Here is a 1,121,763-nt window from a genome sequence, read left to right as displayed (position 1 = left end):
CAAGACGTTTTCACATATAAACCTACCTTATCTTCCACCCCAACCTGGGGATTCTGTCTGCTTCATGGTAATACCTGCAGGAACTCAAGAGTTCTATGCTTCTCTCATGATTTAGCATGGTCTGTCTGTCTATACAAGCATGCAGCATCTGGCATTACTCTGCTCCCAGGCAGCTAGATTCCAATCTCTGGTCTCCAGCTCTCCATCCCATCTGACTAAGAAGTGAGTGTATCTAATTCAGTTTCTGTCCCTTTGACAGAAACTTGACAGTCTAAGGAGATTTCCCCCATCATAAGATAGAAACTGTATCGCTCTCATAGTCCTGTCATTGGAAAAGCATGAGTTCCCATAAGCAGGCTGCTATTTTCTTTTCTCTCCCCAGTTCAAGATCAGATTCTTTTGAAATCTCTTGCTTTCTTTGTTACCTTTTCAGCTATAATCAACTCTAGAGCTCTGTATGATTCAGTAAAAGTACCACATTGATCCTCCTTTATGATGTGCAAATAATAATAATACCATTTGTGTAGTGTTTTAAAGCTTGCAAAGCATTTTACAAATGTTATCTCAATTGATCCTCACAACAACCCTGTGAGGTAGATGCTATTATTATTCCCATTTTACAGTTGAGGAAACTGAAGCAGACTGGGGTTAAGTGATTTACCCAGAGTCTCACTATCTGGGTATGAAGCAGGATGATTAATTCAGATCTTCTTGACTCCAAGGCCAGCTCTATACATACTGTGTCGCTTCATTGCCTAGGCATACAAATCACTTTATATACAGTATCTTGTGTCATTTGATCTTTACAACAACCCTGTGAGATAGGTAGTACAAATCTAAGTATTTCCATTTTACAGATGAAGATATTGTAGAAGTCAAATGACTTGTCACATTTGGAAAGTGGCCCCATTGGCTAAAAACCTAGGTGTGGAGAAATATGACCAACCAATAGGAGGCAGAAAATATGGGATAAAAGTAAGAAGATGGGCAACAGTGAATCCCCATGGCAATCAGCACTCAGCACCCTGGATGTATAAGATCCATTCATACTCTTCTGTTCTTGGTTGTGAAACCTTCAAGACTTAGTGTCTCTTTTTGTCAACTTTAGGAAAGTCTTTAAAAATTTAAAACAAAACAAAACATTTTCTAAGGAATTAACAGTCATCAGTATTATAATTCGGTGACAGCTTTCAGCACTGACTGTTGTGAGAAAATAATTATTAATAATGGATTTCTTGGGGGACACAGGGAAAGCTTAGTCAGCTTTCTCTTCACCCCCACTAGCCCTTTTGGGACCAGCCCAGGTCCATGTAGATCAGTAGAAATGGAGATTAAAACCACGCCTATCTGAAAGTGCCTTTGCCCTCAGGGGGTCTGTCTTTTGTACTAGGCCCAGATGTCAGCACAGTACAGCTCATTTTAATATGGACCACCCTCAGGTCATGTCAACCATTGGAACTGAATGAGGCTAGCCAATTAGCTTTGATCAGTGTGTAAGAGCCGCCTCTGTGGAAAGAGGAAAAGAGACTGGGATCTCGAGGTGAATGCCATTCTTGGACACAGGCCAGGTGAGGAAGACAGTCTGGTAGCTCTCTCTCTAGGTGATGTAGGACTTCTGAACTCTGCTTGAGGCCATGTGCTCTCTCTTAGAGACAGTATGGGGCTGGGGGGTTTTCAGCTTGTGTTAAATGTGATCAGTGCTCTCCGAACATTCGATATGATTTAATAAATGCTTACTACCTAAATGGGTGCAGTAGCCATTTGTATATAAATAGCAACATCTTAGAAACCCCAGCCTAGTTCCCCAATAATTTAGACAGAAACAGAATAGCCCCCCATTATTTCAAATGACAAACTGTTCATAGGGGCCTTTAGGCCAAGAGTAAGTGACTTGAACCTTCAGATAACTCTCTAGTCTAGATCCCCATCAAAGCAGGCCAAAGTAAGATGCCAGATGTAGTTTCTTAAACATATTCTTTAGTTTCTACTATGAGTTCTAGTTTCAATTAATCAGTAAATATTTATTAACTGTCTTCTATGTCCCAGACCCTGTGCTAGGCACTGGTGATACAACTACAAAGAATATACTAATACCCAGTCTTAATGAGCTTATATCCTAATGGGAGAGACAAGTACTTATAAAAATATGTACACCCCAAACATAAAATTAATATAATCAGAAAGTAGTTAAATATAAAATAGTTTGGTTGAACCAAGATTCAGGTCCTCTGAATGTTAGCAGCCCTTGGAAAGGTACCTTTATTGGTCTAGCCTCTCTGTTCCAAGTACTTTCACTGCAACCCATAGCTTCCACTTCTGGACCCAGTGTTCTGTTTCTACCTGTGCAAATCTCAGCTAGCACAGTGGAAAGAACAGTGAATGGATCTGGAGTTAGGAAGTCCTGACACTGGCTGTGTGCCCCTGGGTAGGTGACTCAATCTCTATCTGCAAAAATGGGGATAATAACAGTATCTACCTCCCAGGTTGATTCAGGTGAGTTTCAAATGTGATAATATTTGTAAAGTGTTTTAAAAACTTCAAAATTTTCTATAAAGTGCTATTATTATTGTTAATAATAATTTCCTGTATTTGAATCTTAGCCCTATTCATCTTCCTTTTGTGTATGTTGTTATGTGCCCAATTGTAATATCTGTGTGATTTCATATTAGAAGTAGCCAAAGCTAAGTTCCTAATGCAGAGTAGTTACCTGATTGAGCTCATTCTCATTTTCATGAATGCTAATTTACATATTTCTTTAAACTGAAATTTCTACAATGTGAGCAATGTATATTTTATTTCAGTGCACTTAGTAAATTTATGCTCCTGTTTTCAAAGAAAGACTTGTACAAGTGAGGATTGTTTGATACAAAATATGCCAAGATGCAATATAACCAAAGCTCAGGAACCTCTTGGAATATGTGTAAATGAAGCACACATCCTTAGAGGAGTCTTGCTCACTTGAATCTAGATCCTCTGTTCATTTCACTTACACCACACTGGCTTCCGGAATAACGGAGTACTGCAGGGAGCCTTCACAAATGATGCAGCATTGTTATAGACTGCTGGGCAACCAAAAAAGCAGACAAACAAATCCATCGTTGGAACACAGCAGAACAAAGGAATTATACAGACTGTGAAATTAAGAATCAGAATTGCATAATGCTCTTGGCTGGCTCTACAAAAGCATTATGACAGACAAGTGGCTCTGTTCAACCAATTTGTACCTGTAGCAATTGCAAGACCAACTTTGAATACAAATTCAGTTCAACAAATGCTTATTGAGGGTTTCCTGTGTACTAGGCACTATAATGAGAAATCATTGTTTAAAAAGATTTGTTTTCTCAGTCCCCATCCTTCTTGACTTCTCTGTAGACTTTGACACTGTTGACCACTTTTTCTTCCTGAATGCTATCTCTTTTCTTAGCTTCCATGGTATTGTCCACTCCTGCTTTTCCTCCTATTTGAGTGGCCACTCCTTGGCCACTCTGAGTCATCACCTGTGTGTCACTCCTGAATCTTGGGCATCCCCCAAAGCTCTCTCTCTCCTGGGCACTCTTCTTTCTCTAGACATTTTCTCCTAGTGATCTCATCAGCAGTCATGGATTCAGTTAGCAGCACTATGCAAAAGATGTTCAAATATATGTATGGGAGTAATCCCTGTGTAAGTATATATTAAATATATACGTGTGTGTGTCCATATTGCGTGTACATGAACACACACACATGTGTGTGTTCCCAAATCTCTCTCCGAGCTCCAGCACCAAATTACCAACTGCCTATTAGTAACCCCCATCTGGATGGGCTCAGTCATTCACAAACTTAGCAGGTCCAAAATGAACTTGTTGTCTTCCCTCCTGAGCACTACCCCCTCCTCCAGATTTCCCTGTTCCTATGGAGGACGCCACCATCCTCCCAAACAGCTAAGTTTTCTCCTTCAGAATCGTGGCTGATTCTTCGCCCTTCCTTACCCTTCCTGACAACTGACAACAGTTGCCAAGTCTTGTCAATTCTAACTCCACAACATTTCTTTTATCTGCCCTTTCTCCTTCAAGGTATCTCAGGGCCTCACCCTCTTTACCTTGTTGCGGTAACCTCATCATTTGTCTTCCTATTCTCTACCCCTTTCAAACCACCCTCCCCACAGTTATGAAAACCATCTTCCTGAAGTACACATTTGACACAATTGTAAAGTGAATTACATTCACAAGCTTTTGTTTTCTACTAAGAACCGATGCTTAGGCATGTGTTTGCCCATGCTCAAGAATTTTTAATGCCAAGATGGAAATATGTTTTTCCTGACTACGCATGTATAATCCATATTAAATTGCTTGCCTTCTCAAGAAGGGGAGAGGGGAGGGGAGAATTTGGAATTCAAAATTTTTTTTTAATGAATATCAAATTTTTTAACATGTAATTGGGAAAAATGAAATATTAAAAACCCACACACCAGGTAAAAAAAAGAATTTTTAGTACCTCCTTGTTGCCTCTAGTTTAAGATACATGCTCATCAGCTTGGTATTTAAACTCTTTTACCATATGGCTTCTGCCTCCTTTTCTAGATTTGTTTCATATGACCCTCTTGATAAACACTTCATTCTTGTCAATAGCTTCTTTCTGGTCCCTGAACTCAGAGGTCCAACCATGATACGTCTCCATGCCTTTGCATGGGCTGTCTCCTATGTTTGTAATACTCCAATACCACCTCTACCTCTTTAGAATCCTTAACTTACTTCATGGATCAACCACTTTCTACAGGTAGCCTTTTCCCATTCTCCTAGTTGTTAATGTACTTACAAATTACCTTGCATTTTCTTATCTGTGTTCTGTCCTCTCAGTGTCCATCTCAGTGGAAGGTAAGCTCCATGAAGGTGAGGATAATTTTTTGTTTTCTCTTTTATCTCTAGGACCTAGCATTGTCCCTTTCACAAGCAGGTGCTTAATATGTGCCTCTTCTTGCTGTTGTTATTATGTGATATGTGAGTGAGATTTTCCCCATCCCTTAATTATAAGAGATTTACTATAGTTTTAAGTGATTTAATTAAAATAATAATCAATATATTAACAAAAAATTGTGATTCATATAGATTGCATAAGGTTAGAAGGTCAAGTCCTTTTCCCATATTTCTCAATTTCCCTATGACATAGTGTGGCTGATCTTGTGATATCTGCATTAGGAAATATCACAGGGTCTGGTGGTGGTCAGCAATCCCGTTCACGCTGCTGTCCACTGGCCTACCAATGATCCACCCTATTGATATCAAAATGCTGATCCGCTGTTATTTCTCAAGAATATGTTCTAATTTTGGAAAATGTCCCCAAGGGTATATAAACTCGTGTATTTTGTACTTCTAGGTCTTTCAGGCCCAAAGCCTGGATGACCGGTTTTGTTGAAGGACTGGCCCTCTCTCAATATACCTATTTGCTACAGCCTGGAAACTTTGTTATTTTCATTCTTCTGTTGGACTTAAAATTTTTTCGCGACAGATATAGTTCCTGAACTTAAGGGCTTTTCAGTCTTGTAGGATGGATAGAAAAAGTATGCAAATAATTCTAATATAAGGCAGAAAAAATAAATGCCATGAGTCCCTGATCTAGCATAGAGAAAATGAAGTTGATTCCCACAGGGACTTGGGTACTCACTCTGCCCTGTTCAGTACTTGACCATTATGGTTTGGGGACTGTGTTTATTCATGAAGAAGTATGACCTTTAGTTCAAAAGAATAGGTTTTTCATTCTCACATTCCTCAGCGCAATAATAAACCTCCCCTAAAATTGTTCAGAGGACAATGCTAATTACAGTAAAAATCATCTCTGGGTCTCCCCAAAGAAGAAAGTAAGAAATATTGGGATGAACGATATGAATCAGGTATATAACAGGACATTTGTTCCTATGGTAAGTAAACTTGGAAGAAGCACATTTTGCATTAACACAACAATTTAAACAGGATTTGGTCACTTAATTTATCACTAAAGTTAAAATCTGGGGGCAGCAGGTGGCGCAATAGATAGAGCATCGGCCCTGGATTCAGACACTTAACAATTACTAGCTGTGTGACCCTGGGCAAGTCACTTAACCCAAATTGCCTCACCAAAAAAAAAAAAGTTAAAATCTGCTGATACTCTTATAGTTAAGCCTCATCAAGACATGAAACAGTTGGAAAGGCTACTTCTTAGCCATTTCGCATTTTTACTTTAACACTGTCTGATCAAACAGTTAAGTCTGATTTCTATTCCATTGGTCTTTCTCCCTGATGCATCAGGAGTCACGATTCCTGAATTTCTTTCCTTAGGTGACTCTCTGCATATGTTTGTGTATCCTTGGTGTGTCTCTCCACTCCTAGATGCTTCCCCTGCCATCAGCCATTGCCACTGTGACTGCCACAGATTTCCAGACTTTTAGAAACTCACAAGGTCACCACCAGTCCTAGACACAAACACCTTGGGATATTTGTTTGGTTAAGATTAGGTTTAGGAAAGAACAAACACAAACAGAAGCAGCTATGTGTTTATATAGCCTGCACGAAGGCTAGGTAGGAGATAGAGATGCTGCCTCCCCTCCCTAACCAGCTCTTGGAACTAGCCCAAAGTGGTCCAGAAACTACAGAGGAGGAAGCAAGAGAGATTGGCAGAAGGGAAGGTCACTTTTTAATATATCTTGGATTAAAAATTCCCAAATCACAAAGGCTCAGTATGCTCAATCTAGGTTTCCAAGTGGTTACCAGGAATGGCAGCTGAGCATGTTCCAAGGTAGATAAGGGCACTTACTATATTGAAAAAGTACTTTGGGCACTCAGGAAGAAGAGGACTCATGCCTCCTTGTGGGTATCAAGAAACATTTAATGAATGAGGCAATATATGATATGATTTTTGGAAGGTAGACAGGGTTTCGACAGTGAAGATGGTATAGGAATGTGAAAGGCATTCATTCCGTGGAAAAGTGATAGATGATTATGGTTACCACTGACAGCTTGAAGTAGGAAAACTCTTCAGAGCCCAGTGAGTAGACATGAATAGCTCAGCAGATTCAAGACTTAGGCCCACTGTTTTGCTGAAAGAGCTTATTCTCCCTCAGAGCCCAGACATAGGAGAAAACTGTAATAGCTCCACAGACCCCAGGATTAGGGTCTCTGCTTTCTCTAAAAGAATTAAATACAGCTTCATTGGTCCAAGATTGTTAGCCAGCGGAAAAGTGACTCCATCTAAAAGTGGATCCATCCAGTAGGAAAAGAAGGAAGTCCTAGAAGAGTAGCCCCATCTAAAAGATGATGCATCCAACAGACTGAGATGATGCATCCAACAGATTGAGAAAATCAAGGACGTAAAATCCTGCAGTCCAGTGTTATAGGGTTTCTCTGTTTGTGGCCTTCCTTATTTTGTGCCCACTCCTCTAAAGACACTATGCATTAGTAGGATAGTGTAAAACAGGCTTATTGATGATCTGTTATGGTCACTCTTACTTTTGCCTTCTTTTTAAAAATAAATTTTTCAAGATTGAGTCAATATTACTTCCCTGCCCAAAGTGATGAAGTGGCTATTTTTAGATAAACCTTGGAAGACTTATATGAACTAATGCAAAATAAAGTGAGCAGAAACAGAACAATTTTTACAGTAATGACAAAAAGCAATAAAAGACAAGAAATTTGATCAATGTGATGACCAATTATGATTCCAGAGGATGAATGAAGCATACTACCCATCACCTGACAGACTAAATGTGATACATTTTTGGACATGGCCACTGTGGATATTTACTTTGCCTGACCATATATATTTCTTACAAGCATTGCTTTTGTTTTTGTTTTTAAGTTGGGAGGAGATGAGAGAGATAATAGATGCTTGTTATTTGAAAACAGTAAAGCAAAAGTTATATAAAAAGAGTTAATGGCTTAATTTTGCCTGATTTATTTAAATGGGAAGCATTCTGGTGGCAGCTGAGTTGTGAGTAGTGGATGTATAACTCCCCCATATCAGGGTTACCCTAGAACCTGAACAGTGAGTTGTAGCAATGTGACATCCAATCGAAGGGGATCCCATCCTTGCAGGGTGGGCATAGCTAAGGTGAACAAGCTAGCTCCAGTCAGAGAGAGAGAGAGAAGTGGCAGTGATGTGGCTCTGGACCCATGCTGTACTTGTTTGTAGTGCCTTCTCTCCATAATGTGCTGCTTAATTTAACATTGGGGTAGTCAATATGTTTTATCTGCTTAAATATTAGTGTTCGTCATACTATCTCTGTAGCTGGTGAAATCTTGCGAATTCCTCAACTGGCAGAGAACATGGAAGTAATTTTCTGTAATGCATTTGCAATTTTCTTCTCTTTCTTGAATGCTTTACATTACTTTAAACTAAATGATGAAGCAATTTTCAGGTTATAGTTATACTCATCTTTAGAATATTTTACCTCAACTAAACGATTGTTTTAGTATGCTTTTTCTTTTGCATTTACAGTTACAATTCTATGAGCATTCACTTAGAAGCTCTTATGCTTAAAATTCCTAAAATTGACCTAGGATGTTATATTGGTATTTTCTAATTTTCTTTTGGTCTTGCTGCTTTTTCAGTAGACTCTCACTTACAGTATTTCTCCCTTCAATAAAACAGCTCTAATGGGCCATGCATTATTTGTAGGTACTCAAAATCATTCTGAAATGTGATAAGATTATAGCTTCTCCAATGCTAAGCAAATGGGAAGATAGTAACACTTTAAAAAAATCAATAAGTGTACAGATTTTATTTCTACAAAAGCAGATATATGTGTGTGTATTACACACACACACAGACACAGACACATACACACACATCCTGTGAATACACTCAGTAGAGTAGTATCTTGAGAGTTTATTTTAATTTTTTTACTCAATGATATAATCCTGGAAAGATGAGACTGGATCATTGTTCAAAATAAATTTGCTTTAGTGTTTTTTCAAAACAAATTACTTTGTTATTATTTTTCTAATTCACATTCAAAATTATAATTACTATTTGTGAATTTCTCTCCATCTTATTTTTATTATTTACTTCTTATCATCTCTTTTCACCCTATCCCTGTTACCCTCTTATTCTTTGTTTGAGCTTCCCCTATAAAAGTCCCTAATTTACCTATTCACCCCAACCTCCTAATCTTAATCTATATACCCTTCTAAAAGTCAGACTTCCCCCAATTTTCTCACCTCTACAAATTCAGAAGACTTCTAAATCTCTTCAGATGTATAACTTGTTTCCTCTTCAACCCAGATGAGAGTTAGGTTCCAATATTACCAACCCTCTATCCCCACCTGCCTCCTCTATATTCTGCCTTTCCCGCTCCAGTGTTCATAAAATAATTTCTCCTTTTGACCTTTTCCTACACAATTTTGTTTTTTAGAATCACCTCATCATACACAATTCAACCCCAACCTTTCTTTCAAACTGTTGTGGGGAAAATGGAGTAGGGGGTTAGGGAAAGGGGTAGGGATTTTGGGGTCCTTAGGAATTCCTCTTTAAAGAATTACACCCTCTTGCACACAAAAGCAGTTAGAATAAGATAGTAATTTATTTAGGGCAGGGGAAGGGAAGGGAAGGGAAACTATGAAAGAAATCCTTGGACTTCTCATGGAGAGAAAGGCATGGCACAAAGAGTGGCTCTGAGATACCAATCTCCTAGAGCAGGAGACACGCAGGTACTTTTATAGAGGACTGATGGGGGTGACCATCTGACTGTGGAAAGTTCCTTTAGTGAGGGAGGACCATCCCCCACTGGTGGTGGCTGGAGGAGTTGGGTGAGGGGTAGCTGCAGATCTCTCAAGCCATTTCTCTCCTCAGGACACAAAGGCAGCAGCCACACCTAATCTTATCTCCCCAGGGGTAAGGGAGACTAGAATGAAGAGCTAGCTCAGTTGATCTGGTTCCACTTATCTCTTCAGGTGTGTCTGTCCTTTGGTTTAGTTTCTCAAGGAGAAGGTTCCTTGATGTGCTCCAGAGGACTTCTGGGGTGATTTGGGCCCATAACAAAACTACCTCAGTAATGATAATCAAGAATACTATTACTAATTATAACTAATATTAATAACATTTTGATATAAGTAAACAGTTTGACCTTAATCATTGCCATAAGGCAATTAGTCTTTAATGATTTCCTTATATTTCTTTTATATCAGATTTTCCATTGAGTTCTGGTCTTTTTGTTACCTTGAAGAGTGATAATTCTTTGCTAGTCATAATAATGCTACCAGGAAAACTCATCCCCATCCCCTTTTTTTTCTTTTTCACAAAACAGATTTGGGCACTATCAATCCTATGTGATAGGAATCAGTGGGGGGAGAGTAGAAAGGACTCTGACCCTGTAGCCACAGAATCTGGGTTCAAATGCTGTCCTGACTTTGGTCAAGTCCCTTAAACTCTCTGGGCCTTTGTTACTGATTGTAATAACAGTGTTTATATAGTTAGTGCTTTACAATATTATCAAATTTATCCTCCCAACAACTCTGGGAGGTAAGTGCTATTATTAACCCAATTTTATAGATGAGCAAACAGAAGAAGGTTAAATGACTTTCTGAACTATTTAACTATTAAATATCTGAGACCAAATTTGAATGAATGAGTGAATGAGAGAATGAATATGAATGAAGCATTTAAGTGTTTATTATATGTAAAGCACTTGCTAAGTGCAGGAAAGAAAAGGAAGACGTCCCTGCTCTTAGAGAGCTCACATTCTAATTTGGGAGACAACACTTATGGAAATAGGTGATGGGGTCCTTAGGTATTGTGGAAATTTATTTTGATTTGGGGACCCTACCTTTAGGCTGAGATCAGAAAGCCTTAGGCCCTCAGGGTCTCTTCTGTGTGGGAGATGCTGGTGCCCCTCCCCCTCTGCTTCAGCTGAGCCAAAAAGCCCCATGGGCTGTACAAGATGCCAGGTCAGACAGCTGGGGAAAAAAAGCCCCCAGCTCCCTCCGACCTGAGTGGAGCTATCTGAGAGATCCTGGGCTCATCCAGGCCGGGTTCTGGCGTAGCCTGAGGCACGTGAGACTGGAGCGCCGCCCCCACCAGCAGCCGTAGCCCTGGCTGGCAGATTAGCTTGGTCTGTGGGGGCACAGGAAGCCCCGAGATTTGAGTGGAGAAAAGAAAGATATATATATATATATATATATATATATATATATATATATATATATATATATATATATATATATATATATATATATATATATATATATATATATATATATATATATATATATACCTGGAAGTTAGACAGCAGGGGGATCATACAAGGAGACAGGAGGCTGAGAAGATTACTGGGGGCGGCTGACGAGATGGCAAAGGTTGGAGAAGACAGACAGGGGGCTGCAAGGACACAGGAGAAGAAGAGAAGGACTAGGAGCAGGGAAAAGAGAGGCCGAAGGACAGACTGATGGCGCAGACAGACAGAAGGTCTGTGAGAGAGAAACACAGGGGTTCAGCGGTGGCAGTAAGGAGAGGAAAGTTAGAAGCGAGGGGATTTACAAAGTGAAAAGGACTGGGAGTTAGAATAAAGTACCTGAGTACCCTAAGGCAAGAGGCGGCTAGGCCCTTATTGTATTAAAGAAGTTCCAAGTGCAGCAGGTGGGAAAGAGACGCACCGCAATGCAGTCAGGTTGTACATTTTATTTCCCTGTATTCTTAATTTTAAATAGTATCTCATAAATAAACTCTGCTTTGATTATTTAGTTAAGAGGCTTCTTAATCTTTTGCTTATCAATTTTGGGAGTGGAGCGGTGTGGTGGAACTTTATAAACAGCCCATATTAAATTAAACGCAGTCAGATAGCCAGTGAGTCAACAGTCCCAGATTAAGTACCTTAGTCAGATTAGCCCCCAAATTAGGCTAGTCATCAAAAATATTTTCACAGTATTCCTTTGTAAAGAATTACACTCACACACAGTCCAATTAAAATTAAAATGGTCCTTTATTGAGTCCTGATCTCTGGAGCTATCTATGTTTCCTAGCTCAGGTAGTAGCTGTGCCTAACTGACTTTCCTGCCATAGAATTTAATCTTCCCTTACTTCTTAGGTGTGTTTATCTTGATAACTAGTTGGCCAGTTTAAAATTTAATAGTCTCTTAATTCCTTGATATGTCCTAAACCCCAGATCAGATGGTTTCAGCTACAAGTTGCTAAGCATAAGTTTTGGCACAAAGTAGTTGCTTAATGTTTATTGATTGATTGATTGAAGTCAGATGGAAAAGTCCTATGGTGCTTAAGGTGGAACAGCAAAGCAGATGCTAATGCCTCATCTTTAATGATAAAATCACATCAGTTTCTGATGTTATGTGCCAAGGACTTTGGTGGCAAGAATTTTCTTTTCTGGTTATTCAATAGCTGTGGTTGTAGCATCTTTAGGAGAAGTTGCTAGGCTGTACGTGCATAGGTATTGCCTCCCTGAGTCATGGTTGAAGGCACTGAACTGGAAGCAATATTGCTCTCAAGGTTCTTTGGCTTGGATCCTGGGCTGTTTCCATGAAGGCCTGAGGGAAGGTGGTGGTCAGGGTAGTGGTACAGGTTTGATTTTTCAGGGATATGCTGCCTCTTTTTTCTCCCTTGATGTGTCAGCTAGGCTGCCTTGCCTACCCTCTGTGTCTTGGTGGGTTGACATTTGGTAGCAGTTGCTCCCCTGGATGATAGCTGTGATCACTAGGATGGAAGCAGGACTGGTAATCTAGATCTAAGCTTCTTCTTCTTCTTCTTCTTCTTTTGTGGGGCAGTGAGGGTTAAGTGACTTGCCCAAGGTCACACAGCTAGTAAGTGTCTGAGGCTGGATTTGAACTCAGGTCCTCCTGAATCCAGGTCCGGTGCTTTATCCACTGTGCTACCTAACTGCCCCTTAGATCTAAGCTTCTTAAACTGTAGGTCATGACCCCATATGAGATCACCTAACTGAATGTGGGGACTGTGAACAATTTGGCAGTGAATGTTTGATTTGTATACCTCTTTCCACTCATGACCCCTTTTCACCTGAGAAATGTTTACATGACCCCAGGTATTTAGGTATATAAAATAAGTATACATAACCTTTTACTGTTGCCAATTTTTTTTCAACCCCCACATTTAGTTATATGACCCCATATGGGGTTTCAGCCCACAGTTTGAGAAGTTTTATTTTACATAATGCTGCCATTACCAGGACTCCTGTGCTTATCTGATTGTTGGTGGCAGTTGGTCAGCATTTGTTGCTAAATGTTGATGAACAGTGTCAGCCCCTTTTCTACAGTGATGTCTCTTCTCAGCAGGAGAGATTTGAACTTAGTTGTTTAACCTAGAGATTACAAGGCTAAGAAATGGCTCCCTCTAAATAAATTGAACTCAATTAAATAAATATTTATTAAGTGCCTATCATGAGCAAGACAGTACATTTGGGGTCAAGGATCTTCTTGGTTCTTTAGATTTGTCCTGTGAGTTCATTGGCATAGATTGCTTCCAGTGAGGAAACTTCCTCTCCAGGTGCAGATTGTTACCTTTCTCTGACTGATGTTAAGTGACTTTCCCATAATCACACCAAAAATAGTTTTTAGAGGCCCATCTTGAACCCATGTCTTTCTGTCTGAGCCAGATTCTTTATCCATTTTGTAGGACTACTTCTAGAGACTGAAATACAAAGCCCCAAATTAGAAAAAACTCAACTATCCATCTGTCTGTCTGTCTGTCATCTATCTACTATCTATCTATCATCTAGTTTAGCTTATCTAGTTTGCCTATCTATCTATCTAATCTATATTATTTCAAGGAGGAAACAAAAACATAAATAGATTAGTAAATAAATTACAATTTGAGTAGCAGAAGATCACCAACATGTTGAAGAATCAGGAAATGCTTTCCCATGGACATTTCTTACCTTCTCGGCTAGTTTTGACCATTAAGGAATAACAGTCAGCTAGACGGACTCCTAAGGGGAGAGTGCCTACCCCCAGCTCTCTTTGTGGTGGCAAAGAACTGGAAACTGAGGGAATGCCTATCAATAGGGGAATTGCTAAACAAGCTATGGTATATGAATACAATGGAATACTATTGTGCTGTAAGAAACAATGAGCAGGAGGAGGTCAGAGAAACCTGGAAGGACTTACATGAACTGATGCTGACTGAGAGGAGCAGAACCAGGAGAACATCGTACACAGGAACAGCAACATTGTGTGATGAACAATGGTGATAGACTTGGCCCTTCTCAGCAGTGCAACTGTGAGGGCCAAATTTAATATATGGAGAGTCTTCAGACAACCCCAAGGACACATCTACTAAGTTGAGGTTTCCAATGAAAGGAAGGGAGGGGCAGCCAGGTGGCACAGTGGATAGAGCACAGGCCCTGGAGTCAGGAGGACCTGAGTTCAAATGTGACCTCAGATACTTGACACTTACTAGCTATGTGACCCTGGGCAAGTCACTTAACCCCAATTGCCTCACAAAAAAGAAGAAAAAAAAGAAAAAAAAAACAATAACTAAATGATAGGTACTTGGAATAATGCACTGTGATTCTACCCCAAATATAACAGAATCAAAGACAGATGGATTATGGGTAGACTCTAGTTGATTGACTATTCTGTGCTCCAAAAGACCTTGATTCCTGGAAGATGAAAACAACTGGAGTGAAAAGCCATGTAAGAGAGCTGACTGGTTATTTCCTTTCTTTGTAAAGAGGCACAAATAAGGAAGGAATCCCCGCCTCCCCCCAATCTTGTACTATGGATATAAAAGATCTGCCTTCTACACTAAAAAGTTTAAGCCTCTAGGCTTTAAACTAAAAGAGGAATGGTAAAGTTTTCTTTTCTTTTTTTTTTTTACATATAAGGTATTTTATTTTTTCCGTTACATGTAAAAATACTTCTCAACTTTTGTTTATACAAGCTTTACAATTTCAGAATTTTCTCCCTCCCTCTCCTCCCTCCCCCTCCCCTAGACAACAGGTAATCTGATATAGGTTATATCTATATATCTATATACATATACATATATCTATACACATAACATTAATCCTATTTCTGCATTAGTCCTGTTATAAGAGAAAAAATCAGAGCAATGATGAAAAACCTCAAAATAGAAAAAAAAAACAACAGCACCCAAAACAAAAGAAATAGTATGGTTCATTCAGCATCTATACTCCACAGTTCTTTTTTTTTTCCCTTGGATTTGGAGATCCTCTTCTATCATGAGTTCCCTGGAACTCTTCTGTACCATTGCATTGGTGAGAAGAATATAGTCCATCACAGTAGATCAACACTCAATGTTGATGATACTGTGTACAATGTTCTTCTGGTTCTGCTCATCTCACTCATCATCAGCTCATGCAAGACCCTCCAGGTTTCTCTGAACTCCTCCTGCTCATCATTTCTTACAGCACAGTAGTATTCCATTGTATTCATATACCACAACTTGTCCAGCCATTCCCCAATTGATGGGCACCCCCTCAACTTCCAATTCCTTGCTACCATGTAAAGAGCAGCTATAAATATTTTTGTACATGTGGTTCCCTTTCCCCTTTCCATGATTTCTTTGGGAAAAAGACCTAAAAGTGGTATTGCTGGGTCAAAGGGTATGCACAGCTTTATCGCCCTTTGGGCATAATTCCAAATTGCTCTCCAGAATGGTTGGATCAGTTCACAGTTCCACCAACAATGAATTAGTGTTCCAATTTTCTCACAGCTTCTCCAACATTTATTATTTTCCTTTTTTGTCATTTTAGCCAATCTGATAGGTGTCAGGTGGTGCCTCAGAGTTGTTTTAATTTGCATCTCTCTAATCATTAGAGATTTAGAGCATTTTTTCATATGGAAATAGATAGCTTTGGTGGTAAAGTTTTCTAATCTTAAAAAGAAAAGATAGTGCCTCACTCGAAGACTCTAGCTGAATGTAGAAGTTTGAAGCCTAAACTCTGCACCCATGTTGTTATTGTTGTTGTTGTTGTTGTCTTTCCTTGTTCAAAGAGTACCAAAATGACAACAGTATGTTGGGGTCAAGGTACAGTGTGTTTGACTGTGACTGCTTATCATACCAATATGAGCTCAGAAGGCTCTACCACAGTCAGGCACAAACAGTCCATGGGACCATTTGGGAGGGAGATATCTCGAAATTTGTTTTTCTCCTGTTTGTTTTGAGCTACTACAATTCCGCTTTTAATCCATGTACACAACAGAACAATGTCCAGCAGCAATCATGATACCAGGGGCTTCATGTCTAACCACGTACCACAGGCTAGGAGAGTTTGTTAGACCAATGGGGAACCTGCCTACCAGTAACAGGACCTGCAGTGTCAAAAGGGTGAGCTAATGATGTGTGCAGCACTGATACGCAAATACCCTATATACGTCTCTCCATGTTTTCACCTTTGTTATATACTGGGTATTATGCTATTGAAGCTTAAAACTGTCCTAAGATGTTTAGAAAACCATGTCTCACAGGTATGGGTTTTCCATGGAAGTGCTTAGGCCACACATGTTCTCAGCACATGTCTGCTCTTCTCACTGAAAATATGCATATTTTTGGTAGAATGGGATTTTACTGCTACTTTTCTTACTGTTATTTCTTTATATAGCAGTTATTAAGGGGCACCTAGGTGGCACGGTGGATAAAGCACCGGCCTTGGAGTCAGGAGTACCTGAGTTCAAATCCAGCCTCAGACACTTAACACTTACTAGCTGTGTGATCCTGGGCAAGTCACTTAACCCCAATTGCCTCACTAAAAAAAGAAAAAAAAAACCAGTTATTAGCTGGTCTGATCCATCTGAGGTCCAGCTATGTTACATTTCACCCTTCCCCCAGGGTTTGCCACAGGTGTCTTTGTCTCTGCTCTGCTATTGACTGATTGTGTTGCCCCAATTTTAGGGGAGCAAGTATTCTAGTTCCATTTAATAGTCAAATGGGTTTTTACAGAGGAATATTCAGTTCAGAGTTATAGAAGGAACAAACATACAAACCTTTCCCTCAATACCTCAGGGGCATTAACCCATATACCACTTCAGTCCCTGGGGAGGGAAAGGATATTAGGTTAAAAGCTTAACTCAGTACCTACATAGCATTATTCCCATCAAATTCAAGGGCAATATGATTACATTAATAAAACATTCTTCCATTATTATGTTTTGGTAGTTTTGTCCTCATAAATGATATTTTATTGAAAGAGTTTTCTTCATTTATTAATATACTTTTTATTTGTATGATTAATGTAGTTAATTTTAATAATAATTTCCCTAATATAGAAACATGCTTGCATCCCTGATATTAAACCAATTTAGCCATTATCAATCTTTTTTGATATATTGCTATAATCTCTAAAACTTAAAAATGTTTTATTTATACTTTTTATATTACTGTAACTTCTCAGTGCCTTCCTCTCCATGTTCACTAGAACTCTCTATTGAAACAAAAAAAATGAAGCCAAGAAGAACAAATCTATACATTTACTATATCTGACAACACATGCTTCATTTCACTGTTACAGGCTACTATCTCTCCACCAAGAGGAAAAAAGCACGCTTGCTTGCCCATTAGTTCACTGAAGTAATAATGGGTCATTCTATTGATCACCACATTAAGTAACAGTATTTCAGAATGTGGAGCGCTATGGCCTGGGGCGGGGTGGGGGGGGGGGGGAAGCTCACACCAATTTAGAAACTGTGCTGAGAAGGATTGCTGTAAAACTCAAGAAGAATTGCAAAGGCAAAGTGCATGCTGGAACTGGAGATGCCAGTATAACTCAGCATGACTATAGCGCAGGAGGCTGTGAATTTGTTTGAAACCTTGGCAGTGGAGTGTTGGGTCAGGTGACATTTAATACGCCTATCCTAGAAGAGCCATACACCAAGATCATTTCAGACTCATGGGACTGATCAGTGAAATTTCAGCTCCGCCACTTACTATGTGAACTTAGTCCTTTTTGGACTCAGTTTGTTCATGTATAAAATGAGGGGGTTGGAATAGAGAGCCTATGAGATCCCTTCTAGTTCTAAATCTGTGAAAATATGAAATGAAAGTCCAATAAGAACCCAGTATCTTGGGGAGATGCCTGCAGATTTGGCATTGATTTGCATCCTGTTATTGGTGTCAGAGTAATAATATATGGTTTGTGACTTCTCCCTATATCAGTGACAAATATATTTTCAAGCCTAGGAGCTATGAATGGGAATAATCATTTAATCCCTTTTAGGTTCTGTGTATGCCTCTATAAAAATCTGGCCTTTTCCTATGCTGAAGCCTAATAATAATAATAATAAAAGAAACTTTAAACCTTCTTTGCTTTGACACATCATTTAAAAAACAGAAATCTTGCTTCAAGGAGTGCTTTCATAGTGTCCCATATGCTTTGCTATGCTGATTATTTATTATTATCCTCTCAAAAATAACTTTTTAGTGTTTCCATGATTTGATCTTGGAGCCACTCATTTTAAAATTAAAATATTTTATTTTTGCAGGGCAATGGGGGTTAAGTGACTTGCCCAGGGTCACACAGCTAGTAAGGGTCAAGTGTCTGAGGTTGGATTTGAACTCAGGTCCTCTTAATCCAAGTTTTATTTAGTATTTTGAACTTCACAAAAAGAGAACATTTTCATGTATACAGCAGAACACAATTAAAAGGATTGATCTCTATTTCATACTGCTTTTTAAAAATATATAACACATTACTTTCAAAACCGTCTTGCTTATCTGTGCTTCTTTCTAAAATTCTTCCTGTTCTTTTCTGTGCACTAAAGGCAAAATGTCTTAGTGGCCTACTTATTTTTGGCAATTGTATTGCTCAGTCTTTCCCTTCCTCAACTCCCTTTCACCAAAAGATGTCTAGAGAAAGGGAGAAAATCCTAATAACAACTAAGCAGTCAAAAAAAGACAAATCCACACAGAAGCCATATCCAAAAATGTATACCTCTTTGTGTACCTTGAATCCATCACTTCTCTATAAGGAAGTAGATAACATGCTTTGTCACTGATCCTCTGAAGACATGATTGGTCATTTCATTGATCAGGTTAGGTCTTTCCAAGATTTTTTCTTTATGATGTTGTACTTGCATAGTTCTCTTGGTCCTGCTCTATTTACACTGCAGTTTATATTACCCAGGATTCTTTGTATTCATCTCTTTTGTAATTTCTTACAGCCCAACCAAAATATATTCAGTTGTTCTCCAATCAGTGGGGAATCTAGCTCCTTTTTTTCTTTTTTTTCCCCTTTTTTAAACCTACTCTTTAGGATCAGGAGGTTTGTTATTATTCTTCCTCTTAATATCCCCTGCCCCACCTTCCATGCTCACTTATTTCCCTATTGAGCTTGACTTGGACCATTCACTAAGCCATCTTGTCAGAACCATAAGATAAAATAAATTGTCAATGAAACAAATTACAATACAATGTAAATTCCATGAACTCAGGGACTGTTTGTATCCACAGTGCTTACACTATGCCTGGCACATAGTCATTGTTTAATAAATATTTGTTGAAGAGATGGATGAATAGATGGATGGATAGGTGGATGAATAAGATGACAGTAGAAGAAAGCCATCTGCTCAAAGGTGGAATTTTCCTTTTTTAGATAATAATAGAGACTTCCTTTTAAAACAAATGGGTAGTTCTTGCTGCTGAATAACCATAATTCACTTATTATCAACTAAGCTGCAAAGATTCTTAGGGAAGACCTAGTAAAGAAAAAAAAATGATTATTAATCCCACAGGGCTTTCTTGCCCAAGAAAAGAGTATTTTAAATAGAATTAAAAATTTTTTTTTTATTGAGAATGTAGATCAAGGGGGAAAAGAGCAAATACTGAAAATGAAGGAAAAAAGATTTCATTCTGTGACAATAAAATACATGAAAAAGGACATAGTGTGAACCAAACTACTGCTCCAATAAAGGACATGTTCTCTTTATCAATGACAAGAGAATTTTGTTTAAGACAAAAAAAGTGCAGATAAAAACAAAAAAAGTTTCAGGGTCTTCTAGAGAAGCACTTGGGGTCTGAGCAATACTTTTATGGCTAGGAAATTTAGGTTCAGCTATTTGAACTGAGGAAAATAGGTTTTGCTTCTACTGTTGTCTTTTCTGTTTTTCTTTCTGAGTTCTTGGCAGGGCCTTCTCATCTGGAGTTAAATGGCACACATTGAAGATTATTTATTTTTCCTATTCTTCAATTTATAATGGAGGGAGATTATCTAAAACCCTCCCACATCCAACCTGTTGCCAAGGACTGCTGATTTCACCTTTGAAACATTTCTTTAATATGACCCTTTTCTCCTATGACACTGCCACCACTGTGGTGCAAGCCCTCATTGCCTGATGCCTGGGTTATTGTTAGTGCATGACCTATGCTAGAGCCTTTCAAGCTCCTATTGGTCTAATCAGTCACAGTCAGACACACTGTACCTTGACCCAAATATAGTGATGCCATTTTGGTCTCCTTCAAGAACCAAGGATAACTACCAACCAATAGTTTGCTGCCCAACCCATACCCTTTGATCCATTAACACCGGCCTTCTGCCTGTTTGAGAAAGAAGAAACTCTAAGTCTCATTCTGGACGTTTTCTCTGGCTGTCTCCCATGCCTGGAATCCTCTCCCTACTGAACGTGACTACTGATATCCCTGGTTTCCTTTAAGTTTCAATGATAATTCCATGTTGTATAGGAAGCCTTCCCCAACTCCTCTTAATTTCATTGCTTCCCTCTCTTATTTATTTCCTATTTATCCTGTCTATAATATCCTGTATCTTTTTCTGTGTTTGCATACATTTGTCTATTTTCTCTCCTATTAGATTGTGAATTCCTCGAGGTCTGTCTTTTGCTTCTTTTTGTGTCCTCAGGCTTTACCATAGCATCCGACAAATAGTAGGCACTTAATAAATGTTTATCTACTGATTCACTGACTTATTAAAACTTCAGGCTGGATTCATTGAAACAATCAAACATCGAATAGGCCAAAAATTGAACTAGGAGTTCTTATGTTAAAACAACTCTAGGAAAAAGAAAAAAACACAAAAAAACAACTCTAGGGGGCATCTAGGTGATGCAGTGGATAAAGTACCAGTCCTGGATTCAGGAGGTCCTGATTTCAAACCCGTCCTCAGACACTTGATACTTACTAGCTGTGTGACCCTGGGCAAGTCACTTAACCCTCATTGCCCCGAAGAAAAACAAAACAACAATAACAACAACAACAACAACAACAACCCAACTCTAAAGTTATAGGATTTTAGATATGGAAGTGGTTTTACTGGTTATGTAATACAACCCATTCACTTTACAAAGAAAATAAATAAACAAAAAAACCTGGTACAAAGTCATGTAGAATTTTAAATATCCTTATATTTGACTACATTAGCACAATTATTGTTTATAGGAATGAGATCTTTAAATGATGTGACAAATAGTTTCAAAACAGAACATTATGAACTCCCTAAATGAATATTAGCAGAACCTAATAAAGAAATCACAGGGGTTGCTATACTTAAAATATATGACACAGATGTATGCCATCTCTCATTTGCTATTTAGGTAATAAGTGACCCTTGAATATTTTAGAATATGTGCATTTGGAAGAGTTTTAATTTTAATAAAGCATTTTTTCTTTTATATTAGTAATATAATTGGGTTGCATACCAGCCTTAATGCATTTTTTCTCAACACTTGTTAAAAATAGTGATCCATCATATTTTGGAGAGTTAATTTTTGATAGTGGTTAAATAATTGTGTGGGTTAAAATGATTAATTATGGTAATTATTAGAATAGGCTAGGTTGGCAAACCGATCATGATGTTCTCTAAACTAAGACCGACTAAATTAAAAGGGGTTTTGAAAAAAATGTAGCTGTAGAAGACCTTCACATTTCATAGAGGGGATTCATACATCATATATGGAACAGGACCTCAGAGTACACGTAGAAGGGCCTTCTCAAAGAGAAGGGCTTGCTGATCCAATTACAAAGTAAACACTTAATACTTTTCAATTGGATCAAATTGAAAATGGGCCATTTTATATGGAGTCATTTCAATCCTGTCTGTTTTTACCAGTCATTTTTTTATCCCCTTAAGTTAAAAAGAGAAAAAATCCTATTTATTTAGAAGCTGAAATTGCCTTTTGGGGGATCGATATTAGCACCCATTAAATGTTCATCTTCAACCTCACTCTACAGGGATTATCTTTCATCTCGAATTGCAGTTCCAGTTAAATTATTTATTTTCCTAAATGTATAGATGTAAACTTCCCAAACACAAATGCATAGTCATACATTCCATATCTTGGGTCCATTCTTTAAGCTATCTTCTTGGGTACGATCTATACTTGTCCTCCTAGCTATAACCAGGTACAGAGTACTGTTTTGGAAATCATCTATTCAAAACTATAGCTTGAGCCCTTCTCAATACATCTCTATGCCAGATCATACCAAATGATACATTAATTTAAAATGAAAAGGAATTTAATTAAAATAGATCAGTGAGATGATCAACAATTAAGAAAATCAATAATAAATATTCCTGGAACTTGTATACAAATGGTTGCCATATCCTGTGCCTCTAGGGGAGTGTTCCACATCTCATTGCTCTACATCTTTAAAACTTTAGGAGGGACATAGTATTGAGGCTTATAATCTGAAGCTACTCTTCCTCATCAGCTTCCTATTCACTGTTGGCATGGTAGTATTGGCCAGAGTATTGACTTGAAAGGACTCTATAAGCACTGCAAACTTTTGCTGCATCTCTTGTAGCCATCATCATGGTCCATGATCTAGAAGAGAAGCCATTGGTAAGGATAGCATTTGTTTTCATATGGCTGTCTTTTCTCTTGCTCCCATCTCCATTGCTATCAACATCTCTACTGTCTGTGCTAGACTTGCCCATGAAACATTTAATAGCACTTTTAAAACCTCCCACACTATAGAATATCCTCCTCCAATCAAAATCTGTGCCCAGAACTGTCCCCACAATGTGGTTCATGCACAGTCTTTTGGGAAATGTAGTCTAGGGGATTTCCTCCAAAGGTCAAGACTCAGCATTACGGGGAATGGAATCCAGAAAGAACATTGCTGAACATTATGTTAGTGACAAAGTTGGGGTTGGAACAAGCTTTGCCCTATAGCACAGTCACCAAGGGGTGGCCTAGAGCTTCTTGTGGGCAAGGAAGAAACATGGAGATTTGATGTAGTGATAAGCCTCCAGGCTCAGGGCCATATGCATTCTCTCTTCAGGGTTTGCCCCAAATTATACGTCATGCCAATTATGAATCCATATCACAAAAATTTAACAGTAAAAACTAAGATTGATTCATAGGTACATGCATAGATCTAGGGTTAGAGGGAAAATAAAATCAGGATTACAATTTTAGGGGTCAGTGTGCCACTACAATGAAACAGAAGAGAGGCAAAGCTTGTACCAACCCCAACTTTGTCACTAACATGATGTTCAGCAATGTTTTCTTCTTGTGAAACCCACTTTTCTATAAAATGATAACCAATTGTGGGGACCAATTTTTAATTGGGGAGTGTTAGCTAAGTGGCTTGCCACAATATTGGGGCAAGGAAGGAGATAGCCTCCCTCAAAACAGAGCAGGATTTATTTAACAAGGACGAACTTAAAAAAACACAAACAGGATCAGTAGGATCAAGGGAAAGGAAATAAAATGGGGAAAGGGAAATTATACAACCTGAACTATACCACTGCCCAGGAACCAGCTGAGAACACACAGCAGCGTCCTGTGGCTTTCCAGCTTCAAGCTAGAATGGTGACTTCCCAGCAGACCCCAGGCTGACCACACACAACCCCCAGCCAATTGGCTGGCCGCTCTGACAGTCACATGACTGCCCTCACTGGGCTTCCAATCATTATAATTTTGCCAGGCTGATGTAGGCGTTGGTGAGTGGTGATGGCATGAGGTGCCAGCACCATGGCAATGGCTACAACCAGTGGGTGGAGCACTGTGCCATTTGTGGAGCCCCAGAGGCCAGTGTATGTGCCAAGGTGGTTTTTTTTTTTTAATTCTAGCCAAAAGATGGAGTCATAAAAACCTCAAATAACAATTAATTCTTTACATTCCCCACTTTGTTTCATCAAGAAACACGGGGTGTTTCCTTGATGGAACAATAAATACATAAAAAAATAACAGAATATCATAACCAAAGCTAACAAACAATATACTAATAACAATATAGGAAAGGGAAAATACATATTACAGATGATGTATATAGTAACAGAAGGAAAAATGAAAAACAAAAATGTCCATTTAAAGTCCTTAAAATCTTGTCTTCAAAGGCGGGTTGAGATATCATCAGGGGAACTGGACTCTGATATGGATTCTGGCTGTCTCTGGAACTGCTGGGTTTTCATTAATCTTTAGCATTGCATTGTCCAAAAGTGTTCAAATTAAATAATGAAAGTTCTTCAAAATATACAAAACAAATTTAAACTTGATATATACAGCATATTGGAGTCCCTCCCTTGTGGGGGCCGGCGGGGGGGGGGGGGGGGCTGGGCATGTAGCCTCACACAATTTAGCCTTTTCTAGCCCTGATCCTAAGAAAAACAACTTTTTTAGTTAAGAACCTAATGTATTTTGCTTAGAAGACTAGGTATTTTTTTTTAACCTCAAACTTTTTGCTTCCTATTGTATCATTACATTCATTATAGTGGAATACCTGTCTTGATGATTATAATAAGGTATCAAAAAATTAAATGGAAGGGTACCATCAGGAACAGAATTTTGAATTGTATTATCTCCTTAGAAGAACAAAGAGGAAATACAAAGATCCCTATCCTCTTTCTTATTATCTTCTCTGCTAAATAAGTTTTATGGATATCTGTTGTTTTTATGTCACAGTCATATGTCACAGCTAGGTGGCACAATGGATAGAGTGCCCCAGCCTGGAGTCAGGAAGACTCATCTTCCTGAGATCAAATCTGATTTCAGACACTTAACTAGCTGTGTGACTCTGGGCAAATCACTTAACCTAGTTTGCTTTAGTTCCTCATCTCAAAATGAGCCTTAGTTTCTCATCTCAAAATGATCCAGAGAAAGAAATGGCAAATCACTCCAATATATTTGCCAAGAAAACCCCAGATGAGGTCATGGAGAGCTGGACATGACTGAAATGACTCAACAACAGAAATTCCTAATAGTAGACTATCAGTCATTTCTGGCAAAGCTAACTTTTTCTGATTTTTCTAAAATATGCCTACATAATTGAAAAGAATAGTAAGAGATAGGGTCAATTCAGTCATCTTGGCAGTCCTTAGTATTTGGTCCGTGTTGGTATAGAATTGGTTTATTCACAACAATCACTTTCAGTAGTGACAAATGTTTTCTTAATACTGCAGTTTGGTTAGCACGCAACTTCCAGACGTGGCCAGAAGACTTTCTTAAAGGGTTTGAGAAAACAAACTCTGCTTTCATGGGCATAACCCTTAGACTCATAGATTTAAGTATAGGAGATACTTTTGAACTCATCTAATCTCCCTCCCTTATTTTATAAATGAGAAAACATGCCCCAGGGGGTTGTGATTTTCCCCAAAGTTACACTGGTATTAAGCAGCAGGGCTGAGATGTGAGCTCAGGAACTGACTCTAAATCCAGTGCCTGCCCATGTATCATGCTGCCTCCTTGATCCTCTAGCTCTGCACTCAGTTGACTTGACCAATCTTATTGACTTATTGTTATAGTCGAATTCCTCTTGAAAATATATTCATTTCAAAGTTTGAAATTGAATTTCATTGTCATTGATTTGTATTTAGAGTCAAAAAGTTTACCCCAGCCCATAAATCCTGAATCTACACATGACCCAGACCTATCAGGCCATACAGAGGAAGAGAAGGGTTCCTTTTTGCCAACTTCATTATCATTCAAATTCATCCCCTTGTAAGTCTTTCAGAGTAGGCATGGGTGAGGTATGATTTGTATGGTAGAAGGAGTATTCATGTAGATAAGATCACTGATTTATGGAACTGAGTCTTTGAGAGGTGAGATTAGCATAAGGCCATAATGGAAATTTTATCATTAGCCCATGTAAATCAGAAATCACTGCCAGTAAAACAGAAACAAGCTTAAACCTTACTATGAGGGATTTAGATTAGATTTCAGAAGAATTACCTTATAGTGAGGCAATGTTAAACAGTGAAACTTATTGAGATGAATTGAGAATATCTTCCTCTGGAAGTCTTTAAATAGTATGAATTTTTATTTATCTGGGATGGTTCAGGTATAGTCATGATTGACACAGGGAGATGAGTGAATGACTCCACAAGCTTTGTTCCGGCCCTATGATTCTGCAATAGAGATGGCTCGCAAATCAAGGTTGAAAGGTGCACCATAGTTCAGTGCTTTTCTCACCTGTGAGATATTTTATATGTGCCACATGTACACTTGGATGCATGGCTTTGCTGGTAATCTTTAAGAATGTATTAAAATTGCAAACATTTTTTATTTAATGTGTAAAAATTGTATTATTCAAGGTATTATCAGATATCCCTCCCTACTTCTCCATCATTTACATTGACATTTTCTGCTTTTCCTAGAACATATTTGCCTCCTGCAAATACAGTCAGAAATCCCTCTAAACACAGGTCCTTTAGTTTTCTTAAGATTTGTCTTGCTTTCTTTTAAAAATGATATTGATATAAAAATTTAATTCAATTAAATAAACATTTATTAGACTTAAAATGAAGTGAATATTAAAGTTAAAAAATGATCCTGGGTTGGACCAGATAAATAGGTATTTGTTGATTACTTGATTGTATATAAAGAGTCCTATGTAGTAGGTCCAGTTTTCTTATTTTATTGGTTATGTAAAAACAAACAAAAAATCCAACCCAAATATGATACAACCAGTAAGATCCTTAACTGACATGTGAGTTCCTTGAGATCAGAGACCATGGCTCATATTTCTCTGTAACCTCTGATTACTAGGTAAGATGCCTTTCAGACAGTAATTTTTGAATAAATATTTGTCAACTTGATTTTATAGGACAAAGATTTATTGGAAGTCTTATTCACTGTCTCATGATACCCACCCCTAAACATTTTTTCTCTGATATCAAAATATGTTTCTGAAGTAATTTGACATTTTTTTTGGTGGGGTAATGAGAGTTAAGTGACTTGCCCAGGGTCACACAGCTAGTAAGTCTCAAGTGTCTGAGGCCGGATTTGAACTCAGGTCCCCCTAAATCCAGGGCCAGTGCTTTATCCACTGTGCCACCTAGCTGCCCCCTCTGAAGTAATTTGAAAGGCCAGTCTGAATCATCAAAGGATAGTTGAAGATTCCTATCTGGAGGATTGTCTGAGTTCCTGAAACCCTAGCCTTCTGGAAAAGTGCCATGAATTCCCAAATCCCACCACTAGGCTGTCTTCAGATAACCCCCAAGGACACATCTATGAAGTTGAGGTTTCCAATGAAAGTAAGGGAGGGGGAGCTAGGTGACACAGTGGATAAAGCACTGGCCCTGGATTCAGGAGGACCTGAGTTCAAAACTCAGACACTTGACGCTTACTAGCTTTGTGACCCTGGGCAAGTCACTTAACCCTCATTGGTTTGGCACGCACTGGCCTAGGGCTCCGCAAACGGCACAGTGCTCCACCCACTGGTTGTAGCCATTGCCAGGGCTCTGGCACCCCACGTCATCACCATTCGCCCACGCCTACATGGACCTGGCAAAATTACGATTGGAAGCCTAGTGAGGGTAGTCATGTGACTGTCAGAGCAGCCATCCCATTGGCTGGGGCTGTGCGGGGTTCTAGGTGTGGGGGAAGAGAATTGGGCATTCTAGGTGGAAGCTGGAAAGCGACAGAGGCGTTCTGCTGCGTATTTTCAGCTGATTCCTGGGCGGTGGTATTTTTTCAGGTATTATAATTTCCCTTTCCCCATTTTATTTCCTTTCCCTTGATCCTACTGATCCTGTCTGTTTTTTTTTTTAAGTTTGTTCTTATTAAAATAAATCTTGTTCTGTTTTAAGGAAGGCTGCAGGTCTCCTTCCTTGTTCCAATATTGTGGCGAGCCGCTTAGCTAGCACTCCCCAATTAAAAATTGGTCCACACAATTGCCCCCCCCAAAAAAGGAAGGGAGATGCTTTCATTCATTAGGTGTATACACACACACACACACACACACACACACACACACACACACACACACACACACACACACACACATATATACAGGTGTCCTAAAAGTCTTGGTGCAGTTTTAAGCTTTAATAACATTGGAAGCATAAATGCTACAAACTTACAAAAAACAACACTGGAAATTTGAATTATTTCCATTTAAAAATATTGTTGTTTCTTATTAAAATTTAACATAACCATTATTGTGCTATACATTGTTTCAGTCTATTTTTGAACTTTGTAAACTTTCATCAGCTTCTATTCTGTTACTTAAAGGATTTAATTTGTAATGTTAGTTTTAAAATCATCCAAAGAAGGGGGTTTTGATACACACATGACAGATTTGATGCGATCCCATGAAAAAAAAATAATCTAGTGGAGGTAGATCAGGTGACCAAGATGGCCAAGCAATAGGACCTCCTCCACCAATCTACTTATCTGAGAAAATGTCATCCAGAGTATTCACATAATGACAGAATGTTCCATCTTTTAAAAATCAGAACATTTATTATTCAAAATTCACAAAACTAAATAAATATAAAAGAAAATTAAATAATTAAACTTAAATTATAGTGTTTTGGTAACTAGCTATCTGTACTTCTGAAATTATTAACACTTAAAATGGAACGATGACTTTTGGGACACCATATGTATGAATATACACATACATATATACAGACATATATGTGTTCTCCATAAAGATAGTCTAGAAATTCTTCCATGTAAAATTGTGAGAATCAATTTCAGTTTTAATCAGTTTTAACAATTACCAAAATATGCCTGAAAAAAACAAGTTGAAAATATGTCATACATTTTAAAGGCTAAGAACAAAAAAAAAATTCTTTACAAAATCAAACTTCATTCAAATAAAAGTTCATTCTTTTCCTAGTTGGATATTTCAAAAAAATATTTGTAACAAAAATAATCCACAATTTTGTCAGTTTCATGGATATAACTGATTTAATGTATCAAGAGCTTAGCAAGTAAATGCAAACTAAGACAAAGATATTTAGATATCTTTGGAATGGTGGAACTACAGTTTACCTATTGTTTACTCTCTATACTATATAGGAAGCAGGCAGTAAGGATAGGGAAAGGGATTTCTATATCAGCAGTTTGGAGGGTTTATAATCACTGTGAGAGGAAGAGTATATAAGGGGGTAAGAGTATGATAGCCCATAGGATCATCTTCATCGGGAATGAGCCTCAGAAGCTATCTAATCCAACTTTCTCTTTTTACAGATAGAGAAACTGAGCTTCAAGTATCCAGGGAGGCTAAGTGACTTGTCCAAGATCATACAAATAGGAAGAATTTGAATCTAGGTCCCCTGACATGAGAGACAATGTTATTATACCTTGCTCCTCTAGTAAGATGCTGTATCCTAGTAGAATAGTTAGGTAGAGAGAGTTATATCAATATTTGCTATTTTTGCAACAATCTGGTGTTAGACTCTTCAAGTAATGATGGTTTATTTATTAAATTCAATATATTTATTATCGTCAAATGCCTGTCTTTCTTAGGTTCATCCACATGGTTTAATATAGTAAATCAGGAATATTTTAATTCTAAAGCTAAAATATTACCATGCATTCATTAGATGGCCTCATGGTTCATTGCCCCTTAATCCTATTTTTAGTGATACAATAAGCACTTAATTAGCAACCTAGGTGTGATTTTTTTTAGTGAGTGATTTGGGCCTTTGATTAGTTTTTTTCTTGTAGTCATGAATCCTTAGGGATCCCTCTGGTAACAGTTCAAGAAGTAATGTGTGTAGCTGCTCCCTATGGAATATATTTTATGGCTTTAGCACTTGAAAATTACCCATCATGTTTTAATTCAGTTTTAAGGATGAGATGACACCCCCCACCTTCAATTTCAATTTCAAAACAGCAGAAGCAGTTTTCAAATGTTGCAAATCAGTCACTTTCAGAACTTTATTAAAGCTGAGCAATGTAAGTCTATTTTCAAATTATAAGAGAGTCAGAATTTGCCTTAGAGAAATGAAATTTTATTAGTTCCCAACAACCAAAGGGACCATTTCCAAATTGCTTGCTCTGAAATAATGATTTTGGGTAAAGGTAAGCAACATGAAATGATCCTATACAATTGTTTTCCTCTCTGGTGAACAGTAAGTTCTGGTTTTCTTTTGCCAATGTATGATTTTGACTTTATAGGCATCTGTAACTGAATGTTGCATACGCTGCACTCATAAGTAGAAATCAAATGGTCCATCAACAAGCATATATTAAATGTCCACTACATATGTTTATATGACCTAAATTGCTTGGCTACTTAGGGAGACATTCACATTATTTTATTGCATTTGGCTACTGAGAGATCCACCTGTGGAATTTTGGGCTGGAAAAGGTCTAAAATGTGTCCCATGAATTTGCATAAAGATCTAAAACCATAATGGTTCAGATTTTTGCCTGATCTAGAAGCTGGCTTTAAGGAATGGGAATTCTCTTTCAACTTTAATATTAGTACATTTGAAAGGCATCATATGGTTTTAATAAATCTATATAAAATAGAGTTGGATGGAGATGTTATTTTCCTCCTGTTTCATTAGTTCAGGGGTTACTGCTCTTCAAATTTACCTGAAATCTTATGATTTACCAATATATGTTCCATTAAAATACATTGAATACAAATAAAACTTGACATAAAGGAGGCACAAAGTATAGCCCACCATCATCCAGTTTGTTAAAATTTGATATATGCATAGAAGTCCAATGCAATCTTTTAGGAGGAACAAGGAGGAAGTGGAGATTTAGAAATAGAAGAGGCAGTGATAAATGATGGTGGAGACAGCAGAATAGGCAGGGAGATGAGAAAGGAAAGATAATAAGGAAATAATAAAGAAAGAAGTAACAGGAGAAGGGAGATGGACATAGGTAAGACAATGAATATGAAGGTACAGAGGAATAGGAGAAAAAGAAGAGGAAAAGGGGGTAACAATAGGGTAGATAAGATGGAAATGAAAAAAGAATGGAGAGGAAGAAGGAAGAGGTCAAAGGAGAGATGGCTACACTTCTCTTCCTTCTACCCTACTTTCTACACCGAAGATTTCTTTCTCAATACCAAGCCTGAGCAAACACTAGATTTTAAATCAGAAGACCCCAGATTGGAATTCCAGTTCTGCTACTTACTACTTTATGTGACCTTAATCAAAGCCCTTCACCTCTCTGGGCCTCAGATTCTTTATTTGGAAAAAAAAAAAAAAAAGATTTTGTTCTAGATGATCTCTAAGGGCCCTTTCTTCTCCAAATCCTATGCAATGGTCCTGCATATAGGTGTCTTGGAAATCATCCAATAGTTTAATAATTAACAGACTGGGGTTCCCTGTGATAGGCAGTATGGATGCAATAAAACTTAGTGGGAAGTAAAAGGTGATTGAAAAAGCAGTGTGATATAGAGCACTTAAATGGGAATCAGAAGACTTAATTTGCAATCTCAATTCTGCCACAAATTTGCTTTATGACTTGGAGTAGTTTGCCACATGTGTCGACTTTAGTTTCTTTACCTAAATGAAGCCCAAGGTCTTTTCCCACTCTATTCAACAGTATAAAAATCAGATTGTAAGACTCTTTTGCTATAAGTTTATATTTCAATTAATATTAAAAATAATTTCACTATTTTGACTCATGAGCATGACTTCTATTTTGTTCCAAATTCTAAAATATCTAAGGGATGGTATATGAACATTTAGAAAGGGAAGCAGTGATTACTGAGATTATATAGTTTATTTTAGAAAAATTTTAAAAGGATATTACCTGAAAACAGAAACGCTATACATGACTACTTTAAAAAGAACTTATTCTAGCCTAGTCTTATTTCTTTTGGTGAAAGGATTACTGGATCACGGGAATTTTCTAGAATCAGAATACCTAGATGTCAACAAAACAGTTGACAGTCTCTCATACTATCCTTGTGGACAAGATGGAGAGATATATACAAGATCATGAATTCCTAACCTGGGGTCTGTGAACTTTTAAAATATTTTGGTAATTGTATTTTAATAAGTTTGGTTTCCTTCATAATCCCATGTATTTGATTTTTGTGCTTATAAAAACATTGTAATCCAATATAATCTTTTTTTTTTTTCAGTGAGGCAGTTGGGGATAAGTGACTTGCCCAGGGTCACACAGCTAGTAAGTGTTAAGTGTCTGAGGCCGGATTTGAACTCAGGTACTCCTGCCTCCAGGGCCGGTGCTCTACCCACTGTGCCGCCTAGCTGCCCCCCAATATAATCTTTTAAGGAGGCAGCTAGGAGGCCCAGTGGATAGAGCACTGGGCTTGGAGTCAAGAAGACCTGAATTCAAATCCATCCTCGGACACTTTCTAGTTAAATGACTCTGGGCAAGCCACTTAACCTCTGTTTGCCTTAATCCATGGGAGAAGGAAATAGCAAACCACTTCAGTTTCTTTGCCAAGAAAAACTCAAAAGACAGTATGGTCTATGGGGTCATGAAGAGTCAGACATGACTGAGTGACTGAACAACAAAATAATTTTTTAAGAGGGATGAGAGAGAAAAGGAGATGTGAAAATAGAAGAGGTGGAGATAGAGAAGGGTGGAGATATAGGAGTATAGGCATGGGGATGAGAAAAGAAAGATGATGGAGAATTAACAAGAGAAAGGAGGTGGGCATGAACAAGAAAATGAAGAAGGCAGGGTTTATAGACTTCACCTGACTTCCACAGGGGTCCATGACACAAAAAAAATGAAGGATTCCTATACTAGATTGAATTAATATGTAGTTATTTGAATTCAGAACTAGTTATAGGCCTGGGCATGAAAAGGAGCCCTTGAATGTCCTTGTAGAGGACAGTGTCTAGAGGAGTGCCCCACAAGCCATCATTTGCTACTTAACATTTTACTCATTGATTTGGAGAAGTCCATGTATATACATAGATATGAAATTTGCAGATGGCAGAAATCTTAGAGGATAAAAATCCAAATCCTTATAGGTCATTATAGGAGAGAACAATGGGGCAAAACCAAAAAGTGAGATAGAACATGTAGTCTGGAGAAGAGAAGATTCAGTGGGGTAGGGAAAGCAGGAACATGAGCTAGTCTTCAAGTATTTGAATGGCTGTCAGGTGGAAATACTATTAGAATTGTTCTTCTTGGCTTCAGAGGGAATAACTAGGAATAATAGGTGGAAGCTTCAGGAATGCAAACTTTGTCTCCATATAAAGAAAAAAATGTCTAAAAAGTTAAAAATGACAAAAGTGAAATAAGCTCTCACAAAAGGTAGTGAGTTTGGGGCAGCTAGGTGGCACAGTGGATAAAGCACTGGCCCTGGATTCAGGACTCCTTGAGTTCAAATCCGGCCTCAGACACTTGACACTTAACTAGCTGTGTGACCCTGGGCAAATCACTTAACCCTCATTGCCCTGCAAAAAACAAACCAAAACAAAGCAGAACAAACAAACAAACAAAAAGGTAGTGAGTTCTCTTTATAGTAGATCGTCAATCAATTGTACCACCCCTTCCATATGCACTCCCTAAAGCACACTGGCCTTAGAATGCTTGATCTCTAGATTTCTCTGTGAGGGAACACGCTCTCACTTATAGTGACCAGTTACTTAAATTTCCCGGATTCTTGCTAGGATCTTATGCAACTGAGTGACTAGGGACAAAGATATGGAGGCATTCTGTGTCTTGGGGCAAGTCTGTTGTCTTTGCTGGTCTCTTCATATGCAGCCGAACCTTTAAAGCCTCAGTCATTTTCTAAATCACAGAATGCTTCTCTTACCCTTAAAAGAAATTTCAATGTCTCTGTCTTTGACACTTTCAACTTTCAACTTTGTGAAAGTCTAATAGAGACATGCCCTTACATAATCAATCAACAGACATTTGTTAAATCCTTGCTGTATTATAATAATTGTGATTGGCCCACAAGCTTACATTCTTTGGGGGGAAACAGTATGTACATGTATGAATAAATACAATATGCTATATATATATGTGTGTGTGTGTACACACACACATATATATCTTTACATATGTAAAGATATATATATTCACATAGATATATATATTATAGTTACTGTCTATTTAAAGATTTTTTTCATATGGAGTAGTTTATTTGAAAGGGGCAGAAGAATTACTTTTGGGAAAAGGAAATTATTTAAATCAACTATTAAAAGATATAAATCATCACTGCTTTTATAGATGCTCATTTTGATGCCTGAAAAGAGCAGGAAAATAAATTTGGTTTAATAAAATTATTGAAATACGTGGATGAAGAATAGTTTTCAGATAGGATTTGGGTAGCTTGGGAAGGAAGCAAAAATATAAATATTGAAATCCCCTTATTAAAGATATAGGATAATGCCTGAGTGAGTTTGAGTGAGTGGTGAGTAGGGTAAATGTATTTTCCTTTAATAGGGAATTACTGGAGTTTTTTTTGAGCAGGGGAGTAATGCCTGTGCCTTAGCGATAGTACTTTGCACCTGTGTGGAGGAGACTTCAACCTGAGAGAATAAGTAATTAGAAGAGTCTTGTAATTGAAGAGACAAAAGGTGTTAAGACTTTTACTGGAGCTGCAGCCATGTGAGTGGAGGGAAGAGGGTGACTTTAAGGGATGTATGTGTCGATTTGATAAGACTTAGCAAATGGTTACATGGGTAGGAGACAGTGAGGAGTTGAGAAAGATGCCAGTTGTTAACCCAAGAGACTGGATAACCTGGGTGACTGGAAGGATAAGGGTGCCTGTGACAGAAATGGGGTTTAATAGGGGCATTTTGTCTTGTTTTGGTAGGAGTTGGGGGTGGGATGAGGAAGATAATGAGTTTTGGTTTGTGTTGTTTGAAATGTCCTAAGTCAAGCTATAACTAGATGGTTCCTTGTCTGTATTCCTGCAAAAGTGAATCCTTTTCAGGTAAAGGTTGGTTTAGATATCCAGCTCTTATATTTTGTCATTTCGCACTTCAAAGTTGCCAGGACTGAGGCCTATAGAGAATTGTATCAGATTTAAGCTCCTTATAACTCCCCAAAGCAGTATAATGCCTTGAAAATAAGGAATAGGCCCTTGGTAAATCCTTGTTGAATTTTCTATAGTGTAGTTCATCAATAATTTTTTCTATTTAAACACAAACACATATGCACATAATGATTCAGGACATTTTATAACTAGAGCCCTCTCAAGAGTCAAATTTAAAACACATTTTGAGGGAGAGTTAGACAGGAATAAATTTATGATAAAAGCAGTCAGGCTGAACAAGCTTCGCTTAGAAACTGCTTTGATTCTTTATTAAGATCTATATTTTTTGCACAATTCTTTGGGTCCACAAGAACTTAAAAATTAAACAATAAACCACCATTGAAGGAATAAAATGAGAAAGCATTATTTTTAATAATAACAATGTCAACATAATATTATAGTACTTTAAGGTGTATAAAACCCTTCTCACAAGAATGCTGTGGGACTAGTAGTGAAAATATTATTATCATTTCATAGATGAAAAAGCTTAAGCTAAGGGTAGTTGTGTCCCTTTCATAAGATAAGCAAACTAATCAGTGACAATAGGGATTCATCTTAGATTCTGAGTTTAGCCTTCGTAGCTCCAACCTAAGTAATTCATTATGAATGGGATGTAGTGGACTTGAGTCATCTCAGACTCTGAGGGTGGAGCCTCCAGTCCCTGTTATTGTTAGACCATTCTGTCCTTACTTCATCCCATTGCTAACCCATGATCCCTCCCCTGCCCTTGTTCTGTGGCCAAGCAGGAGAGACATATATTTTGCCTTACTAAACATGATGTACCCCAGCCCCCTCCTCTTTGCTGTCTCCTGTTAGCACAACCCCACACAGGTACCACCCCTCCCTTCTTGCGTTCCTAAGCCCTAGCTCCTGGTACCATGCCTCCCTTCTTCCCCCATCTACCTGGCACCTCCTCACATGAGTGGAGTGGTTTCACAACCATCTGCCCAGTCTCCCTCCCCTTCTCCCAGCTCTCAGACCTAGCTGAACATGCCTCCATACCTTGACCATGAGCTCCACACGGATACCAGGTGGGACAGGATTGGATGTTAGATTGTGAGCTGACCTAGTGCACGAGGGGACTGCCCCCTCTAACTTCTATAAAAACCCAACTCCTGATCTCATCAGGGTGCTCCTCATTCCTTGCATGGGGTCACCCATTCTCATGAGAATGAAATAAATCTGTCTCTGCTTGACTTGGCAGTCTCCTTGAATGATTTAGGTAAACTGAGGCAATTGTCCCATATAGTTACATAAATAATAGAGAGAAAAAATAAAGTCCCAATAAATTAGCATTCATATATTGGAGAATGTGGTAAGGGGTATGGATACTGTGAGAAAATAATTATTAATAATGTTTTTTGAGGGACCCAGAGACCCCCACACACTCATGACTTCTGGCTGGTTTCTCAGAGCCAGCCCAGAGTAAGTAGAAATGCAAAAGAAATGTGGATTGACCTTCCTGACTACGTAAAGGAAGTAAACTCACTGTGGTGACCCCTCCAAGTCATGTCAATCAATGGACTTGAATGTTACTTGCCAATTAGCTTGGATCAATGTGCAGTGACCTGCCTCTACCTGAGAGAGGATAAAAATCCTTGGGGAGAGGGGAATCGTGCTCCTGCCTTCTTGCTGTGCCTCTCCTGGATACAGACTTACCTTACCTAGGGGCTGGCTCTGCCCAAGCCCCCTTCCTGGAATTCTATGCTGGGTTTACATGTGGTCAAATTAATAATAAATGCTTGCTGCCAAAAACTGGTGCAATAGCCTCTAATTTATAAGTAGCAATATATTGGAAACTCCAGCTAAGTTTCCCCAATAACTTAGAACAGAGACAGGCTTCCCCCCAATATTTCAAACAACACAATAGATAGATATGTGATAGATCAATTGATTGATATATAGATCTATCTATGTGCATGCACAAATATACATATATGCATTAATGTATATATACATATGTGCATATGTGTATATTTATTTATTTATATTGTAAATTACTTCCCTGTTTTCGAAATCACACATGCCTGTTCTCTATGCCAATAGAATGGAAGTCCTGAGGACAGCCTTTAGTATTGCTGAATCCTGCTGGTAAACGACCTTATGCTCATATCAAAATGTCCCCTCACTACACAGTAGGGTTTTGTATTAAGGAAGAACCATATGCTTTCAGCCTCATTTTCTATTTCCATATCCTAAATTACATTCTGAGCTGCTGAAGCTTACAATTTCCAATGCTATAAATACATTACACTGACCACTAGAGCTGAATTAAATAAAATCTATTGTCTTAGGTGGACAAAATGCCTGAATTGGATTCCTCCTGACTAACTTATTCTTGCTTAATTCCTTGCTCTGAAGGTAAATTTCACTTTCCTCTCTTTTGTAACCCCCTGTTGGCAAGGTATTCTAAATGGGAATACCTGAATTTCAATTCAGTTCATTTATTAAGTTCCTAGAATGTGCAAGGCATTGCATCGGAGATATTAAAAAAAAAGACAGTCCCTGCCCATGAAAATTTTACTATATTCTTCAAATGTGGTGGGGGATAATATATATATATATATATATATATACATACATATGAAACTGAAATACAAAATAGGGTATGATGGAGGAAAAGGAGAGAACTAGCCTTTAGAGGTATGCCTCTAGGGGAGATAGAGATCACTTTCAGAGAAGATCTGAGAAATAGCCACAAAGTATATATGCAGAACTCTGGAGGAACAGAAAGATTCTGAAGGTGGAGATGAGGGGAGAGGGTATTCTAGGCATATAATGTAGCATATGTGATTAGATAGAGGCTAGAGACAGCATGTTGAATTCTGGGGAAAACCAGTTGTCCAATTTGTCTGGAACGTAGACTGCATGAAGGAGAATAATATGGCATAAGGTTGGAAAGATAGCGGGATGTTAGATTGTGATAGACCTTAAATGCCAAGCTAAGGAGTTTTTTGGTTATTTTGTTATCTTTTTTTTTTTTTTTGCGGGGCAGTGGGGGTTAAGTGACTTGCCCAAGGTCACACAGCTAGTAAGTGTCAAGTGTCTGAGGCTGGATTTGAACTCAGGAACTCCTGAATCCAGGGCTGGTGCTTTATCCACTGCGCCACCTAGCTGCCCCCTGTTATTTTGTAAATAATAAGGAGCCCCTGCAAGCTCCCTATTGAGTAGGACTTGATGATGTTAAAACCATGCTTCAGGAAGATTATTTGGGTGACTGAAAAATAGATTGGAGAATGAAGACACTGGAGTCAAGAAGGAGACCAGTTAGAAATATAATAGGGAGACCAGTCACTGAGGGTCCATTCCATGAAACTTGCACACATATTTTTCCCCCTGCTTTTAATATGGATATATAGAAACTTTGGTGAGCCTATTTTTGGTCATGAATGGCAAAAGGGTTGATACTGTGTTGAAATGAAAAATCTAAGTGACCCAGGAAGACTGATAACTTGGAACCAACACTGATTGTGCATACAAAAGGGACAATCCACCTACTCTCATTATCTTTCCTTTGTGACTCTGAGTGAGGCAGAACTACTTTTATCTAGTTCTAAGAGCCCAGTAGGGGAAGAGGTTGTCTCCCAAACAGCAATGGCCGCTGTGAGCCCAGGGACTTTTCTTTCATTGGCCACATTCTTACTGGCTTTAGTGGACTTTGCCACTGACCCTGGTTAACATGGAGTCTCTGATGGAAGCTTTGACTCTTCCAAGCTCAGTAGTTCATTGAACACTCCCATTTTGTAGTATTTGTTCAGCTACAATCAGGAAAGATTAAACAAAAAATAAACAGGTTTCACGTGCCCATGGACACATAATGGTGTCAGAAATAAAAACACTGGGCTTTCTTTTTTGGTGAATATATGAAGACTTTATTACATTCTTGCAAGAATGGGCATGCATGATAAAGAAAAGTGTCATGCTTTGCCATAGAAAACTAATCTTTTTAATCCCTAATCTTATAACAAAGGTCCCTCTCCTCTTTGCCTCATTGGCTGAGGACTTCAGGTGTACAATCTTCCTGAAATATCTCTACATATTTCCCCTTAACATGTCATGCCTCCTGTTACATACATCGCATGTTTGAAAATGTCAGCAGTCTCCACCACCTTTGGGGTGTTGGCAATTAATATGCATGAGCTAATTAAGCAAGCACAGTACAAACTAGTTTTAACCTTTGGCACACTTGGACTAGCTAGACCACTAGCCTTGAAGTTTACTTCTATATCTACTTTTTGGGACCTGCAAGACTATTTTTTAGCCTTGAGGCCCCTTCCTGCAATCCTCCTTTCTTATGCCTTGTTTTCTGAGATAACAGTACTTACCTTGGGGGAGACTTTATTTCATTTCTCTTAATGGGTCCAGGTAGGAGAAAGGACAACCACCCTTCCCCAATCCAATCCTTTTTATTGGATGCTATCAAGGAAAGAACATAAATGATATATGAGTTGTCCCATTTGCATGCACATTCATTTCTGCTTCCTCATCTTTTGAATCACTGGTTCTTCAAACTTCATAGTCCAGTAGAAAATTTTTCATCATCACACAACCCCAAACTCCCAGCCATTCACGACTGGAATAGGTTTAGCAAAGTGTCCACATGTTTAGATTAGAAACAGGTAGAAAATATATGCAAACATTTCAAGGACTGAGCTCTTGTTAGCTACTTCCCCTCCCTGCATTACATCTATATTGGAATTTTTGCCAGGAACTAAAATCTAGCTCACTTGCCTACAGGTTATTTAAAAAAACAAACAAACACAAACCTACCTTCTCTTGCTTTGGAAAAAATTGTAACATTTGTCCAGTTATAGTGCCAATGCTATCTCCTATTACACACACACACACACACACACATACATACATACATACATATTTATATATGTGAGAAGATAATTATTAATAATGAGTTTTCTTAGAAGGTTTTTTTTTTTTTAGTAAGGCAATTGGGGTTAAGTGACTTGCCCAGGGTCATACAGCTAGTAAGTGTTAAGTGTCTGAGGCCAGATTTGAACTCAGGTACTCCTGAATCCAGGGCCGGTACTCTATCCACTGCGCCATCTAGCTGCCCTTAGGCGGAAGTTTTAATCCTGTTCAGGTTGAGCCCAAGGGAACAAAAGGAATGGAGATAGACTCCTTTGCCTAGCTCAGTGAACTGATTATACCACACCTATCTGGACTTCCCTTTGCCCCTCAGGGGGTCTTTCCCATTAGACTATGATGTCCTCTGTAGAGCCCACTTTAATGTGGACCACCCTCAGGTCATTTCAACCAATGGAATTGAATGATGCTAGCCAATTTGCTTTGATCAGTGTATAGTGACCTGTTTCTATCAAAGGAGGATAAAAGCCTTGACAAGGAGGTTGTTGCCATCTTGGCTTACACTCTTGGCTCGGAATGCTGTTGGTTAATGTCCTCTTAGGACAGTGTAGGTTGGTAGGCCATGTGCTCTCTGAGAGACAACATGGTGCTGGAGCTTTTCTGCTTGTGTTAACTGCCACTTGGTCAATTCTTTACTGATATTCAATATTAATTAATAATAAATGCTTACTATCAAATGGATGCAATAGCCATTATTATATAAATAGCCACTAACATATAAGTAGCAAATATTTTACAAAATACAGCCTAACACAAATACTTTAAGTAACATACACACACACACACACACACACACACACACACACACAAGAACACACATTTTTCATTAATGCAAGTAAAAGAAATGAAGTTAAGACGCCATTTTACACCTCTCAGATTGACTGAAATGTTTCAAGGGTGTGAGAAATAGAACTCCCAAAACTTCTGGAATTTAGCATAGGTGATGTATCAAAAGCTCATTTATTGTCATTCTCGTGAGAATGGGCTGCCCCCTAGCAGAAGGAACCCCAAGCTAGAGGCTCCCAAGCCTTTTATCTCTTCCCATCCCTAACGGTGATTGGCCCCTCCCCCTAGGGTTACAGTCAAACATAGCATCCCTGCCCCTCTGCATTTGAGAAGCCCTCTATTTGAATTAACCCCCATTTGTGGATATTAGTATTTGAGTACCTGCTTCTATTCTAATCAACTCTCCCAGCTGAACCTGAGTCCACAACCAAGACATTAAATCACCTGTAATTGTCTTCCCAGACAGCTCCAATCAACTTGAGAGGAGCCCACATTTCTCACAAAGGGGAAAGCAACAAACTTTGGAGGGGATGTGAAAAAATTGGGACATTAATTCACTGTTGGTAGCCCTGTGAACTGATCTAATCATTTTGGAGAGCAATCTGGAATTATGCCCAAAGTGTTATTAAACTACTTATATTCTTTGACCTAGCAATACCACTACTAGGTGTGTTTTCAAGGATGATTAGGGGAAAAGGAAAAGAACCATATGTTCTAAAATGTTTATAGCTGCTCTCTTGGTGGTAAAGAATTGGAAATTGTGGGGTGCCTGTCATTTGGAGAGTGGCTGAAAAAGTTGTAATAGATGATTGTGATATAATATTACTGTGCTATAAGAAATGATGAGCTCAATGATCTTAGACAAATGTGGATAGACTTACATGAAATAATGAAGTGAAATGAACAGAACCAAGAGAATATTGTACACAGTAACAGCAACATTATTTTAAGAATAACTTTGAGTGAATAAGTGATTTTGACCATTATAAATATCCACATTAACCACAAAGGACCTATGAAGGAAGATAAATAGAATTATATAGAGAATGCTTTTATATACATGTATGTGTGTGTCTAATGACAGCCCACCCCTCCAGCTCCCCAGAGTGGGGGGGGGGTTGAGGGAATGGAAAAAGTTACATCATAATTTTAATTATATATTTAAAAGGAATAGCAAATTGTACATAAAAGATTTGCAGTTTTATATACAGTCATCTTTTTTTTTTCCTATTCTACTACATTGTGGAAATGCTTGTTTTATTTTTTAAGTTTAGAATAAAAAAAAAAGATCTCACATAATGTTCTGATTCACACACAGAGAAAGTGATGGTTCAAGTAGCCACTATAATCTCCAGTACTTGAGTAGTGGTCCAAGTTTCCTTTACTCATCTTCATAACCTAATGGTTTGATAGAAATATGTCTGGAGTGGTACAAGTCTGATAAGAAAGGATGTGTGGAAAGGAGGGTTTGGAGGGAAAATGGTCACAATGTTAGATACCATAGAGAGTAGTTACAATGTAGAAAGAAGAGCAGTAGAGATATAGAGAAATTCACAGGAGACAAGAATCAAGAAAGAATCGAGCCGTCAAATCCTGGAACTCAGTGTTGCATGTTGTCAAAGATTTTTTCCATGTCTATTAATAAAATAATATGGTTTCATATGTATTTATTGTTAATGATTGTTAATGGTTTTCTTCATGTTGAACCATTTTTGCATCTCTAGTATAAATACAATTTGATCATAGGGAATAATTAATAGTCATTAGTGATATTAGTCTGTAATTCTCTTTCTGTGTTTTACTCTTTGTTTTAGATATGTTATGGGCCCAGGGCACCCCAGAAGTTCTCTGGGGCATATCAAAGAACCTTCTCCTTGAGAAACTAAACCAGAAGACAGGCATGCCTAGAGAGTAAGTGGAGCTAGCTCTAGGACCCCCACCCTTCATTCTAGTTTCGATCAACCCTGGGGCGATAAGATTAGGTATGGCTGCTTCCTTTGTGTCCTGAAGAGATGGCTTGGGGGATCTGAAGCCACCCCTCACCCAACTCCTCCAGCCACCACCAGTGGGGCATGGTCCTTCACTCCTCACCCAATTCCCCCAGCCACCACCAGTGGGGGATGGTCCTCCCTCACTAAAGGAACTTTCCACAGTCAGATGGTCACCCCCATCAGTCCTCTATAAAAGTACCTGCCAGTATCCTGCTCAAGGAGATTGGTATCTCAGAGCCACAAGGATTTATCTTGGTTTCCTTTCCCTTCCCTTCCCTTCCCTTCCCTTCCCTTCCCTTCCCTTCCCTTCCCTTCCCTTCCCTTCCCTTCCCTTCCCTTCCCTTCCCTTCCCTTCCCTTCCCTTCCCTTCCCTTCCCTTCCCTTCCCTTCCCTTCCCTTCCCTTCCCTTCCCTTCCCTTCCCTTCCCTTCCCTTCCCTTCCCTTCCCTTCCCTTCCCTTCCCTTCCCTTCCCTTCCCTTCCCTTCCCTTCCCTTCCCTTCCCTTCCCTTCCCTTCCCTTCCCTTCCCTTCCCTTCCCTTCCCTTCCCTTCCCTTCCCTTCCCTTCCCTTCCCTTCCCTTCCCTTCCCTTCCCTTCCCTTCCCTTCCCTTCCCTTCCCTTCCCTTCCCTTCCCTTCCCTTCCCTTCCCTTCCCTTCCCTTCCCTTCCCTTCCCTTCCCTTCCCTTCCCTTCCCTTCCCTTCCCTTCCCTTCCCTTCCCTTCCCTTCCCTTCCCTTCCCTTCCCTTCCCTTCCCTTCCCTTCCCTTCCCTTCCCTTCCCTTCCCTTCCCTTCCCTTCCCTTCCCTTCCCTTCCCTTCCCCAGTCCTGAAATAAACTACTATCTTATTCTAACTGTTTTTGTGTGCTAGAGGCTGTAATTCTTTGAAGAGGAATTCCCAAGGACCCCAAACCCCAAACCCCTACCCCTTACCCTCTACCCCATTCTCCCCATGACATTTTGGTGGCCCGTATGGGGACACAGGAAATTCCCTCTTTCCTCTTGGCACACAAAACCAGAGTGGGTGGGGGGAACCTCCCTTCTGGGTTTCCTTTTTAGGAGGGAGCTCTCCCACCTTACTTAACCTCCTGTTTGAGTCACAGAGAGGTAGAGAGAGTCAGCTTTGCATGCGACAGCGGACGGGCAGCCTGGGTCTCCCTCCCTTGCCAAAAGCTCAGCCAGACGTCTGGACCACGCTTGGTGCACAAAACCTGGAGGTAGGACCCTCCCTTCTTGGTTTCTTTTCTCCCTCTCCCACCTGACTCAACCTCCCGTTTGAGTCACAGAGAGGTAGAGATGGTCAGCTTTTGCACGTGACAGTGGATGGGCAGCCTGGGTCTCCCTCCCTTGCCAAAAGCTCAGCTAGATGTCTGAACCACACTTGGACCCTTGGACTCCGAGTTTCAGGGTAAGAACTTTTGTGCTTGTGTGTCTACCCCTTGCCAGTGCTCTGTGACTAACACTCCTCTTTGTCCACTGGCTGATCTCAGAACCAATCCCCTGTGCCCTCCACAGCCAAGCTCCAGCCACACTGGGAGTGGATTTCAGTATTCCTCTATTTGCCCCACCCAACAGTGGTCTCCACAACCTATCCAGCTGTACCCCTCACAGCTGTACCCCTGTCACAATCTGGGGGAGCTCCAATACATCGTCTATTCTCCTATTTTTCCATTCAGCAGGCACTCCCATCTGCTTTACCTAATCTGCAGTTGCCTACAGCCATTCCCCCAAGGCCCTGTGCCTACGTGTCGCTTCCCACCCTCTGGACCTTTGGGACCTCACAGCTCCTCACATTTGGGACCAGGCCTTCTCTACTTCTCTCCCCTCCCCCTCCCTTGCGCCATGATTTCTTCAACCTCCCCTCAGTATGAAGCAGTTTCAGAAGAATCTTTGTCCCCTTTCCTTATATATAGAGAACTGGGGGATGTTATGGGCCCAGGGCACCCCAGAAGTTCTCTGGGGCACATCAAAGAACCTTCTCCTTGAGAAAATAAATCAGAGGACAGATACACCTAGAGAGATAAGTGGAACCAGTTGGGACTGAGCTAGCTCCAGTACCCCCACCCTTCATTCTAGTCTTCCTCAACACTGGGGCAATAAGATTAGGTGTGGCTGCTTCCTTTGTGTTCCGAAGAGATGGCTTGGGGGATCTGCAGCCACCTCTCACCCAACTCCTCCAGTCACAACCAGTGGGGGATGGTCCTCCCTCACTAAAGGAACTTTCCACAGTCAGATGGTCACCCCCATCAGTCCTCTATAAAAGTACCTGCCAGTCTCCTGCTCGAGGAGATTGGTATCTCAGAGCCACGCTCTATGCCTTTCTCCCCATGAGAAGTTCAAGGATTTCTCTTGGTTTCCTTCCCTTCCCTTCCCTTCCTCAGCCCTGAAATAAACTACTATCTTATTCTAACTGCTTTTATGTGCAAGAGGGTATAATTCTTTAAAAAAGAATTCCTAAGGACCTCAAACCCCAAACCCCTACCCCTTACCCTCTACCCCATTCTCCTCATGACAGATATTAGGTCTATATTTTCCTTATGTCATGGGGAAAATGGGTAAGGGGTAAGGAATAGGGGATAGGGGATAGTGGTAGGGGTTTGAGGTCCTTAGGAATTCCTCTTTAAAGAATTATACCCTCTTGCACACAAAAGCAGTTAGAATAAGATAGTCATTTATTTAGAGGAAGGGGAAGAGAAGGGAAACCATGAAAGAAGTCCTTGGACTTCTCATGGGGAGAAGACATGGCACAGATCGTAGCTCTGAGATACCAATCTCCTTGAGCAGGATACTGGCAGGTACTTTTATAGAGGACTGATGGGGGTGACCATCTGACTGTGGAAAGTTCCTTTAGTGAGGGAGGACCATCCCCCACTGTGGTGGCTGGAGGAGTTGGGTGAGAGGTAGCTGCAGATCTCTCAAGCCATCTCTCTCCTCAGGACACAAAGGAAGCAGGCACACCCAAACTTATCTCCCCAGGGTTGAGGGAGACTAGAATGAAGGGTGGAGGTCCATAGCTAGCTCTGTCTGATCCAGTTCTGCTTATCTCTTTAGGTGTCTGTCCTTTGGATTAGTTTCTCTAGGAGAAGGTTCTTTGATGTGCCCCAGAGAACTTCTGGGGTACTCTGGGCCCATAACACTTATAAAACTAGTTTTTTAGAATATTTTCCCTTTAATTTTTAAAGAATAATTTGTGAGGGGCAGCTAGGTGGCGCAGTGGATAGACCACCGGCCCTGGAGCCAGGAGTACCTGGGTTCAAATCTGGCCTCAGACACTTAACACTTACTAGCTGTGTGACCCTGGGCAAGTCACTTAACCCCAATTGCCTCATTAAAAAAAAAAAAGAAAAAAAAAGAATAATTTGTGTAGTATAGGGATTAACTTTTCTTTGAAAATTTGATTGCATTCACCTGTAAACATGTAGACCTGAATTCTCTTCCTATCCCTTTTACTCCACCTTTTTTAGGAAGCCTTTCTTGATCCCCCTCTAATCTAGTGCTTTTCCATTGTTGATCATCAAAATGTATCCTGTATATATTGTATTTGTATATAGGTGTTTGCATATTGTCTCCTACATTAGACTGTAAACACCTTGAGAGTAGAGACAGTCTTGTGCCTTTCTTTGTCTTCCAGGGCTTAGTACCTAATAGGTGATGACTAAATGTCAACTGACTGATTTAAGCACTTCATGTGTTGGAATTTGAAAGGAGAGGGTTTTTTTTGGTAGTTATCTATGAATTCCCTTGAATTATGCTTTATTTTTTGTATCCAGAAATCCTTGACAATTTTCTTCTGTTATTTCTTGCCTCATAGAAATCAAGTTTTAATACTTTTTTAATTTGTTGATGCTTTTGGGAGACCAGTGATCCTCAAGTTGTCTCTGCACATGCTCTTTTTACTCTCAGTCACTATGTCTTGTTTTTTGAAATTTATGTGTTGTTTTAATATTGTTGCCTTTTGCTTCTTTTCTTTCAGATTTTCCTTTACTTCAGTATTTTTATGAGTCAAAACTGCCATGCCAAAAAACCCCACAAAAAAACAAAAAAAAACCCCACTATTCATCCCTCTCTCATTGATTTTACTTGTTTACTTGTCCTTCATCTTTTACCTGATATTTCCTAATCTATTAATTATATTTTAAATCAATTACATTTAAAATTTTTCTTTGAGAGCTTATTTTTGCTCTCAAATTTCTGACACTTTACTTCTTAATTTCTCTTTTCTGAGTTTCATTTTTATTTTGAACCACTCTGAAATTTCTTGTTATTGTTCCACATTCACTAAGGAATCTATAGAAATATGCCTTCCATCAGGTATTATTGGTTCATTTTCCTTAGTATTCTATTTGCTAAACAAGTTTTGCATTTCTTTTGTTTTTAGGATCCTCTTTGATTGGATAACAGGTACTTAATAAAGGCTGTTTGAATTGAATTGGTATAACATGTCCGTTGTAGTTCACTTTTCTATTCCTTCACTTCATATGACTAGTCATTTCCCCAGCTAGCCCACTTACATGAATTTAATTTGATCTTCACAACAGTCATTTGAGGTAAGTTCTTATAGACACTTGACAGATCTGTGATTTAGTCGATGTGAGAACCCCTGCTATCTATGGAGATTGCAACTCCTCTCCAACTTATAGATGGTTTTCAAGAGTTGTTGTGACTAAAATTTCATTACCCTGAAGCCAACCTGGTGATGAGTTTCTCTACATGAGTGAGGTTGTATCTCAGGAAAAACAAAACAAACAAACAAAAATAATATGTTACCAGCCTCCTTCTGTAAGATCCTGCTATAAATTCAATTGGGATGAGCCCAAGGGACATATTTGCAGTCATTAAAATTCTCAAAGTACACAGTTTAATGTGAGCATCATAGCATCAGGGAAAATGGTTTTGTTTCAGAGACTATGGAAGGGGGAAAAAAAAGAGGCAGGCCGTAGGAGAAGATTGTGAAGACTCCCCTTATTAGGTCAATGCTAGAAACTGTTGATTTTCTTCTATGTTGAAAACAATAGTTATAGGACACATGATGCTTTGTTAAATATTATGACATAATACATTTCTAATAAACACTGTAGACAGATTTGGGTTTAGGACTTAGGGAACAGGCATGGAGTAGAATTATGCCAAGGGGAAGGGTTATTCCATTTGTCTCATTTAGAGACAGGTTTAATATCTAACATAGGGGGGAAATATAGATTTTTCAGGGGTGGGGAAGAGGCTCTATCTAAGATTTCTTTATTGAGAGGAACTCCCTCCACTAATGCAGATTCAACAAGTGGTCTCTAAATTGTAATCTTAGGCAGTTTCTTGGGACCCTGAGAGGATATATGCCTTGTCCATGGTCACATAGCTACTATTTGCCAAAGTAAGGCCTTGAACCCAGGTCTTTCTGATTCCAAGACCAGCTTTCTTCAGTACCTCAGTTGTGTGAAACTCAGATAGAAATGGGTCCCTCTGGGCAGGCTGCATATTGACTTAGAAGACCATAAATTAACATTATCTTTGTTGGATTGCATTTTTATCTATTTTGTTAAACATTTTCCAATTACATTTTAATTTGGTACCGTGACCTTAGGCCCTTGTCAGGACTTTGACACCTCTATACTATGCCACACTGCCACTCATTTTATTGAATCAACTCCAAAAAAACATTTTAAAATGATTGTATGAGTGAGGAGAAGAGTTTTTGGTGTGAAGAATAAGGAACAGCAGTACCTTCTATAAAAGAGAACTGTAAATTTTGAAGCAAGGAAGCCACGTTTATATGACTTGAAAACAGGTTATAATGAAAGGGAGACAGGCATAGTTGCATCAGCTCCAAAGATCCAGCATAAAAGATGGCATGAAAACCAGTGCTATCTGTTCATATGGATAAAAGGAAAGCACTTGGAGTGGTTAGAGAACAGCAAGGCAGGGGCCAAGGCAGAGATGGAGGGAAATAAAGAAGAGGGATTTCAGATGATGATGATGGGGGAAAGGCAAAGAAAAATGAATAAAGTGGTTCAGGATGTACAAAAAATACAGCAAAGAAATAACAAGGTGAAAATTAGCTCAGACTAAGGACAGGGAATATGGCAGGTTTGCTTCAGAAGAGACACCGCTGAGGTCAACAGGAAAGACAGGAAATGGAGCAAAGAAAGGAAGTTGTCTAGAAAGTGATGCAGACAAAGACCAAAGGGGGGGCGGGGGAAGGGGAGGATGATAGGCCACCACCAATGGAATGCAAACCCCAGAAGGAAGAACAGAAGAGAAAGGAAGAAACAGAGTCATTGACAAGTGGATGGGGTCTCAAAGAGGGCATTCAAAGGGAGCCTTGAAGTACTAATTAAAATCAGACAGATAGGATCAAGACTTGTGAAGGTCTTTAAGAAACACCAAGCCTTTTCTCTGAATGCCTGATAAGAAAATGCTTTAGCCAGACAGTTGTGATTATGGAAGGGAGGGAGACAGTAGGAAAAATCCAGCTATAATGCAGGGGTTTTTCAAGGGGGAAAAAAAGAACTTGCTCTTAAGGATAAAGAATCTGGAATAATAGCAACATGAAGATCAAATGGGATTATGTGGAAGCTCTTGGAAAAGAAAAAAAAATGCCATAAAATGCAAATTGTTAGCAGGATAATCATTACAGGTAAACCTGGCATTGGTTTTCTTCCTTTCACAGTCACATCGATAGCACTGTATTAGAAATTCCAGGGGCAGCTAGGTGGCTCAGTGAATAAAGCACTGGCCCGGGATTCAGGAAGACCTGAGTTCAAATCTGACCTCAGACACTTGACACTAGCTGTGTGACCCTGGGCAAGTCACTTAACCCTCATTGCCCCGCCCCCCCCCAAAAAAAGAAAGAAAGAAATTCCACCTTCTTCATGAATTGTTTCTTGGCTCCTGTTAATGCTTCAGCCTTTCTTGTAAGGTAATTTTCACTTTATCCTGGATATATCTTGCTTGTACATGGTTGTGTGCATGTTGTTTCCCACCTCCCACCCTCTCCCCTCTACCTGCATTAGACTGTGAGCTCCCTGAGATCAGAAACTGTTTTTGCTTTTGTTTCTCCAAAATTTAATGACGTACCTGGCACGTAGTAGGAATTTAACAAATGCTCATTAACTTGAAATCCAATCTAATCTAATCCAAATTCAACAAGTGTGCCACACACACAAAGACAAAAAAAAAGACCAAACAAACTAAGAACTCCAGCACCCTACCCACCCGCACAAATCATTCTTCCCTTCAGAGAGTTTATACTCTATAGGAGTTAGATGGTACAAGGGATAGAGTACCCAGCCTGAAGTCAGGAAGACTCATCTTCCTGAGTTCAAATCTGGCCTCAGACACTTAAAAGTTGGTTGACCCTAGGCAAGTCCCTTAATCCTATTTGCCTCAGTTTCCTCATCTGTAAAATGAGCTGGAGAAGGAAATGGGGGAGCACTCTAGTATTTTTGCCAAGAAAACCCCAAATGGGGTCACAAAGAGTAGGAAATGACTAAATGGAATAGGCTTGAAACAACTAAGAATGGTAATTTGAGGAGAGATTACTAATAACTAGGGGGATCTTGAAAGACCCCTTAGGAAGTGACATATGAGTTGAGCCTTGAAGAAAGGCAAGGATTCAGAAGTGAGGGAGGAGTATACTCCAGGCATTGGGGACAGCCTGGGCAAAAGCATATAGGCAAGAAGTGGAATGCCAAAAGAGGTAAAAAAAAAAAAAAAAACCCAAGTATATCAGTCTGGCTGAATGAAAGAATGAATTTTTTTAAAAGCATTTACTATGTACATGCTAATCACTGAGTTAAGTGCTGGGAGTACAGATCATGAAATTAAGAATGATTCCCTTCATCTTCCTCAGGACTGTGGTTTTCATGGGTATTCTAGGTAAAAAGATGTTATGGGGACAGTGGCACAGACCTGAAATGGGAAGAGCTGGTCAGCACATTTAATGAACAAACTGAATACTTGATATGTATCTGCTTCCCTCTGGAGTAGGTTTATATTGAACTAATATGTCATGTCATTTCCCTAAAACCATATAGCTTATGTGGAATTATTAGTAGGTGTACTGGATTTTCCTCTCAAGTATAGTTAGAAGGCTATGGATGGACAGGGCTAACATTATAGGGTGGCAGTGTTCATTGTTACTTACATCTGGTTCCATTTGACAGAAATTTATCAAATGTCCATTTATTATAGTGCGAGGCCTTGGGAGGAAATTGCAAGAATTCTTTTCCTCCTCGTTCCCCCTTAGCACTTGCTGGTTGGGTTGCCTAGAGGGCAGGGTCAAAGTACTTTGAGGGTCTGCATTCCTAAAAGTAAGGCTCATGAGCCCCATCAATCATTCAATAAACATATATTAAACACCCATAAAGCTCCAACCACTCTGCTAAAGGCTTACGTGCCACTTCCTATGGGAAAGGAGGACATTCCCTACCCCATATGCCACTACTATCACTGCTAAAGACAATTCTTACTCTCAAGATGCTCACAGTCTAATGGCGGGAAACTATGCAGACAACTCTGCACAAACAAATAACATGTAGGATAAATATGAGATAATCAAAAGGAGTAGGCATTGGAATTAAGGAAGATCAGGGAAAGCAAACAATTGATTTATAATTATTACTACCGGTTATATCTTGCTAAACCATACATAAGGATCCCTGTGGGTGCATATTGACTTGTAAAACCACATATTAACATTATGTTTTATTCTATTTTATTTATTTGATTAAATATTTATCAAGTACATTTTTATCTGGTTCAGTCTATATTCAGAGTGTTGTGGACCACAGGGTTGAATTTTTGACAAGTCTGGATTACTCCATAAAATTGATGGAGGGGAACAAGGCTGGAAATGTAAGACAACATCAATTTGTGGAAGGCCTTGAATAGCAGAGTAAGAAATAATTTTGATTTTACTTCTTATTTATTTAGATTTGTATTTAGTATGTGACAGGAAACCAGTGAAGGATTTTCAGTAGAGATCTTATAGGTCTGACCTTATAGGACTATGCAGATGTGTATGTGGTTCACACGGTATGCTTTGAGAAGTACAAGTATCCTGGGAAGATTCTCATACTTAGAGATATCCCCCACACCAGTCTTCTACAATTTCCAAGATTCTATGATGAGAGACTGATTCTTTTTAAAATAAGTGATTGCATCTCAAGTCCCCTATTATTGGTTAATCAGTCAATAAGATTTATTATAGTCTCTACTATGTGTTTGGTGCTGCAAATACAACACATGGGCTTTATTCTCCCCACCCCTTCCTGATTACACAAACATAGAGAAGCTTGGTCCTCAAAGTGCTTATAAACCACATGGGGCAGTAAAGCCAACATACAAGAAGCAATTTAGAAAATGATAAAAGCCAAATAAAAATTAAATGGTAAATTTTGTGGTACAGACTAAAAGTGAAATAGATTAGAGAACGGGGAGGACAGTGAAGTTTGGCTTTAAAGGTACACATGGTTTGAGTAGGGGGAACAAAATGGTGGAGAACTTTACTGTGATGAAATAATGGGATTTAGCAGATACTTCAAAGACCCACCTGGAGATTAATCTATACTGATTGAATCAAGTGAGAGTGATTGACTGCTGATTAAGCCTACTTCAAGTTAATTGGATTGTAATCACACCTGGCTATCCCTTAAGAAGGTATTGTTCTCAGAAGCTAGACTGTAAACTCAACTTGAGAACACCTTCAAAACCAATGGATTTGGATGATGCCAACCAATCAGCTTGAAGCAGTGTGTAAGGCCTGCCTCTGTTCCAGACCTATAAAAAGCTTCCACAATCAGCTTGTTGGAGAGTTCCTGATTAAAGCAGGCTCATGGAGGAGGACTTCAGGAAGAACCCAACCAGGCTGGAACTCTAGGCTAGGTAGGACTTTTTTTTTTCTTCTGAACTCCTTGTGAATACCTCTATGCTTTAATAAATGTTTAATGCCCAAAGACTGGTGCTGAAGCTTCTAATTTAAGGCGACCACAATTTAGATTTTAAACATCACATTACAAATGATGGCAACAGTACCTGTAGAACAGCCAAGTCAGTCTAGCTAAATTAGTGGTGCTTCCTGAGGAGGTGGCATATGCCAGACAAGTCATACCACCACCAACACCTCCCTTCATATCCTGACATAGTCTTGGATGCTGAGCCTTCGAAAGAGCAGTGCCCTCAGAACACCAGTCCAGCTTCCAGCCAGGCCCTTATAGCTATCTTGGAAGGGAGCAATTATGGTGAAGAAGGGAGCTTCCTTGCCCATCATCCATTGCTGACCAATAGCAACCTATGGGAAGGTAAGCCCAAGAGCCCCAGGAGTGGCAGAATTCTCAAGTCTTGCTTCTAATCCAGCCCCCAAAACCATTATTCGAAGAAGCAATTCAAATGGAGATGTGACCTGGAAACTGAGTTCCAACAACAGCTACCAAATATATGGAGAAGAAAGTTCTTGCTACTAAAGTCACAGATTTAACATCAGAAACAGATATGATTATGTCAATGGAAATGCTGCTTAAAAAAACATTTTACCATCTGTTTTGCCACCTGTACCATAGGATCTATCTTACTTTGAAGAAGAAACCTATATGTATTCTTTCCCCAATTAGAATGTGAGTTCCTTGAAAGTAGAGATTTTCCTAATATTCATTCATCCATCCATCCATCCATCCGTTCATTTGTTCATTCTTTCATTTGTTCATTCATTCATTCATTCATTCATTCATTCATTTGTTCATTCATTCTTTCGTTCCTTCCTTCAATGTGAGGGAAGGAAGCGGGGAATATCCAAAACAGAACCAATTGTTTTTTACCTACTCTTTCTTTAAATTCCCTAAATCGTGTTAAGGACACCATTGTCTGTGGAATCTTCCTTAATTTTTCCCCTTTCCTCCTTTTCACCCTGCATTCAGTCAAGTGCCATAGATTGTCAAGTATTCCTCTATGGCATTTTTTGATCTCCATCTCTCCTCACATTGCTTCCATTCTAGTTCAGGATCTCATTACTTCTCATCTGGGCTATTGTAGTAGCCTAAAAATGGGTGTTCCTGCTTACTTCCAGTAGGTCTTCTTTTCCAAATCATTCCAATTTATCCACCCAGCTGTCAAAATAAGCCTTCTTAGGTACAGGTCTGATTACAACACTCCCCTACACAAAACTTTTAGGGGCTTCCCACTGCTTATATCAGTGGTCTCCAAACTTTTTGTCATTATTCACTCTATTAGTAAAAATTTTTTGAATATGTACCTCTATTGTATGTTTATTTTGTTGTTGTGGAGGCTTTTTATGTCAGGCTCTATGTGACTCCATTTGAATGGTTTGTAATTTCCTTCTCCAGCTCATTTTACAGAAGAGGAACTGAGACAAATGGGGTTAAGTGACTTGCCCAAAGTGATATAGCTAGTAAGTGGCAGTGGCTGGATTTGAACTCAGGTCCTCCTGACTCCAGGATCAATGCTCTATCCACAGAATCACCTTACTGTACCATGTGTACATTTACTTATTTCTAAAATTATATACATGTACTACTATTCTATACTAATAAATTATATACATCATAAAACTTAATCAACAATATAAATTTTAAAAGGATGAGATGAATACAAAATAGTCCTTAGTTCTAGAGTTAATGGGGAATCACTGTAGTTTATTGAGTAGGGGAGTGATTTGGTCAGACCTTTGCTTTAGGAAAATTACTTTGACAGATGTGTGGAGGACTGATTGGAATGAAGGGGAGACTTGAGGGAGGGAGACCAATTAGTATGCTATTATAATAGACCATATTGTAACAGGGATGATGGGGGCCTGAGCTAGGATGGTGGCCATGTTGGAGACAAGGAAATATGTGTAGGAGGGACTTTACATTTTCCTCTCACAGCACACTCTTCCCTTCCCCTTCCCCCACTTCCTCTTGATATTTCTGGAAATTGTCCTGGATAATTTGAACACTGCTGACCAATTTCCCTGGAGGAAATTATGGTGAATTGGAAGACAATTAAGGGAGTGGAATGCTATCTTGATCCTCTAGACACAGGTGGAAGAGACCAGTGTGGGTGGAAAGTGTGCTGTCTGGGCTCTGAGAGAAAGAAGGTATGAAATTGTGATGGTGTCATAGGCCTACATGAGATGGGGTGGGGGTGAGACCTATTTGTAAGGCCCAATGAAATACTGTTTTTCTAGATCCTTAGGAGACTGGGGCTGAGGGAACAGAGGTACAAAAGAAAGATTACAGAAATAGAACTGTGTATTAATTTATAACACAGTTAGAGAGAAGAGCTGATTGCCTGAGAAAGGGAATGACCACCATCTTCTGGAACTTGAGGAGAACTACAGGAAACATTGGCAGGTCAACAAAGGGAGTAGAAAGGGATAGGTGATGGGGAAAACAAACAACAGCCATTATTGACTGCTGAGATAAACTATAAGAAGAATGGGCAGAGCAAGACACAATATCGAAAATGGGTGATGATGGTACCAATGAATGAGAATGTCTAATAAGAGTGGTAGAAGGAGCCAGAGGAACCATGGAGAAGACTTATGTGGAGGAACTACTTCCTGGAACCCTTGCTAGAGCTCTGCATAGCTGTGCCTACATTGGGGCTATACAGGCATCTGGAAAGCAGGTTGCTCACTAGTGTGCAATGTTATTTTCTATGGACTTGCATTTATATTCTGTTTATCATAACATGCAAATAAACCTATTCATACTTTCAGCCTCCAGGATCTGAATGCTGGTAAGGGGAGCTGGTGTATATACCCTAGGGGCAACATGTTAGATGCTGAAGTCCCCAGATTGTTGTTGTTTTGTTGTTCATCCTTCATTCTCAAAGAGGACCAATGACTATCTGAGTGGGGACAATGAACCTGAGAAGTAAGAAGTCCTACCAAGCATACCTAGGCTCTTCTTGTTAAGAGGCAGTCCTGACATGAGTCACATATAGAATTATTATTGTTCTTTATTGGAATTAGGCATAAACGATAAATAAATCAACTAAATGATTGTATTTAGCATTATTTTTATAAGGTCACTCTAGGAATGTTTGAGGTCATCTAGAAAGAAGGAGGTGAGAAATAAGGCTTAGATTTATGAAGCCTTTCTGAATACTCTTCGAAATGCAACCTGACCAGAGAAGGTCAAGCTTCCTAACTTCTATAGCAGGTATGAATATGTTGTGGTCATGAGTCTAAGAAAATTGGTGGAGCTGTGGGAATCCGAGGTGAGGACAACTCCTTTTTTTAGAAGGTGCTAAAGGAGTGCCCTGAGGGAAAAGGAGAACTCTTTGCTCTTAGCTCTAGAATACCTGGTCTGTGGCCATTCCTTGCTGAAAAGCATTGACTATACAGCCCATTTTAAATGAGAAAGAGTCTTTAGAACTTCTAATATCTTAGTTCTTCTCTTTCATCTCCTGCTAAAAGAAAGGGACCTAGAATCCACAAATTATCTTTTCCCTCACTTTCTCCACTCCCATTAGGGTTGGCCTTAGAGTTGATTGAATACTTTGTGTTGACACTCCTCTCCCAATTACACTAATTAGAGTAAATTAAGTTGTTAAAAATGCCCCTTTTTTATGGCTCTGGGAGGGTGGAGGGTGAAAATCATTCACACCTTAGAGGAATTAATTTAAATTGTTTTCCTTTTCTTTGTGAGAAGCAGAGAGGACGATTTGGATGGATTTATGGAGAGTAGAAGACTGGAGAGGTGAGGGAAGACCATTGGAGAGCCAGAGGGCAGTGTTGGGTTCCTGGTAGATTGGGGAAGGAAGTGCTAAGAAATTCTGAAAGTTCAGGGATTCAGAAAGGCAAATGGGAAATCAAAATGGTAAATTTCTCCCACTCTGAAAATTTAGAAGTTCTGTCTCATTTTTTAATCTTTTTTTTTTTTTCCTTTTCAGGGCCTGGCCTTTGACACTTACTAGCTGTAGGACTGTGGGCAAGATGCTTAACTTCTGTGTGCCTTGGTTTCCTCCTCTGTAAAATGGGGATAATCATCACACCTACTTCTCAGCCTTAGGCAACTTGCTAAGATTTAGATTCTTGGTTACAGATGAGTTGCAATCTCTATGGTAATGGAAATCCTCCAGTAACAAAATTCAGAATCCCTGATGTATTTATTCATTCATAATCAAACCTAGCTTATTATTTATTATGCCTGTACTGTACCACTAGCTCTGTGTGGGAAAGAACATGAAGTCACCCTGCCGTCTTATCTGCCTTTCTCAAACCCAAAGAAAACACCACCCACATGAGCTGTATTATGTTTGACTGCCCTCCCCTACAATTGACAATAACATTCTGACCCAATAAAAGCCATTAGAACTCTAGCATTTTGGCTAAATTCCATATCAAGTAAATGCCTTCCGTTCAATTCCATTTCCTTTATAAGTCCAAGGAAATAGTTTTATTCTAAACCATCCCCTACCTCCATCTACCCTCCTTCTGCTCATTGTTTTAAACATTTAAGGGAGACTTCGATATCTACTGTCCATTCCAAAGACAGTTAAACAAAATAGCTATAGAATAATGAGAATATTTTGTACTCAAAATAGCACAAGTGTGGAGAGAAAAACTCCAGAAATCTGAAAAGAAAAATCCATGCTGGTGAGAGAGCTCCAAGCATCATGATAGCTTGTCATGCGGGAAAAATACTATTGGCATGGTTTGTCTGCCAACGGCTTTTGGAGAAATCTTTGTCCATCCATTTTGCTCTCTCTCCTGAAGACAACTTGTTCCCTAGGAAAATATGTATTATATATAATTTCTTTTTTTTAATAAAAGTTTATGCATTTCCATTCAGAAAAGAATATTTTTACCTGCAAAAAAAGATTGTCCATAGAGAAGAAACAGCTTTACTGAAGCAACATGTTTTTGTGCCACAAGATGCCACCCTCACCCTTAAAAGAAGAAAAAATAATGGTAACCAAATAAAATGCACAGATTTTCGGAGATCCCTTCTTTTAAGGCAGCATGGTAAGGAAACTAAACTTTCACACCTCAAGGGAACAAGGGAACAAGGGAACAAATCTTACATTGTCTAAAAGGGAACTTCGTATTTAGTTTATCTCCATAAAAGTTGGATCAGAGAATTGAATCTGTCTCCAATTAGGAAATCCCACCCGCCTGATTAATTTTCTCCAGAAGCTCAAGTAAGGTAGTTTCCCATCCCATTGACAATGTTTTAAGATCTCCTTGTGAATACTTCTCTTAAAAATTTGTATCTTTGGAGTTAGCATTATTATGGACTATCAGAGAAAGGGCTGTGAAATAATTACACTGTTCCACTCAGTCTTTTCAAAGGAGACCTTCAGCTCCAGTAACCTGGGATATAGACATATGTGTTCTCTGTGAATATTCTCATTACCATTGTATTCTAAATTAGAGCCTACTCTCCCATGGATATGTGTATTTGTGGTAGTGTTTTCTGGGTTTGGGGGGAAATGTTTTGCACTTAATGTTCCTATTAAACACACATAATATACACACACACACATCATATGTAAAATTCACAGTCATTTGGTTATTATGTGTGAGGCAGTTAGAGACCATGATTTATCAAGATTGAGATGGTAAGACAAAGGAAATTTATTTTTTATTATCTGTTACTAGGTAGCTGTGAGACCTGGAGAAATACACTTAATGTTTCTATGCTTCCATTTTTTCAACTGGAAAATAAAGTGATTGGTTTAGGTGATGTCTAAAGCTCTTTCCAGTTCTAAACATGGGTGTTTTTAGAAGACTTTTAGCAACCCTCTTACATTTAGATACCTGGTAACATACAGCAGTAAGGCTTTCATGAGGCTTTTGAGAAAGGTTGTTATAAGTAGTGGTCCTTTTTTGGAGAGGACCAATGACATCATGGATGATGTCTTGGCTTACATGTGAATTGGATTTAAGTGAGGAAGAGTTGTGCAAAATCATCAGCCTTACTCTTTCCCAGAATCAATGAAGTCCCATGGCAAGACAAAAGTCGGGATGATTAGAGTGATATAGCCTGGAATGCAGACCTTGATGTCTTCAATGTCTGACTAAATTATTTATTTATTTATTTTGGAGGGCAATGAGGGTTAAGTGACTTGCCCATGGTCACACAACTAGTAAGTGTCAAGTGTCTGAGGTCAGATTTGAACTCAGGTCCTCCTGAATCCAGGGCTGGTGTTCCACTTAGCTGCCCACCCCCACCCCCACCCCACTAAGTTCTAACGCCTCCACAGCACCTTTTTCAGACACCTGCATGGCCACTGGAACAAATTGTTCTCATCCACCCATTCATGCTTGCGGCAGACATTTTCCTAACTCACTGATGGGTTTGGGGCCTGTGGGTTTTCCTTAACCTGGTTTAGCTCTTTTGCCAAGATAGTTTTGTTGGGGTGTAGCCACTGTGCATGTTTTAGAGAGTTGTGTGACAATATTCTAAATCTGAAAGAAAATTCTTGGCATTTTTACAGCACTAGATGGAAATTTTTACAAAAATTACATGGATCTAACATTTTCTTTCAATTCCCTGTACCACAGTTTGGCCCTTGACATCTGGCAATGGTAAGAATGTCTAGATTGTGCAACTACAAAAATGAAGCTTGTTTACAGACCCATGTTATTATTTTCAGGAGGCTTGGAATGTATTGTATTTCTTCTATCTCCATTTATAAGTTGAATGGCACAACCTTTTGTATATTTGTTGGTGCTTTATTTATTCTTAGTCACATTCTGGTCCTCTTTCCCATCCAATGTTATTGGGAGCTTCCAGTAAGAAATTTTAGGTGAAAAAGGAATGGAGAGGGGGCAGCTAGGTGGTGCAGTGGATAAAGCACCAGCCCTGGATTCAGGAGGACCTGAGTTCAAATCCAGTCTCAGACACTTGACACACTTATTAGCTGTGTGACCCTGGGCAAGTCACTTAACCCTCATTGCCCTATCCCCCCCCCCCAAAAAAAAAAGGAATGGAGAGAACAGTGCATGGGAATGTAATTCTAGGGTTTACCCATGTTACAAAAATAATTTATTTACCAAGAATAAATTAGGATTCTGATTGTATATCACTTCTATTCCCACTACTAGTAATAAAATAATGACAAGCATGAAAATACCTTAAATTGAATTGAATTGAATATTTTAGTAGCCCAGGGTTTTTATTGGTAACCCTCTTCTCAGTAGTATTAAGAACACACTTAGTTGGTTACCTCTAGTAGTATAATTCCTGCCCCTGAACTGACATGTCTGAATCTAGAGTATGCTCATGAAATAACATTGCTATATAGGAAATTTCATTGTCCATCTTTTGAGCTGGGAAAGAGATTTGAGAAAGTACAAGGAAGTCAGCAGAAGTAGGGGGCAGTAATTAGCATCTCCTGTTATATTTAAATTAAATTAAACAGCTCTGCCCTGAAAGGGAGGAGAATAAGAAGAGGAAACAAGCAAGTGCCCTTTCTGATAGAGCATATTGGGACAAAGGGATATGTAGCTTGAGACCCTCCTTCCTCCTTAAGGGAGGTTAGCTTGAACCTAAAAATTATTTCCCCATGACTAATAATATTTAAGGGAGAAGATAGATTTAAGTCTAGCTTGGTAACCACCTCCTCTGAAGAGGGAAGAGTTGCCATCCTCTGTCCCCAACCTCCTGCTTCCCCTCCTAACAGGAATCAATCTTTCTTTTTTTGTTTTGTTTTATGTTTGTTTTTTTGTTTCTTTGTTTTGTTTTTTAGTGAGGCAATTGGGGTTAAGTGACTTGCCCAGGGTCACACAGCTAGTAAGTGTTAAATGTCTGAGGTTGGATTTGAACTCAGGTACTCCTGACTCCAGGGAGCCCACTGCGCCATCTAGCTGCCCCCAAATCAATCTTTCTTAAAGAAGGGTGGGGAGAGGAAGCTGGAGATATCTCTTCTTGTTTCTTTGTGAGTCATGTCTAGACAGACCTATGTGTATACACATAATCCACATGAAGAAAACACAGTGCACCATATACCCACATATCCTTTACATACATAATATAACTGTGATGGATGAACATACTTATGATGTGTGTATATGAACATGTGTGCACACATACGTACACAATAGAGCTTTTGTAGTTTTTGTTAATTATCCCTGTGATTTCCCTGGTATTGGGAGCTTCCAGTAAGAAAACTCCCTCTAGTTGCTATAGATCAGCAACTGTTCTGCAATTTCTAGTACTAGAGTTGACACTGTCAGTTTCACTGATGTAATATTTGGCCCAAGGTCACACAGCTGATATGTGTCAAAAATGAGGATTGAATCTGCCTTGTCCTGACTCTAATATTGTCTGTTTATGTCATGGTCACCTGCCTTTCTCTTTTTGCCTCGGCCCCTGGGTCCCTCTCCTTCTATTCTGATACCTACCCTGACCCCCATCTGTCCCTCTGTCTGGTTGTCTCATATGTGAAGACTTCGGAGAGAAGTGTCACAAGTTTTAAAAGGAAAAACTATCAAGAGGGAAAGGTTGACAGTACCAAATGCTGCAGAAGAGTCAAAGTTGCTGAAGAAGGAAGGGTAGAATGAAAGAAGGGAAAGAACATTTATTAAGTACCTACTATGTGCTAGGCAATGTACTGAGCAACTTAGCAAATATTATTTTATTTCATCATCACAACAACTCTGGGAAGTGGGTGCTATTATTGTCCCCATTTTACAGTAGAGGAAATTGAGGCAGACAGAGGTTAAGTAATTTGCTCAGGGTCACACAGTTAGTAAACCTCTGAGATTGGATTTGAACTCAGGTCCTTTTAACTCCAGGGAGGGGGACAGTGCTCTATTTACTGGCCCACCTGGCAGAGAACTATGCTTAGGAATTAAACATTTTGAAGGCAGATTATGTGCTGTTTTTTAACTTTGTGGAGCACAAGGAACTTACTCATAGCAGGAACAAAATACACACATATGCAGAATTTAATTCTCTCCCTGGATATATAGCAAGACTAGAATATACGGATATTTTGGTTTGTTTCTATTTTTCTTCTAAGCGGCTCCTGAATGGGGAGCTATTTATTTATAGCCTGACATTTGTATCGAGTGACAAACACACCTTTTGATTAAAGAATAATATTTTCATGTCCATTTCAACAGTATGTAGAGTCCAGAGTCTAGATGTGAAGAACAATCTTCACCCTGCTAGCTTATGTAGAGTTAGATATATCCCTCTGTCAGCTCAGAGTTATTTGGGAGCTAGAATTTGTCATGTCTGTCTCCTTGTGCTTCATGAATGCAAGCTGATGGATAACTTCAGCACTACAGAGACAGCTTTATCTCTACTGTGAAATTCATCACAGAGCTGAGAAAATAACACCTAAGGGAGGGGAACTTAGATACATTGATCCCAGCCTTAATTAAGTGCAATACCAGGCCTGCACTCACCCATTCCCAAGACTATCCATCCTGAACATTGGAGATCACCCTTATCTCATTAGTTAACTAAAGAGCTTCAATAATAACTTGCTTTGCCTGATCCCAAACTGAAGGGGATCTTTAATAATTTTTTTTTCAACTGTGTTTTCCCTCTAACAGTTCTCCATTTCATTCCACTATAGTGATTTTCACCAGTGGCATTCTGACTATAGAATGTAATTGCTATAGAGTGAATTTTTTAAAGTATGTAAATATTTTATAGGCTATACAATAAATAGGATATCTTCAGTAAGCACAACACAGCTGTTGAATTTGGAATCAAAGATATATGTTAATTTGGAGCCAGCCGCAAATTCCATTACCTGTATCTGGCACAATAGGACTTTAAGTAGATTTTAGATTGAATGAGAAGCAGCATAGCATAGAAATAGATAGAGACCTGGGCTTGGAGCCAAAAAAACAACAACCCTGTATTCAAATCCTACCTCTGGCGTATATTGGCTGTGACCTTGGGCAGATCACTTAACTTTTCAATATTAATTCTTAGGTCTTATGTTGTTTTCGAAGAGGACACTGGTCCTTCCCTTGGGGTGATTCCTTGACTCATTTAAGTAAGGCAGAGGTGCACAAAGTTATCAGCCTCACTCTGGAAGAGTCATCAAAGTCTAGTGGCAAGACAAAAGTCAGGGCAACTGGTGATGGACCATGCGTGCAGTAGATGACCTTGCCATCTTCCATGTCTGACCAAGCCTTCATGGCTGTTGAAACAAATTGTTCTCATCCACCCATTCTGCTGGAGGAAGTCTTCGCATGCTTGGGGTAGACATGCTCCAACTCACCAATGGGTTTGAGGCCCATTGGTTACTCTCAACCTGGCTCAGCCCATCTGCTGAGGTGGTTTACTGGGGTAAACTGCATGCTATAGCTTCTTAGGGCCACAGGTGAGAGTTGGGTGAAAGGTTTACACCAAAGGTGAATGAGCAGCTCTAAAAAGGGTAGGCAAGCCCTCACACCAGAGGTGCTGGACCTCTTTGAACAACTCCCCTCCTAAATCGGCAAATGTCCCCAGGGTTCCACTTTCTCAAACAGAAAATGAATTGAGTGTTATAATAGTGAGGAAATTATTTCAACTTTCATCCATCATGCTTCTCTATTCTAAACCAATAGGAATGACTATGCTAGTTAGGGAAAGCTGAAAATACTTGCAGCAGTTGTTCTATTTCTCACAGAAACACATTATATCATGAATTCCATTTCCCCTTTAATTTTTAGAACAACTCTGTTAGGTAGATCCTGAAAGCATTATTCTTCTTTTATAGATAAGGAAACCAAGAGTCCCCTCAGTAGAAGGCATGGCTTATCCCAATTCACAAAGTAAGTGGAAGAATTGGAATAAGTCTAGACTTGGGTTGACTTAGTTGTTCAATATTTTCACCCTACCATTTTGAATGATCAAAGGTTTGATGGTTCATTACTATTTTATAGATTGTGGGGAGGAGAATGGTGGTTGTGGGAGATGGGGTTCTTGTTTAGGTAATCCCATTGGTGTACTCGGGAATTGAATTCAGAGAATCATCTCAGAAGGGACTTGGAAATCATATAGTCCAACCCAGTACTTGGCTAAAATTGTCTCCAACAGGTAGCTATCCAGTTTTCACTTGAAGACTTCTGATGAGGAAGTCTTGAGGGAAGATGAGGAACAATTAGGAAGAAACTTCTACCTTAAAAAGTAGTCCCTTTAGGGGAAGATAAATCATACAGTGGATAGAGAAACCACCTTGGAGTCAGGAGGACCTGAGTTCAAATCTGGCCTCAGGTACTAGCTATGTGACCATGAGTAAGTCACTTAACCTTGATTGACTCGCACCTCTCCTCCATTCCCTCCTTCCCACAATGGAAAAACAAAATAGCCTGTTCCACTTTTGGATATTTCTTTTTTTAAATTTTTTAATTTTTTTGGTGAGGCAATTGGGGTTAAGTGACTTGCCCAGGGTCACACAGCTAGTAAGTGTCAAGTGTCTGAGGCTGGATTTGAACTCAGGTCCTCCTGAATCCAGGGCTGGTGCTCTATCCACTGCACCACCTAGCTGCTCCCTTTTTGGATATTTCTAATTGTTAGGAATCCCCCTCCCCCCTACAATGGGCTGAAATCTGCCTTTTTGCAACTTTTCCCCATTGTTCCTAGTTCTTCCTTCTGGGGCCAAGCAGAACTGGTTTAATCCTTTTTCCATGTGACAACTCTTCACGATTGTTGATGATAGTTGCTAGTTCCCACTAAGTCTTTTCCAGGATAAATATTCCTAAATTATTGATCCTCATGTGGCATATTAACTTGCTCTGTGAATCATAAAGCTAAGTGCTTTAATCAGAGTAGATGTGTAATAAATGATTTTTAAATAAATGGTTAAATCAGTAAGTCAATCAGCTCCTACCAAAGAAATATATTTCAGGTGCCTATTTATTGGACAGCTTTTAATGAACAGTGTTCACTTATCCATTAATCAACATGTGTTAATTTTGTTTTGAGTACTTGGGAATAAAAAATGCTTCCTAGCTTCAAAGGGCTTACATTATGATAGCAGCAAAATGACATATATAGATACCTGTATTGCTGCACACCCCCTCCCCCTCAGTCTTTCAGTGATATTATTCATGGCACAAAATGATTACTATAGAAGTTCAGTCTTAGAGGAGATAACTTCTCTTCAAAGAAATTTAGGCAGGCTTTGTGGAGGAAGTGTCATATGAGCTGGGCCTCAAAGAATGGGTTATGTTTTAATTTGGAAGCAGGGTCAAGGAAAAGGAGGAAGCACATTCTGAGCAGAAGGAATCACATAAAGATTTTAACCTATTTTATACTTTTTTGATTTATTATATTTTTGTTTTTATAATTTATAATATAACTATACTTAAAATTTTAACTTATAATCTAACAACTTTGTTCTACTTTGAGGAGAGACACGCAGGTCTTTATTATGCAAAGAGATGGGAAAAATTAATGAATTCCAAATGGAACCCTTACCCTCAATTCCTTCTAGGTGTTAGCAACAATCGTGTCACTTGGTTTGGTGCAGTCATTCTTTCTGCACAGCCCATTATCTACATCTGTAGTGACAAGTCATAGTGGTTATTATTGAGTTCATTCTAAAGATTGAAAAAGGATACAATAAAACCATGTTATGCACTACTTTGCTATATAGCTAATAATGACAACAACAATACCAGCACTTATATAGCATGTTAAGGTTTTTACACACATTATCTCATTTGCACTTCGCAACAAAGCTGTGGGGTAGGTATTGTTATTTTATATTACAACATTATGATGCTATTTTACAGATGAGTAAACTGAGACAGTAGAGGTTAAGTAACTGGTCTAGGGTCACCATGTAGTAACCATGTAAGACAGGATTTTAATTTTTATCTTTCTGACTCCAGGTCCAGTATGCAATCCCAGCATTATGCCACAGAACAAGCCATACGGGAATTCAAATGATATATTCCAGGTACATACTAACATGTTTTATTCTCCCTAATGCATAAACTCTATAAGGTAAAAGTCATGTACATCCCTTGACACCCCCATTATAACTTATTTTTACATTCACTCATTCACCCACTCCACAACTCACCTACTCTCTGCTCCTGATAGTTCTGTCCTGTCATAATATTGAGGTGTTACTGCAGACATGAATTGACTACAAGCCAGCAAGAATTTATTAAGTATCTACTGGATGTGAGGCACTGCATTAGGCTTTGGAGATAGAAAGACAAAAAGAAAAACAGCTCTTGCACTTCAAGAGCTTACGTTCCCTCCATCCATGTGATTTCTTTCTTCCACTACTGAATTCTTCCAGGCAATGGACTTTCATTCCTCTCCTGACTAAACAACTAGAGTTCACTAGAGTTTACCTCAAAGCTTGTGGCCTTCTCAAACTGGAACATCCTTCAACCCCTTTGGTTCCCTTCTCCTATTGCTGAGTTCCATTTGGGGATTGGGTCCAAACTGGTCATACTCCATTCTTCTCCAGACTCTGCTTGTTAATCTCTGGTCTTTGCCAACATATACCTTCCTTACTACCTCCCCACACATACCAGATCCCTTCTATGTGTTGTCTCTCCACATTAGAATGTAAACTCCTTGAAGCTAGGGCTTGTTTTTCTTTTTGTTTATGTTTGTATCCCCAGTGTTTAGCCAATAGAAAGTGCTTAATAAATGTTTTTTGACTGAGGAGATATGTCATATAAATAGATATATGCATGATAATATGAGGAGGAAGGAGGAAATATGAACAACTAAGGGGACCAGGAAAGGCTTTCTATAGGAGAAGATACATAAGTTAAGCTCTGAAGAAAGCTAGAATTTCTTTCTTTCTCTTTCTTTTCTTCCTTTCTTTCTTTCTTTCAAATTTTCCCCATTACACATATAAAAAATTTTCACATCAATTTTTAAAACATTGTGTTCCAAACTCTCTTCATCCCTCCCTCCCCACCCCACCCCCCTTAAGAACTCAAGCCATTCAAATTATACATGTGCAGACATGCAAAACATTTCTACATTAGTCAAGTTGTGAAAGAAAATGGACAAAGGAACTTTAGAGAGAGGAACTAACAAGAAATTATGCTTTAATCTGTATTCAGCTATCATTACTTCTTGCTCTGTAGAAGGCTAACATTTTTCATAAGTCCTTCTGATAGCATCCTACTCATCATTTCTTCTTTTTCTTTTCTTTCTTTTTTTTTCTTTTTTTTGGTGAGGCAATTGGGGTTAAGTAACTTGCCCAGGGTCACACAGCCAGTAAGTGTCAAATGTCTGAGGCTGGATTTGAACTCAGGTCCTCCTGAATCCAGGGCTGGTGCTCTATTCACTGCACCACCTAGCTGCCCCCTGCTCATCATTTCTTACAGCACAATAGTGTTCCATCCTAATTTCATCCCACAATTTGATCAGCCTTTCCCCAAGTGATGGGGATCACCCCAATTTCGAATTTTAAAAAAAATCTCTTTTAGGATACCAACCTAGTAGTGGTATTGCTAGGTTGAAAAGTATGCAGGGTTTTATAGCCCTTTCATCAATGCTGTACTTTCTATATTTCTAAGCATTAAGTTGTCTTCATTGGAATTCCAAAGATTCTGACCTCACATAGACTCCAAAATGGTACAAAAGATGGACTATTGTTATTTGTGTGTTTCCTATCATCCATTTTGGATTGTATGTTGTGTGAAATCAGGTACAATGTTTGACCTAAACTTTGCAATTCCCTATAGAGCCTAGCCATGGTGCTCTGAACACTAACAGCAGGTCATAAATAAATATATATTGAATTGATGCATATGACTACTACAAGCATTACTATTCTCATTTTACAGATGAAGAAACTTAGCTTCGATATTTTTCCCAATATCAAATAACAATGAAATTCAGGGTCAGGATTTAGGATGATAGGGTTTGGTACAACGGAAAAGCACTAGTCTTGAAATCAGAGAACCTAGGTTCATATTCCATATATGAATCTTACTACTTGTGCCATTGGGCTAGTTACTTAACTTCCCTGGGCCTCAGTTTCCTTATCTGTTATAATGAGGTGCTAGACTAGATGGCCTCTGAGTTCCTTTTATTACTAGATCTGTTTTCCTACAATACAGATAAAAGGAACTTTAGGCATTATTTACTCCAAACTCCTTTATTATATAGATGAGTAAACAGACCCAGAGAGATTAAGGAACTTCTCCAGTGTTACAATTTAGGGTAGCTAGGATTCAAACCTCAGGTCTTCTGATTACAAATATAGCTCTCTTTGATTATACTAAGCTGCTCCGTACCCTAGTGTTTGCTTAACACTAACCTGCTCTGCTTTTCCTAGAGACAGCTAGGTGGCAAAGCAGATAAAAATACCTAGAGTCAGGAAGACTTGAGTTCAAATTTATGTGACTCTACTAGGCAAGTCATCTAACCTCTGTCTGTTTCCCCAAGAGTAAAATGGGGTTAATAATAGGCCCTCCCTGTACATATTTTCTCCTTGGTAGAAGGTAAGTCCCTTGAGGCTATGGACTGTTTCATATCTGTCTTTGTATCCCAGCACCTTTGTATCCTAGCACAGAGTGCTAGGCATACACCAGAGTAGGCTCTTTTTTTCTTTTTTAGTGAGGCAATTGGGGTTAAGTGACTTGCCCAGGGTCACACAGCTATAAGTGTTAAGTGTCTGAGGCCGGATTTGAACTCAGGTCCTCCTGACTCCAGGGCCAGTGCTCAATCCACTGTGCCACTTAGCTGCCCCTCATAGTAGGCTCTTAATCAACTATTGTTGATTGATTGAATGATTATGATTTAGTTTATCAGATACATATTGCTTTCCCCCTTGATAGCTGAGATCAAGGCATGGAAGGAATGGGAATTTTGGTGAAGTGGAAGAGATCATTTTCAGTCAGATTGACATTCTCTAGGGAGGAAGGCCTGGGTGTCCACAAGAAACCAGTGACCATTTTATGAGGGTGGGGAACATGAAAACAACTTCCCCATTTTGTTTTTAGATCAGCACGGTCCTATGACACAGGATAGAACATTAACACAATATTTTGTCTGACTTTTGAAGGCATCATCATGAAGAACTATTATATAGTAGCTCATTCTATTATAGTTTGGTAGTATTTATAAAGTATGTCCTGCTATATCTTAGGCCTTGTGCTAAATGCCAGAGATATAAAGAAAGGCACAAGACAATCCCTAGAAGTCTAGAAGCTCATAGTACAATGGGGGAGACAACATGCAAACAACTATGTACAAATGAGCTATAGAGAGAAAAATTGGAGATAATAAATGGAGGGAAGGCATGAGAATTAAGAGGGATGAGGAAAGGCTTCTTGTGGAACATGAGGTATTAACTGGAACTTGAAGGAAGTCAAGAAAATCAGGAGAGAAAGGGAAACATTTCAGGCATGGGGATAGGAATCTGGAGGTGGGGTGTCTTCTTTGAGAAACAGCAAGGAGGCTGGTATCAATGATCATAGATTACATGGCAGGGTTTAAAGTATGAGAATACTGGAAAGGTGGGAGGGGACCAGGTTATGAAAGGCTTTGAAAGCTAAACAAAAGGTTTAATATTTGGTCCTGGATACAATAGGGAGCCACTGGATTTGATCAGAAGGGATGGGGGGGTGGGTGGATGACAGATTTATGCTTTAGGAAGATCAGTTTGATAGCTGAGTGGAAAAGAATGCTGAAGAAGGGGGAATGAATAAAAGGAAGAAGGCTAAAGTAGAATTATGTTTCTACCAGAGAGGGAATAATTTCCCTTTTTCATTTTGAGGGCAGAGATGTTCTTGCTTCCCCTAAAAATGTATCTAGTTAGAGCAGGGCACATTGGCTTAAAGTATTTTGTGCCTGGTTTGGTTTAATGGGTTTTACATTTATTGTTTATCATAAATTGAATCCAACACAGCTGGTTTGGCATTCTGAGGAACGCTACATTTATTAGAAAGCCAACACCAGCCAGAAAGCAGCTTGGGCTGAGCCATTTCAGAAAGGTTGGCAAGTCTGTTTGTTGGTGGCACATACAGTCAACAGCAGGTCTCCAGAATGTGAGCATTTTGGGGCCAAGGTGAAATTTCTCCCCAAAGCCATTTCTCACATGTCACAGTTACAGATTTTATAACACCACTGAATTTTAAAGCTGGAAGTAACCTACTCCCATCCCCCCTCATTATATAGCTCAGGAAACAGAGGATCACAGATGTCAAATGACTTTGCCCAAGGTCATTTGGAAAATTGGGGCAAAGTTTGGATTAGAAGTCATATCACCTGAGTCCTGATTCAGTACTTTTACTGCTCTCCCCCAGTGTCCCTGGCAAGTAGCCAACATGGGGTAGAGCAGAGTGCTGCTAACCTGGTAGTCAAACCATCTGAGTCTAAGTCCTTCCTACCTCTGACACTTCTAACTCCATATCAATGGGCAAAAGTCAAGTTAGTTCCCTGGGCTTAACTATAAAATGGAGATAAAATACTTATACTAGCAGAAATGTATGGGTAGTGTTTTATAAGCCTTAAATAATTAATAATGACAGCTCAAATTTATGTAGTGCCCACTATATGCAAGGCACATACTGCTTTACAAATATTATCTTATTTAATCTTCACAATATCCCTGGTAGACAAGTGTTATTATTCTCATTTCATATTTGAGGAAATGAAGACACATTAAGTTAAGTGACTTTCCCAGGGTCATACACCTAGTAAGTGTCTGAGGTCAAATTTAGACTCAGGACTTCCTGACTTGAGGCTCAGTCTTCTATCCAACTGCATCATCTAGAGACCTTAAAATGTTTTATAAATGTGAGTTATCAGTTGCTTCCTTTCCCTCAAATTGGCCTAATTTGCATTGTTCTCCATATAGCTCACAGTTACAAAGTATGCAGTTTCAACAGGATTATAGAATCTCAGAGTGAGAAGGCACTTCAAATACATGGGTTAGGGGGATTTTTCTTACACTGAGCCAAAATTTAAAGAGGGTTTGAAAGCTGTGATTGTTAAGGCATCTGAAGGAGGTAAAGATACAAAAGACATGCAAAAAATCTTGGTTAGTATCATCATTCAAAAACAGATACTTGAGGGAATATCAGTAACTACCTACCCACATGACTAATTTATTATGGATTTAAAATTATGTACATATAAGTTTCTGTACAAATAAGTTACATATGGGGCAGCTAGGTGGCACAGTAGATAGATCACTGGCCCTGGAGTCAGGAGGAACTGAGTCAAATCCGGCCTCAGACACTTTAACACTTATTAGCTGTGTGACCTTGGGCAAGTCACTTAACCTCAATTGCCTCATCAAAAAAACCCCAAACCCAAACAAAACAAAACCAAAAAACCAAAACAAAACCAAAACAAGTAAGTTATATACGCATCAAGAGGATCCATGATGATAATGAGGAGGAAGATGAGGAAGATGGCTAGATGCTATATAACATTTTATAGTTTGCAAATTGCTTTACAAATACCATCTCATTTTAACCTTACAATAACCCTTGAGAAGTAAGAATGAAGGAAACAGGCATTTGTTAAACTCTTACTATGTGTTAGGCACTCTGCTAAATGCTTTACAGATATTATATCATTTGATCTTCAGAGCCACCTTGGGAGGTAAGTGCTATTATTATCCTCATTTTACCAAACAGGAAATGAGGAAGATAAAAGTTAAGTGACTTGCCTGGGATTCCATAGCTTTTAAGTGTCTGAGGCTAGATTTGAACTCAGATATTCCTGACACCAAATACAGTTCTCTCTCTCTCTTTGTCTCTCTGTCTCTGTCTCTCTCCTATGCCATCTAAGTACCTCTGATACCCAATGATGGTATGAGAAGGGAACAGGCAGCCTTTCATAAATGTAGACGCAGTAGACCCATATATTTACCACCACACAATTGACTGAAAGATGTAGAGATTACAACATCCTATTGTGCCCGTTGACTGATTATACATACACACACACATATACACACACATATATACATATATGATCTGATTTTATAGAGCAAAATATTACCTTAAAAGCTCTCTTCCATTAAAACTATATTCTCATGCATATATAATAATTATACAAGATTTATTGAAAGGCATGACAACAAAAATAGCTTTCATGACCATCTAATCATTAATATCAAATGATACATTAAACAGGGAGACACATACTCACTAAGTACTCACTATTGTCATGGAGGGAATCCAATGCAGAACCCAAGTCAAGGAGTTATTCCTTATAGTGGGGTCCTCTAGATGCCCCAGTCGTGGGTTGCATTAATGGAATATATTATGGCATGTAGTATAAAATGTTGGTTTAAACCTATCATACTGCTTGGCAGTTTTCCCAGATTCTTTTTGTTAAATAGTTTTTGCCTTAGTAGTTGAAGTCTTCGGGTTTATCAAATACTATGCTGCTATATTTGATTGCTTCTGAATCTTGTGTACCTAATCTGTTCCACTTTCTATTTTTTAATCAGAAGCAAATAGTTTGGGTAATTATTGCTTTGCAGTATAGTTTGAGATCTGGTACTGATAGGTCTCCTTTTCCCCCACCCCATCCCCTGCCTTTTTCATTATTTCCCTTGAGAATTTTGACCTTTTGTTCCTACAGGTGAATTCTGTTATTAATTTTTCCAGTTCTGTAAAATAATCCTTTGGAGGTTGATTGCTATTGCACCGAATAAGTAAATTAATTTAGATAGTATTGTAATTTTTATAATACTGGCATGACCCAGCTATCAGCAATTAATCTTTCCAGTTATTAAAATCTATATTTCTGTTAAGAGAGTTTTGTAATTGTAGTTATATAATCCCTTGGTATCTGGACTCCCAGATATTTTATAGATTCAGTAGTTATTTTGAATAGAATTTATTTTTTACTCTCTTTCTGCTGGTTTTTGTTGGTAATATACAAAAAGGCTGATGGTTTTGTGGGCTTATTTTGTAGCTGCTATTTTAAAATGATGTTTTTAATTTTTAGTTGAATCTTTAAGTACTTTAAGTAAATCTCTATGTCTATGTCACCTACAAAATGAAATAATTATGTTTCCTTTTTGCCTCTCTTTATTCCCTCAATTTCTTTTTCTTGTTCTATTGCTGTAGCTGGCATTTCTAGAACCTTTGTTGTTGTAAAAAAAAAAAAAAAAAGAAAAAGTGTGGAAATTCTCTCTACCAATGAAGGTTGCCACTCCTTCTGCAATTTACAGTCTAAAGGAAGTTGCCTAAGCACAGGGTCACTGAGAGGTTAATTGTGACCCAGGGTCACTCAGCTCGAACTTGACTTTGGGTCTGACTCTGAGACTGGCTCTCTATCCCCCTATTATCATGCTGCTTCTCGTTTCTAAAACTATGTCACATAAAAGTGGTAACAATGGATAACCTATAATTGTGGCTTTGGTGACCAGCTAAGTCATTGATAGACATTTTTGGCATCTTACTAGAGATCTTCCTCCAGGCTTATATTGACCCATTAATGACTATTAAAAAGAATGGTCATTTAAACAAATCTAACCAAGTCTGAATCTGTACAACTTTATTATCATCCAGCAAACATCTTTCCATTTTACCAACAAGGATATTATGAAAAACTTTATCAAATGCCTTTCTGAAATCCTGACTTACAGTGTAGGAATTTCATTAAGAAAGGAAAAGAAATTTAGTCATATGACTGAATCAATGTTCATTCATAGTGATCACTGATTTTCTTTTTTTAATAGTGTTTTCTTTTATTTTTTCAATCACATGTAAAGATAGTTTTCAACATTCATTTTTGTAAGATTTTGAGTTTTACATTTTTCTCCCTCCTTCCCTTCCCTTCCCCCACAGAAGCCAGTAAGCAATCTGATATAGGTTATACATTACAATCATGTTAAACATATTGCAACATTAGTTATATTGTAAGAGAAGAATGAGAACAAAAGGGAAAAAACAAGAAAGAAGAAACAAACAAAAGAAAACAACAACAAAAGTGAAAATAGTATGCTTCATGAGTATTTTCTATTGTGAGATTTTTTGGCATTGTCACAGATCTTTGTATTGCTGAGAAGAGCTAAGTCTATCACAGTTGATCATCACACAATATTGCTGATATTGTATACAATGTTCTCTTGGTTGCTCATTTCACTCAGCATCAGCTCATGTAAGTCTTTCCAGGTTTTTCTGAAATATGCCTGCTCATCATTTCCTACAGCACAATAGTATTCCCTTACATTCATATACCACAACTTGTTTAACCATTTTCCAATTGATGGGCATCCCCTCCATGTCCAATTCTTTGCCACCATGAAAAAGAGCAGCTATAAATATTTTTCTACATGTGGGTCCTTTTCCCCCTTTTTATGATCTCTTTGGGATATAGACTTAGTGATATTGCTGGGTCAAAGGGTATGCACTGTTTTATAGTCTTTTGGGCATGGTTTCAAATTGCTCCCCAAAATGGTTGGATTAGTTTACAACCTCACCAACAATGCTTTAGTGTTCCAATTTTCCCACATTTCCAACATTCATCATTTTCCTTTTTTGTCATATTAGCCAATTGGTTGGGTATGAGGTGGTGCCTCAGAATAGTTTTAATTTGCATTTCTCTAATCAGTAGTGATTGAGAACATTTTTTCTTATGACTATAGATAGCTTTAATTTCTTCATCTGAAAACTCTCTGTTCATATCCTTTGACCATTTCTCAACTGGGAAATACTTATTTTCTTAGAAAGTAAAATCACACTCATTGACCTATGGCTTGAAGAATCCACTTCTTTCATTTTGGAATTGGGATAACATTTTTTTTCATCTCAAGTACTATGAGTTTTCTTAACCTCAATGTTTTTATCTTTGATTTTTTCCTTTCCAAAAGCAATAGCTATTGACATTGCAATTCTATTTTCAAATTATTTCAGTACTGTAAGATATAGTTTAGGCTTGGTGCCTTGACTTCACTGAGACATTAAATATTTAACAAAGGATGAGGTTACTTTGCCCTAACATAGCAAGAAAATTCAACAAGGATGCTGTGGCCCTTAGCTTCTTTGGATGATTCTCCAGTCATTGCCATCTGGAAACATGTCTGGTCAGCATGTTATCGAAGTTTGGTCACTTGCATGGTTGTAGGTAGCCACCATATCTGAGAGGATATTTTTTAACCATAACCTAGGTGGTGGATACAGAAGACTCTGAGTCCTTTTATTACTTTTATGTGCTCAGATCTGTATCATGCAGACCAGCAGATCCAACACTACTGGGAAACATTACCTTGAAGGCATCATCATCCTCATCTTCCATGCCTGGCCCTGCTAATATAAGCTAACAGATTTAGAAAACTGCACCATTTGGGAAAAGTTGCCTCTTACAGTCAAAACAGAATTTTGAATGTGGAAGACCCCATCTTGAGGAGGTGAAGCACTGATTCATGTTCCATACTTGTCCATAGGGACTAGCCCAGAACAATTTCAGACTCTGTAGGAGATCAATCAATGCCTAATCTGTTTGATCATACATATAAGGAGGCTCTACTACTTCATCACTTGCTGTTCTGGAAACTTGACCCTGATAGGTCATTCTACAGACCATGAACTAAATGCCAACTGGAACTAGTTATTTTTCTGGCAATAGGCAGGGGATACATACCTAAGGCCAATCATCAGTTCTTTAAGTTGGTATAATCTTGGAAGAGCTGGAGTGATAAAGAAGGACTGAGGTTTAGCATACCAAACAAGTAGCATATAAAGCAGAGGGCTCAACACCATCTCATTACCAGGTAGTCCTTGAATTTAGAAGCAGACTATTCTCTTGACCTCTGAACCAGTAACCCTTTCCATAAACTAGAGTAAAGGCTAGTAGTCACCTTCCCTAATACCCAGCTGGTTAGTCCAGGGGTCCTATTCAGTAGGTCTATCATTCATAGTCTGTATCAATTCATATTCAACCAGTCCTTGCTATGATGCTTCTTCACTCAGAACTATGTTACCCAAGTCCTTACCTACCACTGTTGTTGGAAGGGCAAGAATAATATATTTTTCCAAGATGTCCTTGGTTTACATTAGCAGTGAGGCTACATAACTAATGGACCTGCAGAAATATGGTGCTTAGGAAAACACATAGGAGCAAGTTCACAATGTGAATGTCCCACCGAACTATGCCCTCAAAGATTAGGGAGATTTTTTGTGGTATGGGTCCATGACTCAGCAAGGGTAAATGAGTCGAGGAGAAGAGGTAGAAGTGCCCATATAATTGCAGATTACAAACCGAACACATCTCTCACCATCTTGGTGAACTGAGTACAACTCCCTCCATCTTGTGTTAAGCATAAGCTCACCAATGAAAGGACTACCTTGCCAAACTTTCCAACCCCCAAGGATTCCTCTACAAGGCGATCTGATTAGATAACACCTGCTCAAGGAGATTTCAAAGGTTCCCTGATGTCAGGAATCAAAGTATCTTATCTAATCAATCAGCTCTTACAATATGCCCTCCTAATCTCCTTTTTCCTGAAGCCTCCCCCTCCTTTGTGGTTCAAGCATATACAAGCTTTGTCATTTTGTTCAGTTCCCTTGCTAGAAAACTCCATAAATCCCAAGACAGGTTTGATACTTGGGGTCTCATACATAATCATCATCTAGTCCATTCACCTTATTCCCATTGACTCAGCAAAACGGGAATATCTCAGGACAATCTCTCATATCAGTGCAGGGGCTGCTGCCTTCTCTCTCTTGTACCCCTGAATCATCTGTCCCATACCTTATACTCCCTTCCATACTTGCCTTTCCACAAGTACAGTGTTTGTTCCCTAGGGCTAGAAGTAATGGTGGAATTACAAGGAAGGCAGTTTTATGAATATGTTTCTCTTAGCCTGTTTCTGTGAGATGGATGGAGATAAGCCCCACTTCTCACCCCCCCTTCCCCAGCCATTTTACAACTGAGGAAACTATAGCAGAGAAAGATTGATGAACAAACTAACAGCAGAGGAGGAAGTGGACCCTCTTCCTGTCACTATTCTTTCCTAGACTATGCAATTTCTATTACTAAATGGTGGTGGTGGTAGAGGATACCCAAAGACCAAATTGTGGTAAATAAGGAGAAAAAACTTGGCTTTTTTCCAGTGTATGTAAGGTGCTTATTGGACTCATCCAGAGCCAGAGAACTGGCCTGTTCACAGACATGTGGAGATCTGAAAGGGAGGCATGCTTAGTTTTATGAGAGGATTCATTTCCTATCCCCAGCTGGTGCCTTGTCTTGTCATTACCCTTAGAGTTGTGGGCCAAGTCACTGCAGAGTTCTAAATGAGAGGGTCTTGTCAAACAATACTAATATGTCAATATTTCCCCATTCTGCCTAATTTAGAAGATGGTGCTCATAGCAGTAGCAATGTGCCAGGGATATGAAATGCTTCTTACATTTTCTGTTATGAACTTGACTCTTTGGGAAACAGCAGCCTATCCTGACCACGTTTAAGTGCAAGGCAACACCATCAGCAGCAATATTAATCTTCCTTCTACAAGTCCCAAATTGATTAAAGAGTCATTTGGTCAGAGGGAGGAGGAAGGGAGGAAAAAGGGAGTGAAGGGGTCTCAGATGCTAGAAAAGCCTTTTGTTTCCAAGTAGCTTATCTTTGACATCCCATAAGTGCCAGGAAAGGGTGTGTGTGTGTGTGTGTGTGTGTGTGTGTGTGTGTGTGTGTGTGTGTGTGTGTGTGTGTGTGTGTGAGAGAGAGAGAGAGAGAGAGAGAAAGAGAGAGAGAGAGAGAGAGAGAGAGAGAAAGAGAGAGAGAGAGAGAAAGAGAGAGAGAGAGAGAGAGAGAGAGAGAGAGAGAGAGAGAGAGAGAGAGAGAGAGAGAGAGAGAGAGAGAGAGAATATTTGCCTTTGGGGTTTAGCTGGCAGGATTTAGTTTGGGCTGATTAGTCTCTTTGCTGGCTTCAAGGTTGCTGCTAACAATGCAAGAGTGTTTTGATAATTACAGTTAATGAAGAATAGCTAAGCCCTTTCTGGCTTGCAGTATAACTCCCTCCTAGTGGTAGGGTCACATAGGGGACAGAGACTTAGTTCTCTTTAGCTTAATCAACCACATATCTCTATTTCCTATGAGAGTATAGATTTCAAAGAAAGAATGAGTATTAAAAGAAAAAAAAAGACTTTTTGAATACATTCAATACAATGACCATTCATGATTCTAGAAGGACTGATGCTATCTACTACTAAGCATTATTATTAAACATCTCCTATATGCCAAACACCATGCTTTGCACTGGGAATACAAATACAGGTAGATAGAAAGATATTTCCTGCCCCCATAGAGTTTACAATCTCTTAGGGGAAGATACTGCATAAAAGGAAACTAAAAATCGGGGAAGGGAACAAAGGGGCTTCAGGAAGAAGAGTTGGGGCATGGTATAGGAGGTCCAGAGTGTAGCCTAGAGAGGGTTATTGTTATCATCATCCACTGCAGGGTACAAATCGTTTACATTTTTTTTGCAGGCAATGAGGGTTAAGTGACTTGCCCAGGGTCACACAGCTAATAAGTGTCAAGTGTCTGAGGCTGGATTTGAACTCAGGTCCTCCTGAATCCAGGACTGGTGCTTTATCCCCTGCATCAACTAGCTGCCCTTACAATTTGTTTTTGTTCAGACATTTTTTAGTCATATCTGATTCTTCTTGGCCTCATTTGGGGTTTTCTTGGCAAAGATACAGGAGTGATTTGCCATTTCCTTCTTCAGTTCATTTCACAGATGGGGAAACTGAGGAAAACAGGGTTAAGTGACTTGCCAAGGATCAGATAGCTAGTGTCTGAGGCAGAATTTGAAATCATGAAGATGAGTCTTACTTATTCCAAGCCCTGTGCTCTATCCACTCTACCACCTAGCTTCCTATACCTTTAAATTTATATATCATAATTTGTTTGGCAATTCCCCAGTAAATAAGCTTGCCTTTAGTTTCATGTTCTTTGCTAAAACAAAAAGAGTGACTGTAAATATTTTTGTATATCTATCAATCAACATTTATTAAATGACTACTGTATGCAGGTGTAACGATTGGAATGACTCCATCTGCTGGAGACTTACTGTAGAAAAGCTCCCCCATGAAAGTGAAGAAGGTCTTTGAGGGCAAGACCAGGAGTCTTTTCTTTGGCATCAGGAAGTGACATTTACTTGTGGGAGGAAGAAGGGGGGAGCCTGGTGCTCTGACTCAGGCTCTTTCCTAGGGACTCTGGCAGAGAGCAGAGCTAGAAACGTGCTCTCCCTTTAATAGATATGAATGTAGGCCTTTCTCTCTCTCTTTACCAAATTCTTATTCTCCTTAATAAATGCTTAAAAGCCTAACTCTTGCTAAAGCTTATAATTTATTGGTGACCACTCATTAGATATTTTAGACAGACTAGCTAGAATTTTAGCAATTAACACAGGGCACTGTGTTCCCATCAGCACCTGCACTACCACTTGAAGTTATTCTTAGGACACACAAACATATAGTCAGTGAAAAAGCATTTATTAAGTATTTAAACGCTTATTGACTGACTAATTGTGTCATCCTGGACAAGTTACTTAATCTTTCAGTGTTCTAAGCAAAACTCAGACTGTACAATGTAAGGCAGGTGCTGATGTGAACACAGTGCCCTGCACATAGTAGACATTTAGTAAATGTTGAATGTGTGTCAGAGATAGGACATGAACCCAGTTGGATGTTTTTGGCCTCAAAGCTGTTTATCTGCCACACCAGGTTACCCCTCTCTCTGCTATTGAAACAAGAGAAGTAAATATGAATTAAAAAAATATCTGAAGAGGAGTTGATGTTACTGTGAGGATTTCATATTTATGCATCAATGCCTAATTTTTTAATAGCAACAGCCACTAAGTAAAATCACTTTCAACACTAGAGTAGAAACGATTAGCAAGTTTCTCCAATTAAAATGGGATTTTACATTAGGGAAAAGTTTCTTCATTTTTTTTTTCCTTTGGCATACTGATCTGTTCATTAAATTTGCATTTAAACAGCCTGGGCAAAGGCCTGGCAAGTTCTCTCCCAAGCAGAGGTCAGGCTTTTGTCTGAGAATTTCAGTAAGGAGGAGTCAGCACTCTGAGATTTGTTTAGATATTGCTTAGTCATAGTCAGTGAAAAGCAATGAGCCTGGAATTTGTAATGTTGGTAAGCCAGGGAAGCCAGCTATACTCTTGCTCTCCTTGGAGAGGAATAACCAGGTCAATATTGCTGTGAATGGTTCCTGGTAACCCAATCAACTGTTTGCTAGGGATTCAAGGTTGCTGTGTGTCATGGAAAGAGAAATAATTCATGCTGGACACTTCTCCCTTTTTGAGATTTCCAGAATAGCAAGTGAAATAGAGTGTGTTTGGTCTCAGGGTCTCTGAGTACTCAACAAAGCCAGATTGCTAAGCTTTGATTTGGAGATGGAAAGGTCTTGAGTGATGCCACCTGACTGGAAGACAAACAAAGCAACTCATATTGCAAAATTACTTCAATATCTAGATCCCTATTGTTACCCATTAGGAAATACTTTTGCCTAAGGCCTCATAGTCAATAGGAGTACAAAGACTTGTTGCTTACACTTGAGTGTGATAGTGAATTTTCTTCCTTCCTTCCTTCCTTCTTCCTTTCTTCCTTCCTCCCTCTCTCTTTCTTTCTTTCTTTCTTTCTTTCTTTCTTTCTTTCTTTCTTTCTTTCTTTCTTTCTTTCTTTCTTTCTTTCTTTCTTTCTTTCTTTCTTTCTTCTTTCCTTCCTTCCTTCATTTGTTTATTTATTTACTTATTTGCAAAGTGAGAAATAGCATATTGTAGTAGACAAGGAGCTAGCCTTAAAACCATGAAGACCTGGGGGTCAATTCCTGCATCTGTCCCATATTGAATGTGTGACTCTGGGCGAGTAACTTAATTTCTCAGTGCCTCAGACAGCACTAAAAAAGTAAGTGGAAGAGAAGGTGCCAACCCTCACAGGCAGAAAGAGCTTCTTAGGACCTCCATACACTGAAGAAATCACTATAACTGCCAAAATAAAAATTATTTGAAAATGAGAATAAACTGTTGTGCTAGATTTGAAGGTTGGTCAGATCATGTGCTATACCTCAAGCAGTAAGCATTTATCAAGCATTCACCATGAATCAAGTACTAAGATCAATACTGAGGATACAAAAGTAAAAATGAAATAGTTCTAGCTCTCAAGGAGTTTAGTTAATTTAGGAGAACTCAAAATCAGTTTCTTCTTTTGTGGAAACAGCTGTGTAGCTAGGGTTAAACCATTTTTAGGGCTAAAATATCCAACATATTTGTTTTGTTTTGTTCAAAATATAATTCACTGCATCTCAAAGTTGGAGGGGACCTCAGAGGCCATCTAGCAATACCTCAACAAGAATCCCCTCCACAACATCTCTAACAGGTAGTTATCCAACCTTTGCTAGTAAAGGGAAATGTATTCCCTGTAAAGAAAGGAAGGAAAGAGGGAGAGAGGGAAGGAAAGAAGCAAGGAAAAAAGTGAGCATTTTTTAAACCTACTATGCACTAGGCTAAGGGCAGCCAGGTGGCACAGTGGATTGAGTGCCAGACTTGGACTTAGGAAGACTCCTCTTCATGAGTTTGAATATGGCTTACTAGCTGTGTGACCCTGGGCAAGCCACTTAACTGTGTTGCCTCAGTTTCCTCATCTGTAAAATGAGCTAGAGCAGGAAACCACTCCAATATCTTTGTCAAGAAAACTCAAATGGGGTCACAAAGAGTCAGAGAAGACTGAAACAACTCCACAGCTTTTGCTAGGCACCATGCTAAGTGCTTCACAAATATCTCATTGGATCATCACAACCATAGGAGATAGGTGCTTTTATTATTCCAGTTTTATAGTTGAAGAAACAGGTTAGTGAGGTGACTCCAAGCCTAGCACTCTATCTACTGCACCACCTAACTGTGGAACTGTCAAATTTAATTGTTGAATAGCTCCAATTATTAAGAAGTAATTTTCCTTACATTCCTCTTTGTATCTTCTTGCTAGTTCAGCTCACTGAGGACAAACAAACTGCAATTCTTCTTGAATAGTATACATTGATAGCCCTTCAAAGACAGCTGCCATCAGAATTGTTTTTGTTATTTTTATTTCAACCTTTGATTTCATCAGTATAAGGAAACCACTATCCTCTTTTCCTCTCCCTGTCCTTCTTCCCTCAAAAGCCTCTAGAAATTGAACCTAAAGGATATTTTTTAGTATGTCATCTTGGAAACAGCATAGGTCTGGCATTCAATAAAACTTGGCTTCAACAAGGGCAGTTAGGTGGCACAGTGGAAAGAACTGCTTGGCCTAGAGTCAGGAATACTCATCTTCCTGAATCCAAATCTGGCCTGAGACACTTACTAGCTGGTTGACTCTGGGTAAGTCACTTAACCATGTTTGCCTCAGTTTCTTCATCTGAAAAATGAGCTGGAGAAGGGAATGACAAACTGCTCCAGTATCTTTGCCAAGAAACCACCCCCCCCAAATGGTATCATAAAGAGTTGGAAACAGCTGAAAATTACTGAACAATAGCAAACCCCCCTGGGTTTTAGTCTTAAGTTTGCCATAACTGGCTATATTTGTTCAGGCAAATTACTTCAAACTCTTTAGGTCTCAATTTCAAAGGTTCCTTACAGTTTTAACATCCCGAATCTATTTAATACAGCACTTAGTTTGAAAATTGTCCTATAAAGATTAAGCTTTTACGAGGAAGATGGAGCTTCGAGAGGAGACAAGTGTTATTACTGTGTACTTGAGATAAATTTTAATCTTGACTGGGGAAAGCCATTGTGCAATGACATATTTCTCTGGGGACCAGGGGAAGGGGAGAGTAAAAGACAGTTGGGGAAGGAAGAGTTTTCCAATAGCTTCCCTAGGAAGCCATGTTTTTTCTTTAGGGCATTTCAACGTAGAGCAGATATAGGAGAAGGAAAAGAAACTATCTACCTATCTATCTATCTATCTATCTATCTATCTATCTATCTATCTATCTATCTATCTATCTATCTATCTATCTATCTATCATCTATCTGTCTGTCTGTCTGTCTGTCTGTCTGTCTGTCTGTCTATCTGTCTGTCTATCTGTCTGTCTGTCTGTCTGTCTGTCTGTCATCTATCATCTATGTCTATACATATATAGAGAGATATAGATAGATATCTAAAGAGAAATAGGAAGAAAGATAAGGAAAACAAAGGAAGGAAGGGAGGAAGGAAGGGAGGAGAGAAGAAAGGAAGGAAGGAAGGAAAGAAGGAAAGAAGAGGAAAAGAGAAAAAGACACATACATACACAGAGAATGACATTCTGTTCTGTCCTCAAAAGGGAACTATTAAGAACAGCTAGGGAAAGTTGTACTGTGTGTGTGTGTGTGTGTGTGTGTGTGTGTGTGTGTGTGTGTGTGTGTGTGTGTGTGGCAAAGATTCTGCCTTGCTTCAGTGAGGGCAATTCATTCAAAAGCCCAGTTGCATCTATTTAATTGTGTAAGTGTACTGTGTAAAGAATTTTTTTTGAGGTTTCTGTTGCCATGGTGCTGGCACCTCATGTCATCACCACTCCCCGATGCCTACATGAGCCTGGCAAAATTATAATGATTGGAAGCCTAGTGAGGGCAGTCATGTGACTGTCAAAGCAGCCATCCCATTAGCTGGGGCTGTGTGGGGTTTTTCTTGGCTTGGGGGAGGAGAATTGGACATTCTAGCTGGATGCTGGAATGACAGGAGTTCTGCTGCATATTCTCAGCTGATTCCTGGGTATCTGTACAGGTTGTATAATTTCCCTTTCCCCATTTTATTTCCTTTCCCTTGATCCTACTGATCCTGTTTGTGTTTTTTTTAAGTTCGTTCTTGTTAAAATAAATCCTGTTCTGTTTTGAGGGAGGCTGCCAGTCTCCTTCCTTGCCCCAATATTGCAGCGAGCTGCTTAGCTAACACTCCCCAATTAAGAATTGGTCCCCACAATTATAAAAGATGCCCTGCTAGAGACTGTACAAAGAGAACCACACACATAAGCATAGACCCAGCCTTTTGTGAAGTGTCCATTTTCTAAAGACTTTTGGATTCTCAGAAGAAAAATGCAACCAAAAGGAGATGATAAATGAACCGTTCACCATGGACCAGCTGGTGTACTCAATACTCACGAAACACACCTTGCTTATTCCTGCCTCTGATATATTCTTCATGCTTGACATATAGTGAGTACTTAATAAATATTGCCCCATTCAGTATGTTTCAGGCAATAATATGTAGTTTATTTGGCTTGTGTCTACACGTATCTCATTGAAATCCTAATATGTCCAAACTGTGTGACTTGAAAGGGTGATTCACTCAGACATAGCTTAGAGTACATTTACTTAATGAAACCGCAAATGAAAGGTCACACAAGTAAACTCCAAGGTGGTTGAGCTCAGGGGACTAACCTAGCTAAGACTCCAGAGACCTATTTAATTCCTCCATGCCTGATAACATATGTTCTGGTTCCTGATGTACTACTCTTCCCTAGAGTAGATTTGCTTAGCAGACCCTCTTTTAAGCCTTCTATGGTTGAGTACAAGCCAATTTCCCCCTCTTTAGCCCTTTTATCTTTCCTAGGACACCCATATGAACATTTCATGTTTCCTCCTACGTTTGACACTTAAGTATTTAATGGTCTTTTTCTTCTTTTCTTTTCTTTCTTTTTTTTTTGTGGGGCAATGAGGGTTAAGTGACTTGACCAGGGTCACACAGCTAGTAAGTATCAAGTGTCTGAGGCTGGATTTGAACTCAGGTCCTCCTGAATCCAGGGCTGGTGCTTTACCTAATGCACCACCTAGCTGCCCCCAATTGTCTTTTTAATAGACTAATACCCATTTTTCTTATTTCCTAGAATGAAACTTATTTCTACCTATAATAGTAAAGTTTTTTGAAGTAGAGTGTTTCATAGGAAGAGGCATTTTCTTCATTTATAGCAGTTCCGTTGGTTCTCAGTATATGCTGGGTCTTACGTACTTAGTTTTAGATTGCCATCTCATGGTTAACTCAATTGGTTCCTCTCTCCCATACTTGAATCATGGTAGGAGAAGTAAATTTGGCAGGCCAGGCTATAGTAACACTGGGGAAAAGTTTAGCACCTGATGAGTTCAAACTCTTGACTTGATTTTTCTTATGAAAATGCAGAATTAATGAAGCTCAGTTATTCTCTCAGTTATCAAGGGAGCTAATGGTATGATTTTGAACAGCTCATTTACTTCTTTCATGGCATTACCGAGTAACATGCTTGATCTATATATATTTTTAGGATCTCATGGTCTCATTATCTGATAAGTGATTTCAGAGAGCAGACAGCATTAGCAGTTAATTTAGAACTGTCTAATAAAATCCCTGATATGACTTTAAAAACATTCACTTCTTCCATATTGCAAAAGGATTAACACTTCTATTCCTTAAATGTTTTGAAGACAGAGGTGAGTGGCAAATATATGCTGCCAAACATACATATGGCCTATAGATGACCATTTATGCATCCATTCAAGAATTACTTACTTCATACTTTTTATACACAAGATGCTGTGCTCAGTGCATGGAGAATAGCAAAGGGGAGTAGACGGTAGGGACAATAAAACATGTTTGGGGAGAGAATCAACTAGTCTGGCTCCAGGGAAGGGCTCATTTACTTCAGAACCTGGCTGGCATTCTTCAATCAATCAACAAGAATTTATTTGTTGGCTATCTGCTGTATGTCAAGTATTATGCTAGGTGCTGAGGATACAAATGAACAATGAGACAGTATCTGCCCTTAAAGAGCTTGCATTTACTAGGAGTGACAACATGTGTATATATGTGTATGTGTGTGTATATGTATACATATGTGTGTATATATCCATGTATGTATATATGCATATTCATATGTAAGGCCACTGATGGCAATGTGGATAGAGTGCCAGGGCTGGACTCAGGAAGACTCATCTTTCTGAGTTCAAATCTGGCTTCCAACCCTTACTAGTTATGTTGTGAGAAATTAATATTGATAATCAATAATTTGGGGAGAGATTCAGAGTCTTTCCCTTCTTCTCAAGTCCTGACTTAGTCCAGTTATTCTTGAATCTCAATCAGTGATAATGAGATTGCATTGATTCTCTTCATCTTGGTCGGTCTCCACCCAACCCTGCAAGGAATTTAATCTAGAGCAGGGTTCTACTCAAACTTGGGTAGAGATAGAAACTTTTATCTAGATAGTGAAGGAAGGCTTCTCAATCTGGTGTCTCAATCTGGTGCCACTCATTGAAAAGGGTATACATTCTGGAGCAGCTAGGTGGCGCAGCAGATAAAGCACTGGCCCTGGATTCAGGAGGACCTGAGTTCAAATTTGACCTCAGACACTTGACACGTGCTAGCTGTGTGACCCTGGGCAAGTCGCTTAGCCCTCATTGTCCTGCAACCTTCCCCCCCCCCAAAAAAAAAAAAAAAACCAAAAAGAAAAGAAAGAAAAAGGTATACATTCTTTGAATTGATAGCCTAAATCTATAGGTGATCTGGTATAGCCCTTCATTTTAATATAGCCTACCTCCAATTAAGTTAACCAATTAGATTTGATTGCTGTTTGATGAGCTACCCACTTTTCAAGGGTATAAAAGCTCTGTGTCCCACCGTCAAGATTGTCTCTGTTCTGAGAGAGATGGCCAAACAACCATCCTTTTATTAATAACCTGCCAGCTTTATTAATAAAACAATTAAATTACCCAGAATCTATGTCTCATATTTTTAATCGTCACAATATGACCCTGGACAAGTCACTTAACCCTCTTTGCCTCAGTTTTCTCATCTTTTCCCCCTGGCATGATTATTCTCTCTATGGAGATGATCCTCAGATCTATATATCTATCCCTAATATCTTTCCTGATCTTTAGTCTTCCTATGGGAACAATCAGCCAGAATAAACTGGAGGACAGGATTAAGAATACATGCAGGGGGCAGCTAGGTGGCATAGTGGTTAAAGAACCAGCTCTGCATTCAGGAGGACCTGGGTTCAAATCTGGCCTCAGACACTTGATACTTACTAGGTGTGTGACATTGGGCAAGTCACTTAACCCTCATTGCCTGCCCCCCCCCTCCCAAATTAATTAAAAACAACAACAAAAAAAAATCCAGAAGGATTGATCTTGGTCAGGAGAAGGTCTTCCTCTTATCAGAGATTTGAATAAATAAGAAACCTATTGGAATTAATCTCCAGGCCTTTCTAGATGTAGAGAAGGGGAGAAGAGGCAATTCATAGCAAATGACCTCTATTTTCTCAGTAAAGTTTGAGATGAGGTCCTGAGAAGACTTGGGGGTGAGAGGGAGGTGCTTTGGAAAGCTTGAGGAGAGGTGTACCAAAAATCACAGAATAATAATTACATTTATATAGCACTTTAAGGTTTGTTATGTACTTTCTATATATTATCTTAACTGCCTAGTAACTAAGGCAGGACAAGAACAGAGCCAGGACAAAAGTAGACCTGGAATGCTGCCTCCTCACTCTTAGTTGAATGTTCTTTCAGTAGCTCAAAGTTGACAGGAAGGTTTTTAACTTACCCCTTCCTGCCTCTATCCTTGCCCCCTCCCCCACCTTTTTATCATCTTCTGCTCACCAGGTGAATGAATTCTTTGAAAAGGAGACTATTTCCTGATATGAAATCTCCATTTCATTATTCTGATGAGGAAGCAAATATGTGTTAATAGCCTCTTTACATGAGTTTTCTCTAAGGTGCCTAATTGGTGTAATTGCCCACCAAATGATTATTAATTATGTTAGAATATATGCATGAGATTCTGAAGTCATCCAAGATTTACACTACTCATCTGGAATCCATATGCCCATTGAAGTAATGGGAATCAAATTTTGGTCCTAGTTTTCATATTTTTTCCTACAGAAAGATGTATTTTCAGATATATTTCAGTTACATTATTTATACAGTTGTTTTTTCCCCTTCATGCTTTCCAAGTTATTTGATTATATTATATCTGAATTCTGTTTTTCCTAAATCCTGTTATACATTTTGTAGTTGAGTGATGTCTGGCTTTTCCCCCTGACTTAGTTGATTTCAATCATTTTATATATATAAAGATAAATTATCAACTGAATTCTCCAGCTTTTATACCTGGATCTACCTCTCTTTATTAAAAGGAAAGGGGCCAGAAGTTAGTACAATTACAATTATATTACAGAAGCTGTTCTTATTCCTCATTGGGCAAAATTAGTGGTAATTGCAATACTAGGTGCTTTCCCTATGAGATTACCTTCAATTTATCCTGTCTATAATCTTGTTCATAAATAGATATTTGCATATTATCTCTCCCATTAGTTTGTGAACTCCTTGACAGCAGGGATTTTTTACTTTTATTTTTGCCTTTCTTTGTATCTTCAGCACCATGTACAGTTCATTTCTTGTCCTATAATTAGTGAATTTCTAGAGTATTTATTGTCTATTGTGATTATTTCTTTTCCAATATTACAGCCCTTTATACTTCTCATGTACTTGTAATTAATTTGTATTGTGTATATGTGTTGTTAAGGGTTAAAATTCTAGCTAGTCTGTCTAAAATATCTAATGAGTGGTCGCCAATAAATTATAAGCTTTAGCAAGGGTTAGACTTTTAAGCATTTATTAAGGAGAATAAGAATTTGGTAAAGAGAGAGAGAGAAAGGCCTAGATTCCTATCTATTAAAGGGAGAGCACATTTCTAGCTCCGCTCTCCACCAGAGTCCAAAGGAAAGAGAGCCCAAGAGTGAGCGCCAGTCTCTTCCTTCCTCCTCCCACTAGTCCGCATCACTTCCTGATGCCAAAGAAAAGACTCCTGGTCTTGCCCTCAAAGACCTTCGCTTCATGGGCAGAACTCTTCTACAGTAAGTATCCAGCAGGTGGCGTTATTCCAATCGTTACAGTGTCTCTATGTGCATATGTTATCACCCATGTTATATTTTCCTGGAACTAATTCATAAGGTTAGACAAGGTGTGCCTTTAGTCAGCTAGAGCAATTGTGTCTAGCATCAGGTAGTCAAAGTGTGTCAATGTTTAAGTCACACCATGATCAGAAGGCTTCAATAGAAAGAGAAAGGCTAAGTAAGGACCATTTGGTCAGAGAGGGCTCAGGCCAAGATATCAAACAACATTACAGAGGCAGCAATTATTTTAATGAAGGAAGGTTATTGATTGATTGTGGGCTTTTAAACACACAGTCCCAGGGCTGACTGGTTAGCCCCATTTTCAATCAATCAACATTTATTAAGCCAGGAACTGTGCCAAGCCTTGTCTAGATTTTCTACCATTCTAGTTGTTAAAAGGAACATTGTTTAATTATGATTATTTTTATGGGTATAGGAGATCATACTCATGTACTCATAAACCTCTGGAATCAATATGAGATGCTAAGGTCATATATTCTGACATTTGCTAATTATCTTAGGGATTTTTATGTTGAAATTTAAGAAGATTGATATGCATAGGATATTAATCATCTATTTCCTCCTCACTGAAGCATTCATTTAGGAAGGGGCCCTATTGACAGTAAATGTCCTTTAAGCTCTATGTACTTTAGTTATTTTTTCTGTAAAGTTGGTATAATCCTTCCCTTTCAATAAACATCCCCATTGTGAGTAGTTTACTAGCACTCTTGACAATTCTATCCTAAAAATAAAATTATATCTGAACTTTATAGCTTTGTATAACCTTTGACTTTAAGACCTCACACGGCTTTGGGCTAGTAAGACTGGGTCTGCTCCTGGGGACTGACCCAATAGGGTTCTTTTCTCTTTTTGGTATGTTATGCCCTCACCTAAACTCCAACAACAGCTTTGATAATATTCGTGTCTGGTTTTCCCCAGTTGTGAGTAAAAATGATCCCCACATTTCATAGATGTACTAGAAATAATGAATTAAATCAGACATGGGACAGCTTTTATTTCACTTTACAAAAAATTCAGAAGACACAAAAGACTCATACAAGCTCATAAACAGAAAATGCACAAGGCACTCAGAGGATTCATAGGATCTCATGAGAACATGAGAAAATAGAGAAAATTCTCAAAGAGCTCTCAGACTTGGCCTCATACATAAGAGGTTGAGGTTCGGCAGCATTGCCCATGGCCTTCCCTCTCATTCCACATGAATGAGTACGTCTGTTTCTGCCATGTTTCTGCAGTACTTCTAGCATAGTGAGGGGCTGGACAATGGAGTTCTATCCCCAGAATGTGTACCACACCCTCAACCTGCTGCTAGCAACATTGAAGAGGGTAGAAAGACTGATTTTGGAAAGGCATGGTGACAGGTAATGAGAAGACCCTGATCCCCAATCTAGAGCATGCACTGAGATTCTGGTCTACTAACCATGCCAAAAATAAATGGACTGATGAGTCAGAATTAGGGTACATTCAAAAGGTACTAATAAGCCAAAGTTACTCCCTTTTTCTTCCTCATTCCCTTCTGGCTATGTTGGAGAAAGAGAGAGAGAGAGAGAGAGAGAGACAGACAGACAGACAGACAGACACAGACAGACAAGCACACACACACATACACACACACACAGAGACAGACCAATTCTGTGTCTTTTTATTTTTAAAAATTTTCTTCTTATTTTAAGAAATAAAAAAGCAATTCTATAACATAGTAGAATAGAAAGAAAGGTGATTGTACATAAAACTTCAAATCTATTATGTACAACTTCCTATTCCTTTTACACACACACACACACACACACACACACACACACATATATTTAAGTTATCATGTAACTTTTTTCCTTTTTTTCTTCCCTTTCGCCCCCTGCCCCTGACCTAGAGATGGCAACGTGTGTGTGTGTGTGTGTGTGTATGTGTGTAAATATTGCTGTTACTGTACACAACATTCTCTTGGTTCTGCTCAATTCACTCTTCATTATTTTGTACAAGTGTATCCATGTTTTTCTAACATCATTGAGCTCATAATTTCTTATAGAACAGAAGTATTCCATCATAATCATATACCACAATTTGTTCAGCCATTACTGAACTGATGGGTATTTCCTCAATTTCCAACTCTTTGCCAGCACAAAGAGAGCTGCTAAAAATGTTTTAGAACATATAGGTTCTATGGGGCAGCTAGGTGGCGCAGTGGATAGAGCACCGGTCCTGGAGTCAGGAGGACCTGAGTTTAAATCTGGCCTCAGACACTTAACACTTACTAGTTGTGTGACCCTGGGCAAGTCACTTCACCCCAATTGCCTCACTTAAAAAAAAAAGAACATATAGGTTCTGTTTCTTTTTCCCTAAACATCTTTGGAAAAAGACCTGGTAGTGGTATTGCTGGGTCAAAGGGTATAGGCAGGTTAATAACTCTTTTGGCATAATTCCAGATTGCTCTCCAAAAAGGCTGAATCAATTCATAGTTCTACTAACAGTGAATTAGTGTCCCAATTTTTCCACATACTCTCCAACATTTGTCATTTTCCCCTTCAATCATTTTAGCCAATCTGATAGATGTAAAATGCTATTTCAAGGTTGTTTCAATTTGCACTTCTCTAATCAATAATGATTTAGAGCATTTTTTTTCATATGACTATAAATTATTTTGATTTCATTGGAAAACTGCCTGTTCATTGAGGTATAAAATGGATAATTTAGATTAGATTAAATTAAAAAGGTTTTGTACAAATAAAACAATTGTAGACCCTGCAAGTCTTTGGATGTGGAGAAGTTGCAGGACTACCACACTTAGAAATAACATAGGGTCTATGAATACTACCTCTTTTCTTTGCCTTTTTGAATTCCTCTCTTTCTTTTATTTTCTTTAGTATTTTACATCTAAGAGCATTGAAGTACTTTTTTTTTTTTTTTTTTTTTTTTTTTTTGTGAGGCAATGAGAGTTAAGTGACTTGTCCAGGATTACACAGCTATTAAGTATCAAGTGTCAGAGGCTAGATTTGAACTCAGGTCCTCCTGAATCCAGGGTTGGTGCTTTATCCACTGTGCCCCTTAGCTTCCCCCCTCTCTTTCTTTTAGGTAATGTAACATGGCAGATGGCTGCAACCTGGTGAGAATAGAGAGCCCCAGAAGTCTAGGATTTAGAGTTCATTCTGGGTTTGGCCAGAAGCCTAAGAATGAGAGAAGCAAACTCCCAAGAGACCTATTTGGCCCAGAATATGTGAAGGAGTTGCTTAAAGTTATCCAGTTCCTATTCTGACTTTAGGAATGAACTTGGTGGGATGGATACTATTTAGAAACTTTTAAATTAGAGTCCACTTTTCCAAGAGATAGAAGTGGTCTAGGGAAGAATGTCTTCTTAGATGTGGAAGAAATGTTTTCTAACACATTCTTACTATGCTTTGCAGTAAATATCCCTTTGTAAAAGCTACTTGATGTTAATTGGTTAAATGGAATAGGGTACTAATCACTGGCACTTAAAATTGGGAAAACCATACCACTGGGTGGGAGGGGGGAAAGGAGTTTGAGATGATGGCACTGAAGAAAGATACCCCCAACCCTTCAGGGATATTCTTAGGGGGAGATGAAGCCAACCTAGATCTGGGAAACTGACCTTTTGAACATAAGAGTTAGGAGGGTAAGTTCAGAGTATCACCACATGATCATCAGCATAGTCACTGCTATCTTGAGTAGAGAAATTCCAATATGAGGAACTCTCTTCTCAGGCCACATGGGTAAGCTCATGTAATGTTGATATGTCCCAAGGCAGTCATTAGTACTTCCTGGGTGGAGGAGGAGACCATGGATATCTCCCTCCCCCCTCCCACACTCCCACCAATTCTAAGACACAGGCCCACTGCGCTGTGTTTTAATCAGTACTTTTGATAGAAGCACCTGGTGGCACAGTGAATAGAGCACTGTGTCTGGTGTGAGGAAGATCAGAGTTCAAATTTGGCTTCAGACACTTAGCTAGGTGATCCTGGGCAAGTCATTTAACCTATATCTACTTCAGCTTCCTCAACTGTAAATGGGGATGATAATGGCAGTTAACTTCCAGTGTTGTTGCGAGGATCAAATGAGATAATACCTATCTATCTATCTATCTATCTATCTATCTATCTATCTATCTATCTATCTATCTATCTATCTATCTATTTATTTTTGCAAGGCAATAAACAGTTAAGTGACTTGCCCAGGGTCACACAGCTAGTAAGTGTCAAGTGTCTGAGGCTGGATTTGAACTCAGGTACTCCTGAATTCAGGAATGGCACTTTATCCACTGTGCCACCCAGCTGCCCCCTAATATTTATTTTTTAAAAGTGCCTCAGGGCAGAGAGGGGAAGGAGAGGAGGAATAGAATTAGAAACTCAAAACTTTAGACAACAATGTTTTTTAAAAAAATTTAAGTGCCTGGCACAAAGGTACTATATAAATATTATTCTCTTTCCCATTGATCTATTCTTTGAATAAGGGAAAGGCAAAAAAGCTTAGAGAGAGCTATCACTCCTATTTACACAGTAGACTGGTACAAAGGAGGTGATTTCTAAGAATCTATCCTTCTGCAATATGGCTGAACAATCCCCTTGGGAGTTGCCCCAGTCATTGGAAATTAGTCAAGAGTTGTCAATTGCACAAATCTATACTCTATAGGGCGGAGTGTTTTTTTTTCTCATATTAAACACATTTCTACATTAGTCATCTTGTGAAAGAAGAATCAGAGCACAACTCAAAAAACAAGGAAAAAACAGTCCAAAAGTAGAAACAGTATCTGCGTTCATAATTCACAGTTCTTTTTTTCTGGATGTTGAGAATATTTTCTATCATGAGTTCTTTGAAACTGTTTTGGATCATTGCACTGCTGAGAATAGCCAAGTCTATGCCAATTGTTCATTTCACAATATTGCTGTCTGTTACTGTGTACAATGTTGGGGAGGAGTGTTTTCTTGGCCCCATACAAAGGCACTCGCCATAAAAACTATATAAAATTGATTGGGACAAGTCTTCATATTGATTAGGGGACTTCTCTGATCAATTAGTATATTCAGAATAGGAAAAAGAATTAAATAAGACAGAACAAATAAAATGAGGGATTGTGCATTTTTAATGCCCCCAAACTCAAGATGCAATCAGTCTTGGTTAAAAGGAGAACTCGATCTTTGGCATTGGGCTATAGGAGTGGTTATTTTTATGTGAGTAAACCTCTGTATTTAAAAGGAGAGTTCTCCCAAGACAGCAAGGCTGCTGTTGAAATAAGATAGGGTTCATGAAGACAGGAACTATATATCACCTAATCTTAGTGTCTCCCCTACTACCTAGCATAGTGCTCTGAACAGAATAGACACTTAAATGCTTGCTGAATAAAATAAATGTTTGAAAAGAAATTAAGAAATTTTAGAAGGGTAACTCGATTGTTGATCTCTGCAAAATGTCTTTCCCTTCAAGATTAACCAAAACAAGTGGGGTATAGACCATATAAAAGTAACTTTTTTTTTCTTTCTAAAGGGCCTTTTCTGAAACCTTGAATCAATTTCCAGGCCACAAAGCAAAGAACAAAGGAATTCTACTTTTTTCTTGGTAGTAGGAAGTATTTCCTACAATCAGCTTAGCAAAGAAGTTAATATTCCTTTCAAAGATTAGTTTAGCAGAAAATGAATAATTCCCCTCTAGTTCAATTGTTTCTGTACAGCAAGTGATAGGAATTCCATTAAAGTGAAATTGATTTTTTTTTTTGTTCCCAATTTTAGTCTCGATGGGACTAAAGTCCTGCTGATCACTGATGGAGTATTATAAAAGTTGCAGAAAAAAAGCCCATATAATCAAAAGTTTTTATTCTGAATACACATACTTCAGAATTTTAAAATAATCCATTAAAAGAGTATTTATTAAATTAATACTTATTTTTTAAAGACATATCTAATTACTACTAATTGAGTGAAAAATTAGACATTCAGTGAGGAAGAATCTGTCCTTCCTAAAGAAGATAGAATGTTGGGAGGTTAGGTAAGGAGAAGCTTGGTAGACCCCTTCCTCTTTTAGTCCTCCAATACCTTTGTTTACCTGTAAGGTCTTAGGACCATGGATCCAGGGAAATATTCCCCAGGACAAATCTCCATGAAATTATTTATTTTATTTTATTTTTTTAGTGAGGCAATTGGCGTTAAGTGACTTGCCCAGGGTCACACAGCTAGTAAGTGTTAAGTGTCTGAGGCCAGATTTGATCTCAGGTACTCCTGAATCCAGGGCCAGTGCTCTATCCACTGTGCCACCTAGCTGCCCCTTCCATGAAATTATTAATGTAAAAATAAATATATCACCTATGTATGGTTACAAGTCTTAGGAAGAGTATTTAGGAATTCTTTGATTTACGAATACATTGTAAAACTTTGAGTGTTCTCTTCTGAGGTCAATGGGTTTGTGATATATTTTGAGCCTCCCCATGTGATAATGGAACATGAGTAACCAAATATTATTTGTTCTCTATGATAGAATAAAAGAACTGAGTGAAGACAGATTGAATTATTTACATTTACAAAAAGCCTTCTGAGGATCCCCTAGATTTGATTAAAAACAAAAGGTGGATTTAGATCATTTATTAATGGAAATGTACTGATTATATTTGGTCCCATAATACTGTAGAGAATTCTAGAAGAGAGTTGTAGCCATTCAAAAGGTTTTGGCCTGAAAGACCAAGGAAACCAAGATGAAGAATGACTATTATTCATTATGACATGCATTAAGATAGACAACCTATAAAGTTGCATATCACTACAAATATCTGGGCAGCTAGGTGGCTCAGAGGATAGAGTGCTAGATTTAGAGTCAGGAGGACCTGAATTCAAATCTAACATCAGGCACTTATTAGCTATGTGATCCTGAACAAGTCACTTAACCTTGTTTGCCTCAGTTTCCTCATCTGTAAAATGACAAACTATTCTAGTATCTGCCAAGAAAATCTCAAATGGGGTCAGAGAGTTGGACATGACTGAAAATAACTGAAAAACAATAACAGCAACAATGTAGATGGTAATAAGATAGGTCCAGAATTCAATAAGAGGAAAGCAATCTGTATTCCTTTGGGGAAACTACAGATTGCTTCTAATGACCCCGTTTTTCCTGAAGAAGCAAAGGCCCATTTTTTTAATACCAATATTCTATTGGTGCTGCTGTTGTGCATGTAAAAGATGGAATACACTAGTCTGAAGAACTGATATTAAATATCATGGAGAGGACAATAGAAAGATTTCTGGTAAATGTGAGTAGGATGTTTTATATATATAGCCACAGAGGAATTTTTAAAGAACAGGAGTAAAAGATGATATCAGGGAAGTAGATGCTAGGGCGAGATGAACTGGTCACATGGTACCAGTGAGAGATCACAGGTATGTACCCAGATTGTGCCATTTGGTGTCCTTGTGATGTCAGGAAACACTGAGAAAGGTGTTCAGCACATCGGACCACCTTTGGTGAATGTGGGAAAGGGCACAGACACAAGTCACATGGAATGGGCAGACATGGTTGGGTTACAATCTATGTTACTGGAGAAAAAACTAAATTGATGAGATCTTAGATGCAGTTGAGTTTTTGAGATACATTTTACTTTGCTGGTGTAGAAATAACAAATCTCTCTCTCAGAAGCATTTTTCTTTTACTTCTTATTTAGCATTGGTTACATTGCACATGCAAATAAACATAAGTCCTCAAATAAGCTGTGCTAAATCTAAAAGAAATCAATCTGTGGAAAGTGGGAATAGTGGAGAACATAGAAAGTACTTCTACTATGAGGCAGCAGAGTGAAGAGTATGGTGTCAAATTCAAATAGATGCAAAGTCCAGGAATCTGTACATAAGAATCCTTTGAGAGCATATTAACTTAATTTTAAATGTTAATGTTGTCTATATTTTATTGTAGTTTTAGTTATTTTGTTAAATATTTCCTAATCACATTTTAATCCGGTTTGGACTGTACCCAAGAGTATTTTGGGCTGCTTGTGGGCTGGGCACTCTGAATTGGATAACTGTTGTAGAGGATAGAGTACTGCACTTGGTATCAAAAAGATGACTTGGTTTTGTATCCTACCTCAGGTACTTATTAGTTGTGTGGGCAAATCCCAATCTCCCTGGGATTCCGTTTCTTCATGTGCAAAATGGGAATAATAGTAGCACCCATCTTACAGGATTGTTGTGAAGATCAAGCGAGATGATAATATTCAAAGTGCTTTGCAAACCTTAAAGCTTTATACAAATGTTGGCTATTGCTGGAACTTCTTTGAGCTCCTGATACTTAACTGCCATAAGATATATCATTAATCAGGAACTTTATGAATATGGTGAGTCAAGTGAACTCACTCAGTCAATAAACATTTAAGGTCCTACTATGTGCACTTAATATGTACTTGCATGTTCCAGGTACTATACTAATCCAGGGGGATACAAAGAAGCTAATACACATCATTTTGGCTGAGACACTCTTAAAACCTACCTTCAAATCTATGTTAACTGACTGTTACACACAATGAACGATGAAATATAAGAAGGGATAGATTTGCTAATCAGACTGTGATAGAGTTTTTCTTATTTGTGTCTTTATTTTTTTATATTCAGTTGTTCAGTTCTATTTGACTCTTCATGACCCCATGAGCCATAACTCACCAGGCCCTTCAATCCTCTACTATCTCTTGAAGTCTGTCCAGGTTCAGGTTTATTGTTTCTGTGATACCATCTATCCATCTCATCCTCTGCCACCCTCTTTTCCTTTTGCCTTCAATCTTTCCCAACATCAGGGTCATTTCCAATAAGACCCATCTTCGGATTATGTGGTCAAGTATTTAAGCTTCAGCTTCAGGATTTGTCCTTCCGGTGAATATCTTGAATTAATTTCTTTAAGTATTGACTAAATTGATCTTCTTGCTGTCCAAGGCCAAATGTATGGTCCCTTTAATAAAAAATAAAGACAGTTAACTGAGTACCCTGGGCATAATGGAAAGGATATTGAACTAGCAGTCAGCCTAAAAAATTCAGTTCTAGGCCTGACTTTGTCATTTCCCACCTAAGCTGCTCTCCTGGACTTTGTAATCTTCAGAAACTTATCATCCTACAAGGCTGCATCAGCTCTGAAGCATCAACTCTGAAGCCTCCTGGCCTTGGAACTTGTCCCTCCTTGTGGTTGAAGAGGATGGAGGGTGGATTGTAGAGTTTCTCCCCATATCCTCCATTTGAAGAGGGCATCCAAGGCAGCCATCTCATAAGTTCCCACCCAGCTATCCCCACCTCCACTTCAGCTTCTTTTTATATGTCATCTCCCTGATTGGATGATGAGTTCCTTGGGGCCAGGAAAATTGTCTTTTCCCCTTCTTTGTATCCCCCTGGATTAGTATAGTACCTGGAACATGCAAGTACATATTAAGTGCACATAGTAGGACCTTAAATGTTTATTGACTGACTGAATAATTAGCTATGTGAAGCAGAAGCAAATAATTTCACCTCATTGTGGCTTAGTTTTATCATCATAATGCAAACTTGTTAATTCTTATCTTATCTGTACAGAATCATAGACTAAGAGCTAGATGGGACCTTAAAGGTTATTCAAAGGGTAAGAGTAAAGTGACTTGTCCAACCAGCACCACACAGGTAGTAAGTAGTACAGTTGGGATTTTAATTCAGGTCCTCACACCAAATCTAACACTTTTTCACTGCAATCCAATATTTTCTCATTCTTCCATCAATTATTCAATTCTAGGTCATATTCATTTATAATTTCATCATACATATATGTATATATACATATATACATAAAATACATATGTATAATATAAATATAGATAATACACATATACACATACACAAATACATCTGTCCATCTGTCCATCCACCTCTTGGACCAGCTCTTTAGGTTTTTCATATCATTACATTATATTAGACATTTTTCATTCACTCATAAAGCTGTTAAATGAAAAATCCTTGAAAACTATACTACTACTCCAATAACAGCTACTACTATTACTACTAGTATTTGGACGTTTGATCTTTAAAATAAAATAATTGGTTTGTCTGAAAAGTAAAGAAGGAATCATTGAAAGAACAGAAGATGTAGAGGCAAAAAACCTTGATTTGAATCCTAATTCTTCTGCTTTCTATGAATGTGGCCTATGATAAATTACTTATTCTTTCCAGGCCTTACTTTCTCAGCTATAAAATGAGAGAGGTGGACTAGGTGACCTCTGGGGTCCCTTCCAATTCTAAATCTTTAATTTTTTTTGGGTGGGGGGCAGGGCAATGAATTTAAATGACTTGCCCAGGGTCACATAGCTAGTAAGCATCAAGTGTTTGAGGCCAGATTTGAACTCAGGTACTCCTGAATCCAGGGCTGGTGCTTTATCCACTGAATCACCTAGCTGCCCCTAAATCTTTAATTTTATGATCATATTAAGATTTTTGAGCAGAAGTCAGCAAACTATGGCCTAAGGGCCAAATCTAGGCTTCAGCCTTTTTTCTATGACTCTGTGAACTATGAATCATTTTTACATTTTTAAATACAATAAAACTTTATTTAATAAAATGTAAAAAAACAAACAAACATTCTTTGCTTGTGTCCTGTACAAAAATTGGTGTTTGGATTGGACTTGGAGTTTACCAACAATGTTGTGTAACAATGGGAATGATGCCATCTGCTGGAGACTTACTGTATGAAAGCTCCGCCATGAGGACAAGGCGCCTGAGGGCAAGACATGTGGCTTTTCTGTGGGAGGAAGAGAGGGTGAGGCTGGTGCTCTTGCTCTCTTTCGTGAGGACTCTGGTGGAGAGCAGAGCTAAAGATGTGCTCTCCCTTTGATAGATAGATAAATCTAGGCCTTTCTCTTTCTCTTTACCAAATTCTTATTCTCCTTAATAAATGCTTAAAAGTCTAACTCTTGCTAAAGCTTATAATTTATTGGCTACCACTCAGATATTTTAGACAGACTAGCTAGAATTTTAGTCTCTTACATGGTTGACCACAAAGAGGAAAGCTGAAACCTCCATCTTCTGATCTTCTGGTTGGGTAAGAAATTTCCCCTACCCTGTCCCTTTAAATCCAAAGTACTGCTAAGTACTGGCTGTTTTCCCTTTAAATTTTCAAATGGGCTTTTTCAACTCCCTAAGTACACTATTTCTGATTTTGGTCTGTTTAACCAGACAAATGGGGGATAAGGTCATGTTAGTGCTTTGTTTTTGTGGATTTTCTATTTTTCTTTTTCTTTTTGTTAGAAGAGCAAGCAAGGTGCTCACACAAGGGAATATAAATATCCCCACCTCTCCCAACCATGGTTTTGCATAGAAAAGTCTGACTCCTACATATTTTTCAAATTCTAACACTAATTGTTGCTCTAATTTTGCATGCCTGGAGGCAACGACCCAGCTTCTAGAAGCCTTTAATCCCCTAGAAGCAGGGGAAGGGGAACCCAAGCTTGAGTTTGAAACCAAGTCTGATTCAAATTGCCCTTCCCCTCCTTTCAGGACCCCACCTCCTCCCCCTCCTCTGTCACCACCTCCTAGTCCTCCCATGGCCAAGCCCCTTGATCCTCCTGCCAGGAAGTCCAGAGATCTAATCCACCCTCCTCAGAGCATGTGCAGCTTTCTCTACCTGCATTTGTAGCTTCTACTCAGTTGCTGAAGCAGTCAGCCTCAGCCCTTCCCCAGCTAAGCTGTGATTCTGACTCGACCTGCTGTGGTTCTCTCAAACCAACCTTGGAAAACCCTTTGAATCCCAGTTATGTTCATTTTGTTCATAATTTTGTTAATCTGCTTTTGTCTTCAATTAGCAACTTTATAAAGCATTTGTATTATGAAAGGACCGACAGACAATATAGAGGGGTTAAAGAAGACAACCTTAAGCTGAATAAAAATGACAATCATCATCATACTTCAAGAAGATATATTTTTGCAGAAATGTAGAAGTAAGCAGCAAGGTATTAATATGAGTATTGGGGATTTTAGATATTGGAATCAAAAGTGTTCTAAATTCACTCAGAGAAATAATGTCAGTTCAGAGGTTACATAGGATTTCTATACTCTTACATCTATATTTTGAAATTAATGGTATCAGTTTATTTCCATAAAGATTTTCATGCTTTTGAGACTGTGTTTTATACTTAGCTTTAAAAACAAGAGAATATTTGTAAAAGCTTTTTATAGTCATGTGATCAAGTTTATATTAAGTTCATATTCATTTAATAATGTTTAATATTATCAGTCATTTTCATTCGATTTCCCTGGTTTGAATTTCATTGTCTTTTATTCTTCCATGTGTATTTTCTTCTATTCATTCATCTATCTAATTTTGAAACAATGCAAGATGGTTTTGATTTCATAATACAATGTTAATTCTGGGAGTATTGTGCTTCCATATTCTGAGTTGTTTATTTTTGTTATTTTTTTCTCTCAACTGATTATTTGATCAAACTCTAAAAAGCATTTCCCTGGCAAATTGGTTGCCATGGCAAGTGTAAATTGATTCTAGAAGTATTATTTTTGACAAGCATATTAAAAAAAAGAGGGGAACATTTGTAAAAGTTTTCTTTTTTCAAAAAAAAGTTTTCTTAAAAAAAGTTTTCTTTAAGATTGTGTTGTTTTAACTTGTATTTAAATAGAGAATGTTTCAATTTTTGTTTTATTATATGTTTCATGTGCAACAACTAAGATTCTGAATCCCCTTAGACATGTTTTTAAGAACTTTCATTGTTTGATTTGATTATTGACAAAGATATTTTAAAGTTGTGTGAAGATCAATTTTGTAGGAAATTTTCCTGTCTGATTATCAGCATCCACACATCAACCCCTGAAAAGACTTCCATTCCATGACTACACCCAGAGGAAATCCCAAGAATTATCTGAGAAAAGACTTTCAAAGACTTTGAATGAACAGTTTTGTTTTGTTAATTTTTATTCTTTTCTGTTGTTATGTACACCATTTGTAATATGTATTCTCTGGGCAGCTAGGTGGCACATGGATAGAGCACTGGCCCTGAAGTCAGGAGGACCTGAATTCAAATCCAACTTCAGATACTTAACACTTACTAGCTGTGTGACCCTGGGCAAGTCACTTAACTCCAATTGCCTCACTGAAACAAAACAAAACAAAACAAACAAACAGAAAAACACCAACTTAGGTTAGATATCTCATTGTCTAAACAAAATTGGAGAAAAGGTCCCTAGCTGTGAGAGAGGGCCATAAGGGTAGAGGAAGGAGCTATAGGGATCTTCCACAATCAGGCCCAAATAACTTTCCACCCTCATCTCCACTTACTCAACTTCCCTAATGCCCTTTGTCAGTCAAAGGTGTCTATTCGCCATTCCTGACACTTGTCCTATAGTCTCTCATTTCTTCTCTTTTTTTCTTATGACATTTTCTTTGCTTGAAATCTACTTCTTCAATTGTTGTTCAGCCATTTCAGTTACATCTGACTCTTCATGACCCCGTTTGGGGTTTTCTTGACAAAGATAATAGAGTCATTTGACATTTCATTCTTTTCACAGATGAGGAAACTGAGGCAGTTAAATGACTTGCCCAGGGTCACATAGCTGCTCAAAGACCTGTTGGTCCCAAGACTTTGGAAAGTTTTACCCTTAACATTATTATATGTCTCTTATAGAAATGGTACTTTGATGTTGATATTAATTTCTTCCCAAGGCTTCTTAGAGGAATTAGGACTGTCCCTAGCCTTAATGAGAATGTCAGTACAGGGATTCAGGATAGACACACCTATATATTAATGGACAAGGGAGTTGGACGGATATGCTCTGGTAAGCTAATTCCACCTAATAGCTTGTGCCTTTCCTGCATCTCTCAGGAGCCATATCTAGGACTAATGAGAGTTTGGGCTTCCCTGTCTGCTCTACTTAGATATTTTCTTTGGGGTAGACCAACAGGTTGGATTTGAACTCAGGAATATGAGTCTTCTTGATTCCAGTCCTGGCACTCTATTTTCTTCCTCTTCTCTCCCAATTTAAAAAATATTTTTTTTTTCTTCAAGACCAAACTCTACCTTTCCCCATGAAAAACATTCTTATGGTGCTCTATACACAGATTTCTTGATTTCTATACTTTTGTGGTACTTAATATATACCCTTAAGGTGGCTGTTAATCATTCAGTACTTTATAACATCTCATGTAGTCAATTAACATTTCGTAGATTTCTATTTTGTTTTTCCAACTAGACTGTCAACTCCTTGATGGCTTGGGCATAGTTTGCTGGGAAGAGTGCTGAATATGGAATCACAGTACCTGAGTATGAATTCTACCTGTGATACTTATGGGCATGTCATAGGCTCTCTAAGGTGCTGGACCAGATGACCTCTGAGGTCTCTTCCATAGGAACTCTGACCCTATGACTATATTGTCCCCAACAGTGTCCTCCTATGTTGTCATACTTGTAGAAGATGTTCAAATTTCTATTGATTGATAGATTGACCCCCTTCTTTATAGTCCCTGCATCTTCTAATCCAAGGACCATAAAGTAAAGAAATATGTTCCAATAAAAGTCAGAATCTAGTGAGCGATAAAATTTTTTAATGTTATAAAATATTGTCAGAAAGGGCCTTCTCTATTCCCAAGTGTTTTAACAAGCAGCTCTTCCAAAAAGAAAGTACTTACAGCAATCAATTAGGCTTCTTAGTTTACTTGCTTTTCTCTATTATTTTATAAGTCCATAAAAAAGTCCATTAAAAAAAGGAAAATGCTTTCTTGTTAATTAATTTTGGTAACTCATATAATGAAAACTTATCAACTTTTCCCATATCCCACCTCCATCAAGAGGGCCTTTGAAAAAAATCAAACTTTGTCAAATTAAATTGTTCTCTGAGATTTTTAATTGAGCACAGTTTTGAATCCCCATATGACTTCTTAAAGACCTTCCAATACTTCATTCTCTTCCACTTGTCAAGTAGCTGAGATTTTCTTAGCTGGTGCTTTAAAAAATGGAGGCTGTTGGCAAAAGCTAACTGTAAATGATCAGGTAATACTGAAGTCCTAAGAGAAATCTCAGTTTTATGTTCAGTTTCTTGGTCTTTGAGCTGTGCCATTGAACACCTGAAACTAAAATGACTCACCATAAATTAAACATGCAGTTTAAATTTTCAAGTGAACCTAAGCATAGTTTTCCCTCTAGCTGAATTTATGGCTTGTGAAAGGTATTGGATTGACAGCTCCATAAAATTAATTCCTTTCTTTATCCAAGAACCCTTTGTGATGGAAAGTTTTCCCCTTAACATTGTGTTTTCATTATAGCTCTCTTACAGACATGGTGATTTGATATTGATATTGATTTTTCCTAAGGCTTCTGCCAATGTCAATGCATGCATTCAGGATGGACACATGTATATGTTAATGGAGAAGGGGGTTGGACAGACCTGCTCTGGTAAGCTAATTCCACCTAATAGCTTCTGCCTTTGTCTTTTAGGAGCCCTATCTAGGACTAATAAGAATATAGGCTTTCCTGTCTGTTCTACTTAAATTTTTTGCGGGAGGTAGACCAAATATTTTTTTTTAAAAATTAATGATAGTGCCTTGCTGTGTCACAAAAGTCAGTCCAAAAATGAATAGAATATTCCCAAAGGTTTAATCTAGCTCATCCTCCATCCATCTCTTATCACCAAAAGAATGAATTATTTCTAGAACTTTTCTTGGAGTTCAAGTCTACTTTGTAGTATTGAGATAATTCTAGAAATAATAAACCTCATCACCTCAGACCCAGACTTTGCTAAAGCTTTCTGGTTGGTCTCTCTGCTTCAACCTTCCCCCCACTCCAGTCCATCCTCTACTAAGCTGTTGATGCTTCTGCTTCAAGTGTAGGTATGATCATATTGTACCCTCTCCCTAGTCTTTAATAAACTCCAGTGGTTCCCTATTGCTTCCAGGATTAATTAAAAAAACAACACTGTTTGCATTCAAAACTCTTCATAGAGTTTTTCTCTCTAGAGTTCTTCCTCTTTTCAGAGAGAAAGGTGAAACCACAGCCTCCCCTGAGTGATACCTACCTCAGCGGCATGCCCGCAAGCTCCGTTTTGACATCCAAAAATGACTTCAGGATAGCTCCAGCCATAGCACTTGCCCAGTGCCCACAGAGGCTTTGCTGATGGCCCTTACATTCTTGCTTGATGACTATCCCTCACCATCTTCTCGCAGAGACTTCTCTTCCTCTCCCCATTCACAGTATTTGATTTTCCTGGGGGGGGGGGGCGGGGAAGCTCTCTCCTGACTTCCCCTTACCTTTCCAATCTTGTTACATTTTACTCACCTTTACATATTCTGCAATCCAGTGACACTGGCCTCTTTGATATTCCTAGTGAAACATATTTCATCTCCTGACTTTATGTATTTCCACTGGCTTTCTCTCATGCCTGGAATTATCTCTATCCTCATCTCTGTCTCCTGACTTCCTTGACTTCCTTCAAGTCTCAGTTAAAACCTATCTTCTCCAAGAGGCCTTTCTTATTCCCTCTCAATTCTAGTGCCCATCAGAAATGATCTCTAACCTGTATATATACACACACATGTATGTATGTGTAAGTATATATGTGTATGTGTTTATTGTGTGTATGTATGTATATATGTGTTTGTATGTGTATATATGTGTGTATGTTTATATGTATTTATATATATGTGTGTGTATCTATATCTATATCTATATATCTGCATGTATCTTATTTACATGGTCTCTCCCTCATTAGATTGTGAGCTCTTTCTTTGTATCTTTAGTGTTAAGTACAGTGCCTGGCATAGAGCAGGAAGTAAATGCCTGTTGACTGACTGAAATCTATCTCTTCTTCTAGGATAATACTTGCTTTTCTAGCTTTGACCTGGCCTCAGGGTTTGATCACTTAGGTCCAATACATACCTACCTTTATGAGGACACATTGGGTGACCACACATCTCTAAAATAAATTTATTTTATATAATTGTATTTTAGATATACCCAGAGTAAAGTCATATGACAATGCGTGAAACAGGCAGCACATCTCTCAAAAAAAGGTCCTTTCTTTATCCAAGCACCTTATGGCCCCATGGATTCTACTCCTCCTGAACATTCTTTGGCCAGGACACTACCATCACTTGGTCTTGCTAATGCAGATATTCGTAGACTCATAGGGTATCAGGCCTGGAAATTTTTTTAAAAGATCAACTACTCCAAATGCCTCATTTTATAGATGAGGAAAAGTGATGTTCCTTGATCTGTATTCTGTACCAATGAGACATAGGAGGAGTAAGGGTAGTATCAGCAGCAGGTCTGAAGGGAAATGATTGACAAGATACTTGTAGTAAAAGAATTGTAGCACCTACATAACATATACATATACATACATACATACACACATACATACACACATACATAAGTATTCGAGAAATGTTTTGGAAATATATTTGAACATATTTGGCAACTGACTATTCATGAGGTGAGTGAGAATGAGGAATCAAGGATGACATTGAGGTTGGGAACCTGGATGTAGAACAATTGTGCCTTATACAGTAATAGGGTAGTTTGTGAGCGGCGTAGATTTTGGGGGAAAAATAATGAATTTTGTTGTGGACAGATTTTGATTTTCACAGAATGTTGAATTTGAAATGTCTACAGGACAGTGAGTCTGAAATGAGTACTATGGGCAATTCATGATGTGAGACTGGAGCTCAAGAGATAGACTGACTAAATGCCAGTTGTCATTGGGGGGTCCTATGTCCCACCCTTGTGTGTAAGTCCCTAAAGAATCCTCTAAATAAAGAGGACACCTCAGGGTGAGCATTGTATCATGTCTGTGGTTTTGAGAATGCCAATGCTCTTTTTTGTTTATCACAAACAGGCAGTGAACAATTAGATAAAGTGGAGAGCTGTTGTGCTTTGAGGCTGATATTTGTGATCCTGGTTGATACTGACCAGCAATAAGAGAAGTCCTGGGAGACTGAGCTGCCTACTATGTTTTTGACATTTCCCATGTAGACCTTCCTCTCTCCTCTTTGGCTATGGGTTGGCTTCTGACAAAATGGAAAATCCCATTTTGGAACTGGAAAGAGTTGATTCTCCAGTTCCATTGGCCATTCCCACCAAGAGAAATGTGCCTTTCAATTCTTACTAATTGAACACTGATGGGGAGGGATACAATACTTTGATGTGTATTTTTTTAAACACAGAGAAGATGCAGAGGCTGTCCCATGGAATTTATAATCCACTAAATCAACCAGTTCAATTAAAAGCATGGCTTAAATATGTGCTATTGTCCTGGTAGTGGTCCAGAATTTAGTGTGACTTATCTCTTAGAGCTAAATCACTCCAATAATCACACATTCAGATACTTCCAGGTAAGTGCATTTCCCAGGGTGATTAAAAGACAGGTCAAAGGAAGATAAAGCCCCTGAAAGAAGGTTTGAAAGAAATGAGCAAAAAAATACTCTGGGATTTCAAGAGCTCAATTTAGAATCTTAGAGATGACTTCATATCCTCCTAGGGGTCCACAGCTGGGTCCCAGATTGATTTAACTCTCACGCTAATGTTAACTCAAAATGTAGCAGGTCTGTTCTATAACTTCTTTGCTCATAACAGTTTTAAAGCTGGCATTGTGGAACTGTAGGGGGTTAATTCAGGACTTCTCAGTTTTTCTATTTTCCTGACCAACAACATTCCACCCTCTGTTAATACCAACGAGAATCACAAATGTCAGACCCTTAGCATAACAGTTTATCCATCATCCTTGCAGCAAAGCCAAGTGGGCCCCCATCAAAATGACAAAAAAGGGCCCACATGGGTTTACCTCTGTTGGGAACCCACCCAGATGGCTAGGTCCTACTCACAAATGACTCATACAGGCCCCATGTCTATTTCCAGCTCAATGGGCCCACATATTTCCCAATTCTGGCACACCCCCACTCTTCCCTTTCTGTTTCTGGAGTCTGCACCAAAACAACTAGGGTCCCTTGTACCTCTATCTACCCAACTGGCTAAGGCTTGCAAACTAGGCTGCAACGTCTTTTCCATTGTCTTGAAGCAGGTGTTAGCAGATCGTAGATACTTAATAAATTCTTGTTCCTTACAACTCCCTCAACACCTTTCCCGGAAAGACGTTAAAACACAATGAATTTTCTGGACCTTTAAGCACTCAGAACCAGAGCCTTAGAACTGCTGACTTTACATACTTCCTCCCCCCAAACCTCACAGGTAGGTCTCAGATCAATCAACCTGGGAGAAGAGTTGACTCAAGCTATCCTAGATCTGCTCCATGACTGATCCAGCTGACACTGTGGAAGAATGGGCATTTTAACTCAGGTCTCCAGGTTTTACCAAAAACCCGGTCCAATAAATATGTATCACTGTTCAAGGCACTTAATAAGATGCAAAGAAACAAGATTTAGAGACTTTCTTGGAAGAACTTACAGCTTTGGTGGGCATACCATTATCTTCTAATGGTATGTGTGTAAAGGGGTGTGATAGAAAGGGATTTAATGAGTTTCTGAAGGAAACTACAAGAAAATCTTTTCTGATTCCCCTAGCTGCTGGTGACTTTCTTCACCAAAAAAAAAAAATGATCTTTTATTTATCTTGTATTTAAATACTGATGTCCATATTGTTGCTTTTGGTACAATGCAAGCTCTCTGAGGGCAGGGGCCTCTTTCTACTTTGTCTTTGTATGCCTAGAGTCTAGCATAGCACCTCACACATAGGGATGCTCTATAAATACTTCTTGGTTGATGGATTGATTGGGCAGAAAGTAGAGTGAAAGAATCCAAGGGGTTCAGGGAGCATGGAAAGCATCCTGCCTCACTATTGTTGGGGCCAAATTTAACACGAGGAGAGTTAATTGGGTGGTTCCCTGTAATATTGGGGTTCAGAAAATAATGAGGGACCTCTAGGTCCAAAAAGCTTCCTCCCCTCCGAGCTGCCTTTTTTTAGTTATTTCTCACGGGCCAATAAGAAAGGAACTTAACAGCCTCTTTTCCACAAATAAATCAGGTTTTACTAAAAGTCAAGGGCAAGGGATTAGGGAAAGAGGGAAATGGATAATCTCCCTGGCTCTAGCAAAGGCTGTCTCAAAACCCAAACTCACTTTCAGCTCAGCTAATTCAAAGAGCTGGATTTTATTAACTCACCACCAGGGGGTCTGTAATTTCTATGGCAGCCAGTCTCCAGTCCACTCCGAAAGCTCCTCCAAGGCCAGAGAACCCCCTACTTCTGTTGGGGGTCCCTTTTTCTACTTTTTTCTCCCTCCCCCAAAAGGCAAGGTCCTTCAAGTTTTGTGGCTGAGACTGGTCCTCTGTTGATGATGCAGTCTACAGCCTTTGAAGACACTCCTTCTCAGGATTGGCCAAGTTAAACTAGGTTTAACAGGGCGGGCCAGGTGTGGCTCAAAATCTAATCATCTTAAGTGGGTACTCAGTAGTTTCTCATTCACACCCAATTCAAACACTACTAAATCAATCAAGTAGGACCCCTGGCATCTGCCAAATTCCATTATTCGACCACGCTATTGTAGCCTAGCCCTTCACAACCTGCCATTTCAGCCTCTTTGGACATTGTTCCCCTTCCATACTCTGTAGTTCAGCCCAACTCACCTCTCTGTGCCTTACACATGACTCTCCATTGCCCTTTTACCTTTCTAATGGCTACCCCTCCCCCCATGCCTGGAATGCATTCCTTCCTTTCCTCTGACTCATAGACTCTCTTCCTTTACATCATGGTCCAAGGACAATCTTCTGCATGAAGACTTTCTTGGTTCCTACAACTGCTAGTGGCTACCTCCCAAGCTTCCTTGTATTTAACTCCTTTTTATATATTTTTGTTTGCTTAAATTTATGCTATATACTTGTCCCCTCCATGAGAATGTAAGTTTCTTGCTAGTAGGAATTATTTCATTCTTTGTTCTTGTTTTCCTAGTGCCTAGCATAGTGTATGAGGTATAGTAGGCACCTAATTTAATGTATGTTGATTGATTGATGGATAATAGGAGAGACAATGGGACATAAAAGGCAGCTAAGTGGCTCAGTGGATAGAGTGCTAAGCCTGGAGTCAGGAAAACCTGAGTTCAAATCCAACCTCAGATACTTATTAGGTGTGAAACCATAGGTAACTCACTTAACTCTATTTGCCCCAGGTTCCTGAGATGTAAAATGGGCTGGAGAAGGAAAGGGCAAACTACTCCAGCAACTTTCCCAAGAAAAACCCAAATGGGGTCATGAAGAGTTGGACACAACTGAAAATGTCTGAACAGCAGCAAATGTGGTATAGTTGATTGTTGGATAATAAGCTCATAAACTGAGAACAGGAAGGGACCTTAGAGGTTATCCAGATTAACCCCTCTAATTTTACAGGTGAAGAAAGTGACAGTACAGAGAAGTGCCTTGCCTGAGGTCACATAGGTAGACAATTCAGAGTCAGGTTTCTATAGATCATTGGACTTTGTGTCAGAAAGATTGGAGCCAAATTCTGCCTCTTTCATTTACTATCTGTGTGATGATGAACAAGTTCCATAACTACTTTGAGTCTCAGTTTTCCAAACTATAAAATGGAATGATAATAATAATAATGATATTATATACCACATCAGAATGGTTATGAAAAACTATCTATTATAACTGGGAGGTCTTGAATTCTACACTTTTGAGAAGAGAGCTCCTTTTGTAGAAGTGGTCTTGTATAGTTCATAGACCCCTGAGAATTGGGGGACCCAAGTTCAAGCCATAGCTTTGTCACCATTGAACTATATGACCTTGAAGAGGAGAATTAACCTTTTTGTACCTCAGTTTATCTATCAAATAAGGGAGTTGGGCTTGATGATCTCTAAGTTCTTTGGGAATATTTATATCCCAGGTATATTAAGAAAGAAAATAGTAGATCAAAATTTAATAGAGGGGCAGCTAGGTGGTGCAGTGGATAAAACACTGGACCTGGATTCAGGAGTACCTGAGTTCAAATCTGGACTCAGACACTTGACACTTACTAGCTGTATGACCCTGGGCAAGTCACTTAACCCTCATTGCCCTGCAAGAAAAACAAACAAAAATCCTCAAAAAACAAAACAAAAACCATACAGACAAAATTTAATAGAACTTATAAATCTAGTTCCACTATCTCAGAGAAGTTGATGAAAATTAAGGATTTAAAAATTATTCTTGTGACTGTTGAGATGCAAACATTGTGTCATAACACTACATCTCTATTGCCAAGTGTGAGGCCATGCAAAATAATTGGATTTTCAGCTTTCTAATGTTGCTTTCTTTGTTGTTTTATTACTAACTTTCTTTCTGTGCTTAGTATTTGGCAAAAGTACATTGCTGAGTCTTTGAGTACAAGAAAGAGTAGGCAGCTCTGAACTTTAATAAAGTCTTTGATTTTTTTTTTTTAATGAGGTATCAAGACCTTTTCTGGGAAGTGTGCCGGAAGGGAGGTGAACCAAGTTTGCCAAGTATATTATCAAGTACTTTTTGCCTTGCAAGCTCAAACGACATTTTGTAGAGATAAAGGAAAAGTATGAAGGGAATAGATTGGCTGTAGGGTAGAATTCTGTTCAAAACATTAATTTTTAAATGAGAGAAGTGAAGGGAAAGTTACAAAACTGTAGTCAAATCTAATATCCTGGGCCCTCATACAAGTGGGAGGGACTACTCTGCTTATTCAGCTGGTTGGTTCTCTGCTTATATAAAACAAATGTTCAGATATTCTTCTCCTAGCATATAATATAAAGTTTAAAATACTCTGTGCCTTGGAAAGACTAACTCAATTATATCAATCCCCTGTGCACTTTTTGCTGAGACTGTCCATTGACTCATGCACAGCTATGGTTCAGGTTAGGCTGTGTATGTAGGGGATCCAGTCTCATAGAACCATTATATCAAATACATATAAAGAAGAGATCTTAGAGGTCATCTGTTTATTACACAGATGAGGAAACTGAGGCACAGGGAACTTAAATCACTTATGCAAGGTCACATGGATATTTTGTGGCAGAGCCATAATTCTAATGTACTTTGTTTGATTCCAAACCCAGCCCAGGTGGTTCCAGATTCAGAAAGACCAGGCCATTTGCATAAAGTAGCTCTTAATGATTTTTAAAAAAAATCATTCATTTACTCAATGATCTGTGGGGTAGGAAGGTGGCTTATCAAAACAGAGTTGCACAGAGTACTGGACTGGTTGCTTCCTGAGCTGGCCTTGGTACAGAACTGAGTGTGTTGCCAAGGGAACAAACAAGAATAAGTTGAGACATCTTAGGGATGAGCAGTGAAGTGACAAGTCTTCTGGTCACCTGGATGCCTTCTCCTGTTCATTGCATCCTTGGACTGAGTGTATGGCACCGTACTGGCAGCTGGAGGTCATAGGCACAGAAAAGTGCCAAATGGATTTAACTTTATATGTGCCTCCTGAGGGCCATAGGTGGCTTAGTGAATAGAGCACCTGGCCTGGAGTCAGGAAAACCTGAGTTCAAATCTGGCCCAGAAACTTACTAGCTTTGTGGGATTCTGAACAAGTTACTTGACCCTGTTTGCCTCAATTTCCTCATCTTTAAAATGATCTGGAGAAGGAAATGGCAAACCTCTTCAGTATCTTTGCCAAGAAAAACCTAAAAGGGGTTACAAAGAGTATGACATGACTGAAACAACTGAAAAACAATGTGCCTCTTGGGATTTGCATTTTCCAAGGAGTGGTTAGGGAAGTGTCATTTGTTTTACTTTTCTGCTGCTAGCTAGAAGCAAGTCTAAGTATGAACCAGTGAGTGTAGCTAATGTTAAGGAAATCCTCTCATCCTGCTTAGTCGCCTAGGTTAGGGGTATATTAATAAATGTTTAACAACTGGTTCTCCCCCCCCCAAAAAATGATGCGACACATGATGTACTTTTAAATGTAATCTGAATTTTTAACATTTTCTTCATCACTTTCTTAAGTCTAGACGATCAATAAACCAATGAATCAAGCCCTGATTTATAGTGTTTTCTGACTTCCAAGGTATAGCATTTATACCTTGAACATTTCACAGTGAAAATTTAACAAGTGGCTGTATGAACCAATTTGAGCTTTCTCAGTCACCCCTGTTTATATATACCTTTGAGAAAGGTTGTAAGTTACTGGCAGTCAGATGTCATGGGATCCTTACAAAAGAAGAGAGTATTCATGATCCTATCTACCTTTTAACTTTGAATTTATTTGTCTTCTTATTGGATTTGGCACTCCAATATCCCTTATGAGATGGAGACTTTTCTAACCCACTCTACCTAATGCTCTAAAGTATATTCTTGGCCTAATCTCTATTTAACTATTTCTAGAGAACTCCTACTATTCAGCTAATTTCCTTGAGTTGGGTGTCATTTAGAGCATTTATAATAAACAATTTAGAAGCAGTAGCATAAAAGTGAGATACCACTCTGAAAGAAAATCAATGGAAAATAAATTAACATGACTCCTAAAAGACTTCTGAGTACAGGTCATTAAGTTAGAGAGTTAGTTGTTGTATACAGTATGTTAGTTCCTGAAAATATTCACTGATGTCAGTGAGTGATTGGTCTCTGCTGAATCTTGGGTGTCAGCCAATGCGTGACAATTATGGATCACCTCTCTTGTAAGGGTTTCAGTGTCTCACTCCCATAATATTGTACTATAATAAACCTTGAGGCAAATGTCACTTATGTGAGGGTTATACATCAAATACTCTCATTCCCATTTTATGGGGACAGTCTAATGAAGGTCAAAAGAAACCCCCAAGGTTATGGAGAAAGTTAGTGTTATGGAGGTCAGGGACCACTTTTCCTAGCAGCTCCTATGGTACCACCCACTCAATAGCAATTCAGTTAAGTGACAGATGTGGCAACACCAGAATTAAAGCTCAGGTGTTCTAGTTCTTAAATGCAAAGTAGTTTCTGCATTAGATCCCACATTCTTCTGCAAAGCTTGGTCAAGCACCTAGAATGGGATGCTATCTGTGCCACAGGTCTCTTTAGCTTGAGCACAAATCAGCATAAAGACGAGTGAAAACAAAGATTTCTAAAGGTGACCCGAGGATGCAAACTGATAGTGTTATTTTTTCTCCTATAGTTTAATCTGACTTGCTTCATACTTAAGAAGTATCCCATGCTGTTTTTGTTTCTAAGAAGGAATTAAACTTAAAATACTATTTTATTCCTTCTGAAGAAGTCTGTTGCCTATGAGGCAGACACAGTCTTAGCTATCATCCAGCCTTTCCTGCAAGATCTCCAGTGATGGATTGGGCTGTCTCTGAAGGTAATGAGTTCCCTATCACTGCAGGTACATATGATCTGTCCTTCTTCTGAATTACTCTGATTGTGCTGCCCTTCTTTTGACATTGGGCTATCTCAGAAATGTCCCTGATACTCATATTTTCTTACTTAGTGATAAAATCTATGGTTAATTCTGAATGACAATATCATCACAGTTTTACCACTTTATTAAGCCAAACATAGGGTCTGGGGCAAGAACAGAGTCCAGGAGATTCTTAGGACAGGGAAAACACAGACACCACATTAATCTCACTACAGCCTCAGCTTCTTCCACAGCATATCAGTTACTGGTGAAGCACACAGTGAATCTACATCAATGGAAAAGGGTGGGAGCTAGGTGTGTTGGTGGAATGAGAAATGCAAATAGCCAATATAAACAGATTTTTGTCTTTTGTAGAGCAAAGCTTTGTGAAGACATGTCAACTCTTAAATTCCCTGATATTTGCTTCTCATTGACTATTGATCCTCTGACCTCGATCATTGCTCCTATGCCTGTTTTTCTCCCACTCATCTTGACCTGTTGGACTTCAGGACTCTGAAGATATCCTAATACAAGTGCAGCCTGACTTTTGGATTAAATTTACTCTTCTCCTAATTCTGACCCCAATCTGAACACTCCATCAGTGAGGATTGCTTTATTCCCACACTATCACTAAATCACCTTCACATGTAACTTTGCTTTAGATGGAGTATAACAGAATCTTCTGGCTCCTTAAGCAGATGACTTGCTGACAACCATGGTAGAGCCACTTGCTATAACATAAGTCTCCCATGAGATCTACAGAGATCAAAGATATATAGTAAAAGGTGTCCCAGACTTTACACTTTATAGTAACACTGTAAGGCACACTTAACTTCCCTTAAAGAAGGAACTTTGCATCTTAGGACTAGTAGTTTGAACTCCAGAAAACACCTGGACATGTCCAAACTTTGTTGTCTGAAGGACAAAGTTCCATCCAATAGAAAGTTCTTTATAGATCTCTAACCCTGGGGATTCCTCATAGATCAGGGGATGGTAGTGTAGCAAATTTTTGAGAGTAAGAATGCCCATAAGTCATTGTTCTTGTTGAAAATCCACATTTCCTCTGAAGGATAAAGTATTCTTTTATAGAATAAATTATTCTTGGATATATACCATTTTCCCTTTACTTTTTGGTGAAACATATTGCAATACTTTCTTTCATTTCTTGTATTAGATATAAAGCACTATGTGATTCTGACTAAGGTTTGTTTATAGTTGATCTGTCTGTATTTTCCTGAAAATGTATCTATACATAAATTTATCACACATAGGAACATATATCTACATGGGTGTTTTTGTCCCCTTGTAGAAGGGGATACAATATGTGATACAATAACATGCATCTAGGAGCTTTAGAGCTTGGCAATACCCTCTCTTGGTGTGTTTTATATCAGTAGTTTCTCTCTGATAGTGATCTGTGGATTCTGTTTCTACTTCTAGGCTTTTTTTCTTTTCTGACTTACTGCACTTGGTATCCATATTTTCTGTTTCAATCTTTCCATTCTTTTTTTTTGGGGGGGGGGGAGAGGAGGCAATGAGGGTTAAATGATTTGCCCAGGATCATACAGCTAGTAAGGGTCAAGTGTCTGAGACCAGATTTGAACTCAGGTCTTCATGAATTCAGGGCCAGTTCTTTATCCACTGCGCCACCTAGCTGCCCCACATTCCCTTTTTTTATGTTCTTTGTTTCTTATAGTAGCTATCTCATGTGTCTTCCACTTATATTTCTTATATATCAGTGAATTTTGGGGTTCAATTTCCTCCATTTTTCTGTGTGTATTGTTATTTACAGTGGCTATCTAGCCTATCCTGTCCATGAAAAAACATTTCTTCTACCCAACATGCAACAGAACTAACATATGAATTATCCAGATAGAAGTGAGAGGGAACCTACTATATCCCAAGGCAACCCATTTCACTTTTGGATATCTATAATTATCAGGAATTTTTTTCTCAAAGCAAGCCAAGATCTGCTTCTTTGTAACTTGTATCCTTTGATCATAGTTCTGCCCTCCAGGGTCAAGCAGAACAAGTTCTATAACCACTTCCATGTGACAGCCCTTTTAATACTTGAAGACAATGGTTATGCCACTCCTAAAGCTTTGGCTGTATATGCTAAATATTCTTAGTTCCTTCAACTTCATAAAGCTAAATCTTAGACTCTTTAGTAATGATCCTTGCTATCCTTCTCTGGATAGTCTTCAGCTTGTCAAAGCCCTTACTAAAATGCAATAACCAGAACTGAATATAACACTCCAGATGCAGTTTGAGTAGAGTGGAATATTGAGAATACGGCCTTTTTATTCCTAAATGCTGTGCCATTCTTAAGGAAGACTAATATTAGATTATATTTATTGGTTATCACTGCAATTATTGGTTTATATTGAGATAAAGTTCACTAAAACCTTCAAATATTTTTCAGATGAATAGCTTTTTTATCATGCCTTTCCCAATTTATCCTTATGTAATTGACTTTTTTGAACCCAAGTTTTTTGAGGATGGATACATGACTCTGAATAGACCCTTGTGCTTGCTGGCAGATTAATTCTACTATCTCTAGATGAGGTTCAGTGGCTACAAATTTGTAATCTCTAGAAGGTGCACTCCATATGGAAAGTACTTTTAACAATCTAAAGAACCAGACCAATGAATCAAAAATTACCATGGGGGGCATCCTATCACAATACTCGCCTTCTCCCATGTTTTGCCCCTACATTTAAATTTCTGTAAGTTGATCTATACAGAAAAGAACTATGTGATCTGAAAGAGCAGTTACACATGAGACATGAAGGAATCATCTAGGAGCATGCTCATCTGATCATTGTTCAGGCTGAAAGGCCTTTCAGAAAAATAGCAATGATATAATTAATAAAGTCCTTTAAGATTTGCAAAGTGCTTTCTCTATGTTAACTTATTTGAGCCTCAAAATACACCTGTGAGGCAAATGATATTATTATCATATATATGTATATGTGTGTGTTTGTGTGTGTGTGTGTGTGTGTGTGTGTGTGTGTGTGAATATTAAGGATGAGGAAGGCTAAGTTAATGTTCAAGATCACACAGTTAAGTATCTGAGATAGAATTTAAACTCAAGGCTACCTGACTCCAAATCCAGTGCTCTCACCACTGAACTACCAACTCTTTATCTGGTAACTGCTCTGTCAAATTTGCTGGGTTTTACTTATCACTAGGTTAAACTTCACTAACAGTAATTTTACTGGATATCATATTTTGTAAATAGATGTGCTGTCATGAAAATCTTAATTTAAACATAGTTATTGATCAATTATTCTAAGAATCCCTTCTACAGACAATATATTTTGTAAACTGAAACTCCACTAACACTATTAGAATTAATCTGCCAGAAGAAGTCTTGGGATGCCCATGCTTGGACCCATTTAACTTTACTCTAAACTGGTATGACGTTTTTGTCCAAGGGAATATCAGAATAGCTCCTTCACCTCCACTCATGTCTGCACATAAAGTTCAATGGGCACTGCTCCAAATCTTCCAAAACAGAATCAGAATGGCTAAATCTAGTAAGATAAATTACAATGAGCATAAATGTAAGGTCTTTGGCTAAGATTTTATAAAAATCCACCTCAGCAGTACAATATAGGCAAAGTATGGTTAGAGAACAATTTGAAAAAATCTGGAGATTTATGGGGCTGTAAACTCACTATGAGCCAGCAGTCTGGTATGGCAACATAAAATGTGAAGACAATTTTAGATCATGCTAATAAAAACATAGTGTTCAGGATGAAGGAGTTGATGGTTCTGTTGAATTTTTAATAAACAAGGAATATTGTTTGTATTCAACTCTGCACATCACTTTAAGAAAGACATTTATAAGATGGAGAATGTTCTAGAGAGGGTCAACAGGATAATGAAGATTCACAAGTTCTTTCCATGTGATTATTAAAGAGACTGGAGATATTGAACTTGGAAAAAGTTGGCAAGGACATGTTTTCAAATATTTAAAAATCATCCATGCATAAAAGTAATTAAAGTAGTTCGTTTATTCACTAATTCATTCATTCATTTGCTCACTTATTCACTTATTTATTTGTCTATCTAGTTATCTCTCCCTCTCTCTCTCTCTCTCTCTCTCTCTCTCTCTCTCTCTCTCTCTCTCTCTCTCTCTCTATCTATCTCTGGTTCCAGGTGTCAGAACTACAAGCAATGGGAAAAAGCTGCACAGAGACAGATTTAAGATTTATATAGAAAAAATGTCCATTATAAAAAAAGCTATACAAAAAGAGAATATGCTACCATGTAAGGGGGTGAATTCCTCCTCTTTGGAGATCTTCAAGCAAAATTTGAGTGGCTATTTGGTGGGTATGTAGTGAAGGGACTGAGCTATATAGACTCTGTGGTTCCTGACCCACTCAGAGATTTTGTGGTTTTATGATTCTGTTCATTATCCCTAAAACGTTTTGGCAACCAAAACTGTACCACTTATACCTGGCTTTAATTCTGAATAAATAAATCACCCACAAATTCAGCTTGGTACAGGTCTCTGGCCTCTGATCTTTACCCAGAATACCACAAATCAATGATCAATGGGAATGAGTAGTAGCTAGAAGTTATTAGTTTGGCTCTACTTAAACCTGGATAATCACTACAGGACAGCATTTACCTTGCTCCTATCTTGGAAACAAAAAAGAAAAATGTTTTTGTTTGTGATCAGGGAGCCTGGATGAAATTTCCTTTAATATTTTTCTATATACTTACTGCATGGCTAATTCTTCTCATATGGATGAGTTCGTTCATTGATCAAATAGGAAACCCATCCAAAGCTACATGTTTACACATGGTGTATAGACAACTGGTCTACCTTCTCCTTGCTAAAGGTCTTATGGTTACTAAATTATCCAGACATCTATTTGAGTTCTCTTTCTGCCACAGAGCAACTAATAATTTCTTGGTTTATGTCAATGATAATTTTATCCTTCAAAGGTTTGAAAGGTCAAATTTTATCCTTCAGAGGTCCAACCAGGGTCAATTCTTTTCTGAATCTGATTTTCCTCAACCAGAAAAAAAACCAAACCAATTTCTGGGTATGGAAATGACTGGAAGCTTGGCAAAAGGTAACTACTTCATCCTAGAATTTGAGAGATTTTCCTAATGAAGAATAGGAGTCATTATTGGGAGATTATAGACATAGGGAGGTCTGCAAATGATGGGGATGGGTCAGGGCATGAAAACACTGAGTCCTACTCCAGTGACCAGGGAGAATCTATGTATCAGGGCACTAGAAGGTTCTAAACTTGTTTGGGGGCACCACCCGAATTGTCACACATATTTATTGAGCATGGTTCAAAAGAGGAGAGATTGGGAAAGACACTTAAACCTCACTCTTATCTGAACTGGTCAAAATAAAGAAGAATACACACACACATACACACACACACACACACACACACACACACACACTGAACTGAATTAGGTACAGAAGTATACTTCACTCAACAGGGAAATAGGAGGGAAGTGTGAAGAGAAAAAATAAGAGGGAGTTTAATTAAGGGAGGAATTAACCCTAACCAAAACAAACCCTGAAGATTTGTAAAACTATTTATAGCTCTTTTTGAAATGGTAAAGAATGGGAATCTGAGGGGGTTCTTATACATGGGGAATGGATTAACAAATTATTGTATATAAATGTGACAGAATACTATTGTGCTGAGATATCATCATAATTACCAACTAGGATTCCAAAAAACTAATGGGGAAATATATTACTCATCTCTTGATGAAGGGGTGAAAGACTAAGAATATAGATCATAGCAATTTTTATTTGACATGGCCAATGTGGAAATTTGGTTTTGGTGATTATATGTTTATAATGGTGTTTGCTCTCAATTAGAGGTTGGGGTTGGGGTTGGAGGGAGACATGGCAGGTATTGACTGATTAAAACAATGGAGATTTTTTTTCTTTAAAGAAAAGCTTTCTAACAATTCAATCTGTTCAAAAGTGGAATGGCTTGCTTTGAGAATGATAGATTTCCTCTCTTCAAACAAAAGCTCAACAACCACATGTTGGGAATGTTATAATGGAGATTCTTTCATGTATAGGCTCAATTATATGGCCCCAGAGGTGCCTTGCAACTGTTAAGGTCTGTGATTCTATGATTCTGTTAGTCAGTGGTGAGGAAGCATGTATAAATCAATAACTCTAAGATTTTTACTAGGTCATTATAGATGTCTAAAAATGATGATTCTTTTTTTTTATAAAGGTAAGAGATGTTAGCCAAATGCTTTAAGGATGGCATGGTCAAATTTTGATAGAGTAAGTACATAACTGGACTTGGAGTCATGTTCAGATCCACTTCAGGTAAAGTTATTTAACCTCCCCATGCCTCAGTTTCTTCTTCTGCAAAATGAAAGGGTTCTTGGGCTTTGATAGTGTCTCTTGTTCCTTCTAGCTCTAAACCTATGTTACTTTGATGGAGAATACCTTAGCATACAGGTAGGTAGCAGGAAAGAAAGCAATAGATAATGAATGATTAAAGAGGAGAGAATTGACAATGCATCAAGCTCCCAGAAGAAATAGGAGAGTATGGAACACAGGACACTAGTACAGAGGGTTAGTCTTGACAAGGAAAAAGACCACCTAATTCTATGAACCTTGAGCGAGTGAAGGGAGGACAGATATTAATGTAGAGAGATTGTATTGTGTTGAGAGGGAGATGATGGAGTTAATGACAGTCTCAAATTTTTCATTGAAGGTAAGATCATATGCTGAGGTAAAAGGTGTTGGGGATAACATTGGGAGTTTAACAAGGATTGAAGAAAGTATTTGCCTGATTGGAATGTTGGTGTTGTTTCTTCATTTTCACAGACCAATGACATCAAGGGGTAATGTCTTGGCTTGCCCATGAATTGGATTTAAATGAGGCAGAGTTGCATAAAGTCATCAGCCTCACTCTTTCTTCCAGTCACCAAAGCCTAGTGGCAAGACAAAAGTTAGGATGACTGGTGATAGAGTCTATGACCTTCAAGTATTTCATGTCTAACCGAGTTCTGAGCACTCTACAGCACCTGCTTCAGCTGCATTTATGGAATTGAGCTATCAGGAATCAGAAGCCCAGGTTATCAAAGTCCTCATATAGTCAGAACAAGGATGGAAAGACTGGTGGAAAGGGTGACTGAGAAGGTCATGTGATGCATCAGTTGCTACGCCTGGACAGTCTCTGTCAGGGTCCAGTACTTTATTCTTTCGTCCAATTTTTAATGTTGAATTTCCTATTGGACACTTGGCCCAGTGCTTGCTTTTGTGGATCTTTGAGAGAATAGAGTAGACACAGAGTGGTTCTTTGGATTACATAGACACAATATTAAACTTCTCATTATGGAGTAATCAGTACAGCCTCAAGTGGTTAACTCAAGTGTTTGAAAATCATTCTCTCTGTTATTACTGATTGTAATGTATCATTTTTTTTCCGGGAGGCTTAAAACACTGAGCCCTACCTCATTCTTCCAGTTGGTAAATAGGAGGGCTTCAAACCTGAGTCAGAAAACCAAAATTCCATGAGTTGGAATTTTCTTCCACAACCATAAGCTACAACACCTAGCTAGACTTCTTTCTCTTTCCCTACCTTGTTGTTTATTCATACCCTTCACCCTTCATCCATGGATGTTTAAAGGCTTTAGAAAACACAAACCAGTTCAGAAAACCCAAAATGACAAATGAAATATACAAAATTTAAAAAAACCCCTCAAACACACCATACCAAAAGCCTCCCAATAATTTCCACTTGTTTTGTCTTCTGTTTTCATTCTTCTCCGCCTTCTTCAAAGTATGTCTCCCAGAGAAAAAATGGGCCTTTGAAACAAAATGGATTTCAAGTGATCTGCTGCTTTTGGGACAGAAGTAAGGTACACTTGCCAGTCACAAAACAACATCTGGCCCATAAGACCCTGGTTCACACCAACTATCTATATTCCCTCATATAGCCCACTAAATTAGAAACTATAATAACAAGACTGTAGTGTTGCTGTTGTTGTTGCTGTTATGTTGCTGTTCAGTCATGTCCAATTCTTCGTGACCCCATTTGGAGTTTTCTTTGGCAGAGACACTGGAGAGGTTTGTCAACTGAGGCAAACAGTGTTAAATGACTTGCCCAGGGTCGCAAAGTTTCTAAGTATCTGGGGCCAGATTTGAACTCAGAAAGATGATCCTTCTAGAATCTAGGCTTGGCATTCTATCCACTATGCTACTTGGGTGTGATGTTGCTGCATCCAGTTTCCTGATAGAGCAACTGAGGCACAATATTAACTAACTTGCCCAAATATGTGATTGATTATGGCAGAGCCAAATCTCAACAGCTACTTCTCTTTCAGTATGCCAAGGTATACATGTTTTGGGAAGGAAGGATGATTCCAGAAACTTTTCCTCCTCCATTACCCTCTGTTGATATGAACTGCTTTAGAGAACATGAGTTCAAATCCCACCTCTGATGCCTGCTAGTTATATGACCATGGGTAAGATTCTCTGAGCCTATTTCCTCATTAGTGAAAGAGATTATAACATTTCTTAATTAATTTTTTGGGGCAGGGCAATGAGGGTTAAGTGACTTGCCCAGGGTCACAGAGCTAGTAAATGTCAATTGTCTGAGGGTAGATTTGAACTCAGGTCCTCCTGAATCCAGGGCCGGTGCTTTATCCACTGCACCACCTAGCTGCCCTTACATGGTCTATGTCTTAATCTACTTTAGTTTGACTTCTTGATGACTTTGAGTTGAGTGGTCGGTGTTAATGATTTTCAGGGCATTTGCATGTTTTTATAGAGAGCCAAAGTTATTTTTTTATTCCTTTCTGTTCCACTTCTTCACACCTTTCCATTCAAAAGCTATATTTGACATTGACAGAGCTTCCTGTTAGCAAAGTTATCATTACCTTCCTTTTCCTTTCCTGCTCAACACTAGACTGATCCCTTAATTTAAATTAAAAGCCTATTCTTTCCTATTATCATTTCAGATGCTGTTAATTAAGGCTCTAGTAGTATTTTATTTATAGTTTATAGCACAAAAGTTCACTGTGATCTTAATAGTAGCAAAGACACAATTGTCCCTCTCCAGACTCTCCTGTCTCAGAGGAGGATATTGTTTAGGGGAGGGTTTTTTTCCCCATATAAGAAAGCTTATTTTGTAGCTGGTCTCTGATATGTTAGGCAAATTGTGTGTGTACATAAAAAATTCATATGGAAACTAATGAGGACAGTTTTTTTTGATGAAGTGACAAGGAAAGATAAGCTTTTATCTCAAAGTACAGTGTTATAGAAATTTACGATATCTGATAAATTTCTTGTCTTTTCCTGTTATAAGTAACTTTTTTTCCTCAGAAACTCTGGTTTTCATTTTGCTGATTGGGATGATCTCTTTTTAAAACAATTAACTTTTTATTTAATTTTTTCACTTAATAATAATAATTTATTTTCCCAAATTACATGCAAAGACAGTTTGAATTCCAAGTCTTTCTCCCTTTCTCCCTTCCCTCTCCCCTCTCCAAGACAGCAAGCAATTTGGTAGAGGTTATAAAGTACAATCATGCTAAAATATTTCCACATTAGTCATGTTGTGAAAGAAAAATCAAAACAAAAGGGAAAAACTACAAGAAAGAAAAAAAAACAAAAGTGAAAATAGTATGCTTTGGTCTGCATTGGTACTTTATAGTTCTTTCTCTGAATGTGGATAGCATTTTCTTTTCCTTTTCTTCCTTCCTTCCCTCCCTCCCTCCCTCCTCCCTCCTCCCTCCCTCCCTCCCTCCTTCCTTCCTTCCTTCCTTCCTTCCTTCCTTCCTTCCTTCCTTCCTTCCTTCCTTCCTTCCTTCCTTCCTTCCTTCCTTCCTTCCTTCCTTCCTTCCTTCCCTCCTTCCTTCCTTTCTTTTTTTCTTTTTTCTTTTTTTATTTTTTGGTGAGGCAATTGGGGTTAAGTGACTTGCCAAGGGTCACACAGCTAGTAAGTGTCAAGTGTCTGAGGCCAGATTTGAACTCAGGTCCTCCTGAATCCAGGGCCGGTGCTCTATCCACTGTGCCACCTAGCTGCCCCCTTCCTTTCTTTTTTTGATAATGTTTTCCACCATGAGTTTTTTAGAATTGTCTTGGATCATTGTTTTGCTGAGAAGAGCTGTCTGTCATAGTTGATCATCGCACAATATTGCTGTTACTGTATATAATATTCTCCTGGTTCTGCTTACTTCACTCAGCCTCAGTTCATGTGAATCTTTCAGGTTTTTCTGAAATCTGTCTGTTCATTGTTTCTTATAGTATAATAGTGTTCCATCATATTCATATACCACAACTTGCTCAACCATTCTCCAATTGATGGACATCCCCTCAATTTCTAGTTCTTTGCTACCATTAAAAGAGCTGCTATACATATTTTTGTACATGTAAATATTTTTGTTCATTTTGCACATTTTCCCTTTTTTATGATCTCTTTGGGATACAGACCTAGTAGTGGCAATGCTAGGTCAAAGGGTATGCACAGTTTTATAGCCCTTTGGGCATAGTTATAAATTGTTCTCCAGAATGGTTTGGATCAGTTCATCTATACCCTTGCAATTCTAAACCCAAAATCTTAACATCCTGGTAAATACAAAATGAAGTGAAATGTTTATTCCTTCCTTACCTATAGAGAAAGCCCAGTGCTCTCTTTGTTTTCCTTTTCTTATAAGTTTCTGTTCTGCATACTCCATTGCCATTTCTAACTCAAGCATCAAGTGTGGGTCAGTTTGGACTCACCAACCCAAAATAGTTTAAACACACATTGGATGCCAGCCCTCATGCCAACGAGTCAGGCTTGGTGGACGTGATCTTCAGTTCCTAAGAGGAACAGCTTGTTCTGTGAATGTTTATCCTGTTTTCATGGCAACCCTTGAAACAAGTTCAGTAATAAATACACCAAAATAAGCATCTCAATGGAAAAAAATCCCTCACACTGAAGGGATTATCCTGTTCTCTAGGGGAAAAGTGGGGAGAAGGAGATTCAGAGTGGCAAGGTCAAATGCTAGAATTGCTCCTCTTACTTCAGGGTATGCTGTCTGGCTCTCTCAATAGTAAGAATTTTTTCACAGAACATTCATCAACTCTAAAACAAAAATCAATGTAAATCCAAATTTTTTATGCATGTGACCACAGCCTGGTACACTCTAGTTATTTATTTCAGTTTGCAGCCTTGGCTACTATTGATGCAGAGCAAAGGTCAGAGAGTGGGAAGATATGGGAAAAGTCAAGATAATGGGAAGTTAAATGCTGCCTTCTGTAGGAGTTCTTTCCTGGTCCCTGAAGTTGCTAGTTCCTCCCTCTCTAAGAGTACCTTCTATCTATTTTTTCTGCAACTTTTCTGCATCTTGTTAATTCTTAGAACATGTATTTACTGTCTAGTTCTAGTTCACCAGATAGAAAGTGGAACTAGCTCCAGTCATCTATGACTTATCACCGAGGGGCTTGCAATGAATGATCATGGACGGTGTCTTTCAATTGGTTACCGAGATGGAAAACTGATGAGTTTGGGATATAAAAAAAAATCAGCCACTGGACTAACTGGGAGTCTTCTTTCTAGTGATGAAACATGAGGAATATTTTGATCTAGACTTAAAGTTGAGTAGAGGAGGGGATTCCTGTCTTGTCTCCTTCCTGAATTCAATGAGGCCCAAATCACAGGCCACCCCATACTATTTAGTGTTTTTTCTTTCCTGATGAGTATCATATGGTGACAAGCCCAAGGATAATGATGATCTTATGAGTTCTGAAAGGTATAGATCCTGGAAGACCTCTGAGTGCTGACAGCTCTTGTGTCCCCATAACAGCACTGGCTGATGGCAGTGGAAATACTTGTGTCAGAGAGGGTGACCACCAAAAAGAAGACTGGTCCAGAACAAGGCTGTTTCATCCACAGGCAAGTGCCAAGGGTGCTCAGATAGTGCCCAGTGTCAAGGTGAGACAGGAGATACTTAATCAGCTGCATTGCAAAACTTCTTAATGTTCTAATGAAGCTTATGATATTAGCCTTTCAACCCACTGTAACCGTCATAATTAAGTTCCTTAATTCTTTTTTAATTGCTATGATTCTTTTGTACATAGCCTTTGTCCTTTTGTGAGTAGGAATAAATTACCCATTCTATCTCCAATTCATATTGTACATTGATTACCTTCTTTTTTAAAAAAAGCTTCTCTCTCACTATCCCTCTCTCTCCCCTCTGTCTCTCTGTCTCTCTCTGTCTCTGCCTCTGTATCTCTCCTCTCTCTCTCTCTCTCTCTCTCTCTCTCTCTCTCTCTCTCTCTCTCTGTCTCTGTCTCTCTCTGAAAACCCTAGACTTTAAGTCATAACTTTTACTATGCTTACTATTGCCCTTGGGACATTGGGATATAAAAAAATCAGCCACTGGATTAACTGGGAGTCTTCTTTTTAGTGATGAAACATGAGGAATATTTTGAGCTAGACTTAAAGTTGAGTAGAGGAGGGGATTCCTGTCTTGTCTCCTTCCTGAATTCTATGAGGCCCAAATCACAGGCCACCCCATACTATTTAGTGTTTTTTTCTTTCCTGATGAGTATCATATGGTGACAAGCCCAAGGATAATGATGCCCTTGGGACATTGGGTGTTTTTAACAAGGTGAGGAAAATGAAAAAAGGGAGTCCAATATCCCTAATCAGAGGAGGGCTCCCCTATTTAGAGAGCATCATAATTGCATGACTGGGTATAGGACAGGGTACCCAAGTTCTACAGTCCCAGAAGTACTTTGTCTATGATTGATGCACATAATGCCTCACCAATTAGAATGTTTACTTTTTGAGGACAGGTCTTGTTTTTGCTTTTCCTTCCTATTCCCCGGACCTAGCACAGTGTCTAACATAGAGTAATAATGTTTAAAGTGCTTGTAGGTTGCTTGCTCATTAGCTTGTTGTTCTTTCCATGGGAAGCTTATTTCTTGGACATAAATAATGGGGCTGCAATGGGGTTGGAATGGAATAACAAGTATGTAGTTTAGGTTATAGTTACAAACTTTAAAAAAACACCCTAAAATTATAGGCTTATAATTAGAGTTTCTAATCCCTTTTTGAATAAATGAATTAATTAAATTCATTATTTGCCAAGTACTATGCTAAGCACCGGGGAGATACATATACATACATATATGTATACACACATATATGTATATACACACACACCCCCATGCACACACACATACATCATATATTCATACATACAAAAAAGACAATCCCTACCTTCAAGGAACTTGCCTACTAATGGGGGAGCCAACATATAGAGAAGCAGTGGCCAAGGAAAGGAATCACGGTTTGAAAAATCACCATAATGATAAGAGGAACACTAGGGTGTTCATTTTACAAACCCTTTCCAAAGGCAATGGCAGGATAGATTTGCTCGTTCTCAGAGAAAGAGGTGGGAAGTGGGGGAAAGTGGGGTCAAGGGAGGTGGCAGGGAGGAAAATGGCCATGGTGAAGATTATGCTACGTGGTTCTGTGGCAAGTAGAGCTGAGTGGCTGAATGAACCCCTTCCAGGCATGTTCTCTTGTGGTCTCCTTTGGAGGTTTGTGGGGCAAAGTAGTAGAAGCAACCCATGAAGCACAAAATACTTCTACAAAATCCCTAGTGATTATATCCTGCCTCTGTTTGAAGGCTTCCAGAGACAGGGAATTCACTACTTCATAAGAGATTTCATTTCATTTTTTGACAATTCCAATTGTTAAGTTTTTGATTTTGATCTAAAAATCCGTCTCCCTATAACTTCTACTCATTAGTCTGAGTTTGCCTTTGGGGTTAACCAGTATAAATACAACCTCTCTTTGCTTCAGTGGTTCAGTGTTGCTCCCATTACCCTTTGCATTTCATCTGGTTATTTACATATTACTTCACGGTTTCCTGAATCAGAATATCTTAGTCTAATTTGAGAATCATCTATCCTTTATAGGAAAGCAATTATAAGGCATAAAAAATTATTATATAAATAAATAAACTCTTGAGTGATTGGTTATAGTTTGCAAATTTTCTAGGCCTCTGATTTTTTTCATTTATGTTTATTTTTAATGCTTAGCATTTCAGTGCTTAGCAAATGCCTTGCTCCTCATTTTTCCTCACCACGTACCTTCTGCCACTGTCTCCTCCTGCACCCCTGATTCACAAGAAGGGGTGATCCTTCTCCTTGCCAAGGCAAACCCCCCTACATGCACAAAGGGTCCTATTCCATCTCATCTTCTCTAGTAGATTGATCCCTCTGTCATCCCCACTCTGCCATTTATCTCCATTGTCTCCTTGTCTACCAGTGGCATCCCTACTGTTTACAAACATGATCATGTCTTTACCATCCTAAAAAAAAAATCTTCATTTGATCTATTTATCTCTGCTAGCTATAATCCTATATCTCTTTTTCCCTTTTCTGACTAAACTTCTAGAGAAAGTTATCTATAATAGATGTATCCACTTCCCTTTTGTTTCACTTCTTTCCTAACATTTTATGGCATGCCTCATCATTCAACTGAAAGTACCCTCTCTAAAAGTCACAGTTCTCTTTATAACCAAATCTCCTAGCCTTTTCTCCATCCTCATCCTTCTTGATCACTCTTCAGCCTTTGACAGTGCCAATCACCCCCTTTCTCCTTGATAATCTCTTCTCTTTAGGCATTCTTGCTCTCTCATATTTCTCCTCCTACCCATTTGATCACACCTGCTCTGTCTCCATACAGGGGCAGCTAGTTTTCAAATTGCATAGAGCACCAGACCTAGAGTAAATAAGCTCCAAGTTCAAATTTGACCTCAGACTCTTCAGCTATCTGACCCTAGGAAAGTCGCTTAACCTCTCTCTCAGTTTCCTCATCTGTAAGATGGGGATAATAATAGCGCTCTGCCCCCCAGAGTTGTTGTGGGGATCAAATGAATCAACTCATGTAACATGTGTAGCTAACATATGTAAAATCTCTTGCAAACCTTAAAATACTATATATATGTATGTATGTATGTATCTATCTATCTCTCTTTTTTTTTGCAGGGCAATGAAGGTTAAGTGACTTGCCCAGGGTCACACAGCTAGTAAGTGTCAAGTGTCTGAGGCTGGATTTGAACTCAGGTCCTCCTGAATCCAAGACCAGTGCTTTATCCACTGCCCCCATCTATCTCTATCTTTGTCTGTACCTCTATCTACCTATCTATCTACCTATCTATCTATCTATCTATCTATCTATCTATCTATCTATCTATCTATATCTATCTATCTATCTATCTAGATATGTTTCTGGAGTTCTTGAGGGCTCATGGCCTTTGATATCCCTCAAAGCCACAGGTGGTGTGTGAATTACTAGGAGGATATTGAAGTCTCTTCTAGCTCTTGATCTGTGTTTTTCTTACAAATTTACAGTTCTATGAAACTTTATTGGCAATGAGATTTGCCATTGTCTAGGTCCCAGAGTTGGTTTGAATCATTCCAATAGCTTCTAGTATGAGACCACTTTAAACAGAATCACAGAATTTAAAAGTTGGAAGGAACTTCAGTGACTATTTGGTCTGACCAACATATGAGACAATTCTTACTTTACCATGCCTGACAGGTGTTTGGCTAACCTGTGCCTAAAGATCTCTGAGACAGGCTATCCACTGCCTCTTGAGCCAGCCCATTCTACTCTTGGACACCTCTGATTTCTAGCACATTTTCCATGACTTCAGTCAAACTGAATTTGGTTTCTTTGCAACTTCCCCTATTGTTTCTGGTCCTTATTACCTTCTAGGGCACAACTGAGCAAGTGGAATTCCTCCTTCACCTGATTGCCCTTCATCAGTGGCAGCTAGATAGTTCACAAGACTTGGGGTCTGGAAGACTTCTTTTCTTAGACACAGGTAGTCCCTAGCTGTGTGACCCTGGGCAAATCACTTGATCTAGCATAGCCTTAGTTTCCTCATCTATAAGGTGGCCATAGTAACACTACTTTTCTTATAGGGTTGTGAGGATCAAATGAGACCACATATGTGAAGTGCTTTGCAAACTTTAAAGCACTAATTAAATGCTAGCTATTATTAATAATAATAATTTAGTGCTGTCTATTAACAATAGTTAATAATACTTGAAGACTTATTATCTCAAAGGGTGATGAAATTTGTGATCTAAACAAAGTAATAGCTATATATTATTGCCACAACCTCATAACCAATGTCATCACAGACCTCATTGAGTTGAATGAGATTGACTATTTTAGTGATTCTATGGAGGACCTGTGACAATATTATTGTTAGATGATTTGCATGTGACATCAGTCTAGTACAGAATGATGTAATGCCTCCATTTCCTCTATTTGTACTACTACCCTTCAGTCAATGAGAAGCACGAAGGATTGAATAAAGTAAAGAAAAATACCTCAGAAGAAAGACTCAAGAAAAGTCAGGATCACAGAATTTCAGCGTTGGAAAGGGCCTCTAAATTCATCTACTTGTACATGAATAAGAGCTTACCACACAGTGCTTAATAAATGTTTGTTGACTGACTTTCTAACATGGCCAACAAATGGTCATCCATCCTTTGATTGATGACTGCTAGTGAGGTCGTTGTTCCTATTGAGGGGAATACCTTGAAGTAAGGAAGATATTCTGTCTCAGACACTTCTTTAGTTGTGTGACCCTGGTCAAGTCATTGTGATTAATATATTATACCAAGAAACAGAATTATTCTGGAATTAAAGAAATTCCGAAATGGAAATTGACTACTGCATTATGACCTTGGACCCTGCTACCTGTTGCAAAAGGTTAAGATATTTATTCAAGAGATGAAGATCAACACCTTTAAGTGACCTGGAAACATGCATGATTTAAAGCTCTTTGCAAACCCATGAGCTATAAACATAGCTAGACTTGTGATTATAGCAAATTACTACACACTGAAAGTGTTTTAAATATATATATATATATATATATATATATATATATATACACACACACACACACACACACACCAAAGACAAAGACAAATTTAATTATTTTACTTTGTCTGGGTTAATTAGCATCCCAGGAGCTCTGATTTTGTCCTGTGAAAGGAAGGGCTAATATCTGGCTAATATATCAATTAATTTCAGTGATTCTCCCATTTTCAATTGATCAGTTCTAGTGCAGCAAACTGGGGAAAGAGACTGAGAGATTCAAAGCTTTGTTCTTGAAGCATAATTTACTTTGGAAGATATTTGCCTGCTGGGCAAATGCTTTAGCAAGTGTATGTGTTGGGGTATGGCTAATTTAGTTTGAAATCCTCTTGGTTTAGAGGATGTTTTCTAATTTAATTGTTTTGTTAATTCCAGGGGAAGAGCCATTTGCTACATGGAGTATATATCATTAGTGTAGTCTAGGCAAATAAATATGTAAATAAACTAGAAAGCAAGCCAAGGCTAACATTCTGAAAAAGATGGGGAAAAAAGTAAATTAAGCTTTAAGAGGGAGAAAGGGCTATTGTTTTAGCATTAAAAATGTTCACTTGTCGATACAGGAGTACACAGACTCTGGGAGAAGCTATATCTCCCATTTTAGCAATATTTCAAATAGCTTGAGGGAAAACTTGCCCTTTTTTTCTCTGACATTGCCTTCAAGTCATAATCCATCAGTCTTCTGACTCATCACACAAACTGACACAAAGCCTCGTGAAAACTACCAGGAACCAAAAGTCAACCTTCAGCCTTGTCAATTTCTTCTCCATCAGGTTCTGCTAATTAAGTCAAATGTATTCTCAGAGAAGCCATGGAAAATCATGTTAATGGATGGGCTTTCTCTGCTGCTTAAGGGAAATGTGTAAATTAACTCCATTTTAGGAAAAAGGAGAGAAGATACATGATAGTTGGTTAACAACATCATTAATACATTCACCAACTCCATCCATCATGTCCTTTCCCTGAAAACCAATTTGTATAGCTCCTTTGGCCTCTACTTTAGCATTTGCACTTTATATATAAGCAATTTCTCAAATCTACCATATTCTTAGTCACCTCTCTATATTTTTTTTACAATCTGGCATCACTTTTTAAATGTTTTGGTCATTGCTTCACCTACTTTTTCTTTGTATGTGTTCCAAATGACAGGAGATTTGACATATGCCTCCATCTCCAGCTGAGCACTCAGTTTCTCTGTCTAGACTTCATCATACATTTCATGGCATCCATTATACTATACTCTACTAAAACCTATTGCTCATTGTCCCTGAAATAAACTTTCCATTATTAATTATTAGCCCATCTAGCCATCCACCAGGATAATAGGGGATCCAGTGTAGACATATTACCATTTACCATCCACTGCTCTTTTTCTCTCCACTAGGAATAGTAACCCTCTGAACCCTAACCTCCAGAGACCCTAAAGGTGCCCCCCCATTAATCAATTCAGTTTTGTGCCCTGTCCTAGGACTGATTTAGGGAGGGTGTCCTTGCTCTGTTGCCTAACACTTGTGATATTGTGATCATATATGAGTCTACCTAGCTTCCTTAAATGGATGTCCACTGGGCTAGGAGGTCATATATATTCTGTTCAGTTCTTTGGTTAAAAGCCCAAGGATTTTTCTAACGACTGGCATACAAATTGGCTGTAGGCCCTAAAGTGGATATTTAAAATAGCATTGTATAAACTATTACATCCTAAATAAAGCAGTTGTATTTCCCACTCCTTAACATGATGTGAATTAAGAAAAGAAATATTGTAGAATGATAGGATCATAGATTTAGAATTTGATGGGATTCAGAGGTCATGTAGTTCAGTTTCCTAATTTCATAGTGGATGAAACCAAGGCTCCAGAAGGTTAAATTACTTTCTCAAAGTCACGGAGGTAGCAAGCATCAGATAAGACTGGTATAGTTTATAATAATTAGGCAACTCTGTAGAAAAAGGAAAAAAAGTACAAATTTGTGCATGGAATAGCCAAATACAAAGGCAGATTATCTATCTATCTATCTATCTATCTATCTATCTATCTATCTATCTATCTATCTATCTATCTATCTATCTATCTATCTATCTATCATCTATCTATCTGCAAAATGAAAGGGAGAGAGAAAGTAGAACCCCTAACTTGGGAATCAAGCATAGCTGTGCTTGGGGGAGGGTTAAGAAAAAACACTGGGGAAGAGAAAGGAGTGTTGTTAATGAATATATTTAAAGGGAGAAAGAATGGCCTTTTCTCTTGGCACCATGATACAACCAAAGTACAGTGTATAAACCCAAAGGAGTGAAAAAGAGTATGGCAGGACCTTCGATTTAAGGAGTTTTTACAGATTTGGAGACCTGGAGTTCCCAGATGCCTTCTTTATGTTTATATCTGGGTACCCTCCTTCTACATCTTTTATACAAGAGGTGTCCCTGTGGGGGAGAGGGGTTGAATTGTCATCTTGTTTGGGTTTCTTTCATTAATGCTTCTGTGATCATGTCTATATGGGCAAGAAGCTCAGGGATTTGGGCACTTAAAAGACCAAGAGGGTATTGCCAGATGATCTAAGTGTCACTGGCATAGCTATTCCCACTTTCCTGATCGTATCTTTGAAAACCAATTCTCTTTTTCACAGGGTGCTTCCCTGATAGGGATTGGAGACTATTGCTTTATCAGAATCATCTCTCCAAGCAAAATCACCTCTTTTCTATCCAAGGTTAAACAAAGTATGTTAGTGCTATACTTTTTCTCTTCTTTCAAGATAAAAATAATCTACACACCATACAAAAAGAGAAAGGAGAACACATCTGTCTTGTTTCATTAAACTCTAATGCCCTGAGGAACAATAACCATGTCTTTGGGGTAGACTGTACATTAGATTTTGACTGCTTCAAGAGACATCTGTCTCTACCTTGTAGTAGGGAATTGGACTTTATGACAGAAAAAATGAACTCCTTTTAATTCTATAATTTTACCATTATATATTCATATATTTTTAAGGACCAGAGAACTTTCTGTGAGAGATTTGCCATTAGTAACAAATAATTTAGTCTTTGAGTAAAAAGTCTATTCATTCCTAGGCAATGTCTCTACTTTTTCTCTAAACATCCTTACCGGGAGAATAGCTATATTGATAGCCTAGTTAGTCTCCTGGAGACTATCTTTTATGCCTATATTTCCCTTTTCCCCTGACTATTTACTTCTTCTTATTCAGGTATAGGGCAAATTACCCTTTAAGCTGTGTAATTTGATGGAGATAATTAATTACTTGCAGGTGAATATATTTATAGATAGATTCTAGTTCTCCCTCCCTCCCTCCCTCCCTCTCTCTCTCTCTCTCTCTCTCACACACACACACACACACACACACACACACACACACACACACACACACACACACACACACACTCCAAGATAAGGAATAGACGATTTTGGAAAGTAAAGCTTCCAGGTGGCTACGTGTTTGGTATTTTGCCTGATGAATTTAGAATTCATTGAAAATTTCCCAAAGTACTAAAACACCAGGATAACCAGAGGATTTGGGGGTTCTGTTCCAGATGCCACATTTTACAAGAACACTGATAAACTGGAGTGGGCCCAGAGGAGGGTAAGTGGAATGGTGAGATGTCTGGAGACCATGATGTGTGAAGACTGGTTAAAAGAGATGAGATCATTTATCTTAGAGATGAGAAGACACAGAAGGGATACAATGGCTGACTTCAAGTATTTGAAAGGTCAACAGGTAATAGAGGAACCAGAGTGATCCCATGTGGCAAAAATAGGTTCAATGGATGGAAGCTGCAGAGAGAGGGACAAAAACCCCAACTTCTTAGAATGCAAAAGAAGAATGGGCTCCCTTAGAAGGTGGTGTATTTTCCAACACTGAAAGATTTGAAATAGAGACTGGATGGCTGCTTGTCAGGGATATTGTAGTGGAATACAGTTCAGGTATGAACTGTACTAGACTATCTATGAGATTCATTCTAGTCTGGAGATTCTGGTTCTGTCCAGCTTCTTCTTTGTAGTCAGCCATTTGATGTAGAAGGCATTCTATATGGCTTTGACTTTTTGTTGTTGTTCAGTTGTTTCAGTCTTGTCTGACTCTTTGTGACCCTATTTGGGGTTTTCATTAGTGGAGATACTGGAATGGTTTGCCATTTCCTTCTCTAGCTCCTTTTACAGATGAGGAAACTGAGGCAAACAGGGTTAAGTGACTTGTTTAGGGTTACATGGCTAGTAAGCTGGATTTGAACTCCATTCTTCCTGACTCTAGGTCTGGCACTCTGTCCATTGATTTTAGCCAACATTTTAAAGTTAAAGATCTAATAAACTTTTCTCTGGAGAAAACAGACACAGAAGGAAAAAGAGATGAATGTTTCCAACTATAAATTTTATTTTCCAATGGCAAGACTTACTGAGATTCAATAGTTATAGCTTAGAAATGTGAACATATGGCTGAGGGACCCTGGGATAGGAAGAGTGCCAATAGGAATATTAGTATATACATAGTAAGTCTCCATCATCATTATCCACAGTACTGTAATGATTGGAATGACGCCACCTGCTGGAGACTTACTGTAGAAGAGTTCCACCCATGAAGCGAAGGTCTTTGAGGGCAAGAGCAGGAGTCTTTTCTTTGGCGTCAGGAAGTGACGCAGGCTAGTGGGAGGAGGAAGGAAGAGACTGGCGCTCGGTCTCAGACTCTTTCCTTTGGACTCTGGTGGAGAGCGGAGCTAAAAATGTGCTCTCCCTTTAATAGATAGGAATCTAGGCCTTTCTCTCTCTTTACCAAATTCTTATTCTCCTTAATAAATGCTTAAAAGTCTAACTCTTGCTAAAGCTTATAATTTATTGGCGACCACTCATTAGATATTTTAGACAGTTTAGCTAGAATTTTAGCTCTTAACAGTACTAATACACAATCTACAAATTCAGAGCCTACTGGTGCTTGGATACATTTGATGAGGATGAGAGGGAGCATTTTACCATGGAAAGATCATTAACTATGCAAATCAGGATTTCAGCTCATCTCCCTGCTTTGCCACTACCTTTGTTTCCTTGAGCAAGTCACTTAATGTCCATAATCTTTCTATTTCCTCATCATTAAAGTGAGGGACTTGAACCAGATGGACTTTCAGTGATAGTTTTTTTTTTTTATTTTTGGGGTTTTTTTTGAGGGCAATGAGAGTTAAGTGACTTGCCCAGGGTCACACAGCTACTAAGTGTCAAGTGTCTGAGGCTGGATTTGAACTCCAGGGCACGTGCTTTATCTACTGTACCACCTAGCTGCCCTCCAGTGATAGATCTTTGATCTTGGGAGTTGCACAGTGAATTACTTTTAGGGTACTGGGGAATGGGCTTACATGGTTCTGTTAGTCTTTTATATCTTTCTTATGACCAATTATTTGACTTCACAAGATGGCTAAAGTAGGGTTAATAGTGGATCCTGTGGTTCTAGAACAGAATCAAAATGAATAGTTCACAAAGGGAATGAACCTATGACTTTTGCCGAATTTTTTATGGTTCTGTAATAAATGGATGAATGCATAAATAATAAAGCATTTATTAAATGCCTACTATGTTCTAGGCACTGTGAAAAGCACTGAAGATAGAAATACAAGGAAGCAGGATAGTCTTTCTTCTCAATGAGCTTAAATTCTAACGGGGAAGACATTCCATAAAGGGGAGCGAAGGAAGTGGAGGAGACAGGGGACCCATTTAGCAGAGTGATTTGAAGATGCCCAGGGAGTGATGTGGAGACTTTCTTCTGAGCTAGATGAGGTAGTAAATGAAGTCCAGGGTTACCCATGGGAACTCTAAGGTTTTGTGGGATAGACAGGAAAAAATTGAGGACAATGGCTGGCATGCAAGAGGGATGGTTTGAGCTGACTAGACAAAAACACCAGCTTTCATTTATCTCCTCACCAGCCATCTATTCACTAATGTGATCTGATTTCTAAACAGCTTTCATTTGTGGAAGAAGCCTAGCATAGAGCCGTGTACATAGCAGACAACATACATTTAATTCAATGCTTCAGGCACCATGCCTGCATAACCACCCACATCACTGGCTCATATTTCTGATTTATTCATGATAATTGTATAAAAATGGTCAGGTACAAAGTAGAGAAAATATGGCCAGATAAGAGTTTATGTGAAAAATAAAGACAAAAGTGGGGGATTTTAGTGCCCTGATAATTCAATATGAATCAGCAAAGTGATATAACAGCCAGGAAGGTAAAGATATCTTAGGTTACTTAAGTATCAAGAGCAAGCAAATTCAGAGTCCCAGTGTTCTTTTATTTCTGGGTCTGATATTATTTAGAAGGGCATTATCCAGTTCTGGGTAACACCTTTTTGAGCAGATATTGATAAACTGGAGTGTACCCAAAGGAATGTAACTAGTATGGTGAGAAGGTACTGAAAACTATGCTACCCAAGAATTGTTTAAAGGAAAAAAAATTGGTTAAAGGAAATAAGGATACGTGGATTGGAGAAAAGAAGTTTAAAGATATACATGATATTTGTTTTTGAGTATTTGAATAGTTATTATCTGAAAAAGTTTAGGCTTGTTTCTTTTGTTCCCAGAGGACAGAACTAGGGTCAATTGCAAGAAGCCATTTTAGCTTGATATAAAGAAAACTTCTTATAATTAGAACTGTCCAAAAGTGGAGCTACTTCAGTAGTTACCAAGTTCCCAGATGGCAACGGCTGCTCAATTTGATCCAATACTAAGCAATCAACTGCCAAGTCTTATTGAGTCTACCTCTCCAACATCTCACATCTGTGCCCTTCTCACCAATGGCCACCACCCTCATTCAGACCTGAATAATCTTTTGCTTGGAGTATCTTTGAATTGGACTCCTAGAGGCCAGTCTCATCCTTCTCCAATTTGTTCTGCACACAGTTGAGAAATAATTTTCCTAAGAGACAGACCCAACTATGTTTTCCCCCTCTTCAAGAACTCTCCATTAGTCTCTGGCCACTATTCTCAAAGACCTAGTTACATCTTGGCTTGGCATTTAAGGTTCTTCATATATATATCTATAGATATAGAGAACTGTTAACTATGGTGAGGAAGGGGTACAATTTGAACTGAGTATTGAAAAGAGGTAGGGATTCATTAGGCAAAAGTGAAAAGGTATATCATTCAATTCATGGGAATGGGTTATCTGTGTAAAGGCATGGAGGAGGGTATAGAATGTCAAGTATGGGGAGAAGCAAGTAGGTGAATTTATCTGGAAAGTAGGGTGCACAAGGGGAATTAACATGGAATAAGTCTAAGAAGGTAGGTTGGCAGACAGTGAAAAGCTGTAAATGTTAGAGTCACTTGATCTTAGCCTAGAGGCAACAGGGACTCATTGAAGCTTCTTGAGCAGCAGCATCATTCCTATTTTTTTAGAATATAATTTTGGTGGCTTTGTGGAGGATGGACTGAGAGGAGAGGCCTTGAGGCAAAGAGCTCCATTCATAAGAGGCTTTTTGGTAGTCCAGGCAAGAGGTAAAGAAGGACTGAATTTGGGTGATTGGATGAGCAGAGAAAAAGGAATGAAAGCAAGATATGTTAGGAAGGTAGAACTGATAGCTTTTTAGCCATATATAGCTTTAGCCATGGGGGCTGGGAAGAGAAAAAAAAGAAATTTACATGATAACTCTATCATATATTTAAAAGGAATATCAAATTGTACATAACAGCCTTGCAGTATCATGTGAAATCACCTCTTAAAACTCTACTGTTATAGACATTTTTGCATAAATAATTCCATACATTAAAAATAAAATAATTTTTAAAAAATAAATTTTTAATAAAGAAACTCATTGGGGCAGCTAAGTGGCACAGTGGATAAAGCACTGGCCCTGGATTCAGGAGTACCTGAGTTCAAATATGGCCTCTGACATTTGATGCATACTAGTTGTGTGACCCTGGGCAAGTCACTTAACCCTCATTGCCCTGCAAAATAAACAAACAAATAAATGAATGAACTAATGAATGAATAAATAAATAAGTAAATAAATAGACAGACAGATAGATAGATGATGAATGAATGAATAAATAGATAAAGAAAGAAAGAAACTTATTGGATATGGTGGTGGGGTGGGGACAGAGGGAGAATGAGGTACCACTGAGATATCAGACATGGATGATAAAAATAGCAAAGTTAGGGAATGGGACAAATTTTGGGGGTAAGAATGAATTCGGCTTTGACAATGTTGATTTTTTAGGTATATATGAATATTCAGGTGAAAATGTCTCTAGTCAGTTGGCAGTGCAAGATAGGAACTCTATATACATCTGAGAGTGATCTCCATAGAGACAATTGAATCCATGGTGGGGGGAGGGGGGGGAGTAAGAAATCTAAAGAGAAAGCAGAAGATCCAGGACTGGACAGTAAGAAAAATAGAAGAGACCAAAAACCAAGGAAAGACAGAATATTGTGGTAGAAGGTATGGATGACAGTGTCAAGAGCTGCAAAGACATCAAAGAGGATGGGAACTGAGAAAAGGCCACTCAGTTTAACAATTAAGAAATTCTTGGGCATTTGTAAAAGAATGTTGTAGCATGTAGCTATGTTAGAAGATAGGTTGCAAGGGGGAAGTTAGGAAGAGGAAGAAAAGACAGTATATAATTATTCCCCCCCCTAGCAATTTAGCTACAGAATTGATCTGGTGTCCTGGAGTGGGGATTCTTGCTCATGTTTAGGTTGGAATGGATGGCCTTCTAGCTCTGAATTCTATGATCCTACGAGTCATTGACATTTATGAACTTGGAATGTTTATGGCTATGACTCGAGTCCATTTCCTGATGTCATAAACCTGGCCGGTGTGAACCTAAGCCTGCTTAACAAGTTTCAACAAGAACCAAAATTTAGTTTTCCCCCCAAAACCTCTGGTTCCTGCCATTTCTCAGCGTTTGTCATTTGCCCTTTACCTGCCAAGACTGAGTGAGAAGACCTTGGCCCAAAATGTTGAAAATTGGCACTGTACTGAATTGGATACTTTTCATTCTCTTTCTGTGTTTTGCCAATGACAAGGAGTTTGTAAGTGCCTCAGACCTGGTTGGATTGTATTAAAGTTTGGGAATTCTTTTCTTAGATAATCTAGTATTTTGAGGAAACATAATCAGTGTTCAATTGCAATATATGCAAGTGTACTCATTTTATATAATAAGTGAGTTCCTAGTGTGATGTTTAAAATCTAAATGTGTGGTCACCTTAAATTAGAAGCTTTAGCACCAGTCTTTGGGCATTAAGCATTTATTAAAGCACACAGGTATTCATGTGGAGTTCAGAAAGTTAAGAAAAGACCTATCTAGCCTAAAGTTCCAGCCTAGTCTGGTCCTTCCTCAAGTTCTCCACCTCGAGCCTGCTTCTATCACAAACTCCCTTCAAACTGGGTGTGGAAACTTTTTAGAGGTCTGGAGCAAAGGTGGTCCTTGCACACTGCTTCAAGCTGGATTGGTTAGCATCATCCAAATCCATTGGTTCACTGGACTTGAAGGTGGTGCTTACAATCTAGTTAATTTGAAGTAGGCTAATCAGCAGTCAATCACTCTCACTTAATTCAATCAGTTTAGATTAATCTACAGGTGGGCCTTTGAGTATCTGCTAAATCCCATTATTTTATCACACTGGAAAGTGATGTGTGAGAAAAAATTTTTAAATGGAATCATTTGAAAGGGAAACAAGGATTTTAAGTAAAGCTATTGTAGATTCTTTTGTAAAACAAATAATTCCATTTTAGATGAAAGCAGATTTTTGGCACATTGAATTTGCTTAAAGTAGGAGTTCTTAACTTGGAGTCCATGGATCCGATTCAAGTCATGTGTGGAATTGGTTGGGGAAAAGTACATATCATTATTTTCACTAATCTTTCACTGAAATTCAGCATTTTTTCAATTATTTAAAAACATTGGTTTGAGAAAGGGTCCATTGGTTTTACTAGTTGGCCAAAGGGATTCATGACACACAAAAGGTTAAGAACTTCTGGTTTAAAGTAAAATATGCTTATAATCATAATGACAATCTGATAACTGATACATTCTTTCTCTTGTCTGAGACAATAAAAACAACATAATAGTAAGAATCAGCATTTGTAAGGTATGTTAAAATTGACAAAGTACCTTATTTACATTATCTCATTAGAGCGGAACAACAACACCTTAATACTTACAGGTATTATCATCTCCACATCCAGGAAGGCTCAAAAACCCTTTCACATCTTGACAATGTGACCCTTTATGAATTGCATAAACTCACAATAATTAGGAAACTCTTTAAGACTGTAGGTTATAGAACTACTTGCTATTCTGCATGAGTGGAAAGAGTTTCCATACTCAAAATTGCACATGTTGATAAAATAGTAGATCAGGATTTAAAAACAACAACACAAAAACATGTTTTACATTTGAAGAAACTAAGGCTGGGGAAAATTGCTAATTTGCCCATGATCACAGTGTTAGTGTCAGAGCAGGATTTCAACTCAGATCTTCTTGACTCCAAGTCTAACATTCTATTTATATTATATGGTTGAGAATTTTGATTTAAAAATACAATTTCTGAGCTTTCATCTTGGTGACGAATACTAATATGACAAGTAGTAGTGAACCTGAGTAGTTGCCACTTTGAGGGTTCAGCTGTCTAATTAAAAATTTGAGTGTAAAATCCATTTCCAATGACAGAATTAAAAAAAAAATACAATAGTCTAGCCACTAGAGGGGAGTGTTAGCATTGGGATTACCAACCATCATAAACAACGTCATGCTGGAGGTGCTCTTTCTGAAGCACAAAGCATTTCTGAAGATGAAATACATAAGAGCATTTGGTTGGTTCCCCTCGCATGACAGGCAACACAATAGTTCAAATTATTTTTTTCATTATGTCAGTTGCAACATTTATACTAGAGGAAAATCCCAAGGCCATATGTCCATGGGCAGTATCTGTGGGTAATTGAAAATTTGGAAATGAGACAGGACTGTTTGAATTAAGGTAGAAAGGAGAAGAGGAATTTAATGTATATTAGTTTCCAGTGCAAATTACCTTTTCCCTCTCATTTCTTTCCTATGAAACCACAAGCATTAAAAGTTAGAATGCTGATCCTTTACACAATAAATCCCTTAAGATTTGGGTTGTACCCATGCTGGGATACTTCAGGGTTTTGCCTCAGTTGAAGATACTGGGCACCCTGGTTTGAATCTTCCCTTCCAATCAATGGCTTGAAAGGTATTGAAGAAGAAATTAATTATCCTATAGATTAGTGTGTGCAATTGCTCTGGGTACTGATACATTTCTTTTTTTTTTTTTTTTTTTTGCGGGGCAATGGGGGTTAAGTGACTTGCCCAGGGTCACACAGCTAGTAAATGTCAAGTGTCTGAGGCCGGATTTGGACTCAGGTACTCCTGAATCCAGGGCCGGTGCTTTATCCACTGTGCCACCTAGCTGCCCCAGTACTGATACATTTCTAAGAAGACTTTGCATGTTTATGTGGCTGCTTGGGATAGTCTATTAAATACCCTCCAGCATTCCTGTGTCTGCTATCATTGACTGATTGGACCAGCGTCAGTTTAGTAAGTATGTTATAACCAATTAAAACTCATCCAAGATGGCCTTACCTCTTCTATTTCCTTGCTTTGTTGTAAGTCATTACATCCATATGATTCTCAGTTTTCTTATCTAGAAAATGGATATAGTACCTGCACTACTTACCTAGAGGCTTGTGAAGAAGGCCCATAGAAAACCATCAAGTAATATAGTCTGAGTGGCCTTTTCTTTTCTTTTTTAAATTTTTCTTTATTTTATTTTAAATTTATGGAATAAAACTAGCATTTACATAACAGTGCAATTCTTTAAAAAAGATGAGTGCATAGGAAACTGCAAATCTATTATGTACAACTTGCTATTCCTTTTAAATATATAATTATCATGTACATTTTTTCTCCCCCCTCACCTTAGAGTTGGATACAAATATCTATATCTATCTATCATCTATCTATCTATCTATCTATCTATCTATCTATCTATCTATCTATCTATCTATCTATCTAATCATTCAATACATATTTCTATTTATCATTTTTTCTCTGGATGCAGATAATATCTTCTTTCATATGTACTTTGTAGTTAATTTGGGTATTTATAATAGTCAAAATGACTTGTTCACTCAAAGTTGTTCTTAAACAGTATTGTTGTTACTGTATACAATGTTCTCTTGGTTCTGCTCCTTTTGCTCTTCATTATTTCATGCAAGTCAATCCATTTTTTCTTTTTAAAATTTTCTTTCCATGTTTTTCTAAGATCATCAAGCTCATTTTTTTCTTTCAGGGCAATGAGGGTTAAGTGACTTGCTCAGAGTCAAGTGTCAAGTAAGTAAGTGTCAAGTGTCTGAGGCTGGATTTGAACTCAGGTCCTCCTGAATCCAGGGCAAGTGCTTTATCCACTGTACCACATAGCTGCCTAGAGCTCATCATTAGTACTCCATCATAATCATATACCACCTTTTCTTCAGCCATTCTCCAATTGGCAGGCATTCCCACAATTTCCAGTTCTTTGCCATCAAAAAGAGAGCTGATATAAATATTTTAGAAAATAGGTTTTTCTCCCCTTTTTCCTAATCATCTTTGGAAATAGGCCTAGTAGTGGTATTGTAGGGTCAAAGGGTATAGGCAGTTTAATAACTCTTTGGGCATAATCCCAGGAGTGGCCTTTTCTAAATCCTCATCCTTCTTGACCTCCGAAGTATTTGAAACTATTGAGATATCTGAGACCTTCTTCTCCTGGATACTTTTACCTCCTACTATTGTGATGATTTTTCAGTCTCTGCTGCTGGTTCTTCATCCATATCATACCCCCAAATTGTGGGTGTCCCCCAAGTTCTGTCCTCACTCCTCTTTTCTCTCTTTATACAACCACATACTGTTATCTTTTTTAAAAAATAAAAGTATTTTATTATTTTCCACTTACATGTAGAGATAGTTTTCAACATTTGTTTTTATAAGATTTCCAACTTCAAATTTTTTGCCCTCCCTGCCTCTCTCCCCCTCCCCTAGACAGCAGGTAATCTGATATAGGTTTTATATATATATATATATATATAACATTAAACATATTTCTGCATTAGTCATATTATAAGAGAAGAATCAGAGCAAAAAGGAAATACCTCAAAAAAGAAAAACAACAGCACCAAAAACAAAAGAAATAGTTCAATCAGCATCCATATTCCACAGTTCTTTTTTTCCCCCCAGATTTGCAGAGCCTTTTCCATCATGAGTCCTTTGGAACTTTCTTGTACCCTTGTATTGGTGAGAAGAATCTAGTCTATAACAGTTGATCAACACATAATGTTGATGATACTGTGTACAATGTTCTTCTGGTTCTGCTGATCTCACTTATCATCAGTTCATGCAAGTCCTTCCAGGTTTCTCTGAACTCCTCCTGCTCATCGTTTCTTACAGCATAATAGAATTCCATTACATTCATATACCATAACTTGTTCAGCCATTCCCCAATTGACAGGCAACCCCTCAATTTCCAATTCCTTGCCACCATAAAAAGAGCAGCTCTAAATATTTTTGTACATGTGGGTCCTTTCCCCCTTTTTATGATCTCTTTGGGAAAAAGATCCCAAAAGTGTTATTGTTGGGTCAAAGGGTATGCACAGCTTTATAGCTCTTTGGGCATAATTCCAAATTGCTCTCCTGAATGGTTGGATTAGTTCACAGCTCCACCAACAATGTACTAGTATTCCAATTTTTCCACAGCTTCTCCAACATTTATTTTCCATTTTTGTCATATTAGCCAATCTGATAGGTGTCTGGTGGTACCTCAGTTGTTGGTTTTTTTTTTTCTTTTTGTTTTGTTTTTTGTTTTTTGTAGGGCAATGGGGCTTAAGTGACTTGCCCAAGGTCACACAGCTAGTAAGTGTCAAGTGTCTGAGGCTGGATTTGAAGTCAGGAACTCCTGAATCCAGGGCCAGTGCTTTATATACTGTGCCACCTAGCCTCCCCCATTGTTTTAATTTGCATCTCTCTAATCAATAGTGATTTAGAGGATTTTTTTCATGTGGCAATAGATAGCTTTGATTTCTTCATCAGAAAACTGCCTGTTCATATCCTTTGACCATTTCTCAATTGGGGAATGACTGGGATTCTTATAAATTTGATTTAGTTCCCTATATATTTTAGAACTGAGGCCTTTAACAGAAGTACTGGCCATAAAAATTGTTTCCCAGCTTTCTGCCTCCCCTCTAATTTTGGATGTATTGCTTTTGTTTGTAGGAAAACTTTTTAATTTAATGTAATCAAAATCATCCATTTTGCATTTCATAATATTCTCTATCTCTTGTTTGGTCATAAACTGCTCTCCTTTCCAAAGATCTGAAAGGTAGACTATTCCTTTCTCTCCTAATTTTCCTATGGTATCACCTCTTATGTCTAAATCATGTACCCATTTTGATCTTATTTTAGTATAAGGTGTAAGATGTTGGTCTATGCCTAATTTCTGCCATACTATCTTCCAGTTTTCCTAGCAGTTTTTGTCTACCATTACGTTATTTTATTTTTTCTATCATTACTTTAAATGGAATTTCTCTTTCTATTTCAAGCTGCTAGACTTTGTTGGTCATGTATAGAAATGCTGGTGATTTATGTTATTTATTTTATATCTTGCTACTTTACTAAGGTTGTTAATTGTTTCAAGTAATTTTTGAGTTGATTCTCTAAATATACCATCATATCATCGGCAAAGAGTGATAGTTTTGTTTCTCCCTTGCCTATTTTAATTCCTTTCATTCCTTTTACTTCTCTGATTGTTAAAGCTAACATTTCTAGTACAATATTAAATAATAGAGGTGATAATGGACATCCCTGTTTCACCCCTGAGGGTGAAACTTATGTCCATTACATATAATGCTTGCTGATGGTTTTAGGTAGATACTGCTTATTATTTTAAGAAAGCTCCACCTATTCCTAAGCTCTCTAGTGTTTTTTTTATTAGGAATGGGTGCTGTATTTTGTCAAAAGCTCTCCCTGCATCTGTTGAGATAATCATATGATTTTGGTTAGTTTTCTTATTGATGTTGTTGATTATGTTAATAGTTTTCCTAATGTTGAACCAGCCCTGCATTCCTGGTATAAATCCCACCAGGTCATAGTGTATTATCCTGGTGATCACTTGCTGTAATCTCCTTGCTAATATCTTATTTAAGATTTTAGCATCAATATTCATTAGGGAAGTTGGTCTATAATTTTCTTTCTCTGTTTTTGCTCTTCCTGGTTTTGGTATCCCCACCATATTTGTGTCATAAAACAAATTTGGTATTTTTCCAAATAATTTGGATAATATTGGAATTAATTGTTCTTTGAATGTTTGATAGAATTCACATGTAAACCCATCTGGTCCTGGGGATTTTTTCTTAGGGAGTTCATTAATGGCTTGTTCAATTTATTTTTCTAATAAGGGCTTATTTAAGGATTTTATTTCCTCTTCAGTTAACCTGGGCAGTTTGTATTTTTGTAAATATTTATGCTTTTCATTTAGATTGTCAAATTTATTGGCATACAGTTGGGCAAAATAGTTCCAATTATTGCTTTAATTTCCACTTCATTGGTGGTAAAATCACCCCTTTCATTTTTGATACTGGTAATTTGGTTTTCTTCTTTCTTATTTTAAATCAAATTACCCAATGGTTTGTCTATTTTATTGGTTTTTTCATAAAACCAGCTTTTAGTTTTATTGATTAATTCTATAGTTTTCTTGCTTTCAATTTTTTTTAAATTTCTCCTTTAATTTTCAGGATTTCTAATTTAGTTTCTAATTGGGGATTTCTAATTTGTTCTTTTTCTAGCTTTTTAAGTTGCATGCCCAATTCATTGATCTCCTCTTTCTCTTTTTCATTCATGTAAGCAGTTAGAGATATAAAATTTCCCATAAGCACTGCTTTGGCTGCATCCCATAGATTTTGGTATGTTGTCTCATTATTGTCATTCTCTTGGATAAAGTTATTGATTGTTTCTATGATTTGTTGTTTGACCCACTCATTCTTCAGAACAAAATTATTTAGTTTCCAATTGATTTTCAGTCTACCTTTCCATGGCTCTTTATTACATGTAATTTTTATTGCATCATGATCTGAGAAAGATGCATTTGCTATTTCTGCCTTTCTACATTTGACTATGAGGTTTTTGTGTCTTAATACATGGTCAATTTTTGAAAATATGCCATGTACTGCTAAGAAAAAGGTTTATTCCTTTCTATCCCCATTCAATTTTCTCCAGACATCTATCATTTCTAACTTTTCTAATATTCTATTCACCTCTTTCACTTCTTTCTTATTTATTTTGTGGCTAGATTTGTCAAATTCTGCGAGGGGAAGATTCAGATCTCCCACTAGTATAGTATTACTCTCTATTTCCTCTTGTAACTCATTTAATTTCTCCTCTAAGAATTTGGATGCTATACCACTTGGCGCATACATGTTTAGTATTGATGTTATTTCATTATCTATAGTACCTTTTAGCAAGACGTAGTTTCCATCCTTATCTTTTTTTTTTTTTCAGGGCAGTGAGGGTTGTGACTTGCCCAGGGTCATACAGCTAGTGTCAAGTGTCTGAGGCTGGATTTGAACTCAGGTCCTCCTGAATCCAGGGCTAGTGCTTTAATCCACTGGGACACCTAGCTGCCCCCCCCCCATCTCTTTCAATGAGATATCTTTTTCCTTTGCTTTGTCTGAGATAAGGATTCCTACCCCTGCTTTTTTTTTTACTTTAGCTGAAGCATAATATATTCTGCTCTAGCCTTTTCCCTTTATTCTGTGTGTATCTCTCTGCTTCAAATGTGTTTCTTGTAAACATCATATTGTAGGATTCTGGTTTTTAATCCATTCTACTATTCGCTTCCATTTTATGGCAGAGTTCATCCCATTCACATTCAGTTATTATTACTAACTGTCTATTCCCCTCCATTCTATTTACCCCCTTTGTACTTCCCCCACTTCTTTCACCCTATTCCTCCCACCAAGGTTTTGCTTTTTTACCCATGACTACCCCAATCTGCTAACCCCTCTCCCTTTTCTTTACCCTTTTCTCCCTTGCTTCTGCCCTCCCTTCTATCAGTCCACCCCTTTCCCCTCACCCTTTTACTTCCCTAAAGAATAATCTAAGTTTCTTTATCCAAATGAACATATATGTTATTCCCTCTTTGAATCATATCTAGTGAGAGTAGGGTTGAAACTATGTTCACCCCTCCCTTCTTTCCCTCTATTGTCATAGGTTTTTTTCACCTCTTCATATGATGTAATTCACCCCATTCCACCTCCCCTTTCCTCTTCTCCCCATAAACTCCCCTTTTAACCCCTTAATTTTCTTTATATTATCACATCAAAGACAATTTATCTCTATACCCTCTGTGTATAATCCTTCTGTCTGCCCAAATATATATACAGTTCTCAAGAGTTATAAGTATTATTTTCCTGTGTAGGGATGTAAACAGTTTTACCTTATTGAGTAACTTTTCCCCCCCTGTTTACCTTTTTAAACTTCTCTGGAGTCTTGTATGTTAAGATCAAATTTTCTATTAAGTTCTGGACTTTTCATCAGGAAACCTTGAAAGTCCCCAATGTCACTGAATGTCCTTCTTTTCCCCTGAAAGAGAATGCACATTTTTGCTGGGTAATAGATTCTTGGCTGCAATCCAAGCTCCTTTGCCTTCTGAAATATCATATTCCAAGCCTGTGATCCTTTAATGTTGAAGCTGCTAGGTCCTGAGCAATCCTGACAGTGGCTCCATATTTAAATTGCATCTTTCTGGCTGCTTGGAGTATTTTCTCCTTCACCTAATAATTCTGGAATTTGGCTACAATATTCCTTGGAGTTTTCCTTTTTGGATTTCTTTCAGGAGGTGATCGGTGGATTCTTTCAATGATGATTTTATCCTCTGATTCTATAATATCAGGGCAGTTCTCCTTAATAATTTCCTGGAATATGGTGTCTAGACTCTTTTTCTGATCATGGTTTTCAGGCAGTCCAATGATTGTCAAATTGTCTCTCCTGGATCTGTTTTCCAGGTCAGTTATCTTTTCAATGAGGTATTTCACATTTTCTTCTATTTTTTCATTCTTTTGATTCTGCTTGACTGATTCCTGATGCCTCATTGAGTCATTATCTTCCAACCATCCAATTTTAACTTTTAAGGCATTGTTTTCTTCAGTGTGATTATGCACTTTTTTTCCATCTGGACAAATGAATTTTTAAAGGAATTGTTTTCTTCAGTCAGTCCTTGTGCTTCCTTTTCCAAGCTGCTGATTCTTTTTTTTTTTTTTTTTGGTGAGGCAATTGGAGTTAAGTGACTTGCCCAGGGTCACACAGCTAGTAAGTGTCAAGGGTCTGAGATTTGAACTCAGGTCCTCCTGAATCCAGGGCTGGTGCTCTATCCACTGAACCACTTAGCTGCCTCTGATTCTTTTTTCATAATTTTCTTGTGTTGCTTTCATTTCTCTCCCCATTTCTCTCAATTGATGTTTAAAATCATTTTTGAGCTCTTCCAAGAAGGCTTTTTGTTCTTGCGACCAATTCATCTTCTCTCTTGAGGCTTCACATGTAGGCAATTTGGGAGTATTGTCCTCATCTGAGTTTGCATTTACCTCTTCCCTGTCAATACAGTAGCTCTCAATGGTAAGAGCTCTTTTTTGTTTCTTACTCATATTGCAGCTTATTTTTTTTTAAATTAGGTCTGCTCTGGGGGCACCAGGGCCCCTGTTTCAAGGTTCTTTTGCTGGAGTATAGGGGCTGTGTCACTGGCTTTCTACACTGAGGCTTTTATGGCTTGTGGATTTCTTACCACCCCAGGCTTGCTGGCAGCACACTGGGATCAGTAGGCCTGCTCGTGCCTGTCCTATGGGTGGCCCTCTAGCTGGAAACCTGCCCTCTCTGCTGCTGCAGGTGGTTTTTGCCACTGTCCTGATGTGCCACCAGCTTCTTGAGCCAGGATCCAGGGGCCTCAGTTGCTCGGCTAAGGCCCACAGCTTCCTGCTGACTTGCCTTGACCCCCTCATCGCTGTGCTACAGTGCTCTGAACCTCCCTTTTGCCAGAGTGAGACCGACTTTTCCTGAAGTCTTCTAAATTATCTCCGGTTGGAAGACTGTGTTTCTCTGTCTCTTTGCAGGTTCTGTAGTTTCAGAATCCGTTCTGAGGATTTAATGTTCTTTTTGAGGGAGCAGAAGGAGAGCTCAGGCAACTCAATGTCTTCTTTCCACCATCTTGGCTCTGTCCCCCCACATACAGTTATCTTATCAGGTACCATGGTGCACTTATAACCTCTATGCAGATGATTTATGGATCTATATATCCAGCCTTAGACTTTCTCCTGAACTACAATGCTAAAGTCCTTTTTGGCTATCTTGAGCTGTATGTTCTGTTCTCATTTCATACTCAACATGTCTCAACTGGAACTCATTTTGTTGTTATTCTTTCAGTTGTATCTGACTCTTCATGACCTCATTTGGGGTTTTCTGGAAAAGATACTGTAGTGGTTGGCTATTTCCTTCTCCAGTTCATTTTATAGCAGAGGAAATGGATGCAAAAAGGTGTTCAGTGATTTGCTCTGGATCACACAGCTGGTAAAAATCTGAGGTTGGATTTGAACTCAATTCTCCCTGACTCCAGGCCCAGCACTCTTTCTACTGTACTACCTAGCTACTCATTGTCATTTGAATTCACTATCTTTTCTCTAAATGTGCCCCTCTTATGAATTTCTCTGCTACTGTTGAAGACATCACTATATTCCTTCTAATATAGGTTTGCAACATTGGTGTAATTCTCTGTACCTCATTTTCTCTCAACTCACGAATTCAATCCATTGATGAATCTTATCACTTCCACTCAGAATTTATATTGGCAAAATCATATACATATATATATATATGTACATATATATGTATATGATTTTGCCAATATAAATTCTGCCATCTCTCTCCCTAAATATATATATATATGCATATATGAATGAGAGATATCTGCCAGGCCTACCTTAATGTTATGATCCATAGTCATGAACTTTTCTACTTAAACCTATGACAGAAACCCTTGCCCCAGTGTGTGACAATCTGCTTTACACTTCATGGAGTGGAGTATTTGGTCCCTAATTGTTTCTATTACTAATGAGAACCAAGAGGGTGACTTTGTTAGAGAAACACCTTTTAGATATGTAGGCTGTGGACACAGCTTGATTATCATACATAGTTTTAAGTGTCTAAACATCTAGAGAATCTAGATGAAGCATTTTTAAAACCACTACAAAAAAAATGTCCAGTAAAAGATAGCTATTATATTTTCTGGCCAAAGCTGCAATATAAATTCTGAGTCTGGTTTCAGATGAATCATAAAAGTAAAAAAAAATTACAAGTCATGAAGGTGGGAGAGAGTGGAGCTTAGATTCTCTTGTAAGTCTAGTGGAAAATTAATCTCATAAAATAAGGTGGTGCCAAAAAAAGAATTTTCAAGACCTCAGATGCATGAATATGAAACATTATATTTTCCAGGCAGTGTATTTCCTTATCTGATCAGACTCATGACTAAAATGATCATTATTCAACAATGATGGCTGATGAAGGCACACATTTTCCTATTTTTTAATCACATCTTGGGGTTTCAAATCCAGAGTGGAAATGTTGAAGGGTGTCATCTTATAATGCAGGACTCTATCCTACAGAAAATGCAGTGGTAGCTCCCCTTGGAGACTTCAGGGAATTTCCCCTTGGATGAGACCTGAAAGTCTGTCTCTTGGTTGAGCTGAGTTAATTTTGCTTCCAAGGGGAGCAAAGAAATCCATTTATCGAAGTGGTTAGCAAAGCAGGGAGCAGAGCAAGTATACACATGGAATATATACCAGACAATACAGAGTAGAGAAGCTCTCCCCTTGGAAGCAAAATTAACTCAGCTCAACCAAGAGACTGCTAGCTTCTCTCATGTTGGCTTCTTCCCAGAGTCTTATTCTCCCTTCAGCAGCCTGGAGTATGGTTGGCATATTTCATTTTTTCTCTTGAAACTGGGAGCCAGAAGTGCCTGAAGCAACTGAAAAACTCCAAGAAACCAATAAACCTGAAGAGTTTTTTATGACCCCACAAGAAGAGCCTGAATTTCCCCTCTCACTCTTGCTAATTCTGTCCCACCCCACCCTCACCCCCATGCAATCATGGGGCATCGATTTCCACCAATTGGGAGAGAGTTCTATTCAATGGGCTTTGGCATCTGGAGCTTTGGGACAACACACACACATACACACCCACCCACACACACACAGAGTAATTTCATAGGAAAGGAAATGGCAGCCAACTGATGGAATCAAGAAGGGCCTTGTTTTGGAGGTGACACAACCTGATCTTTGAATAAAATTAGAGATTCTAAGGGGCAGAGGTGAGGAGGGGAAGGCATTCCAAGGCATGGGAGGAACCAATGCAAAGGCATGGACCTGTAATGTGGGGTGAGAAACTCAAAATAGAATCATTTGCCTGAAATATGGAATTTGAATTTAATTCTGAGTACTTCCTCCAAGATGAAAAGATTTGTCCTTAACCTTTGTAGGCCTCCTTTTCTTCCATGGATTAGATGACTTCCAAGGTCCCTTCCAACTTTACACTGTCCTATGAAAGGAATGTAAATTTCCTGCACATGAAAAGGGTACTATCAATATTTGCTGATCTGATTTGAATTCTGTGTTAGCTAGCATCTGGAGGGTATTTTGAGGTCAGGGGCCCCTTCTAGGGGGTCTAAAATCATCCTATGTAGGTGACCACTTATTCTGCCAATGCACAACATATTTGAATTTTTAAAATGTTGAACTTAAAAAGAAAAGCAAAAAGCAGTTTCATATACTTCAAATGGGGCACTAAGGTGATGCAGTGGATTGAGCACCGGGCCCAGAATCAGAAATACCTGAGTTAAAATTGAGCCCCAGACATATACTAGCTGTGTGATCATGGGAAAGTCACTTCACCACGTTTGCCTCAGTTTACTCTTCAGTAAAATGAGCTAGAGAAGGAAATGGCAAACCACTGTAGTATTTTTGCCAAGAAAAATCCTAATAGGGTCACATAGAGTCAGAAATGACTGAAAACATGACTGAACAACATAATTAGAATACCAAAAGATGATTCTCTATGACATTCTGAATCTCTATCCCATGCTACTTGCTCAATCCTAATATTTGCACTTTAATTTCTTTTGGGATTTTCATTATTCTTTGACTAATTTTGGCCTTTGCTTTCTGGGATCCAAAATTGGAATTTTCTCAATAGATTGATGGTAGCCCATGAGTGATGCCTTCTATGCTACAAAAGTGGATTTGATAAGAATTGGTACATTATTCGTTATGGGGAGTAAGAATGATGCTGAGACTGTGTACTTGGTCACCTGGAAGGGGAGTAGTGAAAGATTCTCTTCTCATTTACCTTGTTTTTATTTTTTAAAATCTGGACTCTTTGTGTATTGATCTGGCCTTGGAAGAAGAAACAAGCTTGATAAAGTGTGGGGGGTAAGGTTGGAGTGGAGTGGGGAAGAAAATAGTGCAGGAAAAAAAACACACTTCTGAAGAACCATGGATCTATAACCCATGAAGATGTTGGAACCTTTGGTCTCAGGCCCCCATGACCTAGGTTTCCTGGGAGTCCATGGCCTAAAGGTTTACCAGTTCCTTACTCCCAGGAATTGAATCAAGGTTGACAGTGGGACCCTGGAAATGATTTGTTTTAAGGCAATTCAGTGTGCTTCCCTAAAATTAGACCTACAGTCAGGACTCTAGCCTCAAGCTAGGAAGCTAGCTTCTGGAAGAGAGATGAGCTGAGCAATTTGCTCCAACCTGTTCCTACAAAGGGAGAATGACAAACTCTTCTTATTCCTCCCTACTCCTGACCTCTTTAGGATCATCCTAGTCCCCCAGTAATACTTGTTTTAGTTGCATAAAAGTAATACTAATTACCATCATTTACATGAATTGTTTACCACTTATGCTTAATTACTGTGCAACACAGCAATGGTTGTGCATCCAATGTAAAATGTCAGATTAACTTGGTAATCAAATAAACTTGTAATAGCCTTAAACTGATCCTTGAATGTGTGCTAACTTCTCATAATTTTAGCCCACATAATGGAGTCATTCTTTCCTAAGTAAAAAAGGATGAGAAGAACATTCATTCTTGTGAGCCCTGTCACTCCTCCTTGAGTCTCAGCTGCCAGATTTCAGATGTTTGAGAAATCCATTGAAATCCCAAAACAGAACTGCCATAGGGTAATGAGAAGAGGACACCTGGTTAGATGCAATAAGAGCTGTCTCCTGCTGACAGGACATTATTGTAGTAGTCAAAGCAGTTTATAAATTGACAAGCTCAGGATGGGACTTCTTGAGACATTTCTGGTTCTCACAGTCTCTGGGGTTTTGCAAGTTGTTCTGTGAGACTGCTGTGGGAACCCAGGTAAATCCAGGTTTGAATGACCCAGGAAAACATTCCTTGGAGTTAAGAAACCTAAATTTGAATATCAGTTTTGCTACTTACTGGCCCCATAATTTTGGGTTCAGTTTAAATGTCCTTCCCAATGCAAAATATTTCTTGATTCCATCAGTTCTTATTGCCCTTCCCATGACATTACTTTGTGTGTGACTATTGTAGTTACTTTTATGTGCATATAACCTCAGTGAACCTTGTTTTGCTCATCTGTGCAGTGGGAATAATAATAATTTCACCACCACCTATATTGGAGGACCAGCCACAGGATTATATATTTAGAGCTGAGAGGGACTTTAGAAGCCATTTAATCTAACCCCATCATTTTACAGATGAGAAAACAAACCCAGAGAGTTTGTGACCTATCCTAGGTTACACAGGTAATCAGTGGCACAACTTGAATTTGAATGACCTCAATTCCATTATGTTGAGGATAAAATGAGATAGTGTATGTAAAGTGCCTCATAAATCTAAATAATCATCAGCACAATCTTTCTTAATCTTCCATCTAGAAAATAAGGACATGTTACCAGAGGACTTTTATTCCTATTGCCTGAAAATGGTCCTAAACAAGAAACAGAAAGGACTGCTTAATAGACAATAGGGATATAAGACCATTAGGCAAAGTGTGTTCTTTAATCAGGTTAATTGAACAATCTGAGTGCTAGAGATTTTAATAGGTTAGTGAAACTGACTCATCATCAAATGGCCTTTAAAAAAAAAGCCAAGTGATCTGTCATGACCAGTTAGCCGACTAGCATTTATTAAGCCTCCTACTATGTGCCAGGCACTGGGCCGAGGATATAAAGAAGGGCAATGACAGCCCCTGCTCTCAGAAAGCTCACAGTCTAATGTCCAGTCAATTGGTATCAAAGACACAGTTCATGGTTGGGCCATTGGCGATCAGAAGTAGTTAGTCTGTTCATCGCATAAAGCAAAGATCAGTGTGGTGATGGAACCAGTACTGGAAATAAATATAATGATTTTGAGAATGGACAAGAAAGAAGTCGACATGAGACTCAGAAAGAGGTAGTTGCCACACCAAGTATAGTGGGACCAGAAGGGGATGAGTTCAGATTGGGTTGGATTATTGAATGGAATGATTAGGCAGCATTACCAGCCTTGTGATCTTGTTCAAATGACTTTCCCTCTATCAATCTCATTTTTCTCATCTAAAGAATGAGAAAAATAATCTCTAATAGTTATTAATAGGATTAAGCCATAGGAGCTAGGAAAAGAAAAATGCAGTGAAATAAACCAAAAGGTTAGGAAAGCCAGAAACAACAAACAAACAGATTAGGACAGGAACAGGGCTATCCCTTGAATGACAATTTGGTATTCTCTATCTTAGTGTATCATTGCCTACTTGTCAAATTCCCTTCTCCTTCTTAAAGAGGAATAGCGCATTGTTTCTTTCTTTCTTTCTTTCTTTTTTTTTTGTGGGGCAATGAGGGTTAAGTGACTTGCCCAGGGTCACACAGCCAGTAAGTGTCAAGTGTCTGAGGCCAGATTTGAACTCAGGTATTCCTGAATCCAGGGCCAGTGCTTTATCCACTGCACATTGTGTATTTCAACCTATGAAAACATCATAAAACTGAGAGCCCTGCTTATGAAGTCAGAGCTATTTTGAGGTCTTTTGATTTGGGGGGGGGTGTGTGCCATGAGGTTTTGTTTATTTCCAGCTCATTCCTGTTTAGAGTTGAATCCACTGAATTGAAAATATGAACTGCAGTCTTAAGAAAAGATAAATGACAATAACACATCAGTAGATACTTATTTGATATGGATGTCTTGAAGATCTGTACTGATGATAGGAGAAGTTTAGGTGCTATTAAAATCACCATATGAGACATGTACATCCTACAAATGCCAACTGGATGAATAATTGTGATGGACTGGTTCACTATCAATAAATATCAAATTGTTGAAGGCTTCCTGGAGAGGGAAGCCTACTGTTATCTGGGCTTCCAGCAGAGCTACACAGCAAGAGGATGAAAACTGAGTCAGGTATTCAGTTCATGGAGAAGAGAGATAATAATAATTCACACTCCCCAATTTCAGCAACTGGGTTGAAATGCTAATGGTGCTTGCTGCTCTAATTCTTACATTCATTTGTCATGAGGGCATGGTTCTGACCCAGGTGTTTAACATTAGCATTAATAACAACAAAGGATGATTCATCATCCAAAAGCTGCAGAGAAGATCTCCCTCCTACAAGGAAGGTGCAGGACAAGTGGTTTATCCTTGATGCTTTGTGATATTCTTGGCTTTCAAGGTAAGAACATCATTTTTCAGAATTTGTTATCTAGCAAAACTAGCATTTGTGGGCAGCTAGGTGGCACAGTGGATAGAGCACCGGCCTTGGAGTCAGGAGTACCTGAGTTCAAATCCGGCCTGACACTTAACACTGACTAGCTGTGTGACCCTGGGCAAGTCACTTAACCCCAATTGCCTCACAAAAAAAAAAAAAACAACAAACAAAACAAAACAAAAAACTAGCATTTGTTGTCTTATAAACCAAGAGAAACGATTCTTTCTAATATCAATAGCCAATTATTAAAACTTGGGAGACCCCAGCTTTTTTTCCCCGTCCTATTTCTTTATCCAATCTCTCAAGGACAGGGCTGATGGAAGATAGGATTAACCTTCTCTTCATTCTGGGTATTGGTACTCCATCCAGCTAGATCGGCTTTTAATCTAAGATGAAACGGCCGTGAGGGTTAAGTGACTTGCCCAGGGTCACACAGATAGTGAGTGTCAAGTGTCTGAGGTCAAATTTGAACTCAGGTCCTCCTGAATCCAGGGCTAGTGCTCCATCCACTGTGCCACCTAGCTGCCCCCCTCTCATTAATTGTTAACCAATCAGAGTCGATTGACCCTTGGGAAGATCCCTTTTCCAATGGACATATATACTGTGAGCCTGCTGCTTGTCTTTGGTCTAAGAGAGAGATGACCAAATGACCATCTTTTTATTAATAAACATGCTGACATTATTGATAAAATTATCAAAAAATTATCTCTTGAAACTTTTTAATCACCACAAAACCACACACAATGATTGTGAAAGGTAGTTACAGCTTTTCTTCATTCCAGCTGAGGAATAGAGAAGATGGATATCAGCAGAATATCTGTCTGAGAGGTCAGATTGGTCAAATGAAGACCCAGCTCTGAAAGCATACTTGGCGTGCTTTGCCCAATGGCAATGTGGATTCATGAAGAGCTTGCTTCCAGAGAAGCAGAATCAAGAGTCCCTGCTCTTCTCTTCAGTGTAGATATAGGTATTCTGGGAATGTTTTCTGTCTGCATACTATGAGCTGAAGAAAAGCCTCTGGACTGGCTACTGAGGTAGAACTAAGTATATGTATAAAAGGCACTTGATGGGCAGATCAAGCTCTTGAATGGTGGCACTCAAGGGAAGATGTACCATGGCATCGGGAAGGAGAGAGAACATGTGGTCTTGAACAAATGGTACTGTTGTTTTTTTGTCTCTTGTATCTTATTGTTTCCTGCTTTTAGGAAAATGAGTATAGGAGATAGAATGGACTAGACTAAAGCCTTGTGAGATTCAAAATTTTAGAAGAGCCTCCAGAGGTCCAGGAACTGAGAGTTTGGCAGTCATCAATCCTAGTGAGTCAGCAGAACACTGAAGACCTCCTGCTGTAGGGGATCCTTGGTTTCAATTCAATGACCTTCCTTGAAAGGACTTCTACCTTTTGTTTTAGTTTAGTTTAGTTTATCTGGAATATAGATTTACCCCTGAGAACTCTCATGTAGCTCCTGGTTTGTTTTTTTCCTTACCCCTCCTCTGTGTTCCCCCAGACACAAGTCTGCATTCAGACTGTCCCAACCTTACCTAAAGTATCAATCTCTGTTCTTTTTTTTGTTTCTGAAACTAAATATAATTAGGAACTTTGTTTTTGGTTTCAGGTGCTTCCTGGTCCTAATGATTGTCACGAATATTCCAATATATTGATGGGCGAATTCATAATCTCATTAACATGGATATGCCATTGATGAAAATCACAACTCATCCATGATTTCTCATCTTGTGCCATTCATGTCTACATGCTCCTATAAATTTTCCATAGAAAATTTAACCAACATGTTAGAAGCCTTCTTCTAGGTTTTTTCACATTCTGTGAGTACCTAGGCAGAATTCAGATTGTCTATTATCTCTTGGCATTCCTACATGACTAGACCACTTCCTTTTTCAAGAATACACTTCCTAGATAACTTGTAGGTCATTCCTTGATTGATTGACATCAGATGGCCTACTAACATATAACATATATTTCTCTCTTGTCCTTTGAGTCAGCCAATATTTTTATTTTTTAGAGATTGTATTGTTCTTTGACTGATAGCCATTTAGCACCACCAGAATAGTGTTTTTATATCAGCAAACAATTTATTGAAAAGTCTGTCTAACTTCCCAAATTCAACACAATCTGCTCTCTTCCTATTACCTTAGTCTGAGCCAAACTATTGGCAGCAATTTTTGTTTGTTTGTTTTGTTTTGTTTTGTTTGTTTTTTGTTTTTTGCAGGGCAGTGAGGGTTAAGTGACTTGCCCAGGGTCACACAGCGAGTAAGTGTCAAGTGTCTGAGGACAGATTAAAACTCATGTCCTCCTGAATCCAGGGCCTGTGCTTTATTCACTGTGCCACCTAGCTGCCCCTATGTGCAGTGTTTAATATATATTTAAATCTATATCTATGTGGATCAACTTAATGGGTGAACTATCCAAATGCATATCATAGTCTAGAAATAGATTTCTTAAATCCTTTGGTTTTCTGAGGTGGATTGTTGGGGTGATCTCTTTTGAGTAGACATAGAGGCATTTACATAGTATTGTTCTTGTTGCAATATGCATAATGTTATCTGCAATTAGGAGTATATGGAAAACTTCATCATCTAGATAGGATCCTTCTTCCATTTGAATTTGGTCTCAGGCACCCTCCAATGCAGTGGCAAACATCTTGAGGGAACAGTGTTTTGTACCTTAATTGATATTGCTAATCAGAAAGTTTGTTATACAAAGTTAACTCTATGGCTGCATCCTTCAAGAAATCTTAGGTCATCTTAAAATATGTACCACAGATACTTCATGGGAGCTTAGTGTTTTTGACTATTTTGTTCTCCCTAGTCAAAAGCTTTTCAAATAACCAGCATATAATACACACTGTAGGATTTTGTACTCAATTCCCTACACCTTTAAATCAATTGTGTGGCTACTGTATTTAAATGTTTGTGATGACCTGACTGCTCCCTTCTCATATCTTCATCAATAATACCTTCAAAAGTTTACAAAGAATTGTACATATGGAAACTCATTTGATCTTCATAATAACCCTGTGAGGTAGGTGATATTATTATCTCCATTTAATAGATGAAGAAACTGAGACTGAAGAGGATGGTCCACTCATCCAGGGTCAGTTAGCAAGTGTCTGAAGTGGGAATATTACTCATGTCTTTCTGAGTCTAAGTATATCATTCTTACTGACTATTCCACCTAGCTCGTCTTAGACATATGAAACACATACACACACACACACACACACACACACACACACACACACACACACACACACAAACCAAGGAAAGAACTGCCATGAAAGCCCAGAGAGGAGAGAATACATAAAAGGAAAAGGCAATCAATAGTTTCAAATACCCCAGAAAGTTCAAGAAATATGAGGATTCAGAAAAGACCTTTAGGGGGCAGCTAGGTGGCACAGTGGATAGAGCACTGGCCTTGGATTCAGGAAGACCTGAGTTCAAATCTGACTTCAGACACTTGAAACTTACTAGCTGTGGGACTTTGGGCAAGTCACTTAACCCTCATTGCCCCCCCCCTCCCCCCAAAAATAAGGGAGATGTGGGCATGTTTATAGACAGCAGTGAAGGAGTCAGGAGATAATGAAGATGGGAAAGAGAAAGTGAGAGAGAAAGGAGAAGGAAAAAGAGGGGAAGAGAGAGACAGAGAGAAGAAAAGGGGAAGAGAGAGAGAGAGAGAGAGAGAGAGAGAGAGAGAGAGAGAGAGAGAGAGAGAGAGAGAGAGAGAGAGAGAGGAGAGACATTGAAAGAGAGAAAATGGGGGAAATCAGCTGGAGGAGATCCTTGTGTGAGCACCTTGCTTGCTCTTCCAACAAAAACAAAAATAAAAATAGAAAATCCACAAAAACAAAGCATTAACATGATCTCATCCCCCATTTGTCTGGTTAAACAGATTAACATCAGAAACAGGGTACTTAGGGAATTGAAAAAAACCGTTTGAAAATTTAAAGGGAAAGTAGCTGGTACTTAGCAGTATTTTGGAGTTTAAAGGCACAGGGTAGGGAAGATTTCTTACCCAACCAGAAGATCAGAAGATCAAGGTTCAGCTTTCCTCTTCATGGTCAGCCATCTGTAAGGTTGCTATCTAGCTATATTGTCTAAAATATCTAATGGGTGGTTGCCAATAAATTATAAGCTTTAGCAAGAGTTTAGACTTTTAATCATTTATTAAGGAGAATAAGAATTTGGTGAAGAGAGAGAGAGAGAGAGAGAGAGAGAGAGAGAGAGAGAGAGAGAGACCTAGATTCCTACATCTATCTCAGGGATCCTGCATCTCCTGCTCTGCTCCCTGCTGAGGTCTTCTCTAAAGAGAATGAGAGAGCAAGTCTCGCCCCTTCTTTGTCCCACAAGCCTCCTTTGGAATGAGTAACATCCCATCCATACATGCACACACAGCTCCAAGCTAATTGGCTGGTAGCTTTGATAGACAGTACCCACGAGCAAATGTCATTTCCTGACGCCAAGGAACTGACCATGAGGCTTGCCCTCAGACACTTTTTCCTCATGGCAGAGCTTTACTACAGTAACTCTCCAGCAGGTGGCATCACTCCAATCACTACATTTTCAACATCATAAAGGATTTTCTCAGTTAGGTCTTGGTTGGACTAGCAGGTTTAGGAGGTACTTTCCAATGCTTAGATTCTATACTGAAATAACTATAATACAGTATATGGTGTGAAAGCATGATAAGAATGGTACAAAGTAATGTAGGGCTTTAGAAGAGTAGGTTGCTCTAGGCTTTCATATTTACTTATTTTTATTCTCAAACCATTCAACATAATTTACAAGAACATCTTATGATTATATGGATATTTATTTCTCATTGGCATCAAATGTTGAACAAACCCAAACTCTCAAGTTGAGTGAATGTGATAGGTTCTATCAAATTGTCTTGGAAATAAATAGAGGATAAAGAAGAATAATGGTCAGATATCTTGGGTTCTTTTCAATTTTTTTGGTCTTTACCACATCTTTAAATGCATATAAACAGTGTGAGTCAGGACAGGAGCCCATGTCTCACATTCTAATATTCTTTCCAAAATACTTCCCCTAATAATCCTGCTTTCAATCTTACCATTTACTTACTATATGACCTTGAGTAAATAATTTAATTTCTCTACCTGCAAAATGGGTGAGAATACTTCAGGCCACTCGCATATCAAACAGAGAAGTTCTCATTACTGTAATCCCAAAATATCTAAAAAGTACTTTGAACTTTTGTGGAGAAAGGTACAGCAGTACATAATCACATCAAGCTGTGATTATTGTGCCCTTGTACCAGGACATTTTTAATTACTGAGAGATTTCCTAGCATCATGTCACAGAAAGTGGGGTCACACAGTATAAGCCTTCTAAACTGCATGCAGTCTTTTTAAATTAATATTTGTGAAGGAAAGAATATGGGTAACTAATTGGAAATAGACCAAATATATTCCCTTGGTGTGCAGTCACTAATTCTAAAGGTTGAAGTTCTTAAAAACATGTTCCAGAAATCCCTGGGATGCAAGTATAAAGGGATGTCATGTCCCATGGGCACCTGGAATTTGAAGGGTTAATGGACTTAGAAAAATAATGGTAGGACCTTCTGCTATCATCCATAGGTCGAAGGAGGTAGCAGAGAGCAGTAGTTGCAAGAGCCTGATTAATGAGAAACCCATTCCTCAGAAGCAGAGGCTTTGATTGGTTACCTGAGAGGCAAAGCAAAATTAGAAATGAAGCCAGGTTAGAGTTAAAGTGTAGTCCCTGTCAAAGGTGTTTGGAGCCAATTATTCTTCTGTAGGGGTAGGCATGTTTTGACAGTCTAGACTGGACAGCCCTTCTCTGTACCTCAATGTCTACCCTTCCTCCCACCAAAACATTTAAAAACTTCTCCCCAGCTAATTCCTAAGATCTGTAAGAGAGCCTAACAGGAGGCATTTTTGCCTTTTAAAGTCAGCCCTTTGAGTCATAGTTCTGTGAACATATTTTGGTACCAATCAATAAATCAATAAGTACATATTTATCAAACACCCACTAATCAGGCAATGTGTTAAACACTGGGGACAGGAAGGTAAAAATAAAATGGTCCCTGCCCCAAAGGAACTTATGTTTGATCAGAGGAAACAAAAGTTTATGTAAAATATGAATAGTATAAATACAAGGTAATTTTGGTGGCAGGGAAGGAATGGGCATTGCAAATATAAAAAAAGGCCTCACATAGAAAGTGGCCCTTGGGCTGAGATTTGAAGGAAGGAGGGCATCCTAAGAGGCAGAGGTGAGGAAAGCATACTCCAGCATGATCATAGTTCTTTGTTTGCGTATTCTAGGGTTTAGAGATGGAAAGGACCTTCTAGGTCATTTAAGTCCTGAGAAAGCCAGGTAGTTCTTGTTGGATTGGGTATTCCAACCCATGTCTTCTGTCTCTTCTTTCCACTAGACATCAGGGAATGTGTGTTATTTTATCTTTGAGTGTAATACAGTGGTCACATTAGTAATAAACATTTCTTAAGTGCCTATGATTTGCCAGGCACTGTGCTAAACATAGGATACAAAAAGAGGCAAAAGATGGTCCTTGCGCTCAAGAAGCTCATAGTCTAATAAGAAGAAACAACAAGCAAGCAAATATGTACAATCAAGGTATAGACAAAGTGCTTTGCACATAGTACATATTTTATAATGTTACAGTAAATGGCTTTCCTTCTTTGTCCTCAGAGTCATACCCAAAGAATACTAACTGGGACTTTGTATTAGGGTGTTGAAACATAGATGACAACTTTTGTACTCAGGCAGAGAGAAAAAAAATGAATTTAGCTCCAAGTGAGGAACAATAATTAATTAAAACAGTAAGCTATTAGGGGGCATCTTCCTTCCCCTAAAATGACTAAAAATGACTAGTAGCTATACTCTAGGGTAAATTCCTGCTTCTAGCCTCCTAATCCCCTCCTTCATTGAATTTGTCTTGAAAAATTCCTTTGAAAGCACTTTTTGTGCTACTTGCTCTCGATGCCAGAATTTTTAGTATAGCAATTAATCAACATTAATTAAGCCCTACTATGTGCCAGTTGTTGAGTGATTGTGAGATTTAAAATTGGATATTAGATCATAAATCTCCCCTCTTTAACCTTTCCCTTAATTTATCTCCCAGACTAGTAAATGGAAGAAGCTTCTGGTTTTCTAGTTAGAGCTTTTATTGTATGGTAGTTACCAGGCGATGTTGATTAGAGGGATAGGAAAGTAGAAATACAAAACAAATAGTCTTAAGTCTAAGCTTAGTCTATATTCCATATAAAACTCACCAAAACCCAAGGCCACCTTTGGGGAGAGAGAGAGACCATGTCAAGCGCGTGCTGCTGCTAACCGCGAGCCAGGCCGAGTCAAACTCCAGTCAGCATCTGTCTGTGCAGCGCAGGCAGGAGACCAGCAGAGCAGGAAAAGGCTCCCACTTCCGTTCTCTCCTTGCCTTTTAAGCTTGCACCCGGAAGTGGGGTGCTAGCAGGCAATCTGGCATGCGTAGCAGGCGGACTGGCGTGCGCAGCTCATGCCGTTGGTCTCCTCCCCAAAAGGGTGGTCCTTAAAAAAAAACTGGCATCTCTCCATTATCGCTAACCAACTGTTAAAACTTTTTACCACAGTGATAAAGATACAAAGCAGTCCCTATATGCAAGAAACCTATTTTTACTTTCCCCAGTGCTGACCCAGAGAAGAGTTGTATATGAACTCAGTGATACCTCATGGTGTGTGTGTGTGTGTGTGTGTGTGTGTGTGTGTGTGTGTGTGTGTGTGTTTGTGTACTTGTGTGCATGTACATAAGCATGCATGTTCAAAAACTAGCTCATTTTACATTTCTGTGTAAAGCAGGCCACCATATGGTTATGCACCATTATTTAAAGCATTATTTACCCCTTAAAGTTGCTGAATGTCCTTACCCAGTATCAAGAAATTCTTTTGAAGAGCCTTTAAATTTTGTTAAATATTCTTAACCTTGAGTCCAATCCAAGTGCAACATTCCTGATGCATGTGAAATTGTTTAGGAATTGGTTTAGAGGTACTTGAATTAAACCCATGCTCTTTCTGCACTGCCTCAAACTCTGTCATTTTTTGCCAAACAAAAGACTTTAAAATGACACAAATACAAGAAACAAGGCATGAAAATATGGAGAATGGAAGGAAAGACATGAAGTGAGGGATAATAAGTGGATCCTGGCAGCAACCTGGTCAAAGAAATGTCCTTTTCTCAGAATTATACAAAATGTTAGAGCTAAAAGGACCCTTAGAGGAAATTTTGTCCAACACCCTTATTTTAAAGATGAGAAGAACAAAAAGATCAAAGAACCGCAAATGTTGGAGCTGCTCAAGTCATGTTTCACTGCAGTTTTCTTGGGTAAGGAAAATAACCCTAGGATTGGAGCAAAAAAAAAAAAATGACTAAGACAGTTAAAATCCAAAAGAAGTAGGGAAATAATAAGAATAAACCTTTTGCCCCTGGTGAATTGAAGTCACCAGGCCCAGACAAATTATATCTCAGGGTACTGAAGGAACTGATAGATGTGACTGGTGAGCCGCTGCCAGTGATCCTTGAGAATGGGACCACAACACAAAAGAAAAGCCAAAGTTGGCTCAATTTTTTAAAAGGGGGAATACATTAAGTCTGGAAAGCTACTAAGCTTGATTTTGATTCCTCCAAAAACTCTGGAAAGTATTGGAAAACCTCTGGACCTGCCTTTCAACTATCACTCAGAGTTTGGGTCCCCCAGGGGATCTACTACCCTGGGTTCATGGTTAACTGGTGGGTTGCACTTTTAAAATTATCTAATGCCTAAAGCAGGTAGGTGGCACGGTGGGTAAAGTACTAGACCTGAACTCAGGAAGACTCATCTATGTGAATTCAAATCCAGTCTCAGATACTTATTAGTTGCAAGTCATTTCAACCTGTTTGGCTCAGTTTCTCATCTTTAAAATGAGCTGGAAAAAGAAATGACAAAGCACTCCAGTATCTTTGCCAAGAAAACCCCAAATGGGGTCATAAAGATTTGGTCATCACTGAAGTGACTGAACAATACTAAATCTATAGTCCATGGGGCCCCCATTCATGTATTTCTTTTCAATTTTCAGTCAGTTGACCCAACTGGCTTTAAGTAAAGGCCTTTTCTGAAATGTCATACTGTGAACAATAGAAATATGAAACATTTATATAATAAACGTGGGGTGTGCTCTTCTGCAAATACATATAGTATCAGTGGAAGGAGTGGATACACTAACAGAGTTCAATACTACAAAAGCACATGTAACCAAAGTAGTTCATATCCTGACCCTGAGGGATCCTAGTGGTCTTTTTCTTCCTAGGTACAGCATCTCTGCTGCTCATGTTATCCCATTGGGCTTCCTGGACTGGTGCCTCTGTACTGTTACACTTGTCTCCATAGCTGGACTTTGGACCTGCACTTTTTTGGTGCATAGCATTTCCGGCTGGGCACTACAAGATACTGTTGTCCATTGTGGAAGGTTCCTTTCCCTCCTCTCCTAGCATGTTTCATTTTTGAAGAGGAACAAAGTAAAATGGGAAAAAGGATTCACTCCTATGAGTTGGGTTTTTCATCTGGTGCTAGCTCTCTTCTCAGTTGCTAGAGATGACTCTCTTAACTGATAGAAGAGATTAAGCTCAGTGATTGTCTGATCCCTAACTCCTTAATTCCTTAGAGTCTGTGGGAAGAGCTGGCTGGTTTACTTTTTAAAGGGGTGTGACCCTTGGAAAGTCACTTAACCCCCATTGCCCCGAGGGGGTGGGGGGGAAGAAAGATCTGAAATGAGAGATTCATTATCCTGTGTGAAAACCAGGAAACAGTTCAATGTAGCTAGATTGTGGAGTATGTGTATAGGGGGAAGCAAAGTGAAAGAAAACTGGAATGGTTGGGAGAGACCCAGTTATGAAGTTTAAATGCCAGAAAACTTTATATATTTCATTTTTGGCCTCGTTACATCTATATTTGGTCACTTTATGTTAACAGATGGAAATCTGGTCCAAGACCTTTGCCCATTATAGAACCTTAGTACCCAGTCATGGTTAATGAGATTCCCTTTTCCCTCCTTTGAATTCTCAAGTAGCACTTTGTACCTTTCTTACTTTATACTAATATTTTATATTTTAATTATGTACATACGAGTCATCTTCCTTACTAAACTGTCATTTAAGTACAGAGATTGTGTTACTGATGTTTGTATTCCCCATCAAACTGTGCCTTGCATATAATAGGGGATCAATAAATGTTTGTGAATTGAAATGATAGGAATGATCATCTTTTCCTTATCCTTACATAAAATTCTTCTGAGAGTTTTACCAGTTAATTTTTCATATCTCATCTAGTCATCTGTCTCAGACCTCTTTCCCTACAATTGTTTGGATTTTTCCCACTTGAAATTATACCTTCTTGACTAGACTTCTAGAAATCATGTCCCTAGTTCCTGGGGTAGTCAATCCATGCAATTTTAGATACCCACCTAAAACTGAGCTGTCATCATTGGTGAGTGAGTGCAAATTCAACCAACTCCCCATATGCAGTAGGTCCCACACTAGACTTTCAAATGCCATTCATCTATCTACCTGAGACATTTTGCTAACTGTCCTGCCATTGTAACATGTACAATCATCCCCATCCCTTTCCACCTCCTGGTTCTGGCCACAGTAATCAAATTAATATTATTATTGTTTCTGCCCCATGGATCAATTCACTATCCCTGTGGTTTCCTAAAACCAAAATTCCCCAGATCTCTGAATCACTAATATAAGCTGTCTATCCCATTAAAATGTAAGCGCCTAGAGGTCAGGAACTATTTTACTTTCCCATTTGTATTTCCAGCTCTTAGTAGGGTACCTGGCTTCCAATTAATTAATTAATTTATTCATTCATGGAGAACAACCTCTGGGATACTAAATAGGAAAAAGCCCTCTAATTATACCATTTCCTATAAATTTACAATACTTACTGCTACATAATGAATTGCAATTAGACTCTATACTAGTTAAATACCTGTGCATAACATAATAAAGCAAAACAACCTAAGTAGCTAATTTGATTTTTTTTTTTTACAAAAACTCAAAATACAGATTGGGAAAATCACCAGTGCCTGAAATTTATGAAGCACATATGCAGATGTGCTCACCAAGCCCTATAAATATTAGCCATGTTCTTGTTTTATAATTGTTCCACTGAAAATGTTTACGCAATTATGCCATTATTTTGTATGAAATGTTTTGGTTAGATCTTTCAACTTTAAAAGGATTGAAATTCACTAGATATGATTCTACTGCTGAATACTATTACTAAAACTATAGGTTTTTAAAATTTTTTTAGCTAATATTGGATTATATATAAATATACTTATATATAAATAGACTTGAGAGGATGTTATTAAAACTACTGGAGAGACTATCACCATGCCGTCTATACTTGTTGCTCCTATTGACAACCTGTCCAAGCTGGCTTCTCAATATTTTCATATGAAAGTTGTGGGACCAAATCATTCCAAAGTGTATCTGCAACTTCAGAGTTAGTCAATAAATATGAAGCACTATCAACGTGCCAGGCACTATACAAAATGTTAGAACTGAGCCAAAAAGAATCCCTGACTTCAAGGAAATCATTTTCTAATGGGGAAGTTAACATGCAAATGTTAGGAATATATAAGTTATACAGGGCAGAGGGAACATAATATGAGAAGGGAAGTAGCTAGCAGCTAGGATAGGATGAGGAAAGGCCTCCTATGGAAAATATGGAGACATAAGTTGTCTTGAAGGAAGTCAGGGAACTAAGAGACAGAACATTCTGACAAAGTTTTAGGGTAAAGGCACAGAGTAAGAGAAAGTGTTGTCTGGGAGGAATAGAAATTACAACAGAATTTCTGGGTCATAGGGATCATGGTTTGGAGGGATATTGAGAAACCAGATTGATATTACCAACTTTGGGAGGCTAGGTGAAACACTGGGTAGAGCACCAGACCAACAGTCAGGAAGACTCAAATTCCCGAGTTCAAATCTGGCTTCAGACACATCCTACCTGTGTGATCCTGGGCAAGTCACTTAATGTTATTTGCTTCAGTTTTCTCATCTGTAAAATGAGCTGGAGAAGAAAATGGTAAACCACTTTAGTATCTTTGCCAAGAAAATCCCAAATGGAGTCATGAAGAGTTGGACATGATTAAAATGACTGAATTACAACAAAATTGCCAAGTTTTGACATTATCATTGCTTTCATAAAAATATAGTGTTGAAATCCATGCTTATATACTGTGAAAACATGCTATACATCACACATGTATTATTCATATGTATGTACATATGCACAGTTACACATCTTTTATGGGAGAGCAGAAATCACAGTAATTTGATTTTACATGGGAAAAAAGCAGAAGCCAAAATTATATGAAGTGTATATCTATCTAATAAGATAAAGTAGATATTCAGTAATCATCTAGTTATTTTTGGCAGTATATTTGAGCAATTCGGAAAATTAAGATCCCAGAATGAATAGGTATATAAAAGTAGGGAGGGGAAAAGTTATATTGGGCAAACAAATCAGTTAATTCAGAGCAAGAAAACAACTTTGTGATCTGAATAATTAAATTTCCATTTTAAACTAACCAAATAATCCACAGAATTGCCAAATTTCCAATTTCTTCTTCACTTTGTTCTGTGTGGACAAATTTAATGGTTGATTCAAGACACACATAACTTGTCAACCAATATAAACTACACATTGATACTTCATTGCTAGATAATCTTGAGTAGGTCACTTAATCATACTTGCTTCAGTTTTCTGATCCATAAAATGAGGGGATAAGGTCTCTTCCTATTATAAGATTTTCTGAGTGTATTGAAGTAGAAAGGAAGCAGAGGATAAATATATGGGTTTGACTAAAAAGAGTGACTTCTAAAATACTAAATACAAAAAATATATTGTGGTCTCCTATATACCTCTCATCATCCTTAGATCTCCAAAGATGCCTAACACATTTTTTTTTTCATAAATTTTGGTCCCAGTCTCCTTACTAAAAAACAAAACAGTTTCTATCTTATTAACTGTGGTTCAGTTAGCACTCAACTAGAGCCCTCCTACCATTAACCTTCATTAGAAATAGATGTCAGACCTCTGGTAAACTTCGGTATCAGGACAGAAAGGGACAGTGCTTTCTTGCAAAGCAACTGTCCTGTACAATGAAGAGTCTTGGACAAAGGCCTAAGAGGTGAAGGCCCATGCTGGGGAATCAGAAGCTCATGGAAACATTTGATTTAAAACCACTGTCCTGAACCTTGGGAAAGATTCATTTCTAATAAAGATGCTGCATCTGGCCAAGGACAGATTTAGTTTTTAATCAGACACTAAAGCCCTCTGGGCCAGGGGTTAGAATAATTCATCTGGCTGCCTATTGAGGATTCAGGACATCTAGTTACCCTGTGAGCTGAATAATAGGTGACTGCTCCAGTTCCTGTAATAAGAACAGCCTGGCAAAGGTGCTTTCAAAAAGTGTAAGACCTTAGTGTTCTCTGCTTGATACCTAGCTCTCTCATCTAGCTTAGATGACCAATAAATAATGGTCTACAAATCTTCCATCTGGTCCTCAGAGGTTTGTTGAACTATCAGAATTTTAGCCCAAAGGAGGCCTCATCCCAAGTGTTTATGGTGAAAGGTCAGCAGCTGCAAAGGTTGCTCTCACATGCAATCCTCCAATAAATAATCCAGTCTCTTTGGACAAATAAACAAAATCGACTCCATTATTGCCCAATTCATAAAATGTACTGGAGGCACAGAATTTTAGAACCAGAATTCCCAAATAGGAAGAAATGAAACAATCACAGAAGAATAATGGTTTGGAACTAGACAAAGAAATCAAAGAGTATCATGTATGCTAATGAGTTTGTTTTCTGAATGTCTGTCTAGGACATGTGAAGGACTTCAGTAAGTGTGAGAATGAAATGTGCCCATCGATAGTCAAAGGGCCATCTGCTTCCATGGAAACAGAATCCAAAACCTAGCAAAACAACCTTGTGAGTAGAGGCAGACTCAAGTGAGTGGTGGAGGATAGTGGCCGTTAGTGGGAAGTTAGCTGTATTTAGGAATGATTTCTATACAATCTGCAGATGATAAAGCCCAGATTAACTTCCTAAAACAGACTGTGAAAATTCCTTAGGTATCAAGTACTATTCTCCAATAGGGCTATGATCAAAGAGTCTTTTGTGGTTATTGTCTAATGTGAGAAGCACTGGACCTTCTAGAAGTTCTTTATTTCTTCTCCATAGTTAATCACATTTTAATGTACCCTTTAACTATTTGGAGAGATTAGTATGAAGCTCAGGCATATAGCTATGGTTTCTAGGGGGCAGTAGGCCATGATAACAATATCTAAAATACAAGCCAACAAGCATATATAGACATGATTTCACTCTGGGGTAATGAGACAGCAATACAAATCACCCATTAACAGAGCTGATCAGGCCATGAGCTGGTTATTTTGTCTGGGCAGAGACTATGTTCTTTTGTTTTGTTTTGTTTTGTTTGTGGAGAAAACATAAAACAGAATTGGGAGATTAGTTACATAGTTTGTTGAATCCTTACTATGTACTTAGTCCCATGTTGGGATGGATATTGAAGGAACGTAAAATTTGGTCCTTGCCCCAAAGGAGCTTATTATCTATTGGAGAATGCAGGTTAATGTGGGTATATGGGATTTAGGCATACTTCTGCAAATCATTTAGAAAATTTAGAGGAGGAGGGGACCTTAAAAGATCAGTTAGCCTAGCGTTTCTTAACTTGGCACCTGTGGCATCAGAAGGAAGTCTATAGATAGGTTTCATGGGAATCCATATACTTGGATGGGAAAAATTACATTTATTGCATTATAAGTGATTTTCTTTGTAGTCCTGTGCATTTTATTTTATTCATTTAAAAACATTATCCTGAGATGGAGTTGATGAGGCTTCACCAGACTGCCAAAGGTATCCATGAAGCACAAAAAAATTAGGAACCACAAACTCTAGTCCAGCCCTTTCATTTGTAGATAAAAGAAGTGGGACCCAGAGAAGTTAAATGAGTTACCAAAAGCAAGATAGGTAGAATATGGCAGAGCCAGGCTTTGTACCTAGGTCTTCTCACTCCAAATTTAGGGCTCTTTTCAGTATTTCACTTTTCTTCTCCAAGTCCTAGTTTCTTAGATAATTTCATATGTTGATATTTCAAATGTCCATCAACAGAGATGATCAGTAGCCTGTCAGAAGTAGGATTTCACTTCAAACTGATTGGACCAGGAAAGATATGAATGTAGCGATTTACACAATCATAGCCTATAAAATAACCAATTAAGAATGAGCTGAAATGATTTTGATGGAAAATATTGGGATGAAATTAAATCAATGAGACTAAGAAAGTGACACGTCTGCATTAAATGAATGAGATTGAGACAGTGACAAGGCCACATTACAGATTTCTACGTACATGCCAGCCCTTGGTAGATTTTTCATTTTCTCAAAACTGAGCAGTGAGATAGTGAGGGAGGAGGGTAATGAAGAATGGGCTGAAGATGCATCAGTATTCTGTTTGCCTTACCATTCCAGCACGAGGACAGCTGGATACAGGCTTCTCTCTGAGACTGCAGTAAAGATCTCTATTTTCGACCGTAATATTGTTTTTTGGGTTGCTGAAACCTGGTTTGTTGGATGTAGGATGAAATAAATAAAACAGTATTGAATTTCAGGAGCAGAAATAAGTGAAGCTAAAATTTGTGTTTATATTAATAGTGTTCTCTAGGATTCATATACTTCCCTTCCTACATGTGCAAAGTAATTTCACATTTGTCTTCATTCATTTTCATACCATCCCAGTGAGATGGGCGAGGGTAAGTATTATTATTCCATTTTTCTTAAGGGCATAGTGCTCTGGGCCTGGAGTCAGGAAGATCTGAATTCACATGTGGCCTCCAATATGTACTAGCTGTGTAACCCTGGTTAAATCATTTAATTGCCATCTGCCTCAGTTTCCTTAATTGTAAAATTGGGATCATAATAGCACTTACCTCGCAATGACCTAATATTTGTAAAGCACTTAGCACACAGTACCTTGCACATAGTAGGTGCCACATAAATAATTGTTCCCTCCCCCTTCTCTTGACTGACTTTGACTCAGTTGTGTAATAAGAGTGGGGAATCTATTTCTATCATAGGCCACTGACTCTACGGGGAGAAAAATCATTTGTGAACTGTGCACAATTACAAAAATCAATCGTTGAAGGCCATACACAAGATTCAAATATTCATCTCCGGTTGCCATGACAACACAAATATTAGACTGACACCTACTCCACCATCAGCACATTTTAATAAGTTACAATGATGATAGATTGGGTGCACTTAAAATGTCATTTTGAAAAGGAAGAAATTCTATTGGCATGTCTATATTTTTAGAAATACTTGCTCTGGGCTTGATAGAATTAAGTGATATGATGGATCTCACCCTCAGGCCAAAGGTTCTTCACTCCAGGTTTCCACCACAGCATTATACCACTTGGTTTCCTTTCTTTGTTAATCCTTCTCCCTGCTCCTTTCTGTCTCATCTCCCATTAGATCCAAGGGTTCTGTTGCTGGCCTTCAACTCCTTTCTTTACTCTCCCAGGAGGCTTTCTCCCACTTGCATGGCTTCAACTATCATTTCTCCTCTGTGAGGAAAACAACATTGTTATAAATGCTTTAAAAGTTGATTCTACAGGTTAATGTTCAGTCAGTGGTTTTAAAAAGAGTCAGGTTTGAAAATCAGGTTGACTTCAGAAGTTAAGTTGATTGGCAATTTCTTTTTATCCAAAAATAAGGTTTATTAAATAATTATCTTTTTGTTAATTAATCTTGAGTATGCCTACCATAGATATAAGAGAGGGCAAAACTTACAAGAAGAATTCATGGGGAATACAACATAGCACACATTTCCATTGTGTCACATTTCTCTTAATTGGTTTTTCATGGAATGAACAGGAATGGTAGAGATTTTCACATGAGTTTTGTTAAAAGTAATCACAAAGAAACCTAAGATTAAAGAGATTAGAGGTTTACCCCTTCTGCTTTTGTGAAAAGCTAGTGGTCTTTAAAAAGTGAAGCTATTCACTAGAAAATGAGATAAGGGAAAAATTTTTAACAATATTCTCTAACCTGTTACCCTACCACATAGGAATACCAGAGACACTGGCTGGGGAATGGCAAGATTCTAAGTCCAGCACAGCTTCAAAGTGAAATGTAAATGACACTAGGATGGTATGGTTGTTTTCTTCTCTTCCTTTATAGAATACAAAATGGAAGGAATGGAGATAGGAGACAGATGTATCTGGGTATGCTCAGATTCTATTTTCTTTATATTACAGGGGTTTGAGAACCAACTGGCATATTGGGATTTTTATTTTAGAGGGACAAGAATACCTCAGTCCTACAACTGATTTGGGCACCATCTTTGAACTATCTTGAATCATGGCTGGGGGTTCTTAAAGAGATACACACTGTCTGCAAAAGACTGACAGAGAAATGAGTAGAAACTACAAGAGGTCAGCACCAGCAACAATAGTGAAGAGAGCATCCCCAACTGTGCCTGAGATCTAGTAATCTAAGCTAGAAAGAATTGGGAATATAGGGGCAATAGTTAAAAGGATAAACTAAAATGGAAAATTAAAAAAGAGAAACTGAAAAGCGGGCTGAATTTTGGCAGAGAAGGGAAAGATTGAGATGGATCATTGAGTTTTGTAAACATCTCAGGACAGAGGACTTGGACTGAAGTTAAAAGTAACACTCATCTGTTCAAAGATGGAGGTAAGTTTTTCCCCAAAGTCTTCTCTTTTCCCAACTTCTTCTCCCTATTTCTGTTCAGCAAAACACATTGTAATATACTCCACTCATTGCTTTTACCTAAATGTTTCCTGTATCCCAATTTTGCCACAGACATAAAGAGGTCAGGAATTAGCTAGAGATACACTAAACTTTAAATTAGGACAAGGAATAAACTTCTGTCTGAATGTTAGAGATTTTTCTAACGGGGGGCTCTGAGCTATTGTGACTGTACTAATAACTTTTACCTTTATACAAATTCCATAAAACAGTGGACAAAGGGGTTACGTGGACCTGAGGGGCATTATATTGTGCCTAGGATAAAAGTAAGCTAGCTGTTGTAACAGGGTTGGTTAATTAAATATCTAGGAAAGTGAGAAAGGAAACTGACCCAAAACATAACAAGTCTAGATAAGATTCAGTTATGCCTCTTCCAGAAGGAAGGAGGTAAACAGAAAGGATCAAGTATCTTCTATAGTACCATTCACTAGTGTTATATTTACATGATTGCTCTGGAATATTACAAGATGATTGTATCATTAAGAACAAGCTACAACATTACATAAATCTTGCTGAAGAGTTGGTCTGACTAAAAGAATCTGACTTTTACTTTCAGAATTAATGTTTGAATGAATGAATAAATCATTTATAAATGTCCATTTTCTAAGAGGAGCCAAGATTGTTCAACTAACTATTGTTAGGTTATTAAATGCCTTTTAGAGCATTATTCTTTGGAAGCAGAAATCTGGAGCCACGCTCAGCTGTCAACAACTCTGATATGCTGTACTTAGAATCTAATCATAAAATGAAAGTTATTGTTCACTCCTCACTGGGATATACTGTGGGCAAGGCATTAGGTGGATTACAAACTCTAACCCCAAGTAAATGCATCACAATTAACATAAAGGGGAAGGAGATCAATAGCAATCCCAGTGATTGAGGGCTCCCAGACTCAGAATTTTCTAACATTTCTCATTCTAAATTCCTATCATGCTACAGTGCTGGCAAGAGGGAAGTGAGGAGATGCTCAGTTGCCACACTCATCTACAGCCACTCTCTGTTCTGACTTTGAAACACACAATATACACACTACTTTCATCACTACCCGTGACTCACCTGGAAAGCTCAGGTGTTCTCAAAGCTCAGGTAGCCTCCAAATCAAGCAAGGTCATATGTGTCTGTCATCTGGCCACTTCCTGATGGGCATGAGCATCAAGCCAACTCAGTCTGATCCTATAATAATGTATTAAACACTTATTATTTTCGAGGCATTTTGCTAGGTGCAGAGGAGACAAATCTAAAATTAGCTTCCTCCCTTTGCAATTGGCCTCATGTTTCCTTACCTGTGAAATGATGGTCTCTAAGATTTCTTTCAGTTCTAAATCTAATTCCATGATTTATATCTCTTCAGCCCCACAGGGTCCCAATCTCTTAAAAGTAGTTAGCAGATACACAAAAAGTATTGCATGATTGCCCTCTAGTTGTAAAAGAGAATAATTTTCTTTCTCCCCTGACTTTGAGAAATGTAAAATGATGTAATTAACCTGCCTTTAGGACCCCCTGATGATTATAGGGTTCAAGAGAACACATATATCATTTCCCCATATTTGACTATTAAGTGTCTTATCCTTGTTGTGTCCTTTATCATTGTTCTTTCAACTTTATCTTTTTATGTACCTTAAAATTCCTGCAGTTAAAAGGTGAGTTTTCTATGCAGCTCTGACTTTTTCATCAGAAATGCTAAGAAGTCTTCTATTTCTTTAAAATTCCATTTTTCTACTGTAGGTTACACTCAGTTTTTTTCTGGGCCAGTTATTCTTGTCTTTAAGCCTTACTCCTTTGCTTTCGGGAATATATTATTACAAATTCTCTATTCCTTTAACATTGTAGCAGGGAAATTACATGTGATTCCAACTATGGCTCATCCATACTTGAATTCTTTCTTTCTGGCTGCTTGCAGCATTTTTTCTTTGACTTGGAAGCTCTGGATTTTGGCTACGATGTTCCTGATGGTTTTTATTTGGGGGTTTATTTCAGGAGGTGACCAGTGATTTTTTTCCAATTTCTATTTTGTCTTCTGGTTTGAAGAGAGCTGGATAGGTTTAAGATTTCTTTTTTCTAATTATTAATCAATTTAATAAATCAATTTTTGGTAGAGTTGAAATGTAAACCACAACATTTCTCTTTAAGAAACTGAAAGGGGATTAAAAACAAACATCCCATTGCAGTATCTTCAGGGACTAAAGTACAACTTCCTAGGCAAATGTCACCCAGGAATAGCAACACTTATCTATAGGTTGAAATAGGATGTTTTGGCTTTTGGGGGGTTCATGGTTTTCAGGTGGTTCAATGATCCTTAATTTTTTTCTTCAACCTGTTTTCAGGTCAGTTGTTTTTTGATGAGATACTTTATATTGTTTTCTATTTTCCCCAGTTTTTTTAACTTTAATATTTCTTGTCTTACAGTGTAATTGGCTTCTGTTTGGTCCATTTTAATTTTTAGGGAGTTTGTTGCTTTGGACAAGGTTTTATATCAATTATACTAAGTTCTTAATTACTGTCCCAGTTCTTTCTTCCATAACTCTCATTTCTTTTCCAATATTTTCCTCAAAGACTCTCATTTCAATTGTAAAGACATTTTAAACTCTTAAACTCTTGCTTTATCTCTTCCAGCAATTTTAGTTGAATTTGTGCCCCAAGTTTTGTTTTTCTTTGAGGCAATGCTTATTAAATGTTTTGGAGTCATTCTCTTTTTCTGGATTTGTGTTCCAATATCTCTTTCAATCTTAAATCTTATTATGGTGAGATTATCTTTTCATTTGTTTAATCTTCTGGCCTGCTTTTTGACCTAGGACTTGATATGGGGGGTGGGGGGTATTAGTCTATGAACACTCCTGGGGGAAAGGTCTGGGTCAATCTTTTTGCTTCTTTCTTGTGGTATTGAATATTATTTCAGGATCTCAGTCCACTTTGGATCTGTGACCCAGAACTGGATTGTAAACAACAAAACTGGCATTTGGTACCTATTTGTGTCACAGTGCACTGACATGGGTCTCTCTCTGGGGATGCTCTGGCATGGACCTAGGACCTCCTTTTGTCCTCATAGAGAGCTTTTCCCTGGAGTGCTCCTAGGATTGTATGTTTCTGACCAGACTCTATCTCCACTACTTATAGACCTTTCTGTCCATCTCTCTCTGCTTACCCAGGCTTAAAAAATGACTCATTGTAAGTTTTTTTTTTTAGTGGCTCCATCAGGATTCAGTCTGGAGCATTATCTAGAACTGTTTGGAGTTTTGGGGAGACCTCATTGTACTGTTTCCTCCTCCTCTTCCTCCTCCACCATCTTGATTCTACCTCCTGTGAGAGTCTTCACCTTCTTTGGGTCATGGACCCCTTGGATGGTATGGTGAAGCTTCCCTGAATAATGTTTTAAATATATAAAATGAATAAGATAAAAAAGAAAACCAGTATGTTGAAATATGATTATCAAAATATTTTTAGAATATAAAATGTCCTTTCTAGTAGGCAAAGTACATTCAGTTAAAGATTACATCTGTATGCTACCAAATGATTAAATCTTTTTTTCTAGCCATCGTTCCCCTTTTACTACTGTTTCAGTTTCTGCATGTAGAATTAAATAAGAAACAAAACTTGTAAAGTTGTAACATTTCACATGAAAATGCATCTCTATCTTCACCAGCTTCAAAAATCTGACCTTTGCTGATGCTGCAATAAAGTGTTACAACAATAACAACAAAAGAAATTAATTGACCCCAGGTGAAGAACCCCTGTATACAGAGTGAAAGTGTGTCAAATGAGAAACAAACATATTTTAATATTCTGAAGGTTAGTGGTGAGGATTCAGGATGCTCCAGGAAAGCAGATATTTAGTATTGTAGAATGGAAGAAAAAATGAGTCCTAATAGTTGGAGATTCTTGTTAGCAATAAACATATAGGGTGAGTAGGCTCAGCTGGAGTGGTGAGTTGGAGATGAATGTTTAGTAATAAGGTTGATGGTAGAGGAACTTAGCTAAGGATGTATACCAGAGTTGAACACAGGCATTCTCCCTATTCCTAGTTCCAGCAAAACCAGATTAGCTATTCCCCCGACTGGGTGTTCCATCTCCTGATGCTATGCATTAATATAAGCAATCTCTGAGCCCCAGAATACTTTTTATTCACATGATTATCTCTGCAAATTCTATTCTAACTCACTCAGATGCTGCCTCTTTGAGAAACCTTCGCTGCCCTTTTCATGGTTCTTACTCTCTCCTCAAGCTATAAAATATTACAATTATTTCTCTGCTTGTTGTAGCCCCAGTATACTGTAAGCTACTTGATATCAGGGACTGTTTCTATTTAGTCTTTGACCCTCTAGCACCTAGCATAATGTATTACACATAGTTGGTGATAATTAAATATTTGTTTGACTCTTATCTTCTCAGGGTATGATGGAACACTTGTCAAGTCTTGCCAAGACTTACAGAATCAGTCTTTCTCTCTGTGTCTCTTTGTCTCTCTCAGGTGATCGATTCATCATCCCTTTCTGTCTTACAATTTCTTGATGGCATCCTTTACTATTCTAAGTTCCTTATTGGTTATATATTGCTGCTTGTTCACACCTACCTATAGCAACACAGACTGATATTAAACAAAAGGTATATAGCTGGCTGTGATGGGATGTCCAGAAAAGAAAGGTTGACTTTCTTCTCTCTACCTCCATTCCTTCTTCAGGGTGGGAAATGGGAGGGAAGTAGTTAGACAGATAAAGGATAGCAGAAATTCCATTCCCCCATGCAGCACTCTAGCAAAGGGGCTGTGAATTAGATTCTGGTAGTCTTAGCAACCTTGTTTCCTAGTTCAGATTAAACTGCTCTCTGTTCTTTGATGCGGTGGGTGAAAGATGAAATGACTGATGAAACAGCATATCTATTTATTAAACAATGCATGGCAATTGCCCAACAAATCAGGACCAGTAGTCCCCAGATAAAGGGGGTGATAGACTTTTAAACATTAAAAATAATTAACCAAATAAGGCCAGTTAATTAAAAGGAAACAATACAATATTAGGTAATCTGATTTCTAATTAGATGAAAGATCAGGGACTTTGCAAGTTGGGGAAGGAAGAGCAAACAAGAGCAATTTCTTGAATTCAGAAAAAAAGAACTGTCCCATTCCTCTCAAATGTCTGTAAACAATTAAAGGGGCATGGAAAAATGAAAAACAACTGATTGATCAATATGGGACCAGATAAGGCATATGGGTTGCTTGAGATGTATAATTGTGAGAAAACTCCTTGCATCAATCTTCAGATCTAACTGGATCTCTGATCAACATAACCTAGGTCCTTGGTCAAGGGTCTCTAAATGGTAGGTAGAAATGGTCCAGCTTCCCAACCACACAAGACTAGGTACAAACAATACAACAAAGCTTACTCTCAATTTTCAGAATTGTATAAAGTTTTCTCACAAGACAGAAATTGGACTAGGCCCACAATTGAATAGAAAGGGAACTGAGCTCATTCCAGAATTGAGTCAAAAAATGGAGTCAGTGTGGTTTACATAAGTCGAACAATTAACCATTTGCTGTCCTAACCCCCTTGATTCCCTTACTGCTCTCACTAGCAGTTTGATCATGTTCTTTCTCTTCAGGGAGGCACTTTGCTTCTGTTCACAGTCTTATCATCTGCATAGTCTCCTGTTTCTATTGTAGAGGTCTGTGCCTCATCCTTTTTCCGTACCAGTTCAGTTCCAATTCAGCCATGATGCTTCTCTCCTGGAAGGAAGTTCCTTTCAAAGTTAAGCCTGGAAGACCTAAGGCACCCTCCATTAGCAGGGATGCTTTACCTAGCCTACCAAGTTTCCACTGGCAACACCCATTGAGAAGTGGGTTATATAATATTTACCCTTCCATTGGAGCAGTGCCTGACATTGAAGTACATTGCACATTTTTTTTCAATTATACCTATGAGGTCTAATTTATCTTTTTGCATTAAAATTTCCTGCACAAAAAAATAATTCCTGAACAATTTATTATTACCCAGATTCTGAACATGTCTATATACACAACTTGGGCCATGAGTATTCTTATTGCTGCTCTGGTTGACACTATGTTCTTTGAATTACTAGTCTTCTTCATTGTTATCCTTCCTTTGCCATATCTGCAACTTTCTGTAGTATCTGGATTAGCAGATGTAATTGGACTACTTTCTTTTTGTTTCTTTTTTTTTTCAGGGCAATGAGAGTTAAGTGACTTGCCCAGGGTCACACAGCTAGTAAGTGTCAAGTGTCTGAGGTCAGATTTGAACTCAAGCCCTCCTGAATCCAGGGCCAGTGCTTTATCCACCGCACTACCTACCTGCCCTCTACTTTCTTCTTCCTTCCACTTTTGGTTTAAATTCTTTTCTTAGAAAATCCATAGCCAAATATATACTTCACAGCTCTTGTTAAATGAACTCCATCCCTAGTCAAGGTTCCATCATTTCTGTGACTTGTACCCTGGTCCAGAAATCCTAATCTCATTTTAGACATCATCTTCTTACTCAAATATTCACTTCCCATACTTGTTTCCTTCTTTTGAAGCTTCTACCACAAATAAGTAAGAACCATTAAAAACCTTGTCTGTGTCTTTTAAGAGGCATCATGTAATGTGAGAAAAAAAAGGTGGACTTGGAATCAGGAAACACTTGAATTCAAAACCATGACAATTATGAGCTGTGTGAGTCTGGGCAAATTCTTTAATCTCTCAGAGCTTTAGGTTACTCATCTGTGAAATAAGCATAATCATATTTTTACTACTGTCTCATAGGATTATTGTGAGTAAAATGTTTCATAAACCTTCAGATATTATAAAATATGAGATCCCCCCTCTTTGTATAAAATATGATATTTTCCACTTCTGGTATATAATGACCTTTTCCCCCTTGGACCTCATATGGAACTATTTTTTCATACCACTTTCTTATGTATTATCAAGTACTATAATTTGCTTTTTACTGTAATCCCTTTATTATAAGCTCCATGAGGGCAAGACATGATCTTCTGTCTAACCTTTGTAATTCCCTAGCCTCTGGCACAGTGCTTTTTATATAGTAGGAATTTAGTGCATGTTTGTTAAATTAAGTTAAATTCCCATGACTTTATAACCCCAAAGGTTGCTTTCTGGGTTGCTATTGCCAGTACTTTCTGTCCATTTGAATCATCAAAAATGGCTTGGCAAGACCTGACAAGTGTTCCATCATACCCTGGGAAGATAAGAGTAAAACAAAAATTTAATTATCACCAACTATGTGTAATACATTATGCTAGGTGCTGGGGCGTCAGGAGATGGAACATTGAGTCTGGGGAATAGCTAATCTGGTTTTGCTGGAACTAGGTTTAGGGAGAGAGTCCCTGTGTTCATCTCTGCCATACATCCTTAGCTGAGTTTCTCTATCACCTAAAATGACTAAACAAAGGAAGAGATAAGGGGAAAGATCTATTCTGTTTTTTTTTCTCTCTTTTTTTTTTTTTTAGTGAGGCAGTTGGGGTTAAGTGACTTGCCCAGGGTCACACAGCTAGTAAGTGTTAAGTGTCTGAGGCCGGATTTGAACTCAGGTACTCCTGACTCCAAGGCCAGTGCTCTATCCGGAAAGATCTATTCTTGAGGCAGCTCTATTCAAATTGATTGTAAAAGTAAAAAATGATTAAAAATCTTGGAGGAAAGTGATCATAACATTTTAAATGTTAGTATATTCAAGCAGAGAGAAGCAAAAAATAAAATCTAGTTAAATCCTAGATTTGGGGAGAGTAGATTTCAAATAGTTTGGAGAAAGGATATATAGGATTTCATGGTATAAATTTTCATAGGATAAATCAGCTCAAAAGTGATGGAATGCTCTCAAGAAGCATACTCTGATGACATAAGCAAAAATAATTCCAAAGCAGCAGAAAAAGGGCAACTTGTAAAAGACATAAATAGGATACAGGAACAGAGGCATACAACTGAGTATGAATACTAAAGAGGATGCACACGAAATGGAAATGATTGCTACCAATAACAAAAACAGTATTTGGGATTTCTGTTGTGTTAAACTATGTCGATCGCAAGAGAAAGATCATAGAAATGATAAGACCACTGCTTGAAGTAGATGGGATAATGATAGTTGACAAGAGAGAATGAAGAAGGGCTTGAGGTTCATTTTGTTGCTTCTGTTTTCTCTATGGGGAAGAATAATCCAGACTGAGGAATGCAGAACAAAATGGCTAATAAGGGATTTAAATTCAAAAGAAGACAGAAGATGGTGAGTGAGCACTTGACTGACTTCAATAAATTTAAGTCATCAGACTCTGAGGAATTACACTTTAGGGTACTGAAAGAATTGTCAGATGTGATTACAGCTATTGATGGTTTGACATGGACAAAAATCAAGTGCAATAGGAGAGATGCTACAAGATTTGAATTGGGCAAATGTCCAGAATTTTGAATCAGAGAATTTTCTTAAATGATAATCTGGTGAACTTGGATTTGACTCCTGGCAAAATTTTAGAATATATTACTTTAGAATATATTATTAAAGTAATGGTTTGGGAGTCTTGGGAAAGGTACAAGTGATCTTTAAAGTCAGTATGACCTCATGATGAAGAAGTTATGCCAAACAAAATGTCTTTCCTTTCTAAACAGTGGATGGATATGGGGAATTGTATAGACACTGTATACCTGGATTTTTGTAAGAAAGATTCCAAAATATCACTCATACTTTTGTGATCAATATGGAAACATATGGGATGAATGATAGTACTGTTAGGTAGATTTGGAATAGGATGAGTGTCTCGGCCCAAAGAGTGGTTAATGCATTGATATCAACCTACAATGAAGTCTCTAATGGAATGTCACAGAGCTTTTTAATTGACTGAACAAGCAAAAAACACTATATATTTACATACATGTATGTGTATATACATATATGTATATTTATGTAAATATAAATTTATATAAATATACATATAAATGTATATAAATCTATAATGTTTTTTTTTTGCTTGTTCAGTCCTTTTTAGTGATGTCCAACTCTTCATGATCCCTTTTGGGGTTTTCTTGGCATTGATACGGCAGTGGTTTGTCATTTCCTTCTCCATCCCATTTTATAGATGAGGAAACTGAGCCTAACAAGGTTAAGTGACTTGTCCAGGGCTATTAAGTATTTGGGGCTGGATTTGAACTCAGGTCTTCCTTATTCCATTGTACCACCTAGCTGCCCTTTTAATCCATAGTAATAGACTTCTTATGTGCAGAATGAGGAAAATGATAGTCAGACAGTATTCTGCCTTAGTCAAACCATTTCTGGAGTATTGTGTTCAGTTATAGGTATATCACTGTCTAACCTTGAGAGACTGCTTCTGTACCCACAGGCAATGAGGTACAATAGCAATTTTTTCTCCACCCAAGTAATCCCTCTTTTTTGGATCTAGGCATGTGGTTGGATCTGGTTCAATATGGGGTATTCCTGCTTCTGATAAGACTAATTAGACTTTGCTTCATAATAATAGTAATAAATTATATTTCAGCATAATATATAATTATCATTATTTATAGTTATAATATAAAATAATAGCTAGCATTTATAGAATCTACTTTGTGCCAGACATTGTTCTAATTACTTTAAAATAATATATCCATCCCTTATAACAACCCTGCAAGGTACTTGCTATTATCAAAACAATTTGAGGCAAACCAAGGTTAAAAGACTTGCCTAAGGTCATACTTTTAGTGTATGTCTGAGGGTAAGATTTGATCTCAAATCTGCTTGATTCTGGGCCGAGCATCCCCTGAGTCACTTAAATCTTACTCCAAGTCAAAGATATCTAAAGTGTTTTCAAAAAGAGGCCACAAAAAGATAGTGTATAAAATATGAATCCAGTAAGGGAACAGTAATTTTTTACTAACTACAAAATAGATAACTATAAAGGATTCAGTACACATTAGTAGAAGGTCTTAAAACAGGATTCACTAATATAATGTATAACTACTATTATAATCTAGTAATACTACTAGCACTAGATTATAATCTACTTTATTATAATCTGGGAGGCTGATAGTAAAATATCATTGTACAGTTTGCAGGACTGCTAATTAGTTATCTTACATTTCACCTCAGTGCTGCGCTGTCTAACTCTGTTTATGTAACAGTCATGTTTGAGCCAATCCTCTTGACATTGGCCATCTTATCCAATACAAAAGCTGTCCCTGTTGCCAGCCAGTTTTAACCTGATGATACCCAGGGCTTCTGAATTTCTTGTACTTAAAAGGATGCTTCCAAGCCTACATCGTTTCATTCTAAAATGATGTCTGGTAATCTACTCAGGAAAGGAAAATAAAGTAGGAAAGTCTGGCATGGGTAAAGGTGCAAACTAGTCTAATTGAGGCAATGCTTCATGTAGAAGTAAGTGGTGGGGGGCAGCTAGGTGGCGCAGTGGATAGAGCACCAGCTCTGGAGTCAGGAGTACCTGAGTTCAAATCCGGCCTCAGACACATAACACTTACTAGCTGTGTGACCCTGGGCAAGTCACTTAACCCCAATTGCCTCGCAAAAAAAAAAAAAAAAAGAAGTAAGTGGTGGCAAATATGGATAGGAGAGCACTACTCATTCTCTTACATCCTATATAAGTAATCTAGAGACAGAGCATTTTCCTTACCCTACAAGCGAGCTAAAGCAATAAGATGAGCTAGAAACTGTCTTTTCTTTTAACTAATACAGGACCTTCCTGCTCCCCGCTACTGTCTTCAGTTGGAGTGAGGATCAAAAGACTACTTAGGCTTTGCCACTTCTTACCAAAATACCAAGTTTTCCCAGGATTGAGTCACCACATAGTTGGAAGCAACTCCCAAGTTCCCACATGGCCATCCAGAGTCAAGAAGGACAACTCTGAGTGTGCTCCATAATTTGGCCTCTGTGATAATAGGAAAGACAATTTCAAACCAGAGTGTTTCCAGACAAAGATGAATAAAATGGTGAGGAGATCAAAACCATCTATTATAAAGATCTGGTGAAAAACTTGGGAGGGTTTAGCCTGTTGAAGAAAAGATTTAAGAGAGTGGCATCATGATAGCTTCCTTCATCATGATAGTTTGACCTAAATGAATGGAAGTTGAAAAGGTGAATTTGGTTTTTATATAAGTAAACATTTCCAAATAATTTCATTTAAAAAAATTTTTTTTGTCCAACACTTAGCACAGTGCCTGGAACATTTTTATTGTTGTTCAGTCATTTCTGTGACTCCATTTAGAATTTTCTTGACAAAGATACTAGAGTAGTTTGCTATATCCTTCTCCCTCTCAACTTACAGATGAAGAACTGAAGCAAACAGGGTTAAGTGACTTTGCCCAGGATCACATAGCTAGTAAGTATCTGAGACTAGATTTGTACTCAGGAAGAAGAGTCTTACTGATTCCCAGTTCAGTGCTCTATCCACTGTGCTACCTAGCTGCCCTGATTGGCACATATGGAATGCTTAATAAATGCTTATTGACTTACTGACAATTACTATCCAAAAGTACAATGGGGTGTTTTCGTAGTTACTACAGACCTTTAAGCAAAAGCCTGATAGACTCTCATTGGGGATCTTAAGAAGTACTTTCTGCTTGGTAAAATGGACTAGATGACCTCAAAGGTTTTTACCCACATTTGACATTAAATCAAAACAGCATGTTGATAAAATGGTGGAGGAAAGGCAGTAACCTCTAGTACTTCCCCACATGATCAAGCTATAAACCTCCAAATAATGCCATAGCAGAATTCCTGGAGCAGCAGAACCCAAAAAAGGATGGGGTGAGATTATTTTCCAGTCAAAGATGGCTTAGAAGGTCAGCAGGAGGGGACTGTTGTGTCAGGATGGGAGTGGAGCCCAACCCAGCTGTCATGTCAACAGAGATCTAGACCCAGGCAGGCCATGCCAGAGAAAGAGACCCCTAGAGCCTCTGAATAGACTGCAGTGGCAGCTTCTTCTGGAACTAAGCTCATGGTCTGGTGAGAAGGCTGAGCCGTTGGCCAGGGGGAGATTGCAGGAATCTTTTATGGCACTGACCCATGCAGGGAAACAGGAAGCAGTCTTGAGTAGTGGCAGTGGCCCAGGTTGGGGAGGGGCAAAGGTATCACCTAGATGCCCCATGATGACATCTTTAAAATAAAATTAAAGGTTGAGAGTATTGCACTGGGAGAAAGGGAAAGGGAGAGGTGAAATGGGGTAAAATATCTCACATAAAAGAAGAAAAAGCTTATGGAGTGGAGGGAAATTTGGGGGAGGAGCAGGAGAGTGAATGAGCCTTACAATCATCAGAATTGGCTCAAAGAGGGAATAACATACACACTCAAGTGGGTATAGCAATGTATCTTGCCCTGTAGGAAAGTGGAAGGGGGAAGAGAATGAGGGTGGAGGGGTGGAGGAAGGGAGGACACATTGGGGGACAGGCAATTGGAAGCAAAAACCTTTTGAGGAGGGATAAGGTAAAAGAAGATAGAAAATGAAGTGAATATCTTGGGGAGCAAATAGGATGGAGGGAAACACAGTTAGCAATAGTAACTGAAAAAAATTTGAAGCAGAGGCAAGAACAATGTAAGATAAGGAGGAGGAGGAGGAGGATGAAACTTACTTTGCTGGGCTATTGTGAAGAAAATTCTTTGTCAGGTATAAGGTACTATATAGATGTTGGCTATAATTGTTGTTGCATTAATCAACCTCATGGTTGTTTTGTAAGGAAATCTCCCTTTAAAGTACTATATAAATGTAGTCTACAATCAAAAAAATAAGATAAGAAGGATGCTATAAAAAAAAAAAACCTGGAAAGACTTACATGAGCTGATGCAAAGTGAAATGTACTGTATACAAAATAATAGCAATATTATAGGATAATCTGCTGCGAATGACAGTTATTCTCAGTGGTGCTATGATCCAAGACAACTCTGAAGGACTTATGAAAAAAATGCAATTCATCTACAGAGAAAGAACTAATGGTATCTGAATACAGATGGAAGTATATTTTGTTGTTGTTAGTTCCTAATTCTAAAGGTTTTTTTTTGTCTGATATGTTTTGCACGACTGCATATGCATAGCTTATGTTAAATTGCTTGAGTTCTTAAGGGGGATAGGGAGGAAAGAAGAAAATTTGGAATACATTATTTATGTTACAATTTGTTTTTACATGTAAGTGGGGAAAATTCTAAATTAATTAATTAACAAAACAAAACAAAAACAGCATGTTGACCTTAAACCTACCTTTTCTAAAACTGAACTTATCATTTCCCTCTTAAAAGCAACTTTTCCTGACTTCTTATTTCTGTTAATGGCCTTGCCTTTCTCTTAGTCTCTCACTGCTCTAATAATTGATCATCAAGTGCTATTGATTCTTCCTTCATAATGTCTGCAATTTCCATCCATTCCTTTCCATCTCCACTGGCACCATCTAGTTCAGGACCTTATTACCTCAAATATAGACTATTTAACTGGTCCCCCAGTATCTACTTTCCAATCTGTCCTACACCAACATGTCCAATTCTTTCAACAGACCTTCCTTCATATGACATGATTCTAAGTTCTATCCCTACTCTAATTCCTCTTCTCTGGAAACCTTGCCAAATTAATTTTCCTCATGTCACTCTGCTGCTGAAAACCCTATATTGCTTACTGAATAAAATTCAAACATTTTTTGGCCTTCAAAGTCATCTAAAATTTGGCAGCAACTTTTCCATCCAATCTTATTTCCATTGCTCTCCTACAGTTTGTTCTAGTTAAAGAGGTAGATTTATTGCTCTCCAAATATAACTTGATATTTTCCCACCTTTCAGTACCTTTGTCATGTTGTTCTGTAATATTCCCATTCAACTGTGGTTTTCTAGTTTCCTTCCCCAACAATTCCTGCCTATTGAAATACTCTCACCCTCCAAAGCCTTCCATCTCCATGAATTTTCAGTTATAACCTCAGAAGGCAATTCTTTCTTTTCTGAATTCTTATAGCTATGTCACATATTTGCCACTTATCGCAGATAGATTTTTTATCACATATATGTGTATATGTATGTGTACGTGTGTATGTGTGTGTATGTGTGTGCGTGTGCATGTGTGTGTGTGTGTGTACTGATAACTACAAATTTACTAAGAACTGACTGATTACCCACCCAGTACCCCTACCCAGGCAGATGAATTGCTTGGGGCTGACTGATCTTTGTCAATTCCAGACTCTTGATTGACTTATGGACCATCCCCCAAGCAAAATGATCCCCCACCTTACTCCCTGGACTTTATGTTATTATGTAAAAGAGTCCACCCACATTAAGTAATTTCTATTTAGAGTTAAGTAGCATCTATACTTAACTCAGGAGCAGTTCTGTGGTTTCTTTTGTTAAAGGTTCATTTACATTAAGTAGTTAATAGTTTCTGTAGGACTCTAGAGCAGTTTTTTGGTTCCCTTTGTTCTGTTACCCCATAAAACCCTGTCCTCCGTTTCCATCTTTGGGTATTCCTAGCTTCTTGCTTTGTGATTCCACGAGCTATAGTTCCTCTACCCAGATTAAAGACCTTATTTCTCCTATATTGATTGTTTCCTTAATGTACAAGTTAATAATACACATATACACACATTCATACATATATGTATGTATGTATATGTACACATATATGTATATACATATATAAATATATACGTGTATTTAATTTGCCTGCTAGATTGAAAATTCCTTGAGGGCAGAGATATTGTTTCCCATTAAACCAAGCAAATACTTTGTACATGATAGATACTTAGTAAATTTTAGCCGATTATTATAAAATAGCTAATGAGCCATTAACCAGTAGAATATACAGTGCCATTGATGATGATATAAAACATATATGTCATTGATGATGATAACTAATATATCTAATATGCATATGTACATCTATATATATATATATTAGTTATATCATCAATCTGCCCATGTCACCTCCCTGTCCCCACTTCCCATTCAATAAATTATATTAGCTTTCTATTATCTCCAAAATCACATATAAAATCCTGTTTGGCTCTTTATTAAAGTTCTTTATTATTTTATTACTTGCATCTTTCCTTACCTTTCCAGGCTTCTTTCACCTTACTACCCTTCTCTTGCTTGACAATCCAGTGAAACTGATCACCTTGTTGATCCTTGAACATGACACACCAGCTCTTGACTCCATGCATTTTTATTAGCATTCACTGGAATTCACTTCCTTTGCCTCCTTACTTCATTAGCTTCCTTTAAGTCTCAGCTAAAAATCTCACCTTTGACACGCAAAAAGCCTTTCCTAATTCCCTTGAATGCTATGCCTTCTCCCTGAGATTATCTTCAGTTTATCCTGTATATATCTTGTTTGGATGTAGCTGTTTGGATGCTGTCTGTCTCCCAGTAACTCACAGTGCATGTTTATAATTGATTTACCATTGTTTATGTTAACTGGCACTATAGGAACACTATACTTACACTTCTCAATATGTGGAACTTAACTTTATTAATCAAAACATGTAAACAATACAAATAATGCCTTTCTCTCAGAACAAATCACCAACTTGAATCTTAGAACTTCCGGCAAGTTTCTTTCATATTGGACTCATGACAAGGCTCCTTCTCTGTCTGACAGAGTCCATGTGTCTCCCTCTGAGATGATTGTCTTCCAAATATCCATCAATCAATTAGCATTACCCTTGAGGGAACACAGGCTGCTCAAGTCTTAAGTGGGGGCAAGAAGGGAAAATGAAGGCGCCAGTTCCAGTCATGACCTAGAAGCAGGCTGATGGTTAGTACTTCTGAAGGGTTTCTTATAGTTCTAGCTATGAGTGTTCCCAGGTTTCTTACTACATCATTTGATTGATATTTTCTTACATAAACTGATAAAACTATTTATAATGTTTTTATTGATAGCCGGCCTGATCATAGAGTCCATACATATGCAACAGTTGTTTAAGAACTTATGCAACAGTTAAGAACATATGTTTGCTTTTTTAAATACATCATACCATACAAGTACTTATCATTATAATATTGAAAAGCAATTACTCAAAACAATTATGAATTGGAGGCTCAAAATAAAATGGAGTTCATTTTTTGTTAAGATGACAAATTTATTTCTACTGTCTAGCAAAGTGATAAAGATTATTCTCACCACACTTTCTCATTAGACTGTGAGACTCTTGAGAGTAGGAACCTTTTTCTCTTTAATCATATCCTCACTTCCTAGCATTAGTACCTGACACATAGTAGGCACTTAACAAATGCTTGTTGACTAGACTTAACTTGACTGGGATTTCCTTTCCATATATTTGGTCAAACCTTTGATTTCAACTGTTTAGGGAGTTCTCTCCACCTGTGTAGATCAGCAACTATTCTATAACTTATATTCTTGTGCATCAGAGGAAAGACTTGAACCCAGGTCCTTTCGACTCCCAGGCCTGCCCTTTATCTCTTTATATTTCTCAGGGTTTACAGAGTATTTGCTGATTTCTTCAATTTTACTGACTCACAACCCCCCCCCCCAAAAAAAAACCCAAACAAACAAACAAACAAACCCCTCAACAGATCTTAGCCAACACACAGCCAGAGCTCTACCTCAGAAGTGGATTTGTCCAAGGTTACCAAGTAAGTCAAAGGACAAGCTTGGAAAGACCCAGTTTCTATTACTCCTTGCAAATAGCCTCAATAATAAAAAGAAAGGATAAGAAAGAAGAACAAAGTTTCAAAATGTAAATTGTTTCTGAATAGGTTTCTTTAAGGTGTCAGATATTCTTTGAATTGCAGTTGGGCTTCCAATGAAAGCCTTAAGGCAAAAAACCAGGGAGATTTACTCTGGAATCAAACTGGGTCACTATATCCCTAAGGGTTCATTCAACAAACACTATCTGCTTAACCAAGAATTACCTTGAGTGAGGGGATGTGGGGGAGGGGGCAAAATACACATTTCTTTAAATAGCCTCTTTTGCGAAGAAATAGCACTGGATGCTAGCAAATAGCTTAGGCATTACAAAAACCATCCAATATTCCCATCAAATGTGCAATTTGAAGTCAACCATGAAAGAAAACACTAGTAACCACATTTCCATACATGATCCTACGAGCAAAAAATATTGAGGAATTATTTTTTCTCATAACAAAAATTCACTGACCACTTCAGAAGAGCAGAACATGATCCAAGAGTGGCTATGGAACTCAAAATATTGCAATGCTTTTTTTTTTCTCCTTTTAAGCCACATGCTAAAAGGCAGCTCGTACTTTGAGTTCTGGTTGCTTTTGCTGTAAAAGGGCTCTCTGTCTCTGTCTCTCTGTCCCTCTCTCTGTCTCTGTCTCTCTGTCTCTGTCTCTCTCTCCCCATCTCTCTCTTTCTCTCTACCTGTCTATGTCTCTCTCTCCTCTCTCTTCTCTCTCTCTCCCCCTCTCTCTCTCTATGTGGGAGTAGGTCTACACAACAGACCAAATTGTAGAAACTTACCCACAGACTAACTGCTCTCTTCTCTCATTTGAAGGACATTTTACTGATGTGGGTGGATGAGGGTTTGTGGGTTGGCAGCTGGATGCTATTCTCCAGTATAGGTCAGGACTCTATAGGTGTCTATAGTTGGAGATTGTCCCATAAATAGAAGGCAATGGTAAATGGGGGGTGGGGGGAGTTCTGTGCTGGAGGAACCTACAATGAAACTCAAAGAAAAGAAGAGATGGAATGAACACATGGAAACCCATTGCCTGAGTTCCTCTGAATCCACATCTAGAATGGGTAATGGAACCCCCTTTCTTCACCAGAGGTTTTAAGTAAAGGGATAGATTGGTAGTAGAAGGGGATTCCTTTCATAGATATGGGTTGGCTTCATCACCTTCGAGGTACATTCTAATTCTGGACACTGTGTGTACTCAGTGTCATTATGTGTGCTTACAGTATGTAGAATAGAATCCATCTCTTGGATTGTAATGGGATTAACTCATAATAACTGTTATTCATATAGTGTTTATGATATATAAAAGTTTATAGGTTACATTATTTGATCTGAGATCAACCCTATGAAGTAGACAGAGCAGATATTATTATCCTTACTTTAAAGATATTGAAACTGAGTCCCAGAGGTTAAATTATTTGAGGAGGGCCATTGAAAGTTGTAATAATCATGGCTAGAATCCAAGTCTTCATATTCTAGATCCAATTTTTTGCCTTCACGACATCCTTTGAAAACTGATAAATTATTTCCAAAGCACAGATTTGCCTGCATTGCTACTCTGCTCAATATGATTTAGCTGTAACTTATTCTCTGTATTTATTTATTTAGAATTTCCCCCAAGTTACATGTAAAAACAAATTTTCACATCAATTTTTAAAACTTTGTGTCCCAAATTCTTTTCCTTCTCCACCTCCCCCCCTTTAAGAACTCAAGCAATTCAATCTAAGTTAAATTTTATTTAATTATTTTTTTTGTGAGGCATTTGGAATTAAGTGACTTGCCCAGGGTCACACAGCTAGTTAAGTGTCAAGTTTCTGAGGTTGGATTTGAACTCAGGTCCTCCTGACTCCAGGGCCAGTGCTCTATCCACTGCACCTCATACCTGCCCCTGTAACTGATTCTCTTGCCCCTATGCCCTGAATGTCATGTGTGTTACTTTTTACCTCTCTTCCAGGATTCTCAGGTGCTCTTAGGGAGTTTAGGGAGCCTCTTCTCTTTGCCATTGACTCAAACTCCAACTGATTGCTCACCCAATTTTAGCTGTACAAGAACTTTAGTTCCATTCAACCACTTAAGAGTTAGATTAGCTTTTTTTTTGGCTTTGGTGTTTTTTTTTTTGTTTGTTTGTTTGTTTGTTTTTGTGGGGCAATGAGGGTTAAGTGACTTGCCTAGGGTCACACTGCTAGTAAGTGTCAAGTGTCTGAGGCCAGATTTGAACTCAAGTCCTCCTGAATCCAGGGCCAGTGCTTTATCCACTATGCCACCTAGCTGCCCCTAGATTAGCTTTTACAAATGAATATTAACCTCAAAGATTTAACAAGAACATTTCCTCCCAACATCTTAGACACTGTGAAGGGGAGGAGGATTGGGCTGACAGTTTAGTTCAGTTCCTACATACCATGATCCCCACCAAGTTCAAAGTCCAAAGACCACCCTTGGGCTTGTTTTCAAGGACCTTGGTTCCTCAGGATTTCCTTGCTATGCTGTTTGCAACATCCACTCAGGAGTACTGGGCTCCCAGTTCCATGACTCAAGCTCTACTTCCTATATCTAAAACTAGAAAAGGACAAACAAAGCACATCAAAAGTTCAAGGGCACAGTGGGAAGGGAGGGTGGCCTTCAGGTCCTTCCCCAGTTTAGCATTTCACCCCTGGATCCAGCAGGAAAGAATAAGAGATTGTTCCAGTTTGAAGATACAGCCAGTCTTGGCTACACACTCAATGGAAAGAGACTAGTCTATAATGTGCACCAGTGCTCCTGTTTCCTAGAATCAGGTTCCTGTCATCTTCCCCAAGGGTTCCTCCATGTGTTGATGTGGGCAGAGGCCAAATACTCATTACACAATGGTTTCCAATTGCCTAAAGGGTAAAATACAAACTATTTGGCATTCAGTACCCACTATGATGTGACTCGGAGACTCATCACTGTATATTTCAGCTAAGCTACTTTCTTTCTGCTCCCTATGCAAGATATTCTAGGTTCAGCCTCCTGGCTTTGTGCCAGCTTGTGCTACATACTTGGTGTGTTCAACTTTATCACATCTACCTCTGGCAATCCCTAGTTTCCTTTGAGGTTGAGTCCAAATAGAGCAAGACCTTTATTCATCCCTTCCAGTTGTTAGTGCTTTCACTCACTGAAAGGATTTTGCATTTTTGTTTGGACAATTTCTTCTTTTCTTTTTCATTCCCTCCAGAAGCTACTATAGTGCCTAGCACATAGTAGGCACTTACTAAATGCTTGTGGAATTGGACCAAACCCCATTTATAGCTTAATAGGGATTAGCTTTATTCCCAGACAACTACAATTTAATGGATTGCACATTTGTCTCAAATCCCCAGTGCCAAGTACAATAGTATGTCCTTAGTTGACTTGCTGAATTAAGGTATGTATCACAATATAGACAGATACATATCTCTTAGAGATCTTCTCCATTGTTCATTTTTCCATTTTTGTGTTATCTTGTTTTGTTTTTTGTTTATGGAGATTAGCCTGGAGGTGACATTTCTAGTCCCTGCCCTGATTTAATCAAAAAGTGGTAGCTGGGATGGGCAAAAGACCCAATAGCCCTGAGCACCAGCCACAGGTGGGTAAAGATAAGGGTGCCCAGGCAGAGATGAAATTCTTACCAGAATTTTGGCTGTTTAGTTTGCTGAGACTGGGAATTTATCTAAAAATCAAAGGCAAAATCTTCCCAAAGCTACCATCTACAAGAAAGTGATTTAGGCAAACTGGATGATTAATATATGGGCTCTCCCAAAACATTGAGTCTTCCAAGGGAGCTATATACTGTTCAGCCCTCAAACACCCCCTCTGCCCCCCCCCCCAATATACTGGTGAGGTTTGTTTGCTGTTGTTTTGGCATGATGAATTAGCTTTTGCAAGGGCTAATATCTGCCAGACCAGCACTGCTGTCTTTGAAACTCATGAGTCCTCTGGGTCTCCACATACAGAAATACAGAATAGATGGCTATACATAGATAATGCATCTATCCATGCTCTTGCAGTGCAATCTTATTACAGAGTCATGGGAGAGCTGGAGGACAATTGTTTTAGGAAATGTAATTTGTAAATTACATTGAAACTTGGGGATTTCCATTAGAACTTGAACATTCTCCAAAGTGGACTAGACGTTAATTTCGGTGTAGCAATTTTACTTTTACCTGTAGAGCAGGGCTTTTATTGACATAGGTCAAATAAGAACCATCCACTTATGCCCCATCGCTGGGGATTGCCCCTAACTGTGTGTGACTTCACAAATGTCATAACCTTTCTGAGTCTCTTTTTTTTTTCCTTCTATAAATAGTGATAATGCCAACTCTACTTACCTTTTAAGATGGTTATAAGAATTTGCACACAAATGCCATGAAAAGTATCAAATTTGGCCATGGCAAACAATATGGTATAATACAATGTGATACAATATAATACAATAAACATTAATTAAGTACTTACTATGTGTTTGACACTGTGCTAAGCAATATGGATACAAATAAGAAAAAGAAATACACTCTCTTCTCTCAAGGATCTTACAATAGATTGGCAGGACAACTCAAAAAAGGAAGCTGGAAAGGGTGGGTGGGCAGAGGTATAGCATGATAATAGTAGAGTCCTAGGAAACCAAGCAGTACAGTTGGTGAGTAATAAAGAACTGGCTGAGCTTCTGGGCACTTTTTTTTAAAAAGAGGCTTTGGGGGAATTTGTCTTTTTTCCTCCACCCTCTAGTCATCCTATCAGAGGCAACTGAAGGTACAAAAGTGAGGATACTGATGAAGTGTTTGTACCAAAGCCCAAGAAATCTTCATGATGATGAGTTTCCTGGTGATATGCTTATTGTTGGAGGGAAAGGGGGGGAAACCAAGCAATGCAGCTGCTGGGAAATGAACAATTAAATGTCTGTGCCAGGCAGCCTTGAGAGCAGAGACTGTACTTTAAAAAAAATTGTCTTTATATTCCCTGTGCCTAACACAATGCCTTCTGCATAGTAGGCATTTAATAAGTATTTATTAGGTTGGGATGTAAATGAATCATTCTTCACAGAGGAATACCTAAGGACCCCCACCACCTTTTCCCCATGACAAGATCAGGAACAGAAGCTAGGAGCTACCATGGGATACCAATAGTCAAGAAAACAGGTCACTGAGGGGAGGAAAGATTCGTCAAACCCAGGATCTTTGTATGGATGTGATCCCAGTGGGGCATAGTGATAGAATGCTCTAGTTTTTTGCAGAATATTTTAGATAAAGTTGCTGATTTGCCTGTAGGCAATGCCCACACATAGAAATAAACAGCGCCTGAATCTGTACCTTAGATGGTGCTTGGGTGGGGACCATAATAGCAACTATTCTCTTCTGCCAAGTAGTCCCTAGGTGCCAGTGGCAGAGAGATAACACCAGGCTGGGTGCCTGTTTCACAGGTATGGACCCCAATGTGATATTTCTTAACAGTGCTAAAAAGACATGCTTGATTAACAAGATTCTGGGGTTACAGAGCTTTGTTGTAACATTTCATTAGGCTCCCAGTGATTCACCACTGTTAGTAGAAATGCCCCATCTTGTCCCCTTTATTGTGGTAACAGCCTATTATTCTAGAGAAGTAAATTAGACTTTTCATAGACCTCATTCATAAGTTCTCAGATAGCCTGATTTTTTCTTCTTCTTCTTCTTTTTTCAGTTTGGTACTTAAAAAAAAATAACTATGAGGGCCTCTTTGGGATATTGGGATACTGGGTTGTAGGTTCTGTTATGGGGAAAATTGATGGGGGGTTTGAGATAGGGGTAGGGGTTCTTAGGAATTTCTCTTTAAAGAATTATACCCTCTTGCACACAAATCCAATTAGAATAAAATAAGTTTATTTAGGGGCTAGGGAAAGGAAACCAAGAGAGAAATCCTTGGACTTCTCATGGGGAGAAGGCATAGCACAGAGGCATGGCTCTGAGAAACCTATCTCCTTGAGCAGGAGACAGGCGGATACTTTTATAGAGGACTGATGGGTGATCATCTAAAGGGAAAAGTTACCTTATTGGGGGAGGACCATCTCCCACTGGTGGTGGCTGGGGGAAGTTGGGTGAGGGGTGGCTGCGGATCTCTCTAGCTATCTATCTCTCTCCCCCTCACACCACAAAGGCTACTAGCAGTCACACCTAATCTTATCTCCCTGAGGGGGTGGGGGAGACTGGAATGAAGGGAGGTGGTCCTGGAGCTAACTCAGTCCCAATCCAGTGGTGCTTGTCTCTTTGGGTGTGTCTGTCCTTTGGTTTAGTTTCTCAAGGAGAAGGTTCTTTTGATTTACCCCACAAAATTTCTGGGGTACCCAGAGCCATTCATATGAGATACCCAGGCCCATAACAGTTCCTTGCCCTGCAACACAAACCAATAAAATAAGAGACTGAGATACGAGATCATTAAAATCAGTTTTTTTTTTATTTAGGATAAAAATTTTAGAATTTTGGAAGTTTTGTTTTTTCCCCCTCGCTTTCCTTCTTCTAGAACATGTCCTTATTTACACCAGATTTGGAAAGAACAGAAAAAAGCCAAATTCTGAAGAAAGACCCTGGAAACAATAAGATAAATTCCAGCTGCTTCGGCAAAAGGAAACAGCTGTGTTAGCAAAGGAAATGACAGAAACTGGATTACCCTCTGAGACTGAAGACTGAAAGAGTCTCAAGATGTTTGGGACAATAACAGATCTCTCCCTTTGATTTTAATTTCAGTCTAGTTTAGATAATTCACTGAAATAATCTCTAGTTTAACTTTTTAAATGGACATTTTATCCCATCCTTTGAGATGTTATTAATTAAAATAGCCTTTGCAAACTATTGAATAGAGATTGGGGAGAAGAGTTGCTAAAAGCACTTTTTTTGCTGTTTTTTTGTGGGAAGGGAGACAATTGAAGCCTAGTGTCAATTATGATGTCATCAGTGGCACAGGAACTGTAGCCTTTCTGCTTGGATAGTAGTGTTTATGAGAAGACAACTACTGTCTTCAGCAGATCCAGGCCCTGCATGAAACTGAAAAGGAAGAATGTTGTTTGGGGTTTTCCTCTATCCTTCTCTGTTCCTCTCTCATTGGTATCAAGCCCAATTCCCCTTCCTCCTCCCCCTTACTGCCCAATGTCTCACAGGTTCTGGACAGCACTCAAGGCTTTAGAACTTTTCTACTCATCCCTCCAAAAATCATCAGTCTTTCATCCATTGTAGGCTAGAATGTTCTTGTCCCTTCATTTTCTGAGAGGACCAATGAAATCATGGAGTGATGTGTAAACATGTACTTGAATTGCCTTTAAGTGAGGCAGAGTCACATAAAGTCCTCAGCCTCACTCCCTCCACCAGAATCATCAAAGTCCAGTGGCAGGACAAAAGCCAAGAAGACTGGCAAAGGCCTGGGATGCAGAGGATGACCTTGGTGTCTTCAATGTTTGACCAGGCTCTAAACGGTCCACAGTTGCCTTCAGTCACCTTCATGGCTAATGGAACAAATTGTTCTCATCTGCCCTTTCTGCCAGGGGAACCCTCCACATGCTTAGGAGTAGACATCCCATTAACTCACTGATCTATTTGAGATTTGAGACTTGTTACCATCCTTCTGGTTTAGCACCCTCCCCCCCCCCCTTTTTAAAAACAGGGTGTGGCTGTTGCACTAGCTACAGCTTCAGGCTGTTAGCTAGAGAATTAACCTCTCTCAGGTTCACCAAATGCCTGAATTTCAATAGATGAATGCCAGAGCTCGCTCTCTCTCTCTCTCTCTCTCTCTCTCTCTCTCTCTCTCTCTCTCTCTCTCTCTCTCTCTCTCTCTCTCTCTCTCTCTCTCTCTCTCTCTCTCTCTCTCTCTCTCTCTCTCTCTCTCTCTCTCTCTCTTTTGTTTTTGTTTTCAGTCTTGCGTCCAACTCTTCAAAAGCCCATTTGTGGTTTCCTTGGCAGACACTGAGGTGGTTTGCCATTTCCTTTTCCAATTTCTCCTGTATATAGTTTTCATTGTATATATTTGTTTGTATGTTATTTGCCCAATACTTTATAAACTCCTTGAGGGTAGGAACTGGCTTTTGCCCCTTTTTGTATCCTTAGAACTTAAGCACAGTGCTTGACACTTAGTAGGTGCCTAATAAATAAATTGATTGATTATTGCTAATGTAGGAATATTCTGGCCTATGGAAAGTGAGTGGGGGAGGTGTTTTGGGGGAAACCAAATGCATTTGGTTTTTGTTTGTTTGTTTGTTTGTTAATGGTTTTGGATTTGCAGATTTCATCTGGGTAGAGAACCCCTCACTGAGGAAACTCCCTCCACCACAACTGTTGTCCAACTTATATAGTCCTAGAAGCCCAGGACACTGAGAGGATCGGTGATTTCCCCATCATACAAACATTTATCAGGCAGGACTTGAACCATATCTTAGCTTCTTAGGTATCATATCATGCTTTCTTGTTACTTATCAATGACAATGACAGAAATCAGGTCCTGATGCTGTATGGGTTTTTTTTTTAACCTATTAACTAATTAACTAATTGTTACCTATTAACTAATTGCCCATGAGTCCTGTAATATTAGAGATGGAAAGGACTTTGAGGATCAACCCTCTTATTTTTAAAATGAGGAAATTGAAACCCAAAGAGGTAAAACAATATCTAGGCAGTGGTCTACCATCTGGGGATTTTTTGATAAACACCTATCTCCCATTTACTGCATTTCCCCTAGGATTTTTCCCAGCCTTACCCTACATTGATGCTGTTTTCTCAGGTTTTTGAACTATTCCATCCCTTTGGTTGCATGCAAACTTCGACAAGGAAGCCCTTTCCTGAACTCATGGCAATATCCAAAATTGCTTCAATGTGTGCTTGGAACAGATGGATTGACTAGGAGGAAAAAAAAGTTTTGTTTTGTTTTTCCCTGTGGGAAGGGGGTCAGGCTTCATAACCCTGCATAGACAAGAATATACAGTGGAGGTGAAATGTTACTTTAGTCTTCATTTATTCATAGCAATAGCCAAAAGGTGAAGGATTTGGAATTAGTGTGAATATTGCAACAGTTTTTTTGAATGTATGTCTCTCTCCTGTCAAGAAAGCATCTGTTTGCATTGTACTCAGGCCCTTGCTCATCCGTAGAATCATAGGATCTTGGCTATCTGAAAAGGACCTCAGATTCCATCTAGTCCAAATTCCTCATTTTACAGATGAGGAAACTGAGGCACAGAGGTTAAGTGATTTGCCCAAGGTCACAAAGACAGTATCTTTTGGGGAAAATTCCTTTTCTCTGTTTTCCTCTGGCCAAAAAAGAGCTGGTGGTTGGTTGGTAATACAAATTTACAAGGCTTCTTGTTCTAATCTTTCCCTGCTTTACAAAGGATTATATAATTGTAGTCTAGTACTTGAATCTAACAAAATGGAACCCCGTTGGCAAAAAACAAGTCTCAAGAATGGTATTGAAATTTTCACTCACTTGTGTTTCAATTTCCCATTTCTATTATCTTTAGCCTCTACATTATCTGTCACTTTCACCCTCTTCATATTTCTCCTCCCTATCCTTAATGCAATAGAGATTGAACAAGGTCATACAAACTCTAATCTTCTCTGTATTAAGAAAAGGGATGGATTAATCCCTATGGGGTGATTACAAGGACAATAGGAAAGTCCTTTGCTCAAAGACATTTTCCCATCCACTTTCCCTAAGGAAAAAGCACAAGGTATGTCTCAGTTGTCTAAAAGCAGTCTGACTTTTGTCTTAGAGTTATTTGTGGGTATGTCTTCCTCCATTATTAGAGCACAAGCTTGGTGAAGTCCTGTTCGTTTTTAATATGCTGTAGTTTTTAGTATAATACCTTTCACATGGTAAATATTAAAAAAAAATGTTGTACAAAAGGGTTTGCATTCACAAGTAAAACATAGAAGCATACAAATCAGTCTGAGTTCATGTAACAATAACATCAGGTCAAAAAAGGGTAGGTATGTTGTCTGAACAGCTATCCAAAAAGGGGTTCAGTCAGCTTGGAGACTGAGCCACACAGAATAATATTAAGAAATTTGATCCAGTATATGTATATATTTTATAGCTACTTTTTGGTGGGGGGGGGAGGAGAGAGAAAAAGAAGACTAGAGAGAAGAGGGGAAAAGAGGGGAAGAGAAAGAATTTGTGTTGTGTGTGTGTGTGTGTGTGTGCATGTGTGTGAGAAAGACAGACAGACAGACAAAATAGACAGAAAGGGTTAGGATTATATCTATCTGCTCCCTCAAATATTACTTATCTAGGAGATATGATCAGGTTCAATCTAACTTCTGAACACTCAGTCATTACTATTAGGGGAAGAGGAACTCCAAGGTATATTCAAGCCTTGATTCCCTTTCCCACTGAATTATTTTGTTGTTTGGTTGATTCAGTCATGTCTGATTTTTCATGACCCCATTTGGGGTTTTCTTGGCAAAGGTGCCAGAAGCATTTGCCATCTCTTTCTCCAGGTTATTTTACAGATGAGGAACTAAGAAAAATAGAATTAAGTGACTTGCCCAGGGTCCCACAGCTAGTAAGTGTCTGAGGTCAGATTTTAATGGAGGAAGATGAGTCTTCTTGACTTCAGGCCCAGCACTCTATCCATTGCATCAGCTAGCTACTCCTTCCCACCAAATGCCAGTCCCAAAATGAACATATGTATTAAATAAGAAAGAAACCCATTTATCCAAATCATAGAAAAACATAAATTAGAGAAGGTATATATAGGAAAATATATACCAGAGAATACAGAGTGAAGGAGCTCTCCCATTTCGAGTGAAAGAACTCAGCTCAACAAAGAGAAAGTTTTTGATTTTACCCAAGAGAAAACTCCATTCAGAGAGAGGTGAGCTCAGAACAGGGGCATGATGGAGACTACCAGCTCCTTTCTTTTCTTCTCAGTCTTTTTCTTCAGCAATGTGAATCAGGATTGGCCTCTTCCATCTTTTTCCTGGAAGTTGGAAACCAGACATGCCCAAGGCAACTCAAAGCTTGAAAAGTTTTCATTCATCTCTATCACTAAAGAAAGAATTTTGTTCCTGAAATAGCCCAATGGCCAATGTCACTGGATCAAAGGGTACAGGTCAGGGAGTAAGGTGAAAGAAGACCACCCTATTCACCATTCAACCATTATTACATAACATTCCCCAGCTTCACCCATTCCCCTAGCTGGCATTCTGGCTTTGCAAGTTCATAACCTCTTCCAATCTGCCTCAGGAAGAGGAAGTTTAGGGCAGATCATGACCCAGGTACCTGCAGTGTATACCCACCCTTACAACCTCAGATAACCTCATGGTTGTTGCAGGTATACCATGTAAGGGTGGACTTTTTGCTTCAGGGCAGTGGCTGGTGAATAAGACTCCTGATCTACTTTTTATTTTCAGTGGGACAGAGTGAAGGATTAGCAGAAATGATGGGTTTCAATCTTATTTCAGTCCTCATTTCATTCTGGCACCCTTTGAAATTACTCTATTCAATTGAGTACATCATATCCTTTATCCAGGTCCTCAATCTCCTTATTACTCTTTACTTCTCACTCAACTAAAACTGTACTCTTCAAAGTTATCAGTGATCTCTTTCTTACTTGTCACATTACATTTTCTTAGTCCTCATCCTTCTTGACATTTTTTTTAAGCATCTGACATTATTAGCTACTTCCTCCTCCTAGATTTTTTGTCTCCACTGTGGGTTGCCTAAAATGTTGTAAATATGTCACCTTTGTGTGAGAAAATAATGGGATTTGGCAGATGACAAGGAGCCCCATCTGAATATTGATTTGGAATTGTTTGAATTGGGTGAGACTGACAGAGACTGACTGTGAACCTACTCAAGGTTGATTAAATCAAGACCACACCTGGCTGGACCTGAGTGGGGTGTTCTTCTCAGAGACTGTGGACTATGACATCAATAGGAGACCACCCTCAACTAATCAGCTTGAAGGACCTCCCCTTCTGGGGGAGGGGGACAAGAAGTAGAAAGTGAGGCTGGCTTCTTAGCTCTGGTCTTTTTAGTTCTGAAACCTCGGGTTGTTGTCAAAAAGGAAAGGAGAAGAAGGAGGCCAGTCTGAACCCTAAGGGAGATAGGCTTTTCTTTCTGTACTTTATGTACTCCATGTGTTGTCTCTTTACTCTTTAATAAATGCTTAATGCCAAAAACTGCTGCTGATGTTTCTATAAACCTCAGCTAGTTCTCCCCCCATACTGAAGTAGAAACAAGGCGACCACACATTAGATTTTAAGTGTCACATATGAAAACTCATATTTCTACATGAAAAACAAAAAAGTCCATAAAACACAACCATTTCCAATTAAAACAAGTTTATAAATCTTCTAAATGAAGTTTTAATGGTTTTTAAATTTATTTGTTAAACAAATATGCAACACCTTCCAGTTAGTTTGCAAGAATAGACAATTGATATTAGAGAAGATGGTTTAAGTTATCAAAACAATATTTTTGTCATAAAAAGATAGGACTCTTATTTTTTCAAATATATATTTTATATATTTTGGGATTAATTATTCCTTGAATGTTCAGTAGAATTAACTTGTAAATCCAGTTGGTCCTGGGGATTTTTTTTCTGGGAAGCTGATGGATGATTTATTTAATTTCTTTTTCTAAGAAATGGTTAAGTATTTTATTTCCTCTTCTGTTAATCTGGGCAATTTATATTTTTGTAAATATCCATCCATTTCACTTGGATTGTCATATTTATGGGCATATAATTGGACAAAATAGTTCCTACTAATTGCTTGAATTTCTTCTTCATTCATGGTTAATTCACCTTTTTCATTTTTGATATTAGCAATTAGGTTTTCTTTTCTCTTAAAAGAAACAAATTTACCAAAGTCTTATCTAATTTTTTTGTTTTTATCAAACAAGCTCCTACTTTTATTTATTGTTTAAAGGTTTTTTTGTTTAGTTTTGATTTTATTTATCTCTTGATTTTCAGGATTTTCACTTTATTGCTTATTTGGGGATTTAAATTTTTTTCTTTTTCTAGCATTTTCAAATGCATACCCAATTCACTGACCTCTTTCTCTCCTATTGATTTATGAGTTTAGAGATATATATTTTCCCCATAGCACTACTTTGGCTACAGCCCATAAATATTTGTATGTTGTCTCATTGTTGTCATTATCTTTAATGAAATTATTGTTTCTATGAGTTGTTCTTTGACTCATTCATCACTTAGGATTTGATTATTTAGTTTCCAATTAATTTTTAATCTATGCTTCCAAGACCCTTTATGGAATATATTTTTATTACATCATGATTTCAAAAGGATGCCCTTAATATTTCTGCTTTTCTGTCTTTGATTGTGAGGTTTTTATGCCCTAATAGATGGTCAATTTTGTGAAGGTGCCATGTACAGCTAAGAATAAGGTATACTCCTTTCTAATCCCATTCAATTTTCTCTAGAGGTATGTCATAGCTAACTTTTCTTTCTTTTTTTTTTTTGAGTTTATGTTTTTAATTTTTTTTGTTTTTTAATTTAATTTAATTTTTAACTTTTTCCCAGTTCTATGTAAAGATTTTTTTTTTGATTTCCAAATTTTCCTCCCCCTCTCCTTTCCCTTCCCCCTCCCAAGGCCAGCAAGCAATTTGATATAGGTTATACATTACAATCATGTTAAACATATTTCCACATTAGTCATGTTGTAAGAGAAGAATCAGAACAAAAGAAAAAAAAACACAAGAAAGAAGAAACAACAACAACAAAAACAACAACAAAGGCTAAAATAGTATGCTACAATCTGCATTCAAACTCCATAGTTCTTTTTCTGAATGTAGAGAGCATTTTCCAACATAAGTCTTTTGGCATTATCTTGGATTATTTTATTGCTGAGAAGAGCTAAGTCTATCACAGTTGATCATCACACAACGTACTATGTACAATGTTATCTTAGTTCTACTCATTTCACTAAGCATCAATTCGTGTAAGTCCTGGTTTTCTAAAATCTGATTATCATTTCTTACAGCATAATGGTATTTCCTTACATTCATATACCACAACTTGTTTCATAGCTAACTTTTCTAAAATTTTATTTATCTCCTTAATTTCTCTATAATTCATTTTATGGTTAGATTTATATAGATCTGATAGGGAAAATTGAGGTCCCCAACTAGTATATTTTTTACTATTTCTTCCTGTAACATTTAAATTTTCCCTTAAGAATATGGATGCTATGCCATTTGGTGCATATGTATATAGTGTTAATATTATTTCATTGTCTATGGTGTCTTTTAGCAAGAAGAAAGAATTTCCCTGCTTATCTCTTTTAATTAGGTCTATTTTGCTAGATTGTGCTCTAGCCCCTTATTTTAAGTTTGTAAATATCTCTCTGTTTCAAGTGAATTTCTTGTAAACAGTATATTGGTGGATTATTGTCTCTAATCCATTCTGCTATCTGCTTTCATTTTATGGGTGAATTAATTCTATTCACATTCACAGTTATAATTACTAATTGTGCATTTCTCTCCATCCTATTTTCTTCTGTTTATCATTCTTTCTCTTTTTATCCTATCTTTCCTCTAGTCTGTTTTGCTTCTGATTACCACCTCCTTCAATCTGCTTTCACTTTTATCATTCCAACTTTCTCTTACACCTTTCTCTGTTAGTAAAACAGATTTATATATACCCAATTGAGTGTGTATATATATATTTTTCTCTCTTTGAACTAATTTAAATAAGAATGAGGTTTGAGTGGTGCCTGTACCCTACCATTTGACAATAATGGTTGGAAAAACTGGATGGAAGTTTGGTGGAAATTAGGCTTAGAACACCTTTCTCCACATACCAACATAAACTACCAATGGACGTATGACCAAACTATAAAAGGTCATTTCTTAAACAAATGAAAGAAGTAAAGAATAAATTACCTTTTGGGTCTATGGTTAGGGGAAGAATTCATGACTCAACAAATGACAGGATTACACAAGATAAAATAGACAATTTTGATTACATAAAATTTAAATGTTTTTACACAAATAAATCAAATAGAGTGAAAATTAGAAAGGAAACAGGCAACTGGGAAAAATCCTTGTGATAAGTTTCCCTGATTTAATGTCTCATGTTCAAGATATATAAAGAACTGTTACAAATTTATAAGTCTAAGACTGATTTCTCAACAGATAAATGGTCAAAGGATATGAACAGGTAGTTTTCAAAGAAAAAATATTGACCTCAACAATCATATAAAAATGCTCTAAATCCTGTGTCATATACATTGCACAATGTTTATGATTGCTACTTTCTTTATAGTGTGTTTATTAATTTTACTTTTAACAAGTTGTTGACAGATTTTGTAAGGGATAAAAAATAAAAACAAAACCAAAACAAAACCAAAACAAAAAAACAAGCCAAGATCATTAGCTTATAGTTTGCAAATTCCATTTGTTTTTCTTTTGGGGAAATTGGCAAAGCATTTGTCTTTCTCCCATCCTGGGTTGAATCTCTCATTGTCTCTATATTTTGCAATGATTTTTACAAGATCATTGACAATGGCTCAGCAACACATCTGGTACTTTTTCCAATGTGTAAGGATGTAATTCCTATGGACTTTTTCATTGAACTCATGACATTTAAGGTGTTCTCTTACTATCTTCCTACTTATCTTGGGTATCAATTCCCTACTAGTCATTTTTGCTCTGTCATTTATTCTCTAAAGATCATTCTTAGAAGAAAAACATTGAACAGCTTGTCTTCTTTCAATTGCCTCTAATAGCATCTCATGCCTTAAGTATCAGTTCTATACTTTCTTTTGATCCATAATCTACTAAGTCTGTGATTTTACCAATTTGAAATTCCTCCCAACAAAGCACATCACAAAATTGCTAATAAAAAATCTTTTTGTTGTTCATAGCTTTCTTTGTCCACCTCAGGACTTTCTGAGTTTTAGCACCCCTTATGCTATCCTCAAAGGACTACATCGTGATCCCTTTCTAGAACATAGTTGCCAATGAATAGCTTGAGTATCTCTACTCCAATTTTTATTCCTTTGTTCATTACTTGTTCTGATTTCTATCTTCCTTATGTTTCTTTTGAAAATTCAGCTTGATTAAATTTTTTTCTTTGGTGAGGCAATTGGGGTTAAGTGACTTGCCTAGAGTCACACAGCTAGTAAGTGTTAAGTGTCTGAGGCCAGATTTGAACTTGGGTCCTCTTGACTCCGGTGCTCTATCCACTGCACCACCTAGCTGCCCCTTGATTAATTTTTTATGTATATGTATGTATCTCTCTCTATATTACATAAACATGTACAATACACACATATACATACATACATACATACATACATACATAATATCTATATATTCTCATTCAGTAATTTCAGTTGTGTACAACTCTTTGTGACTCCATTTGGGGTTTTCTTGGCAAAGATACTGGAGTGGTTTGCCATTTCTATCTGTGAGGGGCTAAAATTCTAGCTATACTATCTAAAATCTAACGAGTGGTCGCCAATAAATTATAAGCTTTAGCAAGAGTATTTAAATTTTTAAGTATTTATTAAAGAGCATTAGGATCAGAGAGAAAGGTAAAAATCTAACTGTTTCTAGGAGACCCTATTATCCGACCCACCATGGCAAGGTCAGGAACCAAAAAGAGCCAGAACCCCTCTGCCAGCGTCCGCTGTATTTTAGACAGTCCTGGCAAGAAAGTCCTTCCTAGACTTCTCGCTGGGAAGAGATGGTATCTCACAACCTTGTTTCTTGGTCAACAGCAAGAGATAAAATTAAAAGTGGACATAAAGTCCTCAGTAGGCATCCTCATTTTTATAGATGAGGAACTAAAACCAACAGGATTAAATGACTTGCCCAGGGTTACATAGCTCATAAGTGTCTGAACCTAGATCTGAACTCATGAAGATGAGTCTTCCTAATTCCAAACCAAATGCTTTATCCACTGTGCCACCTAGCTGCTCCCTAATATATACATACACATATATTGATAACTCCCATTTTTTCTCTGTGTCTTTACATTTTTAAGCATTCTTTATATTGATTTATCTGTGTACGTGTTCTTTCTCCCCAGTGGTATGTGAATTTCCTTGAGGGTAGGAGCCGTGCTGTTTTCGTCAGTCAATTGATAAACATTTATTAAGTGCCTACTATGTGTTAGACAAGTGCTACATTAGTATCCCTGCCAGCTAGGACAATACCTAGCACAGAAAGGGTGTTTTGACTTTAACTGAATTAAGTTTGGAGGTTTATATCTCTCCTCAGATAATTTCCTCTGTAGAATTTTAGGCCATAGGATTTTACCAAGCCTTACCCTTGAACATGTGACAAAACAATTATTTATTTATTTGTTTATTTTGGTAAGGCAATTGGGGTTAAGTGACTTGCCCAGGGTCACACAGCTAGTGTCAAGTGTCTGAGGCTGGATTTGAACTCCGGTCCTCCTGAATTCAGGGCCAGTGCTCTATCCACTGTGCCACCTAGCTTCCCCCAAAACAATTATTAATAGCAAATTTCTTGGGGATCCAGGGACCCAGCTTTAGTTGGCTTTCTCTCCCCCTCACCCCCCACTTCAGAAAGCTCAGTTCTGGAGAAAGTTCTAATCTCTTTCAGGGCCAGCCTAAGGGTAAAATAGGAATGGAGATTGACTCTTGTCTAGTTCAGTGAACTGATTATACCACATCTAGATAATGGACTTTGCCTTGAGCAACTTAGGGGGTAGTCTTTTGGATACTTCTTCCTGATGTCATTTGTAGAGATCATTTTAATATGGACCACCCTCAAGTCATGTCAACCAATGGAATTGAATCATGTTAGCCAATTAGCTTTGATCAGTGCATAGTGACCTATCTATATCAAAGGAGGATAAAAGCCGAGACCATATGAAGCTCCTGGTTGTCACCATCTTGGATCTCGCTCTTGGCTCTGATGGCTTTCTTTTGCTGCTCCCTCTCCTCTTAGGGCCGAGTAGGTAATGTAGGGTTTCTGAACTCTGCTTGAGGCCATGTGCTCTCTCTCTGAGAGACAGCACGTGGCCAGGAACTTTCCTTCTGCTTGTGTTGTTAAATGCCACAGGGTCAATACTTTTCTAATATTTAACATTAATTAATTAATAATAAATGATTACTGCCAAAACGGGTGCGGTAGCCATTATTATATGAATAGCCATTAATACATGAGAAGCAATAATTTAGGAAACCTAGCCTAGCCCAAATAATTGAAAAAACACGAATGTTTGAAATCTACTTTCCCACAATCTAGTGTATATGTCTGATGAAACCTGGATTGTTCTCTCCTTCACAAGTTCAAAGAGAGAATGGTCACTCTCCCTCAAGCTTCCCATCATTTCCATCCTAGGAAACAGTTCCTCTTTACAGGTGGGGATCATGTCCAGGAACGGATTGCCCAGTTTTTGGAGGGTGATGAGATGATCTTTAAGTTAAGTTGAGCAAATATTAGCTGGGAAGCTTTTGTCAGAGGGAAAGAGAATGGGCTCCAACAGCTGTACAGATATATGAAGTCATCCATCACAGCCATAGCATGTCTCTGGGCCAGATTTGTGACCTATTTCCTAGACTGAATATAGTTTCTTTTCCTTTTCATGCGGTTCTTGTATACTTTATTGATGATGTCGGTTCTGTTTCTCTTTCTGTTGTTCTCCAATGTCCTCCATGATACTTCATGGCTCAAGTTTTTGAATTTGATCACATGAATATATTCTTCTTAATCTACAACATTTGTCTAACACTCTCCAACCTATTTCTTTTGAATAAACTATACACTTCTGGAGCCATACTCATGGATCTTATTCCATAATGTCTCAGTGCTACCTGTGATGTAAAAATTGTCTTCTTTACTTACTATGTCTACTGTACTTTGCTGGTTACCCATTTGTTATTAGTTTTTATGGGAATAATTAAGATCATGGGTTTTATGGCCTTGTTCTTTCTAGGTCTGTGCTACCTACAAAATTATTGATATTTCTATTTCTATTTTTCTTTCTTCATTGTAGCTACTCTCCAGGCTGTCTGACTTGGGCATATGTAAACAATTTCTCTGTCCCAATCCCTTTCCTTCCTTTTCAATTTAATATTCTATTACTTATATTTTTAAGACTTTAGGGGTAGGGAAATATATTTTTTTGGACTGATAGCTTATAAGTCACACTAGCCACATTATTATTTCTTAAATCTTACATATATTTCTTTTTGAATTTTTTTTTAGTGAGACAATTGGGGTTAAGTGACTTGCCCAGGGTCACACAGCTAGTACGTGTTAAGTGTCTGAGGCCGGATTTGAACTCAAGTACTCCTGACTCCAGGGCCGGTGCTCTATCAACTGTGCCACCTAGCTGCCCCCATATATTTCTTAAATGTTTAATGGACACTTCTTATATTTTTTTTTGCCTTATTATCATTTGTTATTGTTCAGTTGTGTCGACTCTTCATGACCCTGTGGATCATAACATGGTCCATTGTATTTTCTTGGCAAAGATACTGGAGTGGTTTCCCATTTCCTTCTCTAGTGGACTGAGGCAAACAGAGGTTAAGTGACTTGCCCACCTTCACACAGCTAGTGAATGTCTGAGGCCAGATCTGAACTTAGGACTTCCTGACTCCAGTGCTTTATCCACTGAACCATACAGTTGACTTCCTCTTTACTATTCTTTACTACCCTTCACTCTGCTCTCCTCTCCCTCTTTCCCAAAGTGTTCTCTTATAAAAATTACTGTTAAGCAAAACAAAATTTGAAAGTAGATGTGTCTTTTTGTATATCACATGTCTTCTGCGAGGTGGAAACATCCTCAATCTTTGGGAGTCATAATTGGTCATCACATTGACTAGAGTTCTTATCTTTCCAAGTTTTTAAAAAAAATTTATAATATTGTAGGAATGATATAATTTTTTCTGATTCTTCTCATTTCAGTCTGAATCAGTTCATAGCAGTCTTTTCAGGTTTCTCTGAATATTGTCAACCTGGCCAGTGGTATAAAATTCCTTGTTTACAGCCTGGTAAAATTGTCAATGTCATTTCCCTAATTAGCTGGGAAGAACAGCAAGAATGCAGAGAAAAAGGAGGAAAAAGCTCCTGACTTTGGTAGATTCATGGCTTCAGTTTCACAAAGACATCATCCCTCTTCCTTCTCTTTGCTTCTAGTACATTTAGCACATGTGATGGGAATGATTTATAATCATTGCTCTAGCTATAACAATGACATGACAGAAAATCTGTTTTCTCAGAATCTTGGTTGCTGAGCTCCCCAAAATATTTGGAGTCCTTGACATATCTAAAAAAGATAGAGGGTTCAGCCTCTGGCTGATTCAATAGGTAGTCATGTAAGGCTGAATAAACCTGGCTTAATCACGGAGAGTCGTGGCTGGCATAGTTTATCAGTGACACAACATCAAATAAATAAATGACTCCTGGAAAACAGCTTACTTTCAAGAGAGTGGCTTTTCTGCTGAGTTCTGATCTCACAATGATTAATGAGAATGTGCTCACTTCCACTTGGAAATTGGGAGAACAGCTTTGTGAAATTCTCTCCTGTCACCCTACATATTGTCATGAATCTATAGGTCCCTAGAAACTTATGATTAAAAAATCCAATATTGCTCAAAAAATAATTTGTCATGAATGAATAGGAAAGCTGAAATCCAATGTCATTGTTGGACTAATTCCATCAGACCAGGAGAGTATTGGTTAGTTTCAAGATGACATTGGCATTAATTAGCTATCTAACAACCCCTCAAATTCTGATAATAATAATCTTTTACAATTTGTTAAACACTTTCCCCTACATCATATCATTTTATTCCAACCATAAATCTGTGAGTGTTGAATTTCAGAGTAGAAGGAACTTCAAAAGCCAATGAAATGCTTAACCCTAAAAGAAGCCCTTCTACACCAAGCCCAGTAGATCTTGGATATCTCCAATGAGGGCAAAGCTGTTGTTCCCCAAGGCAATACAGTCCACTCTTAGAAGGGGTAGCTAGGTAGCACAGTGGATAGAGCACTGACCCTGAAGTAAAGGCAGGCCTTTAATTCAAATCTGACCTCAGACACTTACTAGCTGTGTGACCTTGGGAAAGTCACTTAACCCCAATTGCTTTAATCCAGGGCAATCTGTAGTAATCCTGATATATATCTTGCCACTGGCCCCAAATGGCTGTGGAGGAGAGATTAAGGTTGGTGACCTTACATAACCCTCCCTCACTTAAATCTAATTTAGTGCAAGTCATGACATCACCCTGATGTCATGGTCCTCTTTGAGAATGAAAGACAATCATTAGGAAATGTTTCCTTATTAAGCCCATATTTACCTCTTTTGAACATCCTTCCATTGATCTGTATTCTGTATTCTGAAGTCTAATCTTTCTTCCAATTACTTCAAGTATTTGAAGATTACTTTTAGGTTTTCCTTGAGTTTTCTCTTCTCCAGACTAAACACAGACACTAGTACCAGTAAGTAACCCTGGTGTGACCAATTCATGGTGAAAGCATGTGGACTGGGGCAGCTGGGTAGCTAGAGCACTAGCCCCAAAGTCAGGAGCACCCGAGTTCAAATCCAACCTCAGACACTCATTAACTGTGTGACCCTTGGCAAGTCACTTAACCTTGATTGCCTAAAAAAAACCATATTAATCACTCCTTTAATAATCTGTCCTATGTTATCAGGAATTAAAATTAAATTCACCAGCCTATAATTTTTAGATTCAGTTTTCTTTCCCCTTAAAAAAACAAAAGAAGGACATTTGCTCTTTTCTAGGCCTGTGATATCTCTCCCACTATTCATTATCTTTCAAATATTACTATCTGTGGCTACACAATAATATCTATCAATATGAATATTTCTTGAGATTTGTCTCCTTTGAAGTTCTACTATCCCTTTTCCTACATTGGAACTACACTCTATGCTATCTGGTTTGCTGGTATCTAGAAGTACTTTATCTTTCCTATTCTTTTTCATTTGAAGTCCTTTTGATTAATTTTCAAGACTCCAGGTACATCCATTCATATGGGTATATTCCATCTTTGACTAGGAGACTGTCACTTCTATATTTTAAGCTGTGCTCCAGAAGTCCAAATCCTATTCTTCAGACACCAATTCCAAATAGCTGTTCAATTCCACAATCTGTTTTTCTTTTCTGTATCCCTTGTCCGAAGTAGCCAGCACACCTATGCTCCTTTCTAGTTTCTGGCCTGAGATTTCATCATCTTAGATAATGCTTTTTAACTTACTTCTGGAAGTATCATTTGTGCCCACATAAATGACCAGAAGTGGGTAGGAGTCATTTTAACTAGTCTTGGGAAACCACTTCTTGGACACAGGCCTCGGGAAGATAATACCCCTTTGTGTTGTTTTTATGTCACTAAGTGACAATGACAGTCATACCTCTCAGTGTGGCGTCACCATCTACTACCACTCTTGTCTCCTTCTGACCAGACAATCCCTCACCTGACAGAGCTGTGAAATCTTTTCTTTTTAATTCCTTGGAAGATGAGCATTGACTTCCTTCACTTAGTATCCAACTTCTCATATCTATAGGGAAAAAAATCTCACACTTATTTTTGAGTCCCAGAAGATCCTTCTTCTTTCCTTCTATTACTGTGACATTCTTCCATTTTCTAATCTCCTTATACAATAAGGACTCCACTCTGTCTCTTCAGATTATTTTACTTCTTTCTTTTCATGTTGAATAATGTCTTTTTTTAAAAAAATTATTTCACAAGCTCTTCATTTTCTCTGATAACTTGAAGTGTGGTGAATTGTTTCTTAAGATTCTTTACCATCTCTTCTAGCATGGGGACCAATCTATAATTTGAGCACAGATAGGAGTCACTTGGTCATGGCAGACATGCAATTATTGAACACAGTGCAAACACTACAAAATTGGACATGCTTTGCATACCAGCTCAGCTCTTTGGGCCTTGTCTTTCAAATTGCTCATAGATTACATTTCATCCAATTAACACCTCATTAACAACTTCACAGCAGCATCTATTAACCTCTCAACAACTACATACAATTTCATTCCTTTCTTCTTCCTGACCTTTTACTCTGTTTTGCCAATTAGCTTTTCTTAACTATTTTAAATTACTTTATTTTATTGACTACTTTCTCCTCCTTGAGTCCCCCTCCTTCCTAGGGTCATTCTCCTAAATCCTTCTCCTCCAGAATGAATCCTTCTGCAGATTTAACCCTCCTCTTAAAATGTTTGTTGTTGTTCAGTTGTTATACTCATGTCCAATTCTTTTTGAACCCATTTGAATTTTTTTTTTTTGGTAAAGGTAATGGAGTGGTTTGTCATTCCCTTCTTCAGGTCATTTTATAAATGAGAAAACTGAGCCAAACAGGGTTAAGTGACTTTCCCATGATCACCCAGTTAGTAAGTATCTGTGGCCAAATTTGAACTAAGAAAGATGGATGAATCTTCCTGACTCCAGGCCTGACCTTCTAACTACTGCATCACCTAGCTGCCCATTTAAAATGAAAATCATTCTAATTGTAAAAATGAGGAAATTAAATCTCAGAGTGTTTGAGAAACTTGCCCATAGTCACACAGCTAATTATCATAATAAAAGTGGAAAAACAACACTTTTGTCTCCAAGTTCAATGGCCTTTTCATTATATTATGTTGCTATAGCATTGGTGAGATTTTTTTTAAATCAGATGATCATGAATTTGGAAAGAACCTCATGTGTCATCTAATTCAGGCCCCTTATTTTCTGGACAAGGAAACTTAGATGTAGGAATGTTAAGTGACTTGCCCAAAGTCTTACAGGTATTTTATATGAGATTTGAACCCAAATCCTCTGACTACAGTCAGTGTGCTTTCTACCGTACCAAGCTGAGAATGAGAGAGTTAAAGAATCTTAGAAATCACTTTATCTAACCCCATTTTGCAGCTGAGGAATATGAGGCCTACAGGGAATGAAACAACTTTTCCAAGATAACACAATACGTTAGTATCAAAACTGGAAAAAGAACCCAAGTCTGATGACTCTCAGTCCTTTCCCCTTTCCACTGTGCTACCTCCATATTCCTTGCTAGGGAAACTCAATTCAAGGAGTGGGTCCTGAAGAAAATTGCTTTTCCTGAATGAGTGGATATGTTTCACACCAACTGTCCTGAGCTATCTCGATGGGATTAAATGTAGAATCTATCCTCTGGTTGTGTATCATTGATCTTTCTCTCTCTGTAGTCTGGCCTAGCTAGACTCTTGCTTGGTCTTTGAACCAGACAAGTAGATCTCCCAGCAGACTCTTCAAATTTAAAATAGTGAAGGAAATGCCTTCTCCTTCATTCTTGTCTGGAATTATCAGAGATCACCTCTTGAAGGAAGCATGGCTAGCTAATCATGCTATATGACCTTGTGCTCCTTATAGCTAATGGAACATTTGCCTAAGGAAGTGGTTAGTACCAGAAAGGAGAACTGAGCCCATACATATGAAAGTAAAGGGCAAAATGCTCCATGATGAAGGGGTAGCTAGGTGGCACAGTAGATAAAGCACTGGCCCTGGAATCAGGAGTACCTGAGTTCAAATCCGGCCTCAGATACTTAACACTTAATAGCTGTGTGAGCCCAATTGCCTCACTAAAAAAAAAAAAAAAGTGCTCTGTGATGCGTTTCTCCTCTTGAGGCCTAGTTCTAGAAATCACAACCCACTCTTCTACTTCTCATCTTTTCCCCTAGAAGTTCAGGTTTTTTTCTTTTGACTCTTTTTCATATGATCATTGACAAGCTGTTTTGTAATCTCCAGGAGCACCATTAGTACAGGTAGTAACAGGGGTTTGGGCCCTAAGATTTTTAGGAAAGTTACAATACCCAGGACAAAGGTACTACAGGATGTTTTTCTTTTTAAAATTTATTTATTTATTTAGAATTTTCCCCAAGTTACATGTATAAAGACATTTTAACATCGATTGATTTTTTTTTTGCAAGATAATTGGGGTTAAGTGATTTGCCCAGGGTCACACAGCTAGTAAGTATTAAGTGTCTGAGGTCGGATTTGAACTCAGGTCCTCCTGAATCCAGGGCCGGTGCTCTATCCACTGTGCGACCTAGCTTCTCCACATCGATTAATTTTTAAAACTTTGTGTTCCAGATTCTCTTCCTCCTTCCCTCCCCACCCCCCCTTAAGAACTCAAGCAATTCAATATTTTATACATGTTCAGTCATGTAAAATATTTCCACATTAGTCAAGTTGTGAAAGAAAACAGACAAAAAACTTTAAAAAGAAGAACTAACAAAAAAATTATACTTCAATTTGTATTCAGCTACCATCAGTTCTTTCCCTGTAGATGGATGGAATTTTTCATAAGTCCTTCTCATAGCATCCTGCTCATTATTTTGCACAGTATAATAGTGTTCCATCCTAATTTCATCCCACAATTTGTTCAGCCTTTCCCTAAGTGATAGGTATTACCCCAATTTCGAATTCAACTTTTTTTTTTTAACTTTTTTAGGATACCAACCAATAGTGGTATTGCTAGGTCAAAGAATATGCATGGTTTTATAGCCCTTTGGCCATAGTTCCAAACTGCTCTACAGAATGTTTGAATGAGTTTACAACTTAACCAAGAGTGTATTAATGTCTTATTTTCCCCACATCCCCCACAACATTAGTTATTTTCCTCTGCTGTCCTATTATTCAGTCCAGTAGGTATAAGGTAGTACCCAGAATTGTTTTGACCTGAATCTCTCTGATTGATAGTGAGTTAGAGGATTTTTTTTCATATGGCTATAGGTGGCTTTGATTATTTCGTCTGAAAACATCATGTCTTTTGATCATCTATCAATTGGGGAATGACTCTCATTTTAACAAATTTGATTCAGTTCTCTATGTGTTTGAGAACTAAGACCTATCAGACAACCTTACTTCAAGTTTTTTTTTCACAGTTACTGTTACTAATTGTATTACCCTCCATCCTATTCCCTCCCCTTTATATTTAATCTATTTTCTATCTTATTTCACCTTATCCATCCTCAATAGTGTTTTGCTTCTGACTGCTCCTTCCCCCAATCTGCCCTCACTTCTTTCACCCCTCCCCCCTTATCCCCTTCCCCTCCCACTTTGCCACAGGGAAAGATATATTACTATACCCAATTGAGTTTGTATGTTATTCTCTCTTTGAGCCAATTATGATGAGAGTAAGGCTCACTCACTCCTCCATACCTCCCCATCTTCCCCTCCACTGCATAAGCTTTTTCTTGCTTCTTTTATGTGAGATACTTTATTCTATTCCACCTCTCCCCTTCCCTCTCTTCCAGTGCAATCCTCTCACCCCTTAATTTTATTTTTTAAAAGATATCAACAAGGGGCAGTTAGGTGACACAGTGGGAAAAGCACCCACCCTGGACCCAGGAGGACCTGAGCCTAAATCTTGCCTTAGACACCCTACACTCACCAACTACATGACCCTAGGCAAGCCACCCAACCCCAACTATTCCACACACACACACACAACATTAAAATAAATAAATGCTTTAAAGATATCGTCCCTTCATATCCAACTCACATCTGTGCCCTCTGTTGAAGTATACTCCATTCAGCTACACTAATGAGAAAGTTCTTATGAGTTAGAAGTATCATCTTCCCTTGCATGAATGCAAACAACTTAACCTTTTAATATCCCTCATGATTGATTTTTCCTGTTTACCTTTTTATGCTTCTCTAGTATCTTGTATTTGAAAATCAAATTTTCTATTCAGTTTAGGTCTTTTCATCATGAATACCTGAAAGTCCTCTCTTTCATTGAATTTCCTTTTTTATACTCAGTTTTGTTGTGTAGGTGATTTTTGGTTGTAATCCCAGTTTCTTTGCCCTCTGGAATATCATATTCCATGTCCTCTGAGCCTTTTATGTAGAAGCTGCTAGATCTTGGGTTATACTGACTGTGGTTCCATAATACTTGAATTATTTCTTTCTATTGATTGCAATATTTTCTCCTTGACCTGGGAGTTCTGGAATTTGGCTATAACATTTCTGGAAGTTTTCATTTTGAGATCTCTTTCAGGAGGTGATTGGTGGATCTTTTCATTATGTATTTTACCCTCTGTTTCTAGAATATCAGGGAAATTTTCCCTGACACTTTCTTGGAAGATGATGTCTAAGCTTTTTTTGATCATGGCTTTCAGGTAGTCCAACAATTTTCAAATTTTCTCTCCTGGATCAATTTTCCAGGTCAGCTGTTTTTCCAAGGAGATATTTCACATTGCCCTCTATTTTTTCCATTCATTTGAATTTGCTTTATTGTTTCTTGATTTCTCATAAAGTCATTAGCTTCCATTTTCTCAATCCCAATTTTTAAGCAATTGTTTTCTTCAGAGAGCTTTTCTTTCATTTCCCATTTGGCTTTTCAAGCTGTTGACTTTTTTTTCATGACTTTCCTTCATTACTCTCATTTCTCTTTTCATTTTTTCCTCTACCTCTCTTACCTTATATTCAAAGTCCTTTTTGAGTACTTCTATGGCCTGAGACCAATTCATATTTTTCTTAAAAGCTTTGAATGTATGAGCTTTGACTTCATTATCTTCTTCTGAGGGTGTATTTTGATCTTTCTTGTCACCAAAGAAACTTTCTAGGATCAATATCCTTTTCTGTCTGCTCATTTTGCCAGCCCATTGCTTTACTTTTAACTCCTTCTTAAAGTGAGGCATTGTTTTCAGGGTGCACTGTCCCAAGCTTCAGGGGGCCCAGCATGGTACTATTTAAGGAGAGGCACATTTTGCATTCTCTTGGCCTGTGCTCTGGTCTTTAAGTAACCACAGGTCTGCTTGCTCTTTAACCTGGGAACAGATTTCTTTTTCACTGTGGTTGCAAGATCTGCCATGCCTGTGCCCCTCCCCTACCTGGGTGGTTACTTGACTGTTTCCTGGTTCCAAGCACAGGCAACATAACATCACTGGCCTCACCACCATCAGAGACCCCTGTAATTTTCTCCTGGCTAGCTGCTCTATCCCCTCACTGGACCATGAGCTGAATTCCAGAAGTAGCTGTCAGTGCAGCCAATTCAGAGGCTCTAGAGGCCTGTTTCTCTGGTGTGGCCTGCTTGGTGGTGGATCTGCGTGACGCAGGCTGGGGCTTGATGTGTGTTGGTGCAGCCCAGGTCTGGGCTCCACTCTTCCCCTGGTACAATAGACCTTTTCTGCCAACCTTCTAAGCCATCTTTGGCTAAACAATGATCTCACCCCATCCTTTTTTGGGTTCTCCTGCTCCAGGAATTGTCTTATGCCATTATTTGGAGCTATTTGGAGGAATCCGCAGGATGTTTTTCAAAAGAGATTCTCCGACCTGATGATGTAACTTCTAGTGTTGAAGAACAAATTATTGGCCTCTAAGGCCATAGTTTGGCATATAAATTGACCTGTAACCAAGCCCCTTCCTACCATTCTGGTCTTCTTGCTTCTCCCCTCCCCACAGAGTCTTTGATCCAGTGACACTGGCTTCCTGGCTGTTTCTGTGACTGTGATGCTCCAATTCCTGACTTTGAATGTATTAAATGACTGTCCCCCATGCCTATAACTCTCCCTTTTCATATCTGTATCTTGGCTTCCCTGGTTTTCCTCAAGTTCCAGCTTAAATACCAATCTTCCTTAATGCTAGTATTTTTTTCTATTATTTCCAGATTATCTTTTGTATGTATATGTATGTGTTTGTGTATATACATATACATATATATGTTTATGTATATAAATGTATATATGTGTGTATACACACAAGCATACACACAACCAAAAATACCAACATGTTTTCATGTTATCTCCCCTGTTAGATTGTACACTCCTTGAGAGCAGACACTATCTTTCACCTTTCTATGTATCCCCAGTGCTTAGCACAATGACTACTACTTAGTAGGTACTTAATAAATGCTTGTTGACTGACTAGTTATAATACTAAAAATAGCTTGCAGTAATATAGTCCTTTAAAATTTATAAGGAGCTTTCCTCACAACACCCCTATGAGGTAGGAAGTACAAGTGTTATTATCGTACAGATGAAAAACTGAATTTCAAAGAGGTTAAAGTACTTGTCTGGTGGAACAGAATGCCTGAGATGGAATTCTATCCTATATCTAGTACCTCCATGTCTAGTAATTTTTGAACTACATCACACTGACCTTTCAATAATCCTGGTGAAAATTGAATGGGGTTTTAACATCATATGTACAATGCATGTTTCATCTTATAGAATTGAAGGGCCACTTCTCTTGGTGTTGGCAGGAGAGATGATGAGAACTATGCCTTATCTGGCTTATGGCTGCAAGTTGAACAAGGACAGAGAACAGGAATAGACAATAAAGGATGCTTGGCTCCAAGATCTTCTATCCCACATTATTTCCCTTAGTTGCTATTAAGATACTTTTGGAAACCCAACCCCTGTTGTTTTGAGCCAGGCCTACATTGGGCCGGTCCAGTGAATGAGTCCCAACAATGGCATGCAGTGAAATACTCAGGGAGCATAAAATTTAATAAAATTAAATTTACTTAGATTAAACAGTTACAACGTACTCATTTAAATGGAGGTTGTTACCCTTTAAATGGATGCTGCATTGAACAGTTCAGAAACATAGGTTCAGAAAGATGTCCCTTGGGTGATATCAATTCCACTATACCTCCACTGTGCCAGATTTTTTTGCCTCACGTCAGAAGGAAGGAGGGTTTATGGTTTAAGCTCTGCTTACCCAGACCACCCAAATCCAAAGGTGTTCTCCTTGTCTGATTTGAAGGGAAAAGATTCCATTCTGCTTAACATAAATAATATTCCTACCACACCTGTTTTGGGTGAATTAAAACTAAGAAGATCTCTTATTTTTTCCTGGACCAAGAAAATGAATTCTGGGAAGTCTCAAAGACTAGACAAACACTGGTGGCAGCAGTACAGAGAGGAGCTATTACCCAGCCACGCCTGGGGAGAGCAGATCATCACGAGAGATAATTCTCCTTGTGTCTGGAAGGAAGGAAGGAAGGAAGGAAAGAAGGAAGGGAAGAAGGAATGAAGGAAAAAAGGAAGGAAGGAAGGGAAGAAGGAAGGAGGGAAAGAAGGAAAGGGAAGGAAGGAAAGAAGGAAGGGAAGAAGGAAGGAGGGAAAGAAGGAAAGAAGGAAGGAAGGAAAGAAGGAAGGAAGGGAAGAAGGAAGGAAGGGAGGAAGGAAGGAAATAAAGAAAGGAAGAAGGGAAGAAGGGTTATGTTTAGGGCTGGAAGGAAGAAGGGAAGGAAGGAGGGAAGGAAGAAGGAAAGGAAAGGAAGGAGGGGAGGAAGGAGGGAAGAAAAGAAACTGTGCTAAGCATGTCACAAATATTATCTCATTTCATCTTTACAATATCTATGAGATGGACATAGATACTATTATTATATTCATTCTGCAGTTAAGGAAACTGAAGCAGACAGAGGTCAGGTGACTTGCTCAGGTTCACACAGCTAATAAGTGTCTAAAGGGAGATTTGATCTCAGGTCTTCTTGATTCTAGGACTAGTTTTCTATTAATTGCAGTGCCCCAGTGGCCTCCAAAGAGAAAAAAGGACACGTATCTACTCTTTCCTATTCAGTAGGAATAACTCTAACTTAGAAACAGATCTCCCTTCCACTGTGAGTGAAAAGTCTCATATATCTTATGGCCCTTGAACTCAAAACTACTCCATCCCTGTCTTGTTGCTTGATAGATAAATAGATAGTCCTGTAAGAGAAGAAACAATGATAAAATTCTGTAGTAAAAATAAATGTAGAGACGTCTACCTGTAAGGCTAATGTATCTGGAAATTAGCTGATTTTCTGAGAGTATAAAAAGTTCCCTTCAAGTTCTATTTTGGGAGGTGAAGTATTTCTTTCCTAAGAAGCCTCATGAATCTATGTATGCTTGTTTTTATCTTTCTGAATAAAAGCCTGTGCTCAATGGTCTTTCAGTGTGGGAGCTGACATCTTTACCTGGACAAGAGTTCCCACGGGGTCACTGACATGATGGGATAACATAAAAGTCACAACATAAAATCCAGCTTGTATAGTTATAGGTACCAGGTATATGGTGTGAGGTGCTCAGGAAGGATGGGGGGGGGTGGTAACATATCAATGTGACCTCTAGGAAGTTCTCCCTTACTCTTTAGTTTCAGGAGGCTTCATAATGTTAGGTATTTTCCACATTTTCCTCCTTTGTTTTTATTATTAATATAACTTTATACATTTTCTTTAGCCTTGGTTAGGGTATTGTGTTATGTATATATTCTGGTATATAGTTACCAAAATAAAAGTAGAAATAATTCATACTTATAAGATGACTTTGAGATTTGCAAAGCACTTTGACATTGTCAAGGTTGCATTGTGATTCCCCATTTTGCAGATAAGGAAACCAGGACTCTAAGAGGTCAGTGACTAGCCCAGGATCAGGAAAATGTGACGTGAGATGTGAATCCAGTGATCCTGACTTCACATCCAGCATTCTTTCCATTCACTATGACATACTTCCTCTCACCTCTTATTTTTTCAGTTGCTATGTGGAGAACTTAGGAAATCTGCTTTGAGAATTGTTTTATTTTTCTAGGTGATAAGGATATGTGGATTCTTATAACTCAGTTATTTAAACATTTGTGGTGTCAATCATTTAAAATGCCAGCATCATTCATTCATTTATCTGTTTATTTATTTGTTTTTGTTTTGTCTTTTTGTGTCAGCATCATTTAAATAGGTCACTTAAAACAATGGGCTAACTATTGATCTTTTTTGAGCTTTATATGCTTCTTTCAAGATATTTTTTTAAAGGCTTTGTTCTTTAGTGTAATTTTGTCTTTATATTGACCTGAGAAGAAAAAAAAAAGGAAGGAATTTTTTCTTAACTCTCTTCCATTTAAACACCTGGGGAATTGCAGAGCATTGATATAGATAGGTTGAAAGCTGATTTGCTGGATAAGTCCAGCAACAGTGACTTTTTTGGGAGGATGAAATGAGCAAGCCAGATTTCAGAAACAGGCCTTCAGAATTTGTCCTATTGTCTTCACTGAGAAGTGTGTGCTTTTCTTTATTTCTGCTTAAAGTAATTATAGAACTCAGCTTGTCACATCATCAAGATTCATTCATGCTAACTCTTTTCCATAAGAGGGAGGATATAGGAGGATGGGAAATACAATGTCAACAAAATAGAGTATTATTGGGGATCTACATTATATAGGACACTGTCTACTCAGTCAGTAAGACAATTAACATTTATTAAATACCTACTATGTACCAGGCACTGTGCTAAGTGGTAGACACTCTGGGAAAATACAAAGAAATGTAATGAACAATCTCTGCTTGCATTCAGAAGCTTGCACTCCACTTGGGAAAATGAGACAAGTACATATTCAAGTATAATGAACAATAAAAAAAGCACTGTGACAAATTAGTGGTCTACATAATTGGCCTTAAGTGTTCAGAGGAGAGAAACATCACCATGGTGATGAAGGTGAGTGGTAAGGGAAAGCTTCATAGAGAAACTAAGACTGGAGTGGAAATATATGTATTCACCCCTTTGTCTTGAGAAAGGGGTTCATGGACAATGTTACACTGAATCTCTGCCTCCTAGATAGAAGAGGGATATTTTCCCAAGTAGTACAATCCCTGTTACATTAAAAAATAGCATTGGTAAGTCTATTTTGCCGTTATCCACCATTTTGTGAAGCTAAGTTCTAGCTGCTTGAAAGTCACCTGATTTTGGGATAGTCACAAGATTGACTCCCCCTCCCAAAGATCACCCAACTTAAGGAATGTCAAAAAACTATCCCTCTCTCTTTCACCTCAGTGTCTTCTGATCACCTCTACCAATCAAAATCAGAGCATCTCAGTCCCTATAATTCTGTTTTTCTTGTTTTTCATTCCTTCCAAATTATATATCAAAACCAATGGTCAGTGTCCTTGGCTACCAAGAGCCTTGGGCCTGCTTTGTTTCTGCAACTGCATGTATAGCTAAATAAATTGTTATATAGATATAACTACTCAATTTCTTTATGAGCCATAACATTTCAAAAAGTAGGGATATTTCTTGGGCAGTATTAGCCTTAGAGGTTATCTTGATTATTATTCTAAGTTTGCAATTTCAGATATTCAGCCTCCTATCCAGAAAAGGGGAATATTCTGAACAGCTTGCATCTAGGAGAGAAAATAGAATCATCCATGTAGTCTCCTGCAGTGGAGGGTGGAAGTAAGGGGTTAAATGTGCAACATTATTTAAGTGAGTTATTTGGACTGTACTACCTGATGGGAAAGGGATTGTCTATATCCCATACATGTGTGTTGGCAAATGTTTAACAATCAGTCCCCTGGAAAAAATGTATAGTTACACTTTTCAATTTAGTTTATAACATTTTCTCCATTATTTTCTTGATAATAAACATTTGTTATTTATTTATAGATTTATAGATTTTTATGCTTCTTACCCTCCCTTTCCTTCCCCCTCCCTGAGGCAGCAAACAATCATATATGGGTTATACATGTATGATTATGTAAAAAATTACCATATTTTTCATTTTGTACAAGAAAACTTGATTAAAAGAAAAAAATGAAAGTAAAAAATAGCATGCTTCAGTCTCTTCCATCAATATCAATTCTTTCTTTGGGGGTGGATAGTATGTTTCATCAATGGTCCTTTTGGATTGATTGTCTTGTATCATTGTATTGTTGAGAATAGTCAAGTCATTCACAATTCTTCATCAAACAATATTTCTATCTCTGTATACAATGTTCTTTTGATTCTGCTCACTTCACAATACATCATTTCATACATGTCTTTCCATGCCTTTCTGAAGTCATCCTACTTGTCATTTCTTATAGCACAATGATATTCCATCACCATCATATACCACAATTTGTTTAGCTATTCTCCAGTTGATGGGCATGCCTTTGATTTCAGTTGAGATAGTAAACAAAACAATAAATTAAGCCCTAATTTATAGTGCTCGCCAATTTCAGAGGTGTCAATACTGACTCTGAAAATTCAACAATCAGTTCTCATAAGAGCTGGTACAAGTTGAATCTACCCCTATTTTTTATGCTATAGTTATTACAGGACAATTGACCCTTAAGTACGAATTTTAGTGGTGATATAATCCATCACTTCCTCTTCTTTTTCTAAGCTTTTTCTAAGCTCACCCAAAGGGAGAGAGGGTTGGAACCTCTCTCTCTCTCGCTCTCTCCATCCATCCATCCATCCATCCATCCATCCATCCATCCATCCATCCATCCATCCATCCATCCATATATACATCCATATGTATATACACATACCTTGTAGGTAAAAAGTTTGTGGGAATTCCTTGGACTATTTTCTATGTCTGGTCACCACATCATTTTACAGAATTTTTTATTCCTAATTCTAAAGTAAGAGGGACTTGACCTTGACCCATTATGTCCTCAGGTTTCTGTATGATGGAATTTTGTCTTGTGTGACTGAGTATCATTAAATTTTATGTTGCGTTTTGTGTACTAACGAACCATCTAAACACATTCTTTGAGAATTACTTTAAATGTTGTTTCCATTATTTACTCATGACCCCACTATCCATGTTGTCATTAATTCTCCATGGAATTAATAAGACTGCATACATACTGTAAAATTCTACCTTACTCTCTCTTACCCTCAATCTTTTCAAGATTTTTGCCAAGATAGAGTCAATTAGGCTGGATTTGGGGTGAGCACTTCTCTTTCTTCAAGTAAGGGCCAATATTGTCCTTCCAAATCTAGGATAATGGATATTCTTGAGTTGTATAGACAATGGATGCATTCACAAGTTTCAGTGATCCATGTCAGAGGGGAGTGGAAAAAAAGTTAGGGAGAAAGATATAAAACTGGAACATAGAAGAGAGGAGTATGTCTTTTTATTGCAAATCAAATTAATTTAATCTATATTGGTGTGAAATTTCAAGAATTTTAATTAAATGTAGTGTAATAACTAATTTAGTAAAATTGTCCTTTCCAAGATCATTAATATCATTTTTTTCCATAAGGCAATTAGGGTTAAGTGACTTGCCCAAGGTCACACAGCTAGTGTCAAGTATCTGAGGTCAGATTTGAACTCAGGTCCTCCTGACTCCAGGCCAGTGCTCTATCCACTGCACCACCTAGCTCCCCCGATCATTAACATCTTGGGATGATACTCCATAGAAGTCTTTTCTTGCTCTCTAGCATATATGTATCAGCTTTAGAACAAGAAAGCTTTCAGTTTTATGATTTCTCTCTCTCTCTCTCTCTCTCTTTCTCTCTTTTTGGATTTTTAATATCTGCTAGAAAAGATATGATTCTAAATTAGCAATAATAGTGAAGGCAAATCTTTTGTCATATTTGTTTTGCAAAACAGGGCATAGTAGTTAGACTTCTAGACTTGGAGTCAGGAAGACCTGAGTTTAAATCCTGTTCTGTTACCTAATAGTTATGTGTGACCCTGGGCAAGTCACTTAAGCCGTTTTCAGTTTCAGCTTCCTCAGCTGTACAATAATAATACCATCCACCTCTCAGGGCTGTATTAAGGATGAAATGAGATAACATATGTAAAGCACTTCACAGACCTTAAAGCACTATGTAAATGTGAGCTATTTTAGTTCAATATTTACTGCACAGCTCAGTTTCTCCCCAAGCCAGTTTGATGTGTGACAATGACTATCCAAGAATTTCTAGAATTTTTGCAGACAATTTCTGGGCTCCTGCTCTAGTCTTATTTCCAGAGGCATGGTACTCTTGACAAAAACAGGAGCTGGTTGCCAATGATTCTAGCTTTACTTAAAAATAAATAAATACAATCATGACTTTTCCTTCCCAAGAAGAGGTTTTTTTTTTTCCTAAGCACAAATTAGAGTCAATCTTGACATTAAAGAGATAAATTATAAATGAAGTTAATGTACACTTTGTCCCCTTTGGTTAAAGATACTCATTTTGACATTTCTAGGTAAAGCAATAATTATTCACCATTGCCCAGAGAAGGGCAGCTGAGATATTTAGAGGCATGTGGGTGGAAGAGTAAGGTAGGGAGGTATGTAGTGTTATCTAAGGACAAACGAAGAAGACAGATATCTTTAGTGTGGAAGGCTGAAGACTGAGAGAAGAGACATGATACAACACTATAAAATTATAAATGGCATGGACTTGGAATTTTCCACCAAATCCATACCACTATATGGCATGTGGGGACCCACCTCAAGCCTTTCCTCCCTTGAATTCAATCCATCATTAGCTACAACTCAAAATTCCCAATGATCAATTCCAATCATGTCATCAAAGGGTTCAGAGCCCATTCATGACTCCTTATTGCCTATTGAACAAAGTCTATATCTATAAAAGATAATAGGAGTTGGCAGGTTTTGTTTTATATTGCTTTGTTTTGTTTTTTAGAACTGTAAGGAACCTTCAAGATCATTTACTACATATTACAGTAGAGAAAACACTGACTTGATGGTCATTAAGATCTGGTTTCAAATCCTGTCTCAGATACTCTATAGCTGTGTGACTGGGCAAATATTTGGCCTCTCTGGATCTTGCTTTCCTCATCTATAAAATGAGAGGTTTGGGCTTCATAACCTCTAAGGTCCTTCTGACTCTAAATCTATGAATTTTTAAGTGACTTTCTTGAGGTTATACAAGCAGTAAGAATGTAGATCTATATTTATAGGAGGGCTCCTCTGCAAGGAGTTATACACTATTAACCAATCTATTGTAAAGTTTACTGTGTGATCCCTTACCTGACAGCACTTTTCATATCTTCATTCCTCTGAGGACAAAAAGGTAATTCTCCCTGTTTTTAGGTTCTTCCTCAGAATAAATCTCATATCTTTTACTTGACTCAATGATCTGTGAGTCAATTTTTTCCTTTCCTTTTTTTTTTGCAGGGCTATGAGGATTAAGTGACTTACCTAGGGTCAAACAGCTAGTAAGTGTCAAGTGCCTGACCCCAGATTTGAACTCAAGTTCAAACCACTGTGCCACCTAGCTGCCCCCCTTTCTCCTTTCTGTCACATTCTTCTTTCTGCCCTGCAACTTCTTGGCCCAGGCCAAGGATCCTCTTTCTCTTTAGACACTTCTTTACTGTTATAATGAATTCCTTCTCTTTTTAGTATGTTTGTTTTTGAGGGAAGACTTCATTTTCCCCAATAATATGAAGAGTAGACGAGACAACCTTTCCTTTCTCTTCTAGGAGGGAGGTTAGCCCATACTTGGAACCTAGATAATGTAACTATGACACTTCTGGAAAATGTTTGGTAGATAAGAGCTGTTTCTGTACTTTTCCCCTGAATGGTAACATTTTTCCTTCCTTCCTTCCTTCCTTCCTTCCTTCCTTCCTTCCTTCCTTCCTTCCTTCCTTCCTTCCTTCCTTCCTTCCTTCCTTCCTTCCTTCCTTCCTTCATTCCTTTCTTTCTTTTTGGCAGGGCAATGAGGGTTAAGTGACTTGCACAGTCACACAACTAGTAAGTGTCAAGTGTCTGAGGCTGGATTTGAACTCAGGTCCTCCTGAATCCAGGGCCGGTACTTTATCCACTGCGCCACCTAGCTATCCATGAATGGTAACACTCTAATGGTGCTGTGCCTTGCCCACAGATTGTTTCCTTCCATACTAGACTTTGAGTCTTCCCTTGATGCCACAATCCCTCAAATATGCTTTGTTTTCATTGGCCAAGAATTGGCAGTGCTGTAAGTAACTTTTTAGTGTTAGACCACAGGGCTACTAAAACCACTTGGCATCCAAATGAGAAGATCTTGGCATGACTGATAAGAGCTAGTAAGTATCAAAGCTATTTTTGCACAAAGATGAAGTTCTTTAAATTGAACATGTAATTTTGATTACTTGTATTTTATTACCAGTTACTACTAGAAGCAGAAACACAGTCCAGAGCAAATTTCTTTAGGAATGATTCAAAGATTGATTTTTTTTTTTGGTTCTTTTGACCCACATTATTGGCATTAGATAAGATGAAGTGTACAGAAGTTGGTTCTGTTCTTCTTATTGGCATTTGTCTTTAACATAATGAAATAAACAAAAGAATAGTTATTAGGCAATTTGGCTTTTGGTTCAAAGTCTTCTACTGATTGATGTGTCACCTTGGGAAAGTCACTAGGCTTTGGGTAGCCATCATTCTCTTCCTCTTTACAATAAGTAGGGTGGACAAGGACATCTCTTTGGTCTCATCCAGCTCTAACATTCTATGTTTGTATGGGATTTTAAAATAGAATAATAAGAAATTAAATTTATATTAAAATTTTTGTTGTTCAAAACCATGTTGAACAACATGTTGCTGTTCAATATGAATCAATGAACTATTGAACTTTAAAAAATCATTTAGTTTTTGACAATGGCTGAGTAGACAAAAATGTGAAAACAGAAGAAACTTCCAACATTATAATCAAAGAGAGTCAATTGTGTTTCTGGACTTGGAGTTCGAAGTATTACAAAGACTTGGACAAGGATAATTTTCATAAAAGCAGCTACAACAAGGAAGGATAAGCACGCAGAAATAATTTGTGGAAGACATATAAATCATCAAGATTTCTACAAATCACTAAAAATATTTTCTTTCTTTTTTATCATAAAAGTATTTTATTATTTTCCAGTTACATGTAAAGGTAGTTTTCAACATTTGTTTTCATAAGATTATTAGTTCCAAATTTTTCTCCCTTCCTTCCTTCCCTCCCCCATCCCCAAGCCAAAAAAGCAATCTGATATAGTTTATATATGTACAATCACATTAAATATATTTCTGCATTAGTCATATTGTGAAAGAAGAATCAGAACACATTGGAAAAAACTCAAAAAGGAAAAAAAAAACAACAACAGCAAAAACATAGAAACAGTGTGGTTCAATCTGCATTCAGAATCCACAGTTCTTTTTTCTGGATGTGGAGAAAATTTTCTATCATGAGTTATTTGGAATTGTCTTAGATCATTGTACTGATGAGAAGAGCCAAGTCTATCACAGTTGATCATCATACAATGTTGCTGTTAGTATGTACAATATTCTCCTGGTTCAGCTCACCTCACTCAGCATCAGTCCACTTAAGTCTTTCCAAGTTATTTTGAAATTTGCCTGCTCATCATTTCTTGCAGCATGATAGTATTCCATTACATTCATATACCAAAACTTGTTAAGCCATTCCCTAATTGATGGGCATTCCCTTGATTTCCAGTTCTTTGCTACCACAAAGAAAGCTGTTATAAATATTTTTGTACATGTGGGTCCTTTTCCCTTTTCCATGGTCTCTTTGGGATACAGACCTAGTAGTGGTATTAATGGGTTAAAGGGTATGCACAGCCACATAGCGTTTTGGGCATAGTTTCAAATTGCTCTCCAGAATGGTTGGATCAGTTCACAACTCCAGCAACAATGCATCAGTGTTCCAATTTTTCCACATCTTCTTCAACAGTTATTATTTTGCTTTTTTGTCATCTTAGCCTATATGATAGGTGTGAGGTGATACCTCAGAGTTGTTTTAATTTGCATTTCTGTAATCAATAGTGACTTAGAGCATTTTTATTCATATGGCAAAGATAACTTTGATTTCTTTATCTGAAAACTGCCTGTTTATATCTTTTGACCATTTCTCAATTGGGGAATAACTTTTATTCTTATAAATTTGATTTAGTTCCCTATATATTTTAGAAATGAGGCCTTTATCAGAAACACTGGCTGTAAAAATTGTTTCCCAGACTTCTGCTTCCCTTCTAATTTTGACTGCATTGCTTCTGTTTGTACAAAAGCTTTTTAATTTAATGTAATCAAAAGCATCCATTTTGCATTTCATAAAATTCTCTATCTCTTGTTTGGTCATAAATCGTTCTCCTCTCCATAGATCTGAAAGGTAAACTATTCCTTCCTCTCCTAATTTACATATGGTATCACCCTTTATGTCTAAATCATGTACCCATTTTGACTTTATTTTGTTATATGGTGTAACATATTGGTCTATGCCTAGTTTCTAATAAACTCTTCCAGTCAAATACCAAGTTCCTATCCCAGAAGTTGGAATCTTTGGGTTTATCAAAAAGTATATTACTATAGTAATTTACTACTGTGTCTCCTGTGCCTAACCTATTCCATTGATCCACCACTGTATTTTTTAGCCAGTACCAAATAGATTTGATGGCTGCTGCTTTGTCGTATAGCTTCAGATTTGGTATGGTTAGCCCACCTTCCTTTTCTTTCTTTTATAACAAGGGCATTATGTTGTTTAAAATCTAATGTGTGTATCCTTATCAGCTCCCCAGTATGGGGAAAACTATTTAGGATTTACTTATAAATTCAGCAACAGTTTAGGCTTTTAAGCATTTATTTATTCATTCATCTATCTATCTATCTATCTATCTATCTATCTATCTATCTATCTATCTATCTATCTATCTATCTTTCTATCTATCTATTTATTTGTTTGTTTATTTATTTTTGGTGAGGCAATTGGGGTTAAGTGACTTGCCCAGGGTCACACAGCAAGTGTCTGAGGCTGGATCTGAACTCAGGTCCTCCTGACTTCAGGGCCGGCAGTCTATCCACTGTGCCACCTAGCTGCCCCCTTAACCATTTATTAAAGTATATTAGAAGTTAGTAATGAGAGAGGGAGAGCTCATTTCTCTGAAAGAATGGAAAAAAAAAACCCTAGCTCAGACCTGAGAGAGAGAGAGAGAGAGAGAGAGAGAGAGAGAGAGAGAGAGAGAGACTTCCTTCACCTAGCCACTCATGCTTCCCAAGAGAAAGAATCCCAGTTGGTTTGACCAGAAGTTCCCTGTGGAACTGGAAGCAGGGCAATCCCCACATGCAGCTCCAAGCTAATTGGCTGGTAGCATTCAAGTTCATTGATTGACATGACTTAAAGGTGGTCCATGAATTGTGGCATGACTTCCAGGATGCCAATTTGACCTTAAAAACCTCATGCTTTCTCAGTAGAGGGTGGCGCCCCTGGTTCTCACAGCATGTATGATTTAGGGAGAGGACAGGGATTAAAGGAATAACAACCCCCCCCTTTTTTTTAATAGGTTAAGAGTGAGTGTTGGGAGATATGGGGAAAACAAACCTCATTGAAATTAACATTTGCCATTTAAGACTTTATCTCACCAAGCTCATTGTTTGAGATATCGTTGTCAGAAATTTTTGCTATTTCTGATGATCCATTTTTATTACTTTCATGGCCTTTGGATAGCTGAAGACTTTCCATATCAAAACCAACTCTTCTTTTTATCAAACATTATTTTCTCTTTTGATTTGATATCAATATTTTCAAACAAAGGCCAACTTATTTGCAGTAATGTGGGAAATGGAGGTATCTGAAGGAAGGAAAATGTTAGAAAAGTCATTCTTTTAACAGTTATTGAGTGCTTAATATGTACTAGTCTTAAGGACATAGGTTCTGGTAGGATTTTTTTTTTTTAGAATTTTACTTTTTCCCAAATTACATGTGAAAACAAATTTTAACATCAATTTAAAAAACTTTGTATTCCAAATTCTCTTCTTCCCTCCCTCTACTCCCTCCCTTAATAACTCAAGCAATTCAATATAAGGTATAAACGTGTAGCCATGCAAAATATTTCCACATTAGTCAGGTTGTGAAAGAAAACAGACAAAAATAACTTTAGAAAAAGAAACTAACAAATAATTATGCTTCAATCTGTATTCAGATACCATCAGTTCTTTCTCTATAGATGGATTGCATTTTTCATAAGTCCTTCAGAATTGTCTTGGATCATTGCATTGCTGAAAATAACTAAGTAATTCATAGGAGATCATCTTAAAATATTGCTATTATTTCGTATATAGTACATTTCACTTTGCATTAGCTCATGTAAGTCTTTCCGGGTTTTTCTGATAGCATCCTGCTCATCATTTTTTTTGTTGTTTTGGTGAGGCAATTGGGGTTAAGTATCTTGCCCAAGGTCACACAGCTAGTGTCAAGTGTCTGAAGTCGGATTTGAACTCAGGTCCTCCCGACTCTAGGGCCGGTGCTCTATCCACTGCGCCACCTAGTGCACTCATCATTTTTTAAAATAGTGAACTACATTTATATACTACTTTAAAGAGAGATTTCCTTACAATAACACCATGATGTTGATTATTGCCACAACAATAATAGATTACATTTATATAGTACCTTATACCTGACAAGAATTTTCTTCACAATAGCCATCATAATCGACAATATCAACATCCTCATCATCCTCATCCTCTGCCTTCTTCTCATCTTACATTCCTCTTGCCTCTGCTTCAGATTTTTTCACAGTTACTATTGCTAACTGTTCTTCCCTCTATCCCATTCCCTCCCCATGGTATTTACTCTATTTTCTATCTTCATTCACCCTATCCCTCCTCAAACATGTTTTGCTTCTGACTGCCCCTTCCTCCAATCTCCTCTCCCTTCCCTCACCACCCCCCCATCCCCTTACTCTCCCACTTTCCCGTTGGACAAGACAGACCATTATACCCAATTGTGTGTGCATGCCACTCCCTCCCCAAGCCAATTCCAATGAGAGCAGGTCTCACTCACTCCCCTGCACCTCCCCATCTTCCTGTCTACTCCATAAGCCCTTTCTTGTTTCTTCCATGTGTGACATTCTACCCCATTTCACCTCTTCCTCTCCCCCTCTCCCAGTGCATTCCTCTCACCCCTCAAATTTATCTCTCCAAAGATATCATCCCTTCACATTCAACCCACACCTGTGCTCTGTCCAAACATACTCCATTCAGCTGCTCCAACAATGAGAAAGTTTCCATGACTTACAAATATCATTTTCCCATGTAGGAATATAAACAACCCAACTCTTCACTATCCCCCATGCTTTCCCTTCCCTGCCTACCCTTTTATGATTCTCTAGGGTCTTGTATTTGAAAGTAAAATTTTCTATTCAGCTCAGGCCCCCTCATCGAGAATGCCTGAAAATCTTCTCTTTCATCGAATTCCCACCTTTTCCTCTGAAAGATTACACTCAGAGGGCAGCTAGGTGGCACAGTGGATAAAGCACCAGTCCTGGATTCAGGAGTACCTAAGTTCAAATTCGGCCTCAGACACTTGATACTTACTAGCTGTGTGACCCTGGGCAAGTCACTTAACCCCCATTGCCCCACCAAAAAAAAAAAAGATTACACTCAGTTTCTCTGGGGTTTCTAAAGTTCTTAGCTGTAATCCCAGTTCTTCTGCTCTCTGGAACATCCCATTCTAAGCCCTCTGTTATCCTAATGTAGAAGCTGCCAGATCTTGGGCTACCCTGACCATGGCTCTACCATACCTGAAATGCTTCTTTCTGGTTGCCTGCAACACTTTCTCCTTGATCTGGAAGCTCTGGAACTTGGCTATTCTTCTATCTGGTAGATTTTTAAATGAACTGCTTGGCATCACTGGTCAGTTCTTTGGTTGAGTTTCTGTTAGAATATATCTGGTATGCAGTGATGAAATAGAAGAAACTCATGTCTAAAGAAGTTCTGTCCTTACAAAGGTTAGTTTATACATAAACATTATTCGAAACAAAGCAATACATGCAATTGCACTCTAAGTATATTTATCATTTAATACAGTCCTTTTTCATTATCCAGTAGAAAAATGAATATTTTATATTACAACTAGCTATTCATTTTTACCACTTGCTTAAGTGGCTAAAAATAAAAGGTCAATTTCCATCAATCAGCAAGAAAACTTATAAAAATCTCCTATTATTTTCTATCACACATTTATATGAGTGAGTAATTTCACTTTATTGTTGCTTTAATCAAAATATACTAATAAACTCAATGCTTAGCCACTTTCAAAAGAATGTTTGGTATAAACCTTTGTTTAAATTTTAAAAAGACCAATATCAAAATTAAGTTCACGTATAAGTTATACATGAACTTAATTTTGATATTGGACTTTTTATGTATTATATTATTGGACTTATTTTATGTGTTATATTAAACATATTCTGAGTTAAAACTTATTTCACTAAAATGTTATTTATATCAAATTTATAAAATAGATAAATATAATATGACATTTTGCATATGTGATCTTGATGGACTACTTTAAATTCTTCCAGAATGTGTCACATAAAAATTATAATGACTTTACAATTAGAAGTCTATAATTTTATATTTGTTGTTCTCATAATTATAGGTAGAATATAATTTTGTTTTTATGATTATATAATAGAAATTTTAATTTGGAGCTTTGTAGGAAAAATGATCATAGTTATTGTAAACACCTAATGAATAAATCTAACATAATATTATTAATCATATATTAAGTTTCCTTGCAAGTTCACAACATATTTTTGTTGTTGTCATTGAAAGGGGTACGTGGAACAACAACAACAAAAAAATGAGAACCATTGACCTACCTCAAATTAAGGGCCTGCTATGTATCAGGCACTCAGCTAAGACTGAGGTTGAGTTCTCTGATATCTTATGATTGTTCCAGGCAATGGTGGAAAAGAGGCTGGTCATATATGTTATTGGTGAATGTGAGATGAGGTACTGAGAAAGCAAATTGTGTGTGTGTGAGTGTGTGTGTGCATGTGATTGCGCTTACATGTATGTACATAGACAGGTACTAGCCATGCTCACTTCACATTAGGGATTCCTGTAAGTGATAGGCAGGTGGAATTTGGCATTGACCATGAGAAAAACAAATGATAGGTTCCACTGACCAGTGTGCTCCTAGAATATCTATAGGAAATCGACCACAAAGCCAATGCAACCTTTTTGATTTGTTCCATCATCACCAAAATGATTATTGCTATAGTCTGGCATGTAAAGGTCATTTCTTCCTGAAAAGCAAGATTCCTTTCCAGATTTGTTAGCATGTCCAAAAATCGAAAAATCAAAGGAAATCTATAAGCTGAAAAAAAAAATCTCTTTTGCATGGAGTTTTATTCTTTTTTTGAGCTTTCCTTATGGATGTGATTACTTTATTTTATTTAATTAATTATTCAGAAGACCTTTGGCTATCTGAGACAGGCAAAATAGATTTCATTATATTAGAAATTATTATCATTTTTTTTTCAGGGCAATGAGAGTTAAGTGACTTGCCCACGGTCACACAGCTAGTGAGCGTCAAGTGTTTGTAGCTGGATTTGAACTCAGGTCCTCCTGAATCCAGGACCCGTGCTTTATCCACTGTACCACCTAGCTGTCCCCGGAGATTACTGTTAATAATTAGCAGGGGGGAATTGAGGTACTTTTGTAATAAAATGATAATTATAGTTAGATTATTTAGCAATGTGACACAGTATAATTGTTTTACATTAATTCAAATAATTCACCAGTGATATCAATAAATACTGTTATCATTATTTTTTATTCTAATAGGGCCTCAGTAATCCCTCTACCCAACATTGCCTATTTTTTGTACTTGAAGGTAGATGAAGAGAGCAGGACAAAAGCAACCTTTAATCTTAATAGTCCTTCCTTTTCCCTCAGTTCCAGCTCATCTACTCTTCAGTTTTAATTAAGCTTTGCTTTCATGTCAGGAATTGGTGCATCTAATTTATTTAAAAAATGCTAATTCATTTCAGGATTCTTTCCAATCATGACTGCTGCAGTCTTGGAATCATAGTCAAATTTGAAAATGGAGGGAAATTAGATTTTTTTTTGTCCTTAGAAGACAACATAACCTGCTGTTCTCATTGTATCACTTTTATCAACTAGAATTGACCCTCTATAATCTCATAGAATAGGATGAAATATTTAGTGCTGAAAGGGACTTTGGGGATATGTCTGTGCCTTAGATTCTCTGTGTAAAGAAAGGATGCACACTGTCCATTCCTCTGATGTATTTCCATTGGAGGACACTGCATGGTTAATCTTCATGAATGTAACGCTAACATCTCACACTTGAGAGCTGAAAGGGAAAAGAGGAATAATCTGCCAAAACTCTTTTTTTTTTTTTTTTAGAGATGAGGAAATAAGTACTGAAGGGTAACAAGTAAGTCACCTGGTGCTTAGTGCTTACTCCACTACAAGTATTTATTGCATTTCTTTTGTTTACTTACCTATCCAAATACCTAGCACAGCTGATCTCAGAGTAGACAAAGAGGACATTTATGCTGACTTGAATCTATATGGGGAGCTATGTTGGTAGTAGGCATGAATTCTGTAGAGCAGCGGTAGTGGAGAGAGCACCATGCCTGAAGTCAGGAAGACCCATCTTCCTGAGTTCAAATCTGTCCTCAGACACTTACTAGCGGTGTGAACTGAGGCAAGTCCCTTAAACCCAGTTTGTTTCATGTTTCCTCATGTATAAAATGAGCTGGAGGAGAAAATCGCAAACCACTCCAGTATCTTTGCCAAGATAACTCCAAATGGGGTCATGAAGAGTCAAATGTGACTGAAACAACTGAACAACAACAAAATGGATTCTGCTGGAGGAGCCATTTTAAATTTTATTCTTTTTGGGGGGTGTTATACATATGCAATTATGTAAAACATATTAGTCATTTTGTAACATAAAACAAATAAAAGAGAAAAATGAAAGTGAAAAATAACATGCTTCAGTCCGTGTTCAATTGATATCAATCCTTTCTTTGGAGGTGGATAGTATGTTTCATTATTAGTCCTTGGGGATTGTCTTGGATCATTGTATTCCTGAGAATAGTTGTCATTCACAGATCTTTATCAAACTATCTCTGTGCACAATGTTCTCTTGGTTCTGCTCACTTCACTTTAAATTTCATTCTTGTTCTAAGTTCAACCTCATTTCGAGTCTTACTTGAATCATATTCTAATTATGTTGGCAAACTTGATATATACAACAGCCCTGCTGACAACTCTTTTGCAAAGGGCAATTCAAATAAATCAGTCTTACTGTTTCTCAAGTTTAGATTTTGATATATAGAATTTGGCGATGATTAATTAACTTGAAGGAACTCCCTTTCCATCCTTCCCCAAAGATACACATCAAAGAACACCCACTAGCTGTGGGTCCCTGAGTAAGTCACTTTTCCTTCTCTTGGCCTCAGTTTCCTTATCTGCAAAATGAGTCTAATATTAGCATCTATCTCATAAGGTTATTGTGAGAATCAAGTGAGGTAACACATGTAAAGTGCTTTGCAAATCTTAAAGGTCTTTATAAGGGACGGCTTTACCCTAAGGTTATCCCCTGTAGTGCATGTTGTGACATTTTACCCAATAATCTACTTAACTAATGCTTTGGTCAAAGAACACATGGAAGTAAAATTGAAATTGATTGCTAAGTGGGCTTTTATATGATAAGAAGTGGAGAGAATGGTAGAATTGCCTTGCAAAAAGAATTTTAAATTTATTTGGCCTAGAAAATCTGTCTAAATTGGTTCCACTCATATCTCCTAATTTCCTCGTCTTTGCCACACTCACTTCTTCATCTCATCTCTCCTACTATCATGCAGCAAAGAACCCAAGCATCTGCTGTAGAAAAGTTATTCAATTTTTTCTAAATCATAACCTTATGGAAACTACCGAAGAAGAATGAGATTCACACTAAATTGTTATCTTGAGAGGAAGTGAGGCAGAGAGATAGAGCACTGTGCTTGGGGGTGAGGAAGACACAGGTTTCAATCTTGTCTCAGACACTTATTAACTTTGTGGACTCCCCATTCTGTCATCACCCCCATTCACTTTTCAGCTTTTTTTCTTATGTTGCCCCCCTCCCCATTTGATTGTGAGCTTCTTTTTTTTTTTTTTTTTTTTTTTTTGGTGAGGCAATTGGGGTTAAGTGACTTGCCTAGGGTCACACAGCTAGTACGTGTTAAGTGTCTGAGGACAGATTTGAACTCAGGTGCCCCTGACTCCAGGGCTGGTGCTCTATCCACTGTGCCATCTAGCTGCCCCCAATTGTGAGCTTCTTGAGGGCAGAGGTTTTGTTTTTCTTTGTATACCCAGTGATTACCAGTGCCTGGCATATAGTAGGTGCTTAATTAATGATTATTGACTGACAGACTGAACCTGGGCCTCAATATCCTCATTTATCAAAGGGAGATGGTAAGAATACCTCTCTCACCGGGTTGTGTGAGGCTAAATGAGGTAATGTATGTGAACTCCTCGCCAACCTTAAGAATATTTTTAAAAATCAGCAATTATTTAGATATTCTTCTTATTTTATTTTATTTTTTTGCAGGGCAATGAGGATCACACAGCTAGTAAGTGTCAAGTGTCTGAGACCAGATTTGAATTTAGGTCCTCCTGAAGCCAGGACCGGTGCTTTGTCCACTGTGCCACCTAGCTGCCCTCAAATCAGCAATTATTATTGTTAATCTGCTACTAATTCTCACCAGTCCTCAGGCTTTTGCTGTTGTACTCCAGGGTTTATGTTTTATGGCTGGGATGGAGCAATGCAGCCTCCTTTAATTTCTAGCTCCAGAATTGATTTGCCAGCCAAACTTAAGAAACAGCTCTCTCCAAAATCTCTTTTCACTCATTGTCAATGAAGAGGCAAATAACCCCTCCCTTCCTCACAGTAATATGTACTCAAGAAATCAGAAAAGAATGATTTTTTTTCAGTTGGTAAAGCCATTTCTAGGAGGAGTCTTCATTTATACCAGTGAGAGTGAAGGAGATGTCGTATACCCTCAAGTCAATTCTACTGGGGAACAGGAACTTGGCTTGCAGCCAAGAGAGAAGGAGTTCAGGATTTCACTGCAGGACCTTTCTCTTAAAGAGGGCCCAGGGCTGCCTGTCACATCCTATCTCTTCCTACAGTAGCACAGAATTGTCAGATCAAAGCTCTGGGTGAAACCAAAAGCTTACAGAAGAAAATGTTTTCACTGAAAACAATAAAGCAATCTGGCTTCTACCAGCCAGGAGCAGTGCGGGTGGCCACCCCTCCTCCAGAACACCACTATTTTCCCCTGGCAGTAAAACCAGATCTCTGTTCTTTGATGCTTCCTTCAGGCTTAAAGCTGTTATTATTTTTTCCTTAATTACCCAGGTCCCTCAAACCAACTCCCCTGAGCAAAGAAGACAACTCACCCACTTCTCTCCTCCCAAATTGCAAGCATACTGACCTACGTATTTAAGGGAGATTTTCTATAAAGCATGACGGAGGAATCTATAATTGAGAAGTGGGTTGGGGACACTAATCCATGAAAAGATGAGTAGGCCATAATTTACAGAGACTCATAATATAATGCTGGTCCTCTACCAGTTACAGGTAATTTTCCTATTATATTTAGCTTTCTCCTGCCTAAAATTCTACTTCTTTGCCTGGGCTTCTATTCAATCACTTCTTATTCCATGGCCAGTAAATTAGCTCTTCTGAGCTGCCCAATGTAATCCACTAGAATTTTTTTTTATTCCTCATTATAGTATGTAGGAGTATGAAACTTAAGCAGGTACAATTAAGCAGCTTCTCCAATTTGGTGAATAAGCCCATGACCTAACTTGGGGAAGTAAGACAGGAGGAAGTTTGGTGGAACCACACTCCTAACCATCAGTGGCTCCCAGAAAGATATAGACACTTGAAGGAGATTGGTTGAACCAAAAGGTCAGCTCTCCTGAGATTCCCTTTATTTTATTATCTGATCTACTCTGGACTTCCTAAGTGGTTGAGTGGATAGAAAGGGGGACCTTGGAGTAAGAAAGATCTGAGCTGTAATCCTGCCACGATACTTTGTCAGATATTCTTTCCCAGCCTCAGATAATTCTCTAAAATTTATCTACCAAGATCTTTGTAGATGGAGGGAATTCCTATATTTATAAAATAATAGATATTTGACTTCCTCTGCACTTTCTTCTCTGATTCTTTACTCTGGAGACTCCTTTCCCCAATTATTTCATGCCTTTAGAAGCAATACTTTGGCAATACCTTGGTACTAGCCTAAAAAAAGAGGTACAAAGGTACGGCTTTAGATTTACATCTTCTCACCTTTAATTTAGACAAATACTTCTATACTCTGTGCTGTAAATTTTCCTTCTCCTTTTATGGAATTTACTTAATGATTGACTCTGGTCACCCTAACTTCAAGGAAGATTTAAAAACACTATCTGACTCCATAAACAGACTACCTGGAGATGCAAATTCCAATTTTTTAAGGTATGTGAGCAGCTCTAAAGAGAGCAAAATGATGGTTTAACTTAGGCAACATTTGGAATCATCAATGGTTCTTATCCCTGATAATACTTAGAACATATCCCCCACACCCTTGCCTCCACACATACACACACACACATTTGCTGGGTGGGAAAAAGACCATCTAGACCTTCTGACTCAGTGCAAGATATTTTGGGACTATCCTTGTGTCTGGACTGAGTGATAACTATGCCCACACCCCATCCTAGGCTTCTTCTGGAAAATGGGGAAGCTGTTTTTTGTTTTTTTTTCAGAAGCTCAAGGAAACTCATGTTTCATTCATCATTCTTAGGGTAAGGATTATTTATTGACTCAGCAGGGTCAAAAGGTGATGAAAGATTGTGTCAGAATCTTTTTGGTGGCTAAGTACATTCCTTATTTTGTGGGTCAATTTTAGAAGGCTTAGCAGTGGTTCTCTGGAATTAATTAGCCTTGGGTGGATGTGATTATTAACTTGTCTATATTCATGTAGTAATGAGTATTTTCTTTCGGTCCCAGACAGACTTCCTTCACTCTTCTAAACCCCAAACAGTTTATATGATGGGACAGACATGAAATAGCTTAAAAGGGTCTTGTCTTGCCCATATCTTGCCCAAGTCAGCTTTGTCATCAAAGCAAGAAAGTCGGCCTAGGCAGGGTGTCATCCATGAACTGACCAGATAAGAAGTGTAGAGGGAGAATTTCTCTTACCAACAGCCCCAGACTGGCTAACCTTTATGCTATTCCAATCACCCATTTCTTTCTGACACTCAATATTGAGGTGCCAGAGAGTCCTGAGCATGGAAAATCCCATTGAATTGATGGGTACCTTTTTTTGGTGTGGACCAGTAACCCAGAATATTAAACTACTAACAATCAGAATGAGAAAGCATTATGAGGTGTCTAGACTAAATATAACCTATTCTTCCATTTGCAATAGTACTGAAGATGAATTAGCTAATACTATATGATATAACCAGCATGTGGTACTTGCAGGAAGTATCCTCTTGCTTTTAGTACTCCTAGGTTTGTTGCAAAATGGCTATGCACATATAACCATAGCCATCTGTCATTATGCAAGACAAAGGTCCCTCCACAGTACAAAGATAATCATGATGTGATTAGCATAATCAAGACAAAAACGTTGTTTCTACAAAAAGCAATTTGTTTATGCAATTAACAAAAAGTGTGGTTTTATGGGAGTTCTTGGAAACAAACAAAAAAGGTTTTACCTGACCCTCTGCCCACTATGTGAACATCCAGTAGTATTTGATAAAAAAAAGAAAAGTGGGGATCTAAGGCTCTGCTTTGACTAGAGAGTCTGAGTACCTGTCATCATACCTAGGACAATACCGTCCACCTTGATACCTAAGCTAATGAGTATATTGGCAAGGCTAGTGATATTCATCAAATTGAACTTCTAGAGGACATACATCCCTGTCTAGATATGAAGGAGATGATAAAGGAAAGATGCCCTTCCACATATGACATTGCCTGTACAAATACTAGGTTATGTTATTCACATAGTACTACTTGCATGAAGTCTTTCGCAAATTCACAAAAGGGTGTTTGAAGACCCAGTGGTTAATTTATCTTTTCAATTTTTTCCCCAATGACAAGCCTTCCCCCCTCTATACAACTAGTAAGCATCAGAAGCAGTATTTGAATGTAAGTCTTTCTGACTCCAATGCAATACTCTGTCTACTATTCCATAGTTCTCTGGTTTAGAAATGAATTTCTCAAAATCAAATGCACAAATGTAAAAAAAATAAATAAATGCAAGATTAGACTAAGGGATAAAGATTTTAAAAAGACATGATGTGTAGTGATGACAAATCTTATCTGATCTAACAAAACAATCTATTGATGCTCCAGAATAAGAAATAAACATAAAACATTGACTCTAATTACTGTTTTTTCAAGATAAATTTAATCACTATAAACCAAATTCCAGACTGAAGAGGTCAAAAGGTCCCTGAAACTACCTTACTCAATAAATACTTGATCTCATTACAGAGAGTCCTTGAAGCAAAGGTAAGCGGTAATTTAGAATAAAAGCATATTTTCAGCACATTACAAAAGAGGAAGATGGAAGAGCACAAGCAATAATCACATCCCCATCCATTCTCCTATCTAATGACCAAATGCGATGGAGGGGAAAATAAGCTTTCAGAAAGAGTCATGAAACCTGTTATATTATTCCAAGAGCACTTATAAATGCAACTGGAAAGGGGATAATACATAGGTATTAAGTGGAACAGATCTGCTAATGTTTCCTTAGAAATCTATTGATATAATTAATGTAGAGAACCACCATATTTGACCTACATTATTCAGTGTCTTGTATGAAAAAGTAGAGATCACTCCTGGAAAAATAAGGCTGAAAAAATTGGCTAGAACTAACCAAATATATGCATAGAAAATTCATACTTGAGGTTACATAAAAGTAATCAATTTTCAAGGTATCTTTAGGAAGAAAATTTTTAAAATAGAGATCACAGATAATATTTAATGACATGGTAAAGTGACTCAGAAGATTTAGTAAATGCTTCTTTTCTCATTTTCATAAAATCTTTATGAGTATGATTTATACAAGTACCCTCAATGAAAATTTGAAAAGGGGACAGGGAGGCTTTAACAAATGATTCTCTGTTATAGACCATATCTTCATATTCACACAATTGACTGAGAGGGATCTATTTTATAATGACAGCCAAAAAGCAAACAAATGAACATATAAACAAAAAAATTTAAGAAATATTAGGTTCAGTAGAAAAAAAAACCCATGCAGCCTTTAGAGCTTTACTCCCCAAACCCTTAAGGATTCTTTAATGGATGCCATCACAAATATGAATTTGTTCAGCAATCCAGTTATCAATGTTAAAAGGGACTTCAAAATAAATAAATATTAAACTATAAGTATATAAAAATATCATACACCATCTGAGACTAAGTAACTCTTATAATTTTCCCTTTCCCCCTTTTAAGTGAACTTCATAAATATCACAGATTTCTCTTTGCACTCTTTCTTAGTTATCAGTTCATATAAGATGGTTCCTTTTGCCCACATGCTTTCCTTTCTTCATTATCTTTTTAAGTGACTGTGTGATGAATGATGAATAGTTGTTCAGAATCACAGCTCCCCCCTTCCCCATTTCTATTAGTCGAAAGTCCTTCTCTTCTTCCATGCCTAACTCAGATGCTACTTTTTTCCAGGAATACTTTGGATCCCTTAATACATTTAGGCTTCCATTCCTCTTCCCTCCTCAAAGTGACCTCTCCCTCCTTAGTTTCCTTATAAAGGTGTGCTTGCTTGGCTCTTTTTGTTCCATCCGGTTACTCTCTTGTATCACATTTGCTTGTATACACATCATATCTCTCTCCCTTATACCTTCCCCACTACATTTCACTATAAGCATCCTGAGAACAGAGACTATGTAATTTTCTTTTCTTTTCTTTTCTTTTCTTTTCTTTTCTTTTCTTTTCTCTTTTCTTTTCTTTTCTTTTCTCTTTTCTTTTCTTTTCCTTCTCTTTCTCTCTTTCTTTTTTCTTCCTTTCTTTTTCTTTGTTTGTTTCTTTCCTTCCTTCCTCCTTCCTTCCTTCCTTCCTTCCTTCCTTCCTTCCTTCCTTCCTTCCTTCCTTCCTTCCTTCCTTCCTTCCTTCTTTCTTTCTTTCTTTCTTTCTTTCTTTCTTTCTTTCTTTCTTAGGGCAATGAGGGCTAAGTGACTTGCCCAGGGTCATACATCTAGTAAGTGTCAAGTGTCTGAGACTGTAATTTTTCAATAGATGTTTGTTGAATTGAATTGAATACTCAATTCAAGAAATGAAACTGGAAAACTGTCATAGGATTCTTAATAACTGGCTTATCTCTGACAAGAAAATGCTCATCTCACCCCTTTAAATAATACTATATTTGGGACTATAATAGTGGTCATGGCAGCAACTTGTTAACATAATTACTACTAATAGTAATATAACCCTCTAGAGAATAAGACACTATTTCCTGGAATAGCCAAGGTTCTTATTTGGAACATTCACAGAGGATACAAACTAAATGGAGGAGAAAAAACTTTTTAGTTTGAAAAATATATTCTAAGAAAATAAATTGGGGCAACTAGGTGGAACAGTGGTTAAAACACCAGCCCTGGATTCAGGAGGACCTGAGTTCAAATCTGGATTCAGGCACTTGATACTTACTAGCTGTGTGATCCAGGGTAAGTCACTTAATCCTCATTGCCCTGCCAAAAAAAAATTGGTGGAGGGGCATCATCTTTTTACAAGGGTAAACCAAAAAAATTTAAAATAGCTTATAAATGGCATAGTAGATAGCGTTGGCCTAGAAGACAGGATGACTTGGGTTCAAGTCTTACCTCTGACATATATTGGCTGCACTATGCCAGCTTGGGGAAACCAGTTAATTGCTCAGTTCTCAGGAAATTTTCTAAATTATAAGCTATGGTATAGATGCTGACCTGCATTGACAGAGGGAATTGTCTTTGCCAATGAAATTGTGGATCTGGTCTAAACAAAACAAACAAATAACTAAGACAAAACCTGAGCCCAAAACAGTAGCTCATGTTTCTACAACAGTTCAAGATTTTCAGAGCACATTCCTTGCATTAACTCTACAAGAAAAGATAGATTTAGTGTCATTATCTCCATTTTACAGGTATTTAATTTGAGATTCAGAAAGTTGAAAAGATTTGCCTCTCTGATGCATAGCATAGGACTTAAATTCAGGTATTCTCACACTAGATCTCTTGTTTCTTCCACTACATCAAGCTTTCTGTACCATGGGCAGGAACCAATCTAAGAAGTCAATCAAATCATTCAGTCCTCCAGCAAGCATATTTTAAACTGTGCACTATATGCAAGGTACTATGTTAGGCACTGAGGAGTAAAAATACAAAGCATGAAACAATTTCTACTCTTCAGGAATAAAAAAGAGGAAGCATCTTTCTCCAGATTTAATGGAGTATATATTTTTTCAATCAACCATACCACTGTCATTCATTAAGAACTGCCATCTTAATTATATAGACAACTGAGTCAAATTTATAAAAAGACAAGTCATTTATCAATTGATAAATGGTCAAAGGTTATGAATAGGCAGTTTTCAGACAAAGAAATCAAATATATCTATAATCATATGAAAAATGCTCTAGGTCACTATTGATCAGAGAAATGCAAATTAAAACTACTCAGGTATCACTTCACACCTATCAGAGTGGCAAATATAACAAAAATGGAAAATATTGGATATTGGAGGGGGTATGGGAAATCTGGGATGCTAATCCACTGTTGGTGGAGTTGTGAAAAGATCTTACCATTCTGGAGAGCAGTTTAGAACTATTATGCCCAAAGTGCCATAGAACTGTGTATACCTTTTGATCCAGCAGTACCACTGTTACAGTTTATACCCCAAACACATCCCCAAAAAGAGATAAAGACCTATTTGTTCAAAAATATTTCTAGCTGCTCTTTTTGTGGTGGCTAAGAATTGGAAATCAAAGGAATGCCCATCAATTGAGGAATGGCTAAATAAGCTGTGGTATATGATGGTGATGGAACATTATTGTGCTACAAGAAATGACAAAGCAGGATGATTTCAGAAAGGCATGGAAAGACTTGTATGAACTGATGTATGGTGAAGTGAGCAGAACCAAGAGAACATTATGCACAGAGACAGCATTATTGTTTGATGAGGAACTGTGAAAGACAACTATTCTCAACAATACAATAATCCAAGATAATCCCAAAGGACTATTGATGAAACAAAATACTCATCTCCAAAGAAAGAACTGATACTGATTGAACACAGACTGTAGCATGCTATTTTTCACTTTCTTTCATTTTTTCTGTTTTATTCAAGTTTTCTTTTTTTCCCCCCATGGGAACATCCCTTTATTTTCCAATTTTAAAAGGTAGGAATACAAAGGATTACACATTGTGAACAGTTAGAGAACTCAAGGATCATTTAATAGAAGCCTCTCATTTTAGAAGAAAACTAAGGCCAGGAAAGGGAAGTGACTGAGTCAGGGTCACCAGGTCAGTAAGGCAAAAGTAGCCAGCATTGGACCACATTTGGGAGGGGTCAGGGGAGGAGCTGATCAAGGGTTGTAGGCAAGTCTTCTCTTGGCCTTGTGATGAGGCCTGGCTGAGTGCCTAGGAGGGTAGGAAGCCGATGATCTTTGGTTTGGAGGCTGTCTGATCATCTGACTGGGAGTGATGCAGACCCCTGGCCCCTGTATCTGTCTGGGCCCCAAGTCAGGTAGGAGCTGACCACTGGAGCAGCTTGAACTCTCTTCAGTTTCTGTACTGAGTCCTCCCTCCACAGGCTGTAAGCATTGCATGCTGTGAACCTGGGGGCTGATCCAGGGAGCCTGTGGGGGGGGGGAGTTGTTTCCAGAAGGATACTCCCAACTGCAAAGGAGAGTCTGACTTCTTGTTCTCAGAGTTCTGTATCATCTGGGCATCATCTATATCCTTCTGAGCTGGGAAATGCCGGGTGGAGCTCCTTGGGGAAATCTGAGCCTTCTGCTTGAGTAGATCAAGGGGCATTTCACCTGGGAGATCCATGGAAGATAGAAGGCTACACCGTTTCACCAGCTGGGGGGTAGATAGGGTCAAGCTCTGTCTGCATCTTATTTTCACAGGTTGTAATCAGATCCTTTACTTCCATCTTGGCTGCCAGAAGCGCAGCTCCTCTGTAGTTGTTGGTGGTGGTGTTTGCAGAAGATGTCAGGCACCTTCTCCACGAGGGTTGTTCCCCTCAATGACGGTAGCAAGGGCCGCCTGCTACCAGGATCAAGGTGTGCTCATGTCATATTACATATGAAAGTGACCTAGGTTAGGATTCCATCCCTCACTAATACATCCCTCTGGGAGGGCAGGAGTTGTTTCTTTTTTGTTTTTTCAATCTTTACTCTCTTTCACCCACGATGACCCACCTGAGAACTTCATAGGATTCTGACAGGGAGAGAGAGAGAGAGAGAGAGAGGAGGGAGGAGGGAGGAGAGGGAGGGAGGGAAGGAGAGCGAGGAAGGGAAAGGAGGGAAGAGAGAGCGAGAAGAAATGGGGCATGGGGCGAGAGGGAATGGGGGGAAAGGGAACGAGGGAGAGGGAATGGGGGGAGAGAAGAGGGGGAGGGAGAAAGGAAGAATGCACCTCAAGTTTTCTGATACAAAATGACTAATATGGCAACGTTTTCCATAATTGCACACGTATAACCCATATCTGATTGCTTACTGCTTCAGAGCAGGGGGAGGGGAGGGAGAGAAGGAGGGATAAAAATTGGAACTCGAAACTATATATAAAAATGTTTATTAAAAAAAAAAAAAGAACTGCTGGGGCACTAGGTGGCGCAGTGAATAGAGCACTGGCCCTGGATTCAGGAGGACCTGATTTCAAATCGGACCTCACACCTGACACTAGCTATGTGACCCTGGGCAAGTCACTTAACCCCAATTGCCTCACCAAAAAAACAAAACAAAAAAAACTGCCATCTTTATATGGAGGGTGACCCTTCTAGGTTTGGGGGTATTTGTATTCAGAGTCCCCTTTGGGATGGGCTCAGGACTGGGCTAAAGGAGATGTGGAGGTTGTACTGGAATGGCTGCAAGCATTAATGAAGCACCTACTATGTGCCATGCAGCCTTCCTCAGAAGTAATAAAACTTCATTTCACAGAGTTGTAGAGCTAGAGGAACACAGACTGAAGCATGCTATTTTTCACTTTCATTTTTTCTTTCATTCAAGTTTTCTTATACAAAGTGATTAATATGGTAATATTTTACATAATTGCACATGTATAATCTATATCTGATTGCTTACCTCCTCAGGGAGAGGGGAGGGAAGGAGGGATAAAATTTGGAGCTCAAAGTTATAAATAAAAATGTTTATTATTAAAAAAACCCCAAACCCCCCAACTTTGTCAGTAACAAAGCTAAGACCAGAACCCAGGTTTTCTGATTTCTCTGCACATCACTTTTTCAACCCCACAAGGGTTTGAATTAAAGGAGACATTATTATGGTACATTGTCATATTTTTATCCCCAAAATACATTATTTAGTTTATTTACAAATATACTACTTCAATCCTTATCATGATAAGGAGATGATTCTAGATTCTTTTTTGTTTTTTTCATGTTTGAATTTGGGTCTCTTTATTGCACCTTAGACATACAACAGCCATTTAAGAGACCAATCTCAGTGCTCATCATCACAGAAGCTTTCACCTGATTCCATGCCTGGTGCCTCTTCCTGAGCAGGTCTAGAGACTCACCATATTGTTGTGCATCCCTCATTGGCTACTAAAATTCACCCTGAGCTCAAGCAATCCTAGGACTCTCCAGGAGCAGATAACTAATGTTTGCCATCATGGCTGGTTGATCTGAGGTTGTCAAAGGTTATACCAATGGAATAAAAGCTTTGGGAATTTATAATCTGGCCATGATCCAACTATAGTCCCAGTGATAGACTCAGCAGTTTGTCTTAGGGCCAGCCTAGATAAATATGAAGAAGCTCATTTGTGGGTTGTCTATTCAGTGATGATTTTTGGCATGGTGACTTATGAAATAGATTAAAATATAAAACAGAAATGTTAGATCTTTGTGGTCCTCTTCTTCTTCCATGATGATGGAAGCGGCACCAGGCATAGAAGCAGATGAAAGCTTCTGTGATAATGAGCACTGAGACTGGTCTCTTAAATGGCTGTTGTATGTTTAAGGTGCAATAAAGAGACCCAATCTGAAACATGAAAAACAAACAAACAAACAAAAAAGAATCTAGAATCATCTCCTTACCATGATAAGGATATAATATTTATAAATAAACTAAATAATTATTTTGGGGATGTACCATGATAATGTCTCCTTTAATTCAAACCCTGGTGGGGTTGAAAAAGTGATGTGCAGAGAAATCAGAAAACCTGGGTTCTGGTCTTAGCTTTGTTAATGACAAAAGGTTTTTTTTGTTGTTGTTGTTAATAATAAAGTGGTGGGAAAATAGGTCAAGATTGATCATAATCACATAGGCTTAGTTTGGAGTTTTTAGCTGGAGGTTCACAGACCATCTCACACCCTCCTCCAAAGTGTTCATGGATAGATTTACTGGGTCCATGAACTTGAAGAATATATATTCTTTAACCTCTAACTTAACTTTAGTTTTTATTATCATTATGAGTAGAAAATGTTTTCTGAGTTGTTCATAGACTTTATCAACTTCCAAAGAGATCCATGGAACAGAAATATTAAAAAACAAAAACAAAAACCAACAACTCCTGATTTAGACCAACTATAAACATGAATTTAACAGTTAGCACTTTTAATGTGAACTCTTTGACCAGGGAAGGGTAATATTATAAGCTGTTGATGGAGTTGAACCACATCGAAATTGATATTCTCCCTAGAAATAAACTCAAATGTCAAAGAAGTTGCAGCTAAATGGAAATTGAGCTCAGTAAGATACATAAAGGAGTTGGCAAAGCTCATGCCATTTAAGGATTATTTGAAGGAACTAGAAATATTTTGCTTGGAGAAGAGATGTGGTGGGGGTGAGGGTGTAAACATGTAAACTTGGTTACTGTAGTCTAGTATCTGAAGGACGCTTGTCATGTGGAGAAGGGCTTAGATATTCTTGGTCCCAGAGTGAAGAAATATGAGTAACAGTTGCAAAAGGCCAGCATATGTCTAATGTTAGGACAAGCTTCCTAATAATTGCAGCTCTTCCAAAGTGGAATGGGCTCTCTCTGAAGCTGGTGAGTTCATTCATACTAGTTTATGGAATTGGGGGCAGCTAGGTGGTGCAGTGGATAGAGCACTGGCCCTGGATTCAGGAGGACCTGAGTTCAAATCCAACCTCAGACACTTGACCCTTACTAGCTGTGTGACCCTGGGCAAGTCATTTAACCCTTACTGCACTGCCCCCCCCTCCAAATCCCCCCAAAAATAGTTCATGGAATTATTCAAGCAAGGACTAGATGGGTGTCTTGTTCAGATATGGGTTAGGAGAAGTGGATTCTAAGGTCCCTTTCAACAATGTGGTAAAAAGTGAAAGTTTTTAACAGTCGGTTAGTGATAACGGAAAGACGACAGTTTTTTGAAGGACCACCCTTTCAGGGAGGAGACCTTGACGAACCACCAGGTCCGTCTGCTAAGCACTCCACTTCCGGGGTGTGAGCTTAAAAGGCAAGGAGAGAACAGAAGTGAGGTCTCTTGTCCGCTCTCCTCGTCCACTGACTGGGGCTGCACACACAGACGCTGACTGAAGTGTGCAGTAACAGCACGTGCTTGATGCGGCTCTTAGCTTCAGAGGTTGGTCTTGGTTTTTTGGTGAGCATTTTGTTTGTATTTCTCCTTTCCTGTCTCTCTAATCAACATCACCTTGTAATTTCCAAACAATAAAAGCTCTAACTAGAGACCAGAGGCTTCTTCCACTTACTAGTCTGGGAGATAAATAAGGGAAAGGTTAAAAGGGGAGGTTAATGCTCTAGTATCCAATTTTCAATCTCACAACTCTCAGGTTCTATGAATCTGTGAAATGTTGGTGGCACTTAGGATGTTGGAAGTCAGAACAAGCAGCTTGGCCTGAACAAATAATTTGAATAATTCGTGCTGAAGGAGGTATGTTGTTGTTTTTGTTTTTTTGCAGGGCAGTGAGGGTTAAGTGACTTTCTCAGGGTCACACAACTAGGGAGGTATACTTTTAAAGGCATGAAGGAAGTAACTCTCAAGATATCTCAGGAAGGAGGAGACTACAAAAGGATGGAAAAAATCATAAGCAACATTATTACAAAAAGAAAATGATGCCCAAGGGAAAATAACACACCAATGACCTCTGCTTTCTCTATTACAAATCTTTATGATAATGGTTTATGCACCTTATTGAAAGCACAAGAAAAAGACAGGTGTTTGTAGATTATTATATAATTAACTTATTTCATAATTCTTTCCTAATGATACAGTTGGCTAAAAGGTAAAGAGAACAGTATAGATGATATCAAAGAATTATCTAGTTCAACTCTTGTATTTTAGAGATGAGCAAAGTAATACTCATAGACATTAAGTAACTCTCCAACCAATATGAACAAAAGGTATTGGTGATAAGCAGATGAATCCTCCAACTCCTACTGTGCTGTTTTTTCTACTGCCTCCAGTATTATTTGTTGATTTCAAGAGAACTTCTTACTTGGTGGAAGAAAGAATAATTTGGGGAACTCTTCTCAAACATGCGTATGTTATAATTATTGAAACTTGATGCTATGACAAAGAAAACACTGTTCAGTGATCCTCCGATGATCAGTATTAGGCAGGGCATAAAACAGGGAGGGAGCTGTTTATCAAATCTCCACCATTATGGAGGATGTCCTATATGAAACTGAACTAGAACTGAAGGATTTCATCTACATGGTAACATTCTACTGATGTTCCTATTTGGGAGATTTTCCCTTAATTACATTCAACATTGGAATATTCCAGCGTCTCCTTAAGGATGATATCAGCAGATATCAGCCTGGTGATCCATATAAGAAAAACAAATAATGAAGAATGCATATTATCCTATTATGACTTACAATGTGATAGGTAGCCTATTGAGCTAGTTCATTAATATGTATAGCTAGGATAAGCACTACAGGTAGATATGAGCTAGATTCAGAGTTAAGTAGCTGCTCCTTGCCAAAAATTCCTATTAAAAAAACCCATAATTTTCCAGTGATATTATTTCATTGTGATTCATGTAATACCACCATCTCAGAGGAATCTGAATTGCAGGTGATCCAAAGAGCAATGTGGACAGATGCATGGTGGGTGGAAGTAGGTTGTAGCATATTGTCAATAATGACTTGAATATGAGAAAAGATATAAAAGACATCACTGATGAGGTGTACTATCAAAATAGGAGGTGGGATTGGTGTTTAAACAAGAACAAAACATGAGGTAACAGACATCCTGGATGCTGCTCTGGTAGCCACAAAATAATAATAATAATTTAAAAAAAAACAAGAGGAAGGTCTTCAGTGGTTTGGCTATATATTTTATCGTTCTTTGTGAAAGGACTTGGACATGAATAAAATTAAATGATAAGGCATAAATGGGTTTCAATCTGAACCAATGAAAGGATTATCCGTATTGATGAGAAGATGGATACACTGAAGTATGAATAAATAAAAAAAACATTTATTAAACACCATAGAAAAGTTGGGGATGTAAATAGAAAAGCTAGACAATCCCTTCTTTTAAGGAGCTCATATACTAATGGGAGAAATAACACATGTAGAAGGTTTTAGCTGAAAGTCATTTAGAAACGCTCCATGATCCTTAGGGAACATCAGCAAAGAAGATGGCAACTCATCTTTTTTCAATGTTATTTCCATTGTAAAACCAGATCTATTTCTGATGTTAACCATTTGATAGTATTAAAGACTTTGGGGTGAGAACGTTTTCTGGTTTTCAATAGCTATGTCTATGGAGGAGTCAGGACTATAATCTATGTAGAAATAGTAGTCAGGTCATGTCTTTACAAGGCTTGGTTCTTTGAATGATGTTTGTCAAAGCTTAGGTAGAAACAGGACCAATGATGTGGGACACACTGCTGTTCCTGGAGCTCTTGGGCTCAGGGCCCTGGGCTGTGTCCCTGCTGGGATGTGAGGTGGTGGTCAAGGTTATCATAAAATATTGACATGCCTGGCTCAGTGCCTCCTGTTTATATATTAAAGTATAATGCATTTTGTAAGTGAATAGGGACTGGACTTGGAGTTTGGAAGGGCTAGCTTTTAATCCTTACTCAAAAACTTACTACTAGGGGCAGCTAGGTGGCGCAGTGGATAGAGCACCGGCCCTGGAGCCAGGAGTACCTGAGTTCAAATCCGGCCTCAGACACTTAACACTTACTAGCTGTGTGACCCTGGGCAAGTCACTTAACCCCAATTGCCTCACTAAAAAAAAAAAAAAATTAAAAACAAAACAAAACAAAAAAACAACTTACTACTAGATGTATGACCTCAGGCAAGTTGCTTCATCTCCCTTTGCCTTAGTTTTCTGATATATGTAAAATGGAGATAATAATGGTATTGATCTCATAAAATTGTTATGTGGATCAAATGAGATAATAGGTCTCAATTTCTTCACCTACAAAAAGGATTTGGATTAGATGATCTCTAATGTCCTCCTCCTCCTCCTCCTTCTCCTCCTCCTCCTCCTCCTCCTCCTCCTCCTCCTCCTCCTCCTCCTCCTCCTCCTTCTTCTTCTTCTTCTTCTTAGCAGGGCAATGAGGGTTAAGTGAATGCCAGGGTCACACAGGTAGTAAGTATCAAGTGTCTGGGGCCAGATTTGAACTCAGGTCCTCCTGAATCCAGGGTCCGTGCTTTATCCACTGTGCCACCTAGCTGCCCCGTTAAAAATTCTTTGATCCTAAAGGAGTTAATGTAAATTCACCTTAAATTAAGCACATTTCATCTCTGAGAGATATTGGCTGAGTGACCCAGGACAAGTCTTTTAATCTCTCAATGCTCTAGGCAACTCTCTAAGCTTGTAAGTTGAAGGGAACAGGCTGAACTACATTGGAAGGTTATCTGGGAGTTGCTTATACCAAATAAATCATAGATCTAACCTTATTTCTACAATGGCAACAAATTGTTCTTTGCTTTTTATAAACATCCACATATATGAGAGGCCTTTAGGTACTTACTGGTTCTCCTTAATCACTTCATATCAAATGTTCTCTAAATAAGTGTCTTTTGTGGTATTCCAGTGGACATATCAGAATATGAGAGCTTTCCATGTAAAATATGTATTTTAAGCCAAGTCTACTGGGGTGAAATTATAGTGTGCAATTGGTTGAGTCTGTCTTTCCTGGGCAGGAACATAGATACTCTAAGGCCTCATAGTGCCTCCAGGTTGGAGCACATTCCTACAGGCCTGAGGAGGGTTCTCTAGCTTTGGCTCCATGGTTGAAACTTACCTATGTACCTGAGATGCATGCCCTTGAAAATTACAGCAACCCAAAGGTGGGGTTTTGGCTTTTATTTACATACAGAAAAAAGCCTTTCTTCCACATCTAAGCTGTGAGGTTTCCATATGTTGTGGTGTTTTTTTCTTTTTAAACAGCTTCTACTATTTATACCATGTAGGGCACAGACTTAAACATCAATCCTTGGGCCTAAATCTATAAAAAGACCTTTTTTTTGTCTTCCTGTATATCCAAAATAGAAAGGGGAATTTTTCAGATGGGTGCTTCACCTCTGAGCTCATAGCTTTTGCCAGACTCTGGAGATGGGTGGAGAATGAATAAATATTAATCAAAGTCAATGAGTAACTGCCAAGATATTTTAAACAAAAGCCATAATATATTGAAAGAAAGAAAAAGGAAGGGAAAAGTTAGTTTATATTTAGACTAGAGATATGTGTGTGTGTGTGTATATATATATATATATACATATATATATATACATACTAAGATATTAGCATTTACTATTCATTATCCCTATTTTAATACGTAGTTTTTTTCAGCTAAAATCATACCAACATAAAATGGATCTATAAAGGGAGTTTATAAGAAATTAAGTGCTATGGTATTTGGAGAATATTTTTATTTACTTTTTGCAACTGCAAGTAAAACATCCCTGAAGAAGAGGAGTCCTTACTTTTGCTTTCCTCATTTTTTGGACATAGATCCTTTTTTTTAGTGAGGCAATTGGGGTTAAGTGACTTGCCCAGGGTCACACAGCTAGTCAGTGTTAAGTATCTGAGGCCAGATTTGAATTCAGGTACTCCTGCCTCCAGGGCCGGTGCTCTATCCGTTGCGCCACCTAGCTGCCCCTGACATAGATCCTTTTAAGAGTAAACAATGAGAGATTTCTCTAATAAAGCAAACTAAGGAAACAAAATGATTTTTCCTTTTTCTTTTCCTTCCTTCCTTCCTTCCTTCCTTCCTTCCTTCCTTCCTTCCTTCCTTCCTTCCTTCCTTCCTTCCTTCCTTCCTCCCTCTCTCCCTTCTTTCCTCCTTCCCTTACACTTTACTACCCTCCATGTATTCGACATCACAGCTACAATAGTGCACTCATTGTCTCTGACTGATGATACTCCATCTCCCATCTCTGTACCATTGTACTCCATGCTTAGAAAGTTTTCCCTCCTTCCCTCTACCTCTTCTTGGCTTCCCTCAAGGCTCAGCTCAAATTCTATTCTTTGGAGGCCTTTCCTAGTCTCCTAGGGTCAGTTAGTTGGTGCAGTAGGTAGCATTATGGGACTGGAGTTAAGATCTGAGTTCATATCTGGCCTCAGATACTTACTAGCTGTGTGACCGTGGGCAAGTTACTTAATTCTCTTTGCCTCAATTTTCCCTTCTGTAAAATGAGTTAGAGAAGGGAATGAAAAACCACTCCAGTTTCTTTGCCAAGACAATCCCAAATGGGGTCAAGAAGAGTCATATATGACTGAAATGACTGAACAACAACAACAACCCAGTATACCATCTGCTAGTGCCTTACTTTAAAAAATTTTTATTTTTAATTTATGGAATCAAATTAATAATAAAATTGTTAAAAGTGCCTTCCTTTTTGAGATTACCTTCCATCAACTGTGTGTTTATTTTATAAGTACCTAGTTACTTACATTTTGTTATCCACACTAGAACGTGAGCCCCTTGTGGGCAGGGACCACTATGCTTTTGCCATTTTCCACATCCTTAATGCTCACCAACATTGTCTGACCTCTAGTAAATGATTAATAAATTGTTCTTGACCTACTGACAAATCTTATGCTCCCCTGGCATAACTTTGAGAATCCAGTGCCACTTCCATCTGAGCTTTGGCAAGGGGGTTGTTTGTAGAACCATGCCTCTGGATGAGATAATGCTAAGGAGCTTCATTTTGTATCCTTAATATTGAGGAACTTTGCTCCTGAATTTTCCAATGACTATGTTTCCTTTTTACTTGTGAGTATAGATTTTATTCTGCTTAATCATCCTAGGAAATAATCCAAATGAGATGATTCCCATTTTTTTCAGATATTTGGGAGAATATAATTCTCTTGTGGGTCATTCAAGGGTCTGTGTGTGGTGTGAGAGGAATTTAGAGGAATATTCTGATGTGCTTTTATTACTCAACATCTGAAACTACTGATGTCAATGTCAGGCTAAATCAGTAGATTAACCCTTAAGTCTGAATCCTTTGATGCTGAAATTCCAACAATCTTGCACTAGAGGGAGCAAGTGAGCAAGAGACTATCTTCTATTCTTTTCCTTGCCAGTCTATTCTATACAAATGTTGCCAAAATAATCTTTCTAATGCAGAGGTGTGAAATTTTTATTCCTTTGCCCAAAAACCTTCGGTAGCTTCCTTTTGCCAACAGGATAAAATGCAAAATCCTTAGCCTGGCATTTAAAGGCCTCCACAATCTGGCTGCACTATACATTGCCAGCCTTATATTTCATTTCCTCTCCCCTTCACATGCTCTCGGTTATGTTCTAGCTAGACTACTAGCTATTCCCCACTCTATATTCTCTTCTATCTTTGTGTGTTTGCACAGTCTTTCTCTGATTGCTGGAATGTGTTCCCTCTATATCTACATTTTCTTTTCTTTCTTTCTTTCTTTCTTTCTTTCTTTCTTTCTTTCTTTCTTTCTTCCTTTCTTTGCAGGGCAATGAGGGTTAAGTGACTTGCCCAGGGTCACACAGGTAGTAAGTGTTAAGTATTTAAGGTCGGATTTGAACTCAGTTCCTCCTGAATCCAGGACCGGTGCTTTATCTACTGCGCCACCTACCTGCCCCCCCCCTACATTTTCTTTTAAGGTCCAAATCAAGTTCCATTTCCTCCATGTAGCTGTCCTAGATTTTCCCAGCTAAAAATTATCTCTAGTTACTCAAATTTTCCTAAAGTAGAGGCAGCTAAGTATTGTAGTGGGCAAAAATGCTGGACCTGGAGCCAGGGAGACCTGACTTCTATTCCTGTCTCAGATAATTACCAGCTGTGTGATATTGGACAAGTCACAACCTTTCTCAGTCTTGCCCCTATATTATAAAATGGAGAGGAAGAATAACACTTACCTCTAAGGGTTATTGTGACGATCAAATGAGATAATGTTTGGAAGATGGCTGCCTAGACAGGAAGCCACTGCTCCCACATTTCTACTCCAGCAAAACCCTCAAATTCATAGCAGGCCAAACAATGATGAAGGAATTGAATGATAAAGTGTAGTAATTGACTTCATTGACCCCATTACTGGACAAAAAGTTAACCAAAAGCTCACAGATAATGGGGCAGGGTCTCCTTTGTTAAAGCAGGTTTCAACACAACCAGAGACAGGACTACAAGGCTCTACTTATGGAAGCACGAAGAGCAGAAGGCTCTCTTGGGAAAATGATAGGATATTGGGAAAGAGAAAACATACAGAAACAATACAACTATGAGTGAGGTGCTGATCAGCACTGTAGTTGATTGTTCAGACCAGACATCCCAGGCTTAGGGGCTCTGAGAACCTTAACACTCGTAAGAAGCCAAAGAAGGCCCTGAAGATCCAGAACTCAAACTTGACAATGTCCAAGACAGTCCAATCCCAGAAGGTAGAAGTCAGTACATGATCCCAGGTAACCCAGGGTAAGACCAAGCAGGACCTATCACCCCACCCAAAAGACAGAGAGAGCCTGGACTTTACACGATTCTGTAATTTAGGAACTAAACCTGGAGAGAAAAGTAAATCAATGAATATATGGAGTAGTAACAGAAATTATTGTTGAGGTAGAAATTACCCACAAAAACTGAGTACAACAAATAGTGACTCAAAGGGAAAAATGATTTTTCCACAAGGATAAGATGAACACCTACATGCAATGAAGCAAGGAATAAAAAATTAAAAAAAATAAAAAGCATTTAAGGAAAGAATCAGAACCTTATTTAAGAAATAAACTGCCTGAAAATTAGAATAGACCAATCAGAAATCAATAACTCCACAAGATACCAAGAAATATTAGAAAATAATAAAAAATTTAAAATAGAAGAAAATGTCAGAGAGCTGATATTAAAAACAACTGATATGGAAAACCGTTCAACAAAATGATTATTGAATTCTCTGGAAATTACAGTTTTCAAAAAAAGCCTGGATATTGTATTTCTTTTCTTTTCTTTTCTCTTTCTTTCTTTCTTTCTTTCTTTCTTTCTTTCTTTCTTTCTTTCTTTCTTTCTTTCTTTCCTTTTGCAGGGCAATGAGGGTTAAGTGACTTGTCCAGGGTCACACCGCTAGTAAGTGTCAAGTGTCTTTGAACTCAGGCCCTCCTGAATCCAGGGCTGGTGCTTTATTCCACTGTGCCACCTAGCTGCCCCTGGACATTGTATTTCAAGAAATCATAAATAAAATTTGCCCATGTTGGGTCATTAAAATCAGGAGGAAGAAATTATCTCAAATTAATGAGAAGTTTATTGATCATGACATGTGGTAGCCAGAATGCATACATGAATAGTAGGACATGGATAAGTCCATTTCAAAGATACTTGGTACTAGATAGGTATAGATATATACATTTCTCTTTCTCTCTTTCTTTCTTTCTTTCTTTCTTTCTTTCTTTCTTTCTTTCTTTCTTTCTTTCTTTCTCTCTCTCTCTCTACATATATACATTTATAGACATAGATATACATATCTATGTATAGGTATAAATACAAATATACACATTTGTAAATAAATATAGATATGCATATGCATAAATATATGGAGATATACCTATCTTTAAATATATACATGTTTATAAATACATATATACATATTTATAAATAAACATAAAATCTATGTATATGATTAAATATAAATAGATATTTATAAATATACATATCTATAAATGTTTTTCTCTCTATGTGTGTGTGTGTTGAATACATGTATGCAAGTAGCCCATGCAACAGACTTCAATATTCCCTAAATCCCTGCAATTTTTATATCCTTGATCAAGCTACTCTGGCTTTTTGTCTTTACCAAGCATTGTTCCCCAGTTGCCATAATATTGACACATCCTTTTTCTTATCCTGAAGATATTGTTTTGCTACCTTGTAGGTAAGTACAAATTGTTTTCCTTTATTAATAGCATTCTGTTTTGGTCATACACAAAAATTTAACTCTTTGTCCAAATCTATTAAGAATCACAGGCCAAAGCAAAGGTTGAAAGCATCCACTGAACACTTACTGAAAGGAACCTGAAATGGAAAGTCACAGGAATGTCAGAACCAAAATCCATAGGTCCCACATTTGGGGAAAAAAATGCTACAAGCATCCATAAAAAAGGCAAGAAGTATCAAGGAACTACTGTTAGGATCACACAAATCCTGGCTGCTTCTCCTATAAACAAGCAGATACATTGTAATGTAATAATTTAAAAAAAAGACTTACACCCACAATAAAAAATTACATACTACAACAGTGACTATAATCCCATAAAGGGGGAAAAAACCACATTCTTTTAATGGAATAGAAAACTTTCAAGCATTTCAAATCAAAAGACCAGAACAAATTAGGGATTTGAACTCAGGTACTCCTGACACTCCAGGGCCGGTGCTCTATCCACTGCGCCACCTAGCTGCCCCTTGCCATCTCATTTTACAGATGAGGCAGCTGAGGCAAACAGGGTGAAGTGACTTGCCCAGAGTCACACAGTTAGTCTGAGGCCATATTTGAATTCAGGAAGATGAATCTTTCTAATTCTGAACCCAGTGTTCTATCTACTGTACCACCTAGCTGCCCAATATAAGTATAATGGAATATTATTGCATCCTAATCTTAGGTAGCATGAAGTGAGGGAGAGTAAAGTGAGCAGAACCAGGACAATTTATAAAATGACAGCAGCATTTTGAGGGAAAAACTTTGAAAGATTTAAGAACTCTGATCAATGCAATGACCAACCATGTCTGTAGAGGATGGGTGATGAAGCGTTTTACCCACTTCCTGAAGGAGATGTGAGGTAAAGAGACAAAAATATTTGAATATGGCCATCGTGTGGATTCATTTGGTTTGACTTTGCTTATTTGTTATGTTTTTCTTTTCCTTCTTCCTATCAGTTTTAAATTGGGGATGGGGGGCCATTGTAACATCTTTTAAAATGCACAAGAGGAGCACAGACAAGTAGGATAGTTTTGAAAGCAATGTGTATATTTTGTTAGATGTTTGTAAAAAAGGCAGTGGCATAAAATGGAGATTCATGGTTTCCTATAGAATCCTATTTTATGTTAAAAAAAAGGAGAGAACAAAGTTGCTGTCTCTTCCTTACTATCTTTTGAACACATCACTTGGGCTCTGCCAGCTCTCCCTTGCACTTTCTTGTGCAAGGAAGAAAATTTTTCTTCCTTCTCTTTACCCTGCAGCAACAATGGCAGCTACACATACAAGGGGCAATGAGAAGGTGCCCTCGCCTACATGAACTTGAGACAGAATCTCTATCCCTTCTGTATTGTGTTTCTTTCTTTAAGCACCCATAACCAAAAAGCAATTGTGTGAGAGACAGACATTTCTAGCTATGATGGCTACTTCATGAGTTCAAGAGATTGAGAAATTCTGGATACTCAGTGGTGATGGGAGGTGCTTCTTGCAACTGTGCCTCTTTTTTGGAGGAGGAGATGACCACCAACCATGAACTGGTTGGCTAGATCTGAATCTGAGTTATTATGCAAAGAGTGATGACTAAAGTGAAAATAAAATCTAGCAGTCCCACAGGTCTTTCTGGGAGAGGATAATAAGAGTAGTGAGTGACTTTTTCATGTTTTTAAAATATTTGTTAATGAGTGTTTCAGCATCTTTGGTGTTTTAAGGATTTCATTCTTTTTTTATGAAATAAAAAAAGTTGTCCTAAACACTTTGAAAACCTTAAAGCGCTACATAAATACTAGTTATCATTATAATAATTAATTATAATAACAACAGCATTTGTATAGAGCTTACTATGGAGCAGACACTGTGCTAAGTACTTTACAATGATTATTTCACTTGGTTCCTACCACAACCCTGGGAAGCAAGTGCTAAATTTATCATTTGCATTTCACAAATAAGGAAACTGAGGCAAATAGGAATTAAGTGACTTGCCCAGGATTACATAGCTATTGCCTGAGACTAGATTTGAATTCAGGTCTTTCTGACTCCAGGCCCTGGAGTTAAATCCACTATTGCACATTATCATCATTGTCATCATCGTCATGGTCATTGTTGTTATTGTTATTATTGTTAGTAATGTTATAAGTTCTTTGAGAGGAGAGACTATTGTCTTTTATCTGTGTATCCCCAGCAACAAGAACTGTGCCTTGCCCAAAGTAGGCACTTAATAAATGTTGCATTAAATTATATTGAGCTTTGTGAACATGAGGGTGACTATTTCCATTGTCCCTGTCTATTTATGGGATATGCTGGAACAGACAGTAATGAGTATACAGTAGATATGAATGAAATGGATTTCAATAGAGGAAATCCTGCTTAAAACACTGATAGGTGCCAAGCAGCTCAGTTTATCTTATTTTCATTTCATATAATCTACTGATGCCTCAACCTGGCACTATGGTGACCTGGGATTCTTGAAGGCTTTGCCAATAGATCATAAGCCCTGGAAGATTCTACCAAACCGGAAAGACTTCAGGCATGAGCTCAGTGGTGAACTCAGTGTTTGCCTTCCAATGATCACTCTACCCAATTTCAGAGAGACTCAAAACAGGGTAGCTAGCTGTTAAGACTGGGTCTCCCTCTCTTGCTCAGGCTAGAAAAGCAGCTGTCACTTATAGGTCTGATCTTACTGTTGAGAGGCACAGAAACTTTGACCTTCTCCATATTTGTCCATCCCAGTGCCTTTTCCAACTTCCCCACCCCTCATACTAGGCAGGGGAGTGACAAGTGGATAGAGTGCTAGTCCGGGAGTCAGGAAAAATTGAGTTCAAATGTGACCTCAGACACTTACCAGCTATGTGATCCTGCCCAAATCACTCAAACACTGCCTCAGTCTCCTCAAATGCAAAATGAAGATAATAATAGCATGTACCCTGCATAACTGTTGTGAGGACCAAGTGAGATAATATTTGTAAAGCACTTAACATAATGCTTGGCACATACTAGAGCTATATAAATGATTATTCTCTCTCCCTCCCTCTCCCCAGTCTCTCTACCCCTATTACATTGGTAGGATTAATTGTGGATACCCAATCAGCTTTAGCCTTACTGAGGCACAACTCATCAAGTCAAAGCGGAGATTCCAGGCATGTGACATTGTACTTGGCTTATATATTTTTTCATGAATACAGGTAGGCAGCACTTGAGATAGAGTGGTGGATCTGGACTCAGAAAGATGTTGAGTTTGACTGCTTCTTGTCTCAGACAGTTACTAGCTATATGAACCTAGGTGAGTCAAGTAAGTTCCTTTAGGCTGTTTCCTCATCTGTTAAAATGGGGATACTAATATCACCTACCACACAGGGTTGTTGTGAGAATCAAATGATATCACATGTGTAAAGGGCTTAATAAACCTTAAAGTTATATATAAATGTTAACTATCATTACAGAAAAAAAGATTGTAAATATGGTAGCACCCTACATATCAAGCTGTTGCTCATAGAGTTCATTTGGCAATGAGATTTAGAATGTGATAACTGAGACTTCCCTGTTATTGTTTAATTGACTAAAATTACCCAGCTCTGGCATGCAGAGTTGGTAAACAGCTGTTTGGCTTTTATGTTGCACTTCTGTAGCTAATAAAACAATCCCCTTATCTTGACAGATTTTCTGTTTTATTTTTTAATCTCATGTTTGGTTGTAGTGGGATAATTGAAAACCTAAAACATCTATGTGATTTAAGGTGTCAGTTGACCCTCTTTTCTGGTTGGTCATATTAAGTTTGTTTCCTCCAGGAATGTGTCAGCTAAAGCTTGCTTTTCTTTCCCTTTTTATCCTTTCCAAATAAAATATAAACTTCTTAAAGGCAGAGATATTTTTTGGTCTCATAACCAGTGCTCAGTACAATGCCTTGCATATAGAAGGTGTTTCCCACTTGAAACAGATAACTTAATAAATGACAGCTGAATTGAAATGAATTCTGTGGACCAATGTCACCTTATAAAATCAATCACTGATAATAGCAGTGGAGTTCTAGACTTGGATTCAGGAAAACCTGAGTTCAAATCCTCACACTGAGCACTTATTAGTTGTGGGACCCTAGGCAAGTCACTGGACCTTTGTCAGCCTTAGTTCTTTTTTTTAAATCTGGAAAATGGGAATAATAGCCCTAACTCACAGGGTTGTTGTGATGGTCAAATGGTGTAACATATGGCCCAAATATGAATACCTGCTTTCACTCTTCTCTATAAAAATTTAGAGAGTGGTATATACCCTGAGAGTATCCATGATAAAAGTATCCAAAGGAATAGTCATGTTTTCATTGATAATTTTCTAAAGTTTATTGTATCATCATAGGCATACAACTGACTAAGAGGTTTAGGAAATATAACATCCTATGATGTTTATTTATTGACTTTTTTGGGAAGTAGTAGATTCAAGAGAATAAGTGCAGCTTTGTGTATTTTATATACAACGATATATATGTATGTATATGTGTGTATGTGTGTGTATGTATGCATGGATGTACATATGTATGAATGTATGTAGTTATGTGTGTATATCAGTCAGCTGGGTCACACAGTGGATAGAATGCCAGGCCTGGAGTCAGGAGGACTCCTTTTCTGGAATTCAAATCTGGCCTCAGACACTTAATAGCTCTGTGACCCTGGATAGGTCACTTAACCCTATTTGCTTTAGTTCCTCATCTATAAAATGAGCAGGAGAAGGAAATGGCACATTACTTGACTATGTTTTCAAAGAAAACCCCAAATGGGGTCATGAAGAGTCAGACATGACAAATGACTGAACAACAAATGTGTGTATATATGAGGCAGACAGAATTTGAGTGACTTGCCCAGAATCACACAGCTAGTAATTGTCTTAAGTAAAATTTGATTTCAGGCCCCGCTAACTCCAGGCCTAGTATTCTATTCACTTTGTCACTTCTCTGTCTAGCTTGGGGCAATGAGGGTTAAGTGACTTGCCCAGGGTCACACAGCTAGTAAGTATCAAGTGTCTGAGTCTGGATTTGAACTCAGCTCTTCCTGAATCCAGGGCCAGTGCTTTGCCCACTGTGCCACCTAGCTGTCTATTTTTTTTTTTAAAGAGAAACTCCAATAGAATTTAATCTCCTGGAGGATCCTTCCTGTTTTCTGCTTTGTCTTTGTCTTCTTAGCACCTAGCACAAGTGCTTTGTACATTATGGGCACGTTGGACTGGATTGGATTGGGAACAAGGTGTTTACCATAGTTGGGAATCTGTCCTATACAGAATCCATTCCCAGTAACGTCTAAACAAACAATATTCCTAATGAGGTGGGAATTCTGCAAATGCTCTGCTTTGAATATAATACTGTCTTAAATGCTTTAGGCCTTGTAGCACTACAAAGTCTCCTCAGTGAAAACTACAGTGATGCAAAATAGATTGTTTTACCCATATATGCTAGGAAAAAAGAGGGAATGAAAAGCAGGCTAATGTCAATATCATATCTATCTCTAGGTAGATATAGATGGAAACAGGTATATACACATTATGCACATATATGTGCATGCATACATGTACACTGTACATGTCCATGCATATATGTAAAGCACATGTGCATGTATATGTATGCATATATACATACATAAAATGGCATTAGCCTGTGCTAGGAATAGATCATATCACTTCTCAACATAGATCAGGGAAAGGGAAGTGGGGGAATCAGGCAACTTCACAGATCTAGCTTTTTCTTTACAATGAAACATCACTATTCATCTTGGGTTGATTCTATAATCAAAGGGCTACTGGTATACAGAGATAAAAATGGTGAGTAACTGCTGCCCTCAGGAACTTAGAGTATCTCATGGGAGGTAAGATTTACTCTGATTAATTTGTATATAGGACAGGCACTATAGATAGATGCTGACAGCCTAAGAATTTTAGAGGTTGAAGATATTGGGCTAAGGCTGGTTTAAGAAATTAATCAGGGCTTTTGGTGAGCCCCAATTCCTGCTTCACAAGCCAGTCTTTTTCAGGTAATAAATTTGTTCCCCATTCTGGATGAGCTGGTCACCAGCAGTTTCATCACCACGCTGTTAAATCTGTTTTGGAGGGCAGCTAGGTGGCGCAGTGGATAAAGCATCGGCCCTGGATTCAGGAGGACCTGAGTTCAAATCAAGCTTCAGACACTTGACACTTACTAGCTGTGTGACCCTGGGCAAGTCACTTAACCCCCATTGCCCCACAACCTCCCCCCCCAAAAAAATCTGTTTTGGATATTCAACACCCTTCCCAACTCCCTCAACCTCCTCTTCCCTCTGACTGGAGAACTGGAAGGCAGAGCATTAAACCCGTCCCAAAGGCTTTCTTTATAGAGGGCACTTAATTTTCCATTTTCCCTCTGCAGCTCTCCTTGGGTTGAACACCACTGAACATGATGCCCCTGTGAGAATATTATTATCAGGGGCACCCTGCTGAGTGAGCTTGAGCCCAACCTCAACCAATCAGCTTGAAGCAGTGTGTAAGGCGGTTGGCTTTGTCAGTTGGTTTTGGGAGTTGCTGGTTGTAACCTCGTGAGAGTTGGAGCTCTGATGGCTCCTGGAGGATAGTTAGGGTTTTCCTTTTCTTTCAGAGATACTTGTTCTCTCTTTGTTAACCTCTAATATATTTTAATAAATGTTTAATACCTAAACGGTGTGGTAAAATATGAAAGTTTTTAACAGTCGGCTAGGATAACTGAAAGACGCCAGTTTTTCAAGGACCACCCTTTTGGGGAGGAGATGAACAGTCCGCCTGCTGCGCATGTCAGACTGCCTGCCGGGTTTTTTGACTTCCGGGGTGGAGAGAAGGGGAGTAGCCTTTTTTTGCCGGCTTGGCGGGACTCCGGGCGGCGCGGCACAGACGGTCTGACTCACTCCAAAGGTGGCCTAAATCGGTTTGGTGAGTTTTTATAAGGAATATAGACTAAGCCTAGATTTAAGACGATTTGTACTGTATTTCTGTTTTCCTATCCTTCTAATCAACAACACCTTATATACAATAAAGGCTCTATCTAGAAAACCAGAAGCTTCTTCCATTTACTAGTCTGGGAGATGAATTAAGGGAAGGGTTAAGTAGGGGAGATTTATGATCTAATATCCAATTTTAAATCTCACAACGGTTAAACTATTTTCCTAGTTAGCTTTCCCCACACAGGCGGCAGGGTGACCACACACATTTAGTCTTACCCAGCACAGTTTTGGCCAGCCACAAAACTGATTGGTTGAGGTTGATCTCATGCTCACTCAGCAGGGGGGCCCTGATAATAATATTCTCACACCCCATGTTGGCCCCCTTGGTTTCCCTCAAAAAGGCTCTTTTCCCCTGTTAAATTATAAGTTCCTTGAGGGTAGAGACTATGCTTTTTCTTATGGTATCTCTAGCACTTAGCACAGTGCCTGGCACATAGTAGATGATTAATATATATTAATTGAATTGAATTAAAATAATATTTTCCTTATGATTCTGTAAACCAAGGAAGCCCTTCATCTCAAAAGAATACAAATTGTAAATTAACCAAAGGGAAATGGCAAGCTGTACAGTGAGTATAAGTAGGCCATATTATTTTATCAGTCATATAAATAACAACAACAACAACAATAACGGCATTTCTATAGCAAAAGTTTATAAAACATTTTACAAAGCTCCTGACAAATATTACCTCTTTTTATATTCACGACAACTCCAGTACATAGATGCCATTATTATTTCCACTTTACAGGTAAGGATACTGAGGCAGATAGAATTTAAATAGCTTGCCCAGGGTCACACAGCTAGTAAGTGTTTGAGGCCAAATTTGAATCCAGATCTTTCTTACCTCCAGGTTCAGTGCTCTTTTCAGTGATATGTATTGTTAACTAGGACATGTCTAATTGGAAATGAATATGGACTGGTCATATAATGAGAAGCAAGCAGATACCCTTCTCTTTTTAATTTTACATTTTCTTTTTTCTTTTTATGGACTTAATCATCAATGTAAAGAAGAACAAAAAAGAGGATAACATAAGAAGCGGTAAACTTGTGCTATATATGATATTTTTGAAGACTATTTTAAATTTAAGAATGTAACAATAGCATTTCATGACATATTTGGATTCTCTTATATAGTTTTTTTCTTTTGTTTTCTTTTGTATGTTTTACATGTTTTTATTGAAACTTTTTGGAAACTATTTTGATCACTACTCACTATCTCACCTTACCAACCTACCCCAACTTATGCCAAATGGAAGAAGGTTGATTGAGGAACTCATCAAATTGATCAAGTGCTCCCCTAGTCAATTTCTGATATAATCGGTCAGTCAATAAATATTTATTAAATAGCTACTATGTATGAGGCATTGAGCTAAACCATACACATATACACATACATACATATATACATATACACATACACAAATACATACATAATACAATATTCATAAAATTTATTTTCAAATAAGTAGGTAGGAAACAAACAATAAGCACTTTCTATATGCCAGGCAGTGTTCTCAGCACTTTACAAATATTATCACATTTTATCTTTACAACCCTGGGAGATAAGTTCTTTTATTTCTACTTTATAGTTGAAGAAACTGAGGCAGACAGAGTTTCAAGTGATTTGTCCAGATTAACACTGATGTCTGAGGTTGGATATAAACTCAGGTCTTTCTGACTCCAGGCTCGGTACTTTATCCACTGTTACACCTACCTGCCTTGTGTAGCATAGCTGTGGGCCTATGGTTGGTAATATGTACAAAATGAGCTGTGGGTGGAAATTGAGGACCAAAGAGCAACCCATATGTTGTCTTCCAAGACACTGAATGTGAAATAGAGTTCTGCTGCCTTTGATTCTTCACATTTTAGTTCTTTCTAGATGAAAGGGAGGCAGTGTTGGGCAGTGGAAAGAACACTGGATTTGGAATCAAAGGGCATGGGTTTAAATTTCAGCTCTGGTACTGGACTTACTGCTTATGTCATTTGGGTTGAGTTCCAGAACCTCCATTAGCTTAGAGTTTTCTCAGCTGTAAAATGAAGAGATTAGACTAAATGATTTCTAAAATCCTTCTAAAGCTTTGGTCCAGGAATTACCTTTTAAGAAAGGGATACATACACACACATCTATCTACTTACCCATTTCTTTCTCTTTCTATTTCTCTCTCTCTCTCTCTCTCTCTCTCTCTCTCTCTCTCTCTCTCTCTCTCTCTCTCTCTCTTCTTATCTATCTGATTGATCAGAACATTTGATTTCAAATATAATTTAAGTTCATCTCCTAAGGGCTTCATGTACTACTGGTTTTCTTGTGAACCTGGCAAATTTATACTTAAATCAAGCTATCTAAAAGCAGCTCTGAAAGTTTGCTCCAAATACCATTATAATATCTTCTTCCAGGAGAGAACTGTTCAGAAAAAGGGTCCTTCCACCTAATGAATTTTAATGAATTAGAATAATTTTTATGCTATATTTCTTTGGGAATATGTTAAGGATCAGGAATGAGAAAACCTCTTGAGAAAGATGAGCAAAGTTCCTATATAGCACCTTTTCATATTGAAGGACAGACAGGGTTGGAGAGAAAAGGAAGGAAAGGAGATCAAGTAGAACAGAAGAAAAGAGGAGAAGAGGTAATCTAGAAAGGGAAGAGCAAGGGGGGAACAAAAAGAAATGGGAGAAAGGAAAGAAGAAAGTAGAGAAGAGAGAATAAAGGAGAGAGGGGAAAAGACGGGTGAAAGGAAAGAAGATAAGAAAACAGAACAAAGACAGGTGGGAGAAAGAAAGATGGGAAAGAGCACAGAGGGAGGGAGATGAAAGAAAGAAAGGGGGAAAAAGAAATAAATGGAAGAAAGAAAAAAGGAGCAAGAAAAAGGGGAGACTGAGAGAAATAGGAAACAAGGAAAGTTTGGGAAGAGAGGGAGAAAAGGGAATGCTCTGTATGTGACCCTTTTTATTCTTTTTATATAAACTCTTGTTTGTGAGAAGGGAGAAAGCAGTTGGGTGTACTCTGATACATATCTTAGATTTGTAGAGAGTTGACATTGTTGTTGTTGGTGCTGCTGCTGCTGTTGTTGCTGTTGATTCTTTCTTCTCAGAAAGGAGCAGTGACATCACAGGGATATGTCTTGACTTGTGTGAATTGGATTAAAGTGAGGCGGTGCTACACAAAGTCATCAGCCTCTTCTAAAGTCATTAAAGTCCAGTTGCAGGACATAAGTCAAAACAACTGGTGAGAGCCCAGGATGGAGTGGGTGATGTTGGCCTTTCTAAATTAAGATCTTTCCCAGGCCTCAGTTTGTCTGAGGCAACATCCTTTCAATGACTTAAAGGATTCAGATGTAGGATCCCAGCAATTATAATTTTACCAGAAAAATCAGTTGAGTAGGTACAGGAAGCTCTCAAAAGTGAAATTCTGAAGACATTGTGGGGGCCAAATTTAGTAATGAAGAGTTAATTGGGTGACTCACCTTAATATTGGGGTCGCAGAGATAATGACCTCTAGGTTTAAAGCTCCCTCCCCTCTGAAACTGCCTTTTAATATATTTCTCCCAGGCCAATAAGAAAGGAGCCTTACAGCCTTTGTTACACAGATGAATTAGGTTTTTATTAGGGAGAATAAAGTAAACAACAAAGGTGAAATTAATAAAATCAAAGACAAGGAAATAGGGGAGAAGAAACATGGATAATCCTCCTAGCTCTAACTTAAGTCTATACAATCCCCAACTTCCAGTTAAGCTAATTCAAAAGAAAGCAGGGCTTTTGTGTTAACTCACCACCTGGGACATCTGCTTTATCCGCTCAAGACCACCGGAAGGGAAGAAGAGGGAAGAAGAGAGAGCTCTGGAAGAGACTCAGACTCCCCTCAGCTAGCATCTAATCTTCCTCCCCCAAAAGGGGAGGTCCTTCAAAAACTGCCTATGGAGAGAGGTTTCTCCTTCTGACCTCAGTAGCATAGTAACTTCAGGGCAGGCTAGGTGTGGGTGGCCCCTCCCAAATGAGTCAGCCAAATTCTAATAATTTTACAACAACATAAAGGGGAAAAATTCCACTGAGGAGGAAAAATGGGCCTTGTTTGGAGAGGCCAATGTGAATATACAGGAAATTTGCTAAACAACTTAGATTAAATATATATATATATATATATGTATGTATATACCTAACATGAAAGCAACGTCAGATAACAGAGATATAAGTAAGACATGGTTCTGTAAAAAAATGTGTTAAGAGTGAGATTACATATTTTGAAAATATATTTTAAAATATATTTTGTACTTTGCAAATATATATTTTATACTTTGTAAATATATGCATATATATATACATTTTGCAATATATTTGAACTTTGCAAATTTTAATGTGCTATATAAATTCCAGCTATTATCAAGAGTTGAGGCTGATCAGAAAACCTAAGAACAATTAAAAGGGATTCTTTTTTTAGTTATATTGGAGTAAAAGGAAGTTTCAAAAAGGGATAGGATCTTGGCTTGGAGTAGATGGGATTATGATAATTAACAATGGAGAGAAGGCTGAACTTGCTGAATTCTTGGTTTTCTCTGCCAAGGAAAATGATAATGACAACAAAAAATGGCTAACAGGGGATTCACAAACAAAATAAATGCAGAGATGGTAAGAGAACTCATACTTATTCTTGATAGTGTCAAGTAACCTGGCAAGAGAAAGTATTCCCTTTAGGACTGAAAGAAATGAAAAATGTGACATTCTCATACTGTGAATATTTGAAAGGCTGTGGGAAGAATCCACTCAAAATTGGAGAAAGATAAACATCCTAATTTTTTAAAAGTGAAGGGAATAGAATCTACTATTATTATTTAACTGTAAGTCCATGAACTGGACTTCAATTCTGGGAATATTTGAGAATTCAAATCATTAGTGTCATTAAAGAGATGCTTGGTGAACATCTAGAGAGTGAAGTGGTAATTGTAAAGAGCCAATATGGCTTCATCAAGAAAATGTTATGTCAAACGAACCTCATTTCCTTTTATGACAGGGTTGCTAAGCTGGTAAATCAGAAGAATATTGTAGCTATAGTTCACCAAGATTTTGTGTGTGTGTGTGTGTGTGTGTGTGTGTGTGTGTGTGTGTGTGTGTGTGTGTGTGTGAGGCAATTGGGGTTAATTGACTTGCCCAAGGTCACACAGGTATTAAGTGTTAAGTGTCTGAGGCCAGATTTGAACTCAGGTACTCCCGACTCCAGGGCCAGTGCTCTATCTACTGTGCCACCTAGCCACCCTTCACCAAGATTTTAACAAAGTATCTTATACCGTTCTCGCAAAAAGAAGACTGAGAGATGTGGAGCATATGATATTAAAATAAAATTAGATGGCTGAACTCAGAGTATTCATTACTGATTCGATGTAAATATGGTAGGATATCTACAAATGGAATGCTCCTTGAGTTTTTTCTTGGCCTTGTGCTGCTTAACAGTTTGATCAATGATTTGTAAAAAGCCATAGATGGCATACTTATCAAATTGCAGATGACATGAGGCTGGGAATGAGCTGACATAATGGATGACAAGGACAGGATGCAAAAGGATCTTGACTCAACTAAACCCAGTTAAATAAAATTCAATGGAAACAAGTGTAAAGTCTTATACTTGGGAAGAGAAATCAATTTCACAAGTCCGTGATAGGGAAGACACGCTTAGTTTGTTTAAAAAAAGATGGGAGGGTTTTAGTGAATTATATGCTTATTATGGGTCAGAAATGAGATGTGGCAGCCAAAGAAGCCAATGCAATCTTATGTTGCATTAAGACAGGCATAAGAGTCTAAGAATAAGGGGGTGCTAGTCTCTTGATACTCTGCCCTTGTCAATCAACATTTGGAGTATTGTACTTGGTCCTGGACATCATGGTTTAAGAAGACCATTTTTCATATTACTTATTTGTATACATTTACTTTTGTTCAGTATAAAGTAAAAACCTTGATGTCAAGGATTTTGCTTTTGTTTCTGTTTGGTGTAGGCTAAGCCTACACCAAAAAGAATTCAAGGTCCTGTACAAAAGAAGAAAATACCAATACCTAGCACAGTGCTTGGCCTAACATGTACATTTGATGAATGCATGTTGAATTAAATTGAAGGCATGGAGGGAGGGTGAAGAGAGACAGGGAGACAGAAGAGACAAAGGGATGAAGGGTGAGGGAGAAAAACAGGCAGGAGAGGGGGAGAGGGAGGGAGGTGGAAGGAAGAGAGACATTTATCTTCTCCGTTACTTAGTTAACATTTGGACTCTTATTCCTTCTAAGCTTTTTCATTGCTGACTATTTAATTTGCCAAATATCTTGAATCCATGTACTAGTCATCATGGACTTATGTTGGAAAGGAGGAGAGCTTTTTAGGGACATTTGGATATGAAAGAAAACAGATGTTCTTTCCACCAAGGCTTCAGGGTTAGCATAAGTCAATCTTTGCGAGAGCTGGTCAGTTATGTGGTTGACTCTAGGCAAGCCATGTAAAGACCTCCTTCCTCAAAATAATCTCCATCATCACTCTGATAACAGTGTCTGCAAATTCGCCTTTGCTGATTTGCTTAATTTAATTTGGGCCTCTCTATTGTAATTCTGCCTTAAAATACATATAACTTTGGAGGGAGTTAAACACCTTAAACTATTAAGAATTGTAACACCTGTGTTTATTAGATTGTCCAGCAAGGTGGAGAGGACAGGGAAATTTTGATGGCAAAGTAGGATAGGGAAGAGGTAAAAATGACAGAAACTTCCCCTAGGGAGTAGTTAGTCTGAAGAAAGCTCAGCCAGCTCTGAAAAATTGCTTGCTCTGCTGGAGGAGAGGGGCACAATTAACACAAGATGTGGGATGATTTCCTTGAGGTTTTTGCCTTGGTTTGTTATTTTACCAAAGTGCTTAGGGGATTTAGAGATAAAAAGCTAGTTTTATACTTCATTCATTCATTCATCTATATTTTAAAATTTTATTTTACCAAACAGATATGTGTGTGTGTGTGTGTGTGTGTGTGTGTGTGTGTGTGTTTTAAAGGCCTGGGGGAGGTAGATTAGGCACAAGTGATAAATGAGGTTGAGAGATAAGGTATCCCAGTATATATTCAATGTTGAATTTTCTCTCTTTATGTCTTCTTTGTGGTTAGTGGTATGGTGTTCCTGAGTATCTGTGTGGATCCAGTGTCATGTGCTGTTACTTCTCCAGAGATCAATCAATTAATCAAGTGAACATCCATTAAGCAACATCATGTTCTAGACACTGTGCTAGGTGGTGATAGAGTAGGGTAGGGGGGAGGTGGTATATAAAGACAAAACCAAAACAGTCCCTGACATCTTGCAGCTTACATTTTACTAGAGAAAACACCTATACACAGAGAAGTAAATGTGAAATATATACTAAATAAAATAAAAATAATTTCTGCTAGAGTGGACACAAAGGGTTGAGAAATCAAAAAAGGCCTCTTAAAAGCTTCTTTATCAGGTTGAACCTTGAATGGATCTAGGGATTTCAAGAAGTAGAGACAAGTAAAAGGAACATTACAATCATGGGAACAGTCTGTAGAAAGACATGGAAGCAAGAGAATGAATGTCATTTGGAAGAAACTGCAAGAAGGCCCTTTTGTCTGGACAGTAGAATGTGTGAGAGGAATAATGTATAATTATCCTTTAAATCCAGGTTGGAGCCAGATGGCATTAAATGCAAGAGGAATTTGTATGTATGTAGTCTCAGTGTGGTTTCCAATGTGGTACTCACACCCTTTTCTCTCCTTCTGTGCTGGCTCACCCTAAACTCTACTGGAAGGTCTCAGGGGTTTCCCAGAGTGGGGAGCCAGTAATGGTCAAGCCCACATAGCTACCACATAGTGTCTTAAAAGTAAGCCTGGTGTGAAGGAATACCACTCTAACTTTTCCCTACTGAAGCCATGATGACACCATTGACTTTTTAAAAATCAAATTAGCCAAAGGCTTATCTATTTTATTGTTGTTTTTTTCATAAAACCAGCCCTTAGTTTTATTGATTTTTTGCTTTCAATTTTATTAATTTCTTCTTGGATTTTCAGGATTTCTAATTTAGTATTTAGTTGGGGATTTTTAATTTGTTCTTTTTCTTGCTTTTTTAGTTGCATGCCTATTTCCTCGACCTCCTCTTTCTCTTTTTTATTCATGTAAGCATTTGGAGATATAAAATTTCCCCTAAGAACTGCTTTCGCTGCATCCCATAGGTTTTGGTATGTTGTCTCATTATTGTCATTCTCTTGGATGAAGTTATTGATTGTTTCTACAATTTGTTGTTTGACCCACACATTCTTTAGGATGAGATTGTTTAGCTTCCAATTAATTTTCAGTCTACCTGTTCATGGTTCCTTATTACATGTAATTTTTATTGCATCATGACTGAAGCATAGAGATTACATTTGAGTATGAGGTTTTCATGCTCTAATACATGGTCAATTTTTGACCATGTACTGCTGTGAAGAAGGTATATTCCTTTCTATCCCTATTCAGTTTTCTCCAGATATCTATCGAATTTAACTTTCCTAATATTCTATTCACCTTTTTAACTTCTTTCTTATTTCTTTTGTGGTTAGATCTATTTAATTCTGTTTGTTTGTTTGTTTTGCGTGGCAATTGGGGTTAAGTGACTTGCCCAGGGTCACACAGCTAGTAAGTGTTAAGTGTCTGAGGCTGGATTTGAACTCAGGTACTCCTGAATCCAGGGCCGGTGCTCTATCCACGTTGACACCTAGCTGCCCCGATCTATTTAATTCTGAAAGGGGAAGGTTCAGATCCCCCACTATTATAGTTTTGCTGTCTATTTCCTCTTGTAACTCATTTAACTTCTCCCCTAAGAATTTGGATGCTATACCACTTGGTGTCTACATGTTTAGTATTGATATTACTTCATTATCTATCATACCTGTTAGCAAGATGTAGTTTGCTTCCTTATCTCTTTTAATTAGATCTATTTTTGCTTTTGCCTTGTCTGAGATAAGAATAGCTACCCCTGCTTTTTTGATGTCAGCTGAAGCATAATATATTTTGCTCCAACCTTTTACCTTTCTGTGTATCTCTATGCTTCAAATGTGTTTCTTGTAAACAACATATTGTAGGATTCTTATTTTTAATCCACTATGTTATTCACTTCCATTTTATGGGAGAGTTCATCCCATTCACATTCACAGTTAAGATTATTATCTATTTATTTCCCTCCATCCTCTTTTCTTCTTTGTTTGTACTCTTTTTCCTTTCTTTCACTCTACTCCTCTTCATCAGTGTTTTGCTTCTGACCACTGCCTCCCTCAATCTGCCCTCCTTTTTATCAACTGCCCTTCTTTTTCTTGTCTCCTTTCCCCCCACTTCTGCCCTCCCTTCTCTAAATACCACCCTTTCCCCCCTTCCCCTTTTGTTTCCTTAAAGAGTAAGCTAAATTCCCTTATACAAATGGGACTGTATTTTATTCCCTCCCTGAACCAAATCTGATGAGAGTAAGGTTGCAACAATGCTCACCCCTTGCTTCTATTATAATGGGTTCTTTTTGTGCCTCTTTATATGATGTTATTAACCCCATTCCACCCCACCTTCCTTTCCTTCCCCTAGTCTCCTTTTATTCTGCCCCTTAAGTTTCTTTATATCATCACATAAAAGTCAATTTAATAACAATACCTTAACAGAGATAAAGATCCCAAGAGTTAAAAGTATTATCCTCCCTCATAGGGATGCAATCAGTTTAAGATCATTTAATCCCCCCCCCAATTGTTTACCTATTTATATTTCTCTAGAGTCTCATATTTGGAAATCAAGTTTTCTTTTCAGTTCTGGTCTTTTTCTCAGGAAGCCTTGGAAGTCCCCTATTTCATTGAATGTCCATCTTTTCCTCTGGAAGAAAATACCCAGTTTTGCTGGGTAGTTGATTATGGGTTGTAATTCAAACTCCTTTGCCTTTCTAAATATCATATTCCAAGCCCTGTTGAAGCTGTCAGGTCCTGTTTAATCCTGACTTTGGGTCTGTGATATTTAAATGGTTCCTTTCTGACTGCCTGGAGTATTCTCTCCTTCACCTGATAATTCTGGAGTTTGGCTACTGTATTCCTTGAAGTTTTCCTTTTAGGTTCTCTTTCAGGAGGTGATTGGTAGATTCTTTCAATGATGATTTTATCCTCTGATTCTACAATTTCAGGGCAGTTCTCCTTGATAATTTCCTGGATATGGTGTCTAGACTCTTTTCTTGATCATAGCTTTCAGGTAGTCCAATAATTCTCAGATGATCTCTTTTGGATCTATTTTCCATGTCTCTTGTTTTACCAATGAGGTATTTCACATTTTCTTCTATTTTTTCAGTCTTTTGATTCTGATTGACACATTCTTGGTGTCTCATGGAGTTATCAGCTTCCATCTGCCCCATTTTAATTTTTTTTTACAGGGCAATGAGGGTTAAGTGACTTGTCCAGGGTCACACAGCTAGTGTCAAGTGTCTGAGGCCAGATTTGAACTCAGGTACTCCTGAATCCAAGGCCAGTGTTTTATCCACTGAGCCACCTAGCTGCCCCCTAATTTTAATTTTTAAGGCCTTATTTTTCTCAGTAATCTTTTGCCCCTCTTTTTCCATTTGGTAATTTCTTTTTGCTCATTTGGCCAATTGTACTTTTTAAGGAATTGTTTTCCTCAGTCAATTTTTGTGCTTCCTGTTGCAGTGTAACTGTCATTTCTCTCATTTTTTTTCTTCTACCTTTCTGATTTAGTTTTTAAAAGTCTTTTTGATCTCTTCAAAGAAGGCTTTTTGGTCTTGAGACAAGACCATCTTCCTACTTGATTCTTCATTTGTAGGCATTTTGACAAACTCATCTGATTTTGAGTTTTGGTCTTCCCTTTCACCATAGAAGCTGTAAGGGTCCTTTTTTGTTTCTTTCTCATGTTGTAGCCTATTTTTAAACTTATAAAGTTTAAGTCTGCTCTTGGGGCACAGGGTTCACTGTTGCAAGCTTCTTACTACTCTCAGCTGACCCACTCTCAGCTGTGTCCAGTTGAGGCAGCGATGAGCTTCCCACTGAGCTGAGCTATGCTGAGTTGAGCTGCCAATTGAGCTGAGTAGTGCTGAGCTGCCCTCCCCTTTCACCCAGGTGAGACAGACCTTTCCTGAAGTCTTCTAAATTATGTCAAGTAGGAGGATTAGGTGTGTCTCTCTTTTTTTTAGGTTCTGTAGTTCCAGAATCTGTTAAGAGGCTTGATTTAATGTTGTTTTTGAGGGACATATGGGAAAGCTCAGTTAACTTCCTAACTTCTCTCTGCCATCTTGGCTCTGCCTCTGGAACTCTGATGTCTTCAAATCAAGCCTTTATGTTTTTCCATAGACTATTAAACATAAAACATTTAATAAATGATAAGACAAAAGCAAAAAAAGTAATAATATGTGCTGAAAAGAAGTTAAAAGCAAAAATTATCAAAATATCACAGTGTAGGGGCAGCTAGGTGGTGCATGGGATAAAGCACTGGGCCTGGATTTAGGAGGCCCTGAGTTCAAATACAGCTTCAGACTCTTGACACTTACTAGCTGTGTGACCTTGGGCAAGTCACTTAAACCTCATTGTCCTACCAAAAAAGAAATCCAAAACAAACACAAAGAAACAAAAAACAAGAAACTCCTCCCCACCCCCACAAAAAACAACACAATGTACACATAAACCTGGGTCATACTTTCCTGTCGATGCTCAGGATGTCCTTGGACTAGAGGACCCAGCACTGAATTATAGAAACCTAGCAGTGTGACAAATAAGGATGGAAACACATTTGTCTGCGTCAACACAAGATTCTGGATGGCAAGCCTCTATGTCACTCATCTCTTTTGGGAACAGTGTACACCACAAATTATTTTCTAGGTGAAACAAACTTCTTGGCTAATGGTTCCCTTTATGGTCCTTGCAGAACCAGAAATGCCTGGGAAAAACCACTTCTCAGAAATTCCATCACTGAAATAGTGTGAGTTCCTTTAATTATGCAGCTGCCCTTGTCAGGATATCAAGAAATTGTTACATTCTTTTAATATATATTATGTTATATAATATAATATCATATAATATAATTACATGTTATAATATTTTCTCAATATCCTAAAATGTTATGTAATATATATTTGTAACATATATATGGCTTCTCATGGATAATTGTATATATTATATATTTTTATACAATTACATATTGTATGTATAATTTATATTAAAAAACCATAACACTTTTTCAATATCCTGCTGATAAAGGAATATAACAAGTACTGCTTGCACCTGCATATGTGTGTGTGCGTGTGCACATGCGCACGTGTGTGCGCGCACACACATACACACACACATACCCATCATAGCTCCCAGCAACACTTCTGTGAAAGGAGGTCTTTTCTTCTCTTCCTGCCTCTTTTAGGTTTTAGATGGTACTACAGGGCAATAAGCCTTGACAGATCCTCCAATCTCCAATCACAGAAGATCGTGTTTTCTATAGTTTTGCAAAGACTGTGGCTGTGCTTGGCTCTAGCTTCTGCATCCTTCCTTCTGAGAGCAGCTTCTCTTCTCACCTTTCATGTGCTCTGTTCTGGTCTTCTTCTAAATGTAGGGCTCAGGTTATTGTCCTGTTATGTGCACATAGCTACTGATGTCTCAAAGTAGGATCTTCTTATGTCTAGCCCACAGTCCCCAAAAAGACTGTCTGATTTGCAGTTTCCCAGTTAGACCCTCAAAACCCAGACAACAAATATATGCAAATGAATGGATGGACAATATTGCCTTGCAATCATGACTGCTTTCATCCAGGAATTTCTGTCTCTGGTCCTTTCTGTCTCTTCTCAAGCACTTTTATCTGATGGGCTATTTTAAGTTTTGTCTCAATCTCTTTTATAAGTATTATGCACACTCAAATGTTCTTTTTTCTTCTCTTCAGGGAACCAAAAGTACTTTGTATCTATTAAAAGCAAGAGGGAGCCAAGTGAGCTCTTTGAGAACAAGAGGATCACAGTCAGACATGCACTTTACAAATGTCACTTGGGGAAATGTATATACAGTCTCAAGCTGCAGACAGATGCAATGGCAACTCTCCCAGTGCACCTCAAACCACATTAGAATGTAATTGGGAGATATTTAATTAAATCAATAAAGATAAAATAAAACATTTCATTTTAAAACTAGGTCAGTATGGGACTGGCATGAAACCTTATGCACAGATGAGTGGCCCAAGATTCTTTTTGGGTTTGACACCACTGCTATAGATGATTGGTTGTAAAAGGGAGAAAATTGAGACAGTGAGACTCAGTAGCAGGCTCTTGGGATAATCCAAGTGAGAGGTGATAAGGGCTGTAGTTAGGAGAAGAGGGAGAGTCAAGAATGAAGGGCGACACTGAGGTGGCAAACCTGAGTAACCAGGAGGGTGGTGGCTTCAAAAGAAATATGGAAACTAGGTAGTGAGGTAGAGTTTTTGGGAAAGATAATGAGTTCTGTTTTGACAGTTGAGTATGAGTTGTCTATGGGACATTAATTCAGAAATATCCAGTAAGCAGAGGATGGTATAGTAGTAGAGCTCAGGAGAAATATAAGGGCTAAGTGTGTAGATTTTGGAATTATCTATGTAGAGATTATATTTGAACCCATAAGAATGAATGAGATGAGAGGGAGAGAGCCAGAGATAGAGACAGGCAGAGGGAGGAAGGGAGAAAGAAAGGGAGAGAGGAGGAAGGAAGGAGGGAAAGAAGGAAATAGAGGAAGAGGGAAAGGAAGAGGGAGGAAAAGAGACAGAGACAGAGAGACAGAGACAGAGAGACAGAGATAGACAGAGACAGAGAAACAGAGGCAGAGAAACAGAGAAGATAGAGAGAGAGAGAGGAGAGAAGACAGAGATAGAGGTAGAGACAGAGTCAGAAAGACAGAAAGAGACATGTGGAGAGAAAGAGAGAGAAAAGCACAGATCCACAGAACAAAGCCTTGGAGTATACTCACATGGGGCAGGACATAGGTGATAAGAAGGGATGGACAAACAGATAAGAGAGGAACCTAAAAAACAGTGGGGGGGGGGCAGCTAGGTGGCACAGTGGATAAAGCACTGGCCCTGGATTCAGGAGGACCTGAGTTCAAATCTGGCCTCAGACACTTGACACTAGCTGTGTGACTCTGGGCAAGTCACTAAACCTCCATTGCCCTCAAACAAACAAACAAAAAAACCAGTGTGAATAAAACTCAAACTCCTGGAAAAGGGAGTATTACTAGGAAAGGGCAGTTAATAGTTTCAAATACTATAGATAGCTTAAGAACAATGAGAACTGAGAAAAATCCATTGTGTTTGGCACTTAAAAGATCATTGGTAACTTTGGAGAGAGCAGTTTCGGTAGAATTGTGAGGTTGGAAGGCAGAGAGCAAGCAGCTGAGAATTAAGTGAAAGGAGAGGAAAAGGAGGAAATAAGTAGTGTTCTAGGAAGGACTCTAAAAGGTAGAGTAGATAATTAAGAAGATAGAACTTGAGGGGGTTATAAGGGCAAGTAAAAGTTTCTAAAGGGTATGTGGCCTGACTGTGTTTGAAAGCAGCAGGGAAGAAGCTGGAATATAGTAAGAGACTCAAGAGGAAAAAGAGAGATGGAGGATGTCTGTGGAGACAAACTGCCAGAGGAGATAAGAAAGGGAGGGACCAAGGAGAGAAGACAAGGGGTTGGCCTTGGAAGGGAGACAGGTCAACCCTTCATCAGTGATAAGTAAAGGAACATAAATGGATAATGATGTCAAAGGGGTTTGAGATGAATACTACAGGAGAATAGGGATTTCACAGTTGAATGTTGTTTCTATTTTCTCAGTCAAAAATGAAGCAAAGTTCTTTGCTGATGGAGTGATGTGAAAGTTTCGAGGAAGAAAAGGGGGTTTGAAGATATGAATTCAAATCCAGCCTCAGACACTTATTAGCTGTGTGACCCTGGGCAAGCCACTTATCCTGTTTGCCTTAATCCACTGGAGAAGGAAATGGCAAACCATTCCAGTATCTTTGCCAAGAAAACCCCATGGACAGTATGGTTCATGGTGGTCACAAAGAGTCATGCATGAGTGAACAATAATAACAAGATTCAGTTTGAAAGAGTGCCATCCTCTAATGGTCCTTCAGCAGGACTCTGACTACAAGTGGAAAAGATATATTTTAAGAGTAATCCAGGTTGGGGTTTGGCAAGCTATGACAGGTGATGGGACAAGGAGGCAAGATTTGGCCACATCAATTTGAATTAGTTATCTATGGGTTTAAGATAGGGAAAGGAAAAACTGAAATCAGAGGAGGGTGGGTGGCCTGGGAAAACATGGAGACCCAGAGAATTTGGAGGCTGTGGTTAATAAGGGAGAATACATGTAGGAAGAGTGAAATGTAGGGAGAGATGTATCTATAATGAGTTAGGAGCAAATAGAGGAATTTCAGAGCTCCAGATTAGAGGCAACGTGGTATAGGTGATAGAGTGCTAGATTTGTTCAAATCCTCCCTCAGACACCAACTAGATGTGTGACCTTGGACAAAGTCGTATATCTTCTCTGAGCCTCAGTTTCTTCATCTGTAAAATGAGGGAGTGGGATATAATAATCTCCAAGGTCTCTTCTAACCATAAATCTGTGATTTAATTATTATGGAAGTAGGTGATGCTGAGATCAAAGTTGTGAACACCTTTGTGAATTTTTGAGGTGGCCTGAAAATGCGGGTCCTGGACACAGGTGGGCTGGGAGCCCCAGGAGTCTGAGGGAACAGAAGCATTTATATTTCAGTTCCTTAATGTAGGGCAGGATTGAAGAAGACAATGAGTTAAGTAATGAACTACTTGAGAAAGAAGGGGCATGTGGACCAATAGATAATTACCAGGAGGATCTGGATAGGATGGTATACCTGGAGAGGGTGAAACTCAAAGAAGGAAACATTTCTGAATGATGGCAGCAGAGAAGTCTGGGAGTGGCAGTTGAGAACGCGAAACATATCAATTCTTCTTTCAGAATATAGGAAGGCCTCAGAGGCATGAGTGTAGGTGCTGACAGTTTTGGAGACAGGGAGGAGGTTTTGAAGATCTTTGTGAGATTTAGAAGATGGAAGGAGCACAAGAGGAAGAGATCCAAAATGAAGGACAGATGCTAATATTAGAAAAAAAAGGATTCCAAGGGCAGGGCTGGACAGTTTGATTGGGTGTATAGGGCTGAGATGGATGGAGAGTGGTGGTTGTTCCTTACTGGAACTGGGAAAATAACAGGTGGGAGTTAGCTAGCCATGAAACCAGAAAAGGGGAGTTAAGTAATGCTGAAACTGTACTGCAGATTCTTCCTAGGATGGCTGATGTTGGCTGAGCTCTCCCTTCTGTCCCCTTACCAAAGTGGGGAGCCCAGTAGCTGACAACAGAACACTACAGGTTCTCATAGTGGGGTTTTTCTGGGGATGGGTAGGTACTGGCCAAATAGGGGTCTTCAGTGGGGTTGAACTTGGGGTAAAAATGATAGCATGATATTAATGATTGGAAACTATTAATGTTTCCTGCTTCCCCAGGACAGCTATTGTCATCACCTGGGGGAACTGATAGGCATTCTAAACCCAAACCAAGCAGAGTCCTCTGTCTCAAATTCACCCCCAAGAAGTGGAACTGAGGGAAAATACAGGCAGAACTGCTCAAACATGCTGGGCCAAAGTAGGTTGTGCTCAGAATCTTCAGCCATTAATTTTCATTACTCAAACAGTCATTAAATGAGACTAAACCTAGGATTTTTTTTTCCTGTTCGGTTTTTATTACCACCACCTGACTGATCATTAAAAAACAATACAGCACCAATTAACCACAGACACATACATGACAATTACACCTCAGAGACATGACAGGGCCGAACAACACAGTCACACAGCAGGTGGGAATAATCTGACAGGGATTAGAAATTCAAGTATAAACAGCAATACATCCAATTAGCTCCCCAGGAAGCACTGTCTGAATTTCAAAACATCTGTGTAGAATCCATTACAAAAGAGGAGGCAGAACTCTCTAAATCCAAGGGCCTAGAGCTGCAGGTTTTCACCAAGCGATTTGAAGTGAAATGATTATTTGGTTTTGTTTTTTGACTGGCCCTGAGAGCAACTCCCTACATCAATTCAACTGATACTCTTAGAGAGAGAAGCTAGATAATACAGTGAATAGAGCATCTGGCCAGAAATCAGGAGGACCTGAGTTCAAATGAACTGATACTTATTAGCCATGTGACCTTGGGCAAGTCACTTAACCCTGTTTGCCTCCATTTACTCATCTATAAAATGAGGTGAAGAAGGAAATAGCAAACTACTCTAGTATTTTTCTAAGAAAACCCCAAATGGGGTCACAAAGAGTTGGATACAACTGAAACAAATGAACAACAATAGTCTTAGAGGGTTGCCTGAAGTACTAGGAGGTGCTTAACTAAGGTGACACAGCCAGCACATGCCAAGGGGGAATAGGTGGGGAGACAAATTTAGATCTTCCTGACTCTATCCCCAATTCACTATCCTCTAGCTCACACTGATTCTGAATTCTTCACCTAACATTACCCTTATCATCTACCCTCCCTGCTCTTTCCTCATTACCCTTACCTCCTCATTAATTTTGGGCATAAAGACTTTCACCTTTATATGCCAATCCCTGCACATGTACCTTTGGTTCCATTCCCTTCCATCTTCTTTGGCAGATTTCCTATGGGCAAGTTACTTAACCTCACTTTCCTCAAGTGTAAAAGGGGAATAATGTCGGAGAATCAATTGAAATATTATTTATAAAGTGCCAGACATGGTGCTAAGCACTTTAAAAATTTCTCTTCCTTCCTTCCTTCCTTCCTTCCTTCCTTCCTTCCTTCCTTCCTTCCTTCCTTCCTTCCTTCCTTCCTTCCTTCCTTCCTTCCTTCCTTCCTTCCTTCCTTCCTTCCTTCCTTCCTTCCTTCCTTCCTTCTCTGGCTTCCTTTCCCTATCTACAAATTCCTTCCCCATTCCCTAAACATATGTCCAACTCTCTTCTACCCTCAAAAAACAAACATAAATCCTCACCAGATCCCACCATCCCACCAGATTCCTGAAAAAGATCTCCACATAGTGACCTCACTTCCTTTCTTCTCCATGTCTTCTTATAATCTAACTTCCAAACTCATCATTCAACTGAAATTGCTTTCTCCAAACTTGCTAATGATCGCTAAAATATCTAAGAGTCTCATACATAAATCCTTATAATTCTTGACCTCTGCAGCACTTGACTTTGTTGACAACCCACTTGTTCTAGATCCTCTGGGTTTCCATCACCCTACTGCTCCATCTTCTTACATTTAGATTCCTTTTCCTCAGTTTCCTTTGCACATTTATCATACTTGTCACATTTGCTATATTGGATGTATTTCAAGTTTCTGTCCTGGCCCTTATTTTCTTTTCTCCTTAAATGTTTTGACTTGATTATTTCATCAGTTACCGTGGGGTTTAATGACCATTTCTATGCACATCATTATAGTAGTAGTAGTAGTAGTAGTAGTAGTAGTAGTAGTAGTAGTAGTAGTAGTAGGCTTCCGCCAGTCGAAGATGACCATGGATCAGCGACTTGAAGAGCCATAGGCCACAGTGTGGCTGTGCAGTCTGATATGGGAGCCGCAGCTCCTGCCACAGGGAGGACATCAGAAAACTGTTCTCTCTGTTGCCTGTCAGTTCCTGTATCTCATTCGTTTTTCTTCCGAGCTTGAAGGCCCATCTCAGCTGTGCGCAAGCTGCTCCTGAGTACTGAACTCCATCGGGCGAGGTTCTTGGCCATCTCCTCCCAGCTGCCGGCGTCTATTCCCAGAGCCCTCAGGTCTCGCTTGCATGCATCTCTGTAGCAAAGCTGGGGGCATCCAGCAGGTCTTTGGCCTGAGGCTAACTCACCATAGAGTAGGTCTTTAGGAATGTGCCTGTCTTGCATGTGGTGCACATGACCGAGCCAATTCAGCCGTCTTTGTTTCAGTAGCGTGTAGATGCTCCGAAGATGCGAGCATTGGAGCACTTCTGTGTTGGTGATCCTATCTGACCAAGATATGCCAAAGATAAGAGCTATATATCCAATCCTGGTTTCTCTCCTGAGCTCTAGTTGCTGTTTATTGGATATTTTAAACTGGATATTCCATAGGCATCTCAAATTCATCATGTATAAAATAGAATACTCCTAAATTTATCCCACTTTCAAACTTCTGTAATTCTGTGGACAGTGCCACTATCTTCCAAATTACCAAAGATCAAAACCTCAATCTCATCCTTGATTCTTTGCTCTCACTCACCTAACATATCCATAGTAAGAATTTGGAGATAGATGTGGAAAGACTGTCACCTGAGGGCTGGCAGCATCTTCAGGGATTATGATCCTTCACAATGGAGGGTCAACTATAAGACTTTACAAAGTCATCAACTCTTGGATTCTAGCAAAAAGCTACACCCAGGAGGAGACTCCATTGGAATTCTAAAAAGTGAGAAAAAGTACTGAGGATTATCCCTTTGCCATATATATTTTACACATATGCTTGACTACTTTTGTACTCTACTTTCCAAATAAACTTGTGTGTGTAAGGGGAGAATGACCCCCTTATTTGGATTGGGGTTTGTTTTTGTAAATTCTGTCCTTGCTCTATCTGCTTAGTAAATGCCCTTTCTAAAAGGTAATTGGCTGATTAATAGCAGGACATATACCAATGAAGGTTTATGAGTTAAAACATTAGGACAACCTTCCTCCTTAGGAATACCCTTAGAACCCTGAGTAAGAGTAGTCAGCACCTTCTAGAAACCTAGTCTGTGAGTTAGAGTTGGAGTTAGGAAAATAGTCCTGAAGGGGGTGCTACACTTAACCATATTTATTAAATGTTTGTTGGATGATTGATTATTTGGGGTGGTATAATCAAGAGACTTGGATTTAGAGTAAGAAAATCTGGATATGAATTAATTTCATTATTTACTAGTTGTGTGACTTTGGGTATACCACTTAATCTCTTGAGTTTTGATCATGTGTAAAAATTGGGATAGTAATACTGCTCTTGCCTCCATAGGATTTATTGTGAAGAAAGTACTTTGCCATTTGCAAATCTCTATGTAGTAGAACATTATTATCTCCTATAAGACCTAGCACAGGGTTTTGCATGTTAGATGTTCAATAATTGTTAGGCCAATGATAAACTAATGAATAAGAAGACCAAAGAGTTTTATCCAAAGTATCCATTATCTTCCCATGGAAAATGTCTATTATTCTCTATAGTTAATTTCCAGTAGAAAAAAGCAGACCAGTCATAGCTCTGGCCACCTGTTTCCAAACATCCATCCTAGCTATGTTGATATAGACAATCCACTAAGATAACTTGTGGTTTTAAATCATAAGGATTTAATTAGCCTTGTGATGAAAATGAGTCTCTTCTGGTGATCCGTCCAATTCTTGGGTGGAGAGGTAGGTGGAGAGGAGAGCTGATGGGAAGATAGGGGTTGAACAGGAAACAGGGGATCAGGAGCATGAAGGCTTGCAGCTGTATACTGAGCCTGGGCCACTTCTCAGAACATTATTCAGATGTTTTAGGTTCAGTTCATCAGGACACATTTTGCCAACTGCTTTTTCCATTTGTTTCTTCTCAAGCCCCTGGGTATTGAAATGGCAATTTAATCCATCTGTTTCAGATTCATTTACACTTAACTCATCTAAATGTTATTTGAGAGAAATGATGTCCAAGAATTCTTTCCTGTGTGTCCTTGTAATAAGGCTCGTTCTTTCTCCCGACCAAGGAGCAGTTAACTTTTTTATTTTGGGTAAAAGGGGTCAAGTGCAACTCAACACAACCATCCAAAAGTCTGAATCTTGTCCTCTAAATATGAGTAGGCTTTAAATGGGGCAGGAGGAGCAGAGCTACCTCCTGGCAACTCTGTGACAAAGGGCAAAGTTGCCCTTTTAGTTCTAAGTGGGTATGTGGGTACATCTATTATTTATCTACCACACAATCAAAATCCTAGTAGCTATTGTCTACTGGCTTCCAGTACACTCTGTTTCCCCCTTGTGTTGTTTAAAAATCTAAATGTGGGTTCTAATCTGTACCCCCAGTTTTGGGGGAAAACTGGCTAAAATCACTGATAAATTCATCAAGAGTTTAGGCTTTTAAGGGTTTATTAAAAGATATAAGATAGTGAAGTGAGAGAAAGATTGAGAATAGCATGGAAATCCTAGCCTTCCTAACAGCCCACGTGAAGTCCTGCCATCAAGCCAATGTCTTGAACCAAAACCTGTCCGCCAGCCTCCGCTTCTTACTTCCTGTCCTTCTCCCAGAAATGGGAGGTTCTTCAAGTTGATTGGCTGAGAGCAGTCTCCTGTTGATGTCACAGTCCATAGCCTCTGAGAACACACTCTCCTCAGGGTTGACTAAATTTAAACTAGATGGCTAACAGGGCAGGCCAGGTGTGGCTAAAATCTAATAACCATTCACACCCAACTCAAACACTACTAAGTCAATCAAGTTGGACCTCTGGGGGTCTGCCAAATTCCATTATTTTACCACACCCTCAATGAGTTCAATGTGGAGCTCAGTCTTTCTTTTCTCCCCAACTTTTGCATTCATGCTAGGGAACATCAGCAGAAATATTGATACACTTTCAAATGTTTCTCATGTAATTCATTTCTAATGAATGGACCCCTTCACTTCTCCTCAGTTGGAGAGATACACACAGATACTTGTTGCACTTTCATGTCTGTGAACTGTGAAATTCCCTTACCTGATCACAAACTGTTGGCATGCCACCTCTCCTTCTGTTTTGCTACCTCAAACCCCATTTTTTGTCCTCACTGGGAACCCCATTCCCTCAATCCTTCTATTCTTTCCCAGGCCATAACTTCTGAGCTGACTACAGTCTCTTCCCTTCCGAATATTAACCCCTTGGTGAACAAGTTCACTGGCATCTTCACTGGTGTCCTTTATCCTATTACCAATCTGGTACTGCCAAGCCATAGCCTAGGATTATTCTCACCATCTATAGCCTTCATTCCTAATATACAATGATAAAAAAATCATCCAAATGCTGAGTCCACTTTCAATTTATGTTATATAATCTCAATTAGGCCATTCAATAATTACAGCAAGGCAATGTCTTCATCCCTCTTTAATTGATATATTATTCTATTTACCACATTGCCTTTTCTAAACCTTTTTCTATTTCCTCAAATTTCCCATTGCTTCCCCTCTCCTAACCCTTGCAGATGAGAGTCTTGTCTCATAGTTTGCTGAAAAAGTTGAAGCCATTCATTGAGAGTTGCTTCATCTCCTTTCCTTCTCATCTTATATCACTCAGATGCTTTCTGACAATATTTCCTCTTTCACTCCTGACTTCCTTCAAGTCCAGCTAAAATTCCACTTTCTTCTGGAAGCCTTTTGTCATGTGATTTAATGCAGGGGTCCTTCCCTCTATTGATTGTCTCCAATTTATATTGTAGGTGCATTTCTGTGTATAGTTCTTTTCATATTTTCTCTCCGATTTAGACTGTGAGTTTTTTGAAAGCAGGGCATGTTTTTTGCTTTTCTGTGTATCCCCAGTGCTCATAACATAGTAGGTGCTTAATTAATACTTGATGAATAATTGACAAATTACTTGCTCTTATAAATCTATAGCTGTAAAATAGTGGTGTCAAACTAAATGGGAATAAGGCCCACTAAATCTTACTTAATGATCCCTGTGGGGCCACATATAGACAGTTTTTTAAAGCAATATTATCTTTGTTTTATAGTATTTTATTTATCTTGTTAAATATTCCTCAATTACATTTTCTTTTCTTTTTTTTTTTTTTTTTTGGTGAGGCAATTGGGGTTAAGTGACTTGCCCAGGGTCACCCAGCTAGTAAGTGTTAAATGTCTGAGGCAGGATTCAAACTCAGGTACTCCTGAATCCAGGGCCGGTGCTCTATCCACTGTGCCATCTAGCTGCCCCTTCAATTACATTTTAATATGGTTCAAATCCTCACTCAGGAGTGTTGTGATCTGCAGTTGGGCCAGCCTAAATTTGTTTGACACTTTGTCTGTAAAAGGCCTCAGAGACCTTACAGATATAACAGATGGAGGGATGACTGATTCACTGAACTTAATGAAAGTGATAACACATGCAATCAATCAATTTATTTATGAGCCTTGAGACTAAGAGCCCAATGACCTCTGAACTGGAATCACATTGCACAGGGAAACATTACCACACCTCAAGGTTGATCTCCAATAAAATTCAATAATCCAACCAACATTTTAAAGCACTCTGTTATCTGTAAGTTATTAAGTGAGCTGAGAAGTAATTCACATGAGGAATTGGAGTAATCATGGCTTTCTAGCACACCTCTGAGGGACCTCTGGGGGAAGGAAGGAGAGGAATCCCCTTCAGTATCCACCTGGTTTCTTCCTCCCCATCCTTGCCCACATCTTTGGCCAAAAGATGACCATTCTTTTTCCAAAAAGGCCAGAAGTTGTTGGAACTCTCTTCTTCTTGGCATCCTAGTTGCTTTCCTGGATGAGCTGACAGCAGTAACTGCACTGGGAGCCAAGAGTAGATAGACATAGATTCATCTTTTTAAAGGGAAATTCTTGAACACCCAAGAATGAGAAAAGGAGACTTTGAATAGTAAGGAGCTGAGAGATATCTGTTTGTAATATGTATTTTCTAAACTTGAGCCATTTCCTACTGGACTCTTCAGGAATTCAAGGAGAATGTGTCACAATCTGTGGGGTAAGGGGGATGGTAGGGGACTGCAGGTTTTTTTTTTACCAATTCTTCCTATTGTACCATTTTAGTAAATATACTTTTCTAAAAGCTACATAAGGTTGGATGACTGGAGGTGTTTCAACCAATATTCTTGGGAGGAGGCGCACCAGTGAGGGACCATGCCCCTGGCATTACAGATTTACATCAGACTCCTCAGGTTTACACCTAGAATCTTGAGGGGTTGATGTAGCCAAGTTCTGGTGGATTCCCAACATGTCAATGTGAGTGGGAGATGGGATCAGAATCCTCAGAGTTTTTAGGTAAAGATTTTGAGGCCCAGGGAAGGTAAATGACTTGTCTTAAGGTTACAGAGGGAAAAACCATCAGAGGTCAATTTTGTAACTCTATCTTCTGATTCCAGATGTAGTGATCATTCCACTGTCATACCTTGTTTTTTGTTGTTCCTCAACCTAGGCTGCACTCTTAGTATAAAGTATGGGGGTACTTGAGACTTTTCTCCCTCCTCTATACTGATTTCTTTGGCAATATCTTTGCTAAGTTACAGCTTGCTGATGTGATTAAAGAAATCACATTAACAAGTCTTAATGGGTATTGATGGATTAATGTTACCACCTTTTGGATAACATGCTTTCATCTTAACTCGGCGTTCCTGGTTTCACGAAATTTTAACCATTTAAGTGACCAGAGATAGTATGGGGAATGAAACTTTCCTGGTATCCCATATTTTAAGAGCTGTGTACCTTGAATCTGTTCTGAGTAAATCTAAGTCATTAGGGATAAGCAGGTAAAAAGTTATTTCATGGGGGGGGGTGGGGGCAGCTAGGTAGCACAGTGGATAAAGCACCAGCCCTGGATTCAGGGGGTGCTGAGTTCAAATCTGGCCTCAGACACTTAGCACTTACTAGCTTTGTGATCCAGGGCAAGTCACTTAACCCTCATTGCCCTGGCCAAAAAAAAAAAAAAAAAAGTTATTACATGGCAATCGAGTGCCTTAGAACTTTCTTCTAGGAGCTGAGTGAAGGGAATCTTGAATTAGGCTTTATGGCCCAAATCTCTTCCAGCCAATGAAATGTCTGACTAATAAGACCTTCAAGTAGCACCAAACCATGCAACTTTATTACTTTAAAATGCACCTTAAGTGCACCCTTTCTTTTCCATATCACTCTCCACACCATAGTTCAATTAATCAGTTAATCAATAAGCATTTACTAAATGTTTGCCATGTGCCAGTCATTGTGTCAGGCCCTCACAATACAAAGAAAAGTTCAAGTTTAAGGTATGTTTTGCCTGACACTTGGGTTACTAAAATAGCCTTCAAGATCTAAAATATTGTAGGATCTAGCTGGCTTGAATGGCAAATGGCAAAGTTACTGCCCTCCTGGCAGCTAACCCGAGGCAAGAGGCCTTCCATGATCTTAGGGGAAAGGACTTCCAGAGAAGTACATAAATGTCTGGGTCTCTCTACCTCTAATTGGTGACTCATTTCTACCAGTGGTCACTGAGATATTTGATGTAGGGCAATAGGGAGACTATTCCAAACTGTTCCCACCATGCTGCCTCCTGCAGCTGCTCTACAACCCCACTCCTTTGTATCTCAGTAAGACAGCCATTTCCTCAAGTAATTAAATGCCAAATGCTTCATTGTCCTTGATCAAATCCTTGCCTGAAATGATATCCATCTTACATTCCAGCCTAAACTCCCTAAAATCACTGTCATCAGCAGCAATGTACAGATTAAAATGCATTAACTGTTCACAAGGTAGTTGCCAGGTTCTTATTCCTTATATTCACAGAATGTAGCCCATGGTGGTCATTTGTTTTTCAGAACCTCTGGAATCACAGAATCCTGTTGAAAGGGACCTCAGAGGCTTAGATGAGTGAGTTGTACAACCTATATGTAAACTAAAATCTACTTGATAACACAAATGACAATTTATTTTTCAGCCATACTAACTTCTGTGATGACCTTCTATTCCTAGTGTATATATCTTGAAAGTCTAGTATATATATATATATATATATATATATATACATATATATATATATATATGAAGTATACATACATACACACATACATATATATAAAATGTACATGGTTATTTGCACATTGCAAATGTGAACTTCTTGAGGTCAAGGACCATGGTTACTGTTTATTTATTTATTAATTTATTCCTTCATTCCTTCATCCATTTATATATTTATCCAGTCTTCCATTTATTTATTTATTCATTCATTCATTCGTTTGTTTGTTTATTTTTTGCATTTCTTCTTAACCTCATCATTAAGTAGAGTGCCTAGTAAAGAGTAAGGACTTAAAAGCTGGTTGTTTGAATACTGCTAGAAATCCTCCAGAGGGAAAACCACCTTTTGGCCAGCTCTTTTCAAAAAATCAAATCTAAATCTTCTCTGACAGTAGAGGTTAGAAATTGGAATGTTCTTCCCAGATCCTTTATTTAAGGAGGGGGCTGAGGGCAGCCACCTCATCATGTCCTACCTAGCTTCATCTCTTCTTTATGCTCCCATGAGGGGTACCCTCACCTATCCCATTTTCTGCTTCTTTTTCTCCATTGTTTCTCCCATTAGACTGTGAGTTCCTTGAGGGCAAGGACTATTTTTTGCCTTTGTATCCTCAGTGCTTAGTACTATGCCCAGCACAAAATAGGTGCTTAATAATTGTTTATTGATTATTATTCAACTGGGATCAAACAGAAATCTAATTCCTTTTCCACATGATAACCTTTCAAGTACTCAAAATCAACAACCATCATTCTTCTCTTCCCTCACCTTCTCTTCCCCAGGATAAACATTCCCAGTTCCAATTCCTTCAACAGATTCTCATAGGTCACAGTCTCACAGATAGTATTCCATCCTGGTCATTCTCCTTTGGATGTTCCCCATTTCTCATAAAATGTGGTACTAAGAACTTAACACAATACTCAGATGTATTCTGACAGAAGAGTATAGCTGTCTGATTAGCTCCGTTGTTCTGTGCTCTTTTTTGTGGAACTTTAGTTTATATTAGTTTTTGAGGTTTCCATATCACGTTGGAGTCTTAGGAAGACTTTGTAATCCACTAAAAACCAGGTCTTTTCCTGACAAACTGCTTCTAGCTATGTCTTGCTTTATCTTGTATTTCTGAAATTGAGTTTTTGCCCTCTCCCTCCTCTTCTTTTTCTTTTTTTTAAAAACTGTAGTTGGTAAAGATTGTAAACCAAGGCAAATGCTCTCTTTAGGGAATTTAGATCTCCTTTTCCCCAAAGGGGAAGATGGGAGAACACAAAGGCTGGTTCTCCAGAGAACATAAAGGCCAATTCTGAAGATCTAAATGTCCCTTTTCCCAAAAGGGAAGGAAACCAGAGAAAGACAATGCGTGTGGAATTAAAGGTTTTATTAAGCAGGGAAGAAAAGAAAAAAAAATAATAACATGCTGCATGGGTACCATCCAGCCTATTGCTGAATAGGACTCCAAGTAATAGATTGAGGGGGGTTATATGCATTTTAATTAAAGGCAGGTAAGGAATTTTGGAAGGAAAGGTGGAATTAGAAAAGATTGAGGTAGCGGATCCTATTCCCAAGGGGAGGGGGAGTGAGGAATTCCAGGGATCAAAGATGTGGCCTTTGATAATACAGAAATCAGAAAGCATCCTTGGTGATAAGCAGTTCATAGTTCAAGCCTTGATTAGGACACGTCTTACTAACGAGATCTCTCCCAAACAGGATAATTCTGAGAGCCCCATAACCAAAGTAAGAGGAGTCACTGAAGATATGGTTATTTTTCAAAAGACAATAGTCTCAGGGGAAGCTAGCTGGTACAATGGATGGAGCACTGGCCCTGGATTCAGAAGGACCTGAGTTCAAATCCGGCCTCAGACACTTGACATTAGCTGTGTGACCTTGGGAAAGTCACTTACCCCAATTGCCTCACCAAAAAAAAAAAAAAAAAAGACAACAGTCTCATAACCTGCAGTAAAGGAAGCCTTTGAAGATAGGGATTTCTCTTGAAGGTCCTTAAACCACCACCACCAAATGCCTCAGGATCTGCTTCAAAGATGGTATTAACTTAGTTGACTTCAGAGTTACGAATTCTCTACATGTTTCAGTCACTGCAAAGGATTGTCAAGCAGTTATGCTCCTTAGTCAATACAAGACCTATATATTTATTGGCATAGAAGATGAGGGTAGTCTGGAATCACATCTTCTAGAAGAAGCCATATTTGCTATGTTTGATCATAATTTGCTCTTCTAGATGTTTAATAAATGTTTATTGTTTAATTGACTAAATAACCATTGCTTTAATAACATAGTTTAGAATCAAATTCATTGGCTTATATTTGGCACATTCTTTTTCTTTTCCCTTTTAAAAAATTGGGGAAACATTTGATTTTCTCCAGTTCTGTGGCATTTCTGTCATTTTCTAGGATCTTTCAAAGATCCTGCAAATTCTTTAAATATCCTGTGATATAATTTGTCAAGAACCAATGACTTCAATTCACCAGAGTCAGTTAGAAGCTCAGTGTTTTGCTGCTTATCTCAAAGCTTAGCTTCATAGGTATGTTGGCTAGGATGTTAAGCTGAGTAGTATTATTGGAAGTAAGCACAAGCTGGTGTAAGCAGAACCAGGGCCAGGGCTCATATTAAAGGCTAATAATTACTAACATATAACCCCTTATCATTTTCTCTCACAATCCATGGTATAAGTACTTAGATATTATTTCCCACATTATAGATGAGAAATATTACAGATGAGGAAAGTAAAGCTAAGAGACATTAAGCGACTAAATAATGGTTAGCAGAGTCAGAATTTGAACTCAAATATGCTGTGTTTGTGTGTTTTCTCTGTCATCATATTGTGAGATCCTTAAGAGCAAGAACTATTTCTGTCTTTATATGCTGGGCATATACTGCAATAGCTGTCATGCAGTAAGTACTGAATAAATACTGGTTGACTGACTGGCTACCTGATTCAAGTATTAATAATAACCTCATTATTTTCCATGTGAAGTCTTTTCCTGATTGACCCCCTTCCCCAGGTACTAGTGCCTTCCTTCCCCAAACTACCTTGAGTTCCTTTTGCATATATTATTCATATTCTTATATAAGTACATGTTGTCTCCCTGTTAGAATGTAAATTCTTTGAGAGAAGGGGCTGTTTCACTTTTGTCTTTATATTATCAGCCTGGCACCACGTGCTACACATGTTGCTAGGTGTTAGGCATATAAAAAGAGATCATACAGAAGGAAGGAAGAGTAGTATTTTACCACTATGACTGACCCAGCAGGATTCACCAGATGCCAACAGAAGGAGAAATATCCAGACAAAGACTACAGGAGTATAGTAAAAGCAGAGTCCATGTTAAGTGAGATAGACAGGGGAAACACTAAGCTACTGCTATATATAAGCATAGCAGGATTGTTATTCTTGTCATAGCAAAGCCTCAGGTAGCTTGGGAGTAATATGTGTAGAATGACACCAATGCATGCTAATAATATTGTAATGATCATAAATATAGACCTAGTCTAGATATCTGAGATTAATATTTGAATAACATTTAGGGCTGCGTAAGGGAAGAGCACTACCTTTGTGTGTGTCAAGGGAGTGGTTTATGGCTTACTCAGATAATACATGTAGAGCTTTTTGACTATCTTAAAGTATGATATAAATATTAGCTATTATTATTGTTGTTATTTCTGAATATAATGTCCTGTATCCAAGGGAAATTAGACTTAGGTAATACATGTGCATGGCCTTTCTTGATCTCTCCATGCATGTACAATAAATGTATTTCCTATAGCTTTTAGCTGGTTGTGGGTATAATAGAGTAATTTGTTCAGTCCAGATTTCCTTTATGTGATCCCACAATCATGGGCAGTCACAATAGAATAGAGGGCCTGGGAGAAACAATTAGCAGGGCTAGAAGAAGAGTCAATGCCTGATATAGCAGGCCTAAGCTAAGGTCCAAACCCATAAAAAGAAGCCTATGTTTCTATTCTAAAGTCAAAACCAGGAGTTCACAAAAATAAGGAAATAAGAGGACTAAGCAGAAGCTGATGCTGAGAGATGTCCAAAGTCAAAGGGAGGTCTTCATGGAACCAGGATAAGTATGAAAACCAGAGGAAAGTCAAGTAGTTATGTAGTATGGCAGGGAGTCTTTACTCAGTGGTTTACTACCTGCATGATTCAGGAAGGGGCTAATTTCCTATTATTAGTTTTTTGGAATGTCTATCCATGTGCATGTTTGGAGAAGTCAGTGAGAGTGAATCTATAGTTATAAAGGTTCCTTAGGTGTGTAATGTCAGTTTATTTTCCCCTTATTCACAGTTTTAGACCTCTGAAGAATCTAAGCTGCCTCTTGTCATCTCCATTTTTCCTAAGTAATCATTGACACCAGGAACTTGATTGTTCAGGGGAGAACTGGAAGTATATGCCATAATTTGTATAAAAGGGCATGTTTGGAAAGAATAAATGGTGTGCTATGCTAAAATAATTCCATATGGGGGAATAGAGTGACCTGGTCATCTTTTGAGAGGAAATTTAATAGCTGTTTCTTCCATTGGACTGGGGTTAATAAGGCTAAGAAAGGTGAATCTTTACCTGAACTGAATAATAAAACCCAGAAATAAGAAATAAACTGGTGACCAAATAGTTAACTATATGTTAAATCTATGATCCTATGTTCTCATCTTTGCCTCTAATTGAACTAAGAAATCTGGCAGTTGGCATTTTCGGACCATTGGTATAGTATAAAGTCTTTTTGGGCTCCTGGAACTATCCTTCCACATCTCCTCTTAGTGGCCTGCTGCCCAAGGGATAGGGTTTTACTGAATATTAGATTTAAAACTGAAAGGTACCTTAGAGTCTAATGAGTCCAAACTCTTTATTTTACAGGTGAGGAAACTGAGGCATAGAAATATTAAGTTACTTGCCCAGGTCACACTACTTAGTAAGTATCTGAAGTCAGATTTGAGCCTACCTCTGCCTGACTCTAACACTCTATCCACTATTCCATGCTGCATATAACTGGGTCACTAGTTTATCTCTCATTTGTAGGTTTTATTATTCCGATCTCAAGGTAAAGATTCACCTTTCTACGACTTACTGATACCAATTGACCTTAGTACAGCAGTACAGGTTTCTTTTTATTCATGTGGGCCTTATCTTAGATCCTATTCAATCCCACTGAGATTCCAGGCATTGATTCTTCTTCTAGGCCTCTTAATTGTTACTCCCAGGCCATTTACCCCTTTGTGACTGCCTAGGGTTGTGAAATCACATAAAGGAAACTTGGTGAAATAGAACTCACTGTGTTTCTGTAAGACAAGACAGCTAACTCCATCTGCTTCTGGAGGCATTTGTTGACTTCCTGTAGATCCCTGAAGGCTCCCCAGGGTTCTTGAACCATCTGGTCCCACTGCTGCTGGAGTGGGGTATTCTATATCCGTTGTTTTGTACCCTCAGGCTGGAGAGCCTGCAGAACAACAAATGGCTCTACCATTGTCTGAGATGGGGTAGAGTTTGTTTTTGTGTTGGCATGAATTGAAGCACTGCTGATAGTTCATCTCACCAAAGAAATCCACTTAAGAAAATAGCCTTGCCTCGTTTCTCAAATATATAGAGAACTGAGTCAAATTTATAAAAATATAAGTCATTCCCCAATTGATAAATGGTCAAAGGATATAAACAGGCAGCTTTTGGATAAAGAAATCAAAACTATCAATAGTCATATGAGAGAATTCTCTAAATCACTATTGATTAGAGAAATGCAAATTAAAATAACTCTGAGGCACCACCTGACACCGAACAAATTGGCTAATATGATAGAAAAGAAAAATGATAAATGTTGGAGGGAATGTGGGAAAACTGGGACACTAATACACTGTGGGTGGGATTATGAACCGATTCAATCATTCTGGAGAGCAATTTGGAATTATGCCCAAAGGGCTATAAAACTGTACATACACTTTGATCCAGCAATACCATGGCTAGGTCCATATCTCAAAGAGATAAAAAAGGGGAGAAGGACCAATTTGTACAAAAATTTTTATAGGAGCTCTTTTTGTGGTGGCTAATAATTGGAAATTGAGGGGATGACCATCAACTGGGGAATGGTGAGGAAGCCATTGTATAAAATTGTGATGGAATATTATTGTGCTGTAAGAAATAACAAACATGATGATTTCAGAAAAACCTGGATATATTCACATGAATTGCTGTTGCAAAGTGAAGTAAGCAGAACCAGTATGATGTTGTAAACAGTAACAGCAACATTGCACGATGAGGCTCTGTGAATGATTTATTTATTCTCAGCAATACAATGATCCAAGACCATTTCAAAGGAGTCATGATGAAGTATTGTATCTGCCTCCAAAGAAAGAACTGATTTTGTCTGAATACAGACTGAAGCAATCAATCTTCTTTCTTTCCTTCCTTCCTTCCTGCTTGCCTGCCTGCTTTCCTTTCTTTCTTCCTTCCCTCTCCATCTCCCTCCCTCCCTCTCTTCTTTGTTTATCTCTCTCTCCCTCTCTCTCTTTTTCTTTCTTCATATTCTCTTTTTTTTTAGGGGGGGAGTGAGACAATTGGGGTTAAGTGACTTGCCCAGGGTCACACGGCTAGTAAGTGTTAAGAATCTGAGGCCAGATTTGAACTCAGGTCCTCCTGACTCCAGGGCCAGTGCTCTGTCCACTGCACCACCTAGCTGCCCCTTCATCTTCTCTTTTTAAAAAGTATTATTTCTTTTTCCTCAATTACATATAAAAATATTTTAACTCATTTTTTGTTTTGTTTTTAACTTTTTTTTTTGGTGGGGCAATGAGGGTCAAGTGACTTGCCCAAGGTCACACAGCTAGTTCATGTCAAGTGTCTGAGGCCAGATTTGAACTCAGGTCCTCCTGAATCCAGGGTTGGTGCTTTATCCACTATGCCACCTAGCTGCCCCCTTTAAATCATTTTTAAAACTTTGAATTTCAAATTCTCTCCCTCTCTCCTTCCCACTCCTTCACTGAGAAGGTAAGCAATTGAATATAGGTTATACATGTATAGTCATGCAAAATATATTTCCATATTAGTCATGTTGTGAAAGAAAACATAAAAATCTCAATTAAAATAAAGTTTAAAAAAGTATGTTTCAATCTATATTCTTTAAGTCTTCTTGTACAAAACGACTAATCTGGAAATGTTTTATATGATTGCACATGTATAACCTATATCAGATTGCTCATTTGTCTCAGGGCAGGGGGAAAGCAGGGAGTAAGAGAGGTATAGAATTTGGAAATCAAAAAACTTAAAAACTTAAAAGAACCTAAATGTTTAAAACTGTTTTAACATGTAATTGGGGAAAAATAAAATATTATTAAATAAAAGAATGTAGCCTTGTTATGTCACTGGGAGGATAGGTACTACCATCTCCATTCCACCCCCATCATACTCATTTCCTGTATCTACTCTTGTTCAGCTATTGTTATAGTGAAGTATTTAATATAGAACTTTTTAAATTGTAAAGTGCTGATGGTGGTAGATCTCTTGAACTCAAGGGTTCTAAGTAACAGTGAGTTATACCTATTGGGTGTATGCACTAATTTCAACATTATTATGGTCAACCCCTGGGATTAGGAGTCCTCCAGGTTACTTAAGGAACATCATGTGGACTCAAGTCAGATACAGAGAGGGTCAAAGGTTTTGTGCTGATCAGTAGTGGTGCCCACTAAGCAGTCCAAGCACTTCCAGTCTGGACAAGATAGGAAAACCATGTCTTAAAAATATTAAAATAGGGGCGGCTAGGTGGCGCAGTGGATAAAGCACCGGCCTTGGATTCAGGAGTACCTGAGTTCAAATCCGGCCTCAGACACTTGACTTACTAGCTGTGTGACCCTGGGAAAGTCACTTAACCCCCATTGCCCAGCAAAAAAAAATTAAAAAAATTAAAAATAAAAAAAGCAAAATCTCAAAATAAAGGCAAAGAAGTGGTTATATTTGATAACTCTTTTGATGCCATTATGGTATGGCCAGCCATTGTTTTTTTTTGTTTTGTTTTGTTTTTTCAACAAACATTTATTTTATTTTCCATTTACATGTAAGGGTAGTTTTCAACATTCATTTTCATAAAATTTAGAGTTCCAAATTTTTCTCCCTCCCTCCCTCCCTCCCTTCCTTTCCTCCCCCCTCTACAAGATCACAATCCGGTTATATATGTACAATCCACAAGTGTTCTTTTTATCAGTTCTTTCTATAGGGGTGCATAGTAAGCTTCCTCATTAGTTCCTTGGGATTGTCTTGGATCATTGCACTGCTGAGAGTAGTTAAGTCATTCACAATTACTCATTGAACAATACTGCTGTCACTATGCACAATGTCCTCTCATCTCTGTTCACTTCACTATACATCGATGTTCATTAGTCTTTCAAGGTTTCTCGGGGATCATCCTGTTTGTCATTTCCTGTAGCACAAGTCCATTCCACTACAATCATATAACACAGCTTTTTCCATCATTCCTCAATTGATGGACATTCCCTTGATTCTCAATTCTTAGCCTCCACCAAGAGTTGCTATAAATATTTTTTGTACAATTTTCCCCCCTTTTCTCTTTTTCATGATTACTATTGTTAACTGTTTCCCTTCCATCCTTTTCCCTTCCCCATGATATTTATTCTATTATCCATCTTCTTTCATCCTAGCACTCTTCAAAAGGGATTTGCTTCTGTCTTTCCCCTTCCCCACTCTGCCTTTCCTTCTTTTGCCCCTCTCTCTTTATCCCTTTCCCCTCCTATTTACCTGCAGGGTTATAGAGATTACTCCCCTCAATTGAGTGTGTACATTATTCCCTCCTTGAGCCAATTCTAATGAGATGGAGGTCTTTGAGCCAATTCTGATGACTGTTAGGCTCATTTACTGACCAGATTAAATAGATTACTCCACCCAGTTGGTTGTGTATATTAGTCCCTCCTTGAGGCAGCTCTGATGAGTTTAAGATCTTTGAGCCTTTTCTGATGAGTGTAAAATTAATTTACTGCCCTGCTCCTCTCCCATCTCTTCCCCCACTCCATAAGCCTTTTCCTGTTACTTTCATGTAGGATTTCACTTCTGCCCTTCCCCCTCCCCCAATGAATTCCCTTTGCCCCTCAATTTAATCCTAAAGATGTTATCATCTAGATAAGTGACACAGTGGACAAATCATCACCCCTGGACCCAGGGGGATCCCAGCCAAAACCTGGCCTCAGACACAAGACAGTCACCCACTGTATGACCCCAGGTATGTACCCCAGCTCTGATTTTGTTGTTTATGGTTCTCTAGGGTCTTGTATTTGAAAGTCAAATTTGCCATTCAGTTCAGGTCTTTTCATCACAAATATCTGAAAGTCTTATTTTTCATTAAAGTCCCATTTTTTCCACTGAAAGATAATGCTGAGTTTTGCTGGGTGGGTGATTCTTGGTTGTAATCCCATTTCCTTTGCCCTTTGGAATATCATATTCCATGCCTTCCAGTCCTTTAATGTAGAAGCTGCTAGATCTTGTGCTATCCTGACTGGAGCTCCACAGTACTTGAATTCTTTCTGTTTGGCAGCTTGCAATATTTTCTCCTTGACCTGAGAGCTCTGGAATTTGGTTATAATATTCCTAAGAGTTTTCTTTTAGGGATCTCTTTCTGGAGGTGATTGGTAGATTCTTTCAATTTCTATTTTAGCTTCTTCTTCTAGAATTTCAGGGCAATTTTCCCTGAGAATATCTTGGAAGATGGTGTCTAAGCTCTTTCCTTGATGATGCTTTTCAGGTAGACCAATAATTTTCAAATTATCTCTCCTGGACCTATTTTCCAGGTTGGCAGTTTTTCCCAGAAGATATTTCACATTGCCCTCTATTTTTTTATTCCTTTGGATTTGCTTTATTGTGTCTTGGTTTCTCATAAAGTCACTGGCTTCCATTTGTTCAATCCTCATTCTTAGGCAATTATTTTCATCAGAGAGCTTTTGTACCTCCTTTTCCATTTGACTTTTCAAGCTGTTGACTTTTTTCTCATGCCTTTCCTGCATCACCCTCATTTCTCTTTCCATTTTTTTCCTCTACCTCTCTAATTTTATCTTCAAAGTCCTTTTTGAGCACCTCTATGGCCTGAGACCAATTTGTATTTTTCTTGGAAGCTTTAGATATAGAAGCCCTGATGTTGACATCTTCCTCTGAGGGTGCCCCTTGGTCTTCCTTGTTACTGAAGAAACTTTCTATGGTCCTCACCTTTCTCTGTCAGCTCATCTTGCCTTTCTTTTACTAGACTTTTATCTCCTTAAAGTGGGGCACTGTTTCCAGGCTGCAGTATCCCAAGCTTAAGAAGTCCCAGGTGGTATGATTTAAGGAGAATCAGGTTCTTTCCTCGCCCAGCCTGTTTCCTGGTCCTAGATGACCTCAGACCAACTTGCCAATAATCCAGCTTTGTGTGTTGTGGTTGTTAGCTCCGACTAGCCTGTGCTCCTCCCCAACCTGGGCCACTTCTAGTTGAGCCTACCACCTGGTTCTCAGTAGGAGTGTAGAATCCAAGTTCTGCCTTAGCACCAGCATAGACCCCTGTAGTCTCTCCCCTGCCCAGGGCTCAGCCCATTCACCAGACTGTGAGCTTAGTTCCAGACGACACTGGTGCTTCAGCTGATTCAGAGGATCTGGGGGTCTCCTTCTCTGGTGAGGACTTCCTGAGACTGGATCTGTGTCAGGGTGACTGTGGGGTTGGGCCCGACTCCTGTATCAGCACAGCAGCTCCCTCCTTCTGACCTTCCAAGCCATTCTTGGTTAGAAGATGATTTCAGCACATTCTTCTTTGAGTTTTGCTGCTCTGGGCATTTTCCTATGACCTTATTTGGATGTTTTTTGTGTCATGAGTTTGGGAGCTCACTGCCTTTCCTCCGCCATCTTGGCTCCACCCCAGAAGTTCCCCGGTCATTGACTCTTTAAAGGATTCACCATGAGTTTGGTGACCATTATAAAAGAAGAAACACTCTATCAAGAGTCACTTAAGACAGCCAACTGTGACAAATATTTTTTAACAGTTTGGCAAGAGGGGAAACTGATTTCTCTTTCACTGCCCCATGATGGGTTGTTGTTCTTCATCCTTTGTTCTCAAAGAAGACTAATGACATCATGAGGTCCATGTCTTGACTTGTGTGTGAATTGGATTTAACTGAGGAAAAGCTGTACAGTCATCAGGCTCATTCTCTCCTCCGGAGTCATCTGAATTTAGTAGCAGGACAAAAGTCAAGATGACCAGCAATGGCCCAGAATTCAGTGGGTGACCTTGAACTTTTGGAATCAAGGCCTTTTCCAGGTCTTAGTTTGTCTGAAGCAACACCCATTCAATAACTAAGTGCTAGGTAAGAATTGAGAAAAAAATTGGTCTAGTTAACCATCACAAAAGTATCAATAGTATCAACTCTGAAGACCCTCAGAATTTCTGGCTAAAACAGAAAAAAAATTTCTAATTACACTCACTGTAAGTGGAATCTTCTTAAACTGTGTGTCATGTCCCCATATGGGGTCATGTAACTGAATGTGGGGGATTGCAAAAAATTTCACAACAGTAAAAGTTTACATATATTTCTTTTATGTACCTATATACTCCAGGTCACATAAAAATTTCTTGGGCAAAAAGGGGTCATGAGTGGAAAAAGTTTAAGAACATTTATTAGTTTAAGAACTTTTTCTACTCATGGCCCCCCAATGGTGGCATCTAGTAGAATGGGATGTCTTTTTGAGTTGAGCAAATTATCTCTGGGTGTCCAGAGACAAAGACCTCTTGTTCATCTTCCAGAATACAATGGGTAGATGGATGGGGATAGAAATTCTCTCTACTTCCTCACCCTTGTAGCAGGGTAATCTTAAAGTAATTCATCCAATTGGAGCTTCCATGCTGAACATATAGTAGGCCCAAAAACTTCAGCTATAGAATTAAATCAAATTGAGTTGAACTACAGAGTCAAGTAAGTCTGGGAAGCTCAGCCAAGCAATTTGTCCGAAAGAGATCCTACATCCAATGGGAATAGTGTGAAGACACCATCAGAAAAGAAAGGACATTATAGTATTGCAGTCTTGGAAACATGAGCTGCTCTGGATATGTGTGTGACTTATGTGGGTCTTCCTAATAGAGTTCTTTGTCTTATGTGTGTTCTAAGTTTTCCCACTGATGTCATGTGCATTTGTGGGAGAGTGCTCACCAGGCCTATAGTGGGGTGTTTCAATAAATATTTGCTTTAAGCTAATTCTACCATCTGGATGACTATAGAAGGTAAAACCACTGATGTGGGCTCATGATATGTAGTTTTAGAAGTGAGGTTACACAAAGTATCTTGAATTTGGGGAAGTCCTCCTCTGGGGAACTGAGTCTGTGAGTGCAAATGAGTCAGGGGAGTTAGTAGCCCTAGAGAGGGGTGTATGGATAGTGGAAAGAAGACTAATCCTTGAATCTGAAGTATAGAAATCCACCACTCATTAGCTGTTATTTTACCTCTCTGGGATTTGTTCATTCATTAAAGAATGGGTAGAATAGATGCTTTCTTATACCTCCTCTAGCTGTGTTTTTTTTTCTCCATATCAAGCAACCAATCAGTTGGTAAGTTTTTACTAATACTTAATTGCTTTCTATTAACTCCTTAATTTACCAGTAAATTACTTACTGCTTACAAACATGCTAATCACTGGGAATACAGAGACAAAAGTAAAACAGTCACCAAGAAGAAAAGTACAGATAGAAAAGAGAAGAGCCCTCAGAATAGTCTTAGATAAAGCTAACATCAGTGGGCACAAAATAGAAGACGAATTATCAAAGGAACCTTAGAAGGAAGAGCAGTCAGCCTGACTGAAGGATAATGAGAATAGAGCCAATGTCCTGGCAGTCCACAAAGCGGGGGAGCGTGTAGGAGAGGGGTGCGGTCAACACGATCAGATACAGCAGAATGGTCAAGGAGGATGAGAATTAAGAAGTATTTAGATTTGCTGGTTAGGAGACCATTGGATGCTTGGAGACAATGGTTTCAGTTGAGTGATAAGGTTAGAAGCCAGATAGCAGGAAGTTAAAAAAAAAAAAAAAGAGTGAGGGAAGAGGAAATAGAGGCACCAACTAGAGATGGCTTTTTTCAAAGGGTGTGGTTGAGGAGAGAGGAGAGATTGAGGAAAGTTTTTAATAATTATGGCAAGATCTGGTGAGAAATTTTGAGAGTGGAGGAGACTTGGACATCTTCGAAGATAGCAGGGAAGGATATGGAGAGATCAAAGATAAGGGGAGTGGTGGTAGTAGGGCAATCTGAGAAAGAATGTGTCATGGAATGAAATCAAGAGGGATTTGCCTTGGTGAAAAAAGGACTACCTCTTCTTCAAAAGCTGGAGTAAAGGAGGAAAAGATCATGCCAGGAGATTGTGATAGAACAAGGAGGGTTTTTAAGTTAAAAGAAGAGAAGAAAAAGGATTTATTGGCAACTAAGCTTCTGGGAGGTGGGGCAGGGTTAAGGTATGAAGTGAGAGCCTCAGCTGAGAGGGTCAGGGAAGAGCATGCAGTTAGAGGCTTGGAAAGTTTGGAACAGTCATTGTAGAGAATGGGACAGAGAATCAATTAGGGAGAAGTAAAAATATTTCATTGCTCCTATGAGGGCCCCTTAAAGACGACCTGTTTAACCTATTTTTCAAGTGATCTCCACAATGTGGTCTCCACTCATCTGTACACCTTCCTGTCCCCTCATCTGACCTCCTTATTGTCCTTCAGACAAGCCTTGGTTATTCTTATCTCTTTGCTTCTGCTCACCCTATGTCTCCTGTCGAGAACACTATTTCCCTTTCTCACCCAAATGCTTTACACATCCTTTAAGAGCTGAGTCTTTCAGGAAGCTCTGCTTCCTCTCAGAAGCCTTTCCTAAGACATATTGATTTCTCCTCTTGCTTTGAACTCCATTTGCATTTACTATCGATACAACACAAGTTAGCACCTAATTGATTTCTATTTTCTGTATACCTCATCAACTGGATTATAAGCTTTTCCACTATTACGAACCCTGTGTTATACTCTGTATATTCCTAGCAATATTTAGCATGGTGCTGAACATATACCAAGACAGAACAAAAATTTGGTTGAATGAATAGTCTTTTGTACAATACGAAGGTTTCAATCAGCTCAAGTATCTACTGAGTACTTTAATAGTTCCATTTTTGAAGCATGTTAATTATTATTATTATTATTTTTTCTTTTTTTGGTGAGGCAATTGGGGTTAAGTGACTTGCCCAGGGTCACACAGCCAGTAATGTTAAGTGTCTGAGGCCAGATTTGAACTCAGGTACTCCTGACTCCAGGGCCGGTATTCTATCCACTGCACCATCTAGCTGCCCCATGTTAATTATTATTAAACCTTCCTTCAAGGTGATGTTAGATTCAATGGTGCATACACACATATACCAACCACATTTTTTTAAATTAGAAATTTGATTCTAAACAGAGAGTCAAAGAAGGTCTTTGTAGATATTTGAGTTCCTAGAAAGCCCATTAGTAATCATACATTAAGATTTCTCAGTTCTGAGTTGCTTCCCAAAAGCTCAGTCCTTCCTGCTTTCCTTCAAATGCCATGGAAGCCAGAGCTTATCCATATGCTCTCCCACATAAGGAAACAAACAAACAAAGAGATAAACAACAACAACAACAACAAAAAAAAAGAGCAACATACCACAACCATGCAAAGTTTGACTTTGGAAGAAAGATGTCCTGTAACAATAGAAAGAAAAAACATCATATCTATCATGAACACAAACAGTAGTGATTGTTCTTCATTGGAACATGGAAATATGTTGTAGCATTTGAAGCAATTGAAGAAATTGTTGTGCTGAAGATGACTCCTTTACTTTTGATATATTGAACATGTCTATTGGATTCACATGACAAATGAGAAATTCAGTAGAAGGACATGGGTGTTACATGGATGAGAGATAATCTATTATTCAAGAAGACACAGAAAAGGACATGTAGTAAGGATTATGGACCACCAAGTAACAGACAGTATCCCTGAAGCACAATTGGCTGACTAAGTGTCTGAGAACTTGATGGAAAGAGTTACTGGTACAGATATTTAGATAAAGATGAAAATGTCAAATAGGGATATTTCATTTAATTTTTGTTTTTTAGTGGAGTTGTACCTGTATTGTGAGACAAAATAAAAGATTCAAAGATCAATCAGGATTGAAAACACATGGCTGATGTCAAGAAAATTATATATATATATATAGTGATTACAACTATGCATATGGAAAAAATAACTACATACAAATAAAAATGAATGTTGCAAATTTATAAAGAACAAGCATATCTCTAAAGAATATCTATATGAGATGCTCCCACCCTACCTCTCTGAAGAAGTGGAAGATCCACAAATATTGTACATTGCAGGTATTTTCAGTGTTGTATTGATCAGTTATATTATATTGGTCAGCTGTGCTGATTTTTTCCTCTTTTTATATTAAAATACTGTTTGTCATACGGGATATTTCTTGAGGAGTGGGAGGTATGAGGATATCAAGGGAAACTATGGGAATATAAAAAATAAAAGCAAAAATATAAACATGTACCAGAAAGTAAAAGTAAAGGAAATGAGATTTTGTGTAAGACCAATTTCCAGACATGGTTGGTCCTCTGGGATTGCATTGTACATCCTCTATTTTTTCCCTGTTCTACTTACATTCCATCTCTTTTTTTTGTGGCAGTGGCCAGAAGACCTATAATTATTATGACAACCTGTGATTTGTTTCAGAGTACCATAATTTTTTAAAAAGTTATTGATGTATTTTGTTTTTACATTACCTTTATCTTCCAATATATCCTTACCTTCTTGCCTCTCAGAGAGGTACCCCTTATAACAAAGAATAAAAGAAGAAAGAAAACAATTTAGCAAAACTAACCAACATATTACCTAAGTCTGACATTACAGATAATGTTCCATACCCACAGTTCCTTACCTCTACAAAGAAAGCAGGGACAGACATTTATTTTTATATCTTTTCTTTTGGACCAAGCTTGGTCATAATAATTTCACAGCATTCTGTTTCTATTATTTTTCTTTTTATTGATGTTGTTGTAGTCATTGTGTATGTTGTTTTTGCTGCTCTTCTCATTTTATTTTTTCTTGGGCCATGATGATTTAGAGGGAGAACAAGTTTTAACAAGGCACTTTAGCAGAGTAGAAGGAGTTGAAGGAAGCCTTAGGGATATTGATGACTCAGTTGCTGGCCAAAGAACAGGCAAGAAGGTAACAGGAAGACATCAGATTGAAACATGTTTGCTTCCTCACTTTGCTTCTGCCTCTTTAGTGAGAAATTCAACCCAATAATCAAATTTCCAACCTTAGGCTTCCCCTTCTTTACATCCTTTCTAAGGAGACCAAACCTTTTTTGGTCTTTGCTTCTTAAATATAGACCTTTCCCCACAATGAGCAAAAATAACCTCAACACAGGGGTTCCTTTCTCCTTTTTTCCTACATAGGACTGGGATTTATGGAGCCTTTTCTGTTGTTTCTACTCTGTTGGAACAGAAGAACATGGAACCCCAGGGTTGGACTAGATAATCTCTAAGTTCTTTTCTGTCTCTGAGAGTTTATCCCATAAATCACTCTTGTATCTAATCACAGAATCACACCATTCTCTTTCCTATGCAGTTGAATTGGTCTCATTTACTTGTATGTATGATTTTGCATCATGAATTACCCAGTTAGTTGGGGGCCCTTTTGGATACTTGTCCCTGTTGGTGATGGTTTTTGTTCAAGTAAGGGTTGAAGCAGATGTGTACTGAGATTACTTCACTTCTGAGAGTCTGTGTAATGATTTTATAAGTAGAGGGACTCTTAGAAATCTTTACCAGTTAGGTTTACAAGGAAGATCATACTTTTCTTCAGCCCCCCTCTTTCCCACCTGAAAGTAATTCATAAAGATTGTTGTTCAATTGTTTCAGCCATGTTTGCATCTCTGTGACTCCATTATTTGGGGTTTTCTTGGCAAAGATACTGGAGTGGTTTGCCATTTCCTCCTTCAGCTCATTGTACAGATAAAGAACTGAGGCAAATAGGACTAAGTGACTTCCCAGTGTCACACTGCTAGGAAGGGTATGGGGCCAGATTTGAATTCATGAAGATGAGTCTTCCTGACTTCAAGTCCAGTGCTCTTTTCACTGTGCCACCTAGCTCCCCATAAGTGACAAAAAGATTAGGATTCATAAAAGATTCAGAGCTAAAATAGACTTTGAAGATCTTCTAGGATAATACCTTAATTTTATAGATGTGAAAGCAAGGCCCAGAAAGGTTAATAAACATGCCTGAGGTCACACAGATAGAAAGAAGCAAGAAGAGGAGTCAAACTCACTTTTTCTAACTCCAGAGTCTTTCCACACAATCTCTCCATGATATTTGTTTCTTTGGAATCTCAGAAAACATTTAGGTAAAAGATTTGAGCAGAGTATATTATGTCTCCTACTAGATAAGCCTGGAGTTGGGGGGAGTTGAGGAAAGAGAAAGCCTTTTTTTTTTTTTTTTGGTAACTTCCTTTGTTCATTGAAGAGGTAACACCACACATACCTTCAGTACAATTCCTCTGTTCCAACATATTTTTAAAACCATAAAAGTATTTTATTATTTTATAGTTACATGTAGAGATAGTTTTCAACATTTGTTTTTATAAGATTTCTAATTCCAAATTTTTCTCCCTCCCTCCCCTTCCTCCCCCCTCCCCAAGACAGTAAGCAATCTGATATAAGTTAAATATGTACAATCACATTAAACACATTTCTGCATTAGTCATGCTGCGAAAGAAGAATCAGAAAAAAAGGTAAAAACCTTAAAAAAGGAAAACAAAAAAAGTAGAAACAGTATGGTTCAATGTGCATCAAGATTCCACAGTTCTTTTTTTCTGGATTTGACAAGCATTTTCCATCATGAGTCCTTTGGAATAATCTTGGACCATTGAATTGCTGAGAAGAGTCAAGTCTATCATGGTTGATCAACACACAACCAACATACTTTCAAGGTCTAATGGCCCACCTTCATATCACCTTCTACCACCACTCAATTGTCTTTTCATTTACTCTTCTCAGCTGTTGCCCTTGTATTCCTGATTTTCTTCACATTGACTTAGGTGATATCTCCTTCCTTTCTCTCCCTATTCATGACTTTTCCTTGGGATTTCTTGAAAGGATCTGCTACCAGTCCTTTATACATTTTTGCGTATTTAAATTACGTCATTTCTCTACTCCTTCTTTGCTTTTAAAGTCTTAAGTCTAAATAAGGAGTCAGGACTTTTAGTCTTTTCTTTAAGAAAAAATATTTTTAAAAACTATGAGCATAAAAACACTGATAGGCAACTTGGACCACAGAAACTTGAGTCGCCTAAGGACCTTCATGGGACCCTGAATCCTCACTCCATAAGTATCTACTCATTTTGGTCTTATTTCTGTATGAGTTCGAAATGCTCTACAGACTTTCATTCATTTGCCTGACATTCCACAGGGATGGCTAAGGAACAGATAACCATTGCAATTTTTGAGAAGGTAATATAATGGAAAACATCACTAGATTCAGAGAATCTGAAGTCTAGTCCCAGCTATTCCACTAAGTGTTTATATGACCTTGGGTGGGCCAAATTACTTCTCTGTGCCTCATTTTCATAACCACAGGGCAGCATCCACTATTTTTCTGGGTTTTTTTGTTTGTTTGTTTATTTTATTTTTTTTTTTTGGTGAGGCAATTGGGGTTAAGTGACTTGCCCAGGGTCACACAGCTAGTAAGTGTCAAGTTTCTGAGGCCGGATATGAACTCAGGTCCTCCTCACTTCAGGGCCAGTGCTCTATCCACTGCACCACGTAGCTGCCCCTCACCCATTGTTGAAACTGAAATTTTTGCTTTCATCCTGCTACATATCTCGGTCAAAGACTTTTTTGTTTATTATTTTATTAAATTTATTATTTTTAAAATTTATTTTAATGGTCTTTTCTTTTTAATATTTTGACTTCTAAATTCTCTCCTTTTCACTTCTCCACCACTCACTGAGAAGACAAGCAAAATGATATCAATTATACATGTAAAATCAAGCAAAACATACTTCCATATTAACTATATCACTAAAAAGCAAGAAAAATAAAGTTGGAAAATTATACTTCAATTGGCACTGAGTTCATCAGTTCTCTCTCTGAAGGTGGATAACATTTTTTTTTTCATCATAAGTACTTTGGAATTGTCTTGGATCATTGTATTAACCAAAGAACTATTTGACAGTTGATCATCACTGTGCACAATCATCACTTGGGTCCTCTTACTTAGCTTTGCATCAGTTCACATAGATCTTTCCATGCTTTTTCCTGGAACCATCCCCCTCATCATATTTTATAGCACAAAAGAACTCTATCACAATCCCATGCCATAACTTATTCAGCCATTTTCCAATTCTTTGCCAGCACAAAAAAGAGCAGCTATAAATATTTTTGTGCACCTAGGTCCCTTTTTTTCTTTGATTCTTTGGGGTACAGATTTAGTAGTAGTACTGCTGGGTCAAAAGGTACATACAGTTTTATAGATCTTTGGGCATATTTCAGAATGTTCTCTATAATGGTTGAACCATTTCACAACTCCATGAATAGTGCATTAGTGTACCAATTTTCCCTCATCTTCTCCAGCATTTTTTATTTCTGAAAAGTTTTGATGTGGTACCTCAGAATTGTTTTAATTTTTATTTCTATAATCAATAGTGTTTTAGAGTATTTTTTCATATGATTATAGATAGCTTTGATTTCTTCTTTTAAAAACTGATTGTTCATGTCTGATAATTTACAAATTGAGGAATGGCTCATTTTTATAAATTTGACTCAGTTCCCCATATATTTGAGTAATGAGACCTTCATCAGAGAAATTTACACTTACTTTTTTTATGTTACTTTGTTGTTGATGGCACTTTTCATCAAAATGTACGTTCCCTGATTATCCCTTTCAATTAGGTCTATTTTTGCTTTTGCTTTGTTTGACATCATGATTGCTACCCCTATTTTTTGTTTTTGCTTTAGCTGAAGCATGACAGATTCAGTTCCAGTCATTTATTTTACCTGTGTGTGTATCCTTCTGTTTCACATGTGTCTCTTATAAATAACACATTTTTAGAATCTGGTTTCTAATCCATTTTGCTATCCACTTCCATTTTATGGGTAAGCTCATCCCATTAACATTCACAGTCATGATTACTAACTGTATATTTTCCTCTGTCCTCTTGTTATCCTTTCCTATCTTTCTCTTTTTATCCTGTCCCTGCTCAAAGGTACATTTTGTTTCATAGCACTGTCTCCCTTAATTTACCTCTCTCCCTTATATTATCCTTTCCCTCCATATCTATTATTCCCTTCCCCTTTTAGTTTCCATTTAAATAAAGAAGTATATCTGTACTTCTATACCCAAATGAGTGTGTGTATACACACAGAGATGTATATGTATCTATATAGCTAAATATCTATGTGTATTAGTTTGAACTAATTCTGATGAGAGTGAGGTTCAAGGATTGCTAGCCACCACCACTACCCATTTCCCTCTCCACTATAAAAGTTCTTTTCTGTGTGCCTCTTTGAGAAAATTTTTCCCATCCAACTTCTCCATTCTCCCTTCTCCCAGTGCATCCCTCTTTTTTACCATCCCATTTTTGAGATCCCTCTAACTCCTAACTACCTTACTAATATTAAAGTTCTTAGGAGTTACATGTATCATTTTCGCATGTAGGAACGTAAGCAGTTTAACTTTATTGAGTCCCTTATTATTATTCTTTCATGTTTAGCTTTTCATGCTTCTTTTGAGTCTTTTGTTTGATCTTAGATTTTCTATTCAGCTCTGGTTTTTTATCAGGAATGCTTGAAAGTCCTTAACTTAATTAAAGTACCTATTTTTCTCCTGAAGAATAATACTCAGTTTTCCTGGCTAAGGTCATTTTTAGTTGTAATCCTAGCTCTTTTGTCTTCTGGAATACCATATTCCAAGCCCTCTACTCATTTAATATGGAAGTTACTAAATTTTGCATAATCTTGGCTGTGGCTCCGTGACATTTGAACTTTTTTTCTTCTGGCTGCTTGAGATATTTTCTCCTTTACCTGGGAGTTCTGAAATTTTGTTACAAAATTCCTGGGAGTTTTCATTTTGATATCTCTTTCAGGAGGTATTTGGTAGTTCCATTTCTATTTTACCCTATAGATATAAAATATTGGGGCAGTTTTCTTTTATAATTTCTTGAAAAATGATTTCTAGGCTCTTTTTTTTTGATCATGGCCTTCAGGTAGTCCAATAATTCTTAAATTATATTTCCTTGATATATCTTCTATGTTTGTTGTTTTTCCTATGAGACATTTCCCATTTTCTTCTATTTTTCATTCTTTTGATTTTGTTCTATTCTTTCTTGATGTCTCATGAAATCTTTTGCTTCTGGCTACCCAATTCTAATTTTTGAGGAATTATTTTCTTCAGTGATCTTCTGTGCCTCTTTTACTATTAGGCCAATTTTGTTTTTTAAGGTATTATTTTCTTTAGGGACTTTTGTGTCTCTTTTACCTAGATGTTAGTTCTATTTTCTAATTTTCTTGCATCACTATCATTTCTTTTTCCTAATTTTTTCTCTGCCACTCATATCTCTTTTTTAAACTCTATCAGGAGTTCTTGTTGGACTTGGGTCCAATTAGAATTTTTATTTGAGGCTTTGCTGGTAGGTTTTTGTTTTTTTTTTTACAATTGTTGTCTCCTCAGTTTGTAGCTTCATCTTCTCTGCCACGATAGTAGCTTGTTATATTTACGCTCTTTTATATTGTTTGCTCATTTTTCCAGCTATTTTTGACTCTAAACTTTATGTTAAATTTGAGTTAGACTCCCCTAGGGATGTTGAGGCACTTATGCAATTTTCAGGCTTTTTCAGTGTGTGTTGTTGTTTTCAGAGCTAGTTCTAGGGGTCTACAAGTTCCAAGGTGGTGTCATCTGGGAAGAGGTGTGCTCTGATGTTTACTCATGAAGACCCCCTGCTCTCCTTTGTCCACCCACCACTAGCATTGTTTTTACCTTGGAAATGGTCTCTTTTGACCCATCACAACTGCTCTCTGTATCCTGAAACTGCAACCCCAAACTTTGTATGGGAAATAGAGGAGTTAATCAGTGCCAACTGCACCCAATGCCAGAAAAATATTCCCTATAATCTTTTTCTGACCAATTGTCTGACTTCCTTATGGTCTCTGGATTGAGAGCTCCTAGAGCTGCTGCTACTGCCTTTCTCAAGCCACTTCCAAGACACTCTGCTTGTGCTGCTGCCCCTGCCTTTGTCAAGCCACTTCCAAGGCACACTGCTTTTGCTCAACCTCCTATATTGCCTTAGGCTGAAAAAAGTCTGACCTTCTTGTTGACTCTGCTCTTACAAAATTTGATTGGAGAAGTTATTGTAAAGTTGTTTAAAGAGAAATGTTGGGAGCATTCAGCTGGGTTGTTGCCAGCCCTCCACCATCTGCTCAAAGACTTTCAATAATTCTTCATTGCCCATAAGGTAAAGTCCAAACTCATTCTGACACCCAAAGCTTTTTGGAACAGGACCCCAACCTACTTTTTCCAGCCTTATGTTTCACTATTTTACAGTATGATTAAGACCTTCATTTTAATCATTTTAATCTTGCCTCCTCCAAATACAATTTGTAGGTTTTCCCCTTTCCCCTTCAATCTTCCTAGAGTACTTTATCTGAATGGTAATTGTTGTAGGTTTATGATAAAATGAAATCATTTTAGTTTTCACCATGCTCCCTGAAGTTCTGATAACTATTTCATTTTTACCAGATAAAATAAAGAATTTCAGGCTATGTAAGGAAGATATTTTGGGGCTAGAAAGGCTTCTTCCATCCCCTTAAGTCACAGTGGTAGACAGTAGCCTACTTTGGCACCAAAGACTGGCCCCGATCCTAACAATTTAATAGCATTTGGAATTAAAAAACCCAGTTACATAGAGTATATTAGGATAGTCACCTATTCTAGGAACTACTTCTAGAGGCTTCCCCTGTTCCCCCCGCCCCCACTTTTTAAAGGGTTAAGGGGGATAGGTTTCTTCTAGCCCCTTCCTACCTTTCCAGTATTCTAATATGGGTGATGGGTCAAAAGAGACCATTTCCAAGGTAAAAACAATGCTAGTGGTGGGTGGACAAAGGAGAGCAGGGGGTCTTCATGAGTAAACATCATAAACTGATCCAGTGATTGTTCTTGGCTGTTTCATGAACAAGACACTACATCTCTCTGCTTCAGGACTTTTCTCTTGCTGTCCCCTATGCTTGGAATGCTTTTCCTCCTCTTCTCTGACTAGTCACCTCCCTGAATTCCTTTACTTCCGAACTAAAATCCCACCTTCCAGAAATCAGGTCTTCCTGACTCAAGGCTCAGCACTCTCTCCACTGAGCCACCTAGCTGCCTCCCCAGGATAATTAGGAAATAATTTAAAAAGCAAAATCCCTGGAATTAAAAGAGGATAGGGAAAGGTTTCTGTCAAAGGTGGGGTGGCAAGTCACTTAATCCCTGTTTGCCTTAATTCACTGGAGAAGGAAGTGGCAAACCACGCCAGTATCTTTGCCAAGAGAACTCCATGTGGGGTCAGGATGAATGGAGCAACAGAATGACAACAAAATTCATCTTGTATGTAGGTTGCTTCGGATATACTTAATTGCATGTTGTTTCCCCCATTAGATTGTAAGCTCCTTGAAGGCAGGGAATGCCTTTTTTATCACTTTTTGTATTCTCAGTACTTAGCACAGTACCTTGTACATAGTGGGTGCTTAATAAAAAAATATTGATTGATTGATTTCTAGATGTCATGGCAAACACAAAAGAGGGAAAAGTGATCACTTCTGTAAGAGAGTTTATATAGCCCTGAGGGATAAAGTCTGAAAACAGATAAGTATCTAAATGATCATTTGAGTAGGGAGAGAGCCCTAAGAACCAAGGGGTATCAGCAAGTGACACCTGAGCCAAGGACTACAAAAGATAGAGTTGAGAGTAGAATGTATGTCAGGCATGGGGTACAGACTGTTCAAATATATAGAACTGAGAGATGGAATGTTGAGGCCAGCAAACAGTAAACAGAGCAGTTTGGATGGAGTTTGTGAAGGGGACTAACTGCTGAACTCCTTCATGGGAGATTGTCTCTACTAGGTATAGAGAGGGGAGGAAAGGAACATAGCCTATTTTCACCTTTATCCTTAGAATTAGGGTTCTCCACCCTGAGACAGATAGGAATTTAGGAAAAGGAGAGAGTGAAATCCCTAAATATTCCCCCAAAGGAAAATTCAGACAAAGGTTATTATACAGGAAGGGGAAAGTTGAAGTTACACCTACTTACGAAGCACTATTTTATGAGTTGTAATGGGGCAGCTAGATGGCACAGTGGACACAGTGCCAAGCCTGGAGTCTGGAAAGCTCATCTTCCTGAGTTCCAAGCTTGCCTCACACACTTACTAGCTGTGTGCCCTGGGCAAGTTACTTAACCCCATTGTCCTTAGTTCTTCACCTGTAAAATGAACTGGGGAAGGAAACAGCAAACCATTCCAGTGTCTTTGCCAAGAAAACCCCAAATGGGGTCATGAAAAGTCAGAAACTGAAAATGACTGAACAACAAAAATGAGATATGATATTGTGCTCTGCTTTAAATAAGAGCATGGGAGAATTTAAATAGTAATAATTGAAAGATTTTCAAGGTACAGATTATTATTGCAAAGTTGTGGCACAAACAAGGATTTGGGAGCTGAAATAGAAGGGGAGGTTAAATTCTAGGCCCCAGGAACAGTCAATAAACTTTAATGAGTATCTATCTATTATGTTCTAGGCACTGTAATAGGTGCTGGAGATATGACTATGAAAAAGAAAGACATCTTTTGTCTTCAAGGAGCTTACAATTTAATGCAGAAAAATAGCACATAAAAGGAAGAAGAAAAGGGGGATCAGGTCTCCCACACTGGGGCATGATGGAGAATCCCGAAGAAATTTAGTCTGTCAGGAAATGAAAAACAGCATAGAATGATGAGGCAGATCTAAAGGATGAAATGAAATAGTCATAAATTTAAAGTCTGATATTTGTGCTCACAGAACCTAAAATGAGGGAGGTAAAAGTTTCAATTTCCCTGGGCCCTGGTCAGATCATATATGGAATATATGTATTATTTCAGTGATTGATTGATTGATTCATTCATTCATTCATTCCATCATATATGGACACTCCATTTAAAGAGGGAAGTTGACACATAAGAGCATGTCCAGGGAAAGTGATCAGAATTGCAATCACAAATGAAGATCGTTGGAAGCACTTGAAGATGGAAGGACTTAAGGGAGTTTATTTTGACTGTCTTCAATTAGTTTTTGGACAGTGATATTGAAGAAAGTCTAGATTTAATAATAATGAGAGGTGGCCAAAAGTAAAATGGGCTATGTCAGGAGATACTTGGTTCCCCAGCACTGGACATCCTCAAGAAGAAGATAGATGGACACTTATCAGAGGTATTATAGATAGGATTCTCATTCGTATACAGATTATAATAAAATTATTGTTGTTTGTCCTTCATTCTCAAAGAGGACCATGATATTGGAGTGATGCCATGACTTGCAGTGAATTGGATTCCAGTGAGGGAGGGCTGTGCAAGGTCACCAACCTCACTCTCTTCTCCAGAGCCATCTGGGTCCATTGGCAAGATATGCATGAGGACAACTGCAGATGATCCAGGATGTTTAAGGCAATCAGGGTTGTCACTTGTCCAGGGTCACACAGCTAGTAAGTGTCTGAGGTGAGATTTGAACTCAGGTCCTCCTTACTCCAGGACCAGTGCTTTATCCACTGTGCCACCTACCTACCCTTCATAATAAAAGACTCAGCTCAAATGCCACCTTCAGCTAGAGGACTTTGCCAGACCTTCCCATTTGCTAAAGTCTTCCCATCCAAGGTTACCTTCTAGCCATGCTATCTGGATTTGTCTCCCCCACTAGAATAGAAGCTCTTTGAAAGAAAGGGCTGTTATTTCCTTTATATCCTCAGTGATTAGCATAGTATCTGGAATGTAGTAAGTGCTTAATAAAAATCTGTTCATTGATTGATTGACTTCTAAGTTAGACATGTACCCTGTGTGTGTATGTGTGTGTGTGTGTGTGTGTATATGTATGTATGTATGTATGTATGTATGTATGTATGTATGTTATTTGTGTCTATATGTATGTATATAAGTACACACACACAGAAAATAAGAAGCTTGAAAGAGGAATTTGCAGATTCTTTAGATTATTTTGATTGCCAGATTATACTGCTTACTTACATTGAGGTCCCGGTCGACCGACTCTCCCACTTATTTTCCACAGTAACTACTATCAAGCCAGCGTCCCCCATTCAGTAGTTGTGCAATTGAAACCAAATATAAGGGGGCAGCTAGGTGGTGCAGTGGATAAAGCACTGGCCCTGGATTCAGGAGGCCCTGAGTTCAAATCCGACCTCAGCCACTTGACACTTATTAGCTGTGTGACCCTGGGAAAGTCCCTTAACCCTCATTGCCTCACCAAAAACAAACAAAAAAGGAAAAGGAAACCAAATGTAAGACTTTACCATTCTCCCTAGCAAATTTGATTTCTATCAGATTTTGCCTGTTGTTCCAGCCTGTCTTTTTGGATTTTGATTCTTTCATCTAATGTTGTCCTATTCTTCTTAGCACGGTGTCATTTGGAAACGGGACAAGCATTTAAGTTGCTAATAACAATGAACACCACAGGATCAAGGACAAATCCATGGGTCACACTAACTAGAAACCTCCCTCCCCATTGACACAGACCTTTAGACCCTTTAGATCCTGTCAGCTCCTAATGAAGCCAATACTGCTGTTAGTGAGTGGTTCTAAATTTTCTCACCTATGTAGAAATTGTTGGGATGATTGGAATGATGGAAAAAAGGTTATTTTGCTTGCTTATTTTGCAAAACCTTCTAGAACTGGATAGTTCTAGCTTCAGTTTACCAAAACAAAACAAAAAATGAACTGAACAAATATATATGTAGGGATTGACATTTAGCTATCTTTGGTGTAATCTCTTTACACCAAATATTTTTTTTTCTTGGCTGTTGCTTCTAATATAAATATCAGAGATTCTGGGCACTTGTGAGAATTAGCCAGGATGGTACTGGACTATGGGGTGATTGATCTAGACTACTAACTCTTCATAGAAATATCTATGAATTGAAATAATCATTTTACAATATTTTCCTTCAAAGAAGTCATATAAGATCTATAACATCCATCCAACCAAAAAAAAGAAATTACCAAGTATTATTAGGTGGAGGAGAGGGTATCTACCAATTTCTTTGAAAGCTTACTTGGTCTCATAGGAAGGAGATATTTGGTCCAGCGTTCTAACCATAATTAGAGGCAGCTAGGTTGTACAGTGGATAGAGTGCTGGATCTGGACTCAAGCAGACCTAAGTTTGAATCTGATCTCAGACACTTGGTAGCTCTGTCTAGCAAGTCACTTAAGTATTGCCTGCCTCAGTTTCCTCATTTGTAAATTGGGGCTAATAATCCTACTTCCCTTAAGAGGATAAAATTAGATACTTTTTGCGAACTACTTTGCAAATCTTAAATTGCTATATGAGTGCTACCTGTTAGTATTGTTAGGACAAAACAAAATGCTTTACCTGGAGTCTCTGTAACTTTAGTCCTCAGGATTTAGAGATCATCCTTGGTTTACGAAAAACCAAACCAAACCAAAAAAGCAAGCAACCCCCTCTCCCCGCTCCCTCTACTCTACGTTTTACTAATTGTACCCCGGGTATTTGTGGGTACGGAGGAGATTTAGCTGTAATATCTGCCAATGCACTGATTAATTCAAATGACTCAGAAGGTTAGACATGTGTTACTTTTCTCATATTACTCTTACTTGAAGCTCTTAGTCTCTTCTCTTTATGAGAATGACTTTCCCTAATGGAAAGGGCCGCTAGGTGGTGCTGTGGATAGAGTGCCAGGCCTGAAGTCAGAGAGACCTGAGTTCAAATCTGTCCTCAGACACTTACTATCTTTGTGACCCTGGGCAAGTCACTTAACCCCGTTTGTCTCTGTTTCCTCATCTGCAAAATGAGTGAGAAGAATATGGCAAACCACTCCATTATATTTTCCAAGAAAACCATAAGAAAGGTCACAAAGAGTTGGTCATGACTGAACAACAAAAGGAAGGAGACTTCTTCTTTGGTTAAGTGTACATCAGTTCCTTCTTTATAGAAAATATGAAAGGCAGTACATATGTAAACTTATGTTAACAAAGTATTATTGAGAACATACTGTAGATTGGGTGTGGCACAAAGACCAATAACTTCTTGAGAGCAAGTGTGATTTTTAATTTGTCATTGTAGCCCCAGGGCCCACCACAGAGCCCTGGTCATAATAGATGATTGATATATGCTTGGTTAAGTGGATAAAGAGAAATTAGGAGGCAGTGTGTCACAGTGGAAAGAGGATTGGCTCTGGAGGCAGAGGACACAAGTTCCAATCCTACCTGGCATACTTACTATGCATGTGACATTAGATAATTCAGATATCCTCATATTATTGATTTTGAGCTAGAGAGGTCTTAAAAAGTTATCAAGTTCAGCCACTTTCATTTTACAGATGAAGAAACTGAGACAAAGATAGATGAAGTGACCTGGCCAGGGTCAGTCACACAGCTAGTGTCTGAGGCTTAATTTGAACCAAGGAAGGTCTTCCTTATTGCAAGGCCAGAGCCTTATCCACTACCACAATTTGTTTCTTCATGGACCTCAGTTTTCTCATTAGTAAAATGAAGGGATTGGATAAAAGAACCTCTGAGGTTCCTTCCAGCCCTAGTTACAAGAATTTAAGAATCTGATCACTAATAAGAGTTATAAGTAGGGATTATGTTATCTCTGTTAAAGTCAATTCAGGATTGAAGTGGGTGGCACAAAATATACATGGCCCCAGGTGTAGTTGCAATACTCTTTCCCCTAGAGTTCAGCCAAAGACCCCACAGCATGAGCAATAAATTACACCACTCTATACCCCTGGAGAAGAGAGGTATGTGTGGCCATGGAGAGAAGGGCAGACACACTGGCACTAAAGCACCAGTTTAAAGGTGGAGGCTCAGTGTTCGGCAAGGAAAGGGGGTGTTCTCTTTCTCTGACTCTCACTGTCTCTGTTTCTCTCACAGGTGTTCACAGACATGCACATACACACACACACACACACACACACACACACACACACACACACACAGAGTGGGCTGGCTAGAGGATTGTGAAGTGTGAGAAGGGTGGACCAGAGGACATTTTAAGGGATGAACTGCTCTTTCTGGATGTTGGCACACTGGGGCAAAGTCCCATTTGACCTACCAAAGTAATTAATCCATCATTAAGGCCCAGAATAAGAAAAAACAGACAGCAAAATAAACAACAACAAAATGACACACAGCTGAAATCAGTTTCTTGAGAATGAAATGACTAAATCTCCCTGAAAAAAGATATCCTTAAAGATGCATATGAGACTAGGCCTCCTCCAGCACCCCACCCCCTAATCCTTCTATGTTCTGTGACCTAACCCCAACATATGACCCATCTGTCTGCATAGGAGGCACTTAATTAATGTGTATAGAATGAAGGAATGGATGCTTCTTTATATTCTACTCTGGCACAGCAAAGTCAATGAAGAATTTATGAAGTATTTAGATAGGAACTATGCAGAATATACTGATGCTATATTTTATTTTGTAAAATTATATGTGATAGGTCTTTATATTACCATGTGTAATTGATTCGTGTTACATTATAAATATTTATTTTATATCATAAATATTTACATGGCATATTGTATTACCCTGTGTAATTGATTTATGTACACTTAAAAAGCTTCATATTGTACTCTATAATGGCTTATAATGTGTAATTGATTCAATCTGGTGTTTAAAGTCATTCCTATAAAAATATGGGCATCAGGCCCTTAGCCAGGAACCTAACCCTATATTATGACATTGTTTCTCTGGGAATATCATATTTGATTTACATCATTCTAGCTTAGTATCCCTTCCAGGAATTCAATTAAATTGATTTTTTTCCAGCAAGGTAACCTTCTAAAAGTGTGAAGATTCATCCATAGGGTTATAAATCATGGGAGCTGAGACTCAGAAGTCACTTGTACATTCTCTTCATTCTCCAATGGAGGAAACAAGTTCTTGGAGATGGAGTGGTAAAGTCAGTGAGGTAGTGACTGAGGTAGGATTTGAACCCAGGATCTTTGACTCTATGGCCAATGTTCTTTTACATTGCTTATTTGTGTTTTTCTTATGATAAAGTTGTAGCCATACAATTATGTAATTTTCAGGTACTCCCTGTGTTTCTTTTTTGGGATAATATACTTGTTCCTTTACCTTGCTTCCACCCCATTGAGATTTCTCTATGGTTTTATTCTACTTTCTATATTACCAGGTACCCTAAAGTTCATCTAATCCAATCATGTCAGAGAATGCCTGGCAAAAGGACATCTAGCATTTGCTGGAACACTTCCGCTAAGGTGAGAACTCATTACCTTCCATCTTATGCTCTCACCTGTATATTGTGTATAATGCAGCTGTGAAAATGGATATTCACATCCCTAAAAATCATGAATGTCAGAGCAGCTCTAGTCATTTTAATACAGATTTTCTTAAGTCATCTTTTCTCCACTAACAATTTTATTGCAGTCTTCCAATTATACTTGATCCAGAATTCTTGATTTGTGCCTCTTTGGTCCTGGCCTCCTTGGGGCTCAGAACCTGTCGTGTAGATTTTAAACAGATGGTTGCATGCTTCTCCCCCCCCCCCATTGCCCTCCCCCCCAGGAAATATACTTGCCTGTACCTCTTGTTTCCATGGTAACCAAAGAAGACTGTCACTATTTTCTCTCTCACAAAATAACTCCAACATAGTTGTTACAACATATGGAACAGTTGGAGACACGTTTTAGGTGGATGGAGGGGCATGACCTTTCCTCAAAATTGTCCAGTGTGGGTTGTTAAGCCCTGTTCTTACATTGCTATGGAATTCGTGGTGATCTGTTGTAAGGAACAGATCTCAGCACTAGGAACTTTTGAAGAAGTTCTTTCTATTCAATGTTTGAGAAATATTTTAAAAAAACGGATTTTCACAGAAGGTTATATCCAAGGTATTTCCAGCCCAGTGTTACATCTCTAGTGGTGACATGGAGGAAGGTCATTCTTCCTTGACAACACCCTCCAAAGCTAAGCAAAAACACAGAAATATACTTGTTTTCCTAAGAAGCCATAACACAGCTGTAATCCTTAAATTTATTTAAATCTTTTGTGGAGCTTTTCTATTTTTGGCCTTAGGAAAGGGTAAGAAGGATGATGTGAGCGTAGAGTGGAAATAGGGTTCGATATCACTATGAAAACCCTTGTTTGGCCTGAAGAGGATCCAAATGCATCTTTTAAAGCTTAATCAATAGATTAGGGGGAGGTGGAGGTGAGTCTACAATTTGTTCTTCCTTCCTAGAATTGTCAGTGAAATTATTTATCAGCCCTCAGGTAAAGGCCTATTAAATTTTAGGGTTCTGGGAGCCCTAAGGCAAGTTAATTTGGTGAAAGCCAAAATGAGGGTGGGGGTGGAAAACAGAGCTTATTGGCAGTTCTTTGAGCTTAAATATGTTGCTGCTTGTCTCTTGGATAAGTGTGAAACTGGTCAATAAATACGCAGACAATAAATACAACTGAAAGACCATCTGCTGCTTTTCAGGATTATGAGAATACACTCCTGAAAAATATCAGGGCGAATGCTGACTTGACAAAAGGAAGGTGTAACCCTTAGTAGGATTATTCAGTGCTCCCATTCATGGAAGACATGTCATAATCTCTGTCCTTTTCTTTACTTGGATTTCCTAAGTCTTGAATTTTTATCATAGTAATAATCCTTTTTTTGTTTTTGTTTTTTTTTTTGTTATGTTTTGTGAGGCAATTGGGTTTAAGTAACTTGCCCAGGGTCACACAGCTAGTAAGTGTTAAGTGTCTGAGGCCGGATTTGAACTCAGGTACTCCTGACTCCGGGGCCGGTACTCTATCCACTGCACCACCTAGCTGCCCTATCATAGTAACAATCTAATTGTAACAATGCCTTAAGGTTTGAAAAGTGTTTTACATATGCTATCTTATTTGATCATTTGTATAAGGTTGGTAAATTTTGGGCCTTACTCTCAATCTGTATATACTTACATATATATTTATCTCAGCTGTTAGAATGTTAGCGCTTTGCAAGTAGGGACTGTTTAAGAATAATGATAACAAGGGGACAGCTAGGTGGCACAGTGGATAAAGCACTGGCCTTGGATTCAGGAGGACCTGAATTCAAATCCAGCCTCAGACACTTGACACTTAACTAGCTGTGTGACCCTGGGCAAGTCACTTAAACCTCATTGCCTGCAAAAAAAGAAATAGGAAAAGAAAGGAAGAATAATGATAACAGCTGGCATTATATGACATTTAGGTTTCACAAAGTGCTCTACAAATATCTCATTTGATCTTTGCAACAACCCTGAGGGATAGCTGCTCTTATTAAACTCACTTTATAGATGAGGCAACTGAGGGAGCTAGAAATGAAGTGGCATTCCCAGGGCCACGCAGCCCAGGTGTCTAAGGTTGGGTTTGAATTCAGGTCTTCCTGAGTTTAGAGCCAGCACTTTACTTACTAAACTGTATCTAGATGCAGGTTCATTCATTGTATTTAAATTCCTAGTGCCCAGCTCAGTGCCTGGCTCATAGCTTAATGAATGTTTGTTGATTGATTGGTAATTTTCAGGGGTTAAAACAAGAATTCTTTTATTTCCCATTAAATTATGTATATGAGTAAATTAGAACAAAAGCACAGAAGGGAAATTTTAAAAAGGTGTTTGTCTGGAGTACTGAAGGTGACCTTGAGTGAGCAGTTCCAATTACCTGCACAAACCTTTATCAGGACAGGCATAAGCTAAACTTTGCCTTCTAATATGGTAATTTTTATAGTCTCCTATCATAAACCATGCAACCTCTGAGGACACTGTAGGAATGTTCCCATGATGGAATTAACTCTAATGGGTATTTTGTCTTCTAGTGGCACTCTGGAGGATGATGGTTGTCATGGTGGTATTGGTGTGGGGAGGAAGAACAGCATCCTAGCATTTGTCAAGAAAATGTGGTATCTGCAGTGATGTCTTATGTCAGAAAGAAAGGAGTCAAGCACATATCTCATCACAGAGGAAGGACTAAGAAAGATACTTGCCTCCTAGTTTCAGTATTCTTAAGAGTTCCAAAACATTAAATCCTTTCTTTCTCCAATTTTCTGACTTGCCCCCTTTTTTTTTGTAACCTGCTCTAGGTTCAAATCTGAAGACATGGTTTGGGTTTAAGACTTGTTCCAACACTTATTCGCTGTGTGACAATGGATAAGTCAGTTGACCTCACTTTAATTAGCTATAAAGGAGGAATAGTAATATCTGTTCTTTCTACCTCATAAGGTCAATATAATCAAGTGAGGTAATATACATGAAAATTGTAGACTGCAGGGTGCGCCAAAAGTCGTGAAGGGATATGATGTTTTCATAAGTTTTTAAAAATTAGTTCTTTATCTTTTTGCCATTGATGAGATCTGATTTTTCACATGGAATATAAATTAATTTCCCATATATACTGTATATCATACTATGGTACTATAAATTAAAAACAAAAATAAAGGAGTTATTAAATATTTATGAAGCACTATACAAATGTGAAATATTTCTGGAGAACATTCCTGCCACTCTAAAGTAAAAGTATACAGACTAGGAGGGGTATAGGTCATCATTTGAATATTCCAATCTTAGAATCAGATAGTGTTAGAGGTTTTCTAGACCAGATTCTCCCAGCTCCCCAGTGCCACAGGAACCAGATTAAAATGCATTTCAGAAATGTTTAACAAAATAAATTTTAAAATTCAATTCAGCATAGAGATCATTGATTTGTGGTTTTCTAAGTCAATATGTAGCCTGTGGGAGTCTGTTTCTATTTGAGTTTGACACCACTGAGTGGTAGATTAACCTACCTATTTTCCAGATGAGAAAACAGAATCTAAGTTATATGATGTAACTTGACTTCAGTTACAATCCAATTAGGGGCAGAGTTTTTGAAACCTTTCTATAGCTATTATTTACTAATTTGATCATCCTATTAACAAGTTGTATATGGAGGAAGAGAACTCCTTTGGTGGTATGGCATTGTGGAATACTTTGGCCGGGCTTCCTGAGAAGAGACAGTTTAACTATTTACAGTGCTTTTGAGAATAGTGAAGGAAGTGTTGAGTCCTTCAGATTTGCTAATCTTCAATTTTTCAACTCAATCCTGGAAGATAATAAGAGCCAGAAGGAACTCCTGGTAATAGAACAATGGTATTGTCTATATTGAACATTATTTTCTCTCTTGGGCATGTATATTTGTCTGAATGTCTCACCCTTGAGAATAGGGACCTTTCTTCTGTTTGACATCTCATACTTAGAAATACAAGAAATGGGAGAAGAAATGATACTGTGAGGGGACACATGGATAGAATGAGAGCCTTTTTATGGCAGGAATACAAGCAAAACAAATGCTATGGGAATTATCATGTTAAAACCTGGTGTGTATCAACTATCATTCTCACCACCCATGTCTTCGTTCTCCATAATGGACCTAGAACCAGAAGCTGGGCCCAGCTTTTTTCTTTCATGATAGGGACTCAAGTTGAAGTCAGTGAGATGGTCTTTTTTTAATTTTTAAAGAAATGAATGGAGATTTTCAGAGACATGAGATTATGATGGCCAATTGACTTCCTGAATTAAAAAAAATGTTTGAAGAAACAGTCAGATGAAGCAAACATCTAGGTATAAGGTATAAAGGGAACATACGCAGAAATAGCCACTCCCTCCTCACCCCATGTTATCCTATGAATGTAATCCTTTGATAGGCTTTTCCTATCTATTTCTGAAGTGTGTGTTTTCTGGGATGGTACTCCAGATGCAACTATTATTATTTTATGTCATATTTTATATGTATAGGAGGAGAGACCCATCAAGAATAATGACTTAAAGACAGACAATGTACAGTGTCCTGGCAACAGTGAGAAACTGTAAAGTTTGTTTTTTCCTTTCAAAAATGATGCTAAATCCTCTTTCACTGGGTCATATTTCTGTTCCTTAGTTGAAAATACAATAGAGTCTGCAGGGTAAAAGTAATATTATCTTAACGTGATTGCATTGTATTTGGCATAGAGTCCTCCAAAGAGGTAATGACAATCTGTTTTACTGAACATGGATAAATTAAAAGATTTTTCTAATCAAGATGGAATCACAGAAATGTAGGGGCACATCAATTTAGGGAGAAAGCAAAAGCTTTGATTAGAGTACAAATTTGGTAGTTTCATTATTAGAATCTTCCCCACTGTTGCCATAGACTAAAAATGACATGGAGCTCAATATGGTAGATGGTGGGGACAATCTCCTTTCCCTTTGTTCTGATTAGTTAGCAGACTCTAACTACAAGTACATAAAAGGAGACAAAATGAATGAATAATTTACAAACATTTATATTTCAGTGTTAGGAAACGTGGCAAGATTAGGAAAACAGTTAGTTGAAGACACTGGTTTGTACAAAGCTGACTAATTCAGGCAATGAAAGCTTTACAGGATACATTTTTAACAAGATAAAAGTTCATCTATGACATACACATATGACAGACAACTCCTTGATTTTGACATAACACAGCATCAGTTACATAGATACCAAGATGAAATATTGTCAGGTCAATTCTGAGTAATGAAACATACAACTTTTTTGTTGTTGTTGCTTGTTTTTGGCTATGGCAATTCAAATGAAGCTCTTAGTTTCAAATCACAACATACCTCAGGCAGCATGCAGGGAAAAAAAGTCATTTATTTTGTACATTTGTATGACACACCTTGCAACAAGCTTTCATTTTCCAGTAGTTAGCTCAAGAATATAGGAACCATTCAAATAATAGTTTTTCTTAAGTCAGCATTTTCATTGACTGGACTAATGAGCAAATCTGGTCAAAATAAAACTATCTGAAATCATTCATTAACAAAATTGCACAGTGATCATAAACTCAATTCTTCGAAAAAAACCCATCATTCGTTCTTGATTAGTTCTCATCGATCAGTGAGACAGTAGCTGTGTCAATCCTGAATTTGCAGAGCCAGCCAAATGGAGCAGAAACTCATTCTCCTGTAGGTTCTCACGGTGACAGAAAAGATGCTGACCATTGGAAGTCAGAGAGTTGGATGACAGAGGTATACAAAAGCACATACATTGGGTATCACAGAGTCTTAAATATTATTTAATGGGTTACTTTACAAAACTGACTAGCTCAACAGGCAGCTTAAATCACATATACCTTAAGATTTAGAAAATACATTTTGTACAATAAGTTCTAATTTCTTCACTATCAATTTCATTTTGGTGGTCCTTGTCTTTTTGCTTGCAGTCTTTGAAGAAACTGTGACTAGATATTGATGGCTGAGGCTGATAAAGTCAATATAATTAATATCTTCTCACAGAAATATGGCTGAGTGAACATTAGACCATAGAGTCACCAAAACCAAGCTAAAGGTCACAATAACTATTTTTTAAAAGTTAAATAAATCAACCCCTTTTTGAGGACAGCAGTTTGAACTCAACTCAGGAAATCAAATATATTTCTTACAAAACATTGGATTTATTTTAAAGGGCTAGTTCTTGGTAGCTATACTCAAAATGCTTTCAAACTCAGTGCACTGATTAAACTCAGGGACTACACTAAATGTCTTAGCTCATCAACATGGCATTACTACTTTCAAGGTGGCAGATTAGGTCCTTAGAAAATGGATTGTTTTCATTCACTTTAAGTATTTCAAAGGTAGCATTTTAATGATTCCCCCTCTACATTCATCAATATTCCATCATTAAAGTTGATGCCTTTAATTTGGAAGAAGTGTGTGACTTTCTCAAATGCAATCCAATGCCTTATTAAGCATTAGATGAAAATCTGATAAATTAATTTAATGTTGTGATTGTGTAAATCTAATGTTGTGATTCTACTCTATTATTATGCATTTGGTTCAGATAAGGTTATCTCACAATTTTAACTTTTGTTTACTGCATTGATTTTTTAAAAAAAGTGATATTTTTCTTGGTCCTTATATATACAAAATACAATATTGATTTTCAAAAGATAGAAGGAAATAGGATGAAGGTACCTCACATCACAGTCATAGCAAAAGAGATTCAACTACATTTTACAGATCATTAAAGACTAGTCTTTGGCAAAAAAAAAAAAGTTTTTTTATAAATATGTCACTATTTTTTAAAATCTCATTTTGAATGTTTTACTTCCTGCTTCAGTTATGTGGTCATCTAATACTAAAGGTCAACAGAAAAACACCACAAATATAAAAATATATGAGTTTAGTACATTTTCTTTTTGATAAAGCATCTCTTTTCCAAAGAGTTTTGTTCAATTAACATCAGAGAAGATATCACACAAGTATTTCTGATACTAAATGTCACTTGAGAAGGTCACAATTATTCCAATACATTTGGATCATACTGGGCCACTTCTTCCATTCCCTCCCCATCCAGGATTTTTAGCACTGAGACTCACTGAATATTCTGAATATTCTGAAATATTCTGAATGTTTGTATAGCTTTACATTGCTGTACATCATATTCCCCACCATATGAGCTATGTGTGAGTATGCAAGTGTGTGTGTGTGTGTGTGTGTGTGTGTGTGTGTGTGTGTATGTGTGTGCCATATGTGTGCATATCCTTACAATGGTAAGGCTTATAGTTTACATTCAGTGGCATAAAGAATGGGTTGAATACATGAACATTGCAAGGGGAAGTGAAGTTTTCATAAAAATGAAACACAAGACAGTTGGATACTTTATTGGACCAAACAGGGGAAACGGAGTGATTGCCTACTCTTTCTCTCATGTTAAGATGTCAAAAATTTCCTTTTACAGAAAATATACACACCATTTGCTATGACTCCTTTGTTCTGGGAGTACAGGACCTCATGAGCTCTCTTTTCCTTGCTATTCAGATGATATTCAGGCTTGTAGGCCCCTGATCAGTTCTCAGGATGATCAGACTCCGATTAAAAATTTCACCTCAAGTTTCCTTATACAGATTGTTTGTCACACTGGCTCAAGATGAGTTATGCTAAATACCATAGCATCTCACCATACTCATTGCCTTAGCCAAATTGGCCAAGCAGAATCCCTAAGTCTTAAAGTTTGGGGAGAAGAAATTCTCTCCTTTGTTCACTTCCTCTTCCTACCTTCTAGGCTATACACACCATTGATGACACTGGTTTTTGAGGTCTTCTATACAACATATACAGAATGTACAATAGGGTAGGTCCCCTCCCTCCCTCTTGTCTAGGAACCATAAGTATTTCCTCATTGTGATCGCTCTAATATCAACAAATATTTATAGTTGAAAATACATGGGGGAGTTCCCCATTATAATAGTAGTGGTACTAACCACTACTGTTATGGCTTATTAGATTATGTTATTAAGTTGTGCCACCGAACTCTTAAAGTAATGATAAAAGACACTGAAAGATGAAACTGTTGGGGTATTACAACAAATAAACACCCCCCCAAGAAAAACTCCATTTCCTTTACCCTTAAAAATATGGGCTTTGAAATAACTATAAAAATATGGGTTACCCTAAGGGTATTTAGCTTTCCCACCACCCCTACACCCTTCAGCTGTCCATACAAATTTACAAACCAAAGCTGATTTCAATCTTTAAAGACTCCTGCTAGTGTGTGATTTCACATCACATCCATATAACTTTTCCTTTGAGATTGTGTATAAGGCCAGTCATTTGTGTCCTTAGTCTTGGGCATTGAAACATCTGTAAGAAAACACTGGTTGTTGTTGGTTCACAGACTTGCAAAGGTGTGGTTGTGTCAGTGCATAAGATTTTCTAGGGGACATCAGTGAGTAACCTCCAGTGTCTCTGATACTCTCCTCTGCCAGAGGCATGTCTCCACCACCAAAGGGACTGTGTGGGCATGTATAATGTAAAAGGGAATAGCTTAGAGGTCCTGGATGAAATGGAAAATGTACATGCAAATAGACAAGAGACAGGTGTTATTATCAACCACATGAAATCTTTTGGAAAGTTGATGGTAATTTGAAGAACAGGAATATGGAGGGAGGAGGAGATATAAAAAAGTGGTCCTCCCAGCACAAGGTCACCCAAATGCTCAAGCTGTGAGTAGATGGCAAAGGTGAAGAGGCATGGTTAGATTACCGAGATTCAGGCAGAACACAAAGTTTACTTTGCTTGTGTTTATAATAATTGAGAATTCTGAAAAAAAAGAAAAAGAATCATAAACACTGGACCTTTGACTCCTACTGAAGCAACATGAGGCCCAGAGATGCAGATGAAAACTGGACTTCAGTCAAGTATCCAGAGGGATTTTTTGTTATTATTTTCTGTGCATACAATACCCAATCTTTGGAAATATCTGGATAATTGAAGTTTTCAGTTTCTATTTAGATGTTTGGTATCACATTGACATAGCCATTTATAACCTGAGAATAGGACTCTATTGGTTCAACTGGGATGATTAAAAAGTAATTTATAATAAGCCACCTAGAATAATTGTCAAATTCTTTCATAATTTTCCTACTGTTTTAATAATTTTTAATCCCCAGGGACTATAATTATACATTGAACAAGTGACCTGTGATTTTTCTGGTACCATCCATTTATCTCTTTAGTATATAAGGTACTGGGGGCTTGAAGCTACACACCAACATTTTCATTTCCTATTTTTATAGTTCCCCTTTTAACTGAGTTTCTAGATGAAAAGGGAGAGTCAACATATTTGTAAATATTTTCTACACTTGCAAATATGGTATTTTCAGGATAGATTCATGCCCAACACGAAAATAAAGCCATGTATTCCTTAAGGTTGTCACTCTAAGTTATTATTTCTGAACATTCCTAGTAGCTAAGCTGCCTGTCTATTTTTCTAAATAAAATAACAAAAACCTTATAGAGTCCCCAGAGGACTTCTGGAAACTTTTACATTACCTGTGGTCCATGGCTTACATGAGTCACAGGGGCCTTTGAAAATCTTTCCTTCCCCAATAAAGCAATGTCACGTATAGCCAATAATACTTTTACTTTGTTAGCCATTCAGCTCATGGTATGTCCATGCTCATTTTCCAGACCAGGGCACATCTTTAACATTACAGAAGACAGAACACTAGACTTGTTACAAACTGGGTTTAAATTGGGACAAATGTGTTGGTGGCAATAATCAAATAGGAAGGCAAATACATGTCCAATGTCTCCTCCTAAAGGGTTCAAGACAAGACAGAAGAGCTAAGAACTCTAAAGCAGAGGGACATATAGGAGAAAATCTAACAGATCTGAGAGTATTTGGGGACTCAGCTAAGCCAGCAGTGTGTATTTATGAAGATTAGTTTTCCTTTATAATACTGAAACTTTATGTCTGCACTCTAAAAAGCTTAAACTATTTTTACCTACAAAGAATCAGACTATTAAGCTTCCTCCTGGGAGTAGGTTGGTGTGCTCTGGAGGACTGTATTAATACTATCAGACCACTGGGGTGAGCAGACAGTATGCAGTGACACAAAGCAGCTTAGACCCTCCTGGGATAAAGCTTATGTGTTGGAGGAATGTGTCACAATATTTAATTAGTTCCAAACATACTTGTGTGAGGTTGGGTGGGGAATAGAGGGGGGAAGGGCAAATGTGAGATTTTTAATTAAATGATGGAATGTACAGAGAAGCTAAGCAGCTTGTCTCAGGCTACACAACAAGATGAAGATAGAACTACAGATTAATCTGAGATATTTTGACCCAGGTCTTGGGGTTATCTCCTTTAAGAGGTTTATATTTCAAGCCATCTCTGGATAGACTTCAAGTCCTTTATTCTAAATTCCATCATTAAATAGCTCCTTGAATCATATGGGTGTGTACAATTATATGATTTGATTTTTTTCTTTAAAAGGAGTATTGAGCATCAAGGATCATAGAATCTCTGAGCTAGAGTAGACACTGGAGATCCAACCAATACCCCAACACCAGTTTCCTTTATAGAAACCCTTCTAAGTAAGTCAAAATAGTCATCTAGCTTCTGAAGACCCCCAGGGATGAGGAATTCAGTATCTCTTAAGGCAGCCCATTTTATTTTTGGATGTTCTTAATTATTAGGAAGTGTTTCCTTACATCAAGGCAAAATCTGCCTAGTTTTAACTCCTGCCCTTGCCTTTCAAAATACAAAGCAAATCAAATGAAACATGGCATCTCTGAAAGGCTGTTTGTAACAGCTTTGTAAAAGGGTCCCTACTCTCAGAACTTAGGGGACACATTTTTACTTTTAATTGAAGGGGGAGAGGCAGAAAATGCAATTTTTGCCCTACAAGAGCCCCCCCTCCCCAAACCTATATAGACTCATCAACTTCTATCCTTGAGAGGTCAGTGACACTAAATTTAGTTTGACTAAATGAAGAGGCATCTATTAGGTCATTTTTTGGGGTATGTCAAGGTCAAACAAAGGTGCAAAGACATAGAAAGAACAATAAAGGGGCAACTCCTTTCAACCAGCAATGGATGATTTTGGCTGAAGATTGATACAGTGTTTAATTATTGCTTCTGGGAATGATTGGCAAGCCTGGGTCAATGCAGGAGACAAGGCCAGAGGAAAGAGGACAGGAGCCAGACATGCATGAGCTGGTGCTAATCAGATTCACAGCCCAGAAAAAAAATAAAAAAGTGGTTGAGTCGACTTGCATATTCTATGGCCTTAAACAATTATCTTCTCAAATGATTGACAGTGGGAACAACATAGTTTTAGATGACTTCTAAAGAATGCTTAGGCTGCATTTTCTAAAAAACCTACCCTTCCAATTTAGGTTTTCCTAATCAAAGTTGAAATGGGGGCCAAAGCCAAAACGAAGATTCTTCAAAATATAACAAAACACAGATGCCTCTTGCAAAATGAAAAGCAGGTGTATGTATAAATGCATTCTAATGAAGGAAGGAAGCAGATTTCATCCCAGAATGACTAAAGAAACAATGACAACAATTCCTCTGTAAAAGCTCTTCTAAGTTCTGACTCAGCACTGGGGCTCACCAGAGCACTATTTCTGATGGGAGGAAGGGACCCTTTGGTTTACCTTTTCCACATCACACAGAGTTGTCTTGAGAGATCCTTGCTAAAATACTCGCAGGATGTTACTTCCACTGCATTTAAGAGATTTTGTGGTTTTTGATGACGTATTAGCTGGGATCCCTTCAGAAGCAAGTTTACAGGAATTTGGCTGAAACTTTCACTGTTTACATGACCCGAGTTCACCAGTAACTTTCCTTCCCAGTGGATATGCCTACAGGGACTGGATAAAATTTTCCCCCACAGGCTGTGCATGGGAGCAGGATTATAATTTCCATTCTACAGTGGGGTGGGTTGCTTTGTGGCAGACAAGATGATTGCTAGTGATATGATTGATGTCCTTTTTTGTAATCTTCCTGGGCTTTCATTTGCTTGGTACGCATTACCATGGGTGCATTTAAGGGCAATTCGACCCTGTGCAAAATTTAAGCCTTACAGAAATCTTTCTCCCTGACTTTGGCTTCCTCTAGCATAGCTGTCCTTCCAGTTTCCTTCTGTGTAGGAATTGTCTGTCACACATATAGTCTATTTTAAAATACCTCTTATATTGTTGTAGAACAAGAACCTAGAGAATAGAAAGTGGAAAAGCTTGTTCTTTGTGGGAAATTGTGTTTGAAATAAATATCTACCCTAAGTTTTAAAATTAGATGAAAAAAATCATCCAGATAGAAGGCTGCTAGGACACAATCAGATAAGCTATTATGCTTATCAGTGATTTCACTGAATTCCCTCCTTGTGGTCTTCCAAACTGTGGAAAGAACCTTCTATGGTCATCAGGAAAGAACCATTATTCATAGTTAAGGGAAGGAGATCAGGAGCTGAAACCTATATCAAACCTCACATGACCTCAAAGGCTTGACATTCAAACCAGACTTTGGGAATTATAGGAAATTACAGTACAAGTTACTTTTTATTAAAGTGTTTTGGGGCCTTCTCCATAAGTCATTCCTAACATCCTGAAATAAGAAACTCATTCATAGGAAGAGTAATAAAGCATCTTGGCCTCCTTAGATGAGACCATTCAATTATTTTAAAAATAATTTGTATAGAGAAATGGGGAGAGGAGATCCCCAGTTGATTATTGGCATGGGGCTGATTGCTAAATGGTTTTCTCCTAAAATAATCTTATATTTATTTTGTATATGCCTATCCATCCATCCATCCATCCACCCATCCATCCATCCATCTATCATCTGTCAGTCTATCTTTTTATCTCTCTGGATAGACTATAAGCTTCTTGAAAGCAGGGAATGTTTTTGGTTTTGTCTTTGCATTCCCAAAGCTGAATGGTATCTAGTACATAAATGATTAATAAGTAACTACTGATTGATTGAATGATTATATGTAGCTCAATAAAACTGAGACAGAGATCTTGATCAGATAGGTGAGAATGAGGGAACAATATTGAAAAAGAAGCACTAGGTAGAACAACTAAGCAATGGGGAAGGGTATGACTGTTGTTTTCCAATTGTCAATGGCTTCTTCCATTTTTCCATTGGTCAAACATTATTTCAATATAAAGGAAATGAGTTGGAGTGTGTTTATAGGAAGTTTTGCAGAGACTTTAAGACAGCTGCTTTAAGAGGTGCAATTATACAGACCTGGAAGGTGAATTTAATTGTAGAGTTTCATATGTGATCATTCCCCATTTAGTGTTTAGACTCTTAAATTACTGGGGCCTCACTCTTCATTACTAAACCTAAATTCAATTTGCATTCAAATTGCTCCATGGTTGAAGCTCTATAGGTGTTTATTTGTTTTAGATTCACATTAAATGTGGGGACTATTTGTCTAAGAACAATCTCTGTGATTTCTTTTCAACCCTGTCCTGGTCAATCTTTTTCTAAAAATTTTTGTTATTTCCTTTTTTGTAGGGAAATGAGGATCTAAACCTATGATTTTCATTGATGTGGGAAATTCCAGGTATGGGAATTCTCTCTATTAATGTAGATGGACAACTTGTTTGTAATTTATTAGACAAGGATGAGGTACTACGCTTATCAGTTACCTGACATAATTCCTCCCTCTTGTGGCCTTCTAGGCAGTGGAAGGAACTTGTGGTACGTAGGAAACTATGAATTATAGTTATGGAAAGAAGCTTTGGAGATGTAACCCATGGTTTTAGAGAATGGCCTGGGAGACTGAGAGAGCAAAATGACTGGTCCTGGGTCATACAGCTATCCTTTTTCTATTCTCATGCCATGCTGCTTCATTTTTAAATTAATGATTATTCCAAAACAAGCATCCTGATCTGGAGTTTAATTGCTTGGGGATTTGTAACGCACCAAATATTAACCTTGCATCAAATCTAAGTTTGTTTTATTCTCTGTGTAGAGAGTGGCATTTAAAGTCCTGCATATTTCATTTACTGAAGTTAAATGTCAGCACTACTAGAACATAAACTCCTTGTGAATAGGGACTGTTTCGTTCTAGTTCCCAGTGATTAATAGCGTGACTTTCCACATAGTAGGTGCTTAATAAGTACTTGTTGAATTAAATTCAATTAAAATCAGATTTCTGACCATGGACTGGAAACTTCTGTATTTCTTGTCCTGTCCCAGTCACAGTAAGAAAGAATGGTGGAAAGCAATAGGAAAGGCTCATTAGCTTTAAGCTCAGGAATCCGTTATCCTGAAGATACTCTTGGTTTAGCCAATGAGTACTATTCTCATTTCTAATATTCTAGGCAAGAGGATTCTCTGATTCTCTATGAAAAACTTTGGGCTTCCTCAGGAAAAAGAAAGAAGTGTTTGAAGATGTAAGCAATAATTATCTGGCTTTCAAGAAGAATTCGATAGAGCTAGAAACTGACATGGGAGAGCAAAAGGACAGAGACATTTTAACAAATACCCAACCACTCCTATGGGAACAACTATCTGCCCTAATCTTCTCTCTTGTTGCTTATCGAAATATGTCCAGATGATCAAATGACTCTCCTGTCTCTAATAAACTAAATTCAGATTTAGTTAGTCTATAAGTTTTGGCAAAAGTTTTCCCAGTGTCAGTATATTTGACAAAAAAAAAAAAAAAAAAAAAAAAAAAAAAAACAATTCCCTAAACCCATTTGGCCAACTACTTTTTTTGGATCTCGAAGTGCCGTATAGGTACATAACTATTTCTAAAATCTACAGTGAGGTAGGTATTATTATTATTGAGAATCTGAAGCCCACAATGAGATTATGGTTAGCATGTCAGAGTCAACTGAGAAGAAACCACATTTTTACATATTCTACCCCTATGGTCTGTTTGTTAAACCTCGCTGCTTCCAAGATACTTGCTTCAAAAGATGATAGGTTTAGAAGTGGCAGGGACCTTAGAAGTCATCTAATCTAACTTCTTTTCATCTATTTCTACATGAAGAGACTGAAGTTCAGAGAACATGAGTGATTTACGGAGAGTCTATATAGTTAATAGGAGATAGATCTGGGATCTGAATACTGGTTCCTACTTGTACATCTTGTAGACTGTCTTCTATGCAACAATACTTTCTTCATGGTCTTCTTCACTGACTCTAAACAAAATGAATATTCATTTTTTTTAAAATTTTCCCAGTGACATTTTTTTTCACACTTAGTTCCTTCCTTTACATTTCACCAGTTCTAAAACTAGAGGAACGATAGGATAAAGGCAGGGAGCTTAGATTAGGCAGCCTTGCCCAAAGGGAAGGGAGCTTAAACTGTGCAACTTTGCCAATTGTCCGCTGCCCAGAAAATGAATGTAGATGCTATTATGTTGGTATTTAAAGAAATTTTAAACATTTAAGGGCTATAAAAGTCTCAGATATGCTGTTGCTTCTTTTCATTAACACTTGCCCCCCAGTTGCTGTCCAGCAAAGAATGAGAAACTGTGGATATGGATCGGGCATTGAAGTGTCAGTGGGCTTCACATATAAGACATTGAAAATGGTCACTTAAACATAAATTACCTATAACTTTGTAAAAAATGGTACTTGAAAGCAACCCCTTCAACTTAGTCTTTAATTTTAGAAAGAAGTTAGAAATATTTTCTAAAAGCAGTAAGCCATTTTCCTTCAATTACTTTTGTTGTTTGCTTTTTGTTTCGTTTTTGTAGGGCAATGAGGTATAAGTGACTTGCCCAGGATCACACAGCTAGTAAGTGTCAAGTGTCTGAGGCTGGATTTGAACTCAGGTCCTCCTGAATCCAGGCCTGGTGCTTTATCCACTGCCCCACCTATCTGCCCCTTTCCTTCAATTTAAAAGGACAACTCTACTCTATCTCCCTCTAATAATTTGGAGTCATATCCAAAGAAAGTGTTCAGAGATTGAATAACCACAATAGTAAATTGAAAAGCAGAGGCAGAGTCACAAAGGAAGACCTCTGGCTCACTTGGTTTTCACTCGGTCTCATTTCTCATCAACAGGATCAGATTAATTCTTGGAAAAATTTAGTCTATTCCAAGATCCAATCTGAGTATCAAGAATACACTGATTTCAAAGGCCAAAGAGGAAGCAATGAGAACAATCAGTGTCAAGAATATTCTAATCCAAGGAGTAACAGTTTCCCATAAGAGCTTTCTGTGTCTCAAAAAGTATTCTGAAAGCAAAGACCTCTCTGTCTGTCTGTCTGCCTCTGTCTCTTTCTCTGTCTTCTCCATCTAGTTTACCTGTCAAGTCCAGCTCTTCTCTGTATCATATCCTCACCTACATTATTCCCATTAATTTTAACAAAAATACAATAATAGTAAGTAGTTGGTGCTATCCTTTTTGAAGTCTTAATATGACATTTTTAAGGTCCGTGCCTCGGGCCTGGGTTATAGTTGAGATGGGGTTATTGTCCTTCTGATACTTTAAAGAATAACTCCTCTCAAAGCAGTCCAAGGTGGTTCTGCCTTACACTAACTGAATTCTGTGATTAAAAACAATATGTTGGTTTTTTTGGTAGTTTCTGGCATAATGATATAAATATCAACTTGTTTTCATATGAAATATTTATTTCCCCTTCTTCAAGGATATCTTTGTGTTTTAAACTTTTGGACAATTTTTTTTGCTAATGGCTACCAGCATCTCTTATACCAGTGTCAGGAATCAACAATTCATTCAATGGAATCTTTTGGGGACAAGCAACTGGAGCATAGCTCCTAGGACTTTCTTGGCACCGAGTGACAGCTCAGCCACTGTCAAGGTATAACTTAAATTGCCATCTTTATCAGGGAACATGTTGTGCCTGATTATTGGGGAGTGATGTTTCTAGACTGTGATAGATGCTTGGTACTACCAATTTGCTTAACCCCAGAACAGGTCGAATGAGTTGTGGGAGGATTCAGTGCTCTGATGCTGGGGGAAAACACAGTTCATCTCCGTCAAATTATAGCTAGGGTCTGATTCGAACCAGTAGTGTTCTGGGCTTTATTTCTTATAGTTTAGCACTCTGAGGCCTTTCTGCCTGCTTTAAAAGATCAGAAGATAAATGAAAAGGCAAAACAGGAACGCTGACTCGATGACATTCTCCTCAAAAACTTTGCAAAATAGGAATGTGGATATTTCCACCCCACAACTCAGGTAGATACCAACATGCTACATGAATTCCATCATTTTGGGGAAGAACTTCCACTTAATATCTTCTGTTAAAGAACACAAGGAATGGCTTATTCAGAGGATCATAGATTCTGGGCTTGAAAGGACCCTGGAGGCGATCTAGTCTAACCCCCTGATTTTACTGATGAGGAAACTGAGGCACAGATTAAGTGATCTCATAGTTACACAGTCTGAATCAGAATTTGAATCCAGGTCTTCCTAAGTTCAAGTTAAGTTCTGTATCCATTACACCATGCTGTCTTTCTTATGCTTGCTGAGTCTTAGTAATCCAGACGATGAAAGTCATCATGTCACTATCCCTGCAGCCAACTTTTCTGGCACATTGGAAATAATCACTTCAACAAAGATCTGAAATTATACTTCTTGGTGTCACACTTGGGCAAAACTGCTCCTGGCAGATATGTGATAAAAGGAATTTAATGTTGAAACCTACCTATTATTTGGTGGCAGTATTATCTGACTCTTTAGATAAATGCTTTTTTTTTTTTTCGGGTGGGGCAATGAGAGTTAAATGACTTGCCCAGGGTCACACAGCTAGTGTCAAGTGTCTGAGGCTGAATTTGAACTCAGGTCCTCCTGAATCCAGGGCCAGTGCTTTATCCGTTTCGCCACCTAGCTACCCCCAATAAATGCTTTTCTACCTTGTATTGCAAACCTCTTGTCGAGTGGTAGAAATTGTTAACAGTGGGAAAGAAGGCTGGGGAAACAAAGAAACAAACAAACAAGATTTCTCTTGAATAAGTAACTAAAGTCATATGTTTTAGGTTTCATTCACTTTCTTAAGCCTGTAGAAAGTAAATTCCTTGAAAGCAGGGAATATTCTTTTTTCCTTTTTATCTACACTGACTAGAAGAGTAAGCACAAGTAGACACTTAATAAATGTCTGTTAAAAGTAATTAAATTAAACCCACCGTGTCCTGGGATTTGCCTCACATTGACGCTGATCCATGCCATACTTGGTTTAGAGGTCAAAATAGCACTTGATTTATTAATGACTTTTACTGAATTGAGATTAATTTTGGGGAAACAAATTGTAACCATATTAAAATAGCATCAACCTCTCAAAAGAATTAATTGCCAAGTCATTAAGCTGTACTATTTCGAGGTCACATGTCTTGAAGGAAAAATGGAAACTCCTGAAGGCATTTTAATGAGGCAGATATACAGGGCGAGCACCATTCACTTTGGATGATCTGTTTATCAAACCAGTGGAAAACTTTGAACAGCCCCACTGTGACATCAGCTCCTCTCCCCCTTTACATCCAACAAGATCCTGTTTTAATATGTGGAATTCAATTTGCTGTTGCTTCTGGTTTTATCAAATATGTGTGTGGAGAAGGAAGGGGGAAGAAGGAAATACAGAGAGTTAGCAGACTTGTTTGTAGTCATAATTATGTCAATGCTGAAAGATCTACATGGCTCCCCCAGACAAGAATAATGTCCAATGATAGGAACATTCTTTGTGCTAATTCCCTTGGCTTTTGATACAGCTCTGGTTAATCGCTGTGATCTCCACCCAACCACATTATGTTTGGCACATTACTCAGCAGCAGCACAAATGTTATTAGGATAATGCATTTTTAAAGCTTTTCTCTTTTGAATTATTTGTAAGTGGTTATGTCAAAGCCATAAATAAATGAGGACCTACCTTATGTTCTTAAAAAGGCAAAAGTCCATAAATAGACTGATTTTATCTTATGAATGGTCCTTTTGAAAATGTCCCATTTTTCTCTATATTAAATCCTGATCAGATCAGCTCATCTCAATTTTGTTTGAAATGTTTGGGAAAGTACTAATAACTATGGATATTCTTTGTTGTTGTTGTTGTTGTTTTCCCTTTCTATTCAGGGTGGCTGGGATATGGCCTCAGACTGATTATTCAACCCTTACATCAGAGGCTGTGCAAGTATAAATTTAGAATCATAGGAACGTAGAATTTTAGGATGGGTTTCCTAGAAGAATGACTTCCCACTTTCTAAGAGAAGTAGTAGATGAAGAGTATGCTCCTCTATCTGGCCTCAGAGGTTTGCTAATATGACCTGTGTAACAGGATTGGGGAAAGCGGTGTTAAAAGATTTTTTTTTTTTTTTAAGGAGAGACAGGTATTGAGCATCACTATGGCTGGATTGGGTGAACTACTCTATTTATCCAGTCTTATTCCAATCTCTCAAATTAATTATATCTCCAAATATACCTATTTGGCTTTGGCCACATGGTTCTACCTATCCCTCAAGTGATAAATTAGGCATCTAGAGAAGTACCTCTACTATTCTTACTGACTCAAGTACCATTAAGTCATCAAATTCTGGTATATTCAGTGGTTTGCAAATAGAAATATTTGAACTATCTTGTCTAATTTCATTAGAATGGATTTTTTTCACCATAGAAAAATATCTGATCCGTTATTTTATTTATTTATTTTTTTTAGTGAGGCAATTGGGGTTAAATGACTTGCCCAGGGTCACACAGCTAGTAAGTGTTAAGTGTCTGAGGCCGGATTTGAACTCAGGTACTCCTGACTTCAGGGCCGGTGCTCTATCCACTGCGCCACCTAGCTCCCCCTGATCCATTATTAATATGTGGTAATGACTGGATCTCCATGTATTATATTTCTTCCTGTTTATATAATTTACCTTTTTCCCCTCCAATGGGGAAAAAAAAACCTTTCCAAATCAATGGTTAATTGTATTGAAAGAGTGAAGATAGCTTCAGTGATGCTCAGTAATTACTTTTCCTGAAATATGAGAATAATTAGAGGATGAAAATGTGTTATATACTTTACCCTCCACTAAAGTTCTATTTCAATGACTGAGGTGGAGATGGTCCTGAACTCTCTAAGACAATGCCATCTGAAGCTCTAGTAGGTCTTGACAAGCTGGAGAAGCTGAGGGCCAGCCTGGTTAAATTCAGACTGGCTCATAAACAAAAGTTTGGCCATTAAGTTACTAGATTTTTAGCCTTAGTAGAATATAAATGTCTTGTGAACAGGTATTATTTCATCCATTGTTTTTGTTTTTGTATTCCTAGTATCTAGTGTAGTACATGTCACATGATAAATGCTTGATAAATGATTTTGATTGATGAAAACTGTCCATTAATAAATGCAAGAGTGTGATCTGTTAGTGAATAGAACACTCCCCCACTGACAAAATCATGAATCTTTCAAAATGCCATTGAGTAGAATTCCCACATATCACACTATATTCTAATAAGTATTTGAAGGATTATTATGAGGAAGAAGGTTCTTTTGCAAACACCAAGTAGAAGTTGCAAAGAGGTAAGTGTATATTTGATATCAGGAAATAACTTTCCAATATATAGAGCTATTCCAAATTGGAATGGGCTATTTCAGGTGATAGTGGATTCCTCCTCCTTGGAGGTCTTTAAATAAAAGCTAAACAGACATTTGTGGAGTTTTCTAGAGATGAATTCTTTTATAGTTATGGAGGTTTGGTTGCTGTAGTTCTGTTTGACTGAAATTCTGTAAATTGCTCTCCATGCTGAAATGAAATTATACTTTGTGATATTCTTTTTCTTTGAAGGCAAGGGCATTTTCTAAGAAGATTTCCATGTAATTCTTGGGGTAGATGACTCAAATGAGGGAGACTTGTGTCCAGACTTAAGTCTTGTAAATCTTATTCCTCTATATTTATTGATCTGCAAACAGCCCACTGAAGGTAATGAAGTTGAAAGAAGAAACTTGTGAAGTAGCAATGGAAGAAGCCTACTTGGTAGAACTTAGGGAAAGAAAGCTAAAAGTGATTATATATATATAATCAAGAATGGCAAAATCTCTGTCTTTGAATAGTTGCTTGGTTGAAATAATCACTACCCTAGGAGAAAGAAACAATGTTAGATTATGTTTCCCATGGCAAAGTTCAGGTAAAATTATGGTTCTAGATAAGAATGCTCTCTTGTTAAGACTGATTCTCATTTCTTGCTGGAGAAGCAGTTCATAATAAGAATAATAGTGAGTATTTCTATAGTGCTTTATGGTTGGCAAGGCATTTTATAAATATTATCTCATTTTATCCTCACAACAATCCCAGAAGGTAGTCACTATTATCATCCCCATTTTGCAGACTAAGGAAATGAGGCAAACAGTGGTTAAATTACTTGTCCAGGCTCATACAACTACTAAATAACTGAGGCAGGATTCGAATTCATGTCTTCCTAACACAAAGTCTAGGGCTCTGTCTACTGTGCCACCTCGCCGTCCTATCTAAATTATCGAATAAAACTATTTCCAGTGTCAAGACTAATAGAACTGAGCATGTATTGGTATGTTCATTTCTTAATTTAAATTTAATTTAAATGCCAATGATGAGACTAAAACACCCAGTTGGCCTCCTGTAGTGAAATTGAAGACTTATCACGGTCAGAATGAATTTTCTTGGACATAATTGTTGGTCCCCAAAGAGTTGTAGAAAGCTAAATACTCAACACTTCTTGATTACTGACCTGATAGTAGAGGGTTTCAGTTGTGACTTGGTTTGGTTTTATCACCCCGACAGATAGTACCTTTTCCCCTTTTCTTTTTCACCTGTTACTGAATGCTGCTTCTGGATTTAAGACACTTTAAATTGGGATATAACCAACAGTAACTTAATAGGATCTGAGAATAAATAACTAGGTACTAAGAATGGTTCTCTCACCCATCGACATGCCAGACTTATAAGTGAGATATGACAAGGAGCTCAGAGCACTTCAGATGAATTTAAATGCCTTGAATGAAATGACTGCTTGGGTGTCTTTAACTCTAAAATTTTATGATTCTGTGCTACTTTGTGATGGATAGAAAAAATTCATATGCCATTCATAGAATTATTCCATCAAAATAATGATAAAAGGACAAAGTTACAAAGAAAATGTACAGAGTCAAGTCACAGGTGATATCTAGCCTTCAATAAAGTTTGAAGAAACTTTAAAGAATCTAAATATTTTAGCATATTTTTATGTAAATTAAATCTGGTCCTTTTGTTTTGCTCCATTTTTTTGTATAAAAATCACTTCTATTTTTATTCAATGAAACTCTCCCTTGTATAGCTTCACTAACAAGTAAGATACTTGGCCAGGAGGTGTTATCATAAACTACAAAAGCAAATGCCAGGATTGAGTGGCAGTGTTATACACAGTCATTCAGGAGATAGCCAACCAAATTTGGCTTGAAGTTATAAGAATTGTTTCTGGACCACAGGATCCAGCTTGGAGATAGGAGTTCACAATCAGTCTGAGATTTCCACATCAATGGCTGAAGAAAGTCTTAAATTGGCTGCTCACTATCTCTAGATAGTTTAAGAATCTATAGAGAAGATGATTTAGGGATGACTGTCTTCATAATGTCAAACATCTCTCATCAGATTAACTTTAGGGGTTCACTTATGGGCAAAGCAAAGCAGTTAGGCTGACAGTGGGCTTATGCCAGGGGACATTTTGACTATAGTGCTTTCAGAGTACTCAGGGAGAGGAGGTAATAATGTAGCTTAGTGATAATGATAAGAGGCAACATTTATATAGTGCTTACTGTTTCAGATAATGTGCTAAGGGCTTTACAATTATTATCTCGTTTGATTCTCACCACAACCCTGGAAGGTAGCTGCTATTATTTACCCCCATTTTATAGATAAGGAAACTGAGGCAGAGAGGTTAAATGACTTGCTCAGTGTTGGACAGCTAGTAAATACTTGAGGCTGGATTTGAACTCAAGTCTTTCTGACTCCAGGAATGGCCCTCCATCCACTGTACCACCTAGCTGCTCCAAACATGTGAGAACTGAGATTACAGTGAATGACTGAGGGAAAATGATGATAACCTTTGACTAAAAATGGTAAAAGGGTAAAGATTTTGAAAGTTGGTTTCAGTTTCAGGATGGGTCAAGTCATCGAATTACAACATTACCAGTAGGCAAACTATTTGAAGAGACGTGGGTTGATTCATTGTCTTAAATCAAAATAGTGGGTACAGCAGATGGATATGCCATTTCTTTGACTTTATCAAACTACTGAAATCATGCAGTATTTCTATCACCTGGAAAATGAATGTGATATATGTGAACTGCAGCAGGACATTGCCATGGAAAATGCCCAACAAGAAAACTGGAAAGAGGTTACAAGTATAAAATGGTAGCTTACTGGTTATCAGCAGGTATTAGAGAAATCCTCTGATACTAATGAGCCTTCCAGACAAGTATAAAACCTTGGGTGCCTATCTATTTCCTTTCACTATTGCCTGTCTTGGCCCAAGCTTCCCAATTTTCTGAACATAACATATAGAGAGTGAAGACAACTTTGTTTGTACTACTCACTTGTCAAGAATCATTCCTTCTAAGCAGCTGGGTTTATGGAATTAAAGGCAATGCAATGCATGATGTTAAAGACTCTATGCCCTCAAATGTCCTTGGGGAGACTTTCAGTTGTGAAGCCTCTGATCAGCCTAATTGGGTCTGATTGACTTGAAATTAACACTCTGAATATTGACCAGAGAATCAAGGATGCAGTTCTTGGCTGTAGACAGAATTTGGCCATGGTAGGAAGACAAATAGGATGAGAAAAACAAATATTAAAATGGAACCATGTCAGATTATTATATATTCTCTTCATTTTTCTTAAGACTGAAATTCCTCTTAAGAAGCCCATCAAACTGTTACTCTGATATCCAAGTGGGATGGCTTGGGGCATTCAAAATTGAACAACTCAATGGCTGTCATTTGGGAAAGACTGAACCTTGGGAATCTATTTTCCATCGTTTGCATAGTACCACCTTCTCAGTTTTTTGTTTCTTCAAATCTTAAAAAAATAAAAAGGAAGAACTAGATGACAATGATAAGAGAAAAGGCATTTGATACAGAACATGCTGTGTCACTACCAGTTAAATCAGAAACAATTAGAAACTTTATTTGTCTGTGTCAATGATGTGTACCATTTATAAGGAAGAACATTCTCTTCCTAAATCTGTGCACAATACACACAAAATGAAAGAATCAAACAAACTAAATGAAATAACTTTACACAAATATAATTATAATAATAATTAACAAGAACCCTGAACAACCAGATTCTAGTGTTGATGTTTTCCCTACTGAAACAAAAAGAAGAAAAAAAAACTGCAAACAAAAAACCCCCAGAAAATCCCAAAACAAAACACTTCACCTCTTGAAAGTGAAATTGAAAAATATTTCATTATATTTTCTTGTGAAAATCCTCTATGAGGATGTGATCATTCCAAATATGGCTAAAAAGGTGTGCAAAGAATCTTTAACTGATTACACAACTCACATATGTGGATTATCATTATTCAACAGTTTCTATTTCAGCTTTGTATTTAGGCAGCTGCCTTTGAGTTTACTGCTGATTGTCATGTACCAGGAATATGTCTCTCATAAGGGGGACAAAAGAGCGCAGGGGAGACTGCAGCCTTGTCCTGCCCATAAAAACCAGGAAATGGATCATTTCATTACTTTGAATCTCCAACATGAATCTACACTTGCACACTATCCTGTCATACTCCTAGTTTAAGTGCCTGGCACACAGTAAGTGCTTAATAAATGCTTATTAACTGATAGATTGATTGCCAGATTCCGCAAGGCATAAATAAGGGGTTATTCTAAACTTATATATCCATTTCAAGCTAGAAAAGGAGATACGCAAAAAGATATGATCTTGACTTTTTTTTAAAACTTGATTGAATTATTGTTCGTGATTTTTCCCCCTTCCTTTGATCATATAGGTGACCTCAAGGACTCCATGAGAGGTTTTTTACTTTTACATCATTTTAACAAATACAATGAACTGAGGATGGTGGGGAAATGTTTAATAAACATACATTTGAGTTTTATTATTTTAATACTTTGGGACTTATGCAAATGGCCAGTAGCTTCCTAGGCCTAGAGTCTTTCTTTATGTAAAACCATCAGTGATGCATAGCCAAGGTCATTCACTCATCATGATAACATCACTTTCTTCCCTAGGTTCTTTGAAACTAAAAGAATTCTTCCATTGAGAGGGCTAAACCCTCTCTTAACTTCTGAGTTATTTAGGTCTTAAGGGAGATGTAAAGGAAATGTCCTTTTAAAGGCTCATTGGTCACTTTTACCTTTTACCTTTGCTTGACCAGGAAATGTAGGTCCAGAGTAGTCTACATGGTAAGGAAAACAGAGTCTAACCTAGCCTTTTCATAACAAAAACCCCAAAAAACAAAAAGCATTTAAAAAGCCCCAAATCCAAAACCAAATTCCAAATAGAACTCTCCTTAGTACTGTCTGCCATCCATGCCAGACAGAAAGAATGTGAAATAAATACTGTTGGAAAAACCATATGCTTTTAAAGCCTAGGTACACCTCACTCACTTGTTGATCTATATAATGTCTCTCTCATCAAAGTAATTGGATGATTTTCTTATGTGTTTTGGTTCTGAGTTCCATACAGACTGATGATGATCTACATGGATGCTTTGAGATTTGCTTGGCAGCTCCCCAACAATAGCTATAACTCCCCCGGTCAATTATTGCTTCTTAGAAATTGATGTGCAGATCCATGAAAGAATAAACCATTTTCTCTCCTTACTCCAAAATAATTGAACCCAATCACAAAATAAAAACAAATTGGTTGAAAAAAGAAAAAAAAAACCCTCTCGCTCATGTCTTCAATGTTCAATCAACATTGCTGAATGGGATAACAGTTTTTGTTATACTATCCTATATACAGATTTTTTTTCTTTTTTTTCTTTTTTTTTCTTTTTTTTCAATCCATGCACAGTGTAAAAAGTATCAGAACAACGTTCCCTAACAGGAGTATGAAGAAGAAGCAAATGTTCAGAAAAGACTGCACTGAGATTGTGTAGGGCATGAGTGTTACCAAAAATAAGACTGAAAAGACAGTCCTTGTGAGGGCCACAAAGAGACTGCTAAAGAACAGATGATTTGGATGGAGGCTTATGATATGCAAATGGAAAAGAATGGTGTGCTCTTGGAACACTATAACAACAACAATCATTATGATTTTGGTGGGGGAAGGACACTGGAGGAGGGAGATAGGGGCACTGGGTGGTAGAAGGGGTTGTGTTAATGGTAATCAGGTTAAGAAGTTAATAGAGAAGGACTAAATTGTTATATTTTTCCTTGCGAACCTTAAAAGGTTATCTTTGTAATTGCTGAATAAGAATTGGGCAATAATGTAGGGATGGCAGAGTGCTTCCTTTGGGTAGCTAAGAAGTCATCTGAACCCAGAAATCTTTACCTTTCCTCCATTAGTACATATTCACACTCTTCTTCCTGGAAACAGATTCACCTCTGCATAAGTTCTGAAGAGAAATATGGTGTTTTGTAGTAAAGTAATGAAATTCCCCCCTGCCTTTTTCCTCTTCCATACCCCTCCTATGCCCAGATGCTTAATTAAAAAAAATAATCTGGTTGATTTTTAATTGATAACTGAAAGCCCATGTTGCACTTAGGTCAGTCATTTGAAAAAAACAAACAAAAAACAAAAAAGAAAAACAAAAAGTAGTCTATCAATCTCAAGAGTACACCCTTCTAGGTAGAGTTGCAAAGATGGCCCTGCATCCATGCCTTGTTCAACATGTTGGCGCCCCTTGGGATAAGAACTCTGTTGGTTTCTTACTTCTGCCCTAGTACAAAGTATGCTCTTGAAACTGTATTCCATCAGCAGGTAAGTGGACATGACAAATGTCAGTTTCTTCTGTTCGTTATACATATATCTTTATATATATATTTATATATATAAATTTACTATATCTGATTGTTCCTTTAGAAGCCTTTTATGTGGCAGTAGGCCTCCAGGGAAGAGAAGAAAATGTACAAGAGCCACAGGAGGACAAAAAGTGAGGATGTGAGGAGCTTGGCAGTCCGGGGCCCACCCAGCTCACCTCCAATTTCCGGTCTTCGTCGATACAGCAGTACCCCAACATTGATGAAAGCAAAAATAGTGAAGAGAGTGACCGAAAATGCTAGTGTGCCAGGGGAGACCTCAAATTCTTTTCCGTTTGCTGCATGGTAGATGGCAGCAATGGACCAGGCCACGCCAATTCCCAGAAACACATTCACTGCATTGCTGCCGGTGACGTTGCCGATGGAGGCATCTGCATATTGGTCCTGTGTGGCTGCCACTTTGCTTGCAAATGTATCTGAAAAGGAAGAGAAGAAAACCAATAACTGAGAGCCAGTACTACCTAATGATGTCCATTATGTTGTAGGTATCTCTAGTCATGCATGTTTGACTAAAAACATTGACTGTGGTGTGGTGAAAAGAGCCCAGTAGTAGGCTGTGTTCAAATCACCTGTCATTAGCTCGATTGTGATGTTGGATAAGTCACTTCACCTTTGCCTATCAGGGTAACAGTTTCTTCATCTGTCAAATGAGGGAAGTAGAAAAGATGTTCTCTAAGGTCCCTATCAGTTCTATTAATCTCTATGGAATGTCCAAGATTTAGGATTTCAAAGTTCTTTTTAGGCAACATGCTATAGATAGGGAGCTGTGCCAGAAGTCAGAAAGCATGGATTCAAGTCCACTTCTTAACTAGCTGTGTGTTCTTCTTGGGCAAGTGATTTATAACCCTGGGCATGAGTTTTCCTATATGTAAAATGGATAAAACAATACCTACCTATTTACCCCACTGGGCTGTCGTGAGGATCAGATGGGATAAAAAAGGTGACCAAATTTTGATTTTGAAGTGTAGTGTCATGAGATCCCATTTACAAAACATGAACAAACAAACTACTGGGGCAAGAAGAATGATTGTATGGGTTCACAGAGCAAGTGAATAACATAATTGGAAATGAACAATTGTACTATTAGCACTTTTATCCAATGGGCCCATCCACTTGGAAGGGTTCTAAGGTGTAGATAAGTAGAATAGAACTCTTACGGCAAAGTTCTGAAGGCAGGAATATAGAGGATGCCATTGATCATTCATAGTCACAGAACCATATAATTTCACAATTTCATATAAAATGCTACATATTATTATGCTTTTAACAAGATAGTAAGATGACAAAGAGACTTGGAGCTTTGAATTTCCTGGGATCTGCAGTGAGATCCTGATCCTTCTTGGGCGCTGATCCTGAAAATGCTATTTCCTTGATTTTGAAGTGCCTCCATTCCCTTCTCTGCATCCAGAAGCTCCTATTGCTTCTCAGGGGAAAAATAAGCAAACTACTTACAATCCAGTCCCCTACAGTCAACCTATCTTTCCAGATTTATTTTGTATGAATTTCCTTAATGTTTTCTATGCTTTAGCTAAATTGCACTGCTAGTATTTACCTGATTTCATCCTGCCCTCTCCTATCTCTGTATTCAGAAAGGATGTCTCCAATGCCTAGAATACACTCCCTCCTCTTTTCTCCCTATTAACATCCTTCTCTTCCTTCAAGGTCCACTTCAAGTGTCATCTTTCTTATGAAGGTTTTCTGTGATCTCTCCCATACCCTCCAGCTTGCAGTACCTAGGTAGGTGATACACTAGATAGACCCTTAGGCTTAGAGTCAGGAAGATCTCAGTTTTCCTGCCTCAGATACTTACTAAATGAATCACTTAACCTTTCTCTCATTCTCAGTTTTCTCATCTATAAAATGGGGATGATCATAACAGCACTTACCATAGAGTGGGCTTCAGAGGATCAAATGAAATAATAAATTGAAAGCACTGTGTTAGCCTTAAAGCATTATATGAATGCTAACTAGGTACATGAGATAATATATGCAGAAAACTTAGAAAAACTTAATGTGCTATATAAATGTTAGCAATTACTAGTTATCTCTCCCCTCCAATTTTCCTTGAGCAATTTGTCTGGCCTTCTCCTATGCCATTATCCCATTCTACTGTACCGTGCATTATCCTTGAGATAGTGTACTAGAATGTATAGGCTGCTGATGATCTGGGTTTAAATCCAACCTCAGACATTTACTAGGTGTATGGACATGGGCCAATCACTTAACCTCAAAGAACCTCATTTTAGTCATCTGTAAAATAGGAACAATAAGAATTTGCTACCTACCTCACAGGGCTGTGGTGAGAAAAATATTTCTAAACCTTAAATATTATGTAAATGTGAATTATTGCTTGTGTATACCACATTCCATACATACCTCCCATAGAACATAAACTCCTTGAGGGAAGGGCTGAGTCATTTTGCATTTTTATATCCCCAAGTGCTAGAACACTTTAGGAATTGTAAAGAATTAATTGTGATTTGAGGCTTCCTCTACAAAACTTAATAACCATTGAAATATTTGTTGAATCCCTTCTTTTTGTCTGGGGGGGGGTGAGGTAATTGGGGGTAAGTGACTTCCCCAAGGTCACACAGCTAGTTAAGTGTGAAGTGTCTGAGGTTTGGATTTGAACTCAGGTCCTCCTGAATCCAGGACCTGTGCTCTATCTACTGCACCACCTAGCAGCCCTGTTGAATCCCTCCTAAGAGTGATGTCATGTTACATGACCTAGTTTTATTGATGATGAAACTGAGACAGAGATGTGGGAGAAAATGGTCAACATTTCGGAGACCATCTCATTTCTTGCCTACTCCAGGTTATCCTGAACTGTGTATGAGTGTACAAACTAAAAGGGGTGGGTAAGTCAGTAGAGGTCCTATTGCTTATGACCTTGCTTATGACCAGGTGCAATTGAAAAAACCCAGAAGCTTGGGAAAATCAGATTGGATAAGGGAAATAGTCATCTCCATGATCCTCCCTGTGTTCTGGCTTCCTGGTCTTGGGTATTTGTTCCAGCTCTGAATTCCTACTCTGGCAGTTGGCCTTTCTTGGCTGTCTTCGCATTGCAGACCTGCAAGTGCTACATTTGCTTGTCTTTCTTGAGATTATTTCAAACCCCCAACACTGTCCCTGTTTCACTGCCCCAGGCTCACTGCCCATGCTCAAAGATTTGCCTAATAACTAGCATGAATCAGCCCTGCCTCAGGCAGGATATGACATATGGAGCTCAACACATTAAACTTATTCTCTTTGAAGCAGGTTTACCATGGGGTCAGAACAAAGCCTTTCCCCAAATCGTTGTGGGGAGGAGAAGAATAGGGAAGGAATGAGAAAAGAGAAGCAATAAGCTATTCTTTAATCTAGTCCAGTGATATTTTCTTCTTGGTGTATTCATTCTCACATAATTGAGGGCACAAATTATATCATTATCATAGAACAATTACAGAGGACCAAGGAGAAAGAATAAAGCTAAAAGAATCTTAATTGTCTCTTTTGCATTTAATTACCAGAGAACATTAGGAGTTACAGTATAAGTAGCCTTAGAGAAGTAATCTAATTGTGTTAGCCATTTCAAAGGATGGGAAGCCCAATATGGGAAATGTGAGAAGCCCTGTTTCAAAATAGGTCAAGACAGGATGTCAGGTCAAGGAAAACTATAGAAAAGGTATCAATAAACAATATACATATTATGAGGCTTAAGAAGATACTAGAATTGCTTATTAGACTGATCATTCCTCAGTTTTGTATTCTTCTCTTGTAGGACCATGGGTTTGGGATATCTTTCCATATTGTTCATTTTCCTAGAGGTGAGCTCCTTCCATACAGAGTTAGTTATTGAGAATGGCTAATTTCACCCTTGTAAAGTCTCTTAGATATGTTTTCTTCTTTTCTAATCTCATAACCACTGCTTGAATGAAGGCTCTTATCATTATTTACCCAGACCATTGTAATAATCTCCTTTTTCTGCCTCATCCTCATATCCATCCTTTTTGGTTACCAATAAATATTTCATTACTAAAACTCATGGTCTTTTCTCTGGTTTTTATCCTTCTTGACTTCTCTGAAGTTTTTGACATTGTTGATCACCCTTGTTGTCTCCTGATTCTCCTACTACCCATCTGACTTCCTTCTCAATGTACTTCAAAGAATCAACATTCATACCCATCCCTCAACTATGAGTGTTTCCAAGGTTTTTAACTAGGCCCAGTTCTTTTCTCTATCTACCCACTCTTTTAATGAACACATCAGCATCTATTGTTTCAATTCTCAAATTTATGCATATTACTTCAGAACCTGTGCATAAATCTAGCCTTAATCTTTCTTTTGAGCATCAATCTTGCACTTCCAATTGTTTACTGGGCATCTACATCTAGGCATTTCAAACTTGACATATGCAAAATGGAACTCATTATTTTCCACCATCCCCAAAATTGTCCCTCTTGAAAACGGATGTATTTACATTGAGGGCATCACAATTTTTCTAGGGGTGTTGTGAACATTTATAAATCACCTATCACAGTGCGTGGCACTTAGTAAGTTCTAAATAAATGCTAGCTATTATTATTAGTAGTAGTAATAGTCATTGAACTGAATTGCACTATACTAGGAAATACCATTTTAAACTACAGATTCCATGTTAGTTGAGAATCAGAGAAGGGCTGTCATCACTGCTTCCATGGCCCAGAGGTAAGATTAGTGGATTTGAGAGGAGTGATGGTCAGGGAAGACAAGTTTGAGACCCCTGGGGAATAGGGCCCTTAATGTTCTAAAACACTCTTACTTTAGTCTTCCTTTCTTTTCTATAAGGCAACTGAACATGCACAGAATTCTTTGGAATTGAGCCACTCGTGGTATCAGAAGTGGGACTAAATGAGTCTAAGGGGATATAAGTGTGTAAGGCATTCACATCTCTAGGTTAACAAGAATGCTGACTTTCTTTTGCCCTTCCGTCCTTGTGACTCCCTAACATTTGGCAGCCTCCAACTTCTATCTCACCTTTTCCCACTGGAATGAAGCATACCCTTGGCTTGTTTGGACTGGGCAAATGTTATTCATCTGAGTTGTATGGTAGGCAATTTGTAAATCTTCAGCTCAAACACTGCTTTACAAAAGTGGAAACACATGTAAGTCTAAATCCATGCAGTGGATCTGCCAAAGATTTCAATGTTTTTCCACTTGCAACACATTGAAAGTGTTGAAAATGACTTCCAGTCATTTTTGTGTGGCTCAGGGCATAGAATAATGGGGTATGTGCCATGTGTTCAGTCATACTAACCCATTAAAGGATGAACCCATCCTACACAAATAACCAGAAGGGCAGTCTATTGCTCCACTAGGTAAATGGAAGTAACATAACATTTCCCACAGAACAAGTCCTAGAATAATTGGTTTCCAAGGTCACAGGAAATAATAAGTTCTGATTTAGAATATCTATACTACTTCAAATACCATTGAATATGTATATATGTATATTTTGTTCTGAAGCCATGATGTCATATGTTAGGGAATTCCTGGGGTTGGAATTTCCTTTATTAATTCAAATCTACAACTTGTCTGTAAGTCATAGTTTTAGAGAGTTGTCTGGGGGTGCTGAGAAGGTGAGTGGAATGCTCATGGTCACACATGTTTATGGAATGGACAGCTTTCCCAGGGCTTTGATTTGAGAGGAAATACTGAAGCTGTACGTGTCACAGGCAAGACTTCAACTTAGATCTTCCCAACTCCAAGACCAACTCTCTACCTACATTGTTAGACTGTCCTTGTCTCCTCTTTCTCTCCTTCCCTTTCTCTCTTTCTCTCTCTTCCTATCCCTCTTTTCTCTTTTTCCTCCTCTTTCTTCCTCTATCTCTCTTCCTCTCTTTCTTCTCCACTCTTTATCTTCCTCTCATGGTAGCTAGGTGATGCAGTGGATAGAGCACTGGCCCTGAAGTTAGGAGGATCTGACTTCAAATCTCACCTCAGACACTTACTAGCTATGTGACAAGTCCCTTAACCCTGATTGCCTTAAACAACCAGGGCCCTCTCCAGTCATCCTGATGTATATCTTGCCACTGGATCCAGATGGCTCTGGAGGAGAGAGTGAGGTTGGTGACCTTGCACTTCCCTCACTTGAATTCAATTCACTGCAAGTCATAACATTACCCCAATGTCATGGTCCTCTTCAATAATGAAGGACAAACAACAACCTCCTATCCCTATTCCTTTCTCACTTCTTTCCTTTCTTTTTTCCTGACACCTAGCATTCTTCAGGTCAGTTATATGCTATGGTATAGGCTAATGATTAGTACCATGAGTAAATTTAGCCTAAGTAAAGCATAATTGAGGAAGATAAATCTGAAATGAATACAAAATCATTGGATGCAGTGCAAAGCCACTTATAAATAACTTTTTGATTTCTTGCTATTTGGGATTATTAGCCCTCCTCTTCCTCTCTATTGGCATGGTTGATCCACTGTTGATTCTAAGAACAATCCATTTATGCTGCTCAGAAATATTGTGAGGAAAAAATGAGTCAAGTAAAGTGCTCTAAGAAGAAAGCTCAAATACATGAAAATTGATATAACCGTTTTAGAACAGACAGCATGCCCAGGGCTTCTGTGAGAATCAGTATCAGCTATGGAACTCTGAGACTGTACATATATCAGGGATTCCAAACTTTTGGGGAACTATGAAATACTTTGAAGATTCTCTTAATTTTAGGACCCCTTTAACCTTAAAAGTAGTATGTGGCACACAGTTTTAAAAAGTTATAACAAATTAGATAATTGAATATAGTTGCATATAGCCAGGAATGAGAATCATCAGGTTAAAGGAAAGACTTGTCAAGTTTGTTTTTATATGAAAATATATGCTGAGTCTATGTTCCTGTCTGCGTGACTCTGAATAACTCCCTTAATGTCCCTGTACCTCTAGTCAACTCTGATATAATATAAGTTATAGAGGAGGTGCCAATGTGAACTGGTAAGAGGAGTTTCCTCATTCAAGAATTTTGTATACCAATGAAATCACAGGTTCAGTTCCTATTTCCCACAGAATTATAAAATCAGAGATTTTAAAAGTGGAAGGAAGGAACCTTAGGGAATCTAACCCTCTCATCAACAAACACCATTGATTTATATGTGAAGGTGGACTTTAGTCCAGTTATAAACACTGTGAATACAAAGAAAGTGAAAACAACTCAAAAAAACAAAACCAGTCCCTCTTCTACGGAGCTCATAGTGTAATGGGAAAGACAACATACAAATATGTATAGACAAGATAGCTACTGGATTAAAACATCCAGGGAATTACTAAGGCTAAAGTGCTGAAAAAATTAGAGGAGTATACAACAGGTGGCAAATGGATCAAGGGGGAACCAAGACCAAATTCTCAAACCACAAAAATTGATCCCTGAAGAGAATGGGAATAGAGGGAGATAATTATATTAATGATTTTGGAAGACTGGATGTAGGGAGACAGAGCTGTAGAGAGGTCAAAGGTGGGCTGGAAGAGAACACTCTGTGGAGAACAGTGGAACAGAGGGAGATAAAAAAAAAATAAAGAGAAAAAACATAAACATCAGCTGAAGGGCAAATTCTATAGTACAATAGTCCCAGGGGAAGAAGACATTTAAAATAATAATAGACCAAAGACATAAAATTTACTGGTGATGTCTTCACTTTGTCAATGTATAGCATCATAGATTAAAAGTTACAAACAGAAGAAATTGTGAGTCCAACTCCCTCTGGAAACTGAGGTTCAGGGAGACTTGTTCAAGGTCAGAAGTGGGACTGGACTAACTACAGAGCCAACATTCTTTTTATTGTGCCATGTTGTATGATATCAGCAATGTGCACTTGGCAACTGAATACAATTTCTATGGCTCTAGAAAAGACTATAAAGGGAATGCAGCTAAAAACAGCTTTTTAAAGGATTTTTCTTTTCATTAAAGACTGATTACCCAGACATGAAGAACCCAGTGAATTCAAATGCAAAGTATGCACACATATATTATAAAGTGACTCAGTACTCAGCCTGCACATTACAAAAATTTCAAATTAAAAGAGAAAATGATCAAAGTTCACTCTTCAGGGAACATGTGGCAAGAAGAGAATGAATGCAAGCCAAGGATGATATCAGTTCTGTTTTCCAAACGGAAATTGGATGCTTGCTTTGAAATTAGAACGACTCAGCTCCACTCTTAAATATGACCAGAATGGACTCATTATTTAGCAAGGTCATCAGAAATGCCAAGGTCCAGTTCTAATATTCTCCTTCCTTGTCCAAATGCAGGATAATTCAATTCCAATTGCTCAAATGCTAACTCCCTATTTCTATTTAGTGCCAATAACAGTATTTTGTATCAGCATAGTGCCTTCACTTATCCAAGATGGAGTTTCTCCAACTCCTTCCTGCTTGCCTATGAGTATTTGTTGAGGACTTCTTTAGAGTCCTTTCCTTTTATTGGGCTGAATTTTCTTCTTTACATTGTCCTCTTTCTGGAACGACTCAACTGTCTTCGATCTCTTTCCTCTTAGAGCCTCTTTGAACACTAGAGTGATAAAGGGGCATGCTAGTCAAAAAAGAAAGGCAACATGGGATAGTGGATAGGATGCTAGACTTGGAGTCAGAGAGACATGGGTTCAAGTCTCACCTTGAATACTCAGAGCAAATCACTTAATGTCTTTGTGTTTCTTGAGGAAGTGGATAATTATTGATTTTTATTTATATTCCTGGTACTTGCCACAGTGCCTGGTATACAGAAAGTGCTTAATAAATGCTTGTTGCTTGATTAAGTTAATTTGTAATTTTATCAAATTTTCACTACAAGTGGAGAACCAAACTGCTGGATTTTAACAGATGAATCATCTTGGTCTTATGATAATGTTGCCAGTGACCACTTCCCACACAAGGCCTTTTCCCGGCGACCCTAGCCGCTGATGCTCCCCCTTAAAATGATCTGTCTTTGTTTTGAATTTATTTTGTATTTGCCAATTTGTAAATATTTCCCCTTTGATAGAATATAAGCTCTTTGAGAGGAAGGTTTTTTTCATTTTATTTTTTTATCCTCAGAACCCAGCAAAATGCCTGGGGCATTGTTGTGGTTAAGTCATTCAGTTGTTCAATTGTGTCTGACTCTTCATGGTCCCATTTGATGTTTTCTTGGCAAAGATGCTGGAGCGATTTGCCATTTCCTTCCAGGTGAGGAAACTGAGGCAAATAGTATTAGGTGACTTGCTCAGGGTCACAGCTAGTAAGCGTGTGAGGCCATATCTGAACTCAGGTCTTCCTGAACTTCAGGCCCTGCACTCTATACACTGTGCCACTTAGTTGTCCTGCCTGTTTCAGAGTAGGCACTTGACAAATGCTTAGTGATGATTCTTAAGATTTTTTCAATTATTTCTCAGACAAAAATGATCAAAATCAAATTATTCTTTGAAACTGGGAGGAAGTGTTGTTCATCAACAAAATGTCTTAGACTCAAGAGTCAGAAGCCTTGTATTTGAATCCAACTTTCAAGTTTGTATCACTTATTAGCCATACTACTATAGGTAAGTCATTCAAATGCGCTGTCTCTCTTTCCTCATCTGTAAAATGGGTTAATAATATCTGTGTTATCTAACTCCTAGGGTTATATTGATGAAAATGTTGTTAAACTGTAAAGCCCTATAGCAATATAGCAATGTATAGCTAGAGATGACTATGAAGAATGTATGCAAAACATTTGGAAAACCTTTAAAAGCCACTTAAGTGGTCAGTTATTATTATTATTATTATTGTTGTTGTTGCTTTGTTTTATACAAAATAAGTATAATGCAACTTGAAGAACAAATTAAGGAAATGGAAATTCTTAGTTATAGTCTCAAAGTATCCTGAGCTTAACACAGGGCTTAATAATAACAATGATAGCATTCATATAGCTCTTTGATTTTTGCAAAACACTTTACAAACATTATCTCATTTGATCCTCACAACAATGAGAGGTAGTTGTTATTATCATCTAAATTTTTACAGATGAGGAAACTGAGGCAGAGTTTAAGTGGCTTGCCCAGGGTTGCTCAATGAAGTGTCTGTAGCTGGATTTGAATGAGGTCTTCCTGACTCCTGGTCCATTCCTTCATCCTCTATGCTACCTCACTATTTCTTTTTATGCAGTTTTCTCTCATTTAGACTCAAGTCCACAGTCAACCTTATAAGGTACATTGTAAGTCACAGGACACTGCTGTCGAAAATGTATCCTCTTTATGAACAGTTATTGCTTATTCAATACTTCAGCTGGGTACACTAAATATATTCTCAGCTTTGATCATTTTTGTTTTCCTGAAGTAGGGATGCTCAGAGAAATAAGAGCCTGTGAAAATTCAAATGGAAAATGTCTGTTGCAAAATACCTTGATTATAGAGGTAGCTCTCCAATGAGAGAGGGTTAAAGCAAAGTCAGATAGAGTCATACAGTCTCAAAGGCAGAAAGAACTTTGGGGAGCATCTAGTCTAATTATTTTTTTAGTGAGGCAGTTGGGGTTAAGTGACTTGCCCAGGGTCACACAGCTAGTAAGTGTCAAGTGTCTGAGGCCGGATTTGAACTCAGGTACTCCTGACTCCAGGGCCGGTGCTCTATCCACTACGCCATCTATCTGCCCCACATCTAGTCTAATTTTCTCATTTGACACAAGAGGTAACTTAGGTCAAGGAAGAGGCAGGAATAAGAATTTATTAAGTACCTACTATGTGCCAGGCACTGTGCTAAGTGCTTTACAAACATTATCTCATTTGAGATAATTTATCTTTAATCCAAAGGGCATTACAAAGGAGGAACTGCCTAGTCTGGCTTAACATTTAGACAATAAGAGTCAATGTAGTTTGGGAGGCTCAGCAAAGCAGAACTACTTACCCAAGTATATTCTCTACCAACGCAGGCACGGAGCTTTCTCCTACCTGATCTGAAACTCCTATTGCTACCAGCACCCTTTTGGATTAAACAAAAATGGGTGCATTGTTTCTAGAGAGAAGTATGAGATCCCTGGGGTGGGTGAGGGGGCAAGGCAAAACAAAAGTCATAGGATTAGGAAAGGCCCGAAAGGCCCGCTCTGACTTAGTTTACCACAGGTATTGTTTTGGGTTTGTGGGAAATGATACTCTGTTGCTGGATGAGACGCAGGATAGCTACATTTCATATAGGTAGATATAGGAAGAGCACACCATGGCAGTAATGAGCCCTAGGTAGCTTTGGGAAAGTAGAGGGTGCTGGTCCAGGGATGGAAAATGTGATAGCACGGCATATGAGAGCATTAATAGGGTATACAGTGCATTGATGTGATATTTTCCCCACTTCTACTTCACCATTTGACACAGGGTTGGCCCCTCAGACAGAATAAGGATACACACACAGACATGCATACATATGTCTATGTATAAATATATATATTTTTTCTCAACCATTTCCTTTGAGAAATTAAATTTCATATAATGAATATATAAGCAAAATACAAAAATCAATGACAGATGATAGTTTCATTATGATGACTTATACTTTTATATCTACATTATATTTTATTTAACTCAGCTGATGAAATAGCTTGGCAGATTCAACTTGGCCAAGCAAATAGTTTATCCGAGCTTGTTAATAACATTCTTCCCCTAAAGATATAGACTTAGAAGAGTGTGTAATATTCAAGTCATTTATTATTTGTGTTTTGGCTCTCACGAGGATATGAAATTTGTAATGCAAAGACCAGAAAATATGGTTTAGCTCTAAGTTACTAAGAAAATGCATTGTATCCCACTGAATAATCAGCAGAGGCTCAACTGAAAATGGAGAACTTTCTTGCAGCAAGGGGAAACAGTGAAGTTTGCAATTTCACCGCCATGTATGTAAGAAGGATGGCCTGAACTTTCAAAAAGCTGAGCTATAGCTTCCTTAAGAGTGGGAATATTCTATTAACTGACTTTTCTGAGCACATGAATTGGCCAATTATTCATAATTCAGTGACTCTGCCTTCCTGAAGGATGTGATGAAGCAAAGATGGTATATTTCCATGAATGTCTGTAAAAGTATTGGTGATGATTGTCATTTTAGCCATAATCTTACTCCACTTTTCAGGATTGAACTGGACTGAGTCCCTAAACTCACCTTGTAACCAATTGCCCTGAGCATTCTAGGCTTAGCTTCTGGGGCAGGAAGTAGATATACTGATTCTCCTGTCCTTAACTACATGGAGTATAGGTGAACATTTCTCTACAGGTAGGATTTCAAGGACATCTAGAGGTACCCTCTCTTCACTAATATCTTCCTTACCAGCATGCTATAGTAACTAAAATACTAATTCCTTCTGATTAAGGCATTTCCTCTGGGAAAGATGCAAATATCCATGGGAAGGGTAAGATAGTAAGTAATTATTAGTCACTCATATCTTAGTGTGAATTATCTTATCAGATCCTTTCCAATGTAACAATAAGATAAGTAGGCTTAGCTGGTACAGAAATTACACCTGCACACACACACACACACACACACACACAATTTCACACATACACTGAATTAGGGAAATGTTGGGAGAAGAGAAACTTTGGTAGGAATTATTGTTAGCTGGAAGGGTAGGGTGGGGTATATGTGCTCTATGGGCTCAGCATGAGGGGGAGAACAATGAACATTAATTTCATTGGCTTCATTATTTTGCCTCTTTCTGTTGTTTTTTTCCAGGGCAATGAGGGTTAAGTGACTTGCCCAGGGTTATAGAGCTAGTGAGTATCAAGTGTCTGAGGCCGGATTTGAACTCAGGTCCTCCTGAATCCAGGGCCAGTGCTTTATCCACTGTGCCAGCTAGCTGCCCCCCATTTTGCCTATTTCTGGTTTTAATCATGGAATGAAATCCTTGGACAATGAGTATTTTCTAGGATTTGAACCCAAATCTGGCACGATTTCCATTGTACCATGCTCCCTCTTACCTACAATTTGTCCCCAGGAGAAAGAAAGCTCTTTGATGGCAGGGATGATGTGATCATTGTTTTTGTATTATTGTTGCTTATACATCATTAAGTAGACATTTAGTAGAGTATTTGCTGAATTGAAATGAATTGAGCTCTTTTTCCATGGGAAGTGGTCGATGCACACACACACACACACACATATTCATATTCTATTATTCAGACCCTTTGTATTTAGTGATATTCATTTTCTGGGTGAGACTTTAACGTTCATGGCTAGTTAAAACACAGGCAATTGGTTCACCTGGGAATAGAACCCACCTACTCTGAGCCAATCAATGCATTAACTATCCAAAGACATTTCAGATTTCCATAATGTAAAAAAAAGGACCTTTTCCCATTTTCCCATTTAATCATCTCCAGCTTGGCACCTTTGCATTGTCCTACTTCAGATGAAATTTTTAAAAAAAGAAATGAAAAAATAACTATCTAAAAAGTCTATTACAGAGAGTGAATCTACAGAGAATCACAACCTTGCTTATCATCGAGGAAAACTGTGTTATCCTTCAGCTACACTTGGTTAATGTAGGTTTCCTTTGAAAAACATAACAAAAATTGGAAGCTAAAGCAATTTACATTCACACACACACACACACACACACACACACACACAGAGGATGAACTAGCTATATATGAAGCCTCTGCAAAAAAAATCTTTGCCTGGGTACACCCAATACTTTTAGTTGCTCAGCTAATACAGCACAATGAAGTTAAATGTTTATAACTTCTAAATAACTCTACCATTGGCTGTTTCCTTAGAAAGTCAGGTGATAAGGAATTCTGAACCTTTTGTGCTTCATCGACTCCTTTGGCAATCTGCTAAAGCCTACAGACTCCTCGGAATAATGATTTTTAAACACATAAAACAAAAATACAGAGGATTACTAAGGAAACTAATCATATTAAAATACAGTTATCCAAATTTTTAAAAAGAGGTCATGGGCCCTAGACAAATGTGTTTTTGACTCTCTGGTCAAGAGTAGTATTCTTTTTTCTTTCTTTCTTTCTTTTTTGGTAGGGCAATGAGGGTTAAGTGACTTGCCCAGGGTCACACAGCTAGTAAGTGTCAAGTGTCTGAGGTCAGATTTGAACTCAGGTCCTCCTGAATCCATGGCCAGTGTTTTATCCGCTGCACCATCTAGCTTCCCCAAGGGTAGTATTGGCATGTCCCTATTAAGGGAAATAGAACCTCCAGGAGTAAAGCGGTATCCTCTTCCCTGGTCATACCGTACTTGGAGAATTGAATTTAGTTCTCATCACCCAGTTTGAGAAAGACACTCATGAGCTACAGAATGTCCAGAGGAAGGAAGCTAGGATAGTGCATGGCCTTGTAGGGGCAGGGGATCTGATAGCAGTCTTGAGCAGAGGCTTTTGTACTTCTCCCTTCACATCCTCAGTGCTTAGAACAGTGCCAGGGACCTAGCAGGTGCTTATTGAATGCTTATCATTTGATTCAAGTGTTTTAAAAAGATGGCTGTTTGGAAGATGAGTCAGTCTTAGAAGATCATAGATTTAGATCTAGAAGGGCCTGAGAAGCCAGTCACTCCAACCTGCTCATTTTATAGATGAGGAAACTGAGGTCAGGAAAGATCAAGTAACTTGTCCACGGTCACGCAAACGTATAACATCTGAGGCACGATTTGAACTCAGTTCTTCTTGCCTCCAGCTTCAACCTTTAGTCCACTGGGCCACCTAGTTGATTCTCTAGATATATTCTATTTGGCTCTAGATAGTAGAAATAGAAAAATGAGAGGAAGTTGCGAAGAAGCAAATTTAGGCTTTAAGCCAGGAAAACAACACCTAATAATTTTGTTGTTCAGTCATTTCAGTTGTGTCTGACTCTTCATGACCCCATTTGGGGTTTTCTTGGCAGAGATACTGGAGTGGTTTGCCATTTCCTTCTCCAGCTCATTTTACAGATGAAGAAACTGAGGAAAACAGGATTAAGTGACTTGTCCAGAGTCACACAGCTAGTAAATGTCTGAAACTGGATTTGAACTCAGGTTGGGTTGCCTCAAGAGGTAATGAGTACCTTTTTCACTGGAGGACTTCAAGCAGAGGCTAACCAAACACTTTTCAAAAAGAACATGAGGGTTACAATATTGTCAAAAGAAAAAATAATAGGTATTTGGAAAGTAAATTCCTTTCTAGGTAAAAGAAACAACAGCAGAAAGAAGTTTTAAATTTGATTTCAATAAACTACCTAAAGATGCTTCAGGCATACTCATCTTAAATGGTCTAGATGCACACAGTAAATTCCTGAGTGTTTTTCCAAGAGGACAGAGAGAAAGAGAGCTTTTACATCCTTCAAAGAGAAAAGAAAGCCTTTGTTGAAATATTGTGTCTAGTCTTGCTTTGTCTCATCCCATACCTTTTAAATAGCTCTCTCTGCTTTTGAAATCTTCCCTCAGTCCTAATGACTCCCTCTTTTCTTTCTTAGGGGGAGGTGGGCTGGAATCTAGAAATAGCTTCTGTTCTAGTTGTGGTCAAGGAGGTGAGGCCAAGTCCCATGGAAAAGCCCTTTGGCTGGGGCTTGCTGATCCAGCTCACACAATGGGTTCTCCCTATGATGGACCCTCATCATTGACTTAGTGACGCACATGAAGATGTGTTTTGGGCAGTTCCAGTTCCAAAAGAGAAGAAATGAACACAGTTTACTTGAATGCTTGATGTTCATTGAACACAATGAACACAATGGGGGGGGCGGAGTTGTCTTTTCCTGGTGCTAGAGAAAGCTGATTGCTTTTTGTGAACTTAAAACCAAAGAAATAAACAAAAAACCCTAGCCCCAGCCTCTCTCTGCTCCTTATAGGACAACATACTGGCCACTGGAGAATTCTTGGTTTACCATAAAAGACTTTACATTTCTATTTTTCTATAAGCTTCCATGAAATGTTAAACACCTAATTAAATACTCATAATCCCTCAGGAGATGGTAAAGCTAGGCTATACTCTCTTGAACAAGAATATAGTTAGAAGCCTTGGGAATGCCACTGTTCAAAAGCCTAAGCACACCAATGGAGTTAGGTATATCAGAGGACAAGGAACAGATCCCTTTTTGTTTCACCAGGGGACTCATACATCACAAGGACAATGCTCGCTGAAGGAAGGGCCATGATTTACATGATTGTCAGTTTCACATGACCTGAACCAGTTTTAAAAGTAAGTAGATTGGGGCAGCTAGGTGGTACAGTGGATAGAGCACCGGCTCTGGATTCAGGAGGACCTGAGTTCAAAAATGGCCTCAAAAAAAAAAAGTAGATTTATATGCTGTATAATTAGCTAATCTTCCAAATTAAAAGAAGAGTTTTGTATTATTTGGGTACCAATCAACATAGGTATCTGCTGTTTTCTCAGGGCATGTGTATGGAATATGATCGAGAGCTGCCTGACCATAATTGCCTATGACAGCAGATTCATTTGAGGACGAATGATACCACCAGAAAAAAACTGAGAAAGCTCTGCTAGGGAATATGATGTGCCAGGCAAGAAACCTAATACACAAGGGACACAGGTGGCATTATCATCATAGCTGCCAATTGAAGTTAGAATCTTCAGGAAGAAAAGCAGATTTGGGAAGCTGATTGTGACTGATATTAGGGCTTGGACTTCTGATATGTAGCTTAAAACATAGGAATGATAAGATCATGGTCAGAAATGCAATGTGCTTAAACTAAGATCAATAAAAGAGGCATTTTCTTGGAATCTTGAAAATTTGATCAAGAATATTTCAAACACGAAAGGAAAGGAGGTAGGGAAAAAAAAGCCCTGGCATCTGGTTTGGCAGATTTATGGGACTATAAGGAATAGCAGGTATACCACAGAAAAAGAGATGGAAAGAGGACCAGCATTTCAAAAGGAAACCATTTACAAGAAGAAAACCATTCATACAAGATAAGACCCCAGCTGATTCAACAGAAATGCATAAAGTGTTTAGCATGATGCCTAACACACAGTAGGTGCTTAATCAATGTTTGTTCCCTCTGACACCCTTCCTCACTTTGTGCAATAGCACTGGATGTTAAGGAAGAGCACTGGATGTTAAGGGATCGCATTTCAAATCCCAGTGCACCAACTGATTGACTATGGACAAGTCGCTTTGCTTCTCTGAAACTTAATTTCTTCATCTGTAACATGAAAATATTTTTAATATGCATTTCACAGGGTTGCTGTGAGGAAAATGATATTCCTTCCATATAGGTATGATAAAAACAAGGTGTTAACCAAATTATTATTATTTATTATTATTATTATTATTATTATTATTTTGTGGGGCAATGAAGGTTAAGTGCTTTGCCCAGGGTCACACAGCTAGTAAGTGTCAAGTGTCTAAAGTCACATTTGAACTCAGGTCTTCCTGAATCCAGGGCTGGTGCTTTATGCACTGCTCCACCTAGTTGCCCCCTAACCAAATTCTTCCAGTGAAATCTTGGCAAACCTAAATCTCAATAATAAGCAAATAATAATACATCTAAGAAGTAGAAAACATCAAAATTGGGAGGAAAATACCATGTAGTTTATGAAAATTTTGAGTTCATCTAAAGATGCTTGGTTACTTTAAGAACACAAAATATACGTTTTCCACAATTTTGTTGCTCACAAAATAGCTTATTTGTCAGCAATGGGGCTCAGTTTAGGAAATAAGAGGGAAGAATACCATCCTCCCTCATATATCATCCCAGAAGGCTCAGGGCTAAAATATACCACCATATATACAGCTAGCTCCAAAGAGTCAGTCTTTGTTCTCAGTGGGGAAACATATAAGAGGGTTGTCTTTTGTAAGGGAGAAGGAAAGATGCCTTCCTATCTCTTGCTGCTCATCTGGATTTCTTTGTGTTGCTGAGAGGGTTGGAGGAGGGGCTTGGAGTGCCAGCAAAAATAGATTGTGGCTAGGCTGACTTCTAGTTATTTGGGTACTGGTGGGGTGAAGGGAGGCATGGGGTGGATGGGGGGCACTCACTGGGCCGGGGAGGGGTGTGGTTAGGCCATTCCCATTCTGACAATGGGTGAATTACTTCACCTGCATAAGCCTTCATTTACCCATCTGTGAAATAGGGATATTAATGCTAATATGACAAAAGTACTTTGAAAACCTCAAAATACTATATAAGTGTGGGTTATTAGTAAGTAATTGTGTTTTCTGAATTTAATGTCTTCCATAGAAATTTGTGTTAAGTAGATTGAGAAAAATACCAATTTTAAGGAAAGGGATCTATTATTTATTATTACCATTATCATTATATAAAATAAAAATGTTCCTTTATTTCATCCATATTAATAATTCAATAACATAATAATGGTTCTAGTACTCATAATTAGTTATTTAAGTACATATAATTAAGTACTTAGATGTCTTTTAAGTACTCAATATCCAAGGTATATGGAATGAAAGACCTTCAAAATATAGAGACCTAGCAGAGGAACTCATAATCAAAGGGGAGAGGGTGGTGTGTGTCTGTTTCAGCCCTGTTGTCCTATCAGCTACTGGAGTTGATTCAAGGATGCTTTCAGTGAGCTCATGGATAATGAGCTTCCATCTTGATATTTTTATTCAACCATAACAGTTAGTTTATCTATTTGTTCAGTGGTTCATAGAATATTAAATATTAAAGAATAATAGAATGGTGACTTAGGATTGTTTCTATCTGAAATCTATTTTAAAAATGAGTATAGGATGACGATAATGATGACAGTTGCTTCTATTTATCTTCCAAATTGTACAGATAGAAGAATGAAAAATGGCTAGAACATCAAATCAGCACCTTGATAGTTAAGCAGTGTGTGTGTGTGTGTGTGTGTGTGTGTGTGTGTGTGTGTGTGTGTGTGTGTGTGTGGAGGGGGAGGGGAGGGTCAAGTACACTGAAAGGTGAATTGTATTCAAGAGGAATGACTGTTCATTTGGTGGTCAAATAGAATTTAGAATCCTTTCCCCCATAGAAACAATATTAATATGTGGAAGTTAGTTCCCAGGGTAGTCCAAATCAGCTGGTTTAGTCCATGATATAACTGATGACTCATGACATAAATAGTGCTAGCCTGAGTTTTTGGTCTGAGGAACCGAGAAGCATATGCTATAGGAAGAGGAAAAGGAAGAGGAAAAGGAGGGGGAGGAGGAATAGTTGGGAGAGGTCTAGGCGAAATTTGGAAATTGGAAAAGTTCTATGGCCTTCTTTCACTTTTTTATAGGTATTCAGTGATCCTAGACTTCCTTAAGACCCCCAATTTTTTAACTGTGGTAAGAGGAAGTTCCTCCCATAACTGGCAGAAACAAGTCTGGGGTTACATAGAAAGGTAAAAGACAGTCCCTGCTCTCAGAGAGCTTACAGAATAATTGGGGATACAGACTGTAATCAACTAACCATTCAATGGAGGCTAGGCATGAAGAAGTTAGAATGAGTGACTATAGGAAGTTAGTTAGAAACTTTACTTTTCCAGGAACGTTTAAGAATAAAGTATAAAATCACTTTTTGGAGATACACACTCATATATATACACACATATATCTGATGGATATGTACATATTGTCTAGTGAGGTTTATACCATATATTATACAATATATACATTTACATTTATGTATATGTGTATGTTGAAAATATTGCTATAAATACTGCTATCTATCTATATCAATAATTTCAATCAAACTATCTTTGAAAAGATAAAAATCATACGCTCAGGGTCCAATATATATAGTAAACTGGTAGTAAATATTAGCTTCATTATTTTCTTCTTTCTTTGTAGTCTGAGAAGATACAGACAAATATTTGAAGTGGCAGGGCAGGATGGGAATAGCAAATTTTTGCTACTTGTCATTTTTTCTACTTATCAACCGTTTGTCAACAAGGCTACAAAAATAATTCGAAAAATGTTATGCCCAGTCACAGTTACCATCCAATTTCTTATGCCTTTCTCTTTCAGAAAAAAAGCCTGTCCAAGCAGAAATGATGATTTGTTATCTGGTAAATAAATTCTTTGGGAACATACCACAAAATAGACATCTATGGTATGCCATATGGATTTTTTTTTTGGGGGGGGAGGCAATTGGGGTTAAGTGACTTGCCCAGGGTCACACAGCTAGTAAGTGTTAAGTGTCTGAGGTCGGATTTGAACTCAGGTCCTCCTGACTCCAGGGTTGGTACTCTATTCACTGCGCCACCTAGCTGCCCCCATATGGTTTTTATAATGGAAATATTGGATAAGAAAATCTTCCTTCTATTGGCGACTGGGAGTGGGGAGTTTATGTCAGGATTTGAACAAGTAGTTAGACCACTGATTCTCATATCCTCTCCTCTCTGCCCCCTCAAAAAAAAAAAAAGATTACATTGCTTTTGGCAGATCTACTGAGTTTAACATTAGGAAGACTAATGTCAGTTTTGCACTTGTTGACTTCCATGCTGGCTATGAGTGGTAGAATAAGTGACACATCTAAAAATTAAATCTTATAAAACCAACTGTCTTCTCAAATGTTTTGCAAAGAATTAATGATCACAGACATGAAAGCTGCTTTATTTTAAAATTTATCTGTTTTAGTCATACTACTCAAAACATTTAATTAATTTGCAATTCTATTTCAAAAAGAATGAATTGTTTTTAAGGTTAGTTTGGTAGCACGGATAGATTTTAAAAAAGAATTTTAGAGAAGCAGTGTGTTTGTTGAGGAAGCCAGTGAGTCATACCGGGAGTCAAGAAGACCTGTATTTGAGTCCCTTCACTGCTTTGAATAGGCTGGATGACTCTGGACCAGTCACTTAACTTCTCATTGCCTCAAACTAGAGGTTTCACAGAAGGGGCTCATTTGAATGGGTAGAAGGTGTTCATTAGTGGGAGCTCCTTGATGAAATCACAGATTCCATCCTAATCCCAAACTGTCTCCTCCCCAGAAAGCACTAAATTAAAAAAAATGCCTTGCCCATGAGCAAGATTTGTTACATAATATTTTTTTTGGAAGAGATAAAGTTGGAAAGATGAGCTGCTTGCTTTCAGAGAGAAGCTATGATGGGATAGCTATCCAGTCTTAATTACATAAATCTCACTCAAGCAGGATGTACCAGCTTAGTGCCATTCAGCACTGTGCTTTAGGGCCTAGGGAGAGGAGACTCCAAAACCATATTTCCTTTGCCAAGCTCTGAGAGGAGTGATATGGAGTCACACTGTTTAAGTTGTGTGATGGGATACAAAATCATGAGGTGAAAGAAGCTCAGATAGTGAATATTTTTCATGTCTCCACTATAACACAAAGGCTTCTTTCTGCTAACCCTGGAAAAAATCCAAGACAGAAAATGCATAGTACAGACAGCTATGGCATCCATTTAGAAATACAAATGGGGTGCCTGCTGTCTTAAGCTACTCAAAGCACCAAGAGTCACTCAGATGGCTTTGAGGAGACCCGCTGACCTGCTCTGTTTTTGCTTCTCTTCTAAAATGCCTCAGCTTTCCTGCCATCTCAGCAGACACCACATCCTAAATGGGCACTTGGTGTTAACCCAAGCTGTTCGGTAGATGGCCACCCCAGAGAGGACTATAGAAACAACAGGATCAGCTCCTGGACTCCTGCGATGTGGTATAGTTTAATCTGTGTTCATTTTTGAGCAGAAGGCTGGAAAGCAGAAGAGGAAAGCACACCCTGGAAAACCATAGCAAAGTCAATGTCCCTTGGCTTATGTTTCTCTTGTGACAATCATTGCTACGTGTCACACATTCTCTGTCTCTGTCTCTGTCTCTGTCTGTCTGTCTCTCTCTGTGTCTCTCTGTCTCTCCTGCTCTCTCTTTCTGCCTCTCTCTATCTGTCTGTCTCTGTCTCTGTCTCTCTTCTTTCTGCCTCTGTCTGTATCTATGTCTCTGTGTCTGCTCTGTATCTCTTTGTTTCCCTCTCTCCTTTTCTGTGTCTATCTCTGTCTGTATTTGTGTCTCTGTCTCCCCCTCCACCTACCATATGTCACTTTCAAATTCACAGGGCTGTAGTTATCTGCAGTTTTTTCTACCTTCATTTTACAAGGAGTTTTGTCGTCCACACAGATTTCCTCTGCTGGAAGGTATCAGTGCTATGAGGAAGGATGAGGTAAGGGGAAGAGCCCTGCTCTTGGAGCTAAAAGACCCAGAATTGGGTCCTTGCTTGGACACTTACTTGCAGTGTGACTAGGGGAAAGTCACTTCATCTCCTCAAGTATCAGTTTACTAATATTGCACTTTCTACCTCACAGAGCTATAGTGAGGAAAACCATTTTGTTACATTAAAAATTTATTTTATAATTAACAAAAGGTATGGGAGGCAGTATATGGTAGTAAATAGCCAGTCTCACATTCAGATAGAATGGGGTTTAAGTATGACCTTGGGCAAGTCCCTTGACCTTAAAGGAAAGTCTCTAAGACTGTCGTGTTTTTTTTTTGTTTGTTTGTTTGTTTGTTTGTTTTTAGTGAGGCAATTGGGGTTAAGTGACTTGCCCAGGGTCACACAGCTAGTAAGTGTGTGTTAAGTGTCTGAGGCCGGATTTGAACTCAGGTACTCCTGACTCCAGGGCTGGTGCTCTATCCACTGCGCCACCTAGCTGCTCCAAGACTGTCGTTTTTAGATACATTGACAAAAGGAGCCTCCTCCCGGGGAGTTCTCTATACCAAGAAAATTATGGACCTGGACCCAAAATATTAGCATAAATGTAAGAGTGCAAGTCATTGGTTAAAACCCAGGTTATAGACCTATCACTGAATTAGTTATATCAATATGGTGTTGGGGATTGGACTGAAATTCGTTGCTGTATTTTTATCAAGCTATTATATTCAGAAGAGAGATTTTACTGATGATGCTATCAAATAAAATCTATGAATAAATAATGAGCCACAATATAATGAGGCAGAGTTCCTGTGGTTTAAAAACCATCACAGCCTAAATAATTTCAATTCATAGATAAAATGGAAATATTCAGAGGAGGGTAACGAGAAATGTGTAGGGCTTCAATTTGGTGCCATGTGAGGATTCGTAGAAAGAACTGGGGGGTGTTTATCCTGGAGAAAAGAAAGATTAAGGGGAGTATATAATAGTTATCTTCAAGTATCTGAAGGGATGTTATGAAGAAGACAGACATGAGTTGTTCATCTTGGCCCCATTAGATTGTAAGCTTCTTGAAGCAAGGATCTGTCTTTTTGTGTATTTCCATTTCTAGTGCTTGGCATGAAGTAGGTGCTTTATAAATGTTTATTGACTGACTAAATGGGCCTGGGGGAAGAATTAGAAGTAATGAGTGGAAGGTGCAGAGACCAATTTAAGCTCAATGTTAGGGGAAAAAACAAAAACAAACTACCTAACAATTAGACTTTTCCCAGAGTGGAATGGGCTGTATTGATCGATGGTAGGTTACCCTTCACTGGAGGTCTTCAAACAAAGTCTGGATCACTTCTTGTTGGGCATTTTCTTGGAGGCAACTGTAGCTTATGTATGAGTTGAGGGTCATGGAGATCCCTTCTCATTTGGAAGTTCTGTGATTTCCTGATTCTATCATTATGGAACCTGCCCTGGTCCTACTCATCATCAATGCTACTCTCTCCTACCCTCCCTTCCTTGGCTAGAGAGCTCCTACTTGTTCCCATACATTAGTAGAATTAGGGAACAGTATAGACCAAGAGTCAATTGGGTTAGAGTCCCCCTCCTGCTGATCCAGATTCCTATGAAAATCAGCTATAAGAAAATGAAAGAAGATTATTCTTTAAATTCTTATTTTTCATCTTTCCTTGATGTGGAGATCACCATTACTGCCCCGCCCCCAACCCCACAAATGTCTTCAATCTTGAAGTTGGTGTTCAAGATTCTTCACAATCTGTAACCAGCGTATTTGCCAGAGTTATCTAATTCACTTGGTGACTCATACATTTGACATTATAACCAAACTACACTTTTCTCCATTCTCCTGTTCACATCTTGTCTGGTGCTTTGCACTCATGATAATTAGTATCTGGAATGAAATTTTCTGTCCCCCCCTTTATTTTTTGTCAAAGTCCCTACCTAGCTAGAAACATTCACTTAAGTGTTACCTTCTCTATGAAGCCCTTTTTGAATGTTCAATCTCAACCCCTCTCAACTCAGGTGAAAATGGCCTACCCATTTCTCCTAGTTTTGTGCCCAGACTTTTCCTTTGCTTTATTTTGTTGTTCCTTAAATCATAGTTATTTCTGTCTGTATCTGCTCCCTGATTAGATTGTAAACTCCCTGAGGGTAGGATTTGTGCCATATCTATCTTTCTACCCTGAAAGTTTATGATATAGTACTTGCACATAGTGAATACTTAGTGTTTTAAAATTTTTTTTTAGATCAGTGTTTATTTTCATGGCAAGCTAATCAATCTGCTTTCCTATGTAATTTATTTTCCTTTAATTTAAGGTGCTCACTCTGAGATGAATACTTTTTAAAATGAAACTCAAATATCTTTTCCAGCCAGAATAATCAGGGTATCTGATTTTGTAGCATTGGGAAAGTAAGTGAAATAATAGCCATCTCGGGGCCTCCAACGATGATTATTCTGACTTTATATCCTATTCATTGGGGATATGTGGGCTAATAATTGTAAAGCACTTGGTACAGTGCCTGACACACAGTAAGTGGTATATAAATGCTAAGTATTATTATTCTTCTTCTTAAAAACCAAGAAAGGGAGCTGTAGTAACTAGTCCCAAACTTATTCCTTACCTGGTACCGAAGTCCCTAGAGCAACAAAAACCACTGCTGTCACTGAATCCTTCAGGCCAATGGTGCAGCCAAAGTGAGATGCCAGGTCGCCAATGAAAGCAGTCAGGAGGCCGATCATGAGGATGGACACAATGAAGCATGCCCAACCATTCCAGTACTCTGTGGGTGGGACAAAGGCAAAAAGAACCTTCCAGAACACAGTGAGGAAGTGCATCACATAATCAAAGCAAGAGGGCAGCTTCTCTTCTCCGCATTCATCGTCATCGTCATCTTCCCCTGGAGAAAAACAAAAACACAGCTAATCACAACACTTGGAATTGCCAGTTATATTTGCTAGCATGCCCTTTCCCCCCTCATGCTCTCACAAATTATGCTCAGGCTCCTCAAATTGGTTGAGATTGATTGAAGTAAACTCAGCTCATCTTTAAGGTTGACCAGATCCATTATAGCCAGACAGATATAGACATGACCCTTTTCCACCTCTCAGAGGCATTATCCATCATTATCCATGGGAAGAGTGTTGTATCAGGGCTGTGTTGAGTATATACCATCTCCACCCTTAACCAGCAGTGGGCATTGTGAACAATTCCCTTCATACTCTCATTAGCTGAGTTTCAATTTTGGACATTGAGACATCAATCTTCTGAAACAAGTTCAGGACTCCTGGATTACATCTAAAAATAGGGCAATTGCCTAGTGAACCCTTTCTTTTGGCTCTGAGAGTTTCTGAACAAGATAGATGTGGTCCTATTTCTTTCACTTGTGCTCTTTCCCTCCTTCTTTCATTAATTGATTTCCTCATCTGCAAATTGGAGATAAGGATAGCTCCTATCTCTCAGGGTTCTTGTGGCATTGAATGAGATAACATATACAAAGAACTTCACAAACCTTATAGCATTATTTAAATGTTAGCTATTAATTGATTGATTGATCAAACAATAAAATTCTATTAAGCACCTACTATGCACAAGGGATTGTATTAAATGATAGCAGCACAAAGACCACAGCCAAATACTCTCTTCTTAAGCAACTTACATTCTGTTACATGGTGATAATATGCACGCAAACAGCTATATACAAAACAAGAAAAGAATAAACGTAAGGTAATTTGATGAGTGAGGGCACTGGGAGTTGTGAAGATCTGAAAGGGCTTGATGTAGAATATTGTACTTGAGTAGAGTTTTGAAAGAGAGAGTAGATTCTAAGAGGTAGAGGACAGTAGGGAGTCTATTGAAGGCCTAGAAAGCAATCAATTTAAGCAGTGGGAATGTCCCATAAAACTGTTCAAATCAAATGTTTATAAATTGAGTCCTATTTTGTCAGTGGAGCTGAATACACTAGACAAAATATCTGTGCAAGTTTTCCTTTTTTAAAGCAAAGAATACTTCTATAATGTGAATGTTGTTCAGTAATTTCAGTCATGTCGGACTCTACGTGACCCCATTTGGAGTTTTCTTGGTAAAGATACTGGAGTGGTTTGCTGTTTCCTTCTCCAGCTCATTTTTACAGATGAGGAAACTGAGGCAAACAGGTTTAAGTGACTTGTCAGGGTCACACAACTAGAAAGTGTTTGAGGCTGGATTGAAATTCAGGAAGAGGAGTCTTCCTGACTCGGGCTTGGCACTCTATCCACTGTACCAATTCTCTGCCCATTTTGTGAACAGCTATAATTTAATTAGGCTGATTTTAAATTTGGATTTTCTACTAGCAGGTCACATCTGAATGTTCTTGCTTTTCTTGCAGGTGAGTTACAAAGGGGACCTGCTCACTGGAGTCCCTGTTTTCCTCTGACAATAGCCCCTTCCTAACACTGTCACCAGGTACCCCAGGAAGACAGGGATGACTATTCACCTCTAATTATCTGCTGCAGCTTGCTAGGCAGGTCTTGCCAGTCCATTTTTTACCACATGTTCTAGCTACTCTTACCTGGGATTCTCAGCAAGGAACAAATTAACTTGCTTTATAAAGAAAATCCTGCTGTGGGTTCTTTTGGGGCTGATCACATTATAGGGTAAGACTTCTAAAAGCAGAAGTGCTTCTGATAATTAGCGCCTGTTCACACACACACACAAAATATGGATGCTCTCCATATGTGTGGATTAGCCAAGTAGATGATGCTATCTGCATTTGTCAGGGAATAGAGAGGAAACTAGAACCAGTTCCTTATTTCTTTTCCTTAGTCAATAGTGTAGAGATCTTCATGCAACTATATATATATTTTTTTAATGTATGAGGTATTTTATTTTTTCCGTTACATGTAAAGATAGTTCTCAACTTTTGTTTATACATGCTTTACAATTTCAGATTTTTCTCCCTCCCTCCTCTCCCTCCCCCCTCCCCTAGACAGCAGGTAATCTGATATAGGTTATATCTATATATCTCTATACATATACATATAGATATATATGTATATACACACACACACATATATATGTACACATAATAACATTAATCCTTTTTCTGCATTAATCCTGTTACAAGAGAAAGAATCAGAGCAGTGATGCAAAACCTCAAAATAGAAAAAAAAAAAAAACAACAGCACCCAAAACAAAAGAAATAATATGGTTCAATCAGCATCTATACTCCACAGTTCTTTCTTTCTTTTTTTTTTTCTTGGATTTGGAGATCCTCTTCTATCATGAGTTCCCTGGAACTCTTCTGTACCATTGCATTGGTGAGAAGAATATAGTCCATCACAGTAGGTCAACACTCAATGTTGATGATACTGTGTACAATGTTCTTCTGGTTCTGCTCATCTCACTCATCATCACCTCACGTAAGACCCTCCAGGTTTCTCTGAACTCTTCCTGCTCATCATTTCTTACAGCACAATAGTATTCCATTGTATTCATATACCATGCAACTATATTTTGATAATGGGATAGGGGCTTTAAGGTTTACAAGTACTCTGTAAAAAATTTTTAAAATCATGCAAAATTGTTTACATTTAAAATTTTTTTTTAAATTTTGTTTGTTTGTTTGTTTTTGCGGGGCAATGGGGGTTAAGTGACTTTCCCAAGGTCACACAGCTAGTAAATGTCAAGTGTCTGAGGCCGGATTTGAACTCAGGAACTCCTGAATCCAGGGCCGGTGCTTTATCCACTGCGCCACCTAGCCGCCCTATTGTTTACATTTTACAGATGATAAAACTGAGGCTCACAGGGGTGAAATAACTTGATATGACCATTCAGCTATTAAGGGGAAGAGTCATAGTTGAACCCAGGTCTTTTGAGTCAAAGACCAGTGGTCTTCTTATTACATTATGCAATCTAATTTTGGCTGATTAAATAGTGGAAAAATCTCTAGAAAAAAAACAAGGTCCTGTAACCCGATTCAGAACTGGGTTCAACTTAAAATGGAATACTATTTTTTTTCAAAATTAAGATGATGTGGCAGTGAGTTCAGCCCAGAACTGAATGGGAGGAAGAGAGTAGGATGGATTATATTGGGAAATCATTTAGCATTTCTAATAATCCATAGGCTTCTTCCTGGCACATTCATCATTTTAATAGGAAGTTTCCCCTATGATGTCAGAGGGTTATGAGTCTTCGAACATCACAGTGTCTTTGAAGAATCACTTGTGGTTACTTCCAGTGGCAGTGGTGGGGCAGCTAGGGGGCACAGGGCACTAATTGTAAGATTTAGAATTAGGAAGACCTGTGCTCAAATCTAGTTGCCAACACTTACCAGCTGGGTGAGCCTGGGCAAGTCACTTAACCCTCATTGCCCCCGCAAAAAAAAGAAAGAGAAAGAAAAAGAGCCAACTCAAGTATCAACTCCTTGGATCACCCCACAGCCCTCCTATAAAAAATTATCTCAACCTCAAATTTGTCATGGGATTTCCTACATCCATATAACCATTCTACTGGGCATTATGTTGATTTCTCTATGACATATCCTCCCATTTAAAACTGTTAGATCCTTGGGAGCAGGCACTGAGCTATTTTTCATCTTATATCCCTAGCAGCAGCATGGTCTTTCATATTAATACATATTGAATTCAAATACATTTAAATTCTGTTTGCCTGTCCCTTTTATACCCCCTCTCTCCAGCCTCAAAGCACTAGATGTTACATGTATTCCAGAAAAATCTTTTTTTGTACCTGAGTTTTGTAATTTTGAGGATGAATAAGATAATATATTGTAAAAACGATAACAAGAAGAAATCAGGGGAAATGGTATTTTATTACCTCACAGTAGGCACTGTGTTTATGAAGAAAAAATCTAAATAATATCTTTCCATGAAAAATGTGCTGGGGTATAAATAGGTAGTTTTTCCAAAGCGAGAAATTATGGAGGTAATGATTATTATTTTGGTTACTGCTTTTATCATTTTATACTTTCTTGATATATTATTATGTTTTCATCTTCATTATTATTTAATTGTTTTTACAGATGTGAAGTTTTAAGGTTAAATTTTATATCTACGAATCAAAATTTCACCTTTCCCTTTACAAAGATCCCTGCCTGTACCTTCAAGAAGGTCTCCAGTATGGGTGGGTGGGTGGTTCTTTTATTGAACTTCTGGTATTGCAGGGGGGAGCCTGAATGGATGTCATACTGCCTCCAGTATAGAATTTTGGAGTTTGTCTAATCCTATTGTATATAAGTGATAGTCCCATTGTACCAGGCCTTGGTTTTATTATATGTAGTTCTAGGAACTACATTTTAGGAAGACCAGTGATAAGGTGGATAGCATGGCTACCAGGATGGTGAATGGCATCAAGTTCATGCCATGTAATGAGTAATTGAAGGTAGTTCCAGCTAGAATTCCACCTTCTTTGGCAAGCCTCCTCTGATCTCCCTTAATTCTGGGGCTTTCCCTCTGTTGATAATTTCCACTTAATCCAGTATATGGCTTCTTTTTGCAGCGGTGTTTGCATGTCATCTCCCTCATTAGACTGTGACGTCCTTGAGAGCAGGGACTGTCTTTTACCTTTCTTTGTATTCTTGGCACTTAGCATGAGGTCTGACACACAGAGGTATTTAATCAATATTGACCAACTGACAGACTTTCATGGGAAAGAGGGATTAGATAAATTATCTTTGTTCCTGAACTAGCAAAGTGGTCATGTAAGTAGAGAAAAGGGGATGGATATGAAAGGTATTAAAAGATACAGATGTGAAAGATATCACAAGTCCATGTTAAAACATAACAGAGTCACCAGGATCATGATGAAGAAATGCAATGGGGATCCAGGAAGGCTCTAGACCTAAATGTGCTGTAGATCATGGCAGCTAGGGCATTGTAGACTGTAGACAAGCATTTCAGTGAGTCCATTGGGCCTTACATCTATTGCTGATGTATTTGATGAGCCAATTCATTCAAAGGGTGGCATATTTCTATAAATTCCAGGGATCAGAGGTATTCGATGCCAGGAAGTGAGGACTTAAAGAGGTAGGGGGCAAAATAGGATGAGTTGAACATTCTAGTTCAGTGAAGACCAAGTTCTGCCAGAAGGGCCAGAGTTTCTTTTGATCGTATGGGGCCACTGACAAAAAATCGTGACTCAATCTATAGTCCATCATACAGAATAGATTTTCACCTGCTTCAAATGCTATATGAATCACATGATTGTGAAGCTCAAGGCTCAATCAATGACCTTTTTATTTCTGTTGCATATTCTAAGTTTGAATGATTACTGCATTACATTTTATTCCCAATTAAAAAAATTTTAGTATGGCTCATTTTATGTCCCTCTTCTCTGAATACCATGATTTGCTACCTCAAGTACAAATGGAGACCTCATGACAAATGTGCCTTTTCCTTCATGACTGTGATTTCTTGACAACTTATACATGTAAGTATAAAAGACCAAGATCTCTCCTTTGTCCTAGTTCCCCTTTCACTGACAGAACTCATAAAGAATCAACAAAGGTCCTTCAATATTATTCGTTCTAATACCCTAATTGTAGAGGAGAGAAAAACAAAGCGCAGGAACTGAAGTGACTTGTCCACAGTCTCTTTTACTTGCCCTAGGTGCTATTTACCGTGGTAAATATCAGAGCCATGATTCAGACCCAGGTTTTCTCTTTCCGTTAAATCATGATGATAGTTTTTCTTTCTGTTTTAAGGGGAAAAACCCACCTCATTAATGTGAGATAGTTGTCTGGCTAGAATAACCTACCTCTACTGTTTTCATGGCTGGTTCACTGAAGGGACTAGTACAACTCAGCTTGTTTGTCTTTCACGAGTGATAGTTTCAATGGACATTGGATTAGTGTCTCAGAGACTCAACCCAAGTGAACATGTCTCCTGGTCACGTTTTTTTCTAAACACTGTAATAGACACTGCCTAAACCCTGGCTCTGGTAATCCCATATACATGAACATATAATGTGTAAGATGGTATCTGACATTTTCATACTATGTCTTACCTTATATACTCAGTCTATGGGTTTCAATTTGAAGGGTCATAAAAAATAACCCACTAAAAGGGTTACATCTGGATTATAAGTGAAAAATTTCACCATGTCCTTATGTTATACAATTCCCAACATTCCCGGATTGGTGAATAAATGATTGCTCTTCTCTGTAGATCTCTCCTGTCCTGCCCTCTCTTCTTTCCTCTTTCCTCTTCTCTGTTCCACCAGCTCCCAGAGCAGGACTATCTTTTAACCTTTTTTTTTTCTCCTTTTGTATCCCCAGTGTTTACCATACTGTCTGGCACATAGTAAGCATTTAATTAATGTCAATCAATCCCATCAAAGTTCAGCTCAGGTGTCACATTCTATAGGAAGTCTATCCTAATCACTACAGTTGCTCATGTTCTCCTAGAAATTACTTTGAAGATACTTTTTATTAACTTTTTTCTGTATGTATTTTCTTCTCCCAATAGACTATAAATTCCTTAAGGTCAAAGACTGTTTTGTTTATTTTCTATATATTCCTAGTGCTTAGTATAGTTCTTGGCATGCAAAAGGCATTTAATAAATGCTGGTTGAATGAAAAATTTAGACTTTAATATCTTACAGAGAAATTGCTAGTCCCCTGTTCTCTTCTTAGGCCCTGCTAATTTCCTCATCACCCTTTCCCCCACCTTAGATTGTTAATAATTATTTTTTAATTTTTGTGGGACGAGGGTCAAGTGACTTGCCCAGGGCCACACAGCTAGTAAGTGTCAAGTATTTGAGGCCGGATTTGAATTCGGGTCCTCCTGAATCCAGGGCCAGTGCTTTATCCACTGTGCCATCTAGCTACTCAAGATTGTTAATATTTTACAAGGATGATATGATAAGTCCTTCTTAAGATGAAATAGTTCCAATACATTGTAAATAAAGGGCATGGCTTGGCCATCATACCCCAGAAAAAGCATCTGTGATCATGGGGTGAATCAGATAAAAACAACATATTATAAATGAATAACTTTCATTTAACCTCTGGGGCAAAGGAATTCCAGGGTGAAACTCTCTACCAAGAAGAAAACGTTCAGCAGCTCAGACCACCAAGGCCCTGGTTAAGATGTTGAGCTCACAAGTAATAGCTAATGAGGCAGAAATGTTATTTTTCATGAGTAGCAGATGCCAAGATGACAAACAGATCCAAGAAAGAGTTCTAGCTGCATGAGATTCTGGTCATTACCCAAATGAACCTGTTTAAGGCTGAAAATGAATTGGTTTATTCCTTGTGTTGAGATTTTAATGAAGCAAACTGAAGACTCCCAAATGTTGCTGGCTTAACATAATTGAGTATGTGGACTTTGCTCCTGAAATATTTCAAGTGATCTGTCTGGTGGAAAGGTTAGACACTGTGAGTCTTTCAACTAAGAATAACCTTTCCTTATTGCTTTGTGTTTGTTTATCCAAATCTATAATTTCATCTGCATGGAATTCTCTGGTCCTCTACTGATAAAGATCAGGGGAGATTTTTCTGTCTTACAGTGTTTAGAGAGTTGTTTGGGCCACAGGGATGTGGCCTGGAGTCTCATACAGGGATGCCTGTAGTCTCATAGCTGAAAAAGGTCAGGGACAGAACGGGAAGCTCCTATTTCATGCTGCCTCTAACGTTTTAATTAATTGTAAAATTATTTATTATTTATTAATTGCAAAATAAATCCACTTCTCCTTTCTCTCTGATGGCCACCACTTTAGTACAATCCCTCATTTCTTCTTTTTTTTTTTTTTTGCTGGGCAATGGGGTTAAGTGACTTGCCCAGGGTCACACAGCTAGTAAGTGTCAAGTATCTGAGGCCAGATTTGAACTCAGGTATTCCTCAATCCAGGGCCGGTGCTTTATCCACTGCGCCACCTAGCTGCCTCCCCTCATTTCTTCTTGAATTAGTTCCTGATGCCTTCGTAACTGATGTCCCTGCAGAGAGGACCCCTGTTTCTTCTCACTTCAATCCATCCAAACCAGCTTAATTTTTTCTAATGAATAACTTGAATTGTGTTACTCTTCTGCTCAAGAGGCAACAATGGCTCTCTATTGCCTACTGAAAGAAGTCCAAGCTCTCTAGCTGGGCAATCAGGGCCCTCCAGAGTCTGGTGCCAATTTACCTGAACAATTTTATTTCATACTCTGCCATTCACAGATCCTCTTTTCGAGGAAAATTGAGTTACATGCTCTTTTCCAAACTTGTCCCACTTCCCCCCATCTCTGTTCTCTTCTTCATATTCTCTTCTATCCCTGGAAAAGCTTTCTCTCCTGGAATCTCTCTGGTCTTACATGATCTCAAGCACCACCTCCTCCATGAAGCCTTCCTTGATCTCTCCAGTTAAAAGAAATTTATCCTTCTTATAGCCATTTCACACACACATACACACACACACAGAGTATTACTCTATCAAGGAAGATTTTATAGGTATACAAATAGAGACACTAAAGACTAAATAAATGTATAGGATACATATATATATGTATGTATACAATATAGAAAAAGATATACATGTATGTGTATAAATACAGTATAATTATATAATTATATATTATAAAATATAACATAAATACCTTATAATAGATAATATATCTTATAATATGCCATAATATAAATATAATATAAAATCTTCCTTGATAGAGTAATACTAATTGACATTTCTCACATCACAATCCCATGAGTTAAGTAGTGCAATTATCCCCATCTTACAGATTAGTAAATTGAGGTTCAGAGTGTTTAATAATAATACATCTCCTATTTAGATAGCACTATAAGGTTTACAAAGTACTTTGCATCCATCATAATTCTTCCAATAACTTGGTTAGGTAGCTGTTATTATTATTCCCATTTAACAGATGAGAAAACTGAAGCTCAGAGAGGATAATAATAATAATTATTATTATTTGCACGTATGTAGCACTTTTAAGGAAAGTGCTCTACATTTATCATCTCATTCAATTCTCACAACAAACTCATCAGGCAGTTTATTATTATTAATTATTATTATCTCTTTACAGAAAAGAAAAATGATTCTGAGATTCTTTCAGTGACTGACCAGGGTCAGACAGTTAGTGTCAGAGATGGGATCCGAATGCATTCTTGAATCTCACATTTGCTATAACCCCATGGTCACTTAGCTAATCCATGTCAGAGACATGATTTGAGTACTTGTTCCCTTCCAGATTTTGTCAACTCCTTGAGGAATAGAATTCTTTCTTCTTCATGTCTATGACCCCTTGTGCCTTGCCTACAGTAGGTAGTTGATATGTGTTTGTTCATTTGAACCTAAGTGAATCTCCAAATTCCTTCCGGTGCAGTTCATTAAAGATCTCAGATATTTTCCTGAAGATTCATCTAACCCCATGTACCCACTCTCCACCTTGACCCCACACTTCTGAGGCCTGGATCTAAACTACTAGAAGCAAGATGAGCATAGAAGAGAATTGAATATCAGAGATCAAGAGCCAGCAAGGGCCTTGAAGGTAATTTAGTCCAATTTCTTCATTTAATAGATGAATGGAAACCTCAAGACTCATGAGGCTTGAGTGATCTACCCAATTTAAGCTCATTTACTTATTTTTTATTTTATACCTAAGGAATAGAGAAATAGCTGTAACAGTGAGAGTATGTATTGAATATAAGCATTAAATCTTCAGTAATTTTGGGACATCTTAGAGTGGAAGGAATACTCAGAGCCAGAAAAATTGAGTCTCAGCTCTGTTACTTACCAGAGCTGTGTGACTCTGGCCAAGTCATTTTGCCTCTTAGCATCAGTTTCCTACTCTATAAAATAGGTTTAATGATACTTGCATTACTTCCTGCTCAGGAAGAAAATTACAGGGAAAGTAATTTGTGAACCCTAAAACAATATACAAATGTAACTTGGTTTTATTATTAAGAAATTGATGACCGTGATAAATCATTTCATTTCTCTGGGTCTTAGTTTCCTGAGGATTAGATTAGATAATCTCTAACAGCAATGTGATGTCACGTCCCTGTTCAGAGAACACACATCTCACTTTGCTTCATCATCTAAGACATCTCATTTGTAATGCTGTAATTGTTTTTCGTTGTTATTCCTTATTCTTGACTAACTGCTGCATTCATGCTATGGGAGTTCCCCTCCCTGTCCACTCCATACTCCCCTCACCCCGAAAATAAGGGTTCTATTTGGATTGGTGGCTACTTCTACTGGAGTCTCCAATTAAGGATTGAGTTTATGTGAACCAGAGACAGCCTCTTCAACCCCAGCCCAGTCTCCCAAGTGTTTAGCTAATCTTGACATCACCCTGCAAGCCCTGTCTGGGATGAATATGCCTGCAAGCTGGTTTTACAAGCAAAGTGGCAGTCCAGCCTTGAGTGTCTGAGAATCGAATTAATCCATCACTGGCACAGCACGAAATGAGTGTTAACATTTTAGCTGCCCTGCGTTCACTTTCCTATTTTTGATGATGTCTGCTTTCGGTTTTAAGTCTTTCTTACAGCAGGCTCTAGCACATAGAGCACAGGACTGGCCACAGGGAGCTCAGGTCTAGTCCCACTCAACAGGTTGGCATTTCACCTTTGTTTTTCAGTCCCCCTCTTGCTTCTTCCCAATTCCCATAAACTGAGGATAAGGGCCGATTTTTTTCTTTCCTGTTACAGATTCAATTCCATCCAACAAATGTATGCTAAGCACTTCACTGGGAATACAAAAGGGAACACAGTTCCTACCCTTGAGAAGCTAATGTTCCACTGACCATAATAATCATGTTCCATATCATACACACATACGTACATACATATACACATACATACATACATACATACATACAATATCATCCTTTCAGAACAAGGCATTCTGCATTCATTATCTTATCTGATATTCACAACAGTCCTATGAGATTGATATTACAGGTCTTATTTTCCCCACTGATAAATGAAGGAAGTGAGGCCTAGAGGAGACGGTGGCTTCCCTATAAGCACAAAAGTATTAATGGACGGAGTAGAGATTAAAATCTAGGGTTCCTGATTCCAGGTCTATTATGCCATGGGCTTCGAATAAACAAAATGCTTGAGTATGATCCCAATCTTACTCTGATTAGAAGATTGTTTAGGTTGAGGAATCCAGATTGAGTCTTCTTTCTACCTCTGTCCACAGCTTTGCTTTTGAGCATTTCTGCTTCTGGGTGGACTAGGGAAAAGAGAACTGCACCCTCTAGCTTGTTGTTTCTTGGCATTGATTTCTTAGTCTCTTGTGAATCATCACATCCCTGCACTGAACTGCTGCTGGGAAGCTCCTTGGCACTGTAAATAATGTAAATAAACCCTTCTTGGCTCTCAGCCAATTAATCTATGATTGGACTATCTTAGTTGGTTTAAGGTTCTTGCTAATGACACTATGGTCACTGATTTAATTCCCACCTGGGCTGGGCAGTTAGGAGGGTGAAGATGAATTAACAGCAGTCCTGTCATCAATTACTGCTGATGAGCCCAAAGTGACAAATTTGTACACAAGACAGCATGCTGATTTATTTTTATGGGGATGCCTAAAACCATACTATAATATTTTTTCCAATAACTGACACAGATGTCCATTTTAATATTTCTCAGTGTAGTTTATCTAATGAAATGATTTCTCTCAGGATGGAGAACCATACTCTCAAATTTCCAGAACTTAACATACCGTGATTTGAACTCAATGGACAATCAGTAAATACTTACTGATTGATCACCCCGTTCCTTTTTGTTTTTGTTTTTTGGTGAGGCAATTGGGGTTAAGTGACTTACCTAGGGTCACACAGCTAGTAATTGTTAAGTGTCTGAGTCCGGATTTGAACTCAGGTCCTCCTGACTCCAGGGCCAGTGCTCTATCCACTGTGCCACCTAGCTGCCCCCACCCTCTCCTTTTAATCTCCCCCCCCCCCCCCGCCCTGTCTCTGAGCCTCACATTCCTTGTGGCATAGGAGATAAAGGGCTAGACAAAATCAAGAATAAAACTGAGTTCAAATCCCACCTGTTATGTGATCCTTGGCAAGTTAGTTCCATGGGAAAATCAGTTTATTTACCTGTAAAAGGAGCTGGAGAAGGACATGGCAAACCCTTTCAATATCTTTGCCAGGAAAACCTCAAACGGGATCATGAAAAGCTGGACATGAGGGAATTACAACAACAGTCTGATTCTCTCATTTTATAGATGAGGAAACTGAGGCTTATAGAAGTAGTTACTTATCCAAGGTCACAGAGAGAAGTAGAAAATCCAGCATTTGAACCTAAGGTCTTTGACTAAAAATTCAGAGTTCCAAACCATTGTAGCCTGCCATTCCCTACAGGCTTCACCCACCTGTGGCTGTCTTAGATAGAAGCAAGAGAGAACAAATCTATGAGAATATAGATAGAGATTGGTGTCCAGGCTAACATTCGTGGTCCTTATCTATCTCAGGCATGTTCTCAACTATGAAAGGGAAAAACCAAGACAAGTATCTAGGTTATCCACATGGACAGGCAGGACTGGTATGAACACAGCTACCTTGATTTTGAGATGACTTATTTAGGTTACTGACTCAAGTTTTCATTTCATTCTGGAAGGAGTTGCTCCCATATATATAGTTCTCTAAGTTCTAACAGCCCACTATCCCAATAGCTTTGTAAGGTAATTAAAATAAAAATTTATCAAATACCAGACACTGGGAATTTAAAAAAAAATGGCTATAGTGCCTGCTCTCAGGGAGCTTACATTCTATTTATTATATCATTCTTTTTTTTTTTTTTTTGGTAAGGCAATTGGGGTTAAGTGACTTGCCCAGGGTCACACAGCTAGTAAGTGTCAAGTGTCTGAGGCCAGATTTGAATTCAGGTACTCCTGACTCCAGGACCAGTGCTCCACTGCGCCACCTAGAGCTGCCCCTGCATTCATTATCTTGGTCGATCCTCATAAAAGTGCTATGAGATAGATACTAAAAGGGTTATTTTCTCTATTAACATATGAAAAAATTGAGGCCCTGAAAGGGTAAGTGGCCACATTCCCAAAGCATATAGGCAACTAATTCTAATTTATAATCTTAGATAGTTATCTGGGGGAAGCTGAGACATTAGTGACTTGTCCAGGGTCACACAGCCAGCACTTAATGCTGGTAGAATTTGAATCTAGTCATTCCTGACTCTGAATCTGGCTCTTTATCCACTCTAACTAGCTACTTTGGAAGTATTATTTTATTACTGTTTTATTATATCATCGTCCCCTTTTATAGATGAATAATCTGAGAACAAAGAAAAAATAAGCAAAAAAAATAGATGAACAATCTGAGGATCAAAGATATGATAACTGTCTTTACCTAGTTAATAGGCATCAGAATATGTTTGGAAATCAAGTCTTTTTTTTTAAAAAATAGATCTTTAGTATTTAGAATTTAACTTTATATTCATCCCTTTTTGATCTGATAGATTCCTATTTCTTTCAGATATTTACCATATTCTAATTTAAATTATATTTACCCCATAGGCAGATAGGGGAAGCAGATAGAGTGCTGGGCATTGATTCAGGAAGACATGAGTTAAGATTCTTTATTAGCTTCCCCTTTCCTTAATTGGATAGGTGAGATGAGAGAGGGCTATAGGGGTAAAATGACTCACCCAAAGCCTCTGCAGTAGTTAGTGAAAGAGCCAGGGTAAGAATGCAAGTAATCAACGATTTTTAATATACCATGCTTTGGCTACATGTGTGGAAGAGAAAATAAAGCCTGGTAAGGTATTTTGGGATAGTTTCACACAAGGCTTGGGGAGATAAGGAGAAATATCTGGCAATTTTAATTTCTCCTTTGGCCATCAGGTTAAGGCTGGCAATCAGCTCCAATGACATTATCAGAGGGCTGCATCTTAATCTTTTCTTCTCAGATAACCCACTAACTTCCAAAATTCAACAGCTCAAAGATAAAGGTTCTTTAGCTAATCGGAAAGGAGACTGGGGCTGTAAAGTGCCTAGAATGTCAATGTTTTTTTAGTTGTTCAAATGCCAAATTCAACCAGACTGTGTGATGAAACAGAAAGAGAATGCCCTTACTGGGCATCAGATGCTCTAACCCACCAGGCATGGCCAAACAAAGACAATGTTGGGGGAGACCCACTGGAGCTTGGTCAAAGCCTCTCCGGTCACTTTTGGTTGCTAAGCCTGAATGCCAAGCTCTTAATTAATAGGACAGGCTGTGAATAGCAAGAAGAGTTGTTGCTAATTGTGTTCAATAGTGTTGTTTTCTGCCTTTGCAGAGAACAATGGAGAGGTGTCTTTGTGTGTGTGTGTGTGTGTGTGTGTGTGCGCGCGCGCGCGCCTGTGTACACATGTGTTGAGGGATAACACCCACCCCCTTCGATTTCTTTAGAAAATGCAGAAATATCTCCCCATGGACAACAAAGTATACAGAGTCTCCTGCAGAGGGATGAAAAGGCCCCTTGCTGTAGATATTGACTGGTAAGCACCCACTCAGATGGCATTCAAATAGCAGCAGGCTAAGCCAACAAAAGAGAGACTGGAATCCAGTTAAGTCATATTGTTTGCCAGGCTGAACTTCTGCCAATTCAGACAATTGCAGCATTGGAGACGTGACTTGGGGAGTCTTCCAATAAGAGAGCTGAATCATGCTTGAGACCCGCAATACAATGTTTTCCCTAAGCTTTTGTAATAGGCAATTTGGGAGGAGAAACAGCCAAACACAAAATTCTTTGGAGAAAAAAAAAAACCCCGATAACAACAACAAAACCCTAAAGCATTACCAGGAGCCAGAGGAGAATTTCTTCCCCACCTTCCTGCCCCCTCTGTCCCATCTCTTTCCTAGTGTGAAAGATGAAGTATTGATTCAACATTCCTTCTCCTGGGCCTGTTTCTCATCAGAGAATGTAAATTTCTTGAAGGAAGTGACAATTTTTTATTTCGATTTCTTTGGAGAAGGGGTCTAGACCTCCTGATGTGGAAACTCCTTCCACCAACGTAGCAACTTATCTGTAACTTAAGAGAGGTAGGGAATTGCCTATGATGCTGAAATAGAAAGTAACTTTGGCATGGGCAAAAGGGCAAGAAGAATCCAGGTTTGCCTGATTCTAAAGTTGGCTGTTTAACCAGTTGTTTGTGATACCTCTCACCCTGAACATAGCAACACTTGAATTCTTATTGGGTTCTACAGATTGGATCAGACATCCTGGCTTCCATCTTCTTAGATTTCTAGCATATTATTCTCTCAAATATTCCCATTTAATTCATTTTGTTTTTCTTTAGGTCTTATTCTTTTCCTTCCTTCCTCTTTTTTCTTTCCCTCTTTTTCATTCTTTACTTTGTTCCCAATTGGGAAAGATGGGAAAACAATCCTTTGTTGCCCAAATTCACAGGGGATGACAGTAAGGCCGATAGAAATGGAAGCCTGATTTTCAGTGGTGAAGGATATTTCCTCCTTGGTGAGAGGAACTGTTTTCAACAATAAGGAAGAAAGAAGAGATTGTCTTTGCCTTGCAGCCATCTTTCACCACCTAGTAAAATGAAAGAAGGTTCTACTTAAACAGCTTTATCCTAACAAAAGAGACAGTGGTCAGGGGGGCGGCTAGGTGCTGCAGTGGATAAAGCACCGGCCCTGGATTCAGGAGGACCTGACTTCAAATCTGACCTCAGACACTTGACACTTACTAGCTGTGTGACCTTGGGCAAGTCACGTAACCCTCATTGCCTCACCTCCCCCCCCCCCAAAAAAAAAAAAAGAAAAAAGAAAAAGTCCTGATCTGGGAGTCACAGGGCCTGGATTTGGATCCAGATTTTGATGCATTCTACCAAGTGACTTTTGATAAAATCTCCTAAACTGCCTGAAACTCAGTTTCTTCACCTTCTAAAATGAGGGGGATGGACCAGGTGACTTTTAAGATCCTTTCCAGAGTTAGATCTCTGACCTCTGTTGAGAAATCCTCCTCCTTTTTCCTGAATTTCCACTGATTTGGGAGAAAGGAGGCACTGGTGTTAATCCAAATAGAAATTCATGAAATAATGTCTGTATGATAGTAGTGCTTCTCTGTTGGCTTACTGACAAGCAAGGCTCTCAGTTGGGCTGCGACAGAACAAGCTTCACAATAAGACACCTTGTGGGCTCTGCCCCTTGTGAGGACTGAGAACAGAGAGGGTTACAAATGAGCAGCAGATAGAAGTGACCTAGAGCTGGGCAGAGGCTCAGAGGCCATTTCATCAAGCACCCCCAGGTGACAGATGAAACACTGTAGGCCTAGAGAGGTTTAGGGGATTTTGCTCAAGGGCACATGTGCCATAAGTGAGAGGTGAAGTCTCAGATCTCCCAATTCCTGAGACAGTAAAGTACCCCTTCCACGGTGACAGGTTACCTCCCAATAGGAAGGAACTGGTGAGCTGCTCAAGTGGACTTGGGGAATGAGAAAAGGTCAAAGGAAGTCCTCACTGTCCTTTCTTATGTCTTTTGCATTCTGTGGATGAATAAAAGATCTCAGTCAGATGGAATTCTTCAGATTTAAGAACTGTCAACTTGATGGTGCTCTTGAATATTAATTCACTTGAAGATGCCATCAGCCTGACAGATTTCCCAAGCACTGATTCATTCAAGAAAGTTCCAAAGAACAGGAGAAAGGATGACTTCCACAAGTTTCAGAGGATGATGACGGCATGGGTGTGACCTAGGACTTTCTCCAGGCATCACCTGAAGGATGGTACGTGACACCAGAAAATTTTCCTGTCCATTCCCTGAATGAGCTAGTATCAACCCACTGTGTCACTGGGAACCTATAGCTGGGGGGAGAGAGCAAAATCTTGCCACTTTTAACTCAGTCAAGGAGCTGCTAAATGACTTTACTCAAAAGGAAAAAAAAAAGAAAGTGGAAGGAAGATCATTCTGCTTGTATTCCAACATGCTGTGATTCTTCTCAAGTTACTTAATTTTTCTCTGTCCATGAATTGGTGGGGGAAAATGAGGCTAATGAAAAGAGGCTGTTAAAGGGGGCCTATTGTGTCAAAGAAACAGAAGAGAAATGAGCACAGTGCTTTGAGAAGCTCAGGCTGTCTGAACATCATCAGTCTGCCTTTAGTCATATATAAAAGTGTGGTAAGGGTTTTTATGTTCAAGTGATTCACTTTATAAGGGTTAGTGAGTCAGCAATATCTAAAGCAGGACACATCAGGTGATGCTGATCAATCTTGCCCTCTCTTCTTCCCTTCCCAGCATCTCCTGGGTTCACAGAGAAGTATGGGGTTGAGAAGTCTAGCCCAGGAGAGCCAAATGGAGCCCATCAGGAAAGGATGATGAACATAGATGAAAAGGCCACTCTTTTCTTTTCTCCCACATCTGATCATTTGCCAAATCTTGTCATTTCTAACTTCTTAACAGATCTTGTATTCTATCCCTAGTGCAGGCCCTCCCCATGTCATTATCAGAATACTACAGTGGTGAAAAGAATGTTAGCCATGGAAACGGATAACACTGGCTATCAAGTGCTAGTTATCTAACCCCAGTTAATTACTGTATCTCACTCAGCCTTGTTTTCCTCATTAGTGAAATGGGGCCAAAAAGAAAGATCCCTATGCTTGGAAAATTGTGCTGAGGATGAACTAATGTTTGCAAAGTTATTTCTTAAACAATGATTTTGATATGGGCCTATCTTCATAATCTGTTACAAAGCATTCTAGAGGATCATAGCTAGAGCTGGAAGGGATATCAGAGCTTATCAAGTCCAAACCATTTATTGACAAATGAAGAAAATGAGGTATGTGAAGAATAAGCAATTTACCCAGGCAAGCAGAAAGCGTCAGAATTGGGATTTGAAACCAAACCCTCTAATGCTAGGGCAGCTAGATGGCTTAGGAGATAGAGAGCTGGACTTGGAGTCAGGTCCTGGACTTGAGTTCAAATCCAGATTCAGATACTTACTAGCTGGGTAACCCTGGACAAGTCACTTCACCCTATTTGCCTCAGTTTTCTGTAAAATTAGTTGAAGAAGGAAATAGCAAAGCACTCCAGTATCTTTGCCAAGAGAACCCCAAATGGGATCACAAAGAGTCAGACATGACTGAAAAATGGCTAAATAACCACAAACCTCTAATATGAGAAGTTGCCACTCAAATATGGAATTCTAAGGGGAAATCTAGAGTTACTAGATATCACGTTTTTCTATGAATTTAAAGATGCTAATAAATCTCTCTATCCAATGTGAAGTAGGCCAAAACCAGTTACAGAATACATACATCTTTGGCACCATTATTTATTACCCACATGACTTTAGCAAGTCACTTTATCTCTTTAGAGACTGTAGTCTTTATCTGTAAAAGGATGGGCATGGGCCAAATAAATGATCCCAAAAGTTCCCTCCTGCTATAAATTCTCTGAACCCTCTCTTTAATTCTTGAGTGGATATACTGGCACTGATTCTCTCAGAATATGGAAAAGACCAGAAAGTGCAGGTTTCTCACACACACACACACACACACACACACACACACACACACACACACACACACACACACACACACAAACACAGATGAGAAATGTTCCCACATCTCAACTTTAGGTCTCATTCTACAGAGGCAGTGCTGCCCTGTGCCATCTACCCGCAGGCTAGGAAAGCATCTTGTGTACTTTGTGCTTAATTGAAAGACATCCCAAGGGGATAAACAAGAGTACCTGGTGCTGTTATCATCCTGAGTTGTCACCTGTCTGAGCTAAAGCTTCAAGTAGAGTCATCTTTTCAGTGGGAGAAAACAGATTCTCTTTCAGCCTAGCTTTACTGGCATTCTGCATCTTTGCCTCAGCAAAGTTTAAAAAGCATCAGAAGCCATGAGGGAAAAAGTACAGTCATGCTGAGGATAAAAAGGTCAATTTTGTGTTTTCAGAGACTTTGAAGGCTGCATAAACTCTAAAGAATTATACTGACGTTGGGGAACATAACCTTTTAAAAAGCAGTAGTTTGATCCAAAATTCCATGGCCCTACATAGACCTGGCATGAGAATATTCTAAAGAAACCCTCCTTTGTGGGAGGGATAGTGACCAACAGACTAGTCTTTCTTACTTGTTTTATGTTCACAGAACCATAGAATTGTAAAATTGGAAGGGTCCTCTCCTGCATGCAATTTCTCCTGAAGTCATTCCTTTCTACTTGGCATCACAAACACTCCAACCAGAGATATAATGAATGTCAACCTCATTTGGACTTTCTGAAACACTTGCAAGGTGCTCTGTGTGAAATGAGGTTTGCCTGAAAGGTTTCTGATGTCCTCTCCTCCTCCTAGTCCTAATCCTGGAATATAATAGGAAAACTGCTGGGATATATGGTTAAATCTCCTTTCTCTTTCTTTCTTTCTTTCTTTCTTTCTTTCTTTCTTTCTTTCTTTCTTTCTTTCTTTCTTTCTTTCTTTCTTTCTTTCTTTCTTTCTTTCTTTCTTTCCTTCCTTCTTTCTTTCCTTCTTTCTTTCTTTTTGCAGGGCAATGAGGGTTAAGTGACTTGCCCATGGTCACACAGCTAGTGTCAAGTGTATGAGGCCAAATTTGAACCCAGGTACTCCTGAATCCAGGGCTAGTGCTTTATCCACTGTACTACCTAGCTGCCCCCTGAATCTCCTTTCTTTAGGGTCAAATAATTCCCTTAAGTCTTCCTATATTAAAGTGTAATAATCTAGCACACACAGTAATGTTACTATAAGGCCCAGAGAACAAGTGATGAAATTTAGGAAAAGTGAGTGGCAAATGAATCCTTGACTGTTAAACCTCAAATCAGCAGCATGGAATAGCTAGGTTCAAAACCCAGTGATACCACCTATTAGCAGTGCCTCCTTGGGGAAGTTACAATTGCTATATAAGATTTACTTTCCTCCATTACAATATCTATAGTACTTAGTTTCCTCCTCTTTAAAAACGAGATCGTGATACTCTTTTTGGTCCCATACCATACCACAGTAGGAGTGGGTATACCAAGGGTTGTGCCAGTAAATGGAGAAAGGCTCAGGAAATGAAAAGGGAGACAGGCTGAGGGCATGGTGCCATGCCACTGAACCACAACTGATGGAGAGCTTTGAAGCTGAAAGGCAGAAGGGACATCGTGATGTCTGTGTCCATGGAAGGTTGTTGTTTTCAGAATGTCAGGCTATTGCTGTCTGGGCATAGCCTGGAATCTGTTACCTGCCTCATATGAGGGATTGTGGTGACAGACTGAAATGGAGTCCACAGTTTCTGATCTGGTGTGAGTAGTGTGAGAAGTTTATATCCAGCTGAGTCAAGAAGAGAAGGCACAGTATAGGATTAGCATCATCACCATCTTTACAGCAATGAACGGGGCATCTAACTATGGGTCCTGTCAGCTGCATTGGGGGGAAATGTCCTTTTGCTAGATCTTTACTGGGACCAAATGAGAACTGAGCTGCTAAGACAGTGCTCATCTCTGGGATGGGAGATAAGAGAATGAAGAATTTCAGGCTTTTCAGGCCTTTGGCCTCAGCTGGGTGAGGGATGAAATAGAATGTACAATCTATGTTTATATTTGGACTTCGATTCCATTGGTATAAGAACTTCTGGGGAGGAAACCTTCTTTCTCAAGGTAGATTGGAAGCATCTCTACAACTGAGAGTCTTAAAGAGTTGTCTAGGGTAATTAAGGCATTTAGTGACAGGCCCAGAATCCCAGAATCACATGACCAGTCTGTGTCAAAGACAGGACTTGAACCCAAGACTTCCCGACTCTTATCCAGTTCTTAATGCTATGATGCATCTCCATGTCTGTTACACATGAAAACATGCTACTGCTCTTATTCGTTTGTATTTAACTCCATTAAAGTAGTAGTACTTAACTTGGGGTCCATGACCTTATTTAAAAATATTTTGATAACTGAATTTCAATATAATTGGTTTCTTTTATAATCCTATGTATTTTTGTTTAATGCATTTGTTTATTGCCAAAGGAATCTGACACGAAAATGATTAAGAACCCTGGTATCAAAGGCTTATCACAATGTTCTTGAATAAAAAGTAAATGAATTAGGAAACTTTATTTTCCTAGTAGGATGCAACTCCATGTCATAATTTTGTTAAGCCCTAGACCAATGGGAAACATTTCCACTCAGCAAAAGGTTATTATTGTTTGTCCTTCATTCTCAAAGAGGACCAGGACATTGGGAGGTGATGTCATAACTTGCAGTGAATTGGATTTAAGTGAGGCAGGGCTGTACAAGGTCACCAACCTCACTCTCTCCTCCAGAGCCATCTGTCTGGGTCTAGTGATAAAATATACATCAGGATGACTGGAGATGGCCCTCAATAAGGCAAGTGGAGTTAAGTGACTTGCCCAGGTCACACAGCTAGAAAGTATCTGAGGCCAAATTTGAACTCAGGTCCTCCTGACTCCAGGGTCAGTGTTCTATCCACTGTGCCACCTAGCTGCCCCACTCAGTGGAGTTTAAGGGAGAGAAGCAACAAGATTTCTGAGAGTCAGATTTACCCCAGAGCTGTTTCTGGTGGTGAGTGAGCAGGACAGGTGACATGAATGTTTGATTGACAGCCTGATTGCTCCGTGGGAACAGACACAAATTTCCAGTATCCCTCCTAGTGTCATGGGGGGAAAAAAACACCAAAAACCAAAAAAAATTTACATCACATATCTCACAGGCTTGTTGGGAGGAACAAATGAGCTGATATATGAATAGCTCTTTTTAAAACCTCTATAGCACTACGTAAATATGACATTGTTATTTAAGTCTTGGTTTGCTCATCTGCACAATGGGGATAATAATATTTACTATGTCTCTCCTCACAGAGATGTTGTGAACAATGTACTTTGTATATATAAGATATTATTATTAAAATGAAACCATAGTACATGCAATAGGTGGAAATAAATCAGAAGAGCCAAAGAATCATAGTGTATTAGGAAGAAAGAGGACTTTAGGTCATTTAATTAGTCTATCACCTTTATGTCGTACATTTGGGGCCACACAGCTAGAGAGTGATAGAACCAGGTCATCCAGAAACTAGTGAAGAAACCCATAATATATACTTATGAATAAGAAGCAGCTAGGTGGCACAGTGGATAGAGCACTGGCACTGGAATTAGGAGGGTGTGAGTTCAAATCCAGCCTCAGACACTTGGCACTTACTAGCTGTATTACCCTGGGCAAGTCACTTAACCCCGATTGCTTCAAACACCTGGGGCCATCTTCAGTCATCATAATGTATATCTTACCACTGGATCCAGATGACTCTGGAGGAGAGAATAAAGTTGGTGACTTTGCACCCCCCGCATTTAAATCCAATTCACTGTAAGTCATGACATCATCTCTGGATATCATGGTCCTCTTTGAGAATGAAGGACAAACAACAACTCCTGAGTACATTTTTAATAATTGTTTAGCATTTCCTGGGAAGGCCTATACTCTTAGGTTTGCCTAAGCCACTGAACTGCCAGAAATTGAAAATAAAAAGCTATAACTACCCTTTATTATTTTAAAATAAACCAAGCCCTTTTACAATGCCTGAAAATCAACAATAAAACTTAAATCCATGACTCTTGGTAAGATTTTGTTTTTTCAGCAAATTATACCAATTTCATTGTCCATTAAACCACCATAAGAACATTCCCATTTTTGCAGCTACTTAAATTTCATCACAGTGACCAATATTGAATTTGGTAACTGCTTTTTCATGAAATTCAATGTCTACAAAATAGATTTGTTTTCTTGAAATTTTATAGGCCTCCAAATAGTATATTAATTCAAATGTACCAGGAGTCTGGAAAAATTATGGTGTATTTTTGTGGATCCAAGTCTACTTCCAAGCAGTCACTTGAACATTTAGGGGAATAGAACACACATGAGGTCACAGACCCATTCTCCCACTCACAACCCAAGGGGGCCTGGATGGGGCCCACCCACAGAGTAAGTATCATAAAATTGCTTCCCACATACAATTGCACCTGAATGATTTGTTACAGTTAAGTCTAAGCTATCAAGGTCATGGGATATAACAATTTATTTTGCTTTGCTGGAAGATATCTATTTTTACTTGTGTGTTAGGATGGTGGAGTGAAAGAATTCTGGACTTAGAGTCAGGCAAGCCCTGGGTGAGAATCTAGTCATTGACACTTATTAGCTACGTGATCACGGATGATGATGACGACTAACATTTATGTAGAGATTATTATGTGCCAGGGCAAGTTCTAAGTTCTTTAAAATTATTATCTCATTTGATCCTCACAACAACCCTGGGAAGTAGGTACTGTTATTAACCCCATTTTACAGATGAGGAAATTGAGACAAACAGAAGGTTCAATGGCTCTTATCCTCTGTTTGACCAGGGTCATACTGCTAATAAGTGTCTGAGGCTGGACTTGAACTCAGGTCTTCCTGAATCCAGGCCTACCACTCTATACACTGTGCCACTGTCTTATCTGTCAAATATGTAGAAAAATATTTGTATTATCTACATCATAGGGATATTGTGAGTAGAATATTTTGTAAAATCTTAATGCTTTGTAAATCTTGAAGCACTATATATACAAATAAATATGTATAAATGCATATGTATGGTACAAACAATTATAATTCACTCTGTTTTTTGGGAGGATAGGTTCTGAATTGTGATTTCATTAGTACAAGGAACTCCTTGTGAGCAAACCCTTCAATGTAGATCAGATCTTTGAGAATTGTCGGGGGCAGCTAGGTGGCGCAGTGGATAAAGCACCAGCCCTGGATTCAGGAGTACCTGAATTCAAATATGGCCTCAGACACTTGACACTTACTAGCTGTGTGACCCTGGGCAAGTCACTTAACCCCCTTCGCCCCACCAAAAAAAAGAGAATTGTCTGGGGGCACTCAGAAGTTAAGATTCTTACCCAGGATCAAAACACAGGATATGCCAGAGCCAGAACTTGAACCCAGAACTTTCTAACTTTAAGTGCTGTTCTCCCTATTTTTTGCATGGCTCTCAAAGTTTCACATGGAGGACTGCCTACATACACAGATGATGACTAGATGTTTGTTGAGTAAAGGAAGTCATAGGATCATTACTATGGAGCTTGAAGGGACCTAAGAGTTAATCTAATCCAACCCCTTTTTTTAGAAGAGAAAACAGGTTCATAGAGACTTGCCTAAGGTTAGGAAGCTCCTCAGTTTCTAAACTTGAAGTCTTCTTCCTCCAGGTTTGATTCTTACATTGAGTCATAAGATAGCATAATTTTTCACTTAATGACATCTTCTTCAAAGGCCTCTGTATGGGCATTGGTCCCAATTTGTAGGTGGTAAAATGGTTAAAGGAAAGGCTTATCAATTGGCCATTATTGCACAATACATTAGCCATAGTAAAAAGTTTTCTTACCCATGGATTAGGCGGCCCTCTTGGGCCATGCCATAGATTTCATTTGTTGGGTTTGGCCACATGTTCTTGGCCACATTGACACCATGCTCTGATCACTTATTAACTTCAGTTCCTTCTATCATATTCTTTTCTTCAGCCAACTATCTCATAAAATGCATGCCATAGCTCACTATGTATCACAGATGATGGTCAAAGAGAGAGACTGTGGATTGCTCCATGTAAACTCATCCAAACTATGGCAAGTATGAATTCAAGGTGCGTGCAACACTGAAGGTGGGTTAATAGTGTCTTGTTAATATAAAGAAGTCAGCACATGAAGTGAATAGATTGATGAACTAATGATATGAAGATCAGTCAGGTATAACAGATAGAAGGATACAAGAAGATATAGGTTCAAGCCCTTCCTCTGATAATGGCTGTATAACCATGGTCAGCATGGAGGCAGCTGGCCTCCCCAGCTCAGTGGATAGAGCACTGGACTGGGAGTCAGGAAGACCTGAGTTCAAATCTGGCTTCAGATATTCCCTAGTTGTGTGATCCTTGTCAAGTCACTCAAGCTCTGTCTTCCTTAATCCACTGGAGAAGGAAATGGCAAACCACTCCAGTATCTTTGCCAAGAAAACCCCATAATGGGGTCTCAAGGAGTCAGGCACAATTGAGTAACTGAACAGCAAAACCATCATCAAGTCCCTTAACCTTTCAGGGTCTCAGGCAATTAAAACCCTAAATTACAGATTAGCAGCTGATCTAGATGAATAGATGGAATTTCTAAACTGAAAATTTCACACGCAAATATACTACATATATATATATATATGTGGGTGTATATTTGTATATACCTACTACACATGTTTACATGCACACATATACATATGAATATGCACATATGGGCAATTTAACATATTCCTATATGTGCGTATATATGCACAAATATAGGTTTTTGTACTGCCTATTGGAACATGCTATATAAAATACATATATATTGTATTTGTGTTTGTAGATGTTAAATTATCTACACATGCACATGTACACACCAAATATAGATCTGTGATTTTATCAGTTCAGGGCACTCTTCTCTTATCACATATAAAGAAACAAAGGGACAGAGGTGGCTCATTTACGTAATCATAGCATGAGTATGACAAGTCTGATATTAGAAAATCGCTTACAGATGTATTTAAAAATAAACCTGATTATACTCTGCATCCATAATGTAGTTAAAATACTAAATGAATCTCTCATCTTAGTCATCATTCAAAACAGCAAAGGATTATTTATGGTCATCATAGATCAGAATTTTCAGGGACCTTGGAGAATGTCTAGTCTGTGTCCACTCACTTTATGAATGAAGAAGCTGGGGCCCATGGGCTAAAGTGAATCACTCAGGGTCTCTCACACACACACACACACACACACACACACACACACACACACACACACACACTGACTCACAGCAAACCTGGTATAAAGAACACTGGATTTGGAGTCAGAAGACAAATTTTCAGTTTATTCATTTATACCCTCCATGTATGTATGACCTTTGCAAAGTCATTTCAATTCTGAAGGTGGCCTCAGTTTCTTCTAGTATAAAAATTAAAAGGTTGGACTAAATGATCCCTAAGTTCCCTTTCAGCCCCAACCTATGATACCACAGTTTGGTGGGCAACTGACAGAGATATGTGGCTTACTTGATATTTAAACTCTACATCATGAATTCACAATATATTTGGAGTTACTGACAAAAGCAAGCCTGAGATATGTCTTAGACTAGTAGATTTGTCACAGATTCTCTCTGTGACTACTTAAATAAGTCATCTGTCTGTTTCTCTGTGAAAAACAGCAGAGCAAGTCACACCTCATTGCTTGGAGGTAAGGGTGGGGTCAGGCATTAGTTAGAATTATGGAGCCATAGTAATATTGTATATAAAGGAAAACCCTGACCTATCTTTTTCAATCCCCTTGCTTCAGAGCAAAGAATTGTTGAGGTTTGCTAATGCATTTCCTTTGAATGGTCACTACCATTTAAAATTCATAAAATCTCATGGCATACTTAAGTGGAGGAAGTGAAAGAAATGAAAAGCATTATGAACAGCACTAATAATAAACTGAAAAAAATCTCATCCATCCTTTTTTGCCTACAGCACTTAGGGTTTTTTTAAGAGTGTTTTGTAATAAGCAATATTCTGTACATGAGTAACTGTATTGACACATTTGAAGAATGTGCAGGACTGTTTTAGGATTCATTATTGAGCATATGATACCTATTTTCAGTAGGCAAGGCAAATTTAGTAGGCCCCCTTTATGTATCAGATTATGTATATGTGTATGTATATATGTATGTGCATGTGTATACGTATATGTAGTACATATAGTATATATATGTACATATATACATACACACATCTTGTCTTTATATTGTTGTTTGTACGTTGTCTCTCCCATTAGAATATAAACATCTTGAGGTCAGGTACTTTTTTTTTCTTTCCCCAGAGCTTAACACTGTGGCAGTCATATAGTAAATACTTAACAAATTCTTGTTGACTGAATCTCATCGATATGTAGCAAATACTATATCTAGGTAACTTCCCCTTCCCCTCCAGATTCTACATCCCACCTTGCTAGCAAGAAATCTATTTATCTTTGTCAGGAAAAACAAAGGTTTGGCAGAGAATAACACAGTATGGGTAGTTATTGGTATAATGTCTTAGTGCTATTTCCTTGTCATCCTTATTGTCCTTTTGAAATTTCCATTGTCATCTTATGCCTTTGGGCAAGGTACTTTTTCATATACAGCCCCATGAACATATTTTTTAAACTATAGGTGAAGACCACAGAAATTTGGAACTAATGGGACTTAGCAGATCATCTAATAATTTTTCTAGCTATAGATCAAAGGAGCTTCACAGCCCTTAATTTTTTTTTTTTTTTTTTGGTGAGGCAATTGGGGTTAAGTGACCTGCCCAGGGTCACACAGCTAGTAAGTGTTTAGTGTCTGAGGCCGGATTTGAACTCAGGTTCTCCTGATTCCAGGCCCGGGGCTCCATCCACTGCGCCACCTAGCTGCCCCTCACAGCCCTTAATTTTTTAGACTCTTCTCCAACACTCGATTCTGTAGATCCCCCTTACATTATAATATAAAGAAAGTAAGTTTAAGATAAGTTAAGTGAAATGTCTGAAGGTATAAAATTAGTTAATGATAGAGCCCCTGGGACCAGAACTGAGGTTCCTTTATCCATTGCTATTTCCATCATACCACATTGACTTTAACATTTACACAGCTAGGTGGGGCAGTGGATAAAGCACTCAGCCCTGGATTCAGGAGGACCTGAGTTCAAATCTGGCCTTGGACACTTGACACTTACTAGCTGTGTGACCCTGGACAAGTCACTTAACTCTCATTGCCCCACAAAAAAACAAAAACATTTACACAAAAAGGTAATATTGAAAAGGAAAGAAGAACATACTATAGTAGAAGTCTGAAAACATTTGTTTCATGTAGGCAGACAGTCTTAATGTGTTCAGTAAAAGGAAACACATGCTACATATACCTTTTACATCTCATTGGTTTTCCTATAGAGAAGGCAGTTGTGGGCAAGCTGGTCAGCATGCTGACACTGAGCTCAGAGATGGGCCCTGCTAATTTGATTACATGCAGAGGCTAGGACTTACCAGCACTGACAGTGATAGCTTCGATGAACTGTTCTCTCCAGCTGTTCGTCCCAACCACAAGAGCTAGGTTCGTCTTCTTAATAAGTTTGTCGACAGTACTCTAGAAAGGTGGAAAAGAATGAGGTAATTAACTACCGGGCTGGTTAGGGCCTGAGGAAATCCAAGACCATGCTGGCTTTAAAAGTCCAGAGTTATGTAAGGGGGAGCAGATGTCAGGCTCAGAACAAGAGCGTTGACTTTAAATGCCATTGTGATTCTGTATACAAGCACAGCTCCTGGTTCAATAATGTACACAAATGGAAAACTGTTCCAGGCACCCAGGATGAGAACACTCCACTGCCTAATGACAGATGGAAACATTAAGAATGGCCTCAGTGATTATCATAATAAACACTGAAAAACTTCATCCATTCACACTGAATGGGATTGGGGATGCTTTGTCAACTTTGTGTTGTCTATTGTTCCATCACCATTCTGTTGCCTGCAACTGATGGAATAGTGTGTTCTGCTCAGTAATAGAGATCTTATAAGAGGCCAGAGTTGGTTGAAATTATAGATCTAAAGAATTTCTTTTTATTCTGTAATGAAGAGCAGTAGGAGAACATAAAGATTACTGTGCAATCCACATCAAATGGAGCTTTATTTTTTACCTCCCATTTTATTAACCTTATTGTTGTTGAACTATACCCTTATATTTCCTCTAAAAAACTTCTTTTTTGAAGTCAATTTTTTCTTTCATTTCCATCATTTTGTTTGTTTGTTTGTTTTTTTTACCACCAATAGGTTTCATGCCCCTTAATTTTTGAGACATGCGTCACACTTAGTTCTGTACAATTAACACTCTCTGGTTTTCAAAAGGTCAATTTTGTCAACAGCAGCAGCCAAGCAATCTTCAACTAAGAAAGCGGGTAATCTACATACAAGACTTTGGATTACACAGACTATCGTGAGAGAGCAGGCATTCTTAGCACAGCGGGGCAGCCTTTCCCGGCTCAACTACTTCAACTAGTCTACCCATCCACCAAACTTACTGTCAGCATGTCCTCCAAAGCCCACTCATTGCAAAGAAGCACAAACACACACACAACTTTGACTTAGTTCAAAAATGTACCAGTTTTAACATCATGTTGACTATGTAAGAGCTACCTGGGGAGGCCTAAGATGTCATAAAATAAGGGGAACCCGGAAGGCATAGTGGTGAATAGATGCTTCATGTAAAAAGGCAGAATTCTTGACCAAGAGCCAATGTCCCAATGGTGATGAGCAAGTGGGAACATATCATCTATATTGAAACTTGAAGCAGTCTCCTGAATTTGGGACTCATTCTCCTGTCTCGGAGTCTTTACATAGACTTTCCCTCAAGCCTGAATGCATTCTTTTCCTCATCTTTGTCTCTTAAAATCCTAGTTCAGGCCTTCTCTTCTACAAGAAGTTTTTTCTTGTTACCCTAGTTATTAGTGTCCTCTCTGTCCTCAAATTATCTTGTATTTACTTATCTTTTTTTGCATAGTTTATCACCCTGTCCCCCCAGGTAGAACATAAGTTCCCTGAGAAGATACTTTTTCCCCGTTCGTTTTTTGTGTCTCCAAACCATAGTACTGTGCTTTGCATACAGTAGGCACCTAATAAAGAAAGACTTGTTCTACTGAACAGTACTAAAATGTAGGTTATTATTATTATTATCTATCTCTAGAAAACACAATATATAAAAAGGCTTTCTAAAAGTAGCTCGACAGGCCGGAGAAAAGAGATTTGGTTAGTCTGTGAGTGGATTCCCTAGCTCTGAGTAATATTATCAAGAGTAACAATAAGAGCTTTCACTACTGGCAATCACAAGTTCAAGGGATAAGTACCAGTTTATTCTGTATGGGACTCATTCATCTCTCCACAAACAACTATGGCATTTAGACTACTATCAAGTCAAATCTCCATCTACTATGTTATAGGACTGAGCCTGTTGCTTATCAGATCCAATGGACACATCAGAGTGGTCTGGACAAAGCTTCTCTCTATGGGGTTCTTAACCTGGAGTCTCAGAACTTTGAAATCCTTTGGAATCTTGTAAGTTTGATTTTGTGCAGTTAAACATCTTATTCTGAGAAGGGGCCACAGGGCTCCATCAGACTGCCAAAAGGGTCTATGCTACAAAGAAGGTTAAGAAGTCTCAGTCTGGGGGTGCCCATCAATTGGGGAATGGCTGGACAAGTTGTGGTATATGAATACAATGGAATACTATTGTGCTGTAAGAAATGATGAGCAGGAGGAGTTCAGAGAAACCTGGAGGGTCTTTACGTGAGCTGATGATGAGTGAGATGAGCAGAACCAGAAGAACATTGTACACAGTATCATCAACATTGAGTGTTGACCTACTGTGATGGACTATATTCTTCTCACCAATGCAATGGTACAGAAGAGTTCCAGGGAACTCATGATGGAAGAGGATCTCCAAATCCAAGAAAAAAAAAGAACTGTGGAGTATAGATGCTGATTGAACCATACTATTTCTTTTGTTTGGGGTGCTGTTTTTTTTTTTTCTATTTTGAGGTTTTGCATCACTGCTCTGATTTTTTCTCTTGTAACAGGATTAATGCAGAAATAGGATTAATGTTATTATGTGTATATATATATGTGTGTGTATCTATATCTATATCTATATGTATAGAGATATATAGATATAACCTATATCAGATTACCTGCTGTCTAGGGGAGGGGGGAGGAAGGGGAGGGAGGGAGAAAAATCTGAAATTGTAAAGCTTGTATAAACAAAAGTTGAGAACTATCTTTACATGTAATGGAAAAAATAAAATACCTTATACATAAAAAAAATAAAAGGAAAGAAAATTAAAAAAAAAAGAAAATAAAACATCAACCCAGAAAAAAAAAAAAAAAGAAGTCTCAGTCTATAGGCTGAAGCCAAATCAGTTTGGTTAGCAGAGGGCTGCTAGGGTGCAGAAAAGGTCTGATAGTTGGACTTTGGCTCCCCTTGTAATAAGTATTGTTCAAAGAGCAGTCTTGAGAGAAAGGAAACTTTTAAAAATGTGTGCAATTCAGGGCAGTTATTATTAGAGCTTAGTTTGCATATTTATATCCAGGAACTTTATGATACTTAGGGCTATTCCTGGGATTCAATTGGCATATATACCCCATGGCCATGTGGGAGGGGGACATATGGAGGTAAATTGGTGATTATTGCCAAGTCCCTTACACCATAGGTTTGGACACTGTTAAAAAGGGGTGCCAGCTATATTCTGTAGGGGCCTCCTTGGTGATTAGAACGGCTCACCCTGAGTAAGGGGAGTGTTAATGCATCTGTGCCCTGCCTCAGGACACAGCAGAAGACAGCAGATAGAGCACAGTGTTGTGCAGATTCGATTCTCTGATAAGATTCTGGAATATCTGAACAAGGTCTTTAAGAGACTTGTTACCTAAAAGTATTATTTCTGGAGAGAATTGTCCATAACTCAGACCCCTCTCTGGGATATTATAAAAAGCTCTTTAACTTCTATTCCTTTCTCTAGTCTTCCTATTTTAATCCATTGTCCAAACAATTACCCTCAGATGCTTCCTTCTCAAAAGCCTTCAAGGGTTCCCCATTGTCTACTTCTTAGCTTGACATTCAAGACCCTTCACCATCTGGTTCCCCTGCAATTTTCCAGCCTTATATGACATGGCTCCCTTTTGTGAAACCCATGCTGTAGCCAAAATAGGCTGCTCTTCATTCCCTGAATTCATCCTGTTTTTGCTTATCTCCATACCTTTGCTTATAGTATTGCCTGTCCCTTAAAAAAAACCTCTTCCCTTAAATTCTTTCTATTCTACCATGTACCCCAATTGCCCATGAGTCTTCTCTGATCCCTCTGTTCAGAAGTAATCTCTTGCTCTTTTGATCTTTTCTATGTACTTGCCAGATTGTAACTTTTTATAATTAATCAAGATCCTTGTCTAATTTCCCTTATAAGCCTCAAGGGGGAAGGTTTGCCCTTGTAAGCTACTAGAGGACAGGGATTACATCTTATTTCTCTCTGTATCTCATAGCAACAAATATCATGCCTTTTATATGATAGGGTCTCTACAGATTCTGTGTGTTTTGAACACCTTGAGAGACTTGATCTCAATAATGTTGTTAAAAGAACTATGCTGCCATTCTACTGATGTTGCTCAGTTCCTAAAATGGCCTTAAAAAAGGAGGAAAGGGTAGATGAAAGCAATGTCATGGGCAGAGATAGCCAAAGCTAATGGATGAATGAGATAAAAGAAAAATCATCTTCTCATCTTTAATAATATGTCTACTTTTCTCTGACACATTTTTTTCATATTAACTCTGAATCCCTGTGTAGAGAATAATCTCTTAGATTCCATCTTTACCTCCATATTTGAATCTTCCCTCAAAATCCTGTTATATAAAATCACCTTAGAGCCTTTAGAATGTTTGATAAGATAGCTTTGCTTTTCAAGTCACGGGCTTGGATTTAGTTTTGCTTTATCCCCTCTCCACTAACATCATATTCCCAGTATTCTTGCAAGTCCATCTTGAATTCATGAGGCAGTAAGTACTCAAGGTTCTGTTTGACTATTTACACTGCTGTTGCTTGCAATTTGGGTAACATGGCCAGTGATCTTGGCCAGGAGACTTCCAGAAAGCCTGATGAGACAAAAGCCTGGGGGTGGGGGTGGGGATAGGGATTTGGCTTTGACGTGGCTGTGGTAGCAAGTGTACCTTGAACTCATAGGACTCTTCAATGATGACTTCAAGTTTCGTGTGTTCTCCAAGGATTGGGCGCCCCATTTCTGCAATGCGCCGTTCCTCTTCCTCTTTGCTGGTCAGAGGCTGCTTATCATCATATTCCTCTGCAAAAGGGAAATAAGAAAATGCTGGGGATTATGGTCACTCTCACTCTGGAACCCTGGGAAAAGAAACTCTATGAGGGACAGTTGCCACATTTTCAGCTAAAGCAGTTGCTTGTATGAAAGTATGAGTCCTGGAAGGCATTCCTTTGCAAGGGAGGAGTTTCTACCCAGATCCCTCTTAGACGCAGCCTGCTTTAAAAGACTAAGAAATGACTTCACTGAAGTATAAGCATCTCTATTTCCTTATTCACTAAATATGGTCAAGACTGCTTGGGGAGAGTTTTACAATCTTGATCTCACTGTGGATGTTAATTCCAGATTTATTTCAGGATATGACCTAATATTAACATCAGTTGAAAGTGACTCCACTTTCATTTTCCATCTCTTGTAGACAACAAAAATGAAAATAGTATAGAGCTAGAGAAATGGTGTGAGACAAGATATACTCTCTGCTTCAATGTTCTAGGTGGTAATGGGAGTTTTGAGCACCAAATATTCCTATTCTATCTTTTCCCACCCCTTTCTATTCCATCTGACCCCATCCCATCTCATCCTATTCCATACCATTCCATCCCATATCTTCGCTGGAGAAAACACCTAATCTTGTGGTATTGTTCAGAGCTTTGAGGGCTGTTAAGAAAAACTTTATAGCACTTAACCTGCAATAATTAAGAGGGGAGGTGGTGTTATTTTGGAATAAAACATTCATTCCACCTGAGAAAGATTATTTACAGAAGTCCTCCATTAATATGTTCTATGATGATATTAATGGGGGAAATGTCTGAGCACAGTTAACTTCACTTAGGATGAAGATTAGTGGACTGAAATAAAAGCTAAAAAGGTCATCTAAATGTAATAAAGAAGGAAAAGGCCCATGAGTCCTGAGCCCCTCATCTCCTAGGTCAAGAGAGGGAATTAAGCCTATCCACTTCCTGTGAATAAAGGTGGAAGCCAGGTAGTCTTGGGTTATGTTGGGTAGCACATGAAACTCAGAAATCATGGTCTGTGTTGGTCTTACTTGTTTCCATCAAACTGCCTGTCAGTGGGAGCCTATCAACAGTGGATACTCCTGAAAGGAAACTGCTTCTTTCTTATGGTTACACATGACAAATATCTTTGCCTTTTTCTATTTAAGTTAGACATCTAGCTTACTCCCAATACTCCTTTCCATGGCGAGGCCTACAGTTTCACTTGGAGGTGCAGACCACTGAGTTTTAACACTTTTTGTTCCCAAAATGGAGTACCTAAGATATATGCCTAGGCCAGTCCCTTCCAGATGAAAACAGGATTCAGGTACAAGGCTGGCAATGATTCCAAGAAGCAGATGGAATAAAAACATGTTCACCATTTTTGGGAAAAGTATATCAAGTGACAAAACAAAATGGGAAGCGAAAGCAAAAAATAAGCATGTAAATGAGCCTTATGAAGAATATATAGTCATGGCTTGCTGAAAGGATTTTTAAACACATCTTTAAATCACTCAGGGTAAGAGCCCCAAAGAAATTAGATTGCAGCTAAAAGATAAATGACCAAGGGCCTTCAGCTACTGAACTTTTATGGAAGGCAAGGAGGAGAGACAGGAGTTTTATGGGAACTGGCAACCCAGAAAGGGAATGTTTATAGAAGTCTCATGTACACATTAGTAAAGGAGGTTGTAGATAAAGATTTTTGATTCCCCCAATTTTTGTTCTGTGTGTCTATGGCAATAATTACACATTTAATCTCACAGTAGTGTGCTTCTTCAGGGCAAATGAATTATATTTGTTTGTTGAAAACTGGCAAAAAAAAAACCCAACAGCCCATAGTGCTCTCAAAATTAAATCTGGAAGGGAACTCAGAAGATGTTGCTAACATCCTCACTTTATATTGAGTAAACTGGAGCTAGAGAAGTTAAATGACTTATCTAAAGTCACACAGTTAGTAAACAGCAAAACCAGGATTTAAACTCATGTGTTCTGAAGATCAACCCAGAGTGCCTTTTTCCCCATCTCTGTACATACTGATTTTTGTTTCCTTCCCTAGGAGGAAGAAGCAACATCATTGGGATTCTGGTTCAAATGGTGGGGTCCTTAAAGGATGATGCTTAATGTGGGCCCCAATATTGAAACGCTTCTACACTTTTCCAGAGACAGATGTTTTCTAAAGGGTTATCCTGTATGATATTTGCACTGGGCACAGTGTGTCCACTTTGGTTAATGATATTGGAATAACATTGTTTAATAGATTTTGTACCACACTGGAAGGAAAACAACTTGTTTCTATTCCTGGTCGCACTATTTTCCTAGTCATGCCTTACACTTTTGTTTTGACCCTCTGCCTTTGCTTATACCATTTCCCTTTTATTTTTCACCTTCAATATCCAATTTCCACTTCTTCCATGGAGCCTCTATTGCCCATATGTATCAAAAATGTGCTCATTTGCTTCTCCTTTAATTCTTGCCTGTCCCAATCTCACAGGGTACTTGGGCAATGAGGGTTAAGTGACTTGCCCAGGGTCACACAGCTAGTAAGTGTCAGGTGTCTGAGGCCAGATTTGAACTCAGGAATCCTGAGCCAGTGCTTTATCCACTGTGCCACCTAGCTGCCCCCTTTTTTTCCTCACTGGGTGTTTCTACATTATAACACTGTTTAAATGTTTAGTTACCTTTCTTTCTCACTGAATTTTCAGTTATGTATGACTCCTCATGACCCTATTTGGGTTGTTTTTTTGGGCAAAGACACTGGAATGGTTTTCCATTTCCTTTTCCAGCTCATTTTCCAGATAAGGAAACTGAGGCAAACAGGCTGAAGTGACTTGCCCAGGTCACACAGCTAAGTGTCTGAGGTCAGATTTGAACTCAGGTCTTCCTGACTCTGGGCCCTGTGATCTATCCATTGTGCCACCTAGATGCCCCATATTTCTTTATGCATGTCTTATTCCCATCTGGGCAGTGTTTCCTAAGGGCAAGACCAGTCTGTCTTATACTTTTAAAAAACCTGTCGAAATCCTTTGCCTTCCCTTCCTTCCTCTCCTTTCTCTCTCTCCTCAACTCTTTACCATCTGTTTTGTGACCTCCTTTCTCAAACAAAACTATTTTCTTTAAAGTTACCAAAGAATTCTTAGTTGCCAAAACCCAATAGTCTTTTCTCAATTCTAATCCTTCCTGAATGCTCTGCAGCATTAAACATAGCTGAGCACCACCTCCTCCTAGATATTCTCTCCTCTCTGGATTTCTGTGACCTTGCTCTCTTGGTTATAATGTAGGCACTAAATAAATGCCTGTGGATGAATTGATTCGTTTTCTACCTCTCTGTTTGTTCCTTCTCCATCTCTTTTGTTGTGTCATCGTCTATGTCACATCCCCTAATGTAGGGGTATATCAAGGCTCTGTCCTAAGCACTCTTCTCTCCTCTCTCTCTATACTCTTCTAGTGATTTCATCTACTTTCATTATTTCATTATCTCAATGCAGATGATGCTCAGATGTATATAGCCATCGCACATCTCTTCTGTGACTTTTTTTTTTTGGCAGGGCAATGAGCATTAAGTGACTTTGCTGAGGATCACATGGCTGGTAAGTGTCAAGTGTCTGCGGGCAGATTTGAATTGAATTCCTCCTGAATCCAGGGCTGGTGCTTTATCCATTGTGCCACCTAGCTGCCCCCTTGCCTATTGTATATCTCAAACTGAATATCCTATAACTCCAAGTCCAAAACAGAATTCATTATCTTTCCCCCAAAACCTACAACTCTTACAAATTTCTCCCTTTTTTGCTGAGGATTATACTATCCTACCAGTAACCCAACTTCACAATGTTGGAATCATCTTCAGATCTTCTTTCTCCTTTATCCCACATATCCAATCAGTTACTAAATCCTCTGTATTATTATTATTATTATTATTATTATTATTATTATTATTATTATTATTTTTGGTGAGGCAATTGGGGTTAAGTGACTTGCCCAGGGTCACACAACTAGTAAGTGTCACGTGTCTGAGGCTGGATTTGAACTCAGGTCCTCCTGAATTCAGGGCCAGTGCTCTATCACTGTACCACCTAGCTGCCCCTAAATCCTCTGTATTCTACTCAGATGGCTGTTGCCCTACTTCCAATCCTTATCACCTATCTATCACCTTTACTATTGAAATAGTATCCTAATTGGCCTTTTTGCCTGAAGTTTCTTTTTTGTCTAAAAGCCTGCACACCACTGCCAAAGTGGCATCCTAATTCACAGATCTAACTGTGTCACATCTCTGTTCCATAAACTCCAGTGAGTCATTATCTGTAGGATCAAAGAAAACTCCTTTGGTTGCCATTTAAAGCCCTTCAAAAACTGACTCAAATCGACTTTTCTAGCTTTGTTATATATTATTGCTCTATAGTCCAGGAACATCAACCTTCAGGAAAAAGATGACCTTTCATTTTTCCATTTTTTTGCTTTTTCAAAAGCTGTACCTCATCCCTGGAATGCCCTTCCTCATTTCCTCTGACTCACATAATTCCTTGTTTCCTTTAAAGCTCATGATAAAAGGCCACTTCCTATATGATCCCCCCAGCTGCTGGTGTCTTCTCTCACCTTTGATCACTATTTCATTATTCTATCTACTTACATATGTGCACGTTCTTTTCTCCAATAGAATGTAAACTCATTGAAAGCAAGGAGTGTTTTTTTTTTTCAGTCTTTATACCTCCAGTGTCCACTGGCACAGTGTAGGTACTATATGAATGCATACTTGGTGATTATATGGAGTTTAGGACCATGCACATAATAAGCACTCAGTCTCTATTGATCAATTGATTGTGTAATTTAAATTACCATGTGACCTTAGCAAACTTGATATCGTTTTCTGTGCATATATTTTTCTTTATCAAATATTATTTCTTTTTTTCTTCTTCCTTTTTTTTTTTTTTTGGTGAGGCATTTGGGGTTAAGTGACTTGCCCAGGGTCACACAGCTAGTAAGTGTCAAGTCTCTGAGGCTGGATTTGAACTCAGGTCCTTCTGAATCCAGGGCCGGTGCTCTATACACTGCACCACCTAGATGACACTCAAATTTGATTTCTTTATCAAATATAGAGCCGTGTGAAACATTAGAGGCCATTTATTCTAACTCCCTTATTTTACCACAGGGAAATAAAGGGCACACAGATAATAAATGCCAGAAAAGGGTTTCAAATGTAGCTCTTCTGTTGAAAATACGGACTTTTTCCACCATCTCACCAAAGAGCATTTATGATTTGACAAGGGTATCAAAAAGGTTATGGCTGCAGTCAATCATATTTTCAAATATATTGTAATACCTGGGAAAAAGTGGTTAGAAAAACCTAAACTTCTACTGCTGGTAGAATATAACTAAGATGATATGAGGTCCTTCAAGGAGTGGCTAGTTTTTGCCTTTCTTTCTATCCCCTTGTAACCCTGGCATGGATACTCAGCATATAGTAGGTACATGCAAAATGCTTGTTGATGAAATGACGATTAGGTTGTAGATTCTCAACACTGTTTATGGAATGAATCCTCAGATGTGAGAATTTGTTTCTATTAGTACTTTTGTGTGCCTGTAACCATTTGTATTCTAAATAAGGCCTTCACTTACGAATGGGCTAGTGAATTCAGCTTATTCTTCTCCAGCTTTTGTTTGCTTGCAGACTTTACCCACTCCAGGCATTAAATCCCAAACCATCAATTCACCTGTGTCCAAGGTCAGTTTCATTTTCTTGTTCTTGAGATCAAGATAGTGTACTTCTGTCTCTACAATTGCAGGGAGTTATTCAATACCATATATACATTTTTAAAAATAATTTTGATGTGTGGGATGTTTTGAACATTTGGATCTAAATTACTTAATAGCTTCTCCTCAGTCAAACAATATCATTTGAGATTCAAATAAATGACTGGAATCTATTATGAAAGTAAATATTAATGGGAGTATGAGAAAAACAATTTGGTAATAAATAGCTCCCCTTTTCCTTCTGAGTAATTAACTGATCTCAAATAATGAAATTTAATGGGAAACTTGACAACTGGGGTGAAAAAATAATTTTTAGGAAGAAAGAAATCTTGATATATTCTAAGACTATGACTATTTTTTGGAGCAAAAGTGTTTGGGGTGAAAAGGACTAGAGATTCCCATCTAGAAAAGAACACAAAAGATCCCTATGCTTTTCCTGATTTTACTTATAATTGACATTTGTGATAGTTGTTTTAAGTTTTACAAAATTCATTATATACACTATTATATACATCTGAGTCTCACAACTTGCCCAAGGTCACCCAGGGAGTAAATGTTAGAAATTATATCTGAGTGTCATCTAGGTGGCACAGTGGATAGAGCACTGGCCCTGGTGTCAGGAGGACCTGAGTTCAAATCCGGCCTCAGACAACACTTACTAGCTGTGTGACCCTGGGCAAGTCACTTAACCCCAATTGCCTCACTAAAAAAAAAAAAAATGAAAGAAAGAAATTATATCTGAGCCTCTTGTCTTCCTAAGTCAAAGATAAGCCCACTCTCCGCTACACTGTATGGAGTATTGAAGAGTTCTAAATGAGAAGAAGGTGGTATTCACTCTTTTTCTTGTTCCAAATAAGTGGCTTGCCCAAGGTCACACAGCTAGTAAGTGTCAAGTGTCTGAGGTCAAATTTGAACTCAGGTCCTCCTGAATCCAGGGCCAGTGCTTTATCCACTGTTCCACCTAGTTGCCCCCTAACCCTAAGTTTTTACAGGCTATGTCAGCTCAGCACAAGTTCAGGGACGTCTTACCATTCTGGCAAGGTTGCAAACATAGATCTGGTGATGTAATACATGCCTATTATTCAAGGATCAGCCAAACCAAATTGGAGGGATTCATTGATAGAATGAGATAAATTCTGGGAGGCCTTGGAGATTCATGAAGATCTCTTCTACAGTGTGGAGGGTTTGTGACCTCTGTGCCAAGGGATAAATTCGTGGACCCTTTATGGTTTCTGGATAAATGAAGCCTGAATAGAAATGGGAATCCAGAGGACCATCTGGAGGACAAACCTGCTTTTGGTTGTTCTCATCGTTCTCAAAACACAACTTCAATTTCACTATCATTGTCATGCTGGATATTTTTAGTGCTCTGGCAACCCCTGATTGAAAATTTGGGGCCTGCATGTTTGGGGCTCAACATTACAGATCAAATCTATGGTTCATATTAGAGGTGTTGTGTTGAAATACTTATAGGGACAGTCAGAAGTATTTCTAATGCCACAAACACTGATATTGATGACCACTGTATAGTAAGTATCCTATCTTAACCTGACCAATGAATTACACTAAATGTGAATATCAGCTTTGATATCAGCCTGAACCCAACCCAAACTCTAGCTGTTTCATGATTGTTAACACTTTGTGGTTTTTGTGAATTCCTGGTAGAGAAACTATCCATCTATCCATCCATACATCCATCCATCCATCTATCTATCTACATTTCTTTCTTTCTCTTTCTTTTCTTTCTTTCATCTATGTGCCATATATATGTATATAATATTTATATACATATATTTATATAATTATATATGCATCTCTCTATATACATAGATACACACATATACATGGGCAAGTAGTGAAGTTGATAGAGCACTGGATTTAAAGTCAGGAAATTCTGAGTTAACTAGCTTTGTGACCTTAAGCCACTAACCTAATATCTCTGCCTCAGTTTCTTCATCTGCCAAATGAGAATACTAATAGTATCTTCATCCTAGGGCTGTTAGAAGGATCAAATGAGATAATGCATGTAAAAGATTTGCAAGGGGCGGCTAGGTGGCTCAGTGGATAAAGCATTGGCCTTGGATTCAGGATGACCTGAGTTCAAATCCAGCCTGACACTTGACACTTACTAGCTGTGTGACCCTGAGCAAGTCACTTAATCCTCATTCCCAAACAAAAACAAAAACAAAAAAACAAAAAAGCTTTGCAAACCTTAAAATCCTATTAAAATACTAGCTATGATTATTTTAGGAAGGAGAGAGATATTTTACATACATATAAAGCAGAAAGAGAGGCAGATGTGTATAGTGGAAAGCACACTTACTATATTGTGAGTCTGGAGGCCTAGATTCAAGTATTGGTTCTGCCACAAAAATAGTATTGTGACCTCAGTCACTTCTTCATCATCATCATCACCATGACGATGATCATCCTCATCCTCATAGCTAGCATACATATAGGTATATATGTATATATGTATGTCTGTGTGTGTATAGATAGATAGATAGATAGATAGATAGGCTTGCAAAGCATTTTACAAATATGATTTCATTTTATCCTCACAACCTTAGGAGGTAAGTGCTATTATCACTCCCATTTTACAGATGAAAGCCTTAAGATAGACAGGTTAAATAAGTGCCAAGGGAAGACTTGAACTCAGGTCTTCCTGAGCTCCATATTGGTAAAATGAAAAGTTAGTAAAACTGACCTCTTGGGTTTCTTTTACTTCTGCTGTTTTATGATTTCTAGATGGGAAAAAGTTGAGGATAACAAGCCTCTTAGCTTTGTTTTTTAAAGAATTCCCCTGTTATTTGAGATGAAAGATTTTTTTTTCTTCTGGGAAGAAATATTTGAAGATGTTGGAAAATAGAGGCATTGAAGAGGCAAAAATAGTTGGGAACAATTTCTTTAAGTAGGCTTATGGAGGCTGAGTAATGCTTTCTGCACTTCTCTGACAAGGTAACTTTCTATATACAATTCTATATACATATATATGTATGTATGTATATATATTTGTGTGTGTATGTATATATATGTGTGTGTGTGTGTGTGTGTGTGTGTATAAAATTGTATGTGTGCATAGCCAGATAGTGCAGAGGATAAAGTGCTGGGAAGACCTAAGTTCAAATCGAACTTCAGACCCATATTAGCTGTGTGACCCTTGGCAAATCACTTAACCCTGTTTGCCTCAGTTTCCTCATCTGTAAAATGACCAGGAGAAGGAACTAGCAAACTTAGTATCTTTTCCAAGAAACTCCAAAAGGGGTCATGAAGAGTCTGATATGACTGAAAGGACTGAAAAACAACAACTATATATATTTAGAGTTATGTTGAATTTGCATACTCTATTCACTGCCTATAGCTCTGCCCTTTTCTCCCCTCAGCTCCTGAGAAGTTATCTAAGCAGAAGAGATCTGTTTCTCACTGATGTAGTTTTAAAAATCAATGATCAAGAGTGGATAACATATACAAACTGATGGCTGTGCATAAAGTATACTTGAAAGCTTTTAGCTCTGAGTTAATTAAATTGTGGTTTTTGAAGCAATCATGATGAAATGAGTACCTGCAATGTTGATTACAGTAGAGGGAATTGGGTGCTCTCTAGCATGGACTTTCCTGAAGACAGGTTGGCCTAGCAAAAGGATTGGCAGAAAATCAGCAGAACAGATTACACTGGTTTAGTCTTGAAATTTCTCGGTGGAGTTAGTAAACAAAATTTCACACACGCACACACACACATACAAACATGCATGTGTTATTTTCCACATCAGTCAAGCCTTCAGTGTTTTACCTTTATTCTAGGATCAAATCAAACTCCTGTGCTTGGCACTGAAAGCCCTTTATAATCTGGCTCTGACCTTCCTTTCCAGTCTTATCATATGTTGTTCCTCTTCATTCATTTGTCAGACCCCTCAAACTGGTCTACTTTGAGATCCTCTTACACAATGGACAATGTCACATCTCTGTAATTTTGCATAGGCCACTCTCCATGCCTGAATGCATTTCTTTCTTATGTATATTTCTTAGAATCCTGTTCCCTTCAAAGCTCAGCTCAAATTCTATCTCCTGCATGAAATCTTTCTTGATTCCCCATGACACTGAATTCCCCCCCCCATTATTTTATATTCATTTTATTTCTATTTTATATTCTGGTCTTGTAAGAAACTTGAGGGAAGGGATTGTTTAATTTTTGTTTTCATGTCCTCAGCATTTAGCATACTGCTTAATATATATTTGGCACTTAATAAATAAATGCTTATTGATTTATTCTAAGCAGAGCTACTATAGAGGGAATTCTTTTTTTTAAATCATGTTTCCCACAAGCTAGGATGAATAAATGAACCACCAAAGCCAGCCCCATTTCACTATTCTCTAGGGGAGGACCAAGTATCTATCCATAGGTGGTTCTCGGGAATACCTTGGTCTTTCAAGTTGTTGGGTTCCCTGGCATTTCCTTTGTGAACTGAAAAGGCTTGAAATTGCTAAAGATATTCTGCTGAGCCCCAACCTTTGCAGGGGGCCATCATCATGAATTAACTGCAGGTAGGGTTTCCACTGAAGTGTATGCTCCTGTGGATTGCAGCTGCCAGATGAACTGAGTATCAGCTACAAATGGGTGTCCCAGAGTGTTGATAGCTTCTCACCAGAAAATGTATTTTGCCATGACTGGAAAATCCATTTCCAAGCTTAGATATAGGAACTATGCTACAAATGTATTCATCTATTATACTCTGAATATTCTGTCTACATATATGATGATATTACACTCCAACATCATGATTATTATATGATAGTCATTAATTAGGGCTAAGCTAGTCAAATTTAAATAAAAATAGGGGCAATTAATTCATACATAAAAGATCCCTTTGGGCCATATATGGACTTAGTTTTTAGTTGTGATGTTATCTTTATTTTATTGTATTTTTATCTATTTTGTTAAATATTTCCCAGTTATATTTTAATCTGGTTTGGGCTATACAGAGGAATAATGTAGGCCTCATGTGACCTACCGGCCACATATTTGACACCTCTGATTGAAGCTGCTTCTCTTATTTTGATGATAGATGCTTGATTTCTTTCTTACTTAGATCACAAAAATTTAAATAACTGTACACAAAAATCTCCAAGTTGGTTTTGTTTCTTTTTTCATTTTTCTTTGTTTAGCTGATTATCTTCCTCTCTCTCTTCTTCTCTCTTCTCTCTCTTCTCTCTCTCTTCTCTCTCTTTTCTCTCTTCTCTCTCTTCCTCTTTTCTCTCTGTCTCTGTCTCTCTTTTTCTCTCTGTCTCTCTCTCTTCCTCCCCTTCCCCCTCTTTTTCTTTGTTAATATATGCACTTATGATCACTTACCAGGTAAAACTGATACCTGGAGCTAACAGACCTTTCTACTCTTTAAATGACTGGCTGCTTTTCAGCAAAATATATATTTTCAACACTTTGGGGATAGGAACTGATGTTACATGAACTACATACTGTTGGAATGGTGGGCATTGCTACTGATAGATGTGTTATGGGAACCATGGGATGACAAAGCACAAGAAGACCAGATACAGAATTTGCAGTTCCAGAAGTGCCACTACTCCAAGTCCATAGTTAATGAAAATACTGGAATATTGGAATTGGACTCTAGATGAAGTCACTTGTTTTTACTTTCCCTATATTCCTTAGGCAATTCAGAATTTCACATGTTATAGCATACTTTCATAGGGGTGCTATAGGTGAAAACCCAGGGTCAGGCTCATCCTTTTCTATAATCCATGTCACAATTGACTTGAAAGAAAAGCACTATCAAGATGTAATGTTGGATGTAGAATTAAAGATACCCTACAACTCTTAGAACCTTTTCTCAAGGCATTGTCAATAGATTGATTAAAAGAAAAGCCTTACTGGGGCAAGGGGACTACAAAAAAGAGTTGGGATACATGAAATCAGTATCTAGAAAAGTAATCTATGGGCTGTGTAGTCCTGAGGGGTGCCAGGGGATGATCAGAGGGCCTTGGGGTGCCTTCTTTTATTTTAACTATGTGCATTTAATTTCTCAGAAGCTTGAATAAACAATGTAGGGGTTTGTGACTCTGGTCTTAATTCTGGAAATCTTGAGAGAAAGTGACATTTTACCAATGACAGCTTATTTCCAAAAGTTAAAAAGGAATTTGTCTAAAGTATGATGGTATACTTAAAAAAAAAATGAAAATCAAGCAACATAGTCACAAATGGTCCATGTGAAAGTGAGGGATATAGAAAAAAAACAGTGTACCTATATAGAGAACTCTCTGAAGAGCTAGAATTTTAAAATGACATATACAAAAGAGGAAAGGAGAGACACATAAGGAAAGGTATAGCAAAAATATGTAAGAAAACTATAGGGAAAGAACAAATCTAGAATGAGTTTAAACTTAGGACGTGAGGATAATAAAAAGAGCTTTTAAGCAATTAAAACAAGAAATACTGTCACTAATATTTCTAATAAAATAATAATAGAGGTGATAATGGGCATCCTTGCTTCACCCCTGCTTTTTTTTGGTTATATAAAATTAAAAAGTTTTTGCACAAACAAAACTAGTGTAAGCAAGATTATAAGGGAAGTAGAAAACTGGGAAAGAATTTTTGAAACAAATATCTCTGATAAAGGCCTCATTTCTCAAATATATAGAGAAGTGAGTCAAGTGTATAAAAATACAAGTCATTCCCCAATTGATAAATGGTCAAAGTATATGAACAAGCAGTTCTCAAAGAAATCAAAGATATCTTTAATCATATGAAAAAATGCTCTAGATCACTACTGATCAGAGAAATGCAAATTAAAACAACTCTGAGGTATCACCTCACACCTATCAGAGTGGCAAATATAACAAGTAATGTAAACTATGGATAGTCCCATTTGAGAGGGAATATGACATACTGTCAAAAGATAGAGGAAAAATATTAAACCACTGTGTTTCTCTATCAAGTAAAATAAACATCAGACTGGAAGGAGCCAAACGAATATGGGGATAATGGAGAAAACTGTAGCTCAAAATGGATAAGGAAGAATAAGAAAGTTTCTAATCATCTAAATGAATTTAATTCTCTTTTTAAATACCGTTTTGAAAAATGGTGACACTTATGAACTGCTTCAAATGCCATCATCTTTATTATTAAAAACTGGGATAAATACAGAAAAATACTTACCACATTTGTCTGTGTCACAGTGGGACACCTTGTATTTGAATGGTATGTGGAAGAGAGTGTCTAGATTAATAGACATAATTTGTTCAAAGGCTAGGAACAGGTGGAACAGGAGAAAGAAGATAATGGAAGCTATATTTTGGCTTTCTAATTCTCAGAGCTGTATGAAAATGGTATAGTTTGCCTTGTGAGGTAGTGACTGATATTTGGGAGGACAAAAGAACCTTCCCATAGTGTGGGGGTCCCTTGGAACATTTATTAGAAAAAAGATTATGGACATAAAGCTAACTCAATATAATTCCTGTAAGATTATCTATCTATCTATCTATCTATCTATCTATCTATCTATCTATCTATCTATCTATCTATCTATCTATCTATCTATCTGAGGATAGAAACACTGTAATATATCTACCAACCCAAGTATTTTGGGGATAATATTTTATAAACCTTAAATTTTTCTAGCGATGTTATTACTATAATACATACTTTGTCTCCCCTATAGCAGTGACATGCACAGAGAAATCTCTCAATAAATACCTGTTGATTAATTATATTGACATGTGAAACATTAGATTGTTAATTAAGTTTTCTCTTTGAAAAAAATGCTTTCTGATGAACACAATGCATGTGATATGAGGAAAATCAGTAGTACTATGCTTTTCCATCAATTTATGTTAATCAAAGTGACACAAGGCTCAATATTGTTTTGTGTGATTTTTAGTGTATATAGGAATGAAATGAAGGACACTTGGTATTTTCCTTACCATAGCGGGTTTTCCCTTAAAGCAGATTGAAGAAGATAAAAAGAAGCATGATGAAAAATAAATTAATAAGTACTATGGTGTGATCAAAGAGAAATCTGATGGCATTAGACTTTAAAATTCCATACCTGTTATGGTGAAGCCACCTAAAAACAATGAAAGAGAAAAAAGAATATTAATTATGATTTATTCAAAGTACATCAGATATACCCAACCCCTTTGACATTAGATTTCCTGGCTACCCACCCACACAATGAAAAGTTTTATACATTATATTTATAAATATGGGAAATCATTTGTTAAAGTATAAATTCCATGACTTTTAAGTGTTAGTGTGACTAAATTCAAAATCACAATAAACTTAGTTCACACATGGCTCACAAATCATTCATCTTTAAGATAGTTCATCTTTATAATGTAAATGGACCACAAATTAGTGGACATTCGGAAAAAAACTGGACTAATATACGTCCTAAAACGACAATCTTGGTAATAAACCAACAGTTCCAAAACAAAAGTCAGACATATGAAAAATGCCTTGACATACACACACACACACATATACATACATATGGAAAGAAAAACCTGGAGAAATGAAGAACAACAGCAAGAAATGAAATGCTTACCAAGCTCATTCAACAACAGGGCTGTGAAGGAAACAGACAAAGACAAACACAGAATAAGAGAACAAATGAATAATGAAAATAAAAAGGAATATCCACAGAAAGAAATCCAGGCAGATCTGGTTAGAGGGCAAGAAAATCACTGCTCAAAATTCAGGGTACCATGAGGCATTCTGGTGTGGGGAAAAATGTCCTACCTTTGGTCCCTAAGAAGCCTGCCTTTCTATACATGCGTGTTTATGCAAACACATACATATGTGTCTACATGTCTACATGAATATACATGTAGATATAATTAAATTTTCCACACTATTTATACACTACATATCTTATATACTACATATGCATATCCTTAAGTAGAAAGATTTTATTAGATAAATCTGAATATTTCTTGGAGTTATTAAAAAACGATTACAAGGGAGTTCTAAATCAGGCAAGATCTCAAGAGTTAAGGGTATCCTATTCACTGGGAACAGGAAGAAAAAGCACATGGAAATGTATCCTTTGCTGTCTGGCTTGAGATGGGATGCATACCCTGAATTTAGACTATATGGATATTTTATTTTCATGAAATTCACGAAGTAAAATCCCTTTCAATTTGTACATTAAGGAAGTAAAGCTAACTAATTGGTCATTATATTTGACTTTTATAACCTTTTCGAAAGGAACTTATTTATTTATTTATTTTTTGCAGGGTAATGGGGGTTAAGTGACTTGCCCAGGGTCACATAACTAGTAAGTATCAAGTGTCTGAGGTCAGATTTGAACTCAGGTCCTCCTGACTCCAGGGCCAGTGCTTTATCCACTGTGCCACCTAACTGCCCCCTCAAAAGTAACTTAAGAAGGACTCTAGTACATGGCTACTGCTACCAAAATTTTGGGAAAATGATTTTATTATTTTTTAATACTATACCTTTTAGGACTGTATCTTTTTAGAACTATACTTTAATCCCAGAATCAACTCAGAAGATAAATTTTGTTTTCATTTTCAGTCATGAAATTAAATATATCAAAATTACCTGATGAGGGATGTTGGAGAGAATATACCAATGACATTCTCACACTCTGTTCTTTAATTTTAGTGGCATTAAAGGATACTTCCTAATTATGTTGGTAGTGTCATAAATCTACATGGTGGATGTGGAAATTGGATAATACTATAAATGAATTTTAATTTGCTTTTATATAGCACTGTATGAACCAATGGACCAATGAAATGTATTAATTAGTCTAAGACTCCCTTCCTATTAAAGATGGTTCAATGAAGGGATATATTCAGATGTAGATAGATTTTTCTTGTATTAAAATGAAACAATTTAGAGAAGTTATATCGATCAAATCTATTTTTTGGGGGGTAGGGGTAGGATACTGAGGGTTAAGTGACTTGCCCAGGGTCACACAGCTAGCAAGTGTCAAGTGTCTGAGGCAGGATTTGAACTCAGGTCCTCCTGAATCCAGGGCTGGTGCTTTACTCATTGTGCCACCTAGCTGCCCCTTGACTATATCTTTGAAAGAACACAGTATGGCTTTTTCAATTATTTGTTTCCTCAGTACTAATGGACAACTGAGGGGAGAGCAGGAGGAAGAACACTAAATTTGGGGTTAGATTTGGCTTCTAGTCATGACACTGACCCTTCTGATCTATGCAACCCAGGACTACCAACATGATCACATAATGTCACTGGGGGAGGGCAGCATGGAAGAATGGGGCAGAGGTCAGCTGACTTGGATTTAGATCCTGGCTCTGAATTTGAAGATTTGTGTAATTTCAGAGAAGTCATTCATACTTCTCTGAGCTTCAGTTCATCAATTTTTTTTGCAGGGCAATGAGGGTTAAGTGACTTGCCTAGAGTCACACAGCTAGTAAGTGTTAAGTGTCTGAGGCCGGATTTGAACTCAGGTCCTCCTGAATCCAGGGCCAGTACTTTATCCATTGCACCACCCAGCTGCCCCCATCACTTTTTAAAATAAAAAGAGCAGTGCTTGATGATCTAGGAGTTCTTTCCAAATTTTATAGCCTATGATTCTGGGAGGGATGGTGACGATCACCAATTTTTTACACACAAGGAAACATGAAGTTATGAGTTTGTTTGTTTTTTCCTGACAAATTAGGTCACATATCTATTAAGTGGAAGAGTCAAGTCTAACAGTGGTCTTTGTACTCTGAGTACAATGCTCTTTCCAATACACCTTGGTTAACTTGAGCTCTCTAATCCTAATAGTGATACTATTGAAGACCTCAGTCCACATACTGCCTTCCAGTTGGAGGAGGTATAGGAAAAAAGGTATGGAATTTATTACCTTTATGATTTTGGACAAGTCACTTAAACATCACAGGTCTCAATTTCCTCATATATAAAATGAGGAGGTCAGACTGGATGAGGTCCTTCCAGTTCTAGACCCTCTTATATACAAACTTGGGTAATAATACTTGTGCTATTTATTTCACAGGATATCTGGGTGGCACAAGAGATAGAGCATTGAACCTGGAGTTAAGAAGACCTGAATTAAAATCTGGCCTCAGATTTGGTGACCTTGGGAAAGTCAATTAACCTCTGTTTCCTTCAGTTTCCTTAATGGTAAAATGGGGATAACAATAACAACTACCTCCTAGGATTATTGTGAGAGTCAAATAAGATAAAATTTACAAAGTTCTTATTACAGTGCCTGAAATGCAGTTAGCGTTTAATAAATGCTTTTCTTCCTTCCATCCATTAATAGATTATTTGAAAAATAATATGCATATATAATACATATATTCATGTAAATATATGCATATATAATCATTAATTCCTTTTTTATTAAATTTCCATCATCAGGCAAAGAAATACTTTAAAAAACCCCAGACATTTAAGACCTTAGATTTAGAAATGGAAGGAACTTCAAAGGCCTCCTAATACAATCCTCTCATTTATAGATAAAACGGAGTTGAGGTACCAGGAGGTTAAGTTAATTACTACTTAAGGTCACCCAGGCAGTATTTGAATTTAGCATCCCTTACTCTAGAGCTAGGAGGTCTTTCCCTTCTACCATATTGTCTCCTAATGTTAACCCAACTGTATCTAAATTTCCTTCACTTTTGGTAATAGTTCAATTTTGGAAGAAAAGCATAATTATTTGGGTATTTAGCAGCCCAATTAAATGCTGGTTTTTAAAGGTCATTTGACTTAGTGTTCTTCATTTGAATTTCCCCTTTTCAAAAGCACGAAGCAGTATCTCTCTTTTATGAGCCTCAAGTTCCATGCTTATTGGGTGAGGTTATCCAGACTCCTTATATGACACATAACTTATATTTATTAGTCAATAATTGAAAATTACTCATGACTTTAGGATGGCCTATGTTTATATTAAAGTAGCCCACATCATCAAAGGATTTGGCCAGAGTCAAATGTTCATTAAGCAGGAGAACTATACAAATCAGTGCTGATCCCTGGACCTGACAACTGAAAAAAAATTAGGGCAGGGGATAAAGAAATCAGATCCTATGTAAAAAATCTGAATAAATACAATGACTGCACTAGTACCAGCTCTCAGCCTAGATTTCATAGTCCTGACCATCAGTAACTTTAATATTATTGCAAGGGTACATGCCAGAAGTTCCTAGAAGGATGATGTGTGTATGTATGTTTTAGCATAATTTCAAGGCCAATTTGGTGTCTTTCTTCTAGAAAATTCAAACCTTTCAAGAAAGGGACAGAAGACACAGACATAGCTGATTTCTTCTCTATGTGGTTTTTTAAAATGTGTGAATGACTCAGTTAAGTTTAGCCCTAAAATGTTATTAAATTAATGTTGCCTCAATTTCAATTCTACTAAATAGTTTCAAAAGCAACAATTCTTCAAAAGTTAAACCTTTCTTGAAGGAACATACATATCCTATTAACAAAATGACAGTTGGTCATGGTTTCAGATACTAGCAAATCTTCTGTGTTGAATCTGGTGATATAAGAGAGACATCGAGCTCTGATATAATACTACCTTTTGTGAGATTCACTTTTAAAGAATGTTCCTTTTATTACATTTTATCTGTCTGCTTCTAGGCTTCTAAAGCAAATCTCAATTTCAGGATTCTTGAAAGTAGTTAATTTTGTTGCCTTGAATTCAGCTATTGCCAGTCATCCTTACCTAGTCTTTATTATTGGTTTATTGTTTTTTAAATTACAAGGTCTATAAAGCCAGAATCTATTGGGGGTAAACATTTTTGCTTTATGGGTGGCATAATGGATTTTGTTTGTTTCAGACTGAGTGTCCCTATCTCACACCTGTTGGAAGTTCAGTAAACACTCAGGGGCATGATTCCACTGCTGGCTGGCATGGAAGCTTTGACCTGCTCCATTTCTGCCTCAGGCTGGTTAGTCAGTCCTTAGGCAGCCTAGTACTCCTCTACTCCTTGGTGTCAAATTGGGTGGCTCTCATTGTCTTTAGCCCTCCCAGCACCTGTTATCCTAGAATGATGAGCTTTTTCCATTATATCATGCTGTCTCTCAATGTTAGTCCAACTGTATCTAATTTTTTTTTACTCTTGTTAATCATTCCCTTTTTGGAAGGAAAGCATGCATACTCCTGAACTAAAACAAACCACCAGCCACAGCTTCCCCAGGAGTGGGGATTACAGGTGTTTGCCACAACACTTGGCCAAGTGAGCATAATGGAAAAAGCAATTGACTGGTGATCAGAAGCTTGGGTTTAGTTCCCAAACTTGGGTAATAATACTTGTGCTATTTATTTCACAGGATATCTGGGTGGCACAAGAGATAGTTTGCCTCATGTAGAGAAAGGAATACGGAGACAATAATTTATTAAGCACCTACTATGTGCCTGGCACTGTGCTGAATACTTTACATATATTATCTCATATAATATGGAGATGGCAGTAACCTGACAAACTACTTCTTTGGGTGGGCAAGTTCAAAAAAGATCGAATATATAAAATATTTCATATATAAAAATTTTGTTCGTTGTAAAGTGCTTTATAAATGTCTATTTATTGTTGTTCTTGTTTGGGATAAGGACGGGGCCTGTGATTTCCTTTGTATAGTGAAATCCCTGGTGAGAACACTTCTACAATGAAAATTCTCTACAACTTATACCTTTAGGGAGTTGTCTAAGGAACTGAGAGATGTACGTAACTTGTACAGGGTCACATAGCTAGTAGGTTTCAGAGGTGGGACCTGAACCAAGGCCTTTCTGTCTTTGTAGCTAGCTCTACACTGTGCTCTACTGTCTCACATTGTTGTTTCTTTTTATTAAAAGAACTATACTAAATTATATTAGTGAGAATCAAATATAAAGATAAAAATGATGAGACCAACAGTATCCTGGGTAAGGGAAAAATATTTTAAACTATTATATCAACTTTTCTGAATTAATGAAATGCTTTCCATTTCATGAGGTTGTTGGCATGTAGTTATAGACTGGGTTAGTTGGTATTCTACCACCGGTTCCTTTAGTGGGCAATGATTGGTGCACTGGGGAGTTAGAAAAAGAAACTTAAAACTGCTAAAGCTTTTAAGGAGACAAAGTAAAGTATTTTGGTAGCCAAAGGGGAAGAAGAGAGTTAAGCGTGAGAGTAAGGAGATACGGAGAGAGAGAGTACAATTTCTCGCTGGTATATCTTGGTATACTCTCACACCTTTCATTCCTCTTCTTATCCATATTGGTTCCTCAAGCACAAGGGAGAAACTGCACTCTTTCTCATATTCCTCACGGTCAAATATTCTAAGGGTAATGATCTTCCTGTGGGAACATAAGACAAAGGCAAAACAAATGGTTGGATTCACACACTCATGCTTTAGGTGTCCACCAAGCTCGATGTCACTGTGATGTTATGGAAGGAGATTGTTGCATCACATCCACCTCCATTAATTATGTAAAAGGGCATAAGGGCTAATCAGGTTCTGGCCCCATTCAGTCTCACCAATGAAGCCCCTGGAGAGAGGCAAATTAACTTCAGTTTATACTATTCAATATCCTTACACTGAAGAGCACAAACATATTTTTCCCTGATACATTTATTTCAGCCGATTCAAATTTTGTGGCTCTGTACCTCATTCCAAAGTGGATAGAGTTATTGAATCAAAAGATTAGCAATACCTCCCTAGGGAGCATAGGATTCCCAGAATCCTGTGCTGGGATCTAAGACTAGAGAATTGTGGTATCATAGAATTAGAGTTGGAAAAGACCTTATAGTTCATGAGAGGTCAGTGGGAAAATGCTTGGATTATTGTTGGAAAGCCCATGCCCCGTTACATAGGCGGAGGGATGTGTGCCTTGTAAATAATGTTTTGAACAGTGCTGGGCGTCCAAGTGTAGTATAAACAGGCACAGGCATTTTAGGCTCAACTTTGGAGCATCTCCCCCACCTTTCTTCTCACTCATCTCCACCAGTCGGGGTTCTCCAATCTCAAGGAAGAAGGTCTTGTTTTTCTCATATTCCTCATCATCAATTACCTTGACTGATATTGTTTTGCTGAAACAGAGAAGAATAGAGATTGACGAACAAGGGGAAAAGGATAGAAGGAGGAGAGGAAACACAAAAAGGACAGAAAAGTTAACAGACTTTAGGTTCAAGCAGAGAGCAACTGAGAAACTATCCTGTTGTCTGCTATTTCTTTAAGATTGGCAAGGTAATACCAAGTAGGATATGCCCTCTTGGCTCCCTTGCTCCACACCTTAATTAAGCACCAGACAAAGGTTAGGGTGATCAGTTCTAATTAATAGAGAGGAAGAGGGAATAGGATTTGTGATCAAAATAAGAAGCAGAAAAAGCAGAGAAGTAGAATTCACAATCAGAACTCACATGAAGTACAGGAGGAAAATATGTTTATTTTGCAAAATAATCTGACATGAGACATTGACTAAGCTGGTACCAGAAATTCACAGTATGAAGAGAGAAGGAAAATCAAAGCATTTGACTTATGTTTTCCTGTTACCTAGAAGCAAAATCACATTTGATTTCATTAGATTTTCAAAGACCATAATGGTCCTGTGATCAAGATTCACTTGTTTGTATTTCATTTGCCTTTTGCTAAATTAAGGCTATTCTTTTGGAAGAGGGTAGAAAAGAGTGATAATAATTTGATGTAAATCCAACCCCCCTAGCTCCATCATTTTTCAGATACCTTTTCTCCTGGCTAAGTTTCTAGGATGTGCTACCAGACTGATTAATTTCTACAATAGAGGTGGCAAGGAGAATACACACCCTATCAAGTTGACTCTTTGTAATGAGAATCCATGGCCTGAAAGTAATGCTAACTGTTAAGGATTTACACTCAAATATCCCATATATCCCAAATATTCCATAAATTATCCAGAACACTAAAACATCCATTTGCTCTTTAAAATATTTAGTTGCACTGAAGGATTGGCTTAGTGTATAAATAAATCCACCATTAATGAAAGAAAACCTTCTCAACTCATGTTTAAGCATTTATTAAGCACCCATTATGGGTGCTGAGACTATAGAGACAAAAATAAAACAATCTCTACTCTCAAGTTCATATTCTATTGAGGGAGACAACATATAGACACAGGGATAAGAACTGCCCTGTGATTTCACTGGTTCTGGGGAAATACTTCCTAAAGGAACCCTTTACCCGTGCAGAGTATTACTTTCTTGGCAACCTACAGAGCCTCACCTAGAGCATTGAGAAGTTAATTTTGTTGTATAGAGTTCCACAGACAGTATTGTCAGAATCAGACCAAGGCTAGCTCTCTGTCTATTCATTGCACATTATTTTGCCCCCTCTTCTCCTCTGTCTTTCCCCACTGGGCGCAAGTATACACACACATGCACACACTATGCATACATAAACTGTAGATATGTGTATATGCAAATATGTATATAGAGAGAATAAATGCAAATACAAAAATAAAAAAGAAATGCAAAATATCTAGGAAAGAAAGATACTAAAAATGGTGGAGAGCCTGAAAAGCTTTGTGTTGAAGGTGACACTTAAGCTGTGACTTGAAGGAAGATTGGTATTCTCTGAGGTAGAGGCAAGGAGAGCATGTATTCTAGTCATGAGGAATGCCTAGAGCAAAGGGATGGAGAAAGGAGATGTAATGCCTCAGATGGTATACTCTCTCTACCAATGCCTACTGGCAACTGTTTTGCAGTTTATAGCCTTAGAGAATTAGTTGCATGAATGACTTGTACAAGGTCACACAATCAATGTGTGAGAACTTTAATCTAGAATTTATTAATTCTGAGTCTTGCTCTTTATTGACTGTACCATATTGCCTCGGTGAATTACAAGATGTCACAATCTAGATTGCCCCATTACAAAGTAACATGAGTCCATGGGATTAGAGTTTCATTACCCAAGCCAAATATATCCTCCAGAAAAGAGAGGGACATTGAGTACTTAGATGGAGACCAAATGCTAACCAGTGACAAATTATCACATCTCCTGGTATGTTTTTCTTCATTTCATACATGGTAATTCACAAAGCCACTCTATATACTTGAGGGTTAGTTAATATGGGTGGGCACTTGGAGTAGATCCTACACATCTAGAAAGACAACTTTTTATCTAACACAAATTATAGAAATTCAGGGGGGCCCTGTCCAAATCAGTCCTGAGATCCAGTGTGAGCAGATGCATTCAAAATATTTTGTAAAACACTGAATTTGGGGAATAGTGATGTCTAATAGGCATTTCAGAAGAGAATTTGATAATGAAAATAAAGTAGACCTATATTGGTACCTTCATGCAATCTATCAGGTTGCTATGCTAAATACGTAGAACTTAGGATGCTTACTTTTTGTTTTTACATATTCCTTTCCATTCTTGACATGTTAATGAGAATCATAAAAAGCTAAATATGGAAAATTTGAACTGGTATTGGATGTACCAGATTCCTATTCAAAATAGCTTAATGGGGGGATTCAGCCAGAAGGAACTTCATAGTTACTCGCAATTAGATTATGACATAACAATATAGTCTTTTTTTTTAAAGTCTTCTATGTACTCATAAAACAATGATAACAACAGTATTTTGTTTACAAAGTACTATGACATATATACTATCATTCAATAATTTGAGAGTCCACATGACGTAGTGTAAAGAATGTAGATTTAGAATTAGGAATACCTGCCTTGGTCTCTACCTCCATGACTTTGGGCCAGCCATTTTCCTCTTTTGAAACCAAGATATTTGGACTAGAAAAAGCCTATCCTCTCTCCAAGTTCCTAGTCTGTGACGATTTTCTCTTCAACACTTAGTTGTAGTGTGACAATAGCTATGTCCTCTCTGATCTTCAGTTTCCTCATCTGGAAAATGGAATATTGCTACCTAGAGTAACAATCCCACAAGGTTGGTTATGAGGGTTACATAAAATCATATACATAAGCTCTGGGCAAATTCTCAAGAGATACATATATGTCATTTGTCATTATCTTCAAAATAATTCTATATTCTTCTATTCCTTGATGTGATCTGCTCAGTCCTGCCATCTATCTTGCCAGATATTTCACTGGATTATCAAGACAAAGGATAAATAGGAAGTGTGATATGGCAGGTGGTACTCATCCTACTGCTAGCATTAGCACAAAAGACAGCTAAGTAAACATATTTAGTAAGAACCTTATATATTTATACCCAAAGGGTAATATGCCGAAAAATTTGTCCATCTTTCATAATGAAGAATAAGCAACAATACAATAGACATTATTTCATCTACTTGATAGTAAGAAGTATATCTGGAAGTAAATTTGCTCTTCATAGTTATAATAGCCTCATCTATTAAACTCTGAGCAATGAAAAACATAGCTTGAAGGATCCATACAATGTGTACAATGAAATGAATATCTAGGGTTTTTTTGTTAATATAAAATCAGTTATTCCTCAAGATCAGCATACACAGATAATTATACTTCTGAAGAAGGAACAGACTATTGGAGAATTGTGATGCTGGAAATCATTTTATATGAAGAAAACAGAAGAAAGAAATGTTTAAGGGTAGGTGGCAAAGCTTCTTAGAGGCGATAGAGTTTGCATGATATGTTTTTTCAAAATCATTAGTAATAATAAGATCAATAATGCCCTGTAGGAGCCATTAAATTATGTACTAATTTCCCACCTTATGCACAACAAAGCTATTATTAGGAACCTTAATTAACAAAGACATCTCAATCAATCTTAGGTAGCAGTTCTTGCTCACCAGTTCCCTCATGTCCAGAGAAGCAAGATGTCTTTTTTTTTAAGAACAGGTAATATTCACAGATTTACTTAAAAGGGACACATTATTGTCTACCATGTGGTGCCTTTCCCAGTATCAAATGGCCAATTTTCCATTTTAGGGAGGGTTTTGTTTATGGCTTCACATGAGAAGATACACATTTTGTGTAGTATCCTATTATTGATTTCGGGAAATTGACTAATAAATGTTAAGAATAACTTGTGACTTCCATAGCCTTATAGATTTTCTTCTCTACCACAGAATGGACCCAATTGTCAGAATTCTGTTTCTTTAACTGCAGTGTCAAGGTACAAAGTTCTTATTTTTTTCCTCTCCCAGATTAAATGACTGGGTTATTTTCTCCCAGACTAATTGACTAAGTATTTGATTGAACTGACCCATCAATTCAGTCAAAATCTTTGATGGAAATCTGACTTTTAAATCTCCTTTGGGGTGATGAGAAGCAAATTAAAAACTAGACACAGATAACAAGGAGTAAAAGAACATAGAATGTATGCTTTTCGAGAATAAGGACTTTCATTTTTGTGCTTATATTCCTAGAGTAGTGTCTTGCACATAGTAGGAGCTTAGTAAATGTGTACTTAATTGATTTGGTGAATAATATGCATTGAATGGAAATATTATGTAAAAAGTAGGTAACAATAAGTCATCATATGGTCACAAGCATGATCCTGAAAGGTATGGCATACTCGCCAGTGACCTACAGATTGCTTCACAGTCCCCAAAAGTCTGATTTTTTTTTTTATATCAACCATACAATCAGTCAATAAACATTTACAAGTACTTCCTATGTGCCAAGCACTGAGCTGAGCACTGGGGATACATGGAACAAAAGTGAAAAAGTCCCTGCTTACATCTTATCATGTGATTTTTATATTTATATACATATGCATCTGTATAACATTCAATATTTACAAAATAAATACAATGTGATTGGATGTGAGGAGGCACTAGGAGAACAGGGAACAAACGTGAAAGGAGTTCATTCCAGGCATGAGAGATGGGAAATGGAATTCTGTGTGTGATGAACTGAGCCAGAGCAATTTGGGTAAACCAGAACGAATGTAATAATCTGGAGAATTCAGCTGGGACTAGGTTGTAAAGGGTATTACGTGCTAACTGGAATTCCAATATAGGAATTATTAATTTATTCCATTTGAATAATAGAAATTTTGAACCATTTATCCTCTGAACACCTCAAACTCAATGTGAAAAAAATAGAACTTATTATGATTACCTCCAAGCCCACCTTTGTCTAGAATTTCCCAAGGGCACTACTATCCTTCCAATACCTCCATTCACAACCTCAATGTCATTCCTTACTCCTCACTCTTAACCATTACATATATCGGATCAATTGCCAAAACTTGTTGCTTCTACCTCCACATCATTCATCCAGGTCCCTCCTAGTCATGTAGCTATCACCCTGGCTCAGGTTTTCATCACTTCTTGCTTGAATTATATTTTAATTTGCTATTTTAATGGATCTCTGTGCTTCTTGTCCCTTCCCACTCCAAAATCCATCTTCCACAATGTGCCAAAGTGATTTTCCTTAAGTATGAATCTGACCACATCATCCCACCACTTGATCAACAACAATGGTTCTCTATTCTCTTCAATATCAAAGATAAATGACTATATTTGGCATTTAATGCTCTTTACAACTTGGCTTCATCCTACCTTTCCAGACTCATTACACCCTGCAGTAGACTTTATGATCCAGGCCTTGTTGATGGTGCAACCAACCACTGAACACTTTATTTCCCATCTCCTTTATCCAAATCTTTGTGCTGGCCATCTGTACCTTTTGCCTAGAATGAACTCCCTCATCACCTATAGCCCTCTGAAACACTGGCTTCCTTCAAGATTCAGTTCCAATGTCATTCCTGGTCACTATAATAGCTAATACCTCTCTCCTCCCAACTCCTAAAGTCAGATTATATGAGGTGGTTTTGTTTGTTTGTTTGTTTTGGAGTGGGGCAATGAGGGTTAAGTGACTTGCCCAGGGTCACACAGCTAGTAAGTGTCAAGTGTCTGAGGTTGGATTTGAACTCAGGTCCTCCTGAATCCAGGGCCGGTGCTTTATCCACTGTGCCACCTAGCTTCCTCATATGAGTTTTTAAATATACTTTTATGTACATATTCCATCTGCCCTACTAGATTGTGAGCTCCTTGAGGGCAGGAACTGTTTCACTTTTTTCTTTGTGTTCCAGGCACATGGTAAGTACATAATGAATGCATTTTGATTGATTGATTGAAAGTATTCACAACATAGTGTTTTTGACTGGTTTATAGCTTAGAGCCTATACTTATTTTTCAGGAATCAAGGCAATGGGACTTAAACTTTTTCAGCTGGGTGAAAATTTAGGGCTTTCAAAAAGTTGATGCAGTATAATATAGTGGGGAAAGCACCAGTTTAGGAGTCAGGAAAGACTTGAGACACTTCCTAACTTGTTTGTATGTAGTTGTCTGCTTATTGTCTCTGATTAGACCACGTGCTTTTCTAGGACAGTGAAAGTCTCTTGCCTTTCTTTGTATTTCCACTGCTTAGCATAGTGCTTGACATATCTGAGGTGCTGAATAAATGCTTACTGAATGAATAATTGAAGTCACCTGACCTCTCTGAGCCTCAGTTTCCTCATATGCAAAATGGGGATAATAACACCTGTGGTATTGATTTTTTTTAGGTCTGTTGTGAGAATCACATTCTCTAGATAATGCCTGCAAAGTGATTTTCAAATCTTCAGGCATTTTAATGTCAGTTACGATTATTAAAACTAACCTTTGAAATATTTCATCAAAGCAAGTGAATGTGAAAATCTAGACAGGAATAATGATGCTGTGTTCAATTATCGATGATGAGGCCATGAGTTTTGGAGCTCTCAAGTAATCTGTATATGAGAAATGGCAGTTAGGCCTAGCCCAAATGCAGAAAAAAGTGAAATTCAGTGTTTTAAAGACAGTGAATTTAATTTTCAAAAGTTCCTTTTACAGAATTAAAAAGCATCAACAAATGAAGTTAGTTAAAAATTATCTTGTCAATAAATTCTAAAAATCCAGATGGGCTGATTTTTGGCATGATTTGAAACATGTTGTATATAGCAACATCAGAAAGAGTTTTTTCTTTAAATTAAGGAAATTTTCTCTGTTTCTCATGTTTTTCATTGGCTTCACTGATCTGTATTATGCCTGCCCTGCTATTAGTCACCTCCCCCTCCTGCTTTGTATTGCCAAGAGCCAATATTTTCTCTTCTGATTGCTACCCATGCAAACTGGCTGTGTTGATGGGTCCTCTTTTGTTGGGCTAAATGATTCATCATTTGCCAAATAATAACTGAGGCAAAACCATGTTTCTACCTGGGGCTTTAAAATGCATCCTGGGATGTATAGACATAGAACTATGGAAAGATCTCACTCAAAATCAGCATCTACCCTTAATTAGAAAGTTAAGTAGAAAGTCGGGAAAAAATCTTTTGTTATGTTCTCCTGCAGTTTTCTGGTCTAACTTATAAAGTACAGTGAGATTTCTTCCTTTCCTGCTCCCCAGGTGAAGGCTGATTTCTGAAGTCAAGTTCAATAGCTTGGGTGAGAAAACACATTTAGCTTGCAGGGGGCAGAGTTTACACTCCTGCAGGGTTGTTTCTTTTTCATAGAAGCTGATATGAACTCTGATTCTGTTTATCCAACACTGGCTGCATCTGGAAATGAAATGAATCCCTGAGGGGCTTCAGTTGCCTTAGAGAAAGATACTAAAGGGCAATAATACATTAAATAAAGAAAGAAGGTCATTCAGACCTTCTAACTATAAAATACTGCATGCTCAGACCAAAATAGCTAGGGAGTAGACAGGGACCACAAAAAGGGGGAAGAGACAGTCACAACCTCTCCCTCCCAGAAGTCTTTGGTTGACAAAGGAGGGTTGCAGACTCTCAACCTACTGTTGTATCTGGGAAAAAAAAAGAAGGAAGGAAGGAAGAAAGGAAGAAAGGAAGAAAAAGAAAAGTCTGGACCAACTTTTCCTTTCACAGAAGGCTCTTTCCCTAGGGTTGAAGTGAAGCAAGGCTGTCAGAAACTCTGGTCTCCTAAGGGGAAAAGTGTCAGAGAGTTCTATCTTCTGGCTTAGCAAGAAAAGAGAAGCTACTGTCACAGAGGAGTATCCCTTCCTGTCAGACGGACCACATGCTTCTAAAGCGATTTGCATCATAGCTAAGTGTGATTTCTCTGTGTGTCTGTTCTACTGCCCCTCAATTCAGATCCCTGTCCTCATTTCACTCGAGTAAATGTTAGCGGTCTCCTCCATCTCTTGGACTTTAAGATCATAAGCAATTCAGGTTTGATCTCTGATCATTAGACTGTCCCTCCCTTTTGCCAAGTAACAATCTTAGTTTGCTTCTTTTCCTGCGAAGTTCAAAGGTGTAAGTAAATGTCGGAAGCAGAATTCTCTGTCTTGTTATGATTTTTAAAAGGGAGAAGAGAAAAAGGCACATCAGGGTTAGTTCCTCCCTAGGTATGCCAGAGAAGTGTCCTATATTCTTCCCCATGACACAGAACCATTTATCTGAATAACTTTCTTGAATTGATTTTTATCCACTGACAATAATGTATTTGGTATAGATCCCCATTGCATTACTTTGTTTAAACTTGTGGTCCATTTTCTTGAAACCAAGTCAATCATTAAGTAGCGATTCTGGAGTTAACCTCTGTACATTAAAATCAGTCAGGGTAGTTGCTAATAATGACAAAGGGTTTACAACCTCAGAAACAAACAAACAAACAAAAAAACAACACAACAAGATATTAAGAGAAAACTAGTTCATGTTTTCTTGGCAGCTTTCAGAAGAAATACCATCCAATTTCCTCTTCTATTTATCTATTCAAATAGGTTTAGGCTATAAATTTACTTGGATTCTTCCTTACAATCTTTCTATAAGGCAAGACATCTTCATCTTATAGGTGGGGATAATAGATTTAAGTCTGAAAGGAAACTTTGGGCTCATTAAGCCCAATTTCCTCTTTAAGGAAACTAAGGCTTAGCAGATTTAAGTGACTAGTTCAAGGTAATGTACCTACTAAGTGGCAGAGACTAGATTTGAATCTAGATGTTTCGAGTCTAAATCCAGAATTCTTTTCAGTGTGCCACATTGCCTTCTGAATGGAATATAATGCCATTTCATGATTTAGCCAATGCCCCAAGCTAAGGTGGCTGCAGAGCCTTTGATCCACCCACCCCAGTCCAATAACCTTTCCACTGTATTTTGCTTTATCTCTACGTTTATTTTTATCACATATAATATGTATCTGTCAATAATTACTCTGTGTCTACTCATGTATAACTTATTTTTAATTGCTTGAGTTCTTGTGGGTGGGGGGTGGGAATGGAGGGAGGAAGAGAAGTTGGAACACAAAGTTTTAAAAAAATTGATGTTAAAATTTGTTTTTACATATATTTTGGTAAATAAAATTCTATTCAAAGAAAAGGAAAAAAATTGCTCTGGATACATTTCTGTTCCTCTACTGGGAAACATTATAAATGTAGATAATGGGAACCTTCCTTATTAATAATAATAATAATTCATATAGTGCTTTAAGGTATCTCATTTTATTTTCACAACAACCCTGGGAAGTAGGTGCTATTACTATCTCCATTTTGCAGATAAGGAAACTGAGGCAAACAGTCCTAGGACTTGCCTAGGGTTACACAACTAGTAAATGTCTAAGGCTAGATTTGAACTCAGGTCTTCCTGACTCTTAAGTCTAGCATGTTATTAACTGTACTACTTATCTACCTTCTTTAATGAAGAAGTATCTTCCAAATAATAAAAGCTTATGCCCCATGAAACAGCAAGTATGTACACCCATCATTGCTTAATTTCTGTTCTAGTGATAAAGCTCACCAAGCTTTATCATTCCCCTTTGCCTCTTGTCACAAAGGGCTCTTAAAAAAGCAATCAGAGATCCTGGGTTCAGATTTGAGCTCTGGCAACCTTGAATATGTAAATTCATTGTTCTAGATTTAGAACTGGAAGGTAACTTTGAGGTCATTAAGGCCTCAGTTTCTCCATTTATAATGTTAGGGGTTTGGATAAGATGAACTTTCAGGTACTTTCCAGCTCTAAAACCATGAAACTAAGTGAGGGATTGCAATGGATGGAGAACCAGGCCTGGAGTCAGGCAGACCTGAGTTCAAATCTGGCCTCAGATATTCACTAGCTGTGTGACCCTGGACAGGTCACTTATCCTTGTTTGCCTCCATTTCCTCATCTGTAAAATGATCCAGAGAAGTCCAGTATCTTTGCTAAGAAAACCCAAATGGGGTCACTGAGAGTCAGACATTACTGAACAACAACAAAAACAAAAGACACAAGTTGCTCTTTGCCTAACAATACAACCCTTAAGTGGGAACTTGAAGAGGAGTTGTTGTTTTGCTAGTTAATTTTATCTATTCCAAAGACAACAATTAATATAGCTGGAATGAGAACATAAAGGAATAGTGGATTAGGAAATGACAATCTTACAAATACTGTAATAATTCGGGGGGGGCATCACTGTTATTGTTATCTTGCTATGAAAACAGTTTCTTCTCTTTCTCCTCCTCCTCCTCCTCCTTCTTCTTTCTTGTGGGGGCAATGAGGGTTAAGTGTCTTGCCCCGGGTCACACACCTAGCAAGTGTCAAATGGCTGATTCCGGATTTGAACTCAGGTCCTTCTGAATCCAGGGCCAGTGCTTTATCCACTGTACCACCTAGCAGCCCCCCAGAGAACAGTTTCTTCTTGAGAAAAAACAGGCAATAAGAATTGGGAAATGGGCAACCTAAACTTTTCTTTCCTTAAGCTGCTACTTTATGAAATAGGCTGTCAATTAATCTCTCTCTGCTTAAGTTTCCATCTTTATGAAATGGGGACACATATGATATCTTATCTCCACCCTACCTCTCAGCAAGCAGATGCCATCTTTGGGCTCTGGTCTCAGTGGAGAAAGTCAATATGGAAACATGATCTTGTGTTGTTGTTACCAAATGGAAATTCTTGTCTAGTAAAAGGCATCTTGGGGAAATGGATGGGAGGGAAAAGAGGAAATAAACTTGATTTATATGGTCTAGGACATGTTTAAGAGTGGGTTATTCTCTTACCCATACTTCTTCACCATTCATTACAATTCACAATATTGAAGTCACTGAGTGATAGGCGGACTGGATGTGCTGTCTAATAATGCCTCTATTTCTGCCCAGAGAACCAAGTTCAGTGATCAACCAAGTCAAAATGGTAGAATTCATAATACTGAAGGGAACATAAAATGAATTTTTAACTGTATTTTTTCTGCTTTCAATTATCTGTGATGGTGTCAAACAGAGCTAGTTCTGGAAACAAGAATTGAAAAGCAGAGGAGTCATGGAACATCCCAGGAAAAATAGTGTTTGATTCTCAACCCCCTACTACACTTTTTTTGCCTCCAATAATGCTTTCTTATCCACCATCTGAAAACTGTCTCTGTGCTCCCAAAGACAATAGAAATTGTCTAGTAAGATCATTCAGGGGGAAAATACATTAAAGCTATTCTCAAATTAGGAGAAATGGAAATTTTATCTTTGTAAGAACATATCTTCTCCAGTGCTGTTCTCATAAATGTTTTGGGTACAGTTTCAGAAAATTCTTTTCTCTTCCCAATTTGTCAGTACTTTCAAAAAGGCTGAAGATCTACAATGGCTGGGATGTTGCTGGATTCTAAATGAACTTTTGCTTTCCTCCCCCACACTACCCTGCTCCCACTCCCTCTTTTTAAGATGCTCTCATTCTGACCCTTTTAAAACACATTGCAGGAGTATTTGTAACTCCTCTGAGAGATGATTTTTTAACTTTAGTCCTTTGTCTGATTTTGCTTTGTACAAAGGAGAAGAGATTCAGTCCATAATAAGGCAAGGGATTTGCTTATGAAATGTGAAATGATAACTTCTATACTATGCTGAAGGCACTAGAATCTATGAGAGGGAATCAGCTTGAAATACTGAATATACAAATAGAGCTGACTGATCTTTTTTCACTTTCATACTTTCTAATTCTATGGTCTATGGTGTAGAGCCATCTCTATCTTCATACACATAAATGCACACAGAGGCAATTGTATCTATCTATGTATAAACATAGAGGTATAGCATGGTGATAGCAAAGCACAGTATAATGGTAGGCAGATGGCCTGTTGGATAGGGAGCTGGCCTTGGAGTAGAAAGACCTGGGTTCAAGTTCTGTCACTGATACATACTGGCTTTGTGACTCTGTTCAAGTACTCTAACCTCAAGTGATGACCTGCATTGGTAGAAGGAATTTCCTCATCATGGAGTTTCATTGTAGAAGGAAAAGTGTTGAATCTGAGAAAAGTAGAGGATTAAAGGCAGACCTTTGGGAGACACCCACATTTAAAGGGTGAGAAGAGGAAGAAGAAAGAGTGAGAGGCAAAGAAGGAATAGTCTAGTACTTAATAGTGGAAAATCAGGATAGTATAGGATAACAAAAGCTAGGGAGTAGAGGATTTCAGGAAGGAAATGGTATTGACAATGCAGGAAAAAAGGTAAATGAAAAGGAAAATTTAACAGGTCATTGGTGACCTTAATGAGTCCAACTTCAAAATAATGAGGAGGACACAGGAAGGGGGAAGGGGAAGACAATAATTTGGTAGTTAAAGAGTAAGTGGTGTTTGTAAGGGAAACGAATGCTAAAGCCTGAATTAAACCAGAGGTCTTGATGCAGTTAACAAACTTTAATAATACAAATGTAGATGGAAGTGGTTCATCAGCTTGCTAATTGGTCCTTTCTTACTATTTGACCAATAGCTTTTTATGGCATTTTAAAGTACACACCACACATTACACAAATATACACACATCCACAGAGATGACATTACACATATGTACTGAAGGTTCCTTCAAACATAACCCCATTTTAAAGAATCTATTATAAATCAGACTCTGCCAATTATTACATGACCTTGGGCAAGTCACTTAATTTTTCTGCTACTCAACTTCTTCATTTGTAAAATGAAGGGGGTAGGACTAGACAATTTCCAGGGTTTTTTTTCAATTCTAGATCTATGATCATAAATCTGTCTTTATTCTTATTCAAGATGATTTAATCAATAAATAACAATAATTTCCCATCAGTGGCTCTGCTTCAAATCTATAGAATTTCATGTTCCTACTCTGGTTATCCTCTGTTACATCCTTCCTCTCACCTTTCAGCTTCTTTTGTATACTATGTGTACAAAGTGTTTCCTTTCCCCATTAGACAGTAAGCTCCTTGAGGGCAGGGACTATCTTTTCTTTATGGTTATGTCCAGTACTTAACATAGTGCCTGCACATAGTAGGCTTTTTTTTAGTGAGGCAATTGGGTTTAAGTGACTTGCCCAGAGTCACACAGCTAGTAAGTGTTAAGTCTCTGAAGCCAGATTTGAACTCAGGTACTCCTGAATCCAGGGCCGGTGTTCTATCCACTGCACCATCTAGCTGCCCACATAGTAGGCTTTTAATAAATGTTTCTTGAATTAAATTGGACTCAAGGTCTTCCTGATTCCAAGTCCAATGCTCTAACCACTGCACCATAGAGCAGCTAACTGAAGGACCTAAAGGATTTTATTTTTGAGCACACCATTTCATTTGAAATGCCTTTCTGTATCCTGGGACCAAGAATAATGGAAGAATGAGACTCCAACAACTGTGCATATATGTGGGTGTATAAACAAAAATAATTAAGTAGTTATAATAAACCTAACAGAATCATAGAAAGACAGAGGTTACTCTCATGGAATTTTTTCCCCTAAAAGAAAACTAAATTAAATCTCCACAACACCCCAAAAACACTCGAGTCATCCTTTCTGGATGACATACCTGCCAAGTCGGGTATCAAGGAAACATCATGTTCTAGCAAGTTTTGGAATCTATGCAAGTTTTCTCTGTGTCTGTTTGCAAAAGACTGACTTTCATATTTATCACGTAGATCAAGAGGCTGGTGCAGTTGAATAAAATGAACCTGTTTCAGTAGGAAACATTTTGTCCTTAAGCGACATTTTTGGAGCCATAAGACCAATAGCAGAATTATTGAATGATTCAGCTTTTCATGGGCCAGGGTTGGCCACGTGGGCAGAGTAGGGTTTTGTTTTATTTTGTTTAATATTGGGAGGGGGACAGATTCACCCTCCCTACCTCCTCATTAAAGATTTCTCCTTCTGATCAACAGGAAAGAATGCAGCATTTAAACTGAGCTCAACTCTTGGTAGCCAGGAGCAATCAGAGAAATGAATTGGGAGTCTGATCAGAAGCTATAATTTCTATTTTCTGCATTTTTTGTATAATCTTTTATGCAAAGATCATTCTTTTCTTAAATCATCCACAAACCTGTTGACAGGTTTCCCCAGAAGTTTTTCCAAAGAAGATTTGCCAGTGTTGTTTCCCATCCCTGCCCCACCCCTAACTGTAAGTCAAGTGTATAATAATTCTTACAAGGGCTCTAAGGCACAATAAATTCTTAAAAATAATTCATGCTGAATCACCACCATATCCATGAGACTTCACTACCTTTACTTGTTCTCACGCTCTTTCTGTGATAACACTTTCAGCAACATCCTAGGTCCATGGGATATCAGAACTAGAACTTCATCTAGAACTGCAAGGGACCTTCAAAGACACCTCATAAAAACCCTTGATTTCACCAGTGACAAAACTGTCACACAGGTAGCAACCCAGCAAGAACTCAGTTCACTGCTTCTCTGCCAATAGCTTTTCTGCTAGATATCCTATCATCTGCCCTCTTTAAAGCTCAGGTCTACCATTTATTCCTTGGTTGGAAACATTCCTTCTTTCTTTTCTCTCTCAGATGAAATCCAAATTGATTGACAAGTGAGAATTAGTGTTTATCCTTTATAACCCAGTACAACTTATTCCTTATTCTGATAGGCAGTGTGGTACACTGCTTAGAGTGGTGGATGTGGAATGAGGAAGACCTGAGTGAAAATCTAGCCTTAGACACTTAGTACCTGAGCAAGCCACTTAACTTCTCTCATGATCAGTTTCCTTACCCATAAAATTAGATTTTATATATATATATATATTTTTTTCAGGGCAATTAGGGTTAAGTGACTTGCCCAGGGTCACACAGCTATTAAGTGTCAAGTGTCTGAGGTCGTATTTGAACTCAGGTCCTCCTGAATCCAGGGCTGGTGCTTTATCCACTGTAGCACTTAGCTGCCCCCTTAAAGGTCGATATTAATTATTATCATCTTAAAGCTTAAAGTTCTATATAAATTTTCATCATTTATTATTGTTATTGTTGTGGTGGTGTTTGCAACATTAAAGTTATATATAAATTTTAATTTATTATTATTGTTGATTATTCCACTGGTTCCTTAGAAGGACCCTTGACTTCTAGATAATCTCATTCATTTAATTATACTAAAATGCTAATGCTTAATATGGTGTCCCTTTTAGGAAATATATTTTCATTGAGGGTAGGATCAATGTTTTCCATAAACTTTCCCTCTCTCCATCCCTGGAAAATATTCTAAACACATTTGGCATTTAGTAAATTTATTGAATTAAACTGAACTGAACTTAAAGTCCATCTTCTGTCTGTCCCACTGTGCTCTGCTGCTTATTCAGCTGGTCTAGAGAGGTCCCAACTTAAGCAAATACGGAGGTAGGGATCCACAGAAATGCTTTAGCATCTTCTTTGTGGGAGGAGCATGCAAAAAACATTTATTAATCACCTACTATATGGCAGACATTTTGCTAAGTGGTTTCACAAATATTATCTTATTTGTTCCTCACAGCAACCCTGGGAGGCAGGGCCTTTTATTATCCCCATTTTACATTGGAGGAAACTGAGTAAGAAAGAAAGCAGTTAAGTGACATAACCAGTGACTCTTAGTAAAGGTGTGACCTGACTCCAGACCCCAGACTCTATTCAGTTCACTATTTAGTTGCCTTTAATAACACTACTAGATGAAAAGAACAGGAGATAGGAGCTGTATTTCTATATACCACATAACAGAAACTAACCACCAACACAGTATTAAAGATCTCCAAGTGAGGCATTATGCAGAAGTGGAAAGAGGGCTAGATTTAGAGCCAGAGGATATGGGTTCAAATTCTGATGGTGCTACTCCCTATAACCATGTGCCCTGTGTAAAATCATTTTCACCTCTGGATGCTTCAGTCCTCTCATTTGTAAACTGAAGGAGTTGGTTTGAAAGTCTTTAATCCTATGACCTTATGAAATGTCTCTGACTTTCTATAATCCTGTCTTTGCACAGACCAGGGACTTGTTGAACCATTCAGTTGAATCATTCTATATGGGGGATTAATTCTGTTTCATGAATCCCACTTGGTTTAAAACTATACCACTCGCTATAATTTTGCATCTTTAATGCAAATGACCTAAGGTGCTTAATAGGAAATCAGAAGATAAAATTAGCAAGAAGGCAATTAAATTCCTCACAGATCCCTCTCACTTAACACTAAAAGAGAAAACAAAAACAAGAATAGAATTAATCTTCTTAGAACTGGAAAAACCAAACCAAACCAAACCAAAAAGCTTTTGGCCTCCCCCCATCACTGCTTATCTTTCTTTTCTTTCTTTCCTTTTTTTTCTTTCCTCTTTCTTCTTCCCTCTTTTTTCCTTCCTTCCTTCTCTTCTCTTTCTTTCTCTTCCTCATTTTCTTTCTCTTTCACCTTCCCTCTTTTTAGCTTTTATTTTGGGGAGCAAAGGATCCATTCCTTATTTTTAAAATAAAAAAAAAACCCAAGAAATATAAAGGACAATAAAACTCAGCAAAACTAATCAATACATTTTTTAAAAAATCTGACAATATACACAATGTACCACATTTCCTATGTAATGGAGTGGGGGAAGCTTCAGATCTCTTCACTGGAGTCAAGCTTGTTTGTTGGTTTTTTTTTGTAACTTTACAACATTCTTTTATTATTATTATTATTAGTTTATAATTCTTTCCTTCTTTTTGGCTCCCTCTTCTTCTCTCCTTCCTTCTCTCCTTTTTTGCCTTCTGCTATTTTTCCTTCCATATGATTTTCTCATTTTTTTATTTCCCTTTGCCATTGAATTCTTAGATTTTATAAAACTCTTAGAAGAATTTCATCAAGCAAATGACACCTCAACCAAAAAGAAGTTACTTGACCACATATAAAAAAAAAAAGCAGTAATAGATAAGTAATTTTTGCCTTAATCACAGAGTTGGTTTGGTATACTCTCCACTGAATGCTATTCCATTTGGGCTAGAAAGATGTAACTGAATTACAAATTGGACCTGCCACAATTAATACTCAAAATACACATAATTGTAATTGACATAACTACTATGGATTTCATTGTAAATATTACTTCAGGGATTGTCTTTTTGTAGGACTTGTATTAGTTCAAAATTTTGTTGAGAAGCATTGTATCATATCAATGTATATTGATTTAATGCTAAAATAACAAACGGGTGTGATGCATTATTATGTGGACTAGAAACAAATCAAAACTCCTCCATGATTTAACAGTTATACTTCATGAATGACTGAGATTAAAAAAAAAACAATAAAAACAAAAAAAAACCAGCACCTGCTATCCAGCCCAATTGTGATGAGCCTTTCAGAATTTAGCCAGTCAAGTCCTCAGTTGACAAACAATTTGTTCCTGGGCCTGCACTCACAGTCTTTCCAGCTTTCTGAGATCTGCCCAAACTTTTGCCCCACTGGGCTAATATTCAGGAACCTAGGGTCAACTCTAGGACATTATTTAGTCATCATAATAGAGTTTTTAAGGAAAACATCTGTAAAGTGGTTGTTTTGAGTAAAAAAAACATGTTCTGAAGTCTAGACAAATGCACTGCACAAGTAGGTGGTTGATGAGTATTTGTTGAATGAATGAATATTAAATATCAATGGAGTCAAATAAATAGGATTTAGTGCATTACTAAACATTGAGGATCATAGCCTTCCATCTGGAAGAGACCTTAGAGGTCATGTAAGCTCGCTTCCTCTTTTTTTTTTGTTTGTTTTGTTTTTTGCGGGGCAATGGGGGTTAAGTGACTTGCCCAGGGTCACACAGCTAGTAAGTGTCAAGTGTCTGAGGCCGGATTTGAACTCAGGAACTCCTGAATCCAGGGCCAGTGCTTTATCCACTGCGCCACCTAGCTGCCCCCTCGCTTCCTCTTTTTATAGATGACGGAACTAAAGCCCAAATTGACTTGCCCAAGGAAAAGTTCATTATAAAATTTATGATAACAATGTCATAACCAATTTTTGGAAGTCCTGTGATCTTTAAGGTTAGATTCAATTGAATTTCTAAATTAAATTATTTAAATAAAGAAATTTATTTCTAAATCATTCCTCACAATACACTGAGGTATAGAAATATATGTGTGAAACACTTCATAACTATGAAACATTGAAGGCAGTGGAAATAGTGGGCAAATGTGGGTTGTTGTTGTTTTTTGTATGAATCATGAGGCTGTGTTTATGAAACCAAGCCAATCAGTCAATTCTGTGGGGAAAAAAAAAAAGCAACAGACAAATGTGTTGCCAGACACTTTGGGGACCAGAAAATCATCCAAGTAGTTTCTATATATTCCATATTTCTAGCTTTCCATTTCTTAGTCCTGTACTGTCATAGAATATCTCTTGCCTTCTAGATTCGTTTCATATTTGAACTCCTTTTGAGAGAATGAGTTCTGTAACTATTTTACATTGAACTATTTATCTCTCAAAGCCAGTTCATATGTTTTGTATCCGAAAATTCTAAAATCATAATTGTTTTGTGCATATAATATACTTTTTGTCCAACTTAGGCAGTAATGGAAATTGGAGGAGAACCACAAGGATGGGGGTCTGCAATTTCAGTTGTCTAGTACCTTACAAATTTTTGAATAACAAAGGACACAGAAAAATATAAGGTTCTCTCTGGGTCAAGAACTTTATGATCCTTTTATTTTCACCTTTGGGGGTGGGTTATTTCATGTGGCACTTAACTCCAATCCTAAGAATACCATTTTTAGTGAAAAGAGAAAAACAATACCATAGTATTAATGACAATGAAGTGTAAAGGTCATTTTGTCAATCTTGCAGATAAAGAAATTGAGGTTCAGAGTGGTTAATTGATTTATAGGTAGTAAGAAAATCAAGATTTGAACCCAAGTCCTCTGACTTCAAATCCAATGCTCTTTGCACTGTATCATAATGTTCCACTGAAACAAATGAATGGCAGGCTGCCAGATGCCTAAATCTGAGCCTCAGTTTGCTCAGCTGCAAAATGGGGATATATAATATAACTTCATCTGATTGTTGTAAGGACATAGCTCTTTAAATCTTAAAGTATTATATAAATGTGGATTAGTTTAGTAGATCCTTAAAGTGTATTTATTCATCCAGGTGTTCCTCCCACAGGTTTTCAGAACACTCAAGTCCTGCTTCCCCTGGACTGGCTCCCATCTGAGCCTGGTGCTTTCATGAAAGTCTCCTAGATGTCAATGCTTTAGAAAGGGAGCAAAAATGCTAGAACATCCTTCCTGTATTCTTTTCTTCCTGACAACTAGTAAGAAACGAGTTGAAATTTCATGAGATCCCCACCCTAAGCTCTTTCCCTTGCTGCAGGAGGCACAGCCAACCGGCAGAGAGCAATTTCTTAAGACAAGACTGAGGAAGTAAAATATAGACCCTGAGGAAGAAGATATCATTGTTTTACAAAACTGACCTGATTTTCATGAACGGAAAATCTAAATTATCTAGAGTAGTTTCCAATATGAGCCCCCCTCTAAACAGATTTATACCATCCGGGGATCATTTTTGGCAAGCTTTAGGACAAAATGATGTGTCAGTTTATATATCAGGTTTTTGAATGAAATGAGAAAAACCTAAATTCTAAGGTTAATTCATCACATGGGAAATTGCCATCATCTTACATTATTTTTCCTTATACAGCTTTGGCCAGAGTGCTGGTGAAAAGAATTACAACCAACATGGTGTAACAAAATGGACATTTACAAGGGGAAGTTGTGGAAAGGAGGCTGTGTAAAACAATCATTTGCCTGGAACATTGAGCATTACTCATATGGAGATGCTATGGAGTATGGTTAGTCATTCAATGGCAGCTATGTGGCACAGTGGATAGGGTGCTAGGCCTGGAGGCATAAAGACTCATCTTCCTAAATTCATATCTGGTCTCAGTTTCCTCATCTGTCAAATGAGCTGGAGAAGGAAAAGGAAAGCCATTCAGTCAGTATCTTTGCTAAGAAGACCCCAAATGGGGTCAGGAAGAGTGAGAAGGGACTGGAACATTTGCAAAACAACAGCCTCTGTGTACTTCATTGATGTGCCTGTTTATTTTCCTGCAGTGTACATTATCAGATAAGCTCCTTGGGTGCAATGATCATCTCTTCATTTGCTTTTCTATGTATCCTCCCTGATTATCCCAGTGCCTATCACAGAATAAACACTTACTAAGTGCTTATTGACTGATGAGGAGAAATTAGAAGAGATCTTTGGCAGTTTGGGCCAGTAAAGGTATGAATTACCTTGACATGCCCATTTATTCTCTTGGGGGAGAAAACAACAACAACAACAAAACAAAACATGATACTTTGAGAGGTTTTTAAAATGACAAGCTCCAGCAGTATGAGCCTGTTGTGCCCCGAAGTGGCAAAGTGGCAGCGTGCAGAGATATATAGCCCTCCCATTGTGGAGAGGTACAATAGGGAGCAATGTAGCTGTTCCTATGCCGCAGATCCCTTTTCTTCCACAGCTCAACAAAAGCCTTTCTCTGTGCACTTACCTCCTGAAATTTACCTTTTACTACGGTATATTCCCAAATCAATTAGGAACACATGGTTAAATATTTAGGAGACTGAAATGAAAGGTTCTCTGCATTTTTGGGGGTGATTATTGCTCTCCTTGGTAGGTTTCCCTTGGCTGGGCCTACATATGTGTGTGCAGTGATTGTGGGGATATTTTATTTATTCTCCTGTGGAATTAGTTGACTGAACCTGCTGCATGGAAATTTCTTCTTCTTTCTCTCTTCCTCCCTTTCTCTGTTCCTTCCTTCCTTCCTTCCTTCCTTCCTTCCTTCCTTCCTTCCTTCCTTCCTTCCTTCCTTCCTTCCTTCCTTCCTTCCTTCCTTCCTTCCTTCCTTCCTTCCTTCCTTCCTTCCTTCCTCTCTCCCTTTTCCTTTCTTTCTTTTTTCTTTCCTCCCTCTCTTTCTCTTTCTTTTTCTTTCTTTTTCCCCTCCCTCCCTCCCTCCCTTCCTTCCTCCCTTCCTTCCTTCTTTCCTTCCTTCCTCCCTTCCTCCCTCCCTCCCTCCCTCCCTTCCTTCCTTCCTTCCTTCCTTCCTTCCTTCCTTCCTTCCTTCCTTCCTTCCTTCCTTCCTTCCTTCCTTCCTCCCTCCCTCCCTCCCTCCCTCCCTTCCTTCCTTCCTTCCTTCCTTCCTTCCTTCCTTCCTTCCTTCCTTCCTTCCTTCCTTCCTTCCTTCCTTCCTTCCTTCCTTCCTTCCTTCCTTCCTTCCTTCCTTCTTGCCTTCCTGTCTTCCTGCCTTCCTTCCTTTCCTCCACCTTGTAGTGCTTATAAATCTTGAGATTGTCTAGAGATATCAGGATCTCCAGGCCCAGTGACTGCTCTGCATGAGAATACATACATGCATGCATGCATAGGAGTTTCCCTGACATCATGGGGCTATAGATCTCAGCTATATTTTAATCCAGACTGTATAATTTTGCAAATGAAGACAGTGAGCCCAGAAAAGGCAAAGCCCCAAGATCACAAAAGCAGAGGGAGCCTTTGAACCCAGACCATTCTGATCTAAATTTATATAAGCTAGAAAATATAATTTCCTCTTAAAAGCTAGCAACAAGTTCTTAAAACAGGAAAGAAAAAGGACACATTATCAATAGATGACATGCATGACTGTCCATCCTTAAATGACTTTCTTCCTTATTTTTTTTTTTTGGTGAGGCAATTGGGGTTAAGTGACTTGCCCAGGGTCACACAGCTAGTAAGTATTAAGTGTCTGAGGCCGGATTTGAACTCAGGTACTCCTGACTCCAGGGCCAGTGCTCTATCCACTGCGCCATCTAGCTGCCCCTTTAAATGACTTTCTTAAAGTACAAGTCTGACTATGTCCCACCCCCAACTCAATAAACTCCAAGAGTTCCCTAATATCTCCAGAATCCAATACAACCTCCTCTCCTTGGCACTTAAGCCAGCCCCTTCCTACTTTCCACTCTTCTTCCTTTCACTCCTCTCCACATAATCTAGTATCCTGAAATCAGCTCCAATTCTGTCTTCTATAAAAGGTCTTACCTTATCTCCCATTCTTCCCCTCACCGCTCAGTGCCTTACCCCTTGAGATTACCTTCTATTGACATCATGTGTATCCTTGTATTTGTGGGCAATTATTTGCATATTGTCCTCTTCCTCTGAGAACAGGGACAATATTTTTGCCTTTCTTTGTATCTGAAGCATTTGGCACAGTGCCAGGCACATGATAAGCACTTATTAAATGCTTACTGACTGGCTAGGCTGAAGACAAATCCATAATCTCTACCTGTTTCTATATATCTATATCTATATATGTGCGTATACATATGCATGTAGATATGTCTCCATAAATAGTCATAAATGTAATTGAGTTTAGTATTTAGATCACTGGGTTCCAGCGTCAAATTGAATCCTATTTATTTTAAAGCGATTCTGTTTAAAGCCACTTGCCCCACTTCCTATGGACAGTCCAGATGGAATATTTCTAAGTGCATTTGATTAACATTATCACCACTGGAACTGGGAATTTTACTTTCCACGCATGCGGGTAATTGTTCTCTTTGCTCTGAGCCCAGAGACTTTGCAGAAGTGACAGTTGGCTTTTGAGCTTTAGCTGTAATTTTATGGTGCAGTGTCTGGGGCTAGAAAGGGATTCAGGCAAACCACAAATGCCGAAGACATCATAAAGAAAAATGTTCCTTAGGATAGGCTTGCCAATTTCTTAGCAATCAATTATTTCTTAACCCACACACACACTTTTATGAATAAGGCAGCAGAGGAAAGGCATTCAGTTATGCAGATAGTGTAAGGGGAGATGGTTTCTCTCATGATTGAGGGGCTTTTCTTTGCTTTTCTTCTTCTCTGATGGGGGGGGGTGAGACCGTCCAATCTTCTTATTCTGGAATCCTCTTGCTACTTTTTTATCGGAGAACATGACCTCAGAAATAGGTTGTTGCGTCTCTACAATGGGAGAGCTCTGGACCAACTGGACTTGGAGTCCTTGTGCTATTTAAGGTTCCTCTGAACTCTGAAATTCATTTCTATGATCTTTATGCTCTTTGCTCTTGTGTGCAATGGAGACACTTCAGCAAAGAGAAGGTTTGGTTTGTCCTAGTTTGGGGATTGGCTCAGGTATCAATGTTGGGAGCCAGACTGAACTCACAAGGATTCCAAGGGGCTGCTTAAGTCCTCTGAGGAAGAAACCCTTTGAACCATGTAGTACGACTCAACAAAAAACTAATTCCTTCTTCCATTACGTTCCATTTTCAAATAGGGGAGCATGGACCCTCCATCTGTTGTTGTCATTGTTTTTGCAGGGCGCTGAGGGTTAAGTGACTTGCCCAGGATCACACAGCTAGTAAGTGTCAAGTGTCTGTGGTCAAATTTGAACTCAGGTCCTCCTGAATCCAGGGCCAGTGCTTTATCCACCACACCACGTAGCTGCCCCCACTCCATCTGTTTTAAGGGTTCCCCAGCTAAACTCTGAGGGGAGTTCAAGATGGGAAGGAGCATCAGACCACAAGATTTAGAGCACCTCAGTTTGCTGCTACACTTGTCAATCTTGAAGAACTTCATGATGGAAATGGTATTATAACTAAGTCTACACTGTTACAATTATCTGAATATTCCTTCATCAAAGATATTGTTGCCTTACTAGCTATGTGACCCTGGGCAAGTCACTTAATCCCAATTGCCTCACTAAAAAAAAAAAAAAAAAAGATATTGTTGTCCAAAGTTTAGTGTAGCAAATGAACTGGATTTGGAGAGAAAGACTCTGAGTTCAAATTCTCTATCTGCTCTACCCAACTCTGTGCTCTTGGCCAAATCACTTTTCCACTCAGTATCTCCTCAAATGCTAACTGAGGGCCTTAGTCTGGGTGTTCTCTAAGATGCTTCTCACTTAGGACTCCTTATGAATTCTTACCTTGTGAGTAAGATTTTCCCGCAACCCTTAAAGACAAGTGATTTAACTATGGTAATAATCAGTAGATCAGTTCTTTGACTAAAAGTATGTGATTTAATGTTCTTTGCCTATTTCTTTAGTAGCTGAAATTAATAGTAATGTAACAAACAGGAGTAGATATTATGTAATATGTTCTTACACATTGTGAACTTGTCCCTTGAAAAACATAACAAGTCCATTTGTAATATGATTAAATGGTCAATGAGGTACTAAAGATAGTATCTCTAAGCTGAGATAACCAACCAGCATTGAAGGTTCTTTGATTTTAGGAATTTGCCCCAAATATTGTATATTTGGCTGACTGCCAGCCGTGATGGGGCACCCCTAAGTTCATGTTCATGATTTTTTTTTTTTTTTGCAGGCAATGAGGGTTAAGTGACTCGCCCAGGGTCACACAGCCAGTAAGTAAGTGTCAAGTGTCTGAGGCCAGATTTGAACTCAGGTGCTTCTGAATCCAGGGCTGATGCTTTATCCATTGCACCACCTAGCTGCCCCATGTTCATGAATTTTTAGATGATGACCATTTGTAAATGCTCATATTCTGTACCGTTTGAAATAGGATCAGAAGATAATATGGGTGGAATTGTGTCTAAAATTCATAGGATATACAAGCATTTAGGCCTTGGTGGGGTATAAAAAACGTCAGATCCCTAGGCTCAGGGTCTTTTGGCAGGCTTACCCCTGCCAGACGCTGGCTTTATTGTGAGATAGGCCCTCTCTCAATAAACCTATTTTCTATGGCTTGGAGACTTTGTTTTTCTTTCTTTGGACTTAGAAATTTTCATGACAACCTGTCTAGTTTATATACCCTCATTTTGCTTTGGTTACAAAGCAAGGAGGATTCATGACAATATGAACATAGAAATAGTGTCTGTTCTCTGCATCCTTTACTTTACCAGGATCTCGGTTAGAGCTATGTCTCTCCCTCTTTTTTTGGGGGGGGGGCAGGGCAATGAGGGCTAAGTGACTTGCCCAGGGTTATACAGCTAGAAAGAGTCAAGTGTGAGGCCAGATTTGAACTCAGGTCCTCTTGAATCCATGACCGGTTCTTTATCCACCATGCCACCTAGCTGCCCCAGAGCTATGTCTTACCCTAAATAACTAGAGTGAATAATAATAATTCTTAATTTTTGAAAACTTTTTGCTTAATGGTGGAGAGTGAGATATTACATCTTGATTTAATACAGTGCCATTTTGACAAACTTGAAACACTTAACAGTCATTATGTAATTAGCCCTCCTATCACCCTTATGAATTAAATCAGGTATGATTCATTATAATTTATTGATGGGAAAGTTTATTTATTGAATTGGTTTTTAATACTGTGCCTTTAGTGAAATCATCCCAGAGTGTAATTCATAGAATTAAAGCATTAAATAAAAATAGTCCCACAGTAATAAAAACAACTGGGGAAACTGTAATAAGTGAGATTTTCCCCCTCCAATTAATCAATCAACAAGCATTCATTAAGTACTGACCATGTGTCAGGGACCACAGTAAGTCCAAAGGGTACAAAGACAGATGTAAAACTGTCTCTGCCCTCAGGGAGTTTATCTGGTAATGGTGCTGAGAATATGAACAAGCAAAGACACATGCAAGACACATGAAAGAAATTAGGGACTCCAAGAAAGGGAGGTGAACAGAAATAGCATTCCAGTAATGGAGAAGAGCCAGAACACAGACATGGAGATGGGAGGCAATAATATATATTAGCTATTTCTTGACTGTCAGACCACAATGTCCTGGACCCATATGACATTATAGTAGAGACAAAGCTATAATGGAATTCACTGAACATGAACTTGACAGCTTCTCTCCCCAGTGGGGAAGGGGGGGGGCGAAAGGTGAAGATCTGCACATATGTTGATATAAAATTATACTCTGGGATTCCACAGAGGTTCTACTGTGTTGATACATAGATTCTAAGAAATTAGATGTGGAAGGGAGTTTGGGTAGCTAGGTGCTGCAGTGGATAGAGCACTGGACCTGGAGCCAGGAACACTTGAGTTCAGATCCAGCCTCAGACACTTGTGTGACCCTGGGCAAGTCACTTTAATCTCTGTTTGCCTTAGTTTACTCATCTGTAAAATGGGGATGACAATATTAGCACTTACTTCCCAGAGTTATGAGCATCAAATGAAAGTATTTACAAAGTTCTTTGCAAATGTCAAAGTGCTATATAATGCTGTTATTGTTATTAATTATTATCTTTTTAAAGATTAATAAACTTATGAATGAATAAACAATTAAATGAATGAATAAACAATTAAAACTGCCCGATATCAGTATGGATCCACACTGTGTCTTGCACTGAACATATAGTGAACCTCCTATAAATACTCAATGAATTGAAGTGTAATTAAAAACAATCTTTAATTTGGAAACTTTGGACCCAAATGTGAACCTTATTCCCCACCGTCAAGCAGGAAGTTGTTATTTTTTTAAAAGAATTCTTCTTATTCACCCTAGTTATTTAGATCAAGAAATAACTGGCACCCTGGTAAAGCAAAGGAGTCAGAGAACAGACAATGTTGCAAAGTACTGCATCATGGAGATAGAAAAGGAAGTTCTTCTTTCTGGGAATCCTGACTGTAATTTGCCCAATTTAAACAAAACTCTGTGGTAATGGGACTGCTTTTCCTTTTGTGGCACCATAAATCTAGCAAAGAGCATGATGTAGTTCTTTCATAAAGAATAGGACCAGAGGGAGTGGAATTCCATGAGAATCATGAACATTTTATTTTATTCAATCAACACACACCATCCTGAACGTAACCAAAATTCTTCCAGCCAATGGGATTTATATTCGTGTGGCAAAGATTACCCTAGAAAAATTATTAGTTATGTAGCAATGACAGTGGCAGGTCAAGGTGCACCCATCCTCTCTCTGTCTCTCTCTCTGTCTCTGTCTCTTTCTCTCTGTCTCTCTCTGCCTCCCTCCCTCTCTCTCTCTATTTGTATTTCGAAGACTGTCTGAGCTAGAGTCTTGGCAGCAAGCAGAAGAACTACTTCAACATCACTTGCCAGGAAACTATGAACCTGACCTCAAAATTCCTCTCCTCATTTAGAAAGCCACAACTACAGAAAGAAGTCAGGCTCAGAGCTTGGAATTCTGTACACTGTGACACATGTTGTTGATGTCTTCTTGGTAAATGATGATTTTGAAGATGTTGGGACTTACATTCGGACCTCGTTCTTCATTTTATTCTTAACAGGGGGTGAAGCAGAATGAAGAAACATTACTCATCAGTGGCCATATTTGGCAAAGCCTGATTAGTCTTCTCCTTTGATTATCATCCATCCTGATATAGCCCCTGACACAGACCAGATGTCATTCCAATGTTAAAATTACATTGTTTTCATAACAAAAAGTCAGCTTACATCACCCTTAAATACATCATGCTAATGTTCCTCTGTACACTGTCATGGATAAAATGAGTTAGATCTTTCCAAAGGACTTGCCAAGTAGAAAATATAGGGAGAGGGGAGATTTTCTCATGGCATTGACTGGCTTGCAGTCAATGCACCCTTCTGCTATGCATGAGGGAAGGATTTTAAAAAATGCACAAGGTACAGACAACAGTTGAGTCAGGAAAGCTGTCTTGAATCATAACCACCAGGTTTCACAGACAGAAATCAGGGAGTGATTTTCCTTTTCACTGACTTCCTTGTTTTTTTGGACAGAAGGCATGGACTCTTTAAAGACCAGTAAATCTAATGTGATCTCTGCAAAGAGATTTGAATAACTGATGCTTTTCTTTTGGTAACCCATTTCCTTGGTTTTCCTTCCTTTCCCAGGCTTGACAGGTCCGTGACAAATTGAACTAAACCATTATGCCTCATTATTTAAGAATGTCATGTATCCTAGTCTTCCCTAGAAAAGAGATCTTGGAAAAGACACTGTTCCAACATACACCAGCATACAGACAGTGGAATATAATAGAAAGAGTCCTGCTTTTTGAGTCAACAGAACTGGGTTCAAATCTCAGCTGTTTTATTCAATTCTTTCATGAAATTGAGCAAGTCCCTTTCTCTACATACATAATGAGGGCACTGGACAAGAAGAATGCTCTAGTTCACAATCTATGATACTTTGTATTCTCACTCAAACATGCTTTAGTGTTGATTTTCACACTCCCATTGGTTTTCAATTCCCTTTTCATACTGCTGCAAAAATAATCTTCCTTTTGCATAGGATATTAGAATTTAGAACTGGAAGGGACCTTAGTGATCATTTAATTAAACTCATGCCTTAACAAGAATTCCCTTTTCAAAATCATAATCCAATCTGGCTTCATTCGAAGATATCTACCGAAGAGGAATTTACTGCCTCCTGGGGTAGACCATTATACAATTGGACTGCTCTAAACAGTTGGGGAATTTTTCCCTATGTAAAGCAGGGCTCTGCTGCTCTGAAACTTCCCTGTATTATTCCTAATTTCTGTCTTCCAGCATTAAGCAGAACAATCTAATTCCCCTTACATTGACTAGACTTTCAGATACCTGCAAATTGCTGTATTGTCTTCTCTTAGCTACCTCACTTTTGAATTTAAAGCTAAATATCACCATTTCTTTCGGTTTATTCTTATACAGCAAGGTGTCCCTCATCCTCCTTATCACCTTTCTTTGGTTATACTGCAATTTATCAGTGCTTTATTGAAAATATTGTGCAAACTATTTGTCCCACCCCCAAAAACCCCCCCAAAACCTGAAAATATTGTGCACATAATTTTGGGAGGCCTTCTTAAGTGCCTTTCAAATCACACCAAGAGCAGGGAACATTTACATAACACTGAAGCTAACACGAATTGCAAAACATCTAAAATTTGTTTTACATTAGCAAATGATTCTTAGTGCTTACTATAGGATTACTATACAAAAATAATTAGAAGATGTTTGTCTTTCGGACATGTATTTCAAGATTTTTTTTTGTGTTCTTTTTGGTTTTTTGGTGAGGCAATTGGGGTTAAGTGACTTGCCCAGGGTCATACAGCTAGTAAGTGTAAAGAGTCTGAGGCTGTATTTGAAGTCAGGTCTTCCTGAATCCAAGGCCAGTGCTCTATCCACTGTGCCACCTAGCTGCCCCTATGCTATTTTTTTAATTGAATAGAATTTTATTTTCCAAAATATATGTAAAAACAAATTTTAACATCAATTTTTAAAAAAAAAATTGTGTTCCAACTTCTCTTCCTCCTCCATTCCCACCCCCCACGCACTAGAACTCAAGCATTTCAAAATAAATTATACATGAGTAATCATGGAAAACATTCCCACATTAACTAGGTTGTGAGAGAAAACAGTCAAAAAAACTCCCCAAACTTCAGACTGAGGAATTGTAAAAGAGAAAAAAAATAAAAAATGAAGTGATAGTATAAACATTAACTATAAGAGTTCTTTAGCTCCCCCTCCTCCAACTCTTCTTTACCCCAAACCTTAGAGATATCTATATATTTAAATAATTTGGTAATAATGTTAATAGAAAGCACCATATCAATCAGAAACCTTTCATTCCAATTAGAAAACTTCATTATTAGACCAAAAGTAGGCCTAAAATTCCAGAGCAGTCTAATGAATTTGAGCCAAAGGACCTAAGTTAGCAAATCCCCCAACTGACAGGACAGTGTGCTGGGAAAGACAGCATTCTTTTTTGCTGTTGCTTATTACCAGTGTAACCTTGGACAAGTCACCCTCCTTTTTTGGACCTGGGTCTCTTCATCTATAAAATGAGAGTTTTAGAATGTAAAAGGTCTCCACTAGCTCCCAATTCTACAAAGCCCTGTTACTCTCAGAGATGGAAACCAATAAGCTGATAATAGATCATAATAGCCCCAGGCTTACAAAGAATTTAACTGGCGTTTTAGCCCTTTTTAGTCATTTTAAGAACTGTTCCTTATTGCTAATTCTTTGGCTCATTTGCTAGGCTCATAATACTCAAAATTCTTTCCATTTCCCAATATCTTTTAAGGACGCTATTATAAATCATCTTTATATTTCCACCTTAAAGGGGGGGGGGGATGTCTTTTGATGATGTGGGCCACATAAGGGTAGAAGGCGGAGTTTAGCCATCTGGATTGGAAATGTGAGTCTGCTCCTATGTCTTGGGACAAGGGCTTAATCCTTCAATCCACTTTGGTTCTGGCTTCACAGTGTTAGGAGTCAATTTGTGTCTGGGCTTGAAGGATCCTTGATTGGGTCATATAAACCAAACAAAGTGGTTCATATTACCTCCCACATGGACAGCTGTTTGGTCATGGAGAGTCACAGAGCATTATTTACTCAATGGGAGAAAAAATGCTCTGTGAGCATCCAATCTACAAATATCCCAAAGCCAGAATGCTTCCTATCCTGCAGGACTAGCCCCCAAACTGGATTTTCTGTGCCTGTATCACGTTCACAAGTAAAAAGAAAGAATGTATATGTAGGAAGATAGCGGACTTTATTTTGGGCCCTGAAGATCTAAGAAATTTGTCTTCTGGACTCAAGATACCACGTATTTGAATATTTCTTTTCTTCATAAAATCATTAAAAACAATGGAGTTACAGTTACAAACAATACTTAGTAGTATTTACAGCCAGAAGCCCAACTTTTCCAAGGGGTAGGTGATAGTCCCAGAGTGCTTTGCTCTGGTAGCTAGAATCTGGAGTATTTGGTTGAATTCTGGGTAAGAAATTTTAGGAAGAGAGACACTGATAATCTTTGAAGGCACTGGATTAGGATGGCAACGTTAAATAAATGGCCTTGAATTCATGACATTTGAGGACTGTTTGAAGTGAAAGGGGGTATTCAGGTTGGGCGTCACAGAAGTCTCAAGGTGGACATGAGAGGTGCCTATAAGTACCCAGAAGGCTGTCATGTGGGAAATGAAAGCGACCCATTCTGCTTGACCCCAGAAGGCAGTGTTAAGAACAATGGATGAAAGGTACAAAGAAGTATACTTAGAGTTAATGTCATTAAAAAAAATTCCTAAGAACTGTGCAAAAGTAGAATGGACTTCTCTGGAGGTAGTGTATTCTCCCTCATTAGACATCTAGCAAAAAATGGGTTGGCCCACTCACTTGCCAGGAAAGTTACCTCTTGGCAGGTAGGTAGTACAATGGATAGAGCCATGAACTCAGTTATGAAGAGCTGAGTTCAAATCTTGCTTCAGACACTTACTAGCTGGGACACAGTTCATTTCAGAAACTTACCAGTTATCTAATCTTTCAGTTTCAGTTTCCTCATCTGCAAAATGAGGGTTAGAATAGCACTTCCCTCCTAAAATTATTGTGGAGGAACAAATGAGATAACATTTGCAAAGCAATTTGCAAACCTTAAAGTGTTATGTAAATGCTATTCAAGCTTATTATATTTGCATCCCCAGGGCCTAGGACAGTGTAACCTCAAGAATCTATATATCATAGAGTGGATTCTTGTTCAGATACAGGTTGGACTAGATGGTCTCAGAGATTTCTTCTAACTCTTGAGATGATGTGAAAGTTCACAAGGACAAAAAGGATAAGTTCATCTCAAGATGGACACCCATCCAGGCTGGGAGGAAAGATGAAACTCCCTGTAGATGAGGTCTTTGGAAGTGCCAGCATGTCACTTAATTAAAAAGTTACAACTCACGAATTGCAATTACCCTTTGGGCTATTAGCATTTGTTCATGACTAAGAAATCATCTGTCTTCAGGCTCAAATTGAGTCTCATGATGACTTTGTTGAAGAAATCTAATGCCAACAAAGACAGGCATCTGTGAGAGCAGCTGTAGGCATGAATAAGGAAATGTATGTGTGATGAGCCACAGGGATGGTGGAGTATGTGTGGAACTCTATGATTTGATGAACATGCAATCCTTAAATTTCAATCTCATAAGGCTAGTTGTTATGGTTAAATCAGCTATTTACTTTATATTAAATGAAGGATCAAGCTTTAATAGGTGAAACAGAATTTCCCTTTCAATCACTTACTAGTTTTCATTCTCTGCTTTGGGGGCATCCCCACACATATTTACTATACATTTCTTGAGGAAAAGGGACTAGTTTTCATTTTTCCTTCATACCCCTAAGAACTAACACAGTGCCCAACACATAGTAAATAATAAATGCTTGTGGAATTGAATTCCTAAGATTCCTAACACATTTCTCTCACATATTAGAATCTTTGCAGTACTTCTCCCCAAGGTAATGCATCAGAAGTGGGAGCATACATTTGCAAATGTAAAGAGACTCATTCTATACTAAGCACAGGGCATCCAAAGAGTCAGAGGACAATAACAGACAGAAATAATTTTCTAGGAAAAGATTTTTGTGATAACAAACCATGCTTAGAGGCTAAGTGTTGTGTTATAGCATACAATTCCACTATCTGTGGGGCTTTCTATTTCCTACGTATGTCCACCTGCAAAAGCTAAACGGGGAGACCTACTGAATCCATAGACTATTCCCAAATCACTGGCCTGAATAATGCCTCTCTCTAGCATGGTTGGCATTAGGCTTCCATCTATCACCCAAGAGATCTACAAGAATAGCTGGCAGGAGTCTTAGTCAAAGATTCATAATTAGAGCATAGGGAGTAACCAAATGGAATTGCACGTGGCATGAATTAACCACATCCATGCCTGGGGTTTGCTGAATGATTTTTCCTGCATCCTAGTAGTTTAGGGGCTAAAAGTGAAGATGTCAAACAAACTGAGGAAGAAGAAAATGGAGGGGAGGAAAAGGAAGGGAGTCCTTTAGTTGATATTTGTGAGGTGGAGGAAGTCTCGCACACATTTTGTAAAGGTTTGCTGTTTACTCTCTTAGTCATGTTCTGATGTGATATCTGTTAAGGCCTTAGATTGGAAGTACCTTTAAATTGCACAGATTGATATCCTGGAATGTTAGATCAGAAATGGAGGCCATGAGAGGTCAAGTGATAAGCCCAAAGGAATGTGACTAATTAATGGCAGTGCCAGAATCAGAACCAGACAAGAATCCAACTCCTTTGACTCTTGAGTTCAATGTTCTCTCCCATTTTCTATTCTATATTGCCCGTTCTTTCTTCCAGGATTGATACTTACGTTATAGGGGGTGTAGAATGATTACAGGGTCACGTTTCCCAGGTACAAAGATAGGAGAGCCACGGACTGGCTGGCATTTAAAATGCCCTTTCACTTAGAGATGTTTAGTAAAATGGGTTCCAGGCTTTCCCCCACTAATCAATTGTAGCCCCATTAACACATGAGCTCTCCTTTTTGGGTAGAGTGGTAGAACATTTCTGCCCTCTGCTGAAAAGGGAAAGTGACCATATGGTCCTTGTATTTAGCCAAAGCTTGGGTTAGTTAATTCAATTACATAAGTCCAATTGGTTAGAAAATGGGGATTAACTTTTTTTTTGGCTTCCTCATCCATTTGGCAAGACCATTGGTGGTGCCCTTCTTTAGGGGCAGGATGGTAGGAAATGCCTCACTTTGACCACAGGAGATCAATTGGCTAGATTTTCATGTTCATTAAGAAAATTCCTTATTCAAGATACCTGTTTTTGTACCACAGCATATCATTACACAAATCTGACCAATGAAAGCACTTATGGCTATCTTATGTAACAGATATTAGTGAGGTGTGTGATTAATGGAGCAAAAGCTAATGAACAAAATTCAGGAAAATCAGTCTGGTCCTAATTAACAAAAACTTTCCACTCTTAGAAGTATCCCCTCAGTGATGCTCTGTGACTCAAAGTTGGTAGTTAGTTGACTTGGTTAGAATCAAAAAGGAAGTTGCAATTTTTTAAGGGCCCCACCTGTAAAAGCAATTGCCTTTTTAAGGGAAAAAAGAACATTTTTGGGATGATCTCAGTTGAAAATGTTGTCACCTTTACACATCAGGTATACTTGATTGACAAGGTCTTTTAATGGCATGTTAGTTGTACTGCCTCTTAAGCAATTATTGAAACCCTCTCTAGGTGTTACCAGATCTAGTCCAGAGTGAAGCAAGAAAAGGTCAGGTGAGAGACCCAAATGTCAGAGATTCTCAGTACACCAACACAAAGAAACTAACCAAATTTTTGCACCACAGTTGTAGGCAATTAGGGGATATGGTCTTAAAACCTGGGTAACTTTCTTCAGCACCAACGTCCAAACTAAGGAGATTATTTTATTACTTTCAAATGTTCACTTTGACTCAGCTCCCACAGTCATTACTTGATCTTATCACAGATATAAAATCCTGCTAGTCAGAAGAGTGAATGTAACATTTCTTTCACCATAACTACTTATTCCTTAATTTCACGACTTAAGTATGAGTTTTTAAGGATGATTGAATAGTAAACCCAAGAATGAAATTATAAAAAATATAAATGAAATGACAGTAATTATCGAAATAACATTGTGATGTAAATGCTGTCCATTTCATTCCACCCTCCTTCTTGGATAGTTGGGATTTGAAAATAAATTATTCTAGTCTTAATAATATCCTGTACTTCAACCTTTCAATAAGCCATTAGGGCAGCTAGTCGGCATAGTGGATATAATGCTAGGTCTGGAGTCAGGAAGACCAGAGTTCAAATCTGGCCATAGAAACTTCCTAGCTGTCTGTCTGACCCTGGGCAAGTCTCATCACCTCTGCCTACCTCAGTTTCCTCATCTGTATAATGAAGACAATAATAGCACTTACCTTCCTGGGCTATTGTCAGGATCAAATCATGTTATTTGTAAAGCACTCAGCATAGTTACTGGTACACAGTCGATGCTAAATCAATGTGTGTTCCCTCCCTATCTCCCATTACTTGAAAAAATAGATTCTGAAAGAGAGTCGGGTTTTGAAATCAGAGAATTCAGGTTCACACCCCACCTCTGACTCTAACTCCCTGTGTAACTTTGAGTAAGTCTCCTAAGTTCTCTGAGCTTCTATAAAACAAGACACTCCATCTTTATGCCCCAGGCATTTTTGGCTATTCCTTATGCCTGGAAAGCTCTCCTTTCTAATATCTACCTTTAAGTTCCAATTAAAGCCCGATCTTCTTCAGGAAGCCTTTCCTAAGCCCTCCCAATTCTAGTGCCTTCCCTCTTTTTAAAGATTTCCTATTTATCCTCCATGTAGCTTGCTTGTACAAATTTATTTGTTTATTATTGCCTTCCCCATTAGATTGTGAGCTCCTTGAGGGCAGGGACTGTCTTTTGCCTCTTTGTATCACCAACTCTTAGCACTGTGCTTGGCACATAGTAGGTCCTTTAAACATGTTTACTTACTGATTAAGACCAGCTCGAGATGACAATCACCTGGTGATGTTCTATGGGTACTGAGAAAAAGCCTTGAATTCTATTACTCAGAACCACAGAATAATTATAGAATATAATAGGTAATATTTATGTAGTGCCTCAAGGTGCACAAAGAACTTTACATATATGCATTTTAGGCATTGCCCTATAACATTTAAAAAGACTTTTTTTGTTTCCTTTTTCAATTGGTGACTTAGTCATACTAAACATAGAAAGGGAATGGTTTAGTGGGAAAAGCCTGGGGCAGGGAAATGGAGACCTACTAGTTATATCCTTTCTCTGGCTCTTGGTTTTCTCATCTGCAAAATGAGGGGGATGGATTAAATGATTTTCAAAAGGCCCTTCTAGCTTTCCATTTGTGAGTCTATGCTACAGAAATGACTTCTATTTTTTTCTAAAGCTGTATATATTATACCAGAAAACACAGACAGCCTGACATCTTCTTCTTGCTCCTCTACCTCATGCAAAAAAGCAGGCCAATTGCTCAGTCAACTCACACCTGAAACTATGTTTTCAATTAACAAATCAAGATTACCCAAATTAAGATTTCACTTTGCTTTCCCTCCCCACTATTTATGGGCCTCTAAAGCTACCTCTTTTCAAACTGCAAAGGATTTGACCTAGTTTCAGCATTCTGGGATTTCGTCAACAAATTCAGGCTAATCCTATCTATGTATAGCGTGCATTTTAGGAACAATAACAAACAGCAAATAGCTAATATACTCCAGTAACATAAAATTAGTGCTTGGAGGGCTTATTGTACAGTATGGAAGAGAATTATTATAAAGCATTACAGAGTTGGCTCTGAAGGGCGGTGTAGTTCATCTCCTCATTTTACAGATGTGGAAACTGAGGCTCAGAGAGATAGAGATTTGACAAAGCCTGTAATGAATGCCACAGCCAAAGACTCAGATAGTTTCTGATTCCATACCAGGCTTCATATGGCATCAAACAACTAAATGAAAATTCTTAAATTCCAGCTCATGCAAATGACTCAAATAACCTTGGATCTTATTTTTGCACTTAAGAATATAGGGGACTATGTTTTCTCTATGTTTTCAAGAAAATCAGTTCAGGGCAATCCCTGGACTCACCCTCCTCTTTCTCTGCCTGTTTATCTCCTTTCTATTCATTTCCTCCTCTCCTTCTTCCATGTATCCACTAAAGTTATATTACTTCCATATCCAAGAAGGAAGAGAATCCAATAAAACTATTCTTTCCACTGGTATTTGGATTTTAAAAGCTGGCCCTGGGAGAGAGTTCCAAGCTCAAAGGAATTGGTCTACAATTTAAAATTCTTCTCCTGAGTCTTTTTTGCTCTTGGGGACCTGAATCTGTTAAAATCTCAATGCCCTTCAGCACCTTTCCCTGAAGGCTGCTATTGTGATCTATTAGTCAGTCAATAAACAAAAATTCATGATCTAATGAGGTTTTCTTTCCCAATGTGTGATTGTGTTTCCTTAGAGATTTCTATGTAAACTATCAGAACCAAGCTGTGTGAGAGCTTAGGAGCTGCAATTTGCTGTAGAGATTGGCCTCCCCGCCTCTCTCCAGTTTAGCCCACTCATTGCTAGGAAGACAGTGTAGTAGGTGGAGGAGGTAGCCAGGCCCAGGGAAGGGTTGGGGAGCAAGGGCAGGAGGGGAGGAGGTGTGTACCCCATGTTGTAGTCCAGCGGCTCTTTAGTACTGCTTTCCCTGATCGATGTCCCTTTCTTTTTCACCACATTACAATGAAATATCAACACTGTATTTATAGAGGACAGTGACTCGGCATGGAGGAAAAATTGCTGGCTTTAGAGTAAGAAGCTGTTGTTGTTCATTCGTTTTCATTTAGAACCAACTCTCCCTTGATACCCATTTAGGTTTTTTGGCAAAGATATTGAAGTGGTTTGCCATTTCCTTCTCCAGCTCATTTTACAGTTGAGGAAACTGGCTTGCCCAGGATCACACGGTTAGTGTCTGAGGCTAGATTTGAACTCATGAAGATGAGTCTTCCTGATTCCAAACCTAGTACTCTATCCAAGGTACCACCTAGATGAAAACCAGATTTCAAATCTCATCCCTGACCCTTACTCTACATACCTATGCTGGTCTATTTCCTGTTCCCTTATACAAGACACTAAGGCAGATGTGGGGTCCAGTGGATAGAGTACCAGGCCTGAAGTTAAGAAGATCTGAATTCAACTTTGACACTTACTAGCTGTGTGACCCAGGGCAAGTCACTTAATCCCTATTTGCCTCAGTTTCTCATATGTAAAATGGGGACACAGTGGAGAAAAAAGGCAAATACTTCGGTATCTTCGCCAAGAAAACTGTCACCTAGAATGAGACACAACTGAATGACTGAACAAGCAATAGTATAATTGACCATGAAAAACAATAGATATCTTTTAGATGGAACCTATCTTTTATTGTATGTATGTATGTATGCATCTATATATCATCCATCCATCCATCTATCTATCATCTATCATCTTTATCTGCATATTTTCTCCTTCATTAAAATGTGAGTTCCTCAAGGGTAGAGAGAGTGATTTTTGTACAGTGTATGCCACAGTACCTGACACCATAAGCATTTAATAAATCCTTGTTGACTGTGTATATGACCTGTGACAAGTTAATCTCTCTGGGGCTCAGTTGCTTAATTTTAAAGTTGGGGGAGGTAGTGGTTGACTACACAACCTCTAAGCTTCTTTCAGGTCTATATATATAATCCTTTTGCACCTAAGGGAATTAAAAAAAATTAAAGGGTAATTTCCCCACATTATAGAACTTCTAATACCTATATCAGAGGAGTCGAACTTGTGGCTTGGGCAGCATTTGGTCTCATTATATTAAACTGTAATTTAGAAATGGTTAACAAAATAAAAATATAATAAAGTATAGATAATATTAATTTGTGATTTTCTTTTCTTTTGTTTTTTGTTTTTGTTTTTTTAGTGAGGCAATAGGAGTTAAGTAACTTGCCCAGGGTCACATAGCTAGTAAGTGTTAAGTGTCTGAGGCCGGATTTGAACTCAGGTACTCCTGACTCCAGGGCCGGTGCTCTATCCACTGCGCCATCTAGCTGCCCCAATTTGTGATTTTCTAAGTGACTATGTGGCCATAAGGTAGCCATTTCTATTTGAGTTGACACCATTGCCATACACTTCAAAGAGACACTAGAGAGTACATATAGGGAAAGAAAAGAGACTTCTTTTTAAAAAAATTTCTTTTCTCCCAGGGCCTTCTGAGTCAGAATGTTAAGAAAGAAATGTGGAGCTGCTTTCCCAGATGGTACCAATTCTCTTCACCTTTGTGCTTTTGTTTTTGCCTGGAATCATGCACGAGAGAAAGAAATGGCCACCAGAGGGCATCAGAGAGGCTGATCAGTCGCTTTCCCAACCCTGACAGAAAACAAGAATTCAAATGTAGATGGATATTTATTTTCTCTTTTGATATACCACTGTTTTAGCTGAAATATTCTCCTCATGACTTTTTTACCCTCTAGGCACTCAGTAAGAATTTTCAACTAGGTAAGCAGGATTTTATGTGTATGTATGTATGTATATGCATGTATATATGTCTACATATACATATATATGTCTATATACACATACACACCTATATATGCACATGCATATTCACATGTATGTATATATGTATGTAAATATACACACATGTATACACACACTAAGGTACTGTGAGAACTAGAAGAGACCAGAGAGATCATTTAGTTGATTTTTATTTTACAGGTAAGAAAAGTGAGGAACAAATTGATTTCTGAATATTTGCAGAGATCCAATGAGGTGCTGAAAAATGTTTAACAACTGGCTGGGGGAGAAAAAGTATGCATAATCTACTTTCAAGTTGAATTGGCATCATTAACAATTTCTCTATCCCTTCCTTAAGTCTAGAAAATTAACAAAATAATAAATCAAGTTCTGATCTGTAGTATTTGTTGACTTTTTCGAGGTGTAAATGTTGACACTAATTTAACAATTGGCTTCGTCAGTAGAAGGTGGCTCCAATACATGCAGTAGTTCTAGTAGGGAATTGTGTAGCATAGTTTTATTCAAATTTTCCAAGTCCTTTGGATGAGATTATTTCTGTAGTATCAATCATTCCATTTCGGGTCTTCACTAAGTAAGGGTCAAACTGATTCAAAGTGGTACCTAGTTCTCACCTAATAATTATCAAGCCTTAGTACCAAGCACAAATTTGATTCAGTTTGACCTCAGGTAGACAATGTAATGATGAGTAGTACTCCAGAGGTCATGATGCCCAAAGGACTTGGCAAATACATGTCATGGAAAACTATGCACTGCATAATTAGGTACATACAGTTGGGTACATGGAATCCCACTTCTGCTCCCAGCAGGAAAAAACAGACAGACAATGAATAATTTTTCATCTGTGTTTTCTGCCTTCTCAACTTTCTGGCCCCACATTTTACTTCTTTACTTCTAGAGGCTCCATTTTCAAAGCTCATTTCCTGTCTCAATTCTTCATCAGAGACCATAAACCTGTTAAAAAGAATTTCTGCTAATTAGCATCTTAGAGAAACTAGAGTGAACCAAAGAGCTGGGTAGGACCTTAGGATTCACCTAGTTGAAACCCCTCATTTTATGGAAGGAGACAAAGAAGTTGAGTGATTTGCAAAAGGTCCTACAATTGGTAATTGTCAGAATCAGGAGTTGTTTCAAAGTCTCTAATTCCAAAGAGAGTACTTTGTTTCACTGTATCACATAGATATCAACACAAACCCCAGAGTTGAGATTCTTTTATTATCTTATTGTTTTGTGTCTTTTCATTGCTGTGAAATGAATAGATTAGCATGAATTCTAAATAGTCTCCAACCATATCACAGCTGATTTCCAGAAATTGAGAGGATAATTAAGGAATGTGCGAGTCACTGCTTTAAGTGATATGTATAATGGTTGCCTCTTTAGTGACATTGGGAGAATTGGAATAAATAGCCCATTACACTCTCTTACCAATCTCTACCTTAAGAAGCAAGGCTCAGGGATGGCCAATGGTGGTGTAATGGAACCACCTTCCTCCTTTGCCAACATTTTGATGTTACTTAATGAATGTTAACCAGTTAACACGTTTATTCTTTTTCCCATACCAGGACAGGAGATTGATCCCAAGCCTTATATTCTTTACTCTTCTTGACTCAGAGTTGGAAGACTTTGGTTTCAATCCTGTCTCTGCTTTGTGTGAGATTTTGGTCAAACCTCTTATCCTCTATTTGCTCCAGTTTTCTCATTTGTTAAAAGAGGGTGCTGGATGTTAGAGTAGATATTCTCCAAAGTCTCTTTAATCTCTGAATCTGATGATACAATAATGGGATGTTAATGGATTTAAGATGAGTCACCAGTGTCACAGGAAACTCCAAAGACTTAAATCAATCTTAAATAAAAGCCTTGAGAAATCTCTAGTGTTGTCTGAGGCTCAGAGAGTATAAAGTGACTTCACCAGGGTCATGTAGCTAATAAGTGTCTGAGGCAGGATTTGAACCAAATCTTCCCAACTCCAGTTCCAGCATTTTGTCTACTTACTACACATGGAGGCTCACACTTTCATTTTAGACTCCATTAATAATAAAGTTTATTGTCTGGAAGGAAGTGAGAAGTTATAGAGATAAAGACTTGCAGGTGGGAGGAGGAAAAATATTTTGATAATTGTGTCCCAGAGTGGAATAAAATATCTTAGTGGTTAATGAGTTCAATATAACCAGAAAACTTTGTTTGTTTGTTTTGTGAGGCAATGTTGTTAAGGGACTTGCCCAGGGTCACACAGCTAGTAAGTGTCAAGAATCTGAGGTCAGATTTGAACTCAGGTCCTCCTAATCCCAGGGCCAGTGCTCTATCCACTGCACTACCTCGCTGTCCCAGCCAGAGAACTTTGAATGGAAACTCAGTGTGAGGGTTGTTATGGAGGTCTTTAATGTTCAGCTAACAATTGATCTAGATGGCCTGTGAGAGCCAGTCTAAGGTAGGGATTCTGTGATTCATTTTGGGGAACTGGAAAGACCACTGACTCGAAGGTCAGAAGGCCCAAATTGAGTCTTGACTTCACTGGGTAGATGGATAAGACTGGGCAAATTATTTAATTATTGTGAGACTCAGTTTCTTCATCTCTAATTTTGGGCTAATAATCTCTGCCGATGTCACTTTCAAGGTGGGCACCTCCTTCCCTTCCCACCTCCTTTTTCTCTCCTCTTTTTCTCTCCCTGCTATCATTTTCCAGATCTCTCTTGTGTTTTGTCTTTCCTTATTAGAATAGAGATCATTAATAGTATAATGTGTATAGGCATCACTTAGTAGAGTACTTGGTACATAGTACCCCATAAATGCTGTATCTACCTGTTTATATATGTTAAAATTATATTACATAAAGGTATTTTTGTATACTTTTATCTTTGCCTACTTCTACACCCTCATTATTTGCTTGTCTCCTCAAACATTTGCTGACCTCTGGGATCCTGGCTCTACTCACCTGGTTTTAGTCTGCTACTTGGCATGACCTTTCCATCGGATACACATTCTTAGATAGGATCCGTTTAACACTACAAAACCTTGTGAGCATGCTCCAATATAAATAGACAAGTAGGTGTGAGCTCAAAATGTGTCAGACTTGCTGTGGAGGAACATCAAGGGGTTTGTACATGCCATTAGGCAGGACACTTGACCTTTGAAAATATCACAGCATTCTCAAGCATGTCTGTTCTTTGTCTCTCCCTGTGGAACTCATTTGTATTTCAAGGCTATCTTTAGTAACCGATAATAAGAGTGGAGCCAAGGAAGACAGAATAATATTCATTCAATTCAATCCAACAAATATTTATGAGGGGGGTCTCCTATGGTCAAAGTCCTTTATTAGGTGTCAGGGATAGGAAGAAAGGCAGGATACAGAGCCCCTGCTCTCAGAGAGCTTGTATTCTAAAGGGAGATAGCACTTGATGATCTTTAAGGTATAAAGCAAGGTACATAGATAATGTGTAAGGGCAAGTGAGATAAGTGCAAAGTCCAGATAATGTGCTGTGAGAAATTTCAGGACAGAGAGTACATTTCACCTTGGGAAAGTGGTCAGAGAAAGGTCCATGATGGAGTTGGCAGCTATATGGGAATTGGAAAAGAGTGAACAGCTTTACTAGGTTAGTACAGTGTTGGGGATGATGGTGGTGATGACTCTGATGATGACGACTACCATTTTACAGCACTTATTTGTGAAATTAACTTTAGGAATGTAGTGTTATAGTATATTCAATATTGCTTCTTTTGTGCAATAAAATGGCAATCTCTCTAGTTTCTGGGGAAGGATATCCAACTAGGAGTCAAAAGGTTTGGGTTTTAATTCTGACTGTGCCATTAACTGACTGTACAACCTTGAGACAGATCTTCGGCCTCTCTGGGCCTAATTTCCTAATCTGGTTAAGGGGTTGGCCTTGATCTTTCAAGTCTCTTCTTGCTCTAACTTCACAATTTTAATTTGATCTTCAGGAATAGGGCAGTTTATTTTCTCTTTATTGTCACAATGTCAATTAGTTCTGCCCTCCAGAAAGAGAAAAAAAGTAATACATATCCATTGCATTTAGAATTTACTTTTATACCTTTGCTATAAATACTCTAATACTGCGACACTCCATTGGATTGGCAATCTCATTGACATAGGTATTCTCTCCAACAATGCAGCCCATAGTCAATCGTTGCCTTCCTATCCTGTGTGTCTGTTATTCAAGTTTTCCCAAAAGTTTAACACAGAGGGTCCAACCAATGTGCTGTAAAACTTCCTTAAATTTTCTTGGTATTGTGAGGACAACAATGGAACATAGAATCCATTGTACAATGACAGAATTTTATAGTCGGAAGGGACATCAGTGGCCATCTAAAACCACACCATAACTGAAAAAAGATCCACAACAACTGGTCATCCATCTGCCTGCAACAAAGACAAGCCTTCTACATCCAGAAGCAGCCAATTCCCCTTTTCTAAAGCTCTAAATTCTAGACTCTTCTTGACATCATCTGTGGGCAGCTAGGTGGCACAGTAGATAAAACACCAGCCCTGGATTCAGGGGCACCTGAGTTCAAATTCAACCTCAAATACTTGAGACTTACTAGATGTGTGATCCTGGGCAAGTCACTTAACCCTCATTGCCCTGCCCCCTTCAAAAAGACTAAATTTTCCTACTTGCATCTTAAATCAATTCTAGGTCCTTCTGCTCCCCCAACTGCCAGTCAAACAAAATAATGCTAATCCTTCTTCTCCATGACAGCACTTCAAATACTTCAACATAGCTCTCCTGTCTTCTCTAAATCTTTCCTTCTCCAGGCTAAAAATACACAGTTCTGTCAGCTGATTTTTATATGATATGAATTTAAGGTTCAGAAACTCTATGGTTTATCACTGTTATGTCTAAATGTTGGGGCCTACCACTGAACACAACCTTCCAGATGTACTCTGAACAGAGAATTTTTCATTCCTCTTAGATTTCATTCAGACCATTCATTAACTGTACACTCTCAGACATATATATATATATATATATATATATATATATATATATATATATATAGAGAGAGAGAGAGAGAGAGAGAGAGAGAGAGAGAGAGAGAGACTGACTTGGTTATTTTTATTTGTCATCTTGGTTAAAATAGTTTATGCATATACAGCATATCCCCAAAAATGCTATTGAAGTTTAAGCTATTCTTAATAGATATTAAAAATGTTAATCTATTAATTAAGAGTAGCCTCAAACTCCACTAAGACTTTTGGGGTATTTTGAATAATGTATAGTGAATATTGAGCTGTTACTCCAGAAAAGCAAAGAAGGAATTAGCAATGATCAGAGTACTTGCCTGTCTGTGAAGAGTAAAAAGATATTGGCCACCAGTGATCCTGATGAAACTAGCCTGCCCCATGGATTTCCCTTGATGCCAGACTCAGTCATAGGGACTTATTAGAGTTGAAATTCAGATAGGTGGGCCCCTTTCAAACCACTATAGTAAGTTACAAAGGGTCTACCAGCATTTCGCTAGACAGAATCTCCCACCTGCTTATATAATAGTGCTGCTTCTGGGAAAAGCTCCAATTAGAGTTGGTTCATAATTTGCTCTTCATGATAACTCCTTGTAACTTGGGGATTGTGGAAAATCATGTAACTCTTTTAAAAAGAAATGATATTAAAACAAAGCAGACTAGATTCTTTTCACATGTATTGATAACTTTTCCCCAAAGAGAAGTAAGATATATATTACATAATATGGGTTTAAAAAAACCTTTCAAAAACCTTCCCACCTTTTAAATGTTATGGTTTGGGTAACAAACATTGGGTTCTGCTAAAATAGAAGACCAAAAATATTGAGTATTTATGTAGTGCTTCAACGTTTGAAAAGAACGTTATGTATTTGATTTTATGTATTGTATTGTATTGTATTGTATGTTCATTTGATTTTCACAACTATCCTACTGAGATAGGTGCTATTATTTTTTCATCATTTCCATTTAAGGCACTAAGTGGCTTGCTCAGGGTCACACAAGTCCAAAGAATCAGAGGGAGAATCTGAACTCAGGTCTGTCTGGTTTCAATTACACTGCTTAATGCACTCTACCACTTAGCTTTCATGAGCTACAAAGATGCAATACAGGTGAAGGAAATTCATACATTCTCTCTGAACTTCCACATGCCCTCTGCAAATGATCTTGGGAAGTCCAATCAACAAGCATTTATTAAGCATCTATGATGTCCCGGGTACTGTTACATGCTACACTAGTGTTACCAACAATTATATTTGCTTGAAAAAGTTTCAAAGAAACAGAAACCTAAAGGTCTCTGGCTTTCTCTAATCTCTTCCTGTGATTCTGTTTTGCATATCCATCCTCTTGCCTCCAATCCCAAGCATTCTTACTGAAGATCAATTTTTATTTTATTTTTTTGAATGATTAAAAAACATTTATTAGAAGATCAGTATATGCTAGTCAATGTAATAAGCACTAAAAAAAAAAAGGAAAAACAAAGAAAGGAACAGCCAGAACTTGTTCTCAAGAAGCTCATGTTTCAGTGGGGGAGTCTATGTATGAATAACCAAGTATACACAAAGCAGATCCTGGATTATAAGAAGGCAATCTTAGAGGTAAACGCCTAGGACACAGCTGGTCTGGGAAGGGCCTCTTGCAGGATGTAGGATTTGATCTGAGAGTTGGGGGAAGGCAGGCAAAGCAAGTGATGGAAGATGGAAGCTTGAGTGGGTGGCCTCTTTGCCAGTCTTTGAAGATCAAATTTTAAAAAACAAGATGAGTCTGACTCCAATATATGATTTAAGTATATGTATATTTATTGCGTGCTCCAAATGGGCCAGAGAGCAAGGATCACTTATAAATAAAAGTATTTACAGTAAAAGGCACTTTATAAGTTGGTACAAGTGTCATTACTCTTTTTACAAATGATAAAACTGAATTGGAGATAATTAAGTAAATCAAGTCATGAATCTAATAAAGAATTGGGATAATAATGCAGGAATCTAAGCTCTTAAGGCCAGAAAACTCTTCATTATTTTGCAATGCTCTCCTATTGGCACTAGCCTACCTGAAAGGATCCTAGGGCCTCTGGGAAGTCTTCTCTCTAATCCAAATACCAAAATTATGCAGTGAGAGATTAGGCTCAGAATAATGTACTATGATACTTTCTCTGTAGGGAAGAGGAAGAAAGGGTTGAATGCCTCAAGAGAGGACTGGGAGAACAAAAGAGTTAGGGTGGGGATAAAAGAAAGAAGAGGTGGAAATTCTTGTCTAACTTCACTATTTGGTCTTGGATGGGCTATTGTCACAATAGAAGTCTGTGAATAAGAGAGACTGAGGCAACAAAAGCTTGAGTATGATCCGTTTATTAGCAAAGCTAGCAATTGCCAACAAATGGGGTTCAAGGCTTCTTAGTTACCGAGGATACCCCTGACAGTCAAGGAAGTTCTTTTATACTAAAGTGACACAATCTAGTTTTAGTGATGTGGGCATTATCGAGTCATGTTTGGCTAGAAACAATGAACAAGGATTGAGTACAACATGGGGATTTCTACATAGCTTGGAATATCTGATATCTGTACTTCATAAAATATATTTGACCTTTCTTTTAGGTAAGCTTCCCCTAAAAGTGGGTAGTGGGTAACTTAGAAGAGTAAAATGGGGAACTAAAATTGTAGGCTTAAGGAGTTTTAAATTCACCTATTGAGGATGAAAAGCAACTTGATTAAACTTTAATGAAATAAAATAGTATGTACCAAATTTGAATATCACAATTTGCATTTACTAATTAAACTCATGTCGAATTTTGAATCCTTCCCTCTTTCCAGTACAATGCTCTATTACCTCCCCCTAGTGTGATCATTTTACTGTTTCAGTATAAGAAAGAAGTCTACTTTGTTTCTGTACTAATGAGGAAGGAAGCTGTGTCACTTCTTCCAGACTGCCAAGCATTTCTTTTAGCATATGTGATGGTGGTAGAGTGGAGGTGCGGGAACGATATGTGGGTCATCACTGAAAGTTCATTTAACACATTGACCTGATACACATTTTAGAGTTACAAATTTGCAAGTTATGGCTAATTTTCAGAAATGCTAGGGTAATAAAGCCCATTTGCCTGAAAGAAAAATAATAACAGCTAAATTTCAACTACAAATGGGATTTGGCAAATGAATGGACATAGCTGAGTCTAGACTTTCCTAAACCTGGACATTATTGCCCATGTAGTGAGTGGTTACCTTTTAACTTGATATGCCTGGTTTAATAGGGGATATATGTGAGTATATCACTATTCTCTTCAATAAAAGGGAGGTTGAAAAGTTATTATGAGTTGTATATTTTTCATAAAATAGTGAAAAACAATAGAGCCTGTATATAATTTAACAAGGGACCTAGCTAAGCCTGAGAATTCTGAGAACACTCATGGATGAAAAAAGGTGAAAAACAAATATAGATGATATAGAACAGATCTGCCCATGTTTCCATAACAATCTCATTTTAGCCTCAGTCATAAGGGAACACTGACAATAGTTATACTAATACATTTGGACTCTTTTACATTAGTATCTGATGCGCTAAATGGAAAAGTGAAAATGGCACATAATATGAAGTCAGAAAGAAAGGATAAACTTGACCCGATTGCTAGAAAAGTACGTGGTAAACATTTTAAAGGCATTGTGGGATTTTATTTTCTTACGAAAAAAGAAAATGAACTTATTTTCAAGAAACTTCAAAGAAGAAAAGAACATTAAAAGCTCTTCATTCCTGGCCCCATGTTATTTCTTTAGCCTTATTATATATTACTCTCTTTTACACATGCTTTATTCATCTCTTATCTCTGTGCCTATGAACTCACTGGCTGTCCCCTATACTTGGGATGCTTACCTCTTCACCTGTTAGGATCCCTGGCTTCCTTCAAGTCTCAACTAAAGTCAACTCAAGAAGCCTTTCCTGCCATCCAGCCTCCAACCCCCCTACCTACTGATATATTCTCTTGTATCTACTTTGAATGTATATACCTATATTGGGTATCCTAAAAGGAACTTTGTGTTATATAAACTCTGCCTTCCTAATGTCAGCAAGATGCACTATACAGAGTAGCCATTTATTAAATATTGAATAGATAAATGAATGGAGATAAGAGCTTCCTAGGCTCTGGCTGAATTTGAGTGTCCCCTTATAGGTCACATAGAAAGAAGTAGAAAATTTATTGTAGGATAAGGATAGGAATTTTTAGGATGAAAAGGCTTGGATAGGTTGAACTCTGTACTGCTAGAGGAAGTGCCCAAGTTGATGAAATTGCAGATCCACCATGAGTTTCAAATTTGGGCATATATAGTCTCCATTTCTGCCAATTCTTTTGGCATTCTAGATTCTGCCTCCCATTGTCCTTCCTCTCATAAAGGAGAACTGAGAAATATAAAATAATTGGATAGGATGATTTAAAAATCTCCTTAGAAAATTGGCTTTATGGATTTTTTAATGATATCCCTAGACCATCTCTTTTGAAATGCCATCACAAGGATCTGTTCTAAACAAAATGGCAAAGGAGGCATAATTTGTTTTCAGGGCTCCATATCTCCCAACCCGACCCCTTGCCAGGCACCTGTTTAATCCCTGACTTCCAGCTCAACTAAATGAGATACCTCATCTTAGGTATTTTTCCAAGTATCAATCATGTTTTGAGCCTTCCTGCAACCTCTTGCTCCACACTTGTGCCCAAACCCAACCAAAATGAACTTATTCTGCCTGCCAGTCCCTTACCATTTTTCATTCTGAGTATCTTGATTTATAAACTAAACTGTAATAAGATGTTAACGTACAACTATGGCTTAATCCTTGATAATAGTGAGATCACTAGATTGCACATTGGGAGTGTTTGGTTGTAGTCTTAGCTTTGTCCTTGGGTGCTGTTATAACCTTGAGCAAGTCACTCTCCTCCCTGGGCCTCAGTTTCCTCATTTGTAAAATAAGAGGATCACTCTAGATGATCCTTAAAGTCCATTCTAGCTCTGAAATTTTAGGAGATGCATTGTATGTGTATCTTTTTTATTTTTATTTTTTTAAACAGAGGTCTTTCAATGCTTTAACTAAAGGGGTACCTTAAGACAGGGATTTCAGATATCAGGGCAGGCAAGTGGCAGGAAGGGTAGAAGGAAAAATTGGGGGACAGAAGGCCCCACACTAATATCCTGGACTGGCCTTACTTATCCATAACCCTAAAAGGCCAAGACCTGAGCCCTGCTTCCATGGACTAGCTGATAGTGCTACAACTAATAACAGCCCCAAGACCACAAGGAGGAAGCTTAGATCTCCTTCTTGTGGCTTTTTCAAGCAGGGTCATTTAACTTGAGTGAAGAGAAAGGAAAGAAGACATCAGCTGAGAGTTATTGTTGATGTTTCCTTTGGAGCTGGTATTTTTCTCTTCATAAAAGTTGGAACCACATCTGTCACATCAGCCAGGCACTGAGTGCAGAGCTGTTAGCTTAATTTGCTTCTGCCTTCCTTTTTCTTCCTCTCTGTCAATATAATATTCATTTAACTCTGTTAATTCCTGGGGAGCACTGGCACATGGTGACTCACTTTCAACTTGAGTTAACATTCAGGAAGAATTTGAAATTCAGGCAGTGCTTTGGTAGGCTTTGAAATTCACTAGACATATTTTCTTTTAAAAGCAGGCTGTCAGATTATAGCAATGGCTTCCTAACGAATTCTCCTAATCCTAACTAATTCTCCTTCCACCCGACTAGATCTAACTTCTCTCATATACTGATCTTCCTCAAAAATTGTTTTCTTCATGCCAGACTATAAAGTATATGAGACTTGAAGTCTGAAGACCTCAGTTCAAGTCTCAATACTCTCACTGTGTATTTGAGGACAAACCACATAACTTCTCACTAAGCCGCGGTTTCAACATCTGCAAAATGGGAAGAATGATTATTGTTATTTGCCTACCTCACAGCATTACTGTGAAGTAAGTGCTTTGCAAATCATAAAGTGCTACAAAAATGTATGTGAAATACCAAGAGGCTTTTCCAAGGAGATGAGTATTTAAAGGGTATGGATAATTTTCCAGAGAAGATTTGAACTATAAATTGAATGGTCACAGAAAAATATGTTCCAAATCATTTATTGTAAGATAAATTCAAATTAAAAAAACCTCTCATGCTTCAACCCACTCCAAAAAGGACAAAAGAGAGAAAAGACAATATTGCTATGGGGAGACAGGCATGTTGGTAGTACAAATATGAAACAATCTAATCATTCTGAAAATCAGAATTAGAATTATGCAAGAAAAATTACTCAAGGGTCCATAGTGTCTGGCTTTACAATCTCACTCCCGGGTGTTTCCCCCAAAGAAGTCAAAAGCAGAAACAAAGATTCAGGATATATCGAAATATTAATAGCAACATTCCTCATAGATAACTAAATCAAACCTGGAAACAAGGTGGGATATATCCATTGATTGGGGAATAGCCAAAAAAAATAAGAGTGTATGAATGCAATGGAATATTGCTGTGCATTAAGATATGATAAAAGAGGAATTCATTGATACTTAGGAATATTTGCCTGAACTGGTATAGAGAGAAACAAACAGAACCAACAATACGATGTACCTGATGACCACAACGATGCAAAAGTAAGGGTTATCAATAAGAAACTGGACACTGGGAAAAGGAAAAACCCCTCAAAACAATGGAAGTCATGGAGAATAGATAAAGAAGACCACACATTTCTTGCTGCAGAGAGATAGGGGATTACTTTTAGGACAGAGTATTACAAGGACTGTGAGACAAGGGATCTGAATTATATGTTTTTGCTCGGTTATTTTCTTTCGTACAAGAACGACTTCCATCTGGGGGGGGGGTTAATCGGAAATAACTATCTGAAAAATACATAAAGATCAAAGGTATCAAATCTGTTGTCATGATTATGTCATCCTCTCCCCTGCTTAAGAACCTGCAGTGACTCCCCATTGATCCTAATGATGTATCTCAACTACTTTGCCCCGGCTGGTCATCTCACCTAATATTCAGTGATCATGTATTATTTGTTTACCTTTACACAACAGTATGGCATATGCTTTGAAAATGCTTCAGTTCTTTGAGGCAACCTGACATAATAGAAAGAGAGCTAGACGTGGAGCTAGGTGTGAATCCTACCTCCAACAGTCACTAGCTCGTGTAATTCAGGCTACCATGGTAGCTCTCTGAATCTCAGAGAGAGCTTCCTCTGCTGTAGAATAGCAACAACAATAATATTGATAATGAAGATGATGATGATGATAACAATGACAACAACAATAATAATGGCATCTACTCCACACAGGCTGATTATAAGAGTCAAATGCAGTAATTCAAGAAAAGCGTTTTAAGTTTTTTAAAGTCATATATAAATGTTAGCTAATTTGCTTGAATTGTCCTGATTATGTGATACAACCACCCCAAATTTCACAAACTCTAGAGATTTTGTCCAAAGTTTTATTCTGATCACATTTTCTACATCCTTTATGTTACCTCCTGGTTGAGAGAGTGCTCAATTCATAGCGGGCATAGTGGTAACAATGACAAATTTTCATGACTAACCACTCCATATCTAATCAACTGCCAAGTCTAGTCAATTCTATCTCCACTTACATTTAACCTGAAAATTCATTACGTTGTGCCAATGTTTTTAACTAAAGTTTTAATTAAAGGGCATGTTGGATCAAATTATTCCTATATTTCTTCCAGATATTACCTTTGAGAAAACTGAACTTGCTCGGTTCACATGGAAATTGTTGAATAACTAATTTTTTTAAATGTCATATAGTTATTTCCTCACGAATAATATATTTTGCTTTAGGAAAATCACTTTGCCAAGCTGAGTGGAGGATAAATTGGAGTGGGGAGAAACATTAGGTGAAGAGACCAATTAGAAAGCTAGTGCATCTAGTCTAGGTGAGAGGTAATGAGGGCCTAAACTGGAGTGGTGGCTATATAAGTAAAGAGGCCCCCTACCAGGGACGTTACAGAGGCAGAAATGACAAGATTTGACAATGAATTGGATATGTACGGTTGAGTGGCAGTGAAGAGTCAAGAATGGCATGAAGTTGGAAGCCTGGGTGACTGAGATGATGGTAGTACCCTTGGCAGTAATAGAGAAATTGAGAAGAGGGGAAGGTTTTGGTGAATTATAATGAGTTCTGTTTGTGACATGTGGAGTTTTAGATCAGGAGTAAAATTAAGTTTGGTATATATCTATGGAAATCATTTGCAATGGAGGCTGATGAAATCACCAAGTAAGACAGTATAAAGAAAAAAGAAAGAAGGGCACAGAGCTTTAGGGGCTAATATTAGTGGACACAATGTGGATGAAGAACCAGCAAAGGAAACTGAGGAAGGGCCATCAGAAAGGTAGGAAGAGAAACAAATGAGTACAGTATCAGTAAAGCTGAGAGAGGAGTATTCTAGAAGGAGAAGGGGACCCATGGAAACAAATGCTTCTAGGAAGTCAAGAAGCATGTGAATAGAGAAAAGGCAATTGGAAATCATCAATAATTTTGGAAAGAGAAGTTTCAGCTGAATCAAGGTCAGAAGCCAGATTTAGGGGAGTACGTGCAGGCACATCATATAGCCAATTTTCTCAAGGAGTCTAACTTCAAGGTTATCACTAGTGTTCCATACAAATGAATTCTTTTGGGTCCTCCATGAGCAAAAGGTGAAAAATGGATCAGCTCGCAAGCTTCAGAAACTTGGTAACCTTTAAAAGGAAAAACAGAAAACCACTAACAGGGATTTCAGCAGAAAGGCCACCTCTCCATGTTTGGAAGAGAAATAACTGACTGGTGGGTCTTGGGTACTTTGACTTACTCTATAAGCTAATTAGGAGGGATCTTGGAAGAGTGCCTGATGTTGCTGGTGGTGAGGAGTTACCCGTAGAATGATTTTCATCCTCACTTAGATCAAGTTCTGGCAGGACATTTGAGTACTATAAGTTCTCTTTGTAACCATCAATATCAAACTCCTTCCAGGACCACTCTCTTACAATCTTTTCCTCTTGAGCTAATGATTAAATAAATAATATCCAGTTTATTGGACAGAGGGAATTGAGGAAGGAAGGGGAAACTATTCAGGGCTTCTGAGTGGTTAGGGAATCTCATTCATGTGTTTTTTGGGGGGGGCGGGGTAATGAGGGTTAAATGACTTACCCAGGGTCACACAGCTAGTAAGTGTCAAGTGTTTGAGGCTGAATTTGGACTCAGGTCCTCCTGAATCCAGGACTGGTGCTTTATCCACTGTGCCATCTGGCTGCCCCCTCATTCATGTGTTTTTCAAGACTTGATTAAAGGGAAGAATTAAGGCTAGGAAAGAATCTAGTCAAACTAAGGTCTATCGAGAGTTATGGACACATAGTCTGTACATTTCATTGAGGAAAGGAAAATAAAAGAGATGAAAATCATGGGAAGGGAGAAGATAATTTGCTTCTCTTCCCCCACTCCATCTTCCTTCTTGTGGGGTTGGAGTTAATAGGAGACAAAAGATTTTCCATTTTCCAGATTCATACACTTTGAGTTTCAGCCATACTGGCTTCTCTCTCCATAAGGATTCATCTACCTCTTCAGTAGCCTTGCATAGCATAGCGCTCTTTTCTGGAATCCTCCCAATCCTCACTTCTATCTTATAGAAGCCTCAAAGAGTCAATCAATCAACAAGCACTTATCAAGCAGTAACCAGGTGTGAGGCATCTTGCTAAGCATGGAGGATACAGACAAAAAAGCAAAAATAGCCTCTGCCTTCAGGGGCTTTACATTTTACATGTATAGATATATCCAAGATCCATACAGAGTAGATACAAGGTACCCCGATGAAGGACAGCATTAGCAGTTGGAGGGAGTAAGAATGGCTTTCTTTAGAAGGTGGCACTTCGGCTGAATCTTGAAAGAAGCCAGATTCTAAGAGGTAGGGGTGAGGAGGGATAACATATCAGGCAGGCATGGATGATAGCCAATGTAAGACAGCTTAGCTTCCAAAATCAGCTCACATGAGGCCTCCCATATGTGGCCTTTCCTGATGGCCCATTTGTTGGCCATTTCGTCCCTTTGGAAATTACTTTGCCTTACATATTAAATAGGCATAATTTGTATAACTTGTTTATACTTAGAGTACTTATCTGTTGAATTGAATTCAATTACATTGAATATTTTCTCTGCAGAAAGGGTCGGGGGTGGTGTGGAAGCTCAGATGGATGCAGGATAGAAGGAGAGAGAGTTTGGAAAGAAGCTATTGGTGGCTGACTCCACCTTTTCTGAAGGAAGGCACATAGGGCATTTTTAAGTGCACAAAGGATTTAGACACAGCTTAATGGTTGAAGGGGAACATGAGAAAACAGTGATTAGAACCAGACCCACTTTAGATGCCTTTTGGGAAGGCTCTTAGCAATGCCTGAGGCACTAGGCTTTATTCCCTAGATCTAGATAGTGATAAGAAAACATCAGGATGCAAAATAAGCATGTTTTCATCTTTCAAGATTCCACATATACTCCATATACTCTTCCTACTATCCAGTGAGGCTGGGAATTGGTTTAACATTGTAGCCCTTTCTCTCTCTCTCTCTCTCTCTCTCTCTCTCTCTCTCTCTCTCTCTCTCTCTCTCTCTATATATATATATATATATATATATATATATATTTGTGTGTGTGTGTGTGCGCGTATGTATATATAAATTTTTTTTTCCTGACAAAGCAATACTTCCATTAAGAAAATGCACTCAGCTATTAATTTCTGCAAACTCCTAAACCTGGCCAATGAAATCCTTGCATCCGCAGTTTTGTGCCCTATTTTAGGGAATAGGGTGGGGGAGATTAAGGTTCTTCTCTTGGCTCATATGTTGCTACATTCATCTCTCTCATCCTCTGGCACATCTTATTTGCTTATCCTCCTGCTATTTGCCAGCTGATGATTATATATGCACTGAGCAGGACTGTCACTGGTATAGAAGGCTTGCAGGGAGGAAAGAGCCTAGTGAAAGCTCCCTTTCTTTCATGATATTTTAAAGACATTTTTTTTTTATTTTTGCAGAATAGGACTACTTATATATACCCATAAGTGGTTCTTATTATACCGATGATTCCCATCCCCCTTGCTTGAAAATGGGAGGAGGAAGGTAAAAAAAAAAATGCTTCGGTAATACCTGACGACTCCAGTTTCTCCCCAAAATGTGCGAATTTCTCAACTACAGCAACCAAAAGTCAGATGTACAACTATTCATAGTGGTTCAACTAATGACCATATTTAATTATCTAGGCTTTGACATCAGGAAACCAGGCTTCGAGGCATGGATTGTAATAAATTATTCTATATCCTGACAGCTCCTATCGAATTGATTAGTGGGTATTCCGGGGCTGTACATAGCAGCATAGTATGGTGGAGAAAGCAATGGATTTGGACCTCGATTCAAATCCTAGCTCTGTCTCTTTGTGGTCTTTGGCAAGTCACTTCACACCTGCGTGCCGCAGTTTGCTTATCTGTAAAATGAGGGGATTGAACTTGATTACCTCTGAGGTCCCTCTAAATAGCATTCGGTGATCTCGTATCAGACTTTTGGAACCAGAGTCAAGAGATCTAGGTTATCATGTTGGCTCTGAAAATTTTTAGTTATGTGTCTCTAGGGGACTTATTTACTTGGGCCTCAAAGCCTCTACCTGCTTTTCCAAGATGGAGAAGAAGAGGTTTGTGCCACCCACCTTATGGGATCATTGTAAAGAAAGCACTTTTAAAAACCCAGAATGCTACAGTAATGCAAACTGTTGATTCAAATAATAAGGATAATTTAATTAGGTGGCTAAGTGGCACAGAAATATCATGCTGGACCTGGACTTAGGAAGACAGGAGTTCAGATCCAGATTCAGTTACTCACTGTGTGATCCTGGGCAAGTCACTTAACTGCTGTCTGCCTCAGTTTCCTCACTTATACAATGGAGATAATAATAGCACCTACTTCCAAGGGTTATTTTGAATTTATGATGAGATAATATTTGTAAAGCACTTTGCAAACCTTATAGAATTATATAAATGATGGATGTTGTTATTACTATTACTATTACTATTATTATTATTATTTTATTTTATTTTTTTTTTTTTAGTGAGGCAATTGGGGTTAAGTGACTTGCCCAGGGTCACACAGCTAGTAAGTGTTAAGTGTCTGAGGTTGGATTTGAACTCAGGTACTCCTGACTCCAGGGCTGCTGCTCTATCCACTGCACCATCTAGCTGCCCCTATTACTATTATTATTAATGCTGACATTAACAATAATAATTTAATATCATGTTGTGAGTTCAGGACCATAAGATATAAGGGAGATTGACTTTCTTCCACACTTATTTAGATTCATTGTCACCAGCAATTATAGGAATGATTCTCAGGAAGGGACTCCACAGTTTCTCACATTTAATTCAATTCAATTCAACTCAACATACATTTTTAATATAACTACCGGAGGCAAGTGACTGTGCTAGGAACAGGAGATTCAACAATACATCACAATAAGTATTTGTGATTTAATTAGTGTGGGAATTCCTCCTACTGATAGAAATATGTTTTAGAGAGTTGTCAAAAGGTAGTTCAATAATTTGACTGATATCTCAGAGCTATTAAGTGCTTGAGGCAGAATTTGAACCTAGGCCTTCCTCATTCCAGCAGCAATATCTGACCCGCTTCACAGGGCTATGTCAGGCACTGGTGATACAAATATGGAAAATTAGTTAGGCCCTGCCTTCAGAAATTTCAAGTCTAATAGGAGGGCCTAATAAATATAAAAATAAGCATGAGAGACAAATAAATCAGAGCTCCAAACCAAGTCCTCTAGAAAAAAATGAAAAAAGAGAAATGACTTTCAGCCTTGTATGTGGTGTGTGTGTACCTACCACATGTGTGTACATGGGGGTGGAGCTGGGATTTGAGGCCAAGGCTTCCACATAATTAGGAACAAATAATTATTTTTTTGAATTAGGATCAATATATTTAAACTCGGAAGAGCTCTTAGGGACTACCTAATTGAATCTCTTCATTTTACAGAGGTGGTGGTTTGGCACCCAGAGAGGTAGCATGATTCACTCCAGGTCACACAGGGAAAATGAGAAAACTAGATCCCAAATCTTTTTATCACCAATAACACCCCAGACTATGGTATCCTGGGAAGGGCTAGTAGGACCTGAAATAGACCTTGCTGAGAGCACAATAATCCTTTTATGGCTAGATCACTGTGGGGACCTCTGTTTACAATTATTTTTCTGCTCTTAGGCCCTAGGGTAGCTAAAAACTAGCTGGGGTATTGCTGTCAGCTCTCTCTATTCTCTCTGTGTTCTAGTCCTGCTCTCACTGACATAACTGCTCCTCATTCTTCTCCTTTGCCTTTGACTTATGGGGTCTGTGTGGGAGGAAGGAGGGAGAGGAAGAATGAGTATATACACAGGCAGGAAGATACTGATAAGAAGGAGGCATCAGCAGTTCCAGTGAAGAGTATGGATTGACTCTGTCCAGCTTCCCCACCTTCCCCCACTCCCAACACCATACTGCATCATGGCCCCACTCAGACTAAAGCAACCAATGACCCATAAATAATCAATCGGTGTTCCAGCTGGCCAAGCTAGGCAGAGATCCATCTTTCTGAAAGACCATAAACCTCCTTGGCAGAAACTGCCTTTTCCTTTCCTTTGTCCAGCTAACTTGGATGTGCTTATACAGTAGGTGATCCTCACCAGCTAGCCAAATGACAAATAAAACGATAAACAATGCACTTTTCTCCATACCGTTTTATGACTAATTCGAAGGAATGCTTCATACTCAGTTATTCTGGCTCAGTTCCCTGGTTTGAATGATGTAATATGAGAAACAGCCCATTCTATCTCTCTATCTCTCTATCTCTATCTCTATCTATCTATCATCTTTCTATCTTTCTATCTGTCTATCATTCTCTATCTGTCTCTCATTTTGTCTTTCTGTTTGTCTGTCTGATGATCATCCTAGTGATATTGCTCAAAACTCACTGTCTTTGGTGTCTGAAAGCCTAAAGATTGTCATCGATTTTATCTTGAGAGCAGGGCTATTATCTGCTTAACTTAATAACTATTTTATATAACATGTTCATCTCAACAACCCTCATCAGTCTACAATGCAGCTATTATTTTGCTCACTTTATGGACAAGGAAACTGAAGATCTGAGACTTGCTCAGAGTCACACAGGTAGGACATGTCAGAACTGAGATGGGAATCCGGGTCTTTTGGCTCCAAATCCGGTGTATCTTTCACTGTCACCCCCTGAGCTCTGTCCAGCTGATAGAACTCCTATTAGGTCACCTTGCAGATAGGCACTGATTTTGTAGAGGGTTTTTACCTCATGCATGAAACCAATTACCTTGGGATCACCCTTGCATTAACAGAACAGATTGGGTGGGGAGAGGAAGAGGGAGGGGGTGGCAAAGTTTGTCAGTCCTGGTCTGTGTTCCCATTCTCACCCATAGTAGGGCACAGCCTTCTGTATGTTTCCCCTTCCCTTCTGTCCCCACATACCCACACTGTGACTATTACAGATCATAAATCTTATTAGTTTTAAAAGAAGTGGAAGCATCCTGACTTCTGTACTAATGCTTGATCTTCCTTGCGATACTAAAGGAGATTTGGGGAGTACTTTCTCTACATTGCAGACTCTGGCTCCCGACTATTAATGAATGAGCTAAGTAATTACTTGGTAGCTTTTAGTATAATCCTAGAAATTGGTTAATGAAAATGTCACTAATGAGTATCTATTAATAGAATAAAGTGAAGTAATACAGCTAATGCAATGGCCAGAAGGTACAATAAAATATGGGAGCAAAACAAATTTAATATTAAGCTATATTAAAATCATTGCCCTAAAATTGTCTGCCTAGAAAGGAATACAATTTAGTGACAATAACAAATTATGATAATGCAATATGATTTGTTATAGCTAGCACCAATCTTTTATGGGGGCACTAGTCACTTTTAATCAGCCCTCTTCAAATCTGACCCCTCTTTCTTCATGAAACTTTCCTTGGCTACTCTAGGTCACAGATTTATCTCCATCTCCAGGCACTTATATCCAGACTGGTTCCAGTCCAGGCAGGAAACACATACATACACACACACACACCCCTACCCATCCCATGGATTCTTGCAATAGGCTGATGGTTGGTCTCCCTGCCTCAAGTGTCTCCCAACGTGAGACCATCATCCTCTCAGGTGTCAAAGTGATCTTTCTGCTCACAGCAGGTCTAACCATGTTACCTTCGACCTTTCCCCCATTCAGTAAACTATAGTGTCTCCTAAATATCTCCAACATGAAATATAAAAGTCCTCTGTTTGACTTTTAAAATCCTTTATGAGCTGGCCCCTTCCTACCTTTCCAGTGTTTGTATACTACTTCCTTTCATATATTAGCTATAATTAATTTCATTCTATTAACAGATGCTTATTATAGCATTTGCATTAACAAATTTCTAGGATTATCAAAATCTATATCTATATCTGTATTTGAATTTATATCTATATCTATATATCTATTGCTGTTTCTATCTCTCTATATATAACCTATACACACATGCATATATATATATACACACACACACACATATATACATATACACATATATATCACTCTAAAGACTGGTTTCCCTTTATCAGAAGAGAAAAATGAGCAAATTCATGATTTTAGTTCATTTATGATTCTTGCTAAATATGATTTATTTAAGAAAAGCTTTTTGCCTTAAAGAGGGTCCGTGGTATGTGGAAATAATGATTACAAGTTGCAAAACACTTGTCAGTCCACCATGCTAAGGAGAGTTTTTTTAACTGGGAGCTACCTCAACCAATGAAATTACAGATCTGGGTCTCTCCTTTTCTATCTGCCCCATCACCAAAATATATATATGAAAATACTAACAGTTTTGTTTCATGCTTTAAAATTCAAGGCTTGTAAAATTTAGTAATGCTAGGCATTCATTCATTTAACCATAACTTTCTTTCATTTAACTATAACCTTCCTCCAAATTTTGTATCTTTCATGAAATGCAAAGATGTGGTCTCTATAATAGATGTTGAGGGCAGCTAGGTGACACAGTGGATAGAGACCCAGGCTTGAAGCGAGGAAGACTCCTTTTTGGGAATTCAAATCCAGCTTCGGATACTTACTAGCTATGCATTCCTGGGCGAGTCACCTAACCCTGTTTGCCTCAGTTTCCTAATCTGTAAAATGAGTTGGAGAAAGAAAGGGCAAACCACTCTAGCATCTTTGCCAAGAAAATCTCAAATGGGGTTACCATAATTTGGACACAACCCAACAACAACAAAAGCTATAGGCATTCAAGTCCATAGTTCTTCTCTTCCTGGCTCTGTCATTAGCTGTGTGACCTTAGATGAAGCATGTAACTTCTCTGAACCTCATTGTTCCCTTGGGCAAAATGCAAGGTTGGACTCCATGGTTTTTAAATTTCCTTCCATCTAGGATTCTGTGCTTTTAAGAAAGCCCAATAATGGGGGAAAATGCTGCTGAATGTAATGCTTTCTGCCTGGGTAGAGTCTGGCAATGACTGCCAACTAGAAGCAGCTGTGGCTAACTGTAAATGCCGGCTGAGGCATTTGGCAGAAGTGGTGAACAGCTGTGGCCAGATCCCTCATGGTTGAAAGGGCTGCTACTGAACTCATCCTGGGTGTCACTCCACTACCAACCTTGACTTTCATTGTATAGCAGCCACTACAATAGCAAAAATAACAATAACAGTTGGTATTTATATAGCACTTCTCAGTCTATGTTACTGCCTGTGAGGGAGGCACAGTCAACATTATTACCCCCATCCTGCCATGTTACACATGAGAAAACCAAGGCTCACAGAGATTATATGACTTGGCTATGACCTCATAGATTTCAAATGGTAAAGGTAGAACTCGAACTCAAGAACTCTGGAATCCAATATTGGATTTCACTTCTAACATTGGATTCCAAGATTCTATGAAAAGTCTTTAGCACTAGGCTCAGACCTAGACCATATAATGCCTGCTCTTGTTACCATTGTATTCAATTCTTTGTCAACCAGTTCAGAGATTTCTTGAGACACCCCTGCCAGCTGTATGGAAATCAGCTGTTGCAGGTGTGCCCAGGAGCAGTTGAAAACAAAACTGCTTTGCCCCACCGATGCAAAGATGACCAAAGTTCCTTCTGGAGCCAAGATGGATGGGGAATAGAGCATTTCTGCAGTGTTTTCACCTTGAGATACTAAAACAAATTACTCACACCAATGGCCTGCCATGGCATTGGAGAAAATGCCCCATTCTTTAATCTGGTGTGTGAATGGTTTGCTTTGCCAAAGAAATAGAGAAACATGCTGTTGAGAAGCAGGAAGAAAGAATGGAAAAGACTGGACTTGGAGTCAGAAGACCTAGCTTCAAGTCCAAGCTCCATTATTTGCTAGATACTTGACCATGGCTAAGGCCCTTAACCTCTCATCTGCAAAATAGGAATATTAATGACGTCATTACCTATTTAGAAAGACATTTATGAGGAAAGTGACATAAATAAACAGTGATATCCACACAAGTCATTATTATTGTGATACAGAAGACGACACTGATGCCCACAAAGGCTAATCCATCCATCTCCATGCTTCATCCTATCTTTCTCTGATGGTCTCTTTGCGTCATTTATTTTCTTTTTGCCGATTTTTTGGGACAATAAGGGTTAAGTGACTTTCCCGGGGTCACACAGCAAGTAAGTGTCAAATGTTTGAGGCTAGATTTGAACTCAGGTCCTCCTGAATTCAGGGCTAGTGCTTTATCCACTGTGCCACCTGCCTGCCCTCCATTTCATTTATTTTCATTCTTCTTTCCTCTGGCTCCTTTTTACACCTACAAACATTTTCATATCTTCCCAGCTCTGACAAATTCACACTCTACCTTTCTACTCCCACTCATACAAAACTATCTTTTCTCCTTTATTACTTCTTAGAAAAAGAAAGATGTCTAGGGACAGGTAGGTGGCACAATAGATAGAGCACTGACCCTGAAGTCAGGAGGATCTGAGTTCAAATCCATCCTCAGATATTTACTAGCTGTGTAATCCTGGGGCAAGTCATTTAACCCCAGTTGCCTCAAAAGAAAAAAGAAAAAAAAGATGATTAATGCCCCTTGTCTTATCGAAAAATTTCTGCTTCTGCTTCTTTCATTTTATTACAATACTTTTTCAAAGGTCAACAACGAGGGGCAGCTGGGTGGCACAGTGGATAGAGCACTGACCCTGGAGTCAGGAGGACCTGAGTTCAAATTTGACCTCAGACACTTGACATTTACTAGCTGCATGACTAAGTCACTTAACCCTCATTACCCAACCAAAAAACAAACAAACAAAAAAAGGTCAACAATGGCCTTTTGTCTGTCCTCATTCTCCTTGACCTCTAGGTAGATTTTGATTCTGTTGATCACCTCCTGCTCTTTGATGTTCTCTAGGCCCTTTACTCTCAAGGTGCTGTATTCTCTTGATTTTCTTCCTACTCTTCTAAACATTTGTCCCTGTCCCCTTTCCTGGCTCATCATTCTCTCTTTGACCCTTTAATATGGGAGCTTCCAAGGATGTGTTCTTGGTTCCCTTCCCTCCCCTCTCTTTCCTTTCTCTATGGTCTCTCTCTTGCCAATGTCTTCTCCCATATCCAAAGCAATCTCAAATCTCCCTCCAGTCTTGCTCTCTCTCCAGAGTTGCAGACCTTCAAGGAAGAACACCACAGTATCTGAAGGCAAAAAGCCTTGTTTTAATTATGAAGAATGTCACTTAACAGGGAGACACTACAATGTACACGGTAAGAGAATGGGATTTAGAGTCAGGAGGCCTGGGTTCAAAGTTCGTTCTTGAGCTGAATTTTTTCCTTTTTTTTTGTTTTGTTTTGTTTTGTTTTTGTTTTTGTGAGGCAATTGGGGTTAAGTGACTTGCCCAGGGTCACACAGCTAGTAAGTGTTAAATCTCTGAGGCCAGATTTGAACTCAGGTACTCCTGATTCCAGGGCCGGTGCTCTATCCACTACGCCACTTAGCTGCCCCTTTGAGCTGAATTTTGAAGGAAACTGGTATCTAAGAGACAGAGAAAGCCTGATTTCAGGCATGGGGTATACTCCCAGTACAAAAGAGATATGCTGTGAAAATGTACAGTGGTGAGAGGGTACAGGGCAAAGCTGGGAAGCAGTTTACTTTGGTTAGAGAAGGTGAAAGGGCATAGTATGAGATAAAACTGGAAAATTCCATTGTGACCATGTTGCAGAGAACTTTACATGTCAAGCTAAGGTGTTACTCACTAGACAATGGTCTATGTGACCTATGGAAAGTCATTTACACTTCCCTGTGCTCCGTTTCCTCATCAATAAAACAAGGAAGTTGGGCTAAAGCGTGTCTAAAATTCCCTCTAACTGAAAATCTGTAGTCCCACGATCCTAAGATTCCCTAAAGCTATATATCTATGATCCTCTTACTTGTGAGAGCTGGGACAGGTTTCTTTGGCCTTGAGGACTCAGTTGCTTCACCTTGACAATGATGAAGCCGAATTATTTGATCCCTAGCCCTAAATCCCATCTTCTATTTTTGGTTTTCTAAGAAGGCCTCTAAATGAAAATGAAAGGGTTTTTTTTTGTTCATTTGCCTTTAATGGAGGCCACAAATGACAAGTATGCAGACACCTGTCAATCTTAACTAAGGAGCATATGGAGCACTGAAGCGCAGTCTACACTAGCTATTGATTATCTTTGTGACTGTGGGAGGGTCAGCCGAGTCATTTGGAAGCAGCTACATAGTGCAATGTGTAGAGTGCTGGGCCTGGAGTCAGGGAGACCCAAGTTCTAATCTGCCTTTAGATATTAGCTGTGTGACCCTGGCTAAGTCACTACATTTCTATTTGCCTCAGTTTTCTTAACAGTAAAATAGAGATAATAATAGCACCTACCTCCTAGCTTTGTTGTGAGAATCCAGTGAAATATTACTCGTAATAAGGTGCTTAGCACAGTGCTTGGTACATTGTTGTTACTTAATTATTATTATTTTTTCCTCTTTATAGTTGTCTATTTCCTCATATAGAAAGTGGAGATGACAAGCCAATGAATGTGGCATGGTGAATAAAGCGTTGAACTTGGTTTTAGGAAGAAAGTTCCAAATTCTGCTATTTGATCATGGGCAAGTCACTTTCTCATCCTTAAAATGGACTACTTCCTGACTGTGTCAATATGGGTAAGTTACTTCTTTTCTCTGGGACTCAGTTTTCTATTTCAAAGGTAGCCATGGTAGATAGATGATTAGCTTTGGAAGCAAGACATGGGATTCAGTTCTGTCTCTGAACCATATTGGCTGTGTCACTTAATCCTCACAGCTTCAGAAAACTTTGTAAGTCTATATGTGACAAAAAAATTGATGAATCTTTTTCAGTAAGTGGGAGTTTGTATACTTCAAAACTGAACTCATTCTGTCTCCCTCAAACCTTTCCCTCTTACTCATTTCCCAATTGTCGTCCAGTAAAACAACACTCTCGCAGACACCCAGGCTTGCAATCTAGGCATCATCCTCAACTCCCCACTCTCATTACATGTATCCAATCCATTGTCAAATTCCGTCATTTCTACTTTTTACCATCTCTTTTCTCCTCCTCCCCCTTCTCTCCTCTGTCCTCTTTGCCACCAGCCTGGTGCAGGCCCTTATCACCTAATGACTGCCTTATTGCAATAGCCTGATGTCTTTCTGATTCAAGTCTCTCCCCACTCCAGTCTATTGTCCACGCAGCTGCTAAAATAATCTTTCTTGTGCTCAGTGCAGGTGTAATGTTATCTTTGCCGCTCCCTCCATTCAATGAATTATAGTGGCTCCCTAGTACCTCCAGGATGAAATATAAAACCTTCTGTTTGACTTTTCAAGTCCTTTTCAACCTGTTGCCTTCTTTCCTTTCTGGTGTTTATACATTTCTTCCCTCTATGTATTCTGAGACCTAATGATATTGGCTTCTAAGCTGTTTCACTTAAATACTATGCCATATCTCCACTCCACTGACTTCGGGCAGTTTCACTGGCTGGAATGCTTCCTCCTAGTCTCTCCTCCTGGTTTCTCTGGCTTCCTTCACGTTGCATTTAAAATCTCACTTTGTGCAAAAAGTCTCTGGTCCCCCTAAATGTTAGTGTCTCCCTTCAGAGATTACCTTCTAGGCACGCAGTTGTTTGCATATCATCTCCCCCATTAGGCTGTGAGCCCCTGGAGTGCAGGGATATTTTTCTTTTCTTTGTATTCTGGTGCTTAGCACAATACCTGGAAATAGTAACCTCTTAATAAATATTTTTTGACGATTTCTTTGGGAGTATTCTAAACCAACAGAATAATCATTTAGGACAAAAAAAATCCCCAAACAAAACAAATGGGGTTAATAATGCCTATCTCACAAGGTCATTGAGAAGCTCATAAGAGAAAATGATGTGCTTAAATTGCCTTGTGAATATTAAAGCACTATATGCTTTACATAAGTAGCATATGCATCTATGTATGTATTTCTACATATGTATTTGTATAATCAGTTATCATCATTACCTATGTCACAAGGTTTCAGGGTTGGGATAAGGAAATCCTTTTGCAAATCATTAAATACTCTATGTGTGAATAATTACGGTTATTGTTTTGAGGTTTTCAAATGTCAATTTAGCAACAATGTTTATTCTGTTCCATAATGATTCTGTGAAACGATTAAGAAAAAAACTGCACATGCTACCGAAAGCTACTCATCTCTATAGGTACCCAAATAATTAAAAGTCTGATTTTGACATTACCATGGTAACTCCTATTTAATTCCCCATTCTGAATGATCTTCCAAAATGTCATTCATCTGTTTATATTTATGCTATCCTGCTATGTATATGAAGAGTTGATTTTCTTTGGAATTTGATGTGATGTTAAGGGAAGCAAAAGGCTAACCAGACAACAGTCTAAACTAACCCAAGAAAGGCAGGTCTCTGATACTCAGTCACAGAATAAAAACCTAAATTATACATGGCAGAAATAATTTCTCCAGAGTAAAGAGGCATAAGCTTAACTACCTCCCCCAAAAAAGAAAGGATAAAAGAAAGAATGGAAGGAAGGAGAAAGGGGAGGAAGGAGTATAGTAAGGAAGGAGGAAAGAAGGGAGAAAGGAAAAAATACCATTTTGGAGTGATTTAAACAGAAAAAAAATGAAAAAGGAATTTATCTAGGATACTTGACTCTTTGCTTAAATAAATGAAACTGCCATATAACAGAAGCAGCATAGTCCTTATTCCATTCCACAAGTACCTGGTTTGGCCAATTGAACACTGAAATGGGAATCTGAAAACCTGGATTCTAGTCCAAATTCTACCACTTTGTGTCACTGAACATAACACTTAACCTTATTAATCATCATCAGTTGTTGTTGTTCAATTGTATCTGATTTTTCATGACCCCATTTGAGGGTTTCTTGGCAGAGATACTGGAGTGGCTTGCTATTTCCTTCTCCAGCTCATTTTACAGATGAGAAAACTAAAGCAAAGAGGGTTAATTGACTTTCCCAGGGTCACAGAGCTAGCAAGTGTCTGAGGCTGGATTTGAATTCAAGAAGATGACTGTTACTGACTTCAGGCTCAGAATGCTATCTGTTGTGCTCCCTAGCTACCCTAAAGTCTACGCTTCTCTAACTGAAAATATGCTAGAAAGGTGTTGTCAACTCATACTATTTGCGACATATAGTGGATTTGAAGTAATAGGACTAATACAAATTTGGTACTTACTAGATGTGTGGCCTTGGACAAATGATGTCACTTCTCTAGACTTCTATTTCCTCATACATAAAATGAGGCCATTACACCAAACGATCTCTAAGACCTATTCCAACTCTAAAATTCTAAGTAACAATTTTACCTTTAGACTTAAGAATTCACATAACCTAAATGTTGAAGACCCAAGTTTGTATCATAAGGACACAGAATTTAGATCTGGGAAAAATGACTTTATAAATCTTTTTCTACCCCTTTATTTAGAGGTAAAGAGACTGAGACTCAGAGAAGGAAAATGATTTGCCCATAATCAGCCACAGATTAATAAACAGAGCAAATATGGGAAACCATTTCCTCTGACTCCAAACCCAATTCTCTTCTCACTATGCCACACTGTTCTGATAATATGTTGCATATGCAAAGTCCTATCTATATTCTAGCTACATATATACATATATATGTTCTATCTCTATCTACATTTGTAGCTTTATAATTACACCCGTATTCATCTATACTTTTATCTACTCTCTGTCTATTCTTCTCTCTTCCTCTCCCGTTCTCTGTCTTTCCCTCCCTCCTCTCTCACCTTTTTCTCACTTTCCTTTTCTCTCTTCCTCTCTCTGACTCTTTCTTTCTCAATCCATCTCCCTTCCTCTCTCCCTTTCTCAGTATTTATATCTTTAAACACATCTGAAAATATTATCAAAGTCAAAGTTGTTAGGCTCTTGTATATTTTAGACCTATATCAAAATACGTATTTTTTTTTACTGTATTAGAATTGGAATCAGGAAGATGTGAGTTCAAATCTTATCTCAGACGCTTCCTGGCTCTGTGACCCTGATCAAATTACATTTCCCTCAAGGCCTCAATTTCCTCCTTTGTAAAGCAGGGGTAAAATAGCACAAGGTTGCTGTGAGGATCAGATGACATAACACAAGCAGAGTGCTTCACAAATCTTAAAACACTATATGAATGAAGACTAATTAGTATGATTTTAATATAATTATTATTTTCATGACTAATATTCTCAAAGATATAGCAGATGGTCTAGTAGAAAGGGCATTGTCCTAGAAATTAGGAGATCTTAGTTTGATGCCTACTTCAACAACCTGCTGTTCGTGTGTGTGTGTATGTATGCTCACGCATGTATGTATGTATGTTTGTTGTGTGTGTGACAGAAAGGAAAAGAATGAGAGAGAGAAAGAGAGAGGGAACAAAAGGAAAGAAGGAAGGAAGGAAGGAAATATGCAGGGGAAGGGAACATGCATTTATTAAGTCATTTACTATGTGCCAGGCACTGTGCTAAGTGCTTTGCAACTATGATCTCAGAGAAGTCATACTACGCTCCTTAAATTTTATTATAAAAGAAATTTCTGGGTAGGCCATAGGAACAATGTGTCAGATGGTAGATACAACAGTTCCTTGCATATTTAAACTTGTTTGTTGAATGGCATTTGGAAAATAAATGACGACTGGTGTGGGGAATAAGACTGATTTGTATATTAGGTAGGCAGCAGTAATGCTGTGTGGTAATTATTCTTAGGATTAATTTTAATTAAAACCTAAGAAATAGAATAAAAAACCCTGCAATACAAAAAGATACCCAACCAACTAAACAAATAAAAATAAGCATTTTAGGATTAGCATATCCTTTATTATCGTTGTTGTTTTTGGGGTTTGTTTGTTGCTATTATTAGAATCTCCCTATAGAATGCCACTTCATTCCCCCATTTGTGCAGGAAATAAAGAGTTTATTGTGTTAGCAAGCTAAGCCTAGGCCTTATTCTGTTAATTCATCACAAAACCCCACATAGCTCCTAAAATACTCTTATCCTCCCTTCAGTTGTTCAATAGAATGACATTAAACTTTTGCAGTTTTGCAATATATTCAACTAACTTTTCACCCAGGAATTGTCTTGAGATCTCAGAAATTGGCCACCATTATTCTTAGGTGAATAAAAATGTCTACACACTGTAATGAGTGTATTAAACTCCATTAAGACTGGTTTTCCTTGTGCTGTGAGTTCTTCATAAGAGCTAAAGCCTCTAGCCAAACTATTGACCAGAAGGACCACTCAATGTCTTCCCTGATTTGGCACTTCTGAATTTCTTACTCTGAAGAGAAGTTGTACAGTTCTTTAGCTTGAGACACATTACAGGCTTATTCATCTGATTTTTCCATTATTGCTTGTTAGTTTGTTTTGTTTTTCAATCAATCAATAAGCATTTATTAAAGTCTTATCACTGGGATTAAATAAGGGCAAAAAATACAGTCCCTGCCCTTAGGGATCTCATATCCTAATGGAGGAAACAATATGCAAACATTTATGTAAAAACAAGATATGTGCAGGATAAACTGGAGACAGTCTCAGATTATCTGCATGAGGGCAGTGGGAGAGAGTAGGAAAGGTCTTTTGCAGAGGTGGGATTTTAGGTAAAATCTGAAATAAGACAGGGAAGCCAGGATATGAGAAAGGAAAATATTTTAAGCATGAAGGATGGTCCATGAAAATGTTGGAAGTTGGGAAATAAAGTTTCCTGTATTCTTTCATTGGAAGAATATCCATTTAGAATCATCTAATAAATTGTTACACATTGACTAATTGACGAGATTTGAATATTGAAAAATGAGTTGCAAAAAAAAGGACAGGTATCACTCTACTAAGAAATGAAGATTATACTTAAATTATCCCATTGAGAGAGGACAAATATGGGGAAGAGGACTGCAGTGAAATTTGAATCCTTACTATTTGATTGTATCCTTAATGTAAAGATAGAGCAGTATTTATTCTCATAGATGCCCATGGAAGCAGCCTATTCCTCAATAAAAAAAAATATAGCTTGAGATTTGCAAGTGAACTTAGAAATCCTCTAGTCCAATTCCTTTATTTTACAGGTTACCAAACTGAGGCCCAGAGAAAGGAAGTGACCTGCCCAAGGTCACAATATAGTAAGTGTTAGAGGATTTGAACCTAGGTCCTCTGACTCCAAACTCAGTATTCTTTCCACTTGTCATGTGTTCTTTGTATTATGCTATCCATGACTATCATTCATTGTTGTGTTCTTTCCTAAGTAATAATATAGGATATGTCCTAAAAAGCATTTTATATTTCACACTTCATTTTTATATCCCTAGAACTCACCACAGTGCATTGAGCATAGCAAGTACTTAAATGTTCGTTGAATACTACCTTCAAGAGACTGTATGTGGATGGAGTACTAAATGTAGAGTCAGGAAGACCTAGGTCCATAACCTACTTCTCCCTAGCTATGGGAATACTAGTACATTACATAAGTTCTTTGATGCTCATTTTCTTCATCAGTTATAATGGGGACAATAATATCTGATCTGCCTACCTTAAAAGGACTGTCAAGAGGCTCAAGTGAGATAATGTATGTCAAGTGCTTTTGAAACTTTAAAGTGATATATATATATGTATATATATGTATACATATATACATACACTCACACATACACACATATATATATATGTATGTTTATAGTAGTAGATAGTAATATATAGATATTTTCAGGTATATTATTGAATTTTGATTAATTTACTGGACCTAAGAACCTCTAGACCAAAAGAACATACAGATATTTAAAAATACAATTGCTTTTCCAGCTCTGCTTGTATACTAAAATTGCCTCCCTACCATATTATTTTACACACCTTGAAAGAAGAATTATAAAGTTACCTTTATAAGTAGATTGAAATGTTGGTTGTTTCCAGTATAAACCCAAAGTTCTTTTTTATCCTCTTTTTAAAATGAAAGTTCAACTCATACTGAAGGAGCTGAGGAAGAATCTTTCTAACATAAATAGAAAATACCACTGACATTAAAAACAGCTCCAGATCATGCTGCCATTACTTTTTGAACTGAATATAAGGAGTCAGAAAAAAGACAGGTTTCACAATCACAATGAATAAAATACATGAAATAAGAAAAGAACTGCTGGAAAATTTCAGTTTCACCAGAAAAGAACTGAAAGCAAAGCAGATTCTTGTTGTTTGGGGAATGGTGGGACATACTGTGATATGTGATATGATGGAATATTACTGCCCCCCTAAAAAATTATGAATACAAAGAATACAGAGAAGCACGGGAAGATTTATATGAATGGATACGAAGTGAAGCAAGAAGAATGCAATAACCTCAACAATGCATAGGAAAATTACTATTACAACAATGAAATACCTAAATACTATGTAATTCTAATACAAATTTGGACCTGGAGAAGAGGTTGGAATATTCATCTATAGCCTTTCTTTGCAGAGGCTGAGGACCATGTGTGTGAAACATTCCACATGCTTTTCAGACTCAACTTATGTGTTGGTTGGTTTTGCTGAACTGCTTTTATTTTTTCTTCTTTTTTTCTCTTTATTTTTGGGATTGGTCTCTCTCTAGGGTAAGGGGAAGGTTTGTGTTTAGAAATGAAGGTGATATAAAAACAAAAAAAAAATGAAAACAGTTTTACTTTTTTATGGCAACAGGTAATGTTCCAAAGTCTATCAGAGTTAAGCTATGGGTAACTCATGTGGAATTCATTTGGTCAGATTTCTCCATCTATTTGGCCAATTTTCCCTCATAAGTGCTAGTCGGGAGGATAGACACTTATCTCATTCAAAAGTGACCATTCCTATCCTCAATTTCCTTAAAAAACACTACCCACTCTCATCTCCAAGGAACCACTACAGATGAGAATTCCTACCTATTGTGAATCAATGCTTCTCTCTTTTCTCTAAAAATTAATTTCTTTTCCAGGGCTTTAGGCACTGATCCCCTCTCCTGAGCTCTGGGCAATTATATTTTTTTCTCACATAAATCTAACTTGGAAGTTTAAGCCCTCAGGTTAAGGCATTGTCTGGTGAGTGCATTTCTCATCAAGCTCCAGAACACCTACATCAATAACATCCACCCTCACCACCACCTGTGAAACCAATTTATTTTGAGAGTCTGTTTTTTCTTAGCCAGTCACTGCCTCTTCTTCCTGATTAGATGTAAGGATCACCTGGGATGTGGGAGGCAGCAGGGTTCTTAATACAGGACAAGACCAGAAGGTTAGAAAGTCTAGCAAAGGACAAAGCGTTCAGGAATGTTGCAAAGGTCCTGAAGCAAGAAATTTAAATAGTATGAAGTAATGTTGCTAGTGATAATCACATATCACTAACTCATCCAGGTCTCATCCAAAGACAAAGGCTGTTTGACCTCCAGTCTCTTTTGTACCTTCTGATGATTATGGGTAATCTTTGGTCCACAAATGGTCCATGGTACATTGAAGGAAGGAGAGGTGGAGGTTGACAGAGGCATCCTACTTATTATTAGAACATCAGAAGACACACTATAATTACTAAGGTGTTTGAGCAGGAGAAGTGAAAAGGATGATGTAAGAAGTCCTAAAAGAATCAGTTTGGCAGAAATTATATTTAGACAAACATATTGTACCATATACCACAACAAAGCTGCAAATATGATTTAAATTATGAAAAGTCAGATCATAAATACTTAGAGGAGAATGGAAGGAGGCACCTTGCACAACTATAATAATGGTAAAAATTCTTAAGTAAACACAGCAGTGATTATACAAAATAAAATGCATAATTTTGATTGTATAAAATTGAGGTTAGAATGAGAAAAGAAAAATTTACAAGTTTATATTGTGCTGAAATTAGAATATGTGCAAAAGGAAGGAAAATTAAAGGGGGAGAGGCAGAAAGACAGAGAGACAGAGAGAGACAGAGATGGAGAGAAACAGAGAGGGAGAGACAGAGACAGAAAGGGAGAGGGAGAGAGTAACAGACACAGAGATAGTACTTATGTGGGATCAGGAAAAGATGTGGTATCTGAACTGTCTTTTAAAGGAAGCTAGGAATTATGCAAGACAAAATTAAGAGGGAGTTTAGTATAGACATGGATGTCCACCTGTGTAAAGGCAGGGGGCAGAAGATGGAATGCAAAACACAGTACAGCTATAGTAACTCACTTTGACTTCAAGTTGTGTTGAAGACAGTAATAGAAAATTACTGGAAAGGTATGTGGGAACCAAACTATGGAGGGCTTTAAATGTCAGTCAGAGGATATATTTATTCTGGAGTTTAAAGTCACCCATACAGTATTGCATTTTCTTAGTACAGTTTATCATCCTTTTCTCTATCCATTTAATCTTGTTTATGTTGAACAAGTTATCCAGGCTAAATTAATATGGAGAAAGCAGAGACATGGTGATGACTTTGCCGTTTGTCCTACTTTTGCACTCTCTGCACTCTCTGCACTTCTAGACTTCGACATCTGCCCTCCAGCTACCCACACCATTCCCGTTGTGGTTTTTACTTCCTACCAAAATTTAAGATTTTTTTTAAGGCAGGGAGAATTGTATTGATTCTTTGCATTTGGATTTCCATCACTTAGCATACAGCTTGGAACATGGTAATTTTTCTTTCCTTCCCTTCCTTCCTTCCTTCCTTCCTTCCTTCCTTCCTTCCTTCCTTCCTTCCTTCCTTCCTTCCTTCCTTCCTTCCTTCCCTCCTTCCCTCCTTCCTTCCCTCCTTCCTTTCTCCCTCCTTCCCTCTTAAAAAAAGCCTTATTCTCTTTTTCTTGCTGAACAGCCAGCTCTATTTCACATTTCTCAACTGTTAAATTGCTTCAGTGACATCTGTGCATTCTTTTCAGGTCCTTTAAAATTTTATTCTCCATAGAGTTATCTATACATCACGACCTATGGCATGATTCTTTGAAATAACTTAAGGAGTACCATTGTTCCTAGATATTATTAAATTTCTTTTTTTGTTTATCTGCAGGAGGAATTTAATGTACAAGACTCTATAGAGGAACCAATTCCTTGCCTAAATGCAGGCACTCAGCCGCCATTGGTAATGCAATTTACTTTTACAATGATAATTGCTGTAACCTTTTAAATGAACATACTCTTTACACCAGAACATGCACCTGTCAGAGTTGTCATGGAAACAGTCCACAAACACAAGAAATGATTCTATTATTGAAATAGTGGAGCTCCCCAAATGAATTTAAATGAAATTGTGGCAGGAGAAATGTAATTTTCTAGAGGTCTGTAAATTATTTAGTGAAGTTTGCCAACTAAAACTTGACTAAGCTGTGTGGCAATAGCCTTCCTTGGAAAAGGAAATAACAGCATCTGAAAATGTCAAAAATGCAAGAAGGATCTTAAAATGGGCTTATTTAAAAAGGAACCAAACTCCAAAAATTATTCTGTGACTAATAAGTTTTCTGATAACTAGTCACCTGTGAGATGAAACACAGGGTATGGACAGATAGTGTCTGGCAGAACATTTTCTAAGGACTACCATCTTCTCCATATCTCTGTTCACAAGGTACATGGAATCAATAGTCACCTTCCTATAATCCAGGTGGGTAAGGCCATACACACAACTCTACGACTGCTTCCAGTTCTGGGAGTGAAACTAGGGCATACACTAGGGAAAGAGGCTTCATTCTGGGAGTCAGAGTTTAGTAATGACCTTGATAAATTAAAGAATATTTAGAGACAGCTTGTCATTGTTGTTTGTCCTTCGTATTTGAAGAGTACTGTGACATCAAGGTGAAATCATGACTTGTACTGAATTGGATTTAAGGGAGGGTGGCCTGTGCAAGGTCACCAGCCTCACTCTTTTCTCCAGAGCCATCTGGGTCCAGTGGTGAGATATAAATCAGGATGACTGGAGAGGCAGCTAGGTGGAACAGGAGACACAAAAAGTCAGACACAACTGAATGACTGACCATCAACAAGAAGTGGTGCAGTGGATAGAGTATCTGATCTGGAGTCAGAAAGAACTCATCTTCCTGAGTTCAAACCTGGCCTCAAACACTTACTAGCTGTGTGACCCTGGTGAAGTCACTTAACCCTGTTTGCTTCAGTTTCTTCACATATAAAATGAGCTGGAGAAGGAAATTGCAAACGACTCCAGTATTTTTGCCAAGAAAACTCCCAAATGGGGTCATGAAGAGTCAGACGAAATGTAACTTTAAACTTTTTGCTTAATATAATTATGTGGTCATCTTCAATAAAATACTGAATTCTGTGTCCTTTTCTAAAGAAATTTATAAAGGGGGAAATGTAATTAGCACATTTAGTAATGAGGGAGGCCCAGTTTATTTATATGGATGTATGTATGTGTGGATGTATATATAATATAATAATTTGCTTATTGTATAAAATTTGAACATCTACAAATTAAATGTCCCCCTTCATTTAGAGGCCAATTGTGAAATTGGTGTTAAGATCGAAATCTAACGCCTAAGAACAAAGTGTTACCTTGGAGAACAAATTAAATTATCTTCTGATCTAAAATGAGACCACCAATATATAGCTTTGTACATACTCAAGTGGATCACATACTATCCTAGGAAGGGCCACCTTCCTAATTTGTATAGGAAAAGGATGTCCTTTAAGATGGAAGTTCTTTATTGTCTGACATTTGCTAAAATCTGAAAATGCAACAAAGCTATCTACAAACCTGAGACAAATATGGATGTGATAGGTCCCTGAGATGAAATGTCTCATATAAATAATTGTGTGGAAAATGCTCTCAGAGCTCAAGGTGAATATCCATTAACTTCTTCTGGATTGATCTCCAGGTACCTGAAGTGCACCCAAGGTAGCTCCACTGCTGGGAAATTATAATATTTGAGCTTGTTGAGAAGGAGATGTTGAAGTAGATATCATTATTCTATTAGAGATGGCAGAAGCCTCTGCCTCTCATTAGTTCCAAGTGGCACACTAGCATTCTAGTATTGGCTGCTACTTAAGGCCTTTCCTACTACCTCTAGCTACTAGTGACTCACCTCCCTCCAAAACTGCCTTGCATTCTCTTCTATATACTTTGTGCTTAAAGTCCATGTTCTCTCTGCTCTAAGAGAGTATAAACTCCCCAGAGGCAAGGGCTGTTTTGTTTTACTGTTATTTTCCAGCATCTAGCACTGTGCCTTGCAAATAATAGATTCTAAATACATGCCTGTTGAGTTAGGGTGTGCAGGGGGAGGTGGAGGAAGGGTCACCTTCCTAATGTGTATAGGGAAAGGATGTCCTTTAAGATGGAAGTTCCTTATTGTCTGACATTTGCTAAAATCTGAAAATGCAACAAAGCTATCTACAAAAAGGGAAATAGAGAAAGAGGGAAAGACACACACACACACACACAGAAAGAGAGACAGAGAGGCAGAGACAGAGAGACAGAGAGAGACAGAGACAAAGATAGAGAGAAACAGAGGCAAACAGAGAGAAAGAGAAAGAGACAGACAGACAGAATGAGAGACTGAGAGTTTGTTTTCCAAGAGAACAGAGTCCAACATAAGCACAATTCAAGCGAGTACTGAATATATTAATGATGTTTAAATAGTCCTGCCTGGCCCATTGTAAATATCACATTGGAAAACAAAATCCCAACATAAGGAGAAAAGGCCTAAATCTCATCTGCTATTTGCAAATAAAGATTATTTCATCAATGGTGAAATTGCTTTGTGTAATTTGCAACCCCAATTATCTTCTTGGAACCTCTGTGCCACACCGCCTGTGTTTATGCAGCTACTCTTTGCTACATATGCTTGGAGCCCTGTAGGATGTAATTATAAATCTCCATTGTACCAAAGAGAACAATGGCTGCACCAGGCAACTTGCCTTTCCCTTTGTGCTCATCTCCATAATAATCGCAGTGTGTGGACAGCATCTTGGAATCTCAAAGGCCTAAAAGTGTGGGGCTCTCAATACTTTCTGACTCTTTTCATCTAGCTCTTGCTTCAATTTTTAGACAAGGTAACATTAGACCCATTCTGCCACTGGGTAAATTAAGGTGCACAGGTTTTTAGGTCTATTTTCTCACTAACTCTCAATGTCAGTAAGAGACTGAACAAGAGGATATCTTTAGGTTTTGTTCTTATTTTTTTTTATTTGCCTAAGAAAAGTCATGGAGGATTTCTAGATTTCAGGGGGTAAAGGTCAGTTACATTTGTCCCTTTCTCTTCTTCACCTCCTTCAAATATTCCACAGATCCCTCTTGTCCAGGAGTAATACCATTTACCTGTCATTCAATGCCCTCTAGCATATATAATACTACCTTTCGAACCTAAGATCATATGCTGTACTATGGATTAAGCCCTAGTTATCTGGCACTTTTCTATCTTCTTTATGCCTCCTAAAATCAGGCCATCAGCCAGTCAACAGGCTTTGATTAAGTGCGTACAAAGAGCTAGGTATTGTGCCAAGTTCTGGGGATATTTTTAAAAAGCGTGGGGTGGGGGCCCAAAAAGCACAGTCCTCGCCTTCAAGGAGCTCACATTTTAATGGAAAAGAAAGAATGTAAATAACTAGGTACATAGAGAAGAGTCACTAGCAATTTCTCTCCCGGACTCTGCCTTTTAAATCTATGCCCACTCTAAAATGCCACCTACTGAAGTGTAACTTGATGCCCCACTTGGTAATGACTCTTACCTCTTGGGCAACACATAGTGCCATGTTTTTATTGCGGTCATGAAGAATCAGACACAATTGAAAATGGCTGGACAACAATACATTTACTATATAGCATTATAAATTGCATCAAACCCTGGAATATTGCAGAGCCTCCCAGAAGAGTTCTGCAGTTACTCAAGGGAATATGGCCTGTCCATTCATACAGGAAAGATCAAGTAGGTGAAGAATGTTTATTGACCATGTTTTAATACTTATATGAATAGATACTCTACAGAGTTTATCCAAGAGTATATATATGTGTGCGTGTGTGTGTGTATGTATGCATGTATTTCTATATACACATATATACAATATATACATGTGTGCATGTATTATGTATATGTGCATACACACACACATATATGTATGTATACATATATATACACACACACATATTCAGGGACGAAAGTAAGGATGTACAGGGAGTTGGGTCTAGAATTGAATAGGAAGTACAAAAGCAGACTGGATTCCTTCCAGGAAATTACAAAGCCCCTTGACTGATCCCAAGATTCCCAAGAAAGTAAAAGACCACATTTTTAATCTTATGAGTATTTCTACATGTCAGTGAGACCTGGAACATCACTGTCTCTAAAGAAATAAAAATTAATATAACATAGGGGCCAGCTAGGTGGAGCAGTGGGTAAAGCACTAGCCCTGGATTCAGGAGGACCTGAGTTCAAATCCAGCTTCAGACACCTGACACTTACTAGCTGTGTAACTCTGGGCAAGTCACTTAACTCTCACTGCCCCACAAACAAAAATACAACACAGAGCACAATGGAAGCACATCCACAATCCCACAAGAGCACATCCACATGGCGAATGTGGAAAAGTATAACTTATAACCAAAGAGGAACTGAAAAGAGCAATAAAAGTAATGGCCTTCATCAAGGAATTATATCTCAGAAAGAGAAGATGTGCTGTCCATCTGGTGAGAGCAAGGGATTATTGATGAATATCCAGTCTGCTCTACCAGATGTCAGAAGAAAGTGAATATGGCCTCTAGCATGTTGAGGGGATTCCTTCTGGTGACATTTATTTTGAGAGGACATGGATGTCATATGTGATGGGAATGAAGATGCGAATGGGTGGCCATCTGTCTTACAGAGAAGTTATTAGTCTACATCTGAGGAAGGAGTTTCCATAGAGGAAATAATAGCTAGGTAGCATGGTACATAGAGTTCTGGGCTAGAGTCAAGAAGAATTGATTTCAAATCTGACCTTAGGCACTTATAGCTGACTGACCCTGATGAAGTCACTTAAACTCTCTATGCCTCAGTTTCCTCAGCTATGAAATGGGGATATAATAATACCTATCTTAAAGGGTCCTTGTGAGAATCTAATGAGATAATAACTATAAAGACCCTAGTGTAATAGCTGGCCTGCACAGTAGGAACTTATCAGATAATTGTTCCTTTCCCCCTTTCTTTGTTTTCTAATCATTTGTATTTAAGTAATAAAGAACTGAAAAACATTGTCCCATAGAACACAGTGGGTAGGGCCATGGAGGGTGACCTCATTGTATTTTGTAAGTAATGAGGGATTCCAAAGATCCAGAATAAATGATGCAAAGAGGGAAGTTCAGGACAGAAGATGAGTTGGTCGAATGTCAAGGGAAAGAGAGGAGAAGAAGGCAGCCTGAGTTTGTCTCCTGGTGTCAGAAGGAAATAAGATGGGACCTCAGCATATTGGGTGAATCCTCAGTGATGGGAGGACTTGATATATGCACAGGATGGGTGGGCATGGATGGGTTGCAATTTGCACGGCTGTAGGGAACATCCAAATTGAAGATTAAAACATTTTTTAAAATCCCATTAAATACTTTGTTTCTTATATTATTAGTATTAAATTCTTGAGTATCTTCTTTCTGAAGGTGCAATATGTTGAACAGTGAATTTCCAAAGTAAAGCTATTTATCAATGCTTAAAAGGAAACACTGAAGGGGGGAAGCTGGATGGCGCAGTGGATAGAGCACTGGCCCTGGAGTCAGGAGTACCTGAGTTCAAATCTGGCCTCAGACACTTAACACTTGCTAGCTGTGTGACCCTGGGCAAGTCACTTAATCCCAATTGCCTCACTAAGAAAAAAAAGAAATAAAAAAAGAAACACTGAAATAGAAAAATCAGGGGGTAATTGAAAGCAATGAGGGTGATAGGTGGGTAAAACAAGGAAGAAAGAGAGGAAATCTGGCTTGCCCAGTTGAGAGCACTACTTCCCTTGAAGAGGGCTATGCAGAGTCATTGAAAAGGAAGCAGGTGATAATGGTTCCTGACTTGGATCAGGGGAACTTTGAGCAGCAGAATTTTGAGCAGGACAAATGGGGAAGAATGAGTCAGCAGTACAAGAGAGAGGTCAGTGGGCTAGAGTATTAAGATAACCATTGCCTTTACTGCCAGTCTCATGGCAACTAAACTGGGAGTTGTCCAGAGTCTTTTCCTGTATAATCTTAGCAAGAGGAAATAAATTACTTGGATTTTTCCACACTGTATTTTCCTCCAAGAGATGGCTGAGGGGTAAATGTTTTTCTTGGAGTTAGACAGACAAGTGCTGTCCATGGCAAAAAGCAGAAAGAAAGAAAAAACCCACCTCTAGACACAAAGCACAATGTAGCTCATCAGTCAAGTCAGTCTTTCCTAAGTGCTGTCCTGTACCTTAGTACATGGCGATATGTATTCAAAAATAGAAATCATTCTCTCACTGAGTTTATGAGCTAATAGATTAGGAATTCAGACAGGCTCAGAAATTCTCCCACCACTGGCCATTTGGAGAGGACAAAAGCCTTTTTTTTCTCCTTCAGTTCCACTTTGTTTCTATTGGGACACATCGGTAAACTTGCCTCAGTGAGAAAGGAAAAGTGATGGAAAAAACTCTCAGACAGCTGTGCAGCCACATGAGGGCGACCTCAGCAATCCCAGGGAGGCCTCTAACTCCAAAGCTGCCTGGGGAAGGGTTGCTAAGGACTCTCTTGGAGGATGTGAATTTGTTTAATGACGGAAAGGAATGTCTGAAGGATAAGTCCCAGTGTAAATCACTCTCTGGAAAATGTCTGTGGTATGTATTTGCCAAATGATAAGGAATCTCTACTAATCCAAACCAAAGCAAAACAAAACCAAAAAATATGATAACTTACAGTGCTTCCAAAGGTAACTGCCTCCTTCAACAATCAATTTGTGGAAACTGATCTATTAAAAGACTTTTTGACACGAATCTGATGAAACATCAGCAAAAAAAGGGAAAAAAAAATGTGTTTCACATCTCATCACGTAAAAGTTAAAGAATTCAGACTCCCAATCTGACACACAAAGTTAGACCCAGGGTTTGGTTTTGTTTTGTTTTTAATATATATATTTTTAATTTTAGTTAGGCAATTGGGGTTAAGTGACTTGCCCCGGGTCACACAGCTAGTAAGTGTTAAGTGTCTGAGGCCAGATTTGAACTCAGGTACTCCTGACTTCAGGGCCGGTGCTCTATCCACTGTGCCACCTAGTTGCCCCTTCGTTTTGTTTTTAAACTGGGGAGCAAAGAAACATATTTTTGCAGTTAAACCCAAATATAAGCAAGGAAAAATAACTGACAGATTTATTAAGGTCTTGTTATCCATGTATTTTGAGGTGGATTATTTTTATTTGTTTGAATTAAAGTCATCTGTTTTTAAAAAGTTGTCAATATTGACTTGAAATTCTGGGCATCTTGCATTTCCTAGAAAGGAGGTAGTAGGCTCCTCATCTGATACTTGATTCAGTTCGGTTTAAAAAATATTTATGGGAATCAGAACTATGTGCTTCACTCTGGACTAGGTGTTCTGAGTCCTACACAATTAATGTATAAAAAAATTGTACATGCCTTACTCATAAAAATTGTGAGGTCCTGACAAATCCAATCAAAATTTAGAGCTCGGTTTAGTGAGTGATTGTCCTTTTAAATAGATATATAGCTAGAACTCTTATTCATTTCATTTTAAGGGTTCTCCTCTGCTAAAGACACTGAACACTATCCATTCGATATCTGTTATATATGATTTATGCATGAGGAAATGAGATATCCTTGCCATTGGAGAGATCTGGGTTCAAATGCCATCTTCTACATTTATTAGCTATGTGATTCTAGGCAAGTCACCTCACCTCTTTCATCTGCAGTTCACTCATCTGTCAAATGAGAAGGTTGGACTCTATGACCTGTAAGGTTCTTTTGAATCTAAATCTATCATCCTATGATTCTCCAAGTTATGACACACACCTACGATCCCACGTAATTTGTCATAGAACTAGTGGATGTGTCATAAATGTATGTTGACTGACTTATGAAACAACTTCTCCCTTGGATTTCCCCCGACTCCAAAGAAAAGTGTGGTATCTTTAATTATAAAGAAATTCCCAGAAACCCAGAGTGATTACTGTTGCTTTTTGAAGTTGCCACTTGCAGAGTTCCCCAGTACTGGACTACTAGTGAAAGTTCTCCAGATGTTCATTGGAAAGGGTCCTAACTCATGTATGAATCTGTCAGCCAAACATTATGCCTCTAATGCTTCCTTACTTGCAGGCCACCTGGGCTACAATGACCAGCATTTGGCATTGGCAATTTTATCATACTGCTGCATCCACTCAGTCAGGGATGACATGCTGGCAAGGCTGAAATGCCAGGGACTGTGAAATGCATTTCCAACTAGGACCTGCTTAAGTGCCCTCTAGTTATGAAAGCAGGTGGTAGGAAACTCATCCATAATGAAACGACAAGCCCAGTGCAAAGCAAGGGACTAGAAACGGATTCTGGGAGTCGACTACGCTTCTTAGTGTTACCAGATACAGTGCTGGGCAATGAATTCCAGAATACATTGCTTCCAAATTTTATCTTTCCCGAATAGCCCAGTTTAAGTCAATTTAATTAAATCCAGGGAACACTGAATAAGCACATAATATTGTCAGGGCAAAATGTTAGCCCCAAGACAGGAAGACCTGGGTTCAAGTTTTACTTCAGACATGCGCTGATTTCATGACCCATGGCATGTCACAACCTCTTAGGACCTGAGGACAATGTAAATTGGAGAAAATTTGCTGATCTACATTGGTTGATAAGGGGAGTTTCCTCACTAGGAGTCACTTTTATTAAGTAACATGTCCTAACAAATAAAGTTAGGACATATATAAAGGTACAGTAGAGGGCATAATAAAAGCAAATAAGGACAGCAAGGCATAGTGCATAGATTTTTGGACTTAGAGTAAGGAAGACCTGGGTTCCAATCCTGCCTCTTATATTTATTAGCTAAGAGACCTTGGGGAAGTCACTTAACCACTGTGTGCCCTAGGGAATTCATGAGGACCTATCTATTAATTCAACTGTCTCAGTGGTAGGAGTTCTACTCAAGGAATTCCAATATTAGATATATTCAAGGAACTAAATTAAGGGCTGGGGATACAACAATGAATGATGTGCTGTCCTCCCCTGAAAGGAGCTTTGGTCTAACAAATTAGCTGCTTCAGCTCATCCAAGGTGACATGTAGACATGGACTGGCACTGGGAACAAACTCTGCATTAGGTGAAGTAGACATGCCTAAAAGATGAGTGCATTCATTTCTTATTAATATGTGCAAATCAATTTAGTCCTGGGCAGCTCAATTCAGCAAACATTTTAAATTCCAAGCAGGAATGGAGCACTGTCTAATGATGGTAGTGGTGGTGAAGATGAGATATGAAGGTAAGGAAAACACTGCCTCTGACTTCATGGAGTTTAAAGTCTTTTAGAGGATGCAATGCAAGGAAGCATAGCTATAACTATAATAGTAGTAGTAAAATAATAATAATAATAATAATAACTCACTATCGAATCATAACAACTAGATTAGATGATGTTAAATACAAGCAGTATAAGCAAACTTCTAAAATGTGGGGCAAATAATTTTCTTACTGGGAAATGTCCTGAACCCCTTTTATCTCAATCCCCCTTACTTCTAGTGCCTTCTCACTACTAATCATCTCCAATTTATTCTGTTTGTATTTTGTTTGTGCATACATATTTTTATGCATTTTTCCCCATTAGACTGTAAGCACCTTGAGAGCAGGGATATCTTTTGCCTTTCTTTAAATCCTCAGTGCTTAGTACTTGGACATGGCATACAGTAGGTGCTTAATGTTTATTGACTGACTGGCTGGCCCCTGCCAACTGGTTACTTAGTGTACTTAGGTTAATCTCCTTCCCAGGGTTCTTTTATAATATTTATAAAGTGCTTAGCACAGTGCTTGGCACTTCCTTCCTTCCTTCTTTCTTTCCTTCCTTCTCTGGGCAGCATTGAAGGCACTTACTTCCCTTTCCCTATCTAGACACACCTGTCCTGGGACTCATACTCTCAGGTTATGAAGCTGACCAATTTAAGATCATTTCTGATGGATGAATTAATAGTAGGATACTAATGATTTAACTGTTTCCTAACCAAGAGCTATTTACATTTCAAAAGAGAACAGGCAATAAGCAATTTTAGAGTTGGGAGGTTTTGTTGGTGTTCTGCCAATTACACTGAATAGACAATCAGACCCTGCCTTCTCTTGAGGCTAGCCAGCCTGTGGAGAAGATTGGGATAAAATTCAACAAACATTAACTGACTTTCTATTTAAGGAATTATGCTTGGTGCTGAGTGACACAAAGAATGCATAGATTCTGGTCAACAGTTTTGAGAAGTTTATAACCTGTTAGGTAACACTGTTGTAGAATATAGATTAATAGGTTATAAAAGGAAGTTGGTTAATGACAACAACAACGGTCATACTAGCATTTGTATAGGTTTTAAGGTTTGTAAAGTGCTATGCAGGTTACCTCATTTGATCATCATAACTTTGTGATAGAGGAGACATTATGACCTCTTTTACAGATGAGAAAACTGAAAGTGAGAGAGGTTCAGTGTGTTCAAGGTCACAGAACTGAGTCAGGATTTGAACTCTCATCTTCCTGACTCCGAGTCCAACATTCTAAGCCATTGTGCTTGAACAGAAATATGTATGTATGTATGTATGTATGTATGTATGTATGTATGTATATATATATATATATATATAATATGTGTGTGTGTTTGTGTATGTGTGTATACACATATATTTTTGTTTTTTGTTTTGTTTTTGCAGGGCAATGAGGGTTAAGTGACTTGCCTAGGGTCACAAAGCTAGCAAGTGTGAAGTGTCTGAGGCCGGATTTGAACTCAGTTCCTCCTGAATCCAAGGCCAGTGCACCTAGCTGCATGTATATTTTTATTTTTATTTGTTGAATTTGAAATGAACAGAAGGTTCACAAGGTATGGGATCAAGTTTGTGGGTTGAAACCTTTAATGAGAGTAGAATCTGTGATGGTATGTTAGGGAATCTCTAAATTTTATATTCAGATAGACTTTTTCTTATACTTTGAAACATATATGGCACACTCTTTCCAATTGATTGAATAGATTAAAACAAAATAATCTCAGATATGTCTTTTGGAAGGTTTTCTTTATATTTTACTATTAGCATTGGTTCTGTTCTCATCAACTTTTTGCTTTTCTTTCCAATTAATTACTTAGGACCACAAGAGGTCTGGGAGAGACCTTGGAGGCCAGCTACTTTGATTATCTCAATTGACAGATGAGAAAACTGAGGCTGACACAGGTTAAATTACTTGCCCAAGGTCATGAAGGTAGCAAATGGCAGAACTAGTGTCTGAACCTAGGTCTTTGGACTCTGAATCCAACATTCTTCCTGTTGTACCTCATTGTCTTTCTGAATGGCTAACGCATATTATTGTTGTTGTTGTCAGTCCTGTCTGACTCTTCGTGACCCCATTTTAATGAAGCAGCTTCCTGCTACATGTTTTGTATAAATGTTATCCCCCAAAGCAGTGTTTGTGTGTAGGGATCTGCACAGGGCCAACTAGTGAATCCATCTATCTCATATTTCCTTTTGACATACAATTCCATTTTAACAATCTGGAAATAGATCACTCAGGCTTATCCCACCATAAGAATGTTGACCTGCTTTTGGCTATGACTGTGAAATCCTTGGATGTGATTTGCCAAAGCTATGCGTGACAAATTAATTTCACTATTTGGTGCTTCCTCATTAGTGTCTGTTGTAGATAGTTCCAGCTAACTGCCAAGATGGACAAATCAACTGCATTAAGACTGGCTCAGTTATCCAATGGTAAAGGATGCTTGATCTACTTCAGAAACTTCATGCCGACAGTGGGCGCCCATTCAGACACTGGCACTACTGTATCAACTTAGAATTTGTTCCTTTCCTACATGTCACCCTCCAGATTGGCCAGCTGTGATCTTCAGTATTTCCACAGTTGAGATCCATGCATATCTTTTAGAAGGGAAGAGTCTGTATTTCTTCATTGTTCTAGGAGACAGGGAAACCAAGAACCCAGATTTTTTTTTTATACAGATTTAGATGAAGACTTCCCAAAGGGGACTTGAATTCTCTTGAACACCTGTCTCTAAGGTCTGGCATATTTCTTTAATAAGCCTCTATTATGATTAGCTAAAGAGAAAAACATGTTTTTTAATTCTATCACTTTAAAGACAAGTGGCGAGCGTTTAGTAGAACTATGCAAACAGGGGCTGGTTGCCATTGCAACGAGCAAAGCTTCACCTTTAAGCAGAATGTGAAAAGAAAAAAAAGTCCACAAAAAATAGCTCAACAAAACAAACCAGCGATTATTTTCCACTCTCACCTTGGATTCTCTCCATTCATCCTCGAGTGGAAAGAACAGCCTGTTTTCTATCTGGACTAGCTCAGATTTGGGCTTGGAAGGAGACTTTTCCTACCTTCCAGGGCAAATGTGAAACCAGTGCCCTGAAATCAGTTCAGAAACACGGTCCATACCTTTGTGTGCTTTCAGCAGCCTCAGAAAGAATGACTAACTGTACAAGGAGTTTATGAGAGGGAGCTGGCAGTGCTTTGCCTCTTATCTTAGGTCTATCCTAAAATAAAGGCAGCATGGGATGGTAGGTAGAGTTCTAGACAAGGAGCCAGGAAGAACTAGGTTCAAATCCTGCCTCACGCATTTATTTAATAGCTATTTGATGATGGGCAAGTCACTTAACCTGTCTTAATTTTTTCAGCTATAAAATGGGCATACAATTACAATAAAAGGTTTATTGAGAAGATTGAATAGGATAATGACTCAAAATGTTTTACAAATTTTAAAGCACCCCATAAATATTAGCTATTGTTATTACTATTCTGATCTATATCAAGATATTGAGCCCTATGGGCCTCTCCCAGGTATTAAGTGGAATAAGGGACTCAAAACCCACTGTAATCCACAACTTCAGATTGTGAATTTAGCTTTAGTCTTTGGAACAGATATGAGTGTGTGTGTGTGTGTGTGTGTGTGTGTGTGTGTGTGCTCTCATATATGTATGTCTAGAATGAATCTAGAGTGTAACTTTTGCTAACGTGATTGTTTAAATAAGTTCTTCCGCATGCTAATGTGCCAGATGGTGTTACAAAAGAAAAAAAAAGTTCAGGGCTGTCTGGACTATATTTGCCATATTAGGCCTTCATTCACATGATAGGCATTTCAATGAACCACTAGTGCAGAATTCTGTTTCAGTTTAGAATGATTTTACAGAGCATCTTTTAAAAGTAGAAGTAAATTCACTAATAGCATTTTGATGAAAATGAACATTTTCCATTGAATTATAGTTGGAAAATACCTTAAAAATTATCTTATCTCGACCCCACAAGGTGAAGAAGCTGAGACCCAGAGAGATAAACTAACCTGCCCAAGCTCACACTGCAAGTCAATGAGGGTCTTCCTACTATCCCCCAGGATGCCTATGTGTGCTACTTATTTGAAAATCCTAGCAAGGTCTTGCTAAAATAAACCAACTTCTCCAACAAAATTTTGGGAGCAATCCTTGCAGGCATTGTACAGGAAGCATAGTCAAAGAGGCCTTGTTTATCAGTCATTTGCCAAGACTCTCCCGAATACATATACCAGTCACTTGGGAGAAAGGTTTACATTTGTATGACTTCATAAAGCAAGCATCGTCCTGGAAAGAGTGCTGAACGTAGAGTTAGGAAAGATGTCAGTCCTACTCCTACCTCTTTCTCTTACAAGCTGTGTGACCCTGATCAGGCCTACTTCAAGTCTTAATTTCATTGGAAAATGAGAGTAATTGTATTGTTCTTACAAATGTTATTTGAGGGGCAGCTAGGTGGCGTGGTGGATAAAGCACTGGCCTTGGATTCAGGAGGACCTGAGTTCAAATCCTACCCTAGACACTTGACACTTACTAGCTGTGTGACCCTGGGCAAATCACTTAACGCTCATTGACCCCCAAAAACCAAACCAAACCAAACAAACAACAAAAACACAAATGTAATTTGAATCGGGTCAGAAGGAGATCCAGAATAAAATATATTTTGATATTATGTTGGTTATATATGTGTATGTACATATATACATATACAAATATACATTTTTGATACATATATAGTTTGAATAGAATATTACTAGTTAAGGGAGGTGTTAGAATTTTTTCTTTATTGCAATTTCTTGTTTACATTTGACTTGACTTTTATTTCTTTAATGCTCTATTGTAGAATAAATTTATTTTGCTCTAAGCTATCATAAAAAAAGAAAAAAAAATGCGAGGGGTAATTATACCCTTAGTATCACCCACAGCATTTCTCTGAAATGAAATGCACATGAAGAGCCTTACAAAACTTAAAATGCTGTTTGTTGTTGTCCTTCATTCTACATCAGCTATCATTCTTAGAGAGAAGAATAAGTATGATATGACAGAGTTGAAGCAACTAAATTGAAATGAAGGATCCAAACTTCAGACCTATTCAAAAAGACTTTATCTTCCTCTTACAATGTGTTGGGAGAGCTGAAGATCCTCTTAAATTCCTCTTTCTTTTCTTTTCTTTTTTCTTTTCTTTTTTTTTTTTTGGTGGGGCAATGAGGATTAAGTGACTTGCCAAGGGTCACACAGCTAGTAAGTGTCAATTCTCTGAAGCCAGATTTGAACTCAGGTCCTCCTGAATCCAGGGCCAGTGCTTTATCTGCTGTGCCACCTAGCTGCCCCAAAATTCCTCTTTCTTAATGATGTGTTATTTACTGGTCAGACTTTAGTTGTTAATTCATAGTCAAGCCTAACTCCTGGGTAACAAGGGTTGAAACCTTTATTCTGGTACTGATACTGTTTTCTTGATGGTTGTGAATTTGCCTTTTCCGGGTCAGGTTCTGCTGGGCTTGAAGGCAATTTATTAATTCATGGTCAAAGTATGCCCTTGACCTTGGTCTATAAAAGGGTCTATAGGAAGGGAGCAGAAATCAGTCCCTTGAGGGGAGACTATGTATCCACGGCATCCCTACAGAGAGTCAGATTAGCCTGAGGAGAGGAGGAATCATGCAGCACCCAAGGATGGTGGCAGATGAATCACTTGATCAACAACCATTTTTTTCCAAGTCCCTGCTTGGTGCCAAGCATGCTACTTGGTGTGTGTGTGGGGGGATACGAGAGAGGAATGAATCAGTCCCAGTCTTAAAGGAACTTACATCCAAACCAACAGTGGTGGTGATGGAGTAAACAGAATAATTTTCTGAATAAACAGTAAAGGTTGTGAGTCCTGTGGATAAGTTACTATACTGAGTAGGAGCTAGAGGCTGGAATCAAGTATCCGTGGAGCCATAAGAAAGAGGAGCAAACCCGGATCTTGCCGGTCACTGGCATAGAGCTTGTTTTTGAATACTCGTTTGCTTGTTGTCTGTCCCATTGGATGGTGAGCTCCTCGAAGGCAGGGATTGTCTTTGCTTTCCTTCGTATACCCAGTGGTTAGCAGAGAGCCTGGTGCATTAATAAATAAAAGTCCTTGGGGAGAGGAGTTGACCATAGTAGCACTAAGCATGAGTGCATATTAATGCATGTATGGTGGTAAGAGTTTCCCTTTGGTGAAAGAGAAGGGAGTTACCAATGACAGGTAGAAATATACATCACAACATTGGGAGGGCTGTATAAGATGCCCTAGAAGGGTGGGGTTCCTTGGAGGAAGCTAGTGGCTTGATTCTCTAGCTTCTTTTAATGCTTTCTCATAGCAAAGAGGTTTAACCCTAATAGTGCTATCAATCCAAAGAACTGTAGAGATCCATGGACAGAGCTGGAGCCCCACAAAAGGGTGTTAGGTGGCTCTCTAGCAACTCTGTGGGTTTTTCTCTTGTAGGGTCAGCTCAAGCCTGGTAGCACTATAAATGTAGAGAATTGTCTCAATCCCTGAGAGTGTAGATGGCCAAAGACTGTTGCTTTGACTGTTTACAGGCTCATCTTTGAATATTGAGTTACATTTTTGGTTGGGCTACATAAGGCCTGTCCTATGTCCAATACGTGTCTCAGTTCTTCCACAGAAGCTGAGGGCCTTTTCTCTTCTATGGTTGAAACCCAGGAATGAGTAAAAACCAGATATTCCCAGAGGTAGCCCTAGTTTGGATGTATGAGCTCAGGAAATGAATTTGTGAGAAGAACTCAATATGAATATAATGTGCACAAATGCAGAGCTTTCATTGGTGGGTAGTGAATCACAAAATTTCACTCTCTAGTTGTTTGACCTATTAGTCTTAATATTCCAAGTAAATTATAAACTTCCTAAGGGCAGGGGCTGTAGTTTATAATTCTGTATCTTCACAGTGCTTAGTACAGTGCTAAGAACTAAACTATGTTGATTCAGTGGCTGAATGTCCCTGTGTCTAAGGCAAGAATTCATCGGATCTCCCCTGAGGTGAATTTTTTTCTTTGTTTGCTCTGAAAGATGAGTTTTCTGATGCAACCAAAAGACCGAATGCTTTAATTATTTATTTTAAAAATCTTCCTATTTTTGCTGCTTCACTGCCAGAATGGATTTTACATGTTCTCAGTGTAAAGAGGTATGCTCTGTTTCTCCTTTCAAAATGGATTATGCAGGGATAGAATCCAGATGAACCTAACATAGATCAGTCATTAATTCACAGTGCACCTTTAACCAGTAATATTTAAGTTCATTTAGAGCAGAACTGGCTCTTTTAGATTTATTCTTGTTGTTCATCCATTTCTGACTCCGTTACCTTATTTGGGGTATTCTTGGCAACAATACTGGAGTGGTTTGCAATTTCCTTCTCCAAATCATTTTCCAAATGAGGCAACTGAGGTAAAGAGGGTTAAGTGATTTGGCCAGGGTCAAACAGCTAGTAAGTGTATGAGGCTGGATTTGAACTCAGATCTTCCTCTATCCAGGCCTGACACTCTATCCACTGTATCACCTAGTTGCCCTTTTAAATATATATATATATATATATATATATATACACATACATACATACATATACACATACATACATACACACACAAACACACACACACACACACACACACACACACATATATATATATCTCCTCAAAGGACAAGAACAGTGTCTTTCCCTCCCATCTTTTAACACCAACATTTTGTTGAAATCAGAAGCTCCTATCACAAATAGCTTTCTCCTTAGTCAGGGAGGCAACTCTTTTCTCTTCGTTGTCCAAGAGAGAGAGATAGTCCTGAGGCACAGAGAGTTTAAATGGTCCTCCACCCAGCCAACATGAGGCAGAGGCAAGGTAGGGTCCTGGGTCTTGTTGATTCTGAGATAGCTCTCTTTCCACTCCTTAGAGGCCTTTCCCTATAGATACTGGATAAATGTTTATTGATTGTCTGCTTTGCTTCTCTTAGATATGCCTTGCTTTCTTCATCTGTAGGATGGGGGCCCTGGAATAGATATTCTCTAAGATCCCTATAAGTATTAAATTTTATGATTGTTATAATTTTGTTCAAACGGTTAGTGACTTCAGGGGTCACTGAGTAGGGGTGAGAGGGTGACAATGATGGATCACAAAGCAAACATGCTATCAGCAGTGTGAACAATTTCATAGTCATTTGAAACTGGTTTTAAAATTATACAATATAACCCAACAAGTATTTGTTAAGCACGTCCTAAGTTCCTAAAGTCTTCTCCTCATGGAGCTTCCCTATGCACTATACTGGGTCCTATTTACTATTAATCAGTTGTTCCTCGTGATTCCACTTTGGGGAGGGCTGTAGGCCAGATAACCTTGATATCTCTCCCAAAACCTTGTCACTTCTGTGCTTCTGACTTGGATTTCAACATTGTGCCCCCACTTGAGTACTTCTCCCTAATTTTTCAGGTCCCTTTTCTGTGTTGTCTTCCCTGATCAGAATGTAAACTCCTTGAGGGTAGGGAACTGTCTTTTGGTTTTGTATCGCTAATGCTTAGCACAGCACCTGACACATAGCAATCAATTAATAAGTGCTCATTGCCTTGCCTTGCCTTGCAAGAAGACTTAGGAAGAGAAAGAAGAAAAAGTGGACCTGCCGTCAAGCTTACATTTTACCACTATTTCATTCCAGTGAAAGTCTATCAGGGATTTCTCCAAATGTGATTCAAGATTTGTTTTTGTGAAGAACTATGTACTCACTTTTTATGAAGATATCTATAGGCTGGATATAAAAATGAATGAAATCTACCATAGGATTATGATAACATTGTCTTAGAAAGTCCTGGAAATAAGCTTATCTGCTCATTACTTCTTATAGCAAACTGGATATAGATAACAAAGGTTCTAGAAACTTGAGTCACTTCTGAATTGGAAGTAGAAATATTACCTTGGGCATATTGCTTTTGATAATATGTGGCCAGAGGATCACATATTACTATCATATCATTGACTTTGTTATAGAATCTACATCAAATTGCTTACCATCTCAGGGAGTGGGGGGGAGGGGAGAAAATTTGACACTCAAAGTAGTTTTTAAATAAATGGTAATAAATATTTTTTTAAATGGGACTGATGTACCAGTAGTGCTAAAAATGTCAAGCTTCTTGATTGTGTGCATATAGGTATACATGTGCATGTGTGCATGTATGTGTGTGTGTGTGTGTTAGTTTTCCTTTGTGGAAATTCCTTTATGGGAGGTTTCATACATCAAGGACCATGACTTTAATATAAAAGTTAATTTGGATAAAGGCTCATTGAAATATGAAATGCAGTTCCAATAATTTCACACTTTTTCCCAAGAGTTTTATACAGGTCTTTTTTAAAGAATTAATATTAAAGAAACCAAGCTAATTGAAATTATACTTATATTTGTAGTAGAACATTACTGAAATGGAAACCTAAAAAAATGTTCCTCTTCTCATTTGTGCCACTGATTCCTCTAAGCTGTATCTGTTATGGCCTATATAAGAAAACTAGTTAACAGATTTACAGGTAGAAAAGCCTATTTTAGGGATGAGAAAAATTAGACCTAGGGATTATATAGGTGTCTATAGTATGGGCTTAGTGTGTTGGCACCTACTGAGGGAGGTTTTCCATTGGCCCCAGACTTTCCTTACAGGGCCCCAGTTCTAGGTACACCTATGACGCTGATGTTAAGTGATTTGTCCAAGGTCACACATATAGCAAGCATGAGAAGTGGGATATGAACATTGCTCCTTTCACTGTGCCATACTACTTCCTAGGCATGTTAGACTATGAAAGATGAATCTGTCTTGCCCAAATATAGAAAATCATTAATGGCCATTCAAAACCACGTGAATATTCAACTCAGTTTGAAAAGACAAATTCACCTTGACTTGTGATAAACAATGGTACCATAACTAAGGTGGGGAAACTAGGACTTTTCCCAAGAGTATAAACATTTGGAGGATGCTGATGGTATCTACACTCCTAGAACACATGAACAAATGAGTTTAGCATTTATTTAGTTGAGCAAAAAAAAAAAAGATTCATTAAAATAGAAAGCTACCAGATGGCAAGCTTCTTCACCCGCACAATAAATGAACTCTTCAATGTCCTGCCTTATCCTACCCCACCCTTTCCAAGTAACTCATTGATAGTCAAATAGGAAGTTTGGGATTGAGATTCCCTTTCAATATGGCATGAGCAAATTATGATTATACATTACAAAGGGAACCTCCATATCCATGCTCATTGAGTGATTCTTTCTTAAAACAATAGTTTGCTAGGCTATAGGCATGCTTTCTAACCTAAATTGATCACTGAATTGTTTGGTCTTCCAACTTAAATAGCACAAATCTGCGCCCTTCATCTATCCCTAAAGGGATCTTGCTAGAATTCCTTAGTGTTGATAATGTGGGTGTTCTGTGTTCCTCATTAAGAAAGGACACACTCATACACACACACACACACACACACACACACACACACACACACTCACTCACACAATAGATATTGTCCAGACCATGTCCAGCCTACAAATTAGGAAGCCTGATATAATTAAATTGAAGAGCAAAATTTTATCACAATGTCATGAGCTTGTAATGTACCATTTTGAAGAGTAAGCTATTTGTTTTATTATCTAGCATCATTGTATCTACTGAAACAGTTTTCTCTAGTCCTAAAATTTTCTAAAACAGAACTGTTAGGGACCAAGATGACCCAAATTTCCTTATAAAGTTATTTAAGAAAAAATAAGTGTTACATGAGAAGGGTCAGTCAATAACTTCAATTATAGGAACTGTAGTATAAACTCTTTGAGTCAATATGTTGGTTGAAAGTGGGGGCTGCTTCATGGAAGGTAAATTTAAAACTCCTCTCTTTCTCTCTCTCTCTCTCTCTCTCTCTCTCTCTCTCTCTCTCTCTCCCTTATTCCTTCCTTCCATTCTTTCTTCTCCCTCCTCTCCTCCATCCCTCTCCCTCCTTTCTTCTTCTTCTCCTTCTCCTCCTCCTTCTTCTTCCTCTTCTCTTTCTTTTCCTTCTCCTCCCCCTGCCCTCTCCTTCTCTCTTTTCCTCCCCCCTCCTTTTCTCTCTGGAAGATGAAAATATCAGAGGTTTGGGTGGGGATCATAGGGAGGTGAAAAACAACACTCACATTCTTTATCATTGCATTTGAAATCAGGAATTTCTTGGTAACTGGAGTGGCTAAGCTTCAGACAAAGAAAAACCAAACCTGTTCATCAAGTGCTACCAAAAATGTCAACTTCTACCTTGTGTTGCCACGGCAACTTTCTAAACAGAGATAAACAAAGGAAGGCAGCCTCGCTGGCAAAGGTGGTAATGTGGAAAACCACTTGAGTGCTGCGTAGCATGCTTCTTTTCAAGACAAAAGTGGCAGTAGGTGGCAGGAAGAGAAGGGGGAGTGAAAGTCAGGGAGAGACAGCTCTTCTGTTCAAGCCCACTCTTTGGGGGCCTACCACAAGATGGACCAAGCATGTTCCTTGACAGTTTCTTCTTAATTCTAAAAGCTTCCAAATATAGCTATTGGAAATGTCTTGATTTTTCGCATAATTTCCTTTATTTCATGACCTCTGCATGAAAATAATGTACATAAAGAACTCAGATTTTATCCCTTTGTTTATTCTAGTTTGCTTGTAGAATTTTTACCAATTCTGCTAGAACTGCCCCAAATACAAATGTAGTTCTATAGATGTTATGTATATATAAGTATCCTCAATTTTTTTGGTAGCTTCCACAATTGAGGCTAATTGATGATCTGCTTGTAACCTCCCTAGAGAATTGTGTAGGGGCATAGAGGTGAGAAACTTGCACACTCACACTTATATATCAGAGGAAGGGGATATGAATCCAGGACTTCCTTACTTCCAAGGCTGGCCTGCAGCTCATTATGGTTAATTGTGTATATCAGTAAATAACCCTAATTTGGCATTACTCCTCTCCCTTCCACCCTTATCTTGCAATAGGCAACTAGCCTGTGCAGTAGATAAAGCCCTACAAGTGGATACCTCTCAGATCCTTACTAGCTGGGGGACCTTGGGCAACCTCTCCCAGGTTTAGTTTTCTCCTCTGTTAAGGTGGGATAATTCTAGCAACTACTTCCATGAGGATCAAATGAGATAATATGTGCATTTTCCAAACCTTAAAGTGCTATATAAATGTAAATTACTCTTCCTTCCCCTCCTTGTCCTTTTCCTCTACCATACATTCAATGACAAACTCAAATACTTTCTTCCTCTTTTACTACTCTCCTACTCTCTATCCTGTTCCCACATATCTTAATTTTTGGTCTCTGTAGCTCTGGTGATGCCATTCTTGGTAACTGGAATGCTTTATACACTATCTGAAAGTATTGAAATCCTGCCCATTCTTTTTTTTTTTTTTTTTGGCCAGGCAATTGGGGTTAAGTGACTTGCCCAGGGTCACACAGCTAGTAAGTGTTAAGTGTCTGAGGCCGTATTTGAACTCAGGTACTCCTGAATCCAGGGCCGTTGCTCTATCCACTGCACCACCTAGCTGCCCTGAAATCCTACCCATTCTTGAAGTAGTAGTTCAGATGCCAACTCTACCAGGAACCTTACAAATGACCTTTCCTCCCTCAGACTTTGTATTTCACTTCTAATCCCTCTTACATATTTGTCTTGTTCTATCTTGCATCTCACATGCATTGTGTAATGACCTTCACTATCTGCCAGTGCAAAAGCCCACCTGTTTAGCACCAACACCTTCCTGATAATGCCACGTGGCTCTATGCCTTTGAATGCCATGGTGTCAGAAGATTCATTCATTCATTCATTCATCCATCCATCCATCCATCCATTTATTTATTCATTCATCTCTCCATCTCTCTCTCTCTCTCTCTCTCTCTCTCTCTCTCTCTCTCTCTCTCTCTCTCTCTTTCTCTCGCTTTTTTTTTTTTGTGGGACAATGAAGGTTGTGACTTCTCCAGGGTCACACAGCTAGTAAGTGCCAAGTGTTTGAGGGTGGATTTGAACTCAGGTCCTCCTGAATCCAGGGCAGGTACTTTATCCACTGCACCACTTAGGTGCCCCCTGTCAGAAAATGTAAATGATAAATAATATATGGCAAAAGAAAAGATGAATGTGGGGCAGCTGGGTGCTGCAGTGGATGGAGCACTGGCCCTGGAGTCAGGAGTACCTGAGTTCAGGTCCGGCCTCAGACACTTAACACTTACTAGCTGTGTGACCCTGGGCAAGTCACTTGGCTCCAATTGCCTCACCAAAAAAAAAAAAAAAAAAGAAAGAAAGAAAGAAAAGAAAAGATGAATGAGTGGGCTAGTAAGTCATTGCACACAACAATTGACAGTGGTTTACATACAAGGAGGGGCAGAAAGGAAATTGATGAGAATGTTTATGATCTGGAACCTCTAGACACTTTAATATCCTAGATGACCAACCAAGGGCTAAGCAAAGTACTTGATATTTCTTTTCTTTCTTTCTTTTTTTCTTTTTCTCTGGTGAGGCAATTGGGGTTAAGTGACTTGCCCAGGGTCACAGAGCTAGCAAGTGTCAAGTACCTGAGGCAGGATTTGAACTCAGGTCCTCCTGAATCAAGGACTGGTGCTTTATCCACTGCACCACCTAACTGCCCCAGTACTTGGTATTTCTGAACATTCATGAAACTCCTAAAGCCTGCTGAAGTCTATATGGGTGACGATATTAGTTGGTATAAAAACCCTCCATAAAAATAAATAAATAAATTCCACGAAGGGAGAATTAGTACCCTGTGAATTTAAACCTTTTGAATAAATGAAGGAGAAAGGTTTCTTCTGAGTCCAGAGAAGAGGTGATTTCCAATTTTACAAGACATCTGATGTTGTCAGTTGTACACAAAGAACACTGCTACAAAGAATGTAATTGGCTTTGGGAGTTGGTGGCAACAGATGGCAATCTCTACTACTATCTGAGCAATGCCTAGCAGATTTAATGTTTTCTTGTGGTTGTCATATGTCTAGGACCAGGAGAATTTCCAAGGCAGTATAGTGGAGGGGGGAGCGGGGAGTGGGCAACAGCATGAATATAAAGACTGCTCAGATTGAGTTGACCTGGACTGAAAACTAAAAAATATATCACATGGTGATCTTCTGAGTAGAAGCTGTAGAATCTCCTACTTTTCTTTAGACAAGACAGTAAACTGGTAGCTCATGTTTCCATGTCACTTTAGGGTCTGTAGAATGTTTTTCTATGCAAACACTGTGTGAGGTAGGTCATCTAAATATTATCATATCCATTTTTCCTATGAGAAAATGGCAGGGGTGGTGGTAGAGCTGGGGGCAGGAACTGGTAGGAAATGTTAAATGGTTTGAACTGGGTTATATAGACCTAGTTATCTCAGATAGGACTTGAATCAAGGGTTGATAACCACTGGTTCTCTTGGTTTTATTTCCATTGCCCTGTCGTCTCTTTGTAAAGGCCAGATGTGTGGTCTCAAATGCCAATGGCAATTTAACTCCTGTCAAGTGTACAGCTAGTAATCTTTGCCTCTTTGGTTAATTTAGCAGCAGTGTATATTCGCTTTTCCCAGCAGTCCTTTCAGTTGAATTCAATCAAATTCGCTAAGTATTATGAAAGACCCACCACCTACCTAACCACCGTGCCCAGTTCCCTAAGAGCTAAAAAAAATGAATAATAATAAATGACATAGTCCCTGCTCTCAAGAAGCTGACAGTTTAATTGGGGATGTAAAATGAAAACACTTGAAACTATGAGAGGAACGTGTAGAGCAAAAGATAATAAAATACCCAAATGTACTCCATGGGCATGATGGAGACATTCCAGGGGGCTAGTTAATGAGGTTTCAGGGGGTATTCTAGATGGACATGACTGAATATACATAAATTAAAGTAGGAAACAAGCTTTCATTCTTTTTTCCTTCCTTCCTTCCTCTCTCCCTCTCTCCCTTCTTTTCCCTCTCTCCTCTCCTCTCCTCTCCTCTCCTCTCCTCTCCTCTCCTCTCCTCTCCTCTCCTCTCCTCTCCTCTCCTCTCCTCTCCTCTCCTCTCCTCTCCTCTCCTCTCCTCTCCTCTCCTCTCCTCTCCTCTCCTCTCCTCTCCTCTCTTCTCCTCTCCTCTCCTCCCCTCCCTCACTCCTTTCCTTCTTTTCCTTCTTTCCTCCTTTTCCCCTCCCTCCCTTTCTTCCTTTTCCCACTCAGATCAGTTCTCATATCCTACTAACCACTAGTTAACAACAAGAAGGGTCACTTGCTGTCAATATCACAAAACCATAAGGATAATGATAACTCTGTCACCAAGAAAAGCTGAATGATTTTGGAAATGAATGCTCAACTTCAAAATTTCAGGACATAGTGATGCAGGAGAATGTAAGTTCCTTGATAAAATGACTCTTTTCACTGGGCCTTTTCATCTCCAGTGCCTAGCACAGTGCCTTGCAATAAAAGTCACTTAATAAAATGTTTATTGAACTAAGGTTTAAGTGACAGACTAATGCTGGCATGTGGGTTTCTGCTTACCACAGGAATGATGGAGCAGTTATGTCCTTATTAACTTCACTCCTTGAGAACCCATACTGGGCTTACTTTTCTGATTATGTCTATAGCAATGAGGAGTCTATGGCAATGGGATGGTGAGAGAAGTGTTATGTAAATGTAAGAATAGTGCTGAATCTGAGCATCACATTTCCTCCATTACCTTCTCTCTCTCTCTCTCTCTCTCTCTCTCTCTCTCTCTCTCTCTCTCTCTCTCTCTCTCTCTCTCTCCCCCTCCCTCTCTTTCATATTCATGCATGTATACATACAAAGACATACACACAAACACAAACACACACACACACACACACACACACCTTGCCCTCAAGATGTTGACATTGTGTATAAGGAGGTTAAATGAACATGTACTTTTGTAATAGGTAAGAAAGAATCAAGAAAGAAATTATAGCTCTTTTCTTAGAAGTCATCCCTATACCACTGTGTTTGAAATTACAGTTCTTTTCCCTAATTGAGGGCTACTTTCTGTAAATGTTATAGCAGAATTTTTACATGAAAACCAACAAAAAAATTAGAAGCAAAATTAAATCAAACAGTCAACCTTCTCTTCCCCACCTCCATAGTGGAAGTGATGATATCCTCTACCATCTGTATATCCACAGGTTGTGAGTAGGCAGTAAACAAGCTGTATATGCCTCCAGTGGCAAAATTCCAATGCTAGCGCTTCTGTGAGAACCAAAAAGCTAAAAAGCATGGCTGCGATTACTTCATTTCACATTAGCTTAAGAAAAAAAACAACAAACCATACATGGATGGATGTATGCATAATATATGCTATTAAAAACAACTATTGCTATATTTACATACATACTTAGGTTTCCAAAGAATTTATATCTGGTAAGAATTTCCCCGAAGCTAATATATCAATCATGGAGTAGCTCAAAAGACCATTGGACTGAAAGTCAGGTCACCTGGACTCCTTTCCTAGCTCGCCCCTAGACAGCTGTATGGAACTCTGGGCAAGTCATAACCTTTCTGGAAGTCTCCTCCTCTCTAAAATGAAGCAGGTGGATTAGATAACAACAGATATAATCTTCTACCATTCTTGACTTGAAGGAATGTATACTGAATTAGGAGAATGATGAAAATATGTGCTATGATATCTCCATTCCCTAAATTCTTTTTTTAATTAATAAAGTATTTTATTTTTTCCCCGTTACATGTAAAGATAGTTCTCAACTTTTGTTTATACAAGCTTTCCAATTTCAGATTTTTCTCCCTCCCTTCCCTCCCTCCCCCCTCCCCTAGACAGCAGGTAATCTGATATAGGTTTTATATATATATGTGTGTGTGTGTGTGTGTGTGTGTGTGTGTGTGTGTAATAACATTAAACATATTTCTGCATTAGTCATGCTACAAGAGAAAATCAGAGCAATGATGAAAAACCTCAAAATAGAAAAAAACCCAACAGCACCAAAAACAAAAGAAATAGTATGGTTTATTCAGCATCTATACTCCATGGTTCTTTTTTTTTTCCTGGATTTGGAGATCTTCTTCAATCATGAGTTCCCTGGAACTCTTCTGTACCATTGCATTGGTGAGAAGAACATAGTCCATCACAGTAGATCAGCACTCAATGTTGATGATACTGTGTACAATGTTCTTCTGGTTCTGCTCATCTCACTCATCATCACCCCACACAAGACCCTCCAGGTTTCTCTGAACCCCTCCTGCTCATCGGTTCTTACAGCACAATAGTATTCCATTGTTTTCATATACCACAACTTGTCCAGCCATTCCCCAATTGATGGGCATCCCCTCAACATCCAATTCCTTGCCACCACATAAAGAGCAGCTCTAAATATTTTTGTACATGTGGGTCCCTTTTCCCTTTCCATGATTTCTTTGGAACAAAGACCCAAAAGTGGTATTGCTGGGTCAAACATTCCCTAAATTCTTAAAGGTTCTTTCCTTCCCATAGTACCCTTTGAGAAAGATAGGGAGATTCTTTACACTATCTCTCCAGGAGAGAGAAGGCAAATGATAGAATATTAGAATTGAAAGGGGTTACAAACAGCCTCCTCAAATGGCCAACTTGCCTTCAATTGGACATCTCCAATAAGGTAAAAGGCAAGGGGGGAACACTGTCTTCTAAAACCACTCATTACACTTTTGTATCTCTTTATATATAGATATAATCTGGCCTCAGACATGTATTAACTGTGTGACCCTAGGCTAGTCACCTAATCTCTATCCTTAGTTTCCTCATCTGTAAAGGTTGTTGTAAAGATCAAATGGATAACTGTAAAGCACTCTGCAAACATTAAAACACTAAAGAAATGATAGCTACTTTTAATTGTCAGGAAATTAGGAATCTGACTTTCACCATTCTACCCACTGAAGCCACAAGGTTTTTACCCACTTAGTAATGATAACTGGGCAAGCTTGGGAACTGGGATGTTCCCTGATACTGGAGAGCAGCACAGTGGATAGACCAGTGGACCTACACTCAGGAAGTCTTGAGTTCAAATCCAGCCTCAGGAACTTACTAACTGTGTGACCCTGGGCAAATCACTTAACCTCTACTTTCCTCTATTTCCTCACCTGTAAAATAGGGATAATAATATTGTTCTATCTTTTGGAGGTGGTGTTCAAATCAAAAGAGATGATAATTGTGACGCGCTTAGTATAGTGTCTAGAATGTAGTAATCACTATATAAATGTTGGCTATCATCATCATCACTGGGCTTCAGAATTGGCATAAGGTCATCAGGGATGATCTTGTTAAACTTCACATTTTGCAGGTGAGAAAAAAGTTCAGAGAGGGGAAGTGATGCCAAAGATCATCTAAGCAGTATGTAGCAAAGTCCGTACTTTGGCCCAAAGCTTCTGTTCCACATCAATTGCTCTTCACACTATGCCACATGATTCTGGAAAATTGGAGAAGACTGATTGCTTTGACTCCTGCTGTGTAGCTGTAGTCATTATGGGAACATGCCCCACCAAGAGCTTTCACCTCTGAGGCTCTGTCCCTGCCACTGGGTTTATTGTCAAACTTCCATCAAAAGCTGATAGGGAGATGGGCCAGAGTTCTCATAAACTCTCCTAAGGAAAGAGAGGCTGAAGTAGGTGACGAAGCTGCCCTTCACGTTCTGTTGTAGCAGAAACCATGATGTTAGACAGCTGAGCATTCTGAGATTGAACCATAAGAAAATATACATAGACACACAGACTATGCATGTACTTATATATACATGATGTATGCATTACTCATGCTTCACTTTGGCTTTGAGTATCAATGCCAAAATACACAATGAACAAACAGGCATATAACTACTGGTGAGACTACCAGTTTAGTAAATACAACTATCTGCATAAGCCAGAGGCAAGCAAGAAGAATGCAAGGCTCAACCTGTTTAGTTACAAATACTCCTTCACTTGACCTCATTCCATTGTCTCTCTTATTCCTCATCCCCTACACATCAGTTCCACTTAGAAGTGAGCAGGCATGAATCTGTTGTCTGTTTAAATTCAAAGATAGGTCATGCACTGTATATTTGGAGGGTAGTTTGTTTTCTTGGTTTACTCAATGTTGCTTACTTAAATATCATGAGCCATAAAGTAATCTACCCCTCCCTCCCAAAAGAAACCCAACAAAGCAGAAACAAAAATAAAACTGTATCTTTCTCAGCCTCCAGGGCAATTTAAATTAAATTATTGGGGCAGCCATGTGGCGCAGTGGAAAAAGCACTGGCCCTGGAGTCAGGAATACCTGAGTTCAAATCCAGCCTCAGACACTTGACATTTACTAGCTGTGTGACCCTGGGCAAGTCACTTAACCCCCATTGCCCCGCCAAAAAAAAATTGAAATTATTTCAGAATTTCCCAAACTTTCTCCTAATGCTTTCTCAGTAGATAATGTGTGTGCGTGTGTGTGTGCGTGTGTGTGTGTGTGTGTGTGTGTGTGTGTATCCTAGACAAATATCTAAGATTTTCCATATCAGAGATGATGCAGAACCTGACCTGGATGGAGAAGAATTGCCTGACGAGAGATTTCCTTATACCAATGAAATAAGCCATCCAGTAGTTATCATGTGTCTATCTGAATCTTATTTCTCTGAAAAAAATATTCACACATAGACATCTCTAGCCACACATTTATGTAAGCATATATATACCTATTTGCATGTGTTTTGGCGACCTTGAATTTTAATTTAGAAAGTATAAATACATTTTAACTCAAAAAATGTGCAAAACTCCAACCATATTTCCTGGTGTTCTCCATCTCTATTCTGACCTATTTCAGACTTTCTTCTACATCAATAGAAAAACAGAAGAGATATTTTGGCAGAGCAAATACACTCAGGCTACATTTACATAGGGCCATACATTCAGAACTGGAAGGGCTCTTAGAGGTGATCTAGACCAAAATCCAACAAAATTCTTCATTTCTACATTAGGAAACTGACACTCATAGAGGTGAGATGGTTTGCTGAAGGTCGTACAGCAAGTAAATGGCAGAGCTAGGAGTCAAGCTACACTCCTCAGTCCAGATCTAGAATTCCTTTCATTGTACCACACAGATGCTAAATAAATGAATCCACTATTTTTTTCTTTTTATGAAAATGATTAAATTGAATGATTGTGGGGGCATAATATTGACACAACCCTAGAGTTTCTCCATCAGCACATGATTGACAAGCTTCATAAAGGCAGAGGAGAGAAACAGTTTAGAGACATTTTTCCATTAAAATGTCTGAATTTTAGCAAGCCTATCATGATTTCTTTTAGTAGGGTACACTAGCCAAGGTTCATTGTCATTGTATACCCAAGAGCATCCTTAAGAATTTCAATCCTGTAAAATATGTTTCCTGCTCAGAAGCTCTCTAGAATGTCTGTTTCCTGTATTCTCCTCCATAAATGGTCAGTTTCTTGAGAACCTTGCCACATAACTTTTTGGACATGTTTTATTATGTGAACATACCTCTTGGGAGCATTTTGTCTATCCACTGCCTGGCTCTGATGCTCACATAAAGACAGAGTAAAGGGCAAATAAGGATAGCTACTAGAACGCTATTATTCTATCCCCTCTGAGAATCCTGGGTAGGATCTTCAGATTCAGAATCCCCAAGCCTACCCTGTATTTTACATCAAAACCACTTTTTTCACTGTACAGTGCTGAAGATTCTATGTCTAGTATTCTAACATGGGGTAGCATCTCTCAGAATCATCTCTTCCAGTCCCCTTTCCTCCATGCCCATTGTCACATTCAATTAGTGGCTCAATCTGAGACTGAAATGCAGAATCAAGGGTTCCCAGAACTTTAGAGTTGGAAGGGACCTTCCTGGCTTCCTTTAAGTCTCAACTTAAATCCCACTTTCTATTGGAAGTTATCTCCTACCACTCAATTCTAATGGTCTTTTTTCTGTTAATTGTTTTCTTTTTATCCTGTAAATAGCCTGGGCTATATTTATTTGTTTGCATATCATCTCCCCTTCTTGAGGGCAGGGACTGTCTTTTGCCACTTGGCACAGTGCATGGCATATAGTATATGCTTAATAAATCTTTACAGATTGATTGATTACCTCACCTCATAAATAAATCTCCTCTATCCCAAAAAGTGGTATTATCCAACCTTGAAGATTTCCAGTGAGAGAAAACACACTAGCAACTGAGGCAGCCTATTCTACTTCTGGATAGCTCTCATTACTAGGGAGATTTTCTTTACATCAAGTCTAAATTTATTTCTACATCTTATGTTCCAAATTCTCTTTCCATTATGTTACATGGACTCGATCCAAGGAAACTCAAGCCCAGAGAAATTCAGTGACTTGTTTGAGGTCAGTGAGAAGAATTACGGCTAGTTAGAACAACAGGTATGGCCATCAGCTGGTGTGGTTCCATATTTTCCATTGACATACTAACAAGACAAGGGAACTCCAGATTACTCTGTCTCCTTCACTTTCTAGACTGGTCTATATTTTCCATCCACCTCATTGTTTACCATTACAATTATATAGTACTCTCTTTCTTTCTTTCTTTTTTGGGTAGTAGGTAGTTGTTATTGTTATTCTTTCTATTTACATTGTTGTAGTCATTGAGTACATTCTCCTGTCAGTACTTTATCCTGGAAGGATCTAAGGGAAGGGTTTTTAACCTGAGGCCCAGGGACCCCATGGAAAGATTTCAGGTGGTCTCTGGATATGGATAGGGGAAAATTACATCTTTAATTTCACTCTTCTCTAACTGAATTTAATATTCTCTTCCATTATGAATGTAAGCAACAAGCCATTGTTCTGAGGAGTTCATTGACGTTACTAGATTACCAATGATTTTCATAACAACAAAAAAAAATGGTGAAAAATCCCCAATCTAAGGCCCCCAAACATTCAGGGACTTTCACTAAGAATGCTGCTAGTTAGCAGCTGAGACAGGGCTAGAATCCAGGTCTCTTGACTCACAGACAAATGTTCTTTCCGTCTAAGTGTACTAGTCTTATTATGTCTGTGACTATATTAAAAAAAAAAAGTACGCTTGATGTACTTTGTGTTGATGCAGAAAGCATCTTCATAAAGCTTTCATAAATTACTTTTAGACATTTTGTAGGTACATCTTTCCCTCAAAACCTGCAGTTTTGAAGAATAATTGAGCTGTTCTCTATAATATTCCATTTTCCAGCAGTCAGATCATGCCTCAGAGAAAAGCAGATGGGCTATAATCAGATGTAACCTAAGAAGTGATAATGAAACCATTCTGAAAATCAATGACCACATGGGATATGAGCTCTTGTGTTTCTGTTCTGTTAATTTTTCTTCTTTCTCCTTATTTCCAAAAGGGCTAGCCCCTGGATTGCAGAAATGTCATCAGAAAAATCCCAAAAGGAGGGAAGTTGATTGGAGCCAAATTACTATTCCAAGTACTAGATTAGATCACACCAATATAAATTATGTCTACATTCCCTCAGTGACGATCTGAACTCCACTACAGTTAATTAAAACAATTAATTCCCCATCCTTTCAAAGTAAGCTGACTACATAAACAGATATTTTTCTAATCCACACCCATAGACAGACCCTTTATAGCTTATCTAAATGATCCCCTTTTCTCTTTTTGACCTTTTAAATTCAGGAATCATCACTTCCCTTTTGTTATTTCTCCACCTCTTTCAATTTTCTATCCTGTAGAATGAATGGCTACCTCTCTTCTCCATTCAGATAGAGGCCTAAATGGTCAAAAGATATAAACAGGCAGTTCTCAAGGGCAAGGCTTCTTTAAATTTTTCCATTCAGGACCCCTTTTCAACCAAGAAATTTTTACTCAACCCTGGGTATACAGGTATATAAAATAGGTATACATAACCTTTGACAGTTGGTAAATTTTGTGAGACCCCCACATTCAGTTATGAATGCAATAAAATATTATTGCACTGGAAGAATGATAAAAATTAAGGTTTCATAGAAACCTGGGAAGACTTGTTTGAAGTTTTGCAGAGTGAATTGAGTAGAAACCCAAGAAAAATGTATACAATGACAACATTTTAAAGACAAACAACACTGAAAGGTTTAATAATGTTGGTCAGTATAACAACAAATCATGATTTCAGAAGACTGATCATGAAGCATGATATCTGCCTCCTGGGGATTAGAGACTCCTCACAATAGTCACTGCTTGAGCTCCCTCCATCCACCACCAAACATCCTGGGTGAAACTGACAATAACCAGGGAAAACTGGTCTTCAGACCATAGCATTGAGAGCCGTGCAACCTCTAGCATCATTCTATCCTGCACAGGAGTGTGATCTATCATCTAAGAGCAAGTTTATTTTATGTATTTTCCTTTTCCCCTCACTTCTACTCAGCATATGACTGTTTGCCTTACAGTCCCACTTCCCAGACATCCTGAATGACTAACAATTTCAGTTTTAGGTATAAAGCCAGACTATTGACTTTCTCATTAAAAGAAGCCATATCTCCAGGTTTGCTTCTAGGTGGTTGTTCAGGTGTATCCCGGGAACTGAGTGGCAAGAACAGATGTACTTCTGGCTCTACACTGTGGGATTACCTAGGTAGTCTAGTACCTTTCAACTCTCAAATGAAATTCTAACCACTCACAATCTAGTTTCTTCCTTTGCCATTAATCTACACTGCGGTCTTGTTGGTTGTAAAAGCAAGAGTTTAGGTGGGGGGTTCTTCTCCTTTTGCCTGTCATAGACCCTTCTGATAGCCTCATGAAGGACACCTTGCAAAATAATGTTTTAAATATATAAATTACATAGGCTTTTTTTGGGAAGGCAAAAGGTAGTACAAATAAAAATATTATATATATACACACATATATACATATGCATTTATATATGTGTATATATATACAAATATGTATGTATACATATTTACATGCATATGTGTATATATGCATATATTTATATTTATATATGTTTTCCCATTCAAGTTCATTAAGTCCCAAAAGCTATGTATGAGCCTTAGGTCAAACATCTTTGGCTTAGGCCCTCACAGACTACTTGTCTAACTGACAATCTTCACACCCATTCTTATTTGTGATTTATTCTTTTTAGAATGGCTCCCAATTATAATATAAACTCCTTCTTTAGCTGGGACTGTGTTAATTTGATGTTTTTTCTTTAGTGCCTTGTACAAAGAGTGAGCTTAACAAATGCTTGCTGAATAAAACTCCCTTGACTCTGTTTAACAGCACTTGAAATGCCTCAGGCTTTGTTAAGATCAAATCAAGTTCTGGGGCAGCTAGGTGGCGCAATGGATAAAGCGCTGGCCCTAGATTCAGGAGGACCTGAGTTCAAATCTGGCCTCAGACACTTGACACTTACTAGCCATGTGACCCTGGGCAAGTCACTTAACCCTCATTGCTCTACCAAAAAAAAAAAAAAAGATCAAATCAAGTTCTTTGGTATTCTTTGATAGTTCCTGTCCCTATAAACTATTACCAGCAAGGACAACACCAGAAAATAAGACCCATAAGCCTCTTCCAGTGTTAATTCCCTTCAGCTTTTCCATGGAGTTCCTGAAATTTCCCAACTTTTCTATACTGAGTGAAAAATTTCCCTCTTGGAATTTTGCCTGTATTAAACAGGTGGAAGACACCTGCTAGGCACAAGACACTATTGTAAACACTGAAGATGATTTTAAAAAAAGATACAAAGTGCTAATTACTATAAATTGCTGAGTCATGGACAACTCTCTCCAAAGGAATCTGGGGCCCACTTCATTTGAATTAGAATCCTGAAATTAAAGGTGACTTTATTTAAGTGAGACAGTATAGTATAATGGATATGGGCATTTGCTTTGGAGACAGAAGATCTGGGTTCAAATCCTGATTCTGTCACTGCCTATGTAACCATGGGCAAGTTACTTTGTCTCTCTGGGCCTCAATTTCCTCATCCATGAAATTGGGGGACTGAATTATATGATTACAAAGGTTCGTTCTTGCTTTGAGATCCTTCTGGGTATAATTCTTAGGACCACCTCCCATTCAGTGTGAGAAGACCTTTTATTACCATGCCTGTCAGAAAATTATTTGATCTCATCTCTTAAGTAGAAATGACTGCATGCTCACTCCTTGTTCCTTCGACTTACTTGCTACCCAAATTTTCTCTAAGGAATCCACCTCCAAAACACTCCTGGCTTCCTCAGAAAGACTCTGGGTAGCAAGTGTATTCAGTGAGTGATGGCTTCCATAAGGAACAAGGTGGGGACTTTGATATTAGGAACAAGGAGTATCTACCATGTTTGGAGCCTTGACATCATTGATATAATTAATTGGTATTGACAAGGTTCTACCTTTAAAGGACAATGATGAGAGTTAACTATATAGTTATATAAAAATGACTATATCTTCCCACGGTCATATTTATATAACATAAATATATTCTGACTTCTTGTTATGTAGTATATAATTATATATCACCTATCATATATCTGTAACATATATAACCAAAATACGTAATTATATGTAACATGTTACATAATAGTTATATAAATGTTTATAAACAATATGGTTAAATATACATATAAAATTTAAATAAATATAGACATGTTTATATAATTGTATTATGTAACTATTTTAATATAACTATATTCAATATAATCTTAGAGCATTGTACATTTATAGTTATATAAATATAACTATATATGCTATATAAATACTATATATGGTATAAACATAACTAGTTTTATAACTAGTTATATAATTATAACTTTATATGCTTATATATTTATATAGCTGTAAGATTTTCACATTTTCTATATGTTATATCATTTAATATTCATTACATCCCTGTAAAGTAGGTAGATGTTATCATTGCCCCCATTTTAAAGTTAAAGAAATAGAGACTCAGAGAAATTAAATGTCTTGCCTAGGATCACACAACTGGTTAGTGTCTGTGTCAGGATAATAACTCAGGTCTTCTTAACTCCACTTTCAGCACTCCACAATGCTGTCTAGCTAATTATTTGGATGTGTAAGTTTTGGTGTGCATGTGATAAAGATATAGATATTAATCTCCTCCATACACAATCCATTAATTTAAATTACATTATTCATCTCTTAAATGGTGGTTAGGCTCTAATAGTACCATTAATGCTATGATTCAATTATATTATGAGTTAAATATTTTGTGGATGTAGACAAATTTACCTCTTCTTTCTCATCTATTACATTATTTCTATAAGAAAAGATTTCTAAACTTCTGAAGATCATCTAAAAGGCCAGCATTAGCACAAAGTCTTAGAGAGTGACACTGTCTAAGCCTCTTTCCTGAATGGATGAGGGAATTGAATCCGGAGAGTTGTAATGATAATTCTGAGATTGTACTGCTAAACACTGTGGCTGGATGAAAAAAATAGCTTCTGGTCTTTTAGTCTGGTGTTCTTTCTTTCATACCATGCTACCCATAGCTCATTCATAAACTGTGATCTGTCTGCATATCACATCTAAATTCTTAGGAACTATCCACACCTTATTTTACAATTATTTTTCATTGATGTCTAACAGTTTTCTCGGAATGCAAAAACCTCCCATCTTTACACTGGCAAGGCAAAATAAGCACAGAGGAATAAAATGGCTTCCTGAGAACCAAAAACCCCTTGACTAATGAGAGAGAAAATTAGGAAATCAGTGAATAAGCATTTGTTAAGTGCTACCATGTTCCAGGCTCTGAGTTGGGCATTGGAGGCACTGTACTAAGTATGGTTTGTCTTGGGCAATTCCTTGTTCCCTTTTCCTTTTGCCCCTTATTCTCTTTCATTATTCTATCTACCCTCCATGACTTCATCTTAGCCCTTGCTATTTAGGAAAATTCCTTTGCCACACTCTATCAGTATCTGACCTTCTTAACAGGATTCCAGTACTTGTATAACCAGATCTTCCCATCAAAGTTTATTCATCCCATGTGCCTCCTTTGGAGACTCTGACAAGTGAAAGGAACTGGTATAAACTAAACTAAAGTGTTAATAGTTGATAAAGCTGAATGTTGACCTTCAAGTCAAGCATTCACACTTCCATAAGGTCATCATTACCTTAGTCCAAAGGAATAAATAATATATAGGTTAATGCTAGAGGTTTCTTGTCCATTTGTGCTATTTTTGACTTAGAAAATTATTCAATGACCATAGCTAATGGTCTAACCTTACAGATTCTTTAACCAGGGCATATCACTGGTCATGAAGGGTACCTGAGATTATCATACCCAAAGCTAAATGCAAGTCCTTTGCCACTCTTGGCAAAAAATAAAACCAGTTCATGACTTGCACAGACTTGTCTTTCATGTTTGGGATTCACCCCTTCTCATCCTTGCCTTAGAAAATCCTTCCTTCTTTCCAGGCTCAACTTAAGTTTAACCTCATCTTGGAAGCCTACTTTGATTTCTTCAGTTGTAGTTCATACTCAGAAATTCTACTTTGATTATATTTTGTATTTTTATGTGTCATGTATATGTTGCTTTCCCCCAATAGAATGTAAATTCTGAGAAGTTTTAAATTTCATGTTTTATCTTTATATTCCTAGGAATTAACACCTAGCCTGGCACATATTAGGCTCTAAATAAATGCTTGTCAAATGGACAATAAAATAGCTATCATGTATTTATCACTTTATGATTTGAAAGACATTTTATATAGATTTTCTCATTTGACCCTCACAACAACTCTAAGTTCAGATCTATCATAATCTCCATTTTGCAGATGAAGAAACTGAGAATGAGAGGTTAAGTAAACTTCCTAGAGTCAAACAGCACATAACTATATGAGGCAGGGTTTATACTCATGTGTTCTTGACCACAAGTCTGGAATGTTATCTACTGCATTACCTAGCTATGTCATAAATGAATGAACAGGAGCCGTAGATGTCTGTATTATTCCTTAGGTTGTCTTAGCTATGAGAGAGAGTGAGCTGGCTGTTCCCATTTTCCTTACCTGCCAGGACCAGTTGCTTATGATTATTAGTTACATAATCTATAATCAGCCTGTTTCTCCAGCCTGTGGGTTAGAAGCTGATCTGTCATAAACTTCCTTGAGAACAAATTTGTGGGAAGAAATGGAATAGAATGAGGGGGTTTGACTAAATTAACTTTAGGTTTCTTTCAGTTCTAAATCTTATGATCTCATTCTGGCACTGAGGACATAACTGGAAGCACAAAGGGGTTTGAAGGGAAGTCAATTACACAGAAATTCTTGATAATATAACTGTTTTCCAGAGTGGTTTTAGGGCAAGACAGTGAGTGACCTCATTCAAGAGAGTAAGTTAATGAAGGACTACAATGAATCCATGTCAGACCCAAAAGATGAGCTTCTAGGATAATGTGGTCTTGAGACCATAGAGCATTATACAAAAGACACAAAACAAACAGAAAACCAAAGAAAACCCACAGACCAAACCAAAAAAAAAAACCCAAACCACCCCAACAACAAATCTGACAACTCATGCATAATTTCCTCCCTTAGTTTTCCTAATGGCAATATTCAGTCTAGGTAACTTCTCCAGGTCATCATTATTCCTGATCTTTTCTCTTAGGTGTTGACTTAAAGAAGACATGATTACATGATTACATTTCCTTGAAAGCAGTAAGTAGAATACACACACACACACACACACACACACACACACACACACTCACAAACACCCCTCTAGATAACAGACCTGATTTCTAAGATCATAACTTTTGTAGAACCCCTTATTTCCCATTACTTCCTGACCTGAAGATCAAATCAGGATAAAGACACACCCTTGTCAAAAGTCTACAATCTCATTAGCTACAAAATCAATTTAAAAATGATTCATATGACTAGTTTCAGCACCCAAGGCAGCAATCCTTTCTTCAGGTGGCACTCAGGATTGTTGTTTAGTTGTCAAAAAAATGAATAATTTCTAATTAAAATTTGACTTCTCTGGTAAGTAACTGGAAACAAGATATATGAGCAAGGTATTTCTGCAGCATGCAAGGACTTGCCCAGGTAGTCTAGAAGAAAGGGGAAAGGAAAAAAAAATCTATTGGAATCCAAAGGTCTGACCTTGTTCTAGAATAAGCATCATTAAAACCTCCCAAAGCCCAATTCTCTAAATCCATTCAGTTCAATCCACTTAGCTAAAATGGGCCAAATAAATTTCCTGAGGGGAGCTAAGCATGGCATTTTTTTTATCAAGTCGCACTTACTATGAACTATGAACATCCACAATGGAAAGCACCAGCATTTCCAAATTTTCCTCTGAGGATAAAAATTGGTTAGGGAAAAGCCCTGAGATCATGCTTAAAGATGTTGCAGCTGAGAGGAGGAAGGTTTCTTGCAGTAAATGTGCTGTTGTGGGTCACTTGGTCCTTCCAAGACTTTGGTAGAAACCTTCCCTGTAGCTTTCTGTTCCTTCTCTCTCTCCAAAATGAGCTTTCAACAATAATATGAATAATAACAGGCAGCTAGGTGTCACAGTGCATGTAGAGGGCCTGACCTTGAGTCAGAAAGACTCATCTTCTCAAATTTAAATCTAACCTCAGCCACTTATTAGCTGTGTGACCCTGGACAAGTCACTTCACCCTGTTTGCCTCAGTTTCCTCACCTGTCGAATAAGGTGGGGAAGGAAATGGCAAAACCATTTCAATATCTTTGCCAAGAAAACCCTAAATGGGGTCATGAAAAGTAGGACAGACAAAACAAATAACAATAATAAAAAGTGGCATTTATAATGCCAATTTATATTGCAATTTTTTATGGGGCAATGAGGGTTAAGTGACTTGCCCAGGGTCACACAGCTAAAGGGTATCAGAGGCAAGATTTGAACTCAGATCTTCCTGAGTCCAAGTCCAACATTCAATCCCTTGTACCACCTAGCCTGATGCTCCCACGGGAATTGATTCATGTCAAGGTCACAGTTTGCACACATGGCCCTGAGAAGGTCCAGATGAGTCACTAATCTTTTTCACTAGGCAGAGGGCTCAGCTGTTTTGCAATGATTCAATTCTCTAGAAATAAGGAATAGAGAGTAGGGTTGGACTTGCTTGGTTCTTACACTAAAAAGGCTCATCATGGTTCCAGACAACTCAGTAAAGTGTGATTTCCTTGAATGTAGGAGCTGTTTTCTCATTTCTGTTTGTCTTTCCCTAAAAAAAATCTAGTTCATCAGTCAAAACGTTTCCTGTGTGCCTACTTTGTATCAGGCACTGCATACACTGGAATGTGCTGGGGGGATAAATCAAATGAATGAGATAATCAGTACTTGCAAGAAAGAAGCACTTTAAAGGGGAAGACAATAAATAAATATATAGATTATGTAGAATAAATATAAATGGAATAAATGCAAATAAATACAAACAAGTTAAATACAAAATAGTTTGGCAGAGAGGGCACTGGCAGTAGAGAGAATCTAGAAAAAGTTTCATACAGAAAAGGAGATTAGAGCTGTGTTTTCAAGACAATGGAGATTCTATGAGGAAGAGGAGGTGAGGAGTTAGTGAATTCTAGGCATAGTAAATGCCCAATGCAAAGGCAAGGAGTTGATGCTTAATAAATGCTCACCTAATTGAACTCAACTGAACTCCAGCCACCATTCTTATTTGTAAGCAAAGTGAATAATGGCAGGGGATAAATATAGCCATGAAATCAGGCTTCCTAGAGTGCATATTTTTCATTGCTACCATATCTGGTAATAAAATAAGCAAGGAGGCAAGGTGTACTCTCTAATTCTATTTTAATTCATTGAGAGATTTAAAGCTTGTAGGCAATGGGCCCAAACTTGGATATTCCTATTTTTACTGAGTGTATGTATGGCAGAAATATTATGTTAGCCAGGTGTCTTAGAAAAGATAGCTTTTTCTGACACATGGTGGGAGTGAAACATACTTTCTTCAAACCCTACGTAGTATTTAGTAATTCATCAAAGATATGAATACCTAGTCAGTAGTTATATGTTATCTTTCTAAATGCAATCAACACTTCACTTTCAACAGGGACTGGTTAATATTAGCTACTTTTTCTTCAGTAATACATTCCTAAGAAATTTGCTAGTTGGTCATTCACTATTCCTGGTAGTGTTTTTTGTTTGTTTTTGCCCACACTTTTTCTTGGTTTGCTTCTCAGGAGTTTAGGCAAAGAAATATCAAGCAAAAAGAGGGGGAACTTCAATTCTTACTACCTCTGCATCTGAATCAATGTTTTCAGGATTCCAAATGCATTCTGCTTAATTTCTTAACATGATTTCTCTCGGAATGTTGTCAGAATCATGCAATGGATAGCTTGCTTTTTGCTCTAACAAAAAGGTTATTTTTGATAAACAAAGGAAATGTATTTACTTCTGAAATTTGGGGGGGGAGTACAGCCACATTTTATATAGTCTCACATGGTTAACTGGGAGAAATCTCTCTCTAGGAAACATAAGGGATGAATTTACCACTAAGAACACTGATATTTACCCCAACACTACTTATTAGTATTAATGGAAATCACGTGTATATACATCCCCATGCATCATGCTATAAAGTGTTATCTTTAAAAGCAAGGTGGGCTCTATTTTCTCAGTCCATCAGGATTTCTGTACGCGTGTATAAGGACGAAAATTGGTCATAGCTTGTCTACTACTTCCTAGCAATGGTTCTCTAGGAACTAAGAGCAAGTTCTATATATCTAGAAGATTCTCTGTTTTTTGCTGTTCACTGGTAAGTGACAGGAGTATCGTTGAAGAAATCAGTACAAACTCAATTTAAGGAAGGACCAGGACAAGGTTCAAAAACATGAATGTGTCTGAGATAAATCCCCCATAGATGCTTTGAGTAAAATGAACTTGTTGAAAAGTTAGCAACCTCTTTTACAAATATGATTCCACACTCCATAATAACCTCATTTATAATATAGCAAGCAATATTAAATGAAGGAGCACAGATTAAGGAATATAAGGATTCAAAATGTGAATTCACTTGCCTGATAGAATGCCTTAAACCTCATGATATCCAAGGACCTGACAATCACTAGACCTGCCCAGGAACCCATGAGACTCCCAGGCTATCCCTTTTCTAGAGTTCTGAATACAGAACAGATATGAACACAGTGCAGGAAATCCCGTCAATGATTCCAAAAGAGTGTTATCCTCAAAGGTGGTTTTCAAAACTTTTCTTCAAACCCCAAATTTTATGATTCTTCTCTATTAAAGATGACAATGGATTGAACTGAACAAAGAACCTGAAAAGAGGGAAAGTACAGATGGCTAACATATTTTAGAAATGTATCACTTAAGAAGTGACAAAGGACTCTCATATTAAGCATATTTTAAGGGAGGTTCACAAAAGAGCAACATTTTAACACTGATTAAACTAATGCTGTCTTCATTACTTCTATGGTTCAGTGTCTGTATCTGAATTATTTCAGTTATTTCTCATATATATTATGAATATGGGCAGCTAGGTGGTACAGAGGATAGAGTGCCAGGCCTGAAGTTATGAAGACTCATTTTCCTGAGTTGAAATCTGGTCTCAGACACTTCCCAGCTATGTGATAATGAACAAGTCACTTAACCTTATTTCCTTCAGTTTCTTCATCTGTCAAATGAGCTGGGGAAGGAAATGGCAAATCACTCTCCAAATAGGGTCATGAAGAGTTGGACATGCCTGAAAAAAACTCAACAAAAACAACAAATGATAGATATAAATAAACTGAGGCACATACATGTTAGAAGACCTAAAAGACTCAGGGAATATGTGGTGAAGCAAAGATGGAGGTATGCTGCAGAACACAACACATTCTCTGGTATCATTCATGATACTTTATCTAACTTCTAATACTTCAAGTATCCTAGTTTTCCAAAATATTGAGTAATGTGTTTGTTAACAGTTGCTATGAGATTTAAACAAACCCCAACATTCTTCCAATAGACTCAGCCTTTTTGATGCCAAAGTTTTGTGGTATTTAAGCTCCACCCCTTTTATTTCCTCTTTAAGCATTCCCCCTGGTCTCTCCCTTAACATACTATTGTGACATCTTGTCAATCATATAGATGCTCTTTCTAATCTGTACTTCAGAGAGAATTTCTGTCCTGGTAAAATGTTCCACAGTGGGTGTAAGTTAATTAAATTAAAGTATTATTGTAACGTGATCATTGACAATTCCAGGTCTTATCCCACTCTGAAGACATGCTCTACGACATGAGTTATCTGCATTATTACATGATGTTCTATAAATCATGCTAGGTGTGTTGTTTAACACATAGGGTAGTCACTGAGGATGTGAGGAGGATGGAGACAATGTTTTATCAGTCACAGAGGTGTTCAGAGACAGCCCTCAACTCAGGAGGAAAAGAAGACTGTTCCTGTGAATGCATGAGTTGAGATACATCCATTCAGGGTATATCCAAAATGCCTATCTAGCCAGTGGAAAGGAGAAAAGGAGGGAAATCCATTAAAACTATAAATTAAGTAAGATTGAATATCTTTGTGTAAAAAGTGTGCAGTTTGTACATTCTCTTGTATGGGACTGAAACTGAAGACAAATGACTTCACCACTTCCATTTTAGAATTTATGTTTCAGTTCCAAAACATTTTTTTTTTTACTTTTTACATTTTGCATTAGGTTGTGGAAATGAGCTTGCAACCAGGCATGTACAATCCCTCAACAAGACTCAAAACAGAATCCACTTGATCAGGTCATGTCTGTCAATGTGATTTTGGGGTGGAGCATCAAATAAATTCATAGTTTACCACAGCTGTGTCCATGATGTGAGTTCTGGGGTACATTCCAAGGGAGGGAGAAAAAGCTTAAGAAATCAAATCCCCAAAGAAGAAGGTTTTTGACAGAACCAAAGTAGCTGCAATGAACCAAATCATGCACTTCCTTCTGGCAACTCTTTTCCTAGGACCTTTAGTAAGTGATCTGTGAGTCTTGGAGCAAATCCAAGCCTAGGATGACTTTAAGGGAAGCCACATGCTGAGATAAAGCACAAAGTGAGACCAGAAAATGGTTCCAAAGAGTAGTCATCTCTAGAAGCTTCAAATTCTTGTCTGGTAATTCTATAATGACCCAAATATCTACTTGTAAAAGAACATCTTTATAAATAAACCTGGTATTCCTCAATTCTCATTCTCCAAAAAGTTTTATTGACCACTCCTTTATTTTTTCTTCATGAAAAATTCTTCTTTTCTGTTTTCCCTTATCTCACAGGCCACTTCTCTTTCTCTTTTATTCCTCCCATTTCCTGAAAGTGAGTATTTAACAAAGTTTAGCTCTTGACTTTCTGCTCTTTCTACATTACTAGGCCCCCCACAGACCTAATCTGCATCCATGGCTTTAATTTCTACCTATATGCAGATGGCCCCAAAATCTATATCACCAGGTCTTACCTATCCTCTAGGTTTCAGTCATATGTCTCCTATAGTCCACTGCTCCTTTGAATATTCCATGAGGTCCTCAAGATGAACATGTCTAAAACTGAACTCATTATGTTCCTATCCCCTAACCAGTTTTCATTTAATAATTCTGGTCAATAACATTATCATTTTATCAGTTGCCTAAGTTTGCCCATTTTTTCTAGCTCTAAATACCCACTCTCAACTATACTTTCTTCTTCTCAATGTCCTTTTCAAGTCCCATTGAGCATTCCCATAATGGTTCTTGCATCTTTCTCTTCCTTTCCATTCTCTAAGCTGCCATCCTACACTAGGATCTTGTCACTCTGTGTCAGAAGTTCTTCATTTGGGGTCTTTCCATGGGTAGGTTCCAAGGGACAGAAAAAAACTCATATATCTTTATTTCCCCATACCTCTAACTTAAATTTAGTGTTTCTTTATATTGTAAATGTAAAAAAAAAGCATTATTCTGAAAAGGGGTCCATAAACTTCACCAGATAACCAATGGGTCCCATGGAACCACCAGGTTAAGAAGCCCTGCGTTGGGATCATCTGTAAAATGCTACAGTAGCCTTAGATGATTATTAAGGACTCTTCAATCTCCAAAGCCTTATGATGTAGGCACAACTGGATCATTCTTGCTGACAGGCACCTCCTTACCCCTAAGGCTGGTTATCGTAGTGAGAACTGAGAGGTGAGGAAGCATTGTTCTTTTCTTTTTTTGTTCCTGACACACACATCTATGCAAAAATATGACTGTGTCCAGATTATACAGAGTTCCAGGTGGATATAATCCAATACTGGAAGTGGATGTAAACTGAAAATTTTTTTCCATTCGTGTCTTCTTGGCAGAAATATCAGAGTAATTTGCCATTTCCTTCTCCAGTTAATTTTTCAGATGAGGAAACTGAGGTAAACAGAGTTAAGTGACTTGCCCAGGGTCATACAGCTAGTAAGCATCTGAGGTCAGATTTGAATTCAGGAAGATAAGTCTTTCTGACTCCAGGCCCAGCACTCTACCTAGTTGAACTTGGTCCTTACCAGAATTTTCTCTGTACAGATTAAATCACAGGCTCAGTACCTAGCTCTATCCCTATTAGGGTTAATGTAGCTATGGGTAGGCATGAAATCAGAGGAAAATTATGTTTCTTTGGCTAGATATGTAGATGGGAGAAATCTAGAAAGATGAATTTCCTTCATGCCCAGGCTGTACAGAGGAAGAAAACAGGAACTCATGATTTGTTGGTGGCAGTTTTCTTACAGGAATCTAGGAAACCACAACCGCTGAAAGATTTGGGCAAACATTAAAGATACAACTACCTACTTGCAAGCAGCAAGACATTAGCAGTTTTTAAAATAAGGCATATTAATAGAATTCCCTGCCTAGTCAGTGAAGCGTGTCCCAGCCTATTTTCATAGACTCACCAATATAGTTGCAGCATTTACTGATTTTGTGTAAGATCTAGTCAGATTATTTCCTTGATAAAATAACATATTTGTATTTTTTAGTTTTTTTGTTTGTGTGTTTGTTTTTTGCGGGGCAACTGGGGTTAAGCGACTTGCCCAGGGTCACACAGCTAGTAAGTGTCAAGTGTGTGAGGCCGGATTTGAACTCAGGTACTCCTGACTCCAGGGCCAGTGCTTTATCCATTGCACCACCTAGCTGCCCCTGTATTTTTTAGAATATACAGTGATCAAACAAGTGATCAACCCACCTGAAGAACATCTGGAAATTGAGGGAAACATGTCAACTCAAATTCACCATGTCCAAAAATCAAACCCATCTTCCTCTCCTCTAAAGCTTTATCTACCTCCTGACTTCCCTATTTCTGCTCATTATAAAACTATCCCCTCAGCCCCCAGGGATTAGAAACTTAATCATAGAAGTTTCAAGGTTGGAGGAGCCTAATGGATAATTAATCGTAACAGTTTCATTTTCTAGATATGAAAAATAAGAGTTAAAGAGATGAAGTCTCTTGGCCAGCCCAGATGGTTACTGGCAAAGTTAGAATTAGGACTCAGGATTAGCTATCTATCCACTATGTTATACCTTTACATTTTTCTAATTCTTTCTTTTGCTTGGACCTTCATATCCTATCAAATTCTAAACTGTGTAGAATCAATCTCTAAAGTATTTTCCATTTCCATCCTACTTCTCTTGCTTTTTTGGCTATCATTCTAGGTCAGACTCTAATTATTTTTTTTTGGGCGGGGCAATGAGAATTAAGTGATTTGCCCAGGGTCACATAGCTAGTAAGTGTCAAGTGTGTGAGGTTGGATTTGAACTCAGGTCCTCCTGAATCCAAGGCCAGTGCTTTATTCATTGCACCACCTAACTGCCCCTCTAATTATTTCTTGCTGAAACTTCTATGAGAAAAACCTGACTGGCCTAATCACATCCAGGCCCCCCTTTTAAAACCTTCATAAAAACACATTACCAATAAAACTTCCCATTTATATAATATTTTTTTTAGTTTCACAAGGCACTTTCTTAACACATCTGTAGGAGGTAAGTATTAGAAATGATTCATATTCTATATTATAGAAGGTTCAGAGACTTTAAGTGACTTGTATATTCTATTTAGGATTAGAAATGATGCTAAAACTCAGGTGTTCTGATGCCAAGATTACATCTCTCTCTCTCTATCTCTGTCTCTCTCTCTCCATACACACACACACACACACACATATATATATACACACTTTGCACTGCCGGATTATGCTTTGTAAAAGTTTGATCACACTACTTTTTCCTTCAAAAATATTTACTCTTAAGTGTTCTTTTTTCCCTTGGTAGGCAATGAGGATTAAGTGACTTGCCCAGGGTCACATAGCTAGCAATTGTCAAGTGTCTGAGACTGGATTTGAACTCAGGTCCTCCTGAATCCAGGGCCGGTACTTTATCCAGTGCACCACCTAGCTGCCCCCCATAATAGTTCCTTAAGTTAAATTCCTTATGATGACATTTGAGGCCCACCATGCCCTGGATCCAATCTCTTTTTCCAGCCTTTCCACTCCCATAGACTCCTATTCAAATGCACTCCTCATTCCCCCAATATGTTCCAGACTTCCTTGTATCTGAAGTATTGGCCATGCTGTTTCCTCTACCTACTAGGCTTTCCCCCACATATATCTATTTAAATCCTACCTATCCTTTGAGACCAGCTGAAGTTCTTTCTTCTTCATGAAACCCTGCCTAATTCTCCCAACATGTATAATATCCCATTTCTATAATCCCTCAATGTATTTTTGTATATACCTCTCAAGTGGCATGTAATCACCGACAGCCTTGAAACAGATGTATTTTTGTTCTTACTTTATCTCTCCTGCAAGGTCCTTAGGAGCAGGGCATGTATTTTATTCATGTTTCTATTCCCTATGTTATAAAGCATAATGACTTTTACATAGTAAGCAGGCATTTAGTAAATATTTTCTGGATGAGTGAATTTTATGACATTACTACAATATTGTGTGATTGTTTTCAGACAAGCATGAAATAACTTATCCATCCAAATGAATGGTGTCCTTTAAAGGGAATACATAGTTTTATTTCATTAATGCTGTACAAACATTGTACAAAACTACTCAAAAATGACATTCATTTGAAATTGAATATAGATTTTATGCATATCATCAAGAGGGACAAATCCTTGAATTTTTAGAATAAATATTTTTTGGGGGGGGGAGTTTATGCAAAAGTCACTCAGGACCAAATCAAATATATAAGGTGAATGATTCAGCTGTTTTGGGTAAAAAAATGAAACATTGACTCTAAAGTGATACATGACTTATAGATAGATTCTGTGTGTAATTTCTACAGAGGGTCTCAGTCATTGGATAATAGGACCAGAAATCTAAATCCAAAAGTTACATCAGAAGTCATGCAATTCAAATCTCTAATTTAACACGTGAGGTGACTGAGGTCCAAGAGGTTAAGTAACATCCCCCAAAGATCGCACAGCTAAGACTCCTAAATGTTTTAAACAAAAACAACTTCATTGACTTGAATTATACATCTTCCCAAGGCAAGTAATTGGGCAAACCTTCATCTGGCTCTTTAATTTTAAGTCTGGTTACTATATCATCTTTTGATTTTATATAGTCTTATTTTGTACATTCTTTTTTAACACAAAGAGCATTTCTTCCACCTTTAAGCCTCGGGTAGGAAATTCTATAAGGTTAACCCTACCATTCACCTACAATCACTTGTTGAGGTGGAAGACAGAGCTACAGTATATCAATCAGCCTTTACCTGTTGGACAGCACACAGGAACCTGACCAAGCATTGATACTAGAACTTCATTTAAAACCTCTGGAACCTCTGTACCCAAGACTACTATCCCACACAATTAATGTGTGTTTTTTTTCAAGTAATCACATGTGATTTTTTAAATAGATGGTTAATGATTTGAGATATTACTGGGATTTAATTTTTAGATCATTTAATATTTTTGCTGTTTTCTTTTTTGATATTTTTCTCTGTGAGGGACATCAAGAGATATGGATTTTTACATGCCTTTCTAAACAAATTGACATGGTGACTCTCTCAAATTACATATAGTATTGGGGCAGCTAGGTGGCACAGTGGATAAAGCACCAGCCCTGGATTCAGAAGGACCTGAATTCAAATCTGGTCTCAGACACTTGACACTTACTAGCTGTGTGACCCTGGACAAGTAACTTAATACTCATTGCCCCACCTAACCCCCCCCCCACATCCCCCAAAATTACATATAGTTTTTAAAAGTATCTAAATTTAAAGCATCTTGCTTCTGATACCAAGTAACTGTATGGGTCAAACAATTTTGTTTCAGTTTCCCTTGAGAATTCTCTAAGACTCTGACACAGATATCTACTGATAGAGTTTTCATCTAAGAATTTCCCCTACACCAATGAAATCACAGGTATGGACCAACAAAACACATATTTTACATATGTTACTTAATTTGATTTTTCATATTACTATTCCTATTTTATAGATGAGAGAACTGAGGTTCAGAGATTTGCCCAGGTTGTATAGCTAGGACTTGTCAGCAATAATAATAAAACTCAAGGGTCTCATACTGGCTCTATTATTTAGTTGGATAGAAATCAAGCCCTAGTATGTTCTACATGTTAGTTTAGTTGAGAATTTACAACAATTAAATTAAAAGTATATTGTTCCTCATCTTGTCCCATCACTATGACAGAGATAACCAGACATGAAGCATTTGGAAACTATAGGTGCAATTTAGTGTTTCTGATATTGATTTAAAGGTAATCTCTTGCACAAGGAAGCTAGGTGTGTTATTTTACTGTCGCAAAAAAGTGAAGTGTGTCTGCAAACACTCAATGGAATTTAATAATTTCTCCACAAGTTCAAGACCAAGTATTTACCAAAGGGCTATGTCTACCATTTTTTGGGTAAATAAGGCTTTTATACCTTGTCAAAAAGAATAATTCTCTCTACTTTATGAGTATTGAACTGCCAGATTGTAATTTAGATTCCAAGTGCTCTTTGAGTTCAGTCTCAGACTCCTTGAATGTCCACTGATTCCTTAAATGGTGGCCTTTTTTATCTCTACAGTGGAGATTCACTTGGATTAAGGCAGAGACTTAGATAGCTAGATCTGATTCCTAGGATTAATGAATCCTCTGTAGGAGTAGTAGCATCATTCAATTCCGCATACATTTATATTAGAATATATTAATGTATTTTATGTTATTATAACTTTGAAAAGTGTGAATCTGAATATATGCAAGTGCTTCATGGGATTTATTCTTCACACTAATCATGACCTAGCTTTATAGTCAATAGGAATGAGAACATTGAGGCAATCTTCTGGGAGGCCCAGACCCAAAACCAACCATTTACTTTTACCTGGTATTAAAGGATTGCGTTAAAAAACAAACACCAAACTAGATTCATAAGCAATTTATAGATATAAAAGGCTACATGTAATATTCATTAATGTTCACTAAGGTTAATGGTCAATGGGAGGCAGGTAGGATACCATAGATGCTGCTTTTATAGTTTGTTACTTATGTCTTATACAGACTAAGAGAAAAGCTATACGCAACAGGTCAGTCAACCAGAATATGTTATAGAGGGGAGGGGAGCTTGAACTCAGGTCTTAATTCCTCAAGTATATCATAATTTAACTGAACTTGCTCTCTCCACAATTACTAATGATTTCTTTACTGCAAAATGTGATGATGTTTTCTCACACCTCATCCTAGTTCTATTTACGACATTTGATACTATTCATCACCCTCTCTCCCTGCATATTATCTCCTTTGGGTTTTCTTGACACTACTCTTTTCTACAGGCTTGTGTTCTACTTGTCTAACTTCTATTTTTAAGTCTTCTATGCTGGTTTATCATCTATATCATGCCCCTAACTTGGAATATTCCCCAAGTTTCTGTCCTAAGCCCTCTTTTCTTCTCCTTCTAAACTCAGTAATCTAATTAGTTCCTGTGCATTTAATTATAATCTCTGTACAGATAACACCCAGATCTACATATCTAGCTCAGGCTCCTTTGAGCTCCTATGCCACATCAACCAGGTGACCATTCAATAATTCAAACTCATGTCCTTGAAACATCATAAAGTCAACTTGTCCAATACCAAACTCATATTTTAGCCGCTTATCCTCACCCTCTTCCAAATCTCCTAATTTCTATCAAAGGCATCACCATCTTTCAGAGTCCCTAGTTGATAAATTTGGCATTATCCTTGCCTCTTCTCTTTATCTCTCCTTCTTTATTGAATAAGTGATAAAACATTGCCATTTCTACCTTCATAAAATTCTTCTCATCTCACCCCCTTTCTCTTCACTCCTGTAACCACTGTCATAACTCAAGCACTTACTGCCTCTTGCCTAGAGTCTTGCAACAACATCCTAACTAGGCTTCTTGACACAAATCTCTCCCCACTCTAGTGCACCCAACAAGGACCATGAAAGCAATTTTCCTTAAAAGGACAGATGATCATGTACCTTCTCTACTCCATCAATTCTAGTGCTTCCCTATGGCCTCTAGGATAAAATAGAAACTCCTCTGTTTTGTTTCTGAAGCCTCACACAATCTGGCTGCAGCCTAGTTTTCTATTCGAATTTGACATTACTCCCCCCTCCTACACCTTACAATCCATCCCAATTGGCCTTCTCTCTGTCCCTCTCACACATGACGCTCCATCCCCCGTATCTCATGCCTTTGTACTGGTGATCCCACATGAAAGGAACACACCCCCTTCTTACCTCCACTATATCATATTCCTCTTTTCTTCAAAATGCAATTAAGGCATCATCTTTCTTCATTAACCTACCAGTACAACCCTAAACAACCTTTTCTGTCACTAATGAGAATCTACTTATAAAGTTTATTTCTATGTTGAATACACACACACACACACACACACACACATATATATATATATATATATATAGATGTATGTGTATGTATTTATACACATACATGTATATTCACGTACTTACTGCTTTCATTAGAATACGTTTCTGTAAGAAGGGGTCATTTTAATTTTTGTACTTAAACCCTTAGTACAGTGATTAGAATGTAGTAGATACTTAACATCAAAGCTGTTAACTGACTGATTCCTGACTCTGAAGCCATCTTTTTTTTCCCCAGGAACCTCAGAGGCCATCCAATCTAATCCCCTCATGTCACACATGAGGATGCTAAGATCCAGAGAAGGTGGGTGGCCTGCTGTAGGTTTGGCAGGCTTGGATGTGGTAGGGCTCCAATATGATCTCAGGTTATCTGACTTTACAGCCAGTTTCTCCCCCTCTTTACCACGTTGCCTTCTCTGAAACATAACTTCTGCTGTTGCATATGTGAATGTGTGTATAGTTGGGCTTAAAAATATTGGATCTAGACAAGGCAAGCATTGGCCTATGATAGTAGGTATAGGAGGACTTTCTCAACTACACAGGTAAATTCAAACCATTGCCAATCATTGGTTGAGCATTTCTGTATATATTATGCCACTGTTTTAGGCAAGTGACATAACAGAACCTGGGGAAGGGGAGGAAATGTCCCAACAAACATCAATATCATTGACACTAATAACATTCCTGGATCTGGCCCTGAACAAAGTCCTCTAACTATTGAGATTTTAAAGACATTACTCAGTGTCCTTGTGCAATTTTGATGGCTTTCCATTATTCACCCAAGTAGTTTAAAAAGATTAACTAGTATAAAAGTGCTCTCTTCTTGCTTTTAAAATATGCATTAGTTATTTTAAAACATTAAGACAGCACTGTAAATCACTTAATTCTAACAAAAAAGATGGGTACCTGAAAAGGATAAGGTTCTTCCTACTCAAAATTTGGGGCAGAAAAGGGAACGCACCTAGTATAATGAAGTAAGATGTGGAGGTGCAAATCCAGCTTTCCATTCCCTCATTTAAAGCATAATTTTTACTTACTTCTGTGATTGGATTCCCTGAAAAAGGAGATCTTTGTTTCTAACCCTAGTTTATTTTTGTTTGTTTGTTTGTTTTTTTAACATAATCTCATGCCCACCATCTTGTTCCCACTGAGCAGAGTGTCTGACAAATGGTAAGCAGTTGAAAAATGCTTTCTGACTTGGTGTGCCTTTCTTAGTGTTGTTAGGAAAACAATAAGAATTTCTGGACGACATTATCCACACTCTAAGGAATTTTATATAATTCAATAAATCTTCATTATAAATGTAGATTTTTGGGGGGATAGGTATAAACCCTAAATCCTTTTGAATTTAACCGCAGGGCTTAGTTTTTTAAGGGCTAGGTGCAATATTGGTCCTGCTTCATATAATCTCAAGAGCCACTTTTGGCTAGGTCTGAGACATGGAGAGGTTAAGCCTGATCCCCAATTTCTTAAGATTTGTCAGCTTGGTTATTTTAAAGTCTATAATCCTAAAGTAAGTCTGTGATTTTATGAATTATAATTGCTTTTGCATTTACCTGAACTATGTGTGGAACAACGCTCTTTATGAGTGGTTTATAGGTATTGTTTCATTGGGCCAAATATTATGAAAATCCTTCTGTACTGATCCTGCGAAAACTATTAATAGCTCTCATGATGTAGACAACTTTTCCATCAAGTGGTAATTTCTTCACTCTCATACCTTCCAAGGGAACGTTCTAAGCTTTTATACATGGTCACAAGTCTCTCCGACCGCTCTGTGATGATCTCTAATACTGGTCCTGAAAGCAAATTACATGTTGAGTGTGGCAAAAGAGAAAACTCCATGAACAGAATAATCATCAGTAACAAGGGAGAAAACTGCCTTCAAACAGGTCCATGGTTTAGTGGCCTCTTTGAGCCTAGAAGAACCATTGTTTATCCAAGTTATTGGTCTCTAAGGACCAATCTGGTGGAATTTTCATCTTTACAGAGTTAGTGTAGGAAGAGATAGACAAATTGTGTTATAAATTAAGTATGCTATGTTTGTGCTACATGTAGCTGTATCCATATCATAAAGGAGTTCTCTTGTACTTTACACATATCCATTTCAAAATGTGTATTTATTTACAATTAATCATTTATCCCTGCTTCTCTTACAATAAGAAGTTAGTAACCTGGGGTCTATATATATATATATATATATATATATATATATATATATATATATATATAGTTTTTTTTTAGGGGGTCTATGAACTTGAAAGGTAAAAATGCTTATTTATTTTCACAAACCTCTAACCAACATTTAGCATTTCTTTCAATTGTGAATGTAGTCAACAAGATTTATTGTCTTCCATTTTATTTTATTTTTTTTTAAAGAGTGGGTCTCCTCATCTGACCTATGTTGGAAATGCAGGCAGGGACTGATCCCACAACTGATTGTCACAACATTTTTGATTTGCTCTGTTTCTAAATTGGGTCAGTTCACCTGTCTTTAGGAAACTTGGCAGCCTTCTTCACTCCCAAAGGGCTCACCATATTATGGGCAGCTAGGTGGAGCAATGGGTTTAAATCCTGCCTTGAATTTGTGCTATCTGTATGACCCTGGGCAAGTCATTTTACTTTCTGGGTCTCAGTATCCTCATCTCTAAAATGAAAATAATAATAATATTTACCTACCTGGCTTTCTATGGAAATAATAGAAGTTAAGAATATAAGGTGCTTCAGAAACCTTAAAGTTATGTAAATAGCACTATATTAATTATGAATAGTAGGGCAGCTAGGTAGTGCAGTAGACAGAATGCCAGGTCTGAAGTCAGGAAGACTGAGTTCAATTCTGGCCTCAGACACTTACTCGATGTGGGACGCTTAGTAAGTTACCTAATGTTGTATGTTTTGGTTTTTTCATTTGTAAAATGAGCTAGAGAAGGAAATGGCAAACCACCCTAGTATTTCTGCCAAGATACCCCCAAATGGGGTCACAGAGAGTCAGATGTGACTGAAAATGGCTGAAAAACAACAAAAAATATGAATACTATTCTACTAATTCTGAATTACCATCTTAATACTGAACTTAGTGTGGACACCTGATCAATATAGCCTTCTACAGCTCAGAACCCCTGAGATCAAGTGAACTTCCATCCTCAGCATCCCTGGTAGCTAAGGCTGCAGGTGGATATCACTACTCCTAGCCCAAACTTACTCTGAAAAGTGTTTCACCAGGCTTTAAGAGAAGTATATCACACACACACACACACACACACACACACATAGTAAAAGGAGTAGTAGCCTTGTGCAATGGGAGGAATGCATAGGCTGAGCCCTGGAAAGAATCTGACTAAAACTTTGTAGGCAGCACATGGCTAACAAGGACAAATTCTAATTTTGGAAAATATAGAAAAAACAATAAAAGTTCCAGCTAGACTGGCTACCTGCCAGTTTTGGAGCTGTGATGTTCTTACCCTCAGTACTATCATTACATAACACTAGAGAGCATAAGAGGTGCTGATTAGTATTTTTCTGGCTAGCAAATTAAACACATACCCAAAGAAACTCTTGAATATCTGGATCATAAGTCGTAACTCTATTATCTGCTACAACCACATCTCCACAGTGTAATGATCATCTATGTTAATAATGATTTGGTCCCTGAGGCACTACAAGGCCCTGGAATGTCTTCTAAATCATCAAAGAATTATTCAATTGTAGAATGTTAGACCTGGAGGGGACTTTAGAAATCATTTCATCCCATTTCCTCATTTTGAGATAAAGACATTGAGGCCTAGAGAAATTTGAGATTTGCCCAAGATTAGGCAGTTAATTGCCACTAGAATCTAAGTATCCAGGAATATCCCAGCCTACATGTCATACTTTCTATCTCTCAATATAATTCAGTCCATAATAATAGTCAATAAACCTTTATTAAGTGCTTACTCTATTCTAAGCACTGTACTAAGCATTGGGGATACAAAACAAGAGGCAGTTTTCACCTCAAGGAACTTTAAATTGAATGGGGGAAAACAACACAAAAGGAAGGTGAAAATGGTGGGAAGTAGTGCAGTCAGATGGGAAGTGAGGAGATGACTGTGCTGGGCCCCCTCCTTAAGTGAAGGTTTTAGAGTTCATGCTCCCTTCCAAGTAGAGGAACAGAGGGTAGTGATGAAGTGTGGTGACAAGGTGTGTGTACCAAGGCTAACTGACTCTTGCAGGATGATGATGTCTTCCCAGTGCCTTAGTTTCTTAGGGCATGGTGAAGAAGTCAGAGAATGTCCATTGAGTATGCAGTGCTCTAATTCTCTGTGCTTCAGACAAAACTATAGGAATTATCTACTATGTCATAGGGTTATGGTTAACACAGAGAAGATGAAGGGATGTGCTGCTAAAATTGTTTTGATTCTGTAAACAAATACATCATTGCCTTGGCATTCACAAGGAACCTGTTTTCCAGACTTGTAAAAGCAGTGGACTGTACCAAAGTGATAATAATGGAGAGCAATACAGTGGGTCAGTGGGGAGAGACATGAGAAGGTCATATGTTCAATCATCTCTTCCTCTAGCATTTTTTCCTCCTCACTTCCCCCTTCCATCAGATGATAAAGAGATTTAATGGTAACCTGGAAAAATCCTGGATGATACTTGGCTGAATTGTGATGCCTAGGCAAGCCTTGGGCTGGGCTATGGACTTTAGCTTTCAAACTGGTCTTGATATTTAAAATCATGCACTGGTCCTCAGAATGGCAATGTCCAAGGACCTTAGGAAAAACCTCAAATTACATTGTCTTTTTCGTCTCCCCAACCTCTTGCTAATTCTCATTCACCTCCTTAAATTACATTCTACAGGAAATAGATATTCAGAGATAACATATTTTTTCTACTTTAAAAGTCCTGCAAGTTCAACAGCAAAAACATATTCCTAGGGGCAGCTAGGTGGCACAGTGGATGGAGCACCGGCCCTGGGGTCGGGAGTACCTGAGTTCAAATCCGGCCTCAGACACTTAACACTTGCTAGCTGTGTGACCCTGGACAAGTCACTTGACCCCAATTGCCTCACTAAAAAAAACCAAAAAACAAACAAACAACAACAACAACAACAACAACAAAAAACATATTCCTAAAAAAAAAAAAGAAAGAAAATTTCTCACTTGTGTACATGGAACTACATTCCATTTTTAGACCATTTTCTTATATAAATATGAAACAGCCTCTACTCAACTCAATGGGAATGTACCAATATCCCACTGGTCTTCAACCAAGTAATGACTATATAAATGAAACTAGCAACACTGTTCAACACCTATAACTAGACTACCTCAAAACATGTATGAGACTAAATAGGCGACATCAATTTAGGACATTTTCTTGCCTCTAATATTCCAGTAAATCAATTCTTGAGTTAACATGGAATTTTGGAGGTCTTCCTTTAGGTCTTATACCTCTATAGATATAGTCTTTTTAGAAGCAAATGTGAATCATGTCAGAATAATGCCCCTGGATTAGGTAGACCCAATCTAGATAACTGAGAAAGAGCTCAAAACCGAGGTCTAGTATATCAGAAAAGATCTTAGGATCCACCTATGTGTAACGATTGGAATGACGCCACCTGCTGGAGACTTACTGTAGAAGAGTTCCGCCCATGAAGCGAAGGTCTTTGAGGGCAAGACTAGGAGTCTTTTCTTTGGCGTCAGAAAGTGACGCGGGCTAGTGGAAGGAGGAAGGAAGAGACTGGCGCTCGGTCTCACTCTCTTTCCTTTGGACTCTGGTGGAGAGCAGAGCTAGAAATGTGCTCTCCCTTTAATAGATAGGAATCTAGGCCTTTCTCTCTCTCTTTACCAAATTCTTATTCTCTTTAATAAATGCTTAAAAGTCTAACTCTTGGTAAAGCTTATAATTTATTGGCGACCACTCATTAGATATTTTAGACAGTTTAGCTAGAATTTTAGCCCTTAACATATGGATTTTAGAGTTGGAAGGGATCTTAGAATTCAGGAATTTTAGGCCCAGAGAGATCAGGGGTTAATTAATATTGGGACTAGGAATGGAAAAAGAGGTCTAATGGTTCGTAGATTAGGGATCATTCTACTACACCCTGCAGAGACACTGAGTTTAGCTCATATCCAAGCCACTTTGTTGAAGCCTTTAAGGCAAAAGTAGTATTAGATTATTAATACTGCATTTCATTCATTTTTCATTAAATGCACATCACTATGTGCTATAATTTCCTGTCTTATTTCTATACCAAACTGTGAATTCTATGAGGGCAGAGATGAGGTCTTATATAACATTTGTGTCTCGCATAGGTCCTAGAACAGTGATTTGCATATATAAGCCCCTGCTTACTACATTAATAAAAAAACAATTAAATTATTTTCTTTGGTAATCTACACACACAAAATAGTTTTAGTTCTTACAATTTGCTTAACACTTGAACAATATGTACTTCCACTTCAAAGCCACCATTAGATAAGCTGATAACATTTACACAGCACTTTAAGGTTTGCAAAATGCTTTAGAAATATTATGTTCTTGTATCCTCACAATAACTCTTGGGGGCAGGTGCTATTATTATCCCCATTTTACAATTGAGGAAACTAAGGCAAAGAAAGTGATTTGCCTAGATTCACATAGCTTGTTGCCTGAGGCCAAATTTGAACTTAAGTTTTCTAATTTTTTTTTTTTTTTTTGTGAGGCAATTGGGGCTAAGTGACTTGCCCAGGGACACACAGCTAGTAAGCGTTGTGTCTGAAGCCAAATTTGAACTCAGGTCCTCCTGAATCCAGGGCCGTTGCTCTATCCACTGTGCCACCTAGCTACCCCAAGTTTTCTTGACTGTAGGTCTAGCATACTACCCATTGCACCACTTAGTAGCATCATCGTATGGTAGAAAGTATTCATTCTCGTATGGGTTCTATTTGTACCCTTGCCTACTATTTGGTACATTGGAAAGTCACAAAACTTCTCCGGAACTTAGTTTTCTCATCTACAAAAGAGAAAGGATTGGACTAAGGACTCCTGATGTCTTTTCTAGCTATAGTTCTATGATTTCATGGTTTCACAGGGGGTGCCTGTGACCTTTAGGGTACAATAGGTCAATGGCAATAGGCCCTGTGCTACTTACACTGTGTATGTGATGATACATAATTGAAGATCAGCCTTGTTCTCATGATCTTGCGTTACAACTTATATATTATGGAAGAGAAAAAGAGAAAGGATGGCAAGAGAGAGAGAGAGAGAGAGAGAGAGAGAGAGAGAGAGAGAGAGAGAGAGAGAGAGAGAGTAACATCACAGAATCTTAGTTCACATACATTTTTGTGGTATGGGGGAAAGGTTAGGCAGGGTGTTCTAAGCTGACATGTTAGGAATGAGAATTTCTGCCCATTCTGCCCATTCCCATCAGGGCCATCAGTACCCAAGTGAATTTCTGTAAAGGGTAATAATAAAAGCAGAGCACTAGGGCTGATCCACAATGCTGAGCTAAGAATACAGTGAAAATCTCATTCTAAGAATATTTCTATGCTCATAGATGCACATGTTGTGTAGGAGATGAGATTGTAAGATAATGGGAACAGTGTGTGTAGGCTCCTGATATATTTACATGAGGACTAACATATGTAAAGTCATAGTCACAAATGAGTTAACATATGGAAATAAATCACTTTGCAAACCTTAAAAAGCTATGTAAATGCTGTTAATAATAATTATTATTATTATCATCATTAATTTTTATTAGTGAGGCTGCACCTGAGTAAAATGGTATTAGCACAGGTATAGTGTTGTGTGTAAAAGTCATCAACTCAATTGTTTGTTTTTGTTTTTGTTTTTGGTGAGGCAATTGGGGGTTAATTGACTTGCCCAGGGTCACACAGCTATGTAAGTGTCAAGTGTCTGAGGCCATATTTTGAACTCAGGTCCTCCTGGCTCCAGGGCCAGTGCTCTATCCACTGTGCCACCTAGCTGCTTCTCATCAACTCAATTGTGAGACAGTTAATTACTAGTTTCTGAAAGGGGCTCAAGTTTCCTAAAATTAAAAGAAATCATATTTGTATGGAACTATTATTTTTGTTAGACAAGAAAGTTAAGGACTCTTAGAGATAGGCATAGAGAGTTTTCTAGCTAGGTATGCTGGTCCAAACTTAAAGACTTTGCTATTGTCACTTGAACTTGAATTTAGAAATTTGGAACTGCAATAGGGCTAAAGTCGATCAGCTATTTGGCACAAATATGGTAAATCCCCAAGACCAGGGAGTAGGAGAAGTGGGGTATGCCAGGAACCCTAAGTAGGAGCAAACTTGATTGGTTTGGAAAAAGAATTGGTCAAAGTTTCCATGTTGATAAGCAGTGCAGTCAGACCAGTGAGTAGCTAATATACTTCTAGCCTAGGGAAGACAGGGCTGGGGAAACCTAGTCTCAAAAAAAGAAAAAAGAAAGAAAAAAAAGAAAGAAAAATGGAAAAAGAAAAAAAAAACTATCTATATACTTATTTCTGTAAAAATAACAAAAATAAAATAAATGTCAAACTTTTCTCTTAAATCTCTTCAGCCCCTATTCCCCCCCATCCCAATCAGATTATGACAAATATTCTGAAACTTTAATGGAATAGATGCGATGTTATCAATGTATTTTTAAACTAATAAAATTTACAGCTAGAAAGAACATGTCAACAGCCTGAAGTTGGGAGTTAGAAATAGACAAATCTAAAAGAAAATAGAACTAGACAAATCTAAAAATATATATAGAAATCCTTAATGTGAGCTACGTGTCCCATGGCCTTAAGAGAACTGGGAATTTCCAGAAAAGTGAAGGTCCCCATACATTTAAAAAAATTATTTCTTTAAAAAACAAAAAAGAAAGTAGAGCAGAGAGCATGAGATATTTTCAACTCTAATTCCCCCTGGGATGTGCTGCTAGCTACAATCCCCTAGTAATAGTTATTAAAGGTAAAGGTTCCCTAATCCTCAGGAAGTGAATCTTCATCCTGGTGCTTCTGAGGCTTAATCTTCATTTGAATCTTGGGGAATAATAAAATCCTGTTGGATTTATCCTGTTCTAATCCTCAAAATCAGTGATTCACTGGACTTCATTCATCCTTTGTAAATAAGTGTGGTAAGAGTAGATGAAGTTTTGGCATCAATTCCTTCTTCTTAGCCACACTAGTAAAAGGAGCACAGTGTACTGGAAAGAACCCTGGATTTCAATCAGTCACAAACTATTAGAGCCTGGATGTAGATGACTTGGATTGTAGCTGAGACTCTGACATTTATCAATGTGACCTTGGGAAAGCCATATAACTTCCATATGCCTCAGTATTCACATATGAAAACTAAAGTGGGCCAATCTCAACGGCTCCTCGGTCTCTAAATCTAGGATCCTACAAATCCCACTCTACCACTTCTCTGACATTTATCATTTACTTTTTGCCCTTTCTGGCTCACTGGGATAATTTGCATATGTTCCCATAATTTTGTTCTTAAGAACCGTCTCTCTTAAGCCACTTTCCATTTTAGAGGTTCAGATCTGTGTCCTAATTCCCACTTGTGTAAAATCAATAATCAATCGACAAATAACCCACATGTACCAGGAGTGGTGCTAAACACAGAAATGAATGTTTGGACTCAGTGGCTATGGTCCTATAATCCAGTGGCCATGGCATCATGTCTATCTTCCCTCCATTATACCACTCTATGGAACACATCTAGCACTCCTTTCTTTTAGTCACTTCTGTTTCATCAAGAAGACCTTGCTTGTTGATCAGAATTGGTTTTAGAGAAGCAAGTCCTCTTCTTGTTTTGTTGACCTCTCCTTAAGCTGATTTAATCATATTTGTCTAAACCAGATATAAAACCAACCATAAGATTGAGACCAAAAAAGGGAAAAAAAAAGACAATAGTTTCTTTTATCAACCTTTCTCTATGCAAAGTAGGCAAGGCGTAGAGACGGTCTTCACCTTGGTCTGTTTGTTATATTTGACTCTATTATATCCTCTTGGGGACAATGCCTAATATTTATTTTTTTTTTTTAGTGAGGCAATTGGGGTTAAGTGACTTGCCCAGGGTCACACAGCTAGTGTTAAGTGCCTGAGGCTGGATTTGAACTCAGGTACTCCTGACTCCAGGGCTGGTGCTCTATCCACTGCGCCACCTAGCTGCCCCTGACAATGCCTAATATTAATGGATAATGATAAAATCCGTAGAAGAATATAAAATGCTATCTATATTATTCATATTTTAAACATCAAACATGGACTCCCCTGCCCCTTCCTTGAAGGCAAGTGCTATTTTTTGTATTATCTGTGCATCCTCAGTACTTAACATGGTTCTTCTTATTTTACTTAGAATCAGTTTATATATGTCTTTCCATTCTGTATTCTTCATATTTACCATTTGTTATGCCATAGTAATATTCTGTTATATTCATGTCTCACAATTCAATTTTTAGCCATTTGCTGAGTTGAATGGAATTGAGTCTCCTTTTCCAAATTAAATGTAGATGAAATCTTTTATTTACTTCTGAAATGTTCACTCACATTTTCTAATTTTTTACTCATTTATGACTTTTGAGGTTCTGCCTGGCACTGAGATTGCCAGTGACCAAATAGCTAAGGAGACATATACCTTTGGATATGAAAGAGACCTGAGAATTAAGCAAGCACAACCCCTTCATTTTAGAGATATGGAGAACAAAGCCTGGTACTGCCATATAGCTCTGTGCCATCCAAAACAATGGCCTGTGAAGACCTAAAGTTTAAGGCCATTGACCCAAAAGACAATGGTGAGGCATATGGTGGGTATGTCTAGACTGTGACATATCACCAACTATGAAATGACCCAGAGAAAAATGTAAAGAATGACATAAGTTGAGTTTGTGATGAGAAAAGAGATATGGGGGTGGGGTGATCATGTGCCAAAAGTGAATGTCATCCAGCCTCTGGACTTGTTGACATGCATGCAATGTCAATAAAACAAAAAGCACCTTGAGAATAGGAGCTATAATTTGTTTTAATTTCTACTTTTTGATTTACTAAAATATTTGTTGAAGATTAAACTCAAAAGTAAAAAAATAATAAAATACTAGATGAAGACCCCTAAGCATATTGTCTGGAACCCCTGTAAATTATTCATGGGAATGCATGGACAGGTGACCAGAATGAAAGACATGGCTAAGTTGCCATCTGTACCCTTGCCTCAAACTTCCCAACCACCATTCATGAGATCCTGGGCAAGGGAATGAAAGTATTAAAGGTTACACAGCTGAGTAATAGCAGACTTAAAAGAGAGGCATGGCTGACTTCCAGCCTAGTGTTGTCCCACCCTGTCCCACTCCTCCCATTACACCATGACAAAGTATATCCCTGGTCTAACTTTGGCCCAGGGATTCTCAAGAGGAAGGCAGTACTTTCCAGGTCAGAGTCCTGCAAGACTTAAAGATCAGCTTCCAAAAGTATCCAGCTCTTCTGACTATCAAGCTATGCTAACCAACATTTTCTTTTCTCTCACCTCATCTTGAGGGTTTCACAAGTTTTGTGCATTGTCAATCCTAATATTTGCTAGGAGATTTCAGGTTACCAAGGTCACGGGACTCCCAAATACCTTGAATTAAATTTAGGGTCCTATGGGGTTCTGACTACTGATGCCAAAATATCTGGTCATTTCAGGTTGAAAAAACAAAAGTAAACCCTAACTCCTCTCTAATCCAAATTTTGGAGGCAGGGCAAGAAGTGGAAAGCATGGTAACAAAATGGCTGCCCAATAGTCTGAAATCTTTACTTTATTCAGTCATTTGAGTTTGAATATTGTGGTCAAGGTATCACCATGGCAGTATCTCATTGGCAGACCACCAGAATTACTTTAGAAACCTGAAAACTCGGGGGGTAGCTAGGTGGTGCAGTGGATAAAGCACCAGCCCTGGATTCAGGGGGACCTGAATTCAAATCCAGCCTCACATACTTGACACGTAATATCTGTGTGAACCTGGGCAAGTCACTTAACCCTCATTACCCCAGAAAAAAATTCTTAAAAGTAAAAATTTTAAAAAGATAGAAGAGCTGGTCTTTTGGGGACAGCTAGGTGGCACAGTAGATAAAGCACCAGCACTGGATTCAGAAGGACCTGAGTTCAAATCTGACCTCAGACACAACCCTAATTGCCCTGCAAAAAAAAAAGGAAGAGAAAAAGAAAAAGAAACCTGAAAACTCAGGGTAACAAATGGGATGATATTTGGATAGAAATAGCCTTTAAACATGAAAAAAAACCAAACAGTTCTAAGGATTCTCTGAAAACTTTGATGGCAAATCCTTCTCAATACTTCTTTTATGATACTTGTTCAGAGCCTTCCTCCAAAGCGATCCACACAAAGCCATCAGATACTGGTGGCACTACAAAGGGCATATAGATAGATAGAGATATATAGATATAGATAGATAGAGGAATTGTGTTGGAAATTTACATACACACACACATATATAAATTTCCAACACAATTCCACTTTCTGACTGAATGAGAAATAGCATAAACAAATGTTGCTTTATTTTCTCTTGAGCTTTGTCCTTGATAATGTCAGGGAAGGGTGTTTTGTGTCCTTTGCTAGGGTCTCGCTTTTCTTTTTCTATGGCTTTACCCAAAGGCAATTCTATTTCCTAAGGGAATTTGAATAGCACAGTAAAAAACTTATAGCTCATTTCTTATAAAGGATAATAGAGATGGAAGGGAGGCAGACTTTCTTTAACAACAAAACCTCAGTGTTTGTGGGGTTGTGATAAGCCAGATGGAAACTAATTGGAATAGTCAGTGGTTTGGCATATCTGCTCCATTTTTTTTTTCCTGAATAACAGAACTATATGGCAGGTTACTCAGGGACTTCGATAGAGTCCAGGAAAAAAAAAAATCTCTAGTTCTTACTGTAATACTAATAGTTAAGGAAGGTGGTAATCTTGGCTACATCTTAGCTTAAGAAATGACTCTGAAAACATTCAGCCCAGAATACTCAGGGGGTTAATTTGGAAAACAAATTTCCCATATGCAAAAGTCCATAATACCAATGTCATTGATTTATTCTTGCAGAAGTCTTTCAAAGTATCTCGATTCTTTTTCACACTATAGTATGGGTTGTTTTTTTGTTGTTGTTGTTGCTTAGTCTCAGTCTGAGTAATTTAACCTAGCCTGCTCTTTAAATCTCTTTTTCTATGAAGTTTGGCAGCTGTGATGGAAAAAAAAAAAGCCTTGCAGAAAACCACTTGCCTGGAATAAGTAATGCTTAATAAAGGGCCTGCTGACTTTTTGCCATGGAGAACATCTAATAGTCACTAGAACTGTTATGTTAAAAATGTCTTCTTAGTCTTAGGGAATAATGCCTATGTTTGAATTATGGCTTCCTTTGTTACACACTTTATAAGTATGGTTGGAAGGGACATTAGAGGACAACTGGTCTTCCACAAAAAAGGGAATCCACCCTATTAAATCTTTTACAAGCCTTTACCCAGCCTCTGTTTCAGCACTTCAGATGATGGCAAGGGCATTACCTTATAAAATAGCTCACTAAATGGCTGATAATCTCTGGATAAAGTCATATAATAGTAGGTGGTAGAATTGGACTTTTGTATGGTGGAGCCAGCATTCTAAAAATGTTGTTAGAGGGGGCAGTTAGATGGCACAGTGGATAAAGCACTGGCCCTGGATTCAGGGGGACCTGAGTTCAAATCCAGCCTCAGACACTTGACACTTACTAGCTATGTGACCCTGGGCCAGTCACTTAACCCTCATTGCCCTGAAAAAGCAAAACAGAAACAAAAACAAAAACAAAAACAAAACAAACAAAACAAAACAAAATAAAAATGTTGCTAGAGATTTAATTCTTTTCTCCAAAAAATCAGAAGCAATTGGCTAAAAAAAGTTGTGGTATATGATTATGACGAAATACAACTGTGCTATGAGAAATGATGAGCTCAATGATTTTAGAAAAAACATGGAAAGACTTACCTGAAATAATGAAAAGCTAAGTGAGCAGAACTAAGAGCACATTGTAAATAGTAACAACAATCTTGTTTTAGGAATGACTGAACAAATAAGCTATTTTGTCTACTATAAATAGCTAAATTAACTATAAAGAACATATGAAGAAAGATCCTATCTGCATCCAGAAAAAGAACCAATAAATAGAAGTATGTCTGGAATAATTTTATATATATATATGTGTGTGTGTGTGTATACATATATATACACATACACACATATATGTATATATACATGAACACATATGTATATGCTTATGAGTATATTATATATGTGCACATATATTATATAATATATACACACATATGCTACACACACACATATATACATGTATCTACACACACACACACACACACATACACCTATTTGTGTCTAATTATAGCCAACTTGGGGTGGGGGAGAGAAAAAAAGAAAAAAAATTCCATGATAATTTTGTTGTATATTTGTTCTTTTCTTTTTTTTTTAAATTATTTTTTTAGTCAGGCAATTGGGGTTAAGTGACTTGCCCAGGGTCACACAGCTAGTAAGTGTTAAGTGTCTGAGGCCAGATTTGAACTCAGCTACTCCTGACTCCAGGGCCAGTGCTCTATCCACTGCACCACCTAGCCGCCCCTGTATATTTGAAAGGAATAGCAAATTATGCCTAGTAGATTTGTAGTTTTGTGTACAAAAGTCTTTTTTTATTGTATTTTATTTTGGAAATGCTTGTTTTATCCCATAAATTAAAAATTAAAAAATTAAAAGTCAGAAGGAAACTCACAAGTAATATGGATCGATTGATCATAATTTTGCCCAGCATCCTGCCCTTTTGAATAATACATTTATCTGTTTTAATTTGGCTAATGCCAAGAATGTGAAGACCAATTGGTAAAACAACCAAAGCAGGATCTCACAGAATCTTAGATCCAATATGCTGCAGTGAATGAGCAACAGGGAAAAGGAGACAGGAAAAAGAACTGCAGTGGTCTTTTGGGTAGGGATTCTAAAATATTTCTTATTTTATTATTACACTGGAGAAATCAATTTTATCAATTGTGTTCCAAAGTCATCAGAATTGTCATTGTTTAGGGGTGTCTGTCCTCAAAAGCCATAGCCACGTTTACTAATTCCAAATCAATTTTCCCTCTCAGTCTTCATTCTCTCTTGTTCATCTGGCAGTTCAGGCTAGTTTCATTCAGTTCAATTAGTATTTATTATTATTTATTACTAGTATTAGCATTTCCTATAGTTAAATTAGCATTTAAAGAGTAGGTAGTTGGCACAGTGGATAGAGTGCCAGGACTAGAGTCAGGAAGACCTGAGCTCAAATCCTGCCTCAGACACTTACTTAGCTGTGTGACCCTGGGAAAATCATTTAACCCTGTTTGCCCCAGTTTCCTCATCTGTAAAACAAGCTGGAGAAGGAAATAGCAAATCAATATAGTATCTTTGCTGAGAAAATCTCAGAGAGGGTCACAGAGAGTCAGACAGGACTGAAAGAAATGAACAACAACAAAAGTATTTATTAAGCATCCAGTATGTATTTATTTGGTAGTGGGCTGGTCCTGTGCATAGAACTAATGTAGAAGACACCCGAATCTTAACCCTCGTGGAGCTGATAATCTTGGTGAAAAGACAAGATGAACACACTTAAAAAAAGAAAGCAGTGTCTCAATAAACTTCAGAATGAGCAGCACAGATAGTAAGAATTTACAGAGTATAGCGATGACTGTGAGCTAGAAGTTCTTGGGAAGACTTCGAGGAGGAGATGGGATTTCAAATGGTCCCTGAAGAATGGGCATTAAGAGTTATCAATGAGTATACTTAGGAAACTGCAGTACTAGCTTGCCAGGAATGATTAAATAAAGAGGCCTCCTGGGATAGAGAAGCCTCCATTAAAGAAATTAAAAGTCCAATACTTGGACTGTTATCTGATGAGACTTTCTATAGTATTTCAGAGATATGCTCCTGTCAGCTGTCAGTAGGCAGAAGTATCCTTCCAAAGCAGCATCAGGAATGGATCTCTTCTCATTGTAGTCAATGATCATTCATGTGAACCTAGGAAGTAAAGGCTGCTGAATGAACCTGCTCTGGAACATCCCTGGCATATGTGGACATAGAAAGGAAACCAAGGACAGAGGCATGTAATTGATTCAAATGAATCTAAATGGCATCTGGAATAGCTGCTACCCGTTAGCCAAAGAGAAAATTAGATTGTGTTGATTAGTGCTAGAGATATCCTGGGGTTTCGGTATCAGGCACTAACTGCATGGTCAATTTAGGTTCCTGGGGCTGTGGGCACATTACCCATTTTTCTACAAAGAGGAATGATTCCTATTTAATTAAAAAGATATTTTTGTTGCACCTACTATGTTCAAGGCACCATAAGAAAAGATAACACAGTACCAATACAATTTCACATCCACATGGGTAGCCTCAGTAGGCAGTCTGTTCCTCCAAACTGAAGGTCCTCGATAGAAAAATGGATGACCATATCTCAGGGATGTCATAAGATACTTCAGATGGACAAAAGGAGACAATGTATGTGGTCTCAATTCTAAAATTCTATAACTGCCAGAAGATAGGTGAACTGAACAACAAGAGCAAAAATGAGAATATACAAATCCCTTGAGAGGTAAACCTGAGAATTTAGAAGGGGGAGACCTCACATCCTGTTGGGGAAATCAAGGAACAACATAAAGGAAGGAAGGGATGGTATTTGAATTAGGTACTATTCAGGGAAGGTGTTCCAGGTAGAAGGAATGGGATCCAGATGTATAAAAAGGGCATTCGAGGAAAAAGGGATGGTATCCAGATGGTCAGAGAAGATTTCTGGAGAGAGGTGAAAATATTCACTAAGACACAGGGAATGAAAAGTGAGTGTTGTTGGGTAGGTGGGGGAGGGGACGGGTGAGTAATAGAGTTTGTATTAAAAACAGAAGATAAGAGAGAATGATAGGAGATGTTTGAAAGATAGATCATGAGCCATGCTGTAGAAAGCACTGAAAGCCAGACTGAGGAGTCTGGACTTGATTTAGTAGGCAGTGAGAGACAACTAAAGGATTTTGAGCAGGAGAAAATCATGATAGAAGCCGTGCTTTTAAAGGATTAATCCAACAGCTTTGTGTAGGATAGATAGGAATCTGAGAGAGATTGAACATAGAAACACCAATCTGTATGGTATGGGCAACTTTATAGGTGAATCCTTTAGGAGGATACTTAAGTAGTGAGATGGCAAGAAGATTAGAAAGAAAAGGATAATTCTGTTAAAACAATAAGGAATTAGTAAAAGAAAATCACTAAAATGTCTCTACTGAAAATGTTTAACCTAGAGATTCAACTGCTAGACATAAAGCATGTCAATGGCAAAAGAAAGGTCCTATTACACCACAATATTTTGTAGCAGTACTATTTTCTGACAGCAAAGAAGTGGAAACAGAATAGATGCTGAATGATTGGGGAATGGCTAAAAATTGAATTGTGAGACATGAATATAACAGAATATTATTATGTTATAAAAATGGTAAATATGAAGAATACAGAATGGAAAAACATATATAAACTGATTCTAAGTAAGAAAAACAGAAAAAAATTTATATATATATATATATATATATATATATATATATATATATATATATATATATATATATATATATATATATATATATATATACAATGACTAGAACATAAATACAAAGAGCAACCATAACACAGACATTAGAACTGCATTGTGAAAATTGTAATGACCAAACTTGGCTGCAAAGAGATTTAAGAAGACAGCTCCCCCTGCTTCATAAAGATGTGGAGGAACATGAATGTGCCAGAGTTCATCTCAAATCAGACTTTTTATGCGTTATTTAGAATGAACTTCTTTTTTACTTCTTTTTCTTCTTCTTTTTTTTTTGTTATAGGGGATAACTAAAGGGAGGGGAAAGATATAAAATAAGAAATGCCAGTGATATTAAATCAAAAGTTACCAGTAAAATTAATTGAGTAATTAATTTTATCCTGCTAGAACTCAGTGTTTTTCTTATAACAATTCAATGGACATCAAATCATTAAAACTGAAGTTTGTCATTTTGACTTTTCAATTTTATTGTATCATTGATATTCAGCCATAGAGTATCTGAAACCTATTATGCTTTTCATGCTCTCTAGTCTTAAAGAAATCAATGCCAAAATGATGATTGAGAAACCAGTAACAATTCTGAAAATACTTCAGAAAAAAATGGTGGACCCAGATGAAATATCTTCAAATGCCAAGGATGCCTAACTTCTAGCATCCCCAGGATATAGTGCCTTCTGGATCTTCTTGAGGCACAAACCACAGGGACAATTTTGCTGCATCGCACAAGGATGCAAGTGGTAACTTTCAGTTAAAATGAAGGTTTCCATTGGAGATTAGAATTCAATGAGGATACTTTCTATGAGCTCATTTGCATTCTGATCTACTGTTGATATAAATTGAGTAGCCACTAGAGTTGTCACAGAAGGTGAGTAGTAGCTTCCCAGGGCTTGACCAATAACAATTCACTCCTCTATAATGCTTTGAGCTTTATAAATGTTTTCCCCAAGGGGAGTGATAAAAGCATTATTATACACATTTTATAAATGACAAGCTTCAGTGGTACGAAGTGGTTTATCTATGGTCATACAATTAGTAAGGATTCAAACTAAAATGGGAACCAAGGTCTCCTATCACTGAGTTCAGAGTTAATGAATAATTAAAAAAAAAAAGAGAACATAAAAAGATAAGTAGAGTGTTAAGTGGTTGTCAGGTTAGTAGCAGCCAACTTAAAACCTGCCCAAAGCTGGTTGTTTGGAGTGAGTTTTCCAATAGACATCATGCTTTAATGGTGGCTTGTTCCCTAGGTCAGTTCAAAGTGCACTAAACCATGAGGTATCTGAATTGTAGTACTACATAGTTCAATAAAGCCTAACTGACACTTACAATCATATGTTATTTAGAAAATCTTCAGAGTTCCAACAAGGAATGGTAGGAACATAATTTCTCTATTTCCAAGTAATACCTTGGGTGAGAGAGACATTATCACCCTCTCTCCACCTATTGAGCAGTGTTTGTTGATGATTGATTGGTTGGGGAGGGGTAAGGTTAAATGAGGGCTAGTCAAGTCTATCCAGGGGAGAAGGAATAGAATGAGAGTTGGCATTAGTATGAAAATAGTCAGAGGTCTATACTTTGGAAGAGAGCTTGCTTGTCTCTACTGCTCTTCTTGTCTTGCTGCCCTCGTTACTCCTCTGCAATTGTTTTACTATGTATAATCCTATAGACTAGGCATACGCTTATGAGAGGAAATAGAATATATGGTTTTGAAGTCATTAAACTGTTTTCACAAATTTTAATATAAGAAAAAAAAAAGAATCTCTGGAGTATATTGTTCCTGAGGATACACATACATACTCTGAAGCTAGAAATGGTGCCTTTCTTTATACATGTCTGATTCTTTCCAATAAAATCACTTCTTGGTAAAGCTAATTATCTTCTTGGGGCAGCTAGGTAGCACAGTAGATAAAGCACTGACCCGGGATTCAGGAGTACCCGAGTTCAAATTCGGCCTCAGACACTTGGCACTAGCTGTATGACCCTGGGCAAGTCACTTAACCCCCATTGCTCCACAAAAACAAAAACCAAAAAAAGTTAATTATCTTCCTTTAAAAAAAGAGCAGGGACAGAGATCTGAAAAAATGCCTTCCTAGAGAATGTGTTTGAGCCAAAGGAAGGGAGAAATGACAACAGCTTCACCCGGGAAATGTTGGCTGGAGCACAACTTCATTTCTCCCAGTGGGACTTGCAGAATGCACACCACCCTGGTCCCTCATGGAACCGTTCTTTTTCTCCTTCCTCTTCCTCCATGAAAGGAGATGATATAATCACGTTAGATAACTGAACAAACATATTTTTGAGAAGCATCATCAAGGTCTTTATTAACAGGGTAGCCCCACCCAAAGGGTCAAATATTTTGAGTTATTTGCTTTGAAAAAATTGTGTGTGGGGGAATCATTTTAATAAAGAATTCATGCAATAAGCTGCCCTCAGTATTATTTCCTAATCTGGAAGTGATAACAGAAACCACTTTGGATGAAAGAGGAGAGCTGTACAGATCATGGTTATATGGTTATGTTAAGTTACTGGCATAGTAATGCCCAAGGAGAGAGAAAGAGAGAGACAGAGAGAGACAGAGACAGAGAGACAGAGAGAGACAGAGAGACAGAGAAAAGTCAGAGACAGAGGCAGAGACAGAGAGTTTTAGAGAAACCTTTTATGAATTAATACAGAATGAAGTGAGAAGAACCAAAAGAACAATTTAAACAAAAACACTGTAAAGACAAACAACTTTGAAAGATTCAAAATCTCTGATCACTGCAATGATCAATCATAATTCTAAAGGACTGATAATGGAGTATATTAGTCACCACCTAACAAGACTGTAACAGATTCAAGATGGAGAATGAGATGTATATTTTTGGATATGGCCCACGTGGGTGTTTATTTTATTAGACTGCATATTTACTACAAGGATTTTGTTTTTAATTTTTGTTCAATTTTTATGGCAGGAGAAGAAGGCAAGTGAAAGAATCCCTACATTCTAGCCCCCAAATGAAAAGAAAACAGAAGGAAATCCAGATAGATGTACTGACAACAGGATAGCTTTGAAAGTTACGATTTGAATTTATTTCCTACTTAGAAAAGCAAGCTCCTCACAAAAGAGACCCATTTCATTAAAGTCTCTTCCAATTCTACAGCATATACAGAAATGCTTGTGTTATTTGGTGTTTGTATAATTCAGGAGAAAAAAAATATTAAAGAAGGGTAAAAGAGCAAGTCTGATTCAGGGGGGAATGTGCTGGACTGGGAGTCTAAAACCTTGGGGTTTACTTTACATTGGAACATGGACCCCCTGTGTGATCCTGAGTAGCTCTCTGAACCACAACTAGAAAAATAGGTGAATACAAACATTACTCACTTCCCAGGAACAAATAAAATAAGACATGTACATTCCTTCACAGCTATAACTCCCTGTATCAACACTACAAATAATTAATGGGAAAGTCATACTTTTTTCCCTTGCTCAAGTTGAGATCTCTAATTTCCCATGAAGACACTGATAAAAAATATACAGGGGACAGAGCACCGGCCCTGGATTCAGGAGTACCTCAGTTCAAATCCGGCCTCAGACAGTTGACTAGCTGTGTGACCCTGGGCAAGTCACTTAACCCCCATAGCCCCACAAAAAAAAAAGAAAAAAAAATATAAAGGAATTTGCCTAAAAAGGAAGAGGATCTGGCAGAGAGGGTAGACACTTACCTGGTGGGATTTGAGGGGGAGCAAGAAGCTGCTTAGCTCAATAATCTCTCTCTTTGGGATGAGGTACTATCTCTAGCAGACCTCAGTTAAAATTTTCATGTTTGCTTGGATGGGGAGAACATATTCTCAAATTAGCACAAATTCATTTTGCAGCTTAGCAAGAGAGAGCTTCTGGGTCTTGAAGAAAAGGGGCACACGGCAGGCCATTTTTGAAAGGAAGGAAGAGAGAGGTAGGAAATATGAAGTATGGGGGCTTCAGTGGACAACTAGAGGGCATTCATTATGAGGACAACTGAATTATGGAAAAATATAACCAAAGTGAAGAGGAGAAAGAGTCAATCAAGAGCTGCCTCATAATTTTTGTTCAGAACTCGCTCTGAGGAAGAATATGGTCATGGAGGATAATTTTTCTTAGGATATTAACAAAATTTTAATTTGCCAAAGGCAATTTGGAACACAGAATACTAGACTATCATTTCTATCTGACACATGCGTGGTATTTGTACTCAGGACCTGATTAAAAGCTCTGGGTTTTTTTCCCCCACATTCCATTTGCCATCTCTCAACATCATGATAAAAGTGTTTTGAATGATATACATTCCCATTCTACATATAAAAAATCAAATGCACAATTTGTTGAAGAGGATGTCAGGGGCATAACAAGCAAGGCTCAAATTCACAAACTGATTACAATGTAGTACCTGTGAGATCTTTCTGATGTCTTGTTATTCTGTCTAACTGTCTTTACTGGATGTTTGTTAGATGCTCAGAAAAAAAAAATAGAAGTGTGGCAAAGTGAAGTAAAATCTTTTAGAAATGTCAATAACCTACCTTTGAAACTAGAAAAGTGAGAACACTCAAGTTGCTATGGTATAATTTTAGCTTGTAGCTATTATGTTTTGAAAAAGCCTAAAGATGTCTCTTCTGGCATAATAATACTCACTGAGTAATATTAACCTTTACTTCATTTTACAAAGGCTTCTATAGTTGTCCACATAGCTCCTCCTTATGCCTGCCACTGATATAGAGCAGGAAAATAACAATCCCAAGATAATTAGTTAAACTCTAGGGGGCGGGGGCAGCTAGGTGGCATAGTGGATAGAACACTGGACCTGGATTCAGGAGGACCTGAGTTCAAATCTGGCTTCAGACACTTGACACTTACTAGCTGTGTGACCCTGGGCAAGTCACTTAACACTCATTGCCCCGGAAAAAAATTTAAAAAGCCTAGATATGTGGAATGCACTAGGTAACAATTCTAATATTCCAAATGGTCTCAATCATTCTGTGAATGTCCTTTTGCTTTTTCAGTCCCAAACTAGCTTTAGGTCTTTTTCTTCTCCAAACCTAAACCAGTTTCCCACCCCATGGTACCATTTAAAGAAATCATACCTCAGATACCCACTAGCTGTGAGATCCTGGATTATATTATCACTCAGTTTCAGTAAACCTAAGCTTTTTCATCTGCAAAATGGGGATAAAATCTTTAGTACTTACTTGACCAAGCTATTGAAAGGATCAAATGAGATGATATCCAGAACATGCTGCATAAAAGGCACTGTGCCATTGACTGAAATAAGGTTGATAGTCATTTATTATTTGCTTTAGGAAAATCCTTCCTGTATTTTTATGTATCTATATAATATAAACTAGTTAATCATAATGTTAATTATTATTAATGATAAAAGAATTATAATTAATAAAAGTATTAATAGTAAATGTATGAAAGAAAGGAGAAGAGAAGGATGGAAACAGAAGAGGAGAAGAGCAAAGGTAAAGAAAAAGAGGGAAGAATAAAATAGCCGGATAAGGAGAAGAGAGGGAATAAGCAATGAGAGAGGGAGGGGAAATAATTGGAAAGGCAAGAGGACCCTAACTCATTCCTAATATTGTGCTGCATTATGTAATGGGTTTATCAATGCCCTAAAATTTTTTGGGGAAGGCCAATTTAAGATTTTCATAGAAATTTTCCTCTGAAAACCCAAATGAAGTGCTGTTGAGTAGAATATCATGGGGAAAAAAAGGAAGATAGAAACGGAATAATAAGAAAAAAAGAAAGCATTCTGTTTTTTCTATTGACCGTGTACACACACACACACACACACAAAACACATGCATAGGCCTTTGTTTTATCAGTGCATGGTGAAACTGTATGCATAACATTGGCAAGGACGACCACAGAGTCATCTTCTGCATGTGTCTGGTTGATAGTGAGGTATTGCTAGAAGTTTAGTGCCCTAGGAATGCCATGCAAAGCTATGGTTCTACTCTTTAAAGTGCTCAAGCTGAAATGTATTTGTGTTGTATTGTTTTGGTGCAGATCCCTTATGGCTGATGCTAAAAATGAAACCACCAACTTTTTTCATTTGAATTCAGACTTGCCTTCAAAAACCTGGTCATTCTCCTTTTATTACATCAAAGGCCATCCTGAAGATAGATTTTTTCAGCAAGATCAATTTGGGTACATGTTCCTGTGTGAACTTGAGACCCAATAGATAGAAGTAGACCCAAAGGAACTCTTGAGATTTCTTAACTCAATAAAACCTTGGAAATCTTTCATGGATGATAGATAACAGAAGATAATGGCTCCCTTTTCAGTGTGCCATGATTCTCTACTCTGTTTTCAATGTTAGTTTTTTTCCAAATAATATGATTTTAGAGCTGAAGGGACCATATATGTGAACTCTATGGTCCCTTCAGCTCTAAAATCATATTATTTGGAAAAAAACTAACATTGAAAACAGAGTAGAGAATCATGGCACACTGTGAATATAAGAGTAATTAAATCATGGTTTTCCTTGTAGTCCTACTTTCGGTCTTCCTTAACACATGAAGAAAAAGAAGTGGTGATGATACATACAGAAAGGAAAGTACATCTAAACTAATTTGATGTTAAAATGAAAAAAATAAGTTAATGCATATAGCGTTTATGGCTGAATAAGAAGCATACTGCCCTAGTCAATATGGAGATGAAGTTTCCATTTTCCTACCCAATAAAGTCACAATCCTGAAGTTTTTGACTCAAACTTTACCAAATTCACCACTGTCCTTCCCATTATAGTTAGATAAAAAAAAAAGGCAAAAATTAGTTCTTGGCCATTTTCAAATGAACTGCAAAGGAACAAAAACCATCCATCACATCCCTCCATCACATCCAGTACTACATACAAACTGACTACATGAGAGCCAAATTAACTACAGAACTTGGCTCAAGGTGTATTCTAGTATAAACTTATCAGGAAAATGATTAAAGATTGTATCCTGCATAGGCATCTTATTTCAAATTGATAAACCACAGCAACCAAAATTCAACAACCAGAAGCTGACACAAGTAAGTGACAAGAGAAAACTCCTGGAGAATTAAGAGCTATAATTCTTATTTTGAAAAGGATAAGCAGAACTTACAATTTTCAGCTGAATTGCAGGAACCTTTTCATTATTAATTTTTTTTACCCTTTTTTGCAGGGCAATGAGGGTTAAGTGACTTGCCCAGGGTCACACAGCTAGTGTCAAGTGTGTGAGGTTGGCTTTTCATTATTAATTAAAAGAGGTTGAATGAGTACCTCAACTATTCTGATTGTGTTAAAAATTGTATTCTCTACCTGGGGGAACATGTTTCAGATTAAATTGATATTTGGTTACTTTCCTGAACTTTCTTTGACTACTTACCACAGCCTACTGGCATTTTTTTCAATGTAAGCAAAATCATTTTTAAAAGTCTCTGTATTAATAAAACCCCCCAAAAATCTTGGTCATGGTTTTGACTCACTTTTATTCTGGATTTCTCCAGAGTGTTGGAAAAACTGTACTAGATTTTGCATCATGTGCCCTAGGTTTGAATCTTGGATCTGCTACTTAAGATGTGTGTGATACTAGGAAAGTCACTTCTCCACTATGAGGCCTTTTATGCTTAAGGTCCCTCCAGATATAAATCTTGAGATTACAAAGGAAGAAGAATCAGTATGTGATGGGGAAAACAGTATTGGATTGGAGATTAAAGCATCTGTATCCAAATTCTTCCTCTTTATTTACTACTTGTACAGCCTTAGTCAAATCACTTAATTTCTCCAGGACTCAGATTACTCATGTGGAAAACGTGATCATTCAACTAGATATCTTCTAATGACCCTTTTTTCAACTTTAAATCTATGATCTCATTTTTTCTCTGTTCACCCTTGTCTTGGACTGAATATAATTTGTGGGCCATGGTTCAATTGGTCTCCATTCAGGAATATAACACTAAAGTAGGTTTTATAAAGGGCCCAAAGCATGTTTATTTGAGATGAAAACAAATTGTTTTATGGGATAAAAATATTCACTCCCCTGACTTTGTAATATACCTATTATCTACCTAATCTCTCTCTCTATTTTTTCTAGGAAATGAAAAAAAAACTAACTTCTAGTTCCTGGCATTATTTTTTGTTGGACAATCGGTTATCCAGCTGTACAACCTCAATAGCAGAATTGATTGGAAAGGAGTTTATTGGGTTTTAGATGAATTATATAAAGTAAATACATCCGGACAGTTAAGCACAGAATATGTTGGAATCAATAGAATCAAACAATGGAAGCCTGCTTAATGTTTGAAGGAAAGGACTGAATTTTAAAAGTCAGGACAAACATAACTGGCAGATCATCTGCATATGAGTGGCCCATCTCCTTGCTTGATACCTTTCACAGCACTTTTTGTGTAAAAATTATTGACAATATGCTTAAAGTTGCTTGAACACACAATCTATCTCTCTTTCTCCATTCTCTCTCCTTTCTCCTCTCCCATTGAGTAATAGTTGTTATCTTTCAGAGATCATGGTATTCCACAGTTTATAGTTCTATAGAAATACTAGAAAGACAAAAAAACATTTCTGGAAAAACCAAGGAGCATTTTTTTTTTGGTCTTGTTTGGTTTTGTTTTTGCCAAGTAGCAAAAAAGACTCTTGAAAGTGCTGCATAATTCCTCAGACATAATCTAGTCCTTTCTATTCATCCTCATAAATTGTGCCCCAGGTCATTGCCCATCTGCAGTAACTGTCCAAGATATATATATATATATATATATATATATATATATATATATATATATATATATACAAGCACTAACTCAGTGGCAACCTTCTATACATTCAATCAACTTGATTCTTTTTTCCCTGTGTGGAATCCTTCTCCACTTTCATTAGAGTGACTATGGTTGTCACGACAGAGACAAGGTAGGATTTTTGGGTTTTGGTGATCTGAGCAACACTATTCACAAGCAGGGGTATCTGGAAAATGGTAGAGAGATGGATAAAGAAGTTGGAAGATTGGTTTCAGTGGGTACTCAAAAGCTACTTGTAGTGATGAGACTCTCTCAGGGGAGTAGATCATTGCAGCTTGTATGTCATAAATGGCCTATGTATCATCTAGATATAAATATGCTGTGTTGTATTTTTGGAAAAGGTGATTTAAAAACATTTTATTATGTATTTTTGACATTCTTTTCTTTTTAAATTTTGAGTTCCAAATTCTCTCCCTCTCTCCCTCTCCATCACCACCTGCCGAGAATGCAAACAGTATAGCAAAAAAAAAAACCCAAAATCATGAGAAACATGTTTCCATATTAGTCAAATCACCACAAAGCAAAAATATGATAGACTATGGAAAATATGCTTCAGTTTGAAATCAGAGTTTGTCACTTCTCTCTCTGGAGGAGGCTAGCATTTTTCTTTTTTTCATTGAGTCATTTGCAATTGTCTTGACTTACTGTGTTGAACTGAGTAAGCCAAGTGTTTCATAGTTGATCATCATTACGACATTGGTGTTACTATGCACAATGATCTCCCAGTTCTCACTTCACTTTATATCAGTTCATACAGTTCTTGCTATGTTTGGCTGAAACCATTCCACCTTGTTTATTTCTTATAGCATAATAGTACTCTATCCCAATGACATGTCATAACTTGTTTAGCCATTCCCCAATTGATGAGCAACCCCTTGATTTCTAACTCTTTGGCACCACAAAAAGAGCTGCTATAAATATTTCTGTACATGTGGGTTATATTACTTTTCCTTTTATCTCTTTGGGATATAGACCTAGTAGTGGTATTTCTGGGTAGAGGGATATACATATTTTTACAGCTCTTTAGGCATCTTTCCAAACTGTTCTTCAGAATTGTTGGATCAGTACACTACTCCACCAGTAGTTCATTAGTATACTTCTTTTTCACTCCTCCCCTCAAGCATTTGTCATTTCTTATAGGTGTGAGGGGAAGAGGTATTTTAACTGGGTATGTCATCTTGCTTCCAATAAAGCTCTACTATACTCTGTTCCTTCTTAACCTTTTTCCTCATTGAGTTATCATACAACAGTGGTGAAGGAGGTCAAAGGGAGTATTCTATAATTTTCATGTTCAGGCTTACCTGATAAATGTTCCAACAAAGAATGAATCCTTGTTATATATAATATAGGGTACAAGAAAAGAACCTTCCATGGTTTTATCTAGCAATCAACACTTTTAATGCAATATTTCTTCAAGTTGGAATTTTTGTCTGGCATTGTTATTGTGTTTATCCTATCCGTTTTCCCCCTATTTGTGAAACCATGATAATAGACATGAAACTAAAGACAATCAACACACAGACCTAAATTTAATATATTTTAAATTTTTTCTCCCCCCTTTTTGTTTGGTTTGCATGGGTGTTTCTAACTGCAAAGCAATTCCAATCACACTTATTTTACTCAGAGCCTTACATATTATGGAATTTTAAAAAGAGATCTAGGGGCATCTAAGTGGCGGAGTGCATAGAGCACTGGCCCTGGAGTAAGAAGGACCTGAGTTCAAATCCGGCCTCAGACACTTGACACTTAACTAGCTGTGTGACCCTGGGCAAGTCACTTAACCCCCATTGCCCCTCACAAAGAAAAAAAAAGAGATCTGCTTGGTGATATATTTTAATAGGGATGGAGCGTAGAAGTGACCACTCAAAACTAAACTAATGAGGTCAAATTCTCAAGCATTTCCCTTCATTTCTGCATAATGTTATGTTTCAGTTAAAATTTTGTTTAGAATTAAAAAGGAAATGTGTTATTTTGGCATAATGACTAATTCTTCATGATGTCAAAATATTTTCTTAATTTAAACAAAGGAAAGAGGAGAAGGAAAGATGGAAGGAAAGGTTGGAGCGAAGGAAAGATAGAAAAAGGGAAGGGAAGGTAGAGAAAGGGAGGAAGGAGAAGAAAGGAGAAAGGACAGAAGAGTAGAACAAGCACTCAGCCTGGATTCAGGAGGACCTCAATTCAAATCTGGCCTCAGACATTTGACACTTACTAGCTGTGTGACCCTGGGCAAGTCACTTAATATGCATTGCCCTCCCCCTACCCCCCCAAAAAAAATAATAGAAGGAGAGAAGGGAGAGAGGGAGGGACAGGATAGGAGAGAGTGAAGGAGAAAAGTAAAGGGAGAGAGAAAGGGAAGAAGGAATAGAAAGAAAGGAAAACAAAAAGAGGGAAGAAGAAAAGAGGCAAGAGATAGGAATTGGGAAATGAATGCATGGTGTAGGAAAGGAAGGAAAGGAGGGAGGATTAAAAGAGTAGAAAGGAAGGGGTAGAGGAAAACAAGTAGAAAGGGAGGAAGAGATGGAAGGAAAGGGAAATAAAGGAAAGAGGAAGAAGAGGAGGAAAGTAAAGGAGAGACATTTGCCTTGAACATGAATGACACTACAATCTTAGAAGGCTCGGCTTGGCTTTGGTGAGAGGAAGTAATCATTTACATCATGTTTGAATGTAGGAGGTGTAGGGGGTAGGGATAGAGGACAAAAAGAAATTCATTAGGTCAGGTCTAATTTGCATTAAGTGTGGATTTCCCTTAGGTTGCACTTGTGGAATATCAAAATTAAATGTGGACATGCTGCAGGTGTTTCTTTTTTTCTTTTCTTTTTTTTTTAACCAGGGAGGCTAGGGGCAGAGAGTGATAAATCCCTACCTATGGTTTCTAGTGAACACTCTCCTTGTGAAAAGCAATCTCAAATAATACCAAGAAGATGCCACAGATGAAATTTGAACTCTTTTAATTATCTGAACAAGAGAAAGAAAAGTAAAGACAAATAATACCAGCCAATCAATAACAATGGGCTGATGTGTTTTTTCACAGATTTCTTCCTGGTCATGCCTCATTTAGGTTATAGATTAAACTTCTAGTATAAATGAGATCTTGCCACTCTCAGGGCTTCCAAAACATGTTTTCCCACTTTTTTATACTGACAGTTCAGTGGAAAAAAAGTCAGTGGTCAGCAAAACCTCCCCATTAAAGAAATGGCTCTTGGCAACTGGAGGTTTAATAATTATTAATATAAAAGAGAACTGAATAGCAAATTGCATGTTCTTAAATGTAAATGTATGGTAATAATGTGCAACAGTGTGATGTCTTCCATTTACTTATGACATCCATTATCTTCTTCAAATTCTGTTGAACCAAGTGTGCTGTATATAAAAGATTCATTATCTAATGTGCAAACCCTCAGTGCTAGAGATTTTTAACTGTCACTCTGAGGCAAATAGATCATTTTGAAAAAGTGAGTCTGCAAGCAGAACCAAAGAATTAAAGTGAATATCAGCACTTATAGAAATTATATTCTAAGAGGGAAACTAGGTAAATTATAAGTTTGCCTCACATCCCTCCCTTCATTTTCATTCCCACTTTACCCACTCTAAATTCAGGGCCTTATTTAGATCTCTCTGGACTATTGTAATAACTTCCTCTTTTGTGTTTCCTACTTTTAATCTCTCCCTACTCTATTCTATCCACCAGACATCTACCCAACTAATAATCTTTTTTTTGGGGGGGGGGCAGGGCAATGAGGGTTAAGTGACTTGCCCAGGGTCACACAGCTAGTAAGTGTCAAGTGTTTGAGGTCAGATTTGAACTCAGGTCCTCCTGAATCCAGGGACGGTGTTTTATCCACTGTGCCACCTAGCTGCCCCCCACCTAATAATCTTGATACTATGCTAGGAGTCAAGATAGATCTGAATTTCGATCTTGCTTCTGATGCTAGTTATGTGACAATAGACAAGTTATTTGACTTCTGACACTTGATTTCCCAATTTCTAAAATGAAGATAATACCTCCACTTTTAGTGCCTTCTCTTTGCGATTACCTTATATGTACCTAGAATGCTTAGTTAATCTCATGTTTTCTCGCCCATAAGAGTATGAGCTTCTTGAGGAAAGTGCTTAACACAGCACCTAGGGCATACTAAGCAATGAATAAATCATCTATCCATCCATCCATATATCCATCAATCCTTCCTTCCATCCATCCACCTATCATCTATCTTTGTTATTATGTTTGATGTTTCACTCTGATCATGTCCTTTTATTCAAGACTTTTGTTGCTTCTCTCTTTGCCACCATCTTTGTTTTAGTTTATACCTAAACTCCCTTACTTAGCATTCAAGGCCAACCACAATTTGGCACCCACCTTCTTATTCAATACCTTCTCTTACCATTACTCTTCACATTGTATAGTGAAACTATGCTTTCCTTTAATAAGAATATTATATATGTCTATTAATTAGCCTGAAATTTACTTTCTCTGTTTAAAGCCCTATTTTGCCATGTCTTTATGGCATGGAGGTTGGCCTGGATTCTCAAAAGCTAGGAGAACAAAGCACAACCTTCTGTAAGTTCAGCTAAGACGGAAAGGCTTCAAGCAGAAACCTGATGAAAGCATCTATATCTACAATCCAAGAAGTCACGTAGATATATTTGGACAGGCACATCACCAGGCTGCCTACAGGGTAATGTATTTTTTGGCTGTGATAATGCTTAGATACCAAATAGTATGTTAGAGAGGAGTTGTCACATGTTTCTAAGGAAGGAATATCTACATTGAAGAAATGGCAGATCCTTGATTTACTGATAAAAGATTTAATTATTAGCTTTTAAAATATAACTTTATAGTCATATCAATTTCAACTTATGGTCAAATATACCTCTTCCCCCCTCCCCCATCCTCACTCCTTAACTTTCCACCTGCTATCTTTTCCATACGAACTGCTATCAAATCAGTATCTTTCATATTGGGGAAATTGACTTTCTGAAAATAAATAATAATTTTACACCTATTATTGATAAGTTTCATTCCATTCTTTCAGCCTACCAAGATTTTTTGAACCCTGATTTCCTCAAGCTATGGTACATGGTGGCAGCGTGGAGCAGGGGTAACAACACTAACTCCAGAGTTAGAGAACTTCAAATCCTACTTCTGATGCTACTACTCATGACTTTGTGTAAGTCACTTAGCATCCCCAGGGTTCACTTTCCTCATTTGAAAAATGAGGGGGGTTGGATGAGATGGCCTTTGAGACTCTTCAAGTTCTAGACTTATGATCCTCTGGTGCTCTGTATTAGCTTCCTCTCTGAACTTGGAGTCACCCGTAGATTTGACAATTATATTCCATAAAGCTTTAGGCAGGATATTTTAAAATGTTGAATAAGACATTGGTGCAGAAATCCTGTCAGATTTATATCTGTCCACATTAATCAGCCCTCTTTGGTAGAGTTGTTCACTGGTTATGAATGTACCTAATTTACCTGTTATCTCGCCCACATCTGAATATTAACCATAAAGACTTTGACTTTTTCTAATTCCTGGAGGAAATGAAATATACTCTAGTATCTTCATCTACAAGTTTAGTAGCTGGATACTGTATGATATACAGATGACCTTTGGTTATCTCTGATGTATCTCTTGGAAAATTGCCCTCCAAAAAAGTTTTCCATAAGAGGACCCAAGAAGATTTAAGGATACTAAGAGCCCAAATGAAGGTCATGGGAGTTCTAGTGCTGACCTTGGCATCTTTGTGCCCTTGGGAAAATCACTTAACCTTTTTGAGGTGAAAATGATCTCTGAGATTTTTTCTATGCCCATCTAAGGCCAAAACTGCCTGTGCTAACAACCATGATAGACATATATCTATTTTCTCAGTTCCCTGGAGGAAAAAAAATATACTTGTATATCAAAACTAGCTTGGAAAAAAGACAATCACATGATAACATTGTATATAATCATAAATTTGGTTATTTATATTTCTATTTCACCTTCATTAGGTCAAATAGATGGATATTTAGAAATATGTCAGAGATTCTTAACTTGAAGTCTGTGAACTTGTTTAAAAATTTTTATATTTGTATTTCAAAAGAACTGGTTTCCTTTGTAAGCCTATATATTTAATTTTATACATTTAAAACATTATTCAGGGGCTGCTAAGTGGTGCAGTGGATAATGTGCCAGCCTTGGATTCAGGAGGACCTGAGTTCAAATCCAGCCTCAGACACTTGACACTTACTAGCCATGTGACCTTGGGCAAGTCACTTAACCCTCATTGCCTTGCAAAAAAAATATTATTCAGAAAGAGATCCACAGACTTTCCCAGACTGCCAAAGGTGTCTATGACACACAAAATGTTAAGAACCCCTGTTCTAGATATATTGAATTTCTCACCTTGATTTTTCTTAAGAAGGCACTTATTGGATATCTCATCTCTCACCTACATGCACAACTTTTTCACTTCCTTTTGTGTGTTGCCTTCCCCCATGAGGTTATAAGTCCTTTGAGGACAGTGACTGTATTTATTTTTATGTATTTGTATTCCTAGTGCTTGGCATAGTGCTTGACACATAGTAGGAACTTAATAAATGTTTAATGATTGGCTGACTGAATTAGCTTCATTGGACCAGGAATGTGTCACCTTTCTGTAGCCTTGACCTTATAAAACCATTGTTTCCATATTTTGAATTTAGTGCGAAGCAAAAACTGTAGAATTAATGTCACTGTAACCTAAGCATAAAATAGGGAGAGTGATGACGTACATATTCTATATAATTTTTGTGTCTCTCTGCTTACTAAAGTTAATTAAGTGTTCATAGATTTAAATGAGGTACACATGTCAATCAGAAATTGATTTCACCCCATCAAATTAATTTGCCTTCAACTGCCTTCTTTCTGTGGATGACAGTGCTCTCCCCAGGCTGTCTAATTCTCACAACATAGCTTTGGGAAAAGTGAGGTGCTGTGTAATCCTAAAAGAGTATAGGGACATACTTTCTAAAGCCCTTTTATTTCATGGCATAACAATTATTTCACTTTCCTTATAGATGCATCACCTATTTACATGGGTTTTCAAGTATTTAAAATATATTTTAGTATTTTGCTTCAGAATAAAATTAACATAGCCACCAAAATATTCCCACCATTTAATTTGTTGGAAAAATTGAATTGCCTTCAATTGAATTGAACTGAATTTGAATTGCTTCACCTTGAAGTTCATGACTTTTAGTCTCCCTTTCTTGTCTCAAATTCCAAAGACTCCATTTTCTCTTCACACACAAAACCCTTATTCTCATCCCTAAAATTATCTTCTTTCTCTTATTCTTTATCCACTACTGCCTTGATATGATTCCCTACCAAATCTTTTGGGAAATCTATGTATGCTGTATGCTGTTTCATGTCCTCTTATATGTCAAAGAACAAGGAAACAAAAAGGGAAAGTCTTTTAATTTGGGAATTTCCTTGGTATTTTATCCAGGCAAATGGTTACTTTGGTAAAAATTCAATTTTTTCCAACAAATTGAATCAACTTCCCTTCCCAAAGACTTCTATAAGTAAGACTAAAGGAAATGTTAATTTGTTTTTGTTGTGGAGGAGGTGTGAGGTAACTTTTTCCAACACTCTGGTGGAAGGCTTGTTGCTACAACACACACACACACACACACACACACACACACACACACACACCTATTTTAATTGACAAGTATAATCTCTAGTCCTGATGTTCCTGCTTGATAGGAGAATGTTCAGCAAAGTTTAGAATTTCCCATTCCTCAAAATTACTCTCCGACTAGACGAGATTATCCCAAACCCCTAAAACATTTGCCCTTTTTAAAGGGCAAGTAGATGCGATTGGTTTTAGTCTAAGAAATTCGTAGGCATGAGGGAGTTAGCACTGCTAGTATTAGTATTATTATTAGTATGTATTAGTATTAGAATTACTAAATTTTTCTAAGAAGGAGGAAGACAGCATAATTATAGGTTTAGGATTGTAAAGGATCTTTAAGTTATCTATTCCAGTCCTCTCATTTTAGAGCTGAGGAAGCTGAGGGCCAGAGAGGTTAAGCAATTTACCCAAAACCACTTGGGTAGTAAATGGCAAGGTTAATATTGAAACCTTGGTTCTCAGACTCCAAGTGCAGCATTCTTTCCAAAAACAAACAAACAAACAAAAATCAAAATTAAACCCACTTGCAAAAGACCCAATTAGTGCCTAGTGGAATGTAGGCACTCAATAAATATTTGCTGAGTTGCATTCTTTTCCCCCAATTCAGATAATTCGTCGAGGATGGAGAAAATCAGCACATAGACAAAATGTTGCTTTAAAGATGTCTATTGAGATACTTCATCTTGCCTAGTAACTGTTGCTAAGTGGAGGAAATGCCCGCTACAAGACTCAGGTAAATGAATCTCTAGATAAAACAATTGGTCCTTGATCATTGCCCTAATATTCTTAGGATCATACCTTTCAATGTGCATTTTAGCAAGCATTGTTTTCATTTTTATGTTCTTTTGTCTTCTACCCAGACATTTTCTGATTCATTACTCAAGATACATTCCAAATACCGTATGCTGAACTGTGCTTGAAAAAAATATCCAGTCTTTAAAAACAGTCTCATGGATTAGAGATAGGTATCCTAGTGGCCACATCGGTACAGGTACAGTAAGGTAGACAATCTTCATGGCTTATGCTGCCATTTCTTAACACTGGTATAGATTTCTACATCGATACTCATTTCATGTGTCATTGAGGTGCCCCAGGCACATGTAGCAAAAACGATACAGAGGCACTCACTGGAGATTTCATTTCCCACCTGCCCTATACACTATGCTGTTGTTTTTTTTTTTTTTTTCCATGTGTCCCCCACATGTAGGGACAACCTCAGAGCTTGTAACTGTTTTGTAAATTACAAACCCCTCCATGGCACCAAATTGCTTTTCTCATCCATCCCTAAAATAGGGAAATAGAGCATTAGCTCTATTAATAATAGCTCACCAAAATCACAAATAGGACATGGTACAGAGGAAAGGACATGGACCCTGGAATTAAAGGATCTGCGTTTATATCCTGCCCCTGACACTTATGATGGGTGTGACTTCAGGCAATCCACTTAACCCCTTGAGTATCATTTTCTTTATCTATAAAATGAGGTTATTGGATTATATGGTCTTTGAGTTCTGTTCCAACTCTAGGTTTAAGCTACTATGTTAGTTATGCTGGTAGAAATCTGGAAGAGTTTCTAAAAAAAAAATACCCCAGAATCACTGGATACATTATCTCCTTTCCCCTTTCTCTGCTCTCTAGCATTAATCCCTCAATCTGCCCTTTCAGCACTCCTAGGAAGGCAGATCCAAATAGGAAACCAGAGCAGAAATTGTGTACTATTCTAATTATTATCTCATTCTAGTAACAATAATTCGCATTTCTATATAATGTTCTGTGGCTTCAACGTGCTCTGTATATATATATATATTTCCTACATTTAGGCAAATTACATAAGTATAATATATATTGGTGGTGATATAGCAATACTAATATTACTCCCATAAATCCTATATTCAGCATTTAGAAATCTTTTTTTTTTCCTGCTGAGAATTAATGGAATTTAAATTGCTTTGAGATTTATAAAGATGATGACAATTTCTGTGTTACCTGGATACTTTATCACAGAACTTCTCTCAAATTGTCAATGAAACAGACAGGTAGGAGTGACTATGGTCCCTACTGTGCAGAATCATGCCATTCTTCTATTCAATAATCTTCAGTGGATCTAAGATAAAATAAAATTTAATTAACCTGGCATTTAAGCTCTCCCCCAGTCTATCACTCCAGCTTCTTTTGACATTGTATATCAAAACTAGATTGGAAAAAAGATGGTCACATTTATAACACTGTATATAATCATAAATTTTGTACTATGTTGTTGTTATTCAGTCATGTCCAACTTTTTGTGATCCCATTTGGAGTTTTCTTGGCAAAGATATTAGAATGATTTACCATTTCCTTCTCTAGCTCATTTTACAGATGGGAAACAGGGTTAAGTGACTTGCCCAGGGTCACACAGCTAATAAGTGTCTGAGGCCAGATTTGAACTCAGGTCTTCCTGACTCCAGGCCTAGTGCTCTATCCACTGCACTACCTAACTGCCTCGAATATTCCACCAAGCTCGACTAATTACTTTGTTGTGCTCTCTTGTCTCCATTCATTTTTCACAGGTCACCCCATCCTTTCTCTCATAGCTAGAATTCATGCTTCCTCCTTTCTATGTGTTGAAATACTCTTTCCTTCAAGAGAAGGAAGAGCTCCACTCAGGTATTCCCTGCTACAAGAAGTCTCCCCTCACTGCTCCAGTCCAAAGTGATGTCTAGCTTCATATTCTAGAATACTGTGTCTAATTTCACTTTTGTCCTGATCATAGTCCATTTTAGATCCCCTTCATTTGTAATTAGGCTGAACCCCCCCCCCCCTTATAAGCCAATAAGCTCTTGGAAGGTAGCAGTTGTGGCAGTTTTGACCTTTGTAAAGCATCTATACCCAGCCCAGTTCTTTACTTATGTTAGTTGTTTCATAAATGTTTGTTGAGTTGAGTTGAATTTGCTGAAGGTGACTGAATACATTAGTGCCGTTTATAGCACTAGTTAATGGTATAAGAAGCAGGAGGATCCTGGGCTCCTCTGCCTTGGGTGAGGGTCCTTTCCAGCCCGCCTCAGGCTAGCTGACCTGAATTTGGCTCAGGTAGGTAGCTCAGCCCACCTCTCTGGGAAGTAATGCAATTTAGGGCCATTTTGCTATACCTAACAAGTTAATGTTTCTGTATCTCCATGTCACAAACAATTTGTTTCTACACCCTCTACCATCAGGATCCCGGGAAAAATGTCCACAATCATTTTCTAGGAGAGGAGCTGATGATTGACTAAGTGATTTCCCTGCTTTCTAAGGAGCAGGGGAAATGTATTTAAGACATTTCCCATCACAAAGCTGTACCATCAGCATCCATTCTCCTCCCCTTTGCCTCCTGAGCCCTCAGACAGCAATGGGCAATGACTGATAGGCCCATCCCCCTGGCCCTGGACAGCTGATCTCTAATTCAAGAAGGCCGAGGGCATTTGTTACATCAGCTCTGAAACCCTATGTTGCCAAAGTAAAGGCAAATGGGAGACTGTGACAGGTTTCCAGGATCTCACCTCTGACCTAATTCTCAAAAAGATATAACAAAGGTGGTTAAAAAAATTCCAAACTAGGCAGGTATGAAGCATTAGGAGAAGCCTATTGTGTTCCTGTCTTTCATTCTTGCCCCATTACCAATCTACCAATCTCCCTCCTGCAAGCCTTCCTCTCCACTCCACCACTGTCCATTGAGTCTCCCCAGTCATGTATAACTTCTATAAATGAGGGTGGGGAGAAGCATATTTCAGAACTTAAAACTGGAAATCACATCCTGGCCTGGTACTCAGGACATAGCACTTGATCTTTATGGAAGCCCAGTGATGTAGAAAATAAATAATCTGTGACATCCTTTCATACAGTAAAAGACAAATGGTGGGAAGAAAATGGGATATGCCCTCTGGTGGGAGGTAGTGGATAAAAGAGAGGCCACTGCCACAGAAAGATGCTCAGTCTGAAGATGAAGGCAATCAATAAAGGACCCTAACCTTGTCAGAAATCTCAGACCCAGATCCTCATTCAAAGAAGAGCCTAAATTCCATTGAGGGCATGGAGTGAATGCAGGAGACCTGTTTAAACACGTTATCCAGGGAGGTGTTCAGAGATACAGCCATGGCCCACTTTATTCTGATTTTTCAGCCTTGTGCCAAACAATACTGAACAGAAGCCAAACTGAGCAGGAAAAAGGAGTTAGTGCTGTGGGATAGAATTGGGGGGGGGGGATGGGTGGAAGGGTGGAAGGTTATCCTTTGTTCCTGATAAAATTAAAACTAGAAATCTCCAAGTAGTAAAACTTTAAGGCCAGACTGTCCTTCTCTTGCAATTCCTTCTGGGTCAGAGATGATAAAAACAAACTTAAAAACATCTCTGCTCCATATACTGTTGGCTCTTATGGATTCTAGAGCATCTGGGAGCAGAAATTGATTCCAGTGCACCCAAACTGATATCAGCTACTTTCCCATTCATGCTTACCAACACTGGGCTTTATATTCAAATGTGACAGGCAGACACTTGGAGTAGTCCATACCCCACACCAGACACTTAACTTGATGAAGAATTCCTTATAATCCAGCTGTTGTCGCAATGGAATAGACAAAACTAGACTCCTTTTGAGTCTCCAGCTGCTCAATCAGCCCCAACTGGAGTAGAATGTGACAGAAATTAGAAGGTAAAGTAACATAATCTGTTTTTTGACAAATGTTTTCCTTGAAATCCAGTAAGGCAGTCCTTAACACACAAAAGTTCAATTGTTAGTTTGCTGCTTAGAGTTTGAAGGATATCTTTCCATAGCAACAGTGTTATATGATTAAGCACCCAGGCTAGTTCGCAAACGCTTTAAATAGAGTTGAAACACTTTCTTGAGGTGCTGGTTGTGGACATCCTTGATGCAAACATGAAAAGGCAATAGGATGACTTGCAGGCATTAAGGAATCATAGATTTGTAGCTGAATGAGGCTTCAGAGCTAATCTAACCTAACCCCCTTGTTTTATAGATGAAGAAATTAAAACTAGAGGTCAATGACTTGTCCAAGGTCATACAGTTAGTAGGGGATAGACATTGGCTTTGAACTAAGGTCCTCTGACTTCAAATTTGGATTCTTTCATTATATGATGCTGTAATTTTATACAGATTACTACATCTTTATGTTTTTAAGAGCTACACTGAAGTCACAAGAGAAGGCATAAGGAGCCGTAGATAAAAAGGTGACCTTGAGATTCAACTTCTGCTATGGCATATGTTGTGACTTTGGGGGAAGTCTTTTAAACTCTTAGTGCTCACAGGCAACTATCCAAAAAATTATTAATTCCAGAAAAAATGCTGATTTGCACCATGAAAGACAGGCTGTTTGAAGTCCAAAAACTTTAGATTTTTCAGTTGATGACAAGGGTATACAAATGTTCCTAATTGCCAATGACATTGAATTAAGTGCAAAGAGTACCAGACCACTATAATGTTTCACTAGAGTTTGTGATATTGCAAAGAGATTTGTCTACCAATCCACACTAGAAAAACAAAGTGCATGAATACTTTGTCCACTTTATGATACAGAACTTGGCAGGAAGCCTATCTAATTAGTTTGTCAGTGGCTACATCTTGGGCCAGATGCTGTGAGCAGAGAATAAGCTGAGCCTGAAATTGAGAAGTAATAGAAGCCCAGGTTCAATTGCTTTGGGGAAACTGCAAAGTGCTTTCAATGATTCCAAAATTCTTGTTGAAAAAGGCTTCTTTTTTTACAGCAGTGATCTTTTACTGAGGTCATATCCCAAAACATGAGCATCTCAGAAAAATAAAAATTATAATTAACTCCAAAGAGCAATGGAAAGATGAATAGTGGGTTTGGGCATATTCTTTATAATGAATAATTTGTATACTTTTAAAGTGGCATGAGAGGCAACATGAAAGATATGTTTGAATGGGAAAGGAGACAGGCCATAATTATGTAGCTTAAATGTGAGATATTAATGGACAAATCAAGTGGTATATTTATACCCTTTAAACACACACACACACACACACACACACACACACACTCAAGAAGAAAGAATCCTGCATGTTGGATGTATATTTCTTTTATAGAGGATTTCTAGGAAAAATATGGAAAAGAATTACACTGGAATAGAAGGCATGTGGGCGTTTTGATTTGTCACAGTACGAGTGTCTATCCCAAAATGTGTTATAGATTAATCAATAAACAAGCATTTTTGTGAGACCAGCAATGGATTTTTCATTATACATTTGAAATCCTTTTAATCATAATCCCCAATCTTTTTGACTTCTAAGCCCTTGTTACTCTTAAGTCCTAAACCCAATGGCTTGATCGCTAAACATCTCTGAGTTTTGAAGTCCCTCTGAGCTCGAGTCTCAGTCAATATGTTGAGTCTTGAGCATGGATGCTAGAACTTCCTTGAGTCTTGATATTCTGAGAGACCTATAAGTCGCAAATCTGAAGCCTATGTTATTGAGCCCCAGAGATTTAAGATCTGGACTCTGATTTAAGTGGGAACAGCAAGAGGGCTTCAGTGGCTGAGCAGCTTATGTTGGAAATGTGTGGGATGGAAAAAAAAATCTTTAAAGAAATAGCATCCATAAAGATGTGCCAACATGAAAATAAGTCATTTCTTCTTGTCAGCAAATATTAATAATAAATCTTTAAGACCATTCTAGCAAGTACTGAGCTGACTTTGTAGCTGCAATGTCAGGAATCACACATGAATGAGCTTAGCTGGGGACTAGGTGGGGGAGATGAGAATTCAGTCCCAAAACTTCCATTTCGAGATCTGTTATCTTTTCAGTATACAGAGATATCAGGAAAGGGGCAGGTTAATATACTATTTGGTATACAAGGGTAAGAGAATCTCATACTTCAAATAAACAAATAAACATAAAGGTCAGAAAAGTAAACAATAATCACCCTGAAGAGGTCTTGCAAATTAAATATCTGAAAATGATAAAGCCATGAAAATGCATCACAACCCTGATCCTCTCTTGTAGTCCATAAGCAGGTAGAAAAAGGGGATGAAATCTATGGAATTTTCCTATGTGTGATGGGGGAAGGGACCATATTTGTGATTTAATTGGTTAGGAAATTCCTTCCCAATTAGGAACTCCCCCCAGTATTAAAAGTCAACACTTTCTCTTTAACTTCTGTTGATCAATTTCCAGCCCATCTCATGCCACCTTGAGTTCTCTCCAACTTCTAGCCCTTATCTCAAATGCAGTGATCTTGGGCTCTGGTTGATGAGAATTATCTCTGTTTTGCCCAGTTTCAGGCCCAAGTCAGTTTCTGACCATGTTCAGGTCATGCCACCATGTATGTGCCTCCCCCACCTACTTTCCAACTTTATTTCTTAGAATGAGAATCATATCAAGATAGGCATTCATAGAAAGGAGATGTCATTCTTTCCCTCTATGACTCCAATTACCACTCCCTCTGATGTACCTGTCCAAAACACTCCTCCTTGGCTACCACTCCCTTTCCTGTGTTTTCTTTCTTTTTATGAATGTAAGCTATTTGAGGACATATACTGTTTTGCTTGGTTGAATTTCTATCCCCATAGCTTAGCAGAGTGCCTGGCACATAATAAGCACTTAATAAAGATTTTCTCATTTATTCATCATTCATTTATTCATTCATTCATTCATCAGTACCTTCTCAAGTTTATAGTTATATACTTTTTTCTAGAAGCACCAAGTAATGAAGTGATTTTTCCAGAGTAATCCATCTAGCTCATGTTAAAGGTAAGATTGAATCCAAGTATTCCTAACTTGCTATTCACTACACTATGATGCCTCTCTCTATTGTTCTTTAATCATACTGTAGCAAAATATTTATCGACCAAGTTTTCTTCATCTATCAATCAACAAGCATTTTTAAAAAGCATTTGCTAAGTGCCTGGAACTGTGCTAGGTCTTGGGCATAAAAAAGAAATGTGCATAAGCATCTTATTTATCCCTCTCCCTTTCCCCATCTTTCCCTTTCTCTCTCCTCTTAAAATATCTTAGTACAATGTTAAGCTTAATTAGCTTAAAACTGCAGTAAGATTTTGGGGACACATAGTATATTACATACATATATAATGCACTGCACGCATACACACATGCATACATATAAATATGTATATGTATATATACTTATATTACATTCACACACATGTAATAAAATATAGGATAAATTTTATAGGCTGTCATGTTAGTACTAGATTCAAAAAAGATACACCAAACTTCTTTCTCTTTTGCAAGGATGCCTTTATTACAGAAGGGAAAAAAGCAGCTTCCATTGCTCTATGCATGGTAGGAAGGTTTCCTTCCAACTAGAGAACATTTCATTTCAAGGCATACCACCTGGAGCCTTAATCTGCCAAGATGAAAACACATCCCCCAATTTTAACATGGCATCCAGCCAGTATGGGACATTGGACACTATATTTTGCAGCTCTGCCAGCAGGCAAAGCTTCCACAAGCAACATTGGAGGAAAATAAATTCTATTATATTATCCTTTGAATTGGTTTCCCCTCATTTTTTTAAAAAAGCCCATGGTGACATTCTTGGCATCACACAGATAGACTGCAAGGGAAAAACAGAAGCAGAGCCCAATCCTCTATTAACTCCTATCTTTCTCATGCATCTGAACTCCTCTACACTTTGAGAAAGCTTGGTTCATGGGGCAATATGCGTTCATGTATTGCCAGATAGAAAAGGAAAACACCAATTAGTGATAGGTTGGTTTAACAGGGCATTGTTTTAAATGAAATCTTTTGAAGGAGTAATGAGAATGGAAGGATTTTATATAAAAATAGAGACACTGTCCTGAGGAGCTTCATGGGACTGAGCGGGATGGCAAGATGGAAGGTGTACCTTCTATGAGAGTCTACAGAACCATGTCCAAATCATGTCCCCGACACATATTACTTATATTAGTGTGGACAAAGCACTGAACTTCTAGAGGCCTCAGTTTTCTTATATGATTAGGGAAGGGAACTAGATGATTCCCAAGGTCCTTTCCAGGCAATTTCAGAGAAGATTTAGTCATGTATCCTCTCTGAAAAAGGAGGAAGGGGTTGTGTGTCTTTTGTTAGGGAAGTTTGCTGCTTGCTCTAGAAAGGCTCTGATACCTAAAGTCACCAAAATGATTCCATACTAAATAGATTTAAGCATAAGGAGCTACTCTGAATTGTCCCTTAATAGAATGACCTGGGGTCCCTGTTAGATTTAATCACTGTATCAATTCCCAGAGCAGATGGAATGTTACGAACTATGGCCCTAATCCTGATAATAAGCTATTCTTTATCATGATTGCTCGGTTAAGCCAATATTTTCTTGAGAGGGAGATTAATGGTTGCTGAGTAAATACAATAAACTAGCTGAAAGACAATATTAAATGCTTTTTATATCTACCATGAACTTTGATTACACCACAGGGCTCAAACTCAGTGATAAGGAATAGACCACAAATAAACAGAGACTACTGGGAAAGGTGACTGATAGCACTGAACTTGGTGGTAGGATTTGGTAGCCATGTTTTCTTTTTCTCTTTCAGGCCCTTTTCCTCAGATTTCTACTACCCTAGATCCTGCAAGAATGAAGAGTTAGGGGAGAAATTGTAGCCTCTTTCCTCTGATCCAGAAAGGAAAGAAGACAACAAGCTGCAGCCAGAATCCAAATGAAAGCTTTTTTTGGAATCCCAATGTTACTGCCTCTTTGTCAAATACTGGGAGACTTTTGTGCCATCACACAGAGACTCTGAGGAATTTCTTTCTTCCAATAAATCTAAAGGACACATAGGCAGGGAGAGCTTGGAATCTGTCCAGGCTGCTGACTTTCAGTCATGTAGGCTCCAGACCTCTGACCTTCCCTGGGTTCCTTAATCTGACCAGTCCCTTTCCATAGTTGGATTTCTTGGCTGCTAGAGAGCTATTTTTCTTCCTACTGGTTCCTTAAGGCCTTCTACTCTTTTTCTTCCCTCAAATAAATAGTCATAACCAGCAATCCTATTACCCAAAGCAAATATCACAAAATGGGTCACTGAGTAAACAGCAAGAAATACATACTCGCATCAAATTTTAGAGGCAAATTCAATTAGAGAGGGACACTGGGAAAAGACACTGGACACTGAAGAACAAAGCTTCATATGTTTAGACCTCAGGATACTGGAAGGCCTTTGTTGAGGAGGGGACAAGTAAGGTACATTGACAGAATAGCTCATGAGGTAAAAACAAGCATCTTGGGGAAGAAGCACATCTGAGAATAATAACAAGAGTAATAAAAGGATGGAAGAGTAGGAGAAGAATGATAACGCTAGTGCTTAATGGCATCCAAAGTAATAATATATTATTAGAATGCATTATCATATTATACTATAATATATCTTCACATATTATATCATACCACATGATATATCATATAGATATTATATAATTTGATATCAATCACTTGACTCCCTTATAGATAATGTTAAGGGCTAAAATTCTAGCTAGTCTGTCTAAAATATCTAATGAGTGGTCGCCAATAAATTATAAGCTTTAGCAAGAGTTAGACTTTTAAGCATTTATTAAGGAGAATAAGAATTTGGTAAAGAGAGAGAAAAAGGCCTAGATTTCTATCTATTAAAGGGAGAGCACATTTCTAGCTCCCTTCTCCACCAGAGTCCAGAGGAAAAGAGCCCGAGACTGAGCGCCAGTCTCTTCCTTCCTCCTCCCACTAGCCCGCGTCACTTCCTGACTCCTGGTCTTGCCCTCAAAGACCTTCCCTTCATGGGCAGAACTCCTCTACAGTAAGTATCCAGCAGGTGGCGTTATTCCAATCGTTACAGTCCCCCCTGTTGTTCCTCAAGAAACAAAATGTTTCCTTGACGGAACAGTAAAAACAATATGATAACTATTGCTAACTAATAATATGTGAACAACAATATAGAAAAGGAAGAGAGGAAAGTTTTGTCCAGAGGGGCGATTTTTTTTGTCCTCATGAACCGACGCTTTGACATTAGTCTTGCAAAGGGAGGGCCTCTGCAGAGAATACATGTTACAGATGGTGTATATTATAACAGAAAGAGAAAAAAAACCAACAAAAAGAACAAATCAAAACTGTTCATTTAAAGTCTCTGAAAGTCTTTTCTCAGATGTCCTCTAGGTGTAGTCGTGGAATGGAAGTCTTTTCAGGGGTTGATGTGTGGATGCTGGTAATCAGCCAGGAAAATTTCCTACAAAATTGAGCTTAACACAACTTTAAAATAGCTTTGTCAATAATCAAATCAAACAATGAAAGTTCTCAAAAACATGTCTAAGGGAATTCAGAATCTTAGTTGTTACACATGAAACATATAATAAAACAAAAATTGAACCATTCTTTAAAATTATAATATTACTATAGTCCCCCCCTTATGGAGGGTAATTGAGAAGACAATTGCTGCGATATTAATTATTAAAAATAATTTTTTATCTTTGTTTCATCACTTTTTGCATCATCTGCCTAATTATCCTCATGCCATTATGAGAAATTAAAAAATCTAATATAATTGGTAACAGGTGTCAAGGCCAAATTCAACACTGTATTTAACATGACACCTGAGATAATTATGGGGGTTACCATAAAAGAACAGAGAAATGATGGGATATGAGCATTCCCACACTTGAGCAATATGTACTGCCCATGCAGTATGCCAGGTCTAAAATAGGTGGATGGAATATATGTCCATGCCACCAAACATATTGGAGGAAACTGAGTCAGACTTAATCAGATACATGGGATTGAGATGTCCATGGCATCAGGCATATAGGAGGGAGCATAGAAGCCAGGTGTAGGAGTGAGATGGGTGGGATGAATACTTCCAGCCATCTGTACAATATTGTGGGGAAAAATAAAATAAAATATTAAACCAAGAGAATCCAACCTCAACATTTGTCAAAAGCCGTTCTCTCGGCCATACCTTGACTTCATGCATGTCTCCCCTCATGTGACAGTTCAGTGTCTGCTTTTGCATGTATTCCTCTTGTGATTGGATGGCATCTTGGCCAACTGGCATCTGATAACTCAGAATAAAGGCAATTAATGTCTTAAATGATAAGTTCCCATAATCCAAGTCTCATATGGATTTAAAAATTGAGGATAATAAATGATTGCAAAAAATGTGAATACATCTTGACTTGACACATCTTGACTTGACACAATATATATTTATGCAACAATTTCAAATAATACCCCTTTTTTTTTACTTAGTATACAATCACTTTTGTGAAAAATCAGAACATATTTAAATATAAGTTAAAGCACAACAGAATCTCAAAGAAAACTTTTTTTTTGAAAAGAGAAAACTTTTATAAATGTTCCCCTCTTTTTTTTTTTTTTTTGGAATATGCTTATCAAAAATAATACTTCTAGAATCAATTTACACTTGCCTTGGCAACCAATTTGCCAAGGAAATGCTTTAAAGAGTTTGACCAAATAATTAGTTGAGAAAAAATAACAAAAACAAACAACTCAGAATATGGGAGCACAATACTCCTAGAATTAACATTGTATAATAAAATCAAAACCATCTTGCAATGTTTCAACATTAGATAGACAAATGAATAGAAGAAAATACACATGGAACAATAAAATACAGTGAAATTCAAACTAAGGAAATCTAAATGAATATGAACTTAATATCAATAAGAGTATTATAAAATATAAACTTGATCACATGACTATAAAAAGCTTTTACAAATATTCTCCTTGTTTTAGAAACTAAGTATAAGACAATCTCAAAAGCATGAAAATCTCTATGAAAATAAACCCATACCATTAATTTCAAAATGTATATATAATAGCACAGAAATCCTATGTAACCTCTGAACTGATACTATTACTCTGAGTGAATTCAGAACACTTTTGATTCCGATATCTAAAATCCCCAATACTCATATCAATACCTTGCCCCTTACTTCTACATTTCTGTAAAATATATACCCTTCCATGGCAAAAGAAGCAGAGTCTTGAACTATGTTGATTGTCATTCTTATTCAGCTTAAGTTTTTCTTCTTTAACCCCTCTATATTGTCTGTCGGGCTTTTCACCATACAAATGCTTTATAAGATTACTAATTAAAGACAAAAGCAGGTTAGCAAAATTATGAACAAAACGAGCATATCTGGAATTTAAAGAGTTTTCTAAGATTGTCTCAAAAGCACAGCCAGGCCGGGGAAGGGCTGAGCCTGAAGCTGCAAATGCAGGTAGAAAAAGTTGAGCATGCGCACCAGATCTCTGGACTTCCCAGGCCTGGGAAGCAATGGGCTTGGCCATGGGAGGAGTAGAGGGTGGGGTCTGGAGAGGAGGGGAGGGACCAGAGCAATTTGAATCAGACTTGATTTTGAAGTCAGGCCTGGATTCCTCTTCCCCCACTTTGCCTCCAGGTGCTAGGGGATTAAAAGCTTCTAGAGGGTGGGTCATTGCCTCCAGGCATGCAAAATTAAAGCAACAATTAGTGTTAGAACTGGGAAAAGCTGCGGGAATCTCTTCAGGTTTCTCTGAAAAAGCATGGTTGGGAGAGGGAGAGATATTTCCTTGTGTGAGTAAGTTGCTGGCTCTTTTAACAAAAATAAAAAGAAAAATAGAAAATCCACAAAAACAAAGCATTAACATGATCTTATCCCCCATTTGTCTGGTTAAACAGACTAAAATCAAAAATAGGGTAATTAGGGAGTTTAAAAGGTCCATTCGAAAAAATTTAAAGGAAAACACAGCCAGTGCGCCAGTACTTAGCAGTTTAAAGGGAGAGGGAGGGGAAATTTCTTACCCAACCAGAAGATCAGAAGACTGAAGTTTAGCTTTCCTCTTCGTGGTCAGCCATCTGTTAAGGGCTAAAATTCTAGCTAGTCTGTCTAAAATATCTAATGAGTGGTCGCCAATAAATTATAAGCTTTAGCAAGAGTTAGACTTTTAAGCATTTATTAAGGAGAATAAGAATTTGGTAAAGAGAGAGAAAAAGGCCTAGATTTCTATCTATTAAAGGGAGAGCACATTTCTAGCTCCCTTCTCCACCAGAGTCCAGAGGAAAAGAGGCCGAGACTGAGCGCCAGTCTCTTCCTTCCTCCTCCCACTAGCCCGCGTCACTTCCTGACTCCTGGTCTTGCCCTCAAAGACCTTCCCTTCATGGGCAGAACTCCTCTACAGTAAGTATCCAGCAGGTGGCGTTATTCCAATCGTTACAATAAGGATCTGAGTATGAGATAGGTAGGATGACTTACCCAAGAACACACAACTAGTGAATCTCAGAGACAGGATCTGAATCCATAACTTCCTGACTCCAGCTGATATACCACGTTGCTATCTCTAGTACCTTTGTATTTTTTATCAATTATTCATGCTAACATCATTTGTTTCTACCTGTTTATGGGTACAAGTGCTTCAGGTGCCCTTTAAATTTTGGCACCTTGAAGTAATGCAAACAAAGCCACAAACGCTAAAATGTTACAACTCTCTATCATCACAGCTTGCCTCATATAAGTTCACATTACATTTCATTCATTAGTTCACAAAAAATATTAAATGCCTACAATGTATATGGTATTATAGGGATAACAAAACATTATTCAACTCAAGGACCTTATAGTCTATTAGAATGAAACAGTGTGAACACATTTAAGTATACATATATGTATATGTATGAAATAATAATAGCTAACATTTATATAGTATCTAATATGTATTAGACACTATACTAAGCACTTCACAAATATCATCTCATTTGATTCTCATAACAATCCTGCAAGGTAGTTGCTGTTATTATCCCTGTTTAATAGTAGAGGAAGCTGAGGCAAAGTCGTTAAGTGACTTGCTCAGTATCACACAACTGGAAATTTGCCTGAGAAAAGATTTGAACTAATCTTCCTTACTTCAGGCCCAGCTCTTTAATCACTGTGCAGTCCATCTGTCCAGGGAAATTGAGGGGGGAGAGGGAAGCATGTCATTCCATCTATGTGTGTGTGTGTATGTATGTATGTATGCATGCATGCATACATTCATGCAAACATGTACACACATATACAAATACATGTGTGTATACACACACACACACACACACATATATATATATATATATATGCACACACACACCTATATGAGAGTAATTAGGGAGAAGCACTGGCACCTGTGAGGGTCAGGGCCATTTTGGTTGAAGTAGAATACATAAAGGGGAGCAACATACAATAAATCTGTATAAAAGCTGAAACTAGATCATGAAGACCTTTAAATGATAGAAGAGCTTCTTTTTTATTATCTTAGAGGTAACAGGGAGCCATTTGAGTTCCTTGAGAAGGGAAAGGAAGTGACATGGTCATTGCGCCTTAGGAATATTAATTTGGCAGCTTTGTAGAGAACAGATTGGAAAGGATTGGGGCTAGAGGTAAGAAGATCAATAGGGAATATATTGCAGTATCCAGGAAAGAAGTGATAAGGGCGTGAACTATGGTGGCTATGATGTGAGTATAGAGAAAGGGATGGATATAATAAATGTTGTAGTTTGAAGCTCAATGAGTTTAAATGATAAATTAAAGAAGGTTACATGACCACGATTGGAGACTAGATGTTCTCCCTGAAAGTCTAGGGTCCTACTCATGACATCACATTGCCTCAGCAAAGGCAATTGCATGGTTCAAAAATGGGGGTGGGGAGAATCTATGGAGTTCTGCAATATGAAGTACTTGCACAGAATTTACTAGATGCAAAACAAAGGGAGCAAAATAATTATCTCTTTCTAATTCAGATGAACTGTATGCATTTTTATTAAAATGAAACTTTTGCAACAATAAACAGTACCCATCCCACCCAAAGCAGTTTAGTAACCCAGTTGCTCTCCTTTATAAAATCAGATTTTAAAATGACAAGTAATAGCTTATGGACATGTGATATCCAGAAAGAAAATCAAGTAAAATAACAAAATAGGAAGCCTGGCTACTGCAGAAGGTGCAGTCCTCACTTGTAGGCTACAAACCCTTCTCCCTGGTGCTTTAGTGAGGATGGATACGTTTCTGAGGTCACATAGATTTTATGCTGCTCACGGCTAACATCTGCTATCATCCAGGTGAGCCAGCAAATAAGCAGGCAGATAAGTGAGCACAAAGGATTGAGAATGTTTGAGCAACCTAAGGTAAGAACGTTAAGAATGCAGGCCATAAAAATCACCGTAAATGACAAGGTTGTAGTTGAACAAAGGGCCAGATCAGAAGGCTTGTGATTTCTATGACAGAATATGGGGAAAGGGAAAAAATAGAATTAAGGCTTGTTTTCCCTGAGATCTCACAAAACTCCAAATCTAGGCACTTTAATTTTTCATATCTTTCTCCTTGACACCCTCTTAACCTTCCTTCTTTCCTTTCTCCCTTCCCCCTTTTCTCTTTTCCTTCTTTCCCCATTTCCCTTCCTTCTTTCTTCCTTTCTTTCCTTTCTTCTCTTTCCTTCCTCCCTCCCTCCCTCCTTCCCTCCCTTCCTTCCTCCTTCCTTCCTTCCTTCCTTCCTTCCTTCCTTCCTTCCTTCCTTCCTTCCTTCCTTCCTTCCTTCCTTCCTTCCTTCCTTCCTTCCTTCCTTCCTTCCTTCCTTCCTTCCTTCCTTCCTTCCTTCTCCTTTTGAGACATGAAAGGTGAAAGGGAAAAAAAAGGAAGACTGAAAGGTGAATTGGAGGTAGACCAAGCATACCATTTCAGTATAAGCAAATAGACAGTTGGTATGTTGTGTTATTGCCCAACATGCCTAAAATAATCTCCTTGGGGAAAAATTCTTAGATATTTAGGCAGATTGTGTAGCTTCACTAACATTCTCCAAGGATATTGGTGACTTTTAATACCTTAGAAAATTTCAGTAACAATTTGGCCAAATGATAGAATAAGTTTCTTTAATATAAAACCCAAGGAGTGGGTGAAGCCTTTGTTCTAAGACTTCTAATAAAGGAGAAATTTGAAGGCAGCTTAACCTACTTTGGGACATCTATAATTGATAGGAAGCTTTTGTTTTATATTCTTTTTTGTTTGTTTTTATTTTCTCTGGCATCAAGCTGAATATTTCTTCCTTTCAGCTTCTGCCTCTTGGGCCTAGTTCTACCCTCAAGGGTCAAACAGAACTAATCTAATCCTTTTTCCACATGGCATCTCTTCAGAACACCTGAACATAGATAAAACACACATCCTTGACTCTTCTTTTATCTAGACTACTCATACCCAGTTCCTTCGACCAGTCATCATATAGCTTGGACTTGAGGACCTTCACAATTCCGGTAGGCCTCCTTTGGACATTTATTCAGTTTATCACTTTCATTCCTAAACTGTGCTTCCCCAAGCAAAATGTAAGGCTGTTGGTGTAGTCTGACCTGAGTAGAATCTATAGGGGTTGTCACCTCCTTATTCCTTTGAAGCTATTCCTCTACTTACTGAAGACCAAGTTCTTACCATCTCTTTTGGCCTCCATATCTACATTGGACTTGTATTGAACTTATATGCCATGAAAAGGCCTAGATCATTTCTACAATATTGATGTAGTATTTTAAATTTAATATTAAAATTCCTACATCCTGTAGAAAAAAAGGAAAAATTCCAAATTATGAGTGTAAAATAAGGCCACCCCTGATCAAACCTGAATTTACAGACACACACACTCACACACACACACACACACACACACACACACACACACACACACACACATCCAAAAGCTCAGAAGGAGTTCATAGAAATCATCACTTCTGTTATTCCAACCCAAGATCACACTAGCTTTTTAGTGAGCACGTCCCATTGTTTATTCCCTGGATTTATAGATGGTTGTCCCATGCTCCACATAAGTAGAATTTTGAGCTTTATGAAGAATATTCTAAATACTTAACAGGGTTTGAGGGGAAAAAAACACATGGGAATTCTAAATGCTTAGAAAGGTCTTGAAAAACTGTATAACACTATATAAGCACTTTTTAATGCATGCTTGATAGTCATTATTACCACTATATAAATGTGAATTGTCACAATAAATAAGGAGTCAGTACAATAAATGAAGAAGAAACTAATTAAGAAAAAAATGTTTTGTTTGTTTGCTTTAGTGTGAAAGGATAATAAGGATTGACTATGAAGATCACTTAGACTTCAAAAATGTTCCTTTTGATTGCTGACATAACCACTTTGTATTTTTTGTTGTTGTTGAGTAGTGCTTAATTTTGAAATCCTATAAACATTTCAAAAAAGGATGGCGTGCTGTCTTCAGGCATGTGGTTGTTGTGGTTCTTCAGTAGTGTCTGACACTTCATGAACCCATTTGGGATTTTCTTGGCAAGGATACTGGAATGGTTTGCCATTTCCTTCTCCAGCCAATTTTACAGATGAGAAAACTGATGAGGCAAACAGGGTTAAGTGACAAGCCCAGGGTCACACAGCCAGGAAATGCCTGAGGCCAGATTTCAATTCAGGAAGATGAATCTTCCTGACTACAGGTCTGGTACTCTATCCACCATGTCACCTAGTTTCCCCTGTCATAAGACACAGGAATACAGGTCTGCATCTCCCCATTAGAGTCCAGCTGGCTGGTGGACAGCCAGTTCAGGGAGCGAAGACAGTCACAGCTGGAACTCGTAGAGGACATTAACAATTTGTGTGGTGTGCTGGAAAGAATGTTGGATTTGATATCACAGTACTTGGAATGGAATTGCAGCTCATAGACTTGATTTCTTCACTCGTAAAATGAAGGCACAGATCATTTCTTATGTTCCTTCCAACACCAAGTCAATGATTTCCTTAAAGTTCTTATGCTTTCTGGTGGAAAAAAAAGTGATAGTATAATAGAGGGTGTGTGTGTGTGTGTGTGTGTGTGTGTGTGTGTGTAAAAGGTTCTGTTATGGTGTCTCAAAAGTAAAGAATTTTTTTTGAATGGAATTTTATGAAAGTTTGCATTGGCTCAGGGGGGAGGTTGAGTGAGGAGCGGTGGTGGTAGAGAATGCTGTTGGAAATGGTAAGGATTCAGCAAGAGTATTTGAACCTAATGGTTGAGTTGAAGCCTAATGGGAAAAAGTGAGAAGGTAATTAGAAATTGGGAATTGAACTAAGCTTACTTCCCTTTCAGATAATCACATGGTATATAGATGCCCAATGGGAGATTGTTGCTAGGGAGAGATTGTAATATATGGTAATGATTCTGGGGGGGAGGTGGAGAAGATAATCAGGAAATTATGCTGTAAAATATTATTTAGGCCTATGTCAATGTGAAGCACAGCACACTTTGTTTCTTCAATATCCCTTCCCTCCATTTTGTTAATGCTATTGTTCTAGTGTTGTGTATTACCCAGTGACTGCAATTCATAGTCTGAAAACATAGAAGTACAGTGGTCACTAGTATAGAAACAAAGCTAGTTAAGCAAGATGACTGATGGACACCAAAAAAGTTAGCCAAGGTAACTGATCTCTGGTATGCTGATGGAGGCAAAGTTCTGTCCTTTAGTAGAGAAGCTAGATAGGCTTCCCAGAGGGTCATGAGGACATACCTCAGTGGGCAGTATGTTTCTATTAGAGGATAAAGGGCAAATCTCAAGAGAAGACAGGATGGATACTCAAAAGGGTAATGAGGTAGAACAAGTCTCTAAAGAAGGAAAAGTATATTTAAATTATAAATTTAATAATGAGTAATAGTGAGTCCACATATATTGTCTCCCACAATTCATGGGCTGTCAAATGGCCAATAGTTTAGTCTTTTCCAATTCAAACAAGAAAAAGCGTCTCTTAAAGGGATATAGAACATAAGTGTTTTACAATTAGTTTGCCCCCTCCCCCATTAAGGGATTCTTTTCTTCCTCCCTCCCTCCCTCCCTCCCTCCCTTCCTTCCTTCCTTCCTTCTCTCCTTCTTTCCTTCCTTCTTCCCCACCTCCCTCCCTCTTTCTTTCTTTCTTCCTGGGGGTGGGGTGGGGTGTTGCCTTTTCTAATTGGTTAGAAAGAAGTAGCTTTGGGGAAGAATTAGCAGCTTCATTCTGTGATAAAGTAAGCTTTTAAAAGGCCACCTCTGGGGGTAAATAGGCTGTTGGGGATCATTACAAAGGGAGAAATTTCCCAGACTGATACAAAGAGCCTCACCCAAAGAATGATCAAAGAACTTTGCAAGTATCAAAACCAATTTTGTTCTAAGTAAGACACAAAGCACTTTCTGACTCTCATTGAACCCCACAGATAGATATGGAATGGTAGGATTTGAAGTGTAACAAGAAACTATCATGGCAGTATGGTAAACTTTAGAGATTTAGGAAGCCTTGAGTTCAAATCCTTCCAAATACACTTAAACTAGCTATTTAACTATAAGCAAATGCTTTAACCTCTCTGACCTTCAGTTTCCTTATCTGCAAAATGAGGGTAATACCACAGTATCTGGAGGCTCTGCCTCACTAATGTATTTAAAGCACTTTCTATACCTTGAAATACTACAACAACAGAAAACCACTAAGAGTGGAACCTCTTCATTTTATAGATTAGGAAACTGATATCTAGAGAGAGTAACTGATAAATGGCCAGTCATCAAGCAAGTTAAAAAGGGAAAGTTAAACTAGAATATAGTCTCCTGCCCATATTTATTTTATTCCACCAAAGTATTCTTCCTAGCCATGTGATCTTGGCCAAGTCACCTTTAACCTTCTGAGTTTCCTTTTCCTCATCTGTAAAAAAGAGACAATACTTCATTGATGTGTTATTGTTATTTTTGTTTCATTCTAGTATTGTTCTTTTTAGCATGTTGCTGTTGATGCTTTCTAGCATCCCATAAATACACCCTACTTACTCCCTTAACTCATGTAATTCCCTTCTCCCAATTCAAATTCTATTTATCCTTTATGACCCAATTATAGTAACCATCTCTTTTGTGAAGTGCTATGCTCAACCCTTGAACTTCTGTATGGTTTTTGATTTTTTGTTTTTTGGGTGAGTGAGGCAATTGGGCTTAAGTGACTTGCCCAGGGTCACACAGCTAGTAAGTGTCAAATGTCTAAGGCCTCATTTGAACTCAGGTACTCCTGACTCCAGGGCTGGTGCTCTATCCACTGCACCACCTAGCTGCCCCCTTCTTTATGTTTTTTTTGGGGGGGGGGCAATGGAGGTTAAGTGACTTGCCCAGGGTCACACAGCTAGTAAATGTCAAGTGTCTGAGGCTGGATTTGAACTCAGGTACTTCTGAATCCAGGGCCGGTGCTTTATCCACTGCGCCACCTAGCCACCCCCTTCTGTATGTTTTTAAGACAAATAGCTCTAGGCTATTTTTCAACATTGTTTCATATGTGTATGGGCTGTCTCCCTAATTAGATGATAAACTCCTTGAAAACATTGGTTAGGGTAGTGAGGGCTTCACAGAAGGAGTGGTTACTGGAGTTGTGTCTACTTATCTCTCTAACACTGTCTGGATCCATGACAATATCCACTGATCCTGAAGAAGGAAAGGTGGTATTTGGTAGACCACCACCATAAAGGAGATTGTCTTGGCCAGAGAAATTGCAGGAGACAAACTGTCATTTTGGCAATGCTTATTGTTTCCTTGATAGCTCGTTTTTCTTGCCAATTCTGTATTGGATTCCCTTGGTTGGACTATCTCTAAGAATACCTTGGGAATTATACTAAACCCATAGATTTGTTGTTCCTATTAATTTGACTTTTTACTCCAGGAAGTTTCTTTACTCCAAATACTGTTAATTGCCTCCAATTATTCAAGTGCCCTGACCACCACCATCATCAAGGTACATGTTGACTAAAGGGTTGATTGCTTGATAACAGAACTAGAGAGATTAAGACAGTAAAAGTACCCTATACTAGTAAGTGTCTACTTGTTCCTAAGTATACAGTTATGCAAAAGTGAAGGGACATTACACAAGCTCACATATACATATGTGCATATGGATATGACAGAAAGAAAATTTGGAGGTGAATGGCAGCATCTGAGGGCCCTTCCAACAATAAATTCTTGTCATTCAATAAATCACAAGGAACTGCTGACACAGTTGAGGAAGCCAATTAACAAGATATTCTTCAATGGAAAAGCACCAATGCCCAGAAGCTGAATATTGTGAATAACAAATGAGAGAGAAAAGCTCTTGGGGGCCAACTTCATGATTTCATACCACCAGGATGTCAAGGGAGTTAAAATTGTATATGAGTCCTATACCTGATTTCATAAGTGGAAGGAATTTCCCTACTGGAAAAATATGGCTAAATATTTGGCAGGATGCTTCACAATTATTTTTGATAATAATTCATTCCTAAGGGAAAGGAGAGAGCCTTGTAGACACCAAGGAACTCAGACAACTGTTTGATTAGCTCCACTGGGGCTGTTTTGGTTAAAGCTTTGTCATATTCTTTCTTTGTAGGAGCTCCTTCTCTAGAGATTGCTAAAAATAGGACAGCCTGGGATGTTAAAGTACCTTGTACTTCACCGGTTTTTTCAGACCAATGTGTTTGACTGCTCCCATTCATGCAATAATTTTCTAAGTTGTTTCATAGGTGTTTGTGTACAAGGATCATTCCTTTCCCATCCTTTCTCTTGTTTATTAAGTTGGAAGTTCCTTGAAGGTAGAGACTATGTTTTTGGTTTGTTCACCTCTTTGTATCTTTGGTACTGAGAACAGTACCCTCCACATAGTAGTTCCTTAGGATAATGTATTTAGAGCCATAAAGGATCCTAATGGTCCTCTAATTGAAGTCATATTATACAGAAGGGTAAACTGAGGCCCAAAGAGACGAAGTAATTTGCCCAAGATCATATAGGTAATAAATGGCAGGGAAAACAATTGAATTCAGGTCTAACTCTAAATTCAATACAAGACATTTTCCACAGTAATGTTACTCTCAAAGGAAACAGAGATTATCAAGTACAGAACTGTCATTTGTCACTTTGGGGAAACTGAGGCATGGGGAGACTATATGATTAGATAACTAAGACAGAACTGAGCTCTAATAAGCAACCAAGTTTCTTGAATCCTAATTTATTCTTTTCTTTTCTTTTTTAAACACCGTGCTGCAGTGCCTGAATTCTAACAAAAGGATTTAAATTAGATTAAGAGAAAAGCCTGGCATTGCAAGATCTAATCCTTGTTAGCTAATGAACTAAGGAATTAAATAAGTCTTGCTATGGATTCTTGAATTTTGAAAGAGCCACATAAATGGAGACTCAGAATCTAACAAAAATTAGCCTAGACTTCTATGAGGGAAATATTGATTCTTTAAGGTGATTAACACAGTAACATCACTGAGTGTATACACAAATATGTGATTTGCTTAATAGAAAAAAATATAAGTACCTTGAGGCCAAGGATTATTTGTAAGGTGTTCTTTGTATAAACTGAATTTAGTTGAATGCCCTGGAGCATAGTAGGTACTGAATAAATGCCAATTTTATTGGATTAGAATGGAAATAACACTAAGAAAAATGAATGCCCATAGACATTTGAAACTGAATAGTTAATGATGGGGTATTTCTTTAATAATATTTCACTGGAAGCTCAAAATTATCACTTTTTAATCAATCTAGTTCTTCTAAGAAAGTTTCCGAATAAGAAGTTGGCATTATTCCAGTAAAAGAAGACAAGACTTGACTTAAAAAAACAATAATAAATCTCCTTCATTTTTAGTACTGTTTTAGCAAATCTAGCTCATTCCTCCTTTGTTTCTATATCTAGTGGGTTTAGAGTAGGAGTTATTAACCTGAGCTCCATGAATGGACAAAATTTCATGGGGGTTAATGAAATTAGGCGGAAAAGAATCATCTTATTTTCACTAACCTCTAGATGAAATGTAGCATTTCTTTTCATTCAAAAGGAAAATGGAAAACATATTGGCCCTTTCCCTCATACTCCTCTTCAAAGTGTGAGTTCTTGTTTTTTTACTTAACTATTTGTCTTTTTTTGTCTCTCCTGTCAATATCTTTCCTCTACAACAAAGAAAATATGACTTAGATTTACCCCATTTTAGCACAAGCAGGTTTTTCAAAACATCTAACAAAAGAGTAACCCCTACCTTAGAGAAGCATTTGTTGTTTTAGATTCTTTGAAGAGCAATTATTTATTTTATCACATCTTAGCTGAACTGCATTTTAGCCTGCCTCTTTCTCTGCCATTATGCCATTAACTGAACAAAGTCCACTTGATTATAGATCAATGCCATCTGGGGCAAGTGCCAAGCTTTCAACTGCCTTGATTGGGCTCACTTCTGAATGTCAGATGCTTCAAGATTAAATCTATATTTGTGTTAAAATGGACTAAACCAAATTTCACATTACTAGGGAAATATTTTGGTTTGATATTATGGATTTTTCATTTGTTTCATTTTTGTTCATTCATTTGTTCAAAAATTTCTCCATAAAGGACATAATTTAGGAAAGACTTTCTTCACTTTCTTCTTCTTCTTCTTCTTCTTCTTCTTCTTCTTCTTCTTCTTCTTCTTCTTCTTCTTCTTCTTCTTCTTCTTCTTCTTCTTCTTCTTCTTCTTCTTCTTCTTCTTCTTCTTCGGGGCAATGGTGATTAAATGACTTGCCCAGGGTCACACAGCTAGTAAGTATCACATGTCTGAGGCTGGATTTGAACTCAGGTCCTCCTGAATTCAGGGCCAGTGCTTTTATCCACTGTGCCACCTAGCTGCCCCCTTAGCAAAGACTTTCTTAAAGACTTTATGGTGCATTGGAAATATGATGTATTTGTTATATATGTATTTGGTGTCAAAATATTATTTCATTTCATTGATATGTTGCTTTAATGTTTACAAAATGTTTTGTTCACAACAACTCTGTGAAGTAGATGGTGCAGGTATTATTATCACCCTTTTACAGATGAGAAAACTGAGGGTCAGATAATTACATGATTTGCCTTGGATTACAGACTTAGTAAGAATGAGAGGCAAAATTCACACCTGAGTCTGTTCACACCAACACCAGGTATGAATCGTTGAAGAGATCAAATATCAGGAAACAGACTAGGCAGGTAACATGGAGAGAAATGAGGAAGAATAGCTGGTTAGTTTTTGCATGCCAATAACACTCTTATAATGTCTAAAGTTCTAAAGAAAGTATTTGTGACATGATTTATTAGAAGATGTGGACATGAGTCACACAGGATAAGAAAAACTAGATGGGTTGCAATGTGCATAGTGATAGGACCATGGAAGAATCCATGTATTGAGGTATTAGTGCACAGGGAATCATTTGTGATATCAGTAAGAATGAGAAAAGTGTGAATTTCTCTAAAAATGTGTTTAAAAGATGCCAAATCACAACTTTCCTGAACTTTCCACTTTTCAACAAATTAAGTTGTAGAGAGTCTAAGTATGTAGAGAACCTAATATAACACAAGTGAATAAAGTGCTGCATCTGAAGTTAAGAAGACAGAAGTTCAAATGTCACTCAGACATTTGCTCACTCACTAGCTGTGTGGCCCTAGGGAAGTAAATTAGATTTTATCTACCTCAGTTTCTTTATCTGCAAAATGGAGATAATAATAGCATCTAACCCAAGTGATTGCTGTGATGATCCAACGAGATATTTGTAAAGTGCTTTGTAAACCATAAAGCATTAAATAAATTGAAGATATTATGATTATTAGGAGTAGTATATAAGGTACATATTAAACATTTTATGAGAAAGATGGCAACCATGATAATACATTGTTTTCTGGAGCTAATGAACCTAATGTGAATTTGACCCATATACCAATTTTTGAGCATGCTGTTAAAATGTCACTGAAGGAATTGGAGGAACCAAGATATTTACATTTTTTTATAGACATTATGATGATTGAAATATTTCTCTCCAGGTCTTCTGAAGAGCAATACTGTTGATAGTTCATTATGGGTATTGTTATTAAGTGCCAGTAATGTGCTACTCTCTAGCCAAGAAGAATAAGAAACAATCTATGTGGAGAACATAAGACAAATAAATTGAACAGAATGGAGGTGAAGTAAATATGAACTATGAGACAGCTGATCAGTCAGAAAACTTTTCCTTTTTCAAATACTGGCAAACTCAATCAAAGTATCTGTTTTGATGATGCTAAAAGCTGCTCGGTTTTGTCACCTATTGGCTGAGATTTAGGAAAGGAATTTGGGCAAATTAATATTCAGGTAGTTGGAATGTAAGCTACATGATTACATATCATGGCTTTTGTCTGCCAGACTTTTGGCAATAAATTTGAGGGGATGCTCTTGTGGAACTCAGTAATTATAATTTAAAAAAAGATAAAGGAAAATGGACATCATGCCTTTAATGGTATCCTTTTTTTTTGGAAATGAATAGTCAGGATTATTTTTATTAAAATTTTTATAAGGCCATAGTGATTATCACTTAGTAGAGTTATTTTCCAGACACACAGGTCTGGATTTATTAAAATTACACCTTGGTTCTATGTAGCCTTTGGCAAGGGGTTTTAATGAATAAAGAAACAAAAGAAGGGGGAAAAGCACTCAAAAGTTTCTTGCAATGAGAACATTTGTCACTTGGATATATCATGGAATAAACTCTGGGCATGGAACCAAGGTAAGTAATTGCACTGGCTCTGGTCCACATTTAAGACATGCACTGTAGACCTTCTAAGTAGGAAAAGCTTATTGAATCTTGTATCCAAATACTGAATGGGAAAAAATGATCTTCATTTCTTTTGTACTTTAGGCAAAACCTGAGGTCCTGTTGGCAAAGTAGTCTCTGGGGAACTCAAGAATTCCACAGATTCATTTTATAAGGAATAAGCCAGGACTATTATTTGGTGTTGATCATGGTCAGTAAGAGTCTCGGTAAGGAGCATCTAGGATTCATTCAATCTGGAATTGCTCAATATTTGAACCAGAACTTTCAGATAATCAGGCTAGGAGAGAGCTTAGTCATTATCTAATACAACCTCCTTCATTTTACAGATGAGGAAACTGACACCCAGAGATAATTGCTCAAGGACATATTGCTAATCACAGGCCAAAATTTGAAGTTGTCAATGAGTAGATCATCATCAATATCTTGGAAGAGATCATTTGCTAAATGGTACCCAGGTAGTTTAACAAAATAATTGAATATATTTGCATCCTTTAGAAGGGGACACAAACATAATTCTCAATATACCATTTCCCTCTTTTAGAAAGAAACTTCAGTAGCTCCCTCTTGCTTTTAAATCCTTTCATAATCTCCTTCCTTCCTTCCTTCCTTCCTTCCTTCCTTCCTTCCTTCCTTCCTTCCTTCCTTCCTTCCTCCCTCCCTCCCTCCCTCCCTCCCTCCCTTCCTTCCTTCCTCCCTCCCTTCCTTCCTCCCTTCCTTCTTCTCTTTTTCCTTCCTTCCTTCCTCCCTCCTTCCATTATTTCCTCCCTGCCATCCTTCTTTCCTTACTTCCTCTTCTTTCTCCTTTCCTTCCTCCCTCCCTTGCTCTTTTCCTCCCTCTTTTCCTTTCCTCCTTCTTCCCTACCTCTCTTCCTTTCTTCCTCTCTTGCTTCCTCCATTCTTTCTTTCCTTTCCTTCCTCTTTCCCTCCCTCCCTTCCTTTCTTCCTTCCTAGGAGGTTTTATTATGTAATCTCCAAGCAAGAGTAGGTAAAGAACAAACCTCAGCTTGAGTAAAGAAGAAACTAAGACCTGGAACCTAGAAATATATAATCAAGTTCTCTCAAAACTAGGTACAGCAAAGATTTTTGTGTTTTAGAGAGACTTGATGCCTTTATTTGAAGATAACTGGCATCTCTGGGTAAAACTTGTAAGATACAGAGGTTGTGTGAAGAATAGTAGGCAAATACATTGTAGGCAGCAAAGAGTTAGTATACACATTTACTTTGGATTTGGAGTGGTATACCCAGGTATCTCTTTGTTCTGGATGTAGGTAAGAGGTGTTGAAATCCCTTGTGGTTCATCTTGGGTGGGGGGGTATATATAGAGGTAGGCCATAAAGATGGAGTCCATAAATCACAAGGACATTTAGAGACAACAGAAACCTTAGAACCTATCAAATACACCTGCCTCATTATGCAGATGAGTAAACTGAGGCCCAGAAAGGGTAAATGCCTTGGCTAGGGTCAGAAAAAGAGTAAGTTTCTGAGGCCTTGCTTGAATTCAGCTCTTTCTTACTCCAGGCTCAGTACTTTATCTACTATGGTAGCTTCTAGCTAAGCCAGGGAGGTATACATTCTGATATGGAATTCCAACTGCAGGCTCCTGAGGGATCTAGACTTCAGACTAAGCCTCATAAATTTCAGGATCAAAACTCCCATGATAGGTAATTATGAATCCTAGTGCTCTATCCATTTCCTCAAAAAATGGGTTTGGCTGACCTTTCTGTTGCTAGTAGGCCTCAATGACATTTCAGTATAAGCACTCCGAGGAGAGCATCCTAGCCTGAAGTGTATACCAGCTCCACTGCAGAACCATCTTCCATTTTTTTTTTTAGAGAGGTAATTGGGGTTAAGTGACTTGCCCAGGGTCACACAGCTAGTAAGTGTTAAGTGTCTGAGGCCGGATTTGAACTCACGTACTCCTCGCTCCAGAGCCAATGCTCTATCCACTGTGCCACCTAGCTGCCCCTAAAGACCACTTTAATTCTTTTTGTTTGTTTATTTGTTTTGGGGGGGCAAGGCAATGAGGGTTAAGTGACTTGCCCAGGGTCACACAGCTAGTAAGTGTCAAGGGTCTGAGTCTGGATTTGAACTCAGGTCCTCCTGAATCCAAGGCTAGTGCTTTATCCACTGCACAACCTAGCTGCCCCCTAATCTTGACTATTTTTTTTTTGGTGGGGTAATGCAGGTTAAGTGACTTGCCCAAGGTCACATAGCTAGTAAGTGTCAAGTATCTGGGATATATAAGAAGGAGCAGAAATGCATCCTACATTCTATTCAACTGGACTCCTTGCTCTTCTCCATGTCTCTATTCCTTGGTTTCCACAACTCTATAATGAGGAGGTTGGAGTAGATGCCTAAAGTACCTTTCAGCTTTAAATCTTGGGGGGCAGCTAGATGGCGCAGTGGATAAAGCACTGGCCCTGGATTCAGGAGAACCTGATTTCAAATCCAGCCTCAAGACACTTGACACTTAATAGCCGTGTGACCCTGGGCAAGCACCTTAACATTCATTGTCCCGCATAAAATAAACTAAAATAAATCTTATGACCCTTTGATCTTAAAGTCCATCTTCTTCTACTTAGTTCATATATAGCATATGCCATTGCAGTTCATCACAAAACAGTCTTCCTCCATATGAGCTCTCAAAGAGTCAGTAACCAATAGCTTTGGTGGAAGGGAAGGGGTAGGAAGAAAATCAGTGGGAAAGGTCTTTTGTTTTTGTTTTTGTTTGTTTTTTTTTAATTCTGTCCTGCACATAGTTTCTATGCATGGTCTGGATTACTGCTAGATCAAATTCTGTATCCTCCCTTTGATTTATTCTCATTGACACATTCTGAAGATATTAGGAGATTTTGAATTCTAGGAATAATTACATTCTTAGGGAGCTGCGAATGACCAGCAGTAACATCATGGAGGGATGGCACTGTGCCCAGGGAAGGGACTTTGGCCTCTGAGAGACCCTGGTGAGTGAAGAAACTAGATTTTGCTTTTCACAAATTATACCCTAGGGGCAGAATGCCTGGGTTTTTTTTTTCTTTCTCTTTTTTTTTTTTCCTCCTTAACTCTGAGTCTCTTGTTCTGAATGATTAAACTCGATGAATATCTCACAAGGTTAGTTCTTTAAAGAATATGTGGAAATGGTACAGATGCTTGCTTTGCCAAATTTAGATGGAAAGAACATTTTGTTCACAGCATAGAATTAAAAAAAAGTAGACTCTATTAGCTACGTTTTCTCAGGGTGTTAATGTGTGCTGGGCATAGATCTGATGACCGTTGGCTGGCTCATTTTAATGTTTCCCTTCAGAATTTATCATAGTAACACTGTTTTCGATATATTCCAGTGTTGGCCATTTTAAAATCTATATAGACTCTGTCTTCAAAATGAAACAAAAAGCAACTAATTGTTTGGTCAATTCAGCAAAAAAAAAAAAAAAAACTTCTTATCTTCTTTAAATGCATTATTTTACTTATTCAACTGGTCAATTCAATGAAAATGTTGGACTCATCAGTCCTGTACTTTCACACCTTTTGTGGGGTATGAGGTCAAAACTATTTTCATAAAAATACTAAGACATTTGAATTTCTAATATTATAGATATGGATAAATATACCCCATGTAAGCAAAATCTTTGGTAGATCCTCAATAACTTTATTTTATTTTATTTTATTTTATTGTGGGACAATGAGGGTTAAGTGACTTGCCCAGGGCCACACAGCTAGTAAGTGTCAAGTGTCTGAGGCCAGATTTGAACTCAAGTACTCCTGAATTCAGGCCCGGTGCTTGATCCACTGTACCACCTAGCTTCTCCCCTCAATAACTTTTAAGTGTATAAAGGTGTCCTGAGATAAAAAAGACAGAGAATGGATGGTCTTAGAGAGTTACCTGAGACACTATAAGAGGTTAAGTGACTTGACCAGGGTCACAAAACCAGTATGTGTCAGAGTCAGGATTTAAATCCAGGTCTTGGTGATGTAAACTCAGCTGTCTATAGACTACTACAAACTATATTTCTGGAATATATTTGTTATTGCTGTGAAAAACTGATCCCTACAAATGACTTTATTCTTTTAGCTCCAAAAAGTAAGACGTAAAGTGCTACTTGCATGATTTTACTTTGTGTTAGATGGAACAGTAGATACAGTACTAGATCTGGAATCAGGATGAATTGAGTTCAAATCTCAATTCATGTATACTAGCTGTGTGGCCCTTGGGCAACTTAACCTCTTTCTCCCTCAGTTTCCTCATCTGGCAAATGGGGATAATAACTGATGAGGAAACTGAAAGCTTTTGGGGTTGTTGTCTGCACAAAATGAGATAAAATTGGTAAAATGCTTTGGAAACTTTTAAAGTGGTTTATAAAGACTAATCATTATTGTGGTTATGTCATTGTTGTATTGATGGTACTCAGCCATTTTAACTCCTTATATTGGTTGTGGCCTGATGGCAATTGGTGTTGAGGAACGCTGCTGTCCTCAGCTATCTGTAACACAAGGCTTGGAGCAGGGTATGGTGGGGAAAGGATGAATGATGAATGTTTTTTATATACATTGTGGACAATAGTGATTCTCAAATGGTATACAACTGCACAGTCATGTGTCCCAAAGTCTCACTAGGTGTGCTGTTAATTGCATGGAATTTAACATATATTCTCACTGTATAAAAAGCAACAAATACATGGCATCCATTGCATTTTTTTTTTGGTCTGCGTGTACATTATATAGCAGTGATTCTCAAAGAGTATATTCTGCATCCTCACTAGGATTCGTATGGAACTCTTATGGAAGACAAATTAAAGAAATTACTATAGTGTATGCATGCTGTGCTGTCCCTTTTTGTATGGAATTTACATTTGCAATTGGTTGAGTGTTCTGACTCTCTTTTAGGTGTACACCAGTTTCTAAATGCAAAGAAACAAAATGAGTTCAAGAACCACTGACTGGGAGGAAATACTTTTAAGAGACAGCCTTCTTTCTTTCTATCACAGAAAGAGTTACAAATTTTTATAGCCAAAAGGCAACTTATAAATGAATTATCTCCAAAACCCTTATTTTCCTCATATGGAAAATGAGGCCCTGAGGAGTGAAGTGACTTGCACCAAAGTAAAGTAGAGAGCGGGAAAGGAAGAACTAGATTTCATGACTTCCTGGGCATTGCTCTTCTACTCATTCCCTTCAAATACGGGAAAGAAGAGGGTAGAGATTGGAAACTGGGACACAGAATCAAAATGGATGACCTAGCCACTGGAATCAAAACAATCTTCCCAAGGTATTGCTACTGCTATTCTAAGATGCCTGTTTGGTAAGTTTTAAGCACTTAAGAAACTAGCTCCAGAAAGTAAGACTTACAAGGGCTGGTTGAGTAGCTAAAGAGTGGGGAGCCAAAGAGAAGGTCTTTGATTCCCAGCATGCTCCTGTTCATGGCCTCTGTGGGAATGAGTCAATGGCTTGATTCTACACTGGAGAGAAATCAGAGTAACAAATGATTTTCCAAGATGCAGGAGACTCCATCAGATGGCTAAATGGAACAATTCGCAGGTGCTCATGAAGCCCTGAGCTCATCACAGTGCTGAAAATTCCACATGAATTGAACAGCAGTGGTTGTGATTAGATGTTCTATTTAATTATGCTTCATTTCACTCTATTCAAAGGCAGCTTGCCTAACCCTCCCAGGCTTCTTTGCCTAATGTCACTGGATGCTTAAGTTTCATTTTTGTGCCCTGCTAAAGGGCCTTTGCAAACTTTTTCATCTGGTTCCTGGAACCTCCCTGGTCATCTAAATGATGAGGAATTTGGCAGCTTTTATAAGACTGTCACCAGTTATAGCACATTATTCACAACTCCCAACACCTTAATTCTCTGTACATAACCTCCTACAGGTAAAATGCCTACTCTACTGGGATTTTGTGTGGCAGTATCAAAGACATGCTAAAGTGTCTGCATTGTGATTTTGGACTGAACTTATGATTAAAAATGCATTATGCCAGGAAAATTTGAAGTACATAATATAGAATTCAGCTTTCAGTGTTTCCCACCCATTTGGTTTTTTAAGGTCCCCTAGGCACAGTCAATCATTGCCAGGCTACTAGTCCTTTAGCTGCTTTATTCTCTTCCCTCCCCCCTCCCCCCCAACAGAAGGGAGCCATTTTAAAATTACTTCATAGTCACCAGAAACAATTTCCCCTGCTTCTGATCTTTTCTTATCTTAGAATGTCCAAGGAATTTCCCATTAAGTGCTTAGTTCAAAAGTTGACTCCTGTCTTCTGGTAGGGTCTTTTCCAATTGTCTAAGGTTCCTTTGACATCGGTGTAGAGGCAGGGGCATGATCCCTGTAAATACTCCACAAGAAAGATGTTTTTTGTCTTCTAAAGGTTTGCTGGGAGAGGTTAATGGGACATGAAAACTGGCATGTAGGGCCAGCAGTGAGCAGCAAGTCAGTCAAGGGCAGAGAGCAAAGTCGGCCCGATGGTGATGCTTCTGATGGAAGAACCTTGGAGGTAGTATAGCCTTCTCCAGGCTAAAAGTGTCTAATGACTTTATTTATCCTTCCTGACCTTTCATCAGCTAAGTTACTCTCCTCAGCAGAAATAATAATCTGGTAATGGTCCTTCAAAAATGTGAAACTTCAAACTGAATCAATTATCATGGGAGATGGTCTGAACAGCACAGAGGACACTAGAACTCTTTATTGCTATCTTCATTTTCAAGACTACATTTCTATTCATTAAGTCGAACATAAAATCAAGGGCAGGGCCTTTTTATTTTTTTTATTTTTTTTTATTTTTTTACCTCCAACATCTAACACAGGTGCCTAGCACCCAGTGGGCATGTAATGAGAATGACCTTTGAATTGGAAAGAATAGAATTGAATGCAGCTTAAGATGACATTAAACTTTATGATTGCCATGTCACCGGGTTGTCTTGTCATGAGCTAGCCATCAACTAAAATCCCTAGGTTTGTTTTTGCCATATGAGCTATTGTAAGATAGATGTCCCTTAGTCTGTATTTTACAGTTTAATTAAAAAAATAGAACAGGATAGCTCAGTGGTGTAGTTGATAAAGCACTGGCCCTGGATTCAGGAGTACCTGAGTTCAAATGTGGCCTCAGACACTTGACACTTAACTAGCTGTGTGACCCTGGGCAAGTCACTTAACCCTCATTGCCTTGCAAAAAAATAACAAAAACAAAAATAAAAAAAATAGAACATTCAGAGCCATCTCTAATGAATTAAATTTCACTAATTATATCTATTTCTCTAAGTAAAAATATCTCTGACCTTAGTGATTCCATCAATCAGAGGAATCACATGCAAATTTGATTCTTTTTTTTTTTTCAAATTTGATCCTTGAAAAATATTCTGAACAGGACAAGTAGCTTAGAGAGCAGTCAATCCTAACCTCCAGTGTTCTGGTACTATGCTTGGTCATAGAATATTCTAGACACACCCTCCTCTTTTTTAGAAAGCCTGCTTTGAAAATTAATACAGGTTTTTCAGGTACAAATGTCATATAATCCTCAGGATACTGATTCCTCTGGTTTTGGTTTTAGTTTTTGCTTCATTTTGTTTTACTACTTTATTGGGGGTGTGGTCGAGAGAGGTGCATTTGACCTTCCATAATAGTTAAAAAGGAAACTCTAAATTGATGATAAAACATAAAATCAATAGGATATATCTAGGCACTGAGAAGTATGATATAACAATAACTTGCTTTGAACTCTTACAATGTTCTCTTTTAATATACTTTGAACTATTTCTCATTGTTAAGTCAGTGAGGAACAGTTTGAGGTTACATTGATCAAGTAAGAGAAATCCAATATACTTTAAAAAGGAAGAATTTGCCTTCTTTTGACCTTTTTTTCCTAGAAAAGATCTTACAAAATGCTCCAAAGAATGTGCCTTAAACCAATATAAGTATGGATTAAAAAACATGAACCAAGAATAACCTTTTAAGTCTGTGATTGCATCTTGATTTTTGGACAGCCAGGTGGCACTGTGGACAGAGCAGCAGACCTGAAGTCAAATGTCACCTCAGATACTAATTGTTTATATGACCCTGGACAAGTCACTCAGTTTTGTTTCCTTATCTGGGAATAATAATAGCACCTACCTCCCAGGGTTGTTATGAGCAACAAATAAAATTATATTTTAAAAGTGGTGGTGGTTGTTATTATTATTGTTATTATTATTATTAATCTCTAAGATTTCAAGGTCACCTCAGAAAGAGTTACTCCCAGGTTCTTTTACAAAAACATCTTAGTGCAGATAAAATCCTGGGTTGGCAGGGGCTTCTTCTTGAAACCCCTCAGAGAACAGTTATACATTCCTACTGGAGGGGAAGAAAGCTCATTTTGGCTTTTCTTTCTAATAGTTCCCATTCAGAAAATAAAATAAACCCAGGAAAATGAGTCTAATTGGCTTTCATGAAGAGCTGCAGCTGTTACAAAACTCAGAAATCTGGAAGATGGACTTAGCATCCCTGAGCCTCTAAACCAATTCATTCACCTGGAAAAGCAATGTCAGCTCCCATATTCTCTCCCATCAAATAACCCAAAGTGATTTATAAACTCAAAACAAATTGAAAGCTGTATTTCTGACTTGCTCTGTGTCTCTCATAATCTTGTTTTCTTTTTACAATAAATCCTAATTGGAAATCCTACTAGGAAAAATTCAGCAAAGATCTTAATGGTAAATTTCAAGAAACAGGAAATGTCACAATGTGGAATTTGCAGGGCTATACTCTGATGAAACATATGATTAAAACAGCTGTAATTGTGTTGAATATTTGTCTCATTGCCCAGTCTATGGAGGAAAAGGGAGGGGGAAAAAGCTCTACCAGCAAACAAACCCAACTAGTCAAATAGCTTCTGGAAGTTCTCATCCAAGGACATTGTTTGGGACTGTAAATATGGCCTTGCACAGACTGCATCTCATTTATTTCTAAGAATGGTTTGATCCCAGGGTTCTGGATGAATATATTTAAAAAGAGGGAAAACATAGCTTAGACTTCCCTAGCCTTATTGAACCATAGACCTCCTGTATAACATGGATGAAGTAATTTGTTTTAGAGAAGCAAGATTCTGTACCTACACCAGAAAGATGATATTTACTCCTACCGGGGACAAATATTCCATTTTTAACAGAAGCATCATCAGATTTTCAGAGATGAGATTCCAGTTTCCAGATTTTTTAAAGGATTGTTTCATCTTTAATAACATTAAAACATAAGGATTGCCACAAGCCCTTGGCCCAATTTCTTCCATTATTCTCATTTCAAAAAGATGCTTATAAATCTAAGATGGTATTAAATAGGAAGAGCATCTGCTACTCCCCCCAAAAAGTTAGTTATTATATCACAAGATAAAAAAATGCAGATGGTAGGGAATGGGGGAGGAAGGGTTACTTAAATGGGACTTTCCTAAGCAGAAAGCAAGGGACTAAAAATTGCTGACCTGAGCACAATTAACAGAGCTCTTAACTTTCAACCCCCACCCCGCCCCCACCCCCTGCCCATTAGAGGGAAAGAAAACACATGGTACCATGCACCCTTTTAGGTTGGAAGTTAAGACATATTAAATGTTTAAGGGAAAGAAAAAAAAAAGAAACACCACACAAAGCAAGTAGTTTATGTTCTATTTGGCTACTGTACAGTGAATTATAGAATGAGGCCTGAAACTAAGATGATGCTATTTCAGTGACACTGTCCCAAATCTATAAGCCACAAGAGACTGATTAATAAGGCTTCCTAAATTTTTACTGAACTCCTAAATGGGACCACCAATTAAGGAAACTTTTCCAAACTGTCAAATAGATTTTTTTTCTTCTTTCCATGACCTCAAATGTCTTCTTGCTAGGAAGGATTTTCTATGTTCCTTTTCTGATAATAGTTTAGTGTATACCTAGAATTTCACCTTTCTGGTACCTTAGAGAGTGGATGTTTTTTGTAAACACTTGGGAGACAATCATGTCAAGAGGGGAGCCACTTCAAGTGCTAGAATTCTAGATACTGACAATTTCTTTTTGTTTGTTTCTTTGTTTTTTTGGTGAGGCAATTGGGGTTAAGTGACTTGCCCAGGGTCACACAGCTAGTAAGTGTCAAGTTTCTGAGGCCGGATTTGAACTCAGGTCCTCCTGACTCCAGGGCCGGTGCTGTATCCACTGTGCCACCTAGCTGCCCCGGTACTGACAATTTCACAAAACTACAACTCTCCCCCTTACTCCTGAGTAACTATGTCAATAAATGGCATAGAACCTAGCTTCATCTGTCCAGAAATTTGATGCCAATGCATCTGCTTCTTAGAGTGGAAGGAAGCATGATTTAGGAAAGGTAATGTGTTGTGATAGATGGTACTAGCCTAAGAGTCAGGAACACTCTTACTTCTAGCATTTGCTAGACATTAGATCTTGTCCAAGTCAAATAACAAGAAAAACAACACCAAGCATTTATGCAACATTTCAAGGTTTGATAATTCTTTACAAACATATTCTGATTTTATCCTCACAACAGCCTTGGGAGATAGATATGATAATTGTCTCCATTTTACAGATGAGGAAACTGAGGAAGACAAAGATTAAATAATTTGCCTAGGATCACATAACTAGTGAATGTCTAATGTTGGATTTGAACTTCCCGACTCCAGGTCCAACACTCACAGAGCCACAGAGCTGCCACTAAGCCTTCCTAAGCCTCATTTTCCCATCTTTAAAATAGGGTTGATAATAGCTATACTGCATCCCACACAATGTTGGCGTAATTAACAAATGAGATAATTTATATGAAAGTGCTTTGTAAAGTAAAACTATTGAAGTCCATTAAACAAACATGTGTTATGAGCCCAATGTAAACACTGCTCAGTTGCTGAGGACATGAGCCCAAAACAAAACTGTCAAGGAGGTTACATTTTATAGGGGACAGGACAAGTCTATAGAAACTTAAAATACAAACTTTTCTTTTTTGAGGAGAGATCCCTAGAAAATGGGTGGATCAAGATGGCATCCTGTAATAAGTGGCAATTGTGCTAAGCTTGAAAGGAATAAAGGGATTCTGGGAGGTGGAAGGGAAGTGGGTACATTCTAGGTATGAGAGACAGCCTTTGTAAAATCTATGACATAAAAGTACTATGAGGGGAAGCTAGGTGGCTCAGTGGATAAAGCACTGGCCCTGGATTCAGGAGGACCTGAGTTTAAATCCAACCTCAGACACTTGACACTTACTAGCTGTGTGACCCTGGGCAAGTCACTTAACCCTCATTGCCATGAAAAGAAAGAAAGAAAGAAAGAAAGAAAGAAAGAAAGAAGGAAAGAAAGAAAGAAAGAAAGAAAGAAAGAAAGAAAGAAAGAAAGAAGGAAAGAAAGAAAGAAAGAAAGAAAGAAAGAAAGAAAGAAAGAAAGAAAGAAAGAAAGAAAGAAAGAAAGAAAGAAAGAAAGAAAGAAAGAAAGAAAGAAAGAAAGAAAGAAAGAAAGAGAAAATAAAAGTACTATGGACCCTAAGGGAACTATTACAACAGTGGACTAAAACTAAATAAGTTTAAAAGCATCTCGTATTTCACTTGAAGATATGTTACACAAGGCAACAGGTTGCCATGAGTGTTCAGTTGTATAGTCATGAATATTCAGGTTACTTGTTATGGTGGATTAGTTTGGCAAAGCTATTTATGTTGAATTTGACTTTGGTTTCTATATGTCTACTCAGGAATATCTTGATATTTAAGGGCCTAATGTGGTTTCCCATTATGTTTTCATTCTCAAAGGCTTTTCTCAGGATGCAAAAGCTATGGATGTCCCTGTTAAGTTAGAAAGGCTTTGGGCATAGATGCAGTGATGAAATGAAATCTGTCATCTGAGGACCAGCCTAGCTTATGTTTGTAGAGACTTATCATCACCAGGTGGGCTGAAGAGATGGTGATGGATCTTTCAACCAAAACAACTTACAAAGACAATACCAGTAAGGAAGAGAAGTTGTGGTCTCTCTCTGTGGAGAGAGTAACCGCAACAATAAAAAGACAACAGCTCATTGCAATATTTAAGGGTATAGACAACTCATCTGATGCTTCAGTCCATCTTTCAAGCATGATCTCAACTTATACTATGTTACCTTACTACTTTGAGAGAGTTTTCCCTGAAATGGGTGCTCAGTAATGTCAGTTCCAGCTTTCAACATTCTGGACACAGGGACTTTTTTCATATGGTTCAGCATTATAATTCTACTCAGCTGCTTCTCTAGTCTTAGCCTCTGTCCACAATCGACACCATACAGGGTAAATTCTGACAATTAAGGATTATACAGGAGGGATTCATGAAAATTTGTGTGGTGCCATTTTGTAAGTTTTATTCTCCAATTTCCCTTACCCCTGAAGCATTTCCCTTATACACACTGTCCCTGTAAAGCAGGTATTTTCAAAATTATCGTTTCCTTAGTGAACACTTCCTCAAAATTCTATCTTTTCAAAACATGTATTTTCCTCGGGATGATATTTGGTTATAAATCAAACAGAGCCCACCATTAGCTCAGAAGAGTAAAAATTCTAGTTGACAATAAACAAAGGGAAGTGTCAGGGAGGCATAATCAGGTCATAGCATGTTGTTAACGGTGACTGGCACATAGGAAGCAGTATTGAAAAAAAAAATCAAGATCCTATATGACAAGAAAAGGAGCTGGGCAGCTCCCATAGTGAGAGTGAAGGATAACAGATGGAAAGCTCATGTATTACATTTATATCCACAAAATATTAAGATAACCAGAAGAAAGCAATGGGCATATTGTATAGCCACAATGGAAGATTTCCCAAATGACATGGGAAACAACTGCACAGGATGAGAAGGGATGAAGAGGGGCAACTGGTTGGCACAGTGGATAGAGCACCGGCCCTGGAGTCAGGAGTACCTGAGTTCAAATCTGGCCTCAGGCACTTAACACTTACTAGCTGTGTGACCCTGGGCAAGTTACTTAACCCCAATTGCCTCACTAAAAAAAAGAAAGAAAGAAAGAGAAGGGATCAAGAGATTTTGATTGACACACAGGAAAAAAAAATGCCCTCATACCTTTAAATTAAAGACCTATTAAAATATTGTAGATTTGATCCACATAGCTGCCAGAAATTACTTTTAGTTCTCACCTAGGGAAGTTTTACAAGGGCATGCTTCATTTTCCTTTAAAGCTACCTTTCTTCTTTGTTGGCTTTCTTCTCTAAAGTGTTCCTAACATTTCTTTTTCCATTCTAACATTTTCATTCTTTCCATTGACAGACCAGGGATCCTAAGTGCCCTATTAATCCTCTATTAAGAGCAGTTTCCTGAAGGTGTTGAACTCATATGCTCCCAAGTAACAGGTGGAAAATCTGTGGTTGAAGGCAAAGCACCAAGTTTACCATAGCACTCAAATTGTGCTTTACTAAATTTTCAATGAGGAAAAGCTACAGAAAATTAACCTACCTTTAATAAATGGGAGAACATGATTCCTTTTGTTCTGTGGCCAGGAAAAAAAAAAACTAAACCAAATAAACATTTACATAAGGCATAAAAGATTGAAAAGAATCTTTTAAAACATCAAGGTTATTCAATCATTTATTCATCATAAATTCTTTTCTGAAGTTTTCTAAGAATTCATTTATATCAATGACAAACAGAAAGCTAATACCATTCTTTTAAGACATTCCTCCACCTCCCTACACTTCCTCCTTATTTCTATACTTCCCAGAAATCTGGCACTGATGGGTGCAAAATTCAGGGCAAGCTGGGTGTTCCCTCCTCCCCTTCCTCTTTCTTCATATTTTAATATTGGGAATATAAACACTGTTGTCAGAGCTAGCAACAGATGAATTAGGCAGTTGGGACCTTGAAGAGGAGGCAAGTTTTAGGCAAACTATAAATAGGTTGCAATTTCACTATGAAAGGAAGAATGGACTCTTGTGTATCCTCTTGAGAAGTTTCCTTTTGTCCTCTCCCCACCAGGCTTCTTTTTTAAACATATAGACATTATTTTTCCTACCCACAGGATGTATTTAATGTGTTATTTCAGAGTGGTAGAATTTGTGGAAGAGGCATGAGATACTGGCTTCTGATGATGTGCAGCCTGGGAAATGGTCCCAGATTTGGAGGCAGAATATGTGGGTTCAAATTCTGTTTCTGCTACTTAAATAAGCAAGTCACTGCATTTATATAGCCTCATTTTGTTCATTGTAAAATGAGGGGTCTTGGTGGAGATGGCTATTTGTGAGTTTCTTTTCAGTGCTATAATAAAAACCGCTTGATTTCTTAATTAGGTCAAATAGAAAATGTATTTTGTACAATGAACTGCCCTGGCACTATATGGATGCAAACTAATATAAGAATGGGTTGACAGGCTCAAGTTTGTAATCCATCTGGGGACACAAACATATGAAAAGCTAAATATTGACATGATAATTGAACTGAGGTTCATTACAACAATTCAAGGGACATCACGGGGCAATCCATGAAGGTTATAGATAAATGCTGTAGGGGTGCAAACGAGGAAATTGATGGGGTCCTAGCATCATGGATCTGGACTCAAGAAGGGATCTTAGAGGTCACTTACCTCACCCCCTTCAATTTACAGAGGAGAGAACTCAAATCCATAGAAATTAAATGACTTATCCAAAGTCACACAAAATAAGTAAGAAATTCACAATTTGAATCCAGATCCTCTGACTTCAAATGAAGCATAGCTTTAATTATGACAGATTGACCTTCTGTGTAAGGATTCACCAAAAAAGAGATTTATCATAAACAAAGATTGGTTTGAATAGTCAAAAAGAAAGGAGAAGCATTCTCTAGAATAGCAGGCTATGGAGTTGGAGAGTTAGTCGGAGTTCATCTAGGTTAACGATTCTCAAAGTGGGGTCAATGGACCACTGAGAGTCTCTTTACCCTTTTAGAGAGTCCAAGAGATCAAATTTAACAACAGTTAGATGTCTGAATTTCTAATACAACCAATATCAATTGATAGAACCCACATTAAAAACTGTTTGGTTTCCTCCATATTTTGAAGACTATAAAGATGTCATCATACCAAATAAGTTTGAGAATTATTGATCTATTCCAATACCTTCACATTTCCATGATTTGCACATAGGTATTTAATAAAAATTGGGTGAATTTAATTTGCTGAATGAAGAAGCTGGGGAATAGACTTAAGTGATTTACATGAGGTCACCTAGAAAATAAACAGCAACACTGGGATTCAAAGTCAGATATTCTAAAACTAGATCCAGTGGGATTTCCATTTTAACCACAATGCCTCCCAGGATAGAAAAGAAAGGTCTGAGTAAAAATATAGCAGTGGAAAACCAGATGGCATGTTTGGAGAACAGAGAGTTTACCAGTTCAGTGAGAGCAGAAGGTCAGGGAAGAGGTAGAATTGGAAATAAGGCTAGAAAAGTAGGCTAGCTCTATTTTGTGGACGGTCCTTAGTTCTAGGCTAAGGATTTTCAATTTCATCTTTTAAACAATGGGGAACTATGAAATATTTTGAGGAGGGGAATGACAAAATCAGTGTTTTCTGAACATTCATCTAATTAGCCAAGTACATATTAGGTAAATGACAAAAAATTACCACTTATGACTTGTCCAATGATAGCTAGCATTTATATAGCACTTTGAGACCTGCAAAGCACTTCATATATGTCATCCCATTTCATTGATTGAGTGAAGACTAAGCCTACTTGAAAATCACCCCCTCACCTTAGCAAAGAGGTGCTATCTGAAATGCCCTTCCTCCTAGCCATTGTCTATTAGAATCCCTAGTTGTGTGTTGTGTTTTTTTTTTAATACAGAGCAGGTACTACCCACCTTCATCACCTTAGTTATTATCTCATTCTTTGTCTTGAAATTACATTATATAATATTTTATATGCTCTGTATTTATTTATTTGTGCTCATGATTATATCTTGACAGTAGAATTCAAGTCCTTTGAGGGCAGGGGAAGAGAAGGGTCACTTTTGTCTGCCCAGATCCCACCAGAGTGTCTTGCTTCTTACAGGTACTTAATAAATGTTTGTTTAATTGGATTAAATTAGAAACAAAGAAATAAATATCCTATTCTTATTCAGTATGTTATTAGATCCATGACTATAAAAGCCTTTTAATTCTTTTAGAAAATTATACTCACTCTACAAAGTATCCATAAAATATCAAAATAGAACATCAACAACAACAGCCTCAACCCCAACCCACACCATCGGTTTAAAGTTCGTCAATGCAATTACTCTGGTTTGAAAGAACACAGGCTTCCCTGCATGTTTAAATAAGTTTTAGTTATTATGTCATTGTTCAGTCATTTTTCAGTCATGTCTAACACTTCATGATCCCATTTGCTATTTTCTTTGCAGAGTTACTGGAGTGGTTTGCCATTTCCTTCTCCAGCTCACTTTACAAAAGGGAAACTGAGGCAAATAGGGTTAAGTGACTTGCCCATGGTCATACAGCTTTGAATTTATGTCTTCCAGACTCAAGGTCTGGTGCTCTATACACTACGATACTACCTAGCTGTCCTTTGTTATCATGCATTATGCTTATTTGGACTCTCATCAGTTAATTGCAAAGGAATCTAACCAAGAAAGGTAAGAAGTTTGCACCAGCTCTGTGTTAGTAAGTAGAGAAATAACAATTCCTTTTCTTTGTGTGGAATAGAGAAACAGCACTGATAGAAAACCCACACCTTCCACATTGCTCTGAACACGTGTGCCCGAGTCTTCTGAGATACAATGGTGCCTAACAATAGACTGGCCTCTGACTGAAGACATGCCATCCAACAGTTCTTAATCTTCTCTTTCTTTTCAGGAATAACAGATATTACCCTTATGTACTTTGGGTGCCTCAGAGAGATTATTCTTTAGCTGACAGACTCAATCCAACAGCAGAGGGTATAAAATCTCTCAAGTGAGAGAATATATTTCATGGTTTGCTTAGTACTATACTAACTAGGGTAGGCTCAAGGAGACACTATATATTTGGGGGCAGGAAGGAAGAAGCCACGCATGTCTTGAGGATGAGAGTGGTGGAAAAGTCCTTAAATGGGAAAGAAACAGATATATCCTAAAAGGGAAGAAGGAAGAAAGAGCAAGCATCTACAACTACTATGAAGGTAATGAGATACTAGTTATGAGAAAGGACAACATTTCCTATAATATTCCCTCCAGGGAAGATTTGGAGAAAGAAAGGTTATTGGGGACACAATGGGGGAAGCACCAGTACTTCCTGGTATTCCCTTGGACTCCTCACTCTGTTTCCTACCCTTTTAATAAAACTCCAAGTCTTATGGATTCTACCTCCATGATAACTTTCATACCTGCCCCATCTATTCACTTTCCCTGTCTCTAATCTAGTTCATTACCATTACCATTACCTCATTACCAGTCTCTTGGACTATGCTAACAGTCCCCTCCCTGATCTCTCTGTCTCTTGTCTCTCTCCTTTCCCCTTGTTTCTTTCCATTCTCCAAAGCACAGATCTGCTCATGGTAAAAAACAAAAACAAAAAAACAAAAAAAAAAAACCAAAAAAACCATCATTGGTGAATTTCCAATAAAAATTGTTTAGCTCAGGATTCCAAGTGCCATGATTTGAACCTAATCTGACTTTCTTAAACTTGTTACAGTCTTTCTGTACTCCACAGTGTCCAAAAATAACTCCAGTCTTAGTGGCTGCATGTCACCAAAACCAAAAACTCCCACATGAAACCCCAGCTAGATTCAAATGTAACTGAAATGTTTAACAAAATAAATAAAAGTATAATAAAACATAGATAATGTTAATTCGGGGTTTTCTTAGTCAATATGTTGCCTTCAGGAATCTATTTCTCTATTTGAGTTTGACACTATTTAATTGACAATACATACTACAGTAAAACTGTACAATTTAGGATTCCTTGATTTTATGTCTGGTTTTTACTTACCCTATTCCCATCCCTCCCCTCAAGGAATTCAGCATTGCTTCCCCTTAAATCTCTATATTGGCTACTTATATTTTAATTGGTAAAACACTTACTGATATACCTATATCTCCCTCCTTTTATCTCCCTAACTCCAACTCATCCCTTGATATTTCAAGTTTTCTGAAAGGAATAGTATCTTGTTTTCTTTTTGTTTGCTTAACAGCTGTCAGTGTGCATATATTATATTACATAATCATATAAAATATATGTGTGTATATTTGTGTACACATTATATATGAACCGACATATACACTTACATATATGTGTATACATGTGTATATTATATACTCATACAATATATAGGTATACATACATGCATACACACATATGCATACATGCACACATACACCTATACTTCAAGGATCCATGAAGTTATCAGTGTGCACATTTTACTTTTTTTGTTTGTTTTTTGTTTTTTTAGTGAGGCAATTGGGGTTAAGTGACTTGCTCAGGGTCACACAGCTAGTAAGTGTTAAGTGTCTGAGGCCAGATTTGAACTCAGGTACTCCTGACTCCAGGACCGGTGCTCTATCCACGGTGCCACCCAGCTGCCCCAATATTTTACTTTAAAATATAACTCTCATCTCCTTCCCAAACTTAGTAAATGGCCTTTGTGAATTGCCCACTCCCATCCCTTCAATAAACTTTACCAACTGGTTCCTTTTTCATGATGAACTTCTCTCAATTTAGCTATCCTGGTTCTTGATGTTCAATCTGTCATTATTCCCCAAATTTAAGCCTTTACTTCTTGGAGCCAGAGCCTGTAGTTCACTGGTATCATCGTAGGGAACCAAGATAGGTTCACTTCCATGCCACAGTGAGGCATTAGGGAAGGACTTTAATAAAGGCATTACTCATGGAAGTTACCCCATAACTCTTTGTTGATTTAAGTCAAGTAAAATGAATTTCAAGGGAAAGGGTGAGAAGTGAAAGGGCACTGGATGGAATATGGTAGCTAATAGTTCTGCCATCCTCAGTTTTCCTGTATCATTTGGGAAATAGAAAACTCTGCTGATGCTGATGCTTGTAACATTCCCCTTACTTTTGTCATAGGTGGGTCTCTTTATGTGCTTCTTACAGTCTTAGACATGGGGTCAGGTTTTGGTTCAATCCAATATAAAATGGTTAAAAGTGCTCATTGAAAATGTAACTAGTTACCAAAGATGAATTATTTTTATTAAAAATGCATGAAGAGGAAGAGGTTTACAATGGGCATAAGAATTAAATCATTAATATATTAATAATCAGAATAAACCAAAATCAGTGCTGCATTAAAGAACCAATCATGTGCTAATTATAGCTATCTGATATACCTGCAGCTGTCTAATATTGATTACTACATTATTATAACAAGAAAATACTTATAAGAACAAAATCTAATTTAATTCTATTAAGGTTTTTAAAAGTGTATATATATGTATATGTACAGAGAGTGAAAGGAGGGAAATAAGCATTTATTCAGGGCCTACTAAGTGCTAGGAAATGTGCTAAACATTCTATATAAATATTCTCTTATTTAATCCTCACAACAATCCTGGGAGATAAGTGTTGTTATTATTCTCGTTTTATAATTGAAATGATTAAAGCAAATAGAGGTTAAGTGATTTGTCCAGGGTCACACAGTTCTTAACAGTCTGAGGCAAGATTTGAACTGAGGTCCTCCTGACTCCAGACCCAACACTCTAAACAATGTACCGCCTTGCTATGGAGGGAGTGACACAGAGAAAGAGAGACAGAGAGAAAGAGACAGAGACAGATTCAAAGAGATAGAGACCGAGGACAAAAAAAGAGATGGAGACTGCATGTTAACATTTGCTAGTACTTAAGCTAGTACTGAATTGACAAACATATATAAAGAGCTAAGTGATGACATCACATATGTTTTAGGATCATAAGGTCATTTCACATGTGAAAAAACAGGCCCAATAAGGTTAAGTTGCCTTCCTAAGGTCACTCTGGTAGTAGTAAATGTCCAAAGGACAATAAAGACAGTCTTTATATCTCCCCCAAGTTTGAAGACTAACTAGGGCATCATACAAAAGGACATCAGGATTAGAAAAAAGCCCCCTCCCCTTACTGCCTATTCAAGGGTATCATACCAAAAACTTTAAAGGAAAGCATAAGGGCATTGACAATTCTGCCAGTCTTGAGTAATAACTTAGGAGTTTTTGTTGTTGTTGTTGTTTTTTATAAGGAATCAATCTAGCAAAATAGGGCATCTAGGTGCACAGTGAATAGTGTGTCAGGCCTGAAGTCAGAAAGACTCACCTTTGTGAGTTCAAATCTGATCTTAGTCACTTAATAGCTGCATAACCCTGGACAAGTCACTGAATGCTATTTGCCTCAGTTTCCTTCTCTGTAAAATGAGCTGGAAAAGGAAATGGCAAACCACTCCAGTATCTTTGATGTCAGACACAACTGAAAAAAAACAAACAACTGAACAATAACTAGCAGAATGGAGCCCTTTGAAGGAAGATTCCAGTGTATATGCAAGAAAGTTTCTGAGGGTTAAAAAATTTTCATTAGGGGGGCAGCTAGGTGGCACAGTGGATAAAGCACCAGCCCTGGATTCAGGAGGACCTGAGTTCAAATCCAGCCTCAGACACTTAACACTTACTGGGTGTGTGACCCTAGGCAAGTCACTTCACTCCAATTGCCTCACCAAAATAAAATCAAAACAAAACAAAACAAATTTTATTTATTTCATTTTCAATTCATGAAATAAAACAAGCATTTCCATAACATAGTATAATAATATTAGAAAAAAAAAGATGAATATGGGGGCAGCTAGGTGGCACAGTGGATAAAGCACCAGCCCTGGATTCAGGAGGACCTGAGTTCAAATCCAGCCTCAGACACTTGATACTTATTAGCTGTGTGATCCTGGGAAAGTCACTAAACCCTCATTTCCCAGCCCACCACCAAAAAAAGATGAATGCACGTGGAAGTGCAAATCTGAGTTTTCTTCATACTCTCCAACTGGGATCTGGTTCCTACATTAACTGGGATGGCTAACGGTCATACAGTGAGTTTCCTGTAAGTGGAGATGCTCAAGTAGAAGCAAGAAGATAACTTTTCAAAGATGTTATAGATTCCTGTTGAGAGATAGGTTAGACTAGGGGGGCTGTGTATTCATTTCTAACTCTCTGACTTAGAGATAATATGAACTATCAATGTATACATGTGGGGATACATGAATGAATGAACACATTTGGGAATGGCTAGGGTGGGTGTGCATGCGGAATAAAAAAATGTCATGTCCTTTATCTGTCCTTTTCCTGGTCAAATATACTTAGGCATATTGTCTTAATTTGGAAGCTCACTAATTTGACCACTGAATCCAAGAAAATAGTGTGATACAGCAGGAAAAGCAGTGATTTATGGTTTTGAAGACTGCTGACATCTTAGCTCTGCCCCTTTACTACATGAGAGACCTTAGTCACATTACTCAATTTCTTTGGGCCTTGATTTCCTCATCCACAAAATGGGGAAGAGGGATTTAGATTAGATCACTGCTAAAGTCCTTCCCATTTCTAAATCCTCTGATTGATGAAATATAAGGTCATTTCAAAACCTGTAACTACTTCTCTTCTTTCCAGTGGGCTTATTTATGTAAATATCCAGCAAAGAGGAGGATGTGGCATCAGCAAGCAGCTGCCTCGCTGATGGCATTTTGGACAACAGCCAGCGCCCAAACCTCAGTTTAAAACTAGAAATGCTCAAAGGAAGATGCCAAGAAACAATTCCCTCCTGCCAGATGAGGCAAGGTTTATAGCACGTGCCACGGACACAAGGCAATGGCCAGGCATACAATGAAAATGTGCTTGCCAACGGCTTAATTCCCACCAGACCCTCTGAATTAAAGGACAGCAAGTCAACCATGTTATCAGTTACTGCTACTTTCAACAGTAAATTCAGCTCTTTGGTTCCTCATTACAATTTTCCACCATGTTTTTGATCTTGCACTTAACATCCAGAATCCCTCATCCACTCTCACTTCCCTATTGGGCTTCCTACCTCACATTTGTGCCAGCATTCATTTCAGCCTCTAACGGAGCTTTAGGAAAATAATGTAACAACAGAGTGGCAAATGCCTCCCTCTGTTTACATCTGTTATGATAGTCTTAGGGGCTTGAAGTGATGTCTCACTGGTACTCTAAGGAATGAATCCTTTAAAAAAATTACAACTCTATTTCAATTAAATTGGTTTCCTTCATGATAATATGTATTATATTTTTATTAAAATTATTATTCTAATATGTTTAATAAGATCATATTTTATGACCTATATCAGATTGCTATCTGACTTTGGAAGTGGGGAGGGAAGGGAGGGAGGAAAATTTGGAATTAAAAATCTTACCAAAATGAATGTTGAAAACTCTCTTTACATGTAGATGGAAAGAATAAAATAAAATACTATTTTAAAAAATATTATTCTAAGAAGAGGTTCATAGACTTCACTAGACTTCTATAGGGGCCTTGATACTCACAAAAAGGTGAAGAAGCTGAGTTCTCTATGGTCTATTTTCTTTTCTTTTTTTCTTCTTTTATTTTTTTGGGGGGTGGGCAGGGCAATGAGGGTTAAGTGACTTGCCCAGGGTCACTCAGCTGGTAAGTGTCAAGTATCACAGACCAGATTTAAACTCAGGTCCTCCTGAATCCAGGACCAGTGCTTTATCCACTGTACCACCCAGCTGCCCCTCTAAGGTCTATTTTCAAAGATTATTACAAGTTCTTCCTGCCTCCAGCTCCGTTTCTGTTAAGCTAGGCTCGATTCCTTTCAGGCTCCAAGCCAATCTACATGGATAATTGACTTAATGTTACCAGAAAAGGCACTTGTCAGTTCAACCCCAGTGTCCTTTTGTCACTCAGAGTTCCTAATAGGTTACTGCCCTAGGTTAGGTATTAGGACAAACAGTATACCAATGACTAGGCTGTGGAGCTCTGCTCAAACTCACTATAATGTGTTAGCTTGGACATATGCTCTTCATTAGCTCTACAGGGATATTCTACTGGATAACAGCTGTTCTACAACGTTTAAACCCCTCTCGCATGCCAGCAGTTCCATAGCACTGTTTTTGGAACAGCTGTGCAGTTTGTGGTGAGGTGAATCACAAATCACTTTCAACCAGCCCTTGAAAGTTGTGTGTGTGTGTGTGTGTGTGTGTGTGTGTGTGTGCACGCGCGTGTGCTCACCATGTGCACCCTTATGCATGCCAGAAAGCCTGAGATGCTACAATTCAGGACTACCTTTCACCTCCTTTAGTATATCAGGAAGCCGAAATCTAGGGACTGTGATATGTGCAAGGACCAATGGGCCTCAGTTTCTTATAAATTACACGCTATGCCTCCCCACTATCTCCTGCCCTAATGCTTAACATTACCCCATTTACCCATTGCTTTGTTGTTTTCTGCTACCTTATTGGAGCTTGCAACTTCTGAGATATCAAGCACTGCTGTGGAAGCCTGAGGGAACTTTGGAGGTCTGGGAAGGCTTCTTTGATCAACTTAGTTGTTAAGGATTTCTTCATCCCCTGACTCCCTGGTTTTTACTCCCCTATGTACATGCTTTGTCTTCCCCAAGAAGAAGGTGAGCTCCTTGAAGAGAGGGATTTTATTAACTTTGTCTTTCTATCCCTAGGATAGTCTTTTTTGGTACAACCTGTGCTTAATGAATTCAATTGAATTGAATAAAATAAAATGTATTGAACAGATTAAGTATCTTTTCTGCATACCTCAGTCCATGCATAAAAAGAAACAGACCAGAAATTTAGGCTTTGCAAGCTATAGATAAAGAGAAAGACCTACTAGATATTAAAAGAAAAGGCCAAGATTACAAAAAACAATTAGAGAAAAAAATACTTTTTTGTTTTCTCCTTTCTTATCTGTTTTTTTCTCTTAGGATCATAGATCTAGGGGCAGCTAGGTGGCACAGTGGATAAAGCACTGGCCCTGGATTCAGGAGGACCTGAGTTCAAATCCAGACTCAGACACTTGACACTTACTAGCTGTGTGATCCTGGGCAAGTCACTTAACCCTCATTTCCCTGAAAAAGAAAAAAAAGATCATAGATCTAAAGCTAGGATACCTGAAATCCAGCTCGACCAATCCCCTCATTTTACTGATGAGAAAACTGAGGCCAAGGTCAAAGGCGGAATACTCATCAGAAGCAGAATTGAACTCAGATCCTCTGACACCAAGATTATTGTTTTTCCCAACATCCCCATCTGATAGGTAAAGTATCAAAGTATCAAAGATAGGATTTTCATCTATTTTCTGACTCCAGATTCACTGTTCTTTCGAGGGTATTATACTGCTTCCTTATCATAAGTATTACGTTGGCAATGTGGTCAATAAAATACATCCAATGCTTTCTTCCCTCAGCCCTTTCCTGAATCAATATCCTTCTTCTGACTTTACCTTCCTCTTTTTCCAGTCCGAACACAATAGCTATTTCACCTTGATGCTGTCCTCTGCTGGAAAATCCTTACCCCTTTGTCTAATAACTAACTACTCATCTCTTAGCTCAGCCCTGCATCTCTCTCACTAACCACCTCTTCCATTCTTATTTATAAGCCACTGTAGCAGGGGAAATCTCACATCTGTGCTGACTTCATACATTACATGTTACTGAACTTGACTGGGCCCTCACTGCAGCAAAGCAGTCCTTTTATCCCTCCCTAATTGACTCTGTCTCCTCTTCCATATAGAAGTTTTGCAAATCTTTTGCCTCCTAAAGTCTCCCACTATCCCCTCTCTATCTCCCCACTCCCACCAAGGATCTTTCTTTCTTATATTCTTAAGAAAACTGAGGTCAAACATCATCATACCATTCACAGGTTCTACCATCTCCTTGCTTTTTCACAGGCCATACTGCATGATAAGAATGCATTCCTTTTTCATTTCCACTTCATAGGATCCTTTTCCTTCTTTCAGACTCAGTTTGAATACTATCATCTTCTGCATGAAACATTTACTGATCCCTCAAACCAACCATTTTTGTGCTTCCCTTCCAAATTACTTTGCATTTTCTTCAAATATATTTATTTTACTCAATTATCTTTATGATATATACACACACATACTTATATGTGAATATACATGGACTTGTTATCTCCCCCATTAGAATGTTAGCTGTAAACTCCTAGCAAGGAGGTATTATCTTATTCTTTGTATTTATATCCCCAATATCCTGGTATAGCTCATGACATAGAGTAGATATCTAATAAATGTTTATTGGCTGATTAAATTGGAGTGCATGTGGGAGTCTTCATGGAACAGGTAAGATATGAGTTAAAGGAGGAATTATATTAAGACAAAGACAAAAGGAGGCTATGTGATATAATGGAAAAGACACTGGCCTTTGATTCAGAAGATGTGGGTTCAAATCCTGCCTCAGATGCTGACCACAGCATGACCATAGATAAGTGAATTAATCTCCTTAAGACAGTTTCATCACCTCTAAAATAAGGAGGTTGGACCAGTGGCCTGTATGGTTCCTCCTAGCTATGTATCTACAAACCTATGATTTGTCAAAGGGTGTGAAATGAAAGATTATTTGGGACAGAGGGAGCCATGCAGAAGAGAGAATATGGAAGGCATATTTAGGGCATTAAGACTAGATCCACTGGGTTACACTTCTTGTAAATACAGGATTTCCTATTTCTGTTTGTTTGTGGAGTTTTTGTTTTTTTGAAGGCAATGAGGGTTAAGTAACTTGCCCAGGGTCACATAGCTAGTAAGTGTCAAGTGTCTAAGGTCAAATTTGAACTCAAGTCCTCCTGAATCCAGGGCCAGTGCTTTATCCACTGTACCACCTATCTGCCCCAGGATTTCCTATTTCTAATGAAATCAGACATTTCTGAAGGTCCTGTTCATAAGCACAGCCCTATGTTAGGTTCTAGGAAAGATACAAAGATTGAATAAACTCCTATCCCCATCTTCATGGAGCTCACTAGCTAGCAGCAAAAGCCACAAAGCCAGTGTACATTTAGTTCATACTATAGCATAACCATTCAGCCATGAAATTGTAAGCATCATGAACACATGCTCTGTATCCAATATTCAGGCAGAGTTTCTCATCTATTCTTTTTTTTTTTTTGGTGGGGGTATTTAAGTGACTTGCCCACGGTCACACAGCTAGTAAGTGTCAAGTGTCTGAGGCTGGATTTGAACTCAGGTACTCCTGAATCCAGGGCCGGTGCTTTATCCACTTTGCCACCTAGCTGCCCCCTCCCATCTATTCTTGATGAATACTGACTAAAAGATTTAATGGAAGAGCCACTAGGTAGCCTGTTGGTCCTATAGGCAGAGTGGCTGTTTTTTTTTTCTTAATAGCTTTACCTGTTGTTTCCCCCCAACCCTAGGACAAATCCTCAAAACTAGGTTTGGCAAGATTTCACTTAATCATGGTCAGCTCTCCAGCAAGTCTTACTTTATGATGACTCTGTCAATTAAAATTCCTTGGAGGACACTGCCTACTTTCCTTTCATTCCAAGAGCTAATTCTAAGTCTTCAGTGCAAAAAGTGCTCATCAGTCAGGGATCATGTCATCTCAAACAGGCTGAGGTTTGACGAGCAGGGTTGGAAGAAAACTCCTGTTGGCTCTAAGTCTGGATGGTGTGGTGAGAAGACTCTCTCCCACTCAAATCCTTGACTTTCTTTATCATTCTCCCTAGGAAATTTTTAAAAACACCCATGGTTTTACTAAAAGGGGGGAGCTAAAAGAAGCAAGGCATTTTAAAGGATAAAAGCTGACACTTCACAGTTTTTGAATAGAAAAGGATGTATATAAATAACCTCTTATCATAGGAAAATGGATTTTATGACTGAGATTTGGAAATGTCCATACAACTGCCAAGCACAAGTTACTAGGACAGACAGGGATTTTTCCCAGGACCTGACTTCAACTGATCTGCTGCATTAGGCAAATAACACCTCAGTGTTCCTATCTACAAAGTGGGAAGAAGGAAGACAAATGATATCAACTTTTTTTTTGGTGAGGCCATTGGGGTTAAGTGACTTACCCAGGGTCACACAGCTATTAAGTATTAAGTGTCTGAGGTCGGATTTAAACTCTGGTCCTCTTGACTCCAGGGCCAGTGCTCTATCCACTATGCCATCTAGCTGCCCTCAACTTTCTTTTAATGAGGAACTCATGAAATACCATGCCAACCTCAAAATAATGATTCAATAAGGATGCTAATTAACATCATTCCATGGATATTAAGGTGGGGAGAGTATTGCATTTCATAATTCTTATCAAAGCCAAATTCCTATATAGATATATTATCACCAGATTTCCAGAAGGCAACTGGAAATTACCTTGATTGAATGATCTTAGCAAATTTATTGGGACCTAAAGCAATCCTTTATTGTGCAGAGTGAAATGTTATGTTTTACCTGATTAGAACAGGTAATTTGTCAGCAACAGTTACTGGCCACAGGAAGCATATTCCAGAACATTTTAGGATGCTGGCAGAGTTCAAAGTGAAGAGTAGTGACACAGGTGGAAAGCAAGTAAGGAAAGCTTCAAGGAAGAGTTGACTTTTGATTTGGGCTTTAATGGGTTGGTAGGAAGTCAGCAGTTTGAAGGGAGGGGGATTACTGTATGCAATGGGAGTAGCAAGCAAAGGCAGAAAGCACCAAGTGTTTAGAAGGCAAAGATTAGTCTGACTTTGCTGAAACATATTTCTGGAGGATTTTGTCTGATGTTGGCATTAGCTCCATTGAGCTTTAATGACTTTTTAAATGAAATTTAATTATTCCTTCCCATTATGAAAGATTTCTACTGACTTAGAGGCTTGCTATAATTTGGCAGGCATATGCCCTTCTTAACTCTCAAGCCTTTTATAAGATCCTAAAGGTAAGGGGTTTGGTCTACAGATGTCTCTTTGTAAAATGCCTAGGACAGAAGAAGCGCCACTAATTAACCATTTAATAAGCTCTTTTCTGACAGTTGAAGAGCTCTGCTTCTCATTGTGTGGCTTCCAAGTTTTGGAAAACTGAATCCCAACATCTTTTTTCCTTATGTGTCACTGTACAGAAATCAAAGGGAAAACCAATTCTTTTACCCCCATCTTTACATTCCTACCCCATACTTTTTGTTTTCTGCTGCCTTAGTCATCTTCTCATCTAGAGACTTCATTTTAATAGGAAGTGAATTTCCTTTTACCATGGCCTGTATAATTCTTATGTTTCACCTAGCTTTATGCTCAATAACTACATGATGATGCTAGGGAGGGGAAAAGGGTACCAGTTAGTCAAAAATGGTTGCGAATATGATTGCTACAAAGCTACAGAGAAAGAGTAACTGGTGTTGGTTTAAATCCAAAGGTCAAATACAAGCGAGGTTTCCTATGGGAAAGGAATATCAAAACCTGTTCCAAGCCTTCAGATATAAGTATATAATCCCAAACTGACCAAACCAGCTGTCTACTTCTCTTACTTTTCTAGAAAATAATTTATTGATTAGTAATTTTTAAGAGTAATCTGCTATCAAATAATTTTAAAAATGGTTTTTAATGGAAATATTCTTGTCTCTGGTGACATGGCACAGAATTGGGAGGAAGATGTCAGGGCCAGAGGAAAGGGTTTTAGAGTATTCCTAATACAGAAAAAATAAGCATTTTTTCTTGTATTTTTTTTAGGGACTTGATACAAGGCAAACATGTTAAGTGCATCAATCAATTTCCTCTTTTTTTTTTTTTTTTTTTTGGTGAGGCACTTGGGGTTAAGTGACTTGCCCAGGGTCACACATCTAGTAAGTGTTAAGTGTCTGAGGTCAGATTTGAACTCAGGTACTCCTGAATCCAGGGCCGGTGCTCTATCTACTGCACCATCTAGCTGCCCCTATTTCCTCTTTTTTAATTCTCTAAAACAGTCTTATTTTAGGGCCTGCAAATGGAAGAAACTAGATGTTTTGAGGTTTGAATTGTTGTAGATACTCTGTTGACAAAAAGGCTTCTTTTCCTAGTTTCTGCAAACTTGCCTGGGCCTCTCGATAGTAATAATAACAGATGACATTGATATGCCAATTTAAGATTTGCAAAGAAATTTATGCACATTATATTATTTGATTCTCACAACAACCTCGTGATATAATAAGAGCTAACAATTCTATAGCACTTTAAGGTTTTCAAAATATTATTTTACCCTTCTAACAACCGTAAGAGGTAGGTGCTATTGCTACTTTACATTTTACTTATGAGGAAATTGAGGAAAACAGAAGCTATGTGGCTTTCCCAGGGTCACATAACTAGTAATTAAATGAGGATTTGAAGTCAGATCTTTCCGATGCAAGTTCCATTACTTTATCTTCTGTACCAGCAAGCTACTTATAGATCAAAGTTTCTAAAACTGTGGGTTGTTCCTCCATATGGGGTCCCATCAATGAATATGGGGTTGCAAAAAATTTGGCAACAGTAAAAGGTGATGTATACATATTTTATATACCTATATACCTGTGGATATGCAAAAATTTATTGGGCAAAAATTGGTTACAAGGGAGGAAAATTTAAGTAGCCCTGCTCTGTGGAACTCAAAACGTTAAATAAAAATGTTTGTTATATAAAAAAGAAGCCCTGCTGTAGATGATGAATTGAGATAAGAGCTATATGTATCTTCATGTTATAAATGACACTTCGAGTGGTCAAGTTGCTTGTGTACAGCCACAGAGCTGCTAAATTTCAAAAGTGGGATTTTAATATAGGACACTATTCAGTACTCCACGGTTCCCTTCTTTCATGCCTAAGATAGAGCTGCAGATCCATCTCCACTTGCACTCTTGTGAGACAAATATGTTACAGGAGAAAAGACCTTGGGCATCATCAAACTAATTCAAATTTGACACATTATATTTATGTCTTTAAAACGTAAAATGAAGCCCACACTAATGACTCATCTCTCCATTCCATTTCTTTAAGAAAAGCTCTAAATTGCCCATTCAGCTTATACTGCTCAGGTCTTTCAGATGTTCAGTTCTTGTAGGGAAAGGTATGCCTTACATTCCTAGGCAATACCTATAATTTCCTAAAAAGCAATGTAGGAGGTTAAATGAGTAGCTTTATTTTGATTTTAAAGGGTATGCTTAAACTGGGTGACATTTTATTATTCAGTCATTTTGTCCTCATTAAGTTAGAGTCAATAATCATCCTATTATGTATATGTCATAACCATTGTCATAGACACAAACCTCCATCTTGCCGTTACTTATGTACACCATTAACAAAATGTATATATATCACTTGCAAAAAGACATGAAATTTTCAAGATTCATTTAAAAGCCATGACTCCGGGGGCAGCTAGGTAGCACGGTGGGTAAAGCACAGGCCCTGGATTCAGGAGTTCCTGAGTTCAAATCTGGCCTCAGACACTTGACACTTACTAGCTGTGTGACCCTGGACAAGTCACTTAACCCCCATTGCCCCGCAATAAATAAATAAATAAATAAATAAAATAAAATAAAAGCCATGACTCCTAAATTTGACCAAGTAATAGTTTTTCTATGCAAAGTTAGTGTTTTGTGTGTGCACATATGTGTGCATTTTATTTTATTGTTTTCATAATAAACATTTTTATTTATAATTTTGGGTTCCCATTTTTATTCCTCTTTTCCTCTCTCCCCTCCCCTCTCCCTGAGGCAGCAAACAATCATACATGGGTTATACATGTATGATTATGTAAAACATTACCACATTTGTCATTTTGTGCAAGAAAACTTGATTAAAAGAAAAAAATGAAAGAAAGTGAAAAATAGCATGCTTCAGTCTCTTCCATCAATATCAGTTCTTTCTTTGAGGGTGGATAGTATGCTTCATCATTGATCCTTTGGGATTGTCTTGGATCATTGTATTGCTGAGAATAGTCATGTCATTCACAGTTCATCAAACAATATTGCTGCCACTCTGTACAATGTTCTCCTTGTTCTGCTCACTTCACAATACATCATTTTATACATGTCTTTCCTGGCCTCAAAGAAGTCATTCTGCTTGTCATTTCTTATAGTACAACAGTATTCCGTCACCATCGTATACCACAGCTTGTTTATCATTTCCCCAAATGATGGGCATTCCTTTGATTTCCAATTCGTAGCCACCACAAATAAGCTGCTATAAATATTTTTGTACGAATAGGTCTTTTTCTCTTTTGGGGGATGTCTTTGGGGTATAAACCTAGCAGTGGTATTGATGGATCAAAGGATAAGGCCCATTTCTATAGCCCTTTGGGCATAGTTCCAAATTGTTCTCCACAATGGTTGAATCTTTTCACAACTCCACCAACTGTGGATTAGCATCCCAGCTTTCCCATATCCCCTCTAACATCCAATATTTTCTATTTTTTGTTATATTTGCCACTCTGATAGGTGTGAGGTGATACCTGAGAGTCATTTTAATTTGCATTTCTCTGATCAATATGTGTGTGTATTTTAAAAGTTCAGAATAATATACTTTGGGGACATGGCTTCCCTGAAAAAAATCTCTTGCATCTCAAGGATGCTTCCTCTATAAACTCTTGGAGTTTATATACACATCCCTCTGGATTGCTTATGTGTCATTGTCATTTCTATTTTGATGGTTGTGTCCAACCTAAGGATAAAGAATATCTCAGATTTCTCTAAATCTCTACAATCCAACACCTACCTATATATTCTCAATTTATGCCACTGTTATTGGTTATGATAATCTGCTGCTGACTATGTCATGTTCAATAATGCAGAGTGAGGCACTTGGGAAATTTCATCAACACTTTTTTAGATTTAAAAAAATCCTTAATTTTCACTCTAATGTACCCTTAATTCATTCTCAAATGTTTGTAGCATGTGATCCAGAGAAAAGGGCACTGGGCTAACAAGCAGATAATCTATATTTTGGAGATAAATAATAAATGAGCTGCGCTACCATGAGGAATATCCCTGGACGTTAATTTCCTTATCTATCAAATGTGTATGATATCTGTCTTAATTAGCTCCAATTTTGTTTTATTACTAATATTAATAATGATAAAATAGTACTTTATGGTTATACAACACTTAAAATCTATTATCTTGTTTTGTTGTTGTTGAGTTGTTTCAGTCATATCTGAGTTTTTACGACTCTATTTCGGGTTTTCTTCACAAAGATACTGGAATGGTTTTCCATTTCCTTCTCCAGATCATTTTACAGAGGAAGAAACTGAGGCAAAACAGGGTTAAATAACTTGCTTAAAGTCACACAGCTAGGAAGTGTCTAAGGCTAGATTTGAACTCAGAAAGATGAATCTTTCTGACTCCAAGGTTTGACATTGCATCTACCGTACCACCCAGCTGCCAATCCAAAACTCAATACCACTAAATCCTAAGATCACATGGACCAGGTTTGATCAAACCTTGACAATATCACATTCCTTGGCTCATTATTTCACCCACCCAAAATATATCTGGAAAATCTCAGAATATTGCCTCTGCTTAGGTTTTTGACGATGTGGGTAAAAGAGGGATTAGAAGTGGGCAAAAGGGGGCAGCTAGGTGGCGCAGTGGATAGTGTACCGGCCCTGGAGTCAGGAGTACCTGAGTTCAAATCCAGCCTCAGACACTTAACACTTACTAGCTGTGTGACCCTGGGCAAGTCACTTAACCCCAATTGCCTCACTAAAAAAAAAAAAATGGGCAAAAGCAGATATTAAGAGATTATTATTATTGTTACTATTATGATGATTATTAATTAGGCACCTAGCCTGTATACAAGTACTCATCATAAAAACAAAACACAAACAAATGGAATTTTTGCTTGCAAGACAACTTTCATTTCACCCCACAAAATACACATAAAACACAAAAGATTCATAGATGTATACAAAAAATGTAGAAAACACACACAGGGACTTAGCTCACAATCAACTAATAAAGTTCTCCACCTTTGTTAGGTGTCACCTTTCCAGAGGAAAACTATTAAACAAAACAGCATTTTCCCCCATCAGCATTATTGTCAGTCTAAATAGAAGTTAAAACATTCTCAGTCAAGTTGTCAAATTATTTACAATTCAGGTGGCCATGTTAGAATCCAATTATTTATCAAAGTATTGATGATTCATGTTAGTCTAAAATTTTCAAGCAAGGGTCACTACAGCAACAAGAAATTAAGTGGGTTCATTTATATCTGGGGCATTTTAAATTATGAAAAGCAAAATAAAGAGGCAGATAATAATGCCGGGGATATTTTTTGCTATTCTTTCTTCCCCTCTAAGGTTAGCCCAGTTTACTGAGTAATGGACACTGGAACTCATGAGCGGCCTCCTTCTTATTTGGAATCTAGTTATTTCTTATTCTTTGAGTCCAATTCTCCATTTTCTTCCTTGGAATTCTCCCTATCATCATCATACATCAGTCTGTGCTCAAGAGACCAATGGGGCATGGCAAAGTGCTTAACGGTATATGTTTTTACCTGATTTGTTATTTTCAGAAGACATAGAAAGGAAGAGAAGAGATAGATTAGAGTTTCTAGTTGGAGATTTGGGTTTCAATTCTGTTTAGGGATGTGGTGGGGAGAGTGGGAAGAAAGCACGGAATAGAGGAAGTGGTTGTTCTCATTCCCCTTTTTTATTTGCAATTTAATTTGATTTACAAAACTTTAGTTTTAATAGATTATGATACTGGAGCCCTGATCTGGAAGGAAGATACATAACAGCAGAATTTTCTCTGCTGGGATGATTGGGATATTGGAAAACATGTTTTGGGGATGGGGAGAGAGCTGGATGAGAAATTAGGGCTGAGGAATGCAGTCATGGAAAGGAACTATGGAATATTGAGTTTACAGGTGATGGTAGCATTCATAATAATAACTACTGATATGCACACACATATATCACAGGCACACAGATATAGCTATCAACCATGTGAGTTAATTACTATTGTTATTATTATCTCTATTTTGTTTTGGGGGAAACTGAGGCTCAGGGAAGTAAAGTGACTTGGCTCTGGGACTATATAGATAGTATCTGGGATGGAGTTTGAACTGTTTCTTTTTTTACATCCCTACATGTGAAGTTGATAATTGTAACTCTTTTTTTTCAGGCTAATGAGGGTTAAGTGACTTGACCAGGGTCACATAGCTTGTAAGTATGAAGTGTCTGAGGGCGGTGCTTTATCCTCAGTTTCTTTTTTAATATCAGGTCCAAAATTCTGGACATCATATTTCACTACCACTCAATTTTGAGTCATTTGAACTCTCTATGCTTCAGTTTCCTCATCTATAAAGTAAAAGATGTAGACAAGAAAGAAAGGAAGAGAGGAAGAAAATAAAAGCAAAAAGGCTAATCCTTCTTTTAACATTATAATACTTCCAAAATAATAGCTAAAAGAGCTGTCTTGAAGAAACCTTTACCATCTCTACTGAGAATTGAACACAAGGAATTGGCAGCTATATGTTATAGTTGTTAGAATGCTGGATCTGGAGTTAGGGGGACCTGAGTACAAATCCTACCTCAGATACTAACTGTGTGGCCTTGGGCAAGTCACTTAACCTCTGCCTAATTTTTTTCAGCTGAAAATTTGAGATAATAATAGCAACTACAGTTCAAAGTTTTTGTGAAGGAAAAATTAGAAAATATTTGTAAGGCATTTTGCACACATAAAAGCACTATAGAAATGCTAGTTGTTTAATGCTGTTGCTGCTGCAAGTGATACCACCACCACCACCACCATTACTACTACAATTACTATTACACAGTCTTCTATCCTCCAGGCTAAAAATATGTAGTCCTTTCAATTAATCCTTATATACCTTCATGAGAGCAGGGAAATGATATTTGTGCTTTTCCCTTCCCCCCAATTTCTTCTTATACTTTTTATATTATTCTGCCCCATAACAGGTACTGAATAAATTCCTATTGAGTTGATATTTAATTCAAAATGTCATAAAGTTCAGCATTTTTTAAATTCTTGGAAATAGTATTGAATAAATGATCACAAAGAAAGTAACATCTCTTTTATATGAGTCTTTTCAAATGCAGAATACAGCTTCATCTGGAAGGCAAACCCACTCTAATTAACCAAAAAAAATTGATTAGTCTATAATTGTGATTAAATGTACATTGTGTTGACAGGTTAAATCTGAGGAGAATCTGGTATACAAGCAAAAAATTAGGACACATGCTACTGACTTAACAGAAATAAATTTTTAGGAAATATGATTAAAATATTTCCCCGCTCATGAAAAAAGTGTGGTGTGAAAAGGCTTTCTCGATCTTGGTGATCCCAAAGAAGGAAAGTGACAGTTATTTTCTATCTATTCTCAGGACAAATTCAAAAACAGAAATTTAATGGAAACTAATTGGCTAAAATAATTTGAAATCAATTTAAGATGATTTTTTTTCAAAAACTGAAGTAAAGGTTCTTGAATACATCCAATCCAATCTAACAAGCATTCATTAAGCACCTATTGTAGGTGATAGGGACACAAAATCAAAACAAAATCAGTCCCTTTCCTCAAGAAGCTTACATTCTATTAGATGGGAGATTATAACACATAAAGAGAAAAGTATATTGCATTTGTATCACAAGCATCTACGCATTGCCTCCTAGTTCACAGATGTCATCACTAGATGCTTGTTGAATGATTTATAATTTGAGGAAGGTGATAGGACAAATAAGGGTATCAGGAAAGACTTTCATCAGGAGGTGGCACATGGATTAAGCCTTCAGAGATGCTAAAGATCCTCAGAGGTGAAGGTGAGGATGGCTTGGGGTGAAGGTTCCAGGCATGGCGAGTAAACTATGCTAAGGCATAGAGGCAGGAAAAGATGGAATGCTTAGGCTGAGTGGGTAAAGTGTTAAAGTATGTAGAAATAACACACATGTGTATTGTATGCACATATGTTTGTATACATAAAGAAACACAACTTTAAAGGATCCCATGTTGCAATATTATACAGTAACTGCCGCAGGTATATATGCTATAGCTACCATCCTTTTAATTTAAGAAAATATCCCAAAGATAGCTAAATTCAAAATAAAACTCTCCATAGATGTTTTGTGCAACCCTTCCTGTTCCAAGTCTATAGTCACTACTGTGATGATTTGATCTAGAGCAAGGAGATCTCAAAGGAATAAATTTGACCAGCAGTTAACCCAGAGATCAAATGAAATCATCCCCATAAGACACTTTACAAACTTTAAAGCAAAATGTAAATATCTATTACTGTCCTTGGTGCTGCTATTATGATTACTACTATAAATAAGCCCATAAATTAATCATATTAAAAACACAAAGCTCAAAATAGTCTTTCATTAAATAAACTGTATTGAAACCAGAGAATTATCAGGCAGAAATACTTCCCACTAATGCCTGCATGTGATATTGATCTATTAAAACTTAAGAATAACATTTTAATAGATGTTGCCATGCTAAATACACAAAATCTCCAAACTATGTAAAATGAAAAAAAAAAAAACCTCTTGAAATATAGAGATGTAAAAGAAGAATCAAAAGGACAAGCAAATACATGCCAGTCTCATCATTCTATCTGCTACTGAACTTATATCATAGATGCTTTTAGTATACCAACAGAAATTGAACTAACCTCTCAATGTTTTAATTCAACTAAAAATAGTTATTTTATTCACCTATTCAATATCCTGCTGAGCACTGAATATAAAAGATTTATAGCCAGATAGTAACTTTTTCCAAGAACTTCTGTCCAAGGAAAAAATTGAGAACAAGATTAGATATAATGATATACTCCATAATGTTGTTATAATAAATATAATTTATGATGTCATTACATATAAACATATATAATATATTGAGTATATTAATAAATACATTTTGACATTATTTTTATGCTGTCAAGGCTGGAGATCTGAATAGAAAAGACCCAGTTTAGGAGAGGCCTGGGGGGTTCTATATTGGTCTGAAGTTTTTTTGCAAGGTACATGGGACCAATGGACAAACTGAACATTTTTCTTACAAATTGAATCAGTGTTTCTGTAAAGATATTTTCCAAAACAAATCCCTAATTTGCTGCTATTCCAGATTGAGGCCTGACTCAGATTTGGGCAGAGCTGTTCTAGAATAGTTGTGGATTTCTTGGGTCTTTTGATCCCAACGTGTTAAATCTTTCCAGTGACCATTAGAATGCAAGTTCCTTGAGATCAGCCATTACTATCTTTCACTTTCCTTTCGATCCCACATGCTTAATACAATTATTTATTTGGATCCTACATGCTTAGCCACCGCCTGGCACAGAGTAGGTGCTTAATAAATGGTCATTAACTGACTGACCTAGAACCCCCCCTGCCCCAGTATTCAAGAAAGGGCTGCCACCTATCACTTTAGGAGAATAGATTTAGAAATTAGTATCTTCCAAGACAAGCATTCTTCTGAAAAATGGTAGCTCAGAACATTGTCATCTGCTTGGTTGCCTATCAGTACATTGTAATTTTTTAAACTCCATAATTTCTTAAAATTCTGTCTAAGGCAAATCTGCAACAAGTACAAACCTTTTCCTGTATCTTGGTAGCTAAAGTATGCCAAATATTGTTGTCTGCATTAAATTGACGATGTGGTATTTGTGTTATTTGTTTTAGGAGCCCGACTATTGTGATTGCTCTATTTTCCAGATGCTAGGTACTTAAAAAAAATTAAATTGACTTTCTGGTTCAAAAAAGATTGAAAGAAAAAAAAATAAACTCACTTTCCCAGAGCTGTTTTAATGGCTGTACTAAAATTACAGTGACTTGTCAAGAATGATTTTACAGGAAAGGCTAATATCAATGTAAACAGAGATATTATTTTGCAAATGTGCTAATGCTGCTCCCAAAGGCTAGTTCACAATAAGTTCTTTCATTTCCCCTCTTTGTGAGTCTGGATTCTCCTAGCTTTAGGTAGTAGGCGGGCAGTTTTCTCAAGAGAGGACCCATAAATGAACTTATAGTGAAACAGAAAAGAAAAACAAATCAACAACCCTTTGCCAGTAGATAACAGCTTCATATAGCATATACTTCAAGAGATCCTTCCATTGTCCTTTAACTTTCCCACTTTTGCCCGTTTCTTAGATAATGGTCCCATAGTCTCCTGCAATTAGTTATTTGGGAATTTTTTCCCTAATTTCCATTCAGCTATTTTTTCCAAGTTCAGTCATGTTCCCCTCCTCAAATACTCTAGGAGGGCCTTCAAGAATTGTTTGCTATTCATGGTGTATTCAGGTTTTCAAATGCTTTGGGGTAGTCACTTTATCCCAATTTGCTATTGGTTTGACAAGATCATTTTGTAAACATCAAATTCTGCTGGCCATTTAATCATTCCAGCCCTCTCTCTGAGTGGCCAATGAGCTACAAAGTAACCTACAACTAAAATCATCACATCAATGATAGGTGATAACATGTGTTCCCATATCATATGGCTATTATATGTATATTATATAGTAGTAGCTAAACTTTTATCCATCCTCGTTTCTCAACTAAGTATTTTCCACTTGTAGAGTATCTGCATTTTGAATTACAGCAGACATCAAAACATATTAATTTGCATTTTTCCAAATTGCATCTTATTTTATTTTTAGTTCTTGTTCATATTTTTTTCTTTCTTTTCTTTTCTTTTCTTTTCTTTTCTTTTCTTTTCTTTTCTTTTCTTTTCTTTTCTTTTCTTTTCTTTTCTCTTCTCTTCTCTTCTCTTCTCTTCTTTTCTTTTCTTTTCTTTTTTTTTTTTTTTGCAGGGGCAATGAGGGTTAAGAGACTTGCCCATGGTCACACAGCTAGTAAGTGTCAAGTGTCTGAGGCTGGATTTGAACTCAGATCTTCCTGAATCCAGGGCTGGTGCTTTATCCACTATGTCACCTAGCTGCCCCCATCTTGTGCATATTTTAAAGTTTCCTTTAGGCTTATTTCTACTACTTCTCTGATGATTTAGATATTCAATGCTTCCCAAGTTATGTTCTTCTGCTAACAGTGGACAGTTTTTTATATGGATTATTTTTGTTAATAATAACATAATTGATGTTAAAATTTGTTTTTACATATATTTTGAAAAATAAAATTCTATTCAATTAAGAAATAGTAACATCTGTTCTTTCTGTCATCATTGAAGAATACCAGAGCTCTTTACACATACCATCTCACTTGCTCCTTATGATAAGCTGATGAGGGAGGCACTATAGTATTATGACCTCTATTTTACAGAGGATGTAATTGTGGCCCTGAGAAAAGTAGCTATTTATTTAAATTCTTCCTGGTAGGAGAGCACAGGTTTTCTGATTCCAAATTTGGTGTGCACCATATTTCCTCTCATAGAATTTATGACAATGTTAAATAAATTGATAAAAATCAAATCCATGACCTCATTTATACCTTGCCTTTCACAAGGCAGCTGTTTGGTACGGGGAAGTCAAAAGACCTGAATTCAATACCACCTCAGACACTTGCTAGTTGTGTAATCCTGGGTAAATGAATTGACTTTTCTCAGTCTCAGTTTCCTTAGCTGAAAAATAAGGATCATAATAGCACCTATCGTAAAAGATTATTGTGAGGATCAAATAATAACATAAAAAGCATTTTGCCTTTCTGAAAGTGCTACATAAATGCTAGGTTTGCATAACCTACTCTGTGATTGTGGTGACATGAAAGATAGCATTCTTGAGACAGTTGTATCTTGCATGTATCGGGCTTATGTACAATAATTTTCCACTTAAGTCCTACACAGATCATTCACTGTGGCATGGAGGGGACTATGACATCTTAAAGGTAGTATCAGCAGAACACAAGCTCAGCATGCATCCTACCATGATGGGGGTTGACATAGATGACTTCTGAGATCTCTTCCAATCCTAACATTTTATGATCCATGACCTCCACTCCAAACTTTTTAAGCAGTAACAAATATGATGAATCAAGACAATGGGAATGCTAACAGAGAAATGAATAGGCTCCATTGGGTGTTTAAATGATTATATAACCATATGGTATAAAATCATTGAGTCTACCTGAAACTTGGTATTTAATGAGAGAGAGGGAGGAAGAGATGTAGGGAGGTGGGAAACAGAGAGAGCCAGAGCCAGAGAGAGCCAGAGCCAGAGACACAGAGACACAGAGAGAGCCAGAGAGAAACAAAGAGAGAGACAGAGAGACACAGAGAGACAGAGACATATCACTCTCATTTTTCAGTCAAGATTATTATCAATAGACCTGGGAAACAAAGGCAATGGGAATGATGGTGGGGTGAGATATGAAAAATTTCTTATGAAAACTGAAGCATGAACCATTCATATCGATAAGCAAACATGGCCTTCAGGTCTATTATAGAATTTCTGACATCAAAACCACAAGGCCATCTGCTTCCCAAGGGAACAGTGTTATGGACTGAAATGCATTTGTCTATAAACTTGAAAGAATTGAAATCACAGCGCTTCTTGATTGACCAAAATTTGCTTTGAATGGAAGAAAACAACTTTCAGCTTCATCACCAAGAGAAAAGAGGCCAGGGGTTGATTTATGATTTAGCCACATCAACTCCCCAATGCCATCAAATAAATTATATCAAGGTTCCAATCTTTGTCACTGAAGGAAGTACCCATGCCAACAAAATCAACAAAATAACATATCATTGAAAGGGATAGTTCTTTTTTTTTAATCCTCATAGTAACAGGCCCAATGCCCAACCAGTTTCAAAGAATGTTAAGTGATTATATTCTTTTATTATTCACATGTAGGATCAACAGTTTTATGTGGACTATATAATAAATGATTCATTTTTTTTTGGTCTGTCAGGCTGTACTTCTTGGAATAATAACAATAAACTAATATTTATATATTATTAAAGCATATCACATACATGTTTATTAAAACAATTAAAGCATATTTTCATATATAGCTTTGAAATTTACAAAGTTATATATGTATATATATACATATGTGTGTACATATATACATATATGATAGTATTTGATCCTTACCAAAAGCCTATGAGAGGAAGTTATTACAGCATCCTTATTCCCATTCACAAAAGAAACTGGGATGCAAAATGATTAAAAATCTTGCCTAAGATCATGCTGCTATTAAGTTTCAGAAGTAGGTGCCAATAGCAGGTCTTCCTGACTCTATATTTAGTGCATATCCCAGCACACCACGCCTTCTTGACAAATGGGATTCATCTCATTGCTCTTCAGTTAAAGAATAAGCTTCTTAAGGGCAGCAGATGGATTGTTAAACTTTTCTAGCCTTTAGTCTTAGTAATCTCTAGATCTTATACATTGCCCATTGCCATAATTAAATTTTCGTTAACCACTAATAGTGCAGCTCCCTGGGCCTCACTTTCCTGAGGGTTGGATTAGACTAGATGATCCCTCAGTCTCTTCTAGTTCTGACATTCTATGATTCTATAGGTCAGGATATTTTGTTTCCACCCTATACCCTCAGGGATTCCAAAATCTCTAGTTAGGGGTAAATTTGCCTTTTACACTTAACATTTTCCTAGATCTTGGGAAATCCCTTTTTAACTAGAGACATGACATAGTCTTACATTCAATTCATCTGTCTGGATTATTCAAAAGAAATGCTCTTCTTAAGGCTGGTAGCCCTCATGGCACCAATGTGCTATAAATTATAGAAAGGCAACATTAGCATAAATGATAAATTGGAACTCAAGCAATTAAGTGAAGCATAATGCTTGCTGGTGCTACATCGCCAACATCTGTAAGCAAGCGACCTAGTGCTTTCCTGGAGGCACAGTTGTCACCACCATAAGAAGAGCTCATGACAAAATGATAAGAACAAGGGAGCAAATGACAAACACAATTTTCAGACTCTTCTTTAGGCACTAACTTGGATTATTAAACCAAACCAATGGTTTTTTTGTTTTCTCTTCCATAAATTCTTCATTCAGGCTTTCTTGGGCATTATTACCAAAGAATCATCAAGGGGCCAAAAGTCGGCCAAAGATTCATATTCCAAAGCTATGAGTGGGGGATGGATATTGTTAGCAACAGCTGCTGGTTACTAGTCAATAACAACTCCCTGTCAGTATAGTTTTATTTCTAGATCATTTGTGACTAGAAAAAAGTACAAGAAAGTAACTAACATTCTTGTAGGACTATTATGAGGAAAGAAGTAAGGATGCTAGGCTCACATTTTGAGAAAATCTGTGGAAATCTGCCTACAGAGCCAAGAAGAAAAGTTATTTAGATCAAGACCCTTTACCCAGAATGTGGAGGACATGCCAAAAACTAGAATAATTGAAGAATATTTATGAGATAAGCTCCTGACTCCAAAGGAATTCTGAGTTTGGCAGCTACAGTTTGTTTACCCTGGATTAGAATATATATATATATGTGTGTGTGTGTGTGTGTGTGTGTGTGTGTATGTATGTATATATATATGTGTATGTGTATATACACACATATATATATATGTGTGTGTGTGTGTGTATGTATGTATATATATATATGTGTATGTGTATATACACACATATATGTGTATATATATATATGTATATGTGCATATATCCTTTTTATAATTCATATCACATAAGATCTATGGGTAACATGGAGGTCAGGCTATTCACCTGGATAAAGTCAACCTACCAGGAACAATTACTTATGAAATTTTATTTCCCTAAGCCCGACAAAAGAAGGAATTCAGTCGATGGCAGTGAAGTAGATAATCATATGTCTCCTTGTATCCTTCCTTTATGGGTGAATATGTCTACATGGTTCATTTATCATTCCCTAAACCTTTTATTTGGATTGAGGATGAAACTTTTTTTTCTCTTTCTTGGCATCCCAAATTAATCTAATAATTCTCCTAAACATGTACTGGGTTTACATCTCATTTTCTGTCTGAAGATTTGTATAGTTGTATCATGTTTCAGAAGCCTATACTTGACTTCTCACTCTTAAATCAATGGATTCACTGAACCTTACTAAAAAGAAGTCAAGATTACCTACATGGCAGAAGTTATAGAATTAAAGGGAATAATCAAAATAAAATTTATTCAAAATTAATCTATCAAAAAGAATTAAGGACCTATTGTGAAACGTGCTGGGGATACAAAGAAAAAAGTGAAACATCTCTGCTCTCACTTATAGTTTATAAGAAAAGATAATCAATACATCTATCTATCTATCATCTATCTAAGAAACAGAAAATAAATTCAAAACAATTAAGGATGGAAGATACTAGCAATCGGGATGATAAGCAATGGCTTCATGTTGAAATTGGTACTTGAGCTCCATCTTGAAGGAAGTAAGGGTTTTATGATTCTGTCTAAGGGCACAGCCAATGCAGACACAGAGTGTTGTATGTAGGAACACACACACACACACACACACACACACACACACACAGAACAAGTCTGCCTATTAGATAGTATATTTAAAGAGGAGTAATGTATAATTAGGCTGGAAAGATAGGTTGGGGGCCAGGATTTAAATGACAAACAAAAGAGTTTATATTTTTATACTAATGTCAATAGGGAGCCACAGGAACTTTTTTAAGTAAGAGAGTGACATTTTTGAATCTTCTGTGCTTCTAGAAAAATCACTTTGACAGCTGTGTAGAGAATGCACTGAAGTGGGAAGAGGCTTGAGGAAGAATATGGTGTATAACAGCTTTAAGTGTTACTCCTCATAAACAGATAGTAATAAAATAAATAATAAAAATACCTTTTTATAGGGATCATTTAACAGGTCTTAAAGTTAGGTCCCTTCCAGCTATAAATCCTCTGATTCTATTTCATTAATTTCTAGCACTAGTTTAATCCTATGAAATAATTCTTGTCATTTTAGTTATTAGCTAATAGGTGGGGGATGTGATATTTTAGTCAGAGGAGGGGATAGATATATGGGAGAACAGGTTGTGCTGAAGTCCAATCATCTAACTCACAGTATTGCTTAAGACTGAATATATACTTTTCCTTTCATTTTCCTCATCCCTTTCCTCCATATTTCTGAAGGTGGCAGAGCAAATATAATGACAAAGCTGATCCATCTGGTCATCTGAGCAAGGATCTCAGCAACTGGCCTGCAGGCAGGCACTAAGAGGGCACCTACTCAGTCACAGATCTCTTGCCCAGAATCAGTCTAATTTGCATGTGCATATTTCATTCAAGCCTGCCAAAGAGACAGGTGGTGAGAAAACAGCTGTCTTCTAAGCTGGCCTTGACCTGTGGCCTCACTGATTCCCAAGTTTATTTACTCTCCAATCAGAACAATAATACTAGAATTCACTTAGAGAGTGCATAGGACTTAATAGCCACATGAATCAATGAAAATAGTTCCATTTCCTTGTGAAGCTGATTTCCCAAAAGGTTATCAAGGATCCCTTCCTTTAGGTAGTTTCTAACATCATATATTATCTTATCATCTTGGGCTTTTTTAAAACTGAAAATTGTTAAAGCTTTGCAGAGAGCTCCATGCTAAATTGTAGTGATTATTGGTTTTTTTTTTCTTGGTTTCCTTTTTAAAACTCAAAGTAGCACTTTTTTGTGGGCTTGAAAATAGGAGCACTTAAAAGGCAAAAGAGGCAGCGCAATATAGCAAACGGAAAGCCAGTTTTGGATTCAGGAAGGCCTATGTTTCAGGTCTTGCAGAAGATATATAATAAGCTGTATAGCCACAGGTACATCATTTAAAATCTAAAATCATTTTGTTTTAATTCAGAACTCTGATTTCATCACTCTAGTGAACTCCTACCATGAAAGTTTGTCTTCTTCATGCACATCCATAACTCTTCTCTAAATTACAGTTTGAGAGAGTTATCTGAGACACTGAGGAGTTAAATGAATTGATCATTTGAAATGTAGGGCACTACTAATCTGTGTTAAAAACCTTTCTTCTCAAAAGTGCAATATGTTTGAGAACCAGTTTAATTAAATGCTATCAAAGTCCAAGATTATCATACTTCATTTGAAAGATTTGTTTATTATTCCATCCTTTAGGAAAATATTTAAGTCCATGCTATGTAAAAAAAAAAAAAATCTTCACTGAAGTCTTCCTCCACTACTTCAATGTAATAGGAGGGGATAGTGAATCTTTGAAGAGTAACCCTGTAGAATACAAATTTAGGAATGTGCTACCAACATGGAAGAACATGTAATAAAAGTGTGGACTTGTTGCTTGTTTAAGAACCAAGGGACAGCTTGGCGGCTCAGTGGATAGAGGCTTGGATCTGGAGTCAGGAAGACCTAAGTTCAAATTCAGCCTCAGACGCTGACTCCAGTGTGATACTGGAGAAGTCATTTAACCCTGTTTGCCTCAGTTTCCTCATGTGTACAAAGAGCCGGAGAAGGAAATGGCAAGCCACCCTAGTATCTTTGCCAAGAAAACTCAAAACGGGTGTTATGAAGAGTCAGACACAACTGAAACAACTGAATCACAAGTCCATGAACCAACCTGGCTAAATGCATAGAAGCACATCATCATTTGGTCACCAGGTGCTGACATTTATCAGAGCAAACCTTGAAGACAACAGAGTTGCTGTGATCTACATTAGTAGAAGTGGCACTCAAACTTGCAAATTCACAGAACCTCAAAATGCTGAAGGAAAATTGAGTGCAATTGTCTAGTGTCGATCCTATACCATGGATTCTTACCAGGTCTCCAATAAGTCCATGAATAGATTTCAGATTGGATGGGGGAAAAGTATATCTTTACTTTTTTCCTAAACTCACCCTGAAATTTGGCATCTTTATCAACATTAAGAAACATTATTCAAAGAAGAAGTCCATAGCGTGTACCAGAGTACCCAAGAGGGCCCACAACTCAAGAAAGGTTAAGAATCTCTGTTCTATGGGAACCTAGATTTGCCAGTGCAAGATCAATTTTGAGCAAGTGAGCCATCTCTGCGATTAAGTAGGTGTCCAAAAGCACAGGTGAAGTATTACCAGTGGGTGTGGCCACCCCATTCAACCCTTATACATTGTAGATGGCTGTTAACCCCTAGAAAAGGCAGGAAACAAACCAAGAGAAGCTAGGAAGGTGTTTTAAAGAAATTCCATGAGCCTGAAAATAAAATTCAGTTCTCTACTTGGATTAACTTTGACTAAAGTTTTCATCATCATTGAGCTATTTAGGATGATAAGAATGGGGTTTTTTTGTTTGTTTTGTTTTTGTTTTTGTTTTTTAGTGAGGCAGTTGGGGTTAAGTGACTTGCCCAAGGTCACACATCTAGTAAGTGTCAAGTGTCTGAAGCCAGATTTGAACTCAGGTACTCCTGAATTCAGGGCCAGTGCTTTAACCACTGCGCCATCTAGCTGCCCCCAGGATGATAAGAATGTAATACTTTAGCCCAGGTATATTTATAAGGGTAATGCTGGGTAGTAGAAAATATCCCCATATAGAGAGAGTTGGAGGTATACAAGACTATCCAGGTACTTACATGGGGTGTCCACACAAAGAGCTTCATAGAAGACAATAAAAATTAAACAAATTAAACATACAATTGCTGCCTCTACTCATTAGGTATCTCACATTCCTGATAGGATTTGAAATAACAAAGAAGGGAAAAATGCATTTTGTAAACAACTTTGGAGAATGTTATTTCTAACCAGCAAAAACTCAATTTAAGATGCCAAGATAATCCCACAACTCCCTGCCATTATGCTTTAAATTTGCTGTGCACTGTTGCAGTTATCTCCTTTTCCATTCACATCAAAGGGAAATTAAGCATGGTGGATAACAGATGCCTCAACTATGACAATGTTATTTTCAAATATTCAGAAGTAACAGTGGAAGAAATGTGGCATATAACCTAGAGAAGATATCCCAAACTACCACTCTATCGCATCCCAGAATGTGAATCCCAAAGTACAGGTGTTACTGATTCCATAGGGTGTTTACAATGAAACATGGTGTAAGATTTCTTTGAGGTGCCAACTAAAGTTGATATCTGGGTCTGGGCCAAGGTATGTGAGTAAGTGCCTGGATGAAAGATTTATACAAACCTCATAAAAAGCTTTCCACCCAGCCTTCCACCCAGAGGTAAACTAAGTCCAATGATTCAGTCAATATGTATTTATTAAGCACTTACCATGTTTACTTAATTCAATGAACCCCCGTGGCTCCCTGTTACCTCTAGAATAAAATATAAAATCTTTTCTTTGCCATTTAAAGCCCTTTACAACTTGGCTCCTTCCTACCTTTCAGTCATCTCACATGTAACTCTCCCTCATGTACTCTATGATCCAGAGACACTGGTCTTCTTGGTATTCCTTATACACAGCACTATTATCTTCTTCAAAGGCATTATTCCTGGCTGTTTCCCAGGCCTTGAATTCTCCCCTTCCTTCCTCACCTCACCTTCCTGGCATCCTGAGCTTCCTTCAAGACTCAATTGAAATGCCCTCTGCAAGAGGCCTTTTTTGCTTTCTTGATCCCCCCAGTTGCTAAAGCCTTTAATGATCTTATTTTCAATTCTATGTATGTATGTATGTATGCATGCATGCATGCATGTATGTATGTATATATGTATATGTTCATGGATATGTATATACAAACATACTTATATACATACGCAGACTTTATATACCTATTTTTAGATGTTATATTCCCAAGTAGAATGTGAGATTCTTGAGGACAGTAATCAAACCTCAAAAGGTGTGTGAGGACCCACAAGGAGACCTGTGTGGCAAAACAGGAATCAAGTGTAAGAAGACTAAAAAGTGTGTGTGTCTGGGGGGGGCGGGCGGGGAGGAATTGTGGCTATCCCGAGTTTGCAGTGGGAATGCTAATGCCTTCCCTCTGTGGTTACCTCCAATGTATATATTTACACATACACATATTTTGTATATAGTTGTTTGCAGTTTGTCTCCACTAATAGCTTTAAGCTTCTTGAAAACAGGAATCCAGGGACTTGGGGGAATATGACCTTTATTTATATTCCCATAGCTTAACACAATGCCTGACACATAATCGGCACTAAATAAATACTGATTGACTTGACTTAACATTAAAAAGGTTATTGCTATGAAAAAGTTCATGTTCCAGATATTAATATGTTTTTTTAAAAAACTCTCTAATAGTCAAAAACAGGGATAAAGAGAGAGGAGAAATTTCATTTAAGAAACATCTGCTAAGAATAACCATTCTGATGAAGTAATATTTGGATGCAAAAGTCAAGGCCAGAAGATTTTTTTTTCTTAGTCTTCTATTGTTCCCTATGACTTCAGTCAGTTTGGACTGGGGCACTCAGTTTAGAACATTTAGGTTGCCCTAAGCCAATTGACTAGGCTTCCCAGAACAACTGGGAAAAACTGTGTAAGGGAACTGCCCCTCATAATATATTTGGAGTCAGACCCAGATTCCCACAGTAACCCTAAGGATTCTGGAACCTTGAATTCCCCAAATTGAGATGCACCAGAATGGCTGCTGTCAAGGACAAACAAATATGTTCTTTGCATTTCAATCACCTTGTTTCTCAATCTCTAGAACAGTGGCTTTTGAACATGTACCAGGATGTGGGAAATTAGTGTCGGTAATCTTTGTTTTATTGATAAAGAGGAAGAGAGTGTTAATTCTGCAATATTTCTAAACTTTGCAAATGAGTAGAGTTTGGAAAATCAAGGACAGGTTGGTCTGCCTGTCTGTCTCCCACCTATAAACACATGTATGTGTGTGTGCGCGTGCGCGCGTGTGTGTATACACACACACATATACACACATATATACATACATAAAAACACATATATGCACACACACATCTAGCTATCCATAACCTCAAAATTGTTCTTAACCTTGCTTGTGGCTAACAGTTAAGGGCTATGACAATGGGAATGATAGTAAAGGAGAATTAGTTTCCTAACATTAAGTTTCATTTGTTGATGATAAATGGATGTGAGGCAAGGGAAGCTTTCTAGTCTTTCAGCAGATCCCTCTGCTCCTCTCTAACTTGCCTATCACCTCCCACTGGTTCTTTGTGAACAGGCAGTGAACTTCAGCAATTGCAGCATAAGAATTGAGTGTTTTTGCAGCATTTTTTCATTTCAAAAATACTTTATAAATTACATTTCCATATACCTGCAAAGGAATGAAAATGTCAAGACATAAAATATTCTTCCTATTAAATTTGAATTTCAGGGGGTTGCTGATTTATTCCCAGAATAAAGAAAAGAATGAAGCCATGGGTCTTTGGAGCATCTCTTGAAACTGACATATCCTCTTCTGGATGCAGTGTGGGATAATAATGAGAAAATTCCATTTTGAATAACAATTTTCTGGAGGCCCATTGATGCCCTACCCAACCAGAGCAAGAAATGGCTAAAGCTGTCATTAAGAATGCATTCTTTTCTACATGTTTTATTTATTTAAAGGGCCCTAGATGCTGATTACACATCTCTCTTCAATATTTAGAGTTGTTCCAATTCTACTGCAATGGCGGATCACAAGTAAGTTGATGAATGGAGTGAAAACTTGGCTAAACATCACTCTTGGTTTTCCAAGTGTTTCAATTTCTTTTGCTCTCATAACACATGGGATATGGGGCCTCTTATCATGGCAAGCCTGTCATGGCAAATCAACAGCAATTCACTTTTTCCAGGTACACTAAACTACGAGAGAGGTTTGGACCCTGCCTGGGCCTTGGGAGCAGGCTAATGTCAGAAAGTTTTGTAGCAATGAAACATATGCTTGACCTTTAAAATGCAATTCTAGAAACAGAATGCAAGACACAGGGAAGAGGAGTTGGGCTGGGAGGAGTGCGTGGTGTGTGTGTGTGTGTGGCGGGGAGATCAGGGTACTGAACAAAGAAGAATGGCCCACGTAACTAAGTTGTTTTGTCTGCATCCTATCTCAAGGCACCAGAAATTATGGAGGATAAACTAAAGGAAGAAAGAAAGCTGGGAGCTCCATGATCTTCCAAGTTCGAGATAATTTTAAACCAGCAATATTCTGAATGTATTTGCAGCCAGCATGTGTCTGTGTTCCACCAAGTTTCAGTCTGTTTTTTTAATCCCCAGAGTAATCAGCCCACATGCAGTCAGGTTAAGAAATGGAAAAATCACTCCCTTCTATTTCTATTTCCCATGGCTCTTTTTTGTACATGTCTCCAAGCATAGAGCACAGTGGGAAAACATGACCTGCGCTGGTGGTATAGAAGAGTGCTTATTTTGGAATAGCACCTGGGTCATCATTAACAATGCCAACTCTCTTCCAAAAGAGAGGTAGTTTTGAAATAAGGTAAAAACAAAATAAGAAATGAAAGAAAAAAATCAATGGTAATGCACCTTGAGTATGTTCTAAAGAAGCATATGCAGATGTTAGAAATCTAGCGTTCCACATTGTTCATGATGAGATATTTGTTAAGCTTATTTTTATATGTACAGATGCATAAAGACATGACACTAGGAAAGAACTGAACAGACAATGGAGGCCATAGTACAGGCCAAGATTCATAAAGGACTCTTCTTAAATTGGTAGGATAGTATTTAGAGGTATATACATTTAGAAGGATTCTCAGGGATCCAAAATTCATAAAATTATAGAGCCAGGTTATCTAGGAAGTTAAGTAGCATAGTAGATAGAGTGCTGGATTTGAAATTTGAAGACCTGAATTCAAATCCTCCCTCAGAAACATACTAGCTATGTTACTCTTGACAAGTCACTTTAATGGCTCAATTTCCTCATCTATAAGATGGGTATAATAGTAGCTATCACCTACTCCAGAGGGTCACTGCAAGGATCAATTGAAATATATTATGTAAAGTGCTTTGCAAATTTTAAAGTGCTTTATAGATAAGTGGCCAACCAGGTTCAAATCCCAATTCAATGTTCTCTACTTGTGTGACCTTGGACAAGATATTTAAATTTTCAGGGCTTCAGCTTCCTCGTCTTTAAAATTAAGTGTGTGGCTGGGGGTTGGACTACAGGGCTTCTGAAGACCCTTCTAACTCTAGACTAATGATTCTGTGATCATGTGATCATCAACAAATAAATATCACATGGGGTTGAGGTATTGGTGTAAGAATCAGTCAACCTCCTGCCTGAGGTCATTTCTTTACAAGATGGGCTTTTAATGTGTTCTGACTGCCAATGAATATTTGTAGTCTGTTTTACTCCATTTCAAATAAAGGGTCACATTTCAGCTTTTCCCGCACAAACCAAGGGAAGGAGCAGTTTCCCAGTGTGACCTGGTGGTGCAGTTTTATTTGACAGATCCTGGGCTTTAGTTTCCTACATGAGAAAGTCTCTGGCCTGTCGACTCTGGACTCAGTCCTCATCTCCATTCTCCGGCTTTTATCTCTTCTGGACTGACAAAACACCCTACAATGTTTCAGTGGTGGTGGCCATGAGGAATGATTCCAGAATGAAGTCATCAGGGAGTGTAGCCTAATCAACCTCTCTGATTAAATGGTGAGGAGAAAACCACAGGCTCCTTTCCTTGAATGGAACCAAAGCTAAAGCAAAGCTCTCTGGTAGACTGATGTCTTTAGACAGGAGGAAAATTAGAAAGGAAGCAGGAGACACTAATCTAGAGGCTGTTCCATCTTTCTGAGAGGCAAATTGAGGCATTGTGAAGCAGGAGAAAGACACTGGGTTTGCACACAAGTGCTGCTACTTACCACCTAACCTGGGACAAGTCATTTGACCTCTCTGCATCCCATTTACCTAATTCATGAAGCAGGGGGAAGGGTTGTATATGATAGTCTCTGAGGCCTCATCTGGCTCCTAATCTACATCTGTCTTTGGCACCAAAACCATCGTTGTCTTCTATGTCCCAAAGCTCAAAGTGGTGAATTGGTTATTACTTCCTAATGATTTCATTTAGGCATTATTTCTTGCACTTTCTCTTCCTTTCTATTTCTTCCCACTTCCATGACTCTAGTATAGTCCCACGAACTGGCTGAGTTAATTATTATAATAGGCCCCCTTTGAGTCTTTCTACATCTAATATCTCTTCACTGTAATTCTTTATATGATTGGCAGGCTAATCTTCCTCTTTCATGGAGCTTAACTGAAACTTTTCAATGGTCTCTGATCTTACCAAGTGAACTTTAAATACCTTAAGATGGCATTTAAGGCTTTCTACAATCTAGCAGACCACCCTATTTTCCCAGACCAGTCCCTGCCGTGTGGAATTATGCATTCCAGCCAATCTGGACTGCTTGCTGAATATCGTTCCTCTACAATTTCTCCTGTCTGTGCTTTTGCTCATGCTATTCCACATTTATGGAATGTCTTCCCCACTTCCTTGGCACTCCCTGTTGAACTGCTATGTAGCCTTTACATATTGACTTAAATAGCACCTTTTCCTCAGAGAATTCCCTTATTCTCCCTAATCATTGGTGATTTTTCCCTACCTGAGCCTCACATTGTATTTGCCATGAACCTTCTTTTGTACCTATGACGTATTATAATTGAATTCTAGTTTTAGTATTAGCTGGGTAAATAGTAAGTGCCCTGAGAGCCTGGCCAGTGCCAAGTATTCCTCAGTGCCCAGCCCAGGACTTTTTAAACAAAGCAGACTATCAACATTTCTTGAACTGAATTAGCATGCTGGTGACAGTCGAGATCTGACATAATTTCTCTGAGGCAAATGGTTTTGAATGGATTGAAGGACAATGGTACATGGGGGCAATGTAAAAATGTGGATATCGATAGATAATGACTTGTGATTGACCTGGACAGGATAGGAAGCCAAACACTGAACCTACAAATGAAAGAAGAAAACTCAGAAATTAGAGTACGATGACTTTGTCCATTTTGCTGACCACCCTACAAGAGAAGCTGATAACTTCAAGAAATGGAAATTGAAAAGGACAAGGTGGGGGGGGGAAGAAATGAAGATGAAAGAGTGAGTTTTCTATTTGTTAAAATCCTCAAGTTAGGCTGAATAAAGAGGAAGATCCAGGTAGTACTACTGGAAACAATTGGCTTGGCTTTGCTCTATACTAAATGACAAGGTCATGAATCTAATGAGATAACTGAAAACGTTGAAATCAAACATAGCAATATTAAGTGGAATCCTGGTGCCGTGGATACAAGGTTGACTATGGAATCAGAAAGCCTTAGGCTTGAGTTCTATCTCTGGCACTTGATTAGTTATGTGACTGGAGGGATATCACTGTACCTCTCTGAGCTCAAATTTCCTCCTCTATCAAGTGGTGCTGATGAAACCTAAAACACCTGTCTTACATGGTTGTATTGCACCTTACATATTTTGAAATTCTTCAAGTTTGACATAAAGGAGAGTATATCATAAGAAGTAAAAGTAATCCATTGAGAAAATGTGACATTGAATCTGAATATTTTGATATGCAGATGGATTAAGTAATTTTAAGTGGTCAAAACCACAAATAGATATTAGTTACACATAATATACGTAGCATTGTAATTTTTATTATTAACTTTTAAAGATTCAGTCTTCCTATCTCATCCAATATGAAAGTACAGTGATTATTACTAGCCCAATACCATTACCGATTAGCACCAGAGCTTCAATCTGCTGTTTTTAATCTCAGTCTCCTTGGTAGCAAAGATTATGGGTGTATGCCACTATGCTCAGCTACAGCATCATATTAAGTAGTAAAGGGAATATTCCATTTCTTCCTGTTCTATGTAAATACATTAATTCTGCAGTCAATTGATGTGGATAAACTATGACTTCACCTTAAAAGCCCTGGGTTTCTATTAGTAATGTCACAAGAGGTTATTTTGCAATAAAGTCAAGTATTTCTCTAACATATCATTATATATCCTTCTGGTACCATCCATAAGAGCCGATTTCTCATACTTTTAGCCATGGTCCAGCACACATTGTTTTTAATAGGGCTATTATTATTCATGTGTACATTTATCCCTTCCAGAGAATGTAATATCCTTGAGGGTAAAGATTGTCACATTTTTGTTTTTCTATGCCCAACACCTAGAAAAACATGTTTGTAAACAGTAGGTGCTTAATGAATCATTGAATTGAATACAGAAAGTTTCTTAAGACTCAGATTTTTGAGAAGAATGACAGATCTTCCTTCTTGCCTAACTTCTATTGTGTGTTGCTTACTGTTAAAAAATAGAGTAGGTCATATCACTGTTGGCCAAAGAAGGTGCTCATCTTTTAGGCATCTTCAATGTCTCTCTGCAGCTATTCCATCCTATTTTTTTTAAAGAAAAAGATAAATAAAGCAGTAGGTTCCCCACTGTTCTCTAGTCTCCTTTTCATTTCAGTAAGGCAGATTGGCCCAGTTTTGAAAAATCAGGACTCAAATTGGGGATATGGACCTGCAGGGACAGGGTTTCAAGGCAGGGGTGTGAGAGTGAGAGATTCGATGGAAGGGCAGAGAGGTGGCAGGGAGCATGAAGAAGAAAGCCTATGGCAATGGAGAATCTCCAATTCTTTTCCTTTCAGAGATTTGCTAGACAAGTGAGTTGCAGACATGGCTTTCCTACATTTATCTAGGTATTCAAGGGCTGAAAAAAATAATTCTGTCATAAATAATAATGATTCCTTAAAACTTATATGGAAATACTTTTTATCATTGAATCATTATTTAGGTGAAGGAGTTAGGATGTTGTGTTTTGTTTTTCTCATATGATACACGATTTGTATAATTAAACTCTATATGTTCCACTGTTTATATATTTAGATAATGAAAGATGCATTGATGTGAATTTGTGAAAATGTGTTTTCATGACTTCCATTACAGCACTAGAATTGCTGTTTATGGTGACTCAGTAAATACTTGAAGGACATATCTCATTATCTGGGGATCAAATTGTATGGTGATTTTGGAAGATTTGCTTCTTTTTAATATGGACTTTTCCCCAAAATTGGTCCTAAGCAAATATAGTTGGGGGATTGGATGTGTCTATACAAGGAAAAGTAGAATCACAGAAAAAAATCCATTTTCTTTCTGAATATCTAAAAACCACACTAATATTCATTTAGGCCATTTTGTGCCTATCTCCTACACTACAGATCTAGTCAAGAAAAAGACCCCTTGCTAGTTTCAAATGGACACAATTAATAATATGAGTCAATAGCTAGGTAGTGGAGTGGATAGAGTGTTAGACCTGGAGAGAGTAAGACTCTTTTTCCTGAGTTCAAATCTGACCTCAGACACATAACTAGTTGCATGACCCTGGCCAAGTCACTTTACCTCTACCTCTAGTTCCTCATCTAAATGGGGATAATAATAGCACCTTCTTCCCAAGCTTTCTTTGAAGACCAAATGATATAATATTTGTAAAACACTTCACAAAGTACCTGGTATAGGGTAGGCACTATGTTAATGCTAACTATTCTTAATATTATTTTTATTATTACTCTTACTACTGCTATTACTTGCCCCACATTAAAGTTATGCTTTTACATCCAAATGTTAGTGCTCTTCTACAATAAATACCTCATATTTATCTACTTGAAATTTGTATTCATTCTACTTCAATGTATTCTATATCTACTGTTGCATCCCCCACCAGAACATAAGTACCTTGTAGGGAGAGAGTGTGTCATTGATTGCATTTGTATCCTCATTGCCTGATACAGTTAAATGGCAGAGTTTAGGTACTTGATAAATACTTGATTGATTGGTAAAATGTTTACAGGAGGGGTAACATATGATAGTATTGGAGGGAAATGAGTCATTTAGATTAAGTAAAAAGTAAGTACTTAATGAGAGGTTTCAAAGAAGGAAAGTACTTATGTTAGTACATTGGTCATTTTTCCAGTTGTGTTCAGTTATTCTAGTGCAAAATGACTGAAAAGCTCAATATAAAATTCACATGTACTTTCATGTTACAAGACCTTTCTGTTGCTATGTTAACCATGGCTAAGTTTAAATATTTTTTTTTATCCTATCCCCTCACCCACAGAAAGTTGACCATTCAAAAAGAAAACAGAAAATTAAAGATATCTTTTCTTCTTGCCTTAACACATATCTACACAAAATGACTTGCCTTCACACATTGTGAGTTTCAGTGAAAAAGAATACGAACAGCTCACAGTTCCTAGATATCATTCTACAGTTTCTACTTCCTTGTTTTAGTATACACTGTTTTCCTATTCCTGGAATTTTCTTCACATTCGTGAATGAATAAAAAAAGTTTTCATTAATCAGTTACTAAGTGCCAAGCACCATGCTAAGGGCTAGGGATACAAATAGGAAAGCGTGACACTTTCTCTTCTCAGGGATCTCATATTCTAATTGTAGGAAACAACACATAAAGGAAGATTCAGCTGCAAGACAGATGGAAAAGGTCCCGTGGTCCTTGGGATGCACTGATAGGGTGGATTGCAAGTCTCGGGATTCCTTTGGGTATATTGTCAGGCAGATGACAATGACTATATTTCACAGAAGCAGGACAGATAAGTAAAGGCCCATGCTCCATACCTTTCAGCGACAGGGCAAATGATAAGGCTTATTTGTCCTCCATCTTACTAAAAGGATTGTAATTAGTGAATCGCTGATCATCCAAGTGGTTTGAGGGAAATTTTCTTCTCTACATCTGGGGAGGGTAAAGAGGGTCTCAGTCCATAACCATGGGAAGAAGAAAGTGGGGCCAAACTTTTGAGTAGGCAACGATACTCAACTTCCTCTTGCGAGGATGGAGATGAAAGGGGGAAGGTCAGAATCTAGCTGGAAGGGGGAAAGGTGAAGGAAACACTGACTGGAAGAATTGGGGGAAGAGTTGCCTAGGGTACCAGCTCTGATAGGCCCTTACGTTTTAGAATACATCTCTTCCTCAAGGCCCTGATTAGGTACTACTGGCTCCAGGAAATCTTTAGCCCTGATGGAGAGAAGTGACTTTTCATTTTCTGAATTACTTATAGTACTTTCTTTGGATCTTTCCTATGCTTTTATAAGTTGTGTTACAGATCTTTATACTAATATCCACCATTTATTTACTCCTCAGAACAAGAACTATGTCTTGTTTCAACTCTAAATCTATATCAGCATAGTTCATCACATGTAGTGGGTGCTTTAAATATTAAATTTTGAATGTTTAAATTGGAGAATTCAAAAAACCTACCAAGTATTAAGAAATTCAAGATAGATTTAATTAAACATATTAAAACCCAAAATATTTAAATGTAATGAAAGGTTCAATACTCCCGCAGCAGTTTGACTAATATTACTATATCTTTAAGAAAAAATGGAATCACGGAGAATTAACAATTTAATTATCATTTGGGAGGACTCTGTCAGAAGGCTAGAAGTCAACCTGTCATTAGGGTGACATATTTATAGGAGGAAAGTTATTCAGAGAAGAATGTGAGGCCAAAAGAGGTTAAGGAGTTTGCCCAGGTCACACACATAATAACCATGAGAGAAGAAATTTGAATACAGGCCCCATGACTCCATAGCTAGTGATTTTCCCACTGTAGCACATTGGAAAGAAACTATTTGAGGACTATCAGTAGTCAAGACTAAAAGAAATTCATTCCTGAGAAACTGAGTGATTTAAATGTAAAGGGGAAAGATTATGAAGAAGCATTTACTAAGGCAGCTAACTCTGCTTAATGTTTATCTTGTGGAAAAAAACAAACAAACAAACATTCTTCAGAAGACACTTTCAGTGTCATGCTGGGAGAGCTGAATTGTTGGACTATACCATGTGGAGGAGTTAGCTACTGTGACTGATCATTTAAGGTGACTCTGATCTTTCTCCCTGTGATATATTGTTCAAATATTGGAATACTTCTATACATTTTGCCTCATTTTTAACAAATACTTTAGCCAGTGGTTAGAGTTATGGGTCTGGAGTCAAGAAGACATGAGTTCGGGGGCGGCTAGTTGGCGCAGTGGATAAAGCACCGGCCCTGGATTCAGGAGTTCCTGAGTTCAAATCCGGCCTCAGACACTTGACACTTACTGGCTGTGTGACCCTGGGCAAGTCACTTAACCCCCATTGCCCCGCAAAACAAAACAAAACAACAAAAAAAAAACACGACATGAGTTCAAATATGACCTCAGAGACTTACTAGCTGTGTAACCCTGTTTGCCTCAGTTTCCTCATCTGTGAAATGGGGATAATAATGGCACCCACCTTTCAGGGCTATTGTGAGGACCAAATGAGATCCTGATTGTGAAGCAGCTATCACAGTGCCTGGCACAATGCAAGTGTGCTATACAAATGTTATTATTTAAGCAAATCAGACCAGGGTGTGCTTATATTAGAAGAGAGATGAGTACCATTTTATGGGTAAATAATTTTCTATGTTTTAATTAATAAAAACAATGTAGGGTTTCAGAGATAATGGATTAATTAAGGAAAGCTCTTCTGCATTTCTATGAATCTTTGAGAAAACATCATAATGCGCCTCAACACCCAGAGTGAGAATCAACAAGTCAAGTGGCCGTAAGAGGAATGGCCACTCCGCCTAGACGACACCCCAGAAGACATCACCTCCAAATCTTGGTAAATGCATAAAACACAATGTATTCTATTTTACCATGACCTCTTCCTTATTTTGCGATTCAATTCAAATCAACAGACATTCATTAAATACTTGCTACATGTAGAGCACTGTACCAGGCACTAAGGGAGTTATAAAGTTCACCTAAGACATGGACTACTGACATCATGCAAGTTATATTCTAGTGGGGATTTATGAGCCATGCACAAGTAAATATGGCACAAAAATAATAGAATTTCATTAGAGTAAACACAGCTGTATATGAAGTCCAAGGGGGGAAAGATCAATGCTACCTAAAAATATCAGATAAGGTTTCCCAGAGGAAATGGTGCATATGTTTGGATTCAAAGAATGCATAGAAATCCAACAGGCAGGGAGAGTGAGCAGAAAGCATTCTAGGTATCTGGAGGAGCATAAATATAAGCAATTGATATGGAGCTGAGCATGGAGGCAGAAATGTTCGTATTATGAATGGAGGATAGCAAATAATAGAAGTTGACTAGCTTGGGAGTTTCATAGCTTAATTTAAATGGGGCTTCCAAGGACAGTGAGGGATACTTGCAATGAGATTATCACTATAAATCTAGCACTATACTCTTGGGTCTTGCTTTATGAGATACTTTCCTATTAGTTGATGTTCTGTTTTTCCTTACCAAATCGGTGTTCTTCATATTTATAAGTGTCTTCCATTTATTTTTTCCACCAAGCTGCCCCAAATTCTTTTATAAAACTATTTTACATTTGAATAATTCATTCCTATTCATTGTAGCGTACAAAACATAACTATGAGTACTCATTTTCTATGACCAGCTTTTCTCCTCTTTTTTTTTTCTATATCTTGTTCTAATTGAAAATGTTTTTACTTTAAGAGGACTTAAAAATTATCTTATATGAGCCTTGGTGGTTTAAATAGAACAAATCCATTCCAAATATTTTCCGTAGGTTTTGTCTTGGTTTTTTTTTTTGTTGTTGTTGTTGTTTTGTTTTGTTTTTTGTAAATTAGAAGGGACAAAAGCTTAACAGGTCTGTGAATAATGAATTGACTTAAAGAATATATCAAGAAAGTTTAGACAGCCCTGGGAAATTGACTCTAATGGGATTTAAACAGGAACAATTCCTCTCTCAGCTAAACAACTACAGCACTTTGTTTATAATATCCTATGGCATTTATAGGATACTCTTCTTTTGATGCCATTATATGCAAAAAATTACAAGATATAAATCTAGAACTTGAAAGGAACTTAGAGGTCATTGAGTCCAACCTTCTCATGTTACTAATGAGGAAACTGAGGCCTGTGGGGAATAAGTGGCCGAGTAGAGTTTATACAAGGTATTAAGTGACAGAGAGTACATTCAAACTTAGGTTCCTCCCACACACAAAATCGCTTCATTCCATATTCTTTCCAGTGTACTACACTTTCTTATTTTGTTTCTAATGTGGAAAGTACTGGTCTTGGATTCATTGTTTTCATTGTTCAGTCATTTCAATCATGTCCTACTCTTTGTGACACCATTTTGGGCTTTTCTTGGCAAAGATACTGGTTTTCTATTTCCTTTCCCAGATCATTTTATAGATAAAGAAATTGAGGCAATCAGGGTGAAGTGACTCACCGAGGGTCACACATCTGGTGAGTGTCTGAGGCTGTCCACTGTGCTACCTCTCTATCTTGGAATTCGATGAACTTATTTTAGTTCTTTGCCGTAATAATCAATAGCTTTGTGAGCATGACCTTTCTGTACCTCAGGTTTTGGGACTTGTTTGTTTGATTTTGTCTAAACTAATGATTTCAGGGATAGAGACAATTCCATATCAATAAACTTCTCATACCCAAGCAGAGGAATGACAGCTCTAAAAATCATTGGCCTTGAAGTGTTATCTGGGGCACTTAGAAGTTCACTGTTTTATCTCAGATCATTCACAATCAGTATGAATGAGAAGCTGTTAATTCCTTCCGGCTCTTAGGCTATTCCTTTTTTCCACTAAAGCAGGACATCTCTCTCTATCATCCATAAAATGAGGGTGATACAGTACCTTCTAACAAAAGGTGGCCATGAGAAGGGCCCTTAGTCAATCTTAAATTGCTTTGTAAATGTCAGTTATTGCCATCAGTTTTTAAGCTATTAGTGGGAAGGCACTGAAGTTTGTTGTCTTTGTACGCTCCACAGAGCCTACACAGTATCAAGGAATATTGTACAAAGAGGGAGTGGATGGAGGTAACCTGAGTAGCAGCAGAAAGAGGATTTAAGTCAGAAGAACAGGGGGTCAAAGGGTTGCTGGGCCTTGTAGTTGTCTTAGATGAATCATTTCATTTTTCTGGCCTTCACTTTCCTCAGCTGTAAAATGAAGGAGTTCTATCACATAAGCTCCAAGGTTGCATGGAGCTCTAAGTCCTTGCAAGAATTGATGAGTACTAGGCACTTGAGGAGTGGCATCATGGTATCTGGGGGGCAGAAGTTATAAAAACCTCCCCTGAACCTTCCAACCTCTTCCTTTTCTCGGGCCCTTTGCTAACTTTCCTCCCAGTTAGGAGTCTAAGCAGGTAAAGCTGATTGTGATGAAACTGGAACAATTTCTAATCTTCTAGTAAGGAAGGGGAAGATGCACAAAGCAGGACATCAGGCCTCCCCTCATCTCTGGAAGATGTGCCTTCTGCATGTCCAAGTGACCAGCACCACTGTGGTGACTTATTTCTTAAAGTGTCTTATGGATTCCACCATGGGCCCTTCACCAGCATCTTTATCTTTTTGCAATGTTTCAAAACCATATCTTTCTGGGGCAGCTGGGTGGCACAGTGGATAGAGCACCAGCCCTGGAGTCAGGAGTACCTGAGTTCAAATCCGGCCTCAGATGATTGACACATACTAGCTGTATGACCCTGGGCAAGTCACTTAACCCCAATTGCCTCACCAAAAAACAAAACAAAACAAACAACAAAAAAAACATATCTTCTTGTAGCACTAGGGAATTTGACTTCCCTGTTTTTAATTATTTTTTTTTCTCTCAGAGAGGAAGACAACTACCCTAGTTTCATTATTCTTACATATACTGGATTTAAATTAAAAACAAAAAGAAAAAAAACAAAACCTGAATGAAGAAGCCTAAATGTTAATGAGGTTCATCCTAGGGCTGACAAAGCCCCTGTACAGAAGTCTGTCTCTGTCTGTCTCCGTCTATTCCTGCCTCCCCCCCATACTGTTACTAAAACTGTCTTTTCCCCCTATTGATTAGTAAGATTTGTAACACCTGTGATGACAGGAAGAATTCTGATTAAATTAGGCTGTGATTAAGGAAAAATAAAATCCACTGTTTCCCTGAATAATTTGTAATGACTCTTGACATGATCAAATAATGGTAAAAATCACCACATTGTGGGGCAGCTAGTGGCGCAGTGGATAGAGCACCAGCCTTGAAGTCAGGAGGACCTGAGTTCAAATCTGGCCTCAGACACTTAACATTTGCTGGCTGTGTGACCCTGGGCAAGTCACTTAACCCCAACTACCTCACCAAAACAAAACAAAACAACAACAACAACAAAACAAAAAAAAACACAACAACACCACATTATCCTGTGAAGTCACAGAAATACTTCCAATGAAAGGGTCTTAGATTCCTTAAGATAGGTGTTCTTCCCCCCGCCCCATTCCTTATGAAATCTTATGTATCTCTCTTCATACAGAGTTCCTGAACTGTTTTGAAAAAGAAAAGAAAAAAAAAAACAACTATTAAGGGAAATAAAAATGCCTTAGGATCCATCAGGGGTTCAAGCTACAGAGTTGGCAAACAGTTCAGCAGGGGACCTCAAGCACTTTTGGACAAGTTGTCTGTTAGAAGAACTTGAGTGGTTTGTATCTCCCTAGTTTGCTTCATTTGCCTTCAGGCCTTAAGGGTTCATTTCTCCCTGGCAAGATACAAAGGAGAAAATCACAAATGTACTGGGGTTCTGAGCCAATGCATTGTGTGACCAATTCAATTTAAGGATACGCTCAGTCAGGGGATTTAAGCAACAGCAGCAGCAGCAACAGCAGCTAAATATAGCCAAGAGAATAAAGATTGTTATCCGCTAAAATAACAGACTCTCCATAGCAAAGAAAAGCAGTGTTCTGTGTACTTGGAGTGTTTAATTTCACAAATTTCGGAAATGGCTCAAATAATGTTTAACCTCTCCGGATCACTAGTGACACCGGGGAAATGAAATTCTTTCACTCTCACCAATGGGGATACTTACATTCTAGTTATATAATTTGTGGGAATTTATATGAGGCTGTGAGACATTAGAACTAATAAGCAGAATAGGGTGTGGAATATCCTGTCCCAGAGACTTAAAAACTATTTCATAAAACTATTTTCCTGGGAAGATTTTGGTGTGGTATTGCCTATATGTTGAAGAGTGAACATGATCATCATCTTTGCCACAATTCATATTTCTTTACCTCAATTATTTTTAGATATATTCCTGATGTATCAGTTATTATTATGAATATGGAGATATATTGCTAATAATTGGGTCAGTGCATAGAGTACTGGGCTTAAAGTCAGAAAGACTTTAAAATTCAGATTTGGCCTCAGACACTTACCAGTTGTGGAACCCTGGGCAAGCAACTTAACTCTGTTTGCTTCATGAGCTGGAGAACAAGGCAAACTACTTTACTATTTTACCAAGAAAATACCAAATGGGATCACAAAAAGTTGGACATTACTGAAAAAGAATTGAACAAAACCAACATATGTTCCTACACATATTCTATTATTATTATTATTAGTAGTAGTAGTAGTAGTAATATATATTCCTACATTTACAATAATTAGAAATATATACATATATCCCTAATAACTACACACATATGTATATACATGTATATACACATATGCATGTATACACATATACTTGGCACATAGAGAATGAATGCTTACTAATTTATTCTTTTGAGAATACATATACATATGTCATTATATGTATATTACTCCTACTCTAAAACTCATAGAATTATATACACTCCAATGGACATGTAACTTCATTGAGGTGGGCATCCCTTCTAACAATGCAGACCATAAACCATCCATTCCGACCTATCCTGTGTAATTCTCATGTGTTCTGTCCCATGTTTTCCATAGGCGGTTCACCCAAAATACTTAGTCTTGCTATATGACATGCCTGCCAATTTTTTTCACTCATGATGGATGACCTCCTTCTTGCTGCCTTTCAGGGGTCCTTGTATACAATGTGTTGCAACTGGGGCAGCTAGGTAGCACAGTGGATAAAGCACTGGCCCTGGATTCAGGAGTACCTGAGTTCAAATCCGGCCTCAGACACTTGACACTTACTAGCTGTGTGACCCTGGGCAAGTCACTTAACCCTCATTGTCCTGCAAAAAAGGAAAAAACAAAAAACAAAAAAAACCCCAAAGTGTTGCAACTTGCTCATGCCAAACATGCTTCTCTACCTTGTGTTTGGAGTGATCCCTGACTTCAGTTTAATACAGACTATAGTGCTTTATGACTCACAGTCTTAAAACATCACCAGAAGAATACTGTGGTTAAAAAGATGGACCTTTGTTTCAGGAAAAAGCCCAAAGTCATAAAAAGAGCTTTGCAATTTCCCAAAGGAAATCCTGCCTGATCTCCTATTCAATTCTGGACTAAGTCTCTGTCCACTGGAATTGTCTAACATGTGAAAACTGATGAATGAGCTCTATGGGCTGAATGTCTAAATGTGTATCATTGTCTGGAAAATAATAATTATTCATTCACTTCTTTTTCCCTCTAGGAATAACTACACTGGACTTATTTAGGAGATTTTAAAATGTTTAGGGGCCCAGTGTAATTGGCCCAATATCATCTGAAAGCAAGAATGAATAGAGAAAGTCTCATAGATAGATAGACAGACAGATATATATATATACACACACACATATATAAATACATACACACACACACTATATATATATATATATATATATAAACTTAAATATCTTTTCATTTGCTCCCCAAAACAACATTGAAAGGAAGGTATTATACTCCCATTTTGACAGTAAAGAAAATAAGGTATGGAGAGGTTAAGCCACTAGCTTGTGGTAATATTCCTACAAGTCAGAAATGGGATGATTCAGAGAGGCAGATACAGTAGATAGAACACAGGGCCTGAAATAAAGAAGACTTTGGTTCAAATCCATCCTTAGACACTTGTTAGACATTTGTGACCTCAGACATGTCTCTTAATTACTGCGTGCCTCAGTTTCCTCAATGGTAAAATGAAAATTTTAGCACTTACTTTTCAGAGTTGTTTTGATGATCAAATGAGATATTTATAAAATATTTATCAGAGTGCCTAGCACATAATAATAGGCACTTCATAAATATGTATTTCCTTCCTTCCTTCCTCCTATGCAAACTAAGTCTCTCCAAAGTCCAGTTTTAGTCAAACTACACTTTCCAGGACACCGCTGAAATTCTTATGAAGTAACTTAGAGTCCTAGAATTATAGGGGACAAAGCAATCAACCAAATATCCGTATTTGAAGATACAGTCACTAATATAGTTTCTATAAGGACCCATTTTCAAAACATATTGAATGTTTTTTAAATTATTTTTGATTAATGAAAAGAAAATTGGCCTGCATTGATAACACTTTTTTTTTCTAAAACTTAAAAAAAAAAAGTTCTCTTCCACTCCCACACTCAAATAGACTTTCTGTGAAAAGGCCATATCTTTGGTAGATCTGTGTGCACTGTCTCCTGCCACTCTACATAAGGCTCAAGTTTTCCAGTAGCTCTGTATTATTTGGCTCAGACCATTCTTTCTGACATTCCTCAGGGCTTTGTCTACAAAAAAATCAGGGCAAACTTGGCACACACCCTTCCTTATCTTTACAGCCTTAAGAAAAAGCCCTTATCATTAACATCCCAGAGGGGTGGGGATGTAGTATTACAGTAGAGCTGCTCACAGCCAATCATGTAGCCCTTCCTTTGTCCACTTTCCCTTTAAACTGCAGGAACTGAAGGTTTTGAAATGATGCAAAAAAGAGAATCCAGTCTCTATTTAAGGCACCCTGAAATTACTGAATTCTTGAGTAGGAAGGAATCTGAGAGATTACTTAGAGTAGAATGAATATCCTAGAGCACCAATTTATTTGTTCTCTAAACATCTGCTGAGTGTCACACAGATCTGTCCTAAACACTCACTTAATCAACCATGGGTTTTCCCTTTCTAACAGATAAAGTTACATGGAAGTGAGCTGAAATCACATCAGATCATCTCTGGTCAATGACTGTCATTCTTCTAGTCAACCAGGTCTAAAAGTTGACTCATTTTTTACTTGCCTATTCTCTTACACCCTTATCTAGTCAGTCACCAAATCCTGATGACTCTGCCTTCATAATAAATAACCCTTTTAGATCCACCCCTTTCCATTTTAGTGAAGGACATTTGTCTTCTCATGTTTGGTAGCTAATTTCTCCACCCCTTCTCTGTACTCCATTTTACAGATGATTAGCAGATTCATTTTTATTTAGCATTATTTTCATCATATTACAACAGGATGTTAGAGCTACAGAGGCCATAAGAGATCAAGTACTCTCAAGCTTTGTTAGAAAAAAGGGGAAATGGGTTCAGAAAAATTGACAATCAATAAGCTCCTCTCACTTTCAGGATCTGTTTTATTTCTATAATTCCTGTTTTCCTTCCCACTTCAGGACCCTGCTGCTCTCATGCTTGCCTGCAGTCTTGGAAAAAAAAGAAAGACGTGTAATCAATGAACTCACACTAAGTTGTTGGTAGTTTAATGTGTCTCTATTCTGAGTTTTTTTCATATCTTTGGTTAGATCTCTGAAAAGGGCAGAGTTTAGCCCTAAAGACTGAATCTTTCTTGAAAGAATTTCTAGTCCATCTTGTTGTCAGGGAGGGTAGGGAATGGGGGGGGGCGCTATTTTAAGGTGGAGAGGTCCCCTGCATTCTCTTAACATCACACTGTCCAAAGCTCAGTACCTTGGCTAGGCATATGACTAAGCCTGCTGAGAATGGTTACATATGAAATACCTACAGCAAGATTGGCTGGGGGAGGATAGGTATAGCATACAAGAGTGCGAACTAGTTGGCCATGGGATCCTATATTTGGAGAAAGAAATCAGTTTGGAGATCATCTAATCCAACCAGCTCATTCATTTTTCCAGATGAGAAAACTTGGGCCCAATTTAGCGAAGTGACTTACGATCACAGAGGCAGAAGCTCCTCCATTCATTGCCTAGGCCTCATCAGCTTTAGTTGCCAGGTTGGCAGAAGTTGAATGAGGTATAAAAGGGACCAGTCTGCAACTTGGGGCACAGTAAGAAAGAATTGCCTGCTTCATGACTTGACACCCCTTTCTATTTTGGTATCTTGCCTATAAAGCCTGCCAACACTCAATTGTAAAACATAATATTTACAATGCTGTAAGTTGTCTGAATATCAAAAATAAATGGGGAAGAAAGGAAACCTGGCATCGTACCAAGAAAAATAAAATGGTTCTCACACCTGCCCTTCAAAGTAATTTTTAGAATGATTCCCTCTTTTCCCTCCCTCCCCCCAAAGAAAGGGGCCCTTTTCATGTTCAGAAACAAAATATACTTAATCAAGACCCCACTCAGGATAGCTATGACCCATCCTAAATGATTGCCTGCCATTTTGAGTGGCCTTAATCGATAGCACTAGCACTCTTAGGATCTTTGAGGCTTTTAGACAATTATGGAATCGACCTCAGATTTCATAGTAGGGATAGGCCTAAGGCAAATCTAAATATGGTGTGGAAAGCATTTTTCATTCAATTCAAAGCATTTCCTTTTGGAAAGTAGATTTTGCCCATGCTGCAGCCTATAGAGGCTTAACACCTTCCCTGTAACCCATGTGATTTGCTATCACAAAATAATTCCCTACATGCCCTGGAAGGAGGAATTTTCTGGTGTTAAAAGTATGTGCCTTTATAAAAATTAGTATCAGAAAGGTCCCTGGCTGCCCCCCGCTGTATGTGATATCTAAAGCACCACCTGCTTTGCCAACTCTTTCATCTCTGCTGAGTTGTTCCTGAGAACTAGAGAAATGTTGGCAAATAGCTGCATCCTCTGAACTTGAGGACCAGGGCCTTGTCTGTGATACACTAACCCAACCCTGAACTAGCACAGCATTACAAAGATCCATTCTGTATCTCAGCAATATCCTAGGCCTTCATGGCCCCTAGAACTTAGACTGCCTCAGGAAATAGCAAAAAGGATTAAACAGCTCGACATGCTCAATGACTTTGCCTTTCGTGTCTTCTCCTAGATATGGTGGAATTGCTGACCTTCCCCACTCTAGTTAATGGGATGCATTAGAGAGCTGATTTGGAATGAGAGGACCTAGGTTCACATGGTGGCTCTGGCAGTTTCCACGTGTGTGGCCTTAGGCAATTAAGTTGGGCTCTGTGGGCCTCAGTTTCCTTGTTTTTAAAATGAAGGGTTTCAGGTAGATCAGAGGTGTCAAACTTCAAGCCCGGCAGGAGGTAAACCAGATTAAAATGTAATTGGGAAATGTTTAACGAAATAAATGAACATACTACAGAACATAGTGTTAATTTGGGGTTTTCTAAGATGATATGGGCAGACTGGCAACATAGTGAATAGAGTGCTGGGCCTGGAGTCAGGAAGACTCATCTTCCTGAGTTCACATCTGACCTCGGACACTTACTAGCATTGTGACACTGGGCATTCTTTGCCTTCATTTCCTCATCTGTAAAATTAGCTGGGGAAGGAATTGGCAAACCACTCCAGTATCTTTGTAAAGAAAAGCTCAAATGGGGTCACAAAAAGTCAGACACAATTGATAAATGACTGAACAACAAAGTCAATAGGCAGTGGGAAGCAGGGATTCCCTGGTTATTTGAGTGTGACATCACTAGTCTAGATTACTTCTCAGGTACATCCTAATTAAATCTATAATACTGTGATCCAAGGACTTAGCTTTCAAAAGAAATGAAATACCAGAGTGTTAATACAATTAAGATGTCTGCCTATGGTAGCACATGGCTACTACAAAAGGTGCATGCCAGGTCTTTCCTGGATATCTGTTACCTATGACCCAAGGCTATCAAAACCTCTCTATTTCTTTCTGTTTGGGGGTGACACAGAAGAAAGAAAGTTTGCCTGTTTATAGTTCTAATAATTGCAAAGCAAACCCAGACTGTAACTAGGGCAGTGATGGCAGGTGCCAAAACTTAGGATACTAAAGGCACTTACACATCTTCAGCAGATAGCAACAATTGAATTTAGCACCTGCTTAAGAAGAAAAAAAAAGAGTTTATACAGGAAGGTCCCCGATGGTTCCAGAGCTCACCTTCATCTAGACCTGCCCCACATTCCCTCCCTTGGGTATAGCTTCCTCAGCAAGTCAGCCAATATCTCTTGGATATCACATCCTTAGGTCCCAGATTTATCTCTATGGTCCCTTCCAACTAAAAAATAAAGTAATATTAATTTGAGGGCAATATTTGTACTGTTTGTGTCACGTGCATTTATCTATACTTACCATGGCTTTCAAAATTGCTAGTTATGGCTCTGACTGCATCTACCATCTTGATGTTCAATAAAAATAACAACATATCTGTCACTTATTATGTGCCACCCTGAATGATGAGCCATATTTGTATATTGTGCAAAGATGTGGAATATACTTTCTTTTTTTTTTAAGAGGCCAATTTCATTTGTAGACATAGCCAGATTATCTAATAGTTGGCATGGCAGTAGCAGTGGTAGATGAAACCAAAGTTAAGAGGAGACACCATCCTATGCCACTGGAACAAATGTTGTTCAAAAATGCATTGTTTTTTGGTGGTACGCTTAAATCATTGAAATGAAATTCTAAAATGTTAATGAAATTAAGAGAAGAAATAATACAGAAAATTCTCTGTGCTTGGTGCAGAATTAACCACTTTACATTAACTAGGATATAAAATGCTGTGCCATGCCACTGAATACTAATCATGTGTATTTGATCTGCTAAGGCTTAAAAAGAATTCTACTAGCAATTCTAGATGATCTCCTTGAGGGGTGCTCTGAATCATTCTTAGTCTTTTTCCATTTCTTATAGTTCTAGGGACTTAAAAAAGCTTTAAGTTGCTAGTGGAACACAAATCCTCATTTCTTAGTTGCACACTTATGCTTTATTGTATCCACAAACCAAGATACTTTATCTTGATTTCTTGTATAAAATAAAATTGAACGTAAAATTATGCTTTCACAACAAATACCAAGGGACCTTCAATGCAACAAACATCTGGGTGCTTGGTCAATATGTTGCCACTGTAGTATACAGTAATACCTTTTTGAGCTACCAGATTTGAATGTTTCTTGGGCAAAACAACAATAATTTATTACTTTTTTTAAATTAAAAAACCCAAAACAAAAACGTTGGCTCTAAAAATAGAGCAATATTTCAATCTCTTATATGCGTGTATGGCTTCCAATGGCCAACTATATCCTTTTTAAGAGTGTAGTGCATATAGGATATTTTAGAAAGTATTTTCAAACACATTCTTCTGCATTAATTTTTAAAGAGAAGCTTCTTGGCCACATCTTTATTTTTAGATATCAAGCTATAATTAAGACATTACCATCTCTTCTAAGCATTGTGGGTCCTCTATCAAAGAATCCTGTTAAAAGCTAAGGTTTGTTTACATAGAATCTTGAGCTCAATGGGACCTGAGAGAGTACCTGGTCAATCCACACCATTTTAGAGATGAAACCAAGAAGTTCCTCCAAGGTTATACAGGAGATAAGTGGTAGGGTCAAGATTGGAACAATATTCTTGGACTCTATATAAAGATTCTATCTGCCTCCTCCTCTCTCCACCACTGCATTACCCTTACTCAATATGAGTTGAATTTAACTCAGATCTTCCTGAACCCAAGTTCATTGCTCTATCTGCATTCCCATCTAATTGTCTTCTTGAGCCAAATGGAGAAGTCTTTTTTCTTTTTTTTTGCTTCTATGGCATAGCCTTTCAAATATTTGGATACAGCTAATATGCCCTATCCTTGTACCAGTCTTCTCTATGTCAGTCAATAACATGATCTTGAGATCTTGATCATTCTAGATTTATTCCTCTGGTAACATCTCATTTTATTAAGCACCATTCCTAAAATGTGATATCTGGAACTGATCCCAATATGGCAGATGTGGTTTGACAATATCATACTACAGCGGCACTATCACTTCCTTTTTACTGGGAACTATGTCTCTCAATGGAGACTAATGAAAGGTAGTGATTCAGGCTCTATATAAACATTTCCAGTCACTGGGTTCTTATTTCATCAGGAATCATATCATTCCCATTAATAGACATCTCCAGTTGTTAGAGAATTCTCCCTTAAAGATTGAATCTGCAACCCTGGAACTTCAACTTATTGGTCCTGTGTCCTCTCTATGGAACAAAATAATACAACAAAAAATAGCCACAAGAATAGTTCACATGTCTATAGTACTTCCTTCAGAACGTCCCTGGGGCACAGGCAGCACAAATATTATCTCTGTGGTTACAGATGAGGAAATAATCTCAGAGAGGTTGTGAGTTGCCTACAGTTAGTAAGCAGAGACAGTAAAACCTGAGTCAACTGAAGTAGATATAATATTCATGGTTGCACAAAATATATCTTTTTTCATTATCCTAATTATGAGGAAGCCTCTTCTATCTAAGCTTATAAAATATCTTAGTCATTGTCTCTTTCTTAAGAAAAATCTACATTCATTAGTACACCAGCTTTAATCTTTTAGCTCTTCTAGAAAATGGTGGTATTAGTGAAGCTAAGTTTATTGGTCAGTTAGCTTCAAATATTTATCTTTGAATTTCAAGACTAGTCCCTTTCTGATCTAGCATGCTGCCAACTATGCCCTATTATTCCCAAATTTTGAGTTTCAGTAATCTCTGAGAAGAATACCACTCATTTAATAGTTTACAGAGTCAAGAGAAGTCCACTATTAAAGGTTGGCTAGGCTGAGAACAGTATATATATATATATATATATATATATATATATATATATATATAAACCCTAGCCTCCTTGGTTGTGCACACAAAAAAAGAATGACCATGTTTATGTAGTGTTCTCAAATCCTACCAGCAAGAAGCCATCAGTTGGATACAGTGAGGTCAGGTAAAATGGAGGAAAAGATGGGGAAACAGAGATTAGTGAACTAGCGATGCCCTGCTTAGCAGGAACTACCTCAGCAGGCTTTAACAGTGTATTCAAGAGACCCTCCACTCACTAATGGAGTCTAATGGCTAAGATGTACTTGAAACCTACCAGGTGCTAAGTGCTCTGACTGAGTTTAGATAATGCATTGTGCCAGCCAGCCAGACTTTACAGATGGAACCATTTATTTCTGATGTCAACTTACAAATTGATTCTGTGAATTATGAGGGGCTAGGGCTGGGCTTTTGAAAATCAGATGTGCTAATTTGGGTCTCTTCATGACCACTTACTCTATTTTAATACAGTTATGCAAATGAGCTGAGGCCCCTGGAAGAAACCTCCTGGTGCTTTCAAACCATTTAATCAAAGCTGAAAAATAGCTGCAAGTGAACTTTGCTAGGATGATATTTGGCAGAGTGGCATTCAGTATAAGAAAACAGGGTGTCCATTTGGGACCCCCTCCAAAGGAGTTCAGTTTCTGAAATTCCAAAGAGACTTTATTATAAAGGTAACCCCAGTAAAAATAGAGCCCCATGACCTGAAACCTGAAGGCCCTCTTAGTAATCTTTGTTGCTGATCAGTTATTTCAGTCTTGTCCAACTCTTCATGATGCCATTTGGGGTTTTCTTTTCAAAGATACTGGAGTGGTTTACCATTTCCTTCTCCACATCATTTTATAGATGAGGAACCTGAGGCTAACTGGGTTTAGTGATTTGCCCAGGATCACACATATACTAAGTGTCTGAGGGCATATTTGAACCATGAAGATAATAAGTCTTCCTGATTTCAGGCTCAGAACTCTACCTACTGCACTGCCTAGCTGCTCTATCAATCTCTACTTATAGTGAAAGAAGGCCAACTGAAGACATGCAAGGGAGGATGTACACATGAGATTTATGTCTAGACACAAGTGAATGAAGAAAATGATTTCCTATAATAGATTGGGGAGGATGGGATGAATTTTACCACTCTAAAACAAAGTTTTGAAAATATCTAAGCTCTTCTCCCGGCCAGCCGGGGAGACTTAGGAATATATTTGTACTGAGACAGATATTTTCAGATTCAGAAAGTGATGGCAGTGGGGAGAGGTCAGAGAATGAGCTCAAGATTGAAGAGTTAGAAACAGAATAATTGGAGGTGAGAAAAATAAATAAATAAAAGAAAACATATAGTTAAAAGGAACATGATATACAATAAAATTTAATCTTTAGGAAGGAAAGAGTCAATTTCTCATATGTCATTTTAAGAGAAGAATGCATTTGATATGTCCCTTAAGGTAAGGAAAAAGCAGAGAATTTTAGGCTGATGCCTTGTTCTATCTTACACAGTGGTGGGGTGGCCCCTGAAAGACAAACAAAAATGGGATTCCCTGACATCCACAATATATTTCTCAAAAATATGTTATTTTTGTTCTCTCTCAAATTCAACCTCTGAGCATGTCAGTTTAACCAAACACATTCCAAATCAATTCAATACATATTTAACTCAGGAGTTACTATGTCAACCTTTCAAGGGTGATTGATACAAAAAGTATATATCACATTTACTTATGCACAAAATGATTTTTTTTTTGCTAGAATTGGTTCAGAACAATAGAAGTAAACTAATATGATAAATCTGATGGGACTCATCTCCAGGTCACTCAGATAAGATGATAGCCTGAAAGACAACCCCTAGCATCATGAACCGTACAGGTTTGTTTTTTTAAATCATCAAAAGAATTTGCCCAAAGACACTGGTTCTAATTAATGAAGACATAGAATTGTGCCTTTCTATCAGGTCTTTTAAAAAAATCAAAATGTTTGAATGATAGACTGGTTTCAGAGAATACCCAGTCCATTTATCCTGTAGACTTCCTGCCTACCTATTCTGTTGATTGATTAGTAGGGTTCTGCATACACAGCTGCCCTACCTTTTCACTCAGACCACTTCAGAAGCAAGCTTCATTCACCTGACCTGATAGGGATGGAGTTGGTTTTCAACGAAGCAGGTCAGTAAAAAATGTGAGTCATTTTGCTTCCCCGTAGAAACTGTAGTTAGTCATAGGAGAGGCCAGATAGAGTACGTGCAAATGAAATCTAAAGATAGTCCCCAAACCTACTTTTAAACAATATATTAAACATTCTCTTCATGATACTCTTAAAAGAGAGACAGACAGAAAGATCTGAGAAGCTTGGGAGAATATGGAGCAAAAGCTGATGTTAATCCTATCTTCTTTTTCTTCCTTTGTTTATGTTTTATATAAGCTAACAAAGTCTCGATAAGCATTTATTTAATGACTACTGTGCACCAGGTACTGTGCTAGTCATTAGGGATATAAGGGCAAAAAATGAAACAGTTCTTGCCCTGAAAAAGTTTATCTCTTATTATTTGATAATGGAAATGAAGATACAATTCTAGGGAAATTTAAATGACTATACGAAGGTCAGACATAATATTCCAGTGAAGACAACTGATAAATTAATAAATATGGTCATACAAAAATATCATTCAGAGATCCATTTTGCTTTAGGTATTAAAGCTCTAAGCATTCTAAAATCCTGATATTCATCTTGACTGTTTTGAATTTTGGTGATGGAGTCAAATTGAGTGACATGGAATAGATTATGGAATCATTGTTGGTTATACAACTATATTCATGAAATTAAACTATCATAACTGAGGATACCTCTGAGAACAAAGTTTCATAGTCACTGGCCACAGGTAGCATGTGTTGGTCCCTCTTTCACACTTGGATACACTTTATTAATGCTAAGAATGCTGTTGTTCAAAACCAAGATAACCCTCCCAAATTCTGTACTGGATCCTGAGGTGAAATTCCAGTTTTCACCTCCAGACTCCTTTCTCTGCCTGTTTCCTAATTCCTAATTTGAACTTTAGAAAACAAGTCTGGGGCAGCTAGGTGGCACAGTGGATAAAGCACCGGCCTTGGAGTCAGGAGGATCTGAGTTCAAATCCAGCCTCAGATGCTCGATACTTCCTAGCTGTGTGACCCTGGGCAAGTCACTTAACCCCCATTGACCTGACCCCCCCCCCAAAAAAAAAAGAAAACAAGTCTACCTGCCATATTCTTCAATTTGTTTCTACCTATAACACTGTGTCTCATCTGAATGTTTGGACAGCAATGCCAGCCTGTGTAATTGTACTCTATGTCTTTCTCTGCCTTCCTTTGTGATATGTATCCCCTTGGATACTGACTCCTACTTGCTTATCTTGAACCTCTATCTTACCTATTTTCTCTGATTTGCCCAGATTCTAACTCCTTCATTGCCTTGCCTTCTGGATTCATGGTTCCCAAATGTCACTTTTGTAAATTAATTATCTCACTGTAGGTGACCTTTTACATGTATGTTTCTTTGGTCACCATACACCATTGATTAGTCCAACAAGAGCCCCCCATTTTAGCTTCTCCCATACTTCTCTATCTTATGGTCACTTGTCCATTGATGGTCTTTCCACAAAATCATATTAATTTATCAAACTAGTTGACATGTTTGTATTTGCTTTCTTGGGCTGCAACTAATTAAGCCCAATTTGAGACAAATGCATATTTGTTAATAAAGTGTATTTGAGTTATTGGGTTGTTCAATGATTATAGCTGAGGTATGTTTCTAACTTAGCTAATTTCTGTAAATGATCAACGAATTATTATATTACCTACTCTCATATTTCCATCCTCATCTTAAACATTAATGAGAATAACACTGATGATAACCCTTTCACTGTAAACTGTTCCTATGAAAAACATATATATTTTCACCCTAAACTAAAGCTTAAGAACTGATGCTATGGGGCAGCTAGGTGGCACAGTGGATAGAGCACCAGCCCTGGATTCAGGGGGATCTGAGTTCAAATCTAGCCTCAGACACGTAACACTTACTAGCTGTGTGACCCTGGACAAGTCACTTAACCCCAATTGCCTCACAAAAAAAACAAAACAAAACACAAACAAAAACAAAAAAACAAAACTAATGCTACTAGGTTTACCGAAATCTCTTAGAAATTGAAAACCTCAGAGTTAGAAGAAACATTTGAAGTCCTATAGCTCAAGCTTCCATCCAAAACAGCCATCCTTTGACCTGCATCCCTGACAGATGACCTCGGATAAGTAAGCTGAACACTTTTAATGACAGGAATGGGATCACATCATGAGGTAATCCCCTCAATCATGATACAAAACTAACAGAAAGTTATTTCTCATGGTAACCTGAAATTTGCCATCTCTCAATTTCTATTCAGCATATAATGCCTGTTGAATGATACGGTATAAATCTATTATCTCTTATACTGTATGGGACAGACAACTCTTAATATTTATTTAAAAATAGACATTTTGTCTTGGAGCTAAATGCCTCCATTTTCTTCAGCTGTTCCTTTGTATTTCATCCTTCCCCAACTCCTTAGTATCCTGGTGACCATCCTTTCAGCATACTCTGGTTTGACAATATCCTATTAAATTGTGGTATCCAGAAAGGATACCATATTCCCAGATGGGCTCTCACCAGAAGAGAACATAATGGACTTGAGTGATATGGGCACAGTTTCTATTAGTACAGTTTAAATGTATGCTTGCTTTCTCAGCACTACTGGCTCCTATTAAGTCTGTGGTCAAGTAAAACCACCAGATATTTTTTCACCTGAATGGCTGCCAAGCCATGTCTCCCCTTTCCTTTATTTGTATAGTTTTTTTTTTTAAATATAAGAATTTACACTTAACCCTCTTAGGAGTTCACCTTGATGGTTTTGACTTAGCATTTCAGAAAGAAAACAACTTCAAATATTGATTCTGTTATTTTTCTAGCTATTCATTCTCACACCTATATTATTACCTCAAATTAATAAGCACACCTTGTCATTGTTTAACATATGAGAATGGCTATGTATGAAGATATAGCTCTAGCCCATCTCACCCATCCCCATCAGGGTTGACCCTAAGCAATCAATTGATTTATATAGTTATATGTGAATTATATAATTATTTGTGTACATATTTTATGTTCTCTACCAGGCAATAACCCATTTGAAAATATAAACTGCGTATGTTTAATTGGTGCAGTGGGTAGAGCACAAGGCTTGGTGTCAGGAAAACCAGAGTCTGAACCCTGCCTAAGACACTAGTTGTGTGATCTTGGGGAAGTTACTTCAACTCTGTTCCTCAGTGTCCTCATCTGTCAAATGGGGATAACAATATCTACTTACCTGAGGATATGATAAATTAACATATGTAAAACACTTTACAAACCTTTAGGTGATTAAATGCTAGCTCTTATCTTTCTACCCTCCACAGTTCACAGCAGAATGTGTTGCACAAATTAGATATTTGACATGTACATGTTTATCTGAATTCACCTGAGTGCTAATATCATCAAGTCTCTCTTCTACCAATATATCCAAAAGTATACCAAAGGACACTCTATCATGCTTTGCTGACATCAAGGTAACCAATGTATACTTCCTATTGTCTATCATCCTCACTTCTCCATCAAAAAAGAAAAGTAATTTCAATTCACTTCAGCAAACATATTAAAGCACCTGTTTTTGTACAATTCACTTTGCTAGGCTGTGAAAACATTAATAAATTTTCAAAGATGCAGTCCCTGCTCTCAAGAATCTTACAATTTAACAATCTAAGAAAGACATGTACACAAATAACTTGAATTAAAGAGAAAATGTGATGAGTATACAGGAGAGCTAAGGAATACTATGAAGAATGTAAGGGAGAAGAAGCTACTTTTGGCAGGGAATTGGTTAAGTGAGGAGAAGTATGGGAAAGTTTAATAATAAGAGATTGGTGCTAGAAAGTAGCGAAATATGCCAAAAGATAGACATGGGAGTCCACTCTAAGCATGAGAAACAGGTTGAGCAAAGGCAAAGGATTGGGAAAGGACATGATAATTATGGGGTCTAGAGAGTAGTCCAGTTGGCTAGATGATAGAGTACATAAAAGGAAGTAGTGCAATAAAAGGTTTGAAAGGCATACTGGAAACAGACTGGGCAAGGTCTCAGTGCTAGGACTGGGGGTTATACTTTATTCTATAAGCAATAAGGAAATCCTGGAGATTGTCAAACTGAGGAGTGAGATAAGCAGAGAGCACATGAACAAAATTCAGTGGGTAGCAGTATGAAGAATTTATTGGAGGATAATAGACTGGAGGTGAGAAAGCCAATTAGGAGGTTATTAAAATAGTTTAAGCAAGAGAAGAATGAGGAGAAATGAAGATAGATGCAATGGAAATGGAAAGAATGGGGGTAAAGAAATAGAATCAATAGACCTTATCATCATCTGATTGTATAGAGTGCTAACATAGAGGAAGAACATAAGATGACACTGAGCTTATGTGACCAGCTAAGTTTGGCATAACTTCCTTTTAATAAATGCATGTAGGCTCCTTATCATCTTTACATCTTTTAAATCAGATACTCACACCCCCATTTTTAATAATTTGCTATTTTTCCAGTGACCACTAACAAAGTGGCAAGTTTGAAGTCTCCTCCTTTTCTGAAAAGTGAGACATTGATCTTTCCCAGTCTTCTCATACATTTCTTCTTCTCTAAGATGTCCCAAAGATGTGTTTAATACAGTTATAGTCCAATCCCTAATGAAGGATAGCAGCCATTATTTAAGTAAATAAGCAATTAGCTCAGGAACAGATTGCAACCTACTAGTTTGCTAATTGTTGACTGGCATGAGCTTAATCCTTTTTTTGGGGGGGGGTGACTGGCACTTAGTCTAAGCAACAGTATCCTGCAACTTCTTTCCACTCCTATTCACCAGTCTAGGATGTTATAATATGGTATTCAAAAAAAGACTATGCAGTTGTGGGTTTATCCAGGCTCTTGTTCCCTTCTTTTGTCTTATGGCAGCCTGCCATCTGGGCCAATTCCCTGTTCATTAGCACCATTACCAGTGGGTGTGCCAGACATGAAATTCAAACAAGTCAATTTGGTTACTCATTAAGCAACTCTTGCAAAGGTTGTGGAGGATAAGAGGTTGGAACTAATGGCTAGAATGAAATTGTGGCTATGAATTATCTCTGCCCCCTTTTGAGTTATTCTTCTCCTTACTTGAGAGTAGGGTATGTTAGGAAGCAACCTTAATTTGCATTCCTACTTTGGAAAAGGTATGATGAGAGAATAAGTAGAGATTGAATTTCAGACTGGCTTTTAAATTTATTTCTTATCTTTTATTCTTCCTGTCTACTTTTCACATGGAATGAGGACTGAGAAAATGGAGAGGCTACGGTAGTGATGACAAACCATTATGAGGAGCAGTTGGATACTAACATGGCAGGAAGAGATGTAAGGTTAGAAAAGTTGCCAAGCATATCACATGGCCTTTGGGATATATTGCTTTGGGGAAATTGGTGAAATGGAAATTAAGGCCAAATATCACCTTCTTCTGCTCCCAGTTTGAACTGGGGGAATGTGCTATGTATGTGCTACAAGGGCTGATTTTCACAACACCCAAAATACCCTGATTACCACTGAAGGTTCATATACTTCTCCATTAAAATGATATGAAGGTACAAGCAGAAAGGAACACAAGAGAAATATAAGATTTCTTTTCTCTTCATTCCCATGTCATGGTGTATCTTACTGAGCCCATGGTTTGTTCTTCTTTTGCTTATCAAGTCAATAAGCATTTATTATTTGTCAAGCACTAGTTATGTGCCAAGCACTGAGAATCTGAATAAAAGCAGAAAGAAAAGCAGTTCCTTCTCTCAAGGAATTTATATTCTAGTGGGGGAAGATAACACTTATAAAAGGAGCTGGGGTTGGGGGGCAGCTGGATGGCGCAGTGGATAAAGCACAGCTACTGGATTAGGAGGACCTGAGTTCAAATCCAGCCTCAGTTGAAACTTACTAGCTGTGTGACCCTGGGCAAGTCACTTAACCATCATTGCCCTAAAAAATGAAAAAGGAAAAAAAGGAGCTGGGACATGGTGGAGAAAGAAGTCAAAGGTGAAATTTGAACCTGACTCAAATGTCAGCTCTATACACTAAATCTCATATATATGTAAACATATATGAGCATACACTCTCTCTCTCTCTCTCTCTCTCTCTCTCTCTCTCTCTCTCTCTCTCTCTCTCTATATATATATATATATATATATATATACACACACACACATATATATATGACATATACTTTGTATACATATATGAGTGTGTATGTTGTCACATATAGGTTCACATGCAATATACTTGCACATACATATGAAATTGGGCACCTTAATAAACAAAGATGATTAAAATGAGCATTGTGCATACATACATATACCTCTGTAGTCAAGCAAACTCTCTTAGCACAGTCACTGTTGACACTGTTCTCTGAACATGCTTTCTTTGGCTTACAGGCTCTGAGCATGTGACATCAGAAGGTCTGGCGTTATTACCATAGCAGCAGTCCCAGTCCCACAGCAAGACAAAGCAGCATTATAACATAAAACTGTCCAGTTTGCAGCCCTAGACAAGGTACTCAGGGCTCATGACAGAATTCCATTTTCATTTCGGCATCGGGATAAAGTTTCCAATCTATTTCTTAATTTCAGAACACCATTTCCCCATTTGAGGGCAAAGTAAATCCCTTTTCCAAGGCACATTTGAGATGAAAAGGTATTTTACAAGAAGATAATTATAGTAAACCCTTTTTAATACAGGGAGATTATTGGGCTGGCTACCAGAAATCAAGAAATATTTATAATCACATCCAACTGTGGACTTTCATCTATAAATCTAAACAGAAAACTCTAATCCTACAGACTGTAAGCTGATGCCATGCCTATATATGGTCACAACACTCTTAAAGGAGGGTGGGGGTGGGGAGAAACAGATGCTATGCTGCTTACAATGTGTATATATGTTTTACCACAGGGATCTGTTAACCTCTGCAAAATTTACAAGCAAGGAATCATTAATCAGCTTTGCCCAAGCACACGTCATGCTTTCCATTTTAAGAGGCCACAGAACTCCCTCCTCCCCACGGGAAGGCTCAGTGTTTGTAACACCAAAGTTCTTCCCAGACTTCACAGAAAAGGATGTTGCAGACCACATAAAAGTCAGCTGGATTCAACCTCCAGTGGGCTTGAACAACTCACCAAAACAAAGACAGGAGGTGGGAGTTTATTCCTGGGCCTGAGTTGAAGAGAGTCACCCTCTGTCTTCCCTCTCCTGCGCCCCCACCCCCTCCCCTTTTCTGGCAACAGGGGATGTTTCACATGAGCTTTCTAAAGTCTATTTGGAATTTGCAACATTTTCCATCATTCTGCCCGGGACTCCTGGTCTCTTCCAAGTTGAGTTTGTAGAAATGGGAAACTTGTTAAAAAAAACAAAAACAAAAAAGTTACCACCTTCCCCTTAACTTACACATTATTGTTTATGGCATGCATTAAAAATGTTTCATTCATCTCCCACATGTATTGGTGGAAAAATCATTATCTCTGCTTTGGCTTTTAATATATGTAGGGAAAGTAAATTGGCTCAGACACTGGCAAGGGACCTCTTGGAGGAGGGAATGGGTATGGGGAGAATGACTAAGGGGAAAAAAGCGATTCATGCAGAACACCAGCATTGAGGAGATGACTAGAGCACAGTAATGGCACATAGAGGTTTGTCTAGCACCAAGGGTGGAATATTGATCTATATTCTACCAACTTTAAATTGTGGAAAAATGAGAGATTTTCATTTTATACGATCCTTGAATTCCTTGGCAACAAGTTTATTATTTGATTTTGGGATTACAAGGCCATCTCTTCATATAGTGGCTATTATTAGATTTTAAGATGTTACAGTGGTTAGGGTGAGATTATAAATGTTCAAATGCTATGACATGAAAAAGTAAAGTTTTCTCAGTATATGCTACCCTGACCCCTTTCTGAGATACTGCCATGGTGAAAAGAGCACTGAGATTTGCAGTCAGAAAACTGGAATTAGCAATGACCCTTTGGACAGGTCACTTTTCTTTTTTGAGTCCCAGTTGTTACATCTTTATAATGGGGATGATATTTATACAACATACAAACCTCATAGGATTAAGATCAAATGAGATAACATATGTAAAGTGCTATAAGTTCTACAGGAATGTCAATTGCATTGAATTTTGTGTGCTTGTGTATGTGTGTGCATTTTCTTCCTGCAGTTATCATTTTCACCAATCAGCCTATCCTATAACAAAAACCTCAGTTATTATACATGCAATGAAGCTTCAGTGTCTATTTTGAAACCTGCTGAAGAATAGAATTTTTAAGAAAATTCAAGGAGTAGAAAAGGCCATCTCTAAAACTTTTTTTAAAATTTGAATCCTTGATATTTGTCATCACCAATTGTTCCTTCCCTCTTTATTTCTTTTTCTTTCTTTCTTTCCTTTTTTTTTTTTTTTGGTGAGGCAACTGGGGTTAAGTGACTTGCCCAGGGTCACACAGCTGATAAGTGTCAAGTATCTGAGGCCACATATGAACTCAGGTCCTCCTGACTCCAGGGCTGGTGCTCTATCTACTGCACCACCAAGTTGCCCCTATTCATCTCTGTTTCTTAAACACAGAGACATTCTTCATCTTTGAAAATCAGATGGTAGAATCAGCAAAAGTGGCCACAAGTGAAGGCCTCAAAGAGAGTCAGCTGTTTGGACACCTAGATTCACTTCATATAAGAGAATAGTAGGTCTAAGATGTTCAGGATCAATTCATCAGGTACCAACTTTAGAGTCTTGACACTTCACCATGAGACCACCATGTTCTCTTCTAGATCAGATCACAGTGGGAACAGTGGTGAAGATAAAGTTCTAGGAATTAGTAGAGAGGTTCTAGGACTAATATTGTTGCTAACTAGCTGTGTATATTTGAGTGATTTAACTTTTCTGCCCCTTGGATCTCACGTCTATAAAATGAAGGTGAGGGACTAAATGATTTGTCAGGTCCTTTCTAACTCTTAAGATGACTTGGCTAATCAAAGTGAATCTTCCCATTTAAAATGCCTTAAAACTAGATTTTTTGAATTGTGGAAATTAGAATAAATATGTCAATATATAAATAAGCAACATTTCACTTGCATATCATATTCAGTGAAGTGGTATAGTAAAGCACTGGATTTAGAGTCGGGATGACTTTACTTTAAATCTTTTCTCACACTTTTATTAGCTGTTGGACCTTAAGTAAGTTATTTATCATGTCAAACCTATTTTCCTCAACTGTAAACTGAGGAAAATAATGGCACTTTCAAAGCTTGACATATGGAAAATGCTTTGAAACCTTACAGGATAACAGAAATTGTAGATATCTTTAAGACATTTCCTGAGTATTTTAAAATAACAATAGTAACTTAATTCAGAGGGCTTTAAAGGATACAGAATCACTTGAAGCACATTATTTCATTCTGCTATCAACTGGAGGAAGAAATGGCAAACCACTCCAATATCTTTGCCAAGAAAACCTCAAATAGGTTTACAAAGAGTCAGACATGACTGAACAAAAATTATCACAACTAGCCTATGAAATAGGTAATACAAGCATTCTAATTATCATTTTACAGATCAAGAAACTGGGTCTCTGAAGTTAAATGACATGCCTGTGATCATGTTTAGTAAATTTCAATGGAAAGTTTAGAAGCCAAATCTTTCTGTCTCAAAATCCAGTATTCAACTATGGCACTTTTCCTCACATAGAATGTTAAAAAAAAAATAACCACTATCGGGACAGCTAGGTGGCACAGTGGATAGAGCACCAGCCCTGGAGTCAGGAGTACCTGAGTTCAAATCCGGCCTCAGACACTTAACACTTACTAGCTGTGTGACCCTAGGCAAGTCACTTTACTCCAATTGCCTCACTAAAAAAACAAAAAAGAAAACAAAACAAACAAACAAAAATAACCACTATTAAAGATATCCTAGGTAGACATTTTCATATTTGAATAGGTCTAATTTCATAACTTCGAAGGCAGATTTATTTGATAAATGGATTTCTTATTTCAAAACAAGAGCAAGAACTTGTTTTTCAGCAATCTCTTCTGCGGAGTTATGTATCACTGGTCCCCTAAGATGAATTTACTCAGGAAAGTAAGAACAGAGCTGTTTTGAATGGATAATCACCAAAATCCCATTGTTTTGAAATACTTTATGCTATGTTTGGAGCTGCTATTGATCTCAGCAGGTAGTTGATATTTTAAAAGAATCTATAGGTCCTAGAAATTGTTGTCATTTAATGGATCAAACCAAAGGGTCAAATAAATCTACTTTCCAAGTTATAAAATTAGACCTCAAATATGAAGATGCCTGCCTAGAATGTATACATACTGAAGAAGTTGGCCCCCAAATATGGGTGCTTTTTCCCTATCTGTATTGATTGCTTTCTTTTCTCTTTTTCAATCCAGCTAGAAGCTTCTAAGCCAATCTAGGCCTACAGGACAATTTTCTAATCAACTAATTGTCCCTAGGATGCCCATTGAGCAGTTCCTCTTAGCTTTTTAGGAGAACCCTTGTAGCTTTGTCTTAGCTTTGGTCAAATGCTAGCTGATTGTTTGACACTGCCAATATCTTTTTTTAAAGGGATGAATACTACTTTTCTTATGTTTGACCTAGTTTAAAATACAATAGCTTTTAATTATGTGTCAAATTTTAGTTACAAAAAGAAATTGCAAGGTGACATCATGCTTTAGGATTAAGGGCTAAAGGGAGATCAAGCAATTTAAACAATTGTTTTTAACTCAATCTCTCTTTTTACAAGATGGTATTACTGTTAGAACTACAAAGCTGCAGCCAGAGCAGATAAAGGAACTACAGTACAAGATTTAGGAACTGATACTGCCTCACTCTCTGGTTTCTCTATTTCAGTGCCCTTCTCTCCAAGAGACATTTGAATAGAGAATAGATTGTTCCAGAACTCATAAACTATCCTCAGGAGTTCATTGCAACAGCCAGATAACTATTTTATACCTTCTTTGAGGGCAAAATTAGTAACTTAATTGTGCAGTCACATGACCTTCATATATGTCCTTGACAACTGAGAATATGTAAATGTGGAATAACAGTGCTCTAAGGGCTCCTTTCTCAGGGGACCTTCTGCAGGCTTCATCCAGTTACAAGGTTAAGGTTCCCCTAATCCCTTAGGTGAAAGGAATCTATACCTCCTCAAAAATCTCATAGAATTTTTCCTGTCTCTCACCTTTGTGATTATCTCACTATCCTCTATATAATGGCTAATTGTATATTTTTCCATCCCCACACTGGAAGGAGTGTGGGATCTAGCATCAGAAGACATTCTGACACAGTGTTACCAAGGTCACATCATTGAACCTCCCTTAGCCTCAGTTTCTTCATCCATCAAATAAAGATAATGTCTACAATACCTGTGTTAGAGTCATGGGAATCTAATGAGATGCACCCACAAATCTTAATTTACCATGTAAGCATCAGGTGTTATTAATCAATCAACAAGTATTTGTTAAGGGTTTATTATGAGAGCTATGAATACAAAGAAAAGAAATAACAGTCCTTGACCTCAGGAAACTCACATTTTAAAGGAGGAGACAAGATGCATGGAAATTCGTTATATACAAGATATAAAGAATAAATGGATTATTGCACTATAAGAAAATGAATATAGGAAGGAAGTAAACAATTATCAAGTACCTACTTTTTGTCAAGCACTGTGCTAAGCACCAAGTATTTTCTAAATATAAAAATTAACTCTTACTACCCTGGAAGGTAGGTGCTACTATTATCATCCTTTTACAGTTGAAGAAACAACAGCTGGTGTCTGAGGTCTTATATGAACTCAAGTATTCCTGATTTGAGGGCAGCTAGGTACAGTGGACAGAGCACTGGCTCTGGAGTCAGAAACACTCATTTTCCGGAGGTCAATCTGAGTTGAGACACTTACCAGCTGTGTTACCCTAGGCAAATCACCCAACCCTGTTTGCCTCAGTTTCCTCATCTGTAAAATGAGCCAGAGAAAGAAATGGCAAACCACTCTAGTATCTTTGCCAAGGAAACCCCAAATGGAATCACAAAGAGTTGGACATGACTGAAGAATGACTGAACAACAACAAGGGCACTCCCCTGAAGCACTCGAAGAGTCAACAAACAACAACTTCCCGATTCCAGGCCCAATCAGTGAATCCACTGTGTGGCATAGTTACCTCTGGCTAACCTGGAAAATATTCAATAATATGAGTTACCTCAATAATTTATCTAGTACCAATCACCTCTCATTTTCACAGGAGGAAATTGAAGTCCATGGAAAATAAATGACTTCCCTAAGGTCAAGGCCAGAGCCTAAAGTAGGTTCCCCTCCCATTCCTAATTTCTCACTCCGGTGCTTTTCCACAACAGGCTCATTAATGGGAAACATTGTTATTATCTCATCAGGTTGTGTTACTCTTAGGTAGCACCCCTCTCCCACTATTAGTGTTTACTATCAAGGACAGTTTTTTTAGGGAAAAATCAGTTGTGTCTGGACCATGGGAACCAACTCACACTTACAGAAAATGGAACTGGCATGACATATAAAGGAAATCCTGATAAATGCAAAACAACCTCTGGCAACAACCTCCATGCCCCCTTTTCTAGAGTTGTCAGCAGGCCAGCAAATTTAACTATTGCAAAGTTTTGTCTTTGTCTGCACACGTGTGTGCTCAAGGGCAACAGAAAGTGCAAGTAGAAGATTTTAAGAGAACTACATCATCCACAGATAGGAAATCATCCCCATCCCTCCTTCTAGAAAAAAAAAAAGTTGGCTGTGAAGATATCATGAGTTGCCTTAGAAAAATCCCAGTGGACAATAGCAATGTGTATCTTTGCAAGTCTTCTTATTCCTTTTGTGTGTGCATCATGGACCTCTTGGGCAGTCTGGTGAAATCTGTGAACTCCTTTTAGAATAATGTATTTAAATATATCTAATGAAATGCATAGGACTTCAAAGAAAATGAATCATACAGAAATTCAGTTATCAAAATATTTTTTTAAATAAGTTCACCAAATGCATATTAAGAACCCAGGCTTTAGTAAGACACTTTATACACGTTCATCCTGATGAACATCATAAAGAGATCAATAGATGTATAGAAGGGGATCCCACATGGCTTTACTGGATTGTGTTCCATCTGTCCTCCAACAAAGAACTATCCATCTGTAAGCATCAGACGGACTGACTCCAACTGGGAAATGTAATCTACACTGAGGCCTTTTTCCACCTGCAGATGATGTCTTCACAAGGTGAGGGGGAGAGGGGAGGAGAGGGGAGGAGAGGGGAGAGATAATTAAAATTGAACTGTGATGCATTTTTAAAATGAAAGCTTCCCTGTATTTGACACAGGCTGGCAACATGTTATACATGACACTGTAACTGCTTTGTTATGGTCAAATACATATGTTCTAGTGAATGTACAAAAGAAATCATTCAAATAATTACTCCATGGGAGGCAGAGCTAGTTTGTTCCCTGATGGAAACAGAAAAGCACAAAACAAGTCGATGGATTTTAAGTGTTTATACAGTAGGGCACCATATTAAAAAAAAAAAAGTAAGAGCATTTACTCTTACTAATATTAGGTTCCTACTCTTCCCCAAATGAGATGACCAGCCAAACAGTTAACCATTTCTAGAACATAGCTATAACCCTAACCATAACTAGAAAACTCAACCTAGGCTCTCTTCCACTCTTCCCATAACAGAAAGCTTACAAACTAATTTTCTGGAGCATACTGTATTTAACATCTTACAGTAACAAGGAAGCCATTTTCTCCCATGCGTTGTAACATATTCTCTTCAAGGGCTCAGAGACAGATGCTTGAATAATATTTTTTTAATTTCTTGGTTTAGGACTGAAGTTGGTGTTGCTTATTCTGCACTAGCAGGGGCTGCTAACTACACTTTCCACGTGTTTAATCCAGATAAAGAAAAAATGAAGAAAATGATGGCAAGCGATAAACTGTGTTTTTTTTTTTTACCTGAGCACTTATTAGACATCTCTTCAGTGACAAGGCAAATAAGAGGCCCCAGAACATGTTGTGAACCCCTTAAAGGGGATTTGTACAGTGTCTGGATGGCAGTTCTCACTCACTGAGCTGGCTATCCTGGGTTTGGCCCCAGCACAGAGCTGAGGGTGACCAGGTGTCCTACTTCTTTAGGGAATGTGCCACTTTTTAGCAAATCAGCCCATGTGCCAGTCTCAAAGTAGGACAATAAAAAGGCCATTTTTTTCTGTGAAACTTCAGGTCCTTTAGACATATGCATAATAATCATCACGAGAACTATATTGTGTAACATATTGTAAAGCACGTTGGCCTGTCAGAAGACCAGGCTCGAGTTTCATGATCTTCTGTCCTAGTTAGACTAAATAATAATAATAACTGGCATTCGTATAGTGTTTTAAGGTTTGCAAAGTACTTTACAAATATCATCTCATTTTATCCTCAGATCAACTCCAGGAGATAAATGCTATTATTGTCCTTATTTTACAGATAAAGAAATGAGGTAAATAGAGACTGAATTACTTCCCCATTCAGTCAGTAAATGTGTGAATCAGAATTTGAACTCAGGTCTTCCTGACCACTATCTTGACACCCTATCTGCTGTCCTGCCTTGCTGTCTCATACGCATCTGGAGTACTGTGTTCCAATTAGGGCATAACATTTTTTTTTTCAGTAAAGAATCCTTTATTTAAAGTTTTGAGTTCCAAATTTTATCCCTCCTTCCCACCCTCCCCTCCCCCCTCCCTGGGGTAGTAAGCTCATATATAGGTTATACATATGTAATTATGTAAAACATTAGCAGGGCATAGCATTTAAAAAGTACATTAATAATCTGGATAATATTTAGGGAAAGGCAGCCAGAATGGTTATCTCCCTCAAAATTTTGACCTATGAGGAACAATGAAAGGTCCATTAAATTCCCAGGAAAGAGGCATTAGATTTATTCTATTTGATCTCAGAGGGTAGAATTAGGAGAAATAGATTACAGTTTAGTGGAAAGAGGAGACCTGAGTTCAAATCCAACCTATGACACTTACCATCTGTGTGCCCTTAGGTTTACATATCACAGTTTTCCAAAGTCTCATTTTCTTCAGCTGAAAAAAAAAAGGATGGTTGGGCTATGTGGACTCTGGGATCCCTTTCACTTGTAGATCTGGGGTGCAATACAGTGGTGAAGAAGCAAATTTTGGTTTAATATAAGGACAGAGCTGTCCAAAAAGGATGCCTCAGGGTTGGTCTGATTCCCTTCCCTTGAGATAGATGTTCAGGAAAAGATCAGATGGCTTCCCTTTTGGACAGGTTGTAGAGGGGATAATCTTTCAGATACAATCCGGATTAGAGGGTCTTTGAAGTGTCTTCCAATGGAAATTCCCTAAATTTGTTATTCCATAATTGAGTATTTTTAGCCTGCAGAAAATAAGACTAGGTAGTGGTGGCATACGATCCCTTGCAATTACACTGTGAGCTCTCTGAAAGCAGGAATTATTTCTATTTTCTATTTGTATCTCCAGTGCTTAGAAGAATGCTTGGCATATCACTTTTTTCATTCACTCATAAATGCTTGCCTCAGTTCATTCATTCAATAACTGATTAATTTTCACATATCAGAAGAATTTAACTTTTTTCTACTTGGTACACAAGGACAGATCTAACATCAATCTTTCCAAAATCTAGGATCAAATGAGATGATATTTGTAAAACATTTAGTATGGTGCCTGGAAAATAATAGGTGCTTAATAAATGCTTATTGCATTCCATTCCAATAGATATTTAAACCTATTTCAGCTCAATGAAAAAGGAGAATTTCCTATTAGAGCCCTCTACACAAGAAAGGCACTGTTTCACAGGGTGGTAAACTTTTCAGCATTTGAAGTATTCACAGGTGAGTTCTCCATCACTGTGAGTATTTAGAGGTGGGATAATCACTCGTTGGAGGTATTACAGTGGGGGATCAGTGCTTTAGATTGACTTAGATTAAGTGAGCTCTGTAATCCATTAAAACTCTATATTTCTATGGATATTTGATATGTAACTTTTCTGCTGATCTAGTCTTTTGCGTTAATAATAAAAAAATAAAAACAGGTACACAGTGGGGGGTTCCATAAATACTTATTGAATTAAACTGAACACATTTATTTAATTTCAAAGTAAATTGAAAACCAGACCAATTCCACATTGTGCCTGCTCTATTAACTCCTGTCTCAGCTATTCTGTATTAATCAAATAACTGAACTTCAAGGATACTAAATAGAGAAGCAGGCCTCATCTCCTGAGTTTTCTTCATCTCTCCAAAAATCATCAGGCATATTAAGAACTATGAGTTGAAGATGGGGGGTGGGGAGGAAGGAAGCTCTCTGGTATACATGCTTTTTAATTGATAATACCAGAGTCATTTGGCATGTCTTATTTACCTGAGGCTTTTTTTTTCATTTCCTTCCCAAGTGGGAAGAGACAACCCCTGACCTTTCAAACAACTGCTGTTCATAAGGATTTATTCAATACCCAAAGGAAGAAGAGTTATAAATTCTTCTAGAATGGTGTAATTATAGCTATCAGAAGAAAATAAATTTAAATTTATTATCTATTAAATTAATAGATTTAAACCTGGGGGAGAATTTAGAGATCATCTAGTCTAACTCACCCATTTTGCTGATGAGGAAAATGAGCCACAGAAATGTTAAGTTACTGACCCAAAGTCACACAGGTAGGAAGAGGTAGGGTCAGGATTAAACCCAGATCCACTGACTAGAATCCAACATTCTTTCTACTCTACAACCTGGATTATTTATTTTTTGCCACAGAAACACAATCCTGAGCACATCACTCCTTTTTCTCAGAATTTCAGTGGCTCCCTTCTTCCTCTAAGATAAAATAAAAACTCCTCTGCTTAGCACTAAAAGTCTTTGACAATCTAGATACCAGTGCCCACCTTTGCAGACTTATTTCCCACTACTATCTGTTTCAGAAGATTTGATTGGCCTCCTTGAACAAACCAAGCATATTCTATCTCTCCTGCTTTCTGGCCTTAGTATGCCATCTCTGACATGGACTTCTTCACTTGTACCTCTTAAAATTCTTAGCTTCTGTCAGAGTTCAGCTCTTGTGTCACCTCCTATGGGAAGCCTTTACTGATTCTTCTAGTTTTTTTTTTCCTTTTCTTATTTCTCCTTCCTTCTCAAATGACCTTTTATATTGCCTGGCTATATAACGTTGTATCCCCCCCCCCCAGTTGAATATAAATTCCTGGAAGGTCTTTTCCTTTTTCATTCTTTGTCTTTTTGTCTATTACCAGTGGTCAACAGTCTCACCAGTGACCAGCAGAATGTTTTGTACTTAACCTTGTAAGCAATATAGTTTTTAGATTGGATTGCCTTGGATTCCTGAGTGAGGGCTTGATTTACATAAACACCCATAGGAGTATCCTTTCTGTCTTCAAATATATCCCTCTTCCAAACTCCCTTATTTCTATGAAATGTACCATAATTATTAAAGTTTCCCAGATTGGTGATCTTGACATTTTGCCATTGTTGTTCAGTTGTGTCTGACTCTTATCAATTCCATGGACCATAATATGCACTAGGTTTTCTTGGTGTGATGTTTAAAATCTAAATTGTGGTTGCCTTAAATTAGAAGCTTCAGCACCAGTCTTTGGGCATTAAGCATTTATTAAAGCATGCAGGTATTCACATGGAGTTCAGAAAATTAAGAAAAGGCTTATCTAGCATAGAGTTCCAGCCTGATTGGGTTCGTCCTCAAGTCCTCCTCCAGGAGCCTGCTTTAATCAGGAACTCTCTAGCAAGCTGATTGTGGAAGCTTTTTATAGGTCTGGAACAGAGGCGGTCCTTACATACTGCTTCAAACTGATTGGTTGGCATCATCCAAATCCATTGGTTTTGAAGGTGTTCTAAAGTTCAGTTCACAGTCTAGGTTCTGAGAACAATACCTTCTTAAAGGATAGCCAGGTGTGATTACAATCCAATTAACTTGAAGTAGGCTTAATTATCAGTCAATCACTCTCACTTGATTCAATCAGTCTAGATTAATCTCCAGGTGGGTCTTTGAGTATCTGCTAAATCCCATTATTTCATCACATTGGCAAAGATACTGGATTGGTTTCCCTTTTCCTCTCCAGTGGATTAAGGATAACAGAGGTTGAGAGTTGCCCAAATAAGTAAGCTAGTAAGTGTCTGAGGCCACATTTGAACTCAGGTCTTCCTGACTACAGGCCCAGTCAGCTCTCCAGTGACTCATCTACATTACTCAAGGATAATTCACTCTCCTTTACTCCACCTATTCAATAAGTTAACAATTATTGCTATTTCTACCTCCACAATGTCTCTTGGACCTGACACCTTCTCTCTGTACACACTTACTACCTTGGTTCAGACTCTCACTTTGATTATTGTAACAGCTTCCCAATTGGTCTCCCTGTTTCAAGTTTCTCACCATTACAATTCATCCTCCATACTGATGACAAGGATATTTTCCTTACACTACTCAATGAAGTCTACTGGTTTCTTATTTATTGCCTCTAGGATAAAATATAAACTTCTCTGCTTAGATTTTAAAGTTCTACACAACCTGGTCCCAATTTCTCCAGCCTCTTTGTTCACTCCACCTCCTCCGTTCTGCAGCAGCCACTACACTCCATCCCGTCTCTGTGTTCTCACTCTACCACCATGTCTGGAATTCACTCCCCTTCAGCTTTTGACTTGGAGAATATATCTTCTCCTTTAAGATGCAGCTCAGGGGCCAGCTAGATGGCACAGTGAATGAAGCACCGGCCCTGGATTCAGGAAGACCTGAGTTCAAATCCAGCCTCAGACACTTGACACTTACTAGCTGTGTGACCCTGGGCAAGTCACTTAACCCTCATTGCCCTGTTTAAAAAAAAAAAGATGTAGCTCAAACACCACTGAAGCCTTTTCTGATCCCATCAACTTCTCATGCCTTTCCTCCCAAATTACCATGTGTATGAATACTTTATATTTTTGTCTTTATATTTAATCCATATGTATTTATAATATGTATTTGTTATCTTCCTATTAGAATGCATCTTTTATTCATCTTATTTCAGTAAGCCTCACCTCCCCCACCACATCATTTTACACATGAAGAAACTGAGGCTGAGAGAGGTTCCATGGCTTTCCTGTGGTCACACAGAAAGTATTTGAGACAAGATTCAAACTCAGTTCTTCCTAACTCCAAGCTTCACACTTTGCCACAGTGACTGGCACCTATTAGGTCTTTAATAAATACTTGTGGCTTGACTGATGGATAAATAGAATTTCACGTCTCTGGGAATTTGGTACGGTATGGAATGGTTTAACAAACCCTTGATGATGCTTCACTAAATAACATATGAAGAAGGTTCCCTAACATACACAATGGAAAGTGAGCATATTCTTAGGCAATCTTTGCCTCAGTTTCCCCGGGTGTTTCTGTATTGCCACACACATTCCAAGGAAAACCAACCACAGATAGCTCACTGTCCTTTTCACCTCCCCCTCCGACCCAGGACCAGCCTGTGGGTGTTTCGAGAGAGAAAGAGACAGATAGACAAACGGACAGACAGACAGACAAATGACAGAGATAGAAAGAGACAGGGAGATAGTAAGACAAAGAGACAGAGAGATAGTGACAGTGCCATAAAAACAACAGAGTCAGGGAGACAAAGAATGATAGGGGGGAGGCAGAGTCAGAGAGAGAGAGAGAGAGAGAGAGAGAGAGAGAGAGAGAGAGAGAGAGGCAGAGTCAAAGAGAGAGAGGCAGAGTCAGAGAGAGAGAGGCAGAGTCAGAGAGAGAGAGAGAGGCAGAGTCAGAGAGAAAGACAGAGAGAGAGACAAACAGACACAGAGAGAGAAATAGAGACAGACAGAGAGAGACAGAGAGACAGAGACAGAGAGAGACAGCAAAAAGGAGAGGGAAGAATCATTTCTTGCTCTCTGATTCCTGTTCATATGACTTCCTCCACCCAGTTCTTAAGCAGTATTTTCCTCTCATGGAAATGCCAAGGGAATATTGAGCACACAACCTGCATCTGTGGGAACCAAAGTCAGATCTATAAATGGCATGTGCAAAAATTTTCCTGAAATGGCTCTCTAAATATTGCTTTTAATAAAAATAATTAAGCATAAATAAAGGCTGTTCAGTCTCCCTATGTGAAGGACACAAGTGCCCTAAGGCAAGTTTGGTAATAATTTAAGTCTTAAAAACAGAGAGGGGAAAAGGGGGGGGGGCTAAAATTTGGCTTTTAAAAAATAAAATATAAAACCAAACATGAATGCCAAGCAAGAGTTGTGAATGCCAAATATTAGTATCTGGTCATGCTAATCCTACTTATTTACAATCAAGCAAAGAGTATTACAAGTAAGAAGAGTTAGGATAGTTAGTATAGGAAAATGGATAAACTTGGGTGCTTGAAATCAGGGAAACCTGGTTTTGGAGCCTAATGTTTGCTCGTTATTGATTATGGGCAAGTTTTTTAATTCTCTTGGCCTCAGTTTCCTTTTCTGTAAAATGGCTAAATTAATACCACTTACCTCACAAAATTGTTATGAGGATAGAATTAGATGATGACTGAAAATAACTTTGTAAACCCCAAAACACAAAATAAATGTCAATTAGCATCTTTATTGCCTAATGTAAAGTTTCTAAGTCACAACTTATCTTACTAGGCATAAGCTATTTCCTCCCCCCAACCCTAAACTGCTCCCCCATCCCCACTCCTACCCTGTCCTTGTTGGAACTGATGAAAATGAAATACAAAATGAAGTCTGAGGTAGAATCATGAACTGAGAGTATGTCAGTACTCAGTACTTGAATAAACCAATAATTTCCTGCTCAGCCACTGTCAAGTGAGATATCTCTGCACCTTGGTTTTACAATTCAAAAAAAATAGTCTAATAAAAACTACCCTATCTCCAGGCCTCTTGTGAAGGTGCTTTGAAATGAACTTTTTCCACTTCTTTGAAAGAAAAGCTTTGTTATAAAGCATTGGACAAACCAAAATCCTTGCACTGATTGGAAATCTCTTGAAGGCCTGAGATCTAGTGCTTGAACATAAATGGCAATAAAATTCTGAGTTCTCTTCCCTGCTCTCTACTTGGTTTAAAAGTAAGGTAACTTGCTTTTGGTCAAGCTATTAAAGTTGAAACACACACACACACACACACACACACACACACACACACACACACACACACACATACACACACTGCAATAACCATTGGCATATTTAAAACAGTGAACATTGGCTGGCCATTTTCAACAGTTTCTTATTGCATGCATGTGTGTATGTATCCATGTATGTATGTATGTGGTAATTCAAACACAAGTAGCTACTACTTATAATTTGACTGTATTTCTATAGGTGACATGCCATTAAGGCCAATGTTTTACCTGGTCAATCTCCCTAATGCTATATTTAGTGCTAAAGGAATTTTTTTTTAAATCACTTAAATAATCACAAAATGGCAAGTTCTTACAGTCCTCCTTGGCTATTGCCAAACAGAATGATAATTAACAACTAGTGCCCTCTTTAGGGCAAGTAGGTTTTTACTCTTTTTTCCCAAGCATATGGGGAGAGGGGATATTGCCTCAAGGAACAAAAGCTATCTCTAATTGTATCTTCTAATAATAAGAAAGAAAAGTCTTGTCCTTTTACTTTCTGTTTCACATTTAGATATCCCAATCTAGTCCTCACAACTTTAGGTCTCTCTTTAACCCTTTTATTAATTCTCAGTTTTCCTAGAATGTTTTATTTATTTTTTTCTTTTCTTAAAATAATGTCTGGTGCTTGGTCTTTCTTGGTTGTGATGTCCATTTAAAATAGTTTCTCTCATTTCATCAGGCCAGGAGTCAGTCTTGGAAGGGAAAAGGGAATGCAATGATTATCTGCATGGATCTCACTCATACAATAAGAAATCGCCCCCGCTGATAGAAAAATTCATGCTGTGTTTGGTGTTGAACTTGTGATATTTCTCTCTGCTTCCCCACATGTCTCTAACCCCCAGTCTTGACACTTCCCTATTTCTAGGATGTCTAAATCAGAGTGAGCCTCAGGAGTAGATCTGAGGATATGATATAAGGCATGTTGAAATGGTTCCTCTCACAAATTCCAGAGGTAGATTTAATTTCTAGGGTAGACCTTGCATTCCTAATTAAGATGCAGATACCCCTGGGAGGATGGGAGTGGTAGACCACTTTCACATTTTAAAATTTTATCAGCTAACCGTCTTTGTGCTCCAGCTTCTCTAAAAGATCAAGAGTTAGCTGAAAAAAGCAAAGACCAATAGGAATGGGGCCTGGAATGGGGGGGAGGACATGTGAGGGGGAAAAAAAAAAGTGATAGAATGAAAATTTGAAACATACAAGGTTCTCATTTTTGCCCAGGGCTATCTCTGGCCCAAACTTTTTCAGTTTGGTTAAATAAACTCCCAATGGGTATGCATTTCGAGGTCCTCTTCTTGACCTAGTAAGAGAGATGTGAACAAGTAGGCAGAAAACTGAGCAAGGACTGAGGGAACCTAGGTCATCTGCTTCACTAACCTGCTTTAATAGTTCATTTTGTTGTTTTGTTTTGTTTTTGTGGGGCAATGAGGGTTAAGTGACTTGCCTAGGGTCACACAGTTAGTGTTAAGTGTCTGAGACTGGATTTGAACTCACGTCCTCCTAAATCCAGGGCCAGTGCTTTATCTGCTGTGCCACTTAGCTGCCCCTAATCGTTCATTTTGAAGGAAGCAGTAACTTTATCTGGATTTAACTTCCCCATCTAGAAAAGGTAAATGCCAAATACTAGCCTTTTACACATATGGCATGTGGATAGATCTGGGAATAATGATCCTTTGGATGTAAACTGCACTCTTCAGGGTTATATATTAATATTTTAGTACATTCTGATTTGATATATTGAAAAAGGCCATTAATTCATTCATTCACTCATTCATTCATGCATGAATGCATTGCTAAAGACACAGCATTTATTAAATGATCATGTTATTTAGAAAACTGTATCACATTAGTGAACACTAGGACTAGAAGTAGTAAACAGGTAAAGAAGTTACATTCTGGAAGGAAATATAGATCATGAAAAAAGTACAAGGATGCCTCCAAAGAAAACAAAAAAAGGACCAGATGAACATTCTGACAGACTATTAGGGGCAGCAAGGTGGTGCAATGGATAGAGAGCTGAATCTGGAGTCAGGAATACCTAAGTTCAAATCTGGTCTCTGACACTCACTAGCTGTGTGATCCTGGGCAAGTCACTTAAAAACAAGCAAACAAAGAAACAAAAAACCACCTGCCGGCCTCAGTTTCCCCATTTGTAAAGTTAGGATAATAATAGCACCTACTTCCCAGGGTTGATGGGAGGATTAAATGAGCTAATAATTGTAAAGTACTTTTTGATTAGCACTGTATTTTAGCAAATTAATGTTAACTATCATCACGATCATTATCATCATATTCAGGAGTATTGAGAGGAATCGAGGATTAAGGAAATATTTAAAGCTGGGTGTGATGAAATGGATAAAAACAGCTTCACAAAATGTCCAGTTGGTTCTTTGCCACAGTAAGCAAAAATCAAGATCCTCCAGATTCTTTGGAGAACTATTGCAGAACAATTCAAATCTAAAGACCAAGGTTAAAAATTAAATAAACAAGTGGAAAAGACAGAGATGACACAGGATGAAGCATTTAATGTGGCCAGCTAGTTGGTGCAGTAGACAGAGCACTGGTCTAGGAATCACAAAGCCTCATATTTATGAGTTCGAATCCAATCTCAGATACTTACTAGCTATGTGACCCTGGGCAAGTCACTTAACCCTGTTTGTCTCTGTTTTCCTCATCTGTAAAATGAGCTGGAGAAGTAAATGGCAAACCACTCTAGTATCTCTGCCAAGAAAACCCCAAATGGGGTTTTCACAACTGAAAAAACAGCAACAAAAAAATATCAAAAGCTAACTTCTTCCTGTGTCACATTTTAGCAAGGGGACTATGTCGTGATTTCACGCATTCTACCTGAACCTGGAAAAAACAAAAAACAAAAACAATGTGATATGAAGTCACATTGAAACAGAGTTTAGCCCATTTATAAAGTCAAGCTTCTATCCAGATAGGTAATAAACAGATGCATGAAAATTTTAAAAGCCACACATTTTCAGCTGGGTTCATTTTGCCTTAGTTTCATCTCTGGAACAAGGCATTCATGTTTAATGAGCATAGGCTAGTCTCCATTGTCGGATGTTTACTATGCAGGCCCTCCAACTGTCTTCTTTTTTTTTTTTAATTGACATAAATGCAGTTTAACTAAAATGCTCTTTGGCTGTTGATAACCACAAACCACTGCTTTAGCTGTCTCCCCTGCCTCTTTTAAAAGCGTGTTGTTTAGGCCACAAGATCGATACAACCAAAATAATCACTTTTAGCTGCTCCCATAACACTCACATAGAAAAATCAGAATTTTTTGGTCATTCAGGTACTCTGTATCTGGGCATACACATGGGACAACAAGTGGTACATAGACTAAATGATTATGTGATCTTTATTAGGATCAGAGGAAATATTGGTTCTTTTGAAACTCAAAACCCTCTCTCTCCCTATATATATGTATATATCACACAATGTACAATACACCCAATTGTGTGTATCCTTTCCATCCTTTTCCTTTGTTTCTGCTCTTTTTCTGAATATGCCTCTCCCTTTCTAATTTGAGAGATACATGAAGTATTGAGAGTTCTTTACTATAGTATTGGCAAGGGATCTAAAAATTCTCTGACTCAGATAAAGCTTAGATTTCCGCAGATGCTATAAAATTGTATAGAATGAAGTTATAAATACATATCTGGGGAACAGTTATGAAAAACAGAATGGTATAATGGGCTGACTCTAGAAAATCTATGTCTTACCTGTGACACAGTCTAGTTGTGTAACCATGAGCAAGATGGTTGTATAACCTCTCAGTGTTCCAAACAGCTAAGACTATAAGTTATAAGTGAGTTATTGCTCACCATTTAATGGTAGTAGGAAGGCAGGAGTTTTTACATTGAGTGCCCTTAAAATGTATGGCTTTTAAAAACATTGCCATTTTTTTTTTCTTGGAGGCAATCGGGGTTGGTGTTCTATCCACTAAACCACCTAGCTGCCCCCAAACATTGGTATTTTGAGGCAATTATGTGATGGAGTAGATAGAGTACTGGCTTGAAGTCAGGAAGACCTGAGTTCAAATCCATCCTCAGATATTTACTATCTACTGTAAAGAATTAATTGTTATTTGAGGTTTATATGCCTTGGTGAGCACTGACCTGGGGCTCCGCAAACCCCATGGTGCTCCACCCACTGGTTGTAGCCTTTGCCATGTCACTGGCACCTCATGTCATCACCACTCACCAACGCCTACATGGGCCTGGCAAAATTATAATGATTGGAAGCCTAGTGAGGGCAGTCATGTGACTGTCAGGGCGACCAGACAATTAGTTGGGGGATGTGTGGGGTACAGAGGCATAAAATCCTCAAATAACAATTAATTCTTTAGACTACATAACCATGGGAAGTTCATTTACTCTCTGTCTGCTTCAGTTTCCTCATCTGAAAATGGGGATAATAATATCTCCCAGGTTATCGTGAAATAATATTTGTAAAGCACTTAGCACAGTTCCTGGCACATAGTAGGTACCATATGCATGTTTGCATTCTTCTTTCCCTCCTGCTTTCTTTCCTTCCTTTCTTTCTTCCTGCCTTCCCATTACTACTACCATCACTGCTTCTCATAATCATAATACTACTGCTCTGTCCTTTGAATCTAAAGATAGAACTATGGACTGGAAGCATGAGTTGAGAGTTGACAGTTTAAAGCTTAGAGTTTATAGAGGCTAATTATCAACTGAAAGGATTTTAAGATAAAGGGATTTAAAGAAAAAAGAGATACTAGGAGATCTCTGGAATCTTTCTTCCAATTATGGCAAAAAGCAAAACCTTAAATAGAAGAAGCAAATATTTTCCTTTGACTGTGTGTAAATACCTTCTTCAGTTGTACTGCCAATGGCTGTCCTCAGAAAATTACTTGGTATACAATCCCTAACCCCAATTCTAACACATACATATACCACATAACCTGAAACTTAGTTTTGTGCAAGTAAAAGACTAATATTTTAGGTTGTTGTTGTTTTGGTAAATTATATTAATACTTTGTTCTGAATACATTAGAATTAATTTACAAAAGCATTTTATATTATCACAGAATACAGAAATTGAGCATTAAAATAACTACAATACAAAAATCACATTTCATCATTCAGATGCTAAAAAATACTTCTAATCAGTGCTTAATGTTTAATTATAGAGGACATTAATTCATAATATCATATGGTTAGTGATCCAGAATGGAAAATTAGACTTGAAAATTCATGAATTGGCAGTGTCATAAGTTGGATTCTTTTTTCCCCCCTTCACTCTCTTATAAAAAGTGCTCTAAATTTTTCTTTTCTTTTGGGCAGGGCAATGAGGATTAAGTGACTTGCCCAGGGTAACACAGCTAGTAAATGTCAAGTGTGTGAGGCTGGATTTTAACTCAGGTCCTCCTGAATCAAGGGCCAGTGCTTTATACACTAGGCCACCTAGCTGCCCCCAAATAACTAAATTCGAAAAACATTTGCACAAACCATATACCAAGTAATCTGTACAACTCTAGTATGTTTTTAATTTTCTCAGAGACCAGTAAGCATTTCGGGGGAGGGGATGCATTGCTCACTGCTTTGAGCTTACTATGTACTTCATGGATGTGTTTTCTGAAATGACTTTATTCTCATTCTATAATTTTGGAGAGTGGAAATGACTGATGGTATAAAGTGATGAAAAAATAATTCCCTGAATGATGACTTTAGCTTTCTAGACATCCCAAAGGATTTATGTAAAGCTTTCAGGCCAATTTGCTTATAAAAGTAGTCATGTAAAAATCACTCTACATATGTGCCTCACCACATGATGTCATGAGCAGCATATGTTGCCTTGGCAAATTTGTATGATGAACCTCCTGCTTATTCAACATTTGTATTTGACATGTTGTCTTTTGAGGTTGGCTTTTTGATTCAGGGAAGTGAACCAAACCAAGTTGTGTTCCAGAAATACAGACTGAATAGCATAAACTAAACTGAACCCCATGTTCTTTTTAGTTAAATCAATCATACACTGTACCAAAGTTGCTTTTTGAAAAACCATCCTATGAAAGAACTGCATCATCCATCAAACATATACATACATACCTTAATACTATGAAACAAAGGGGAAAATCAAAATAGCATTCAAAACTTCCCTGAACCAAAATTTTCATTCATTTAGCTTGAGCTTCTGGTTCTATTTTCCTTACAAATAAATTAGAAGGTTTGTATAATGGGCATCAGAATTAATGAAGGTTGAACTTAGGAAATATGTTTTAGTTATAGATCTTCTGGTGGTAAGTATAGAGAGACTAGATAATAATTTATGTGTGTACATGCGCACATGTGTGTGTATAAAGAGAGTTGAGTGTCCTCATCTATATTTATATATATGTGCATAGAAGCATATATGTATACATTTATAGACACAATATGTGTATGACATGATCAATATGTACATATAGCATACAAAAATATGTGCATATATAATATAGCCACACATATGTATATAGTGTGCATACAGCATATATATCTATGTATTGTATATTGTGTATTGTAAATGAATAGTGTCACCGGAAATGCTCACTGTAAACCATCACCTAATTCTAATATGTCCAAATTCTTCATTTCCAACACCTCTCCTTTCTGCCATACAATAGGTATACATATGTGTGTGTGTGTGTGTACAATATACATACAGATCATATATACTTATATATAACAGAGAACATGAATATAAAATACATATAGTATAGAATTATAACTATATATCCTTTTATTACTTTATCATTTATGTATCTGTGTATTTGTACATCTATCTATCTATCTATCTATCTATCTATCTATCTATCTATCTATCTATCTATCTATCTATGTCTAGATCTATAAAACTGTTAATGTAAGGAGCTACTCATGTGAAAACCTCTCTAGTAATGTGTCTGGAACCTATAGTATTAAACATTTGGCTAGAGTCAGGAAAGTCAAGTGACTCACTATGTCTTAGTAGTTGGTATGTGTCGAAAGCTGGAATTGAATTTAAAACTTTCTGATTTCTGAGGTCTGGTTTTTCTTCATAGGCATGCATATATTTATCCATACATATACAAACATTTGTTTTGTTCCATCTTATGTTCTGGCTGTGGATGTGTAAAGTGCACCCAAACTGTTTTACTGCCTATGTACCCATTTGATTATTTTGGAAGTCTCTAGGGCCAGTTTCTTCTGAGAGAAGATAGCAGATTAGAGATGAAGATAGGTAATATAATACAATAGGATACATTTTAGAGTGACAGGCCATGGGTTTGAATCCTTACCCTTCTACTTTCTATCTATTTAACAATGAAAAAAGTCACTCTTCTTCCTCCAGGGTAAAGTGAAGGCATTGGATTAGATGACTATCAGACTCCTCAAGTTTAAAACTATGCCATGACTTCCACTTAAGAAACTTTTGAAGCATCAGAGATTTTTTTAAATGACTTGATTTCAAACAAATAGTGTCACCTGAAGTGCCCACTGTAAACCATCATCCGATTCTAACAAGTCCAAACTCTTCATTTCCAACACTACTCTCCTTTCTGCCATCATAACAATCATATATTTGTATTGACCAGGAAAGGAAATGGGGAAAGACCCATTTTCTTACTTGGATTGGGTTGGACAACTTAATTGCAAAAAAAGAACCTATGGCCATGCTGACAAATAACCTGGTGTGAAGCCATAAGAGCTATCCTAGCTTCTGCCATATGTAATTCCATCTCTCTGGGCCTTAGCTGCTACATCTCCAAAATGAGGGTGTTGAAGTAGATGATCTATGCATTATCTTCTAGCTTTGTACCTCAATGAGCATTTGTGGGGGAGCGCATTTTTAGCTGACAGTTTCATACTAATTTTTTACACCTTCAAGCCTTATGTAGCTAGTGCTTCCATTCAGTTAGTAAATCCCACTGGCTCATAGACATCCAGTTCTTTATCCCCCTTTAAAATTGTCAAATGTCACTTTTTGGCACTATGCACCAGCATTTACTCTCATAAATGGGAACAGGATCCTCTGAACTCTCCATCAGGAATTTCTCATATCCTTCCTATTGTTGAATCCAAACAGCTACAGGAAGGTGAATCTTCTGCTAAAGCCTTCAGTGGCTGGGCTATGTTTTCTTCCCATGTCACTTCCATATGCATACACTCATGCAAGTGAGGACTTCCATTGAACTGCCAGATGCATTAGGCTTACTTCCAAATAGATCTTTATCTCGTTCATTTACATCGATTTTAACTGTCTTGACCTGAACATTTTAGAGCATTTACTCCAAAAGACCTATTTTTAAAAACTGAAAGATAAATATTGAATATGTTCCTGCAAAAAATTCAAACTGATTTGATGATAACCTTATTTTAACTGGTTTCTTTTCTTCCCCCTTCTGCCGCAGGAAGCTGTCAGGTGGGACAAAACAGTAAACAATGAAGGTGCCATTGTTCCTTTGTGATGATCTGCTTTCTCCTGCCTGGAGAAAGCATGTTGGGGAGATGTTTCTAAATAGACTATTGATAAGCACGAGTACTTTATTAAAGCATTTTTGAAAGCCTTCTTGTTTTCTTTTACACTTGAAATACTTGGCATACAAAAAGCATTATTGCCCACTATATGCTTCTCCTTCCCTCACTAAATACTAGAAAACAAACAAAAAACTTTATACGAAGTTTATTTTCCAAACATAGATTTAAATTTGGAAGACACCTCAAAGGCTATCTAGGAAATTAAAGCCAGAAACTCAAGTGATTTTTCAAAGATCAACCAGCTGCTGGACTAGTGGTGTATCTAGGATTTGTGAACACTCAGTCCAAACCCAGTACTCTTTCTTGGATTCTGTGGCTCCAACATAGCTCTGTATTGACTACATATGCAATATGGAGATTAGAGTCGATGATGACTAAAGTAGGTTGTAGAGAGAGCACTGGAATTAAAATAATGAGATCAAGGTGTGAATCCTTGTTCTTTCATTTGCCTATTTGCTGTATAGTCCCAGAAAAGTCACTTTACCTCTGGAGCCTCAGTTTCCCCCCCCAATGGAAAATATATGGAAATAACAATTGCTATCACAACTACCTCACCAACATGTTGGGAGGACCAAGAGAAATGGTGTAAACTTGAGATATTTTTAGTGAAATCCTTTGTAATTTATAAAATACCATACAAACATACATCATTATTGTGACAAATATTCAGTTATAGTTGGTATTCATGGATGAGAAATATTAACATCCATTCACTTTTTAAAAAAAGCACATTGAACTAAAAATACCTTCTAGAGATTTATTTAGGTCCCCCCCCCACATATATTAAGATAATCCAATTCTTCAGGATCAAAAGTAAACTAGAGCTTAGAGCTCTGCCTTCTGGCACACCATAGAGCATGGTTTAATCATATGACTGAGACACCAGGAATTTTATACCATCCAAAATAGCCGCTACTGTAAATCCTCCTGGATTTATGAAGGTATTATATCTTTCAGGAGTTTGGTTTCTGGGTTTTTTTCTCACTCCCTGGAGTTTTTAATTCATAGGAACCTAACACTAGAAGGGGCCTTCAGCAGTCATTTAAGAAAGGATATTGAGGGCAGAACTAACCATAAACCAAAGGATCAGAGAATTTGAGTTAAGTGGGTTGTCACAAGTCATGTAGTATAATCAGTCCTTCCTAGCAATTCCTTCTTTAATCTCTTTGAAAAGCAGTCTTCCAGATTCCATTTGAAGAATTCCAGTGATGAGGAACTAACTACCTCCCCAAGCTCCCCATTCAGCTTTGGGGCAATTGTAATTACTAGAAAATTATTTTCCTTATATTGAGTTGAAATCTGCCTCTGCAACTTACTTCTGGCCTTTGGAGCTAAGCAGAACAAACCTAATCCCTCTTCCCCATGGCAGTCCTTGAAATACTTAAAGACAGCTATCAGGTCATCCCTAACTAAATCTTTTCTTATTGGGCCTGAGCATGCAGTGACCAAAGTGAGATTCCCAAAGCCCATCTCTAACCCCATCTGCTTTGTGTACTCCAGTGACTCCCTATGCCCTATAAGGTTTAAATATGGAGTTTTCTGGCAGGTATTTAAAACCTTAACTGAGTTCTACCTTATCTTTTGTTCGTTCAAGGTTACCTTCTAGTTGTTTCTCATGCCTAACATTCTATCTTCCATCTCTATACCATTCTATTGGTTGTTCCTCATTCTTGGAATATACTCCCTCATCACCTCTACTTCTTCAAAGCTCAGATAAAATGCCATTGTCGCATCACTTTAGTCACATTTGACTCTTTGTGACGCCTTTTGGGGTTTGCTTGTCAGAGATACTATAATGGTTTGCCATTTTCATCTCTAGTTCATTTTACAGATGAGGAAACTAAGGCAAACAGGATTAAGTGATTTGGACAGGATCACAGAGCTAGTGATTGTATTAGGCCAGATTTTTTTTAAAGAGGCAATTAGGGTTAGACAATTTGCCCAAGGTCACACAGCTAGGCAGTGTCTGAGACCATATTTGAACTCAGGTCATCCTGACTCCAGGGCTGGTGCTCTACCCACTGTGCCACCTAGTTGCCTCCTTGGGCCAGATTTGAACTCAGGTCTTCCTGACTCCAGGCCCAGCACTCTATCCACTGTTCCATACAACATTCCATCTTCAGACTACATTTCCACTGGATATTTCACTTGTCTTCCCTAGGAATGTTCTCCTTTCCTATTTTCATCTGCTGGCTTCCCTTCCTTCCTTCAGATCCCACATAAAACCCTATCTTCTATAAGAAGCCTTTTTTGACATTCTCTTCCCACCTTCCATCTTAATGCTAGTACCATCCTTCATATTATCTCTAATTTTTCTGGTCTATATCTTGTTTGTATGTAGTTGTTGAGTTCACAGAGATCAGAGGCTGTTTTTGTTTTGTTTTGTTTGGAGTTTCTTTACATCACCAGCCACTATATTGCAGCATCTGGCATGTGGTAAATGGTTAATAAATGCCTATTGACTTGACTTGACTTATTTTACCCATCTTCCACAGAGGACCTACCTAATGTCCTGGAGGTCTTCATCAAGATCTTTTCACACTTTGTAGGTAATAGTGCATCTTTCTGCCCATGTTTCACCCTTGGTATCTTGATAATATAAATATGTATCAGCTAAAAATGATGTCTCTGACAGACCAGCTTTCACTTGTTGAGGCAGCTAATGATTCCCTAAAGAATCCTAATGAGTCCTAGGCTTCCTTCATAACTACACCATGATGACTACTTAAATGATTGCCACTTCTCGAGCTGTTGTTGTTGTTACAATTACCTCCTCTCAGCAATATGATATGCATTGGTAGTGAGATGTGCATACCTTCTCAGTTGGGAGGGCGGATATGGTAACAGGGACTCTTCATTTGTGGTAATGGTTTGTATGGAAGGAAAGAATTTCGGGCAGCAGTGGTCTCAGAAACTGGTGAAAGTGCTAACGCTGATTATTACCACTAAGGATGGAGAGAGGGATTAGAATCGAGGTTGGGGGGGTGGCAATTGCCCTCCAGGTTAGTATTCTCATAGTTCCTATAGAATGCCAGTTATTTAAATATCCAATCACCCACTGATTGAACTGTTTACTTTTATGTGTATTTCTGTTTTAATGAGAAAATTAGACATTACACTAAAAATAGATAGACGCATGCTATTTTAGAGGAGTGAAGCAGCATATCAAATAGAGGCAAGAGAAATATAGTGGTAGATTTATGTAAATAGTGGCCTGGTTTTCTTGGCCACTGATCTGGAGACCAGGAATCCAAATGTCTAACTTATATTAGTACTAACCTTTAACCTTACTTAACCATCTCACCCTCCAGTTTTAAGTTTTACAAAACTGTAACATCCAGACAAAAATATCAAAATCCAAAAAGGAATTGAGTCTTCCTTTTCTTTTGATTGCCAGCGAAAATGACTCTTTGAAAAATAGATGTCACTTCCCCTGGCATGGCTCTGGATAGCTTAGTAAGAAATAAAAACCACCTGTCAGGAAGGATGTAAAGCAGATACTTTTCTGAGGGTAGAAGTCTGAAGTATAAAACCTCAAATGTCCATTTAAATTCCTCAAATCTTTGAACATTTTAACATGGCTTTCGTTAATTTCTCAAATAAACATTCAAGATTAAGAACTTTATTTTGCAGCACACTTGTCAAGGGGTATGGAGAATAAAATTTAGAATATGGGATTTGCAAGACTAAAAGAAAGATTGTGGAACTACAAATGTGATTCCTTTGCCCAGCTCTTTTAGCTCATGTTTCAATCTATTAAAATAACCAGTCCTAGCATTTGAGGATTGGACAGCATGATATTTCATTGACATTTTAAATTTAAAACAATTTTCATCTTGCTCAGTTCCTCCTCACCATGCCTATACAACTATAAGGAGATGCTTCTGGTATAAAAATTCACATTTATGTGCATAATATATTATATATATATATATATATATATATATAAAATACAATATATTATATATTCTAGAAATTTAAACATCAAGGTATTAAAAGGTAAAGGGAAATATCAAATGGATTCTTTGAATTCCTTAGTTTGTCATATTTCAGCTTATGTATTGTTAAACAATATAATCTTGCAAGAAGGCCGGCAGAATGAAGAGAGAACCTTATCAAAATTCAGTGGTTTTGTTTGTAGATTGGATTCTCTTACTGGGCTAAGAAAACATGAAATGGAATAAATTCCTAAAAAGCATCACCAAAACAGTCATTAAAATTCAGGGTAAACATAATTCCATTCTGACAGCCTTGAGCCCAACTCTAGAGATGACAAAAGTTGGAAGATGTGTACAATTTCCCTTTGGTTCAATTCAATTCAACAAGTGCCAATTAAAAGTCTACTCTAAAAAACATATACAAAGAAAAAAAAAAAACAAATGGTCCCTGCAATCTTTTAGTTTTATTTAATACTTTTAGTAGGACTAGAGGAGGAAAGGGGGGTGGGACATTTGTTTTCTCAGCAGTAGAATCCCAATGTGTCTATCTATCATCTATCTTTCTTTCTAACCATATGTATAGATACATATACATAGATACATAGATGGATAGATAGATAGAAACAGAGAGAGAGAGAGAGTTGGATGGAGGGAGGGATAGATGGATACATAAATGGATGTATCCATACTAGCCAATGAAAAGAAAGAAACAATTGTAAACAAAGTACACTTCTATCATGGATATGTTTATTGAACACCAACAAGGGAAGATATATGAAAACATACACCAGCCCAATTAGAGACAAAATTTCTAGAAAGGAGGTAATAGTGCTCAACTACAAAGGATGCCTCAGGCATTGAGAAGCAGACACAGTATAACCACATCACTGCAGACTTCTCCTTGTGGTCCATCATCAAAGGTGTTTGAGTATATCTTTGAACATATTTGCACTATTCACAAAACAAATATTAAAACACTTGTGTATTTATTTTTCAAAATAAAGCTTATTTCATTTGTTTTGGCATTCAGCATTGGAGTCACATGGCATTTCTTCCTCTACACAGAAACCCTCTTTCTCAGAAAACAGAATTTTTGTTTGTTTGTTTAGGAAACAGTTATTACATCCACGGAACCAGTGTAAGTGGGAATATTTTGTACTCATTCATATTACCCAGAGCAGTTGTAGTGGCCTATTTCAGATCACAGTTGCTAAAAGCCCTGACAACACAACTGGGTTTTCAGAGCAGGAAGGAGACATTAAAAATTACACTGTATTGTTTCAACATGTTATGCAAATGATTTCATTCTAAAAAAAAACACATGGTTATATCTAAGAAGAGCAAACTGTTCCTAATTCATTTGGATTCCTAATCAACTGCCTGTAGGGCTTATTCAGAGATAAGGTGGTTAGCAAGTACTGTCTCCCTCTCTCTCTCTCTCTCTCTCTCTCTCTCAACTGGTATAGAACCTTGTACCAAAGAATATGTCACTCTTTTAATAGTCTCGTCGGGACTCCTGTAGTAGTACAGAAAAAAGAATGGATTACACACAGTAGGCACTCCAAAAAATATTTGTGGATTTGCTTTGATGTCTGGTTTCCTTTGTGCAGAAATGAAAGAAAAGGATATGCTATTAATGCAGACAGGCTGTTTGGTTCCCTTGTAAGAGAATTGTGATTTTATATCTATTTTTTCAAATTATTTTCTCCAAGATGTATATAGCACCTATTGCCATGGCAACAACTGGCTTAGCACAACACTGTAGTGTTGGGTGTGTATGTTTTTCCCCTAATTCTTTTTTTCTTAAAAAAACTAGACATCATTCCTGCCAAGTACAGAGATACTGATAACACCATTATATGTTGGAATGTTGAGGGTCACTGGAAGTTGTTATTTAACCAGTTGTCAGGATTCCCTGACTCAGGCCCAGAAAATGACTGCATCAAAGAAGATAGATGCTTGCGACAAGGATGCAGGGTCTATTCAAATGGACGACCCCTAGAGTCTGACAGAACAAAACGCCAAATTGGCCTGGAAGATATGCTTCTCTCTTTGGACACAAGCGCACAGTGTCTTCTCTCTCTGTGGCATTTACATAGAGGGAAAGGACCCTTACTCCCAGAAGATACATATTTTACCTATCTAGACATGGTCCTTTAAGATCCAAAAAGTTCTCCAAGAGGGTCAAAGGAAGTAAAGGTTGAGAAGTTTGTCAGAGGAATAACTTCCCTGGAGCTCAAGCTGGGGCAATAGGTCCAGCTGAAGCCTTCCCTAACTGACCATAGTCTTGCTAATGTTGAATCATGTGACTCTAAATTTTGTCTCGCTTTCCTGTAGAAAAACAATATAACAATTTCATTGGTTTGATTTCTTCTGACCCTGTTGGCTGTCCAGAGTTCTGACCTCTCCTTCTGGCCCTCCTTTAACATCACAATCCTTATCAGTCTATTCCCCTTACTCATGTTCCTCAGTGAACCAAAAAGGAGTCCTGCTTTAGCTTTGTCTTATTACTGTGATCTGTGCCTACCTATGTTTCCTTAACTTTGTTTATCCTACCCAGGGACAGGTAAGCCTAGAGTCAAGAATATCTAAGTTCAAATCCAGCCTCAGACACTTATTAGCTGTCAGATTCTGGTCAAGTCACTTAACTCCTATTTGCCTCAATTCCTCATCTGTAAAAATGGGGAATCACTAAAGAAGGAAATGGCAAACCACTCCAAAATCTTTGCCAAGAAAGTCTTAAGGACAGAGGGTATGTGGTCATGTAAAGCTGGACATGAATGAAAAACAGCAACAACAACCCCACCCAAGTGGCCTCAGGATTCTATTGAAATGTACTCTTGTGTTTTCCTTAACCTGTGACTTCTTCTATGTCTTATATATCTGTCCTGCCCTTGTTGGAGCTGGCCAGACAAATGGGACAAATCAGAGCAAAAGCAAGGAAAGATTCCATAGCTTTTAAATTTTAGCTGATGTTCACAGTTAGAAGTGATCTTAGCTATCTTCTTGTTCAAACCCTTCATTTTTCAGAAGGAACTGAAAGACAAGAGAGGTGGTATGATTTGCCCAAGGTGACACAGAAATATCAGAACAAGGACCCAAACCCAGGTCTTCTGAACCCATGTACAAGTTCTATCTATTACACCTTACTACTAAACCATACTAGAGATTCTTTAAAAGAATTTTTTTTAAAAGAAAGAACTACACAATTTAATATTTGTGTAAATTCATTAGCATATTATCAAGTGACAAGTTCTGTGACCTTGGGCAAGTCAAGTGAACTCTCTGGGCCTCAGTTTCTTCATCTGTAAAATAAGAGATTTGAACAAGATGACTTCTCAGGCCTGTCAACCTAGAAGCCTACAATCCTTTGATGATGAATGAAAATGGATTTGAAAGATAAGAGAACAGGAGTTACATCTTGGCTTAATTAAAAGGCTTTGGATATTGAGAACATTATTCACTGGCTGTATATGATATCAATGGATTTAAAATAATCTATTCTATGTGACAGTGAGGAGCCATGGGGCTCAGTGACTTTTTTAAGTCATGGAGAATATGGGAAGTGAATATAGATATTTAAGCAGAGCATGTATTCTTAACCTTTCTTTGTGCCTTGAATCCCCTTGTCAGTATTGTGAAGCCTCCAGATACTCAGAATAATATCTTTAAATTGATAAAACATAATATATAGAACTACAAAAGAAATCAACTAAATTGAAAATTAGCAAAAGTTATTGCAACATTGGAAAAAATTCAGTAACCCCAAGTTAAGGATCCTTAAAGTAGATGGTTATGATTTTTAAAATTTGTATTTTTTATAAAATCTATGTATTTCCTATAATTTTCTGCTACTACCAAATTATTGACAATGTATTTGCTTACGGAGTGTGACAGTGGAAAAGAGCTAACAAAAGAAAATCACATTGCATTTTTTTGTATTTTTCTCTAGACCTTTGATTTCATTATTATACAGAATTCCCACCATTCCAATTCACTCTTTCAATGCAGACTGGAAACTATTCTGTAGCTTAGAGTCTTAGAGAATTGCCTAGGCCACTATGAGGTTAAATATCCTGATCGGTGCAAAAAAGCCAGTATGGATTAGAGGCAAATTAGGACCAGGTCTTCCTGACTCCACAAGCAGCTCTCTATGTCTTATTACTAACTGTTTTCCTTTATCTCTTGCCCACCTTGATGTGTATATGTATGTTTACCCCAGCGAATATGATACCCCTTGCCCTTAAAACAACAACAGCAACATTTCTGAATGTTTTAAAAATCAATTAATTGATTCTTAAGGCAAAAACATGAAAAATGTAATTTGTAGCAAGTAAACATTAAACTACATTAAAATAGGTCTTGGTTTTTCCCAGAGCTATTAGTAGTCCTCAGTCAGAGTGACATGTTCATGATAAAGCAACTTTAATTCCCCTATTTTTCTGAAAAAGACATTTTGTTTCTGTAGTTGCTTTACAAGGTTACATTAGTTCAGGAGTCCTCAAAGAAAAAATATAAAATGAAATCAGATGCATTCATGTATGAATTGTGTGTATACATATGTATGTATGTGAGTATATTATATATACTATGTATGTATATACATATTATGTATATACATGTGTACATACAAATACACACACCATATTACAATTTTAGTTTTCACAATAGAAAAAGAACATTATCTCCTTTTCTAAAAGACTAATAAATTGAAGTCAAAGGAGAAAAGGGGAAGGTGGCAGTAGAAAGCCAAAGACAATTCCTCAAGGCAATGATGTCACAAAGGCAGTCTGTATCCAAAGGGAAAACATAAGCCATCATCTCATCAATTATTTATAAAAACTGATTGACAATGAAATATATGATAGTAAGGCCATATTTAATTTATTTGAAATTTCTGTTGAAAAGAAGGTTCAGATGAAATCATACATTATTGGTGTAAAAGTGTATTTCTGGCAAAAATTCAGTTTTAAGTAGTGATAGTTTGAAATAAAGAAAGGAAGGGAGGGAAGAAGGGAAAGAAAGAAAGAAAGAGAGAGAGAGAGAGAGAGAGAGAGAGAGAGAGAGAGAGAGAGAGAGAGAGAGAAAGAAAGAAAGAAAGAAAGAAAGAAAGAAAGAAAGAAAGAAAGAAAGAGAAAGGAAGGAAGGAAGGAAGGAAGGAAGGAAGGAAGGAAGGAAGGAAGGAAGGAAGGAAGGAAGGAAGGAAGGAGGGAGGGAGGGAAGGGAGGGAAGAAAGGAAAGAGAGAAAAAAGAGAAAGAGGGAGAGAGGAAGTAAAAAAGAAAAGGAAGGAATGAAAAAGAAAGAAAAGAGAAAAAGAAAAGAAGAAAGAGAAAGGAAGATAGGAAGGAAGGAAAAAAAGAAAATATCAGAGATATAATTAATACTAGCAATGATGATAATAATAATAGCAAACACTTTTATAGCACTAAATTATGTGCTGAGCACTAGATTAAGTACTTTGCAATTATTATCTCATTTGATCCTCATGACAACACTGGAAAGTAGGTGCTATTATTATACCCATTTTACAAATGAAGCAATTGGGGCAAACAGAGGTTAAATGAATTGCCCACAGTCACAAGGTTAGTAAGTGCCTAAGTAACCCCCCCCAAAAAAAATCCAGAGATTATTGCATATATCTAATGAACAACCTTTCTAGCTCATGGCATTCATTAACTAATAGGGATGCAAGAGACCTTAGGAAGCATGCTATTGGAAAAGCACTTATATTTGCAGTTAGAAGACACAGGTTTTCATCCTGGTTTTGGCATCTTCTGTAGTTATTCACTGAATCATTCAACAAATGTTTATGTAGCTTACTGTGTATACATTAAGCATTAGGGGAGGTGGGAATTTTAGTTAAGACAAGGTTCCTTCACTTTTTTAGTTAATATAGAGATAAAACACAAGCACAATACGATTTCCCCTAATGTTGAATTTGTTGGCCATTTCCACCAAGAGAGATTATGGAAGACACATAGATTTCAGGCTAAAAGGAATCTTGGAGATCATCTATTTCAACCCCCTCAATTTATAGCTGAACAATCAGGTTTAGGAGAATTGACCTGCCCAAGGTCACACACATCCCAAGTATCAGAGGTAGAATTTGAACTCAGGTCCTCTGATTCCAAGAAGAGTGATCTTTCCACTGTGCAGTTCCAGACAAGGTGGCTTTTGTTGATGAGTAGGAATTTAACAGGCAAATTTAGGAAGGGTTGGAACTTCTGGCAAAGAAATTAGCATGGATCAAGGCACAGAGGTGAAAAGCTATACAATGCTGGGGGAATAATGTAGCGCAATGCCCCTAGAATATAGGAACCATGTATAGAAATAAAATAAGTTAAAGATAGAAACTTAGAGTGACAACAAATTGCAGAGTGTTAGATGGCTGGCCTTGATTTTTTTTTTTTTTTTGGCAAGGCAATGAGGGTTAAATGACTTGCCCAGGGTCACACAGCTAGTAACTGTCAAATTCTGAGTTTGGATTTGAACTCAGGTCCTTCTGAATCCAGGGACAGTGCTTTATCCACTTCACCATCTAGCAGCCCCCTTGAAATTTATTTAGCAAGAAATAGGGGTATAGGGGTGGGGCAGCTAGGTGGCACAGTGGATAAAGCACTTGCCTTAGAGCCAGGAGGATGCGAGTTCAAATCTTACCTCAGAAACTTACTAGCAGTGTTATGATGGGCAGGTCATTTAACCCCATTACCTCCAAAAATAACAATAATAAAAATAAGAAGAAATAAGGGTGCAATGGAGTTTTGAGCATAGAAATGACATGGCAAGATTTATGAATGAAATAGATAATTCTCTCAGGAAAGACTGAGGAGGAGAGAAAGTGGGGGCAGGAAAATTATTTTAATAACTAGATGGTATAGTGGATAAAAAAAATGGACTGGAGTCAGGAAGACATGAGTGCCATTTCTGCATTGTTCTTATTGGATGTATGTCCCTGGGAAGTCACTTATAACCTTTCTGAGTATCATTTTCTTCATTGGTAAAATGGGGATGATAACAGCAACTACTTTATAGGGTTGTTGTGAAGAACAAATGAGATCACATGTAAATCACTTTGTAAGAATTAAGTTGCTGGAAAAAATGCTATCATGGTAGTATTATTAGTACTAACTGGTGGTAATAGGAGACTGTAATAACATAATAGCAGTTGGAATAAAGAGGAAGGGATCCATATAAGAGGTTTTTGAGAAGAAGAATTAAGTGGACTTTGCCAATGTTTACATATGAGAGTTTTGTAGAGAAGATTAAAAAATATAACTAAAGGGACAGCTAGGTGGCACAGTGGATAAAACACTGGCCCTGGGTTCGGGAGGACCTGAGTTCAAATCTGACCTAAGACACTTGACACTTACTAGCTGTGTGACCCTGGGCAAGTCACTTAAACCCAATTGCCCCCCCACCCCTCTCTCTCTCTCTCTCTCTCTCTCTCTCTCTCTCTCTCTCTCTTTCTCTCTCTCTCTCTATATATATATACACACACACACACACACACACACACACGCACACACACACATATATATACACACACATATAGATATATCTATATCTATATATAGATAGATATATACACAACTAATATTCTGAATATGGGACACAGGGTTCCCAGTATGGTTAGAAGGACAAAGAGGGTTGGTGGAAGGGAAGTAGGTAATAAACTTACTAGCTTTACAATTTCGGGTGAAATCCTTAACCTTACCAATCCACATTTTTTTCATTTGTAAAATGGAAATAGAAATATTTGTGCTACCTACCTCAAAAGGGGTTTTTTATAAGAATCAAGTATGTGGGGGCAGCTAGGTGGCACAGTGAATAGAACACCGGCCCTGGAGCCAGAAGGACCTGAGTTCAAATTTGGCCTCAGACACTTAACACTTACTAGCTGTGTGTTCTTGGGCAAGTCACTTAACCCCAATTGCCTCACCCCCCCAAAAAAATCAGTGTGTGTGTGGGGGGGGGGTTGTGGTTAAAAGAACATCAGGTGTCCAAGTTGCAACAGAAGAAATGTATTTTCTTTGGAAAAGTAGCTTAACCTCTCATGACACTTTCTAAGACTATAAGTTACAGAACCAACACCCATCTCCATTTGTAAAGGAAATCTCCTTACTTGAGACTCCTTATATTAATGAAATCATAGATCTAACACCAAAAAACAAACAAAACTAAAACTAAAAACAGAAAAAGGAAAAGCCAAAATCACGTTCAAAATTTCATTAGTTTCTCTTATTCCTATTATTCTGCACTTTGCATTACAGCATAGTGTGGTTCAAGGAGAGTTACATTTGTGACTATGTAGCTAGTTAGTTACCATAGTTGGATATAGGACTAAGCTAATGATACCAATATTCAATCTCTTTTAGGCTAATTGGCTGTGCTCATTCCACAGCCCCAGGGTTCTGTGCTACTCATTGGATAAACTGACTGATGGATTACTTTTTTATTATTCACACTGGGAACTGGATAAGATGGTACATGCAGACCAGCACAAATCCTTCCCAACCACTGAACAAGCAACTACAGATCCTACTGATGAAAACTAAGGACCATTAACTGGGTGTACAGGTAGCATTCTATATTACTATGTCAGAACCTATTTATTGACCTAGATAACTTTGGAAGGGAATCTAGGACCATTTATGAGATTCTTTCTTTTACTTATGCTACCAGTCAGGAAGAATGTGTAAAACCTTTCACAATGAGAAGAGATATCCTAGAAGTACAACCAACTTGAGACCCAATAGGTCTAGAGAGGATAGTGTACCTCATATGCAATCATGTGTTAAAGGAAGTATTCCTCTGGTCTCATAAAACCCCTGGGATACTAAAAGCATTTGCAGGAATTTCAATAACTAGCTACATGACCTAGAGGTGCTCTTTAAGAAAGTGGGACACAGTTTGTGCTAAATCTAGACCTGACACTAATTCATTATGGTCGGCTGGTTGCTGCCTTATGGTGAGTGGCCCAGGGGAACCCTGAACTCCCTACAAACAAAGAATCTAAGCCAATGAATTACTGGATTCCCAATGAAACAGCAGACTGAGGAAATGCCCTCTGCTGATCTGATACTCCCACCAGCTTAGCAAGATCACATTTCGAGAGCAATTTTTCCATTATATAAAGTCAGGCCCATACAATCTTGAGGCCCATCTAGCTTTTGAAAAGGTGATATTTTTATTTGATCTGCCTTTATCCCAAACATCAGATCAAGCAAGGAAAAATGCAAGTTGTGACACTCTTTACTTCTTCCTCCATAGTCTTGATGAATGCTATTTGCTATTGATTTGGCCTTGGCTGGTTGAATAATTGCTGATCTCTGTTGGCAGAGGGAAAGTCCTCCCTGATCCAAAGTCCAGAATAGCAACAGCTGCTGCTGCTGCTGCTACTACTACTACTACCACCACCACTATTTCTACTACTACCACCAGCACTATTACTACTACTACCACCACCACCACCACCACCACCACTGCAACAGCAGCAACTATCATGGCTACTACAGCAAAAGCAAGCAACAACAATGTTATTATTGTTATTCCTCAATATTTTTAGTGACCATAAAGGAGGAAATAAAACATGGGGCAATTAAGTCATATTTTCTGTCTGGGTTGGAACAAGACTTCAGACAAACCCAAAAGTCCAATTTTAAAGATTCTTGAACATGACTGGGATTTCAGAAACTTTCAGACAGAACTAACCTAGTGTTGCACAAAGGAAAATCCTAGGAACATAAAGGTGGATAGTTTGCTATTCACCTCCAGATTTCAGGCTTTGAGGATGACCTTTCTGGGAAGGGAAAACTTGCTTGGTCAGAATAGGTCTTAGGGAATTATTCCATCTCAAGACCACCCCCAGAAAGTACACTTTAGTCTCAGTTCATATGAAAAACTAACTGATTGAAGGATTAGTTAGTTTCAAAAATTCCATTTGAGTCTTAAAATGAAAGTCTTGAACAGTTGTGGTCAAAACTGGGGGTGGGAAGGGGAAGCTAGGTGGCACAGTGGATAGAGCACCGGCCCTGTAGTCAGGAGGATCTGAGTTCAAATCCAACCTCAGACACTTGACACTTACTAGCTGTGTGACCCTGGGCAAGTCACTTAACCCCAATTGCCTTATAAAAAAAATGAGGGTGGGGGAGAGGGACTATTTTCTGTCTTTCATCAAAATAAAAACCTTAAGTCACGTGTATCTATGGGAACTTAGAGATAATATAATCCATCCTCTTCTCCAGTTTAAGAAAACCACTTGTCAGAAATGGTGTACAGGTTGTTGTTCAGGTTGTAATAGATCCTTTTTTCCTTTGTTGTACTAGTTGGACTAAATGGCCACTGAGTTTCCTTCCAAGCATCATATTACATGTTTAATAGATAAGGAAATGGAGAAGCCAAAAAAGGATAAATTATTTGCCCAGGGCTGATTTTCATGGGTTAAATAAATAATAGAACTTTAAGTCATTGTCCTATTGATTTACAGATGAAAGAATCTTTCAAGATTATCTACTTCAATCCCTTCCTTTTATAAATGGGGAAACAGGCCCAGAGAGGGTAGAACATTTGCCCAAAGTCACAGGATAGTAAGTAGCAAAGTCAGGATCTGATATGGGACTTGTGACTCTGGTTTTATCACTCTTTCCACTAAACTCTATTTCCTTGTGTGTCCTTAGGTTTAGAACTGGTGGATCTTACTGACACTTTCATTATATAACAAAGAAAAACTGATCTGGACTCCAAGGACTTGGGTTCAAATAATAGTTCTGTCATATATTTGGCACAGGTATGATCTCAGACAAGTCACTTAACCTTTCTGGGTCTCCTTTGCCTTATAGGCAGCTAGATAGACTTGGAGTTGAACTGGAATTCAATTCCTGCCTCAGATACTTACTAGCTTGTCTGACCCTGGACAAGTAACTTAAATCCTTTCAAACTTGAGAAAGTTATGTAACCCCTCTCTACTTTAGTTTCCTCACTTTAGCGCACAGTTCTTTTCACTCTTGCCTCACAGGGTTGTTTTAAGGACCCAGTTAAGTACTATGTTTCAAAGTGCTGTACTAATCTTAAAGCACTATATAAATGTTCACTTAGATCACTATAAAATAAAGGGGGCTGGGATAGATAAGCTCTATTCTTCCTTCCAGTTCTATTCTTAGAAATTATTATCCTTCATTTAAGTTATCTATAATGATGGGGTTTTTCACTTTTTTTTTGGAGGAGGGAGATAACTTGGTATGTTAAAAGTTTATTATTCTCCTAAATTAAATTTACACATATTACCTTAGGCCTTCTCTATGCACTTCTTTCTTGTCTAGGGAGCCTAATGTGAGGGGATCCCTATGGTGGATTAGGAGGGATCATAATAGTGACAGGCAGAAAGAAAGCACCTGCCTTCGACTGGCTTTCCCAATGAACCTGTTGCTAGGACAATCTTCAAAGCATCAATTCCGAGAATAATTCTTGTCAAAGAAGCAAGCAGGTGGTAATTGCAAAACTCAATGAAAGTGGCCAATTTTTAAAGAAAAAAGGAAGAAGAGAAAGGGAGCCAGATGGGAACCCTCAGTGAGGAAGTAAGTATTCACCAGAAATTCATTCTTCTTCCTCATTGGGGAAGGGAAAGAATTACACAGTGTGTGGGGCATGGGAATGGGGACGTTCTCAGTTCACAATATGTCAGAAGCCCTAAATGGCCCTAAGTGGGTGTCAGCCACTGTCCTTTTCCTATCTTCCCCCAGAATAGCTACTCAGTCTGTCATTACCCATCAAGGTACTAATATATCTTGATTTGCTAGCTTCCCAAACCTGAATTCAAGATACTGGTCAACAATTTTGGTAAACATGGCAGCTGAGTGAAGACAACATAAAATCTAGAAATAAATCAGGTAAGATTTAAAATCAAGGGTGTTTGTAGGATGCAAATGCAGGATTCATTGGCCTTTGCATGTACATGTATCTAAACAAACCCTAATCTTGCCTTGGCTGATCTGGCCTCATTAAACTTAAGTTTTCCATTGAGCAGAGCTGGGATAATGGGAGTAGAGGCCTGTCTATAACCCTCTTGCTATATTGGCAACACAACTGAAACATTCACAGCCCAAAGTCATGGGAAATTACTGATCAATAACTAGAGAATGAGAGCTTGAACCTGAGACTCAAGTGTAGGTCATGTTTTTCTTCCTTTTGAGAACACAGGCAATCAATGCTACACAATCAATTTTCCATTCTGAAGAAATGGGAAGCAATATAATTCTGAAAAAGTGACAACTCCAAACATCAATCTGCAGAGAAATAAACAGATGTGCTCATGCTCACTGTCACACGTTTGCCTGCTCCTTTATTCTTTCCTTATATGTGACAGGAAATGATGGCATGATTGTGAGTTTGTTTTTATTGAGTCCAAGTTACATGCCTAGCTTAACAACCTACAACCTACAGCACAGATCAAAGTTCCATCTAACCCACAGATTCAAGATACTAGGAGAATTGATCCTCCTCACTGAAGGCACATTAAAGACATACAGAATTTGCCCAAAACAAAAACCTTTGACTCATACTAAACCAAAGACGAATAAGAAACTCCAATGGCTCTAGGATCAGATGTAAAATCCTTTGTTTGGCTTTTAAAACCTTTCCCAATAAGGCCCCTTTCTACTTTTCCAATATAATAGTTCATTCCCTTCCACATACTTTACAAACAAGCAACACCTGTCTTCTTCCTGTTCTTGAACACACCATCTCCTGATCCCATTGCTTTTCATTTGCTGCCCTTATTCATTCTCTCTCTCTCCCCCCCCCCCCATGCTTGAAATCTCTCCTCATTTCTGTGGCCTGGCCTTCCAGGCTTCCTTCATGATTCAACTGAAATCTCACTTTCTACATACCTTTCACATCCCTCCTAGTCCCTCTGAGAATGTTTTCCATTTGCTGTTGCTGTTCAGTCATTTCAATTGTGTCCAATTCTGCAAGACCACCCCTTTTGGACTTGTCTTGGCAAAGAAACTGAAGTGGCTTGCCATTTGCTTCTCTAGATCATTTTACAGATGAGGAAACTAAGGCAAACAGGGTTAAGTGATTTGTCCAGGGTCACACAACTAGTAAGTATCTGGATTCAAATTCAGGTCTTCCTGACTCTAAGCCTAACACTCTATTCATTGAGCCACCTAAGGGTCCCATATCTGTCTGTATGAACAGTTATTTGCATATTGTCTCTCCCATTAGAAAGCAAGTCCTCAAAGACTGTTTCTGTCTTTCTTAGTATTCCCAATGCTTAGCTTAGCATAGGGTCTGGTATACAGTAAGTGCTTTATAAATGCTTATTAACTGGATGACTGACCAAGCTAAGTAGAGTACTAAAACAAACAATTATTTTGTCATTTTCTTCCTTTAAAGATTTGAATATCAGAATTTTGAAAGTTGACTGTGGGATAGAAGTGAACTGAGGTAGGTTGCCCATGTTCCATTAATTCTAATTGTAGAATAAAGTAGCTTTAGGCATTGTTGTCCTATAGTTCACTGTAAATGTAGTTAAATACCATTTTCAATTAGTAAAGAACCACATTCCACTTGCAAGATGGCATCAATATATCACCTCGGTGTGCCCTGTAAAACAGATTCATTTTCTTATCAAGAAAATTGTAGCTATACTATATGTGTGTTTGTTTGTCTGTGCCTATTTCTATATTAGGCATATACAATTTGTAAACTATTAAGATGAATGAGATAGGAGCAGGAGTTCTCTCCATTTTCATCACTAATAGCTAGTTTGTGACTCATGAGACAGGAACTCAATGCTCAAAGAGACTAACAACCCTGAATGGGGCCAGGTGTTAGAATGGCTTCTGTAGGCAGCTTTTCTCCACATCTGTTCCTCTCCTCTCACCTGTAGTCTTGGTTTTATTGAGTAAAACCTGGAAGCCAAATTAAAGCTATAAAACTCCTTATGGATTTTTCCTCCCCTGACCAGGATCGGTACCCAGCCTTCCATCATATTTAGGTTTGGTGTGTTCATTTCAAACTTGAAGGTAAATTTATACTATAGACCTTTTTATGAACTTTTCGTGCTGTATTTTATAAATCCCTTCTTGATACATATTTGGCTCATATGACCCTATTTAAGTCACTTACCTTCTCAGTGCCCCAAGCAAATACCAATTATAGTACAGTTGTGGATTTGTATTAGTGGAGTAAATTTCCTCAGAATTTACTACATTTATTAAATCACAGATGTTGACCTCCCCCTGCACCCCCACCAAAAAGAAGAGGCTTGTGAGACCAGTAATGTAAATATTATCGTTTTTCTTTTACAGATAAGGGAAAAAAAGAAGCTCAGAGTACCCAAACAAGTGCTATCTTTGGAATCACAGGAAAAAATTCCAAGTTTGGTCTCCCAGGATCTGGGTTCTAATCCTGGCTATGCCACCTTTGTGACTTTGGCAAATCACTTAACTGGTCTGGTTCTCTTTTTACTTGTCTTTAAAATGAAGGCATTGAACTCTAATGACTTAAAAGACCCTTCCAGCTCTAAGTCCTATTATCCTGGCTTTGCAACTAACCACATGTGTGACCTTGGTTAAGTCACTTGAATTTTCTGAAGTTCAGTTCCCTTAGGTATAAAGTAAGAGGGTTAGACTGGAGGGCCTCTGAGCCTTTCTTCTAGCTCCAATGCTCTGATCTAACCTAATGGAGCCCCAGCTAGAACACATCATCCAACTCCAAGTCCAGGGCTAATTTATATTCTTTCATACCACCTCTATGACAGGTAATATGTTAGAGGCAGTGTGGGATTGCTAGTTACCACTGATAATTGTTATTAGTCATAGGTGGCACAGTAGGTAGAGTATAGGACCTTGTAGTTAAGAAGATCTGAGTTTGAATATGAACTCAGACACATTTTAGTTCGAATCTGGCCTTACATACTTATCTGTGTGACCCTGGACAAAACATTTAAACCTTTTTGACTCAGCTTCCTCAACTGGAAAATCTTAATAATAAAAGCAAAAACCCCTGGGTTGTTGTGGAGATCAAATGAGATCATATTTGTAAAATTCTTAGCACTATGCCTAAAGTATAGTAGGTAATATATAAATGCTTTCATCTTCTCTCTCTCTTTACATTTCATTTAAAATCAATCTGCTCTTATTAATAAATATAAAAATTAAATTATTAATAAATATTAAAGAAAAATATGCATACTCAGGAATTGCCAAGTAACTTGGCATAATACATGTTATGTCAATCACTATATTCAAAAATAATTATTTCACAAAGTAAAAGACAGTGTATTCCATTAAACCAAAGCAAATGAACTTGGAATTTGTCATTAGGACTAAAGTAGTCTCTTCCCCATTCAACAAGGAAATGTACTTCCTCTTTGATTCACCATGTAAACAACCCTGGGATCCTTTTCAGTGGCTGTGTTCTAAATGAGAAACCACCCACTCCATAGCTCCTAGGCAACAGTAATCAAAACCAATATCCACTCTTTTCATTTTTCTATGGTAAGGAAGAGTCTACTGACCACAAGAGGAGTCACAGGGGCTTTGACCTTACCTGTTCTACACAAGCAATTATGCTTAATAGAGCCCCAATGAAGGATTATATTCTAGGGCTTCAGCATGCTAAAAATCTTCCCTGAAAGAGCCTCTAGAGTTTAGTTTTCCTCCTGTATCGGGGTTCTTATCCTGGGGTGCTTGAATTTGATTTTTTAAATTGATTTTGATCAATGTATTACAATATAATTGGTTTCCTTTGCAATCCTGAGTTTTTTTAGTTTTTTTAGTTTTTTTTTTAATTTCATGCATCTTAAAACCTTAACCTAAGAAGGGGTCCATAGGCTTCAATAGACTGCCAAAGGGGTCCATCACACACACACACACACACACACACACACACACACACACACACACACACACACACAGAGGTTAAGAACTCCTGCTCTCATAAGGCTCCCTGAAGGCTTAAGATTTTTAAGAGAAAATTCAATGTGAGAGATTCAAATAATGTGAAGCCCATTCAGAGTAGGGGGAAAAGCCTTAACCAGACATGCAAACCAAATATGCATTTTATAAATAACCCATGCAATTGGGTCTGAGGCCAATAGCATTAAAATATTGCCATGGGGCAAAAACAAATCCTTGACACTTTGATGTGTTGCCTGAAGCATCTGACTGGAAAGTGTGAGTGTCTTTTGAAAAAAACCTGTTATGGTGTTATGTAAAAGAGAGATGCCACCATCACCTTTCATAGTTTTAGCAGTTTTCCTTTACATCAACCTAAGAGCCACATGGCTTTAGGGATTTCCTCCCGTGTCTCCTATGGTAACCCAACAGCTAAAGCAGCAGTATTCCAGAGAAAGGAAGTACACACAAACGCTGTATCTGATTTTTTTTTCTGCTTATTTACTTGTCAACTCTTACTAGGAGCGCTAACTCCATAAATACCAAGAGCTTCCACTCTTTCCATCGATGGTAAATTTCTCCTTTATCATGGGGTAGGACCACTGGATATTTCCTAATCATCAGAAAAATAAAAAACAGTTTGCTACTCTGTGTGTATATATGTATGTATATATGTACAGATATACACATATGTATATACATATGTATATGTATATACATACAAAACCTGGATAGATACATATAATTGCATGAAAACACCACTTTTATAACTATTTATATCTAAATGTTGTTCTTCAGTTGTTTTCAGTTGTGTCTGACTCTGCATGCCTCCACTTATGGTTTTCTTTGCAAAGATACTGGAGTGATTAGACATTTCATTGCCATTCGCCAGCTCATTTTACAGATGAGAAAACCAAAGTAAACAGGTTAAGTGACTTGACCAGGGTCCCACAGTTTCAAGACAGATTTGAACTTAGGAAGATGAGTCTTTCTGCCTCCAGGCCTGGCTGTCTATCCACTACATCACCTAGCCATCTAAGTGCCTGGTTCACTGTAAAGGTCTTAGGGCTCAGCCACAGAGATGAGGTCAGTCTGTGATCATTAGATCATTGTCTTTCTCTTCATTGGAGACTCCAGGCAACAACGTTTTACTGACAAAGTGTTGGGGGCACAGAGCTACTTGGGGATAGGGTCTAATCTCATTGGCAAGGATCGAAACTGAAGTCATTTGGTGCGTAATGCATGGGCTCATCAACTAAATGGCAATCTTCCTTCAATGCTCAGACTCTGGGATCAAACTGCTATCTCCCTAGGCTATGCTCAGCCAATTCTCCACCATGGGTTTCCTTTAGTAGGTTAGTAGAAGAACACTGGAAACAAAAGGTCAGAGACAAAAATTGTGATATGTGAATATAAAAGCTTATCATTGTACCACAAAAAAATATCACAAATATAAATAACTTAAATAGATGTGTGAAGACTGACATGAACTGATGCAGAATGCATATTTCACTCTGAGATTACTTCAAAAAATGCTTCATAACTCATCAATTTAATGACTATATTTCTATTTATCTATCTATATCTTCATATATCTATACCTATATAGTTATATCTTATTTATGGCTGTCTTTATATAATTGCTATCTATATCATATATCTGTATGTCTCTGTATGTATATCTGTATACATAAATCCATGCATATATATAAACATATGTGTATATACTCATATATATGTGCATATGTATTATATATATATATATATCCACACACAAATATCAATAAGGAGTTTTTAAAACTTTTACAAAAATCAGTGGAGATTGATTTTTCTTGGACTTTTCCTATTTCCCTGATAAAATTAGATGGGGTTTGGCAATTTGGGGGTATAAGTGCCACAATTATACATGAGTCAGCTTTCAATTTCTGTGAGCAGGGAAACAGTGTTGGTGTTCTGGGGCGGGGGTCGAGGGGCATGGCAAGTGGGTGGTCTGATTACTTGTAACTGCTGTGACACAGTTGGCACTCAGAAGCTATTTTTTTAATTGACTACAGAAGCAATGTTGTTCACTTAAGAATTTGGTGAGAATTTCAGTGAAGACCTATGAGCCAGAAGAGAACATTTGAACTTGGTCAGCTTCAGAACAATTTAATGACATAAAATGCTGACTCCATGCTGACTCTATATATTAGGTCAAATTTCAATATAAGGTAGGACCACCACCATGATGGGCTTAACTGTGTAACTTATAATCAATCAATAAACAAATATTTTTAAAGCAACTACTATGTTCTGGGAATTGTGCTAAATGTAGAGGGCAAACAACAGAAACTTGAAATAGTCTCTTCCCTCTAAAAAACCTATTTTACCAGGGGAAACAAGATGTACACATCAGTGGATGCATGTACACATATATCACAAAGTTGTGTGTATAAATATCAATATGTATCTCCATATATAAACACGTGTTTATTGTATAGCTATATAAAATACAAATGCAATTTAATTTAAGGGGCACTCACCAGTAGCAAGGGAGATCAGGAGAGAATTCACTGTATTCATAAGTCCCTATACTAAGGATACTGTGCTAGGTATTGGGGATACATAAGAAAAATTTATAAGAACCTATCTTGCCATTCCCGTCCTCAGTAAACTCTAATAGCTTCTTAACTCTAGGATCAAATACAAATTCTTCTATTTGATAATGAAAGCCTTTCAAAAGGTACTTTTTGGTCCCAAAGTTACCGTTGTAGCTTACCCTTACTCCACTCATTCTACAGTTCCAGTCAAACTGGCCTTCTTATACCCTTCATCTAAGATATACCATCTCCCATATCCTCACCTTTGTACCCACTATGCCCTGCCCCTTCCCATTTCCCTCTTTTGACTGGAATGCATTCCCTCTTCACTTTCACCTCTTAAAATCCCTAGTTTATTTCAAAGCTCAGCTCAAGAATTGCTTCCTGCAAGAGGACTTTCTGGATCCCCCTAACTGTTAAACTAACTCTTGGCTCTCAAGTTTACTTCTTATTTAATGATTTTATAGTTTATATGTGTACGTATATATGTACATATACACACATATATACAATACAGTTTTTACCTTCCAGAAACTTGAATTATATTCAGGGGAAAGATATACACACATGGACATGCATGCATATACATGATTACATATACCTGCGTACGTGCATACAAGTTATAATATATACACATATAGTCTCCCACAAATAGAATATAAGCTTCATGTGGGTAAAAACTTGCATTTAGTTCTTAGTATTCTTAACACCTAGCACAGTGTCTGGCATATGCAAAATAGTCTCCTAATAAATACTTTTGAATGAATGATTAATATGCTCTCAAAGGGCTTATTATACTCTCTCCTCTTCTCCCTCCCCCCCCCTTAAAAAAATTGGCTCACCTGAGAGAAATCTACATTTTTATTGTTGTGAGGAAGACTTTTTTCTAATTGTAAAACCTTTATCATAAAATATCACCTTTGACATAATGAAAAATTATGCCAATGCAGGCAAACATCAGCTTTTCCCCCATTTATTCTTTCTCAGATAATTGGTTAAATAGGTGGTGTTGTTTCTTCAGAGACATCAATTTTCTCTGAATTAATAAAATCTTCAGAATGTCTATGAAATAAACATGAAATTATCTAGTAGCATGCCCCAATACCTTGTGTAATAGCAGTCCTTCTGTTTTAGGATGGGGATATATTTTGCACATTGTTGGGTAAACAAACCACCCTTTCAGCTTCAGAAATGTACAATGAAACCAGAGTAAAATCAGGGTTTCTGTCCTACATCTCATCCAAAAGATAATGGAATCACAGGCTTTATGTCAAGAACTTCCTGCTCTGGGATGGCCCAAATCAATCCAATCCCCAGGAAGAAATCAGGAAATCAAATAGATTTCTTCTCATTCCTTTAATAACACACTCAAACCTACCAGGCAACAGAGAAAATTAAGGATCCTGCAGATGTATCTATTTAGAATGGAGTGCAACATGGTTTCAAAAAAAAATGTTCAGGGAATTACTTTGAATTATCAAATGCTTTCTCGTCAGGCTGGGAAGAGAAGGATTTGCTACACTGTTAGAGAATGAAGCCATAGACTCTGTGCATATCTCTTTTTTCATTCCTTAGCTGACCAATGAGGCAGTCTGTCCCTTAATGAGACAATGATTCCAGAAGAAACAAATGGTATTTGTTAGTCTCAAAGGGCCTAGAGTATCAATGGGAGCCACAGTGGGAATTGGATGGTGAGAGAAGAAAGGGAGAAGGAATGAGAGATGGTAGCAAGGCAAAAAATAAATAAATAAATAAAACCTATTAAACTGCATCTCAGCTTCCAAGTTCTGTTACAAAAGTCCCTCGTGGTAGGCAAAATTCTTTTGTTTAACTTTTGAGCAAAGCACTGCTTCTAAGAACTGATATAAGCCTCTTAACTCCCAGGCCCAGGCTCCAACAGCTAAAATATAAACTTCCAATGGATTGACACCATGTCTTCTATGTAGTTGGTAAAGAATATTGTGGGATACTTCTGAGGACAATAGAGTGATGTAATGAAAAACAAAGTTATTGGAGTACTAAATTACTATGCAATATAATTTGAAGGAAAATGCCTTCATTTTGATCTCAGTTCCAAAGATGAGTCAGGCCAAAGTCAACATCAATCATGATATATAACACTGAAGATAAATATGACTCCACTTACCATTAAAAGCATTCTACACAACGGACTATCAAAATAAGCCTATAAATTCTTCCTACATTTAATTTACTTGAACATTACGGGAAAGGAGGATGTTTTACTGATATATTACCATTTGAAAAAGACTAACAACAACAACAACAAAATTCACATTTGCATGGAGCTTTAGGGTTTACAAATCTTTTTCCTCAAAACAACTCTGTGAAGTAGCTAAGGAGAGCATAGTAGGTTTTGTTGCTGCTGTTGCTGTTGATTTTCTAGTTTTATATTTGAGGAAACTGAGTCTCTGAAAGTTGAAGTTACTTGCGCAAAGACACATGGCTATTGCATCTTTGATGCTATATAAAAGCGTTTGCTAAACCCTGGATTCATTAGTGCTCCCTTCCCCCTCCAAAAAAAAAATGGATATATTCTGTGAGAGGCAACATGATGCAGTGGATAGGGTTACAATTGGAGTTTAAAATACTGGTTGTGGGACTCAGAACAAGCTACCATTTAACCTTTTGTGTCCAAAATAAGTCTCCAGGACAGTAAGTTACAGATGAGTTTCTGATCTGCATTGGTGGAGGGAATTTCCTCACTAGATATTTCTGTCACTAATGAAATTATGGGTCTAGACCCAAGAAATTGGCAAAATACCTATTGACTTATATATTTTATTTCCCATAATAGAATGTGAGTTTCCTTGAAGTCAGGAATATTTTCATTTTTGTATTTGAATTCTCAGGATTTGCCACAGTACCATACATATAGTTGGGACTTAAGAAATACTTGTTGGATTGGATTTAATTGAATTGAATGTGAACACTTAAAATTGGGCTCACTGCCTGTTCTATTTTTGCTTTTTTCATGCTATATTCACTCAAACTGAAAATACAGTTATGTGCACAACTTTGCCATTTCTTTGAATTCTGTGTTCTTCTGCTTTGAAAGCCCAAGAGATTGCTCCAGACATAGACAGTAGACTGTTTTCCCAATGTCTCTTTCCGGAGATCTAAGTCCTCTGTATCATCTCTAATCACTCAAATTAACTGTAATCATGCTTCTTGTTATCAGGATAAAGCTGCCTTGGGCAATGCACTCATGCTTGCTTTTTCTCTTGCATCATTCACCTGGCTGCTGACTCTTTACCACAGGAAGACTGAATATGTTCACCTACCACACATGGAACTTGAGTTGGTAGAGTCACTACACAGGAAAAGGACAACATAACCAGGTTTTGATTTGGCCCCAATCGCCTGAACTAGGAACAATGGTGTGGTTACAAGTGTGTCAGCTTCCCATCTAGAATTATCTCAAAGTGTAATGGGTTGCTGTGGAGGTGCTAGGTTCCCCCTTATTTAGAGGTCTTCCAATAAAGGCTGGATGACCATTTATTGAATGGGGATTTCATTTTCAGTCATGGGTTGGACTAGATGGCTTCTAAAGTACCTTCCCACTTTAATATCCTTCTGTGATTCTGCAAAAGAAATTCTGCTAAAAGACAACATCGCTCCCTTGATCTCCCAAAGGCACAGTCAGGCTGCTGGTATTGCTCACTATTAGTTAGTCACCTCAGCACTCTACAAGTATGTTACTAACATTGTGAATTAATTCTCAAATGTAACTTTACTGCTGATGAACAATATTGATGGTCATTTTAGATATTATTGATTCCATTTTTTGTCTCTGAATTCTCAAGGTTCAATCTGATTATATTTTTTTAATCATTTCTCAGTTAATCGCTCAAGAATCTTTAGCAGATTTCTGCCTGTTCACTAAAGAGAAAGGTTATAAATCAGATGAAAAAAAATCCAACTATTACAAGCATCGATCTACTTAATTCCCCTTCATTTTTCTTTAAGCCAAATACCATATGTGGTTCATTTCAAATGCAAGGAAAAAAAAACACAACACTCATTTCCTGGAACTTGTATAAGGCCTTATTATATATCATTGCCCAGCATGACACAAATGCATGCCCTCTGAGTAGAGCCTGGAAGGCATGCTGAGGTCTCCTGTGTGCCAAGAGTTGTTTAAAATGTCCTTATTCAAACTGCCATTTATTTAGAAGACATATGTTTATATTTACAAATACATGGCTAAATGGATAGAAGCAAGGATGGGTATAAATAGATGATGATTCCCCATTCTCATGTGAAATACAAGCTAATTTTGTACACAGAACATGGAGAAAGAGACCCCATTGGTTTCAGGAAGGTATCATTATACAGGTAAATAACTGCCCGATGCCTCCTAAGCAAATCAATAATTTCTTCAGTATCACATTGAACACAAAATAAAATAGAAAGTAATAAAAGTTTTTTTTTAAATACCCATAGATTTGAACTGTACTATAACTTGATGAACAATGTGGACTCATAAAACTAACATCAACTTACTTTGCAGGGAAAATGTCATCCAAGTCCAGGTGTTTCTTAGAGAAAAGCACAAAATAAATTGATTGTCCAACTACTATGCAATGTTTTCCCTTTAGTGTAGACAGAAAAAATCCTCGTTTTAGATTTGAGGAATCTGAGGCAGATGGAAATTAATTGACTTTCCCAGAGTCGCTAAACTAGCAAGTATCTGAGGCCAGATTTTAACTCAGGTCTTCTTGACTCTAGCTAGACCCTATACTCTGTCCAATGCACCCACCTATAAAAGGAAGGGATGTGACTTGAGGTCTCTGCTCTCCCTTTCAGCTTTATCCCATCATAATTTGTTTTCACTACTATCCTCTCCAGTTTTTTTTCCATCTTCACTACACAATTTTCAATAAAGTTAATTGAAAAGAATTCAGAGCAAAAGAATCTCATTGATGTGATTAAAAATCTGGAAGAAATGACTTGGAAAGAGTGACCTATGAACAGTAATTAAAGCATTAAATGTGATTAAACTTTCACATTCATGGCATGTGGTGAGAAGCAGAATGAGGATTGGTAAGATAGATAGATAGATAGATAGATAGATAGATAGATAGATAGATAGATAGATAGATAGATAGATAGATAGATAGATAGATAGATAGATAGATGGATGGATGGATGGATGGATGGATAGACAGAGACACAGACAGATAGATAGATATATAAATAGATACATAGAGATATAGAGATAAAAACATAAACATTCAGAATAGGCCCCCTGCCAGATTTCCAGCCTATCACTAGCCATCTTTCTAAACAAGGCCATTCATTGTGAATGAGACCAAAAAAGACCAGAGATAAAATTAATGAACTGCTTGTCTTTTGACAAAGCAGAAGTGTCAATTCTCCCTTGTAGAGTATGGGGAGGGGCATTAGAAAAAAAGACTAAATTCATGAGACAGCTGTTTTCAAATCCTTAGTATTCTAAAGGGATAGGTAGGTAACATAGTGGTTAGAACACAGGGCCTGGAATCAGAAAGACCAGAGTTCAAATAGGGTGTCACACTACCAGTGTGACCCTGGGAAAGTCACTTAATCCCTGCCTTCAAAAAAACAGAGAAGGAAATGATGAATTACTTCAGTATTTTTGCCAAGAAAACGCCATGTTCTAACTAGTCCACGTGGTCACAAAGAGTTAGACACAAAGTGAACAACTAAACAACAGTATCCTAAAGATTTTCCTACTCCTGGCACATGAATAATAGGATTTCCCAAGTTCTGAGCCTCCTAGAAAATTATGAAATATTTTTACAGGTTTTAAACTTAAAGAAAGACAGAAGTTTTGTAGGAATTGGCCTAAGCAGCATAACAGGGAATGATTTGATAAACTAAGCAAAAAGAAACAGGACTGTTTTTCCACAAAATTAATTGCCTCCCCAAGGAAGTATTGGGAACCCTCATATTTGATAAATACAAAGATGAAGTTAAATATATATGTGTGTGTGTGTGTGTGTGTGTATCTTTCATTAAGTGTAGAAAATACTACTGCAAAAAAAACAAAACAAAACCCAAAAACAAAAATGGAGGAAAACAGTTGTTCATTATGGACAATTCCTCTTTCTGACTTGAATGTATTTTTCCTTTGTTGGGGATTTGAGAGGGATTCAGACATTCATTCAGATTCGGAGAAATATGTTGTTTATTTAATTTTGAACATATAATTCACCCAAAGGGCCATGAATAATTGCTCTACTTCTGGTTCAGATGTATCTTTCAAAGTGAATTTCTAACACATTAGAATCCTGTTAGTGAGCCCTTCTTCCAATACTCAATGGTTATTTGTCCTGAGAAGGACTACTCCAATATACCAAAACATAATATTTTTAATGACTATTTTTAATGCATATCTCTTGTTTTACATTGCTTCCATTTCTAAATCTATCCTGTTCCCTCTCTCAACCTAGTAAATCATCCTTTGTGGCAAAGATTTGAAAGGGGGGAAAACTCATTTCAGCAAAAGCAGCCAACACATCAGCTGTGTCTGACAGCAAATACAAATACCCACACAAAGAACAAAGGCTGGTGCATTTACTGAATCTTCTCCAGGGTCAACTTCAATCGTTATATTTATACATGGAAAATTATATCATTTTAAATGTTTACTAGTAATTATTACTCTTTCACTATTATTTCACAGCAAAAACCAAAAACCAAAAACCAAAAAAACAAGTTGCCTATTTCAGGCAGCCAGTCAATAAATATTTATTTTTCATTGAGAAATAAAATATTGTTGTTGTCCAATCGGCGGGATGAGATTTCAGGGACATTTCTCGTCTTGGACTAGAGGTTTTTATCTTTTATAGCAAATCATAGCCTAAAATCATGTGAACAAATAAACAACCAGTTTTATGCTAAGTCTAACGTTACTATAAAACAAGGAATCATAATGGGAGAAAAGAGGGAAGAGGGAAAAGATAATAAGGAGTAGGAAAAAGTGTACTTTGTGGATACCCAAGGATGAGCTAGAAATATTACTAGCTTCCTTTAAAACTAACACTTACATTCAAGTGACACTTCTCATCGGGATCAGAAATTCCCTATTATTTTTGATAAGGGTAGAGATTCCTTGAGAGTATATGGTCTAGGCTATCATGTAGAAAATAACTGTTTTGTGCCATTATTTTACAATTAGATATGTTTCTTATGAACATGTATCATAATCATATTTAATAAAATATTGAAATATCAAAAAGTTATATTGACTATTTGTGAGATAAAAAATAATGTTAATCTTCCCTATCAGAATTATGCATAAGGGGGCAGTTAAGTGGCACATTGGATAAAGCACCTGCCCTGGATTCAGGAGGATCTGAGTTGAAATTCAGCCTCAGACATTTGACACTTACTAGCTGTGTGACCCTGGGCAAGTCACTTAACCCTCATTGCCACTCCCTCCCCCCCACAAAGAATTATGCCTAAGGAATATCAAATGAATGTTTCAGTGTTACCAAATGTTTCTTAAAAGAAAGCCTCCCTGGAGCATCTAGGTGGTTCAGTGGATAGAGTGCTGGCCCTGGATTCAGGAGGACATGAGTTCAAATTCGGCCTCAGACACTTAACACTTACTAGCTGTGTGACCCTGGGCATGTCACTTAGCCCCAATTGCCTCACCAAAAAAAGAAAAGAAAGAAAGAAAGCCTCCCCCACCCCCTCCTGCCAATTCTAGATGGCTTACTAAAGTTTCTTGGACAATTACCACATGTGATTATTATAATCAGAGATACTGCAAACGTCCATGTTGCTGCCAAACCCAGAGCTGATCATTCTAAATCTAAAATCCCCAATTATTGGATACCTAGCCTTTGTTAAAACACCTTCAATAAGGAGAGTGAGCAAACCTTATTCTCATCAGAATTGGCTTAAAGAGGGAATAACATACACACTCAAGTGGGTATAGTAATATATTTTGCCCTGAGGGAAAGTGGAAGGGGAAGGGATAAGGGGGGAGAAGCAAAGGAAAGGAGGGCAGATTGGGAGAGAGGGGAGTAAAAAGCCAAACTATTTCGAGGTTTAGGGTGAAGGAAGATAGAAAATAGAGTAAATATCAAGGGGAGGGAATAAGAGAGAGGTTAATACAGTTAATAATAGTAATTGTGAAAGAAATGATAAGCAGGATGATATCGGACATATGAAAAAATGCAAATTATCAAGAGAGGAATAACTGATGGTATCTGAATACATATTGAAGTATAATTTTATTTCTTAGCACCTCTTTCTAAATGTACTTGATCTATTTTCTTTCACAACCTGAGTAATAAGAAGATGTTTTGCATAACTGCACATGTATGACATATTGAATTGCTTGATTTCATAGGGAGGGTTAAGGAGGGAGGGAGGAAGAAGATTTAGAACACCAAGTTTTAAAAAATCAATGTAAAAAATGTTTTTTAAATTTTTTTTACATGTAACTTGGGGAAAATTCTAAATTAATTTTTTTAAAAACCACCTTCAATAACAGAACAGACACTACACCTGGAAAGGCAACTCATTCCATTTTTTGACATCTCTAATATAGAGGCAATCTGACTGAATTTCATTTCAATTCCCATATTTTAATACCCTTTTGGTTGAGCAAGAAAACTGGAACAAGACCAACTTTCACTTATTTTTGAGACAGCTAAAATCTAATCAGTTCTATATCTCTATCTATCACTCACTGATTAGCTCACTTGAAAACTGGGTCAAATTAAGTTTATGACCTCCAATGTGGGAAAACAAAAGGCTGTCCTCATAATGTTGGTTTGTTGGAGATTATATTTTGTTTAATGATGTCTTATGTATTCCATTTTCTATCAGTGTCACCTGTGTCTCTGTTAAGTACCACCGTGTATGCCAGTATATGATATCCAGGAACTTCTTTCTTTTCTCCTTTGATGGGAGAGTGAGGAGGAGCAGTACAAAATAAACAAGGGGAAATGAAGGAATTACAGTAGTTCTGAATATTTGGTCATAAAAAAAAAATAGCAAGACTCCTCCACTTAACTTACAATATCCTTTACACATATAACAAATCTATTCTTTCCAAAGAGAATCTAATTTGATGGCAAAAGAAAAAAAAATAACACTTTGTTCATATGCAGATTATTGTCACATCTGAGCATTTGGTTTTGCATAAAGAGATTGAAAGTTAATGTCATAAAGTACTTGCTAATTTTAGCCTTAAAGCCAAAATTTAATTTCTTTTCCTTTGATCCAGTAGAGGAAAACATGAACACTTCAGACACATGTGTGTCTTAAATTTTGACTTTCCAAGAACACATCCAGAAATGAATTTGACAAAGAGGTGGTTTAGTGGATGGGGAGTTGGCTTCAGAGTCCGATATACCTAGGCTGAAGTGCTGCTTTGGACACACATTGGCTGTGTGGCCCTGGGCAAGTCACTCTTAACCTCTCAATCAACTCTATAGGACTATAAATTGCAGAGAAAGTGTCATCCAGTACTGGAAAAAGAAGTTTCCTAATCTGAGATGTCCGATAGCATTACAATCACAGGTTCAGTCCCCCTTTCTCTAAGTTGAGCTGCCAATATAAAAACATATTCATGGGCAGCTAGGTGGCCCAGTGGATAAAGCACTCGCCCTGGATTCAAGAGGACCTGAGTTCAAAATCCGGCCTCAGACATTTAACACTTACTAGTTGTGTGACCCTGGGCAAGTCACTTAACCAACCATCATTGCCCACCAAAAAAACAAAACAAAAACAAAAACAAACCATATTCATACCTACTTACATGGGATTGTAGCATGTAGATTTGGGAAAGAACCTTTGGTTCATTAAATACAACATTTAATTTTCCAGAGGAGGAAGCCAAGATCCAGAAAAAGCAAGTGAATGGCCCAAGTTCACAGAAGTAGTAAGTGGTATCCCTAGGATTGAAGCATTCAAATCCTGTTGAGTTTTTGCTCATTATCTCTAGAATTAAATGGTGCATTTTTTTAAACATCAGGGTTTAGCTGACACATGGCACTGTGTGTCTCAAGCATCTCTTGGGGTTTCTCTGTTGTCATCAACTAGACATGTGAAGAACATATAAAAAGGAGGCAAACTCAAATCCACTATTTTGAGTAGTTGAGAAAGAGATGCATTTCAGGCAAACCCATATATAAAAATTTAAAACTACAAGGCTCTTGCAGGTCATGATAGAAAACTAATAATAAAGGAATTTAATGTTAGCTATGCATCAAAAACATCACACATCAAGAGAAAAAAGAATGGCAAGAAAAGATGGGGAAAATTTGCAAAGATCAAATAAAATGTAAACACTAATGCCTAGATGCAACATCAGTGAATAGGTCTTTTGGGCCTCTCTGGTGCTTATTTAACTATATCATCCATAGTTTAATGTGGATCTGAGTAGTTCAGGGTTGGAACTAAGTGCTAGAGAAGATATTAGGGGAGTGGCTAATTAACTGAGTCACTACCACAAAAATATAAGGAATTTCAGGGCATTGCTACCTTTAAGACCAGTATCCAGGTCACAGAAGATTATCTAGCGTGACCTTGAAAAACAAAACAAAGTAAGGTGGTCTGTTCATTCAAGGTCATACAATGAAGAAATGGTAGAGAGAAGATTCAAATCCAGGTCTTGAGTCATACTCAGGACTTTTTATACAAAATAACATTTATATAGGATATAGAAGCAACATTAGGCTTGGAGTCAGAAGATCTGGGTTCCAATTCTAGCAATGTGCCTTACTAGTTTTCTAAACAAATTTTCTTTGGGCAGTAGCTGTGGTCGACAAGAAGATATCTTGTTATAATTTAAGTTTCCAAATTTTGTTGTATGAAGTTATTGTTTTGATTCTTTTTTAGATGAGATAAATAGTCAGGAGTGAAGAAAATCATTCAGTAAACTAGAAATCCATTAAATATATAAAATTATTAAAAACAAATTTATTCCATCACCATATTACTCGGGGAAAAAAGAACTATTTGCATGTTAAATATTGAGGACCCTTCATTTAATTGTCTAAATGCATTAAAGTGTTCTACAGAGTAGCACTTGTTTGCACATGGGCAGTTTTAAGATAAAATCAGTTAATGGCTTTACTTTTCTGAATTCTTTGTTCCTGGCATCCTCTTAGGTCTTCACTATGCCTTATATTTTATTTTAAGTCTTCTGTACTTGAGCTTCTGTTTTGGTTTTTCTCTACTGTTTTATTCTCCTTTTTCATATCTTGATTTCTTTTTTTTCTAAATAATTATCTGTTTCAGAATTGTATCCATCTGCTCTCAATAAGTTATTTTTTAACAGAACTGAATAAATCAAGAGGAAAGGAATACTTGCAAAAAAGTATCTCATTTTAAACATTCTGTTGTTTCATATAATTTAATACGATACAAGAATCTGGCTTTTTAATGATTTTATCTCATTTATTTACTATCTTTTTGGCAAAAATGTAAATATTTGTGTTAAAGCTAAATGCTTCATGTATAACTTTTAAAAAAAAATCTGTTTCAGTTTGAAAATAATCTTTTACAATATAAAGCAAGCCAGGAAGACTTGTGTCATACACTGGCCAGGTGACAGAGGGCGATCTAGGCAACCCTATCAGACTATAATTTGGAGATAATGTGATGACTTAGATTGGAAAAATAATTTCTGCATGTGGGAGTTCACTGTGTTCATGACACAACAGATCTACTGGCCATCCTCATTCTTTTCTAATATAATATTTAGTATTAGGGAAAAGTGAATTTCAACTGTATTCTTTGCTTTCTGCAATTCTAATTTTACTTTTCAGCCAATAAAATGTTAATATAAGCAACATTTTCCATTGAGTTATCTATTATTCTAGGTATTCGATTGTAAAATGCATGCCTTTTCTCAGGTATCTTCCAAAATAATCTTCTTTTCTCTGTATTACACATGTATTATAACTAAATCTAAAATTTCATCTAATGTCAATATTAGCAAATAAATCCTAGCATTTCCCCAAGGAAGTCAGTTTAATGTCACCTCTTGGAAATGTACTTATTTGGTGACAGTGTTATCACTACATTAGAATCATTAACATCCATGAATTATTAGGACCTGAAATGTGTGGACAAAATCTATCTAAATAGAGTCAATATCTGTTATTGTTATCAAATAAAATGTTATCTAGAACATCAATAAATTATCATCAAGATCAGCTATTTGGGATTTGACTTTAACCATAGGTTGGGTTTTATGTGTATATGTGTGTATATGTACACACACATATCCATGCATATATGCATACATGCATACACATATACATATAATTTAAACATGTACATACAAAATGTGTTAATTTTAAAGTAAGCATTTAACAGGGTCCCATTTTTTTTTATTCTAATGGCATTCTGAACCTGTATTTTAGTAGAACTGAAGGCGCCATTCAGCAATTGTCAATCTTTATAAGTATTTTAGCATAAAAGTTCAACTTGAAAGAATTCACCTGAGTATAAAAATGAGTGCATTAAATGAGACACACTTGCAATAAGTGAAGTAGTTTTTCAAAGATAAAATATCAAAGGTAAGTAATTTACCTTATCTCTAACTGTGACCAGTGTTATATGTGTTCAAAGAAGGAATAACATAAAATAACAATTTAATGTTTATTTTTCATTAGATTACAATTGATTTTCATCCTATGTAATGATTTCTTTGAGTAATATAGCCATGAAATCACTACCTTTCCAGTAATTATTTCACCTATAGGGCTCTGAAGATAGCATTTAAAGAGAAGTATTACTAAGCAGAGAACAGAGGTTGTATGCTTAACCTCATGAAGTGATACAGAGAGTTGATGGTGGACAGGCCAGCAACTAGAAGAACTTTATTGATATAGGTAACTATATTAAAGGATAAAAAGAGGTAATTTCATGGTTAGTAGTAAGGAGTAGCTTCTAAGATACTCAGTATTGGATTCCCTTAGATTCATTTCAATTAAATCCTAGTAGGCAAAAAGAATGTAGGCTTAGTCACATATTATCATATTCAATCAAAACTATTCACTGTCATTCACCAATGCAATTCAAGTTCTCAACATCACAGGTCTCTCAGGGCACTAACACAGGTTTGTATCTACTTAAAATGATTTACCCAAGTTGCGATTCAAAGTTCTGCCACTGAAATGTTGACCAATTTTGATAAGCGAATACACAGTCAAAGAGTGGCACTATTGCTTTGGCTAGGCAAGTAAAATCAATCTAATTCTGCATGTTAAATATTTTAAATGGAGTTTGGCAGAATAAATTATTCCAACAAATAACCATCATTCTTGCTTTCCTTTTTTTAAAAATCTTTTTCTATATTCTAGCTGAAAGGTTGTTTATTTATGGCTTAGTAAGAGTCTTGGACAGCATATCAATTAGGGCAACCCTGCATTCAAGATGAATACCATGCAAGAACATTAGTCTTAATAAAAGTGGGGAATCAAGTGTTTCAGAAGGAAACAACTAAAACCTAAATATAACTAGTTATATTTCAAGGCTACCTGATTGAATCTATCAAATGACATGCAATACAACTTTAGCTGGATGACCTTCCTTATTGATTCTATTAATTTCTCAACTGGGTGTCATGTAGCAGAGAAAAAAAAAAGAAACATATTGAGAAGTTTTGGGTATGGAACGTGAAAGTGCCAATAGGAAAGAGAAAATACATTTGTAGTGATAACAGTTCAGAATCTCAATAATGCAACTACCCAGGAAAATAATCCCTACCAGTATATGTCCATGCTTTACCTACTAATAGACCAGTATGCCATAATCAGTAAGTTTAATTCCCTCATTTAATATATTCTAATAAAAAGGCAGATGGCATATTGTGGTGAACATATAGCTGGTCTGGGAACCAGAAAGAGATTGGTTCTACAACCAGGCCATGTAATCCAAAACAAGTTACTGCTCTATGGAATCTTCTAAGATGACAGATAGGTAACTTGAATGGAAATTCACAATGCAAACTCACAACTCCTCTGTAATTTACAGTTTTAGAGAGTTAACTGAGACAATGAGAGATTAAGTGACTTGTCTATGATAAACCAACTAGTGTATATCAGTAAGGAGGTCTTCTTAACTCTAAAACAGTCTCTATCTACTATGCTATTAACATCTTAGATATAAGAATAGATATTAGAACTCTTAGTCAAGGCATGGATATTATAAACCATTTCAGCACTTAGGTGATTAAATGATGGAGAAAGGACTACAGCAAATTGAGCTAGGTTCTCCCTCAATAAGTTGTAACATGTCCATGTATATAGATAAATGTATATCTATATACACACATATACACATAATTATATATTCATACATTAATGTATAGATATATGTGCTATATGCAATGAATACATGAATAGATTGATATATACATATAAACACACTGTAATGGTATGTTGGTCCTATATGTGTATGTATTTATGTATGGACACATGTGCAAATATACATATTTACAAACATCTATTATGTAAACAGGTTTGATGAGATTAAAAAAATTTTAACTATATATTTTGAAAAAATGTGTTTATTTCTATAGATGATATGTCTGGATTGAATGATCAATTGAAATAGGTAGATGATAGATAGACACACAGACAGATAGATAGATAGATAGATAGATAGATAGATAGATAGATAGATAGATAGATAGATAGATAGATAGATGATACATGTACTCATTTTCTAGTAGTCACCAGTTATCAAATACCCACTTGAGTTGTCAAGGTTATAATTTTATGGCAAAGCCTTCTGGTTTGCTACATTTTCCCTCTATTTGCCAATTATATTTGGCTTATCAGAGATGAGAAACATGGACCCACACAGAGCTCAATATAGAAAATTGTATTAAAGACTGGATAACCAAAATCTCCTTTGTTGATTTGATGGTGCAATTCTAATCAATGATTTTTTGCCAGTACAATTGAGCATTAGGGAGGGACTTAGGAGACAATAAGAACATGAGCCAAAAAAAAATCTGACTTTGTTTTTCCTATGTTTTGAATAAATGGAGGTTTACTTTTCAGTGATGTTTGGTACTTTTCATGATATCACCATATGAAGTCATAATTAAACACCTCTAGAAATTAAAAGCTCTATCATTATGTTCTATAAAATCCCCTAATTACCATGGACTAATAAAACTCAATTTTCATCCTTCCTTGACTTCCCCTGGTTTCAGTGCACAGACATTAGAACTCTTAGCCAAGTCATGGATATTATAAACCATTTCAGCACTTAGATGATTAAATGATGGAGAAAGAACTACAGCAAATTGAGCTGGGTTCTCCCCCAGTAAGTTGGAACACTGACAACACAATCTCATAGGCACAGAGGGGAAAGTGACTCCTCTAAATGACTGTTCACAGAATGGCATTGTTTTACCAAATTGCAGGATCACATCCTCCTGCTATTTGGACTTTGAGGTCAAAGAATACATGGGTACAGTTTCCTTGGGCAATGCCACAGTAATACATACAATAAGAAAGCTGATTCTTTACGTCTCTTCCTTTGTGCCTCGCTTTTCATATCAAGCCACCTACTGACAATTAGGCATCCCTTGGCTCCTCCACCCCCTGCCCCCAACTCTTTCATTATACAAACACAAACTGCAGAAGACAGTCTGTTTAACATCATAAAATAAAAGAGACTAAACTAGAAACAAGCTTTCTGACCATCCACCAAAATGATACATGAGAGAGAACTGAGTTAGTAATTTCATCACTATAATGCATTAACAATCTGATGCAAACATTTTTGTATTTTAATATACATACATATGTATATATATAATATACATATATATATATATACACACACACACACATATATGTTTTTTTGTTTGTTTGTTTTTGTTTTTGTTTTTTTGCGGGGCAATGGGGGTTAAGTGACGTGCCCAGGGTCACACAGCTAGTAAGTGTCAAGTGTCTGAGGCCGGATTTGAACTCAGGTACTCCTGAATCCAGGGCTGGTGCTTTATCCACTGCGCCACCTAGCTGCCCCCACATATATGTTTTTAAATAGCAAAGTACCTAATAAAAATGGAAGTGTTATCTTCAGTTAACCCTGGTGGTCATAAAAAATAAACAGAGATTTTTCCTTTTTTAGGCATTTATCTATTTACTCTTTGCCATCAATTAGATGACCATATTATAATGGTTTTAGATACTCTACTTCTTGTGGAATATTTGTTCAAAGCAGAATATAAATTATTCATTGCATCATGGATGTGATGATACATGTAGGCAGTATTGCCTGCTATCATTACCTGAAATATTTTAAAAATACTTTAAAAATGATCTGAAAGAGGGGCAGCTAGGTGGCACAGTGGATAGAGCACTGGCTCTGGATTCAGGAGTACCTGAGTTCAAATCCAGCCTCAGACACTTAACACTTACTAGCTGTGTGACCCTGGGCAAGTCACTTAACCCCAATTGCCTCACTAAAAAAAAAAATGATCTGAAAGGCTATTAAGCCAATATATGTATGTGCTCATCTGAGCAAGTAGTATTTAGTTCAAAATTGACATGCTCAAAGAAATCTTCTAAAATAAGAAATCTATTCATAAAACTTAATTTGAGAGATCATTAAAATACTAGTACTTACACAATTTCATCATTCTGGAATTCCAGCTCTCCACAGGTATCCTCAAAATCCTCTCCTCCACCACGAGCAGACCCTTCAATAGTTTTGTAGGGAACAATAACATTTCCTCGTGCTCCAGATGTTCTCAATACTTTGACCTCCATGATGCCAATACTCTCGCTCACGTGTGTCACAGGTTCCTCAAAGGTAAAGATACCTGCATGGTCATCATCAAAAATAGTAACAGTGGCAGTAGAGGGAGAGCCCAAGCAAGCAAGGGTTGCAATGTGATTGGCCTCCAGGATCCCATCTTCTGATGCCTCTGATGTCACTTTGACATTGCTGAGGTGCACAAGGAAGTTCTCATCTTCTTCAAAAATATCATCATCAATGATGCCTACTCGGATTTCCTTTTGAGTCTCCCCAGGTTTGAAGACCACAGTCCCTTCAGTAAATTCATAATCAGAGCCGGCATTGGCTGTGCCATCTTCTGTTCGGAAGTCAACAAAAACAGTATTGGTCAAATCGCCACCTCTACGGAGAATGGTGAGGGCCACTGTGCCACAGTTCTCAAGACACTGATAAGTGCCCTGTTCAAAGTAGATCTTACTGACTGGGTCATTTTCTGCTACTTCAGTATTGACTTCGTGCATGCTGACAGCTTTTCTGGCCTGGTCTGCAGCATGTCTCTTTAAAATATTGCCAGCTCCAGTCATTAGACGGGTAGCCTGGATACGATAGAAGGCGCGACTCTTCTGCTGTTGACTCAGGACTTGGTAGTTGGCTAATTCTATTAACTGCTCGATTTCCTTTTCTGGGTGTTTCTGTTTCAACTCCTTCAGGATCCTGGCCATTTCTCTCCTAGCCTCTTCATCATCTTGGTCTCTCTCATCAACTTCCAGAACGAGAGCACCATCCAAGAAGTTATCGACATGAGAGTTGACCACTTTCCCATCCATTTCAATTTCAGCTTTGGAAGAGGGCCTGTCTCCTTCATGTTCAATGATCATTCCCCTTTGCTTGCCAGCTCGATACCTCTTATAGACATATTTGTAAAACAAAAGCCTTCTGTCTGCAACCCAAGCAAACACAACACAGATGGGGAAGAAGAAGAAAGTAAGCAAACCTTCCCAGACTTCTACAACCCCTGGTGATATGACAGACAGGATCATATAGAGCCAGGTATAGGCGAAGATGCTCCACGCGGCAGTCACAAAGAACACTCGCAAGTGCTTAATCTTCCTTGTCTCTCCATCAGGAACCACATAGACACAGAGTGCTATGATAATGAACATATTGAATGCAGCACTTCCAACAATGGTGCTGGGACCAAGATCTCCTGCAGTAAAGTTATGGCCACAAACTTCAATCACAGAAAGTAGGATCTCAGGTGCTGAGGAGCCCAAAGCCATCAGTGTTAGGTTGGAAACTGTCTCATTCCAAATCCTCACTGTGGTCTTGGTGGTCTCTCCATTGGGTTTCTTTATGGTTATTTCTTTTTCTTGGGATGTGATGACTTCTATTGAGGACATGAATCGGTCAGCAATGATAGATACCCCCAGGAACATGTAGACCATGGCCACAAAATACACAGTAGCTCTAGCAATTTTATCTCCAAAGGAAGGATCTTGGGGCTCCCATATGGGCAAAATCACACCTTTCTTACAATAATAAGAGCCAGTACATTCATTTGTCTCATTTCCAGTTCCTTCACCTTCAGTCTCGGCACTTATTTTGTCCAGGTGGAAAAGCAAGAGAGCCACAGTGCTTAATAAATATCCCAGTGGCAGGGTCTGTGAATGACTTAATTTCATCATGGTTGCTGCTTGGTCAAATTTCCAGCTGTTCCAACCTATATACAGAAAATCAGGGAGGGGAAAAGGAGATCAGATAATTTCAGATAAGACAATGTTTTTTTTTCCATCACTGATTTATATACATCTAATAATCACAAACCCTCGAGTTACTCTTTGAGGAGTCATCAGTTATTAAACAGCCCTTTAATTTTTAAAGGATGGATTTCCATCCCAGGGTTTGCTGATTGCTCAAGAATTACAGTTGACTTATCAGAAATGAGAAACACAATAACAGTCTTGCCCCATCGGATGCACATTTATGCATGTTAATAGATAATAAGAAAACCTTTAAAGCATTAAATGATTTTCTCCAGTTGATAGAAGTGAATCTCCCTCCCCCCTCATTTTTGGGTTAGCATATCATTCAGCACCATCAGCCAAAACCCTCTTACTTGAATTGTCACTTTGAAACTTGTACATTTTAGGAAAAAAGGAATCTGTGGACACAAAACCTGATGAGAATCCGAAATTTGGATCCTACCTTGTGCTCTGTGTCATGGAAGAAAAAAACCATCATTGATATTCTAATTTTACTTGAAATTCAGTTAAACATGCCAGACTGTCTGTGATCAAAACTATGCCTAGCAAACAAACAAAACTATAGCTTCCTTTAAAAAAAGATTTAAGTGATGTGGTATTTCAAAAAATTAAATATAATTTTCAAAATACACTTTGAACAAGTATACATTTCCTCCTGATTTTTTTGGCAAATACTGGTATTATGCCATATTAGCAGCTGGTTATTTGGTCTCCCTTCATAGCTAACTCTACATATATCTACATAGTCTACTTTAAAATCTGTTTGTCCTCAATTGGTGAGAGGAAAGGAAGATCAGTAGGCACCAAGTCTAGTTGTAGTATAGCATGGGGGTCTGACAGACTGTGAAATTATCATTACCAACCATAAAATGTTATGTTTATATACTAGTGTCATATTTTTCATGGTCATTATGAAACACATGAGACAAAGAGAGAGAGAGACAGTGACAGAGAGAAATAGAGAGACAGAGACAGAGTTCAAGTGACACAAATCAGCAATAATTATTATATTCTAATCCATATGTGTGGCTTAGTGTCAGGAGGCACAAAATGAGGACATATTGAAAACAGGTATAGGCATCAAGTCACTTAAAGATAGAGAGGCTCAAGAATCAACTCAATTGACTCAGCAACCACAGTAATGTGGGTAAAGACCACTTTCCTATGTCATTCAAAAATCTATGCTGGAACCATAAACCACCCCATTGAACTTTTGCTTTGAGGACCCAAGTGAAGAAATGCCTAGGAGACAAGGCTCAAAAGGGCAAGTTTATTGGAGGGAGATTTCTTTGCAGCAAGGATAGCTCATACTCTGATGGACCCACGAACAGGTTATATAATCTAATGATAACCTACTGGCAGTCCTATTTCAGGTCAAACTCTGTTTGACCTTTTGTGGAGTGGGAAATAGAACTGGAAGAGTTTTCTACATACTTTGGCTAGGTCAAAACATAACCTTTCCTTCACTTGTCCCATCAACTCTCAGGCAAGATAAACTACCCCATATCTTAACCTGTTTCCCTCTAAGATCTTTGTGTGAAAACTTCCTCAGAGCTCAGGTATGTCCCCAGGCCTACACATTACAAACAAATTGATTCAGCAGCCTCATCTCAGCTGACAGAATGCCAGGATATTCTGGAACTCTCTTGTGGATATTCTTTACATTTTAAACTATCTATGATATGGGATCCATTGCTTTTCAGTACTTTTTTCTACATGTTCAAAAAAAGACCATAAAAATTCTGAAATCCAAACTAGGCTGGATAAGAGCCTCACCCCAAGCTAAAAATTAGAGGTTCCAAAACAGTTTAGATGCATTAAGGGACTCACTTGAAGGTCAAAGGCACTAAGCCAGCTATTAAATGTGATGGGAGGAAAAAGTCCAGATTGCTCTATGGCTATTATGAAGTAGTAAATCTCGTTAAAAAATTACTATGTGATACCTCAGTTTTGTAGTGTTGAAAGAGAAGATAATGTTATAGTGTACGCTGCAAGAACAGTATCTAATATATTTTCAGTTTTGTTAGGAAAATGGCCAAGATTAGAGACTCTCCACTCCTTTTAAGCTACTATCCTTAGGAATTCATCCATTCATCCATCAGTCCATCCATCCATTCATCCACTCAGAATGTATTAACTACCTACTTTGTCAGGCAGAATACTAGACTCTGAGAATACAGAAACAAAAAGGAAATAGTTGAGAACTACATAGCTTTTATATTTGTATCTTCAACAGTAACAGAGTTCCTGGTACATAGATGGAGGTTAATAATGTGAAATAGGCAAAATGAGGGGAACAGTATATGACAACATCATTGTCAAGATAAGCAACTACTCAACAATTAAGAATTCTAATCATTTCAATGACTGACCACAACTCTTGGGCATGAATGAAGAATATTTTTTGGCAGAGAGATGAGGGACATAAGAAGCAGAATGAGATATATATATATATATATATATACACATATATATATTTTAAATATCAAATGTGGGTATTTGTTTTGCTTGACTATGTTTATTAGTAAAATTGATTTTGTTTTTCTTTTTCTATTGTGGAATTAGAAAGTTGGAGGGAGAAAAAAATAAGTATTTGTGAATTTTAAAAGAAAAAAAAATTTTAAAAAGAAACTCATTTGGAATTAATAATTTAAAATGTTAAAACAAATAAATATTATTTTTAAAAGAAGGGGAAAAAAGGGATTTAAAAAAAAAAAAAGGAAAATCCCCAGGGGTGTTTATGGTCTTTTTGGAAAATTGTTGGGGACTGTCAGCCTTCTGAAACATCACTTTATATCCAGGTAGTGAAGACAGAGATGGAGAAAAGAAACCTCTGTCCCTTTCATCAACATAAACCTATTGAAGGTTACCAATCTGGAGAAGGAATTAGTCTATTTTCTAAAGTGGGCTAGTGAGTTACTAGAAACAATTAGTTCAAAGATAATTATTAGTAACTAAATGCTATCCCTATTTATGCCTCCATGGTCAATGTAATCTACAATATCCACATTATAAGCCTCCCTGACCGTCATCTGCCACCTCCTAAATGGGTGCCAGTACTTTCAAGCTGACCAGGTAAAGATAGGTCAGCCAAAATCCATCACCACTGTTAGAAAGAAACACTACTCAAAGAATTCTTTCACAGTTACATTTTGCCTCATAAACCTAGAAGATTTTAAAACTGAGGGTCGCTTTAAATATTGTCTAATGCAAATGCCACATTTCACAGATGAGTAAACTGAGGACCAGAGAAGGGATAAGACTTGCCCAAGATTTACACAGATGGTTAGTGGCAGATCTGAGATTGGTTGTCATGCTGTGTCACTACCAATCCAATGCATCCTTTACTACCTCCCCAAATCTGGGGACCTAGTTATCTTCTTTTCTTTTTGTGGCTACGTTTTTAAAGCAGTCTAGACGGATGTGGAGAGACCCACTAAGAGCATGAAATATCCAAATACTAACATAGCAGGTCGCCTGCATTTCCAGAGTAGGGGACGATACCTGCAGCGGGGCAAAGAGGAAAATATCCACTCCTCTTTGAGAACATGTCTATAAAACTTACATCAAATATCCACTCAAAGACAGCTCAAAGTTCATCATAATTGTATATGGGGGGGGGGGAAGAGATGGCATTGTCATTACTTCTAAAACCACTCGGCCTGAAAAATTGGCACTTCCATGGTCTCTATTCCAGGCAATTCCTATCAAGTATTGGGTTAAAGCTTGGCTTCAAAATCCTCCCAATTCTCCTCATAAACACTCATTTCTGTGAAAATTGAACAAGAAGGATTAAAACAGAATGGATCTGTATATTTTGGCCTTCTGCCTCTCTTTCTTTAAACCTAGTATCTGACTTTTATCAGTCCTGATTTGGTTTCTCTCCATCCTAAGCACACGCATCAGTGCTGATCTCCATGGCTGCTTAAAATGAATTCTTACCTGGGGTGATCAGCATCACTGTGACTCTAAATGACAATGCTTGGCAGCTAAGTGGTGCAGCAAACAAAGCATTGGGGCTGGAGTCAGGAGGACCTGAGTTCAAATATGACCCCAGACATATATTACCTATGTTAACGTGGACAAAAGACTTAACCCTGTATGTCTCAGTTTCCTCATCTATAAAATGAGCTAAATAAAGAAATGCCAAACCACTCCAGTATCTTTGCCAAGAAAACCCCAAATGCAGTCATGAAGAGTTAGACACAACTGAGACAACTCAGCAACAAATATAGTACATCCTTGGGCAAGGCCATTAAATACAGATTTTAAATCAAATCCAAATCAATTTAGAAAATGTTGATTAACCATCTTCCACAGGAATATAAGGCACTGTGCTGGGCACTGCAGATACAAACATGAAAAAAGCCTCTGCCATGTTCAAGGAGCTCATGAGAACTAAATAGTATTAGCAAAGGATAATGACAAGATATCAAGTTCTAAATGGGCATGGTTGTCTGTGGTAATGAAATAAGTGTCTCTATATCAGGGCTTCTTAACTGTTTTTATATTATAGATCCTTTGCCAAGCTGGTGGAACCTATAGAACCTCTGATCAGAATAAAGTTTTAAATGCATAAAATACAATATAGTTTTACAAAGGAAACCAAGAATATTGAGTTGCAGTTTTGGTGACTTATTTTGGTAATAAGGGGGAAAAGGTCATACCACCCTTCCCCCAGGTTAAGAATCTCCGTTCTATAAAAAGGAGAGAGAAACTACTGCAGGACTAGTCTTTGATGGACTGTAGCCAAGTGGATGGTGGGATGCTTCAGTAATCTAAATGCCTCGGGGATATGTTGCCAAGTATTGTACTTGCTCTTTGAGCAAACAGGCCTGCCTAACAACAGTCCATCTTTAAATCAGAGCATATGGCAAGATGGCTGAATCTAGTAAGGAAAGCACAGTAGCACAACATCTGCTTTACTACAAAGAATGACCTTATCTAACATGTGAGCAATAAATATGATTGGTCAGGTATGTCCTCAGCATGGTACTTGAGAAAGAGCACTAATGCTGGCTTCAGAGCACCTGGGTTCCAGGGCCACCTTTGATGCTTGGTACCTATGTGCTTGATGTATTATGACCCCTTCAAGCATTACAACAGCTCTGCTCCTGTGATTTTCAATTAGGATTGTCCTAGGGCGGTAGACAAATAATTCTTATGTACTTCCCTTCCAGAATTCTACTCCTAACATAAGGTATCTTTTGACCTTGTAACCAGAGTCATTCAAGAGAACTATTGATTATCAGTTATAGTTCAGATGATCTATATTTTAGAACAGTTAACTTGTGTTTCCCATAGGACCATTCCCCCTGCTTCTATGTAGCCCCAGCTGGTCTCAAGGCTGGAATAAGCAAATGATGGGAGTTTCTAAGATTAGCCAACACAAGACTCTATCTTTGTGCCCCACTGGTTTTAGCCTTTCCTAATGGCTTTTCTCAACCTGTCCATTCCATCTGATATCCAAAGTAATTTTCCTGTTCTCAACCTTATGGCCATTATAATGCCTATAGGAATGAAAGGGAGAATGCTTGTTTTTTTCAATCAGTAAACAGTCTAACCATGAGCCTTGCTATTCTTTGTCTAAATTTTTATCTAACATAGTGAGTTTTCACCAGGCTGCCCAATTAAATGGATGGTTCTTCAGAGATAGAATAAGAATGACTGTAAAAGGGAGTACAGGTTTTTTTCCTACTGAGTTGTTTTGGCAGGGTTCAAATGGATTTGAGCTTGGTGCAGGGTCAATATCACCAAGGAGGCAGCCAGGTGTCTCAGTGGATAGAGCTCTGGGTCTAGAGTCAGGAAGACCTGAGTTCAAATCTAACCCCAGACATTTATTAGCTGTGTGACCCTGGGTAAGTCACTTAATCTTTGCCTTCATTCAATAGAAAAGAAAATGGCAAATCACTCCAATATTTTTGCCAAGAAAACCACATTGTTATGCAACAGTACACAGGGTTACAACATGACCAAATAATTCAACAACAACAAAATAACATCAAATCAAATCATCAAGTGAAGAAAACAATGAACAGATTGTGAGGGAGAAGACTTTCAGATGGAGTTAAGGTCTCTCTGGGGTAAAACAAATGGAGTAAAGATAAATACAGGAAACCAGAGTTTTGTCCCTAACAAAAGCTTAAGAGTATAGGAGAACAGAGTGCACGTACTAAACAAAGTTCACAGTCATGGGTCCTAGGAGATAAGAATTCTACACACATAATCTGGAAAAGGGTTAAAACTAAAGTAGCACTTTATCAGCAAAAACCTCTAAAAGCTTTAAATTCCTAGATGTACTTGGGCATGTCTTCTTCCCCACTTGATTCCAGTTTAAGATGGTGTTCCAACATTACCAACACACTTGAATGCTTGAAGAATTCTGATTTGTTGTCTATTTTCAGTGGTGTCCAACTCTTTGTCATCCCATTTCAGTTTTTCCTGGCAAAGAACCTTGAGTGCTCTTCCATTTCCTTTTCCAGCTCATTTTTTTTTGGTGAGGCAATTGGGGTTAAGTAACTTGCCCAAGGTCACACAGCTAGTAAGTGTCAAGTGTCTGAGTCCAGATTTGAACTCACGTCCTGAATCCAAGGTCGGTGCTCTATCCATTGTGCCACCTAGCTGTACCATCCAGCTTATTTTAAAGATAAGAAAAGCAAACAGGGTTAAGTGACTTGCCATGGGCAATACAGCTAGGAAGTGTCTGTTGTTGTTGTTGTTGGTGGTGGTGGTCCTTTGTTCTAGAAGAAGACCATGACATTGGGGTGACATCACAACGTTCAGTGAATTGGATTTAAGTGAGGCAGGGCTGTTCAAGATCACCAATCTCATGCTCTCCTCCAGATCCATCTGAGTCCAGTGGCAAGATATGTATGTGTGTGTATACACACACATGCATACATACACACGCATACATACATACATACACATACATATTATATATGTATGTGTGTATGTGTATATATATATATATATATATATATATATATATATATATATATATATATATATATATATATATATATATATATATATGACTAGAGATGGTGCCGGATATTTAATGCAATAGGGGGGTGAAGTGACTTGCCCAAGGTCATACAGCTAGAAAGTGTCTGAGGCCAGATTTGAACTCAGAAAGATGTCTTCCTCACTCCAAGCCCAGTGCTCTGTGCACTATGGTGCCACCTAGCTGCTCCTGTACTACCTATTTCAGGACTGTCATATATTTTTTTACTTGTATATTAAGAAAATAGCCAAAGAGTCCAAAAGAGTGGATATTCATGATATACAAGCAATCCCTGCATTGTAGGGGCCTGTACAAAAGAAGTCAGCTCTTCTCTGTTTAGAATCCATTATTTTTCCACTTAATGAGAAGGGCAACTAATATTGATTTTATTAACAATTTATATAAGACTAGAAAAGTCTTATTCTCAATGGTAGGTCATAGAGAAGACTTGCTTGACCATATTTGCCAATAAAGGTCATCTTTTGAGAACATAAACCTATCCAACTGTGAATGAACAAAAAGTAAACTGAAAGCAAGACGACCTGCTAATCTTTTGCTCTTTTTGAAGTCAGTTGGACATTCTCCTCCTACCCTTCTCAGATCAGCTCTGCAGGGAATGCAGAGTAAAAGAAGGACTCACCCAGAACCATCCATAAGAAATCATACCACTGCAATGTTTCTTGATGACGTATGCCCTTCTCAAATGGAAAATAGCTCTATTGTTAGAGAAGTGTGATAACCTGGGTCCTACCAAGTCATTTTTCCTAACTACAAAATAATCCAATTATTTTTCAGTTAAGTTCATCAAGACCCTGCTATTTTCTCCATCAATGTTAAGCTTCAAAAAAGTACTTATATTAATCATGCTGTATGGAACAGAGATGATCTCTTCAGGGGACCAGATGCTAAGATCTGACATCAATCCAAAGTTCTCTAATAATTTCAGGGTCATTCTATTTGGCCAGGGAGCAATGAATAGCATAAAGGAAGCTCCAATATGAGAAAATAAAATTGGGGATGGAAGGAGAAAGAGAGTCAGAGACAGAAATAGAGAGAAAGAGAACTATAGAGCAACAGAAATAGAATAACAAACTCAGAGACAGAAGCAGAGAGATGAAGACATACAAAGATATAGAGATAGACAAAGGTAAAGACAGAGACTCAGATATAGACAGAGATAGAGAAAGAGAACAGGTTTAGGAAGAATCAAGGTCAAATAATAGCTGCCTAGAATCAAAATAATAATTCAATCTATTTTCAAGCCTCTAAAAAGAGTTGGAAATTCTCGGTTCTAGTCACAAACTTCCTGTGAAATATCAGTACCATTTCCTCAAACTTACAAATGGGAAAACGAGTAAGCAAGAATGCAGAAGCAACGCATGAAGAAGAATCAGAGGCAGAATTTTAGTCTTTCTCTTACTTCCAAGACTACTGAATCACAGTATGTTTCTTAGGGGGGTGAGAGTCAAGGAAATTACTACCATGTATGAACTATTTTACTTGCACAGCATACCTGTTCAGACAATCAGAACAAAGGGACATTTTTTTAAAAATTGCCTGGGTTATTTATTGTACTTGTAGAGAAGGGAAGGGGAAAAACATTTCTATCATGCCTCCTGTGTTACCAGTATTATCTTATTTGATCTTTACAACAAACCTGCAAGTTAGGGATTGCTATTATCTCCTTTTTACAATTGAAGAAACAAGATTAAGTGACTTCCTCAGTGTCACATGGTTAGGTAGTATCTGAGGCTGGATTTGAACTCGGGACTTCCTAACTCTAGGCCCAGAACTCTATCCACTGTGCCCCCTAGCTGCCTTATACTTATATAACTCAAAGTGACCAGAAAGTTCTAACTTCTCAGACTATGGTACATATCTAATGGGTATCTGAATTGTAGAAAACTGCTTGTGAAGAGGGTCCTTCCTTAAATTTCTCCATACTCAGAGTCTCTTGTAGGATTCTGTAAATAGTGGCATAGATAAATTATAGGCTCCTTTGATAGTAGATATAGACATGGGAGATACCTAGCTCATCTAATACAATCTCCTCATTTTAAAAATGAAGAAATTGAAGAGAATAAATGACCTTCCCTTTATCACACAGATAGTATGTTGCAGAAGCCAGATTCAAATGTAAGCCTCCTATTCTGTATCTAGCACCCTATCCACTACACCATTCTGACTCCCAATGTTTGGGATGATAACTTGCTCATTCAACACTAAGAGGATAAGAAGCAGTTTTCCATTGTTGACATTAGACATCTTTGGATAGAAGATTGCCAAATTTGGGGAATTTGAGGGTCACTGAAATATCCTCCTACACAAAAATACTTCCCTCAGTCTATTACTAACGCTTAAGAATTTCAACTTTATTGATTCATTTCTTTTGGTTTAAACATTATCTTTTTCCACTCTTCCTTTTTTAAAATTCAAATTTTCCTAAGAGAAAATAAAATACTAAGTCTCTGACATTTTAAAGCAAATTCGTCCCCCAGATAGGTTTTCTTCCCTTACAAGGCAGGGCCGCAGGCAACCTAAAAAGCACTTGAGGAGTGAAGGGGATTTCACCTACTTTATAATTTTGCCAAGGGCAATTCCTAGTTCCCATAAGCAGAAATATACAATAAGCTTTGGAAAATACTATTTACCACAATGGTTTCAATACATATCATATTTTTTTTCCTCAAAATCTGGCTTGGAATAAAAACACACTACAGTCCTACTTTTCGTAGAAATAAAAAAACCCAATAACAACAACTAATGAAGATCAGGAAAGCTAGACTAAGGAAAATAAAGAACTCTTTATTTTAACTGAAAGCAATGTTTTTAAAAAACATGTCACAGTAAAAATGTTCATTCTATAGGAATTTCATATTAATTTAATGTATATTGCATTAATCAATGTAGAAACTTCATCTATGTGTACATATTTGGAAAGTATATGTGTATATAGATAAATAAATATCAGTACATATTCATTTGCATAGATATGAAGTTTCTATATTAACTCTACTATAATTGCAGAACTAGAAACCTCAATTGTATCAAGCATTCAAAGCCATGAACTTTATGTGAACAAGTATATAATCAAATTGAGAAAATTAAGGCATTTTGATCACTGGATGAAGAAAATGATACTATATGTATATGGGTATGTTTGTATATGCCTATGTATACATATATACATATATATGCATATTTCTACATATGTACATGTGTATATGCATCTATGCATATACACTTATTCCTTTCATAGAGATTACATTTTAGGAAGGTAGTCTATGTTGGGGCTGCCCTATACTTGAACAAATATATTATTAGGAATACATGAGAGGTTTCAGCTTATCAAAGAATTCGGGAGTTAGAAGAGAACTTTGAGGGACCTCAGGCCAACTACACATGGAATGGGGCAAAGCCAGAGTTTGTCATTTGCTTTCTTGACTCCTAGTACAGTATCCCACCATGCTAAATGTTTTCTACCTTGTCTCCTACCTTTGGATAAGTAGAAAACATTTACATTAAAATAAATCTCTCTCTTAAAAAAAAAAAAGCCTACTGGGAGAAGAAAAACACCACACCCTGCCTTTTGTATTATCCATGGGGCATCTCTTGGAATTCATGAGAAAACAATTATTTCTACTCTTTATCTTAACTAGTATAAGATTGTTCCTATTGTCTGCTTTCATGTTTTTGCCTATTGGAAACACAAGAAAATTTTAAAACAAAATTCACTCTCATTCTCTATGATAAGTGTGTAATGATTCTCTTTTATCTCCTCTCTAATTTGCTAAGCCAATTTTTAAATACATTTTTTGGGGTGAGGCAATGAGGGTTAAGTGACTTGCCCAGGGTCACACAGCTACTAAGTGTCAAGCATCTGAAGTCACATTTGAACTCAGGTCCTCCTGAATCCAGGGCTGGTGCTTTATCCACTGCACCATCTAGCTGCCCCATTCTAATTTGCTAACATCCAAGAGAAATGCTGGGCAGATGAGGAACAGGACAGGCCATTTTCCCTTTTCGGTTGCATCATAAAATGGGGAGTTTTCAGAAGGAAAAACCTTATTAACTTTGGATTTGCAAGGTCCTCAAGTTTCCCAGGTGAGTTTCCCACCAAAGTACTTAACATAACTGGAAATGCTCTTCACATGAGGAAAAAGTAGATAGAAAGAAGAAAAGTGAGAAATGTATAAAGTTTGGGGACACTGAGTTCATGGAAGACTCAGTGTCTTCCTGTGTCGTGATTTCCAGGAGTTCTTGTCCCTGAGAAGTTACCTTTGATCAGAAGTGCCACCACCTCCTTTTTCAAAGGCCAGGTGAACTCCTACATCCTATATAATAATCGAATGCTAGAGCTGAAAGGAACATTCACAATCATCTATCTAGTCCAATCCTTTTATTTTATAAAGGAAGAAACTTAGGTCCAGAAAGGTTCCCAATAGGTGGCACAGTGAATAGAGTGCTGGGCCTGAAGTTAGGAAGACTCATCTTCATGAGTTCATATCTGGCCTTAGACACTTCCTAGCTGTGTAATCTTGGGCAAGTCACTTAACCCTATTTTTCTCAGTTCATCATCTGTAAAATGAGCTGGAGAAGAAAATGGCAAACCAGTATATTTGCCAAGAAAATCCCAAATGGGGTCACAAAGAGTTGGACATGATTGAACAACAAAAGTTAATCCTCTGGGGGCAGCTAGGTGGCGCAGTGGATAGAGTACCAGCCCTGGAATCTGGAGTACTTGAGTTCAAATCTGGCCTCAGATGCTTAACACTTACTAGCTGTGTGACCCTGGGCAAGTCACTTAACCCTAATTGCCTCGCTAAAAATAATAATAATAATAATAATTCTCTGTATCACTTATATGAAGTGCACTCTCACCTATCACCCAGTAAGATTGCAAGGCATTTAAGCAACAGGTCATCTATGTCTTAGCCATGTACTTTGAGTAACTTATAGATACTTGGGTTTTAAAATAGAAATGATAAAACATAAGCTATTTTAATTACTTGAAGAAAACTGTCCTGGATTTTTAGCATTCATTACTGGTTTTCTACTACTCATAATGTCCTTGTCAGAAAGTGGTACTATTTTCTTTTAATACAGAAGAAAAACCTAATAGCCATAAAAGTTGCTCTTGATTAAATTCCCATAGATATCTAGGGAAAGAGAAAAATCAATTAACTAATCAACAAAAAATTATTGAAAGAAGTAAGCCTAGAATTTTGTTTCTACAAACGAAAGCCTGGTCATCACTAAGTACTAATGGGATGCTGTGAAAGTCAGGCTCTCAGTGATGAGGAGAGATTATCTTTCTATAGAATAGATCTAACCACTTATTGCCCCCTTTGTGTGGAAGAATGAGATGCAACATTGTACAATACTATGAAATAACTGAAAAATATTAGGAAAGATGATTCAAGATAGAAGCTAGCAGTGTTGGAGAACATACATACTAGTACACTTTAGAAAGAGTTGTGAATTAGCCTAAATGTTCTGGAAAAAAAATTTTGAATTACACTAGAAAAGTAACTGAATTGTTCAAATTCTTTTTACCTCAGTATACCACTATGCCCAAGGACATCAAATGCTGTGGGAGGACTGATATGAACGAATATATTCACAGAAGTGAACTTTATAGTAGCAAAACAAAACTGGAATCAAAGTGGGTACCCATTGTTTAGGGGAATGGCTAAACAAATTGTATATAAATGTAATGGAAAGTTACTATGCCTTACAAAATGAATAGAGAAACTTAGGTATACATGTTTGAACTAATGTAGGTAAAGGTAAACAGACCTAAGAGATAATATTCACAATGATCCCAATGATGTCAAGGAAAAGAACACTAAAAGAAATTAGAATTCATATCAATGCAATGACAAATTTTTATTCTGAAGGACTGATGATGAAACATACTTTTCTCCTCTTCTTAAAAAGATGATAAAATCATAGATATATACTTGAAAGGTACTTTATTGGTAGTCTAGTTCAAAGCTTGAATTTTTATAGATGTACAAACTTAGGCCCAGAGAGGTTACGTAGTCTGTCCAAGGTCACGTAGGTAGTACATAAAAGAACCAAGGCTCAAACCTAGGTCATATGATTCAAAACTTAGCACTCTTTCCACTACATTGTCTAAGTGTAGAATAAGGTATCCATTTTAAAATATGAAGGAATGAATGAAAAATTCATTAATTACTTACTATGTGCAAAGCATGTGGTCAATATATTTTATTTTTGCTTTATAATGCTCTGTTATGAGGGATGATTCTACATCAGGAGAAAGTAGTTTTGAGGAAGAGACTAATGCAATAATAACAAAAACTCAGTTAAAATTTAACTAAGCTATGACATGTTTCATTAAAATATTATTTCTAAAGACCTTTCTTCTCTTTAACAAAATTCACATTACAGTAACACTATCATAGATATAGATATACAGGGGACTGTTAGATGTCATCTAGTCCAATCTTTTACAGATGAGGAAACTGAGGCCAAAAGACATTATATGACTTGCCCAAGATCACACAAGTAATCAGTGGCAGAGCTGGGATCTGAATTCAGGCCATATAACTACAAACTCAAAACTCTGCACTATCTGACACTGTGAGTCAGAAGAGCTTCCTCTCCATCACCACCTGCTTGCTGCTTTTCATCAGGCACCTAGTTAAATTCTTAGTTAATACAAAGTATACTTTTTGTATCTTGCTCACTTCTTATAAGTATTAGCTCAGTTTGCAACCTGGGATGTGCAATGTGACTGACTGTCAAATAAGTTTCACATTTCCTTTTGTGATTCCCTTTAAAGTATCTGACAAGCATCCGAATTCCAACTAAGAAGCCAAAATCTGAGGACTTCTTTTTTGTTGCGTTTGCTCAGGACTTGTGGTTCATCAATGTATGAAACCTTCAGTGTGAAAACTCTCTCCATTAATGTATACTGCAGTTTGACAAGACATCTGTTAACTAGCATTCTTGGAGGGATTCCTGAGGGCATTGAATAGCTAAGTGAATGGATAGCAAGAGATATGGATTAATAGATGGAAAGCATTTATTAAATACTTATGTACAAGTCAGTATACTTTACACTTGTGATACAGATACAAAAAGTGAGCCAGCACCTGACCTTAAGAGTCTTATACTCTAATGTTTCACTAGAGGAACACATTTATAATTTATGATAATTGTGGTCAGGGGAGGGTATTTTGAAAGTCATGGGGATAGTGAATGGAGACACATAGCAATTGATTGACAAACCCTTTCCAATAATGGTAATGTTAATGTTTACTGTTTTCAGAGCTAGAGATAGAAATATAGAAATTGTGAGAGAGAAAGTATGTGTGTGTGTGTGTGTGTGTGTGTGTGTGCGCGCGTGTGAGGGTGGGGTGGAGCCCAAGGAAGCCATTTAGGTGTTGGTTAGATATCTGGGCAGAACGTCCACCAATCAGAAACCTAAGGTCCAGGATGGGAAATGGAATTCTGTGTCAGAAGTAGAGGCTGGAATACAGGGAGGATGGCATAAAGATGACCAGGGATTTGCTCACAGATACTCAGCTAGTATGTGCTCGAATTTGAACTTATGTATATGATGACTCTATTCACTAAGTCCCATAGCCTCTCTAGACATATGGAAAGTCAGCTTTTACCCTTTAGAATTTCAACCTAATCAGATATCCTCTTAGAGACATCCTGGAGTTAGAATGGACAGATATCATGTCTGGATGCTTTCCTATTATAGGAAGGAGAGCAAACAAACATATCTAAAGGCCCAAAGCACAGGGACCATGGACCATGCATATGATCTTAGGGTCATAGATTTAAAGTTTAATGGGACGACATAGGCTCTCTAGTCTGAACCCCTCCTTTTACAGGTGACAAAAGTGAAGCTGAAAGAGGGTAACACAGCAAGTAAAACAGATATGGTATCTGGGTTCTTGAAAAGACTCAAAGAGGGGCAGCTAGGTGGCACAGTGGATAGAGCACCGGCCCTGGAGTCAGGAGGACCTAAGTTCAAATCCGGCCTCAGACACTTAACACTTAACTAGCTGTGTGACCCTGGGCAAGTCACTTAACCCCAATTGCCTCACCAAAACAAACAAACAAACAAACAAAAAAGACTCAAAGAACAGCCAGATATCATGGAGAAAAAATAACACTAATAACAATTTGACTTAATTTCTATCCCCAACCATTAGATTACTGCTCGGGTACACTATATATCCTTGATATATGATAAATTGCCAATTTTTATTAATGGAATGATTTGGAAATATATGGAGGCATATAAGGTATCAGATTATATCGAATTCTACCTGAATTCAGGTGCATCCTTCTTTCATTCTCCCTCTCTAAAGCAACTCATGCTTGAAGAGTTGACAATATTAAGCTCTTTTGTCATTGCAAGGCTAACTTAGTCTGTTCAGAAAGTTCTAGATGTTTGTGTCATGAGGATAGAGATCAGTTCTATAAACCTGCTGCTAACACCAGTTATAGAACAATTTCCAAATATGTTCAGAGCTTTAGAGGACTTTACCTGGTGTGGGAGACTAGCAACTGAAGGTGTAGGGAGGCAACTGGTGGGGTGACAAGAAGGTGGTATTACCAACTAGTGTTAAGAAGAAGCTGAAGAATAAGCATTAAATCTAAGCTCAGCAGGATAAGAGGTAAAAGGTAAGAACTGACCACTAATACCTGCCCCTTTTACACTTCATTCCTTTACACTTTCACTCCTTCAATTCTTTATTGAACACTTGGGAAGCAATTTCCTCCTTTCCTTCCTTTAAAAAATAAATAACAACTATTAATTTTCTCTTCTTCCCATTCTCCCACTGGAAAAAGAAAGAAAAACAAAATCCTTGTAATAAATATGCTTAGGCTACCAAAACAAACTCCCACTTTGGCTATATTCAAAAATGTGTCTCATCCTGCATGTTGAGTCTATGATCTCTCTATCAAAAATGAATAGCAATCTTCACCAACACTCCTCTGGAATAATGATTGATCACTGCATTGATCAGAATTCTTAAATATTTCAAAGTTGCTTAATTTTACAATGTTGTTGTTATAGTAGAAAATATTTATGTTGGTTCTGCCTTTTTCAATTTGCATCAGTTCACCAAAGTCTTCCTGGATTTCTCTGAAGCCATTGTCTATCCTGTTTTAATGCACAAAAGTATACTATTGCATTTGTATAACATGATTTATTCCTGCTATTCCCCAAATGATGGGCACTCTCTTAGCTTTCAGGTTTTTGACCACCACAAAAGAGCTGTTCTCTTTTTTTGATCTCCCTAGAACATAGAGCTAGTAGTATTATTAAAGCTTTCTTTTATATCCACATTGACTAGATTTTGTCTACATTTCAATATTGAGAAGGATGGTCTAGGGAAGAACTGTACACAGTAAGGTTCATGTTAGGTAGGGCCTCCCTGCTCTTGGGATGGTAGTGAATCACTAAAGAGGAAGACTAGCCCTGAATAGAAATAACTGACAAGTTGTTATTTGGGGGTAGGGGAGAAGTTCCTTGTGTCATAATCAAATAAGGGCAGTTTTACAAGTAGTCAGAAAGATGAGACTATCAGCTGCCTTACTGTGCTATCCATTTAACTGCATATCATGTTCTGACATTCAGGAAGCACAATGCATTACATTCAACCAGGAAATTACTTTTGTGCTACAGATAGATCATCTAAAAGGCAATTAAATTAGACACAGAGAGAAAGAGAGACAGACAGACAGACAGAGACAGAGATTGACAGACAGACAGACCTTTTGAGGGTCCCATGGATGTAATTTATACCACAGAAAGATTTGTCAAATATGAACAGAAAAGCCTGATGTTTTATGGGACATCACCTAATCATGGGCTAAAATAATTATAAAGGGTAGATGAAGCTCATAATTATCCTTGTCTCCTATCTTCTTTAGTGTTCTTGTCCTGTTGACACCCATATAACTGGGCTTTATCATTTAATGTACACTTACAATTAAGTCCCCTTACAATTTTCCCATAGCTGACTGACTAGAACTTCCCTTCCCTCCTTCCAAAATACTCCACCTATGACCTCATTAACTGGGAAGTATCTAGATCCTTCTCTTCTCTTTCATCCCCCACAGAACTTAAATGTCATGAATTCTATTTCCTCCTGGTTGTCAATTAATCAATGAGTATTTATTAAGTGCCTATGACGCCAGAATTTGAAGAAAGAGACAAAAATGAAAAATTTCTACCCTAAAGGAGCTTTTATATATATATATATATATATATATATATATATATATATATATATATATATATATATATGTATATATGTATATATGTATGTATGTATATATATATGTATATATATGTGTGTATATATATAAGTATATGGGAAAAATACAAGATAATTGGGGGGGGGAGTAGAGAAAGGCATTAGCAACTGGGGAAAATCAGGAAAAGTTTTGCTCCTTGCAGCATGACAGCAAAGTGATCCCATAAACAAATCCATTTTGAAATGGATAATTAGAATTTTTGGAATTAGCTTTATTAATTGGTACCAATAGGTTAATAAGACATACTCAGGGAAAATGAATAGCAAGCTGGCCTTACAATTAGGAATATATAGGTTGAAGTCCTGCTTTTGCAACATCCCAGCTGTGTGAACATGTAAGTCACTTAATCTAGATGTGTTGAACATCAAGTTTGTTGGAGGAAATTTCCATACCCCAAATGTATTTATGATATCTCCTTCCTTGCACTAAGTGCACTAGTACCTTTGTACTTAATTAGGGTTAAGTGACTTGCCCAGGGTCACACAACTATAGTAAGTGTGTCGAGTGTCTGAGGCCGGATTTGAACTCAGGTCCTCCTGAATCCAGGGCCAGTGCTTTATCCACTGGGCCACCTAGCTGCCCCTGATATCTCCTTCCAAAGAAGCCAATTTACATTTTAACAGGGTTCTGTCTATTTCATATAACCTCCCAATTTCAGACATCACAACAGACCTATGGGGGATATATTCTGAAGTAAGTGAGAATTCTTATTACCCTTCAAATCATCCCACATAGACAGCTGTTACTGTGCCAATACATAGAACCAGACCTGACCACAATGGCTTTCCTTCCAACTCAACTCTCTGGGGGGTTGCTCCAATCCCAGCTTTTGGTTTGTCTGAAATGTGAGAGGCAAAGAATCTACAATGATACCTATTGATATTCTTTCTAGGCTGAATAGATGTAAATGAAATCTTATCATGGGCATGACATGTGAGGGAATCACCAAAGAAGTAATACTGAAAAGCATTCAACAGCACCAGTAAGAAAATCCCAGAATTCTCTTATATTCAAGATTTTGTTTTCCAAATGATGGAGTCAGTCAATATACTTGAGTAAAGGAACTACTAACTATAAATACATGTTTGGAGTTTCTTTTTTTTCTAAATAAAAAGAGATGTTGAAGTCCAAGATGTATATATGGATATAATATCTGAGGTGTTAATATTACATGGATATAATATCTGAGGCATAATGACTGAGGTATCAAAATATTTTTGATGTATATGTATGAAGGCTCACTCTTTTCACATGCATGAAACAGATAAAAGGGTTTTTTGGGGGAGGGTGGGGGCAGGGACATTGGAAAGGGACTATCACATAGAACCAACTGCCACAGAGCTCCAAGCAGACATTCGGGGCATTGGAATTCCTTGATTCAGCAAAAGCAAGGCAGAGAGCTACCCCAGTAATCCATTGGCTTCTTTACCTGGTGATATTAGTCATTCACTACCAAAAGGTATCAAATGTTATAAGGGATCAGATTTGGGGATCTGGGGATTATTGGGGAAATTGTTTACCACAAGAGGGAGCAAGAGAGTTTGGTCAGGTAGAAAGATAACCGATGAAGATAAAGCAGAAGATCCCATAGTAGGAGAGAGTTTGACAACTAGTTAGCATGGCTGAATAGGAGATACTTATCTCTGAAAGAAGGAATGGGCAGATAGGGTTTGGGGAAAAGTGTAGGTGGAAGGAAGCAAAAAGAAGAGCATTATATTTTAGTCTAAAACTAAATTTGCTGTCAACTATACAAAATGAAATGCATATAACATAAGAGTTATATTCTCTTCATTTAAAATTGACTTGCTTTATTAAAATATGGTCTCTTTCTACTAGAGTCTTCAACATTACTACAGAATGAAAGTCTTCTTTCTCTTGAAATGAAATTCCCTCATTTACCTGTATCCATCCCTCTCTACCCCAGTGAGGAGACATCCTTTAATAGGAGATGTTTTTACCCAGCTGAAACAAGGGAACAAGCAAAGCAAATACTGAAGAATGAAACTGAACTTGCTTGGGAACTGTGTCTGCCCTGTTGTATCTACAGAGCAAAACTGGGTACTGTTTAATGGAATTAGTAATAGTATTAATGCCACATTGCTTTAGAAAGAAATTACAACTTAAATAGATCTGCAGTGTCTTTCTTATTATTTATTATGTCAAAGAAACAGATTAACTGCCAAGAGGGAAGGAACCATGAGTTTGCTTTGCAAGATAAATAAAAGTCTATTTTTGTCTGACAGAAAACATGTTAAATATAGCTTGTTAAATGCTAAAGCTCTCTGGAAGACATTATTTATTCCTCCTTCCTCCCCTCCAACAACAACAACAACAACAACAACAACAACAACAACAACAACAACAACAACACCTTAGAAAGCTTGAAAAATCAATTAACAAAATGCCAACAAATAGTCCTCTACCATGGTTCCCTACTTTCTGGTTTTTATTTGGAACTAAAGTTCTGTGATTACTATACTTTCTCTTTTTTATGGGTTACAGGGTAGCTGGCTTCCGTCTTCTCATCTGATCTCTCCCTTAAAAAAAAAAAAAGAATAAAGATAAACCTTCATATTCCTGTAATGGGTTTGCCTCTCCTGTTCATCCCAAGTTTTCAGGATAGCACAGATAGAAGAAGCCTTGCTATCATGGACTCTGTATTTTTATTTCATCCATCCTCCAGTAAGGTTCTTCATGTGTACACAGTTCATCAACAAATGATGGCTTACCACTGCCCAACCTTTCCTTCTCCTCTTAGAAATTAATAGCTCTATTTCTTATGAAAGACCAAAAAAAAAAAAGCCCTCATAGGAAAGGTTAAGGTTTCTTTCATCCTCATATTAAATTCTTAGCTAAAATGATTCTGAGCTAAATGGACCATCTTTTTTTAAAATTCCAAACAGAATTTATAAATCCTATTTCTCTCTCACTAAACTAAATAGGTCTTCTCCCACCCTGTCACTCATGAAATCAAGCAAAGCTCTAGCTAGTTCTGCCTTCCTCCCACTGCCACACACATCTAACCCACAAATTGAGTAAGACAGCCAACCCAGAGAGCTGGATCCAAGTGCCACAGGATTTGAAAGGGGAACTTAAAACCAATCACCCTTATTCTGGCTCTGTTTTCATATCTTAAATGAATGAGGAGCTCAGCCAGATTTCCCTTCCTCTTTCCCCAAATTGCTGCTATTGTAGTAGTAGCTCCTGAAGTAGTCTCAGTCCCTCTCTCTCTCTCTCCCTCCCCTCCCCTCTCTCTCCCTCCCTCCCTCCCTCCTGAAATAGAGTGAGTGTGCTCTTAGATGGGTAATGAGGGAGGAGAGTAGGAATCAAGAGCTATTGCTTTCTGAAAACCCCAGTCTTTCCCCATCTCATAGAGGAAAATCTTAACAGAGAAAAATTGAATACAAAATTGTGCATTCTTAATTGCCTGCATCCAATTTAACTTTCACAAACCCTGCCCTTAATGAACTATAGCATCTTAAAATAATTTATTTGGGATTTGCCCAAGAAGTTCATCCAGCAAGATTTAAGCAGAATGTCCGTCCACCTGCAGGGCTCCCTTTCTCCATAAGGATGCCTTTAGCAGCTCCAACAGGTCTAAGTTAGAAAAGAAAGAAAGAAAGAAAGAAAGAAAGAAAGAAAGAAAGAAAGAAAGAAAGAAAGAAAGAAAGAAAGAAAGAAAGAAAGAAAGAAAGAAAGAAAGAAAGAAAGAAAGAAAGAAAGAAAGAAAGAAAGAAAGAAAGAAAGAAAGAAAGAAAGAAAGAAAGAGAAAGATTCCTTCACTATCTTCCCTTTCCTCTCTCTCTCTCTCTCTCTCTCTCTCTCTCTCTCTCTCTCTCTCTCTCTCTCTCTCTCTCTCTCTCTCCTCTCCTCTCCCTCTCCCTCTCCCTCTCCCTCTCCCTCTCCCTCTCCCTCTCCTCTCCCTCTTCCCCCCCCTTTCTTTCCCCCAAAGTTTGTACTATTAACAGCATTCACAGCCACTAGTGGTTAACTAAGGAAAGGATTGATTTGTGTGTCTGTGTCTGTGTGTAGGGAAGTCATGCCACTATGTGGTGCGAAGGCTGAGTTTCTTCTTAAGTAAAATTATCGCAATATTCATATATCCCTAGATAAATCTGAAGCACCATCACTCCAATGTCCTTCCTCTAAATCCCCGAGTTCCCTTTATCCCCAAGTCAACCACTGACAGCTTGGTGGAGAGGGAAATACGAATGCAGATTCCAAACCATTCATCAAAGGGCTAGCAGCACTCAGCTGAGAGGGAACATAAGAAAATGCATAGAAGCAGCAGTTTGGTTGCTCAGCCCACCCTTCCTGCCATAAAAATCTCCTAGTTCCTCTTTTCGGAGGCAAAATCTTTACCAAGAAGTATGTTCCTTGATCACAGAACCCATCAAATATCATTTCCCTCTCAGTCTGCTGTGCTCCAGTGACTGATCATGTGTGCACAGCTCGGCTTGTAAAGTTCCCTTCTGTTCTCCTGAGGGAAGGTGTGTGTATCTGTGTGTGTGTGTGTGTGTGTGTGTGTGTGTGTTTAATCCCCAATCCATATCATCATATCATGGCATAATGCATAACGACCAAGGACCGTTCAGCTTGCTTTTCTGCAATGTTTCTTTGCTTTCCATCTTCTCTGACTCCTGCCACACCTCCAGTCTTTCTACCATCATTTTCCCCCACCCATTCCCACTGCTGCCCCCGCCCCAAGAATACTGGAGCGCCCAGCTTCTGCTTAACGGAGGGTGTTGGGAAGCAGGGGTTGGAGGGAGACCCCCAGGGGAGAGTTTGAGAGCTGGGGGTGCGGAAGACTGCATAGAGACTTTGATTTTGCACCTCCCCTGCATTAAGGGTGGGCTCACTCCCTCGCCCAGTTCTGACTCGCCTGAGCTCAGTCAGAGATTCGCAGGATGCTGCATCTTTCCTGCTCCCCTCTTCTCATTTGCAGCCAGCACTGACAGACAGACACAAGACAGAGATACAGAAGAAACACAGATACACACACCCAACAGATACACACGCCCCGACGTTACTACCTGAGAATTCCAGGGGAGCCACCACATTTTTTTTTAATGTTCTATTGTATAAAATACTAGCAATTATAAGAATGATGATGAGGCATGGGGGGGGGGGGAGGCCGAGGCAAAGGGAATAAAAATGTAATATTAACGGGAGCATATGGCAAAATAAATGACAGTTCATGCCAGGATTCCCTTCTGGCTGCCTCCCCACCATGAGATCCTACCTGGTTTTGGGGGGGTGTGATTGCTTTTTTTTTTCCTTCCAGGGTGCGTTTCTCCGCTCTAGTAGGAAACACGCCTCGTTTCCTCCTTTAAATATATCCCGATCAGGAAGAGATAGCCTTGATCATGTTTGTTGGGGGAACACAAAGCCCAGACACCCCAGGAAGACTCCCATGCACAGCGGGCTAGAGCAGCAGCGGCAGAGGCGAACCGCGGCGGCGGCGGCGGTGGCAGCGGCAAATCCCTGTGTGCGGGAGGAGAGGAAATACACACGCGAGCGCGCGCGCACGCACACACACACAGTCAGTCACACACACACACAGTCACACAGGCACTCACACACACGCACGGAGGCACTCACACACACAACCACTAGCACTCGCACCCGCACCCGCACCCGCTACGAGCGGGGAAAGGGCAGCGGAGGCGGCAGCAGCAGCAACAGCAGCAGCTCGCGGAGGGAGAAGAAGTGCGAGCCACTCTCTCCTCCGGTGCCCTTGAAGTTGTGCCTCATTCTCTGCTGCTCAGCTCACCGGGAAAAGGAGACAGCGAGCAGCTGAGGGAAGCCGGCGGAGCCCCGGCGCCCGACTTCTCCCCGCCCCTACTATCGCCCTCCCTCCGCCTCATGCACACACCCCCCGCACAGCCTCTCCTCCTGTTGGTCGGAGGCAGAGAGTATGTGGAGTGCGCGGCCACTTGCGCGCCCTCCTGTCTTCCTCTCTCTTTCTGCCCTCGGGGCTGCCTCCTGTGCAGAATATTTTCCGATTTTTAGGCTTCCAGATCGAGGGAACAGCCGCTCTCTCTCTCGCAGTGCATCATGGCTGGATGCCAGCTTGATCATCAACAGCTAGACCCTCCTTACACTACTGATTACCCGCTACAAAGCTACTCCAACTTTTTTTTTTTTTTAATTTACCTCCTCCCTCTATCCAACCAACTGTACACCTTTGCCCCACAATCCTCTCCAGGTTGCCAGATTGCCTTCTCCACTCAGAATTCTGAAACAACGGACCTATTTTTCCTCCATACTCTTTGTTTCTCCTGTCTAAAAGAAATCGCAGGCACGCATCAGCCTTCACTGTAGTTACATGCATGCGAGGAGATATGGAGATGGGGCATGGATGCTGTCTGGCGCCCTCCCTTCTTTTCGCCACATGTGGGAGATGGATGCCCGCATCCTAGCGGATGCTGACACCGTCGATAAAGAGGGGGCATTCCTCTAGCCAAGAGCTCTGAGAGAATCTCCTGGTTGGTATTTCCCTGGGAGAGTGCAGCTCACCTGGGAATAAAGGCTGAGCCGCTGCCGCCTAGCAGGGAAAGGAAGGTAGCTTTTCAAATTAGGAGGCAAAAGCTGAAGGAAAGCTAAGTTTACCCACAGCCCTGTCGGGAGCCACTGATTGAAGCTGGCTATGAACCATGCACCTTGCCACGTTTATATAGTCCTATTAAGAAAAAAAACAAACTGCAATTCATGATAATTAACAAAAAAAGCAACGCGCCAGTTTTCTTGATACCTCATTAATTTTTACAACACCTTGACATTGTAATATAAAAGAACATGTATTATTTCCTGATTTCAATGGGGGGAGGAGGAATAAGGATATAGACAGAGGAACTCAGGAACCAGCAGCAAAAGTGGAGATGGAAAAGTTAAATTCCTTGACTCTTGGTGGAGTTCTCTACCTTTTTTTTTTTTTTTAACAGAATGGCTTAGAGAACTATGAAAGCATGAAATAGTAAACTACACTGGATCTCCCTTCTTCCTAGTTCAGTAGCCCAGGTGATTCAGTGAGGATATTGACATGCAGTGAAGGTAGTCTTTGTTTAAGGGGTAAAGCAGAAATGAAGAGTGTGTGTGTGTGTGTGTGTGTGTGTGTGTGTGTGTGTGTGTGTGAGAGAGAGAGAGAGAGAGAGACAGAGAGACAGAGAGACAGGGAGAGACAGAGACAGGGAGAGACAGAGAGAGACAGAGACACAGAGAGAGAGACAAAGACAGAGAGAGAGTTTGAGACAGACAGACGCAGAGACAGAGACAGACAGAGACTGAGAGAGGGAGGGAAACAGAGAGACAGAGAGAGAGAAACCATTTAAATAAACAAATACACACAAAGCATTACCCACTTATAGCCATCATCCAATAAATATTTCTACCACAAAAATCCCTGTCCCATGTAAGATTAGATTCAGGCTTCTAATGGAATTATAGATTCAAAAGAAGTTTCAGAGATTTTATGATCCATTCTCCCCTTTTAAAGTACAGAAAACTAGCTTCAACAGCTCAAGTGACTTGTCCACTTTGTCACAAACAGCTGGCAAGTGCAGATCTAATATTAGGAAAATTACTTCCATTTAGCTAGCATTTTAAGATTTGTCAAGTGCTTTACTCACAATAACCTTGTGGAATAGATTATACAAGTGGGACCATCCCCATTCTATAGAAAAAAATAGGAATCTAAGAAGTTGCCTGTCACTCTTTCCAAAGTCAAGTTTCTGGATTTCAAGTCCAGCAGTATTTCTAGTAAATCAGACTGTCTAGTGGGATTTCCTGACTCTGGGATGATCTATCATTGTATTACCTCTCCTGTAGTTGACCTCTCACCTCCTTTCTCCATTCCCAGGCTCTTTCCTTTATTTATAACACTCTTTTATGGAAGTGATCAAAATTATCTCAACAGATTAAAAAAAATAACTGTTTGTGCGCAGCTAGCTGGCACAGTGGATAAAGCACTGGCCCTGACTTCAGGAGGACCTGAGTTCAAATGTGGCCTCAGAACTTGACACTAGCTGTGTACCCTGGGCAAGTCACTTAACCTTCATTGCCTCGCGAAAAGAAAAAAGAAAAAAAAAAAAACCTGATCAGCCAGCTGTTAGTAATTCCATATCAGTCAATAAATGTTTTTTTGGTCAATTGGTTGCCTGAAAACAGACATGTAACCTATTTAAGAAGCTATTGGATCCCTTTGTGAATTTCTGGACCAAATCTATTTTTAATATTGTTGGTACTTATGCTAAGCCAAAAATATTCCCCTGCTCAACACATGGGAAATGTGAAAGGCAGACATCTTATTCACACCTTTTCTTAGGGCCCAGCCACAAAAACTTGGAGCATTCAGCTGCTTTTTAAATGCCTCCAAAGTGTGATTTGGTGAAAAGAGTAGTGGATTAAGAGTTGAAGGACCTTACACAGTACAGAAAAAAGTGCTGGGGTTCAAATCCTCATTCTTTGTTTTGTTTTTTGTTTTGTAGGGCAATGGGGGTTAAGTGACTTGCCCAGCGTCACACAGCTAGTAAGTGTCAAGTGTCTGAGGTCGGATTTGAATTCAGGTCCTCCTGAATCCAAGGCCAGTGCTTTATCCACTGTGCCACCTAGCTGCCCCAAATCCTTATTCTGACCCTCGCTGTGTGACCCCAGGTAAGTCTCTTGATTTCTCATTGCCTATCATCTGTCTCATCTTTAAATTGAAGATATTGGAGTAGATGACTTCTTAGGTACGTTCTAGCTCCTGTATCCTATGACTCCAAGATGTGAGTCTAGCTTCTAGTTTGTGATATTATTTCTTGTAGTTTCACCTTCCTCATATGTAAAGTTGTGCTATTTGTACTACTTACATTCCTGCAATTTTAGAAACACCCAATTCTATAATGTAGATAAAATGTTTTGTATAGCTCATAAAGCATTATCTAAATGCAAAGCATTATTATTATTATTATTATTTTAAATAAGAAATTTCTGAATTACATAGTTTAGGGGAAATATCATTGTAAATAATCTTGTAGAAAGGGTGAGATCCATTGACAACATAAATTGTTGATAATATGGAATTGTTGTTGAAATTTGAAATGTGTTAGGTGTTGTGCACATAACTTTGACATTGAGTCCCAGGTTTTTAGGTACTTGTATTCTACTTATTGGGCAAATATGTGGCACAGTAGATAGAGTGCCTGGCCGAGAGTGAGGAAGACTCATCTTCATGAGTTCAAATCTTCTGTGTGACCCTGGGCAAATCACTTAACCCTGTTTGGCTCAGTTTCATCATCTGTAAAATGAAGTGGAGAATGAAATGACAACCTACTGCACTATCTTTGCCAAGAAAAGCCCAAAGAGGGTCGTGAAGAGTTAGATATGATTGAAAGGAATGAACAACCACGACATTTCTCGTGAGTAAAATGAGAAGGTAGAACTTGAGAGAAGGATCTCAGCTTTGAGTCTATGATCCTAAGATCTCTATAACTGCTAAGACCCTTGCTACCTAAATACCTTTTTTCATATCCTTCTATTTAACAATAATTCTCTCTATAGACTGTATATATTTGTATGTGTACATGCGGTCTCTGCTCATGTAATGAAAGCCTTCTGAGAATAGAGATTATTCCATTTGTTTTTGGTTTTGTATCTCTATAACCTGGCACAGTGCCTGACACATAGTAGCAATTTAATAAATGTTTGTTGATTGAATGATTACATACTGATTCAAAGTGCATTTGTTTTTGTTTTTTTACTATGTTATTAACTCCTCTTTCAACTCTGATTCCTAAGTCACTATTTAGCCCTTATTACCTAGTTCCTAAAGGCATATAAAGACCTCAAACTTTTAAAAAATATCCCCCCCAAAGCACAATCTACAGCCCTCACCCTAAATATGGTAACCATTTTCAATTATAATATTCAACTCTGCCTCCACAGGGCAAGATCATAGGATGAAGATAATACTTACAAGGGAGGAGTTTTCAGGGCATATTTTTAAAAGTGCAACAATGTCACTATAATCAATATTCTATTAAAATGGATACCTTTACAAAAATATTCTATATAGTACAACTGTTACCATAGTCTAATAACTAGTGATACATACTTTATTCATCTGATTACAAAGAAGTCTCTACAGTGAATTGTAACGATTGGAATAACGCCACCTGCTGGATACTTACTGTAGAAGAGTTCTGCCCATGAAGGGAAGGTCTTTGAGGGCAAGACCAGGAGTCAGGAAGTGACGCGGACTAGTGGGAGGAGGAAGGAAGAGACGGGCGCTCGGTCTCACTCTCTTTCCTCTGGACTCTGGCGGAGAAGGGAGCTAGAAATGTGCTCTCCCTTTAATAGATAGGAATCTAGGCCTTTCTTTTACTGTTCCGTCAAGGAAACATTTTGTTTCTTGAGGAACAACAGGGGGGACTGTAACGATTGGAATAACGCCACCTGCTGGATACTTACTGTAGAAGAGTTCTGCCCATGAAGGGAAGGTCTTTGAGGGCAAGACCAGGAGTCAGAAAGTGACGCGGACTAGTGGGAGGAGGAAGGAAGAGACGGGCGCTCGGTCTCACTCTCTTTCCTCTGGACTCTGGCGGAGAAGGGAGCTAGAAATGTGCTCTCCCTTTAATAGATAGGAATCTAGGCCTTTCTCTCTCTCTTTACCAAATTCTTATTCTCCTTAATAAATGCTTAAAAGTCTAACTCTTGCTAAAGCTTATAATTTATTGGCGACCACTCATTAGATATTTTAGACAGTTTAGCTAGAATTTTAGCCTTAACAGAATGATAACTCAGTAAAGAAATACAGGAAGTGCTTTCTTCTCTCAGAGAAGATTTTTACTCTCTAGGAAAAACAATCAAAGAAACAAACAAATGACTCTGAGCTATTTGTTTTCTCTTTGGGACAACACGCTGGGCTCTTAATAGTTCTTTTGCTTAGCTATAAGGTAATAATGCCAATTTCAACTCCATAGCCCCATCCCTATCTAAAACATTTCAATAACCACTGCACGCTGCAAATCCTCCCTCTGAGGAGTGTGGGTGGTAGCAAGGAGTCCTATCTAAGCTCCCAAGTAATCCATGGAAGCCAAAAATAAAACAGTGGGCTAAAATACATAATTTGGAGGATGAAAGAGTGGGGGTAAAGGTACAACATCTTTTACTCTGTATTATCCCATCATTTTCCTTTTTTCTTCTCTTCTTTTCATCTGTTTTCTTCCTTTTTTAATCTCACAATTTTACTACAGAAAGGGGCTAGGAACAAGTTCAATGTCAAATTAAGCTCCCAGAGAGTGAGAATGAAATGATGAGTAATTGCCTCATTATAACCAAGTTCTGCTACAGCAAAGAAAGTAGCTTTCCTGAAGGGTTGGTTTTAGAAGATGGTTCTTCCCTTTTTAAATAGATTTTTTCCAAAGAAGCTACACAAAACTTTATTATCAATGGATCATGGATTTATCAACAAAATGGAACCCAACATAAAATTCATTCAATAAACAATAAATAAATATATAATGCCCAAAGTACTGTGTGAAGGATACAAGAACAACCAGCCCAGCTCTCCCTCATGCTACAAAAGTAATAGTCCCTGCCCTCAGGGGTTTACATTCTACTAAAACAGAGGGAAATCCCCCTAAATATATGAGTTACTGCAGAGAATCAGCAAAAGTTCATGAGAGCATACACTTCAGCCTTTTCAACAAATCTTTCCACTAAGACTTTGATATATGGTTTTCTCATTATTCCTGCAACTGGGCCCATTGGAATCATTTGAGAGGCTCAATTGTTTTGATAGACTCAACACTTCAATGTTAGGAGCCCTTGAAGGAGGCTTAATCAAAAATACCTACGGAAAAGAGTTTGTACATACGAGTATGTTAATAGATGCCTCTTGATATTGGTGTTTCTATCAGAACTGGATGATCCTGAAAATAGCAGGAATCTATGAACTAGCCACTTAGAACACAGTAGCTCTGTGTAGTAGTGGTTAGCAGTGGCCCTGTAGTCAGGACGATACAAATTCAAATCATCTCTCACATGTTTTCTAGTTTTATGAACTTGGACTCTTAAGACACTTAAACCACCAGTACCTCAATGTCCCTGTCAGTTAAATTATGGAATTGGACATGATGGTTTCTAAGGTCACTACCAGTTATAAGTACTGAGTCCTTGTGAATTTAGGTACCCTCAAAAAATCATTCAAGACCGTGTATGGTGAACTTTGAAATTAAAGCTTTAAAAAGAAATTTCACAGGAAAAAAAAAATCTTAGTTCCTTTTATCTTTGCTTTGAAATTTTTAGAACTATGCAGCAAAGGGATGATCATATCTTTTATTTGGGTGGGGGTAGTATTTTATTTTCCAATTACATGTAAAGATTGTTTTCAAGATTAATTTTTGTGAGATTTTGAGTTCCAAATTTTTCTCACTCCCTCCCCTCCCCACCTCCCCAAGATGACAAGCAATCAGATATATGTGTGTGTATATATATGTGTGTGTGTGTATACATATGTATGTGTATACATGTGTGTATATACATACAATCATGTTATACATATTTCCATATCAGTCATGTTATAAAAGAAGAGATGATAATATCTTTTAATCTTGGAGTATATTCTGCTTTTAAAATACTCTAATATTTTTCACATTCTACCTCTTACTCAGAACATTTGAAGTAGTTAGCTTCATCCCCACCCCCCCCACCCCACACTTACCAAGTTATACTCCTTAGAGTGATTGAGATTTACAACGGCTCAACAACTTGTAGTGATAGAGCTAACTGGAGGCTCTCAACACCTCAGTGCTCATGTGACTTGCTCAGACTCAAACAACCTGTATATGCCAAAGGTGGGACTTGAAACCAAGTCCTCTTCACTCTGAAGTCAATTCTCTATCATTTCGACCATACTGTAACCCACCCTCAGTTTACATATTGGCCAGGGGAACATAAATGGTTTGCTCAAAACGATACAGCTTGTTGGTAGTAAAGGTAGGAGTGAAACACTGGAAATGTGACCAAACCTAGTGTTTTTTCTATGCATCTGTCTTAAAAATTTGTTTTAGGGGACTTAGAAGTATTTGCCAACATTGTAAAGCTTTTTTAGTTGTTCTATTGAAAATCAAGTGGTCTAATTCCTTTAGTAAAGAAACCTATTTGAACATATCATTAGCCAATTGCATTTGTCTTTCCTTAAGGGCAGTTTCTCATTGGTTGTTCCTGATTAGCTGACTCAGGATGGATGGTATAGTCTTAGAGGTTAGCCTAAAAAAGACATGGAGGACCTGTGCTTAGTTTAACTGGAAAGATTTGGTATTTGCCCTTTAATACTTTCATTTCTATACAAGTGAGATGTAGTTTATGGGCTGGGATAATAAGAATGCCCTCACTATTGATGTGGTTCCTTATTATGTATTTTGTTTTGTTGATTTATCTCATGGCTTTCATAAATCAGGACAATTCCTCTGACTATATAGAGAATAAGTATTGTTTATAGGCAAAATGAAAGACAATGCCTAAACAAATATGAACTAGTTGAGAACAGTCACATTCTTATGTTAAAGTAACGTTGGCATTCTTTTGATCTCCAGTGCGAAACTACATGTCATATACTTGTACACTTCCCTTCAAGAGCTATTTCTTTCTCATCCCAAATTGGATCCCCTGGGAGAATAACTGTTACCTCAGTTTCATAGGAAGTCTGTGGGTCCTTACTCCTAAAACTATAACTCAAACTTCCAAAAGATGTGCTAAGTTTGAAAAGTCAAAAGGTAAACAATATGAACTCAAAGCAAATGGATTTACTAAAATGGCAACAACAGTTGCTATAATACATTCTACTCATAGATTTGTGGAGTACTCTACCACAAGCACAGCAATGCAAGAATGGCCAAAAACTTAGAGTATCCTATTGGAGAGAACATATTTGGTAAAGCAATGCATTCCTCCAGATACCTCTAGTACCACAGGGCTCCAATATCCTTTCCTTTTTCATGATGTCTTTATACTGCTCTTTTCCTGGGTTTTAGTAGCTTAAAACTTCATTAAGACTTTTGAAATATTCTGTGTGTTTTTTTAATCAAGAAAATAAGAAAATTGTCAATGATAGTACTGTAAGGTTTGCAGAATCCTCTGTAAATATTATCTCATTTTATCCACAAAACTATCCCTGGGGGTAGATGCTACTCTTATCCAAGATAGATCCTACTATTATTCCCATTTTACTGATGAAGAAAGGGAAGCAGAAAGAGGGTAAGTGACTTACCCAAGTTCACACACTTAGAAAATATCTGAGGTCACATTTGAACTCAGATCATCCTGACTCCACTTCCAGAATTATATCCCAAAGATGCGTCCACAAAGACAAACAGTTCCATGACAACATAAAATGTTAAGAAACCCATGTCTACATCATCTCAATTGAAATTCAGGTAAATTTTATAGGCCTGCCTTTTAATGTTATTTTAAAAAATTCTCTTACAGAAAATGATATAGAACTGGGTTTTCTGTCTGCTGTTGTCCTTGATAAAAGTGACCTGTTACTGTTAGAATTGCATTGTGAATTTCTAAAATTTGCCTTTATACATCTAAAAACTTGACATGTAGCTGGGGATTTTTTGCAAAGCACTTTTCTTCCAGAAACAGCAGCTCTCCTGATCTTCATGTCTTCTGTGTTTGAACTGACCTGGCCTATTCCCAAATGGGGCAGAGTTTACCTAAGAAATTGTGGAATTTTAAAACAAGCTACACCCCAAACACACATACACAATGCCTTAAAAAATTTTTAATTCATTCAAAACCTGACCCAACCCAGAAATTTTGAACCTCATAACAATCTTTAATAAGATAATTTTTCTCTTTTGACCCTTTTAACATATGAATTCAGGAGAAATTTGTATGACTGTAGGTGCTTTTTTATCTTTTGGATAAAGCATGCAGGAATAAAGTCTCTTCCTCTGATTTTTAATCTGGCTTTCTGACATCTCCTGAAAGGAACTTTTTTTAACTGATATATGAACTAACCACCACATATTAATTAATGACAGATATTCATCTTTGAAAAGCTTAATCCTGATTTAACATTAACAGGGGTTTCCATTGTTAGATATTTGTAGTGTCTCCCAGTACAGCGCAGATATTTGAGATTATTATTAATTTGTTTAATGGGAAATGATGTCCATGTTCTTCAAATTGACATGAACACTTAAAAAAAATAAAGATAAAAGCCTCTCTACAGATTAACTGAGGTGATTTTTAAATTAATTTTCAACCACTTCTTCTGCTTCATTTTCTTGGATAAGGCAAATACAACATATTGTAAATTTTGTACATATACACAGAGTGTCTTTTTTCTTCTGTAAATCTTAATAGCATTTCCTCCAGATTCACACTGGGGTAGCTTCGCGTTAATTTTTCTATTGCAAATATAGCCTTTCAGGCCTTGTGGATTTATTCATTCACTAACATGCTCAACAAATTTGTAGTAATGCCTACGATTCCTATTATCAAATGAGATAATAGCTGTAAAGTGCTTAGTGCAGGTCTCACACATAGTAGCCACTATGTAAAAGCTTATTTTCTACCAACACCTAACTAAGCAAGAGAAGTCCCACACACAAATGATATGGTCCTTGTCCTCAAAGAGCCTATAGTCTAATGGGGAAGGAAGGGGTAGAGATGAATTCATTCTCTATAAAACAATAGATAATAGAATTTTTAAAATCTCAATCAACAATTAAGAAGTGTACTGGAAATTGAGGTGATGCCCATCAATTAGGGGAATGGCTAACGTGTTGTGGCATGTGATTTTGCTGGAGTACTACTGTGCAGTAAGAATGATGAATAGGTTGAGTTAAGAAAAAAACATGGAAAGAAAGGCTTACATGATAATGAAGAGTCAAATGAATAGGGATAGGAGAATGTTGTATACAGCTGATAGCAATGTTATTTGTCCTTTGTTCTGGAAAAAAGGACTAATACATTGGGAGTCAATATCATCACTTGTAGTGAATTGGATTTAAGTGAGGGAGGGCTATGCATAGTCTCCAGCCTCATTCTCTCCTCCAGAGCCATCTGGGTCAAGTGGCAAGATATACATCAAGATGACTGGAGATGGCCTCACATAGCTGATAGCAATACTGTTTGAAAAATAAACAACTACATTATTCTGAGTGTCATAAACATTCAAATCAAATACAAAGGAGCTATGAGGGAAGATGCTATCCAACTCCAGAGAAAGAATCAATACATAGGAGAATGCATAGTATGGTTTTATGCACACACACACACACATACACATACACGTATATATACACAATACATATACATATATATGTATGTTACCAAGTGACAGATTTTAATATATGTTTATCTATATATACACACATATTTTCTGTCTTTCCATCTATCATCTATCTATCTATCATCTATCTGTCTATCTATCTATCTGTATCAGATAGGGGCCCTCTCTAGTGTGGGGTGGGGAAGGAGGGAAAGAGACATTTTAGAACTTAAAATGTGACATAAACAAACAAATAAATAAATGAAATTTAGTTTTTAAAAAGTATTCATAAGCATATATTAAACACTCAGTTATATTGCTGATCTGAGGATCAGTGAAGGACTCCAAGCATGAGTGGAGAATCTTGAAATCTTTACATATCTGAATCCCCATTAAATTCTTTCACCTTTCATCCTGGAAATTATATGAAGGCCTATAGAAATGAGGGTAAAGGTATGTGGTAGAATCTATACAAAGCAAGATTAGATTTTCCATATGAAAAGATTACATGCATTTATCTTATATGGTCTATTAGTAACTACTGGGGGCTGGGGTAATGGTGTTAGAAAAGGAATGTATTCAGTAGAGGCAAAGATTCCACTTTTCATATCCCACAGATTTTCTATTGAAGCAATTCCTTTCCTATATCTCTCTTTCCAGGCACCATCCATATTCACATGTTTAAATAGAAATATTTTATAAAGGTGGAAGAAAGTGGAGAGAACTAATACCTGTCTAATAAATGTTGTTGTTTGAGGCTTTTGCCAGGCTGTTTGTTTTATTAGACATAAGTATTCCCATGGTATAGCTGAGTCCAGCAATATTATAACTGAAGTCTATAATATGAATCTTAACTGTAACCATGGACACATTTATAAAGGAGGGCCTGGCATTTCTGCCTCACAGAATTTCAAAAGCTCAGAATTGGAAGAGATATTAGAATCAAAATATACCTGACTAAAAACCCTTCAACAAAAGCACTGAGAAGTCAAACAAGCTTTTTATGAAGGCAGTTATTAAGCAGGAATCCATTATCTTCTGAAGCATCCCATTCCAGTACTAGCAAGCTCTAACTGGGTAAGAGTCCTTTCCTTACATTAAACCAAAATCTTCTCTGTAATTTCTAGTCAGTCTTCCAAGTTCTGCCTTCTGAGGCAGAGAAAATTAAATCCAATCACTCTTCCAAATGACAGTCTTTTAAATACTTAAAGACAGTTAGCCTGTCCTTCATAAGACTTTTCTTCTTCAAAGTGCGCATCCCCTTTTCTTCAACTCTTTATGGCCTGATTTTGAAGTCTATTCTAACTACCCTCCTCATGTTTTTTTGTAGATGGATCACACAAAACAATATGTTTTTTTAAAAAATATATAAGTTGTTGAAACTTTTCATTTTGATAGATTATTTTTCAGGCAGTGTTATCTTCAGGCAAGGAAAGAATGTTCATAAAGGTAAAGATTGCCAGCAGTAATTCTGGATCATAGTCATACTTATGAAATGCTATTTCAAAGCACACAGAATTTCCCCATCTATTTTCACCTGATCTGCTCATTTAAAAAGTTAAAATGATATAATGGAGCATTATTGTGGTATAAGAAATTATGGAAGTGAGGAATACAGAGAATCATGAAAAGATTTAGATGAACTGATCCAGACTAAGTAAACAAAGCCAAGAAAATAATGTATAAAGTTACTACAACAATGCAAATGGAAAGAATCATCCCCAGAAAAAAAATCAAAAATGAATGTTGCAAAATACCAAGATTAAGCATGACTTGAATGAAGAGATATGAGAGGCCATCCCCAACCCACCCTTTTGTGGAGGTGGGATGACCATAAGCTTTGCACATTGTTTCAGACCTTTGCAATGCATTGATCAGTTATAGTAATGTTTATACTATCTGTAAAAGGGATTGATCTCTGGGAAATGGAACGAGAAGGATGTTGGGGAAAACTAAGATGTTGTAAAAATAATATATGTCAATTAAAAAAATAAAGAGAATATAAGCCCTTTGATTGCAGGGCAATCTTTCTTTTTTGTATTCATTTTTATCTTCAACATTAAGCACAGTTTCTGATAGATTATAAGCACTTTATAAATACTTGTTGACTGCTAGCCTTCATATTAAAAACTTATTTTTGGTCCTATAGAAATTAAGGTTTGTTTTTTTTTTCTAAAAAAATTTCAATATACCATTCTCTCAATCTGCAATGCCATGTTTTGAGTATCAAGTATGCCCCAGGTATTCTGTTAGGTGATGTCTTTATTAAAATAATCATAAAAACATGATCTCTGCCTCAATAAGCTTAAAGTCTAATTGGTGAGACACAAAAATAGGCATGTAAGCTAAGTAAATCAATTTAGGAGATTTCTGGGGGCAGAGCCAAGATGGTGGAGGAAATAAATTAAATGCACAGAGCTCCTGACACAATTACCCCCAAAACAGTAATAAAACAACCCCTGTAGCAGCAAAACACACAAAAAGATGGGCTGAGATTATTTCCCAGCCAAAGACAGCACAGAGGGGACTGTGTTGGGCTATAAGAAGAGTCCAACCCTGCAATCAACAACATAGACCCCAGGCAGATTGTACCAGGAGAACTTACCCCCAAGCCTACTAATCAGCTGCAGTACTGGTTTCTTCTGGAAGTGAGCTTGTGGTTAGGTGAGAGGGTTGAATGGCTGGTGTTGGGGGGAATACAAGGGTGTCTGCAGGACCTAAGGAGGAATTTGGCTATCCCACCCCATCAGGGAAGCAGGAAGAATTCTTGAGCTGTAGGAGGCCCAGATGAGGGAGGGGAACAGGCTCGTCAGAAGCTAAGAATTACTACAGCACACAAAGTTCTGCTGGCTGGTTAATTAGCAAGTTGGCTTGAGGTTATCTTCAGACCAGACAACAGGCCAGGTGAGAGAAAAACCTAGCCTCCCTCAAACTGAAATACCTGGGACACTCTGAAGCTTGGAACAGTGTAGCTTGGAAGCAGGGCCCCACTGTAAGAGGGAGTTAAAAGTCAGGTAAAAGATAGCAAGATAGGCAAGCAAAGAAAGTTGAGAACTACTGAAAGTTTCTTTAGTGACAAGGAAGATCAAGGTACACCCTCAGAAGAGGATAAAAACTTCAGGGCCCCTATATCCAAAGATTCCACAAAAATATGAATTGGTCTCAGGCCATGAAAGTGTTCAAAAGAGACTTGGAAGAGAAAGTAGGAGAGATAGAAGGAAGATTTAGAGAAGTAGAGGAAAGAGAAATGAGAGCAATGCAGGAGAGTCATGAGAAAAAAATTCAACAGCTTGAAAAGCCAAATGGAAAAGGAGATACAAAAGCTCTCTGAAGAAAATAATTGTATAAGAATTAGTATTGAATAAATGCAAGCTAGTGACTTTATAAGAAACCAAAACACAGTAAATCAAATCCAAATGAATAAAAAAAAATAAAGGGCAACATGAAATATCTCCTTGGTAAAACAGCTGACCTGGAAAATAGATACAGGAGAGATAACTTGAAAATCTGTGGAATATCTGAAAACCATGACCAAAATAAGAGCTTAGAAACCATCCTCCAAGAGATTGTCAGGGAAAATTTCCTTGATATTCTGGAAGCAGAAGGGAAAATAGAAATGGAAGGAATTCAAAAATCACCTCCTGAAAGAGATCCCAAAAAGGAAAACCTCCAGCAATATTATAGCCAAATTCTGGAGCTCCCAGGTCAAGGAGGAAATATTGCAAGAAGCCAGAAAAAAGGAATTCAGATACTGTGGAGCTACTATAAGGATAAAACATGACCTAGCAGCATCTACGTTAAAGGACAAGAGAGTATGGAATATGATATTCCAGAGGGCAAAGGAACTGGGACTACAGTCAACAATCACATACCCAGCAAAACAGTATAATCTTTCAAAGGAAAATATGGGACTTCTTTGAAAAAGAGGACTTTCAGGCATTCATGATAAGAAGACCCGAACAGAATAGAAAAATTGACTTTCAAATACAAGATCCTAGAGAAGGATAAAAAGGTAAACAGGAAAAAGAAATCATTAGGGACATTAAAAGATTAAACTGGGGGCAGCTAGGTGGTGCAGTGGATAGAGCACTGGTCCTGGAGTCAGGAGTACCTGAGTTCAAATCTCTCCTCAGACACTTAACACTTACTAACTGTGTGACCCTGGGCAAGTCACTTAACCCCAATTGCCTCACTTTAAAAAAAAAAAAAAGATTAAACTGTTTATATTTCTACATGGGAAGATAATACTTTGAACTCGTAAGAACTTTCTCAGTCCTAGGGTAGCTGAAAGGAATACACCTAGACACAAGACACAGATCTGAACTGAATAAGAAGGGATGATATCTGTAAAGCATTTATTTTTTGTTTATCCTCAGTTTTTTTTGTTTTTTTTGGGGGGGGGGGGCAGGAAGGGTGGCATGGCTTATGTCTAGGGCCAGATTTGGGCTTGGGGCCTCCTGAGTCCAGGGCTGGTGCTTTGTTCACTGTGTCACCTAGCTAACTCATGATGACATCTTTAAAATAGGGTTGAGGGGTAGGAGGAATGCACTGGGGAAGAGCGAAGGGGAGAGGTGGACTGGGAAGAGGTAGCTCATGTGAAGGAAACAAGAAAAAGCTTAAGGAGGGGAGAGGAAGAAGGGGAAGGAGTGGGGGAGTGAGTGAACCTTACTATGATCAGAACTGGCTCAAAGAGGGAATAACATACATACTCAAGTGGGTATATTAATACATTTTGCCATGAGGAAAAGTGGGAGGGGAAGGAGATAAGGGTGGGGAGAAGAGGAGAAGGAAGGGCAGATTGGGGGAGAGAGTAGTAAAAAGCAAAACAATTTCAAGGAAGGGGAAGATGTTCTGCATAACTGCACATGTATGACTTATATTGAATTAATTGATTTCTTAGGGAGGTTTGAGGAGGGAGGGAGGGAGAAAAATTTAGAATACAGAATTAGCTCAAAGACCTTAATGTCATTAGAGTTGGCTCAAGGAGGGAATAACATTCACGCCCAATTGGGAGGAGTAACCCTACAGGAAAGTAAGAGGGGAAGAGGATAAGGAGGGAAGGGTGAAACAAAGGAGGGCAGATTAGGGGAGGGGAAGTCAGAAGCAAAACACTTTTGAGGAGGAATAGGGTAAAAGAAGATAGAAAACAGAGTAAATATCATGAGAAGGGAATAGGATGGAGGGAAAGAGTTATGATGATTGATTATAATGGCAAAACATATGGTATCTACTTTGCTGGGCTATTGTGAAGAAAATTCTTTATCAAGTTTAAGGTACTATATAAAAGTTATGATGTACAGGATGCTATCAGAAAAACCTGGAAAGACCTGCATGAGCTGAAGCAGAGTGAAATGTATTATATACAAAATAACAGCAATAGTGTAAGATGATCTGCTGGGAAGCACATGGTTATTTTCAGCAATGCAATGTTCCAATATAACTCTGAAGGACTTATGAAAAGTGTAATCCCTCTAAACAGAAAGAACTGATGGTATCTGAAAACAGATTGAAGAATTTTTGACAGTTCCTTAATCTGAAGTTTTATTTTTATTTGTTTTCTCTCTAGCTAATATGGAAATGTTTCCCATGACTTCTCATGTCTAACTTATATTGAATTGCTTGAGTTCTTGGGGGTGGGGTGTAGGAAGGGAGGGAGGAAGAGAAGTTGGACCACAAAGTTTTAAAAAACTGACATCAAAATTTGTTTTTACGTGTAATTTGGAAAATAAAATTCTAAACAAACAAAAATTTTAAAAAATCAATTTAATGCAATTCAGCAAACATTTAGTAAGCATCTACTATGCACAGGGCAGTATCATTACAAAGATTAAAAAGAAATCTGTGCTGAAAGTGTTTATATTTTACTGAAGGGAATAAAATATAAGCATGGAGGGAAATAAGAAAATAAATAAGAAACAATTGTAAAGTTTTGTTTTTTTTTTCCCCTGGGCTGGGGAAAGTGAGTACTAACAAATATAGTTTTTTCCTTTCTTTGTATTCCCAGCACTTAGTACAGGATTCACTTGCAGTAGATGCTTTTTTTAATAGGATTTTAACTTTTTCCAGTTATGTGTAAAGGCTGGGGGTTTTGGGGTGGTGGGGCAATGAGGGTTAAGTGATTTGCCCAGGGTCACACATCTAACAAGTGTCAAGTGTCTGAGGCCAAATTTGAACTCAGGTCCTCCTGAATCCAGGGCCAGTGCTTTATCAACTGTTTCTCCTAGCTGCCCCTAAAGACAATTTTTAAGATTAAAAGTTTGAGTTCCAAATTTTTCTCCTCCCCTATCCCTTCCTAAAATGGTAGGCAATTTGATATATGTTATATATGTTCCATTATGTAAGACAAATATTTCCATATTAGTTATGTTGTAAAAGAAGCAATAGAATAAACGGGAAAACCCCTCAAAAATAAAGAAATAAAATAATATGTTTTGATCTGCATTCAGTGCCCATCAGTTCTTTCTTTGAATGTGGATAGTATTTTCTAATGAAAGTCATTGGTGATTGTCTTGGATCATTATATTGTTGAAAAGAGCTAAGTCATTCATAGTTGATCAAAACACAATGTTGCCATTAATATGTACAGTGTCCTCCTGCTTCTGCTCATTTCTCTTTCCATCAATTCATATGTCTTTGCATGTTTTTCTGAAATCTACTAGTTCATCCTTTCTTATTAAACAATAGTATTCCATTATATTCACATACCATAGCTTTTTCAGCCATTCCATAACTGAACCTAGTAGACTCCTAATAAATGTTTATTAACTGCCTGACTGACAACTGGAGAATTCAGCAATAACATTTGGTATAAAATAGCACTTGAGGGGGCAGCTAGGTCATGCAGTGGATAAAGCACTGGCCCTGGATTCAAGAAGACCTGAGTTCAAATCTGACCTCAGACACTTGACACTTACTAGCTGTGTGACCCTGGCCAAGTCACTTAACCATCATCGCCCCACAAAAAGAAAGAAAGAAAGAAAGAAAGAAAGAAAGAAGAAAGAAAGAAGAAAGAAAGAAGAAGAAGGAAGGAAGGAAGGAAGGAAGGAAGGAAGGAAGGAAGGAAGGAAGGAAGGAAGGAAGGAAGGAAGGAAGGAAGGAAGGAAGGAAGGAAGGAAAGAAAGAAAGAAAGAAAGAAAGAAAGAAAGAAAGAAAGAAAGAAAGAAAGAAAGAAAGAAAGAAAGAAAGAAAGAAAGAAGGAAGGAAGGAAGGAAGGAAGGAAGGAAGGAAGGAAGGAAGGAAGGAAGGAAGGAAGGAAGGAAGGAAGGAAGGAAGGAAGGAAGGAAGGAAGAAGAAAGAAGGGAAGAAAGAAAAGATAGCACTTGAATTGAGCCTCCTCAAAGAGAGCATCAGCAGAATACAACAGAAGAGTTATTGTGAGTTATATTTCTTCTTCCATGTAGCAAAGGGCAATCATATATGATTGACCAGAGGCTCAACTGAGGCAATCAAGTATGTGAAAATTTAATGTAACAGCCATCACAGGGCTAAGTGCCAAATGAATGGTAGAAAAAATAAACACTTAAGTATTCATGATGGAAAGAGATCTCTGTGGACTTAACTAGATTATGAAGGCTCTCTGTGTTAGATTGTTTTGTTTCCCCTTTTAGGCTGTGATCTCTTTAAAGGTAGGCATCATGTCTTACATTTCTAAATCTAGAGGTGCTCAATAAATTCTTGCTTGCTAAGTTGTAATCAATTGAATAATTTCTATTTTTTTTCTTTAGGAGATCATCAATCTATTTACTTGGTAGGTTTTATTTCAAAAGACCATATGTGACATATATTTAACCATATATGCTATGCTAGACATGGTTATACTGTACCATAAATTCATTTGGAAATTATTTCAGATAGCCCTGAAACTTGAATTAGAGATAGAAAAGCAAAGTACATAGGCAGAGGAACTCAGTAAGGGCTAAAAAGAAAGATGAAATAATTGGACTATAAAGTGGCATATAGTACATAACATAATGGCATATAGTACATAACAGAGGCAACTAATTAGTCTTGGGATGAAAACATTTGAACTGATCACTGGATCAGCTGGTTTATTCAAGTATTTAGAAAATGGAACTTTATGATACTATTTAGGTCATAGACTTGATCCCCAAGTGGGCCATTTATCCTTCCTGGCTATAGGCTACACCTTCACCTTAAGAAGGAATCTTGCAAATTTGTACTTTTTGCATGGCAAGTTCTATTAAAAGGCTAAAGTGGGAATGGAGTGATGCAAATCTATCCTCACTGTTAGAAAAGCAATGCAAAATAAAAGCACATGCTTTATTGGTGATGAGTCAATACTATCATGTTTGCATATGAAGGGAAGCACTATTATTACTATATTTTAGCTGATGACCACATGGGAATTATAGTATAATAATTTTGAGCCTGAAGGGGAGGAAAAAAGACTAAATTTTTCTGTTCACTTCCTCACATAATCTTCCTCTGAACCTAAAACATTATTAGCTATTCCTGTTGCATCAATTTTAATTTACTCCAAAGAATAATGTACTCTACATTCTTTGCTCTTTTAGAGTTTATTTCCCTTAATTAAAGTTCATGTGATGGCTTTTTTTTTTTGTATTTGACATACACCTAAAAAGCTCTATTGTACCTATATTCATTATTCCTTTAAGAATACTGTATACCTTAATTTAATTCCTATTAATATCATCTTTTCCTGAAGAAAACAATATTGATTTCTTGCAGTCCTCATAGAAGTATCATACTTGAGATCTTGTATTATCATGTTATTATGCCTTGCATTATATTTCCTTGCCATCATCATTCCCATTTTTATAAAGTAATTTCACTGATAAAATACTATGGTATTTTTCCCCTCCAGGCACAGTCACATCACCATGGATAGGTGAAACAAATTGATCCATCATTAGCTAACTTGAGGCAAGTCACTGGCCTCTCTGGATCATAATTTCCACATCTATAAAATGACAGGGATCAGATTAGTTTAACTTTGAATTTTCTTCTAGCTCTGAAATACTTTGACTGTGTAAAGGACACCCTCAAAATTTTAGCACAAAGAGCAACCAGGTTGACTTGTTCTTTGGATTTAAAATGATGAGTCATTTATAAACTCCACATTTTTTGGTCTTTTGCAGTGCTGTAAATTATACATGTCAGGGTTAACAGAGTCCTTATGAGTCTCATTTAAAAAAATTCTCTCTTGTGGAATTATATTTTGTCAGTTCCTTTTAAAAAGTAATTTATTCCTTTCTTAATTATTTGCCATTTTCCCTGTAAAAGACACAATATTTTCCTTCTACTTAAATAGCTATCATCCAAATCTCTGATAAATATCCACCCAACAATGCATTTCATAATTTAGGATTTTTTGTTTGCTTTGGTCCTATATGGTAATTAGGATCTGGCAGGTTTAATTAAACTCTCTCTGATTTTTAAAGTATTTTTTATACTTGAATCTTACTGTTTCCACCTTCTTTGCTTTCTATTGATTTACACTGGATTTTACCTTTAGTTCTGTCTATACTGAGAGATAACATACATAATTCTTTAGTATACTATAAGTTAGGTTAGAACACTTTTCTCTTATCTGTACTTTTAAAAAATGCAATTTTATCATGTTTTGGTTTTTAAATTAAGATCATTTCTCATTGTATCCATGGTTTAATACTCTCCTCACAAAAAGCTATTCTTAATAATAAAGATTTGTTTTAAAAAAGAGTAAAAGAGTTTCACAACAAAATCGCATAAAATGATGTTATATGTAATATAAAACAGTCCTGGTTTTCCTGGTTCTGCAAAGGAGCTTGGGTAGATGAGTACTCATATCTTTTACTTGGACAAAGCTTGGTTCATATAATTTGAAATATTTATTTATAATTTTTTTTGTTGTAAGTGTTCTTCCATTTACATTTTTGTAATCCTTGTGCATAGTGTTTTTCTGGTTCTTTTTCTTTCACTTTGCATCAGTTCATATAAATCTTTTCATGCTTCTCTTTATTAATCATGTGATTTGTTTCCTATAGATAGAGCATTTTATTTTTTATGGCAGGCCTTTGCTAATAATATTTCATGACTTTTATGTGCTAAATTTTCTTAACCATCTTCCAAACAATGGGCATATTGTTTGTTTACATTCCTTTACTACCACACACTCACAAAATTATTTCTACATGTATATTGGTGTTGTTGTTGTTGTGTATAGGGCCTTACATTTTATCATTGATCTCCTCATTGCATATATCCTGCATTGGAATATCTGTGTCAAAGCACATGAAAAGATAGTTCATCTTTTTGTATAAATCCAAATAATTCTCTCAGAGTTCATAGTGTTTCCTTATTATTTTCTCATTTGGTTTAATTCATAACTTTTTGCATTTCCTTCCATGTTATATTTAGTGTCTTCTTCACTCTTGTTCTCTACTATAAACATAATCAGATTGTCAAGGTTCTCATTTATTCCACTGCCACACTTCTATATTTCAATATCATCACCCACCTATGTGTCACAGTGGATCCTGGGCTTATCACTGAGAAACTGTATTTCTCAGTTTCTTCATCTGTAAAATGGGGATTAAAAGTAGCTCCTACCTCTCAGGGGTTGTTGTGAGGATAAAATGAAATAATATTTGCAAAGCACTTTGTAAATCATAAAACACTATCAAAATGCTAGCAATTATTATGAATTAACAAAGATGTTACATAGAATGTTATTGGACAAAGATAAAAGTAGAAGGGACTCCATATGAGCAAGAATTGAACTATAGGTCTGATGGTCTTAAAAGTTAAATATGTACAAATTGGGGGCGGGGGGGGGCACCCAGGTGGCGCGCGGGGGGGGGGGGCACCTAGGTGGCGCAGTGGATAAAACACTGGCCCTGGATTCAGGAGGACCTGAGTTAAAATCTGGTCTCAGACACTTGACACTTACTAGCTGTATGACCCTGGGCAAGTCACTTAACTCTCATTGCCCCACCAAAAAAACAAACAAACAAAATGTACAAATTGCTAAGGGAATACTGACTGAAAGAATATGGCATTTCACTGGGTGTAGGAAACCCAGTCATGGGCACTTCTTTCACTGAGCCTATGACATAGTCCCACACAATTGCTAGAGACAAACAGGTTTTGAATAATTTATCCAGCATCACACAGTTTATAAGTGTCAGAGGCAGAATTTGAATCCTGTTCTTTGCCAGGCCTAGCACTCTAGCACTCTATCTCAGCATCGTCTTTTGTTAAATGGGGATAATAATAGCATGTCCCTCATGGTGTTATTATTTGGACCAAATGAGGTAATGTAAGTAAAGCACTTTCCAAACCTTAAAGCTTTGCCTTTTACCAATGCTTCCTACAAAATTAATGACTTTATTTGATTGTTGGAACCTTTACAATGAAGAACTTACTTCAGCAAATATAATGCTATATGAATTAGTTGAGATAAAGTGAAATGATTATATGTATTGACACATAATAAACCTTAAAAGATTTACATCTTTAATTTTTCTTAAAATATTACTAATGTGAACTCTTTTTGTTGGATTCACATATTTTACATTATTTGGAATTGAATTCACCTGATTTTGATGTGGATTCTTTAATCTTTCATCATTCAGTCATGCTTTGTTCAACATTAGCTTTAAAGATTTCTTTGGTGAACTGTCCTTTTAATCAAGTCTAGCCTTGATTATAGTCCATAGATTTCAATAGGCTTAAATCAGATGACTTCCCAGGCTATTAAAATATCTCAATCTCCATCTTATAAGTACATTTTTAATGTTTCAGTATGTGTTGCATGATGCATGGTCATGCAGTTTTCTATCCCCATATGGAAATTATTGTAATTCTGAAACAATGATGCTTTTCAGTTGATGAATATATTAGAGTTCACCACTCTTTCAATTAGAACAAGACGTTCAGGAAACCTGAAAGTAAAACAGATTTTTCCAAAATCTGGTGTGTGTGTGTGTATGCTTTACAGTCTGATGAAGATACACAAATTTTATATATATTCACCTGGATTTTTTCTGTAAGAAATAATGGGCTTTTGTCAACACCAAAAGGCCATAACCAGAGGAAATTGATCTAGATTGATTGAATTAAGTGAGACTGACTCAGAGACTGACTTTACTGATTAACCCACTTAAAGTTAATTACATTGAAACCACACCTGGCTGGTCCTCAATAGGGTATTGTTCTCAGAAGCTAAGGACTTTGAATTCAACAAGGAGATCACCCTCAAATCCAGAGAACCATTGGATTTGGGTGATGATAACCAATCAGCTTGAAGGACAGCCTCTTTGCAGGGAGGGAGGCAGGAAGTGGGAAGTGATGTTTCCTCTCTCAGTTCAGCTCCTGAACAGCCTCATGGTGGAAGACTTGGGAGAAGAAGCAGGCCAGGTTGAACCCTTATATCTCATCTAGGATAGTGTAGTGATTGGAATGATGCCACCTACTGGAGACTTGCTATGGGAAAGCTCTGCCATGAGGAAAATGCCTCAGAGGCATTGTGGCTTTTCCTTGGCGTCAGGAAATGACGTTTACTCATGGGTGCTGTCTATCATGGCTACCAGCCAATCAACTTGAGGAGCCTCCTATTTTCTGGGAGGAGACAGGAAGGAGGAAAGGGAGCCTGTGCGGAGAGCTCTTGGCGCTTTTTGGGTTCCTGACTTGGTGGTGGTGGCGGCAGAGGACTTCACAGGAAATTTGAGGAAAGATAGGAATGCCAGGCTGTTGGAATTCTGTTCTCAATCTTTTTCTTTCTATTTTCCAATAAACCCTTAAAAACCTAAACTCATTTGTTTTATCAGTGATTTTAGTCAGTTTTCCCCCAAACTGGGGGAACAGATTAGAATCTACAATTAGAATCTTAAATTACACGATAGATAGTTTTTTTTCTTGGTTTTCTGACCCAGGTTTTCTCTTTTTCACTAATAAATGCTTAATGCCCAAAACTTTTACTAATGGTTCTAATTTAGAAGTAAATCCTAGCTAGTTTCCCCCCACATTGGGGACAGGAAGAAGGCAACCACACATTAGATTTTACTCATTGCACTTCTAACAATAGTTTAAGATGACCCTGAATGAAAAATTGAGTGTCACCAGTAAAAATTCCCTTTTTACAATCTTCAACATTCTAGACTTTGCATGGTCATGACAAGCTCTTGCTCCTCCTCCTCCTCCTCCTCCTCCTCCTATTCCTCTTCCTCTTCCTCCCATCCTCCTCCTCTTTCTCCTTCATAGCTATGTGACACTGGGCAAGTCATTTAACCCCTGCTTGCTACAGTTTCCTCATTTGTAAACTGGTAATAAGATATAGCACCTACTCCAAGGGTTGTTGTGAGGATCAAATGAGATAACAATTGCAAAGCATTTAGCACAGTACCTTGCACATAATAGGCACTATATACATGTTAGCTATTATAATTATCATTATCCCAACCTTGCTAAAGAATCAATAACAACCCTTCCAGCTGCTAGGTTCCTTGGAAGAGACTGACTTTTTTGAGACCTAATTAGGCTATTTTACAACAATGGTTCATCAGTTCTTGCTGTTTTTGATTTTTATTTATCCCTTCCTCATCACTTCAGTTTGATTGATCCTGTTTCATTGTAGGTCCTTGGAATGCTTGACATTCCAAAATGACAATTGCTGCAAGATCATCAAGTGCTATGGATGTGTGCTCACTACTAATTATCACTTTTGGATGTTTGGATGCAAAAACCATTCTTAAAAATCATGGTATTAAAAACACAATGAAAGAGCAAAGGAACACATAGATACGGCACAAAATATAGCACTCAAGTGACAGAGAACTAAGTAATGGTGGGGAAGCCAGAACAGTCTATTCTCCTCTGGTAAGGTTCAGCTGTTCTGAGGCAGCCTCGTGTACACAGAAGCACACCTGCATGACCATTATGGTCACAAAATAAACCATGTCTAAATCGTTACTTGCCAAAAAATTGCAGAAATTTATAGAAACCTATGGCACTTCACAGATTGTACTTCATAATTCCTTCTGAGCATTTAGGACCCAGCACCATTTGTAAATTTACACTGTTATCTAACCCTGGACAACTTGTTTTAAATACACTAATCTTATTTTGCTTCTTTTTCTTCAGTATGAGTCTCATCTGATAAGCCTTATTCACAAGTAGGGCATCTCACTTAATTCTCTGGCTCTACTTTTCCATTAGAATAGATGACTTTATCAGTCAATGCCAAAAGCCTTACAGCATTTTCATATTCAGTCTTGGTAAAACTTGACCACCCTACTTCCCTGTCACTGGATTGAAATGAGAATACGTTATAAGTAAAAAGCTAAGCACACCACATCTTTTTGCAGATTAAAGTAATCTTTCTCTTTTAGCTATACAGACGAACTATGCCCTTTCATTAAAATGAGAAGTTAGAGATCTGAGACATTTTCCTTGGAAATAACCTATTTATATATCTCAAACTAATAAGTTGACAGAAAATATGAAATTATTATTGCAAATGTTATTCTATTTTTCAGTTATTTATTGAAATGAGCTTTTTGAAAGTGTTTCAATACAGATATCACACTTATTTTGTCAAACTAGCACTAGAATTTTTAAATAATCAGATACTTTTGTAAGGGAAAAATCAATAAATATCTCTATTCCATGGTAACATGAGTGTGAGTGTGTGTGTGTGAGAGAGAGAGAGAGAGAGGGAGAGAGAGGGAGAGAGAGAGAGAGAGAGAAATGGAAACAGAGATAGAGACACATAAACAGAGAGATACAAAGAGAGATCAGTAATATATTACAATTAACAAACAAACAAAAACATTTCTATCCAGAAGACGATGTGTTCAGTGGAAAGGCCATGATAGAGAATCTGGGAGAGGAGAAACCTACAATGTTAGCAATCTGGTGAAAAAATTATAGAGATAGTCATTAAACAAAAGAGCCTATTTCTGAACTAAAGGCATAGTAACAGAGGGATCTTGAAATAAAGGAAAGATGCCAGTCTAGAAGGCAAACTGCTATGAGAATTGACCTTTCAAAATATTCAGAGCACATCCCATAAGAAAAGACAATATCCATTGTCATAAGCACCCATCAATGATTCATGGGCTTGGTTACTTGCTTTATAGAACACTGATGGCCAGTTGTTGATTTTCTTCCTCTTGTCACCTAGCATACTTCTGGGTCACCTCAATCTGCTACTGAGAAGAGAGCTACTGACAGAATGAAAGTTAAAATCATACTATCTTAGAAACTTGGAAGGCATCCCAAATACTATCTAGTCTATCCTCCCACCCAATATAAACATTTTTTCTATAATATTATAACTTGCCTAAAAGACAATTTTATGGAGAACTCGTGCATAGAAGGTACTCACATGGTGGTCAGAAGAAGTGATAAAAGGACACTCTTAAATTCCCTCTGAAGAACTGTGAAATTGATTGCATTACATGGGAGATACTGGCAAAGGATTACCCAGCATGTCATGCCTGCTTCAAAGAAGGCAATGTACTCTATGAGCAAAGCAGAACTGAAGTGTCTCAAAAGAAATTAGATGTGCAAATTTAGAGATACCTCCACCCTAAATGTTCATATGGACCATTTGTACCCCACCTATTGTAGAGTATTCCAAACTTAGATTGATCTGATCAGTCATATTCTGACACATGGTAGCTTGACTTTAACATAGTGATGTCATTTTGGTTCTCTTAGATAATGAAGGACAACCAACAGGACAACAAAGTCATTCAGTGGTTTCCTAAGTGGTCTCCTTAGCAAACTCTTTCCCTATTATAATCCATCCTACACAAAGCTACCACTGAAATTTCCCTAAAACATAGGAAGTCATTCTCTAGTCAATAAATTCCAGTGGCTTCCTGTGACCTTCATGTTCAGCATTTAAAGCTCTTCACAGCCCAGTCCCTTCCTGTCTTTCTAACTTTCCAACATCACTCCCTTCCACACATTCTATGGTGCTGTTATACTGGTTTATTTCCTCTTTCCTACACATCAAACTGAATGTCCTGACTCCATGCCTCTGCATTAGCTGTCCCACATGCCTGGAATGTTTTCCTTCCTTGTTTTTCTAAGAATCCTAGGACTCCTTAAGCACTCAGCTACAAATCACATTATATAGAAACCTTTTACCAGTCTTGTCATATTCCTCTGCAAAGCCTTTTCTTCTGCTACCTTTCATTGACTCTACACCTATGTTGTATGTACTTTTATGTACATGTTCTCTCCCCCCTCCATTAGACTATAAGGTCCTTGAGGGAAGTCCCTGTTTTATTTTTGTGTTTGTATCTCTAGTGCTTAGCATAGTGCCTGGCACATAGTCAGCATTTATCAAATAATTGTTTAATTGATTCAGATCTGTTTTCATGCAGCTCTAGTTAAGAAATAATTATTTTTTACATTAAAATGAAATTTACCTCCCTCTAACTGTTAGTTCTTAGTCTTGATATTAATCAATCAACAAATTAAATACTAGTAGAAACAAAAAATATAAAGGAAAATTATAGGGGGGTTGGGCAAATGGTGAGAAGCAATGTATAATGTATTCCCAAATCAAGTAGGAAAGATTTTTGCTTTATTTGGGATTTGCTAATTGAGATTTTTCAAATCCATCCTTCCTTTCTTTAGGGAATTAAGTATAGAGTAGGGTATTTGCATATTCCCCCCTCTCACATGTAGATACTGTTTGAAGATTAAAATGTTATGAGAATAATGTTTAAAGTATTGTTTTGGTTAGGAAAACTTATCAAGTGATAATGCTCAACAACAAAGAACCTTAGCCTTTTAGTTATATTAGAATTGTGAATAGATATAATAATCACATGATCATCATTATTCATGTATCTATAATGCTTTATGATTTACCATGTGTTTTTAACATAAAAACCTTATGAGATCAATAAAACAAGCATGGTTATCCCCATTTTAACTATGCAGAAACTGAAGCTCAGAGACATTAAATGAGTGACTTGTGCAGAGCCACACAATTAAGTGTCAGGGCCTGGATTTCCAATTCATGTCTATGAAATATAAACTCAACTCTCATCCCACTATATCATATCACAGCTACCTAGTGCCCCCAAATATACAGTTATTATTTTCCTGTTCTTTGACATAAATTCAGTCTGTCCTGTAATGATTGGAATAATGGTGCCTGCTGGAGAGTTACTGTAGGAAAGCCCGGCCATGAGGAGAAGGTGTCTGAGGGTAAGCCATGCGGTCAGGTCCTTGGCGTTAGGAAGTGATGTTGCCTTGTGGGTACTGTCTATCAAAGCTACCACCCAATTAGCTTGGAACTGTGTGTGTATATGTGGAGGGGATGTTCCCAGTTTCACAGGAGGTGTTGGGTCCTTTTTGTTCCTGACCTCGCCATGGCAGGTCTGATGATGGGGTTTCTTAGAAATAGTTAGATTGTTACCTTTCTCTCTGATCCTAATGCTCTTTAATAAATACTTAAACACTTAAATACTCTTGCTAAAGCTTATACTTTATTTGCAACCACTCATTAGATTTTAGATAGTATAGCTAGAATTTTAGCCCCTTACAGTCCAATACAGGCCCTTCCAGGGCTACCCAAGGCACAAGACACTAGGGAAAGAATTAATTAACTGTGAGAGAACTGGGATGATTACTTGAAAAGGAAACTCCCTCCCCAGCAAGCCTGGAATCAACTTTCGATTTCTAGTTCCTTGTCATCTAAATACTTGCTAAAGTTTCACTGTCAGCCTGTCTCTTCTCACAGACTTCCTGCTGGTTATTCTGGTGTTTGTCTCAGTAGCTATTTCAAATGGCTTTACTTTGGATCCAGATTTGCCAAGCATTTAAGTCTGTTTCCGGGAAAAACTTTTATTAAAGCTATTGTACTCTTCCTGCTCCTTCCCCTGTCAGATCAATACTGACTGATCACTGTCAGTTTTGCTGGGGAAGGGGGAGGAAGGAGGGACATTCATTGAGAATATAAGTACATATGTGAAAAAGAAGAAGATGAATTTAAAGTGGATTTAAGGGGGAAAAGGTCATCTGTGATTCATCAAAGCATAGGGGTTAAAGCGAAAGAAGTTAATAATATATATTATATAAATATTATACTAGTATATGTTATATACATGCAAATTTTATATTAATATATAAATATCTTCATTGTTGGTGCTGGTGCTGCAATTCCCAATGATTTAATACTTAACATGCCTACCTACCACAATAAGAATAGATAACCCTAACCATTTCTTTTAGCTCATTGCATAACCATTGATTTCAAGTATTTTGGTTTCCTTCCCCCTTTAAAAAAACACACACAAAAAAACATCAACAACAACAAGAAAGAACAGGGAGGAAAAGGACTTCTCTTTTGTGAATACCCCAAAATTTTAAAGCAAGGAACCACCCTATATTGATCAATTTCCTGCTAGTAAGCAAAAGAAGGATAAGCAATTAGTACTGTCTCTGTGATTTCATTGATCAAGGAAACTCCTAGATAAGCTAATTTCCTCAACTACTGTAATTCAACACCTTCTCTCTCTCGAATTGGTAGTTTGGACAGCTGATGTCTTGGGTCAGGCCCAGACTAATCTTCATTTTAAATACTGTGTGAGGAGAGATTGAATAAATGAAGCAATTCAAAAACAAAACAACACATGAAAAAAAGTTCTGCTAAATTAAAAAGAGGAAAAACCCAATTTGTCCAAGTTAATAACAATGCTAGCCCATAGTTTCACTAAGAACTAATGATTTAAATCAGAAAAGTGACAACTTTTTTGAAACAAGTTAACTTGCATTTATTTATTATGTTCCAAAATCTGTGTTAAGTACTGGACATGCAAAAAGATTTAAAAATAGTCCCCATTCTCAGGGAACTCACAGTTTAATGAGGAATACAGCAAGCAAACAACTATGTACAAACAAAATATATACAGAATAAATTGGAGATACTTTTATATGGCATGTACTAGCATTAAACAGAAAAGGGAAAGGCTTGCAGAATGTAAGAACTCAAGGAAGCCAGGAGGGAGAGAATTTTAGGCATAAGAGACAGTTTTTGCTAAAATTTTCCCCCCCAAATGGGACATTTAGTGGCTAAAATGTAGTCAGTCTCCTTTAGGGATCACCATGACTAAGGGGGTATACAAGCCTATAAAATCATAAACACCATGCAACCTAACAAACTCCTTAGGACCCCAGTGAAGCACAAAATAAAAGCAGCCTAAAGCACTTTAGTGGATAGCCAAGAGGTTAAGAGATTTGCCCAGGACCATTTAACCTGTATGTGTAAGAAGCTGGATTTTATCTCAGACTCTCTGGATCACACATATATTAAGACTTGATTTCTGAGAATAGTTTCTATCCAGGTATAAATGGGTGGGATTTTGTCTCTGTCTCAGAAGTATTACTTAAGTTTCTATAGCAAGGACAACTTAAGCCTCACGTAGAGCCCTAATTATCGCTCAAGCTCTGGGACTGAGAGTCAGTCCCAAGAAGTAAAAAGCTCAGGGATACATGGCAGATTAATAGCAAACTAGCTCTTCTCTTACTCCCTCTCTGACCTTTCACTCTGAATCTCCAAGTAGCTTGGTTCTTACCTTGTCCATTGTGGGCTCAATTTCTCCTTGAACTGGGGTGGGGAGAGGAAAAGAAGGGGGGAAGAAAAGAAAAGTAATGTACATAACTTTAATATAGTTTTTAAAATATTCTGCTATGGAAATTATTGTTTTATTCCATAAATTAATTAAATAAATAAAACAAAAATTAGGTATTTTGTCTTTAATTTATGGAATAAGAAAGCATTTCTATAACAGAATAATAAAGAGATGATTGCACATGAAACTGTAAATCTATTATGTCTAATTTGCTATTCCTTTTTAAAGTATAATAAAGTTATCTCCTTTAACTCTTTCAAATTCCCTTCCCTTCTATATCTTGCTTCATAAATGTGACTAGAATTGTCTGGTTTCAACAGTCTTCCCAGGTATTGATAGTCTAGTTCCTAAATCACAGTCTATCTGATTGGGTACCTGTTGCTTGCTGCTTGCTGCCAGAACTTCAGGACATTGTCTACCCACCTGCTGGGATTTCTACCTATTGAGAACTGATTGATACATTGGAAAAAGTCTGAAAACAAGTGCATTGTATGACACCTGTGGACCTTCCACCTCCACAAATGGGTGAGTAGGGGCTGTCTTCTCATATCTCTCTCTTTTTTTGGGGGGGCAGGGCAATGAGGGTTAAGTGACTTGCCCAGGGTCAAACAGCTAGCTAAGTGTTCATATCTCTTTATTTAAATCTTGCTTTATCTTCATACTTTTGTTACATTTACTCTTGATTTTGTTGTTGTTGTATGTCTGTTTTTCCATTTACATTATCGTTATTGTATATAGTGTCTTCATGGGTCTACTTATTTCTCCCTATATAATGTGATGTTTAAAATCTATATTGTGTGATCGCCTTAAATTAGAAGATTCAGCACCAGACTTTGGGCATTAAACATTTATTAAAGCATACAGATATTCAGAAGGAGTTCAGAAAGTTAAGAAAAAGCCTATCTCGCCTAGAGTTCTAGCCTGGTTGGGTTCTTCCTCAAGTCCTCCTCCACAAGCCTGCTTTAATCAGGAACTCTCCAGCAAGCTGATTGTGGAAGCTTTTTATAGGTCTGGAACAGAGGCAGTCTTTACACACTGCTTCAAGCTGATTGGTTGGCGTCATCCAAATCCATTGGTTTTGAAGGTGTTCTCAAGTTGAGTTCACAGTCTAGCTTCTGAGAACCATACCTTCTTAAGGGCTAGCCAGGTGTGATTACAATCTAGTTAACTTTGAAGTAGACTAATCAGCAGTCAATCACTTTCACTTGATACAATCAGTTTAGATTAATCTCCAGGTGGGTCTTTGAGTATCTGCAAAATCCCATTATTTCATCACAATAAGGTCATATAAATCTTTCCATGCTTCTCTGTATTCATCACATACAGTTTTTGTTAGAAACCAGTGATATTCTATTAGATTCATATGCCACATTTTTAAAGCCATTTCCCAATTTATGAGCATCTACTTTATTTCTAATTCTTTGTTATGACAAATAATTACTGCTCTAAATATTTTGGTGTATATTGGAACTTTATTCTTATCAAAAGCTTTCTTTAAGTATAAGCCCCATAATGGAGTCTCTGGTTCAAAATATATGGACATCTTACTCACTGCATTTGCATAATTCCAAATGCCTTTCCAGAATGGTTGTACCCTTTCACAGCTCTACCAACAATGCATTAGTCGGCCAATCATTACACCACCCCCTCCAACATTGAGTATTGCCATTTTGTCATTTTTGCCATAAATCTGGCTTTTTAAAAAAGTGAACAAAAGATAAGATTTTTAGTTTTTTTTTCATTAAATGCTAGAGGGAGAGAAAGAGAGAGAGAGAGAGAGAGAGAGAGAGAGCAAAAATAGAATGATAGAGACTATTTGAATACACAGAATTTTAAAGTATAAAAATTATTAGAAATATTTTCAAGAAGTAGGAGCTTGAGATTTTATGATGTTTCATTAATAATAATAATAATAATAATATATGTATAGATGTGTACACGCACACATATAAAAGTTCTAACTTTGCAGAGAAAAGAACTCATTTGGATTCAGGCCACTCTGAAACTGGGATAAAACCATGAGATATTTTCTTAATCTGCAAAAGGATACTGTTGATCAGTGATGTTCCACTCTTTGTGACCCCACTTAGGGTTTTCTTGGCAAAGATACTGAAGTGATTTATCATTTCCTTTTCCAGATGTGGAAACTGAGGAAATAGGCTTAAGTGACTTGCTCATGGTCACATAAGCTAGTAAGTGTCTGAGGTTATATGGGAACTCATGAAGATGAATGAGTCTTCCTGACTCTAGGCCCAGCACTGTACCACCTAGCTGCTCTGCAAAACAGTAGGCCACTATAATCACTGCCTATGCAATCCTTTCCTCTACCTCTCATGTAAAATAAGATAGGAGGGCAAAAGGAAAAAGTAGGCAGTGGCCAAAAAGATGGCTCTCCTTAAAGCCTGTCCAGTGGAGAAGAAAGACCAAGTCTCTAAAACAATCAGCTCATCTCTCTTTTTTATTTATTTATTTATCTATTTATCTATTTATTTATTTATTTATTTATTTATTTATTTATTTATTTATTTATTTATTTATTTATTTATTTATGTATTTATGTATTTATTTATTTATTTATGTATTTATTTATTTTTTTGCAGGGCAATGAGGGTTAAATGACTTGCCCAGGGTCACACAGCTAGTAAGTGTCAAGTATTTGAGGCTGGATTTGAACTCAGGTCCTCCTGAATCCAGGGCCAATGCTTTATCCACTGTGCCACCTAGCTGCCCCAGCTCATCTCTTACAGAAGGGAGGAGGCAAAAGTCTTCTCAGCCAAACTCTGTACTTTATAAAATGGTAATAATGACAATGTGTTTGTGCATATACGTGTGTGAGTGTGAGGAGGGAGGGAGGGGGAGGGAGGAGGGAGGAAGAGAGAGAGAGAGAGAGAGAGAGAGAGAGAGAGAGAGAGAGAGAGAGAGAGAGAATAATAAATTTAGGCAGAAACCTGGGTTTAATTTGTAGGAATACAAATCAAATGCACAAGTAGATATTAAATGGCTCAGAATGAACTTGAGCAATGAACTTGGTCACTTGGATGTGAATTTATGGATTAGTGTTAGTCTAAGGTGTATGTGTATATGTATCTATACATATATACATTTTGTTGTTGTTCAGTCACGTCCAATTCATGACACCATGGTCCATGCCGTTCACGTGGTTTTCTTGGAAAAAATAATATTGGAGTGATTTGCCATTTGCTTCTCCAGTGGATTAAGACAGAGGTTAAGTGGCTTACCCAGGGTCACATATGTAGTAGGTGTCTGACGACAGGTTTGGAGTCAGGTCTTTCTGATTCCATGCCTAGCATTCTATCCACTGAGACATGTAGCTTTCCCAAATATATGTAGATATAGAGATAAAGAGAGAGAGTATATGTATGTATATATATGTATGTAATATTTCCATATATAACTTTTAGAAAATGTGAAATATATGCAATCCAGTTTTCAGATCATTTGCATAAGACTTCTCATTGGTGGAGAATGATTGCTCAATGTTCCATGCCTTTGTAAGCAACAGAGGTGGCAAGAACTTAAGAAAGGAGACATACCAGTATTTGTTTTGTTTTTGTTTTGTTTTTTGGCTGGGCAATGGGGGTTAAGTGACTTGCCCAGGGTCACACAGCTAGTAAGTGTCAAGTGTCTGAGGCCAGATTTGAACTCAGGTCTTCCTGAATCCAAGGTCAGTGCTTTATCCACTGCGCCACCTAGCTGCCCCCTCATACTAGTTCTTTTGACTTGACATTGGGAGAACAGTTCCAGGCTTTCTTCAGAGAAGGATCCCCAGAGGGAAATAAAGACCCCAGGAGGAAGCCAGCATGTGGAGAAACTGGTGCCTCAATCATGTCCCTAATCCCAGCTTTTTACACTAGAGACATTGAGGGATTTCCCTTTGGTGACATCGGGTACTCTCTCTTCTGGGTGAGTTAAATTATTTCCTTTCCAATGAGAGAACTTACTCTCTTTGTGTATTGTCTAATATGTTTTCATCTGTCTAACTACTTTGACTTTTTTTGCTATTATCTTGGATAAATAGGTTTATTTTATCTTCATTATAAGTGATAGTCTTTGTGTAACTGGCATTTGGTGAAAAGTAAATAAAATCTTTGGGTTTATAACTTTAGGCACTTCTTCCTTGTTAAAGGGACAATGACCAGGAGTTCAGTCTGAATCAAAAAATTTATCCTCCCAGACTGACAGTATTTAGTAGGGGCAGATAGATATAAATTTATTTTCTGAGTAGAACTGAGCAGCCAGTCTTATAGCCCTAATTTCCTTCTCTGTGCCTAACAGAAATCAAAATTTCCCTTGGGGAGGGGTTGGCAAAGAAGACTCTAGAAATATCTATTTACACCTCCATGCACATATAGATAAGCCCATGTGGACATACATGAACTACAAAGCTGCAATACATACACATGTCAAAAAATTAACAAACAAGTAAATAAACAAAAGTCTATTACAGTCTTCAACTGGAAGCAGTGCCCTGATCACTACCCTTTATACCAGTCAAACCACAAATAAAAGATTGCATTCAGTATTCTGGGTACCACTTTTTTTTTCAGGTCAATGAGGATTAAGCTAGTAAGTGTCAAGTGTCTGAGGCTGGATTTGAACTCAGGTCCTCCTGAATCCAGGGCCAGTACTTTATCCACTGCACCACCTAGCTGCCCCCATGGGTATCACATTTTAAAAAGAGCTTTTTGACTTCTTCTTCCAACCTCAAGAATGTATGTGTGTGTGTGTGTGTGTATGCATGCATGTATACATTTCTGTATGTTTCTATCTAATCTTTTATCCAGTCCATATTATACGTGAAATATAATTGAAATCCCTTATACTTATATCTATATCTATGCTTAACACTAATATGCAAAGATATGTATGTGTCTGTGCTTCCCAAAGTCAAGAGGGGAAATTTCAGTATTCTAAATTATAGATCAAATGAAGAGGATCAAAATAGCAGTTATATGAAAAGCTGAAAAGCTAAGTGTATGGACTAGATCTTTGTAAACTGATTGTTGAAGTATGGAAATTTGATGCTTGAAATAGCAACATTTTACCAATCTTTATTAAGTGCCTTCTAAGTGCCAGGCATTGTATTTGGTGCTATGTATTCCATGATATTCTTAGAATTACTTGAGTTCTTAACGGAGGCTATGATGATTAAGAAGTAGACCAAGGTATCACCTCACTTCCACCTGATCTAAATGGTCTTGCCAGAGAATTTAGGCAAAAAGGAAAATTATGTTTATTCTTGTACCCACAAATGATCCCCACTGGCATAGATGAATTGGCATCATATCTAGATGGAGATGACTCTGAAATCTATCCCAAAGGCTTAGCACAGCAAGACTCTTGTTAAAATGCCAGTGTTTGAGGTATAGCAACAAATATTGCTTGGCACAGCAATAGGATAATAGAGGACTGATATGGGAGATGTCCATATTAAATGACAACAACAACAGAGGGGCTTAGTTGGACAAGGGTTCAAGCTAGGGAAAAAATCATCATGTGGATAAAAAAAAAAACCAAAACAACGACAAAAAAACCTCAATTGCAACATATACCTTGGAAGTACCTTGCCCTGGTTATCAGAAGTACTACACTTTATACCTATCAAACTACTGATGAAAGACTTTTCAATTTTGGTACCACATTTTTAAAAGGACCCCCTGTATGGTTTTGTTACCATTTTGCTTCACTCTCACGTATTGTTGGAGGTAGAGCTTGCTATGAACATATTTCTAGAAGACCAATTGCCTTCCTTGTATGAAATACTGCCTTTTTAAATAGTAAGCTATAGGAACATCTCTCCGGGAAATTGTGCAAGGTCTCTCAATATAATAAACATACATTAAGCATCTACTATGTGGCAGGCACTGTGCCAAGTGCTAGGAGATTAATTATTAATAAAATTATTAATACAAAGAAAGACAGTCCCTGACCTAAATTAGCTTAAAATCGAATAGAGGGAGAGAACACCCAAAAGGAGTCAGGAAAAGGAGAGAAACCAGGAGTACCCAATATGGGGGCATCTTGTTCCATGGAGATGAAACTAAGTAGAAAAGCAGATGCAAAGTGTAAGTACAATTGCTGCTCTCTATAAAGCAAAGCATTGGGAGGAGTTTGCTTCACTACCCTCTAGCCTTCCAATCAGGGGACAGAGGAAGCTGAGAGAGGTGGTGTCAATAAGGTTTGAGTTAGCAGTGATGAGGTTATCCTGAGAAGGACATGTTGTTCAGTGGAGTTGAAAGCAGGCACAACAGCAGATGCTACATTAATTACATAGGAAGTTGGACTAGATGAACTCTGAGCTCATTTTCAAACTCTATGATTCTATGAATGCTACCAAAATGGTGCTGGGTGTTAGTGGTAGGGGAGCGGAAAAGTGGGGGCAGTCACTGTTGAAGAAAAAGATAAATATTACTTCTTGAATTAAACACTTCATTTCATAGAAAAAAGTGAAGTATCTTATTTTGGGAATCAGGGATATGTACATACACATACATACATAAATACTTACATACATACACATACACACACATATATTCCAATAATATCAATAGAATATATATATATACACACATATATGTGTGTATGTATATGTATATGTATGTACATATCTGCATCTGTCTGTGTCTGTGTATATGTATATATTTGTGCAGGGAGATGCTTGATTAATTGAAAATGCATCACTTTGTAACAGCCATGTGTTTTTTGACTATATAACATTATTTTAAAGATTGACATAAATGATAGTAATGTGTAAGAAAAATACACATGAGTGGCAAGTAATGAATGGCTAACCTAAGTGTTTCAGTGGAATCCAAGTAATGTCAAGGTACTGAGAAGGAAGCTCCCTGAAAGTTGGTAGATCTCCATTGGTGGATTTAGGAGAAGACTTGAATAAGAGTCACAAAGGATGAATGAATAGTCATGCAAGCCTTGTGATCTGCATTTCTGGAGGATGTGACCAATGAGAGTTAGGTCGGTATAGAGGAGAGACCTGAGAACTTGGGAATCAGGAAAACTGAGTTCACATCTTATTTCTGAGTACTCAGTAACTGGTGGTACATCCCTTGAAAAGTCAATTCACCTAGCTGTGTGACCCTGGGCAAGTCACTTAACCTTCCTTGTCCTGTGCAAAAAAAAAAAAAGTCAATTCACCTTTCTGTATTTCAATTTCCCTCTCCAGAGAAACAGTGGATTAGGTTATATGATCTCTAAGTCCATTAACAACTCTAGAAATCTAAAAATCTATTGTGACTCATTTCCACTGCAGATGGTAGTAGGGTGGGGCAGACAGTGTCCTTGGACTGGAAATAGGCATATGATTAGGTGATAGAAATGCACTAAAACGTTTCACATAAGATGCTGTATAAACACTAAGCATTGTTATTATCCCGCTCTACCTCTTTCTGCTACATAATTTAAGGGTCAGAAAGAGAATATATTTTTCCTAAAGAGTTATTTTAACCCCTGTTATAGAAAAAACTTATTGTTTTTCTTTGAATATCCTACACTATCTTGGCTCAGAATCACACAAACACAGACATACACACATTTATCAGCAAGACAAGCTCTTCTAAATAATTTAATATTTCCTGCCACACTTGGAACAATTGGTACCTAGAGCTGACGATTCTTTATCTGTTATTTATGTATCATTGAAGATTTTTAAATCCCTTTATGGCTTTAGTTACACTCAAATATCCTGATTAATCATTTTTCTATTTCTGGATGCAAGGTATATATGGGTCTTTTATGTCCACCCTTTAGCCTCTACTATGCCACCTCTCCACTATCCCAGTGGATAAATTATACAGCTAGGATTAGAACTTGAGTTTCTTGGTACATCCATTTGAACTGATTTTTCTATGCCAAGGAAAAACTATTAAATATATATGAGATCTTAATCAATCAATAAACATTTATCAAGTACTTACTATGTAACAGGCACTGTGCTAAGGGATGGAGATACAAAAAGAGGCAAAAGACAGTCCCTGACTTCAGGGAGTTTACAATCTAATCTTCTTGGTATGCTCAACATTGTCACTTTTATTGCAGTTTACATCCTTAGGACCTAGAGAATAGCATATATATATATGTGTGTGTGTGTGTGTGTGTGTGTGTGTGTGTATGTCTATATATATTGTATACATATATGTGTGTATGTATATGTAGATATATAATATGTTATATAGAGAGAGTTATATGTAGCTATATATACTTATATATATATATTTTTATATAGGTATATAGTTATAGTTTTATATATAGTATATATAACTCTCTATGTATATATACATATACATACAGACACACACCACACACACACACACACATGTAACACAATTCTCTTGCTTTTTTTCAAATAAGAGAACAGAATCAGACTTAAAAAAAAAAAGATCCACAAACAAATCAGTTCTTGACTAGAACTCCAAAGAGAAACTGACCATGGTATTTACCTTTCTCCTTTGTGCCTCTCTTACTGTAGGGTTGACATGTCTGAAGTGAGGCATCTGCTCACATACTGTGAGGCTGATATTTGATTACAGAAAAATGAAACAGAAGAATTACTATTGAAAGTATCAGTCTCTGAATCACAGAATCAAAGACCTAGAAAGAACCTCTGAGGTCATCTAGACCACAGTATCCCTGGATAGGAATCTTCATAATATCCCTAGAGAGATATCAGATAGCTTGTTTGAAAACCCTTCCAGTAAACAAAAACCCACTTCTCAAGATAATCCATTATACTTTTGTATGACTCTAATTATCAAGAAATGTCCTTATAGCAAGCCAACAGACTACCTATAATCATCTTCCATCTGCTGGTTCCAGTTCTGTCCAAATCATCCTCATCCATGTGACAGCTTTTTAAATACTAATTCTTTCTGCTGATTCTTATACAGTATATCCATCTCTCCTTTTACTTGCCTGATCACCCTCCTCTGTATATGCTTAGCTTGCTTGGCTTATTCTTCTTTCCAGATCATGCTGAGAATAGAACATGATGACTCAAGGTGTGTTCTGACTAGGAGAGACTACAGCAGTAGTTTCCCCTCACTCTTTCTGACTATGACTCTTGCTGAGAAAACATTAGTTTCTTTGACTTCTAGGATGTACCATTTAATCATATTGAGTTTCCAGTTCACTAAAATCTCAAGATCTCTTTCTTTTTTCACATGAACCATGATATATAGTCCCATCCTTCATTTGTGTGTTTTAATTTTTCAATTACTATAAATAACCTTACAAACAACCTCTCTGGTTTGGGTGAAGGGATACTGCTATTGGCCCTCTAACACCCTGGACTTGGCTGAAAACATTTAAAAATAATTTCTATTAGAAAAAACTACAAACAGGCTTAAAAACAATGACCGCGTATGTGTTTTGATATTAATGCTTTTAGTAGTCACACACTTCTTCTTCCCTATGTCATATCATACACACTTTGGCCATTAACGCACTAAGTGGATTTCTTCCCAACTCTACCATTTGTTGATGTAGCTATGAAAATTGACTCAGGGCTTTTGATAAGGTTTCCACAGTGACATGGTTTTAGTGCCAGTTGATTGGGGGAAATCAGGTGCAGAAAAAGGATACAAGTTAAAAACAATACTAGCTTTTCAAATCAGATACAGATTCTTTGTTCCAGGGCATAGATGCAATGGCACAAGGTCATTGGAGAAAACAGCATGAAAATGTCAAATACCATAATTTGTTATCTGTTCAGGAAAGAAAGAAATCCATGTGACTGAATACCTGGAAATGGAGAATAGTCTTTCTTCTCTTTATATGAATCAGTTACCAAAAATTAAGTTGACTATGGGACCTTAATCAGATTAAGAAGTTTGAAGATGTGGAAGGGCAGAGCCAAGATGGCAGAGGATAGACATTAAACCCACATGGCTCCTGATACAAGCACCCTAAAAATAGCAATAAAAGAACCCTTGGGGCAGAAAAACACACAAAAATATGAGCTGAGAGTTTTCTCCAGCTATAGATAGATTTCAGGGGGCCATGCTGGGCCATGAATAAAGACTAACCCTGCAATCGGGCCAACACACCAGACACCTACCTGAGGAAATTGCCCCAGTGCCTCTGAATCAGCTGCAGCACCAGCATTTTCTGGAACTGAGCACGTGGTTGGACTGAATGGCTGGTGGGGGGGGGGGGTTGTAAGTGCAGGGGTACCAGTGGACTGGGGGAAGGATTCAACTGTCCCACCCCAGCGGGGAACCAGGAAGAAATCCTGAGTGGCGGGAGACCCAGGTGGGGGAGGGGAGCAGGGGAGCAGTCTCATTGGAAGCTGAGAACCACACCACAGAAAGCTTTGCTGGTTGGTTGCTTAGTAAAGTAGGCCTGAGGTTATCTCTGGACCTGAGAACAGGCCAAGTAAGATTAAATCCTGCCCTCCCTCAACCCAAAACACCTGGGACCCTCTGAAGCTGGGAACAGGAATGGAGCTGTGAAGCAGCCCGCCCCGCCCCGCCCCACCCCCCACCCCCCACCCCCCAGTGGAGAGTTTAAAATCAAATGAAAGCAAGACCAGGAAGGCTGAGAAGAAGTCCAAAATCCCCTGGGCCACAGTGTAGCTTGAACAGTGTGTTCTGGAAGCAGCGCCACACTTTAAGCAGGAATTAAAAGTCAAGAAATAGTAAGCCAGGATGACTAGGCAGAGAAAGCAGAAGACCATCGAAAACTTCTTTGGGGGTAAGGTAGACCACGATACAACCTCAGAAGAAGATAATAACAGGGTCAAAGCTCCAACATCCAAGGCTTCCAAGAAAAATATGAACTGGTGTCAGGCTATGGAAGCTCTCAAAGAGAAAGTAGGAGAAATAGAAAGAAGATGTAGAGAAAAGGAGGAAAGAATGGAAAGGGAAATGAGAGCAATGCAGGAGAGTCATGAGAAAAAAGTCAACAGTTTGAAAAGCCAAATGGAAAAGGACATTAAAAAACTATCTGATGAAAATAACTGCCTAAGAATTAGGATTGAACAAATGGAAGCTAGTGACCTTATGAGAAACCAAGACACAATAAAGCAAATCCAATTGAATGAAAAAATAGAGGGCAATGTGAAATATCTCCTTGGAAAAAACAGCTGACTTAGAAAATAAATCTAGGAGAGATCATTTGAAAATCATTGGGCTACCTGAAAAGCATGACCAAAACAAAAGCTTAGACACGATCCTCCAAGAGATTGTGAGGGGAAATTGCCCTGATATTCTAGAAGCAGAAGCTAAAATAGAAATTGAAAGAATCCACTGATCACCTCCTGAAAGAGATCCCAAAAGGAAAACCTCCAGAAATATTATAGCCAAATTCCAGAACTCCCAGGTAAAGGAGAAAATACTCCAAGCAGCTAGAAAAAAGGAATTCAAATACTGTGGAGCTCCAATAAGGATAAAGCAAGATCTAGTAGCTTCTACATTAAAGGACCGAAGGGCATGAAATATGATATTCCAGAGGGCAAAAGAACTGGGACTTCAGCCAAAAATCATGTACCCAGCAAAACTGTGTATAATTTTTCAGAGGAAAAAATGGGATTTCAATGAGAAAGAGGTCTTTCAAGCATTTGTGATGAAAAGACCTGAACTGAATAGAAAATTTGACTTTCAAATACAGGATCCTGGGGAAACATAAAAAGGTAAACAGGAAAAAGACTTCATGAGGGATATTAAAATCTCAAACTGTTTACATTCCTACATGGGAAGATAATACTATTAAATCATAAGAAATATCTCAGTAAGAAATTCACAGAAGACAGGGCTGAACTGAATGTGAAGGGATGATATCTGTAAAGCATTTATGTTTTGTTCTTTGTAGGGCAGACAGGGTAGGATATCTTATGTCTGGGGCTGGATTTGGGCTTGCGGCCTCCTGGGTCCAGGGCTGGTGCTTTGTCCACTGAGTCACCTAACTAATCCATGATGATATCATTAAAATAGGATTGAGATGTAGGAGGAATAAACTGGGGGAGGGAGAAGGGGAGAGATGGTCTGGGGAGAGGTAGTTCACATGAAGGAAACAAGAAGAAAGCTTATGGAGGAGAGGAGAAGAGGGGGAAGGAGTTGGGGAGTGAGTGAACCTTAATATCATCAGAATTGTCTCAAAGAAGGACTAACATACATACTCAAGTAGGTATAGTAATATATTTTTGCCCTGGGCAGAGGAGGGAGAAAAGGGTGGGAAGGGAAGGAGGAAAGGGCAGATTGGGGGAAAGAGCAGTAAAAAGCAAAACACTTTCAAGGAAGATTAAGATATTCTGCATTACTGTACCAGTATGACATACTGAATTGCTTGATCTCATAGGGAGGGTTGAGGAGGGAGGATGAAAAATTTAGAACACAGAATTAGCTCAGGGACCCTGATTTCATTGTAGTGGGCTTATTGAGGGAATAACTTTCATACCCAATTGGGAGGAGCAATATATTTAACTCTGCAGGAAAATAGGAGGGGAAGAGGATAAGGAAGTATTGAAATATTTTTAAATGACTAGTTTAATTTTGGGGGCTAAATCTGACTGGAGGACTAATCTGGGGACTTTTGACTATTTGGCTATCTGACTTCATTAATTTAATGTGGGCCATTTATAAAGTTCCACCACGCTGCTCCCAAACTGATAGACTAAAGATTAAGAAGTCTCTTAACTAAATAATGAAAGCAGAGTTTATTTATGAGATACTATTTCAAATTAGGAATACAGGGAAGTAAAGTACAACCTTACTGCTTTCCTGTGGTCTCTTTCCCACCTGCTGAACACTTCTTGAATGCAATAAGGGCCTTAGCTGCCTCCAGCGCGTTACACTTTCCCTGGTTTGTATTAAGGCCTGTAACCTTGTCTGTCTGCTCTGTCAGTTTGCCCTTCGGCCTCTCTTTTGCCTGCTCCTAGTCCCTCTTCTCCTGCGTCCTTGTAGCCCCGTCTCTAGTCTCCAATCTTTGCCAACTCCTCAGCCGCCTCTTGACCTCTTCTTGTCCATCAGAACCCCTGAGTCTTTTCTATCTAGTCCGTCCTCTAGTCTGTCTTCACTCCTTCCTTAGTCCCCCCCTCCCCCCTCCAGTCTAACTCCCAGGTCTATATATACCTTTTCTTCTCTCCACTCAAATCTTGGGGCTTCCTTCACCCCCACAGACCAAGCTAATCCGCCAGCTAGAGCTGCAGCTGGTGGGGAGGGGGTGTGTGCTCTCAAGCATCATGCCTCAGCACAGGCTATCCTTCAGATAGCTCCGCTAAGGTCAGAGGGAGCTGGGGCTTTTTTCCCCCCAGCTGTCTGACCTGGCGTCTTGTATAGCCCACGGGGCTTTTTTGCTCAGCTGAAGCTGAGGAGGAGGGGGAGAGACCCTGAGGGCCTAAGGCTTTCTAATCTCAGCCTAAAGGTAGGGTCCCCAAATTAAAATAAATTTCCACAGAAGGAAGGGTGAAAAAAGGAAGTGCAGAGTGAGGGAGTAGATAGTCAGAAGTAAAACACCTCTGAGGAGGAATAGGTAAAAAGAAGAGAGTAAATGTTATGGGAAGGGAGTGGGATGGAGGGAAATAGTTATGATGATTGATTATAATGGCAAAACGTATGGTACCTACTTTGCTGGGCTTTTATGAAGAAAATTCTCTGTCAAGCTTAAGGTACTATATAAAGGTTATGATGAACAGGATACTATCAGAAAAACCTGGAAAGACCTACATGAACTGAAGCAGAGTAAAATGTACGGTATACAAAATAACAGCAATAGTGGGGGGGGGGGGATGATCTGCTGGGAAGCCTGTGATTATTTTCAGCAAGGCAATGATCCAATATAACCCTGAAAGACTTATGAAGATTGCAGCCCATCTGCAGAGAAAGAACTGATAGTATCTGAAAACAGATGGAAACACACTTAATTTTTTTTCATTTCCTTTTTGACAATTCCTTAATCTGAAGTTTTTTTTTTTGACTGTTTTCTTTCACAACTTGCTAATATGGGATTTTTTCCATGACTACTCATGTATAGCTTATTTTGAATTGCTTGAGTTCTTATGAGTGATGGGTGGGAATGGACGGGGGAAGAGAAGTTGAACACAAAGTTTTTTAAAAATTGATGTTAAAATTTTGTTTTTACATATTTTGGAAAATAAAATTCTATTAAAATCTAAAACATAAAAAAAAAGAAATTTGAGGATGTGATCAAATAGAATACAATGTTTTTTGTGGATAGGTGTTTAGACATAGCACAAATAGACTCAGTTCTTGCCATATCTAAGGGCCTATATTAAATAAATTTCCTGCCATTTATAAGAAGTTATCTCTAGCCTCCCATGCTAACATTAGAAATGTATTTAATTACTGTGATGCTGGGCAGAATTTTCAGAGCAACAAGAATCACCAACATCTGCTAGCAACAAATGGAAACATAGGGTCTTCTTGACTTAAATGCATAACTTAAGGATGATTTGATACTATTCACATCTGATATTTACAATTCTATGAAGATTACAAGCAGAAATGTCTGCATCCATGGAAGCTCATAGGGATCAGCCCTTAAAATAATCTGTGTAGAACAAAATAGGGAGGGGGGAAATAAAGGAATGGCTTTCTTAAGTATATTTAGGACAATTTGCCATGAAAGGGTCTTCAAGCTGTCATCCCATATGGCTGATCAGTTGAAAATTTTGTTGATTCTACCACTAAACATGTTTCAAATCCATTTCCTTCTCTCTACTCACACAGTAACTTTCCATTTTGTTATACTCACTCAGGCTCTGATGACTTCTTTCCTGGAGTAGTGCAATAGCCTCCTAATTGATATCCATGCCTCTAGTTCCTTCCACTTTCAATCCCTCTTCCACATAGCTGTTCCATTAATAGCCACACAACTCTGCCTTCTTGCTTCATAATCAATAGCTATCCTCCATTACCTGTATCTAGAAGTAGTTCCTATGCTACCTCACCTACCTCTTGCCCCTCTCACAAAAAACAAACAAAAAGACAAAAACAAAAACACAACACATACATCTATAGATACATACACTACATCATTTCTTTAATTCAATTAACTGCACATTTATTTAGAAACTAATATATGCAAGGCTCTGCACTAAGTGTGAATACAAAGAATAATCTTGCCTCATCATTCCCCTGCTCAAGAATCTCTAATGTCTCCCTATTGCCTCAAGGTTAAAGATTACTTCTTCACTTGGTATTTTAAAATCCCTCACAACCTGGATCCAGCTTATATTTTCAATTTCGCAAACTTTGTATTTTAAACTTGTCTGTTTGCTGTTGCTTATCAATAAAAGTCCACCTCCCACTGCCCTACTTTTGCACTCCCTATGTATCCACACTTTTACCTTTTGTAATTCTTTGCTTATTTCAAGGTTCAATACAAGGGTCACTATCTTAGCCCTAATCAGCACTTTTGTTAAATTCCCTAGGGTTAATAACATCTTACTTAAGGAAAATGCTTTGCATTTACTTTGCATATACTTTGTATCTACTTATCTATGTATACTTTCTAACTTTCCTAGCATAAGTAAACTTCGAGGTCCAGGATGATTTCTCTTTTGTTGGTACACTAAACACCTAACACAGTGTCTTGTCCATTTTTGGAGGGGAACAGACCTGTGTATTCGTTAGTTTAGGGAATTCCTGTTGGAGAAACTTCCTTTGCCAAATGTAGGTCATTATCAGCTCTTCAATTTGTCATCTGGGATGATAAAAAGTTAGGGTACTTGAACATATTAGATATGTTTAATAAATGCTCATTCAATTGGATTTTAAAAAATAATCTAGTATATTTGTGGTTTTCTTTCAGTATGGGCAGTAAAAGACCAGCACAAGAAATATAAAAGACCACATCTGTAGCTATAAAGGATAGTTATTGATTATGGAACAGGAAGAAATGATAATTTATTGGAAATTTACCTTGATCTCAGAGTCATGACACTCAGGGTTGGTTCCCAGTTTGAGACTGAAACAAATCACTAAAAATATCTGAGCCTTTTGGATATGATAACACTTAATACTACTCACCTTAGTTATTTAAAGACTGTAATTTGTAAATCTTAGAATACTATTTATATAAAATGTAAGCTAAATTAGTTATCATGTATAAAACATCCCCCAGTCCCCAATTTTTAATATTTCAATTTCCATCTCAAAGAATAATGATATGCTATTATAACAGTAGCAGTAAATCATCCCATGCAGGCAATGATCAACACTTTTGATGTGTAAAGATTGCCTTTCAAGGGTGATCAGGAGGCAGAAAAGGCAGAGAGGTGGAAAAGATGTGTGTATGTGCCAGAAAATGTAGTGCCAATAACTTTTTTTTTTTTGTAAAAATAAATAAGCAAAATGTTCATAGAAATTTTTTTCCCATTGTATGCCCCATAACACAACAGGTCCAGAGGTATAAAGCATGCATAACCCTTCTGGGTTTATAGCCAAAATAGAGAAGGCTCCATGTTATGAAATAATGGATTCTTGTAGTCAGGACAACAAAAGTTCAAATCTTTCCAGAGAAACTTATTAGCTATGTGACAATGTGTGAGAATTTTAACTTCTCTCAGCCTTAGATTCTGTATCCAGTAAAATGAGGATAATCACTGCATCTACATTCCAGGTTTTTTTGTTTGTTTGTTTGTTTTGTTTTGTTTTGTTTTTGTTTTTGCAGGGGAATTTGGGTTAGGTGACTTGCCCAGGGTCACACAGCTAGTAAGTGTCAAATGTCTGAAGCTGTATTTGAACTCAGGTCCTTCTGTATATATCTTTTGTGTGTGTGTGTGAGGCAATTGTGGTTAAGTGACTTGCCCAGGGTCACACAGCTATTGAGTGTCAAATGTCTGACATGGAAGGTAGTAGAACAAATATAGTACTTCACAATTGGAAATGCTGTTGTACTTATTACAAAGATGGTTTTGGTGAACCTTATTTAAAGAAGATAAATTTGAGTCCCAACACTCTTATCCAATTAGGGAAAACATTTATGCACTTATGAATAGTCCATAGAATATTAAAAACAATAAAATCATTACAGGATAGCAACTTTTCCATAGAACATTTCATTCTGAACCCTAAAAAAGATAATTAGAAAGAAGTAATCATAATTTGTGAACCATCCAAAAAGAACTCAGAATATTAACAAAACACAGTGTCCATCACCCTATGACAACTATTGAAAGATTAATACTTTCTCATTACAAAGGAAGAAAAAAGATTATGAGATATTCTCTGAGGACATGATAAACATATTAAAATGTTACAGAATGCTTTCATAATAAACATAGCTCTTAATTGAGCAATAGTAGAGTCAATATAGACTACTGCCTCTAGATTTGGTAAATGTAACAAAACATGGTTTACTGCTAGATGGAGATAATGAAATGGCAATGATTTAAGAAAGGATTCAAAAGATCCTCTCTTATTGACATTCATAAGTTCATAGAATTGAATTTACAACGCATTGAAAGAAAGGTTGAATAAGATGGTTAGACCACGTAGATTTGTTTATAAAAATGGAGGTTATGAAGGCGCGTTAGAATGGCTACTGTCAAAGAGCCCCGACAACATTTAATTTATGCATATTATGCAAAAGAAGAGTAGAAATTATATAGCATATCACTGTGGCTTGCAAAAATCTAGCACCTAACAAATATTTATTAAGACAATCTACAATTAAAGTAACTTTGAGATATTATCTTACACCTATAAAATTGCACAAAATGATAAAAGGAAAATGCAACAAATGTTGGAGGTTATGTGGAAAAATTTGGAAACTAATGAACCATTGCACACACACATACATACAAATATACATACACACATTTTTTTTGTGTCTAATAGTAGCCTTCTCTGGAATGGGGTGAGGAGAGAGGGAGGAAAGAAGTGCATAGAAGAGAACAAAAGAAAACTTAGAAGGAAGCGCAGAAAAGCAGGGTAGTTTTGAAAACGATGTATAGTATTTATGATGTATTTTTTAAAAAAACAGTGTGAAGTGGAAATCCATGGTTTTGTATTGAGTATGCTTTCTATTCTAAGTTGTGCTGTATATATAGAAATGTTTCTCTACCTATATTTAAATTCAAAATGAATTTTAGAAAAGGAAAAAAAAACATAATCTGTTGTCAAGAATTATATAGGTTCAGTGCTTTATCTACTATGCCACCTACCTGCCTCTCTCACCTCTCTCTCTCTTTTCTCTCTTTCTGTGTCTCTCTGTCTTTCTCTCCACATACATATGTATGTATAGTTAATTAGATAGTTACTTAGTTTAGTTAGATAGTATTTTAGGGTTTACAAAGTACTTTCCATTTATCATATCAATTGATCCTTATAATAACTCTGGAAGGATGTCCTATAATCAGTCCAAACTAAGATATTCTAGGTGCTTTACTATTCTGATACCAGTTTTTTAATCCATCAAGTCCCCAAACACTGCACTGTGAGGTCTCCATAATGTGATCCAAAGGACACTCAAAAATAATGTACTAACAATCTAAATTGGCAAACAAAACCAAAAACAAAATAATTGTCTATTTCTTAGATTATAGCACACAGTTAGCTAGACATCCATTAAGTTAGCCTTTGAAAACATATCATGGCCAAGCACTGCAGATGTTCAATTAGCTGGGCCCAAAATTGCAAAGGAAGAAAAGAGGAGACTGGATCAAATTTAGAAATTTACAAAGTAATTTCAGTGACCATAAGTTATTTCCTTCTGGGAGAGGCAATATCACTTTCTTAGTAGTCATATTCTCTATGTGATCCCTAATTGCTGAAAATGAGGGGCCACCATGGTGTCAGACAAAGAAACTTTCATTTTATCCAAGGAACATCTGAAAGACACATGGTAGACGTATGTAATTGTTACCATAACACTAATTATGACTTGTGTGAGAAGGAATGTAAAATACTATACTATATATGAGATATACATACTATATATGTAATATAACACACATATGTAGTAATATTGTCGCCATTATATATAAGAAATAATAATTTAATATCATACAATCATTCATTCATACATATATAATTAACACGTAATTATATTTTTGTGTGTGCATACATCCACATATATATACATATGAGACACATGCATGAATACATTTATGCATACATATATATGCATACACATACACATAAACCTACACATACATCTATCTCTGTCTATATCTCTATATCAACTCCATCTCTTTTTCCATATATATGTATTTCACTGCCTTGTGGCTATACCCACATATGTTAAGGGCTTCGGGAGTTAACCCCCAGAGAAAATCAGGAGTTGGAGTCCCTTAGACAGTTGGATGCTGGACATCACATCCCTCTGGCAACTCCTGCGGCAGCACTGGTGCCAAACTGTATTGGCTCTGCCTCTCCTTTGGATCCACCAATGTCCCGGAGAGGGAAAACCTGCTGCATGGGCAACAGCTTGTTTTCCATATTGGCCCAGGCCAGCGCCCTAGAGAGAATACTCTAGCTACTCCTCATGGGGGAGATACAACACAGGATGCAGCAGTTACCGGTTATAAGTCACTCAGGAGCTGCAGCTCCCCATAGGACTGCACAGCCACACTGTGGCCTGTGGCTCTTCAAGGCGCTGATCCATGGTCGTCCGCGACTGGTGGAGGCCTACTACTACTATGTATATGTATTATATATGTGTGTGTGTATATATATATATATATCTATATCTATATTGTAAAGAATTAATTGTTATTTGAGTTTTTTATTCCTCGGTGCACACTGGCTTGGGGCTCTGCATACAGCATGGTGCTCCACCCACTGGTTGTAGCCGTTGCCAGGGCTCTGGCACCTCACATCATCACCACTCACCAAGGCCTACATGTGCCTGGCAAAATTATAATGATTGGAATCCTAGTGAGGGCAGTCATGTGACTGTCAGAGCAGCCATCCCATTGGCTGGGGCTGTGGGGGGTGCTTCTAGGTTTGGGGGAGGAGAATTGGGCGTTCTAGGTGGAAGCTGGAAAGGGACAGGTGTTCTGCTATGTATTTTCAGCTGATTCCTGGGCAGTGGTATTTTTTCAGGTATTATAATTTCCCTTTCCCCATTTTATTTCCTTTCCCTTGATCCTACTGATCCTGTCTGTGTTTTTTTTTTTAAGTTCATTCTTGTTAAAATAAATCCTGTTCTGTTTTGAGAGAGGCTGCCGGTCTCCTTCCTTGCCCCAATATTGCGGCGAGCTGCTTAGCTAACACTCCCCAATTAAAAATTGGTCCCCACAATATCTATATCTATATCCATATCCATATCATCTCTATGTCTCTCTCTCTCTCTCTCTCTCTCTCTCTCTATCTCTCTCTCTCTATCTCTCTCTCTCTCTCTATCTCTCTCTCTCTCTATCTCTATCTCTCTCTCTCTATCTATCTCTATCTCTCTCTCTATCTCTCTCTCTCTATCTCTCTCTCTCTCTCTCTATCTCTCTCTCTCTATCTCTCTATCTTCTCTATCTCTCTCTCTCTATCTCTCTCTCTATCTCTATCTCTCTATCTCTATCTTCCTATCCATATCTATATCTATATGAGAACAGACATTTATGAGAGGAAGTAAAATGATATACTGATCTGGTATCAAAGAATTATTTAAATAATTCAAGAGAGGATAGATCCTATATGAAGAATTTATGGAGTGACATGGACAAAAATAGCATAGACATACAAGGATTGAGCGGGATGGACTGAAAATAATAGCTAGTATTTATATATCTCTTTAAGGTTTGTCAGGCACGTTATAGATACCTCATTTTATCCTCATTTGCTTTTTCTTCCTCCCGAGCTTGAAGGCCCATCTCAGCTATGCGCAAGCTGCTCCTGGGTACTGAACACCTTGACCGCGCCCGATGGAGTTCAGTACTCAGGAGTAGCTTGCGCGCAGCTGAGATGGGCCTTCAAGCTCGGGAGGAAGGAAAACGAATGAGATGCAGGAACGGCGAAGGGCAACAGAGAGCACAGTTTTCAGATGTCCTCCTTGCCGCAGGAGCTGCGGCTCCATTATCAGACTGCACAGCCACACTGTGACCTGTGGCTCTTCAAGGTGCTGTTCCATGGTCTTCCACGACTGGTGGAAGCCTACTACTTATAGATACCTCATTTTATCCTCACAACAACCCTGAGAGAGAGATGTTAGTATTTTTCTCATTATATAGATAAAGAAAGTGAGGCACAAAGAAGTTAGCTGATAACTAAAATTACACAGCTAGGAAATGTCAGGCTGGATTTGAAATCAGGTTAATCTGAGTATAGATCCAGCATTATATAAACTATACGATCCAGCTACCACTCTATAGATGACATTATTTGAAAGACTGAAGTCATAAATTATACACACACATATGCATGTATGCATGTATGCATATGCATATATATGTAAAAAGAACTAGAGAAGGAAATAGGAAACTATTCTAGTATCTTTGCCAAGAAATCCTCCAATGGGGTCAAGAAGAGTCAGACACAACTGAAAAATGACTGAATGACATATATACCCATACACATCTATGTATATTTGTGTGTGTGTGTGTGTGTGTGCATGTGTGTGTGTATACACATAAAAATGGGGCATCATGGACAACTACAACTTTTTTTATAACTAGCACTGTGCTACTGCTAATAATAAAAAGAAACATTTAAAATTGTTACCTTTTTAAAGGAAAAGAATAAACAGAAACAAACAATTTAAAAAATTCTTTCTGAAGAAAGTGAAGTGGTTACATTGCCTAGATGAACAAATTCAATTTTCTAAGCATTGTAATGGGAAAAGGGAGATGAGGGAAACATTAGAAATGTAATTAATCAATGAGTACTTAGTGAATGTCTTTTATGTGTCAAACCTTATGGTAAGCAACCTATTGAGTAAGGGAATCCCCTGAGTCATAACCCTTAGTTATGTTTTAGTTGTAAAGGATTCCTGTTTGAAGTTTTTTCTACACTCCATTTCCCCTTGACTATTGATTTTCCAATAACCTCATTACTTGACGATTACAGAATCAAAGAATTTTTGAGATATAAGGGACATTTTGAATTATTTTATAAAGTATACAATTTGTTAAATGTTATATTCTCCTTAAAAATACAGTTTTGTATAAGCATTCATATATGCTACTATTACAATACATATAATAATGTTCTGTGTGTACTGCTATATATGCTATAATTATAATCAGGAGGCAGCTAGAGCACTGGGCCTGGAGTCAGGAAGACCTGAGTTCAAATCTAGATTCAGGCACTTCCTATATGTGTGAACCTTGGCAAGTCACTTAACTAACTTCTTGTTAAACTTAATCTACTAGAGAAGGAAATTACAAACCACTTTAGCATCTTTGAAAAGAAAACCCCATGGACAGTATGAACCACAGGGTCATGAAGAGTCAGACATGACCAAAAATAACAATCATCATCGTAATTAGCATTTATATAGAATTTTGAGTTTTGCAAAGCCCTTATTATTATCCTATTTTCCTTCTTCAATTTTGCTCAGACACAACTTGTTTTTTTTTTTATTTCACACACTCCTCCTCCTTTCCCCCTTAGCAAACACTTTCATTACTGCCTGCTCCTCCCTTCTACTCTAATCCATCTTCCATACCAATGCCTAATGTTCTCAACAATGCAACTCTGATGGTATCATACTTTTCATTCCTAAAACCTGGTTAATGGATGTCCACTGAATAATGAAAAAACTCAAACTTGTCTGTTTTGATAACTCTTAAAAAAAAACCCAACTATTCAAAAGCATAGATAGCATGCTCCAATCCAAACAGACTACTTGCCATCCATTGTATACACATACCCCTCAGGTTTTTCTGTATTCATGCATACCTTATAGTGCTTAAAAAAACCCAAACAAACAGTAAAACAACAACAACAACAACAACAACAAAAACCAAACCAAAACCCAAAACCCAAAACCCAAAACCAAATGAAAACAAAACAAACAAATCAAAAAAAAAACCAAATCCACCAACAACTTGGAGGTCATATAGTCCTTTCTTCCAAATGAAGAAATCCTATCATTTCCTGAGATAAATGCTCTTACATCTTCTTAAATATTCCTTGTAATATAAAATTCAAAATTTTGCAAGGTTGTTCTATTAATTATTGGGCATCTCTGATTTTTAGAAAGGTCTTCCTTATATTGACCTGAAATCTGGGACCCTGTAACTTCACTTTTTTTTTTTTTAGTAACACTGAATAAGAATAAATGCCCTCTTCCACAGAATAGCATTTCAAATATTCAAAGGCAGCAATTATGTCTCCACTGCAGTCTTTTCTTCTACAAGTTAATTTTCTACTTTTCCTTTAACTATTCCTTATATTATACAATTTCCCATTTATTCATCATACGGGTTGCTGTGCTTTGAACACACTCCATTTTGTTAACATCTACTTTAAAATGATTCAGATTCTCAGAACAGAGAATACATCGGGCCAGGTAGGTGTGCATGTGGTTTGACCAGTACACACAGTACCATAGGGATATTACTTTCCATGTTCAGAATAACATGCCAGCATTAAGGCAATATTTGACAAACTCAGGGTATCAATTAGTTTTCTTTTTGTTTCACAGATTGTTTTATTACACTTGTCCAGTCTTTTCTCCTCATGGCTTCTCTGACTTCCTTCAATTGTCAGTTAAACTCCTATCTTCTGTAAGGAGCCTTTTCCTGATCACCAGTAATGCCACTGCCTTCCCTCTTGATTATCTCCAATTAATACTGTCTATTTTTTGTTTATATATAGTTTGTATATCTCCCTCATTAGTCTGTAAACTCCTTGAGGGCAGGACTGTAGGTTTTTTGTTTGTTAGTTTTTTTGTTTTGTTTTGCCTTTCTTTGTATCCCCAGTGTTTGGCATAGTGCCTAGCATATAACAGGGCATTAATGAATAGTTATATAAAAAAAAATATATATATATATATATATATTAATCCCTGAAAACTATGTAGCTTGCTCTTTTTCTCCCTTTCAACTCTGGGCCAACCTTATTTGTCCAACTGTACTATTGGTCTCATCAATTCCGATTTATAATTGATTGTGAGACATGGGAGACCCTGGAACACGATTGTCTAACATGGCATGCCTTCATCAAAGTAGATGCTGTGCTCTATGAGTGAAGCAGACTTGCAAAGATCAAAAGATATTCAAGATGCACAAATTTAGAGCTATCTCCACTCCAAATGTTCATATGGACTATTTGTGCCCAACTTGTGGTAGAGCCTTTGGAGTTCACACTGGTTTGATCTGCCATAGTTAGAGACACTCAATGTTGACCCTAACATAGTGACATAATTTTGGTCCTCTTGGAGAATGGAGGACAAAAATTAACCAATCAATTTTCTTTCTGAGATATACATAATTTTGGCTAAGCCGTGGATCAGGGGTTTTTCACCTTTTTTCCTTTCTTTTTTTTTTTTTTTTGTCCAATTGGCAATCTAGGGAAGCCCATGGATCCTTTCTCATAACAATATTTTTAATAATTGAGGGAAATGCTAAATTTTACACAGAGCTTAATAAAAATGTTAGGTTCCTTAAAATTTATCCATGAATCTTAAATCAAGAAAATTTGTTCTCGGGGGCTATTGATTTATAAGTATTTTGAAATCTGGGCTTTAGAGCTCAAAGAGTCTTGAGAGCCCATCTTGTTAAAATCTCTCATTTACAGATTAGAAGACTGGAGCCCCAACAGGTTAAATGACTTTTTTGAAGTCAACGTGTTAATAAGTGACAATCAGAATTTGAACCCAGGTCCTCTGCCTCCGAATCCAGCACTCTTTCTACTTCCTACAACCCATGCAGGTCCACGGGACAAAAAAAGTTAAAATATGAATCCACAAGACCAATTCTTTGGTCTTTCCCTTGTCATTCCTCTGAGTTATTATTATAGATCTTCTACCCTTAAGGAATTATCCAAATATCAGCTGCTATTCATTACTATTATACCATTCATCACAAGCAATGGGCCTATAGCTTCCTTATTCTTATTGCTTGGTCCATTAACTAAAAAAAAAAAAGTTCTTTTTAGTTGTTTCGTAGCAAATATTTTTGCTGTAGCTCAGTCTGGGACTTTACCATTTAGACACTGTTCTAATAGGTTTGTGCCATTCTTTTGCATTCATGTCTCAAAGTCTATTGGCATGGAACTTTCTCTGTATGGGTGTAGGTGAACATCCTGCACTGTGTGAGGGGGTGGGGTGGAGTTTGTAAGAGCAAGAGAGTTTCAGTTCTCACCTAGTATTCTTTGAGCTTTGAGCTGCCTTGGGTACTATTGGCTTCCAGTCTCAAGGGAAGATGGAACTTCCCTTCAGGTTGCTTAAAAAAAAAAAAAAAAGACTTGGGAAGACATGAGAGGAGTTAGCAGTCTCTATCATGTCCCTATTACTTTCTTGCTACTCTAGAGACTTGAGGGAACTTCTTGGCAAAGATAATGGAGTAGTTTGCTATTTCCTTCTCTAGTGGATTAAGTAACTTGCTCAGGGTCACACAGCTTATGAGTATCTGTGACTTGAACTCAAGTCTTCCTGACTAGAGGCCCAGTGCTCTATCCACTGAGCTGCCTCTCTCTTATGAATACTTTCTCCAATTTCTATTTTTGCTACATATTTGAATGAATGAATTTCTTTGCTATATTCCATGTACGTCATTGTAGAACTGGTATTTGGTGGGAAAGGAAAAGGGAGTCCTGGATATAGAGCTCTGGGTTTTCCTTTCCCCTGATAATAAGAAACAATGATTAGAATTTAGATTGAATCTGATCATATTCCCTAGACTAATGATATTTAAGGAAACAGATAGATATATCCCTAACCCATTGCTTCCTCTCTTTGAGGTCACTCTGTCCCTCTAGTTCTGGCTCCAACTTCCTGTTCTTCCTTTCAGTTGGTTGAAATTGAAGTATCCACTAGGGAAGAGTGGGGGAGAGAAGAGGCTAGTCATGTATATTCTGTCCCTCTTTGAAGTGGACAACAACAGTATCCCTGTTCCCTATGGGCTTTCCATTAATTTCATTATATGTTTATCCTTCTACCTTATGTGCAAATTTTTTGTCAATCTGAGCTCTTCAGAAAACTTCCTTCACCCTGCATCAATATGTTTTCTGTTTGGTTTTAGGTGTTTCTCTCATTTCTTCTTAGTGGGTTCCATTGCAATTGTATAGTTAGAATTACTTTTAGCAAATATGGGCTATATTCCCTCAAAATCCTTCTGTCTATAGATTCTTGTCCCTCCTTTTTCTGTATTTTAAAATGTTGATTCCCTAAAGAAAGGAGCACATATCTGACTGTTCAATGCTCCTCCCCTTTACTACTGCAATGTCCAAAATGACACAGCCATTTTAAAAATCAAATTCCCTATATGTTTCATATCACTGGAAAGTTCTTCCTCAAAAAATAGAATTTGGTTTAAATTAGGAATACACTTTGCTGATTTGTTTTACCCTAAACAACCATCAGGAAAATCAGTAGTTTCTTAGAGACTACAGCAATTTAGCAGAATAAGACTTCATCTGGAGAATTCAGGTTTCCCATTATAACCAATATTAGGCTCCAGGGTCACAGCACAGCACAGTGGCTCCTTAAATGCTTTATTTTGGGCAGGGCTACTTCACTTGTTGAAAGGATTCTGTGAACAGATTACGTTTTTTACTTGGTAATGTACTTCAGCATTGAACTACCCTAATAATTTCTGTTTAGCCTGACTCTGATGTTGCCCAGCGTTCTAGTTTTCCCTTCCACCTGTTCCATTAAAAGTTTAGTAGTCTTTGTGTCAACTGAGCTGCCTCACCTCGGATTTTTGTTTTGGTCCATCAATTTTTGTCTGCTCCTTAAGTCTGATACCATGGTTCCCTTTTGGTTTCTTTATACTCAAATCACAGTGGTGAAAAGATTATTGGTAGGGGCAGCTAGGTGGCGCAGTGGATAAAGCACCAGCCCTGGACTCAGGAGTACCTGAGTTCAAATCTGACCTCAGACACTTGACACTGACTAGCTGTGTGACCCTGGGCAAGTCACTTAACCCACATTGCCCAGCAAAAAAAAAAAAAAAAAAAAGTTAAGAAAAGATTATTGGTTTTGAAGACAACTAGGTGGTTGCCAGACTTGGAGTGAGGAAAACCTGAATTTGAGTCCTGTCATACTTACTATCTGTATAACCCTGGGGAAGTTATTTACCTCTATCAGACTCAGTCTCCTTATCTGTCAAATGGGGTTAACAATAGCATCTATTTTATAGAGTTGTTGTGAGGATAAACAATAAATAATATGTAAAATTCTTGGCAAGTCTAAAGTATTATATCAATTTTCTTTTTATTGTATTTCAGGCAGAGGAGGAGCATCAGCATCAGTAGTAGTAGTAGGAAAAGGAATAGCAGGAGGAGGAAGAGGAGGAGAAGGAAGAGCAGGTGGAGAAGAAGAGTTGCAGTAATAGTAATTGTAGTATTAGAAGCAATAATAGTGGTGGTGGTGATGGTAGTATTCGTAGTATCAGTTGTAGTCAGAGAACTTGGGTGCAAGTCCTGTCTTTGATACTATTTCCATCCTTGACATAGGATAAGTCACTTCAGATCACAGATTTAGAGAAAGAAGGACCTTAGATTGCATCTAGCACATCCCCTTCATTTTACAACTAAGAAAATCCAGGTCTAGAGAGCTATGAAGACTTGTATAAAATCAAACAGTTGATCTTTACAAACACCCTACAGTTCTAAAACTACGATCTGGACAAAGAAACCAGGGTGTAAAATGTTCTGTGGTTGGCCATAGCAGATCAGTCAATACCACTTCCTTCTCTAGCCTCCTTTAACAGCTCTGTCAGGACTTGACTGCTTCCTGCAGCATTCTGTGGAGCAAAGTTTCTTTAACTGTGGGTTGAGACCCCAGGTGGGGATCACCTAACTGAATGTGGAGGTCATGTAAAAGCAGTAAGAGGTTATGTATAACTATTTTGGCGGGGGGGGGGGGGGGGGGAAGTGATCACAAGTGGAAAAAAAGTTTAAGAAGCCCAGCTGTAGAAGTCATTTGCTAACCTTACATTACCCACTATACTCCATAAACTCTTCTAAATTAAATATCTTCTAATTCTTTCATATAAACTGTTCTCAAGCAAATTCTCCCCTGTCTTGGAACACTTAAGCAATTGCTTGAGTTTTTAAAATCTATTTGGAGGACTTTATATTGATGTATTTTTAATGTAACCAAATTGGTTTGGGCCTAACATTCCATGCTGGGATATTTTTCAGTTAGGAATCTGTTATTTCAATCAATCAACTATTTTTTAAATCTCATTTTATTTGTTTAAAAAGGTTTATTTGTTTCTGTTTAGAATTTTATTTTCCAAATTACATGTAAAAACACATTTTGACATCAATTTCTTTCTTTCTTTTCTTTTTTTGTGTGTGAGGCAATTAGGGTTAAGTGACTTGCCCAGGGTCACACAGCTAATATCACGTGTCTGAGGCTGTATTTGAACTCAGGTCCTCCTGACTCCAAGGCTGGTGCTCTATCCACTGTGCCACCTAGCTGCCCCGACATCAATTTTTTTTAAAACTTTGTGTTCCAACTTCTCTTCCTCCCTCCGTTCCCACCTCCCAACCCCGAGGGGGAAAAAAAAACATTTTTAAACAAATAAAATGTGATTTAAATAATTGAAAAAATATTAATTGTTCATAGTTGTGCAGTAGTGTAAAAAAATAAAGAAAGGAGGTTTAGCAGTACCAGATCTTAAACTACATTATGATTTAGTAATTGTCAAAACTATGTAGTGGCTAAGAAATAAAAAGTTAGATCAGGGGAACAGGGTATCTTGTATTTGACAAATGTAAAGATTTAAACTTTTAGTATAAGAATGCACTATTTGGTAAAAAAAAATTTTTGAGAAAACTTTAAAGCAGTCTGTCATAAATTGGGTATAGATCAATATGTCACATGATTTACCAAGGTAAGGTCAAAATGGACACATGACCTAATTATAAAAGGAGAAATGATGAAAACCAGAAGGAAATGGAACATATTACATATGAGATTTATGGATAGGAGAATGATTTATCATTAAACAAGTGATAGCATTTTGAGATGTAAAATGGATAATTTTGATTACATGAAATAGAAAAGATTTTGTACAAATAAAGCCAATGAATGTAGTCACAATTAGAAGTAAACAGAAAATTGGGGGAATTTTTATTGATTGTTTCTTGGATAAAGGTCTCATCTCAAATATATCATCTGTCAAATTTATAAGAATATGAGTCATTCTCAGGGTGCTGAATTTCTCAGTTGTACCTACATGTTGTACTTCATGGACTGCTGTACCTCAAGGACTGAGAGAAGTTCCATAAATGGCCTGCTCTTTCCATTATTCCCCCTTATGACTTTCATGTAACTGACATTATAATATATTCTGCTTATTACTTTTACCTATTTTTTGCCTCAAATATAAATAGGTTAGAGGTTAAATAGAAATTAAAAAATAAATTAGAACAGAGAGCTAAAAAAAAAAAGAATATGAGTCATTCCCCAATTGATAAATATTCAAAGCTTATGAATGGGCAGTTTTTTAATGAAGAAATAAAAACATCCTATTTGGTCATATGAAAAGCAGTCTAAATCATTATTTATTAGAGAAATGCACATTAAAAGAAGTGATATATCATTTCCCCTCTATCAGACTGGCTAAAATGATAGAAGGGAAAATGACAAAAGTTGGAGGGGATGTGAAAAAATTGGGACATTAATATACTGTTGGTGAACCTTTGAAATGATCCAACCACCTTGGAGAGCAATCTGAAATTATGCCCCAAGAATTATAAAACAGTGTATATCCTCTGATCAATCAATCATCTAACAAGCATTCATTAACAACTTATATCAAGAATTGTGCTAGATAATGCTAGATAATCTTTGATGATGAGCTCCTGAGATGAATGTTTACTGAGGTGGGAGTTGTATAATGGTATCTTTTAGTAGGCTTCCACCAGTTACAGACGACCATAGATCAGTGCCTTGAAGAGCCACAGGCCACAGTGTGGCTGTGCAGTCCAATACAGGAGCTGCAGGTCCTGTGGCAACGAGGACTTCAGAAAACTACACCCTCTGTTGCCCTTCGGTTCCTGCGTCTCATTCGTTTTTCTTCCTCCCGAGCTTGAAGGCCCATCTCAGCTGCGTGCAAGCTACTCCTGAGTACTGAACTCCATCAGGCACCATCCTTGGCCATCTCCTCCCAGCTGCTGATGTCTATTCCCAGAGCCCTCAAGTCTCCCTTGCATACATCTCTGTAGCGAAGCTGGGGGTGTCCAGCAGGTCTTTGGCCTGAGATAATGGTATCTTACTAACTACAATTTAGGAAGCTATTCAGAGAACCTAAAATCTTAGAACACTAGATCTAAAAGGGATTGTAGAAACCCACAGACATAGTTTAAACACTATCCCAAATCCCATTGGAATGGGACTTTCTCCTTATCTGTGGAAATAAAGGCCCTGCCCTTCCTGAGGGGTGGAGCAGAATTGGTGTCAGGTGAGAGTTTCAGTTCTCAGATAACTTCCCCTTTTGGTACCCCTCAAGTGGGAAGTCCCATAGGGACTCTCCAAGTAAGGTTTGTTTTTTCCAGTTTAGTCTAGCCTGTAAGCAGCTTCTAGCTTTGAGAGAAAAGATGGAAGAGGTCAACTTCAATTCAGGTTGCTTGAAAGGAATACCCTTAAGGAGCAGACACTCTTCATTGTCTCTACCCCCATCTTGCTGTTCTATAGACTTCAGGTAGTCTCCTCTTGGGTGAGATCTAGGATACTTTCTTGGTTGAGCTGAGCTATCTTGCTTTCAATGGGAGAGCACCTTCATCTTGTATATATTCTCCTGTGGATACATTCTCTGATTTCTGTTTTGCTATGATTTGGATAAATTATAAATAAAAATCTTTGCTATTCTCTTTGTATGTCCTTTGTGGAACTGGTATTATGTGGGAAAGGAGTCAAGATTTGAATATATAGATTAGGGTTCCCCTTTCCCCAAAATGACAAAATGATTGAAAGTTAGACAGAATACAACCATATCCCTTAGATGAACAATATTTAAAGGAAGAAGATAAATATAATGGTAGTCTGGTAAGCCCATTCTCTGAGGAGAACAGAGTGGTAGCTTCAGGTTCTCAAACTACTGCTTCTACTCCTGATAGGAGTTCTCTCTTGGAGAACATTGGGGAAAGAAGAGGCTATAGGTCTCTAGTTTGCCTCCCTTTAATATACAGTCTATGATAGTCTCCTATCCTTACACATAGAATCTTGACTCTTGACTGACTCTCTCTCTCTCTCTCTCTCTCTCTCTCTCTCCCCACATAAATACATATATAAAACACATACATATGTATGTATATATACATACACACACACACACACACATATATATGGTTCTATCTATGACAAGAGTCATAGATTTGGAAGCAACCAATTCATTGTATTTTATTTCATATATTTTGTGGAGACTAGGCTTCCCTATTTCACCCAGACTAGCAGTGTAGTAGCCCCTTATGGCCTTATCAATTCCAGTACTGATTGGACTGGACCTGGGCAGGATTACTTTTCATTAGGCAGCATAGCTGCCCTTCATTCTTGGGAGTTCACTCTATTGGTGCCAAAGTCAATGCAGACATCCAAAAGACACCCTCTTGTAGCTCAGAATTCCCAAACTCTAGGGCTCCACCAGCCTCAGCCTTCCCCAGCAGGGATTACAGACATTCACCACCATGTTTTGTCCAACTCCATTTTAAAGATGAGGAGACTGAGGCCAGAGAGGTTAAGTTATTTATTTGTAGTCACTTAGTTCATAGGGAAGACCAAACTATAAACTAGACTTTAGAATTTCTGCATCCTATGCTAGGGTTTTTTTCTGTTTGTGATCCAAAATAGCTCCTGCCTTACTTCCATTGATTGAACATCCTTTCTATAAAAGATAATCAGCTGAAGGGGAAAGTTTTAGATAGAATACTTTTCAATTCCCCAATTTTAAATGAAGCTTCAGCTAGGCTTGCCGTTTTAGTCACTGAATTTGGGACAATTCTTTTTGGCTTATGCAAACCCCTGTAGTAACTTTCTTTCTTGCAACCCCCAGAGAAGATTCCTGAGCATATGGACATTTGAGCTTAAGGAAATGCCACTTTTCAAACTAAGGAGTCACTATGCCCAAGAGAAATACTTTGTGTCCACAAACAAACCCCCCCCAGTTGAACATCCTGCCATGTTTATCCTAGACCAAAGGGGGAGGGGACAAGGACGGAAGAGGAGTGTGGGCACTGCTGAGTCAGACTGGTTTTCCCATGGTTTCTTCAAAGGACCCTGTCTTCAGTTGCACAACTGAGATAGCTTAATGGGCAGCTTGCATACAGAAAGTGCAGCTTGCGGTTAAGCATTTTTTTTCATGCTACAGAGAGTAAATTGCTGATGAAAATATAATTCCTCTGAGGGTTCTGATAATTATTTTATGAAAAAGTCATCCTTTGAATGGCAGGGCAAGGGAAGGAAAAAAAAGGAAGGGTTCAAAAGACATCGGTAGGAAGTTGACTACAAGTCTGACTGTGCATTACTCTAGTCTGTAAGAGGCAACCCAAAAGGTTATCTATCCCCTTTGGAAGGAGGTGCTGAAAAATGGTGAGAGAGCAGAAGCATAAAGTCCTGATTTATGAGTTCAATATCTTTGGATTAGAATAGCAGTCCCTTCCAGGTTTTGCTATTGCCACAAGGGGGACACCTTCTGTGCAAAACTTTTTTCCTAAAGAAAATGAAAATACTTCTTTCAAGATCACTAAAGAAAGAAACCTTTGGTGCCATGGAAAGGTTATTGTTATTGTATTAGAAAACCTGGATTTGCTTCTCACTTCTGCTTACTCTCTGTATGACATCAGGAAAGTTGCTTGACCTTTATTTCCTTATCCATGCAATGAAGGGCTGGATGACACCCAAGGCCACTTCCAGTTTTATAATTGTGTAATTGGGATGGGTTGGAAATCCTTAAAGTATAACTGTACAGCTAGAGAACTGTCATGACATTGAATTCACTTACAGAGGCTGCTTTTAACAGAGTGACAGCCCTTGTGTTTCTTTTCCATGAACACATAGGCAGAATCTCTTGAAACTTTGGAACTCTTGAAAGAAAATTAAATCTGTCCAACATGTGAAGACAATTAGCATGTTCCCATGTAATTGTCAAAGGGGAAGTTCCCAGGGGCATACTTAAAAAAGTAGCCAAAAAAAAAAAAAGAAGGATAAAGGGGAAACAGTGAATACTTTTAAACTGCAAAATTAAGTTCTCCTTTTACATGTAGCTTGTCTCCTTTTCTCTGTGTTTCTAACATAACTGATAAAGTCCAACAATTGTTTTTTTTCTGAGGTATTTTCCTTATAATTTTATTATTAAACATTATTCTTTTCAGTTAAACTATTTGAGTAGGGTAATAGAGTAGAATGGAGGGGAAAAGGCAAACAGATGAGAATGAGGAAAGCTGAGTTCTAGACCCTGCTTTGATTATAACTATGTATACTATTTCTTCTTCTTCTTCTTCTTCTTCTTCTTCTTCTTCTTCTTCTTCTTCCTCTTCTTCTTCCTCTTCTTCTTCTTCTTCTTCTTCTTCCTCTTCTTCTTCCTCTTCTTCTTCTTCTTCTTCTTCTTCCTCTTCTTCTTCTTCTTCTTCTTCTTCTTCTTCTTCTTCTTCTTCTTCTTCTTCTTCTTCCTCTTCTTCTTCTTCTTCTTCTTCTTCTTCTTCTTCCTCTTCTTCTTCTTCTTCTTCTTCCTCTTCTTCTTCTTCTTCTTCTTCTTCTTCTTCTTCTTCTTCTTCTTCTTTAAAAAATAGCGAGCAACGCGGTTCTCTCCTAAGTGTTAAATGTTTCTCTTGAGGATAATAAAATTGCTTCCCTTCAGCTAAACCCAGAAAGGGCATATTGACTCCAATCTTTATCTCCAATCTCCCTTTAATATCATACCTATATAACAACACTCATTTCCTGAACCATTTGCTTTGGGCTTTCACATTATGACCCTCCAGGTTTACAAACCTATAAGAAAACTTGAAAATTCTTTCCCTTATTCCTCCCTAATTAAGATTCATCCATAAAACAATTTGATTATATTGAATTTGCATTGACCTTTCTTCAATGAGGGTAATTCTATTTATTCATAGGCTTTATTTATTTATGCTTATTTCTCAGGAATAAAAATGTGTGGTAAAGTAGAAAAAGACCTGAACTTGGAGTCACTAGAACCTGAATTCAAATTCCATCTTTCTCACTTACTTCCTCCATCACCTTGGAGAAGTCATTTATCCTCTCTAGTCTTCCCATTCCCAAATGAGAGGGTTGGACTAGATCTGGGCTTCTTAAACTTTTTTATACTTGCGACCCCTTTTCACTTAAAAAATTTTTACATGACCCAAGTATATAGCACGTAAAATAGGTATACATAACCTTTTAATGTTGCCAAATTTTTCATGACCCCCACATTCAGTTACCTGAACCCATCTGGAGTTGCAACCCACAGTTTAAGAAGCTTTGGATCAGATGGCTCCAATTTTCCTTTTGACTTTGAATCTATGATATGGTTAGAATAGGGAAGAGTGAGGAAACTCCTCTGCCTTTGCAGGTCAGTACCTGCTATGCATTTTAGAGCATAGTTGCCTAGGGGCATAGAAAAGTTAAGTAACTTGCTCAGAATTAGTCACCAAACTAGTATGTGTCATCTGTATGATTTGAACTTGTCTGCCTGATTAGGAAACCAACTCTTTATTGAGTATATTGACTATGCCACAGTCTTTCTTCCCTCCTCCTCTACCACTCCCCACCCCGCAGTGGACTTATATGAGTAGTTTGTTTGGAATCTGGAGTTTACCCAAAAAGTACATATTTGGTCAATACAATCAGCCAAGTGGTAAGCACAATCGTTAGTTTTCTATGTGTGCCTATATTTCCTTGGCAGTAGCTAGGTACTGTGCTTTAAAAACACACGGCCTTCAATTCTAGTGAAAATCACTTAGAGATACTGTGTTTTTTTGGTGAAAAATTATTGGCTTTAAGTTTGGAATAGTGAAGTAGAACCCTGTTTCATGATATAATATGCCAAATAGACATTTCTGATGTGTAATTTCAATATTAAGCATTGATATAAATTATTTATTTGTATTTTACCCTCAAAGGATGTATGATATGTTGGTATGTGTGTGTGTGTGAGAGAGAGAGAGGGAGGGAGGGAGGGAGGGAGGGAGAGAGAGACAGAGAGGGAGGGAGGGAGAGAGAGAGAGGGGGGGGTTTGGGCAAATCTCCTCTCTAGGTCACAGTTTCTTCATGTGTAAAATTAGGAGACTGGGCTAGAATGATTTTTAAGCTCCCTCCCAGCTTTGAATCTTATAATCCTATAAGTCGAGAGAAGTATAGGAGTATATCCATTAATGCTATACTCTGATCCTCCAGGTGTTAACAGACAAAAGAGTGCTGGATGTAGAGATAGAGTAACCTGGACCCCAATATGGCCTCTGCTCTTTTGGTAACTATGTGAGCTCAGGTGGCTACTTTATCCATGTTGTCTCAATTTCATCATCTAAGCAATTAGACCAGATAACTCCTAGGGCTGGACCTTTCAATCTCTCCATCTGTGATCTTAAGACCACCAGGGTATGGCAGTGGGTTTCTTGAAGACTTCCGCCTGAGTACCAGCTCTGACAAGTTCTACCAAGTGGAAAAGGCTTCAATTATGAATCCAGGTAGAAACTCTAGATCATTGTTTAGCTAGCCTGGCCAAGTTCATGAAGACTAATCTCAGTAAAGGTGACTTCAGAAAAATGTTTTTGTTTCAGTCATAGAAATTCATATTGATAATCTCTGCAGGGGTTGTTATCTATATCAATGAAAGAACTAAAATGTTCATACACAGATACATATGTGTGCAAATTTTAGTTAAGGTTAATTATAATGATTTACATTTTGAAAATTCAAAAACAATCCTCTTAAAATCAATTGGAGGTATCGTAAATAAAGTTCTCAAAGAAGTGGCCAATGGGCAGCCTGAAGTCCATAACACTCCCAAGTGTGGCTCCAACAAGATTGAAATGTTAGTGGGAAATATTTAATGACAAGAGATGAAACAAGCAGGATTTTCTCTTCAATCTTTTTTTTTTCCTGCCAGGGCAATGAGGGTTAAGTGACTTGCCCAGGATCACATAGCTAATAAGTATCAAGTTTCTGAGGCCAGATTTGAACTCACGTTCTCCCGAATACAGGGTTAATGCTTTATCTGCTGCACCACCTAGCTGCCCCAAGTGGGAAATATTTAACAAAATTAATAAAAATACTATAGAGCATAGATAATGTGACATTGTAAAGCTAAGGAAATTTGTCCCACAGGTCTTCTTATGTATGGTTTAATGCCCCCACTGTCCTAACATGTAGAAATGGAATCTATGATATATAGAAAGGTCAACAACCATACCACAAGATAGATAGGTGTGAAAATAAATGGAAAAAAATTACAAAGCTTCCTCCAAATGACGATTTCTGGGAATAAGGATAACATTTGTCTTTAGATGTATATATTATGGTGAAAGAACTTCATCAGACATGGTGCTACCTGAAGAATTAACCTGGTCTAACCAGGTTTAGCACATAAAACCAAACCCACAATGTTCAAAGATATTCTATAACAAGCTTTTTTTTCTGGGCCTTGACTAGCTCTGTCTTATATACATCATAAAGGCCTCTTCCTATATATATGCATATGTATATTTTTGGAGGTGGGTGGGGCAATGAGGGTTAAGTGACTCGCCCAGGTCACACTGCCAAATGTCTAAGGCTGGATTTCAACTCAGATCCTACTAAATCCAGAGCCAGTGCTTTAACCTGCGAATTCATAGTCTTAAGAGGGTGAGTTGATGACGTAGGAAACTAAATCATCCCTTCAAAATATGTTGTTGTTATTCAGCCCTCTTTAGTTGTATCTGACTTTTCTTGACCCATTTGTGATTTTATTGGCAGAAATAAGGCAATGGTTTGCTATTTTCTTCTCTAGCTCATTTTATAGGTAAACAAACGGAGGCAAACACAGTTAAGGGACTTGCCTAGGGTCACACAGCTAGTAAGTGTCAGAAGCCAGTTTTGAACTCAGAAAGTTGAGTCTTCCTGACTCTAGGCCACCCAGCTGCCCCTTATAATATGCTATTTCAGAAACAATAAATGTTATCAATTTCATATTGTAGAAAATATGAATATTATATAGTCAGACACAATAATTAGAGTAGGGGTTGAAGTGTCAGACAGGGCATATGGCTCAGTAGATAGAAAGTTAGCCTTTAGAGAAGACTTTTAAGCTCCTTATTTTTCAAATAGACAAAAATTCAGAGAGTTTACTTACTTAAAGTCACACAGCTAGTTAGGGGTAAAGTCATTTCATTACCCCAGGCAGTAATCCCTCCCTGTGGTAATTCACATTCATTTAATGGTGGTGTGCTGTGGTAGGTCTTGGGTTTTCTTTGTGGCTGAACAGGCCTCCATATTATAGATAAAGAAACTGATGCTCATCTAGGCAAAATGATTCCCCCAAAGTCATACAGAGTAAGTAACAAGGGAATAGTTGAGCCTAGATCCTCTGATTCCAGAATCAATGCTCTTTTCACTGTGTTGCTATTTTTCTAAGTGACACTGCCTCCCCACTCCAAGTGAGACAAATCTTCCAATTGAAGAATAAAAACTGTTTAATTAGAGGGCCAGAGTCTTTCTCCCGCTATTGGCAAGTATAATCACTACAGTCAAAAACCTTGGAGGGATGGTCTAAGAAGGAAAAGGCAATGATTAAATTTCTACAGTGAGTGCATGGTTCATCACTCTCTCCAAGTAAATTAATTTTAACTGTGCTGATGGTTCTGTATTGTCTCCCTCAATTAGACTGTGAGCTCCTTGAAAGCAAGAACTGATGCATTTGTGTTACCAGCACTAAGCAGTGCATGGTACTTGTAAGTACAGAATAGATGATCTTCTTCCCTTCCTCCCTCCCTTCCTCCCTCCTTCCCTCCCTTTCTTCTTTCCTCCCTTCCTTCTTTCCTTCCTTCCTTTATCCCTTGCCACATGTGATCCCCCTCTCCACTTGGAGCACCATATACTTTAGTGCATGTTCTCTGTCCATAGGAATAAAATTTTTGGTCACTTCTATCTTGTAAGATATATTGACATTTGGGGGCTAAATTTCTTCTTTTATTTCTTAATTGTATTTTAATATTAATTATTAATGTTAATTATATTAATATCAATACTATATTTATGTGTACATATAATTTTAATACCCCCCCAGACCTGGGACAATTTACTTTTTGTCCTATATAGTTTTCATTTATAATTTCTTAAAATATAGCTCAGAAAAAAAAGAGACTTTAAAAAAGCTCATGTTCTAAATGAAACTACTTGATTATGCCTTTAACCCAAAATTACTCTGGCTTTCATTGAATGGTCAATAATAATAACAACAATAAAAATAATAGTCAACAATAGAAGGGTGGGGGAAGATAAGGTAACAGGGATAGGGTATAAAAGAGACTTAGAAAGAAAATAATAAAAATAAGATGGAGGGAAATTCACAAATAGTGATTATTATTTTGAATGTCAATGGGATTTTTATAGTAGCTCTTTTTGTGGTGGCAAAGAACTGGAAATTGCAGAGATTCCCATCAATTGGGGAATGGATGAACAAGTTGTGGTGTATGATTGTGATGATATACTACTGTGCTATAAGAAATAGTTAGCCCAATGATATTAGAAAGGCATGGAAAGACTTGCAGGAAATAATCAAGTGTAGTGAGCAGAACCAAGAGAACATCATAGACAGTAACAGAAATACTGCATTAAGAAAGACCTTGAGTTGGGTGGGTGGGGGGGCGCAGCTAGGTGGCACAGTGGATAAAGCACTGGCCTTGGATTCAGGAGGACCTGAGTTCAAATTCAGCCTCAGACACTTGACACATAACTAGCTGTGTAACCCTGGGCAAGTCACTTAACCCCCACTGCCCTGTAAAAAAAAAACAACAACAAAAAAAACAAGACTTTGAGTGACTAAGTCATTTTGGCTATTATAAATACACAAATTAAAATTAAGGACATATTAAGAAAGATGCTTTTTGCATCCAGAGAAAGAACTAATAAAGTTGGTATAGAATAATTTTACATATTTATCTCTATTTGTGTTTAATGGTAGCCTTCTCCAGGGCTATGGGAGGGGAGAGAAGAAAAAAAAAAAGAAAATTACTTGATAACTTTGTTGTATATTTGGAGGGAATAGCAAGTTGCACATGGTAGATTTATAGTTTCCTGTGCAATCATCTTTTTTCTTGTAATGTTATGGAAATGCTTGTTATGTTCATGAATTGAAAATAAAATACATTTTGAAAAATCAATAGCCACCAGCCCAAGCCTCTGTGGCTCATTGTCTAAATTTTGATGGCTTAGGATGAGTGTAAATAACAATTGTTTTCTGTTTGAGACATAAACTCCAAGGCTTTCCCCTCTCAGCTTGAAATTTTTGTAAGGGTGAATTAGGCCACCTTTGTCCAAGGTCTCAGCTAGTCCTTAGTCACTGAAAGGGTGTTGTCTTAGACAAACTGAGACCTGAAAAAGACCTTAATTTAGAAAGGTCAAGGTCACTCACTGCATTCTGAGCCGTCACCAGTCATCTTGATTTTTGTCCTACTACTGGACTCTGATGCCTCTGGAGGAGAAGTGAGGTTCGCAACTTTGAGCAGCTCTGCCTCACTTAAATCCAATTCATGAGCAAGTTGAGACATCATTGGTTCTCTTTGAAAATGAAGGATAAACAACGACAACTGAGGTCTAGAAAGAATAAGCAATTTCCCCAGGGTCATATAGGTATTAAGTGGTTAAAGTAGAATTTCAACCCATAATATCATAGGTTCATTGATATAAAACTTGAAGGGACCTCAAAGATGCATCTACCCCATTTTGTGTGGATAAAGAAACAGTCCCAGAGACCATAAGGAATTTGCCCATGGTTGTATAGGTATTATGTGATAAAACCAGAATTTGAACCTAGGTCTTCTGATTCTAAACTTAACACTTTCTCTTTCAAAGGGCTGCCTACCAATGCTAGTGTCACTTTCCAAGATATCGAATAAGCCATTTTAATACATAAAAAACTTTTCTCTAGCAATTTTTCTACATGAAAATAGATGTAATTGACTCTAATTTTTCCAAACTTCCTCAATCCCCTTCTATCCTAGGAATACTGATGACACTGCCCCCATCTTTATCTGTTTTATGAATATATTCCAAGTCTCAATGTGCTCTCTGGCTTCATAAATTTCAGAAATGTTGTTATAAAAAGAATACAATGCTCTAGGTCAATCACTTAAAACTTAAATTGAGGGATGTAGAATAATTGTTCCTATTAGGGAGAGGGAAGTCAGTCTGATACAGAAAGACGGGATCAAATTATAGTGAGAGGACCTGGGTTCAAATCCCTCTGTAATGTTGTCTCTTACTATCTATGTAAACTTGGACAAACAATTACACCTCCCTGGACCTCCATTCTTTTGTAAAATGAGGTGTTAGATTAGATGAGGTCTCTTCTAAAGACTCTTGCAGCATTAAGTCTATGATCTTATGATTTAAACATATCTACATCTGGATTATTAATAAATTGGGCACTGTCCCCCTCAATTTGTTGCTTTGAAAAGCTCTAAAGAGAAAGCTAAGGACTTTGTGTCATTCATTTGCCCATAAAGCTACCACTGCTAAAAGTATGTCACAGGCCTCTTTTTGCAAAAATGAAACCATATCCCTTCTAGTCTTTTGATAGCTTATACAATATACTGCTGCTGACAATTTGGCTTGTGGCATGGAAACCTTGTACTCCATTGAAGCATTTACCCAGGCATCAAATGAGAAATTTTGAGACAATCTACAAACCCTGAAGCCTATGTCCCTTCCCACACACCCCTTACCTCTATCCCACAATTTTGCTCCAAGACAAAATTAAAATGACTAGATGATTCCAGTTCTGTCAACCACATTTGTGGAATGCTTACTACGTAAGGGCCACTTTGCTTGGCACTGTGAGAGGACAGAATAATACACAACAGTCCCTGTTTGGAAAGGGTTGTGTACAGATTGTCCCAGAGTAACTAAAGTGTTTTGATTTCAGTGAGGAGGTGAAGGTGAAATACTTCCTGTTGCCTTGCATGATTGCCTGTGCTCAGAGGCTGTTTAAGTGACATCATCTACTACCCATCATGTGGATGCATTGCTCCCTTATTAACTTTTGTACAATTTCTTTTAATGTTTTGTTTCTCAATAGGACTTCAAAAATAGTAAGTCTAAAGAAAAAAAAAGACAAAGAAGGAAGGAAGAAAGAAAGAAAGAAGGAAGGAAGGAAGGAAGGAAGGAAGGAAGGAAGGAAGGAAGGAAGGAAGGAAGGAAGGAAGGAAGGAAAGAAATAAAATGAGGAATGAAGAGAGGGAGGGAGGAAGGGTGGGAGGGAAGAGAGGGGAGAAGGAAGAAAGGAAACAAGGAAGGAAGGGAAGGAAGGAATGAGGGGAAAAGGAAGGAAATATCACAAATGCATTATTCATTCTTGAAGAGTGATCTTAAAAAAAAAAAGTTGCCAGACTCACATATTTCTCAGTTGAAGATATCTGATTGGCAGGCCTTCCTTTTCACATATGTGCTAGTTTTTGAAGTGCTTACAATCTGCCATCATGACTCATGAAAATAGAAGCAGGGATAGAATCCTCAGATTTTTGAATTGGAAAGGACCTTAGAGGTCACAGACTCAGTCAGATTGTCACTTACTCAAAGTCACACAGGGCCAAAATCAATATTAGATCCAAGGACCTAGTTCCAATACTAAGATATTTAATATTTTGGTGATCTTGGGCTAAGTCACTTAACCTTTCTAGTTATTTTTCCTTATCTCTAAAATGGGGATGAAGGATTGGGATAGAGGTCTCCTAAGGTCTCTACTAAATCCATGATTCCCAAATTTTCATAGGCTAAAGGGCCTGAAATCCTTGAAGGACTACCCTTGAAGCATATAGGACTCCATTAGTCGTGAACGACCATGGATCAGCACCTCGAAGAGCCACAGGCCACAGTGTGGCTGTGCAGTCCAATACAGGAGCCACAGCTCCTGAGTGACTTATATAACCAGTAACTGCTGCACCCTGTGTTGTATCTACCCCATGAGGAATAGCTGGAGTGTCCTCTCCAGGGTCCTGGCCTGGGCAGATCAATTGGAAAACAAGCTGTTGCCCGTGCAGCAGGTTTTCCCTCTCGGTGACATTAGTGGATCCAAAGGAGAGGCAGAGCCAATACAGTTTGGCACCAGTGCCCCCGCTGGAGTTGCCAGAGGGATGTGATGTCCGACATCCAACTGCCTAAGGGACTCCGACTCCTGATTTTTCCTCGGGGTTAACTCCTGAAGCCTTCCCCATATATAGGTACAGCCACAAGGCAGCGGAGGTTTAAAATCAGGGTTGCCTTCCCCTAAGCGGGTTGCCTGCCAAGGCTAACGAGCCCCACCTGCCCGAAGCAACTGGTTTTAAGGCGCCAGTGACTCACCTTTGTCCCTTCTCCAGTTCGGCCACGAGAAGGCCAGGAGTTGGACTTCGGTTGTCAGAGGCTATTTGAGACGCACGCCATTGGAGTATTTTATAGAGGCAATGTTTATAATGATTTTATAGTGATAATGTTGTGAGCCCCTCATGTTAAAATCACCTTAGGATACTTAAAATATCTCTGATTCCTCATTGGATTCCTACATGAAGATGCCATTCTGTAGTCCATTCACTTCTTCCTCTTTAGGTAGAAATATCATTTTCAAACTAAACTAACCTACAATCTATATAAGCCCATGATTTGTATAGATATTCAAATACTGCTGTAATGTTGCACGGCCTTTTGAACAAGCCCAGTTTGACTAATATGGAATCTATCATATCCTTTCCCACATGGGTGGGGGTAGCTTCCTGGATTGACTGTCTGCATCTTTAAAAGTGGAAAGACTGAGTAGTTTGCTCCCTTTTAGACAACACCTCTCTTTTTGCCATCTTTTTGGCCGCACTCTTTTTGGTGACTACTATCTTCTGGGTGCTATGTGCTGTTCCCAGAATGGATGTCATGAACTAAACTGGTGTGAAGGGAGATAATTTCCTTACCTTCCTTACCTTTTTGATCCTGACTCCAAGAATTGGGCCTGGGGGTGTTTGTGTCTGTGTTGTTGTTATTTGTCCTCAGTTTCACGTGCTGAGGTAATCCTCATAGGACCAAGAGTTCAAACCATGGTTACTTTGGAGTCAGGATGGCATGTTGAATAGTAGAGCATCTATGCATACCAGACTGGATCTCAGGAAGTTCTGTCCTTCTCAGGAAGTCCTGACAAACAAGAGTGACTAGGAATCAATATTGAAGGAAGAGCTGAAACTTAAAACTTGAGGAAAACTCTAAGAAGACTGGAGAGACTAGGACTTTTCCATTCTCACTAATTCATCCTTGCCCCTAATGTAGATATGGGGCATTGATCTTCACCAATAAGGAGAAAGTCCCATATGGGTGGGGTTTGGGACTGGGATTACATTATATATAGGACTATTGGTGGTGTTATTTAACAATTGGCTAACTGTATTTTGCTAGCTGACCATTTTTATTGAGTAATTCATTGGTGTTTGACTCTTCATGATCCCATGGACCTTACTATCCATGGAGTTTTCTTGGCAAAGATACTAGAATGGTTTGTCATTTTCTTCTGCAGTGGATTAAGGCAAACAGAGGTTAAGTGACTTGCGCTGGGTCACACAGCTACTAAAGTGTATGAGGGCAGATTTGAGCTCTGGTTTCCCTAACTCTAGGCTTGATTTTCTATCCACTGTATCACCTAGCTGCATTCTAGAGTGAACAGAGGTTAAGTGACTTGCCCAAGATCACACAGCTAGTAAAGGTTGGAGGCCAGATTTGAACTCAGACTTTCCTGACTCCAGGCCCAGTGCTATTATTGAACCATTTAATTGCCCATACTTATTTCTTATTATGAATTGATTGGATTATACTAGGAATATGCATGTACTTTTGAAATATGTATGTATGTATATTTCTTGTATATAGTTAGGCATGTTGTCACTGTAGTATCTTTGAAATTCTATGTGTCATGTTTACTGCATGTACTGTTTATGTGCATTCATTTTATTTTAGTTTCAATGGTACTGAAGTTTGATTATTTAGGATGCTAGGAAAATCATCCTTGTATAAAGAAAATCATCCTTGTATAAAGAAGCACTGATGTTTATGTTTATACTATATATTTATAGGTTTTGGATTTGTCACAGCTGACCTTTGCAAGGGACTGCAAAGAGCATCAGCCATCAAAGTACTTTATATAGGACTCTCTCTCTTTATTGGTGGAGATCAATACACCATACCTGCATCAGGAGTGAGGTAGAGCTGGTGAGAGTTGGAAAGCTCTAACCTATTATTCTGTGTTTTCAGTCTCCTTGGAGTTCTCCTCAAGGTTCAAGTCTTCCTGAAGCTTTAACCAGGCCCTAGTCCTAGTCACATTGGTTTCTCAGGGTTTCCATGCCATCCTGGCCTTCTGCTACACCCTTCCACCTGCAACCCTTGGTCCAAGGTCGTCATGGCTCAAACTTCTGGTCCTGTGGGCATGAGTCCACGTGAAACTTCTGGCATCTGAAACTGAGGAGAACCAACACAGAACAGAAGCAAACACCCTCCAGGCTATTTATCAGATATTCAATAAAAAAGAGATAAACAAGGGAAGGGAAGTTCCTCTGCTCTCCTATTTTCATTTCATGGTGTTCATTCTGGGTGCAACAGATAGGAGTTACAGAAATGAGTACAGCCAAAAAGATGTCAGATAGAGAGGTGCTACCGAGAACGGGGTGCAGTAGTCTCCATATTAGCCAAACCAGGCATGCTCAAAGGACCTCTGTGTCTTCCGTGATCCATTGATAGTGTCCTTGCTGTTGAATTCCAAACATTTTTACTTGCTTTGTATTTTGGTTTAGGCAAAGGCTATGTTTAATAAAAACAAAATAAAACAAAGCAAAACAAAACAAAAAAACTTCCATTCACTCTATAGAACATCATAGAAAGTAATTCAAACTGTCCAGAAGAAAAACTGATCTAAGTCTTGGATCATGAAGCCTGAAACAAGGGAAGATACATACAAGGCAATAATAGTTATAACTCTTTTAGTAACCACCAATACACACTTAGCCTTACAACTAGAACTCTCTGGGAACTTTCCAAGGCTCAGTTTCCTTGTCTGTGAAATGTACTAGTTACAGTGCTTATAATATCTGCCTTACAGGGCTAGTAGCATCATCAAATCTTACAATGTAAACAAAGAACTTAGTAACTCTAAAGCACTAGTTGCATGGAAGCTTTTATCAGTCATCATAATCACAACAATGTACTTTCATTGTAGCATTGGTTTTTTCATATATTCATCCTGTATCTGTATTACTCTTGACTTCTTTGCATTACTTACAGGACCTCATACAATTCAATATCCATAAATGCTTCATGACTGTTTAATTGATTGATTTAAAGGCCTTAGTATTAATATTTTTACCTTCTGCATAAATTTGAATAATAGAGTATGTATGCTGATTGTGCATGATGTTCTTGGTATCAAAAATGCATATAACAGTGAAAATTATAACTTATTACAGTGAAATAATTAATATAAAAAATATTGGTTGACTGGTATAATAAGAACTTGAGGAAATAATTCTATAGTTTTAGGAAAGAAAATGAATTCATAGATTTGGGGCTAGAAAAGACCTTAGAAGTCAAATATTCTAACCCTCTCTTTTTATAAATGGGGAAACTGAGGTCCTGAGCAGTCAAATTATTTATTCAGGGTCACACAGGTAGGAGTCCATTTTGAAAAATAACTCTTCTGGCAACAAAATCCATGTGCTTTTCTCTTGACCAATTTTCTTTACATAAAACACCAAATTACCCAACATTCTCTGTCCCTTCCCTCCCCTTTTCTTTCCCACACAGGATTCTGCACAAAACCATAACTAGAAATTTTTTTGTGCCTCAATAACATGACCTGGGTGAGTTGCATGAAAGCTTTTTGACCCTTTTCCATGGTGGAAAGGAGGGGAAAAGCCCATGGGAATCAGGATGTTATTAAGTAAACTGCCATCAGGGTGGAGGTGGGATGTGGGGGGTGGGGAAGTCTGTCTATTAATTCTAGAAGCTTCATGTCTTGTATTTCATAATCTGTCCTGACTACAGTCACATCCATTGACTGTAAGTGTAAAATTGGGCCAACATTCTTTTCTTTACTTCTTTTTTTTTTGTGGGGCAATGGGGGTTAAGTGACTTGTCCAGGGTCACACAGCTAGTAAGTGTCAAGTGTCTGAGGCTGAATTTGAACTCAGGTACTCCTGAATCCAGGGCCAGTGCTTTATCCACTGTGCTACCTAGCCACCCCAACATTCTTTTCAAAAAAGATTTCTGGATATGGGAGGAATTCACTCTTGTCCATCATTGGTTAGCTTTCTATTTTAATCAATTATTCATTCTAACCAGGCAGAATTCTGTACTTTTCATGCTGAATTTGTTGTCAACGCCTGCTAAATCTCATATCCCAGAGCAGAGCTTTTTTATAATTATTTTTTTTGGCCAGGTCACTGAGGGTTAAGTGACTTGCCCAGGGTCACACAGCTAGTAAGAGTCAAGTTTCTGAGGCCGGATTTGAATTCAGGTCCTCCTGAATCCAGGGCCAATCCTTTATCCATTACACTACCTAGCTGCCCCCAGAGCAGAGCTTCTTACACTGTGGGTTGTGACCTCATGTGTGGTTATACAACTTAATGCGGGGACTGTGCAAAACTTGGCAACAGTAAATGCTTATGCATACCTATTTTATATACCTATATAGCTGGGCTTGCATAAACATTTCTCTGGTGAAAAGAGGTCATGAATGGAAAAATGGAGAGCAAAGTCTCAAACACGATATCTTTGTCATTTAGTTTCCACTTCTCTCTTTTTTAAAAACCCAGATCAAATTTTCACTATCCCCAACAATCAGCGATTTGCTACTTGCCTATTTGATAAAAACCCCACAGAAGCCAGAATCTCTGAATCACAAAAGAAAACAATTATAATCAGTAAAAATCAGTCTTAAGGAGGATCTATAGGGACGATGCAAATACTGATTTTTGCTCTGCTATATTTACTGCCCCAATTGGAAATTCCAAAGGTATATTTCCTCACTTTCCTGCTGTCCTTAGATTCCCTGGCTACCTGTGGAATAGAAATGTCAGTGTCAGAGATTGAACAGGCCATCTGAAAATAGGACCTTGGCTCTTTTCCATACTTTATAATTAGTTCAGTTTTAGATAAGAGGGAACGTTTCTAATTAACCCTTCAGAAGCTCAGAAGCAAGTCCATTAGTTGAAATTTCAGGAGACAAGTCTTCCAGAAATTTAATGAATGATCCCTGAGTAATCTCATGATTTTATAGCCATAATTGCCCATGTAGATGAAGCCAGAAGACTACAATAAAATTAATGACATGTTCTTTTTTCTTGAATAACAAAGGTAATTGAAGAAAATATTAGTTTGTAGAGGAACTAGGAGGCGGTTCATTTACATATCCTGAATTTATTGGATTAATACTAACCTTTAACTTCAATTGGTGGTTTGAATCTGGCTTAATACCATATGAAACTATGTTTTTTCTCCCATTCTCTACAGAGGCAAGTCAATTAAAGTGTGTTTTCTATTCTCCAAAATGGTTAAGATAGTGTTGGTATTTTTTAAATATGCTTGCGAATTAATATCTGAATTCTATTTAAATATTCATTTGAAAATGTACGAATCATAATTAGTTTACATTTATCTGGTACTTTTAGTTAAAGCTTTTCATATAAAATCTAATGGGATCCTCACAATTTTTTGAACTACTATAGTTATTTTATAGATGAGGAAATTCAGGGTGATAGAGGTTGAATAATTTGTCCAGGGGCACACAACTCAACAGGATTTCAAATCAGGTCTTTCTTAGTACTAAGTCCGGTACTCTGCACAATACTAGAAAATCTCTGAAATGAAAATGAATAGCAGTGTTTTCATCCAATGTGCTACTGAACTGACAGGTTTAAAATTTTAATTCGTGATCCTATTTAAACCTTCCATTCAGAACCAATGCTGTCTCCCCTCATGCACTGTTTCTGTCTTTATTCAAACAGCCACACTACTGGCTCCTTCTAACATTTTTTTTTTCTTTTGGCCATCTGTCTGTGATACCACAGAATCCATTCTATTAGTTGGTGAACCATGTAAGTGATAGTTTTTCCTTGCTAGGAATCCTACTAAGCACATTTTCACTGGCTTCCTTACAGTTCCTCACATGTGACATGACAATTCTCAACTCCGAATTTCCAGTGGCTGTGCCCAGTGAATGGAATGCTCTTCTTTCTTACCTCTGGTTCCTAGCTTAACCTGGTTTCCTTCAAGATGCAGCACAAGCTTCTCCTTCTGCATGAAGACTACCCTTTTTTTCCTCTACTGCTGGTTCATTGCCTCTAAGATTATCTTGTATTTATCTACACTGTGTCTCTATTTTTATGTACATACTTATTTGCTTTTTGATCACCTATGATACCATGGAATCCATTCTATTGGTTGAAGAGTCACCTAAGCTAAATATTTCTGCATTAAAAATCTTGCCAAGCATATTTTCCAAGCATAAGGGATTTTCCCCATGAGAATAGAAGCTCCTTGAGAACAGAAATCATGGTTTTTTTGTTTTTTTTTTTTTACCATTTTTGTTTCCCTTGTATTTAGCACAGTGCAGAGCACATAGTAAGTATTTAATACTATCATGTTTATTGAATGACTGATATTTTTTTTCTTTCTTTTTTGTGGGGCAATGAAGGTTAAGTGATTCCCAGGGTCACACAGCTAGTAAGTGTCAAGTGTCTGAGGCCGAATTTGAACTCAGGTCCTCTTGAATCCAGGGCCGGTGCTTTATCCACTGTGCCACCTAGCTGTCCCCATGACTGATATTGCTAATGATAACCTGCCTCCAAATCCTTCAAGAGTTTATTGGCCCCAGATAACTTCATTTTTGATACATTTAATTTATTAAATGTATCATCTTTACTCTTTTCTTTTACCTGGCTTCATCAAAGTGAGTGCCTTTTTTTTTTTCTTCTAAGGAAACCTCCAAGAAATGGAGCATATTCCCTCTTAAGAAACCCTGGCACAATAAGGAATAATGAATATGGGAGAAGAAGGGTATTCAAGATTCTTTCTTCTGTACATAGATTATAAATGAGGAAGGCAGGGAAAGCTTTTTTTAAGCAGGGGGGCAGGGCAATGAGGCTTAAGTGACTTGCCCAGGGTCACACAGCTAGTAAATGTCAAGTTTCTGAAGCTGGATTTGAATTCAGATCCTCCTGAATCCAGGGCTGATGCTTTATCCACTGTGCCATCTAGCTGCCCCCACTCTTTTTTAGTTTTATAAGTGTATTTTATTAATTTTCATTCACTTTTGCACACTAAATTAGTGGCCACCTTTGATTCCCATAATTAAATGTATATTTTCCCACATAATATTCAGGGTGCTTAATGTACTATGACTTGAACATCTAAGTATAACTAAGATTTTTGTTGAGGATAAAGATAAAAAATAGGTTTCTTTTTTATCATTTTAGATTCACAATTGCATGTGAAATATTTCCCCAAGGTTAATTTAACTTTACATTTCTATGGAACATATTAATCACATTTTAAATGAGTCAAGATTGTAAAGATCCTTGAGTCCATGTCATATGAGGATTGGTTGAAAAAAAAAACTAGGACTGCCTGGAGAATAGAGTACTCAAAGGGAACATAATAGCTTACTTCAGGCTTTAGAAGGTTTATCATGTAGAAGAGGGACTAACCTCATTCTGTGGGATCTCTGAGAGCTGGGCTAGGAGCAATGAATGGAAATTGCAAATTGGCAAATTTAGACAATGTTAGAAAAACAAAGAATCTCAAAACCAAAATACAAATAAAACTCCTTTCTAACCAGTAGAGTTATCCCTAAATAGATTAGACTATATTGGGATTTGGTAGGTTTCTCCTCATTGGAAGTCTTCAAGAAGAGTGTGAATTTCCCTTTCTTGGACATATTATAGTAGGGGTTCCTTTTCATTTGAGTTGGACTTGATGGGCATCAAGGTTCCTTCCAATGCCATAATTCTATGATTCAGTGTTCAGGGTCTACAAATCTTCTTTGCTATAAAGCAGTGATCAGTATGGAGAAAATTTCTTGTAACCAAGAAATTTTGTAGTCAAGAAATCAATGAATATTTTAAGAAATCAATGAATATCCACCTGGCCTATGATCATATAATAATAAATCAGCATTTATTTAGTGCCTGCTATATGCAAGGTATTGTGCCCTCAAGTAATTTACCTTGCACATAGCAGGCACTAAATAAATGTTGATTTATTAATTGATTGACTAATGATAAAAATAACTGAAATTTGGCTAGAGTTGAAAGGGCCCTGATTTGTCATCTAGTCTAATATTCCACTCAATTTAAGAATCTCCTCAGAGGTATTTCTCTCTCTCTTTTTTTTTTCAGGGCAATGAGGGTTAAGTGACTTCTCCAAGGTCATACATCTAGTGTCCAGTGTCTGAGGTCAAATTTGAACTCAGGTCTTCTGAATTCAGGGCTGGTGCTTTATGCTCTACACCACCTACCTGCCCCTAAGAGGTATTCCTAATACATATTCATCCAGGATTTGCTTGTATACTTTCACTGCCAGGTACCTCAACAATTCAATTCAACAAACTATTATTAAGCACTTATTATGTAGAAGACACTATTTAAGGTACTGAAGAGACAAAGACAAAAACAAAATAGTCTAAGGAGCTTACATTCTAAACCTAACATCTCATGAATCATCCATTTCCATTTTTGGAAAGCTTGAATTGTGGAAAAATGCTTACTAACATTGAGCTGAAATCTGAGATGATATTTCTTTATAGGCTCCCAATCGTTTTTCTTTCTTAGAATTTTGGCTAGTGTTTGTTCTGGAGAGAACACCTTCTTGTCCTCTATGTAGGTGTGTGTGAGTGTGATAAACTAAAGTGTTGTTCCATGGTTTTCAGTTGTGTCCAACTCTTCATGACCCAATTTCGGGTTTTCTTGGCAAAGATACTATAGTGGTTTGCCATTTTCTTATCCAGCTCATTTTACACATGAAGAAATTGAGGTAAACAGGGTTAAGTGACTTGCCCAGGGTCACACAGCTAGTAAGTGTCAAGTGTCTGAGGCCGGATTTGAACTCACAAAGATGAGTCTTCCTGACTCTAGGCCTAGTACTCTACCCACTGTACTACCGAGCTGCCCTTAAACTCAAAGACCCTTGTCAATCAGCTCAATAGATAAATGTTTCTAAAATTTCTGATATTTATTACAAAAGAAGAAAAGGGAAAGATGCAAAATATGAATTCCTTAAACTACTGTTGCTACCCAGACTTAATGAGCTCTTTCAAGGTGGTGACTTGGACGTTGTAATAAAACAATATAACATTACATTTAATAGCTACAGCTGAGAGCTATAATGTCATATGTACATATTTTATGCCTTCTGATAATTGGGATCAGTACCCATCTTTGAAGGATATTTTATCAAACAATCTATGTATCAGCTGTCATCTATCTGTTAAGAAGACTTCTCTGTCAACAGAAAATTATATTAATCACATGATTTATATTTATATTTCTGGTAAGGACCACAATCTCCAGCTTTCTCTATGTTTTTTTTAAATCCCATAAATAAATTCCTGATCACATTTTTCTCTCATTGCTGCTGATTAGTGTGGCCTATAGGCAAAGGCATTTGGTAGATCAGAAAATCCATTTCCACACCAACTCTGCTCTTATCTGGTCTGCTTCCCCCTTTATTTGCTTAAATAACTCACACTTATCTCCTGGAAATGGGGAATTTGCTTGGAAAGATACTGGTATTAATAAAATCCTGAAAGTCAAGAAAGGCCATGCCATCTTTTGAATGAAGATATTTGAAGTGTTCTCGTAAGTTCTCACTAGTCAGTTAGGAAGATCTTCAAAGATTCAAACTAAAAAAAAAAAATGAATCTGTTTCCCTATTTTTCCAAGTCTAGAAGCACAGTGACCACATATGGGCCTAATTCTAATACTGTTCAACGAAGAATCTTTTATCTGTCCTATTGTGGCATTTTTTTTTCTTAAACTGAGTCAGTTCACCACTCCTTAGATAGGACTAAGGACTTGTCACCAGACTCAACACATTGGTGCTAGATTTAGGGTGGATATCTGGCTGACTTTAGCCTAGTGAAGCTCAGACCTTTGAACATCAGCCTCATCATCGCAGTATTGTAGTGATCATAGGTGATTATAGGTGTGAGCCACCACACCCAACTGAAACCTTACTTTCAATTACCCCAATAATTTTTATTTTCTTTGAGATCCTCAAACCCCCATAACATATTCACATTTAAAAAATAAGAACAGTGAATATGTTGATTGCTGATTCTATTTTCTTTTCTGTCTTTGGATTAGAAAATTATTTTCAACCACTGTTATACCCTGGTAATTATTCTACATCCCTTAAGAACATGTAGAAGACTTCACTGAGCAAATTTGAAGAGGACCCATGTGAAATTATGGAAGACCGGTTTCCTTTCAACACCCATAATGTCCATGGTTGCCTTCAAATGAACTTGGAACAAGACAGAAAAAGCCAGGTAGGGCTATGACCTCCATCCTTGTTCTTTTGTTTTACAGTCCTTACTTTTCTATACAACTATGGTGCAGACAAAATTGCTGCTCTCCTGAGATGAAAAATAAAACCTATTTTCTTCAGTCTCAGGGAGCCCTGTATTTTATTCCATTCAATTCCCCAACCCTGAAAGCCTAGCATTACCCTTTCTATAGAAAGAATATTCTATTATGTCTGGGAGGTCAATACCCAAATGAGGGTAGTAGTCATGGGAAAATACTCCCTTTCCCAGGGGGCTAAAAGCATGTGTCCTGGTAACTAATCCAGGCTGATTGTGCCCAGAAAATGGAAGATCTTTTTGAGCCAGTTTTAACTTTTTAACCTCTTGCATTTGTTTTAAGAATCACAGAATATTTCCTCAAGGTCTTGATTTTTCTTTTTCTTTTTTTTTTACATTGGGTTCTCAATGCAGTTATTTCTTTTCTAAATATATGATGCATTCATTAATTCAATACAAATTTATTAAGCATCTGCAACTTGCCAGACATTATACAAGGTGCTATAGACAGACAGATAAAAAGAGAAATTGTTGCTTATAAAGAGGTAGGGAAAACAAGAAGTATATAAATCAGCTGAAACAAATAGAGAGGTGGACAGAAATAGGTAGATAGATTTAGTCATATGGAAAGTCAGAGATACAGATAGATAGATAGATAGATAGATAGATAGATAGATAGATAGATAGATAGATAGATAGATAGATAGATAGATAGATAAGTAAATAGTGAATACAGATTAATATGAGAGGCTTGGAGAAATAACAGCTGAGAGAAACCAGAAAAGCCCCATGTAATAGGAAGGAACCAGAATCTATCCTTTAGGGAAGCTAGGAATTTTGGAGGGGTATATGAGGTAGGAGCACATTCTAGGTATGAAGGGTAGCCTGTGCAAAGCCACGGAAATTGGAGCTGATATGCTGTGTCCATGAAACAGTAGGCCAGTTAGAATGGAAAGTAGAATTTATGGACTAATGTAAAATAAGCCTGGAAAGGTAGACTGGAATACCTTGTGAAAAACTTCCCCTGCTAAACAGAGGAGTTTATATTTCATCCTAGAGGTGATAGATAGATCCCCGAGGAGTGAGGGTACATGGTCAGAGATACCTGGTTCACATTCTTGGTACATGAACACAATCATTAATGAATGCTAAAGCAGTTTGGAGTAGAAAGACTGAGAAGACAGAATGGTATTTGTCAGGAATGTTCTTCCTTAAATGTTTGAGTTATAAAAAGCAGTGTGCCAATCTGTACTACTTACATCCCTTTCCTGAAGTTTTACTGTTTCCTAAAGAAAAACTGGGAGCAGACGTTCGCCATGTTGAGAGCACACTTGAAATGCATTTGGCAGTAGGCAAAGGCTAGAGCAGCAGATGATGTCATCTATGCATTGCATCTGTTCCCGAATACCAACGGCATCGTTTCTATGAGCCTTTTCCATATTGAAAATTGCAAAGGTTCCCGCTGTGCTGTTCCTTTTGGAAAGTTGGCTGGTATGGAGTGTTTAATTAAGTATTTTCAAACCATCCTTTTGTAGGCCTGTTCCACTTTAGCTAAAGTTATGACAGCTTGTCACTGTTAGTTTAAAAAAAGGATGCATAGTTTATTCTTTTTTTCACAAGCATAAAAGATTAGTATTTTTAAATGAAATAAAATAGCAGATCTCAGAGATGCAGAAAGGGTGAGCTGGAATGTGTGTCCATGTAGGAAGGATCTAAATAAAATGGCTTGTTGCTTTAAAATAATGATCAGGCTGTGAAAATATCATCCATTAGTGTTACAGCTATAAATATAGTTTTATCTTAATAAAGATGATTCATTTTTATATCTTTAAAAGAGCTACAATGACATGTAACTTTCCCATGCTGCAACTCTCTTTGCCGTAAGCATGAACTAAAGATACCACTAATTTGGAAAACTTACACATCTTAAGTGTGGCCAAAGGTAATTTCACTTTCAAAGGCATATAATACATTCAATAGATATCTTTTAAAATAGTATTTCACCTTGGTTTTCCTTCCTTCCCAGCACTAACTAGAGATCAAGGAAGAAAAGTTACCTTCAATTTATTTTTATTTCCTCTCAAGCCCCACTGTTTATGAGTGAACAATTATAAGAGCTTATTCAGGTCTTATTTGAATCAAAGAAATATTTCCCCCTTAATGTAAATCTTGACTTTGAATTTATTCTCCTTGCAAAATATTATTTCATCAATCCCTGACAAAGCAAGCATATACTTCGATCACCTTCATTTTTTCTCCTTGACTTTGATGAGAGTTACATAGGATGTCATAGGAGTCAATACTTTCCAAATACGGTTTCACAATCCAATCATCACATCGGAAGGACTAGTTTTAGAACTGACATATGTAAATTAGCTGAATCACCCTGGTTAATCTAGACAATACATTTGTAGGGACGCTGCATGATTGAGGTTGCAGATCTGCAGGGGATTGCACTTAACGCCTTCAATAAATGTAATCATTTTTTGCATTCAGCCACAAGAGTTGCCTTTGTAACACCCCTAATGACAAAATAAATAAAATCCCCGGGATATTTTCTTCTCTATCTCTTTTCTTCCTGAAAACATTCAGTTGGAAGGAATGCAGTTGAGAGAAGGCCAGTGCACACAGCTGGCTTCAGCAATTTCAACTTTCGCAATGCTACGTCTGTAAAGGCAGCCCAAGAATCTTTGAACAGGATGTAATCAACCTCAGATCTACAGAGAGCCACTTTGAAAATGATTTCGGCTGCCAAAAAAAAATAATGTCCTTTACAAGCAGCTCTTCCTATGTCCAATTAAGCAATAGCCAGACATGTTAGAGAGGAAGAAAAGCTCCTGTAGGGGAAGACAGAAGCGATGTGAGGGAGATAGAGACCTGGTGCACCCCACCCAAAGGAAAACAGAAAGAATGTTCAGAGAACCCTAAAGAAAACATGAATTCATTCCAAAAGGCCTAACGAATGTGAAGAGATTCCTATCAACCAGTTCCACCATCCAAATGGTAAGTAACCCAGGACAAAGGAGGTTTACTTGGCACCATTTGTCTTCTGTCACTTTGCTTGTCAATCCCAGTTGCTCTTTCTCCACATTGTTATAAAGGACCCTGATTTTTGTTATTTCAAAATCCTTACTAGCAGTTTTCCTTGGGGGAGGGGAGGGAAAGGGAGTCGGGAGGATGGAGAATCACAGAAAACAACCATTAGACAAGTTTTGGTGGTAAATATGCAAGCAATGCATTCACTTACCTCTGTCCTATCTCTGCAACTCAGCCTTGGGCTAGATGGGAAAAAAAAGAGACCCAGTAGAATAGCTTCTCTAAATTTACCAGCAAGAAGGGACCTGGGATGCTTGTCCTTTAAGTGTCTCTAAACATGGTTTGCATAGCTGGATCTCGGCTTATCTGTACTTTTCTGCTTTCGCTTCCATACATGGGTCTGTTCCCAACAGTAACTCCAAGCTGTCGAAAAGGAGTTATCTGGCAGCCTTTAGCTTCAGCCAACACATGAATAGTAACATATAGCTGTATGGGCTTGTGTGCATAGACATTTACATATGTAGCCCACACATATGTATATATGTACGTGTATCTGTGCACACATACCAACACCTTTTGGCTTAACCTTTTTCTCACCCTGGCATCCTGTCATGGTGACTTTTTTGAATGAATTTGAGATGCTGAAGTAGAAACAACGCAGAATTTGGATGCAGGAAATCTGAGTTCAAATCCTGGCTCTTTCATTTACTACCTATATAACCTCAAACAAATTGGTTAAGCTCTCTAGACCTCACCTTCTTTCAGCTATAACCTGAGATCCTCTGATAGGGCTCCTTTTCAGATTTTATGCATAACTTAATTATTCTTGATTTTTCCATGCATTTCTGGGGAATTTTTTTTTTAGAGAATTACAAGGATTTTGAAATGATGTTATTTAATCACTAATTTCATTTCTTTACCAAAAAAAAAAAAACTTCATGAGGGGAGAAAGGAAAGAATAACACCACCCCCACATTAGCCCCAAATAAAATTGATCTGATTTTTATCTCTGTTTTTATTTGCAAGATAGTTATAATTGTACAAACTGATTAATTTATTATCAATTAACTAATTATTAATTTATCATTGATCCACAGATATTTTTTAGTTTTCTACGCTGTGGCAAGCACCATACTAAGTGCTGAAGTTTTAGGGGAAAAACATTTAGAAAAAAACAAGGATATACAAAAGATAAAGTAAATACAAGGTAATTTTTTGAGTTGGGATGGTGATCAGGAAAGACATCCTATAAAAGATGGTGCTTGACCAGTTTTGAAGGGAACAAAGTATTCTTAAGATGTGGAGGTGACTATATTCAAGACAGCTGGTGGTGAAATGGATTAGAGTACTAGACTTGGAGTCAGGAACACCTGAGATGAAATCTGTTCTCAGACTACGACTAGCTGTGTGACCTTGGGCAAGTCACTTAACTGTTTGCCTCAGTTTCCTCAATTGTAAAATAAGGTTAATAATGGCCTCTATTTCATAGAGTTGTGAGAATTTAATGAGATATTTATAAAAAAATTGCTTGTCATGGTGCCTGCCACATATTAGGTGCTGCAAAAAAGAGTTTATTCATCCTTACCTTAAAACAGAAGAAAGATGGAGGGTCAAATATGAAGAACAGCAAGGACAGTTTGAACAGCTAGGTGGTGCCATAGTGCACAGAGTGCCAGGTCTGAATTTGGAAAGACTCATTTTTTTAAGTTCAAATCTGGTCTCAGAGACTTACTAGGTGTGTGACCCTGGCAATTCACTTAACCCTGTATGCCTCAGTTTTCTCATCTATAAAATGAGCTAGATAAGGAAATAGGAAGACACCCCAGTATCTCTGCTAAAAATAACAAACAAACAAACAAAAAAACAAATGGGGCTGTGAAGAATCAGACAAGACTAAACAATAAAAACCCAGTTTATCTGGATTATAAAATATGTGGGGGGGCAGCCAGGTGGCACAGTGGATAAAGCACCAGCCCTGGATTCAGGAGGACCTGAGTTCAAATCCAGCCTCAGACACTTGACACTTACTAGGTGTGTAACCCTGGTCAAGTCACTTAACCCTCATTGTCCTGCAAAAACAAAACAAAACAAAACAAAATATGTGGAGAGAAGTGATGTTTAAGAAGCCTGGAAGATAGAAAGAGACCATACTGTGAAGAGCTTTAAATGGCAAACATGAATTTAGATTTAACTATAGAAGAAAGAGGGGAGTTATTAGCATAGGGAGATTTTATGACTTTGTTCTGAGGGTTATGGAATGAAGGCCTTGTTGGAGGGTTCAGAGAAAGGTGAGATCAGCATAGGTTCAATTATCCATTGGATCATAGATTTGGAGTTGGAAGGGACTTCGAGGCCATCTAGTTCAACTTGTTCATTTTATAGATAAGAAACCTGAGGCCCAGGGAGATTAAGCAATTTTCCAAAGGACATACAGGTTGTTAGTGACAGAATGGGCATTCCAGGTACTTGGACCTCAGAGTAGCTGTTCTTTTTATTCCATAATAAGTGGGAAAAATTCGTGTTGTTATTGATGTTGTTGTTTCAGACTCTTTGTGACTCAATTTGGGCTTTTCTTGGTAAAGATACTGGAGTGGTTTGATCTTTGCTTCTCCAGCTTATTTTACAGATGAAGAAACTGAGGCAAACAAGGTTAAGTGACTTGCCCATGGTCACGCAACCAGTAAGTGTCAAGTGTCTGAGGCCAGATTTGAATTTGTGAAAATGAATCTTCCTGATTCTAAGCCCAGTGCATTGCCCCACCTAGGTACCCATGAAAGTTTCATGGAGAAGCTAAATAAGACCCCATCTGAAACTTGAGGAATGGCTGCTATTTTCCTAGGAAATAGGAAGTGGAATTCATTAGCAAAGTGTTTTGAAAACAGCTCTCTACTGAAAGTCAGCAGCCCTAATGTCTAATTTCAATTTTGCTTTTTACTATCTGTATGACATTAGACAAGTCCACCTCTCTGGGTTTCAGTTTTCTCACCTATAAAATGAGAGTCCTAGACCCACTGATCTCTGTGATTCCTTCTCACTTTTAATTTAGCAACTTAGAAATGGAGTTAGTATGAATTTTTTCTTTAGTTACTCCGAGTTCCTAATTTACAAATATCCAATTATCTTCATCTTCTTTATTCCAAATTCACTTAGAATTTATCTAGAAAGAATCAGTTGTTCTAAGACTCTTTACTATTAATGCATGGGGATTTTTTCCTCCTTTTCCCCCTTTTCCCATCCTAACTACACTCTGATACCCCCCACCCCATGCTTTGAATTCTCACCTGAAGCTAGTTTTAGTCTATAACTAAGAGAAAGGAAGAGGAGGAAAGCTTTTAAATTGTTGTCCTTTTTTCCTACCATTAGCTGTATACACCCTTGGCGTGTGTGCTGCCTTATTTTCTCCCAGAGAGTTTCCAAGAAGAGGAGAAATCTCAGACATAAGCAATGAGTAGAAAGGTGACTAATCCCTAGAGTCTTGAACAGAAGAAAAGGGTAGGTAGGAACCAAGAAAACAGAAAGATACCAAGACAATGAAGGGGTTCCTGGGTGATTCTCCCTCACGTGATGCTCTAGCTCTGTAATCCCTCTTTCTATATAGCCTTAGTTCTGAACTTATACCTTCTTTCTCATCTCCTGTTGAAACCTCTATCTCAAAGCTCTGTCTTGTTTTGTTCTGATTTGAAATAATAACTGCTGTTCCAATGCAGATGGGCTAATGTGTACCTGGCACTCTGAACTATTATCCTCAATGCCTTTTCCCAGAGAGATAATCTTGTACATGGTTGTAAACTAGTATTAGTACAGTTTATCATGAAATACGTAAGGATTTGGGACTTGGCCTGATAACCTAAATATAGGATCACAGGATTTAGGTCTAGATGGACCCTAAGAGGTGAACAAATCAATAATCTAATTTTATAGATGAGAAAACTAAGACTCTGATAGTTAAGGTCATACAGATAATAAATGTTAGGGGCTTGTATAACATTCCCCTCCCCCTGTAAAAGGAAGAATGCATTCCACTTCAAAAACCAACATTTGGAACACAGCCTCTTGGTTAGTTGGCACCTGCCTATAGCTGTAACTGGCAAGGGTGAAATACTGTAGTTTGCATGAATCAAAGATAGGATCTCATGGAGAAATGAGGTCAGATACTTAGCAGGGATCTGGCAAGGAGCTCCTCCGCAGCTAGTGGACTGGATCCTTTGGAATATGAGGCCACTTGGTGGCATTTCGGAAAGAAAACTAGACCTGGAGTCAGTAAGCCCTGGGTTCAAATCCTTTTTGAGATACTTGGCTGTGTGACTCTGAAGAAGTCATTTTACCCCCTCTTAGTCTCAATTTCCTCATCTGTAAAATTGGAATAATCGTAGCTCCTACATTTTAGTGTTGTTTTTGAGGGTTAACAAGGTAATACATGTAAAGTGCTTTGAAGATTTTAAAGTGTCATGTAAAAAGTTGCCAGCTAGGATTGACATGCTCAAGGAAACTTTAGCAAACTTTAAAGAATGTAAATCTCAGCTACTTGATAGGTTATGTCTTAACTTGCCTGTGAATTGGATTTAAGTGAAGCAGAGTTGCTCAAAGTTGTCAGTCTCAATCTCTTCTAGAGGCATTAGAGCATGTTGGCCAGACAAAAGTAAAGAAGATTGATGATGACCTGAGAGGCAGTGGAGGACCTTGATGTCTCCTCCATCTGACCAAGCTCTCTAAGTGCTCCACTGTGATTGCTTCTATCACCTTCATGGCCCATTGGAAAAAAGGTTCTTACACGTCCATTCCACTGGAGGAAGTCTTCAGTCCCCCTCACTCACCAATGGGTTTGAGGACCATTAGTTAATCTCAACCTGGTTTAGACCATCGGCTGAGATGGTTTTATTGGGCTGTAGCTGCTGCTCATGCTACAGCTTCTTAGAGCCACAAGTAAGAGTTGGGTGACAGGTGGTGGACACCAAAGGTGGATGAGCAGCCCTAAAAAGGGCTCAGCAAGCCCTCACATCAGAGGTGCCAGTCCTTCCTGAACATGCATATCAATTATATTGGATGACATCATAGAGTGAGCATATATTTCTGGAGATGAAAATGTTACATAGTGGGAAACCAGGAAGAAAAAGATAGAGAGCTATTAGGAGGACCCTCTTCCTCCTCCTTCCTGCCAGCCCAGTATTTGGAAATTCAAACTATTTTTTAAAGTCCTATTATGTTGGAATAGTTTTGAGCACAGGCCTAGTGATTGAGTATCTGGGTGGGGTGGGGCTTGCTAAGTTCAGAGAATCATCATTTGATTAACTTTGGGGTGATGATTTTTCTAGCCAAAGTAACTCTTTTTTTTTAAGTGAGGTAATTGGGGTTAAGTGACTTGCCCAGGGTCACATAGCTAGTAAGTGTGTGTTAAGTGTTTGAGGCCGGATTTGAACTCAGGTTCTCCTGACTCCAGGGCCGGTGCTCTATCCACTGTGTCACCTAGCTGCCCCCAAAGTAACTCTTAACAAATCTAAGCTAATGAGACTTAGTAATCTATATTGCTGAAAAATGTTTCCACCTCTATGGAGATCCTTCAAATATTGAGATATTTGTAATGTCTCTAACGAGAGAGAGTACACCATTGCTAGCTGTATGAAGGCAGATTTCCTTAACTTTTCTCTCTTTGGGTTGACTGTCCCTGGGGTAAGGGTGGGGCATTGATCTTTACCAAAACCCTGAAGGTCAGCCTGCTGAATTTTGGTGACATCTCAAGGGAGGCAACCTACAAAAACTTGCTCTTACCCTAGTTTGTGTCCTGGGTGCCACACTTAATTACTTGCAATGAGACTTAATGAAAATCAATCTAGAATGGAAGTTACTAAGAATGGTCACTCCTTGCATTCAAATGAAAAGCAAAAGACGTTTACAGATGCCAGGTCTACCCCACCACTGCTAGGATGCATGATGTTGGCCAAATCACTTCCCCTCAATTAAGAACCCTAGGTTTCTTCTTTATCCAAATACGGAACTTGATGCTTATTTGCTTGGAATTAAACCACAGAGCTCAAATGATGAATGGATCTCATTGTCAGTGCTAAATTTCCAGATGGAGTCACAAAGAAATTTGATGAATTATATCACTCACCAGCCATCTTCAGCATATAGAAACTTTTAACATCAGGTGTGTGCTGGGGAAAGAGAGTGGGAGGAGTGTTAACACACTTAAAGAAGATGAGGAAAAAATGCTTTTATTAGAAAGAGAACTCCATGAGGAGAGAGACCTTATTTGTTTCCTTTTTTTGGTAGGCCAAACCAGATTAAAATGTAATTGAGAAATGCTTAACAGAATAAATAAAATATATAAAATATAAATAATGTTAATTTATGTTTTTTGAAGCCAATATTCAGCCTTCAGGAATCTGTTTCTATCTGAGTTTGGCAACACTGTTCTAGAGACAGCTAGGTGCAGTGGGTAGGGGTGGAAATAAAATAAACCTTAGGCCTAGTATGTGCCAGGTACTGTACTAAGCATGTTTTTTTACAAATATTATCTCATTTCATCTGATCTAAGGTGCTATTATTATCCACATTTTATAGTTGAGGAAACTGAGGCAAACAGAATTTGAGTGACTTCTCCACAGTCACAGAACAAGTCAGTGACTGAGGGTGGATATAAACTCAGGTCTAACCTCACTCCAGCCCTAGTACTCTATCAATTGCTACCTAGTTGCCTCTAAAAAAAAGAATGAAACAATGGTTTTAAAGAAAATTTATGAGAACTGAAGGTGTAGGAAAGGAATGTTTCTCATAGATAGGGTGTAGGGAGGGAGATAAGAAATGATCTTTGTTTTTTGTTTGTTTTTGTAGGGCAATGAAGGTTAAGTGACTTGCCCAGGGTCACACAACTAGGAAATGTCTAGTGCCTGAGGCCAGATTTGAACAAAGGTCCTCCTGAAGCCAGGGCTAGTGCTTTATCCACTGTACCACCTAGTTGCCCCCAGAAATGATCTTTGGAAGAGAGAAGCAGGACCCTGGATTTCTGAAGGGCCTTTGTCATACACTATCTTGGTATCACCATGAAAAATAGCAACAACACTTTGGTGTAAAATAATGACCGCTAGAATACAAATTGTCCTGTTGTAAAGGATTTAATCCTTAGAAGTTAGCATAAGAGGGGGAAGCTAGGTGGTGCAGTGGATAAAGCACCAGCCCTGGATTCAGGAGGACCTGAGTTCAAATTTGGCTTCAGAGACTTGACACTTACTAGCTGTGTGACCCTGGGCAAGTCACTTAACCCCTATTGCCTGCAAAAAAAAAAAGAAAGAAAGAAAGAAAAAAGAAAAAGAAAAAAAAGAAGTTAGCATAAGAAAGAGAGACTCAAAGACTCGGGTATCATTTGCAGTTTTCTATGTGCTGGATGGCAGTTGAACCTGGGTTACAGCCCAGGTGGTCTCCTAGCACCACTCAATCAAGCCCAAGCACAGTACGGGGAGGGACAAAGGAATTACACTGAAGACCAGACCTGGAGAGATGCTCCCATGTGCCAAGTGGTGCCCTGTTTTTCAGCCAAGGACAAGGAAATTTCTCCCTTTGGTCTTGGCTTCTCTGAGATGGAAATTCCTGGCCTTGAGCCCCATGGCATCACAGGTAAGAATTTCAGTGGGATAGGAAGTGGGACCTCCCCTGTTTTGGCACATTTCTCAGGATCCTCTCTGGCAGACCTTCCTGTGCCACTTCAGGGAGGAAGCTTCAGGCATATGTGCTCTCTTTTTTGGTACTCTGGTTTCATCAGGTATGATATCATCCCTTCAATTCCTGGCTTCTGTTCCCCCTAAAAGAAATTTTATATGGTTTCTAGAAAAAATATGTGGATATGAGAATACTTGCAGGATCTGTCATTTTAGCAGCATTGGAAACTCCTGGTATGAGAATTTCCATCACCTATGTAGATCACAACTCATCTGTGGCTCAGCAGACAAAAGAATTCCCTGAGGTACACAAACTTAAGTGGCTCACGATCCCTCAGGCAGCAAATATAACAAGTGAGATTTAAACAATAATAGTATTTATAATAATACTAGGGATAATTAATATTTTATAATTTGTTAAGGTTTGCAAAGTACTCTGAATACATTATTTTTTTTTTATTCTCACAATAAGCCATGAGGTAGGTGCTACTATGAAACCCCATTTTTACTGATGAAAAGACTGAAGATCTATGTTTACATGCCTTGGCCACCATCATGTAGCTAATTTTAATAGCAGGTTTTGAATTCAGATCTCCCTGATTCCATACACAGGATGTTATTCACTATGCCTCACTGTCTTGAGCTATAAACCAGGGCCTCCTTTACTTCCTTTACTTCCCTACATCGTTTACTTCAAAATCGATACTCTAGCTATCATGTTCCTTCTGAAAACAGGAAGGTGGCATAAAATCATTTTCATGGCTATCTTGCAATAGCCTGAGCAGTCATATTCACAGATGGTACTTAAAAAAAGGGGAATTTTAGAGCTCAGCTCCTTCCTTTTCTCTCTCACTAGGTTTATAAAGAAATTCATTTGATAATATTACCCTGAAAGAGTCTTGGCCAGAATGTCTAATGGGATTAAACTCAATTGCATTGGTCTACTTCATTCCTCATTACACCTTTCCCTCTCCATCCCTCACTTCAAGACTTCTGGTAGAAGAGGAAAGTGCCTCTCTGCTCATTCTGCCTTGTGGACCCACCATCCATCTGTGTGAATCAATGTAATGATTTCTGCTTTTGAATTCAAGAGAGCACCTCATGCTCAGGAGGTTACCATGAAGAATTATTTTTTTAAAAATTTGAGAGATATTGATATAATGCTAATCTTCACCTGGGGAAATTGGTACTTCTATAACCATTTCCCTTATCCCTTCAGAATTGGAGATCATGCTTTTCCCCTGAGGATCCCCAAACACTCTACCCACAAGAGTGCCCTAATCTGTAGGTACTAGTCACTTTGAAACTTGTATTCAGTTTACATTTGACCTTGTTGTGAAACAATTTCTGTTACATAAGTACAGGCAAAGTGTGGGGATTTGAAGGAAGCCTCAATGTGGATGTGAGATTGAAAGGTCTTTTTTCTGACTATAGATTTGCCATGTGTTTTAGGATCATTTTTTTCCCATTGTAATGACTGTCAATGGTGATGTTGAAGGTCTGAGCAGGAGAGGATAAAAGTAAGGACAAGGCCCATAAACTAAGGTTCAGGGTTGATGGGGTAGAGTTTTGAATTCATATTCTGATCTGACAAGTTGTTCATTCAGAACACGCTTGAACTTTGTGGTCAGTGGAAGTGATGGAAGAGGGGGAAGACAGACCAGGCTTCACTTCTCTCATTCATTTTCACTGACAAATAAATATAATGGAAATGTCCCATGAAGCATAGCTTAACCTATTGCCACTTTTCTTCCATTGAGGACCCCAAGAAATATTTAGTAGAATTTTTAAAAGAACTATATTCAGTATCTATACATATTAGACTTGTTGTTGTAAGTATTCAACCTCTGCCCCTTGGTGAGATGTGTGACCTGGAATAAGTCCTCCCTGAGCCCATTTTCTCAGATGTAAAATGGTAATAGTAATGATATACACCTCACAGAGTTTTTGTGAGGATCAAATAAGATACCATATGTAAATAACTTTATAAACCTTCATTTCCTATGTAAATGTGAACATTTATTACAATGAATAAAAATACTAAAAATATCTGCAATTTTTTTTTTAATTTTAGAAACAACTGGTGTGGGAATTTCCTTTCTAATGCAGATTGCAGTCCATTTTAGGACGTCAGAGTGTCATATTTTTAGAACCAGAAAAAAAAAAAACTATTAGAGGTCATCATTTATCCAACCCTTTATTTTACAGATGAAGAAGTTCAGATCAGGCTCAGAAAATTTAAGTGAATTGTTCAAGATCATACTGGTGGTAAGTAGCAGAAGTTAGATTTGAACCCAGGACTTTCTAACTTCATACTCGTGATTCCATTTGCCATGACACATTACTTCTTGTTGTTGTTGTTGTTGTTTTTGGTGAGGCAATTGGGGTTAAGTGACTTGCCCAGGGTCACACAGCTAGTAAGTGTCATGGGTCTGAGACTGGATTTGAACTCAGGTCCTCCTGAATCCAGGGCTGGTGCTCTATCCACTTCGCCACCTAGCTGCCCCTGACAGTTACTTCTTACATAAAGCTATATAACTGTAACAATAAAATAAAAGAGAGGCAGCAGGTCCTAGTGGCTGGAAAGCAACCACAAAGCCAGAAAGACCTGAGTTCAAGTCCTGTTTTAAAGTCTTAACTGTGTGACCTTCCTTGGGCAAATCCCGTAACCCCACCAATGCTTACCTCCACTTGTAGAGGAAGTTTCCTTATCTGGGAGCTTCATATACCAGTGATATCATAGGTCCAGTCCCTATTAATTTCCCCAATACTAGTGAGAGTTATCATCAGTATCCTTATTAGAACCTTATGCTTAGTGAGATGGATTGGGATACTAAATGGCATTACCAGAATAAATCATTGTTTTTAACATTTGATCCAATTCTCCTCTTGGTAGGTATTTGTATTAGGCTCTGTGGTGTGCTGGGAAATGTTTAATAACTAATTCTCTGAAGGAAAAAAAAAACAGTATACTTAACATATTTTGGGGCTTAATCTGCAGTATTAACAATATTACTTTTAAAAGTCTAGATAATCAATAGGACAATGAAGAAAGTCTTTATCTGTGGTGTTTGCTGACTTATGAGATATAAATGCTCATACTGATAATTTTACAATGGACTTTGAGAGGGCAGTTAGAACTGGCTCTAGCACATTTTTTATTTCATCTCCCTGCTCTTTACAGCCAAGGTTATAATTTTCAAAGCTTACTTCTTAAATGAACATTTATTTAGATTTATTTATTTATTTAGAACATTTATATGTTTAAAACATCTGAACTAGGTTCCATAAAGGAAACCAAACATAAGAGTGACCTCTGTTCGCAGGGAGTTTAAGATCTATTTGGGGAGAAGGTACATATTTTTTTACAAGTCAGGAATAACAGAATATAGTAAAGTGTTTAATTGTGTGATGAAGACAATTAGAGAATATGAAGGTATACAGGACTCAAGGAAGTTACAAAGTTTCAATTCAAGATGCACACATTATTGTGTCTGGAAGCTGCATCAATACTTACGCTTCAAAGGGAGATACAGCTATTTAAATATCCTACACTTCTGAGTAGGCTTTCATTGAAATGATACACAACTGCATAGCAAACTATCACTACTTATTAGCCTGAGTAAACTGCTATAAGAAGGCCACCAGTCCATACCAGGGTATCTAGGTGGCACAGGGAATAGAGCACTGGCCCTGAAGTTGCGAGGACCTTAGTTCAAATCCCACCTCAGACATTTACTAGCTATGTGACCCTGAGCAATTCACTTAACCCCAATTACCTTAAACATCCGGGGCCATCTCTAGTTATCCTGATCTATATCTTGTCACTAGACCCAGACGTTTCTAGAGGAGAGAGTGAGGTTGGTGACCTTGTGCAGCCCTTCCTCACTTAAATCCAATTCAGTGCAAGTCATGACATCATCCTGATGTCATGGTCCTCTTTGGGAATGAAAAACAAATAACCTGTCCATGTACTCCTGCTTGAAGTTACTTCTGCTTGCTGCCCTATTTCTCCATATTTGGACCAGTACCCTCCAAAATGGACCTCTGGAATTCATGATCCCAGTCTGTGAGAAGGTAATATATGCATCTTTCAAGTTCTTGCTCTAGGGCCCCCATCTTTTCAATTGGTGCTCTAATAAGTATAACTTAGCAGAAGTAGCATAGTAAATAAAAATATACTGCTAGGCCCAGACTTTAGACTAATTCACCTTTTCCTTTCTTTCTTTCTTTCTTTCTTTCTTTCTTTCTTTCTTTCTTTCTTTCTTTCTTTCTTTCTTTCTTTCTTTCTTTCTTTCCTTCTTTCCTTCTTTCCTTCTTTCCTTCTTTCCTTCTTTCCTTCTTTCTTTCTTTCTTTCTTTCTTTCTTTCTTTCTTTCTTTCTTTCTTTCTTTCTTTCTTTCTTTCTGTCATTCTGTCATTCTCTCTCTCTCTCTCCCTCTCTCTCTCTCTCCCTCTCTCTCTCTCTCTCTCTCTCTCTCCCTCTCTCTCTCTCTCTCTCTCTCTCTCTCTCTCCCTCCCTCCCTCCATCCCTTCCTTCCTTCCATACTTTCTTTTTCAATTTTTTATTCATTTTGAATTTGAATGTAAAAGGAAAAAAAGCATTTCATTGACACAGCACAAGACATAAAGAGGATTCACTATGAAACCACGAATGTCTATTTTACATTGTTTACTTTTTTTGAAAAGCTATGTAATAAATACTACATATTGTTTTTCACAACTATCCCACCTTTTTGTGCTTCCTTTTGAGTTTTCTTTTGTTTTCTGCTGTCCACGTTTTATTGTTATTTTTAAGACCTTCCTCACCATGTACACAGGTACATCCCCATCATTTGACACAAAATATATATGTACATGTATATATCATATATCTATACATATATATATAGGTGTGTGTGTGTGTGCGTGTGTGTGTGTCTAACCATATCATACTATGCATACTTCTGTTTATCAGTTCTTTATGTTGAAGTGGGTAATATCTTCATAGGTTCTTTGTAGTTTATTTGAGTATCTATAATACACAACATAACTTAGTTGTTTAGTTGTAAGCAATATTATTGTTACTTTATACAATGTTCTCTTAGTTATTGTCATTTAATTATTTAATGTGTCTTTTGCATTTTTCTAAAATTGAGTAGTTTGTCATTTCTTTTAGCATAGCAGTATTCAATATTGTGGAAATTTATTTTGATTTGGGGACCCTACCTTCGGGCTGAGATTAGAAAGCCTTAGGCCCTCAGGGCCTCTTCTGTGTGGGAGGTGTTAGTGTCCCTCCCCCTCTGCTTCAGCAGAGCCAAAAAGCCCCGTGGGCTGTACAACATGCCAGGTCAGACAGCTGGGGAGCTCCCTCCACCCTGAGAGGATCTATCCAAGAGATCCCAGGCTCGTCCAGGCCAGGCTCTGTCATAGCCTGTGCCAAGGTCCCAGGCGTGCAGCAGGAGCATGGGCCCTTGGAGCCCTGGGTGTGGTACTCACAAGACACCTGAGCATCCCCCTCCCCCCAGCCGCAGCCCTGGCTGGCGGATTAGCTTGGTGTGTGTGTGGGGGGCACAGAAAGCCCTGAGATTTGAGTAGAGAGGAGAAAGATATATAGACCTGGGAGTCAGAGACAGGTAGAAAGGCAAAGGAGAAGATAGGGAGGCCGGGTGACAAGATTAGAGAGGCAGCAAAGGTGGCAGAGGGCAGACTGATGGGGCAGACAGACAGACAGACAGACAGAACAGGAGGCAGCAGAGAGCACAGAAGTGGTCAGCACAGGGTACAGGTTGGAGAAAGCGAAGATTAAGAGAGCAGAAAGGTTGGAGCACTAAGAGATGGGGGAAGGAGAAAAAGCTAAGAGCAAGAAAAAGGAGGCTGATTGACAAGATTAGGAGAAAGGAGAAGGATGAAGGAGAAGGCTAAAGGACTAGGAGCAAGGGAAAGGTCAGAAGGTTAAGAGGTTGGAGAGGAACAGACAGAAAGGGGCTACAGAGACTAGAGAAGCTGGAAGGAGGCCAGAAGATTAAGAGGAAAGTTAGTGAAAGTAGCTGAACAATGAAAGTGGAACATACCCTAAGGCAAGAGGTGGCAATGGCCCTTATTGTATTAAAAAGGTGCAAAAGGTGGGAAAAGACCACAGGAAAGCAGTCAGGTTGTACATTTTATTTCCCTGTATTCTTAATTTTAAATCATATCTCATAAATAAACTCTGCTTTGAATATTTAGTTAAGAGGCTTCTTAATCTTTTGCTTATCATTTTGGGAGTGGAGCAGTGTGGTGGAATTTTATAAACAGCCCATATTAAATTAATAGCAGTCAGACAGCCAGTTAGTCAAAAGTCCCAGATTAGTACCCCAGTCAGATTATTCCTCCAATAGATTAGGCCCCTCAAATTAGGCCCAGTAAATCAAAATAAATTTCCACAATTTTATCACCAATGTTAATCAATATTGAATAAGAAATGCTTGCAATATCCATAAGAAAAATAAATTGAAGGAATCAGGATGGGCAGTAAGGTAATAAAAATATCTTCTTTTGCAGACAACATGATGATATACTTGGAAAATCATGGAAATTCAACTAAATGGTTATTTGAAACAAGAATTGTAGCAAAGTAGTAGGATATAAAATAAAACTATGTAAATCATCAACATTTCTAATAAAACCCTGCAAAAAGAGATAGTAAGAGAAACCCCATTGAAAATATTGTGGACAATATAAAATATCTGGGAGTATACCTGTCAAGAAAAACAACAAGAAGAAGGAACTACCTGAACATAATTACAAAACACTTTTTACACAAATAGTCAGATTTAAATAACTGGAGAAATATTAATTGTTCATGGGTGGGCAGAGACAATATAATAAAAATGACAATTCTACCTAATCTACTTATTCAATGCCATCCCAATTACTAAAAAAAAAATTGAACTAGAAAAATATAACAAAATTCATTTGGATGAACAAACATTCAACAGTATCGAATGAATTAATGAAAAAAATGTAAAGGAAAGAAATTTAGCAGTACCAGATTTTAAACTATATTAGTAATTAGCAAAACTATCTGGTACTGGCTAAGAAATAGAGAGTTAGATCAGTGGAACAGAGTAACATGCAATAAACAGTTGAAAATGATTATAGTAACATATTTAACAATAATAATAATAATAATAATAATAATATAATAAATAATAATATTTAACAAAAGTAAAGATTTAAGCTCTTGAGATAAGAATTCATTATTGATAAAGTTTATTGGGAAAACTGGAAAGCAGTCTGGCCATAGGTGGGCATAGACCAATACCTTACACCATTGACCAAGATAAAATCAAAATGGATAGACAACCAAGATATAAATAGAGATATTATAAGGACATTAGAAGAACCTGAAACATATTACCTATCAGACTTACAGATAGGATAATTTATTAATATTATATTAATTTATTCATATCAATAAATAAGAGATTGAGCAGGTTGTGAACTGAAAAATGGATAACTTGGATTACATTAAATTCAAAAAGTTTTTGTACAAATAAAACCTTCACTTTAAGCTATCTCTAAACCCTTTTTCATACTGTGTCTGTGACTTCTTCAGCATGGTTGTTCCTGAATATTGAAAACAATTTCTTTATCGTGCAGTAGATATTCTGACAAATTGCTAAATATGGCTGCTAACTCAGGTGATAGTGAGTCTCCTTATACTTTGTTGACTCAGGGAAAATCAGTTAGTCAGTCAATAAACATTCATTAAGAACTTACTATGTGCCAGGGACTGTGCTAAGTACTGGGATACAAAGGCAAGAAATCATCATCTTTTGCAAGCATTTTATAATCTAACGGCAGAAGTGATATGTAAATAACTAGGTATGTACCAGATATACAGAGCAGATGAGAGGTATTTGAAAGTGGAAGTTTCTGGAAAGCATATAGGCTATTGCCATGCTCACATACAAACCCTTTTTAGGTTTGTGCCCTGAATAGGAGGAGGATATGGTTCATTGGTACCTAGTATTGTACATACACACGCAGAAATTGTTAGATATGGTTTGCAGACCTGTGTTTCAAATTGTCATGAGGGGGATGGTGGATTGTCGAGGTAGGTTCACTTGATTTACTGGTAAGAAAGATGGATTTAAAGTTAGATGGCATAATTATGACTCCTTGCTGTGCCAAAAGTGTTAACAGATTGGTCTCTAAACTGTTGAGGGTTGAATGAGATGAACTCTAAGGTTCCTTTATTGTGTTAGGTCCTAGAATCCTATGCTCCTGAGTAGTGTTGTCAGTGATTTTCTAGATGAACTTGCTCAAACCCCCATGAAGGCATTTCCTTAGAAATGACTTATAGTGACCTTCCTATTTAAAAAAAAAATCCATATTCTCCTGCGTCTTCTTCACTAAACCATATCTGTCAACTATAGTATCCAACACCTCTAGGAAGCATTCTTTGACTTACCACCCCTGGGCCTACTCCTGCTACATGAAAACCTTGAAATTATAGGTATAGGGGGCAGCTAGGTCATACAGTGAATAATGAACCAGCCCTGGATACAGGAGGACCTGAGTTCAAATGCGGCTCAGACACTTGATAGTTACTAGCTGTGTGACCCTGGGCAAGTCACTTAACCCTCATTGCCCCACTATATATGTATATATATGTGTGTGTGTGTGTGTGTGTGTGTGTGTGTACACACACATATATTTATATATGCATATATACACACACATTTTATATATATATATATATATATATATATATATAAACATAGTACATTGATTTATTCCAATTTGCTTTGCTACCACATTTGACTATTTCATACATTTGCCAAATTTTCTATTTTCCAGCTATATTTTAATCTCCCTGAGGACATAGAATATTATCATTTTTCCTCCTTTCAGATTATTAAGTATGATACTTAGCACACTAATTGACTACAAAATATTTGTGGACTGATTAATTTGTGCTAAGAAGACCATTTGTACCTTGTAACATCTTAACATCTTCACTTCCAGGCTTTACTAGTCATTTCTAGCACTCTATCATTTTAATTTTTTTCAGGTTTGCTATAAGTTCTCTAATTAGACTTGATTGCTTCTATGTTGTTTATCTCTGGCAACAGCAATATGTGAAAATAGAGTAAAATGGAGGGCAGTCATTCATCCTGTTCTCTGTCATTGAGTCACCGCAGCTAGAGGAAGGATGGAAGGGGTGAAGTCAAAATAAAGCCGTTTTAAGATATTTGGATTAGAAAGACTTGGACAGTTGCAAAGTGATTATCTTCTAAAAGTGTAAAATGATAACTCTGTTCTCCCATACCGCATGGAGGAACTCTAGGGAGTCTCTGACCAACTTAATGACATTGATAAATGAAGGAGTATCCTGTCAAGCTTGTCTGGGTCAGATGGAATCAGGCCACAGCACTAACTGTGGACATAAGGAAGATAGCCAAGGCAAATTGGCATTGAGTGACAATGCCAATTCTGTTAAAGAAGCATAGCCTTTCCTCAAACACACAGAGCAATTGAATCCAAGGTAAAATCTCAAGACTTTCCCCAAATTTCACAATGCTAGACACATTTCGGTGCTAAGCATGTCTGGAGGCTCATTAAATCTACCAAAGCACATGAATTATTAAACATGTCATCTGTGCTATACATCAAAATAGGAAAAAAAGGAAGCTAAGCAAGAGTTTAGAAAAATGCACAAACATTAAACTGGAATATATATTTTCTAAGTTGGTGCTTATCTTATTTGAAACAGTTGAGAGCTATTTACAAGCTGTGTTAATGATACTGGTTGCTGATGGAAAGGAAGTGCAATAAATCTTGTTGCCTTTTGCCTGTCCTTCCTCAAAATTCTCAACTTGTAGGTTAGTTTCAACAAATCTGCCTTAAGCACAGAAATCTCAGGGCCATGCCATTCCACACATTTTTTATGCATGATGGAATGTAGAGAAGGAATAGCCCTTTTTGTAGGGCCTTCACGTTTAATGAACTTTAACCATTGCACATAGCTAAGAGGGTAATAGGGAGTGAACATTAATGCTAGGTTTAAAATCTGGGAGACCTGGGTTCAAGTACTACTTCTGACAAATACTAGTGATATCTGTCACCAAAATATCTCTGTGCCTCAAGCAACTAACTCCCTAGGATTTATTTGATGATGTGACTACCTATACCAGGTATTTCTCACACTGATAAAATCTATATTTCTGCAACATTGACAAGATAACACCAGGTAGTTGGGACCTTCAGGAAGAAAGAAGATACTTCAAAGAGATCAATATAATAAGCTTCTTGAGTAGAAATATTTATTTTCATTCTTTTATTTCCTTTTTAAAAATTTTTCTCTTCCTTCCTTCCTCCCTTCCTTCCCTCCTTTTTTCCTCCCTTCCTTCTTTCCTTTCTTTCTTTCTTCCTTCCTTTCTTTCTTCTTTCTCTTCTGTCTCCTCTGTTTCTGTCCACCTATCTGTCCATCTGAATTTCTGTGTGTCTGTCTTTCTATCTGTCTCTGTCTTTGTCTGTCTGTCTGTCTGTCTGTCTGTCTGTCTGTCTCTCTCTCTCTCTCTCTCTCACACACACACACACACACACACACATACACACACTTATCTATCTGCATGTGTTTAACTTTCCTAACAGAATATAAGTTCCTTGAGTGTAGGGACTATTTCATTTCTCTGTGTGTGTGTGTTTTTGTATTAGGAAAATCTTTACAATCTTAATCATTAATTTAAACACAACATCCAAGAAAGAATGGCCTTCTTGGTAGCCAAAGGAAACAAAGTTTGTATCAAAAATTATCCCCAAAATACATAGTTTATCTGAGTTCATTTTTCCTATAGTCAACACTGAGATCCATGAATGTGTAAAATATTATGTGAACAACAGTAAATATTAACATTAGTAATGTATAATTCACTGCAATACTAGGCAATCTGCCCTTAGCATTTCATGATCTCAATTTAAAAGTGAAAATTGTCCTGTCATAATTCTTGGTTTGGTACTCATCAGGATGACCTAGAACAGGTAGGAAGAAACTTAATTATGAGAACTTGATATTCCATACATGTGGGTCATATAAACACAGAAAGTAGAATCAACACATGGTGAGGGCATAGAGATATGGCAACATCACATTCCATTCTTGCTTAGTTCTTTATATTTTACAAATCCTTTTCACATATGTTATATTATTGGATCCTTACAATATCTCCAAGAAGTAGGCATGCCAAATGTAGTCATCTTGATTTGATGGATAAGTAAACTGTAATATTGAGTTTAATTATTTGCTACAAGCTGGTGGAGCAGAGGCTAACACCTACATTTTCTGACACCTAGTTGTAATGTGTGTTGTTTCTTCTATGAGAATGTGAATTCCTTATAAGAATTCTTTTCTTTTTTTTTTTTTGGTGAGGCAATTGGGGTTAAGTGACTTGCCTAGGGTCACACAGCTAGTAAGTGTTAAATGTCTGAGTCTGGATTTGAACTCAGGTCCTCCTGAATCCAGGGCTGGTGCTCTATCCACTGCACCACCTAGCTGCCCCAAGAATTGTCTTTTTAAAATTGATGAGCAGGGTGCTATCAGAAAAAGACCTACATGAGCTGATGTATCGTGAAATGTACTGTATCCAAAATAGCAGCAATACTGTAAGATGATCTGCTGTGAATGACTTGCTTATTTTCAGTAATGCAATGATCCAAGACAACTCTAAAAGTCCTATGAAAAATGCAGTCCATCTACAGAGAGAGAACTGATGGTTTCTGAATACAGATTGAAGGAATCTTTTTTTAGTTCCTTCATATAAAGTTTTGTTTTTGTCTGTTTTCTTTCACAACCTGGCTAATGAGAAATATTTGGCATGACTGGTCACGTATAGCTTATATTGAATTGCTTGAGTTCTTGGTGGGGTGGGTTGAGGGAGGGAGGAAGAGATTTTGTTTAAAAATTTTTGATGTAAAAATTTGTATTTACATGTAATTTTGGAAAATAAAACTTAATGGCAAAAATAATTGTCTTTTTAAATTTTTTTTCAAAAAGAAAGCTCTACAGAGCTTTCACATAATAAACATACTTTCATATAATACATGTCTATAAATGATTTCCCCTGTTCAATTATTTATTCCTAGTTGGATGTTCTTTCTAATAGAGCATACTGATGCAACTAAGTCATAATCAACCTACATGGAAAATGTAAATGCAAAAGTGAGATATGTGAATATCTAAATAGCCGTTTGCATGTTGTCTTCCTGTGTAGAATTTGACCTTTTTGAGTGCAGAAAATATGTTTTTGCTTTTCTTTGTATTCCCAGCCCTTAGCACAGTGCCTGCTACATTTTGTTAAGTTGTTTTTCAGTCATATCTGACTCTTCATCATCCTTTTGGGGTTTTCTGCGCAAAGATCCTGGAGTGGTTTGCCATCTCCTTCTCCAGCTCATTTTACAGATGAGGAAACTGAGGCAAACAGGGTTAAGTGACTTGCCCAGGGTCACATAAGTGTCTGAGGTCAGGTTTGAATTCAAGAAGAAGAGTCTTCCTGGCTCCAAGCCTGGCACTCTATTCATTGTGCAACCTACCAGCCCACCTGATACATACTAATTGCTTAATAAATGATTGTTGATTGTGCAAAGCAAGGTAGCCCTGGAATATAAAGGCTCTGTGTTTTTTTCCAGGATCCCCCAAATTGATGTACTCCAAGTAAGGGAAGTCTTCATTCTATTCTAGATAGGGAGTCCCACATGCAGAATGTAGCTCATAGGGCAAAATGAAAGGGATTTTATTTTTTTCTGATAGCAGAATTTATAATTCCAAATCAGTGTGTTCCCCTACAAAATGCCCCTCCTCCCCATGGGAAGCTGTATTCCAATACCACCATTGCTGTGAAAAGATTTGGAGCTCCTTTGGGAGAAATACCTTCAGAGCCTGCAGCACATTATTCTTCATTTGATTGTTTAAAGCAGACAAAAGACATTCCAAGCCAATTCCCATGAACAAGATGTGGATTACTGCACCTGACTAAAAAAAAAAAAAAGGGACCCTAAAGTAATGAGAATCATTTTCTTTAGTGTCTCATAAACTGTCTCCAAAAATGGTTTAAACAGCAGCATAATTGAAATAAGTAAATTGCTTCCGAAGGTGACTACTATGAAGGGGACAGCAGTCTTTCAAATGAAAAAATCTGGTGTTCTTATTTTTTTAAAGTCACTACTGTTATTTTAGAGTATAAATCTACAGTATAAAATAATTTCTGACCCACACATAGAGGCACCTAAACATAGGAATCCATGAAAGAGGCTTAAAAATCTGTAACAACATACATCCTGCTCTATAAACTATCTCCCTTATTTTATTTTTCTCAAGACCTATTTTCCATTCTCCATTGCAAACTGCCATCCTCTTAAGTAAGTTAAATTTTAGTCAATGTGCATTTTTAAGTGCTTACATTGTTATGTGCCAGGAAAAACCAAAAACCAAAAACCAAAAACTACCTTGTGCCACGCCCCTCTGATAATACAAAGAAAGGCAAAACATACATACCAACACACAAATACACAAAAAACAATACACACATGTATATAAACATGTATACATATGTGTACACATATTTAAATGGAAGCTAATCTCAGAGGGAGAGAACTGAGGGGGTTGAGGTAAAGTGGGAAAAGCCTCTTGCAGAAGATGGGAACTAAGGTGAGATTTGAAGCAGGCTAGGAATCCAGAAAGCAGAGGTGAGAAGAAAGAAACTTTTAAGCATGAAGAATAACCAGTGAAAATGATGAGTCAGGAAATGAAATGTTGTATTCAAGGAACATATATGTGTATATGTATGAATGTGTATACATGTATACATCCAATGTGATAACATGCATGTATTTATGCATATATAGCAAAATGTGATAATGTGGGTATGTGTATGATATATTAACATATGTATATATGGTGTGTGCATGCATGCACATATACACACAGTCATACATAAATATACATCTAAGTAGGGAAACAACATACATAATTGCATTTTATTGTATGTATACAAACATGTATATAAACATGTGACATTCAAGGGAATGCTATCAAGTGAAGGGGGATGAGAATCCTAACCCATTCCCTGCCTTATTCCCGCTCCAACATTCCTATTCATGGATAGAGCTTTCTCAAGCTGTACCACCAGGACTCATGAATAAAATAGAATCCCATAAACAACCATTTGAAGGTCTGGAGAAAGAAGGTGTTTGGGGCTGCCCATGTCCTTGATGTGTTACTTTATCTCTACCCAGACATATAACATTTCTCTTCAACTAGTTTCTTTTTGAACGAAGAGGACAAAGGTGGGGATTTTTCAAAGTACAGTTAGTGGATTTGTACTTTAAAACACTGCCAGACCTGTTAATTATCTCATGAAACTATTGAGAAATGGAAAGAGGAAGGCAAGCCTTTTGACAGAAAGGAGGAGTTTGGAACTAACGTTTCAGCTCACTGAGAAGGCTGTTCAAAATGCACAGAAATGTGAAATTTTCACCAATAATAAGAAATAATGCATACGGTCCCTCTTCATGCAAACTTAATGAATAATCATTGGTATATAAATGTGAATTTTTTAAAAAAGGAGTTATATGCTGAAGGAAGTACCTCAGTTTCCATCACTAAGTATTAAAATAATACATTTATAACATATAAGGGGTTGTTGTTCTGTCGTGTCTGACTCTGTGACCCATTTGGAGTTTTATTGGAAAAGATACTGGAAAGGTTTGCCATTTCCTTCTCTAGCTTGTTTTATAGATGGAGAAACTGAGGAAAACAGGGTTAAATGACTTGCCTAGGGTCACAAAACTATTAAGTGTCTGAGACCAGCTTTAAACTCACAAAGATGAATCTTCTTCACTCCAGACACAGCACTCTATCCACTGCGCCACCTGAGGAGGGGGTGGACTCTATGACCTTGTAGTATAAAGTCTAAACAGAGTTAAAGCAGAGCATTCCCTAGAAGTTGGGCTATTATTTTATTTGTTTTGTTTTAGTGAGGCAATTGGAGTTAAGTGACTTGCCCAGGGTCACACAGCTAGTAAGTGTTAAGTGTCTGAGGCTGGATTTGAACTCAGGTCCTCCTGACTCCATTGCTGGTGCTCTATCCACTGTACCACCTACCTGCCCCCTGGGCTATTATTTTAAACTAGGTAATATTAGATTTTTTTAAAAAGTCTCAATTCTGATCATAAGATGAATGAATAATGATACTTCTGGGTATTTGTAAAGCATCATTCTTCTGAAGAGCCCAGAGCAATTTATTGGTATTAACTTGTCATTCCTCCTATAAAACAATTTGGAATCTTCACCAGAGTATGTCACCAGTTTAGTACAAGGAAACTGGAAAAACAACTAGGATTCACCTCACAAAAGACTCTTAGGGATTTAACTAATTCAAAATGCCTGTTGTAAGTGTGTAAACGAATCTGTAGTGAAGGCAGCCAACCCAACAAAAGGGAGAAATTGGTTCCATTTGTCTCTCACTCATGATACTTCTGGGTGATCTTCAAGGTGGAAGCCAAAGGAGTAATACCATAGTAATAAAGTAAGTCGATGCCATGACCCTGGCCCCTTTGATACACTGAAGAGGAGGGATTTAAGAAGTGGTTCTATGTAGCTATGAGGAAATACCATTTCCAGAGAAAGCATTAGTCCTCAGGTTTCTTGGAGAGAAAAAAACAAAAACAAAAAAAGTCAAAGAGGAAGGTATCTCAAGTTGTTTTAATTATACATTAAGGAATTTTGATGTCAGTCTGAAATAGCTTCACTCAGGTTCAAAGTTCATATGGCCAGGGAATGGCAAAAACAGAAATAGAACTAGGCCTCCTACTTCTGCTCTTCCAAATTCATCTCCCTTTTCCAATAACTTATAATATCAGTGCCAGCTTTTCATAAATCTTTAAAAAAAACATGGAAAATGCTAATATTGAACACAAAGGTCTCTCAAAAAAAGAAACCTTCCAACACCTATTTATTGCTACACTTTCCTTACTTTTTTCTTTTTTTAAAATTTCCACTGAATAAAAACTAATGGTATAATCAGAAAAGCCAGAGGGGTGGTTTGTGTGTGTGTGTACACACATACAATGTACAAAGATATGTATTTATACATGCATACAAATAGGCATATATTAATACATACATGTATATACATATATACACGCAAATATGTGTGTATACATATACACACAAGGACATACATTCATACATATACATACATATCTCTATCTCTAGATCTCTATTTCTATCTATATCTCTATATCTCTCTGTCTCTCTCTATATATCTCTCTATATCTCTATCTATCTGTCTGTATGTCTTGTAGGGGATAGAGTACTAGGCCTGATTTCAAATATGGTCTCAGACACAAGAGAGAGAGAGAGAGAGAGAGAGAGAGAGAGAGAGAGAGAGAGAGAGAGAGAGAGAGAGAGAGAGAGAGAGAGAGAGAGACTCCAATACAGTCCTTTACTGCACTTGATTTTTCAGCAAAAGTTTGAGGCTGAGGCAAACTATCAGTCCAAATGCTGTGTCCATTTCTGTCAATACTAATACAGTCATTCATTCCTTCCAATGGCACTTAATGATCATGTTGAGAATGTATTTATTTAATAATACCACAGAGCTATGACTAGTCATAGGCCTTTTTAATTGACTATTTTAAAAATTAAATTCTATTTTGTTTATTGTAAATCATTGACAACAGTAAGAAGCCTTCTTTAAGGAAGAGCCCAGCTCAACTTCTGCCTCTTATACTTCCTATTTAAGTGACCCCTGGATAATTTCACTCATTGTCCCATTCTGAGTCACAGATCCAGGGTACACTGAGAAGGGAGCCTTCGCCCAAGAGGAGCTTTCTGGGGTAAGGGCCAGTTATGGACCCTAAGTACCACACTGTGAGAAAAGATTAGAAGCAAACAACAGAATATGGCTCAGATCCTAGAAGCAGAGCAAGGTCTCAGTGTTGGCTTCTAACCCATTATGAAGTCTATAAAAGAAGAAAAACAAAAGTAATCCCAGACCAAAGGATGGATTTCACATCTTGTCATTCTAAACCACTGGGCCTTCTGGTTGATTGATAGTGGTTGAATCTCTCAGTAGTCTACTGTTTCTCAGACACAAACACAAGTCATGTACTTACAGAATTCAAACAAAGGATACTAATAAGACTTTGTTCTGGATTGAATATATTTGGAGCATTGAAAACTTGAAGGTCCCTAACCTACCTTAGCTGTACCTGAAATCCAAGAATGACATGTCACTCAGTACAACAAGAAAGTAGCAAAAGGACCAGTTTAGATCTTCTCTCTAGAAGTGTGCAGAATCTGACCCTAAAATTGAGTTCAAAATCAGGAAGGAGGTTGGAAGAAGGAATAAACAAACAAAGAAAAAAAGAATCCCACCATAAAAAAGCTATTATAGTGCTAGGGACACTTAAAAGACAAACCAGAATAAAAGAATGATTCTAAAACATCCAAATAAAAAATTCAATGATAAGACCAATATAGATACAAATTCAACTAAAATTCTTGGAAAAGAAGTAGTAACAATGTAAAACAAAGTTAAAATGTTTTATAAATAAAATGAGAGTGTTAGAAGAAAAATGGAAAAGAAATGAGATTTATAAAAGTAAGAATTGGAAAAGGAAATCAAGAGCTTGGCCCCAAAAGTACAAAACTTTGTGAAAGTAAAAAAACTCCTTAAAAATTTGAATGTATTAAAAAAAGCCAATGACTCCATAAGATACTAAGAAATAACAAAATAAATTTAAATTACTGAAAAATAGTGGAAAATTTAAGTTGTCTCACAGCAAAAATAATTTAACTAGAATAAAAGATCAAGAAGAAAGATGAGTAATTGACTACCTGAAAGCCATGACCAATAAAAAAAGGAGCCTAGACATTATATTTCAAAAATCGTTGGAAGAAAATCATCTTGTTCTCTTAGAATCAGAAATAAATGTGCAAAAAGAAAGAATTCACTGGTCAACTCATGAAAGATACCCCCAAATGAAAAATTCCAAGAACACTATAGCAAAAATCCAGAATTTTTCAAGTCAAACAAAATATACTACAAGCAGCCAAAAAGGGGGAAAAATCAAGTGTTTTAAGGAGAAAGACATTTATACCTATGATTTCAAGCATTTTAATAGGAATGAATTTTGCATTTTGTCAAAAGCTTTTTCTACATCTATTGAGATAATCATATTATTTCTGGTGCTTTTGTTATTGATATGGTTAATTATGTCAACAGTTCTCCTATTATTGAACCAGCCCTAAATTCCTGGTATAAATCCCACCTACTCAGAGTGTATAATCTTTGTGAAATGTTTGCATCAATATTCATTAGAGAGATTAGTGTATAGTTTTCTTTGATTTTGCCCTTCCTGGCTTAGGTATTAACACAATATTTGTGTTATAAAAAGAATTTGGGAGAGCTATACCTTTGCCTATTTTCCTAAATAGATAATATATTATTGGAATTAATTATTTTTTAAAATTTTAGTAGAATTCATTTGTGAATCCTTCTTGCCCTGGGGAATTTTTTTTTGGGGGGATCTCATTGATGACTTGATTGATTTCTTTTACTAAGATGGATTATTTAAGTATTTTATTTCCTCTTCTGTTAATCTGGACAGTTTATATTTTTGTAAATATTCATCTTTTCCACTTAGAATGTTATATTTATTGGTATATAATTGAGTAGAATGACTCCTAATAATTGCTTTAATTTCCTCTTTTCACCCTTTTAATTTTTTTATACTGATACTTTGATTTTCTTCTTTCTTTTTTAAAATTAGATTAACCAATGGTTTATTATTTTATTATTTTTCCATAAAACTAGCTTGTAGGTTTTTTAAAAAAGTAATTCAATGGTTTTCTTACTTTCAATTTTATTAACCTATCCTTTGATTTTTTCAGTATTTCCAATTTGGTATTTCATTAGGGATTTTTAATGCTTTTTTATTGTATGCACAATATATTGATCTAATCTTTCTCTATTTTATGTATGTAAGTATTTAGGAGCGACTAGGTGGTCCAGTGTATAATGTGCCCTCCCTCCTATCGGCACCCCCTCTTCCTATCCTACTTCTCTGAAGTATAACATTTCTATCCTCAATTGAGTATGTATGTTATTCCCTCTTTCAGACAATTCCAATGAGAGTAAGGTTCAAGTATTGCCTATCATTATCCTCCATTTCCCCTCCACTACAAAAGGTTTTTTGTCCCTCTTTTATGTGAGATAACTTAGTCCCATTCTACTTCTTTCTTCCCCTATCTACCGGTGCATACCTCTTTCTCACCCTTTAATTTTAATTTTCAATTTTTTTGAATATCATTTCATCATAGTAAACTTATACCTGTGTCCTGTTTATATATACTTCTTCTAACTGCCCTAATCATGATAAAGTTCTTAAGAGTTAAAAGTATCAGATTCCGATGTATGAATGTAAACAGTTTAACCTTACTGAATTCCTTATGAATTCTCTTTCCAGTTTATCTTTTTATGCTTCTCTTGAATTTTGTATTTGAAAATCAAATTTTCTGTGCAACTATTGTCTTTTTATCAGGATACCTTGAAAGTCCTCTATTTCATTAAATACCCCGCCCCCAACCTCCACAGGGGTTATAGTTAGTTTTGCTGGGTAGGTGATTCTTGGTTGTAATCCAAGTCCCCTGATCTTTTAATGTAGAAGCTGATAAATCCTGTGTTATCCCGTCTATGGCTCCATGATATTTGAATTGTTTCTTGCTGCTTCACCTGGGAATTCTGGAATTTGGCCATAATATTCCTGGGCATTTTCCTTTGAGAATATCTTTCAGGAGGTGATTGGTGGATTCTTTTAATTTCTATATATTACCCTCTGGATCTAGGATATCAGGGCAGTTTTCCTTAATAATTTCTGGAAATATTATGTCTAGGCCCTTTTTTATATCATGGATTTTAGGTAGTGCAATAATTCTTAAATTATCTCTTATCTATTCTTTATATCAGTTGTTTTTCTAATGAAGTATTTCATACTTTCTTCTATTTTTATTTTGTTTGATTGTTTGTTTGTTTGTTTTTTGCAGGGCAATGAGGGTTAAGTGACTTGCCCAGGGTCACGCAGCTAGTAAGTGTCAAGTGTCTGAGTCCAGATTTGAACTCAGGTCCTCCTGAATCCAGGGCCGGTGCTTTATCCACTGCTCCACCTAGCTGCCGCTTTGATTGTTTCTTAATGCCTCAAGTTGTCATTAGCTTCCATTTGTCCAATTTTAATTATTTTGAATAAGCTTTTGTACCTCCTCTTCCAGTTGCCCAACTCTACTTTTTGAGTTGTTTTCTTCCGTGGATTATTTGTACACTCCACCCCACCCCCTTCACATTTTGTGCTTCCTTTAACAAGCTGTTGACTTTTTTAAAAAAACCAATTCTGTTTTATCACTCTCTTTTCTTTCCTCAATTTTACCCTTTCCTCTTGAATTTGATTTTTAATGTCCATATTGAAGACATCCAGTAAGGGCCTAAGACCATTTCACTTTTTTTCTTTGAGGCTATGCATGTAGCCATTTGGCATCATTGTCCCCTTCTGAGTTTCTTTTTTTTTTTCCTTTCCTATCTCCATAGTAACTTTCTATGTTAAGGTTCTTATTTTTTGTTGTTGTTTGCTCATCTTCCAGACTAGTTGTATGATCTAAAGAGAGGTATAGTCACTTCTCTCCTGTCCTGTGTAATGCTCTGTGCCTTCTGAGAAGTTGTCTGATTCTTACTGTTTGTGGGCTGAGAGCTCTGGAAGTTGCTGCTGCCTGAATCAGTCACCGTAAAGACCTGATGCTTACTTACCAGAGCACTGCTGGCTTGGCTTCTTAGGGGAAATTCTTCTACTGGCTTCCTGGGTATGTTGCTGGCTTGTCAAGGTAGGACCTGCACTGGACTACAGTCTGGTCTCAACCCAGTAAGACAGACCTTTCTGTTGATCTTTTAAGTTGACTTGAGCTGGAAGATTGTTTTACCTTGTCCTTTTTGGGTTCAGCTACTCCAAAATTCATTTTGAAATGTTATTTTAATGTTGTTTGGAAAGAAATTTGGGAAAGTTCAAGCATGTCCCTGCCTTTACTCCTTCATCTGACTCCACCTCTTTCAACTATACATGATTTTTAACACTGGTTCTATTTTTCCTTCATTCTCCATAATTGAATGTGGGGGTAGGAAGAAAAGCAGATTTTTACTGAATGTAATATTTTTCAAAAAAGAAATATATGTAAAGTATGTACTCCTATTTCCTATTAAATGAAAATCAAACAAATATGTCTTAACTTCTTTATTGCTTTAATTTAATGAGCAGCCCTTTCTGTGAGGTTGTAAGGGTTTGTCTTTAGTTTAAACAATGATTGTTTGAGGTGATCTTATGAAGAAACAGTATAAAGCCACCCAGCCTTATGGCAAAGTTTCATTTAAAAAGATCTTTCTAATTAAAGCTTGTGCTTCTCTGCATAAAGGCCAAGGGTGCTATTTTAGGACCGTTATGCCCTTCTAAGGAACCATGGGGTCCTTCTGACATTAGTACTTCTTGCAAGATAAAGGCTGTGGTTGCTATGGAGATCACTAAGCAGGCATGCTCTCTGACACTAGCTGGGACCCTCAAGACTACAGTAGGAGATAGTAGTTCCCACAGATGGACAGAACTGCTCTGTTTACACTAGGCTAAAAATGCAATATCATTTTTATTAAATATTTGAAAGAAAGAAAGGAAGGAAAGAAAGAAAGAAATCCACAGTATCACCATTAAAGCAATGATTATTTATACATTGTCACAGTCTGATGAAGAAGAGGTTTTAATTTATAGATCTGTAGTGGTTTTGTTGCATCTTGGTCTAAAAAAAGAATGGAAAGAGGGGGGAAGAGGAATATACTAGGAGAGGAAGAGAAAGAGAGGTTAGGGAAAATTATATAACACAATGAGTGTATGGCAGTAGACCAATATCTTGGTCCTAGGAATTTTTAAAGGTACCATTGAGAGCAGTGGTTTTCTCTTTTCTGTTTCTGGTGGGGACATGCTATGAGTGGTTGTTGTATCACCCAGATTCTTTCAATAACTGTGATTTAATCCACACAGTTTCTCCCTGCAGAAATGCAAATAGCAACTCCTTCATGTAAGGGGGTTATTTGTTATTTTTGGAGGGAATGCATTTAAGTGACTTTGCCTAGGGTCACATAGCTAGTCAGTGTTGGAAGATGAAGAGTTGTTGTTTTGATAAATTGCTCTAGGAAAAAACAAAGTACTTCATAATGTGGAAGAGTTTTCAGGAACTCTAGTTCACCTCCATGCCAAAATGTGGAATCAGAGAAATATTCTAGCAGAGGAACATTCAAGAAGATTCTAGCAGAACAAAAATGTCTTCCCTTTGGGTGTATGAGATAAACAACACAATGGAATGAGCTTTTTCAAGAAGAAAAAAAAAAAGTTCAGACTTGTCCCATGTGACTCCCAATAGTTGTTACACTAAGAGCTTTAAGTTCTTCTAAAACTGTTTACATGACACTCCATGGGCAAGTCCAAAGTGCTTTCAAGTTTCCTTAGCAAACCATCAAATGATATGGCCACTTTAGTGAAAGGGTATTCTCTCCTTTAATACAATCACAGAAGATCCAAATACCTCAGTTGAATTGGCTGATCAGCAGAATATATTCACCAAAGTGTCAACTACTTGTTGATGAGATTTTCTATACTACCAACCAACACAATGTATAAATGAGTTCTTAGTCAATTAGAAAGGACTATAGTTCAACTGCTACTGGATTAAAGCAGGTGATGATGCTACGCATGAAACATCCTGTGACTAGCTGAAAGAATCAGACAACTCTCTTGACCTACATATTAAAAAAGTCAGTCAAGCAGTATGATTATCCAGTGGTAGGAAACTCTAAGATCAAGAGTTGATAAATCTAGAATTGGATGAACAGTTTTGAAAGGGAAATGTTGGGAGGGGGAAGAAAGGAGAGAATTTCTTTCTTTCTGTGTTGTATCTCCGTGTCTCTGTTTCTGTGTCTCTCCATCTCTTTCTCTTTGTGTCACTATCTCTGTCTCTCTCTCCATGTCTGTTTTTCTTTCTGTTCTCTCTCTGTATCTCTGTCTCTGTCTGTCTCTCTCTCTCCCCCTCTATCTGTCTCTGTCTCTGTCTCGCTCGCTCTCCTATTAACTCCAACTGGAAAATTTCCTATCACAAAGAATTTGGATACTGCCACTGAAATTTTATGAAAACACAAAGAATCATGGGACTGACATTTAAATGTTATCACAGAAAAGAGTGTGCGAGACACTGAGTGTGGAATAACAGAACTTCATTCCTGAAGAGACTTGGATAGTTAAGTGCTAATGGTAAATGAGTCTGTGAGAGAATGACAGTTGGCTGTCATTGGAGAATGAGTCTGGAATAGATTTAGGCAGTTAACTCTTATCTTTCTAGAGAATCTCAAAACACAATTTCAGAAAATGCAAATTTAACTGGCCTTCCAAAAGGAAACTTTAGCTGTCATTTCTGATGAAAATGGAACTGTACTATTATACTTAGAGGAAAATTCAAGAGAGGAACTGAGAGATTTTAATTGCTATCCTGAGGTACTATATTCTTTGGTCAGATGACCAAATATGACTAGTTAATTCACCTTTTTGAGGAAAATTTAATACATTCTCTTTTGGACATGAGTAGATTTAACTACTTTCTGAAGAGAACTATGCAGTTCCTATGTTCTGTAAGAGTTGTAAGTTGATAGGTGAGAGGAATTCCTATCAGTGACTTCCTCTTTGCCCTGTTTTTCTTTTCAGATAACAGAAGTGACTCTGGCTGTGACTTTTCTGACAGCCGATACATTATTTAATTATTTAATGGTCACAGAATCTCATAGCTAGCCTGTGTCAGAAGAAGGACCTGAACCTGGCTCCTGAGGCTACTCTGAAGCCATTACACTTTATGCTGTTATGTTCTATGCATTACAGCTTGAATGTTTTTCATTATTTTTATTACTACTATGATTATTCCTAATAATAATAATACCCTTATTTATAATAATAATAACTAATATTTAAATAGTACTTAATATTTGTGCTAAATGCTTTATAATTATTAGGTTGTTTGTTCATTCCAACACCCCTAGGAGGCAGATGCTATTATTATCACCAATTGAAAGATATGGTAATTAAGGCAAATGTAAATTAAGAGATTGTCCAAGATCACACAATGAATAAATGTCACATTTGAACTCAGATCTTCCTGACTCCAGGCCTAACACTCTATCCATTGTATCTCCCAATTACCTCTAAAGAGAAAGAACTAGAAAGAAACACAGACACACAGACACACACACGGGGTACACAGTTCTATGAAGAACATTCTCTTTTGCAAAGTCATTTACATAACCTTATATAACTCTCACAATAAACCTCATAGTAGGTTCTATTATCCCTATATTACAAAAGAAAATTTAAGTGATATGTTAAAGTTAATAATAATAGTGCTTAGATAACACTTTAAGACTTGCAAAGCCCTTTACAAATATCATCTAATTTTATTATAATAGCTCCAGGAGAGAGGTACCGTTATTCTTCTAATTTCACAAATGAGCAAACTGAGACAGAAAGAGGTTACGGAACTTGCCTAGGGTCACACAGTTAGCAAGTATCTGAGTCCGGATTTGAACTCATCTTCCCCACTTCAGATTCAATGCTTAATCTGCTGTCCCACCTAGCTACCTACATTTACATAGACAGTAAGTGTCATCAGTAAGGTTTGAGCCAGGGTCTCTTTCTACTTCATCATAATTTCACCTTCTGCAGCTTTCCAATTTGGACAGATTCATTCAGGCAATAGGAAATTTTAATCAGGGGCTCCTCAGGTGATTTTTTCCAGAATCAGAAAATGAGGTCATCGGGGAGCTGAAATTAGAACTCCAAGATCTAATTTTCTATCTGTACTCTGGCTAGTGAGAATGCTTTTTGCTTGCCTTGTGCTGATGGGTTGAGCTGCTCAGATTAGCAAGACCACTTATCTGAAGGGACATTAGTGAGAAATCCATCCTAAAGTGACTGATGAGTTGTGTTTCTGTGTTGCAATTAGAATCTCGGTATCACAAGAAACCACTCAAAAAGATGTCTTCCTGAATAGAACATTATCTTTTAATGATTTTTTTTTACTTCCTGTGCTCTCTCTATGTCATATGTATTTTTTGAACCTTGCTTTAAACAAAGTAACCCTTTGGTGAGGCCCCTGCTAAATATAGTACAGACTTCTAATCAAGAGACTTATATAATCTGCTCTGTCAGTCTTCCTCATTTTATGTCACATTATGCCCCAGTTAATTTCATTAGCCAAAATTTGCTAATCTTCTATTTGTTAAGACTATTATACCAGGTACTCAGTGAAATATAGAGTTTGTATGAAAGACAGTTCCCACTTACATCCTAGGATGTTGATAAGACACATACCAATAAATTAAATAGCCAACAACACATTGTAAATTTATTAAAGGACACTGGATTTGGAAGTAGATAGATAACTTAGGGTTTTTAGGTTTAAAAGAATGTCCTGGGGGCAGCTAGGTGGCACAGTGGATAAAGCACTGGCCCTGGATTCAGGAGAACCTGAGTTCAAATCTGGCCTCAGATACTTGGCACTTACTAGCTGTGTGACCCTGGGTAAGTCACTTAACCCTCATTGCCCTGAAAAAAAAAGTCTCTTCCATGGATTCAATCCTTGAAATAATAGAAACTTTATTGAAAAGAAGAAAATAGCTACATTCATAGTATATGCAAGAAACTATGAGAAAAATAGCAATAGCACTCTTTATATAGTTAATAAAATAATAAGCTTTATAGATATCAAAAAAACTTCATGCATACTGCAACTATTTCTTAGAACTACCATTCACAATCTTCTTCCTTGGAAGGTTTATCAGGACATTGGCATATCAATACATTGGTAACATAGGCCTAACATTGATAGAGCAGTCTGTTTAGATTTATTTCAAGCATGTATACCTGTTCTTGGCAAGAGCTAAAGAATTTAGGTGATTATGCCCTAAGATCATACTGAATTACAATTTAAGCCTCATTTATTTCATACAGGTTCACATGCTCTGTTTCTTAATTTCTCTGTGTCCTTGGGCAAGCTGAACCTCCTTGGGTCTGTTTTTCAAATGTAAAAGAAGGAAATTGGACTAAATTGCTTTTAAATTCCCTTCTACCTCTAAACCTTTTATATGGAAGGTCCAAGGGCATTCTTAAATTGGGATATAAGAGAAGAACTGAGTTAGGAGGGGTATTTATATGAGTTTTTAAAGGATGGGAAGGGATTTGCTATGGGAATATTTTTTTCTTAATTCTAGTCTTTTCTTTCTCCAATTTATTGGCTAAAATAATCTTCCTTAGTCAAAGGTCCAATGTTCTTTTCCTTCTCAAAAATTCTCGAATGGGGGCAGCTAGGTGGTGCAGTGGATAAAGCACTGTCCCTAGATTCAGGAGGACCTGAGTTCAAATTTGACCTCAGATACTTGACACTTACTAGCTGTGTGACACTGGGCAAGTCACTTAACCCTGATTGCCCTGCAAAAAAAAATTAAAAAGGGGTAGCTAGGTGGCACAGTGAATAAAACACTGGCCCTGGATTCAGGAGGACCTGAGTTTAAATCCGACCTCAGCCACTTGACACTTACTAGCTGTGTGACCTTGGACAAGTTACTTAACCCTCATTGCCCCACAAAAACCAAACAAACAAACAAACAAATAAATAAATGAATAAAAATTTAAAAAAATTTTAAAAAAATTATCCAATGATGCTTTCTTTCTCTAAATTCTTCAATGTATCCTTCTTCCCTCTAGGATAAAATACTGTAACCCAGGAGCTCTGGAGACATAATTTCCAATTCCTCCCATTCCCAAACTCCCACTAGACTTGGGAGCTCAAGCCAGGGTAACGTTGGAGACAGGATTGCACTTGGAGAGATGTGACCAGCCAGTGTGACAGAGAAACCCAGCAGCCAGGGTGCCTATAACTCAAGATCCCATGTTTGGCACCTGACACTGAAGAAAGCAAAAATGGAACAGAAACAAACACCCCAAAACCCATTTCTAAAAAGGATAAAAGAAGCAGATTCCCCTCTTACAGTTGCAGTTCATGGCACTTATGGGCAAGAAAGAGCAGAAGCCAGAAAGCATGGCCAAAAGAAAGAGACCTACTAAGTCTCTTCAGTTTTAAAGACATAACCTCTTCTGTTTACATAGCCAATAAACACACGTTACAGTCATTTATGTGGTAGGAAAGGCAAAAACCTCTATGTTCATCAATCTGGACATGCACCAAAGGTTCCTCAGGTTGCCTACATATTAGGTGATCTCGACATGCCTGAACAAACCCAAGTTAAACATTTCCCTCTGTTTAAACTTTAATATCCCTGAAAATAAGCAAGGGTGCATTTTTTTTAAACACAGACTTCCCAAATTCAGAACAGTTCTTCACATATGGTCTCTTGGGAGGCATAAGCAATGTCCTTTCACTTGCTTTCCCAGTGCCATAGAGTGAAATCTCTTAACAGCCAATGTTACATTATAATATACACTCCCACGTGTACAGAGAACAAGCACAATTATCTCCAAATACAAAACATTCTTCAAATAAGCCAGCAAAATAAGGAACATTTTTAAAAATTTACCAAATTTCTCTGCTTGCTTAGATTTAGCTTTCTCAATCAACAAGCAATAGAAAGAGCAAAAACAAAACAAAACAAAACAAAACAAAAAACCAAACCAAAACCTCACTTCCGTCTTGACCAGAAACCTGGTTGACTCTGAGCTTCCCAAGCTACATGGAGCTCTTCCCACAGGGATTTAGGGTCTTGAGTAGATTTGGGGTCATGCCATTCTCAAATGAGATAAGTGTCATGGGTGAAAACTCTTCCAATGGTTCTCTCAGTGTATAAGGCCATTCAATTGGGGACTAATAAAAAGTGTCCCTTTCTTCTCAGGACACACTAAAATTCTCTAGGGGTCCCTCTAGCACAGACAAACCCCATTGAGTCCTAGGCAATTTCTTCTGGGTCCCTTATCCTAAAGGACACCTGAAATTTCTCCCTGGATTTTTGCTAATGCCAGGCTAAACCAAATGGAATTGTAAATTCACCTACAGGATGATAAGACACAGGCCAGAGAAGCACCAAAGAATGGCAGTGACTTGTGGACTTTTAGGCCCTGGACCTCTCTCATCCTAAGAAGTTATTGGGCATTTTGTTTTTACAAAAGGAAAGAAGTCTAAGTTTTACTAAATGTAAAATAAAAATAGTAACATTTGCCCTAGACAGTAACAATCTAGATGTTCCAAATTTCTCACCTTGAACTTAGAATCAGTACTTATTCAAGACTTAATAAGAGTGAATCAATAAGCATTTATTAAGGAGCCACTGTGTGCCGGGCACTGGGCTAAGCATACTGAATGTATCATCAGTTCATTAATATTTGCACAAAATTCTGTAATATGAAAAGTATCAATATTTAAATAATACACAAAGAAGAAATTACTAACAGAACTACCTTATAAAGTAATACTCACTGGGAAAAAATCGATTGTACACTTCTAAGCCTAAAAATTTGCCAAATTTCTCTAGCATATCACAGTTTAAGGTAGGGGCTGTAGAATCAAAAGTTCTAGGTAGAGAATCTCACTAGGTGTCCCCACAAAAACAAAGGGCCTGATTTATCCCAGACAAAGTCCCATACGAAATATAACCTACCTGGTTTCCCAGGTCAAGAGGGCCAATGGTTAGTGTTATAATACAAACTCCTCATCCTGGCATAGAAAGCCCTCTATGATCTATCCCCAACATACCTTTCTAGATTTACTCTAGAAGACTGCTTTTCATCACATTAATTTCCATCTAATAGGGATTTCTAGCTGTTTCCCAATCTTTGCCTTCTACCTCCAACCACTGCTCATTTGGACAAGCCATTCCTTATTCCAAAATGCACCCGTCCCCCGCTGCCATCTCCATCTCTTAACCATCTATATCTTTTGTCCTAAATCAGCTTGAGTGAGCCCTTCCCTGTGAAGCCATCTCTAATCTTCTTCGTTGTCGGTGTCTTTTCCTTTATCAAATCATTTTCTGTTCACTTATCTGTGATCATATATCTCTACCTGTAGAAGGTATACTCTTTCTTTAAGGAGAGAATCTGCTTCGTTTGTGTCCTTGCAGTCCCAATGTTTAGTGTTGTGACCTACACATAGCAGATGCTTAATTGATATTTGCAGAATTGAGCCAAATTTGGCTTTCAACATATGTGCACCAATATGGTTTCAAAGTGTCACTAATGTTCTCTAATGCCTCACCATGACATGGAAATATCTTTGAGTTTTTGAAGGTTGTGTCAGTAGTGTATAAGCATGGAAAGGTATTCCTACACACTCACTAGTCTGCTCCATAGACATCTTCAGGCCATACTCTTATGGTTCAGCCTCTCTCCAAACCAGAAGTCCCTCCCTGCCCTGGTTCCCTAGCTTTCTCATTGGTGAGAATTTGCCATATCTAGCCCCACCCTGATCTACCATCCAGCTCCCCAGACCAACTTCATGCTCTTTGTGTGCCCATTCCCAACTCCTTTTCACATTTGACTCTGGGAACAGTAATCTCATTAACAGCTAGTACTGGATATTGTTATTATTGTTCAATCATTTCAGTTATATCCTAATCTTCATGACCCTACTTGTTGAAGATACTAGAGTGGTTTGCCATTTCCTTCTCCAACTCATTTTACAGAGGAAGAACTGAAGCAAACAGGTTTAAGTGACTTGCCCAGGGTCACAACAAAGCTAAGAGGTGTCTGAGGCCACGTTTGAATTAAGGAAAATGAGTTTTCTTGAATCAAGGTCTGGCATTCTGTCTATTGTGCCACCTAGCTCCCTTCTTGCTTTCCCCACTCTCCCTACAATACTGAATAGTACTTATCTATTGGTTATCCTAATTCTCCACTCAATATCTCTGTAACTTCCCTGAGCAAATCACTTTTCACTTCCCACCACCTATCTTGTACTTTGTATTCTCTTGCCAATTAGAATATATGATCTTTATGAGAAAGGCTGTCTTATTAAGTGGCAGAATAGATGGAGTGCTGGACTTGCAAGTAGGAAGATCTGGGTTGAAATCCAGTCTCAGAGAGTTAGAAGTTGCGTGACCCTGGCTAAGTGACTGTCTCTGTCTGCCTCTGTCCTGTCTTCTATAAAATGGGAAAAATAATAGCTATACCCCATGGATGTTGTGAAGATAAAATTATATATTATTTATAAAGTACTTTGTAAAACTTAAAGCACTATGCAAAGGCTAGATATTTTTACCCCCAGCATTTAGTTCACTTGTTACCTTATAGTAAGTGGTTAATAATATACTTTTTTCTCTCAGCCATTCATTCTATTCATTTCTTTCTTTTATGCACTCATACCAAGCTAGAGGCCTAGTGATTATCCATAGATCTAGATCCTGTGTACAAATCTAACTTCTAAGAAGATAGCTAGGACTGAATACATTTTAAATCTTAGAGAAACAGTGAGTACTTGAAATATTGAAGAAGTCTTCCCACATAGGTTTAGTTTTCTTGATGGAGAGTTCTTGATTTGCACACTTTATGATGATTTGTACTCTCTCAAGAGCATTTCTATAATATCTTGGGATTGGGATTGTTTCTAAAACTATTCTCTTTACCTATCATATAGCCATGGAACTAAAAAAATTACAAATGCCATAAAAAAGAGTAGTTTATATCCAAATCAAAAATTTTTTTTAGTGTCTGTCATTTAGACTCAATTTGAACCAAATCCTCTATGTTAGAGAATCTTCTAACTCAACACAAAATCCTAGAATGTCTGAGATGGATGAGGATTTAAAGAATTCCTAGTCCAATGTCCTAATTCTACAGACGGAAGAACTGACACCCAGTTCTTAGGTAGGTTAAAGTTATCTAAGGTCATATTTATTTTACAATTTTTTAAAAATGAGACAAAAATTTTATATAATCCATTTTCTAAAAGAGCAAAGAACTATATCATTAATGGAAATATTTGCTTAATTAAGAAGTCTGTAAAGATGACATTCTTAAATCTAGCATGTTTTCAATTTATAAGGATTTAAGTTCAGTAGTTTTCAGTTATGTTTGGCTCCATGAATTTTGTTTCACATAATGAATTATGTTATATCTAAGAAAATTTCATTAATAAAAACTTACTCACTTAAACATTTCATACTTGGGCTTTCAGCTTGTTTCCTCCATGAAAGAGTACATTAGTTAGTTTTTTGTTGTTGTTATTTGGTATCCCCAGCACTTAACACAATGCCTAGTATATTATAGGCACTTAATAATTTTTTTTTTTTTACCTCCTGACCAACTGGTGTGTTTATGCTATAGTTAAATTTCCAAGTCTAGCCAATATTGAAGTTATAAGGGTAACCTTCAAATAAGTCAAGAAATTCTGATTGATGGGATAAAGAAAGAGGGTAAAGTTCAAATACTGGTTTTAGAGACTTGCCACCCATACTTTAGCACACTGCTAAGAATTTGTGGGTTTCAAGAGTGCCAAGTAAGGTTGAGGACAATATTGAAAAAAAATCACATTGATCTGGATTCTTTGTTATTAAGATGAGTCAGCCAGAGGAGATATTATTTGGAATTCAGACTCTCATAGTGCCATTGTCATTAACATTAATTTTATGTATTTGTCTTCACACCTGGGATTTCATAGTTATAGGAAACTTCCACTAATTCTATCAACACTCATCAGCCACTGCTCTGTAAGAGTTTTAGAAAGTAACCCAAGGCACTGAAAGATTAGATAACTTAATCATGGTCACACCAACCATATGTCAGAAGCAAGATTTGAACCCAAGTATTCATGTATTCAAGACTGACCTTCTGTCCACTAACCAGACTCCCTTTTTATTTGACCCTTAAAATGTAGCACTGAAATTTTTGAGCATCCAAATAGTAAAATAGTCTACCTTTACAATTGTGTTACATCTATTATTACCATATGTTTCAAAGATCCCAAACATAAATTTGAATGAAAGATTATTTGGGGAAAAATGATACAATGTCATTGAACTGTGCCTTTATGTTTGATGATTGATCAATTGCTATATCCATATTTTAAAGATGAAACATGATTTAAATAAAATCCAATTGTAATAGTATGGGGTATGATTTTCCCCAGTACTTGTTCATAAGCTAACTAAAGGAATTCTCTGTTCCTTCTTAGGTTCTAAGGACAGTTTTAATATTTTAAAGCACATATCACTTATGTTAGTATCCTCAGTAATATCCTTATTTTTAGGGGCAGCCAAGGGGGGAGTCAGGAAGACCTGAATTAAAATCTAGCCTCAGACACTTACTAGTTGTGTGATCCTGGGCACAACCTCAAACCATGTTTGCCTCAGTTTCCTCATCTGTAAAATATGTAAAATGAACTGGAGAAGGAAATGGCAAATCACTCTAGTATATTTGCCAAATGGGGTCATGAAGAATCTAACATAAATGAAAACTACTGAATAAGAACAATATCCTTATAAATTGAAAACATGCTACATTTATGAATGTCATCTTAACAGACTTCTTAATTAAACAAATATCTCCATTAATGATATAGTTATTTGCTCTTTTAGAAAATGAGTTATATAAATATTTTGGCTCATTTAAAAATTGTAAAATAAAGGCCTTCTTAAGTTAGAGCATCTTACTTTTACAAAGTAAGCAATAATAGTTCAAGAAACAACTCATCTGCACAGAGTTTCATTATTTAATTCTCCTCTTAAAAGTCATTTACCCCTCAATAATTAAACTCTTCGGTAGAGATTACTTTAATCAAAGCCATCACTCATTCTCAATGTTCTTTTTTAGATCTTCACTTATTCTATTTTCATGATATCCTATTTGTGAAAAGATGGGTTTTGGTGATGTAATTTCCACAAGTATTCATTCACTAGCATTTAAGATTGCATTTTTCATGCTCCTTTTCCATGTATATGAATCCTCCTAGTTGTGCCTGAAATAAATTTGGTGCAATCTGTGCTTTTGCTATATGCTAAACATAAAGGTCATAAAAATAGCTTGCTTCTGTGGGTAATAAATGAACCAAGATGTTGTGCTTTATCATTCCAATAATATGTAGTTGTCCTGTAAAACAGAAAAAAAATCATTTCAAAAGGTCTGAAAGAACAGTACTTTAAAAAGCAATACAAGGTTATTAAATTTTACATGCTGAATAGAGTGCAAGCTCAGGAATATTCTCTGGGTACATCCCATTTTCATAAGATTGTGAATTGGGTAAATGCTCATTTGGTACCAGGCTTTCAATATTTCTTTCAGAAGTAGTCAAATACACATCAGCAGACAAATGTATTTATAATACTTTCCACACTTCCATTTCAGGGAGTGTGTTGACAGATAAAAATGATCTGACATATTAAGGACCTTTCTTCCCTAGAATCTCAAACAGTATATTGTTTGCATCAAGTTTATGTAATTATCCTGTGTCATGTTATATTATACTTGTCTAGCTGACTTAACCTCCTAAAAGCCTAAAATAACAGGATCATAAAATTGCAGAATTTCAGAGTCAGAAGAAGCTTCATGAGCTACATGGTCCTACTCATTCCTTACAAAAAAGTCTCATTGACAATATAGCTCAGTAGTGGTTATCCCAGCTTTGCTTTGGAGAGATCCAATTAGGGGGTCCACCCTAGTGTTAGCTGGCTAATTTAAGGTCTATTGAGGGTAGGGATTATTTTTTTTTTTATCCTCAATACCCAGCTTATGATGCCTGAAATCCAAGAGCCCTCTGACAACAAGGATGACCTAGGAAGAGCCAAATTGGGGAGCAGTCTGAGTTCCCTGAAAGTGGGACCTAGTTTTGGCCAACACACAAACAGTCAAACAGGGTCTACCCACTCCATTCAGAAAAGTAGAAGCAGAGTCTTACTCAAGCACAGTACACCACACCACACTCCTACTCTAAATACTGAGACTGCTGAAATGAGGAAATAAAGAAAAATATCAAATACTCTGAGAACTTAGAGACTCAGGAAGCAAACCCTGAGGAATTAAGATCTCATGAATCCAATTAAAACCTTGAAGAAAAAAAAATGTTTGGGTCATGCATGATAGAGAATATTACCCAGTAGAAATTTAAAATGAGGTACAGGGGCAGCTAGGTGGCTCAGTGGATAGAGCAATGGCCCTGGATTCAGGAGGATCTGAGTTCAAATCTGACCTCAGACACCTGACACTTACTAGCTGTGTGACCCTAGGCAAGTCACTTAACCCCAATTGCCTCAAGAAAAAAAAAAAGATAAAAATTGGAATACTTAGGGAAGAAAAAAATGGCAAGGGAAATTGACATCTCTGATTCAACAGTAGAAAATATCACTGAAAGACTAAATATCCTGTGTGATAGGAACATTCTTTCCCTAAGGCATCTTTCCAACCCACTCACAATATGGGGAGACTCAGTACCCTTCTCTTCCCTAATCCTTAGGATTTAGCTTTCCCTAAAAGACGACAAAGCTGCCACCAGGATTTGTTCAGCCCCAGCTTCCTTGAATCTGCTTAGGGACATAAAAAATATGATTCTGATTATGCCCAGAGGCATAAAAAATCCAAGCCATCCAGATCCTGGGCCTCTTAGACTTAGTGTATTTCTCAAGGCCACAAGACCACCTTGTCCTTTATTATAGCTTTCTCTAATAATTAGACATATTTCCATATGGGGAAGAGAAGGGCTATGTCAAAGGAAGCTAAGTACCACTGTATCCTTATCACCTATGCTGTTAGAGAAAATTTAATTTTCTTTTGTTCAATGACTTCACAGTGCTTTATTTGATTACAGAGTTGAACATTAACTAGGATAGTGCAGGCATTAGAATTTTTTCCAACATCATGAACATTAGAATGATCCAAAGAGAAAACAATTCAATGAGATATCAAGAAATATTAAAACAAAGTCACAAAACCCCTAGAATAATGATATGAGAAATTTATTTATTTATTTATTTTTGCAGGGCAGTGAGGATTAAGTGACTTGCCCAGGGTCACACAGCTAGTGTCAAGTGTCTGAGGCCGGATTTGAACACTCAGGTCCTTCTGAATCCAGGGCCAGTGCTTTATCCACTGTGCCACCTAGCTGCCCCCTATTTTTTTTTTGTGAGGCAATTGGGGTTAAGTGACTTGCCCAGGGTCACATAGCCAGTAAGTGTTAAGTGTCTGAGGCTGGATTTGAACTCAGGTACTCCTGACTCCAGGGCCGGTGCTCTATCCACTGCACCATCTAGCTGCCCCCAAGAAATGTATTATTAAAAACAAGTAACTCCAAAAACAGGTCCGGGAGAAATAGATGAAGAATTTTCAAACTATATGAAAATAATATACCCAAATGGTTTAGACACTGTATTTCAAGTACTTAGAAATGAAAATTTTCTGGGATTCTTAGAACAAGGCAACAAAGTGAAAATAGAAATAATACACCTATAACCTCAAGCTTAAAAGACAACCCCTAGTAACATCATAACCAAAATCTTGGGCTTCCAGGTCAATAAAAGATACTACAAGTAGCCAAAACCCAAATATTAAATACAAAAGACCCATGGTAAGAATCACAGATTTGACAGCTGCCACATAAGGAATAGAACTTGGAATACAATATTCAAAACAAAGGTTTACAGCCAAGAATAAACTACCCAGCAAAACGACAGGGGAAACAAAGAATTTCCAAGCATGCCAGATTAAAAGGCCAGAACTGAGCAGAATTTTTAAAAAGAAAATGCAAGAGTGAAGAGAAATAGGGAAAGGTATACACATTTATATAGTTTGATTGGAAGGGAAATGTAGAATGATTTTTTTGCATGTTAATAGGGAGATTAGAAATAAATTATTTGAATTTCTTTACTTTTCTGATAATTTAACAACAATGCCATCACTACCACAAACAACTCAGTCAAAAAGCAGAAATTCTAAAAATTAAAGAACATGTTAATAAAATTGAAAGCATAAAGCATGACAAACAAGACGTCAATGTAATAAAAAGAGATTTTAAAATTAATAAAATAGATACTCAATTGGCTAGTCTAGTTAAAAACAAAATTATATCAAAAATTAAAAAGGTATAATTCATGATTGAAGAGTAAATAAATGAGATTATAATGAACTATCCTGCCAAGGTATATGGTTATTAAACTTATTATTTGGAGGACTTGAATGAATATTTTCTAAAATATAAGCTACATGGGTGAACAAAAGAAGTTCAGATATTTTTCAATATCTTAAAAAGAAATTGAAGAACACAAAAATGACCTTTCAAAGATAAAATAAGCTATAGAACCAGGCAAATATACATATTAATTCTAACAAATACTCAAAGAACTATTAAATCCTAGTAACCCTTCTAATAGCTTTTTCTATGTTACATATATGATCTTGGTATATAAACCAAGGAGAATAAAAGAGAGAAAGTAAACAACAAATCAATAACCCTGAGGAATATTGACACAAGATTTTAAATAAAATTAACAAGTAGGCTACAATGGTATATTAGAAATATACATTATGGTCAGGTTTTTATCTTTAAAAAATGAAAACATTTATATCAGGAATTCAGAGTATATTTAACAAAAGGAAATCTATAAATATATTAAATCATATTGATAATATTAAAACAAAAACATATGACTACATCAATAGATACTGAATAATTACAATCTCTTGTTAAAAACAGTAGGAAATATAGGATTAAATGGAACCTTCTCTGATAGAGTAAGTTATATGTATCTAGAACCAATAGTAAAGATTAGATATAATGAGGAAAAATTATAGCCCTTTCTGCTAAGATCAGGTGGTAAAGCAAGTATGCTCATCATTATCACTACTATTTGACAAGGTCCTAGAGTTGTTAAAAGGCAAGGAAAAGAAATCTAAGGCATAAGTATAGGCACAGATGAAACAATTATCACTTTTTTCCAGATGATATGATGTTCTGCTTAGAAAACCCTGAGTCAAATAAAAATTTATTTGAAACAATATATGAAGCAAAGCTGTATACTATAAAACAAATATACATTAATTATCAATATTCCAATATATTATAAATAAGATACATCAGGAAGTGATGGAAAGAGAAATTTGATTGAAAACAACTCTAAAATCTACAGAACATTTGGAAGTGTAGCCATCAAGATACATTCAGAAGTTCTATGAATACAATTATAAACTACATTTTGCAGAAAGAGACAAACCCAAATAATTAAACAAATATTAATTGCTCATTGGTATGTTGAGTAGACATATTAAAATGATGATATGGCCTAATTAATTTTCTATTTCTGTACAATAGCAATAAAACTATCAAATGCTTATAGAATAAGAGAAAAAAAATTTCCAAGCAGGGTGGGAGACATCTTGTCATACTAGATCTCATGCTATTCTACAAAGCAATAATTACTAAAAATCAATTTGGTACTGGTTAAAAATAGAGGTCTATCAGTTGAACAGATTAAGTTAAAAAATACACAAACAAGATAACACAATAATAGAGTATTTGATATACCCATTTATCAAAAGACCCCATTTACTGGTAAAGAACTTACTATTAAACCAAAAAAGAAACTTTTTGGAAAACTGGTAAACAATTTGGCATACATTATGTTCACACTACACACCAAGATTGACACCAGATAGAGATACATAATTTATATATAGAAGGTGACATCTCAAGCAAAATTAGAGCAACAAGGAAGAAATTACTTTTCAGGTCTACAGACAGGGGAAGAGAAAATAACTAAACAATTGACAAAAAGTGTTGTATAAAAGAAAAATGGACCATTTTGTTACATAAAATTGAAATGGTTTTGCACAAATAGATCTAATGCAGTTAAAATTAGAAGGGGAATAGGTAACAGTGAAAAAATTGCAATAAATTTCTCTGATTTTGGTTCCGTTTCCAGTATATATTGATATTTATAAAACTAAGTGCCATTCCTTAAAAAATATTCAAAGGGAATGAACAGATAGTTTTCAAAGGAAAAATATGTAAGCTATTAATAAACCATGTGAACAAATGCTCCAAATCACTAATAATTACATAAATGCTAATTAATACTTCTCTTGATGTTCTACCTTGCACCCATCATACTGTCAAAAATGATTTAAATAAAAGGACAAACATTGAAAGTCTGTGAGAAAACCCCATGAATAGAGCTGTGAATTGGTTCAGCCATTCTGGAAACCAATTTTGAACTATGCTTCCAAAGTTTCTAAACTCTGCATGCCCTTTGTCCTAGAAATCCTATTACTAACCCTATTCCCCAAAGAGTTCAGAGAAAGAGGAAAAATACCCGAATGCATGTAAATATTTATAACAGCTCTTTTCATAGTAACTAAAAAGTTGAAATTCAAGTGGAGTTTACTTATTGGGGAATGGCTAAACAAAGTGTGATATATGAATGTAATGGAATATTATTTTGCTATAAGAAATTACAAAATGAATAGTGTCCAGAGGATGTTGGAAAGGCCTGATACAGAGTGAAATGAAGGCAACTAAAAGAACAATAATATCATTGAGGGAAAATGACTTTGAAAAACTTTATATTTTCATCAATACAATCACAGATATTGAGTCCAGAGGACTTAAGATGTAATGTATTACCTATCTCATGCCAGAGTGGTAGAATGAGACTTGCTTATTTGGATGTGGCCGGTGTTACGGAAGTATTTTTTTTATTATGCATCCTTAACGTGAGAGTTTTTATTTAAAAAGAAGTTTTAATGGAAAAGGGGCTGTGGAAAAAAGAGGTAGTAACAATAAATAAAATAAAAAACTCCAAATACTTAAAGGCAGTGATTATGTGTCTCACTTATTTTTTCAAACCTAACATTTCCAGATAGATCCTTGTACTCATTCTTTGATGACATAAGCTTTAGCCTCTGTCCTGTCATTCTTTGACTCCTATTAAGGTAAACTGCACTAAAAGTCTCTGATGCTTTTCATGTACCCCACTGCTCATTGTATGCTTTGACAAGTGATATTTTTGGCCCAATTGTAAGACTTTTCCATTCATCCTTATTACATTTTATCTTATTGGATATAAAAAAGTGTTTCAGTTGGTCAAGATCTATTAAGAATCTCTTATCCTTCTCATTAAATATATTTCATATCTTCATTTCACCTCAAGCATTGACAAAATGGTTGACAAGAACAGAGTAAGATTGTCGACAGAATATAATGATAAAGCATTAATGACCTCCATTGAATTTGACAGTCGGTGACTTCTGAGTTAAATTGTTTAACTAGTTGCAAATTGACCTCATGCTGCTATCATACACACCATATTTCTCTGTCTTGTCAACAAGGATATTGTGAGAGATATTGTCAAATTCTTCATTACCATCCAAGCATTTATATACCTCCCCTGAGGTGTCAGTTTGGTTGGAATTAGAGTTGCAATGTCACTCAATTAACAAATGTTTAAGTGCCCTACTATGTACCAGGCACTGAAGTAGAAGCTGGGAATACAAAGACATGCATGAAAGAATGGTTTTCTTCAAGGAGCTTGAATTTTCTTGGGGGAGACAATATGTACAAAGATAAGTATATGCAAAATAAATCCAAGAACTTTTTTTCAACTGGAAGGGATCAGAAAAAGAGTTTTCTACCATAGTAATGGCAGAGTCAACCTGTTAAAGTCCCTTTCCTTCTAATCATCTGTTGCTGAATTTCCTGAAAGAGTTAACTGACTATTTGACTTTGGTTTCTATAACCTATCTTTTCTAATTCCATTTTTATGCAAGTGGAAATGCCTGTGCTGGCTTTGTTCCCATCCCTAAAGACCACTGAGATAGCCTAGCAGTTTAATTAAGAAGAGTATGAGCTTGTAATACCAGATAGATGTGACAAATTAGACCTTAAGGTTAGTATGAGTATTTGCATGGGAAGAATATTGCACTGTGGCTCTTTCTGGATCATGTGACTTGAGTAATAGACTTTGTCCCCACAGGGAGTCTACTTTTGCACTTTTCTATAGGCAATGAGATCAAGATTGAGAGACAGAAATGCATTGAGAAATTTTATTGTCCACGTTATTGGACATAGATTGTCTCAGTAGGATACAATAATTTGGACATTACTTTGTATGATCAACAGTCCCTTATAGATTATACTACTTTCCGACTCTTTCTGAATCACTACTTTCTTTAAATTGTATCTCAGGTATAACTTCCTTTATGAGACTTATCCTCATGATTTCATTTACAAATCTTTACCTCTTAAAATTGCTTTATATTACTTATAAATAGCTTCTTTCCCTTATTGGATACATGTTTCTACAAGAGAAAGTAATCTATTTCAGAGTGGATATTTTCTTTTTTCTTTTTTTCCCCTTGTGCATAATAATTGCTTAATATGTTTATTGAATTGAATCTGAAGACAGATTTGGAAAAATGATAATTTCAATCATGTGATGAGTCCCTTTTGGGGATGAAAATGTTCATTATTGCAACTTATTCCCTTACTATTCCTGATGTCTTTATTAATAGACTTATTCTGAGGCTATCCTTTCTCCAGTTTATTGTTCTTTTAGTATAGGGGAAAGGGAATCTGTCTCTCCAACCCAGTCAAGCACATCAAAGTTTGTAGGAGTTTACATAAAAGTTTACTGGGGGTGGGGAGGGACACCTAGGTGATCCAGCCTCAAAACTTGACAGTTACTATCTGTGTGACCCTGGGCATGTCACTTAACCCTCATTGCCCTGCAAAAAAAAAAAAAAGTCTATGGAGGGTTAAATATATAGGTAATCCAAGGAAAAAGTAACCTTTATCTTTTAAGAACTATATACACAGGTCAAAGCAAGTTTCTTTCATTTCACTTCTTTCCATTTGTCATTCATTCTTTGTTTCCCCTTCTCTTCTCACTTCATTCTTCCCTGTTTTTCTCTTCCACCTATAGTTCCTCTACATTGAGTGTTATTAAAACAGGGTTGGAGTCAACTAGAACTAATTTTTGAGAACTGATTGTTTAACTTTCAGTTTAAGCATTTATATCTCAGAAATTGTCAAAGTCTATAAATTTGTTTTTCTGTTGAATGTATAGGCTTAAAGTTTTGGAGAAAATTTATTGCAGATTAAACTTAAAAGCATGTTGTATTTACATTTTTTTTTTCAGAGAACCAGTTGTTAAACATTTACCAGCACCCCACTATAAAAGCCATAATGTTGTTTATCCCTGTGTAACAGCCCCATTTTGATTTTTGGTTCAATAACTAAAAATATTAAGATGTTATGGGGATAAATATTATACTCAAGGCATTTTTCAGGATCCCAACTGCTCAATTATATCTTCAGATCCTGAAACCTGATTGCGATTACTGCAGAAAAACATATATATCTATATCTATACACACATACACACATTTTATATGTGTGTATATATTTACATGCATACATTATGTATATATATATACATATGCATATACACACATATTTACATAGATAGTATCTTTAAAATCCTTCATAAAAGAAAGGATCACTTTGAATATTGGCCCTGAGCAAAATTCTCTTTTATTCAAATGAACTCAGAATAGATAAGTTTAACTGACCCTGGGATCTGACAGATTGTGTTCTTGTTGTCATTCAGTTCAGTCCTGTCTGACTCTTTGTGACCCCATAGAACATAGCATGCCAGACCCTTCTATTCTCCATTATCTCAAAATCTGTTCAAGTCCATGTTTGTTGTTTCCATCAAACTACCTACTCATCTCATTCTCTGCTATCTGCTATTCCTTTTGCTTTCAATCCTTCCCAGCATCAGGGTCTTTTCCAATGAGTCATGTCTTCTCATTATGTGGTTAAAGTATTTAAGCTTCAGTTTCAGTATTTGACCTTCCAGTAAATTGCCTGAATTAATTTAAGCATTGATTTGACCTTTTAGCTGTCCAAGGAACTCTCACAAGTCCTCCCTAGCACCACAATTCAAAAACGTTGTTTCCATGGCACTCAATGTTTTTTTATAGTCCAAATCTCACAGTCATACACTGCCACTGGAAAAACTCATAGCTTTCACTATATGGACATTTGTTGGCGAGTGTCAAGCAATCCATCTACCAGATCTAATCCTAAATCTATTCATCATCTCCACTTCATATTCAAAAGGGATGCTATTTAGGCCATACCTATATAATCATGTTTAGGCCATACCTATACAGCTCCCTACTTTCTTTAATTCACCTGAATTTTGCAATAAAATCCTCATGATCTGAGCCACAGTCTGCCCAAGATCTTGTTACGGACTGTGTAGGGCTTCTCTACCTTTGGCTGCCAAGAATATGATAAATTGAATTTTTTTTAAAAGTAATAAACATTTTTATTTATTGTTTTGGTTTCCAATGTTTATCTCTCCTTTCCTCCCTCCTCTGCCCTCTCTCTGAGCTGGCAAGCAATCAGATATGGGTTATACATGCATAATTATGTAAAACATTACCATATTAGTCATTTTGTGCAAGAAAACTTGAATAAAAAAAAATGAGAGAAAGTGAAAAATAGCATGCTCCAGTTTGATATTGACCATTTGGTGATGTTAATATGTAGAGTTGCCTTTTGGATTGTTGAAAAAGTGTTTATTATGACCAGCAAGTTATCTTCACAAAACTCTGTCTCTGCTGTGCTTCAATTTGCACTACAAAGTCAAACACCTGTTATTTCAATTTTTTTTTATTTCCTACTTTAGCATTCCAAATCCCTTATGATGAATCTGACATCTTTTTGGTGTTATTGCTAGAAGATGTTGTAGGCATTCACAGAAGTGATCATCTGAAGCCTCTTTGGCATCAGTGGTTGGAGCACAGACTTGTATTACTATGATATTGAATGGTTTATGTTGGATTTGAAGAGATATCATTTGGTCATTTTTAAGTTATTACCTAGTAATTCTTTTCTCTCCCTTTTATTGACATGTGAGGGATACACCATTTCTTCTAAGGGGTTCTTGAGCACAGCAGTAGATATAGGGATCCTCTAAATTAAATTCATCCATTCCCATCCATTTAAGTTCACTGACAAATAAGACATTGATGTTTAATCTTTCCATCTCCTGTTTGACCTAATTCAGTTTACCTTGGTTCATATATCTGGCATTCTAGGTTCCTACACAATACTGATCTTTATTGCACTGGAAATTCCTTTCATCACTAGAAGCATCCACAACTGAGCATTGGGTATTTATGAACCTGTTGGCTTTGTGTTCTATGGCTACTTGCACAGTTTTTTTGGCTCTGGGATTACAAAGCTAAAAGACAGTCTGTCCCTTAAATGAATTTAATTTCTCACTGATGAGACAACACATTCACATATAGGTAGAAAATATACGTATGTGTATCCATGTATATATAAAGCAAATAAAGGTAAGGTAACCTGGGGGAGGGAAAAAGAAGTACTACATACAGGAAGAAAAAGAAGTCTGAAGTAAGGGAATGGATCTCAAATCCTGGGAACCTTTTAGCTTTGGCCCAACCGCTTCATTAGTACTGGAACTATTTGTAGTTGTCCTTGTTCTTCCACGGTAGTTTATTGAACATCTTCTGACCTGAGAGACTCAATTTTCTTTTTTTTTTTTTTTTTTTTTTTTTTTAGTGAAGCAATTGGGGTTAAGTGACTTGCCCAGGGTCACACAGCTAGTAAGTGTCAAGTGTCTGAGGCCGGATTTGAACTCAGGTACTCCTGACTCCAGGGACGGTGCTCTATCCACTGCGCCACCTAGCTGCCCGAGACTCAATTTTCAATGTTGTCTCTTTTTTTTTTTTCTTTTTTTAAGTGAGGCAATTAAGGTTAAGTCACTTGCCCAGGGTCACACAGCTAGTAAGTGTTATGTGTCTGTAACGATTGGAATGACGCCACCTGCTGGATACTTACTGTAGAAGAGTTCTGCCCATGAAGCGAAGGTCTTTGAGGGCAAGACCAGGAGTCTTTTCTTTGGCGGGAGGAAGTGACGCGGACTAGTGGGAGGAGGAAGGAAGAGACTGGCGCTGACTCTGGGGCTCTTTCCTGAGGACGCTGGCAGAGAAGGGAGCTAAAAATGTGCTCTCCCTTTAATAGATAGAAATCTAGGCCTTTCACTCTCTCTTTACCAAATTCTTATTCTCCTTAATAAATGCTTAAAACTCTAACTCTTGCTAAAGCTTGTAATTGATTGGCGACCACTCATTAGATATTTTAGACAGTTTAGCTAGAATTTTAGCCCTTAACAGACGGCTGACCACGAAGAGGAAAGCTAACCCTCAGTCTTCTTCTGATCTTCTGGTTGGGTAAGAAATTTCCCCTCCCTCTCCCTTTAACTGCTAAGTACTGGTGCACTGGCTGTGTTTTCCCTTTAAATTTTTTCGAATGGACCTTTTAAACTCCCTAATTACCCTATTTTTGATTTTAGTCTGTTTAACCAGACAAATGGGAGATAAGATCATGTTAATGCTTTGTTTTTGTGGATTTTCTATTTTTCTTTTTATTTTTGTTAAAAGAGCCAGCAACTTACTCACACAAGGAAATATCTCTCCCTCTCCCAACCTTGCTTTTTCAGAGAAACCTGAAGAGATTCCCGCTGCTTTTCCCAGTTCTAACAGTAATTGTTGCTTTAATTTTGCATGCCTGGAGGCAATGACCCACCCTCTAGAAGCTCTTAATCCCCTAGCACCTGGAGGCAAAGTGGGGGAAGAGGAATCCAGGCCTGAGTTCAAAATCAAGTCTGATTCAAATTGCTCTGATCCCTCCCCTCCTCTCCAGACCCCACCCTCTACTCCTCCTATGGCCAAGCCCATAGCTTCCCCTGCCTGGGAAGTCCAGAGATCTGATGCGCATGCTCAACTTTTTCTACCTGCATTTGCAGCTTCAGGCTCAGCCCTTCCCCGGCCTGGCTGTGCTTTTGAGACAATCTTAGAAAACTCTTTAAATTCCAGATATGCTCGTTTTGTTCATAATTTTGCTAACCTGCTTTTGTCTTTAATTAGTAATCTTATAAAGCATTTGTATGGTGAAAAGCCCGACAGACAATATAGAGGGGTTAAAGAAGAAAAACTTAAGCTGAATAAGAATGACAATCAACATAGTTCAAGACTCTGCTTCTTTTGCCATGGAAGGGTATATATTTTACAGAAATGTAGAAGTAAGCAGCAAGGTATTGATATGAGTATTGGGGATTTTAGATATTGGAATCAAGAGTGTTCTGAATTCACTCAGATTATTAATGTCAGTTCAGAGGTTACATAGGATTTCTATGCTATTACATATACATTTTGGAATTAATGGTATAGGTTTATTTTCATAGAGATTTTAATGCTTTTGAGATTGTGTCTTATACTTAGTTTCTAAAACAAGGAGAATATTTGTAAAAGCTTTTTATAGTCATGCGATCAAGTTTATATTTTGTAATACTCTTATTAATATTAAGTTCATATTCATTTAGATTTCCCTAGTTTGAATTTCATTGTCTTTTATTATTCCATGTGTATTTTCTTCTATTCATTCATCTATCTAATTTTGAAACATGGTTTTGATTTCATAATACAATGTTAATTCTAGGAGTATTGTGCTCCCATATTCTGAGTTATTTGTTTTTGCTATTTTTTCTCAACTGATTATTTGATCAAACTCTTTAAAGCATTTCCCTGGCAAATTGTTTGCCATGGCAAGTGTAAATTGATTCTAGAAGTATTATTTTTGATAAGCATATTCCAAAAAAAAAAAAAGAGAGAGGAACATTTGTAAAAGTTGTCTTTGAGATTGTGTTGTGCTTTAACTTGTATTCAAATATGTTCTGATTTTTCACAAAAGTAATTGTATACTAAGTAAAAAAGAGGGGTATTATTTGAAATTGTTGCATAATTATATATTGTGTTCTGAGTCAAGATGTATTCACATTTTTTGCAATCATTTATTATCCTCAATTTTTAAATCCATATGAGATTTTAAATTATGGGAATTTATCATTTAAGACATTAATTGCCGTTATTCTGAGTTATCAGATGCCAGTTGGCGAAGATGCCATCCAATCACAAGAGGAATACATGCAAGAGCAGACACTGAACTGTCACATGAGGGGAGACATGCATGAAGTCAAGGTATGGCTGAGGGAACGGCTTTTGACTAATGTTGAGGTTGGATTCTCTTGGTTTAATATTTTATTTTATTTTTCCCCACAATATTGTACAGATGGCTAGAAGTATTCATCCCACCCATCTTACTTCTACACCTGGCTTCTATGCTCCCTCCTATATGCCTGATGCCATGGACATCTCAATCCCATGCATCTGATTAAGTCTGACTCAGTTTCCTCCAATATGTTCGGTGGCATGGACATATATTCCATCCACCTATTTTAAGCCTGGCATACTGCATGGACAGTACATATTGCTCAAGTGTGGGAATGCTCATATCCCATCATTTCTCTGTTCTTTTATGGTAACCCCCATAATTATCTCAGGTGTCATGATAAATAACAGTGTTGAATTTGGCCTTGACATCTGTTACTAATTATATTAGATTTTAAATTTCTCATAATGGCATGAGGATAATTAGGCAGATGATGCAAAAAGTGATAAAACAAAGATAAAAATTATTTTTATTAATTAATATTGCAGCAATTGTCTTCTCAATTACTCTCCATAAGGGGGGACTATAGTAATATTATAATTTTAAAGAATGTTTCAATTTTTGTTTTATTATATGCTTCATGTGTAACAACTAAGATTCTGAATTCCCTTAGACATGTTTTTGAGAACTTTCATTGTTTGATTTGATTATTGACAAAGCTATTTTAAAGTTGTGTTAAGCTCAATTTTGTAGGAAGTTTTCCTGGCTGATTACCAGCATCCACACATCAACCCCTGAAAAGACTTCCATTCCACGACTACACTTAGAGGACATCTGAGAAAAGACTTTCAGAGACTTTAAATGAACAGTTTTGATTTGTTGTTTTTGTTGTTTTTTTTCTCTTTCTGTTATAATATACACCATCTGTAACATGTATTCTCTGCAGAGGCCCTCCCTTTGCAAGACTAATGTCAAAGCGTCGGTTCATGAGGACAAAAAAAAAATCGCCCCTCTGGACAAAACTTTCCTCTCTTCCTTTTCTATATTGTTGTTCACATATTATTAGTTAGCAATAGTTATTATATTGTTTTTACTGTTCCGTCAAGGAAACATTTTGTTTCTTGAGGAACAACAGGGGGGACTGTAACGATTGGAATGACGCCACCTGCTGGATACTTACTATAGAAGAGTTCTGCCCATGAAGCGAAGGTCTTTGAGGGCAAGACCAGGAGTCTTTTCTTTGGCGGGAGGAAGTGACGCGGACTAGTGGGAGGAGGAAGGAAGAGACTGGCGCTGACTCTGGGGCTCTTTCCTGAGGACGCTGGCGGAGAAGGGAGCTAAAAATGTGCTCTCCCTTTAATAGATAGAAATCTAGGCCTTTCTCTCTCTCTTTACCAAATTCTTATTCTCCTTAATAAATGCTTAAAACTCTAACTCTTGCTAAAGCTTGTAATTGATTGGCGACCACTCATTAGATATTTTAGACAGTTTAGCTAGAATTTTAACCCTTAACATGTCTGAGGCTGGATTTGAACTCAGGTACTCCTGACTCCAGGGCCTGTGCTCTATCCACTGCACCACCTAGCTGCCCCTAATGTCATCTCTTTTACCATTTTAGTATTATCCATGGGATTTTCTTGGCAAAGATACTAGAGTGGTTTGCCATTTCCTTCTCCAGTAGGCCTCCTTTTGTCAGAGCTCTCCACTATGACTTATTTATCTTGGGTAACCCTGCATTGACCAGGCCATTATTTCATTGAGCTATGCAAGCCCCTCTTGTCTGTCACAGATTGTGAATGGTCTAAAATGGAATCTTAGAAAAACATTTTATTTAAAATCCCAGCCCAGTCTTTGCCTATTGGTGACAGGTAAATGATCAATATTTGGAAGTGGTCTTAAAGTTCTCCCTCAAGGATTTTTGTTTGTTCTGTTGTGGGGCCATGAGGGTTAAGTGACTTGACCAGGGTCATACAGCTAGTAAGTGTCAAGTATCTGAGGTTGGATTTGAACTGAGCTCCTCCTGAATCCAGGGCCCATGCTTTATCCACTGTGTCACTTAGCTGCCCCCTCCCTTAAGGTTTTCTGACTAATGTGTCCCAGTATATAAAGTCCACTTGACACAATCACAATATTTGATTTCATCATGTTCCTGTCAGTCAATTGTTGAGTAGGTATCAATATTTGCTCCTGGGTAACAAGCTATCATTTCCCTAAATTCTCCTGGGAAACAAGTCAATTCCATTCTTTTCATTGCTCCCTGGGGCTTTACTGGTTGGAATTGTAGCCCGAACTGTCCCTAGATGTGTCAGCTGCAGTTCTGGGTCATGACCTGAATAGTAGTTATTTTCTCTGTTCAGGCAAAATATGAATTCTTGAAATAACAAAAACCTTTAAATTTACATTCATCTACAAGAAGACTGTGTCCTTCATTAGCCCAACTTGATTGAATATTTATGAAACTGTTTGCCTTGCTTCCTGTGGTTACTTGTACAGCACTAGGCTCTGGGGATACAATGCTAAAAAATAGTCTCTCCCTTAAAGGAGATTAATTTCTGACTGATGAAATGACATGCACATATATGTAGACAATATGCAAGTGTGTGTACATATATGTACAATGCAAATAAAAGTAAGGTAACCTGGGGGGAGGGGGAAGAGGTAGAAGTCTGAAGTAAGGGAATGGATCTCTGGTCACGCAGTTGGACTTAAAATCTTTGCTGTGGTCAAAATCAAGGCATCTACGATAAGAAAATAATATCTAGTTTGTTTTTGAAAACTCAGTAAAGAAAACCTTTCAGTTTTCTCTTATGGAGTGAATGAGGTGGGGCCGTGACGTCTTTGCACAGGGTCATCTGGATGCTCCTGCCATCTCTGGCACGTCTCTTGGAAAGAGCACATGCTTTGCAGTCATCTAGTCTTCCCCCTCCCCCTTGATAATGCTACTGCCTGTGTTTTTCATTTAATTAAGAACCCTGACCTTTAAGAGGGATTTTTTTTTTTTAGTGTAGCCTGGCCTGATTCTAATGAAAGTTGAACATCCGAATGTAAGTAAAGCAGGGCCACATTTTCATGGATAAGAGTGACAGGGTGTTCATAAGCTTACAAAGAAATTAAACAGGGATAATTACAAATCCATGAACCAGAGACCCTTCAAATAGTTCCTGTCTCAAGTAGATGAGTAGGTAGTAGCAGAATGGCAGATAATCCTGAGGAAATACATATCAGAAATGAATAATTCAAATACCAGGATACTGAGAGAATACAGATGCTCCTATTTGTCTTTATCCCTAGTGATATATATATATATATATATATATATATATATATATATATATATGTTGTAGGATTACAGACATAAAGTCAGAAGGAGATCTCTGGAGTCATCTAGTTCAACCCTCTCATTTGACAGAGGAGGAAATTGAAGCCTAGGGAGGATAAGTCACTTGCCCAAAGTCACATAGGCAGTAAATGGGACTTGACCTTAGGTCCCACAATGACTCCAGAGCGAATGGTCTTTCCACAGCACAGCACTGCCTCCCCAAGTCTGATATTTCTTCAAGACCTTAGAACAATGAGAAACAAATGTTTCAGATCTCTCTTTCATGCCATATACTGTTTTTCCCTACTTGCAACACAAGAAGAGTACTTTATCATTGAATAAGCACTGAACCTCAGCCTTGTGAGGAATAGCATTAAATGACCAGGATTAAGGAAGAGCTACCCCACCTAGTATATTACTACACTCAAGACATTTCATAGGATAAGGGGAGGAGGGAGATGGTTACAATGTCATCTAGTTGATAAGAAACTCAAGGACTCTAGAGCATACCCTAGGGATGAAGTAAGTACTTTTCAGTTTCACTCACCAAGGCAAATTCTGCCAATAGCCCATCCAAAGGAAGGAACTCTGAAACAACAGCATATTTGTAGAGCTGTTCCTAAGCCCGGGCAATCGAAGCATTTTTTTGCCATCAAAACTTCTTGAGTGGAAAACTTGATGCCCACATATATAATACATATAACTATGTCAGAGGTAAGGATACCCTCATAGAAACATACACATGTGTTTATGCCTACACATACCTTACATATTGCATGATAAACAAACTATATCTATACCTTTATCTCTCTGTCTTTCTATTGTGTGAGCTTTGAATCCCACCCTATTTCTCTCTGGCAACACCTTCCCCAAACGGGTCCTCAGGTGATCCAGGGTCTCTGGTTCCATTCCATTAGGTAGGGTCTTCATATCTGGAGTCCCCATCCAAAGGAGACCAAGGATGTAACTGCCAGTGGCGATGTGAGGATGAGTTTAATCACAAAATTTCTAGTTAAAGCTCTGCAGATTTGATTTTCAGTCTAAAAATGACAACATATCTTTTGCTTTTGCCATTCTTTTTCTGTTGTTTTTTTTCTTTCCCTATTATTAGCTGCAGAATACATTTTGACAGGCCTAGAAGGAAACCAATCATCTGACTTTGAAGAGATATTGTTATGAAAATAGATTTACCCTCACTGTGCTCTGGCTCTGGTGATTGAATCAGCTCAGGGATTCCATGCAGTTTGTAACTGTGTATTGTGGTAAAATATGAAAGTTTTTAACAGTCGGTTAGGATAACTGAAAGACGCCAGTTTTTCAAGGACCACCCTTTTGGGGAGGAGATGAACAGTCCGCCTGCTGCGCATGTCAGACTGCCTGCCGGGTACAGTCCGCCTGCTGCGCATGTCAGACTGCCTGCCGGGTACAGTCCGCCTGCTGCGCATGTCAGACTGCCTGCCGGGTTTTTTGACTTCCGGGGTGGAGAGAAGCGGAGGAGGCCTTTTTGCCTGCTTGGCGGGACTCCTGGCGGCGCAGCACAGACGGTCTCCCTCACTCCAAAGGTGGCCTTTTTTGGTTTGGTGAGTTTTTATAAGAAATATAGACTAAGCCTAGATTTAAGACGATTTCTACTGTATTTCTACTTTCCTATCCTTCTAATCAACAACACCTTATATACAATAAAGGCTCTATCTAGAAAACCAGAAGCTTCTTCCATTTACTAGTCTGGGAGATAAATTAAGGGAAAAGTTAAGTAGGGGAGATTTATGATCTAATATCCAATTTTAAATTTCACAGTTTGGCGACCCCGAAGGGACCTTAAGGACCCTCCCACCCTCCCTAGTTTGGCCATAAGCCGGCTAATTCGGTGGATTTTCCGAATACCCCCCCCCCCCCCACGGACTTTCCCTTTGTCTAATCTCCCTTAAAGACTTTAAGCCTCTAAAAGTCTTGCTTTAAACAGAAAAGCCAGCCCAGTTTAAAGGGCAAGATGCTCGAATATTCTACTATCCCTTTGATTTTTCTCATCGGAATGTATTGGGACAGCATAACGTCCCGACTTAGAGGAATAGTTTACTCAATGGTCCTTCAAAACATTATTGGTTTTTTCCTCATTCAGGCAGCAAAAAGTTTTTTGTATAATAGTATAAGTGAGAATCTTTGGGAAAATACGTTTAATATAAGTAGAAATTTTATGCCTGCAATTGAAATACCTTTTAATACCACATCCATAGTTCATACGACTAAGGATTTTATTTTTTTGGGGTTTTTTTTTGTCTTGTTTTGTTTTTGTTATTATCATTGTTATGATATGGGGGAAATTCTCACATATGGAGAGAGTCCTCAAAATGAAATACTCACATATGGAGAGAGACCTCAAAATGAAATTCTCACATATGGAGAGAGACCTCGAAATGAAATTCTCACATATGGAGAGAGACCTCAAAATGGCTGTTTCTACTAGAGATGATCCAAGTTTAGAATCAGATCAACAGAAACTACTCCCTCTGCAGGAAGCTATAGAACATAGTAAAAAGGGAGTGCCAATTCAAGTCAGAAAATATAGCCCCTTTAGACCAAGTGACTTGAGCGCATGGAAATCTTTCATCCCTAGTTTTGAGAAAAATCCAAACACTGTAATTTCACAGTTAAGGACTATATTTAATGCATATCAACCCAGTTGGGCTGATGTTACTTGCCTTTTGGAAACTTTACTGTCCCCAACTGAGATTACAGATATTATCTCAGCAGGAAATGCCCTTGTTGCGAAAGGTAAGGCCAATGTGGAATGGCCTCTAAAGGATCCAGAGTGGAATTATAATGATGATAGGGATTTCCAAAGATTAAAAGATGCTAGAGAAACACTTCTGAAGGGAATGGAATCTTGCTCTAGAAAACCGGAAAACTGGCAGAAATTTTTAAGCCTACCTCAGGAGGCTAATGAAAGACCAAACAGATTTTATGATAGACTTTGTGAGGCCGCTAGACAGTACACCAGATTGGATCCAGTAGATTTAAGAGATTCCTATATCGTTCTCAACACATTTGTTTATAATTCACTGCCAGAAATACGCAGATACTTTCTGAAACAATGTCCAGACTGGAGAAATCTCACAGTAGATAGAATTAAGGAACTTGCAAATTATGTCTTTGACTCACGTGAGGAAGATCCAGATCACCCTAAACAGAGCATTCTGGCACCAGCGATTCCTAGTCAGCCATGTGAACACCGGAGCAAGGACACTAAGGTGTGTTGTTACTGTCGTAAGGAGGGGCATGAATTGAGAGAATGTAGGACTTGGAGAAGAAATTCTAATTCTAATTACAGGCGAAATCAAAATAGAAATAGATCTTTTCGGAGGAATACAGAAAGGCAGTACCAGAATAATGGTAACCAAGGTCCCCCTCAGAAGAGGACACAGGAATGACGGTGTCTTGGGGAGGAATGGAACATAGATAATGAAAGCCATATATTCCCAGATCCGGATTTTTTGAATGCACTTGTGCCAGTCCATTCACCTCCCCAGAGTAATGAACCACATGTCACCTTAAAAGTGGGGGAGACTTATTATGATTGTCTGCTAGACACAGGAGCCTCTAAATCAGTATTAGTAAGCAAACCAGATGCTGGGTGTAGACCTGTAGGATATTTGAATGTAGTGGGAGTCTCAGGAAAGAGCCAGAGAGTGGCAAAATTGAATCCTCGCATGGTATCTATGGGGCCCTTAACAGTAGAACATTCATTTTTACTCATGCCTGATGCCCCTGTAAATTTATTAGGTCGTGATCTCCTTTGTAAGCTTAGAGCAACCATATCTTGTGCTCCAGATGGGGCTGTCTCCCTACAATTGCCAGAGGATACTGTTCATTTATTACCAATTTTACTTACAGAAGCTCAAGGAACAGCAGGGGAGGTATCCAAAATCCCCTCTGACATTCCTGAGTCTTTATGGGCCTCATCCCCTAATGAGGTGGGGCTCCTTAAGTCTGCCATGCCTGTTACCTTTAAAGTTAAGGGGGGACCACCCCCCTCCATTCCACAGTATCCATTGTCTAGGGAAGCAATAGAAGGGATCACCCCTATAATTGAGGCTTTGAAAAGCCAGGGTATTATTATTCCATGTCATCACTCTCCATGCAATACTCCCATTTTGCCAGTTAAAAAACCCAAGCCTGGGCCAGATGGTAAACCTGTTTATCGCTTTGTGCAAGATCTTAGAGCGATTAATAATTATGTTATTCCTAGACATTCTATAGTCGCAAATCCGGCTATGATAATTTCCTCAATTCCCTATGAATCTACATGTTTCACAGTGGTAGACCTTTGCTCTGCCTTTTTCTCCATACCAGTACATGAGGACTTCCAATATTTATTTGCTTTTACCTGGAAAAATAGACAGTGGACCTGGACTAGACTCCCACAGGGATTTGTAGACAGTCCCACATTATTTTCCCAAATTTTACAGCAGGATCTGGCCTCTATTACCTTTAAAGCCTCCACACTAGTACAATATGTTGATGACTTACTTTTGGCCTCTCCTAATGCTGAAATTTGTCAGGAAGATAGCCGTCACTTACTGCTGGAGCTGCACAAGAGAGGACACAAGGTTTCCAAGACAAAGGTACAATGGTGTTTGCCCCAGGTAGAATATTTAGGATTTATTTTGGCTGCTGGAACTCGCTCTGTCTCTTCTAAGAGAGTCCAGGCCATTCAACAACTCTCTGCCCCCACTACTAAGAGGCAGTTGAGAGCCATTCTAGGAGCAGCCGGGTACTGTAGACAATGGATACCCTCTTTTGGTGAAATTACTAAACCCCTCATAGCTCTTACAAAAAGTTCTGTTCCAGACAGTTTACAGTTGGATCCCCAGCATCTCTCAGCCATAAAAGAATTAAAACGGGCCTTGTTATCAGCACCTGCCCTAGGACTGCCAGATTATAGTAAGCCTTTCACTCTCTTTGTGCATGAACAAAGGGGGGTGGCTTCTGGAGTCCTGACTCAGTCACTGGGGCCTAACCAGCGTCCTATAGCCTACTATTCAATTCAGCTGGACCCTGTAGCGGCTGGAGTGCCACCTTGCCTTAGAGCAGTGGCGGCCACAGCGCTTTTGGTAGAAAAAGCCTCTGATTTGGTCCTAGGTAACCCTCTAACTGTGCAATGCCCTCATGAAGTGGAGGCTCTCTTACTACGTCACAGGACACAAGCCTTTTCAGATCAAAGGCTGGCTAAGTATGAAATAACCCTGTTAGGTAATGAGAATATCACTTTAAAACGCTGCACAGTTCTTAATCCAGCAACACTACTCCCTAATTTACCATTCTCGGGGGAACCGTTGCATGACTGTGCTTCTTTAGTTGATATGGCTGAAAAACCCCGTGATGATCTTTTTGATACACCTTTAGAAAATCCTGATCTTGTCCTCTATACAGATGGTTCCTCATTTATGAGAGAGGGAACCCGTTTTACTGGAGCTGCTGTAGTTTCTGATTATGACACCCTCTGGGCAGCTTCTCTGCCTTCCCATTTTAGTGCACAGGCTGCTGAACTTGTGGCTCTTACACAGGCCTGTAATATAGCTAAAGATAAGAGTGCCACCATTTTTACTGACTCGAAATATGGCTTTGGCATATGCCACTTTATTGGTATGATTTGGCGTCAACGAGGCTAACATCCTCGGGCAAGGCTATTGCCAATGGGGACCTTATCAAGGACCTCTTAGATGCCCTGAAACTGCCTTCTTCCCTAGCTGTTGTACATTGCCCTGCCCACACAGGGAATAGTGATCCTGTTTCAAAGGGAAATGCACGAGCCGATTCTGCAGCCAAGCTTGCTGCATTAGAAGCTCCTGAACATGTATTTAACCTTTCACCTTCTGAGGATATTCCTTCCAACCTAACCTATGACGATTCTGAAGTAGAAAAGTGGAAAAAGAAATTTAAGGCGAAACAGATCAATGGCATCTGGGTGTCTCCGGAAGGTAAGCCATTTCTTCCCCGGAAATTCTACCACCAGGTATGCCTCTCTGTTCACAGAAAAGGCCATTTTGGTACACAAGGCATTGTAGACTCTATTAAGAGAACCTGGATAGCACCAGGTGTGACTAATACAGCATCTCGAATCTGCTCGGGCTGCTCCACATGTCAGTCTTATAATCAGTATGCTTTTAAGGCCAAAGCTTATGGAGGGCGTCCTCTAGCATATACACCTTTTGAGCACTTACAAATTGATTATATTACTATGCCAAAAGCAGGACATTATAAATTTTGCCTTGTTATAGTTGATCAGCTCACTCGGTGGGTGGAGGCCTTTCCCAGCCCCCGAGCCACAGCTGCCTTTGTTGCCAAAATTCTCCTTAAAGAGATAGTACCTCGTTTTGGCCCACCAGCCCGCATTGATTCTGACAAAGGCACACATTTCACTGATTCGATTTTATCCCAAATCTACTCTTTCTTGGGAGTGACTCCAAAATTCCACACGCCCTACCATCCACAAAGTTCAGGCCAAGTTGAACGTATGAATAAAGAGCTTAAGAGTATGATTGGCAAATTATGTACTGAAACCCATTTGAAATGGCCTGATGTTCTACCATTGGCATTATTCTATCTACGAAGTAGACCAAGAGGAGAACTTCATATATCTCCTTATGAAATGCTTTTTGGTCACCCTCCTATCCAAGCTAAAACTTTTTCCCCAGTTTATACATCACTGGTGGGAGGTGATACTTCTGTTGCTTCCTATATACAGGAATTACAAACCAGGCTACGTGAACTCCATGAGGCAGGAGCTGTGGTCCAGGCAGGACCATTAGACTTTTCATTGCATAACTTCAACCCAGGAGATAAAATATATGTAAAGAATTTTCAGAAAACCAGTGGAACTCAACCTGCCTGGGAAGGACCTTTTCAGGTATTATTGACAACTCCTACTGCCATTAAAATTGGTGAAAAAGACTCATGGATTCATTGCTCTCATATAAAGCCTGCACCATTCATAGGTGAAGAGATTTCAGATAGACCTGAGGTAGACGCTAAAGAGGTAAAAACCCTAACGATAGCAACTGTTAAAGAGCAAAGAAAGTTCAGAGGAAACAGGCAGTTCCCATTTAATAATCCCACTGATCAGTTAAATGCTTTGGGACTCAGTCTTCGTAAAGTATCAGGAGACGGAAATTGCCTTTTTAGGGCTTTAGCAGACCAGCTAGAAGGTCACTGTAGAAATCATCTCAGACACAGACAAGAAGCTGCTTCTTATATGATTAACCATAGACAAGAGTTTGAGTCTTTTAGAGTAAATGACTCCCCTTTTGAAGAATATGTTGATGAATTAAAGAAATTTGGAAAGTGGGGAGGAAATGATACAATTGTAGCATTTGCTAAGCAGCATCAGCTGAATGTTGTGGTTCATCAATTAAATCAGCCTTTATTGAGAATCAGTGGCACAGACAAAACTGATGCTAGAGAACTCCACATTTTCTACCATAAAGAACATTATGACAGCATTAGAAAGATCAATGACAATTCAGAAACCCCTGCCACTTTGGCATGCAGAGAATTGGGGAACCAGTTAAAACAATGTGGCATACCCCAAACTCTAGCAGCTTAAATACCTTAAAATTTAACAAGCATTTCCTTCCACAGGCAAAAGCACTGAAGCACATGGCCTAGTTTTCTGGCCCACCTCAATTTCTCCCACCCTTTTCCCTACCCTATACCTATTTTTTTTTTTTATTTTTATCCTTTTTGCTTTTTGTTTTGTTTTGACTTTTGAAAGGCACTGAAAAGACCTGGAATTCACCACACCTTTAAATTCTTTAAGAGCACAAAAGGGTGCTTAGCGAATCTTTTGCCTTTTATTTTTGGTTTTTGGTTTTGCTTTGTTTTTTTTTTACTTTTGTTTCTTTTGCTTTTCTTTAAAAACCCGATTTTGTAAACTAAGTGACTTTTCAAAGGCATTTTAAGTATATGCTATTGAATATTGAATCTTGCTAATTGAAGTCTTATTTCTTTTTGATGAATTAATCACCACTTTAAGTATCTGCTACTGTTATACTAGAGAATTCATGTATAAGATGATGTGGTCTACTTGCTAAAAGAAGATTATGTAATAATGTCTAAAAGAAGATTATGTAACAATGTCTAATATAATCAGCTATTTACATTCATTTATTATTTATATGTCATTATACTCTGGGTATGGTTTGGAATTATTGTATATATCACTAATATATTCTCAGTTATGCAGCATAGCACACATTTTTACCATCATATTGTCTTTGGTGAAATTAATGAGATTTCAGAAATATGGAAACTTATCATTTCAGAGACTAACTTGCTGTGAACTCTGATGCAGGCCCTGGAGAGAATATATGTGCAACAAAAGGAGAGACAGGTATACATAAGTCCATGGTTTGCTTATGATGGTGACTATGTAGAGCACAATTACTAGGCACAGTCCAGTATTCATCCTCTCTCCCTCCTAATTTAACCTAATTTAACTGAACTTACTTATCTTTTTATCTCACTCAGTTGAATTCACCTGTGGCCTAGCACAATCACTGGCTGTCTCGGAACCATGAGATATGGTATGATAACCTTTCCATAACATTTTCAGGTGTCATGAACACATACTAAATTTGACTTTGATCCAGACACATGGTGGTAAAAAGTGTTACTGATTGCAAAATGCTATGCTAAGGTTTAGTAAAAAAAAAAAAAAATACAGCAATTCAAACAGTTAAAGAAGAAATCCAGCTTTCCAGACCAGAGTCCAGAGTCCAGAATCCAGACCAGAGTCCAGAATCCAGTTTTCCAGACCAGAATCCAGTTTCCTCCTGATGACATCTTACCACTTCAAGAAGACAAGAGAACTCAGAGACTTTATATGAACTGTTTTGCTTTATTAGCTTTTACTATCTCCTTTCTGTTATATACTATCTGTAACATGTACTCTCTGCAGAGGCTCTCCCTTTGCAAGACTAATGTCAAAGCGTCGGTTCATGAGGAAAGAAAAAAAAAAAACTTTCCTCTCTTCTTTTTCTGTATTGTTGTTCGCATATTATTAGTCAGCAAAAGTTATTATATTCTTTTTACTGTTCCATCAAGGAAACATTCCATTTCTTGAGGAAGCAAAGGGGGGAAATGTGGTAAAATATGAAAGTTTTTAACAGTCGGTTAGGATAACTGAAAGACGCCAGTTTTTCAAGGACCACCCTTTTGGGGAGGAGATGAACAGTCCGCCTGCTGCGCATGTCAGACTGCCTGCCGGGTACAGTCCGCCTGCTGCGCATGTCAGACTGCCTGCCGGGTACAGTCCGCCTGCTGCGCATGAGTTAAGTAGGGGAGATTTATGATCTAATATCCAATTTTAAATTTCACAGTATTAACATAGGACAATAAACACGCCATAGCTTCCAGCTATGGTTATACTAGTTAGCTACAGTATGTTGGAGCATAATGTCTCCTTGCACCTATCTTTGCTTCAGTGATAAGTTGACTAAAGAGGTATCGTACAAGATTTATCAAATCTAAGTACCGTACCAAGAGAACTTCTAGACTCCCCATTAGCTAAATTGTAAGCTTCTTGAAAGCAGGACCTATTTCTTATTTTGACCATATTCCTTTTCTTTCTGCTAATACAATTTATCTGCTAATACAATTTATCTTATTTTTAATTCGTGGAATAAAACAAGCATTTTCATAACAGTATAATAAAAATTGCACATGAAACTTCATATATATTACAGTTATGTACAATTTTTAAATATATAATGAAATTATCCATGTAAATTTTTTTTCCTCTCACCTTTGTCCCCACTCTAGAGATGGTTACCATTAGATACAAATGTATAGGGGCAGCTAGGTGGTGCAGTGGATAAAGCACTGGCCCTGGATGCAGACAGATATAAGTTCAAATCCGGCTTCAGACAATTGACACATACTAGCTGTGTGACCCTGGGCAAGTCATTTAACCCTCATTGCCCTGCAAAAAAATTTTTTTAATTAAAAAATTAAAAATTAAAAAGATATAAATGTATAAATATATTTATATATAATATATAAATACATATATATATATATATATGTATACTGATTCTATACATACTTCTATTAATCAGTTCTTTCTCTAGATGCAGATAATGTCTTTGTTCATATGTCCTTTATTTTTAATTTGTATATTTGAGGCAGCTAGGTGCCACAGTGGATAGATATTTTAGTGCTTTTTATACTGATAAAGAACCAGACACTGAGGGGGTACCCAGAAATTGGGGAATGGATTAACCAAATATAATATATATTTTTAAAAAGTCATTAATCTCCTATTCAGTAATGAATAGCAATTAGAATTTATATAAGGCTTTAAAGTTTGCAAATTTGGTTTAAACAATCAGAAAATCAACATGTATTGGATTACCCAATATGTACCAAACATTGTGCTAGGTTTTGGGACTACAAATACAAAGAATAACATGATCCTTACTTGCAAGTAACTTCTATGTTACTGATAAAGACAATAAGGACTTGTGTAAGTATATACAGAAGAAATAGAAAGGGGATAAATTTAAATATGTGCAAATTAGTTAAATCCAAAGTAGCTTGGAGGGGAGGGTAGTGTAAGTTGGGGGGAATCAGAAGATGCTTAATGCAGAAGATGATACTTGAGTAGTCTCATAAAGGAAGAGACTCAATTAGCTTTTATATACTCTACTTTTTTTTTTTTGAACCAGTCAGTTGCCAGCTGCCGGCTGCCAGCTAAGGAAGCTAGGTACAACAATGGATAGAGAGTTGGATATGGAGTCAGAAGCTCTCAGACAATTACTGGCTACGTGACATGGACACTCTTTTGCCTCAATTTCCTCAACTGTCAAATGGAGAAAAAAACTAGAATCTACTTCATAGGATTGTTGTGAGGATCAAATGAGATATTTATTAAGCATTTAGCCCAGTGCCCAGCACATAGTAGGTACTACAGAAATGCATAACCCTTTCCCATTTGAGCCTCAGAACAACTCTATGAAGTAGGGAGTACCCCACCCCCGTTTTTACTGAGGCTAGGAGAATCAAAATGAATGTGTAAGAGTCACATCTCTAGAGAGGGTCTTTATTGGGATTTGGGTCTGTGTCTTCCAGACTCTAAATCCAGTGCCCTATTTCCATGCTAGGGTGCTTCTGATTTGAGCTCTGTGTTCTGTTTAATGGTTTGTTTTACCTTTATTTGTATCAGCAATGCTTAGCCCAGTTCCTGGTACTTAGTAGGTGCTTAAGAAATGCTTGTCTGACTGACTGTTGTAGCTCATTATTAGGATTTGGTAAATCTGTTCATGAGTATATCCCTTAGAACTTGTGAGCTCTTTCCTTTAACAAATATGTTATAAATGGGTCTCACTATTAATTAGAAATGCCTTACAAAATTCAAAATGTTGGTCACTATATATAGCAATATAAAAAATAAAATTAATCTACAAGCAGGATGCTAGGAAAAAGGGAACTAATGTCACCATTGGAGAGATCTGGAGAAACCCTTATAACTATTTTACCACCTCTTTTTTGAGTGACAGATATTGTCAGATGATGGCATGCTTTTCCCCTCCTTCCTTTCTTTCCAAGCTATCGCTTTTATCATATTAACAGCCAATTTCCTTTCCTGCCATGTTTTCTTCAATAGATTCTGTGAGTCAGACAGCTGCTTTAAAACAATATCTGTCATCTTCCCATCACCTCTTTGAGAAAAGCAGTTTTGCCAGCACTTGCTCAGATTGTATACCAGTTCTTATTTTTCCAGATACTTGTGGACTTGAATGAAGCTAGATAATACCAGCAGTGCCTTGATATAGTGACAGGAGGCTCAAAACTCCTCACCCCACCATTCTCAAGGAAACAGCTGCCTGGATTTCAACATAGCATTCATTTTGTGGGGAACCTTTCCCAAAGGGAACTGCTCTTAGGCAAGTGCAGCAGACTCTTAACAACTGAAGGTTGACCTTAAATGTGCAAGACAAAAATTGAGGCTTGGAGGGGCATTGTAAATATGGCATCTGAATATTTTAACATGGAACAAAATTCCTTTTTTCAACCTCTTTGCTCTTGCCAATGAAACAATAGTTAGGGGACTGGGGCAAACACTAAGATATTTTTATTTTCCCTCTTTGATAAAGACTAGATGTGAGTTTGGATTGGATGTCTCTGTGTGCAGCTGCAAAAACCTCATTCCAATACACATTTTCTTAGCTAAATTTTCATGAGGAACTGGAATTTGGAATCAGTTGCAGAGATAAAATGCTGTTCCTCACTACCCCCATCCTGTACATACCAAAGCTTCTTAAATTGTGGGTCACAACCCCATATGGGGTCATGTAACTGAATATGGGGGTCACAAAAATTTGGCAACAGTAAAAGATTATATGTACCTATTTTATATGCCTATGTACCTATGGGGTTGTGTAAAAATTTCCCAGGTGAAAAGGTCTTACGAATGGGAAAAGTTTAAGAAGTCCTGTTTTATACTATAGGATCATAGATCGAAAGTTCAAAGGGATCAAAGGGTCTGTTTTATATCCTTATTTACAGATGAGGAAACAGAGACACAGAAAGTTATACTGACTTGTGCAGGGTCACATGCTAGAAAATGTCTGAAATAAAAATTGTACCTAGTTCTTCCTGACTCCAAGACCAGTTCCTTGTCCATATGTCAAGTTGTGTCTCCTTTTCCTTTCCTTTCTTATCTTTCTGGATTTCTTGCAATTGTAGCCTCTTTTCCTAGTGGAATTTAACTCCTGCATGATATTATATTTCTACTTAGGGCAAAGTAACATGAAGGGTGGAGAGAGTTTTGTTGGAATTTTTTTCTTCCTCTTTTAAAATTCTTTAGTAAAGTGATCTTTCTCTGGAAAGGAGTTAGAAAGAAGGATATAGAGAAATTGTAGGTAATGTAATGACAAAAGATATTAATTATATATTTATATTTAAATATGCATTTATTTTATTTTTAATTTATGTCATAAAACAATCTTTTCTATAATACAATATAATAAAAAGGGGACTGCATATGAAACTGCAAATCTATTATGTACAAACTGGTATTCCTTTTAAATATACAACAAAGTTATCATGTGAGTTTCCTTTTTTCCCTTTTTTCCCCTCTCTTCACCCTAGAGATGGTTACTACTGGATACAAATATATGTAAGTATGTTTGTATAAAACCATTCTATACATATACTTCTATTTATCAGTCCTTTCCCTGGATGCGGATGACATCTTCCCTCATATGTCCATTGTAATTAATTTGAGTATTTATAATAATACTCAATCTGAGCTGTTGAAGGAAATGGCGAACTATTCCAGTATCTTTGCCAAGAAACTTCAATAGCTCTCATATTCTATGCTATGTTATCTATTTTCTTTATAATAATAGTCAAAATGACTTATTCACTCAAAGTCACTCTTTAAACAGCATTGCTGTTACTGTATACAATGTTCTTTTGGTTCTGCTCATTTCACTCTTCATCATTTTTGCAAGTCTATCCATTTTAGGAAGGATATTGTTGATATGGAGGGATTCTATATCATGGTGATCATGATGCTAGGGGTATTAAGACCTTGCCATTTGAAGATCTTTTGAAATTTGGGGGGTTGTATCATCTGAAAAATGAGAAAATTTCAAGAATATATAATAAATGTCAAGTATGTGAAGGGTTATCATAGAAAGAATGGATTAGATTAAGTCTCCTTGGCTCTAAGCTTCAGAAGTAGGAATAGCAGCTAGAAATTTCAGAGGTAGTGATATGTGAAGAAAATTTCTCTAAAAAATTTGAAATGTCTGAAATTTAATGGGCTGCCCTGGGAGGTATGGGCTGCACCTTGATATAAGTCTTTAAGCAAATATACTGGTTAGATATTTTCTAGAAAGAATTCATGATCAAATATCAGTTGGTGTAGATTAGAATGACGATCCTGTGATTCTGTCTGCCATCACCTACTACAGTTCTTTCATTTTACATGTAAAGAAATGAGGGATCAGAGAGGTTAAATGACTTGACTATTGTTATAGAAGGCAGTCACAGAGTCTTGATTTGAAATCCAGATCATTTAACTTCAAATCCAAGTCTATTTTGCTCTCTTCTACTGTGTTCTAATTTGTCTGCAGCAGTATTTTTATTTGCTCATATAAATATGATTGCAGCATTTATTTTAGAGGACCATATTTCTATAAGAGAGGTAGATTTAAATCAAGGATAAATCAAATATTTATTTTATCTACTTTACATGGTCACACATGGCTAATGAAATATTTTATTATTGAAAAATTATGATGCTGTATGTAAAACATTAGAATTAATCTTGTAAACAACTTTAGAACAATGCTTATGTAGCAATGTTTATGGTGAATATTAATTAATATGAGGTTTTTTTAAGCATACATTTCATGGATGCAAGTTTTTTCTGATTATTTTTCTGATTCAGGATCCTCAATAAATACCCCTTTCCTATCTTCACAATGGAATCTGGCTTTCATATTCTACAATGGGTTATACATTTGCTTTGGTAGAATATTTGCCTATTCTAAAAAGCATTGGTAGAACAACCTCTGATGAAGTTTAGCTTATTTGTGTGTGTGTGTGTGTGTGTGTGTGTGTGTATACGTGTGTACTCACTGGCCTTAATTCAGCCAGATGAGGAATAGAGACACATCATGATCTTAATCATCACTGTTGCTTCATCTACCATCATCACCACTACCATTCAAATTTATGTAGTGCTTATAGGTTCACAAAATATTTTGTTTGTAAAAGTGCAAGTATTATTATCTCCAATATGGAAATGAGAATTTTTAAACCTGGAAGTTGAATAACACACAGTCATACAACAAGGTAGAGGCAGAGATAAAATTTGAACCCCAAAGATGATCAAGCCTCATGTTGTTGACCAGATAGAAATCATTTATGATGAAAATCATAAGATATTCATCCTTCAAAAATTCTTGGCATTATCACCCCCATCCTTCAGATAACAAAATAACAAGTATCCTCCTTCCTTCTATCTTTGCCCTTCTAACCCTATTAGTGAGTATTCAATAAATGATTGTGGTCCTGACACAAATACAATTTAGACATTTATTAATAATTAAAAAGTCTGAAAGTGATGAATTTCTTATAGAGTTTCATATAGAATGGCTGAGGGGCAGCTAGTTGGCTCAATGGATAAAGTCCTCGACCTGGAGTGAGGAAGACTCTTCCTGAGTTCAAATGCAGCCTCAAACACTAGCTATGAGACCCTGGGAAAACCACAAACTTGTTTGCCCTAGTTTCCTCATCTGTTCAATGAGTTGGTTAAAGAAATGACAAACCATTCCAGTATTTTTGCAAAGGAAACCCCAAATCTGGTCACAGAGTCAGATATGATTAAAATATGACTAAAAACAGCAACAAAAAAACCCTGAAGATGGCAATCTAGAAACTAATGTCTTCTGAAGTGCCTGACAATACAGTCATACAGTGGCAATATTTTTCTAAAAAAAAAAAATTGCTGGGAAAGAATTTTAAGTAAATGTCCTACTAGCATATTATTACAACTGCTAATTAGATCAGAAAAATATTTTTTAAATTAAGTTTAACTACACCTTTTGTCAAAGAAGGTAAGGTAATATCAAAGAGAAAACAATAAAATAGGAATGTGAAGGCCAGAATAAATGTTTTCATTTATCCTCATGGGCAAGTCATTCTTCCTCTTTCTTTTAGTTTCCCTTTTGCATGGAATGGGGACAGTGGTAAGCCCAATGTCGAGGGAAAAAACAGCATAGCTGGCTGGAGGTACACAGACTTTGGAACAACATCACTGGGATTTGAGAGCCTTGTGCTTGTGGAGCTGGGAAATTTAAGGAAAAGGAGAAGTTGTGACTACTGGCAATAGATAATTAGTTTGGTTTCAATCTCTTTGCCTTTAGGAAACAGGATTGCTTAAAGATTGAGGAAGAAATCCTGATCAAAATCTCTGACTGAGGAAGGACATTGTTTCATTTTCCATTCTGAAGTTTCCTTGATTCCTAATATGGTCCAGATTCCTTTATTGTGCTAACCTATGACAAGACAGGGGGAAATATATGTATATATAATATGTGTGTGTATATATATATTATCTCTATTCACTTTCACATAACACGCTTTGGTTCCACTTGGTATCTTTGCTAGGGGAGGTCAATTATGCTAAAGATGATCATGTGATGAGACCATTGAAAGATAGCCCCACCTACATTTCTGACATAACAATTCCTTTGATACCTTGCCTCAGAGAAACTAAAAATTTTGAGATCCCACAAGTAACAATAATAATCTATTCTCATTTGTGATGGAAGGGAAAGAGGGGAGAGGGCTACGGTGAGAAAGTAAAAGTAAATTTTGATTTTATGCTGTGGCGTAGACAATGTACATGGGGGGAACTATGTGGAGAGAGTGGTGTAAGGAGACTTGGCATAAGGAAAACCTTTCATAGACTTATTGCTCATTTAAAATTTAAAAATGCATGACAAATTTGACAATCATAATTTCCAATATGAGTGTTTTAAACTCCACAAGTTAGAAAAGTAGAATAGACTAAAAATAGAAATTATAAATTTGTTGCATATAAAAACAAAAAAATACATCTATACAATTAAAATGAGAGAATAGACAATTTTCTTATTTTTCATGTGATTCAAAAATCAATGATATAATATCTGATTATAAATGACAATAGTAAGACAATATTAAAATTAGATACTGTTGAGAGAAGGGAAACTACATAATGTTTAAAAACAACAATGAAGGGGGCAGCTAGGTGGCATAGTGGATAAAGCACCAGTCCTGGATTTAGGAGGACCTGAGTTCAAATTTGGCTTCAGACACTTGACACTTACTAGCTGTGTGAACCTGGGCAAGTCACTTAACCCACATTGCCCCACAAAAATTAAATTAAAAAATAAAAACAATATTGAAACCATAATGTATATGTGTGTATGTATGTATATATATGTATATATGTATGATATGTGTGTTTATGTATGCATGCAGTCATTTACACAGACACACACCATGGTAAGTGTATGTGGCTGTGTGATTTCTTTTCATCTTTTCAGTAAAACTATCTCACAACAGAAGAAAAGAACAACATTTAAAATAATGAGAATTTTCATCAAGAAGATGAGGTGGGTGTAATGTACAAATTGGTATTCCTTTTAAATATACAACATAATTATAAGGTAAGATTGAAAGCTGAAACTTGGGCAGCCTCTCTATCTTGTCCCTTCACAGCAAAAATTCTACCTGTACCTCACACACTGAACAGCAGGTGGAGAACACTGAATCTTGTGATGGAAGGGGAACAAAACTGTGGAGTGTCAGGAGACCTAGATGGGCAATTTCTTTAAGAAGGGATGGGGATTGAGCATCCAAGATAAAGGTAGAGAAACAGGCTCAACTATGTTCCATTTACTATACCACCACTATAGAGGAGACTATAAGATGAATCCCCATCTCTCCCAATAATGGGTCTGGACAAAAGGAAATGTGCCACAGAAGCAGAAGGAACGCAGACAAAACAGTTTAGAAATCTGACATCCTTTAACAAGAGTAGGGGAAAAAAGTATAAACATATATTGTAAAATGATAAAACAAGATTTAGATTCATAAAGAAAGAGAAAAATTCATATTGAAATAGAAAAAAAATGACAACCTTATCAACACATGTAATTATATAGAGAAAATAAGCACAAAATCCTCAGTGGGGAAAAATCATGATAGTAAATTCTTCCAGATCTCAAGAAATAATAAAATGACAGCAAAACAAACAACTCTAGAATGAAGTAAAACAGAAATAAGAATATTTAGAAATAAATTAGTATAGAACAGGAAGCACTTGAAGAAACTGATATGATAAATAAGCAGGTATATTAATTAGTACAGATACTGAAGGACTTTTCAGAAATAGTAGATACCAAAAAAAGAGAATGAGATATTTGGAACAAAAATACATATAATAAGGTATTTTGGAAAAACAGAAGAAAAGAAAATAATTCAGGAATAGTACATGAATTCATTGCAAGCCAAGAAAATTTATTCTGGTAACAGGGTAAACCTAGATAATTTGAAGATCATAAGTGTTGTAAGAAAAAGTGATATATTTTTTAAAAACCCACTGAAAATATAATATATGAAATAATTTGATAAAATTGACCATAAGTATTTAAATCAGTGATTTCTTGATTATATTTAGATATGCAAAAGAGAACTATAAGTTAAAACATCAAGGAATGTATAGTTTAAATTTCAGCATTTCAATGTCAAAAAATGAAGATCGCTAGTATGCAAAAGAAAGATTTTTACCCATCAATGAAATAATCTAGGACAGATCTCTACGAGAAACAAGAGAAGATGGATAGATTGGATACTCATGTTGCCCAAAGTAAACAAGATCAGAATACAACTTTCCCAAAACACCAAAACATACCCAGTTACCCAGCCATGCCAAGCCTAATCATCAGGGAGAAAAGATGCACCTTTAAACAAAGGTAGTAATTTGCTTAGTATCAGTAAAAAATAGATGCAAATATTTCAACTGACTTGAAAACAAATCAAGCAAGATCATTATAAGAAAGCTAAGGAAATACAGATATTGAATCCATTCCTTCATGCTCACAGGATAAGAGAAACTGAGGTTTTAAAAAAACCAGAACACTGATTGAAGGCTAAAGATGAATCATCAAGGGAAACTTATCTAAGCAGATAAAGATTTAAGGGGAGCTAAAGGAGTATGAAGAAGTGAAGGAGGAATAATTGAATTAATATTCCACTCACTAAAATCGAACTTCCTTCTTAAGTGAATCAATAGTTTTGCAAGGAATAACACTGAAGATGTCAATCAAGTGAGGAGAGGAGATTCAAATAATGGGAGAGATTGGGAGATACACTAACAAAAAGTTTGGATGTGAGGCACCTGGGATACTAACTTCTTCAGTTTCTTTGAAGGTTCTGGTAAAGTAGACTACAGATATTCGAAGAGAGGACAGACTGTGAGGGGAAGAAAGAGTGTTGTCTCGCTCACAAAAGGGAGAGTAATAAGAGGATATTCAAGCATGTTCCTATACTGGAGACTAGGAGCAACAGGGACCTCAAAAAAAATTGGTTTTGCACAATGGGCACTGTAAAGAGAACCCCTGAAATTAAGTCTTGCATCCCAGAACTATATCCCACCCCCGAAGAAAAAAGGCAGAATTCCCCATGAGTAGCCAGCAGTAGAGAATTTGGCACATAGATCCAAAGATCATGGTTTTAGCAATTTTTTATATATTGAGTGGTAATGGGACAGTTTGGTGGTAATGGAAAAGACAGGGTGTAGAACTTTAACTCATGACTTAATATAAAGAATGAATCTCACCACATCATAAAGCCTACTTGATGAAATGATATTTTTAGGAGTGAATTTCTTTCAAAAAGAACTCCTTATCAAACAAAGTGAAGAAATAAAGAAAAAATCTGTGTAATGGAGGCTTTTTCAGAATGTACAGATGTACAGAGAGAGGACTAGGATAAAAGAGAGAGCAAAGCTTTTGTCGTCAAGAGGCCCATCTGAGTGAAAAACATGTCGAGAACAGATGTACATATAAGAATGGGACCTTGGAAGTTAGAAAATGCTAAGCTGCAAAAGAAAAAGAGAACACAGTAAAACAAGACTTCTTTGAAAGGGTACCATAATTGAATGTTATTCAATTAAAATATTTGATGGGGCTGGTAAAGCAGGGAAGATTTAAACTAAATTCTTATCAAGGTAGTAGTATACAAGAATAAAAAGAATTATACACACATACATACATACATATAACATATGTTATATACATATGTGTCATATATTTTTATATTTAAATATATATGAATATCTGTATTATTTAATCTCAAGGAGCTTTGTATTGGGCCAATAAATGACTGTGTCTATGTAAGATTAGAATAGTGTGTAAGCACAATGTAAGTGTAAAGCAAACAAAGCAAACTGCAGGCATCAAGTTCACCAAAGTGGAAGCATGCTATCTTTTTAAAGAAAGGCAAAACAAGTAAAATAATTAAATTGAGGAAAATGTAAACCCTCTTATTATAACCTTAAATGCAAATAGATGAATTTCTCACTAAAAGCAAAGATAATGACAATGTATAGCAATGCCAGTCCACTAACCTGCTGTATGAAGAGATGTTTTAAAAATAAGAACAAATATTAAAATATTTGTATCTCTAAGTGCTTTATGCTTTAAGACATGTATGTATATAATAAAATAAATAAGACTGAAGCCCACTTTCCAATAGAAAATTGGCCAAATAATATGGATGAGCAATTCTCAAAAAAGAATAATGAAATGTCACAGAACATTCCAACCATTTGAAGTTATAAATCAAATTACTACTGATAAGATAACTGTAGATGAGATCACATGATCAATAAGATCAAAGAGTGTACATTTTCCCCAGTCCTCAAAGAATCCTAAAAAATTCCCCAAGATAGGAATTATACACAGCAGGCAAAGCAATTTTAGCTTTTTCTACAGCAGAACATGAAGAAGCTCAGCAAGGTTAACAATCTGATTCTTAACACTAGAGGCTAATTCCTAATGCTCTCATTCAGCACTACATCCTTCATAAGTTTCCATATTCTGATGGAATAGTAACATCCTATTCATTGGCTTCTGCTCTGAAAATTAACTAAGCATTTTACATATATATATATATATATATATATATATACACATCTACATACATTCATATACATATGTGTATACATATGCAATGCACATGCATGTACACATATACATACATGTGTATATACATATATACACTGCGTACATATATACATACATATGTATGTATTATGTGTGTATTTGCTGCAGTCACTGTTAACACATCCATTATGCTCCTGCCAACACCCCATCATTCATTGACAACAAAAGGACTCTCCTCTGTCACTAACCCTTGCAGAAGGAAAAGTAGAGGAAAATGGAAAAATGCTTGCCCTTGGCTAGTAGCCCAGTGCAATAGCACTTAGAGACCTAAAGAATAAAGGGAAATGGAGGTGGTGTCCTCTGTGTGTGTGTGTGTGTGTGTGTGTGTGTGTGTGTGTGTGTGTGTGTTTTGGGAAGTGGGTGGATAGGACAGGTCCATCCACCTTTAAGGAAAAAGAACTGGCATGCAGCAGGAATTAATTTTGTCCTTCCAGAAGCAACTCAGGGAAGGAACTGAAGCCAATAAAAAGTGAACTCAATATAGGATGTTGAGTTGAATTTAAGGTCTAGCATTCAGGGGAACCATCATAGAATATATATAAATATAATATAAAGGAGTCATAAAGTGAGATATCGTGGAATATAAAAGGAAAAAAAAAGAACTAAAGTTACTCATTATCTCAGCAAGAAAAAAAAATCAGTTAAAATTTTAGGGTAAAAAGAAATAAATACAGAAGATCTTAAAACAAATGAGAAGATGGACACTAAAACATCTCAGTACAAAAATCTCTAAGTTATAACAACAATAGCATCTATATAATACTTATAGGTTTTCAAATTGTTTTATAACTATTATCTCACTTGATAATTAAAAAATGCTATGTAATAGATACTATTATTATCCTTATTTAACAGATGAAGAAATAGAGTCTAAGAGATTTTGACAAGTCCAGAATCACACCAGTTATTAGGTACCTAAGGCAGAGTTTGAACTTAGGACTTTTTGAATTGAGATGTAGCACCCTATCTACTATATTAATTATCAGGCTCTTAAATAATGTAAGAAAACCGGAATTGAATAGATACTTGAAGTATAGGACCCTAGATTCATAGCGGGCATGAAACTCCTGCTGAATGTTGCACATTTTTTCTTTTCTTTTTTTCACCTGTATGAAGTAGCATGCTTGGCACATAGTTGCCCCATAATGAATGATTATTGAGGGACTGGGTGAAAGATTCAGCAAAAAAGTAAAAATCTTGACTGCAGTAGTTAGATGATACAGTGGATAGACCACTACTGGCCCTGGATTCAGGAGTACCTGAGTTTAAATCTGGCCTCAGGAACTTGACATTTATTAGCTGTGTGACCCTGGGCAAGTCACTTAACCCCAATTGCTTTAAACATCTGGGGCCATTTCCTGTCATTTTGATGTATATCCTGCCACTGAACCCAGATAACTCTGGAGGAGTGAGGTTGGTGACCTCCCTCACTCAAATCCAATTCAGTGCAAGTCATAACATCACCCTGATGTCATGGTCCTCTTCGAGAACAAAGGACCAACAAGAAGAACAAAGGAAACAATGGTAAAATTTAGGGTTTGCAAAATAGAAATATTTAGAACAATAGAAAAACATCCTTCAAAGTGACAGTGGTGAATCTCTTCAAAGAAGTTGAAGAGAAAACAACTTATTAAACTGAAGGACAACTTGGAAGAAAAGAAGCAATATGAAATAATATTAGAAGAATACATGATTTGTATATAAGTAAAGCACATTGATATTGAAAAAAGGATCCATAGAAAAAAACACCTTAGGAATCATAAGTCTCCAAGAATGATACAAATTTTAAAAAATCTTAGTCATCACAATGAAAGAAATAATATAAGATAAATATAGCTAGGCAGTACAGTGGATAGAGTGCTGGGCCTGCAGTCAGCAAGACCTCAGTTTCAAGTATGGTCTCAGATACTTTTTAACTGTGTGACCCTGGGAAAGTGACTTAACCTTGTTTGCTTCATTTTCCTCACATGTAAAATGAGTTCAAGAAGTAAATGGGAAACAACTTAAGTATCTGCCAAGAAAAGACCAAGTTGGACATGACTGAAATGACTAAACAACAACAAAATGGTCAAAATTTCTGAACACAAAAATTAATGTATCCATCAATTCACCGCCAGAAAAACTCTATCTTACAAATTCTAAGTCATATGAATTTAAATTTAACAATTCCAATGAGGAACAACAAATTCTGCAAGTGACCAAGAGAAAGATCTTCAAATAGAAAGGAAAATAAAATTTAACAGCAAAGGACTATTCTCCACCCAACAGAAGCCAAAGAAAGAAATGAATAAATGTGTTCTGAAGAGCAAAGGAGAACAGAATGAAATTTGAAATGAGTTATCCTGCAAGTATGAGAGCCTAATTATCAACAAAAAATGATACATGTTTTTATATGAGCTACATTTGAAGCATTTCTACAAAAATGAAGAAATTATTCAATTTGTAAAAACCTCAGAGAGGAGAAGAAAAAGGAAGGCAAATATCTATTAGAGAAAGGACAAATAATGAAATGGAATATCCAGTCTCTAAGAGACAATTAAAAAGAGAGGAGAAGGAGAAGAAACAATTAAAAATGAAAGAGAAAGAGAAGAAACAATTAAAAAGAAAAGAGAAATAGAAAAAAACATCTATGATGTTACAACTCCCCTCCCTTTTTAAACAGGATCATTAAGTGATTTATTTCTAAAAGTATATGAGAAGACAATGATAGAAGTAGAGCTTAAACAGAAGCAAAGATGGAGAAATTGAACTAAAACTTCATGGACTATAACTCACTGCACCCTGCCTATAGGTGAACCAAAAGTTTTGCAGGAGGAAAGCAGAGAGTGATAGAATTTGGGCTCTATGGAGAGTGGATTAGGGAGAAAAAGGATGCATTGAAACATGGGGAAAGAAAAAGGGAAATGCTGATTCACTAGTGGGAGTAAGTCCCACCTAAGAGCACTCTTATGGGAGGAAAGACATCCTCTAATAGAAGATTGGACTTTTACCTTGGGTATAATCTACAGATAATTGGTGCTCATAGAGATTAGGACATCTGGGAGAATGTTGTATCTTTAAGGATCTCCAAGTTTTATATCCATCATCCCACTTCTTAAGAAGGAGAATAAGAGCTTCTAGGAATAATCAGCTTCCAGGAGGTTAGGAAGGCATGAACTTCAAGCAGATTTCATGGTAAATTAATAAAAAGAAAATGATTACAGGAAGAACAGGGAGGGAAAAATAAATGATATGATCAGAAACACAGGCAATTTTCTACCATGGAACAATATTTAGGACATTTCTATTTCCCTCAGGAAATGACATTTCTGAGAGTTGCTCACAACACACAAAAAAGGTGCAGAAATCTACAAGGCGAAAACAAAGAAATTGCTTAGAAGAGGGAACTTGGATTAGATAATATAAAGCTTTGATTTTATGAGGGATGCAGAGACTAAATTCAGAACAAACAACTATAAGAACATAGATCAAAGAATAAAAGTTTAGAATAGAGAAATAGGTAAGAAAATTACTAAGAAGTATAAGTTAAAGAAATACAGTTTAGAAAAAAGAGCAGGAAAAGACAAAGAAACCAATGATATTTAAGGGTATGATAAGGAGAGTTTTAATTAAATTTTAAATGAGAGGAATAAGAGAAGAATTAGATAACTATAACAGGAAGACATAAAAATAATTAATAAGATAAGTACAACTGGGGAAAGAGGTAACATAGGAAGGGGGTTGCTTGAGGTAAAAGGGAATATACATTAACAAAATAAAAAAGGAGAATGAACTGAATATGCATTTAAAATTTGTAATATCAATAAATAAACCTGAAATCAGCTAAAAACAGGAGAATTAGAAACCAAAAATGCCACAGCAATAAAGAAAATTAAAAGCTTGTCCTTTGAAAAGACTAACCAAAACTAATATAAATTCAGTCACCCTGATTAAAAAAGAAAGGGAATAATAAATCAATGAAATAACAAATGAATATGACAAAAATAAAACAACCAAATAAAAAGAATTTTTGGAAACTACTAGGCAGAATTTTATGTTAATGGAACTGAGTTCATAAAAGAAATAGGAATGCCTTAAAATACTGAAACTAACAGAAAATTAAATAGATATCTTAAGTCAACATTCGAAAAGCTAACAGAACTAACAAAATCATCAAAGGTGGGGTGAGAGGGGTATGGAGAAAAGCCTCTGAATCCTGATGAATTCAAAGGAAAATTTTATCAAACTTAAAAAGAAATTAATACCAGAAAATGTGAGAGGGAATGGATTGTGTTCCAAAAGGCAGAAGAAATGAAAGTCCAACCAATGATAACATACCCTGTCAACCTGAATCTAACCAGTAATAAAAAATGATGGCTGTTTAACGACAAAAAGGGCATTGAAAATATTTCTAGAAAGAAAGACAGACCTGGATAAATTATTTGCTTTTCAAATACCTCAGGCAACAGAGATATCAGAAAGGTATAGAGATGCAGCATCCAAAGACAACAACAATAACAGAATAATAATAGAAACACCCATAAGCGTTTTTTTTTTCTAAATGTACTCAAGTGGACCATGGTTAAAGGAAAAGTCAGACAGACTTGAAAGTGGAGAAATGCATGGAAACATAAAGGATTAAACCTTAAAGCACTTCATAGATTGTTCATTGTTTTTATCAGACTAAATTTAGCAGTAATTATGATGACTAAACAAATAAATAAATAGAGCTTACACTTAAATGGTGTTTTAGGATTGACAAATGTTATACACACATATATTAAAGCATCACTCAAAACAGTCTTGTGTAGTAGGTGTTATCATTATAAAAGAAGACACTGAGGCACAGATAGGTTAAATGATTCCCAAGATCACACACCTAGAAAGTGATGGCACAGTAAAGGTGGAATATGTGAAATAAAATAGAGCAGAATGTGCATTGTATTAAATCCATTTTTTAAAAAAAATGAAGGGAAAATAGCCCCTGTATTGCCTCAGGAAATCTTGTTTTAGAGGTGGTGGTGATGAATATTTCTATGAGAAAAAAGAAATACACATCTTACAATGGATATGATCTTCAGGGATTTGATTCCTAGAGGCCACTCAGCCTTCCTGAGGAGAGGAATCAGTACTCTTTGGGACAAGTGATACCTAGAAAAGTGGTAAAACATGGACCTAAGGAAACTATTTCTAGACAAATGGGGGGAAATCACCAAAGGGAAAACAAAAGTCAACAATGAACAACATAATTAAGGACAAAGGAAAATTCCCACTTTGTGGCAATATCCTCTTTATCATCTGTAGTAGTATTTGTGAGAATGATGCCCAACCACAAAAGTGGAGGGGAAGAATAAGGTAGTGATATCCACAAGGTAAAAAGAAACTGTTTAGGAAAATTAAAAATAGGTATCTTAAATATTTTAATTTCATGAGAAATATAGAGAATAAACAAAGATTAAATAAAAATGAAGACTGTGGATTAAAGAATGAAAGCCTTGAATAGTCAGAAAGGGAAAAATCAATATTAAAGTGAAAAGGGAAAAAGCCTATTTTTTAAGAAAAAGGGTGCAAAAATTTAAATTAAAAAAACATGGCAAAGCAAATTAAAAAGGAGGTGAAGAAGACATATTACTTGAATACTTAACTGAAAGGAAGCATGAAATAAGTGGATAAAAGTAAGCAAAACAAATTAAATTAACCAGTTAAACAAAATGCCAAAATTAATGAAGGGGTTATAAAGAAAAGAGTAGAGGTTGAAAGTGAGGAGAGTAAAGCTGTGGGTGATACTGTTACCTTAAAACAGAATGAAACTTATTAGTGTGTTTGCAGAGGAAGAGGAAAAAATCCTGATTGGAAATTCCTGATTTGGGGGAAATATATATATATATATATACATATATATATATATATATGTGTATATATATAAGAAATATGAACCTAACTCTATAAATTTAAATGTGAATAGACTAAATAATCTATTCACAGATTGAATAAGAAAACATACTTCAATAATATTTTGCTTACATACACACACACACACACACACACACACACACACACAATGACACAGATGAACACAAAATGAAAATGAGGGACAGGAAATATATGGAGAGTCCAAAACAGCAGGAGTTGTAATCATGCTATCAGACAAAAAAAACCCAAAACAAAACAAACACACACACACAATACATAAAGGAAAAGAACAAAGAAAATACATTATGATAAAAGGAACCACGTACAGCAATCCACTACTAATATTAAACTTATATTCTTCAAAAGAAAAAAATAACATAGTTATAAGTTGATATAGACTGCAACACAATAGTGGCAAGATATTTTTTATTTCTTTCCTTTCTAGTTTCCTTAAGCAATTAGATCTTAAGATGATAAAAATGAAAAAAAAAAAGAAGTGATCAAATTGCTAAAGAAATTATATCTAAAAATTGATGGCTTTTTCTCAATGTGATTGCTAATGGCTATACATATTTCTCAGCACTATATGAAATTCTTATAAATACTGATCATGTACACATACAGAGATATTTCAAACAAATGTAAAAAATGCACAGAAATATTAAGCACATCATTCATAGACTTTAACATTTTTTGGGGGGGGGGCAATGGGGGTTAAGTGACTTGCCCAGGGTCACACAGCTATTAAGTGTCAAGTGTCTGAGGCCGGATTTGAACTCAGGTACTCCTGAATCTAGGCCTGGTGCTTTATCCACTGCGCCACCTAGCTGCCCCCCTAGACTATAACATTTCAAAAATAGTAATTAGTAAGAGTATAAACAAAAGATACAAGCTGAAATAGAGACTTAAGAATGAAATCCCAAATAATGAGTGGGTCCAATAACAAATCCCAGAAACAATAATCATGTAAAAAAATTATTATGATGAAACAACATGCCAAAATGTCTTGGATGGAGCTAAAGCAATCCTTTTTTTTTTTTTTTGGTGGAGCAATGAGGGTTAAATGACTTGCCCACAATCACACAGCTAGTGTGTCAAATGTCTGAAGCCAGATTTGAACTCAGGTTGTCTTGAATCCATGACCAGTGCTTTAGCCACTGAAACATCTAGCTGCCACAGGAGCTAAAGCAATTTTGAAGGTGGTATTAATAGATCCTTACAAACATGTCTTAACAAAGGAAAGAATTAATTAACTGCATATATATTTATAAACTAGAGTAAATAAACAAATAGACCTAAAAACCATGAAAAGGTATTAAATTTAGAGGAAGAGTAAATAAATTGGAAATAAAAACCTCTAGAAATGATAAATAACTCTTTAAGCAGTTTTTATTTGAAAAGATTTGTAAGAAACATAAACCTGTAGCAAACTGCCTGAAAAGATGGCAGATAATCAAATCAACAAAATAGAAAATTAAGAAGGTGAAGTAATAACATAAGGAGAAATTTAAAAAGTTTTTAGAATTCATTATATATTTCATAGCAAAAAAAAATGGAGAACACAAAATAAATAGTGCAATACCTTTAAAATAATAAAATATTCAAACAAAGAAGTTGAACTAGAGATCATAAGTACCCCACTGTCAGAAAAGGAATAGAACTATCTGGAAAGGAATGACCAAAGGAAGGTAGAAAAACTCATGGCTCTGATTTATTTGCAGGATAATTCTATCAACCTTTTAAAATTAGTAATAGATACAGCACATATTATTTTCAAATTTTGGGAAAGAACCATTTCAGATTCCTTTTATGACTCTACTATAATACTAATACTTGACTCAGGAAAGGAGAAAGCTGTAAGGGCCAAATTTAATATATGGAGAGTTCATTGAGTGGCTCATAGTAATATTGGGGTCCCGGAAATAATGAGGGAGCTCTAGGTCCAAAGTTCCCTCCTCTCTGAACTGCCTTTTTAGATATTTCTCCCAGGCCAAAAATAAAGGAGCCTAACAGCCTCTTTTCCACAAACAAATCAGGTTTTATTAATGGGAATGAAATAAACAGCAAAGGTGAAATTAATACAATCAAAGACAAGGGAATAGGGAAAAAAAAATACGGATAATCCACCTAACTCTAACCTAAGTCTATACAATTCCCAAATTTGCTTCCAGTTCAGCTAATTCAAAAGAGCAGGGCTCATATGTTAACTCACCACCTGGGGTCCGTGGCTTCAATGGAAAATCAGCTTTTCAGCCAGGGCCTGCAGGACTCATCTACTCCTGCTGCTTGCACCACCGGAAGTGAAAGTCACTCCAGAAGAGACTGAGCTCCCCTCATTGAGCGTTTATTCTTCCTCCCCCACAAAAGGGGAGATCTTTCAAAAGTTCCTGTGGAGAGTGGTTTCTCCTGCTGACATCAGCAGCACACATCACTCAAGGCAGGCCAGGTGTGGCTCATCCCAATCAGTCAGCCAAATTCCAATAATCTTAAAACAAAGCACACATGCAAAGGACTATAGATTAATAGCTTTAATGAATATCAATTAAAAAACTATAAATAAAATCCTGTAAAAAAGACTACAGTGATTCATCTAAGAAATTATTCATTATTACCAAAATGGATTTTTACCAGTGATGCAAGGATAGCTCAATATTAGGAAATCAATTAACTTAATTATATTAAAATTAATTATCTAAAATCACATGATTATCCCACTAGATATGGGAAAAACCTTGAAAAATCACAACAATAATTTTTGCTAAGTAATTAAAAATGGGGGGCATCTAGATGGCACAGTGGATAGAGCACTGGCCCTAGAGTCAGGAGTACCTGAGTTCAAATCCAACCTCAGACACTTAACACTTACTAGCTGTGTGACCCTGGGCAAGTCACTTAATCCCAATTGCCTCACTAAAAATAAATAAATAAATAAAAATGTATGGGTGTGTGAGAAACACTTTTTTTTTTTTTGCAGGGCAATGAGGGTTAAGTGACTTGCCCAGGGTCACACAGCTAGTGTCAAGTGTCTGAGGTTGGATTTGAACTCAGGCCCTCCTGAATCCAAGGCCAGTGCTTTATCCACTATGCTACCTAGCTGCCCCCGAGAAACACTTTTAATATCATAAAAAACTACCTATATAAAACCCCAAACAATCATATATGAGATGAGGATATAATAGAAGTTTTCTCAATACATAGGTAAAGCAGCAATGTCCACTGTATTCATGATCATTAGATATGGTTCTAGAAATGTGACTAATAGCAGTGAGGGGAGAGAGAGAGAGAGAGAGAGAGAGAGAGAGAGAGAGAGAGAGAGAGAGAGAGAGAGAGAGAGAGAGAGAGAGAGAGAGAGAGAGAGAGAGAGAGAGGAGCGCCGGGGGAAGGGGGGGTCATAAAGGCAGATAAAAATTAAATAAAACAACCTATTTGTTGGTGATAAGATGACTTATTTAGAAAATCCTAGGGAATCAGAAAAGATATCATTTAAATAATAGTTTCAGCACATTTAAAAGCTACAAAATAAGATTTAAAATATCAACTGCATTTCAATATGATAACAAAATCCAAGAGATCATAATAAAAAGAGAAATATTTTTCCAAGTAACTACTAAATGAATAAAATGTCTGTGGATCAATGTATCAGAGCATACAAAATTCTCGTATAGATTCAATAACAAAATCCTCCTTAAAGAAATAAAGAACAACTTAAATAGGTTGAGGAATATTTAGTGTTCATTGCTGGTCCATGAAAATATTATAAAACCACAACACAAAATTTAATTATACTTTTAATGCTCTTGTTGTTTGTCCTTCATTCACAAAGAGGACCATGACATTGGGGTGATGATTTGAATTACAGTGAATTGGACTTAAGTGAGGGAGGTCAGTGAAAAGTCACCAAATTCACTATCTCCTCCAGAGCCATTTGGGTTCAGTAGCAATATACATATCAGGATCACTCGAGATGGCCCTGTATGTTATTTTTTAAAAATGCAGTTGGGGTTAAGTGACTTGCCCAGGGTCACACACCTAGTAAGTTTCTGAAGTGAGATTTGAACTCAGGTCCTCCTGACTTCAGTATCAATGCTCTATCCACTGTGCAACCTACTGGCCCACTAATCCTCTACCAATCAATTATAAAAAGAATACCTTACAGAACTTAATAAAACAGGTCAAGGGACATAAACAAACTTTTCAAAAGAATAACAGTCTGAAAGAATGTTCACAATAATTAATAAGAAAAATAGAAATCAAAATGATATTGAGATTTCAACTTACACCATACAAATTGAGAAGGATGGATGGAAATAGTTGATGATGGAGGCATTTTAGGGAAAAGAGGCACATTGGTGCATTGTCAACAGAGCTATTAATCCATTAAATCATTTTGAAAAGAAATAAGGAATTGCAAATAAAGTGACTGAAATGTCCATACATATTGACCCAGCAAAGCCTAACCTTTGCTAAGCTTATAGACAAAGGTAATTGATAATATTAAAATCCCACAAATAATAATAGCAGTGGAATTTACATCCCACTGAATTAAATTTTAAAAACCAAACACTTATTGTAGTACCAAAGAATTGGAAATAAATTAGATGCTCATTGATTGAGGAATCTCTAAACAAATTGTAGCATGTGAATGTATTACTGTTCAAAAAGAAATAAAAATATTCTATATTAACTAATGAAGTATGAAATAAATCGAATAATAAAACCTAGCATTCACAATGATTATAACAGTGAAAATCTTTTAATAGTGTTAAAAGAACATCTACAAACTGAAAAGTCAAATGAATGTTGAAAAATTATAAAGAACAAACATGGATCAAAAGAAGATACACGAGAATACACTTCCACTCCACCTGTTTTGCATTGCAGTTATTTTCAGAGTATTTTGGTGTTTCGATCAATTATGATTATTTCTTCTGTTGCTTTTTCCCTTTTTGCCTATAAAAATACAATTTATTATATTGGATAGATCCTTAGGAGAAGGAGGCAGAGGGATACAGCAAGAATCTTTGAAATTTTTTAAGAAGACATCAATGAAATCTTATTTAAAGAATAAAAAGAAAATATGATATGAGTTAGAGGGAAGAAAATAATAATTTTGATTAGATGAAGAAACAAAATTAATGAACCAAGGTTAAAATTTTCAATTAAATATAAATTTGGAAAAATTATTTCAAATTTATCAGATCAGGGTATAGACAACTAACATATATACATGTGCATGTAAGCATGTGTATTTTGACATGCACATATTTATATATGTGTATGTATTTGTACATGGATATTTATATATATTGCTAGATATAGATGTGAATTATATAGATATAATATAAATGCTTTATAGCTATGTGAAGGGTTTTTTTGGCAACATGTGGGAGAGTGTTCCTCAATAGGTATATCATCCAAAACTTAATAAAGAATTTTCAAATGAATTTTCAATAATTAACAGGCATATGAAATAATGATCCAAATAGTAAAAATCAGAAAAAAACAAACCTGAAGTTTTACCTCACACCCCAAAAAGCTTACAAAGCTGAAAAACAACAACAACTAGGGAATAGTCAATGTTACATATGTTGCAGGAACATAGGAATATTAGTGCATTTTTGGTGCAGCTGTGAGTCAGTGCAACTACTTTTGAAAGCAATTCAAATCTTATGGATAATGTGACTACATATTATATCCTAAGAAGACAATGGATAAGAAGAAAGTCTCCATTTACATCGCAATTTTTTTTTTGTGGGGCAATGAGGGTTAAGTGACTTACCCAGGGTCACACAGCTAGTAAGTACATCTCAAAATTTTGGCAGCATTTTTGTGGTAGAAAAGAATGTTAGAAGCTCATTGTCAACAGAGTAAGAGGAAACATTTATTTGTTTGTTACATTGAATTTATTTTCAGATTTTTTTTTTTATATAAGATTGGTGGTTGACTTTTCCTCTTCTTTCTTTCTTTTGTTTTCCCTTTTAAACTGTGTTCTTCTTTATGCAGAATGTCACTCTGAGAAGAGCAAGGAGGAAGGATACTTGTACAAATATGGATAATGTAAAAAAAGATTAATAAAAATCAACATCATTCAGGTTCCTCTTCACACCCAACAAATCGGCAAGTATGACAAAAGACAGAATGAGAAGTTGTGGAAAGACAGGTATAAAATTTATTATATTGTTTTATTTAGTTTTGTTTTGCAACTATTCTGGAAAGCAATTTGAAATTATGCAAAGGGAGTGACTAAATTGCCTGTAGATTTTCATGAGAACTTTTCTCTACTACATATATATATATATATATATATATATATATAGATCTGTGTAAAAAATTATTGCAAAACTTTTATTGTGAGAGAAAAGAAATGGAAACAGAAGTACTTTATAATCAACTGAAGAATGTCATATTAATATAATGTAATGTTTCCTTTTAAAAACAGATACATTGGGGCAGTTAGATGGTGCAGTGGATAGAGCACTGGCTCTGGATTCAGTAGTACCTGAGTTCAAATCCGACCTCAGGCACTTAACACTTACTAGCTGTGTGACCCTGGGAAAGTCACTTAACCCCACTTGCCTCACCAAAACAAAAACAAAAACCAGAAACATTAAAGATTTTGTAAAAGAAGCATAGAAAGACATGTGCTTTGATTGAAAAATAAATATGCAGATTCAGGAAACATGAAGCACAATGACAAAAAATATACACAAATGGAAAGAACCACTACAAAAAAAATGAAGCTAAATACTCTGAATTAATACAAAACCAGTTTGGTTGACCCTAAAGAGGAAATACAATATATATACACACACACACACTGCATTTGCTGAATATATTTTTTTCTCTTTTCAAAAATTATTTGTTATAATAATGGATGACTAACTTGAATAAGAGAGGAAGGGATATAGTTAAAATATTTATATAAAATGAAAATATATCAATAAAATGTCAATTTATTTTTTAAAATTTAATTTGATGTTCAGGTTCACATTCTTTCTCTCTCATCCTTCCCTTTCCCCAGTGAGAAAAGCAAGGAAAACAAAGTCGGTTAAAACCATGTGTTCTGAAGCAAAAGAAATTCGTACATTGGACATATACAAAAATGTGGCTCAATCTGCATTTCAGATCCATCATCTTTCTAAAAGAAAGTGGGTAGTATGTTTGTTCATGTGTCCTCTGGAATTGTGGTTGGTCACTCTGTTGATCCATTCCAAATTTGTTTGTCTTTACAAAATTTTTGTTATTATATAAATTATTCTTCTGCTTCTTCTCACTTTAATTTACCTCAGTTCATACAAATCTCATGTTTCTATGATACAATTATCTTCAGCATTACTTGCGGAGCAATAAAATTTAATTCATATACTATAATTTGTGAAGTCATTCACTAGTTGATGAACACATATGTTCCTCCCATGTCCAAATTTTTTCCACCAGAAAAAAGATTTATATATATATATATATATATATATACACACATATATATATATTTGCGCATATGGATCCTTTTCCTCTTTCCTTGATATCTTTAGAGGTATAAACTTAGTAGTAGTATTGCTGGATCAAAGGTTTTGCTATATTGCTATAAAGTTTAACCGCTTTTGGGGAATAGCTCCAAATTGCTTTCTCAAATGGCTGGACCAGTTCATCGAGACACAAACAATGTACCTGTTTTATGAGAGCCCCTTGAACATTTTTCATTTTCCATTTTTTCCTTATCTATCTGAAGGGTTTGAGGAATCTCAGAGTGGTTTAAATTTTCTTTTTCCTATGTATTAGTGATTTAATTTCTTTCAGAAGTAGTCAAATACACATCAGCAGACAAATGTATTTATAATACTTTCCTCACTTCCATTTCAGGAAGTGTGTTGACAGATAAAAATGATCTTTCCTCCCTCCCTTCCTCCCTCCTTCCTCCCTCCCTTCCTCCCTCCCTCCCTCCCTTCCTTCCTTCCTTCCTTTTTGACCTGGCAACTTTACATTTTGGTTATAATATTCTCAGGATTTTCCATCTTGGAGGTTGTTGTTTTTTTTTTTTTCAGGAGGTGAACGATGGATTCTTTTAATGTCTACTTTGACTTCTGGTTCCAAGAGATCTGGGAAGTTTTATAATGTCTTGAAATATGATGTTTAGAATTTTCTGGTTTTGGTTACAGGTTAGAGGTAGTCCAATTGATCCTTTAAAAAAATACAATATTATCAGTTTCCATGGTGTTTCTTTTGCTAATTGGTATGTAACATTTTCTTTTTAAAGTCTTTTTTGTTTTTAATATTTATTTTTCTTAAATATTATTTAATTTTTCCACTTACATGTAAAGAAAATTTTAACATTCATGTAAAAAAAATTGAGCTCCACATTTTTCCCTCTCTCCCTCAACTCCGCCCTCCCTAAGATGGTAAGCCATTTGATATAGGTTATATGTGTATAATTATGTAAAACATATTTTCATATTGGACATGTTGTGAAAGAAGAAAAAACCAAAAGAGAAAAAAAAAACATGAAAAATAAAGTGAGAATAGTGTACTTCAATCTGGATTCTCATTCCATCACTTCTTTCTCTGCATGTGGATAGCATTTTCTATCATGAGTCCTTTGGAATTCTCTTAGATCATTGCATTTCTGAGAAGAGCTAATTATTTCATAGATAATCATTGTATAGTGTTGACATTGCTGTGTACAAGGTTCTCATATTTCTGCTCACTTCATTTTTTATCAATTTATGTAGTAAGTCTTTCCAGGTTTCTCTGAAATCTTCCTGCTTGTTATTTCATATGTCATAATAGTATTCCATTACATTCATATACCACAACTTGTTTAGCCATTTCCCAGTTGGTGGGCATCCCCAACTCTTCGACATCACAAAAGAGCTCCTATAAATATTTTTATAAATGTAGGTCCTTTTGGGATATATATTTGGTATTTCTGTATCAAAGGGTTTCATACAGTTTTATAACCTTTTATACAGTTTTATAACCCTTTAGGTATAGTTCCAAATTTCTCTCCAGAATGGTTGCATCAGTTTGCAACTCCACCAATAGTGAATTGTGGGCCAATTTTCCCATATTCTCTCCAACATTTATCATTTCCTTGTTTTAATATTGTCCAATCTGATAGGTGTAAAGTGGTACATGTTAATTTGCATTTATCTAATCAGTAGTTATTTAGAACATTTTTTCATATGACTATAAATAGCTTTCATTTCTTCATCTGAAAACTTCCTCTTCATATCCTTTAACCATTTATCAATTGGGGAATAACTTGTTTTCTTCTAAATTTGACTTATTCTTTGTGTGTTTGAGAAATGAGGCCTTTACCAGGGACACATGCTGTAAAAATGTTTCTCAGATTTATGCTTTACTTCTAATCTTGGTTGCATTGTTTTTTGTAAACTCTTTTTAATATAAACAAAATAATCCATTTTACTTCTCATAATGCTCTCTATCCTTTTTTTGGTCCTACATTCTTTCCTTTTCCATAGACCTCACAGGTAAGCTCTTCCATCTACTCCCAATTTATTCATGGAATGACCCTTCATGTCTAAATCATGTGCCCATTTTGATGTTATCTTGGTATATAGTATAACAAATTGGTTGATACAAAATTTCTACCATACTGTTTTCTGGTTTTCCCAGCAGTTTTTTGCCAAATAGGGAGTTCTTATTGTAGAAGCTGGGGTCTTTGGATTCATCAAACAGAAGATTACTATGGTCATTTATTACTCTGTCTAGTGTACCTAATCTATTCCACTGTTCCACCACTCTATTTTTTAATCAGCACCAGAAAGGTCTGATGATTACTGCTTTATCATATAGTTTCAAATTCCAATCTTCCTTTGCATTTTCTCCATTAATTTCTTTGATATATTTGACCTTTTGTTTTCTAAAATAAATTTCCTTAGTATTTTTCTAGCACTATAAAATAATTTTTGGTAGTTTGGTATGGTACTGAATAAGTAGATTAATTTAGGTAGAATTGTCATTTTTACTTGATCTACCAATGAACAATTGATATTTCCCAATTGATTTGCCTTTATTTGAGTGAAAAATGTTTTGTAATTATATTCAAATAGTTCCTGGGTTTATCTTGGTAGATAGACACCGAAGGATACTATATTGTCTACAATTATTTTAAATGGAAGTTCTCCTTCTGTCTCTGGCCACTAGGCTTTCATGGTGATATATAGAAATGCTAAAGATTTGTGAGGATTTATTTTATATCCCTCAACTTTACTAAAGTTATTAATTATTTTGAATGGACTTTTAAGAGTGATCATTTTGCTTCCTCATTGCCTATTCTAATTCCTTCAATTTCCTTTTCTCCTCTTATTATTATAGCTCACATTTCTAGTGCAATATTGAATAATAGTGGTGATTATGAGCATCCTTGCTTCAATTCTTATCATATTTAGAAGGCTTCTATCTTATCCCCATTATAGCTCTTACTTGCTGATTGTTTAAATAGATAATACTTATCATTTTAAAGAAAGCTCCATTTATTACTTTGATTTTTGTATTTTAAAATATTTCTTAATGTGTCATGGAATCATTAGCTTCTCTTTAGTTGATTCTAATTTTCAGGAAGCTATTTTCTAGGATAAAGTTTTGTGCATCTTCTCTAAGCTATTAATTTTCTTCCCACATCTTCCATAGCTCAGATTTCTTTTCCCATTTTTTTCTTTTACCTCTCTTATTTTGTTTTAAAAATCACTTTCAGCTCTTAACTCTTAATGTTTTCCAGGAATTCTGATTGGACGTGTTCCCAAACTCTATTTTTATTTGAGGCTTTGCTAGTATATGTTTTGGAATCCTTTTTATTTGAATTTATATTTTGATCTTCCCCATTACCATAACAATTCTTTGTCCTGAGCTTCTTTTTCTTCTTTTTCTGCTTCCTCATTGTTCCAGTTTATATCCTGATTTTGGTTTTTATATTAGATATAGGCTCTGTACATTTTTGTGGTAAATGTCTGCTCTGAAGTTTATATCCTTTTTTGTCCTTTTATTGTTTTATTGGAATAATAACATTTGCATAATCCCAGGGTCTCAGGGAAAACTTGGGGTGGGGACCTGTAAGCTTTCAGTGCTCCAAAAGTAATGTGATCTAGACTGAAGACTGCTTACTACCCTCTTAGTCTTATCTCTGCAAGTTCCCAAAATAGATTTGGGTCTGAATAAAGATGTTTCTTAGCTGGTTCCTGGTTAGAAGTTGTGGCGAGTAAAACTATATGTGGTCACCCTATTTCTGTTCCTTAGAAATTAGAGGATACTGCAGCAGTTTGTGGGCATTGAGCATTTATTAAAGTGTATTAAATATTAGTGAAGAGAGTGCTTATAGCTCTGAAAGATAGGTAAGCCTATCTAGGAAATAGAAGAGAGGGAACAGAGAAAATGGGGAACCCTAGTGGGCTGTTTGTGCTCTCACCAAGTTCCCAGGCCAAAAAGAGATCAATGAGCATAAGCTCTCTCAGGGAAGGGGAAGAGCCCTCTCTAACACACTGCTTAAATCTAATTGGCTAGCATTCTTCAAATCTATTGGTTCACTGGATATGAGGGTGGTTTGGTGCAGTTGTGCTAATGGCAGAGCCCAGAGAACAAATCCTATGGCAAGAACAAGGCTTTCAGGTGGTTGTGGTTTTGAATTAATTAACTTCCTGACTCTGGGCTGGCCTTAAGAAAGGTCAGTCCAGGCTCTCTCAGCAGGGGGTCCGGGAGTCCCAAAATCCCATTATTTTCTCACAAAGTTCCAATAGACTACTACTAGATTTTGTGATTATCTACCCATTAAGGAGCTTTAGAAGTTAGGAATGTACAAACTGCAGGCATACTTTTGTTCTGGGATTACTGACCTAGCTATTTGACTGCTGGCTTCAGCCTATCTTGCAGGTTAGAACTGAGTTCCTACTTTGAACCTGAATTTAGAGCCTCATAGCTCCTCTTTGCTATTAAATTTTTACCTCACTTAGTACACAGCTCAGACCATGGCCACTCCTCTCCCCCCATCCTTAAGCATAGCTCTTCTCCTCCATCCATCCTGCATTTGTGACCCACACTTGAATAGTGAACAAGAGAGTTGTTTGATGGTATGCATACACATATCATACATTAGATCAGGGTCAGGTTGGGACCTCTATATGCCTGGCTGCATCTTGCACTGATTCATAGACCAATTCTCTTTTAGTTCTTAATCACAAGACACATGTTTGGTCAGATCCCATCCTCACTGTCCACAGATCTTTCTGTCTATCTCCACTGAGCTGGTCTGAAAAATAGATATTTTTATTTTTCCTTCCATTTCCAGACCAAAATTTAGTCTGCTGGATTTTCTGGATCTTTTGAGGGAGGTGTTATGGCAGCATAAAGCTGCTACTTCATCATCATGACTCTGCCCCTCAACAATAAAATCTATTTTAAAGCAATAAGAATTATCAATGAATACTATTTATAGGAAATGATAAGAGAAACTTAAGGAATAACACTGGAAAAGAAACTTTTTTTTCAGATTTCTTGGTAATATATTTGGAGAATTTTAGATAGTTGACAATCAACTGAAATACTGAGTGACTTTGACAAAGTTGAAAGAGCTAAAATTAATTTGAGAGAGAATGTGGACCTGAACATAAAAAATAAGTAAATAAATGAATGAAGGAAGAGATGACTTTGTATTATTGGTTATATAATTTATATTATTTCAATAATTTGATTTATTATATTAATTATATATTATATCATTTTTATAAAGAAATAAATTATGAATAAAAGTTGGTATGCAGGAGCCTAGTATTGCAAGATCTAAAACTTTATTACAAAGCATTAATCATCAAAATGATCTGGTGCTGATTATAAAAAGAGACTGATCAGTGGAATGGATTAAGTACACAATATGTGGAAGTAAATGAACATAATAATCTAATATTTGATGAACCCAAAGTTCATAGCTACTGGAATAAGGACTCACTATTTGACAAAACAGACTGGCAAAAATTAGGTTTAGATGAGTACCTCATACCATATAAGAAGATAACCTTCAAAAAGGAGAAACTGGATCTATGGATAGTGGAAGAGTATTTGACCAAACAAAGGATAGAGAGGGTCAGAGAATGAGTAGATATAATTATTATTTCCTAGAAATAAATCCAGTTAAGCAAAGATTAGAAGAAAAACATGTACAAGTAGATGGATATAATTATTATGTCTTGACAATCATTTATTTATTTCTTCAACAAAATTGAAGGAGAGACATGGCATCTAGGCTCAACTCATGTGTAATACAATAAACTAATATATTTTCACATTACACATTAACAAGATAATAATACATTCTATATACTCTATATCACAATATTGGATATTATGCACCACCTTATGGTGGTGCAGTGGATAGAGCACCAGGCCTGGAGTCAGAAGACTCATCTTCCTGAGTTCAAATCTGGGCTCAGACACTTGCGATCTATGTGATCCTGGTCAAGTCATTTAACCCTATTTGATTTATTTGCAAAATGAGCTAGAGAAGGAAAGGGCAAACCACTCCAGAATCTCAACCATAGAAACACCAAATTGGGTCACAAAGAGATGGATACTACTGAAAATGATTTAACAAAAAACATATCCCAGTATGTTATCATAGGATATAGTCTAAAAGAAAATTATCATTGTAAACGTTGACATCCAATTGAAAGACAACAATATGTTCTAGAGATATGTATAAAGCATGAATCAATAAAAATATATTAATTAGAAGGTACATATTCTGTTGATAGCTTGACCATGTATAATCAAAATAAAAATATCTGACAAACAAACATAGGTTCAATGCACCTTGAATCAATAACTTAATAGATTATTTCATAGAATTTAAAAAAAATCATCAAATATACAGGAATATAAATAGGCAAGAATATCAATAACTATGCAAAAGGAAATTAGATTTCAAACTCTATTATAAAGCAAACTATTAAAAAGCACTTCCTTGTAGTAGAAAAAGAATAATGAGTTACATTAGATTGATGAAACAAAACAGAGAAGCCAAAAATAATAGAAGTCAATGTATACACAAGATCAGTGTTTGCTATGGCTATATTTAAAAAAAAAAGTTGGAAAATGGAAATGGAAAACTTTCTGTGTGTGTGTGTGTGTGTGTGTGTGTGTGTCTTGCTCTCACTCTCTCTCCCCTCATATATATGCATACATACATGCATATGTGTGTATGTCTTAGATAAATGAATCAATAACTAGGCCAATAAAGGGGTATTTAAATCCATTTTTTCATGCTACAGTAACCAACTGAATGTATAAAACATTAAAAGTGAAAACTCATGGAAAGATATATATTTCTCATAAGTAGAAGGGATTTCCTCCCTCAAATAGAAAGAAAAATATTGGAGATAAAAGCAATGTATCTGATTACCAAGGGATACATTTTTTGCACAACGAAATTTCTCTACATTAAACAAAAAGTAAATGTATCTGAAAAAGTTCTGACATTTAGAATAAATAAGGAACTGATACATATCTATAAAAAACAATTATAGCACACATTTCCAAGTGTAGCTATGGACAAAGTACACTAAGCATCCATTTCTGAAGGAAGAAACACAAACTATTAATAACCATATAACAATGCCCAAATTATCCAGTAATTATAGAAATACAAATCATAGAATTAAGATATGACCCGGGCAGCTAGGTGGCACAGTGGATAAAGCACTGGCCCTGGATTCAGGAGGACCTGAGTTCAAATCTGACCTCAGACACTTGACACTAGCTGTGTGACACTGGGCAAGTCACTTAACCCCCATTGCCCAGAAAAGAAAAAGATATCACCCAATACCCATTAAAGAACAAAAATGGGGAATATTAAAAAAAATGATAAAATCCTATATTTGGGATGTTTGAAAGCAGGTACTCTAATAAGTAGCTGTTGGAACTATAGGTTGAGTCAAACACTTTTGTGAGCGGTATGACAATAAACAAACACAAAATTCACCAAATCAAGTATATTTTGACTTTGCCATCCCTTAATCTGTATTACATTCACCAATGAGTTTATACAGCATGTGAGGAAAATTAACTCAAGCTTAGAGAGCCTTTTGTCAAGGGCATAATTCACAGTTCTTAGTTTCTAGAAATCTTTCTTTCCCTTTTTGGGATACCCCTGAAGTTACCCTTAGGTATGGTTTGGATTATATTAGGCTTTTTGTAAAGACCTAAAGCTACCTTTCTGCGTGTTCCTATTCTAACCTCTATAACTCCTATTTCATTCTTTGGCCAAGTGCCTTAAGATCAGGTTCAGGGACACCAGAGTGTAATGAGCCTAAATGTGGACTACAAGTAATTTCTAATCCAAAACCTGATAGTTTTATGGGGACAACTGATTTTGATTCAGTGCTAGTCACTGATATTTAAAAGTATATTTCTATTGTTAGCTTTTTGACACTCTAAATTTGTCCAGATATCATTACGTGGGTGTGATAAGTATGCTGGCTTTGGCTAAGGTAAAGATATCTCTATTATTAGGGAGAGAATTTCTGTCTCTACACCTAAGAAGATGGAATTTGAGATGGCTAGCAGGTGATTCTGAAGAGATGAAGCCTGGAAAGTGGTAACAGAGAGGAATTGTAGCATTCATGAGACCCAGCAGAGATGCCCAGTGATAACAATGTCTAGGCTCTATGCCCAGTCTAGAGAAGAGATGAAATGCCCAGAAGAGACAGAACTTTAGAACAAAGACAATGTGTTCAGAAGAGATGATAAGCCCAATGAAGGGGTCCTCAGCAGAGAAGAATAAAGAGCAATAAAATGACCCCATGACATAAACAGATAAAAGTGATATCACATAACAATGTAGTAGCACGTATACCCTGGCTACTCATGCCTACTGTGCATACCTGTTCATGCATGTGACTGGCCACAGAGATTCTTTAATTTGTGCCTTTTATGAGTGTTTCCTAATCACTTGCATTCTCTTTACATATACCTTTCCATAATGATTGTGTGGTAATCCATGAGGAAATATATCCTATGTCTTTAATTAGAGCAGAAAAGACTCATCTCCTCTTACTTGCCATATTGTTTAGCTTAAATGGTGTTTATTTGAATAAATATGTTGTCTGGCTAATAATAACCAGTAAATAATAAATATTTCACCAGTAAAGTGTAAAGGAGGGAAATTGCCCCAGGAGTGTTGCTTTTAGCAAGTATTGAACTTGTATTATATGCAAGACCCTGTGCTTGGGCACTTTGGGAAGTAAGTAAGAAAATACTGCCCTCCAAGAGAGCAATTGAGTTGAGAGATAGGATATGTCCAACAAACAAATAGACCAAAACCAAATGCTGGAAGACTTCAGAGGAAAGAGTGATTATTAGTTCCCAGTTTCCTGATACTTCAAATTTTCTTCTTTTCTAATCACAAAGATTGTGTGTGTGTGTGTGTGTGTGTGTGTGTGTGTGTGTGTGTGTGTACTTTGCATCTACCATGAAATCATCTTGTCCACTATCAACCAAGTGGATATAAAAAGAAAGGTAGGTGAATGTTTAATAAACATTTCTTCTCTCCATTCCAGTCAATGTTCATTTTTGAACTTCCCTGTTTTGTTTTGTTTTGTTTTGCTTTGCTTTTCCCCAGTTTAAAAAACGTTCCCAAAGCATTTAGTATGTAAGGGATATCCTCTTTCCATGTGGAAAAGAAACATTCTTTTTGGCTTAAGGGTAGTTTTTTTATATTTTTCTGGGAAAAAGAATTTTGGCTTTAGAAGCGACATTTGGAATGGGTATTTCCCAAATTGCTATTTTGAGCAAAAGGTTTGTTTTAAAATTCATATCCTAAAAATACTGTGAAGAAAAATTTATTTTTGTATTTTGGTGTTTGATATCTATTCTTGTTATAGTGATTGGAAAACTTTTTTTTTTCCTGATGGTTTTTAACAATTTCCATTTACCAAAGATGTCAGTCTGCTTTCTTTCTAGAGTACCTTAATTCTTACCTTTAGCATTGTCAATATTTTGTCAGACCCTTTCATGTGCCAGTAAACAGTATAAAATTATAGTTTTATGGCCCAAGTTGTGATTTTTTTCTGTGAGCTAATGCTCCTTGAACAGAATTGACTGAGTGTAAGAAGACAAAGTAATTGACAGCAAGATTCAGTGAAGGTAACATGTTGTGTTGTGAAGAATCTTGTTGTTGTTGTTGTTGTTGTTTTCTTAAGAGGAGGGGCCAATTTTTCATCATGCTTAAGTCTAAGAAAACATTTTTGAATTCATCATTCCCTGAGTCAAGATGGAAAAGATTTCATCCAGTATATCTTAGTTGAATTCTGTTAAATCACAAATAGAACAAAGTTTTAATGATTTTAATTTTTTTTTGTTTTTTTTTTTTGTTTGTTTTAGTAAGGCAATTGGGGTTAAGTGACTTGCCCAGGGTCACACAGCTAGTGTTAAGTGTCTGAGGCCAGATTTGAACTCAGGTACTCCTGAATCCAGGGCCAGTGCTCTATCCACTGTGCCACCTAGCTGCCCCATGCCACCTAGCTGCCCTGATTTTAATGTTTTTAAAGAAACTGATTTCTGTGCTTGAAATGATCAGAACCCTGAAAAGAAGTGATTCTCTTTTAATGTTTGTGAGAAATAAAATAAGAAACTCTGGATACAATCTAACATTTTTCTTAGATTAGAAAAATAAAACAGATTTAAAAGGATTAAAAGGAAAGATAGGTAGGATCCTATAGGCTAAAATTATAAAGTCAGTCCCAGAAGGATGGAGAATGACAAAGATTTAAATTCTGAAGTTACAAAAATAATTAAATACAATAATGAAGAAAAATGGGTTTGAAAAAAGATTAATATTGATGTGCATAAATCTTATCATCTACCTTGTTTTAAAAAACAAATTTAGAAAAAAAGGAAGCTAGGCCATGTAACAAAATAATGAAAATAAGAATGTGGCATGAACTTATAAAATGGTGATGAGTATCAAAACTCAGAATGAGATGAGGGTAACAATGAAAGGTAAGGATAATTAAAGTTTATTTTTTCTTTTGCCATATTAGGAGAAGATGCTTTGGAGTGGATAGGATTATGATAACTTTCCATAGAGAGAAGTCAGAGGTTCTCAATTCCTATTTCCTATCTATTTTTCTCTGAAAAAGGCAATGATTCCTTAAACAGAGAATAGTAGAAAAAGTGACTAAGATTTTATACCCAAGATAAGTAAAATGATAGCAAGACAGTACCCAATTTCTGTGATTAATTGAAGCTACTCAGCCTAGAGGAACTACGTTATTGGGTACTGAAAGAAGTGGCATATGTGATTGCTGAGCCAATAAATTTTATTTGAATGATCATGGAAAATGTGAAATTTACCCTAAAATTGGATAAGGGCAAATACTATCCCAATTCAAAAAAAAAGAGAGGGGGAGAATGGGAAAGAAGGTTGATATCTTGACTTCTGTTTTGAGAAGAATTCTAGGATCATTAAAGAGATGGTTGGTGAGCATCTAGGGAAGGCAGTTGTGATCACAAAGAGCCAGCATGGCATCCTCAATAATAGGTCATGCCAGACTTATTCCATTTCCTTTTATGACAATAGTAGATGGAGAGAAAACTGGAAACAAAGTTTATCCAGTTTTTTTTTTTTTGCAAAACTTTTGAGAGAACATCCATGTTATTCTTGTGGAGAAGAGGGTGAAATATGGATTAGGTGGTTTTATAGTCTGATATATACAGAACTGATTTAATGGCTGTATTAACTACAAAAATAATTGTTAATGTTTCAATGTCAAGATGGCAAGAGTCTTCTAGTGGGATATCCCAGACATCTATGCTTGACACTGTGCTTATCAAATGAATGACTTGGATGAATGTATAGTGCCATGCCCATTGTATTTGCAGGTATCACAAAGTACTTGTTAGGCTCAAGCTTTGGACTAAGTCTGAGTTGAAAATCAATAAGAAAAAATATTATACTTGGATTGTAAAATCAAGATGGAAGATAAGGAGGCATGGTTAGAAGTTGTTTATTAAGTTTTTATTTATTTTTTTTACATGACTAAAATCTTCCCTAGTATTTTTCCCCATCCAATCTCAGAAAACCACCCCATATTAAAAAAAAATTATGGGGAAAAAAGAGAAAAAGAACAGAAGGTAGCAAAACTGATCAATGCACTAAAAACAACAACAACAAATGAACCTGAAAACACCTGTGATGTATCAGTCTTAGGCCCCAACCCCCACCTCTATAAAGCAGTCAGGTAGGAAATATCTCCTCTCACATCTCTTCTTTGAAGCCTTACTTGTTCTTCTTCTTTTGTTTTTTTATTTTTGCAACATTGAGTTTTGATTGTTTTGTATTTTCTCCCTACTTAAATTGGTTTAGTCATTGTGTATATTCTTCTATTCTTTTCTTGGCTTTGCTTATCTCATTTTGGATCAGTTCATGTACATATTTCCTTTCTGTACATTCAGCATATATATTGTTTCTTATTTGGGGGGGCAGGGCAATGAGGGTTAAGTGACTTGTCCAGGGTCACACAGCTAATGTCAAGTATTTGAGGCTGGATTGGAACTCAGGTCCCCGTGAATCCAGGGCTTGTGCTTTATCCACTGTGCTACCTAGCTGCCCCCATTTTTTTTTAGTTAATTGTTATCAGTTTGGAGTTAGCATATATTAATTTATTAAGATTATACCACTAAAGTATTGACCATATCTCCCTAACTTCTCATGTTCTCAAGTCATGTGGTAGAGAAAGCAGAGAGGTTTGGAAGATGCCCCAGAAGCCCTAGAAGCCCCACAATACTCAAAAGACCCTTACTTGACATTTCTCAGGAATTTTTATACTCTTTTGATAGAGGCAGGTCATTATTCACTGATCAAAGCTAATGGGTCAATATACATCAAAGAAATCTAATTGGTGAGCATCATTCAACTCTATTGGTTGGCATGACTTGAAGGTGGTCTACATTAAAATGAACTCTAGGGATGACATCAGGGAAAATGATGCAAAAGACCCTTCATTCAAGTTTCTTAAGGCAAAGTCCATTATCTAGGTGTGATTTAATCCCTTCACCCATCTACTTCCATTCCTTTTGTTCCCTTGGATTTGTCCCACATGAGATTTGATGAAGTTTCTAAAGGAGAACCAGACTTCCTCAAGGTGGGATGTTGGAGGGAGAAAGGACTGAGAAAATGATCTCTGGGTCCAGTAAATAAATTATTAATAATTATTTTTTCATACTGTGGTAAAATAAAGGAATTTTGCAGATGGCCATGCATCTGACTTGATTGCTCTAGTAGTATTTGAATTGGGTGTGAATGAGAAACTACTAAGTATCCACTTAAAGATGTTTAGATTTTAGCCACACCTGGCCTGCCCTGGTAAACCTATTCTAAACTTGGCCAACCCTGAGAAGGAGTGCCCTCAGAGAAGGTGGACTTCTTCATCAACAGGGAACCAGTCTCAACCACATAACTTGAAGGATCTCCCCTTTGGGGGGAGGGAAAAGGTTGGAAAAAGTGACCCCCCAACAGGAAGTGGCTCTTGCTCTCTCTCTCTCTCTCTCTCTCTCTCTCTCTCTCTCTCTCTCTCTCTGGCCTTGGAGGAGCTGTTGGAGTGGGCTGAACAGCTGACTCCCATAGGAATTACGGACCCCTGGTGGTGAGTTAATAAAATCCAGCTCTTTGAATTAGCTGAGCTGAAAGTGAGTTTGGGTTTTGAGACAGCCTTTGCTAGAGCCAGGGAGATTATATATTTTCCTCTAAGGCAGTTTGTAGGGGAGGAAGCTTTGGACCTAGAGGTCCCTCATTATTTTCTAAACCCTAATATTATGGCAAGCCACCCTATTAACTCTCCCCATATTAAATTTGGCCCCTACAATACTTATAGTAGATTAATATCCCATTTAATTAATGTATCATACTATTTAGCCATTCCCAATTGATAGGTATCTTTTTCCTTTTCTTTGCTGTCAAAGTGCATAGTGTCATTTACATATGACAAGTAGCAGAATTTTGGGGTATGGACATTTTAGTATTTTTATTTAAAAATTAGAAATTTGCTTTCAGAAATGATTAGACTAAGACACAGCTCCATTAATAATTCACTAGTGTTCCTACCTTCCTACAACTCTTTAGAATTAATTGTGTTCCATTTTTGCCCATTTATGGTGTGAGGTAAAACCTTAGGTTTGTTTTGATCTGTATTTCTCTTATTAGTGATATGAATTATTCTTTCATATTGTCATTAATAGATTGAACTTATTCTTTATTACTCTCAATGGGATTTTATTTTTTCTCACCACATGTAAAGATACCATTCAACATTCATTTTTCTAAGATTTTGAGTTCTGATTTTTTTCCTACCTCCCCCTGTCTGTAGGTTTTAACTACCTATCCCTTCCCCAAGAAAGCAAGCAATCTGATATAGGTTATATATGTACAATCCCTCCCCAATAATATTTTTGATTGAGTTTATTTTGTTGAGAACCATTTGTTCATATCATTTGACAACTTATCTATTGGATAATGGTAGAAGTAGTTTAAAAAGAAAGGTAGGTTTAATGGACTACAAACTGAATGGGAAGCAATAAATGATGTAACAGTAAAAAAGGCTAATAGGAACTTGAATTTCATTAAGAGTTGTATAGCTTCCAGGAATAGGGGAGGAGGGCACTATTTCTACTTCTGGGCATCTTGCTTTAAGGACATTGCTGAGCTAGCTGGTTTCAACTGGCAGACTGGCGGGCAACTAGTATGATGAAGGACCTTGAGCACACATGGAATCAGGAACAGTTTTCAGTTTAGCCTGAAAAATAGGAGACTCAGGGGGAACATGATACCTTTTGTCAATGTGAAGAAGAAATTGAACTTGTTCTTTTGGGCTAAAGCAGAGAAGATTCAGGAGCAATTGGTGGCAGTTGTAAAGAGACACATTTAAGCTCGACATTGGAAAAAAAATACTGACATTAGAGCTGGGGTGGGTTATTTTGAGTGGTGATGGATCGTCCCTCTCTTTGGCATTCTGTATGACCACTTGTCAATAGTGTTATCATCTGGGTTCCTTTTGAATATTGATTAAACTAGATGACCTCTGAAGTTCCATCTAACAATAGTATTTTATGATTACATATGTAAAAAGGGAGCTAGAGCCAAATAGTTAATTATGAGTTGACATTTATATAGAGATTTGAGATTTACAAAACACTACATATTTTACCTTCCTTAATATTAATAATTTTGTGAAGTAAGTGCTATTATTATCTCATTTTTAAAGATGAACAAACATGCTGAGAGAGGTTAAATAACTTGCACAGGCTTACACATCTGGTAAATTTATGCATCAGAATTTGACCTCAGTTCATCTTGGTTCCAATTCTAGTGCATTTATTATTCACTAGCCCACACAGCTACCTAACCAATTTATATCTATCACAGAAAAAAGACCATAACTATAGTTCTTTTATGGATAAGAATATGCAAAGGGAGATTAATTAAATTCAACCCGAAAACATTTATTTAATGCTTGTTATATTATGTGCAAGGTATTATTCAAGGCTCTGGGTATACAGAAAGAGAGAATGAGAGAGGCAAAAAAAGAGAGAGATAAAGAGAGAGAGAGAGAGAGAGAGAGAGATCCTCCTTATCCTCAATGAGTTTAATTTTATTAAGCTGATACAATTCTTGTTTTCATTCATTGCATACATATTTGTTTAGTTTCTACTACATATTCAATACAATGCACAGTTCTATGGGGCGTTCATCTAAGTATGACACAGTCTTTGCCTTGCAGGAACTTATGGTCTCATGTAAGACAACAATTTAAGAGATGTTACTCAGCATACAATTATTATGCCAAAGTTGAAATCAAGAAAATAAGGATTTTAGAGGTCAGAAAAGTGACAAAACATGTTGGATTTCAGTAGTCAAGGAAATCTTCAAGGAAGAGGTAGGACATTGAGTTGAATTTCATAATTTGAACAATATTCTCTAACATACTAATGACCACAAAATCACTGCAGCTGACAGTTTTTCATACTTTTTCAAAAAGTGCGACCATTAGGCAAATAGAGATAGATATAGTGTCCTAGAATTGAAGAACTTCTATAATTATTCATAGGCTTTTAGAGCAAGAAGGAATCTTAACTTTCATCTTCTCCAGTAGTTTCTTTTTTTCTCTGTCTCTCTGTCTCTCTCTGTCTCTCTCTCTCTCTCTTTGTCTGAGGATCACTTTATATTCTTAAAAAGACCCCAAAGATGATTGATTGTTTATGTGAGTTATATCCAAGGTTTTCCTGGAGTCAGCTCAAATAGGCTCATAAGTGATGGTTGTTAAAAATTTAGAAGCAGGGGGCAGCTAGGTGGTGCAATGGATAGAGCACAGGCCCTTGATTCAGGAGGACTTGAGTTCAAATCCAGCTTCAGACACGTGACACTTACTAGCTGTGTGACCCTGGGCAAGTCACTTAACCTTCATTGCCCCATCCTGCCCCCCCAAAAAAAATTTAGCAGCAGAGCACTGGTTATTTTATGTGTGTATGCATATGTGTATATGTATATGTATGTGAATGTATATGTGTGTATAATGTATATAGTATAGTATAGTTACATATACTATAGTATAGCAAACTTATATAGTGTAGATAGTATAGTATAGTATAGTATAATGTAATATAATATAATATATAGTATGGAATCATATAGTATCGTATAGTATAGTATAGTATGAATCTTTTGAAATATTGGGGGGAAACCTATCTCTGTTCTAAGTTATTGGGGAACCTAGCTGGGGTTTCTAATATATTACTACTTATAAATTAGAGGTTATTGCACCAATTTTGGTAGCAAGCATTTATTAAGTCTATTAAATATTAGTAAAGAGTTGACAGCATTAAACACAAACCAAAAATCCTCAACACCATAGATAAAGAGAGAGAGCACATGGCTTGAAAGTAGCATTCAGAAGCCTTACATTACCTAGAGAGAGAAGGCTTACCCTTCCTCAGCTAGCTTCCACTTCAGAATGGCTTCAAGTCCTAGAGAGTCTCAGGAACAGGGTGGGCAGAGAGAGAGGGTGTGTGACCAGTCCACTCGGGGTCCCAGGTGTGAGAGAGACAGTGAGAGAGAGAGAGAGAGAGAGAGAGAGAGAGTAAGCTAATTGCCTAATATCATTCAATTCTATTGGTTGACTGGACCAGAGGGTGGTCCATATCAAAATGAGCTGTACTGTGCTGAGCTCAGGGCCTGGTGAAAGACAAAACGTCTGAGGGCAAAGGCTTTCAGGTAGATGTGGTCTTTATCACTACTGGAAGTCTGATCTCTAATGTACCTTTGGGCTACCTCTGAGAAACTAGCCAGAGTTCCAGAGTGGGGGTGGGCTCACTGTGTTCCCCCAAACCCAATATTGATAATTATTTTCTCACAATAGTATAGTACAGTATAGTATAGTATAGTATAGTATAGTATAGTATAGTATAGTATAGTATAGTATAGTATAGTATTGTATTGTATACCATGCCATACCATATCATACCATACTGTACTATATTATACTATATGTACCACACAATACTGTACATACTATGTGTATATTATACCACAATACACTATATATAACACATAGTGTGTGTGTGTATACACACACACACATATATACTATATATATATACAGTATAGATTGTATAGTATATTATATGATCTAGTGTTGTGTAGTATAGTATATTGTACTAAACTATACTCTACTATCTATACTATAGTATACTGTACCATATTATACTATACATACTATACTATATAAGTATATATTTGTATATATTGATGTATATATATGTATATACATCTATACATATGTATACAAGTAAGCATATATGTATACATAAAGTAAACATGTGTTTAGATGTGACTATATGCATATGTATGCACATATATGTGTGTATATATTTACCATATTAGAAATGAAAATATTTTAGTATTTTTTTTTAAATACTTTTCCCATTTCAGAATTTTTTCTCCACATAACTGTCTCAAGGACCCCCAAGTGTCCTTAGAACTATATTTGAGAATCACTGATCTAGTTTGAGATATTCAAAGTTTAAATAGGGAAACTTGGGGCTAGGGAAAGGAAATGACTTACACAGGACCATGAAGTTGGTTAGTGGCAGAAGCTCCAAGTTTAGGATATTCTTCACTATAGTATGTATCCACAACATCATGACATAATAGATACAAGTTTGACCTTAGAGACATTCCTTGGTTCAAATCCTGCCTCTTATACACATTGGAAGGGTGACCCTGGGCAAGTGATTTTCCTACTACATGCTCCAGACCAATCTCTAAAATTGAAAATTACATACAAGTTGTTGATCCATATCAGAGGAGGGAGTTTCCAAACTGTAGAAATAGATCTTCCCCTCCTACCAAAATAAATAAAGAAAATGCCAGCTCTGAGTGAGTTCAGAAGGAAATTCAGTATCTCCTATCCTAGTAATGTGACTTCTTTGTTCCTATGTGGCCTATGAGACAATCTGGATCCTTGGAGATGGACAGATTAGGAATCATGCAACTTTCTAGACGTACTCAGAAGTCTTCAAATGAAAGAAATATATGAATAAGTCATACAGTTTGTAATTTTCAAATTGTTTAAGCTATATCCACTAAGTAACAGATGTTTCAGGTATTGAAGTAATAAACATCCTAGTGATCACCTTAATTTCCAAAGCATGCTGTTTTATATTGATCATGCTTTGAATTCTGTTTAATATATTTTTAGTAACTTAAGAATATGTGATTTCGGGGGCAGCTAGGTGGCACAGTGGATGAAGCACTGGCCCTGGATTCAGGAGTACCTGAGTTCAAATCCGGCCTCAGACACTTGACACTTACTAGCTGTGTGACCCTGGGCAAGTCACTTAACCCCCATTGCCCCCCCCCCCAAAAAAAGAAAAGAATTTGTGATTTCATTGTGATGGGTCCTCCATTGACCTAAAGTAATTGTAAACCTTCTGCAATTGGAGCATCTTTGAAAATTGTTTTGACTGAAAATGCTGGTAGGTAGTGAGGTAAATAGGGCACCAGGTTTGGAATCAGGAACTCTTCCTGAGTTAAAAATGGCCTCAGACACCTATGAGTTGTGTGACTGTGGACAATTCACTTAATCCTGTTTGCCTCAGTTTCCTCATCTACAATAAGCTGGAGAAGGAAATGGCAGACCACTCCAATATCTTTGCCAAGAAAACCCTAAATGGGGTCTGTGATGAAATAATGGGATTTAGCAGATACTCAAAGACCCACCTGGAGATTAATCAAGACTGATTGAATCAAGTGAGAGTAATTGACTGCTGATTAAGCCTACTTCAAGTTAATTGGATTGTAATCACGCCTGGCTATCCCTTAAGAAGGTATTGTTCTCAGAAACTAGACTGTGAACTCAACTTGAGAACACCTTCAAAGACAATGGATTTGGATGACGCCAACCAATCACCTTGAAGCAGTGTGTAAGGACCGCCTCTGTTCCAGATCTATAAAAAAGCTTCCACAACCAGCTTCTGGAGGAATTCCTGATTAAAACAGGCTGGTGAAAGAGTTCCTGATTAAGACAGGCTCATTGAGGAGTTCCTGATTAAAGCAGGCTTGTGGAGGAGGACTTCAGGAAGAACCCAACCAAGCTGGAACTCTAGGCTAGGTAGGACTTCTTTTTCATAACCTTCTGAACTCTTTGTAAATATCTGCATGTTCTAATAAATGTTTAATGCTCAAAGACTGGTACTGAAGCCTTTTAATTTTTGGTGACCACAATTAAGATTTTAAACATCACAGGTTACAATGAGTCAGATATGACTAAAAGAAAAATGTTTAAACAGCAATGACTTCACTGAAAACTGTATCTTCTATCTGGTCACTATGAGGAGATTGCAGGTTAGACCTTAGATAGCAGTTGCAGTCTACCCATGTAGGAAACCTTCCCAGCATGAGGAGACTTGTCAAACTTAGGGTCTGCTAATACTGCGTTAATGAATTTGGGACCTATTCCACAGCACAACAATAGGAGTAGGGGCTTCAGGGAAGGACCTTACCAAGAAAGAAAGAAAAGGAAAAGGAAAAGGAAAAGGAAAAGGAAAGGGGAAAAAGGAAATTAAAATAAAATGTTTCCTACCCTTCAGTTCATTAAAATCTCTAACTCTGTGTCTGCTGTTTTATAAGATGTTTATCAATTTTTAGATCTTAAATATAGTAGATAAGGGAATAAGCCTTAAATTCTACTTTTAAAAAGAAGCAAACAGCTGAATTTCTCTGAATCTTCATTTCTTACTACTTTTCTTCACCCAGCTTTACTCATCAGAAAAAGGCCTACTCTTCTCTTCTCTCCACATGTGGAATCCAGTTCAGTCTCTGGGCTTGGGCTATCTTTGTGATCATGACAAGAATGCCTTCCTTTTGTCCCTCCCTTCAAACTTTCTACAATCTGCTGAAGTGACATTTCTTCCTAGTAGTCTTCCTTGACTGTCCTTTGTCTAAATTCTCATTGCATGTCCAGTTCATTTCATAATCTCCAGTACTTAATTGTTGAAGGCGTGCCAGTCTTATCTCCTTAGGTAAGCTGTTAGCTCATTAAAACAGGTAATCATTCCTAATACATTCCCTGCCTTTTCTTCCTCAGAAATTCATCAATTGCTGGGAATATATCAGTGCTCAATAAATATTTTATGACTCATGGATTGATTTAATTATATTTTCTCTATAGTAATAAAAATACTTAAATATATTGATTGATTAACCAATCACCTATTAAAATAAATTTTATTTCCTTTCTGTTTCCCCAAAACTATTTATACAATAACTATAACTACATTTAACTACATACATGTATTCATACATATGTGTGTATGTGTATGTAAAATCAGCATGTATACCCACTACAAATCATTCTGCTCTTGCATACAAGAGAGAAATAGAATGAAGCAATGAAGTGTTATGAAAGGATCTTAAAAGCCCTTAGTAATGTGTGTTTAAATAAATTGTGTCAGGGGCAGCTAGGTGGCACAGTAGATAGAGCACCAGACCTGGATTCAGGAAGACCTGAGTTCAAATCCGGCCTCAGACGCTTAACATTTACTAGCTGTGTGACCCTGGGCAAATCACTTAATCCCAATTGACACACACACACACACACACACACACACACATATACACACACAAAGCAAATAAATTGTGTCTCTTAGACTTGCTACATTTATGACCATTGGAAAGTCACTTAAGGTCTCGCATTCTAATTATAGTAATAATGTTTATATGTATTATATATCATATACAATATGATTTGTAATATGTCATATCTATAAAAACTATATAATGCTCAAATTATGTCAAATTATAATGTAAAACATGTTAATAATCATATACATAGCTATACAGTTCACAAAGCACCTATCTCTATTCTTAATTGAGATTTACAATATCCCTGTGAGGTATGTACTACCAGTAAGACTGACACCATTTTCAGAATAGGAAACTGAAGGTCAGAAGAGTTAAATGACCTGCCCATGGTCACATGGTTGGTAGGCAGCAAAGGCCAGGTTGGAATCAAAGCCATATGTCATTGGCACTAGGTCTAATCCCATTGTGACAACTCTACTACAGCCCAATTAGGTATTTTAACTGCAAAATAGGCATAATAAGACCTGCCTCACAGCTGTGAGGGAAATACTTTGCAAAGCTTAGCACTCTGGTTGAATATGAGTTATTATTGACATTGGTATATAACATTTGGAGCAAGTTTATAGTTTGAAATTTTTTTATCCCATCCTAAGATGATATAAATAACTTGATGTGGACAAAATAACTAAGGTAGGTTCTCAATGTAAAAAAAAAAATCTTTGATATTATAAGAAATAAACCTAAAGTGGGCTTTCTTCCTACCATTATGATGAGCATATTTAAAATAAACTGATATATAGAGAAGTAATATAACTTGTTTAAGGTCATACAGTTAGGAAGAGAGCCAGGCCTCAAATGTAGGCTTACTGACTTACACCCAATTATGATTCCCCAAACCATGCCACCTTGCTAATAAATATAACTTTGACTAAGGTGGCCAGGTCTCATAAAATTTCTAGTGTGATTTGGAAAGGCTCAATAAATCCCATGTAAGCTGCAAGAAAGAAAGGGGGAAAATGAAGGAGAAGTCTAGTCTTTAAGCACATAGAAACAAATTATAGTCACTTTTAACATACTAGATGCAGTTTCAAATAACAACAAAAATTAATGGTCAGTAAGACTGTTCTTTAAAAAAAATCACATTGAACATTACAGGTTCTTGGCAAAAAATAACCAATATGATGGAAGATAAAGCAAATATTATTAGATACTTCATATAATCCCAATTCATTGCTTTTGATTTTTGAATACTTCAGGTAGAAAATCAAATAGCATCTAATGCTAACTCTTTCTAAAATAAATCTCCTTATGTAACAGAGCTCCAAGGGCAAAATATTACTATTGCTAAACTATTCTAAAAGTTATATTTTAGTTCCTCATGTCGTCTTTGGCTTCAGGTTTTCAATGGAAAATACAAATGGTCTATTAGTTTCTGTCCATTATCACATTACACTGACATTTTGTGTTAGGAGAGCTACTAGCATTAATTAGGTCAGTGTGTGTGTGTGTGTGTGTGTGTGTGTGTGTGTGTGTTAAAAATGGTGGCAAGGTGGGGGGGAGGGTAGGATCTGTCTGGACCTGGAATTTCTTCAATGTGAAATACTTCCTGTGTCAAAATGCATTCCTGGGGCAGCTAGGTGGCGCAGTGGATAAAGCACCAGCCCTGGATTCAGGAGTACCTGAGTTCAAATCTGGCCTCAGACACTTTGACACTTACCAGCTGTGTGACCCTGGGCAAGTCACTTAACCCCCATTGCCCCACAAAAAACCAAAAACAAAACAAAAACAAAAACAAAATGCATTCCACTTGGGGTATCTAGGTGGCATAGTGGATAAAGCACCAGCCCTGAATTCAGGAGGACCACTCAGGTCAAATCCGGCCTCAGACACTTGACACTTACCAGCTATGTGACTCTGGGCAAGTTCATTTAACCCACATTGCCCTGCAAAAAACTCCCAAAGAAACAAAAAAACAAAAACAAAAAAATGCAATCTACTCTTCAGAACCTCTTCTGTAATTTGCAGTCAGTTACTTGGGTGGGGGAGGCACTGAAAGGACAGGTCTTGAACCTAGGTCTTCTTGATTCCAAGGTGAGTCTTCTATACACTCTCTAGTAGATCATTAATAAGTTTATTGGATCCAAAAATTCACAATTCTCATTGAAATTTTCTAATCTTATCTTTCATGGAGCAGAGGAAAGCACTATTTTTTTTTCATGGGATAACATATTGACTTAAGGTTATCATCAAACTAAAAAAAAATCCTCTTACGATAGGCAAAAGTTAACAAAATATCTAATTTTCTTATCTTTTCTCCTTTGAGAAATACCCATCAGTTGGATGTAATAATAATGGAGGCCTGTTCTGTACCAGAATGTATATGTTAGCTTTATTCTTTATTATATTTATGTATATCTGTATATATTTGTTATTAAGTAGGGTTGGAGAATTTTTTCCTCGAATTATTTTAGTATTTTTTCCTCATTGAACCTGTTCCCTTGAGGGAGATGGGGTAATAATTTTTTAGGGTCCCTTCCAACTCCAGTATTACATATTCCTGTGAAATTAAATCATAGGGAAATAAGAGTCAAAGCATCATTAGCAACTAAAAATATTATTCTTCTATAATTTACAAGAGTTTGAGGATGAGTCAGGTTATTAGAGCTTACCAATGGTTTCTCTTCTCCACAGAAGGGGAATTGATGAATTATTAAAATTAAGTGGAAGCAGTGAAAAACAAGAGGACCTAATTAAGCTAATGTTGAATTGTAGATACTGTCAACTTCATTAGAATATTCTCTCAGCTGGGTGTAAGTGGGTAAGTATAAGCAATGCTATTTCTTGCTAGTGATACATGAATAGACAGACATAGGTAAATGTTTTTGTTATTCATCTCCAACACATCTATTAGAAGGAATATATTTAAAATAATTACTCAGTTCTAACTCAAGTTATTTACAAAATTAATATAAATTGTATTTTAAAAAAAAAAAAACTTGTGGAAGAGAGAAGTACCTTGAGGAAAAAAAAAGGTTAACTCCTACTTGTTTCACTTCATACTGGAAAGTATTACCTTAGCATAAGTAAACTCTGGAAAAGACTCCACAAATTGAATACCCATTACTTAAGATTTTTGTAGTCAGGTGACACAGTGTTTAGAGCTCTGGCCTGGAGTGAGGAAGACCTGATTTCAAATTGAACCTCAGATACTTACTACTTGTCTGATCCTGGGAAAATCACTTAATAATCTCTATCTGCCTCAGTTTCTTAATTTCAAAAATAGGCATTATGATGTTTAAAAGATTGGAGAGAAATAATTTCTGGTCAATTAATCATTTTATTCATAAAGCTAACATTTTAATAGAAGAGGTCAGTGTCACTCTGGAATGTCAGACGGCCATGGCAGTGATCTCACAACTTATATGCCCTTGGAAAAGTAGGTGTTCCAGATGGTTGAAATCACCTTTGCTTGTTTAACAAGTACTGTGTACAAAGATAGCAGAGAAAAGGCAATAACCTCTCAGAGATCACTACATGATCTTTCCAAAAACCTCCAAATAATGCCATAAGACAATTCCTGGAACACCAGAACCCACAAAAGGACAGTATGAGATCATTTTCTAGCCAAAGATGGCTTAGAAGGTTGGTAGAAAAGGTCTGTTGTACCTGGGTTAAAGCAAAGCACAGCCCCTCTGTCTTGTGTGCAGATTCAGACTCAGGCCATGCCAGATAAAGAGACCCCTGGAGCCTCTGAATTGGCTGCAGTGGTGGCTTATTCTGGAACTCAGCTCACAGGCTGGTGAGAGGGCTAAGTATTTGGCTGGGGGATGATTACATGGGTTTCTGTTGGTGCTGAGGCAGAACTCAGTTGTTTTCCCCATGCTGGAAGCCAGAAAGCAGTTTTGACAGGAAGGAGGAGAGATAATTTGAAAATTATTGGACTACCTGTAAACCATGATCAAGGAAAGAGTTTAGATACCATCTTCCAGGAGATTGTCATGAAAAATTGCCCTGATATTCTAGAAGCAGAAGGTAAAATAGAAATTGAAAGAATCCAACAAACATCTCCTAAAAGAGATCCCAAAATGAAAACTTCCAGGAAGCCAAATTCCACTGCTACCAAGTCAAGGAGAAAATATTGCAAGCAGTCAGAAAGAAACAATTCAAATACTGCAGAACCACTTTCAGAATAACAGAAGATCTGGTAGCTTCTATATTAAATAACTGGGTAGCATGGAATATGATATTCTGGAGGGCAAAGGAATTAGGATTATAACCAAAAATCACATATCCAGCAAAACTGAGTATAATCTTTTAGGGGAAAAAGATGGGACTTAAATGAAAAAGAGGACTTTAAAGGCATTTGTGATGAAAAGACCTGAACTGAATAGAAAATTTGACTTTCAAATACAAGAACCTAGAGAAGCATAAAAAGGTTAACAGGAAAAAGAAATCATGATGGACATTAAAAGGCTAAACTGTTTACATTCTTCGTGGGAAGATGAAATTTCTAACTCATAAGAATTTTCTTAGTATTAGGGCAGCCCAAAGGAATAAATTTAGACAGAGGACATAGGTGGGAATAGATTATGAGGGGATGACATGTAAACCATTTATTTTTTGTTTATTCTATTTTATTTATTTATTTGTTTGTTTGTTTATTTATTTAGCAGGGCACTCAGGGTGGGGTGGCATGCCCATGGTCGAGCAGCTGGTGAGGGACTTGTGTCTGAGGGTGGATTTGGGCTTGGGTACTCCAGGGTCCAGAGTAGGTGCTTTTTCCACTGTGTCAACTAGCTGCCCCATGATGACATCTTTAAAATAAAATTAAGGGGTGAGAGGATTGCACTGGGAGAAAGGGAAAGGAAAAGGAGGAATGGAGTAAAGTACTTCACATAAAAGAAGCAAGAAAAAGCTTATGGAAAGAAGGAGAAGATGGGGGAGGACCCGGGGAATAAATGAGCCTTACTCTCATCACAATTGATTTAAAGAGTGAATAACACACAGACTCAATTGGCTACAGTAATATATCTTCCTTATATTTCATATTGCCCTCTAGGTGGGAAGTGGGAGGAGAAGGGGATGGGGGGGAGGAGTGAAGAAAGGAAGGACAGATTGGGGGAGGGGCAGTCAGAAGCAAAACACTTTTGAGAAGGGAAAGGGTAAAAGAAGATAGAAAATAGAGTAAATAACATGGGGAGTGAATAGGATGGAGGGAAACACAGCAATAAATAGTAACTTGGAAAAATTTTGAAGGGAGGAAAGAAGAATTTGGAACACAAAGTTTTAAAAATCAATGTTACAATTTGTTTTTACATGTAAGGTGCAGACAAATTCTAAATAAATAAATAAAATAAGAAATGATAAGAAGGATGAATTCAGAAAGGCCTGATAAGGCTTATATGAAGTGATGTTTAGTGAAGGGAGCAAAACCAAGAAAATGTTGTGCACAGGGACAGCAATATTATATGATGAACTGTGAATGACTTAACTGTTTTTGGCAATAGAATGATCCAAAACAATCACCAAAGAACTCTTCATGAAACATATTGTCCTCCTCCAAATAAAGACCTAATATTTATTGAACACAGACTGAAGCATGCAAGTTTTCACTTTCTTTCATTTTTTTTCTTTTGAGTTTTCTTATACAAAATGACTAATATTGTCGTTTTCCATAATTGCATGTATATAACCTGTATCTGATTACTTACCACCTTATTTTTTTAACCACTTTTTCTTTGGGGGTGGGGTGGGCAGGGCAATGAGGGTTAAGTGACTTGTCCAGGGTCACACATCTAGTAAGTGGAAGTGTCTGAGGCCGGATTTGAACTCAGGTCCTTCTGAACCCTTAGCCAGTTCTCTATCCACTGCACCACCTAGCTGCCCCCTCTTCGTGGGCAGGGAGTATTTTTTAAAAAAGGTTTCTTTGTATACCTAATGCTTAGCTTCATTCCTGGAATACAACAAACACTTAATAAGTGTCTATTGATTGATTGATTATACTGAACAATCCCTTTCCTTCATCACTCATGTCTGATAAGTTGCCAAATCTTACAGCTTCTACCTTCACAAAATCTCTCATGTCACATGCTTTCTTTTTACTCAAACAGTTCCAAATTATCACAGGCCTTCACCATTTCTCTTTTTTTCTGTGGGGCAATAGGGTTAAGTGACTTGCCCAGGGTCACACAGCTAGTAAGTGTCAAGTATCTGAGGTCAGATTTGAACTCAGGTCCTCCTGAATCCAGGGCCGGTACTTTATCCACTGCGCCACCTAGCTGCCCCCACCATTTCTCTTCTAAGGCATTGCAATGGCCTCCTAATCAGTCTTCCTGCTGCAAACCTCTGCTCAAAGCAGCCCATTCAATCTCCACACGACTGTCAAAATCATACCCTCAAATCCCTGATGACTTTCCCTTTCTTTTTGAAAATAAATTCTAAGCTGAGCAAGTACATCCATGCTTCCTATCTGATACCACCAAAGGATGCGACCGAAAAAGCAAGGTTGGAATGGTGCACCAAGGTACTTCATGTATTCAGATTCCCAAAGGAAATGAGACCCCCTTTCTGACAGTTAGCATGTGTTATTGAAATGGGATGTGCTTATAACATCAAGCTTGGATAGTTATCTTCTTTAAATCAGAGTGTACAGGGTGTAGTTAGGTGGTACAATAGATAAAGCACTGGCACTGGATTCAGGAGTACCTGAGTTCAAATCTGGCCTCAGATACTTTACCCTATTTGTGTGACCCTGGGCAAGTCAATTAACCTTCATTGCTGCCCCCCCCAAAAAAAATCAGAGTGTACAATTAGAAATCCTCTTTTGTTATACATATTTGATAGGATATTGCAGTCATGTTTTTGTGTAATCACAAGTACCTCACATAATGCCTGGCACAAAGTATATGCCTAATAAATACTAAGTGATTCATGTATACAAAAAAAGTGTGTGAGAAAGAAAATAATTATTAATAATAAATTTCTTTGGGGCACCCAGAAATCAGTTTCACTGCTCCCTGCCCCCCCACCAGAAAGTCCAGTTATTGAGGAACTTAAGCTTTTGTCTGGGACAAGCCCAAGGGAACAAAAGAAATGGAGATTTATTCTTTGTCTAACTCATTGAACTGATGGGATTAAACCACACCTAGATACTAGAATTTGTTTTTGCCCTTCAGCAAGGGTCTCTATTCTTTTGTCATCAGTAGAGGTCCTTTTAGTTTGGACCATAATCAAGCTTTGTCAACCAATGGAATTGAATGATGCTAACCAATCAGTGTATAATGCCTCACCTCTATCAAAAGAGGATGACATCCTTGGCAACACCAGGTTCCGGGGCTGTCTTGGTGTGTGCTCTTCCTCACAGGACAGTATAGGTTTTGTAGGGGGTTCTGTAGGGCTTGAGACCATGTGACTTTGTGATATTGTCTCTCTGAGGGACAATATGGATCTAGGGCTTTTCTCCTGCTTGTGCTAACTGCCACATGGTCAATTCTTTACTGGAATATATGATATTAATGAATGATAAATGCTTACTGCCAAAAAAGCTATAATAATATATAAATAGAAATTACGTTTTAAAGTACAGTAGGAATAATAATTAAAAAAACACAAATATGAATTAATATTACAAGAAATGGACCTATTCTAATGAACTTTAATATGTAATTTATTACTAACTTACCACCTATTCAAATAATTTATCCACACCTAAACTTATGTAGAGCAGATGAGCTCCTCCACATAAGATTAAATTCCTTGTAATGCTGGGTGGAGTCTGATTAAGATGGAGGAGAACAAGGTTATATATGTACAATCCACAAGAGCTCTTTTTATCAGTTCTTTCTCTGGGGGTGGATAGTAAGCTTCATCATTAGTCCCTTGGTATTGCCTTGGATCATTACATTGCTAAGAGTAGTTAAGTCATTCCCAATTGCTCATTGAACAATACTGCTGTCACTATGCACAATGTCCTCTCAGCTCTGCTCACTTCACAATACATCAGTTGATGAATCTTTCCAGGTTTTTCTGGAATCATCCTGTTTGTCATTTCCTATAGCACAAGACCATTCCACCACAATAATATACCACAGCTTCTTCCATCATTCCTCAATTGATGGACATTCCCTTGATTCTCAATTGTTAGCCACCACAAAGAATTGCTAAAAATATTATTTGTACAATTTTCCCCCTTTTTCTCTTTTTCGTGATTACTATTGTTAACTGTTTCCCTTCCATCCTATTTGCTTCCCCATGATATTTATTCTATTATCCGTCTTCTTTCATCCTATCTCTCTTCAAAAGGGTTTTGCTTCTGTCTGTCCCCTCCCCCACTCTGGCCTCCCTTCTTTGGCCCCTCTCTCTTTATCCCCTTCCCCTCCTATTTTTGTGCAGGCTTAGAGAGATTACTCCACTCAATTGAGTGTATATGTTATTCCCTCCTTGAGCCAACTCTGATGAGTTTAAGGTCTTTTGAGCCTATTCTGATGAGCGTAAAATGCATTTAATGCCCTGCATATCCCCCATCTCTTCCCCTACTCTGTAAGCCTTTTCCTGTTTTTTTCATGCAGGATTTCACCTCTGCCCTTCCCCTTTCCCCAGTGCATTCTCCTCACCCCTCAATTTTACCCTAAAGATGTCATCATGGGGCAGCTAGGAAATACAGTGGACAAAGCATCCACCCTGGACCCAGGGGGATCCCAGCCAAAACCTGGCCTCAGACACAAGACAGTCACCCACTGCATGACCCCAGGTATGTCCCACAACTCCAATTTCTTATGGTTCTCTAATATCTTGTATTTGAAAGTCAAATTTGCCATTCAGTTTAGGTCTTTTCATCATGAATACCTGAAAGTGCTCTTTTTCATTAAAGTCCCATTTTTTCCTCTGAAAGATTATAATCAGTTTTGCTGGGTAGGTGATTCTTGGTTGTAATTCCAGTTCCTTTGCCCTCTGGAGTATCATATTCCATGCCCTCTGGTCCTTTAATGTAGAAGCTGCTAGATCTTGTGCTATCCTGAGTGGGGCTCTATAGTACTTGAATTCTTTCTTTTTGGCAGCTTGCAATATTTTCTCTTTGACCTGAGAGCTCTGAAATTTGACTATAATATTCCTAGGAGTTTTCCTTTTGGGATCTCTTTCTGGAGGTGATCGATAGATTCTTTCAATTTCTATTTTATCTTCTGCTTCTAGAATATCAGAGCAATTTTCCCTCAGAATATCTTGGAAGATGATGTCTTTCCTTGATCATGGTTTTCAGGTAGACCAATAATTTTCAGATTATCTCTCCCAGACCTATTTTCCAGGCCAGCAGTTTTTCCCAGATGGTATTTCACATTGCCCTCTATTTTTTTTTTATTAATTTGGATTTGCTTTATTGTCTTTTGGTTTCTCATAAAGTCACTAGCTTCCATTTGTTCAATCCTAATTCTTAGGCAATTTATTTCCATCAGAGAGCTTTTGTACCTCCTTTTCCATTTGGCCAATTTGACTTTTCAAGTTGTTGACTTTTTTCTTATGTCTTTCCTGCATCACCCTCATTTCTCTTTACATTTTTTCTTCTACCTCTCTAACTTTATCTTCAAATTCCTATTTATGTGCCTCTATAGCCTGAGACCAATTCAAATTTTTCTTGGAAGCTTTAAATATGGGAGCCCTAAAATTGACATCTTCCTCTGAGGGTGTACCTTGATCTTCCTTGTCACTGAAGAAACTTTCTATGGTTTCCTATACGATCCTGTCTTCCTTATCAGAAGCCATTACATATTTATTACCAAAAGATGAGAATACCAGTGAAGCCTCCATATATAGTTTAATTACATATTTACAGACTTTATAACAAATATCTTGTATTGATTAATTTTTTTTTATAAAACAAGAAATTGTTTGCATTGAGAATTAAAAATAATGCACACAAAAGTCTCAGCAACTCATCAATTCAGTGATTATTTAACAAGCCATCCTCGAGGACCATATATTTTATATTTCCTTTATTGCTTATATTGGAAAGCTTTTAACTCTGTTTTGCAGTAATGGCTTTGTTATGTATAGCAAAAAAATCTATAAAATAAATCCAAACAATGTTCACAAATGAATATTTGATATCTACATAGAAATTGTTCTTTCATTAAAACACACCACTATAGCATAATAATGTCAAGATTGACATAAAACTAGCCATATTCTAGAAAGACAATTTAAGACTATTATGGTTCTTCCTAGAATTAATTTCATTACTATTACCAAGAAATAAAACTGAATCTTTTTTTTAAGTCACCGAGCAAATTGAATTAAAATATAATAATCACTTGATGTACATGGATGACCAATTTATATGGATCCATTAAAAAAAAAAACTTCAAATATCCATCTTATCTCAGGGAAATTTTCCCCAATGTTATCTAAATTTCACTTGAACTTGATAAAGATAAATTACTAAATTAGAATAAAAGCTATGATCTTGAACTTGGAGATCAAATTAGACCAATGGATAATTATTATACATCCAATTTCCTGGATCTTTTCTAGGCAAGACACATACACATAAAGCTATCAGAGAGAAAGTGGAGGCTATGAATGTTAAAAAAACAAACAACAAAAATAAAACTGACTGGAACCCTAAAATTGAAGTTTAATGAAAGGAATGCATTTGAATCACTTTGCAACTGTTCAATATTAATCTTATGTGAATTGTCAAGGCAAAATAGAGAATGAAATGAAAGGTGATCAAACAACATCAAAAAATTATATTAAGAAAACACAGAGCTTATCACTCTGGCAATATGTTGACAACACTACATTTAGTGAGTATATGCACAAGAGGTTTATTGACACACCGTGTGTGGATTTTCTAAGTTTTAATAGTAGAATCAAAGTCCCTCCATTGGTGATGTCCACAGTGAAACACTCACATGTCAACTGAGAAGCTTTGATCAAAAGTCAATCATTTGGAGCTTTGAAGTATAAATGAAGGAATTTATGTTTGCAAAATAGTTATTACCACCAGAAATTACAGAAGGGTTATCCTTAAGAAGTGTAGAATCATTGATGAATGTGGATTGTTTGATGAAATGCAAGCAACTGTGCAGTAAATCACACCAGGCTGCATAAATTTAGCACCTAATAAATATTTGGTATGAAGAACTGGTACTTAGAATTAGACAGCAGAAGTCAAGAATTGTCAGATAATAAATTTCCATGCTACAAATATAGACATGAAAATGTCTAATAGTGAATCAATAAATGTACTTAAAGTGGAGGAGTATCACAGAATGAACTGTTGTCCACAAGAGCTCATGGATTCATTAAAAAAAAATTAACAGTTTATTTGTCTCCATAATAAATACTTACAATCAATTGACTTCATGAATGATAAATATTCAAAATATAGAGACCCAGTAGAAGAAATCAAAATCATGTGGGAACAGGGCAAAGTACATTCTCATCATCTCATCTGCTATTAGAGTTGCCCCAGGGAAGCTTTTTGTCAGCCTACAGAAGATGAGCTTACATTCTAATAATAGTATTGAACTGTAGAAAGCAGGCATTTCATCCAGTCATAAAATAGTCCACAGAACTTCTCCTGGGAGTACGTCTATTTGAATAGCATCAAATGGGATGGGAAGTTTTTTTCAAAAACAAAATTACAATAACAGTAACAGCCGGCATTAAGAGAATTTTAAGATTTTTTATCCCCAAAACTTGTCTGTATACTTGTTAAACACAAGGTTACTATAGTAGTTTGTTCCTGTAAATTGTATGTCTGTTCTGTTCCACTGATCTAACTTTCTATTTCTTAGCCAGTATCAGATAGTTTTGATAATTATTGCTTTACAATATAGTTTAAGATGTGGTATTGCTAAACCGCCTTCCTTTACATTTTTTTCCATTTGTTTTTTTTAAAATATATATTCCTGATCTTTTGTTTTTTCAAATGAATTTAACTTAGTAAATTTTGGAGGGTAATTTAATTTGGATGACATTGAATATATAAATTAATTTAGATAAAATTATTATTTTTATTATATTGGCCCTACCTACCCATGACTAATTAATATTCCTCCAATTATGTATCTTATTATATTTATATTTATATGAAAAGTTTTAAAAATTTTGTTGACATAGTTCTTGGGTTTGTTTTGATATATTTTATATACTATATTCTCATCACAATACATTTATGAGGTAGCTACTAAAGGCATTATAATTATGCCAATTTTCTATATGAGGAAACCGATGCTCAGGTAGAGAAGGTGATTTTCCCATGGTTACCCTGATATCAGAGGTCGGATTGAAATTAAGGTGGTCTTCCTTATTCAAAGTAGTTTTTATATCAGGATGCATAAGCAATCATTTTTCAGTATGGCTTTGGAATATCATCTTTGTCCTTCACTTTCATACAAAAATATCTTGGAGAATTGGATGGTTCTTTTGGTATTGGAGCAACTTTTGTCTGGGAAGCTGTTTAGGTTATTTGTTGTTGTCTTTTTTAATTGGGTCATACTATTCATGATCCCATTTGGGATTTTCTTGGCAAAAAATAATGGATTTGTTTGGATTACCTTCTCCATTTCAGATTATTAGGGACATATGAAAATCATCCAACATTATTTTGTAAATGCTACAAGGCCCCCTTAGATGGCTTCAGCTGATTTATGATGACCTTATTTATGATTCATACACAGGTTTTATGAAATTAAAGCTTCAGTCATCGTAACCTGGTTGTTAGATGTCTGAAAAGCATTTGAAATGAGATAGGATAGTACGGGGTGATCACTAGAATCTGAATTGGGTTGCTAGTGATAGCCATTGGGTGAGATGCAAGCATAGGCTTAACATTATTTCCTATGCATAAGTAGAAAGACATACTTAACACAATGGAATACATATCTAATGGTGATGGGAAAGGTTATCATGATGATGGAGGTATGTGTGTGGAGGCATGAGGGAATTAACTCATTTATTTATTTTTGGAAAGGAGCCTTCTAAGTTTTCTGTGAAAGTTTGGGCTTACATAGACATTAAGTTGTTCCCATAGGTCTTATAAATGTTTAAAGTCTAATTCACAATCTTGATGAATTTACTAATGATTTAAGTGAAGATAAGAACTTGGGTGGTTGATGTACTTCCAAACAGTTGCTTTCTTTATGACATTTTTATATTCCTATTCATTTTCATATTCATCATTATAAATGTGTTGGGCATTTAAAGTATAAAAAAGAAAAATTTCTGATCTCAAATCAGGTAAATAGATATGAAAATAAAACAAATTAATTGATTAATCTTGACAGTATCTGTGCAAAAAGTACTTGGGAAAATTAATCTTGAGACAATATTAGTGGATGTATAGTTCTGATAATAATTTAAAATCCATAAGTATTCTCACCTTTAATTCACTTCACTTCCCTCAGACTCCTTAGCAAGCAAAACAAAAGTAGTGACCTTCAAAACTCTTCTAACCCCACCTGGTTACTGAGTTACATGACTTCCAAAGGCAGGGTAGACTTAAAAGTGTTTCAGGTTTCAAAAGAGTCAGTGAGACCCTATTATCCTTGGGGTCCCAGAGACCAAAGATAATTTGCATTAAGCACTTACTATATACAAGGTCATTGCTACATCCTCAAAGATCAGGGTTAGTTCCTAAGCTCAAGGAAATCTTATTCTATTTGGATGATATGGGATGATAAAATATCTATACAGATAAGGAAATATAAAATGCATCTGTAGAGAGGTAGTACATTGAAACACTTTCCATTGACCATGGCATATTTTTTGGCTTCTGGCTACATAACAGAATAACTAGAAAGTTGTTTGAAGCCTTTTTTTTTTTTCTTCTAATGGGCTGATTGATTCAATCTCACCAACTTTTGACTTTATACCTTGGACTAAGGTGCAACTGTTCCAGAGCAGTGGGGATAGACAATAGGAAAAGTAATAGAATAGATTGTAATGTAGTCATTGTGGTGAGGATGGAAGAAAAAAAAAGTAGGAGAATAAGGGTAGTGTTAGGAGGATAGAGATTAGTTATGTCTGGGAAAAGAAATTTTAGAATTACACATTGTAGAGCTGGAACACTGTAAGGCAGTAATGAGATCAAGAATACAACTATCCCTTTTTGTGGCTGAATTGCTGTGAATGTACATAGAGCTTCATTGAGGTGATGAATTAGGGAGCAAGAGTATTTCAGAGAGCATTGACACATAAATTGTAACTCCAGAGTATAAGTGCAGGGCTCTAAGTGGAAAGGAAAATATGAGCCAACTACTAAATTTCATGAAAAGGAAGGACAATGCCCTTTTAGAAGTAGCTGATGGACCACTGGATATAGCACTGGGCCTCGAGTCAGGAAGACTTGAGTTTAGATCTGGTTTCAGACATTTACTTGCTATGTGATTCTAGGATAATCAGTTAACCTCTTTGCTTCAGTTACTAACTGGGATAACACTAACACCTGCTTTCCAGGGATTTTGTGAGGATCAAATGATATATCTGTAAAAGTAATTAGCCTAGAGTCTGGCACAAAATGGTTGGAGGAATGGATATCTTTTGTTTTTTTTTTTTTTTTGTGGGGCAATGAGAGTTAAATGACTTGCCCAGGGTCACACAGCTAGTAAGTATCAAGTATCTGAGGTTGGATTTGAACTCAGGTTCTCCTGAATCTAGGGCCAGTGCTTTATCCACTGTGCCACCTAGCTGCTCCACACTTTTTTTTATGTGTAACTGATCTCTAAAGTACCTAATGTAATACCTTCAGCACCATCTAATACTCATCCATGTATCTCTCAGTCATGGTTACCCCAGCTACATGGAATTTTGTAAAAACACACCTATAAAAAGACACAGCTCACAGGATCCCACCAATGTGGTGGTGATGACGATGATTACTTTTATTTTTTATTTAGCTGGAGGATAAAACTAAAATGCATTTCATAAGTATAGTTAGAATAGTAGAAATAAAATGTTTTCTTCTTAAATCTAGGGTACAATCTCCTATATTTACCTACACTATCATTGAGAAGAGTGGACATGTGCAGGAATATATATGCCAGGGCATATGAATGGAGAGGAACATGGGTGGGGAAAATATGTAATAAGACATGTGTAGAAGTGCCACACACTGGGGGGTGGTGATGTAGTGCCATGGAAACACATGAATGGCAGTAGGCTACATCAGGGCTTAAGGGAGTAGGGTCCCCATATGGAGACAAAAAGTTCACATTTCTGATGCAACAGAGCCCCAAATTTCTCAATAATGTTATAATTGCCCTGCTCCAATTGGGCCTTCTCCCTGCTTGTCTAAATGTTCATGTAGTCTCTGTCAGTATTGTTCCTGCTGATATCACTGGCTGCTGTTCAGTATTTCTCGACTGCTCAATGCCAGGCATAGCTCTAATAGGTATAAATTTCTGGAGGTTCTTTCTTCTTTCACCTAGAGTCCTGAACTTAATTACAACTTCTCCCTTAAAGAAGGATGACAGGACTCTGACACTGATCTTTTAGATGGAATCCCAGAGGCTTTTTGCTATGCATTTTTGAGGGGAAAAACTCAGCGCATAATTATGGTATGAGGGGAGAGAAATATTCAGTGGCTTGATCCCATAGGAAAGGGTCAATATGCTTTTGTGAAAGTTGATAAATTGGTGTTTTCTCTCCAAAAGGAGATTCTTTGAAGTTAGTACCTTCAGTTTCTAAAGAGTTAAATATTCCAGAGCAGCTGCAGCTAACCAGTTGTTCTTGTTGTTGAGTTGTTTCAGTCATGTCCAACTCTATTTGACCCCATTTGGGATTTTCTTAGCAAAGATACTGTGGTTATTTGCAATTTCATTTTCCAGTTCATTTTATAGATGAGGAAACTGAGTCTAACAGGGTTAAATGACTTGCCCAGGGTCACACAGCTACTAAGTGTCTGAGGCCAGGTTTGAACTTAAGAAGATGTGTATTCCTGACTCTAGGCCCAGCACTCTATCCACTGTACCACTTAGCTGTCCCAAACCAGTAGTTATGAGCTAAAATCTACTATTTTGCTTAGAGAAGCGTCTCTGTCATAGATTTTTTTTACTCTGACTTAAAGTAAAATATATATATATATATATATATATATATATATATATTTCTCTCTCAGTTTCCTCAATAGGATATTATGGCACAAATTCATTACAACAAGAACCTGCCAAAGGGAATATACAGAACTCTGTTGGCTTGATCCATTACAGTTTATTCTATGAGGACAAAATGATCCAGTCCACCCTGCAAATGAATCTGAGTAAGCAAAAAAGAAAAGCTTATTTCTTTCCTTACATCTAGTCACATTTCTATCTTTTAAAATATGTTGCTGCTATCAAATTGTCTGGTCATTATTATTATGTGTTTCAATTATTATAATTTTGAGACAGCTGCCCATCTTGCTAACTTAAGGAATTTAACTATAAACATTTAAAAGAAATTCAGTCATACATCCATCTGTCCAACCAATCATTTAATGAACACTTATTGAACCCCTAATGTATGCAAGATATTAATTATTCTAGGTGTTGTGGAATATTATTGGATATCACGATGACCACATGAGATATTTCACATGAATGTAGAAAACATCTCTAAACATTGGGATAATTTTGTAATGACTGAGAAATGAGGTCTTTTCTGCATCTTCATTTTCATCTTTCTAAAGTTCTAGGCACACATTTGGCATTAATACTTTGTGACAGTGTGTTTTCTGAGAAAAATAAAACAGCCCTACCTTGCCAAGCACATTCACCTTGGAACCAGTTATCCTAGAGTTGTGCAGTTCCTGGCCTGGAATTTGCTTTTATCTCATGGGTCTTTCTCCTGCTGACATTTGTGATACTACACCACTCAGAATGTTGGCAGGTTCTGCATATTTTAAGGGGAGTGCCTGGCATTCAAAAATAGAAAAAAGGATTTTCTTCTTAAATACAGAAGTAATAGTTTAAGGAATTCATCAGGGACTTCATAGGCCCTTTTAGCTTTTTCATATTCCATTATTTCATTTGCTAAGAATATTATGGAACTCTCCCCCATGCCCCTTACTAAGTATCTAATTAACTATGAATGAGCACAGTCAATACAGATATTGTGTAGGAAAACAGAACAAATCTTTCTATGTCTGATGCCAACTGAGGTTCTTTATTATGCAACATATGTCTCAATTAAATTTTCATGGGATGTGGTGCACGCATATTTTTCTGGGACACAGCAATATTTCAGAAACTAAAGACCTTTATATTGTGCATAGTTAACCTATGAGACGGCAAGTCAATAGAATTTTCAAGACAAGTTACAGAGATTAAGACAAGGATGATGTATTGTCTTCTATTCTGAATGTATTTGCATCAGCAAATTTAGCTTAAGTCAATTTGTTTACAATTCCCTTCTAATTATAACTCAGCATTTTGGAATCATAAATATTTTTAAAGAGTATCCCCATTGGCAACGTCATGATTCAAATATTATTCTCAGTGGTATTTTTAACATGCCCTTAGTGAAATCAGATATTAACCAAATGGATTACATTTGTTCAAAGAACCTCAAATGGAATACATGGATACTTCTGATTATGAAATTTGGAAATTCTCCAGAGCCACCTTTTTAAGCTTAGCAGACCTTCACTTTTGCAGATAAATAGAATCTAGTGGCTTCAGTGAGGATTAGATTATCCTGTTGCATAATGTGTCAGGCTCCATTCAGCATGCTTCAATGGTGTAATCATCATCTTGAAACACTTTGTGATGAATTAATGTCACATCAACCATAATGACTTTTACCTCCATACTGGAGATAAAAGAACTTCCATATTGTAACAATCTGGATATTTATTTTTTATTTTGAATTTTCACCAAGTTACATGTTTAAAAAAACCCTATTTTTCTCAAATTGACTTTTTAAAATTTTGTGTTCCAATTTTTCTTCCTCCCTTTCTCCTCAACCCTCCCTGAGAAATCAAGCATTTCAATATAAGTCATACAGGTGCACTCATGCAAAATACCTTCACATTGGTCAGGTTGTGAAAGAAAATAGACAAAATAACTTTAGAAAGAGGAAATAACAAATAAAATTATACTTCAATCTGTATTCAGATACCCTCAGTTCTTTGTTGATGGTTTGCATTTTTCATACGTCCTTCTGATAACATCCTGCTCATCATTTCTTTCACAGTTACTATTGCTAACTATATTACTCTCCATCCTATTCCCTCCCCTTGATATTTACTGTATTTTCTATCTTCTTTCACCCTACCCCTGTTTTTTTATTTTTCCATTCCAATGGAAAAGTCCAAGAAGAAAAAGGGAAATAGCTATTTTTTGTCTTCTGTATTAGAGTCAGCTTGGTATAGTAAAAAGTTGGGGAGCTAGGTAGTGCAGTGGATAGAGCATGGGCCAGGAGTCTGACTCTACTTCCTGAGTTCAAATCTGGCAACTCTGGGTGAGTGACTTAACTTTTGTGCCTTAATTTCCTTATATGTAAAATGAGCTAGAAAAGGACATTGCAAATCATGCCAGTATCTTTGCCAGGAAAATTCCAAATGAAGTTTTGAATACAACTGAAAAAAGTGACTGAACAACAAACAATACTAATTTTCATATAAAGATTTACATTTGAATCTGAGCTCTGCCATTTAATGGCTCTTTGTCATTGGGGTTAATATTGGTTAAATATTAAATACTTTGAGCCATGATTTCCTCACTTATAAAATGGGAATAATAGTACTTATATTTCCTGTGTCTCAAAGTTGTGAAGAGCAAGATATAATAGACTTGAAGCATTTAAGAAAATTTACAATATTTTATATACGTTAGCTTTTATTATTTTGTTAGGTAAAATTTTATAGGACTAAAATCAGTGTTATAAAGCTGTGAATGGGGAGTGTCATAAATACCAAATGGCCCAAATAATTTAGTTTCCAGATGAGGAAAATGAAGCCCAGAGAAAGGAAGGAACTTGCTCCAAATCACGGTTAGTTAGTGGTAGAACAATGAATAGTACCTGGGATGATCCAGAAACATAGTATTTTTATTTCGAAGGTAACTCCAAGACCACTTACAACTTAAGAGGCAGCTGGGTGGATACAATTCTAGAATTTGGAGTCAGAAACCCCTGAGTTTAAACCCTGCCTCAGAAACTTATTCTTTTGGGGACCCTGAGCAAGACACAACTTCTGCCTCAGTTTATGCATTTGTAAAATAGGAATACCAATAGCACCTACCTCTCAGGATTGTTAAAAATATCAAATAAAATAGTATGGGTAAAGACATTTTCAAAACATTAAAGTACTATATAAAATTTAGCTATCATTATTATTATTAATATTTTCATTATTATTAATTATTATCTAGCTTAACCCTTATCTCCTAAATAATTTCCATTACAACATAACAGAAAAATTATCGCTGATTTTTTTTCACTTGAAAACCTCTAGAGGGGAAATCACTTCCTTAAGCACTCCATTCAACTTTTGTATAGCTTTCTACATTTTTTAAAGACCTTGTTTCCCTCTCTCTACTAGGTTGGATGTATGGAGCCTACTCATGAGCCAGGTCCCACTCTGATCAGCACAGGACCTCTGACCCATTACATTTCCATTTTGTACCATTTCATCCTTCCTTAGAGAAAAAGTTGGCCCCTCCATCATATTAAACCTGAAGAGTCAGCTTAGCCCACTATAGTTCAGAACTTAGAGGTGGTGAGATACGCCTGCTTCAACTTTTCCATTAGCAAGGATTATGAACTACTACACCTATACCATGTATAGATCAAATTGTTAAAAACATTTTTCTTACATTAAGCCTAAATTTGGCCCAGTGAAAATCCCAGTAATTCCTTGTAGTTCTTCTCTCTGAGACCAAGAAGCCATGTTCAATCCTCCCTTTGTATAACAGCATTTCCACTACTTGAATATATCCATCATATCCTTCTGAGTCTTCTCTCCTCTTTATTAATCAGATCCAGTTCTTTTTATTTATGCTCATATCAGATAAACGTGAGACTTTAAACCATTCAGGTTGCTTTCCTCTGAAAGTTCTCCAGTTTTTAATACCTTCCTAAAATGTTTTAACCAGAGATGAACTTGCTGTTGCTGTACTGAACACACCACCCATCTCTTCCTACCATGCAACCACATAAGTAGTCATCCATGCCTGAAATACATTCTCTCTTCCTCTCCACCTGAATGACCATCAGTCAATATTCTGCTCCAGTGCCACCTACTTCTCTAAATCTTTTCTAATGCTCTTAATTGTTAAAGCTTTCTTCCTCCTCAATTTATCTTCTACATATTTCTCTGTTGACACTTAAAATGCTGCCCCCGTCTTGCAGTCTACTGTCCTTTTCACCACCTAAAATATTGCCATCCTCGGTGCATCCTTCTCTGACTAGATGAGAATGGTACTTAAATCACTTCAAAAGACCCAGAACAAACTCAGAGAAAGCAGCAACCTTAAATATTCTCACCTACCACCACAACAGCTCCTCTGCCTAGTTCATTTGACAAGCATATGATCATAAACAGTAACCTTGTGAAAGCTTCATTGTGGCAAGAGATATACCTTGGCCCTAAATCAGTAAGGTTTATGTGTTTACTACCAACTGCAGCATCCCCACATCTCCTCCTTGTCACCAACAACTAAGCCTAACTCTTGAAAGTTTTCACTTTCCTGAAGACTTGTTCACAACTTGAATTAATGCTGATTTTCCTATTACTGTGGAGGGCACCACCCCCTCCCATTCACCCAGGAAAATCCCCACAGAGATATTATCCTTGACTCACTCTCACTCACTCCCCATTTCCAAATCTGCCAAATCCTACATCTTCTACCTACATGATGTCTGTTGATGCCATATTTTCTCCTCTGACACTGCCAACCACCCTTGAGCAGACCCTCGTCACCTCAAGTCTGGAATATTACAATAACTTCATTCTCCACTCAACTGCCAAAGTGGTTTTCCTAAAGTGTAGGTCTATCCTGTATCAGATTTCCCTGACCCTATTCAGTAAATGGTAGTGGCTTCTATTAACTTCAAAATCAAAACATCAGGCATTTTTCTAGTCTTTAATGGTCTTTATAACCCGTCCCATTCCTAAAACTTTTTGAACTTCCCTTTGTACTAGAGAAGAGAAATCTGCTTTTTTTTCCATTTTCTTTTTTGGGGTGTTTACATAGGCTCTTTGTTATTTGCTGGGCTTCACCTGTCATCGGAAGCTTCTACAAAACTACCCCAACATTTCTACATAATTTCTTATGCCCACCCTAGACATATTAAAAACAAGATGGGGGAAGTCACAATGTGGAAGGGATAACTGTATATGTAATCACTCTTCTAGGGATCTTGCCATGATTAATTGGTAAAGAAAGAATACTAGGGCATTGGCATTATTTGGTTTTCCAACTTTATAATAATATTCAGTGCATGCCTAGGGGATTAATTTACAGGCATTTAAGACAACAATTTTCTTTCTAATTCTTCTGACTTATTTTTATTATTAATAAATAACAACAATAATGTTTTGTATATTTTTGTATCCTATAACTTTAAGAGAAATTATTAGCTTCCTGATGATCTTTGTTCTTGACTCTCTAGGATTTTCTAAGGAAGCCACATCATATTCAAATCAAGGTAATTCTATCTCCTCTTTGCATAAGATCATTTATTTAATGTTTTTGTCTTATTTCTGTACCAAGAATTTCTTCTTCTTCTTGATTTTTAGCCATTTCAATCATACCCTAAATTTTGTGACCCCATTTGGAGTTGTTGTGTTTTTTTTTTGGTAAAGTTACTGGAGTAGTTTGCCATTTCCTTCTCCAGTTCCTCTCACAGATGAAGAAACAGAGGTAAACGTGGTTGTGACTTGCCCAGTGTCACAGAGTTAGTAAGTGTACAAGGACAGATTTTAACTCAGGAAAAGAGAAGTCTTCCTAACTTTTGGCCCATCACTTTATCCCCTGCACTGCCTAGTTGCCTCAAGAATTTCTAGTACTGTCAAAATGACCATTTATACTAATAGGTTTCCTAATTTTGAACTATTTTTATTTCTTACATAAAAGAAATGTTGCTGTAGTTAATATATTTGAACAAATTGTTTTAGCCTCTTTGCTAATATATTATTCAATATTTTGCATGAATATTAATTATACCAGTAATTTTTTCTCACCTTTTCCCTTCCTGGGTTGAGTACAAATAAATATTTGTCTCAAAAAGGGTATTTTGTAAGAAGAATTTTTTTAAAAATTGAGACATGTTTATGTGACATCGAGGTTAATTTTTTAATTTTTTGACATAATTCGTTGGATTACTTTGGTCCTTTGAGAATTCATTTATTGTGATTATTCTTTCTGAAATTCATTGATTTATATTCTTTTATCCTGCTTTTTAAAAATTTAAAGTATTTTGTATATTGTTTTTGTGGATTCAGGAAGACCTACATTCAAATTCTACCTTAAATACATAAAATTTGAGCAACCCTGGCTAAATTATTCAGTTTCTCTGTGTCTTAGTTTTTTGTCTTTATAATGGGAGTATTAGCACCTATTTACTTGGTGGTTGTGAGGATCTAATGAAATATGTCCCATAAACCTCTCAAATTCAACATGTCAAATATAAATGTATAACCCCAAACACTTTCCTCTTTTAAAATTAATATCACCCTTAACTTTCCACTCTCACTCATATCACATATTTATGCCATTGCTAGTTCTTGGAATTCCTATCTTTGCAACTGTTCTTTTAATTTATACTCCATGCAACCCAGAGTTCAGACCTTCAACAACTCTCATCTGTATTCCTGCAATAGCCTCTGAACTGGCCTCCTGCCTCAAGTTTTTTCCCTCTCCCATCTATTTACTACTTAGTTACTAAAGTGGTTTTCCTAAAGGTATCATGCCATTTCACCCCAGGCCCTATCAACCAAAGTCAATGGCTCCCTATTACCTCCGAGAGCAAATAAAAAATTCCCTATACTACATTTAGATCGCTTCATAACTTCTCCTTTTCCTACCATTCTTCACTTCCTTTATTATATTCCCACCCTCCTTACCTCTAAATAATGTGGTAACCTTGGCCTATTTCCTGTGTGTCTTGAATATTACACTAGCTGTCACATGGTAAGTATTCAATACATGCTTATTGAATTTAATTGGTCCTTTCCTTGATTAAAACAGTGTTCCTTTGCATTCCACACTTCTTTGAATAATGTAAAGCAGAGCATCTGCATTTAAAAAATATTCCATGACCTTTTGTAGATGTTCTGATAGAATATGTCAGAAAATAAGCATCCAATTTAATTATATTGTTATTCAAATAATCACACTTTCGAGTGAGGAAACATTTTTTCCAATTGCTGGTCATTTCTCAAACATCTCTGAGTGTTATCTCAGTATTTGCCATATTTAAGATATGTTATGGAAATCAGGGCAAAAGTATTTTATGCAAAATCTAATTAGTGAGTTTATGTTATCAATCATAGAGAAGGGGAAGAAGTTGGTGTATAGTGACAATACTGAGGATTTAGAGAATATCATCTCGCTTTAGGATGATCAAAACAATTAAACAGTAAGTCCACTCTTTCTTTGTACAGGCAGGAGAGATGGCACAATTTTTAAAGAGTGCATGAGGATAAAAATATCAGGGCCCGAGACCCCTTAATTTTCTGGGTATAGAGAAAAAAAGAATCTTTTCCTATAGAGATTTAAAATGTCTTTTTCACAGGTATGAAAACTTAAGGAAAACTACTTATTTTTTCAGGGGAAAAGCAGACTATAATAACAAGTAACTTGACATGTAGGAACAGCCAGTCTCAGTTGAAGCACCAGCAGTCACAGAAGTCACTGTTGCCTGACTACACCTTCTGTCCTCTGCTGCTGCTGTCTAAAAGAAGGGAATTTTATTTCTCCTCAGGAACTCAGCTGTGGTTTATGCTTCATATAAGTAAGTAAGAAATATTCCCTGCCAAAGGCCAGGCTTTCTGAAACATGTCAGAAAGGCCTAAGTGAAGAAGTCATGATAAGAAGATAAAATGAAAAAAAAAATGTCCTCAAAAGTGAGATAGACATTTTTCAAGATAATTTTTAAATAATGGCAAAGAATTTTGCAACGCCATGGGAATCAATTCTCCTTTGCCCATTTAGTATTTTTATTGCTAACTACTAATCTGATTTATGACTGAAGAGTCAAACAGAGAGTCAAACAGAGAAAACACAAGAAAGGATGATATATATATATGCAACTTGTACAGCAGTCTCTGAAAGGAAAAACAAAAGTAGAGAAATCAGTGAATTGTAGCTATTAGGAAGTATCCTGGAAGCTTACTTACTTCAATAGCTTACTTAATATAATGACAATAATAGCTGATATTTATATAGCATGTCAAGGTGTGCAAAGTGCTTTGCTTTGTAAGGGTATTTGCATGGGTCTATTAGGTTAAACAAGCACACCCCTATTAAAATAACTAAAAAGAGACATTAACCATGAAACCTCTATTAAATGACAAAATACCTACTGAATCAATCAACCAAAAGTAATCACCTAATGTATTATCTATCATTGGCAATTAGGTGCTACAGTAGATAGAGCATTGAACCTGAAGTTAGGAAGATTCATCTTCTTAAATTCAAATCTGTCTTCAGACACTTACTTGCTGTGTGACCCTGGGCAAGTCACTTAACCCTGTTAGCCTCAGTTCCCCAGGCAAAAGGAAATGGGAAACCACTCCAATATCTTTGTCAAGAAAACTCCAAATGAGGTGCAGTTAGGTGGCCCAGTGAATGGGAACACCTGCCTAGGAGTCAGGGGGAACTGAATTCAAATCCAACCTCAGACACTTACTGGTTTTGTAACCCTGAGCAAGCTACTTGATCTCAATTGTCTAAAAAAATAAATTAAGGGGCAGTTAGGTGGCACAGTGGATGGAGCACGGGTCCTGGAGTCAGGAGTATCTGAGTTCAAATCCTGCCTCAGACACTTAACACTTACTGGCTGTGTGACCCTGGGCAAGTCACTTAAGCCTAATTGCCTCACTAAAAAACAAAATAAAATAAAAAATAAATAAATTAAAACAAACACACCTCAAATGGGGTCATGAAGAATCAGACACAATGAAAACAACCAAACAATACCATTACCTACCATACTTGTTGTATCTTTTATGAAATAAAAAGGTAGTTTGGAAACCAACATGATTCCAATAATGAGCTAAAATAAAATTCTACTCTAGTTCTTGATAAAAATCCCTTGGTTAGAGGCTGTGAGAGGGGAGAGGAAAGTCTAGCTCCCACCTACTTCTTGACCTAAGGATATTCTTATGAATTGTAAAGGGTTGGAAGATTTGGGCTTTTCTTTGCCATTCTAGCAATGTTCTGGTAACAGTAATGGCTCACAATAGTGTCTTTATGGGGAACAATTATAAACTAGACATAGTGAAGAAAGACAGCTTATGGATTCTATGATGAGCTCGGTTGAAAGTGTCATCATAACTCTGGGGAACTTCTTGGGCAGCATACAAAGGGAAGAAGAGGACTTCCAGAAAAATGATTTCCAGGAACTGTTACTCCCTTTGTCACATGATATATATCCTCAGATAGAACCCACCTTCTTCCAGAATCTTTTATGTACTTGTGGGAAAATGTTCTTGTTTTTTTCCTTCTTTTTCTGAAGGGGAAGGGGGAGAGGAATTTTGTACTAACTATCCTTACTGTACAACCTTTTCTAAAAGCCAATTACGTCTGTCTGATTAATTGTTATTAACCATTAATCATGTTGAGAAGTGCACTAGTGGGACTCGAGGGATTCATAACATTAGAAAGATACCTAAGGCATGCAAACTACCCTATATTATATTATATTATATTATACTATATTATACAATATTATACAATATTATACAATATTATACAATATTATACAATATTATATTATATTATATTATATTATATTATATTATATTATATTATATTATATTTTATTATATTTTATTTTATTTTATTTTATTTTTGGTGAGGCAATTGGGGGTAAGTGACTTGCCCAGGGTCACAAGCTAGTAAGTGTTAAGTGTATGAAGCTGGATTTTAACTCAGAACCTCCTGAATCCAGGGCCAATGCTCTATCCACTGCGCCACCTAGCTGCTCCTCCTCCCCTATATTTTAAATGAATGTAGAAAAAAAGCACACACACAAAAAAAAAACCATAAGTGATTAGAGAATTAGTCATTTTTGTCTTGAGATTTATTGAACAGTTCTAATCGCAGTTTGACTCCTTTACCAATGGCATTTGGTAAAAGTCAGTGCTGTATGTGAAGCACCATGCCTCATCATATGTAGACAGGAAAATATCAGTACCTGTTGACATTGTAGGTGGTTGAAGTAAGAACCTTCACAACAGGACAAAATTCAACTGGCTTCTCCAATATTTTCCTTATTATTGTTATCTCTGTGCCCTTTTATCCCCTTCCTGCTTCTGTTCACTTTCCTTAACTTGAACAAGATTGTATTATATTTTTAATTCAAGGGTTTTCATCTTATTTACATATTCTTTTTCTTTTCCTTTAAAATACTTAATATATGATCTTTTTATATCACCACAACTTTCTAGCAATAGAACCTTCCCTTGCAACAAATAAATGTCTACTTATTTTTTCCAATATTTATTATGATTCTTCCCAAGTTTCTCTTAATTCCTCATAATTTCTCATGTTTCTGATGGCACAATAATATTTCATCATTTTTAAATACTATATTTTCATTCCTGCACATTATACAGGCACTTCTCTCCCAGTTTTTTGATACAAAAATTTCATTGCAATAAATATTTTGTATAAATAGAATCTTTCATTCTTTTCTTTGACATCATTGAGGTATATGCCTAGAATTTTTGTCAGTGAGCTGGAAAGATTATGAAATTAACTTCTTCTGAAATAATTTCATAATTTTCAAGCAATTTAAAGTTCTTTCAAAAGTTTTTTTAAAATTTTGTCTGTATTCTTATTATGTTCATGGCCATTTTCATTTTTTGTTACCTTTATATTTTTAAAAAATCCTGATGGATATGAGGTTGAATATTCATGCTGTTTTTTACATTTTTACATTTTTATTAGTGATTTGGAACATCATTTAATATAATTATTGATAGTTTCCATTTGTCTTTTGAAAATCATCGCATTGTATTACTTGAATGCTTATTTATTGAAGAATGAGAATTCCATGTACCATGGATATCAGCACTTAATCAAAACCTTCTCTTCACCTTAATTCTTTTTACTTATGCAAAAGCTTTTTTTAAAAAACAAAATCCAAATAGTCTCTTTTATCTTTTAAAATCTCTTCTATTGGGGCAGCTAGGTGGCACAGTGGATGGAGCACTGGCCCTGGAGTCAGGAGTACCTGAGTTCAAATCTGGACTAAGACACTTAATACTTATTAGCTGTATAACCCTGGGCAAGTCACTTAACCCCAATTGCCTCACTAAAAAAAAAAAATCCCTTCTTTCACCTGTTTGTCTAAGAATTCTCTCCCTAGCCATAGTTGTTATAGTTTAGCCATAGTTTCATTATGCTCTACTTTTAAAATCATGTGACTTTCAAAGTTCTGATCATGCATATATTTGAGGCTTATTGTGCTGTAAGAATGTACTAATAATCACAAATTGTAGTCCAATAACTTGGCTCACAAACTTTTCTATTTTGCTAATGACTTTTCCAAGAGACAGTCACCTATGAAGCACAAAGATCAATATTTGGCAAAAGGAACTTATGACTTACAGTATTAGATTTCCTTCTAAATTGATGAAAGGCTTAGGCATCAAATTACTTTGTGGGCTATTATTTAATATGTTTTTAAAAAGGCACAATTGACCATTTTATGCAATTTCCTTAATCTCTCTGAAGCAATAATTGCCTGATCCCTTCCCATTCTGGAGCTGATTTATGCTACTGCATTTGCTCACCTGGACTACTAGGTGGCACAGTAAATACAGCTTGGAATCAGAAAGACTCATCTTCATGAGTTCAAATTTGGTCCCAGACACTTAGTAGCTATGTGACACTGAACAAGTCACTTAACCTTGTTTGCCTCAGTTTCCCCATCTGTAAAATGAGCTGGAGATGGAAATGAAAAACCATGACAGTGTCTTTGCCAAGAAAATTCCAAATGGGTTCATGAAACATCAGGCATGACTAAAAATGACTGAACAACAATTTGCTCACATAAATTCTGTTATTATGCTTACTCCCCACCTGCCAAATCTAGAAGATAATTAATAGTCAAGTCAGCAGGAATAAAGAACATGCAACTTTGGCAAATGTAGATTGTTGTCAATGTTGCATCTGTAAGGGGCTAAAATTCTAGCTAGTCTGTCTAAAATATCTAATGAGGGGTCGCCAATAAATTATAAGCTTTAGCAAGAGTTAGACTTTTAAGCATTTATTAAGGAGAATAAGAATTTGGTGAAGAGAGAAAGAAAGGCCTAGATTCATCTATCTATCAAAGGGAGAGCACATCTTTAGCTCCACTATCCACCAGAGTCCTCATGAAAGAGAGCGAGAGCACCAGCCTTGCCCCCTCTTCCTCCCACCAACCAACGTAGTCACTTCCTGATGCCAAAGAAAAGCCACATGTCTTGCCTTCAGGCGCCTTCTCCTCATGGTGGAACTTTCCTACAGTAAGTCTCCAGCAGGTGGCGTCTATCCAGTCGTTACACAACCAGAAGTATAACATTACCTCAAGCCTTGCTGTGGTTACTGTGTCTATTCATCCAGTGTCAAATTCTATTCTCTTTCAGAACAATAAAAGAAATGTTAGTTCCAAATCTAATGATTAAATATAATGAAGTAGGGAAACTCAAAAATTAAAATTAGACAACCCCCAAATTTGGGTATTATAAGGACATATAAATAAAGGTCTAAGGTAGCAAAATATATTAAATAAAAATCCAGCATTTTAGGTATATGAAAAAATTTGGGGACTATATTAAAAATATCATTTAAAAAGTAAACAAAATTTGAAAATAAAAGTAGAAGTACTATTTTCTATAGATTCTTTGACTATATCCTCTAGAAACAAATGTTGGTTTTCTGATAGATAACTGATAAAATAATTTGGATATTCACTTCTCAAAAGAAAAAACTGAAAACTGTGTTAAAAATCACTAATGATAAGACTAATGCAAATCAAAACAACCTTGAAGATCATCTCACAACAACAACAAACTGGTAAAGAGAACAAATAATAGGTAGAATCAAATTTAGATGAGTTATTGAAAGACATGCACATTAATTTATTGCTGATAGACCAAGAATAAGTCTAACCAAAATGGATAGCAATTTAGAATTAAGCAACGTGATTAAATATCTATACCTATTATCTACAACCTCTAAAACCTACTTCTAGATATATGCCCCAAGGATGTCAAACACATACACAAAAACCCCACAATATCCATCAAAATATTAATAGGGACAGTTTCTATAATAGAAAAAACAGGAAAAAATATAAATACAATTGATTATAAAATGGATGAATGCATTCTGGTAAATTAATATAATGGTATATTATTGAAAGAATGGATATAAAATTCAGAGAAGCTTTGGAAGATTTATGAACTAATGCAGAGTAAAGTCAAATATATACAATTACTTCAGGATTACAAATGAAAATAACAGAAAAAAAGGAATGAAATGTCATGTAATTTTAATTATTATTTTTACCTCAAATGAGATATGAATAAATTTCCTTTCCATTTTTGCAGAAATGAGAAACTGAATATAGAAAATTACAAATACTGTTAATTCAATTTATATATTGATTTATTTTGATGAACTCTTTTTTTCCCCAATTAAAAAAAAAAGAAATAGGGGCAGCTAGATTGCACAGTGGATAAAGCACCGGTCCTGGATTCAGAAGTATCTGAGTTCAAATCCAGCCTCAGACACTTGGCACTTTCTAGATGTGTGACTCTGGGCAAGTCACTTAACCCCCATTGCCCCACAAACAAAGAAATAAACAAACAAAAAACCTTTGTTACAAGGAATGATTCATGACTATAACGCATGAGGCATACTTTGAAAATGGATGATGTAAAAATAAAGTTAAAAATTAAATGAATGGGTGGATAAGTAATTTGTATTTCATATCAACTTAATAATTATTTATTGAGTACCTATACTGGGATGATTCAGTGATCTCATTTATGTGTATACTTGTTTTAATTACCTATGTATTGTATCTGGCTTCTAAAAATTTACACATAGGGTAATGAGATAGAGTCCCAGCTTATAGGTTTGAGTCTTATAATGAAAGAATAATATACCTAGTACCACCTCATGATATCAATTACAAAAAGAAAGGGGCATATGGGTGGCTATACATTATCCTCTGATTCTTTTAATTTTGGTAAAATTCTCATTTGTTAAGCTCCTCCTTATAATGGTCCTTTTTGTGAATTGGAAGCTCACCAGAGTCTTCTTACAATCCAAAGTATTCCAGCTTAATTCAATGTAATAGTCATTATTTCCTCAAATATCTCTCCTACTTAACATAATTTAATTGAAGCAGATCCACTACTATCTGGGGCTAAAACAACCTATTATTTTCAGATTTGTTATATTTACTATTCATGGTGCTACCATGTTGCAGATATCAACTCCTCCATGTCTTTTCAATCTGCACAGTTCTCACTAAGTCTTTCTGTAAATACTCTCTAGAAGACACTTGCTCTGGTTATTTTAATAACCAGAATATGCCACTGTAGTACTTTGGTCGTACATCTAATTAAAGACATTCATGATAATCATCTATGGAGCATATAGTAAGATACTTGACATTGTGCTAAGTGAAAAAAAAAAGAGACCTAAATCTTGAGGAACACACACACACACACACACACACACACACATATTGATGGACACAAATGATGAATAATATAAAATAGTATTGAGTGTCAAAATGAGTTATATAAATAATCAAATTTCAGAAAAAAGAGATTATCATGGGCTGTGAGAGTAGGGGAAAGGTTATTCAAAGATATAAAACTTGAAAATAATAATTATAGAAGATAGTATTATTGATCACTTTAAGTTTTGAAGAGTACTTTATAAATTTTACCTCTTTTGAGGAATATAGTCATGAAGTGACTTGCTTAGGATTCTACTACAAGTGTACTCTTCTTGACCTTGTGATATATATATATATATATATATTTTTTTTTTTTCTTTTCTGAGGTACAGCACCATATTCGTCATATCACTCAGCTGCCTTAAAGATTAGTCTTAGGCAGAGCCAACATGGTGGAGGAAAGTCAAAGTCTCGCCTCATCTCTCAACCAAACCCCTCCACACACCTTTAAAGAATTCCATAAGACAATTCCTGGAGCAGTAGATCCCCCAAAAGGACACAGTGAAATGATTTTCCAGCCAAAGGCAACTTCAAAGGTTGACAGGAAAGGCCTATTGTACCTGGGTGAGAGTAAAGCATAGTCCAGTGCAGTCCCCATCAATGCAGCCCCAGCCCCAGCAAACCAGGGATAAGCCTTGGGAGCCACTGAAGTAGAAGCATCAGCAACTTCTTCTGAAACTCTTAGCTCACAGATGGTAAGGGGATCAAACAATTGGTCAGAAGGAGATTACGGGGGTCTCTTTGTTAGCATTAAGGCAGGACTTTGTTGCTTTGCCCATACTTTAATCCAGGTTGCAGTCCTGGGAGGAAGTCCTGGGGCAGGGAAGAGCACTAGCACACCAGAGCTTGTGGCCTCAGTGGAGCAGGGACTGGCCCCACATTTACAGAGTAGAAAAGAATACTTGTTCCTCTTTAAGCTCCAGGCTGGCGACTGGCCACATGGCTAAACACACCAAGAAGGTCGGAATTGTTGGTAAATATGGAACATGTTATGGTATATCCCTCATAAAAATGGTGAAGAAAATTGAAATTAGCCAGCATGCCAAGTATACCTGCTCCTTCTGTGCCAAGATGAAAATGAAGAGACAGGCTGTGGGTATCTGGCATTTAGGATCCTGTATAAAAAACAGTAGCTGTTGGTGCATGGACTACAAAACCACCTCTGCAGTCACAGTCAAATCTGCCATCAGAAGACTGATGGATTTGAAAGACCAATAAAATATTCTCCCTATCAAATATCTGTGGCACATAGTTAAACAATAAATGGGTCAATTTATGGAATTAAAAAAAAAAGAGTACTTGTGGTCTCTCACAGACCAGAGCACAGACCAGAAGATAAGTAAACACACCTCTTTTTAGATCATATTACCTTGGAAGAACTGAAAACTTACAGGTCACTAAAAGTATGTCTGAAAACGACCATACAAAACTAAAATTTATTCTTTTGGAGCACAATAAAATGTTTTAAACTTTGATAATAATACCTCTGCTGCATTTTATGAAGAACATTGATAAAGTGGTGAATAACAAAAAGAGGGGGGAAAAGATGCTGAAGAACAGAGCTATAGATGGAAAGTGGAGTGAACCTTCTGATTCCTAGGATTGTGTTCCATGTTTTATAGGATTCTGGTAATTCTAATTTGGCTCCATTTGGACAGAATCTCTACTCTATCTTGTTTTTCTTTTAATGTCTTTTCATATTTTTCATTTTCAATTGGTTTCCATTGCTGTTGAACTACCACTTAATTTCTATGACTTTTTAAAAACTTATTGTTTATGCTCCATTCCTTGCGAAAAAACATATTTACTTAGAAGCTGGATTCAATACATAAAACCTTTGCTTGCACTGTATAATTTAAACCAAATAGAAATGATTGTAGTTTGTCAGTACAGTATGATGCTCCTCCTTGAGATTTGAGCATTTAGTCACCTTTTGCCTTTAAATTAATGTTTCCCACTCTTTTTTGATATGGATCTTTGATTTCATCAGTGTGAAAAATTCCTAGTATGGAAATCTTTCCCCATAAAGATCAGGAACTTTTTCTGCAATTTGCAGGCTTAGAGAGTTAGAGCATTGTGTGATTTAGTGAATAATCCACTTCTACACAGCCAGTATGTGTCAGAGGTAGGATTTAAAATCAGTTCTTCTTGCCACCAGGACCAGCTTTCTATCCAATATGCCATGCTTTTCACTGTGACTATATCATGGAAAACAAAAACACATTAAAAACACAGCATGAGTTTGAATTCCTTCCTTTTTCTCAGGATTTTTCTCAATATCTTGGATTATTTCTGATCACTTTATCAGATACAGATGGATCATTAGGTCTCCTACCTGTGTGAATGGGATGCAGAGGATGATAGTAGGCCCTTTGGGAGACATGGAAAAATAAAAACACATCAGGAGACATATATTCACTATGGGGTTATGATCTATTTGGAGTAGATCATTCATGAATATAAACTAATTGAGATAATATAAAAAAGCAAAATAGAGATGAGAAAAAATGATAAAAGTTAAAATGAATATATGAGTGAAAAGAGAGGCAGCAAGGTGGTACAGTGAGTGGAGCACCAGGTCTAGAGGCAGAAAGAGACCTTTTTCTGAGTTCAAGTCTGGTTTCAGACACTTACTAGCTATATGACATTGGGTAAGTCACTCAACCCTTTGTCTCAGTTTCCCTATTTCTAAAATGAGCTGGAGAAGGAAATGGCAAGCCTCTCCAGTATCTGAGAAGAAAGCAATAACAGGGGTCACAAAAATTCAGAAATGACTGAAAAACAACAAATGAGTGAAAAGACAAAAAGTAAAAGAGCATTTTCTTAGCAGGTTAATTAGCAAAGCCTTCTGATAAGACAGAATTCTAAAAGAAATATGGGGTATAGAATAGTAGATGGGAGGAAGAAGTGAGGAAGGATTTATCTAGAAAGTTCTTTGTATGTATTAGGGATATTGCATGGTAACCTGACATTTGAGGTCTCTCCCAAATAATAATAATAATACAATGATTATTATTAAGGCAATTTCTCAATCCCATGGAACATTTTAAACACTTAAGATCCATCTTGCTAATTGAAAGAGAGAATTTTAAAAATTCTTTTTCCCCAATATATTCCTTTTGATTTAAATAGCTCCTATAGGTTTTGGTTAGTCAATTTGTCCTGGGGGGTAAGCATAAATTATTAAATGAGTCCATTCTGAGACAAAACACAAGGAAACAATTCCCCTATACTTGTAAGACTTATGAGTTCTTTTACCATCTTCAAGGGTGAGAAAGGTGATATTTAAAGGCTATTACTCTTGAACTGATCAATACCTTAATTACCTACTAGGTAATAATAGATGAACCTACTTAAATTTCTTTTCTTTTGAAATGATATTTCTTTTTTGTTTTGTTTTTTTTATTTTTGTTTTGTGTAGGGCAATGGGGGTTAAGTGACTTGCCCAAGGTCACACAGCTAGTAAGTGTCAAATGTGTGAGGCTGAATTTGAACTCCAGTACTCCTGAATACAGGGCTGGTTCTTTATCTACTGTGCCACCTAGCTGCCCCTGAATTCATGATATTTCTAGGCATCTTTGATTGGGTTGTACCTTTTCATTGTATAAACTATAAAATATGCTGATATGCTATTCAGCTATAATTAATTTTAGGCTATATTTAATAAGTAGAGAACAGCCACTGAACTGGAGAAAACTGGAGATGAAACAATAACCTTTCTGGTGGTTTATAGAACACAAAATAGTCCAGGGGGGCTCAGATATCCCTGCCATCCCAACACTGTAAACTTCATCTTAAGGACAGGGATAAATTAACATGTTTCCTACTTACACACAGAAGCAGAGCAGCAAAGAAAAGAAAACGCAATAAGAAACATTTCTCAGACTAAAGAGTCTAGCTAATCAAATGCTTAAATTATCTTAAATTCAGGCTGATCTTCATTCTGTGGACTTAATAGGGCTGGACACTCAGGAGAGTGAGAACCAATGAAGAAGAGAGAAAGATGGTGATGAAAGTCTATTCATTTATTTATTTATCCATTCACTCATTCATTAATTCATTCATTCTTTCATTCATTCTATTCAATTTTAGTTTTAAAACTTAAAAAAAAAAGATGATAAGTTTCTTGAGTTCATTGATGGAAATCTAGGCTCAAATCTTGTCTCTGACACTTGTTACTTGTATTTTGCTGGAAAAATCATTTAATCTCCCTGTGCTTCAAGTAACTAACTTTTTAGTACTTATCTACATGGAAATTTTTAACCTAGGTTCTGTGAATTTTAATAATTTTCCTTCAATATAGTTGGGTCGTTTGTAGTTGTATTTATTTTACTGACTGTAAAATGGTATTCTGAGAAGAGGATCATAAGTGTCACCAGGTTGCTGAAGGAGTCCAAAACACATTAAGCAAAAGAAAAATGTTAAGAATCTTTGATTGCCATATTCTTGTCCATTATAAAGCACTGCTAGCATTGAATATAAACATATTCTTTGCTTCTCGGTTCTGCTACTTTAATACTCTGCCCTCTCTCCCCTCCTGCTGGCATCCCATATGAGATATTGCATAGTAAGGATAAGGTAGTAGACTTATCCGGCATTATAAATAGTTTGATCCTTGGGTAAAAAAGCCTTAGCCTTGTGAGCCACCCTAACCACACTCCTCATGCCTCTACCTTGTTTTTTGATAGAACTACCTTACATAACATCATCTATTCCCTCAGTCTTCCCTTTTACCTCCTCTTTCTTGCTCCCTCACAACCACTGAACCTACATTTAAAAAAAAATTTCTTAGGGAGTGGTAGAGGCTTGCTCATCCTCACGCTGGGAAAGTCACTTCTCTGGGTCTCGGTTTCTTGTGTTAAATGAAAAATAAATTGAATCTTTGTATAAAAGCAATAAAGCATTATTTAAATGTGGAAGAAGTCCCAACCTCCTTCATTTATGAGATTCCTTCCAACTTTAAAATATCATGATTTATTAGGATAGTAATGCATTCTTTTTAATTTAAGAGACTATTGGGGCAGCTAGGTGGCACAGTGGATAAAACACCGGCCCTGGATTCAGAAGGACCTGAGTTCAAATCTGACCTCAGACACTTGACACTTACTAGCTGTGTGACCCTGGGCAAGTCACTTAACCCTAATTGCCCAGCAAAATAACAACAACAAAAAAAAGAGAGAGACTATTGAATGAATTTATATGACTGAAATAGCCAATCAAAATGTTTAACTGGAAGAAAATTTTTAAAACTACGTATTTACTCATTAAAGTAAGTGCCCCCAAATATCTGAGGGTTTATTTTGTGAGTTCAACTATTATTTTGTTCCTCGTTCTTATATCATTTTATTGAAAACTCAGTTGTCTTTTAGACTCAGCACATGGCTCCTGGCTACTAAGAATACACATATTAAATATTCATTGATTCACTCATTCAAACATTTCCTGAGTACCAATCATGTGTAAAGGCCTTATCTTAACCACTGTGACAGATAAATGATAAATAAGACATAGTCCCAGCTCTTAAGTTAGTGGCAGTGATGCTCTTGTTACTAGAAAAAGGAAATTAGACCCCTCACAATGATTTATGAAAACTGTTGATTTTTTTATATATTTGGGATATTGCAAATACATTAGCTCCTTTTTCATTCACAAAATTCATTCAATCAAGAATAATTTATTTAGTGCCAAAAGTAACAAAGTAATTTCCACAGTTATACATTTTCTCCATAATTTCTCTTTTTTTTTTCAGGCCAATGGGGGTTAAGTGACTTGCCCAGGGTCACACAGCTAGTAAGTGTCAAGTGTCTGAGGTCAGATTTGAACTCAGTTCCTCCTGAATCCAGGGCTGGTGCTTTATCCACTGCACCACCTAGCTGCCCCCCATAATTATTTCTTGAATTCAGGAAAACCTGAGTTAAAATCTAGTCTCATATACCTACTAGTTGTGTCACCTTGAGCAAGTCACTTAATCTTTTAGTGTTTCAGTTTCCTCATTTGTAAAGTGGGGCTAATAATAGAAAATAACTCCCAGGATTGTTGTGAAGATAAAATAATATAAGTTAAGCTTCTAGCAAAACTTAAAATGATAATAGAAATATGGAACACTGAGTGCTTTCACTCAGTAAATGGATTTAGTGTAATTTCAAAAGGATTTCAATGGATTTTATAAAGTTTAATACCATAGACATTGGGCTTACTTTACAGTCCCATGTAGACATTATGTGATAGAATTTGAAATATTTGCTCAGCATTTTGTTCTATAATCAGCAAAAGTGGACAAATTCAGATATATGATTATATTTGTACCAACACAGATTCTTTGTCACTCTGATGAGGCTCTAAGGTAGAGGCCACCAAATCTAATGGCCTTTTCTATGATGATGTATTTCGACTCCAAGGAACTAGGTTTGAGATTATAGCTCACCACTTCCAACAAAAGTAGCCACCAAACAGCAAGAACTTTTTCGTTTTAAATCCTTGAATCTATCTATTAGTTTAATTTCCCTCTACAAATTATCTTTTGTTATACATAATTGTAATTATCTGTGTTGTTATTATAAAGACTATAAATTCATCAAAGGCAGAGAGTTAATTGCTTTTGTCTTTTTTATCAAAAACCTGTTGATGTTATGTGCTTAACCAATGCTTGTTGATCTTTTTTTTTTAATTTGATAGATTCCTTGGTCATTAATTATTGAAATTATAAAAGTGCACCTGTAATATTATGTATTGATGTTGAATTTCCTTTATTATAAACAGATGCAAGATTTAAAGTTTTTGTCTTAGAGCTTCCTTAGTTATGAATATTTGTCAGCCTCAAGGCTTATAGTGGCTAGTGTTTTGGGTTTTGAGTGAACTATCATATATTCTTTTTGTGTAATCACAGAATGTGGTTATTTTCTTAATTTCTAATGATTGATTTTTTTTGCTCATATATGTGTATGTGTGTAGAAATAGAGATGATGTGAAATAATATAAATTATATACATAAAATATATGTACATAATTTAAATTATATACAAACAAATAATATGTGTATATATGTATATACATACATATGTGTGTATATAAATATATGTATGTATATGTACATACACACGTGGATTGTGTGTATATGCACATGTGTGTATATGTGCATATATGTGTGTTCATACACATGCATGTGTGTATATTAATGAGTTTTTCTGTACCCCATTGTAGTGATGAAGTACATAAAGCACATTCCAGAAGAGTTACATGGATGACAGGAAGGATAGAGGTGGAAGATATCTGGGTAAAGTAAGACAAGGACAAGGAGAAAAAAGAAATTCTTGGTGAATAACCTCATTTTTTTTTTCAGTGAAATATGAGGCAAAGTTCTTATCTGAGAGGGTAGAATGAGGGAGTCCATTAGATTTTTGAATAGAGATAAAAATATTCTGTTGTGAGTGTGATAGTGGTTCATTTAGGGATGTAAACAAAGATTTCCATGGCACAGTGAGGGCCCAGTTGAGATAATGTATCAAATCTGTAGTGGAGAATTTCAGCATGCTTTCATGATTTTCTTTATCTTTCTTCAGCGGCTTACATCAAATGGCTAGTATGGAGAAAATTTGTTAGCCAATGATTGAGATTCTTGAGAAAGAAAGGAGAATAACCTGAAGTTTTTAGTTTCTTTCTTTTCTCTTCTTTTTTCCTTTTCTTCTTTTCTTCCATTCTTTATTCTCCTTTCATTTCCTTTCCTTTTTTCTCTTTCTTTCTTTCTCTCTCTGTATCCATCACTCTCTCCATCCTTTCTATTTCTTTCCTTCCTCCCTCCCTCCCTTCCTTCCTTCCTTCCTTCCTTCCTTCCTTCCTTCCTTCCTTCCTTCCTTCCTGCCTGCCTGCCTGCCTGCCTGCCTGCCTCTGATTTTCTGTTTCTGTCTCCCATAGCTATATCATCTATGTATCTTGATCTCTCTATCTTTATTATTTCACATCATCTCTATTTCTATGTCTATGTTGATGTATATCTACATTTCCTGCTACAGTTACATATTCCTTTATATCCACATTTATATCTATCTATCTATCTATCTATCTATCTATCTATCTATCTATCTATCTATCTATCATCTATCAGGTAGGCTTATACCTCAAAATGGCCCAAATGAATAAAATGAGATACTAAGATGAAGGATTAAACAGGGATTTAATTTTAAATTATAGCGTTTTTAAATTGGAAGGGAGTTTCAATAATAATAGCTCATATTTGCATAATACCTTAAAGTATATAAATCACTTGTAAGAATATCTAGTCTGGCTTACAGGAAATGTTTAATAAATAAATCATTGCTTTACATTGTTCCTAAAATTATTAAAATTTTAAAATACCATAATCCATCGATTATGTCTTTATTGGACATAGTAAATTATTGTTGTTTATCAGTGTTATTAAGTTAATAATCTTTCATGATTTTAGGGGAAAAGAAGATAACTTTCTATAAGACAAAGGTGATCAGGCTCATATATATGTTAATATCAATTCATTAATTCTATTGTTTAAGAGAACAAGGAAACATTCTTGGTTTTTCATTGGTTTTTCAGTTACACTTATAGATAGAATGGTAGCAATTATAGTCTAGTATGTTTTCACATACACCTGACAACAATGTACCCATAAATACATGCAGAAATATGCATAAATATGTCTGTATATAGATGTAGACATTATACACATGTGTATACATGCATATACATACATACATACTATAAGGGCCAAATTTAGTATTGGAAGTGGCAGCTCGCTGTAGTATTGGGGTAAGAAAGGAAACAGCCTCTTTCAAAAAACAAAACAGGTTTATTAATGGTATCAAGTTCAAAATACAATTGAGGTTAATAGAGCTAGGGAATCTAAATCTCTGGGGTAAAAAGGCCCCAGGCACCCTGAACTGGCCTCTAGCCCAGCCAGCTCCAAAGAGCTAGGTTTGCCTCAAAAACACAAACTCACCACCACTCAAAATGTATAGCTTTAAGGAGAATTAGCTCTGTAGTCTCTTCTGTTTTTGTCTGAGTATCCAATTGGCTTGGGATGCCCACATGGGCTGTCGCCATTATAATCTGGCCAGACCCATGTGGGTGTGGGGAAGCTATTAGGGAAGGCTTAGTTACTTAGTTTCAATAAATGTTCCCTGTGCTCAGAGTTCCTCTTGTTTGTTCAATTATCTCCCAAAGTACACACCCATCTTCTCTTAGGATTTTCATGCTTACATTTTTTTCAGTTTCACCATAATGAAGCAAAGATAAGGTTATGAAAACCCCAAATCACAATTAATTCCTATAAATATATATGCACATAATTTATGTAGTACCAGGTACTGTATTAAGTTCTTTGCAATTGTCTCAGTTGATAGTACTGTGATGTTTAAAATCTAAATATGGGTCCTAACCTGCCCCCCCCATTTTTTGGGGGGGAGCTGGCTAAAATCACTGATAAATTCAGCAAGAGTTTAGGATTTTAAGGATTTATTGAAGTGTATTAGAAGTTAGTGAAGAGGGGCTGCTAGGTAGCACAGTGGATAGAGCATTGACCCTGGATTCAGGAAGACCTGAGTTCAAATCTGGCCTCAGACACTTAACACTTACTAACTGTGTGACTCTGGGCAAGTCACTTAATTGCCTCAAAGAAGAAGAAGGAGGAGGAGGAGGAGGAGGAGGAAGAGGAGGAGGAGAAGAAGAAGAAGAAGAAGAAGAAGAAGAAGAAGAAGAAGAAGAAGAAGAAGAAGAAGAAGAAGAAGAAGAAGAAGAAGAAGTTGTTAGTGAAGAGAGAGTCGGTATAGCCAGAGAGAAACCCTTGCTTTTCTAGCAGTCTACATGTAGTCCCTCAGCATGTCGAAGTCCTGGATGGAAAGGGGGGCCCTCCTGTTTTCTTTCTCCCACCACTAAGCCAGTTCTGGACTAAAAGAGACTGATTCCACTGGAGAGCCTCACCTTCCTACTTCCTGTCTCCCTCCCCAAAAGGGGAGGTCCTTCAAATTAATTGGTTGAGGGTCATCTCCTGCTGACATCAGTCGTCCACAGCCTCTGAGAACACCACACCACTCAGGGCCAGCCAGGCATGGTCTCAAAAGAGAAACACTTAGTGTTAGAATTTGAAAAAAATGCAGGAGTCAGAAGTTTTTCCGAAAAGGCATGGTTGGGAGAGGGGGCAAGTTTTGTATTCCCTTGTCTGAGCACCTTGCTTGCTCTTCTAACAAAAATAAAAATAAAAATAGAAAATCCACAAAAACAAAGCATTAACATGATCTTATCCCCCATTTGTCTGGTTAAACAGACTAAAATCAAAACAGGGTACTTAGGGAGTTAAAAAAATCCATTTGAAAATTTAAAGGGAAAACAGCCAATACTTAGCAGTACTTTGGAATTTAAAGGGACAGGGTAGGGGAAATTTTTTACCCAACCTGAAGATCATAAGATTGAGGTTCAGCTTTGCTTTTCATGGCTGGCCAAACTGTGATGTTTAAAATCTAAATGTGGGTCTTAACCTGCCCCCCCACACTTTTTTTTGGGGGGGGAAACTGGCTAAAATCACTGATAAATTCAGCAAGAGTTTAGGATACTAAGGATTTATTAAAGTATATTAGAAGTTAGTGAAGAGAGAGTTGATAAAGCAAGAGAGAAACCCTTGCTTTTCCTAGCAGTCCACATGAAATCCCTCACCCAAAGTTCTGGATGGAAACGGGGGCCCAGCTGTTCTCTGTCTCCCACCACCAAGCTAGTTCTGGACCAAAAGAGGCCAATTCCGCTCGCCTTCCTATTTCCTGTCTCCCTCCAAAAAAGTGGAGGTCCTTCAAGCTGATTGGTTGAGGGTTGTCTCCTGCTGATATCAGTAGTCCACAGCCTCTGAGAACAACACCCCACTCAGGGCCAGGAAGGCATGGTCTCAATTAATCATTCTTAAGTAGCTACTCAGTCTCACCCAATTCAAACAGTTCTAAATCAGTCTTCAGGTGGGGCCCCTGGGCATCTGCAAAATCCCATTTTTTTATCACAGTACTCACAATACTTATGAATATATGTATTATGTATGTGTATATATTTGTATATATATGGATGTATGCATATATGTAGGTATTATATATATATGTATGTGTGTGTGTATATATATATATATACATATATACATATAAATATAGACATGCACATATACACATATAACTACATACAAGAATATATCCATGTGGGTAAATGTGAAAATATGCATATCTGTACTCTATGTATTTATGTAGTTATACATAAATACATAAACTTGTATACATACATACATGTCCTTGAGTCTGAGGCTTTCTCCTGATATTAAGAACTTGACTTATACTCTGAAATATCTTATTTCTCTAATTACCCTGACAGAAATGATCTGATAATTTTGGCATTTGTCTTTCCCTCAAGAGTAACCACCAGTTCATCCCAGAAGTGCATAGTTTAAAAATATGCAAAATGTGAACAATTTAATCTACAAATCATTTTAAAAATATGAGATTACCATATGACACCATAAAAAGCAATGATATATTCTGTGATTTTTAACCCCTCTGATTAGTATGGGTTTTGTGATTTTTAGAATTATTGTATGTAATCCTCCAGTTAGTACTGCATAAAAACTTGTTTTGAACTGTCTTGGTACTTAAAATTTGTTTCCCTTTCTCTCCAATTAGAAGAGTGATTAAATTTTGCTTATTATAAACATTTTGAGTGAGAAAAGAAAAAGTGGAAGCACCTCTCGTAGACTGCTTTTAATTAGTGCCACAAAGAGAAGAGCAGAAAAGATAACTGTAGTTATTAAGAAGGAATGAATGAAGGTTTTTTGAAAACTAATTTCAGATATATAATTAACACAAAAAATAAGACCAAAAGTAAATTCAAAATAGATAACTAGTTATATTATAGGTGTGGTTCTCAAAAGAATTGTGAGTAATTAACAACCATATGAGAAGAGCAAGATGGAACAGTGAGTAAAGTGTTAGCCCTAGAGTCAAGAAGACCTGAGTTCAAATCTGGATTCAGATGCTTACTAGCAGTGTGACCCTGGGAAGTAATTTTAGTCCTATTTGGTTCAGTTTTCTAATCTGTAAAATGAGCCAAGAAAACTCCAAATGATGTCATGAAGAGTTAAAAAACTGAAATGACTACATAACAACAACAATCTAATGAGTGTTCCAAATTACCAATAAGAGAAATACGAATCAAAATAACTCTGAGATTTCATCTCCTACCCAGAAAATTGGTAAAGACAAAAAATGTGAATAGTCCAGTTTGAAAGAGTTTTAATAAAAAGTACCTACTGTTGCTGGATCTTTAGATTGTTGCTATTGTCTTGATAAACAATTTGGATTTTTTTTCAAGAAAGTAAATAATATCTACATAATGTTTGACCCAAAGTTTCCATGCCTAGGCATATTCTAAGGAGGTCAAGGAGAAAAATAAACATTTTATATATGCCAAAACATTTATAGTAGCATTATTTATAGTAGGAAATAATTGGAAATAGCAAATGCACAACAATTAAAAATAGTAAAATAAATTATGGTGCATGAGTAAATGTAAAGGAATATCACGGTTATAAGAAACAGTGACTGTAGAGAAGCATGGGTAGATTTACATTAACAGATTCAATGTGAAGTAGGCAGAACTAGATAAAAATTATAAAAGGATAATATATATATATATATATATATATATATATATATATATTGTGGGGCAATGGGGGTTAAGTGATTTGCCCAGAGTCACACAGCTAGTAAGTGTTAAGTGTCTGAGGCCGGATTTGAACTCAGGTACTCCTGAATCCAGGGCCAGTGCTTGATCCACTGCGCCACCTATCTGCCCCCTGAATACTATCATTTTTAAAGAAAAAACACAATTGAAATTGAATCTTGTAAATGATAATAAGCAAATCTGGCTCCAAAGAAAACATATGGGAAGCACACCATCATCTTCTTCATAGGGAGGAGGAAGATGTTCTTTAGCCATGTGGAATACCTCAGATAGTATCATGTTTTTGATATGTTTATTACCACTTCTTAATTGTTTTTCATTTCTTAATTCAATTTATGTTCTAATCGAGAACTCCCTCAGAAATTTCCTAAAATATCTTTACTTTTACCCATGATTACACACACACACACAGAGCATATATATTCATGTGTGTATATGTATAGAAGGATAGTGTATGTATGCACATATACATGTATATGTACTCCTTGTGTACATACCACACACACATATATACGCCACACTGGGCTGAGCTTTGCTGAGGTGAGCTGCCAGCTGGGATGAGTAGTGCTGAGCCCCACTCCCCTTTCACCCAGGTGAGACAGAGTTTGTCTGAAATCTTCTAAATTATCTCATGTAGCAGGATTTTGTCTCTCTTTTTGTAGCTTCTGTAGGTCCAGAATCTGTTTAGAGGCTTGATTTAATGTTGTTTTTGAGGGAAATATGGGAAAGCTCAAGAAGGTTCCTAGCTTCTCGCTGCCATCTTGGCTCTGCCCCCAAAGTCTAAACTCTTGCTAAAGCTTCTAATTTAATGGCAACCATTCATTAGATATTTTAGACAAGTATAGCTAGAATTTTAGCCCCTTACAGGGCATAGCTCCAAATTGCTCTCCAGAATTATTGGATCAGTTCACAACTCTACCAACTATGTGTTAGTTTGCATGTTTTCCCACATCCCCTCCAACATTTATCATTGTCAGGTGGTATCTCAGAGTTGCTTTAATGTGCATTTCTCCAATCAGTAGTGATTTGGGGATTTTTTTTTCATATGACTATTGATAAATTTGACATTTTTTGTCTGTGTAACGATTGGAATAATGCCACCTGCTGGAGACTTACTGTAGAAGAGTTCCGCCCATGAAGCAAAGGTCTTTGAGGGCAAGACCAGGAGTCTTTTCTTTGGTGTCAGGAAGTGACGCGGGCTAGTGGGGGAGGAAGGAAGAGACTGGCGCTCAGTCTCACGCTCTTTCCTTTGGACTCTGGTGGAGAGCGGAGCTAGAAATGTGCTCTCCCTTTAATAGATAGGAATCTAGGCCTTTTTCTTCTCTCTTTACCAAACTCTTATTCTCCTTAATAAATGCTTAAAAGTCTAACTCTTGCTAAAGCTTATAATTTATTGGCGACCACTCATTGGATATTTTAGACAGACTAGCTAGAATTTTAACCCTTAACATCTGAAAACTTCTAGTTCATAAATTTTGACCAATTATCAATTGGGGAATGGCTTCTATTCTATAACTTTGAGATAATTCTCTATATATGTGAATAAATGAGGTCTTTTACAGAGATACATCCTATATAATTTCCCCCACACCCCTTATGTTTTGCTTTTAATTTTGATTGAATTAGGTTTTTTTATGAGTATGCAAAAACTTTTAAATTTCACATAATCAAAATTTTCTATTTTACATTTTGTAGTGCTTTCTCTATCTTGTTTGGTCCTATATTCTTCCCTTCTATATAGGTCTGAGAGGTAAACTATTCCCTGCTTTTCTAGTTTGCTTATTATATGACCATTTAGGCGTAAATATTGTACCTATTTTGACTTTATCTTGGTATACAGTGTGAGATATTGCTCTATACCTAGTTTCTGTCATAATGTTTTACAGTTTTCCCAGTAGTTTTTTTCAAACAATATTTTTGGTCCAAAACTTCCAATTGTTAGGTTTATGAAACACTCAATTACTATGGTCATTTACTAAAATGTGTTATGTTTCTAAACTATTCCACTGATCCACCACTCTTTCTCTTAGTCAGTACCAGATTGCTTTGATAATTACTACAGTATAATACAGTTTGAGATCTAATATAGCTAGACTACCTTTGTTGGCTTTTAAAAAATTGATTTCCAGGGGACAGCAAGATGGTGCAGTCGATAGAGCACTGGCCATGGAGTCAGGAGTACTGGAGTTCAAATCCGGCCTCAGACACTTGACACTTACTAGCTGTGTGACCTTGGGCAAGTCACTTAACCCTCATTGCCCTGCAAAAAACAGTTTAAAAAAGAAGAAAAGAAAAAAGAAAACATTTAAAAAAATTATTCCCTTGATATCTTGAGTTTTGGTTCTTCCAGATGAATTTTTAATTTTTTTCTAGCTTGATAAATAATTTTTCATAGTTTGATTGGTATGATATTGTCATTATTATTATACTTACTTGGCCTACCCATGAGCAATTTATATTTTTCCAGTTGTTTAGATCTGACTTTATTTGTGTGAGAAGTGTTTTGTAATTGTGTTTATGATTCCTGAGTTTTTCTTGGGAGGTAGACTCTAAAATATTTTTTTATTGTCTATAGTTATTTTATTTTTGCAGGTTTTACAGGTTTATTTGCAAATTGATGCAAAATAAACTGAATAGAAATTAAAATATTGTTTAAGGAACATTATAAAGTAACACATTTTTGGTATTACATGCCTTATATGATCTGTTTCAAACCATACAGATACACATCTTTACATGTGTCACCGTTATAAGACAATAAACAAATTTTAACAGCTAAAACATTTTAAAAATGCACTGAGCTTATGAAGGCTCAAACAAAACTTGTAATGTTCTGTACATGCTCCTGTCAAATGAAGGGCTACTTCCTGTACATCACTCCTCTTGAAGGCCGATGATCTATTTCCTTTCATTTGACCTAGAGAGACTATGAGACCTGGAAAAGAAGGCTTATGATTTCTCTCCCGTGACAGTGATCTCTCTCTTCTTCTATCTCTTGAAAGGGACCTGCTCCTGCTTCGAGAAAAGCTTCTTCTTCATGGTGATCTGCGGCGGGGTGGAGGACTTCTTCTCCGATAATCATCCCTTGGACGAGGACCCCAAGAAGGGGGTGGACCACGATTACGACTTCTTTTCTCCCCATTCGAGAGTTCCACCCGTCCCCGACAGCCACAAAGTGTCCTTCCATCTAGTTCTCTAACAGCATCAGCTGCATCTCTGGGATCTTCAAATTCAACAAATGCGAAGCCGGGAGGATTTCTTGCAACCCACACACTCTGGAGCGGTTCATAATATCCAAAAGCTCGCTCCAATTCAGTTTTGTTGCCATTGTTACCAAGGTTACCTACATAAACCTTACAATGGAGCGGACAAGAGTCACGATGCATCTCGGGTGCTGTGGCTTAACAGGCGGGGATCCAACTCCCACCGCTTAATTGGGTTTTTCCCGCTCCTCCCGGCTCCGTCCCCGCGCAGCTGTTGCGCTACTCCACAAAATGGCCTATAGTTATTTTAAATTGAATATCTCTTTCTATCTCTTGGTTCTGGACTTTGCTGGTAATATATAGAAATGCTGATGATTTATGTGGTTTTATTTTGCATCCTGCAACTTTGCTAATGTTTTTTTTTTCAACTAGTTGTCTAGTTGATTTTCTACAATTCTCTAACTATGCCATGGTATCATATGCAAAGAATAATAGCTTTGTTTCCTTATTATATATTCTAATTCCTTTAATTTCTTTTTTCCTCCTCATTGCTATAGCTAGAATTTCTAGTACAATATTGAATAATAGCAGTGATAATGGGCATTCTTGCTTCACTCCTGATCTTATTGGAGAGGCTTCTAGCTTATTTCCATAACAGATAATGCTTGCTGTTGGTTTTAGTTAGATGATATTCATCATTTTAAGGTAAGCTCCATTTATTCCTATGTTCTCTAGTGTTTTTAATAGGAATGGGTGCTTCTTTTTGTCAAAGACTTTTTCTGTATCTACTGACATAATATTATTTTTGTTGGTTTTGTTATTGATATGGTCATTTATGCTGATAGTTTTCCTAATATTGAACCAGCCCTGCATTGCTAGTATAAATTCCATCTGGTTATAGGGTATGATCCTTGTGATATATTGCTGTAATCTCCTTGCTAGTATTTTATTTCAAATTTATGCATCAATATTCAGTAGAAAACTTTATCTATAGTTTCCTCTTTTCATTTTCAGCACCATATTTTTGTCATAAAAGGAGTTTGTTAGAACTCTATTCTTTTCAAATAGTTTATATAATATTGGACTTAATTGTTCTTTGAAAATTCAATAGAATTCATTTGTGAATCCATCTAGCCCTGGGGACTTTATCCTAGGGAGTTCACTAATGACTTGTTCAATTTATTTTTTTCTGGGATCAGGTTATGTAAGTATTCTCTTTCACTTATGTTAATCTGGGTAATTTATATTTTTGTAAATATTTATCTCATTTAGATTTTGAGATTTAATGGCACATAACTGGGCAAAATAGCTGTTAATAATTATTTTAGTTTCTTATTCTTTGCTGATGCTTTCACCCCTTTCATTTTTGATACTGGTAATTTGGTTTCCTTTCCTTTTTTAAATCAAATTAACTAATCTTTTATCTATTTCATTGTATTTTTTCCTACAAGCAGCTTCTAGTTTTATTTATTAGTTCAATTATTTTCTGACATAATTATTATTAATCTTTTCTTTGATTTTCATGATTACCAATTTGGTGTTTTCATTTGTTCTTTTTCTAGTTTTTGTTTAAATACTCAATTTATTGATTTGCTTTTCTCTATTTTATTGAGATATAAAATATAGAGATCTAAAATTCCCCCTACTTACTGCTTTGGTTACATTCCATAAGTTTTGGTATGTTGTTTATCTTTTTGATGAAATCATAGGTTGTTTCTATGATTTATTTTTTGACCCATTTATTCTTTTGGAGTAAATTATTTAGTTTTTAATTAAATTAAAATTTTTGCTTCCATGTCTTCATTTTTGGATGTGATTTTTACTTAATTATATTCTGAAAATAATGCATTTAATATTTCTGCTTTTCGCATTTAGTTGTGGGTTTTTCATGCCCTAAAACATGGTCACTTTTTGCATAGGTTCCATGAACTGCTGAGAAAAATATATATATATATATTTATTTATATTATATTATATTTATATATATATTTATTTATATATATATATATATTTTTTTTTTCTTTTCGTTTCCCTTGAATTTTCTCGAGAGATTTATCTTATCTAAAGTTTCTAGATTTTTTTCACTTCCTTAACTTCTTTGTTTTTTATTTTTTGAGTAGATTTAATTTTTGGAGAGGGGAAATGTGAGGTCCTTCACTAGTATAGTATTATTTTCGATTTCTTCCTATAATTTAACATCTTCAAAAATATAGATATTTTATCATTTGGTGCTATATATTTAGTATTGACATTTTTTCATTGTCTATAGTAGTTTTTAGCAAGATATAGATTTCTAACTTATCTCTTAATGAGATCTATTTTTCAACTTTTTCTTTTTCTGAGATCATTGTGGATACCCTTGACCCTTTGTAAAAAATTTCAGATGAAACAGAATAGATTCTGCACCAGACCCTTACCTTTATGTTGTGTGTGTGTGCGTGTGTGTGTGTGTGTGTGTGTGTGTCTGTGTTTCAAACATGTTTCTTCTAAATAGCATATTATAGGATTCTGGTTTTAAATCCATTCTGCTATTCACTTCTATTTTATGGATGAGTTACAGATTTCTATATCCAAACTGAGTGTGTGTATTATTCCATCTTAGAGCCAATTCTGATGAAAGTTAGGTTCAAACTTTGCCCAGCCCCTTCTTTTCCATTGTAAAATGTTTTTCATACCTCTTTTATGTAAGAAAATTTATCCCATTTTATTTTCCCCTTCCCTCTTCTCAACTTTTCTCAACTTTTGTTTATTTATCTGTTTTTTTTTATATTCTCATTTTCACTTCATATCTGCATCCCTTGTCTAAGTACCCTCCTTCTAATTGCCCTCATAACAATAATGTTTCTAAGGGTTACACATATTGTCTTGCCATATAGGAATATAAAGAGCTTAATAGTATTGAATCTCTTATTTTTTCCTCTTTCTTGTTCTTTTTTATATTTTATGTATTTCTGAGACTTGTATTTGAAGATCAAACTGTTTTAATTTAACTCACACTCATTTAATTAGAAGTGTTTAAAGGTGCTCTATTTCATGAAATATCCATTTTTACCAACCCAAATATGGATAACAACACATTTTATAGTGGCAAAGGGCTCAGAATGAAGCAGTTGAGTGAGAATTACTGATAGAAATATAGTGAGAGATGAAGGTGATATGAAAATAAAAGATATTAAACATTTTAATAGCCAAGGCAAGATATTAAAAATGACTATTGAAAAAAGTAATCAATATGAATTTAAATAGGATGATGATCTACAAAAGGCAACTTTCTCTGTGTGCAGGACAAACAACCTGTCATAAAGACATAATGCCTGTTGATAAGAATTACAATTTTTTGTCCTTTATTAACTTTAGCCACAAACTGCGATTGAATAGATAGGGGACTCCTGGGAAAGAAGATACAAACAGCTCTCTATGAAAAGAGATGGGAGGATAGAGAAAAGACAAGGAGTAGAGAATAAAGAGGGAAAGAGAGGAAAAGAAAAGGAAACAAAATGGTTTGACTTTAAGATTTTACTAAGCAGATGTGATGAACACTATTACTTTTGACAAATTGAATGTCTGAAATTAAGCTTTTGAACACTGGTAGTTTAACTTTCATAATATCACCTCTGTTGTGATTAAAAAGACCATTTGACTTGTCCATTTATGTAGATTTTAATGTCTTTCTAGAGACTTCTGAGTGACTGGCATTTAGTATTTGATACAAGAAATTCTCTAGAGCCTTCTATTTCTAGAGCACATGACTTGATGCTGGGTATACAAAGACATCATTTAAAATTCCACGTCCCTAAACTAATTAGGGGAGCGTGGAATATTTCACCTGGCAGGTGTACAGATAAAGTAAAAAAATTATGACCAAATAAGAGCTACAGAGCATTACAGGATGTACAATGAAAAATTTTAATTGCATTAATTTAAAAAATGATTTTGCAGAAACAAACAAGGAAAGCAAAAATTTCAGGATTGTTTTATAGCATGTTATTTTTTCCTGACAAAGGCTTAATTTCTCAGATATATGAAGAAGTGAGTCAAATTTATAAGAATAAGAGTCATTCTTCAATTGATAAATGGTCAAAGGACAGAAATAGGCAGTTTTCAGAAGAAGAAATCAAAGCTATTTATAGGCATATAAAAATGTGCTGTCATTATTGATTCCTCTTCAGTTGTTTAGTTGTGCCTGATTTTATGACCCCTTTGGGGATCTTCTTGGAAAAGATACTGGAGTGGTCTGCCACTTTCTTCTCCAGAGGATTAAGGCAAACAAAGGTTAAATGATTTCCCCAAAGTCACACAACTAATAAGAGTCTGAGGTCATTTTTGAACTCAGATCTTCCTGACTCCAGGCCCCTGGCTTTTATTTGTTGAGTCACCTAGCTACTTCACTACTGATTATAGAAATGCAAATGAAATAATTCCAAAGTGCCAACTCATACCTATAAGATTGACTAATATGACAGAAAAGGAAAATGACAAATATTGGAGTAGATGTGGGAAAATTGTGACACTAGTGTACTATTGGTGCAGTTGTGAATTGATCCAACCATTATGGGGAGAAATTTGGAACTATGACCAAAGGGTTATAAAACCATGCACACCTTTTGATCCATCAATACCACTACTATGTATCCCAAAGAAATCAAAGAAAAGGGAAAGGGTCCTATTTATACAAAATGTTTATACTTTCTCTTTTGGTGGTGGCAAAGTATTGAAAACTGAAGAGATGTCCCTTAATTGGGAAATGACTCAAGAAGTTTTGGTATATGATTATGAAGGAATACTGCTGTGCTATAAAGTTTCAGAAAAACCTGGGAAGACTTAAATGAACTGATGGAATGTGAAATGAACAAAACCAGGGGCACATCTTATACAGTAGCAACAATATTATATCAAGTTAAATTGTAAATGTTTTAGCTATTCTCAGCAATATAATGATCCAAGACAATTCCAAAGGACTTATGATGAAAAATACTATCGACCTCCAGTGAAAGAACTAATGGAGCCTGAGTGCAGGTCAAAGCACATTTTAAAATTTTCTTTGTTTTGGTCTGTTTTCTTTTGCAACATGGTCATGTGGAAGTTTGTTTTTGCATGACTCTGAATGTGTAAATTGCTTACTTTTTTTTTAATTTTTTTTAATGTATAAGGTATTTTATTTTTTCCGTTACATGTAAAGATAGTTCTCAACTTTTGTTTATACAAGCTTTACAATTTCAGATTTTTCTCCCTCCCTCCCCTCCCTCCCCCCCTCCCCTAGACAGCAGGTAATCTGATATAGGTTATATCTATATATCTATATACATATACATATAGATATAGATATATACACACACACATATATATACACATAATAACATTAATCCTATTTCTGCATTAATCCTGTTACAAGAGAAAAAATCAGAGCAGTGATGCAAAACCTCAAAATAGAAAAAAATAACAACAGCACCCAAAACAAAAGAAATAATATGGTTCAATCAGCATCTATACTCCACAGTTCTTTCTTTCTTTTTTTTTCTTGGATTTGGAGATCCTCTTCTATCATGAGTTCCCTGGAACTCTTCTGTACCATTGCCTTGGTGAGAAGAATATAGTCCATCACAGTAGGTCAACACTCAATGTTGATGATACTGTGTACAATGTTCTTCTGGTTCTGCTCATCTCACTCATCATCAGCTCACGTAAGACCCTCCAGTTTTCTCTGAACTCTTCCTGCTCATCATTTCTTACAGCACAATAGTATTCCATTGTATTCATATACCACAACTTGTCCAGCCATTCCCCAATTGATGGGCACCCCCTCAACTTCCAATTCCTTGCTACCACGTAAAGAGCAGCTATAAATATTTTTGTACATGTGGGTCCCTTTCCCCCTTCCATGATTTCTTTGGGCAAAAGACCTAAAAGTGGGATTGCTGGGTCAAAGGGTATGCACAGCTTTATCGCCCTTTGGGCATAATTCCAAATTGCTCTCCAGAATGGTTGGATCAGCTCACAGCTCCACCAACAATGCATTAGTGTTCCAATTTTCCCACAGCCTCTCCAACATTTATTATCTTCCTTTTTTGTCATTTTAGCCAATCTGATAGGTGTCAGGTGGTACCTCAGAGTTGTTTTAATTTGCATCTCTCTAATCATTAGAGATTTAGAGCATTTTTTCATATGGGAATAGATAGCTTTAAATTGCTTACTTTCTTAAAGAGGTGGAAGGGAGATAAGCTTGGAAATCAAAAATTTAAAAACAAATGGTAAAAATTGTTTTTACATGTAACTGAAAAAAAATTAAGTAAAACTCCCTGTCCCCAAAGAACTTACATTTTACTGAGTGTTGGAGATAAAACCTTTATACAGATTTTTTAAAATGATAATCTGAATGTTGAAATGGCTCTATCCACTAGAAAGCTAAGGAATTCTAAGAGACAGTGGCAATAAGGAGATACTTCTTAGTCGCTTGACAACAATATGTACAGTATTGAGGGCAGGGAATATTTTCTCAGTTTAATGAAAATAACAAGGTCATGAAACAGAGAAATGTAAAATACATCTTGAAATGGAAGTTGGAGCCAAATAGTGAAGTATTTTAAATTCTTTGCTGAGGAATTTGTATCTTTACCCTTTTGAGTATTTTTCCCTTAATTGGTAACCATTGTATATCATTGAGAAGGCGAGTGGCAGGTTAGAATGGAGCTTAAGTAATATTAAGTTGGCAGCTATGTCAAAAATGGATTGCAATGGGGAAGGAATAGTGCCAGGGAGACCAATTACCAGTTCTTTATTGCTGTCTAGCAGGGCCTGACTAGCTAGGGTGGTGGCCATGTGTTAAAAGGAGAGAAAAGGGGGTAGATGTGAGTGGTGTTGTAGAAGTGGAAATGACAAGCTAAGAACTGATTAGATATCTGGGGTGAAGGACAGAGAAAAGTTGAAGATTCTTTTGAGGATGTAAAATTTGAATATTGGAAGGATAGTGTGACATTAGAAACAATGAAATCAGGAAGAGGAGTGGGTTTATGAAGAGAAGATAATAAATTTGGGGCATGCTGAGTTTGAAATGACTATAAGACATCCAGTTGAAATTGCATAGCAGGTAGTTAGATAAAGATTATGATGTTTTCAAATGACAAAACTATAAATTATATGGAAATGACCAGAGATTGGCCTTTCTGGACCTAGTTTTAAGCTTGAAACAGTAACTTAAGTATGAAAGTCTAGTTAGTTGTTTTAATAAGCATTTCTTGATCCTCTCTGCTTCCTAGATCACTGTACATGATATCTTTAGATGCTACAAATAAATCATGGGGTGACACGTAGCCATAGAGGATATAGATTTTGGTAAATGTCAGATACAAAACAGAAGTAATATAATTTAAAAATCAGTTTAGAGAGGACCTGAGACATAATCCAATTCAGTAAACATTTATTGTTCTTTATATCTTCAAAGCACTATACTAGGCAATGGGAATACAAATACTCCATGAAAAATAACCACTGTATCAGGGTAGTAGGGGGGTGGAATATGACATTCCACAGATAAATATATACACAATGATTTGAGGAGGGAGAGAACATTAACACCTAGAATGATCAGAAAAGGCAAGTCTATCAAGGGGTATCATGTCAAGTGAGAATTGAATGAATTCTAGGGATTTTTGAGTTAGAGTTAAGGAAGGAGCACATTTCAGACCTGGGAAGCCTGTACAAAAGTACAGAAGATGCTGACTTCGGGAAGCAGCAAATAACCCAATTTGGTTGCAACAGAGAGAATATGATGTGTAGTGAGGGGCAATAAACTCAGAAAATTAGGCTAGAGACAGATTATGAAGGCTTGGCTTATAAATTTAAGCTTAGCAATTTGTCTTTTGTCTTGCAGTCAATAGGAAGATATTGAAAATATTTGAGCAGGGGTGTGATGTAATCATTTCTGTGCATTAGGAATATTATTTTGGTGGCTATACAGAAGACAGTTAGACAGAGGATAAATGAAAACTGGGAAACCAATCTGGTTATGGAGCAGTTACAATGGTCCATCTCAGTCAGAACTAGCATGGTTACTCTGTTAATGAAGACAAGGGTACAGATGGTTGATATATTATGGAAGTAGAATAAATTACTATGTATTGGTAATTGATTGAATATGTAGGGTGAGGAAAGGGGTTAAGGATTCTTATGAAGTGGGATGACTGGAAGCCCAATAACGTCCTCAACAGAAATAGGAAATTAGAAATTAAGTTTTAACTCTTTTACCCAAACAAGTTTGGCACCATTAAAGAGATTCTGGAAGATGTATGACTGAGGGGTGTATGGAAGATTTAATGTTAAAAAAAGAGACAACTTATTTATTGTTAAATGGTACATATGATAAATGGTAAGTGGCAGACTATTGCAATGAGCAACTTGAGTATGATCATGCTTGAAAAGTAAGCCTAAATTATCTGCTAAAATTGATTCTCAAGGGGCCACTGGTGATATGAGTATTGTTTTGATTCATCAGGTTAAGCATATGGGTTTTCCAAATTGTGGTGATCATTGCGATCATTTTTACTTTCTAAATTTTGATAATTCTGGTACTATTTGGAATTGAACACTGGATTGAACATCTGACATATTCACTAAAAAGAATTGTAACTTAGAAATTTTTTTTTTTTTTGGTGAGTAAGAGAATGACTTAGCATATCAACAGTGAGAAGGATTACAGCTATGCGTGCATTGTCAAAGAAACATTTAATTTCAACATTTCAGAGATAAAAGCAGGATATTGGGTGGCTTCTTGGCCTACTATATAGTTTAACATAGGAGTATCACTGAGTTAATTAATGCCTGAGTGTGTTTCAAATGATTTATGAAGGCAAATTTAAAAAAAAATAAACACTAATGAAAAGATCTCTGAAGGGCTCATTTGATCAATCCAGGGATTCTATTTAGATTCTTAGGAATAATATGAGGGAATGGAGATATGATCTAGTTAAGCCTGGGGAAGTACTTCTCTGAGACCTCACTGACTATTTTTGTTGAATAATTACATACTATTAACTACAAGTCAAACTACTAAAGTAATTGGGTTGGCAGAAAATAAAATTGAAATCACACATTGTTTTGTCCTTTCCATACCATCAACTGATGATGAAAAACCTTAAATAAGTTACATAATAAGAAAATAATTTAAATGTAACTACAGCAATTACATAACTTCAAACATTATTCCATACTAGTTAGGTTTAAAAAACTTTTTTTCCCACTTTCTTGCCCCCTCCCATGAGATGACTTTGTGATAAGTGTGGTTTTTAGCAAGGAGATATAATAATGCTATTGAAGTTTAAATTAATGCAAATTTCCATGTTGGCTTTTGGCCACTTTATTTTTCTTCATTTTCTTCCGTTTATCTTGAATTTCTTGAAATATCAGGGATTTTAATGTTTTCCATATCACTTTTTGCTTAAAAAATTTGTTCATTCAGGGCCTACTAGGCCTTCTTTAGTCTCTTATTAAATTTTCAGAGGATTTATTCATGAAAATTTTGACCTGAACATCTTTTCCTACTTTGCTTTCTCTCTGTGTACATTTTCTCCTCCTTGCCTGACAAAGAAACACAGAGGAACTGTGAATAAGGTAATATGCTAATTAAGTGTTTGCATTCAGAGTATTTAGTGATAGTCAAATATAGGAATTCCTGAGAAAACTATTTTACCAAAAAATTCTATCAAATAAAACTATGTTTGTAGAATTCTTAGCACAGTGTACGGATCATAGTAGGTGCTTAATAAATGCCTCCCCCATCTAGCCCATCAATATCAGTTCCCATTTTCTAGGATATTACCAGGATTTCCTTGCTTCTTCCAACCTACCTCCAAAAGGTTCATATTTGGCTTATCTAGAGCAAGTTAGCTCAGATTTCCTATTCAGTCTAGATGTGATTGAGGTGCCAATCATTTGAGTGGAGAAAGCTTTCAAATTTTTTTGATTAACCAATTTTTAAGTGGCTGGAAATCAATATGGGGTATCTTAGAATGTGACCCCAAAGGGTGACTAGAACAGGACAGTCAGGCAAACAAATGGTTTCCTAATGGTTAGACTTTGTCAATTCTCTGCTCAAAACAAGGCTTCAGTGGTTTTTGTTTTTTGTTTTTTACTTCAACATGATATCTGAATTAGATGGACATTGATATAGTTGTTGAATAAACAGATTCAGAGTTTTGTCATTAATAGTTCCATATTATTTTCAAATTAGGTCTCTGAGGGAGTGTCCCTTGAATGTTTTAAAACATTGTATATGGGGAAGGTAGGTGGTGCAGTGGATAAAGCACCGGCACTGGATTTGGGAGAACCTGAGTTAAATTAGGCCTCACACACTTGACACTTACTACCAGTGTGAGCCTGGGCAAGTCACTTAACCCTCATTGCCCTATAAAAAAAAATGTATGTACTTTGTATTTATTTACTTGTTTGCATTTGGTATGCAACTGAAAGAATGTAAATTACTTGAGGACAGGGACTTATCTGTGTGTGATTCTTTTCTTTTCTTTTCTTTTTCCTTTCCTTTCCTTTCTTTCCCTCTCTCACCATCATTCCTTCCTTCTTTCTCTTTTTCTTTTCTTTTTTGCCATTGTATCCTTGTTATCTTATAGATTACCTTGAAAATAGTATTCACTTACTGTATGTTAATTTGAATATCAGCCAATGCCATGATATGACAGCCAAAAAAAATCCTAGTGAACTTAGACTATTAATTGAAGAATAGTGTCCAGAACTGGGGATGTTATGGTGCAATTATATTCTGCACTTGAGAAACCACTTCTCAACTCTTCTGCCTTTTTTGTCTTAGATTCCATGAAGGCTATTGACAAATTAAAGAGTTGTCCATAAGAGAACTAAAGGGCTGTTACGAGGAGTTGAAATCATACCGTATGTTTAATTGAAGGAACTGAAGTTGTGTGGAGAATGGAAAATGTGGTGACAAAGGCATTGCAGAATGATTGTGGCCCTCAAACATTGAAGGGTTTTGTAGATGATGGCTTCAACACTTCCATAGCACCAGCGTAGAAAACTAAGATGTATGGATTAAAGTTAAGGAGCAAATTTTTAATCAAAATAAGGGAGCACTTTGTAACAATTAGAGATTTCCACAAAAATATAGAATAATGGTCTCATGGAGTAGTTGATTGCCATTCCTTTGGGTAGAGGGTAGACAATCTGTCATAGTAAATTTACTAAAATATATTCAGCAATCCAGCTGACAGCTGAATAAGAAGACCTCCAAGGTCCCTTACAAATCCAAGATTGCTTGTTTCTATGTCATAGTTAAGACATTTTCCAAACTGCCTTGCAATATTTCTCTTGGGTTTCAAGTGTTCTGGAGCATTGTGTTGAAATGATAATCTAAAGACATTATAGCTACTTACTCTTGTTATCACAATGCTCATTCATTCAATAATTCATGCTCACAGATGTTGTAAACATTTATCATGGTATGTTTTATGCTTTCAGTTTGGCATGGACATAATGACTAAATTAACCAAATAATAGCAAATGGGATCTCCATAATCTATTACATGGTGTGCATTTTCACAAGTCTTGTTGGGTAGAAGAAGGAGAAAGACATGTGCTTCTTTTGTTTGTCCTGAGTAGTGTGATGGAAAATGACAAAGGATTGTTCCCTGAAAAATGAGCTGAGTAGCCTCTCATCTGGGAAGATAATCCCAACCACCTTTTTCTGGTTTTAGATGGGAAATTTGCAATCACATAAATCACTTCTCAAACTGAAATTGAAGCTGACCAAATGATGTTTCCTATACTTTTTAAAGTATATTAGAAAAGTATGAGAAGAGATCCATCTGATGTTCATCCCATGACCAGTGATTTAGTATGGTCATAAGTATGAGCACTAGATATGATTTTGGTGTTTCAGGGAACCAAGGGAAGTTCCTACAATAACTTCCTTTTCTGTTCCTATAGAGAGAAGTGCTGATAATGTGTTCATAAATTGATTATGTGCAATAATTGAATTTATTTGACTCTGGGATAAGCAACAATAATTTTAAGGCAGTTAGTTCAAAATGGTGCAAACTTTTCACAACTTTTTGTAAAACAATTTTATGCAGAAATGTAGTGAAATACAGATATTCATGCAGAGGTAGATCAACAGGGAGGGGAGAGAGAGAGGTAGGAAAAGGGAGAAAGGGAGATGAGAAACAGAGATAACATCAGAGCATGAAAAAGGAGAAAAAAGAGACAGGGAAAAGATATAGAGATAATTGAGTTAAAAATTCAGATTCTCACTTACAGATGGGGAATTTACCACCTCATGAGAGTGCTATAGGAGAGAAAGAGAGAAAGAGAGAGAGAGAGAGAGAGAGAGAGAGAGAGAGAGAGAGAGAGAGAGAGAGAGAGAGAGAGAGAGAAGTGGGAGAAAAGGGAGATTATAAAGCACCAAAGAAAACAAAAAGCTGTTCAATGGTAGCTTGTACTCAGCTGGAATCATAGAATTTCAGACTTTTAAAGCTCAAAAAGAAACCAGGGGAGAACAATGTTTGCTAATCCACAGGGGTTGCAATTACAATTGCATCTGTCATTTGTATACTGGAAATAAATTAATTGTAATAAGATATTGTCACAGGATAAATGTTTCCTACTTAGAAAATCATCGCTTCGGCTTGGCCCCTGTTTTTATGTTACAGCAGGAGAGCAAAACATGATCTTGGGACAATGTTCTATTAGCCTGACATTATCTCACTTAGTTCTGCATCACATTCCTTCCTAACTGTAGAAGGAAATATCTTTCTTAGAATAAGAAACTTGGAAAATAGTGGAAAATTACAAAGAATAGCATGAAAATTTCATATTGATATGTCTCATGATTCTATATCCCAATATAAAATTCAGTTAAATGTAGCAAAATGTGCACTGTATGCTTCGTTTGGACACAATTCAGTTAACATTCTAGTCTAATACAGGAGAGGGAGAAACTTTGGAGGTATAAAAGACATGAGTTGGAAGCTTTCAAAGGTCAAATCATGAAATGAAGAACAACATATAGCAAATTGAAAAGGACTTGGATAAATATGACAAGAAAACCCAAATATGAAAGAGAAATAGCTCTACTTTGGCTCAGAATTATTATTTCAACTGAAAAAAAATTTAAGTTTTACAAAAAGTGTTCACTGCCCTACTATTTTTGTTATGTAAAAACATTTCATTACTACTTCTCCTTTAGAAGCAAACAATCTTGGTTTCCTCCTGTGTCTTGTGGTCTCCAGGATATCATAACTTTTTCCTGTTAATATGAATATATGGATCATTTTGATTTAATGGAGGTGCTTTATTATCCAAAAGTATTTTTTATGAAACCCTGGGTTAATAAGAGTAAAATGTCCTTCAACTGAATTCCAAACTGAACCCAGATAGCCAGCTGATAAAAGTCCCTACCTGGTAACTTCTTTTCCCTAAGGATAGCAAGTCCTTATCTTATGAGGACATCTCAGCATTCTCATTCTTGCCAAATCCTTTTTTGGAAACCTGTAATCTTATCATGATGTCTCTGTTACATCCATTCTTATTATAGCATTTGCTTTTTGGTTGATCTGTGTTAAGGGCTAAAATTCTAGCTAAACTGTCTAAAATATTTAATGAGTGGTCGCCAATAAATTATAAGCTTTAGCAAGAGTTAGACTTTTAAGCATTTATTAAGGAGAATAAGAATTTGGTAAAGAGAGAGAAAGGCCTAGATTCCTATCTATTAAAGGGAGAGCACATTTCTAGCTCCGCTCTCCACCAGAGTCCTCAGGAAAGAGAGCGAGACTGAGCGCCAGTCTCTTCCTTCCTCCTCCCACTACCCCGCGTCACTTCCTGATGCCAAAGAAAAGACTCCTGGTCTTGCCCTCAAAGACCTTCGCTTCATGGGTGGAACTCTTCTACAGTAAGTCTCCAGCAGGTGGCCTTATTCCAATCATTACATCTGTAACTGACAATGCCCTGTAACCCATGGACAAATAAACCCTATATACCCTCAGAAAGAGTTAGTCCCCAAGCCCTTTTGGGAAGGGTCTCCACATGATCATGGTGCTTTCTTCTTGGGAAAAAATAAATTGCTATTATGCTTTTTCCTATCCATTCTCTGATCTGGTTTCTGTGAGGTACCTACTTCTGGTAAGAGAGGTAGAAATAGCCTTCTCTGATCTGGATGAACAAATTGTAGGAGGTATTATTGATGTCTCTGACCTATTTATTATCTTGTAGGAGGATGGGTACGAAATCTATATTTAATATTCAATACTTCTCACTCCCATCTTGATTTCTACATTTCTTTTCACCATACTGACTGGTACAAAATCTAAGTATTTTATATGACTGAACTCTCTATGCAGAAAAAGGACAATTAGCATGAGAAGAGAAAACACTTATTGGCAAGGTTGAGTCTAATAGTTTCATTGCTTCTAAGTATCTCTTTGTTCACTAAGTTATAAAAAATTACTGATAATGAGACTGTAATATCATCATATACTCCCTCATTTTCTTATAATATGACTTTTGGCATGCTTTACTACCTCCAATAATATTAACTAGAATTTTGCATTTATAGGAAATTTCTAAACTGCCCCAGAAGTTAGGTGGTTCATTAGATAGAGCACTAGGTTTAGAATCAGGAAGATTTATTATGATCAAATCTGGCCTCAGCCACTTATTAACTGTGATACCCTGGATAAGTCACTTAACCCTATTTGTCTCAGTTTCTTCATCCATAAAATTAACTGGAGAAGGAAAATGGCAAAACACTCCAGAATCTTTGCCAAGAAAACTCCTGGTGGCATCGTGAAGAGTTAGACACAACTGAAAAATGACTCCACCACCACCACCACCACCACCATCACCACAAGAACAACACAACTTCCCCAATATTTTGGCAGAACTCTTTTGTTGAGCCACTGTAGAAGCAGTAATTGAATGAATTTCTATTCCACTAGAAAAAGGGAATACATATACAGTGCTTGATATTTGCTTTGTACCCTGCCAAAACCTCTGCTTTTGACCATGGTAGGCATGTTCTTCTCATGCTGTATGGATAAAGTCTCATACTCATCTAGCTTTATCTAAAAGTTTCTTTCCCTCATTATGCTATGATTAATAGTCTTTCCCCATTTGCCCTGTCTTACCTCTTTTAAGTGACTTGTAAAAAGGATGTTAGTTTAGTCTTTATCATTTTAAATGTCATCTGCCTTCCCAAAACAGCATCTTCCTTGTTTAATAGCATCAATTATATAAGTAAATTCAAGAAATAAATATGCATCATAGAGATTGATACAGAGTAAAATGAGAGATAATATATAATTTAAAAAGGAGTGATTGCTAGAGAACTGAAAGCTTGCTAAATTTCTGGAAGATAACCCATTTTTTTTCTCCAAGAAGGATTCTGGTAACAATATATAAGATGATTTTCATTTCCACCTCAACTTTTCCCTAAGAGAGCAACACATATCACCCTATTTTAGACAGAGAAGCAACTTTCTACTTAAAATAATAAATTAAAGAGGACGTTTCTTCTTAAACTCACTGTAGAATAAAGATAGCTCCCATAAGGAGGACAAAAATTAGCTGAACTATTCTGTCAATCTTTCCATTGGAATTGATTCAAAGGCCCATTTGTAATTTTTGTTTTGGGAACACTTTCTTTTTTAGAAATAAAAACAACATTATTATTTGAAACATTTTTTTTTGAAAATTGTGTAATTAATTCTCTCCTTCCTCATCCATTGAGAAAGCAAAAAATGGGATATCAATTAAATAGTTAAAAACATTCAAGACATTTTCATTTTAGCCATCTTGCAAAAAAAGTTAGAAAAATAAAGTGAAAAGAAATCATGCTTCAATTTGCACTCAGACTCCATCAGTTCTTCCTCTGGATGTGCTTAGCATTTTTCATTATATGTTTTTCAGAATTATTTTGCGTCACTGTAATGTAATGATGAGAATAGCTAAACCATTCACAGTTGATCATTTCACAATATTGCTGGTACTCTGTACAATGTTCTCCTGCTTCTGCTCACTTCACTTTGCATCAATTCATCTGTCTTCCTAGGCTTTGTGAAAACATCCTTCTTATCATTTCTTATAACACAATAGTATTCCATCATTGTTATATGCCACAACTCGTTCACCCATTCCCCAACTGATATGCATTGCCTCAATTTCCAATTTTTGGCAGCACAAAAAAGAACTGCTATAAATAATTTTGTACATGTGGGTCCTTTTCCTTTAATATCTTTGGGATACAGACTTAGTTGTTGTATTGCTGTGTGAAAGGGCATGAGTAGTTTGATAGTCCTTTGAGCATAGTACCAAATTATTCTCCAAATGGTTGGATTGACTCACAACTCCACCAACAATCCTTTTTTTCCCCACATTCCCTCCAACATTTGTCATTTTCCTTTTCTGTAATTTTAGTCAATCTTATAGGTATGAGGTGGTATCTAAGAGTTTATTTTTTTTTTGGTTTGCATTTCTCTAATCAATAGTGATTAAGAGCATTTTTATATGACTATAGATAACAGATATTCTTGCTTCTGAAAACTGCCTGTTCATATCATTTGATAAATAATCAATGGATTAATGATTTGTATTTTTATATATTTGACTCAGTTCTCCATATATTCTAGAAGTGAGATCTTTTTCAGGGAAATATGCTATAAATTCCACACACACACACACACACACACACACACACACACACACACACACACACATGTTTCCTGCCCTGGCTTCATTGCTTTTGTGCAAAATTGTTTTAATTTAATAGAGTAAAAATTATCCTATTTTTCTTCCTGTGATCCTACATCTACTTTTTGTCATAAATTCTTCCCTTATCCATAAATTAAAGATAGATAAAATTTTCTATGGTCCCTGAATTTGCTTTAACCCCCCTTTATGTCTAAAAAAATGCAATGTTTTTGAACCCTATTTTGTTACATAGTGAGAGATTTTGTTCTATACTTTGTGTGTTGCAAACTTTAGTTTTCCCAGAAAATATTGCCAAATAATAGGTTCTTATCCCCAAAGTTTAGTTCTTTGAATCTTTTTTAAAATCAAATTAACCAATGTTTTATTTATTTTTGCTTTTTTAAACAGCTCCTAGTTTTATTTATTATTTCAATACATCTAAAACTTTCAATTTTATTACTACTCTCCTTTGATTTTTAGGATTGCCAATAATTTTTAATGAAGGATTTTTAATTATTTCCTTTCCTTCTAGTTTTTCTTTTAATTCCATGGTGATTTAATTTTCCTGATTTTTCTGTATTTTATTCATGTAAGCATTTAGTTCTATAAATGTTCTCCTGATTACTGCTTTGGGGACATCCCACAAATTTTGGAATATTGTCTTATTGTTTCCATTCTCTTTAATGAAATTATTTATCATTTGTTTGATTTGTTCTTCCACAACCCAATGGGAGCACCTTCTTGATGGCTCCAGATTGTTTCATCTTGTACATTTTGGCAATCAAAGAAAACCAAAAACCAAAAAACAGCACTCACATTCTGAATCAGGATACATTTTACCCTCTGCTTAGGCTTTACTTAATTTTCATAATGAATTGAACTCTTTTCTTTCTGTATACTAAGGCCAGAAGAGCTTTAGCATCTAGTAAGTAAATGTGACAGGGGTGTGAGAAAAGGAAGTATAAGAAGAAATGGGTCGTACTAGTAAATACTTTGGTTAAGAATCTAAAATTTTGTGGACTATCTCATACTCTGACATAAACTTTGTCTATATGCTGTCCAAGAAACACCATGAAAGGGAACATCATCCACAGATAGGTCTACATCAATCCAAGTTCTTGGTTTGGTTTCATTTTCCATGAATTCCTCATTTCTGATACCAGATTGTTTGTTTGTTTGTTTTGTTTTGATTGAACAGGTTTTCATTTTGTGTTTTTGGAAAAAGGGATATCTACAATGTGAAAACTTAGGGTGAATGTTATAAATTTTTCATTTCATTAAAATTATATATAAAATATTTAGTTTAATTTTGATCTATTTAATCTATTTGATCAAATTAATTTGCATTGCACTTCAATGGATGCTTTGTATAGATGTGTTTGCATGTCGTCTCCCTCATGAAATTGTAAGCTTCTGGAAGACAGGCATTATATTTTGCCTCTTTGTATTCTCCATGCTTACCACATTGCTTGACATGCAGTAAATGCTTGATGAACATTTATTGACTGATTGATTGGTTGAAATACATTACAAAATGTTAAGTTTGGCAAAAGAAAATGTTATTACAGACAGGTGATAAAAAGAAGTATATTTGAATAAAGTGTCATTCGTATTTAAAGAATCCATGAAAATTTAGCTGGCTAAATGCAAGGAGAGATTCCAGACACAGAGAATCATTTGACTGAAGACATGGAACCTGAAAAATTCAAGACTGGAAATTTCTAGAGAGTCAATGTTATTTCAGGTTTTCTATAATTCCCCATGATTTCAATGCTCTTTCTTTAAACCTCTCCTGACTTCCCTGAGTTCCTTGAGGACAATGATCAAATCTGAGCCTTGAGAATAGTGATACCACTTTTCTCCCCTCCAAACAATCAGAACTGCTTCTAGTCCAGCTCCACATAGCCATCACTGAGTAGAGAAATCATTGTGGAGAGAGGGCCCATATTCCTTATAAGCACAGTCATAATTTCTGTATGTTACTGTTTGGTTTACCATAGAAGATCCTTGAGGGCAGGGACTATGTTTTTGCCTTTCTTTGTATCGCTGGTGCCTGGTGCCTGATATATAGTAAGCACTTAATAATTGCTTGTTGATTGACCACTTGGAATATGAAGTGAATTGTCGCAGAAAAAATTTAAGTCCAACGGAAGAATGAAAATAACAAAGTTTCCAGGCTGAAGCAAATGGGTTTATTGAGAGAGAGCTTGTCCCTCAACAAAACCGGTCATCCAGGCTTTGGGCCTGAAAGACCCAGAAGTACAAACTACATAGGTTTATATACCCTGGGGGACGTTTTCTAAAATTAGGACATAGTCTTGAGTAATAACAAGGGATCAGCGCTATGATATCAATAGGGTGGATCATTGGTAGGCCAGTGTAAAGCGGCGTGAACAGTAGGCCAGTGTAAAGTGGCGTGAACAGTATTACTGACCACCTACAGACCCTGTGACATTTCCTAGGGCAGATATCACAAGATCTACTACACTATGTCATAGGAAAATTGAGAAACATGGAAAAAGGACTTGACCTACTAACCTTATGCAATCTATATGAATCACAATTATTTTTTGTTAATATATTGAATATTATTTTAATTAAATCACTTAAAACTATAGTGAATCTCTTATAACTAAGGGACGGGGAAAATCTCACTCACATTATAGTGTTAAAATCAGAAATAAGCTCTGCAAAGGCAGAGTGGTTTTAGATTGTGAAGAGCCCTTATCCCCTTATCTATCATATCTTAGCATACTTATCAAGGCTGCTAGATGGTATAGTGGAAAAAGCACTGGACATAAAATCAGGAAAATGTGGATCTACTTTCCTGCCTCAGAAACTTACTAGTTTCTAGTTGTGTGACCCTGGCCAAAAATCCTACTTCCCTTTCAATATATCAAGCTGAGTGAGAGAAACTAGGCTTGAGAAAGACTGTGGTAGCAACAATTTTCCATGGAATCAGAAAGCCAAAACTTGGTAGCAGATAGGGGAAGGCAAAATATAAATATGACCAGGAAGGGAGGCAGGGAGATAGGATGGTAAAGGGACTAAGCACAGGTAGTAGTGTGGAGGTAGAGCAAGGTGGAGGGTGAACTATTAGGGTAGAATGAGCAGTATGTTTCAGTCATATCATGATATGTTGACTCCATGTATGGACTCAATAATCATTAAGATGCCTTCAGAGAATTCTTTTTCTAGGGGATGTTGAAGTGAAGATGTTGAGTAGGCAGAAGGTGAGCTGACAGGGGAGAGGGAGTGACAATCAATCCCCATTCAGGTACAAATCTCCTCCTCCTCCCCCCCCCCCACCTTCTGAGTTCCCCTTAGAACTTGGAGATTTGTACCTGAATGCAGATGAGACAAATGTTGGTGGCATGGGCCAATCTGGATAGAAGTGAAGTGAATAACATGACTATGCCCCATCCAGAAATTATAATCCTCATCTAATCTGTAAAGCAGTCCAAAGCAATAAGGTTGATTTGAAACCAGTCCTAGGAGATTTGTTTGGAGGAAGTGCTAATGTTTAGTTTGGAAGAGACATTGTGGTAGTACTATAGGGATTACTAGATTTGAATCCTAGCTCTGTGACTTACTTTCTGTGTGACTTTGGACAAGTCCTTAAATGATCCAGGCTTCAATTTTCTCATCTGTAAAATGAAGGGAGTAGATCAGATGATGTCCAAATTCCTTTCCAGATCTAAGTCAATGATCCTACAGCATGTTGGCTGTCTTTAGATATGTTAAAGGTTGTCACATGGGAAGATTTGACTTGTTGGTTTGCTTAACAGAATGAGGAACAAATAGAAGTCATCTGAAGATAAATTTTGGAATATTCATAAGAGAAAAAAAGACTATTTTTTTCTTTTACAACTAGAGATACTCAACATGGGATTGGTAGCCTGAAAACTTTATTGAAGATTTTCAAGTGGAAGTTAGATGATCACTTTTTCTGGGTTTTAATGAGGAGACTCATGCTTCAAGCTGGATAGGAAATGATGATCTTTAAGTTATTTTCTGGTTATATATTTTATAATTGTAGATCAAAGTAATTGACTATAATATTTCCATTGATTCCAAATATTTCCAGAGAGCCTGTTATAATATATGCTTCATTATAACTTCATTATAAAAATTAAGTACAGTGTTCTCCTTAGGGCCTGGGCCACAGGATAGTCTAATCGGTGAGAAGTTTTAATGAAGGTTTTTTTTTTAATTATGCCCTGAATTCTAATTAAGTAACTCTACTTAATAAGGTATAGAATAATTTCTGTAGTTTAATAAATTCTTTACTATAGCATATTGTGACCATTATTTTCTACCAGTTCCATAAAGTAAATCCACTGTGGATTAATGACAAAAACTCTTTCAGGCTAGAGGTAAATTTAAGAATTATTAATGTTATTGTTGTTTTATTTTCCATTAGATTTTCATATCCTATCATCTTTTTTTTCTTGTGATTGTCCTGAGTTGGAGAACATCCCCACCAATGACTCTTGAGATCATGAAAACAAAAATTATCTTCAAAGTCCTCTTAAGAATTCCTTTCTGGGGCAGCTAGGTGGTGCAGTGGATAGAGCACTAGCCCTGGAGTCAGGAGGACCTGAGTTCAAATCCGGCCTCAGACACTCAACACTTACTAGCTGTGTGACCCTGGGCAAGTCACTTAACCCCAACTGCCTCCCAAAAAAAAAAAGAATTCCCTTCTAATTACTCTTTTCCATTCATAATAAATGACCCCACCAATTATTTTGATAATTTTCCAGGTGCTCTTTTTGTCCTTAACAATCCTCCCTCAATAATTTTAAACCTTTTCCACTACAGTCTGTTTTCATTAGTTAAAGCTACTTTGCATAGAAAGGGTCTCATTTAAAAAGAAACAAAAAAACAACAACTATAATCTTATGTCCTGATTCATGTGTCTCTGCATGTTCTCTTTTGAAGATCTTTCTGAAGGGTCTGGTGGAATGTGTACAGAACCCTGTGATGTTTAGGATCTTAAGTTGACTGCTTTCTGCTGTTAGGATGCTTGCAGCCCAAAGTTACTAGTTCCATGCCATCAATAAGATAACAAATAAAAAGATGCATAGTTATAATGTTTGGAACTTCTCCATTAGTCTACTCCCTCTACTGGTGAATGAGTGTAGGTCCTTGGGTCATTACATCTCTAATGGGAATCTAGAGAGAAGCTTAAAAGTTTACTTTTTCCCCTGTGTCATCACCTATCCAGAACTAATAATAATTTTTCAAAGCTAATACATAGAATCCCCAAAATCTTAGTCTACCTTTAAGTTTTGATAGCTTAGATACAATAGGCCAAAGAGAAAAATCCATTTTAAAGTGAAAATAATATTATTACAGTTTTAAAGCTTTAAAAGTTTAAAACTGCAGTCTACCACATGCACCACACATTGTACTATTCTTAGTTGCCAGAATTAGTGGTAAAACCCAAACACTGCCTGACCTGAAGGAGTTTATATTTTATAGGGGGGAAAATACAAAAATGTTCCCAAAACAAATACAGGGTTTCAGGCAGGAAGTAAGTAGGAGGCAAAAACAGTTCAATGGGGATTTGCAAAGGACCTGTGTAGGTTATTTGTTGAGTTAAAGTTTGACCAAAGCCTCTAAAAGTTCAAACAGAACAATGGAATTCTTTCAAAAGAGACCCTGACCTTGTGAATGAGATTTTCCCCACCCCTTAGTTATAAATGATTTAATTATGGTAATAATCAGTGTATTAACTAAAATATGTGATTTACTATATCTAGATATTTTATTTTATTAGTAGATTATGTTAATAATAATGGATTAGGTAAATTAGATACTAGTAGAGCTAATTTCAGTCTCATATGATTAGCAATGCTATATGAGTAGCAATGTCAGATGATAAGCAAGTTCTCCAGAATAACCATCTTTAGTCATCATCTGAAGCTCCTAACTATTAACTTTTATTTCACAGTATTAAGTGTTTAGCAATCAGAGTTGTAGATTGTGATAATCCCTGCTAATAGCAAAAAAGTGGCTAAGAACAAGTCTGGATGATAAATTTATGGATTGTAAATAGAGAGAAGATTGTCTAAAATTAGTTAAGCCCTGAAGGGGTATAAAACCCTGTGAAGCCCCAAGATTGGGGTCTTTCAGTTCCTACCCCTGACTGACCAGCTTTATTGTGAGACTGATATTCTCTCTCAATAAACCTATTTTATTCAGCCTGGAGTCTTTGCTGTTTCTTTTCCTTCATTGTAGTTGAAAGAAATGAGAATGGTGATGGAGGGTCATGAAAAAAACGTCAACAGCTTGAAATGCCAAATTGGCCAAATGAAAAATGAGGCACACAAGTTCTTTGAAGAAAATAATTGCTTAAAAATTAGGATAGAGCAAATAGAAGAAAATGACTTTATGAGAAATCAAGACATAATAAAGGAAATCCAAAAGAATAAAAAAAAAGGAGGCAATGTGAAATATCTCCTTGGAAAAATGGCTGACCTGGAAAATAGATCTAGGAGAGATAATTTAAAAATTATTGAAATACCTGAAAACTATGATCAAGGAAACAGCTTAGACATTATCTTCTAGGAAATTGTCAGGGAAAATTGCCCTGATATTCTAGAAGCAGAAGGTAAAATAGAAATTGAAAGAATTATTCGATCATCTCCTGTAAGTCATACCAAAATGAAAACTCCCAGGAATGTCATAGCCAAATTCCAGAGTTCCCTGGTCAAGGAGAAAATATTGCAAGGTGCCAGAAAGAAACAATTCAAATGCTGTAGACACACAGTCAGGATAGAACAAGATCTAGCAGCTTTCACATTAAAGGAACAGAGTATATGGAATATGATATTCTCGAGGGCAAAGGAATTGGGACTAAAACAAAAAAAAAATCACCTACCCAGCAAAACTGAATATAATCTTTCAGGGAAAAAATAGGACTTCAATGAAAAAGAGTACTTTCAGGTATTCATGATGAAAAGACCTGAACTGAGTGGAAAATTTGACTTTCAAATACAAGACCCTAGAGAATCATAAAAAGGTAAACAGGAAAAAGAACTCATGAGAGAGGTTAAAAGATTAAACTGCTTATATTCCTATGTGGGAAGATGATACATCTAACTCATAAGAAATTTCTCAGTATTAGGGAAGATGATGGAAATAAATTTAGACATAGGGTATAGGTGGGAATTGATTATGAAGGGATGATATCTGTAAAAGATTTATTTTTTGTTTATCTTTTTTGTGGGGTGTTTGGAGTTTGGTGGCATGCCTGGGGATGAGCAGTGGGTGAGTGTCTTGAGACTGGGGATGGATTTGGCTCAGGTCCTCCTGGGTCCAGGGTGGGTGCTTTGTCCACTGAGTCACCTAGCTGGCTTATGATTATATCTTTAGGGCAAAATTAGGGGGCAAGAGGACTGCACTGGGGGAGGGGGAATGGGAGAGGTAGAATAGTGTGAAATCCCACATGAAAGAAACAGGAAAGGGCTTATGGAATGGGGGAAGAGATGGGGGAGGAACAGGGCAGTGAATGAACCTTACATTCATCAGAATTGGCTCAAACACCTTACTCTCATCAGAGTTGGCCCAAGGAGGGAATAACATAAACATGAAGTTGGGTAGAATAATCTATCTAATCCTGCAGGAAAGTAGGAGGGGAAGGGGATAAAGAGGAATGGGTGAAAGAGGGGAGGGTAGAGTGGGGGAGGAGGCAGTCAGAAGTAAATCCCTTTTGAGGCTGGATATGGTGAAAAAATATAGATAATTGCGTAAATGTAATGGGGAAGGGAATAGGATAGAGGGAAAGCGTTAACAGTAGTAACTGTGAAAGAAAGAAAAGGAAAAAAATGTACAAAAATATTTATGGCAACTCTTTGTGGTGGCTAAGAATTAGAGATCAAAAGAATTCCCATCGGTTGGAGAATGACTGAAAAAGCTGTGGTGTGTCATTGTAGTGGAATATTATTGTGCTGTGGGAAATGATGAGCAGGATAATTTTGGAAAAACCTGGAAAGACTTAATGATAAAGCATACTATCCACCTCCAGAGAAAGAACTGATATTGAATGAACATAGACTAAAACATGCTATTTTGCATTTTCTTCTTTTTTTATGTGTCTTTTTATATAAAATGACTCATATGGTAATGTTTTACATAATTGCACATGTATAACCTATATCTGATTGCTCACCACCTCAGGAAGGGGGCAGGGGAGGGAGGGAGGGAATGAGAGAAGGCTAAAATTTGGAACTCAAAACTTTAAATAAATAAACAAATATAAAAAATATTGTCTTTGTAACTTAAGAGCTGTGTGATAGTGGGCAAGTTTTTTCTTTTTTTTGAGCCCCAGTTTTCTTATCTGAAATTGGAATGATGTTTATATTACATACTTCGCAAGGAATTTTGAAGAAAAAACACTGAAAACTTTAATGTGCTTTCATATAAACTGATAGTAATATGTTTAAATATTCATGATATAATATTTGAATAAGGGATACATTGTTTCAAAGATTTATCTTTCAGAATATCTACATATAAATAGGGCAATTTTTGAGTAAGAAAGAAATGTAAAAACAAAAGAGCATGCATCTACCAGGATTTTCACTATTGTATATCCAAATATGAAAATGCTCTCTGAGAGACCAAATGAAAACTCTGACATTCATCCCTCAACCAAAAACAAAGCAAAGCTAAACAAAACAAAACAAAACACCAGAGTTGAAAGAAGTATATATACAGAGGGTTTGACATTTCCCATACCTTTGTAGACGATTTAGGATAAAGAACATATTGTTAGGTGAGAGAAATTATCTAATTAGATAAATTGTTTTTGTTTTTGTTTTTTGTTGTTGTTGTTGTTGGGTTTTGTTTTTTTGTTTTTGTTTTTTTTTGTGAGGCAATGGGGGTTAAGTGACTTGCCCAGGGTCACAGAGCTAGTAAGTGTCAAGTGTCTGAGGCCGGATTTGAACTCAGGTACTCCTGAATCCAGGGCCAGCACATTATCCACTGTGCCACCTAGCTGCCCCTAATTAGATACATTTTAAATGCATGTTTTAATCTTAGTTCCATGATAAAATGAAGAGAGGAGAAAGACTTATAGAACAATTGAACATACTTCAGTAACAGCATTGAGATTTAGTGCTTTTACTGAACAGGAAAAATATTTTGCCACAGGTCATATCTTAAATCCTCTGTTGTTCTACATAGATTAGGAAAGAGTGGGAAAGAGACATATTTCAAATGCATTTAAATAATTGTGGTTAAAGTATCATGACATTTTCCCTTAGAATTACGGTACCTGAGCTCCCTTAACTGTAATATCATTACAGGCAGGAATAGATGGTCACCAATATGAAATAACTTCAGCCACTTTAAAAGACATATTTTGATAGGAGCCAAATCCATGAGTGCTTATGGCTTGTTTACAATAGAAAGAAGGTCTATAGATGATTTTATAATACATTGAGTACATCTCATTTCCATTTTTCCCGATGGTTGGGTTCTACATCCCAATTTATGTGACAAATGAATGAGTTGATCTTTAATAACTTTTTATTAGAAAATTAAATTGACCAATTTTTAACAGGGCCATATGGATTCAGAATTCTAAGCCCTTATGCACTCATGCCAAATCTTTTGACCAATTGATTTTTTTAGTAAAATAAACATTTTAAAAGGACATTTTCATTGTAGGGTCATTTATATTTATGTCTACGTGCCCCTATTTCTAGGAGCAGTGGGTTGAGCTGGATGACTCTGGACAAGTCACTTTAGTTTATGCTTGCTTTAGTTTTCCCAGCTACAAAATGCTTGGCACATATTAGATGCTACATAAATGTTTATTTATCCTTGTCAAACAAAGTTATTAACCAAACACTAAAGTAAAAAAATTGTTTAGAATACTATTTGCTCAGCCATAACTAAAATATTGGAGAGATAAGAAAAAGAAATTGTAGGTGAAATTTTGTTTATTTCTTAAGTCTTTTCTTTCTTTTCTTTTTTTTTTTTTAAATGAGGCAATTAGGGTTAAGTGACTTGCGCAGGGTCACACAGCTAGTAAGTGTTAAGTGTCTGAGGCCGGATTTGAACTCAGGTACTCCTGACTCCAGGGCCAGTGCCCTTAAGTCCTAATATTTGGTACACTGTTAAAGATTTGGATTTAAATGGTCATCCATCTTATTTGCAAAAACCTGTACCAGTGGGGATTGTAAAATGTTTACATTTGCTTTATTGCAGATGCCAATTAATTCTGGTCCCTCAACAATTAGGCAGCAAGGACTTGGATCTGGTAGGAGAGAAGCCCTGTAGAAACTCAGACTTATTTGCTCCTCTTTTTAATTTATGTTTATGTTTTAATCTTCCTTAATATTTTTTCAGAATATTTGGGCTGACATAGAAAAATGATCTAACATACTCCATGTTACAATACAGTCCCATATCACTGTGTGTGTTTGGGGATGGGTGGTGGTGTTTTGTAACGCCATAATTATATCAGTTGATTTTACCTAGTGAATTCAAGGCCCTTGATAATCCTGGTTTTCCCCTTCTGCATACTCTCCAGCTTATCAATGTAATGAACCATCATCTCCATCTGTTAAAATCCCTCTCTCTCTTCCTTCCAGGTCCACGTTAGCTGCTTGAAGCCTTCCCTGATTCCCAAGATGGAATCTTCTTCGATTGTCTCACAGCACTTTGAGTGTCTCCTTTGGGCCACATTTATACCATGTTTATTTGTGTAGCTGTCATATCTTCCCTAGTAGATTGTAAGGTCATTGAGGGAAAGGATGGCATCTTTTCCTATATTTATGTCTCTAGGGCTCTGAACACCCCCTTGCATATAGGAAATGCTAAATAATGTATGTGGATTTTTTGCATTCAATTCTCTAAGGCTTATGTAGTCACAGCCACTGTAGGCAGTTAATATTATTTCTAGACCATTTTCAAGACAGATGTTTAAATTAAAAGTCTCTGACTGTGGCTCAGACTTGTCATCTTTTCCAGCATCCTTCTTTATAAATCCCATGTGTCACCATTTTATTCAGCAAAGAACCTAAACACAAAGCATACCCACCATGGTATTTGAATAATGGAAATCTTTTTTCAAAAAAAAATATTAAAACATTTTCTCCCAGAAGGGAACATGCAGTACTGAGATATAAGAGAAATGAGAGGCCTCTGAATGCAGTGAGAACAAAAATTGGATCAGGGAATCTGAAATTTTTTGATCTACTAATTATTGGATAAATAAAAGCAAAGCAACACAAGGCCTCATCCAAATATATTTAGTTTATGACTTATCAACTGTGTTTGATGTATGAATTTGAGGAAGAGTAAGCCTCCCTGAAGTTCATTTTTAATATCTGAGACTAGCAAAATAAATGCCTGGGTTATAATTGTAAGAACTCATGTGAATTAGGAAAAATATGGCCACCTTGAGAAAGTGATATGTTTCATGTCAAATGATCCACTAAAATAATGATTTCACATTCATTTTGATTTAGGATCATTGATTGAGAGCTGGGAGGGACCTAAGAGTCAATTTGGTCTTGGATCAGTGAACTATAAATGACCCTAGATGTCATAAAGTTCAACACATTTCATTTTATATATTTGGTAACTGCCACAGACAGATTAAAGTGACTCTGTTAGTCACACAGCTAATATGTGGCTGAAGTAATATTTGAACTTATCTTCTTAACTCAAAGCCTCATGCATGGTGTACTTTTCCCCCTGGGAGTCTCCAAGTCTAACCTACATTGCAGGTGAAGAGTAGGAATCCCCCCAAAAGAGGAGACCTGCCCAAGGTCACACAGGTACTAGATGGTAGAAGCCTTGATTCTGAATGCAGAACTTCTACCTTATAAAATGCCTTTATTTAATCTATTTTTCTTCAGATCTGAAACTTCTATAAAGAAAAATGTACAGATTTTCCACTCTTTCAATGGAAGTTTTTAAATCAACCCAATTGTTTTTTTAAAAATCATTATTTCTTAAATTTCTGGAATAAAACAAGCATTTCTATAACATCATATAATAAAAAAAGATTGCATATGAAACTGCAAATAAATTACGTACAACATGCTATACCTTTTAAATATATGGAAATGTTATCTACATTTCTTTTTTAGTTCCCTTGTTCCCTTCTTCCACTACCCTAGAGATGGCTACTATTAGATATAAGTAGTTATGTATATGTAAAATTTTGTAAATATCTATGTATATGTAAAATTATTCTATACATACTTCTATTTATCAGTTCTTTCTCTGGATGCATATCGGATCTTTCTTCACGTGTCCTTTAAGCTTAATTTGGATCTTCATGATAGAATAACTTATTCACTCAAAGTCATTCTTTTTTTTGTTTTTTCAGGGCAAAGAGGGTTAAGTGACTTGCCTAGGATCACACAGCTAGTAAGTGTCAAATATCTGGGGTCAGATTTGATTTCAGGTCCTCATGCATCCAGGGTCAGTGCTTTATCCACTGTACCACCTAGCTGCCCCCCCTTTTTTCTCACTTGTTTTTTTTTCTTTGTTTGTTTTTAGACTTTTATTGTCCAAATTACATGTAAAAGGAAATTTTGACATTAATTTTTTAAAAAAAACTTTGTGTTCTAACTTCTCTTCCTCCCTCTCCTCCCACCCCCACCCCCAAAACTCAAATAATTCAACATAAATTATACATGAGTAGTCATGGAAAACACTTCTACATTATCTAGGTTGTGAGAAAAAACAGATAAAAACAAAATTTCAGATTAAGGAATTGTAAAAAAAAAAATGTGTTACAGTCTGTTTTCAGATACCATCAGTTCTTTCTCTGTAGATGCACTGCAATTACCATAAGTTCTTCAGAGTCATATTGGATCATTGCCTTGCTGAAAATAACCATGTGCTTCCCAGCAGATCATCTTACACTAATGCTATTATTTTTTATACAGTACATTTCTCTCTGCTTCAGTTCATGTGGGTCTTTCCAGGTTTTTCTGATAGCATCCTGTTCATCATAATTTTTAAATAGTACCTTGAACTTGACAATTTCTTCACAGTATCCCAGCAGAGTAAGTACCATACTTTTGACATTGTAGTCAATCATCATAACTATTTCCCTCTATCCCATTCCCTTCCAATGATATTTACTCTGTTGTCTATCTTATTTTGCCCTAATACTCCTCAAAAGTGTTTTGCTACAGACTGTTCCCTCCCCTACTCTTCCCTCCCTTCTTTCACCCTTTCCTCCTTATCCTCTTCCCCTCCTACTTTCCTATAGGGTTAAATAGATTACTCTTCCCAATTGCCTGTGTGTGTGTGTGTGTGTTATTCCCTCCTTAAGCCTAGTATGATGAGGTTAAGGCCTTTGAGCAAATTCTGTTTTCTAAATTTTCTTCTCCCTCCCTTCTCAACTCTCCCTATGAAATCAAGCAAATCAATATATGTCATACATGTGGTGTTATGCAGAACATCTTCACCTTCCTTTAAAGTGTTTTGCTTTTTACAGCCCCCTCCCCCAAACTTCCCTTCCCTACTTACCCTCTTCTCCCCAATGTCCCCCCACCCCCATCTTCTCCTCCCACTATCCCTCAGGGCAAAAATGTATTACTATACCCACTTGAGTATGTATGTTATTCCCTCTTTGAGCCAATTCTGATGATATTGAGGTTCACTCACTACCCCCTCTCCTTCCCCTTCTTCCCCTCCTCCATAGGCTTTTTTCTTGTTTCCTTCATGTGAACTACCTCTCCCCATTCCATGTCTCCCCTTCCCCCTCCCCCAGTCTATTCCTCCTACACATACCTATTTTAAAGATGTCTTCATGGGTTAGCTAGGTGGCACATTGGACAAAACACCAGCCCTGGGCTCAGGAAGCCCAGAGCCCAAATCTGGCCCCAGATACTAGATGACCCATCATGTTTGCTCCACAAAGGACAAGAACATACAAAAAATAAATGCTTTACAACTACCATCCCTTCATATTCACTTCAGACCTGTGTCCTCTGTGTATTCCTTACTGAAAAAATGCTTATGAGTTGGAACTATTATTTTCTCATGTATGACTGTAAAGAGTTTAACTTTTTAATGTACCTCATGATTTTTTCCCTGTTTACCTATTTATGATTCTCTAGGGTCTTGTATTTGAAAGTCAAATTTTCTATTCAGTTCAGGTCTTTTTATCACAAATGCATGAAAGTCCTCTTTTTCATTGAAGTCTCATTTTTTCATCTGAAAGATTATACACAGTTTTGCAGGGTTCATGACTTTTGGCTGTAGTCCCACTTCCTTTGCCCTCTGTAATACCATATTCCAAGTCCTCTGGTCCTTTAATGTAGAAGCTGCTAGGTCTTGCTTTATCCTTTTTGGAGCTCCACAGCACTTGAATTGTTTCTTTCTGGCAGTTTGCAATATTTTCTCCTTGACCTGGGATTTCTGGAATTTGGCTATAATATTCCTGGAGGTTTTCCTTTTAGGATCTCTTTCAGGTGATTGGTGGATTCTTTCAATTTCTATTTTGGCTTCTTCTTCTAGAATACAAGGCAATTTTCCCTCACAATGTCTTGGAGGACCATGTCTAAGCTCTTATTTTGCTCATGTTTTTCAGGTAGTACAGTGATTTACAAATTATCTTTCCTGGATTTATTTTCCAGGTCAGCTCTTTTTCCAAAGAGATATTTCACATTACCCTCTATTTTTTTATTCAATTGGATTTGCTTTACTGTGTCTTTGTTTCTCATAAGGTTACTAGATTCCATTTGTTCAAAACTAATTCTTAGGCAATTATCTTCATCAGACCTTTTTTTATCTCCTTTTCCATTTGGCTTTTCAAGCTGTTGACTCTTTTTCTCATGACTCTGCTGCATTGCTCTCATTTCTTTTTCCATTCTTTCCTTCCTCTCTCTACATCTTCCTTCTATCTCTTCAAAGTACCCTTTGAGAGCTTCCATGGCCTGAGACCAGTTCATATTTTTCTTGGAAGCTTTGGATGTAGGGGCCCTGTGGTTGATTTTCTCATCTGATGGTGACCCTAGATCTTCCTTGGTGCTGAAGAAGCTTTCTATAATTCTGAACTTTCTTTGGTTGCTCATCTTTTACTTGACTTTAAATTCTCCACTGGGGGGCCCTGTTTTTCAGGTCTACTACTGTTTCCAGTTTCAGAGTGTTCCACGTGATTTGGTTTGAGGGAGGGCAGGTTTTACTCTTGCCTGGCCTGTTCTCTGGTCTGAAGATAACCTCAAGCCTACTTACTAAACAATCAACCAGCAAAGCTTTCAGTAGTTTGGTTCTTAGATTTGATCAGCCTGTACCCCTCCCCCACCTGGGCCTCCCACTGCTCAGGATTTCTTCCTGGTTCCGCACTGGGATGGGACAGCCAAATTCCTCCCTAGATCATGCTGGTAGCCCTGCGCTTCCCCCTCCGCCCCCCACCCCCCACCCTGGGCAGCCATTCAGCCCTCTTAACTGACTACCCACTCAGTTCTAGAAGATGCTGGTGCTGTAGCTGATTCAGAGGATCTGGGGTAAATTCCTCCGGGAGTGTGAATGGGGTCTCTGTTGGCCTGATAATGGGGTTGGACTTCAATCACAACCCCCTGTAATCTATCTATAGCTAGAGAATAATCTCAGTCTGTATTTTTGTGTGTTTTTCTACTCCAGGGGTTCTTTTATTGCTGTTTGGGGGTAATTTTATCAGGAGCTCTGTGCATTTAATGTCTTTCCTTTACCATCTTGGCTCTGCCCTCTCAAAGTCATTCTTAAAACAATATTGCTATTTCTGTATACAATGGTGTCTTTGTTCTGCTTATTTTGCTCTTCATTATTTTGTGCATCTTTCCATGTTTTTCTAAGATCACTGACATCATCTAAATGTTTATTAACATATTAAGGAAAGGCATGTATGTCAGATTTGGCAAAAGTCTGCTTAATTGTTTCCACACTAGAGTTTTTGATTGAAATTAAGGGTTAAAACTCATTATTCAGGACCATAGTGCTAAGCAATTTGGATAGAAATTAAAAGAAAGAGACAGCCCTCACCCCATAAACTTATATTCTAAATGGAAAACATACTTCACTCTGGAAAGTGACATATAGTTACCTGAGCCATAGGGCAGCTGACTGACATACCCTTTTTATAAGCAATGGTAGTGTTGGTTTGATTAGTATTCGGAGAGTAAGAGGCAGAAAGGATGTGTTTGCATGTTCATGAGTGTGTGTGTATGTATAAATGTGAGTGTTTGTAAACATGTGTGAATGACCATGAGTATGTGTGGGTGTGTGAGTAGGTATGTTTGTGTGTGTGTGTGTGTGTGTGTGTGTGTGTGTGTGTGTGTATTTGTGGTTTGTGAATGGAAAGGCTAGAAGACTGTCTTTGTAAAGAATGGAATTAGGGTTAAATGGAATCATGGAATGGTTGTTACTTGGCTAGACCATGCAGTTGACACCAATACAGATTATCCTGCCTCTGAGAGTGGCATTTCCAAAACTAAGTTTTCGCTCCTCCAGGGCGTGGTCATGGGAGATTACATTGGGAAGGTGCTGAGGCAGCATCAGGGCAACATGGCAGGAGGACGATGGGGTAAAATATGATTGTGTGAGTAGGGAGACTGGCTCGATATATGATGGAGTAGAAAATGAAGTGGGGATTCAGGAGAATTAAATGTGAGTTCCAGCTCAGCTACTGGCTCTGCTTCTAATGTGTGGCAATAGTGTGCCACTAATAAAGGATTTTCACTAAAAGATGATAAGATCATAGGATATCAGATTTGGTGCTGGAAGAGACATTAAAGGTTATCTTTTATAAGCCTTTGAATTTACAGATGAGCAATTTGAGACTCAGAAGGGTTGTGACTTGTCCAAGGTCATTTAGGAAACTAAGTGGCAGAGTTGGGTCCCAAAGGTTCTTTCAAGTCCTTATAATGTATCAAAAATAGCAATATCATGAAGCCACAGAATTCCCAGGTTGCAAGGGACCTAAGATACTGTCTCATATAATCCATATTCCCTTCTTCCTCTCCAATACCCATATTGTAGCATAGAACACAGTCATCTATCTTGTCTTTCATCGAATGGTATTAATACAATAGAATATAGTTATTCTCAAGGAAGTCTGTTCCCCTTATAAACAGCATTAATTTTAGGTAGTTTTTCCTGATATCAATCCAAAATTTGGATGTTGCAACGCCCCCCCCCCCAACAGTGTTCCTAGTTCTACCCTGAGAGTCCAAACAGGACATATCTATTTCTTGTTTTAAATACTTGAAGTCAGCTATCAGGTCCTATTGAGTCTTCTCAATAAATCACTCAAAGGGCAGGGAAGTGGGGGAGAAGAAGCATGAATATCGTGTGTGCCAGTCATTATGCTAGGAAATTTAATATAGAAGTCCCATTTGAACCTCAAAACAACTCTGAAAGGGTGGGGTGCTAGTATTATCCCTATTTTACAGTTTAGGGAAATGAGGCAAAAATGGGTTGAACAACTTTACCAAGGTCACACAGCTAGTATCTGAGTTTGAATTTGAACTCAGGTCTCCTTTATTCCAGGCCACACCACTCTATCTACTGTACCTGCAGCTTTCTCTCACTAAAGCATTTATTAAGACCCTACTATGTACCTGTTACTGTGCTAGTTGCTAGAACTACAATAGTAGTAGCAGTGACACAATCCCTAATCTCAGAGAATTAGCAAACTAGCTGGTGGAGTTTCAGATGGTTATAATCAAAATTTATAACTAGCTATCATTTATATAATATTTTAAGATTTATAAAACACTTTTAAATATAAAATAGCCCTGGGACGTAGGTATGACTATTATCCACATTTTCAAGATGAGGAAACTGAGGCAAGCAGAGTTAAGTGACTTGCCCAGAGTCACAGAGCTAATAGACATCTGAGAATGGATTGGAATTCAAGTCTTCTTGACTTCAGTTTCAGTACTCTATTCATTGTTCCATCCAGCTGTTAATTTGGGGAGAATGTGATTAACAGGTGGGGGGGATTAATAGGGGATAAGGAAAGGTTCCATGTGAAAAGTGGTATTTGAATTGAGACTTGAGGAAAATGGAATTCTAAGAGATAAGATGAAGATGGAATGTATTACAGACATAGTGGGCAGATAATGCACAAAAAAACACAGAAATGAAAGATGAAATGTCTCATGCAAAAAAAAACACAGTAAGAAGGTCAAGGTTTTTTGGGGGGGTAGACAGAGAGACATAGACAGAGAGAGACAGAAACAGAGAAAGAGACAGAGAGGTAGAGTGAAAAACAGAAAGAGAGACAAAGAGACAGAGAGAGTGACACACAAATAGAGAGACAGACAGGTAGAGAAACACAGAGAGATAGAGAGAAAGACAGACAGACAGACAGACAGACACACACACACACACACACACACAAAGAGAGAGACAGAGAGACAGAGACAGAGAGACCTTTCTATCTACCGAATATTTGCTAAGCACTGGGGATACAAGTAGGCAGAAAATGAAACAGGTTAAAATCTTCTGTTGCTTTGATATTGATATTTGATTTTGATATTGGGGTGTTTGTTATAAATGGGCAGTGCTAGGCCTGGAGTAGAAAGACTCATCTTGCTGACTTCAAATCTGATCTCAACTAGTTACTAGCTGTGTGACCCTGGGCTAGTCACTTAATCCTGTTTGCCTCAGTAAAATGAGCTGGAGAAGGAAATGATGATCTACTCCAGCATTTATGCCAAGAAAACCCCATATAGGGTCACGAAGAGTCAGACATGACCAAATACAATAAGGGCAACAAAAGTATGCCACCAGTGATATAAGGAGGTGACATCACCTGGACATTCATACTCAAATGCAAAAGAAAAAGAGGTCACTTTGAAACATCATTTCTGAATTCCTGGCCATCAGTATCCTGAGGCATTGAATTCCAGAGTCAGAAAACTGACCTTTCATTTGAGATTTCAAAAATCTACTTCTGAGGGAATCATTAGAATATCTTAGCCTTTGTTTCCTATTCTTCTCTGTGATTGTAATTGGTCCCCAGTGTTTCACCCCATGTATTTCTTCATGTAAAGCAGTGTTCTCTTGTGTGACCAGTCTTCTTTCAAGCAGACAGAAGAATAAAAGAGTAGGACTAACATAAATTCACACCATTAATCCTTCATAATTTAAGGGAATACTGCATAGTCAATACATTACCTTGACAATATTTTCAGTGCTATTTTTTAGGCACTTCTGTGACTAATTAACCTATAGTGAAATTGTTGAGTCATATGAAGTTACTTACACCAGGACTTTCTTAGATATTCCTTTTCTTAAAATAAATAAGTAAAAATAAAAACCAGTGACTCGACTCCACCTTTATTTCTTACCATTATTCCTCTTGAAATAAATGTATTTCTCATTTTATATTGAAAATATCATCAATTTCTCCTTTATTTCCATTACCATCATGAAAAAATATTCTCTTGGAATTTGTAGGGTTAAAGAAGAATAAATTTAAGCTTCTGTTTTGAAACTGGTGGTATAAATAAAAATTTTCCCCTGGCATTTGTTGATTTCTGTGATTGGAGTATAGCTAAGAATTCTGAAATTCTTGCACCTAAGTAATCCATGTTTCCCTCCAATCCCATTTTATCATAGCATAGCAGAAGAATGATATTCAGTGAAAATTGTTCTCTCCTTTTATTCAGTCACCTTGAAATTCACTTCTTCAATCCATCATCTTAAATATTTTTATTTGAAATTGCAGTTATATACATGCATGTATGTGTATATGCACATATATACAAATATGTATGGAAAGAAAGAGAGGAGAAAGAATATGAAATAAATGGGCAATATGTAGGAATTCAGAAGAATTTCAAATTATTAAAACATCTATATTTCCTTCCCTTCCACCTTCTTCCCTTCCCTTTCCTTCCCTATTTAAAATATTTAATTTTTCTTTTCTTTTGTTTTTTTGCAGGCAATGAGGGTTAAGTGACTTGTCCAGGGTCACACAGCTAGTAAATGTCAAGTGTCTGAGGCTGGATTTGAACTCATGTCCTCCTGAATCCAGGTCCGGGTGCTTTATCCACTGGGCCACCTAGCTGCCACCCCCGACCCCATTTAAAATATTTTAAACAGACATGACTCCAACAATGCAGTTCCATTTAGCCATACAAACTGATCCCCCCAATAAAGATAATAATAGCCACAAATATTTGGAAGTTGACAGAATACACAATAAATATGAATTAAAGTTTTTATCAGATAGTAAGATTCCTAAAGAGTAAAACTAATTGATTCATATACATAAGGGAACCTGAAATTTTCTGTGGAAGTACATTTTTCCTTCTAAAAATATCCTTCCAATGGTTGAAGATAAGAAAAGAGCTTTTCATGGGTCAACAATGAAAGTATATGAAAAGAAGGATGCAAAACTTAGGCTCACCAAAGTCATGTGACAGGGTATAAGAAGATTAGTTGATAATTCCTTTTCATGCTAGAATATTTGATACAATTTTTGGAAATTATTTTCATTTTTATATGTGAAGGAAGCTCTGACTAGATGCACATAGCTATGAAAAGCTCAGAATCTTGTTACATAGGCAATAGACAATGACTTTATCCTATTAGCTTAGTTTTGTTCCCTTTCTTTCTCCTTACTCCACTCTGATATGTTCATGAGAGATGAAATTAATTTTGAAGTTAGAAATTGGGGAGCTCTAAATACTGACAACTCATGGCAATTTAATGAGAGAAGGTCTTATAAACAGAGACTGACATTAATTGGAAATTAAATGCATATTCGAATTACTTTTTGACTCCAAGTCAGTGTGAGACTCTTAAAAGAGAGATATAAACCTGAGTGACCAGAAAACACACTGAAAAATGGATGTCTGAAGCATGAGTTAGCTACAATATCATCCTCTCTGAGTTACAGAATTTGATCAGAATTAGGAACATCTCTATCTGAAGAAGACATGTCCTTTCCAGCCAAGACCGAGAAAAACAGCCCTACCCTTATGGGAGAAAAGCTACAACAAAATTTCTTCCTCGTCTGATAATTGGATGTTTGAGGGCTTCCACTTTTTCTATAAGAACTGCTAAAAAAACTGAATAAATCAACAAATCAAACTGTGCTTTAAGCTTTTTAAAAGAGCACCAACAGAGTCCACTGTCACTAGGAAGAAGTAGTAGAAGTCTCCAGATAAATCAACAGAATCTAGAAGCAGAAGGAAGTTTCACAAATTTATACTCATTGACCATTCCTGAAAATAACAATGGATCAGTACAGCAGCATGAAGAGGCAAACATGTGAGACCATCAGGAATAGCATGATGTCATCACCAAAAGACATCAATCATGAGGCTAACAAATATGGAGGTGTAAATTACCCCCACCTTTTTTTTTTGGTATGAGCTCTGGTTATAAGTTCTCTATATGTGTGTCTTCCCATGAATGTTCACTGTATGCAGCTCACCATCCCACAGATACTTTATGTATTTATGGGGAGTGTAGCCCAGGTATGGGAAAGACTTTTTTATTGCTATTTTTTTCTCTTGGTATTAATTCAATCTTTGATTGAATTACTTGTATCTTCTAGATTCCTAGGAAATCAGACACATCAGTGGAAGCTTATGAACAGTGGTTATAGAGTATGAGAACACAAAGAAGAAATTAAAACTGGGGCAGTGTTGGGGGTGGGGTATCAATATATCAAAAAGTGAAAAAAGATATTGCATATTCATTTAAAGCATCCAAGATCATCACAGATGCTTCTGTTCTACTTAGTCTCAATCAATTCACATACAAATAATAAAACTGCTTGAAATTTCTAGTTATTATTAATTCTGCATAATAACATTGCAAAGATCAGTTGAAAGATATTCTTTATTGCATGATGTGGCCAATCTGTTCATAATGCTTTTTGCATTCTTATTGTGCTGGAGAACTACTTAAAGTTTAGAGTCACTTTTCCATGATCACAACTATAACAAGCATTAGAGGCAGAAACTTAATTCAATTCAATAAACAGGTTTTCAACCTTGAACTTATTCTTGACTCTTCACTTTCTCTTACCCTGCAAATCCAGTCATCTGCCAAATTTTGTCATTTCCAAAACGTTTCTCTTTTTCCCTACTTCCATGACCATTGTTATAATTCATGCCCTTATATTTCTAACTTAGACTACTGGAAGTGTCTTAATTTGCCCCCCTGATTTAAATCTCTTCTACTTTCCAAACCTTGCTATATATCTCTAAGTGATTTTTCAACAGTATAGTTCTTACTAGTTCACTTTGTCACTCAATAAACTCAATAAGAAAAAATATAAGATTTCTTATTTGACACTTAAAGGCCTTCAGAACCTGTTTTTTTTTTTTTCTTTCTTTCTTTCTTTTTTTTTTGTGAGGCAATTGGGGTTACGTTACTTGCCCACGGTCACACAGCTAGTAAGTGTTCAGTGTCTGAGGTCACATTTGAACTCAGGTCTGCCTGACTTCAGGGCCAGTGCTCTATCCACTGCGCCACCTAGCTGCCCCTCAGAACCTGTTTTGAACCTATTTTTTGAAACTTATCATTTATTACTCCCCTTCCTATGTTACTTGCTCCAGGCAAACAGGTGTTCTTGCTTTCCCTACAAACTGTATTCCATCTCCTATATATCTCCTATCTGGCTCTGTACTAATTGCCCCACTTAACTGAAGGGAAACCTCTCTTCATCTGGACCTGCATTATTTATGCCCAGCATATGCATACTTAAGTATGCCCTTTGTCTTTCAAAACTCTTTTCAAATTCTACTTTCTACATGAAGCCTTTTCTCAGTTTCCCCCTCAGTTTTACCAACCAAATTACCCTATGTTTATCACACACATGTAAAAATGTTTGTTTATGTATACATGTATGTGTATATGTATATGATATATATACACATTAGATACACACATATAGATGTGCATCTTCATGATAGACTCCAAGGACTTTGAGATTTGGGTCGATTTCCTTTTGGTCTTTCTATCCCCAGCACCCAGAACAGTGCCTGGCCCACATTGGGAATTCAGTAAATGCTTGTTAATTTACTTAAGCTCCTGTTATATTTCAGGCACTGCACTTTAGGCCTCAGGCATTAAAAAAAGAAAAGAAAAGAAAAGAAGGGAAAGAAAAGAAAAAAACCACCTAAAGTAAATAGTCCCTGTGCTCAATGATGCATTTGTATTTCATTGAATATTTCATTTCAATAAATAGAAAATCTGAGGGAAATATCAAGAGCCATTTGTTAATTAGGAAACCAGGATTCCAAAGGACACAATGGAAGGGCAGGGAGAACCAAGATAGGTATACCCCAGAGATAGCACTGATTTGGGCATGAATAGGAGCTTTGACCTAGGAAGCCTAGAAGAGGGAATTATAGTGATGAAGATTTGTTGCCCATTGTTCCACTCAGAATCAGAAACTTTGTTTTCCGTGCCCCTTATATACTTATAACATAGTCTTAGGGAGATGGCTGACATGCAGAAAGGTTAAGTGACTTAACCACCATCATAGGTAGTCAATGTCAGAGATGAGACTTTAATTCATCAAACACCAAATGTACTATATAGCAGGCAATAAATTCTGTGTATGTATAGCTGGAACTCAGTAAAATAAATGATTATATAGTCACATTATCACTTTGTCCCAATTTTAATTAACTTGGATGTTTTTGATTGAAGTGGTTTGTTGATATGGTGTTAGGTAGACATGAGCAAGATTTTTTTTTCCCTTGGTGACAAATACACTGAAATAAATAGGACCTGGGGGCAGCTAGGTGGTACAGTGGATAGAGCACCAGCCCTGGAGTCAGGAGTACCTGAGTTCAAAACTGGCCTCAGACACTTAACACTTACTATCTGTGTGACCCTGGGCAAGTCACTTAACCCCAATTGCCTCACTAAAATAAATGAATGAATGAATGAATGAATGAATGAATAAATAAATAAATAAATAAATAAACAAACAAACAAATAAATAAATAATCAAATAAATAAATAGGACCTCCTTGCTGATCAATTATGCAAGTGTACACAAAGAACCCCCCCCCAAAAAAAATTAATAAGGTAGGAAGTTTTTGGAATGGTAACAGGACTCAAGGTGATGTCTTGAGAGTATAAGATGATGCAATCATGGATGATTAGACTATAGAAGACAATGTGTGAAGGATGAAAATTCTTACCTAGAAGGATTAGATCTGTTCAATTTATCTCCAGAGAACATAAGTAGCAGCAGTGGCTTGAATTTGGCAAATTGAAGCTTGATGTATAATTCTTAACAATTAGAGCTCTCCAAAAGTAGAACGTGGCTTCTTCAGGTGGTAGTAATTTCCCCCTGAATTTAGGTCTTTAGCCAAAAGCTGGATGACAACATTTTGGCAATGATCAAATGGGTATTCATATTGAAGTGCAGGTTGAATTGGATACCCTCTGAGACACCTTTTAGGAAACCATAAGTCCCTTTCAGATTTCCTGTCATTCTGCATCTTATTTTTTTCACACACTATAGAATAGAATCTGAATTGGAACTGACAAAGATACTACTGAGGAAGTAATTGGGGTGACTAATACTTTTTTTTGGAAACCCTAAAAATAGCTTCAGGTTCCAAAGCAACATGAGAGCCATTTCTCTTCATTTTTGTTTTGTTCCTTGTTTGTTTACAGGCACCTGACTATGGAACAGATAACATTTGGTGAAGGTTCACTATTTTAAGGAGAAAGGAAATTATTTCTAAAAGCATTAAAAAAAAAATTTCTTCCCATCAGGAACAAATTGGATGAGTATATACATCACCCTTAGTCTTTTTTTTCCATATGCTTAGTTTCTCAGGGTGTCTTCTATGCTTTCCCCTCCCAGATGAATAAAGATAAAGCCTCTTTGTAATTCACAAGTCCAGTATCATTCATATCATCAGGAAAGTTTCTTAGAAGTAACATTTATGGTTGCTGTGGTACCAGGGGACAGGTTTTAACAGATTAGTCATCTTTAAGTCTTTGTTTATTCACAGGCCTTATCACACTCAGTGAGAATTGCTCCCCTGCTACTGAACCTTTGAAATGTGAAGAATTTTGTGAGATCTAATATCCATCTTGCTTCTGAGTGGGTTACAGCCTTCTCAGGAGATTGGATAAGGTTGGATTTTTTTAAAATTATTATTTGTTTGGGTGATTTCAGTTTTGTTTTTGAGCAGTTCTGACACATTTGTTATTTTTATTTTTTTCTCATATTTTTTCTCCTCCTATTTTGAGCAACTTCAACACATTAAGTTAGTTTACTATGAAAGGAAACTTACTCATCCCAGGGTACACTATTCAGATACTGTAAGTATAAAATGTGAGTCATCTGGGAAGGCATTGTTAATTAGAGGTAATTGATCTTTGTCACAGATATATCCCATCACAGTGAGTTAATACTTTATTTTCCTTAAGGTTGTAAATTTCATTTTTATGTGACCTGTCTCAGTCTTCTACCTATGCTGAAATGCAAAATAAAATGTGCTGTAACATGTGCCTAACAAAGAACGCTAAGGAGAATGGAAATTTTTAAGTGCTGTCCATTAGAAATAGGATTTGGAGAGGTGCATAGAAATTTTTTTTTGGATTTTTGGCTTTGTATTTATATAAATGGCTCCCAGGGGTTAATATGATGACCATATTTTGACCTCTGTAGGGTATGGGCCTCTCTACTGTCAAGTTTTTGAGAGGAGAGGACAGGAAACTGGTCATGATTCATAGAATTTAAGAGTTGAAAATCACTTCAATGGCTATCTATTCTAACCCATTCATAACAGGAAATGGTACTATTATATAACGTCTACTATAATGTAATGATTTTTATTTGCCTAGGGTTGTATCTGAAATGATATTGGGAGAAGAACAGTTTCTCATTGCAGAAGTTATTTTCAACAAGTCTTTAAAAAGGAGGGACAGTCTGCTTTTAGTCAATTCTCCACTTTCATCTTTTTACCTTTCCCTTAAAACTTTCACCTAAAATGCAGTGGGAGTGAATAGGAATGGATTTCTTACCCTTATACAGACACAACTGAAATTTTCCTTGAGAAGCATGCAATTTCCTATACATGCCTCCCCTGAATCATTAATCAATAATTAATAGGACTTGAGGCAGAATTGTATGGTAGAAGTACACATTTGCTTCCCCATGAAGCCTGAGTGGATGATATTGAGAGGAGACAGCAGATCAAGAGATGGTAATAAGGAAGGAATTATAGTGTTCCTGAAGAATCATCTGGAAGAAATGGCATGTGCTTGCCCATGAGAAATTATATAGAAATTTAAAACATTGTCCTATTTAGAATATATATGAACAATGCATAGTATTTTTCTACCCCTCACCTCCCCCATGGATTCTTTTCTACCCAATCACTTTTCTCTATAATTTACTTAGGGGGATGATACACACACACACACACACACACACACACACACACACACACACACACACACACACGCAAAAAAACCAAAACAACAACAACAAAAAAAAACAACAACTACAATACAAAGCCAAATGTTGCATGAGAGATATTACAGATAGTCATAGAATTTCAGAGGAAAGGGATATGACTTTATTTCTGGCTATGAAATCAGAGTAGGAATCATAGAAGAGGAATCCTTTGATTTAGGCCTTGAAGAATGAGTAGATTATGGAAAAATGTGGAGGGAAGAACATGAGCAAAAGTGTGAGGGAAGAAAAATATCAGGTGTATTTTTTATTTTATTTTACATCCCCTAACATAGTCTCTAGTTCGTAGTAGGTGTTGGTTGGAGTACCATTAGAAAATTGTTATTAGTTCAGTTCTTCTAGAGTAGAGAGTACTAATACAGAAGTAAAGAAAACTATGAAAAAAATTTTAAAAAAAGAAAGAAAACGATGGCTACAAAAATAGAGTACAGTCAGAATTTTAAGGGAAGGAGGGAGGGGAATAAGCATTTATTAAATCCCTACTGTGTGCCAGGCACTACTCAAAGCACTTTACAAATATTTTATCATTTGCTCCTCCCAACAAGCCTGTAAAGTAGCTTAGGAGGCTTAAGATATGTCAATCATGTCATGCAACAGGGAATGATTTGCAGAGATGAAAATTACAGGTAGGGAAAAAGGTTGGGCTTCTGAAAAATAGTTTTATATCTTCAATGTTGAACACTTGTTTTCGTTCCTTCTCTGAAATCTGACTGTACCATTGGCCCGATCACAATCATCTATGGGAAGAACACAAAGTGTGTTATGCTGTCAAGTTACTTTTGCATTTTATTTTATTTTATTTTACAATTTATACTTTCAAGCAAGTGCAACCTCCCATTTTCTTGACACATTAAATTTCCTATCATACTTTACTGATATTCAAGTCACTTTACTTTGCTTTTCCTAAAAACTTATATTCCTCAAAATTGCCTGTTAAACAGTCACTCATTTAAACACACCCACCCTGCCCCCCCCAAAAAAAATTTTGCAATTTGCCTAATGAAAGCAGTTTCCCATACATCCTATACACTGGATACTGAACACTTTCTGGGGAAGCATGGCTTTTAACAGAGACCCTTGTCACCTTCTTTAATGCATGCTCAATAGCTTACATATGCTAATATGCTTATATAATATGCTTTATTTCATTATTTTCATTAAGGCATTATAAGTATTAGTAGAATTGCTACAACTTCCCTAAATCAATAGTTTTGCACTGTTTGTGGTATTTCCCATATGGTTTCCAGAAGGTGAAAAAAAAATGGAATTTTGCTGTGACTAGTCTTATTGGGACATACTTCTCAAATTACTGCTGCTATTTCATGTCAAAGGATTGAAATATTTCAAGGACTTTAGGAATTCTTTTGTCCCCTTCATGGATAGTTATTCTTTTACATTTCATTGACTTTCAGGTTTCAAATTATCAGCATTTTTATTCTTCCTATTCAAATAATACCTTTGAGACTTAAAATTCATTGGTCAGCATGGGAAGAAAGAGCTCTGAATTGTATTGATGTAACTGTTTTTCTTTTTTTCAATTTTTAACATTTTAATTTAAAATTTTTAGTTCCAAATTCTATCCCTGTCTCTCCCCCCTATTCCTTCTCTGAGCCTATAAGCAATCAGCTATAGGTTATACACATGCAATTATGTAAAATATTTTCAGATTAGTCATTTTTTACATGAAGATAAATAACAGATAAAATAAAAGAAAGTAAAAAATAGCCTGCTTAAGTCTGTATTCAAATATCAATTCTTCCTCTGGAGCCAGATAGTGTGATTCATCATTAGTCCTTCAGGATTATCTTGGATCATTGTACTGCTGAGAACAGTGAAGTCATTTGCAGTTTTTCATTGAACAATATTGCTGTTACTGAGTACAATGTTCTGCTGGTTCTGTTCACTGCACTATGCACCAGTTCATGTAAATCTTTCCATGCCTTTCTGACATCATGTTGCTTGTTATTTCTTAGAGCATGATAATATTACATTACAATCATATACCACAGCTTTTTTTATCCATTCCCCAATAGCTGAGAATCCCTTTGATTTCCAATTCTTCGCCTCCACAAAAAAGCTGGTATAAATATTTTTGTACAAATAGGTCTTTTCCCCCTTTATTGGATGTCTTTGGAGTATAGACCTAACACAATATTGCTGGATCAAAGGGTATGGACAGTTTTATAGCCCTTGGGCCTAGTTACAAGTTGCTCTCCAGAATGGTTAGAGAAGTTCATAACTCCACCAACATGCATTAGAGTCCCAGTTTTCCTATATCCCTTTTGACATCTAACATTTTCCTTTTTTGTCACATTATTCACTCTGAGAGGTGTGAGGTAGTACCTCAGAGTTGTTTTGACTTGCATTTCTCTGATCAATAGTGATTTAGAACTTTTTTTATATGACTCAAGTTATCTTTGATTTTTTTGCCTGAAAACTGCCTGTTTATATCCTCTGATGATTTATCAATAGGTGAATAACTCAAACTTTTTTATTTGACTCAGTTCTTTACATGCTTGAGAAATGAGGCCTTTGTCGGAGATACTTCTTACAAATGTTTCCCCCAGTTTTCTGCTTTCCTTATTATTTTGGCTTCATTGGTTTTGTTTGTGCAAAAACTTTAAAATTTTATATAACCAAAATTATCTATTTTACATTTTGTAATACTCTTTATATCTTCTTTGGTCCTAAATTCTTTCCTTATCCATAAATTTCCATGATCTCTTAATTTGCTTATGGTTTCACTTTTTATGTTTAATCATGTACCCATTTTGATCTTATCTTGGTATACAGTATGACTTGAGGGTCTATAGGTGTAAATGAGGTTATTTCTACCATACTGTTTTCTGTCATTATCTTTCTTTGTAAAAATCCAGAACAAAGATTTGTCTTTTCAGTGTTCTATATTGTATTATGATATTCAGATCTTCAATGCTTCAAGACTACAAATGAAAAAAAAACACACATTAATTTAAGGGTTATTATTTTGTATTACTTTGTAAAATAGACCTTTAACATAAATAATACTTTCACATTTTACTCTTTAAAATCTTTATTTGTTTTTTGTTAAAGGGATTAGAAGTCGATCAAGTCAAGTAAGCAATTATATATAAGTACTTACCATGTGTCAGGAACTATGCTAAATGCTAGGGATAAAAAGAAAGGGGAACAAAAAAAGTCCCCCAATCCCTAAATCAGTGTATTGCTCTCAAGAAGAAAATAGTCCAATGGAGGGGAAATTATGTAAACAACTATGAATGAACAACATTTTTCTTTTTTTTTTAATTGATATCTTGTGAGAAAAGACATTTCTCAACAAGCACCCAAAGCTTCCCACACCAAAATATTTATATACATATGCATACCTGGATATGTTCATTAATATATTCTTTATATACACACGTATATATGCATATATATTATATGCATACATACTTACAAATATGACAGTTGATCTTATTTAATTAAGAGACAAACTGCATAGGAGGCTTAACACAACATCATACCAACTTCATAAACTTAAGCAACTCATTTGAATTCTCTTTGACCACTGGCAACCTTATAACAATGTTTTACAAGGAAATTGTTTTTGTTCCTTTATTTGTTTTGTTTTGTTTTGTGTTTTAAGAGAACCAATGGCATCAGGAATGAGTGATGTCTTTACTTGAGCATGAATTAGATTTAAGTGAGGTGGACTTGTTTAAAGCATCGGCATCACTATCTCTTCCTGAGTCATTAAAAAGTACAGTGACAAGACAGAAATCTAGACAACTGGAGATACCCTGGGACAAAGTGGATGGTCTTGGCTTCTTCAATGTTTGATCAAACTCTAAGTATTCCACTGAACCTGCATTAGCTGCCTTCATGGCTCTTGGAACAAATTGTTCTCATCTGCGTATTCTGCCAGGGGAAAATGCTTGAAGTAGAGAGTACCCAACACACCTTTGATTTTGAAACCTGTTGGTTACCCTCAACTTGATTTAGTGTGGCTGCTATACATGCTACATTTTTTTGAAGCGACAGGCAAGGGTTGGATGATCAGTGAACATCCAAAGTGGATGAATAGCCTTGAAAAGGGTTTGGCAAGCACTCATACAAAAAGTGTTAGTCCATCCTAAATACCCTGTATAACAAACAAAAGTACCTGTCAGTAAAGAGAGTTTTCAAAGCAGGAATTCTGTATTTTCATGAAATGATAGGTATAGACAAAACTTAATTAAAGAAAGCTAACAAGGCCACTTAAATAACGTTTTTCAGAACTTGAAAAATCTAACAAAATTATTTTAAAAAATAAAAATATTGATGTGAACAGGATATCAACAAAACTAAGTATTTTAGACTTTTAAAAACCTTAAAAATTATACGATTTTATCATCATCTTTAATGTTCACATTTATTGATCATGTTATAGGCCATAAACTCTTCATAAATACATGTAGAAACTAAGATTTATTAAATATACTTTATATGACATAATGAAATAGAAATACACTAGAAAAATAAGGACATTGTTTTTCACAGTATATGGTGCTTTTGACATAAAGTAATTTTCCTGTTTGCCTCTCTTTGTGTTACTGTGTCCTTTTTTTACAGTTACTGATTTGAAAACATGATTGCCACTCCTTGCTCTTCAGATTTATATAAAGTATAATAAATTTTATTACATGGCTTCATTTTAGATCCTGATGTATCTTTATTTTAGGTGATGTTCTTATATACTGCAAATTTTGAATTCTGTTTCTCCTTCATTCTGCAATTTTTCCATTCTATGATTGAATTTTTACCAGTAGTAGTCTAAGTTAATTCTTTTTCCTTCATCAAAATCAATTATGTCATAGCTTTAAAAAGAAAAAAAAAAGCTCTAGATAGCTGTAGCTTTATTTTCTTGAAACAAGCAAATCCCAGTTCTCTTACTTAAAGGCAGGCATACTATGCCCTACTCCTCCACACATATTTCCCAACTGAGAACCAGATCCCTGGAAATGGCTTTTGCTTTATTTATAGTTTAAATCATCCCTAAATACTTGCCAATTGTTGGACTTTACCTGATTTTATCCCTATATCTTTTCTTAGACATTTACAAATTCTTTCTTCCTCCCTCCTGAATTCAAATACAGATACCTTTATTCTAATTTAAATGTTAACATTTTCTGGAAACTTCCCTTGCATTGTCCATAAATATCAATCTTCCCTTTCTTCCCACAACTCTTTATTTGAATGACCTACACCTATATTCAAAAAAGTAAGTACTTCTCATTATCTTTTCCTTAATCCTAGGATACTTCCATCTAATCACCCTTCATTACTTTAGCCCATTGCTCTTCTCCTTGTGTTCCCTCAGTGAGCCTTAGATAAGGTAGAACTACTAAGAGTGATAATAGTCTTATTTCTGCCTTGCAGCAACTCAACTTTAATACATTACTAAGGTTTTATATGGTATATGTATTTCTTAACCTTTGTGTAATTTATTTACTCTTCCAAGATTGCATTCCAAGACTCTAACACTTTTAGGAGGAATCACTGAAAAGCAGTAAGAATGTTGTCTTTCAAAATCTGGGGCCACATACAGAGGTAACAAACTGTTAGGAGAGGTAACTTGTATGCAGCTAGGCTATCTGAAGACTCCTAAGTACTGCTTCCTATTTATAAACCCTGACCTGCCTATCAGTCTCATTTTAATTATCAACCATGGCATTACCTTTACTAAATGAATTGATATCTTCATAGAGTCCTATTGGTTTTCACATTTTTGGTGTCTGCTGTACACTTGGGAAAATCACATATTTACAGAGGTAGAAGGTTGGTTTTTTTTTTTTTTCCAGTGACTATTTTGTCTATGCCCTTGCCTTTAGGCCTTTGATATCCAACAAAAAAATGTGGCTCCCTTACTTTGTTGTATAGCATACATAAATAAATCCTTGGTGAACAACATGGGAAATTATTCAAAAAGAGCTTACTGTAAACATATGAAATAAAATAATGTGCAAGATATTATTGAACAAAATATATCAGCTGTGGCTGGATGCTTAGCCTCAAGTTACACAGGATCTCATAGATCCTCAAATTGGACATCATTTTTCCATTTGAGAAAAAAACAATTTCTATATTTTATGAAGGATATAGTTGTCATACTACTATATGACATGGGGCTGGAAAAATTGAAATGAGATGCATAAGATGCAGTGCATATCATTATTTTTTTTAATCTTGTTTGCATCTAATTTTCCAGAAACATGGCTATATATAATTCATTTGTATTCTGATATGAACTGTCATTTGTATGTTCTGTCAATATGCTGATGAATTATTCTACAGTGAACAAAAAATACTACATTTCCATATCCATATAATATATCCTTCATAGAATATTATTCTTATAGAAAATAGACTAGGAGTTGGTTTAGATAGATGCCTCTCACTTTCTAGGTGTTGTCAAGATACTTGGCTAAGCAATTTCTTATTATAATGGCTTTGGGATAACTTGGCAAACAGTGGAAAGGTACATTTTTATTCAATCCTAAATCATAGACAGCCTTGGACATTAAAGCCAGTTTTATTGAGCAATATGGGTAGTGGTAACCAGGACATTAAGATTTATTTCTGCAGAGCTGATTCCCACTCTTTCTTCTATGTGGCATGGACCAGTGCCAAAATAGAATATTCTGTCATCATCAAACACATCTTTAAAATTCCTGATTCAAGCAGCCTGTTAATTCATTCCAGGCCCTTACAATTTCAAGTTAGCTAGTAAAATAACATCACCTGCTCATCTCTTGGAAGACAGAGCTCAGCAAAATCCTATGACACTTAGCCTATAGTTTCAGAAGCTTATCCTTTGTGCAACAAATGGGGATTATTTTCTAGCACATTTTTTTCATGCTCCCTTATAGCTTGTCAATGACAGTTCAATAATGGGTGATAAAGCAAATCTCTTCATTTTGGACACTATTGTATGATCTATATATAAACACCCAAAAATGTTATAGAGGAAGTTGCAAAATGACAAGGGATCTAGATTTCTTGGTTCTTTTCCCGCCTTAACTTCTGCCCTAAGGCAGTAATTTGAAATGGGGAGGTCCTTTTGATGACTATGGAGCTTCCAGTACTGAAAATTATAAGTGAGTTCACAAGAAAAGGAAATAGGTCTTCCATTCTTCTCTCCCCCACTTCCCTCCCCATATCACCATAGGAACTCTGCCATTAAAATGAAAGAAAACCTTCCATTTACATTAGGTCAATGTATTTGTATATTTGTAGACTCTGTGTGTGTGTGTGTACACACACACACACATACCTATATACATATAGATTATATAAATAACATATACACATACTTATATATGTGTATATATGTGTGTATATATATTCCTGTATACATAATATTTTCATTGGTTTATGCCTTCAAATATATGTTTTTGGTATGTTTTATGTATTATTTAGAGGGATAGTGTTGGGGTAGTGGATAGATAGAGTATTGGACTTGCAGTCAGGAAGATTTTTGTTTGAAATCCATATATTATTTTAAATATAAGTAAATTATTTATTTATAGTACGTAAAAGAAATAGTATTTTATTTTAAGATGGGAATGATTTGTCTATTGAATGTGCTCAGTAGACAGTAAAAATGACAACTGAGCCTTATGTTTTCTGCTAAATTTGGAATCAGGAGAGAGGTATTCAATCTGTTTTTCTTTTTTTTCTTTTTATGAGGCAATTGGGGTTAAGTGACTTGCCCAGGGTCAAACAGCTAGGAAGTGTCAAGTGTCTGAGGTCACATTTGAACTCAGGTCCTCCTGACTCCAGGGCTAGTGCTCTAGCCACTGAACCACCTAGCTGTCCTGAAGAGACACATATTCAAATCTCATCTTCCATATTTACTTTTTCTATCATTCTAGGAGAGTCATTTCTAAGTTTGTTTTCTCATCTCTAAAATGAGGATAATAATACTAATGTTGTTGGGGAATCTTGTTTGACTCTTCATGACCCCATTGGGGATTTGTCTTAGAAAAGATACTGGAGTAATTTGTCATCTCCTCCAGCTCACTTTATAGATGAGAAACTGAGGCAAATTGGGTTAAGAGACACTGCTAATAAGTGTCTTTGGCTAAATTTTCACTTAGGTCCTCCTGACTCCAGGGCCTTCACTATATCCACTACACTACCTAGATGACCTTAATATTGCTGACGGTATATACCATACATGTCTGCTGTAAGCCTCCAGTGAAATTAATATACTTTGCAAATTACAAAATAAAACAATTCATGTGAATATGACAAAGTTTAAAAAGGCTTTTCCAATGTAATACCATTCATTAAAGAATGATATAATTCATTGTCAGGAGAAGAAAGTAAAAGTATTAAGAAAATAACATTCTTAAGAAAGTAGTATGCTATTATTTAGCAGAGAGGTAAGAAAGACAGGGTAAGAAAAATGGCTGGTTACCTGAAAACCTGGCTTCAGGTTCCAACAATTTAAACATATTGATCAATAACTTTTGAAAAAGCTACTAAGTGTTCCTTTGATTCCCCAATTTAATTCTCTAATTCAAAAATAAATTAAATTGCATTTGCTATCAACCGCCTCAGAGATTTTGGAATGATTGATACATTCATATTTGTAAAGCCCTTTAAGTCACTCTAACAAAATATGCTTATGCTTTATGAATTCATAACATATCACGATAAAATAGACAACTATTTGAAAAGTTACAAAAAGCTATGAATATCTCTAATCTTTGCTTTCACTTTTGAGAAACTTTCACTTAGTTGCCACAGAGTCCTTTGAAGAGTTTTAAAGAGACCTCAAATCTTCAGTCTTGCTTCTTGAATCTAGCCAAAAGCCATTGGAGAAATAATTGTTAACCAAAGCTACCCTTCAATGTCTTTACCACCACAAAATAGCTTAATTGAGCTGATGCTAGGTCAGTATCTTTTAAGAGAAAGAAAAGTGAGTTTGCTCATAAGACTGTGGAAAAACGTTGCTGAATGTAGCCTATTGCCGGAAGCTCAAAATTATTTAGTGCTGACTGTAATTGCATCTTGGAGGAGGTAACTGACAGCATGTTGACTAGGATTGCCAAAAATAAAGCTTTTAGGTTTCCTGAGAAAGCATTTTAAAACACTGGTTATTGCTTGAAGATTAGCTACCCTGCCAAAATTCCCTTGGTTTTTCTATATAAGAAGCTATATTTTATAAGATCGTGTGAGGTGTTGAATTTTCTTGCCTCAGAATTTTTCCAATGACCTTGCTGTTGGAAAAAAAAATAAAAAGAAAAAAATAAACTAATGCAAAACACTCATAGTAAGTGCTGAGATGTTAATTTCTCTTTTTTTCCCTTTTGCACTGTCTTTCTGGCCAAAACGCTTTGCAAAGGGAAAATATAAAAACATCAAATTTGAGGGTCTCTAGGTATGTATAAAAATGACTGCCTTATTGGCAGAGTCTTTCTAGCTGTTAAATTCATCCTTTCAACAATGGAAAAATGGAAATTGCCTTGATGAATGATTTCATTGCTTCTGTGGAAACCATCACTTTCCAAAAAAAAAGTCATCTGTGTTCCCTGTAAGTAAAGCCGGTCACTGTTTGGGGTTATCTCATCATTTGCAATACATGGTAATGGGCTTCAGTTTTTTATTGCCTGCGTCAGCTAAGAATTTGGAAGTAGTAGGGAAATTAGTCATCTGTCACACTATCATGGAAGGAAACATATTTTTCCATCTTGGGTTACTTCATTTAGTTTGGTTGTGAATCATCCCTGGATCTTTATTTGATGTATAAGATTTTGGAATGATAAGCTAAACCTGGAAGGGTCTATTTTAAACAGTATAATTTGGATTACATTGGTTGTCACCAAAAAACCAACAAAAGAATTGCCTTTTGGAGACTGAAAAGTTATTTGAACAACACTTAATTTCTCCTTTGTATAAAGACAAATTTTATTTAACAAAAAACAAGTGCTTTTTCAGTGAATCTTTACATATGAAATATGACAGTCTAAAAAGGAAGTAAATTGAGGCTCACCCAAAGGGCAATGGAAAAGTACATGATGGATAAAAGCAGGAAGCAACACTTTGCATATAAGGAATTACAAAAGAGGAATAGTGTAAAGAATGTCATGAAAGAAAGACATTACTGAAAAAGTGGGCCAGGCAAATAGAGAAGCAGTTAACTGAGAGAGCTCTCATACAGCGATTTCCTGCTCCAAATTTCTGTACTCAAAGAATGCAAATTAGTTTTGATGAATAAAAAAAACAGCATAAAAAACACTCATTAATAAATTCATTCATATAACAAATATTTGGTTGGTTGGTGATTGCTGCCATTTTTTTCCTGAAGAGGACCAAAATGACATCACTAGGTTGGATTCAAGGTACATTGTTTCCTGACTGTGACTAATTGGAACAATATAAGCTCAGAGGGCTTTACCACAGGTTGGGCACAGATTGTTCACATAGACATTTTGAGTGGAGATGTCTTTAAATTTGCTCCTCTCACATTTCTTTTGACTTACTAAAATTCTGCTTCATTCAGAGCACAGCACCTTCTTTGTTTTGTTTTTCCCCATACCTGTATTTTTTTCCAATTACATGTAAATATAATTTTCAATATTCATTTTTGTAAGATTTTGAGTTCCAATTTTTTCTCCCACCCTTCTCTCCATCCCCCCTACAAAAGCCAACAAGTCATCTGTCGCGAAATTTCACCAGGCGGGAATGAATGAGACAGAACTCAAATGGGAACAGTTCAATAACAGGCTTTAATCATAACAGTAGAGGGCATAAAGACAGCCCTTGAACCAATGCACTACATTGTAACTCAGTAGCAGGCCGTGAAGCAGGCCAGGCAGGCAAGCTCTCCAAGCTCTTTCTCACACACTTTATATACCCCCAAAACCGCAAGCACAGTGTGCCAAAAAACAAGAAAGCAAAAAACATTCTCATGGGAACACTGATGTTTTTCTCCTTCTCAGCCTCAGCTGTCCGTGTTTACCTAGTCTTTGTTTTGGGAATACATGTTAGCAGAGATTCTCCTGTGATAGGTTGTTCCAAGTCCTGCTTGCTTAGCTGGGTAAAGGGGTAGAGGAACTTAACCCATGGATTTCCAATTACTGGACTAAGTCCAGGGTGTTCTCTATAGTCATCTGATATAGATTATACAATACAATCATGTTAAACATATTTTTACGTTAGTCATGTTGTAAGAGGAGAATCATAACAAAGAGGGAAAAAAATACAAAAAAGAAGAAACAACAACAACAGAACAACAACAACAGTGAAAATGGTGTGCTTCAATCTGCTTTCAGACTCCACATTTCTTTTTCTGGATGTGGAGAGCATTTTCCAGTCTTTTGGAACTGTCTTGAATCATTGTATTGCTGAGGAAAAGTAAATCTATCACAGTTGAACATCACACAATGCTGTTGATACTCTATACAATATTCTCTTGGTTCTGCTCATTTCACTCAGCATCAAATTGTGTAAGTCTTTATAGGTTTTTCTAAAATCTGTCTGCTTACTATTTCTTACTGAACAATAGTATTTTATTACATTCATATGCCACAACTTGTTGGTCTATGCCTAGTTTCTGCCATACTATTTTCCAGTTTTCCCAGAAGTTTTGTCAAATACATAGTGAAGTGAGAAGAACCAAGTGAGCATTGTGCACAGAGACAGTAATATTGTTTGATGAAGAACTGTGAAAGACTTCATTATTTTCTTTCTTTTTTTTGTGAGGCAATTGGGGTTAAATGACTTGCCCAGGGTCACACAGCTAGTAAGTGTCAAGTGTCTGAGGCCAGATTTGAACTCAGGTCCTCCTGAATCCAGGGTCGGTGCTCTATCCACTGTGCCACCTAGCTGCCCATGACCACTATTTTTAACAATACAATGATCCAAGACAATCCCAAAGGACTATTGGTGAAACATACTATCCACCTCCAAGAAAAGAACTGATATTGATGGAACACACACTGAAGCATGCTATTTTTCACTTTCATTTTTTTACTTCATTCAAATTTTCTTATACAAAATGACTAATATGGTAATACTTTACATAAGCATACATGTATAACCTTTATCTGCTTACCACCCCAAAGAAGAGGAAGGGGAGGGAGGGAATTCGGGATAAAAATTGGAACCAAAAACTATAAGTAAAAATGTTTATTACTTTATAAAATTTATAAATTAAAACAAAGTGACTTCTCTCTCAGAGGCTAGAGTTTTGGGGTTTATCAAATGGGAGATTGCTGTATTCATTTACTGTTGTTTTACGTACCTAACCTATTCCACTGATCCACCATTCAATTTCTTAGCACCAAACAGTTTTGATTGTTGCTGCTGTATAATATAGTTTTATATCGGGTATAGCTAGACCATTTTCCGTTTCATTTTTTTCATTAATTCCCTTGATATTCTTGACCCTTTTTCACCCAGAGGAATTTTGTTATTATTTTTTCTAGCTTTTTGAAATATTTTTGGTAGTTTGGTATGACACTGAATGAGTAAATTAATTTAAGTAGAATTGTCATTTTAATTATATTAGCATGACCTACCCATGGGCAATTTATATTTTTTCCATTTGTTTAGATCTAATTTTATTTGTGTGCAAATTATTTTGTAACTGTGTTCATATAGTTCCTGGATTTGCATTGGCAGATAGACTCTCAAATATTTTATATTGTTTATTGATTATTCTCTTTATACCTCTTGCTGCTACACTTCTTTGGTCATATATATAGAAATGCTAATGATTTATGTGGGTTTATTTTATATCCTGCAACTTTGCTTAAGTTGTTGTTTCAAGTAGCTTTTTGGTTGATTCTTTTTTTTTTTTTATTTTAAGCGACCAAATTTATTTAAATAGAATTTTCTTTTCCCCAATTACATGTAAAAACAATTTTAACATCCATTTTTTAAACTTTTTTTTTTTTTTTGGTGAGGCAATTGGGGTTAAGTGATTTGCCCAGGGTCACACAGCTAGTAAGTGTCAAATATCTGAGGCCGGATTTGAACTCAGGTACTCCTGACTCTAGGGCCAGTGCTCTAGCCACCGCACCACCTAGCTGCCCACATTTTTTAAACTTTGTGATCCAAATTCTCTTCCTCCCTCCCCACCTTCTTAAGAATGAAAGAAATTCAATATGAGTTATACATGTGTATTCATGCAAAACATTTCCATATTAGGTTGTGAAAGAAAACAGACAAAAAATCTCAAGAAAAATAAGCAAAAATTATGCTTCAATCTGTATTCAGACACCATTGGTTCCTTCTCTGCAGATGGGTTGCATTTTTCATCACAAGCCCTTTCAAGTTGACTTGGATCATTTTAATACTTAAAATAGCTATGTCATTCACAACTGATCATCTTATAACATAGCTATTACTTTGTATAGAGTACATTTAACTTTGCATCAGATCATGTAAGTCTTTCAGGTTTTTCTGAGAGCATCCTGCTCATCATTTCTTATAGCACAATAGTGTTCCATCATAATCTCATCTCACACTCTGTTCAGCTATTCCCCAATTGATAGGCATCTCCTCAATTTCAAATTTTTTGCACCAGAAAAGGGCTGATATTAATATTTTTGTAGATATATGAACTTTAACTTTTTTGTTTTTTTACTTTTTTTGGATACCTACCTAGTATTGATATTATTAGGTCAAATAGTATGTATAGTTTTATAGCTCTTTGGCCATAGTTCCCTATTGCTCTACTTAGAGTACTCATATATTATGTCTTATTTATATACAGACAATAATATCTACCTTTTTATTCCCCGCTCAACTAGCAGCTTCTCCTCCAGGACACTCATAGCAATTAGAGTTCATGCACATGTGTGCACACACCAAGCTACCCACATATATCTTTATATAAAGAGTATAGGAATATAATATATCCATATGTATGAATTATATAGGTGCATACATATTTATGCATCTGTAAACATAGACACAGAACATGTCACATAAATTTAAATGAATATCCTTATATATGAATTAAGAAGATATATATGTGTGTGTATACGTATATATATATATATATACACATACATACATACACAGATACATATATATATACATACACACACACACACACACACACACACACACACACACATATATATATATATATGAAAATTGCCATGGGAGGCCTGGGGAGGAATTTCCTGACAAGGGAAATTAAATTAGGATTTATAAACATACAGACAGTAATTATTCAAAGCCAAAGATTAAATTATTCTGAGATGATGATGGTTATGACTGATGATTGTTGGTTGATGATTGATAGTGTGGTGGTGGTGCTGAATTTTTTGCTCTTTGGGAATATTTGGATCACAGGTCCCTTCCATTATCCAGGGTAAAATGATAAATGAAAACAGGCATGTGATGTATGCAACATGGGTTATCGAAACCATGGATTGTGTTTCTATATTAAGCAATACTAATGCAACTTTAAAATTTTCCCATAATATGATTGTATTCTCTGTAAGATTTTCACATGAAACCCAAGTTCCAAAGCCTAATGTTCTATAATAAAAGATTTATATGAATTAGATGATGCAATGGATTTTTTCTCACTTTGCTTCTAAATCTTTGATATTCTCTATAGTAAAAATAAAACTTTGACAAAATTTTACCCTCTCAGTTCCTCAGTTTCTCTATCTCCCAAAGAGGGGAAATGTGATAAAATATAGAGACAGAATATATTCTTTTTTGGGAAGAAAACCAAAGTAGTTATTTTAATTCTTTCTACTTTTTATTCCCCTGGCTTTTTTTCCTTTCCCTAAATAAACCTACACTGGCAATGCCTATTCAGATTTATCATAACTATCTCTCTATAGGAAGGTGGGAGTATAAAACTAAATGTATTGTTAATTAAACTCACTTATAATCTCCTTGAATCTAGATTTTTCCACATTGAATGCTTTTCTGTGAAACAATACTCACATGTATATACAGTTGGTAATGCCAATTTTAATAATATCTTCTGTTCTGAGGATGCTTTTCTCAGAAGCAATTTTCATAATCTTATAAAAATATATTAATCATTATTTCACAATATTATAGAGTCTTAGAATTTGAAATGACCCTAGCAGTCATTTAACCCAACTTACCTTTACCTCCCTTATGTAATACTTAAGTATTTTCTATGACACCCCAAACAGGTAAAAAGTGTCTATCAGACTTGGCTAGAATAAACTAGAGATGGAATGCAACTGCTTATTTTACAAGGTATTTCATCATTAGATAAAAATACTTATAAATATGTTTATTTTATTTAGCCTCAAACTACTACTTTATATGTAACTTCCCCATAAGATGTATTCTCAGCTTCTTAACTTTAAAACTTAGAAGACTAGAGTAGGTGATCTCTAAATTCCCTGTTATGTCTAAATCATTGAAATAACAACTAATTGTACAAGTACAACATGAGGAAGAGTTGGCTTATCTGCTATTCCTGAGAAGAGTTTTGGGAGAGGAGATGTTTCATTGACTAATGCTGAGAAATGTGTTGTAACTTTCAAAAACAAAACAAAACTAGAATCCCAAAACAAAGCGGAAAAAATGAAACAGAAAGAAGTAAAATAATTATAAAACTGTATTAAGAATAAAAGGTGACCTTATACAACTAAGTAATAATCACAATTTGTTCTTTGCAGGTGGTCACATCATATCAGGAGCAATTTTCAATCATTAAATATCTTAAGAGAGATATTAATAAATTAGAGTGTAGACAGAGAAAGGTAAGACAGTGAAAAATATGAAAACCTTATTTTAGAAATCCATACAAATCTTCCCATGTTTCATTGAAACTCTCATATTTAGAATTTCTTATTACAAAATAATGGAATTCCATTATAATCACATAAAATAGTTTCTCAATTATTTACTGACCAATGAGAACTGACTTTTGTTTTAGTTCTTTGCTAACATAAAAGCGTACTACTATCAATATTTTATACTTACTTGAACTTTTTACTTCTTTGGAATATACTCAGCATTGTAATTACTGAGTTAGAGTTTAGGCTATTTAATCATGGTTTTATCTTTCCTAATTGATATCCAGGACAGATAGGCCATTTTATTACTTCAGCAACTTTGCATCATCATCATCAACAACAACAACAACAACACTATCATTGTCATCATCATAACTAGTATTTATACTAGCTTTAAATTTACTTTTTATTTATTTATTCATTCATTCATTTATTCATTCACTTATTTATTTATTTATATATATCCATACATTCATTAAGTTATTCATTCAGTCATTCATCTATCTATCTATCTATCTATCTATCTATCTATCTATCTATCTACTTATTTGTTTGCAGAGCAATGAGAGTTAAGTGACTTACCCAGGGTCACACAGCTAGTAAGTGTCAAATAGCTAAGGTTGGATTTGAACTCAGATCCTCTTGAATCCAGGGCCATTGCTTTATCCACTGTGCCACCTAGTTGCCCCTAATTATACTTGTTTTACTAATATACTTGTTAGCCTAAAATGTGTATGACATCATGCTATTCCCTTTACAAATATTAATTCAAAGAAGTTAATCCTAACAATGCTGGGAGTGAGACAAATTTATTATTCTCATTTTACTGAGGAAGAAACTAAGATGAGCAGAGGTTAAGTGACTTGTTCAAGGGTACACAGCTGCTAAGTGCCAGAGACTAGATTTGATCTCAGCTGAAAAGCATCAGAGCCCCTGCATTCCAACAATTTCTCTAATATTAGTTTTTCTCATCGTTTTTTTTAATATCTTTGACAAATTTTCACAGTTGCAAAGTAAAACCTCAGAGTTATTTTTATTTTTATTCTTTCAGTTATGTGTTATATGAAGCATTTTTGTTGTTGTTTTTGCTTGTTTGTTTTTAGTTATTAAGAGTTTGTGGGAGCAGAGACAAAATGACTGAGGAAAGGCAATGACTTGCCTGAACTCTCCCCAAGACTGTTCCAAATACCTTCAAATAATGCCATAAGACAATTCCTGGAGCAGCAGAAGCCATAAAATGACAGGGTGAAACACCCTTTCAGCCAGTGACAACTTAGAAAGTCGGCAAAAAAGGTTGGTTGTACTGGGGTCAGAGTGAAGCTCAGTCTAACACAGGTAGTGCCAGCACAGACCCAGCCACAGAATCCTAGGAGCAGACTTTGCAAGCCTCTGAATCAACATCAGCAGCAACTGCTTCTGGAATTCAGTCCACAGATTGGTAAGGGAGTCAAACAATTGACCAGAAGGAGATTACATTTGTTAGCACTGAGGCAGGACTCTGTTGTTTTTCCCATACTCCCATCCAGGTCACAGCCTTGGGTGATTATCTCAGACAGGGCAGGAGCACAAGCACCCTGGAGCTTTCAGTCAAACTGGAGTGGGACTCTGTTCATACTTGTAGAGCACAAAAATAAGTCTGTGGTTGCTTGCAGAAAAGAGCACAGGCCAGGGGAGTAACAAACATACCTCTCCTTAAATCATACCATCTTGGAAGAACTGAACTTACAAATTCCTAGAAAAATGTCTGGAAACATTCACACAAATCCCCTGAAGCTTGGGAAAGTGTGAACTCCAACCTGGAAGATCATAAAAGTTATAAAATCATTAAAAAAGTCAACATCTTGGTAAAGGAGACACACACACACAATACTGAAGAAAATAACACCTTAAAAAAGAGACTAGGTCAAATGGTAAAAGAGGTACAAAAAACAGTGAGGAAAAGAGTGCCTTGAAAAGCTGAATTAGAAATGAGCAAATGGAAGCTAATGACTTTATGACAAATCAAGAAACAATAAAGCAAAACCAAAAGAATGAAAAAAAAGAAGAAAATGTTAAATACCTTATTGGAAAAACAACTGACTTGGAAAATTGATCCAGGAGAGATAATTTGAAAATTATTGTATTACTTGAAAGCCATGATCAAAAAAGGAGCCTACACATCATCTTCCAAGAAATTATCAGGGAAAATTGCCCTGATATTCTAGAAGCAGAAGTTAAAGTAGAAATTGAAAGAATCCACAGATCACCTCCTGAAAGAGATGCCAAAATGAAAAGTCCCAGGAAGATTACAGCCAAATTCCATAGCACCCATGTCAAGGAGAAAATACTGCAAGCAGCATGAAATAAACAATTTGAGTATTGTGGAGTCACAGTCAGGGTTACACAAGATTTAGCAGATTCTACATTAAAGAATCAGGGGTTTTAAAATATGATATTCTGGAAGGTAAAGGAACTGTGATTACAACCAAGACTCACCTACCCAGAAAAACTGAGTATAAACTTTGAGGATAAAAATGGGAATTAAGTGAAAGAGAGGTCTTTCAGGCATTCTAGATGAAAAGACCTGAGCTGAATACAAAATCTGACTTTCAAATACAAGACTTGGGAGAAGCATAAAAAGGTAAACTGGGAAAAAAAAATCATAAGGGATATTAAAAGGTTAAAGGATTTAAATTCTTACATAGGAAGATGATACTTCTAACACATAAGAACTTTGTCATTATTAGGGCAGCTTGATAGAATATATTTAGACAGAGGGATCAGACTTGAGGTGAACATAAAGGGATAATATCTTTAAAAAATACAATTAAGGAGTGAGAGAGGAATGCACTGAGAATAAGGGAAAGGGGGCAGTGGAATGGGATAAAGTATCTCACATAAAAGAAGCAAGAAAAAGTTCATACAGTAGTGGGGAAGATGGAGGTGCTGGGGAGTGCATAAACTTACTTTCATCAGAATTCGCTCAAAGAAGGAATAAAATATACATTCAATTTAGTACAGAAATCTATCTTGCACTGCAGGAAATTAGGATGGGAAGGTGATAATGAGGGGGTTGATAGAAGAGAGGGAAGAATGAATAAGGGGTCAGTCAGAAGCAAAATATTTGAGAAGGGGAAGGGCTAAAGGAAATAGAGAATAGAGTAAATGTGATAGGGAGGGATTATGATGAAGAGAAATACAGTTAACTAATAACTGTGAAAAAATTTTGTAGCAAATTTGTCTGATAAAGGCCTCATTTCTCAAACATATAGAGAACTGAAGCAAATATATTAAAATAAGAGCCACTCCACAACTGATAAATGATCAAAAAATATGAACAGTTTTCAGATAAAATAATCAAAACTATCTATAGTTCTATGAAAAAAATACTCAAATTCACTATTGATTACAAAGATGCAAGTCAAAAAAAATCCTGGGGTACTACCTAATACCTATTGGATTAGATAATAGGACAGCAGAGGAAAATGACAAATATGTAGGGGATATGGGAAAATAAGACATTAATTTAACAGTTAGTTAAATTATGAATGGATTCAAACATTGTATGGAGTGGTTTGGAACTATGGCCAAAGGGCTATAAAACTATGTATGCTCTTTGACCTAATTGTACCACTACTAGGTCAGTATCCAAAAAGAGATAAAAAAACAAAAAGTTAATGGACATATATGTACAAAAATACTTATAGCAGCCCTTTTCTGGTGCAAGGAATTCAAAATTGAAGGGATACCTATCAATTGGGATGTGAGAAAATAATTAATAATGGTGGGCTTTGGGGCAGACCCAGAAACCCAGGGGAATGGCTGAAGAAATGGTGGGATGTGAATTTGATGGAACACTATTGTGCTATAAGAAACGATAAGCAGGATGCTCTCAGAAAAACCTAGAAAGAGTTACATGAGCTCATGCAAAATGAAATGCACTCTATACAAAATAACAGCAATATTGTAAGCTGTGAAAGACTTGGCTATTCTTTTTCTTTATTAATAATGCATTTTATTTTTTCCATTATATGTAAAGATAGTTCTCAACTTTTGTTTATACAAGCTTTCCAATTTTAGATTTTTCTCCCTCCCTCCCTTCCCTCCTTCCTCCCCTAGATAGCAGGTAATCTGATATAGGTTTTATATATATATATATATATATATATATATATATATATATATATATATATATATATATATATATATATATATATATATATATATATATATATATATATATAAAATCTATTAATCACAAGCACACTAAGTCAAGTGAGTTGTGACCCAGCAATTATAAAAGCCCATGTCTTAGACAAATGCAAATCATTTTCTGAAAAGACAATTTTTTTCTTAAATAAGGCTGTTCATGCTTCTACAATTCTTCATATTCTATTTTACCAATAGTCACTATTTTACTATGCCTCTCTATGTCATATTTCTTATGGTTTTCTCCATCATCTTGACCATTTTCTCATATTCGAATTTATCACTGATTTTTCTCAGCATACATAGGCTTCTTCTAGTCTTTATCTAAAAATTGCTATTTCAGTTTAATCTTCTTTCAACTCATTTTTAAATATGTTCTTTTCTCATGGTATTCTAGAAGAATTAATACTTCTACTCTGAGGATAAGAACACAGCCTGATTAATATGGACATGTTTTTTCATGACAACATTGTATAGCTTATAGTAAATAACTTGCTTTCCTGGGGGGTGGGGGAGGAGGAAGGAAGATAATTTAGACCATAAAGTTTAACAAATGGATTTTGAAAATTGTGTTTACATGTAATTGAGGAAAATTATAAATAAATGAAAAAGAGAAAAAAATAGTTTGCAATTTTTGAGAACTATTTGTTCATATTCTTTGAGTGCTATTCTATTGGGAGGATAATAGCTTTTAATATTATATATTTGTCCCAAATACTCATCTATTTTGGGTATCAGATTTTCATTAATGACATTTGATGCAATTATTTTCCAACTCTTCCATTTGTCTCCTAATTCTCTACTTCCTGATTTTTATGCAAAAGATTATTTTTTACAATTTTATGTAAAGAAAATTGTATTTTCCCCTTTTATTAACCCTTACATCCATAGTTTAGTCAGATAAATTTCTACTCACCATAGTTATGAAAGGTGACTAGTCTCTATATTTTCATTTTTTTTAATTGTGTGACCATTTATATCTACGTAGCATATCTATTTTGTCCTTAGACGCTTGACACTGTGTGACAGCTGTAAAACTTCTTGTAGCTCTTAACTACCAGCAACAGTAAAAGTGGGCTCTGAATTACTAGTGCTGAGCTAGAGAACTAAGGAACAGAAATCATGATACAGATCACCAGGATAGGATACCGTACATATGGGGAGCTATGCAACACTCCACCACACCTAAGAAAAAAAGAGCAAAGGATCCAGCTGAGGTCAACTTTGAGCATCTAAAAGTCATTTGGGGAAGAGATAGAAGCTGGCAAACTGTGAATTACCCAGTGTGAAAAGATACTGAGATATTTTCAGATCCAACTGCCAAGGAAACTACAGTCAGAGTGTAGGGACTCAGAAGTGAGTAATATGTAAATAAGAAGGGAGGGGGAAGGGGGGTTCCCTGAAAGTACCAAAGATTCCAAGAAGAAACAATCCCAAAGACATTGAACAGATAAATAAATAGAAAAAAATAACAACAGAAAGAAATATGGCCTCCACATCTAGCAAATGAATTCAGGCATTTATGAATAAATATTTCAAAATGAAGGAAAATGATCTAATATCTGATGAGACAAAGCACACTGGGGAATTTGAGGAGAACATGGAACTACAACCTGCTATTCTTGAACTTTTTAAAAGAGAACTGAGAATTATGACAGCAGAATTTATGGCCTGCAGAGCAAATATAATGAGAATTAAAACAAACAAATGCCCATGAATCTGTACTGGAAAGCTTCACCAAAGAAATAAAAAGAAAATGATAGATTAGAAATGCAAACACACAGAAGTAAAAGACAACTTAGAAGAGAAAGTACAAAACAAGTACCTTAGAAGAAAATATGAAATTCATGCAAACAGAATATACACATCTTGAATACAAGATGCATAGAGACAACCAAAAGATCATGTCTCCCCCCAAAAAATGACAGAACAAAAAGCCTTAACAAAACAATGAAGGAAATAATAGAAAAGACTGTCCAGAACTTCTGAACATAGAAGGTTAAATTCCGGTTGAAAGAATTTGCAGGCAGCCTCCATGAAAAACAAACGAAACAAACAAAAAACCCAAGTCTGTGAACTCTAAGACATATAGTAGTTATTTATAACAATTCAATCCAGAAACAAATTCTGCAAGCCATAAAGAGAAGACCTTAAAATACAAGGGAAATGACATTCAAATGGCATAAGATTTTTATGACTACTAGAAAAAAAAAGAGGAGGGAATAGAATATCTTCTGAAGTCCATTAGAGCCTAGAATGTAACCCAGGGTAGCTTTTCTTGCAAATCTGAACTTAACCATACAGTACAAAATATGTATGTTCCAAAATTAAGAAGATATGGAAACACTTTTAGAAAGTAAACCAGAATTGAAGAGATCATCTATATCTTGAAAAGAGCAGAAGAATGGAAAACCAGGAAAGTGAATAAATACAGACAGCAACTGCAATAGAGTGATAACAAAAAAGACCAAGAGATTGCTTTCTAAATGTAATTAAGCAGATAGAGATTTACGTGGAAATCTGGGAGAAGTAACAGTGAAGAGGAGGATAGGCATGTGGACCTAACCTGAAATTACCCTATTTACAGATGAATGATTCTTTTGTGGGACAACATGAGCATGAAGCAAAGTTCCACATAAGCAGTTGCCAAGATAGGAGAAGGGTTGATCATTTTACTCTGGGTAACTGTGTCTGGTCAATTCCATATATTGCAGAGGATTTGAAGCTCACTATTGATGGGGTATTAAAAAGCATCAAATGCGGGGCAGCTAGATAGCGCAGTGGATAGAGCACTGGCCCTAGAGTCAGGAGTACCTGAGTTCAAATCCGGCCTCAGACACTTAGCACTTACTAGCTGTGTGACCCTGGGCAAGTCACTTAACCCCAATTGCCTAACTAAAAAAAAAAAAAAAAACATCAAATGCTTAAGACATGGTGATTTCATCATATTTCAGAAGAAGCAGAGAAAAAAGGGGTCCTTCAAGGGACAAACTTGGGAACCAAGTCCTGGGGTAAACTCCTCCAGGGGCACTACCAGAAAAACCAAACCAAAACAAACAAACAAACAAAACACATCATTAGACCTTGGGGCTTGAACTCATTTGTAGTTTCTTAATTGTCTTTCAAACTAAATGAGCAAGAGAGGTAGATCTCATTTCAATCACTATTAATAGTTGTTTTCTCCTTGAACCTTGGATCAAACTCCATCCTTAAGTGATTCATATGTTTCTTGACTTAGAGGGAATAGTTAAATCCATTAAACTCTGTTCAAGAATTTTGGATGATTGTAATGGGAAGATATGCCTGATTTTCATTTTTTGTCTGCGTCTCCTTGAGGTTCAATATTATCTTCAGCCTTGGGATAATCATCTTGCTCTAGAAATTGTTACTACCGAATGAGAATAGTGCATAGAATAAAGTTTAATAAAACTTCAGTTCATCCAAAGTAAATGAGATTCCATAAAGCAAGGAATATACCAAGCAAAGGTCTTTAGTGGAAATTGAGGGAAAATGCATAAAGGGAGAAAATGAGAGGTGATCAAAAAATAATACTCACATCATTAAATTTGCCCAACTGTCATGTGAGCAGTAATAAATAGGGTAAATAATTTAAAACTATTTGAAAAAATATGGTGTAAGTAAATTATATCCCTCTTCTGGTTATTGCTATTACTATATTTTTCCTGTAACAGGATTTGATAGATGGTCTAGTCAGTCTTATAAATACTTTTGAGGAATTTTGGACGTGACGTTTCAATTTTTTCCCTATTTTTTCTTATACTACCTCAACATTTGTCTGAAGTAAAAGATTCATTGTAATTGGCTGAATTTGCAGGAAGATACTTCTGATAAAAATTTAGAAGTATGTGGCAAAATGTGCTTGGTTCAGAAACATTTCTCAAAATAATTTTGGTTTCTGGAAGCAATGGGAAAAAACTAGCAACTTCATCAAAAGGGCTTCTCACTTTCTTCCTGTGCTTCTTAAAGCTCTGTATAGCCAGTCTAACTACTTCTTATCCAAGGCAACTTCCCAATTAACTTATCCAAATCCAGCTCCCCTTCATTGTTTAAAACTTCCAAAATGAATGAAATGGCAATCCCATTCTTGAGTCTATACCCCAAAATGTTGTCAAGGACCAAAAAAAAAAAAAAAAATCAACATATACAAAAGTATTCAAGGAAATTGGTATGTTAACAAACAACAACAATAACAATTATAAGTAGGTGCCCATCAATTGATGGGAAGGTATAAAATTTATAGCATATGCTATAAATTCATGTTAATGAAATACTATTATGGAGCAAGTAATGATGGGTGCAAGGAATGAAAAGAAACATGGAAAGATTTGTACATACTGATGTGGACATACTGATTTGTACATACTATAGTGAAATGACCATAAGCAAGAAAACTAAAATACACAATGCCTACAGCAGAAAAAGGAAAAGATTATTAAAAGGAAATTTAACACTGAGTAATAGAACAAGTAAAGGTGCTGGAGAATGGAAAACAAAACACATTAACTGTTAGACAAGGTGTGTATATCAACTGTTTTTGCTTAATTGATTTTCTTTTTCTTAAATAAAGGTTCAGTGTAGAGAGAAGATGACTGACAAAAAAAAAAAACAACACCAAAAGGCATCAACAATATATATTTTTAAATAAATTTAAAAATAACATCTCGAGAATGCTTCTCCTGAGTAGGTAAAAAATTAGGCTCTATTGATATACCTGAATATTTCAGGACTCATTTTCCCTCCACAAATAGTAAAATATATAGTTTCCCAGATAAAACCATATAAAAAAGAAATATACAACTTTCTTATGAAATACTTTTAAAAACTCACAATTTACCTGAGCTGCCAAAACATTCAAAATATATCTTTTTCACATAAACCTACCTCTCTCATCAATAGTTTGGAGTAGGGCAGCTAAGGGGCACAGTGGAAAGAGCACTGGCCTTGGATTCAGGAGGACCTGAGTTCAAATTTGACCTCAGACACTTAACTCTAGCTGTGTGACCCTGGGGAAGTCACTTAACCCCAATTGCCTCACACAAAAAAATTAGTTTGGAGTATACCTGAATCTAACCTAACCCAATTCAGCAATTACATGGAAAAGAGAGGGTTGAGCTTCAAGACCACTTACAGCTCAAAATATCTAATGCTATGCTGAAGGGAAGGTTTTAACATTCAGATTCTCTTCTCATTCTCAGATATTGGATTCTGTTTCTACTCCAAGGTTAACTGGCTTTTTCATCCGCTTGGACTAGTTTAGCATTTTATAGGTTCCAAGTGTTTACTTCAAACTCCAAAGTATTCTATAGCTAAATTAGTTTGGAAAATTTAAAAAAAATGAAAAATAAGATTTGGATATTGCCCAAAAGCAAATGAAGGGAAACAGTAATATCTGCATAAAAATATTATAGCCAAAACCTGTGATAGACTTATTTATTTATATCCATTAACCCAGTAAAACATTTATAACAATTCATACATAAATATATATTTTTTCAGTGATTTTTTTTTTATTTTCTTGATGCAAGATCCTTCTAATGAAGAGACTTCCTTAAAATTGATCAGCACTTGATTTGCAGCTCTGTTTTAGGAAGTTGCTTGAGGCACTGTGAGGTAATATGATTTGCCTAAATTCACACAACTGGCATGTATCTTAGGCTGAACTTGAAATCCAGCCCACTCTGACTGAATCTAAGTCTCTCTCCCAATATGCCATATGAGGCTCTATATTACCCACATAATATAGTTTTCTTTTCTTTTCTTTTCTTATGTTTTTATAAAAATAATTATTGATGCTAGGCAAAATATGTTTTTGTCCATGAGAGCTTTTCATAATAAAATATTCTTTTTCTATTCCTTTAAAAATCAAAATACCTTCTTCATGGCAACCTTGTGAACTACAAGTATTTTTCTCCATTTTACTGGTCAAGAAACTGAGTGACAGGAAGGTTAAGGGACTTATTTGATCATAGTAACATAGGTTGTAAGTTTCATAGCTGGGACTTGAATGTATTTACCACCAGTGCTTCTAGGCTTTTTATATTTGTGCATACTGTTTATATTTTGTATGAATGGACTTTAAATAAGAAAGTATTTTTTATTTGTAGATAGCCTTTTAGGACCTGGGGTAACTCTTTGGTTTTTGCTCACATTCTAAACTTCTCTGAAACATAACTTCATTTCATTTGAAAGGATGAAAGACCAAGTTCAGTTCAATGCCAAAGAAAACAGAATCATAAATATGGAAGTGGGAAGAAATTTTGAGCTGCAGCTTGGTGGAGGAGTGAATAAAACACTGGACATGGAATAAGGAGTACTTATCTTCATTAATTTGAATTCAAACTCAGATACATACTTGTGTGACCACTGGCAAAATGCTTAACCCCCATCTGCCTCAGTTTCCTCATCTATAAAATGAGCTGGAGAAGGAAATGGCAAACCACTCCAGTTTCTTTGCCAAGAAAACCCCAAGTGAGATTTCAAAGGGTCATTCATAACTGAAATGTCTGAAGAAGTTACCTAGTCAAATCACTCCATTTTATAGGTGAATAAACTGAGGCCCAGGGAGATGATTTACTCAGATCACACAGATTGCAAGAGTCAGAGCCAAGGTATATACCCTGGTCTGAGGCAGAGTCTTCTTTATACTTCAATATGTTTTAAAGAATATTGATTTTTTCAGGTAAAGATGGGTAAGATGAGAGGAAGGACAGAAGGAAACAGGCATTTATTAAGTGCTTACTATATTCCAGGGTCTGTACTGTACCTTAAATATATTAGCTTAACCTTCACAATAACAGTTGAAAGCAGAAACTATTATTTCCCCAATTTTACAGTTGAGGAAACTCAGTCAAACAGAGCTTCATTGACTTTCCTACAGTCACAAAACTAGGAAATCTATGACATTGAACTAAGGTCTTCCTGTTTCTAGGCCACTTGTTCTATCCACTACACCTCTCTAGAGGTCTCTTCCAACTCCAAGATTCTACAGTTTCTTCTAGTTGTATGAACTGCACCAAACTATTAATCACATATAAAGTTTCTAGAAATTAATGAGTACCTTTGCTATTTGAGTGAAAACCTGAACTTCTATAGAATATTTATTGAAAGGCAGTCAATTCTCTCTATGAGAATTTATTACTTCATTTATTTAAAAATATTTATTATTATGCTTAGATTTAGATTTCCTTTTGATAATTAGGAAGACATATTGTGTTTTGTATGAAGATTTATGTTCACCTTTAAAGTGCTTCAGAAATGTCCTTGCACAAATATGACCTTTCCTGATAAGGAATACCTTCTTTGTGGTCAGGTAAGCAGCACAGTGGATAAAGCACTGGTCCTGGATTTGAGAGGAGCTGAGTTCAAATCTGACCTCAGACACTTGACACTTACTAGCTGTGTGACCCTGGAAAAGTCACTTAACCATCACTGCCCCACCAAAAAAAAAAAAACCTTCTTTGTTATTTCTTCAATAATATTTGGTATAGTAAAATGCAGGCCTCTTTGGATTTAAAGTACAAATACAAAAGACTTTTACAGTCATGTCGAAGTTCAATTTACACTGTGAGTCATGATCCACTTAAAGAATCTTAGATTATCTTCCATTTAGGATTTATTTTTTCAATACACTTCTGTAAACATGTCACAACAGTGATGCTGAGATGAAGGGGCAGAGGGAGTGGCAATATTAACTGCTTCTATTCTATTCCTATTCACTGATAAATAGAGTGGTATAGTAGGTAGCATAAAATGTGTTATCAGAAGACCTGGTTTCTAATTTTGCTTCAAAGACATAATAGGTATATGAGCATAGATAGATTCCTGATCTCACTAATTCATCTATATAATGGAGATAATTATAATGTCTACCTCACATGTTTATTTTTGAGGGCCAAATAATACAGTGCCTGTAAAGCTTTTAGCAAGCCTTATTTAATGTGAACTATTATTAAACATCATTTTCTTACATGGTTGTTTTTTATTTACAAATTTTAGATCTTTAATTCTAACTCTTTTGAGGGGAAGATGGGACATTGTTTTCCATAAAAATTACCTGTATTTTTGCCAATGGAGTTTTGGTGAATTTATGTTCTTTGGTCAGGAAAAAAAATACTTGATATGATAGTCACAAAACATACCCAAGCATTGGTTCCTCCAATACTACTGTAATCTTAGTTGGTATATATTTCATGATGGCTTTGTTCACTTCAGTCAACACACTCACATGGGAAGATTTGGGTTTCAGTATACATACACACACACTAATTCTAGAATCTAAAAGACTTGAGCAAAGCGATGTATGTAAAGTCTATCATAACCACAAATGCTAAATTGACTGCAACTAAAAATGTGAATATTGCTTAAACTAGTCATCTAGAAATATCTAAAATGTAATAAATTTAGGAAAACTTAGATAAGAATTTAAATAAAATTTAGTCTAATCTCTAAGTATAGACTCGTTTTACAGCATAATTGATATGTGTTATCATCACACATTTTTGTATGCAGGGGGATACCATCAGAGCAACTGAATACCTTCTAGTGAAGTAGTGAAAACTAAGAAGTGAAGGAAGTTAAAAAAAAAACAACAACTACCTTCTGAGGATAACAGCAACACCTGTCTCACAGTGTTGTTGTGAGGATCAATTGGCATATTTGTACAGTATTGAACACAGTGCTCTTATTCCATCCTTTTCCTCCTCCCTATAATTCCCAAATCTTATGGCATGCCAAATGAGGGCCAGTTCATTGTTGGTCAGATCCAGTTGTTAGAAAGCTTTTTCTCTCACATCAGTATAAAAACTGCTTCAATGTGACTTCTTCCCATTCATCTTAATTTTGCATTCTGAAGCAACTTAAAACTTCTACTCCCACTTTTAAATGACAGCCCTTTACCTATTTAAACACTGTTATTATGACTCACTTTAGATTTCTTTCCAGGGTTAAGGTATTTGATTTTCTTTGGCTATTCTTTGTACATTGTGGCTTTCAGACCTCATGCCATTCTGGACTCCCTCCTTTGGCTTTTTCTTGATCCATGATTGTTTTTTAAAATTTCTAAAACTGCAAGGCATGTGGGATGTCTGTACAATCGGGTGTTAATGATGTGTTATAAAAAACTAGGACAATTGCCAATGCATACCCAAGTTAAAGCATTATTTGTTGGAAAAGTTTGTTTATTGGCTAAATTATTCCTCTATAGGGAGAAAAAAATGAAAATGGATTTATCGTTAGAGTAGTTTGGGGCATATTGGCATTTAGAGGTTCTCTGTAAGATATGAGTGAATAAGACCTCTCTTTGACCCCAACCTAAACCCTCATGATGTACAAATGCACCCAAAAAAACCTTAATGGATGGAATATGTTGTTTTTATCTGTTTCATGAACCATGCTGTTGTAACAATTGGAATGACACCACCTGCTGGAGACTTACTGTAGAAAAGCTCCGCCATCTGAGGGCAAGACCATGCATCCTTTCTTTGGTGTCAGGAAGTGACATTTGCTTGTGGGAGGAAGAAGGGGGAGCCTGGCACTCTGACTCACTCTCTTTCGTGTGGACTCTGATGGAGAGCAGAGCTAGGAATGCTGTCTCCCTTTAATAGATAGATGAATCAGGCCTTTCTCTCTTTACCAAATTCTTATTCTCCTTAATAAATGCTTAAAAGTCAACTATTGTTAAAGCTTATAATTTATTGCTAACCACTCATTAGATATTTTAGACAGTCTAGCTAGAATTTTAGCCTTAACAGATGGATGACCACAAAGAGGAAAGCTGAACTTCAGTCTTCTGATCTTCGGGTTGGGTAAAACATTTCTCCCTTTAAGCTGCTAAGTACCTTTAAATTTTCAAATGGACTTTTTAAACTCCCTAATTACCCTATTTTTGATTTTAGTCTGTTTAACCAGACAAATAGGAGATAAGATCAAGTTAATGCTTTGTTTTTGTGGATTTTCTATTTTTATTTTTATTTTTGTTAGAAAAGCCAGCAAAGTGCTCACACAAGGGTGGTCCCCCTCTCGCAGCCATGCTTTTTCAGAGAAAGCTCTGATTTCTGCAGCTTTTCCAATTTCTAACACTAATTGTTGCTCTAATTTTGCATGCCTGGAGGGGAGGACCCAACCTCAAGAAGCTTTTAATCCCCTAGCAGTGGGGGAAGGGGAAACCAGGCCTGAGTTCAAAATCAAGTCTAATTCAAATTGCCCTGGTCCCTCCCCTCCTCTCTGGACCCCACTTTCTACCCCTCCCTTGGCCAAGCCCCTTTATTCCCTTTACAGGGAAGTCCAGATCTAATGCACATGTGCAGCTTTCTCTACCTACATTTGCACCTTAAGGCTCAGTCTTTCCCAGCCTGGCTGTGCTTCTGACTCAACCTTAGAAAGCCCTTTAAATTCCAGATATGCTCATTTTGTTCATAATTTTGCTAATCTGCTTTTGTCTTATATTAGTAACCTTCTAAAGCATTCGTATTATAAAAGGACTGACAGACAATATAGAGGGGTTAAAGAAGAAAAACTTAAGCTGGATAAAAATGACAATCATCATTATAGTTCAAGACTAAGCTTCTTTTGCCATGGAAGGGTACATATTTTACAGAAATGTAGAAGTGAGCAGCAAGGTATTGATATGAGTATTGGGGATTTTAGATATTGGAATCAAAAGTCTTCTAAATTCACTCAGAGTAACAATATCAGTTCAGAGGTTACATAGGATTTATATTCTACTGATTATTTGATCAAACTCTTGAAAGCATTTCCCTGGCAAACTGGTTGCCATGGCAAGTGTAAATTGATTCTAGAAGTATTATTTTTGATAAGCATATTCCCCCCAAAAAAAGAGGTGAACATTTGTAAAAGTTTTCTTCTAAATAAAAAAGTTTTCTTTGAGATTGTGTTGTGCTTTAACTTGTATTTAAACATGTTCCGATTTTTCACAAAAGTAATTGTATACTTAGTAAAAAGAAAAGGTATTATTTGAAATTGTTGCATAATTATATATTATATTCTGAGTCTAGATGTATTCACATTTTTTGTGATCATATCCTCAATTTTTAAATCCATATGAGACTTGGATTATGGGAACATATCATTTAAGACATTAATTGCCTTTATTCTGAGTTATCAGATGCCAGTTGGCCAAGATGCCATCCAATCACAAGAAGAGTACATGCAAGAGCAGATATTGAACTGTCACATGAGGGGAGACATGCATGAAGTCAAGGTATGGATGAGGGAAAAGCTTTTGACAAATGTGAAGGTTGGATACTCTTGGTTTAATTTTTCTTTTTTTCTCTTTTTCCCCCATGATATTGTACAGATGGCTGGAAGTTTTGATCCCGCCCATCTCATTCTACACCAGGCTTCTATGCCCCCTCCTATATGCCTGAGGCTTTGGACATCTCAATCCCATGCATCTGATTAAGTCTGACTAAGTTTCCTCCAATATGTTCGGTGGCATGGACATATATTCAATCCACCTATTTTAAGCCTGGTATACTGCATGGCTTGAGCAATAGCTCAAGTGTGGGAATGCTCATATCCCATCATTTCTCTGTTCTTTTATGGTAAACCCCATAATTATCTCAGGTGTCATGATAAATACAGTGTTGGATTTGGCCTTGACATCTGTTACCAATTATATTATATTTTTAAATTTCTCATAATGGCATGAGGATTATTAGACAGATGATGCAAAAAGTGATGAAACAAAGATAAAAATTATTTTTAGAAATTAATATCACAGCAATTGTCTTGTCAATTTACCCTCCATAAGGTATATATATAGTAATATTAAGTTTTAAAGAATGTTTCAATTTTTGTTTTATTATATGTTTCATGTGTAACAATTAAGATTCTGAATTCCCTTAGAATTTTTTTTTGAGAACTTTCATTGTTTTATTTGATTATTGACAAAGCTATTTTAAAGTTGTGTTAAGCTCAATTTTGTAGGAAATTTTCCTGGCTGATTACCAGTTTCCATACATCAACCCCTGAAAAGACTTCCATTCCACAACTACACCTTGAGGACATCTGAGAAAAGACTTTTTTTTCTTTTCTCTTTCTGTCATAATATACACCATCTGTTACATGTACTCTCTGCAGAGGCTCTCCCTTTGCAAGACCAATGTCAAAGTGCCAGTTCATGAGGACAAAAAACCACCCCTCTGGACAAAACTTTCCTCTCTCCCTTTTCTATATTTTTATTAACATATTGTTAGTTAGCATAGGATATTATATTCTGTTATTTTTGACTGTTTCATCAAGGAAACACCCCGTTTCTTGAAGAAACAAAGGGGTGACAGTAACAATTGGAATGATGCCACCTGCTGGAGACTTACTGTAGAAAAGCTGCGACATGAGGTGAAGGTCTCTCAGGGCAAGAACATGCATCTTTTCTTTGGCGTCAGGAAGTGATGTTTGCTTGTGGGAGGAAGAAGGGGGAGCCTGGTGCTCTGACTTGCTCTCTTTTGTGTGGACTCTGGAGGAGAGCGGAGCTAGGAATGCTCTCTCCCTTTAATAGATATATGATATGAATCAGGCCTTAATCTCTCTCTTTACCAAATTCTTATTCTCCTTAATAAATGCTTAAAAGTCTAAAGTATTGTTAAGATTATAATGGAGTCAGGAGTACCTGAGTTCAAATCCGGCCTCAGACACTTAACACTTACTAGCTGTGTGACCCTGGGAAAGTCACTTAACCCCAATTGCCTCACTAAAAAAATTTTTAAAAAAGAAAAAAAAAAAGAAAAAAACGATTATAATTTGAGTCCTACCTCCTAGGCTTTCCAGATTGTGTAAGTGACCTTTCTACCTATGATCTCAGATCTGGGTGGCACCAGCTCAGCAATGACTACCTAAGCAGATTCTCTTCCCTGAAACAAAAAAATCACATGAGAGAAAAGGCCAGCAGGACTTCCAGGGTGGAGCCAAGATGGCGGAGGAAAGGCAGTGAGCTCCAAACTCATGACACAATTGCTCCAAAAAACATCTAAATAAAGTCATAGGAAAATGCACTGAGCAGCAAAACTCACAGAAGAATGTGCTGAAATCATCTTCTAAGGAAGAACGGCTTGGAAGGTCAGAAAGAGGGAACTGCTGTGCTGATACAGGAGTCGGGCCCAACCCCACAGTCACCCTGACACAGCTCCAGTCTCAGGAAGTCCTCACCAGAGAAGGAGACCCCCAGAGCCTCTGAATCAGTTGAAGCACCAGTGTCATCTGGAACTAAGCTCACAGTCTGGTGAGTAGGTTGAGCCCTGGGCAGGGGAGAGACTACAGGGGTCTATGCTGGTGCTAAGGCTGAACTTGGATTTTACGCCCCTACTGAGAACCAGGTGGTAGGCTAGAGTAGAAGTGGCCCAGGTGGGGGAGGGGCACAGGCTCATCGGAGCTAAGAACAACAACACACAAAGCTGGTTGATTGGCAAGTTGGTCTGGGGTCATCTAGGACCAGGAAACAGGCCAGGTGAGGGAAGAACCTGATTCTCCTTAAATCATACCACCTGGGACTACTTAAGCTTGGGATACTGCAGCCTGGAAACAGTGCCCCACTTTAAGGAGCTAAAAGCCTAGTAAAAGAAAGGCAAGATGAGCTGACAGAGAAAGGTGAGGACCATAGAAAGTTTCTTCAGTAACAAGGAAGACCAAGGGGCACCCTCAGGGGAAGATTTCAACATCAGGGCCCCTATATCTAAAGCTTCCAAGAAAAATACAAATTGGTCTCAGGCCATAGAGGTGCTCAAAAAGGACTTTGAAGATATAATTAGAGAGGTAGAGGAAAAAATGGAAAGAGAAATGAGGGTGATGCAGGAAAGGCATGAGAAAAAAGTCAACAGCTTGAAAAGTCAAATGGAAAAGGATGTACAAAAGCTCTCTGATGAAAATAATTGCCTAAGAATTAGGATTGAACAAATGGAAGTCAGTTACTTTATGAGAAACCAAGACACAATAAAGCAAATCCAAATGAATAAAAAACTAGAGGGCAATGTGAAATATCTTCTGGGAAAAACTGCCAACCTGGAAAATAGGTCCAGGAGAGATAATTTGAAAATTATTGGTCTACCTGAAAACCATGATCAAGGAAAGATCTTAGACACCATCTTTCAAGATATTCTCAGGAAAAATTGCCCTGAAATTCTAGAAGAAGAAGCTAAAATAGAAATTGAAAGAATCTACCAATCACCTCCAGAAAGAGATCCCCAAAAGAAAACTCCTAGGAATATAGCCAAATTCCAGATCTCTCAGGTCAAGGAGAAAATATTGCAAGCTGCCAAAAAGAAAGAATTCAAGTACTGTGGAGCCCCAGTCAGGATAGCACAAGATCTAGCAGCTTCTACATTAAAGGACCAGAGGGCATGGAATATGATATTCCAGAGGGCAAAGGAAATGGGATTACAACCAAGAATCACCTACCCAGCAAAACTCAGCATTAGCTTTCAGCAGAAAAAATGGGACTTTAATGAAAAAGAAGACTTTCAGATATTTGTGATGAAAAGACTTGAACTGAATGGAAAATTTGACTTTCAAATACAACACCCTAGAGAACCATAAAAAAAAAAAATTGGAGCTGGGGGACACACCTGGGGTTGTACAGTGGGTGACTGTCTTGTGTCTGAGGCCAGGTTTTGGCTGGGACCCCGCTGGGTCCAGGGGTGATGATTTGTCTACTGTGTCACTTAGCTAGATGATAACATTTTTAGGGTTAAATTCAGGAGTGAAGGGAATTCATTGGGGGAGGGAGAAGGGCAGAAGCGAAATCCTACATGAAAGTAACAGGAAAAGGTTTACGGAGTGGGGGAAGAGATTTGAGAGAAGCAGGGCAGTAAATGAATTTTACACTCATAGGCTCAAAGATCTTAAACTCATCAGAGCTGCCTCAAGGAGGGACTAATAGACACACCCAACTGGGTGGAGTAATCTATTTAATCTGGGCATTAAATGAGTCTAACACTCATCAAAATTGCCTGAAAGACCTGAATCTCATTAGAATTGGCTCAAGGAGGGAATAATGTACACATTCAATTGGGTGGAGTAATCTCTATAGGAAAATAGGAGGGGAAAAGGATAAAGAGAGAGGGACAAAAGAAGGAAGGGCAGAGTGGGGGAGGGGACAGACAGAAGCAAATCCCGTTTGAAGAGTGATAGGATGAAAGAAGATGGATAATAGAATAAATATCATGGGGAAAGGAATAGGATGGAAGGGAAACAGTTAACAATAGTAATCATGAAAAAGAGAAAAGGGGGAAAAATTGTACAAAAAATATTTATAGCAACTCTTAGTGGAGGCTAAGAATTGAGAATCAAGGGAATGTCCATCAATTGAGGAATGATGGAAAAAGCTGTGTTATATGAATGTAGTGGAATGGACTTGTGCCACAGGAAATGACAAACAGGATGATCCCTGAAAAACCTTGAAAGACTAATGAACATCGATGTATGGTGAAGTGAGCAGAGCTGAGAGGACATTGTGCATAGTGACAGCAGTATTGTTCAATGAGTAATTGTGAATGATAACTACTCTCAGCAGTGCAATGATCCAACACAATCCCAAGGAACCAATGAGGAAGTTTACAATGCACCCCTATAGAAAGAACTGATAAAAAGAACACTTGTGGATTGTACATATATAACCTCATTGGGATCTTGTGAAGGGGGCAGGAAAGGGAGGGAGGGAGGGAGAAAAATTTGGAACTCTAAATCTTATGAAAATGAATGTTGAAAACTACCTTTATATATAAATGGAAAATAAAATAAATGTTTGTTGAAAGAAAGAAAATAAAAGCTTATAATTTATTGGCGACCACTCATTAGATATTTTAGACAGACTAGCTAGGATTTTAGCCTTAACACTGTTATGACCAGAGAGTAAGGCCTGATGAAGAAACTGATGTACAAACACTATAATACTCTATAAACATTGTATATGTCTGTAAACCAGGCATAGTTCACTAACTGAAAAGTTTATTGGTTTCAATTTACTTTGAAAATAATTCAATCTAATCCAAAAAACATTTATTAAGTGCCTACTATCTGTGAGGTACTGTGCTAAGTAATGGGGATATAATTAATAAAAGAAAAAAAAAAATCCTGACCTCAAGGAGCTTACAACTAATGTTGTTGCTGTTTGTTTGTTTGTTCTTCAGTCTCAAAGAGAACTGTGAGAATTGGAACAACACCCCCTGCTGAGAAGGACATTGTAACAATCATCCCTGAAAAGAAAACACTGACTTGGCGTCCAGAAGTGACCTTTCTGGGGTTTCAAAGGTCGGACTGGTGTCCAAAAGTTGTGTGTAACTCCTGTGGGTCGTGTCAATCAGTGCTACCAGCCAATTCACTTGGAGCTCTGTGTAAGGATGGCCTGGCTTCTTGTTTCACAGGGGGCTTCACAGTGGCTAAGGATCTGGGTCTGGTCATTCAGGAATCAGGTGTTGGTGACAGGAACATGCTCTCTCTCTTAGATAGCTAGATGAAGGCTGTTTTTCTTTTCTCTCTTCACTGATTTCTAATATACTTTAATAAATACTTCAAAGCCTAAACTCTTCCTGAATTGATCAGTAAATCTTAGCTAGTTTCTCCCCCACACTGGGGTCAATCAGGTGACCGCACATTAGATTTTAAACATGACAGCTAGAATTTTAGGCTTTACAGAACCATGGTATCATGACTTACAGTCAATTGGATTTAAATGATGGAGGGCTGTGAAAAGTCATAAACCTCATTCTCTTTTCTAAGGCCATCTGGGTCCAGTGGCAAGATAGATATTAGGACTACTAGAGATGGTCCGGATGTTTAAGGCAATTGGGGTTATAACTTACAAAGGATCACACAGCTAATATGTCCCCAAGGTGAGATTTGAACTCAGGCTCTCCCAATTTCAGAGACACTGCTCTATTCACTTCACCATCTACCTACCTCAAAGGGGGATAATGGAAAATGAAGCAGTAAAGCAGGGGTGGGTTGGGAAAGGGGGATAGACAAAAAGGGGAGGCATCTTGGTCTATGGAGTTGAAACCAGGAAAAGCATCAGATGCAAAATGCTATAGGCTGAGTACAGCTTCTGTCTTCTGTAAGGGAAGACATTGAAATGAATTTGATATTCCACCTTCCAGTCCTCCAAATAGGAAAGAAAGGAGACTGTGGGAGGTCTTGTCAATCAAGGCTTCATTTAGCAAATGGTAATGAGATTAGAAGTTAGGAACTTATCATGTACACATAAATATCATGAGCAAATAGATAATTAGCAATAGCATCAATCACACAATATTTATTAAATGACTACTATGTACCAGGTACAGTGCTACTAAGTAATGGGGACTAAAAAAAAATGCAAAAGACAGTTCCTACCCTCTAGGAGCTTACAATCTAATAGGGAAGACAATATGTAAGCATATAGTTACAAAGCAAGATCTGTAAGGATAAATAGGAAATAATTTAAGATGTCAAGTACTGGAATGAAAATGATTTAGGGAAGACTTCTTATAGAAAGTAAATTTTTAGGTGAGACTTAAAGGAAGCAAGGGAAATCAGTAGTCAGAGATGAGTGAGGAAGGAAAGCATTCCAGTCATGAGCAATCACTGGGGGAGGGAAAGGAAGAAGGGGAGGGAAGAAACAAAAATGGAAGAAAAAATAAAATTACAAGATAACTTTATTATATATTTAAAAGGAATAGCAGTATGTACATAATAGATTTGGAGTTTTATGTGAAATAATCTTTTTATTATGCTGTTATGAAAATGGTTGTTTTATCCCATAAATAAAAAATAAAATTTAAAAATGCCTGGTGCTGAAATAGATTGTCTTATTTGTGGTACAGTAAAGAGCCCAGTGTCACTGGATCAAAGAATATGTACTAAAGAGTAAGTTTTGGACTTCTAGGGGGTGGAGATAAGATGTCAGAGAAAAGACATTAAGTGCACAGAGTTCCTGGCAGAATTGCCCCCAAAACAGCCATTAAAAAAAACAACACCCTGGAGCAACAAAACCCACAAAAAGACAGGCTGAGATTATTTTACAGCCAAAGACAGTTTAGAGAAGGCTGTGCTGGGCTGCAAGTTGAATCCAACTCCATAGTCATGCCATCATAGTCCCCAGGCAGGCTGTGCCAGAGAAAGTTACCCCCAAGCCACTGAATCAGCTGTAGCACCAGTGTCTTCTGGAATGAAGCTTATGGTAAGATGAGAGGGCTGAATGGCTGGCCAGGGAGCGGGGGTGAGTAGAAAATACAGGGGTGTCTGTAGGACCTAAGGAGGAATTTGTCTATACCACCCAAGCAGGGAAGCAGGAAGAAATATTGAAATCTTGAGCTGTGGTTGGCCCAGTTGGGGGAGGGGCACAGGCTTGTCAGAAGCTAAGAACCACCACAGCACACAAAGTTCTGCTGGCTGGTTATTTAGCATCTTGGCTTGAGGTTATCTTTGGACCAGAGAACAGGCCAAGCCAGAGAAACACCTGGCCTTCCTCAAACCAAAATACCTGGGACCCTCTGAAGCTTGGGATAGCATAGCTTGGAAGTAGGGCTCCACTATAAGAGGGAGGTAAATGTCCAGTAAAAACAGCCAGATGAGCAAGCGAAGAAAGTTAAGAATTATAAAACGTTTCTTTAGTGACAAGAAATTTCAAGGAGCACCCTCAGAAGAGAATAACAACCTCAGGGCCCCTAAATGCAAAGATTCCAAGAAAAAATATGAGTTGGTCTCAGGCCATGGAAGTCCTCAAAAGGGGTTTTGAAGAGAAAGTAGGAGAGATAGAAGGAGGATTTAGAGAGGTGGAGGAAAGAATAGAGAGAGAAATGAGAGCAATGCAGGAGAGTCATGAGAAAAAAGTCAACATCTTGAAAAACCAAATGGAAAAGGAGACACAAAAGCTCTCTGAAGAAAATTATTACCTAAGAAATAAGATTGAACAAATGGAAGCTAGTGACTTTATGAGAAACCAAGACACAATAAAGCAAATCCAAATGAATTTTTAAAATATGGGGCAATATGAAATATCTCCTTGGAAAAATACATAACCTGGAAAATACATACAGGAGAGATAATTTGAAAAATCATTGTACTACCTGAGAACCAGGACCAAAATAAGAGTTTAGACAGCATCTTCCAAGACATTGTCAGGGGAAATGGCCCTGCTATTCTAGAAGTAGAAGCTAAAATAGAAATCGAAAGAATCTACAAATCACCTCCTGAAAGAGATCCCAAAAGGAAAACTTCCAGGAACATTATAGCCAAATTCCAGAGCTCCCAGGTCAAGGAGAAAATATTACAAGCAGCTAGAAAAAAAAAAGGATTTCAAATGCTCTGGAGCTACAGTAAGGATAAAACAAGATCTAACAGCATCTACATTAAAGGACCAGAGGATATGGAATATGATCTTCCAGAGGGCAAAGAAACTGAGACGACAGCCAAAAATCAACTACCCAGCAAAACTGCCTATAATCTTTTTTTTTTTTAATTTTTTTTTAGTAAGGCAATTGGGGTTAAGTGACTTGCCCAGGGTCACACAGCTAGTAGTTAAGTGTCTGAGGCTGGATTTGAACTCAGGTACTCCTGACTCCAGGGCTGGTGCTCTATCCACTGTGCCACCTAGCTGCTCCAATGCCTATAATCTTTGAGGGGAAAAAATGGTACTTCAATAAAAAAGAGGACTTTCAGGAATTTGTGATGAAAAATCTGCATTGAATAGAAAATTTGACATTCAAATACAAGACCCTAGAGAAGCTTAAATAAGGTAAACAGGAAAAAGAAATCATGAGGGATATTAAAAGATTAAAATGTTTACAATACTACATGGGAAGATAATACTTCTAATTCATAAGAACTTTCTCTGTATTAGGGCAGCTGAAAGGAATGCACTTAGAGGACACAGGTCAGAACTGAATATGAAGGGATAATATCTGTAAAGCATTTATTTTTTTGTTTATCCTTGTTTTTGTGGGGCATTCAGGGTGGTGTGGCTTATGTCTGGGGCTGAAGTTGGGCTCAGGGCCTCCTGGGTCCAGAGCTGGTGCTTTGTCCACTGTGCTACCTAGCTAACTGATGATGGCATCTTTAAAATAAAGTTAAGGAGTAATAGGAATGCACTGGAAGAAAGGGAACAGGAGAGGTAGAGTGGGGAAAAATAACTGACATAAAAGATACAAGAAAAAGGTTTATGGAGGGGAAGGGAAGAGAGGGAAGGATTGGGGCAGTGAGTGAACATTACTGCCATCAGAAGTGTCTCAAAGAGGGAATAATATACATACTCAAGTTGATATAGTAATATATTTTGCCCTGAGGGAAAGTGGGAGGGAAGATATGGGGGGGTGGAGAAGAGGGGAAGGAGGGAAGGGCAGATTGGGGGAAGGAACAGTAAAAAGCAAAACACTTTTGAGGAAGGTGAAGATGTTCTGCATAACTGCACATGTATGACATATTGAATTGCTTGATTTCATAGGGACAGTTGAGGAGGGAGGAAGGAACATTTAGAGCACAGAATTAGCTCAAAGACCTCAATCTTATCAGAGTTGGTTTAAGGAGGGAATAACATAGACACCCAATTGGGAGGAGTAATCTATTTAACCCTCCAAGGAAGTAAGAGGGGAAGAGGATAAGGAGGGAAGGGAGAAAGAAGAGAGGTCAGTCCAAAGCAAAACACTTTTGAGGAGGAATAGGGTAAAAGAAGATAGAAAATAGAGTAAATATCATGGGAAGGGAATAGGATGGAGGGAAATAGTTATTATATTTTATATATATATATATAATATTATATTATATAATGGGAATATGTATGGTACCTACTTTGCTGGGCTATTGTGAAGAAAATTCTTTGTCAATTTTAAGGCACTATATAAAGGTTATGATAAACAGGATGTTTTCAGAAAAGCCTGTAAAGAACTACATGAACTGAAGCAGAGTGAAATGTACTGTATACAACAGAACAGCAATAATGTAAGATTATCTGCTGGGAAGCATATGACTATTTTCAGCAATTCAATGATCTAATATAACTCTGAAGGACTTATGAAAATTGCAATCCGTCTACAGAGAAAGAACTGATGGTATCTGAAAACAGATTGAAGCATATTTTTTTGATCGTTCCTTAATCTGAAGTTTTGTTTTTTTTCTGTTTTCTCTCACAACCTGGTTAATGTGGATATGTTTTCCATGACTACTCATGTATAACTTATATTATATTGTTTGGGTGTGGATTGTAGGAAGGGCGGGAGGAAGAGAAGTTGAAACACAAAATTTTTTAAAAATTGATGTCAAAATTTGTTTTTACATGTAATTTGGAAAAAATTCCAAATAGAAAAAAAATTAAAAATTAATTTAAAAAACTGTTTTACATGTAATTAGGAAAAATTAAATATTATAAAAGTTAAAAAAAGAGTAAGGTTTAAGAAGATGAGAAAGTGGAGGGAATAGAATGTGAAGGACTTTGAATGCGAAATAGAGAATTTTCTGTTTGCTCCTAGAGGAAGTAGGAAGTCATTGGAGTTTATTAAGTTGACATCAGGGAAAAGGGAATGACATGATTCATTCTGTATTTTATGAAGATCACTTTAGTGGATAAATAGAGAATGGATTATAATGAGGAGAGACTTGAGGTAGGCAAGTCCAGCAGCAGATTATTGCAATAATCAAAGCATGGTGATGAGGGCCTGAAAAACAAACATACAAACAAACAAAAATCCCAATAATTTCATCCTTTTTTAAGATTTTTTTCACTTCATATTTAATATGGTTTTCCTTAAAAACAAATTTTTAAAAAAGAGTCTCTGTCCAAGGCTTAGCACTGTTAAGGGCTAAAATTCTAGCTAAACTGTCTAAAATATCTAATGAGTGGTCGCCAATAAATTATAAGCTTTAGCAAGAGTTAGACTTTTAAGCATTTATTAAGGAGAATAAGAATTTGGTAAAGAGAGAGAAAAAGGCCTAGATTCCTATCTATTAAAGGGAGAGCACATTTCTAGCTCCGCTCTCCACCAGAGTCCAAAGGAAAGAGCCAGAGTCAGCGCCAGTCTCTTCCTTCCTCCTCCCACTAGTCCGCGTCACTTCCTGACTCCTGAAGAAAAGACTCCTGGTCTTGCCCTCAAAGACCTTCCCTTCATGGGCAGAACTCTTCTACAGTAAGTATCCAGCAGGTGGCGTTATTCCAATCGTTACAGTCCCCCCTGTTGTTCCTCAAGAAACAAAATGTTTCCTTGACGGAACAGTAAAAACAATATGATAACTATTGCTAACTAATAATATGTGAACAACAATATAGAAAAGGAAGAGAGGAAAGTTTTGTCCAGAGGGGCGATTTTTTTTGTCCTCATGAACCGACGCTTTGACATTAGTCTTGCAAAGGGAGGGCCTCTGCAGAGAATACATGTTACAGATGGTGTATATTATAACAGAAAGAGAAAAAAAACCAACAAAAAGAACAAATCAAAACTGTTCATTTAAAGTCTCTGAAAGTCTTTTCTCAGATGTCCTCTAGGTGTAGTCGTGGAATGGAAGTCTTTTCAGGGGTTGATGTGTGGATGCTGGTAATCAGCCAGGAAAATTTCCTACAAAATTGAGCTTAACACAACTTTAAAATAGCTTTGTCAATAATCAAATCAAACAATGAAAGTTCTCAAAAACATGTCTAAGGGAATTCAGAATCTTAGTTGTTACACATGAAACATATAATAAAACAAAATTGAAACATTCTTTAAAATTATAATATTACTATAGTCCCCCCTCATGGAGGGTAATTGAGAAGACAATTGCTGCGATATTAATTAATAAAAATAATTTTTATCTTTGTTTTATCACTTTTTGCATCATCTGCCTAATTATCCTCATGCCATTATGAGAAATTAAAAAATCTAATATAATTGGTAACAGGTGTCAAGGCCAAATTCAACACTGTTATTTATCATGACACCTGAGATAATTATGGGGGTTACCATAAAAGAACAGAGAAATGATGGGATATGAGCATTCCCACACTTGAGCAATATGTACTGTCCATGCAGTATGCCAGGCTTAAAATAGGTGGATGGAATATATGTCCATGCCACCGAACATATTGGAGGAAACTGAGTCAGACTTAATCAGATGCATGGGATTGAGATGTCCATGGCATCAGGCATATAGGAGGGAGCATAGAAGCCAGGTGTAGGAGTGAGATGGGTGGGATGAATACTTCCAGCCATCTGTACAATATTGTGGGGAAAAATAAAATAAAATATTAAACCAAGAGAATCCAACCTCAACATTAGTCAAAAGCTGTTCCCTCGGCCATACCTTGACTTCATGCATTTCTCCCCTCATGTGACAGTTCAGTGTCTGCTCTTGCATGTATTCCTCTTGTGATTGGATGGCATCTTGGCCAACTGGCATCTGATAACTCAGAATAAAGGCAATTAATGTCTTAAATGATAAGTTCCCATAATCCAAGTCTCATATGGATTTAAAAATTGAGGATAATAAATGATTGCAAAAAATGTGAATACATCTTGACTCAGAACACAATATATAATTATGCAACAATTTCAAATAATACCCCTTTTTTTAACTTAGTATACAATTACTTTTTTGAAAAATCTGAACATATTTAAATACAAGTTAAAGCACAACAGAATCTCAAAGAAAACTTTTTTTTGAAAAAAGAAAACTTTTACAAATGTTCCCCTCTTTTTTTTTTTTTTTTGGAATGTGCTTATCAAAAATAATACTTCTAGAATCAATTTACACTTGCCATGGCAACCAATTTGCCAAGGAAATGCTTTAAAGAGTTTGATCAAATAATCAGTTGAGAAAAACAAAAAGAAACAACTCAGAATATGGGACCACAATACTCCGAGAATTAACATTGTATTATGAAATCAAAACCATCTTGCAATTTTTTAAAATTAGATAGATAAACGAGTAGAAGAAAATACACATGGAACAATAAAAAACAATGAAATTCAAACTAGGACTAAATGAATGTGAACTTAATATTAATAAGAGTATTATAAAATATAAACTTGATCACATGACTATAAAAAGCTTTTACAAATATTCTCCTTGTTTTAAAAACTAAGTATAAGACACAATCTCAAAAGCATGAAAATCTCTATGAAAATAAACCCATACCATTAATTTCAAAATGTATATATAATAGCATAGAAATCCTATGTAACCTCTGAACTGATACTATTACTCTGAGTGAATTCAGAACATTTTTGATTCCGATATCTAAAATCCCCAATACTCATATCAATACCTTGCTGCTTACTTCTACATTTCTGTAAAATATATACGCTTCCATGGCAAAAGAAGCAGAGTCTTGAACTATGTTGATGATTGTCATTCTTATTCAGCTTAAGTTTTTCTTCTTTAACCCCTCTATATTGTCTGTCGGGCTTTTCACCATACAAATGCTTTATAAGATTACTAATTAAAGACAAAAGCAGGTTAGCAAAATTATGAACAAAACGAGCATATCTGGAATTGAAAGGGTTTTCTAAGGTTGTCTCAGAAGCACAGCCAGGCTGGGGAAGGGCTGAGCCTGAAGCTGCAAATGTAGTTAGAGAAAGTTGAGCATGCGCATTAGATCTTTGGACTTCCCGGGCAGGGGAAGCAATGGGCTTGGCCATGGGGGGAGTAGAGGGTGGGGTCTGGAGAGGAGGGGAGGGACCAGCACAATTTGAATCAGACTTGATTTTGAACTCAGGCCTGGATTCCTCTTCCCCCACTTTGCCTCCAGGTGCTAGGGGATTAAAAACTTCTAGACGGTGGGTCATTGCCTCCAGGCATGCAAAATTAGAGCAACAATTAGTGTTAGAACTGGGAAAAGCTGCGGGAATCTCTTCAGGTTTCTCTGAAAAAGCATGGTTGGGAGAGTGGGAGATATTTCCTTGTGTGAGTAAGTTGCTGGCTCTTTTAACAAAAATAAAAAGAAAAATAGAAAATCCACAAAAACAAAGCATTAACATGATCTTATCTCCCATTTGTCTGGTTAAACAGACTAAAATCAAAAATAGGGTAATTAGGGAGTTTAAAAGGTCCATTCGAAAAAATTTAAAGGGAAAACACAGCCAGTACGCCAGTACTTAGCAGTTAAAGGGAGAGGGAGGGGAAATTTCTTACCCAACCAGAAGATCAGAAGACTGAGGGTTAGCTTTCCTCTTCGTGGTCAGCCATCTGTTAAGGGCTAAAATTCTAGCTAAACTGTCTAAAATATCTAATGAGTGGTCGCCAATAAATTATAAGCTTTAGCAAGAGTTAGACTTTTAAGCATTTATTAAGGAGAATAAGAATTTGGTAAAGAGAGAGAAAAAGGCCTAGATTCCTATCTATTAAAGGGAGAGCACATTTCTAGCTCCGCTCTCCACCAGAGTCCAAAGGAAAGAGCCAGAATCAGAATCCAGAATCCAGACCAGAGTCCAGAATCCAGTTTTCCAGACCAGAATCCAGTTTCCTCCTGATGACATCTTACCACTTCAAGAAGACAAGAGAACTCAGAGACTTTATATGAACTGTTTTGCTTTATTAGCTTTTACTATCTCCTTTCTGTTATATACTATCTGTAACATGTACTCTCTGCAGAGGCTCTCCCTTTGCAAGACTAATGTCAAAGCGTCGGTTCATGAGGGAAAAAAAAAAAAAAATCGCCCCTCTGGACAAAAACTTTCCTCTCTTCCTTTTCTGTATTGTTGTTCGCATATTATTAGTCAGCAAAAGTTATTATGTTCTTTTTACTGTTCCATCAAGGAAACATTCCGTTTCTTGAGGAAGCAAAGGGGGGAAATGTGGTAAAATATGAAAGTTTTTAACAGTCGGTTAGGATAACTGAAAGACGCCAGTTTTTCAAGGACCACCCTTTTGGGGAGGAGATGAACAGTCTGCCTGCTGCGCATGTCAGACTGCCTGCCGGGTACAGTCCGCCTGCTGCGCATGTCAGACTGCCTGCGGGGTTTTTTGGGACTTCCGGGGTGGAGAGAAGGAGAGGAGCCCTTTTGCCTGCTTGGCGGGACTCCTGACGGCGCGGCACAGACTCTCTCTCCAAAGGTGGCCTTTTTTCGGTTTGGTGAGTTTTTATAAGGAATATAGACTAAGCTTAGACTTAAGACGATTTGTATTGTGTTTCTACTTTCCTATCCTTCTAATCAACATTACCTTGTGACTATCATAACTATAAATAAAAAGGTCTATCTAGAAAACCAAAAGCTGCTTCCATTTACTAGTTTGGGAGATAAATTAAGGGAAAGGTTAAGTAGGGGAGATTTATGATCTAATATCCAATTTTAAATCTCACAGCACTATACATGGCATATTAAATAATGACTAAATGTTTTTTTCCTTGACTTGTTATATATATTTTCCCTAAAATCAATGACAGACACAAAGAGTGTTGACCAGTTTATCTGGTCTGAGCTTCTAAAAAGCAATAGTATTAGAAACAATGAAGGGGATGGAAAGAGGTAAAAGGATGAAGAGAACTTACCTACTGTGAAGCACAATGGAGAATTCAGACAGAGAAATCTGAAAATAATGCAGCCAGGTGAAAAATAAGGAGATAGATATTTGAGCTCAGATTTCTCCTTAAATGGAGTTTTGGAGTTTATGGCCCCTTTTTCTGATAGGAGAGGAAGGGGGTAGTGATGAGATGAGTATCAAGGATGAAGGAATCTTATATGATGATAATAAAGTTATCCAAACACTGAGATTCCCAGGGCATCTTGGAGAAATCAGTCAGAGAATTATCAAAGTAATATAAAAGAGGTGAAAAATGAGGAATCTCCAAATCCATAGGTTGTCCCATGACATAAAATAATAATGGTAATGGTATTATGATGATGATGATGATGTAATAATAATACAGAACTGTAAAGTTTATAAAAAGCTACATATGTAAGAAATATCATGATCATCTAAAGCCTCTTCATATTTCAAAATTCTAGAACACTGAATCAGTGCTAGTCAGCCACAACCATTCTACAAAGTTGAAATACTTACTGACGTTCAAATAAAAAACTAAATTGAATGATTTTTAAAAGTCAAAGGACACTGATAAAAGTCATGAATGTAATAAATTATATTGGAGTAAAAACAACTTTGGAAGAGACTGCTTCACCCTGGAATTAATAATTTATGTTTTAGGAAGCCAGTCATTTTAAACTGCTGTGGAAATCACCTAACTGTAAATTCGGTACTCTACTTCATAAGAAGGCAGTAAACCTCAAGAACTCAAGCAAATTGCTTTCAAGATATCTCTTTGAGTAAGTTTATATTCCAACCAATATCACAAACACACCGTCTAATTTAAAAAGAAAAACATACCTGACCATTAAGACAACTATGACATCAATAAAAGTTTATTGATTATTATCTTTTTGATTCTCCATTACTTAGCAGTGTTAGGGACACAGTTGGTGTTTAACAAATGTTTATTGATTGACTTTTCTGAGAAACTAGTATGTGATACAGTATGCAGTCTTTAAATTTTTTCTTCCCCAGGAGGTAAACAAGAGGTAATGCACCCTAATTTTTATATTTGACATAAATACACTGAGTACAGAGATGATGCTCCCTCACCCATTGCTATTACTACATAACATTTTGGTTGTTTTTCCTAAGGGATGGAATAGATTTGTTTTGATCCAGTTGCTAAAGATTTCACAAACAAACAAACAGAATTTGAAAAAGAAATCTGGGAATTTAAAGGACAAGCAACCATTTATCCAGAATTGTTTGTAGGAAGTGCCCATACTGACTACTCCTGGAACTTCTGCTATTTCTATTGCTGCTGCTTCTGCTGTTAATGCTGCTGCTACTACTACTACTACTACTACTGCTACTACTACTACTTCAACTACTACCACTACTACTTCTACTACTGCTACCATAGCTAGCGTTTATTAAGTTCTTTAAGGTTTACAAAGTAGTTTGTATATGTTATAACATTTTCTCAACATCCCTATGAGGAATCAGCTATTATTAATCATTCCTATTTTACATATGAGAAAATGGAGGCTAAAAAAGATTAGGTGACTTGTTTAGGGTCACACAGCTAGTAAATGTCAGAGGCAAGGTCTTTTTGATTCAAAGTATTACCAATTATTTTAATTTCGTTTAATTTTGTTATTGTAGAAGTTGAATGTAAAATTTATGATCATGATGTGAGTGGCCCACTTAAAGATATGTTTGTCTTTGAGCATAGGGTATACTCCTACTCCTGGCCAATCATGTGATAAATTCATTTCATTGCTTATGATCATAAGTGTCTTTAGATTAATACATATTTATCTGCTCTGTGACTCTTCCTCTACCCCATGCAAGTTAAGTTCATTTTTCCTTTAAAAGTACAGAGGCACCTCAAAATTTTCTTAGATTTGAGGTCTAAGGAGTTACACTGTTGATATTACTTCCTCATGGTTTAAGTGCAAAGCAGCCTTGATGACCATAACTGGGCTTTCTCAGATGCTTGTCTTCATTTGACTGAATCAACCCATGGTGTCTTCATTGCATAATCCTAGTTGGATATTCTTCTGCAATGGCTAAGTAAACATCCTTTTGTTAAGTGCTGAATGATCTTAAAGTGTTTCATTTTGTTGCACTCACTTTGCTAAGTGTCTTACAGATATTAATCTGATCCTCACCACATCCTTGGGAGGTAGGAGCAATTATTTCCCATTTTACAATTGTGGAAAACAAGTCAAACAGAGATTATATGGCTTCCAGAGCATGGGTCTGAGTTAGCCATCATACAGAAAACTTTCTATTAGGAAAACAAGAGCAGCAACCAAAGTGTGTGTTCTATTGATGATAGGTTATGGGGATGATCCTTGAACTTAATTAGTCTTTCTATATTAAGTATAAAGAGGACCATTCATGAATTTGCTAATTACACTGCATTATTACTATTTTGTAGAGTAGAAGAAAGAACTCCATTATCTTTAGTGCCTGTCTGAGCTGTAATCATTGGCTAGGGTACTTCTATGCTCTTTGAGAGAGAGCAGAAATTCTAAGTCTAATACTGGCAGAGGGCTCTGTAGTTTTATTCTCTCAGGGTCTCATTTTTTTAAATCTGTCACATCCATCCTGGGTAGTCATCAGATAGCAGGATCATCCCATGAAGTTAATAGCCCTTGTCTCAGCCTTTCCTCACACCTTTCACCATCTCACTCCACTGCCACTTGGACTTCTTTCCACTAAACATTATCATGAGAGCTAGAGAAGAGAAAGGAATATCACACACCTTTTTGAACAATGCTAAAAATGCTCTTGATATTCTGTGCTGCTTGTTTTGTTTTATTTCATTTTTTCTCTGTGCTGCTTTTTAAAGGAAAACCAAAGGCATAACTGAGCCTTTGACCAGCCAGTGTCAGTGTTTTTATTCATTCATTTCTGACTCTTTATGACCTACTCTAGTGTTTTCTTGGCAAAGATATTGGAAAGATTTGCCATTTTTTTTGGTAGCTCATTTTACAGATGGAGGAAACTGAAGCAAACAGGTATTTTATTACCTGTTATATATATTACTCTCCAGGGCCCTCTGCTGAGAAAGCATAAGATGATCTTTCTGAGGTTTCTAAGGTCAAATTGGCTGCCTTTTCAATTCATGGACCACCTTTAAGTCATGTCAATCAATGGATTTGAATGCTATCAGACAATTAGCTTTGAGCTGTGTGTGGGCACTGTCCCTCTTCCTGTTCCACAGGGAGTTTCCAGTTCAATTGAGTGGAACTCTTTCTCTTTGGAAGTGTGAGTGGCTAGGTGAAGGAGTTTTTTCTCTCTTTCTCTCAAGCTGAGCTAGTTTTTTTTTTTCCCATTCTTTCAGAGACGTGCACTCTCTCTCTCTCTCTCTCTCTCTCTCTCTCTCTCTCTCTCTCTCTCTCGCTCTCTCGCTCTCCTAACTCCTAATATACTTTACTAAATGCTTAAAACCTAAGGTTTTGCTGAATTTATAAGTAAATCCTAGCTAGTTTCCACACACACACACACTGGGAGTGGGGTGTGGCAGGTAAGGATGCACACATTAGATTTTAGTCGTCACATAATGACTTACCCAGGGTCACATAGCCAGTAAGTGTCTGAGGCCAGATTTAAACTCAGGAAGATCAGTCTTCCTGATTCCTGGCCTGGCATTCTATCCCTGTCCCACATAGGTGCCTATTCAATTAAATAATATACAAGTATTTACTAAATATCTACTGTACTAAGTGCTGGGGTATATAACAATATTTTTAAAAGACAGTCCCTGACATCCTACAGTTTTAAATTTTCTCCAATATCTTGATGCCAACTAAACACAAACAATCCTTGATCTATTCTGACTAAATTCACCCTAATTTATTTTGGGCCACAGACACATTGCTCTAATGTTTATTTTTCTTACTGACATATTATGGAATACTCTCCTGTCTTATCTCTGCCTCTTGGCTTCCTTGGCTTCAAGCCTCAACTAAAATTTTACCTTCTATAGGAAGTCTTTGATGATTCCTCTTGATGCTAATACTTTCCCTCTGTTGAAGAGTTCCAATTTATTCTCTATATAGCATCTTTGTATGTTGTTATTTGTATGCTGTATCTCCTATTCAATTGCAAAAGCAACAGATTTAGGTTTCAAAACATGATTTCAAGGTAGATTATTTGAAGATTGCTGACCTGATTAATTTGGATAAAAAGAAAGATGTCCTTTCACAGACCATTTGGTGCTCTCTAAATTTACTTGTTGACAAGTAAAGGGAGGCTCAAAAGTTAATTTCACTCTTTTGAATTATCATTTTAAAAATAACATTGAAATTTTCAAACACATTTACTATGTCAGAGATGCTTATCTCTATTACCCTTGATCCTATCCTTTTTACTGAGCCTCACCAGGCTAAAGAGTAAGTTCACAGTGTTAAAATGTATAGAATAAAACCTGAAACAACTTGCTCGATGTCAGGTTTATCAGGGTTGTTTAAAAAATGCCTTCCAAAGCAATACAAGTTGACATTATTAATACCCCAGGGTCAAGCTGAGAACTTGGTGAATATTCTTCTCAGAATTATCAGAGGGTAAGCACTTGACCTATCCTTGTTTTATCTATTTCCTTAGTGGTCCCATCTGAAAAGTGGGTATATGTTGTAATGGGTGTGATGATAATGAAATACTGCCCATCTCCTAGAAATTGGCACTACTAGTTTTTGGATATCTACAAATTACAGCTCCTTCAGATTTGCTGCATTTCTCCAAAACTCTTTGTCCTTAGGTTGAATATCAGTGTGTAAAACTTTTTCTAGACTAAAATATTTACATAAAATTAAGAAAACATTAAAAAGTATCACTTGGTTGTTTCAACTTTCCACATGAAAAAGACAGGCTGATTTAAGTTCACCTTGTTCTAATTAAGTATCTCCATTTGAGTCACTATAGTGGGAGGAGTGATGGGTAATCAGGAGACAAATCTTATTGAATGAATGAAACCAAAATTGGCTTCCACAACTCTTTAGTTTTTCTGTGTTTCCTCAATGTACTCTACAATCCAGCCAAAGGGCCTTATTACTATATTTCAGACCGAAAACTTTGTCACTTTGCGCTGGCCATTCCACATGCCCGCAATGCATTTCCTCCTCACTTCTCACCTCACATGTCATCTTCTACATGAAGCATTCCTTGATCTTCTCTGTTGGTAGTGCTTTACCCCTAAAATGTCTTCTATTTGTTTTGCTTACAATTATATACATAGAGACTGTACACATCAATAAAATGTAAACACTTTGAAGGGATTGTTTCACTTTTTCTTTTATATTCCCAGAACTTAGCATAGTGCTTGACAAATAATCAGTGCTTAATAGGTACTTGTTGATTGATTTTTTGACTCTTTTAGCTGCCAAAAAAATGCCTAAGTGTTTGTCACAAACATACAGAAATCAGCTGCTTACCGGGTTTATGCTTAGAGCAATGAGTGACTCCTTCACAGGGTGGGGAAAATGCATTCATGTCAATTAAAAGGATTCTATTCAATGGATGCATAAAATATATAGAGATGTCACTGTGGCAAAGAATTGCCAAATTAAAAACATAAAGATTATTCATGAAACAGAAAAGCCATCTACTTATTCTCTTAATCCATTTGCTTTTCTCAACTTCCTGGCATATCAAAAAATGATTCTTTAATTCTCTCTAGAATACAACATCAATTCCTTATGAAGGTGGTCATTTAATAAGATGTTCCTATCTTTCTCTCAGGTGTGAGAACCTGCTGCTTTTCTCCTAATGAGGACAGGAAGAACTTGCGAGGCTAACTTTCTCTGGACAACATCCAAATATTCCATCCTGATTTAAAAGAAGTTATAGATATATGACCTCAAGGTCAGAGGGGGAAACAAAACAAAACATACTGGAACTTAGGAAGTCATAAGTGAAGGCAGTGGATAGGATTTGTTTGTTTTGTTTTGTTTTCAGAATGAGATTAGGGATGCACTTGATATATTAGTATGTTATTCTGAAACAAGTATTAGTTTGCTTTAGCAGATAGGAAATTAAAAAAAACCCACCTTGTTCCTATATAAAAATATTTTCAGTTTTAAAGTTTGGCATCAGCATGTACAATTAGGTTTATATGTCTGTGTCTGTATGTGTATATGTATGTGTATGTGTATGAGTCTGTATCTGTGTTTCTCTGTGACTCTGTATAGGTATAGGTATTTGTGTATGATTATATGCACATGTGCATGTGTGTATTTACACATATGTATGCAGAACCATATGTACACATATGTATTTACAAGTATGTTTCTAGATACAATATGTATATTTACATGCATTTATCAAATGTAGGTATATATAGCTATTATTTATCAATATCTACATGTTATATACACATGTACCAATAGCAATAGTCATAGTATATATTTATAATATACACAAACAATAATATGAAACGTATGTTTGATGGAAATGTCTGATCAATGTTTTTATACAAACACATATATGTAGCATATAGTTGATATATGCATCTATACACAGGGATATATGTATATATGTGTATATATATGAGCACACACATATATTCATATATATGTATTTGAAGGGCAGTATCATTCATTTTTTCATTGAATAATGGAAGCAGAGATATATGGTGGAATGGAAAGAATGGTGAGCTTAAACTCAGGAAATGTGGCTTCTAT

General features: G+C 37.3%; 1 protein-coding gene and 1 pseudogene across 7 annotated transcripts; both read right to left on the bottom strand.

Moving 5' to 3' along the window:
- Nucleotides 1–347,237: 347,237 nt before the first annotated feature.
- Nucleotides 347,238–867,120, bottom strand: SLC8A1 (solute carrier family 8 member A1). Of its 7 annotated transcripts, XM_043983112.1 has the most exons (11): nt 819,412–819,460; nt 810,881–810,912; nt 755,855–757,685; nt 428,561–428,667; nt 421,704–421,721; nt 421,579–421,593; nt 417,209–417,277; nt 407,805–407,935; nt 403,088–403,187; nt 374,726–375,001; nt 347,238–350,507 (listed from the first exon to the last, which is right to left on the bottom strand). In XM_043983112.1, exons 3-11 carry the CDS (start codon nt 757,648–757,650, stop codon nt 350,131–350,133), a joined length of 2,889 nt encoding a protein of 962 aa, XP_043839047.1. In that variant the 5' UTR covers nt 757,651–757,685; nt 810,881–810,912; nt 819,412–819,460; the 3' UTR covers nt 347,238–350,130. The 7 variants fall into 7 exon arrangements, with proteins under 7 accessions (XP_043839047.1, XP_043839048.1, XP_043839046.1 ...); XM_043983113.1 differs by lacking the exons at nt 810,881–810,912; nt 819,412–819,460 and adding an exon at nt 867,001–867,120; XM_043983111.1 differs by lacking the exons at nt 810,881–810,912; nt 819,412–819,460 and adding an exon at nt 780,294–780,426.
- A 157,952-nt stretch (nt 867,121–1,025,072) lies between these two features.
- On the bottom strand, nt 1,025,073–1,025,798 carry LOC122743012 (annotated as a pseudogene).
- Nucleotides 1,025,799–1,121,763: the final 95,965 nt, after the last annotated feature.

Source organism: Dromiciops gliroides, chromosome 2 (genome assembly GCF_019393635.1).
Source record: "Dromiciops gliroides isolate mDroGli1 chromosome 2, mDroGli1.pri, whole genome shotgun sequence".
NCBI classification, from domain to species: domain Eukaryota; kingdom Metazoa; phylum Chordata; class Mammalia; order Microbiotheria; family Microbiotheriidae; genus Dromiciops; species Dromiciops gliroides.
Note: the sequence above shows the minus strand (reverse complement) of the source record. Positions and strands in the feature narration are given on the sequence as shown.

Excerpts from the sequence above, each read along its gene's own strand:
- SLC8A1 (XM_043983113.1), bottom strand. The coding sequence starts at position 757,650 with ATGATGAAATTAAGTCATTCACAGACCCTGCCACTGGGATATTTATTA. Across the intron at positions 375,002-403,087 it reads AGCTATCACTGTCAGTGCTG|GGGAAGATGACGATGACGAT; the intron begins GTAAGTCCTAGC and ends GTTTTTCTCCAG. Across the intron at positions 350,508-374,725 it reads TCTAGGGACTTCGGTACCAG|ATACATTTGCAAGCAAAGTG; the intron begins GTAAGGAATAAG and ends CTTCCTTTTCAG.